General features: G+C 40.3%; 2 protein-coding genes and 1 long non-coding RNA gene across 15 annotated transcripts; 2 read left to right on the top strand and 1 right to left on the bottom strand.

Moving 5' to 3' along the window:
• The first annotated feature begins 4983 nt into the window (after window positions 1–4983).
• DCTD (dCMP deaminase) lies at window positions 4984–41018 on the top strand. Its single transcript, XM_061583881.1, has 7 exons — window positions 4984–5287; window positions 24336–24447; window positions 31969–32104; window positions 33554–33670; window positions 37537–37633; window positions 39761–39835; window positions 40062–41018. The coding sequence occupies exons 1-7, from the start codon at window positions 5247–5249 to the stop codon at window positions 40063–40065; spliced, it is 582 nt and encodes a 193-aa protein (XP_061439865.1). The 5' UTR covers window positions 4984–5246; the 3' UTR covers window positions 40066–41018.
• Window positions 41019–107102: 66084 nt separating this feature from the next.
• On the bottom strand, window positions 107103–818157 carry TENM3 (teneurin transmembrane protein 3). Of its 13 annotated transcripts, none has more exons than XM_061585249.1 (30): window positions 817948–818157; window positions 641096–641398; window positions 614031–614309; window positions 551795–551887; window positions 423178–423387; window positions 354116–354353; window positions 334531–334769; window positions 315698–315820; window positions 301634–301848; window positions 290951–291161; window positions 290400–290501; window positions 290031–290225; window positions 276409–276609; window positions 271511–271696; window positions 242441–242587; window positions 224621–224837; window positions 222995–223114; window positions 222388–222649; window positions 200098–200365; window positions 198900–199043; window positions 194701–194950; window positions 181923–182155; window positions 181121–181275; window positions 178364–179238; window positions 130132–130307; window positions 129140–129375; window positions 121848–122144; window positions 118349–119960; window positions 115093–115223; window positions 107103–111248 (listed from the first exon to the last, which is right to left on the bottom strand). In XM_061585249.1, the coding sequence occupies exons 2-30, from the start codon at window positions 641325–641327 to the stop codon at window positions 110493–110495; spliced, it is 8403 nt and encodes a 2800-aa protein (XP_061441233.1). In that variant the 5' UTR covers window positions 641328–641398; window positions 817948–818157; the 3' UTR covers window positions 107103–110492. The 13 variants fall into 13 exon arrangements, with proteins under 13 accessions (XP_061441233.1, XP_061441234.1, XP_061441232.1 ...); XM_061585250.1 differs by lacking the exon at window positions 817948–818157 and adding an exon at window positions 763726–763747; XM_061585248.1 differs by lacking the exon at window positions 817948–818157 and adding an exon at window positions 762699–762923.
• Window positions 818158–821628: 3471 nt separating this feature from the next.
• On the top strand, window positions 821629–835556 carry LOC133364230 (uncharacterized). The gene is made up of 4 exons (XR_009757882.1): window positions 821629–821739; window positions 830902–831100; window positions 831750–831821; window positions 834377–835556. It is a non-coding gene; the product is annotated as an uncharacterized LOC133364230 (long non-coding RNA).
• Window positions 835557–1153433: the final 317877 nt, after the last annotated feature.

Raw genomic sequence — 1153433 nt, forward strand, 5'->3', positions numbered from 1 at the left:
GTACTGTATAGCACTTTGTAGCTTTAACCCCGCCCGTTCAGGATTGTAGCCAATCAGTGAAGCCAGGGTTGTGTTTCAGTTTGATTGACCTGAGGCAGTGTCTAGAGAACCTCATTGCAATGCCAGAAAAATGGTGGTCCCCTCCCCCCATTTATCTGAAAGTCTCATAAATTGGGTAAGTATATACATTTCAGTTTTTTTCCCTCTTGTGTGCAGGAGTCAGATCCTGGGCAGTGTTTTGAAAACCTTCCCAATACTTGCTTTTGTAAAAGCAATGCTAATCCCATATGCCCAGAGTAAATCCCATTGAATTCAGTAGGACTTACTTTTGAGTAGACATGGTTATGAATGTGCTGAAAATCAATGGGACTTTGGAGTGAATGTAAAAAAGAATTGTGTTTGTGTTCTAACTCTTTCTGTCCCGCCCTCCAGTCCTATTTTAAAGCAAGTAGGCAGGGTTTACTTAGGTATTACAGTTTTTATTCTGTAGGAAACTAATACTGATTTTTAAAAAACTAATACTGATTTTTCTGCAATGACCAACTGGTTTGACAATAAACTATTATATGGGCTGTATGTATTTATACATCTGCAGTGTGTGTGCGTGCATGTATGGAGTGTTTCCAACAACCCTGTGAGGTAGGGTTGGAAACCAAGGCAGCTGACAACAAGAAATAAAGCCATTTAAAATCAAATAACCATAAAAACAAGTATAAACAGTTGCAAAACAGCGTAAAGTGGCATGATTCGGAATTTTGGGTTGTGTGAATGAAGTTGCTTATCACTTGAGGTTGCATTTCTGTCCCTGTTTGAGTAAGCCCCACTGAATACACTGGGACTTGCTTCTGAACAAATAAACCTAGGATTGCACTATAAATATCTTTACAGTTTGTATAAATAATAAATATATTTGATAGTCATGCTTATATAAATATTTCTTCATTTATCCTATTTTTGGTTTTTGGTTAGGAATCCTGACTGTTTGTGAGATGCTTAGTTTTCTTCCTTACTCGTAGGAATCTTGTTGTGGTTGGTATGGTATTGCATTTAAGAAATCAGTATAAGGTAGATTCCTTGGTTCCTAAAAGTGGGAAGAGACTCAAGGGCCACAGTGACTCCAACATTATTTATGTATTTTTATTTACAACATTTATATACCGCTTTATTGTAAAAAATCTCAAACTAGTTTACAGAAAGAATTAAAACAATAAAATTATTGGCAAAAGCATTAAGGACAGATACTTAAAAACATTCAAAATAATAAAACCAACAGTGAGTTAAAAACCGATTTAAAAACACAATACGGGCGGGCCCTGCTTATACGGCAGGTTCCGTTCCAGACCCCCGCTGTAAAGCGGAAATCACCGTAAAGTGGAACCCCATTGAGTATAATGGGACGCGTCACACGAAAATGCCGCAAAATGCCGCAAAAGCGGCTTTAAAATGGGGAATGAAAGCCGCCGCATTAGCGGAACGCCGGGAAGTGAAGCGCCAGTAAGCGGGGCCCTACTGTAGCTTCTACATGCCTGGAGAGGCTTGCCTCAAGAAAACTGATTTTAGCAGGTTCTGAAAAGAATCGTCTGCCTAATGTCACTAGGCGAGGAGTTCCAAAGCATAGGTGCTGCCACACAAAAGGACTGATTTCTTACAAGAGCAGAACAAGTACTATGTGGCACCCATAACATGGAAAGCACAGCTTGAACTTGCCCTGGTAGCAAATCAGCAACCAATGCAGATTTCAGAGCAGAGGTGCAATGTGCTGATAGGATCTCACTCATGTCAGCAATTGGGCTGCAGCATTCTGCATTAACTGCAGTCCCCAGGTCAGGTTGTGCTGCATGGGGATTTCTGTGACCTTGGCTGACTGGCTGCTAGGATTTTTTTAGTTTGGGTTTTTGGTTATGAATCCTGACTGGTTGTGAGATGCTGAGTTTTCTGCCTTACTCATAGGAATCTTCTTGTGGTTGGTATGGTATTACATTTAGGAAAGTATTACTGCCTTTTGTGTTGTTTTTTTCCTATTTGCATTTCACTTATCTTTAACCTCACTCCGTTACAGCCATAGAAGCAACAGCAGCATATGCAAGATAATTAACTCCCATTAGTGATAAGAGCAAGAATTTATAATTATTATTTTAATTAAAACAAGACGCTTATCAGTTATTTGAAGAGGACCAGATATTTATTTTCTTTCTGAGCCCAGGACTGGGTCTTTCATGATGCCTGGTGGGGGGGGGAGCAGGAGAGTAGTCGATAAGACAGACATCCTGGCATTGGTAATCTAATTAGCAAGGTATGTGTGGGGTTGTTGCACACTTCCAGGCCCAGTTTCATTTTGAGTATGGAGGTGGAACCTGTGTAGATGTGGTTGATCAAAGGGAGAAGAAATTTTGAGTTAAGCAAAGCTCTGCTTTTATAAAACCTAAGAAACATACAGATACTTTGAATGTCTGAGTGCCTGCACCAGTGGAATACTGGAGGAACTTGTAAAACTTGCTGCAACAGTATTTAGAACTGAGCATGTGGTGTGAAAGACTCCTTTTCCTAACATTTTGGCTTCTTGTTTTTCTCCACCCACCACATTTCTGAAATATATCGTATATGTAATGGTTAACTGTACTGCTGCCCTGACTTACTTCATGTTTGTTGCTATTTTGTGTTTTTATTATGTTTTTATATTGATTGTGTATTTTTATTGTTTTTATTATATATGTAAGCTGTGCTGAGCTCTGTTTTTAACAGCAGAAGGGCAGGATATAAATCCTCTTAATCAATCAATAAATATTCCATAGTGTTGGAAACTAGAGTCTTGGGATTTAAGGCTGAAAATGTTGCTTTTAAAAAAAGGATTTCTCACATCTTTCCCCAGTTTTTGGTGGTAATTCCTATGCACAAAAACAGAACAACTGGACAATCCAAATATTAATATGCAAATAATATGCACACTATGCAAATAATATGCAAATAATATGCACACTATGCAAATAATATGCACACTATGCAAATAATATGCACACTATGCAAATTAGCATGCCCGGATTTGTGGAACTGGAATATGGCAACCCTAGGCCAAGCTGACCCACATGATAACATGGCTCTTGTTGCCACTGCCTCCATCATCTGCCATTTGGGGCACTGGACTTTGGCCATGAGGTCCAGTCCTAGCTGCTCCACTGCATTTGGTTCTGAAATGCTTTTCTCTAGACTTTTCCTCCCCATGGGGGTCAGTCTGATCTCAGAGCCCCACTTAGAAAAAAACAACTGGGACAAAGCAGTTTCTTATAAGCACATAAGAAAAATGTTGTTGGATCAGGTCAGTGGTCCATCTAGTCCAGCATGCTGTTCTCACAATGGCCAATCAGATGTCAATTGAAAGCCCATAAAAATCACTTGAGTACAACAGCAGTCTCCTCCTCTGTGATTCCCAGTAACTGTCATTCAAAGGCATACTGCCTCCAACAATGGAAGCAGAGCATTGCAACTGTGGCTGGTAGCCACTGATATCCTTATCCTGCATGAATTTGTCCAATTCTCTTATAAGAACATACATTTCAGAGGGGAAAGTATGGTGGGGGAGAGGAGCTCTATTTATATTACACATTAAATGCAACCTCCCAGCTTCTGCTTTATATGAACCCAATAGGGACCTAAATCAGGGGTTCCCAAAGCTTCACTCAGGTGATCCGTGGTATCTGCATTAACTATTCAAATTGATTTTTAATTGTATTTTTATTACCTCTTTTATTTCTATATTACCTCTTTTATTTCTATATATTTCTATATTTTATTTATTTCTATATTGCATTTTATTGTATTACAACTTGAATTCTAAGGAATGAAATTTGTAGTACAAATATAAAATGCAATATAAGAAATAAAAGAAGCAATAAAAATACAATTAAAAATCATGCAGCATTTTGTCATTGTTTGTTGTTGTTATGTGCCTTCAAGTCAATTACGACTTACGGAGACCCTATGAGTCAGCGACCTCCAAGAGTATCTGTCATGAACCACCCTGTTCAGATCTTGTAAGTGCAGGTCTGTGGCTTCCTTAATGGAATCAATCCACCTCTTGTTTGGCCTTCCTCTTTTTCTACTCCCTTCTGTTTTTCCCAGCATTATTGTCTTTTCTAATGAATCACGTCTTCTCATTATGTGTCCAAAGTATGATAACCTCAGTTTCATCATTTTAGCTTCTAGTGATAGTTATGCAGCATTTAGTACAGTGCATTATGACTGCTACGTTAGGAAAATAATTTAATGGTCCACCAAGACCTTCAGGAATTTTCAGGTGGTTTGTGGAGGGAAAAAGTTTGGGAACCACTGACCTAAATCATACACACGTTTGCTACCATAAATTCTAGTCTGGCATTAAGTTATAATGTGTTGCCCTCTTGTAACGTTTCTGACGGCAAGAAGGAATTTTAAACAGAGGCAACCTCCTAGCACGCTTACATTAAAGGGCAGTCAACGATCGAATAATACAACGGGATGCAGTGTCCTTTTTATTAAAACATGTACAAGAGGCAAAAACACAGCAGTCAGAAAACAAATTGCTAAGCTGTGGTGCTTGTTATAACTCAATGGTGCTGTGCAAGAACAACATTCATTATGGGTCGACTATGATACATGGACAGAGCTTAGAAAAGTTACTTTTTTTGAACTACAACTCCCATCAGCCCAATCCAGTGGCCATGCTGGCTGGGGCTGATGGGAGTTGTAGTTTAAAAAAAGTAACTTTTCCAAGCTCTGCATGGGCATCCCTTAACTACGGCACGGCCAGCATTTGCTGGACAACACAGTGCGAACTCCACTCAAATGAAATCGGCCTCCAAAGGAAGTGCGTTCGCTTACTAGATTTAATTAAATTAAACGGAAGTTGTAGTTACTCTGTCACTGCAGATTACAATACTCCACATACTTCGAGTTTCATGTTCTACAACCTTCCTGGCGCGGCAGAGCAATGCACCCTGGGAAATGAAGTCGAGCAGTGGGCCTAACTTGGGGGGGGTAGTCTTCATCCGGTCTTTAAATTGTACAGTAATGCGCCTGGAAGGACTCTGGACAAAGTGTGAGAAACGGGCATGTTGCTGATAGGCGTGGTTTCAAGTTGGATTGCGGAGTCTCCGCCTTTTCCCGTCCCCTATTTGCCGCTTGGCGCCAAATTGCAAAGCGGATGTTCTAGTTGAGGAGCAGAAGCTTGGCGCCAGGACGTCCCCCCCCCCCGCGCCGCAGACTACAGAGAGATGAATAGTGCGGGTCAGTCGCAGACGAGCTGCTTCAATGGGTAGGCGCATGGGTTGCCGTGGGTTGGGGGTCCCTCTCACAACTTTCTTGGCTGTTTGGAAAAGTACTGTTTCTTCAGATTCCCCCTTTGCTGGGGCTATTTGCAAGCCTCCCACACGTAGTGAAAATCCGATGAAACTGAATTTGGGCACGCCGACGCTGAGTTGAAAATCCCCTTTATCTCTTAATTTATTCCCTTCTGTGGAATTGGAAACTATATTTTAGTTACCTCGTTGCTCGCTCCCTAAACTTGGTCCGAATCCTTTTTTTAACAAATTATAGTGATGCCCTGTACATGTCTACTGTACGCTATTTAGATGTCCTACTGAGTTCAATAGGATTTTCTCCCAAGTAAATGGATATAGGATTGCTGCTTTAGGCTGCAATCTAATACACGTCTACTCAGAAATAAGCTCCATTGTGTTCAGTGGGACTTATTCCCAGGTAAGTTAGTATTGGATTGCTGCGTTAGACGTTTATATCTGGGTCTCCTCATTCTCTGAATGGACAATACTGTTTTAATCGAACAGGCTACCTAAATAAGAAAAAAAAGTTTAATTGAAAGGGTTTTCTGTTTGAAGCTTGTTCCTTTTTAAACTAAAGTGCAATGTATTTCTCGAAGGCAGGTACAACTTCCTTTGGTATGCATTTCCTTCCCCTTGTGGTATCCTATCACACATAGTCAAGACTGCTTAACGCAATTGGTAATCTTTTAAGTTGGTTTTTCAACTAATTTGTATTTGCAGTCAGAGTAGTTAAGCAGGGGAGGTAAGAAGCAAAGACTGCTGCTAGTTAGTGATAAGGATTAAGAGGTGATAGCTATTGTAGATTGGTTAATATGGACTGAAAGGATTCTTTCCAGTGGATTCTGGTTTTGAAATCCTGTACCCATTCCCTTTTTCCACGCAGTTCGCTTAAGCTATGTTTCTGTCTAATATAGTCCGATTTAATTATACAGCCATGAGAGTGGCTGTACACTATAGCCAGCATGGATTTTTTGCATTCTGCAATGTTGAATTGAAAATACCCCCCATGTCATTCTGATTCTTCCTATAAGCTCATTTCAAAACAAAACCTTACACATGATTAATTCATTAATTAATTTAAGAAATTTAACATTAAAGTCAATGATAAGCCGGGGCAATACTTGGTAAGAACCAACTGTCAGTGTTCTAAAAGCCAGACTCACAGCTGTTTGGCTTGGCTAATCAGGGAGTCACACCCAGGCCAGACCTTGATTTCACTTTAGACAGTCATGGCCTCCCCCAAAAGATTCTGGGAAGTATAGTTTGTGAAGGGTATTGAGAGACTTCTTTTCTCCTGACAGAGCTCCAGTGGCCAGAGTGGTTTAACAGTCAGCTGCTGTCCGCCCACCCAATCTCCTCCTCCCCCTCCCTGTTTTCTCCCTCTGTCCCCTCCAGGTCAGTTTCACCTATCCTAAGTATGATTGCACAGGAGTAAATCCCATTGACCTCAAAAGCATGCAAATGATCAAACCTGCTCTCCCCTCCTCCCTCCTATCTCCTCCCTCTTGCCCCTCCCCCTTATTTTGCCCCATTCCCCTCTCGCATCCCCTTCCAACCCCCTACCCCCTCCACCATTATCAGTTTTACCTATTCTAACCATGATTGTAGGGGAGTAAATCCCATTGAACTCAATAAGCATGCAAATGATCTGACCTCCCCTCCTCCCTCCCATTACCTCCCTTTTGCCCCTGCTCTCCCCCTTGCTTTGCCCTTCCCACTCCCCTTCCAATCACTTCCCTCCTCCTCCTTTTGTTACACTCCTCTCCCCTCCTTCCCCCCCTCCCCCATGGTCAGTTTTATCTATCTTAACCATGTTTGCACGGGAGTAAATCTCATTGAACTCAGTAAGCATGCAAATGATCAGAACTGCTTTTACCCTCTCTCCCCTCTTCTGTCTTCCTCCCCCTGCTAAGCCCACTGCAGCCCTCCCTCCCCTCCATGGTCAGTTTTACATATGCTAAGCATGATTGCGTGGGAGTAAATCCCACTGAACTCAATAAGCATGCAAATGATCAAACCTGCCCTCCTCCTCCCCTCACTACGCCTCCCCTACCCGTGCCCTTCCTCTTCTTCCCCTCCCCAATCCATTCTCAGCAAACTTGCACAGGATCCCATTTCATACTCCCGGATTAAAAAGCAGAGAAATTCACTAATAGGCAAAAAACCTTGCGGTTTAAGAATGTACCTGTAGCCCACAGATATTTCTATCAAGCTTTAAATAGCAGGGAAATTGGGCAGCTATAGTGAATGCACCAGGGGAGCAGGAGACTTGCCCTCCTCTCTGAGATATTGTACTGCCCTACAAATTTGTCAAAACGCAAACACCATTTGGGTTGATCTTTCACAGTCCAATCCACTTCCTGTGTAGCTTGAAAGAATATGGTAACATGTGCCTCTGAGCATATGGTGAGTGGTGGCACCACCTACAATTAGCTCAAATAACAGAAAGAAGACATGTGCTGTGCTGAACTTGTTTTAACAGGGAGGAAGCAACATTATTAAGACAGTTGATATCGTTCAGATAGTCACTTTAAATATGTTTGATTTACCTTGCAATTTCAGTGAAGTTTCTTATAATAAATCATTTTCTTTTGCTTCTGTTTCTGTGACTATGTGAAGTACAGCAACACTTTGCAACACTAAAAAAACTCCAAAAAAATTGTGGAATAATGGCACTGACTATTCTGCAGAATTGTTTCCAGTGGACATGAGGAGTGTCTCCGTTTGCCCAAGATAAAACAGTGGGAGGTGAAATATATTCTAGCAAAATTCTAGTTGTGCTCTATGTTTTTAATTGGCTATGCCCGCCTTGCCTTAAACAGAGTGGAGTGGAGGCTGAAAACATGCATCTTGGACAGGCCAAGTTTGCTTTTCTAACAGCTAGAGTCATTGTTGAAGTAGCATCATACTGTAACCAATCTAATTTTACATCAAACTGCAGTTTCAGATTCAACTGTTAATGCACCCAAAGTAGAAATAGAACATAAACTCCAGTTTGAAACAGAAAAGGCTGTCTTCACCATCATATGACATTGACCAATAAGAAGGCTTTGAAATTAATAAAAATAAATTTGACACAGATGTCTAGGATGAATAATGAGAGAAATATAATTTTCTAGATTAGATTCTCTGTAGAAACAGTAGTAACAGAAGAAAGAAGCAACGCAAGAAGAACCCTAACAAACATACAAAAATGTAACTCTCCATCTCTGGAGATGGCAAGTGTTGCCACCACACCCCATATGCTCAGAGGCATATGTTACCAAATTCTTCCAAGCTACACAGGAAGTGGACTGTGAAAGACCAACCCAAATTGTGTTTGTGTTTTTACTAATTTGTAGTGCTGTACAATAGAGGAGGTCAGGTCTCCTGCTCCCCTGGGGCATTCACTATAGCTGCCCAATTTCCCTGCTTTTAAAAGTTGGATAGAAATACCTGTTGGCTATAGGTATGTTCTTAAACCACAAGGTTTGTTTGCCTGTTAGTGAATATATTGCTCTTACTCACAGTAAGCCCACGGTGAATGAATCCTCAGTGGATTATAATAGAGAGGCAATTCCATGCAGGGGGTAGTGGGAGATAAGAGATTGCTCTGTTTTCTCCGAAAAGCTTCCATTCTAATTGATCATCTCTTTGAGGAAGAGGCCCCAAAAGCTGAAAGTGGCCCGGAGTTCTCTGGACCTACAAGAGGGCCTGCCACGAGCAGCAATTAAAAAGTGATTGTGTGTTTTAGTTACTGTTTGTGATGCCCAAATAGCAATTATTTTTGGGAGAGATTAACAAAAGAATTAGTTACTATATGAAGGAAAGAGTTACAGGAAGTGTGCGTTCCAACTCTGGCTTTAACATCTTCTGCCTTTGAGTGCTTGTGCCAATATGGCTCAACTGTATTGATAAGCAAAGCATGGCTTCACCACTGTTCCCTTTGTTAATGATGGTTAGAAATGAGTGTTAGTCCTTTTGTAGCCAAATACCATTCATACACAAGAAGGAGGTATCGGTATGTTTGGAGGTTGTAGTAGTACAAAAACGGGGTGGGGTAGAGGAGGGAAATCTGAAAGGGGACATATTCCCTCTCAAACAGTTTTACTGCACATCCATGAAAAGCTGCTCCATGATCATGTCCCAGCATTCCAAACAAGACTTGCACAAGGAAGATGTTCTCCCAGCCTTCCAGCAATAATGCTCAAGGCATTAGGCAGGCAGGGATGGAGCTGAGCAAGGTAAGAGACGGACGAAAGAACCAATGAATGTATAGAAGGGAAAGAGAGTAAAAAGAAAAAACAGAGGGCAATGAAGAAAGAAGAGAGGAACAGAACTATAGGCTTGGCAGGGACTGAGTAATAAGGAGCCAGTTTCAGAGTTGGAAAGAAAGCTGTGTAAGAGAGAGGAAGGGAAAGCTCTTTATGTGGCGGTGAAGGAATACTTCCCTGTCCATCCATTGGTTATATTAAAGTTGGGAGGGGCGTAGTGGCCTTACGCCAAGCAGTGCAAAGGAAGAAATTTGTAAGGGCAGCATCACCACCCCAAAAACATTTTGTGAAAGGTCCCACTTAGATGTGGCTGCCTGTACAAGGAGGAATAAGAATGACTCTGTTCCCTGCTGCTAGCCATAGGAACAGGAGGAAGGAAGCAGAGAAGCTGGGAACACAGTGCATTATGTTGTTGTGTGTCCCTCTTGTTCACTCTGTTAGTGATCTGCGGGGGTGAGTTCCAATCCTTTTGTAGCCAAGCAGCACTGCCTACACACAAGAGGGAGGCATTAGCAAGCTCAGGGGAACACCAAGGTTTTAAGAAATACACAAAATATTGGGGGGCAGCTTCCCACAAAATCAGCCCATTGAGGACAGCATTCTCAGCGGGCTCAGAATGTTGAGTGTCTATTGCGGGGGAAACCAGATTCCCCAGGTGGTGATATAAAAAATGAAGTATCCTGGAGAGGACATGGCTGGGTGGCTGGAACAGGGAGCACTCCACACTGCAACTTTTTGTTATGAGCCCCGCTTGTCATGTATGTAATGTTATGCACCTAATTTTTTTAAAAAAATGTGCTTCTGAAGAGTACCCAACATTTGCATTCTGAATTCACAACAGATGATTGAAGCTTTGAACCATTCCAAGAGGGCAATAACAATGTGAAGTGATTCCAAAGATTTTGGAATTCATGTTTTTTTGGAGGAGGGGGGGAATGCTCTACTCCGCACAGGATGAAGCACATTTTCAAATACTGTAAGAGGTTGCTGCTTGATGGGGTGTGGCAAATACTTTCAATAGGCTTCATGGAGGTTAAAAAGGAAAAGAGATTGGGAATAGCAGTGTATAGAAGATCTGCAAAGGGTTAACTGCCCATTTGTGTGGAGATGTAGAACGTGTGAGGAGCATGAGCAAAGAGAACAAACAGTAAAAATATAATTGAGGCTTCTGGCTTGTGAAGGGTAACTCAGGAATGGAGAATGTGTAACACAGAGAAGAAATGCCTGGTCTCAGGAATAAGTAGAGGAGATCTGGTGTATAAATTAAGCCTACAAGGAATATTTCCAGTACTGTACTTCACAGTGAGGCTGCAAAATTAAGGGCACTGCTAATATCAAGCATTATCTTAAAATATATCATTTAGCTGTTCCCTAAAATAGGCTTTTAAAGCTACTTTGCTCTGGTGTTCTTTCAGACACAAGCATAAAAAATAGCAAAATAATTAAATGCACAGCACAGTGTTATGAATGCAATTCTCAGTGTATTACTGGGGGGAAATTATGCTCTGATGGTGTCAGGAGGGACTGATTATTGCCAAAAGCCTGGAAATTCATAAAACTAAACAATATTATCTTCTATAAAGGTTTTGATTACAGTCAATATTCTTAGCAGGGGGTAGCATGCAATTTTAAAAACATACAACTTTTTAGATAAAAAGGCCTTTCTGTGTAAGTATTACAATTTCATTTTGATTGTGAAATGAAAAGGAAGACACATCTAAAGTAAAGGAAGCAATTGATGCCCTTGAATAGTGAGTGAGGAAGGTTAATGTCCAGAGAAATCCAGCCAATGTGATATGTGGTCTTTGGTATGTGGAGTATTGCCAAAGCCTTAATATATCTGAATCCCTGCCCTGAATAATATGATAAAACACTGTTGAGAGACAGTTACTAATATTTAGCCTGTTTATGAGTAAAATGACCAAGTTCAGACAGAGTTTGTAATGCATTATGGACAGGTTACAGAATGAGTCACAGAATGCATACAAGTTTTACCAACAGGGTGGCACTTGTATGGAATAGCTTTTGTACAGAGTAAAACCAATATTTTATGTGGTTTACTTTTGTCATAGCTAAAGTAAAGTGGCTCTTAACAGTTTTGGAAGATATATTTTTCCTTGACCAAACTGAGTTGCCAGAGATTACATGTAGGATTGGATATAGATTAAAAACTCACTGGATTATAGTGCTTTGTCTAATAAAGAGTCATATTTATTTATTTATTTATTGTATTTATATAAGTTCTCTGGGCAGTTTACAGTACCTAAAAACACATATACAAACCTTGTCAAATAGATCATTCCATAATTTGGGGCCACCACTGAGAAGGCCCTCTCCCTTGTTGCCACCCTCCGAGCTTCCCTCGGAGTAGGCACCCAGAGGAGGGCCTTAGATGTTGAGCGTAGTGTACGGGTTGGTTCGTATCGGGAGAGGCATTCCATCAGGTATTGTGGTCCCAAGCCATGTAAGGCTTTATAGGTTAAAACCAGCACCTTGAATTGAGCTCGGAAACATACAGGCAGCCAATGCAAGCAGGTCAGAATTGGTTTTATATGTTCAGACCGTCTGGTCCCTGTTACCAATCTGGCTGCTTCATTTTGCACAAGCTGCAGTTTCCAAACCGTTTTCAAAGGCAGCCCCACGTAGAGTGCATTGCAGTAATCTAACTTGGAGGTTACCAGAGCATGGTAACCAGGTTATCTCTGTCCAGATAGGGGCGCAGCTGGGCCACCAATTGAAGTTGGTAGAAGGCATTCCGTGCCACCAAGGCTACCTGAGCCTCAAGTGGCAGAGATGGTTCTAGGAGAACACCCAAACTACGAACCTGCTCCTTCAGGGGGAGTGCAACCCCATCCAGGACAGGTTGGACATTCACCATCCAGTCAGAAGAACCACCCACTACCAGCATCTCAGTCTTGTCTGGATTGAGCCTCAGTTTATTAGCCCTCATCCAGTCCATTGTCTCAGCCAGACACTGGTTCAGCACATTGACTGCCTCACCTGAAGAAGATGAAAAGGAGAAGTAGAGCTGAGTGTCATCAGCGTACTGATGGCAACGCACTCCAAAGCTGCGGATGACCGCACCCAACGGTTTCATGTAGATGTTGAAGAGCATGGGGGACAGAACTGACCCCTGCGGAACCCCATACTGGAGAGTCCAGGGTGCCGAGCAGTGTTCCCCAAGCACCACCTTCTGGAGGCGACCTGCCAAGTAGGAGCGGAACCACTGCAATGCAGTACCTCCCACTCCCAACTCAGCCAGTCTCCCCACATACATTTTCTCTTATCCAAGATAGCCTACCATGCTATTTGTTCCCACTCAGATGAATTTAAATTAGCTGCAAAGATGCTAACTTGTTTTGCAGTGGATTGTTTGGGAAGCCACCGTACCTTGCCTGTTCAATTCCAGGTTACTGCTTTGGAGTCCTATCTCCCAGAACTCCCAGTTTTGATGTATAATAATGAGCAGATAGGTTGAGATATTTCTCTTTCGTCTTCAGTTACACAGTCCCAAATATTTTAGTTTTACTCTGTTTCAGATAGCACCCTCTGTGGCACAGCATCTAAATGCTAATTTTCAGTGAAAAATGTAAATTTTATCTGTTGATTTATTGCAATTTTCACACTTCCACTAAAAAGGTATAATGTTTTCAAAAATAAAAAAAAATTCAGTGTGGTTTAGGTTGCAATCCAATACACACCTACCTGGGAGTTAGTTGAAACTAATGAAGCTTACTTCTGAGTAGACATGTATTGGATTGCAGCCTTACACAATGCTCACTTTGGGAGGTATTACCAGGAAACGTAGTTTGCCAAAATTTTGGTGACCTTGGAGCCAATTGCAGGTTGGATCGGTCAGTGAAGTTGCTGAAAGTTACTTCTGGTGAAAAAAATAAGTCATCTGAATCCATCCATTATGTCTGACTTCTTTGAAAGAGTGCTATCTTTTATACCAAAACCTTATAGTACAGCAAGAGCCGAAATTGTTTCATTTCAAGTCTAAGCTCACCTGAGCCTTTAAACTGAACCTCTGTCATGATGTAATGAACAAATTGCCTTTATCTTGACTGGTGTCTTAGCTAAATCCAGTTTATACACCATACACTGCTTATATCTTAGGTTACACTCAAATAATGATTGTCCTTCAGGTGGGTTCCCCGGGAGTAAAAAAAGTGAAACAAAGGGCTTGTTCTTCATGTGTTCTCTTGTCTGTTTTCTCTAGAAGTCTCCATAGACATCCATGAGAAAATGACATGATGAAGAGTATTATTTCTGTAGATCCAGAAAAAAACATTTTGGGTGTATAGAGACATAGAATTTTAGCAGTGAGCTCCCCCTTGGAAGCTCTTGTCACTTTATGGTGCATACACAAGCACTGACTCACAAGGTAAATCAGTATGTTAGTAGGGAGTGGGGCTATGCCAGCTAGCCCTGTCATGATGTCACATGCTCTGATTAACCCTGTCCCCTGGCATCGGCATGAACATCTAAAGGGAGGGGGGCTTTGCACATGCAGCTCTGCATACAAAGGCTGACATGTAACCTAGTTGCATGCGAAGCCCCCCTTCTGCAGGAGTTGTACAAATGCTAGGGGGCGAGGCTAATAGGTGTGTGATGTCAGGTGCACAGTTAGTTTGGCCCTGCTCACGCATTGATTCAGTTTGAGTAGGTGTGTCTCAGTAGGCCTTCAGTCTTGTCCCCAGGATGGAGCTCAAAGGAAGTTTAGTGTTAAAGCGATATTCAGGAATTATAATAGCTAGCAATTCCCACCATCGTCAGTCCAAAAGGCTCTGGCGAGGGTGGGCCTTTGGAGCCATGCCGGGGAAGACCTGGCATGGCTTTAAACCCCATGTTGGCGCGGCGTGGCCACGTGCGCCTGTTGCGTAAGAGGCTGAGCAGGGTGGCTATTTAAGCCCTGCTCTGTCTCCCCTTGGCCTCTTTTTGGCCTCACGCGACATGCACCCACCCTCCCTTTAGGGCAGTACAAGTTTAACTTGCAGGCCCTGCAGGAGAAAGAAAGCATCGCCCCAAGGGAAGGAGAGGCTGCTGCTGTGCTGCTGCTGCTACTGCTACTGTGGGACCTCCACCACCCTTCCCTGAGGGACTTCTGCCTGGCAGGACCAGGCCCCAGGTACCCAGCCAGCCAGGACTGATTCTTACCACCTGTCCCTCTTTGGAGGGATACATAAGCCGGCTGGCTGAGGTGGCCTGGGAGACACAGGCCCTGCAGGAGAAAGAAAGCATCGCCCCAAGGGAAGGAGAGGCTGCTGCTGTGCTGCTGCTGCTACTGCTACTGCGGGACCTCCACCTCCACCACCCTTCCCTGAGGGACTTCTGCCTGGCAGGACCAGGCCCCAGGTACCCAGCCAGCCAGGACTGATTCTTACCACCTGTCCCTCTTTGGAGGGATACATAAGCCGGCTGGCTGAGGTGGCCTGGGAGACGCAGGCCCTGCAGGAGAAAGAAAGCATCACCCCAAGGGAAGGAGAGGCTGCTGCTGTGCTGCTGTGCTGCTGCTGCTGCTGCTACTGCTACTGCTACTGTGGGACCTCCACCTCCACCACCCTTCCCTGAGGGACTTCTGCCTGGCAGGACCAGGCCCCAGGTACCCAGCCAGCCAGGACTGATTCTTACCACCTGTCCCTCTTTGGAGGGATACATAAGCCGGCTGGCTGAGGTGGCCTGGGAGACGCAGGCCCTGCAGGAGAAAGAAAGCATTGCCCAAAGGGAAGGAGAGGCTGCTGCTGTGCTGCTGCTGCTACTGCTACTGCTACTGTGGGACCTCCACCTCCACCACCCTTCCCTGAGGGACTTCTGCCTGGCAGGACCAGGCCCCAGGTACCCAGCCAGCCAGGACTGATTCTTACCACCTGTCCCTCTTTGGAGGGATACATAAGCCGGCTGGCTGAGGTGGCCTGGGAGACGCAGGCCCTGCAGGAGAAAGAAAGCATCGCCCCAAGGGAAGGAGAGGCTGCTGCTGTGCTGCTGCTGCTACTGCTACTGCTACTGCTACTGCTACTGTGGGACCTCCACCTCCACCACCCTTCCCTGAGGGACTTCTGCCTGGCAGGACCAGGCCCCAGGTACCCAGCCAGCCAGGACTGATTCTTACCACCTGTCCCTCTTTGGAGGGATACATAAGCCGGCTGGCTGAGGTGGCCTGGGAGACGCAGGCCCTGCAGGAGAAAGAAAGCATCGTCCCAAGGGAAGGAGAGGCTGCTGCTGTGCTGCTGCTGCTACTGTGGGACCACCATCTCCACCACCCTTCCCTGAGGGACTTCTGCCTGGCAGGACCAGGCCCCAGGTACCCAGCCAGCCAGGACTGATTCTTACCACCTGTCCCTCTTTGGAGGGATACATAAGCCGGCTGGCTGAGGTGGCCTGGGAGACGCAGGCCCTGCAGGAGAAAGAAAGCATCGCCCCAAGGGAAGGAGAGGCTGCTGCTGTGCTGCTGCTGCTACTGCTACTGTGGGACCTCCACCTCCACCACCCTTCCCTGAGGGACTTCTGCCTGGCAGGACCAGGCCCCAGGTACCCAGCCAGCCAGGACTGATTCTTACCACCTGTCCCTCTTTGGAGGGATACATAAGCCGGCTGGCTGAGGTGGCCTGGGAGACGCAGGCCCTGCAGGAGAAAGAAAGCATTGCCCCAAGGGAAGGAGAGGCTGCTGCTGTGCTGCTGCTGCTACTGCTACTGTGGGACCTCCACCTCCACCACCCTTCCCTGAGGGACTTCTGCCTGGCAGGACTAGGCCCCAGGTACCCAGCCAGCCAGGACTGATTCTTACCACCTGTCCCTCTTTGGAGGGATACATAAGCCGGCTGGCTGAGGTGGCCTGGGAGACGCAGGCCCTGCAGGAGAAAGAAAGCATCGCCCCAAGGGAAGGAGAGGCTGCTGCTGTGCTGCTGCTGCTGCTGCTACTGTGGGACCTCCACCATCCTTCCCTGAGGGACTTCTGCCTGGCAGGACCAGGCCCCAGGTACCCAGCCAGCCAGGACTGATTCTTACCACCTGTCCCTCTTTGGAGGGATACATAAGCCGGCTGGCTGAGGTGGCCTGGGAGACGCAGGCCCTGCAGGAGAAAGAAAGCATCGCCCCAAGGGAAGGAGAGGCTGCTGCTGTGCTGCTGCTGTGCTGCTGCTGCTACTGTGGGACCACCATCTCCACCACCCTTCCCTGAGGGACTTCTGCCTGGCAGGACCAGGCCCCAGGTACCCAGCCAGCCAGGACTGATTCTTACCACCTGTCCCTCTTTGGAGGGATACATAAGCCGGCTGGCTGAGGTGGCCTGGGAGACGCAGGCCCTGCAGGAGAAAGAAAGCATCGCCCCAAGGGAAGGAGAGGCTGCTGCTGTGCTGCTGCTGCTACTGCTACTGTGGGACCTCCACCTCCACCACCCTTCCCTGAGGGACTTCTGCCTGGCAGGACCAGGCCCCAGGTACCCAGCCAGCCAGGACTGATTCTTACCACCTGTCCCTCTTTGGAGGGATACATAAGCCGGCTGGCTGAGGTGGCCTGGGAGACGCAGGCCCTGCAGGAGAAAAAAAGCATCACCCCAAGGGAAGGAGAGGCTGCTGCTGTGCTGCTGCTGCTACTGCTACTGTGGGACCTCCACCTCCACCACCCTTCCCTGAGGGACTTCTGCCTGGCAGGACCAGGCCCCAGGTACCCAGCCAGCCAGGACTGATTCTTACCACCTGTCCCTCTTTGGAGGGATACATAAGCCGGCTGGCTGAGGTGGCCTGGGAGACGCAGGCCCTGCAGGAGAAAGAAAGCATCGCCCCAAGGGAAGGAGAGGCTGCTGCTGTGCTGCTGCTGTGCTGCTGCTGCTACTGTGGGACCACCATCTCCACCACCCTTCCCTGAGGGACTTCTGCCTGGCAGGACCAGGCCCCAGGTACCCAGCCAGCCAGGACTGATTCTTACCACCTGTCCCTCTTTGGAGGGATACATAAGCCGGCTGGCTGAGGTGGCCTGGGAGACGCAGGCCCTGCAGGAGAAAGAAAGCATCGCCCCAAGGGAAGGAGAGGCTGCTGCTGTGCTGCTGCTGCTACTGCTACTGTGGGACCTCCACCTCCACCACCCTTCCCTGAGGGACTTCTGCCTGGCAGGACCAGGCCCCAGGTACCCAGCCAGCCAGAACTGATTCTTACCACCTGTCCCTCTTTGGAGGGATACATAAGCCGGCTGGCTGAGGTGGCCTGGGAGACGCAGGCCCTGCAGGAGAAAGAAAGCATCGCCCCAAGGGAAGGAGAGGCTGCTGCTGTGCTGCTGCTGCTACTGCTACTGCGGGACCTCCACCTCCACCACCCTTCCCTGAGGGACTTCTGCCTGGCAGGACCAGGCCCCAGGTACCCAGCCAGCCAGGACTGATTCTTACCACCTGTCCCTCTTTGGAGGGATACATAAGCCGGCTGGCTGAGGTGGCCTGGGAGACGCAGGCCCTGCAGGAGAAAGAAAGCATCGCCCCAAGGGAAGGAGAGGCTGCTGCTGTGCTGCTGCTGCTACTGCTACTGTGGGACCTCCACCTCCACCACCCTTCCCTGAGGGACTTCTGCCTGGCAGGACCAGGCCCCAGGTACCCAGCCAGCCAGGACTGATTCTTACCACCTGTCCCTCTTTGGAGGGATACATAAGCCGGCTGGCTGAGGTGGCCTGGGAGACGCAGGCCCTGCAGGAGAAAGAAAGCATCGCCCCAAGGGAAGGAGAGGCTGCTGCTGTGCTGCTCCTTTCTTTCTTTTTTTTATTTATATTTTTTTATTTTTTTTTATTTTTTATTTTTTTGATTTTTTTTATTATTTTTTTAAATTTTTTTATTTTATTTTTTTTACTTTTTTGTTGGTGTGTTGATGCAATTTGAGATGAATGGGTGCCTGATTATATGAATGTATGTCTGAGTGAGTGTGTATGTTTATATGCTGTATATATGGCTGTATATATAGCTGTTTTTATACGTTTAATTGTTGTATATTTTAGTTGTATTATGTGCTTCGGAGAGAGTTTTATCCATCAGGCGGGGAGACTTGAGGGGGCCCCAATTGCCGTAGTGACGGGCAAAGGAAGGTATGGCGCTGTGAGAAGGACGTGCCAGGTAAGGGGAACGCGGTCCAGACATGTTGTGGCTGTGCCTTGTTCCGGTCCTTCCCACACCCGCAAGGTCGTTGGTAGTCCTATCAGCCAACTCTCAGATCTCCAGTTGCTGTTATTAAATGCCAGATCGGTATATAATAAAACCTCCCTCGTCCACGATTTGATTGTGGATGAGGCAGCTGATCTGGCATGTATAACCGAGACCTGGGTGGGTGAGCAGGGAGGAGTTGGTCTCTCTCAGCTCTGCCCACCGGGGTACTTGGTTCAGCATCATGGTAGATCTGAGGGTCGGGGAGGTGGGGTTGCTGTCATCTATAAGAGTTCCATCTCACTCACCAAGCACCATGTTCATTCAGTTACTGGCCTGGAGTGTTTGCACCTTGTGTTGGGCCAGAGGGACAGGCTGGGAATCCTTTTGGTGTACCGCCCACCTTGCTGCCCAATGGCTTCCCTAACTGAGCTGGCGGAAGTGGTCTCGGATATATTGTTGAGGTCCCCCAGACTAATAGTACTGGGGGATTTCAACATTCATGCCGAGACCACTTTGTCTGGCGCGGCTCAGGACTTCATGGCTTCCATGACAGCCATGGGGCTGTCTCAATATGTTAGTGGTCCAACACATGTATCGGGGCACACTCTAGACCTTGTTTTTGCTACTGAGCATGGGGAAACTGATCTGGATGTGGGGAGTTTTACAACACTCCCTTTGTCATGGACAGACCACTGCTTGCTGAAGTTTAGACTTTCAGTAACCTCTTCCCTCTGCAAGGGTGGGGGACTTATTAAAATGGTCCGCCCCCGGAGACTAATGGATCCTGAAGGTTTTCAAAGGGCTCTGGGGGATTTTCCGGCTGATAGGACTGGCGCTCCTGCTGAAGCCCTGGTCGCTCTGTGGAATACGGAGATGACCCGGGCTGTAAACACGATCGCTCCTGCACGCCCTCTCCTGTGTAGAGCTCATACAGCTCCATGGTATACTCCGGAGCTGAGAGCGATGAAGCAAGATAGGAGGAGGCTTGAGCAGAAATGGAGACGAACTCCCGACGGATACAATTATGCGCTGGTTAGTGCTTCGACTAAGCTCTATGTAGGAGCAGTGAAGGCAGCTAAAAAACATCATTTTGCTGCCACTATTAAATCATCTCTTTGCCGCCCAGCGGAGCTCTTTCGAGTTGTCCGGGGGCTTCTCCATTCAAACCCTCTGGACACGGTGGAATCATCGGAGGCCCGCTGTAATCAGTTTGCCGATCACTTCCAGAATAAGATCTCATGTATCCGCCAGGACCTAGACTCTCAAGTTATAGCAGTAGATCCTAGTGAGATGTCCGGAGCACAGTCTTGTCCTGTTTTGTTGGATGAGCTTCAGTTGGTTCAACTCGAGGACGTGGACAAGGTGCTTGGACAGGTACGTGCAACCACTTCGGTACTGGATCCTTGCCCCTCCTGGCTGATAAAAACTAGTAGGAATGGAACAGGTAGCTGGGCCAAGGAAGTGATAAATGCCTCTTTACGAGAGGGAGTGGTCCCGGGCTGTCTGAAAGAGGCAGTGGTGAGACCACTCCTGAAAAAGCCTTCCTTGGACCCAGACAATTTTAACAGCTACAGGCCAGTGGCGAATGTTCCATTCCTGGGCAAGGTCTTGGAACGGGTGGTTGCTGGCCAGCTCCAGGCGCTATTGGATGAAACTGATTATCTAGATCCATTTCAATCGGGTTTTAGGCCCGGTTTTGGCACTGAGACAGCCTTGGTCGCCCTGTACGATGACCTATGTCGGGAAAAAGACAGAGGGAGTGTAACTCTGTTGATTCTCCTTGATCTCTCAGCGGCTTTTGATACCATCGACCATGGTATCCTTTTGGAGAGGCTCGCGGAGTTGGGAGTTGGAGGTACTGCTTGGCAGTGGTTCCGCTCCTACTTGGCGGGTCGTCTCCAGAAGGTAGTGCTTGGGGAACATTGCTCGACACCGCGGGCTCTCCAATATGGGGTCCCGCAGGGGTCAGTTTTGTCCCCCCTGCTTTTTAATATCTACATGAAGCCGTTGGGAGAGGTCATCAGGAGTTTTGGAGTGCGTTGTCATCAGTATGCTGATGACACGCAGCTCTACTTCTCCTTTTCATCTTTTTCAGGTGAGGCTGTCGATTTGCTGAACCGTTGCCTGGCCTCGACAATGGACTGGATGAGAGTTAACAAACTGAAGCTCAATCCAGACAAGACTGAGATGCTGTTGGTGGACGGGTTCTCTGATCGGATGGTGGATATATACCCTGTCCTGGACGGGGTTACACTCCCCCTAAAGGACCGGGTTCGTAGTCTGGGAGTCTTTTTAGACTCTTCCCTCTCACTTGAGGCTCAAGTAGCCTCGGTGGTTAGGAATGCGTTTTACCAACTTCGGTTGGTAGCCCAGCTACGTCCCTATTTGAGTAAAGAGGACCTTACATCAGTGGTACATGCTCTGGTAACCTCACGTTTGGATTACTGTAATGCGCTTTACGTAGGGCTACCTTTGAAGACAGTTCGGAAGCTACAACTAGTGCAAAATGCGGCGGCCAGATTGCTGACAAGGACCAAGCGGTCCGAGCATATAACACCTGTTCTGGCCAGCTTGCACTGGTTGCCAATATGTTTCCGGGCTAGATTCAAAGTGTTGGTATTAACCTATAAAGCCTTATACGGTGCGGGACCACGATACCTTGCGGAACGCCTCTTCCGATATGAACCGGCCCGTGCACTACGTTCTGCTACGAAGGCCCTCCTCCGGGTTCCAACTCACAGGGAGGCCCGGAGGGTGATGACAAGATCTAGGGCCTTCTCAGTGGTGGCCCCCCGAACTATGGAACAGTCTCCCTGAGGAAGTACGCCTGGCGCCGACTCTGCTCTCCTTCCGGCGCCAGGTCAAAACCTTCCTATTCTCTGAAGCATTTTAAGTTACACTGATTTAATTTTAAAAATGTTTATTGTGTTGGATTGTTGCTTGTATTTTAGTATTGTTTTGTTATTTATTGTATTTTTATGCTGTTTTATGTTCACCGCCCAGAGAGCTATTGCTAGTCGGGCGGTATATAAATTTAATAAATAAATAAATAAATAACTGGTCGCTTCGGGGCCGGGTAGGAATTTTTAGCTCGCCAGCCTTCGTTTGCTAGCAAGTCTTTTGCCTACCCTGTACTGTTCTCCTAATTTGGCTGATTTGCTTAATTTGATTTGGCTGATTTGTCACCTGCCCTGTTAGTTAAAGCTGTAAATAGGTTATTTGGTCACATTGAGTGGATTGTGGTCGAATTTAACAAGGTAGGGTTTGGTGACCACCCTTAGGCACCCTTCAAGGTGATTGGTGGATTCTGAGGTCTGCCTTCCAGGTTGTGCGGCCGGTTGGCAGGATAAGGCTCACCTTTGGGGCTAACCTATAACACCCACTCAGAGGTTCTGTGGCCCTGAGGGGGAGTGGATCAGGAAGGCCTCCCTAACCACCCTGTGGGGATGGGGCCCAGAAGAAGGGCGGTGCCCTCGCCCAATGGGGGTTAGATAAGCTCCATACTGGCTCTGCAGATCATTCTACCATGCAATCAAGCATGTAATTGGCTTTATTCAATAAACGTGGCCCTTGATTTACCCACACCTCATCTTGTCTTGCTTCTTCATTTCCTGGCTATGCGCTGCAAATAGAATTGTGAATTGGAAGCAGCACGCTAGCTTTTCATTTCTCTCCCCCCCATCTTTGTCATTGGAGCCTGCTTTTGCTTGTGTAGGCTCCCCACACAATGTAAAAGCCTGCTTTTCCTGGATTCTGCATAGTGTGGGAAGCCTCCATGAGTACAGGAGGCGTCCTACTGCAGACACTTGCTGTCCAACTCATGGAGGGCAATGGGTGGAGCTAATGCACTTGGCCCTGCTCTTCCCACTTTGGTAGTACAGTGCCTGTTTGCACTTAATTGACCCTCCACTGTGTCAGTCAACACCTCTTAATTATCAAAATAGTGTTTCAAGAATAAAGAACAGTGTGTACAAAAAAGGATTTAAAAACTTTTCAAAATTATAAAGCAAATATTAAGTATGCAGGGTGCTTGAAAACAAAGTAAAAACAAACAGCAGACAGCAGCAACTGAAGAAGAGATGAAGAGGAAATCAACATTCACTTCGGATATTGTGTTTGAGGACTAATAGCAAAGGAGAAGATCATTATATCTTTATGCATCCTTTTGTTGAGCTTTAAGCGCAACATGAAACTCAAACGTGAAACAGGTTATTGGAGCAAAAGAGCTGCTGCTCCAATATATCTGAACTCCAATATTATACAGACTATTAGTGGTTTCCTGGACTTGTACATTGTTATGTGGCTAACAATTACAAAACTTTTAATCTGCACTTTAAGCACAAAAAATGCTTCAAGGTTTGTTTTGAACATTAGAAGGAATAAAATAAAAGGATACAAGTGTATAGCATTACATGATCCTTGCAGGTGAACTTCTAAAGGAGTTATTTCAAACGGTCATTTTCTAGAATGCAGATGTGGGTTATCTCCTTCCAAAGAGAGGTAAATGAGATGTGTACTAGGAAATGCTGGCATGAGAGAGGTGTCTGGTATACATACAATGTACAAATTAGAGTTTTAGACCAATGGTCGAGTGACAAAAGGTCAGGCTGGCAGATGGAATATAGTTTTTTCAGAGAGTTGAAGGCAGGTTGAAAGAGGGAAGCTGCTTGTGGTGTGTGTTGGAGGCAGAATTGGGGTGAGTGTAAAGCAGTTGGACAACATAAATATGTGTGTACACGATGAGAAGGAAAACCTCTCACAAGTCTCAACCCACTTTTAACTGTCTTTGAATTTTTCCTCTCTATTCTACTTAAGTATCCAGAGAATGAGACTATAGTGCACATAAGCTGCACTCTTTCAGTCCAATATTTGTTTTGAGTAAGGAGTTTGTTTGAAATGCTTTTTGGGGGTTTGTTGTACTACCTGCCTATTAATGTTTCCTGATTGCAAAGTTTTAAAAAATGGGCCATTACCGACTGTTTGGAGACTCCTACAAAAAAATTCAAAGATGGAGCACTTAACTCCTGACATTAGAATGTATGTTGGCAATGCTCCTTATGGGCGATGTAACTGAAGACAATGACACCACAATAAATGTTCAGCAAAAGATGCCTCATATTCTGTTTTCAGCTTTTAGCTGTAACAAATGAAATTGCTCCATATGATTGCAATTAGAATAGTTGGTCTAAGTGGTATCTCCGCTCAGGCAACTTAATGTCAGTAATGCTGGAACAAAGAACGTAACCTTTTGCATGTTTTTCCAAAGAAGGTAACACTGAGGGATAGATAATAGTTGGCATTGCACTGCCTAAAGACTGCAAATTGCTGCTTTAAATGAGATGATTCAGTCTCCTTTTGGCCTTTTTGGTTTACAAAGAAGTGTTGCTCATAAGGCACTGGGCAGATATGGAACACTGATATTCTCCACTATTAAATTCTTGATTTGAAACTATAACCTTCCTGGTCAGATGCTGCTCTATTAGTAGTGCTAATTAAACCCTGGTGTCACTCTGGAATTTTACACCATAATAATTGACTTGTTTCCAGAGACTCAAACACTGGGGTCAAAGTACACCTAACAGATTATTTTCAAAAATAAAACAGTTCATGCAAATTGTAACCATTAGTGTCATTTTATTTTACTTGTAGGTATGGCTGTGAAACGCCCTGTAAAAAACGTGATGACTATTTGGAATGGCCTGAATATTTCATGGCTGTAGCTTTCTTGTCGGCACAGAGGAGCAAAGATCCAAATTCTCAGGTAAAAGTATGAGACCCAGGCAGGCTATGCTGCGTTGTCATAAAATCATATGGTAATAGGTTTCTCGCCATTCAAAGTAATCTAATTATAAGACTATAAAGTTACAACAAAAGAAACTTCTGTGAGGATTCAATCTGTATGGTGGTAACTTGAACTATTTTTTTTCCTTGGAAGCTTGTTCTTAACACTAGACACAGAAGCTGTGTTGTTTTGGTTCCGTACAAATTAAATTGCTTTCAGTTTAGAAATAATACATCTGATGAGAATAATTGTAGAAGAAGCTAGTATATTTGAGATTAGAGTTTGATCTAACTATAATATGGCATGTTGTCACAAAGCTTCTAAATACTTTTTGCATTTTTCTTGCATATCAAGAAATGGGGGGGAGGGTGATGTCACCCAACAAGGATGGTGCCTTAGGTCTGCTCTCCGCTACTCCTGGGACTAATTCTTAAGCTTTTAAACCACCCAAGCCTTCAACCGAATTTCACAAAGAGGTGTCTTGCCTTTCTGATGATTGAGAACATACAGTGTGCTAAAAATTTGGAACCTCAAGCAAACCCTCACCAAGATCTAGCAGGAGGCCTGAAACGCCAGAGAGGAAATTATATAAACGCTGCCGTGTCTCCAAAGGCCCCTAGGAGCGGTAAGGTAGACGTTGGTCTCATGTCTAATATTCTGGAAAAATTTAGAGAGGATATGTTTTCTGAATGGGAGAAAACTATATGTCCTCTACAACAAGAAAGAATTAACAACTCAAGTAAAAGAAACTGCACAAGTAACAGCAGAGCTGAAGGAGCAGGGAATGAAGCACAAGGCGGCCATTAAAGCCCTATCACTTGAGCACAATAATATAAAGAAGCAGATTGCTGACCTGGAGGATTGCTTCCGCCGCCAGAATTTGAGAGGGAGAGGGGCCATTGAACAAGCGGGAGAAACAAAAGAATCTACTTGGTAATGTGGCTGAATGATCAATTTCCTGAAGTGAAACTGACAGAAGAAGATATTGAAAGAGCTCACAGAGCTTTATACTCCAAGCCAAAAGGGGGGAACACCCTAGAGATATCCAAATAGGATTCAACAACTACGCCCTGAAGGAAACGATTTCTCAGACGATTACAGCCCTGGAATCTTTAGAATGGAAAGCCTCCCTGTCTCTGTCTTTCAAGATCTGAGCCAAGATACACTTCAAAGAAGGAGAGATTTCAAACCATACACAGATTTGTTCTGCAAAGCAGGTCTGCAGTACAAGTGGGGATTTCCCTTCAAACTACTTCTAAAAGCAGACGGGACCACGCACATTATCAGCTCACCCAAAGAAGCTAGTGACTCATGGGTCTAAAACCAAGCATCAGTGAAAATATGGAAGCCATTTCTGACAGCTCAAGCGAGGAAGAAGACAGCTTAAAATAGCGAGAAATGAGAAAAGGTGGCAAAAGTGGACGGCGCTTTAACTCAAAATCGTAACTTATTTAGCTAATGACTTTAAGTCTTTACACTCTGCTTAAAATGGTTCATAAAGAAAATCAGTACCTCCTAATTATAAAAACAATGTATAAATATAGCATCAGAGATAATACTTATTACACTAGGCTTGTTGGAAATGTACCCGCTTGGGTTGGTTATAAGGGGGGAATTAAAAATTATCACTTTCACAACTAATTTTTAAGATTAAACTGCACTGTCCCGGGGGGGGGAGAAGGGGGGCACTTAACTAGTTCACCTCCACAGTTTCATACTGAAGTGAAGGGATTTTGTCTCTTTAATTCTGGGCTCCTTTCTGAGGACTCCAGCGATATGAAACGGGAATTATGTTTTCATGTTTACGGGGGTGTTGGGGGGGTGGGAAAGGTTTGTTATGGGGGAAGGGTACTTATGTTTTTATTGAGAGAAAATTAAATATGAAAATGGTAGTGCTTAAAGGGAGTATACTTTCGCAGTCTTTCTTCTTAAATACTAGTGCATGATTTATCAATTATGTCCTGGAATGTTAATGGCCTGGGGACGGTGGTCAAAAGGAAAAGAGTTGCTAAGTTTCTATACAAGAACAATGCAGATATTATATGTCTCCAGGAGACTAATGGGAAAAAAAAGGTTCCAAAACTCCAGGACTTCCCCCTAGAGAAGGAACTTGGTTCTCTTCCCCAGGTTCCTCCAAAGCCAGAGGAGTGGCATTATGGTTAGCTAATAGGATTGGTTGTGTAGTAGACTTGCTCACAGACTCCCAAGGCTGATATGTGTTAGTCAAAGGTACAACTGATGGTGTAAAATATACACTGAGTTCTGTCTATGCCCCAAACACAGCACAGTTAACCTTGTCAGATTTCTTTGCCCAACTAGAACTATTCCAGGAAGGTAAACTAATATTAGGAGGAGACTTAAACCTAGCACTAGACCCACTCCTAGACAGGAAGTCTGAGTGTTCTAATACCACACACAAGACAGACTCAGGACTATCCGCCCCGTTGAACTCACACAAGCTGGTAGATTCTTGGATTTTTTTGCACCCCCTAGATAAGGATTTCAGCTTCTATTCATACTGCCATCGTGCATACACAAGGATAGATTGCAGCCTACTTACAGATGATCTCTCTGCCCTCAAATCAGCCACAATTAACTCAATAATTATTTCAGACCATGCCCCAGTCTCTATTAAACTAAGTTTTACCCCACAGCAACACAGACCTTATTCATGGCACTTGCTTCTAAACCTTCTTCAGAACGTTTTGGCTTCTGATAAAATTATTCAAGACATTAAACAATTTCTTCAAAATAACAACAATGAATCTCACAGCCCAACAGTTATTTGGGAAACACTTAAAGTGGTAGTTTGAGGCACAATGATAAGTGAGCAGAGCAAAATACGTAAAGAGAGAGAATTGGTAAGGTTCACATTACTTAGTCAAATAAAAGATTTGGAACACCATCATAAACTAACTGGAGACCCAACCACCTTTACTGAGTGGACCAGGAAAAGAATCAGAATTGAGATCCTTGGAGGTGGCTAAAATCTCAGCAGCATTGCAATTTGTGAATCAATCCTTTTATGAATTTGGGGACAAAAATTCAAAACTGTTGGCAAATAAACTGAGAAACAAACAAACCAGGAATAAAATAATAGCATTAAAATAATTGGACAACCATTTTTTTTTAACACAGAGGAAATTCTGGATAAATTTTGTAGCTACTATTCAACATTATATGAACCTGATAATCCAGAAACCCAGTCAATAAATGAGTGTCTTTTAAAGCATGGTACTCATCAATTGAGCCAGGAACTTGTAGAATACCTAGACAGGGAAATAACAGTTTTGGAAATCTCAAACGCTATTAACAAACTTAAACTAAATAAAACACCAGGTCTAGATGGTTATAGTGGTGCTTTCTATAAAAAAATACAAAGATTTATTAACCCCTCTCTTACAGAAACTCTTTACAGATATTCAAAGGGGTTGCCAAATCCTGAATTCTTGGAAAGCCACATGTATTATTGTTCTGCCCAAACCAGGCAAAGAGGAGGAATCAGTCGAGTCTTACAGACCGATATCTCTTATAAATATAGATGCTAAATTGTTCACTAATATTCTCTCAGATAGTTTAGCTAACTTAGCCCCAAATTATATTCACCCTGACCAAGCTGGATTCATTCACTTCCACTCATTAGCTGACCTGGTCTGCAGGATGCTGATCGCAATCTTCCACACTAACCTTAGGAAAAGTCAAATGGCCTTGGTGTGCAAGGCTTTCAACAAAGTGGAGTGGAACTTCTTATTTACTGTACTAGAACACATGAAGTTTGGTCCTATTTTCCTTCAGGTTTTGAGATCACTATATAAGGGCAGTTCTGCTTGCATCAGGGTAAATGGTAGGGACACCAAACACTTTTTCATAAACAAAGGTACAAAACAAGGTTGCCCGCTTTCACCTATTTTATTTTCCTTTGCACTTGAACCTCTTGCGAATGCAGTAAGACACAACCCTGTAATAAAAGGGGTTACAGTAAATGGTCAGACCCATTAGCTCAATCTTTTTGCCGACGACATAGCTCTGATGTTGTCTAACCCAGAGGAAGCAATTCTAGCATTAATGAAAGAAATCCAGACCTATGGGAAGTGGCAGGTCTTGAGATTAATTTTCAAAAATCAGAACTTTTAAGCTTTAATATGCCTCCAGAATTGACCCCAAAATTACAAGATATCTCCAAACTGAAGATATGCTCCAAGTCATTCAAATATCTTGGAGTGGTGATCCCCAAAAACCTATCCAAATTAATGCAATTATTTTACTCCCTTAATTAAGGAAATAATATGTATGCTAAAAGAATGGTCCCAATTCTCCTTATCATGGCTGGGCCGGATTGCGGCAATAAAAATGTCTGTTTTACCCAAATTTAACTTTTTATTTCAATCCATTCCAATACTGATTCCAAAAGACAAACTAACAATTTGGCAATAAATTATTAACAAATTTATTCACCAAGGTAAAAAAACCCAGATTAATCAAAGATACTCTTTATAGGTCCCCCAAGAAAGGTGGTCTGGGCATACCTAACCTGCAACTTAATCATGATGCATCTCACCTAAAAAGCACAATACCTCTACTGCAGGAATTTACAAACAAATCTTGGATTGGCATGAAAAGAGTGGGTACTTCTTTACAAGAATCCAGAGGTCTCCCATTTGTGATTCATATGAAGAAAAATTAGATGCCATAGCTAACCCATTTTTGAAAAATAATTTAACAATTTGGAAAACTGACACTCAAAGTTAACCCCCCCAATTTCGCCTTCAACCCCTATTCTCAATCATCCCATGTTTTATGAAAGGAATAAATTTCAGCAGTCCAAAGATTGGGAAAAGGCAGATCTTTACCGCATTAGAGACTTTTACGTAGGTAGCCATCCCAAAACGCCTGACCAACTAAACTTTCAGCTCAAGGAAATTAAAACATCCTGGTTTCAACATCACCAAATTCACCATTTCATCACAATGCCAATTATCATCCAGCAAGTGACAAGACCCCTAAACCCCTTTGAATCTTTCCTTGCTCAATCTTGGGGAAATGGCAAGTGGGCGTTATCAAAAATATATGGCATATTACTAGAGACAACAGTAGGTTCCTCTATAAACCATAAAGTCCCTTGGGACAAAGACCTTAGTCAAAACATCAGTGAAGCTGACTGGAAGGATATTTGGACTAGAGACCCTTTCAAATCTGTTTCTTCTAGAATCTGTGAAAATGCACTGAAGCTGATTTTCAGAACGTACCTCACTCCGCACAGCCTGTATAGAATCAATAACAAGCTCTCCCCCTTTTGTTGGAGAGAGTGCAGGGAGCGAGGTACATTTTATCATATGTGGTGGTCTTGTGTGCTGATTGTTCCCTTTTGGGAGGAAGTAGTTCGAATCCCCACACAGCCATGAAGCTCACTGGGTGACCTTGGGCAAGTCACTGCCTCTCAGCGTCATGAAAACCCTATTCATAGGGTCGCCATAAGTCAGAATCTACTTGAAGGCAGTACACAATACAATACATTTAATGAAATCAACAAGATTACCAATCAATTCCTTCATTTAGACCCATCTCTGGCTCTGTTACTTATCGCTGATGAAGCAAGAATTAAATCATACACAAAACCTTGACAAACTTTTTATAGCAGCACGACTGGTGATAGCTGCTTCCTGGAAAACACTTGACCCACATATGATTCATAAATGGTATCAGGAAATGTGGAAATTAGCACTTATGGAAAAACTAACACATAGTTCAAAAGCAATGAGACAAGGAATAGATGCAGGCAAGTTCTATGAACAATGGTATAGCTTTATTGTTTTTGTTAGTCAAAGTGATGGGGCTTGCAAGCCTCCAGCCTCGCATGGTCAGATTTGGCGGTCCACATTGGGATAATTATCTGGAAAACAATGCAGGACAATAACCATTTAATATGTGCTTATCTCCCTAGAGCATTATAGGTACAATAACTCCTATTGTCAACTGCACTATTTTCTCTCATTGTTGTATAAGTTATATTTGTTTTGTATTCTGTTCTACCCAAAACCAATAAAAACATATTTTTTTAAAAAAAAAATAGGGGCAGACCAGGTTAGCCCACAAAGCACTACAATAATAAGCAAATATGGGGTTAATTTGAAATGTTTGTACTTCCTATGTTTTTATACTGAGTTCTTATACTGGAAACTTTTTTCTTGTTCAGCATAGTGCAATTTGAATGAGGCAAGCACAATCTAGAGTGATGCCTTTGTCAATGCTGGAACATTTTCTGTGTTGTAGGTCAGATGAGGCTCCCTTGAGTTTGGCTCAGCATTCAGATGCTGCAAAACTAGTATAGGCAATATGTTTCTCAACTGCCTGCAGGCTTTAGAACTTGGAGTCTGAAGGCTATTGATAAATACCTTGTATCCACTACACAGACACGCATAATCACACATGCTCACACACTTTTAATACATCCATAACACATCCTGACCTGGGCCCTGGGGAGAGTGCCAGGGTCCACTTTGAGAGTACTGGTGTTCTGGAATAGGTCTGCAGGCCAGAGGTTCCCCATCCCTGCTTTAAATTGACATCAAACAGGCATTTTGATCTTACTTCTTGGCAGCTTGTTTTCAAGCACTTTTTCTTAAAAAAAAAATGCTTTGTGAAAGGTCACTTTTAATTGAGCAGGTGCTGTTTTTTAAAAAATGAACTAGAATCATACAGTTTGCTTGTTTATATTAATATTCAATTAAACATTTCCAAGGTGGTTTACAATAATCAATAAAAGAGTTGACAACAATAGAGCACAGTGCTAAAGCTATTCTAAGAACATTCACAGCAGAAATAAAAATATGTCAGATTTAAAATCTGGGAAAATAAAACAGTATTTGCTTGGCGTCAAAAAAAGTTTAAAGTAGAGACTAGAGAAGTCTCCTTTGGGGGACAGTTCCACAAGTGGGGGTGGTAAAACCAAGAAGGCCTTCTTCCCAGTCATCATGTGCCTCAGCTGAGCTGGGACATCTTAAAGACTACCTCACTAGAAAATCTTAGTGTAGAGACAGATGGATGTAAGAGAAGATATTCCCTCAGATACCCAGGTCCCAAGCAGTGCAGGGTTTTAAGCACTTTTAGTTGCATATCTGAAATGAACTGAAAGCAAGTGGAGCTCTTAAATATTACTGAGATGTGTGTGCCCAGTCCCAGTAAATAGCTAAGCAGTTGTGTTTTGAACGAACAGCAATTTCCAGTCATACTTGAAAGGCAGCTCCATTTACCAGATAGTTATGATCTGACGAAGTCTCTTGGATGGGTTGTAGCTGGGGCCTAATTCTTAGCTGGTGAAAGGCCCTCCATATGTCTAAGACCACTTGGGCCTCTAAGCAACCGAGCTGGATACCTCAGACTACTAACCTCTTTTCTTTATGGGGAACTACAGCCTTGCCTAGAACAGACCAGAGAAACTGACTACTGGGCCACAAAACAAGTTGAGTTTTAGCAGTAAGCAAAGTGTTCATTCCATTTTAGGTTGGTGCATGTATTGTGAATTCAGAAAACAAGATTGTTGGGATTGGATACAACGGCATGCCTAACGGATGCAGTGATGACTTGCTACCTTGGACAAGAATAGCAGATAGTAAACTTGACACAAAATATCCGTATGGTAAAGAATACGTTTATACTAGATCCCTTGTTGTTTATTAAACAATATGCTTTTGTTTGTAAAATATTTTCTCTTTCATATTAAAGAAAGATCTCTGGTCTTTTAAAAAATTAGACATCCAGATAATGTTTTGTAACATTTTACTTTATGCTTAACTTTAGAGCCATACTGTATTCAGCTCCAGGAACAGTGACCTTCCCCTTCATGCGTAATACACCATTCTACTTGGATTTCTTCCTGTATTTACTGGGCTGTCAGCTGCGTATATGTTTCATCCTTATCAGTCAGAGCAGATTGTTCAGCTGGATAGTTTCCTAGATCACCTTAAGATACTAAAATTGGCTACTCATGATAATATAGTGGCTTAGCAAAATAATTTGTGCACTTTGTGATCAATCACAAAGCTTGGTATATTCAAAAGTCGACCAACAGACCAATTAGAATCTACCAGCTTCTGATGTCTTATCTCCTGTGTGCAAAGACAGAAACCTCACTTGTGTAACTGTCTCCTGTTGGAAACCATGGCAGTCTAACTGTCACTCAAGTGACCTGTTGGCCTGCTGCTGATACACAGCATTGCCACAGTTTCCAGCAGGAGCTCAAGACAGATTACATAACTGTTAACCTTTACATTCTACTCAGTATGAAACCATTTAAACATTCTTACAGTTTTATCTGTAAAACAGCGTGATTTCTCCACAACCATAAAAAGTTTGTCTCCCTTCTTGTTACATTACTGTTCTTTCACAAGAGCCTATGGTGCTTTTGGGGACTTAGAAATAACGTGTTCATCTTGTGATTGTTCCAAGCTGACCTTTTAGCAATTAAAACTGCATGAGTAGGTGCTAGTGATGATAGTAACAGTATGACATGATTGTCTATTAACTGTATTCTTGCTGCTAGACACCTTTTCTCAAGCTTAGTTGCCAGTAATCTTATCTGGAGGCAAGAACTGGTTGGCTTTACTTCATAGTTCCCTTTGCTCTTAAGAACAGAAAGAGCACTTGCATAATCAAAAGAACATTTCTATCCATGCATGTAAACACACAAATGAGCTCCTTTCTATTGGCAATTAGGTGCTCTCTGGGAGCACTGGTGCTGTGAGATATTACCACACTTAGGGCGACTAAAGCTACTTGGCCTTCAGCCTATGGCTTTGTTTCGTCCTGTAGGTGTTCAAAAATGGCCATGTTAATATGCTTAATGATTTCATTACTCACCAAAAGCCTTGCCAGATTGCTTGACCTTCATTGATCTTGGTATTTCTGGATTATGTCCCCCTCCGCTTCCACGCACTAAATTTCTCTCTTGTGAGACAGATTGTGCTGGCTGTTTGCTTTTGGAAAGATGCAAGCATTTGCAGCGTAACACTTTGTTAAGTTTTAGATTGATGACTCACTTTAATGAATGCTCATATGAATATTTGTTGTTCTTTTTATCTTTAATCAGTGTGTCATGCTGAACTGAATGCCATAATGAACAAGAACTCTGCTGATGTTAAAGGCTGCAGCATGTATGTTGCCTTGTTTCCGTGTAATGAATGTGCAAAGCTCATCATCCAGGCAGGTAAAGAAAAGCACCAGCTTGATTTGTCAGTGTTTCTGCACTGCCTGTTCACAGATGTATTTGGCTTTTGAATTGCGGCTGTTTAGATCAAAATTAATTGCACTATCAACCTTTAAGACATTTCTTGTGTTTTCTATATTTGAGTCGTGCCAGGTTTTCCTCTACTAATTGCATTCTCTGTGATTCTTAGCTTTTTTAATTTAAGTTTGCAACTTCCTCAACCAAGAGCTGCCAAGGAACTGTGCAGGCATTGCATATAATTAATGTCAATTTGCAACGCTCTGACACATTGTGAACAGAACATGGGGTATGGGGGGAGGGGGAGAATAAACTATGTGACAAGATATGCTGGGAGTATGTATATGTAACATTTTAATTTGAACATTAGAAATGGTAGGTACTTGAAGATTTTTTCTCTGGTCATAAATGTCATAAGCTATGATCTCACTTACAATCATAGCTTTCATTACAGTAGTGATAAATCTTCACACTTGCGGCAGGTGTGCTGATCATTAGCCTTTTCTTCAGATTATTAGAATCTAGTAAAATGGTCATTATTATGACAAGATGCAGAGAGAAGGCTTGTATATTTCACAGACTCCTGCATTCTGGGGGGAAAGGAATGTGCACTCTACAGGTTCTCTGTCAATGAGAGTCAGGCCAACTGCTGTCAACCTTGCTTTCCCCTCACTGCAACATTGTCCCCAGCTGCAGCACTTTACTTTGGGAAAGCTCCATACCAGAGCAGTAGAGCACATGCTTTGCATGCAAAAGATCCCAGGTTTAATTTTCTGCATTTCCAGGTCTGAAATTCTGGAAAGCCCCTGCCAGTCAATACAGACAATACTGAGCTAAATGGATCTATGATCTGACTCAGTGTAAGGCAGTTTCCTATGTACTGTCACTACATGAATGAATGGCAACCTTTCACTTGGGATAAAATACTTGGAGGAAGATGCTGACCTGCTTTGCTTTACTATTCCTGCTAGTAATGAGTCCTGCAACAGGGAATAAGCCACTCCACCTGTCTACCCACCCTGTTCACAATTCTCCTGCCAGCCAGGAGGTTGTTTGTTGAGTCAGAGCTGACTCTGGAAGGGGAGGAGGAGAATGGAGACAGCGACAGCTAATTGAATGACATTCTTACCCACAGACCAAATGAGATGGCCACTGCAACATGTCAGGTTGACCCAGTAGGGTTGACTCTAAAGAGATGACATCAAGGGAGCCAGTCCTTCAAGGTCACCTTGAGGACAAAGGCACCACCCCTTTTAATTTTGTAATTTTGAATTTCATTATCTGGTAGGAGAAAATGAGTGATACATTATTGGGTGGAAACTGGAATTTTGCATGTGTTTGGGGTTTTTTTTTTTTTTTTTGCTGTCTGGGTTAATGCCACTCACACTTTAAGTGTGAGAGTGAACTAGTATAGAGTAGGACCCTACCTGGGTGGGAGCCAGGGAGGGAGTAGTAGTAGTTTGTTTGTTTGTTAAACTTGTATGCTGCCTTTCCTCCCAAACATGCTTGTGTGACACTGTATTGCCCTAGATCAGCCTTTCCCAACTAGTGGGCCACCAGATGTTGTTGGACCACAACTCCCATCAGCCTCAGCCAGCATTGCCAATGGTCAGGAAAGATGAGAATTGTGGTCCAACAACATCTGGAGGCCCACTAGATGGGAAAGGCTGCCCTAGATAGAAGTGAGTGATTGTACATTATACTTTTATGCTGCCTGGGACTTTTCTGGGGAAGAATTGGGCGTGCAACCTGTTTTATTTATTTTGTTTAAATGTTGATGTTGTTTTATGTGGAATTTTTATGGTATTTTTGGATCAGATTTTTATTTCTAATATTTTCTTTTTAACCTTAAAATATTTTGTGTTCCTGTGAATTATGCTGCTTTAACTATAGATCATTATTGTATTTGTATGTAATTCTTATTAGTATTGTTTCATATTTTGTAATTGTCTATTTGATTATTTAAGACCAGTTGTAAACTGCTTTAAGATTCTTTTGGGAATGTGAAGTGGTATAGAAAGGATTTAAATAAATAAATAGATGTAAAATAAGTATCAATATAATAAAATATGTAAGGTACATAAACATAAATAGGATTTAATATTACCTTTTTAGTACTCAAGGTTCATTTTGAAGCATTTTATGACAGATGCAGCCTTTGAAATTCCTTAACAGCATTGTAATTATTTCTTAGTATTTGTTCGAAATAATACTTCATTTAATGATGTGTGGTGTAGTGGTTAAGGTGTTGGACTCTGACCTGGGAGACCAGGGTTTGAATCCCCACATAGCCATGAAGCTCACTGGGTGGCCTGTGGCCAGTCACTGCCTCTCAGCCTTATGAAAACCCTATTCACAGGGTTGCCATAAGTCAGAATCGACTTGAAGGCAGTACATTTTTAAAAAAAATATTGCAGCATTTTACAAATCTTGTCCCATCTCAATTCTGCATAATAAACTCATTTGTCATTGTATATCTTTACTATTTCACTGCTGCTTATAAAATAAAGGGCAATAGTTGCTTAAACTGTTTCCTTTACAAACATTGCACAGGTTCATTGTTGATTATCAATGATGGATTTTTCTTTGACTGTTCTTTGTCTGTTCAGGATGTGTTCAGGTTGTAATATTGACATGTTGACAGAGCGGGAAAATGTGTAGGATTGAGCTTAGCACCCTCACAGTTAATGGTTGCAGTAAATAGGGTGCGAGGAGCTGTGGAAGCAGAAACAGAAATTGCAAGAGTTATGAGTGCTTTGAAATTGTCTAGGATCTGCTTTAAGTAATTACCTGGGACTTACCCTATTGCGTTTTTAAGGATGAATTCATGATACATATGAATTCCTCCGAGAAGAGATGTCTCCTGTCTTTCAGTGTAAAACATTGTGCACACTGATGGACACTAATAGCTTCACATTCTGCAAACAGAAATGCTAGCAAAGTAAAAGACAATTGGGTAGCAACAATTTCACTGTTGCAGTTCATTGCGTGGCAGTTCATCTACTCTAGTTTTCTATATACATCCCACAAATAACTCTACAGATCCACATACAAACAAAAAAAATATCATTTTTTTGGTATTGTTACCCCTTCAAGTGCTAGACCTGAAAATCCTGAGGCTGAATGCTTCCTCCCTCCACTTGAGGGTAAGAATAGAACTTTTGGCCTCATTACCGATCTCATCCCTCTCCAGATGAAGCTTCTTTTTATTATAGCAACATTATATGACATAATATTTATGCTCTGGATCTGTCATGCTGGTTCTAGTTTTTGCTGATGTTGGCTGACCTATTTTAGCTTGTTTGTAACATGCAGTATCAGCATGTCTTAATTCTTTAACTGGTAACAGAAGTGATTTGGTTTAAAGACAACTAGGTGTGTTATTTAGAGAGCACATTGAACAGGAAACAAATTATGTGTCTAACCTGTGGGAAAATTCCCAGGTCTCCAAACAATCTAGTGTGTGAACATAACTACTTTTGTGCAAATATTACCATGTGTCTTTCTAAAATCTGAGAGTATCTGCTCCCTATTTAGTCAAGCATATTGGCAGTTTCATACCAAAAGCAATTGAAGGGTTTGACCTTATAATTAAAATAGTGGCCATGCTTGATAGGGCTCTTGTTAATGCCCATGACCGACAGAACTCTGTGAGCAAGAGGCAGTCTTTTCCCTTTTCTCTTGGCAGCGGTGGGAAACCCTACTGCACATAAGGGGCTGCTTTATTAGGAGCATGGCCAATTTGCATAAATGTCTTCTGTTAAAAACATCTTTAAGTAGATGCTACTTTCTCTGAATGGACGTAAATATCTCTGCTTCTAAGTGTTGTTTCTGCTCACTTATTCTAGGTATAAAAGAAGTTATTTATACGTCTGACAAATATCATGATACTCTGGAGATGACAGCTGCACGGCGCCTGTTTGATTTAGCTGGAATTATATACAGGTGAGACGGTGCACAGGAGCTTGCCTCTTTTGTCCCTTCTTTCATATGCATCTGTGAGATTCTGGTGTGCAGCCATGGAGTCCCATGCCTAGTAAGAGATCTCTTACCAGTGATCTATTCAGTGATAGGCCTCCTTCATTTTGTATGCATCATTGTGTACGTAAGCAAAATGATTTCATTAAAACACTCAAAGGTTTGGGGCCAAATATAGGAAAATGGTTACCTGCAACAAACTTTTTCTGTAACCAGTTCTGCTAGCTACTATGCAATATGTCTGGATTTCTTGAAAAATCACGGTAGACAAGTTTGTTGACTTTCTATAGAGAAAAGCAGATCATAATTGCAACTGTTCATAACATAAATTCAGAGGCATTTGTATGGGGAAGATACTTTTGTGCAAAAATGTTTACCATCTTCTTACATTGTATAGTGTATCTGTAGTACAGCCAACATGAGATGGCTTCTGTTTGTACTCTGCAAAATAAGAACTTTTTGTTTACTGAAAAATATTGGCTGTACAACAGACATATTGCCCTACTGAATGAATTTAAAGAATATGGCAGTGGAGGTGTGACATGCTAGAGATAGTCTGTAGTTATTTCAAGTAAGCAGTTTTTACTAGTTAAAGCCTGATCTGAGGATTCCTTACTCAGAAATGAATCTCTTCCTTGTAAGAGCACAAAAGATTAGTCTTAGGTTGCAATCCTATACACACAGGTGAGTAAGTTTTGTTGGACTCATTGGGGTTTACTTTGAATAGACATGTATAGGATTGCATTGTGAATTGTTAGCCACAATTAAGTGATTGGCTTTAAACCACATAGAAGTAAACCCACCTGATGTATTGTGGGCACATACCTCTAGAGTAAATATTGAAAACCTGTTCCCCCCCCCCCAAATACATACCAAAACAATTCTACGATGGAAGAATTTTTGCCTGGGTATAACGAATTAGAGCTTTTCTTGGAATCCGTGGCCTGAAGATATGAGGGTAGATTTTAAAATGCACCAAGGGAGGTAAATGTGTTCAACAAATAGTTTGACACCTTTAACATGCTGCGGTGAAAGGCTAATTATTCAATCTTCAAAACTTGAAAATGTTTTATAGTAATGTAGAGCCTTCTTAAAGTTTCACATGTATAACAGTTCTGAAAGTGAAAATGATAGGCTGACTGCTAGCCCCTGGGCTAAAGTAGAAATCATGACCCAATAATGCAGCATTTGAAATTATGTTCTGAAGTTCTTCAGTGTATATATGTCTATCATGGGCATTTGATGAAGTGGAGACATAACACATTCTGTTACAAGTGAAATCTTTCCAGAACTTGCCCATGGTTAGAGTGCCTCCAGCATTTCCATGAGACAGTCTGGATAAAGTTTGTGCACAATCATCCTCCCAAACTTGTCCTTCACTCTGTTGGTTGTTTTTGCTTTCTCGTATTGATTTGTGAGGTTACGGCTATGCTTAATGAATCTCTAGAACTGAATTGTCAGGCTTAATGAGACACTAAATCCACATTATTTGCATAATCCTCTGTTTACTGGTAGATTGTAAAATACATACAGTCCCCAAATACCTTTCTCACTAATTGCTGCAGCAGATGCTCTAATGTAAAAGAATGAGCTTTGTTGGTGATACTCATTTTACAATTCTAAAGTTGTAACTTTAAAATTATTCCAGTTTCACTAGTTTATATTTTCTCTTCCTTGTATCATGCAGTATATTTTCCCTTTGCTCTGAGATTACTGAAGAAAACTTTGGAAGTTTTCAATGAAAAATTGGCATGAGAAAAAGATATCAAATGTTATAGAAAAACTGGTTATATGATGCCACCTCTTGCAGCTAGGTTGTTAGAAATCCTTTGACTTCTGGCTAATTTATGAACTCCAATAGCTGAAGAACATACAGACTAAGCAACCCCATGTGTCTTTTTGTCTTAGTCTTTCTTGTCCGGATTTCTCTCAGTATGGTGCACTATAATTGGCTCCTATAGAGATAAAACACAGAGTGAATCCAAGGATATTTTTTCCTTCTTAAAATTTAGTTGGGGCAAAGCAAACAAAATGTTTAACTATTTCGCTAGCTACTGTCCATCTCTCTCTCTCTCTCTCTCTTCGTTGTTTTAGGAAATTCAAACCAAAGTGCAGTAAGATCATCATTGATTTTGATTCAATTAACAGCAGATCAAGTCAAAAGCCTCTGTGAGTTACATCTAATTAAATCTCTAGAAGATTGTGATTATCCTTTTCTTAGAAGCTGCTAATGCCTTTCATCTTGAAGTTAGGCATAACTTTTTAATATCCCACTACAGTTTAAGTAGACATCTAAAGTATATGTCAGACCCAGAGAATGTTTCTTTTCGTTGCTGTATGTTTTAAGTTTTTACTTCCTGTAGTTTTCTAAATCTTCTCTAAATGGAACCTATAGGTGAGATCTGGACTTGTGTATGAACTATCGTATCCTGTACTTTTGTCTTCACTGTCCAAATGAAGAGAACCAAAGTTAGATCCAATAACCTGTGACTATTGGCGCTATCAGGAAAACTGGTGGACTGATTATATGATGACATATAAATGTAGGGGATGCATCTACTACTACTAGCAGGTATACATAAAGCTCAAACTAGTGAAAATGTTGCCTGTCAAGCAATATGGCTAGATATTTATATAACTGTCAAAATATTGAGTTGTGTGAAATCCATACTGGTACATTACACCTCAATATTTTACCAGATTTTCATCTCTTTAATTGCTTCTCCTGTTGCAGTGTAGCTTGTGAGCATGTGTTCAATTATATTTGAAGAATGTTTTGTATTGGATGTAGTTTTAGAGTAGCTTTAATTCCTTTTCCCCAAGATACCTTCCATTTAGCAGAGGATAAGTGAATAAATCATTAGGCGTTCACCTATGGGACCCTGTTTGGAACTGATTTTAATGTCTAAAAGGAAACTCATTTATTGGTTTAAATCTCTGCTAGACAATCCAGCACATTACAATTCTGGAACCAGCCTCTAAGGTAACTTAATCACTACTTTTCCTCTAAGGGAAATGAGGAGATTCAGTCCGTGCTAAGATTGTACATGCCAAATGTCATAATTACAGTTTTAGCTTGCTTTTAGTTGTTAAAAACTGGCTGTATGCCATTGGTTTCAGAAACACTTGCTAATGCTATCAGAAGCTTTCAGGATCTCCCCTTCAATCTGATTTTTTTAAAAATTAAATATGCCTAATTGTGTGTATTTAGAAAATGTTTCAGATCCCAAAACATGTTTTTTAAATATTGTGATGTTTTGCTGGGCTCTTATTTTATATGTTGAAACCATTGTCTATTATTAAGACATTATGAAATTTGGCTTGCTACCAGTATTATTAAAGTCTTATTAAAATCCTACTTTGTTGAAGTAGACTCATTATTATTATATTGCACTATGTGCTTGACTCTAGAGAGCTGCTGTTTCTGCAGTCATATGCAAAGCATATTTTGTATATTTGTGGTATTGTTACATAAAGTGTAATGATCAAAAATTACTTTGCTGCTGAAGAAGAGTCATGCTATAGTAGCAATTACATGTGAACGTTTAAAAGATGTTTTCTAATATTTAGCCACTTGAAAATACCCTCCAGCTTCCCCAGTTTACCATCTGAAATCTGACTTGATTATTTTTGGAAGTTTTATTTAATTTGTAGATTTGCATTCCTATTGCAGTGGATCAAGAAGGGCAAAATATACATTTTATTTTATATATTAATATATTTTTAATTTTATACACAAAGTGCGCCAGAAAAATTTTATATGTTTTACAGTGCGCTGCGAACCAAAAAAGTTTGAGAACCACTGAATTAAGGTTTACATAATAGTCTTTTTTAGCATCCTTATGGGTGGGGTAAAGGTACAATTTACAATTTCCTCTCTGTACCACTTTCCCATGTAATTCCCTTCTCCAGCCCCCCCGCCGCCCCCCCCCCATATGGCACACATTCGGGATAAATAGTTCTTGTAACAGACAGGAGCAGATAGGGAATCAAATAATATGGTGTGTTGTTATTGGTGCTTGAATTTTATGTGTGCATTCAGACCAACAAGGGCTAAATTGACTAAGAAATTCCAGGAAAAAGATCTTGGGGTCATAGTAGAAAAACTGCTGACCATATTTTTTATTTTATTTATTTAACAAAAATTATATACTGCTTGATTGTGAAAAAACCCTTATGGCAGTGAAAAAGACCTGTGGAACCTGTCCATAGTTCCTTTCATCATCTTGAAAGTAAGAATTGGATTGTTAATATGGTCTCACAGGGACTATTGTTTTAGTAGTGAAGACTCAAAAGCCACCAGTATCAAGGGGAACACACTTTCAGTTGAGGATAGAAAGGACTGGGGGCAGGGCAAAGCCCAACATTAGATAGGGACTTCCATTAGATCTTCCTCCAATTGTAATCCAAATTATAGCTTGAAGAAACAATGCAGATCTTCGGTGAGGTAAGCAACAGTAGGGGAATGATTTGGTACAGCATTCTATATGGTTGAGATGCCTCAGGGATAAGTAGAAAACCTCTTAATCTGTACTGGCAGAAAAAAAATCCTTATTCAACTCCAAAATGCAGCAGTCTGCACATGAGACTGCTCAAAGATGGGGGTATTCATTACTGTATATTAACAAATATTGTTAATATACTAACAAATATTAACAAATATTCTCTGCCTATGGACAGTATGAATTCGGAGAGGAAGTTTCAAGTCTTATTATTGAGCCAAGGGAGCATGTCAGGAAGGTTTGTGTTATGAAGGATGTGAGAAGTGATGTGGTGCTTTATATTGTATTTTCATTTTTGTATACAGTCTGAAATCTGTTAATACATGGATGGAGAACCTGATGCATTTTGATATTGTTTGACTACAATTCCCATGCTAGCTGGGTCTGATGCGAGTTGTAGTCCAATAACATCTAGAGGGCTGGGGTTCCCCATCCATTAGGATGAAGGGCAGTTTAGGAATGTTTAAAAATAAATAAATTGGAAGAATTTATAGTGTGTTTGAATCTAATAGAAATCCCCATTCAAAGCAAACATTTTATTTCAAACTCTACTAATAGGTATGAGGTTTTAGGAGCATGTTAGTGGATTGTTTCAGCCTTATTGAGAGTTAAACTGTCTGCCCAGTGCCTTTGACTGCTTTATTCAGTACTGGTAGAATCTTTAGCAAAGTATATGTTAATCAAAACATGCAGATATTAAATGTCTGATCACAACAGCCTTGTTCTTAATGCTGCAGATCTGGAAGATGAGTGGAATTGTGCTGCCCAGATATGCACAGAGACATCTCCCTGTTCTTGTTAATTGGGAAGTGCTTTAAACTGGTTGCCTTTAGAGGGAAATATTCTAGACAGGCAAGAGTCATTCTATAAGGAATTATTTGATAATTGAGGCATAATGATGCTAAATCTGAGAGGAGTGTTGCTGTCTGTCACGACCAATAAATAACACAAAGGACCCAAACTACTCAGTGGAATTTCTATGTTCAAATGAGAGACATACAGGAAAATAAGAGATTGATTTCTTTGTCACTCCTGGATGATTTTTAGGAACATAAGTGGGGAGATAGAAAAATAGAACCCTTACAGGCCTATAGGAGGTCATTCTCGGTCATTTGTTTATAAGTGATCAAAACTATCCAGAAAACACAGTCATAAGTAGGACCAATGTGCCTGAAGACAAGAATATGTAAAACAACAGAGCTGAATCCTTTGAATACTGTTGCTGTAATCTTCCAATTGCTGTTCTCTTTTTTTACTTAATGTGTATTCCATGTGCTCCTTGCATGGTTTAAAAAAAACCCCACACACCATAAGAAAGGAAATGTGGTATGGCTACCACACTTAATGCCTTCGAATTTTATTTTAGCTGGACACGCAACAGAGAAAGCTATGCTCTCCCTTTATGGATACAGGTTGGCTTTTACCTCTATGTACCTTGTTCTGGTTGGAATATTGTTGGATTAAAAAGTACCCATTACAATTTCTGTCTTTGTTAATAATAAAACGTTTAATAATGCATGCACATTGAAGAACATAATAATCCCTGAAGGCAGCGTTGCTATTGCTTCTACTGAATGAGTGATAGGAATGATTCATGTTGACCCTGCCATCCAAGGATCTTTTGGGTAATGGGATGGGGATTGCCTAGAGCACAAATTTTCAAATTTTTTGTCTAGAGGGACACTTTTAACATGGCTGTCGAACTCCTGGGTTTTTGTCATGGATCTGTTGTTCATTTTGAAGGATTTGGGGCATGTTCTAGAGTGTTCACGCAGGTTTATGGCCATATCAGTAGATTTTAAATATCAATGTGCAGCTGCAAAATTCAGCATAAAATCAGTAGTGATGGTCTAGATTCATTTCAGATAAGCTTTTCTACCTTTACTCATCTTTTCATTCAATCCCTGAATGAAGCTTAGGGTTCCTCAGAATACAGTTTGAACATTCCTGACTTGGATTATCCCTGTTGCAGAGAGCTTTGCACAGGTTCTCTCACATTTTATTAGCCAAGCATTCTCGGAGAATAAAAGAAACCCAGTAATGAAATGTTCACCTACATAAAATGTTTAATATGAGTTCCTTGGAAGAGCTATGAAATGTCCAGAGAGAGCTCTTCAGGAAAACCTCGGGCTTAACTGAGACATATTCCTTTTCAAATTAAGAGCAGTATATAAACCATTCCACTTTGAGATGATTATATTTATACTGGTTTTACTGGATTGGCCATTTGCCAATGCCAGAATGCAAGTATGGCAACGATAATTTTCTATTATAAATCCAATAACAGTTTATGGCTTTGTTCTTCTGGGGTCCTAATATCCTCTGATCTGGATATCTGGCTGATATCCTCATGTGAATTTTTCTTAAGCTTTAATTTTTGATAAGTTATAGAAATATGTCTCTACAAAAAATGAAAATTGGTGTGTGCTGAGTTTTTCCTTGTATTCGAGGAGGGCGGATAAGTCTCTCTCTGCCATAAAGAGGGTTCCTTTTATGCATGGGAGCTCTATGTTTTGTCCACAGAGTTCCTGCAGGTGCAAGTGTTTTACCTCAGTTGCAAAGGTGGTTCCATGTATGCATCCCTATTTCACATGCAGACCCTGTCCTTGTATGTCAAAAACCTACCATTCTCTATAGTCTTCTGTTTGGTGAGTGTCTGTTTTCTATATTCAGCAGAGTACAAATAATGGGCATGGGAAGCACCTTTGTAGCAATGCCAAATGCATTTTGTTTAGGATCCATCTTGTTTTTGAACCAGGACCTAGAAGAATTTATCCCTGAATATCTACAATAAAAAGGCCAAATAGACCGAAAGAAAACCAGTTAATATTGTTATGTATAAATTAACAATAACACATGCATTTGGCACTTCGCTGCTTGAACTATAAAGACACTACATGTCTTAACACTATATTGATGCACGTTATATAATATTTCATGGAGTTGGTGATTACCAAAACATGCGTATCATATCCCCACCCAATGCTCTGAGATCAATAACTAGGAAGACAGGGCTGCTGCTATAAAAAAAATTTTAGAACCCAGCATAAGGAGCCAGTGGTGGTCCTGCTAGTCTTTTCTATAAAATATATGTGTGACAAAGTTGCACCATGTATCAACTTAAATTTTATAAAGTAATAATTCAGTCACACCTCCAAATAACTTATTTTATCCTCTTAACTTAATTTTCCAAATGCTTGTGCTGTCATTGGTTATGTAATTTAAAAGGGGGAGGGGGTAGATGAAGAAAGGAATAAAGAGGGAGAGCAGGAAATCACTCAGAGTTGCAAAACTACTCCAAATCTCATGCATGTACCAGAACTGGGTTTCAGTGCTGGCCTAAGGGTTTCATCCTCTTGGGCTGACACTTAAGTTCATTGCATTGAATCTCATTCTTAAATCCACTGGCCAATCAAATATTTTTTGTTATTTAAGGCAAAATAATTTTGGAAATGCTATTTTCCTGTCTGACTTTAAAAGGAACAACAGGAATGTTTCTGCAACGCTTCTTGAGTTATTACTGTTTCCAGAGAAATAGGCTTTATCTAAGATTTATTCTTGTATACATGTTAGGCTGACACCTTTTTTCTTCATTTGGTTGTTGTTCCATCTAGGACTACAGGCATCTCAGCGGGGCATGTTGAGATGTGAGTAGTAAGCATTGCAAAAGCATGTCTACCTGTATGGGTTGTCTGTTTTCATTTGGAAAAAAAACTTGATAGCTGTAGTATGGGAGACAAGCTGTGAAGATGAAGCTTCGATGCCTTTATCTGAAAAAGTGGTGTTCAGTAAAGCAGGGCTGATCTTCCTCGTGTCTAGAAAGGGGACTTGGTCTAGAATAAGCACAGTTAACATGGGGAATAAAGTTTACATCTACTTCAAAGATAGTAAGGCCCCTGAAAAAAAGAGAGAATAGTGATGATCGCTATATTACTTTATAAAAAAATAATTATTAAGAAACTGGAAAATGAATCATATCAAAAACCCACTGACTTGATTAGGATTGTAGATTTTGTTAAGATAAATGCCATAGAAAACAGTATCTATCAAACAGAGTGGTGCAAACAATGGAACCAATTACCTAGGTAGGTGGTGGGATCTCCACTGAAGAGGCAGCTAGACAGCCATATTTTGGGTTTACTTGATGGCCTTGTAGGCCCCTTCCAATTCTACTATTCTATGATTCACAGAAATGCCGAAAGTGAAGGCATTGAATCTCAAAAGTGAGATTGATACCTACAGCGATTTTTTTTCTGGTAAGATTGCCTACTTTCAATTCACCCCAATAACACAGTGTAATCTGCAGCCTGCTGATTTATGCTTATCAAGTTGCTCTTAAGAGCATGAGAAGATCTGGCCAACTCTATCAATTATCAGCAACTTTATTTTCTGCAGGTGTAAATTCTGGTTCTATCACACAGTGATGTACAAGACCTATTGTGTCCATCCATAGCAATTTCATACCACCTATTTCATATGTAAAGAAAACTGCAATTGTAGATGTGATAAGGGCATATCTCAGTCCGTACCAGGTCTAAGATGGTTGGGAATTTCTTACTCCATATTTCTAACCAGAGCTTGGAAAAGTTACTTTTTTGAACTGCAACTCCCATCAGCCCTAGGCAACATGGCCACTGGATTAGGCTGATGGGAGCTGTAGTTCAAAAAAGTAACTTTTCCAAGCTCTGTTTCTAACTTATGTATTGCATAAATCACTTAAGAATGTGTGTTTATATTTCCTTCTGGCAAAGAGAGGTCTGCACTTTTGTTCAATCTCCCCACCTCTACTGAGACTTATGGGTTATAATTAAGTAGTTAAAAGCAAAGGCCACAATCCAGCACAGAGAGAAGTATGCTTAAACCCATTGAGTACCATGTCCATGTTGGATTGTGGCCATGATGGTTCACTCATATTGATTGAGTGGATTAACTCAGCAGCAAATTTAGGATTGCAACCAAAACGGAATATTTTCAAACAGCTGTTTAAATACTTAAATTAAGATTAATGGACTAGCATTAAAAAGCATCTGCATAATAGTTATAAAATAGCCTTTTCTTTATATTACAAAATACACATCTATTCTTGATAAATGAATGAAGTGAGGGGTGGGTGACTTTGCATAAGGAATATTTGCAAAGCAGCTAGAGACAGTTTAAAAATAAGAATATTTAAACAAATATAGTCTGAATGTAATGCAGAATCAATATAATATTCAAAGGGTAATAAATTAACACTGCATTTTAGACTCTGAAAGTACTAAAGATAGTAGATTTTTTGGGAAACTTCATTCAAAGGCTGTTCTTTACAAAGGTAATTGGAGGGAGGAGAAAAATGTAATATCTGAGATAATATCAATATGGCCAAGTGCAGGAGTCACTAATATGGCACCCACAGGCACATATGTGCCCACAGTGGCCCTTCCTGGTGCCCAAAAGGTGAATAAAATGAGGTTTCAAAGAAGCATTCTATTGTAGCTAATAGAATTGGTTGCAGTGTGTGTGTGGAGGCCACAACAGTTTCTCTGGTTTGCAAATCTGCTCATAGGTCCAGAAAGCTTGGTGATCCCTGGCCTAGTAGTTAGTGTAGTTGTTGTCTGAAGGAATGTGACAAATAGGTCTGGCCCTGTAAGCTGCTTGAATGAAAAACTGCCTGCCAGCTACATGGGAAAAGCAAAGGCCTAGTGCTTTTTTTGTGACTGTAGTCCCTGGTAGAGAATATTGACACATTTTATTTGCTGCCTGTGGCAGCCATTTTGTGCTGGCACCCATGACACTTTTAAGTACCAGCACCTCATTTTGTACCAAAAACAGCACTGCAAAAGGCCACTTCATCAGCAGACACAGAAGCTAAGATGTAAACAAGAAATAAGAATGTGGACAGCAGAGACTCTGTGGAGGTGTGGTAACAGGCACTTCATTTCCTCTGATACCTGCTCGAAGATAAATTCATTTAAGTATACAATTTCCAACAAATTTCTGACATGCCATGGTGACAACTTCTGTTTTCAGAAGGCGGAGGAAAGAATGACGGGATTAGCGGTCTTTGCCTTCATCCTAACCTATAGGGAAGAGTTTGTAGATGAGATTAAAGTAGCAAGAGCTTTGGGGCAAAGTGATCATGTAATGCTGGAAATCTGGATCTCACAGAAAGCTAAAGCTGAGCATAGTCAAATGTGTCCCTTAGATTTCAAGAAAAGATGATGTTAATAATAAGTTCAAATAAATTGTAAGTAGGAGTCCATGATTAGATACACTAATGGGTAAAGGAGCTCAAGACAGGTGGAAGCTTCTGAAGGAGGAATTACTAAAGGTACAGTCACAAACAATTCCAGTGAAAAATAAAAAAGAGTCCTCTAAAAATAAAAATGAATTTAGCTGCCCAAAAAGCTTAGTGATGAGCTGAAAATAAGAAATTGAAGAAAGGGCAGGTTATCAAGAATTCACTGAGGCTGGTGCAGGATGCTATGAGCAATAAAAAGGGCTTTTCTTTGTGTGTTTTAAATTTATAATTTTGATTTCTCACATTACACATAATACAAAAATTTACACTACAATAATCAGATAAAAACAGGTTTGGGGGATGCTACATCTTAATAATTCATCCAAGGAGTAGGTAATTATAATTACTGCATTTATGGTATATCAAGAAATCTGAGAAATTCACCTAAAATTCAACATCAGGAGTGCCAAATAAAGTCATGTTTCCTTTCTATTATATAAGTTAAAAAGGCCACCACACTTCAGAAAACTCCACTGGATCAGCTTCTCTCATCACTCACAAGTGGTGGGTTATCTTTTCAGAAATGGCTACAAAAAAAAAAGACTTTCTAAACCAATTATCCATTTGGTAAGTTGAATCCTCTTTCCAACCCTGAAATAGAGCTTGTCCAGGTGTGTTTAATACAAAAGGAAGAGGAAGGGAATGGTAGTGCCACTGCTCCTTAAATGTGTTGAAATGTTCATGCATGACAAAAGAGAAGATGGAATTCCTACTCTGTTCCTCTCTTCTTCCAGACTGGGAACACCAGTGTTTGCAAAAGTATAAAAAGGAGGAGGGACTGGGGGACACACACCCAAACAGCCCCAAGAGGACTGAGCCTGTTCACTGACCATGGAATGCTGACTGTTGCAGGGTGAAATGGAAAAAAAATCTGGTAGGATGGTGAATATAATGGATCATTGTGGAGGAGGAGAGCATGGCTGACTTTCTGGAATGGTGAACAGGAGCAGTACACGGTGCAAACTTTTGTTCAGGTCCCCACTTGTTGCAGCCCTGGTTCTTCTGGATGTACCGCCACATGTGCTAAAACCAGACATAAACTCTTTTTAATGTTACTTGTTTAAGCCATTGTTGTAGTGATGGTTAAAAAAAACATTAAATATCAGTAGTTGTTTGAATCCTCTACAGACCAAAATGTTCTGGACCGGATGAAAGACTCAATGCCAGCAGAGATGATGCAGGTGAACTCATTACCTATCAGCAAGAGGGAAGAAAACCTGCTGGTAACTGCAAAATATTTTAATGGATTAAAGAATTAGGCCTCTGTGCTGACACTATAGCAAATGAAGCCACTACCGGTGTTGGGGTGTTCTTTTCTTAGTTACTGAATTGCTACATACAAGCACAACACTTGCTTTCTGACCTTCTGCCTGCACATTTCAATGTTTAAAGAATCACTTCCTACTGAACAGTATTTCAGGTTAAAGCTGCTCAGACAAGACTTCGAAGATTTGTTTTCCCAGATGTGCTCCCTGTCCAGTTTTTCTGTCTCCTGCCCCCCCCTTTTCCTGTTGATTGCTAACAACTGTAGCACATAACAGAAGCATTCATTGTTACAGCTTTTGTTTTCAGGTAACAAATTCCTTATCTGTTGCTGCAATACCAAAGCTCTAGCTATCTAAATGCCCTTAGGGGACAACTGTGGAGCCAACAGTTTCAGTGTTCATTGCACTGAGGAGCACAATCAGACCACTGATATAGCCTGGTATCAATTTGGTATCTTATGCAGCAGTCTTTGGGGAACATGATATTATATCTACTGGCACTTAGATATTTGAAAATGTTAAACCTACCAGTGCAAAATGGAGGTTAGGAGCACACTACGAATTAAGCTAGCATGTAAGCTGTACTGAAATACATGGGTTATTCATAGATTTAAAAGCCACTCCAAGAGATTTGTCGTGTATTCTGTCATTTCTTTGTTTTTTTTAAAAAACTTCATATACTCAGTTCAATATTTTACACTTGTTTTCTATTTAAAAGACAAAGGGGTTCATGTAAAACTAAGGAATTTAATTCTTTTTTCTTTTTTCAAGTATGGCTTGCTGTTTTTTATCTGTCTTAAGCTTTTTTGAAAAAATACATGAAATCATTATGGACTACACACTACAGGGTTGTTCCTATGGAGATTCATAAATGAACAAAAACACATTTTGTTGTATCATAATAATTTACTTCCCAAATACTAAAATTTCAGAATTTTACTTTTATGTTGCTGCTAGTAATATTATCAGACTCAGTTCCCAAGTAAGGCAGAAAATATTGTTCCATCCTAAATATACCATGTGTGTGTGTGTATAGATGTGCGACAGTCCCAACTCAACTTCTTATATCCTAGAGAAGTACCTGAAAGACACTCTTCCTTCTCAGCCAGGCTTTCCCAACCGGTGTGCCTCCAGATGTTGTTGGACCACAACTCCCATCAGCCTCGGTTATTGGCAATGCTGGCTGAGGCTGATGGGAGTTGTGGTCCAACAACATCTGGAGGCACACTGGTTGGGAAAGATCTCAGCTATGTGCAAAGTCCAGTTTTGGTAGATCTGTTGAATTAGTATTAGACCAATGGGAGGTTTTGTTTATTGGGAAGAAAGGAGGGGTTAAGGGAATCCATGCTTAGTTTGTGTTCCAGAGTCTGGAACAATTTTAGTACAGGTTTTATACGCAGCTCAGGAGCTCCGCAGCCTTTCCCAACCTTTGTGTCTCCAGATGTTGTTGGACTACAACTCCCATCAGGCCCAACCAGCATAGCCAGTGATAAGGAATGATGGGGACTGTAGTCCATCTGGGGACCCAAAGGTTGGGAAAGGCTGCTCGTCCCAGAGGCTGCTGAAGAGATAGATTTATGTTGGCCTTTTCTCATGCTTAACATGTTTGTTCTAATTAAAGTGGTTTGGTCATCATTTGTTATGTAAAACATATTCAGTGTGCCTCTGCTATGTTGCATCTCTAGGTCCTAGGTCAACACTATATTGTGACATCACTTAGGGCTACATCAGCGAAGAGAGAGCTATGGACTGATAACCCTCAGTGAATTACTTTTTTTCTTCCTTCTTGAATTTGATGGTAGGAGTGGCATTTCATCACATACCAGCAATCTACACATTAATCATAGATACTGAGCTTGTCGTTTGCGAGAAGACAGAGTGGACCATAAACACATACCTTGCATGTCCTTCAATGTAAAATAAACAAGTCGGGAGCAATCTCTTACACCACCCAAGTGTATAGCATATAGAACTGTAGTCTGACTTCTGTCTAACCCTGCTTTGCCACACAATTCTGCTGGTTGTGTATGAACTGGCCCCAAATTAGTAGTTGAATGATGAAAGCATGAGTACACACATGGGAGCTTTTTCCCCCTAAAAAAACTTTTTTATTGAATAACAAACAAAGTCACAAACATTGTCACACGTACAATTAGAACCAAGATTATTATTTTGACCAGATTGCATAACATTTCATAATTTTACATATCTCAAAAATAAAGTTAACATGGAAGCTTATGAAGACCTAGAGAGATTCCAGATTAGCCAACCCTGCCATAAGCCATGCTTAGGTGGTAGATTAGGTGGTAGATTGTGTGGCTCTTCTACTGCCGGCAGGGTCACCCGCTACCTCCAATGCTAAAGAAAAGGAGGTGGTGGTAAGGTGGTCTGCCGACAACAGGCACTGCACTGTCTTGCACCAGACCTGATTCCAATAGCAATTAATGAAGGAGAATTTTTTCTCCATTGGGATCTTTTGCTGGGGGTCCTTAAATAAAATTGAAGACACAGGCATGAAGCAAAAAGGTAGGCCTTTATTCTTTACAAGCATATGCAGGGCCAGCCCCTCAGAAGCATCCAGGAGAGACTGCACTGAGGCACTGTGTGCAAGCTGTTTTATAGAGTACACGTATAACGTGACAATGATTTGACCAATCTTATGAGTCCTTGCCCACATAACATCATTCCAAACCAATCAGAAAGTATTAGCTAACTCCAGTAGTGATTCCAAGGTTCTGTCCGTATCATAAATGTTACCATTGTCCTACTGTCTCTTCAAGACTAATGAATTTTGGTTCTAGTTGGAACAGTTACTTATTGTGAATGTATTTTCAGGCATACTCAGTACATCTGTATGCCATTGTTTTCAGATGGGTCAGGCTGACTCAGGCACACTGGAGAAATTTGGACAAGTTCCCTTGAGTTAAGTTTGGGAACCTAACTCAGGGTGTTTGGGAATGTATGAGCACCCTCAGTTCTATTCCTTTGCCATAGGGGTTCTTATGTCCTTATATTTTCTCAGAAATCTCTTTCCCTTACTTATAAAATACATAGCTCATGAAGGAGGATTTTATTTAAAACCCCTGAGCTACATTGTGAAACCACACAAACTAAGGAAAAAAGCTGAATAACTGGTTAACTGGTATCTCCTAAAAATATATAGAGGCAGGTAGGCCACCCCAGATGTACCCTTTTCTTAATGAAAACACACTTATAAAGTTAAAAATTTAGTACACTGATTTGTTTTAAAATCATTACTATTTCTCTTTCATTAAAACATTTTGATTATTCTATAAAACTTTTCTCCTTTAGATGGCATTCAAGAATCAAACATTGGAAATCCCTACTCATTTCATCAATCACAGCTCAACTCGCTCCTGACGCTTCTTGATTCCAAACAATAAAGTTATTTCAGCCTTGTTAAGTATCAGCGATTTGGCAGGAAAACAGGAGACCACTGTGACCTGTTGCCATCGCAACAGGTTTTTGCTGTTAGCCTGAATAAAATGCTAAGATTCTGTTTTCTCTATAAGCATGAATCTCAGGGCCCCACTAGGCCTGCAATTCAATACTTAATTCTTTATAATTATAAAACATATACCCCTTTTTAATAGTTATGATCATACATGTATGGATATATAAAATTCCCCATTAACATTTGTGAAAGTGACAGGTGAAGTCTATAAGGAGGGCCAAGCATGAGTTCAGGCAAAGATGCAAAACCATAGAGCAGAAATCTGAAGTTAGCAGAGAGGTCAAGTAGTCCTGCTATCAGGTTTAGTGCTTCTGGCTCTGCTCCTCTGAAGAAACTACTGGTGCTTAAAAACTTTAAAAAACCCTGTCTTCAGGGGTTCTGCCAAGGGTGTGGAAGTGGAGTTCGCAGAGAAGAGCAAAGTGATCCACTCAGGTCATGGATGCGATGGCAAGAGTGGTTCCTGGAGTTCTTTTTGCATAGTGTTTCTGGCAGGGTGGAGTCTTCTTTAATCTGTTCTGAGGGTAACCTGACATCCAGCCCTCCTCCTCCTTACTGTTCTCAGATCCTTCATCTGATTGTAACAGTTCATCTCCTAATTCATAGCAAGCATTTGCCCTCATCATTGGGACTAGTTTCCATGTGAGAAGCAGCGCCTTATCGCAGAGGGAAAGTCGTTTGTCACATGGACAGGGCTAAGTGTAGATCAGCCTTCAGAACGTCTTCCCTGGCTCAAAGAACTCTGGAAAGTGTCGTTCCTGGAGGGCCTTCATTAAAGAGCACCATTAAATTCTTTTTAAACAATATGTTTTTAACCTTTTTAAAAAAAGATGTCTTGAAAACTTTTTTTAAAAACAGTTTTTAAAGATGTTTGTCTTAATGTATTTTAAAGTCTGTTTTTATGATGTTTTAAACTGTTTTTAGTGATTTTGTTTGCCACCCTTACATATTAGGCAGGCACCATCTCTGTTATCTTTTCGGCACCTATTAAAGACCTTTGTCTTTCAACAAGCCTTTTAAGTTGAGACCTTATCCCAGTTTCCTTCTGTGTTGGAATTGCTTATTAATATGCTTTAAAATCTTTTTTGTTTAAACAATATGTTTTTTAACCTTTTTAAAAAAAATGTCTTCAAATCTTTTAAAAAATGTTTTTAAAGTTGTTTTGTTTTAATGTATTTTAATGTCTGTTTTATGATGTTTTAAAGTGTTTTCAGTGCTTTTGTTTGCTTCCCTGGGCTCTTGCTGGGAGGAAGGGCAGAATACAAATCAAATAAATAAATAAAAATCAAATACTAAATAAATAAATAACAATCTCCAGGGTTCTGTAGAGGAAGCCATGATGTGTTCTTTGCTGGTCTGATTGAAATCCAGTTCTAGCCAATGGCAGCAGGCATTATTTGCTCAATTTGTATCAAATTACCTCATTAGACAATTGTAGCTAAAATAGGAAAACATGATAGAACTGTAGGATATTAGAAACGTGACTCAAGCTCAAGAATTCAATTTACCTGCTGAATTAGTAAGACAGTAGATGGCACTGAATCGTCTGATCATGATTTATAAGACATGAAAAAATGTGTCAGTAGTACATTTTGTAGGTTTTTATTTTTAAAGAATGTTTATGGAGGTACAACTGGGCAGATTGGATATACTTGCTTGCTGTTTAATCAAACAAGATTTTTATGTATTGCATTCCATGTTATGATTTCCAGAAGTGTTTTTACAAGTAGCTTGTTCTTGTGTCTGAAAAGGTTGACAAAGCAATGTTGATTACATATTATATACTGACAAATGGATAGTCATACTATACCTGCAACTTTTCTATCACTCATTTTATATTTTCAAAAAGGAGAATTGATTGCAGAAGATATACATGTTGGAGTTAGTGCTAGTTCTCAGCTTTTAGGATTATTCACTTGGCTGCTGTGCTAAATGCATTGCAAGTATAACATTATTTACTTTTTTATTTCTACTAGTTAATATCCTGCTGACTAATCTGGAGGGTTCTCACAGTGGCTTATAAATAGAATAAAAAATACAAATTAAACAAATTAAAACAGCAGTCATAAAACACTAAAGAAACAGAATATACATCAAACAGAAGTCAATAAAACCTGACAAACTCAGCAGCTAAAAAGCCCTCCTGAATAAAATAAATCCCCACCCTATCCATGCTATCATGATTATTTCATGCTTGAGCTCTGGACTCATGTTCATCTGCTTTTAAAAACATAGGCACCGTTCACACTCTTTAATATTGTACTGGGAATAATGTTAGTGCTTGCAATAAAATAAATAAATTGTATTGTAATTACTTTCATGACATGGTGCTGCAGAGTCATGGTGGGAAAATGCCGCATCATGATGTGCAGCTGCAAAGCATCACAGCTGGGGTTAAATCTTATCAGGGCTTGTTAGTGTTTTGTAAGCAATTAAAATAACAATGAGTAGTCTAAATAAATTGGTTGTCTCCAATGTACTGTTCACACTGTTTTAGAGGATTTTGCCGTTCATATTTGGCAATAGCCTTGGCATTATAGTTCATATCAGACAACTGCTGTACACCATTGGTTCTTGGAGATGGATGGTATTAGATAGGTATCAACAGAGTGGATAATGATGATGATGATGATACAAAGGCTTCTTTCACACATGGGGCTGATTGCGTTCGTTTAACGGATTAAAAAGATAGCACTTCTGTCCCAATTTCTAAAATCCTTTTCATGCTGCAGTACCTGTTGCGTTAAGGAACAGCACTTTTTTCAACTGATATACCGGCATTTCATTCAACTATCTTTCACACAGCTGCAATAAACAACATCTTGTTTTCATCCCTCACCCATTATACACATGTGCACTGTAGTTCCCCACTATGTAGGAGGTCTAAGATCTTATCCCGTCACCATGCAAGCCCTCTCCCTTTAGGATCTGACTGTTTAAATTGTTGCATTGACACAGGTGTGTGTGGGAAATCCTGCTGCTATCTGCACCCATGCCAGAATACTGGTACAACGTTCATCAGGCAAAACAAAAACAAAAACCCGTGCAACTAAAGGGTGGGAATGCACTGCATGCTGGGATGCCTGTCACATGAGTGGCTGGAGCTAGTGAAAAACGTTCTGGGTTCCCAACCTTGCTAATGGATTATTTCTGGTATCATTTGTCATGGAAATGTGTGCTAAACTTGCACTATATTCCACTAGAATTCCGGAGCTAGTTTGTGCGTCGTGTGAAAGGTCAAATGTAATTCGCCAATTACCAGGTAAGAAATAGAATAACGGAATAAAGTGCAGTGTGAAAGCACCCTTAGTGTGTGTATGTGTATAATGTGAACATGTTCACAGTGCATCACATAACTGATGTAATGCATTTAAAAATATTTTTATATATTTTGGAGGCAAAGATATTGTTGTATACATAATGAGCAGCTCTACGATCTGACTGAAGTTGTACTGTACAATGACTTTCTACCAGTGATAATATAGTTTGTGACAGCCTTCCTTAAATTAGTACCAGTCTGTAGTATTTCACAGTTCGGAATAGTTGCAGTTTTGCTCTGTTTTTCTAGCAGGATTCATGTACTTTTATTTATGACTTTTAACAACTGCATAACAGGAATAAACAAGTGAGATGTGCAATAAAATACTGCAGTTTATCCTCACTCCCTAACAGTAGAGACTGGGGAACCTAGATCTGGTGGGGCACCTATGAGATCATGCAGGTGGAGCGTATGAGGTTGCTCTTTGTGAGGTCCTATGCTCCCTTGCAAGAAAAACAGTGAACACTTAAGCAGTACAATTGTGCAAATAAATACATGGCACCAAAAAGTGTCTTACCTTGATACATTACACACCAAGATAAAATTATAGCAGTTACCTCAATGACTTACAATGAGCTTCATGGCTGAGTGGTGATTTAAACCCTTGATCTCTCAGGTCCTCGTCCAACATTAACCATTACTCCACATTAGCATGTGACATAGTTAGGATTATGCTAAATGGAATGCCATAAACTGGCAAGATTATCAAGGGTTGCAACAGGTTTAACCAGCTGGTTCAAAATGCAAACCTCAGTTCCTAACAGTGAAGGTTTAATCCTATGTACATTTATATTAATAGTGATAATGAACATTGTTATTGTTATGTGCACAGGCCCTGTGGCAGTGGTAGGCCCAGTTGGAGGGGAACTATTTCTGGGGTAGCCAGAGCACAGCATCCCCCTACTGCCATGCTGGATCAAGCCAATCTAATCCAGCATTTTGCTTCCCACAATGGAAACTAGGTGAAGCCCACCAGCAGGGTTAAATGTCAATAATGCTTTTCTGATGTTTGCCTCCTTCAGCATATTCAGAGGTGGACTGCCTCTAAAGTGGAGAAGGAAAGGTTTCTATCAATTTATTGCTGCATGGAAAGATGTGCTGCTGCTGCATAAATTCAGTAGCCACTATTTTCTCACCCACCGCAATAAAAACAAGGGTTTTACTCATCCAAGAAAACTGAGCCATCTCAGTCAGTTCTTCTCATGCACATAAAATAAAACCAATGGCTGCTGCCACACTCATTTTTTTAGCTCTACTGTTGAAAGTGAGAATTATGCAGGAAGCATAGTCAGAAAGAGGATACCCACAGGAAGAATGCATGGTTCTGATTGGCTGTTGGAAGGCGTTCAGAGGTCCACCTGGCTCTCTGTTTATCTTCTGGATCTTTTGATAGGGGAATGAGTCCATTAGCTACTAAGGATCTTGGGAGGGCACTGCCCCACTTTGCCCAACAAAGCAGCCTCCCCTGCTTTCTAACAGGATTGTACCCATGCCCTCTTCTGGATACTTTTAAGTTGTAAGCAGGGCCGGTTCATTTTGTGTCTCTCCGCACCCCCACCCCCAGTCTATTTTCTAACTGGCATTCAACATTCCATGGGTCCTAGATGCCAACTATGCATTCTTTGTCCTCTTTGGTTGCGCATTTGTATTTGTTTCCTCTCCCTTTGTTTTTTTAAAATGTTTTATACTTTGGCATCCCTAGGAATGCTGATGCCTCCCTCATAATTCTCAGTGGCCCTGTTTTAACACCAATCCTGTCAGAACTGAAGCACGTGAATTCAGTATTAGAGGGAACAATGATAATAGGTTTTTTAATCACTACATGTACAGTATTGGGAAGTGCCTCCCCTTAGGGTGGCCATGTGTGCTACTTTACAGAGGACAGTCTTCTAGTTGAAGGGTGTCTGATCTAAGTCCAGTATTAGATAGAGAACATAAGGGGGAGTGGGAGCCTTGGAGCAGCCCATCAACAATTAGCACCTGGTATACAGGTCACCTCATTACCATTTTCCCCACTGATGAGATTTATTTCTATTTAAATCATAGCAATTATTTCTAAATTTGCATTTATATATAAATCAGCTTATGCAAATGTTACACAAATTAGTGTAGCCTTTCATCCTCTGTTTTGGTGATGTAGAAGTGGGCAATCATGCGCAGTACAGGTAGTGGGGTATGGCTATCAGTCCAACCTTATTAGCAAGATTCCTCTGTGGACACGTGTTTCACATTCACACATTCTACAAGTCTTGTGAATTAGGATCTTTAGACATTGGCAATAGTGTGTCTTGGCAGATTTACCGAGTAACTTATACAGATCTTAAACATGGGAATACTTATTTATATACACACAGAATCTAGAACCAAAATATACACATTTAACACTTCAATGGGGAATAGCTTAGTAACAGTACATATCTATGGACATCAGTGGGGATGTGTCTTGGCAGATTTACCGAGTAACTTATACAGATCTTAAACATGGGAATACTTATTTATATACACACAGAATCTAGAACCAAAATATACACATTTAACACTTCAATGGGGAATAGCTTAGTAACAGTACATATCTATGGACATCAGTGGGGATTAGCTTTGTAACAATATGTGTGAGGGAATTAACCAAATAAACCTAAACATAATTAAGCTCACATACACTCACTCGCACGAAGGAGTAAGCACATAAGGCACAAGAGGAGAAGGGGGGAAGTTGAGTTCAGCACAACTAAGGAAAGTATACTAACTTGCTCTTTCTCTCTGGGCTCACTTTGCAGACTAGGCCTCAGTCATGTGCAGTTGGGCAGGGAGGACCAGAGCATGGCTTCTGAGACAGACACACACAAAGATTGGCAGAGGGAGCAGATGTGGAGGCTACAATTTGTAGGGAAAGGACCTCCAGAAGACAGGATAGAGAGTGAGATACACCTTTCCCAGCCCTGATGGACCATCTAGAAATCGATCTGGAGTGCATTGAGACTCCTGGGTCACCCAGGGAAACAGCAGATGCAGCAAGCAGGGGTCCTGAAATGGCTTCTTGGATCTCTGCTTTGGCTAGCAAGTTCCAGAGCAAAGCAGGAAAAGTAGTGGAGCCCTGAAAAAAGCTTTTGAAGCAGCTTCAGCAAGCAGGGACCTCTGTTTCAGCAGGCAGGGGTCCAGAGACTGTGAAGGAACAGCAGGAGAGAGTAAGATCTCTGGGTTCTGGCTAGCTAAGTGATTCAGCAGGCGATTTCAGGTACAGTTATATTCAGCAGGATGGGTGGCCAAGACCCAGAGACCAGAACAGCGATTCAGCAGGTGATTTCATAGTGGAACTGGACAACCAGAAAACCACCACCCCCAAACCGAAAATGGCTCTAAGAGTCTGGTTTTTATACCTTTCTGGACAAAAGCCTCAAAGGAAAATACATAATTGTTTGGATCAGGTAGGTGTCCTTCCTTAATTTCCATACTTACGAGTCATATGGTCAGGGTGATGGGCTTTTCTTTTGTGAAGACAAGTGGTGGCATTCACCTTTTAGCTAGCTTGATAAGTTCTGAACAATGGGATCCTCTTTTGAGGGCCAAATTTTTACAATGACTTTTGGGATTGCATTGATTGGATTGCCAGAGGTCATGTCCTGTGCATACAACTGGCATCATCCTCTCGGTTGAAATAACAGACTTAACTCTCTGCTGATTTTCCCATCAGGTCTCAAGCAGCATCTTTGCAAAATGAACCAAACTGAAGCCATTCTGAAAATCATATAGGCCATGTTGGGGTAGAGAGTATCTCAGATTTATAGGCTCAGAGCCAGCCTGCCAACAACCTCATTTCTTATTTTACATGTGACTGCCCTCTGCATAAGGAACATGTGAGAAAGATATTGTTATGCAGCTAGTAAAGCTGCTAGAACCGTATCCAGGAAAAGGTGTCTATGATGACCAGTCCTGTCTTAAGAACATTTGAGCTGGCCACCAGAGTAGTTTTCCCCCCACAAATTATTATGGAAACACAATGCTAACATGCAGGATTATACAGCCACAAGAGTGGCTGTATACTATAGCTAGCATGGATTATTCCCATTCCGCAATGTTAAATTGAAAATACCCCCATCCCATTCTGATGCTTCCCATAAGCTCATTTCAAAATAACACCTTACCAAACTTACAGTCCTGAACTCAGAAATGCTTGCTTAACAACCCTCTCAATTTTCATAGTGATACACAAAACAGTCAGAGAGAATCGAGAGTTCAAAGTCTAAAAAGAGGGGGGGAAACCCAGAGCCCTTTTGGACTTTTTTCTCTGAGTTCTCATAATCTGTTGAAATTCATTAAAAATCAGCCATGTTTACAGAGTACTTGTAATCCTAATACTGACCTTGCCCCATACTCTGACCTTCATCTTCTGCAGTTGAAAAGTTTAAAAAATGCCTGGCTGATTTTTAATTAATTTAAGAAATTTTGGCTTGAACCTAATGATAACGTGGGGCATGCTCAGTAAGAACCAACTGTCAGTGTTCTAAAAGCCAGACTCCCAGCTGCTTGGCTTGGCTAATCAGGGGACCACACCCACACCAGACTTTGATTTCACCTGAGACAGTAATGGCTTCCCTCAAAGAATCCTGGGAAGTGTAGTTTGTGAAGGGTGCTGAGAGGAGACTCCTATTCCACTGAGACAATGGTTTAATGCTCAGCCACTCTGATTGAAGGTCTGTGAGGGGAACAGGGTGTCTCCTAGCAACTCTCAGCACCCTTCACTAACTACACTTCCCAGGATTCTGTGAGAGAAGCCATGATTGTCCAAAGTGTAATAGAGGCCTGGTGTGGATGTGGCCAGGGACAACTTTGGTTTAAATTTGGGTGGGAGGCTACATGTGCCTTCTGTAGAATAAAAAGGTGGAGGAAACGCTGAAAAGTAGTGATACTGTTCATAATGTTTTCTTTTTGGAAAGGAAAGTGGCTTCCCTTCTGCCCAGTGCCCACCCACTCAATCTCTACCCTTCCCAGCCCCACTCCCAGGTCAGTGTTGGACTATGACCTTGAAGGCAGTCCATTTCCATTTTCAAACATGATTGCACAGAAATAAATCCCATTGAACTCAGAAAGTGCAAATGACCAAACCCACCCTCCCTATCCCCTCCCTCTTGCCCCTTCCCTCCCCTTCCAATCCCCTCCTTCCCTTACCCCTCCTCCCCCTCCCCTTCCTCCTCCCCATGGTCAGTTTTACCTATCTTAAGCATGATTGCACAGAAGTAAATACCATTGAACTCTATAAGGATGCAAATGATCAAACCTCCCCTCCCTTTGCCCCCCTCCAATATGCTCCTTTTTCTTCACCTCCCCCTCCTCCTCCCCATGGTCAGTTTTACCTTTCCTAATCATGATTACATAGGAGTAAATCTGACTGAACTCAATCATGCAAATGATCAGACCTGTCTTTTCCCTCCTTCCCCTTTCCTCTCCCTCCTCCCTTCCCCTCTACCTTCTTCCTCCTCCCCTGCCCACTTCAGCCCTCCCTCTCTCCCCCCCGGTCAGTTTTACCTATCCTAAGCATGATTGCAGGGGAGTAAATCCCACTGAACTCAATAAACATGCAAATGATCAAATCTGTCCTTCTCTCCTCCCCCTCCTGCCTGCTCCCATCCCAGTTCTCCCCTCTGCCTTTCCTCCCCTCCCTCCTCCTCCTCCTCCCCTCCCCATCCCCTGTGGTCAGTTTCACCTATCCTAAGCGTGATTGCAGGGGAGTAAATCCCACTGAAATCAATAAGCATGCAAATGATCAATCCATTCTCAGCTTGTGTAGCTTGGAAGAATTTGGTAACGTGCTTCTGAGCATATGGTGAGCAGTGGCTACACATGCAATAAGCCCAAATAATAGAAACAAGACATGCTGTACTGATCTTGTTTTAGTAGGGAGGAAGCAACATTATTAAGACAGTTGATATAGTTCAGATGGTCACTTTAAATATGTCTGATTTACTTTGCAATTTTAGTGAAGTTTCCTATAGGAATTCATTTTCTTTTGCTTTTATTTCTGTGAATATGTGAAGTACAGCAACACTTTGCAAAATTTACACTAAAAAAACTCCAAACATAATTGTGGAATAATGGCACTGACTTCTGCAGAATAGTCTCCAGTGGACCTCAGGAGTATCTCAATTTGCACAAGATAAAACAGTGGGAGGTGAAATACATTCCAGCAAAATTCTAGGTGTGCTCTATGTTTTTAATTGACCATGCCCACCTTGCCTTATATAAAGTGGTTTAAATATAGCAGGCTGAAAACATGCATCCTCTTTTTTCCAACAGCTAGAGTCATTGCTGACGTAGCAACATATTGTAATCAGTCTGATTTTACATCAAACTGCAGTTTCAGATTCAACTGTTAATGCACCCAAAATAGAAATAGAACATAACTTCCAATTTGAAACACAAAAGGCTGTCTTCACCATCATATGACACTGACCAATAAAAAGGCTTTGAAATTAATGAAAATAAATTTGACACAGTTTTCTATGATGAATAATGAAGGAAATAGAATTTTCTAGATTAGATTCTCTAAACTCATGTAGAAACATTAGCAACACAGGAAAGAAGCAAAGTAAGAAGAACACCAACAAACATACAAAAATATAATTCTCTATCTTTGGAGATGGCAGGTGTTGCCACCACTCACTATATGCTCAGAGGCACATGTTACCAATACACAGCAAGTGGATTGGACTGTGAAAGACCAACCCAAATTGTGTTTGCATTTTGATAACTTTGTGGGGCAGTCCAATATCTCAGAGAGGAGGTCAGGTCTCCTGCTCCCCTGGTTTATTCACTATAGCTGCGCAATTTCCCTGCTTTTTAAAGTTTGATAGAAATCTCTGTGGGCTATAGGTATGTTCTTAAACTGCAAGGTTTTTTGCCTATTAGTGAATTGCCTGAAGTAGAAGAGAGGATGAACTGTGTTGCCCTGTAAATATACTGTGTTAGACCTGGATTTTAGAGGGGGGGAGTTACTGGTGAAACTTCCATGCTAGAATTCATGGTGTTATGTCATTCCTAGCTCATACATTTACAAAGAGCTACCATATAAAGAAAATAGTGCAGTTCTAAAGAGCAAGCCCTTCCTCTTCTCAAGATTCTGGCTATTTTAGCCCAAGCTGAGAGATTTTCCCTCAGAGAGCAGAACATTGGCATGATTGGAGGACATTTTACTGCTTCAATTTTGGCCTAAGATTATTATAGCTGAAATCAATCCCCAAGTTGATTACTAAGAGAGGGTGTTAGTATTTGAATGTGCTTAATATGTGAATTGGAGTTATAAGAGCTAGAGCCCAGACGAGGGTGCGTTGTGTGATTTGGGTGAGAAACAACTGTGTTGTAATCTTTGTAAAGGTAAAGGTAAAGGTGTCCCCGCACTTGTAGTGCAAGTCGTTTCCGACTCTTAGGGTGACATCTTGCGACGTTTACTAGGCAGACCGTATATTAGGGGTGGGATTGCCAGTTCCTTCCCCGGCCTTTCTTTACCCTCCAGCATATGCCGGGTACTCATTTTACTGACCATGGATGGATGGAAGGCTGAGTGGACCTTGACCCCTTTTACTGGAGATTCGACTTCCTCCTTCCGTTGGAATCAAACTCCGGCCGTGAGCAGAGCTTCGCCTGCGTTACTGCTGCTTACCACTCTGCGCCACGGAGGATCTTTGTAAATGGATGCAATCGTAATTTTGAGAAATTGTATATGTATTATGAATCCATCTTGAAAACACTGGCTGTGCTAGCCAAAATGCAGATGATTCCTCTCGGAGAGCAGCCCACTAGACTGATCTTAGGGCTGTTTAATAAGCCCTACATTCTGCTGGAGCCAAACCAGAAGTTCACTTAAAACACAGAATGCAGCTATGTATCTTGGGCTGTATCCAGTGCCCCACATGCAATGGGACCTTTCCTCTCCTTTCCCCATAGAACCATGCTGTTCATTTTGAAATAGTCACTTATGTGACAAAAACAAGCAGGCACACACTTAATTATCTTCTTGCTGATTTGTATCAGCAGGTGGCTTAGGCACGCTGTGGAGTAGCAATTTTTATATTGCTCCTCAGCAAATAACTTGGCATTAAGAGTTTTATGCTGTACCAAGGAGTAACATTAGCATTAGCATTAATGAATGCTAATAGAGCACTTTGCCCTGAGAAAACTGCCTATTTGCATTCATGTAGCCAAGTACAAGGTCAATGCACATAAAGTCCACAAAAGAACACAAACTCTGGCAAAAGAAATGCAAGAAGACAATAAGGGATGCTAAAAAAGAATTTGAGGAGCACATTGCTAAGAACATAAAAACCAACAACAAAAAATTCTATAAATACATTCAAAGCAGGAGACCATCTAGGGAGACAATTGGACCCTTGGATGATAAGGGAGTCAAAGGTGTACTAAAGAACGATCAGGAGATTGCAGAGAAGCTAAATGAATTCTTTGCATCTGTCTTCACAGTGGAAGATATAGGGCAGATCCCTGAACCTGAACTAACATTTGCAGGAAGGGATTCTGAGGAACTGAGACAAATAGTGGTAACGAGAGAGGAAGTTCTAAGCTTAATGGACAATATAAAAACTGAGAAATCACCAGGCCCGGATGGCATCCACCCGAGAGTTTCTCAAAGAACTCAAAGGTGAAATTGCTGATCTGCTAACTAAAATATGTAATTTGTCCCTTGGGTCCTCCTCCGTGCCTGAGGACTGGAAAATGGCAAATGTAACGCCAATCTTCAAAAAGGGATCCAGAGGGGATCCTGGAAATTACAGGCCAGTTAGCTTAACTTCTGTCCCTGGAAAACTGGTAGAAAGTATTATTAAAGCTAGATTAACTAAGCACATAGAAGAACAAGCCTTGCTGAAGCACAGCCAGCATGGCTTCTGCAAGGCAAAGTTCTGTCTCAGTAACCTATTAGAATTCTTTGAGAGTGTCAACAAGCATATAGATAGAGGTGATCCAGTGGACATAGTGTACTTAAAGCTTTTGACAAGGTACCTCACCAAAGACTTCTGAGGAAGCTTAGCAGTCATGGAATAAGAGGAGAGGTCCTCTTGTGGATAAGGAATTGGTTAAGAAGCAGAAAGCAGAGAGTAGGAATAAACGGACAGTTCTCCCAATGGAGGGCGGTAGAAAGTGGAGTCCCTCAAGGATCGGTATTGGGACCTGTACTTTTCAACTTGTTCATTAATGACCTAGAATTAGGAGTGAACAGTGAAGTGGCCAAGTTTGCTGACGACACTAAATTGTTCAGGGTTGTTAAAACAAAAAGGGATTGCGAAGAGCTCCAAAAAGACCTCTCCAAACTGAGTGAATGGGCGGAAAAATGGCAAATGCAATTCAATATAAACAAGTGTAAAATTATGCATATTGGAGCAAAAAATCTTAATTTCACATATACGCTCATGGGGTCTGAACTGGCGGTGACCGACCAGGAGAGAGACCTCAGGGTTGTAGTGGACAGCACGATGAAAATGTCGACCCAGTGTGCGGCAGCTGTGAAAAAGGCAAATTCCATGCTAGGGATAATTAGGAAAGGTATTGAAAATAAAACAGCCAATATCATAATGCCGTTGTATAAATCTATGGTGCGGCCACATTTGGAATACTGTGTACAGTTCTGGTCGCCTCATCTCAAAAAGGATATTATAGAGTTGGAAAAGGTTCAGAAGAGGGCAACCAGAATGATCAAGGGGATGGAGCGACTCCCTTACGAGGAAAGGTTGCAGCATTTGGGGCTTTTTAGTTTAGAGAAAAGGCGGGTCAGAGGAGACATGATAGAAGTGTATAAAATTATGCATGGCATTAAGAAAGTGGATAGAGAAAAGTTCTTCTCCCTCTCTCATAATACTAGAACTCGTGGACATTCAAAGAAGCTGAATGTTGGAAGATTCAGGACAGACAAAAGGAAGTACTTCTTTACTCAGCGCATAGTTAAACTATGGAATTTGCTCCCACAAGATGCAGTAATGGCCACCAGCTTGGATGGCTTTAAAAGAAGATTAGACAAATTCATGGAGGACAGGGCTATCAATGGCTACTAGCCATGATGGCTGTGCTCTGCCACCCTAGTCAGAGGCAGCATGCTTCTGAAAACCAGTTGCTGGAAGCCTCAGGAGGGGAGAGTGTTCTTGCACTCGGGTCCTGCTTGCGGGCTTCCCCCAGGCACCTGGTTGGCCACTGTGAGAACAGGATGCTGGACTAGATGGGCCACTGGCCTGATCCAGCAGGCTCTTCTTATGTTCTTATGTTCTTAAGTCCAGGATTGTGACAGAAACTAGTAAATTAAAAGCTGAACCAGAAAAAGTTCTACACATGTCTTAAAGTGCACTGCAGAAGTATAGAATCAGAGAAAGCGAGAGAGTGAGAGCGAATAGCATCAGGCACTACGTGAGGTCACAATATATGTATCTTTACCTTCTTTTCTTTTAGGTCACAATCCTGCCATATTGTAACATTTTGAGGTGGATTTCCAAGTTCTCCAGATGGAATTGAAATATTAGCTGCCCACATTTACAAGTGTGAGAGACACCAGATCATATGCTCAGATCATTCAATTTCTCTTAAAGCAGAGAATACAGCCCTAGCTGCAATATCCATCAGGTGTATGCACTCACCTGTGATTAACCTTACTTGGCCATTAAATGTCACAATTCTTGAGTACACATGAAGCTGAAAGAATATACATTTGTCAGTAAAAAGGTGACTGAATGAAAGACGTGAAATGACATTTTTTGTGGTGGTGGGAGTTGTATCTTGGCTGTGAAGGAAAATTGCTTTTTCTGTAAATCTTAGGACTAACGGAATAAAACACACATTTCTTTCCAGTTGGGAAGTCATTCTCATCGACATAATGAAGGTATTGTAAAGCTGTGACTTTTTGCAAACTCTGAGAGAAAACCAATCTGCGATCTTGACAGATATGATCTTTTCCAGGATGCGCTATTCATTTACAGCAGCAGGAGACCTCAATTAATGTATGAGAGGGACAGCAGACGGTGAACTCTCTAACTCAGCCTAGGTGGCAATGTCCCTGTCTGAATTTATGTTCTGGTTATTTAAAAAAAGATTTATATTAAGCTTTTATTTCATTTCAAGAGTACATTAAAATTCTAATAGAAGCCATTTGTATGCATTTGTTGGCTTGCTATTTATTGGCCAGAAAAGAAAAAGAAAATGCTCCAAAAGTTTGCAAACAGTCGTTTTTAAGATGGGGACAAGTACAGAAGATCCAGGGGTATATATCTAGCAGGAAAATATCTGCTATGACCTGCTGAAATGGTCTTCAAGTTGTGAATAATAGGTTGGAAGTACAGTCCACAGAGTTGAGCAACAGTAACCATTTTAGGCAGCCACTGTCAGAGTGACCTCCATTCTGCAATCTAAAGCAGTGGTTCTTAACCTTTTTTTGGGATCATGGACCCGTCTGAGAATCTGATGAAAGCTGTGGACCTCCTCCCCAGAAAAATGCACTTAAACACACAATTTTGCATATGATTAATTTTATTGCATTGGAAATAGATTTATTTATTTTTTGCGCCTGGTTCACAGACTCCCTGAAGCCCATCAGGTTTAAGAATGCCTAAAGGCTCATTCACACATGGATGCTCAAATTGAGTGGAATTTCAGGCAATGACCTCCATGCATGACTCATCATCACCACACATTTATTTATTACATTTATGTCCTGCCTTTGTTTCATCCGGGCATTGCACTTGCTCAGTCCAGATCTGCATAGCTTCCATAAGGTTGCTGTATCATTTGTCATAGCTTCAGACCATACTCTGGACAGCATCACATGCACTGCATTCATATCACTGATGCCATACTTTTCAATGGGATCATCAACTGCTGAATAATAAAATAATGAGAAATTATGCACATGTTAGCCAGTCCTAAGTGCTACTAACCAAACATTCCTTGTGGCCAAGAGACGCAAGCTCTACCAACGTCCCAAGCAACGTCTCCAGCCGACACTGTTTTCCTCTGCAATAGCCACGCTGCAACAGGTACGACCACATTTTCTCTCCTTCCTTTATATCATTTGTCATTTCTTTAGCAAGTTTAGCTTGCACAATTTAGAGCATGATCCAACCTAACTTAGGTACCGAATGTCTCATTGAATTCCATTCAAGAGATTTCGGCTACTATATACTCTTTACTGAGGAGTGGTGGCAACACCTGCCATCTCCAAAGATAGAGAATTATATTTTTGTATGTTTGTTGATGTTCTTACTTTGTTTCTTTCCTGTGTTACTAAAGTTTATACAGATAATCTAATCTAGATAATTTTATTTCCCTCATTATTCATCCTAGAAATCTGTGTCAAATTTATCTTTATCAATTTCAAAGCCTTTTCAATGGTCAATGTCATATGATGGTAGACAGCCTTTTGTGTTTCAAATTGGAGGTTATGTTCTATTTCTGTTTTGGGTGCATTAACAGTTGAATCTGAAACTGCAGTTTGATGTAAAATCAGACTGATTACAATATGTTGCTACGTCAGCAATGACTCTAGGTGTTGGAAAAAAGAGGATACATGTTGTCAGCCTGCTATGTTTAAACCACTTCATTTAAGGCAAGGTAGGCATGGTCAATTAAAAACATAGAGCACGTAGAATATTGCTAGAATATATTTCACCTCCCACTGTTTTATCTTCTGAAAATTGAGACACTCCAGATGTCCACTAGAGACTATTCTGCAGAAGTCAGTGCCATTATTCTACAATTATGTTTGGAGTTTTTTTTAGTGTAAATTTTGCAAAGTGTTGCTGTACTTCACATATTCACAGAAATAGAAACAAAAGAAAATGATTTCCTATAGGAAACGTCACTAAAATTGCAAAGTAAATCAGACATATTTAAAGTGACCATCTGAACTATGTCAACTGTCTTAATAATGTTGCTCCCTCCCTGCTAAAACAAAATCAGCACAGCACGTCTTGTTTCTATTATTTGGGCTGATTGCAGGTGTTGCCACCACTCACCATATGCTCAGAGGCACATGTTACCAAATTCTTCCAAGCTACACAGCAAGTGGATTGGACTGTGAAAGACCAACCCAAATGGTGTTTGCATTTTGACAGATTTGTAGGGCAGTACAATATCTCAGAGAGGAGGGCAAGTCTCCTGCTCCCCTGGTGTATTCACTATAGCTGCGCAATTTCCCTGCTTTTAAAAGTTTGATAGAAATATCTGTGGGCTATAGGTACATTCTTAAACTGCAAGGTTTTTTGCCTATTAGTGAATTTCTTTGCTTTTTAATCCGGAAGGTAAGAAATGGGATCCTGTGCAAGTTTGCTGAGAATGGATTGATCAATTGCATGCTTATTGAGTTCAGTGGGATTAACTCCCCTGCAATTATGCTTAGGATAAGTGAAACTGACCGGGGGGAGGGAGGGAGGGCTGGAGTGGGCAGGGGAGGAGGAAGAAGGAAGAGGGGAGGGGAGGAGGAAGGGAGAGGGGAAGGAGGGGAAAGACAGGTATGATCATTTGCATGCTCATTGAGTTCAATGGGATCTACTCCTATGCAGTCATGGTTGGGATAGGTAAAACTGACCATGGGGGAGGAGGAGGGGGATGGAGCAGGTTGGTGGGGGGCAAAGGAAGTGGGAGGGGAGGGCAGGTTTGATTATTTGCATGCTTACAGAGTTCTATGGTATTTACTCTCATGCAATCATGCTTAAGATAGGTAAAACTGACCATGGGGGAAAGGAGAGGATTGGAAGGGGATGCGGCTGGAGGGGGGACAAAGGAAGAAGGAGGGAAGGGGCAAGAGGGAGGGGATAGGAGGGAGGAGAAGGGAGGGTGGGTTTGATCATTTGCATACTTTTTGAGTTCAATGAGATTTATTCTGTGCAATCATGTTTGAAAATGGAAATGGACTGCCTTCAAGTTGATCCTGACTTATGGCAACCCTATGAATATGGTTTTCATGGTAAGGGGTATTCAGAGGTGGTTTTACCACTGCCTTCCTCTGAGGCTGAGAGGCAGTGACTGGCCCAAGGTCACCTAGTAAGCTTCATGGCTTGTGTGGGGATTCGAACCCTGGTCTCCCAGGTCGTAGTCCAACACTGACCTGGGGGAGGGGCAGGAAGGGGAGGGGGAGGGGAGGAGATTGGGTGGATGAGCACTGGGCAGAGGGGAAGTCCCTTTCCTTTCCAAAAGGAAAACATTGTGAACAGCATCATTGCTTTTCAGGGTTTCCTCCACCTTTTTATTCTACAGCAGGCATATGTAGCCTTCCACCCAAATTTAAACCAAAGTTGTCCCTTGCCACATCCACACCAGGCCTTTATTTTACTTTAAATAGTCATGGCTTCTCCCAAAGAATCCTGGGAAGTGTAGTTAGTGAAAGGTGCTGAGAGTTGCTAGGAGATGCCCTGTTCCCTTCACAGACCTTCAATCAGAGTGGCTGACTGTTAAACTAGTCTGGCCACTGGAGGTCTGTCAGTGGAATAGCAGTCTCCTCTCAGCACCTTTCACAAACTACACTTCCGAGGATTCTTTGGGGGAAGCCATCACTGTCTCACGTAAAATCAAAGTCTAGTGTGAGTGTGGCCCCCTGCTTAGGCAAGCCCAGCATCTGTGAGTCTGGCTTTTAGAACACTGACAGTTGGTTCTTACTGAGTATGCCAGACACAATCATTGAGTTTCATGCTAAATTTCTTAAATTAATTAAAAATCAGCCAGGCATTTTTTAAACTTTTCAACTGCAGAAGATGAAGGTCAGAGTATGGGGCAAGGTCAGTAATAGGATTACAGGTACCCTGTGAACATGGCTGATTTTTAATGAATTTCAACAGATTATGAGAACTCTGAGAGAAAAAAGTCCCAAAGGGCTCTGGGGTTTTCTCTCTCTCTTTTTAGACTTTGAACTCTGTATTCTCTCTGACTGTTTTGTGTATCTCCATGAAAATTGAGAGGGTTATTAAGCAAGTGTTTCTGAGTTCAGGGCTATAAGATTCGTAAGGTTTTGTTTTGAAATGAGCTTATGGGAAGCATAAGAATGGCATGTGAGGGTATTTTCAATTTAACATTGCGGAATGTGAAAAATCCACGCTGGCTATAGTATACAGCTACTCTTGTGGCTGTATAATATATTGTTGTTTGTTTTCATTCTTATAACTGTATCATGGAAACAGTGCAGGAAGCTTAGATTGATATCAGCCCCTTCCCTAAGTGTATTTCCATGATGCATACAAGGTGAAAAAAGAGACATGAATATACCTTAATGAAACCTCCATGTACAGAGGCAGGATATCTGAATACAACGCTTGAGACAAACAACAGGGACACCATTGTCATTATGCCCTCTTTGGGAGCACCCAGTGTTTTCTGTGTGTGAGACTTTTCATGTGTTTTTTGGAACTTTGGTCTGGCTGCTGACTGCAAGCGACAGGGTTTCTAGTCTTTGTGCCTGTGAGACCTGCACTGTGCAGTCGTCATGATATTTCTCAACGTTTCTTTGTGAAAAAATTTCCTTGTCTGGCTAGCTCAGCATCTCTGATCCAGAAGAGATTTGACTAAGCTTGAAATGTAGATGTTAGTGTAATAATAACATTAACATCTACATTTCAAGCTTAGTCAAATCTCTTCTGGATCAGAGATGCTGAGCTAGTCAGACAAGGCAAATTTTTCACAAAGAAAGGTTGAGAAATGAGAGCCAGTGTGGTGTAGTGGTTAAGGTGTTGGACTACGACCTGGGAGACCCGGGTTCAAATCCCCACATAGCCATGAAGCTCACTGGGTGACCTTGGGCCAGTCACTGCCTCTCAGCCTCATGAAAACCCTGTTCATAGGGTCGCCATAAGTCGGAATCGACTTGAAGGCAGTACATTTACATTTAGTGTAACAATACAGGAGCAGAACATTTTGTGAATAGCTTGATCTAAGCGGTAACTGCGTCAGGAAAGGCACACCTGTAAATTCTGAACCCTTTGGTTAGTTCACTTTTGTATACAACTTTATCAGCATCCACAAATACAGACCTAGTGGTGTAGCCAATTGTTTTACTCAGAGCAGGCTCATTGAAATGGATGTCCATTCAGTTCAATGGGTCTAATTTATGTGACTAGCACTGGATGCAACCCTTTATTATTTGATGTTGTTGAGGGACAAAAATGTCAAGTGTGCAATTGGCCATGCTCAAAATGCAGAAGACTTGTCATTTGCTGTAAGCAGATAAGCCTAGGGCTTGATGCCCCAAGAGGAGGGGAAGTCAAATGTCTCACTGGTCATGCCTCATGGAGCTCTCTGTGACCCCACCGTGGTCTGTTTGTGTGTAGACATTGTTTATGACAGTGGATCCACAGTTGTTTCCTTCTCTGATGACAGAAGAATAGGATATAATTTACAACAGTAAGTCACTTCTTTTATGTATACGTGGACAAATACATTTTGATATCTGAAGTAGAAAACCTAAGTAGCATCTGCTATGATAGTAAAAATAGAATAATAATAAACTATATAATGCATGATTTGCTGCTATTAATGGCACCCCAAAATCAGTGTATTCTGTCTAATTGCTCAATTCATGGATGGAATCCCTTTTTGGCTTAAAATCCCAGACATGCCCTGCCCAGGAGTGGGAGGCTGATTGTACCTTTGGGGAAGGGCTTTGGCTGGGAATTTCTCCTGTCTGAAACCCAGTCAGTGTAGGCAATACTGAGCTAGATGGACCAGTGATCTAACTCAGGGACCAAGTCAGGCCATTGGTCTCTCTAGCTCAATATTATCTATACTGACTTGCAACAACTCTCCAGGGGTTCAGAGAGACCTTTTTCAGCCCTACCTGAGACATAGGAAGCTGTGTTCCAGGTAGGGCTGTGAAAGATCCCTCTCTGAAACCCTAGAGAGTTGCTGCCAGTCAGTATATACAATACTATGTTAGAGAGACTAGTGGTCTGATTCTCCGCTCGTCCAAACGACTGTTTAATCAGCGATATGATGGCTTTGTGTCTTCATTAATCTTCCATGGTCCATACGACGTCGCCCGTTTTTGCGGATGTTATAGCATTTAAATCCGCATCTGCAGTATCGCAAAAAATGCAATTTCCTTTTTTTAAACCGGGAATCACCCGCTTCAACATAGCGCTAGGATGCAATACCCCGGACTTTAGCGATGTAGGTGGTTCACGGGCGGTCCTTGGCCATTTCCCCACACCCTTTCCGTCATTCCTGCCCAATCACTTTTGCGCATGTGCGCGAATGTCCAGGGGAAGAAGCCCAGGAAAAGTGAACCAATCAGGAGCGGAGCTGGGAAAAAGCGAGAAGAAGTACGGGTCCTCCCCACTGCGTGTGCGGGCGCAAAAAAAGCATTGTTTTTATATCAGGAAAGAGCGAACAAACAGGCTAGTGGGGACTGTCAGATGACAAAGCGCATATGGAAAACATGGATTATCAAGGTCAGTTTGGACAAGCCCTCTGTATAAGGCATCTTTCTATGTTCCTATGAGTTGCAAAAAAAAATTGAATTACAAGAAACTCTGAGTTAAAATCATTCAGTAAATATCCTGAATGAGAAACTGGCATGTATTTCCTTCAGTTAGAGCTCCTTCAGGCATGTATTTTACTATAGCCACCTTTATTTGAAGCTCACACTCACACACAAAATGAACTGTTCAGAAAATGTCCTTATGTTTACACACAGTTATCCCTCCCTTTCATTCTGCTGGTCTTTAGGACTTTTCCTTGTCTTTAGGAATGACTTTTGACAAAGGGCCCAATAATATGAAGGTTTATTTTGTGTCTGTATTCTGAACACATTTTGATAATAAAGAGCCAGAAAACAGATATTTGGAGGGGAAGGAGGCAAAAAATGTGTGTATGTATTTCTTCAGATGGCTGCATCTCCACCAGCAACATGGAAAATAACCTCTCAGTTACTGTGGGAAACAGGAGATGGGGACTGGTTTATTCAGTGTTGAGATAGATATAAAGTATTTGATTTAAAGTCTTACTAATTATTATAGTTCTGCTATACAACTATTCCTTGTCAGTAATTTTCTTACACTTGAATACTCAGTCAATGACTCTTTTCATTTGCTTGTGAGGCATTAGTGAGTCTGGCTCCAACAATGCTCTACCTAATCTTATCTATCTATCTGGGATTTTTATGAAACCTGCACATAAAGCCATGGAAAGTGCTTAACTGTGACTCTTTGTAGATTAAAGCAATGTCCTTCGTCTTTCCTGTACTGATTTAAGTCAAGTGAATCGCCTTGCTGCAATTTGGAATGGACTTGTGTTAAATCCAGAAATAATCCTCATGTAGAGCATGCAAAATTGGACTTTGTGTACTTAGAGAAAGGACAGAAGACATGGGGGGGAATCTTTTGAGTTCAGATATTTTAACATCTCAAGAAATTACAGTATGTTTTGGAGCATTTGCTTTTTATTTGCAAAATTAGGAAACAGAGGGATTGTTTGCTTTTTTACTTTTAGATTATATGTGTCCCATTATGCAAGATGGGCTAGTTAACACTGCTCATCTGTAAGGAAGCTGTCCTTAAAAGACTTTTCAAATATAAGAGCTGGTGAAAAATGAGGAATCCTACATCAATAGGCAGAGCTTATACAAATGATCTGGGATCTGCTTCGGCTTACTATAGTGTTCCAGACACAACTGAAGAGGTTGAGCTTGTGCAATAAAGCTGTAAGTTGTTTTGTGGTCTCTGAATGTATTAAAGACCATTTTCTCTCCTGTACATCACAGTCTCTGTGTGTACAAAGGATAAATAGTGAGGAGCAGAGGTGTAGTGTTTTGGGGTTGCAGGGGGTCATAGACCCCTTACCTTTTTAAGAGCAGGGTCCAAGCCAGGTCCCTGTGTGTGAGCCAATCAGTATGAAAGGGGAGTGTATTAGCCTCTGAGAAGAGTCCTTGTCCATTTGTGCTGATTGGATCCAGTCAGAGTGAAATGAGGTGAGTCAACCACTGAGAAGATTCTTCTCAGTAGCTAACACACAGACTCCCATTTCATGCTGATTGGCTCCTAGGGATGTTTGTTATAGTGGAGTGTGGAGTTGGAGAGGACATGGAGAGCAAGGGAGATGGGGGGAAGTGGAAAAGGGTGTGGCTGTGAGGGGGCATGGTGTGACTATCATGAAGGGACCCTGCACTTCTGAATTTGCCACTACACTAATGGGCGAGGAAAGAGATCTACTCCAGATTTAAAAGTTCTTTCACAGGATACAGTGGGTTGTTGCCAAAGTGATATCCAGGACAGTGTTTTCTAGATTCACTGTGTACTGTAAAGCATTTATTTAGTGGCTGATGTTAAAGAGTGCATATTTCTATCTTTTACAAATGCTGTTACCTACCTTCAGGATGCAGTTTGTAAATCTAAGGCTGAAATCACACATGCATTTCCAAGTGTTTTAATTGTCTTTCCTCACTTCAGTTAATGCATATTATTATTGTTCAAGTCATGCTTCTTCCTCATTAAATGTCACAACCCCTCCAGACAGTGTAAGGAAAAGACATGGCCCTTCTTGCCTGCTCCAGATGTTGAATAATCCAGATTTTGATACAATTCAATCATGACGTGATGGACCTGCTTAGTGAGAGTCTGAGAACCGGGCCTCTTTCTGAATTATTTGTCCAGGTCACATCATTTCCCTCTCCTCTTTGGTTTCTAATGAAACCGAGAAAGGAAGGTGAAAAGGCTTCTCACTTGTACCTATGATTTCCCCACTCCGTTCCCCCTACACTCCCTCCCGAATTCTAATGAAACTTGGCATTTTGAAAGTTAGAGTAGTATTATGTGCCCTAGTGGTGAACCATATACATGCCCATTTGTAGAAGAGAAATGCTGGTGGTGAAACTGATGAAGTTCCAATCTTGCCAGTTTCACTAGAGAGAGGGCACAATGCAATTTATTTATTTTTACATGAATATCCTGCCATTTCATCAACAGGAACCACCAGTGTTGACCAGGCTTATCAACAAGCCATTATTTGTGGTCACCACCAATCCCCTCCCCCATGACATCTGGCATTGTGTGTGGAAGAGGTCAGAAAGACAAGAATCTCTCCTGCTGATTGGAATGGACTCTTGCTGGCAGTGGAAATTAGCCCTCCATGGTAGGGAGCTGTGTGATTCTGAATGTCTTGCTCCTCAGAGGGCTGGGGGAACTCACTCTAGTGAGTTGGTAAGCAGGTTTCTGAATGCCTGATCATGGAACTCAAGGCAGCATGCTATCTAAAGTCTCCAATCTAAGCAATGACCAGACCCAGACCTATTTAGTTTCAGCAAGATAGCTGCATCATGTACTCTCAGATCCTGCCCTGGGTCTAATGGCTGTATGTTATAGTCGTGGAAACAGATGATAAATCAGATAAACGAGTCGCACTTGCTAACAGTGAATGAAGACACTCTTTCATACAAGAAAGAGAGGTTAAAATGTGAAAAGGTTATTCCCAAGTGTTCACAATTCTATGGAAAAAATAATGGGTGGAGGACTAAAAATACACCTCAGATGAAATAAAATCTGTTCATAGTTGACACAGATGTTATCTCATCTGAGGTGTATTTTTAGTCTTCCACCCATTGGTATAGCACAGTGGGGAGGAGAACCTGGCTGGGAGTCCAGAGTCTGTGAGCTCAAATCCCCGCTCATGTCTCCTGGGTGTCAAGGGCCAGCTAAAGATCACCCCCACATTGAGTGGCTCAGAGGTTACGTGCCCTGCCACCTGTGCACCCATGGGCAAGCTGCGTAGTCCCAAGGAGACCAGTTGACCCCCAGCTGGCAGTTGCGGACAAGGAAGGGGCTAGCTTGTGCAGCTGTGGAAGCTGAGCAGGCCCTAGCCAGCTGGGGAGGACTAGCCTCAGAGGAAGGCAATGGTAAACCCCCTCTGAATACCACTTACCATGAAAACCCTATTCATAGGGTAGCCATAAATCGGGATCGACTGGAAGGCAGTCCATTTCCATTTTTCATAGTTGACACAAAAAACCAGGGATGCAGTTGTAAATCTACCTTCCTGCCTGGCACCAAGCAAATTAAAAATCTTGTATGACCACATTTATAGCTGCATTTCTGTCTTTCACACATGTACACAAACAGCTGGAGAGTCTTTTTAAGTGGTAGGTACTTAAAGTGGCATGTGTGAAATTTGTCTAAGGTGCTACTCTATACCATTAATATTAACTGGAGTTTTACTTTTGCATTTGATGAAATATGGATTATACTCTAGTCTGTTGTTGTTATGTGCCTCCAAGTCGACTACGACTTATGGCGACCCTATGAATCAGTGACCTCCAAGAGCATCTGTCATGAACCACCCTGTTCAGATCTTGTAAGTTCAGGTCTGTGGCTTCCTTTATGGAATCAATCCATCTCTTGTTTGGCCTTCCTCTTTTTCTACTCCCTTCTGTTTTCCCCCAGCATTATTGTCTTTTCTAGTGAATCATGTCTTCTCACGATGTGTCCAAAGTATGAACCTCAGTTTCATCATTTTAGCTTCTAGTGATAGTTTTGGTTTAATTTGTTCTAGCACCCAATTATTTGTCTTTTTTGCAGTCCATGGTATCCTCCAATACCACATTTCAAATGAGTTGATTTTTCTCTTATCAGCTTTTTTCACTGTCCAACTTTCACAGCCATACATAGAGATCGGAAATACCATAGTCTGAATGATCCTGACTTTAGTGTTCTGTGATACATCTTTACATTTGAGGACCTTTTCTAGTTCTCTCACAGATGCCCTCCCCAGTCCTAGCCTTCTTCTGATTTCTTGACTATTGTCTCCATTTTGGTTAATGACTGTGCCAAGGTATTGATAATCCTTGACAAGTTCAATAGTAACCCCCCCAAAGATCACTTTATAACGAGTAATAAATGAAATAAAATCAAAGTTTTTACATCATACATTTAAAGCACTCTTCTATCCCTTTAACAGTGATGGCTTCCCCCAAACAATGGGGAAAGTAGTTTGGTTGAGGGTGCTGAGAGTTGTTAGGAGACCCTTAACAAACTACAGTACCCAGAATTCTTTGGGGTAGGTGGTAAAAAAAGGCTTTATATTTATGGTATGGACTGCTGGTTCCTGGTTTTGTTCAGTGACAATCTCCCACACTTCTCGGTTGCGTTGTATATGTGTGTGTTCTGTTGAAATCTTCCCTTTTACCCCCACTCTTATTTTATGCAAATTGTTTTTCCACTAACATAGCCAATTGCATAACACATCTCTCTCTCTAATTGAAAGAACTGAAGAAGAAGCCATTCTGAGATATGAAAAACATGTTTTCTAAAAGCTTGATTGTTGGTTCTGCTTTAGAAATAGAGTGAATGAGTCAGGGTCACCTTTATGTTTTCACCATTGGATTTTACTCTGTGGAAGCATCTTTGCTAATGTGAATTATGCTTTCTGAGGGCCCTAGTTACTGGGAAGTGTTTCCCACAGAGTAGTGAGGATAATGCTCAGTGCTTTATTTTAATTATTAAAATGCAATACTGCAAAATAATCATTACTGTATTGCTTCAGAAACACTTACCAAAGATGTGGTCCTGGCAAAGTAAGTACCATTCACTCGCTTTAATGGACGGTTGCTGTAATGGGGGGGGGGAGGAAGAGACTGTAGTTCAGGCCAAGCTGAGCTTTCGGTGGGAGGGCATATTGATTTGACTATTGATTCTGCACAGAACATTTTTGCTTTCTATTTTTCAAAACAAAATCCCCACCTTCCTCTTGACAGATCAGATGTCACTTTATTTTTCTTTACTTGAAATAATACTGAATGCAGGTTGTTGACAGCTTTAAGTTTTTGCACAGTCAGCATGACAGGGAAGAATGCATAGACATGAGCAAAAGTCAAATGGTCTCCCAGGAGCTCCAACCCATTAAAGCAATTGCTGGGAGAGAAAATGAATGCTCAAAACGTCTGCAGTTTCCCTTAGCTTCAGTTTAGACACTGGCCTAAAAAGTTCATTTTGAACCCCTGTGCTGTATGAAGTATTCCTAACATTGCTGGGAACTAGATTTGAGGACACGACTGAGTGCTCTTGGAAGACGTTTCCTTATGCTCCAATCAGACCTAAATTCTGTGCTTAGATCTGTACAACTTGTGTCCCACCAAGCCTTGCATGGCAAGGAGGAGCCCAGTAAATCTTCTGTTTTTGTTGTCTGCCTGTGATTTTAAAGATGGTGGGATTGTCCTAATGTATGGATAGTAGGCTCCATTCAGTGAGGATAGTAGGCTCCATTCAGTGAGCGCAGGGTCTGAAGTTTATATTGACATGCATAATCATGAATTCTTCCATGACAACATCTGATTGGTCCCCCCCCGAATATGGAAAGGAGCACAATATAGCCATTGAGATGAGAACTAAATGGAAAACATACAGAGGGAGGAGTCAACCACTGTGTGCCCTCATAGAGGGAAAGGAAGGTGCACAGGGCAAAACACAGAAGACTATGCCCCAGGCCATTTCTACTGTGATATAGAATTTCTTGTAGATATGGGAAATGCCATGTTTTTTGAAAATTAGCTGAAGTATTAACCTAGAAATGCTATATAACAATGCAAATTGAAGGGCTCACTTGCAAAGTTGCAAATCATAATAAAATTTTCTTGTGTTAAGTATGGAACAGTGTTGTGGGTCACACCCAAGGCTTGACCAAGAGGGTCTATTGCTAAAGATTTTGTATGAAAATTTCTAATTTTAATCATGGCTTAAATTGTGGCTGTTCTGCCATAATCGATGTCCCTTTCTCTAATTAATTCCACTTGACATTATTTCTGCTGATAATTTTGCATACTCTTCGGATATGGGTCTACTCTGAGTAAGATTTCATTGGATACAAACTGTGGATAGGAATTCTGAGGAGAGATGTTGGGGCATGTGTAGAATAATAGATAGTAAACTGAAGAAATTGCATAAAATATCTTGTACTCAGTTATAATACTGTTGCGCGCCACCCCAGTTTCCAAACAGTGAGAGATCTCCAGGGATCCCTGCACTTACCCAGGGTTTGCTTTCCTTGGAAGAAGGTCAGTGGTCTGTGGTGTCTTTATGAAATATGGTTTATTTATTTACACACATTCCAATGTCAGCTTAAGATGGAGGTGTTCAAAGCATCAGCAGTCCAATATCTTGCTTTTCCATCAGGCTTACAGGAGGCACCCTAAAGCTATGGTGCAAGGAGCCAGCCTCTCTTTCTGTCTCCAGCTCCCAGCCTTTCCTCCGACTCAACTCAAAAGACAAGCCTCTCTTAGGCCGGGGGGGGGTCTCCTGAAGGGTTTCAATAACAGTGGAATTTCCCAGGCCCAGTTAATGTGCACTTGATAGTCCCATTATCTCACCTGGCCACTCTATTAGACTAACAGAAGAGACTCATCTGACAAGCAGAGTGGGTTTCTCAGCTCCAGGTGTAGGGTTCCAAATCAGAGGCTGGAAGGGGACTCTTAGAAATCATCCATCTCAACCCCAAACCCATAACAACACCATGCAAGTGGTTTGTGTGAATTGTATCTCTCTTTGAGCACTTTTTGATTTCTGTTGTGTAGAAACTAAATCATAAGCCATTGAGCTATTTTTATTACTGACCAATGTTATTTCTGGTTGTTTATTCCATCTACGTAGCAGAAAATTGATCTTTAACAATCTTCAAATGGTTAAATGAACATTTATTAATTTTTAAATGTATTCACTTTGATACAAGTGAATTGTGCAGTGTGCCAGCTTGACAACATAATGAACAGGTAAGAAACCTGTTTGTATTATATATTTAGAATATTGTCTCTGTTAGCAGACATCACTTGTGAATAATTCATCTCCAGTGATGAAACATATTTTGGAAGGTATTCCTGAGCAGCTACTTGTTAACTTAAAAATAATCAAAGCTGTTCTGTGGACTTTTCTGCTAAGTTGCCACCTTTCTAAATGGACAGAATATCCATCTCTTTAACAACTTCGTAATGGGTAGAAATCAACAGACTTTTCCCCCTTAATGGAGCTATATCAATGGGAAGAAGTTTGCCTGTTGATTCTCATCTGTCATACAGCTGTTATAGGCATGGAGAAGCCTATGTTTCTTTAAAAGAATGGTGCCAGTAGTTTTTGATTCATTGGACAAAGCATCACAGCTTCCCTCAAGGTTGTGGGGATACCCTGTTCTCTGAGCACTCAAAGCGCAATATTTTGTAAGTTGTTAATTGCATACTTTCATCCCATAGCTTGTCTGTTGCTACTGTAATTGTTGTGTGGGTAATCTTTGTGTCAGAATCAATGATGGTACCTTGCATGCCCGCTATTTTGTTATTTTAAAAAATATGTATTTGGAATGGACGATGTCCAACTTGTTATACACATAAGATCATTGAGTAAAAAAAATAGAGGGGAAGAGTCAGGTTTATGGCCCGTAGCAATATCTTATTACTGTATGTGCCTATTGTTTTATTACTTACAAAAAGCTTGAAAGGAGACATGGGCCTGGTGGGAAAAGGTGGAGAGATGGGGAATCAGCTGGTTGTCCCTTTCCACCAATAATTTTAGCTCTTTTCCCAATGTGAACACTGCTTTGAACTGAAAAGTTATGAACTATAATCCTATGCATGTTTACTTGGAAACAAGGCCCACTCTAGTCCATGGAGCATAGTGTACAATGGACTGTAGACTGCAGTTAGTGCCTCTGTTCTGATCCTGTTTGATATGGAAGTTGAATAACAAAATGTAATTAAACTAATCCACGTAAAAGAGTGGTGTCTCCTTAGATTTGAATAAACAAGTTGTTAAAAGGCAGCTTTAGCCTTAAGTGTTCCTACTTTTGCCTATAGACCACAAATGCTTTTCAGATATTCATCCATCCCTGCATCTATGTAGGACAGAAGTACTGTACAGAGTCAGCTTTTCCATGTCTCTGCCTCAGATGTTCATTTTGCATTGTTTTAAAATCTATCTTCAGTTATTTTTTCATTGTTGTAAAAATTATTTTTAGCTGCTTTTATTATATGTTTGCAAATTGCCTTGGCACACACATAGAAGGCAATGTACTTTTAGATGAAACAGATTAGATGATGTACTCTTAGATGAAACAGATCTTGACCCATTCCAATATGGGTTCTGGCCTGGTCATGGGACTAAATTGGCCTTGGTTGCCTAACAGATGACCTTTATCAGGAGGACAGAGGGAGTGCGACCCGGTTATTCTTACTTGATCTCTCAGCAGCTTTTGATACCGTTAACTATGATATCCTTCTGGGCTGACTTGCTGAGATGGGTACTGGAGGCACTGTTTTACAGTGGTTACAGTCCTACCTCCAGGGCTTTTTCAGAGAATAGCATTGGGAAATTGTCTTTCGATCCCCTGGCAGTTGTGCTGCGGGGTGTCCCCAATGCTGTTTAACTTCTACATGAAGCCCTTGGGAGAGGTTATCGGGAGATTTGGGGTGAGGTGTCAGCAGTACACTGACGACACCCAGCTCTGTTTCTCTGTAATATCTGAATTGGGACAGGCTGTGCAAGCCTTGGACCACTGCCTGGACTCTATGGTGGGCTGTATAAGGGCCAATAAACTGAGTATGAATCCCAGCAAGGTGGAGGCACTATCAGTTGGTGCTTCCTGAGTTCAGATAATTGGTCAATTGCTTGCTTTGGATGGGGTCGTACTCCCTCTGAAAGAGCAGGTTCATAGTCTGGGGGTGCTCCTGGATCATCTTTCTCATTAGAGGCCCAGGTAACCTCAGTGGCTAGAAGTGCCTTTTACAAGCTTTGGCTGGTAAGACAGCTGTAGCCTTTTCTGGACTGGGATGGCCTGACGACTGTTGTCCATGCACTGGTAACCTCCAGGCTGTAATGTGCTGTATGTGGGGCTGCCCTTGGGGATGATCTGGACTCTGCAGCTGGTGCAAAATGCAGCAGCATGACTAATCACTGGGGCAGGGTATCGCCAACATGTCACCCCACTGCTAAAAGAATTGCACTGGTTGCCCATTAGCTACTGGGCCAAGTTCAAGGTTCTAGTTTTGATGTACAAAGCCCTATGCAGCTTGGGACCAGGATATCTGAAAGATTGTCTTACTCCTTATATACCCAATGGATCACTGTGTTCCACAGGTGAGGACCTCCTGCATATACAGTCTTATCAGAAGGTCCATTCTGCACAACATAGGAAGTGGACCTTTAGTGTTGTGGCACCTACCCATTGGAATTCCCTTCCCATAAATATTAGACAGGCACCATTTCCGTTATCTTTTCAACCCTTACTGAAGTCCTTCCTCTTTCAACAAGCCTTTTAAGTAGAGACCTTATCCCAATCTGTGTCTGTGTTGGAATTGCTTTTTAAGATGTTTTTAAAGCTTTTCTTTTTTTAAAGACGGTTTTAAAGGTGTTTTGTTTTAATATAGTTGAATGTCTGTTTTTATTATGTTTTAGAGTGTTTTTGTTTGCCGCCCACAGCTCCTTCTGAGAGGAAGGGTGGGATATAAATTTAATTTTAAAATAATAATAAATGACTAAATAATTAAAAATAATATAAATAAGATTATGTTTGAGAGTTTATTTATACACAGTGAAACAGTGAGAAAGCAGCATAGCACTTCTTTTCTCCTGAAGGTATGAAGAGAAGCACATTGGTGAAAAGGGACCCAGCATCACGCTTTAGACGTACGCCCCTTCATGGAATGTGAAGTGCCAGGCAGAAGGAAAATAAATCCAAAAGAGAATGTATGAAACCACCCCAGAGAGAAGGAGAATATAATCCCCCCACCCCACCCGGGAAAGCAAAGCACAGCATAAAACATTCAAGGACTATTTGTGTTAAACTGTATTGATTGCTTTGCGAATAGAAATGCAGCTGACGCCAGCATCCTCCGCCTTGGATCATTCCTCCTTGGAGTGTTCCCATGACAGTCATGGTTTGTGTTTTTATTAGTTCGATTTACTCAATAAATAAATGGAAAAATAAAACAACATGATTATCAGGGAGTGAATAGCTACAACACTTGCAGACACAAGCAATAAGCAACCTTTAACTTAAGTGACCACTTAAATGTAACACTGATGATATTTCCAGGACAATTTTGCTTGACCTTTGCTTAGACCTTTCTCTGCTGTAAACATTGGGTCACAAACAATTGCTTATCTGTGTTTTACTGTGTATAAGCTGCCCTGGAATACTCTGCTCCTTACAGCTACACTTAGCAATATTTTCTTAACATGTATATACTGTAGTTAAACCTCTCTGTGACCTGCTGCTCTCTCACAGATGGTTAACTAAAAAATCTAGGTGTTTGTAATTTTCCACTTAATTTTAGTTTTGAAATGTGGCATATAACTGAGCACTCTTGGAACCCATGTTTGTGGTTAATTTGTTAGCTATGAAAGAGTGATCTGGAAATGGCATTAGAATATTTTTCTCTTTGCTCACAAACAGACAATAACTGTCTAAGGGTAATGGTACATAGTTCAGAACCAATCTTGTTTAGACATTCCTAGTAAAATTCACAAAGTGCAGCACCTTTTGCATGCAGGTCCATGTTCAGTCTCCGGCATCTGTAGGTAAGGCTGGGAGAAACCCAAACCTGCAGAGCCGCTGCTAGTCAGTGTAGACAATATGAACTAGATGGACCAATGGTCTGACGCGGTATAAGACAGCTTCCTATGTTCCTATGTGCCACCTGTGAGATGGGCATCACCATTCCTATTCATATCTTTGGATCATGCAGTTCTCAACTTCTACTGTGTGACTCTAAGATAAGGGCTGCTTTCACACGCTGATTGCGTTAGTTTCACAGATTAAAAAGGTAGCTCTTCTGTTCCAATTTCTAAAATCCCTTTCACACTGCAGTACCTGTTGCATTAAGGAACAACAGCTTTTTCAGCGGATATACCGGCATTTCATGCAACTGTCTTTTACACACAGCTTGTTTTCGTCCCTCACGCATGCACACTGTTCCTCACTGTGTAGGAGGTCTAAGATCTCATCCCGTCACCATGCAAGCCCTCTGCCTTTAGGATCTGACTTTTAAAATTGTTTTAGTTGTATCAAGACAGGTGTGTGTGTGGGAAATGCTGCTGCTATCCGTGCCGATGCCGGAATACCGGTACAACGTTCATCAGGCAAAAAAAATGCCTCGTGCGACTAAAGGTTTGGAACGGTCTATATGCTGGGATGCCTGTCACATGAGCAGCTGCAGCTAGTGAAAAACCCCTGCGATCTTCTGGGTTCCTAGCCTTGCTAATGGATTATTTGTGATATCATTTATCACGGAAATTAGCGCTAAACTTTCACTACATTCCACTACAATTCTTGAGCTAGCTTGTGAGTCATGTGAAAGATCAAATATAATGAGCAAATTACCAGGTAAGAAATCATCAGAATAACGGAATAAAGTGCAGTGTGAAAGCAGCCAGAATCAATGCAAAAGATGAAAAGCGGGGAAATGGAATGGAGGGGTACCCAATGGAGGGATCCAATGCATTTGGATATTATAATAACCATGGCAGTAAAAAAACAAACACAAGATAGATAAAATCTCTGTCCTCCTTTGCTATATATTCTTACTTCACATGTTGGGACCAGAGTCTCCACATGTACCTGCCCATACACTGAAGTCCCCTCCAGCCTGTGACTGTTTTTCAGGAGGAATGGTTTTGCATATCAGCAAATTTTGGTTTGCATAATTAAAGTAGATTAAACCACTCTGGCACTCTTGCTCAGCAAACCCTCTTTAAAAAAAAAAAAAGACTCCCAGACTTTTTAGGTAAGTGAAGTGATGGCAAAATGCACTAGAAAGTGTGGGATAATAATTGAATGACAGAAAGTGATATGTAACTGATACACAAACTAATCAGGATGAATGATCAAGAAAAAGCAGACATTGTACAACCTCTGTGCAAACTTTGAGCAACTAAATCTGAATGAATGTTCAATAATAATTTCTGCAGATAATGGTCATATTTTAATTTATAACATCTCATTTTGTAGGCATTTCACAGAACTATAAGTTTGATCCTTACAACTTTAACTCAAAAGTCAATAATGTTTATAGATATTTGCGTATTTATAATATCAACCCTATCTGCGTACTAGTTTGGGGTGTTACACAGGTAACAAAGACAGAACAAAAAAAATTCTTACTGGTATTTTTTGTGTGGGTGTGATTAAATTGCTTATTTAACACCTAATAGATAAGTATTTTAATAAGTAATAAGTTAATGTTGACAGTTATATGTAGTATAATTGCAGTGTTTGTCAGCTGTATAAAGTCATTCATTATTATTCATTGGAAGTGTTAGTTGTTAACGGTAATATAACTGTTCACACATTGCATATCCTAAGGGGCTTTAGTCAACATGGTCACCACCATCACCATCTTCACTATCAGAGTATGAGAGGTCCGGTCCAATCCGAGAATCATTATCACACAGGTCATAATTTCATCCACATTCACACATGTCTGTACATGGTAGGTTGTTGGCTAAGCATTTGCAGGGTGGACTGCATCTGTTTGTTACACATGAACGTCTGATCAATTGAATCTGGTGCACATGACATGTCACAGAGAATGGGAGACGTCTATCCATCCTCCATGCTGCATCCATGTTCAACAGGAGATGGAACTGTTGGGCGTGCTTGGTCATCTTGGTTCCAAATCATAGCTTGGTAGTTAACTCTCTTCATTGCAGGTATAAAATCACCTCATGTAGGTGGTAATTTTCCTAATTTGTCTGTTTCCTAGAAAACATGAACCAACTCAACTCCACAAGAATAGTTATCCTGGTTCTTGGCTGATACACCTGACAAATGAATGCTTCCAATTTATCAAATATTATGCCTGGAATTGTTTCTTGTGTTCCTAGTGAGTTTAAAGGAAGAAGGCTGTATTCAGTCGCTGTAATGAATGGTTTCCAGTATTAAATTTTACCTTTCCCTGGCAAAGTACCCATGCAATCATATCCGGCCAATGCATGAAATGCAGGCAATGCAAAAGCCTTCAAAGGGCCTAGTAATTGAAATATATTTGCAAGTGATATAACATTTTTTGAAAAAGGAACAAAGTAAGACTCAGGAGGAAGTCTTGGGTACCTTTGTACAGCAGGAACCAAAATATAAGTGTCCTGTGCAAATATATAAAGTTTTTAGCTCCTCTTTCCGTGGCATTGATGGCATGTAGAATTATCTTGGTATCTGCTTCTTCCTGGGTACTACTAAGAAACTCCAAAGAACAATGTAAGGCAGCCATGTCTGTACGCCATGCAACTACGAAGTCCTTTCTAGTCAATCTTGCATTCTGAAGAATCTTATGAGCTAGGTACGCAGTTATCTTTTGTGCTAATGTGCGAAAGTAGCTTCTTCATAGTAATATATCCTATGTTCATGCTGTCTGTGATTTTGTACTGGGTGGGCGATATCCCCTGGAGTCTCTTTTGTCACGTTAGACTCTTCCTTGAATTGTCTTTATATGAGGCAAACACCAGGTGTATTTCATCATGCTCCCAATACTTGCTCTGAATGTTTTTATGAAACACTAACCAGATCTTTACATGTTTGAATATATTTTGATTTCTCTGTAGCTTGTAGCTCGTAGCTCTGACCATCAATAATTGCGACAGAAAAGATGCTTTCAAATGTGATGCTATTTTAGGTGTTTTGCTGGTTGTGCTAGTATTTTGTGTTGGTGGTGGAAGGGACTTCAAAATTTCAATTAATTTGCGTTTTTCTTGACATGGATGCTTAGTCCCATTGGGATTAAACAGTGATTGTGATACAGCAGAGAATTCATAGTGTCCCAATGTCTCACATAAATCAACTTGGTGCTGTGATCGAGCTACAATCAGTAGTCAGGCAAATAGTGATCTGTCTGAATCTAACTTTTTAACAACACTGGCCACATTCATTTTTATTTACTTCTTGAAGTGCAATATGAGGCCTGCTTTTCTTCCAGGCACTGATACATAAGACTTTATGACAATACAGCTGCCCTCTGGTCCAAACGTTTGATCTCACTCTGCATAGTATCAAACTTTCTTCTGCCACCTATACACCTCTTGAAGAAGAATATCAATTCCTGTGGTATTGCCTGTCATACTTGGTCTTCAGATACAGAACCTGTAAATTTCCACTTCTCTGTCAGTATGGTTTTCCACAGTATTTTAGCAGCAATAGTATAGAACCTTTATATCTGAGTTTGACAGCTGCTTCTGCGTTTGAAAGTACTGCATCCTTAACTGATTTCAAATGAATATACTGTGATTAGTTTTTGGAGACAGGATTGCTGAATTCTTTGTCCATTTCAAAAAGTTTGTTTTCTATGAAATGGGAGGGTTTTTCTCGACATCATGTCTTTCTCTTTAATATATTTTGAGTAACACATTTCCCTGTAATGTCTCTCAGCTTCTTCCATGGAAATAAACTTACTTTCCAAAAGAGCCTCTACTAGACTGTCAATAAACTCTACCTGACTTTCACATTCTGCCAAATTAGGTGGTGTTTGATCAGGTTTTTGCATACTTCACAAGACATTGGTTACATTTCTTATGTAACATACTTGATGATAGGATATATCATATGCATGAACATCTTTTGGATCAATGCACCCACTCAACTTCAGTTTCCATTTGGCTATTCTTGCTTAACTGAACCACCTCATAGATCTTCTGACCTGTATCCATTGTGCAAACAATATGTAATGGAGATCTTCGAGCTTTTGGTTTATCCCCACAGAAGCAGACATTCTTTTGTACTTGTGCACCATTTGACCTCATGCAAGGAGCCTTGTTCCTGCTTACCGCTTTCACCAGCCGAACATTCTACCATTTTTTAATTATATGTAGCCTGTAATCTTGTATGTAGCCCTGTTAATTATATGTAAGCCTGTGTGTGTGCACTTCTTCTAATAGGACAGATGCCACTTTGCTTTGTATTGGCATACTGTAGTTCTTTTGGCATTGTATTGACATGATATTCTGCCAACAGTTTATGTTGATCTTCACATTTATGCCGAAGTTTTACAGCATCCAGTAATTTCTGTGTAGATCAGCCTTTCCCAACCAGTGTGCCTCCAGATGTTGTTGGACCACAACTCCCATCAGCCTCAGCCAGCATGGCTGAGGCTGATGGGAGTTGTGGTCCAACAACATCTGGAGGCACACCGGTTGGGAAAGGCTGGTGTAGATTGTGAGTTTTCAGACAAAAATTCCTTTTGTTCTTGACACAACAGTCACAACTCAAAGTCTATACCAGTCACTTCTTTGAGTTTGGATGAAGGCTGAGCAATCTGCATAACTCCATCCATAGTTCAATTATATTTATTTACCTGAAACATACACGGAATAAATTACAACACAATCAATATGACACTACAATATATACTTACAAACCAAGAATTGTGGATATAATAACAAAGGTACCGTGAAACTTATTGACTTTTGGGTTGCACTTATTATTATTTTGTAGTTATCTGAATTACCTTTAATCTGAGACCTTAAAAATTAAAATCCATCCACTAGTTATGAACATATTGATGATTTTGTGAACCATCTTGATGACATCATCAGTATTATATATCACATATAATTACACCATGGAAATTATCTGATTTATTTTTGAATTGAGACCTTATAAATTAAAATCTGTCCACTATTTACAGAGATATTCATGATTTTGTGGATTTTGATGGTGGCCATCTTGATGATGTCATTAAAAGTATACGCCACACACCATAGCGTTACACCATGGAAATTATGTCCCTATAGGTAGTTTCTGATCAAATAAAACCAACCACACATTCTTTTCACTAATTCTGCCATGGGGCATGATTGGTGTTGGACTATGACCTGGGGGACCAGGGTTTAAATCCCCACACAGCCATGAAGCTGACTGAGTGACCTTGGGTGAGTCACTGCCTCTCAGCCTCAAAGGAAGGCAATGGTAAACCCCCTCTGAATACTGCTTACCATGAAAACCCTATTCATAGGGTCGCCATAAGTCGGAGTCAACTTGAAGGCAGTACATTTACATTTTTTACACCTGTCCTGGACTAACAAGTTGTTTGGAGGCACACTGAGATCTTCAACAGAGATTTTTCTTCAGGAACCCCTGCTTTTCCACTTCTCCACTTTTCTGATGTGTGGTGCATGGATACTGTGGAAGGAGCCTTTGCACTAGTGACTCCTAACAGTGGAATACTCTTCCCGGGGAAGCTTGTCTGGTGCCTACTATTATGTCATTTCAGCTCCTGATGAAGACCTCCTTATTTTTACAGGCTTTTTGATCTGATTTATAACTTGATCGCTTTCATGCAGCTTTACAATTGTTTTATCTCTGCTGGCTGTTTTTATGACGCTCTTTAAATTTTGTTTTTAATGTATTTTGTTTCAAATAGTTTTTCATTGTAATTTTGATTCCTTATAAGCTTCGCTGGAAATTTGTTGAAGGGTGGGGTATATGTCCCAATAATAATTACTTACTTACTTACATAAATACATACATACATACAGCATCTCCACTAACTTGTAAGCCCCTCCCACTGCTCCCTTTAGTCCCAGATTGTCCTGTAACGAATCCCATCTATTAAGACTCTCTCCAATATCAGTGTCTAGTGCTTGGCTCACATCCAGCTGTTGGCTAATTGGCTTGCCCTCCTGCAAAGAAGGAATAAGCAAGCCCCTATTCTGAGACCGCAACTGGTTTTACTTTGGGGAGCAGCCAATAAAACTGATTGGCAAGGACCAGGAGTGGAGTGGTGCTACTGAGTTGCCTCTGACACTGGTCTCTACTACTAGTACCCATATCCAACTGCAGCTTGGATGGTGTACTGTTCTGGGAATTTGTGTGGGCAACCTAAGTTCATCAAATCTCTGAACTATACCATCTAAGGATGTGCCCCAAGAAACTGCTGGTATATTCTCCTTGTGATTCAATTTTGCATATCTATCGGTAGTGTTGGGGTTAAATTGAAATCCCCAGTGCTTGTAAAACTATAGTTCACTTGTCCTACCTAAACCAGCTTGGGCTTTTGGGAAATAGAACCAAAGTGGCCTTTATTTGACTTTTGATATAAACTGTCGGTTTATTTCCTGGTGACCTGACCCTTACCTACATTCCAGTGGCTAGCATAATAAAAGCCGGTTTAAGCTGGAAACTTCCCTACTATGCATTTCTTGTATCACATCTATGCTTATGACCTTACTTATTGTTGCAAATATACCTTGCATAGAAATGTCAAGAGCTGTTCCGCTGCCCCACAATCCTTGACTTGTAAAACCCTTTGATATGTAAGCAAAGTAATATCATGTCTGTCTCCAGTTTAGGGGGCGCCCGGTTGCAGCTGGGCCTCCCCTGAATAGTTGCCTTTGTCTGTTCTGCATAGTGCTTATCTCAAGGACATGCGAAGTATGCAGACACAGAGTCTGAGAGATAGTCTTAATGTTTCCACTTTTGTCCTTCCTCCTGTACCCCTTTACCTCCTTACATATGCCCCAAAGCTATAATGTTTAGCAATTGCTTCTTTTGTATTTTATGACGTGAGCCCGATATTGTAAACTTCGGGGTAAACCTATATAAACCCTTGGACACCAATAAACGAGGTTCCCATGCTGACCTGCTACGGCTTGTAAGTATTGGGTCCCCTTTGCAAAGGTTTTTGTCTCGTGTTACTTGATCTCTGATAGTGGGTTCATTTGCACTCAACTCCGCACTCTTCCCGGGTGTAATAAGCGAGTTGGGGTTGACAGGACGACTTGCGTGTTGGGTTTGGACCTAACAGTAGCCAGAGGAAGAAGCACTTGCTATGAGAACTCTTGATAAGTGTCTGCTGCTTCAGGGAAGCAGCTGGGTGGATGGACTGTGCACCCTACTGCAGATAAGACTCTGTGCTTCCATCACTAATTTGACAGAGCACCTTTTGGTGTAAACCTCCCTCAGGTTTAAAGCCCTTTTGTCTCAGTTTTAGACAGGGCCAAAGAGCCTACTAAAACTAAATAGAATACCTAATAGAAGGACAGAGCCAGGGTGATTAATTTGATTTACTGCACTTCTTTCAATTGCATTTTGTGTTTTAAATCTGAAGCTATTAAAAAAATCCCTTAAACTTTCATCATTCTGCCTATCAACTTGCTGGAAAAAGAAAAAGGAAAAGAAATCCTTCCTTTGAGTTTTCGGCATGCTCCTAATCAGAATGTGCCATGTAAGAAGCACCCAGTTGTGTTTGAGCAGCATGTTAAAGCTGAACTTTAATCAGTGGTTGATCCTGTTTTCCTCTTTGAAGATCAGCTTTTTCTCCCACTCTGGAGGAAGTCAACACAAATCAGAAACTTCACACATGATTCTACTGAGTGGCAGGAATCAAACAATGGTAGCTTTAAATAGAAGCTTTAGCAAAAAAAGGGAAATATTTGTGTTTCAGGTGCTCTTGTTTCTGGATGCAAAAGATTGTTTTTAAGTGTTGTAGAGTTGTAATAATAGATTCTCTTCTGGGGCCTAAAAAGGTCTGAGATTCAAGCAAGCCTCTGGGCATGTTTCCTATACCTTTAAGGAAGAAAAACTTTCCACATCTGCCTTTCCTGCTTCTGTTTGTGGATGCCTTTGCCTTATCACTTGCTCTTCTGTCATATGTCTGATGCTGCATGAAATCACCCTTAGATATATGTCACATGAGGGAAAAGATGGGAGGAGACAGAAGTGGACAATTTTGATCAAGACATCCTCACAGCAGGCTGAGAGGTAATCTGACTGGTTCCTCTCTGAACTTGAATTTTTAGGAACGGGAACCTGAAGATTGTTGTGAGGTGGTGATCCTAAGATTCATCTGCTTGTAAGTTTCCTGTGCCCTTCATTTTGCACTTTAGGAGCCCTGCTCTCTTTTGCATCTGGCGATCTCAAATATTATTTATTTCAGGAAAAGAGCAGGGGGCAAAGGGTTACATTTGCTTCCGGCATACCTCCTCCTTACAGCTTATATTAACTTAAAACTTAACTTAAAAACAAAAAATCACCACACAGGAAATCCCGAGTGTAGATCTCCCACATCTCATCCAGTTGTGTCCTAACACTCACAATCAAAGGTGGAAGATTCCCACTTTGTTTTAGTAGAAACAAAACAAAATTATCAAGAAGGATGTACAGGAGAGAGAGAGAGAGAGAGAGAGAGAGAGAGAGAGAGAGAGAGAAATCTAAAATAGCAGTTATTAGGCTCTAGCCTTTGCTAACAGAAGCATTTCAGTGGAAAGGCTGCCACTCTGTTGTTTACTCACGGTGCGTTGACTGCTCATTTTGGTGGTTTCAGTGTACAGTTATGATTGTGTGTTATGTCTAGGCTGTGCACTCCAGGCGTGTTTGTGAGCCTTAACTGCAGCCTGTCTGCAAGGAATTTCCTTCTGTTGCTCAGTGGCTGTCACTGCCTGAGTGTTTACTTTAACCTATTTTGCTTGGTTTTGATGGAGAAAGAGGACATTTTGGGCTACTTCCCTGTGAAAGCCAGATACCACAAGTAGCACAAGTTTTCCTTGTGGTAATTTCCACCCACCTCTTTCTGATTTGTCCCACATTTTTCTTTATTTTCTTAAGGATCTTTAACTCTACTTGAGACTTAGCTCACATGCTCCCTCAAGTTATCCATTTCTATTTTTAAAAGTTTTCAGACCTCTGCTAAAAAAATGAAGTCTGTGTGTTGACTGAAAGTTATGGAAACATGCTGTAGAAGGGAACAAGGAATTACAACAATCCATCTCGCCTCTAGCCCAACCTAGCCTGCCTTATCCATTGCTTTCTTTTTCATGTTAAGTGGCTAGTATAGGAAACCTTGTTGCAATTACTGATGCAGAGGCTTTTATATGAACAACATGATCTCTCATTCAGCTGTACTCCAGCAGAAAGATTTCACTCCCCAAACTACCTTGTTTTACTCCAGTAACTCAAAGGACTTGCTTGTTTAGGACTAAGTTGGGAGTTCTTTAGAAGGCCTTTCCCCTTCTGGATCATTGCTCCCAGAAATCAGAGAGTCAAAGCAGCAAGAAAGGGCTGACAGTTGTATCTAGAATAGTTCTGCAGTGGTTTTTTTGGGGGGGGGGCATTGGTAGGCTGGTTGGTCAGATGCTGCTATCAATTTGCTCACCAGGGCACATTTCATATTTGCCACAGGTGTGATTAGAAATTATTGTATCTCTGAGTGTTTCAGTTTACTACTTTAAGTCCTTGCAAAATCAGAATACTTGTTCCAATCCTAAAAAAGAATGCTTATTTTCTTTAGATAACTTTCTAGAGAGGCCTGATAAAATCAAAACTGTTACAGCATTACATGCTTCTCACTTCCTGAGTGGTGAGAAGTTTCAGAGAGGCAGCATTATGCAGCTGGGATTTCTTTTGGTGGAAAGAGCACTGGAGCTTCTGCTTTTGCTTTTGCTTTATTTACAAATATACAAGCAGAGCTTAAGGACAGGCAAGCAGCATTCACGCTCCAATAAGGGCAGAAGATCCACTATGCCACATCAAGTCCAGAGAGAGAGAGAGACTGAGCTCCTTCAGCCCTCTTTCCTTCTGTCTGTTTCAGATGTGCTTCAGACTACTGTTTCTTCCTACATACATGTGTCCTTTCCTTAGCTGGGCAAAGGAAGAACCATTTTCCTATGGCTAACTTATTTTAAATACTCAAAAGATATCCATAGACTATCAAGAGGGCCATCCCATACCCACTGCTGAACCATCAACCAACCAGTGTGGGCAATTAATAATTTGCCTAACAAAGGAAGGTCAGTCAGCCATAGCAAACAGTAGATCTCAGGTTGTGATAAATGTCCATGTTGTCAAGTTTTATTTATTGTTTTATTTATTTATATTCTTGTATTTATATCGCACTTGCTATGGAAACCAAGGCCATGTATATGTGGTTCCTAAGTTGCTCTCCATACAGACCCAGACCTGCTTGACTTCAGCAAGGTGGTTTCCTCGTGAGCCTTCAGACCATACTCTGGGACCAGGAAGTATATATTCTCAGGTCTGCCATCCTTATTGTAAGGTCTCACAAGCTTTTTCTTTTTTCTTTTGCACAAGGGGGTTGGTTTTTTGTTCTGCCTCTTAGTGGAAATGGATTAAATGTGACCCTGGTTTTTTTAACAGATATCGGATGGAGGTTTCTGCAAATTCTTTGTAAATGCAGTGAAAATAAGGTTGGAGGAATGTTGATTTAGGCTGCAATCTTATATCCATGGAACACTGTGGGACTTTGAAGTAATGCCTACTTAGTAATGTATATGATTGCATTATTAATGCTTAAAATTTGGTTTGATTTGTATCAGGTCAGTCTGTGACTATAGTAAATCTTTTATTTGGTTACTTGATGCAAATGTTACCTGACTAAATCAGCTATGTAAATCCAAATGAACATATTTATTTAATACATTTGCATCTCATCTTTATTTCATGTGGTTCCCACGCAATCTCCCATCCAAACACTGGCCAGACCTAGACCTGCTTAGCTTTAGCAAGGTGGTGGTCTCATATGAGTTCAGATTTTACCCCGGGCTTAGTAATTATCCAGACAGGCACAGTAAAGTCAAGTGGGACAACTTGAGCTTAATTATGTGGCACCAAGCAGGTTTACCTAAATGAGCAGCGTGCAGTAGCATGGGTAGAGTTTGAATGTTTAATAAAACAAATTAAGAAACCTCAGCAGCGGCTTATTCTTTGTAGTATTGGTTGTTTTGGTTTGGCTAGGCTAGCTAGCTAGCAGACTGAGGGTGCATCCGTCTTCATCTCTGTCTCTCTCTCTCTGTTGCTTAGCTTTTATATCAGGTAGTAGGTATTTTAACTCCATCCCTGTTGCTAATTATTGCTTCAGTAAACAACAGCTGTTCTGATGCAGCACAGCTTCTTTTTCTGCTTTTATAAAGATTTGACAGTGCTCAAACAGTATACAGGTATTGCTGAAAGGGGAAAATGTTATAATCATTTCACTCCCCTACTGCTAACAATTTTTATGGGCCTAGTTATGGCAGGCATATTAACTGCTAGTGAGCTGACATTAAGCAAATTAAGCAGCTTTAGTGCAGTGCATGTTTGGACACTTGGTTGGAGACAGTTTAACAGCCATCTTCTAGAAGGGTTGGTATGTTTAGACTTTAAATTGTTTCCCACATTATGTTGTGAAATGCTATAAAAAGACATAAATGTCCACAATACAATAGTGATAATATGCTGTTAGCTATATTCAAGACGCTAGAAGCCAAAGGCAAAGCCTGGTGTCTGGAGTAATGTCCTAGTTCCATGAGGTAGAAGACTAAAGCCCCGGCTGCACTATACATTTAAAGTAGTATCATACCACTTGAAACAGTCCTGGTTCTCCCCCAAATTATTCTGGGAACTGTTGTTTGTTAAGGTTGCTGAGAGGTGCTAGGAAGCCCCTCTTCCCCTCACAGAGCTACATTTGCCTGAGCGATTTAACAATTAATCCCTTTCTGCAGGGAACTCTGTAATTTGTAGCTCTATGAGAAGAAAAGGGGTCTCCCAACACCTCTCAGGACCCTTAAACTACAGTTCTCAGGATACTTTGGGGGAAGCCAGGACTGTGAAAGTGGCATGATACTGCTTTAAATGTATAGCACAGATGTAGGAAGGTGTGAGTTAAGTGCCTCTGCCTCCAGCTGTTTGGTGTTCAGTTGCCAGGGAACATACAAGTAGGCATAGATGTCAGATAATCTTCAAACCACCTCACTCTCTCTCCCCCCCCCCTGGGATAAATTCCCTTTGGGTCTGAATATTGAATGTGAACATTTGAGCTAAATTTTATTATTCTCCTTTCCAGCTTCCTATGGCTTCTTCACTTCCTGGTAGGGTGTGCTCTCAACAGCTAAACAAGAGCAGTGGCCTAGTTCTCAAAGGAATAAGAAGTGTTGGTGTTGGGGCCTGCCACACTCAACTGACCAGAAAACAATTCTTGGCAGCAAGCTCCATTTTGATCTGCCAGGGTGAGAGGAACTTTGTTTGACAAAGTTTCGGCTTGAGATAGAAAAACAATCTTAAGGGAGTGATGTTTTAGTTGCTGTTGTTGCAAGGCCCAGGGTATCAGTGAGCTGAAGTATGAAGCAGCAGTAATAGCCATTATATGTGAAACTCTGTGGGCAGGTCTAAGCTGTTAAAATGCAGGATAATTAGAATTCTTCAAACAATACCAAAAGAAATGCAGAATCTGCTTAAATGGCACCAGCCATCCTCTGACCCCATTCCCCCAACCACTTTTTGAGTCTTTTCCAAAACTTTTCTTCCACTAGGGGGTGCTAGTGTCACATTTGTTGTATAGCCAATGTGGAGGAACTGATGACTGATTAGCTTATTCACTAATAGGCAAAAACCTTGCGGTTTAAGAATGTACCTATAGCCCGATTTCTATCAAACTTTAAAAAGCAGGGAAATTGGGCAGCTATAGTGAATCCACCAGGGGAGCAGGAGACCTGACCTCATCTCTGAGAAATTGTACTGCCCTACAAATTTGTCAAAATGCAAACACCATTTGGGTTGGTCTTTCACAGTCCAATCCACTCCTGTGTAGCTTGGAAGAATTTGGTAACATGTGCCTTTGAGCATATGATGAGTGGTGGCAACACCTGCCATCTCCAAAGATGGAGAATTACATTTTTGTATGTTTGTTGGTGTTCTTCTTACTTTGTTTCTTTTCTGTGTTACTAATGTTTCTACAGAGAATCTAACCTAGAAAATTATATTTCTCTCATTATTCATAACAGAAATCTGTGTCAAATTTATTTTTATTAATTTCAAAGCCTTTTTATTGGTCAGTGTCATATGATGGTGAAGACAACCTTTTGTGTTTCAAATTGGAGGTTATGTTCTATTTCTATTTTGGGTGCATTAACAGTTGATTCTGAAACTGCAGTTTGATGTAAAATCAGACTGATTACAATGTGTTGCTACTTCAGCAATGACTCTAGCTGTTCGAAAAAACAAGATGCATGTTTGCAGCACTTCATTTATGGCAAGGTGGGCACGGTCAATTAAAAACATAGAGCACACCTAGAATTTTGCTAGAATATATTTCACCTCCCACTGCTTTATCTTGTGCAAACTGAGACAATACAGATGTCCACTGGAGACTATTCTGCAGAAGTCAGTGCCATTATTCCACAATTATGTTTGGAGTTTTTTTAGTGTAAATTTTGCAAAGTGTTGCTGTACACATATTCACAGAAATAAAAGCGAAAGAAAATGAATTCCTATAGGAAACTTCACTAAAATTGCAAAGTAAATCAGACATATTTAAAGTGAGTATCTGAACTATATCAACTGTCTTAATGTTGCTTCTTACCTGCTGAAACAAGATCAACAAGGTCTTGTTTCTGTTATTTGGACTGATTGTAGGTGTTGCCACCACTCACCATATGCTCAGAGGTACATTTCACCAAATTCTTCCAAGCTAAACAGGAAGTGGATTGGACTGTGAAAGACCAACCCAAATGGTATTTGCATTTTGCCAAATTTGTAGGGCAGTACAATATCTCAGAGAGGAGGTCAGGTCTCCTACTCCTCTGGTGCATTCACTATAGCTGCCCAATTTCCCTGTTTTTTAAAGTTTGATAGAAATATCTGTGGGCTATAGGTACATTCTTAAACCACAAGGTTTTTTTTGCCTATTATTGAATTTCTCTGCTTTTTAATCCGGGAGGTAAGAAATGGGATCCTGTGCAAGTTTGCTGATAATGGATTGATCATTTGCATAGTTACTGAGTTCAGTGGAATTTACTCCCCTGCAATCATGCTTAGGAGAAGTGAAACTGACTACAGGGGATGGGAAAGGGAGGAGGAGGGAGGGGAGGGGAGCAGGCAGGAGAGGGGAGCAGGCAGGAGAGGGAGGGGAGGAGGACAGGTTTGATCATTTGCATGTTTATTGAGTTCAGTGGAATGAACTCCCGTGCAATTATGCTTAGGATAGGTAAAACTGACCAGGGGGGAAGGATGGAGTGCTAGAGTGGGGAGGGGAGGAGGAAGAAGGAAGAGGATAGATGAGGAGGAAGGAAGAGGAGAGGGAAAAGGCAGGTCTGATCATTTTCATGTTTATTGAGTTCAATGGGATTCATTCCTATGCAATCATGCTTAGGATAGGTAAAACTGACCATGGGAGAGGAGGGGGGGAAGAGGAGAGGGAAGGAGAAAGGAAGGGGAGAGGGGAGCAGAAGGAGTGGAAGGGGGAAGGAGGGCATTGGAGGGGGAGGGGCAAAGGAAGGGGGAGGGCAGGGCAAGGCAGGTTTGATCATTTGCATGCTGATTGAATTCAATGGTATTTACTCCTGTGCAATCATGCTTAAGATAGGTAAAACTGACAATGGGGAGGAGGGGAGGGGGTGGGAGAGGCAAAGGAGGGGAGGGGGTGGGAGAGGCAAAGGAAGGGGGAGGGGAGGGGCAAGAGGGTGGGTTTGATAATTTGCATGCTTTTTGAGTTCAGTGGGATTTACTCCTGTGCCGTCATACTTAGGATAGGTGAAACTTACATGGGTTTGGGGAGGAGATTGGGTGGGTGGGCACTGGGCAGAGGGGAAGCCCCTTTCCTTTCCAAAAGGAAAACATTGTGAACAGTATCATTGCTTTTCAGCTTTCCCCCCACCTTTTTATTCTACAGTAGGCACATGTAGCCTCCCACCCAAATTTAAACCAAAGCTGTCCCTGGCCATATCCACACCAGAACTTTATTTCACTTTAGAAAGTCATGGCTTCCCCAGTCATGGATTCCCAGAATCCTGGGAAGTGTAGTTGGTGAAGGCTGTTGAGAGTTGCTAGGAGACACCCTGTTCCCCTCACAGAACTTTAATCAGAGCAGCTGACTGTTAAACCACTCAGGGCACTGGATCTCTGTCAGGGGAATAGGAGTCTCCTCTCAGCCCCCTTCACAAACTACACTTCCAGGATTCTTTGGGGAAGCCATGACTGTCTGAAGTAAAATTGAGGTCTAGTGTGGGTGTGGCCCCCTGATTAGTCAAACCAAGCAGCTGTGAGTCTGGCTTTTAGAACACTGACAGTTGGTTCTTACTGAGCATGCACAACACTATCATTGAGTTCCATGCTAAATTTCTTAAATTAATTAAAAATCAGCCAGGCATTTTTTTTAGCTTTTAAACTGCACAAGATGAAGGTCAGGGTATGGGGCAAAATCAGTAATAGGATTACAGATAGTCTGTGAACGTGGCTGATTTTTAATGAATTTCAACAGATTATGAGAACTGATAGAAAAGTACAAAAGGGCTCTGTGGTTTTTTCTCTCTCTTTTTAGACTTTGAACTCTTGATTCTCTCTGTTTTGTGTATCGCCATGAAAATTGAGAGGGTTGTTAAGCAAGCGTTTCTGAGTTCAGGACTATAAATTTTGTAAGGTTTTGTTTTGAAATGAACTTATGGCAAGCATCAGAATGTCATGGGGGTATTTATAATTTAACATTGTGGAATGCGAAAAATCCACACTGGCTACATTATACAGCCACTCTTGTTGCTGTATAATGAAGTTTTTTTATGGGTCTATGGCCCCTGTAAGAATTCAGCCTAGAACATATTAATTGTGTAGCAGTTTGCATAACCTGTAGGGGGCACATGTAGTTTAACTGATGTTTAAAGGACAGGCTCATTTCAAAGACCTATCTATTCCTCCTTATTCAGATTTATTCAGAATGTTTCAGATTGAAAATCCCAATCCTGTTTTCATGGGTGCCACATGTTTACTGTCTTTCATTATAGCAAGTTGGACTAGTTGCTCTTGTAGCAATGTGAGGTACAGGATGTTCCCCAGCCAGTATGAGATTTTTCTCATTCATGCTTGCAATCTGCAAGGGAGAGGTGGGAGAAATGCCAGTAAGAATTTGCATTTTCAGGAAGCTTTTTAAAGCTTCTGCTCCTGTAAGAGCTCTTCTTTTTGAGCTGGAATTTTGGTTTTCAAGGACCCTTTTAAAATCAACCTCTCTGAAGTCTGTAATCAAAATCCAGAGGAAATTGCTTTTTTATTATTTTTATAAAGCTCTCTACGTACAAAGTCGTTTGTAATGGACTTAGAAATTCTTATATTACTTCTGGGCCATAAACTGTGCTTAAATGACAGCAATGAAGAATGAATGGCTTTGGCTGAAGTGGCAGAACTGTTTTTGACTGCTAGCTTGTAATTTTAAGTTTCAGTGCAGCCAGAAAAGGTGCAGAATGCTTCTTCTGTATCTCTAAAAACAGATGCTGATTGGTACCCTAATAATAAACATACTGATTGGGAAGCAAGTTGACCTTACAGGAAGTTGCCTCCAATATAAAAGTGGTTAGGATTGCAGTCTATAACACCTGGAAATCGCTTTTGCGGGAGGTGATCATGGCATTGTTGTAGAGGTTTTGTGCTATACAGGATCTGTTCATACTCTAGTCTTTATAGAATCTGGACCAAACTATGTCATACTGGCAGATCTGTGTGCAGAAACAGCTTTTGCAACGGAGTCTCTAATTAGGAGACAATTGAAAGTGTAGCATGCAGGGGCAGGAGAAGGGAATGGAACCGTCTGCTCTGCCCATGCTTTCCCTCGTGAAGCTACTTTTTACCATTTATTTTTTCCTGTTTGTAACCCCCATCAGAAGGGAAATGGCTTTAAAATAGTTTCAGCTGGAAATGCAATGGTGGTAGTGATGGTGGGTGCTCATCTTCCAGCCACCCATTCTGTTTGTTAAAGCCCACTCCAATTGGGCTTTTAATAGGCAGCACCTGAGTTTGTCCTTGCCCATGTCGCAGGTCCTGACTGAGCATGAAAGATGTGGGAACAGAGTGGCAAGTCAGTAAATGAAGGGACTTTGTTTAGGGGGGGAAATGATGCAAGCTGGTAGACTGCCATGTAAAGGGCATTTCAAGAACTTCTGCTTCCACAGGGAGCCTACTTTAAGTTGTTCCTCTTGGTGGCTGTCTCTACACAAGTGAGCTGTTTGTATCAACTGGCTTCTTATGTGGGTTCTTTTCTGTGCTACCATCAGAGAACTTAGGAGGTACAGCACGGAGAGCATCCTGATTTTCCTGGCAAGAGTTACACATGAATGGCCAGAAGGGGCCAGTTAAAGGGGCCACCACAAGACAGCTATTTCATGTGCATACCATGAACTCATAATGTCCTGTGAAAATGATTTGAACTACCATACAGAATTTGTTCAAAATATTTTGGCTCTAAGACACAACAGACAGTTCTGTCTCTGCTATAGGATTCTCTGCAATGGCTTTAAAACGAGCAACCCTGGGATTGCTCCCATTTTCTATTAAACTTGATAGGTTTTAGAGAAATTCCTGTGAAAAACCTATTGCTTTCATTGCCTACTAAATTGTATGAGTACATTTTCAATGAGGGATGAAAACAAGATATTCCCAGGGGGTCTAGTGTGAGTTTTTTTTGTTCCTAAGTGTCTCAGATTAATTAGATGGTGTAATTTCATCCCCTGGAACATTCTGCCAGTGTTAGGTATACGAATTATTCAGTAATAGTGTTAAGGTAAAGGGTCCCAGTAATTGACTGTTTTGCTTCCTCTACATCTTCAATGTGTTAAGTTACAAGAGAACAACCATTTACCAATTAAGAGTGCTTCCAAACCATATTCTGTTATATTCAGGTGGGATTCAATCACACACACCAAATTCAGGTTGTATGATTAAAGTTGATTTGGGGCTCTTGCACAACAAAACCATTTCCCCTTCCAAAAATCAGACTTTTTGCAATAAGCAGAGTGATGGGGAAATGTACTGGGAGGTGTGAAATAACGCTTGATGCAATGTTGTATAACTTCTCCACAAACAAATCAGAATGGATGTTCAATAAACAGATCATCTGGAAGTGACCTGAGAGGCAGAGGCAACTAAACCAGCCTCTCCCTCTGTGGTACCTTCAGTCATAGGTTCAGTATGTTTTCCTCATCTTGCTCCCAAGTGGATTAAATTTGTTTTGTAGAATGCACTCTAAAGTGCACAATTATGTTGTTGAATCTATTTTTTTCTGTCAAGGATTTCAGGACTTCCTATTCCTCCATGACATAATTTTAAATCATTGCTTAATAAAAACATTTATTCAATTCCTGTAAATATGATTGGTGCCTAACTAACAGGAAGAGACCTCTGCTTGCAGAAACCCTGAACAAAGGGGTGGTGGTGGAGGAAAGTGGGCATGCCCAGGAAACACATTACATATTGACTAAATTTAGAAGTAAATCTTTCATTAGGCTAACCCTAGGGCTCAACATATGAAGAGTGTGTTTATCTTGCAATATTATGCCATTGCTCCAGTCCACTGATCCTTTGCAGATGTGAGGATTTAAATGTGCCTATGGTGTTCCCTCTCTCATTCCCTGCGGTGAGTGGAGCAGCCCCCTTCTGAATGTTAGAAGCCAAGCCCTGGGTGATGCTTGCTTGTTTAGTAGCAACACCTCTGTGTAATTTATGGCAATTATTCTACATTTTGTAATGTAACAATAATACTAATTTTTGTAAACTATATTCCCATATATATGCATAAAGCAAATACAACTGCATCTATAGTTATGCAAATTTCCAGCAGTTATTTTTCTTCTCCTCAATAGTTTAGGGCTTGGTGCCAAATCTTTCCATATGACCAATCTGCAAAAATAAAGACCGTTTTGAAAATCATAGGCTCCCCCTCCACTGTCAAGATTTAACTAGCCTTCCATTTTTGAGCCCTCTAGGAGTACAAAAGAAGCACATGTTTAAAAGTTTCCGTCTGTTGGCTAGACATTTACATTTAGAAGTGATGTTTATTTGGCAGGGTGCCAGCACCTTCCCACCTTGAGACAGGAGAGGTGATCAAATTTCAAGAACTTACAATGCCAAAATAACTTTACACTTTACGGACTGTTAAAACATTGGTGGTCCATGCAGCTCACTAATCATAGAGCCCATGCCATTGCTTCAGAGGCCTAAGATAGTTAATACTGGCAATTATCCTGATTCTGAACTCAAAGCAAAACTGGGGTGTCGTACTCTCAATCCTTTAGCTGAAGTAACTTGTCAAATAAAAGACCTGGTACAGATGGCTGAATTGAGCCTATTGTGCTATCTACAAGCAGTTGTAGGGCGAAACTACATATTATTAAACACATGCTTGCATGCAAGGGGCCATTTTCTTATTTAGCATGCAGTTGCTGTGGGTGTGGCTCTGGATAATAGTTGCAGTCAATTTATTTATATAACATAATTTCTACAAATACAATTGTGTTCAAAGGAAACACTTGTTCACAGGAAACAAGCAGTCTACAATAATAGCACATAACCATAATAGAACCACAGAACATTTTAAAAACCCCGATTCCCGGTATCATTTTCCTGCTGAAAATTACCCCCTTGAACTATTTGCCCCTGAAGGTGCTAACTGCTGCAATAGTACCTTTTGAGCTGCCATTTTAACTGGGGGAAGAGGGGGGTGGGAGGGTTAACCTCTTCCTTGCCCCTGTTGAGCTATAATCCTGATTTGGATTGGTTTTTCTGTGGCTGTTTTTATTTTTAGAAAAGGAATGGCCAGTTATACGCATACTTTTAAAAGTCTATGCTTAATACAATGTGTAGCCTGGCCCTTAGAGGAAATTTGTGCCTCCTACTTTTGTTACCCAATACAGGGGTGGGGAATCTGTGGCCCTCCAGCTGTTGTGGACTCCAGCATGGTCGGAAATGATGGGAGTTATAATCCAACTAGAGGGACACAGATTCCCTATCCCTGACCTAATGAGACCCTGATATGGGATGGGGGGTTGAATGGATGTAGGCTGCATTTGGCAGGTGCTTACTTCACCATGTGCTAAACTTGCAGCCAACCCACCTTTAAGACAACAGAGCTTTTCAGTGCTGTGGTAAATAAATCTGAATAAGGTGGGTTTGTGGTGTAGCATCTATAACTTCTTTTTCACATCTCTTGCTCAGTCTGGCTGTGAATCCATTCAGCACATGGTAATCTGATCATGTGAACTAGCCCCATCCCAAAAATAGTCCATTGCTGAGGTATGAGGCAGGCTAATCATAATTAAAGCTGTGCCGGAATTTAAACTTGTTGGGGCTATGATGTTTAATGTTTCCTTCAGAAAAATCAGTATAGTACATCTTCAGATACCAAACTCTGCTATTTGTGATTACCCTGTATTTGAGATCCATATGTAGCTGCTGTCCTGCTGGACCTGGGTCCCAGGCCAACCTAGTACTTGCTCTTATATCATTGCCAGGACCCTCACCCTGATCCTACAACACTTTTCCTAATCCAGTGGCTCAGGGAAAGAACTGTGAGTTGTGGAGGGAATAATTTTAAGAGCAGGAAGATTGCCTAGCTTGTTAAAATTATTACTATTTGTTCTCCTCATGCCAAAATATAGATTTTGTAAATCTTAGGTACCTAGTAAAGGTTATAAATGGTCATCACATATGATGCTATAGTGTTTTGGGTTTTTTGAAACTCTGCTATTATCTCATTTGAGAACATGTTTTAAGTTCTCAAAAACATACTTTTGAAAATATAATTTAGAAATACATTACTATTTTATTTTATGGCTATATTGAGAGCTGATGTACTATTGTCTGTCATGAATCCACAAGTTAGCCTTAGGCAAGCTGCTCTCTCTCACTCTCAGTCCCCATCTGCAATATAGCTATAATTATACAGATCTGCTTTGCAGAGTTGTTATAGATACGTTACAAAGTAATGTATGTGAAACACTTTGAACACTCTGAAGTGTTATGCATGTGTGAAAAATAATAAAACTACTACTACATTCATTCATTACTCTATAAGTATAGAGGATGCATAATTTTTTAATATATAATCTGGAGCTTCAGTTTTTCTCACCTTTGAAGTGTGAAAGTACTGTGACCAGCAAATAATATTTTAAAAATAGGTCACACTTAGCTACATAGAGTAACCTGATTTGTGCTGGATCGTCATGTTATAAAGTTGTCACTATAAAGCAAACGTGATGAAGTCTGCCTAGTCTACCAAACATAAAAAGATGCTGCTGTCAAATACTCTCTCTCTCTTTTTCTCACAGAGTGTTTTGAAGTCAGCACTTTTCAGGAGGATGGTGTGAATGTGGACTGAAAGATCTCTAGGCCTTGAATGACTTACCTGTGTCATATTGGTTATTTATAATCGGCTGCTTTAATTAAGTGCTGTAATTTTTAATATGAGACAATAGGCCTTCGTTTTTCTTTTTCTCTTAGCACTGTGATGCTTAACTATGTGAAGTGTAGTTAATGTTTCTGTAAAGTAGGCCACTAGAGAGATACCAAGGAGTAATTTGCCTTGCTGAGCTAGCAGTCTGGGCCACTGGGCAGAGGGGCAGGAAACAACTCCCAATTGTGTAGCAAACAAATCAATACTAGCAGTACTGGATCACTTTGCATCTACAAGTAGAAACAGAAAAGCAATAACACAGTTATAATGCCTGACACACACAGTTAAGAAAACAAACCTAAACGCAGACACATTGGCTTGGCTTTTATTGGAAAGCCTAGATGCAATCTATAGTCATCAAGTTGTGGAAAAATTCAGGACACATATAAAGTTAGGAAGGCAAATTAAAAGAACAATACAAATCAGACAAAATTTACATTTCAAAATAGCATGAAAGCATTTTGACTGGCTTTGCCTAAAATACTCTGAATCTCATTTTTTGTAGGTTAATTATTGTAATACATATTTTCATAGTTTTTTTAAAAAAGGTCTTTTGTTTACATATTCCCCACAGTTACTGTCTCATATAGGCGCATATCCATATCAGAAGGATTTTTTCTTTCTAGTATGAAAAAAGCTTATTATATATCTACTAAAAAGGCCACTAGTTGGCCTTCAACTAAGATGATCATCAAGAGATAGTTTGGGAGCTATCAAGGCCAAAACCAGGGAGAAAGAACAAGGGCACATGTAGTAGAAGCTTTAGTTCCATTCTGACATGTTATACACTGGATATTTTTGTAATATTTCAAGAGAATAATATTCCAGTACAATTCTAAGGTTGAGCCTAATTCCACAGATAGAGCTTACAACACTCTGATATAACGCTGTTGAAATCCTATCTAACAGAACTGAAGTCACCCTGCGTTTCCCACATTTAAAATACTGTAAGATGTGGAACAATGTCACTGAGCAGTGGGTTTCGTGAATCATGGTTTCTAAATTTGGGCTCCTTGAAGGTTGAAAAATAAAAACAAACTAACCATTAATTTTTACTTTAATAAAATAACAGCTTTTAGTCTAAATGTCAGCAGTACCATAGGTTCTACCCAAGTGGTACGTGGATAGCAACAGCACTGATACTGCAGTTTCTGTAACTCGCGTGACCTATTCACAGCCTGTTTGACAAGACTCCTACTGTGCAGTTGAGAGCACACATAATACTATAGAATCTCAGTGCAGAAAGCAGTTAGAAAACTATTTTTATTCCATCTGCATTATTCCCTTCATGTATTGAAGACACATTCACCAGCCATTTGTTACCATTCTGCATATTGAGTGCAGCACAATTAAACTCCCCCCTACACACCAGTAAACAATATTTTAATTTTTTGTGGCTCCAAATAGCACTCAGGAACAAGGAATTTGCTGAGAAATGCTGTAGAATGTACGAAGGAATATCCCTAAAATTATGCTTGTTTTTTTGCTTTTTCCCTCCCCACTTACAGGTGATGCAAACAACAACAATAACCCTCTGAATGCATTTTCAATCCTATGTGATTCAGTCCACTTGCAAATACTGAGCTTTTTGGAACTGTTGTATTTATAAAATTTGGTGAGGGGTGGCATATGGGCAGAGGCCAGAAACCAACAATCACTTTAATGCAGATTTTCTGACATGTAAGTCTTTAGCACACACTGCAGATATGGATGTTATTTTAAAAAAATGTTATCTTTGCAAATCTGAGGGATGGATTTTTAAAAAACAACCTGGAAACTGAGACTAGCAGAATTTTGGAAGAGTGACTGAAGTCTGTGCTACTGAAGCAGAATGAATATTGTGACATTATTATAATCTAGATCCCTCTGAAAGGCATAGTAAAATCTGCTGTCTCTTTGTGATTTGATTTTGTAATAAAGCAAAGAGGTGCTTGGTCTCAGGCCTGCCAGAAAGTTTTACCGTTTGGCATGGAAAATCTATCCCTCCCACCCTCAGTCTTAGATAAGTGACAGCAGACTGTGATTGTTTAGCGGTGAGAGATATTCACTTGGAACATGTTCATATCAGAAGCATTCCCTTTATTGTTTCTTCAGATGTTCTACAGCAGAGGCCCAGTATTTAAACCTGGTTCAAAAGGGCTGAGCTATGACCCAAGTTAAGCTCTGCTATTTGCACATCTCAAGTCCTAAAACATTAGAGTTGGACTGAGCTTATGAGCAAGTCTTGCTAAACTGTGCGGTAGACTTCTGTTGTGGATTAGGCACTAAGCTGAAACTCTCACCTTATTTTACAGCTCATATAGTGACTATTTTTGGCGGACAAGAGGATTAAAGGCTAGGGTATTTGTTTAACTCACTGTTCCATCTACATGTTACAAATTCTGCTTACTTCCAGTGAAAGGCTAAAAACATTTCTTTCAGAGAAGCCAAGGCAGAACCCTGCCCCTGAAATGATGTTGCTGTGGAGGTGAGAGCTGCTCCATAATGCCATTCATATACAACTTGCTAACCACCTGAGGCTGCTATCCTAAACCCCCTCACTAGAGAGTAAGCCCCACTGAACACAGTGAGACTAACCTCTCTGAGTATATATAATGTATAGGATTGTTCCTTTTATCACATTACACAGCTTTATATCCCACATTTTAAAAATACATAACAGCGCTGCAAAATGAATAAATACACCTTTAGAACTGGAAGAGGACAACACATGCCCAGCCTACAAAAGTCTTCTATCATAATCAATGTCTTATTGAGTTGCTCTCCCTCGTAGCAGCGAGTGATGAAGCCATGCTGGCTGAGGAGCCAAGCAAAGGTAGAGGAAGAGAAAGGAGTTGCTGCCCAATTACCTTGCAATTTGGGCCTGCACCAACCTTTCCCAGGAGCAATCAAAAGAGAAAAATGCACCATTTTTAAAGCTAATACAAAAATATTAACACTTCTGGCCATTAGCCATATACTGTTATATCTCTACAATATAACTCTTTATACTGTACAGCTATAACATAACAAAAGGTGCAATTCCTTTAAAAAAATCCACACACTGCACATTTTTATCATTTTATTTTAAGTATAAACCTTTTTTAAACACTTTACATAAATTAACTCCTCTGAGACTAATATTTGATGTACAGTAAATTGTAATTCATATAAAAATCCATAAACAACTTGTCTCACATAATTTACAAAAAAAATCAAGGTTTCCTTTGCTTCTCTTTGACAAGGAGTCTATTTGCCATCCCTCCCCCAATGCAAACCATGTTATCACTGTAAAATCCATTATTAAATTCCCATTGTAGCATAAATTGCTTGTGCCAGTGTCCTTTTAGAAGCAGCACAGTTTAAAGCCATTTGGGTGTCCATAAACAAGAGTTTTTTGCCCCACATTTTAAAATGAACAAATATATATACCACATCCTATGCAGAGAGTGGAAGAGAGCAAGAGAGAGGAGAGAGACTATTGTAAGCAAAGGTCAACGGTTTAGTAACATTTGGAAACACTGTTTGGATCTTTTTTTTTTTTTAATGAAAAGACAGTGCCTCAAAAGAATAGGCAGCTTGTTGCAAACCCTTTAGGTCTTTCTTTTAATACTTTCAGTCCAACTTGAGTGCAGCGATATGCATATGTAAACATATTCTTTAAAGCAGATCACCTTTAAGGTCATTCAGAAAAAAAACCCAGTTTTTCTTTTTAGCAATATCATTCTTCTGGAAGGCTCTCTCTTTGTTGTAGAGTCTATTGGGATTGTGCTACAGAAAAATCTGAGCAAAGGTGTACATTTAGACTCAAGTAGTAATGCAGCAAAACAATTTGGTCTCCTGTCAGAAGACACTGGTACAGGGTGAGTCTCTTTGGCAGCCCAGGCTCAACCAGTGTGTTACCTCTTTCCAATCTCACTTTGCCTAAGGAACTGTATATTGTTAGCGCTGTCTGCTAATTCCGGGTATTGCTCCACGGAGAGTACATAGTACCCATCATATCCTTGGACTTTTCCAGCACTCAATAGTTGCCTCTTTTCCCCTTCTGTCCATAACCTGGCACCTTCCTCTCCATCTCTCACTCTTTGTTGTTCTCTGGCCCAGGCATTGGAAAGAGCTCTTTGCCTAGCTTGCTCTAATATCCGTGCCTTTTCCTCATCAAGAGTCATGCCGTAGCGGACGTGAAGAGCCAGCGCACCATACTGCATTTCAACATCTGCAAACCTACGAGTCCTGCCATTCACTACAGTGGTGGACTGGGAAACGGTGACGTTGATACCATTTTCTAGGGCCTTCCGGCCGCTTGTCAGTCTCAACGTGCCAAGGTCACTCTCTGGTGAGGTGGTCTTGATGAAATAGTGTGTGTCCTTTCCTTCAATGGTGAAATGCAAATTTTCCAGGTAGTATGCATTGTTCAGAACAGCGGCCACTTTGATACAATCCTCGTTTGCAATATTAAGCACATTAGTCTGCACTTTGCCTTGATTGACAGCAAGCATAACCCCTTTCCCAATCAAAGATTTCACTGTTGCAAACCACAACCATGATTTCTCTCCGCCGGGTCTGCGCTTGCTGATCTGGACTTCTGCCATCTTTCCTAGGGACAGGAAAGCCTTTGCTTGCCTTGCCACTTGTTGTTGCACTCCAGAAATTGGCTGAAAAAAAGAACAGACAGAAGTTTTACAAACCATCTGTAGCCCCTAGATTCCAACAGTCCACATTTACTGGCATAGTGCCTGGACCTGACAATAGGACATGTCACAACCGACACTGCCAGAGAGTTAATTAAACCCACATACTGGATTCCATTGTTATAAGTGCTATTTTGTTTGATAATGTTCAATGTTTTTCTCATTTTTGGCTGTCTCTTTTAGAACCCTTCCCCCCACCCCAAAAAAGGCCTCTTATCCTGAATCACTCCAAAGAAATGAAAGGTTGTACATAGATGATTATTACGTTTAATATTTGGTGTTTGCACAGATATTTCATATGTTGATTAATACATCATGAAACCAGTTGTACAAAGCAGTAGCATAAACATTTTCCAGATGGGGAAATGGAGCCAGTGAGGCGAACTGGCTTGCTAAAGGCTACAGAGAGGAATTAATATTTGACAAGGGTTAAAACTAAGATACCTCATTTAGATCTAGCGAAGTTCACAGTGCAAATCTTACCCCAGGGACATAAAAAAACTGTTTGATAGGATTAAGACACCTGTCCTCAGTGTGTATATCTCTATATAATCCCTGTTGTGGAAATGAAGAAAGGCTTAAAATGATGGCCATGGGTTTGCTCGTATATTACATCACTTATGGAATAACTGCACTGAACCTGCTATGAAGTGTCAAGTAGAAAGAATTATTTTATCTTATTATCCAACATGAGAACACAAGTGAGAAAGTGATAAACTGATTACAGGATTGTTGTTGCTTAACGTGAAGACTTAATGCCTCTCCCATAATCGGTTGAAGTGGTAGTTTTTAAGTGGTGAACTGATCACTTAATAATATGCTTCCATTGTCATCCAATAACTAAGGTCCATTCTTAACTACAGATTTATGATAGCCATTTCACACAACCAAGCTTTCATTGAGTAGTTGATAATCACAATTATTTGTACAGTCTCACAAACTATTATTTGTTGCTTGTCCAAATGAAGTTTATCCTACAAAGAATGTCTGTCACTTCATCCCCCGATCAAAGATGTATTTAAGCAAGATAAAAGGTCACTGTAACCTCTTATCCCATATGCCATCTACAGAAGCCTCTGGCTGAGTGGCAAAAAAAAAAAAGATTTCTAAAGTTAGCCACAGATTTTTGGGAGGCTTTATCACTGGCCTGCACAAAATTACATCACTAATGTAGGAAGTCAGGCCCAAATAAAATGTGATGGCGAGACTATATCTTTGAACATGAATCTACCATAAATGAGAAGGGGGGGTGCAACCAAAATGGCCAAAGGGGCCAAAGTGGAGGGGGTGGGGAGCTAAAATTCCCCATACCTGTGGTTTGCCCCCAGTCCCCATGTAGGCCCTTGTCCAGTAGTTTTCTTTGACTCCAAACATTTGAGCCTAGCTGGAACAAAAGCACCAGGAAGGACAAACTGAGGGGGTAAGAGCAATGGGTGGAAAAGAGGGAAGGGTGCAGCAACCCATACCTGCATGTCCCTGGCCCTCCCCACTTTTACAGGGACTGGGACACTTCCAAACATGACTATTCTGCAGTTATGTGTAATCTAGTTCTGTGACTCAGGTGTGCTTTCACGTGATGTTTCTTCTGCCTGGAGATTACCTCTATGCAGAGAAAACCCTGTAATTGTTTAAGTGTACATTTTCTGCTGATTACAAGTTTTCTTGCTTTGCATATCTCTTCTTCATAGAGGGCATGATGCCTACATGAGTCTCCAAAATTCTATGGGCTCTATGTGCAGAGGTCCTGCCATGGCACAACGGCTCATGATGTGCTTTAACTTTTGGAGAAACCAAGGTTTGAATCTTTGAGGAACTATGAAAGGTACTAGTAATTTCGGCAAGTCACTTTGCTTAAGTCTAACCCTATTCCACAGGAATAACTATCTCCCTATGGTGCCAGATTTATGGGTGCTGGATGCAGCCCTTTTGGGGGGCCATATTCATTCACCTTGCTATTACACAATCGCTACACTTTAATTGGGGAGTAGAGAAATGAAGAGTGGAAACGACAGAACAAACTAAAATACTAGAATTCAGCAATGGCAATTCATTGTTTGTAGTCATGTTCAAAGGTATCATCTCAGTTAACTATTTATACTAATAGGGGGGGAGGGCTCAGGTGCATGGGGCCCTATTTCTGCACATACTGTGCATACCTATAAATCCGCCCTTCTTCCCGTATCAGTCTCTGTGCCATTTGCATGCTAAGTTGGTTCTGCTTTGTGTTCTGACTATGCAGGAAGTGAGAACTGCAGCTGCTAGAAGCTGGCCTTTAGAGTGGCTGCCTGAAGGCTGTGGAACAGTCTGTATCTTTCTAGTGGCTTTTTAAAAGGGCTGCAAGACGCACCACATTTGTAAGGTGTTTGGTTTGGCAACTAAGAAGTGAGGGAAAAATACATTCTCAAAGACACCTGAGTTTATTGAAGCCTAACTCATTTAGTAATAAGGACATTTTAATGCTTTCAAAAACTCAATGTCCTGACTGTTGGTCATAACTCAAGGATAAGGCTATGCCAGGGAACCTGTTTCAGCCCATTGGGTGCATTCCTTCATAGGCAACTGTCTGGAGGCCACATGAGTGAGGCAAGAAATGTGACTCTTTTCTTTGTACAGCACAATCCAGCCACTCAAGTCAGAGCTTTCTACACATTTCTCTCTCCATCCAGAAAAGCAAGGGGCATTATTGCAGTTCAAGGACACATTCCAGTCAGGCAAAAGAACTTGAGGAGAGTATGGAGCAGGGCCAGTGAGGGGCATGGCCTGGGGAGAGGCTGCATGATGGCATTTGGTCCCTGGGTGTGAGATTCCTTACCACTGGGCTATGCAGATGGGACAGGCAGAAGCCTATTGAGTGGAAAAAGGAAGGGAAACAGGAGGAGTCATAGCTCAGTGGTAGCACACATGCTTTGCATGCATAAGGTCCAAGGAGACATCCATGTCATCTCCAGGTAGGGTTGGGAGAGACCCCACCTGAAATCTAAAGAGCTACAGAGGTCCATTATAACAATTGTCTACAGACTAACAGCTGCTCAACGTTTCTCATTCCTTGCTGGTAACTGAAAACTTGATGGTGCATAACCTTTTGATCTTTCAAGAGTTAAGTATTATAACTGCTCTTTTCCTAAACAGCAGATAAGGCTTTTCTGTTTTACATTCCATTTATTTTTGTCCACCATTTAAACTAGCTACATATTTCTGAACTGTAGTGGATTTTTTTTAATCAAGAAATTTCATAAGCACCTACAGTTTTTTGGCTCTATGAAATGTAATGGGTTTTACCTGAGGTAATTTCACATTCAATATTTTATCTTCACATATAAAACATGGTTAATATTAAAGAGAAGTAAAATTCTACTGTTGCTTGGTATGCATAATTTATGTCACCTGTTCTTCTGTTTATTTCAGTCTATTTTTTATTACAGTTTTCACTTTATGCCTTGAGGCAGGGTGCTGGTATAAATCCAATCTCCATAGCTTCCTCTGGGAAAGTTACAGTTCTAAAAAAGGGCTTCAAAGTAGTATTATTTATTGATTAGTTCTCTCCTCCTTCCCATTTTAATCGGCATTGTGAAAAGCAAATTAGGATATGTTGTATTTCAGACCTAATCGTTAGCAAATGCACAAAATACAGTAGAATTAGCATCTAGTCGATGGATATCTTATGAAAAAAATAGAAAGATGATTCTTACTGTTTTAGTACATTTTTAATTTTTGAAAATGCCTTGTAAGTCTCTGAGGATTATAGTGCTCAAACAGCATGGTGTTCAGTTTTGTTACGGTTTAAGTTTCATTCTCTTTTTTTCCTTACCGGTATGTCATCCCACTGCTGACTCTTCACAAGTTCATAGGAGGGCTCTGTTAAATCAAATTTGGGCACAGGGAATCCTGGGATAGCATTGTGCAGGTGGAAACCAAATGTCACCAGCCAGCTGTTAACATCTACAAAGCAATTGTAAAAAGAGAGAAAGAGAAACGTCAGATTTACGGCCCTTGCTTATTAACTTAATATTACCGAAGTTTTATTAACCTCAATGAGGCTTGGTGCTGCTTTCAGCCATAATTAAATAAATCTTGGGAAGAAACTACAGCATGGTTGTATATTATCTCATTTAAAAATTCCTCTTTCTTCAATAATGGCAGTAGAGATGTAGAATCCATTCTTAGCCCATGAAGGTGATCTGCATCTCCCCTTTCAAATGGGAAGCTGCATGTTTAGCTCCTGCTGCATGCTCTCTACAACCAGCTCTTGGGGTTTTTTCATGGGTGGCATTGCTGGATTGGGACTGTGTGCACAGACTCAGAAGGCAACACTGTCAGCTTTTACAGATGGGGAGGTAATAGACAAAATCTCAACTGCCTTCATTGTTCATTCCTTTAGCAGGTGATCTGCATTGTCCAAGCTCACAGCCACAAATATTTGTCTAATGGTATGTACAGATTCTAGCTCACAAATGCATTCAGCCCCACTGCTGTGTGTGTGAAATCTGTAGATTAGGTTCTTTGCCTTTAGAGTTCACTGACTTTTACAGCATCTGCAGGTATTATTGTTAGATGACATGGTCCTTTAAGCAAGCTTCTGGCTTTAGATTCTACATCATTTAAGGGAACTTCTTTCCTCTCCTTAACTGGTGATCCTTATTTTCAGGAACAAGGCACCCTTTCCACAGAAAGCAATATAGCAAGGATGGTTCTCCAATCCAGAGCAGCGGTCCTCAATTCCCCCCCCCCACAGACCACTTAAAAATTGCTGGTGGTCTTAGCAGACCACTTAATGATTTTTCTGCCTGTTGTAGCAATTATAATGTGCTGTGCTAGATATTGTATAATTTTAATTGTATTTTACAGTATTGCTTCTTTTCATAGAATTCCTTAGAATTCAAATTGTAATACAATAAAATACAATCTAAGAAATAAAAGAATAAAAATACAATTAAAATCAATATAAATATTTAATGAAGACATGCCACAGACTACCTCAGTGAAGCTTGCATATAACCAGTCGTCCATGGTACTCAGTTTGGGAACCCGAGTCAGAGTAATCTGTACCAATATGCACACTTTGGAACATAGTATCTCTCAGTGATACATATACAAATGCCATTTAATTACAACCCCTTCTCTGTGAGAATTTTGTAAATATTCAAAAGTGACCAGAATCTCACACTATCTTTTAAACCTCTCACATTGTCCTTGATCGACATAAAATGGAGGAGTTACTATTCCACCTCCTCAGCTACCAAAGCACGAAAGATTCTGTTCCACAATCACTGGTTTGCTTCAGAACTATATCTGAATAGCAGCCATGCAAAACGGTGAAGGCATTCACATACCTGTCTGGTACCTATTGGAGCAAGATGCTACCAGGAACAAGATTTGATAAGGATTTTGACTACTAGAGATAAAACTCAGATTGTTTTAGAAGGCAGGGAGTACTATAATCAACATAGTCCTATAGATGCGCTTCTGTCATGCAGCACATAAAATCAAGAGTTAAAGGATCTGATTCTAGGGTAAGGGCCAAACTAGTACTAATGTGATATAATTGAAACCTGTTCATACTATTGCTGCAGAGGAATAATGAGGAGAGAGGCATGCTTCTACCCATTCTCCTTGGGCAGCATCTTATATAGGGTCACATAGATGTAGTACTAGGAAGGTAAATGATGTCAGCAATAGCTGAAGTAGATTTGCAACACTGTTTTTAGGGTACAGACAGCAGATGGCACTAATATTTCAGCTAAATGACCAGTGGACCTAAATCCTGTCAGGGAAGAGGGATTGGGGGGGGGCAAAGCACAAAAATCTTTATAGAAGCCACTTGGGTACACTAAGTAGTTTTATTTTTTGCATGTGAAAAGTGAAAGTTGAAGGCACTTAGGCATTAAAATACTCTGCGGCCAAAGCACAAGGCAACAGGTTTGGATTCTGTATTAATCCATTTGGTCTGAGGACTCTTAAGTTACCAGAAAAGATGACAGAACTGTGGGAATTTAGAATACCATTTTTATTTAATATATACAAATGAACGCATAACCCTAAACAGCAAGTGGAACTGATAGCACATTATTTTTCATACTGGTAGATGATGGCTTGGAAAGCTTTCCTTTACAAAGATAATAATCTGAGGTGTTATCATGCAAGTAACAATCCCTACCAAGCTCTCTAGATAAAGTTGCCATCTGGTATAATATCACCCATAATATTCAATATGTTACAAATTTATAAATGGTTGCTGTGGTAACCATCTAGTCAGATACAAAATTGTGTTTTCCTTTTAGTAATCCCTTTATTCTGAATCTCTTAAGAGTGTTACAATACTCTCCAAGGACAAAGGCCAAGACCCACTATGAAGATTTTTGATCCTTCTTAGCCTAATACCTATTAAGGATCCTAGGAGATAAAGTCCATCATTATTATGGAAGCAATGGCTCCAATAGATGTATACCACACAATGCATATTTTGGAATATATTTTGCACAGCCCTATTAGTTTCAGAATACAGCTGGTATAGCACAGTGGGGAGAACAGCCTGGCTGGGAGTCCAGAGTCTGTGAGTTCAAAACCCCGCTCACGTCTCCTGGGTGTCAAGGGCCAGCTAAAGTTCACCCCCACAGTGAGTGGCTCAGGGGTTATGTGCCTTGCCACCTGTGCAGCCGTGGGCAAGCTGCATAGTCCCAAGGAGCCCAGTTGCCCCCTAGCTAGCAGTTGCAGACAAGGAAGGGGCTGGCTTGTGCAGCTGTGGCAAGCTGAGCAGGCCCTAGCCAGCTGCAAAGACTAGCCTCAGAGGGAGGCAATGGCAAACCCCCTCTGAATACCGCTTACCATGAAATCCCTATTCATAGGGTCGCCATAAGTCTGGATCGACTTAAAGGCAGTCCATTTTTTAATTTGTTTCAGTCCTCACTTAGATAGAAAAAACCAGACTATGCATGGCAAAATTTATCCCTCATCATATTCAGCCCACATTGATGGCATTCCAAGGTGATGTGTACAATACAATTTGCTAAACAAGTGATTATGAGCAAATGCAAATGCTGGTTAATTGTAAAAATACCTTTATTTACCTGTGATATAATCTTTTACATCATGTATTCTGCTGGCTGGATTGTTATTTCGAAACATATATAGATTAAAAGGAGCTGGATCCTTCCCTATTTTTTTCCAAATTTCAATGTCAGGTGTAGTCCAACGGCCTGCCAATATGTCATAATCTCTTTGGCCAAAATGAATTAGTTTGGTCAGAGGGTCATAAAGGCCTCCATGGAATCCAATCACTAACTGGAAGTCAAGATTGGAGTCAAAATAGATCTCGCCATAAGCTGTATACTGGATCTGCTTAAGCATTAGACCATTGCTACTAAAAACAGCCAGTGGTGTGCCAGTGTTGTCTGAAGCGATATAGAACTCATCTCCACTACTGATCTCCATGGCGAATAGGTGTCCTTGCAAGTCATAGTAGAGAGAGGTGATTTCAGAACTTGAATGGTTGTATACATGAGTTATCCTTGTGGGATATGTAAGGTCTGCATAAAAAAACTGAAGGTGTTGACCCAGACTGGTTTTACTAGAAACTCGTCTTCCAAGTCCATCGTAACGGTATATCACTGTCCACCCACTGCCTTTGCTATATACTCTGGTCAGGAGCCCCTTTGAGCTGTATTCAAATATCTCTGTACCCCTCTGCCGCAGGAATCCATCTTCATCTAGCCGGTACTGAACATCACCTAGCCGAGTGATTCTGTCTCTCAAATCATACCGAAGTGGTGTTAAACGAGCACTATTACTTGGATTGAGCAAATGGAGATTGCCGTTCAAGTCATAGTTGTAGCGCCACATTATTTTCTCATTTAGGTAAACTGTTTGTAGCTGACCATCAACATCATATTCATAAGCATACTTGGTTGTGTTAGCAAATGGCCCTATTTTAATTTCTCTTTTAGTTACTCGCCCCATGTTATCATACTGAATCGTAATCCAGTACATAAGTGATCTGAATATCTCATACTGAATTTCTTTTATGCGGCCGTGGGCATCAAAGTGTTTTGTGTATGTCATTACAGCTGTTGAAATTATCTGGTTAATGTCATAATATATAACCCCAAATTTTCCAAACTGCTCAACTTTTCCAGAGATGTCATCAAACTGGTAAAGATCAATAGGCAATGGGGTTTCATTGATTACACCTTGCATGCTAGTCACTCTGAAGCTATTGTCATAGCTGTAGTCAAATCGGGCATTTACCATTCCATCTTCACTAAAGCGGAAAATCTGCCTGTCAATCAATGGGCCAATTTGCCTGTATCTAATGGTGCAGATAAACCCATCACTCTGGAGGTTTACTGTTTTCAGAACTCCCGCTGTCTCATCATAAGTAAAACTGACTCTTGTACTATCATACAGGATTTCAGAGAGCCTGGTCTGCCTTCTGTATTTGAAAAGGACTCTTCGACTTGTACCCAAGAAAGCAGTTTGTAACAACTGCCCTTCCTCATTGTAGTCCATTATGACAGAGGCATTGCTTTCAGGGGGATTGTAGATGTTCCGATAATAGCCAATGGAACGGATAGTTTGCATAGTATGGCGAGCAACACTAGGCATGGTTATTGCAGAAAGCCGGTCCAATAAATCATATTCAAAGATGTATTGCCGTTGACTATGCAGCAAGAGGACCATAGACTGAAAAGAAAAAAAGAAGTTTAATCCAGTGCCAAAACCTCTGTATGATAACATCATTCTGTTTTGAGTAAATCATCATCTTTTAAATTGAGTTATCCTTGACCTTACATATTGGTAATTATTCTCTGCCTAATTCATTTGGATACTTAATTGTAAGAGGTTCTGTAATTAGACTCCTAATGTGCTACTTGTTGTGACTGAGTCATTCTTTTATCAAGCAGTCACAGCCAAACAGCAGATTGTCAATGGATTTGGATAAGTCATGTTTAATGCTGGCAAAAGTGAAGCTGTCTTAAAGCCAATAACTCAGGAAAGGAGCAACATATGGAAGAGACAATTTTACTCCTGTAATTAGAGATAATTTAGTGAGGTTTACTAGCCTAAAGATCCCAGAACCTCCTCTTCCATATCTTGTGTCAGATGGGCAAAGCAATTGGTTTGTTATTTACATCAAACTTTGCAGAGTTAATCAGCCACCAAATGACTTCTTTTTGGAAAGCTGCAGCCTTCTGTATCAGGCTGAATGCACAAGGTGTTGCTAGTTTACATTATGCACACGAAGATGTATGAAACAGCCATCACAATTCACTGTCTTTTCTCATCTAAGGCAAAGCCTGCCCCTGCCCCCCAATAATGTAATGCTAAAAGATAATAACAGGCAACAAAATGTGACGTTACATCACTTGATGATTGATGCTATAGGACTGAACATACTAAACCCCTCAATTTTAAGTTGTAACATATTTAGAAACACTTATCTTATGCTCTGCTTAGTACTGTGCTATGCTAGCAAAGCATGGGATTGAGTTTCCAGTGCTGACATGAAGGAGTACCTCATCCCCTTCATTTGGCACATGAAATTGGATTCTGTGCCAGGCAGCAGACTGTTTTGGCACTGCCAGACTAATGCTAGAGGAAAGTCCTTAAACAGCACACACAGCCATAGTATATCTGTGTTAGGATTGAAAGAAAATGTGGCACAGCTTATTTTACCAGACAGGATGCACTGTACCTGCAGAAGTTACAGTGTGGATACAATCACGCTTGTCAGGGATGCTTGCAAAAGGTAAGGCCGGTAGCAACTGGAGATAGAGCCTTTTCTGCAATGCTGACCTGGCTTTGGAACTGTCTCTCCAGAGTTTTGCATGGCACAAAGTCTATTGTCCTTTTGAAAAGCTTTTCTATTCTCCACACCTTTTATATTTCCTTTTGCACTTTGGATTTTATCTGGTTAGGCTGCTGTTGTATCTTTTTCCCCTTATTATTGTGAACTTTAAATTGTATACGGTTCTAACCAACTGGTGTTCTTTCAGTGACAGAAGGCTCTTTTATTCAGCAGAACCTTCTGTCAGCAGAACAGGGATGAAGGTGATCTCCAGTGATTCCCCCCTACCCTGGAAGCCCCACGCGGCACCTGCCATGCTGTTCTTTCCGACCCTCCAGAGGAGATTTGGAAGGGGGTTGCAAGGGGGGTGGTAGCGGAATCATTGAAAACTCCAATTGCATACAACCCAGAGTTTTTACCTGCACTGGAAGATGCTCTATTGTTATTATTTAATTAAAAATGGGATAGGAAATATCCAAATAATAAAAGATAAAATTTGACATGATGCTGAGAAAACTAAGCATGATTAAACTCACTGAAGTCATTGGGATACAACCACTCAAAAGATCTTTAATTCCCATTTATTTCAATGCATCATTAACTTCCACTGATTGCACCTTTTGGCAGCAAACCAATAAATGTAAGATGTCTGTCTGTCTATCTGTCTATCCCCACACACATATTTTATTCAAGTATTTGTAGTTAGGCTTGTGAAATTTTTATGCAGCAATAATTCACTAATTTAACGGCAAGACATACATATTCCCATGAAAGTACTTTACCTTTTCAAGATATGTGTAACTCCACATTTTGCCATCAGCAAATAGTCTAGATACAATTCTTCCCTGCCCATCATAATCTACTTTTTCACTAGTGGTTCCTCTCTGGATACTGCCAATTTGACCTGTAGATGAATAAGTAACATTGACAGCCATAAGCTTGCTGCTTGGGAGCCAAAGAGTTGGATGTCCTGATGTGTCATAGGCAATCCTCAAGAGAAATTTACGGTGGTCATCGTAGATCTTCTCTGTCTTTGAGGTCCGATCAAAATCAACTGAAAGGAGGTTCCTACCATTAACCTTTTATGAAACAAACAAGATGAGAAAATGAATCATGTTGTTTCACCACAAGCTAATTTTTACTTCTTCACAGCATAAGCTATTTGAACACCATTGTTTAAAAAACATTTGCAATGACTGATTTCCTTTGTCAGTAAATTAATTTAGAAACTTCTTGGTATAAGTGCCAGACATTAGATTAACTGCCATTTAAAAAGGTTTCATTAAATAAAGATGTCTTTGCCATTTACTTAAACCTTTACAATTAATTCCCATGGAATTTAGTTAAATGTTAATATAATAAACAATACATACATTGATAACTTTTTTAATAATTAGATTTATGGAGGATATTAGGGGAGAGATAGCAGAATTACCAGTGTAGCATCAATACAACCCCCCAAACAAATAAAAGCCCAGCAAATATACTGAACTATAATAATTACATTTAAATGTAATTATCAGGGTCACACAATATTATTTTACATAGCAAAAAAGCTTATTTTATATTAAAGCATTTTTAGTGTTAAACTGATTACATAAATAATGATTTTATAAGTTGTGGGGTCCCTTACACAGGATGTACACACTACAAAACACACTGCTGCCCTCCAAATAAAAGGTCTGGTGGAATTATTTCTAGTGCCTATGGGCTGTCTGAGCAGTATTGCTTGCAGTCAGAAAGAGACTTTCATAATAATAATAATAATAATAATAATAATAATAATAATAATAATAATAATTTAATTTATAAGTCGCCTATCTGGCCGATGGCCACTCTAGGCGACATACAATTTAGTTGCAATAAATGCATCACAATAAAATACATATAAATACATATAACAGTAAAACTATGAATAAAGAATAATAACAGTTCAGAGTAATAGGCGATTAGTCCTAAAAAATTAACCCTCCCCGGAAGTCCCTGTCTGAAGAGCCAGGTCTTCAAGGCTGTGCGGAATACATTCAGGGAAGGGGCATGCCGAAGATCGAATGGGAGGGAGTTCCAGAGAGTGGGGGCCGCCACTGAAAATGCCCTCTCCCTAGTCCCCACCAACCTAGCTGTTTTAGTTGGTGGGACTGAGAGAAGGCCCTGTGTGGCTGATCTTGTCGGGCGGCATAATTGGTGGCACTGGAGGAGCTCCATCAGGTAAACTGGGCCGAAACCGTGTAGGGATTTAAAGGTTAATACCAACACCTTGAATTGAACCCGGAAAATAACTGGAAGCCAGTGTAGATCGAACAACACTGGGGTAATATGTTCCCGGCGGCGACAATTTGTGAGTAGTCGAGCCGCAGCATTTTGTATAAGTTGTAATTTCCGGACCGTTTTCAAGGGTAACCCCACGTAGAGCGCATTACAGTAGTCTAAACGAGAGGTGACCAGGGCATTTACTACCAGTGGGAGCTGATGAACAGGGAGGTAGGGTTGCAGCCTGCGAATGAGGTGTAATTGATACCAAGCTGCCCGGCTCAGTGCCAAAATCTGAGCCTCCATGGACAGCTTGGAATCAAGAACAACCCCAAGGCTGCGGACCTGGTCCTTTAGGGGCAATCTCACCCCATTGAACATCAGGTCAACGTCTCCCAACCTTCCCTTGTCTCCCACAAGCAGCACCTCAGTCTTATCAGGATTCAACTTCAACCTGTTCCTTCCCATCCATCCACTCACGGATTCCAGGCACTTGGACATGGTCTCCACAGCCAACTCTGGCGAAGATTTAAACGAGAGATAGAGCTGAGTGTCATCCGCATATTGGTGACACTGCAGCCCAAATCTCCTAATGATTGCCCCCAGCGGCTTCATGTAGATATTAAATAGCATGAGAGAGAGGATAGAGCCCTGTGGCACACCACAATCGAGAGGCCAAAGGTCTGAAACCTCCTCCCCCAATGCTACCTGTTGATGCCTATCGGAGAGAAAGGAGTGGAACCACCGTAATACAGTGCCTCCTATTCCCAATCCCTCCAGGCAATGTAGAAGGATACTGTGGTCAACAGTATCAAAAGCCGCTGAGAGATCGAGGAGGACAAGAAAGGTGAATTCTCCCCTATCTAATGCTCTCCTCATATCATCAACCAGAGCGACCAAGGCTGTTTCAGTTCCATGTCCAGTCCTGAAACCCAATTGGTATGGATCCAAATAATCCGTTTCATCCAAGTGTGTCGACAACTGATTAGCCACCACTCGCTCAATGACCTTGCCCAAGAATGGTAAATTCGAAATTGGGCGAAAGTTATTCAAAACCTGGGGATCCAAGGAGGACTTCTTTAAGATGGGCTTTACAATTGCCTCCTTGAGGGCTAATGGCATTACACCCTCCTTCAAGGATGCATTGACCACCGCCTTGATCCCCTCGCCCAGTTTCTCTTTGCAGCTCATGAGGAGCCACGATGGACAAGGGTCATTTAGACAGGTGGTAGGCTTCACAGTCGAGAGCACCTTGTCCACATCCTCAGAAGGGAGAGGCCGAAATCGATCCCACTTGACTGGCTTGCAACTGGCCAACTCTGGTTCATTCACTGCATCCACGGCGTACGGGATTGAGCTCTGTAAATGTTCGATTTTGTCAGCAAAGTGCTTAGCCAAAGTGTCACAGGAGGCCTTGGACTGTTCCATGGGTTCCTGCGCAACTGGACCGACCAGGCTTCGGACCACTTGGAACAACCTCCTGGGACAGCACTCTGCTGACGCAATAGAGGCAGCAAAGAACTTCTTCTTTTCTGCCTTTATTGCCACTTGGTAGGCAGTTACTGCTGCTCTAACCTGTGTCCGGACATCTTCGGAACGGGATTTCCGCCACCGGCGTTCTAGTCGTCTCACCACCTGTCTCAGATTTCGCAACCGTGGTGTGTACCATGGTGCTAACTGAGTTCTGTTCAGGGGGAGAGGACGTTTCGGTGCCACCCGGTCCAGAGCCCTGGTGATCCCTTCATTCCACTCCAACACCAGGGTATCGACCGAGCGGCCTTCAGCAGGTTCCAATTCCCCAAGCGCAGTCAGGAATCCTTCTGGATCCATCAGGCGTCTGGGGCGGACCATTCTAATAGGTCCTTTACCCCTGCGGAGGGTGTGAGGCATCGAGAAGTCTATGTTTACCAGATAGTGATCTGACCATGACACAGGGGTGGAAGAAACCACCCCCAACTTCAGAGCACTTCCCTCCCCTCTCAGGACAAACATAAGGTCAAGAGCATGACCGGCTACATGGGTGGGCCCAGTATTACTAAGGTGCAGTTCCCAGGAAGCCATGGTTTCCAGGAAATCCCGAGGGGCCCCAGTGAGAGTGGTCCCAGCATGCATGTTGAAGTCACCCAGCACCAGTAATTCTGGGGACAACGCCCGTACAGCCGAGACCACCTCTAGCACCTCGGCCAGGGAGTCTGCTGTGCAGCAGTGTGGGCGGTACACCAGCAGGATCCCCAAACTGCCCTTCGGGCCCAACCTCCAGTACATGCAATCAACAAACTTAGTCCTAAGTAGAGGAGGTCTGGCAAAAACTAAAGACTCCCGATAGATGACTGCCACACCCCCTCCCCGCCTTCCCACCCTCGGCTGCTGTGCATAACGGAAACCTGGTGGACACATGGCCTCAAGAATGGGAGCTGAGGCCTCATCCAACCAGGTCTCCGTAATACATGCCAGGTCTGCCTGTCCATCCAAGATTATATCATGGATGTGAGATGTTTTTTGTACTACAGACCTGGCATTACACAACAACAGTCGAAGGTCGGTAGGAATCCTGCATCCCCCAGTTATCATCTGGTTTTGGACAGACCTTATTCTTCTAGAAAACTGTACACATATTTGAACCTGCCTTTAGAACAAGGCTAGCTGGTGGCATGCAAGACTAATTTAGTCTTTCCTATATGCATATCAGCTTGTTCCCTTGACCTAAAATCTTAAGATCCAAAGAACTGGTCAGCTAGTTTGCATCCTCTATAGAGTTTTAGAGTTGTGTTTCATGAACCATAGCTCCCATCAGAAAACCTACAACTTGCTTATTAAAGATTAGTAAATGCTATTAAATCAATAGTGTTTACTTCAGAATAAATGTTTAGGATAAGGGAGCCGGGGAATTGGCAGTATTATTGCTCACTGTTACATCTTACAATGGTGGTAGACCATTGACCTGATCTCAAAATCTCTAAAATGCTTAAATTATGATCCCACACTTTAAATGCTTTACCTGTAAACAAACAATGATTAAAGTACCAATCATTTGTGCTACAAGACTACAAGATGTGGTAAATGCCATTAGCTTAGATGACTTTAATAGGAGATTAGATTGTGGGCATAACTGTACATGAAGTTAATGACATGTTTAACAATCATGTTGTGTGCTTAAAAACATTAAATATAAGGTGCAGGGGAGGATTATTAAAATTGCAGGATAATTAAAACTGTGGGGTGGTGACGTTGAATCCTTCCTTGCCCAGCTGCAATCTTTATGAAATTTGCTCCTTCAGCATGGCAATTACTTTTACTAATACTAATTGCTGGAGTATATCATAGAACAGATCACATTCGTATATTTGTATCTAGTCGTCAAACCACCTCAATATACCTCACCTGTATAAAAGTACTACAAGGTAACATCAATAAACATTAATTCAGACTGAAATAAAGCTATATATAACATAAACAAACAATATGCCGACTTTCCCGGGTAGATCATAGAATGCTCTTTTTAAAAAATTGCCCCTATTTTAATACATGTTAAAATAAAGTGAAATGAAGTGACATGCATTTATGTTAAACTATGTGAAACCTAAGCATAAAACAAAATTAAGATTCTGAATTTCCTTGAAGCATTCTCTCATATGTATTTCACGCCCTCATCAGCTACTGCAGATGGAAAATGTACTATCTTCACAGTTATTATTTATTCAATTTATATCCCAAAGGAGCCCAGAGTGGCAAGTTGTATATTTACCTTGTCCACTCAGTAGATAAATTAAAGACTCTTGGTCAAACCTCTCCACATCTCTCCCCCAAATTTGTCCCAGATCTTGTCCTCTCAACATATGTCTTAAAGGCCAATCTATAATAATATGTACAAGGCCTTCAACCTGGTTTAGACCACAAGAACGGGGTTCATTCAAAATATGGCATATGTCTGAATATTCCTCCTAATACAGCTGAGGGCACTTGATTTAATGAGAATTTTATGAAGGCTGTTCTATCTCTTGGTTTCTGCAAATCCTTAAAATAATAAGGTAGTACTAGAAGAATTGCCTTCACAAAGATTGTGGCTAGGAAGGGAAGGCTTACACTTCCCCTCCTTGTGCACTGCAATCTTGATAACAATCCCTCCAATACCTGGTATTTAATTAAAGTTTTTTAAAAATGTTGATCACATTGTCATCATCGCTTCCAATTAGGCCTAAAGTCATGGAGGAAAAAGCTATCGTGGGTTCACGATGGCTATATGCTACTGTTATATCCTTGCTTAGATATTGGTTTGAGCTTTGCTTGCCTTTCTTTCTACCATCCCCCAAATCCTGTGAAAATGGAGCAACATTTGGAAAACTGAGAAAGTTAGGATATATTTCTCTTTTGTGAAATGGCTTAGTGATGATTCTGTTTCAGCAATTTTGGGATTTATCAGAAGACTTTACTATATTTAAGCCAGGAGAATTACATTGTTGGATAGGAAGCCTTTGGCAGAAATAATCCATAAATAAAATATTATTTTATTTTTGAACTGATTATATTGAGCAAAACAAAATAATCAAAGAGCTCAAAGTTTTCTGGCTATTCAAGGTGCTTTTAAACAGGGAAGGTATTTTTTAACAAGGATAGTGGATTTCCACTCTTGTTTGTTGAGTGCCAGCAGGTAATTTCATTCCTGTATTTGACTCTTTTCATTCAAGCTTTCTTCCATAATCCTTTGGTCCAAGCGCTTCAAAGAGGTATAGAGAATAATGAAACAGAGCCCTGTGATTTGCCTTGTTTAGAGCAGCAGTCTGTTGTTGTACTTAAAATCATCCTGCTACCTTAAAAAGGGGGCTTTGCACATATGTGGGCGACCTAGAAATGTATGTTTCTGTAGACAATCATCATCTGATGAACTACTATAGGTTTATGCCCACCACTTCAGAAGTATGTGTTATAATAATAGTAAAGCATGTGCTACAAGGGTATTTTGTAAAGAAACCACTCATGCCCTTTCTATCCCTTTCTTCCAAAACTAGGCATTACAACACTCTATTTTTTAAAGAAAGGTAAGTCAGATGTTAAATAACCATCCAATACTGCAATATTGACACAATGAAACATATTAGTATGTGGACAAGAGGATACTTTAGTAATTAATCATCAACAAAGCTAACTGAAGATATCAGGAAAAGGAAATGGACGGCCTTCAAGTCGATTCCGACTTATGGCGACCCTATGAATAGGGTTTTCATGGTAAGCGGTATTCAGAGGTGGTTTACCATTGCCTTCCTCTGAGGCTGAGAGGCAGTGACTGGCCCAAGGTCACCCAGTGAGCTTCATGGCTGTGTGGGGATTTGAACCCTGGTCTCCCAGGTTGTAGTCTAACACCTTAACCACAACACCACACTGGCTCTCTAACTGAAGATATCAAGTCCCATTGAAATACATTTATCACCACAAACAATCAAAGGGTATTGTGGCACCTTAAAGATTAACAAATGTATTAGGACATAAGGTTTCATGGACTTTGACTTGAGTCCACAAAAAGTTATGCAATAGTAGTTTGTTAGTCTTTAAGATACCACAAGACTCTTATTGTTTTTGCTACAATAGACTAATACACCAACCTCTCTGGAAATTTATTAACAAATGTGAACATTTGACTGAGTATATCCCCCCTCAAAATATTTGCTCCTCTAAAATTCATCTCTAAATTATAACTACCAGGGGCCAGTCCTTTTATATGAATGGTTCTCAGAAAATTAGCCAAAAGGAAAAGATGCACATTTCAACTGCAAGCATGCAACAATAATCTCCGCAGGACCCATCTTAAATTTAAAAATGCATTACTCACTCTGAGCTTTCGGCCAAATACATTGACTTTGCCTTGGGCTTGTTCTTTTCGGAACCTCCATTCCACTAAATTCTGTCCATTTTCTCCAGGAAGAGTCATATTTCTTTTTGCTACAGTTGGATTGGCTGTGCCAGCTAAAACATGAGGTTCTGTCTGGTAGTGTGTATCCAGGCCACTGGCATAGATAATTCTGAGGGACCCATCATATCCAATCTGGTAGCTGTTTCTTAATTGATCTGAAGTGGAACAAAAGCATAGCATACTTTCGAAGCTATGACTTCTCATTTAAAGGGAGCCACAATGGAAATCAAGCCACTGTGTCTTTTTGATTTTTGCGTCCTATTAAAAATTAATTCGAATTCTTCAGTTTGTATATGGCTTCTCAACTTTACTATTTGACTGATGTATTTGCTTGATTTATATCACCATATATATATTTCAATAAGCACAGTTATGTCTCCTATACAGTTATGTTTTACCCATTCATTCCGGTAGAGGAGTTCCTGCATGCGCAGGAGCTTCATATTATTTATTCATTTTTTTAATTTAAAAGATTTTAAAGCAGCCTTAGAGGCAGTATCCTCATTGTTGTATACAAAAACAAAAGCACAATTCCATAATATAACGTCAAAGCATCCATTTCAACTACAGCCAATGAGCACTGACAACAGATAAACCAACATTTAAAAACAAAGTACAACCCAGGATAAAAATAGATAATTGAGTACTTTTAGTACTTCATTTACAGCTAGCTTCAGATACCAGTGACAATATTTGGGCTAGTTTTATAACTAAGCTAAATTACATATCTCGTATATAGCCAACCTGTCTTTCAAACTGTATGCTTAATAATGAGATGCAATATTTTCCCTTGCAGTTCTTCCATACTAATCCTTACAAAGCTGGTCAGCCATCATAAAATGATTGCAACTGACTTTGATTCATTCTCTTCCTTTTAGAAAATGTGTGTTTGTCAAATTCTGTTACTGTACCTTGTACCATTGTATAGAAAGAATCAATTGATGATAGATTTGAAGTAATGCTGACATCTTCCTCTCTGCTAGAAGATTCAATGTCTACTGTAATAGCCCTTTCCATTTCCCCGTGCAGGTTGGTGACCACTCCAGTTGGAAATGTGACATTGGTTAATCGCCCCTCACTGTCGTAGCTAAAACAGAAAAGAAGAAAATACGATAAGAAACAAGAACAAATTCTTGTTCTTCACAGTTTAAAACAAAGAGAAAATATCAGATGGTCATATTGTTAAGGAATCCTTGGTTTTGTGCCTGAGTTATGCACAACGAAGACTTCAAACAAGCTTTGAAGTTATTGAAAGCCTGTTTAACATACAGGAGCCTCAGTGGAAGAGAAAACAGATGGATCTCCAGTTCTGCATATTATTCTTTGAAGTGTGACCAAATCCTGCTGCACATCTAATTTGCTGTTTCAAAGGGAACATGTTTGGTGGGGATAAATTGCTTCACATTCTGAACTTGCTTCCCATAATCAGGCTAGATTTAGTTCACTCTTACGTGAATGTTATCTGAGGGGCTCTTGAGATTTTTTAGCATGGGCCTTATCTTCCTGTGAAGAGAGCAGACCTCCTCCACTTATGTTCCACACTGCATCGTATTCCCTGTATTAAAAGGATAAGCTGTATTGGGAAATACTGATTCTCTGCTGCTACCCTGACACACTGGGAGCAGAAAATCAAACGGAGCAAGGTAAAATAGTTAATACAAAGGGAACAGATGGTTCCTGCAACAGAATGTTGCAGCGTGGAATAATTCTGTTCACTATTACAGCCAGCCATGCCTGTCTCCCTGATATTCCCCCTCTCACTCTTGTTTCAGTCCCTGTTTGGGGGCTTCCATCCTTTAGTTCCATCCCCCACTATTTTTAAAACTTTCACAAACTCCCAAAGCTTTTTTATACCTCACTCTTGTACACATTGTGCTATTTTGGCTACATAAGCAAGAGAACTTGCAGCCAATATGAGGAATTCACTAATAGGCAAAAAATCCTTGTAGTTTAACAACATACCTATAGCCCACAGATATTTCTATCAAACTTTAAAAAGCAGGAAAATTGGGCAGCTATAGTGAATGCACCAGGAGAGCAGGAGATCTGATCTCCTCTCTGAGATATTGTACTATCTTGCAAATTTGTAAAAACGCAAACACAATTTGGGTTGGTCTTTCACAGTCCAATCCACTTCCTATGTAGCCTGGAAGAATTTGGTAACGTGCCTCTGAGCATACGGTGAGTGGCGACAACAACTTCCATCTCCAAAGATGGAGAATTTCATTTTGTATGTCTGTTGGGATTCCTCTTACTTTGCTTCTTTCCTGTGTTACTACTGTTTATACAGAGAATTTAACCTACAAAATTATATTTCTCTCATTATTCACACTAGAAATCTGTCTCAAATTTATTTTTATTAATTTCAAAGCCATTTTATTGGCCAATGTCATATGATGATGAAGGCAGCTTTTTGTGTTTCAAACTTGAGGTTATGTTCTGTTTCGGTTTTGGGTGCATTAACAATTGAACTGGAAACTGCAATCTGATGTAAAATCATATATATGTTGCTACTTAAGCAACAAATCTAGGTGTTGGAAAAAACAAACTTGGCCTGCACAAGATGCATATTTTCAGCCTGCTATGCTTGAACCACTCCACTTAAGGAAAGGTGGGTATGGTCAATTAAAAACATAGTGCACACCTAGAAATTTGCTAGAATATAATTCACCTCCCACTGTTTTATCTTGCGCAAACTAAGACACTCCTCATGTTCACTGGAGACTATTGTGCAGAATAGTCAGTGCCATTATCCCACAATTGTTTTTGGAGGTTTTTTTAGTGTAAATTTTGCAAAGTGTTGCTGTACTTCACATATTCACAGAAACAGAAGCAAAAGAAAATGATTTCCTATAGGAAACTTCACTACAATTGCAAAGTAAATGAAACATATTTAAAGTGACTATCTGAACTATATAAACTGTCTTAATATTGTTGCTTCCTCCCTGCTAAAACAAGATCAGCACAGCACATCTTGTTTCTGTTATTTGGGCTGATTGCAGGTGTTGCCACCACTCATCATATGCTCAGAGGCACGTGTTACCAAATTCTTCCAAGCTATATAGGAAGTGGATTGGATTGTGAAAGACCAAGCTGAATTGTGTTTGCATTTTTACAAATTTATAAGGCAGTCCAATATCTCGGAGAGGAGGTCAGGTCTCCTGCTATCCTGGTGCATTCGCTATAGCTGCCCAATTTCCCTGCTTTTAAAAGTTTGATAGAAATATATGGGCTATAGGTACGTTCTTAAACCACGAGGTTTTTTGCCTATTAGTGAATTTCTCTGCTTTTTAAACCGGGAGGTAAGAAATGGGATCCTGTGCAAGTTTGCTGAGAATGTATTGATAATTTGCATGCTTATTGAGTTCAGTGGGATTTACTCCCCTGAAGTCATACTTAGGATAGGTGAAACTGACAATCGGGGAGGAGGGGGAGAGTGAGTGAGTGAGGGCTGAAGTGGGCAGGGAAGGAGGAAGAAGGTAGAGGGGAGGGAGGAAGAAGGAGGAGGGAAGAGGAGAGGGGAAGGAGGGGAGGGGAAAGGCAAGTCTGATCATTTGCATGCTTATTGAGTTCAATGAGATTGACTACTATGCAATTGTACTTAGAATAGGTAAAACTGACCATGGAGGAGTAGGAGTGGGAGGGGACAGGAAAGGGAAGGAGGAAGGGAGGGGAAGGGGGGGAGGGAATTGGAAGGGGAGTGGGAGGAGTGGGAGGGGTGAATAAGGGAGGAAGGGATAAAAGGGAGGGAGGAGGAGGGGACGGCAGGTTTGATCACTTCCTGCTTTTTGAGTTCAGTGGGATTTACTCCTGTACAATCATGCTTAGGATAGGTGAAACTGACTAGAGCGAGGGGCAGGAAGGGGGGGAGGGGAGGAGATTGGGTGGGTGGGCACTGGACATAGGGAAAGCCCCTTTCTTTTCCAAAAGGAAAACACTTTGAACAGTATCATTGTTTTTTAGAGTTTCCCCCACCTTTTTATTCTACAGCAGGCACATGTAGTCTCCCACCGAAATTTAAACCAAAGCTGCCCCTGGCCACATTCACAACAGACCTTTATTTTACTTTAGACAGTCATGGCTTCTCCCAAAAAATCCTGGGAAGTGTAGTTAGTGAAGGGTGCTGAGAGTTGCTGCAAGGAGACACCCTATTCCCCTCACAGAGCTACAATCCCCAGAAGAGGGGCTAACTATTAAACCACTCTGACCACTGCAGCTCTGTCAGGGGAATAGGAGTCTCCTAACAACTCTCAACATCACAAACTACACTTTGGGGGAAGCCATGACTGTCTAAAGTGAAATGAATGTCTGGTGAGGGTGTGGCCCCCTGATTAGGCAAGCCCAGCAGCTGAGTCTGGCTTTTAGAACACTGCTGTTTCTTAATGAGGATGCCCGACACTATAACAGACTTCAATGTTAAATTTCTTAAATTAATTAAAAATCAGCAATGCATTTTTTAAACTTTTAAACTGCAGAAGATGAAGGTCAGAGTATGGGGCAAGGTCAGTAATAGGATTACAGGTACTCTGTGAACATGGCTGACTATTAATGAATTGCAACAAATTTTGAGACCACTGACAGAAAAAAGTCCAACAGGGGTCTGGATTTTTTTCTCTTGTGTTATACTTTGAACTCTCAATTCTCTCTGAGTGGTTTGTTTATCGCCACAAAAACTTAGAGGATTTTTAAGCAAGTGTTTCTGAGTTCAGAACTATACGTTTTGCAAGGTTTTGTTTTGAAATGAGCTTATGGGAAGCAGCAGAATGGCATAGGGGGGTATTGTCAATTTAACATTGCAGAATGTGAAAAATCCATGCTAGATCTAGTATACAGCCACTCTTGTGCATGCACACACCCACACCCACAGATATAATGCATTCCTTTCTGGAGCTCTCCAAGCAGTTTCCAAAATCTGGAGATTACAGACATCTGCTTTGTAAGAAATAGTTAAGGGAAAGAGAGCATTCTTGTATTTCTTGGTAAAAATTAGATGGCTTTTCTGTAGAACAGAAAATGGATAGGAGCAACCCACAGAAACTAGGCAAGATTTCAACACGTCTGAGTGAAAAATGATGATGTAGCTTCTTTGATACTGAAAATGTTGCATTTCAGAACAGACTCTGTTACAAAGTTGCTCTTATGGAAACTCTAACCATTTTTTTTCATAAGCCAAAGGCAGGGTGCTATGGGATAATTACTTTACTTCCAGGGATACATTTCACTGTTACAAGCATCAAATCTCAACTTGTCAAAGCCATTACTCCTGTTGCTGAGCTGAGCTGTATTCTGTTTTGGTCATCCATTTACTTTCTTGTGCCTTTTCACTGTGACCCAAAAATTACTCTTTTCCATGACAAACAGTTTTCACAAACACTACACAAAGGCTGTTCTAAAACCTTTACACAGCAGTTAATCACATGTTCTATTTCATAAGAGACTTTACCATTTCAATTGTAAATATTGTGTCCACAAGATTTAGAATATATTACAGTTGCACATTATTAAACTTGTAGTCATTTTTGTACAGTAGGGCCCCGCTTCTCAGTGCCCTGCTTTTCGGCGTTCTGCTAATACGGCGCCAGCGGGGTGATCAGCTGGAGGGGGCTGGAGCCCCTCTTCTGGCATGATCAGACTCCCCCGCTCAAGCTGATCACGCCGGAGGAGGGGAAGATCAGCTATAGCATGCTACAGCTGATCTCCTCCTCCTCGGGGGCAGTCAGACTCCCACACTCCAGCTGATCTTCTCCTCTTCTGGCGCGATCAGACTCCTGCTCAAGCTGATCGTGCCCGAGGAGGGGAAGATCTGATCTTCTCCTTCTCTGGTGTGATCAGCGGGTTAGGTTCCAGACCCCCACGCTACAGCTGATCCGCTTTTTGGCAGTTTTCGCTTTCCAGCAGGGGTCTGGAACTTAACCTGCCGTATGAGTGGGGCCCTACTGTACCTTTAATTCAGCTCTATTTTCTCAATGACACCTTTAGCCTACAGGTAGCAACTAATGACAGATAGGAAGTAGATTTCTTGTTCTCCTTAAAATCATTTCTGATTGCTACCTACAAGATTTTTTTATCTGCAAGGCAACCTCTCCATAGTAATGATGATCACCATCTCAGACATTTGTCCTTTTACTTCCTTAACTGCTGGAATTCTCTCTTTTTATGTCCATCCTCTTTACTTTTAATTGCATTCCCACCCAACTAGTTACTTTTCCTAGCCTATATCCCGTCTTTCACATTGTTCTGTTATAATTTTAAGAAAACCCTGAAACCACAGGAGAAATACATCTCATACTTAATCTGACAACCACAAAATATATCTGATTTTGTATCAAATGGTTTTATTCCCTGCCCTTCCTTATGTGGTTATGCCGGAAGAGAAACAGGTCTTCTGGCAAACAAAAGGCAGGCTTCTCTGTCAGGGCCGCAGCTTTGCATGCAAAAGGTCCCAGGTTCCATCCCTGGCATCTCCAGTAGGGCTTGGGAGGACTTATGTCTGAAACCCTGGAGAGCTGCTGCCACTCGTTGAGGATACTGGGCTAGATGGACCAATGGTCTGACTCAGTAGAAGGCAGCTTCCTATGTTCCAGTCAAAGCTACTAATAATTTGTGTGTCCCATGCACATTGCACTTCCTGGATGCAAACGCTGAACAGTTGCCACGTGCAAGAGGAGAGACCCCTGGATTTCCTGGCTTCAGCTGCCATGGGATGACTAAAGGGGAGTTAAGACCCAGTTTATGTAGTGCAGGCACAGTGAAGCTAAGCCTTCACAGAGGTCTACTGCAGCTATGGACAAACCAGGCCATTTAAAAATAAATTTTAACTGGGTGTCCACTGCCCACCCACAATGTGGCCTTGTTTCTGTTTCCCTACTAAAATTCTCATTAAGGGAAATATTTTTATCACACACAAGTATTTCTTCAAGCAAATCAAACTAAAAATGTGAATTAGCAGAGACAGAATGCAGGCCATATTCACATATACATTTACATATGGATAGTAAATTTATCTCACTTTTTGGTTGTGTTAATTAAGTTTGTCCAAAATGCTTGGGAGTTGTTTGAAAATACAATATTAGAAGCTCAATTTGAGCGTATACTGCAGATCAGGAAAGGTACCACCTGGGCCAAGAGGATGCCAGCGTGGTTAACGAGTCAAAGATGCTATTAGAGGCACTAAAGCTTCCTTCAAAAAATGGAAGGTTTGTCCAAATGAGGAAAATAAAAAGGAGCATAAACTTTCACCAAAAAAATGCAAGCAGACAATAAGTGATGCTAAAATTTTTGAGGAGTACATTGCTAAAAACACAAAGACCAAAAACAAAAAACTCTTTTAAAACATTAAAAGCAAGATACTATCTAGGGAGGCAGTTGGACTCCTGGATGACAAGGGAGTCAAAGGTGTGCTAAAGTAGGAACAGGAGATTACAGAGAAGCTAAATGAATTCTTTGTATCTGTCTTCACAGCAGAGGCTATAGGACAGATCCCTGTGCCTGAATTAACTTTTGCAGGAAGGGAGTCTGAGGAATTGAGGAAAACAGTGGTGATGAGAGATGATGTTCTAGGCTTAATGGACAAAACAAAAAATTGCCAGGTCCAGATGGCATCCACCCGAGAGTTCTTAAAGAAGTCAAATGTGAAATTGCTGACCTTCTAACAAAAATATGTAACTTGTCCCTCAAATCCGTTGCCATGTCTGAGGACTGGAAAGTGACCAATGTAACACCAATCTTTAAAAAGGGATCTAGGCAAAATCCCGAAATTACAGGCCGGTTAGCTGAACATCTGCCCCAGGAAAATTGTTAAATATAAAACAACAAGCTTATAGAAGAACAAGCCTTGCTGAAGCAGAACCAGCATGGCTTCTGCAAGGGTAGGTCCCATCTCACTAACCTATTAGAGTTTTTTGAGAGTGTCTGGTCTTTGACCGTAATAATACATTTACTACTACTTACTACTTTGAGAGTGTCAACAATCATAGAGTTAGCGGTGATCTTGTTGACACAGTATACTTGGCCTTTCAAAAAACTTTCAACAAGGTACCTCAATGGACTAAGAGGAGAGGTTCTCTTGTGGATCAGGAACTGGCTAGGAAACAGAAAGCAGAGAGTAGGGATAAATGGACAGGCCTCCCAATGGAGGGATGCAGAAAGTGGAGCCCTCCAAGGATTGGTATTGGGACCTGTGCTTGTTAACTTGTTCATGAATGATCTAGAGTTAGGGGTGAGCAGTGAGGTGGCCAAGTTTGCTGATGATACTAAGTTTTCCAGGGTTATTAAAACAAAAAGGGATTGCGAAGAGCTTCAAAACAACCTCTCCAAAATGGGCGGTAAAATGGCAAATGCAATTCAATGTGAACAAGTTTTGCATACTGGAGCAAAAAATCTTAGTTTCACATATATGCTCATGGGGTCTGAACTGGCGGTGACTGACCAGGAACAAGACCTTGGGGTTGTAGTGGATAGCTTGATGAAGGTGTCGACCCACTGTGTGGAAGTTGTGAAAAAGGCAAATCCCATGCGAAGGGTCATTAGGAAAGGTATTGAAAATAAAACTGGGAATATCATAATGCCATTATACATATCTGTAGTGCAACCGCACTTGAAGTACTGTGTTCAGTTCTGGTTGCTTCACCTCAAAAAGGATATTGTAGTGTAGGAAAAGGTTCAGAAAAGGGCAAACAAAATGATCAAGGGGATGGAGTGACGAGGAAAGTTTGCAGCATTTGGGACATTTTAGTTTAGAGAAAAGGTGAATGAGAGTGATATGATAGAAGTGTATGTATAAAATTATGCATGGCATGGAGAAAGCAGATAGAGAAAAGTGCTTCTCCCTCTCTCATAACACTAGAATTCATGGACATCCAATAAACTTGAATGCTGGAAGATTCAGGGCAGATAAATTGATGTAGCTCTTCACGCAGCATACAGTTAAGCTATGGAACTTGCTCCCAGAGGAGGCAGTGATGGATAAGGCTATCAATGGCTACTACCCATGATGGCTGTGCTCTGCCTCTGACAGAGGCAGTATGCTTCTGAATACCAGTTGCTGGAAACTGCAGGAAGGGAGAGTGCTTTTGTGCTGAGGCCTTGTTTGCAGGCTTCCCATACATATCAGGTTGGCTACTGTGAAAACAAGATGCTGGATTATATTGGGCCACTGGCCTGATCCAGCAGGCTCTTCTTATGTTTTTAGTAACCTTTTTATTAATTTACCATATTTACTGGCTGCCCTATAAAAAGTTCCCAGAATGTCAGTCAGTGTCTGAAACGATGAGTATCCTAAACAGGTATGTCCCACAACCACTGTGATTAATCAATGGCATGGATTATTTTAGTTTAGGAGTACTTTTTTCCAACTTTTATACATCTCATTGCTACATTCCTGGACTGGATTGACTGCAACTGGAAAGCTGTAACCCCAACAAAATAGTATTTTATATACCCTTTTATAGAAAATAAAATGTTTCCACTATGGAATGTTTGTAAAGTCAAAACACTATCATGTGTGAAGTATGACATGATGCCATGCTAACAGCTACTATAGCCTTATGGGCAAGACAATGAGCTAAGAAGTCCTAGATTCAAATCCCACCTCAGCAACAAACTCATAAGGTGGCCACTATTTTTTCAAACTGAGCACCTGCCACATCTGCACTATGGGGATAACAACACTGTCAAGGTTAGATGAACCTCAAAAGATGCTTTAAAAGCCTGTTTACTGAAGTATTCCAGAAAGTTTTTTGTGCCTGATTCATATTGAGAATAGTGCTGTAAGCCTTTATGAGAGGGCTATGGTCATTTCCTGTTCCCTGCATGAGAAATATTCTCCTTGAGAATACAAGGAACATCTCATGCAGGAGACGTGGAAGAAGCATGGCCTTGCACAAGACGGTAGATTATTTTACAAGAAACATGTCAGGAACAGTAAACTTCCCTCAGCGCTTAAACAAACAGTTTTCAAGGTCACGTTTTGAGGCTCACATCACTTTGGAAATAGACCCCTCTTCCTTTTTTCCAGTTAATATTTATTTATTGAAAAATATTTTATACGCCTTGCTTTTTAGAAAATCTCAAAGCAGTTCACAATCTAACATACATTAAAACCATTTTAATGCCACCATCAGAAATATCAGCACAGAGTTCCTGCTATAATAAGTGGGAAGACCTTTGAACACTTAAAATGCTCTAAATATGCCCTAAGTATTATCATTGAGCATTAAAATATGTGCATTTTGCTGCCATTTCATGCACTGGATAACTCAAGTACACAATGGGCAAGAGATCATGCTTTCTGTGCTATCTTTCCTTTCCTTTTCTTTATTGTTGTGCCTTTGGCAAGAAAATGGTAGACAAGAGACATTAAATTTTAATCACAGATACTGTGGTACTTGCAATGTAGATGGTATGACAATAGTTGGAGTCTAAAGAAGCTCAGCTGTACAGACACACATAGGTAAGTCTGTATAGTGTAGTAGTTAGGGTGTTGGACTAGGACTTGGGAGAGCAGGGTTCAAATCCCCACTCAGCCTTGAAGCTCACTGGGTAAGATTGGGCCAGTCACTGCCTCTCAACCTAATCCCCTTTGCAGGGTTGTTGTGGGGATTAAATTAGGAGGGGGAGAACCATGTATGCTACCTTGGAGAAAAAGGTGGGATATAAATGCAATATAAATGCATGTTTTAAAGTGTTTTAGTGCTTTGTTTGCCGCCCTGGACTCCTGCTGGGAGGAAGGGCGGGATACAAAATAAATAAATAAATAAATAAATAATAAAGAGATAAAATGAAAATATTTGCAGCTTCAGAATGTTCACTTCAGCAGCTTTCACTGTGAAAGAGGTCACAAATCTGTTATTTTTTTTGCTGACATAATTGCTAAGACAAAAACCCTCAAAGAAAGCTCAAGGCTGTGTACACAATTCTAATCACTTTCTCTCAGCCTGATCTATCTTAAAGGGTTGTTGCAAGAGTAAAAGAGGGAGAGTATGATGTGCACTACCTTGAGCTCCTGAATTACAATGACAGAAATGCAACGAAAAATGAAGATATTTAGGTTTGCATTTTATTTTATTCACGTGACCAACTTGAGGTATGGTTTCTCTCAAGATATGCGAGGGATTCAGCATTATTTGATTAGCACAAGTGTTATATCACTCTTGTCAAGCTAAGCTGAAGAGAGAGCTGCTGCAGCATTGGAAATCATAAAGGCAAAGAGATAGCAGCACAAGAGGTAGTGAGACCAAACATTATTTCACAGTGGGATTTTCAGGTTTGCTCTTAAGAATACAGCTGCCCAAACATAAGTAAGAAAGGTTGATTTTTCCTTGAATGATTTATGCAAGCCATACTAAAGTCTTCACTGGGATTATTTGTGTAATTAAAGCGGGGAAGACATGGGTCAAAAATAAGAAATGACAACAGAAGTTTTGTTCACTGTTTTTTCATTTTGCCATCAGAGGCATGCGAGGTTATTTACTAAAAGAGAATCTCATATAACAGCAGGAAAGTGCTGGAACTCTGGAAATAATTAGGTATATTAATGGCACCACAGCACTTCATGCACCTGATCTGGCAGCAAAGCAGTTAAACAGATGTTTTAACTTAGAATTTTAATTTTTAAAAGACTGGCATTGTACAACCCGATATTTGTAAATAGAAATGGAAAGTATGTTAATCTGCCAGGGTAAAGTGATAGCACTTCACAAAAATTTGCTGATCTAGTTAATGTTCATCATAGCTTTGTAGAACAGAGATTACCAAAACAGAAGACAAACATACACATATAATCACAGGACACAGAACTGTAGATTTGGCATAGAACTGCAGATGCGGAGAGAGGGGCACAACAAGAGCATGGGAAGGCTAGAACAGCTAGATATTTGTATGTTGAGTTTATGGGCAACAGAAACTCTAAAAGGGGACTATTGAAAGGAATGTAATAGAAGGAAGACACCAACGTAACCAAGCCCTTTCCTAAATTAGGTGGAAGGCTCTATGGTTTTCAAAAGGTCCTTTTCTAACTCCTCTTCTTATGCATAGACAAAAAAACTTGCCTTTCAAATGCCTATACCTACCTGCTGAGGCAGAGGCCCAATTTATACATATAGCAGAATCACGTGGCAACACTTTACTGGGGAGCACCACTTTAGGCTGCAAGGAGAAATCAAGGTAGTGGAGAACACAAATAATGAGAGTGCAGCTGTGTCCATGTCCTGCTTAAGGTTGCCAACCCTCCAGGTTTAGCCTCAAATGACCAGGAATTGAGTTCTATTTCCAGAATTGCCAACCCTCCTGGTCTGGCGTGGAGTCCAGGAAATGACCTTGATCTCCAAGAACCTCTTGAGGCCAATACTGGAGATGTGACAAGCCAGCATTATGGTCTCATACTGGCTTGTCAAGAGGCCTATGTAGAAAGATGGAGGCAATACAAATGGGGGGGGGATTAAAAGTCAGGGGAAAACCATGGAAACTAGTCCTAGGTAAATGTTGCAAAATGAAGTTAGGAGACAGACAGAGGTGCAGCGACAGCCAGGAGTGAAAGAGAGGAGGAGCTGGGTATTCAAGAACAGTTCTCTGTATCTCTCTGTAGCTCAGTATATTGTGGCTGCCTGCTGACTGAGCCAGAAGAAGGCCTCTCTGCACTATACTGGTCAATCATATGATTTTCCTTTCTTAAATTTGAACAAAAACATTCAAATCATGACATACAGTGGTGGTGATAGTGAAGGACCTTCAGACAGTGGCACAAGAAAAAAGATAAGGTGTTTGTGTGGTTTAGTGATGAATGGTGCAAAGAAAATGTATTCAAAAACTGACTTCACAAAGTCAACACGCTAACAGCAGAATGCATTCTATACTGTCAAGGTTTTTCATTTAAGTATGAGGGAAGAAAAGCTGTGAGAAGCCATGCTGAAAGCATAAAACACAAGGAATTAGAGAAGCAACTGAAAAGAATGCCACAAATCTCATCATTTTTTTTACAAAGGACACCATCCTCAGAAAATCAGGTGACAATAGCGGAAATATTTATTTATTTAAAATATTTCTATCCCGCCCTTCTACCCTGTAATAGGGCACTCAGGGCGGTTTACAAAAATAAAATCAAACACATACATAATAAAATTGTAAACAATAAAATCACAACATTAAAATACATAAAATACAATTAAAATACATAAAATACTATACACACACACACACACACACGGAGTGGTACTAAAGGGGACTGCAAGGGTAAAATTTAACACAGAAGGCATAAAATCAGTGTCAGGCTCTACCTTCAGTCCCTCCCAAAGGCTCTCCGGAACAAGATTGTTTTCAGAAGTCTCCAGAAAACCATCAGGGAGGGAGAAGAGCAGACTTCTTGGGGTAGGGTGTTCCAAAGCTTGGGGGCCACAGCTGAAAAAGCTCTCTCCCGCGTGCCTGTCAGGTAGGGAGGGCAGGTTTACCACAGTATTTCCCACCATTTTACACAACTAACTAGAAGAGTTCTAGAAGAACTAGAAATTGTGGGAAAATGGGGCTTAGGAAATAGAAATGAAGCATGAGAAAGACTTATCGAATTCTGTGAAGCCAATGATTTGTTTCTTTCAAACACATTTTTTGAGCAACCAAAAAGAAAACTGTACATGTGGACATCACCAAATGGTCAATATAGGAATCAAATTGATTATATAATTGGAAACAGAAGATGGAGAAGTTCCATACTTTCTGCAAAAACAAGACTAGGAGCAGACTGTGGTACAGATCATGAACTGGTAATATAAAAAAATCAGAGTAAAGATAAAGAAGAACAACAAAGCAATCATAATGCCAAAATACAATTTAAATAACATCCCAGAAGAATATAAAGATCAAATAAGGAACAGATTTGAGGCTTTAAACTTAGTTGATAGAGAACCAGAAGAACTATGGAGTGAAGTCAGAGACATTATCAAGGAAGAATACAAAAAGACAATACCTCTAGTTAAAAAGAGAGAAAGACCTCAATGGATGACTGAAGAAACTCTTAAAATGGTTAAAGAAAGAAGGAAAGCAAAAGCAAAAGGAGATGGAAACACGGTCACAACCCTAAATGCAATATTACAGCGCCTAGTATGTAGGGAGACAACTATTACAATACTTATTGTATAGAAATAGAAGAGGACAACAAAAAGGGAAGAACAAGAGCCCTATTCCAAAAGGTTAGAGAAATGAAAGGGAAATTTAAACCAAGAGTAGGGATGTTGATTAATCAACAGGGGAAGACACTGACTGACCAAGATGAAATAAAAGGAAGATGGAAGTAATACACTGCAGAATTCCATAAAAGAGATGCAAGGATGACAAATTCATTCATGGAGGAACCATATGATGAAGAACCAGAAATTTTAGAATGCGAGGTGAAAGCTGCTCTTAAAATACTTGCAAGAAACAAATCACCAGGAACAGATGGCATACCAATAGAGTTGCTACAAGCTACTGAGATTGAATCTGTCCAAATTTTGACAAAAAATTGTCAAGAAATATGGAAAACTAAACAATGGCCCACAGACTGGAAGCATGCAATATATATCCCAATTCCAAAGAAAAGGGATCCCAGGGAATGCAGTAATTATCAAACTATTACCATAATATCTCAGTAATGCTCGATTCTACAACAAAGGCTCTTACCATATATGGAGTGAGAAATGCCAGATGTCCAAGCTGGATTTAGAAAGGGAAGAGGTACCAGAGATCATATCGCAAACATACGTTGGATAATGGAAAGGACCAAGGAATTTCAGAAGAAAATCACCCTGTGCTTTATAGATCACAGCAAAGCCTTTGATTGGATAGATCATGAAAAACTATGGAATGCTTTAAAAGAAATGAGGATGCCACAGCATCTGATTGTCCGGATGTGCAATCTATACTCTGGACAAGAGGCTTCTCTAAGGACAGAATATGGAGAAACTGATTGGTTCCCAATTGGAAAGGGTGTGAGACAGGGGTGTATTTTATCACCCTATTTGTTTAAACTATACAGTAGGGCCCCGCTTCCTGGTGCTCCGCTTCCCATCGCTCCGCTAATGCTGTGGCTTTCCTTCCCTCTTTAAAAGCCGCTTTTGCCGCATTTTGCCGCATTTTCGCGCAACACGTCCCATTAAAGTCAATGGGGTCCGCCTTACGGCGATTTCCGCTTTATGGCAGGGGTCCGGAATGGAACCCGCCGTATAAGCGGGGCCCTACTGTACGCATAACATATCATACAGAAAGCGGGATTGGACCAAGATGAAGGAGGTCTGAAGATTGGAGGGAGAAATATCAATAATTTAAGATATGCAGACGACACCATACTACTAGCAGAAACTAGTAATGATTTGAAATGAATGCTGATGAAAGTTAGAGGAAAGCACAAGCAGGACTACAGCTGAACGTCAAGAAGACTTAAGTAATGACAACAGAAGATTTATGTAACTTTAAAGTTGACAATGAGTACATGAAAGTTGTCAAGGATTAGTAATACCTTGGTACACTCATTAACTAAAATGGAGACAATAGTCAAGAAATTAGAAGAAGGCTAGGACTGGGGAGGGCAGCTATGAGAGAACTAGAAAAGGTCTTCAAATGCAAAGATGTATCACTGAACACTAAAGTCAGGATCATTCAGACCATGTATTTCCGATCTCTATGTATGGATGTGAAAGTTGGACAGTGAAAAAAGGGGAAAAGAGAAAAATCAACTCATTTGAAATGTGGTGTTGGAGGAGAGCTTTGCAGATACTATGGACCATGAAAAAGAGAAATAATTGAGTGTTAAAACAAATTAAACCAGAACTATCATTAGAAGCTAAAATGATGAAACTGAGGTTAGCATACTTTGGACACATAATGAGAAGACATGATTTCCTACAAAAGACAATAATGCTGGGGAAAACAGCAGGGAGTAGAAAAAGAGGAAGGCCAAACAAGAGATGGATTGATTCCATAAAGGAAGCCACAGACCTGAACTTACAAGATCTGAACAAGGTGGTTTATAACACGCTATTGGGGGGCGCTGATTCATACGGTCGGCAGAAGTCGTAATCAACTTGAAGGCACATAACAACAAAGTTACACAAGGCAAGACTGTGCAAACAAAATGCTTCCAAGAATATTGCCTGATTATGAAATTGCTAAAAAAAAAAAAATCTTGTGAGTGGACAAAAGCAACCAGCATAGCAGAAAATAGTTTTTTTCCCCAGTTGGGTTTGACACCTCCAATAGGGGACACAGGAAATTGTATCGTATATGCTACTTTTCTGTGACAGCTAGGGATGTAAGCATGGCTTGCTTGATTTTTATGACAATGATGAGACAAGTGAGACAATTGCAACACGGATCTCCAATATTCTATAGAAGAATGGTCTCAGCATTAACAGTGTCTTCTTATGTGGCTGACAATGCCTCTGTAAATTTTGGAAAATACAACTCTGTGTATCAGAAATTAAAAGACTTTAATGATCACCTGATAGAAGTGGGATGGAAATGTCATATAATCCACAATTGCCTCAAACATGGGGTGAAGTCTTTGAGTTTTGATGTAGAATCACTTGTCCTCATGATATACAGTGAGTTTAGCTTATTGTCCAAGAAGGCAGAGTCTCTTTTGTCATTTTTTGAGTTTCTAGAAATGGAATGCAATGATGTGCTTCGGCATGTACCAACAAGGTGGCTGTCACTTCTACCTGCTATTGAACAAATACCACAGTGTTGGCCTGAATTGAGGGCATACATTTTTTCAGAGGCGAAAGAAGGGAGAAAGGAAGGGATATAAATCTAATAAATAAGAATGTGTGAAGGTTGTATGGGCAACGTTCAGTGAGGAAGAACACAAATCTCTCCCTTTTTGTTATGTTTATTGTTTGCACAATCTGATGGTAACCTTTCAAATGCTGTGAAGAAACTGGAATGTAATAATGTCAGCTCCACAGAACTCCATGATGTCATGGAAAGCCTCTGTTCAAAACTGAAGAAAAGAAGAGCAGACAAATTGTATGGAAGATCAGCCCAACTCATTTTGGACAATGTGTCTCCAGCTGACAACAGAAAATTCAGAGGTAGCCTATGAGACATTGACATGGTCACAGACCTGGAGAAATGGTATGATGTTGAAGCATCACTTAAGAAAAAAGTCAGTGCTCTCACTTCACAATGATGTGAAATGGGCAGATTTACAGACTCTTGCTACAGCACTCCACGTGGAAACTGACATTGACAAGCTGTATGATGACTACTGTGTTTTATAACAAATAAGAGATTGTCTCCAAGGAACACAACATAGATCAGAGATAGGTGGAGGTTTTAAGACAAATGCCTGAGGGTAGCGGCAGCCAAATGAAGAAATTTTTCAATTCCTGTGTCTAATGCCTGCTGTGAGAGAGTTTTCAGTTTAATGACACAACTGTAGACCAAGGACAGAAACAGGCTGAGTGATATTGTTGTGAAGGTGAAACTGAACATTAACATGACCTGTGCAGAGTTTCTAGACTTCTTAAAAAATAACCAGGATGTGCTAAAAACAGCAAGAGGCCAAATATAAATTTGAAAAGCAGAAAGCAGAGGACCAGGGCGTCTCCTAGCAACTCTCAGAACCCTTCACTAACTTCACTTCCCAGGATTCTTTGAGAGAAGCTATGGCTGTCCTAAGTGAAATAAAGGCCTGGTGTGGATGTGGCCAGGGACAGCACTGGTTTAAATTTGGGTGGGAGGCTACATGTGCCTGCTGTAGAATAAAAAGGTGGGGAAAACGCTGAAAAGCAGTGATACTGTTCACAATGTTTTCCTTTTTTAAAAAGCAATTTAAAAACACATGCTAAAATGCCTGGGAGAAAAGTCTGGCGTTGTGAGGACTTGCCAGGTAAGGGGAACACGGCCCAGGCAGTTAATGGCTGTGCCTTGTTCCGGTCCTCCCCACACCCGCAGGTTTGTTGGTTGTCCTATGAGCCAGCTCTCAGGCCTCCGGATGCTGCTCCTAAACGCCAGATAGGTGCATAATAAGATCTCCCTCATTCATGATTTAATCGTGGATGAGGCAGCCGGTCTGGCATGTATAACCAAGACCTGGGTGGGTGAGCAGGGAGGAGTCAGTCTCTCCCAGCTATGTCCACCAGGGTACCTGTTTCAGCATCAGGGTAGACCTGAGGGTCAGAGAGGGGGCGCTGCTGTGTTCTATAGGAGCTCCATCTCCCTCTGCAAGCACCCTGTCCATGTGACTACTGGTCTGGAGTGTTGGCACCTTGTGTTGGGTCAGCGGGACAGACTGGGGATTCTGTTGGTGTACCGCCCACCCTGCTGCCCAACAGACTCCCTAGCTGAGCTGATGGAGGTGGTCTCAGGTATACTGTTGAGATCCCCCAGACTGTTGGTTCTGGGGGATGTCAACATCCATGCCGAGGCCACCTTATCTGAAGATCAGTCTCAGGCCCTGAACCTGGCAACCCTAGTGGGGTAGGATGTCAACAAGGTCTACTCTGAGGACAACTTAGTTGGATATCACCCAAAGAGGATCAGGGTCAGCTGTCACCACCTGTACCTGGCCCACGGCCATACCACCCTGACCACCATGGGCGTGGAGGCATGCGGGCCCAGCCCTCGGGTGCTGACTTTCTGAGACACGGAGGAGGCCGAGCTGCTGGGCGCTGACACCCAGGGCTCTGAGTCTGAGTTTGAATTTACCGACTTCACCCTGCCCAGCTAGACTCGGATGCTGCCCGAAGCGGGGGGCGACATGGGCAGCGACAGCGGAGGAGGAGGAGGAAGTTCTGTGCAAGGCACCCCTGGAGTCCCCAGAGGGACAGTGGGGTTGCCTTCTGTTGCCTCGCCTGGGCAGCTGGACGCCCAAGAAAATCAGGACATTCCCCTCCCAACAACAAACATAAGAAACTATAGACCTAGTTGCAAATGCAGTTCAGCTGGCTTTGAGGAGACTGGAATTTAACACAGAAAATGCAGTTACTTGTACCACGGATAAAGCCACCATTAAGTTACTATGTGTATTGTTATTTAACTTTTGCTGATTGTATTTTGTATTTGGTATTGTTTTATTGATGCATTTTTATATTGTATTTTATATTTGTGATTTTTGTAAGCCGCCTTGAGGGCCTTTGGCCAAAAGGTGGGGTATAAATAAACTAATAATAATAATAATAATCTGGGGCGGCTCAGGATTTCATGGTCTCCATGACAACTATGGGACTGTGCCAATATGCCTTTAGCCCAACACATGTAGCAGGGCATACTCTAGACTTGGTTTTTGCAACTGGACATGGAGATGGTGATCTGAATGTGGGGGGCCTTACATCAGTCCCTCTGTCATGGACAGATCACTGCTTGCTGAAGTTTAGACTTACAGTGGCTTTTTCCCTCTCCAAGGGTGGGGGATCTATTAAGTTGGTCTGCCCTCAGAGACTAATGGATCAGGATGGTTTCCAAAGGGCTCTGGAGAGTTTTCCGGCTCATACGGCTGGCGCTCCTGTCGAAACACTGGTTGAACTGTGGAGTACAGAATATGACCCAGCCAGTTGACATGATAGCTCCTGAGCGCCCTCTCCTGTGTAGAGCTGGTATGTCTCCATGGTATATCCCAAAGCTGAGAGCGATGAAACATAGCAGATGACTTGAGTACCGATGGAGACAAAGATGCCATTACACACTGGTAAGTGCCTATGGTAAGCTGAATTTAGGGGCAGTGAGGGAAGCAAAAAAAATTTTTTTGCTGCCACTATCAAATCAGCCCGGTGGTGGTGGTGGTTATGTGCCTTCAAGTCAATTACGACTTATGGTGACCCTATAAATCAGTGACCTCCAAGAGCATCTGCCATGAACCACCCTGTTCAGATCTTGTAAGTTCAGGTCTGTGGCTCCCTTTATGGAATCAATCCGTCTCTTCTTTGGCCTTCTTCTTTTTCTACTCCCTTCTGTTTTCCCCCAGCATTATTGTCTTTTCTAGGAAATCATGTCTTCTCATGATGTGTCCAAAGAATGATAACCTCAGTTTCATCATTTTAGCTTCTAGTGACAGTTCGGGTTTAATTTGTTCTAACACCCAATTATTTGTCTTTTTTGCAGTCCATAGTATGCACAAAGCTCTCCTCCAACACCACATTTCAAATGAGTTGATTTTTCTCTTATCAGCTTTTTTCACTGTCCAACTTTCACATCCATACATAGACATCGGGAATACCATGGTCTGAATAATCCTGACTTAAGTGTTCAGTGATACATATTTGCATTTGAGAACCTTTTCTAGTTCCCTCACAGCTGCCCTCCTCAATCCTAGCCTTCTTCTGATTTCTTGACTATTGTCTCCATTTTGGTTAATGACTGTGCCAAGGTATTGATAATCCTTGACACGTTCAATGTCCTCATTGTCAACTTTAAAGTTGGAGAAATCTTCTGTTGTCATTACTTTAGTCTTTTTGACGTTCAGCTGTAGTCCTGCTTTTGTGCTTTCCTCTTGAACTTTCATCAGCATTCATTTTAAATCATTACTGGTTTCTGCTAGTAGTAAGGTATCGTCTGCATATCTTAAATTGATATTTCTCCCTCCAATTTTCAGACCTCCTTCATCTTGGTCCAATCCCGCTTTCCGTATATGTTCTGCGTACAGATTAAACAAATAGGGTGATAAAAACATCCCTGTCTCACACCCTTTTCTATTGGGAACCAATCGGTTTCTCCGTATTTTGTTCTTACAGTAGCCTCTTGTCCAGAGTATAGGTTGTGCATCAGGACAATCAGATGCTGTGGCACCCCCATTTCTTTGAAAGCATTCCATAGTTTTTCATGATCTACACAGTCAAAAGCTTTGCTGTAATCTATAAAGCACAGGGTGATTTCCTTCTGAAATTCCTTGGTCCATTCCATTATCCAACGTATGTTTGCGATACGATCTCTGGTACCTCTTCCCTTTCTAAATCCAGCTTGGACGTCTGGCATTTCTCGCTCCATATATGGTAAGAGCCTTTGTTGTAGAATCCTGAGCATTACTTTGCTTGCATGGGATATTAAGGCAATAGTTTGATAATTACTGCATTCCCTGGGATCCCCTTTCTTTGGAATTGGGATATACGTTGAACGCTTCCAGTCTGTGGACCATTGTTTAGTTTTCCATATTTCTTGACAAATGTTTGTCAAAATTTGGACAGATTCAATCTCAGTAGCTTGTAGCAACTCTATTGGTATGCCATCTGTTCCTGGTGATTTGTTTCTTGCAAGTATTTTAAGAGCAGCTTTTACCTCACATTCTAAAATTTCTGGTTCTTCATCACATGGTTCCTCTGTGAATGAATTGTCTGGGGGCTATTACATGGTGGCCCCAAGGACATGGTAGAACCATCTGAGGCCCGCTGTAATGAATTTGCCAGGCACTTCCAGGACAAAATGTTTAGCATCCACCAGGACTTAGACTGCAGTGTTATAGCAGGTGAATCAAGCGGTGTATCCAGAGCACAGCCTTGTCCTGATTTCTTGGTGAGTTTCAATTTTTACAGCTTGAGGACATTGACAAGGTGCTTGGAGAGGTTCGTGCAACCACTTCTGTGCTGGATTCTTGCCCTTCTTGGCTAATAAAAGCTAGCAGAGATGGAACAGCCGGCTGGGTCAGGGAAGTGATTAATGTCTCTCTGCGAGAGGGGGTTGTCCCTGGCTGCCTGAAAGAGGCGGTAGTGAGACCACTCCTGAAGAGACCTTCCCTGGACCCAGAAATTCTTAATAGCTATAGGCCGGTAGCAAATGTTCTATTCCTGGGCAAGGTCCTTGAACGAGTGGTGGCAGGCCAGTTCCAGACACTCTTGGTTGAGACCGATTATCTGGATCCATTTCAGGTCGCCCTGTATGATGACCTCTGTCGGGGGAGAGACAGGGGTAGTGTGACTCTGTTGATTCTCTTTGGTCTCTCAGTGGCTTTCAATACCATCGACCATGGTATCCTTCTGGGAAGACTGGCTGAGTTGGGAGTGGGAGGGACTGCATGGTGGTGGTTCCGCTCCTACTTCGCGGGTCAGCTCCAGAAGGTGGTGCTTGAGGAACATTGCTCGGCACCCTGGACTCTCCAGTATGGGGTTCCGCAGGGGTCAGTTCTGTCCCCCATGTTTTTCAACATCTACATGAAACTGTTGGGTGCGGTCATCCGGAGCGTTGGAGTGCATTGCCATCAGTATGCTGATGACACGCTCTACTCCTTTTCATCTTCTTCAGGTGAGGCTGTCAATGTGCTGAACCAGTGCTGGCTGTGACAATGGACTGGATGAGGGCTAATAAACTGAGGCTCAATCCAGACAAGACTGGATGCTGCTAGTGGGTGGTTCTTCTGACCGGATGGTGGATGTCCAACCTGTCCTGGAGGGGATTGCACTCCCCCTGAAGGAGCAGGTTTGTAGCTTGGGGGTTCTCCTAGAACCATCTCTGTCACTTGAGGCTCAGGTAGCCTCGGTGGCACGGAGTGCCTTCTACCAACTTTGGTTGGTGGCCCAGCTATGCCCCTATCTGGACAGGGATAACCTGACTTCAGTTGTCCATGCTCTGGTAACCTCCAAGTTAGATTACTGCAATGTGCTCTACGTGGCTCTGCCTTTGAAGACGGTTCGGAAACTGCAGGTTGTGAAAAATGCAGTGGCCAGATTGGTAATAGGGACCAGATAGTTCGAATATATAAAACCGATTCTGGTCCACTTGCATTGGCTGCCTGTATGTTTCCGAGCTTGATTCAAGGTGCTGGTTTTAACTTATAAAGCCTTATACGGCTTAGGACCACAATACCTGATGGAAAGCCTCTCCCGACATGAACCCACCCGTACACTACGCTCAACATCCAAGGCCCTCCTCTGGATGCCTCCTCTGAGGGAAGCTGGGAGGCTGGGAGAGGGCCTTCTCAGTGGTGGCCCCTAAATTATGGAATGATCTTCCTGACGAGGTGTGCTTGGCACCAACACTGTTATCTTTTCAGCCCCGGGTCAAGACTTTTTTCTTCTCTCAGGCATTTTAGCATGTGTTTTTAAATTGCTTTTTAAAAATATGTTTTTAAATTTGTATATTTGTTTTTAATTGTAAACTGCCCAGAGAGCTTTGGCTATGGGGCAGTATACAAATGCAATGAATGAATAAATAAATAAATAAATCTACAAACACTGATGAACAGAATTATGAAGTTAGATAGGATCCCAGAGACCTGGAGACAAGCTAGAATAGTTGTCATCCCCAAACCTCATAAAGATCTGTGTTTTCTGGGGTCCTATTGCCCAATAGCTTTCCTGAATCAAGATGCTAAGCTACTCAACTTTGATAATAGCTCAGAGACTGAAGGTCTTTATCTCTAGATACATTTGCACTGATCAGACAGGTTTTATCTCTAAGTGGCAACTTTCAGATGCTGTAAGACGGGTTCTCAATATTGTCCATCATAGTTCACGAACAGGTGCTCTTCTTGCATTACTTTCCCTAGATGTTTTCAAAGCCTTTGGGTGTCTTGAACGGCCTTTCCCACTCCACTTATTAAGTAAGTTAAATTTTGGTCCTTACTTCCTCAATGTCATTCATCCATTTTTTTCTGGTTCCCAAGCTACAATTCCTATTAATGGATTTGATTACCCTTTTATTAATTTAACAAGAGGCACCAAGCAGGGATGCCTTTTATCCCTTATAATATTTGTAATTGCATTAGAAGTACTGGCCAATAAGCTTAGAGCAGACCCTAATATAAAATGTTTGGTTATTAATGGCCAAGAACACCGTATCAACCTCTTCGCGGATGACATACTTCTATTTTTACAAGAACCTCAAGATGCACTCCCACGACTGCAAACCCATTTAGCTAATTTTAAGGAAGTGGCAGGGTTAGAAATCAACTACAGTAAGTCAGAACCTTTCCACATCAGTTTCTCCCTACACACACAGGCTCATTTGAGTGATATATTTGGTCTCCCATGGGTGTTTGGTGGCTTTAAATATCTAGGGGTTACTATTACCAAAGACTTAAAACAATTAAAATACCATAACTTCAATCTATTAATACAAGCTATTAAAACTGAGCTTTATTTTTGGAAAAACTTTTCCCTTGGCTTGGCAGAGTGGCTGCAGTGAAAATGGCCATTCTGCCCAAGTTTATCTTCCTCTTCCAAGCTCTCCCCATTTATCTCCCTGAGACACTCCTACAGAAATAGCAACAAATGCTTAACTCTTACTGTAATGGCGGTAAACGCTCACGCGTTTAAGTAAAGCAGTTCTTTATTGCTCAAGCAATAAGGGAGGTTTTGGCATGCAAAATCTGCAGCTATATTACGAAGCATCACAGATTAAACAACTAGCTCAACCAATTCATTTTGATCCAAGTACACCTTGGATTTCAGTGGAAATTACTTCGGAAGTGACATGCCCATCAGCATGATTACTCCCTTTGCTACCACTGTCTAAATGTGCTCTTTCCTCAATCACACACCCTTTCTTGAACACCAATCTGGAACTTGATGGGTCCGCAAACTAGCACCTTGGCCATCCCCTCTTCTTCCATTCCCAGATCACCACAAATTTTGCCACATTGACAAATATAGACAATTTGAAGGTTGGGAGGGGATTGCTGATGATGTGAGATCTGTTTGATCGAGGATGTCCTTTACTAATTTCTCAATTAGAAAAATGGCTGTATGGGATAAGGGTAAACTGGTATAGAATGTTACAAGTATTCTCTTTTATAAACACAATTTACAAAGCAGAAGATTCTCCATGTTCTTCAACATCCTATGAAGCCCTGTGTAAACAGGGAGCTTGTAGGCAATAAAGCACTATCTCTATAATTTATAGTCTCTTATTAGAGTTTAAATATGGAAAAGAAAATTCGGCACATACAGCCTGGTCTAAAGATTTGGGGAAGGAAATCATGGAAGAGGAATGAAATGATATATGGGTTGGCCCACACTCAAGAACCACTTCAGCTCTCACCAAAGGGAATGCTTTGAAAGTTATACATCAGTGGCCCCTCACTCCGGTCAAACTGACATATATCCTCCCTCTCCTGCCAGTGTTGTTAGGGATGCCCAATCCATGGCTCTTTCCTACCTTTATGGTGGGACTGTAATAAAGTGAGACAATTCTGGAGTGATGTTTTTCAAATTGCTAGTAAGGTTCTTAAAGCTACAATTATCCCGGATCCATTCTTGGTGCTTCTTTTCCTTAAAGGTGATTCCATTGTTCCTAAAACTCAAATGTCTCACCTATCCAGATTCCTACTTGCAGAGAGGCTTGAAATAGCCAAAAATTGGAAAGAAGCAGAACATTTATTTTTAAAAAATGGTTTACTTGACTTTGACAACTTGCCTTAGATGAAAAATTAACTCAAGAGTGAAAAAAAACTTGGGGGGAGACATCCTCCAATAAATTCACTCCAATATGGTATCCCTTTATATGTTATGCTATCAAAGATGGAGCAGAAGTGAGACCACCCTTGTCATTAACTTCCTTTAAGTGGGATAAATACCCAACTTTTTACTTTGTTTGTTTGTTTTAATTATTCAATTTATATCCCGCCCTTCCTTCCGCTTTTTAATTCTACTGTCTTGTGTTCTGGTATTCTTATTATTTTCTATATAAAGCTGCTGTTGCTGAATATACTCATTTTCTCTTTTATATAGAATAACATGTCTGTTGTACTTCGATTCTTGTTTTATTTGTTTGTTGTTACATTTACTGGAAATCTCAATAAAACATTATTCATTAAAAATTTACTTTCCAAAACCCAGATTACTAAGTTTGCTTTTCTCTAACCAAGCACTGTTGGAAGGCAGAGCTGGGGTCCCAATCCCGGGGAGCTGGATCCCGGAGAGTTGGGAGAAGAGTATTCGGATGGATGGCAGAGGGAAGGGGGAGGAACTTCCCCCCTTTGGAGCGAAGACGAAACAGAGGAACTGCCAGTGATAAGGTCGCTTAGCAATGGGGAGCCTGAGCCCTCCCTGGACATTCTCACGCCTCCCCCTCTTTCAGGCTCAGAGCAAGAGGGGGAAGAGGGAGGGCTGCTCACAGCCAAAAAGCGGGGAGGCAGTTTACCATCAGCCCCTCCCCTATCCCCCATCCTGGAATCGGAAACTTCAGAAGAGGAGGGGGTGATGCTTCCCCCCTCACCGCGCACACGCAGACAGCTGAAAAGACAGGAGAGAAGGGGGGGAAGGCGGGCAGTACCTGAGGGGCAGTTAAGGAGGAGCGAAAGATTGCGCGCCCGTTTGGCCCCTTCTTAAAGAACAGGCGGGAAGAAGTCCCTTGCTCTGTCAACTTTCTCCCAATGCCGCTGGACCTGTATCCCTGTATTGCTTCATGAGAAAATGCAGTCTTTGTTTGGACATTACCCTAATAAAACACGAATTAACTACAATCGTTGGTCTGGTTCCTGAGTCACATCCTGGGCCTGACAGCTTGACAGAGCCACCTAAATCACCCTCAACGCTCTCTTCACTTGACTGGGACAAGATGTCAAAGGGAGCAGCGGGGGGGACGAACCCCACTTCTGAGACGGAAGAAGTGGAACTCCTGAGGACTAAGGTAGCTGATTTGCAGATGGATGTTCAAGCCCTGCTAGCAGCAGTCAAGGCGCTGAAGACGGATAATCAAACCTTGAAGGCCACGATAGACCAGATGCGAACAGCCCCTCCAGCTGCCGTAGTAAAGGTTCCCATTGGATTGCCCCCAAAATATGCAGGACAAAGTGATCAGTTGGCAACCTTCGTGGCTCAATGTGAGTTATATCTGGATGTCAGGCACACGGAATTTCCAGATGATGGGGCTAAAGTAGCTTTCGTGATTAGCCTCCTGGAGGGAGAAGCTGCAAAATGGGTGACTCCGTATCTCGTGAGAAAGGATACTGTCTTAGGAAGGTACAGAGGATTTATACAGGAGATGACCGAGATGTTTCAAGACCCGCAAAGGGCTGAAACAGTAGTGCAGCAACTAGGCGCTCTGAAGCAAGCTAAAGGGACTGTTTCCGAGTACACTAACGCTTTTAAAATTCTGTCCCAGGAAACTGGTTACAATGACGCCGCCCTGATGTTTATGTACCGGAGTGGATTAAATGCTGAAATCCTGGATGAGTTGGCCAGGACCTCCCCTCCCCGCTGACCTACCAGGGCTCATCCGGCTATGCCTACAGATAGATCACCGGATGGAAGGAAGGCGCCTGGAAAGGAAGCAGGAGGTCCCGAGATACTCAGCCTTGGCATCCCGCAACAAGACCCTTCCCACTACAGGGATGGCAGGTAATGCAACTGAGGGACAGGGAGGGGCTAGGCCAAGACTGTCGGAAGAAGAAAAGGAAAGACAATGCCGGGAACGTTTATGCTTTTATTGTTCAAAGCCGGGCCATGTGGCCAGAGACTGTGGACTGAAAGGGGGGAAAGCCGAGCCGTCGGGAAACTAGAACACCCAGTCCACGTGCAGGCCGGTGGACTGGGGGCAGCGTTGTATAAAGGCCCCCCAACGATCCAACCTCCCTCAAAGGGGGTGTTGGTCTTGCCTATTCGGATTACAACTTCCAGAGGAGTGGTGTTTAATTCCACTGCCTTAATTGACAGTGGAGCCTCCACAAATTTTATTGATGCAAAGTTAGTCAAGCGTCATGGAATTTCCCGGTGGAAACTGGATGCTCCCCTAGCTGTGGAGACTATCGATGGGAGACCCCTGAAGTCAGGAGGGGTGACACAAGCCACGGAGGAAGTGAAACTTCAAATCCCTGGGCACGAAGAGTTCATTTCGCTATACGTGTCAGATCTCTCGAACTTTGAGGTGATTCTGGGAATGCCCTGGCTAGCAAAGCATGAACCCAAAATAAGTTGGAAGGAGGCGGTGGTGTGGTTCACCTCACAGTATTGCCAGGAGAACTGTCAACCTGAAGGAATCAAGAATAACCTTAGCGGGGGCAGTGCAAGAGATCGAGCAAGTGACCCTGCCGCCAAAGTATGAAGAATTCAAAGATGTGTTTGATGAAAAAGAGGCAGAGACTTTACCCCCCCACCGCCCTTACGACTGTGCGATTGATCTAGTGCCAGGAGCCAGCATCCTATCAGTGAGAATCTACTCTCTCACAGAGAATGAGAGGGAGGCTCTGAAGGAATTCCTGGATAAAAACCTGAGGCGAGGATTCATACGCCCCTCACAATCCCCTGCTGGAGCGCCACTATTGTTTGTGAAAAAGAAGGGGGGGGAACTCAGACCCTGTAACGACTATCGCACATTGAACCAGATCACCATCCCCAACAGCTACCCGCTGCCCCTGATCTCAGAGTTGCTGGACCGACTGCGCTCTGCAAAAATCTTCACGAAGTTGGATTTGAGAGGAGCGTACAATCTGATCAGAATGAAGGAGGGAGATGAATGGAAAACAGGATTCTTGACCGCTTACGGACAGTATGAATACCTGGTCATGCCGTTCGGGCTTTGTGAAAGTCCAGGAATTTTTCAAAAATTCATGAACGACGTGTTTAGAGACTTGTTGGACACGTATGTAATCTGTTACTTAGATGATATCCTGGTGTTCTCAAAGAACCAGGAAGACCACGACCAGCATGTGAAGACGGTGTTGAAGAGACTGAGAGAAAATCACCTGTATGCTAAATTAGAGAAATGTGGATTTGACCTCAAGTCTCTAGACTTCCTTGGATATCGAATCTCAGCGGAAGGCGTGGAGATGGACCCAGGGAAAGTAAGCTGCATATTGGACTGGGGCCAACCTGTCACCAAAAAGGATGTACAACGGTTTTTGGGGTTTGCCAATTATTACAGAAAGTTCATTCCAGGGTTTTCCAAATTAACAGCTCCTCTGACTGACTGTTTAAGGGGGAAGAAGAAGTTTCAATGGACAGAGAACGCCACCGAGGCCTTTGAGGAGCTGAAGAGAAGGTTTGCTACTGAGCCCATTCTGCGCTTTGCTGATCCGAACCGCCCTTTCGTAGTGGAAGCAGATGCTTCAGATTTTGCCATCAGGGGGGTCCTGCTACAATTAGACCAAGAAGGGAAGGAGCTGCACCCCTTTGCGTACTTCTCTCGGAAGTTAAAGCCTGCAGAGAAGAACTACACAGTTTGGGAGAAGGAGCTGCTGGCCATCAAGGACTCTTTTGAAAACTGGAGACAATACCTAGAGGGGACCTCTCATCGAATTGAAGTGCGCTCCGACCACAAGAATCTTGAAAGCCTCCAAACCGCCAGAAAGCTGAACCAGAGACAGATAAGATGGTCCCAGTTCTTCACTAGGTTTAACTTCCAGATTACTTACCATGCCCAAGCCAAAAACCAGAGAGCGGATGCCTTATCCAGACAGCCACAATACAAAGACAGTGAATCCGAGGACCAGCCTCAGTACGTAATCCCGCCAGAGAAATTAACGTTGGGAGTATGCCAGCCTTCATGGGAAGAGGAACTCAAAAAGGGACAACAAGAAGATGCAGACATGCTAAAATATCAGCAGGAGACGGGACAAGGTCAAGACTCAGAAGTAACCTTTCACTGGAGAAATGGACTGTTATGGTTCAAAACCGCCAGATATGTGCCAGAAGGGGAATTAAGGCTCAGAATCCTACGCCAGTGTCATGATTCCATCACAGCGGGACACTTTGGTACTTACAAGACCATTCAGAACGTGGCCAAGGACTTCTGGTGGCCTAAAATGCGTCGGGATATTGAGAGTTATGTAAAGTCCTGCTCTGTCTGTCTGCGGACAAAAACACAAACAGGGACACCAGCAGGACTGTTACAACCGTTGCCTGTCCCACACGAACCCTGGAAGGACCTCTCCATGGATTTTATAACTGATCTACCCAAGTCCCAAGGAATGACAGCCATCTTAGTAGTGGTGGATCTACTTACCAAAATGGCACACTTTCTTCCTTGTGCAGGGGCCTTAGAGGCTAAAGAAATGGCCAAGTTATTCATAAAAGAAGTCTACCGGCTGCATGGATTGCCAAACAGCGTAGTCTCAGACCGAGGAACTCAGTTCACAGCCAAATTTTGGAGAGCAATGTGGAAACAGTTGTAGACGGAATTAAAACTCTCCTCTGCCCATCACCCCCAGACAGATGGGCAGACGGAACGCTTGAACGCCGTTTTGGAAAGATATTTACGAAGTTATGTGTCCTATCAACAGACTGACTGGGTATCATATTTGCATTTTGCAGAGTTCGCCTACAACAATTCTCTGCACTCCAGCACTCAACAAACCCCGTTCTTCGCTAATTATGGATTCCATCCTAAAGTCTTTCCAAGCAGCTCAGAAGGAATGCTGGTACAGGCAGCTGAGAACTTCCTTAAGGAATTGCAAGCGGCGCAATAGACACTGAAACAGCAGTTAAACGAAGCCAAAACGGAGTACAAGCGAGTTGCTGACCTGCATAGGAAGGACGCCCCCCCCCTTCAACCGGGAGACCAGGTATGGCTGTCCACCCGCTTCCTCCAGATGCCGGGCAAATGTAGAAAATTACAAGACAAGAGGGTGGGTCCTTTCGAAATAGAAACTCAAATCAATCCCGTGGCGTACTGACTGAAGCTGCCTGACACGTTTAAAATACATCCTGTGTTCCATCGATCCCTCTTAACGAAAGCCGCCCCTCCCAGTGAGTTACGGCTGGAGGAACCTCCCGGGGCTCCACTCCTGGTAAATGAGCAGCTTGAGTTTGAAGTTGAGGAGATCTTAGATTCCAGGATCAGACGCCACAAGCTGCAGTACTTGATTCACTGGAAAGGCTATGGGGTGGCTGACAGATCATGGGAAGATGCAGCTGATGTGCATGCTCCAGAATTGGTAAAACTTTTCCATCAACGTTTTCCCCACCGTCCCAAGCCAGACAAGGGGAGGGGGGCACAGCCTGGGAGGGGGGATGGTGTCGGAAGGCAGAGCTGGGGTCCCAATCCCGGGGAGCTGGATCCCGGAGAGTTGGGAGAAGAGTATTCGGATGGATGGCAGAGGGAAGGGGGAGGAACTTCCCCCCTTTGGAGCGAAGACGAAACAGAGGAACTGCCAGTGATAAGGTCGCTTAGCAACGGGGAGCCTGAGCCCTCCCTGGACATCCTCACGCCTCCCCCTCTTTCAGGCTCAGAGCAAGAGGGGGAAGAGGGAGGGCTGCTCACAGCCAAAAAGCGGGGAGGCAGTTTACCATCAGCTCCTCCCCTATCCCCCATCCTGGAATCGGAAACTTCAGAAGAGGAGGGGGTGATGCTTCCCCCCTCACCGCGCACACGCAGACAGCTGAAAAGACAGGAGAGAAGGGGGGAAGGCGGGCAGTACCTGAGGGGCAGTTAAGGAGGAGCAAAAGATTGCGTGCCCGTTTGGCCCCTTCTTAAAGAACAGGCGGGAAAAAGTCCCTTGCTCTGTCAACTTTCTCCCAATGCCGCAGGACCTGTATCCCTGTATTGATTCATGAGAAAATGCAGTCTTTGTTTGGACATTACCCTAATAAAACACGAATTAACTACAATCGTTGGTCTGGTTCCTGAGTCACATCCTGGGCCTGACAAGCACTGACCGCCTGTATTGTGTCCACACATGTGTCAAAGTTGAAAATGAATTTTCACACACAGTGAGTCCTGGAGCATACAAAGTGTACATGTATTGAAAGGCTTCCTGGTACAGGTACAATGTTTCAGTTAGCTCGTGAACTGTGAGTTCAGTTCTCCTGAGGCAGCTGCTTCCCAGAACTAACTACCCTGGTCTTCTTTGTCATGCCAGGAAAACAATTAAGAGAAGTTTCACTTTAAAAATTAAATTAATACCTATAAACATAACTTTTCAAAAGGAAATACTTGACAGCATGTCACATAGGAACTTTACGTCTCTCTGAACTACAGGTGCTAGAATCAACTCTACAAGCACACAATCTCAGGATATATTTTTTCAACTTTTTTTTTTTTAACAAACTAGGGAATAAATGCCACCCAGTCACGCATACACACACACAGTATTCCAGCGCCCCATCACTTGGGCTAAGACAGTAAGGTCTCATTAGACTTCTTGGGCCTTGGAGAGGCCAGTTGGCTCACCTCTCTGCTTCTTCTCATGTCCTGCCCTGGACTAGCTGAGGCTGCACAGTCTAGGCCCAAAGGCCTAGGCACACCCACCAGATGTACTAATACCATGCACTACCTACAGAGGCTGCTAAGCACTACAGGGGAGGGGGAGATGCTCTGCAGTGCAGAACAATACTGTCCTTCTCACCTTGCCTTTCTCCAACTTCAAACCCTTAGGTTTGCCAATTGTCTTCCTCATCCATCAAGATTTGTGTAAAGATTTGCACCTTTAACTCTTACTATATTTGCTGTGTTCACATTCCCTTGGTAACTTTGCCCAGCCCTTCTCTTTGGATGCTTAAGCTGTATTTCTAAAAGTTCAACTGAAGTTTTAAGTTATTGCAATGGTAGAAATTTGGGGACTGAAGGAAAAGTTTGTTTGTGGGGGCAGAATTATCATTTGGGGGGCAATGCCATTGTTTTACCCCTGCCTAGGCATCTAGTTGGTCACTGGAAGAATATGATGCTGGATTAAATAGGCCTCTGGCTGGATCCAGCAACACTCTTGGAACCTTGGAAGACAGAAACAAAATTCAAAGTGATCTTGATAGGCTGGAGCATTGGGCTGAAAACAACAGAATGAAATTTAACAGGGAAAAGTGCAAGGTTCTACACCTAGGAAAAAGAGACAAAATGCACAAGATGGGGGATACTTGGCTCAGCAATGCTACATGCGAGAAGGATCTTGGGGATTGTTGTTGATCACAAGATGAACATGAGCCAACAGTGTGATGTGGCTGCAAAAAAGGTAAATGCTATATCAGGCTGCATTAACAGAAGTATAGTTTCCAAATCATGTGAAGTATTGGTTCCCCTCTATTCAGCACTGGTTAGGCCTCATCTTGAGTACTGCATCTAGTTCTGGACACCACACTTTAAGAAGGATGCAGACAACCTGGAGCAGGTTCAGAGGAGGGCAACAAGGATGATCATGGGACTGGAAACCAAGCCCTATGAGGAGAGACTGAAAGAACTGGGCATGTTTACCCTTGAGAAGACTGAGGGGAGATATGATAGCACACTTCAAGTACTTCAAAGGTTGCCACACAGAGGAGGGCCAGGATGTCTTGATCATCCGAGTTCAGGACATGGAATAATGGGCTCAAATTGAAGGAAGCCAGATTTCAACTGCACATCAGGAAAAAACTTCCTAACTTTTTGAGCAGTACGACAATGGAACCAATTACCTAGCGAGGTGGTGGGCCTTCCAACACTGGAGTCATTCAAGAAGCAGCTGGACAGCCAGCCAACAATGCCGGACGGACTTCCAAACTTTTGCTCTAACTGTTTAATGCGATACGTTTATCTTTTCTTCAAAGAGAAAACCGACTAACAGGCAAGCACCCTTCTTTCTATTATTTTTCTTACTTGGTTTAAATTGTTGCAGCAAAAGGAGATTTGTCAGATTGATCGGCTTTGAAGTACTCCTGGGTGAGCTATAACTCTTCTCTGTTATTCACGAAATTAACAGCTTATCTCTGTTTCTGTTGCAAAAAGCTGTCCTGGAAGTGCATTCTAAAGATATAAACAGAAGAGGGATTTCTATTCCGAGGAATGTTATATTGTCTGCGACTATTCTCTTTTTGGTCTATTTTATTTCGACGAATCTGCTTCTTCACGACGCCACTAACTGTTTTGATGCTGGGAACCAAATTTGTTTTGTATTCTTGAACATAGAGAGATAAGGCAGGCTGCTCTGTTTATACTGTGATGTCATCAAGCCTGGAATATTAACCCAATTGTTGCTGAAATAAGAAGTGGTTCTTCTTTACTTCTGTTTTGCTTTGTTTTCGTGGTTTTAAAAATGGCAATCAAGAAAGTGGCTGAGAATCTGGAAGTAATTATGTTTCAGAAAATAATGGATGAGATTGAGATAACGAAACAAACCCTGCGACAGGGCAGTAAGGAGCTGAAAATTGAACTGAGCAAAATGACGCAGGAGCTTAAAGAAATAGGGGATCCTGTGAGAGAGGAGAATGAGATCAGAGATGAGAAAAGAAAAAATAAAGGGAAGATACAAGCCCTGGAGATTGGAACAAATGTGGAATTGGAAAAAGATCTGGAGTTTATGGATATTAGAAATAAAATCTACTGTTTGGAATTTAACGTTATCTCTGAAGAAATTAATGAAGATATTAGAGATAAAGTTATCAATGGCTTGGATAATCTTCTGGACTGGAATGACGTGATGGAGTTTGATATAGTGAAAATCTATGGAATTAACTGCAGCCATGTGACAATGGAAAAACTCTCAAGAGATGAGCCAGTGCATTTTGTAAAAAAGAAGAACAGAGATATGACTTTACAACAGTACTTCAGCAACTTATTCAGAATGGATGGCAAGAAAATATTTGGGATAGAGGAAATTCCCATCAGACTCTTATTATATGACTATGGCTATGACAGCAAGATTATTATGGAATACTGATAATGGAAGATTGGACACTGAAATTACTGGACTTAACAGGACTATTGAAGATGGAAGATGAAATTAATAGGGATAATGGAATAATGGCTATTGAAATTATTGGACCTAACAGATTTTGATGAGATGGATTGATCGAAATGTTTATTTGGAGAAAAATTGATAGATATATTTCTTAAAGAATTGAAACCTCTCTTTGACTTTTTGTGGAAAGAATAAAGTAATGTTTATGAGATTTGATGATTAATTAAGATAACTACTGGAGGAAAGTGATTTTATAATATAATTTAAGAGACAGGATTGTTATATATTGTAGACCTATAACTGATTTGATCTGTGACAAATGGGAAGTCAATATTTTATTTTTTTGCTTAATCATTTTTGTTTTGTTTTGTTTTTTGTCTTTGAATGTTTTATGATTTTGTTTTGTATGTTTTATGAAAATTTGAATAAAAATTATTGTAAAAAAAAAAAAAGAAGCAGCTGGACAGCCACCTGTTGGGTATGCTTTAATTTGGATTGAGCAGGGGGCTGGACTTGATGGCTTATAGGCCCCTTCCAACTCTATGATTCTATGGTGCTTCTAATGTTGTGCCATATTATCTTATGTAGAGTTTATTTTAGTGCTGCCCATGAAAAAGCTCAATGCTGAAAGAAAAACAGCATGCCAAATAGAAAAGTTCTACGTCAAACTCCTCTCTATATGTGCTTTCTACATGGAAGGAGCCTTTTTTTTTTTGCTTTCAGCTGCACCTTTATCACTTGATTCTGTTGCATGTGTAAACTGGGCCAGGATCTCTGATTTTGACAAGTCAAAGCTAATCCTTTGTTAAAAAAAAAATCTGTGTCCCCATTTTCCCCTCCTTCCAGTCACTATGATCCTATACAGTCTCAAAGAAATTCAGTCATCAACTGAATTGGTGTCTCCCTTTTGTTGAATTAGTTTAGCTGCCTGAATATGTTTGTGTCAGTAGCAGATGATGGGGTGGGGTGAAAGCACTTTCCAGATCTCCCAGTAGGTGAGTCCCTGCTGCTTATTGGGGGGTTGAGGGATGAGGCAACAAGGAGGGTGGTGTAGTGCAAACCAGCAGGAACACTGGATTGGCCACCCCAGCAGTGGGTGACCTGTTGGGACATCAGGGAAGTGCCTCTGCCCCAACACACCCTCTACTACTGGTTTGTGTACTTTCTTGGACTCTTTGTGTGTAACTGTAAAAGTCTGTGGGATTGTTTTAATTTGCAGATGTTTTAAAGTTGAAGATGTATTTGTTGTTATGTATTTGACAGCTTGATTTGTGAACCACTCTAGGGTTTTTCATATTAGGAGTGGTATATAAATGAACAAAATAAAAATAGAGACGGGAAAGAAAATGCTTATTTGAAAGCTTATTTGCATAATCATTGATCTCAAGATGGCAACCTCTTCCCTCCTTTCAGTATTCAATGTGTTTATATGGGCAATACATAAAAACAATGTGTGCTACTCTTCCCTAAGAGTGAAAAGATGACACACTGAATCAGAGATACTACTTGACACATGTTAGCTTTCTGCACCTGCATACTAAAAATGTGCATTTGTAATCATGTGAAAATATAGCAGCAATGTTTAATTTGTTATTAAATAATTACGCTACAATGACCATCTTACTGGCAAATATTCTAATAGGAAGGTATTGGGAGGGGAAGTTGCCACCTCCTATCCAAGACAGAGTGCCTGGAAACAGAGCACCCGGAGAGTAGGTTTTCTGTGCCCTTCATCTACAGCAGTAATTTAACTTGCCCTCCACTTCCTTTGCCTGCAGGAACAAACAGGGCCAGTTTCGCCCCACAGCAAGTACACAAAGCAGACAGAAGTGATGGCTGCTGCCTCCTTACAGGATCAAGCAATGCTATTCCTGCAGTCATTGCCCCAGAAATATAAAAGCAAAACTATTGTCTTCCTGTCAGGAGCCAGCAACCTTATTTGTTGTCAAACCATTGAAGATTACCAATCAAATGCAAATCTCTCATAGCCTGTTTCTATGACTAATCAAAAATGCTAAGACCAAATACTGTCACACAAAGGGTCCTACTGCATTTTCTTCAACATTCCTGACCTGTGAGGTTCAAATGAAATGTTCAAAATGTGCCCCAGAAAGAAAGAAAAAACCCCACAATATTTCACACTGGAGGCAAAAGTGTATTTCAAAGTCCTGAAGCCTTTTCAGATGAATTCCCTCTGGCACATTCCTCTGATATATTGAAAGGGACGATTCTGTTGATCATACCCTTGGCAGCGTTACTACTCTGGCATTATGATCCCCTAGAGATTTCTGCATGCCAGAAAAATACCCAAATTCTCTGTAAGAGAAGCCTCCTGTAAAGAGGCTTTATAATTGTGCTTAGATCCTTTCAAGAGCAGCCAAGTGCTAAAAGTTTGTGGATGAAAGTTACAGTGATTTTAAAAAAACAACTATTAAGGTTTCAAGATGTCCCACAGTTCAAGGAAATGTATTGTATATCACAGTGGAACTCGACAGAGCAGTTATAAGTGTCAGTGTCTATTTTTCTAAACTTTTATCTGGAAGCTTAAGTAGTAATTGTGTGTTAGAACCGAAGAGTTCTGGTTGGCGATCAGTTATAACTTACAGGGAGTCATTTGGGGGAATCTCAACTGGCTGCCAAGAAATTTTAGATCAGGGAACAGAACACTACATACCCAGAGAATTAATACATTACAGGAGATCATCCAGAGAAGTGCTGTTAGTTGCCCCTGTGTTACAGAGGCCTGACTGGTCTCAACTAGAAGTCAGTCATTTAGGCTGCAATCATATACACACTTACCTTAGAGTAAGTCCTATTGAATTCAATGGGGCTTACTTCTGAGTAGGCATGTACAGGATGGCAATGTTAGAGTCGCTGGTCCCATGTTGTGGAACACTCTTTCAGAAGAGATTAGGCAAGTAGCCTCACTTTTGACTTTCAGGCATCTCTTGAAGATGTTTTTATGCCAACAGGCTAATCAAAAATAAACAGATGCAATCACCTTAATTATTATCTGTATTTTTATTTTTAAAATATTGTATTCTGCCCTGATATTTTATGAAATGGCGGAACAGAAATATTTTTATAAATAAATAAATGATTTTTTTGGGGGGGGGTATCTTCATTGGCTAATCCTACCTGTTCAGATATTACTTTTTTTGAGGGGGGAAGAAACCTGAGGTTAGAGTCTCAGTCACACAACTCTTCAAGCCCCTCACTGTGGAAAGTAATGTTGCTATAGTGCATTTTCTTATGGCAGCTTGCTGAGGCTGCAACTGCAACCACCATCTTTTCCAAGGATAGATCAAGGGGTTTCCCCTGTAAGATACCATATTCAGATAAGATACTGCATTCACATAAAGGTGTCCCAGCTTATCTGGCAAGCCGGCATCAGGGGTTAGCATCACTGGGCAGCTGCTGAGCCCCACATCGCTGCAGGGGACTCACTGCCACTCTGGAGACTCCTGCTTCTCAGCCTCCCTATTCCCTCTTAAACATAAGAACATAAGAAGAGCCTGCTGGATCAGGCCAGTGGCCCATCTAGTCCAGCATCCTGTTCTCACAGTGGCCAACCAGGTGCCTGGGGGAAGCCCGCAAGCAGGACCCGAGTGCAAGAACACTCTACTTCACTGCTCACTCCTAATTCTAGGTCAGTGTGCTTGCAAGCAGGGACTGTCTTGTTTTAGCTGATTGTACATAAGCTGCTTTGTGAATCTTATTGGCTGAAGACAGGAAAAAGGCTCCAAATAAATAAGTGGTTATGGGCTTTGTAAAAGCGTGGAGCAAGATGTAATTCTAAAATTATTTTTCTGCACTGGTTGTGGTGTTCTTGCCATAAAGCGTCATACTACCTTGCACCTGTTGTATAGCTTATATTCCTATGTAGAATTATGGCTAAACCGTCACAGATTTGATGCTATCTACTCTTCCAAACAGAAGTCTAAATACATGATGTTTTTCCTACACAAAGTTCATTTTTGTGTTAGAAAAAAAAGTTGCACAGGTGAGGTGTAATGCAAATGCTTATTTTGCCATAAGTCAGAAGCAGCAAGATGCATGGCATGCAGTAACCAAAGCTGAGCTTGTTGGCCTTTGCAGTCAGAGATAAAAAGCCTAGAGAATGTTTGGAACTGAAGAGAGGGATGGGGTAGGGTGGGGAAAGAACTACAGCACAGTGAGAGACTGAAAGGCTACGTAAAGATAGAGTAAACGGTACTGGTGAAAACAGAACTTGCAATTGGTTTATTGCATCTGACACAGCCCTATAGCCAGCCTTCATTGTTAGGTGGGGCAGCCACATTTCTAAGTGGGGCATTTATTTTTGGGGGGGGTGCATAGCACCAGCCAATCCCTCCTGACTGGTGAAGAGGATGTGTGGGCCAGGCATAGGGAAGGGAAAGGCAGAGACCTTCCCCATCACTCCTCATCCATGCAGAGAGTGTGTTAACTTACATAATAGGCTATGTAAAGGTCAAGTTAACAGAAAATTTAGTATGAACACCAGGAATTTAATGAACAGCATATGATGTTAAGGATACAGTGAATAACTGGATACCAAAAGATGTTAACTCCCCCTTGATGCTCCCTCTTTCTAGTCTTGTGCCTGACCTATAGATTTTCCTTCCTGTTGGATAATCAAGGGAAAACTTTTTAACTGTTTGCTATATAAAGGATTAACTAAGCAACTGGAAACTAATTGTAGAAAGCAACTGGAATTTTTTTACTGGTTGCTGGGTTGATTTTTCTGCCTAGAAATCCTGAAAAGGCTTCATGCTGAGTTGCACTTATTGGGGAAATCAGAAATTAGGCCCGAGTTAGGTGGCCATCCATCCAGCTAACTGTAGTGTGCACAGCACTGTTTCTATTCCTCTAAGGCTGTTTTCATCCTTTGCCATCAAGTATTCAAGAAAAACAAGAAATAATAGCCACTATGATTGTAACTATAGTGAGTGTTAAAAGAGTAAAGAGTAATTTAGGGTAGATATTTTTTCAGATCACTTGAAGTTTTTTCTTTATTTTACCCTTTTAGCAATAAGCACCCAATCCTGCTCTACTCATCATAATAAATTCAGAATAAACAAAGTCTTACTTTTTACTGCAACAAACAAACATGCTTCTTTATTACTGGCTGGGTAAAGAACACAACTGAGATGGAAACTTAAAAGGAAAGGGAAGTCCAAAGGATGGAGTCTAACTGTAGGCTAGCCCATAATACAAAATTCTAATATTTAACTCTTCAAGAGTCATGATACAGGTTTTTCCCTCCCAGGACCATTTATAGGGTGATTATGATGATGAAAAATCCACCTTCACTCAGAGAAAATATTGACTGAACAGACTTATTTTTTGGAGGGGGGTTGGACTTGATGGCCATATAGGCCCGTTCCAACTCTACTTTTCTGATTCTAGACGAGGCTTTTGTTGTGCACACCCTGCTTTATGCACTGAATTTCTCCTGTGCATGGAAAGATGGCCTCAGGTGGATAGCTAGCTCCACCTAGCAGTTGAAGGCAAAAAGAGCGCTGTTTGATTTTGCAGGGACTTCCTGCTCTCTGTAGCTCCTTGCCACAGTTCACTTTCTGCCTTCACCAAAGACGGTTGACTTCACTCTCTGCTGTCTTGGTTCAGGCCTTTACCTTTCTGTGTTAGTTTGTTCTGTTGTTGTGTTCTTCTTCTTGTGTCGGGTGGTGGGTTTTTCCCCTCCCCATTCCTGTGGGCATTTTAAAAAAAGAGGAGTGGGGGACCATGACGTTTCAGCCAAGCGGGAGGGAAATCAAGGCATTCATCATGCCATCAAGCGCCAGGTAGGGGCTTCCCCACTTCAAGTGCTGGAGGCTCCAGAACTCAAGGCATTGGCTTGCCCTCCCCCTTCAGCCAGCTGCTGCGGCCTCGGCAACAGCAAAATAATTCTAACCTCCCCACATCACCGGGACCGCAGCAAGCCCAGACCAACAGCAATCTGGCCACCTACCCCCACGTTGTTCCTCCTTGCCTCAGGCTGCTACAGGCCCAATGGAGCCGTTCATAGCTGTCAACTGCTACCTCACCGCTTGTGCCCACCCATCCACTGCCCATCCTCAGCTCAGGCCGTAGCAGGCCCAATGGAGCCTTTTGTGGCCGCCAACAACCAACTTGCTGATAGCGTCCTCTCCCACCGCACGCCATGAGTGCAGGTCGCGGCAGGCCTGACACAGTTGTCCATGGCCACCACCCGCCATTCGGCCTCCTGCCTACATAAAGACCCACAGCATCAGCTACAGGCTGCCATTTCAGTTACTGCCCCCATGGGGAAAGCAACCACAAAATCCGCAGTTTCCGCCAAGAAGGCCAAACCGCTCCTGCCCATCCCAGACCGCCAGACGTCAGAGACAGCTACAGAGTCAGCAGTAGCCTGCCCCTCCACCAGCAGGCAGGAGGTTACTGAGGCATGTTTTCAACCAGGCAGGGTGGCTCCAGAGGATTCATATTCAGAAGTGAATAGGCTGGAATGTGATGCATGGGAGGAGGATGGCAATAGATGTGGAGTGGCTGCGCAAGACACCCACAGCTCTGCTTGCTGATTGCAGAGACCAGGAACCTCTCTCTGAGGAGGAAGGGGAGCAACCTCCTGCATCTTTAAACTACATTTTCTCCACCACATCTTCTCCAGAGGCCTTCTCAGGATTTCAAGAGGCACCTGGACAGCACCCAGCAGGTGCTCCTTGCAGGAGCCTGAAACGGGTGGTGGTGGTGCTCAACCACCATGTGGCCATGCTCAGACACTGCAACTACAGTTTTCACCCTTGATGCTAAAACAATTGAAGGAACAACTGAAGGAATCCCTTCTAGTAGATTTGGCCAGAGACCTGCCTGCTCCGGCAGTCCCTGCACAACTTCCTGGAGAAGACAGGGGGGATGCTAGACCCTCCATCCAAAACCTGGGGAGAGCACAGTGGATACAGGTTTCCAACCTGCCGCATGTATCTGCAGTCTCAAGACCACCACCACCCAACCGCACATCACCGGATCCCCACGCAGCTGCTCAGGGCAGACATCATCACTATGTGGAAGACCAGAGAACAGACCCAGACAATGAGTTGATTGTTCTGGATGAAGAAGAGTGGAGTGGAGATTCGGAATCCGAAGAGTTCTCTTCCAACAGGATCTTCCAAGAAGCCCCCTTTCTTCCCCTCCCATGCAAGGCAATGGAAGCACTGAGTTTGAATTCCCCAGAAGACCCTCCAGCCCCCACTGCATCGAGGATTTCTGTCGTGAGTCCGGACCCAAAGTTCAGATCAAGGGTACTGAAACTCCTGTCCTTGCTACCAAAGGTAATTAAATCTGAATTCGATGTCCCATTGCAATTAAATAAGTCAGTTCTGGCAGCTAACAAATATTATATGCTGGAGCAACAACTTATGGATCAGCTGAAAATAGTTATTAAAAATAGTTGCAATCCTAACCAAGTAAAGTAAGCCCTACTGGCCATAGTAGAACTTACTTCTGAGTAAACATGCACAGGATTGTCTGCACGTGGCTGACAATTTCCTATGCTGGCTGTTATTTTTACATGACTATAAGCTGAAATAGAAAGTAGAAAGTATTATTAAAGCTAGATTAACTAAGCACATAGAAGAACAAGCCTTGCTGAAGCAGAGCCAGCATGGCTTCTGCAAGGGAAAGTCCTGTCTCAGTAACCTATTAAAATTCTTTGAGAGTGTCAACAAGCATATAGATAGAGGTGATCCAGTGGACATAGTGTACTTAGACTTTCAAAAAGCGTTTGACAAGGTACCTCACCAAAGGCTTCTGAGGAAGCTTAGCAGTCATGGAATAAGAGGAGAGGTCCTCTTGTGGATAAGAAATTGGTTAAGAAGCAGAAAGCAGAGAGTAGGAATAAACGGACAGTTCTCCCAATGGAGGGCTGTAGAAAGTGGAGTCCCTCAAGGATCGGTATTGGGACCTGTACTTTTCAACTTGTTCATTAATGACCTAGAATTAGGAGTGAGCAGTGAAGTGGCCAAGTTTGCTGACGACACTAAATTGTTCAGGGTTGTTAAAACAAAAAGGGATTGCGAAGAGCTCCAAAAAGACCTCTCCAAACTGAGTGAATGGGCGGGAAAATGGCAAATGCAATTCAATATAAACAAGTGTAAAATTATGCATATTGGAGCAAAAAATCTGAATTTCACATATACGCTCATGGGGTCTGAACTGGCGGTGACCGACCGGGAGAGAGACCTCGGGGTTGTAGTGGACAGCACGATGAAAATGTCGACCCAGTGTGCGGCAGCTGTGAAAAAGGCAAATTCCATGCTAGCGATAATTAGGAAAGGTATTGAAAATAAAACAGCCGATATCATAATGCCGTTGTATAAATCTATGGTGCGGCCACATTTGGAATACTGTGTACAGTTCTGGTCGCCTCATCTCAAAAAGGATATTATAGAGTTGGAAAAGGTTCAGAAGAGGGCAACCAGAATGATCAAGGGGATGGAGCGACTCCCTTACGAGGAAAGGTTGCAGCATTTGGGGCTTTTTAGTTTAGAGAAAAGGCGGGTCAGAGGAGACATGATAGAAGTGTATAAAATTATGCATGGCATTGAGAAAGTGGATAGAGAAAAGTTCTTCTCCCTCTCTCATAATACTAGAACTCGTGGACATTCAAAGAAGCTGAATGTTGGAAGATTCAGGACAGACAAAAGGAAGTACTTCTTTACTCAGCGCATAGTTAAACTATGGAATTTGCTCCCACAAGATGCAGTAATGGCCACCAGCTTGGACGGCTTTAAAAGAAGATTAGACAAATTCATGGAGGACAGGGCTATCAATGGATACTAGCCGTGATGGCTGTGCTGTGCAACCCTAGTCAGAGGCAGCATGCTTCTGAAAACCAGTTGCTGGAAGCCTCAGGAGGGGAGAGTGTTCTTGCACTCGGGTCCTGCTTGCGGGCTTCCCCCAGGCACCTGGTTGGCCACTGTGAGAACAGGATGCTGGACTAGATGGGCCACTGGCCTGATCCAGCAGGCTCTTCTTATGTTCTTATGTTCTTATGAAATGTTTACTAACTCATGGAAATGTTTTAGATGGCCCAATTATTTTTTTTTGTTGGGAGTCTTGTAAGAATCTTACAGTGGATTAAATGTTTACACCTAATTTTCAAGTAAAGTCAAATATTTAGTTTGCATTTTATTTTCACTTTGGGTTAGGGACAGGCATTTTGGCATAATTCTAATTCAGAGTGCTGGTTTTGACCTATAAAGCCTTATGCAGTTCAGGACTTCAAGGACCAGCTCTCCCTCCATGAACCAATCTGGACGCTGTGTTCATTATCTGAGGTCCTTCTTCCTGTGCCCTCTTTGAGGAAGGCGCAGAATGTGGCAACACAAAAACAGGCCATTTCAGTGATGGCTCACCTTTTTTTGGAAGGATCTTCCCCAGGAAAGCATGCCTGGTATCATCACTGTCTGTTTTTAGGCATGAGGCAAAAACATTCTCATTTACCCATGCTTATGGTTTTTAATTGGGAGGGTAGTTAGATATGCTAGTGGCCTTTGTTGTGCTCATCCTTTAGGTATGGTGGGAAAAATCATCCAGCAAGTGCAGCTTTAACTACACCAACAATGCCAAACTGTACATTTAATTTTTTTCTGAAAAAAGTGCTTGCTTTGATGCATTTTGCATGCTCTTTTAGCCCAATTCTGAATACTGTTGCTGGAGAGCAGGATTCTGTCAGCATTTTGTGCATTCCTTAGCACTCCCCCCCCCCCAAAGAAAATCAATTTTGCCTGAAAAGTTGAGCTAGTAGGGATCTAGCTGCACAGGACAAATCAAATCATAGGCTTCTTGCCAAAGCCCTTCCACAGGCATGGACTGCCCCCAACCTGCTATTCAGCTAGCATGGGATCACATAAGATTGCAAATGCCCAGCTGTCCTCTGGTGTTAATTTAATCAAAGCCTCACTGTATCGTCTATTAATTAGCTATGAGAAACCTGAGGTTTCAGGACCTTTACCTGAATAGCATTTTTAAAGAATAGATTCTTTTGGGAACACATCTGGAAATCACCCTTCTAGAACCACCTCTTTGTACAGTAAACTTTCCCATCTATATACAAGCTTTCCCCACAACAAACTCCTGTCCCCCAATTCCATCCTGAATTCTCCACAAGGCCCAGACTTACTTTTCCCTAAGCAGTCCCTCCTTTCCTTTTCCCAAGTTTGTAAGCCCCAGAGTGGCATTTGCCTTATATCCTTAGATCATCTCCTTCTCAGACAAGAAAGGATCAGTAGTAATTTTCTCTCTTCAGATCTACTACAAATTTCTTCTTTCCTTCTCCTGTCTCCTTCTAAGACACACTGTGCAACCGCACTAGAAATTCACCCTCTCTTTCTGGGAACACTTCAGTAGTTAACAATTTACTATTTGTTATATTTTCCCTATAAAATTTTCTGAAAACTTATTAATTAATTAATTGACTTATATCCCACCCTTCCTCCCAGTAGGAGACCAGGGCAGCAAACAAAAGCACTAAAAACATTTTAAAACATCATAAAAACAGACTTTAAAATATATTGAAACAAAACATCTTTAAAAACATTTAAGAAAAAAGCTTTAAAACATATTTAAAAAGGTTTAAAAACATATTTTTTTAAAAAAGGAAGGTTTAAAAATATATTAAAACTTCTGATCTTGTCTCCATCTTCCCCTCAAATTCCTTACATGGACACTCTGCTGCCTACAACAATCTGAATGCTACCCACACTTTCCTACTTTTGTTATTTTGGTTAAAGTGCTAGTTTTGGTTCAACTCTAGTGGACTGACAGGAATACAGCCAGGGTCATAGAGTGGAAACAATACTCCTAGCACATTTGAGCTACGTTTCCACCAATTATTTATGTTCCAGAAGGGCTTAATTCCTAAACATGGGGAAGTACTCTGCAGACATGTTGGGAAACATATGTCCTGTGCAAGTGTGGTAATACATTTATTGTGAAGAAAGGTTCATTTATTCACATACAGCTTGCTTCCAAGTCTTAGATTCAAGCCCTTAGGGCTATTTCACAGGTTATCTTCACAGCAGATATATATCTGTATAATCTGTGTACCCACACAGTTTCTCATAACAAGTGAGAGTCATACTTGTCATTTTAAGTCTGCATATATGAAGTTGCTTGGACCTTCAAGAACCCCCCATCTCCTCCTTACCCCAGCAGCCTCTTGCAACCCCCCACAAAAGCCTGAAGTGTCAGGGGGCTGTCCTGATCAATGTGGGATGGTGTGAGGAGAGCTGGTGGGGGGAAGACATAATCTCACTCCAAACTGGGCTTGCGGAAGTTCAAGGAAGGAATATTTCCTGTTCCCTCCTCCCTGCAATATTCAGGTGACTGAAAGGGGGAAGGGACAGGAAACCTTTCTTCCATGAATTTATCTTAGGTTTTGCTTCTATGTAACTTGCTTCTATGTAACTTGATGAGAAAAGCAACAATTTAAATATTCATATCATTTGCAAGCCAAAAGAACTGGAATACAAACAGTATCACAAGTAGCAGCTCTAAGATTATGAACTGGGACATTTCTTTAACTGTCTGCAGGGCAACAAAGTGTAGTCTTTGTGCCATCTACCCCAGCACAGCTTATAGTAGAAACTGTCTAGCATGAACAAGGTCTGGTTAACTAGGTATATCAGATGGATCAACTTGGTTATGAGCCTAGTCTAGGACATCAAACTGGGCCTTTCAAGAGGCTGCAGGATATCCTTCTCACACAAACGACGCGTTCTATATTTAACAAAGCTGGACAACTGAAATGGTTCTTCAGCCATGAAGTAATTATTCAGTTCATGAAGCACACTGCTGTAAATCCTCCCTAAGATACAAAAAAGGCACACATATAAACCACTTGATACTGAATAATTTTTTTTCAAAGGCCACACAGAAGCCATTAAAGTCCATCCAGAAATCCTCAACTATTTCCCTAGTCGGATTATAACAGCCACACAATAACTACAAGAAACATGGGGGAGAAATTACTGCTACAAATAAAACACTGGGATTTGTACCAGGCAAAATGAATGCCAGTGAGATGCCAGCTGTCCTCAGCAGACACATTGGTTCTGGAAATGTATTTCCCTTCTCTTTCATCCTCCACCTGGTCCAACTCACAAGCTGGAAGCCAGGATTACTGGGCACACAAAAACAATTAAACCTTATTTACTGAGAGATGGTACAGAAAGCACACCAGATTTAAATCATTTAAACTGAAAAACTTCAAGCTAACAAAAAAAAATCCTTAATTTTGAGTTATGTTTAACATTGATGGTCATTCTAATGATCTCATAACATTTATACTGCAGTCATTGAAAACTATATGTGCAGACTGGCCACATTTTGTCAATTAGTCTAGACAATGTTGACATCAATGAATATTTTGCAGGGAAGTCAGATTTGGTGAACTTCAAATCTCACATTTCTTATGGCTATGGTTTGTTTTCTAAAAACACAGTTAAAATTACAGCATCTCTGACAAAACGGATTAAATCTTTTATAACTTTAACTTATATCCAACGACTATATATTTATTCCCATTGGAGAAGGATTCCCACTTGCTATTAACTTGGGATTTTACTATTCAGCAACAGAGAGGACATTTGCAACTCTTGAAGAATAAGAAGTATTTTTATTGCCCCAGGCTGAATAATTTCTCATCATTATGCTGCTAGGTGCTTTTGGCAGGGCCTAAAAAAAAAAAGTTATGCAATGATGCACATCATGTAGCACAATATATCAGATGTGCACTAATGCATTGTGGCTATACTTACCATCATTTTATTTATTTATTTATTTATTTTATGGGCTCCTGCTCGGAGGAAGGACAGTATATAAACCAAATAATAACCAACCAACCAAACAAACAAATTTGATTTATATCCCACCCTTCCTCTCAGTAGGAGCCCAAGACAGCAACAAAAGCACTAAAAACACTTTAAAACATCATAAAAACAGACTTTAAAATATATTAAAACAAAACATCTTTAAAAACATTTTAAAATGCTTTAAAAACACCTTTTATTTAAAAAAAGAGAAAGGTTTAAAAACATATTAAAAACCATAATCCTCGTATTTGAAATCATTATAACAATGCCCTTTACATGCCAATGCTTGGTGCAACCTGGTACTGCCTTTCTTTGAGTTCAGTTCATTTTCACTCCAGGATGTAGTGTCTCATTAAGCAGCTTCTGCTGCTCTATTCCTGCACCTCTAATGAGGTGGAGAGTGGGCAGAAGAGGTCATATTGACTACTACCAAACAGTTCAGGGGTTGGGAAAGTTTTTGGATCCATCGGTAAACTAGAGAAACTGTTCTGGGAAACCCTCCCCTAGCCACACACATTGCAACCTACTCTACTGGCTGCAAGAATGCTTTTTTGTAGCCTAATTTCAGTGGAGAAGATTGTAAAGGTTGAGGAAAGGTTTTGAGAAGATGTGGTTCTGAACAGAGATTTCAAAGAGGAAAGAGAAAGAAGCGGGTTGAGAGAAGAAAGCTTTTCTAGGCATATGAAACAGCAGAAGAGAGTACAAATATTAGGGTAACAGCCAGTGTGGCGTAGTGGTTAGAGTGTTGGACTATGATCTGGGAGACCAGGGTTCGAATCCCCACACAGCCATGAGGTTCACTGGGTGACTTTGGGCCAGTCACTGCCTCTCAGCCTCAGAGGAAGGCAATGGTAAACCCCCTCTGAATATTGCTTACCATGAAAACCCTACTGAAACCAGGTAGACCAAACTAGTCTGTATTACCCTAGCCAGCTTTACAGAATTGCAGTGCGGTCATATGTTGTTTTGGACTCTTTTGTTTAAAAGCAAGATACACACATCTATAAAAAAGAGTAAGACCTGAAGAGAGTCAGTATCAGATGATGCACTCATGACTTTTCTTTAGAATCAAGGCAGGAATCATCCAAATAAAGAATTATTTTGAATCCCTAGTTACGCAGAGATAGACCTGCATCATTCCTCTATTCTAATAATAATCATTCTAGTAATGACCTATGAGCTCTCTTATCTCAAATATATCAACCTGAACTGGGGTGATTTATAAAAAGCAATGTTCCTTCATGTGAATACAATTTTATACTATTTTTAAAAGAAAAAAACAAGGTAAAATTGCATTAAATGTATCAAATAAATGTCCTTTAAATAATGGTGAAGTATCCAACTTTGGTTATTTGCTGATTACAGAGAATGCAACAATCTTTTTCTAATAACATAAATTTAGTTTTGTCCCCTCTTCTGATCATATATTGTTACTGCATTTAGAAAATATGCCATAAGAATCACAAAATGCTATGAAATCATATAAAATCTGTATTCCTGCCACTAAAGATTTAGTCAGCAAATTATTTCTTGATTTGAAAGTCCAAACACTGGAGACTATGAACCAAATTATGGATGATAATTTAATTAAATAATTAAATTTAAATTTGTATGAAAGCATCTATTAAATAAAACAAATCCAAATCACTGTTTTGAGACAGTGGTACAGAAACTACTGTGTTGTCTGCTATTTTGAGCACACATTTGCTGTCCTAATAATTATTCAATGAGGATGCGTTAACATATTTCAAAATCACAATGATAGTATCCAACTGTGCATACCCAGAAAAGAGCACATATTTTCCTGCTACTTACTCAAAAAAAGTTGTCCATCCAGTCTCATCACTTTTAGTTGCTAGGAGTCCACTGTTGCCATGATATGTAAATAAGACTAGCTCCTGCCCTTGGGCTGTCATACTTTTCAAACATCCATTGGTTCCTATAGTTAACCATATGACTTGGTTGTCAGGAGATACGACCCTCACTGGCATTCGATTGGGATCCCGTCTAATACGAAGGGTGTTTCCATTGCTGTCAGTTACTGCAGTGATATCATTGTCATTACTGTAGCTAAAATTGTACAGATAGTCTCCTGTGACTAGACTCATAGTATACTGATGTGTGCCATTGACATCAAAGATATAGAGTTCCTGATCAGTTGGAGAGGCAACTTCATAAAAATTCACTGAATTCAGCAGTGGTTTGTTCTTTGACACGGCTCGTATCCGAATATTTCCAAGATCTGCAATGTACAATGTTCCATCAGGTGATACAGCTAAGGAAGATGGGGCATTAAGTTTGGCATCTTTAGCATAACCATCACCATTTTGGTAGCAGTCGCAATTAACATCATTCTTGCAATCGCACTCAGAAGGTATTCCAGCAACTAATGAGATCTCTCCATCAGTTGTGACTTGTCTTATTCTGTTAATCTTTTTTTCATCAGTTTCTGTAATGTAAAGCACTCCATTATAAGATACAGCAATAGCCGTGGCTGATTCTAAAGTGGTCTGTACTGCATGTTTCCCTACTGTGTACTCCACTCCAGGAACTTGACAATGCATTGGCCTCCCAGCAGCAATACGGACTTGCCGATTTTCAGAAATCTGAAGAACGACATTGTTATCTAACACATATATGGAGTTATCCATTGGGTTGATTGCCAAATCCGTTGGCCACTCCAGACGCACCTTAAAAAAGAGAAAACATATAATTAGCCATTTATTAGCTTTAGCAAAGACAATTCTTTTACTGAATAAGAGCTCTAGATATTACTTTTGGAACAGTTCTCAATCTTTCTGAAGGTACTTGGCATAAAGTTTCAATTATTGTACCTAAAATGAATGGGGGGGGGATGGTAAAAAAATAAAAAGAGCTGGAGACACTGCAAGTTGATTTTAAGACATTATTTTGATTTATATTTCATTTAGACTAACAGCAGATTATTTATTTATTACATTTATATCCCACCTTTTCAGGAAAGCTCTGCGGGCTCTGGACCAGTCCTAGGTGGGATGGATAAAGGAAAATAAGCTGAGCTTGAATCCTGGCAGAATGGAGGCACTATGGGCTTATGGTTCCCATGTCTGAGAAAATTAAGGCCCAAAGGCCTAGGTGAATAAGAATGCTTTTGTCAGGTGCCTAAAAACATATGGCACCAGGTGTGCTTCTATACTATAGTGGGAGTCACCACTGAGAAGGCGTGCTCTTCTGACTTCACCCTCTGCACCTCCCTTATAGTGGCACACAGAGAAGGGCCTGATGAACACATGGTCCGAGTTGGTTCATGTGGGGAGAGGCTGTCCTTAAGGTATTGGGGTCCTGAGCTATGTAAGGATTTATAGATGAAAGCTAGCACTTTGAATTGAGCCCAGAAACTAACTGGCAGCCAATACAGTCATGCCAGAATTGGTGTTATGTGTTCAGGCCATCTTGCCCCAGTCAGCAACTAGGCTGCTTATTTCTGTACCAGCTGCAGTTTCTGAACCTTCTTCAAAGGCAGCCCCATGTGTAACACATTGCTGTGATCTAACCTAAAGGTTACCAAAGCATAGAAAACAGAAGTTAGGCTATCCCTGTCCAGAGAGGGGCATAGCTGGGCCATGACATGATGTTGATGGAAGGCACTTTGCACCACCAAAGCCATTTGAGGCTTAAGCCACAGTAATGGATCCAGAAGTACCCCCAAGCTATACATCTGCTCCTTCAGAGGGAGTACAACCCTATCCAGAACAGGTCATGCCCTAACCATTTGGTCTAGGGAACTACCCACTAGCAGCACCTCAGTCTTATCTGGATTAAGCTTCAGTTTACTGGCTTTCATCCAATCCATTACTGAGGCCAGACATCAGTCATCCATTTTCTAAGTTACAAATTCACTCAGAACTGAAGTTAGTCATGATTTAATTCCCATTAAAACTAAATGGAACAATATAGCACAATTAACTTAGGCTGCAATACTAAACACACTTATCTGGGAGCAAATCCCATTGAAGTAAATGAGCTTTTCTTCTGAGTAGGCAAGTATGCATTTATCATTGCTTTTAGTGAGTATGGGGACAATGCTAACCACGCTTACCTGGAAATAAGCCCAACTGAATTCAGTGTGTGATTTGTTAGTAGCTTAGGATTGTAGCCTTGATCATGACTAACGTTAATTGAATCAAGACTACTCCTTCCAGGGTGCTGTACTGGTTAGAGTGCTGGACTAGGACCTTGGAAGACCAGAGTTTGAATCCTCACTCAGCCATGAGGCTCACTGGGTGGCCTTGGGACAGTCACTGCCTCTCAACCTAACCTACCTCACAGGGTTGTTGTGGCGATTGAGGAAGGGGAGACCCATGTATGCTACTTTGAGCTCCTTGGAGATGGAGAAACAGAGCTGAGTGTCATCAGCACACTGATGACACCTTGCCCCCAAACTCCTGAAGATTGCTCCCATTTATTGAATAAATAAGTAATATGAACTATTTATAAAACATGGTAATAATAAATAAAGGTAGGATCTTTTTCCAATGTCCTACCAAGGACCAGGGTAAAACAGCTGATCCTAAAACAACATATTGAAAATACCTGGCTGATATGCATGCTGGTGTCACATGTTAAAGGTCGTGCTGAAGTCAGATCATTTGAGCCAAGCAATGTTGATATTATTCCATTCTGGTCCACTTTCCTGATCATGGTTCCATCAACAAAGTAGATTAATCCATTTTTGTCTACTGCCAGTCCTTCAGTAGAAAAAAGGAAAGAAAAAAGAGCTTGTTATTTATTTTTCATCAAAACAAACGCTTTTCCTGCTCTATCTTTTTTTTTTGGCTTCCCACAAAGCTCTCTTCTGAGAGTTTTAACAAAAATTACACGTTTTAAACATTACATGCAACCTTATAAAGCTTAACTGGCTAAATGTACCATAAAAATGTATGGTACTTCACCAGATGTATCTAGTACATTAGAACTGCATGTATAAAAGTAAAACACAAATGTACCATAGAGATGTATGGTACCTCACCGGATGTATCTAGTACATTAGAACAGTATGTATAAAAGTACAACACTCTGCTTCTTGGGTGCATGCCAAGAACTGTTCCTAGCAATTCATGTCAATTTTGGACCCTTTGTAATTTGATCAGTATAAAGCCTTTGTAGCATGTGGAAAAAAGTATATGTAGTGAATGATAATGAATGGTCAATGTTCAGAGGGTGAAAAAAAGAACTTTACTTTTACTGCAATTATACTTTTGGATGGTGTTGCCATTCACAGTCTGAAAATAAGCTTTTGGAAACTCAGGACTTAAAGAACTAGGCTGCATGAAATGCTGTTGTGTGTGCTGACTGAACTGTGTTTTGCTCTTCATAAATTGACAGTTTCCTCCACCTTTGGGACTCATGAGAGTTGCTTCTACAGCCTTGCCACCATCACCACATCTTGCTTCGTCAAATGGAAGGCACTGCTCTCCAGTTCCTGCTACCACATCAGCATTTTTTGTCAAGTCCTTGGCCCCAGTGAGTGACTTTGGACGGTAAATCCTTCGTGTGTTTGTGTCAGAAACATACAATTCTCCTGTGACTGGGTCAGTTGCAAGGTAGTATCTATGAGCTGGGTTACTGCTGCAAAAAGGGAAACAACATGTTTTAGCATAATAAGCAATATGCAATATGCACAAAGCACTGTTCATTTTACAAAACAAACTATAAATTGGAGAAGGATAGCAAAATAATAAAAGCAAGCAGCCCTGTACCATTCTAAAATTAGAGTGAAGATAGGCAGGCATTCTAAAGTGTGGTGAAAGTGATCTTAGCACACATTCTCAGTCTTGAAAACAAACGCCTTTGAATATGGCAAAGTGAAAATTTGTGGTTGTGTTTGAAATAAATGTTGAATGTAGTATTGGTTAATTAAAAGTTGGTTAGTGTATTGCTCTTTTGTGACTGAAAAATAGTCAAATAAATAAATCCTTTTACAATGGGGGAAAGTGTTGATGTGTTGATTCTTCCACTTTGTGACAGGGCAACAGAATAAACACCTTTTTGGTTCCTTCCAATTATATGATTCGATGAACTTCATTTTGAGTATTAGCTTCAAATCAGCAGCTTTGGATTTGATCGCCCTACAGACTATGTTTTTCAAATTGCTCCTGTGCCAGTAACTCTATTATTTCAAGTCATCTAAGTCACTTGAGTACATGATCCGTAATATTCATCAATTGAATTCATACTGATTAGAAGGCATTCCTCAAATTATCAGATATGATTTGACAGTCCTGTCAGATGACATATTTTAAAAGTGAATTCAGTTTCTTTTCTTAAATTATCATACCCTTTCACATAAAAACACTGAATATGCTGGCCCATCCTTCTAGGAAACAAAGCTACTTTTCAAAGAACATACAGCATGTGGGGCCATAAGCCTTATACAATTCAAGCATTTCTCTCCCATGAAATGAGTAGTCCTAGAGAATACATTTGTCGCTGAAAGATATGATCCAGAAGCTTAATTAGTCGCTTCTATGACAATAGATCTGAATTATGGTGGTTAGAACTGAAATGAATATATAGTTGGAAATGTTAGATGGCCTGCTAACACACAGAGCCCAAGTGCCAGGACAGTCAGTTCCATCTCTAATGTGTTTGCAATTGCACTGCTAAAATGTATCTACCAACCTTGGTGATATCTGAGCATCTGTTCACAAAATCTAGTGCCTTATATTTCATAAACATAACACAGCGCTAAGGTACTTCTGCTTGCAAAAGGCGACAGAGGCCAACATGAGCAAGTTGCAAACAAATTACAAGTAGAAGGAACACTTTTTAGTAGTGCCTGTCTTGTTAATATTTACAGTATTTATACATCACCCAATAAACAAAAAGATATATGGGTGGTTCACAGTAAAGTATACATGAATTATACAAATAAAACAACATAATATTTAAAACTGAATAAAACAGCAGCAGACTGAAAGGCCCAGGAAAATAAAAGAAGATCCTCATCTTGCACTGATAAAACTAGTGAGCCCCTCTAGGTAGGTTATTCCATTACTAGGAAGCCACCACTAAAAAGGCCCTTTAGTAGCCACCCATATAATCACATTTGGCAGAGGCACCTGGAGAAGGGCCTCTCTGTAGATGACCTTAGAGTCCAAGCAGGTGGTGGAGGTAATCTGGTCCCAAGCTGTTTAGGGCTTTAAAAGTTAATACCAGCACTCTGAAATATTTACTTATTTAACAGAATGTGTGTATCACTTAACCTTAAAACCCTGTCAGAATTGGGTCTGGAAACAGACAGGAAGCCAGTGCAAATGACAAAACACTGGTGTAATGTGGTTGTTTTGGCACGTTCCAGTTAACAAACTTGTTGCCCTGTTTTGGACCACCTGAAGTTTCTCTACTGTTTTGAAAGGCAGCCTCGCTTATAACACATTGCAGTAATACAAATGAAAGGTCACCAGAGCACTGAGAGTATTTCTGTCCATATGTCAACCTAAGTTGCAGGAAGCCAGATTTCGACTAAACATCAGGAAAAACTTCCTGTTAGAGCCATATGACAATGGAACCAATTGCCTAGAGAGGTAGTGGGCTCTCTGACACTGGAGGCATTCAAGAGGCAGCTGGACAGCCATGTGTCGGGAATGCTTTGATTTGGATTCCTGCATTGAGCAGGGGGTTGGACTTGATGGCCTTATAGGCCCCTTCCAACTATACTATTCTATGACTCTATGCTGATAAAAGCTTAGTGGAACCACTAAGGCCACTGGTGCCACTAAAGACAATGTTGGATACATACACATCCCCAAATTACAAACCTGATCATTTAGGGGGAGTGCAACCATCTCCAAAATAGGTTGATCACAACACAACTGGGCAGATTAATTACATGCTGTCTCAGTTTATTGGCCCTCACCCAGTCCATTACCACACCTAGACATGGTTCAGAACACCCACAGCTTAATCTGGATTTAATAGGAAGGAGAGATAGAGCTGAGTGTCTTCTATGTAATGTTGACACTTCCATCCATACCTCTGAATATTTTCACAGCAGTTTCATGTAGATCAGCCTTTCCCAACCAGTGTGCCTCCAGATGTTGTTGGACCACAACTCCCATCAGCCTCAGCCAGCATTGCCAATGGCCAGGAAAGATGGGAATTGTGGTCCAACAACATCTGGAGGCACACTGATTGGGAAAGGCTGATGTAGATGTTAAACTGTATGGAGGATAAAATGGATCCCCATGGATCCCCATAGCACAGCTGCCAAATTGCAGAACAATATTTTTCCAGTACTACTTTCTGGAATCAGCCATCTAAGTAAGAACAGAACCACTTTATTACAGTAGCTCCAAACTCCAGCCCAATCTATCCAGAAGGATTTAATGGCTGCTGGTATCAAAAGCTGCTGAGAAGTCCAAGAGGATGAACAGAGTCACACTTCCCTGTTCCTTGCTCAGCAAAGGGTGACCAAGGAAGTTCTCATTTCATAACCAAACCTGAAGCAAAACTGAAATGGATCTAGAAAATCAGTTTAATCAAAGAATATCTGGGTGTGGCCAGCTACCACCTGCTTAAGCTCCTTGCACTGGAAGGGGATGTTAGTAACTAGCTTACAGTTGTTGACATCTTCCAGTTCCAGGTTAGGTTTCTTCAGGTGCTGTGAAAATCCTGTGTCCTTTAAAAAAGCTGGTACCCCCCCCCCTTGGAGCAGCTGACATTGTCCTGGACACAATTGGACATGCCCTCTCTTTTAGATGTGATAAGCTCAGAGAGGCAAGGGGCAAACATACAGATGGTTGGCTGGACTTGGCCAAGTACTTTCTCTTCATCTTCAGGAACCAAAAATCATCCAGTGAAACTGGACCTGATGGTACTCTGAAACCTTCACTAATGGAATTGCATTAAATGCAAAATCAAAGGTGTTACAGATGTGAGCAACTTTACCTTCAAAACATCTCACAAGCTTGCCACAGCATGCTACTGAGGGTCCCACCATGTCTGTTTCTGGGTTAGACTGCCCCAACTGCATTATGAAAAGGTACAGCCCAGACCACTGAGGTGGTTTACCACCTCAGTGAGAACTAAACCTTGGTCAAGGAAAGATGTCAGCACTGAATGAGAGAGAGAGCAAGTAAAATAAAAGAGGCAAAACAAAGAATGGAATAGAAATTACCTTTAGGGAAGGTAAGAGTAAGAGAGAAGAGTAGAAAGTATACATAAAAAGGAACTATGCATTCATTACTTAGAGAAAGGAATGACTGAATGACTATTTTTGAAAAAGGGTTTCAAATCAAACTGTATGAAGCCAACCGCAGAAAGGCAGAAGATTGTAAAAAGCTGCAAAAGTCAGAAGCAGAGACATAAGACTACTAGGTGGCAAGAAACATCAGAAACACTTAAAGAAAATATAAGGTAGAGTGTGATAAAGTGGTGCTTAAAAACAGAAGTGATAAGAGTGAGCCATGGAAAGGATAAAATGATAGAAGGCAGCATCTGATAGTGTGAGACAAGGAAGTGGAGGTACAATGAAGAAAAAAGAAAAGTAAGAAAAAGAAAATTAAATTTAATTGATCTTCAAAATGGTAGAAAATATTCAACCTTTCTATTTTCTCTGAATTTAATTTCCAGTGTGAACGAAGTTCCATCTGCATGACCTACATGGTGAGGAAGACACCACATGCTTTGTCTTTCCTTGACTTACATTATAGAGGTACTTCTTTGAGTTATACAAGTTTAGCAATCCACAGGTATAATTGTTTCAGTCACAAAGTTACCAGCATACATTGCCTATATAATTTGAAATGCAAGCTCATTTTCTATAAGAAATATACTAGAATATACAGTCTATTATTTGTATTACTACAAATTATCAACATTAATAACATTTATCTCAACTTAAAAGAATTTGTTTTGTGTGTTCTAACACCTAAGAAATATTTTTGTTAATAGATCTCTATAAACACCTCAATGTGGACCTGACGTTTCTGCTCTAATAAGTGATGGTTATATGGCTTTACTTAAGAGTGCCTCCAGACTTGTCGCTATATTGTTGGAGGGATTCAAACACACATTGGAACTTTAGGTTTACGCAGTTAAAGTGAATTAAAGCACTCTGTTGCCCTTGTGCAGGGCTGGGGATCTTATGGCCATCCAGATGATGTTGGACTACAACTCTCATCATTCCTGAGCAATGGCCATACTAGTTGCGGCTTATGGGAGTTACAGCCCAGCTACATCTGGAGGGCACAAGTTCTACATCCCTGACCTCACGAAACAAATCCACTTATAAAAAATAAATAAATGTGTAGACTTTTTGTGGTTAGGGGAAATGCACTGAAAAAGACGGGATGAAAGATGATTAATGGGAAGATGTAAGAACCCCACAAGCAAATCAGGATGAATGTTCATTGTTGTAACATTGCCCTGTAAACAAATCAGAACAAATGCTTAATAAAGACTGGACTAAGCTTTGTGAAAGCAAGTCAAGATGAATGCTGCATAAACAGGTCTGGAGGAGCTCTTACTCTGTATCATTAGCATTATTAAATCAATGAAAATGTGTGCACAATTCTAGAGGCAGCTTCCTGACAAGTGCAACATGTCTAATGTAAATTTAGAGAAATGGTTACAGTACAATTTTGAAAATGAAACTAGTATGTCCCATACAAGACAGATGAATCTGTAAAAAGTAATCATCAGCATGCTCCATGAGAATCCACATCACTTAAAATAACCTCCGTTCAGGACACTTCAAAGTTTTGACACTATCTCTAAGCTCTAGTGATTGACAATAATAATCTTGGCTGGCTGTAACATGGCTGTTATTGACTAATGTGAAATATCCTCTGCTTTCCACTCAAACAAAATATTTGTTGTAATGTAGGTATTACAGGACATCCTTGGTGTAGTAAAAATCTTTCATAGACAGAAAAATATTCCATCTCTGCTACTGCTGTTGCCTCTGCAGTTCTTTATACATCTTTGCACTCCTCTGGGGAATCTCTACACTACCTTCAAAGAAGGTGAACTCAATATAAATACACAAATTGCCTTCCTCCCTCCAGAAATTTCCTTTATAGCAGAATCACACCAGTCTATCTAGGAAATATACCTCATAAAGCACTGAACATGTGACACCATTGGCTGTAGCCCTCCAAAGGTTAGACAGTTTCCCCACTAAATACAAGTGGATTTATCCAGAAGAGTGATTCAAAGAGTTAAGGAATGCACATTCATTTCTCTATTCCAGTCATAAATGAAAGGTCATTTTTGAGTATATGAGTGCTTTAGAACATAGTTAAATAATAGAAAAGGAGACTTAACAGACATTTTTAATTTCCCAATACACATAGCAACAGATAAAAACAGAACTCATGGAGGCAACCTAAGAAGGTACAGCAAATGTTCCACTTGGCATGGTATTTTTATAATTGTGAATTTAAAAAATATTATTTCTAAAGACTGTTAAAGCCTCAGAATGTTTCAGTGGGTAGAAGACACTGGAATAATAAAAAGCACACATAATGAACTATCAGAAGGATAGAATATGAGAATAGCTGACTGCTATGCTTATAATTTAAAATAAGTGTGAATATTCTATTTAGTCATGGAGAAAATGCTACTTGCCAATACTACACAAAGCAACATGTGTGAAACATTTATTCTTAAATATAAAAAAAACTTCCATAAGGAAGAAAGCCAACATGAGGCAGTGTAACCAGAAGCTGAGTGAATTTCAACAGAAACCAGACACAATAATAAAAAAAAATCTGGATCTCTGGGGACATGGGTAATGAAACAGAAGAGAGCAGGAGAAAGTCTGAAATTAAGATGAAGCATGCATAAGAATTAGGGTTTCCTAATGTCACCCTGCATTTGGCATGACACATTTGGCATGCAAATAATACATCTAGCAAAGAATTCCACACTGTTCCCTCCTCCCTTCATTCTAGCCAATGGCAACCACTGTGATCACGAAATAGCAAGCAAAGTGCTGTCCATGCTGTTTTCTCCCCTCTTGAAAGATGTGCCTAGCCATAATTCAGTGTGAATCATCTACAGTTTGGTCTTATGAACAGTCTGCGTCTGTATTGGAATTGCTTTTTAAAATGTTTTTAAAGCTTTTTAAAAGATGTTTTTAAAGATATATTGTTTTAATATGTTTTTAAAGTTGTTTTGTTTTGTTGTTGTTGTTGTTATGTGCCTTCAAGTCTACCACGACCTATGGCAACCCTATGAATCAGCGACCTCCAATAGCATCTGTCATGAACCACCCTGTTCAGATCTTGTAAGTTCAGGTCTGTGGCTTCCTTTATGGAATCAATCCATCTCTTGTTTGGCCTTCCTCTTTTTCTACTCCCTTCTGTTTTTCCCAGCATTACTGTCTTTTCTAGGGATTCATGTCTTCTCATTATGTGTCCAAAGTATGCTAACCTCAGTTTCATCATTTTAGCTTCTAGTGACGGTTCTGGTTTACTTTGTTCTAACACCCAATTATTTGTCTTTTTCGCAGTCCATGGTATGCGCAAAGCTCTCCTCCAACACCACATTTCAAAGGAGTTGATTCTTCTCTTATCCACTTTTTTCACCGTCCAACTTTCACATCCATACATAGAGATCGGGAATACCATGGTCTGAATGATCCTGACTTTAGCGTTCAGTGATACATCTTTGCATTTGAGGGCCTTTTCTAGTTCTCTCATAGCTGCCCTCTCCAGTCCTAGCCTTCTTCTGATTTCTTGACTATTGTCTCCATTTTGGTTAATGACTGTGCCAAGGTATTGATAATCCTTGGCAAGTTCAATGTCCTCATTGTCAACTGTAAAGTTACATAAATCTTCTGTTGTCACTATTTTAGTCTTTTTGACGTTCAGCTGTAGTCCTGCTTTTGTGCTTTCCTCTTTAACTTTCATCAGCATTCATTTCAAATTGTTACTGGTTTCTGCTAGTAGTATGGTATCATCTGCATATCTTAAATTATTGATATTTCTCCCTCCAATTTTCAGACCTCCTTCATCTTGGTCCAATCCCGCTTTCCGTATATGTTCTGCGTATAGATTAAACAAATAGGGTGATAAAAAACACCCGTCTCACACCCTTTCCAATTGCGAACTAATTGGTTTCTCCATATTCTGTCCATTCAGTAGCCTCCTGTCCAGAGTATAGGTTGCACATCAGGACAGTCAGATGCTGTGGCACCCCCATTTCTTTTAAAGCATCCCATAGTTTTTCATGGTTTAAATTTCCCTTTCATTTCTCTAATCTTTTGGAATAGGGCTCTTGTTCTTCCCTTTTTGTTGTCCTCTTCTATTTCTGTACAATAACTATTGTAATAGTTCTCTTTGACCCTATGTAGTCGCTGTATTGTTGCATTTAGGGTTCTGACTGTGTTTCTATCTCTTTTTCCTTTTGCTTTCCTTCTCTCTTTAACCATTTGAAGAGTTTCTTCAGTCATCCATTGAGGTCTTTCTCTCTTTTTAATTAGAGGTACTGTCTTTTTACATTCTTCCCTGATAATGTCTCTGACTTCACTCTATAGTTCTGGTTCTCTGTCAAGTAAATTTAAAGCCTCAAATCTGTTCCTTATTTGATCTTTATATTCTTCTGGGATGTTATTTAAATTGTATTTTGACATTATGATTGCTTTGTTGTTCTTTAACTTTACTCTGATTTTCGATACAACCAGTTCATGATCTGTACCGCAGTCTGCTCCTGGTCTTGTTTTCGCAGAAAGTATGAAACTTCTCCATCTTCTGCTACCAATTATATAATCAATTTGATTCCTATATTGACCATTTGGTGATGTCCACGTGTACAGTCATCTTTTCGGTTGCTCAAAAAATGCGTTTGAAAGAAACAAATTATTGCCTTCACAGAATTCAGTAAGTCTTTTTCCTGCTTCATTTCTGTCTCCTAAGCCCCATTTCCCCACAATTCCTAATTCTTCTCTGTTCCCTACTTTTGCATTCCAGTCCCCCATGATTATCAGAACATCTTGTTTGGGTGTGTTATCAATTTCTTCCTGTACTTCTGTGTAAAATCTTTCCAATTCCTCTTCTGCTGCATTTGCCGTTGGAGCAGACTTGGACGATGGTTACGTTAATAGGTTTCCTGTTTAATATCATTGGTATCACTCACTCAGACCTTGTGTTGTAGCTCCTAATTGCTTTTGCTACATCACTTCTCACTATTAAAGCAACCCCGTTTCTTCTTAATTTCTCATTTCCTGCATAAAATATTTTGTAGTTGCCTGATTGAAAATGTCCCATTCCCGTCCATTTTAATTCACTCACACCAAGTATTGTAATGTTGATATGTTCCATTTCTTGCTTGACAATCTCTAGCTGTCCCTGGTTCATGCTTCTCACATTCCATGTTCCTATTGTGTGCATCTTACAACTCCAGACTCTCCTTTCCCATCTGTGCGCATCAGCCTCTGGGCTTCCTTTCGGCTTTGACCCAGCTGCGTCATTAGTCACAGCGCTACTCGTACCTGTCCATTGTTCTTCCCCAGTAGCTTGGTGAGTGCCTTCTGACCTGGGGGTCTCATCTTCCAGCACTATTTTGTATTGCATTTTGGATACTTTGTTCATAGGGTTTTCATGGTAAGAGGTATTGAGAGGTGGTTTACCATTGCCTTCCTCTGAGTTTTGTTTTAATATATTTAAAAGTCTGTTTTCAAGATGTTTTAGAGTGTTTTTAGTATTTTGTTTGCTGCCCTGGGCTCCTTCTGGGAGCAAGGGTGGGATATAAATTAAATAAGTAAATAAATAAAAAGCCTTATACAGAGTTAGACCTTGGTTATTTATACAGCCACGAGAGTGGCTGTATACTATAGCCAGCGTGGATTTTTCACATTCCACAATGTTAAATTGTAAATACTCCCCATGCCATTCTGATGCTTCCCATAAGGTCATTTCAAAACAAAACCTTACAAAACTTATCCTGGGAAGCATAGTTTGTGAAGGGTGCTGAGAGGAGACTCCTATTCCACTGACAGAGCTCCAGTGGCCAGACTGGTTTAACAGCCAGCCACTCTGACTGAAGGTCTGTGAGGTGAACAGGGCATCTCCTAGCAACTCTCAGTACCCTTCACTAAATACACTTCCCAGAATTCTTTGAGAGAAGCCATGACTGTCCAAAGTGAAATAAAGGCCTGGTGTGGATGTGGCCAGGGACAGCTTTGGTTTAAATTTGGGTGGGAGGCTACATGTGCCTGCTGTAGAATAAAAAGGTGGGGGAAATCCTGAAAAAGAATGATACTGTTCACAATGTTTCCTTTTGGAAAGGAAAGGGTTTTCCCCTCTGCCCAGTGCCCACCCACCCAATCTCCTCCCCTCCCCTCCCCCTCACCCCCAGCTCAGTGTTGGACTATGACCCGGGAGACCAGGGTTCAAATCCCCACACAGCCATGAAGCTGACTGGGTGACCTTGGGCCATTCACTGCCTCTCAGCCTCAGAGGAAGGCAATGGTAAAACCGCCACTGAATACCATTTACCATGAAAACCCTATTCAAAGGGTAGCCACAAGTTCAGTCAACTTAAAGGCAGTCCATTTCCATTTTCAAACATGATTGCCACAGAAATAAATCCCATCGAACTCAAAAAGTATGTAAATGATCAAACTAGGGTTGCCAGGCCCAGCCTCGAAGAGGTCTTCTGTATCTTTAAAAGTTGTGCAGGAGGAAGGGAGAACTTCACCTTGTGGTTTTTCCCATTATAGTGTTGCAAGAAAATTTGTACTTGGCTGAATTTTCTCTTTTCTTAAAGATACAAAATTATTCTCAGGCCCTGAGCCTGGCAACCCTAGATCAAACCCACCCTCCCTTCTCCCTCCTATCCCCTCCCTCTTGCCCCTTCCCTCTCCTTTCCTTTGCCCCTCCCTCCCCATCTCCTTCCAATCCCATCTTTTCCTTCCCCTTCCCCCTCCCCAAGGTCAGTTTTACCTATCTTAAGCATGATTGCATGGAAGTAAATACCATTGACCTCTATAAGCGTGCAAATGATCAAATTTGCCCTCCCCTCCCCCTTCCTTTGCCCCCTCCAATACACTCCTTCCCCTTTCCCCTCCTCCTCCCCCATGGTCAGTTTTTCCTACCCTAACCATGACTGCATAGGAGTAAATCCCATTGAACTCAATAAACATGCAAATGATCAGACCTGCTTTTCCCCTCCTTCCCCTCTCCTCTCCCTCCTCCCCCTCTTCCTTCTTCCTCCTCCCCTGCTCACTCCAGCCCTCCCTCCCTCCCTCTCCCTTGATCAGTTTTACCTATCCTAAGCATGATTGCACAGGAGTAAATCGCAAACTCAAACATGCAAATGATCAAACCTGTCCTCCTCCCCTTCCCCTCCTGCCTGCTCCCATCCCAGTCCTCCCCTCTGCCTTTCCTCCCCTCCCTCTTCATCCCCTCCCCATCCCCTGTGGTCAGTTTCACCTATCCTAAGCATGATTGCAGGGTAGTAAATCCCACTGAACGCAATAAGCATGCAAATGATCAATCCATTCTCAGCTTGCACAGGATCCTATTTCTTACCTCCCGGATTAAAAAGCAGAGAAATTCACGAATAGGCAAAAAACCTTGCCATTTAAGAATGTACCTATAGCCCACAGATATTTCTATCACACTTTTAAAAGCAGGGAAATTGGGCAGCAGTGAATGCACCAGGGCAGCAGGAGACCTGAACTCCTTTCTGAGATATTGGACTGCCCTACAAATTTGTCAAAATGCAAACACCATTTCGGTTGGTCTTTCCCCATCCAATAGACTTCCTGTGTAGCTTGGAAGAATTGCTCCCTTGTTGCACTCACTACAGCTGCCCAATTTCCCTGCTTTTTAAAGTTTGATAGAAACATCTGTGGGCTACAGGTACATTCTTAAACAGCAAGGTTTTTTGCCTATGAGTGAATGTATTCTTTACACTGACTGGCAACATCTCTCTAAGATAGGAGTCTTTCCTAGCTCTACCAGGACATGCCAGGAATTGCTGTGCCACTGAGCTACAGCCATTCCTGTTCTCCACTAAGAAACGTAAGCATGTTCCACACATAACATGCACATTACTTGATTTCTGTTCCCTGATGACTGGCAGCTGACTGTATGAATGGACTCCATTTTCCATTTAAACACACAGCATTAAAGTTACGGAAAGGCAAAATGAAAGTTCTCTGTGTGGCATTCATGTTGTGGAAGGAGAGGACGATGATAAGGGGAGGGTGGAGGTGAATGAGTGAGACAGGGATAGTGAAGGACATCATGAAAGAAAAATAGGAGCAATGCCTTACAGATAGACTGGGAAGGGGAAACAAAAAGTGAAGGAGAGCAAGCAACATTTTACTTATTTAGTCATTTTAGACAGTTATACCCTATCCTTTCAATGACTTTCCTGGGGTCGCTTATGATAAAATACAACTATTTTAACTAAGACAGGGAAATAATTTGGCTTATATCGAATCATAGCAATTTTCCAAACACACACTTTCTTTCATCATAGAACCCAAGGCGGCATATATACGGTTCCCAGACAGTCTCCCATCCAGGCACCGACCAGACTCAGACCTTCTTAGCTTCAGCAAGGTGGTGGTCTTACATGCCTTCAGACCATAGCCTAGGACTATGACTTAAGGCAAAACTAGTTGTTTTTATAGAGAACTCCTTACTTATGATCATAACAGTTTTCACAGCATTTTTGAATGTATTTGTTCCTTCTTTTTTTAAAGGAAATAATACTTTGAACTAAAAAATTATGAACATGCTTAAAATGCTTACCTATGTCTAAAATCTTTATTTCTTGGTGGGAAGGCAAGAAAAGGAAGAGTAAAAAGAACAGTATTAGAAAAAAAAGTTAGAGGAAGCATTGTTAAAAGAGGAACAGTAAATAGGTAAAAGAGGAACAGTAAATAGGTAATGATGCTGATAAGACTGCTGATTGCAATTCTGTTCAATCATTTTTACCGTCTGAATAGCTGAGATATTTTGACAGCTATCTGCATGAGTAAATGGCTTGAGAAAATGACCTATATTTCTTCAACTTCATTTTAAAATATTATTTGTCAAGCATTTGCTTTTTTATTACATTGTTCACTTGTATAAGGAAACATGGTATCACAAAACGACTGATTCATCATATTATCCTCAAACCAAATGTTTTAAGACTAGGAAAAGATATACCTTAGTTCAAGAACACTTGTTACATTTCCAGATGGGAATATCCGTCGAACGTAGTTAAAATCCCCTACATACAGGCTTCCATCTATACCACAAGCTAAAGCAACTGGAGCCAAGAGCTTATTGCCATCCGCTTGACCATTGCAACTTGGGCAAGAAATGCTACGGCGTCGACCATTGCCCATTATACTACTGACAACCGGTGGCTGCTGAGAGATGAACTGATTTTCCCCATTGCCTTTGTAGAGGATTCCTGAAGAAAACACAAATATTTCCCATATCAATGGAATGTTTTTGCAGTTACAAGTTTTGAACAGAAAATTCTGAAAATATTGAGGCTATATTGCAAAAGTGTTCAAATCAAGAGTGCTCATGAGAAAACACTGATATTCAGGAGCAGCTTGTCCATAAGGATTGGAGGCTGCTGTCTAGAATTGGCAATTTAGAAGCCTATTGTGCATGTGGCAGTCCTATGTATGGCTGCCCTTTCATTTCCACACCATGAATGGAACTTCTTGTGAAAAGGTAGCAAAATATCAGAGCACCCAGAACTGGACAAAAAAGTTTATCAAATCTTTTTAATAGTAATTTTCTATGAAAAGTTAGCAAATGCTGTGTTGTTGGACAAGTAGAAGTTGGCATAATTGGAGTTTGGAATCTTAGTACTAGGTACAGTTAGCCTAATCCAACAGGGGGCAATGCATGTACAAATGAGTACTGTGCATGTGTTTCTTAAGTCTGTGCCTGTGCAACCCATGCTGGGTTGCTTTCAAAAACACCAATCTTCTATTTGTGAACTGAATACAGTTCTATGCTCCTTCTCTTTCCTCCCAAATAGACAACTTGTACTATTCAAGATCACTTGACTGTGTACTTGTAGCCCTGTCTCCCAGACTGAGGTTTTCAGCCCTGGGAAACACACACAGTACCAATTTTCATGCATATTTCCCCCAGTTAGATGAATGTTATTTGGAGTGATGCATTCCTGATCTTTCATCCTGTTCTACTAGAATAAATTGCAAACATACATGCTGTTATATGTCACATACCCACAACATTATACCAGTAAACTATTATTGTATATAAGCTTTCTGACAGCCTCAATTTCCCATTGCAAAATGGTCTTATTGAATGCACAATAATAAGTCAGCTTTGGTAGCAGAGCATGGCTCTATAATGTATCTGCAGTTCTGTACTCGTATGTCAAACATAACAAAAATGTTTTGGCAGGCACCTGCCCTTTAAACCAAATTCTGCTTTAAGGCATCAGCAATCATTGGGAAAAAACAAAGTATTTTTCCAGCATCGTTTTTATGGCCTTCACGGGAAATGTGGGGAAGCAATATATGTGCCTAATGTTAGGCTTTCACGGTGAAAACTATATTCTGTTAGGCATTACCACAATCCTCATTATTACCTAGATCGATTACTCAAGCAAGGTCACTGTGAGAACTGTCAGCTATTATAGTTACACTCATGCCACAGTAAATCTCAGTGTGGACTCTCTCCATGCAAACCACGTCACTTTGTATATAGTAATATTTGTTTTATTGATCAAGGGTACAACATTTCCAAGATAATGTTGCTGCTAATGATTATACTCTTGCCCCAAAATAACTGTTAAAATATATTTCAGAAGTTTTATGACAGCTTTCTCCACCATAAGGTTACTTTTAAGTTGAATTTCAACAGGTAAATATTTTCCAAAAGCATAACATGTTCTCAGGGCTGAGCCAATTACTTTTCTAATGCCATGCAATCTGATAAAGGTAACTACCAGAGGATATCTGCAATGTGAAATAAGGGGAAATGAAAATGGCTTATGAAATGAAAAAGGAAAGCCACATAAACAAGGCTGCATCATAACAGCACACAGAATACATTTTCCTAAGAAAACTTTTAACGAGAATGCACTAATGGAAACTGAAATCCCCTTCGTATGATTACATCAGTTATGACAATCAAGAAACCCTAATTTTGCTGAAATAGCTGAGTTCTATAATTTTCATCAGAGGTATCACACAAGTAAGCATTCAGCACTATGGCACCTGATTTATTCTGTCATTACTTTGAAAAATTGTCCCTTCACATCTCTGTTCTATTACTACAGGAGGGAAAGATGAACATTAGAATATTTATTGCAGTGATTCAAGGTGTCCGTATAAACACCTGTCACTGTCTTTGCTATTCTGTGAATAAATTTCCCTAGTTCATCCACCCTGTCATTACAAGTAGCAACTTCATTTATTCAATTAGACAGGCATCACTTTGAAAAGTCATTATTTGTCAGATAGTCTCCTGGGCATAAATTTAAACAAGCTGCTGACTCACCTTATGAACAGAAACTACTGAACAACAACAAAAAAAGGAAAAGGAACATACATATTCTTTATTCTTACCTGTTTGGTGCCAGTTCCATCGCAAGTTGAACTGGTAGTCAAAACACTACACCTTTCATTTATTAAACCTTATTTATTAAACTCGAATGTCATTCATTTCCTTTACTAAACATCTATGTGTCATTGCTGCCTGCAGTTATATAGCAGACACATTTCACTGCAAAACTGGCAGCATTCCAGCAACAAGAGAATTATTACCTCCATGTAACTTGCAATGTATTTTTGAATATGAAAGAAAATGTACATGCTATTGCGATTGTGGCTGGAGCCACGCGGCCATAGAAGTCCCAGTATATTTTAGCTTCTTTTAAACTGTTTGAATTAAGATGTCGCCCAGGGCTCCAAAAAAACCTATTTATTTGAAACAAATACGTTCTCTGATACATCAGATATATTTACTTGGATGCTAGACCAATAGATTTCAAAGGAACGTGTGCCTTGTAAGTGTACTTAGGATCACAGTTTAGCAAAATAAGGGGAAAAATCACTGGTGGTAGCAGGGGAGAAATAAGGTTGGAGAAAGCTAGTCAAGCAGGAAACACCAGGAAGGAAAAATGGGTTTTATCAGAAATTTAAAGAAAATAATTGCAGCAGGTGAGATGTTTCAAGGGAGAAAAATCCAGAGATAATGAGCAGCCAAATAAAATGTACCCAGATAAGGGCTGGAATTAAAAATTCTAGAATCAGAAAGAAGAAATGAAGAGAGCAAGGAGGTAAATAAGAAGAAAAGGGAGAAGACTGATGCATTGGAGTAAAAGAATTAAGACACGTAAATATGAGCAAAGGAAGGTTAAGTGAGGAAGAACCAATGCAACAAATGAAAAAGAGAAGGAAAATGTATGAGCTGGTTGGGACAGAACATCAGGTGTGGAGCACAGGGGCCCCACTTAATTAGATGCTTTTTAGCTTTGAATAGAAATGGTGTTGGGGATGAGCACGGTTGATGTCTATTTCCTGCATACCAGTGCCAACTGTGCCAATTCGGTTGTGGACTAAAAATCTTTTCCTACAAGAATGTATTTGTATGAAATATGTTCCTCCTGCAAATTTTGAATCTGCAATGAAATACTTAGGAAACACCCATTTGTTTCATTGGAATACAGGAGTAACAATGCTAGTGAGACAATACAGGAGTAATAATGCTTAGTGGTTAGAGCAGCCTTTCCCAACCAGTGTGCCTCCAGATGTTGTTGGACCACAACTCCCATCATCCTCAGCCATCATTTCCAATGGCTGAGGCTGATGAGAGTTGTGGTCCAACAACATCTGGAGGCACACCAGTTGGGAAAGGCTGGGTTAGAGTGTTGGACTATGATCTGGGAGACCAGGGTTCGAATCCCCACACAGCCATGAAACTCACTGGGTGACCTTGAGCCAGTCACTGCCTCTCAGCCTCAGAGGAAGACAATGGTAAAACCACCTCTGAATACCGTTTACCATGAAAACTCTATTCATAGGGTCACCATAAGTCGGAATCGACTTGAAGGCAGTCCATGTCATTTTTCAATGCTAGTTGTACTTGCCACTTTCTGTGGAAACATGTCTGCTGTGGGATAGGACTAGGCACAACAGAGTGTTTTTATGTAGTGTGAAGAGGAAAACATTTCATGATTTGGGCATGGGCTAAAGTTATGCTTATAAATTCAACATTAAATCAAATTAAATAATAATGATAGGATAGTGCTGAATGTGAACTACTCATAACTTTTGTACGACAGACTATGAATTAATAATATTGTTAATATGTGCTGAGAAAGAAGAGTATTAAGATAAAATAGTAATATTAACACTCATATAACTTACCATTTTGAACATCCAGGACATGATGCTTATCTAGTGTCCAGCCGCCCATGTTGGAGGCATCCAATTCATAGCCTTGTAAAATGGCTGTCCTTTTTTCCCAAAGTGTTAGATCCAAACAAGATTCATATTCATAACCGACAGATACTGGAATCAAAAATAAAATTATTTATTAAAATATTTTTAACCACCCTTCGTCTCAAGATACCTGATGCTTAGTGTGAAGGCCTGAAGAGGGATTCTAAGTACTTTGGATGAACAGGGTTCCCAACCGTGGGGGGTTTCTAAGAATGCTAACAGAATTCACTTAGAAACCCTCTTCAGACCTTCTTACTAAACATGCAAAAGGTTGGAAGAACAATCCATGTACTGGGGGCATGGTTTGTGTGCATACCCCTGCCCCCATTCAACGTTTGAGTCTCAGCATGTTCTAGTGAACACCTTTACAGGGCTGCATAAACAGCCTGTGTTTCTTGCTTTTAGAAAGATATCAGAGTAGTTTTGCCCGAGTCAGCTTTGGATACAAACTAGAAGGAACACATATCTGTAGGTTTCATCATTTTTTTTGCAGGATGGAGGTAGTGCACCTGTATGGCATGCACAGTGAGAGGTAGTTCAAGAGTCCCAAGTCCCAGAGGCACTGCATTTTGTTTAGCTCTAGCAGTTTTTCAGGGAACAAATATTAATCTGCAATTGGAGTTTCAGTCAATTAATTGTACTGACTGATTAAAGCTTGAAGCTCTACATACACTTGATATATTGATGTTACCTTGAAATAATGTAAAGCCCTGAGTTGGTGAAAAATATCAGATGTTTAACAGCAATTTAAGGCATTTAAAATCATTTTGTTTTTTGAAAGCATCACAGGCACAGTAAGACTTTTTCTGCAAAAATGATAGTGCAAGTATTTTACCCATGTTATTCTTCAAGTTCAGTTATTTCCAGATAGTAGTTTGGTCTGATATGAAATGTCATCTCTTTTTAATTTTTTTTAAATTACAAAATATTTCAGCTCTAAGATCAGACCCCAGGTCAAGTTTACAACAATAGATGTACTGTCTGCATTTAAAAGTTTACATTCATTCTACCCAACATACTACAATATTGAACTTCTCCAATATCTTAATTGTAAAACATTTTCTATGTTTTCAAGATAACAAAGAAACAACCTCACACACACAACAAAACAAATAAAACCTACCAACAGCTTCAGATAAACCATAGACCTTTTGATTATATGCATCAGTTTTATCCCATATGAATGTGTAAGCCAAATTTGGGGATGCAGGAAACCATTTTTGGAAAAGTCTTCCCACCACTGCCACCATGAGATGCACCTTCATTAAGTTAAACGGTATCACCGACTGCGTCATGGTGATCTTAAGAACAGATTTATACCCTGCTGCTCTGGAACTTAAATACGACAGTTTCAAATCAGTTCCTGGGATTGTGGTCTCTTCATGTAGGACCTTAAAAAAAAAAGAACAGAAAAATGACAAGTTAATCTGAACTAGCAAGAACTTTACTGCATGTGATTGATTAGCAACTATCAGAGCTACATTTTCTATAGGAATATTTAAGCAACAGTAATATGCTTAGATTTATTACCTAACTTTTTGAAGAATGAACTGACAGTATGAATATGTGCAAATGTTTTTGCATACATATTTCCTACAATAATTGCAACATTAATGGTCATACTACCAGAAAAATAACTGTCACATACAGTATACACACCTGTACAAAGTTCTGTAAAAGAGAATGGGCCAATTCAGATTTAACAATCCTAGCTTCCTAAAACATTGTTCAGAAAGCAAGGAATGAATGCAACCCCCTGCCTGCCTTTTAATGTGGCAGCTCCAAATTTCTTTACAGATTTGACCCTTCACTTCAGAAGGAGGTCAGAGAAATGAATACGAGTAAGAAGATTCTCTATCCTTTTTTGTCTACCCTGTGGGCTGCTATAAACTCACTTTGACAGCCAACTCAATTCCAGTGAATAACAATTGACAGAGAGAAAACACACACAATTTGGTTTATCTTCACAGGCTTGCCAGAAGCAAGTAGGCTAGATTAAATTTTTCTTACCCAGACTTTCTAAGCAGGTGAGAATTGCTTATCCTGTCACTTCAGCTGGACCTGGAAACACCCTCATTTAGCTAAGATTTCTATCTTAATTTCAAATCAGATAATTTTTTTGGAATGGTATGCTCCAAGCAACTGTGGTTGATGCTTAATGTATCATGCTTAATGACATCACAAAAGCCCGCCCCTTATGGCATCACTAGGGCCTATCTCTGAAATCTCAGGGTTTGGGACACTTCTGACCTAGCAACCCTATCTGGGACCCTCACCTGAAGTAGTGTTGCCCAGAAGTGGCTGGGAGGTTCTAGCAACTTCACTAAGGTTGCCTGCAGATTTTCCTAGTTTCATTTCCTCCATCATCCTTGATATTTAATAAAGTTGTGATCTTTAATCCAAATTGTGCCTTATATTTTCATTCCAGTATGGGGGCAAGTAGCCTTTAATAAATACAATTTGGTCTAAATTCAGTGGGGAAGCAAAAATTGTGGTTAAAACGGTTTGTAGACTACTTTTGGCACTGAAATGGCAGATGTGAATCACTTTTGCAAAGCTTATACAGACCAAAAGATGAGTGCCGTGGCATAACTAGAACAACCTGATATAAGGACACCAATGATTGGACAGAAAAATCACAGGGACTGTGGAATCTTAAACCCCCAGGCCCCACCTCAAGATATGGAGAACCAGTCTAGTTCTTCCAGTATGGGAAATATTAAATGCAGCTCACTCTCTCTTCTTTTATTTCTCTTCTCCTACTTTTTCTCTTTTTAAACATCTTTATTATTATTTAAAATAAGTAAGCAGTTCTTTCCAAAGATGCTTCCCATCATAAGTCAACGTTCTGAAGGGAAAAAAGCTTTAAAGTAACATCACAGAACATTAAAGTACCGAAAAATAATTATAAACATTTACATCAATGTTAGAGTTTTTCCACAAATCCGGATTCCAGAAAACAATCAGTGAATGCCACATGATGATAATTTGGTCTCCCATCTTTCTCACTAATTCAAAAAGTCTGATATTTGTACCATGTCTTCATAATCCTTAGCTTTGTAATTGCTATTTTTATCCTGTGCCAATTTTTTTGCAATTACAATTGTAGTAGCAGTCAGCAAGTCACAGATGAAGGAATAATGGCCTTTTGGAGTAATCTTATTTAATAATCCTAATGAGACAACTAAAGAATTAAGAAGTAATTCATAACATGACATTCAACTATTTTCCTGCAAATTTGGGGGCTAATATTCCTGCTTTTTAGGGCTTTATTCCACTACATGTAGATAACGCTAGTGAAAGTGTAATTATAGCTGTATCAAATATGTTTATTATATATTTTGTTTAATCTATGGGGAGTATGCATTAGCTAAATAATACCTGACAAGCTTTACATTATATTCATGCAAACTGGATACTCTGTTCATAGGGTTTTTGTAGTAAGAGGTATTCAGAGGTGGTTTACCATTGCCTTCCTCTGAGTACCTCGGCACAGTCATTAACCAAAATGGAGACAATAGTCAAGAAATCAGAAGAAGGCTAGGACTGGGGAGGGCATCTGTGAGAGAACTAGAAAAGGTCCTCAAATGCAAAGATGTATCACTGAACACCAAAGTCAGGATCATTCAGGCCATGGCATTCCCAATCTCAATGTATGGATGTGAAAGTTGGACAGTGAAAAAGGCAGATAAGAGAAAAATCAACTTATTTGAAATGTGGTGCTGGAGGAGAGCTTTGCGCATACCATGGACCGCAAAAAAGACAAATAATTGGGTGTTAGAACAAATTAAACCAGAACTGTCACTAGAAGCTAAAATGATGAAACTGAGGTTATCATAGTTTGGACACATAATGAGAAGACATGATTCACTAGAAAAGACAATAATGCTGGGAAAACAGCAGGGAGTAGAAAAAGAGGAAGGCCAAACAAGAGATGGATTGATTCCATAAAGGAAGCCACAGACCTGAACTTACAAGATCTGAACAGGGTGGTTCATGACAGATGCTCTTGGAGGTCGCTGATTCATAGGGTCACCAAAAGTCATAATCGACTTGAAGGCACATAACAACAATAACACGCAAAATGATTAATGTACCTTTAATGAAGTTTTTAAACCAAACAACTTTATAAATTTCCAAGCATACTTTACCACTGATGCTAATGTTACCATCAGTGTCAACAGAAAATATTATCAGATATTTGGGGCAATATTTTATAGCTCTCTCTCTCTCTCATATATATATATATCTACTATATTTATATAGTATGTATATCTATTATATTTATATAGTATGTATATACTTCCTGGGCGATTTCAATGCAAGAGTTGGGCGTGATTTTGCTTTATGGCCAGAAACCACTGGGAAAGAAGGAGTTGGCAATAGCAACCTGAATGGAATTCTACTTCTGACTAAATGTGCAGAGCATAATCTTCTTATTACAAACACACTCTTTCACCAGAAAGATAAATTTAAAATGTCATGGAAGCACCCTCGGTCGAAGCATTGGCATCTCCTGGATTATGTAATTGTCCGTGCCAGAGATTGTCGTGATGTACTCCTCACCAGGGCCATGACAAGTGCTGATGACTGCTGGACAGATCACCAATTAATTCGATCCACTATGGCCATTAATATTGTTCCTCAATGTAGGCTCCAAGGAAGAAAACCAAGGCATAAAATGAACATCCACGCCCTTCAAGATCCTATTAAGTGAGCTTGCTTTCAAACAACTCTCAAGAAACATCTACCTACAGAACTCCCTGAAAACATTGAGGAACACTGGATTAAACTGAAGACTTCCATTATTGCAGCATGTGAACAAACTGTTGGATACCAAACTAAGAAACATCAGGACTGGTTTGATGAGAATGATAGATTGAACATATCATTGACAAGAAATGGAAAGCCTTCCAGATATGGCAAAAAGACATTAACTGTGCTGCTAAGAAAAACATCTATGCCAGTGCAAAGGCTGAGGTCCAAAGAAGAACTAGAGAACTTAAGAACGCCTGGTGGATAAAGAAAGCTCAAGAAACCCAGCATTTTGCAGATGCTCATGATCCACGGGGCTTTTTTAATGCCACAAAGGCTATCTACGGACCAACAAATTATGGTACAAATCCCTTACGTTCAATAGATGGTACCAAACTTCTAAAGGACAAAGAGTCTATTGCACTGCGTTGGAAAGAGCATTACCATGACCTCCTTAATCGTAACTTTATTGTGGCTGATGAGGTCTTCTCGCAAATCCCACAACAACAAATTAGAGATGAGCTTGCAGTATCCCCTAATTTGGATGAAGTCAGTAAAGCCGTTAATCAAATGAAGAATAACACAGCTAGTGGACCTGATGGGATTCCTGCTGAAGTCTTTAAAGAAGGTGGGCCTGAACTTACACAACAACTTCATAAGCTCATTGAAAAAATCTGGATGAGGGAGGAGATCCTGGAAGACTTTAGGGATGCCATAATTATCACTCTTTTCAAGAAGGGTGATAGAACAGATTGTGGGAACTACCGCAGGTAAAATCCTTGCAAGGATCATCGCAAATAGCCTCCTACCTATCTCAGAAGACATCCTCTCTGAATCCCAAAATGGTTTCCGCCCTTCCAGGGGGATAGTGGACATGATCTTCACTGCACGACAGCTTCAAGAAAAATGCAGGGAGCAAAACCGACCTCTGTATATGGCATTTATTGATCTGACTAAGGCCTTTGATACTGTAAATCGAACTGCTCTCTGGACCATCCTTCTGCAAATTGGATGACCTGATAAATTTGTGAATATTTTGCGACTCCTCCATGACAACATGACAGCAACAATTTTGGATAACAATGGCTTTCAAAGTGATCCATTCAAAGTGGGATCAGGCATCAAACAGGGATGTGTCATTGCTCCAACCTTATTTGCTACTTTCATCGCCATGATTCTACACCTTGTTGAGGGGAAACTTCCCACTGGCATGGAAATCACATATCAAATAGATGGAAAGCTTTTTAATCTCAGTAGGCTGAAAGCAAAAAGTAAGGTAACTACAAACTCTGTCATAGAATTTCAATATGCCGATGATAATGTAGTCTCCGCACATTCAGAGGAAGATCTTCAAACTATCCTAAATGTCTTTGCAGAAGCATATGAAAAGCTGGGCCTCTCGCTTAACATCAAAAAACCCAAAGTGCTTCATCAGCAAGTGCGAACCAATCTCTCTGTAGCACCATCAATCCAGCTTAATGGTGTGACGCTGGAGAATGTCGATCACTTTTCTTATCTTGGCAGCCATCTCTCTGTAAAAACTGACATCGACGCTGAAATTCAGCATCGTCTGAGCTCTGCGAGTGCCACATTCTCCTGAATGAAGTGTAGAGTGTTTGAGGATCAGGATATTCACGGGGAGACCAAAATGCTTATTTACAAAGCCACTGTACTACCGACCTTACTGTACGCCTGTGAAACATGGACCATCTATAAACGCCACTCCCAACTTCTTGAAAGATTCCACCAATGCTGCCTCCAGAAAATTCTGCAAATTACTTGGGAAGATAGGCAGACTAATGGTAGATTATTGGAAGAAGCAAAGACCACCAGTGTTGAAACAATGATCCTCCAACATCAACTTCGCTGGACCAGCCATGTTGTTCGAATGCCTGATCACCGTCTTCCAAAGCAGCTCCTTTACTCCCAACTTAAGGATGGAAAATGGAATATCGGTGGACAGCAAAAGAGGTTTAAAGATATTCTCAAAGCTAATCTAAAAAAATGTAACATAAGCATCGAGAGCTGGGAAGCCTTGGCTCATGAGTGTCCCAATTGGAGGTCGGCCATTATCAAAGGTGCTATGGACTTTGAAGAAGCACGAGTACAGGGAGAAAGGGACAAACATGCTAAGCAGAAGGCACGTCAAGCAAATCCTCGTGACCATCTTCCATCTGGAACCTTAAGTCCTCACTGTGGGAGGCTGTGTGGATCCAGAATTGGCCTCCACAGTCACTTAATACATACATATATATATATATATTCCACAGTCACTTAATCCATCTATCTATCTATCTATCTATCTATCTATCTATCTATCTATCTATCTATCTATCTATCTATCTATCTATCTATCTATCTATCTATCTATCTACCTACCTATCTACCTATCTACCTATCTACCTATCTATCTATCTATCTAGATAGATAGATAGATAGATAGATAGATAGATAGATATAGATATACAGTTTTGAAAGCAACAAAGAGAACTTCACTCAAGCTTGCTCTGGATCCCTATAAGGTTTCCGTTAATCGCCTAAAAATATATGAACGTAATTGTGATTAACAAAACAGAGGTTTTTATTGTATTAACAAAACATTTCAGCTTCTGCCTTCATCAGCTGCCAACATACAAATGCTGTTACCAAGGTGGCAGTTATAGAGCTTTGAGGATGGAATGCTCAGAGGGGCTTCCTTTGCAGAAGCTAAGTAGTGGTGGTACTGTCCTCCAGGTTCAGGCCATGTGGTGCCAATGTGTCCAGAGAGTAAATCCAAAAGTTCTCCCTTTTATAGTCAATGCTGCTGGATTAGGTATTCCTTGACCATTTGTCTGTCAAGCTCAAGCTTCAATCCTGCCCCTTCTACTTCATTTCTCCCGGGAGGGTCACAGATCCTTTTTTGGGAGAAGACAGAGCCAAAGTAGGAATTGAGCACTTCAGCCTTTTCTTTGTCATCTGTTATCATTTTGCCATCCTCATTGAGTAGCTGTGCCACAATTTCTTTTCTCTGTCTTTTACTATGGATGTATCTGAAGAAAGCTTTTTTGTTGCTTTTAGCATCCCTCGCTAACCTCAGCTCATTCTCAGCTTTAGCCTTCCTGACACCATCCGTCCAATTCCATGATACCTGCCTGTACTCTTCCTTTGTGGCCTGGCCTTCTTTCCACTTCCTGTATGTGTCTTTTTTTGTTTTCAGGTCATCTCTAAGCTTTTTGTGAAGCCACATTGGCTTCTTCTGCTGTTCCCCCCTTTTTTCCTTGTTGGAATTGCTTGCCATTGCACTTTTAGAATTTCCTTTTTTAGAAACTCCCACCCATCTTGGACTCCTTTTCTCATTAGGGTGGCTTGCCATGGAACCATACTTACAATTGTTCTGAGTTTATTAAAATCAGCTTTCCTGAAGTCCAGGGGACGCGTATGGCTACTCTCAGCTTTTGCTTCTGTTAAAATCAAGAATTCAAGTATGTTGTGGTCACTTTCCCCCAGTTTCCATAACTGCCACTTCATCCACCAAATCATCTCTATTGGTTAGAATCAAGGATAGCTGATCCTCTGGTTGCTTCCTCCACTTTCTGTGGGAGAAAGTTATCTCCAACACAAGTCAGAAATTTCTTGGAGGGGCCATGTTTGGCAGAATTTGTCTTCCAACAGATATCGGGATAATTGAAGTCCCCCATTACTACTACATCATGACTCCTTGAAACATTGGCAATTTGCTTTTCAAAAGTTACATTCCCGTCTTCTCCTTGATTGGGTGGTCGGTAGTAGACTCCAAGCACCACATTCCTTTTATTATTTGCCCCATTAATTTTAATCCAGATACCCTCGGTGGAGCTACCAAGCTCATCTTCCTGTATTTCTGTGCAGGGATATATATTTTTAACATATAGTGCAACTCCACCTCCCTTTTTATTCTTTCTGTTCTTTTTGAACAAGTTATATCCTTCAATTGCTGTATTCCAGTCATGGGAGTCATCCCACCAAGTTTCAGTTATACCTATCAAGTTGTAACTGCCCTCCTGTATTAAGAGTTCAAGTTCGTCCTGCTTGTTTCCCATGCTCTGCGCATTAGTATACAGAAATCAAAGGCAACGTGATTTATGGCTTGGCTTCCTTACTACTTTTTTCTGAGGACTGTTACTGGGTCCTATTAGAACCGATCTCTCTGTGCCCATTACTGTGCACAAGCCTTCATCGGTAGTTACCACCAAGTTTACGTCTCCCCTTAGGATTCAGTTTAAAGCCCTCCTGATGAACCTCTGCATGCTGTGGCCAAACACATTCTTCCAAGTCCTTGTGAGATGCAACCCATCACTTGCCAGCAGTCCATCTTCCAGGAAGTATAGCCCGTGATCCCAGAATCCAAATCTCTCACATCGGCACCGCCTTCGTAGCCATTCATTCACACGGAATATTTTCCTTTCCCTTTGTACTCCTCTTCTAAGTACTGGAAGGATGGATAAAAAACTATCTGGGCCCCAAAGTCCTTGAGTTTCCTTCCCAGAGCTTCATAGTCTGATGTGATTTCTTCATAGCTCTGTTTGGCAGTATCATTTGTTCCCACATGGATGAGGAGAAAGGGATACCTGTCGGTGGGCTTGATGAGTGATCAAATAGTTCTATTTTTATCTTAATTTTAGGATATATATTTTAATAAAGCTAATTACTAAGACAATATAGCACCTTACTGATTCATTGAGTCTGTCAAGGAGAACATATTGTTGTCTACATAAACATGTATTTAAGTTCCTGTTGGTCAGCTTTTATTCCCTTACTGTTTGATCATTTTAATCACAATGGCCAGAAACTCCATGGTAATTGCAAATAATAAAACAGACAAAAGACATTCCTGATGGGCCCCTTTCTGCAAAGCATGGGCAACTTATCCAGTGAGGTTTATAATGGATAGCTTAGAAATATTTAATATAAATGTATCAAACCTTTGAGACAGAAATTGCCACTCAACCTTATTTAAAACTTTTTCAGCACTGACAACCATCTATGTGGCATTTTTCATTTATTGTACTGTGCTGATGGAAAGGTCGTTGATACAGCAGACACTCCAGTTAGTGGAACAGGGAGGTGATTTTTGCACTTCCCCCTCTTCCCAGTGCCACCCTCACGCACTGAGGCCAGCACAACTGCTTCAGTATCTCTACCCTTAGTGTATTACATCATTAGCATATAAGTTACTTTGATATAAATATTTTTTTAAAAGCAGGATCTTGCTTCTAAGATAAACAAGTAAGGGGACTTCATAATCGTACACTGGATTTTTTTCCTAATAGATAAGCAAAAAAGAATAATGTAACTATATATCTTGGAAATAGCAGGCCTTAGCGGCTGGATCAGATTTTCATTATCACAATTTAGTATTTGTTAAAATGCCTAAAATATATTCTATATATCGATAAAGAGTAAATACGTTCCTGCTGTCAGCCTTAGGACCTAATTAAAAACATAAGCTAGGCTGAATATCTCTCCCCTCCCCCCAATCTTGCAGGGCTATTCAAGCTCCACAAAATTCAAAAAACTGCTGAGGAGTGGGCATATTTCAATAATTTCAGGCTTACCTTAAATATGAGGTGACTGAGGTTTTTCCTTCCTTCCCAACTTTTTTTTTAAACAACAATAAAAATATTTGATGCCACTTGACTTCTCTGGCTGCATTCCTGAGACAGAACACCCCTGGGAATGACAGCATATCATTACAAAGTATTGGTCCCGGGAGCATTCTGTCCAAGGAATGTCCTGGAGTGGCCACCTCCTATTGTGTTATAAGTCACTTAGAGACCACTGGGTATGAGGCAACTAACAAATTAATTAATTAAATAATAAAGCAGGATATTTTTTTTTGAAATTTGCCGCTCCACTCCAATGGATAATCCAATGTTCAGGGGCATTATTACCCGAATTCCCTACAAAATTTACAAAAATCACTGGGTTGAATACTGTGGCCCAGCACCTATAAACTCCCTCACACAAATGGGAGTGAGATTTAGAGAGAGAGAACTTTGTCTTTGCTGGCTAAGTCTAACAAGAAAAACAAAAGAATTAGGCTAAAGAAAGTCTGTAAAATAGATAACCAGAAGATGAGAAAGTACTGAGCTACAAATAAAAAGCAGTCAATATAAGAGTGAGATGGGTTTTTTAAATAGGCAGCACTACAAATATCTAAGGCGAGAGCCATATAGAAGGTTTGTCTATCAGCAGCAAAGAGAATATGCATGGAGAAGCACAGCTGGAAAAATGGAATGCCACCTCACTTGTTTTATAGAGATGGGTGGCTCTTCTTTAGAATGTACATTCTAACCACAAGCATCTTTGATTTTGTTGCTTCTAATTACTATATTTTGTAATTTAGTTCTAATTACTAAAAATGATTTTGTTGTATAGCATTTCAAAATATTGCTTTCAGAATATTTACATTGGCAGTTTTCAAGGAAGTTGTTTAAAATAGAAATATTCTTCCCTTTCTCAAGCTAGATGGCTGCCTTAGGGAAAGCTTCCTCATGCATTCTGATCCATATACACTCCTTTCTCATATCAGAAACGCACAATTCAATCTTCTTTTTAGAGCCTTTCTTGCCTGAGAAGAGTGTGTCAGTGATAGTTAGACAAGATAGGCTTCTGTCTTCCATGGATGAAGACAGTCAATCATCTTTATTTCATTCAAGACTTCCAACTGCATTTTTTTTTAAAAAAAATCACACCACTAAAAACTAGAAACCAAAGTTTTAGCTGTAAAGCCACCAAACTTCTAAATTAAGATGGAAAGATTTCTAAAAAGACAACTATAAATCTTGTATCAGGGCAATATGATGCCTTTGAAACATATAAAGCTAAATTCTTAGGGGTGTCAGAGCATCCCTTAGAACTGGAAGGGAAACCTTGGTTAACCCCACATGTTGGCCACCAATTTAAAAAGCAGCTTCAAGACTGTTTTAACCGAAGCTTCTGGGTAGGAACCGTTCAGGAAAGATTGCACTACTCAGCATCATTCCAGTTTAGGAGGTGCACTGGACCAATTTGTGAGTTCAGTAAATAGGTCTGTTGATGCAGAACATAAATGTGAGGGAAGTTGGTTCAGCTTCATTCCCCAAAACTTTGTTCATTTGATGGAACAAAGACAGATTCCACTCATGCTAAAGTTTTCATCTACTCAGGAACACTCAAACACCTCAGGGAAATGTTAAGGGACTGATAGATACTATTTAATTTTATTCAGAATAGCAGTTTCTTACTACTGCTCCTTCTGATTATCAAAGATACCAGTTTGGCCAAAATGCCACCAGTGTGAACATAAATAAGCCGATTTGACACTGTAACTATGTTTACCAAGCAAGAGCCCCCCTTCTCCTAAACAGAACCTTGAAATTGTGGGTTGGGGTTTGGGAACTACAAATGGAAAGCAGCTATGTTCCTTCTTCCCTTTGAAATGCCTCTCTGGCTATTGTTGCAGAGCTATTGTTGCCATTAGGACCAAGCAGAGGCTACAGCTGCTATGGAAAGGGGTCCTGGGTCATGGATGCAAAAAATTTAAAGTAAATGACATCAGGTATGCTGAAAGCAGCCTCAACTGATACTGACATTTGCCCTATTCTTCTTATGTGCCTTGTAAGCACTTCTATGCTATGCATGTGAAGAAAACAAATCCATTCTAGCTCTCCTACTGAACCATCAATGACATCTTTAATTTCATTATTAAAGAGATAAAGTGGGCAGGCTTGTTGGCACATAGTATCTCAATAAACTCTTCTAGCAAATTAATTCACTGAAAGACTGAAGTCTACTTTTAGAATATATAGTAAACAAACTCCATGAGCTGAGGTGGTTATCTCAGAAACTAATGTTTCTTGACAACCCCCACCCCCACCCTGGGCTGCTCTGAAGCTGTGGTCTTTTGGGGAGCTGCATCCCTACGGCTACTCTTAAACACTATTTGTTTATGGCTAAACAGTTTAGAAGGACAGCCAAGAAGCATTTTGACTCTTCTGTTCCAGCACAAGCCAGATCAATTTTCAAAGAAAGCCAGCTTGTTTTCTTAAAACCGTCTTAGCCTGTTCAGCCATACAAACTAGAAAGGGTTCCTTGGTGTTGTCATGCCTTAAGGACTCATGTTATTCCATAGCACTAATAGTACTGAAACTGACTACAGTTGGATGATAGGTTGGAAGATGACACACTCCTAACAACAGAAAAACACCACTCAATTCTCATCTCCCCCTAAAACCTTCCAAGTATATCGCCACTTTTTCACCATCAAAATACACCTCGACATAGTATTAATCAGAAATTATTCCATCTAGCATTAAAGAGGCAATGCCACATCTCACTGTTTTCCGCATTATATCTTCCCAGTCTTACTTTACTCCCAGGCAAAAATTGTATGCTATAGTCAGCATGGGTTTTTCACATTCCACAATGTTACATTAAAAATACCCCCCATGCCATTCTGATGCTTCCCATAAGCTCATTTCAAAGCAAAAGCTTACAAAACTTATAGTCCTGAACTCAGAAACACTTGCTTAACAACCCTCTCAATTTTCATGGCGATACACAAAACAGTCGGAGAGAATTGAGACTTCAAACTGTAAAAAGAGAGAGAGAGAAACGAAAGCCCTTCTGGACTTTTTTCTGTCAAGAGTTCTCATAATTTGTTGAAATTCATTAAAAATCAGCCATGTTCACAGAGTACCTGTAATCCTACTACTGACCTTGCCCCATACTCTGACCTTCATCTTCTGCAGTTTGAAAGATAAAATAATGCCTGGCTGATTTTTAATTAATTTAAGAAATTTTGCATTGAACTGAATGATAGTGTCAGGCATGCTCAGTAAGAACCATCAGTGTTCTAAAAGCCAGACTCACAGCTGCTGGGCTTGCCTAATCAGAGGGCCATACCTATACCAGACCTTTATTCCACTCTGACTCTTGCTTTGCAGTCTTTCCTCAAACCTAATCTTTCCCACCATAAGACCCGTACGCTTTACCATCATGCCCGTTGGTTTGATAATGCCTGCGTGGAAGCGAAGAGAAATTTGAGAAGGATTTATCGCAATTACAGGACCAATAATCTTAACCAACTACCACCGGAATATTATTCCGCAAAATGCTCCTATAAACTTCTCCTAGCCTCCAAAAAATGACAGGCCATACAAGAAGGTTGGAAGGCGCTAATTGATGCATCTAAATTGAATGATTCCAAAATGTTCTGGGCTCTTGTCACTGATGCCCTATCGTCCGCAAACCCCATTGCCTGTAACATCCCCTCCCATGTTTGGGAACATCATTTCTTGGCCCTCTTTAAGGAATCTCCTTCTCTTCCTTCAGTTTGGCCAGATACAATCGATTTTGTGGATCTTCCAACATGGCCGCCGGTCTCTCAAAGCGAGATAATATCCCTCATCAAATGTTTGAAGGCCGGCAAAGCCCCCGGCCCTGACGCTATCCCCCCCGACTTGCTAAAATCCCATCAGCACTGGTGGGCCCCTCTATTAGCCAACCTTTTTACTATGATTGATAACTCTGGACGCATTCCTGCCTCTTGGCTTGACGCCATAGTGATCCCTATTTATAAAAAGGGGGCTCAAGATGATCCCCAAAATTTTAGACCTATTAGCTTGCTTTCTACTGTTGGGAAATTATACGCAGCTCATCTTAATGATAGATTATCCACTTGGATTGAGGAGGAAAATATTTTGGGTCCGGAGCAGGCAGGCTTTAGAAAATATAGATCCACACTTGACCATTGCTTCCTGCTAAACCATCTGGCGGAAAAATACTCTGGCTCTCTTGGAAACGGCCTACATGTGGCCTTTATCGATCTGAAATCTGCTTTCGATTCCATCCCCAGAGACGGACTCTGGACAAAGCTTTTTCACTCCAGCATTAACAAAAGGCTTCTTTTCCTCATCTATCAACTCTACCAACCCTCTACCTTTAGGGTCAGATGTGGCATAGACGGCTCTTTAAGCAACCCTATTTCTGTTGCCAGGGGAGTGAGACAAGGGTGCATATTAGCTCCCACCCTATTTAATCTTTATCTTAATGATCTGAGTCAAATCTGTCACTCCCGTTTTCCATCCTCCCAAAATAGCTGATCATGCCTGCCCTCTTTTGTTGTACGCTGATGATACAGTCTCTATCTAGAATAGGCCTGAAGAGATTATTCCGTGCATACATAGCCTGTTGTGCAGATAATATGCTATGCATTAATTTCACTAAGACCAAAATACTAGCCTTCTCTTCTCGCTCTCCCACGTCTGATTGGGTAATTAGTGGTCAGCGGATCTCCCAAGTTAAACAATATAAGTATTTGGGGATCATATTCCACTCTTCTCTATCATGGTCAATTCATATCCATACAGTTGTGGCTTCCGCTAAGTCCATGTCTAAGGCCCTCTTCCATTTTTTTTTTCCCCAAAGGCATTCCTGCTTCCACCAGAGTCTTTCTCGCCAAAATTGCTGCACAACTTCTCTATGGTGCCCCAATTTGGATAAAGGACTTTGGCCCCAAAATTGAAGCTGTTCTTTCCAGCTTTCTTCACTTAATTTTTGGAGTCCCCCGTTGTGTTACAAATGCAGTACTACGGCTGGAAGCCGGTCTCCCATCCTTAGACTGCCTTTCTTGGACTCGAACTCTGTTTTTGGCTCAAGGTGGCTCAAGCAACCCCCTCCTTTGGCTATCTTAATGCCATTCAGAAAGACTGCTTCGTCAGTTCATGGGCTAAAGCCATTCAGCATAAACTATCTTCTCTTGGTCTTTCTTCGGACTTCTTAGCCTTATTCGACTACTGTTCAGCCAAAAGGATCATTGTCAAGCACATAAAGGACATTGACCTCCAACGAGATGTAGCAAATGCCGCCAAAATATGTTCTCCACTTCACTTAGGCCTAAAGTTTCATTCCCCTTTCCCAGCCCATTATCTGGAGTTTTTAGATTTCCCATTCTATAGATTGGTTTTTACTAGGGCCAGATTTAATTGCCTAGCATCTGCCCTTCTTGACGGCCGTTATCATGGGGTACCCTACGATAACCGTTTCTGCCCTTGCCGTCAGAAGGACATTGAATCTCTGTCTCATGTTTTTTTTATATGCCCATTTTATTCCAATGAACATACCAGGTTCTTAAACCCTATGGTTGAGAAACTGCCGGGAAGTTCATCAGCTGAGAAGCTGAAACTTCTCCTTTCAGGCACAGACAAGCGTTTAACCATTGGGGTGGCCAAATTCCTTCACACAGCCCAATTTATACGTAAAAACCAAGCCCCATAAGTCTAGGTTGGCACCCCATTTTTATCTTTGTATTTTGACTGACATTGTTTATTTTAATTTTGTATTGTATACTGGGTCTGTGACTGTACAATAATAAATGAATGAATGGACCAGACCATTATTTCATTTGAGACAGTCATTGCTTTCCCCAAAGAATTTTGGGAAGTGCAGTTTGTGAAGGGTGCTGAGAGGAGAAGCCTATTCCCCTGACAGAGCTCCAATGGCCAGAGTGGTTTAACAGCTGCTCTGATTGAAGCTCTGTGAAGGGAACAGGGCATCTCCTAGCAACTCTCAGCAGCCTTCACTAACTACACTTCCCAGGATTCTTTGGGAGAAGCCATGACTGTCTAAAGTGAAAGAAAGATCTGGGGTGATTGTGGCCAGGGACAGCTTTGGTTTAAATTTGGGTGGGAGGCTACATGCTATAGAATACAAAGGTGTGGGAAATGCTGAAAAAGAACGATACTGTTCACAATAGGAAAGGAAAGGGGCTTCCCCTCTGCCCATTGCCCACCCATCCAATCTCTTCCCCTCCCCCTTCCTCCCCCTCCTCTCCAATTCCTGCCCTCCTCCTTCCCTCCCAGCCCCTCCCCCAGGTCAGTTTCACCTATCCTTAGCATCATTGCACAGTAGTAAATCCCACTGAACTCAAAATGCATGCAAACGATCAAACCTGCCCTCCGCTCCTCCTCCCTCTTGATTCAACCCTCCCTTCCCCTCCCTATCCCCTTCCAATCCCCTCCTCCTCTTCTTTCCCCTCCCTTCCCCCTTCCCCTCCCCCACGGTCAGTTTCACCTATCCTAAGCATGATTGCACAGGAGTAAATCTAATTGAATGCCATAAGTATGCAAATGATCAAACTTTCCCTCCCCTCCTCTTCCTTACCATCACCTCCCTTTTGCCCCTCCCCTCCCTCTTCCTTCACCCCTCCCCCTCCCCTTCCAATCACCTCATTCCCCCTCCCCCTTCTTCTGCTACCCTCTCCCCCTTCCTCCTTCCCTCTACCCTCCCCTCCTCCTCCCCATGGTCAGTTTTACCTATCCGAACTAGGATTGCACAGGAGTAAATCCCACTGAACTCAATAAATATGCAAATGATCAGACCTGCCTTTCCCCCCTTTACCCTTTCCTCTCCCTTCTTCCTACCCACCCCTCTTCCTTTTTTCTCCTCCCCTGCCCACTCTAGGCCTCCCTCCTCATGGTCAATTTTACCTATTCTAAGCATGATTGCATGGGAGTTCATCCCACTGAACTTAATAAACATTCAAATGATCAAACCTGCTCTCCCCCTCCTGCCTGCTCCCCTCCCCCTCCTCCCCTCCCCATCCCCTGTGGTCAGTTTCACCTATCCTAAACATGATTGCAGGCAAGTAAATCCCATTGAACTCAATAAGCATACAAATGAACAATCCATTCTCAGCAAACTTGCACAGGATCCCATTTCTTACCTCCCAGATTAAAAAGCAGGGAAATTCACTAATAGGCAAAAAAAACTTGTGGTTTAAGAACCTAGCTATAGCCCACAGATATTTCTATCAAACTCTTAAAAGCAGGGAAGTTGGGCAGCTATAGTGAATGCACCAGGGGAGCAGGAGACCTGACCTCCTCTCTGAGATATTGGACTGCCCTACAAATTGGTCAAAATGCAAACACCATTTGGGTTGGTCTTTCACAGTCCAATCCACTTGCTGTGTAGCTCGGAAGAATTTGGTAACATGCACCTCTGGGCATATGTTGAGTGGTGGCAATATCTGCATTCAGCCCAAATAACAGAAAGAAGACATGTGCTGTGGTGATCTTGTTTTAGCAGGGAGGAAGCAACAATATGAAAACAGTTGATATAGTTCACATAGTCACTTTAAATATGTTTGATTTACTTTGCACTTTTAGTGAAGTTTCCTTTAGTAAAACATTCTCTTTTGCTTCTCTTTCTGTGAATATGTGAAGTACAGCAACACTTTGCAACACTAAAAATAGCTCCAAAAACAATTGTAGAATAATGGCGCTTACTATTCTGCAGAAGAGTTTCCAATGGACATGAGGTGTCTCAGTTTGCACAAGATATAACAGTGGGAGGTGAAATATATTCTAGCAAAATTCTAGGTGTGCTCTATGTTTTTATCTGACCATGCCCACCTTTCCTTAAGTGAAGTAGTTTAAGCATAGCAGGCTGAAAACATGCATATTTGTTTTTTCCAACAGCTAGAGTCATTGCTTAATTGGCAACATATTGTAATCCGTCTGATTTTACATCAAACTGCAGTTTCAGATTCTACTGTTAATGTGCCCAAAATAGAAATAGAGCATAACATTCAGTTTGAAGCAGAAAAGCCTGTCTTCACCATCATATGACAGTGACCTATAGAAAGCATTGAAATTAATAGAAATAAATTTGACAGAGATTTCTATGATGAATAATGAGAGAAATATAATTTTCTAGGTTAGATTCTCTGTAGAAACAGTAGTAACAGAAAAGAAGCAAAGTAAGAAGAACACCAACAAACATACAAAAATATAATTCTCCATCTTTGGAGATGGCAGGTATTGCCACCAGTGGCGCAGAGTGGTAAGCGGCGGTAACGCAGCCGAAGATCTGCTCATGGCTGGAGTTCGATTCCAATAGAAGGAGGAAGTCGAATCTCCGGTAAAAGGGGTCGAGGTCCACTCAGACTTCCATCCATCCGTGGTCGGTAAAATGAGTACCCGGCATATGCTGGGGGGTAAAGAAAGGCAGGGGACAGAACTGGCAATCCCACCCCATATAAATGGTCTGCCTAGTAAACGTCACCAGACGTCACCCTAAGAGTCGGAAACGACTCACACTACAAGTGCGGGGACACCTTTACTTTTACCTTTTTACCATATGCTCAGAGGCACGTTACCAAATTCTTCCAAGCTACATAGGAAGTGGATTGGACTGTGAAAGACCAACCCGAATTGTGTTTGCATTCTGACAAATTTGTAGGGTAGTACAATATTTCAGAGATGAGGTCAGGACTCCTGTTCCCCTAGTGCATTCACTTCTTGTTGTTGTTGTTATGTGCCTCCAAGTCGACCATGACTTATGGTGACCCTATGAATCAGCGACCTCCAAGAGCATCTGTCATGAACCACCCTGTTCAGATCTTGTAAGTTCAGCTTTGTGGCTTCCTTTATGGAATCAATCCATCTCTTGTTTGGCCTTACTCTTTTTCTACTCCCTTCTGTTTTTCCCAGCATTACTGTCTTTTCGAATGAATCATGTCTTCTCATTATGTGTCCAAAGTATGATAACCTCAGTTTCTTCATTTTAGCTTCTAGTGACAGTTTTGGTTTGGTCTTTTTTGTAGTCCATGGTATCTGCAAAGCTCTCCTCCAACACCACATTTCAAATGAGTTTATTTTTCTCTTATCAGCTTTCTTCACTGTCCAACTTTCACATCCATACATAGAGATCAGAAATACATGGTCTGAATGATCCTGACTTTAGTGTTCAGTGATACATCTTTGCATTTGAGAACCTTTTCTAGTTCTCACAGCTGCCCTCCCCAGTCCTAGCCTTCTTCTGATTTCTTGACTATTGTCTCCATTTTGGTTAATGACTGTGTCGAGGTATTGATAATCCTTGACAAGTTCAATGTCCTCATTGTCAACTATAAAGCTACATAATCTTCTGTTGTCATTACTTTAGTCTTTTTGACGTTCGGCTGTAGTCCCGCTTTTGTGCTTTCCTCTTACTGGTTTCTGCTAGTAGTATGGTATCGTCTGCATATCTTAAATTATTGATATTTCTCCCTCCAATTTTCACACCTCCTTCATCTTGGTCCAATCCTGCTTTCCGTATGATATGTTCTGCATATAGATTAAATAAATAGTGTGATAAAATACACCCCAGTCTCACAGCCTTTCCATATTCTGTCCTTACAGTAGCCTTGTGTGCAGAGTATAGGTTGCGTATCAGGACAATCAGATGCTGTGGCACCCCCCATTTCTTTTAAAACATTCCATAGTTTTTCATGATCTACACAGTCAAAGGCTTTGCTGTAATCTATAAAGCACAGGGTGATTTTCTTCTGAAATTCCTTGGTCCGTTCCATTATCCAACGTATGTTTGTGATACGATCTCTGGTGCCTCTTCCCTTTCTAAATCCAGCTTGGACGTCTGGCATTTCTCGCTCCATATATGGTAAGAGCCTTTGTTGTAGAATCTTGAGCATTACTTTACTTGCATGGGATATTAAGGCAATAGTTCAATAATTACTGCATTCCCTCGGATTCCCTTTCTTTGGAATAGGGATGTATATGGAACGCTTCCAGTCTGTGGGCCATTGTTTAGTTTTCCATATTTCTTGACAAATGTTTGTCAAAATTTGGACAGATTCAGTCTCAGTAGCTTGTAGTAACTCTATTGGTATGCCATCTGTTCCTGGTGATTTGTTTCTTCTGAGTACTTTAAGAGCAGCTTTCACCTCACATTCTAAAATTTCTGGTTCTTCATCATACGGTTCTTCTGTGAATTCTGCCCAATTTCCCTGCTTTTTAAAGTTTGATAGAAATATCTGTTGGCTATAGGTAAGTTCTTAAACCGCAAGGTTTTTTTGCCTATTAGTGAATATGTACTGTGGATTCACAATGAAAGGCGTGAAGAAAGGAATCTGAGAAAGCTGAGGGCCAAACTAGACATGTCATTAAACATCTAATGTGCACTTTCTTAAATATGGAAAAGGCAGCTGTTTAGAGGAGTCTCACAATGAACAGGATGGCAGCAAGTGGGGATGGGGAATTTAACCCTTTTCTTCCCTGCTAAGGTCATGGGGAAAAACTCAATCCTCTGAAGCTACTTGCATTGGGAAGAAATCCCCTTTTAGCACTGACACTTTTTAATATATTACTATTAGCCTGATACAATGTAACAAAACACATTTACATTTTTATCTACAGTAAGCTGTCTTTCTTTTTTCTCTACCTCAAACCAGGATGTGCGCAAGCTATGTCCTGGTGTTTCACTTCTTCCTTTGTCTATCTGGCAGCAATAAACTACAAATTTTGGCTCAGTGTGATGTTCGAACCAGCATTCACGGTTATTTTCTCCCGAACAACCAAAATCGGAAAGCCAAGTACAAACCTCAGCTTCACACAGTGGTTTGTTTTCATAGTTGCCCTGCCCTGTGGAACTCCCTATGAGTAGATGTTCAGCAGGAACCCTCCATGCCTCCTTTTAGACATGGTGTAAAAGCGGTACTATTTAGACAGGCCTCCACAATATGAATGTCTTTCAAATCAGCCAGTATCTACTGATGTTTTATTGACGTTTTTAATTTGTGGGTATTTTTACTGATTTTATTTGTATGTTGTATACTGCTTTGATATATTTTATGAAAGTGCAGATTATTAATAGTTCAATAAATAAAATAAAGAAATATCCCTTTAGACATGTTTAACTTCTACCACTGAAGATAGGAATTATGTGTGTGCAAGGATTCTGGAGAAAACATCCTTACACTTGATGTTTTTTCTGCAACAAATGTAGCAGGTACATGTTATCAACAGCACTAGCATGCCTACATGTCATCAAAAACTATTCATATTAGTACAGTTTAAATAAAATCAAGGTGTGAACTTTTCCCCTAAAACAAACCTTTCTTTCAAAACACTTTACTGAGATCAATTTTAATTGTTTATAGACATGAGTTTAGACACTTCATCAGCTACTGCCCAAAATCAAAGCTATGTTATCACGGGTAGTATTTTGAAACTAACTTTTGATCTCATCTGCAGTAACCAAGGCAGAGACATAAAGGTGACAGATAAAACTGGCTCCTGCTTAATCATTCTGTGTTTTTCTTTAGACTTTCAGTCTACATCAATGACTAATTATGTTTCATCCCCTTCCACCTCATCATGCTAACGGAGTGAGGGCATTATCAGTCTAACATACAAGTTTTGTAGCAGAACGTTTTGAGTTGCTGAAGTAAGATGACATAACAGTCCTTAATTTCAAAATAAAAATAACTCTTGATTTTGCAACATGTTATAGGTCAGGTCATGTATTTCAATATGCTGACAAGAACCTTTCATTCCTAGATTCTTCTCACTGATTTCAAGTTCTCCTTGAGCACATATATCCTAAGCAATAACACATTTTCTTAAATTTAAAAATGCTTTTTTCAGCTGCTACATTTAGCTTCCACAGCAAATACTAGGTAATCATGACAGGACCATCATCACAAGGGACCAATTAACTATTGTGTGAAAAAGAGAAAGAGGGCGAAATTTTATTTATAAAATGAATAAATGCCTTTTACAATGTTTCCTACATAGTTAATTCCTTGATAATAGATATAATAAACTGGTATAATAAAAATAATAGACCATGTATTTTAAAATCCCCCAGAAAAAAACATGCATGCTTACTGACTGTAAAATTTAACTGGAGTTGAGTAAAAACATGCCCAGGCTTTTTTTTTTAAAAAAAAATAAAATCATATTCATAAACATTTCCATTAATGTGTACTTTCTTAAGAAAGGCAGTCATTATTTGCTTGTGCTTTATAGACCTGCATAATTCATACATGTGAGTTATGTATCGACATCTTAGCACCCAAGAAATTATTTTAATGGTGTGCTTTGCCATGGCACAAGGATATACGGGTGCCCATGACCAGCAGCAGATGTAGAGGTTGGAGTCAGAGTCAACAATATAGTCAGAGCTGGAGCTATAAAGAGCTTTGAAGGGAGCTGTTAATTCAGCAGAGGTCCAGACAGGACTGCAGGACTTATATAGTCACTGCCTCTACCTGGTCCTCTGCTGGGTCACTGCCGGCAGTTGGGTGATGGCTTGCAGCTGGGTTTTCTTCCTCCTCCCATGTACACCCATTTCAGTAGACCCCTGCTGATAGAGCTGTCTGGTTGGTGCTTCACTGCTCACTATGCCCAGAAGCCCAAGAAAGAACTCCTTCCTGCTGCCTGGTAAGTTGGGGGAGAGGGGAGGGGAGGGGGGAGGGGAGAGGGGGAGAAAGGGGGGAGAGGGGGAGAGGAGAGGGGGAGAGGGGGAGAGGAGAGGGGGAGAGGGGGAGAGGAGAGGGGGAGAGGGGGAGAGGAGAGGGGGAGAGGAGAGGGGGAGAGGGGGAGAGGAGAGGGGGAGGGGAGAGTGGGAGGGGGGAGGGGAGAGTGGGAGGGGAGAGTGGGAGGGGGGAGGGGAGAGTGGGAGGGGAGAGGGGGAGGGGAGAGGGGAAAAGCAGAGCCACCAGGCTGGCAGGGAAAGGTAGAAAACGGTGGCAGTGGTGGAGTGGACACTCCACCAAGGAAAGTGGTGGCCATGGAAGGCACCTTGCCCAGGGCTTCTGCAAACTTGGAAGGATCCTGATTCCTACAAAGTTCTGTGGACTTAAGATGCATTGTACCTGAGTCTCAGGAATAATAGGACTGTCCTCAGGGGAAATCCTGAACAAGGTAGATAAAGGTGATGAGACAATCACAGGATTTGGTCTCACAAATCCACTCAGATCACAGCTGGGAATGTCATTCTCCTCCTTCTTCATGACAAGGGTGTCCATGACATAGAAGACGTTCCATGGAATCCAGACTGTGTGGTATTGAGTAAGGAATGGTGATCGTTCGAACACTAACGTTAAAGATGCACCTCCATTGGCCACCAAGTCAAACCTAATGTAAATCAGATTATTGAATAAATCACTTTAAATGTATGTCCTGCCCACAGACATATATGCAATTTAGATTTAATTACTCTGATTTCTATAACATTCCATTACATGAAACGGAAGCAGTGCCAATCACCTTGTGAGAAAAAACCTAATTTATTTCTGACAAACTTAAGAAATATGTGAAGAACATTTGTTAAAAATATTTTAAAAATATTTAGCAAGAAGCAGTGGCCCTGACATTTTCTTTCCATGTACATATTATTAATTCACCAAAACAACTTGGTGCTGTGATAGACAAATTACATTCTGTATACTGTAATCTCAAAATACATAGCAGCAAACTTACATTCCATCTTGACGAGTGATTGTGTACCCATAATCTGGATAATGTAAAAAGGACACATTAACTCCAATGAGTGGCGTTCCATCTGCTGTTAATACTTGGCCCCTTATGACAGATGCAAGACTGTAGGGAAAGGTACACATCAGAGTTTTAGATGTTTTCTCAAATAAGCACTTCCACACCAATGTACAGAAGCATAAATTTCCGGTTAGTTCACCACATCACTTGCTGTTAAGCCACTGCCTCATTCAAAACTCCTATTGAGAAGTTTTAAGTGAACATCTAATTACGCATAGTGTGAATATGACATGACAAATACTTGTATCATAGAAATACAGTGACAACAGTTTGTTGTTAAATATACAACTCAGTGGCAAAACGAGGTTTGCCTCTGTGTAACATGTAAAATATTGTCTGCTTCTACAGTTAACTCCTAGGCATTTTTATTTAGAAACTAGTCCCACTGAATTAAATGTGGCTTACTCTCTAGTAATGGTGTTCAGAATTGCAGTCCTAGTGTTTTGAATTGTTGCATCTTGCTTGCTAACTCTGCAAAGTTGAGTATACTCACTTGCTGGTAGGTTCCACTGGGATCAAGATAACTTACTTCTATGCCAATGGCTGAAATCTGAGAAATGTAAGGAGCACCCTCAATATGAGTAGGATCTTTGTTTTGTTTTTTTCCAAACAGCAGCTTCCTGTGCTGCACTATAAGAAACTTTTTAAATTCCATGAATTTTAAAAGCAGTTTATGATATGCTACAGTAGGAGGATACTGCTGTTTGGATAGACCCCTACTATCATGAACAATCCCTTGATTACATAGAAAGGGGCTCTCTGGACCACAAATAAAGCATTTTGGATCAGTGTGCAAAATTAATAAATTAGCAGGGATGCTTTAAAATTATAAACTGAAGGCTTTCCTTCTAAACCTCCTATCTTTTGCACTTCCCTACAGAAAAGTGTTTTGCCAATTAATTTTTAGGCAATCTGTAAACCTGTGGGGGATGCGAAGTACAGAATTTAAAGAAGCAATAAGGAACATTTGTGTAACAACTTTTAATCAACCGCTGTGCTCAACTACATTAATGCAGCTAAATTACTGCAGACACAGGAGTTCTAAAGTAAATCATCTACTTTTACTCAGTAAGGAACAGGACACCTGCTTTCAGTTACTAGCCTATTTTCAGGTATATAACTGCTCTGCAAAGCACCAGGCAAACTGCTTCTGCAATCATACTGTCATGCAGTTAACAGTTTTATTACATTAATTCATAATTTATATTATTTACTGAGCTCAGTTTTAAAAGAGCATCATTGCCTTCCCTTCTGAGGTGTTTTCATCACTCCGATACACTTCCAACTGTGCTAACCCAAATCAGCTGGGTCAGTGAAGATTTATATAATCCTTAATGGAATACCGTGTTAGAACTTGTTAGACACCACATACAATAAAAAGCTATGTTAACACAATACTACTGTCTGTCTGAAGTTGTGTACAAAACCAGCCATGCGAGGAATAAATTAAAATCTTACATTTTGCTATTTTCCAACTATCCTTGAAACAAAGTCAAGCAGAAGGAATGACAAAAAGGCCATTTATGCTTCATATAACATTGATACAGTCACCTTTTATTGAAAGGGCTTTCTCCAGGAATGACATGGGTGCTGTCTGATCCTATAAGAAAACTGATCCGATCATAAAAAGATTTGGCTGCTTGCTGAGATGGTGATTGCTGGCTTTGGCTAATGATATCTTGTGGGTCAGGCAGCCCACGACAATAGGGTTGGTTTTGGCAGGAACTCTGTAAACAGCAGTCAGGATCCATGCAGTCAATTAATCCATCTACAGACAAAAAAGTCAGAAGAAAAGGAGCAATACTTCCTATTCATTTCTCCCTAATGAGCAATGAATGATAACGGTCAGCAGTTTTCACAGGATAAGTAATAACCCTAATATTAAAAGTTTAGATTTTTAAAAGTGCTTTTATTTCTAGTTCTTCTGAATAATAAAGGGCAGACAGGTACTAAGTAATAATTTGAAAGGAATGAAGAACAGGGTCCATATTAATATACCTACTAAACAAACGCTAAACAAACTAAATCACAGAAATAGCAGCGACACAAAAGAACTGAACAAAAATATATAAACAAAAGTGTATACAAAACCACATGTATTATAAAAATCTTGCAAAACATCACAATTGCATAATCACATCAGGGAAAGATTGAAAACCAGTTTACTTTCCAAGTGTACATGTCAACCATCACAACTGAGAATCTTTCCTTTCAGGAGCCTAAGGCTGGAAACTCATGGCTCTTGTTGTAGTAGTAGTAAGTCTATTCATCATAACTTCACTATTGTAGATGAGAAGAGCAACCACACTGAATTCTGCAGGTTTAGATATGTGAAATGTTCCCAACCATGTAAACAAGATGTAGTCTATAATTCAGAGGCAGCCTTGAGGATACCTATTTAGTATTCTATTTTAAGAACATATTATTGGAATATGCACTTCGCACAAGCAGTTCAGCATGGGAGGTACATATGTAAAGCCCCCTGAGTCTGTCTTTAAACATCAGGGCCAAAATGTTATGCATCTAATGGAGATTCTCTACAGTGATGCCAATAGCTCACAGGTGTTTTCCCCAACTGCAATTGCTCCAAGAGGAAACATCTGGTTCCTATGTGATGGGGAAGATATATACATCTATGAATATAGAAATCACTTGCTGTCTTTGTCAGTGCTCATACAAATTTAGAATTCTCAATGTTTATATAAAGGTATCTGAGAATAGTTGGAAGCTGCATGAGATGCCACTGTATTCAGACTAAGCAAGGTCTACTCAGTGTATGAATGGGATACTGCCTGGGAACCCAATGTATGTTGCCTTGCATGAAAGATAAGGTGGGCAATAAATGAAAGGTTCCATTTTCCCCCCTTCTGCAGTTCATTGTATCACATGGCAAGACAGCAAGAAACCAACAAACAAAATTTCCCAGAGAAAATGGAGTGGAAGGAAAAATGCAAAGTAACAGAGACCTTGCAGAAGACAGGGGCCAAAACAGGAAGACATGTCTGAGTGGCAAAAGCAGTATAAAAATGGTACAGAATTTTAGGGCTATATTTTAGGAGTAGAAAGATCCGCATTTACACATATTAAAACAAATTAGAAATAAAATTATATTATTTGTGCATTTCAGTACTTAAAGCAGCGATATATCCAACTTATTACGGTGTGAAGAACACTATTTCTTCATAAGTCTAATCAAAGAGTCACACAAGAGACATGACCCACTAAATTTCATAAGAGATACATGGCAATGAAGAGAAAGTTGTTTCTCTGGAGTCCAACTGACATATCTTGTAAAAATATACAGAAATACCACTGGCAAATTTAAGGAACATAGTTTTCTTATACTGATTTAGACCATTGGTTGATCTAGTTCAGAGGTAACCAATGTGGTGCCCTTCACATTTGTTGAACTACAACTCTCATCATGCCTTACCACTGGCCAAGCTGGCTGGGGTTGATGGGAAGTGCGGTCCAAAAACATTTGGAGGGCAATATATTTAATATATTGTCCCGACTACCACTTGTTCTCCAGTGTTTCAGATAGATGTTTTTCTCTGCACCACCTAGAAATGTCAGTGATCAAACCCGGGACCTTGTACATGCAATGCATGTGCTCTCTCCCTGAGCTATGGCCCTTTCTGCACATTTACATCCAGACAACAAATTTCTCACTTAAAAATAATGAATTTGTACATATTGATAATTAAAGCTTCTCACCTGCAAAGTTTTTCATAATTTCAAAATTGAAAATGTGAGAATAAATTGCAGTAAGAGTTATTTTTATTAAGAATTAATACAAAAACTAATGTACAGTTTCTTGAATACAACTTAAAGTTATTTAATTTATTAGTAATGCTATTGTTCTTTCCTTAGGGTGCAACGCTATGCCGGGCTGAGGGGAAACAGGATGTGGTGGATCTCTGGCCGAAATGCGTTGGGCTCTATTCCTCTTTTTAATAAATCCATTTGGAATCTTTCAACAAGCAATTCTTCACTGGCATCTTGGGGCCTTCCCCCACCCTTCCATTGTTTTGGATGCTATCCACTTTTGCTGCCTTTTGTCGTCTGCCTTGTGGTTTCCATGGCTTGGGAAAATACTTACAGTTACTCCAAAGAACACCTGGACCAACTGTTGTTACAACCATCTATTTTCGCAGAGTGTAATGAGGACCAAAACATAGATTGGGAAGATATCATTAAGCAGCACAAGAACATGATAAGAAGCGAACTACATGCTTCAACCTTGTTAGAGTATTGTTGCGTCCAACGCATACCGAGGGGTTTAAGGATCCTTAAAGCGCCTGGTATGTTTCAAGACGATGAGGAGTTTATAAACAAATGGTGTGCCATTCTTAATAAATGTTCTCAAGACCTTATGATCCTATTAGTGGACACCTCTTCTCGAATAAATTCTCAGCTAAAACTATCTCTTAATGAAACAATAGACAAATACAAGAAACAGAACATACCAGATATAGATCAAAAACTATCCTTGCTGGATACAGAATTAGAATGGCTGACAATTCAGCCAGATAAGCAACTAATAAGTCATATAAATAAATAAATTTAAAAAAAATTATGAGGAAGTAAAGACATTCAAATACAAGAAATTCATGAGAGATGACAATGATTACAAAATGATGTGGGTTCTCTGAATTTACTCCTAACCAGTATATCACTGAGATTGTTTGTTCTTTTAAATGAGATCAGAGTATACCCTTGGTTATATAAGGAACAAAAGAGGGTCACTTTCTCCACACATGAAACTTCAAAAGAATCTTACACAGATTGGAACGCTACCACCGCAGGCAGCAGTGATGCCGACAGCTCTAACTACAACATGCCTACTTTTTTGGAAGACAGAGGCAAATACAAAAGGACCACACCTCACGAGAACAATCAGAAACGTTTCAAGAACAACAAGCCCCCCCCCTTACCGTCTTCGGAAAAAAGTTAGTTATCAACCTTTCTAAGAGACATTTAAGTGCTTTAGAAACACATGTACTGGAAAAAGGACTTTCGTTTGTACCCACCCCTCAGCATGATCCCGTCCAAGTTAGATTAGATCTCTTCCACTTTTTCAGGAGGATTAAATTGTGGCACTACTTTAGAGGGACCATGTCTAAACCTGTGGAACTGCACAGCAAGTTTAAAACACAGTCGAGGTTCATGCCTCCAGCACCCATGGATCCCTCGATAATTACTTTTGAAAGACTTATTTCACAAGATCTAGAAAGAATGGAAACTTCACCACAAGACCCATGGCACAACTTGAGTAAGGAAGAACATTACGTTTTAAGAAAATTATCTGGTGATACCTCCATCATCATCAAACAAGCCGATAAAGAGGGTGCTATAGTCATTCAGAACACTCAGGATTATAAAGATGAAATTTCCTCACAACTGTTTGACACCACAGCATACCAAATATGTCCTAATGACCCCTTGGCTGGTATCGCACACGAAATCCTTATCACTCTTGAGGAAGGCTTTAATTTGGGTTATATAATTGTGGAGGAGCAAAAATTTTTGCGTAATCAAAATCCTAGGACACCAGTTTTTTACACCTTACCTAAGATCCATAAAGGCATTATACCTCCTCCAGGAAGACCCATAGTCTCGGGCTGCAATTCCATCCTAGAACCATTATCGCAGTTTGTGGACCATTATTTGAAGCCTTTCATACCATCTATTCCATCATACATACGAGACTTCACCGACTTCATTAATAAGACGCAGGCTATTCATATAGAGCCTCAGGATAGTTTGGTCACCATGGATGTGCGAGTCTTGTACACCAGTATACCACAAGAACAAGCCATAGACATCATTTGACACACACTGGACAGAAGGACATTTAGACAACCCCCAACCCATTTTCTCTGCTCTTTAGCAGAGATAGTGATGTGCAAGAACTACTTCAAATTTGGTCACTCTTTTTATTGGCAAATTAAAGGGGTACCCATGCGGTGCCCCATGGCCCCAGAAGTGGCCAATCTAGATATGGAACTCTTTGAGAAAGAGATCACTACCCCTTCCAGCCCTTTTTCTGAACAACTTATATGCTGGTTACGATACATAGATGATGTTTTCCTTATCTGGAGAGGTGGGGTTGATCGTCTACAAGAATTTTTTGTATGGGTCAATAGTAAGAACGGCCAAATCCAGTTTGATTCTCATTTCAGTCCAGTTGAAATCAACTTTTTAGATCTTAGAATTATTAAACACGGAGTCCATCTGTGTACATCATTATACAAAAAACCCACTGACAGGAATACTTATTTAAGATATGATAGTTCACATCCTAGGACATTAAGACAAAACCTACCCTACAGTCAGTTCCTTAGAGTGAAACAAAACTGCACTTCTAACAGGGACTTAGACATCAATCTTTGATCCTGAAGAAGAATCTATCAGAGAGGGGCTACCACAAAAGATAATAGAGGACAACTACAGGAAAGCCTTACACAAAAAACGTTCAGACCTTTAAAAACTTACATCGAAAACAGCTTCTGAACGATTGCAGTGCAACTTGACTTTTGACCACATCAGTAACAAGCTACAGAACAGCATCCGCAGACATTGGCACATTGTGCAACATATCCCCGGATGTCAGAAAAAACCTGTGATCTCATTTAAAAGAACAAACAATCTCAGTGATATACTGGTTAGGAGTAAATTCAGAGAACCCACATCATCCCAGGGTTGTAGTAGGCACAAATGCTCCCATGGGGCACCACCCCTGTGGCCATTGTGTCTACTGCAAGTACACACAGAAAAAGATAGGATTTACCAACCCTATTAATCAGAAACAATATACTCTGAAACACTTTCCCACATGTAATACATCCAGTGTCGTTTACATCATTCAATGCAGCTGTCCCAAAATGTATGTAGGCCAGACAAGCAGAGTCCTCAAAAAGCGTGTAGGTGAACATGTTAGCAACATAAGAAACAGCAGATCAGGATCTCCCCTGGTCGAGCATTTTGTCAGATGTGGACATTCTTTAACAGATTTCAATTTCTGGGTACTAGAAAAAGTAGGTGTGCAGGATACTCAGACTCTATTGAGAAGAGAACTGGCGTAGATCTTAGAACTTAAAACGCTTGTCCCCAATGGGTTAAATGAAGAGTTGGAGTTTCTTCCGCTTTTATGAATCTTACACTTTACTGACGATCCCTTAGACACAGCTGTGGTCGTTTCCTCTGTCCCAGAGCTAACAGGCAATTGAATGAGCCTATATAATTATACGCTTTCAGCTATAGCTACTATATGGTTAATCTTACACTGCATAGAATTGGCATAAAGACTATTTGTACTAATTGTATATTTTTCCTACAATACGATTCCAGAGACACACTTTATATTTGCTATGTATTATGTCTGTTTCCCCCCCAAATGCCATTTGGTATTATATTGTACTATATGAGTTGATGTGAATGAATCACTGAATGTATCTCTGCATGTTTTAATTTTTAGCCCCTGACGAAGGCCAATCCCTATGTGGCCGAAGCGCGTTGGGCTCTATTCCTCTTTTTAATAAATCCATTTGGAATCTTTCAACAAGCAATTCTTCTTCACTGGCATCTTGGGGCCTTTCCGCTCCTCCCTTCCATTGTTTTGGATGCCATCCACTTTTGCTGCCCTTTGGATCTTTGGCTGAGCAAGCTGTGTCCAGCTCAGCAGGGCCATGTCAGCATAAGTCACTCATCTCAGTTCAGCCAGCCCAACTTGGTTCAGCCGGGCCTTAGCTGGGACTGGCATAAGTTATGATGATGTAAGCCCCCCAAAAGGGGCATTCCAGGGATGTGGTGGGGAGGGACTGATGAGAAGGGGATTTATGCCATATCCTACTTCCATTCAGCTTGGTCATGTGACCTCCAGTCCTGGTGTAAATTAAGCCAGGAAAAAGCTCTGCTGGCTCAACCTATGTCCTCTCCTCTTAAGGGTTCCCGAACACAGTTAGGATCCACTGTATTTTAAGCCGTCTTAAAATAACCTATAGGATTGTGCCCTTAAATTATGCCAGCTTCCTCGATGTAGGATTGCTCCCTTAATAGTTTTTTTTGTTAAGCTGCCATGTGTTCTTGAAATAAAGTGAAATGGAAAGGTAGGGTATAAATATTTCTAATAAGTTTTAATCATTATTATTCTACTAATGATTCTATGCCAGTCAGCATGCATGTTGTTTTCTACAGCACCTGTGGCTTACCAGATCACTCTGGTTTGGGGATGGCTATTTCTACCTGAATGTCATGAAGTATACAATTCAATTATATAGCAGAACATTACAAGGTATATAATAAATAAGAAGACAGATGGGAATACAAAATAACCCCCTACATGCCAAAATACAACCAGCAGCAGATAAAATTCACATTCTACCTCAAAGTCTACATTCTGCAGCCAAAATTCCACTCTTAGTTCAATGCATACAAGTTCCAAAAACCACAAGGAACTTCAGATTTCTTGCAGATGTTGGCACACCAACAAAGTATCCACAAATTTTATGAATTGAGTACTGTTGCAATTTAAGGAGTTCAAAGTGTGCCAGATTTCAAATCACTGCAAAATTTCATTTCAATGCCAGCACAGATATAGCTAGCACACATATTGCTGATTTATAAATATTAAATAATTTCCAAGGGGGTTTTAAAGTAGCTTTTATGTGAGGTTATTTGGTTTTCTAGAAAGAGAAGCAGGTAACTCCAGCTTGGCTGCTTCCTGGAGCCTATTTAAAGCATTTGAGCTGCAAGTCAGCTTTAAATATTTAAGAACATTTATGAAGATGGATTCTTTTTCCTTTAGAACAAAGGCTACATTGCTACATGCAGAGGTAATTTCACCCGCTCTTTCAGATGAAAATAAATATATGGGAACACAATATCTGTTCAGCAAATTGAATCTTAATGCAAATCAGTTAATGATGAATACTAGCTGACATAAACACAGTGTGTACACATGTGGGCATTTTATACATTTGCACAGCATATTCAAATTAAATGAGTTAAAACCCATCAACTCTGGAATGCATAATTTGGGGAGCAATTAATCCTAAACTTTAAAAGACAACTGGTAATTAGCTGAACATTCAATACAAAGGAAATCTCAGCTACCTAATGTATTCTCAACTTGCATAAATATTACTAACTTAATCTTCAATACTTCTCTCACTCAAATCTGCATCCCACACAAAAAGAAATAATTTAAGTATTTTTTTAAAAAAATAAACACGCAAACAAGAGAAAGTTTTCTCTAAAATAGGATAAATAAATATTTGTGAGGGAGTATTCTGATCAATTCACAAAAAATATACTGAAGCAACATCTGAAGAAGCCATTTCCATTCAGTAACACCATTTACACATTATAATGATTAATATTTCAGAATGGAACTCTCAGACCAGCTGCTGGGAGCTGAAAGAAACATTTGCTGTTCTTTACTGATTGTCTGCCGCAAAGCCCTAAAGCTCTCTCTGATGTCATACTTTCAGCCACCTTCCTTGGCTCCCTTCATTCGTTCTTACCTGACCACTTATTTCTCAATCTCTAATTATCTTTTTTTGTTCTACATTTTTCTAACATCTCCCAAAACATGATAAAGAGCCTTCTTCTCACTGCACTAGAAAAATGAAACAAAATTTATTGGCCTGAAATCTGTAAAACATCTTTAATCTGTTTATGTGTCCTATGTTTCTCATGTATTTTGTGTCTGTCTTCTTGTCTAGGTAGCAGGTCCTTTGGGAGAAGTCCTATTTATCACTTCTGTCTATATATCATTTAGCACAATAACAACACTGCTTTGTTGGTTCTTAACCACCACTAAATTAAATGTCATCAAGGAAAACATGATTGATTAGCTTTAGAGGAAACTTTACATTCCAATTCCCCAAGGCCTGTTGGAGTTTAGATATATTGACTGGGAAGTGTGCACAATTCCCTCTTCATAAGCCTGGTAAATGAGCTCAATGGCTGGTTGTTATGCACATTAACCACTCAACTTACATTCGCCTCAATCTATACATATAGTAAAGCAGTTAATGAACATATAGTCTTAGCAGAGAAGAGGCATTTTGGCAAAGCCTCCAGAAGTGCTTCCAATCTGGACTTTATATACACTGTTATCTTTTCGGCGCCAGGTCAAGACTTTCCTCTTTCCCCAGGCATTTTAGCATGTATTTTAAATTGTTTTTATATTGTTTTAAATTTTAAAATTGTGTTTTAAATTGTTTTTAAAATATGTGTTTTAAATTGTATATTTGTTTTAATGTTTTTGATTGCTGTAAACCACCCAGAGAGCTTCGGCTATGGGGCGATATACAAGTGAAATAAATAAATAAATAAATAAATAAATACTTTTCTTGAATAGGCTATGCTAGTGTATTACCCCTATGTCATTAGATGTTCATGCAGCTTAACAAATGAAGTAATCCTGAAAGACGGAGAAAAAAGTTCTGAATGCTAAGCCACAACAAACATTCTAATTTGTTTAAATAAATATATAATCCACAATAATCTGTAGGTCCTGTATTAGCATGCAATCCATTTTGCATTTATGCTGGGCTGAGGGGAGTTGGATGTGGGGGATCTCCAGCTGAGCCAGCTGGGTCCTGGCTCAGCTGGGCTATGCTGCCATAAGTCCCTCAGCCCAGTTCAGCTGGGGCTCAGCTAGGCCAGCCCAGCTGAGTTGGGATCCAGACAGCTCAGCGGAGACTGGCAGAAGTGGCACCAGCATAAGCCCTGAAAAGGGGGCATGTTGGGGGCATTTCAGGGGAGGGGCCAAGGTGAGGGGAGTTAGGCCACATCCAATATGTGTTTGGAGCACTTCTGCAGGTCCCAATCCAGGCAAAAATTGCACCGGGGAAAAGGTTAGTCTAAGAAAATAATTGCAATAGAAGTCAATGGAGAGTACTTACTCCCTGGTAGGGTTATTTGGGAGAGCAGGCTTTTACTTTCTGGTCTCTGTGCACAGCTCCTGGCTGAGCTGGCTTTCAGCCGAACCAGAAGCTCCTGAATGACAACTGGATGCAGCAGAACTTTGTGCCGGCTTCCCCTGAGTTGGATTGCTCCGTTAGTCTGCTTTCTGGGTCTCTGACTAAACCATACAGGGATGGCATTCTCACTCTCATATACGCATATTTTACAGATAGGTAAGAACTGATAGATCTCATTTTTCATGGAGTTATAACAATAGTGATATAAAATGCAGTGGTATGCATGTTTCAAATCTACATGTACTTCATGGATTTTCCATAAATTTCATTGAATGCAACCACCATAATTAGTGCCCCAAACTACTTTCCAAACATAGGAAATTAAAAGTGCAATCTTATATGTATCTGCTCAGAAGTAAATCACACTGAATTCACATTAACAGGGCTCATTCCCAGGTAAATGGGTGTAGGATTACAGCCTAAAAGTAATTTGGGAATTGGTTTAAGGAACTGATAAAAAGGAAATGGAAGGGGTGAAAAACTAGTTGCATGTGTGCTGTTTTTCCCTTATGTGCACAACTGATTAAACCTTCCATGATGATTGACCCCATGCTGCTATTAAGTCTTTTTCCTTAGCTTAATAGCAGCATTTTTTTTGGGGGGGGAGAATTCCATCAGAATTGGAGGAGGGGGAGAGAAGGTTTAAAACTTTCACCTGCAGTCTGCCTTGCTCAGCTTACTAGGGAACAGGTGAGAATTGTGAAAAGAGGACTGGACTGCAAAAAAAACGTAATCTTTATCTGGACTCCACACCTTTCTTCCTGCTGTTCTGCTGATAAGTGGGAGGGTATGTTGTGGGCCACATAAGATTAGACAGTACGCCAGCAGGAGCCTGGGGGGCACAGATTGCACACTTTTGAATGAAAGATAGAAAAAGCAGGTATGTTTCTTGTAGATTATGCGTACTGAAGAATGTGCATATTGCCTAGAGAAAGTACAAAATGCAGTCAAGATAGGCTCATTCCCCAAGATCTGTTGAGAAATGTGCATATTGGCTACAGAACGTCCAAAATTCAACCAACATTTCCCAAGGCCTGTTAGGGTAGGATTATGCATAATGACTGAAGAATGACAAAAAAATGCAGTTGATATATGCACATTTCCCAAGGCCTGTTGGAGATTATGTATATTGATTAGGAAATGTGTATAATTCTGTCTTCATGGGAGGATTATGTGCACATTCTCCATGAGGCCTGGTGAATGTGCACATTTGCCCACTGTTAATGCACATTAACCTCTCAATTTACATTTCCCTTAATATATACATCTTAAGATGCAGGTATAATTGGCAAACTGTAAATGCAGTTTGAGAAATGATGCTTGCTCTTCTCAAAATATTTTGTAATTTTACACGTTAACATATTCACATATTTAGTATTGTCCCTTGCTAATTAAATTAAAAATCTCTCTATTCTTATTATTTTCAATCTAATTCTGTTAAAATAATAGTAATGGAGAAATGCCTTTCCAATCTGCTTTCAATCAATTTACATTAGTATCAAAACCAGGTATTTAGTATCTGCTATATTGATTGTTAAAAGCTATATATTGGCAATAGACTCTTTTGGGGGGTTTGCTTTGTTTGATTTTATGCATCTACATTGTCCTGCAGGCAATATTTAGCACCACTGCCAAAGAGGAATGTTCAAATTTAGTCATTCATTTTTGTTACTTTATAAATAGCAAATGTACATCTAGCATGTAGACTGCAGGTCATAAAACTGTTTGAGATTGACATCTTCTGAACTAATCAGCTGGAAATGCATTTTTACAAGCTTTTTCACTCACATCAATCAGGGAAAGAATCTCATTTTCACCAGTCAAAATACAGGGACACACTGTTTGTTATTTTTCTATGAAGTTTATCAGCTACTTGCCCAAGCGAGTGACGGATGGTTATGACTCTGGTTCCCTCTAACTTGCGAAAACATTTTTCACTCTCTCTCTGTATTTATACAGCTAGTGCTTTCTACCAAGTATTCTACTGTGCTATGTGTAAAATAACAAAGGTGAAATTCCTCCACAAAATCATCAGTATATTGTAGGTGGGACCAAAAATTGTACCTGTCTTAGTTCAACAACTACTATCTCCATTTGAATTAACAAAAAAAAGTAAGGAAAAAGGACAAAATGTTTAAGTCTACTAAATAATCATTATCAGTGCTATATGATAGTCTTGTATTTAGAATATCTTAATCCACAGCTTAAGTTTTAACAACCTGTGAACAAAAATCTCAACTGTGGGCTTTTATAAAAAATGTCAGTATGCCATATAAACATAATGTTGGTACCCTATAAACACATAGTTCATTCACCCCCTGAATATTGTGTGGACTTTTGATCTTCACATTTCAAACAGGGTATAACCAGAAACTGTTCAGAGAAAATGTACAAAATAATCAGGTGCTATAGGAAACCTTTCAAGTTCAGAAAGGATAATAAGATTAAACCTCTTCAGCTAAGGAAGGTAGTAACTAAAGAAGAACAACTGAAGCACATGTTGGATCTTGAGCGCATTTCAAAAATTAGTTTTTCAAAAAAGATTAGACATTGGCCCCATTCGGACAATCATATCTTGGCTAGACTTTTCTCCATGCACACAGCTCCTTTGCTCAAGCTCCAATTAAATCTGGAAGTCTTGAATTAACTAGGTAAAAGCCAGGATCTTAAAGAAACTTCAAACAATGGTATAAGAAGCTGGCTTGTTCTTAAGCTGGTAACTAGAGTTTCCCAGTTTCAACAAAAAAGTGAAACTATAGTTAATTAGAGACTTCCTGGTTTAATTGTGGCTTCATTTTTCTGATTTAAATCCCTCCCCGCCTCCGGCAACCTGCTGTTTGACCTGCAGAACAAATTATACAGTGCTTATGGATTTATTTTTAGCAGTCAAAGAATTGTGTTATTACCAATTTTATTGAAAATATAGAACCAAGCACACTTTTGTATTAGAGTAACTACATTTGCGGTGCAATTCTATTCATGATTACTTGGAAGAAAATTCCATTGTGTTCAATGGGACTCCCAGTTAAGTGTGCATAGGACTGCAGTTTTAGTTAAGAATACTCTGATCAATCAAAAAGGTGCTCCTAATTAATAAGAAATTCACCCACCCATCCCCAAAACAGCTGAAAACCTCAATTTTTGCAGTGAGAAATGGTCCTGTAAAAATGGCGGTGGTGGGGCTTTTGGCCAATCTTTAGTGCAGATCTAATTAGATTAGCCTCTGATAGATGCTATTCAGGTTGCACCAAGGGGTGCTGGGCCTGATAGATCTTTTTTGTATAAAATAATTAATAGATGCTTTAAAGCTAACCTAAATAAGACTGTACAAAGATTCTCAGAATTCATCTTAAAACTCTATCAATCTGAAGATGCTATACCTTTCATATGATGTCAGGTTTTCACTCCCCACCCCACAATTTTGCTTAATATCTAACCTAATGAAGAGTTCTGGTGAACTTAAAGTGTCACTATTTTATGAGAATGTTATACGTCTTAATAAAAGTATTGTCTTACTATGGATGTTGGATTTTCTCACTGCTCACAGGACCCCCAATGGAGGAAGTGAAAGGAGATGATTTTCATCAATTCCTAATTGCCCTTGCATAATCGTGAAAAGCTGCTCCAGAGGATTGGGGAAGTTTCAAGAACAACTTAGGAGGTGACACCAGGGGCTGCAAGAGGAATCGGCAAAAATTGTATTTCTTCCTCTCTCCAGTGGGAGCCTCTTCTTCATATATAAAAAGCTTAATCTCAAAAGCTGAATTTTCCTCTAGGTCCTTTCATTTGCATACAAAAGTAGCATCATGGGTCCAGTTTTAACATATTTTATAATAAATTCAGTTTTAATTTTAAACTAACCCTTAAAGAGAGAGAAAATATAACTGAGATGCTTAAAATTGCAATAAAAATATAGATGATGTAATGATTTAAAATTATTTTTGAAAATGTTTTTATCAGTCGTGAAAACATAACAAATAAACAAACATAAAGGCCTGAAAAACCCTGATCTCTTTAATATCATATATAGATAGTTATAGTCAGATCAGTTTCTATCTTCGTAAGTTACAAAATAACCAAAATCAAGATAGAAATTTGTATACAGTTAATTGTAACATAAACCTTGAACATTCAGCCGAGCCTTTCCTGTCCATTGCCTTCAAATATCTAAGATGCTCTCATGCAAAAGATGGAACAGACCTGTTCTCTGTTGCTGTAGAAGGCAGGAGGAGAATCCTGCAGAAACTGCAAGGAAGCAGATTTCACCTGAAGATTAGGAGAAACTTCTAAATGGTAAGAGCAACAGTGGAACAGACGTACTTGGGAGATGGTAGGCTCTCCTTCAGTTGAGTTATTTAAACAGAGGCTAGACAGCCATCTGTCAGAGACTCTGTAGTTGCATCTTGCATTGTAAATCTTGCATCGAGCAGTGGTTAGCCTACTGCAAGATCCCTTCCAACTCTGTGATTCCCTATCTTACTTTTATCATTACATTTAGGGAGACTATTAACATTAATCTTTTCTCTCTTTACACACTTACGGCTCTTAGAGGTTTCATCTGTTTCCTGTTTTCACTTGTATTTAGATTCTGACTGAAGCACAAGAAGCACTAGAGTCTAGTTACATTTCGCATTTCATAGTTTTCCATCTGTTTGCTGTTGAATGCGTGGCCAGTCCAGAGTTTTAATAACTCAAATAATTTCCATAATATATACAAAATTCCCCACAAAATAAGACTGCCTAACCACTACTCCAGATCCAAGGAGCACCACCCTTGCATTCCTGAGTTGTAAGCAGCTGCAGTATTTCTACTGATCTAATGAACCACTGTTAATTGTAAATGCACCTTGGCAAAATGTTAAAAATATGAGGCCATTGCATGCCAGTATAATGATTTAAGAAAGGGTTTTTTGCTAGTCTAACAAGGGAGTTCACTCATCTATAACGGATCAGGTTTGCAGGTTGGGAGTACTTGTGTCATTACATTTTGTCAGGCTGCAATTCACTTTATGTGGGGCTGCCTTTGAAAATGGTTCAGAAGTTTTAGTGTGGCAGCCCAACTGCTGACAGGTTCAAGGTGAACAGATCATATCACAGCAATTCTGTTATAACTACATTGGCTGTCTGTATGCTTCCAAGCCCAATTCAAAGTGCTGTTTTGACCTATGAGCCCCTTTATGGCTCAGGACCCCAGTATCTTCTGGAATGTCCTCTGTGAGAAGGACTACCAAGAGCACACACCCCCTGTGCTGATCTTAACACCCAAGAAAGGAAGGAGGTGGTATTTCAGATATTTGGAGCCTAAGTCATTGAGGGTTTTAAACAATAGAATGAGCACCTATTGGGCCTGGAAATGAACTGTCAACCAATGCAGCTGTTTTAAAATAGGAGATATATTAGTTCTAAATGGACTCCCAGTCAGTAAGCCGGTTGCTACATTTTGGACCAGTTGAAGTTTCAAGAGCAGATCCATGCAAAGCACCTTGCAGACACCAGAAGACACCAGAGCATGGAGTACACAGGCGAACTTATCTTTGTCCAAAAGTAGCTGACAAACCAGCTGTAGCTGGACATAGGCACACCTAGCTACTGAGACCACCTGAGCCTCCAATGACATTGTTGAACCCAGGAGTATCCCCAAGCTATGAACCTGCTCCTTCCAGGGAGGTGCAGCCAGGGCCAGTTCCAGGCATGACTGGGCCCTTGGGCACCAGCCTGCTCTGGGCCCACAGCACTATAGCCCAATACCCCCCTCCAACAGGTGGCGTGGGGCTAATAAGCCCACCCACATTCCTCACCTACCTTGTTTTGTGTGAATGATTTGTAGTGTGCATGCCTGCCATCACCCAGGATGGCGGCAGAGGCATCAGCTCCTTAGGGGAGCCCCTGATGCCATCTTGGATGATGCCAGGCATGCACGCACAGCGGAACAGCATTCACACTGATGGGAGAGGTAGGTGGAGTGTGCGGGAGGATTACTGAAGCCTGCACTGTCTGTATGGGGGGTGCCTGGGAGCTGCCTCTCCGCGATCTGTGGCAGGGTCTGGTTGCAGGACGCAATGCTGCCATGGATCACATAATAGGAGTACCACCCTCCCACCCTTCACCATCCTTCTGGGCTGTAGGAGCCCTTGGCCAGGACCCAACCTGGCCACCCTCTAGCGCCAGCCCTGAGTGCAGCCCATCCAGAACAGGCCATCTCTTTTCCACCTCCTGAACTTGAGAACCTGGAACACATAACACCTCTGAGTTTTCAGGATTCAGTTCAATTTTTTGGTCCACATCCAGCCCAACACTGCCTCCAAGCACTGGTCTAGTACCTCAGCTGCTTCTCTCCATTCAGATGGAATAGAGAGATAGAGCTGGGTGTAATCTGTGTACTGGTGACACTTCACTTCAAATGTCCTGATAACAGCTCCCAGTGGGTTCAGATAGATGTTAAACAGCATGGAGGGCAAGATGGAACCCTGTGGGGTACCACAGGAAATCCCACAACTACTTTTTGGAAATGACTCTGGAGATAGGAGCAGATCCACTGAAGTACAGTGTCCCCAACCCCCACCTCCTTGAGCCATTCCAGAAGAATACTGTGATCAATGGTATCAAAAGCCGCCAAGAAGTCAAGAAGAACAAACAGGGTCACACTACTCCTCTTTCTCTCCTGACAAATGTAATCAATCAGAGTGAACAAGGCAGTTTCAGTGTCATGACTAGGCCTAAGCCAGACTGAAATGGATCCAAATATTCAGTCTCCTTCAAGCATCTCTGAAGCTGAACCACCACCACCCTTTTGAGCACCTTGCCCCAAAAGGGGATATTTGCCACTAGGTGATAGTTTAACATTTCTGGGTCCAGGGAAGTCTTTTAGATATGCCCCCTAAAAGGGCAGCAAGGAGAAATTTAGGTGAGAAATTAGCAGAGCAAGAACAAAAAATGTTTTAGCAGGGTGCCAAGCAGGGCTACTCTTGAAAAAGCAAGATTGGCATCAACTGGATTTGAAGCGAAAAGCATAAACTAAAAGAGCATACACAGACTACATGTCAAGTCACAATTATGCAACACATTATGTGCTTGAAGATATTCTAAAAAACATTTATGCATTTTACAAACAGGAAACAATGAGGTCTGAAGGTCAAACCAGTGAGACCATGGCAGAAAACTCAAAACCATGCAAAGTAACTCAGTGAAATTAGCCATCGGCAGATGAGTCACTCAAAACACCTGCAGTGTTTTTCACTACAAGTTAAGTCACAATATGCATGATACCATGATTTGAACTGAGCATTTAGGAAGCATTTCCCATACATGCACAAACACCCTCATTTCCTGTGTCTGGTATGCACAAGTGTGTAATGCAAGCAAGCACAGTATCTCTCTCCCTCCCCCCCACACACCTGAATTAATGGAAACCCAGGTGGGAAGAAACACCAGATTTTGTTCCCTTGCCAGAAAGGAGAGGGTAGACCATTCAAATTGGCTGAGCTGGTGGTTTTCCAGTTGGCTGGCAGTCCTAGCCCCCTTCTCCAAGAAGCTCATTCATGCTTTGTTTTGCTTTAGGTTGCAACGACAAAAGCAATGGGGTATTCAAGGACTTGGTGGGTTGTGGAACACACGGCTGTTGGCTGCTTTCTGTATGGTGCAATCCATGAGCTAGATAATTTGTGCAAGCCTTGATTAGATAATTCTTAAGATGAGTAAGTGAGAAGATAAAAGAGAGAGTCAAAATGTAATGTGAGGAATTGCAAAACTGAAGGTACACAGAATATGAACTTTTTAGAACTGAAGCCAGGGATGGGGAAATGAAGAAGACACTGATGAAAAGCAGGGGAAGATATGGCAGTGCTGGCCTGGTAGTTAAAAATTCTTCTTGAAGACCTTCACAGAGAGAGCTATATGTAGAAGAACACAGGAATGAGTCAAAGCTGGAATCTGCTAAGGAAAAGCTGTTGTGCTAGCAACACACTCAGTGGCATGATACTGTTGCTGACAATGGATCTTTCAAAAGTGTGAAGTTTTTGCTAAATTGTTTCTCAACATATATTTCACAACTATTCTTTGTTGGTATGCAGCTTTATTATAAAGCTCACTGAATTACAGTATTATTTTTGCCCTTAGATAAAATAGTACCACTTGAAACCTAATGCTAACTAATGGATTTTGATGTACACATTTTTTCTGCTGTAACCATCTCTTAAGGATTTGATAGCATACTAAATGAAGGTAATAAATGTTGTAGCACATTCCTACATGTATCTCATCACAGGTAGTAAAAGCTCTGTATCATTCTCAAAGCAGTATTTTTTCACCTGATCGAGAAGCTGATAATTTTATAATATTTTTTTTTAGCAGTGCAGGAATTTCACTCCACATCTCCTACCTCCTTCATTATCCTTGCTATCAGTACATAAAGTTTCCATGGCGACATCACATCCTGCTCCCCTCCATCCTGGCTGACAAACACAATGCCAGCCATTTTGATCCAGAGTACATCTTCCATTGCTGTTACATAGGCCAGGGCATCCCTCTGTCAAAACAGACAAAAAATGACACTGAATGTGATTTAGCTATTACAATAATTTAAAATTTAATCAAAATACAAACAGGGGACACTTACTGGGAACAGGCCTTTAGAACAGCACAAATACTGTAATTGCACATGGAGAGTAACAGCAACATTACCTGGGATTCTAATTCTTAACAAAGTGGCATCTTTGATTAGTCTGACACTTGAGACACCACTTACCTGTGCAGGCAGGAAATATATCCAAGAAACCTCTAAATACCTGCAGGCCAGACAAAATTATGTTTTCATTTTCTTTATCAGAGTACCAGGCCACATGATCATAGTACACAACACAGCCTCTTGGCAAAACAATACGGCTTCTACATTTTTGGAGCAAATAGTTATTTGATGTATATGCATTGTTGGTTACTTGATGGTATGGATTTTGTTAAGCTCCTTATTTTAAATAAATTCTTTGAAATGTCAAAGTAGATGCACTTCTCTGCACTCAATAAAAGAGAACACTAATTTTATCTGGTCTCAGAGTTGCCGTGTGTTCATGTGAAATTACAGTGCATTAAATAATTGCACAAAGTATAGGTCAGTTTCAATGACTATACTTTATGCCAAAAATACATTCCTTTTCACAGAATAAGCAAAGCCCAGGAAATAGTGAAGCAGCTTAGCATCTATTCTAACAAACATTAGGATTCAGGCTGCATACGGATGGGACAGGACTGACAGGATTTCCAACTAAATGTAATAGCTGTGCGTATTTGATTACTTAGGATGGACAAAATGAAATACCATAAGGACCACAATAAAACATTGATAGACTGAACAAAAACACGGTAGTGACGTGCTTCAAGACAGATAGTGGAAAGTGATTTTTTTGTGACAACCTCCCTAAGGCTTTTGTGCTGTTACCTTTAAATCCTATCTTGTCTGCTTTTATGGCCAAGGAGGGAAAATTTGGGAAACAATTAAAATTATTTAATAAATCCAAAATCTTTTTTGTCATCTAACAGAACATCAAAAACAGTATCTGTCACTTCCTACTGATGAAAACCTGGCATGCAGCCAACATGACCTATATGAGGATGATGACAGTTTATATATATGTAGAATGCTAGTATTCCTTATCTATGACTGTGGTAATACATTCACATAAGCAAGAAGAGAAGCAGAACTATAATCAGTGGCTACAAATCAGATATTTTAGGACAAAGCAGTAATTTGTAACTCTATACATCATGAAATATAAGTTGGGCCACCACCTTGTAAAGCTGTATCTTTCAAGTGTCTTTGGGAGCTAGAATAGTGTCCCTGTTGATTCCCCTTGGAATAATCTGTTCTTTTTACTATGAATGTTTAAATAGTTATTCATGTACTCCTTTCTCCACTTACACAGCACAAATGAAACAATAATTCTAATGTCATGATTGCTTTTAGTAAAATTAGTACTTACAGATGGAAGGGAATAATAGTAGTGTCTCATGACAAGGTATGATCAAGCTATAGTTATGGATATCATATCATCATGCCAGGCTGAGATTAGATTTGGCTGCCCATTTTTCTTTAGGTACTATTTGCCATCTGCACATTTTAATTGTACATGCAGAAGGTAAATTTATCTTCTGAAATGTTTTTCTTCTACTTTGGTTACATAGGACACACAGTTTTATCTGTCCTATTGGCAAAGCATTGCGGACAACAATTGAATGTGATCAAGAGTGATTGTATGAAAGCCTGGATACTGCCATGAATATTGCCATACTCTAATGAAAAAGCACAAGGAATAGAAGAAAGGCAATCTGGAAAAAGGGGAGCACTGGTGATAATCAAACAAAAACATATTTCTTTGCCAAACTTCTATCATAACTGAAGATATGGAAACGTTTGCTGTTTAGTGGTATGTGTTTCACTGTTCAGCAAGTGGTTGGATGAATTCACTTTTTCACCCCAATTTAAAACTACTTTTACAGATTTTCTTTGAAAACTGAGATATAATCTTTCAATAAAAGCTCATTGAAGCCATTTTTTTACACATTTACTGAGCTTCCATAAATATAAAAAGCTTGTTGTCAGGTTCGGGCCAGGATCCAAAGTGTCACATGTGATGTTCTGCTTGCATATGGGAGCTTTTCAGCTTCCCCTCAAAGTCAGGGGAAGGACCCATTAAGGCACAAGAGGGTAGAAATATCAAGGCCCCTGTACTTGTCTTTGTGCACAGGTGTGTTTTCTGCCCATCCATGGCATTGCATGGATCCTGGCCATTGGCACTACCAGTTACTTTTACATACATATTTTAATCTCAATGTATCCTTAAAGCTATGACATTTTCTTATACTACGACAAACACTTCATTTTTTTATCATACATGATGACCGGGAGATTCCTTCAAGCAACAAAAGCTAGAAAGCTTTAAAAAACCACAAACAGCAAATGCACAGCTACCTTCAGTTTTTGATACTATCAAAACTAATCCATTTATACAGGGTATAGTGAAACTTACAGATTGCTTAGTAAAAATATTAACAAGTGACAAAAACATTAAAAGCTTTCATCTCTTAAATCCAAGGAACATGGAAAGTAATATGAATAAAATTTGTAATTCATGGAGTACATATAAGAATATGTTGCATTTGCCAAGTCTAGTGAAATGGCTGATATAATATACACAGAGATACATGGAAGCATGTAAAGGAAGAGCAAATATACAGTACCTTTAACTATCTTATCCAAATAGTGAGCTTGAGAATTAAAAAGAAAAACAGACAGACAGTTCAGAAGAGTAATGTAGGTCAGGAATTGTTCAGAATTTACACATAGAAAGAGCAATGATTTGTTGAAAAAAGATTGCACGTTCCGGAGAAGTTTGTTTTGCACCGTCTAAAAAAGTATACGATTATCTCTACAGCAAAATATATAGTTGTGATTGGTTCAAACACTCAGCATTTTAAAAATGCATCTTCAGATAAAAAAAAACATTTCAAGGTCTACAGATTCCTTTATAGCTTCCTTGTAGCTGTTTTCGTTATGCCTTTGTCTTTTAAATACAGCACCTAATCAAAGTCATAAAGAATTCTGATTTTCTGTTCATTTTAGAGCAGTTATGTAGCATGTGAGCTTTACCGTTTGGGTCAAACTGAAAGACCATATAATTGATTTCCTTGTCATGTTCAGTTCAGACATTCTAAAAAGGAAAAGTACTATATTTTAATTTTTGTCCTGGATTATCATTACTTCAGAAAGAAACAATACACTTCTGCTAACTTGTTTCACACTCGGATAATTATGCAAAACATAGATCAATACTATTATTCTTGAGAGCAGTGGTACCTCAGCAATGCAGAAGAAGGTAACAGATGGTTTCAGATTTGAAAGTGAAGCACTGTTACTGATGTATATAATATCACTTTTAACACATAAGAGAAAGTCAATATGTTTTTACCATGGCCAATTTTCAGACTGATTTTTTTAAAAAAAAAAAAACACAGTACAATGGTTAAATTATAACTGCCTATTATTTATAATTGCAACTTATTTACATATAGTACACACCATGGGCCTTATTTTCCAGCACCTTACTGTGGGTAAGTTCAATTTAGGTGTGACCATTTAATTATGCATTGTACTGTATTGTATTCTTTTAATATGATGTAAATCACCCGGAATCTTGATGAAGGGCAGTATAAAAATCATCAAATTAAATAAATAAATAAAATAATAGCCAACAGGTGGCCAGCTCCCAGTTTGCTGGGGCAACTGCCCAGCATGGTGTAATGTGTCAATTGATCACTTAGCACATTAAATTTAATCAGCACATGTGATTTTGCTGTATCAGTGAAGTTTAATCTGGTTTGCTTTTTTATAAGAGCCATTCTTCACATTATGCAGAATGAGATGGAAGACTAAATTTGTGTCATTCCAGTCTGTACTCCTTCAGACTGCCTATTTTTCAAAGCTCCCCCATATAAAAAAAATCCTTTCATATAGCAAAGTAGTTACATTGTGGAGAAGGCTACTGCTATCTGTAACCCTGGAGTCCTAACTTGATGAACAAATGGCAAACTTGAGAGAGATTAGGATGTAATATAGCAGTTCACTTTGCCTTTTCAGGTATGCTAAGCACAGGCCATTCAGATCTTTAAAAATCATAACTAGCAGTGTGAACTGAGCCCAGATGGCAAGAGGACAGATGCTACAGCACTGGTGAAATGTGTTTGGGGTGACTCACATCTTTCAGGTGGGCTGCAGCACTTTGCCCCAGCTACAGTTGTTAAAGTTCATCAAGGGCAGCCCCACAGAATGCATTATACAATCTTGTCTTTGGCTACAAAAGCATGAACCTTGAGGTTGGTCCAGAAGTTGCAGCTGGTGCAAAATGTGGTGGCGAGACTGCTCACTGGGACAGGGTATTGCCAACATGTCACCCCGCTGCTGAAAGAATTGCACTGGCTGCTCATGTGGTACCGGGCCAAGTTCTAGTTTTGGTGTACAAAGCCCTATACAGCTTGGGACCAGGATACCTGAAAGTCTGTCTTACCCCTTATATACCCAGTCAATCACTGCGCTCTGCAGGTGAGGGCCTCCTGCAGATACCATCTTATCAGGAGGTCCGTTCTGCACAACATAGGAAATGGACCTTTAGTATGGCGGCACCTAAGCTGTGGAATTCCCTCTCCCTAAATATTAGGCAGGCGTCATCTCTGTTATCTTTTCAGCGCCTTTTGAAGACCTTCCTCTTTCAACAAGACTTATAAATTGAGACCTATCCCAGTCTGCTTCTGTGTTAGAATTGCTTTTTAATATTTTTAAACCCTTTTTTAAAACAATATTTTTAAAAATATTTTTTAAAAGATGTCTGTAAAGCTTTTAAAAAAATGTTTTTAACGTTTTGTTTTAATGTATTTTAAGGTTGGTTTTTATGATGTTTTAAAGTGTTTTTAGTGTTTTTGTTTGCCGCCCTGGGCTCCTGCTGGGAGGAAGGGTGGGATATAAATCGAATAATAAATAAATAAAAATAAATAAAAAATCACTAAGTACAAATCTGAGACAAAAGCCTGCAGCCTAATAGATAAAGCATGCCTGGCCATCGCTTCAAATTGGACACATCAATAAATCCGTGAGTATCCCAAGACTACAAACCTGAGTAGAGATGAGGGAGTAATTTGATTTGGTTCGCATTTGAAGCTGAATTTATCAAATATGAAACACAGTCATCCTTCAAACTTTGCACTCATCTGAATTTTGCAATGAAATTCTCCAACCAAATATTGTTTACAAAAATGCATATATTGGGTCAAAATGTGCATAAAAATGAAAATAACATAAAAATGCACTATTGTAAAACTGCTTGCAAAAATGTGTCTGGTAGGAGAAATTTACACTAAAATGATAAAGACTTTTCATGAGGATTTTGTTAAAAAATCTCAAATTGCTGCAGAAATGTGGAGAAGTGAATTTCAGTTTGGAAAAATGAGGAAGCGAGAGAAACAAAATTGACAGATCTTTCCATTCCAGCTGAGAAACCAGGGGAAGATGAATCCTATAAGTGACAAGAGTCACAGTTCCCACTCCCCGTCCCCAAGTTGTAATCTCTGTTACTTCCAGATCTCTCCTGTACCCATTAGCTTTCTTGGACCAAAGCCCACTTCCTCAGATTGTCTTTGCATCTGACTGTGGTCCACAAAAGTTAATTATAAGTCTTTAAGGTGTCACAAGACACTATTATTTTTGCTGCAACTGATAAAAATGGCAACCCCTCTATCATTTCCAGTAGTTATACAGTATGTAGACTGCAAGACCTGAACCAGACAAAAAAGGGAAGATAAAATTGGGTGTTACTATACATACATACTGATGGCTCTATGTGTCCATACTGTTAGTGGATTAGTATCTGTACTGAACAGGAAGGTGAATAAAATGGACCCATACAGGACCCAGTATGGAACATTTACTAGTAAGGGCCTATACAGACAAGACACAGATAAATAAAGGTGATGTGATGGAAAGGAATAATTTGGTAAATGAATGAGATTTATAGAGAGGATAACTGTAAAAGGAAATCATACATTTAGAGAGGTGGACTTAAAGAAATAGGTGGGAAGGTGGAAGGGAGGGGGACTGCTATAAGGGTACTTCCAGAAGGGTGTTTATTATGGAATGGGTGCTCATGCACACTAATTTTTCACAGGATTCATACAATGCCATTGTCATAAATGTATTTTTCCTCACTGCATACATATTTACCTTTTTTGGGGGGGGAATCTAACAAATTAAAAGAACCTGCTGTCCAACAACCAGTTTGACACATCTGAAACATTACAAGCACCTTACGTACAGAGGTAGCTGAGTAAAAGGGATGTGTGAAACTGAAGAACAGGGTGGAATTTCATGGGAGGAAGATTGCAACATTTACAGACCTAACGGGTGAGAAGGATTCAGAGAGAAGTAACTAAACTGGGAGAAAAGATTAGGTTAGGGAAGGTGGGAGAAGAGGATGTATGAGGAAAGTTGTTAAAGTTGTGTTTGAAGACAATGGTTAAAAAGGGTTGGGATTGACTTGGAAGGAGCAAGATGGGGGTAAGGACAGGAAAGGGAGATGGCGTAGCGTTAGACGAATGTTAATCTGCCTACTGGATCCTTGCTCCTCATTTGTCATGTCTAGTTCTCACAGGGGCTCAACTATAATTAAAAACAAAAAAGAAAAGAAAATTACAATGGCCAAAGGAATTGCAAACCACATTCCAAAACTCACAATCATTAACACAGAACATATGTTATTGGGCAGCCATACAAATGTATTTATTTATTAAATAAATAAATAAAATGGTTCCATATCAAACTACATACACAAACAGTTGAAGGGCAAAATGAGACTCTGCATATAAATGGTTACACCAAACCTGAATGTCCTTTATTCCCCATAAGGAGGAACCTTGGAGGAGAGTGATGTGAAGCAGACAAGAGGGGTGTGTGTGTGCTTACACTTTTTTTGAGGTTAACACTTGCCTGGAATTCTGCTGGGGAAAAACAGCTCAAGGAAGTTTTATATGGGGCTGAGCAGTAGCAGCAGGCAGAAGAAGGATTAAGTATTGCCTGCCACATTTCTGCTTCCTGTCACTTCCTTCTGAACAAAATCCAATTTCACGATAAAAATTTAGGCTTCTCTGTTTGTTGTTTTGCTAGCGAAAACTCGCGTCTTCGAAAAATATCAGCATGCCTTTTTCATAACTCAAACCTGAGCCTCACAATTTGTGTATGCTCTTTTGGGTGTACATACTGGAAACAAGACAAATTTTGAACCATGTAATTTGTTGCCTTGGTACTAGTAAGAATTTTCACCAGGATAGTGAGAGGGCATGTTGGGAATTTATTAGAATTCATATATGATTACTGAAAAGATGTCTAATAATTTCTGTAGTCAACTAATGTAAGAAACACCAACAAACTGGAGAATGGAAACAAGTATAACAATGAAATGAACAATTATTTATCTTTGCTGTAATTTCTCCAGCAATAAACTGTTAAAGCTAGCAGGAAAATTCCCATTTGCTAGTATGCATTTTAAATAACAGGTCTCAATGCAGGCTTTCTAAAATTTAATGCTTTTCATTAGAGATGTAAGTAGGTATCCTCCTTGGATTATTCATATGCTAGCTCCTGTTGATATGACAGAATAGCTACAGCCTGCAAAAAAGTATATATTAAACCCATTTATTCCAATCATCTCCTGTTTAAATCAGCATGAACAGCATGCTCAGTGATTTGATGTTGCTTAATTGGTACTCACTACACTGTTTTATTACTGATTACCCTGTCATAAAGGATGATAGCAGTGACATAATTTTCAATGCAGTATAACAAATTCATATTCATATTAGTTTATTCATACCCTTTATGAGATATTTTCACTTACCCTGATTTTTCTTGTCTAGGGCTAGAATAAAAAAGAAATATACTGGCTATACTATTTTCTGCACAGCTTTTGAAGTTGACTGCAAGGTAAAATGTCATGGTAGGGTTAAAATATTAGACCAAGTATTTAAAATGCCTTCCTACCACTTAAAATGGAAATACAACTTCTAGGCAAAGCTGTAATACAAATTCCAATGACTAATTCCATGAAACACAAAGTTGGTGAACAAATATTGAGCCCAATGACTGATACACTGGGGAAATCTCACAATTTCCGTTGAATGGCTTTGGGATAGAAGTTGGAATTTTTGCCTCAATATTGTTGTATAGTTGGGATAATATTATTTTAATTTATATTCCACACTTCCTCCCAAAGAAGCCCAGAGTGGCAAATGTGCACTGAAGTTGCATATATGCACTAAAGGTAAAGGTGTCCCCGCACTTATAGTGCAAGTCGTTTCCGACTCTTAGGGTGACATCTTGCAACGTTTACTAGGCAGACCATATATATGGGGTGGGATTGCCAGTTCCGTCCCCGGCCTTTCTTTACCCCCCAGCATATGCCGGGTACTCATTTCACCGACCATGGATGGATGGAAGGCTGAGTGGACCTCAACCCCTTTTACCGGAGATTCGACTTCCTCTTTCCGTTGGAATCGAACTCCGGCCGTGAGCACAGCTTCGGCTGCATTACCGCCGCTTACCACTCAGGGTCGTATATGTATGCACTAAATATGTAAAAAGGTGGACACAGTAGTTTTAAAAAGCATGAAAATGAAATTAGGCTGCAATCCTGAGGGATAGGGGAAAAGTGTATCTGTCATATCCAAGGCCTTGCTAGTCTCTCGCTGGCAGGGCCGATGTGAGATCAGAGGAGCAGTCGTGTGTGTGTGTGGGGAGGTCTTTTCTTTTGGTAGTCGTTTCCTTCCCACTGCAAACAATGGGACGGAAATTCATGGACACAAATGAATTGGCTGTGTGCACTGACAGCTGAGAAGGCATAGGATTCTTTGGATCCAAGCCTTTTCCTGCTCCTCCCAAACATACCACCAAACCACTCTGACCTGCCCCATGTTTGGCCCCACCAATATCAGAGCCCCAACATTGCTAGGACTAGGATTACAGATGTTTCTGAGGAAGTGGGGAATGAGATGAGGCATCAGACCTCCAATGTATGAGTTCACTCCATGATGTTGGAGAGGGAGATCCGATGTATCCTGTGGCTCTTGGGATGCTGTCCCTGGGACCACAAGATTGCAATCTTGGTAGATTAAAAAATAGCAGGAACATGAATTAGTTTTATAGGCAGAGGTTAATGCTAATTAGGAAGTAAATGGTTGGGATGGTATAGTTACTGCTGTACATGGTGGCAATGCTGTTATTTTGTGATTGAAGGCAGATAGGCCAGTACAGCTGTTTAGGACTCAAGTGTTAGTTTTGTGATGAGGCATTCAATAGACCATTACGCAAAACTAATTACTACCTTTTCTTTAACCTTGTAGTATCCTTACAATAAATGCCATTTGGGACATTACCAGGAAGGATGGAGAGATGATAAAAGAGTCACTCTGCTAATTTCCTTATGTCATTTCTGACTAATCCCCAAAGGATATGTTGCTAAGAGTCGTGAAACCAACTACCATAAAGGAAGGAGAAAAAAGATGATAAGATAAGCTTTTCCCAGAAGAAACAACATAATATGGATGCATAAGGCCTGCGTAAATTAATGTGGACACCCAATGAATATGTTTTTCCAGTGCAATCTGGCTGAATGTTAAAATGTTCAGAAAACTAGCAAGCTGATGACTGCATACTGTAATATAACTGCACAGTCACTTTGTGAATCTGTAGCAGCACCTTGGCTTATTTATGCCATCTTTCATAACCTCCACACAGGCTTCAGTTGAAACAATTTGTCTCCATTAATTGTAATTACTGTCACATTGCTACAAATTCAGTCATTTCATATCTTCAGTTTCACATGCAATACCTAATACTTTTAGAATTGACAGACTGTGTTTCCCCCCCAAGTCTTCACTTTTATTATCAAAATACTGTCATTTTCTGAACTGTTCAAAGTTCTGTGCTGACAGAGGCTTTTATTCTTCCTACAGAGAATGCTTACTCTTCACTTTCTAATTCTGCAGCAGTAAGAATAATTCTGAATTTGAACCTACAATTGTAATAGATTGCACTTTTTCTTGCATAGCTTGTAGAGTGCCAGACCAGCTGTATTCTTTGAACACTTTGTCCTCTTGTATGTCTATCAATTTCCTGTGTAATAGCCTCTGCTAACTTCAATGTGTTCATAGTACGTCTGCAATTTTAAACTGTATAAACGTCCTTCATGCACCCTTTTTTCTTTACTACTTATGTAAAGTTCTGTATTTCCATTTATAACTGGTAAAAGCATTTCTGTTACTGCTGTAGCAATTCAAAGAGGATTAGAGTGTTCTTTGGATTACTTAACTGTTAATTATACAGTCACGAGAGTGGCTGTGTACTATAGCCAGCGTGGATTTTTCACATTCAGCAATGTTAAATTGAAAATATGCCCCCATGCCATTCTGATAACCATAAGCTCATTTCAAAACAAAACTTTACAAAACTTATAGTCCTGAACTCAGAAATGCTTGCTTAACAACACTCTCAATTTTCATGGAGATACACAAAACAGTCAGAAAGAATCGAGAGTTCACAGTGTAGAGAGAGAGAGAGAGAGAGAGAGAGAGAGAGAGAGAGAGAAACCCAGAGCCCTTTTGGACTTTTTTTCTCTCAGAGTTCTCATAATCTGTTGAAATTCATTAAAAATCAGCCATGTTCATAGAGTACCTGTAATCCTATTACTGACCTTGCCCCATACTCTGACCTTCATTGTCTGCAGTTTAAAAGTTAAAAAAATGCCTGGCTGATTTTTAATTAAAGAAATTTTGCATTGAACTGAATGACAGTGTTGGGCATGCTCAGTAAGAACCAACTGTCAGTGTTCTAAAAGCCTGACTCACATATGCTGGGATTGCCTAATCAGGGGGCCACACCCACACTAGACTTTGATTTCACTTGAGACCATCATGGCTTCCCCCAAATAATCCTGGGAAGCATAGTTTGTGAAGGGTGCTGAGAGGAGACTCCTATTCCACTGAGAGAGCTCCAGTGGCCAGACTGGTTTAACAGTCAGCCACTCTGACTGAAGGTCTGTGAAGGGAACAGAGCATCTCCTAGCAACTCTCGGGACCCTGCTGTGGATCTTGCCAGGGACAGCTTTGGTTTAAATTTGGGTGGAGGCTACATGTGCCTGCTATAGAATAAAAAGGTGGGGAAAACACTGAAAAGCAATGATACTGTTCACAATGTTTTCCTTTTGGAAAGGAAAGGGACTTCCCCTCTGCCCAGTGCCCACACACCAAATCTCCTCCCGTCCCCTTCTCCTCCCCTCCCTGCCTCTCCCCTGGGTCAGTGTTCGACTATGTCCTGGGAGACCAGGGTTTGAATCCCCACACAGCCATGAAGCTGACTGGGTGACCTTGGGCCAGTCACTGCCTCTCAGCCTCAGAGGAAGGCAATGGTAAAACCACCTCTGAATACCATTTACCATGAAAACCCTATTCATAGGGTCACCATACATTGGGATTGACTTGAAGGCAGTCCATTTTCATTTTCAAACATGACTGCACAGAAATAAATCCCATTGAACTCAAAAAGTATGCAAATGATCAAACCCATCCTCCTTCCTATCCCCTTTTGCCACTTCCCCTCCCCTTCCTTTGCCCCTCCCTCCCCATCGCCATCCCCTTCCAATCCCCTCCCTCCCCTTCCCCCTCCCCATTTTCAGTTTTACCTATCTTAAGCATGATTGCACAGGAGTAAATACCATTGAACTCTATAAGCATGCCAATGATTAAACCTGTCCTCCCCTTCCTTTCCCCCACTCCGCTCCTTCCCCTTCCTCCCCTCCTCCCCATGGGTAGTTTTACCTATTCTAACCATGATTTCACAGGAGTAAATCCCATTGAACTCAATAAGCATGCAAATGATCAGACCTGCTTTTCCTCTCCTCTACCTTCCTCCTCCCCTCCCCTCTTCCTTCTTCCTCTTTCCTCCTCCCCTGCCCACTCCAGCCCTCCCTCCCTCCCCTCCAGTCAGTTTTAGCTATACTAAACATGATTGCACGGGAGTAAATCCCACTGAACACAATAAATATGCAAATAATCAAACCTGTTCTTCTCCACTCCTCCTCCTGCCTGCTCCCATCCCCCTTCTCCCCTCTCCCCTTCCTCCCCTCCCACCTCACCCTCCTCTCCCCATCCCGTGGTCAGTTTCATCTATCCTAAGCATGACTGCAGGAGAGTAAATCTCACTGAACTCAATAAGCATGCAAATGCTCAATCCATTCTCAGCAAACTTGCACAGGATCCCATTTCATACCTCCCAGATTAAAAAGCAGAGTCATTCACTAATAGGCAAAAACCCTTGTGGTTTAAAAACGTCCCTATAGCCCACAGATATTTCTATCAATCTTTAAAAAGCAGGGAAACTGGGCAGCTATAGTGAATGCACCAGGGGAGCAGGAGCCCTGAATTCCTCTGAGATATTGTACTGCCCTCCAAATTGGTCAAAATGCAAACACCATTTGGGTTGGTCTTTCACAGTCCAATCCACTTGCTATGTAGCTTGAAAGAATTTGGTAACATGTGCCTCTGAGTATATGGTGAGTGGTGGCATCACCTGCAATCAACCCAAATAATAGATCTTGTTTTAGCAGGGAGGAAGCAACATTATTAAGACAGTTGATATAGTTCAGATGGTCACTTTAAATATGTCTGATTTACTTTGCAATTTTAGTGAAGTTTCCTTTAGAAAATCACTTTCTTTTCTTTCTATTTCTGTGAATATGTGAAGTACAGCAACACTTTGCAAAATGTACACTAAAAAAACTCCAAAAATAATTGTGCAATAATGGCACTGACTATTCTGCAGAATAGTCTCCAGTGGACATCAGGAGTGTCTCAGTTTGCACAAGATAGAACAGTGGGAGGTGAAATATATTCTAGCAAAATTCTAGGTGTGCTCTATGTTTTTAATTGACCATGTCCACCTTGCCTTAAATGAAGTGATTTAAACATAGCAGGCTGACAACATGCATCCTCTGTTTTTCAACAGCTAGAGTCATTGCTGGAGTAGCAACATATTGTAATCAGTCTGATTTTACATCAAACTGCAGTTTCAGATTCAACTGTTAATGCACCCAAAACAGAAATAGAACATAATCTCCAATCTGAAACACAAAAGGCTGTCTTCATCATCATATGACAATGACCAATAAAAAGGTTTTGAAATTAATATAAATAAATTTAACACAGATTTCTGGGATGAATAATGAGGGGGAAAATTATATGGTAAAAATGAGGTGTCAAACCATGACTTTGCTTGGAGTTCCGTTGAACAATAGATGCAGGACGAGGATATGTCTTTTTGATGTTCCATTGTACATAACAGAGATTGCACATGATTCTCTTGAAACTGAAGCATATTGGGTTTTCAGTGTTCCAAGATCCTAGAACTGGAGCATACCGTACTCAATCTGCCCGATTCACATCTCAGCCATGTATCCAAGCTTTTTCCTGTTTTCCCACATTTGTAGTGACGAAATATCTGGCCTGGCTTGAACACTGCTTTTCTGCTTCTCTATCACTGTCACCATTTGACTGTCCTTTCTTACTGTCAGAGATATTGCCTAAATTACTGAATTTAGTGTCTACATGTTTAGCTCCTGCTGATACCCAACTGCTTGATGTTTTGGACTGCAACTCCCATTGGCCCCATCCAGCCCTAATTAACTTGTTCTCACTTCCAGTTCCAGCAGTGGGATTCAGAAATAGCAGGGAATCGGGGTTGGCATTCCACAGCTTTAGTTATTCTATGCACTGAAATGTGAGGAGGAAGAGGAAAGAGGAAAGGTATCTTATTTGGATGATACCTTGTTTATTTTGTTGGAAAAACGGCTTTGAAGTCGCAAAAGTCATTCAAATTTCCTCTGATTATTCATACGCTCACCAGCCCTTCCTACTCTTACTCCTCCTTTTTCCTTCTTCCCAGCTGTCCTGCTCCATACCCCCATTTTTCTTTCTCACCCACCAGTCTCTCCTACCCCATATCTGTCCCTTTCCTCGCTCAACCTCCTGTCCCATGCTCCCATTTTTGTTTCTCTTCCCCTCACTCACAGCTCCTCCTGTTCCCTCCCTTTCCCCACACCCCTCCAAGCCCATACCCCTATTTTCTCTGTCTCACCAGCCCCTCATCCCTTCTGCCCCTACCCCTCAATTTTCCTTGATTCCAACCCCTCCTGTCCCATGCCATTTTTCTCTCTTCATACCTCATACACCAATTTTCTCTCTCCCTAAACCCTTCTACTACTCCCTAATCCTCCTGCCTCCTAGTTTTCCCCTCACACCTCTCTTTTGCTTCACCTCCATGCCCTTCCCCCATTCTCTCCCACTCCCTCTCACAGACTCCTCTAGGGCCCACTTCCCTGCATGTCCTTCCTTGGCAGGGACTGTTGCCACTGCTCTTTGCACACTTGCTGGGCTGGAGAGAGGAGTTGCTGGTGGGCAGCATTACTCTGAGGTGGGAAAGGGGGTGTGGGAAGGAGGAAGACTTTCACTTGCACACTTCAGGAGAAGAAAGAGGCACCACCACTTCTGGTATGGCTGCTGACTGTTGCGGCACATCCCAATTGAGTGAGTGATGCGAGGCTAAGGGAGTGATTACACAACGTTAGGCAGAAGCAGTAACAGTAGTGCCTCTTCCTTCTCCTGAGGTATGCAAGTGAAAGCCTTCATCCTTCCCACCCCTCCTTTCCCACCTTAGAGGCTTGCTGCCCACCAGCAACTCCTGCAGCCCAGCAAGCATGGCCAAGAGCAGTGGCAATTCCCCACCAGACACTTCTTCCACCACCAAAATGGTCATGCCAAACTAAAGGGAAGGGACCCCCCCAAGACCCATCTCCCAAAAAACAAACAGGACAATGCCCCCCTTCAATCTTGGACCAATACACCATTGCATGTAGGAGAAGGCCTCTTTAAAGAACCAACTTACAGCACCTTCATCTACAAAGATATATCTATCTATATATCAGGCAACAATAGGCTACCTTCAATGCCACTAGTTCAGTTGCATTAGGCCTTAGGCAGCACTAGCTCACAATCCTAAATTCTGACTATGCTTTCAGTATCATATACACTCTGGTTGATTGTATCATTTCAAATAGTCCTCCCTGAAGCTATAACCTTTAAAAAACCCTCTAACTACCTAGCTTGGCTGTCTTGCTCCACAGACCTGACAAGTGCAGCATCTATGTATACCCGGTAGCCCAGCAATTCAGTGTAACTAATTCTGAGTTTGCCTCCCAGTTGACAGAGGTACAAACAATAGGGTTCAAGGAATTCAGACTGGTATGCTGCTAAAATTGCTTTGTACCAAGCCCCACAAATTCAAATGTCAATTCATTCTAACCAGCTTAGCCTTCTTGCAGGAAACAGAGAACTCAGGGAAGTGCCAATTCGCAACTTTCATGTCTGCTTTAGTTGGTTTTCCTCATACACTGAGAAGTGTGGAACTAATTATATGCTTATTGGCCACTACATTTGAGACTAGTTTAAAATAGATATGCCTTCCAGCCCGCTAAATATTGCACCAATGCCTAACTCTTTTCTGAATGCTTAATGACAGAGACTCACATTCACATTGCTTAGATTTAACCATATAAATATGTATATAAATATTAATTTTGGACAGAATGATCATTGTTTCCATGCCATAACAATTAAATAGCTGTAATGCCTCTCATGAGTTAAGTGATTGAGCTGCGGGCAAGATCTGTAAACAGATGGTCTTACTCACCCATATTTAACGTTACAGAGTTCTTTTAAAAGGGGTGTTGACAAATCAGAATGCAGCAGAATTTTAATGCAAGTTTTCTAATCTGCAATGTAAATTACCCAACAATAATCTTGTGTATAGAAAGAAAAATTATGAAGCTTTTTAAATGGAGGCACTAATACAACACTTTAATATAGTAGACTCCTGCCAACATAATTATTTGCTAATTCCATTTGACTAAAAGCATTTAATGGGAAAGCAGCTGGTGGAGCATTCACTTTTATAGCATTCCTATTACTGTTATTTAATTTACCCAAGATATGTGTCAGTTAAATTGCAAAAACAATAGCCTATCACAAACAATCTTCCTTCCAACTGCACACAGTTGCTCAGTTGGGTGTAGATCAACGCAATTTACAAAGGCCTAAAGTTAAGCATACAACTTATGTATCTAGTTATATGCTGATTTCGCTGAGACTGTCAATTTTTCCTATAATTATTTTAGGAAGAGAACTTAATTTAGTTCGTTCTGAAATAGGCAAGAGTGGCCCATTAGTCACAGCGGAACCTTTGTCTCAGGCAGATTTGGAGGGTCAGTGGATCTGTGTGTCCCTCCAGACCCAGACACACACACACACCCATTGCCATTTCACCCACTGCTGTGGGCCATTTGTGCTGCCAGCTGCCCCCTTTCTGTTGTCCACTGTGGAGTGGCAAGCTGTAGCCAAGCACTCAGCAACATTTCTACAGGGTACTCTGTGTCACCCATGCCTTACTTTGAAGAAGAGTCCTTCAGAGTGAGGCACTGTGGACAAAGCACTCAACATAGAAAAACTATCGAAAATAAACATAACAAAAATCCCCACAGTAATAAAGCACCAACGAACAATATATCATGGTATATCCTATGATCATCATGACACCTGGGCACATTAGGGAAAAAATGCAGAAGACCCATTCACCAAAAATGAAACAAAGGGTATCATGTTGTTTCATATAGCACCTACTGTTCTATATGCATTTTTGCAAAATTACGACTTCCAGATTTCCAGAGACACAGCCTGTAAGTATTCTTTCAAATAATTATCATTATGTGATAAAGTTCCACCAAACAGCATGAAAAACATCAGATGGGGCAGTTTCATTCATAGCTCAGAGATTATGAGTAAACTTTCTAGACTAGTAATATTCCACACATTGTTTAGCCAGAAGTCTATGCTCATATTTTGTAGATCCTTCCACTTTTGTACAACTGACAGTCTTGCTGCAGTGAACAAGAATATTAAAAGGTCCTTGAATTTAATATCCTTATTAGTTTCTTCAAACAATGAAAGAAGCACAAATTGCAGGGTAAATTATGTAAGTTCTCTAAAAACGTCAGGAATTTCCTTAAAGTCTTTTGCCCAAAAATCCTGCTCCAAAGGGCATTCCCATCACAGGTGGAAGTAGGTATCACGACTTCTGCAGCCACACCAGCATTCTGGGGCTACGTTAGATGTTATATGAGGCAAACTGAACCAGGGTCTTATACCACCTGTGGCAAACCTTTAGAGTATGTTCCCTCATGTGAAGTGAGATTGATTTTACAGGTTTTGCTAGTTCAAATGTCTTTCCATGGTTGGGAAAGGCTGAACTAGAGGATCAGCTATCCTGGACGTGATTCTAACCAATAGAGATGATTTGGTGGATGAAGTGGCAGTTAAGGGAACTCTGGGGGAAAGTGACCACACCATACTTGAATTCTTGATTTTAACAGAAGCAAAAGCTGAGAGTAGTCATATGCGCACCCTAGACTTCAGGAAAGCTGATTTTAATAAACTCAGAACAATTGTAAGTACAGTTCCATGGCAAGTGACCCTAATGAGAAAAGGAGTCCAAGATGGGTGGGGGTTTCTAAAAAAGGAAATTCTAAAAGCGCAATGCCAAGCAATTCCAACAAGGAAAAAAGGGGGAAAACAGCAGAAGAAGCCAATGTGGTTTAACAAAAAGCTTAGAGCTGACCTGAAAACAAAAAAGGACACATACAGGAAGTGGAAAGGCCAGGCCACAAAGGAAGAGTACAGACAGGTATCACGGAATTGCAGGGATGGCATCAGGAAGGCTAAAGCTGAGAATGAGCTGAGGTTAGCAAGAGATGCTAAAAGCAACAAAAAAGCTTTCTTCAGGTACCTCCATAGTAAAAGACAGAGAAAAGAAATGGTGGCACAGCTACTCAATGAGGATGGCAAAATGATAACAATGACAAAGAAAAGGCAGTAGTGCTCAATTCTCACTTTGGCTCAGTCTTCTCCCCAAAAAGGGTCTATGACTCTTCCAGGAATCATGAAGTAGAAGGGGCAGGATTAGAGGTTGAGATTGATAGACATATGGTCAAGGAATACCTAATCACTTTGAACGAGTTCAAATCAATAGGGCCTGATAAACTGCATCCTAGAGTATTAAAGGAACTGGCTGAAGAACTCTCAGAATCTCTGTCTATTATCTTTGCGAAACCATAGAGGACTGGTGAAGTGCTGGATGACTGGAGGAGAGCTAATGTTGTCCCTATCTTCAAAAAGGGCAAAAAGGAGGAACCAGGGAACTACAGACCAGTCAGCCTAACATCAGTCCCTGGAAAAATTCTAGAGCAGATTATAAAGCAGTCAATCTGTAAGCACCTCGAAAACAATGCAGTGATTACTAGGAGCCAATATGGATTTATGAAGAACAAATCCTGCCAAACTAATCTTATCTCATTTTTTGATCGGGTAACCTCTCTTGTAGACTGTGGGAATGCTGTGGACATAATATATCCTGACTTCAGCAAAGTTTTTGACAAAGTGCCCCATGATATTCTGATTAGCAATCTAGCTAAATGTGAACTGGATGGAACAACTATCAGGTGGATCCACAGTTGGCTCCAGAATCATACTCCAAGAGTACTTATCAATGGTTCCTTCTCAAACTGGGCAGAAGTAATGAGTGGGGTAACACAGGGCTTGGTCCTGGGTCCAGTGCTCTTCAACATTTTTATTAATGACTTGGATGAGGAGGTACAGAGCATGCTTATCAAATTGGCAGATGATACAAAATTGGGGGGCACAGCTAATACTGTGGAAGACAGAAACAAAATTCAAAGGGACCTTGATAGGCTGGAGCATTGGTCTGAAAACAACAGAATGAAATTCAACAGGGATAAATGCAAAGTTCTACACTTAGGAAAAAGAAACCAAATGCACAGTAATAAGATGGATGATACTTGGCTCAGCAATATGACATAAGAGAAGGATCTTGGAATTGTCGTTGATCACAAGCTGCATATGAGCCAACAGTGTGATGTGGCTGCAAAAAAGGTAAATGCTATGTTAGGCTGCATTAACAGAAGTATAGTTTCCAAATCACGTGAAGTATTAGTTCCCCTCTATTCAGTACTGGTTAGGCCTCATCTTGAATACTGCATCCAGTTCTGGTCTCCGCACTTCAAGAAGGATGCAGACAAACTGGAACGGGTTCAGAGGAGGGCAACAAAGATGATCAGGGGAATGGAAACAAAGCCCTATGAAGAGAGACTGAAAGAACTGGGCATGTTTAGCCTGGAGAAGAGAAGACTGAGGGGAGATATGATAGCACTTCTTCAAGGTTGTCACACAGAGGAGGGCTGGGATCTCTTCTCAATTGTCCCAGACTGCAGGACACAGAATAATGGGCTCAAGTTGCAGGAAGCCAGATTTCGACTGAACATCAGGAAAAACTTCCTAACTGTCAGAGCCATATAACAATTGAACCAATTACCTAGAGACGTAATGGGCTCTCTGACACTGGAGGCATTCAAGAGGCAGCTGGACAGCCATCTGTTGGGAATGCGTTGATTTGGATTCCTGTATTGAGCAGGGGGTTGGACTTGATGACCTTGTAGGCCCCTTCCAACTCTACTATTCTATGATTCTAGGACAGGGAACAGTTGTCTTTGCCAGTTTTTTCCACATAGAGAGAGTACAGGATGGAAACAAATTGTGAATTCCTTTATGTTTAAAAGGCCTCAAAAGAGTATTGGCCCACCACCTCTTCCTCCAATGCCATCCATGGTTTCTTTACCTGCATACTGCAGACATAGCAGAGCTGAAAAGCATCACAGTAAAGAGCTATGTTAGATAGTCCCCATCCCCATCATTCCTTACCATTATTTGAGGATTGTTGAATGAAGGGTGATGGGGAGAATCTGAAACAAAGACAAAAACTGTGGAAACGTTTTTATTTGGATCACAGCGACTTTGCTTAGAACAGATAAATTATTTTCGACCAGCATTTCATACTGTGTCTAGCTTGTTTATGTAAGGGGTTATAATTGAGCCTATATAATTTGGATAATGTTCTGTGAATTTGGACTCCCACGTAACTAAATGCTTTATAACAAAGGGGAATGTTTGCTTTTTCGAAGATTTCCAATTGTTCTGATGGGGTAATATTAAAGCACATGAGTTTAGAGTTATCAACATTTATACGAAGGCCATCTGTAAGGATGGTATAGTCCACCCAGGGTTTCCCATCATCAAAATAATATGATCCTCATAAAGATTGATAAGGTGCTCTTTGTCCTCCTCCCAGTGTCCCCTTATATCTGGATTATTTCTTAAAGCTATGGCAAAACGCTCCAGGGAGAGGGCAAAGAGCAGTGGAGGTAGTGAGCAACATTGCTTAGTGCCCCTTTCTATCAAGGTGGGTATTGCGCTTCAGTCATATTTGTACAAACTACAATGAAAATTTTTATATAGAGTTTAGAAACCATGGCTATAAAGCTACCTCCTAGCCGGTATTGCTCCAAAACCTTTCCCAAGTACCTCGATTCAAGACATACAAATCCCCTATAGACATCTAAAGATAGCACTCTCAATGGGCATCCCTTATTTGTGTTGACATAGATTATATTAAGAAGATGCCTCATTAGATCAACTATCTAATCTGTTAGGGATAAACCCTGTTTAATCTGGGTTGATGATTATAGGAATTACAATATTCACCATGACATCAAGATAGATGTGAATACCTTCTTGTCTTGGTTTAATAAGGTGATGGGTCTATAAGACCCTACCTCTCTTTTTACCTGTCCTGGCTTCATTAACAATATAATATGAGAAGTATACCATGCTTCAGGAGTTGTACTTCCGTTCCATATATTATTGAAAAGGTGTACCAAATGCAGGGCTAGAGTCTCTGATTTTTTTATAAACAGAGCTGCTGAATCCATCCAGACCGGGGCCTTGTTGGATTGCAAATTTAACCTCTTCCATCAATATTGGTCTATTTAAATAATTTTGGTGTGCCTCTCAGATGGGCAGCAGATTTTTCTTTTGCAAGGTAATTTGAAAAGTTCTCTTCCATGGGGGTTAGAGACTGATATAACTTCATATAGTATTGTGCAAACAGGACATAAATTGCTTTTTGATCATAAGTAAGGGTCTCATCTATTTGCTTCATAGCGCTAATTTTAATTCTACTTTTTTTTAAGGGTGTTTGAAAGTAGCTTCATGTTTTTATTTCCTAGTTCATAGTATTTTTGTTTCACATATACAGTAGGGCCCTGCTTTATGGCGTTCCGCTTTAAGGCGTTCCACTGATGCAGCGGCTTTCATTTTCAATTTTAAAGGTATTTTTTGCTCTTTTGCGCCGTTTTCGTGCAACGCGGCCCATTATGGTGAATGGGGTTCTGCTTTACAGAGATTTCTGCTTTACAGCAGGGGTCTGGAACGGAACCCGCCGTATAAGCGGGGCCCACCTGTATAAGCGATTTTGCAATCCCATGCATGTTTAGGGCTTCCAATTCCTTCTATTTTGCAATTAATTTTGAAAAATCTTACTAGAGCCAGACTGTTTGTATTTTAATTCTATTTCCAATTTCCTTCATCAATTCCTTCTTAGTCCCTGCAATTTCATTCTTAAATTTGGCTGACTCTGTTAAATATATGCCTCTAACAGTGGCCTTCCTGGCATCCCATATCATATCTGTCCATAGGTGCATGGTGATGTTAATTTAAAATATTCCTGAATAGTTTTATATATAGCTTCTGCTGATGTTTGCCTAGAGAGCAATGAGGAGCCTAATCTCCACATCAGGCTAAATGCTGGGTTCTTTTGCACCTCCACTGAAACATGTACCATAGAGTGATCCTATAGTATTAAGGGATTACCTGCAGCAAATATCAGAGACAGCACCAGGGAGCCAGAGACCAGGACATAGCCCAATCTAGAACAAGTCTAGGTGAAAAACATATAAAATCTATGCCTCCCCCCGCCCCGGTGCAAGTGTCTCCAGGTGTCGACCAAGTTATATCTGTCCAGAAGAGGCATAATACTTATTCCCTGAATATCACTGCACCTGTAAGGCGCCAGATTGCTTGTCCAGTGTTTTTACAAATATATTAACTTGCAAAAGTAATCAGATCCCTGACCAATACTCTCATATTACTAAATTACAAATGGTACATTGTAATTTTGTTCTGTATGATGTTTTATATGTTACCAAATTCTTCCAAGCTACACAGGAAGTGCATTGGACTGTGAAAGACCAACGCAAATAGTGTTTGCATTTTGACCAATTTATAGGGCAGTCCAATATCTCAGAGAGGAGGTCAGGTCTCCTGCTCCCCTGGTGCATTCACTATAGCTGCCCAAGTTCCCTGCTTTTTAAAGTTTGATAGAAATATCTGTTGGCTATAGGTACGTTCTTAAACCACAAGTTTTTTTGCCTAATCGTGATTTTTATCTTGGGGGCCAGATCTTTCCACTATGTCAGTAGAAAAGTAATGAGATTGTCCTGTCCTACTTGGTCTTTCAGACTGTGGATGCAGATATTCCATGGTGCCTGTGGTTTTCATGATCATTCAGCTTTGCCATAAGTTCTTTTTTAGTTCTTGAACAGGAAAGTTTTTTGGCTGGAGTGTTGGGCCCCAAGTTCCAAGGCTTCTGAGGCTGTTTTTTCTATTTCTACGACTCTGGCCAATAAACAAGTACGTTTATTCTCTATTGTCTTGAAGCCCTCCTGCCACTTTTTAATGTGATCTACATGTAAGATAGCTATATGGGATGAAACAACCTTGATGGGATCCATTACTGTTATAGCTGAGTTGCCTTTCACATTATTTGGTGCTTTCGCCTTCATTTAAAGCCTTCCCCAAGTTCTGATCCATCACCTCTGACAGCAGTTTAAAATATCTAGTAAACTCGTAATCTCTCTGTGTTGGGGAGCACAGTACTCCTTCGACAACCAAGAGAAGGTATTTTTTGGGCTTGAAATAGCTGTGAGTGTGTGTGTGTGTGTGTGCTGGATGATGGGAAAGCATAGTTTCAAATTCACCCTCTTGCCTCATCAATCACATGCATGTGCCATGGAGTAGCCAGAATGACTGATAGTAACTGATATTGGAAGTTGTAGTTCCATCAACACCTGGAGAGCCATCCCTATTTTAGTGCCTGATACTCAATGTTACATGGTCAAGCATGGGCTGGTTTTGAAGTTATGCAGAGTTATTGTCTATCACAGCAATCCTAAGTGGGGTCAGTGAGGAACAGAGTGGCAGATCCACTGCAATATCCCAAGCCCTGCCAGGTCTCAAAGGTACTTTCTTCCTTTTTGCAACTCTGGCAAAGTTGAAGGGCCCAAAGCTGAGGGACCCAAAGATTGGGCCTATTGGGAGACCATCAGTGCCCTGCCCCATTTCAGACATTTCTGCTTGCTTCTGCCAGTACAAGAACTGTAGGTGGCAGTTTTCTGCTCACCGGGGCCTCTGCCAGCTATCAACATTGAGGGGATAAGGACGGCATCCTTTGTTTAGAATTGAAATACAGATGTATCTACTTTTCCATTTAGAAAAATAAAGTTAAGACTCCTCTAGCACTTACATGATTTTTAGATTGTGAGAGCACTTATTTTCTTTCGGAGCATTTTTTTTTGCTTTTAAAACCTTTTAAACAGAAATAATTCAAGGTTGAAAACGCAGTTGATAAGATATGGCTCAGGTCCATTCTTCTATTTTCCCATCATGGACTGAATTTTCTTTTTGCTAATGGTCCAGAACTTTTCTCCTGCCAAACCATTGGATTTCCAATGTACAAAGATATGCCTCTGAATACCTTTATGGTTTCAGATGGAGACTTGAAATGAACTTCAGATACTAAGTTCATGTTTTAACAATAGTTTCCAGATGTTAAGAGAGCTTTCGGGGGGGGGGATTCAAAAGGAGCATAACAGACATAGGAATAAAAAAGATTCTATTGTAGGCTATTTTAAATGCACTGGTGTACTCAACCTCTAAATGAGTCATGAACTTCAAAAGATATTGTGACAGACGCTGGGTGTTTGTATGGATATACAGTATAAACTGGTGGAATGAAGATGAATAATAAGGAATCAGTTGAAAGGTACCTTGAAGATCATCTAGTCCAACCCCTTCCTCAGTGCAAGATCTGTAATGGAAGGGGCAATCCCTGACATATAGCCATCCAACCTCTGCTTAAATGCTACCAGCAAATGAAAGCTCATCATCTCCCAAGTGATCTGTTCCATCGCTGAACAATTGTACTGTTAGGTAGTTTTTCCTAATGTTTGGCTGAAATTTTCTTTCCTCCAATTTCCACCCATTGTTTCTAGTTCTGCATTGTGGAGCAAGAGAGAACAAGTCTGCTCCACCTTCTGCAGGAGAGCCCCAAAGATATTTGGAAGTTAATAAGGAAGAGTGATGTGATGTCAGAATACTTAAAGAAAAGGTATACAATGCTAGAGTCCAAGTGCAAAAGGAATAAGGGCCTTGATTTGATATCACCACCATCAGCTCACTCATCATTTGTTGCCTTCTGAACCAATGCATGTAGCTGAACCTTGGACTTGAGAACATGGAGATATTCTGTTCACCTTTATCCAATATACAGTCACAAGGGTTTAGCCTTGCACACACAGCTATCCGTTTGGAGAAATATGAAAAACTTGCAATGCTCCTGGGTATGTAACTCTGAGCAATAGACAAGCTTGTTCTCAACTTTGGAGAGGGAGGAAGTCTAATGCAGGGAGTGTATGCTGATCACATTATTTATCATAAAACTCTGACAATATACAAGCCATCAATAAACATAGGTGGCTACACAGTGAAGCATCTCATGCAACTGAGGACTTCTTTTTTTTATGTTTCATTTCTTTCCCACCTAATTTTCAATTACCCTCTCCATTTGTATGCAGCATGGCTTATTAAGAAGCCTCCCAAAAATCCCATCTCTCCAGTTTAAGGAAAAGCAGTCCTTTGAGTTGTTCTCTACTAATAGTGCTTTAAACACCAAGCTGTTTATTGATCTACAATGATTTTCATGTATATACAGGCAATTCAAATGGAAATCTGGCCTAGGTGAAATCCTAATTCCTTTAAGCTACAGAAGATCAGCTTTTGTTTTTATTTTAGTTCTTTTTGTTGTTATGTGCCTTCCAGTCGATTATGACTTATGGCGACCCTATGAATCAGCGACCTCCAGCATCTGTCATGAACCATCCTGTTCAGATCTTGTAAGTTCAGGTCTGTGGCTTCCTTTATAGAATCAATCCACCTCTTGTTTGGCCTTCCTCTTTTTCTACTCCCTTCAGTTTTTCCCAGCATTATTGTCTTTTCCAATGAATCATGTCTTCTTATTATGTGTCCAAACAATGATAACCTCAGTTTCATCATTTTAGCTTCTAGTGATAGTTCTGATTTAATTTGTTCTAACACCCAATTATTTGTCTTTTTCACAGTCCATGGTATGAGCAAGGCTCTCCTCCAACACCACATTTCAAATGAGTTGATTTTTGTCTTATCCGCTTTTTTCACTGTCCAACTTTCACATCCATACATAGAGATTGGGAATACCATGGTCTGAATGATCCTGACTTTAGTGTTCAGTGATACATCTTTGCATTTGAGGACCTTTTCTAGTTCTCTCATAGCTATCCTCCCCAGTCCTAGCCTTCTGATTTCTTGACTATTGTCTCCATTTTGGTTAATGCAAGTTCTTTAATGATCACAAAGACATGCTTTGTTCAGAAAAAAATGTAGGCATGCTGGTCACTAAGGATGATATGAGGTTAGGAAGCCAGTCAGTGAAAAACTGAAAATGAAATACTAAAAGCTGGGGAAATAGTTGTTCAACAGTAAGGACAAGATTGAAACTTTTAGAATCTGGACAGAACATCAGTCTGGTGCCTTGTATCTTGTTTTATCAAGCATCATGACTGTGCAGCTTGTAGCTACTGCTGCCCAAATTCTTTTGGTGCATGTGTTGATGGATTGTGTTATTTCACTTACATACTGTAAAGCAGCAGTCCCTTCCCAGTCTGTTTTCTTTAGAACTGTATAAAATAATTATAAAGGTTCTCAGAAATATGGGCAATACTCTGCACCTCTTTGGGCAATTATTGCAGATTGCTCTTTCTATTCCTGGGTAGTAGTTGCAAACTTTCTTGGAATAAGGGCTGTGTCATACTGTTGTCATACTCTGAACAAGCTTTATTTTTCGCTCATGTTATTCTACCTGTACTGACAGAGGGTTGGATCCAAGAAACTCATTCTGACAGGGAAAAACTGTTTCCACTCGAACAAGGGAATCTTGAGGTCCAATTTGTTTGATTACATCCATTTTTTTACCATCACTACTTTCTATCAATTTATTTATTTACATAAAAAATATATTCCACCTTTGTAACACAAATATATTGAAGAAGGCAGCTCTCTTCCATGTTGTCAGCAATAAATACACACTAGCACTGATGCACTGCCCACATTAAATCAGTAAGTCTGGAATTCTATAAATCTAAAATTGAATCATTGGAATTTCAAAAGCTTACTTATAATACAATTTACCCATTCTAAGCATAGGTATTTTCACAGTTGCAGACTGCAGATTTTTTTTCATCCATTACGGTTGAAAGAGATGGTTGAGATTCATAATTATTAGGAACAATGGCTATGTAGAAGCAAAGGGAAAAAATGAGATTGGGACTGTTGCTGAATTAGGCAGTTCTCTGATGTCAGAAAACTTAGCAAACATTTTCCATCCAAAACAATGAATGTATTTTTGCAAAAGCAGCAAAGCAACACATACATGGGAAACACATAGGTTTGCAATCTAGTCCAACTACCTGTCTTCCCAATGCTGAAGGGAAAAACCCTGTTGTGTCTAATACTTTGGAAAAATTGCACGGGAACAGTTCATTCATATATAACTATAATCCTTGTAGGGCAGTGAGGCCAACAGGAGAGTGATCTGCTGAGTAATGACAACTTGACAAGCTAAAATGTATAGGAATAGACTTTGTCTTCCACATCCATTTTACCATAGACATTTTAAGGGAGAAGAAAAAACAGAGAGAAATGTGATGTATATCATGGTGAAAAATGGAAATGGACTGCCTTCAAGTCGATCTTGACTTATGGCGACCCTATGAATAGGGTTTTCATGGTAAGTGGTATTCGGAGGGGGTTTACCATTGCCTCCCTCTGAGGCTAGTCCTCCCCAGCTGGCTAGGGCCTGCTCAGCTTGCCACAGCTGCACAAGCCAGCCCCTTCCTTGTCCACAACTGCCAGCTGGGGGGCAACTGGGCTCCTTGGGACTATGCAGCTTGCCCACGGCTGCACAGGTGGCAGGGCACGTAACCCCTGAGCCACTCACTGTGGGGGTGATCTTTAGCTGGCCCTTGTCACCCAGGAAACACGGGTGGGGATTTGAACTCACAGACTCTGGACTCCCAGCCAGGCTCTCTTAATTTGTCCTCTCTATGATGGTTAATGATTTATCATGGATCTAATGTAGTCAGATATCAACGTTTATTTGGTCACAGACCAGTTGCTGGAAAGAAGCATAAACCCAATTCTAGGAAAGAAAATTACCTTTGATATCATGTCAATAAAGAAAAGCATCTTTCTTTTATATCCATATGATATGTAGGATATAAAGAAAAAATGAGCTTTATACTATAAGAACACAGAGCCTCTGCTCTTGCTTATAAAAAAACCCACACACCTATGAATGGAAGTGCTGAAAGTCAGCAAATTCCTCAATTTGTCAATACGGAAGTAGGAACTTTGTGGAAATGTTAAATAATTCATTGTGCCTGGTAACAAAGCACAACAAAAATTATTTCAGGGTGCTAGATTTCCTGGCAAAAGTTCCAGCTTTTATGTCCATGTACAATGTTCCTTAAGTTTCTTTTGTTAATAAAGGTAAAATGAGATGAACTATTACAAGCTAAAAATAGAAAAGCTGGAATAAATTAACTGATTTATCTACAGATTATGAAGAGTACAAAAATAGAATCCGCATCTTTGGAATCAGTGAAAGGATTGTTATAGGACTGCAGGGCTGGGATGGAGGCCATTTCAGCCTGTGATTTTGAATCTGTATAGATGGAGTTGTAGCAGAGAAACCTGCTCTACTAGTCAAACTAGTTCCTTTCATAAGTTAATAGTTCTAGCCAAGCGAGTTCTTTTATTAGCTTAGTGGGCCAATATGCATGAAAAAAAAAAGTGGTCCAGAGTAGTTGCAATGGGAACTCTTTGAGGAGAGAGGCCCTCCTTCTTTCTCATCTGGCTGAAGGCCCCCTCATCTTGGAGCCAGGAAGTTGCCTGTGTGAGTCAGTGTTGGTCTGAGATGAAGCTGGGAGCTGGAAAGACACAGAGAGGCTTGCATTGCTCTCTGTGCTGAACCCCAGCCTATGGCTTGGAGGACTTCCTAGAAGCCTAATGGGCAAGCACCCCCACCATCTTATGCTCGGGTTGTACATATGTGTAAAAAACCAGTCACTTTCATTCTAAGGAAACCGAACCCTGGGTACGCAAAGGAACACCTAGAAGTCTCATACTGCTTGGAGATTGGGGTGTGTACAATAGTATGTACAGAGAAAACTGAAATAAATTTAAAGAGAAATTCTTGTCCCTTCTATCTGGGGATAAGGTATCTATAAAGGATTGATGATGCATTATATAATAATTTCTTTCTTTAAAATATAATTTCCTTTACACAGGCTGACAAGTGAAAATATTTCATTTGAAGACACAAGCTTCAAAGTGCTAAATTTCTGATTCAGACAAAGCCAGTCGCTCTGGGTTTTTAAGTTAAGTATTGAAGAAGGATATCGAAGCACAGTTAGCCTACCAATTGTGCAGTGCTCGCCATTCCAGCCTTGGCTGCATTCACACTTCCCATCTTTACATGTTCCATGTTCAGCACATCGAGGGTGACATGCTCTTTGACTACAGGATGGGCCAGTCCAGCCTTCTTCACAACGACAAGTTCCACCCATGCAGATGCCATGTGTGCCACAGTCAACAGAACAGATTTCTACATTGGAAATAAACAGTAGGAGACAGCAGGTTGATGAGAGGAGGGATGGAGAAAGAACACAATAACTAACCTCCAGCTCCAACCCGATTATATAGAAAGGCAAACTCTTTGAAAATTAAATTTAAAAAGTTACTATAATAGTGTTTTCAGGAAGCTCTCACGAGGATGGGGAATCTATATCTTTGCTAAAGCTTTATTAGTTTCCCAAGAGATTTAGTGAAGTCTGTCTATCACAGCTTTTATTCAGTTGAGTATTTTAAAACTAGATTTTTCTGATCACATATTTCTTAAGACTAACCTATTATTATACACACTTCTAAATGAGGACTTGCAGAATATTTTCATTAAAAGTTGTGATCATGTGCACTCAAAACTAATGGAATTACTCTGCTACAGAAATACATGTTTTAATCTGCATAAAAATAAAGGCACTACAATATCATTTTAATGTTTCACTTTCCCCAGTACAAATCTGAAGCATTCCATTAAGGGAGTCAGAACAGTCATCCCTTTTGTCTATTTCAGCTCTATGATCTTCAGTACTTTTGTTTTTGAAAATGTCAGATCATTTTATGTAACCTTGAAATGAAGTCTTTCCACCCTTGGAACGCTCTTGATCATTGAAAGAAAGGGCAGTGAGGTAAAGCTCCTTCCTGTTCTGTCTGTCCTCTTATGGCAACTTAATATAACTACATTCTCAAGACCACAAGTGAGTAGGCCTCCTATAGTCACCTATGGAATGTCACATATCTGTTGTCAGACAGCACACTGACAAATCTTTTCCTTTTAGTGGTTTTAGCTATTGGTTTCCTGTCCTTAGGACTGTGTAACTAATACCATTGTTTTTACTTGGACACCAGGAACCACTGCTTATGAGTGGTAGAGAGAGAGAGAACTTGTGCAATGCATCAGGTAAAAATGTGCTTGCATGTATAAATTGCGGCTCTTCTCTTGAAAGCAGTCAGAAACTGGGGATTTCCTGAACAGTCTTTATATTCACACATGCCCATGCTCTTTATATCCAGCATGATTTTAAGTTGTTTTAAATTATTTTTAATGCTGTAGTTTAATATTGTTGTAACCCGCTCTGGGACCTTTGGGTGAAAGTAAGGTAATAAATGTTAATAATAATGATGATGGTGATATGGATGTATTTGTATTTGGGTGTCTGTACCTGAACCCCAAACAACTTGTGTTCTGAGTGGGCAGGACAGGAGGCTGTGTACTGGATGATGAGCCCCAGCCTTCCAGTGCACTCCCAGTGGGAGAAGTAAGGATTTCAGTGTATTTGATACCCACAATACTTAGAAGCAGGACAATTCAGTCCATTCTTGGTCCCTGCCAACCCACACAATAACTAACGTGGGATGAGGACAAGCAGTGTCACAAAGCTAGAAAAAACGTACTCCCACCCACTTGTGGAAGTTTGTAGCACTGACAGCAATGACCAACAGCTCTCATTTCCTTTTCTTATTTGAAATATGCTATTTGGCTGGCATGGCAATTACACTGACAGACAGGTCTATTTGCCTGACAATGATCAATGTGTTTAACAACAAGGGCCAATCAAACCGCATTGGGATTGCACCTTCTTGGGCTGTATATTCTGCAAAACTGGCTTTCTGTTTTGAGAGAGTTCTGGAAACATGAATCTGTCTTTTTTGGGGACAGTCTCCTGGTTAGATGTTATAACAGTCAAAAAATGCCTATGGGAAGATAATACATGGATAAGCCCTCCTCTCTCCTGCATGTATGAGAGAAGTGGATGTTATTTACCTGTTTACTCTTGAACTGGGCTGTGCTTTTAGCCCTGACTCTGATACTATATCTTTCTCCAACAATTGAGTGTAATGCACAATTGTCTGCAAATAAACCCTAGTGAATGAGTAGCTGCTTGTGTGTAGGGGTTCTGCACAATCTCGTTCAACATTAGAATTCTGGATTACAACTGAACACAACAACACACTGTTGAGATACTGACATGATGTGAAATATAACGGATGCTCCTCTCTCGCTTTTTGCAAGATTACAGCAGTGACAGCCATCTGGCTTACATTACAACAAGAATATTAATCATCTACAGCAGGGATGGGTAAGCTTTTTTTGTTGAGGGCTACATATTCTCAGGGACAATCTTTTGTGGACCACATGCTGGAGTAAAGCAGAATCGGAGACAAACATGGGTGAGACCAGCCCTTTTTCTCTCTCTCGCTTCCTCTCTCATTTTGCCTCTTTCTCTCTCTCTCTCTCTCTCTTTCTGCCACTGCCTTTCCTCCCATTAACTCCCTCCTTGCCATAATGGCTATGCTCTGCCTCCATGGTTCAACGCAGTATGTTTCTGAATACCAGTTGCTGTAAACCACACGAGGTCCTGCTTTCGGGCTTCCCATAGGCATCTGGCTCGCCACTGTGAGAACAGGCTGCTGAACTAAGACGGGCCACTGGCCTGATGCAGCAAGCTCTACTTATGTTCTTATGTTATCCTTGCCACCTGCATGACACTAGGCCAAGGGCCACATGAAATAAGGTGAAATGTGAGCCTTGGCTATAGGCTATCCACCTCTCATCTACAATATTCAGGTTATTAATAGACCTCCTATGAAAATACACTGCAATTGATAAAATAATAAAGTGTTTTCTAGGCTACATACTACACTTCATTCTCAAACAATGTAAGGTTTGAAATAATACTCCACTCTATCGTAGTTTGTATTTACTTTTACTTTTTTAGAGAATATAGTTTTCTGCGAAACTATTATGAGGAGGAAAATACAATGTAACATAGCTTAAGGTATATAGTTAGAACAAAGCAAGCATATACTGGCTCATACGCATATTGTATGTTCCAGTTTCCTAAAATATATATATATAAAAAGAAAAAGCAACCCTGAAAACAAAGTTCAGAAATTATTTGTGATAGATATTGAAAAGGGAGTGTAATAAAAAAGTTGAAAAGGATCCTTCCCCTGTGACTTCATTGTTTTCAAAGAGCTGTAGAACATTAAACATACTGTCAAGACGTGTGACACTTTTTATGTGCTAGAATGCATGTGAACCAACAGTTTCTCATATAATGTTTTTATATGTTTTGAACTAGATTATTTATTTATTTATTTATTAATTATGAGATCTTGGATGGATTAGCACCACAATTTTAGAATATCAACCCTGCTCTCGGAGAAAAAGGTTTATTTTGGATGCCTCACCTTTTGTCTTCAAACTAATCAATTTTTCATTAGAGTGGAGGTTTTTATCAGCTTTTAGCACACTTGCTTTAAGCAACATGTGTCAGTCTTTGTAATGAACTTATTAATTAGAGTTAATTTGACTGAAATGAAATTGGAGGGCTAATTAATGGACAAACTGCTGAAGACTGAGGAAAGCAAAATTGATTTTAAACCCCCAAACCTTCTGATGGAACAAAACAACTTATTATCTTCCATTTTAGGATCTTAACTTTAAAAAAAAAAAATCAGAAACATGCATATATTGATTATCTACAGGTTATCTGAACCATGACAATTTATGCTTACCTAGCAGGATAGCAACATTTAGAGAATAAGGAGCAAACTAATTTATTAATTTACAAGTTTAACCGGTTTTGACACATAGTTAGTCAAAACCACCTTAGCAGAAAATGACATTATTTATTTATGATTACATTTACATTGGATATAATGCACAGTATATGAATCAGAATCTGTAGAATCTATGTTTTCACTGAGGGACTGATCATTTAAGGTCATTTTTTAATTAATTAATAAATACATACATACTGAACCTGGCAAATTTCCTATATAATGCATGTGTTTGCTTCCATTAGCAACTGACAAATTACAACTGGGATCATTCCTTGGATGTAGAACTAAACAGCTTAAAACATTTTCAGTCACTTAATTTGCCAAGTAAACAACCATGCACGTAAGCCATGATTGCAGAAGATTTTGAGATTTTGATTTTTGGGGAAAGGAAATAAAGGAATGTTGTGGTGACTGGTGTTATCCTAGTTATTTTTATGCTGGGTATTGACAGCAGACTTGCTTGCCACTGTGATATTGCCTCTGACTTCTGCTACTCTCTGACAGTCATTCCACAACCACCCCAGGCTGCAAGACTTACCAAAGAACAGTGGACTTTAATAGCACTATTCTTTAGTGAGCTGGCAGTCACCATAGGACCCTATGAAGGGACATAAGCTTGCTCCAAACATGACGTCCATGTTTCAATAATATTAATAGCCAAGGGATTATGTTAATATTCTTACAATGTTGCAGACTGGAACCTCAGCACAAATAGATTGCAGTTGGTAAGCCAGAGGCAGACAAGAAAGATCGCATCACCATACTGTGAGTAATGAAAAGAGCAAGGCCTGGTTTGCATTGTGAATAAATAGCATTTTAATGATTTTGCACAGGTCCGTTCGACATAAAATCTTTGTCTATGTAGACTGCATGTACTTTTGTACATACAGTCAGACCTGAATGATATGAACTGGGCTCCCTCCCACCATGTGTTGGCGGCATTCTGCAATCTGTGGCAAACCTCCATATACACTATACTGACTATAGCAGAATTGCAATTTAAGTACAGTATTTCTATATTTTTTGTTTACATTGCTTGCAGCCTTTGGCTATACCAGGACTTACATTTAACATCTTTATAAAATATCATCCAATATTAAAGCAAAAAGATTTCTTTAAAATCCTTACCATTGGAGCAGTCAGGACCAGTCCAATTAGGGTCACAAGTGCATGTGCCACTTTCTTGAAGATATGTGCCATGGCCAGAGCACTGGTCTGGACACATAGTCTTTAGTATTTCACAGTTGTTACCACCCCATCCTGGATTACAGTGGCACTCTCCATGGATACACACACCATGATTTGAACAGGCTGGATCTAGACAATCAGCTGAAATAGGAAGATAGTTTTGCATCTATGTATTTTATCATTATTTCCCATGAATTAGGCTGTTCTGTAGTCATACTTATACATGAGTAAAGTAGCACAAGGATTCAGTGACCTGTATAATGCTCCTACTAGGCCCTGAGAAAGAAGAGATAAGTACAAAGCAAAAGCCCTCACATTCTAGCTACACCCCTTTAGCTTTCAAAAATGAAATAACATAACATACATGTTATAATCATCAGGAGGTATAGAAAAAGAGCTGGCTGTGAGTGTATCATGGATTGCAAAATAGACTTTTGGTCTTACCGTGAAAATAGTCTTCTCTGTGCATGTCAAAGATGATATCAGGTGGGTAGGTAGCTCCACCTAGCAGTTGAAGGCAGAAGAGCACTGTTGATTTTTGCAGGAACTTCCTGTTCTGTGTAGCTCCCAGCTGAGTTCTTGATGACAAGCTAACTAATGGTGAGAGCAGTGACAGGAAGCACGACATATAACAACAGCACTCATACACTCTCTGCAAGAGACCTACAAGGCACCCATGATTGCAGCCCAGTCCTCCTAGGAAGTGGCCCTGGTATCATCTTTGACATGCACAGAGAAGACCATTTTCACAATAAGACCAGAAGTCTCTTCTCCTGTGCATGGAAAGATGATATCAGGTGGGACATACCAAAGCTGACCTATGTAGGATGGGAATATTGTTGGGCTGAACTCATTAATAGTCGGAGAGGACATGCTGTAGCACTATCCTCCCAAAAGCTGCTTCTGAGGATGCATACGTGGTAATCTTGTAATGTCTAATAAATGTGTTGAGAGTGGCCCATGTGGCCACTCTACAGATCTCCATCAGTGAAGCATTTCGTGAGAATGCTGATGTTGTAGTGGAGTGAGCCACTATCCTGGCTGGTTGCACAAGCTGTAGCGAAGCATATGCCAAGGTAATACATGCTTTGATCCACCTAGCTAGGGCGGAGGTTGAAACTTTGTTACCCAGTGAAGCTGGATGAAATGAAACAAATTAACTATCTGTCTTGAGAAAAGGTTTAGTTTTGGAGATATATATATTTTAAGGCTCTACTCACTTCCAGTGATTGCCATACCTTTTTTGTGGGGTGCAGCGGCTTAGGGCAGAAGGAAGTGCTAACTCTTGTTGACAGTGAAAGGTAGATAGAACCTTAGGACGAAAGGGACAGTGCGAAGTACTACCCTATCATTATGAAAAACACATAAATTCTTATCTACAGATAGGGCATTCAAGTCGACACCAATATCGTTTCCCCTTGAAGGAAATGCTTCAGGAACAGATGAGAACCCAATGGTTTTTCAGGGAAGTTAGATAGGATTGATGACCAAGTCGAAGCCTGGCGTCTCAACGTGTTTGGTCTGAGTTCCACTGTTAAGCCCTCCTGTAGGAATGAAAGGATCTCTTTAATACCTGTTTTACTTGAATTTGTCTTGTTTCTGCGTCCAACACAAGAAGGCTTTCCATGTAGCCTCATATATTCAAATGATCGAAGGGTGTCTGGAGGCCATTATTGTCTCCACTACATGCACTGGAATGCCTCTCTTCAAGAGACGTTGCCATTCAATTTCCAAACACGAAGCACCAGCCAGCCAGGATCTGGATGGAGAAATCATCCCTGCGACAACAGATCGTCCCTGAGAGGAATTCACCATGGAGGATCGATCAATAGGTCTATGAGTTCTGGAAACCAAGGTCTCCTTGGCCACCAAGGAGCTACCAGCAGAATCGTTGCCCGTTCGGCTCAGATTTTCTGGATTACTTTGGGAAGGATCGGAAGAGGCAGAAAGGCATATAACTGACCTGGAGGCCATTGGGCCATGAGAGCATCAATTCCTTCTGCCTCCAGCATCGCGTACCTGGCAAAGAACCTCTTTACTTGGCTGTAAAGAACCTCTTTACTTGAGACTGGTGGTGAAAAGGTCTACTTTGATTCTGCTGAAGCGTGTCAGTATTGCCTGAAAGGCCAGAGGATGTAGCTTCCATTCCCCCTGATGTATTTTCTCCCGACTCAACCAGTCTGCTTGACTGTTGTCCTCCCCTCTGAGGTATTCCACCATGAATGAAGCTAGGGCTTCATTGCCAAATAACTTACCACCTGCGTAGTGTTCCAAAGCAAGGTTAGAGCAAGCTGTGGCATCTGCTTCCCAGTGACGCACCCATAGGGTTCTATGAGTGAAGACGCCCGCTGCTAATGTCCTTGGTGGAAATTGCATGGCATCCATGGATGCATCTGCCATGAAGGTCACTGCCCGAAAAAACCTTTAAGAAAGACTTGCATGTTCTGGCAGGGTCCTGTTGTGGGCCATCCAGAAGGTCTTCTAGCCATAAAAGAGAAGCTCTTACGAAGACAGAGGATGCTGATGCTGCTCTGATGGAAAGCGCACTAGCCTCATGTGCCCTTCTGAGGCCCTGGTCCAGTTTACATTCTGTTGCATCCTTGAGGTGAGCATCTGAGTCTTTAGGATTCAAGGATGGATTTAGAAGATTAATGATGGGCGAGTCTACTAGTGGGACTTTCAGCTGATCTATAACCTGTTGTTCCAGTGTATAGAATTTGTTACCGATTGTCACCGACTTCTTGAATTGTAATGTGACATCAAACTTGGATTTGATCACTTTAGGCAGTAATGAAGGGAGTTTGAGCACCCTGGATTTCGATTTTGGGTCTGGACACACTGTTGAGATCCTGGACGTTGAAGGAACTGGAAGGTTTTCAGGGGAGTGTAAGCTGAGGACCTCCACTGCGTTGCACAAGAAGGGGAGGGAATGGGACTCTTGGAAGATTCTGTTGGTTGAAATCTCTTCTGGTTCCGACTCCCCATTCCAGTCTTCTTCATCTAAGACAATCAGTTCATTGTCTGGGTCAACAGGTGTCTCCTCTGTAGGTTGAACGTGTATACCTTGGGTGGCAGTGTAAGGGTTAAGTGAATTATGTGATGGAGGAGGCTGTGGGTTTGATGATGGGATGGCTGAGGAAGACTCCTGTGCTCCATGAGTTCCAGATGTGTCCCTAGGGGATGCTGTATAGAGGATGCAGTGCCAGAGAGATCCCCGGCCAAATCCACTAAGAGGGAATCCCTGAGTTGATCTTTTAATTGTTGCAGCATATGAGCAGATAGATGTAGTTGAAGAGGCTGAGTATGTGCACAACAGGGATGATATGTCCCCCCTTGCAATCGGCTGAGATCCTTCCCCTTCTGTCACATGGATGGTTTGATAAGATGCCGACGTGTCTATAATTCCCATGAAATCCTCAGGTGAGGATCTGATAGAAAAAAATGAGTCCAAGCCAGGATGGGCTTGTATGCCTTCTTCCTCAGACAGCGACTCTTGATCCCTTTGAGTTCTGAAGGCAGTGCTGTGTGAGTTCCTCCCCTCATCTGCATTATGATCGTCAGACCCTGGCCTGGCCTGGCTGGTCTGTCTGCAAGTCGTGGGCGCTGCGCCATCTGAAGCCACCCTGCCCTCCACATTCATTGCCTCAGCCACCTCCAGCCTGCTGGAAGAGGGGCAGGCCATGGCTGTCTCCATCTGAACATTCAGCACAAATGAAGGCCCTAAGGCCTGTCTGGGTAACGGTGGTGCGCTGCTCCTGGTCTGGGCAGGAGCGGCTTGGGCCTCTTCTCAGGTCTTTCCAATTTGTGGGTTGTTTTCCCCATGGGGCAACTGTGCTGCGGGTCTTATGGGGCTGGAAGCATGAAGTGGCTATGTTCCCGCTGATATTTCTGGTGGGAGGGGGCCTGGTGCGTCTTGTTGCGGCCCTTAAGAGGGAGGCAGCGACGCTGGTGTAGGAGGAAGGAAAATGACTTCTCCTAGGGCTTGTGCTATGAGCTCTGCTGTTCCGAGGTGGGAAAGGAGTGTTGGTGCCTTAAAAACGCTGCTGCCTAAATTCCTGCCTCTGCGGGTAGTGAGTTCCAGGGGGGGAGCGTGTTCCGGGGGGGGGAGCGTAAGGCTGAGAGCAGTGGTAGCGACCCGGTCCAGGTGGAAGGGGGGTGTTAAGTCCTCCTGTAGGGTGCCCCTTACAAACTTCCCACCCCAGTGGGGTTCTGTTGGAGGAAAGGAGGGGAATTCCCTGGCTTGGCTTGCCTCGTGCTGCGGGAAAGGCTTCGAGGGAGGGGGGAGGAAAAGAAAAAACTCTCTTTTTTAACAAAGAGAGGAAAGGGAAGGTAGAAAGGAGGAAAACACAAAAATATATAAGATAAATATACGAGACAAATATACAGGCCTGAACACAGAGCAGAGAGATCGATCAATCGTTGTGTATGACGGCAGAAGAGAACTGAGCTGGGAGCTACACAGAACAGGAAGTTCCTGCAAAATCAATAGTGCTCTTCAGCCTTCAACCGCTAGGTGGAGCTACCTATCCACCTGATATCATCTTTCCATGCACAGGAGATTAGGATTTACTAACACAGAATGATTATTATTTTAGCTCTCATTTAAAAAAGCATACTTCAAATCAATAGAAAACAAAGCAGAATGCAACAAAACAGGTTTGGCTAATGGCTTAGGCTGCAATCCTACCTCACTTATCTGAGAGTAAAGTCAATTGAATGGAACTAACTTCTCAGTAAAAATGGTCAGGATTACAGCCTTAGAAAGTAGAATCCCCTTTCATGTCCAAATATAAGTGTCTACATATTGTCTGATACCTGTAAGCTCCATGCCTAACTAGCATCCTTCTCTGGTCTTTCTGACATCTCCTAGTAAAAATATTTAGAACAAAATATTAACTGGTTCTGCAACTTCTCCAGCTGTCCATGCCACAAATCTTACAAGCTGATTTTGCAAATTAGCTACATTTATATTGTTAAGTTGAGGAATGTACAAGAATATCAACATGTATGTATATCCCATCCTATCCAACCTCTAGGCTTTTGTTTTACTGTAATTAATATATAGCTAATTTCTCAAAAGCCACCTCAGTTCCTAGCTTAGTCAAGGATAACAACACCATGTCATCAGCATAGCACAGTGCTTATACTTTCTCAGACAGTATGGACACAGGAAAAAAATATTGTTATGTTACATAGCTCCAAATAATTAAAACAGAAACTGAATAAAAAGGAGCTGGCAACATTGTTTAACCCCTTCTCATCATTGGAATTATCTCAAGAGAAACGAATCATAGTTGCTATTCTAACTTTAGTATCAGTATAAAGTGTCAAACTGTCCTTGTCAAATGTGTTAAAGGCAGCACAGTATTGGGTTTTGTTAACCTTACATATATATTTTTAATCAGATTATTATGGACACAGCTATTATTGGTGCTTTTACCTTTCCTAAATTCAACCTGCTCTTCAGTGAAGGTGTTATGACAGCTCAGTCTGTTTGCTTGTTTAATAAAAATGGGGGTCAATTTTGGAGAAAATGTCTAGGAGCTACTTGGCAGGAATTTCTAGGATCAAGCAGGTTTCTTATTTTGTATATCAGAATGGCTATGCTAATCTCCCAAACTGAGAGTATTCATGGAAACAGATTTACTGAGATTGGGGGCCCCCAGTGAATGGAAACAAGAAAAATCTCTGGAGGCAACTTGTCTTTGCCTATTTTTTAAAGTTATTTTAAACAGAGTACTTTGATTAATTTCCATTAGCGCAGAAAAATTGACATTGGGGCATGGACCAGTCTTTGATAGTCTGGGAATTTAATTTGGAAGTGAAGGAACATAAGAAGAGCCTGCTGGATCAGGCCAGTGGCTCATCTAGTCCAGCATCCTGTTCTCACAGTGGCCAGCCAGATGCCTATATGGGAATCCTATGAGCAGGACCTGAGTGCAACAGCACTCTTTCCACTTGTGCTTCCAAGCAACTGACATGCAGAGGCATACTGCCTCTGACAGTAGAGGTAGAACATAAGACATCGTGTCCAATAGCCTTATCCTCCATGAACTGGTCAAATTCTATTCTCTATCCATGCATAATTTTATACAGTTCTATAAGTCTCCTCTGACTCAGCTATTTGATCAGTTTTAATACTGAAAATAGACTTTTCACTGTTTTGACATAGATAGGGACTGTGTGTGTATTATACACTTAATTGGGTGATACATTAGAAAAGACATTTGGTCTTACTGTGAAACGGTTTTCTCTGTGCATGTCAAAGATGACCTCAAGTGGGTACTAGCTCCACCTAGCAGTTGAAGGCAAAAAGAGTGCTGTTCAATTTTGTAGGGACTTCCTGCTCTCTGTGGCTCCTTATCACAATTCTTTATGACAAGCCCATTAGACGTACACAGACTGAACTTACAGAAAACACAACTGAAGAGAAATGAACAGCACTCACACACACTCTGCTAAAACAGGCTTACTGAAATGATTATGGCAGCCCAACCCTCATACAGAGTGGCCCTGAGGTCACCTTTGACGTGGACAGAGAAAATTGTTTCACGGTAAGACCAAATGTCTTTTCTCCTGTGCATGTAAGATCACCTCAGGTGGGACATACCAAAGCTGATCAATGTAGGGCAGGAAAATAGCTGGGCTGCAACAACCTTATTGGTCTGGGAGAACGTGTTGTAGCTCTCTCCTTCCAAAGGCCGCCTCAGTAGAGGCGTAACCATTTATTTTGTAATGTTTGATAAATGTGCTAGGATTAGCCCATGTAACTGCTCTGCATATCTCCAAGAGAGAAGCATTGCAGGAAAACACTGCGGATGTGGTTGTCACCTGGTGGAGTGAGCCACTATTTGGCTGGGTGAACCAGTCTCAGGAAAGCATGTGCTAGTGTAATGCATGCAGGGCTGGCTCCAGGAATGCCGGGGCCCCTGGGCATCAGCTTGCCCTGGCCCCCCGGTGTGTGTGTGTGCATGCATGTGCGTGTGCGCATGCACGGCCCCCCACACCCCACCTACCTGTCTGCTGTCTTTTGCCATTGCCCTTAACGAAGACAGCAGACAGGTAGGTGGGGTGTGTGGGGGGTCATGTATCATGGAAGGGGAGCGGAGGGGCAGCTGAGGGGCCCCCTGTAGCTCCAGGGGCCATCAGGCCAGTGCCTCACGTGGCCGCCCTTTAGAACTGGCCCTGAATGCATGCTTTAATCCACCTTGCTAGTGTTGACGTGGAAACTTTCTTTCCTAATGAAGCTGGGTGAAAGGACACAAATAGTTTGGTGGAAGGGTTTTGTTTTTGCAATGTATACTTTTAAGGTCTAGTGAGTGCCAAGCCTTTTCTGGGGTGGATTGGGTTGGGACAGAAGGAAGGGAGCATAAGATTTTGTTGGCAGTGGAAGGTAGACAACACTTTAGGATGGAAGGAAGGGATAGTGCAGAGAATAACCTTATCTTTATGAAACACACAGTAACGCTTGTCCACAGACAAGGCATTCAGCTCAGACACTCTCCGTGCTGAGGTAATGGCCATGAGGAATAACACCTTGAAGGACAGAAGGCGGAGAAAAACTTTACTGGGTGGTTTGAAGGGAGGTTTCTGGAGGGCATTCAGTACTTTGTGCAAGTCCCATGTCGGGTAGCAGTGTTCTGTAGGTGGCACCAATATTGTTGCTCCACGAAGGAAACACTTCAGGAATGGATGAGATCCCAGTGGCTTTTCTGGGGATCTAGACAGTATTGCTGATAGAGCCGAAGCTTGGTGTTTCAAGGTGTTGGGTCTGAGTCCCAATGCTAACCCTTCTTGTAAGAAGGAGAGAACCTCACTGATATTGGCTTTCCTAGGAGATATCTTATTTCTCTGGGCCCAAGCTGAGAATGCATTCCAAGTGCCCTTGTAGATTCGAATAGTGAATGGATGTCAAGAAGCCATCATTGTCTTCACGACCAATGATGGAAGGTCGTTTCTTAATAGGCATCACCTCTCAACTTCCAGACATGAAGCGCCAACCATCCTTGGTCTGGGTGGAGAAGCTGTCCTTGTGATAGCAGATCCTCCCTGGGGGGAATCTGCCAAGGAGGGGTGACCACCAGGGCGAGTAGTTCCAGGAACCAGGGTCTCCTTGGCCAATATGGAGAAACCAGTAGGACTGTAGCCTTCTTGGTCCGGATCTTTCAGAGTACCCTCGGAATAAGTGGAAGTGGAGGGAAGGCATACGACTGACCTGCAGGCCACTGGGATGTCAGGGCATCTATTCCTTCCACCTTTGGCATTGCATATCTGGCAAATAACCTTTTCACCTGACAGTTGAGGTGGGTGGCAAATAGATCCACTTTCCCTCTCCCGAAGTGGTCCACTATCTGCTGAAAAGCCATCGGGTGAAGTTTCCATTCCCCCTGATGGATTTGCTGCTGACTCAACCAGTCCGCTTGACTGTTGTCCTTCCCCCTGAGGTATTCCACCAGAATTGAGTCCAGATGGACTTCCACCATTGGAACAGTAGTGAGGCTTCCCTTTGGAGTTGAGCCGACCTCGTGCTCCCGACGATTCAAATGAACTTTGGCCATAACATTGTCGGTTCTGACAAGCATTACCCCCAACTGCCTTGGCATAGCAAAGTGTCTTAGTGCTAGGCAGATCACACACACTTCCAGCAGATTGACAGGAAGTAAGGACTCTTGTGCCAACCAAGGTCCTTGGATCATCTGGCCATCGCATATGGCTCCCCATCCTGTGAGGCTGGCGTCCGATGTGATGAGCGTTTGCAGAGGATCGCAAAATGGGATTCCCCTTTGCAGATTGGGCTCATGCATCCACCATAGTAGGGAGTGACACACCTTTGGTGACTGCAACAACCTTCGATGATGCCTGGCCGCTATGTCGCTTTGGAAGGGAAGTAGTGGCCACTGGAGGGGACACGAGTGGTGACGTGTCCAGGGAATGGTTAGAAATGTAGAGACCATCAGCCCTAGGACTGCTGCCAACTGCATGAGGTCCACTGATGGAGAGGTTAGACGATATGATGTTGCAGTACGTATCTTGATTATCCTGTACTGTGTCGGTCTTATAACTCCGTGTTCTGAGTCTATTGTTGCTCCCAGATGGGCACAAGTGGCTATTGGCATGATTAAGAACCTGTGGTCCATTAGACAGGCTAAGGTGATGTGCAGATCTTCACATGATTTGTGAATCAATGGGGACTGAATTAGGAAGTCATCCAGGTAGGGGAAAACATGAACTCCCTGTGTCCTGAGGTGTGCCACCAGGGTCACCACGACCTTTGTGAAAATCCTGGGGGTGGACAACAGACCAAAGGGCATGGTCCTGCAATGGAAGTGGTCTCCCCCTATCGCAAACCTGAGGTAGTGTTGGTAGGGTGGGAAAATAGGGATATGCAGGTACGCCTCCTTCAAGTCTATTAAGGTGAGGTAGTCTCCCTGTCTCAGGGCCTCCTTGACTGTCATCAAGGTGTCCATGCAAAACTTGTGGTATGTGACATACTTGTCCAAGTTCTTCAGGTCAAGTACTGCTCTGAACGAACCATCTTTTTCCCAACTGTAAAGAAGAGAGAGTAGTTTTCCAAAAAACTCTCTCCTGTGGGAAAAGGTTCTATTACTGCTATATGCAACAGGTGAGAGATTGCCTGTTGGATCCTCTCCCTTTTGTGTGGAGATGTCAAGATGGGAGGTGAGCAGGTGAACTCCAGATGTAGTCCATGCCAGAGAGTCTGCAGCACCCATTGGTCGGATGATATGTCCCTCCATCGATGGGCAAACCGCTGGAGGCAACCTCCCACTGGAGTGGTGCTGGTGTCAGAATTGGTGTTTGTTTCCACGTGATTGGGACCCGAATCTGGCCCTGTTGGAGAACTGCTGCTGACCCCTGGCCTGGCTCCGCCGCCTATTCCAGAATGGGCAGCTGGGCTGGCCTTCTTTTGCCCTTCCAGACAGTCTGAAGCCTCAACATGACTGTGACATCTGGTAAGCATGAAATGTTCTGTGAAAGGACCTTTTGTTATCTCTTTTCCTGGTTGAGAGCATAGATTTCTTCTTTTCTTTAGATTCCAAGACACCTGCAAAAGCGGCGTCCCCAAACAGCCTGCCTTCTACATAGGGTTCTAAGGCCAAATTAGAGTGAGCTGTGGGGTCAGCGTCCCAATGGCATAACCAGTGTCCTCCTAGTAAAGACGCCCACTGCCAGTGACCATGCTGAGAACTGCATGCCATCCATCGAAGCATCCACCATGAAGGTCACCGCCTGAGCGATTTTCAATAAGGACTTGCGGACTGCTGATGGCCATCCAGTAAGTCTTCCAACCAGAGAAGGGACGCTCCAGCAAATACAGAGGAGGCCGATGCTGCCCTAACAGATAACGCATTAGCCTCGTGGATTCTTCTGAGGCCCTGATCCATTTTGTTCTGTAGGATCCTTGAAGTGGGTATCTGAGTCCTTTGTGTTCAGGGATGGGTTTAACAAGTTTACTATGGGAGCATCTACCAACGGGAGTTTCAGCTGATCCATGAGCTGTTGCTCCAGCATGTAATATTTACTGACTATCGTAACCGACTTCTTAAACTGCAGATGGGCATCGAATTCAGATTTGATTACCTTGGAGAGCAAGGATGGGAGCTTCAGTATCCTTGATTTGGGCTTTGGTTCTGGACACACCGCACAAACCCTAGATGCAGCAGGGGCTGGAGGGTCTTCTGGGGAATTCAAACTTAGTGCTTTCATTGCCTTGCACAGGAGGGGCAGGAAGTGGGATTCTTGGAAGATCCTGTTAGAAGAGACCTCTTTGGATTCCGAATCCCTGCTCCACTCTTCCTCATTCAGAACAATCAACTCATTGTCTGGGTCTATACTCTGGTCTTCCGTGAAGCCTGGTGTCTGCTCTGAGTTGCTATGTGAGGGTCCAGTGACATGCGGTTGGTTGGCAGTGGTCTTGAGGCTGCTGATGCGTGTGGTGGGTCAGAAGCCTGAATGCACTGTGCCCTCCCCAGGTTCTGGGTTGAGGGCCTTGCAGCCCCACTGTTTTTCCCCAGAGGAAGCAAAGAGACTGCTGGGGCAGACAGGTCTCTAGCCAGATCTACTAGCAGGGATTCCCTCAGTTGTTCCTTTAATTATTGTACCATTGCGTCGAAAACTGCAGTTGTAGCTGCTCAGCGTGGCCACCTGGTGATTGAGCAACCACACGTGCTGACTCCTGCCAGGGTGGGTGTTCACTGGGGACCTCTTGGAATCATGAAAAGTCCTCAGGAGAGGATGTGGTAGAGAAAATGTAGTTTAAAGATCAATCAGGTTGCTCTCTTTCTTCTTCAGAGAGAGGTTCCTAATCCCTTTGCAATGTGCAACCGAGCTCTGTGAGTCTTGCACAGCCATGCTATATCTATTGCTTCTATCCTCTCCTGCATTACAATCCTCCTATTCGCTTGTAAATAAGCTTTCACTGAAGTCACCCTGCCCAACTGAATACCTGCCTCAGCAACCTCCTGCCTGCTGGGGGGGGGGGGGAGGCTACCGCTGACTCAGGAGCTGTTACTGGCATCTGGCGGTCTGGGACTGGTGGGAATGGCTTGGCCTTCTTGGTAGGCGCCACTGATTTTGTGGTTGCTTTCCTCATGGGGGCAATGTACAGTGCAGGGCTTACAGGGGCAGTAATAAAATGGAGGCCTGTAGCTGAAACTGCAGACCGGTATAAAAGCAGGAGACCAATTAGTAGGCTGCCTTGGGCCTGCTGCAGCCTGTTGATAGCACGTGAGCTGTTAGTGGCCGCAAAGGATGGGTGATGGGGGGGCAGAGGTGGCAAGGTAGTGGTTGGCAGCCAAAAATGGCTCTGTTGGGCCTGTAGTGGCCTTTGTTGGGCCTGTCGCGGCCTTTGCTGGGCCTGTTGTGGCCAGCTTGTAGGCCTACTGTAGCCTAGCTGACGATGGAAGATGGGGGTGGCAGCGGATACCTGCTGCGAACGGCTCTGTGGCCTGTAACAGTCTCTGTAGGGCCCACCACGGCCAGCTCAGCAGATGGATGGAAGGACGAGGATGTGTCAAAGAAGCAGTTGGTGGCCGCAAATGACTCCGCTGGGCCTCTAGCAGCCTGCTGGCGGCGGCAGCAGAGTGCTCCCCTGATTACTTTGCTGTATTGAGAGGAGGGGAGGGGGAAGAAGCCAATGCCTTGCATTGGAAGGTGATAAGCCTCATCCGTGCGCCTGATGGCATGGAGAAAGACTGGAGGGGACACCCTCCCTCACAGTCAAATGCTGCGGAGCCCTGTTCCTTTTAATATATATATATTTACACCCATGGGGCTAGGCAAGGGAAAGGTACATAACCAAACGCAAGAGGGATAGAGACTAAAATAACACAGACACACACACATAAATATACAGGCCTGAACCAAGAGCAGAGAGCACAGACAACCGTCTTTGGTGAAGGCAGAAAGAGAACTGTGATAAGGAGCCACAGAGAGCAGGAAGTTCCTGCAAAAATTGAACAGCGCTCTTTCTGCCTTAACCCGCTAGATGGAGATAGCTACCCACCTGAGGTCATCTTTACATGCACAGGAGAAACTTGGAAAACAGATTCTTTTTGAATTAATCTTCTGAGTTATACCAGAACACAGTTAAAATTTCAGGTAGATTTATTGTAATATTCATAACAAAGGGAATAGGTTTGAAACTGTCCAAAGGAAGCCCTACTGAAATGAATGCAAGTTGGGAGATATGTTGACCAAAGACCATACATATGAATAGGCTATCTTGGGAGAAGTTCCTGGTGGGCTCTGCTATTCCTGTGTTCTGACAGCTGTGTAGTACCCTCAGCCTGTTTAGGAAATAAATGAGTTGCACAGCCTCTATCTTTCTTAATTCACTTTAATGTGCTTTAGATGACGAGATTTAATTTAGCAATTTGACTCAATAAAATGTTACACTTGTAGGGTCAATGGTCTGAAAATTTAATTCCAGAGACTTAATTGTATTACTTTGTACGTGCAGATCAATAAAATCAATTTGATTGAGAATGGAAATGTGTGTTTTTTTCCTCTTAAAAAAATCAACACAAATGATTGCACTTTTGAGCACAGAGGAAAGACTATCATAATAATTTACCACTACAACACAAAAGTGATGCACCATTTTTCATTACAATGATCTTGGATTAGCATTTTCAGGAATATAGTTTATGGAGAAGATGGTCAACATATGCAATTTCTTTTATTAAATGAAAATACTGAGTCTGTTGTCAAACTATCTTTTTCTTTCCTATGTCATTGCAGCTCAGTGATGTAACAAATAAATCAAGCTCACAAGCTAAGAGATTAAAATGTATTTACACATTCAACAGTCAAAGAAACTAAAGTCTACAGTCCTAGAAAAAAAATCTAAATCCAATTTTAAATGTGCTTAAAAGATTCTGAATGTAAATGATAGGCATATAAAAGAGATGTTTCAATTAAATCCAAAATGGGTTAGCATCTGTATTTATTTCTTACTATATTTAGGGCCTAGAATATAATGGTGTGGCAAAGCACTTCTGAAGAATTACAGTCAAATCCTAAGTAAATGTTTATATATTTACCTTCCTCACAGTTTTCTCCTTTGTATCCAGAGTTGCAGGCACAGGAACCCATGATACAAATCCCACGACCTCCACACTGAGGGTCAATGCACTGGGTGGTAGGCACATCACACTCTGTACCTTTCCAGCCACTGTAGCACAGACAGCGTCCTTTGGAGTACTGCCCATTGCCACTGCACAATACTGGGCAGGCTGCTGTGAAATAAAACATGACAAGACTTAACGCAATTCTTTTCAATCAAGCTTTAGAAGCAAAGAAACATCTAGACAACAAGTTGTAGTTCAGTTTCTTTTTCTTGCTCCTCTAGTAACTACTTGTATTTCTGTTCCTTTTTTGTATTGACTTAAGAAAGAATTCAATTTATATACCTCTTGAACAATCAGGGCCCAGAAATCCAGCAAAACAATGGCATGATCCTGATACACACTCTCCGTTTCCATGGCAATTGCGGGGGCATTCCACCACAGACTCTAAAAAAAACCATAAGAAAAATTCTAAAACACTGCAATCACAGCAGTTAACAAAAACAGCCGAGAACTCTCATTTAAATCACTTGTAAATGGTAGCAAATTAAGACACTTTTACAAGTGTGCATGCTTAGTTTATTTACTGCCTTTGAGAAAGTAAACAGTGCTTAATTTATTTTAATTACTTGTAGAATGTTACTACAGAAACTTAGAACAAAAAGGCTACAGATTTTGATAAAATATTCTGTTTAATAGAATTAAATACAATGTCTTTATAGTTCCATAATAGAGTATGTTATACACATTTTAGTAAAATAAGTCATATTTTGATATAATTATGCACTATTAAAATAGATTTCCTGCAAAATACTCAGATTGTCCAAAGGAGGAAAAAGTATTAGAGAAATGTACAGATTGCAGCTGCAAATAAAGATTGTGAATATAATTCTTACCTATGACAAGTGTATTAAAAGACACCTGTTCTGTATTTTTCCCATCATTATAAAAAGCCAGATGCCAGATCCCAGCATCCAAATACTGGATGAAACCTGCTTCATGAAGACTGACAGACCTTGCCTGTCTACTTGCTCTCTCTGCCTCAAGAAGGTTGCGCTGTTCCCTTGCAATCAAACGGCTCCCATCCAAAAGTTCCACAAAGTCATACTGCCAGGGAAAATGGCACAAAAAAGTACATATTATCAATTTATGTAATGTTGCATTTATTATAGCGTTTGAAAAGTACCTAAATGAAAGCCTTATAGAAGTATCAACTTCTATAATACACTGCCTGCATGCCAAACACCCTGACCTGTATGCTACCAGGAGTATATTTTGTCTGAAACAGATGATTTTGTACACTTTGCTGAAGGAAAGTCAACACGGTTAACTTTTGGGCACAATTAGCAATGTAAAAATAGTCACTGTCCTAGAAGTAACAGAGTTATCACACAATGATGGTGCCAATAAACAACAGTTGGTCCTCCTACAACTCAATGACTCATTCTTATATTTATTTCTTAAGAACATAACAAAAAAATACAAATAGAGCCAGCAATAATAGAAAGCACTATATCTGCTTTAAGATATAGCAAAGCTGTCAGAAGCACTATGTTTCATTAATAGCAATAAATAAGTTATCAGAGGCTTAGACAGTACAGTACTAAACTTCCCAAAATTAGAGTTAATCTTTAGTTGCTTTATTCATCACTTACTATTTTATGCTCCAAATTAGAAAAACTAGGTGAAATTTTGATAAAGCGTAAAGGCTAATAGTGTGAACTGGGAAATCTCTCCTTAGCCTGAACCAAGCTACTATCACAGCCCCCTATCTGCAATCGGCATAATAATAATACTGATCTATGTTAAAGGGTTGTTGCATGGATTAATGAGCTAATGTACAATAAGCATTCTAAAAGCTCAAAAAGGAAGCATTAAGCAATAAATTAATAAAAAATGATAAGCAAAAACACTTAACATACATTTATTATTATATCCTCAGTAGCTCAAATTTCTACCAATGAAGGAATCTTGGCAAACACTGAGTAACTCACTGTTCTGCATTCATCCAATAAAATATATGTTGCCCAGTTCTGGCCACTCTGAAGTGGGTTTTGTCCATAATTTGATTTCTATCCCAAATGTTTATTTTGGATGTAACTACTACAGAAGCAGCTTGCCCAGTGGAGAAGAGCTGCAATGCAGCAGCATCACTGTCATTTGCCTGGAGGAGGAGAGGCATGCTGATGGCGAGTTGGAGGCTGTATGGGTGCACTGGCAAAGCCAATCTGGCACTCCCACTGGTGCGACTGCACAGACCTGACCTTAGTATCCCTTCCCGTGTTGGAAAGTGGCACCAATGAGACTGCTGGGAAGCTAGTGTTGCAGTTCTGCCTTGTCAGACGAGCTATTTCTAAACTACTTCTATAAAAAACCTGCACTCTTTCCTCACACTTTACCAGTTCTACTTAAATAATTGTATGAAACCACTGATTAATCCATTTATAAAGCCAATTTGAAATGTTTTGCATCTACTGACCTCTGATCTTCAGAATAAGCTTCTGAACAGAATTAAATAAAAAACCCTTTTAATTTAAATAATTGAATATTCTTATTTAGTCAGAAAAGATTTAATATTTCTAGAATATTCCTTTACAATATATGCATTCAGTCATCAGGATAGCCAACATAATGCCCTACAGATGTTCTCTGACTACAACTTTCAGCTTCCCTGAACCTTGGCCATGCTAGCTGAGGTTGATGGGAGTTGTAGTCCGACAACATCTGGAGGGGACCAAAGTGGCTACTGCTGTTCTAGCACATAATGTATTAGAAGCACCTACTGCACATTACTTTTCATTAGGGTTGTGCACTGGATTTGGCAGAGGTCCAAACCAAATTGGGCCTGTTCAGAGGCATTTGGGCCTTGGCTGAGTCGAGCTGAGATAACCCCAGATCTGTACAGGTCGGCTTGAGTGACCTAGAGTGATTTGGGGCTATCAGGAGGTGGGGTGTCAGGCAGAAAGGAGAGGCAGGCATGTGCATGAAGAAAGATAAACCAGGGAAAGGAGGCACCTGTCTGCAGAAGAAAGTAGGTGGCTTTCCTGCCTGACCTCTCCTTTCTGTCAGGTCTCCCCAAGCCCCGCACAGTATCCAAATTCCCTTTGCGAATGGCTTTCCTGCATGCAGGAAAACTACTCATAAAGGAACAGCACCCCACAGTATGAAATTATATTGCTTATCAGCCTGTAAGCAGGAGGATTCATCCTGGGCAGTGCTGGTCGTTGCTTGTACATGGGTGGCTTCCCATGTGGGTAGCTGCTCATCCATACTGCACAATTACATCTTGCATGGTGCTTGTTGCACCCACCTGCTATCAGTCATGGTGGGAAAAGATGGAAACGCTCTCTCCAAACCATATTTTTAATTTTTAAAATTAGTCCCATCCCCAAATAGCTTCAGGGATGGATTTGGGGCAGGACGGATGGTCCCCTCTTTGGGACAGGGCAGATTGGCTCTCCTTGGGGCTCACAGATTGGGGCCACGGGAGATATAGGGACAGCTGTGCATACTGGTAGGGTTACCAGGCCAGAAGCATCCCAAAACCTGAGATTTCAGGGGCAGGTCCAAGTGATGTCACAGGGGTGGGCCCTAGTAATGTCACAGGGGTGGGCCATAGTGATGTCATTAAGCATGACACATTAAGCCCACAGTTACTTGGAGCATACAATTCAAACAAAAGCATTTCTCTGATTAGAAATTAAGATTGAAATTTTGCTAAATGAGGGTATTCCCAGGTCCAGCTGAAGTGATGGGATCATTCCATCTCACCTGCTTAGGGAGCCTGGGTAGGGGACATTTAATCTAGCCTACTTATTTTATTTATTTATTTACTTGTTTCTGGCAAGAAGGGTTTAAGTGCCCTCAGGCCAGGCCAGTCACCAGAAGGTCATTGTAGGAAGAAAGGAGCCTAGTGTTGTGGAGATGTTAGATGGGAGCACTCAAGGGTAGAGATGGATGCCCTTCAAGGCTGCAATTCTAAACACACTTACTAAGGGACTAAGCCCCATAGAACTCAATAGGACTTACTTCTCAGTAGATATAATTTGGATTGTGCTGTTGGTCAGGCTTGACTAGGGATCCTCTGCAAAGATACAGATATCCAAGCAGGTTGGCAACCCCCTACCTTTAATGTTCACTATTGGGCAATAAACAAACTGTCATGCAACCAACAAGGTGCATCATCAATTGGTTTAAGGGGGTTGAGCTGAGCACATGGAACCACTGTTGTTGCTTCTATGGATGTAAGGGAGTGAGGTTAAAGATAAATGAAATGCAAATAGGAAATACAAAAGACAGTGATGATTTCCTAAATGCAATACCATACCAGCCACAACAAGATTCCTATGAGTAAGACAGAAAACTCCGCATACCTCAAACAGTCAGGATTCTTAACCAAAAACCAAAACTAAAAAAATCCTGGCAGCCAGTTAGCCAAGGTCACAGAAATCCTCATGCAGCACAACCTGACCCAGGGGCTGCAGTTAGTGCCAAATGCTGTGGCACGATTGCTGACATGAGTTAGACCCTATTAACACTCAATACCTCTGCTCTGAAAACTGCATTGGTTGCTGATTTGCTACCAGGCCAAGTTCAAGGTGTGCTTTCCATGTTACAGGTGCCACATAGTATTCTGCTCTTGTAAGAAATTAATCCTTTAGTGTGGCAGCACCTACACTTTGGAACTCCCTGCCTAACATTAGGCAGGTGGCACCTGCTATAAATATTTTTGTTTAGGCAAGCCTACCCAGGCATGTAGAAGCTATTATTTTTTTAATCTGTTTTCAACTCATCATTGGCTTTATTATTTTGAATGTTTTTAAATACCTGTCTTTCACTGTTTTTGCCAATAATTTCATTGTTTTAATTCCTTCTGTAAACCACTATGAGGGTTTTTTTTTACAATAAAGCGGCATATAAATGTTGTAAATAAAACACATAAATAAATTTTGGAGTCACTGTGGTCTTTGAGTCTCTTTCCACTTTTAGGAACAAAGGAATCTGCCTTATACCAACACAGGCCATTACCATCTAGCTCAGTACTGATGATATGGACTAGCATTGGCTCTCCAGGATTCCAGGCAATAGTCTTTTCAAGAAATTGAATTTTGGACCTTTGCATGCAAAGCATATGCCCTACCAACAGCCCTTCCCCTGTTTAAAAAAGTGTCTTTTAAAATGGATCTTTTCAATTCACTAATGAATGCACATCATACCTAGGGCAGATCCACACCATCCATTTAAAGCACATTCAACACACATTTGAAGCACATGAATCCCACCACAGAATCATGGGAACTGTAATTTGTTAAGGGTGGTGGAAACTATAACTGTGAGGGGGAAACATCACTTCCCAGGAATCTTTGGGGAAAGTCATGTGCTTTAAATGCGAGTTGGGTGTGCTTTAAATGTATTGTGTGGATCTACTTCATAAACTTGGCCTGCATGTAAACTGTTTTAATTAAATTTTTAAAATGGAAATGAGCTATAAAGTTGACTGGGGGACTATAGGCTACTCACCATCTCTCAGCCTAATCTGCCCCCAGAGTGAAAACAGCAGAGGGGAACCATGACCACCCCAAGGAAGTAGGGTACACTTAAAATATAGAGAAAATAATAATGTACAACCATAGTGTGAAATCAGATACATATTAAGACATGGTATAAAAAATATTTATACAAGTGTGACTGTCAAACATATTTATTATTTACACAACCTATAAAGATATTTAAAGTGCAATCCTATGCATGTTTACTCAGAAGTAAATCCCAATGTATTCAATGGGGCTTACTCAAACGGTTGAATGCACAGGACTACAACTTCAAGTGATAAGGAACTTGTATTGTGTGTTGCAATTTTTATCGTATTGTTCTATTTATTGTATTGAGTTTTGTTTGGTATGTTTTTGTACTGTTATCTTTATTCTGTATATGTTTTTGAGATTTTTTTTGGTAAGTCACTTTGAGTTTCATTTTGGGAAAAAAGAGACTAATAAATATCATAAATAAATAAATAAATAATAATAAACTTCACTCACCCAACCCAAAATTCAGAATAATGCCACTTTAAACTGTTTGCAACTGTTTCATACTTGTTTTATGGTTATTGGATTTTAAATGGAATTATTTCTTGTGAGCTGCTTTGGTTTCCAACCCTCACAAGGTTGTTGGAAAGATTCCATATATACACACCCTGGAGATGTAAAAATACATACAGCCTATATAATAGTTTATTGTCAAAACCAGTTGATCATTGGAGAACCAAAGTCAATATTAGTTTCCTACCAAATAAAAGCAGTGACACCCAGAAGCCCTGCCTAATTGCTTTATAAATAGGATTGGAGGGGGAGAGAAAGTTTTGCAACACAAACACAATCCTTCACTATGTTCACTCAAAAGTCCCATTAATTTACATCACGATCCTAACCATGTCTACTCAAAAGTAAGTTCTACTGAATTCAATGGGGTTTACTCCCATTATGTGGGATTAGCATTGCATCTTTACTCCCAAAAAAGCAAGTGTAGGATTAAAGTCACATTGGGAAGGTTTTCAATACTTGCCCTCTTCAACAGCCCAGGAAAATTTAAACTGGTCTGACACCTCATAATTAGAAAAACAAAACACACTGCAGTGAAATTAAGATTGCTTGCACACAAGAGCAATTTTTTTTTTTTGCTATTGATGAAAGCTATAAACTTACTGAGATTTTCAGACAAGCAGGAAAAAACAGTTTTGGGCCTTGCTATGAGTTCTAGCTATTGCCTGGAGGTCAACAAATCCCTTGTCAATCACAACCCTGATTTCACTTATTGGCTACAAACCTGAAAGTGCAGGGTTAGAGCAGCCAGCCTCAAGCTCATTTAACAGAAGCTGAGGGGGCAGCTGACGTTTTGGTGTATATCTCTTGAACCAGATCACCTAGAAACTTATTTTTTTTTAAAAAAAATGAAAGCTGAAAGTTCAGAGATTGAGGTGACTCACCTGGAGTCCCACAGAGGACCCCAAAACTCTGGAGTCTCTGGGCATAACCGGAGACCTGGTAACTCTAGTGCACAGCCGTACTTTTCATCCATTCCTTAGCAAATAAGTAATAGAAATTAACTTAGTCTGGACACATATGCAACTTCCCTAAAATTACCAGATGTTCTCACTTGTCACAATTACATTTTAAATATGTGACAAATCACAAACAGCTCATTTTCTTCCATACTAACAGTTGGCTCATAAATCCCTGTCCTGAATCCTGACTATTATTATAGTAATTATTATTTTAAGTAAGAGATGATCACCTGAATTCAGCATAAACAGTATATAGTTTTAGTTTATGACATTTTGGTTCACCTGATAATGGCAGTGCCTAATACGAATTTTAACCAAATGCACAAAGTCATCCTACACCACTTTTCACAGTTTTGTTTGAAAATACTACCCACACCAAAGAGTGAATAAGTATGCTGCTGTAATTCTAACATTATTAATTGTATACAGGTTGCCTATTAATAAAACAGCATGCCTTTTGTAGTGCATCATACAATGAACTCCCTTTGTACTGTACTATACATTCACATTTATCACAGGGTGGAATCTGTGTGGAACTATCTGAAGAAGACCTGAGTATAGTAAGACTACCATAATTATTCTTTTAAAACAACTTCAATAAGTATGCTTGCTGAAACATGTAGGATCAAACTCTATAACATGACAGATCCTTATAGCCAAGCTTTTCCACATGGAGATTACCAAGTGATGGAAAAGCAACTACTCTAGATTATTATTTTTTAAAACTTCTGTAGGCACCTAAAACATTTTTTCAAGATTTTCACCCCCTTGGATAAGCTCCTTATAGTTGTTGGATATGTATGTGTAGATTGCTCATACTTTGTTCATTTTTGGTTTAAGCTAACAAAGTCATTTGTCATTTCTTAAAATCTCTTTAAAGAAACTTATTGATTGGCTGGTTGCAATGAAACTGACATTTTAAGAAAGTGTCACAAAAGACTTGCAGACTACCATTGATTGTTTTTGAATGAACAGCCACTATCAATTACTTCTGGTTGATTTATCTATGATACCTGAGGTAACAGAGAGTTGTGTAACCCAAGCTATTTTGGGTAGCTATTTTGAGTACAACAGGCAGTCATTCTGCCACAACTGGGAATAAAGTTGTAAAACCAGGAAAATGCTGCAAAATATAATTTCTAGTGATATTATCTAAAAAGGTGCAGAAATTCCATGTAAGAATACAAATAAATTAATAAATTCTTCTTCTTCACAAGCAGATTCAGTAGCAAAATTTTTAAGACTTAAGTGATAATGGTGTAAGACATTGTACAAACTCCTTACTGACTTTTCTCACATACAGGATTTTCATATTTGAGCCCCTAGGGCCTCTGACATGGGTGTACACACATGTACTGGACCTTGAGCCAGACCCTTAGCTTTCGTTTTTTTAAAAAAGTAAGTCAACTGGAACAATTTCTAAACAAAGTTAGAAACACAGAGGCAATGCTAAGGCTTTGGCATTCAGCATTATTGCTAAGGGTGCTTAATCACTCTTGCTAAATGATAAGAGGAAGGAATGCTGAGCACACCCCAGGGATGCTCCCAGAGCAGCAGAAAAAACAGGAGAAGCTTGTTGTTGCTGCTGCTAGCCTGACGCTGGATAGAGGAGCATATTGGTGTATCTTTGTTTAGGCAATCTTCATGCCCAGAATATTTCAACAGTTTGCTGGCTTTGTTATATGTTACTCAGAAGAAACTCCCTTAAAATAAATGAGGTTACTGAGAAAAAGTGGTGATACTGTAGTGGCTCCTCCCCTGATTTTCCATGTCTCCCACATAGCCACTACTGGTCTGCTTGTCATCAGTGGGCTGTTATTTATTAATATACAGTAACCATAAAACAAAAATATAAAATACAAAATGAATCAGAAAATACAACAATAAAATAATCAACCACTTATAGCTGCAGAATTCCTAGAGACTGTACTTTTTGATTATCAAGACTGGCAAAAAAAAGTATGTATGTTGTGAAATGGCATTTATTTGTTGCTTGCTGTTGTATTGCATCTCGATTTTCCTCCAAGGAAAATGGCTCCTCCAATGGCTCTGTACATTGTCTTCTCCTTCCCCCTTTTATCTTCCTAACAGCCCTGTGTGGTAAATTAAGCTGAGAGTTTACAGTTCAGACACCAAGGTTGTGAAGCTGCACATACTCAAGAGTATTTTTGCTTGTAGCTATTTATCAGGGTTGGCAAAGTTTTTTTGTTTGTTTTGGTTTTGATATTTTGCTTTAAATATATGGGTGATGAAATATTGTAGTTAAAGCAACTAAAGTAGGGGGCTGCTTTTCTGGCTTGATCTATGAATGACATTATATATTTTATCTTGCTTTCCTACCCAGAAACTCAAGACTGTGTACATTATCTTCCGCTCCCCCTTTTACCTTTGCAACAGCCCTGTGAGGTAGGTTAGACTAAGTTAAATATATATACATAAGCAGCAGTTCCTGCCAATAGATTATGCAGGAAACCCAATCCACACACGATGTACCAGGTCCAGGAAACCCTATTGGTAATGGGGTATGTTTGGATAAAAAAAAGAAGCACCTAAAATGTTTCATTTTGGGCCATTTTTGTTGCAGTCTATAAAGCTTTGCTTCTGAGCCCAAGAGTCCTTACAGCTTGCTGAAAAATAACCATGATATGCCTTCACATTAAAAACAGCAACCTATTTTTTTAAAAAGATACATTTTAAAAGGTGTATGTGCTTTAATGCATAAATATATATTTACATTCACACATACACACTATTATTTACCAAAATAATTCTGTCCTATGTAATTACACCTTGTGCTCTGTGGAGAACTGTTCTGTGGTATTTTTTTACCGGATAATACTGCAAAAAGCATGGCCCAAGGTCAGGTGTGTTTGATTTTAACAAAAAATTTGATTAAAAGGACTTGTTGCTATTGTAGGCCTAGAAAAGCAACTGTATTTAGCCATGAAGGATGGAAATTATAAGTTCGCATTTCTCATCTGAAGAGAAAAATTGAGGTTTCCAAAAAGAGAAAAGGACTACTGACCTACGCACTGTCTTGGGTAGTTGGTACAAAAAATGAGATCACTGCTTATGAATATTGGAGAATTCAAAGTAGCTTTTCATTTGGTATAGCTGGTGCTGCATTTGCCACCCTGAGCTCCTACTGGGAGAAAGGGTGGGATATAAATCTAATAAATAAATAAATACTATATAGGGAATGTCTCTGTTCAAATTTAACATATATTTTTAAGGGCATAATTCTCACTGGGGTAGTAAACCTGTGTCTGGGTTGTGCAACGTCAGACTGCAGTGGAAGCTCACATGACTGAATGCGTCTTTAAAAAAATCCTTAGCCTTCCCCCTGACCTACTTGTTTCCTATTCCTATGAGGAAAGAACATGTAGTGCAGGAACATTCAGGCTACAAACCAAAACAGACTTAGGAGTCTCATTGAATACTTGAATATTCACTGAATGTTCATTGAGTATTTGCTTCCTGAGTAAATATGTATACAGTTGTATTGTCAGTCATGAGAGCTTCCACCTGCAGTCTGATGTTGTACAGTCCAGAAAAAGGTTTACCATCTCAGTGAGAATTAGTTCATAGATAGGCAATTATAGATCCATATTAAAATTCTGTATAAAGGCAGATTTAAGTTAGGCCACATTCACGCTACACTTTATTCCACTTTAAACAATCTTGCCTTCCCCCACAAAATCCTGAGAAGTGTAGTGTATGAAGGGTGCTGAGAGGCGAGGTATTAGAGTAAGGTATTGGGTGCCCACACTCCTTTTATCATGCCTATCTCCTTTGGTGTTCAGTGCTCCTGCTTTCTACCCTGTGTCCTAACATTTGTTTCTCTTTCTCCAAACGGCTTTCGCTTCACACACACTTAATATTTTCCTTCTCTCATGTGTGCTTCATTTGTCTTTTATATCCATCTCACTTCAAACCATATATATAGCTCTGTCTTCAAGCCACATATGAAGTAGTTCCCAGGGGGTAGTTTCATGATAAATAGCTGATGGCTCTTGCAGTCACTCAGTCAAGTGGTTTCCTCACTCTTAGTGACATATCCATAGTTGCTGAGATTGCAGGCAGGATACTTTTGTCAGGGAACCTGTCACATTTGGGTAAATCTGCTGATGGAAACCTTGCGTCAGCAATTCAATAATTAATTTATTAGCAAGGATATAATGGCACAAGTGATTTCCCCACATGTAGCACCAGCTATATTACAGTTTTCAAAATGTCAGTTAGTAGAGACAGGAAAACTAAACATTACACTGTCTTTACTGTACTTGTGATGCCCAAAAAAGTGATCAGCAAATACTTGCATATGTGGTTGAGATAAAATGTCCAAATTGCATTTTTAAAAGGCTATGTACTTATATAATAACTAATGTAATTGTTATCAGCTTGACACACAATACAGAACACAGACAGTGAAAAATATTCCAAAGGAATTCTTGAAATCCCGAGCAATAATGTATTTTCAAAGATGCAAAGTCTTGCTTTCATTGAAAACAGCTCTTACTTGAGTATGTGAAGGTGGTAAGCCTTTTCGGCCATATACTCCAATCAATGCATCTTTCTGAAGGGAGATATTGAACTTTAGAAACTGTGGCTGATCAATGAAGACTTGTGACCTCCAGAAAATCCCAGGAGGAATCTCTTGTGTTGCTCTTCGGCCTATATCAAGTTCTCCAGAATCTATAGTATTGTTTTCTTGTGCAAATCCTCCTAATTTTCCTGAGAGATTAAAAAAAAAAATAAGACATCAAATATTTGCTTTCAGCTATCCTTCAAATAAGCTGTCAAATATTTAGACTAGTTTCAATTGAAATATTACTTCAGAATCATGCAGAGTATGTTAATGATCCCAGGGAATTCACTAAAGAGGTAATAACATAAGGGCAGCTTACATGAATACATTCAAAGTCAAAATCCCATGACTTCCCCAAGGCATACTGTTAAGGCATGTGTTGTAGGACATACTTTCATTCTGATCACTCTTAACTTAATTATTTTACAAAGTACGTAACTTGTAAAGTAGGATTAACTCTGGTGCTTATCATTCTGCTAAACACAACAGTATACTTGCAATTGAAAATTAAGATGAAATGGAGTGTATAGCTTTTCAGATAATTTTTTTGTAAACAGGTAGCAAAACAATCTGAAGTATTGATAAGTATATTTTATGCTATATTAGATAGTACAACACTCATTTAGACAATAGCATTTTTCCAAATGTATTCATTTGTGCGAAAAAAATCAAACTATTTAAATTAGTCACATAATGTGCACACTGACACATGCAAAGACAGAAACACAGACTTCAAAATTTTGAAAAATGGGAAGTCCTATTTTTCATATATGTCAATGTATCTCTTGAAACATATTTTGATTGCTATGCCTCACACCCTTCAGTTCTAATCACAGGATATTACAATCTATAACCTAGTTAATTGGTTTATTTATTTATTTAATTTATATCTCGCCCTTCCTCCTAGAAGGAGCCCAAGGCAGCAAACAAAAACACTAAAACACTCAAAAATGTCTTAAAAGCAAAAGACCTTAAAACATATTAAAATAAAACATATTTAAAAACCTCTTTTTAAAAAGCTTTAAAAACGTAATTCCAACATAGCCACAAAAGGGGAGAAGGTCTCTACATAAAAGGCTTATTGAAAGAGGAACGTCTTCAGTATTGTTCTCTAGATATTGTATATTCAGTAAAAACACTTCATAAATACAGATTCTGTACAAAAAGATATAGCCCCTCATCTTTTAAACCCCTCTTTAAAATCTACTGCCATGCTATATATGAAAAGCTTTCTCCAGACTCTGTAGATGCACCTGTTCTTAGTTCTGTTATTAGTAGTATCTCTACTCCTCCCTCCTCCACCTTATTTAAATTGCTTAGAACAGTGCTGTTGATAAAGGTTGCAAGGTGTTTTCAGAAATGTAGCTTTGAATTTCCTGCAACTCTAAACTGGATAAAAAAGTTGCATTAGACAAAACCTACTTTTTATTTTCAATACTCCTTTTTTGTTTTCTTTGGTGCTTTAATAACATCTACAAGTGGTGACTTAAAAGTGAGTGTAGCACCACCTGTGAAAACTCTATTAATCAAGCAAACATATGTCTGAGGTAAAAGGGTATAATGAAAATAACTTTTAAAAGATGTAAAAGAAGGATATTTTCTGATATTATTGTATTAGAAGAAGATGTAAATATAGGACATGAGCAAAACAGAACAAAACATGCTAGCTACTGTTAATTTTTAATACTTCCCAAGTTTAGATTAGGCATTAGTCTCTAATGCCAATTACTGTAATTAAAATACCTGCAGGGAATAAAGTGCTTCAAAGCCAGAAGGGTATATGGTACCTGTTTTGCAACCCTATTAACTGATGGTTGGATCTGTCATATATATGGTAGTGGGGAAAAATGAATTGCAAACATCCACTTCATGCATCAGTGTAAAACCCATTAAATAAGTGTTGGGGGAGGATTGGTGGGTGAAGCACAGAGTTTCTAATAAAGTTATAGTCAGAATGGTGTGAAGGAAAGTACTGCATCACTGGAATTTGAGAGAGCAAGATTCTGGATTCATCTGAAGTGTTAATATGTTGGCTCTGAGGCTGAAAAAACATCAGGACAGAATGTACATTTGTCCAAGAACTTTCTTAGAAATCTGCACATTGAAGGGGCAAAATGTTTCTTCAATTCAATGTAGAAAAAAAAAGGAATAATCACTTTTGTAATTTTGACAGAGCAGCTTGAGGGGGACTTTCCTAAATGATACAGCTGAAAGGGACCTGAAGATCAACTAACCCAAACTGCTGTACTAAAGAATGTCCCTCCATGTGTTATTTAGACTGCACAATAATGTCTTGTAGGTTATTAACCAGATCATGGTATCCTATTAAAAAACAATCAAATGAAAAAACCTAAGTTTTTTACCTTCTCAAAGAGGTATAATGAACACATCAGCACAATGTATCTTTGCTGATACATTTACTTAGATAAAGAATGGTACCTGTCACATGTTAGGAATAGCACACATTTTCAAAGAGTTTTGAGCCATGTAAAGTGTTGTTGTCACCATCCAAACCTTTATTCTTAACAACAACAACAACAACACTATCTCACCCTGCATCCCAGAAGGAGCCCAGGGCAGCATTCTGTGCCTAGGCATTCTGGAAACTGGGGACACACAGAGGTCTGGTCCTATTATTAGGCAAATTGAAGCACTCCCTCAAGAGCAGATGGCTGCTCCACCATCTGTATCAAGGAGACCCCTGTCTGTTGGAGGACAGAGCTCTGTGCACCACATGGCCAGTCCTGGACCCCATAGCTAGCCTTCTGCTCTCAGGTGTGGTGGACACTATTCTGTTGCCAGTTTTGAAATAAGATTCAGCTGCCTGTCCAGTTGACATTGTGGATGGTGTGGGTGCCATCTTATCTTTTGACTCAATTAACAAAATGTCTTGGACTGGTCCTAGACACATGATAGTTCATCTAAAAGTATAAGGCGTGCTCTAATTTATTAAGGGAGTATTTTCAAATGGTTAACTTTATAGAACAGCTAAGATCCACACAGGTTTTCTTTTTAAAAAATAATAAATTATTTCTGTACAAACGTGTATCCCTACCTCTCCTCTTAAAAGGCTTAAAGGACTAGCAACAAAATCAAACCATATATAATAATTTAAAATATTTATTGATTAAAATATTATGTTTTTGTGTAGTATACACTGGCCCGACGGCCCCTGGAGCTACAGGGGGACCTCAGCCGCCCCTCCACTCCCCTTCCGTGATCCGCAACCCCCTCACATCCCCCACCTACCTGTCTGCTGTCTTTTACCATTGCCCTTAATGAAGATGGCGGCCGCGGTTTCCCTAAGGTACTGCCGCCCCTGCCGCCATCTTAGTTGATGGCAGATGCGCGCACGTAGCACGCACACGTGACATCAACAAAGATGGTGGCAAAGGCGTCATCCCCTTAGGGAAACTGCGCCCGCACACACATGCCGGGGCCCAGGGCAAGCTGATGCCCAAGGGCCCTGGCATTCCTGGAGCCGGCCCTGAGAATAGGACTCATATTTTCGGTTAATGTTGTCAAACCAAGTTAAAGAGGGGGCAGGAAGAAAAAAGAGAACATGTGATCTGACAATCCACATATTTTTATATACCTGCCCTGTTTCATGTAGAGGGGGCCAACTAGAATTTCATCAGGTACTTAAAGTGCATTGTCATAAAATGCAAAACAAAACACTGATGCTAGGTGTCCTGATCAGCAAATCTTTGTTCTCTAACCCCTGCGGAAAGTACAGTCAGTTAAACTAATCCAGATATCTATATTAACTATACTCCTTACTGAATGTTAAAAGCGAATTATTTAAATGGCTTTATTTTCAATTCTTCCTCAGCCCAAATCCCTATCTTTGAAAATGTCAGGGTTTCATAGTTTTATTAAGAAACATATATATTGCATACATGCATACATAAAGCTGCACTTAAATATTTACTATATTTAAATATTCACTGAACAAAATGAATATTTTTGTTATAGCTGTACGAAGTCAAAACATAGCTATGGCAATGTTTATATAGCAAATAGCTACGCTAAAGTTTAAACAAATAAATAAAAGTAGTTATTAAAATTTAATCTAGTAATACAGAATGAATATGGTATGATTTACCGAGACATTAAAAGATCAACAGTGCCTGCTCCAGAGAAAAGTTTAATATAATTTCAAGTGATCATGGGCACCTTTGAAAAGTACCAAGAGGATTGAATTTACAGACAATTAATAGCCCACCATCCAATTGCCTAACATAACCTTGGATTCATACCATCCATTGTGAGATATGTGAGATGATCCTTTCAAAAACAACTAATATTATTTCCTAACACTATGGGTTAGAGTAATTGTGACTCAAGTAGAATGGTTAAAAACAACTTTCGTTGCAAAGGTAATTATACAAAATCAATAAAGCATTTCATCAATAGACCATTTACTGTATATAAAATATTTTAAATAGTGTAGCACGATTTTTAATCTTAGTCTTTTGTTATTCTTTAAGTTCTAATGTTCCAGTGTATACAATTTCAACAACTGACTCATGATTACATCGAATTATTAAAAAACATATGAAAATCATGCTAATCAGCATTTTATTTTTAATACAGAAGTGTAGAAGAAAAAATCATAACAAGCCTGGTTTTTCTCAAGCAGTTTTTTAAAATTATGATTGATGTTTTACCTTAACCCACTGAATTTTACAGTGATATTTAATTGAAAACCTAATTTACTTTGCAAACTTTACTGAAATTTCTCAAACTCCTATGTAGGCAGGCAAGCTAAATGTAACATTGGCTAGCAGAGTTCAATCTGTAAGAGTAAGAGCTCAATTACACTGTACCTTGTTTAATAGATGGTATGTTCTTCACAGTGTAATTACTCGCATAGGGAAAGTCACAAAATAATTAGGGAGGAATGTTCAGACAATGTGTAATACGTTTACATGTAAGAATTTTTGACATGCAGCACTTATTAAGTAATTACTAGGATTGATTTCTACATCAGTACTAATCTTTATTTGGTAGCAACTTGAATGTCTGTTTGTAAACATATAGCACAAGTTGATTTATATTGTACTGTACTGGTTAGTGCAATAATCACTACAGACTGAACTAAGTCAGGACGGAATCAAATCAGAATGTAAATGTTTGAACTACTAATCACATGTATAAGACAATCACCTAAGCCATCATGAATAGACTTTTCCATAGAGCACACTTCCAAGACCAATAACACTTGCTTCTGAATAGACATGATTAGGATTGCTCTTTAAGATATATACAGATATGAAATTTTTACTCTGGTACTACTAAATGCCCTCATATAAAGTTTGTTGGTCATATCTGGCAGGTTCCCAGTGGCCTTCCTTACTGGGTGGGCCACAGAGTGGACTACTACGGGTGCTCGAGCTGGAGCAGAAAGAGAGCAGAGCATGAGGGGGAAGCTGCAGTATTCACTCTGGCTGGGAGGGATGATGCTCTGGCTGGCGTCACTGATGTTGGGTGACTGCTAAACTGCATGAATACTGTCTGTACTGGGGATCCTGGAGGAAGGATGGGCTCACAGTTCAATTTTGCTGCTGGCCTTGTTGCAGAACAATCAAACCCACCAATCAGTTATTGAGCCATGAGGGGAATGGGACAGAATAACCTGGGAGGGAGGGAAGAACAACATTCTAAGGGGGAAGAGACAAGAGGGGATTGTGGCATGAGCCTCTTCTGGCATGTCATCAATGGTACCAGAGGTGGGGATAGAACAATTCCCCCTCTGCCAATACTCTGTTGCTCAAACTTCCACACTCTGAATAGCAAAAATCCTAAAAAGTAAAATGATTACTATCTTTCTCTTCTGTTACAACATGTAGCAGTGTCCAATAACATGAAATGTTAGCTACGTAGTATCAGAAACTAGTTATCTGAATAGAAATTACTACAAATAGCCAGTTATAATGATCTAATCCTATATCTTTTCAATACATTAGCAGTTTTAGGAACGCCCATTCTCTTTGTCACATATTCACTGAAAATGTCAATAACGATAGTGAAAATTTTATATCACAGTTTGCACTGGTTAGTCATACGTGAAGAACGTGGCAGCCACAGCTGCTGATACAGTGTATATATTCATTAAATGCACAATAGATTTTTCCCTTGTTCTTTTCTTTAAGTAGGAATCCGCCCACATAAAGACAGAGATAATGGATACTAAAGTACAAGGCACAGATATGAGGCAAAAAGAAATGAGAAGTGGGGAAAAGGAGCGTTCCTCTTAGGCAAGATGTGTAAAAAAGGGCAGAAATGGGAAATTGAGTCATATCATTTCTATAATTTGGAACTGTGATGGACAGAAAAGTGAACAGAAAAGGTTTCTATCTTCCTCCACAGTGACACAGAGGTCACCTGTACACTGTGAATGGGAAAACAGATGTAAAGAAAATAGTGCAGTAAACACAGTATTCATCAACCATTTAAATCAGGTTTTCCATTTAAAAACTATTGATCTGTTTGCCAAAAGTGCACTGACTCTTAAGATTTAGAAAAACGTAAAGGGCAACATCAAGAAAAGTCATTAAAATATAATCTCTTTATGTGGTTTGTGTTTTAAAAGCTCCTACAACAAAATTAAAATAGCGCTTGACTTTATATATTGCCTGGCAAAGGCAGATGCAATATAGAATCCTAATACAACTTTTTAAACAGACAAACACACTGCACATGATCTGGTAGATTTCAATAGGAGGGAAACATACCACTTCAGTATAACACCATGCCTTAAGCACTTTCAAAAAAAGGCAAACAGGCCACAACAAGCACAAGCATCAATTTAGCCATTCTGGTTGCTTTTTGGTACAATACAAGATGTCCAAGTTCTACTTTCAGAGACTGGGTTTACTTCCAATAGAAGGAACAGGTAGTATTAGCCCTGAAAACATGCCACTTTAATCCATACTAGAGCTACTGTATATGCTGTAGTCCTCCATACACAATTTCTCTGTTATGGCTCTCCAGCAGTGAGACCCATATTGTGATTCTGTTGGTACAAAACCCTTCAATAACTATAAATTGACTACCACTAAAAATACAGATTTAGATGAAAATGAGAATCAAAACCATCTATTCCTGGCCCACTTTATATTATGCCCAAAATTCATAGAATGAATCGAATCTAATATCACAGATACAGCTTATCCATAAATCCTATTGGAGTTGCCTTCTGCGGGCCAAATCCCCTGCCCAGAGATTTCCAGGAAGTGCAACCATATTTTTTCACTGTAAAATGTTAATTCCACCTCAACTGACAAACATTAAAGCCCCATCCCAAACTGACTATTACATTTGTTTCATGAGTGTTGACCTGGGAGGCAATTTCTTGGAATGGGAAGACATCCCAGAGGAGCCAGCAGAAGCAGTAAGCTGCCTAGAGGAACAGCACAGCTGGAAGTAGCTACCAGACCATTTGCAGGCTAAGTGAAAAATGCCCCAGGAAGACTGTATGTGTTGGCCTGTCAAGTAATTTCCCTGCCATGGACAGCAACAGATCACTGCCAATGAGAGTGAGCCCTGTAGGGGTGAACCAAATGATTCCACTCCAATAGGGTTTTGGGTGTCACCACCTTGGGAGTCACACAAAGGCAAGGCTACTAATCCATTTATTTCCTCAGTGGGGAGCAATGATTTTTCATCCAGTTGATTACCTGGTTGGGATGTGTATATGCAGTTTAGTTGACTTGACTGCCTGAATGTTTACTTTAGGCATTTGGAGAGGATTGGGATATACCACCACCACATTCCGCTTTCCAACTATCTCCCTGCTTCACCTAGTGAAGGTGGTCTCAGAGCTGATCTTCCCCAAATTAATTATTGACTGATTAATTAATGATTTCATGCAAGCCCCCCTTATCTGGACCAGTCCAATATCTCATGGCCTCTATGGCACCCATGGCCTTATCCCAATTAGTATCTGGCCCTACACTCTTCACTAGGGATGGAATGATCTGTCAATTTCTATTCTCTTAGTTTCTTATTTTTCTAGTCTTAAATTTGGCTCTCCACATTTCTGCAACAATTTGCAATTTTTTTTAAAAAAAATCCTCATGAAAATTTTTAGTGCAAATTTCTCCATTTTCGTCAATATATTCATTTTGTGCACACTTCCCCCTCCATGGTTGGCAAACTGCATTGCAAAATTTGGATAAGGGCAAATGTCAAAGGATGGCTTTGTTTCAGTTCTCGTATTGTTTTGGAAAGTGTAAATTTGATAAATTCAGCTTTAATTGTGAACCGAATCAAATTTCTCATCCATCCCTACTCTTGAACCTGATATTTGCTGGCCAAAATGAAAGTGACTTATGAGTAAAGGAGTTTGAAATACAAAATGCTGATACAATATAGGTTTGATACAATTTAGGTTTGCAAGTAGTAATGATCTCTAGAACAGTGGGAGACCAATTAAAATAGTCCACCCTTGGAGACGACTGGATCCAGATGGATTTCTAAATGACTACTAGAGCTGGCAATCATGTTGAAGCCCTAGTTGATCTGTGTAGAATACAGGCTTCTTGGATATCTGAAAAGCTAAGAGCAATGAAACACTTGGATAGACAACCAAAGAGATAGTGGAAAACAACTTGGGCCAAATCTAATCAAACACAGGTTAGAGTCCCTGTTAAGACCTACTCTGTGGTAAAAAAGCCAACATTGTACTTTGCTGCCACTGTTGTGTCAGTGCAGTGTCATCCAGAGGAATTGTTCCATGTAGTAAAGGGGTTGTTACATTCTAGACTCCAGAGTAGTGAAGGAGATCCTTGGCTTACAAGGGCTTGCTGAGCTTGCAAAACATTTTGCTGTAAAGTCATGGGCATCTGCTTGCACCCAACTTGGTTCCATATTAAGAACAGATTCTGTAGTAAAGACCGAGACATCTGCTTGTCCAGATTTAATGGATGAGTCTTATCTTGTTCATCCTGTGGGCAAGTTATTTGGCGAGATGAGGCCTACCACCTGCTCACTGGATCCTTGTCCAGTCTGGTTAGTAAAAGCTGCCAGAAGGAGACTAGCTAATTCAGTGGTGGAAGATGTAAATGCTTCTTTGAGGGAGGACTGTGTCCTTATTTCCCTTACACAACAAGCATTTGTAAGACTATTGTTGAAGGAGACAAGAGTGGCTGTATACTATAGCCAGCGTGGATTTTTCACATTCAGCAATGTTAAACTGAAAATAACCCCCCATGCCATTCTGATGCTTCCTATAAGCTCATTTCAAAATAAAACCTTACAAAACTTATAGTCCTGAACTCAGAAACACTTGCTTAACAACCCTCTCAATTTTCATGGCGATACACAAAACAGTCAGAGAGAATCGAGAGTTCAAAGTCTAAAAACAGAGAAAAAAACCCCAGAGCCCTTTTGGACTTTTTTCTCTTGAGAGTTCTCATAATCTGTTGAAATTCATTCAAAATCAGCTATGTTCACAGAGTACCTGCAATCCTGATATTGACCTTGCCCCATACTCTGACCTCCATCTTCTTAAGTTTAAAAGTTTAAAAAATACCTGGCTGATTTTTAATTAATTTAATAAATTTTGGCTGGAACCCAATCATAATGTCGGGCATGCTTAGTAAGAACCAACTGTCAGTGTTCTAAATGCCAGACTCACAGCTGCTGGGCTCGCCTAATCAGGGAGCCAAACCCACAACAGACTTTGATTTCACTTGAGACAGTCATGGCTTCCCTCAGAGAATCCTGGGAAGTGTAGTTTGTAAAGGGTGCTGAGAGGAGACTCCTGTTCCACTGAGAGAGCTCCAGTAGCCAGACTGGTTTAACAGTCAGCCACTCTGATTGAAGGTCTTTGAGGGGAACAGGGCATCTCCTAGCAACTCTCAGCACCCTTTTCTAACTACACTTTCCAGGATTCTTTGAGAGAAGCCATGACTGTCCAAAGTGAAATAAAGGCCTGGTGTGGATGTGGCCAGGAACAGCTCTGGTTTAAATTTGGGTGGGAGGCTACATGTGCCTGCTGTAGAATAAAAAGATGAGGGAAATGCTGAAAGCAATGATACTGTTCACAGTGTTTTCCTTTTGGAAAGGAAAGGGGCTTCCCTTCTGCCCAGGGCCAACCCATCCAATCTCCTCCCCTCCCCCTACCCTCCCTGTCCCTCCCCTGGGTCAGTGTTAGACTATGACCTGGGAGACCAGGGTTCGAATCCCCACACAGCCATGAAGCTTACTGGGTGACCTTGGGCCGGTCATTGCCTCTCTGCCTCAGAGGAAGGCAGTAAAACCACCTCTGAATACCATTTACCATGAAAACTCTATTCAAAGGGTTGCTATACGTCCGGTCGACTTGAAGGCAGTCCGTTTCCATTTTCAAATATGATTGCACAGAAATAAATCCCACTGAACTCAAAAAGTATGCAAATGATCAAACCCACCCTCCCTTCTCCTCCCCCCTATCCCCTCCCTCTTGCACCTTCCCTCCCCCTTCCTTTGCCCCTCCCCATCCTCTTCCAAAACCCTCCTCCCCCTCCCCTTCCTCCTCCCCATGGTCAGTTTTACCTATCTTAAGCATGATTGCATGGAAGTAAATACCACTGAACTCTATAAGCATGCAAATGATCAAAGCTGCCCTCCCCTCCCCTCCCCTTTACTTTGCCCCCCAATCTACTCCTTCCCCTTCCTCCTCCCCCTCCTTCTCCCCCATGGTCAGTTTTTCCTATCCTAACCATGATTGCATAAGAGTAAATCCCATTGAACTCAATAAGCATGCAAATGATCAGACCTGCTTTTCCCCTCCTTCTCCTCTTCTCTCCTTTCCTCCTCTCCTCCCCTCTTCCTCCTCCCCTGCCCACTCCAGCCCTCCCTCCCTCCCCCCAGTCACTTTTACCAATCCTAAGCATGATTGCACGGGAGGAAATCACACTGAACTCAATAAACATGCAAATGATCAAAAATCTCCTTCTCCTCCCCTCCCCCTCCTGCCTGCTCCCATCCCAGTCTTCCCCTCTGCCTTTCCTCCCCTCCCTCCTCCCCTCCCCATCCCGTGGTCAGTTGCACCTATCCTAAGCATGATTGCAGGGGAGTAAATCCTACTGAACTCAATAAGAATGCAAATGATCAATCCATTCTCAGCAAACTTGCACAGGATCCCATTACTTACCTCTCAGATTTAAAAGCAGAGAAATTCACTAATAGGAAAAAAAACCCTTGCGGTTTAAGAATATACCTATAGCCCACAAATATTTCTATCAAACTTTAAGAAGCAGGGAAATTGGACAGCTATAGTAAATGCACCAGGGGAGAAGGAGACCTGACCACCTCTCTGAGATATTGGACTGCCCTACAAAGTTGTCAAAATGCAAACACCATTTGGGTTGGTCTTTCACAGTCCAATCCACTTGCTGTGTAGCTTGGAAGAATTTGGTAACATGTGCTTCTGAGCATATAGGGAGTGGTGGCAACACCTGCAATCAGCCCAAATAATAGAAAGAAGACATGTGCTGTGCTGATCTTGTTTTAGCAGGGAAGAAGCAACATTATTAAGACAGAGGATATAGTTCAGATGGTCACTTTAAATATATCTGATTTACTTTGCAATGTTACTGAATTTTCCTGTATTTTCCTATAGGAAATCTTTTTCTTTTGTTTCTATTTCTGTGAATATATGAAGTACAGCAACACTTTGCATAATTTACACTACAAAAACTTTTACATCAAACTGCAGTTTCAGATTCAACTGTTAATGCACCTAAAATAGAATTAGAACATAACCTCCAATTTGAAACAGAAAAGGCTGTCTTCATCATCATATGACATTGACGAATAAAAAGGCTTTGAAATGAATAAAAATAAATTTGAATAATGAATAATGAGGAAAATAAAATTTTCTAGTTTAGATTCTCTGTAGAAACAGTAACACAGGAAAGAAGCAAAGTAAGAAGAACACCAACAAACATACAAAAAATATAATTTTCCATCTTTGGAGATGGCAGGTGTTGTTACCACTCACCATATGCTCAGAGACACGTTACCAAATTCTTCCGAGCTACACAGGAAGTGGATTGGACTGCGAAAGACCAATCCAAATTGTGTTTGCATTTTGACAAATGTGTAGGGCAATCCAATATCTCAGAGAGGAGGTCAGGTCTCCTGCTCCTCTGGTGCATTCACTATAGCTGCCCAATTTCCCTGCTTTTTAAAGTTTGATAGAAATATCTGTGGGCTATAGGTACTTAAACCGCAAGGTTTTTTGCCTATTAGTGAATATACTAGTTTATGGTCCAACCTGGATAACTAGTCACCCAATCTTTCTTTTTTGAGCAAAGCCCTAGACTGGGTTGTGGCAACAAAACTCTGGTTTTCTTGGATGAAACTAATTATTTGGATAATTTCCAGTCTAGCTTCATGCTGGACAGGTTTTGGGACTGAAACAGCTTTGGTCATCTTGGTGGAAGATGTAAAGCAGGGACTGGACAAGGGGCATTCCTGTTTGTTCAGCTGGACTTCTTAGTGGCATGCACTGTCATTGACCATGGTATCCTTGGCTGGTATGGGACCTGGAGGAACCACATTGTAGTGGTTCCAGTTCTATCATGTTGAGTTTCCATAAGATGGTACTGCAGAATTATTGATTAGCACCTTGGTCATTAGTCAATGAGGTCCATCAGAGCTTTAGTTTATCCCTTTTGCCTTAAGATCTACATGAAGCCACTGGGGGAGGTCATCCAGGGTTTGGGGGTTGAGTCTTAGTGCTATGCTGGTGATATCCAGAGCTACCTCTCTTTTTCAACTGATGCTAATGAGGTTTTGGAAATCCTAAACAGTAATGGACTGGGTGTGGGCTAACAGGTGAGGCTCAGTCCTGTCAAGACTGAGGTTCTGTTGTCAGCAAATTGGAATTGGGAGTACAGGCTGTTCTGGATAGGACTGCATAGTCTCTGAAGGTTCAGGGGTACACCCCTGGAGTTGCTTCTGGATCCAGTATTGCTCCTGGATTCTCAGGTGGCAGCTGTGGCCAGGAGTGCCTTTGCCCAGTTTCAGCTGGCCCACCAGTTGTTCCCCTTCCTGGAAGAGAGAAAGAGAGATTGGGCCACAGTGACACATGCTTTAGTCACTTCCCATTTAGGTGACTGAATGTGCTGCATGTAGGTCTTCCCCTGAAAAATGTTCAGAAATTTCAGCTGGTACAAAATGCTGTGGCCAGATTGCTTTCCAGTGTGTGCTTAGCAGACCGTATCACACCAACCTTACCTCAGTTGCACTGGCTTCCAATTTGTTTATAGGCCCAATTCAAGTTGCTGGTTCTTGCCTATATTAACTCCAGATGGCTTGGGGCCAGGATATATGAAGGACCATTTCCTTTCTTATGGACCTGCCCATAGTTTACAATCATCTTCGGAGGCCCTGTTATATGTCTCACCACCAAAAGAAACTAGGTTAATGGCAAGTCATTTTGAGATTTTTTTTGTTAAGTTGTTTTGATACTTTTCATTGTACTGTTTTCTGATGGAGCTCAGAGCATTATCTCTGACATCCCTGTCGTGGGATCCAACAGGGTGCTAAATAAATGGCTTGTCAGGTGGAAAGGAGCTGCTACACTAGCATCCCAGCAGATGGATCTCCTGTTGCTTACCAGGAGAAAGAGGGGGAGGAGTTAGGTGTGTTGGAAATACATTGGCAGGGCCACCAGATCGGCTCTGCCCCACATAGAAAGCAGCTCCTGTTGTTAAGATGTTATTAATCATGCAGCATGAATGTAACCATTACTGATTCCACTTCAAATAAGCACTCATGCACCAAGAATCTGGCCTATCCATGGTTACCAAATTTTAACTTCTTCACAACTGTTAAAAGCACAGAAGCCCTGCATCACATGGAACTTGTTTTCTTTCTTTAAAATTTTGTCTTTGAAATTTCAATAGGTGTAAAAAAAATAATAGAAATTGTGAGATGTGAGACAACCTTAAGAACCTTGATATATTGAAAATATATCGAAGTTAGATGCTCTCTTACCATTTTCACCAGGAGGTAATGACACAGTGTGTGTTGGCACAGTATCAGAATCCACTTTTCCATTTTCAAATGTGTCATTTTCAGTCTGCTGTAACTGCCAGTTGAGGCCAAAGAGATGCATTGCTGATGATGGTAAAGAAAACATATAATTTAACAATTCATGCCAATACTTGGGCGAGAAAACAAACAAGCAAGCCACACTGAACAGTTAATGAAGTTTGCAGTTTACGGAGGACATTTGAGTTTTGCATTTTTAAATATAGTAACAGGAATTGTATGTTCACACAACCATTTAATTTTTTAAAAAAATATTTCTGGTTTAGGGTACATCATAACTATTCAAAGGTAATAGTTTTAGTCACTAAACAAGAATGCAGGCCATCTCCGTGTCACATTTATTTTATTTTATTTAAAATATTTCTATCCCGCCCTTCTACGCTATGATAGGGCACTCAGGGTAGCTTACAAAAATAAAATCAAACATGTACATAATAAAATTGTAAACAGTAAAATCCCAAAAACATTAAAATAAATTAAAATACATAAAATACAATTAAAATACATAAAACACACACACACAGAGAGAGAGAGAGAGAGAGAGAGAGAGAGAGAGAGAGAGAGAGAGAGGAATTGGTACTAAAGGGAATACAAAGGTAAAATTTAACGTAGAAGGCATAACATCAGTGTCAGGCTCTACCTTCAGTCTCTCCCAAAGGCTCTCCGGAACAAGATCGTTTTCAGAAGTCTCCGGAAAACCAACAGGGAGGGAGCAGAGCGAACTTCTTGGGGTAGAGTATTCCAAAGCTTGGGGGCCACAACTGAAAAAGCTCTCTCCTGTGTGCCTGTCAATCTAACATCTTTCACTCCAGGCACGCAGAGGAGACCAGAGGCAGATGATCTTAAATCCTGGGCAGGTACATATGGGCGTAAGCAGTCCCTCAGGTACATTGGTCCACATCTCTAATGCCCAGCCACTTCTTACTACAGCACAACTCCCATATCAATACAAAAAAACAGTCTGTAGTACTTCCCCTATTCATTCCCAGAGCAACTCACTTCATCTTGAAAGAAGGGGTTTTCTTAAGAAAATTCTTACAATGCATGATGATTCTGTAACGTGTTATATCTATTCTATCAGTCAACTGAATGAAACAAAGATGGCAAAGAGCAGAATGTAGCTGCTCTGTTGTTTCTCCTCAAGTATTCAAAAAGAACTGAATCTGATTAATCCCTGGTTTTGCAGATGATATTCCAAGAACTTAAGGGAAGTGATGCCCATTAAAGTCAATGATTAGAAAGGATAGCGATTCGGGGTACGGGTGACTTAAAACTATTTCTCAGGAGGCTCAATGCGTGGATTGTGCTTTACTTCCAGCAATCTACCATGGCATCAAGTGAGTGAGTGTTAGCACTCAACACAATATTTTTAGGTCACAAAATTTTTTGCTGTGGGTACCATAGCAGGCTCCTCCGTGGCAAGATCCTCCGTGGCGCAGAGTGGTAAGCAGTGGTAACGCAGCCGAAGCTCTGCTCACGGCCGGAGTTCGATTCCAACGGAAGGAGGAAGTCAAATCTCCGGTAAAAGGAGTCAAGGTCCACTCAGCCTTCCATCCATCTGTGGTTGGTAAAATGAGTACCCGGCATAAGCTGGGGGGTAAAGAAAGGCCGGGGGACGGAACTGACAATCCCACCCCATATATACGGTCTGCCTAGTAAACGTCGCAAGACATCACCCTAAGAGTCGGAAACGACTCACACTATAAGTGCGGGGACAACTTTACCTTTTTTACCATAGCAGGCTGCCATTAAAATCTGTACTGCAAAAGCTTTCAAGGTAAAGAGAGGATTGAGGTAGAGCAAAATGTCTCCACTCTCGTTTATCTGGAGTTACTCCTTATGTTGCTTCACTGAACTGATTCTGCTGCAGTGCTGCAAGGCAGGGAATGTCAGCCTATGTTAGCAGCTGCCAGGACTAGAACTGGGAAACTTCCTCCTATACTGAAGGGCTATAAAGGCATTGAGGTCAGGCTTGGATATTACCTGGGCAACACATAGTCTCTTCTGTCTCCAACTTCTGCCTCTGCCTTTTTGTTTCAGGCTATTGGTTCTTACTTTATGCCTGCTTACAGTTTAGTAGTGACAGACTTATTGATTTGGCAATGGAGATGGCTCCCTGTTTTGCCATGTTGCACTGTGGCAGTTTCAGCATAATAACACAAGGAGCACTGGCCCAATTGCCCCCCCTCCACTGAGTACTTTTGTGCTGTTTCAAGCAATCAATAGCATGTGCTTTCCGGGGTGCAAAAGTGTTTGTGAAACTTTGTCCTCCCTTTCATGTGCATCACCTAATTAAAATGATTAACCTAGTTGATAGTGTTGAGGATAAATATGTACAAAATATGTAGAACTCTTTATTGTCTCCCACTTTTCTGTTGCTATTGCAACCTTAGAGTGGAACATTTTCCCCAAGATACATACAAAGGTCTTTGTTTCATATCTTCATTTCTAATATCTATTTCATTTCGCACATCTTAATAAATCCTCCTTATTCCCAACACCACTCTTTCCTGTCCAAACCCCATCATTTCTGGAACACTGTCAGAATTATCTTGTATTTCGAATACACTTCAACTGAAATTCCTTTTATGACTTGCCTACTGCTTATGTTTTAGAGTTTCCTTAGTTTACTATGAGTATGCAAAATCCCCAAGGTCAATCTACTGTCAGTTACACTGTCTCACTATAATGACTTCAATACAAAAAACAAAATAAAAACAATAACAGAGATTGATTCCCACTTGGACCAGGTTCTAAATATTCATTACTCAAAATGTTTCAACTAGTCTGATTTACTACTTAGCAGTGTCTGTTACTGTGAATGTCAGAAATTTGAAGGTGTTGATATAGTTTTTAACTTTCTTCCAGTAGATGTTGACAACCAACAGCAAATATTAACCATCACCAGTGGAGAATTATCAGCATCTGCTGATGAAGTTTGACAATCTTTAGTGTTGATATTTACAGTAACATCTCCATTCTCTCCCACAGTCACAAGCTCCCAATGATATTTAAGAGTTTGTTCCTTTAATTTCCGAGAAAAATAACAATTAAAATTCCTTGTTTTATTCATAGTTTCTGACTGTGTAAAAAAGGAAGATTTTAAAAAATAGCAGTCTTCTTCTTCTGTGACTCAATGATAGTGTAATTATAAATCACATTCTTAGTTTGCTTCATCCATTTTATACACCTTACCTATGAAAGCTCATGCCATATTAAGTCACTTACCCTTGTTTTTCTTTTTGCTGTTAGTTAATATGATCACTCTTCTGGAATTTTAACATGTCATGGTAATGTGTGCATTCAACTATCAGGAAAAAAAGGCCACAGAAGCTGATAACTAACTGTTAGCTAGCAGGCCCCTAACAGCTTATGAACATCTTACTGTCACTGCTGCAGGGTGTAACACAGGCTTGGTATCGCTAATCTATTCTGCTGGGGACCACCTTTTATTCCTTTTCTGGTCTTAAGGCCCTTTGGGAGAGAGAAATTGGAGAGGAATTGGATCCTTGGCTTTAGAACAAGCTTTGGACCACTAAGCCTTTCCATTCTCCTTTAGCCAACATTTGTGAAAATTGATTGAAGACTGTTCACCTCTGGTATTATACTCTGGTCTTGCTCACCCAAATCCAAGGTGGGCAGAGTGCAATGAGAAGTGACTTACTGGCACCTCTGGTGGACCTTTCTTGGAGTGCGCCTCTTTTGGGAACAGGTGGTGAAAGAAATTGGGGCTATTATTGGGGAAAATGTGATACTGGGCCCCGAACTGTGTTTATTGTCAGTGTTTGAAGGGACTAATGTAATGTGTGGAAAGAACTAGTAATTGTGTGGAAAAGCTAGTAATTAATGGTTGCAGCCTGACTAGTCATTTCACACGGCTGGAAAAATTCCTCATGTGTTACTTCAGACAGATGGTATTCAAAGGCGTTGTTTATTAAGATTCTTAGCGGTCAGACGGACCCAGAGAATTGTGTTGTAATTGGGTGGAAGTTTATTTTACACATGAACAAACAACCATTTCAGACTTTCATTCCATCTAAGTAAGAGTTTATTTGGAGGAATTTGTAATGTTCTGTTTATTATACAGCCACAAGAGTGGCTGTATACTATAGCCAGCGTGGATTTTTCACATTCTGCAATGTTAAATGGAAAATATCCCCCCATGCCATTCTGAGGCTTCCCATAAGCTCATTTCAAAACAAAACCTTACAAAACTTATAGTCCTGAACTCAGAAACACTTGCTTAACAACCCTGTCAATTTTCATGGCGATACATAAAACAGTCAGAGAGAATCAAGAGTTCAAAGTCTAAAAAGAGAGGAAAAAACCCCTGAGCCCTTTTGGACTTTTTTCTCTGAGAGTTCTCATAATCTGTTGAAATTCATTAAAAATCAGCCATGTTCACAGAGTACCTGTAATCCTAATACTGACATTGCCCCATACTCTGACCTTCATATTCTGCAGTTTAAAAGTTAAAAAAAATGTCTGGCTGACTTTTAATTAATTTAAGAAATTTTGGCTTGAACCCAATGATAATGCGGGTCATGCACAGTAAGAACCAACTGTCAGTGTTCTAAAAGCCAGACTCCCAGCTGCTTGGCTTGGCTAATCAGGGGGCCACACCCACACCAGACTTTGATTTCACGTGAGACAGTTGTGGCTTCCCTCAAAGAATCCTGGGAAGTGTAGTTTGTAAAGGGTGCTGAGAAGAGACTCCTATTCCACTTTGATTGAAGGTCTGTGAGGGGAACAGGGTGTCTCCTAGCAACTCTCAGCACCGTTCACTAACTACACTTCCCAGGATTCTTTGAGAGAAGCCATAACTGTCCAAAGTGAAATAAAGGCCTGGTGTGGATGTGGCCAGGAACAGCTTTGGTTCAAATTTGGGTGGGAGGCTACATGTGCCTGCTGTAGAATAAAAAGGTGGGGGAAACGCTGAAAAACAATGATACTGTTCACAATGTTTTCCTTTTGGAAAGGGGCTTCCCTTCTGCCCAGGGCCAACCCACCCAATCCCCTCCCCTCCCCTGGGTCAGTGTTGGAGTATGACCTGGGAGACCAGGGTTCGAATCTCCACACAGCAGTGAAGCTCCCTGGGTGACCTTGGGCCAGTCACTGCTTCTCAGCCTCAGAGGAAGGCAATGGTAAAACCACCTCTGAATACTATTTACCATGAAAACCCTATTCATAGGGTCAACATAAGTCAGGATCGACTTGAAGGCAGTCCATTTCCATTTCCATACATGATTGTACAGAAATAAATCCCACTGAACTCAAAAAGTATGCAAACGATCAAACCCATCCTCCCTTCTCCTCCCTTCTATCCCCTCCCCCTTCCTTTGCCCCTCCCTCCCCCTCCCCCTCCCCTTCCAATATCCTCCTTCCTCCTCCCCTTCCTCCTCCCCCTCCCCTTCCTCCTCCCCATGTCAGTTTTACCTATCTTAAGCATGATTGCATGGAAGTAAATACCATAGAACTGTATAAGCATGCAAATGATCAGACCTGCTTTCCCCCCTCTCCTCTCCCTTTCCTTCCCCCCCTCCCCTCTTCCTTCTTCCTCCTCCCTTGCCCACTCCAGCCCTCCCCCCCAGTCAGTTTTACCTATCCTAAGCATGATTGCACAGGAGTAAATCGCATTGAATTCAATAAACATGTAAATGATCAAACCTGTCTTTCTCCTCCCCGTCCCCATCCATTCTGCTCCCATCCCAGTCCTCCCCTCTGCATTTCCCTCCCTCCTCCTCCTCCCCCCTCCCCATCCCCTGTGGCCAGTTTCCCCTATCCTAAGCATGATTGCAGTGGAGTAAATCCCACTGAACTCAATAAGCATGCAAATGATCAATGCATTCTCAGCAAACTTGCACAGGACCCCATTTCTTACCTCCTGGATTAAAAAGCAGGGAAATTCACTAATAGGCAAAAAACCTTGTGGTTTAAGAATGTAGCTATAGGCCACAGATATTTCTATCAAACTTTAAAAAGCAAGGAAATTGGACAGCTATAGTGAATGCACCAGGGGAGCAGGAGACCTGACCTCATCTCTGAGATATTTCTAAATGTATTGGAAGTATATGTAACAGCTATTGTTTGGTCATTTACTTGAATTTGTGTTTATTATTTGGTTGATGTATATAATATTGTTTAAAATAACTAATGTATTGTGCTTCAAATTTATTTTCTGCAAGCAAAAATGTACACATAAAATTTAGGTGCACAATAAATGCAGTTCATACTCCCATGAAAACTCGCCTAGCCTTTCTAATGCTGTGCCCATATCTCTTGTTATTTGATGGTTGAAAACAAAATATATTCCTGTGAGTGGATTAGATCAATCCAATTTGGAGTTTTATCAATGAAAGATCTGGTCTTGATTGTATAGTTACCATTTCTGTTTTCACACTACAACCTATAAAATATATATCACAAAGGAAATTGCTTGATAAGAATGTTGGAACAAGCTATGTCAAGATGACGTTATTGATGAATTTTGTAAATTTTGCCAACAATCCAGAAAAGGCTATAGAACATCTTATTTTATACTGCTCATCTCACAGATGTTCAGAAATAGTTAAGAGAGCAGTTTTTCTGCTTAGTTTTAGTTCACCAGACAGGTATACACAGCATTTATTGGTATAAAAATATATAGGCTACTTCCTATATTACACAGATAAACTTTATCAGTACCATTATTGAGGAACTAAACATCTAGTATGGATTGTAGGAGAGTGTATTTTGGGGAGAGGGGAGTCTCCTTTTCAATACTTTCTTTCTAAAATGCTATAGTTAGAATGGTCTTCCCTAGTGTTTTTTTTAAATACTTTCACCCTCCACAATGTTTAAACACATTCATCTAGCAGAACAGCCTCAATACTGTAGAAGGCTTGGTTTCTTATAGCGGAGGAAATATTTCCTTGTGTCAAATTAAGGATACCATTCAGACTGGACGTGAATTGCCCCGTTTACATTTTTTATTGCTTTTTAGTGCTAAAATTCTCCTAACCTTACGTTTGCACTCTTGCTCTTAACAGAATTTAAATATTTAATCAGCATATTTGGAAAGATGTGAAGACAATGACTGCTAAGTGTAATTTTGAAAAGCATAATTATATTTGCAAATAAAAATCTGTAAAAGTAATGTAGTTAAAACAGCTGCTTGTATCCATCAATCTCAAAACCATATGTACTCAAATATGGCTGCAGTTAAAGGTAAATTCTGCAATGACAGAATGAAACCGATACAGTAGGGTCCCGCTTTACAGCGCTTCGCTTTACAGCGCTTCACTAATGCAGCAGTCTCAATTAGACGCAATTAGACTAAAGCCTCATACATATGGCACTTGTTCCGCTTTTACAGCGGTTTTGGGGCGTTGTGTGCCATTCTATTCAATGAGCTGCTTTTCAGCGGTTTTCACTTTTCAGTGGGGGTCCAGAACGTAACCCACCGTATGAGTGGGGCCCTACTGTACAGAATAAATGTACTAATTTTACACTTCCTCCTTTCTCTCTTCCTATATATAATTTGTAAGCATCACACTTGCAAAGGGGGAACTTTATTGACCTGTGGGGGGGGGAGGGGGAGTTCTGACAACCCTCTGGGTAGAGGGGGGAGCTCTGGTGATCCACTGAGGAGAGGGGGAGCTCTGGTGACCTGCTGGGGACAGGGGGAGCTTTGATTACCTGCTGGGGGAAGGGGGAAACTCTGGCAACCAATGGAGGTGGGGGAGGTCTGGCAACCTGCAGGGGAGAGGGGAGCCCTGGTGAACCATGGGGGGAGGGTGATATCGGGCAACCCGTGGGGGAATGGGGAGAGCTTTGGTGATGGTAGGTGGTGTTGGCAAGTGAAGCCAGCAGCCCCTAGTCTTACATATAATAAAAACATAAAATGGCATCACTCAGCCCCCGTTGGAGGATTTGTAGTGCATCATCACAATCCTGCATTTGCTTGAAGCCAGAGCACAGCTGCCGTTGGAAGATTTGTACAGTAATACCTCAGTTAACCAAACAGATGTGTTCCTGGACATTATTTCTTTAACAGAAACTTTGGTGCGAGAGATAGGAATAACATGGAAATAATAGGGATAGGTTCCTACATCTGCTCATAGATGTTGGGGGCAGCTTCAACAGGGGCTTTAAAGGGTGCCTACCTGGCACCTACCCACTCTCCCTCCTTCTCCTCCTCATATTGGATCCTTCCCTCCCCAGCCCTGGGAGAAAGCAAGAGATCTCTTCTAAGGCAAAGCAAATACACAGGCTTGTCAGTTTCACCCTAGCAAAAGCAAAGGCACAGAATTATCAGTTTATTTATAGGGAAGCAAAGACACAGGCTGCTCAGTTTCACCTTAAAGCAAAGGCACAGGCTTGAAAGGCAAAGCAAAGCTGGTCAGTTTCATATTTTAAAAAAGCTTTTGTAAAAGGAGCTTCCTTCCTGGAGGATTTGTTAACTGAGGTATTACTATAGTGTCCCATCTCAATCCTGGAATTTGCACGAAGTCAGGATGGGGTAGGGGAGCAAAAGAGAAGGAGGGCTGCCCAACAGCAGTGGCTGTGGCATGGCAGCAAGAAATGAGGGACACTGACAGAGGAAAAGTGGTTTAAAGCAACAAGAGATTGAATAGACTGAATAGATTGACAAGCGAGGAACACTGAGGGTTTTAAAAACATTTTAACAAAACGAAATAGCAGAGATGGGTACAACACAAACACTAACATAACAAAGCGCTTCCCAACTCCCTCTCACTGTACTCAAATCCCTGCTCACTTTACTTAAAAGCCTGCCACTCTTTAAAACCGCATTTTTTCTGTGTGTCCCTCTATCCCTGCTTCACTCAAACCCCTGCCACTGTTTAAAACAGCCACTTTTCTCCTTTTAGTGTCCCTCCTTTCTCGCTGTACTCTTAACATTTCGCTCTTCATTCCTCAGTGGCCTCATATGAGATAAGGATGTGGAGCCCTCCAATATTCCATAGTATTTCACTTCTGGTACCATGTGTTGTCTTGAACATGATGTTTCAGATTCAATGTAGTAGTAAGTTAGAACAGATATTTTATTAACAAACAAACACCTATATATGTACAACATCCATCAACTGAACTTCAACTGAACAAGCTAAATGACAGGCTTGTCCTTAAGAGGCTATTCATCTGAAAGATACAGCAACACATACCATCCCTGGTGTGTGCATGTAAAGGGGGGTGCAAAATAAGAGAAAGGGGAGGAGGCATGGAAATGGGGGTGGTCTGTGTGCAAGGGAGAGTTGAGAAAAGGGAAGAGGAGGAAGAGAGGCCAAAGGGGGCACAAAAGGGGCTCTAAAACAGGATAGGGTGGTGGCTTCATAATTGGATGGGAGGTGAAAGGAGTGCTTAGCAGTTGCAATGTGTGAGAGGCAGAAGATGCACGAGTTGCACAAAAGGATCAAAAGGCATGGGCATGGGGACAAGGTGATAACAGGGCTGCAGAATAGAAATGGCTTTAGGAATGGGGTTGAGAAGGTGAAAAGATAACTTAGTAGTTGCATGAGGTAGGAGTGGTGGAGGGTTGGCGAGCAAATATACATACATACATATTATACACACACACACCAGCATGGTTCCCAAAGGGTAAATCCTGTCTAAGTAAACTTTTAGCATTCAAGGCCATCAATAAGCATATGGAGAGGGCATGATCACACCATATATTTAAAGCACATTATTCCTCCCAAAGAATCCTGAGAACTATAGTTTACCTCCCACAGAGCTATAATCTCCAGCACCTTTAATAAACTACAGTTTCCAGGATTATTTGGGGTAAACAACATGCTGTAAATGTATGCTGTGTATGCAGCCAAAAATTGAGAAAGCTTAGCAGTCATCGGATATAAGGACAAGTCCTCTTATGGAGGGATGTAAGAAGTGGGGTCCCCCAAGGATCAGTATAGGGACCAGTACTTTTTACCTTGTTCATATATGATTTGGAGTTAGGGGTCAGGGTAGTAAGACCAAAAAGGGATAGTGAAGTGCTCCAAAAGGATCTTTCCATACAAACTCAGTAATGTTTATATCAGTAACACATAGAACATCTTAGTTGAGAGCAGGAATGGAAAACCTGTGGCTCTCCATATGTTGTTGTACCACAACTGCTATGCTGATGGGAGTTGGAGTCCAACAACATTTGAATTGCAGAGTCCCCCCCAGCTGCTACTCCGCCATGCCCCTGGAACTCCCCATTTTTGGGCCTTTCGCCAGCTCTCCATCCGCCAGACTGGCTGTCCCTGGGTGGAAAGAAGGTAACAGGAAAAGGTGCTCAAAATGCAAAGTGCAGAAAGTAAAAAACAACACAGAAAGACAAAAGGCATGATCTAACAAAAAAATAACTATTACTAATATGACAAAATCTGAAATGAATGAATGAATTATGCTCCACAGGCTCTGCACTAATCTTGGCTCTCTAAGGAAACTTTCCACTGGGTGAAATATCTAGCTATTAATTCTTTTCTTTACTAGATGATCAGGCATAAAAGATGGGATTGTCATAGGATCTGTCAGGATTTTTTTGTGGCTTGCTCAAAACGCAATGTTGTTATCATGTCCAATTACACAATTGGGTTATCAAAAAGACAGTTTCAGTTTGCCTCACTGCACAAACCTAGAAAAAATGCAGCGATGTGATTTGTGAAACAACTTTGTAATATTTGAAAATGAGTCTCTTTCAAGATGGAGGTGGGTAATGCTTGCTGAATAATTATACTTTAAAACCCTTGATGTGGTGTGTTGTAGTGTTTAAAAGTATGAACTCTAGATATGAATATGAGCTCCCTTGTTCAAATCTAACCTGAGCTATAAACTCTCTGGGCTGCAGTTCCACACACTTACCTGGGAGTCAGTTCCATTGAACTCAAGGATAAGATTGTATGTGGCTTTAGCCCATCTACTGTATCCCAGAATCATTCTTATAAATAAATTCACAAAAACTGCTAGCCTGCAAAACAAATCTGATTAGCTTGATAAGAGGCTAGTAGCCTGTGTTTCATGTCTGTGTGGAAATGCAGGTTACTACCTCAACAGGGGTTAATAAAAACAAATGCCAAGCAGACTGGTGGAAGAGACAGAAAGCAGTCCATTTCTTTGCTGCTTGTGGCCTTTCCTTCTTCCACAGCTAGTATGGTAACCAAACAAAGGAGAGTTGCAAGATCTGTCTCTCCTTCATAAGCTTGCTCAGTCACCAGCATGAAATTCCTGGTCACCTTTGAATATCAGGGGAGCTGTTAAATACAGGGCTGTCCTGTTTGCCATGTGAGAATAATACTCACTTTCCTCACAAAGTGGTTGTAAGGACCAATATATTTGATGCATTTGAACATTCGAAAACCATAATATGATAAATATTATTACCACTACATCATGTCTATGCCACACTACATGGTATCACCATGCAAATATGTTAATGTGATTATATACCAAACCCAGGATCAGAAATGTATCATACTACAGTTATATAACATGTAAACATGCAGTTTTTAAAAAATAATAAGAACTGCATCACATCAGTTGAGAATTTCTTTGAAGATACATTAAAAAAAGACTTGTCTTTTTTGGTTTTGGACGTAAAACCTATTATACTGATCCTTGCCACACTTGCAGTTCATGTCAGTAAAGAAGTGTGGCAAGTACAGAGGACAGACTATACTGGGGTAGCCAACATATAGTCTAATAACATCTGGAGGGGGCTAACTCCCCTCAGCCCCAGCCAGCATGGCCAATGGTCATGCATGATGGGAGTTGTAGTCCAACAAGATCTGGAGGACACAACATTGGCCACTCTCACCCTGGAGTATACAAATAAGTCCAGACATACAGTGGCAGGATAAGAGCCAGACAATAGACAAATGGAAGGTATATAATATATATATAAATTATAGTTTATATAAATTATAGTTTATATAATTTATAGTATGAGATTAGGCAGTCATCATTTGTGAGGTAAAGTAGCATTTTTTGGTACCCCCGCAATTAGCATATCATGAGAACCTCTGTTTCTTCCCGACTTCATGTTATTACAGTTAGTAGGGAGATATGGTAATTTGGCTGGTTTGGTGCAACATTTAATTTGGTGCAGCTAGCAAGTGCAGTGAAGTCAGAGACTTAAATAGAAGCTGCTTTTGTGAGCACCTTGACATATCTTTATGGTGAACTGGGCTCTTACAACTGGCCAACAAGAGGTCATGGAAGGGGAACCTCCCTGTTTGTCTCCTCACATCTACAGTGTCCAGACATGATGGAATGCGGCAATCACTTAACAAGATATGTAATGAGCATAAATATGAACACTCTGTGCTTTTCCTTGCCCACTCACTTCAGTGAGCAGGTGAAGCCAAGCACAGAGCAATCATATTTATGCTCACTGCAGATCAACAGGGACCACAATACCTGTTGGAACGCCTCTCCCGATATGAACCTGCCCGGACACTGCGCTCTACATCGAAGGCCCTCCTCCGAGTCCCGACTCATAGAGAGGCTCGGAGGGTGGTGACAAGAACTAGGGCCTTCTCAGTGGTGGCCCCCGAACTCTGGAATAGTCTCCCCGTTGAGGTGCATATGGCGCCGACGCTGCTGTCTTTTCGGCGCCAGCTTAAGACCTGCCTCTTTTCTATGGCGTTTTAATTTAATTTTTTTAAAAAAAATTATGTAATCTGATTTCTGCACTTTATACATTTTTGTAATATCTATTATGCAATTTTATGAGATGTATTTTGTATTTTCTGTTGTACACCGCCCAGAGAGCTATGCTAGTGGGGCGGTATATAAATCTAATAAATAATAATAATAATAATCTCAGTAAATTAATAAAGCTGTTGCCCATTCCATGGCTTGCATGTTCATTCTTTTTTGGAGGGGCGGAGGAAAGGAACCTTTAAGTCAAAAACTTGAAAATAACACACTGGCAACTATCATAATAAGATGTGTCAATGATACATATATACATTGTATACGAAACAGAGGTTTTTATTTTACTAGCAAAATGTTTCAGCTTCTGCTTTCATCAGCAGGTTAACATACAAATGGTGTTACCAAGGTGGCAGTTATACAGCTTTGAGGATGGAACGCTCAGAGGGGCTTAATTTGCAGAAGCTAAGTGATGTTTGTACTGTCCTCCAGCTTAAGGCCATGTGGTGCAAAAGTTGACATTATAAATGACAAAATGCAGTTTACATTGCTATTGATATTTAAATATTTGTTTTACTACAGAAAAAGGCAGTTGGGCATACATTTTTCTTTTTACCCTTGGTAAAAAAATCGGGAATGTTTGAAGCAAGATGTTAATGAAATACAAATACACCTGGGCACATGACAGCTACTGAGAGGTTAGAACTGCAGAGAAATATGGCAAATAGGTCAAGTTCCACTTTAGCCAAAACACTTCTTCTGATAAATAAACCTACTTAACAGTCATAATAATGCCACTGTAAAACATTGTTTAACTCTTACTTTATAATTTTTATTATTATTATTTATTAAATTTATTATTTATTAAATTTATTAGTTGCCCATCTGGCTGGTTTACCAGCCACTCTGGGCGACGTACAACCTAAAAACATATAATTCACATTAAAACCTTAAAATTCCAACAATAAGACTAAAACCTAACCCACCCCAAACGCCTGCCTGAAGAGCCAGGTTTTCAAGGTCCTGCCAGTTTAGAGCCAGTTCTTTACACAGTACTTTTTCTGTTCATACAGGCAGCCTGAATTTCGCCTAAGTCTTCCCTTCCACTGAGAAATGCTTAACAGAAGAAACAGAAAGAAAAAGGACGAGGAACCAAACTCAGGGAGACACCAACAGCAATGGGAAAGGACAAAGAAAGAGAAAATTGACCAAAAAAGTAAAATATGATACACTGAGACAGGAATTAATAATAAAGAACAAACCTGCAAACTTAGGATTGTTTGCAGTGACAAGGCTGCCCTGCAGTTTGTGTCCATGAAAATACACTTTGCAAAACAAATAACTGAAATTCAGAATATGAATTCAGCAGCCAGCAATATACCCAAGGGTTGCATGAACTGGTCATTAGTCTCCAGTGATGATCTCGAGCGTTTGTGATCACTGTTTAATGTGGTACTGTGTAAATGCAGCACAGAATCTGGATATCTGTCAGCACTTCTTTGTCACACTGATTAGCTTTAATATTCCAAACTGACATTGCAAGAGCTGAGATTGGGAAATAAAGCTCTGGGTGCTAGCCACTATCTGTGGCCCATGGGTTAGCCATCCCTGCCCTCAAGCATATGTACCTTGATAAGGTACTAAAAATAGTAAGGTGACTCAAAATAAAGGTCCCCCACCACAATTTTTCTCAGTATGGAGTCTGGAATTTTTGTCGGTTGAAGTAGGAGACAACCTATTCAGATCACCATTACTGGACATGCTTGGAAAGTTGTAGAGATTTGGCTCCCCCCCACACACACACATTTTACAGGCAAACAAAAGAACCTAATAATTTTCCCTCCAATCCACTGCAATATCAATCTCTCGGCATAACAAATGAGGAAAGATGATTATGTCAAGAATGGGGAATGAAGGGCACTACTTAAACTGCAGGGCATGTGGAACAGTACTATTTAAGACTGAGGATTTCTTTTTAAAAACTGGTTTGCTGAAAATTAGTATTCAGTAGTATTTGTATGCTTAAAAGTATGTTATAGTGGCTTTCTTTAATTGCCTTTCACTTTTTCAAAGAAAAAAGTATTAGCATGTTCAACATTTTAAGATGGATATGTTTTATTTGTTCTTATATATAACTTACATGCTGCTGGTAACAGTTTAAACACCTTGTTCCTTTTTTTAATTTTGCTTTCTGCTTCTCTCCACATTCTGGGGATTAGATTTTTGCCTTCGCTCAAGCTACTTCTTGACTTCCTATGTCTTCTTTTACCTCCCTTTTTGTTGTTCTCCTGCCTCCTTGTTATGACCTCCCAGCCTTGTTGTGACCTCCTGACTCCCTTTGGTTTCCCTGCATCATTGCACCACCAAAGGTTTTGTTGTCATTGTGTTGGATGAATGACAAGACAGACCAGTCTCTCACTGCATATCCTTGTGCCAGCTAGCCAAAACAGCTGCACAGCTGAGATGTTGAAGAAATGAGGCTCCACTTTGGCAAACTATGTTTCCTGCTGCACTACTCTAGTACAGACAAAGCAGCCTTTTAAAATGCATTTCCTTCACTTGAACAGTTAAATAAATAGAGGCTTGGCATATCCATCCAGCTTCAAGTGCTTGCAGTGAGCTGGCTATATCTACGATAGAAGGGCTGATTGTATCAGTTCTACTACAATGCCCATTTGTGGATTTTATGGAGAAAGTGATTTGTATGTGTAAATCAGAATTTGTCCCATTTATGATTCCACAATATACAATTCTAATATATTTTCCAACTTTCCTTTATCAATCGATATCAGCACATTTTTTCAGTAGAGGTTGCAACTTCTCAGTTGTGGTAATGCTTTTGTGCAACATTAGAAGCCACCAACTGGCTCTTCAAAAGTGGCTTGCTATCTAAGTTATTATTTATTTATTGCACTTGTAAACCGCCCCATAGTCGAAGCTCTCTGGGCGGTTTACAAATATATAATTTAAAACACATATTTTAAAAACAATTTAAAACACAATTTTAAATTTAAAACAATATAAAAACAATTTAAAACATATGCTAAAATGCCTGGGAGAAGAGGAAAGTCTTGACCTGGCACCGAAAAGATAACAGTGTTGGCGCCAGGCGCACCTCATCAGGTGAATCATTCCATAATTTGAGGGCCACCACTGAGAAGGCCCTCTCCCTTGTTGCCACCCTCCGAGTTGTCTAAATGGAAACACCATTTGGGTTGGTCTTTCACATCTTTGGAGATGGCAGGTGTTGCCACCACTCACTATATGCTCAGAGACACGTTAACAAATTCTTCCAAGCTACACAGCAAGAGAATTGGACTGTGAAAGACCAATCCAAATTGTGTTTGCATTTTGACAAATGTGTAGGGCAGTACAATATCTCAGAGAGGAGGTCAGGTCTCCTGCTCCCCTGGTCCATTCACTATAGCTGCCCAATTTCCCTGCTTTTTAAAGTTTGATAGAAATATCTGTGGGCGATAGGTACGTTCTTAAACCACAAGTTTTTTTTGCCTATTAGTGAATCAGTAATATCACCAGTACATAAAGAGTTCCCTGTTGAATACATAGAGAAGGCAACCCCTGTGAATTATTTATTTCAGCAGGCAGATGAATTAGTTATTTGTGATGCAGTGCAGCATAGCTTTACCCATTCTCAACAAAATCAAATTATATTAAATGCAGAAAGGTTCTCAGTTTGTAGAATTTTTTTTAAAAAATCTCAACACATGAGTAGGGTATCCCAATGCACAAATAGGGTATCCCAATACCTGTTTCAACACAGAAATGTTCAGGATCATCTTTCCCCTGCCAGAAAGTATTGTAACTCATTATACTTGTCTTGTTCTTTATTTTGCATTGTATTTCGCATTGTATTTCTTGTTATCGCAAGTCCTCATTCTTTATCAGTTCTGCCTTACTAGACAACATCCACATTGGAAGGGTGGCTTTGCATGTGCCTTAGGAATATTGTCTCTCTCATGGCATCCCCCACCATATGGAAAGGTACCTAAGCATTTTTCATGACAATTTTGTTTTTTGTAGCACCATTCTTGCATGGCACACTACTTGAAAAGTAACAAAGCAAAACCTGCCACTGTTTTTACCACAGAGAGTAAATGCCACACAGAGTAAATACAATCAATAACCACATGCGAAGCTCCACTAGGTAAAACACTCTAGATTTTAACCTTGTCACTTCAGTTAAGAGTCACTATATCATCAGATAAGGAAAAGCAGTCATATTAGATGGCAGATAGTGGCCACACTTGAAGGGGCAGCATACTGTCATTTTAATATATTACAGATTTTAAACAAATCTTAAAAGCCCATCATTGCAGCACGGGCAATATTGCATGTTATTAACATATGTCCTAGAATGGTGACCACAGGCCAGTGCATTATTGGATGCATCATCACTCCCTTGCAGATAATTTTTAATGGTAGATTTAATGCACATAGCCTGAAGTATGTCACTTAAAAATTGCTTTAGAAAGCAGCAGCAATGCATACAGGTGGGCCAATGGCACTTACAAGATGGTATTATCCTACGAGGGCTCATCTAGCGTGCATATGGCACATCCAAAATGGCACTGTCCCCTCCTTCAAGCATTATCAGGATCAGTAAGAAAACCATAAATGCAGGGAGGTGTGTCTGCCCGCCAGAAGTCAGCACTATCTGCCTCAGAAATCAGGAAGTGGAAAAACAGGGTCAGTTCTGCAGCAACATTTATTATCGGCACTATAGTTGGCAACTGTTCCATCTTCCAGCCAGGTGAAAGAAAAACATTCATTCAGTTGACACACAACCTAAAATAAAGCCTCAGTAACATAAAATATATTTGATTCAAGACATTTTAACTAAACAGAGTCTAGGGTATAAAAGTGGCTTTTAACTGCATATTTATAATTTCATATACTTAATATTTTGACTCACAATCCAGTCTACACGATTAAAATCACCATAGGCTTGACATCAGTGATACTGAAATGTGCATAACTGTGCTCTGGAATGGAGTCTTAGCTGTTCTAAATGTTTCAGGACATGTTGTATATAAGTAATTACTTTGTCCTGACACTTGCAGGGTCAGGGGAAGAGGGATTAGGTTGGGCTATAAGTCTAAATAAAAACAACTGATTGATGTAACTGCACTACTTCTTGTAGGGGCTGAAGAGTACAAGCAACTTCCATACAATTATCATTGCAAATCATAATGCATTCACCAAAAAAGACAGAGAAAATCCAATGAGGACTCAAATAGCAATATATAGCAGAAACCGCCAACATAATTCCTATAAAACTCTCCTGGGCATCAGGAGACTTGTAATTTTGTCAAGGCAGACATATTCCACCGGCAGGGAAGGGGGAATTTCTTCTGTTACTCAGAATCATAATTTTTTGCATTATTCACAGGGGCTTCAGCGTCAACAGGGACCTACTTCAAAGGTGTATTCAGTGTAATGCTGTGGCAAGGACTGAAATTTAACAAGCGTATTTCAACACAGGCTATCAACATTTCAGGATCATAAAGGGTCTTAGCTTTTTATACGTATACACTTTTCATTGGGATCCAAGACATTTTTGGTGTGGCCACTGAAATTCAACTTGTGACTTCTGTAATTATAAATCTGTAACAATGACAATCTATAATTATACTGTACCCATTGGATCATGGGGTTTTGAAATTAAGTAGTTCTACAATATTATTAGAATAATTTGATTCTCTGTCACTCATTATGAACACATAAATAAAAGTAAAACCAATGTTTAAGCTTTTGCTCAGAAACAAAAAAAATATTTTGCATGACTTTGCCCACTCCTTTTTGTTTGCACTTTTTAATATAGAACTGATGGCTAAATTATAGTCTTATCCCTCCTAAAAAGGAGAGCTAGTGCGTTTTAAAATTATAGTTCAATTTTTTTAAATGGCTGTTTGCCATTTTTCAGCAAAATGCTTACAAAATACAGATATTTTTTATCCTATCTGAAGAACTTTTAATTAAATTGCTTTCATGACTCCTATAGTTTCCAGCACTTGCTGAGAACAAGACAGCTGTATATTATGCAGTCTGGCAGTGTCCATAAAGAACCAGCAAAACATAGATTTATGACGACAATAATCATATAAATACAAGCTTACCTATAAAGTAAGATAGTAGTATTGCCAGTAGCACAGAGACCCCTACAGCACAGAGTGCTGTACATTTCCAGCTACAGTACTTTGACGACTTTTTAAATTTAAAAGCACTTCTTGACAAGGTGTTTCTAGGTAGTGGCCGTGTAGGAGGGGAATAAACCGAGCCGGATGCCATTGTGTAACCCGGTGTCGCAGTACTGAACAGTGGTGTTGTCCCTGTTCCTGTTTTGAATAGGAAATGCCTGCAGAAAATAAAAAGTAAAAACAAATTAGTGTGTAGGATTGCTAATGGCATTTTTTTCTTATTCTGTATTTGTTAATGTTGGGGGGGGTAGTACCTTACAATTTATTCAGGTTTGAGAATTTTTAAATATGATGGCCCTGATGCATAGATTCTTACATGCTGCAGATGCCATCTACTAGATGGAAAGGGGTTACTTGGAATCAGCCCCCTATTCCTACATCAGGTGATTTGTTCTGTCAATGCACTCAGCATGTCTCATCTCTCTATGGTGCAGAATCTGCTAGTTGCTGGATGCAGATGGTCAATAAGCCTATGGAAATGTGTTTGTGTATGCAGATTGCTCTTCCTGGATTTGGGCATTGTGGTACCACAAACAGTCAACAACAGTGTTAAGCAAGCCTCTTGTTCAGAGTTGAGAAAAATAACAATAGTTTATTTCTGTTGGCAGCCAGAAGTTTAGAAGTTCAGAAATACAAAGTGTATATTAAAACTCGTGTTGAAAATCCTACCAAAACGTTATACCAAAGTATGAGGAAACAAAGTTGAGATTTGCTCCACATTGGAACAACCTCTGTTCCTACACAATTAGGAGGAAGTCGTCTCTAGAAAAGCTCTTTCTCAACTCATGATTCTTTGCTTATTCTCACATGTTTCTTAGGTAATAACTTAATTAGTTTCTTTGTTTTGATGAAGGAGACCAAGAAATGCCAAATTGGCCAATCTTATCCTAAACTTGTTTCTTAAGAGAAACAAATATAGCTTTATTTTGAACTTTCCTTCATAACGTAATTCTACTTGAGCTAAGAGGGAAAACGTTTTCAAATTATGTTTCTAGAAATGCATAAAGCACATTATGTAGATCTTTTTATCAAGGCAAACATGGCAGATTTCTTAGCATTTTTACAGCATTTATATAAAGGACAATGTGAAAGAAAATGAATATATTATAGACCTAGTCACATACTCTTGATATGAACAAGATATATCACAGTTAAACAGAGAATATATGGATTTGACTCAGTAACTCTTGGAATTTATTATAAATATTGTTAGCCAGGAAGATATTCATGGGACACGTCCTTTGAAAAATGAAAAGATAAAAGGACTTTTTCCTTGTATACAGTAAATTAATCTATAACTATACAGTATTTTGAAGAGCTTTTCTATTTAACACTACCACAAGCATTAGTAACTAAACAGAATTATGAGTTTCAAAGAGTTGGTCATTATTTTAGTTTTCAGTTACTTTCAGTTTTCAGTGTAGTCATCCAGGGTCTCAGGGGGTCTTAGACCCTTTACTTTTTTATGAGCCAAGTCCTAGCAGAGTCCCTATGTCTCCAGTATCGTACGAGTCAATCAGCATGAAAGGGAAGTGTGTTAGCCACTGCGAAGAGTCTTTTCACATGGTTCCTTGTATTTCCTGCTGATTTGAGCCAGTCAGAGTGAAAGGAGGTGATTCAGCCACTGAGAAGATTCAGCTAATGAAAACTCTCCCCTTTCATGCTTATTGGCTCCTAGGGATATCTGATGTTGTAGCAGAAGGCATTAACAAGGATTTCATTCTCAACCCAGCAGCAAAAATGGTGTGTGTGGCCATGAAGGGTTTTTTGAAGAGTTATTTTATCTCAAGATACCATATTTGATGAAATAAACAAAATCTAATGATTTATTTAGAAAAAGGAACAGAGTTCTATGGCACTTAAATAATAATGACTGTATTATGGTGCGAGCTTTTTAATATTAAAACTAATCAAGTTTGAAATATTTAAGGAATGGGAAAACAGAAAAGCTGGCTTATGGCTATGTTTGAATGCCATGCTAAACCACAGTTTAGTATAACATGAACAAGCAACAAGTAGGCCATCCCTTTCCACTTCTGGTGCAGCCAAGACGAGATCAAATGTTTTTGCAACTTAGTTTCAAGTTGTTTTATTTTAGCTTCTATTTTTGCAACTTGGTTTCGAGTTGGTTTATTTAAACAAACTGTAATCAACATTAACTACAATTTGTGTATTTGGACAAAATGACAAGCTGCAGTTAATGAAAAACAGACGGGTAACCTACCAAACTCCTCGTAGCCACATTGGAGGAGGAAAAGGGAGAGCACATGAGCCTGAGGCTTGCCTAAGCATGTGCACATCACACTATAGTACTACATCGGGGTGGGACAAATGCGGCCCTTCCAGACTCTCTACCTGCCCCTTAGGGTTCTCCCCAGGCCATACCCTCTTCTCAAGCCATACCCCCTCCCCACCCATGTTTTGCACCTTTTGAGAGTTTTTGCCTTGTTGGAATGGGTCATTGAATTCCAATCATGCCTTCTGCTTGCCTGGATGGAGAATAGAGACGGATGTGTAAGTTTGTGTAGAAACCAGACTACTGTATAAAGGTAACATTTACACTCATTGCTGTGCCCACTTTTGCCTCTGGACCCTCCCACCACTGGCATGTGGCCCCCAGAAGGGAATGCAGCCCTTGGGGTGAAAAGGGTTTCCCGCCCCTGGATTAGCATAAAGTCTGAACACAGTCAGACCTTTGGTTTATCTATCTGAGTGATGTCTACATTGAATGGCAATGACTTTCCAGAGGTTCAAACAGGAGCCTTTCCCAGCATTTTTAAGTTGTCACAGGACTTATTGCTGATTTTGCTACAACAGACTAACAGCTATACTTCTGGAATAATATATTTATATTTTTCTCAAAATAAGGTCCTGTTGTCTATACTTGCTAGTATATTGCTATATGTATTTACACACTAAAGTAGTTTAATTACAAGCATGACACTGTGTGGTTGCATCTTTGGAAACACAAAACTGAGGGAATTCACTACAAGCTCCTTAGTGGAGAACCAGAATGGAAAAACATGTTTTTGTTTTTTAAAAAATGAATGTGCAAGATGAGACAATACAGAAGTAGGGTAGTAAAATCAAATTAACTGGAAATAACATCTTCTGAAGAACCAGGAACAGCTTGTAAATCCAGCCAAAGGCAATATAGCTCAGACCACCAACTGGAAACTTTACAAAATAAATATCACCCACATTAAAGAGAGCCACTTATCCATCAGTGCAAGGATAAGTTAGAAACAGTTTCTTATATGATAGGTTTGTGCTAGAAGTAGCCAATAATAGAAATGTATTTTATGTATTCTGAAAAAGCCACTGAAATCCCTAGCCAGAAAATGTATTAAAAGAGTGATATCATAACACTATCTCATGTTGTACTTCAGTGTATTAATGGATCGTTTCCCTTTACACCTTCATATAGTTTTGTGAACAAAGATAGCTGGAAAAACTTTTAACCACTATTTATTTTCTTTAAAATGTGAGAAAGCCAGCTCCTAACAAAAAGGCTGCTGTGCGCATCTGTTGGTCCACTGGCAGAATCCAGCCAGTTAGCTGGGTCCATCTAGCTTGCAATCCCTATCCAGGCATTGCTAAAAGGAATGGTGCATCACAAACCTTTTACCTGGGGAACACAATCTCCAAGCAACTTGCTCAGAAAGTGTTATGACAATTGTGTCCTCTTTCTGAATGAAGATTGCCCCTTACAGCTCTAAAGGCTTCTGCAGAGTCTAGACTATTGAGCTATCTGAAAAATTTACCAGTTTGGTTAAAAAGATACCCTACAGCATGAGTAGCCAGCGGGGTGGGGCAGTGCCGCTGCTCTCCATGATGGGATGGAGTGGGGCATTGATGCAGTTGATGTGGGTGCACTGGTGGAACCAATACAGCACTACCACCAGTGCACCAACACTGCTCTGACCTCCCCCACCATCCCAGTAAGTGGTAGCAACACTGCTGCCAGGAGGCTGACTCTCTGGTGGTTTCCTGCCCCACAAGCTGCTCCTGCCTAGAGACCTTTTCCACTCTTGTTCCTAGATAGCAGGACCTTTTCTGGACAAGCTGCTGCTGAGGATGATGACAATGTCACCGCCTAGATTGCTATGGCCTGCAAGCAGCTAGGGTGGGCATTTTAGTATCTACATGAAGTAATATAATTACTTTCATCTCCCCACAAGTCTTCAAGTTTGTTGGACCAAAGCAGATGTTTCATCATCAAGCAGGTTACAGAGCAAACCAGGATTACAACTCTAAAAGAGAGAAGCAGGATCTTCTCAGAAGTCACTCTGAGGCTATAGAATGACCTACCAAATAAGGTATGTATTAGAAAAAGTATGTTTTGCAATGATTAGAAAAGAAATGCCTTACAATACTTCCTATAAACATTGGCATTAAGTAACACAGGAAGAATGGCAAGGGACATCTTTTTTGCCAAGGTTTTGGAATTTTAATTCTGGTTTTAAATTATTTATATCCGTTGCTGTAGACTAGATTTGCTGCTGTTTTGTATATTACCTGTATCAACATTTTCTGGATTTTGAACTTTAAAATTTAATTTATGTCTGTAACCTGCTTCAAATAATGGGAGATGAGCAGTAGAATTTTTTTTAAATCAAATAAATGATTACTTGTTTTTTTACTCTACAAGAAGTGTCTGGAGGTAATGGATGCTTGAGGAATTTGATTTCTGTGAATTCTGAGGTGAAGTAACCCGAGAAAATACATATTTAAATAAATTTGTGATAAAATATGTAATTAAATGCATATTTAAATATCAAAGTAAACACAATTTTTGTGTGGATTTTTTTAAATCACAAGTAACAGAAGAGGAAAGAGAACAAATCTATGAATGAAAACTTGCAAAGCTGACATTGACTAGAAACAGACTGATCCATCCTTCCCTACTAGAGACCTCAACTAGGGATTAGCGCTCCCATGCAAGAAGACACTACACCAAGAAAAAAAGGCAGCATGTGCTCGTAAATTTTATTTTATAGGAGAGTATTGGAGGTATATAGATGTTCATAAACAAGTAGAATAGGTGTAATCATAACACTCTTAAGAGAACCCTGCAAGTTCAACCCTCAAGAGGTCTCTTACTCTCTCATTTTTAAACCCTTTTGAGCTCACTGAACTGCCACATAAATGCTGTAACGAGAATCAAATGGACACTGCAAGCCGGTAATACTTGCAGCAGAAAAAAATCCCAGCAGTATGACCATAAGAACATAAGGGAGCTGGAAGACCCGGATTCAAATCCCTGCTCAGCCATGAAGCTCATTGAGTGACCTTTGGGCCAGTCACTGTCTCTCAGCCTTAACTGCTTCTCAGGGTCGTTGTGCGGATAAAAATGGGTTTGTTTATATGCCACCTTGATCTCCGTGGAGAAAAAGGTGGGATATAAATATAATTAATAAGTAAGTAAGTGAGTGCCTGCTGGTCTCATCTAGTTCAGCATCCTGTTCTCACAGTGATCAACCAGATGCCTGTGGGAAGCCTGCAATCAGGACCTGAGTTCAACAGCAGTCTCCCCTCCTGCAGTTTCTAGCAACTGGTATTCAGAGGCCTACTGCCTCCAACAGTGGAGGGAGAACATAGCCATCATAGTTAGCCATTGATAGCCTTATCCTTCATGAATTTGTCTAAACCTCTTTTAAAGCCACCCAACTTGGCAGTCATCACTACCTCTTGTGGGAGCAAATTCCATAGTTTAACTATGTGCTGTGTGAAGAACTTTCTTTTGTCTCTCCCGAATCTTCCAACATTCAGCTTCATTGGATGTCCATGACTTCTAGTGTTGTGAGAGAGGGAGAAAAACTTCTCTATCCACTTTCTCCACAACATTGATAATTTTATACACCTCTATCATGTCTCCTCTTACTCACCTTTTCTCTAAACTAAATAGTTCCTAACACTGTAACCTTTCTTCATAGGGGAATTGCTCCATCCCCTTGATCATTTTGGTTACTCTTTTCTGAACCTTTTCCAACTTTACAATCAGGGCCCCTGGAACTGTTTTTAAGGCTGGCAGGCAGATCATGTCATGATAACCTACTTGCAGGTATATGTTTACATCTGCTTTTTTAATGGGTTAAATAAATAATTAATCTGTCATATTCTAGCACTGTCACAATCATAAATACACTTGAATAAAAAAGAAAAAAACATAAGTAGTAATTGCTTAAAGTAAAAATTACAGAATGCTTATGGATAATGGAATACCCTTTGTAATTCCAGCTAACCTGTTTTTGTGACAGAGATTGAAAAGAAGAAAGCAAGGTCTTTTGCAGAAAGAAGCTTTCCATTTATTACTGGAAATTCATATAACATCTTTAAAATAAAGATATATAAAGATCATAAAATAAATTAATTAAAAATTAAAAATAAAGTACAATAAATTAAAATAAAGAAATAAAAAGATCTTAGAATAAATTTTAAATTAAAGGACAATAAAAGAAATAAAAAGATCTTAAAATATGTAATAAATAAAATAAAGATTTTAAAATAAAGAGTACAGTTGTGTTTCTTGTATTCTTTTATGTATAACTTGGATATCATAACAGGTATGTATTATATTTAATAACAACAAACCTTAACTATAGGTTCAGGAGGCGTAGCCATTTTAGTCTGAGATATGAAAACACAAACGAGGAGTCTGTGGCACCTTAACTAAATCTGTTAGTCTTTAAGGTGCCACAGACTCCTTGTTTGTGTTTTAATAAACCATAAACATTACTGTGGCACACTTAAGCCAAAGGAATTTGGCCAGTTTTTTGCTTGTGCACATGAAGGAGCAGATATGTAAGGCACTTCAGTGTCATGTGATTATGCAGATATGTCTTCACTCTCCTCAGAGCACTGAAAGAGTGTTCCACTGATGCTGATGATGCAGGTATGGTATATAAGAGCTGTACCAGCATGATGACCTAGTCTAAGAAAGTTCAGATTGCCTGAGGCTGTTGTCTCAATGACTGTGAGATGTCTTCAATAGTCTTTACTTCAGCAGTTGGAATGACTGATGGGAGGAGTAATAGCTGTGCCAAAAACCTGTTCAAATCAAAACTGTAGTTGTGAACACCAAGGGCCTCCCTGAGCTCTTCTGTGCTACTGAAATGCCTTCCACATGCAGCAGTTACTAAAGCATTTTCCAGTTTCACTAGTTGGTCCATTCCAGGCTGGCTGAACCGACATTTGATTTCAGATGTTATGTGACCAATTACATCAAAGAAATCCTTCTGGAGAGTTTTCTTTGCATCCACAACCACTGGTGGTGTTGGTGTCTTTGTATGCTAAAAAAGTGTTGGTAGTTTTCTACCTCTTGGAATTTGAGGAATCTTCAAGCCCGGTTTCTCAGCAGCAATTTTTGTGTCTTGCCAAATTGCTCAAATGCACTCTCTGATCTTAGGTTTGACAGGGTACAAATAAGCATTTCTGCTGCTTGCTTTGCCCCTGCTGCACTGTATTTGGTGCTCTGCAGGGTTCTTGCAAGCTCTTTGCATGGTCCAAACGCTGCTATGGATATATGCAGTAATGTAGTAGCAAATGTAGAAGTGCAGGGTCCCTTCATGATAGTCATGGCCATGCTCCCTCCTCTCCCGCTCCTATTTATGCTGCTGGGTTGAGAATCAGATCCTTGTTAATGCCTTTGCCCACCACAACAGACGTTCTTAGGAGCCAATGAGCATGAAAGGGAGTATGTTAGCTACTGATAAGAGTCTTCTCAGTGACTGACTTACCTCCTTTCATTCTGATTGGCTCCAATCAGCAGGAAATGACAAGGAAGTATGTTAGGAGACTCTTCTCAGTGGCTAACACTTTCCCCTTTCATACTGATTGGCTCACAGAATGCCGGAGACATTGGGACCCTGTCATATCTGCGAGCAGCCTCTTGCAGAGCCAACTCTAGTGAGTGGTTGCTGCAGTGTATGCAAATTGACTTGGGTTGAATGTTGATGATTTTTTTTGAACACCAGAGATACGCCCAGACATGTTAGCTGCACCATCAAAGGAGTGTCCACGCAAAGCATGGAAATCAAGTCCCAGGCAAATGATCATGTCTTTCACAGCAGTGAAGAGAGTACAAGCTGTAGAGTCAGAAGGGTTATAATCACCAAGGTATTCTTGTATGTTCAATGATTCACTCTCTACCCAACACAGACACAATGTAAACTGCTCATCTCCAGTCATATCTATTATCCCATCAGCAATTATTCCAAAGGAAGGCTTGATTTCACCTCTTTAATGATGTCATGTTGCAGTCTTTCAGCCATAATTTCAAGTAGCTCATTTTGGATATCACCACTCAGCCATTTGTCTCTTCGTGTCGGCCACCTTTTAAGGGCAGATACATGTTCTGAGCGTCCCTCCAAAAGGTCAATCACGTTACCATCTTCTTTGGCGCACCCCTGCAATGCTTGACTTGTGTGACAGAGGTAGCACACAGAACTAACTATGATGCGTAGTGTTTCTCGAGCCTCCTGCTGCTGCTTACTTGAAAGCTTTGTAAAAGGTGCAACAATATTGATACTTTTCTCTTTTGTTAGATGATATCCCATAGAATCAATGTGGTAAATGCTCTTTTCAACAGCATGTTTCCAATTTGAGAAACCTTTTAGAATAAAACTCACTTCTACATTTGAAGAATCCTTCTTCTTTATAAATGTTCTACTGCAATCATGGCAAAGAACCACATCATGATCCATATCATAATGAAGCCAGGTGAACTTCTCAAACCATTTCAGCTGACAAGACCTATTACCCTTACTTTATGGAAATTTATAGGATTTTGTTGGCACAAATCTGGTGGATGAATATGGCAGTTCATCTGTTTCCTGAGGATCATTTTCAAGGTGTTGATCGTCTTCATTCAGCTTACTGAATTGATATGTGTCTTTAGGCAATTCTTCGAGGCAGAATCTGTTTTCTTTGATGGCAGCAGCCACGCATCAAGCAATGGCCTTTTTTTGGAAATTGTCCTGCAAGTAATCAAAAGAAGCAACCATTGTGTGTGTGTGTGTGAATCTTTATTTTTTTTATAGAAACGCTGAACACACTGGGAGAGTTTCTCCCAAACAGAAACTCTGTGTTGGGAATTGTGGCTTAAACAGCTGCTTCCTATGTACATTTACCTTGGAGTAAATCTCATCACTCAATGGACTTCTGTGTAAACATGCATACAAATTGGGCTGCATAGCTTATTTTTGCATCCCTTATTTCATGCCACAACTATATTCTAAAACCTATTTTGATGCCAAACAGGATTTCTATTTTCTATGCAGGTCAGCTAAACTGTTTAGCAGTTCACACAATGTCTGAGTTGAGAATAAAAAAAAAATAACAATGAAACGTCTGTACCTTTGTCAACGTAACTGCAGTATAAACTACACTCTCTATCTGTGAAACTAATTGCATTAAGTTAGTGAATCTGCTTATGTTAAACTGTTTGAAAGTTTGAGAAACCTGTATATTTGATTCTTTATCACAATTTCAGCTGAGCATATGAGCCGCATTTAGCTCAAACTGGTATTTATAAAGCACTATACTCATTCAAGAATGATTCTGAATTCACTGTGTTGCAGGCCTTTGTTCTTAATCTTCAGTAGGGCTCCAACATACAGAATAAAATCGCTGCTGCAAAGCTCTCGTCCCTGAGTTCTCCCAGAACTAGGCCCTCTGTTAGCTCAATGAAAGTACTTTTAAAGAGAAAATCTCCATTTCTAAGGTGCGTCAGCCCCTTTTATGAACAAAATACACCCCAAATAACAGGACAGAATCTATGGGGAAGAAATGCAAATACCCCAGCACAGATCTCTAGGCAACTGAGGAAAGGAGTAATATTCTGAGTAGTTTGTGTGTTGCCATCTAGTGGCCAAAGGGCAGGTATATCACTATAGCAAAGGAAAACTGAGCATGCTCCAGTTTGCTGGCTGGAATTGTTCCTAAGATGGCTGTCAGGCAAAGGCCTTGATGAAAACAGAACAAAATAAACACAGTAATCTTTAGCATTCCCGATGTGGGCTCCATAGATTACAGAAGGGATGCTCATACTCTGGAGACCTCTTTGTAGTGGAAGTGCAGGAAAGTGCAGCCCACCCAAGCTTAGTCTTCAGGGGGGTCAAGTCCCCCTACCCCCCATTCTGGAGTCTATGTCTACAATATCTTTTTTGAGGTGTAACTGTACACAGTACTCTTAAGTATGGTTGCACCACAGATTTGTATAACGGCATTATGATATTGGCAGTTTTATTTTCAATTCCTTTCCTAATGAACCCTAGCATGGAATCTGCCTTTTTCACAGCTGCTGCAAGCTGGATCGACATCTTCATTGAGTTATCTGCTACAACCCCAAGGTCTTGTTCCTGGTCAGCCACCACCAGTTCAGACCCCATCATATTTTTGAAAGGAGAAAATCAGTGCTGACTGAGCATTTGTAATGAACAATTAAGAGGCAATGTCCACGGCTCATTTTGTGCTGATGTATCTAATGTTGCCTTCTACCATCATGTTGCAATCTCCATGTCACTGAAAAAAGATACCTACACATAATATCACCTCAAACTAATATCAGAAAATACACAACATTCCATTGTTTCTCAGTGTCATTGAGCATCATCAGGTGATGAAAGGCAGCATCTGAACAGAAATAGGGTACAGAAAAATTGCCACATCACAATCTCAGGATTTAAAAAGAATAATTAAAATCCCAGATGCAGCAGACAAGAAAAGCACCCCAGTCCTGCAGTCCATCCTGCCTATTATGAGACTCATCTAGAACACTGCATGTGGGGGAGGGCAGCAGTAAAAAGGTCTGGAAGAGGGCCAGGTGAGATAAACCATGGCTTCCTTCCTTCATGCTGAGTAATAGAATTCAAAGGAATAGATGGATTTCCAAGATACAACTTGGCAATCCTAGGTATTTCATTGATACATATAAATGTAAAGCTTTTTCAGGGATAGGGATTCTTTTGGATGTTCTTATTTTGCAACAATCTCTGTGATCTGGATTTCATTAGTAAAGGTACTGACTAGACATGAGTTCTATGTGTTGAAAGTTACAAAAATTGTCTTAGTAAGTACATAACGGCTCAAGAGATTCTCACTTTTGCTAGCTCTGCAAGCAAATATAAATAAATAAACAAATGTCAACCCAAGACTAAACTATTTTCCACCTTGCAAGAGTAACTAAGTAAAAGTGGAGACTTCAAGAACACATATGAGTAATCATTTGAAAAAACAAAAAATCAAAGAGGAAGAGTATCTTAGCTGCAGATTTACAGAGCAATCCAATTTGTCAGAGGCCAGCGGGAGCGAAGTCAGTGGAAAGGGCTGCCACATCCGGCTGCCACGTGAGGCCTCGTGGAGGGGAAGACGTTGGCTGTGTCAGCAGGGCACAGTGGGAAACAAAACACGTTTCATTCTCAACCTCTTTTCCCAGCATACTGGCTGCTGTGACGGTGGGCTGAGGAAGGGAGTCAAACGGGACCTGGATATCACGTAAATCCCCCTGGCCCCTCCTCCAACATGCCCCCTTTTGCAGGCTTTCCACTGACTCCCTTCACACTGGACTGGGCTTCTCTGGTGGACCTCCAGCTAAACTGGCTGGGTCCTGGCTCTGAGCCAGGATGAGGGGCTTATGCCGAGGACCCATCCAGATCAGGTAGGTCCCCCATATTCAACTCACGTGGCATAAATAGCAGTAGGATTGCACTCTTAGTCATGCCTCCCTACTCCCATTAACAGAGGAGGCTGCTGTCACTTGAGGGATGTAACTTTAAGATTCACTTTTTAAATGCATATTTCTTAGTTTCTGTATTACAGTGTTTGATTATTTTTGGTTTTGTTATATTCTGATTCTTTGGATTTACATATAAGATTTAATTTTATGTAATTTAACTTCTTGAATTACATCTTATTCCCTTCTCGACATCTGATATGTATATTCTCCATTTTTCTCTTGGATGCAACTTCAATACCATCTCCCAAAATCCAAAAGCAAAGGCTTACTTGTCCTCTCCGATGCCACTTGCTATTCCTGACCTTCTAAATAGAAAGGAGGAAAAGCACTGGCTTGCCTCGTCTCTGTAGCTAATAACACAACTCTAATAAAACTGTGAAGAGAGACCAAGTTAGGTTAAAAACAGGGTTGGTATGAAAAGTAGTAAGCTGACTTCATAACTTATATTGCATCCATAAACAGGTAGGATTGTTTTTATCAGTACACACTGATATTTCAGTTTGTTTATTTTTTACATGTAAGTACTATGCCCAGCTGATTTAGCCTAAGAACATCTGCCACTTTCATTGTGGGATTGCTTTCCTGTAATTATTTAACATTAATTTCAATTATATCTATTTTACAACAAGTGCAAAGAGCATATCAAAGCCCACAAAAAGCAACTCTTTAAAAAGTAAGCACTAAATTCATGATATACGAACAACAAGACCATAATAATTCTACCTGTAACACTGTTAATTAGCAAGGCTTATAAGCTACATCAGCCTTTCCCAACCAGTGTGCCTCCAGATGTTGTTGGACCACAACTCCCATCAGCCTCAGCCAGCATTGCCAATGGCTGAGGCTGATGGGAGTTGTGGTCCATCAACATCTGGAGGCACACCGGTTGGGAAAGGCTGAGCTACATCTTCAACCTGTATTCTAAAATCTATTATGTTTATGAATTGATAGGTTATTATCTTTTGAAAAGTTTCACACCAGGAGGCAATTCCTGCTAACATAATTTCAATAGCCAAAAGCTCATAAACAAGATAAATTTCATTGTTCTGTTACCTATATTAGTATCAACTAACAGTAATTTCATACAATGCAAGCTAGGTACCTGCAACTTGTCAAGGATTATCGATACCTTGGCACAGTCATTAACCAAAATGGAGACAATACTCAAGAAATTAGAAGAAGGTTAGGACTGGGGAGGACAGCTATGAGAGAACTACAAAGGTCTTCAAATGTAAAGATGTATCACCAAACACAAAAGACAGGATCATTTAGACCATGGTAGAAAAATCAACTCATTTGAAATGTGGTGTTGGAGGAGAGCTTTGCACATACAAAGGACTGCAAAAAAGACAAATAATTGAGTGTTAGAACACATTAAACCAGAACTATCATTAGAAGCTAAAATGATGAAACTGAGGTTATCATGCTTTGGACATATAATGAGAAGACATGATTCCCTAGAAAAGACATTAAGGCTGGGAAAAACAGAAGGGAGTAGAAAAAGAGGAAGACCAAACAAGAGATGGATTGATTCCATAAAGGAAGCCACAGACCTGAACTTACAAGATCTGAACACGATGGTTTATAACCGATGCTATTGGAGATCGCTGAAGGCACATAACAACCACCACCTGCAACTTGAGGTTCCCATAACAAATATATATAAAATAAAGGTACTAGTTTCTATTAAACAGAACTTATGAAGGTGTATCAGCATAGTGGGATATTTGGTATAGACTCTAGAGGGAACAAGAGAGTACATTAATTTGGGGGATAAATATGCTTACATGCTGGATTTGTTTTAAGACAGTGCAAACCTATGCATGTACACTAGACTTATTTCTAAATGACTGATATTTTATGAAGGGGGCAATGCCCATTTCACAGGGAAAAATATTATGACAGCCTGTGAGTCAGGTTTTTCTGAGCCTAATGCAACATAATCTTAGAGAAATGTTCCTGAACTGTGTGCATTAACCTCATCATTAACATAAAGGAATGGTGATGCTTACTGAATAGCAAATGAACTTAACTTTATATACAACATCTAGGAAAGAGGGACTTGACCAAACTGGGCCACAACTAGCTATGAGTTACTTCTGAGAAACTAATGGGAAAACAGAGCATATGAAATTATTGTGAATGTGACAGATCTGTGCCTTTTCTTTTCTGATGAAGCACATTAACCTATCAACTATTAAACGTTTATGCGCCCTTCTCCTTTCAATATATTGTACTCCTGCAGAGTGTAAGGTCTTCAGGTAACTGGATTCAATCCCTCCTATGAAAGATTAATACCTGTTTTCAGAGACTTAATCAGTATTAAAAGGCAGTTGGTCCACTGGAAATCACACCAATAAAAGCACCGAATTGTCTTCTAGAACAAATGCTTCATGAAGCTTCAATGGCTTCTAAACTTTTCACACACACCCAGTCAGCTTTGCTGATGATTTAGGAAATTGTATACAAAAGGCAAATGTTTTTGATCAAGTTTCACCTTCTTACATTAGTATAGTAATTAGATTATCCAACGTGCTGAAATATTGGCCTCCAATTAATTATTTCTTCAATACTTTTCTCTCTATGTAATGAAATCAAAGAGATAATTCAATACATTATGGGCCAGTTCACATGGCGATTTAATGTGAGATGGGTTCTACTTGCATTCCTGTTTAATTCACAGTGATCACATGATGCAGGAGGCAAAGGGAAGGCGTCCTGCTGCTTTTTGCTTTTAATCTGCAACAAATCAATCCAATTTTAATCCAAAAAGGGAAGGAAAAACCATCTGTGCTTCGTATCTCTAGGGGCTTACAGACTTAGCTCCGATGCTTTTGTGAGTCCACGTCCACTCCCTCCTCCTCCCTTTGTTGTATTTCTTCTGGCTCTCGTTCTGCAAGCCTGCTGTAAACAGTGTTTTGTTTTTTTCTTTCCCCCCTAACTTGTAAAAAAAAAGTATAACATTGTTCAAATAAATATTTTTATTTCTGCTGGATTCTGAAAATACAGATAATCAAACTTTAGGATTTTTTTTAAATGAAACTTACTCTGGAACAAACTGAGCATGCTCAGTTGCCAAGGTAACCAGAGGAAGTGATAGTTGGACCTTAAGAGGGCGCGGTCATTAGGAAGTTGCAAAATTTACCCTTTCCCTTCAGTATGAATGCAAAATAGTGATAGGAAGGTAGGAAGTGTGATCTTTAAACTCCCATCGTGATGGAAAATTCTTCGTCTTTAAAACGGAGTTCAGCTCCCGTGTAAATGAGCCCTATGTCTCTAAATATTTTAATTGAAGCAGAATTCTGAGGAAAAAACTACACAACATTAGTGAACTACTCTGTATCCTGTCTACCCCACTCCACAAAGTGTTGCCAAGCACTATAGTAAATTGTCTTGCACACTAACTATAATATGACCAATTGATAATATCCACCTAAGTGATTAAATTCACTTAATCACAAGCAAAAGTATTTCTGTTAGTTTAGACTTATATAGTACTAGGTATTATGCTGGGTTTATATAATACCTGATCTTGTCAGTGCTTTCAAGCATCTCTTCAGACTGGTGTGGGAAACAGGATCTGGCCAGTGGGCTGGATCCAAAACTTCTGCATGCCACCATGGGCAATTTTTACTGGTGGGCAGGGCGACTCACCTGTCAATCACCATTTCAGCATCCAAGGAAGAACTGGGAGTCCATTTAGAGTGTGGTCCCAATTCCTCTTTTCTTTATTTCAGGTGTGGCTCAAACAAACACAGAACCAGCAAGCACAGAACCAGACACTTGTGCCCCTTGCAAGAGTAGTACAGAGCTTCTCTGAGTAGATTAGCCAGTGGCATTAGAAAGGCATGGCAGACAGGTACAGTGCAGGCCCATTGGCCTGCAGCATGGGTTTCCCTAAAACATACCCAACTGTCCATCACTAGATGCTTTATGACATCAAGTGCAGGACAATATGGCATCAGGCATGGGCCAAATTGAACAGGCAGAGTCTAAGTCTCCCAATTCTTCCTTTCAACCTACTAGTGGAATTCAGCATTTTTTAATTTAATTGCTTTTTTCTGTCATAGTAGAAAAAGATACCAAATTCTATCAGCAGGTTGAAAGGAAGAATTGGAAGCACATTTAGAGTACATTCACAATTCTTTGTGTTCAATCTGGTCCTTTGGGCTTATCTGTCCCGTGCCTACATTATCTGAGGCCAGGTGGCATGATTTAGGGAAAACCATGCTGTGGGCCAAATAGGGAGCCTGGTGGACTTAATTAGGATGGCAAATTAGAGGTTCCCCACCGTTGCTTCAGATATCCTAAACCTAAGCTACACTTGCTGTGCTTGCATTTCCTTCTACATAAGAGGGCATAATGTTGTAACTGGTATCATGGTCCCTCTGCATTCTATTCATTTTTTTCTGATTTTGACTTACCATAAGCCGCTCTAATGAACACAGAAAGTCTTACAAGCTTTTAGTAATTATTGTTTAGGGTCAATGACAAAACCTTTAATTAATAATTCTGAGGCCTACAGGCATCATGTGATGACCAATAATTATCTTCAAACATCAGATAGTGCTTTCCTGTTGGTGTATCCACACAGTCTCAACCTTACAGGTGCCTGCTATAGTCTCATCTAGTAAGCTCTGCCCCATCACACCAGCCATTACTGTTTACTATTATGGGAATGATCCATAAAAAGCTTTGTATTCATGTATTCCCCTTCTCCCCTCTGGTGCAGCCCCAGGAGGAGGTTAGGAATTATCACTTCCATTTTTCATCAACTACAGTTGAGCATTAACATCCTGAACCCTAATCTATGGTTAATCGTAACTGTTTTTTTAATAAACAAGTTTAATAAACCATAGTTTGAAGTTATCTTGTTTCAAACATGATATAGTAATGATTAAGCACAGTTTGTTAGGCATAGATGAAACAACAAGTTATGGTTAATCAAAAATGGAAGCAAAAGCTTCTAATCTCCTCGTCACTGTGCTAGAGGAGCAGAAGGAAGATGGGGAGCACACATGTTTCAGACTTGCTGCAGCTCATTTCCAAACTAGCTCTTTATATCCTCATTATGACATATAATGACATATACTTGCTTAGGGCTTTACTCTGTCTCCTAATACAGTCTGAATTATGCAGGCTGAGCACACAAGAGATGGCCTTCTCACTAGTAGCACATGGGTTTTGAGAGCAGCTGCCTGCAGAGACACATCTAGCTCTTTCCCCAACTGTTTTTAGGCACCAGGTCAAGAAGCTGCTGTTTAATGAAGCTTTTAACCTTGCTAATGGCTAAACAGGCAGTTTTATTCTTCTTCTGCTGTTGTTTTATGTTAAATTAAAATAAAGAAGCTACAGAAACATTAACTAATGACGGATCAATGCTAAGAAATCATTCACTGCAGGGCAAATTTTTAATACATCTTTTATCAAGTAACTACAAATAAGCTACTCTCTTCACATCTATTACCAAAGCACTTAGTTAGCAAGGAAATACTGTCTGTGTAGGTCAGAACTTCTCAGAAAGGGTTCAAACAGATTAAAATGACTCCAGTTTTACCACCCTTGTCTTTCTATAGTCTGATTCACAGTGAGCTGAGTAGTAAATCTGTGTCTGGACTGTATCAGCTTCAGATTGCAGATGGGTGCTTATATGACCAAATGGTCCTCCATGCAAAAAACCCCAAACAAATAAATCTTTGTAAACACTAGATGTCAGGGAGACTGTTTTAGCTGCTTTAGTTGCTACTTTTGTATGTGTTCAGTCATATGAGCCTTTACCTACAATCTGAAGTGGTAGGTACAGCCCAAAGGTTTACCATTCCAGTGACAACTAGCCCTATGACATTCTTTGACAGGTCTATGGCTCCAGCAACTGATTAAAAAAAAATATTAAATTGATTTTATAATAATAACACAACAGAGATATCAGGTTATGTCCAAGAACATTATAACAATACAATATGCCAAGCCAGAATTCACAAAATGAACACTCATCTAGCTGAGGCTTTACAGTACAAAATAAAATAAGAGTTAGGGGAACATTTCAACTTAGATTACAATTTTTCTTCTAGTCTTCTTTGACAGATATGGATCTGAATGACTACAAAACAGCAAGTGTGAAGACCTGGTTATATCTCCTTTTACAGCTGATCTTACATAAGGAGAAAGGGAATGTTCATCTAGGTGAGGAGTAAGTACTGGCAATGGCAATTTTAAAAACCCAGAGGATTTTATAGGAAGTCAAGGAGGCTGAAAAAGGAGGGAGGAGAGGGATGATGATGAAAAAAGAGGGGGAACCGTTATCAGTATCACTCAATATGCCATTTAAAGGGAGTGCAAAGACTACTTCTTTAAGGAAAGTGACAGTTTCATTTCCCTGCTGAATTGAAAGGGGGGCAGCGGAGATTGAGAGGTTTAGTAAGGATGGGAATCCCTGCTGCAAGGTATTGACCCACCCCTTTACAGTTTGTCCTTTTAGTTGGTAACAACATAGCTTGATATGATAGGCATATTGACCAATAGTAGCTGCAGCAAGAATACTGTCAGTGTAAAAAAAGTGAGAATTAACTTTATGAAGCATCCATCTAGAAAGACAGGTCCAAAATAAACATGATACTTTATCCAGAATGAGCTCCACCATTCTATACACTCAAACTTTACCCTCAAAGACAAACACACAAACATGCCTAAGTAAAGCAGAGCTTGGAAAAGTTACTTTTTTGAACTACAACTCCCATCAGCCCCAGCCAGCATGGCCACTGGATTGGGCTGATGGGTGTTGTAGTTCAAAAAAGTAACTTTTCCAAGCTCTGAAGTATAGTGAGGGAGGCTTCCCAGGTCTTGCATCAGGAAACATTTCTCCATTTTTTCCTATCCAGTAGTGGAAATGACAGTAACTGCAATCACTTCCAGTGCTCCAAGCTGCACATGTTGCAGGCTGTACAAAGGAGGAGGTAGCTTTGCTTTGTTTTTAGACCTGCATCGGGAGACTGTTAAAGCGCCCACTTATATTACTGCTCATTTTACAAGAAGTTCTAGTTACCTGAAACCATGTGCAGGTAAACAGGCATCTTCAAGCAAACTCTTATTTCTCAATGCTTGGGGATCATGCAGACCAGACTTTATACAAGCATAACTTAAATGTTATGAAAACATTCCCAACAGGGGTCACAACACAGATGGCATTCCAGTAATGTTATAATTGTTGCTCATCTAAATGAGCTGAATAGACAGCCCTCACACTCTGGATCTGTTAATAGGTCTATGCCTACATACAGCCATTTGTAACTTTAACTGGCCATTATGGAAGAATGAAAGGTCACGTAAGTACAGGGACCATCTAAGTACAAAGCTAGGGTTAAGCTCAAGTTATCATCACATACAAAATAGTGAAGCTTTCTTGAGAAGTGCTTCTTTGGTAGCACTGTGATCGTGTGTCCATTAACTCATATTTACCTTACAAAGATGAGCAATTCTTCATGATAATACAGCAACATTAATAGTGAACATTAAGGAGAAAATGCTTGCCTCCATTTAGTAACATCTCTGAAGTACAGTATATTTGTACATGTACTAAGAGAGAACATGGTAAAGGAAAAATTAAGTTACAATGTGACATTTCGGATAAAGTGACAGTATCAATACTGGCTACAGTGTATCAAAATTCCACAGATTAAACCTCTTACTGACAGAATGGGGATATATCAATTTCAGGCTTCTTAAATATTTTGAGCATAACTTGAGTCTTACAAGATCCTAAAGGATTACCTGCTTTCCAGTGGCACATTACTGCCAAGGACCCAGCTGTCCTGCAGCTGGACCGACTCAGGTGTGGTTTGCAGCTCGGCGGGCAAAGCAGCCGGCGGGGCCGGACTCTGGTTCCTCCTATTTGTCAGTGAGTTTCTGTTAAGGGAGGTGATAGATGGGTGATGCTGTGCTGAATGCTGCTTGTGAGAAGGTGGCAAAGGTTGCAGGGTCGACTGGCCTTGGTTATTTGGAGGTTGCTCTGAGAAGAAAGAAAATTAAAGTTCGTTATACATCATCCTCACCTTTGCCAGATCTAAAGCAGAAACTGAAATGAAAGACCATAATCTAATATATTTACATATTATTTTATTGATTGGCTTCAACGACATTCTTTAAGCATCAATTTACCCTTGATAGGGTAAAATCTAATTAATATACAACAGATGGTACAACTGTTTTTCAGTTTTAACTTGTTTCAGGTTTTGTTTTTGTTTTTTAAAAACTGGTTTATAAACACTTACACAAAATAGCATCTCACAGATTCCCTAACATGCCTTTAGAATTCAGTTTTTTAAAATGAACCAACCCTGAAATTATATGGATGATTTCAATAGAACACAAAGGTTTTCAAAATGCTTATAATCCCTATAATTATTTAATGAAGTTTTTTTTAAAAAAAAGCTTTATTTAACTGCAATAAATTATTGCAAGCTAGTTGCTAAACAGCAGTAGACTATGCTAGTTTAGAGCATTTCAAATAGGGCAGATCTGCACTATGATCTGCTAATAGATGCTAAGTATTCTTTAGCAGAAGGTCACTCTGTGAAGCAGATGTTGCTTCATGGATATTTAACAGCCTGAATCACATCTGATTACAACGTCAGAAGACTCATATACTTAATCACCGTTACATCCATTAGAACACACAAAGAACAGATTTTCTAATTTTACACTATGTAGTATAACTATGTTTTAGCATAAGTCACAGGTGAACAGAGAATCTTGTCACCACAACAATAGTATAAATATGTCACAATTCCTAAAAAAAAGGATATCTATTATTTTTAAAAGCAACAGTACCAATGTATACATCACAGACCAAATGGTAGATATTACAGATCCAGTTTCCTAGTGCATGTTTCTGCTTTGTACACAAATACATGGCTTTAAGTCAATTTCCTCCTGTTGACTTCAGTGGTAGTAACTTGGCTTGTATCTAATTACTTCAGCTTACATATTGATTTGATTTATATCCTGCCCTTCCTCCCAGTAGGAGCCTTAATGGCATTGTGAATTGGGTTGATAGAGATGCATAGTTTTAGCAAAAGCATGTTTAAAAACTTACGCAATCCACAAAGTTTTCCCAAACTTTGGCAAAGAAAAACCTCAACAAAATAATATGTAGAAAATGTTATTATTCAGGTAGCATACAATTAATCAGCTTTGTCTTTACCAACACCAGTGGGTATCAGTGCATATTATTAGAATCACTATAGAAAGCTTTAAGGCACATTCACAGCCAGCTACAGGATAATTCAACATGCCAAAGTCCACAAAGCCCCCCCCCTACTTAAAACTTTATCTGATTTAGATTAGAAGTTAATTATCAGATGCTAGATAATTAACTTAGGTCATTATGTAAAATACATATGAAAATGATTACTTGTCTTTCTTAAGCCTCTTTCTTTACATAGGATACTAAATTTTTCCCTTGTTTGTAGAACAGAATTATTTTGTCCTAATTAAATGGAATTGAGTATATGGATGTTTATGCCATAATAAATTTGTTAGTCATTAAGGTGCAAGAGACTAACGTGGCTACCCCTCTGGAATTGTTTTTCTCGGCAATTCTCTACTAATATCTAATAAACATGTATAGGATTGCGCTGTAAATGTATTTCTGCGGAACTAAATTTACTAAGTCTTCACACTTACACACTTAATCTGTGTATTTAAATACAATGAAGCAATGAATTAAACTGATAACTATATCTCTTATTCTATTTCTCCACTAGGCCAATCAGTCCCCTCCCATACTATATACCTACTTGATCCATCCACAGCTCCTTCTTCTGTTTTGCTTTTCTTCAGATAAGGCCTACATCATCTAATAGGCTGAACCAGATGTTGAACAAAGATCACCATTAATACAAAAGTATGACAGCCCTGCAAAGGAGCTCAGTTCTATGAGCACAAGGGAAGTGTCTCAACTTTTAAGTATAAGCTTTTATTTCAATCTCATTATAGGCTCAGTTTAGGTTTTAATGCCACTTATAAGCTAAAGTGCAGATGTAGACTTTGCTTCAATTTAAAACTTCAGATTTTAGTTCAGCGCATGGATGCTTCCAGAAGTGAGTTTATTGTGCAACTTCCAGATAAGAGTTTATTGGCGGCAACAACACTGACAGCCACCAGCAGAGGCTGTCATATCTAAGCTAGGGTGACAGATTGTTTTATTGTATCCCCTGCCCTTGCTTCTGGAGTATCTGCCCTGCTGAGGACTAGTAGCACTTTAAGGGTAGTGGGAACTTTTCTGGCAGGTCAAGAGTGCAAGTGAAGGGAGATGACACTAAACTTTGATTTCCATACCAAGAACACCTTGCCAACTCTGGGCACTTCCTTGGGAGGGCCCTAGCTGGTGTTTGGGTCAGGGATAAAAGGAGGCGCCGCTATGAACACTTTCCTGGCAGCAGCAACATTGACAGCCACGAGCAGAGGCTTTGCATTTTTGTACTGGAATGTTTATTACATTTGCCATTAATAATTGATGTTTTAATTGATTGATAGTTTATTTTATGATGATTTTAAAACTGAGTTATTTGTTAGACTGTTATGTTTTGAAATTATTTGGTAGTTGTTTGTTATTGATGTAGTGATTTGTATTTTTGTTTTCTGTTGTGAGCCAGTTTGAGCATATTTGTATCTGGTCCTGAAGCGGAACTAGTGCAGAATGCAGCAGCCAGACTGCTTACAGGAGCAGATTACTGGCAAATGCTACCCCACTGCTGAAAGAACAGCGCTGGTTGGCAATTTGTTACCAGGCAGGTTCAAGGTACTTGTGTTACTTCACAAGGCCTTTAACGGCATGGGCCAAAACTGCCTGACTCCCTATGTTCTATCGCAGTCACTGATATCTTCTGATGGGGCAGAAGGTTCCCCACACCCTTGAGGTTTGGTTGGCCTCCACCAGGGACCAAGCCTTTAGTGTGGCAGGCCCTGCTCTGTGGAACTCTGAGGTTCAGCAGAAACCGCCCCACCTTTCTTTCAGTCTGTTTTAAAAACTGAATTTTTTATACAGGCCTTTGAACATTATTCCCCCTCCCCAACCAATACAATATTATTGATGCTTTTATTGTTGCTTAAAAAAATTATACCTTTGAATGTTGTAAGCCGCCTTGATGTACTCTATTAAAAGTGTAGCCAATAAAATAAATAAATAATAAAATGTAATAATAATATGTATATGAACATTTTATGCAGGGTCCACATAATGCTGTTATCATTGAAATGCCAGTCTGAAATTGTTTTCCATTTAATTTGGATTTATTCATACCATGGAAAATCCAATTTGTATAAAAAAGCTATTATAAGTTCACAGTCATCACTGGTTTGGAAGCTCATTAGTGAACATATTCTTTTCTTTTTTTGGTGGATATGTCATGTGTGTGGTGGTGTTTTGGTGGGTGTCTTCTATCACCACACCCTTACTTCTGTTTGCTCTTCTCCTGAGCGCAACCAAACCATTTTGTTTCTGGTGCTAGCACAAACGTGAACCGCACATCTAGACGCCAATTGCCACATTCTGAAGTCATGTTCAAATTTCAACAACCTGGTTAATAGAAGATATTCTCTCAAGATCATCACCCAGTAGATGTGGAGGATTACCTCAGCGACTGCAGTCACAGAACATGTATCATCCTATATTTTAAAATAATAAATACGAAAACCCTGTAAAAGACCACTTTATCGTAGTATCATTATTTTGTTGCCACAGCAGGTAGTATTTTTTTTGTAGTGGTGGGAAATTGCACAGTTGTGCTTTTAATGGTTATGAGGCTCTACAGGGTACTCCTTATTTTAATATTGCCAACCCACCTTTGCCAAATCTAAGAGCAGATAAATATAGTTAAATATCACTTGTAAGACCTCTGTATTAATTTTTTTTATGAAACAAAATGGAAATGGGTATTCTCCACCCTGCCCCAAGTGCAAGCCTCCATTCTGCCAATTGTGAAACATGGAAACTAAGGGCTGATAATATTTGTTTTTGCACATTTTGGTGGAATTTTATTTAATATATGCACACAGGTACAGAAATTCATGTCTGAGCACCCCAAGTTTAGAAAAGTATACATTGAAGCAGGTTTATAGTGAGTCAGATCCTTATTCCTAGAAGGGTTCCATTTGTCCACATCCTATCTTTAATCTCCATTCAGTGACTGCACTCATTGACCAGTTAAGCAGGGGAATGTGGTGATTTTCTACCCGTGTATATGTGTGGAGAGAGAGGAGCTAAAAAATTAACAGGAAGGAGGAGTATCATTCTGGTACCCAAGAACCTAGATAGGTTCTAGCCTCTCCTATTGCAACCCAGTTGAGATGCAATGCTAAACCACAATTTAGCACTAAGCCTGTTTGAGCTTGAGTGATATCCCCTTTCCTTCTTCATCAAGAGGAAGAGGACTGGAAAAGATTGGAAGTATCCGCTTCAGGGATTAAACTAGCTGTCCAACACATTGTGGTTAATTTAAACTATAGTTTACTGAAACAAGCTAAGCTCAAACTGTGGTTTCCAGTTCTGACATGTTTCAATAACATTGTTGTAAATTAGGTAAAATAGCCTGTTTAACAAAAGCCTTTAAGAACAGATTCTAGTTTAGTAAGAGTTTTTCCGCCGTTCCCAATGCTTGGGCTTTAAAGATAATTTTAACTTAATTTACTAGGGTCTGCATCTTTTAAGTGTTTTTCTTGTTTAGGCTACTCATCCAGCTGAGGGTGTGTGTGCTATTATTTCCTTAGAGAACAGAGATGATAACACTAGAAGACTGGCAACTTCAACATAAGCAGTTTTATGATTGAGTGTAAGGTGGCCAATTATGGTGCCTTTCATAACTATGTGGCAGACGAATATTCAAGAGGTACAGTTTCTCCTGTCATGCTGCTGCAATGATGGAAAAAGCCACACCTGTCATGCTTATCCATTCCATGGAGCTGTTAAAGGCACTGGAACACTGTTCAAAGTCAGGTGTTGGCAATCCTAATTGATACATATGAAGGAAGATTCTTTTCAGTTTTAGTGAAATGTCAGTCAGCTGTAAGTAATTCTGATGGGACTTCAGCCAAAAGCATCCCAGCTCCCTGGCTGACAGCTCCATTTTGATGCTAAGCCTGAGCGAAAAGAAAGAAGACATCCAGCTTGAAGACTATAAAGGCAATAGCTACAATAACTGTTTTGGAAGAAGGCACAGAGTTAAGGAAATGAAATAATGTAGAAGCATGCAACTACATTAATTTATTTAATACAGGGAAGGAGAGATTATTTAATGCAGTCAAATGATAAAATATAGCACATTGTCACATATTGCTCAGCTAGTTCTGATCAATCTCATTACACCATGGTTGAAGTATAAGCGAAAAAATGTGTGCTTTGCTCTGCAAATTGTCTTCATTAGATAAGCATACACACTGATGCATACTATGAAAATTGATGAGTTGAACTAAACTGATGGGGAATGGTAATCTAAATATATTTTTATTTGTTGTCAATACCCATTGAAATGGTTGTTTAGCCAAGAGAAAACTACTGACAGTATTTTTAACATGGGAGGTAAAATGACAGTCCTTAGTTTTTTTTTAGCTTTCCATCAAAACCTGTTTTTCAAAAACCTGTATGTACTTAATGTTATCATTTAATTGTTATAGAATTTACAGAGGATTCAGTATAAAGCAAACATATAATGTGAAAGACAAAGTGTGAGTGATAGGAAGACAGAAAAACTAAAATGGTTCAATATATAGCAGTAACAATAATTTTAATAATAATAAAAAGTAATAATAATTTTGACATTTGGTAGTTTGTGATCTTAATAAACAATGAAAAAAGTAGGACAAATGTATGTAAAAAGTAATTTGTCATACATCCTATACTGTAGTCTTTCCATAACAACTAGATTGCTATGTCTCGTTAGTCACTCATATAAAGAAATTACAGCGATTTTTCATTTGATAAGGATCATACATTGGTGAGAGAATTTAGTATTAGAGAAAACAGAGCTGTTTTAATGAATAAAATACAAAAATGTGTTGTCTATGTGAAATATCAGCATATCCAGGAGAATAATTAAAACAATTATGATTTCCCTATGATCAAGAATGCTCAGTCTAGAACATAGTAGTATTGTAGAATCACAAGATAAATTGTCTGCATGAATCCAATTTATTGATTTAACCTGAGGGCTCAAAGTGAGTGATAAGCCATCTAAAACCAACCATAGCATGTTGCAAGTTCTGTGACTTTAATCACTGTTCAGTTGCAGCGTATTGTGAACTTACAGAGTCTAGAAGGGTAGCCTTGTTAATGTGTACAAGGAAACCCACTGTTTAATGTTCAGACTTTCCCCCATATACTGGCCTGTCTTGGACCAAATATTACACTGTACTTTAGCATTATGCACACAAGCCTGTTCCCTTTTTCCTCTACAGTAGGAATGGAATCCATTGACCATTGCCAGTTGGAAAGCATTCTGTTGACCTAAGAGGCTGACACCGATCTGAGTTTGTTCTGTATCTGCTAGCCACTGGTTTTACTGAACCATTTTTTTTCCACTTGGGGAAAAAATATCTATATTAGTATCAGTATTTTTAAAAGAAATATCAGTATTTTGAAAGAAATAACATTTCATTAAAAATATCAATATATGAAGGAAATAATAATCATTTTGATAATCAATGTATTGCAGGCTTTTTTTTTTTTTTTTTAAAGACTATTTTCAAAAATAGTCACGGAAATTTGTTATGTTAAAATCCAATTCTCAGCTATTGAGAATAAGCGGTTTAATGGAAAATTCAGTACCAAATGCACATCTATTGTGACCATGTTTTGTACACAATGTGGACTAGTAAGTTTTTACTATGGTTTATCAAAGATTTTAAACCATGATTTGAAGCTTGCTTATTCAGACAAACTACATTTAAAAATAACTACTGTTTTTCCTGGTTCAGACTAAATGACAAAATGTGTTTAGCTGAAAATGGAAGCAGATGCTTTTGATCTCTTCTTAATGGCCGTGCTGGAAGGGGTAGTGCATAAACCTGAGACTCATTCACACAGCATTAAACTATGGTTTAGATTTACATCTATTACAGTCAGTATATATACAGCTTTAGTTACCATTGAGACAGATCCAGACATAATCCCCCAAAGCAGAGCTTCTGCTGCAGACTTAAGCTATAATATTTATCAGCAAAGCAAGTTCTTCCCCAGCTAGTTTGCTCATTGAGATTATACATAATGCTGACAATGTTGTTGTGGAAGAATTGCAGACACCTAGTTGACACTTAGTTGATACTGCCTGTGACATCACAGGTGGCAAAGAATACCATCCATCCCAGTGATATCATTAGTGACAAAACACAACCCATCCTATTAAGCAAATGTAAAACATTTTGGGTGCAATCCAGCCAAAATTGAGTATATTTAAGCACACTTACTTTAACTGGAAGAATTAAGCATATGCCTGCAAAATCAATGTGACTGAAGCCTTTGTTTTTAGGATCTTTAGCAATTCAACTCTCCTTTAATGTGCCATTAGAGGACGACCATTTTAATAAAAAATAGCATCACCAAAAAATCTATCCACTCACAGCAACGCCTCTTCCTTCTCTAACTGCAAGACCACTTCCTTCTTCTATTTAATTGTACCAGGAAATAGTGCTACCGGCTCTAGATCTGTGAAAATGTAGTAACAAAAGATTTAGTATTCTTTTAACATCTGGAAAGGCCCCTAGAAACTTACTATCATGTGAATTGGACTGAGATACACAAAATGGATTCAAAAGTCAGTGGGAAACCTATCCAACTCACAAGCTGAGAACTGATGGAGGAAAAACCAAATTAATAAAAGTGCTTTTTAAGGCCATGAAGGCAGTGACTATAATATATTTGAATGTAGCTCAGTGACTGCCACAATCAATCAATCTGCTCAGCTTATCATTCTACCAAGTGCCAGAATACATCTACATATATGAGGATAAAAACTACTGCTGCAGAAAATGGAAGAACACATCAAGAAGATATATTCATTTGCTACTGAATGCAGAATAACAAAAACACAGAGCACCTAAGGGCGCTATAGCTTTGCCGACCCAATGTGCTCCCTTTTGATCAAGACATTTCCACTGAGCTCACTTCTATAAGGTCAAGACTTTAGACCACATATCTGCAATATCATTAACATATACTAAACTTCTCTGCACTAGAGTTGCCAGGTTCTTGGCCTGAGACTGATCCTGTATCTTTAGGAGAAGAGAAAGTCAGCCAAGTGCAGGTGTTCTTGCAACGTTGTAATGGGAAAAATCACAAGGAGGAATTCTCCCTCCCCCCTCCACAACTTTTAAAGATACAGAAGACCTCTTGGTTGCCAGGCCCAGCCTCCAAGAGGTCTTCTGTATCTTTAAAAGTTGTGCAGGGGGAAGGGAGAATTCCACCTTGTGGTTTTTCCCATTACAGAGTTGCAAGAACACCTGCACTTGGCTGACTTTCTCTTCTCCTAAAGATACAGGATCAGTCTCAGGCCATGGACCTGGCAACCCTACTCTGCACCTTCCAACATTTGATGCAAGAAAACAGATGCACCTGAGTTGTACAATTATGCAGCAGGTCCCAGAGCTCAAAATGTCAGTACACAATAGAGATGCAACCAAAAGTTGGGACTGCCCAGGGTTTGGCACTTAATTTGGTGGTCTCCTCCACCCCAGTAAGTCAGAACCTGTGGTCAGAGTCTATTAAAATAGATATGGGTTAGGCCTGGGCCCTTTTCACAATCTGTAGGCACTGATGTGTGACTTCACTGACTTAATTGGTGTGTACTTTAAAGCAGGGCTACCATACCACCAAAAGATACAGGGGCAACATGAAGGGCCGACCATCACTATTCAGTCTACTCCCTAGTCTACTAGAGAGCTACTACCAGTCAATGTAAATGGTATTGAGCTAAATAGGACAATAGTCAGTTTGCTTGTCTCTTTTTAAATAAAATGTTTTCTTTGTATGACTTAAGAGCAAGAGTCTTCTTTCATTGTGGATATTGTGAATTTTATTTGGAAACTTACCCATAACTTTTAAATATTTTATACAAAAAAGTTAAGATTTTTCATTTTCAGAAAAATCCCTATTCTATGTGCAATAATATGCTACCTTTTGAATTCTCTGTACTCTCATCAGAATCTTGACCACTATCATTCAGAATTCTATATAAATCATATGCTTGCATATGTACACTGAAATATCTAGATAAAATAAGGAACACTACAATGGGTAGTATTCAATGCTAGCCTTACTCACAGTAGACCCACTGAAGTTAATAGAAATGGCTAACTTGGAGTCATTAATTTCAATGGATTTACTCAGAGTAGACTTTAGCTGAATACAACCTATTGTTTAGTGCTTTTTGTTTCACCCCAATTATGCTACAAGATTGAGATTCATTATTACTTACAAAATGAAATTGTAATTACTGCAACAGAAGATGCAAACTTGAAGTCAAACTAGACATGACATTAGACACATAATTTACAATTCTGTATTTGATTTGTTGTATACAGTCGGGCCCCACTCATATGGCGGGTTACGTTCCGGACACCCGCTGTAAAGCAAAAAATGCTGTAAAGCGGAAATCATTGAATAGAATGGCGCAAGATGCCTGAAAACCGCCGTAAAAGTGGAACAAGCACCGTATGAGTGGGGCTTTAGTCTAATTGTGTCTAACTGAGATGGCTGTATTAGTGAATCACTGTAAAGCAGGGCCCTACCGTATAATTAATAGCTGCTGTAGAGGGGCCCAATATTAATCAGAACCATGACAAGTAGGAAGAATGGGTTTAACCCTTTTTTCTCTCACCGCGATCCTGATTTTTTTTTTTTAAGAAACCCCACCACAGCTGCTATTAGCCCTGGGAGGAAGCCTTCATGGGAGCTAATGAGAGCTTCCTTCTTGAGGCTAACAGCAGCTGTAAATGTGTGTGTGTGCATGTGTGCGTGCATGCATACATGCTAGCATCAGGATGGTGGAGTTAACTATATTAAAAACTCAAAGACCTTTTCAGAATCAAATATAGCTTGGGAAGGACCATAACTCTTGCATGCAAAAGTTTCCAGGTTCAATGCCTGAGAAACTCCAGACTGGAGCTGGGAAAGATTCTTCTCTGAAACCCTGGGGAGGGGAACTGCTGTCTTTCATTGTGTATAAAACTGAGCTAGTTGGAACAGCGGTCTGCTCAGTATAATGCAATTTCCTGTGTTCCTCAATATAATTTTAATGTAGAATTGTTCATACCTAACACTAATTGTCCAGCCAAATTTTCTGTCCAAACAGTAACATAGTGAATTTTCCTAGTTTATATACAAGTTTATAGGAGAAGTGGGGATTGTAATATGTATCAGTAGTTAGAAGTGTGAAATGGTGACCATTATTTTTTCTACAATAAGAAATATAATTTGTAGAACAAGTTGTGATCTTGAGAATTGGGTTTACCCCTTCCCACTTTTATACATATATTTTCTTTCCCTGCGTTACACATAACACATGGATTTCCCTTTTTTCTTCCCTCTTCCCAACTTCTGCTATAGGTCATGACATGCAGAACTAATCTCATAGCATGATGTTACTTTACATGCTCCAATTTGTATTCAAGCAAACAATGCCTTAATTTAACTTTGTTAGCATAGTTTGTTTGACCTTGAAAAATTCCTCTTGAAAGGAGCTTTCATACCACAGAAATGAATGAAGTCTGAGATCCACCCGCCCCACAATAGGTAGAAGTGATATAATAAGGTTTTGAACAAATAATGATGGGACATTTGAAGCTCGTCCTTTTGTAAATTCTAAACTGCCTCTGTAGTAAAGTTTGATATTATAAGAGAACTGAGTTTTAAAAGTAGGAATGTTTATCTGAAAATCAGGGTGTCATGTTTTCTTCTCCACCTTGGACTACACTGGTAAATTCTATATCTGTGAATAATGTAAATACTTTCATCAATATGTACTGATAGGAGGTGAGGTCTGGGATATCATAATAAAGTATTCTTGTGTGTTGCTGAGGAATATTACCATTTTTATTATATGCTTTTCTTGGCTGTCATCTTTTCAGACCTTCCTGGGAGAGACGGTTGTTTGTTTAGGATACACTTTTCCCTTTCCACCCCATGACTCAGATGTTATTCTTCCTTAGCTTGCTTGTATCAACCAGACAAGTAAGCTGCATGTTTGATTTCCTCATATGTCCTAAACAACAGTTTGGCATTTTCTGGAAGTCAAGTTTTTTTTCTACTTCTTACTTGCTTGTACTCCTAATACAGCAGTGGGAAACAAGCCTCAGCAGGTGTCTTTTTATTTTGGTCCCACTATACTGGAAGGATGCTTTGTATGTGGATCTCAACATTGCACAGAGCAGCAAGCAAACATACAAAGAAAGATAACAAAACCAGATGGGTGAAATCTGCTCAACAATGAAGCTTCGGCACACACCCAGAGCAAGCTGCTGCAGGAGTGTTTCCATAGTAGCAAAACTGCAGATACTACTTCTCACTTGGCAAAAACTATAACAAGGTATTAACATGGAGTGCCCAGGTTGAAAGGAATATATATTTATCAATTATTCACACATCAATGGACAGTCAGAACTTTTCAAGCATTACAAAAATACATGTGAGTGAAATAATGTGGCCCATACTGTACAGGGAGAGAAGGCAACCCTTCTTACTGAGTATGGCAAAAGGAAGGAGGAAGATTTATTGCTTTAGGAATTGTTATCTCTTCTGCTGGCTGTTCTTCTGTAGGAGCTACACATATTCACTTAAAAAACATTTTCCATTAGTTGGAATCAATTCTTGCAGCACATAAGAGCATTTCCACATCCAGCCAAGCAACAGTTTCTTCAGCCTTTTGTATTACAAAGCACTTTTGCTGTTGGAGCAGGTGGCTAAATGTAACAGAACTATTTAAATTAAGATCTCTACACTGGACCACACAAACTCACACCATTTTCCTGAATGAAGGCATGAACCTCTAAAAATGCAAGGTAGATAGTGCCCTTCCTGTTCATGAAACTTAACATTTGGCTGAAAAATAAACATAAAACTTGCTGATTTGAGGTTAGTTTAGGACACTTAAGGCCAATTCACACTTTGTATTTTAAAGTGTATTCACATGTGTCAAAGTCCCAGGGTCCAATCCTCTAACCCCACGGCAACTGCCCCCAGCCAGGCACACCCAGTACCTCCCTTACCAGGGATGAGTTAGACCAAACACCAACCCTGTAAGGCAGGTAGACTGCCACCACCCCTTAACCTGGTCTTCCACTCTGAGTCAAGGGGAACTCTGAGTACCCATGGACTGGCAGAGATTCCCAAGAGCAAGAGCCAAACCTTACACTCACTGCTCTGGAGCCTCCGGTCAAACCCAATTCAGTAGTAAGAAGTTAGTGATCAAGGTACTGGTTTCAGAACCACAGCTCCCAAGTAATGCACACCAGTTAATATGAGGTAGTTTATTAATTAAAATATAAGTGCATATAAAAAGAGCAGCATACAACTCCATTAAGCCAAACACTCTTAAACAGAGTTAGATATAAACACACCTATACAGAAGTACAGTGAGAAAGTTCAACACAGACACGAAATAACAAAGCTTACCTAACCTAACTGCAAACAGGAAAGTATAAGAGCCAGTCCCCTTGGCTCCTTCTACCAATATACATCACACAGGTAAGTCAAGATTGAATGGGACATCTAGTTGAAGAATAGCCCCTCTTTTATGGGAATTTGCCCAGCAACAGCGAGAGGGCCAATTAGCCAATCATGACACCTCTTACTGATGGAATAGTCCAGAGGTTCACTGCAAGGTCAGCCCTACTAATTTACGGCTACCCGGGCCTCCTGACCTTGGTACCAGGCGGTACAGATAAGATACAGCTGCTTCCTGTTTAGACCAACAAGCTGCAGCTGTATGAGACACCTTAATTTTTCCCAGTTTAAAGCATCCCAGAAACCTATGCAAAATATTCCCCACAATCCCTCCAGGCTAAGCCAACCTGAGCTGTTCTTGACAACATGTATTATATGGATATGTAAAATTGTAGTTGATAAATGAAAGAAACCTTGAATTATAGATGCACTTGCCAAGCAGTTTGGATTGATTGGAACTCCCCAATGAGTTTACACTGTGGCAAACACATAATGCAAGCTATGTGCAAGATATGTGAAAAGTGCATCAGACTTGTGTAGTATGATTTGATGATGAGAAACAGAGTATACTGAAAACAATTACATTACAAGATATTGGGAACAGTCTTTCAAAAACCATGTATTAATACACTAAAGGAAAATAGGCAAATGACAATAGTAATTCTACAGCAAAAATGAATGGGAAAATAAATACATGATCAAGAAAATGGAAATGGACTGCCTTCAAGTCGATCCCAACTTATGGCTACCCTACAAATAGGGTTTCCATGTTAAGCGGTATTCAGAGGGGGTTTACCATTGCCTCCCTCTGAGGCTAGTCCTTCCCAGCTGGCTAGGGCCTGCTCAGCTTCCACAGCTGCACAAGCCAGCCCCTTCCTTGTCCACAACTGCCAGCTGGGGGGCAACTGGGCTCCTTGGGACTATGCAGCTTGCCCACAGGTGGCAGGGCACGTAACCCCTGAGCCACTCACTGTGGGGGTGATCTCTAGCTGGCCCTTGACACCCAGGAGACACGAGTGGGGATTTGAGCTCACAGACTCTGGACTCCCAGCCAGGCTCTCCTCCCCAATTTTCCAAACCAGCTGTTGAGGCATGATTAAGAACACTACCCTATGTTAGCTGGTTATACTCTTATTTTATTTCAGTTCAAAAGAGTCAACATGTTAGGTTATTGTGGCTCTTTTGCAAGTCATGACACCTGTAAGTCTTTATTCCTGCTGCCAAAATGAATGGGGTAATATAGCCATTGTCATAATAGCTGGCTTCTGAAATGATAAACAAGTCCAACCATATATTGGCAAATGTAACTATACATAGTACAAGCAAATGTCTTAGTGTTATGGCAAGTATTAAAACTGCTCTTGTAACCTTCATTGTCTTTCAATATATTTTCTTTTGTCTATTGGTTTTAGTGTTACCTATGCCATTTTTAAAATCGTGAGATGCCTAAAAGGCATCTGAGGCAAAGTTGGTAGAAGCTGGTTTATTCCCTAAAAATAAAACAAAAGCTGTTCACCAGTTGCTCTTTCTTGCCTGTGGCTTGAAGGAACTATTAATTCAGGTTGTCTTTTTAAAGGTATATGGTAGTTGCAAGAAACATCCCTTCTTCCAGCTGTCAGGTCAGGTATCATGGGACTCTCACCAGACTACTCACTCACTGTATCTGAAGAGTAACTGGCTAGAGGGTAGAGCAGCCTCCCTCCAAAAAACAATCAAACAAAGTAGAAGAGGACCCAGTGAATGGTCAGAAAACCCAGATGCTGTGTGCAGGACTGCTGAAGTATAGATGAGATTGGTAGTCTGGATAGAAGGCCACTGGAAGTTCCATGTAAGAACAGGCTATATTCATTATAAATATCTATATTTTAAAAAGAAGTTAGCAGAAATCTCTGGCAGGACCATCTTGAGCCACTGAATTCCTGCTATATAACCTAGGATCTGCTGTGCTGGGTTTGTTGCCTGCCTAGTCTTACTCAGTGGTGAAGCTAGGGATGGACCTCAGACTTAAAGTTCATGGGCCTCCCAAATGCCTACAGAGACGAGCAGAAGAAGAAGGGGCCTGCAGTAGATGCTCTGCACCAGCATCTTGGCCCACTGGAACTGACATTATTTATTGTGGAATACTTTCTTATTTTGAAAAAAATATTTTCTATTCAGGTAGGCAAGCATGTATATGGACGCACGCACGCACGCACGCATGGACTTTATTCCTGCAGTCATGATGGTGCTATGATTTAAGTGACTTTAAAATATGAAACTGCACGTGTGTATTTTTTTAAAATCATGGCTGGCATATAGAGCAAAAAACAAATGTATCAGGAATGTAGAAGTAGTTGTAAAGCATGGAATAGTGGGGTATGTGTGTGAGAAGTGATATGTTTATTCACAACTGAAGTAATACATGGCTATCCAAAGGTAAGGCATATTATTATTCCCCTTTCTCTCATCATATAGACTTCTACCTTAGTTTTTGGATTCATTTGCTGCAATAACTTTACAATAGCCTGCTCTTTCTGCCACAGCTGCTTAGCCCTTTTCTGTTGCTGGATCCTGGTGCTACAAATGCTTAGACACAAAAAGACTGACACCAGCTAGAAGTGTTCACATTTGCTGCATCCCTGTTAGTTCTTAATTTTTTAATGCAATTGGGGATGGCAATTGTGTTAGACACCAAAGGAAGATGAAAGTGTACTATCAACCATCACACAATAAACTGAGCAATTCCCCAGGGAATTTCTTCAACAATGCCAGGAGAACATGCAGGGAGACACACCATTCAGCAGAGGGAAGAGTCATAAAGCACAAGTAAAAAGTGTCATTCTACATACCTAGAAAATATACAAAATGTTGTACATAAACAGATACTTAAGAGCAAGTTCACTCTCAGTGACGCAACTGAATTCAGAGTTGGATTTTTAGCAGGGTAGCCTACTAACTAATTGTGGGGCAATAAGACTAGATCGCTAACATCAGTGAAAAAGAGATGGGGATATAGAAAGTAAATGCATTACACAGAACACAGAGGCATGAATTGGGTTTTATATAATTTCGAACTCACTCAGATGCAGGAATTCATGTTTTGCTGGCCAGAATCTGTGAGAAAGAAGTAGACACAATGGGATGAAAGAAGGCCCATTAAAACAGTATTAAGAGCTGCTGGAGTGGGAGAGAAAAACCATACTGGAATAACATAAAAATGAAATGGAATTGAAAATTAAATTGCTTGCATGTTTCTCAGTGAAACAAAACTTTCCAACTATCACAATACTACAAAATGTTACAAAAAAGAAGAAGCAAATAAGACAATTTTTTCTTACTCTATTGAATAAGTAGCATTGTGAAGGGGCCATCAATTCAAGAGTTCTGACGGGTTGGACACTGCCAGGTGCAGTAGACAGACAAAACGTTAATGGACTAATTTGGATGTGACAGTATTGTGTGGCTTGGGGGAGGACAGTTCTATGTTACCCATGCTTTTGTCTCATTCAAAAACAAGCCTGCACATTTCTTCCAAAGTGTACATGTACAGGCTATCTTTACAATGGCATATTGTACTTCTCAGTGCCTGGGAACATGTACATGAAAAGTCAGTGCTATCTTGAGATATATGAGGCACCTCCCTCTCCCCCTAACAAGGCTAGGCTTCATCTTATTTTAGATACCAGTCCACCAACTTTGTGTACATTTATAGTAGAAGCTGGTCTATTAGGACAGATTGGCCCACCTTAAACCCCCGAACCTATAGCCCAGTCACTTCTCTGTTCCTTACATTCATTCATTCATTCATTCATTCATTCATTCATTGTATTTGTATTTGTATTTGTATACCACCCCATAGCTGAAGCTCTCTGGGTGGTTTACAGTAACTAAAAACATTAAAAACAAATATACAAATTTAAAACACACCTTTTAAAAACAATTTAAAACACAATTTAAATTTTTTTAAACAATTTAAAAACACATGCTAAAATGCCTGGGAGAAGAGGAAAGTCTTGACCTGGCGCCGAAAAGATAACAGTGATGGCGGCAGGCGCACCTCATCAAATAGATCATTCCATAATTTGGGGGCCACCACTGAGAAGGCCCTTTCCCTTGTTGTCACCCTCTGAGCTACCCTCGGAGTAGGCACCTGGAGGAGGGCCTTAGATGTTGAGTGTAGTGTACGGGTGGGTTCGTATCAGGAGAGGCGTTCCATCAGGTATTGTGGATACCTGCACTGATATATTCAGTGCAGTATCTCACATTTACAGACACTGTGGGCTTGTTTCTGTCAATCATCTCTGGATAGCACAGCCAGTCACAATCCCTGCTATGGTGCCACCCCTGTCTCCAGGGGTGGTAATGGCAGGGCCCACCTCTGCACCTCCATTTTGATTTTATGTTCCTTGAAGCCAACTCTATAGCCAATCAGGAGTTCTCAGAAATGCATTGGAAGTTCCACAGCATTAGAGCAGAAGAGCCTTCCCAACCACTCAGAGGCATACATTTGCAATCTGTGCTGGCTCCTTTCTGAATTTGTGTTGCTATTCCATCCGTTCTGCAAACAGCAGGCTAAAGCAACAGGTAGTGCTATTCCTCTCTGCATCCAGCCTTTGAAAGTACCAGTAAAATTTCTGTGTGAGTTCAGTTCAGTATCTGAATGGGAAGCATGTATGTGTGTGTGAGTTGGGGAATGTATGTGGCTGGGGAAACAGGCTTTGCTGGGGAGTGAATGAAAAAAGTGCAGTGTGGCAATGGCCATATGTTGCCTGACTGGTCCTTTGCTGCTGGGGGGGGGGGGAGGAGAAAATAGCTGTGAAATGGGCGGCATCATCTAGGGGTATGGTGTGTTGGCCCTGATGCTGATTGTGTGGAGCGGTCCCGAAATGGATTGTTCTCTCTCTCTCTCTCTCTCTCTCTCTCTCTCTCTCTCTCTCTCTCTCTCTGTATGCGTGTGTGTGTGTGTGTGTGTGTATGCATGTGTGTGAGAGAGAGCGGATAATGTTTTGTATCTAATGTTATTCATGGCTGAGTGGGGATTTGAACCCTGGTGTTCCAGGTCCTAGTCCAAAACTCTTACATTCATACAAATACAAATGCTCATTTTAAACATTTTTAAATTTTAAAATATATTATAAAGTAGCTTAAATGTGTGTGTTTGTTTTGTTTTCATTCTTAAATTGAGTTCTTTGCATGTTTTAGGGTTGGCATTGGGATAGAAAGGCAATAATGTGCCTTTAACAGCTGGGGGGAAGGCAGAAATTATTATGCACTAAAAAGTGCATTTCAATGAACTTGAACTAAACTATTTTGTTCCTTTTTGAAAATAAACTTTCCAAGCACTGCCAATTACTGAAAATGGAAATGGAATGCCTTCAAGTCAATTCCGACTTATGGCGACCCTATGAACAGGGTTTTCATGGTAAGGGGTATTCAGCGGGGGTTTACCATTGCCTTCCTCTGAGTCTGAGAGGCAGTGACTGGCCCAAGGTCACCCAGTGAACTTCATGGCTGTGTGGGGATTTGAACCCTGGTCTCCCAGGTCGTAGTCCAACACCTTAACCACTACACCCAATTACTAACAGAATCCTATTCATTTTATGAAGAGTAAGTAAAACCCGAGTGTGTTCTGTGGGCTTATTCACAGGCCTGAGCCCCTTTTTAAAGGACTATAAGTTTTTGCTGCAATTTATTCATTTTGTGTTCTTTCTTAAAACAGGATTAAAAGCAATATTGAAGAGCCAAGATCTGTTCACCACTGAGGAGGTATGGCTGAATTATGTGCACACTCATGAGAGTGAGCAAATGGCTAAAGATGAAATGCTTAAGTGTTCACTTTTTTATTTTTGCAAGGGAGAAGGATAGGGAGAGAACCAGAACAAGTGGAGGCCACACAACTTTTCTCCTATCAGAGAAGCAGCTATGGTAGCAGCCGCAGGTATCTAAACCAAAGTAAGATAATTTTCCATTTATTTGTAAAACTGCAATGTTTAAGCATCCACAGAAACGTTGAAGGGAGAAGGATGGGGAGAAAACCAGACTTTGGCCATGCCCCCACCCCATAGCAGTCCCACCAGTTTTAGAGGGCACCAACTGCCACTGGACAATATTGTCATCTATTTGTTGAGGAAGCATGAAGTCTTGCCTTCTTTTGATTCTCCCTCTCCTGCAAACCCCGTATCTAATCTGTTGCCAAGCCTCACTGCAAACTCCTAGCCCTTCCCCTCCATCCTGGTCATGGTCTCCTGAGTATTTGTCTTCATTATTGCAACATTCTCTCAAGCCAGTTCATTCCTTTATTTATTTATTTATTATTTGATTTATATCCTGCTCTTCCTCCCAGCAGGCGGCATTTCCTTTATCAAACCTCTGCTTTCTCACAACCACCCAGAATTCTATTGCCAAGATCATTCAACCATCTCATCATTCAGATGTGACACTCTTTCTTAAATTGCTGCATTGGTTTCCCATACTTTCCACATCCAACACAAAGTCCTTATCCTTACAATTAAAACTCTCCATACCCCTACCCTCCCTCTGCCCTTGTATCCAGATATGTTTTCTGCCATTTTCATTTCTCTTAGCTCTACTCTGTTCAGTGTTATTGAGGTCTGTGATGTTCCTGTATTAATGTAAATATGGTAAGTGCTGTTTATATAGAAGACATATGGTAAGTGGAGTGAAAGAGGAGGGGGGAGTAGATGAGCAGTAGAATGCTGGATGATTGGCTGAGCGTTTGAATGGCTGGGAGTATAAATGGAAGAATGACAGTTGAATCTGGGAGGTGGGTGTTAGTTGGTGGATGTGAGAGGAAGACGGTGTTTGGTAGTGGATGTTAGGAGAGTGTGGAGAAAGAGGGAATTGGAGTTCTAGTTAATAATAAGACAAGTATCACAGGAATAGATGAAACCATATGCTTATGTACCATTATAAAAGTAATCTTGTTATTTCTGATATTTAATAAATACTATTTTGGTTTACCGAAGGCCTGATCCTTGGCTGGGGTTTTCACAGACCAGAAGGGAGGGCAAGGTAATTACCAAGGCTGAAGGGAAACAGTAACGAATGGTGGCAGCGGTGAAGAGAAGAATAATAACATTTCAAGTATCCAGAGCAACCCAGAGTTATATGTGTAATCTGTATAGATACCAAGGGGTTGGGAACAGCATACGCACGCAGTCACAAAAGTAACCAGATAGAGAGAGACTCAGGCAAAGTCTCTGGGAATATTGGTTACAGGACGTGACTAGTGGTGCTGCCTAGCAGGGGGATCTAGTGAGATCTGTGCTAGAGCAGAGAGAGAAACCATATAAAGGACAGTCCGGACTGGTGGAGTCCCTGGTGGTGCCTAGTGAAAGGCAGTAGCCACAAGCAGGTAGGAACCTGACAGGGAGAGCCAGGGAAGGGCGTCACAAGGTCCTTTTTTCCTTCGGGGAGGTGGGAAGGATGGGCAAGGAGCAGCAAAGATGGTGCACAAACCCTAATTTAAGTCAGTCCCTCCTCAAAGGTTGCTGCGATCTCATTGGGGCCATTTTATTCAAGCAGTGTAGGGGGTGAGGGCTTATACCACTTATCATCCAACCATCAGAGCAGGAATCTGCTTCTTGTGCATATTAATCTGTAAAACCCAATGTACGCTGAACAAGCAGACAAACAAATAATGGTACAATATAATCAACCTTAAGCACTTTTGTAACCCTTCCATTTCAATGGAAGAATTAGGCGCATGCTTACATTTCTCCCACTGAAATCAATGTGATTTGAAGTATTTAAATGGCTGAGATAATGCCCTAAATAAATACATAAACTGGGATAACGCCCTGAGCAAATGAACAAATGCCTAAACAACCAGGAATATTTTTTGAGACAGGAATGCTTTCAAAGTCAAAAGGAAATAATATCTGTTTTACTAAAGAATATTTTGCTATATCACAGTAGTTTAAAATGTTTTGCTGAGAACAGTGATAGAAAGAAAGCGTAAAGGCGAGTAGAGAGGAGTAGAAACTAAAGCCTCTAAAATAGCTCTTATGATGCTCTTACAAGCTCTTACAATACTCAGTAGTCCTTTTGTACATTAATGACTTTAATGAACAAAAAACCCGAGTTTAATTAAACATACAGGTGAATTCAGGCACTTTTTATTGCAGGAACAAACCAATGCTGGTCAGACACAATTTCCGTATTCTACTGCCCATCAGGTCTGTTCAGATATAAATTCTGGAACCAGTCTGCCTTCCAGTTTCACAAAAGATGTTCTGAGCTTCAGATTAATGTGCCTTCTAGTTTAACAGCATGATGCATTCAGTAATTTTCAAGTCAGACTAAACTTCAAAATGGCAAGGTAATTAAAACAAATTCCACCTTCCAGATTGAATCCAATTCAAGTAACTGAGCCCATTTTAAACAATGAAACGACCATCACCTCAGTATGCAATTGCAGTGTTTATTATCTGGGGACCATGAAAGAAGATTAAAGTAGTGGTTTGTATATTTGCATACAATTTTAACTTACAAGAAGAGACAAAGGACAATAGGTAAAGAAGGGTCTCAAAACTGGTTTGAGGGAAGAAAATCTTTTCTAATTTTTATCTTGTGGTTTTTACTATTATTTCCCCATATACGTACTCATATATATACATGAAGGTTTCTCGGTTTGTTTGTGTATAAATGCTTATTGTATTTTATGTATTTTAAATAATTGTATTTTAACTTACTTTTTTGTCTTGTATTTTTATTCTGTATAATTTTATTATGTATGTGTGTGATTTTATTGTAAGCCGCCCCGAGTGCCCCTTTGTGGGGTAGAAGGGCGGGATAGAAATATTTTAAATAAATAATAAACATTTCCCTGAAAAGACTGAAAAATAATGTATAGCCCCCCCGAAATCTATTTAGGCTGCAATCTTATACACACTTTGAGGCTTACTTCTGAGTAGACATGTATAGGATTACACTATTAATGTATTTGAAATTTTTCAAATATGCAGACGTTCTTGTTTCTTAAAGACAAAGAAGATTTATTTATTTATTTAAAATATTTCTATCCCACCCTTCTACCCTATAATAGGGCACTCAGGGCGGCTTACAAAAATAAAATCAAACACGTACATAATAACATTGTATACAATAAAATAATAAAACATTAAAATAAATTAAAATACATAAAATACATACACACACACATATATAGGGATTGGTACTAAAGGGACAACAAAGGTAAAATTTAATGTTTCAGTGCTTTATCCTTTGAGACACTAAGTCCCAGGAATCACTTCAGCTCAGATGTGGCCACTCACTGCTTTTCTGCACATCCCTTTTGCCTCCTGCTTAACATATTATTAGCATTATTAGTTACTTGTTTACTGTATGTTGAAGCTTATATTATTTTCTGAATCAAGTGGGTTGTGGTTTAATGTATCAAGTTTCAATTCAACGATGTGGGGATGATGTGTTAATGCCCATCATAATTTGTATTTTCATTAGTCAAAATTGGGCTATCTGCATGAGCTTCAAACTGATCTTAAAATCCACCTATTGGAGAGCCACCTTCAGACGATCTCTCTCCTGCAGGTGAATTTTAAGATCACCTTGAAGCTAAGCATGAACACTTGTGGCCCAGCCATTCAACACTAAACTTTTCCTTTTACTATGATGCCTTAGTCTTTGGGCAGAGACTGCCACAACAGGTAAGAGATGGAGAGAGCACAGCTCATGACTGCAGCCCAGCTCATGCCTACTCTCTTTAAGTATCAAACTGGATGGAACATTAATAAAAAATCAAAAGGCATGGAAGCTAGGATAACTCCCCCTCTCCCAAGTGTACAACTGTTAAACAGTACACTATTGAAGGAAATAGGCCTCATTTATATTGTTATTAGAATTAACAGGCACTAATGTTTGAATTCCATGAAATTTCCTCCTTACAATTACACAGCTGGAAAAAAATTCATGAAAGGAAGGTAAATTATCACATTTAATCTCCTTGTCTCAATGAACTCCAGCACAAAACTGAAGAATTTCAGATTGTCCTTATAATATCTGCATAGTTTACAACAGCGTTTTCATTTATTTTAAGCTGTACAAAAACTATGAGAAGCATTTATAATCCCACCATAATTCAATTGATAAAATGAAGTTCGTAATTTTATAGGTGGGAAAGGACAGAGCAATCACATAGAAGGGTGTCAAGCCAACATAGAGTCTCTGCACATTGACAAAATAGCAATAATTATAACACTGAGAAAGGCTACAAGTCTTTTCTTGAACAAATAAAAATAGAACAATGCAGGAAATCAGTTGTATTATACACTCCCATCTAATCCTATCACAATGATTCTCTGCTAAATACTATATAGTCCTTAGTTGCTATTCTAGAACAAACTTATTTGAGGGAAAAATTAATTCCCTTCTCTTTCACTAAATTCTAATGGTGAAGGAAGGCTGCTAATGGGACAAAGAGAAATGGTACAAGGGCGCTGGATTGGTCCATTTTGCCACCCAGAGCCCGTTTGCACTTAGCTGGTCCAAATTTCCAGCTTTAATGAAAACCAAAGGTATGCATCTAATGGGTAAATTATCTCATGTTACATTAGATGAAACAGCTCAAACAAATTGTAAGTTTTAATGGAACTTATAGGCATGAGAAACTGGCAGCACATTTGGAACTGATTTCAACTTGCTTATTTAATACATTTTCCATGAAATGTGCTGAAAGTAAGAATGCAAACACAGAGTCCAGGCTGAAACCCCTTTTCACCTGCAGCATTAAAAAAAATAGTTTACAATATGGTTGTCACAGAATAAGCAAACAGCTGATGGTAGAGAAATAGGGGTAACAGAATCCATTTGTATGTGGTCATCCAACGGGGAGGGGGTTAGATTACTTCTAAGTTCCTTGGGACAGAATGGTTGAAGGTCATCCAAGAGTTTAGAAGGTCATAGATATGATATCCTTGAACAGTATCACTAGTTTGTTCTTTAAATGCCTAGAAGCATTGAAAATTGACATCAGGGGCTACCTTTGGTGAAGAAATTCATCAAACCACCACTGTGATAAAAAAAAAATACATTTAATTTTCAGTCAGCCTTGCACAGCCCAATGAATATTTACATGTGTTTATTTCAGTTGGATGCCAGAAACCAATAACAAAATCCCGTTCCTTGCCCGGTAGTTGCCGGGCAAAGGGGCGAGTTTGCGGCCACAGCTGAAGCCCAGGCCGCCATTGTGTGTGTGTGTGTGTGTGTGTGTGTGCATGCGGCACACCATCGTGACATGCAGAAAGGAGGGGGGGCGGCTGAAGGCCATTTAAGACCACTCCGCCAGCCTCCCACCCTCCTTTGAATTGGCAGCGAGGCTTTTTGGCACGGCAAGGCCTGCAGTGCGGTGAGGCCTTGCAGCATCAGCAACAGCAGCAAGGCTCCCGGCTCGGCAGCCTTGCAGTGGCGAGGCTTTGGCCGAGAGAGGCCTTACAACGGTGGTGGCGAGGCCTTCTGACCACGGGAGGCCTTACGGCAGCAGCAGCAGCGAGGCCTTCTGAGGGCGTGTGTGGCACCTTCAGCACATGTGGAGCTTTCCCTGGCCTTTCCTTAGGCCAGGCCTTCACGTGCAGCAGCGGTGGCAGCAATCCCTTGTCTTCTCGGGAGAGGTGCAGTAGTGGCGGCGGCAGCGCAGCACGGCGGCAAGGCATGGCAGCGACCCTGGGAGTGGCGCAGCAGGCACTCAGGCCAGGACATTTAAATTTGTTTTTGTGAGCTCTTGCTGGGGGGGAGGCTAGCGCTAAGGGATGGTCAAGCTGGTCTCGGGCCCTCACTGCCGACTTTAGCAGAATAGTAGCACAGGTAAAGCTTGGGTGGTGGTAACATAAATAAAGCCTGGGCGGTAGCAGCGCAGGTAAAGCCTGGGCAGTAGGAGCGCAGGTATAGCCGAGTGGTGTGTGTGTGTTTGGTGCACTAAGTGGGGCAGCTACATGAGGGGGAATTTTATCCTACCTAAATGTCCCTTGTGTATGTCTGAAGGATGTACCTGTACAAGGATGTACCTTGTACCTGTTTGCAGATGCCTCAACAGTGGAACAGAGCCGATGCACTTCATGTGCTGTTATTGCTAGGATTATTTTACCATTTACAGGGATCTCAGACCCTGGAGATGTAGGATTGCAGCTCAGTAACAGATCACTTGCGTTGCAGGCAGAGGGTCCCCAGGTTCAGCCCTCAGCGCTTCCAGTTAGGGCCAGGAGATACTTGTATTGGGGGCCCCTTTCCCATTACAGAAAGTGAAATAGGAATAGACTCCTTTTCTTGATACTGAAGTGTATTTTTAGTTTAAACTAAATGTTACTTTTCATTTACCAATTACATAGAGAGGTAATGGGCTATCTGACACTGGGGGCATTCCAGAGGCAGCTGGACAGCCGCCTGTGGGGATGCTTTTATTAAGGGATGTACTGAGAAGGCCATTCCACTTCCACACTGTTTTTGCAAACCAGGAAAGTTCAGAGAGGGGGTTAGTCTATTAGGGAGAACTTGAGGAGATGAGAGGGGCAAAATTTGCCTGCACTCCCACACCCTCCTGCCGCCTGTGGCCGCCACTTGTTTTTGCAGAATACCCTAGAAAGATACTCTGTCATAACGTAGCAATATCCTGAGATATATTCTAAAGGATAATGGTGGCCTCTACGGCATGCACCATTAAATGGCAGCCGCAAGCGGCAGAAAGCTGTGGGGTATGTTTCATCCCGGAGCATTTGGGGAGAAACATATGGTAGCCATCAGTTGGGGGCTATTTGGATTGGAGCAATGCAATGTAATGTAATTACAAAGAGCAGAGGCTTTTTGAGGAGGGCAGGTGGCAGCCAGAGACAGAAAGGAGGCTGCAGGAGCCAGTAGGGATCCCAGTTAGTGCTGCAACCTCACCTCCAAAACTACCTCAACTCCAAAAATGCAAATGGAACTCATCCCCTCTTTTTCACTGTCAAGCTTCTCCTCCCCGAATACGTTCTTCAAAACCCAGGTAAAAATATACAAACCTTTCCATCAGTTAAGTCCCATAAACCTCAGTCCTAAGACCCATTTAATCTGTGATATTCTGAGTAAACATACATAGGATTATGCTGTATGTGTGCAATCACATGCACCCTTCCGTGGGAAGAAGTAACAATACACTCAGGGGGATTTTCTCATAAGTAAGTTTGCATAGAATTGGTCCAATTCATATTTCTCTGAGTAAATTATTTAAACATAATGGAATTCTTTTCAGTAATCATGTACAGGCTGCACATTTGCTTGCATCTTATTTATTTTATTTATTTATTTATTTCATTTTTAAACCGCCCATAGCGAGTGGCTCTCTGGGCGGTGTACAAAAGATTAAAATACAGAATATAACAATAAAATCAACCTACCAACAGTAAACATAAACAGCAAACAAAAAAGATTTAAAATTCTCTTCTCTTTAGCTAGTTTACAAACTGGTCTGTAGATAAAGTGGCCATCTATTTTACAGGCCACTAGTACTGTGCTTTTAAGAGTCATTTGATCTGCAGACATTAGAAGATGACATTGCTCAACTCCATGCCATCTAATAACTGCTGAATACGAACCTGCAATTAAAGGCACAACAAGCCAGAAGGATATGTGAGGCACTGTGGGGCCAGGGCCCCTCAAAGGAGTGGAAAGAAGCCCCCAGCAGAGGCTGCTCAAGAAAAGTGTCCCTTCCCAGCTAAGCTTGAGGTGCTATGGACCTTGCTTGCAGACTGCCCCGTTCTGGGGAGACTCATTTTATTATGTGTTTTTTTCTTTATTATGCGGTTTTTCCGGATCCTATACTGTGGCCCCCGGCTTGCCCTTATGGCCGGCAATCTTAAATCAGTCTTAGGTACAGAAGCGCTGGTCCAGAGGACAATTGATAAAAACATACAGTTGGGCAGGGTTATTGGCCCCTTCCCATCATCCCCTACCTCTGCTTTCACAATGCCCCCCCGTATAGTGCCCAAAGTGGCAGTGGGCGAAGTCTACCTGATTCACCATCCATCATACAAGTGGGGTCAGTCAGTGATGGCTTCATACCAGACAGACTATGCACAGTGCATTACACTTCATTCAATATAGTGCGCGCCTGTGGCAGAGGTGCCTTATGGGCAAGTGTGGCAGCTAATCTGCCTGCATTGCCAGCTGTTACACACGGTGGATTTTGAGCTGCTGAGTTTGGCCTTTTAGGTCAACTATGCAGCAGAGCATTACCTATGGGCTGCTGCATTCTTGCATGGAGCACTTCAGCCCCTTCTTGGAAGGGACAGTCAGGAGACGAGAGGGCTCAGAAGCAGTGGGGCACTACTTTCATGATTTATGGTTCACGGGTAGGGCAGACTTTGGGTGCATGTTAGCACCTGATGGCACAGTTTATAGCATAGCTATGAACTGGGGGGTTACTTTGGCAGCTGGGAAAATGGAGGATCCTGCCCCAGTGTTCACCTTCCAGGGTATTAAGATTGACTTTTGGACCCAGGGCTGCAGGCTGCCCGGGAAAAGCTTGAACTGTTGCAGATCAAGATCCTGGAGTTTTCAGGGGCTGGGAAAGTGTTTGCTTTCTGCCCTTCAGGTGTTGGGGGCCTTCTACGGTGGGGTTTATGGTGCCATCACAGGGATTTCACAGCCTTACCACAGGTTCAGGGTTTTGGCTGCCTTATGTGCCAACCTGCGGTGTGCCCCCCCCTGTCCTGCGGTGCGTCAATGGTGTTACAGTTAGAGGAAGGACCGACTCTGCTAGTCCCATACCACACACTGGGAGTTGGGGGAGGGGAGTCAGAGATGGCCATATGCCTATCTGTTGCCCCAGCATGCTCACCAGCTATCAGAGGGCAGGAGGGGATTCCTGGGAGTTAGGGGCCGGCAGGGGCTATGCAAAGTGTGGCCTATTCCTATGAATCACGTGCTGGAATTCATCATGGATGGTAGGAGTAAAGCTCATCTGTCAGTGTGTTGCAAGGTAGGCTGGCAGGGGGCCTTTGGGACGGCCTGGGATATGTCATGTGCTGGCTGGCTGGCCCATGCACACCCCCATACCCCTTATCTTCATTCTCCGTGTTCACCTGACCCGCCAGGGATTGTTGGTCAGGGAGGTGCCCTGTGACCATCATGCTTCAAAGCTCAGCAGTTGCATGCAGCGGCCCTCACACTTAATTTTGGAGCCTTCCGGATGGGGGGCGGAGGTGTTTGGGTCCAGGTCAGACTTCCCTACGAGCCATCCTGCGGTCTGAGGTTTGTTTCCAGGCAGACCAGGGGTGCAAGAGTCACACCATTATTTTATCCTGCCCCAGGACTGGACACTTCCCCATGAGGGCGTCATAGTGTTTTTGGGCCTGAAGCTACAGGCCTGGTTGCCTGATATTCAGGGGGAGGGATCTTCCCTCATAAAGTTTCATTCTAGTGTTGAAGTGCCTGGGAGCAGACCCATGGGGGTTTTGGGGACATGCTTCTCCGGAATTGGGGTTGCCTATCCGGCAGTGGAATTGCCTACCTGGGACGGTCTATTTGGTTTTTGTATATGCAGGTGCAGGCCATCGGAAGGTGGAAGTATGGGGCACATGGAATACATTCACCCCTGGGGCGAGTCTGAAGGTCCGGCACCCAACTGTTCATGATTGTTTCTGTTTTTTGGCAGGTTGCTGGATGGGGACGGAGCAGATGCGCAGCCTATTCTGCAGCCATGGCATGATCTTATAGGCTGGCCTTGGGGCCGCAAATGCACATTGGTTCACAGCTGGGCCTCTGATGGTGGGCCACGGTTTGGTGGCTAGGTTGACAGAGTATGCGCTGGGATGGTCTCGTACCCATGTTGTTCCAGCAGGGTTCAGGGTGGAAGGTTCCACAGGTGGTGGTCATTCCCCTGGGTGGGAATGACCTTGGTTACTGAAGGGCAAGACCCTCAGTGGCAGGCATGAGAGGACATGTAGTTGAGGCCACGATAGCCTCTGGTTGTCTGCTGTGGTCAGACAGGGAGGGCAAGGCCCTCAGTGGCAGGCATGTGAGGACATGCAGTTGAGGCCACGATAGCCTATGGTTGTCTGCTGTGGTCAGATATGGAGGGCAAGGCCCTCAGTGGCAGCCATGTGTGGACATGCAGTTTGTGAGGCAACGATGGCATCTTCCTGACGGACCTGCAGAGGAGTCTACACAAGATTCTTATCGGGTGTGGGGTAAAGGGAGACTAAGCAGAGGCTTATCCCCCTTTTGTGGCAAAGAAGTGTGGGAAAAGGTTAAAAGGGAAAGGGCAGCTAGGTGACACCTTTAGGCGGTCCGGAGGTCTGCAGCTCAGGGCTATACGGCCCGGGGGCAGAATACGGGCCACCTTTGGGGCCAACGTGCCTCATCCGCTCGGAGTTTCAGGGCTCCGGGGGGCGGTGATGCGGGTTGGACCCCCTACACATCTTCAGGTTCAAGGTTCTAGTTTTGGTGTACAAAGGCCTATGCAGGATTCCCCAAAGATCATCTTACTCCTTATATACCCAGGTGATTACTGCACTGTGCAGGTGAGGAACTCCTGCAGATAACACCTTATCAGGAGGTTTGTTCCACACAACATAGGAAATGGACCTTTAGTGTGGTGGCACCTAGCCTTTGGAATTCCTTCCCCTTAAATATTAGACAGGCACCATTTCTGGTATCTTTTTGGCACCTACTGAAAACCTGCCTCTTTCAACAAGCCTTTTAAGTATAGACCTTATCCCAGTCTGTGACTGTGCTGGAATTACTTTTTAAAATGTTTTTAAGTTGTTTTTTAAAGATATATTTAAAGATGTTTTGTTCTAATGTTTTTAAAGTTACTGTGTTTTAATATGTTTTTAAAGTATTTTGTTTTTAAGATGTTTAAAAGTGCTTTTAGTTTTTTGTTTGCAGCCCTGGACTCCTTCTGGGAGGAAGGGCAGGATATAAATAAAATAAATAAATAAAATAGAATAGAATAGTTGCTGTGCACTCAGTTTCTGAGTGATGTACAGAGTTCAAAGTATTAGCAATCTTCTTTTCACTTCAGACTCTTAATCAAATATACTATAAGTGAGTGTAAGCACATTTGGGGGCAATTCCTAACAATTGTGAAATGTGTCTGCATAATGACTGCCCCCAAGGAAAATCCAGTCATGCCATTCAGATTTTATATATCTTGCTTTTCTAACACAGTGCTTAAAAACTTTACCTTAAAAACACAGTCATTTAAAACAAACAAACTACTAATAAAATCTCATTATTATGGGGCATGACTGCAATCCTGTGCATAGTTACCTGGGAGTAAGCACCAAGGTTCAACTTGTAAAACACATTTGGCTAATATGTCATTTGCTGTTGTGGAATAGATGTCACAATATGCTTTGTCTGTTACCAAATCATAAGAGAGTCACTCATAGGTTCTTTTCCAAGTATTTTGATACTGTTACCTTGGCTTTCCCTTCACATTAGTAGTTCTTATCTTTGAAGACTCTGTCTTCAGGTCTCCACTGCAGGATGTTGCATGTACTTTCACCAGTGGAATCATCAACCTCAGAACAGGCTTTCCACTTTCTAATAACAAATCTATTCATGGAAAATTGGTGAGAATGGTGGAGTGAACACAATTCAAAAGAAAATATCAGATTTCTGCAGGAGGAGAATCACTGTTACAACCACTCCAGACCTCAGTATAGTTATTGATTTAAAAAACTGCCAGTTAAGGCTATCTCATGTTGGCTCAAGCTGACCACCTGAACAAACGCATGGTAGATGACAAAACCCCTCTCACATATGCACTCTTTTAAGCAGTGACTTCCAGGGGTTCCTGTGCTTAGCCAGGGATTGGTTTCCATGGAATGAAGATCAGCAGAGACTGTGGTGTCCTTATGATATATAGTTTATGTACACATATATACAACCTGAACTTAAGATGGAGTAGCTCACAGCATTAATACCCCAACAGATTTTGCTTTCCCATTACATTTCTAGAGGAGTCCCCAAAGCCATAGCTTGGGATTCAGCAGAGAGCAAGCCTCTTTCTGTCTTTCCAGATCCAAATCAGACTAACACTAACACAGAGAGACCACTTCCTGCCCAGCCAGGTGGGGATGGGAGGGCTACCCCCATTCCTATGGCAACACACTTTTCTTGGCCAAATCCTTACATATATTAATGGTGCACTTGATGGAGTTGGCTGGACCCATTAGCTTCTGAAAGAACTAGTTTCACTTGTTCAACAGGTTTCTCTGCTAACTCCTTCTATACAGATTCAAAATCAAAGGCTGGAAAGGGGATCCAGACCAACTCTGTAATCCTATAAAAATAGTCAACTTCCTGGCCATTCAGTTACAGATCTTAAAGTCATTAAGCTCAGGAACACAAGTGTTTAACTTCAAAACAATCTCAAGATGGCAAATGACTGCACTTAGATTAAAAAAGAGTAACAACAAAAATTGTTTATGATTGTTTCTTTGTTTATGGTAAAATCTGTTATTATTAAAAACTCAAGAAAAATAACACACACACGTGCCACAGAATGGCATAACAGAACTTCACATTCACCCCCACCCCAGCAATGGTGATCCTCCAACGCACGTAAATGTTTTCACTTGAAATCAAACTTGACACTTGAAATGCTGCTTTTACAATTCATTTCTGTTATATCTCATCTTTGCTCAAACAGTACGTCAGACAAGGAATGTCTTTTTACAGTCATTATGTTGCCACCGGTATTAAACAGGCGTTCTACTGCAGCACTTGAAGATATGACTGTGTTGTGCTGCAAAAAACACTGCAGCACCCATTTCAACTAAAACACATTTTTATTAACATGGCAATCTGCTATCATCAAAGAAAAATCCAAACTTTAGTACTTTACTAGTTGCCTTTGTAGTTTTTTTTGTCAACAGTATAACTTAAGAGGTAACTTAATCCTGGAAGTAAATCCCACTGAACTCATTGGGTAGACATATATGCATGATTGAATTGTCAGAGGTTTTTTTTTTTCCAATTAATTTTTATTCAGATTTTCAAAACCAAAACAATACAAAAAGAAAAAAAAACACAAATCAATAACTAATACAATAAAAAAAATAAAAATAAAAACAAAAACAAAAATATTGACTTCCGATTTGTCGTAGTTCAGCTATAAATCTATAATATATAACAAGCCTGTCTCTTAATAGATTATAAAATCACCTTCCTCCAGCGGTTATCTTAATTGGTTTCAAATCTCATTAACATCATATCATTTCATTCTTCCACAAAAAGTCAAAAAGAAGTTTCCAATCTTTGAGATATATGTCCATCAATTTTTTTTCTAAATAAACATGTCAATTAATCCAACTCATCAAGTCTACTAAGTCCAGTAATTTCAAATCGCTCTTCTTCCATTATCCATATTGGTTCCATCTTCCATCTTCCATCTTTACGCACCTAATAATCTTGCTGTCATAGTCATATAATAAAAGTCTGATAGGAATTTCCTTTATCACAGATATTTTCTTGCCATCAATTCCGAACGTATCACTGAAGTATTGTTGCAAAGCCGCATCTCTGTTCCTCTTTTTTACATGATACACTAGCACATCTCTTGAAGATTTTTCCATTGACACAAAACAGGGATTAATTCTGTTAGCTTTCTCCATTTCAAGTTCCATCAAATCCTTCCAGTCCAGGAATTTTTTTGAACCAATAATATCTTTATCTCCAATCTCCTCAATTCCTTCAGGGACAGCGCTGAGTTCCAAACCGTAATATTTTGTCTCCACGATCCATCACAATCAGGAAATCCAAATCTTTTTCCATGTCCATATTTAATCCAATCTCCATAGTTTGAACCTTGCCTTTAATTTCTCCTTCATCCTTTTTTGGTTTTCCAGCTCTATCTTTATTCTCCTTTCTCATAGAATCCTGAATTTCTTTCAGCTCCTGTCTCATTTCATCAAATTCAATTCTCCACACTTGTCTATTATTTCTCAATTCTTGTTTTATTGACTTAATCCCATTCATTATTTTCTGAAACATGTCTAAAGATAAAGTCCCTTCTTGTACATCCATGATCTTCTTAATTGTCATTCTTAAGGCCAAAGGAACTAACCTTCAATTTTCAATGTCCCAAGCAAAGAGCAGTTTATTTCTTTATCCAGTTATAAAGGAGTTAATCTTTCAAACCAACTGGCGTCACACTCTAGACAGCCCTTATCTCTTATATGCCCAGAAGTGCAAAAACAGCTTTAGTTCACAGCGTCCTAATGACTAGTAGCGAGAATGAGCAGATTCGTCAAAAAAAGAAAAAGAAAAGTAGATCAGAAAAAATAGTCCCAGACATATATTACACAAAAGTCTTATAAATCAAAAAGATTTTTCTTTTCTCTTCCAATCAGAAACCCCTCATCCGTTGTAATCTTTACAATGCCATTTTCCATGTCAGCTTTTTGCAATAGGAAAAAGATAGGCTGTTTTTATTTTCCTCCCCCTTAGTTCCGTGAGTAAAAAAGAAGGAAAGTTTTGGCTCACTCAGGTTTTCTTAATTGCTGATCCTTTGACAAATCCCTTTAGCTGTATAGATAAGAAAGTGATAAGCGTAGACAGGAGGATGCTTGCCTGTTAGTCCGTTTTTTTAAAAAAGGAAAAAAAAAGGGTCACTAATTCAGCTGAGCTGGCTATAAATCCTCGCTCTGTCCGAGCTGCTGGAAGACCTTCTTTCACAGACAATTCTGACGAATTCCAGTCTCCCACAACCACAACAAAGCTGTGTGGGAAATCTCACGTTTCTTCCTTGTCCGGAAGAAATTATCCCCAGTCAAAAAAGACCCTTCTGACTGGATTTAAGGCTGAAAAAGTTTCATCCAAGACGGGAGCCCGTCTCAGAGCTGCACAGGCGGAGGGATCCTCCTGGGAAGTCTCGAATTGTCAGAGGTTGATCTTAAGAGACATAACATAGGTAAACAGGAAATGTACATATCAAAAGTAACCCAACACAATAAACGTTACTCCTCCTGCAACTAAAAATATAGTCTTGCACTGCATATAGTTAAACTATGGAATTTGCTACCACAGGAAGCAGTGATGGCCACCAACTTGGATGGCTTTAAAACAGGATTAGACAAATTCATGGAGGATAAAGCTATACCATGATGGCTACGTTCTACTTCCACTGTCAGAGACAGTATGCTTCTGAATATCAGTTGCTGGGAATACAAGTGAGAAGCTGCTCATGCACTCAGGTCCTGTTTGTGGGCTTCCCTTTAGAGCATCTTGTTGGCCGCTGCGAGAACAGGATGCTGGACTAGATGGGCCACTGGATTCAGCAGGCTCTTCTTATGTTCTTGTATGTATTGTATTGCCACTAACAACAAGGGTTACTTGTGGGGGCCTTACCGACCAGGCATAGCCAACGTGGTGCTCTCCAGATGCTGTAGGACTACAATTTCCATCATCCCTGATAATTGGTAATGTTGTCTGAGATTGATGGGGGTTGTAGTCCAACAACATCTGAAGGCCACTATGTTGATGACCCAATTAGATTAACTCAACTCCCTTCCCACCTACCCACCTGTTCCAACATGTTCAGAAAAGTATGTCTCTTAATTTCTATGTCTGACAGCATGTTCCTTTCAGAAGTAAAAATTAATCTGCAATCCTATATTATTCACTAATAGGCAAAAAACCTTGCGGTTTAAGAACATACCTATAGCCCACAGATATTTCTACCAAACTTTAAAAAGCAGGGAAATTGGGCAGCTATAGTGAATGCACCAGGGGAGCAGGAGACCTGAACTCCTCTCTGAGATATTGTACTGACCTACAAAGTTGTCAAAATGCAAACACCATTTGGGTTGGTCTTTCACAGTCCAATCCACTTGCTGTGTAGCTCGGAAGAATTTGGTAACATGTGCCTCTGAGCATATGGTGAGTGGTGGCAACACCTGTAATCAGCCCAAATAATAGAAAGAAGATATGTCCTGTGCTGATGTTGTTTTAGCCGGGAGGAAGCAACATTATTAAGACAGTTGATATAGTTCAGATGGTCACTTTAAATATGTCTGATTTACTTTGCAATTTTAGTGAAGTTTTCTATAGGAAATAATTTTCTTTTGCTTTTGTTTCTATGAATATGTGAAGTACAGCAACACTTTGCAAGATTTATACTAAAAAAACTCCAAACACAATTGTGGAATAATGGCACTGACTTCTGCAAAATAGTCTCCAGTGGACCTCAGAAGTGTCTCAATTTGCACAAGATAAAACAGTGGGAGGTGAAATATATTCTAGCAAAATTCTAGGTGTGCTCTATGTTTTTAATTGATCGTGAACACCTTGCCTTAAATAAAGTGGTTTAAACATAGCAGGCTGAAAACATGCATCCTCTTTTTTCCAACAACTAGAGTCATTGCTAAAGTAGCAGCATATTGTAATCAGTCTGATTTTACATTAAACTGCAGTTTCAGATCCAACTGTTAATGTACCCAAAATAGAAATAGACCATAACCTCCAGTTTGAAACAAAAAAGGCTATCTTCACCATCATATGACATTGACCAATAAAAAGGCTTTGAAATTAATAAAAATAAATTTGACACAGATTTCTAGGATGAATAATGAGGGAAATAAAATTTTCTAGTTTAGATTCTCTGTAGAAACATTAGTAACACAGGAAAGAAGCAAAGTAAGAAGAACACCAACAAACATACAAAAATATAATTCTCCATCTTTGGAGATGGCAGGTGTTGCCACCACTCACCATATGCTCATTGGCACATGTTACCAAATTCTTCCAAGCTACACAGCAAGTGGATTGGACTGTGAAAGACCAACCCAAATGGTGTTTGCATTTTGACAACTTTGTAGGGCAGTACAATATCTCAGAGAGGAGTTCAGGTCTCCTGCTCCCCTGGTGCATTCACTATAGCTGCCCAATTTCCCTGCTTTTTAAAGTTTGGTAGAAATATCTGTGGGCTATAGGTACATTCTTAAACTGCAAGGTTTTTTGCCTGTTAGTGCATACTTATCCATTTAACTCAGTGAGGCTTAATTTCAAGTAGACATATATAGGACTGGACTCCACCAGAATACATTTCAGGGGCTATACTTCATTAATGCTGTACCAACTACAACTACCAACTGCTGCTTGTGTACATATATTATTTCAACCTAAACTACCTCACAGGGTTGTTGCAAAGATAAATGGGGAGAGGGAATGGCAATGGTCATGACATTCACAAATCAAAAGTAAATCTGGGGAGGGGACACACACAAGTAATAAGATGTCTGACAGACAGAATGTTAACAGGTGAAGCTTTCCCCATAATTGTATTTCCATAATAGAAAAGGCTCACTCCATTTAATTTCTACCTCCCCCACAGCTGTTAAATGCACAAGAGCCCTGATCTCTTGCAATGCCAATCCTAAACCATGCAAAGAACTCAAATAAAAAAAAAATAGCAACCACAGAATTTGGGCAATTTTTTTTTAAAAAAAGAACATCTGTAACTGTATGAAATACGACATTCTCAGGCAAAAAGTAGTGATAAGACACTAGACATAAAAACACACACAAAGCCTTGACAAACAGCAATGAAGATACTCTGAGCACGAGCATTTTCACATTTTAAAATTTTTACTCATGATGCTTTTGCTGATGCCAGGTGTCCTGATATTCTCACTTGTGTGACAGGGTATCAGCCCTGCAGTTTTGTGTCTTGGGAATGTAGTTGATGTAGAAATGAAATCTTGTGAAGAATTGTGCCCAGCACACTTGCTATTGGTTTAACTTTTGGGTCATTTGCAGGGTCTCAAGGTTCCGATGATCTGTGCAGACCTCCACTTCATGCTGGGCTCCCTCCAGTAGGTGTCGCTGGGTCTTGAATGCATCTCGGATGGCGAGCAGCTCCATCCCCTGCACAGTGTAGTCTTGCTCTGAGCTAGATAACTTTCAGAAGATGTAGGCAAAGGGAAGCAGTTCCCCCCCTTTTGGTGGGTTATAATAGGAGCGCTCCTATGGCTATGTCTGTGTTGCAGGATGGGTTCTGAGGAGAATAACACCTTCAGTTGCTCAAACATCTGTTGGGTTTCTTCAGTCCAGCAGAAGGGGCCAGTCCCTTTTAAACAGTCTGTTAGAGGGGCCGTCTTGTTGGAGAAGGCAGCGATAAAGCGTCTGAAGTAGTTGGCAAAACCCAGGAACTGTGGTAAGTCCTCCTTGGTCTTGGGGGGTGCCAGGAAAGCATGCTATGCATCTTTCCAGGGTCCATCTCCACCTGGGTGGGGGAAATATGGTATACCAGAAAATCCAGGGTGGTCAGGTCAAACCCGCACTTCTTCAGCTTGGCATACAGGTGATGTTCTCTCAATCTCTGCAACACCGCTCGCACATGAGCCTCATGCTGTGCAAGGGAGTCTGAGTAGATAAGGATGTCATCTAAGTAGACTATCAGGAAATGATCTAAGTAGTCCTGAAAGATCTTGTTCATAAAAGTTTGGAAGATAGCCGGAGCGTTCAATAGACCAAATGGCATGACCAGATACTTGAAGTGGCCATATCGGGTCTTAAAGGCAGTTTTCCACTCATCCTCTTCCCTGATACGGACCAGGTTGTAGGCCCCTCACAAATCCAACTTTGTGTAGATCTTGGCCGTCCATAGTTGTTCCAGCACCTCGTTGATGAGGGGCAGTGGGTACCTATCAGGGATGGTGTTCTTATTCAACTCATGGTAATCATGGCAGGGGTAGAGCTGCCTGCATTGTTTCTCGACAGATAGTAAAAGAGCCCCAGCAGGAGACTTTGATGGCCGAATGAACCCCGCTGCAGGTTGGCTTGCAAGAAGTCTCATAGTGCCACCAGCTTCGGCTCTAACAAGGAGTATATATGTCCGGAGGGGACTCGGGGCCCCAGGAGCAAATCTATGGCACAATCGTAAGGACTATGGAGGGGGGCAGTTGGTCCACCTTCTTCATGTCAAAGACATCTCAACAGTCCAGGTATTTGGCTGTCAGCGCTACCCCCTCAGACTGGGGCAGGGCAGCGGTGGCAGCCACCACTGTCACAGTGGCAGCCACCACAGTCGTGGGGGCCTCAGTAGGCTGGCAGTGTTGTTTGCATTAGTCCAACTGGAATGTCACAATGGCTTTGAAATGAGAAGCTCATGTTGTGTCAACCAAGTCATCCCAAGTACCACTGGGAAGCAGGGCAGGGTGGCAAGGTAAAAGGCCAGCTGCTCTACGTGCTGCAGTAGCATCACCCACAAGCACTCCATCGCCTGGGCAACCGCTCCTGACGTCAGGGGCTGCCTGTCTATGGTTTTCATGGAAATGGGAGCCTTAAGCTTGGTGACAGGTATCCTGTGGCGTTTAGCAAAGTCCAAGTCCATGAAATTACTGGAGGCCCCTGAATTGACCATGGCGTACATGTGGATCTTTTGGCCCGAGGGCAAACACAGGCAGATGGGGAGATGCAACATTAACTTGGGCGGAATAGGTCCGTCTTGAGGATGTCTCAGTCCAAGTCTTCCTCCCCCCCTCCTGTGTGTCAGTCCATCCCCAGCTAGCATGGCTCACGACACCCTCCCCCGCAAATTAGTACAGCTTCAAGGCTTCAACCAGTCCTAATCTGACCTAATTAGTGCAATCCTATACCTAATTTGATTTACCTGGGAGTAAGCTCCATTAAACATAAAAAGACTTACTTCTGAGTAGACATGTATATATCGTACTGTAAGTTAACTATACAATCATTTTGAACAAGTGCCTGGACAGGTGCCTGTTTGCAACTCTGCCTTTGCCACGGGGAGGATAATTTTTTTAATTTTCACAAAAGAACTTCCAGGGAATACCTTTCTCAGAAGGTGAAGATGCATCCTGGTTGTTAGGAAAAAAGGAAGGGCAGGAAAAAAAACTGGAAGCAGCAGCTCTTTAGGACTCTAGCTGCTTGCTGATGAAACTTCTGCCTACCTCTCGCTCACCCCAGATCTCTGGCTGTGAGGAGGCTTTTGGCTTTGCTCCTTGCTCTTTCAGCAGCCCTGCTACTTCTGGGTGGCTAGTGAGCAGCAGCAGGTGGTGGTCTCTCATCTTTCCACTGGTAAGAGAGGGGAGGAGGGGAGGGAAAGAGGCTACTGCTGAGCTTTGCGCACCAAACCATGTGCAACCCCCCCTCTATCTCAGCCAGCAAGCATAGTCTCTCTCACTCAAACACCTCTGGGACCCTGCCCTGCCCCAAAGCAAACATTTTCCCCTGGGGTGCCAAAAAGAAAAGATAAAACACTGTAAATGCAGCGAAGTAGCCAGGAAGGGCTACTCCCTCGCACCAAGTGCAAACACAGTATTCTCTCTCTCTCTCTCTCTCACAAACACACACACACACACTCACTCACGTCATATTTCACCTCCATAGTTCTTCATGTCTATTCTGCTGCTGCCTCCTTGCCCTCCAGCTCCTCCCTCCCTCCACTTCATTCTTCTACACCACTGTCCATTTTTTAAACGATTTTCCTCCACTCCACCCACATCTCACTCTCCACCTCCTCCCTAGTCCCCTCATAAACACCCACAGAGCATGAAGGAAGAGCGATGCTGTGCAGAAGCACATGATTTTCATCCACCAATCAGAGGAGCAGAATGCTTCCACGGCTCCCCCACAACTCCCCAAAGTAATGCTGGAAGCATTACAATTATGATTAGCAAGCTAGCTAAATGTGAGCTGGATGGAACGACGATCAGGTGGATCCACAGTTGGCTCCAGAATTGTACTCAAAGAGTGATTATCAATGGTTCCTTCTCAAACTGGGCGGAAGTAACGAGTGGGGTACCACAGGGCTCGGTCCTGGGTCCAGTGCTCTTCAACATTTTTATTAACGACTTGGATGAGGCACAGAGCATGCTTATCAAATCTGCAGATGATACAAAATTGGGGGACACAGCTAATACTGTGGAAGACAAAAACAAAATTAAAAGGGATCTTGATTGGCTGGAGCACTGGGCTGAAAACAACAGAATGAAATTCAACAGGGATAAATGCAAAGTTCTACATTTAGGAAAAAGAAACCAAATGCACAGTTATAAGATAGGGGATACTTGGCTTAGCAATACAACATGTGAGAAGGATCTTGGTATTGTCGTTCATCACAAGCTGAATATGAGCCAACAGTGTGATGTGGCTGCAAAAAAGGAAAATGCTATTTTAGGCTGCATTAACAGAAATATAGTTTCCCAATCACATGAAGTATTAGTTCCCCTCTATTCAGCACTGGTTAGGTCTCATCTTGAATACTGCGTCCAGTTCTGGTCTCCGCACTTCAAGAAGGATGCAGACAAACTGGAACAGGTTCAGAGGAGGGCAACAATCAGGGGACTGATCAGGGGACTGGAAACCAAGCCCTATGAGGAGAGACTGAAAGAACTGGGCATGTTTAGCCTGGAGAAGAGAAGACTGAGGGGAGATATGATAGCACTCTTCAAGTACTTGAAAGGTTGCCACACAGAGGAGGGCCAGGATCTCTTCTTGATCGTCCCAGAGTGCAGGACACGGAATAATGGGCTCAAGTTGCAGGAAGCCAGATTTCGACTGAACATCAGGAAAAACTTCCTAACTGTTAGAGCCATACGACAATGGAACCAATTACCTAGAGAGATAGTGGGCTCTCCGACACTAGAGGCATTCAAGAGGCAGCTGGACAGCCATCTGTCGGGAATGCGTTGATTTGGATTCCTGCATTCAGCAGTGGGTTGGACGATGGCCTTATAGGCCCCTTCCAACTCTACTATTATAATTACAGCTCAAAAGTAGTAAAATTACTCCTCATTTTATTACAATCAAAATGTAAAGAAATTACCCACTCATTCCTAAAAAAAAGTAATAACAAGTAATTGGTGTTTCCTAATGAATTACTTCCAGGCTCTGGCCAATGGTCTGATTTGGTGTAAGGCAGTTTCCTATGTTCCTAGTGAGACTGTTTATAACCCAGGTCTATGTACAAGTAGCGAGGCTTCTGAAGCTTCAGAATGGTCAAGATCCAAAGAAGTAGTTGCATAGCACAGGAACTTCTGGCTGTGCAATGAAACTTCCCCTCTCCTCTCCCCAGGCACTCCCAAAATCTGTGCTCGGTTTCCCCAAAACCCTGTGGAGAAGATTGGGGGAAGATGTGGGGGGCACACAGGGCGAGTAGAGGTAAGGTAAGTTCCATTGTACAAAAGAAAATCCTTCTAACAGAACTACTTTATTGAAATAACTTAATGTCAATGTGAAAAGATGCTGGCACTCCCTATTTAACTCAGCCGTTGAGCTGACACATAGCTGAAGAGTGGGAGCCAAAAGTCTTGTTAGATAATTAAAAGGCCAGTTTCTGGGAATATTCTGGCAGTCCAGGAGGGAGGAGTAGAAGGGGGGGGACTGGAACTACAGAGGAAATATATAGACAAAGAAACCAGGCTGTGTTAGAGGCCAAGAAGCGAGATCAAGAAGGAGGTGGAGAGGAAAGAGGTGAGATACGAAATAAATTTGGGCTGCCTCAGTACAGATAAAAAAGAGGGAAAAGAGGAAGAATGATAGAACTGAAGGGTCTAGGGTTGTCACCCCTAGTAGATGCCAGAAAGAAGGAAAGGGGTGAAAGAGAACAGCATACTAGAAGAGCCAGGAGAAGAACTGGATAAGGGAAGACATTAGAGAACCCAGTGTATATACAACAAACCAATAGAGGGGAGTCCTGTGATGAAAGGGGGGAAAGGAACAGCAGGACAGCTAAAACTGTAAAAAGCAGCAAATAAAAACAACCTACAAAATTCAATTGAATAGATAAAATCAATCTGCAGCCAGCTTTTATTAGATAATAAAAGTTTTCAGCTGGCATCAAAATGACATCAGACTTGACACCAGAGATGTCTCCTTAGCGAGTGCATTCTGCAGGTAGGGTATCACAGGCAGGAATGCCCTTTGTCCAGTCAGCATCCCCCAACTTCAGATGGCAAAGGGAGTCAGGGAAGGCCCTATAAAGTTGACAGAAGAGTTTAGGGAGGCTCATACGGTAGACAAGTTTTTCAGTAATGGTGAATTTACCCCCCACCCTCCAGTCAATTATGACTGGAGGGTGAATAAAAATCTGGACCTATCTTCTAATAAGCTCACAAACAGTCAACCCTCCTAGTTCAATGAACTGGGCATGAACACATTGTAAACTACAACTCTCATGCATTCCAGTGGTTCTGGACCTGCTTGAGCATGCACAGAAGTGCCCAAAATTTATGGACACCTTACCAGCCTTCACCTTTCACAAGAATGTTTGTATGGGAAAGGGGAGACCCAAGAAAGAGGACTGGGGAAGAGCTTCCCTAAATGTGCCAATATTTTGAGCTTTTGCAGATAACTTTGGACACACACAAAAAGGTTTTCCAAGAGTTGTCCAAGATAGTCCAGAACAACAAATTTATGGTGTGAGGTAGACTTAGCTTGCCTACCAAGTCATATGGGACTTACCACTTCAAAGAGGACCATTTCAGTTCACGGGAGCTATGGTTTTCAGTCAGCCTAGGCTAATCATGATTTCTACCTGCCATCTCATGCACTGAGCTGAGCTGTCTCAAAAGTACTTTAAAAAAAGCTATGGTTGCAAACATATGTCAAAAGCTGTTCTGAGCTCAACTCAGCACACCAGAGGGTCAAGTCATTAGAACATAAGATACCTGCTGGACCAAACTAAAAGCCAATCTAGTCCAGCATTCTGTTCTCACAGTGGCCAACCAGATGCCTATGGGAAACCCACAAGCAGGACATGAGCATTACTCTCTCCACCTGTGATTACCAACAACTGGTATTCAGAGGCATACTGCCTCCAACATTGAAGTGCATAGCCATCAATGGGTATTAGCCATGGATAGCCTTATCTATGAACTTGGCCAATACTCTTTTGAAAGACATCCAGGTTGGTGGCCATCACTACATAGTTGAGTAGAATTCCATAGTTTAACTATGTGGTAGATGAAGAATTCCATAGTTTAACTATGTGCTACATGAAGAAGAAAGAGCCATTGTGGTGTAGTGATTCAAGTGTTGGAATGGGACCTGGGAGGTCAGGATTCAAAGCCCTGCTCAGCCATGAAACTTACTGAGTGAGCTTGGGCAAATCACTGTCTTTCAGCCTGACCTACCTCACACAGCTGTAGTGGGGATAAAATCATGAGGGGGAGAACCATGATTGGATGCCACCTTGAGCTCCTTGGAGGAAAGGTGGAATATAATTGTAATAAGAAAGAAAGAAAAAATAAAGAACTTTCTTTTGTCAGTCCTGAATCTTCCAATATGCAACTCCACTGGATGGCTGGGGAAATGCCACCTGTTAGAGAGCTAAAACTCACTATTTCTTTTACACGGAGAACCTAATATTAATAAAGAAAACATGTCTATTTCAATTATGTAACAAAATGCAACAGCTATTCATTATGCAGGGTCTTTGTCAGGAAGTGGTATGGGATGGAAAGCTGGATTTTCCCAATTACACAGTTGTCCTAAGGCAGGCACATTTTGAGAAAATCACCTATTTATGAAAGGTTTGTATTCCACTGAGAGTTTTAACAAATGGGATTGAGGGGAAAGACGCACAAAGCATCAGCAAAGGGAAAAATAAATATGAAAAGGGATATAGGAGAAAATAAATTAGGGAGAGAAAACAGTTGTGCTAAAATATTTTGAATCTACAAAAATGTTCTTAGGAAATAATGACATATCTGTATGGTGTGAAAAGAAGCCACTGGTCAGAACAGATCCTTTTACAGTACAATCCTATATATATTCACTAATAGGCAAAAAACTTGCAGTTTAAGAACGTACCTATAACCCACAGATATTTCTATCAAACTTTAAAAAGCAGGGAAATTGGGCAGCTATAGTAAATGCACCAGGGGAGCAGGAGACCTGACCTCCTCTCTGAGATATTGGACTGCCCTACAAATTGGTCAAAATGCAAACACCATTTGGGTTGGTCTTTCACAGTCCAATCCACTTCCTGTGTAGCTTGGAAGAATTTGGTAACATGTGCCTGGAGCATTTGCTAACACCATCCTCTTGCCAGGCTCAGGGCTTGAGAATGATTCTGTATCTTTAAGAGAAGATAAAATTCAGCCAAGTACAGGTTTTCTTGCAACACTGTAATGGGAAAAACCACAAGGTGAAATTCTCCCTTTCCCCTGCACAACTTTTAAAGATACAGAAGACCTCTTCGAGGCTGGGCCTGGCAACCCTAGTTTGATTATTTGCATACTTTTTGAGTTCAATGGGATTTATTTCTGTGCAATCATGTATGGAAATGGAAATGGACTGCCTTCAAGTCAACCGAACTTATGGCAACCCTTTGAATAGGGTTTTCATGGTAAATGGTATTCAGAGGCTGAGAGGCAGTGACTGGCCCAAGGTCACCCAGTCAGCTTCATGGCTGTGTGGGGATTCGAACCCTGGTCTCCCAGGTCATAGTCCAACACTGACCCGGGGGAGGGGTGGGGAGGGTGAGGGTAGGAGATTGGGTGGGTGGGCACTGGGCAGAGGGGAAAACCCTTTCCTTTCCAAAAGGAAAACATTGTAAACAGTATCATTCTTTTTCAGCCTTTCCCCCACCTTTTTATTCTACAGCAGGCACATGTAGCCTCCCACCCAAATTTAAACCAAAGCTGTTCCTGGCCACATCCACACTAGGCCTTTATTTCAGTTTGGACAGTCATGGCTTCTCTCAAAGAATCCTGGGAAGTGTAGTCAGTGAAGGGTGCTGAGAGTTGCTACGAGACGCCGTTCCCCTCACAGACCTTCAATCAGAGTGGCTGACTGTTAAACCAGTCTAGCCACTGGAGCTCTGTCAGTGGAATAGGAGTCTCCTCTCAGCACCCTTCACAAACCACACTTCCCGGGATTCTCTGAGGGAAGCCATTACTGTCTCACGTGAAATCAAAGTCTGGTGTGGGTGTGGCCCCCTGATTAGCTAATCCAAGCAGCTGTGAGTCTGGCTTTTAGAACTCTGACAGTTGGTTCTTACTGAGCATGCCCCGCATTATCATAGGGTTCCAGCCAAAATTTATTAAATTAATTAAAAATCAGCCAGGCATTTTTTTAACTTTTAAACTACAGAAGATGAAGGTCAGAGTATGGGGCAAGGTCAGTATTAGGATTACAGGTACTCTGTGAACATGGCTGGTTTTTTAATGAATTTCAACAGATTATGAAAACTCTCAGAGAAAAAAGTCCAAAAGGGCTCTGGGTTTCCCCCCCTCTTTTTAGACTTTGAACTCTCAATTCTCTCTGACTGTTTTGTGTATCACCATGAAAATTGAGAGTGATGTTAAGCAAGTGTTTCTGAGTTCAGGACCATAAGTTTTGTAAGGTTTTGTTTTGAAATTACCTTATGGGAAGCATCAGAATGGCATGGGGGGTATTTTCAATTTAACATTGTGGAATGTGAAAAATCCACGCTGGCTATAGTATACAGCCACTCTTGTGGCTGTATAATTTACTCATAAGCAAGTCCCACTATGCCCAATGGACTTCTAGATCTGTGTACAAAACTCCACTCATAATCACTCAATCACCCTCTTCTGCTCTTTGGTTTTTGCTCTTTGACATCAAAAAGAGAATAGAAAAAAATTAGACAGAAAGTATACCTTGATACCTGTGAACATTATCGTTAATTGTTGTAAACAGCCCAGAGAGCTTTGGCTATGGGGCAGTTTACAGATGTAATAAATAATAATAATAAAAATAATTAAAAAATGGAAGAATTTTGTAACAAGCTACAGTGAGAAAATCCCTGTGACCTGCCTCTACTTGAGCTTGAAATGAGACCAACTGGAGTTTCTGGAGGGCAGGCCTGAGCTTTGACAACACTGAGAAGATGACCAGGTTAGGTCAGCATCAGGGAGAAAAATCTAATCTGTCAAACACTTCTGCAGTGCAGCCTCCATTTTGATGGCAATTTTCCTCTCTATGCTTTGGAAAGTGAGAGACATACGCGCAGAAACAAGAGGAAAAACTTCTCACTGCTGCACTCCATCTTTCTTCATGCTTGTAAGAAACTGTGGTCCCTGTCTCTTTAATTCCAATCTTCCCTGAAAGGAAAGCTAGACAGAAAGAGACTGTGATGTGTGAAAATAAAAGAGGGAATCGTTCCCAGACCCAATGAACCTACCTGTCCTGCTCACATTTTCTCAGCAGGAGGGAAAACAGAAAGACTGAACTATGCCTGGACTGAGGGTGTGAAGAAAATGTACATCAACATCAAAGGCCCTCCTCTGGGTGCCTACTCCGAGGGAAGCTCAGAGGATGGCAACAAGGGAGAGGGCCTTCTCAGTAGTGGCCCCCAAATTATGGAATGATCTCCAATACTGTTATCTTTTCGGCGCCAGGTCAAGACTTTCTTCTCCCAAGCATTTTAGCATGTGTTTTGAAATTGCTTTTTAAAATGTGTTTTAAATTTGTATATTTGTTTTAAATGTTTTTAATTGTTGTAAACCGCCCAGAGAGCTTTGGCTATGGGGCGGTATACAAATGCAATAAATAAATAAGTAAATAAATAAATAAATAAATGTTGCATGAAAATTATGACATTCGTAGTTTGGATCAGTATAACTACCTAGCTATATACTAGAGTATTGCCACACTCCCTTCACAGCAAGATATGTGGAGAGCCCATGTGTGTTGTGGTTAGAGTGTCGGACTGGGACTCTCTAATAATAAACAAAAATAAATAAATGTGGCTCAAGTAAAGACATGGCTTTAAAGAAGTGGGGCTATGCACACTCAGTTGTCAGTGGCTCCCAGTTCTGTGGAACAAGGTAAGTAAGCTGTTATCTGGGCAGAGCTTGGAAAAGTTACTTTTTTGAACTACAACTCCCATCAACCCCAGCCAGCGTGGCCACTGGATTGGGCTGATGGGAGTTGCAGTTCAAAAAAGTAACTTTTCCAAGCTCTGTATCTGGGGCACAGTTGAAAGGATGCAAAACCTGATCCTTTCTGTAAACTTCATGGGCACTCAACATCAGTATCTTGAAGTGCATCCCTTTATTTTCTCTACAGAAGACACAAACATCTTCTTTGAAAAAGTTGTTTTCTTCTGATGTGAGTCTCAAAGGTAGATTAATAGACCTTTTACCCTTAAGCACTGTTAAGTACCAGCCCATTACACGTACTCTTTTCTCAGGAAAAGAGAAAAGAAAAACTCTGCTGGAAGAACTGTGTATTAAGATTTGCACTTCTTTCATCTGTTGTCCTTACATATGAATAATTAATTGTGCTGCAATCCCATGAGGATCCTTTATATCATCTATCCATATATCAGCCTTTGAATTGTCAAAGAAACCACAAACCACAACAACCCAGGATGTGGAATCATTTCCACAAAGCTATGTGCTATGTTACTAGAAGAGGAGGCTGACCACTCATTCTAACCTCAACAAAGCTCATCTGAGAGCAGTTAGGGCAGGTTTTGTTTTTGAAACAAGCTTGAGGAGCTGCTTTGAACAACAGAGGAGTCCTAATTCCAACCTCCACCTCTGCATTTCACCCAATTAATAAATAGTGGAGAGTGTCGTTATGACTTTTGCATAACTTGTGAATGTCCTCGTTTATCACACAGGGTAAGAACTCTCTTAAACTTGATGCTGTTTCCTGCTCATCTTTCTTTGTGTACCATCTGAATAGTTGGCAGAATGTCATGTGTGCTGGAATCAGGCATGCTTGGACTAAGCAAAATGGAGAATACTTGCCTAACACAAAGGCTGATGAGCCAGCACAATGGGAGCTAGCCAATAGTGGTCTGGTTCCCATATTGCAGCGGTGCTATCTGTTAAAATTAACTGCCACTTCACCACATATTGTCATGTAAAGCTAGGACACAATTTTTAAGGTATCATTAAAATCAACTCTTCACAAGAGAAAAGTCAGAGTGGGCTTTTTGGAGAAGAAGGGTGGGATATCAATATAATAGAAAAGTAGAAAACCAACTTCAAAGGTTAAAATTAATTACGTTACAGATAAACATTATGAAAGGTTGGAAACTAGTCACTGTACCGTGCATCATTTTGTGAATTACCTATTGAGAATGATCACAATCTAAATATCACCAATAAGGTCCCTCTACAAAACTGCAGCACTGAAGACGAAGACTGGTAACAATGATCCATAGAAGCAATGAGGTTTTGAAGCTAATATTGTTTGTTTACAAGTTTACCCTGTCAATTACATAGGATCAGGGTAGGTTACAGCATCATTCTAGTGCTACTGAAATCCATCCTGGTGGAAACATTTCATTTAATGGGATTATAACAATAAACTTATTGCTGAATTTTGATATTTTGGGCAATATAATTATAAGCCTCTGAGTGGGCCCAGCAGTCAGTGGCAAAATATTAACTTCTTTCTGTTTTTGATAGAAACAGCATTTTACAAAGGACTACAAATGATTTACGGCAGAGTAGTCCCACTGAGAACATTATTATTTCAGTGCTCACAGTTTAGGGATTGCAGTCAATGTTAGTTTTGCAGCATTCTATATTTACAACCTGAGTGTTCTTCTCAATGGATACATAGCAGCTTTAAGAAACACCTTTTGGATTTGTAGTTTTTTATCACCTCCATCTAGAGCGCCTGCTGACAGATCAGCAGCATGATAGAAATGGGCGAAGAACATGAAGATATACAAGTGCGAATTTCATGAAGACTGTTGCTCCTACTATGCCATATATTTTTGGCCAGTAAGACAATATAAGTATTTGGTTTCAACACCCCATGTTGTGCATCTCATCCCAGTTGCAATTACAGCAAGAGTCCAGCTGTAAAAACCTGATGGAGATGCTGTGCAGATTCAAAGAATCAAAAGCACAATTCATTAGAAGTGCTTCACTTGGTTTCTGAAGAATTTTCGCTACAGGCACACACTGGCAGAGAGGTTCAAGGTCATTCTTATTCTTGCCTTTTTCCTACTCAGCAGAGGGCAAGCTACTGGAAAGCAACCCAGAAATGTAAGATTAGTAGATACTACTTACAATTGTTCCTGAAAATGGGGGGGGGGATGGGGGATGGACAAAGCATGGCACAAAAGTAAAAAGAGACCTTGAGCTCATTTTTGAATGAAGCACTCTGTAATACAAAATATAAAATAAAAATCCATTAATACCATTTACAGAAAACCATATCTGAAGCAACTGAAAGATTCAAACACCACTGCAGTCACACTTTCTTTGTTCAATAATAATCAAATTATGCTACTTTATATTCAGACATCATAACAATAATCCTCAATAGCACAAAAATCAAATGTGTCAACTAAACTCTTTAAAGAATTCAAGAAGCACATACACAAAATGAAATTTAAAGGCCTATTTCATTATAGGACTGCAATTCGTGCCCATGTAGCCATGTTATTGTTAATAATTAGCAGTATTTCTAGACATCTTTAATTATAGTAAAGCTGATTTCCTAGTAAGCCTTACTCTTTTTTTTATGCCAATCTTTACTTTGGCTTCTCACACCAATTTTATTCCTTTAAAATTCTGCCTTTCAGTTTGTGGGTCATGACTTAAACTTAGCTGGGTTTTACCAGCAGCAGCATGCCTGTCGGGTATGCTTTATCCTGGATTCCTGCATTGAGCAAGGGGCTCGATGGACTTATAGGCCCATTCCAACTCTACTATTCTATGATTCTACTATTCGGAAGGAAGGAGGGGAAAGGAAAATAAGGATAAGAAGAGACAAGATATTAATATATTAAGGATAAAAATAATATATTATATGAACATTAAACTTGGACCCCATGTAGCAGGTTGGAATGAACAACTTTTTAAAAAATATACGGAAGCTGCAGCAAGGCTTGTTTGACCCTTTGTTTCTCCCATTTTACAGGTAGAATTCATGTGTGCCCATTAAAACTAAACAGTTTTGTATCAAAATATAAAGCATTGTCCAACAAACAACTCATATATAAATGTGAGTTTTAGTATTTACTTCATTAGGAAGCTGAGTGCCTCTTGGGTACCAGATTAAAATATTTCCCACAAGAAATTAAAATAAATGTCAGTTTTGTGGATCTGTGTTATGACTATGATGTTGACATAAAAATCGTATTTAAATAATGGACACATCATTATCCTAATTGCACCTTGTATGGATAACTACTTTTCTATTTGTAATGTTAAGACAATGGGTGGCTTTATATGTTGAACAAAGTGTTTCTTTATATATACCACCAGAGGCTTAAAACTAAGATGGTGAGCATTATTCATAGCAGTACAGCTGTAAAAGTTAAGTATGGTTAAAGGAGGCAGGAAGAATTCATGTTTGAGAGGTGAAGGACTGGGGTAAAGAATGGGGTAGAGCTGGTACAGATTATATGGGGGAGGAAGGAAGATTTAAATAACATATGTACTAGATCTAACAAAATAATACCCACCTGTTGGCAAATTTTGCAAAACTTGGGCAGATCCAGTCAGTAGCAAGCATTTAGTCCTCCTGATTTCAGTAGGAGAGATAAGCATGTTCAATGTCTTATTGAAATCAGAGGGTCTTAAGAGTGCTTAAGTTGGACTGTCCCATTTGCTTCTAAGAACTGGTATTATTATTTGTCCGTCCTTCATCTAGAGGTCCTAGGGCGCGTTACAATAACCTTAAAATACAGTGTTAAAAACAATTAAAAACAACCATAATCACAAAATAAGATGGGTCCTAAAAATCAGCATTGCAGGTCAAAGGCCAGGGTAAATAGCGGCATCTGTTTTATGGCACTGCAGAACCAGATAAATCAATTTACCTCAAAATCAAAATTTACCCCAAAATCAAAAGTGCTCTCACAGGGAAGCTGCCACTTGATTCACTACAATAAATTATCACATCTTTCTTTTGGCTTAGAAAAGCTATTTCAAACTTATGAATTCCAGTTATCAAAATGATTCTGCCAATTAATGCTGTTTCATTCTGCTATGCATAGTCAACTATGTAATGCAATAAACTATGCCTGAATGGTCTGTTTACCCCACAGCAAGTTACAAGGCTCCCCTTAAAGGACTCTTCTCTTTGAAATGCACAAACTGGCAAGAAGCCAAGGGAAGCTGGTGCTTAAGAAACCAAGACTGAGCAGTGCCTGTGTGCATTTCAATGTCAGCCAACCGCAGTAAATGTTATTGGATTTTTTGTGCTGTAAAATTGCTGCTTTCATGCCCACTGCATCTGACAATAGGAATCCTTGATGTAGCATGAGGAAAAGAGTTTGATGTGCCTTCTAGTCAAAACTCTGCATTCCTTAAAAACCAGGGATACTACTTCAGTGTGCTCTTAATGGGTTAGTGACAGCAAGATTCATGTCAATGGTGCATCTGGCCAGAGAAAGATACTAAATGGAGAAGTCTTTTGTAAGAGAAGGGGAAGAGTAGAAAAATTATTATTTTAAAGCCTGAAGTTTTTATAGGAGGAGAGAAATATATACACAGGAAAAGGTTACTGAATGAATAGCTTAAATCTTTTGCAATAACTTGAAAGCTTCCATTTCAATTTGCGAACATTTTTGCTAGCCAAAGCAACTTCAGAACAAACATTTGATCGCCTTCTTAATATAGAAATTCCATAGGTTCAGCTTTTTAAAAAAGTTTAATTATGATATAAAACAGGGATGGGAAAATTGTGGCCCTCCAGATGTTGTTGAAGTCCCATCAGTTCCAGCTAGCATGGCCAGTGATCAGGGATGATAGGAGTTTTAGCCCAGCACCAAATGGAGGGCCACAGGTTATTCAATCTGATATACAACTTTAGCAAATTATTAAAAGTCATAGGAAAAATTATGAGATTTAAAAACTAGTTTCCTTTTGCTCTCTGTTATCTTAATTTTATTCCACCATTGTTAACATATTCAGCAGTATTTTAACATTATATTCTTCATCAGGAAGAGGTATAATCTTAAAATTTAAGAATCTTATTAAAAATGCACCATAGCCTGAAATGCTGCAGTGGTTCACTATATATGCATCCCCATGTTATTTGGCTCACTGTCCCATAATTACAATCATAGACAGAAAAAAATATTCAGTACTGAATGGATAGAACTGAAGTACAAGTAGCACTAGAAACTAGATGATAAACCTCTGAAAGTAAAATGTTTAGGAGCTTCACAGATAGGGTGGCCATATTCCAGTTCCACAAATCCGGGCATGCTAATTTGCATATTATGCAAATTATTTGCATATTAATATTTGGATTGTCCAGTTGTGTTGTTTTTGTGCATAGGAATTACCACCAAAAACTGGGGAAAGATGTGAGAAATCTTTTTTTTAAAAGCAACATTTTCAGCCTTAAATGCCTAGACTCTAGTTTCCAACACTATGGAATATTTATTGATTAAGAGGATTTATATCCTGCCTTTCTGCTGTTAAAAACAGAGCTCACCACAGCTTACAAATATAATAAAAACAATAAAAATACACAATCAATATAAAAACATAATAAAAAAACAAAATAGCAACAAACATAAAGTAAGTAAGGGCAGCAGTATGGTTAACCATTACATACTGTATACGATATATTTCAGAGATGTGGTGGGTGGAGAAAAACAAGAAGCCAAAATGTTAGGAAAAGGAGTCTTTCACACCACATGCTCAGTTCTAAATACTGTTGCAGCAAGTTTTACAAGTTCCTCCAGTATTCCACTGGTGCAGGCACTCAGACATTCAAAGTATCTGTATGTTTCTTAGGTTTTATAAAAGCAGAGCTTTGCTTAACTCAAAATTTCTTCTCCCTTTGATCAACCACATCTACACAGGTTCCACCTCCATACTCAAAATGAAACTGGGCCTGGAAGTGTGCAACAACCCCACACATACCTTGCTAATTAGATTACCAATGCCAGGATGTCTGTCTTATCGACTACTCTCCTGCTCCCCCCCCCACCGGGCATCATGAAAGACCCAGTCCTGGGCTCAGAAAGAAAATAAATATCTGGTCTTCTTCAAAGTACTCATAAGCCTCTTGTTTTAATTAAAATAATAATTATAAATTCTTGCTCTTATCACTAATGGGAGTTAATTATCTTGCATATGCTGCTGTTGCTTCTATGGCTGTAACGGAGTGAGGTTAAAGATAAGTGAAATGCAAATAGGAAAAAAACAACACAAAAGGCAGTGACACTTTCCTAAATGTAATACCATACCAACCACAAGAAGATTCCTATGAGTAAGGCAGAAAACTAAGCATCTCACAACCAGTCAAGATTCCTAACCAAAAACCAAAAATAGGATAAATGAAGAAATATTTATATAAGCATGACTATCAAATATATTTATTATTTACACAAACTGTAAAGATATTTATAGTGCAATCTTAGGTTTATTTATACAGAAGCAAGTCCCAGTGTATTCAGTGGGGCTTACTCAAACAGGGACAGAAATGCAACCTCAAGTGATAAGCAACTTCATTCACACAACCCAAAATTCCAAATCGTGCCACTTTACGCTGTTTTGCAACTGTTTATACTTGTTTTTATGGTTATTGGATTTTAAATGGCTTTATTTCTTGTTGTGAGCTGGCTTGGTTTCCAGCCCTACCTCATAGGGTTGTTGGAAAGACTCCATACACACACACACACACACACACTGCAGATGTATAAATACATACAGCCCATATAATAGTTTATATGGTTGGTCATTGCAGAATGTTGGTCATTGCAGAAAAATTGGTATTGGTTTTAAAAAAATCACTATTAGTTTCCTACAGAATAAAAACTGTAATACCTAAGTAAACCCTGCCTACTTGCTTTAAAATAGGACTGGAGGGCGGGACAGAAAGAGTTAGAACACAAACACAATTCTTTTTTACATTCACTCCAAAGTCCCATTGATTTTCAGCACATTCATAACCATGTCTACTCAAAAGTAAGTCCTATTGAATTCAATGGGATTTACTCTGGGCATATGGGATTAGCATTGCTTTTACAAAAGCAAGTATTGGGAAGGTTTTCAAAACACTGCCCAGGATCTGACTCCTGCACACAAGAGGAAAAAAACCTGAAATGTATATACTTACCCAATTTATGAGATTTTCAGATAAATGGGGGGGGGGAACCACCATTTTCTGGCATTGCAATGACATTTTCTAGACACTACCTCAGGTCAATCAAACTGAAACACAACCCTGGCTTTACTGATTGGCTGCAATCCTGAACGGGCAGGGTCAAAGCTACGAAGTGCTATACAGTACTGTTTAAAGAAAGATTTAACAGTCGGGGGCGGCTGACGTTTTTATGTATATCTCGAGAACCGGACCACCTAGAAACTTAATTTTTTAAAAAAACTAAAGCTGAGAATCCGGGCCACCTATGGGGTAAACGGGCACTGGGTGGCATACAAAGAATCTGGGTAAAACCCGGCTAACCAGGCAATATGGCAACCCTATTCACAGACCTCATCCAGTGGAAAGAAGAGGTCAGTAAAGGCTGATAAACTATACATTCTTGCCAACAGGCATTCATCTAATAAAACATTTCTATCCACTTTGTCCCCACCATGCGTTATTTAATAAACCACTCATATCCCCCCACCTCATCACCTTTTTCTAAACTAAGAAAATCCTAATGTCAAAGAATTTCCCCCTGGGGTCCCTTGCCCTCAACACTCCAAGAGGGGTTCTTTGCTTCTGAGAACAGTCCCAACTCCTTTGGGTCTCTGCTTCCCAGGCAACAACTCTCCCTCCTTCAGGAGTAATTACTCCATAGTTCTGCCACCACCTTTCTTCCTGGTTCCTTTTTCTGAGAGAAGGGATATCAGAGACCTTTGTGAATATTGAAGGGATTAACCATCACTAATAAATGGTATTCAGTAGCGTTCAGTAATCAAGGACTAGATTTAGAACCGCTAGTTCCAAGCCAATACACACCATTTATAAAAGGATAGTTTATTTAAAAGTAAACAGAATGGTATAATACAAAAGAGAGAGCAGCTGTTTGTTTCCTTAAACCTAATCACCCTCAGATGGGTTACACGAGGTACATTGGCATAACAAAGGTGAGAGGTTCAATACAGAGCATGCAAAACAACAAAGAACTTTTTAAGCTAAGATCCTATATTCACTGTAGAATAGATCCTATTCTCCCAGCAGAATAGCCTGGTTCCCAAACGGCTTTTCTTTGTCAAACTTCAGGCGAGTCGAGGTAGATGGAAATAGGGAACAAAGGCTGAAAGGACATCCTTCATTTTTATGGAGTTTATTGGTCAACAAGGAGGGGGGGAGGCAAACGCCATATTCCGCCCCTGCCGTGATCCACTCCTTTGAAGACTTTGAAGATAAGGGGGCTAGACAGCCTCACCCAGGAGTCCTGATCTACAACACCCCCTCTTCCTGACTTTTAATCTCAGGAAGCCGATAAGCGATAACAGCTAAGGTTCAGTTGCATCCTCTTGCAAGGTTGCAAATTGTCTGTCTGACACTCAGCCTCGGATCTCCCCCAGTAGGGAGTCCTAGGGAACCACAGGCTCCCAGAATTCTCTCTGGTTGACCCATTTCAGCTTGACCAAAGTTAGCAATTCTTGCCACTAACTGGCATACATTTCCTTGTAGCATCTAGATATGACAGTAGATCCATATGTTCTACAATCACACAGAAAGTAGGTGGTAAGGGATTCAATTTATGAAATAGAAAAGGAACAAGCGATGAGAGTTGCTCCCATATCATTCTTCCCTGTAGGCCTTTGTTCAAGCATTTGTCTCTCAGTCAGGCTCAATTTTACTGTAGGAGTTTTTGCTGGTTGGAACATGCTTCAGAAAAGGAAAACGTAAGAAAAACCTGCTAGATCAGGCCAGTGATCTATCTAGTCCAGCATCCTGTTCTCACAATGGCCAACCAGATGCCTTAGAGAAGCCAACAAGCAGGACCTGAGCACAACAGCACTCTCCTCACTCATGATTCCCAGAAACTGGTTTTCAGAGACTTGATAGTCTTATCCTCCCTGAATTTGTCTAATCCTCTTTTAAAGCCATTTCAACTGGTGGCCATCACTATTTCTTGTGAGAGTAAATTCCATAGTTTAACTATGCAGTGTGTGAAGAAGTACTTTCTTTTGTCTGAATCTTCCATCAATTCAGCTTCACTGGATGTCCCTGAGTTTTAGTATTATGAGGGACAAAAAAATCTCTCTATCCACCTTCTTCACACCATGCACAACTCTATAATCTCTATCATATCCCTTTTACTCAGATCGTTACACTAAAAAGCTCCAAATGTTGCAACCTTTCATCATAGCAGAGGTGTTTCGTTCCTGTGAAGACTGGACAAAAGCACACATTTGCACAGCAGAAACTTCATTGAATTCACTGCTACAAGATGTGGTGATGATTACTAGCTTAAATGAAAGCCTAGCAGCACCAGACAAGATGGTTGGCCCTCCTTGTATCCACCTACTATGCCATTGGCCCTCCTTGCCTCCACCTACAATGCCACTTCTAGTTCCTCTGGTGTCACCATATCCACTTATTTTCCTGGCTCTGTGTGGGAAGGTCCCATCTGCCCGCCTTTAGAGGACTTTTATTGGGCAGGAGGATTAGAGAGACAAGATATGGGTTATGTGCCACCCATTGCAATGGGGAGGTCTAGGAGCATGGTGGGAATGGGGAAATGCAGGCTGGAGCTGGCTATGCTTGGATGGCTTTTAAAAGGATAAGCCAAATTCACGGAGAAAATGTCTATTAATAGGTTCTAGACATGTTGGTTATATGTAACCTCAAGTTTAGGTCCAAAAGGTGGTATAAAAAAGTTTATATAAAGAAATGATCAGGAGACGTTATTTTTCCTGGTTTATTGATCAGAGTTAACAAACTTTAAGACAGAGTTTCCCAGTTCTGACATAACAGGAACTTGGGCCAAATATCATGCATGATGGGAGGGGAAAAGAGGAGAAGTGTTTGTCCCAATGCATGTTTCTGGTTTTATTAAGTAAGTTTATGAAGCCTGAAATGATTGTCCGAAGCAGACCAGTGTGGTGTGAGTGTTCTTTTAAAGCTGTGAAAGCCATAATCGGTAAAGGAATAATTGGACTTGGCTTCTGTCTCAGGTAACATATATTTTAAAAATACTTTTGTTTAAAAACTGGAAGTAAATATAACCTACAGCAAATTGTTATAATCAATTGCCCAACACTTTGTTTAATTTGACTTTGGTAGGGCAAGGCTGAGATGAGGGGGAACATTAATTTGCTCTTGGCAGAAGAACTGAATGCTTAATTAAACCAAACAACTGTACATTTTATTTTACATTAGAGGAGCAATGCTGACAGGTTTTTGGCAGAATGAGTAAAATAAAAAGAATATATGCTAGATTCATCAAATCAAAGATAAGAAAAAGATCAAAAATAATTTGGCTAGTACTCAGGAACATTTGCTGACTTTTAAAAGCCATGCCATTGTCCTCAAGCATGTTGAACAGAGAAATTAGTCGAACTGTACATAAAGGATATTGACCTCCTTCTTTATTGTCTGGTTTTGTATGTGGGAGATTAAATGCCTTTATAGCTAGCCACTGAGAAATGCTTTAAACATTCCAGTGCTAGTGTTGTGCATGAATCATAACAAATCAGTGGGTTTAGATGAATACAAAATGCATTTTTGCAAAATGTACATGAACAAGCTTATTTCATATTTACTGAGGGTTTGTTACATTGTTGCATTTAAATAAATATCTCTGTAGTATATAAACAGATTTACCAAGATGCTTGTTATTCCCATTCTAAATGTATTTACTTGTAAGTCCCATTGATCACACTGGAACTGTCATTAAAACATCTGTGCTTAGGACTGCAGTCTAAATATTATTTTGTCTAATCTAAGGCGTAAGTGGCTAGGAGGGAGAAAGAGATGGGAAAGGGCTTATGTAATAAAAATAATGTAAGAACATGAAAAGGTTTGCACAGAATGCCAGGGTTATGGGATAAATCTAAAACCTCATTAATTTTAATTCACAAAGCAGGTGACTTGTATCTTCAAAATTTCCATAATAGATTAACTTTTAACCTAAAGATCAGTTTCTATTAGATTTAGAGTATTATGTGTTTGCTCATGATATAATCAATTCACTGAAGAAAATAGCAAAATGCATGTTCTTATTTAACAAGATAGGAAGCTAACAGTGAAATCCTGTACATATCTACTCAGAAGACAGCCCCACTGAGTTCAGTGTGACATTTCCAGCTAAGCGTGTACAGGATTGCATTCTAAAAGAACATATGACAAGTCTCTTCATTCTGTAATTTGATCATCTTTACATCAGAACGTCTATGACAAATCATCCCTTGGTAGCTGGTATTTGATAGTATCACTTTGTGAGCGACAGAACCACCCAACTATCTCCATCCATAGGAGATGCTTGGGACCTGGGTATCTAGAGAGTTGTCTCCTCCTATACGAGCTCACTTATTCATCTAAATCTTGTTCAGAGACCCTTATCTAAGTGCCCGGCTGTTAGGTGGGTGGTGACTCAGGATAAGGCACTTCCAAAGTGGCATCCTGGTTCTGGAATACTCTAAGGTTGTTTGCCTAGTGTCTGCTATGAGAAGCTTCATGGCCCAAGTTACCTTGTTTACCCAGACAATCAAAATACAGTAACTTGTTGGATTACTGCTGTTATTTTTCAACCTTGCTGGCTTAATTGGCTTTACAGCTTCCAGTGCTGTTTTAGTTGATCTTTTATTGCTTGATTTTCATGTTATTTTAACTATAATCAATTTAATATTATTTTAAGTAGTCTTGAAAATCTTAACTGAAAAGCAGAGTATACATTTTGAGATTCAGACATTCCAAGGTTGGACATTTTTGAAGTGTGAGTCATATGTGCTCCCCTTGCCACTCTGCAATATATTAATATATTAAGGTCTGTTTTTATGATGTTTTGATGTGTTTTTAGTGTTTCTGTCTGCAGCCCTGGGCTCCTGCTGGGAGGAAGGGCGGGATATAAATCAAATAATAAATAAATAAATACTCCCTTGTAGTGCAATCCAATGCATGTCTACTCAGAAACAAAACCCAATGACTTCAATGAAACTAACTCCTAGGTAAATGTGTACAGAATTACAGTCTTAGTAGCAAAATTGTAGTACCTTACAAAACCACAGGTTTATAGTGACATGATCAGCCTACTTTCAGTGCATTTCAACTCATGTATAACATTTGCTCTGTCCAATATACAGATTTTGTAAAGTAGGTTCTTGCTTGCAAAAGGTCAGGGAATCCACTGGTTATGTACAGTGTAAGATTCAGTTCAGACCCCATTCAGCACTTTGGAAAATGGTCCACCTCAGTTTGAGGCACTTTGTAAGCTGCCCAATTGGACTTAGGGTCCATGTGAATCTGCTTCATCCCCCTCCCCCTCCTCATTTCCCACTACTGGGAAATCAAAGTGGCTATAACTCCCCCCCCTTTCAATAGAAATGAATAAAATTTGCAGGTATATTACCACCTCCAGAGCAGATAAAGTCTGCCAAATTACTGGCAAATAGGTCTAAAGGCTTTTGTACTGAAAACCTTTTAAAGTTTGATTTTTTTAAAAAAAAAGGAAGCATCTTTAAGGTTTTTAATTTTTTAAATAAATAAATATTTTTTTGACAGAATTAGATGAAATTTGCAGGAAAATTTCAGCAGGGTATCTGCGTTTGATTTCCTGTAAATCACTTAACCCCCTAGTCTAAAAACGGCTGAGAAAGGTGTCCCTGGGTAAGAAACCTGACATATTTCAGACAAATAAGCCCAGGGGCTTGTGTGTTGTGCACCTTTAAAGTTGACTGGGGTGGGAAGAACTAAAAGGGATTTGCGGTCTGGGTGAAATCATTCCTTCTGAGTACAAACTTGATCAGTCAGTTACAATGGAGTTCTGTGTCAACCTCTCCCCACTCTGATGTTGCTTTCCCTTCCTCTATCACCACACTCTGGCATAAATGGCAAGCATACAGATATTACTTCTGCTTTCAGCACACAGCATTTTCTTTTTATGTCTGGATTGCTGAGGCATCATAAAGTGCTTCAAAAGTCCAACTCTAACTCATGCCACCTTGTACAGATCTCACCTCACCTCTGACAATCCAAAAATTCCTCTGAGGCACTCTTATTCATGTTGGGTTCAGGTCTTGTCTGAATGCAATGTACATCAGTAGGATATAGTATATTTATGTGTTTTATAGATATAAATTATGAGAGTACATCATGCTGTATAAAATGATCTTATAAACTGCTGAGATTAGGCTGCAGTAGTTACTGACGATTGTCCAGTTACTTGCTATGATTCCAGGTTGCTGATGCCTGCTAGATTTGTACCTATTATTGGTGTTTACATATTAAGCATACTTATTTGCCTAACACAGTACCGTGTGTTATGGGATACCTGAATTACTCAGCTTTGCTGGTCTGCACCAAGTTTTGGAGATCAAAATATGTTGATGTTTCTGGAGTCAAATAGAGTGTCACAATAAGGACGCATCAACTGAAAGTGAAAATGTCATGCCAGGGTGGTAAGGAAAATACAAATGTAAAAGTAAACATTACAGTATCTTGGCAGAACACCACGTAGAAAAGGCTTACTACCATTTTATGAGTTGATTGTTCACTTAAATTATACAGTGTATACCTATTTACCTTTGCCAAATAATTGCAAATTTGTTGCTGTAATAATATATATGCCCCTATGGTAGACCAACCAACCCATCTTTTGAAACTATGAACTAATCAGTTTTTTTTCTTCTAGTTTTAAAAAAGTAGGCAGTGGCAACACTACCTTTTTCATGTCCCCTGGGAGACACACTTCTACTGTAATACAATCCACTGGCAGGAAGATTTTGTTACTAGTCAGTCTACATATTTTCTTCCTAAGTTTTATTGCTCACAAATAAATTATATGCAATGCTCAGGGATACTCCTTCCACTCTTGATGTGCTGTTTCTTCCTTGTCCATTTTTAGCCATGATATACAATACACATGCAGCCTCTCAAAGATCTCCACATCTATCAACCCCTTTACCTTCATGATTAGCTTTTATGTTTTATTGAATAAATGTACAATATTGTTCCATTCCAACTGAAGTCTAAAACATGGATTCGAATTCTGGGTAGAGTCAAATAAACAGTATAAGAAAAAACTATATACCATGTGTTTGGGTCTATTTGACAATCACCTTACATTGAAACCTTAATCCTATTATGGCATTTAGCCTGATCACACAAAGAATGTGGCAGAGCTGGGGCTGTACATGCCAACCCAATGCTTTCTGCATGCCAGGTGCACCCCTGTCCATCCTATGACTATCACACATTTAGTACCAAGATGTGAAAGGAGACTTCTGAGTGTGTTCATCTGAACATGCTTAGAAGCCGCCTCATGATAGCGAACCCTGATAACACAGTGAAACTCGCGGGGGGGGCATTCATCATTTTTCATTTGTGTTTTGGGATACTGAGGTAATTTTCTCATAATGCAGCACATGAGGTTACCTAGGACCCACTTCAAATTAGCTGCTTAAAAATTTGGAAATGCAGATGCTTAAACTATACATTGCCACACATCTATTTGAATGTATAGTGTCATGACATGATCAGAAGCTACAGACAACCATCTCCCCACATGGTTCCATGTGCCATGGAGTGAGCTTTTCAAGAGTTTCTGAGGGTAAAAAAAAGTGATAAGTGTGTCTAAGTATTTTTGTTCTCTCACTATCAATGAGAGGAAGCACTGAACAGGGTTGGGAGTGCAGCATGCCAGGATGAGGGTTGTTCTGAACCCTTGGTTCTGAAACCCACTTTGTCAGACAGTCAACTCAATCTCTCTCTCTTTTAATCAGAACTATTTTATTAAACCAGAAAACACAAAGGTATACAGAAACTTCAAAGAAAGTGTACAGTCTCTGGGGATGGTGAATTGAGGATGGTGATGATGATGAAGGTTGATAGCAGGTAATTATATTGTAGGATTGTTGAAGAGGTAAATTCAATGGAGGAGAGGTAACATCTGAGAGAGACAGCTTCTGGAAGAGCAATTCTGGCAGAGAAATAACTTCTGAGAAAGAGTGATGGGTAAAAAAGGAGTGTTGTCCTCTGGGGCTACTAGGCCTGCTGCTAGCTTCAATGATGACTGAAACAAACTGAGGCAGGCTTTGGAGGGAAAACTAACTAACCAATTAAAGAGAGGGGTGATGTCACTAAGGCTAAGGGAGTATAGAGACCGACCTCTAGAGTTTCATAACTCTAACCTAATAACTACCTTCTTTAGCACAACGGAAGGAGTCTCCCTGCAGAGGCAGCACAAGGGTTAACCATCTCTTCACATGCACAGCCTCACAAAAATAACATACCCTCCCTGAACCTGCTGTTAGCCCTGCCAATGGAAGCTTCCCTACTCAGCTACTAACAGCTTCAGGGGATAGAAGGATTCAGTACAGAATTGAATGCTTTTCCATCTTTGATTAGATACAAAAATCAGCAACTCAGCAAATGGCAAACAAGAAATTGTTCCAGCCCTATAAGAGATATAGATGAGGCTTTTCTGTTCAAATTGGCTAACGTTATATATGACCAAAAATATTAAATCCCTCTCTCTACACTGTGGTCCTGTTCACTCCCCACCCCCAGCAACTGCTATTTAAAAGAGCAAAAATCATGCATGTTAAATGTTTGCATTTATAGGAAAGTATTCAACTAACGCACTTATAGGAAAGTATTCAACTAACGCACCCTGTCAGCACAAGCATTTTCACTTGTGAAATTAGACTTTCCCTCCTCCCTTTCCTCTCCCCTGTGCGCCCTCCCCAAATCTGCTTGGGGGGAGGGTTAGAGTAACTCCTAGAACAGATTTAGGCATGCGGGGGGGGGGGTCTTGCAGGGCAGACAGAAATCCTTGCACCGATGGGACTGAGATTTAGAGTTACTTTGGATTCAACCCACAATATTGCATATAGTTTGGCCTTCAGCTGTCAGATTCCATCTGCAGGATGGAAAAAAAATAAGGCAATTCAGAATGTCAGTAACTAAATTATTCCTGTATTTTGCTGGATACAGGGAATGTTTATGTGTGTGACTGTGTGTGTACATGCGTGTGCACGTGTGTTTGTGTGTATGAGTATTTTGGGAATACTCATTATATGAAGGTCTTTGCAATTTAGTTGGATACATAAAAAATAAATCTGAATGCTGATGGTGTGTTCTTCAAATACAACCATTCACTCTACTGTTTATTTTTCCCTCATTCACAATTTAAAATTGCAACTGTTTTCTTTATTTTCTACCTTTTGGTCATAAGTCAAATTAGCCTCTTTGAACAGAACAAAAAACCCAATCTGTATTTTCCACTGGGCTGAAACAATTTCCCTACTGATTGGCAGTTGTTTTTTAATCAATGTCTGAAAATCATTCAGTATTATAGTACAACTTTAACTAGCAGATGAGTCATATATACTACTTTGAAAGCCTATTTCAAAATTGCAATACATCATATAGAGATTAGCTGAAACTCCTGTAAATGAATTAATTGCATTTATATTGTATGCATCGATCACAAGAGAGCTTACTTTGGGGTAAGTGTAGTTTTCCACAAAAAATCATCTTAAACTTGAGTATCTAAGACTATTTTAAAATATCTGAAGCACAACTAAAATGAAAAAGCAACACTAAATTGTCCAAATAGTACCAAGATGAAGAGGAAAGCTGTGGTTAAATGGCACACACAATATTAGTATGAACAATGTAACATTCTGGTAAGGTTTTTTTATTTGCAAGTGGCTGAAGAATATATGTTTAAGTTATGTTTCACAGTCAAAAGAGAAAAACATCTAACTGGACCAAGAAATGTATCTCTGTGAAGAATAATATCAGCTCATGTGTTTATCTTGCCATCAAAGTAATAGGAATCTCTCTATCATTAGATTAGTAAAATTTCTTAATCCTTATTACATTTTGTTTTGCATTATACATCAGAAAATAATAGGCTACATATGAAATGATATACTGTAGAGGTTGCCAACTGAGTGAGTGCCCATGGGTGCACATGCATCCACCAAGGCCTTCCCTTGCAACCCTGAGAGGACCCTCCTATCCTGCTCTTTCCCGCTGCTGCAATTAAGGTTTTAAAAAACCATCTATTGTAGCCAATTGATGTTTTCCCCCCCAAAGATAATTGCTGTGGGGGGCACTTATGGGGGTGCTCACAGCTGGGGAGAGAAAGATCAACTATTCCTTCATCACCTGTGACCTCTGCACAACAAACAGGCTTGAAAGAAGCCTTGCATTGGTGACAATATAAGGCTTTTTAAAAGGCTGATTGAAACAGGGAATGAAACAGGACAGGGGGAACAGCAGAGACACTCCTACCAAAAATGGCCTCATGCTATAATTAAGCTTGCATTGGCTCCAATACAAATATGCTAGACATTAGTGGATTCTCTTTTCTTCAAAAGTATATCTTTTTCAAATCTATTTGGGGAGGGATTATCTTATTGACTACAGCTGGAGTTAACCTTTCCCTCCCCAACCACACTCTTCAGGAAGATCCTGCCCTTCCCATTAACATATTTTTCAAGCCTAACTGCTGGGGGAGGGGCAGAGTGAATAAATATGTGTGAGGTTGCAATGCAGTTTGGAGAGGGGCTTTCTGTGTGACATGTATAGTTGCAGTGTGCAGTGGGTAGTGCCCATGACAGATTCTCATATTACCAAATGTGCCCATGGGATCCAGAAGATAGTGGCTAGGGTTGCTAGGTCTCCGGTTTTCACTCAAAGATTCCAGTTTGCTGGGGTACTCGCCAGGTGAGTCACCCCAATCTCTGGACTCTTAGCTTTTTTTAAAAAAAATATGTCCCTAGGTAGTCTGGTTCAAGAGATATACACCAGAACGTCAGCCAGCCACCCCTCCAACTTCTGTTAAATGAACTAATAGCCGACTGTTTAAATCCTTGCCCTTTCAGGTTTTTAGCCAATAAGTCAGGATTGTGATTGATGAGGGATTTGTTGACTTCCAGGCAATAGCTGGAACTCATTGAAAGTCTTGAAAATAGCTTCCTTGTCCTGCTTATCTTCATGTTACGAGTTGAATAAGTTTATAGCTTTCAACAGCAGCAACAGTGCCTTTTTCTTTGTGTGCATATACTGCACAATAATCAAGGAGATCTAGTCAGAAGATCACAGTAGGAACTTGGTATGCATGCACAGTAAACAATTTCAGTTATGATTACAATAAAAGTGTACATGCAGGGTTTTTTAATTCCTTGCAAAAATAGCATATTATACATTTTTTAAAAGTATACATGCATCTTAAGATGCTATTACAATGTGTTTTAGCTCTTTCAGCTAAGATTTGTATTTTAATTTCCAATCAGATAATTTTCTTTTGTTTGAATGGTATGCTCCAAGCAACTGTGGTTGATGCTTAATCAAGCTTAATGACATCACCAGGGCCTGCCCCATGGCATTCTAGGGCCTGCTTCCTTGACATCACTAGGACCCGCCCTTAAAATCTCAGGGTTTGGGATGCTTCTGACCTGGCAACCCTATTATTAGCCCCTTGATATATTGCTATCAAATAACTTTTATTCCTCCAAACAGCTTTAACAGAGGTAGGTTATGAATTGCAGCAAAACAAATTCTCACAAAATTCCTATTATTATTCTCTTAGAAGGATGCAGCTCTAGTTTTAAATCTCTAATTTTCTTTATTTAAAAAAATAAGCCATAAAACATGCAAATAACCCAAACATGAAACCATGCTAAGGATTCTCTTAACTGCACAGAGGGTGAACTAAAGCATCTAGTCTTCTGAAAATGGAGAACCCACAAACATGGGTCTCTCCAGTTCACTGATTACCTTCTACTTGCAGTGAGAGTTATGGTTGTTAGAAATTCTGGAAATTCCTCCAAGCCCTCTTTATAGAATGTGGGTACTGTAGCTTGCACAGAAAATCTGCCTTCCAAAACCCATCAATAAAACAGTGTCTAAAACATTCCTGAAAGCTGGGCTTGGTCTCTTAAACAGTGAAAAACTTTTGTGCTGTCTGTGTCATATATAACATTACATAGGGTGAACTGTTACTACACAAATTTGATGGAGTACATCAAACTGACTTTTCCCCCCAGATCCTAGTCTGTGTAATCTTTTGTTGTTATTAAAAAAAGAAAAGATAAAAAATCATAGGTTTGGCTGAAGATTACTTTATATTTGAATATTAACTCCCCCCACCAATGGGTAGTAATGTAGATTTCCAGATATGAAAAAGCTTGTGATTCTGACACTAATATAAAAAATACTCTACTCTCAAAAAATGCCAAAACTCGCACTTTGCAAAAATCAACTTGTGCAATGTACTCCTTAGAACAAATAAGACATAGGAATCATCATCTGTCTGCCAATCATAACCATGTTTCTCCCTCTTCTCTCTGCTCTATTTTTCCTCAACATAAATGTCCAAATGTTGGATGGTGCTAAACACTAGCACCAGCAAGAGGAGGAGAGTGAGTGGCTATGGTAAAGAAGATGATATATAGAGGGGAAGATGATGATTTTGGCAACAAGAATAGGGCGTCTGAAATGACTGGTAACATTAGCATAGGTGGTACAGGAATCTGTGAAATGATCCATTGTGTTCCTTCAATTTAGTCTGCCAGCAATTATAGCTACTAACCTTTGCTTGTCTTATAACATTAGCTGTATCTTATTGACCGGCTTGTCAGCATCTGTTCTGAGTAATGATGTCATACACCAGAGAGAAGGATGCTATGAACTTGGTGGGAGGCTTACGTTCTCTAACAAGGCAACAAGTAACCTGCTCAGACTTGCAGCATTATTTTCTTACAATTGTTATTTGCTTACTGAGAGTAGAAGACAAAAAAGTGGATTCACAAAAAATTATTTAATGCCAGAGAAGTGTTCTTTCTTTCAAGCTTTTTGAACGAAGTCTTCCTTGCAAAAGGGAGTTATTTGCCTCTAACTGATCAATTCAGGCAATGTTCTGCAGTCATTATACGTAGAAATCTTACAAAATACTTTAGAGCATGGGTTCTCAACAAGGGAGGAATTCCCTCCCGGGGGGGATTTTAGGGTTCCAGGGGGGGAATTGGGACCCCTATTCAGCAAAGTGTGATGTCCTGTAGATTATGTACAATCCGTAAAATTGTAGTTTGTTTTTAATTTAATCTGCGACACTCAATAAAGTTTATTGAATGTCACAGATTAAAATCAATTCTTGAACATGCAGCATTATTTTCATTTGCAAAATTAAATTATTATTTAAAGACCAGAAAGTGCTCCAAGAAATTCTGTTATAACATAAACTAAGAAATTTTTCTCTCACGAGAAACACCACAGTCACTCGCGAAACGTCAACACGCTATGAGAGACTATCTTGGGAAGGGGGGAATTATATTCTGAACAATGGTGAAAGGGGGGAATGGAGCAAAAAAGGTTGAGAACCACTGCTTTAGAGCCTCTGGGAAATAGACAAAATCTTGTTAATGTCTAGCATATCTGCTCACTTTTCTGCATTTTGCAATCCTTAATACTGATCAAAGCTTTCAGACACATCTTATACTTTTATATTACAATGGGGCATACTCTAAGTATGTTTAGGATTGTAGTCTTAGAGTGGCTTCAGTTGTGACAAGAACTGGGCCACAGCTCATTAAATGGGGTACAGCTTAGTAATAGAGCACATAAAATTCTGGGTTCAGTCCCAAATATCTTCAGCTAGGAGAGCCACTACCAGTCAGTCTAGATAATACTCAGCTGGAAGGACCATTTGTCTGACTCATTATATAAGGCAGCTTCCTATGATCCTGTGTTCCAGTGATGCATGGTGAACAGGAATCACAAGTGTTTGGGCTTACTAAATCTGTTTTTCTCTGTATTGTCTGAAGGTTTTTGCATCTACTGTGGGACAAAACATGCACAAACTATTATCACACTAGCAGCTTGCAGATCTCCTATTATTAAAATGTAAAAATTCTATTTTGAAGTAAATGGAAAGATGCAGAAACAGTCTTCTTTGTTCTGATGCCTTCAAAAATTAGTATTCTGCCTATTTTGTAAAAAGGTGCTACGACCACTATATTTTTATCCCAGAGGTAGAACTTATATATATGAAGGGATTCAAACCATTGCTTACAGAACACATTCTTTATTTTTTTCATTAGAACATTATTGTTCAATCCAACTTCCTTGACCAAAAGACAATTCTCCATATCCTGTGTTGAATTATTAACATCCTGGCAAACACTCTAAATTTCCTAAACTTATCAACAAGTCTACCTCACAACCTGGCAATAATTATATTATAAAACTCATAATTACTGACATCTAACTGCTGCCAAGCAAATAAATGCACAACACACTGGCAAAATGTGTGGCATATTTGCTCCTAGCAAGCAGGCTACATAAATCAATTTTCTGTTTGTGCAATGCTAAATGTAACTGATAAGGCACTCTTTTGTGACTGTGTACAAGGATGGCTCTACGATTAGGCAGAGTGTGGTAACTGCAACAGGTGGCGGTTCTTGGATGGGGGTGAGGTGGAAGCACTGGCAAGGTGTTGGGAGGGCAGAGCTGTGTATGCCCTGCACTCTCTAAGCTAGCCTGCTGCCTTCAAGTGTGGTGGATGATGCTTTTGTGGGGCAGCAACTGCCAGCCCAATGAAATGAAATTGTTCATGAAGTGGGAGAGAGGATGTCATCGTCTCCTTTGCCCCAGTCAGTAAAATGTCTTGGGCAAGTCCTGGCTGTGTAATTAGTTTCAAACATTACTGGTTAACTGTAAGCTTCGAAGCTTATCAAGTCTTTTTGACACAGGAGACTAAAATATCGTCTTATAGCAAAATTGAGCTAAATAGCATACCACTGGAAAAGAAAAATCAATTAAGCTAGGTGGATGTTGACTGCAAGTTATAATATTCTAAACAATGAAAAATCAGTGTATGTAATGAAAAGTCTACTACATCTTGATTAAATTAGGACTACTTTTTCATTATATGTAAGTAAGGAAGAAAGAAAGTAAATAAATAAATAAATAAAAAGTAATTTTGTATTCTTATTTTTGCTTGGCTTCAACAAAATAAACCCACTCATGCTTTCTCAAACAATTTGGATAATATTTCATTAGACTGCTTTACTACAGAATAAAAAAGGAAAAGTGCACTTAAACTATGGACAAGATGTCCTGATCTTACCATGACCTGAGGCAATAACTGAAACAGGACCGGTGTGTACTAGATAAGAGCTGGCAGTATAGTCCTCATCAGTGTCAGAGTCCTGATCTGGCTGGATAGCACTAGTACTTAGCAACCATCTCTGGTTGTCATGGAGATTAGGTGATGGAGGAGGGGAATGTAAATGTTCAATAACGGATTGACTAGATGAAGAGGATGGCATGGGAGGACCTAAGGAAAAATAAAAATATATGTTTTTTTAAAAAATGGGTTAGGATTGTGTGAGTGATATATCAGATGCTGTTTACATTCTTCAGATTATATCTATTTATAAAATACTTTAATAAATCATGGCCTAACAAAATGATACTGATAGCACATAATGAAAACTATTCATTTGAAATGCATGATGCCATTGTTAATATTCTATATATGGTGCTCATTTACCTGAATAACTCAGTATATAGCATAATTTAATTATCCAACTTTACTATTTGAATACTAATTTAAAGTTCTAAAACATCCATATCTGCAAACTTCGACTCAGTGGTTCTGGCTTCAGCAGCTAAATCTTTGCATAACACACTTGCTTCAGTCTATTCTCTCCTTATTGTGTCTGCAGAATAGACTAGAGCACTTAGGAATCAGTAATCATGCACAGGCCAAGAGATCAGTATGTTTTACAACTTTACCTACAGGAGGAAGAGACAACTCTGAATGGCAGAAATTTAATATGGATTTCACTTTAGAAATAGAATACTTTTTCTTTCAAATACAATATTTTAAATGACAGACAAAAATAAAAATACGTGTTCATTTGACACTGTTTATTTTGTTCAACTCCTTCTTGGACTCTACTGGACAGAGAATGCTATTTTTTTCTTTAGAGGCATGAAGAGACTGGCCTTAATTTAAGTAAAATCCCTAAAGATTTATTTTCACAAAATTCCATGTTGCTAACATGCACAGTTAATTTTGCGGATTTCATTGTGTTAGATAATGCTTCAATAACAATTCATGACTCTACACTAATCTTGATCAGACTATGAACTGATCCAGGTCCAAATCCCACCTTATATATGGACTCCAGGTTCACATTCAAACGTCATACTAAAGCATGGTTTAATGTGAAGTGAATGAAGTGCAGCAAACCTTGGGCTCACATGCTCCCCCCTCTCCTTCACCCTCTGTGGCTGTGGGCAGTTTGGAAGATTTCATGTATAGGTTGGCCATGTCATCTGAATCAGGAACTACGGTTAGCATTAACTATGACTAGTTCAAACTAGCTACGTAGATAAACCACGGTTTGAAGATGGTGTGTTTTAGACTAATTAGAGTAATGTCAGCCACAGTTTGTCAATCCAGATGTCATGACAAATCACAGCTAACCAAGCATAGAAGCAGAAGCTTTCAGGCTCCTCCTTGCGACTATGTGGATTGAAGAGATGCAGAGCACATGAATCCAAAGCTTCCAGCAGCTTGTCATATCACACGAAACAATGGTTTAGTGTGATGTCTGATTGGGCTCATTTGGAAATTCTGGATGAGTCATTCTTATCTTCAGTGTCCCATCTATAAAACAGAAACAATACTGATCTACATTGCACTGTTAGCTTTAGGGCTAGACTGGAGTACTTATAAGCAAACTATAAACTTGTATTTCAAAAAGGTCACAAAACATTTCCTGTTATATCTGTATTATATGTAGCTTAGAAAAAAACCACATAGGTAATATGTTATCCCATGAAATTGTGAGATTTCAAGCATTCTCCTCCCTTTATATAACACAATGACTATGTAATAAGTGACTTTTAATTATAAATCCATTTTATATTATAGACCCCCTGTATGCTATCCAACCTGTATAACTGGGCACTGGCATTTATCTCTCTGCTGGATACTAGAGCCTTCTGCAGTCAACCTGTGGTGACTGTTATCTCTTAATTAAAACCCTACATGCAAATAGCATTACTGAAAAGTGTTACAGAGGAGCACACACAAAGCACAATTATTTGTAACTACACAAGCCTTGTTATCTATGGTTTTAATACTGGACACCATAGTACTGTATTGAAATGTGCTTAACAAATCATTATTACTTAAAATAGCAATACATCTTTCCATAGTCTTTACACAGTAGTAAAAAAAAGTGACAATGCTCCTTCTTTAAAAGCAAATGTTATGCAATAGCTAAAAAAACTTTTTTTAAAAAAACCATAATGGACAATGACCTGTTTATCCTCACGCCAAGAAGTGTGCTTTTTAAGTTCCAGACATCTCTGCATTCTAATGAACTGTTACCTACATCTCAAGATACAAATCTGAAAAGAAGAAATGACATCTTCTCTTAACTGGCTTGTGTGCAAAGCTATCATTTATATAAAAAGTGGGGTGATTAGTTAGCTATGCATTTGAACTCACAGTGATAGTTATTTCTATAGACAGCATTGGCTGAAGTTCCTAAATCTATGGCCAAGAGCCAGAGGATATACTAACACTAATACTGCCACTTCTCTCCCCTTCAAAACACCCTCCATCCCAAGCCATATCTGTTAAGTTTCTCTATGCTCTATTACGCCCCTCACCTGGGCAATTTCTACACAAAGCCTCCGCTCCATCATCACAATCCTCCAGGGCAGTTCATTTACTCGTTCGCTTCCTTCTTGGCCTCAGTCTGCTATCACAATAGACACCTCCACACCACACCCACCTTAAATGTCATTTTTTATATTTTGCTGCTTATTCTTCCTTCTTTTAGGCTACTATAGCCAGCATGGATTTTTTGCATTATGCAATGTTAAATTGAAAATACCCCCATGCCATTCTGCTGCTTCTCATAAACTCATTTCAAAAGAAAATCTTATAAAACTTATAGTCCTGAACTCAGAAACGCTTGCGTAACAACCCTCTAAGTTTTCATGGTGATACACAAAACACTCAGAGAGAACAGAGAGTTTGAAGTATAAAACAAGAGAGAGAAAAATCCAGACCCTTATTGGACTTTTTTTTTGTCAGTGGTCTCATAATTTGTTGAAATTAATTAAAAATCAGCCACGTTCACACTGTACCTGCAATCCTATTACTGACCTTGCCCCATACTTTGACTTTCACCTTCTGCAGTTGAAAAGTTAAAAAATGCATAGCTGATTTTTAAGAAATTTAACACTGAAGTCTATTATAGTGTTGGGCTTATAATAGAGGCATGTTACCAAATTCTTCAAAGCTACACAGGAAGTGGATTGGGCTGTGAAAGACCAACCCAAATTGTGTTTGCATTTTTACAAACTTGGAGGGCAGTACAATATCTCAGAGAGGAGGTCAGGTCTTCTGCTTCCCTGGTGCATTCACTATAGCTGCCCAATTTTCCTGCTTTTTAAAGTTTGATAGAAATATCGGTGGGCTAAAGGTATGTTCTTAAATCACAAGAGTTTTGGGGTTTTTTTGCTTATTAGTGAATTGTATTACATGTCTAGCCTGCCTGATTCCTTTCTCCACCAGTCAGTGCTCTCCTTTAGATCTCTTAGGGACTCAGCAGCCAAATCTCCCCCTATGAAGACTAAGAGGAACAAGAGGTTTAAAGGTACAGGAAGGTATTATGGGCAGTTGTAATCTTTGGCCATGATGAATCAGTCGGTGGAAGATGAGCTGCTGGGGGAGAGAAGGAAAGGCTGAACGCCTGGTCAATGGATTTTAGTCTCTCAGGCTCTGGGTTTTGCTTCCTCCCTAAGAAGAGCTGAAAGTCAGATGAGCACAGGAAGTGTTAAGGAAGTGGGCTGCAGTGTTTAAGTGTTATTGGTGTCATTGCAAGTGAGGAGAATTGGGACAAAACCAGAATTAGTTGTCTTTGCCAACCACGGGCCACCTGCTCTCTGCCCTACACAAGCTGTCATTGTAGAGTATCCCAGTTAAGTTTGAGGAAAATCTATTTTTAGTGGCATGGAATTCATAGCTAAATTTGTCAATATAAGAGACAGCTCAAATTCATGAAATTAAAAGAAGTCTGTGTATACATTCACCATAAAGACAGATACTTTTCAAAATGTTGTGAATATTATGGCAACAGCTGCTACCTAGCTAGTACATTGTTAAAGGAGGTCAAGTTATGCAATTCCCAATTGTGTATGTTTTGCCTCCATCTCCAACAAGCAATTTTGCGTGTAAAGAGACTGATGGATCTGAGCTCTAACTAACATACATTCAGTTAGACTAATCCGACATACCATTCTCACTGGGTACTTTCTGAAAAGCTAGCAAGCGTAACACATTGCTCTGTGCCAAAGCTAAAGTCTGCACAGCTAGACAGAACTCAGCAGGAATCTCACGTTAAACATAAGGGAATGTTTCAGGGTTTGCAGATTTATAAAATATTGTTTTCTTGGTGCACAGGCCCGCGAAATCCACAGTCAAAAGTTCTTTTGTGAAGCTAAATTGCCTTTAAGCAATGAAGCAGTATAAAGGGACAGCTCTTGCATCTATAGAAAAGCTCCCAGTCCTGGAATCTAGGCAGGACCCCCTGGCTGTTTTCACTCTAAAAGGAGCCAACTCCTTTTAAAGCTTCCATGCCTAATTATGCACAGCTGCTCCTGATTAAAGCTGAACCAGGTAGATGGAGTTTTAGGAGATATTCTCTTCAAGGAAACTCACCATGTCCCTTTAAAATCTCCAAATATGATCATCTGATCTGCTGCTATTTCGATCATAGCTTTCCCATTTTTTAAAAAAAAAAAATACAGTAGGGCCCCACTCATACCGTAGGTTACGTTCCAGGCGCTTGCCGAAAAATGAAAACTGCCAGAAAGTGGGGCTCTACTGCATTCCAGCCGCCGCGCTCCAGTTGAGAGCGATCAACTGTAGCGCGCAAGCTCCCCGCGCTACAGCTGATCATGCACTACAGCTGATGAGCTGTAGCATGCGGAGCTCCAGCCGCCACACTCTAGCCAACAGTGATCAGCTGTAGCATGCAAGCTCCCCGTGCTACAGCTGATCGCCCTGCCGGCACGTCCGTATTAGTGGAATACCATAAAGCGGGGCTCCAAAAAGCGGGGCCCTACTGTACAGGTATTCCCCTTTGGAACAATGAAGCAAAAGTGACTCCTTCTGCAGAGGCTTCAGTCCTGCTACACTGACTTAAGGCCCACTGAAATAAGATTTTGGCTGTGTTTTTGTAGAATGATGAAGCATTTTTTTCACTATAAATATATCTTGTTAATCCTACTATTCCTAATAAAAATTTCCAGACTACAAAGTAGTGTTGCTGAAATTGTAGCTCTGTCATTACTTAGCTTTTAATAAGTGGTTTCTGTTGCCTAAAACTAGGCCTAATTCACAAGATTAGTCTTCCTTACTACAGTCCAAGGATTCCAAAGTCAGAGCTTCCATTTCTGTACCTTTTGGCATTAGATGGAGCACTCTCTACATTAAAGCTGATTGTCAGCTTTTCAATATTCCTGACGTGAGCGATACAAGATCAATACAAAAGTATTTCTTGTCTGTTGTTGGACTTATAACTCCATGGAAACAGCAGGCCGTATGTAAGAAGCTGGTACGACTTCGTAGCTCAGGACACTCGTGTAGGATGAGATTAATCTGGAATAAACAGTTTTGGGGAATGGTATTGCTAAAAAAACATCTAAGTACTCTGAATATCATTTGTGGAAGTACATTTGATGCAAAGGAAGAATCAGGAGGGCTTACCCATGGTTTGATGTTTCATACCATGGTTTGAACTTTCCTGTGGTTGTCATATAAGATGTCAGGCCTGGGAAAGGTGGGCATACTTCGTCTAAAACAGTCTGGCAGGCCAGCCACTAAGGCCTGGTAGGCTGGAGGTGTCCCACCACTTGTATGAACCCAGAACACCATGTGCATTCCTTGTACACTGAGCACATACTAGCACCATGAAAAAGGAAATGTGCCTATTCATCAACCCCAATGTGCACATCGCACTGTACAATATTTCCTGGTTATTCTGTCACTGTATTCACATTCTCTGATATACAAAATTCTACCATTATATGGTTATTCCTGCTGTTATTCAGACTATGCATACTGACTATGATATGTACACAATTCTGTAAGCACACTGCCTGATTTATCTTGGAGACTCTGGGTATCAATTGAAATTGTTGTATTTTAACAGTTTTTGTGAATATTAAGTGATATTTTATTTGTATACTGGAAACAGCACTCAGGTCACAGTATGACAGAAAGTGATCCACAAGAATGTGAGGGGACCCTTGTGGGGGCAGTCAGTCTCCACACAGCTTCTTGGCTGGTCTGACAAGCCGCAGAGATGTTAGGACAGACGTGGAGATGAATCTTGTCAGGAAGACACAGAGGGTGTCTTGCAGCAGCTTAAAAACCAGTGTGTGAGAAAGCCTGGCTCCGGTCCAGTGGGGAGGAGAAGGCAAAGGGGGACAAGAGAAACAGCGGAGCATACAGCAGACAAAAATGCCAGGAGGGCATGAAGAAGGAGGGAGAACACTAAAAAAAAAAACAGAAAACAGGAGAGAACAGTAGCAGGAGATTCCCGAGCATCAGCGATGGGGAAGGGGAGAACAGAATAAAGGAGGAACAGGAAAGAATGGTCTGGGGATGTTAACCTCAGTGGGAAGTCACGAAAGAGGCAAGGGGAGGAAAGTATGAGAGAAGAAAAACTCTATGTAGAAAACAGAGAGGAGGCCTATGATGACAGGGGGTACCCAAACTCTCTAAGTAAGGGTTCCACTAGCCTTTCCCAACCTTTGTTGCTGAACTACAACTCCCATCAGCCCCAGCAAGCATAGCCGAGGGTCAGGAATGATTGGAATTGTAGTCCAGCAACATCTGGGGACCCAAAGGTTGCGAAAGGCTGCAGAGGGATAAGAGACCACATGGGATTCTAAGGACTCCTGGGACCAGAGTCAAGGTGCAAGCTGACACATATATTTATATCCATATTGGGCAGTGCTAATCCACATACCATTCAACTTTGGGCAGTGCTAATCCACATACCATTCAACTACTAGTTGCAGATTTTAATAATTTTACTGATTATCTGATTGATTACTAACACTGGTGGCCATAAGTAATTGGATTGTTAGGAAATAAATAACTTTTCTTATAAATATCATCATCACCAGATAAGTAGCTAGGTGGTATAATTATTTGAACAAGCATACTTAAATTGGCTGAAACAAAGAATTAATTACTTTTGGCACAATCAGACTTAGCACAATATCTAATGGCATGCTACTGGCAATCTCACCAGTAACTTTCCCACAATATAATTCACATAGATCACGTATAACACACTTTGAGAATTAGAAAATTAACAGAAAAAATCTTAAATACTGCCCCTCATAATAGTACTTTCACAACTAAAATGACATTTACTGGACATTTGATGGTCTCATTATAGTGAGTCTGTAATTTATTTCTCTGCTGGAACAGAACTTATGAGCTATGGCAATGTGGAGAAAATGTTCCTGCCCGTGGAACAAATGGAACACCACAGGCAGGAAACTGGAAAGCTTAAATAAAATACTCTAATATGGCCACCAAAGTTAGGACACCACTGACTCGGCTAAGACAACGCAGCAGTGTAAAACTAGACTGGAGATTTCAGGGTCAGATATTCAGGAGATAACAGCTCAATTCAGGTACCATTATGAAAAGTGGTGTTAAAGAGCAGACACTGAATATTCTTCAGCTTGAAAGTATGGATACTAGTTTCCCCAGTGAATACCCAATACACACTTTCTGTTGCCAGAGGAAGCATGCTATATAATTGCATAATTTGTACAACTCAGCTTGTAATCTTATACAGACTTACCTGAGAGATTGATTTCAGAGTAGACAAGTACAGGATTGCTCTGTTAAAGTATGTTAAAGTATTAATTTGCTAAACATGAAAAATGGAAATGGACTGACTTCAAGTTGATTCTGACTTATGGCTACCCTATGAATAGGGTTTTCATGGTAAGTGGTATTCAGAGGGGGTTTACCATTGCCTCCCTCTGAGGCTAGTCCTCCCCAGCAGGCTAGGGCCTGCTCAGCTCGCCACAGCTGCACAAGCCAGCCCCTTCCTTGTCCGCAACTGCCAATGGGGGGCCACTGGGCTCCTTGGGACTATGCAGCTTGTCTATGGTTGCACAGGTGGCAGGGCACATAACCCTTGAACCACTCACTGTGGAGGTGATCTTTAGCTGGCCCTTGACACCCAGGAGACACCAGCGGGGATTTGAACTCACAGACTCTGAACTCCCATGAATTTGTACAGTTAGCTGGATTATGAAACTGGTTCAAAGGGGAAAGGGAAAAGAGAAGAAATGAATTTGTGGAACGAGCTAAACAGAATATCCCCAAAATAAGTTATATCTTATGTAAAGAAGAGCTGTAACTAAAGTTCTTTGAAACTAGTATTTCAAAAAATAGAATACCTAAAACAGAAGTCTTTAAAAATAATGCCAAATTGACCCATTTATATGATAAAAATAGACCACTTCAGTTATGCCTTATAACTCTGATCTAAATGAAAATGGAAAATATAGTCAAACATGTAGGCCACAACCAATTTTAGCCAACAAAGGGGGGGGGGAATCATTCCTAGGTCAGAGAAAATTATTGTTTACACAAGCCTAAAACTAGGGGTAACCATGGTTTTCAACAAAGCAGCTTCCAAATACTTCAGCGTATGTTCAAGAATGAAATAAATGCCAACTAGGACATCCAAATCTATCAACAGACAGAGGTTATCCATCTGTTTGAAGGAGCATGAAAGCACAAAACTCATCTGAATGCTGTGCAAATTCAGCAGCAACTGCTTTTAATCTAAATAGTTGATGCAGGCAACAGAAACCCTTTAAGCTTACAATATTCTGTAAAAAAAAAGTTGAAATGTTGTAGCTTAAGATGCAACTCATAAGGAAGGTTACACTGAGCAAGATGAACGAACCAAATGTACATATAAAGCAGCTAAAGAAAGACATCTGAAAACAATCTAATTTTAATAATGCCCCAAACGTGAGCAATCCCACCTCCCTGATCATCACTATGACACATTAGCGGCTCTCCAACATTTATCCTTGCCATTATATTTGCATCTTTCCACATATATAAAAACAACATAGATTGTTTCTGGCACTGGAGGGCCAACAAGCAGCAAGGAAAGTAGCTGTAGATACTAGGACAGTGGTTCCCAACCTTTATGAGTACAGGATCCCCTCTGTAAGCTCAAAAGATTTCGTGATCCCCACACACTCCAATTGTAATTTTGTTGTTGTTGTTATGTGCCTTCAAGTCGACTACAACTTATGGCAACCCAATGAATCAGTGATCTCCAATAGCATCTGTTGTGAACCACCCTGTTCAGATCTTGTAAGTTCAGGTCTGTGGCTTTCTTTATGGAATCAATCTGTTTGGCCTTCCTTTTTTCCTACTCCCTTCTGTTTTTCCCAGCATGATTGACTTTTCTACTGAATCATGTCTTCTCATTATGTGTCCAAAGTATGATAACCTCAGTTTCACCGTTTAGCTTCTAACTGTAGTTCTGGTTTAATTTGTTCTAACACCCAATTTGTCTTTTTCGCAGTCCATGGTATGCGCAGAGCTTTCCTCCAACACCACATTTCAAATGAGTTGATTTTTCTCTTATCCCCTTTTTTCACTGTCCAACTTTCACATCCATACATAGAGATCAGGAATACCATGGTCTCAATGATCCTGACTTTAGTGTTCATTGATACATCTTTGCATTTGAGCACCTATTCTAGTTCTCTCACAGCTGCCCTCCCCAGTCCTAGCCTTCTTCTGATTTCTTGACTATTGTCTCCATTTGGTTAATGACTGTGCCAAGGTATTGATAATCCTTGACAAGTTTAATGTCCTCACTGTCAACTTTAAAGTTGCATAAATCTTCTGTTGACATTACTTTAATCTTTTTGACATTCAACTGTAGTCCTGCTTTTGTGCTTTCCTCTTTAACTTTCAGAGCATTCATTTCAAATCATTACTGGTTTCTGCTAGTATTATTGTATCGTCTGCATATCTTAAATTTCGGCTTCTCCCTTCTGAGGAAGTGGACAAGGTGCTTTCATCTGTGAAGCCAACCACTTGTCTTACTGATCCTTGCCCTTTGTGGCTCCTTGTGAGCTGCAGAGAGAAATTGGGCAAGGGGATTAAAGCGGTGGTAAACACATCCTTGAAAGAGGGTGTGATGCCATCAGCCTTCAAGGAGGCAATTGTAAAGCCCATCTTAAAGAAGCCCTCCTTGGATCCCCAAGTGTTCGATAACTTCCGCCCAATTTCGAATCTACCATTTCTGGGCAAGGTCATTGAGCGAGTGGTAGCCAACCAGTTGTCAGCACACTTGGATGAAACGGATTATTTGGATCCATACCAATCGGGTTTCAGGACTGGTCACGGAACTGAAACAGCCTTGGTTGCTCTGGTTGATGATTTGAGCAGGGCATTAGATAGGGGAGAATCCACCTTTCTTGTCCTCCTCGATCTCTCAGCAGCTTTTGATACTGTCGACCACAGTATCCTTCCGCTTCACCTGGAGGGATTGGGAATTGGAGGCACTGTATTACAGTGGTTCCATTCCTTTCTCTCCGACAGGTACCAACAGGTAGCGTTGGGGGAGGAGGTATCAGACCCTTGGCCTCTCAATTGTGGTGTGCCACAGGGCTCTATCCTCTCTCCCATGCTATTTAACATCTATATGAAGCCGCTGGGAGCAATCATCAGGAGATTTGGGCTGCAGTGTCATCAATATGCGGATGACACTCAGCTCTATCTCTCGTTTAAATCTTCACCAGAGTTGGCTGTGGAGACCTTGTCCAACTGCCTGGAATCCGTGAGTGGATGGATGGGAAGGAACAAGCTGAAGTTGAACCCTGATAAAACCGAGGTACTACTTGTGGGGGACAAGAGAAGGTTGGGTGACATTGACCTGAAGTTCAATGGGGTGAGTTTACCCCTAAAGGACCAGGTCCGCAGCCTTGGGGTTGTGCTTGATTCCAGGCTGTCCATGGAGGCTCAGATTTCGGCAGTGAGCCGGGCAGCCTGGTACCAACTACACCTCATACGATGAAATTGATGACACATCAAAACAAGATGTGCTGATAATCATGGGAGACTGGAATGTAAAAGTAGTCGCCGCCGAGATCACATCACACCAGTGTTGTTTGACCTACACTGGCTTCCAGTTGTTTTCCGAGCCCAATTCAAGGTGTTGGTATTGACCTTTAAATCCCTATACGGTTTCGGCCCAGTTTATCTCACGGAGCGCCTTCAACGCCACCAATTATGCCGCCCGACAAGATCGGCCACACAGGGCCTTCTCTCAATCCCGCCAACAAAAACAGCCAGATTGGTGGGTACAAGAGAGAGGGCATTCTCAGTGGCGGCCCCCACTCTTTGGAACTCCCTCCCACAAGATCTCCGGCATGCCTCTTCCCTAAATGTATTTCGGAAAGCCTTAAAGACCTGGCTTTTTCAGCAGGCCTTCGGGGTATCCGGGGAGGGTTAATCGATATAATTGTAATGCCTCCTACCCAGTTTTAATATTGTTGTTGTAGATCTATTGTTTTTATTGTATTACTGTATTTTATTAATTGTATTTTAATAATTTTGTAAGTCGCCTGGAGTGGCCATTGGCCAGATAGGCGACGAAGAAATTAAATTTATTATTATTATTATTATTAAATTATTGATATTTCTCCCTCCAATTTTCACACCTCCTTCATCTGGGTCCAATCCCGCTTTCTGTATGATATGTTGTGCGTACAGATTTAAAAAATAGGGTGATAAAATACACCCCAGTCTCACACCCTTTCTGATTGGAAACCAATCATTTCCTCCATATTCTGTCCTTACAGTAGCCTCTTGTCCAGAGTATAGGTTGCGCATCAGGACAATCAGATGCTGTGGCACCCCCATTTCTTTGAAAGCATTCCATAGTTTTCATGATTTACACAGTCAAAGGCTTTGCTGTAATCTATAAAGCACAGGGTGATTTTCTTCTGAAATTCCTTGAAATTCCAACGTATGTTTGCGATACGATCTCTGGTGCCTCTTCCCTTTCTAAATCCAGCTTGGACGTCTGGCATTTCTCACTCCATATACGGTAAGAGCCTTTGTTGTACTTCTGCATAAAATCTCTCCAAGTCCTCTTCTTCTGCATTTGCTGTTGGAGCATAGACTTGGATGATGGTTATGTTAATAGGTTTCCCATTTAATCTCATTGATATCACTTGCTCAGACCTTGCGTTGTACCTCCTAATTGCTTTTGCTACATCACTTCTCACTATTAAAGCAACCCCATTTCTTCTTAATTTCTCATTTCCTGCATAAAATATTTTGTAGTTGCCTGATTGAAAATGTCCCATTCCCGTCCATTTTAATTTACTCACGCCAAGTATTGTAATGTTGATACGTTCCATTTCTTGCTTGACAATTTCTAACTTTCCTTGGTTCATGCTTCTCACATTTCATGTTCATGCATCTCGTGTTGCATGTTGGATACTCTGTTCATACGGTTTTCATGGTAAGCGATATTCAGAAGTGGTTTACCATTGCCTTCCTCTGAGTTTGGATGCATCTTAGTCTGATATCTCAGCTTTGACCATTCCGCATTGGATGCCCCTGCTAGGAGTCTAGCCTCTTGGACGGCATTGCTCTCAGCTTCTTCAACACTCTCAACCCCCCTGACCACGTTAAGGTGTGAGTCCTAGAGGGGGTTGTAATTTTAGTCTCTTTTAATGGAAGAAATGGTGTACGGCAAAATCACATCTCCAAACATCCCTTTCCATAAAAAGCTCCCTGCAGACAGGGAGGTGTTGCTTTCTTTTCTTAATGCGAAGGTCCAATCAAATTGGGAACCACTCCTCCCCCGACAGTCTGGAGATGAACAGTCCTGTCTCCCAATACCAGTGGGTTACAGTGTTGGACTAAGATCCAGGTTCAAATCTCCACCCAGTCATGAAACCCAGTGGGTGACGTTGGGTCAGCCTGACCTATCTCAGCCTGACCTATCTCACAGGGTTGGTGTAAGGATAAAATGGAGAGGGGGGGAACCATGTACACCACTGTGAGAAACTTGGAGGAAAGGTGGGATATAAATGCAATAATAAGTAAATAACTAAATATATTTCAGCAGCAATATGTGGACCCCAGCCTCAGCCAATCTGCTGACCTTTTTAAAAATCATCATCATCAAGAAGCAGCAATGTGGTAGTGGTGGGGATGCTAGAACTGATTTTTTTTAAGTAGTGGTAGGAAGAAGGCTTGCCTGCCAGCCAGATGTACTTTATCATAAAGGACCAGCAACGTGGGATAACAACCATATTCTGGGGAAAGCAAGTCAATTTTCAGTACTGGTCCATACTTCTCAAATGCTCACTTCTGGCTCCCAGACTTTGGAACTCAGTTGCCCTTAATCTGAAAGAGGTGGGACACCCAAACTGAGAATTATCTAATACTCCATCTGATGTTCTGTGACAAAACAAGCAATGAAGGGGCCTGCTTCGCGCAGCCAACTCTTACTCGGCCTGGGAGAGGCTTGTCAGCTGTGCCAGGGAGGCGCTGCTGGGTACACTTAAACAACTCCAGCCCCTGCCTCACTGCTCCCCATGGTCAAGGCCCAGGCCCCGAACCCGAGCTCCTGCAGCTGCCTGACATGAATCAGCAGCAGAATCCCAGGGAGCAGCAGCTGAGTGTGCCCGAGGATATGGAGATGGAAGAGTTAGGAAATATAGAATACGTCAGTGTCGGCAGCCTCCTGCTCCTCCTGAGGCCCGGCATTGGTGCTGCCTTTGACGCTGGCACGTCTTCAGGACCGTGACCTGGAGTTTGTGATGTAGCGGGCATCGGTGACAATGGGCTGTGGCTCCTCACAGGACTTGGTGGACTTCAACATGGGCCACTCCAGCTTCATCTCGCGCCGCACCCTGGAGCTCGCCTTCTGCGCCCTGAACTTCTACCTATGCTGCCTCAGTAAGAATGGCATCCTTGTTGACGTTGCATTCCAGAGCAGGGGCGGCCTGGGCCTCCAGCTGCCCCAGCATCCTTCTGTTTGTCATTTTTGGGATCCCTTGGGAACCTTGTGAGACTTTGGGGCAATTTGTGTGAGTTGGACCGTGGGTGAGAGCCAGGGTGTATGGGTGGAGTTCTGAGCGAGAGCCAGGAGGGTGAGAGATGTTGAATGGAGAAGTGCAAGGCAATTGTTTTAATATTTATTTCTTAATTTGTATTATGTATGCATTTGTATTGTGGCTTTATTGTATATTTTTATAATATCAACTGTTGTTTTATCTTTGGTACATCGCTTAGAGATTTTTATATATATCAAGCAGTATAGAAATAGCTTAAAGAAATAAAAATAATAGATTGTGAAGGACAAAAGGGTAGAGAGATTAAGGAGGGGGGTTAGTGCTTTTAGGCCTTGGGATGATCATTAGAACTGATAACTTGGTTAGTGTGCACTTGGGGAATGAGAGTAGAGCACAAGAGAAATCAGCACACACACACACACACACAAACACACCTGTCCTTCTAAAAGCATCTGACGGTGTGCATGCATTTGGGTACATGGGGGGGAACCATCAACTGCTGCAGCATCTTGGAAGGAGAGGTTGGGGGAGTGGAATGAAGGTGAAAGAAAGGGGGAACACTGGCACACACACTTAGCCTTGGGGGGCAAGCAAGTCCTGAGTTTCCTCACTGCTCCTTGGCTCCGCCTGAGCCAAAGGTGAGATCTGGGCGGTCTTGCAAAAAGAATAATGTTTAAAAGGAGGTAGCAGCAAAGCAGGAGTCAAGAAAGGAAGGCAAGCTGCCAGGAAGGAAGGGAGAAAGCAGCCTTTCCTTGCAGCCTTGCTTCTTTTTGCTTCACAAAAAGCCCTCTCCTCTCATTCTGAGTAAGGGCTTCAGCAGCAGCAGCAGTGCGAGGAGTCAGGAGTCGGGATAGTAATCCCCTCTTCTTCCTGGTAGCACCTCTCTCAGCCTCCTTTCGCATCTGCCAAGTGTGATATAAGCAGATGCCTGCCCTCGGCACACCTGAAAGATGCTCTGGCGCTTCAGCAAAGTCCTCTCCTCTTGTTTGGAGCAAGAGGGTAGGTGTCATCTGCAGTGGTAATGGGGAACAGACAGCATCCAGGAAGTGAAGATTTTTTAAAAAAAATTAATAAATAATTCATTTCTTTACTGTTCGTGGCCCCCTCTGGATTACTTTGCAGGCCCCAGTTTGGGAACCACTGTACTAGCGCAATGAGTACTGCCATTGTGGGTGATTACCTTTTAAATCAAGTGTCCTTTCCTTGAGATGCCTGAATATTACTGAGGTGTACCAGTCACAAAATGGCAGTGGAGGGGCAGAGCCAGACACAAAATTATGGCAGATGGCAGCAAAGTTTGGCATAATCAACTGCCAATTACTGGCATCATTTTCTACCAATATCTAGTCTACCTTTGGAAATTGCTAAATTATTTCCTACAGCATTTCATGTCACTTCATGATATTTGTTCTAGAAGTAATGTGATTCAACCCCCTCCTCTGAGTTTAGGCAGAATTTGTGATCCAGTGGCTCTAAGCAGGGAAGACATTTTCTTTTGTATTTTCCCTTCCTACCCCTACATGTTTCTTGAAGTATTATTACCCATCTCCTGTACATTCTTCTCCCTTTCTCTCCTCACACTCATGTTGTACCTTATTCCTCTTTCCCCAAACTACCAGTTTATTCCATTCCTCTTGCCTGGTTCTTTTACATTCACTTCTTCCTCCTATAACCTACACCAATTACAGAGGGTCAGAAATATGGACATAACAGAAACAGTCATGAGACACGGTCACATAAGAGCTTCTAGGTCAAAAGAACATATGAACATAAGAAGAGCCTGCTGGATCAGGCCAGTGGCCCATCTAGTCCAGCATCCTGTTCTCACAGTGGCCAACCAGGTGCCTGGGGGAAGCCCGCAAGCAGGACCCGAGTGCAAGAACACTCTCCCCTCCTGAGGCTTCCGGCAACTGGTTTTCAGAAGCATGCTGCCTCTGACTAGGGTGGCACAGCACAGCCATCACGGCTAGTATCCATTGATAGCCCTGTCCTCCATGAATCTGTCTAATCTTCTTTTAAAGCCATCCAAGCTGGTGGCCATTACTGCATCTTGTGTGAGCAAATTCCATAGTAACTATGCGCTGAGTAAAGAAGTACTTCCTTTTGTCTGTCCTGAATCTTCCAACATTCAGCTTCTTTGAATGTCCACGAGTTCTAGTATTATGAGAGAGGGAGAAAAGCTTTTCTCTATCCACTTTCTCAATGCCATGCATAATTTTATACACTTCTATCATGTCTCCTCTGACCCGCCTTTTCTCTAAACTAAAAAGCCCCCAATGCTGCAACCTTTCCTCGTAAGGGAGTCGCTCCATCCCCTTGATCATTCTGGTTGCCCTCTTCTGAACCTTTTCCAACTCTAGAATATCCTTTTTGAGATGAGGCGACCAGAACTGTACACACTATTCCAAATGCGGCCGCACCATAGATTTATACAACGGCATGATGATATCGGCTGTTTTATTTTCAATACCTTTCTTAATTATCCCTAGCATGGAAGTTGCCTTTTTCACAGCTGCCGCACACTGGGTCAACATTTTCATCATGCTGTCCACTACAACCCCGAGGTCTCTCTCCTGGTCCGTCACCGCCAGTTCAGACCCCATGAGCGTATATGTGAAATTAAGATTTTTTGCTCCAAGACACATAATTTTACATTTGTTTATATTGAATTGCATTTGCCATTTTTCCGCCCATTCACTCAGTTTGGAGAGGTCTTTTTGGAGCTCTTCGCAATCCTTTTTTTGTTTTAACAACCCTGAACAATTTAGTATCATCAGCAAACTTGGCCACTTCACTGCTCACTCCTAACTCTAGGTCATTAATTAACAAGTTGAAAAGTACAGGTCCCAATACCAATCCTTGAGGAACTCCACTTTCTACAGCCCTCTATTGGGAGAACTGTCCGTTTATTTCTACTCTCTGCTTTCTGCTTCTTAACCAATTCCTTATCCACAAGAGGACCTCTCCTCTTATTCCATGACTGCTAAGCTTTCTCAGAAATCTTTGGTGAGGTACCTTGTCAAACGCTTTTTGAAAGTCTAAGTACACTATGTCCACTGGATCACCTCTATCTATATGCTTGGTGACACTCTCAAAGAATTCTAATAGGTTACTGAGACAGGACTTTCCCTTGCAGAAGCCATGCTGGCTCTGCTTCAACAAGGCTTGTTCTTCTATGTGCTTAGTTAATCTAGCTTTAATAATACTTTCTACCAGTTTTCCAGGGACAGAAGTTAACTGGCCTGTAATTTCCGGGATCCCCCCGGATCCCTTTTTGAAGATTGGTGTTACATTTGCCACTTTCCAGTCCTCAGGCACGGAGGAGGACCTTAGGGACAAGTTACATATTTTAAGTTAGCAGATCAGCAATTCCACAATTTATTTGAGAACTCTCGGGTGGATGCCATCCGGGTCTGATGATTTGTCAGTTTTATATTGTCGATTAAGCTTAGAACTTCCTCTCTCATTACCACTATTTGTCTCAGTTCCTCAGAATCCCTTCCTGCAAATGTTAGTTCAGGTTCAGGGATCTGCCCTATATCTTCCATTGTGAAGACAGATGCAAAGAATTCATTTAGCTTCTCTGCAATCTCCTTATCGTTCTTTAGTACACCTTTGACTCCCTTATCATCCAAGGGTCCAATCGCCTCCCTAGATGGTCTCCTGCTTTGAATGCATTTATAGATTTTTTTTGTTGTTGGTTTTTATGTTCTTAGCAATGTGCTCCTCAAATTCTTTTTTAGCATCCCTTATTGTCTTCTTGCATTTCTTTTGCCAGAGTTTGTGTTCCTTTTTATTTTCCTAATTCGGACAAGACTTCCATTTTCTGAAGGAAGACTTTTTGCCTCTAAGAGCTTCCTTGACTTTGCTCGTTAACCATGCTGGCATGTTCTTGGCCCTGGCGGTACCTTTTCTGATCTGCGGTATGCACTCCAGTTGCACTTCTAATATGGTCAGGGGCCATATCCAATGCTGCTGTTCCACAAATGCAGACTTCTGCTTGCACAATGGAACTTTCCCCTCTTCTCTTCTTGCCTGCAGCCTATGTACTATCAAAATCTGCTCCAGAGGATTGAAGAGCCCTCTAGAGCAGGTTTTAAGGGTGTGCAAGGACAAGAGAGGAAGCTCCATGTCAGTGGAACACCACACGTGCAGCACTGGACACAACCCTTGGGGTACTTCTCGGGTCTAATAAAAAAAACCACATACCTTGCTACTACTTATAGCTAAAGACTAACTTGAATCTGGTCCTGTGCAGTCTACCTAGCCTTTCCCTATGCTCCATACAGTATCAGTGTTGCTCCTGAAGTAAAATGATGTCCACTGGCTTAACAGGGCCAGGGTGTGCTTCAATTGTCTATTGTTGACCTTTTTTTAAAACCTAGCTATAGTACCAGTCTTCATGGAAATAAATTTGGTTTGTCAGTTAAGCAGAATGTGAGAAAGTCTTTTCAGTTGTTTTAAATTTGTGACCCATCTACTGGACGGTGAGAGCAGTACCAACATCAGTGTAGCCTAGAATTGGTCAGGAGTTGCAGAAAACAAGCTTCCCCTTTTATTAATTGACAAGTGAGGCAAGTTGCCTAGCTATACCAAATTTGTCACAGAATGTGATAGTAGGCATTATAGCACATGATTCCAGTTAGGGCCAGCCCAAAACATTTGCTGCCTGAGGTGGTCATTAATGCAGTCCTCCCTGTGTTAACCTGACCAGCAGTTGAATCTAGCCTCAACACTGGTGATGGGATAGCATCCTCTACTACACATGAGGGTGGTAGGCTAACTTAACGGGTGTAGGACTGACTGCATAGTACACAAAGCTGTCTGCCAATACCTTGCTACTGTTCTGCACTTCCCAGCATCTGCCACCTGAGGCAGCTGCCTCCCTCTGACTAATGGTAAGGCCAAACTTTGGAAATCTGATCTCCCATTTCTATACAGATTTACTTGGTGCAACAATTTATCTCAGTGAAACTTTCAAGTAAGTGTACTTTGCCGTCACACTGCCCTATCCTATCCACTGGTGTATCTCCTTGATGCTGGTGGACATGAGCTGGCCTTACCACTGTCTAGTCTCACATATATTCCTACCAAAAATGCTTTGAACTGATACTAATTCAATCAGTCACATAAAACTGCATCCTGTTTTCCCCACCCCCAATTTATGGTACATAATGTCTGATATTAGAAAACATAATTCTGGATTTCATAGCTGAATGAACAGGATGTGTCCATTTTTCTGGTATATTCTAATCCTTATAGTAGTGTACAAGTCAAATAATAAATGCAACATACTTGATTCTAACATATTGCTATTTAGCTGAAAATGAATGCAGCTTACTTCAAATGTCTGTTTAATTTTACAATTAATGGAAATGCATTCAAGAAAAAATAATAATTTACTACTCAAATAAGAAAGTATAACTGTACAAGAAAGTAGAGTGTAAGATCAAATAGATAAAATGTCTAAATTATTAGGTTGTTACAATTCAAGCTTTCACTTGTGCTGTTTAGCAATAGTCACTTTCGAGTTCATTCTGCATGGTCAAAATCATAATGTACAGTAGGTAAATTCCTCTGTAATGCATGCTTCCCAATTTGTCCCACATAAGCAGGTTGTCTTTTTCAAGTGATTGCTTATAAAGGGCAAGAAGTCCTTGGGGGAAAAAAGTTTCAAACGTGGAATGATGTGATTTTAATGAAGCTACATTAGAAAAAACAAAGTAAATAGCAGATGATAGCTACATGGAAAATTAATATTTTTCCTTTGTGAACAAGCAGAAATCCATCAAATATCAATATTCAATGAAACCTTTTCTCCTTTCCCCCTAACAAAACATAGAATTGCTACAACCGCAACCATAGCAAATGTGCCACCACTAGATTAGGACACACACACAAAATAGTTAAGAAAATTCATTTCTGTCTGTACACATACACACACAAAAGCAAAAAATCCAAACTTTATTTTTACAAAGCGATGTTAAAATATAAGCAAAAAGGAGGGGAAACCAAAACAGAAAACTCCCCATCAAAGAAAACACAAAACCTTTTAATACTCGTCTTACTAATTCGTTACATGTATATAGTAACTTCTGTCAAGCTGTGGTGTTGTGGCAGTAATATTAAACTATTTCCAGCAGTTGGGAGGACATCACTAAACTAAGAACGGTGTGACCAGCCCCTTAAAAAGGGCCTGACATGCACAGATTAAAACTTTAATTTCATCATGCCGTTAGAAAATGCTGAATAAATGAACTTTTAGAAAAGGCCATTATAACTGGGTTACTCATTACAGATCTCATTACAAGCTATCTTTATAATGTACACCTGACAATATCATGTAAATGCTGAGCTTTAAAGGTCAACTTAACTAACAGAACAATTCTACTATTTATAGCAAAGGGTGAACTTTTCTTATTTGGATGCCTAAGCACCTAACCCTTGAGTTTAATGTAATTAGGGAAGGGATATTCAATTTACAGTATCCCCATGTAATGATAATTACATTGGTCCCAAAAAGCTGTGGGTAAGCATAAGAAACCTTTGTAATTACATCCTGTTTTCAAAATGACTTTAGTGCTGTGAACTTGAAGCATTTCAGCAAATGAAGGCCAATGCACATAAAATGAAAACTACAGAGGGTTTAACAGCTACACTGTTTAACATAATGAGCAGTACTACCAGAGGGAGATCACAAAATGCATTGTATAACTCACCCGGACAGCCCATGCCATCTCCTTTTCTCTCACAAACATCCATTAAAAAATACAAAGGATACCTTCCACCTCTCTTTTTCCAAATTCCTCATGAATACACTTCAGATTATTCACTCAAAAAAGATGCTCAGAAGAGTCAGCCCAAATAAACTCTGTGGATTATAGTAACATGAGCTGTCCAGAGGTTTGGCTTCTGATTTTATTTTGTTTAAGAATGGCAGAGAGCTATGAATATAAAACCATACTCTCCTATGTGCATGGCAGATTAGCTATGTCAGCATTTCAGAAGGACTAAGGTGGAAAATAAACAAATATCCATGCTCATAACATGCAGCGATCACTTTCTGGAAAATTATACAGGCATCATGAGAGACAATATTAAATACTGCCACTTGCAGCTTCATAGCTTTCTGAATACTCACATCAGAATGGAATGGGAACTCATGAACATTTACGTTTTTCTTTTAACAGGGGATTGCTGGAACCTTTTTGGTTGATAGGTGAAAGGTTTGTCGTAATTCATTAATAACATGGCTTTGCCCACGTTTCCTTCAGTGAAACTGTCAAATGGACTATAGAAAAAAAAGCTGAGTGCATAACAGCTTCTCTAGAAACTCTGCAATAAACTTTCTACGATTTGGCATTCTTTGACATGTGAGACCCAGTTGGGCAAGTGTGTATTGCAACACCTACCAGAGAACCTCTGGTATCCCTGTGAAGATGCCTACATTGATAAGCTTCTAATCAGCTGGACATGATCCATTGTTTGAAAGTAAAACTGAATATTGTGGAAGTGAATTTTACTATACTATTCTATTTATTTATCATACAGAAAGCGGGACTGGACCAAGATGAAGGAGGTGTGAAAATTGGAGGGAGAAATATCAATAATTTAAGATGTGCAGATGATGCCACACTACTAGCAGAAACCAGTAATGATTTGAAACAAACGCTGATGAAAGTTAAAGAGGAAAGCACAAAAGCAGGTCTACAGCTGAACGTCAAGAAGACTAAAGTAATGACAACAGAAGAGTTATGTAACTTTAAAGTTGACAACGAGGACATTGAACTTGTCAAGGATTATCAATAGCTTGGCACAGAACTATCACTAGAAGCTAAAATGATGAAACTGAGGTTATCATACTTTGGACATATCATGAGAAGACATGATTCACTAAAAAAGACAATAATGCTGGGAAAAATAGAAGAGAGTAGAAAAAGAGGAAGGCCAAACAAGAGATGGATTGATTCCATAAAGAAAGCCACAGACCTGAACTTACAAGTTCCGAACAGTTTATAACAGATGCTATTGGAGGTCGCTGATTCATAGAGTTGCCATAAGTCGAAATCTACTTGAAGGCACATAACAACAGCAATTTCTGTTTATTATTGCTGAGCTAAATTGCAAATGTTGATAAATCATGTATTTTCTGGAGAGGAGGTAGGGAGAGGGGTGCACAGGGAACAGCGATCTAAAAATTAATTCTTGGAATTTTATGCTTTTTTAAAGTTTCGCATAACCAGAATTTTGGATATTTATATTTTAAATTTAATTTATATGAATGAGAGGATTTATTTTATTATAAGGTATAAAATGAGGCAAATTTTAATTACCAGACTTTGATCAGATTGCTTATACAACACAGAATCAATTATTTGTCTGGATAATCCTACCATATTATTATTATATTTATTACATTTGTATACTACCCTATAGCTGAAGCTCTATGGGCGGTTTACAAAAATTAAAAACATTAAAAACAAATATACAAATATACAAATTTAAAAACACTTAAAAAAAACAATTTAAAAACACATGCTAAAACGCCTGGGAGAAGAGAAAAGTCTTGACCTGGCGCCGAACATATAACAGTGTTGGCACCAGGCACACCTCATCAAGCAGATCATTCCATAATTTGGGGGCCACCACTAAGAAAGCCCTCGGAGTAGGCACCCGGAGGAGACCCTTTGATGTTTAACGTAGTGTACCGGTGGGTTCGTACCATATATGATCTTCTAGATTAGTTTAGGCTCATTATTCCTGTTTCTAGTTTCCCATAATGTGCTATTGATAACAGTAATGATATTTCATATTCCATATTAAAAAGATAAATTATGTTGAGGGATAAGGGTGTCAAATATTGCTTAAATAATTCGCAATTCAGTTTTGCTGAATCACCATCTGTTGAAAGGTTTATTTAGCATCTGATAAAGTAATATCGCTATTGTCTGATCTCAAGAAACAACTTCACAACATTTTTCTAATCTATATCGTTACACAGATTAATGCATTCTAATGCATTCTTGCAAACAGAATGTTCTGACCAGAATCTATAATTTAATGACAATTAGAGAAAAATAAATTATTCTTGCACCTAATGGATTAATGCCACTTATGAGCAACATTGCATTATGTTGACACGACCCAGTCTGAATGGCATCATTTTTCATATGAATGTTTTAAACCTTATCAAATGAAAAGTGTGTTTCAATGTTTCAAAAGTAATTTTTAAAAGGATTTTTAAAATCCTGTTTCATAAAGTAGAATGCATGCTCTGAATTGTTACAACTAGCTTTTTTCATTTTTTTTTGTATAGTAAATGACTCTGAACATTTTTTACCAAAAAAGGAAATTCTCCTGGGGTGGGTGGGGGAACAACACTTTTTAATGTGTTCAACTCAGAACACATGCAATAATCTACATATCAGAAAACTCCAGACATATAATTGATTCACTGATTGATAAAGAATTAATGTTCTGCATTTCTAGATAAATTTTTGATATTTAGAAGAACTTTTTCTCTATATAGGGCTTTTCTGGAACTACATCATTTTTTTTTTTGCCATGTTGGATAGCAGATATAAACAGATACTTGTCTCCCAATGGATTTGCTTCTGTGATATGAGACAGGTAGAGAATGAAATACATTGTGTATTGAAACATCCTTTATACGATGGGCCAAGGGAAAAATTCTTGAGAAACTTCTTTTCCAGCTTAACAACTTATTCTGAGTAACATATTATCTGTTTTCTATTAGAAGATACGTACCCATTTATAACATATAGAACAACATTGCATACTTTAGCTGCAAGAAAACTTCAAACGGGAAGAACCAGGGTAGCATCGTAGGAGACATCTGGGAGTTTTAAGAGTTCCCTGGTTCAGTTAAATTGGCTTTTTGGTACGTGGTAACTGTTTTAGTATAATCATACTGTATTTTAACATGTATTGTATTAATTCACTATTTATGTATTGGAAGTCTTACATTCAAGCTTTATTTTTAAATTTGTCCAGGAAAATAAAGTTGTTGACAACCATTAGAAGTATTCAAGGAAGTTTTATAGCAGTTAAAATTTTAAATATCATTACAAATATGCTAACTAAAAGAAATTGCAACCAAATATTAAAAACAAAACATGCTAAAACAGACTAGGCTGCAGTCCTATGTAAACATACTGGGGAGTAAGCTTTACTGAATGAAGTGGGACTTCCTTCTGAGTGAACATGCTTAAGATTGTGTAGTAAGGCTACAATCCTAAACCCACATACTGGGAAGTAAGACCCTTAAAACACAGTGAGATTTTCTTTCAAGTAAACATGCATAGAATTGTGCTATACAAACACAGAATAAAACAACAGCAACAGCAACCTGTGTGTGTGTGTCAGCCAGATATATGAATAATATATATGGTATAACAGCACAATGACTGGCAAAAGGGGAAACAAATTAAAAAATGGTACAATCATAGGGTTGCCACATCTCTAGTTTTCTCCCACTCTGATTTTTTGGGGTCCTCTCCAGGTCTCTGGGTGAGTCACCCCAATCTCCAGACTCTTAACTTGCATTTTTAAAAATAAGTTTCTAGGTGATCTGGTTCAAGAGATATACACCAAAATGTCAGCCCCCCCCTGCAACTTCTATTAGTACCGGCTGCTCTAATCCCCACCCTTTTGGCTTTCAGCCAATAAAGTCAGGTTGTGATTGATAAGGGATTTGTTGACCTCCAGACAATTGCTAAAACCATTGCAAGTTCTGAAAACAGTTTCCTTTTCCTGATTGTCTGCACATCAGGAATTCAGTAAATTTATAGCTTTCAGCAACATCAAGAGTACTTTCTCTGTGCTACAGATCTGAATACGTAGGGACATGCTTCCAAGTAAACATGCACAGGATTGCACTACAACAGAAGATAACAGCAGGATTTTGGTAGGCATGCACAGTAAAGAATTTCAGTTATAATTGTAATAAAAGTGTACATGCTGTTTTTTTAATTACTGCAAAAATAACATATTATACATTTGATCTTTTAAATAATTTTTGAACAGAAATTTGAAAAAGTGTACATACTGCAGCATATGATGCCATTACAATGTGTTATACTTTTCTAATTATAAGGAGTCAAACAAGTTCAAATTTTGCTGGGCTGTTGAAGAGGGCAATTCTAATTCATAGCCTGTTTTGAAAACTTTGCCAATATGAAGCTTTAATCACATACTCACTTTTGTGGGAGTAAAGCTGCAATGCTCATGCCACATACCTGGGAGTAAACCCTATTGAATTCATTAGGACTTTGAGTAGATATGATAGGATTATGCTGTAAATCACTGGGACTTTTTAGTGAACACAGCCAATCCTTTTTTTCAATCAATTAGGCAGGGCTTACTTAGATGTCACTGTTTTTATCTGGTAGGAAACTAATACTGATTTTTTTAAAAAAAATGTTCTGCAATGACCAACTGGTTTTGACAATAAACTATTATATTTTTACAATAAACTATTATATGGGGTGTATGTATTTTTACATCAGTGTATATGGAATCTTTCCAACAACCCTATGAGGTACGGTTGGAAACCAAGGCAGCTCACAACAAGAAATAAATCAATTTAAAATCCAATTTTTAAAATCATCAGTGTCTTTTGTTTTTTCCCTGTTTGCATTTCATTTACCTCTGACCTCACTCCCTTACATCCATAGAAGCAACAACAGTGTTTCGATGTGCTAAACTCAACCCCCTTAAATCCACTGATGATGCACCTTGTTGTTTGCATGATGGTTTGTTTCTTGCCCAATAGTGGTAAAAGAGAATTCACATAAATCTGGGAAGTGTGGCTTCAATTGCTGTTGATCCCAAGCTACTGTTTGTGAGGGTAGACCAAACAATGTGTGTTTTCTCTCTGTCAATTATTACTCACTGGAATGGGTTGGCTGTCAAAGTGAGTTTATAGCAGCCCACATGGTAGGCAGGAAAGGGTAGAGAATCTTCTTAACTCTTACTAATTTCTCAAATCTCTCTCTGCAGTGAAGGATCAAGTGTGCAAAGACATTTGGAACAGTCACATTAAAAGGCAGGGGCAGGGCATTCCAGGCAGGGGGAGTTGCCAACCCTGCCTTGATATGGATATCTTTGCAGAAGATCCCTAGTTGAAGTCTTACCAACAGCATAATCCTAACCATATCTACTCAGCAGTAAGTCTTGCTGAGTTCTATGGGGTTTAGTCGCTTAGTAAGTGTATTTAGAATTGCAGCCTTCAGGGGTATCCATCTTTACTTCTGAGTGCTCCCATCTAGCATCTCCACAACACTACACTTAATGGCCTTCTGGCAACTGGCGTGGCCTGGCCTGAGAGCACTTAAATCCTTCTTGCCAGAAGCAAGTAGCCTAGAGTAAATGTTCCCTACCCAGGCTCCTTAAGCAGGTAAGAAGGAATGATACCGTCACTTCAGCTGGGCCTGGGAACACCCTCATTTAACTAAGATTTCTATCTTAATTTTCAATCAGAGAATTTATTTTGTTGGAGTGGTAAGTTTCAAGCAACTTTGATTGATGCTTAATGTATCATGCTTAATGACATCACTAGGACCCACCCCTGAAATCTCAGGTTTTAGGATGCTTCTGACCTGGCAACCCTATACAATTATCTATACACCTATAACAAACTGTTACTTCAACTGAATCTTTCTGATTCACTGTAAATATAGTATCAGTCCTGAAGAGTACAGGGTTGTGTTTTTTTTTAAATAATCTACAATGGGTCATGTAATTATTCGAGAGGAAAAATATTTTATTGCTATATTCCTTTAGAAAAACTGCTTGAATTAACTATCACACAGTGTCATGCTTACATGTAATGCATTATACTAAATGTGTCAAATCCTGTTACAGTATCCTTTTGTGATTTTTTTTATGGCATAAAGGATCTGTTAGGATACCAATTATTTCACACAGTACCTAGTACATTTCAGAACATAAAGCTAAACTACATTTAAGATATGGAGAAAACCTTAATATAAAAAATTACAACAACTTCTTTCTTAAAATTCATATTCTATATTTGATTTAATCAATAGTAATTTTACGGTAAGTAAAATAGCTGTGATTCTGCGTTAGGAAGGCTTAGAATTCTCACTGAAAAGGTTGAAAGAACTTTGCAGTTGGAACAAGGTTGCCAAAGTAAATATTTTTATGACTTAATTAATCATTTCAAAGGAAATAATTTTTCATACAGATGTAACATCAAAACTGGCTATAACTGTCCTGTTTTTTATTTTTTTAGGCAAGCCATCAATTACATTTTACGGTCTCCACTTAATTAACCACCACACCGAATATCTTATAGCAATCATGGACACAATTCAGAGAATCCCTTTAGGGCTAGTTCAGACATTTCCTGTTTATTTTCAAGCAGCATATTTTTGTGCTGTAATGGAGATAGTTTCTTAAGTTCCATTAATTTTTTCAACCATTTGTGCAGCACATGTGTATTCATGAAAGAAGGCACAGAAAATTGCTGCCCTGGGCTCCTACTGGGAGGAAGGGCGGGATAGCAATCAATCAATCAATCAATCAAACAATCAAACAAACAAACTGTGCATAAGACTGTCCATAACTACTTTAGTCAAGCATAGGGGATATCCGCTGGTTCAAATCACTGAATCACACAAACACAAACACAAATTACAGTTCAGTATGACATCCCTAACTTTCAGGTTTAAATTGCTATACTGCCAATATAACATGCAAACCGCCATCCTGGCAGGTAAAAGCATTCAAACTAATAACAAAACACTATACATAAGTGACAAATAATTGATATTTAAAGAAGTTCACAATTCATAGCTGGCTGCTAAATACTTGCTTATATGGAAAGCTATTTTGGAGCTTCTGGAACTACTCAGGCTTGGGATTTGTTGGAAAAAATACATTTTGGACTACAGGAATAAAGTATTGAAATATAAAAGAATAACAATGCAATGTTATGCATAATAATTTATTGATGTATTAATTTATTCTGATATTAACAATAATTTAACATTATATTACCCTTTCCTGCTATTTACAGATATCCATTGCCATGATCAAGAGGTAATTGTTATGCAAGGATATTTTCTTTCTAGGATTAAGTCATCTGGTCCCATAACAAGCTTAAAACAAGTCTTTAAAACTTTAAAAAGCCAAATGCTCAAGAACCTATTAAAAAGCTGAGAAAATAGAAAGTTATTTACCCAGTGCCGAGAAGAATAGTAAGTAGCTGCCAGGCAAGGAGTGCTATTGCAGATAAGGTCATCTCTTTCTCACCTTCACACACCAGATCTCACTTGGTGGGGGCACTTTGAGATAATCATCAAAAGCCTTTCTCTATGTGCAAGTAGGGACACATGGGAGATAGCAACCCTTCAGATACCTTGGCCCAGGGCTTCAAGACTTCAGGATGGGGCTGAGACAAAAAACTGCAAGCCGATGGATCTGACAAAGCACTGGTGTAATTAACTCAAAACACCCAGACCCCATTAACAAACTTGCAGTCCTATCTAATTTCAATTTCCTACAAAATCTAGGATATGTCCTTCTACATGTTAGGACAATGACATGTTGGGGCAGCCTTATGGTTGTCATAAAGTCCTGAACTACCCCAAATCTGGTAGTCATAGAATCATAGAACAGTAGAGTTGGAAGGGGCCTATAAGGCCATCAAGTCCATCCCCCTGCTCAATGCAGGAATCCAAATCAAAGCATTCCCAACAGATGGCTTGTCCAGCTGCCTCTTGAATGCCTCCAGTGTCGGAGAGCCCACTACCTCTCTAGGTAATTGGTTCCATTGTCACATGGCTCTAAAAGTTAGGAAGTTTTTCCTGATGTTCAGTCAAAATCTGGCTTCCTGCAACTGGAGCCCATTATTCCGTGTCCTGCACTCTGGGACGATCAAGAAGAGATCCTGGCCCTCCTCTATGTGACAACCTTTCATGTACTTGAAGAGTGCTATCATATCTCCCCTCAGTCTTCTCTTCTCCAGGCTAAACATGGTCTTAGCATGTATGTTGAGATCTCCCAAGGCAACCATCCTGGTGCTAAGAACAAACTAGGAGTTCTCAACAGCAAATCCAGGCCACCTTTATCAGCTCAGGTAGGAGGATTGATGGGCAATAGAATGGCCAGTATACCGGCAGAATCCCAACCCCAAATTTGTTCTGAGTACCAAACATGCTTTGAATGCCAATATAGCAAGGCATTCTGAGATCAACGGTACTTAATGGCATTACATCACTCACAAGACAAACTGAACAAACAAACAAAAATGTTGTAGGTTTTTAACTACATGTAGTTTTATTTATTTGTAAGCCGCCCTGAGTTCCAGTTTGGAAAAAGGGCGGGGTAAAAATAAAGTTTCATTCATTCATTCAAAAACCCATAGCTGATTGCAGAGTTTACATGAATTTTCCCTTAATCTGCCCCAAAACTGCAGGACGGATGAACCTGACTTTAATGAGTCAATCCATCCCTAATGTTTAATTGTTCTATCAATATTTAGGAAAGTTTAAGACAGCTCTCTACAGTAGTGGCAGGTGGAGCCTCATCTGCTCTACATAATGAACAGGATGTTACTTCAGCAGTGCAAAGCAGGCAATTTTCATCATCATAGTTGAAGCATAGGATTAGGACGCTTATATTAAGTAGACTATATATTTGCTGTTATTTTAAAAATTCAGATTGTGGTGCTTTAAAATAAATAGCTGCATGAGGCAACTGGGTCATTCTGGGGCCATTTTTGTGGGCTTGCTTATACTAGATACAAGAACAGCAGTGCTAAGAATGTTTTTAATCATAGGTTCCAGAGAAAAACTGGTAATTCTGCTTGTGTGTTGTGATTGCACATGCAAGTATACATGCAGCCCCCTCCCCAGTATAGTCAGACAAATGCTCAACACAGCTGGGTAAATGTACCAAAAAAGTAATGGTTTTGGTATTGAGATGACCCAGACTTTGGATTCCAAGGCATCTCAATTAAAAGAGTGCCTTCAATATTAGATAGTAACTTCATTTTAAAAAATGCTTTTCAACAGCAATTTTATTCATAAATTAGTTTATCATATTAATTATTTTGTGTCCTCTTACAGCTCAGGTGCAGGCACTTCATGCTGATGCTGCTACAAAGAAAATACTCCTTCAAGCCATAACCATCAAGCAGCCCACAGTCATGCTATAACTCTGTCAGACAATGCCTGCATTAGATAAAGCTAGTCGGTGGCTGTGCATTATCAGGAGATAATAACTGATTTTGACAGACTCTACTGAAAGCTTTAATACAAAATCACAGTGAGGCATTCTCAGATGGAAAAAAAGAACATTTAAGCAGAAAGTAACCCTTCCAAATAGTTCTAAGAAAATTCTCTTTACTGAATTATATTTGGATGGTTGCTTTCACACATGCATACTGATAAACGGAGGAAAAATGTTATGAAGGTTAGGTTGTAAAGTGAACATTTATAGTTCTCATGCCTATGAAATATTTAATATGTGCTGTCAAAAAATACAGCAAATCAATTTTCTTTTGGACCTTACTAATCAAGTTTAGCATGTCCTCTTTTATGGACTGCAATGTACACATTTAAGAAGCAAAGGTTTAAAACAGATCAAATTCCACTTCAGAATCTACATGCGATTTCTAGGAGAATGTAAACTTCTTATATTTCTATACTACAAAATAATATCTTGTTTTCTTAATCAGTGATTTTTGCATTATTTGTTATATGTTTTATGTTATGGCAAGCAAGACAAAGGTAAAAGAGCTATAGTAGTACCATATAAATAATAGTTTTTAACTACTCACTACTTGCTAACTTTGTTATTCCATGAAGGTTTGTAGTCTTCACTAGTAAAGCATACTATAATTTTTATTTGGGAAACTCAGTTTTCTTTTAGAAAGATTAGGAATGTTTTTACATTTTCTAAATAGTGGAGATGACTGCCACAAAATGAATACTTTTTCCCCATTTTCTAGTGGCTTACTCATGTTGTTCCAAAACATAGTTTGGTATTATATTGAGACCTAGCTACTGTGGAAAGCAAAATGCTGGACTAGATGAGCTCTGGTCTGGTCCAGCAGAGCTTTTTTTTTACATTCTTATATAACCATTTGCCACTGATGACAATAACTAAAGTAGTTTCTTCCCCACAAAATTGTTTTACCTATGCAGCTGGCACAGTGAACAAAATTTTAAGCTATTTCAGATTTGTTTAGTTGTCCATTGCAAACAGATCTGAAACATATTCAAATGATAGATAGCTTGCTCAAACATTTTGCTAAACAGTCCTAAGTGTGGAAGGCTGCACTATAAATGATTTGCCATCGTATTATCAAGCCTATCCCTATCAGCACAAGGGTAACCAAAGACAGCTTTTGTCTTTTTAAAAGTTCTGAGCTATAGTCTGGCTCTACATATGGGTGTTCATATTATGTAGGAATTACCCATTAAACCAAGGATAATAATGGCATGGTGAGGATTACTTCATATGATCTGAGCTTCCATATGCTATTGAGGTTACTGAGAAACCAAATCATGGTAACATATGAACTGAACTTCTAACAGCTTTCCTATAAGCCACAGGCAATTTGTAATGCAAGTGCTAAATCTCAGCAATAAGAGGTATAATTTTTTGCTTACTAAGCAGAAATATGAATGGTATTGTAGAAACCTTATAGCTATAGTTATCCAAAAGCAGAGATTATAAACATGATTTGATTTATTAAATTTCATTCAATGAGAGTAAACAGCATGCTTTTTTTTGTTCTACATGACATTGTTCTATAAGGAGATTTTAAATATCAGAAAAACATTTTCTTTATTTAGAACCAAAATATAACTTTACAATATTATTTTTAAAGACTTCTGCAAATATCACAGTACCAAAACTATCTGAATAGGTCTGCTATAGAATAATTAAATACAACTTTGTCTGGAGTATTGAGTAACAAAAAAAAGGGTATTTTCAAATTTACAGCCTAGGAATTGCAAAATAAATTAAAATCTGAAAATGCTGCTCTAATTAATGCCCGTTTATGCATGGAGGAGAATGGGATGAAAAGCTACCTCATCACCTATGCAGTGGATAGAAGAGATAACAATGGAAGCCAGTTGCATAATATGGTTGCCTTCAGACAGCATTCTCTGAACTTCAATATCCAAAATTATAACTCAGAATACTTCTGCTCCCTGAAGTCAGTATAGTGTAATTTTTCCAGTAATTACCTGCAAATACAAAATCTGGGATTTGAGTATCAGGTGTAATAATGCTTTTGCGGATGAGAATCATCACATCATAAATCTAACATATTGTTAGAAAAATCCCACAGTCTCTTTGAGATGTAAAATTACAGAGGCTAGGGAAATTTGACAAAACAATCACACTATTACCTAATTCCCAGAAAACATAAATTTTGAAGATGAAAAAAGGGCCAGAAGGAACTTATACAAACAAACAGCTGTAATTTCAGCTATTATATGAAGCCAATCTGGATTGTAGCGTTTTTGTTTTTTTGCTATTCTTTCCACAAAAGATAAAGGAAACTGCCTTGTACTAAGCCAGTCAATTGGTTTAGCTAACTGACTATTGTCTGAACTGGCTGTTAGTGGACAAGAGTTTCCCAGATCTAGCTGGAGATGCCAGAGATTGAACCAGAGACCTTTTGCGTGCAAAGCATGTGCTCTTCCACAGAGCTACGCCCCTTCCCCACCAGTTCTATACACCTCTCAGTAATTTTACAACTCTTTTTCATGAACTTTTTCTTTACACTCAAGCAGGAACCAAATTGTAAGTCTGAGCTTTGGGATACAACCTGCTGTGCTAATTAACAATGCCTGCAGCTTCCTACAACCTTTAGGCAGCATTTTCATGAATATATATCTTCTAAATATCTCCTCAGTGGTAGCAATGGTAAGAGTGGAGAAATTAGTTAGGTTTTAAGCATTTTGCTATGCCATGCTGAACAAAGTGGAACTTGGTTTCCCTCAAAGCAGCTGGCAAGAAATAATAGTAAGAACAGGTCATGTTAGTATATTTTAAGCTAAAAAGTGCACACACAGCTTTCACATAATCTCATCTTATACTTTTCAGTAGAGCAAGCATGCATGTTCAGTAGTGATGAGCCAACAGGGAATGCATTTTCATACATATGCCCTCTCTTTGCAAAAAAAGCTGTGAAATTGTTCCATTAGTGAGAAGGGAGATCACATCCTGATTGGTAAAGCAAATGGACAGATGCTCCCTCACCCCAGTCCAATCACAAAAAGCTGGCTAATTGGGGCAGAATGTAGTTTGAAGTTCATATCTTACTGAAAGGAATACAGTTAAAATGGACGACATCCTCATACCGATGCTCATCTCCATATGCATTTTCCAGCCCCACTTACTAAGTTGAAATTCTTGCCAACAAAAATGTCAGCAGATAGTGGAAACAGAGTGTATTGACCTAGTTTCTTGGGCACAGAGATGTGTTCCTACTTCCTCCTCCAGAGTGAGTCCAATCAGATAACTTATTTTGCCCACTCTAATACAGTAACATGAGAGCCAGTGTGGCGTAGCAGTTAGAGTGCTGGACTACAACCTGGGAGACCAGGGTTTGAATCCTCACACAGCCATGAAGCTCACTGGGTGACCTTGCACCAGTCACTGCCTCTCAGTCTCAGAGGAAGGCAATGGTAAACCACCTCTGAATACTGCTTACCATGAAAACCCTATTCATAGGGTTGCCATAAGTCAGAATTGACTTGAAGGCAGTCCATTTCCATTTCAACACAGTAACATTGCCAAATCTGATTTGATTATTAGTTATATCATGTCCTTGCATCATCATTGGATCATACAGTGAAGAAGCCCTTTCAAATACAGTACCTTGCAAAAGTAATCATACCCCTGACCAATGCTCTCATATTACTGAATTATAAATGGTACATTGTAATTTTGTTCTGAATGATATTTTATTTTGAAATACTGAAACTCAAAATCAATTATTGTAAGGTGACATTAGTTTTATGTTGGAAAATGTTTGTAAAAAACATAAAAACTGAAACTTGTTGCTTGCATAAGTATTCAACCCCCACACATTAATATTTGGTAGGGCCACCTTTCGCTGCAATAACAACTTTAAGTCTTTTGGGGTAGGTATGCACCAGCTTTGCACACAGTGTTGGAGGGATTTTGGCCCATTCTTCTTCGCAGATTCGCAGTTGTTCAGATTGGTTGGACGACATGTGTGGACCGCAATTTTCAAAGAGTGCCACAGATTCTCAATGGGATTGAGGTCAGGACTTTGACTGGGACGTTGTAGGATATTCACGTTTTTGTTCTTGAGCCACTCCAGTGTTGCTTTGACGTTGCACTTGGGATCACTGCTCTGCTGAAAAGTGAATTTCCTCCCAAGCTTCAGTTTTTTAGTGGACTGAAGCAGGTTCTCTTGCAGTATTACCCTGTATTTTGCTCCATCAATTCTTCCTTCGATTTTAACAAGATGCTCAGCCCCTGTTGATGAGAAACATCCTCACAGCATGATGCTACCACCACCATACTTCACTGTAGGGATGGTGTGTCTTGAGGCATGGGCAGTGTTAGGTTTGCGCCATACATAGTGCTTTGAGTTTTGACCAAAAGATTCTATCTTGGTCTCATCTGACCACATAACCTTTTCCCACATCACAGCTGGGGCACTCTTATGCTTTCTGACAAACTCCAGATGTGCTTTCAGATGGTACTTTTTGAGTAACGGCTTCTTTCTTGCCACCCTCCCATATAGGCCAGTGTTATGCAGAGCTCTTGGTATGGTTGACTGGTGAACCATTACTCCCAGCCACTGAACTCTGTAGTTTATTTATTATTTATTTATTTCGATTTCTATACCACCCACAGCCAAAAGGCTCTCAGGGCGGTGCACAACATAGAGTAAAATACAATAAAATTACAAAGGTCAGTAAAAAGCATACATATTAAACAGTAAAACAGCCTGGTATAGATTGAAAGCTAAAAAATAAATTAAGTTAAAATGCCTGGGAGAATAAAAAGGTTTTAACCTGGCGCCGAAAAGATAAAAGTGTAGGTGCCAGGCGTACCTCATCGGGGAGACTGTTCCATAATTCGGGGGCCACTACTGAAAAGGCCCTGGATCTTGTTACAACCCTCCGAGCCTCTCTGTGGGTCGGGACTCGGAGGAGGGCCTTTGATGTTGAACGTAGTGAGCGGGTAGGTTCATATCAGGAGAGGCGTTCCGCTAGTTCCTTCCAAGTGATTGTTGGCCTCTCTGTGGCTTCTCTCACAAGTCTCCTCCTTTTTGAGCGCTGAGTTTTGAGGGACGGCCTTTCCTTGGCAGTGCCCGAGTGGCATGATGCAGCCTCCACTTCCTGATGATTGATCCAACTGTGCTCACTGGGATATCCAAACACTTGGATATTATTTTGTACCCTTTTCCTAATATATGCATTTGTATTACATTATCCCTCACTTCTGTAGAATGCTCTTTGGTCTTCATTTTACTTCAGATCCACAGCCTGACCAATGATCCTTCAACAGTGGGGTTTTTATCCTGACAATGTGACAGCAACTTTAATGGTTCACAGGTGGAGGCCAATGGTAAGGGAGCTGTGTCCTTGGCAGGGCAATTTCTTTCATCTGTGTAAACTGGGAGCTTCCATAGCACAGGGGTTGAATACTTATGCAAGCAACATGCTTTTGTTTTTTATGTTTCTTACAAACATTTCCCAATATAAAACCAATGTCACCTTACAATAATTCAATAATTTATTTTGAGTTTCAGTGTTTCAAAATAAAATATCATACAGAACAAAATTACAATGTACCATTTGTAATTCAGTAATATGAAGGCATTGGTCAGGGGTCTGATTACTTACTCTCTTGAAACTTAAACCTTTCAATAATAATAAAAAGGCTAGTAGCTCCTGCCACATATTGGAGCCAAGGTCTCTGCTCCTGTTGCGTTAATTGATATAGGCTAAAGGTACTTAGCTTCCTGGACCTTTCCTCACATGAATTGCCTTCTAGAACTTTAATCATCCTAGCACAGGGATCCAATTCAGATCATTTAAACCCTCCACCTGTAAAACTAGAGGAAGTGGCAGTTTTAACAGTAGGACTTGCTGGCAGACCACTTTTGAGGGATGGGAATTGTGTCTGCTTCAATTCACTCCCCTGAAAAAAGAATTTCTGACCACAGGCCTACCCCAATTATTTTTGCATGTGTCAACATCCTTACAGCTTCCAGAACAGAGCTTTGTACTCAAAAGGTCCAAACAGTGATGAACAGAGCAGTATCAATTATTTCTCAAGTCTATTGTATGATGCTTGTGTTGATACATATTAGAACAGCATGAGCCAAATATCATGTTTGATCCTGTACCTTTTCAATTTAATGACTCCGACAGCCGCTTTATGGGCAATACAGTAGGGCCCCACTCATACGGTGGGTTACGTTCCAGACCCCTGCCAAAAAGTGAAACCCGAAAAGCAGAACTCCGTCAATAAAATGGTGCTCAACGCCATAAAACCGGAACAAGCTCCGTATGAGTGGGGCCTTACTCTAATGGAAAGCCGCTGTATTAGCGGAATGCCGAAAACCAGCCCGCCAAAAAGCGGGGCCCTACTGTACTCAAAACAGTATTTTATATTCAATCTAAGACCTGTGTGTTTTTTATTCCACAGCTTTATCAGTACAGTTCATTAAATTTAGATTTAGCATATCTTTTAACATGCTTTCAATCTTTTCACTTTTGTACAATCTGAAATATTATTGTACAAACTGAGGAAATATTATTGTACAATCAGAGGAAGTTGAGAGAAACCCAGCAGAACTGATACCTTGCTGCTGTGGCCTCCTGCAAAACTCCATCTGCAGGCTTCCTCAGGTGTCAACTGCTACTCCCTGCAAGGCCCTGGGTGCAAGCTGGAGCCAGTTGGGGCTAACGAGGGAGAGAACAACTGCCAGAGGGTGGGGAAGAGAGCTCCACTTCATAAGAGCCACCTCTATTCATTTGTTTTAACTTTTTTTTAAATTCAGTATCAGGCTCCTTTTAACATGTCCTCCTGGATCCTGCTCTACTGCTTGAATATAAGGTGACTGTGGTAGCCACGAATGCTTTTGGCCAGCTCAAACTGGTCTACCAGCTACATCTATTCCTGGAAGCAGTTGACTTGGCCTCAGTGACACATGCATTGGTGACATCAAGGCCTGATAACTGTAACACACTCTATGTAGGGCTGCCTTTGAAAATGGATCGGAAATTACAGTTGGTTCAAAGTGCAGCAGCCAGAATGTTAACTGGAGCATGGCACAGGGGGCATATCACCCCTGTGCTTTATCGACTCCACTGCACCCAATTTGTTTCCAGGCCCAATTCAAAGTGCTGGTTCTGACCTTTAAAGCCCTAAACAGCCTTGGACCAATGTACCTGAGGGACCGCCTACACCCATATGTACCTGCCCGGAATTTACGATCATTTGCCTCTAGTCTCCTGTGTGTGCCTGGAATGAAACAGACTGACAGGCACACAAGCGAGAGCCTTTTCAGCTGTGGCCCCCAAGCTTTGGAATACCCTACCCCAAGAAGCCCGCTGTGCTCCCTCTCTGATGGTTTTCCAGAGACTTCTGAAAACGATCTTGTTCCGGAGAGCCTTTGGGAGGGACTGAGGGTAGAGCCTGACACTGATTTTATGCCTTCTATTTTAATTTTTACCTCTGTAGTCCCTTCAGTACCACTCCCTATGTATATGTACCACTGTGTGTGTGTGTGTGTGTGTGTGTGTTGTAATTTATGTATTTTAATTTATTTTAATGTTTTTGTGATCTTTATTGTGTACAATTTTATTATGTACATGTTCAATTTTATTGTAAGCCGCCCTGAGTGCCCTATTATAGGGTAGAATGACGGGATAGAAATATTTAAAATAAATAAATAAATATGGCCCCAAACACAAGAAATATTTGGCAAATACACAAAACACATAAGAAATCCATTAACATATATATGAACTGTTCAAGTTTAATGACAAATTATATTTCAGCATTGCTATAAAAAAACCATATGCTCCCTCCACTCACAATATGCAATGATTACAGTCACTTCTGATTCTTGTTTACAGCAAACCATAGTTTGTTATTTTGTCTGCAGCTCAGTCCTAATTTAAAAATTAGTGACTAGGAGACAAAGAGGAAGAGGGTGAACCAAAGGCTCATTCTCATAAAGCCAAACCAGCCACAGTGCAACAGTGTACCGCTTTCAATTGTAGTCTGCAGAGAATTTCTGAGCTCTTTTGTCGAACCATGGCTACAAATTAAAAAAGAAAAGAAAGCTCTGGCCACAATTCTCCATCATGCTCAGAGGTAGATTTGGAGAAAGAAAAGGCATCACTGGGGGAGCCATCATCGCCCACTCTGTGACCATTCAGGTCAGAAGATGTGTTCTTATCTAACTTCCCTGGCTCAGAGGACAACTGTTTAATGCAGCTCTCACAGTGTCCATACCAAAGAGGTCAGTGATGACAATAGGGTAGTGTCCCTTTAAGTGAACAGACAGCTCCATAGAGGGGGTGGTGCTAAAATCTGGCTGGTTAGCCCACATAAGGCCGCCGCATGCTGCTAAGGCAGCCTTTCCCAACTAGTGGGCCACCAGATGTTGTTGGACCACAACTCTCATCAGCCTCAGCCAGCATTGCCAATGGTCAGGAAAGATGGGAATTGTGGTCCAACCACATCTGGTGGCCCACTAGTTGGGAAACGCTGTGCTAAGGCAACAGCTTTGCTGGAAAGAAGTCTAGCCAATGTTGGTCTTCGGGAGCTGTCTAAAGTACTAGATTTGATGCTACCACTAGAGTTGCCCTATCCCTGCTCATTGAGATGCCCCAGCTTCAACACAGCCTTCCCTGAAGCTCCAATCCAGGAAAAGGAAAACTCTTCATCATTACAGATACACAGAATTAAGATGAAGAATATGCAGTGTTAGATCCACATCATTGAGGTGTTTCTCAGAACCACCAAAAAACTGTAGCATCTTTACACATTGTCTCAGCGAAACAAATCATGTACAGTGTTACCAATGAGCCCATCCTCACTGCCCCTTTAATTATCACTCCAGCATCTTGTCTCTTAAAATTCCATTTTGTCTAGGAAGGTGGACTAGGTGGAGGATAAGTGAACCTTGACAATATCATCACTTAGCTTCATGAGTGACTCTTGCCAGTTATGTAGAGAGGTGCCAGAATTCTGGAAAATGCAGATGACTCCTTCCTTGTCTAGCCTCTAAACTCAATACATCATCCAAGGTGTGTCCACCAATTTTGTCATCTGGTAAACACATTACAGGTAACTCAGTCATCTATCAAGGTTTGGGATCTCTAAGCAAATTGTGCATCTCCCTTATGTGACAAAACCTGTAAGAGTATTCTTCTCTATGCCTCAGTATCCTGGTTTGCATGAACCTGTCCTGTATCAGCCTAGGTTCTTCAGCAACTAGTTGCTTCCACCTTCTTATCTTCTCCCAGTATTCCTTCACCATTATTTTTATACTCATTTCAGTTAGGACTCAGAGGGAACATACAGCTTCACAGTGCCTGTGTTCCCCTTCCAAACCTTCATCCAAAGAGGCTACTCAAGGGGCCTGAAAAGGGTTCCCCATGTACCCAGTTCCCCAAGACAGCTTAAACTATGTGCCCAGATGCCAAAAATAATCTCATGCTCCATAGCATCCCCAGAAGAAGCACAAGTCTTTCTATCCCTCTGCTTCACACAGAATATTTGTGCTATCATTTCCACTGTCCTACTCTGTTGTTGTTTCCTTCCCACCTCTCCGGGATCAAGCACACTGTTTCTAACCAAGAGTTGCCTCTACAGTAGGGCCCCGCTCATACAGCGGGTTACGTTCCGGAACCCCGCTGTAAAGCGAAAACTGCTGTAAAGCGGATCCCATTGACTTACATTGACCAAAATGGCGCCTGGCGGTAAAAAAACGCCGTAAAAGTGGAACAAGCACTGTAAAGCAGGGCCTTTCTACAATTCACAACCGCTGTATTAGCGGAACGCTGCAAAGCGAAGCGCTGTAAAGCGGGGCCCTACTGTACTCTGACTCCTCAAAACAGCTTAAAACCACTGTAACAGAAACAGAGTACTGCAAATAGAACAAATTATATGACATTACGAAAGTTTGTAGCAGTGAGTATTTGTCTAGGAAGATCATGAAATATTAAGAAAGCACAAGTATAACCACATAAAAATAGTAGTTGTGTAGTTTACAAAGTAGAAAGCAAACTGTTGTAATGATTTTATAGACTCAAATCAACAGAAACCAAGAAAATCTGTCAGCAAATGTGAAACAAACAGAAAGACTTCAACTGTAACACATGTTCAAGATGACAGCAAAAATAATATGTAACTAGGTATGTAATGCATTCTATGCTTTTCAAATCACTCATTATTCTCCACAACTTTCCCATTTCCCCTCTTTATTCTCATATGATTTTGTAACACTTTTCTTTTTCTTTCAGTATTGTTAAATACTTGTTTTGCCCGTTTACTCTGTGTATGTTAGTATATTGTAGTATCTATTTTTCTTAAAATGATTTGTAAACTTAAGACAGATTTTTGAAATTGCCTTTGAAATTGCCTTTATTGTTCGCTTGTGCAACATTCCAATAAAATAAAATTGAGGAAAAAATACAACACGTGTCTTTTTTTACAGGAATGGATGTCTCCATTCATGTATACATATGAGTATCATATATCACATTAATAGTTTTCTACAAAAACAGCCTATTTTTATACTGATCAATGTTGATAATATTAGCATTATTTAGAAAATAAATATATTTAATTCATAGCTTGCAGTTGCATTAAGAAGGTCAAGAATAACCTAATCTATCATATTTGAATTTGATAATAGTTAATGCATTCTTATTTTTGTTCTTCAGCAAATCCTTTTAAACATATACAACTCCAAGGTTTACATTTTCATTTGCCATATGGATGCCAGTTCTTTTCCTGAGTGTCTTATGGGATATGTCCGACCCAAAAGGTATTTCATTGTGCAGTGACCCAAATACTTTAAGGTCTTCCCAAACTGAATGCATACACTGTTGAGATAATAATCTGGGACATAATTCCAATGAACTTCATGAACACTGACGACATGCGAAAATTCAAGTATGTTAAAAAAAAAAGGAACAAGCCAGATATCACAGTTTTAAATAACGTTAGGTTCCTTATTGAGGAGCCCTAAAGTGAGAAATGTCTGTTAAAAGAAACATTCAACCAGCATTGTATGTGTGTGTCTGTGTGTGTGAGAGAGAGAACTAAGCAAACATTTTGCATCATATCTGAAAGACAGCATTTATTTATAAATGAGGAACTAAAGTAAAACTAATTACCAGAATAAAACATGTGAACTATTTGAATCTTACTGTCTATGTCTACAGTATGGAACACTGCTTACTAAGTATCATTGTTCAAATGTATCTCCTAAAATATTCACTGAGAGCTGTGGCAGCAGCAAACACACTATATTAGCAAATTGATAATGAGATATTTGGAATTTCACACAACTATAGAAACAAGTTCAAGGCTTTGCATGAGGATTTAAAACTGTTATAAGTGTGAAAGCCAAACTTCCTTAAACCCACTCTCAACATTCCATGTCAAGTAGCCTGGGAAGCAATGCTATGCATATTGCCTTTAAATGAACAAGAAAAAAAAAAGCAAGCCTGGATTTGACTCAGCATTATTTATAGCAATAACAGAAGTTGCACTACTACGAGGATTAAGTTCATTTGCTTTGTAACAAAACTGTATGTACCAAACTGGAAAAAAACCCTGCACCTTATCACCAAAAATGCAGAATGAACTAAAAATGGGGGGAGAGGCCCATTGTTGGCTCCACAGGCCAGATCCTTATCAGGATCTCCCTTATAGGTCACAGCTGACATTATGACATCACATAACTGGCAGGTAGGCAGGGCCTCCCACCTGTCAAAATGCCTTGTGCTTTCCTTGTAAGTCTCCAAGATGGAGATTTAAAGAGGGAGGGAGGAGATTTGCAAAAGCCTTTTCCAAGTCTCCCCATGCTTCCCTTTTAAGCGAGCAATCCAACTCATCCTTCCGCCAGGCTGGAGTGAGTTGGATGCTGTGGATCCCCGGCAGCAGCCCTCCACTGCAGCAGAGATGTGGCTCCACCAGAAGCCTCCTGGCATAGCTAGGGGTCCACTGGTGATAGCCACCCTGGGAGACACCAGCGGAAGGCAGGGAAGGAGCTATGGGGGGAACTTACATGAAATTTTTCACACGTTCACACCCATCCCCTGTCCTGATCCCCCCAAAGGCCAGTGGAGAAAAAAAAATTAAAATCCCATTCAGGACTACAGGGAGCGCTTATTCCCTGGAGGCCTATTGGCCAGAGCCAGTGATTTCTGGCTAGCTTGTGTGTACGACTCCCAATGGAGCCAGAGTTCAGAAGGGGTGGCGGCTCCTGAAGAGTAGGAGGATCCCGCGAAGGTTTCTACCAGCTCCTCCTCCTCTGGCTTCCCTTCCATCAACTGCCAGAGAGTTGGATTGGTCCAGAAGTCTCTGTGATCGGGTACTTAAAGGAGAAGCAAGCAAGAGCACAGGAGCTGTCATAAAGCCTTTGCTCTTTGGAGGAGCTTTCATGTGCAAGCTGCTTTAAAGGCACTTTTACCCAGTACTTTAATTTCCACTCAGCTGATGAGCTGGGATTTAATCCTGCTGAATTGGCTGCACAGTCTTGTTCCCTACTGGGAAAAGGATTGCACAGCAAATGCAATATTAAACATTGTCCTTACAAGCATTTGGCTTTTCTTGGAAGGGTTTGGGATTATTATTTATTATATTTATATCCCACCTTTTGTCCAATGAAGTCAAGGCACCGAACATGATACCCTCCTTTAATCCTCACAACTGATCTGTGATGTGGGTTAGGCTGAGGGATAGTAATTGGGCCAAGATCACCCAGTGAATTTCATGGCTGAGTGTGGACTTGAACTTGGGTCACCCTGTCCTAGTCTGACACTTCAACCACCACACCAGCTCTCACTTTAACTTCACATATACAATATAAATTCCAATTAGTACAGGAATATTTTGGGAAGCTTCTGTAATAACAAAGTAAACTCATATGCTGAACAGACACAAAAAAACTTGAAGGACGTATAAAGTTCAGTGCCACTAAACACACAGATTTGTTTCTCTGTGAAGATATAGAACCATAGAGTTGGAAAGGGCCTATTAGGAGATCAAGTCTAACCCCCCTGCTCAATGCAGGAATCCAAATTAAAGCATACATTAGTAGTAAACCGATTTACAACACTGTTTTACCTGAGAGCCTACAGAGCCAGAGTCACAATTTCCAGATTCAGACTATTAAAATTAAATCAGGACAAAAAAGCATTTGTATTTGTAGGTAGGCTTAAAAATTTGTAGACTACATGCATATTTTCACTTGTCATTATTTAGGGTCATCATATGGCCGTTTCTCTTTCAGTCCACTGAGATCCAGGTAGTGGGAAAGCACATATTGGATTGAACTAGGCAGTCTTTTGGTACTACAACAGTGGGGAAAGGAAGGGCTTTGATGCCAAGCCAAAATTTGAGGTTAATTTAGAAAACCCTTCTTTGGTAAAAACATCCTTAGGAAATGCAAAACAATGAGTACAATGAGACTTACTTCTAGGTATCTCAAAATCCTGGTTAGTATTAAATACAGTTAAGGCTAGGTAAATTTCTATAAGATTACCGCCTACGCGTTTGTAGGCCTCATGAATTTTTATACTATTTAAATGGCCACTTTGTGTTGCATTGTCTAAAAATAATGTATTTATCATAATGGTAGCTAAACATTGTGAGAATATCACCTTTTGTTTTGTCTTAATATTTTCAGTACTTAAGAAGTTTAATCACACTAACATTTTTTAATCCATACATTCACCTTTTATCACAAAAATGTTATCTCTTATTTCTAGTCCAATCCTGCAGTTACCAAAACCCATCTAGAACTGAAAAACAACAAAATTTATCAGAAGACTCACGAAGTAAACGCATTTCCTGCAGGCACAGGTTCCTATGTTTATTTGAAAAACTCTAAAAATAATACTTTTTCACATGCAAATGAGGGACATTAGCTCAATTTCAAAAGCTATGCTTCCCTCATTGCTTTTGTAAATGCTCAAATTCCAGCTTAATAAAGACAAATAGCGTTCTTCATTTCTTCAAAATTGCAGTTGATATCCAAATATTTTTTGCTTTTAACAACACTCAAATACTCTTACATGATAAATTCATTTATCTTATGAATTATATGTTGCCACATTATTTCCAGTGTTGTGGGTGAATATGATAAACACACTTATAACTCCAAAATTTAATGAACTTGATTGTGAAGTATAACCTCCCTCAAAGAATATCAAATTTTAAGGATAATTTAAAATATACATGTCTACTCTTAATTGATTTGAAACTGAGATCTGTCTGTGATCAGATATTTACCTGGATCTCTTAAGCTTTTAAAGAATATGTTTAATTCCAATGGAGGGAACCAACCCCATATACAATCACACATTGAATATATGCACAAATTAGCTTCTTCCTTAATGAATGAGAAAGACACTGGATCAAGGAAACTCCAACAGTTGTTTGGGTGTTTGGCTAAATATTATTTTCTCAGTAAGTGCACTCTAATTTAGATCATTCTTTTACTGCTTAATGGTACTGTTTTAATGATCACTGCTTTCATGCAATGCTATCTGCAGTTAAAAACAAGTGCAAGCTTACTGCAATTTATGGATAAAATAATGCAGTGTATTTGCATTGCTTCTGTACCTAAGCATATAAATAATGAATTCTGACAACTTCAGAAATCACAAAACCTAAATATGCTTATGGTTGCAGGATTAAGCACAAAATCCTCACCCACAAGCATTGTAATATAACCAGAAGTCTGAATTCATTGAAATATGGAAATGCCATCTTCAACATCTGTAGTTATGGCTTAGAGTCGCACATGTCTTAATCATGATTAATGCTAGCTGAGGTTTGTTGTTAAGCAGTATCTGAAACCATGGTTTGAAGCTGCCGGGTTTAAAAATCCTGGTTAGTGTTAAGTATAGTTAAGGCTAGTGTGAAAAGTGAAGGGGATTTTTTAAAATGTTTAAGTCAGAGAGGGGAGAGCTGGTGAAATGGAACATACAAACCCAAAGCATATGTCTGATTCCTTAATTGTGGCTGGATCACAATCACTGTGCCATAACACTAGGCCATGTTTAGTCTTACATGGATAAGACTGAATGAGCCCAAGTAAACAGACAGGCTCCTATGAAGGCCAGGATGAGGGCTTTGGCAGTTTAGTTTCACTTTTACATAACAGCTTAGCATTATGTTCTAACCAGGGATTTAAAGCAAATTCTAGTTGGTTTAAATAAGCCAGTTAAATAATTCTTGTTTTTTTGTGAAATTAACCAGGGTTTGTTTTAAATTATTTACTCAGGTTAATTGAAGCTCTTTCAGATAGAGCTAAACCATGATTTATGTGATCAATTATGTCTGCATTGGACTTTTGAGGCATGTGATTGAGGTGCAAGAGAGAGATTGGCTAGTGTGAAACTTTATAATGGGTACAAAACAGAAAGATTGTTTTCAGACCTATACAAAATAACTAATTCTTAAAATAACAAATGCAGAAACAGACCTTTCAAACAATTTGTGCATTTATTCTATTCATTATGTATTTTAACTTCTCTATGTAATTTAGATTTCCTCTCTCCAACTCATCCTGGAATAAAACTTTTAGCTGAAAAAAGCATGTTAAGTTCCACATTTTATAATAATGAAAACTAAATTCAGCTGGTAAGCAGACTCTTGGCTTATTTCATGTCAGAACATTTCAAACATTTTATCTCCTTACAAATGTATAAACTGCATCTAAATCAGCCATTATAGTACTCAGACTAAAGCCAAGTGATTTCACAATGCATGAAAAAGTAGATTTTTTAGCCTCAAATAAATCTTACACATCAAATTCACCAAATGCTTGTGCTATCCTGAATTTTTATTAGATCTCTATCCAGTAATTTTCAGAAGAGAAAGAGGAGCCTGCAAATGGACATAACATAAAATGCCTTAACTAACTATAAAATCAGCTCACATACCATACCGATAAGTCTACCAAAATCCCACAAATCTCAACAGGACACAGATTTATTTATTTTTAAGAATTTAAACTTCCTGCCATCCTACCAGAGTCCAGTTGTGTGTTGTAATAAAAATATAATAAAAGTAACACAACATACAACAATAAAACTGAGAGACAATAATCAGATGCTAATGGTTGCACAAAACAGTAGGATTTCCAAAAGAACAAAGGAAAAGAAGGGATAGCATTTATATCACAAGATCATTATTTAGGAGTATGCATGTACGCGTAATTCTGTTATCATATTTATAGAATCATAAGAGTAGAAAGGGAATGTGACAAAACTGCTGCAGTCCTGGGAAATCCACATCCAATTATACAAATGAACAGATAGGTAGGTTTATTCATTCTCCTTCCTTAACAAGGGTTTAATCCTCCCTTCTCCCAGAAGTTTGCTACTGATCCAGTACACACACCCTCTCACTGCTGTTTCTAAAAATAAATTGAAAGAGATGGGAGATCCAATCACAAATCTCCAGTATCTAGTACAGTTTGTTCCCAAGTCTTTACATTTCTGCAAAGGCACCCAAGGTGGTTTACAATTTTAAAATGCTAAAACAAAGAAATGATATAAAATGTCAAGTTAGTTGGGGGGCATGAGTGCAACTGGAACAGCCCTGATGTCTTCTCTTGCCTCCCTCACTTTCTTCTTCCTTCCCAGATGGCAGAAAGTTGGCTCTCTGGAGAGGGAGGGCCAGTTTGACTAGAGCATGCCCCTGTGTTTCGTTGCCTCCATTTCTCACTCTTTTTTTCCTTCTCACAGGACAGATGCTGTTCATTGGGGCGGGGCATTCTGACTGAAGTAGGCACTGATGTTGTCTTTGCCTGCCTCCCTTGCTCTTTTTCCTTCCCACAGGGCAGATGGAGTCAGCAAGATGTTTATGGTAGAATAGCTGCAATTTTGTCACTCACCTTTAAATGTGTTTTCCTCATTTTTTTATCACCCCTTTTAGAGTGCAGAAAATCTGACTTTAAAAAAATGACAGAACCATAGAGTGATCTCTACTGATATAGATAGCTTTACTTTTCCATCTCTTCTGGTTTTGATACATGCAATGATATATTGGTCAAGTGAGGCTATCACCACAGATAATCTGTGGCACAACTTGTATTTATTTACCCATTTTAGGAGATTTTAAAGCAAAATAAAACTCCACCTATTCTCAGATCAGTATCATTTTAGTTTATTCATGTTCTGTCAACTTTGTGCCATTCTTTTCACTAGAACAATTTTTCAGAATAATTTTACACAATAGCATTTAAATTATGATAGTAATTTAGTGCAAATGATTTTTTTTTTTAAAAAAGAATGGATTGGGAAAAAGCATCATGGCAGAGTGACTGGTGTGTGCGCGTGGCATGTCTGTACCATTTTGTAGTCCTGTCAATTTTCCTGCTCTTTTTGATATGGCACCCATTTTAGGATTGGTGCTCACAGCCCGTTCTCAAAATTCCAAATGTGCCCACTGATCCAAAAAAGGTTGAGGACCCCGGCATACATCATGTAAACACATTTAATGCTTCTATCATGTCTTCCTTAGACATGCTGCTATATAGTCGAGAGACTAGTTTCTTTTCCCTATTCTCATCAAAACCAATGAAAATGAGTCTTAATTATTACATCATCTGTTAAGCCCATAATATGAAGGTATAAGAAGAAGTGTTCTCGGGGATTATCCAATAACACTAGTGTCTTTTCCTTGGAGTTTGTGTAAGTTAAAAACTCATGCAGATTTGTTTCCTTATATATACTGGGGAACCCTCAGAACAGATTTAGGGAGCATATGGAGTTAGGAGCAGGGAGGAAGTTTCCATTGTGCAAGTGGAAACCCTTGCACTGATGAAAAAAGTTAGTTGGATACTGGACAGTGCTGGGATTGACAGAGCCCAGCAATCTGGTGGGGCTGAAAATTGCCCCCTTCTGGGTCATCAGATCAATCATTTGATGAGTGGAAAGAGGCTGATCATCCACTCTCCTCAGGTCATCTGCACTGATAATTGAAGAGGAGAAATGTCATGGATATTAGAGAAAATGGATTTATAGATGTTGTGAACCCTGAAGGCTCTGCTATCATGCCCAGTACATTATTCCACATTGTTTAAATGGCCTTTAAGTTCTTGCTGCCTAACCATCCTGTTTAGTACTCTTTCCTTCATGACTGAATTGTTGCCTATTCTCTTGTAGAAATATTAAGAGGGAAAAATGAGAACATGTGTTGAATCAATAATTTTATTTCTAACAAAGAGTTAACTTAAATAACTCCAAAGTGCTTATCAGAGACCTTTTCAAGTCAGTTATTACTAGCAAAGTTCATGAGTTTAATGATATAAATATCAGAGGCCAGTTCAATGGAAATTTCAGCAGGATTTTGACACTGTAGGGTCTGGCTTATTCTCCTTCTCCTTTGGAATAGGATGTCTTTCTGCCTCTGTGTGTGTCTGCATATATGGAAGCATGCGGGATCACATATCAGTAAAAGCTGCACATAAAAATTACAGCACTATGTATTTAGGAACATATATTCAACAGATAAATATTTTGATAAACCCAGCATATAAAATAAGATTATCCAAATAGCTAGAGTGTGAACATACACACAGCCCTGTAATTAAAATGGTCCATGGTAAATCAAAAGCAACAAAAAAGCAGACTGATTTTACATATACTCATTTCTCATATACAGCTTAAAGAGTGCCTGTCATGTTTGACAGGCCCAATATATGATCCGTCTTCTCCCACCCACCTTCACATACTTAAGAATGACATTTTCTATTTTATGTCTTCTTCCCTGACAAGGGGAAAAAGGGATTTGTATTCCTCCTCGTTCAATATACTAGAGCTGTTAAAAATCTTAAACTCCCATCTGCTTAGGGCGCAATAAATAAATAAATTACAGCCAGAAAGATGAACATATGATAGAGAAAGCTATGAAGATGAACACTCGCCCTTTACCGCTTGCCAAAATAATGAAAGAGAGATATGGACTTGTCAATTTTATTATTCTCTAAAGAGTTAGAAATAGGATTTTGACAGAGAAAGATAGTGAGAATGTTTAAGACAAATTAAATTACCCAAATTTGTAGTATCAACAATTCAGAGCTCATGTTTTAATTCATATGACACCCAACTTTATTTATGAGATTTTTAAAACACTTATTCTACTAAACAAATTTGAGGTGCTTAACTGAACATTACAGTCAGAAACAAAGGCAAAGGATCTTGCCCTCAAGTTCACTTCTTTCAAAGGTCAGCCTACATGCAGTGATACTAATGACAATAGCATTAAACAATCTTAATTTACTGAAAACACTTCATTATGACAGTATTCTTTGCCATGTACAATGAACAGATCAAAAAGGTTGTATCAGTGCAAAGCCAGTTTCCTGCAACATCTGAGGAATTAACTATAAATGCTGTATGGTTGCTTCCTTTACTCCAGAAAGCTGTCAAGGAGTAACTACTACCTGACATTTTGGTAGTGGTATGTGCAGCAAGGAGATAGAGCATGAATGGAGTCACACAGATACACGCTCTCCCCTCTGCGAGGAACTTGGCTTAATCTTGCTGTATCAGCTATAAGAGCTATTTTTACTATAACAGGGAGCCTATTAGGCACTGTTGGGACACTGCCTATGGGCAACTGTTGGAGAAGTATTTTTAAGAATACAATTTTTACAAAGCATTGAGCTGCAGGGGTTTAGGGGGCAGAAAGCTCTAAAGTACTGATTGCACAGCAGTGTTATCCTTCAGGCAGAGCTGTGTTAATATGCCAGAGCTGCAATAGCAACAAGCCACAGAGTAAGACACACAGATAAGTGGCCTCTTCCTCTTTTCAGATATATTTGGATTTAAAAGGCTATTGTATTCTTTTTTGTTCAGAGTGATTGTGCTTATCGAGCACTTCTGCACGAAGGGATAATGGATTTGATATAGAATTGGGCACACTAGCACTATACTAGTAGCTCAGAAGCAGAAAGGATTGGATACGAAGAGATGGAGGCAGAAAGAAAATAGCCAATACTGATGTTCTGCAAATAGCTGCGGAAGTGCAAGCAAAAGAGCTATAATAGGTAATTCTATAGCAGGGGGGAGCGGCAAGGAGGAGACTTGTGACCCACCAAATGTCGTTGGACTCCAACTCTCATCAGCCCCAACCAAAATGGTCAATGGTCAGGGATGCAGGTTCCCCATCCCTGTTCTACAGCAATTCCCATGTTTCTGCATAAACAGGGACTGTTTTGTCCAAGTGAAATAACAGAATTTCGTTTTGGTTTTCGATTGCAATCGTTATGTTCATGATTTATGTTCATGGCAATTCTATTTCGGATTTTTATCATGTTATATTTTTCATACTTGCTCATATTTTAATTGTGATTTTATTTGTTGTACACCGCCCTGAGAGCTTTCTGCTATAGGGCGGTCTAGAAATGTAATTCAATAAATAAAAATAAATAAATAAATTTAAAATGCTCTTCTACATTTATGGGCACCTTTGGATCCCACCCATAGAGAGCAAACAGCTCAGATTAATAAGGACCATGCAACCCAATTTTCTCTGTTTTTTTCTGCAATAATAATTACCCACTTAATAATGATGAAATTACTACATGTGAAAGATTCTTCCAAAACATATAGGTAAGAAATAGTTTAGAAGCTTTCAGCAATTGTAGTATGTGTATCATCCTCATTTTCTGTAACTCAGAACCCAACACTATCAAGAGCAGAGGAGGAATTTCCACAAAAATTACAGCAAAGTTAAAAAGCACTCTTCCATTAAGTATTCTGCCTTCAAACTAAGAATCTGATCTGTACAAGTCTGCCAGGTGTTACAGGTGAGAACAAATTGGACTACCTGAAGAATGGAGTGGCCCCTGGCTTTGTTTAGATTTTTTTTTTGGTAACACATATGTTTCCTACTGATGGAGAGATCTTTCCAGTAGGCAACATTCTCTTCTTCTAAAGAATCGGGGGGAAATGGTGAGGTTGAAAAACTTATACACTGGGGCACTTTGAATACAGAACAGTTTTTCTAGGGCACCTTGTTTTGATTGCAAACGGTGTCAGAACCTGCTCAGAACCTGGCTCAGAATCCAATAACCTTCCCAGAAGAAGAGGATGACCAGGAGACCAGTACCAGGAGATCAATGACCTCTTCCTGCTTGCCACCAAGGTGTATAATTGATCCAGAACTAGCCCTACCGTTAGTCAGACTGAGGTAGCCACCTCAGGTGGTGATGCTGGGTGTGTATGAAGGGCAACAGACATCCCAAACATTCATCCTGAGCTCCCAGATAATCCCCTCTATTGGACAACAGAATTGTGTATGCTACATGTTGTGCCCAGCGCCCCCTCACCAAGCGTCAGTCTTACTCTCAGGTATGGTGGAAGACACTGTTCTGGCACAAGTGTTGAAGTAAAATTTAAATGCCAGTCTGGTAGACTTCTGTACATGGAATTGAGGGGAGGGCATCATCTTGTTCTTTGCCTAAGGCAGCAAAATGTCTTGGGCCAGGCCTGTATTGGTAACAACTCCAATTGTTTGACTCAAAAGCTAGATGTCTCACATTAGACTGAGGTTTTCTAAGCTTGATTTTGCAGCTTACCTAGAACAGTATAAGCAATGGACCTGAGGTTCAGTTCAACTGAACTCAAGAATGAATAGACACATTTAAAATTGAGGAGTGGACCAGAACCTATACATTCAGCCTGAAAGCAATGCTCTCTTGCCGAAGTACTTGCTGTACTGCTGCAACCCATGTGCCCTCTTCAGCAGCTAGGCCAGAGGTGGGGAACCTCAGGCTCAGAGACCAAATGCAAATCCAGGTCTCCCTATCTGGCCCTCAGAGCACTCCACAGGCCATATACCCTCTCCCCAGGCCACACCCTTCACTGGCCCTGCTAGAATGTATCCTTGAGGATAGTGAGAGATGTGTAAGTGAGTGAACAAACTAGCCTATCTTGTTCCTGAATGCATTCTAGCCCAAAAAGTCTCTGTACATTCATTGCTTTATTGGGGTTCGGCTTTCTTGATCATAGATGGATTATACTAACTGAATCCTGACTAAAGTGACTCACCACTGGCTTTTCCACTTTGGCAGTACCCCTTGAATGGGTTGTAAGTTTATTGTCTGATGAGATGGCATAATTATGTTGTTTACAAGAAAGTCTTCAGATATTAAAGTTTTAGACTGGTCAGAGGGCTAAATGTTAGATCCCATTTCTTTCCAAAATTTTCTCATGTAATTTCTATTGCAAATGAAAGGAATATTTCATTTTACTCCAGATTATTTGGCACTCCTGCTTAAATATTGAAGAATAAAGGCTAATTACTGTAAGAAACTATATACCTGTGACATTGCAAGTACTGCTGCTCAGACACGCTTCAGTAAGCTACAATTATCTTTTGATGACTACATTTCATATGCTTTTTCATATCTCTATTACAGATATCGATTTTTCAGAGGAAGTAGCTTCATTATTAGAGCATGGCAGAATCATGCTGATTATGATGCTAATAAAGTGGTTCTCATAATTAACCACAAACCACATGGAATCTCTTTAAAGATGTTCACAGGTAATATGAAAGCTTTCACGTGGAAAAATATCATTAATTGGAAAAATTAATAGATTGTTACTTAAGAAAAGCAAACTTAATTTTACAACGTTATTAAATATTTTAGAGTATGTTATTTAATCATTTGTTAGTGGGGGGAAAATCACCTTCTTTCCTCGCCTGAAAGCAACTTTCACAATGACTGTGTAAATTCAAGAGTGGGAGCTTTGCTCTCATTCCTACATCAGCAGAGAGGCTTCTGTGAAGTCTTTATTCAAACTAGCTTGTGATCTTAATGCAACACTGTTTTGTTACCTGGGCAAAGGTTTCAACAGTGAGTAGTATTGGACGAGGTAGATTACAAGTCAACAGGGAGTAGAAAAAGCAGAACAGAGAGGATAAGACAACAAACCTCAAGTAAACATTTCATGTACTGTAGATGAAATATTTGGTAGTATATTTGAATTATCTGTGTCTAGCTTTTCTTCCCAAACTATCCTGGTACAATCAGCTAACATTGGGGGGGGGGGGAACAGAATTTAATTAAATTATATCGGCACCAGCTATGACTGACAAAACCCTAAGAAGGTTTTAGAAAATAAAAAGTATGTTGATAGGAATGATGTCAGTAGCCGGAAAACATGGAGGCAAAAGTGTGGTAATCAGAGGAGGAGGGGCCATACCTCACAAACCGAACACATGTTTGGCATGCCTAAGTTTTCAGGTTCAGTGACTGTTCTCTTAGGTACAGTGCTTGGGATAAAGACTTCTGACATGTTGGAGAGTTGATGTTATGTGGAGCAGTGAGTACTGTACTAGAAGGGCCAATTACCTGACTCTGTATAAGGTACCTTCACAAATTCATATGATATGGATGGGGCAAGGAAAGAGATCAGAACTGCACAACTCAAACTAGTGCATGGTGATGAGAGTAGAAAGAGGTAGTGCCATTTTAACAGTGCCATCAAAGAAAAAATGGCATCAGAAGGAAAATGTGCTGTTGAGAGAGGTTTCTCAAATAGAATACAAATAAAACCTTTATTAAAAAGTGTGTCATGTACACACAAATACACATAGTCATGACTATATACATGACTCATTGCTAAATTCAACATTTTATCCTTGATTTTAAATTTTAAGACATTTGTTCAGCCCTTTATAGTTGTTCACATATTTGAACAGAATAATTCAAAATAATCTAAAACCTCCCTTTGCATAAATGGCTTCATTAAAAAAAACCCTGTCTTATCTGTCTTTTTTCTTTTCTCCTTTTAATAAAGAGTGAGTCAATTTTGCCATTAAAGCAAAATCCCAACATTTATCAATCCATTATTTTGTTGTTTGTATTGTCTGTGTTCCAGTTACTGGCATATACATTTTCCTTAGGTTTATTCATTACTGAACCATCTATATAGTTTAGTAAGAAAAACACAGGATGTAATACAATATCATATCCTATCATTCTTATTATTTGTTGTTTATGTTTTTACTGACAATTGGCAGTCCCACTAACTCTTATTATTCTATATCTACTCATAAGTAAGGTCCACTGTCTTCAATGGGGCTCACTCTCAGATGTGTGGGAATAAGACTGCAGGCTTAGTTACTTTTGGGGAGAGATGTGTTACCTGACTCTCTGAATGTTGACTGAGTAATAAATTCTACTAAGTTTTGAGCAATGGACTGCACACTTATATTGTCCACTCTATTCTACTGCACGTTCAGCCCAATCCTATGTGTATTTAGTCAGCTGGCATGTTTTTCCTTCTTGCATGAACACAAGATTTAAATCAGATTGATGTAAATATATATTTTGTATCCTAACATTGTAAAAGGCAACCAGAGAAGTTCAAAAGTTTATATTGTCATGTTGGACAAGATTTGTATTTAGAGAGAAGAAACAGAACAGAAAGGCTGACGAGGGAGGGGTGTGGTTAGAAGAAGGTTGATGAGGAAGGGGTATGATTAGAGGAGAAAGGGGCAGTGTCAAATGGGTGGTGCCAATGCATGCCCACTGATACTCTATTACCCAGCAACCCATTAAAACCTAGAGCTGGCCCTGAAATTGTCTCTCTCTTCAAAAGAATGTTGGCACATCTACTGTAAGTCATGTAATTTACTTTGACCAAGAAAAGCAAGCAAGAGTGCTATATTAGACTATAAAGAACAGCTCAGTGTTGCCATACAATAATATAAAAAAACCCACAAGAGTATGCCTCCACCAACAACTGTAGTCTGTAAAAAAGAGGGTTGTTAAAGCTTAAGTTTCAATGATATGTAGAAGAATTATTTAAATTAAATGTTTTAATATTCAGTTCTGTTTACATAGTGAAATCTGCAATTATTTTAGTAGGGGCTTTTGTACAGATGGCATTATCGTACTAAAATAATGAATATACATAACAGTCAAAGGCAAAATGTAAACTAGATTGGAAAGATTTTGATTTTTAAAAAAACACTGGTTTCTTACTGCTCAAAAAAGTTATAGATTCTGTATGAAATGTGCTACAGACTTAACACAGATAAACGTCTGGAACCTGTGATATCCAGATCAGTCCATAAGAACCAGTCCCTTCTTAAGACGTACTACCTGAAGGGAAAACTGGGACTGGTTCCTGATCTCACCTGCTCCATCACTGGCATCTATTTTGCCTTGATTTTCTCCTTAATCTCCACTATAGCTTTCTATCTACATCAGACACATCCACATGGTTCAGTGGACACCAGAAAAGCACCCATGCTGAATTTGAGTGAATATTTGCAACTGCAAACAAGAATTTAAAGTTTTCAGGGGAATAAGAACCAGGTTGACTACAATATCACACGAGATATACTTACACATGTTAAGAGGATGAGTATTTTAATCAATATGATTTCTTAGAATTTTATTAGACAACAAATATTATTACTTTTATATTATTACATATATGAATTGTTATAAAAGTACAAAAGGTGACCATTTGCTTTTCTGTAAAATTATTTTCAAGGCTTTTCCCCAAATTAGTTTGTAATTTAGTAACACTTTGTAGATTTAGTAATACTATGACAATAACAGCATTAAGCTGAATGAAATATTTTAAAATAGCCTTTTATTTATTTAGACAATTCATATACTGCTAAGTACAATAGTTTCTAAGCAGTGTACAAGCGATGCAATAGAAAGGAGATAATACTTTTATGTAAACTGATGAAGAACTTAAAATACTCTTCCTGTCTCATTTTCTAACTATTTATTTCCCAAAGTCTTTGCTAAAGGAGTAGTACTTGATACAAACATATATAAATGCTAGCAATCATTTTCAAAAAAATAGAATAGACTTGGGGTTTTTTTGCAGTTTCTCCTGTTTTTTTCAAAAAGGTTTGACAGAATAAGTGGGAATGACTGTTCTTAAATACCACAATCATTGTTATATACAATTAGTTTCCTGCCACAGACTGTTAAAAAAAAAACTTCAGTATGTTTTAAGAATAAATCTATTGCTAAGGGCACTTGCAATGTATTAAGAGAAACATTAAATGCAAGTGTAGTTATATAATACAGCCCCACTTCAGTATTTCAGGAGACAGTAATTAAGTTTGTATCTGCCACCAACAGGCCCGGTGTTAGCACATGGCCAGGTAAGGCACTGGCCCAAGGGCCCAGGATCTCACACAGGGGCCCAGGAGGCCCTCCTGGAATAAGCGCAGGCCAGCAGCAGAGGAGGGAATCAGCGGGCGGCAGCACAGGCAGGCCCTGCCAGCTGTACAGCAACAGAGTCTGTCCTGCTCAGCTGCGCCACTACCAGGAAAGAGAAGCGCTAGGACGGTTGCTAAGGAGCTGCCCGGCCTGTCCTGAGTTTCAGGCATGGGAGGAGGAGCAGAACTTACTGGTCTGTAGCAGCAAAAGCTGAGGGGAGGAAAGTGCTGAAAAAGAGTCTAACTATGTCTATTCTAATTGGTCAGAAGTAAGCCCTGTTGAATTCAGAAGGATTTCCTCCCAGGTAAATGTAGTTAGAATTGCAGCCTAAGAGTGGGCTGTGGAGCTTAGAAGGAAGGTAAGAAGGCTTTCCTGGTTTTCTTAGGCTGCAATCCAATAATGTCTACTCAGAAGTAAGCTCCATTGAGTTCAATGGGACTTATTCCCATGTAAAAGCATTGGATTGCAGCCTTAATTACATAATAATTGCCTCCCCACCCCCTCATTCCCTTTGCCCCACTGATGAGAGTGAGAAAGAGATTCTCTCTCCTTTCACAGGCAAACTTCCACTGTTCAGGTCTGTCCTGGAGCTTTTGTATATGAATTCCCTTTCTCCCCCCCCCCAGTTGTAGCTGGGAAGCTCCTATTATTATTTTCACTGATATCTTGCTTTTTCTATAAGGAGATCAAAGATGGTTCTTCCCCGTCCTATTTTATCTTCTCAACACCCATGAGGTAGGTTAGACTGAGAGACAGTTATTAGTCCAAGGCCACCCAGCGAGCTTCATGGCTGAGCAGGAAATCGAAACCAGGTCTGGAAGGAGATCCTAGTTATTATGTGTCTCTTTAAATTGGAAATGAGGAGGATTCTGGCCGCCATTCCTTCTAGGCAGGGGAGTCACGTAAACAATAGTGAATAGAACTGCTGTAGCAGACTGAACATGTGCCAAGGATACTGCTATTGCAGGAATGCATAGGGGAGAGTGACTAGTATGGGGGTAGAGCATCACAGTAGCATAGAATAATTGGATGAGACCGTTGCTATGGCTATGACAAATGTAGGGGTATATATATGTCTGTACCCAACCACCATTTTTGAGTCGAGTTATGTACTTTGCTCCAGTAAAGCACTTCACTGAACAAACAACCTTAAAATAGGCTTTGGCTTCTTCATTGAGTCTCTCACAAAACAGAACCCATCATAAATTCCATGACAGAAACTTGTACATTTATGATGCTTGGTGGTACCAATCCCCTTGCTGGATCATCACCTTGTAGTGGTGAGTGGGCTTGTGTGTTCCAATGAACCCTATGAGTGATGCCGTCGGGAGTCATGTACTCCTAGCAGGGTCACCCATGACTATAAGGTCAAGGGAGAGGAGCCAGACAAAGAATGACCCAAGAATGTCCTCAACGGCAGAAAAGGCAGAGGATAACAATATGTATGTTACAACGGCTGTGAAGGCGGATGAAGGCTGCAGCAGATAAAAGACTTTGAATCGTTGTGGTATGTATGCCATTGGATCAAAACCTTGTTCTGTCAAGATTTTGTGTTTATCGTTGTGCGCCGATCTCCCCACATAAAACAAATTCACGCACAGGTGTCTTCCAACCAAGCCAAACCAAAAGTCCAATGGCGACTGACAAATGGCGAAGGGGCAGGACTGTGAAATCTGGAAGCCCCTAGTCATGGACCGGCACGTGGGCGGTGGATACGGACTCAGTTGTCCTGGCTCAAGGACCGAGGCACTTGCGTAGTTTGGCAGCTATATCCACGACTGAGCAGTCCTATTCAGGATCCACTCTGCTCACCCCGTATGGGGAGGGGGCTAGAAAAGGTGCCCTAAACATAGTCTGCCTCATCTTTCTCCTTGACTAGATTACCTCGCCCAGTGGGGTCACCACTTCGTGGTCGCAAAAGACAAATGAACTTTGGAACATGGAATATACAGACATTGCTGGACAATACAGATAGTGAACATCCTGAAAGCAGGACTGCCATCATCGCGAAGGAGTTGAGATGTTTTCATTTTGACATAGCAGCACTCCAAGAAACTCAAAGAGCAGGAGAAGGACAATTCAGTCAGGTTTCAGGCCTGGTTTTGGCATGGAAACAGCCTTGGTCGCCCTGTATGATGACCTTTGTTGGGAGAGAGACAGGGAGAGTGTGACTCTGTTGATTCTCCTTGATCTCTCAGCGGCTTTCGATACCGTCGACCATGGTATCCTTCTGGGGAGACTAGCTGAGTTGGGAGTGGGAGGGACTGCATGGCGGTGGTTCTGCTCCTACTTGGCAGGTCACCACCAGAAGGTGGTGCTTGGGGAACATTACTCGGCACCCTGGACTCTCCAGTATGGGGTTCCGCAGGGGTCAGTTCTTTCCCCCATGCTGTTCAACATCTACATGAAACCGTTGAGCGAGGTCATCCGGAGCGTTGGAGTGTGTTGCCATCAGTATACTGATGACACGCAGCTCTATTTCTCCTTTTCATCTTCAGGTGAGGCTGTCAATGTGCTGATCTGGTGCCTGGCTCCGACAATGGACTGGATGAGGGCTAATAAACTGAAGCTCAATCCAGACAAGACTGAGATGCTGTTAGTGAGTGGTTCTTCTGACCAGATGGTGGATGTCCAACCTGTTCTGGATGGGGTTGCACTCCCCCTGAAGGAGCATGTTCGTAGCTTGGGGGTTCTCCTAGAACCATCTCTGTCACTTGAGGCTCAGGTAGCCTCAGTGGCACGGAGTGCCTTCTACCAACTTCGGTTGGTGGCCCAACTACGTCCCTATCTGGACAGGGATAACCTGGCTTCAGTTGTCCATGCTCTGGTAACCTCCAAATTAGATTACTGCAATGCACTCTACGTGGGGCTGCCTTTGAAGACAGTTCGGAAACTGCAGCTTGTGCAAAATGCAGCAGCCAGATTGGTAACAGGGACCAGACGGTCTGAACATATAAAACCGATTCTAGCCCGCTTGCAGTGGCTGCCTATATGTTTCCGAGCTCAATTCAAGGTGCTGGTTTTAACCTATAAAGCCTTACATGGCTTGGGACCACAATACCTGATGGAATGCCTCTCCCGATACGAACCCACTCATACACTACATTCAAGATCAAAGGCCCTCCTCTGGGTGCCTATGCCAAGGGAAGCTAGGAGGGTGGCAACAAGGGAGAGGGTCTTCTCAGTGGTGGCCCCCAAATTATGGAATGACATTCCTGACAAGGTGCACCTGGCTCCAACAATGTTATCTTTTCGGCACCAGGTCAAGACTTTCCTCTTCTCCCAGGCATTTTAGCATGTATTTTTAAATTGTTTTTATATTGTTTTGAATTTTAAAACTGTTTTAAATTGTTTTTAAAATATGTTTTTAAATTGTGTATTTGTTTTAATGTTTTTGATTGCTGTAAACCACCCAGAGAGCTTCGGCTATGGGGCAGTATACAAGTGCAATAAATAAATAAATAAATAAATAAATTGATGGAAGAAAAAGGAGGTTATACTTTCTTCTGGAAAGCATGAACAAGAATGACAAATACATGGAGTAGGCTTTGCTATTAAAAATGATCTTGTGAAGCTCTTGTCAGAAGTTTCTATTGGCATTAATGAACAACTCTCAACTCTCTGGTTAAAACTTGCCAAAAACCAGCACGCAACTATTCTAAGTGCTTATGCACCAACATTAGATGCTGATGAAGACATCAAGGAAAATTTTTACAACCAGCTGGACACCATCTTATCAGAGATACCTAAGGAGAATAAAATTATCCTTTGGGGCGATTTCAATGCAAGAGTTGGGCGTGATTTCGATTTATGGCCAGAAACCATTGGGAAAGGAGTTGGCAATAGCAACTTGAATGGAATTCTACTTCTGACTAAATGTGCAGAGCATAATCTTGTTATTACAAACACACTCTTTCACCAGAAAAATAAATTTAAAACATCATGGAAGCACCCTTGGTCAAAACACTGGCATCTCCTGGATTACATCCATGCCAGAGATCATTGTGATGTACTCCTCACTAGGGCCATGTCGAGCGCTGATGACTGCTGGACAGATCACCGATTAATTCGATCCACTATGGCCATTAATATTGTTCCTCAACGTAGGCTCCAAGGAAGAAAACCAAGGCGTAAAATGAACATCCACGCCCTTCAAGATCCTATTAAGCGAGCCTGCTTTCAAACACCTTTCAAGAAACATCTACCAACGGAACTCCCTGAAAATGTTGAGGAACACTGGATTAAACTGAAGACATCCATTATTGCAGCATGTGAACAAACTATTGGATACCAAACAAAGAAACAGTGATGAGAATTATAGTGAGATTGAACATATCATCGACAAGAAGAGAAAGCCTTCCAGATATGGCAGAAAGACATTAACTGTGCTGCTAAGAAAGAAATCTATGCCAGTGCAAAGGCTGAGGTCCAAGAAAGAACTAGAGAACTTAAGAACGCCTGGTGGATAAAGAAAGCTCAAGAAATCCAGCACTTTGCAGACGCTCACGATGCATGGGGCTTTTTTAATGCCACAAAGGCCATCTATGGACCAACAAATTATGGTACAAATCCCTTACATTCAATGCACGTTAGCAAACTTCTTAAGGATAAAGAGTCTATTGCACTGCGCTGGAAAGAGCATTACCATGACCTCCTTAATTGTAACTCTATTGTGGCTGGTGAGGTCTTCTTGCAAATTCCACAACAACTAACTAGAGACGAGCTTGCAGTATCCCCTAATTTGGATGAAGTCAGTAAAGCCATCAATCAAATGAAGAACAACAAAGCTAGTGGACCTGATAGGATTCCTGCTGAAGTTTCTAAAGAAGGTGGGCCTGAACGTACACAACAACTTCATAAGCTCATCAAAAAAATCTGGATGAGGGAGGAGATGCCAGCACGGGGGGGGGGGTTGCCTGGGAGGGTGGCTCCCGCTCCTTGATCTTCACCAGCATCAGGTTGCAGGGCACATACTCCACACCCCAATGCTAGCATGGATCGTGGCGCAGAAGCAACACCTGCCCAACCACAGGGGCACTTGGCCAGTGTCTGACCGGGCCAGTTTGAGTTGGGGAAGGGAAGGAAGTTATGAGGATAATTACTTGATCATTGATGGGGCTTTTTTTAAAGCAAGTATGCATTCCAACAATGGCAATGAGTGCTAGTACTATATTTTAAAGTAACAAAATAAAATAAAATAGAAAGGACATGAAACAACAGGAAATTGCTGCAATTTAAGGCGGGGATGATAGAAGGTATATTTCCTGGCATTTGACAGATTTCTCCTCCCCCTCTGCCTCTGAATATGGCAAAGATGGTTAAAAATAAAATAATCATTTAAAAAGTGTAAGTAGTACAGGGAATGTTGGCATCACTCATAGGTATGCATGGCAAACTCATACAACCATGCACAAACTGAGTAAAAAAATGTATTTTCCTAGTACCAAATATTACTGTATGGATGCTGATAAAACACCATTTCCCCACCATATATTACTTCAAGGAAAACATTTGGCTCCCTCAAAACAACTACCAATGGCACATTTATCTTGTAGTACACTAAGACATCAATAAATCTGCAGATTTTAAATGCGTTCAATTATTTTTGCTGGCTAAAACAGTAAAAATATTTTTTGTACAAAGATCATAAATGTTGACCTTCTCTCACCCACAAAATTACTTAAGCCACTTACATACAACACAGTTCCTTTCAGTTCTCCTGTCATCCTCTGGGTATTTTGCTTGCCCCAATGATAAAGGCAAGGTGTGGGGAAATATAGTTTTAGGCGAAAAGCTGAGCCATATTTTTGGAGGCAATCATTTTTTGCATGAAAAATGGGTTTTCAAGGATATGAAAAGTTCACCAAATATCCCCTCCTTTACCACATCTCTTTGTTGGCCATCATGATAGCTGCTTCAGCACTACTTCTTTTTAAAAGGTTCTTCATCTTGCTGGTGATTTGATGGTAGACAATCAAGATACTTCCACGAAACTTACTGGTTCTGGGTCTGTAACTTATCCATTTAAAGGTAGATGCTATCCATACACATTGCATGGATGCTAATGGAATGCGTGGGATGCTCATGCTCACTAACATTCTGGGAATAAAAATCTTGATGTGCATCCCATTGAAAGCAATGCAGTGTAGATAGACAGTGATTGCACTCAGAGAACATTTTGATTAGCAGTTCACTATTATATTAAGAGATTTGTACATAGAACTCTACTACTACAATCTTATTTATTTGTTTGTTTGTTTATTTGATTTGTATCCTGCTCTTCCTCCCAGCAGGAGCCCAGGGTGGCAAACAAAAGCACTAAAATATCATAAAAACAGACTTTAAAATACATTAAAACAAAACATCTTTAAAAACATCTTTAAAAACATTTTAAAAAGCTTTGAAGATATCGTAATAAAGAAAAAAGTTAAAAACATATTGTTTTTTTAAAAGGTTTAAAAAACATATTAAAAAGCAATTCCAACACAGACACAGACTGGGATAAGGTCTCAACTTAAAAGGCTTGTCGAAAGAGGAAGGTCTCCTCTTGATCTCCTTAGTTGGGACTGGGTCACCTGCCAATACAGTGTGGCCTTGGAAATAGACCAAAGCATTTCCTCTTCCACCACAAACAAATTTGCAGAGCTCTAAATATCATGAAAGGGCAGGGAATGAAAATGCTCACAAAACATAGCCCCCACATTTCAGCTGAGCTCTACAAAAGATCCTGTTCAAGCTCCCCCACTGCTGCTATATTCTTCTCATGCCTGAAGCAGCTGTTCTGCTGACTAAAGCCAGTGAGAAATGGGGAACAGGAAGAGCAAATCCCTAAACCCTACTCGAATTCAATTGCTGTCCTATGCTGTAGAACAAATGGTATTTCTTACCTGAAGATTATTGCTGAACATAAAATAATTTGAACATTAATACAAAAAATACTTTTTTAGTTTCCATTTATCACATCCTGGACAATAAGCAACCCCATCCCCCAAATAATTTCTTGTAATGATTGCCTTCAGCATGGTGTGATATCCCATGGAATATCTTGCCCCATTTATTCCCCTACTTCCATGACTGATTGTCAGAAGCTTGATAGCTGAACTGGCTCAGTTTCTGGTTGGATGGTGTTTTGTGAAGCACTACACATACTGGAGATATCTGGAGTGGAAACTAAGACAAATATTAATCTTTGGAATTGAGAAGAAAGCCAGGAGCAGATATTTGAAAACAAGGATTAATGTAGGAATGTATGAATAAGGCTTACTGCCTCTCAACCTTTTATTTTAAACAAAAACAGTTAATTTACATTACACTGATCCTCTTAAATTTCAGCAGTGCCTCTCCTCCGTATCACTCTTATTATCACGAATACCTGTGGTCTCACTGTGTCAGATGAAAACTTGTCTCTCAACCCACAACTTTGCTGAGTTCATCTTAAATGTTTTGGTTGGCAATAAGGCTGGTCATGGAGGACTAGCTACTTAATAAGCTGAAATGAATTCTTGGGAGCAACTGTTTTCAAATCACTTCCAATAGAAACATAGACAGCAATGGAATTCCCTTAGGAATTAAAAAAAAGGAATTAAAAATGTCAACTATTAAAAACAGTCAACTATGTGCTCCTTTGGAAATTAAGAAAAGTACAAGTTCGTATGTCCATTTCACAGTAGAAGCTACAAATTGCTCTCAGTTCAATGCCAAATGGGTAGTGCAAATATAATGCTCAAGGCTGACATCATTGTACAGTTGCTTAGCAAATGGAATACACTGGCTCCAAGCCAAACAGCTGTTAGGCAGGTTTTTAGAAAGCTGGCGGTTGCTTCTTATTGTGCGTGTGGTGCATAGTCATAGATGCATATGTGGTTTTTTTTAACAATCAGACATGCTTTTTTTAACTTTTAAACTCTGGAAGATGACATTCATAGTATGGGACAAGGTCAGTGACAGGATTACAGGTACTCTAGGAACATATTTAATTTTTAATGAATTTCTGCAAGTTATGACAACATCTCAGACAAAGGTCCACCAGGCTTCTGGTTTTTTCTACTCCTCTTTTCACTTTTACTTGTGGATTCTCTGGGGGGCGGGGGTTGTATTGCCTTGAAAATTTACAGGGTTGTTAAGCAAACATTTCTTAGTCCAAACAGTATAAGGTGTATAATATTTTGTTTTCAAATGTGGCTATGGTAAGCAGCAGAATGGTGGCATATTCCACCATATTACAATTTAATATGATGGAATGTGAATAATCCATACTGGTTACAGTATCCAGACAAGACTGTGCTGTATAGTTTGAGTAGGCACATGCATGAACCAACAATGTTCAAACTCCACAGACATGTCAGCTCAGAGCTCTTTCTATGTGTGAATCATCACTCAGTTCCAAATATTATACCACCAGTATAATCAGATGTAGGGAAGATAGTGAGGGTGCTTCCAGGCTGTCACTATTTTGAGGTGGAATTCAATCACAAACCAGCAAATTCAGGTTGCACAATTAAAGCTGTTTTGGATCTCTTACTCAACAAACCCACTTCCCCAAAAGATTGGACTTCTTACAATGAGACAACAGCCTGGAACATGCAGTGGAAAGGGTGGAATTGCTTTGACACAATGCTGTCTAGCCTTCCCATAAACAAATCAAAGTGAATGTTCATTAAATAGCCAACAGTGTCTAATCTTACAGCTAACAAATCAGGATGAATGCCTAATAAGCAGGTCATCTGCATGTGCCCTGAGAATTGGTGAAGAGGAATGTGTTCTTTTGACTTGGAAGAGGATCCCAACATTTCACTTCTCCAAGGAACCAACAAAACAAAAAATTAACTGTTTTTATATTGCAGAGAAAAATAAGACGTACAAAAACCCTGAAATTTGGCATAAAGAAGTACAGTCATATCTCAAACTAGCTGGCATATGCATAAAAGGGGACTTAACAAGAAACCTTCAATTTGTTCATATTCTGTCATTCTACAAAAATGAAGTTCTTCCACTGTCCCTATCCTTCATCTCCATATCCTTTTTGTGGTTTCCTCAAAAGCAAAATACTCATTAGGTTACTTGTCTGACTCAAGCAGATCTTGAACCAATTTAGCAATCATGAGTTATAATTGACTTGGAAAGGAATTATTTGCATTTATGAGCCTCCTCAGATGTGTAGCCAAAGGGACCATTTACAAAAGTTTCAGCCAAGTCAGATATACAAATACAATATCTAGCACTCAGGGAAATTATAGCATGTAGATTTATGCCATTCCCCAAGAACCCTGTTTCCACAAACCAATGAATGGAGCAAAACCATTCCAAATATGCACACACATGCACCTATGAATATTTGAATTATTCTGCCTCTCAATGTCTAATAATAATTTTGATTTAACAACTGCTTGTTTCAATATGCCACATTAGAATATGCAGGGCTAATTTACAGAAAATTGGTCTAACAGAGGGTAGTGGGTTTTAATTCTGTTATTCATAATTTGGAAGCATGAACCAACAACAATTTTAACAATCAAAATGCATGCCTTCCAGTTCAGTCCTAAACACATTGTTTGCACTGTTTTCAATGGAATTCCTCTTAAATAAGCTGCTCACCCTGTCAGCTATATAACTTCTATAGTCCCAGTAAGTTTAATGCTTCCATGTAAAAGTGCACAGGATGACAAACATGTTTACTAAGAAGCAGCTCCCACTGATTTCAATGAGGTTTACTCTCAGGTAAGTGGCTACAGGATTACAGACTGAACAGTGAAACATACTTTCAAGTAAATATACATAGCATTGGACTGCATGTCATACATTATACTGTTCGCAGTCAGTAGTATAAGATTGTCATTGTTTAATCCTCAAGTACTCCTTACTGTTAGCATAATGATTGTACTACTAGATTGCATAAAATAACATTTCTCATTTCTACAAATCTGACAGTTCTACCCAGTAAAATCTTTCCCAGTGGGCTCCTACTGGGAGGAAGGGCAGGGTATCAATCTAATAATAAATAAATAAATAAAAGCCACACTGTAGAATGTAGTTTCATACTGATCATATCTGGAAGAAGCATGGTCCTAGAAATTCCACTCATAATCTAGGTCTATATACATACAGAAATAACAAGCAGTAAATGATGAATTCACATGTGGAGACTGATTTTAAAAGAAAAGTAGTTTCTTAGTTAAGGATTGTCATGCTGGGCAAAATCAACACTGCCATCTATATACACATGTTCCTGAAGTGTGCACCAATCAGCAAATGACATTCGGTGTTGTAAGATTCATTCATGGCCCACCCAAGCTGCTTCTGAAAATAATTGGTTGCTCAGAATCAGTTGCTTATTTAGGACAGTAAAAAATAGGAGATTCCTTTCTAGCTCCCTTAAAGGGATTACAGCACAATCCTAACCATGCCTACTCAGAAGTAAATCCTACTGGATTCAATGGGGGGTTACTCCCAGGTAAATGCTATAGGGATTTCAGCCTAAATTAACAACGTAATACCATTATTCTGATTCAATATACTAGAAGAAGTATTCTTGATGTACCTCTGTTGGCTATAGGCACTGGGGTCAATTCTCCCATATTCTCTGTGAACTTAAGTCCCACTATACACTATTGCTTAAGTGTATAGAATTCTAGCCAATTTAAACATACAGATACCAAAAGAACAACTTTGTAAAGAACCACAGGGTTATGTCGAATGGTGTCTCTCATGCTGACAGATGGTTGTTTGATCTAGGGGGCTCCTACTGGGAGGAAGGGTGGGATATAAATCTAATAAATAATAATAATAGTGGAGGCAGAATTGGGGGTTATTTTTATTGATTCCCCCTCCTGCTGCAGCTTCCTGCACACCCCAAAACCTACTCAAGCATTGGGATCCTTTGGAACAGTATATGGGCAAGGGGAAAGAGAGGAAATAAGCAATCATTGCCTCATTCTGAGGTTATAAGCCTCCTCTGGATCAAAGACCCATTCATCAGTGTGAGAGATATCCTTGGGTGCAGCCCACAGAATGCAACAATGATCATAATCAGATCTTTCCTTAGCCCAGACAAATGCATTAACCAGTACAATTTTCAATGCCTTTGGAAATAAATGTTTCCTTGGGAGACCCTTTCATTGCCAAATGACATTTTTACAACAGACATTTCTACTCCAGTTTCTTCACGATACTGTAGGTTGCACCACTAAAGTTACAAAACCAGTTCTCTTTAAAAGGAATTCATCCTTTAAGGACTTCCGGGAAGGGTGACTTAGCCTGTGCCTGCTTTTGAGACGGGCTCCTGCCTCAAAAGAAGCTTATTCAGATATATCAGTCAGTTTTTTCTTCTTTTTTGACTGATTAAACTTCTCCCGGGTAGGGAGAAACGAAGAGATTAACCTCAAAGCCTATTTTTGTTGGGACGACCAGATCTCATTAATTTATGGGACGAGGTCCAGCCGACGAAGGTGGGACGGATTTTCAACAGCAAGCTCTATCTGATAAAGCGAACGTACATCTTATCTTCTAAGAGAGAACGCACTAACAGGCAAGCACCCTTCTTTCTATATTTTTCTTTTACTTGACTTAAATTGTTGCTGTTTAAAAGAGATTTGCCAGATTGATCGGTTTTTGACATCTCACTGGGGAGCCATAACTTCTCTCTGCTACGCACTAATTAATAGCTTATCTCTGTTTTTGTTGCAAAAAGCTGTCCTGGATTTGCATTCTAAAGATATACACAGAAGAGGGATTTCTATTCCAGATTTTTATTTTGAAGAATATTATATTGTCTGAGACTACTCTCTTTTTGGTCTATTTTATTTTGACGAATCTGTTTCTTGACGACTGCCATTAATTGTTTCGATCCTGGGAACTGCATTTTGTTTACTTAACTATGGAGAGATAAGGCTGTCTGCTCTGTTTATACTGTGATGTCACCAAGTTTGGAGTATTAACCCAATTGTTGCTGAAATAAGAAGTGGTTTTCCTATATTTTTCTTTTAAAATGGCAATTAAGAAAGTGGCTGAGAATCTGGAAATAACTATGTTTCAGAAAATAATGGATGAGATTGAGATAACGAAACAAAACCTGCGACAGGGTTGTAAGGAGCTGAAAATTGAATTGAGTAAAATGACGCAGGAGATTAAAGATATAGGGGTCCCTGTGAGAGAGGTGACCCTGGAAGGGGTCCCTGTGAGAGAGGAGACCCCGGAGATTGGAACAAACGTGGAACAGGAAAAAGATTTGGAGTCTATGGACTTTAGAAATAAAATCTATTGTTTGGAGACACAGGAGATTAAAGATATAGGGGTCCTTGTGAGAGAGGAGACCCTGGAGACTGGAACAGGGGTCCCTGTGAGAGAGGAGACCCTGGAGACTGGAACAGGGGTCCCTGTGAGAGAGGAGACCCCGGAGATTGGAACAAACGTGGAACAGGAAAAAGATTTGGAGCCTATGGACTTTAGAAATAAAATCTATTGTTTGGAACTCAATGTTATCTCTGAAGAAATTAATGAAGATTCTAGAGATAAAGTTATCAATGGCATGGATAATCTTCTGGACTGGAATGATGTGATGGAGCCCAATATAGAGAAAATCTATGGAATTAACTGCAGCCATGTGACAATGGAAAAACTTTCAAGAGATGACCCAGTGTATTTTGAAAAAAAGAACAGAGATATGATTTTACAGCAGTATTTCAGCAACCTATTCAGAATGGATGGCAAGAAAATATTTGGGATAGAGGTAATTCCCATCAGACTCTTACTATATGACTATGGCTTTGACAGCAAGATTATTATGGAATACTGATAATGGAAGATTGGATACTGAAATTACTGGACTTAATAAGACTACTGAAGATGGAAGATGGAAAATGGAACTAATAGGGATAATAGAACAATGGCTACTGAAATTACTGAACCTAACAGATTCTGATGTGATGGATTAATTGAAATGTTTATTTTGACTATGGTTATGACAATAAGATTATCATAATTAGTAATGAGATGGATTAATCGATATGCTTATCTGGAAAAAAAAATTGATAGATATATTTCTTAAAGAATTGAAACCTCTCTTTGACTTTTTGTGGAAAGAATAAAGTAATGTTTATGAGATTTGATGATTAAGTAAGATAACTATTGGAGGAAAGTGATTTTATAATATGACTTAAGAGACAGGATTGTTATATATTATAGACTTATAACTGATCTGATCTTTGACAAATGGGAAGTCAATATTTTACTCTTTATTTTTTTATTTTTATTTTTATTTTTATTTTTTTTTTGTTTAACTATTTTTGATTTTGTTTTTTGTCTTTGAATGTTTTATGATTTCGTCTTGTATGTTTTATGAAAATTTGAATAAAAATTATTGAAAAAAATAAATAAATAAAAGGAATTCATCCTTTAATAATATGAGGAAGTGTTGTCCAATGCAGCCTGAAATGTTTTCTTCCAAGTAATTTCTCTAATTAATTTTGCCTTCCCTTTTATGCTTTTACTCATACAGACCTAGAGTATTTGCCAATAAGAACTGTTCCACCACCACCCACCTTCTGTTTTTGTACCCGAGGTATACAACTGTTGTTCACTCACAGTAGGTAATTCAGGCAACATTCTCTCAGTTAGGGATATTTGATGCATGGAAATGACATACTGTACACTGCCTTGAGCGCTATTGAAGAAAGGTGGAATATAAATGCAATACCTACATGTGTACACATCAAAATTATAATTGTTGGGATTCAAATAAATCCTAAAGCATTCCTTGCCAATGACAAAATTTGAATCCATATGGTAAAGGTAACTGCATAATTTGTAGTCTCATTTTGTAATTGACAAAAATGAGTTTATTCTAGTACACAAATACACTTTAAATGTTATGAGCATGCAAACAATTAACGCAAGTAATTGTAGATTGCTTTACTGAAGTCATAATGCCTTATAGTCTGTACAACTCCTTTAAAGGCCAAAGTTTTGTTTGTCTCACAGACAGCTTCTCCAACTGAGAAGGGTATGCCTAGAATTAATGCTCTGTATTCTGTCTGATCAAGTGATAATAAACAATGGTTTTCATCCTTAGGATGAGATCACCAGGATTCACCGTTCACCCGTTACTTTATGGGTTGAAATGACAATCTTTTCTGAGTCTCTGAAGCAAGCATGCCCCTTCATGACAGAAAGGAAATAATAAGTGAATGGAGTAGCACAACAATTATTTGAGAGTGATATTATTCTGAAGGCCTAACAAAACAAACCCATTCTTTACAAAAACAGACTGGGAGGTACTGCATTCAAATAAATGTTGCGTAGCCTATTCTCTGTTCATAAGGTTTTTGCGGTAAGAGATATTCAGAGGTGGTTTACCATTGCCTTCCTCTGAATTTGGATGCATCTTGGTCTGATGTCTCAGCTTTGACCATTCCGCCTTGGGTATCCTGGCTAGGAGTCTAGCCTCTTGGTCTCAGCTTCTTCAACACTCTCACCTAACACTAAAGTCAGGATCATTCAGGCCATGGCTTTCCCGATCTCTACGTATGGATGTGAAAGTTGGACAGTGAAAAAAGGGGACAAGAGAAAAATCAACTCATTTGAAATATAGTGTTGGAGGAGAGCTTTGCACATACAATGGACTGCGAAAAAGACAAATAATTGGGTGCTAGAACAAATTAAGCCAGAGCTATCACTAGAAGCTAAAATGATGAAACTGAGGTTGTCATACTTTGGACACATAATGAGAAGACATGATTTCCTAGAAAAGACAATAATGCTGGTAAAAACAGAAGGGAGTAGAAAAAGAGGAAGGCCAAACAAGAGATGGATTGATTCCATAAAGGAAGCCACAGATATTATAGAATTGGAAAAGGTTCAGAAGAGGGCAACCAGAATGATCAAGGGGATGGAGCGACTCCCTTACGAGGAAAGGTTGCAGCATTTGGGGCTTTTTAGTTTAGAGAAAAGGCGGGTCAGAGGAGACATGATAGAAGTGTATAAAATTATGCATGGCATTGAGAAAGTGGATAGAGAAAAGTTCTTCTCCCTCTCTCATAATACTAGAACTCGTGGACATTCAAAGAAGCTGAATGTTGGAAGATTCAGGACAGACAAAAGGAAGTACTTCTTTACTCAGCGCATAGTTAAACTATGGAATTTGCTCCCACAAGATGCAGTAATGGCCACCAGCTTGGATGGCTTTAAAAGAAGATTAGACAAATTCATGGAGGACAGAGCTATCAATGGCTACTAGCCATGATGGCTGTGTTGTGCCACCCTAGTCAGAGGCAGCATGCTTCTGAAAACCAGTTGCCGGAAGCCTCAGGAGGGGAGAGTGTTCTTGCACTCGGGTCCTGCTTGCGGGCTTCCCCCAGGCACCTGGTTGGCCACTGTGAGAACAGGATGCTGGACTAGATGGGCCACTGGCCTGATCCAGCAGGCTCTTCTTATGTTCTTATGACCTGAACTTACAAGATCTGAACAGGGTGGTTCATGACAGATGCTCTTGGAGGTCACTGATTCATAGGGTCTCCATAAGTCGTAATTGACTGGAAGGCACATAACAACAACAACAAGCCTATTCTCTCTTCAATTTCGCCTAGTAGTGAATGGAAGGGGCATCCATGAGCACAAGACACTCAGTTATTTCTCTGGGGAAACTAATGTGAACAGGGCCACAGAGTTGGTTAGCTCAAGCCATAAATGCTCCAAATCTGAGGTACCCCTACCAGAGTATATCCTGGTAGAAACCCTATTTGTTGTCATCAGCAAAACAGCACCTCAATTTTAAATTACATCCCTGTATAGATGGCTTTTCCAGAGACCTCTGTGAAATGTGTTCCAAAAGACTGAATGATTTACAAATACAATCGGCAGAAAGCAGGATCTCTGTGCTGTGCATAAGAGGTTAATGCCACTCCCTCCATGCCTGAGGGCCACCCCAGATGTGATGTTACTTGCATTCTGACAGGAGCTCAGGACTGTGGCAGAAAAAGCCACACTTCTCCTGACTCCCAGGATCCCAAGGCTACTCAGGATTCCCTATGTCTGTTGTTTACATAACAAAAAAATCATGTTAATAGCATTCACATAATTAACTCCACATCTAACTTCTAGTTTTGTCCCATCCTCCCCCCTGCTGAGTTCTACAAGAGCAACATCAAGATCAAGGAGGAGGAAAATGACAGGCAGTACAATTCCCTGGATAGGATGTGAGTAAGAAAGCAGGCAGGCTGGGGTTGGCTAAGGTTGGTGGGGCAGTGCCCCATTCACCCTAATGGGCCAGCCTCCACTGCCCTCTCTCTCTCTCTCTCTCTCTCTCTCTCACTAAGACATTAATAAGCAGTGAAGCAGTGAAGAAGATCCACATCATTATCACCTTCTAAAGCTCAGCAAGTGCGGCAAGGCCCTTCCCCGGAGGTTTTTGGCATGCACAGAGGACTCGGGGCATGGAGTCTCTCTCTGTCCTCACCATTTGTGCTGCAATTAAGTGCCTAAAGTATTAATAGTTCTCAAGCATGACCCCAATTCTTTATTGCATTTGGGAAAAGTCTCTATGTGCTGGGCAAAGAGCAGAAGTACATATAAATCAATTATAATACTCAAAGTAAACAGGGTTCCTTTTAATTTCATTGCTTTGAAATAACCATTCCCATTATCTATTCTCAAAAGCATAAAAGAAGCTAGACAAAAATGATGTTTGCATTTTTTTCCTAAGGTTCACATTTTCTGGCAGGGCTTCTGTGTTTTAAATGTCTCACGACAAGCAGAAGTTCAAGAGCTGAAGATGCAGTGATGAAAGAGGCTAAGCCTATTGAATTTTAACCTCTTATCTAGATATGAAAGACACAGGGATGTAACTTTCAGGCTCCCTTCTGCTGTTGTGCTTTGAAAGCATGTCCTCTATCAAAACAAACAAAGTTACATGTAAAGATTCTGTAAACCGCCCAGAGAGCTTCAGCTATGGGGCGCTATATAAATGTAATAAATGAATAAATAAATAAATAAATTTGACTAGCCACAAAATATTGGTCAATTGACCAGTCAAATATTGTGAAGTTTTTGAAAGAATTCTCAAGTATTTTTTAAAGCACGCCCTTTTTAGTATAAAGAAATGTTTTGTCTTTGACTGACATTCCATTATTTAATGTTTCACCCGCAGCTGTATTTATGTGTTTTACTTCAAGCATACCTTCTGACAGGTACTCCCCAACACCCCCAATATCTCAAAGGAACTTTACAGAGCACACAATCTGATCTTATGGAGGGGGAATTCCTTGGTTCCAGCAGCAAGATGGTGTCACAGGCAATCTGTGCTACTGCTGACTGTTTCTAAGCCTGCATTTATAGCTATGCTCTAAGTAATTCTGCTACATTGATAGATTTGCCCCTGTCTGCTACAGGGTTAGCGGCCTTCACTCCTGCCCTTGCCCTGCAAAGGCTTCTCCTGGGAATTCCCTAAGAACTGGGGGCCCTCAGGAAAGGCCTCAGATAAAGGGAGCTGCAGCAAGTGAGGGGAAATTGTAGCATGTCAAACTTTTTTAAATCTATCTTTGACGCACGTGAGAAAAGCCTTACCCTCTTCGCATAGTTCTCTACATATGCTGGAAGGCTTGGGGGGTGGAGTCACCGGCAAAGGTGGGCTACTATAATTATTTAAGATTCATTTCCTGAGCTGTAAAAAATTCAGGATGGATTTACAAGTACAAATGTATTTAAGTAAAATTTAATCAATAAAATGTAAAAAAATAAAATCCAGAGGTGGCTAATTTGCTCCCCACCAGCAAATATTTCTGTCCTTGCAAGACTATCAATTTCAGTGGCAGCAGCAATTTGACAGCCCAGTGCCCGGATGGGGATGTAAATTGTCCCCCTCCTTGGTCATCAGACTGATCATTTTATGAGTGGAGAGGGTGAGATATTCCCTCTCCTTAGCCGATCTGCACAGATCAGTCGTGGGACTGCGTGCTTCTGTGTGTGCACGCATGGGTGCGGGGTGGCATGCACATGTGTGAGTGTAGTGTTGTCAAAACCACTTTTGCCCACGTACACTGCTGGTATGCTGCCCTCACATGTCAAGGATAAATGTATTCTTCAGACAAAAAAAAGGGTTATCCACCCCCACTATTAATGCAGCATAAAAACAATTTCAGATATAGCATTAAAGGGCATAGGAAAACCAAGTATTTTGCCAGGCAAGCCCCCTAGCTTGGGTGCCATCACTGAAAACACTTTCTCTCATGTTGCCATGTACATCACCTGGAGAACAAATAATTGTTGGTACGAAGTTAGCTTCTGGATTCTTCTGGAACTTCTGGATATTTGTTGAACATGCATGTGATGTCATGTGTTTTTGAGGCTCACCTCTGTTTCAAACCCATTTGACTATGTGGCATGGTATTAGAAGAGTCTAAAGGACCACTAGGTTCCTGGAAGTACTTCCACAGTTCTTTGGATCCTGGATGTATTTTAAAATGTTGGCTGTGCCTTATTTCAATAATATCCAAAGTCTGAAGACATCAGCTTAAAAGTTCCATTAATTTCAGTGATTAATTTCAATGGGTGACAGTTAACAGGTGCTTTACATGAGGATTAATAGGATTTTAAATTAAATTTAAATACTCAAGATAAGCTACTTCTGAGTAAGTGTGTGGTACAGCAACCCTAGTCTTCAAATAACTTTTCAAATATCCAAAGTTCAGCAAGTTAAAATCTTCATGGGAATTCACTCAATCACTCAGCATCCTCTCAATGCATTTGCTTACTGAACTGACCTAAAGTGCATGAAGCCATTGTAACTACTTGCGAATTTTGGAAAAGGTCCAGTTAAGTATGTCTAGATTTCTGTCAAATCAGCAAAACTTAAATGTACATAACTAGAGGCACAGTTGCAACCTTTATTTTTTTAAAAAATTAATCTAATATCTAGAATGGCCTTAGTTTTATTTTGACTTGAATAACCTCCAAGTAAGCTGCTTCATAGTTGTTAACATAAAAGTTACATCACCAGCTAAAACTGAAGCTGGCAACTCTCTTCATAGTAGCTTTAAAACAATTTCTAGAGAAGTAGAATAACAGCTGGTTCCTTGCATAGAAAACAACCATTATCTTTAAAAGATCCTTAAGAGCAGATATAGGCTGGTCAGCTAGCCTGGTCACATTAATTTTTAATTAAAGGATATTTCCATATCTGTCAAAGGAAAGGGTAAACCTTTAAGTACTAAAATCTACCACCATCAGAAAAATGTCTACCTAAATGTTCAACTGTTGACTGATTTATAATCACAAAAATCAGATTTCAAAGCAAAAAGAAGATGCTGATAAAACTATGGGATGAATTGTCTGGCAGTGGTAAACCAGGCAGAGGATACCTGTCATAAAAAAAGCCAAATGGTATTTTCCACTGCTATCAAGGTCACTTTACTGATCATGTGCTCAATAATATAATGCATTTAACCACTTTCCTTGCATCTTACTTCGACCTTGTTTAACTACCCTGGCCTTTTGGCTATTTCCCTGAACAAAGATAATTAAGGAGATGTACTGCCCCCTACTATCACAGGAATTGAAAGACAAATAAACTTAAGAGCACAGTCAGGTGTCTTTTGCAGTCACGTACAACATTTAAGCAGAGGACAACATTAATGAAATAATGGTTAAATAATTATAAAGCGTTAACCATGTTAACTGTGTCACATAGAGCAATTTTGTTTTAGTTAAAAAGAAAGTGCATTAAAGTGTTCCAGGTTACATTTTACAGCTCCCTGGGTAGCACCCTCCTCCCAAAACACCTTAGACTGAAATGAAAAATGTTCTGCAAAGATTAACATAAACTCTGATTTTAAGATTGCTATAAATTTGGACATGGCTACTTTCCACAGTTTATTTTAAACCTGTGAAATTTGTAGGATAGCTACATTTATTTTTTATGTCCAAAACAAAACAAGACAAAAAAGATCCATTTGCAAAAGGTTTTATAATACTTGCTTCTCACATTATTAGTAAATCCTTTTCTTCCAAAAGTAGTCAACCAGAAATGATTACTCTTGATTTTTGCACTAATACATTCATAAAACAAAGATTTTAACACTCAAATATAAGTCAAATCTACAGCATTATTACTGGCTACAGTAGTGTGCAGACCCTCCTATAGGTTACCTGGAAGTTTTAACCATCACAATCCTTTTCTATAAGTTCAGATCTTGTGTACAAACGAACAATGTAGTAATAAAACACACTTAACTAAGAGATGTATAATTATTTTACTGCATGCTCTCTTTCCCCTATTTATTTGTAAATTTCCAGTCTGCCTTTTGTGCAGACAAGGCAGTATACAACATATAGAAGACAGACTAGTCAGGTTTTTAAAAAAATTATGGCCACAAACCAGAGAGCCGTGTAACTAACTTTATACAACTAGCAGGGATTGTGGTTTAATAAATTTCAATCAATTTTTAACTAGAATGTATTACAGAAAGGATGCCAACAAATCACACAGAAAAGAACACATGAACTACTCAGTAAAGATTACAAAAAAAATCAGTCCAATAATAAAAAAAAATAACATTAAAATGGTATAAAATTAGGGGTGAATTTTACAAATTAAAGGTCACTTGCTTTTTTCTCTTTTTGCACTAGCAGAGCAAATATGGTTACTGAATTAACATTTAAGTTTGTCAATAACTATGTGGGTTTCTTCTAACATCTAGCCAACCTACCTTCCTTTCACAAAATATTACCTCTTTGGGGAAGGGCTGTAGAGCATCTGCCTTCCATGCATTCAATCCTTGCATCAGTCCCAGGCATCTCCAGGAAGAGATGGGAGAGACTCCTGCCTGAAGTCCTGCAGAGCCACTGCCAGTCAGTGTAGACAGTATCAACCCCAATAGACCAATGGTCTGACTCAGGGTAAGACAGCCTCCTATGTTCCTCCTATCAGCCCAAAGAAAATGGTTTTTGAAGCTTGGGAAAAGTCTTAACAGCAGTGTGCATAATAGCACAGGGCCTGCTGCTCAACAGAAAAAAAAGTATTAAAACTGTGGTGAGTGGGCAAAACATTATAGATCTGTCCATAATTGTTTATACCTCTTTCCCAGGGGTTAAGGCTTCAAACCTATACCTGAAAATATGCCCCATTAAGCTTCCTTTTGTAAAGAAAAATATAGGATTGCACTGTAGCTGAAAATTATTTATAGTAATTCTATTACTCCTTACATTTAATATACTCTAAAATTGGTAGAAACATGTCATTTCTAATAAAACTTAGAAAGTGAAGCTGCTGAACAAAATTCATGTTTAACATATTACTATCTCCACAGTAACTTTTCTTAAATGAATATTATTCAGTCATCCAGCAATGTTGTCTCACTGAAATCACAAAATCAGTTACTATCAGCCTTACTCTAAATAAATTTACTTGGAAATAAATGCCATAAAATCAGTGATACTTCATCTGTGTTTAGGATGTGTAAAAATAATTTGACTTCTATGTGAACCTTCAGTAATTGAGTTGTACCTGAATACGTCTCTAGATACCAGGAAGAAAAAAAACCTCTGTAAAATTCTGATTCAAATCTAACACTCCACTTACTTTGCATGACTCTATGATAGTGTTCCACAGCTTTGTTTCTCCATCTAGCTGTTTTGGGGTATTATCTAGAAACCTGGGTATGGGCAGTTGTTGTCATAATGACGCCAGAAAATAAAAATCACAAAACAGTCCACCACCCTTTACTGGACATACTCTTGCTGGTGAGGACACATGCAAGCTTTCAAGTTACACAGGTCAAAATGCAGAGCAGCTTCTGCGAATCCTCTGAAAGGTACAGAGGGGTTAATACTGCCTATTGTGAACATATGCCTGTTCTGCAGTATTGCACTTACAACAGAATGCATTAGCAAAAGGGGTTGGAGGTAGACTTCTTTCAAATCATTTACAACTATCTTTACAACCTATTAAATCTCTGGCCATTTTAATGCATGGACCTTTCCCCAAAGGAAAAACAAAGATGTATTGTTAGTTCATGTATTTATATATTAATAATGAATATTTTAAAATGTTAATTAATTTTGCTTTAAATACTGTAAATATTTTAAATCTAACTATGAAATTAGTTCAACTCAATTCCCTATTTTCAGAAAAAGGAATTTTTAGGACCCAACCTACAAAGGGTTGGGAAACAAATGTGCTGACAAAATCATCATCATTTCACGGGCCTTTAAATGACAGCTGCACTGCAGATCATTTGTACCTATTTCTTTGTATAGAAATATTTATACGCAGTCCTTAATAAAAGCACAGTGGACTTGTAGTGCACTGGAAAAACAGGATGCAAATTTCCAGCCCCTCTCAGTGCTGATTTCCCTCCTGCTCCTGTTGCTCTCATTCGTTTCAATGGGGCTCAGCCAGGTTGCAGAAGAACTTTACAGTGGATTGTGCTCATTCATATAAAAACCATTCTACAGTGCAAGGGAAAACAAAGTTCCAAAGTTCCCATTAAGAGGAAATGAATGCAGGCTATGGTATCTTGTATATAACGCTTCAGCATTCATTTCTGGAAAGGTTGGTTAAATTTGCTAGTCACCATTGTTTAGTTCAAAGAATGGGCTGAAAGAAAAAGAAAAAGTTATAAACAAAAATTGAAGTTCTGTATTCTGATCCTCTAATTGCTGATCATAGCTAAAAAGGGGTATTTTCCCCACTAATTGTATAAGCTTTGTTAAATCTTTTGAAATGCACTTCAGCAAATGCAAAAAATACAGCTCTGAATAGGTTCTTTAATTTGGGTCATTTTACTTTACTTGCAGTATGGATGGGTGCTTAGCAACCCTTCTTTTGTAAATCTTCGAAAGAACTGAATACCTGGAATAAAGCATGTAATCTGTCATACAGCACTAATTATCGAGATCACTGTATTTAGACAGCTACTATCACTTCAAGAAAAATTCATTCCACCTTAAACTGAAATTACTTTTAAGTGTGTGTGTCCACAATTGAACTGAGGAAGAAAATAAACAAAAAACTTCAAGCATTATTAATCACAAACACCAACATAAGCAAAAGGTCTACACAAGCTTTTCCCCTCATGAATAATTAGAGAGATGTGAAGTACTAATTTTCCTCTAAGTATTTGAAAAAGAAAACTGTACTATGCAACAGTTAGCCTAATCATCCCTCTGAAACAGCCAAGTAAATAAAAACATATATGTATAATAGCTTTACCTAATATTACTATAAACATCAAACTGTATAAGGAAACTATTCATCTCGTGTTTTCCTTATGTTTTCATACCTTTTAATAGTTGTGCAAAGTTATTTCAATAATCTGAAAAAACTGAACAAGACAGGCCACCCAATGGTTTTTAGGAGCAATTACATTAGCATTCATACTAGAATGCAAATTTTCTGCCTAATCTTACTGGTAGTCTGTAAAAAGATCAAAAAGTAACATCGACTTATTCCATCAGGCAATCAGCACAAATCATATGCTATATATGTTGTACAAGACATACATGCAGAGCTGAATCTTCCAATCCTTGGCAACTTTTCTCACATAATTTTAGTCCATTTATTTTGCTGCTTAAACAGCCTACAAATATAAGACAGTCTCTACTCTTTCACTCCACCTTCCAAATTCCTGAACAGGTCAGTTGCAGATCAGTCTTTGCCTGAAGGTCCACAAAGTCTATTTCCCATCCAACTGTTTCTGAACTGACTAAAAGCATTCTTGAAGGATTTTTTTGAAGATTATGCCCAGAAAACAGAAAGAAAGTTAACAAAGTGCAGCTGTCCAACTCTGTTTGGTGAGGTAGACCAGTATCCTTTCAAAGTTTCTCAAGGTCCACTCCTCATCTCACACACACCCCAAATTTTGAAATCAGCTTGAAGTACCAAATGTATTAGGAAAAAATTGACAAAGTGAATTAACTGCCACTACTTTAAGCTTTCATAAAAGTATAATGTTAATATATTATTTTTATTTTTAAAGAAAAATGTATTAAAAATTCAGCATTTTCTCAAAACTGAAGCTAAACACAGTAATTGTCCAAAGTAAACAGAATTCTGTTAAACATTTTCCTTAAATTATTTTCAATAGTTCTTAACGACTACATTAAACCATAAGCAAATGGTGGTCTCTGGATGCTTCACTCAAACATTTAAAGTTGGAGAACAAAAGGTTTATTTTTGAAAACGAAAACCTCGGCTTGTACAACTCCAGACATGAATCTGCTTTCAATTACTGAAAGTATTTCCACTTCAGTGGAAAGGGATCAAATCTTCAACTACACCATCTTTAGGCAATGAATTTGATTATATTAAGCTCGAAGAACACAGAATGATTCTGTGACACAGTCATATATTCTGTGTATATCATGTATTAGTTATATGAAAGAAAATGAGTTAGAATTATAAATAAAAAGCTCTGGAATTTGCAACTGTTTACAGCAACTCTGATATGCCTTATTTTTTCCAGATACCATAATAAATGTCAAAGAATAATCCTGCATTTACAGGAAACATTTAAGAATTATTTCTAAATCAATCCAGTCTGCTTTCATGCTATTTTAAGCTACATTATATTTGCAGTTAAGTTAGTTCTGTCTTTATGGACTTTGTTTTAAAGAAACCATTCTGTTAACCAATGCCATACAAGCGGGTGATGCCATAATTAGAAATATTTTATACATTGCCCTTTAAGAATGCCACGGTAAATTTGCACTAACCAAGTCCAAAAGCCTGGAACAGCACTGTGTAAAATCTTAGTTACATCAAAAGGAAAGGGTGGCCAAACGCGATCCTCTTAAGCCTAGAAAGGAATTAATGTGAATTTCAAAAATAGTATCTAGGAACAAAATGCCATCCTCGCTCAAGAACGAATCGAATTTTAAAGTGTTGTAAAGACAATAGCCTCGTTTAGTAACAGAACAGCTACTCGCAACAGCAACTGACGTGTAGAGTGAGTGATCAGCAAAGTTAAGCCAGCGCCTTTGCTAGCTCTCTTTTCAGTCTTTTATGGGTTAAAAAGCCACCTCATTTCAAACGCGAATATTGCCTCCGCACCTTTTCAAAGAGAAAGACAGCCTCCTCCCATGCCAACACCGCACCGCAGCAAGCATACAGGAAAGCAGAAGAGGGAGAAAATCCGCTACGTTTGCCTACAGCCGTGCTCGAGGTTCTGCAAGAAAGATTTTAAGTGGCTCCACTCGAGGCGAGGAATCGCACTTTATCCTGCCTTAGCTGTAAGGTCAAAAGGGTCGCTTTTCGGTCACCCACCTTTCCGGGGCGATTCCGCCGTCTGGTTGTGACGAGTCGAGCGCAGCGCTTCCAAGTTGAATCAGGCTATAACGTATCATGTTACAGAGCCGGGCTTTCTCTTCAGACACAGAACAGCAAGCAGACATGATAGGCTGAGGCTCCTCTGTTTACACCCAGGCAGGCGAGGAGGGCGGGCTAGGCATTACTTAACCCTTGCTAGGCTCCGGCTTGCCCAGACCCTCCCCGCTTCCTCGGGCGATTCTTAAATCATTTCTGATGGCCGCAAATAAATGTCTCGCGCTCGGCCGCCGTTCCCTGCACGTATCGCGCCCGAGTGCATTTTTAAAAACGTGTACACGCACGCAGGCAGGCACTTACACCCTCACTCCAACCTAGGCGGCGAAGGTGAGGAGCTGCATCAAAGCAGCAGTTTCAAAAGGCACCACATTAAGCCTTAAAGATTTTGAAAGGAGTTATATATTATTTATGGCAGTTTAAAAAACAGCGCATAGAATCTAGCTAATGATGAGGCTTAAAAAATGATTTTAAAAAAAAGCCCCGAGTGTGCCTTACACATCTAGACGGAAAGATTTACTCCCGAGCGCTTCATTCCTGGACTGTCGGGAAAGAATCTTTAGCCTGACAAGACTGAAATTGTAGAAGCCAGTTATTGTCTCTACGTTGCGTGCCTTGCAGAACTCACTTCAATGGGGACTAGTACAGAACATGTCACGCAATTTTCATTTGTTAAAAAGATGCCTCTTGTGAGCAGCTTTCCAGTTGAGATGGAGACAGTCACAACGAAATGTGATTAATACAAATAAGTTGAGAGCATCTATGGTCCTGCAACATTTGTACACATCTGCCAGCGATTAGGTGCTCTCAGGTTTTGCATAGGTAAGGAACGGAATGAGTGAAAGGATGGGATCCACTTGCCATTTTGAGATGTGTACTCAGTTCTCATTAGCATTAAATGCGACACATTCATCCATGCTGAGAAGACAGATCTTTTGGGTTGGAATGCACCAGTTAAACACAGAGGACATGATCCAGAGACCACCTTCCACCTCATACTAGCTCATTTTTCTTGTGCAAGCATCAAGAAATTCAAGTTACCCCCAGATAATTTGTTCAACTTAAAGGGGGACTAGTATGTCTTCACATTCAGAACTTAACCTTTATCCCCTTCCACTTTTATTTTTAATATCTAGATCCCTGTACCTTAAATGCCAACCCAGCTTTGCTTACAAACGAAAGTACAATATCACAAAAGCCCACATCCAAAACATTAAGTTATAATAACACAGCGACTGAAAATTCCAGTAAAAATAGAAACTCACAGCAGATTAAAAGGGCTTTAAATTTTTCAAAACTTGCAGCTCTCTAGCCTACAGATATAGAACCCACAATTATATTACTTGCACAGCATTCTCAGATGCATTTTTTTTTAAAAAAAATCTGCCCTTGTTTTGTTTGAATTGGTATATCAAATGTACAGTTTGGGGACAGCTATTTCCTACACTACCTGAATGAAACTCAGCTTTATTAAAATTCATTAAAGGTTTGCCATTGCAGGAACATAGGAAACACAGGAACCTGACTTGTACCCTCCAATGTTTCAGAAAAGAGTCTTTTCCAGTCCTACACAGATATGCCAAGAATTGAACCTGGGACCTTCTCCATGCACAGCATGTGGTCTAACACAGCTCCAGCCCCTCCTCTTTACTGCACACCATGTGTATGCATTCATTCAATGCTGGTCCCACACAGGTCCCATCAGTTAGCAGAGGTTTTAGTGCAGCTAAATCCTGCTTGGAGCACAGAAAAATCTGAGGACCTGCCTTTTCCCAGGCTATTTCCTCCATGAAGGCTGCAAGCACCTGCCATCTGGACATGTCCTAATAACTGGATTAAAGGAGTGCAACACTCAGACAATTATAAACTTACAATATTTATCCTGACTTTTCTCTTGCTCATGCAACAATACAATCTCATCTCAGCTGCTATAACTTTCTGCATGTTGGCTTTGGTAGTTGTCAGTTCAGAATGTCTCCACTACATCTTGTTTTCCACCAGTTGCTATGATCATGCCACAGCATCATCTTCAAGGTCCACTTTCATACATTTAAAGCTGATCACTATTCTGCCAAGTGCATATTCTCTCTTTTTAAAAAGCTCCCCAAAAGCTGTCACCTCCTTTCATGATTTTCCACTGTTGTTGTTGAACCCACTGTACAGGTTCATTTTTAGCTCTGTATCCTGAGCAGAATCTATAGATGGTTACACACAAAAAATATTAAACAGTAGCACAATAATCCTGAAATAGTTCAAAATACAACCTCCCAATTTATATTGTGTATCAATATTTTAAAAAGCTGATAAGAGAAAAATCAACACATTTGAAATGTGGTGTTGGAGAAGAGCTTTGCGGATACCATGGACTGCAAAAAAGATAAATAATTGGATGTTAGAACAAATTAAACCAGAACTATCACTAGAAGCTAAAATGATGAAACTGAGGTTATCATACTTTGGACACATAATGAGAAGACATGATTCACTTAGAAAAGATAATAATGCTTGGAAAAACAGAAGGAAGTAGAAAAAGAGGAAGGCCAAACAAGAGATGGATTGATTCCATAAAGGAAGCCACAGACCTGAACTTACAAGACCTGAACAGGGTGGTTCATGACAGATGCTCTTGGAGGTCACTGATTCATAGGGTCGCCATAAGTCGTGATCGACTTGGAGACACATAACAACAACAACAATCAATATTCTATATGAAAGGTGTCAAACAAATAATAAAGTCTGGGCCCACTTTAAAGAGGTGATTCACTATTATTAAATGAATACATTTATTAAAACAAAAAAAAGCTAATTTGTATGTCACCTTTCTAAACAATATAGTCAGGGATATACTTATAAAACACTGATAATTTCCTGAGTGTGGAAATATTCAGATACGATTATTTTAATCTAAAGGCACCAAAAAACCTAGAAATCTAATTAACAATAATCATCACTAGTAATACAGTAATCACTATACCCATTATTGTTTCCAAATAATACAGGAGGGTTAAGGAATGTATTAGCGAATCAGAGCTATAAAATATACACAGGCAAAATTAAAATGAGCCGGTTATTTTAATTTGGCTATCAAGCACCAGGGCAACATCACTTCCTTTCAAAGAAAGCATGACATTTTAATTTCAGATAATGAGGATCAAAACAATTAGCAGGAGTAAGTATCTGAACTCACTATCATGCACATAAATGGTATTATCATTACTATTGTTGTTATTGTTATATATTATTACTATTATTATTTTACAGCTATTTGGTTGTAGAATAAATAGTAAAATAAATAGTAACAAGATCAAAATTCTAGAATGTAAAACTCTTGAAAGCATAGTTTCTTTTTAAGACTGCATCATGATTTTGATGAATAAATTCCATTTTTGTGAACACTCGAGTGGGAATAGTAAAGTGAAATTTCTTGTAATCCTCTGGGTTCTGGAGACAGCAAAAGCACTTCTGCTTGCTCGAAAGGTTAGGTGTACAGCAGACACATTTCTCCCTCTTCCCTGATTAGGGAGAAGGGAGGAAGAGGCTTGTTTTTAGCATGCTTTTTGTTGTTAAAATGTTTTGTTGATGTGTTTGCTGTCCTGGGCTCCTTCAGGAGGCAGGGTGTGGTATAAATTCAACAACAACAACAAAATATTAAATACTAAATTGTGGCACTAAGAAGGGGCAGTCTTCTTGGAAAGCAGATCCATGAAGGCTTGAACCTGAGATGTTCCTATGTAGAAATATTTAGGATTTTCTGCATGCATGGCTCCTAGTTTGTAGTCACAGAGAAACTGAAGCACAGATGCAGTCACAAGTCCAAATTACATATTATAATCAGTTTACGGAGTCCTATCAGGGTTGGACCAACATAATTTGGTTTCACATCATTAAATGTATTAATTTACATATCTGATTTGTGGTAAGTAACAAACCAAATAATTAGTTTAAAATAAAAATCCTACCCCTTTAGTGGCTTAACCCCAGTAATCAAAAGCCAGCCCCCTTCTCCAAAGGCACATTAACACCCCTGTCAAATTATGTTTACACTCATGATTTAGTAAATCCCCAGGGGAAGGGGATGTTAACATTATGACAAACTCAAAATGGTGTTCTTGGTTGATTAACCAGTGATATGCACTGAGTGTCATCTAGGGGTGTAGTCATGCAGGGTCTCAGAGGGTCTTAGACCACTTACTTTTTTGGGAGCAGGGTCCCAATGTTTCCAACATCCTATGAGCCAATCAGTATGAAAGGGGAGTGTGTTAGGCACTGAGAAGAGTCTTCTAATATGTGTCCTTGGCCTTTCCTGCTGATTGGAGCCACTCAGAGTAAAAGCTGGTGAGTCAGCCACCAAGAAGACTCTTTTCAGTAGGTAACTCTCCCCTCTTTCATGCTTATTGGCTCATAGGATGTTGGAAACATTGGGACCCTGCTCCCAAAAAAGTAAGTGGTCTAAGACCCTCTGAGACCCTGCATGACTACACCCCTAGATGACACTCTGTTGTTGTGAGGGAAGAAGACATTAACAAGGATCTGATTCTCAACTCAGCAGCAAAAAAGTGTGGTGTCATTTCTGTGACTATAATGAAGGGCCCTGCACTTCTGAATTTGCCACCACACTACTGGTGTCATCTCTTCTCTACCTGAAAAGCCCATATAGCCAAGGTCCAAATAATAGCACTAACAAAGCAGCTTCTTATCAATTTGTGCAGAAATTGACCAAGAAAAGTATTGTAACCAAAACTAATCATCAACTACGTAGCAAACTGGAAGACCTTGCATTAACCACAGTGTAGTTATCACAAGGCAAGGTAATTGGTAAAATTGAGAGCTAGTGCAAAAACACAACATTTACAAGATGTGTGTCTACATGTCTGTACAACCTCAGCACATATCTGAAATAAAACAACTGTATATACAGCACCAATGGACACAGCAAAAAAAATCCTTATTTGCTGCTGTAAGTTGCAGGTGGCAGACATTGTGATTCTCAGTGGAAGCCATAAAGTTTGTAATGTAGTAAGTGGATTGGCCCAACACAGTGGAGAGTCTCCAAGTCAGTGCCATACATTCATCCCTAAGACAGGTTCAATAGCAGAAACATGCCCTTCTAGTCCTGGAAAAGAAAGCATCTCTGACTCTCAAGTCTTCTGCTGTCATTACATACAGAATACCATCCTTCTTCTGTTGCACTACTAATTGTTCTAAAACATTATCAGTTTAGAATTCAGGACTCAGGAGGAACAGTCTAAGCAACTCATAACTATTCTTCCCAAAGCCGCCTCCATTTATCAATAACAAGACGTTGCTTCCAGGCTGCGGTGGCTCCAAGTGAAACAGTAGTGTTTGTAACCTGCTAGTAAGCAAATGGACCCAACACAATGGAGAATCTTCACACCAGTGCCACACAATCAGTCCCAAGACAGACTCAGTAGCAGATGTATTTAACATCCACTTTAACTCAGTTGTTGGGATCTTCCAATTAACCAGACATGCCCATGGTTTAGCTGCTGAAGGCATGTACAAAAAATTGTGAGACGTATTTCCCATTTCTGAGTTATTTGACATTATTTGGAAAAAGATACAAGAGCCTTAAACAGTTGTATCAATCTTTTCCTATTGCTACTGGGTCATGCCGAACACATTGTAGAATATTATCTGTTGCTTCTTTGCAATGGCATAACATTACTAGCTTATAATCATATTGTGATTAACCAAGACCCCAGGTCTCTTTTTTTCCTGTTGCTCCAAGCTTCCAGTTCCCAGCAGATAACAAAAATACTCATTATTAGCTCCCAAGGGCCCCCAAAGACTTTGTTTTAATATTCTTCTAATTCGTATTATTAAATCTCATTTCATTTCTATTACTTAGCCTGTAAGACTATCCAGTTTATCCCACAAACCTTCCCAATTATTATCTGTATTGATGTTTTCCCCCAAACGGGTGATCATGCTCTCAACCAGCAACTTCAACCAACATGCTCCTATTTCTATTTCTAATAGTAAGCTAATAAAAAAATATGAAATAAAACTAATGCTACTAGCAGTTTTTTGTGTGTTTGAACGTTTTGTTCCCACTTTTTGGGTAATTTTTTGTATCTCTTGCTGAAAGTGAAAAAAATGCTTTTGCAATTACATGAATGTCAAAGTGGTCAATCAGGGCAACTCCCTTCCTTGATCCAGTTGTGTGTAGCATTTGGATGCACATCCCACTGAATATAGCAGGAACATATAGCTACCTTCTATTGAGCCAGACTAAGTCCATCTAGGTCAGTACAGCATACTGACCAGCAGAAGCTTTCTAAAGTTTCAGACAGAAGTCTTTAACAGATCTACCTAGAGATCCCAAGAATTGAACGCAGGACCTTTCGCATGCAAAACATGTGATTTACCATTGAGCCATGGCCCTTCCTCTAAAACTAGGGTGGGGAAACCTTTTTCCCCCAGTGGGCCAGTTCTGTATTTGCCCTACCCCTTGTGGGGCAAATTTGACAGGTGGGCAAGTTTGTCTTGATGTCACAATATATGATGGATGGTGGGAGTGTGTCTTGCTGCTCCAGGAGCAGGAAATGGTTTTCATTGAAACTGCTGCTAAAACTGAATTTCCCCCTTCTATTTTAGCAGCAGTTTCAATGCTAAATGTTTCTTGATCCTGGAGCAAGGCTCCTAAAGTGGATGGGCAGTGGGAGTACCCCTTGCTCCAGCCAAGGAACAACCAGGAGCTTACTTTAAGCTCACAATTGTTCTGCGGAAGCCAAGTCTATATAACTGCCTGTATGGCTTCAGGTGTAGGGCAGGTTGGCATGGTTTCTCAGGAACAACCTTACGTGTCAAACTGGGACCCCTGCCAGGCCAGGTTTGGCCCACAGACTGGAGGTTCCTCACCCATACTCTAAAAGCTGGATTTTAGTGCTTGCTAAACAGAAATGAACACATGAGCCTGCCTTACATTGAGTTAGATCATTGGTCCATCTAGCCCAGTATTGTCTTCTATTATAGCAGCTCTCCAAAGTTTCTGACTGAAATCTTTCCCACTATATCTACTTGACCCTTTTACACTGGAATACGGATTGAGCATGGAACCTTCTACATACAAACCTTATGTTCTGCCAGAAAGATGTATAATGCAGATGGATGCTAACACCAATTTGCATATGCATACAAAGGCTTATATTGTTCATCTGCATGAAGTTCTTTTCAGTGGAATGAGCAATTCCAACAAGGAAAAAAGGGGGAAAACAGCAGAAGAAGCCAATGTGGCTTCACAAAAAGCTTAGAGAGGACCTGAAAACAAAAAAGGACACATACAGGAAATGGAAAGAAGGCCAGGCCACAAAGGAAGAGTACAGGCAGGTATCACGGAATTGCAGTGATGGTGTCAGGAAGGCTAAAGCTGAGAATGAGCTGAGGTTAGCGATGATAAAAGCAAAAAAAAAGCTTTCTTCAGGTATGTCCACAGTAAAAGACAGAGAAAAGAAATGGTGGCACAGCTACTCAATGAGGATGGCAAAATGATAACAGATGACAAAAAAAAGACAGAAGTCCTCAATTCCTACTTTGGCTCAGTCTTCTCCCAAAAAAGGATCTGTGACCCTCCCAGGAAACATGAAGTAGGATTGGAGTGCGAGATTGATAGACAAATGGTCAAAGAATACCTAATCACTTTGAAAGAGTTCAAATTGGCAGGGCCTGATAAACTGCATCCTAGAGTATTGAAGGAACTGGCCGAAGAACTCTTAGAACTGGTGTCTATTATCTTTGCAAAATCATGGAGGACTGGTGAAGTGCCGGATGACTGGAAGAGAGCTAATGCTGTCCCTATCTTCAAAAAGGACAAAAAGGAGGAACCGGGGAACTACAGACCAGTCAGCCTAACACCAATACCTGGAAAAACTCTGGAGCAGAATATAAAGCAGTCAATCTGTAAGCACCTTGAAAACAATGCAGTGATTACTAGGAGCCAACATGGATTTATGAAGAACAAATCCTGCCAAACTAATCTTATCTCATTTTTTGATCGGGTAACCTCCCTTGTAGACTGTGGGAATGCTGTGGACATAATATATCTTGACTTTAGCAAAGCTTTGGACAAAGTGCCCCATAATATTCTGATTAGCAAGCTAGCTAAATGTGGGCTGGATGGAACAAGTATCAAGTGGATCCACAGTTGGCTCCAGAATCGTACTCAAAGAGTGCTTATCAATGGTTCCTTCTCAAACTGGGTGGAAGTAACGAGTGGGGTACCACAGGGCTCGGTCTTGGGTCCAGTACTCTTCAACATTTTTATTAACGACTTGGATGAGGAGGTACAGAGCATGCTTATCAAATTGGCAGATGATACAAAATTGGGGGCCACAGCTAATATCATGGAAGACAGAAACAAAATTCAAAGGGACCTTGATAGGTTGGAACATTGGGCTGAAAACAACAGAATGAATTTCAAGAGGGATAAATGCAAAATTCTACACTTAGGAAAAAGAAACCAAATGCACAGTTATAAGATGGGGGATATTTGGCTCGGCAATACATGTGAGAAGGATCTTGGAATTGTCGTTGATCTCAAGCTGAATATGAGCCAACAGTGTGGCTGCAAAAAGGGCAAATGCTATATTAGGCTGCATTAACAGAAGTATAGTTTCCAAATCGCATGAAGTATTAGTTCCCCTCTATTCAGCACTGGTTAGGCCCCATCTTGAATACTGCATCCAGTTGTGGTCTCCACACTTCAAGAAGGATGCAGACAAACTGGAACAGGTTCAGAGGAGGGCAACAAGGATGATCAGGGGACTGGAAACCAAGCCCTATGAGGAGAGACTGAAAGAACTGGGCATGTTTAGCCTGGAGAAGACTGAGGGGAGATATGATAGCACTCTTCAAGTACATGAAAGGTTGCCACCCAGAGGAGGGCCAGGATCTCTTTTCAATCGTCCCAGAGTGCAGGACACGGAATAATGGGCTCAAATTGCAGGAAGCCATATTTCGACTGGACATCAGGAAAAACATCCTATGTTAGAGCCATACGACAATGGAACCAATTACCTAGAGAGGTAGTGGGCTCTCCAACACTGGAGGCATTCAAGAGGCAGCTGAACAGCCATCTGTTGGGAATGTTTGATTTGGATTGAGCAGGGGGGTGGACTTGATGGCCTTATAGGCCCCTTCCAACTCTGCTATTCTATGATTCTATGATTTGGATGATTATGCAAACAGGAATTTCCATGCCCTCCTTTTAGAGAAGTGTCATAACTCAGTGTCAGAGCATATGGTTCCCATGCAATGTGTTCCGTTGTAAGTAGGAATGCAAGTAGGGCTGGGAAATGCTCCTGCCTGAAACACTGGAGATCTGGTGCAAGACAGTGTAGTAGATAGTACTGAGCTAATGATCAAATGTCTGAGGCTTCCTGTGTCCCTAAAGTGATCACAAATTACTAGAGATGGATCAGGCGAAAGTTGTGCCACACAGCAGCAGTGAAACACCCGGGACAAGATGGCAAAATGGAGTGTCAGCCCAGTTTGCCTCAGCAATAAGGATGCACTTTCTATTTCTTACTTTCCTTTCAAACGGAGGGCAATGAATTGTCTTCATTAGGGCTCAGTAATATTGCTGGGTGGTCAAATTGGAGGTCTTATTACATCACTATGTTCACCATATGATCTCTGATAGGCTGGAAAAATGCAGTAAGGAATAAAGAAGATCTAATGAATGTTTCCAATGCAGCAGCATATCAGAATAAAAAAGCATCAAAACCCAGTAAAGGCCATTAAAGCAGGGTGTGTTTTTCATGAGTTTCTGCATTGCACAAAAGCCAATTTTCTTGCTTTGAAAATGTTCAAGTGTGGAAGTTTAGCACAGCATTAAATATGACTTTAGTTGGATTCTTTAGAAAGTCTCCTGTTGGTTTTTTTAAACCCTACATTAATGTTTGTCACTACACACCTTTCTCTTCTTTTCCTTATACTGTATTTTACCCAATCATCGAATCCAGACCATAAATCACATGGTCTTTGATGTATGTATACTAATGCCCAAAGTATGGGAAACAAATAGGATGAACTTGATACCCTCTGAATACAGGACAGTAAATACAACTTGATAGATATAACTGAAACTTGGTGGGATGACTTCTATGACTGGAATATGGCAACTGAAGGATATAACTTGTTCAAAAAAACCCAGAAGCAATAGAAAGGAAGGCACATATATGTTAAAAATATATATCCCTGCACAAAAATACAGGAGGACAAGCTTGGTAGCTCTACCAAAAGTATCTGGATTAAAATTAATGGCTTAAGTAATAAAAGGAACATGGTAGTCGAAGTCTACTACCAACCACCCAATCAAGGAAAAGACTATGATGAAACTTTTAAAAAGTAAATTGTCAATATTTCAAGAAGGCATGATGTAGTAGTAATGGGGGATTTCAATTACCCTGATATCTGTTAGGAAACAAATTCTGCCACACACGACTCCTCCAAAAAATTCCTGACTTCTGTTGCTGATAACTTTCTCCTACAGAAAGTGGAGGAAGGAACTAGAGGATTAGCTATCCGTGACTTGATTCTAACCAATAGTTAGTGGGTGAAGTGGCAGTTATAGGAACTATGGGGGAAAGTGACCATGTTTTAAGCTCTTGATTTTAAAGGAAGCAAAAGCTGAGAGTAGCCATACACGTATCGACTTCAGGAAATCTGATTTTAATTCACTAATAGGCAAAAAACCTTGCATTTTAAGTACCTATAGCCAACAGATATTTCTATCAAAATACAATTTGGGTTGATCTTTCACAGTCCAATCCACTTCCTGTGTAGTTTGGAAGAATTTGGTAACATCTCTACCAGGGACATGTACTGGAAGGTCATCCTAGGAAATCCATTTCCTGGTAGACTCTGGGTATGCTGTGGACATGATATATATTGACTTCGGCAAAGCTTCTGACGAAGTGCCTCATGGTATTCTGATTAGCTAGCTAAATGTGGACTGGATAGAATAACAGGTGGATCCACAGTTGGCTACAGAATCATACTCAAGGAGTGCTTATCAAAGTGAGGGGAGGAAACAAGTGGGGTACTGCAAGGCTCAGTCTTGAGCCCAGTGTTCTTCAACTTTTTATTAATGACTTGGATGAGGAGGTGCAGGGAATGCATATCAGATTTGCAGATGATATAATATTGGGAAGAATACCCTTGAGGACAGAAACAACTTTCAAAGTGATCTTGATAGGCTGGAGCACTGGGCTGAAAACAACAGAATTAAATTTAAAAGGGTAAGTGCAAAGTTCTACACCTAGGAAAAATAAACCAAATGAACAATTATAAGATGGGGGATACTTGGCTCATGCAAGAAGAATCTTAGAATTGTTGTTGATCACAAGCTGAATATGAGCCACAGTGCAATGCAGCTGCTGTAAAAGGCAAAAGCTATTTTAGATTGCATTAACAGAACTATAGTTCCCAAATCATGTGAAGTATTAGTTCTCCTCTAATCAGCACTGGCTTGGCCTCAACTTGAGTACTGTGTCCATACTTTAAGAAGGATGCAGACAAACTGGAAAAGGTTCAGAGAAGGGCAACGAAGATGATCAGGGGTCTGGAAACAAAGCACCATGAGAAGAGACTGAAAGAACTGGGCATGTTTGGCTTTGAGAAGAGAAGACTGAGGGGAGATATGACAGCACTCTTCAAGTACCTGAAAAGTTGTCCCACAGAGGAGGGTCAGGATCTCCTCTCAATCATGCCAGAGTGCAGGACATGGAATAACGGGCTCAAGGTACAGGAAGCCAGATTTTGTCTGAACATCAGGAAAGACAGCAGTATGACAATCGAACAATTACCTAGGGAGGTGGTGAGCTCTTCAACACTGGAGGCATTCAAGAGGTAGCTGGACAGCCACATGTCCAGTATGCTTTAACTTGGATTCCTGCATTGAGCAGGGGGCTGAACTCAATGGCCTTATAGGCCCCTTCCAAGTCTACTATTTTTTGATTCTATGATTGTCTGTTTTTAATCATTCATGTGTAAATGGTATATTACATTTTTGTACTGTTCAATTGCTATAGCAACACAGCCATACATCCCATTTCATCCCTAACATTTTGAGGAGTTTTGAATTTGAAGATATCTCTTTGCTTCTTAGGCCTTCCTTTTGACAATTCTCTGCCTCCACCATTTCAGCTTCCATCAGAATGACTCCTTCACTCATCCTTTCCTCTCCTCCAGTTTAGCATACTCCTCTGTCTCCTTATCTTTAACCATCCTCTCTCTCTGTTCTTTACCTTTTTTTTTACTGCTGAGGTCTTGTTCCAAATCGATTTCCTTGGATGGCCTTCCAGTACTAGTAAAAGACCAGTTGGATCCCATAAACTACACTCACTCTGTGGTTCTTTTGTCCTTGGCGATGATCCAGTGAACCCTTTATGTGCAGCTACAAGCTTAAATACAGGCAGCAGAGCAGTTGTCTGACTTTCCCTGAAAAGCAGCCTAAGTTCCCTGCTGAAGTTTGAAAATTTTGTGATATGGAGATCTGAAAGTGGAAAATGAATTTTCTTCTATGGAATAATTCACCAATGATTCACAGTGTTCCAGTGGCATGGAGCAGTTCCACTAAACCAAAAACTGAACATGTGGAGCTTAGCTGGAAATAGTTCGGGACTGATATTTCAGCTTGGCTTGTTCCTAAATAACTCAGCTTGGGCTGCAATCCAATACACACTTACCTGGGAGTAAGTCCCATTGAACCAATAGAGCTTACTTCTGAGTAGACATGTATTAGATTGCAGCCTTAGTCATTATCCAGTCTCAAACTGAAAGAAGAGATGAATCTCTGATTCAGTGCCCCTGGCTTCTCACAGACTCTAACCTATGGTCATTATTGAACCCTTTTCTTGGTGTTTGGAATGCCTGGCTTTTTAGTGTGAGTTTTCTTCCTGGACATCTCTGAAACATAATATTCAGGATATAGTTTAGCAATGCCAAAGCATGCCAAGGGTCAACTCTAAAATGAGGCCAGTATTCTGCTGAAACTAAGCAGGGTCAGGTCTAGTGCAGCCTTTCCCAACCAGTGTACCTCCAGATGTTGTTGGACCACAACTCCCATCTTCCTGACCGTTGGCAATGCTGGCTGAGGCTGATGGGAGTTGTGGTCCAACAACATCTGGAGGCACACTGGTTGGGAAAGGCTGGGTTAGTGCCTGGATGGGAGACCACCTGGAAACCATATCTAAGCCACCTTGTGTTTCTATCATGAAAAGAAAGGTGGGTATAAATGAAATAAATAATAAATAGGGATTCCCAAGCATAGATCTAAATGTGACTGAACTACTGGCAGTGACTTTCTTGGACTGGATAGTGCTTCTATCCAATGCTTAATTAGGCCAGCATCTCCTAAAAGAATGCTAAATGAAGCATGGGTAAGTTAACTGAATTAAAAAGGATCCAATAGCCTGTCTTGTGGTACATCCTCTTTCCAGGATGCACAAATTACGATTAACTGTGAAAGCAGAGGCAGCTTGTGTCTCCAAAGTACAAGGAGATGAGCAGGCCACAGTTCTGACCACCTTCCATCTCTGTATTAGAGATTTCAGTGAACTGAGGAGAAGTTTGCCTCTCAAAATATTTATGGTTTTTATATACTGTTTAATATTGAAGTCTCTTTGGGGCATATGTCAAAAATACAAAATGAATTAAAATTGATCATAAAAATAGTAAACTTTCTAAAATTCCTGCTGAAAAAGAAAGGTCATTGTGAGGCACCTGAAGTTCAGCAGGGAGAGGGACTGTCTAATCTCAGCTGGCAAGGAGTTCCACAGAATCTATTCAGCAGCACTGCTCCTAGATGGGAGTTTGGCTTACACCTTCAGTGCTAGTTGATCCAAAATATGATCCAGATATTTCAGCAAATTCAAATGCATAGACTGCAAATGCAAAATCCCTGCTGGAAGCACAGAGGCTGAATGGAACATTAAAGCCACTATTGCTTGAGCTAGCCAGGGAGGAAAATGGGCAGGCAGTAGTTCTACTGATTTTTGCTGTGCTGGCTGCAGGCTGGTACAGCAAAGTGGACTGGATCAGGCCCGTCACCAATATCTAGACTAATTTAGGATTCAGCAGAGCCTTGACTGCCTCAGCTTAGCTCCCCTCCCTGTTTCTAAAATGCCATGTTTCATGTACTGCCCGTGGGGACACTGCCAGCAGTAACTTCTGCCTGCCTGCAGTTTCAGCAGGGCCCTTCATGATGTCAATGGGGCACCTCCCCTGCCAGATCCCAACCACCTTCAGCACGGTGAACTTGGAGTACTCTTTCTGATCAAGAAACACATGAGCAACACTATTATCACCTCCTTCAAGCCACCCTCAAATCAGCAAAGATGGTGCCAGCTTCAAACATCTTTCCAGAGCAGGGCTGGCACCAGGCATAACTGGGTTCTTGGACACCAGCCTGCCATGGGGTCGTGGTGCTGTAGCCCAATCCCCTTATAGGTGGCATGGGGTAATATGCCTGCTGTGCATCCTACCTACCTCTCCTGTCCCTGTGAATGACATGTGTGCTGTGCGTGCATGCCTACCATCAACCAAGATGGCAGCAGGGGCATCAGCCCCTTAGAGAAGCCCCCACCGCCATCTTGGTTGATGGCAGGCATGCAGGTCGTTCACAGGGATGGGATTGGTAGGTAGGGCATGCAGGTGGGCTTATTGAAGCTCGCACTGACTGTATTGGGGGGGGTGCCTGGGATTAATCTTCTTAGACAAGAACTTAGTTTAGTTGACCAGAGTAATTTGCCTGACACTTATGTTAAGAAACCAGCTCAGCATTTCAACAAAATAAAGTACTATGAAATGATGAAAGAGAAGAATCAGGCTCTGATAGAAAGAGACCAGAGAAGATGCAGTTTGAATGGTACAGCAATGTTCCACTGAAGCTCTAATATTCTAATATTCCATAAACAGCATCTAAAAGTGTTGCTCTCTGAAAAATACAATTGTAATTAAAGAATCGCACATAAGTCAAGATGCTGTAAGGAAATAAGTGTCCAAAAAGAAAGCTTTTAGATAGCAGACTCTGCAAGATAGAAGATACAGAACATAAAAAACTGAAGTCAGAGAGAAAAGAGACTAGGATAATAATAAAAAAACAATGAAAACTGAGTGGAATTAATTATATTCAGCTCTCAATGCAGCAAGGAAGAAACTGCTCCACTGCAAAAGAAGTTAATGGTAAAGGGGAAGTTTTAGGAGCATGGAAGTTATAATCATGCAGAATAAAGGTAATGAAGAATATAGAATTGGACAATAGTGAACAAAATTGAGCAGTTATGGGAAATTTGCAGGCCTCTATGTGTACATTAGCCTGGATATCTGGTGTGTGAGAGTGAATATTTGTGTGTGACACTGGATGTACATGATAGAAAGAGAGAGAGCTATGTGCCTGCATGTTTGGTGCATGTGTATTTGTGCCAATGCGGCGGGGGGGTATACAGGTACATGCATTTTTTTCTTTTTGGGGATTTGTTTTTGTGTTGCCCAACTGTCCTGCCCAATTTTGCCCTTCTGCCCTCCCACTCTCCAGTGGAGACTGGTTGCCTGATGTCAGTGGGGCAGTGAATTTGCTCCGGGTTTTAGTCCTTGGAGAGTTCCTTGAAAGTTCAGACTAAAACCCAGAGCAGATTTACTGCCCCGCTGACATTGGAGATACCAGTCTCTGCTGCCACCCACCATTCTAATGTGCACAGACACATACACCACAGAAGGCTGGCCAAGTTTGAATCTGGCTCTCAACCTGGAATAGGTTCCCTATCCCTGCATTAGGATATCCAGATCCTAAAAAAGGCAGGTTTGTATCTTTAGTACTGTGTGAATAAGAGAATTCCATCAGATGCTGCTTTTCTTATCCATGAATGACATGGCCACATATGCCAAAATTAAGGTGGCCATGTGCAGTACTTTACAGAGGACAGTCTTCCATTAGAAGGGCTGTCAGAAGACACTCCTCTGTGTGAAGGTGTTATCTGTTTGAAGGACTGTCTAGTCCAAGTGCAGATTAAAAATACAGAACCCTAAAAACAGAAAGTAGAAGCTTTGTAGCTGCTTATCACAGTTTGAACCTGGACAAATGACTGAGCAGGTATACAGGTCATCTGGTCACCATCACTATAGTGAGATGTACTGGACTTCTGTTTAAATTATATTATTGCTGAATTTGCACCTATGCATACAAATGAGCAGACACATTTTTATGCCGATCTGGGTCCTCCTCTGTGGTGATGTATTTTCTCTTTTTTAATCATGCATAAGTGACCACCTAGCTAAAATGCCATCTCCTACCCAAAGAAGCATGAGTCCTGCTCAGATTTGCATAAGGTCACTGTAATATTCATAGACACATGACCACTCCCATAGAATTTTGTAATTTTATAATATGGAAATGACAAGGTGAGTAGTGTCTCAGATTTTAATAGCATTATTTATTTATTTTTATTTATTTATTCTTGGATTTATTAGTCGCCCATCTGGCAGGTTACCCAGCCACTCTGGGCGACGTACACAATCAATCCCTTCTCTAATAAAATATACTATGTATGGCAGAAAGACATTCACTCAGTTCCCAAAATTGAAACCTGAATAGTCATGTTTTTCATAGTCTGAAAATAGTTTTAATTAGTTAATTGCCTCTAGGCGTTGAGCACAAGTGAAGATATTATCAGTTAATCAGTGGGCTTCAGAGAAAAAGGGCACACAGGAATCAAATGTTTAATCAAAGAGACAGCTCTTGTACAGATGAAGCACACATACTTTTGTTATTATATTTGAACATGAAACAGCACTGCTGGTTAAGTACTTAAGAACAAATAATTTTCCTGAGTCTATGAGTTAAGGTCTTAGACCAACAAACACTTTTGATTAGAAAGATTAAAATTATGTAAAGCTGCCTTGCTTTTAGATGAGAACTGCGAATCTAAAATGTAAAGAAATAAATGTGATCTTTCCTTAATGTTTCACGATTAGCACAGTTATTTGCAACCAAAAATACATTTATTTCAATTAAAAAGAAAATTATGATATATTTAAAAAAATGTTTGCTTCACTTAAAAAACACCCACCCATCTTGTACTATATTGGTGGAAAGGGCCATTTTAAATCCTTTCCAGAAGAAGTAGTAGCACAGCTTTTCTGGATGCATAATTCTAGATCTTTACTTTCCAGGAAAGGGCACCTACAGCTGCAGTCTGAATTCTGAAAAAAAATATCAGAAATGGTTGAAATGTACATGATTTTCTGACTACATACAGAAGAGAAAATCTTACAGTTCTTCTATGTAGGGTCCCACCTTGCTGTCTCTTTCATAAAATTGCCATTTTGTTACATTCCTTTCTGCTGGCAGCTGCTACATATTGGCTTTTATCTGGCAGGGAACCAGTTGCCTACACAACTACAGTCGGTAGTGCTTACATATTGGAGACTGTCTTGTCCCTGTAATACAACTTAAGTTTTTGGCTCTTGTGCCTATAGCGCCAGTACCTTCTGTTTAAGAAGCATATTCTCTAATTAGAAATTAATGCTTATGTATCAGCAAGGGATTTATTTTAAAATGGGCAAAAAATAAAAGAGAAAGAAGATGCAGCCTAACGTGTCTGCACAAAACTGTAAGAAATCCCACCCACAGCAAGGTATTTGCAGACATCCTGAAGTAATAATACAGTATATGGTTTTGTATAGTGGTCTGGCACAGAGAATTGGCTCTCCTGAAGAAACAACATTATAGTTAACCAACAAGAATTGGTAAAGACCACCAACAGAGCAGCCCTACCAGTAAAAGTGTAGAAGTTCTTAGGGAAGGAGAAAATCCATTCTGTTCTCTCTAATGATGCTATATCTCAAGCATCTCCTGCCATTTGAAATGCTGTATTGGAATTTGGATGTTAAAAGTAGTTTTCAAAGCTGCTATACAAGAGTGTCTTGCAGATATGAGGGAAACACATACTTGTTTACCTATAATTCCCATGTAAAATCCTTGACATTTTCCCTCTATATGTTCTTCGCACCAACATTATAGAAGCTATCATTTGTGAGTTCAACAGTTGCTGTTCTTCACATCTACTTTTTGTCTGACTGGTACCAGGGGTGTAATTGTTTTGGGGGATCTTAGACCTCTTACTTTTTGGGAGCCAGGTCCCAAAAATCCCTTTCCTGCTGGAAGTCAATCAGAGGTAAAGGAGGTGAGTCAGCCACTGAGAAGGCTATTCTCTGTAGGTAACATGCTCTCCTTTCATGCTGATTGGCTCCTTGCAACTTCTGTTGTTGTGAGAGAAGGTGTGCAGGGGAAGAACTGAGGAGTGTGGAGACAATGATGGACAGCAAGCAAGAAGAAATGGAAAAGGAAGTGGGGAGAGGAGAACATGGGGCTGCAGGGGTCTCTCTCTCTGCTGTCCTCTAGTTAGCCAGAAGTAGAGGGGGAAAGAAAAATATATTCAAAGTGGAGGAGATAAAGTGTGTTTGTGAGAGAGATGGTGTTTCAGTTTTTAATTATATTGCATATATGTGTGTTGTGGTAAGGTGAAATAAATAAGCCTGTGAGTGTTTGCATGGGTATATGTCGTTCAGCCAACAACAGTGATTGGGATCATAAATTTCCATGCTTAAGTTTCCTCCTGAAACTCATAAGCTCTGCCCAAATGCAGTTACTCTGAGTCTGAATCTTAGTATGGCAGCCAAACGGGAAACTCAGCAATGTAAGTTCTTTACCTCACAGCATCTTAGTCTTTTTATTGTATAATCTTATAAGGTTGTATAATCTTAGAAGGAGGCATGGCTGTGAGAGTGCATGGTGTGACTATCATGATGAGTTCCTGCACTTCCAAATTTACCATTACATTACTGACTGGTACACAGATGATGTGTCCTGCCCAAAGTTGAAGAAGACACGGTTGAGGTTTCTTCTTTTACTGTAGTAGACAGCTTCCATTCTGTACGCTTCATGAATCTATCTACGCTTACTCAGAACTAGGCATCTCACTAGAGCTAGAAAACATGACTTTGCGACTCTAAGACGTTGACTCAGCCACCACTCCTTCCCCGAGTCACCTTAAGTAAGACTGGGTGGGCTTCCCACTTCTGTGTGCCAACTGTCAATGCTGAGAGTGCACGCATAGGTGAAGGCTCCACCTTAACTCGGTCTGTTGCAATTATTTGCCTTATTTGCCTTAATTGTCTCCTGATGCGAGGCGAAGGTGGAGCCTCGGCCAGCTTCTTGTCTTCCCACTCTGAGTGAGGGGGGCTGCTAATTGACAGCCTGGGTGTGGGGAGTGTGGGGGGCACCTGGCTGGGAAGCATCTGACAGGCCAGGTTGCTCTCCCACAGCAGAGTCTGGAGTGGTGGGGGCAGAGCTCTCAAGGACTGGAACTGGGGCACCTTCTAAGTCTGCTTCACCACTTTGCCCCTCCCCAGGCTGCTCCTCCCAGTCCAAGTCCTCCTCCTCTGCCTCGTTCTCGTCTGTCCACCACCTCTCAGCTGGGCTCTTACAAGATGATTGTAAAGTCTGAAGCTTCTTTGAACTATGCACACCTACTCTTTGCCCTACCTTTACAGAGCTTTGCTATTGTTTAATAACCTACCTACTTCACCTTTGCTGCACTAGCTCCTGATTTAGGAAGACAATTTGTTTTGACCAAAGACACATTTCTAGATTCATATTTCACACCATTCCGAAATGCTTTGATTCTTCTCCTCACTGAAATGCAACACCCCTCCCTATACAATACGATATACAATAGTCACTATCTGACCAATTTTCTCAACTCTTCTACCGGTCACACTGCAAAAGCCCCAATGCAATTTATTCACTTCCTACTCAGTTTCCTACACCCTTCATCATTCATCTCCTGATCCCCCTGATGAGTCACATTCCTTCCAGGCACTCCTCTGACCATAGTCCCTCTGTGCCTGCAAACTTACAAACATTTTGTTTGCTGCCTTCCACTCCTTGAGGCCCCCAAATTATTTGGAGCTCTACTTATGTCACATGACATCACATCTTAAAATCTTAAAATATTTGATGACCTTCAGTCTCATTTGAGGCTGCAATCCAATACACACTTACCCAGGAGTAAGTCCCATTGAACCAAACAGAGCTTACTCTTGAATATACATGTACTGGATTACAGACTCAGCTGCCATAGTCTACTCACCTTTCCCCTTCCTTCATTACAAAATGTACATGCCCTCCTATAAAATTCCAATTTTAATGTTGTTATGGGTTTGGGGGGTTGAGATAGCTGGTTTCTATAAGGCCCCTTCCAGCCTCTGATTTGGAACCCTGCACCTGGAGGTGAGAAACCTGCTTTGCTGGTCAGATGAGTCTCTTTTGTTAATCTAATAGAGTGGCCAGGTGGGCTAATGGGTCTGCCAAGTGCCCATTAATTGGTGAATGGGCCAGGGAGATCCTATTGTTATTCAAACTCGTCAGGAACCCCCCCCCTCTCTCTCACACACACACACACACACACGCTCCTGGGGCCTAAGAGAGGCTTGTGTTGTTAGAGGTGGGTGAGAGGAAAGGCTGGGAACTGGAGACACGTAGAGAGGCTGGTTCCCTGCAGCATGGCTTTAGGATGCCTCCTGTAAGCCTGATGGAAAAGCAAGATCTATTGGATGGCGAATGCTTTGAACGCCTTCATCTTAAACTCAGGTTGGAATGTGAGCTTAAGAAACCATATTTCCTAAAAGACACCACAGTCTCCTCTCACCTTCTTTCCAAGGAAACCAAACCCTGGGCAAACGCAGGGACCCTTGGAGATCTCTCACTGCTTGGAGATTGGGGTGGAACACAACAATATGGTAAAAAAGGATAAAAAGCTATCTAAATAAATACTCCTGGTTTGTATTTATAAAGAGAGAGATGGAGAGACAGAAATGTAACATGAATTGCTGTGAAACGTGTAATTTATTTCCACTGCTAGGGAAAGGAATTTTGTATCTCAAGAAAATGTATTCTATATTTCACAGCTACTACTTCTTGCACAACCAGAACCATCTACATTAAACTAACATTCAATGGGTATGTTTTCAACCTACTGATAAATGTGTTTTTAGGCAGACTGTTAGGCACAAGCCTGAGTGCTGTAATTTAACTTACTAGTGCATTTACAACACACCTTGAAGTGTTTTATTGCATATTAATGCATATAGAGACCTGCTCCTTCAGGCTAGATTTATACTATAACTTCAGGTAGGAGACTTTACTCATTGGCACTAGCAGCAAAGTCAACAAGTAGAAAGCAATGTCACAACGAAATCATCAGATTGGAACCACAACACATTTAAGGTTGCCTAGGATAATAGCCACTGATACCACATAGAATACACTGCTAGCCAAAGTGGAATTACTCCTATGAATTGCTCGCCCTACTTTTGCTTTAATGAAGAAAGTATACCATGAAAAAACAAGTTTGGGGGATTTGGTGAGATGGGTGCTGATAGGATGTTAAAATAATTCTGGTGCACTATGTGCTGGCCTCTCCAAAATGTATGTGCCTATTTCCCTACTTTGTGGGAATTGTCATGATAATAGTTCACACTGAGATCACATTGCACTTGCTACTATGAATCTTACTTTGGGAGCATACACAAAGTAGCAATTTCCTAATAGATCTTGACTAGAAGTCCTATGGCCAAAGCAATGGATGTAAAAGGGTAAGAGTCAACTAAAAAAATCTCCTCTCTCTCTAAATCTCACTAAAAGCATATATAGAAATGCAATATGCTGCTATAGAATATTTTTGTAAGGCATCACATGACAGCCTTTTAACTGCAGGGACATGGTGATGGTGGTGGCAATTTATTTATTTATTTTCATTTCTAGACCGCCCATAGCTAATAGCTCTCTGGGCGGTGTACAAAACGAGATTAAAATACAATATAGAATAAAATCAGTAACAAAGGAACACATTAAACTAAAAACATTAAACATAAAGCATTAAACATTAAAATGCCTGGGAGTATAGCCAGGTCTTAACCTGGCGCCTAAAAGAAAGAACCGTAGGCGCCAGGCGTATTTCCTCAGGTAAGCTGTTCCATAATTCGGGGGCCACCACAGAAAAGGCCCTAGATCTAGTAACAGTCCTCCGGGCATCCTGGTGAGTTGGTACCCGGAGGAGGGCCTTAGATACTGAACGAAGTGAACGGGTAGGTTCATAGCGGGAGAGGCGTTCCACAAGGTATTGCGGTCCCACACCGTGTAAGGCTTTATAGGTCAACACCAGCACCTTGAATCTAGCTCAGAAACAAATAGGTAGCCAGTGCAAGCGAGCCAGGACAGGTGTTATATGCGCAGACCGATTGGTCCTCGTCAACAGCCTGGCTGCCGCATTTTGCACTAGCTGAAGTTTCCGAACAGTCTTCAAGGGCAGCCCTACGTAGAGCGCGTTGCAGTAATCCAGTCTAGAAGTTACCAGAGCGTGAACAACCGAGGCGAGATCATCACTGTCCAGATATGGGCGTAGTTGGGCTACTAAGCGCAGGTGGTAAAATGCATTCCGTGCCACCGAGGCCACTTGAGCCTCGAGCGACAAGGAAGGGTCAAAAAGGACCCCCAAACTACGAACCTGTTCCTTCAAGGGGAGTGTAACCCCATCTAGAACAGGATAAGCATCCACCATCTGAGCAGGGAAAGAGCTCACCAACAGTGTCTCAGTCTTGTCTGGATTGAGTTTCAGTTTATTAGCTCTCATCCAGTCCATTATTGCGGTCAGGCAACGGTTCAGCACATCAACAGTCTCACCTGTGGAAGGTGAAAAGGAGAAGTAGAGCTGCGTGTCATCAGCATACTGATGGCAACGCACTCCAAAACTCCTGATGACCGCACCCAGAGGCTGCATGTAGATGTTGAAAAGCATGGGGGACAAAACCGACCCTTGAGGGACTCCACAATGGAGAGTCCAGGGTGTCGAGCAATGTTCCCCAAGCACTACCTTCTGGCGACGATCCGCTAAGTAGGAGCAGAGCCACTGCCAAGCAGTGCCCCCAACTCCCAACTCCGCGAGCCTCCCCAGAAGGATACCATGGTCGATGGTATCAAACGCCGCTGAGAGATCAAGGAGAATCAACAGAGTCACACTCCCCCTGTCCCTCTCCCGACAAAGGTCATCATACAGGGCGACCAAGGCTGTTTCAGAGCCAAAACCGGACCTAAAACCGGATTGAAACGGATCCAGATAATCAGTTTCATCCAAGAGCGCCTGGAGCTGGCCGGCAACCACCCGCTCCAGAACCTTGCCCAAAAAAGGGACATTCGCCATCGGTCTGTAGTTGTTCAAAACATCTGGGTCCAGAGAAGGTTTCTTTAAAAGAGGTCTTATTATTGCCTCCTTGAGACTACCAGGGACTACTCCCTCTCTCAAGGAGGCATTTATTACCTCCCTGGCCCAGCCGGCGGTTACAGCCCTGCTAGTCTTCACTAGCCAAGATGGGCAAGGGTCCAGAGCAGACGTGGTCGCCCGCACCATTCCAAGCGCCTTGTCCACTTCCTCGAGCTGCACCAACTGAAATTCATCCAATAATAAAGGACAAGACCGCGCTCTGGACACTTCAATGGATTCATCTGTCATAACATCAGAGTCTAAGTCCCGACGGATGCATGCAATCTTATCCTGGAAGTGCTCTGCAAGTTTGTTGCAGCGGGCTTCCGATGTTTCCTTAGTATCATGAGAGCAATGGATGACACCAGCAACTAAGCAAAGAGGGAAGGAGGGAGGAGAGGAGGTGAGACTGGGCGAAGAATAGGAGAGGAAACAGGCGGTGGGGAGGAAGAAGGAAGGAGTCCAAGTGGGCAGAGAGGAGAGATCAGGCAGGGAGTGGGAGATTGAGTGGTGTTTTGCTGCTGCCACCAAGGCCAGCAACCAAGTGAGGAGGGAAGGGATTGGGGAGGTGGGACGAGATGGAGAGAAGAACAAGTGGCAGGTAGTGGCCTGGGCAAGCCACCGAGTGAGAAGATGCCTTGGTGACATGGGAAGGGGGGAAAGCTGCCTTGGTGTTGGTGACCTGGGAGACGGGTTTGGCATGCAAAGTGTTCAGAGGCAGCACTCCTAGTAATGTAATATATGTTTATTGTTTTGTATCTTTCTCAATGTTTAGAACAGAAATTTGAACATGGTACTCTTAACAAAATAACGAATGTTTCTTATCCTTCTTTCTTAGTAGACATAAGAGATTGCTTTTCACACATGTGTATACACCATGCACCAGAAAAAAAGGAATTGTGTTGACTGAAGAGATACATTCCATTGCGTGATAGACTTTTATGCCACTGTGGTTCCAGCAAGCAAGCTTTTGCTGATTGAAAGTGTGGTGAAGGCAGCCCCTTCTGCATTGGGATCATTTTAGATAACCTAGTTTCACATGAGCCCAGCGCACTATAATGGTGAACACCACTATGCAATGGGGAACAAATAGCATTCCAAATACACCCTGAGTATTATGGGAGAGTATAAGTAGCATTTCTTTTGGAAATGCTCTGTAGCTGCCAACAGATGATCTACGGCAGCTATGATGTTTTGGAAACCTTTCAGATACATTTAGTGATGAATGTATAACTTCCTCTAATGGAAGCCTATTCTAATGTATCATAGAAAAACTTTGAATATTCAAAGCGATATTAGGGCCATTTTACTTTGCTTTCATTTTGAGGTGAAGCTTTAGCTATTAGATCCTCCCAAAACACATCAAGTATGCTGTTTAAAAAAAGAAAGAAAAAGGAACAACACTTGTTTTTTGGGGGGAGGTAAGTTAACAGTAAGATCCTCCATGGCGCAGAGTGGTAAGCAGCGGTAACGCACGCGAAGCTCTGCTCAGGGCCGGAGTTCGATTCCAACGAAAGGAGGAAGTCGAAACTCCGGTAAAAGGGGTCAAGGTCCACTCAGCCTTCCATCCATCCGTGGTAGGTAAAATGAGTACCCGGCATATGCTGGGGGGTAAAGAAAGGCTGGGGACGGAACTGGCAATCCCACCCCATATATATGGTCTGCCTAGTAAACGTTGCAAGACGTCACCCTAAGAGTCGGAAACGACTTGCACTACAAGTGCGGGGACACCTTTACCTTTAAGTTAACAGTAGAGTCAGTGTGGCGTAGTGGTTAAGGTGTTGGACTACGACCTGGGAGACCAGAGTTCAAATCCCCACACAACCATGAAGCTCACTGGGTGACTCTGGGCCAGTCACTGCCTCTCAGCCTCAGAGGAAGGCAATGGTAAACCCCCTCTGAATACTGCTTACCATGAAAACCCTATTCATAGGGTCGCCATAAGTTGAAATCGACTTGAAGGCAGTCCATTTCCATTTTTCAAGTTAACAGTGCAATGCTATCCCTGAGTTAATGAAGATATGATACAAACTAAGTTCCTTTTCAGTGGTATTGAGGATTTATGCCAATACAGCACCAGAATTATATTATGCCAGCACAACCATCATACCCGTATAACTATACCAGCATAAAGGCTAAAACAAGTGGCAGCCAGGGTGTGCCAGGTGATGAACTGAGCATGGTCAAAATCCTTTGTTCATTCCAAGGTCAGTCTCATCCCTGGTAATGACATAATGTTACAACAACAAAAAGATGGTTTAAGTGAATTAAAACACCTAAGTGAATAGAATGGTCCCCCACAGCCATGATGGAGGATAGGAGCCCATCACAGTATATCACTAGCTATATATAAAAAGGAAATATACGCAAGAGTGGCTAGTGCCCACTGGACCTGGTGGTGCTGCCAGGAAGTCATAGGGTCATGGCCACTGCGTTGTCATGGAGGTGTGGCCACATTATTCTGGTTTTGTCCTCCTCCTCCTCCCTTGAAACCGTATTATGGACACTTAAGCACTGCAGTCAGGGCCGGTTCTAAAGGGTGACCAGGTGGGGCACGGGCCCGAGGGCTGCTGGAGCTACGGGGGCCCCCTCAGCTGCCCCTCCACTCCCCTTCTGCGATCCGTGGCCCCCGCATGCCCCCCACCTACCTGTCCTGTCTTTTACCATTGCCCTTAACGAAGATGGCAGCCACGGTTTTCCCAAGGTACTGAAGCCCCTGCTGCCATCTCAGTTGATGGCAGAGATGCGTGCGCATAGCACGCACGCATGCCATCAACAAAGATGGCGGCGGAGGTGTCATCCCCTTAGGGAAACCGCGGCCACCATTTTCATTAAGGGCAATGGTAAAAGACAGGAGACAGGTAGGTGGGGGATGTGGGGGGGCACATGCGTGCATGTGTGCGTGCACACATGCCAGGGTCCAGGGCAAACTGATGCCCAAGGGCCCCAGCATGCGTGGAGCCGGCCCTGACTGCAGTTTTACAAACAGCAACTAACTAAACTTAAAACTGTCGTACTTTGGTTCAGAAAGGATTGTGTACCCCCACCTGTTCTGGTTCTCCCCCTATCCTCCTCCTCTGCAAAGTAACAGCAGACACGTTCACATTTCAGTTTTATCAATACAGCACCCTTGGTGCAAAAGGGGTCACTGCTGTCACAATTTGTAATGTGGGTTCCTGCCACAATAATCATACATTACCCAGAAGTAAGCCCCACTGAACTCCATGGGGATTGCTCCCTCATAAGTATGTACATGATTGCAGCCTGAATTGGTTAGTTTTAAAGGTGCCACACAGGACTGTTAAGAAGGTACCTCATAAATGTCCAGACACATGGGAAAATATTATTCCTCTCTCCCAGCTTATTAACTTTAGCATCTTTTTAAAGTGGAGGAATATTAAGTGGACTAGGACCTGGGGGACCAGGGTTAAAATAAGCCATGAAACTCACTGTGATTTTGTGCCAGTCACTATCTCTCAGCCAGAGCTTGGAAAAGTTACTTTTTTTAACTATAACTCCCATCAGCCCCAGCCAGCATGGCCACTGGATTGGGTTGATGGGAGTTGTAGTTCAAAAAAGTAACTTTTCCAAGCTCTGCTCTCAGCCTAACTTACCTCACAAGGTTACTGTGAGGATAACATAGGAAAAAAGAAACCACCATGAATACCACTCTGAGCTCCTTGGAGGAAAGGTGGAATCAATATAAATGTAATACTGATAAATAAGGAATAATCAAAATAAAAAAGTTCATCTCCAGCCTCCCTGCCCCTGATTTTCAATCGGGGAGAGTGGTCAGGTCATGAAAAAGGTCGTCCTAAAAATAATTTAAAAAAAGAATCTGGAACACAAACAGGATATTCAGGCCAAAACCATTGGACTTTACATGTAGATCCTTGGCAAATCCAGTGAGTGCCTGTTTGCTGGGACAAACTTGCCTGGGTGGAGTGTGCACACAGGGTGCAATCTATGCTTCTGTACTACATATAGGTTCTGCACACTGAGTTCACTTCTCACCCTCCACTGCACCATCCTACTTTTTGTAATAGCATTTTAGATATGCCACACTGTTTTATAGCCTTTCTATCCCCACAACAACCATAAGAAGTAGATCATAGTACAAAATTTTAGCAAAGCAACAGCAATAACAGTAATAGCACCTTTAAGACTAAGAATATGGCATGAGCTGTCTTGTGCTAGAGCCCACTTCACCAGATGCATCATTCTTGGTAATCCATGAAAAAGTATGCATATCTGGATAGAAAGAACGTATTACTAAGCCTAATCTTCTCAGAACACAGAAACAAGAAATTTCTGACTTGTGTTGGAGATAACTTTCTCCTACAGAAAGTGGAGGAAGCAATCAGAGGATCACCTATCCTGGCCTTGATTCTAACCAATAGAGATGATTTGGTGGATGAAGTGGCAGTTACAGGAACTCTGGGGGAAAGTGACCACACCATACTTGAATTCTTGATTTTAACAGAAGCAAAAGCTGCGAGTAGCCATACACGCACCATGGATGACTTCAGGAAAGCTGATTTTAATAAACTCAGAACAATTGTAAGTATGGTTCCATGGCAAGCAACCCTAATGAGAAAAGGAGTCCAAGATGGGTGAGAGTTCCTAAAAAAGGAAATTCTAAAGGCGCAATGCCAAGCAATTCCAACAAGGAAAAAAGGGGGAAAACAGCAGAAGAAGCCAATGTGGTTTAACAAAAAGCTTAGAGCTGACCTGAAAACAAAAAAGGACACATACAGGAAGTGGAAAGAAGGCCAGGCAACAAAGGAAGAGTACATGCAGGTATCATGGAATTGCAGGGATGGCATCAGAAAGGCTAAAGCTGAGAATGAGCTGAGGTTAGCAAGTGATGCTAAAAACAACAAAAAAGCTTTCTTCAGGTATGTCCATAGTAAAAGACAGAGAAAAGAAATGGTGGCACAGTTACTGAATGAGGATGGCAAAATTATAACAGATGACAAAGAAAAGGCAGAAGTACTCAATTCCTACTTTGGCTCAGTCTTCTCCCAAAAGAGCCATATGACAATGGAACCAATTACCTAGAGAGGTTGGGCTCTCCGACAATGGAGGCATTCAAGAGGCAGCTGGACAGCCATCTGTCGGGAATGCTTTGATTTGGATTCCTGCATTGAGCAGGGGGTTGGACTCGATGGCCTTATAGGCCCCTTCCAACTCTACTATTCTATGATTCTATGAACACTTGTAAGTACACCACCTCAGAATTCCAAACAGAAACACCCAACAGGAACCTCAACTCCATTATTACAACTGAGAACATAACACACAGGCAAGCAAGGAAGGGAGAACCCATGCTTTCAGGTATTACTTCTGTACATGCTTCCTATATTTCTCCCAGTACAATATCACTGTGAAATCCTTCTCTCTTAAGAGGTAGTAGCAGTATCTCTAGCACAAGGCACACTATTTTCCTGTGCATAAAAAGAGGTCCTCGTTGACCACAAACTTACAAATACAGATAAGCTCCCACCATGTACTGGTCAGGGCCGGTTCTAAAGGGCGGCCAGGTGGGGCACTGGTCCAAGGGCCCCGGAGCTACAGGAGCCCCTGAGGGGCTATCAGCTCCCCTTCCATGATCCGCGGTACCATCCACCTGCCCATCATTCTTTTGCCTCACCTACCTGTCTCCTGTCTCCTAAGGTACTGAAGCCGCGGTCGCCATCTTAGTTGATGGCAGAGATGCGCGTGCGTAGCATGCACACGTGCCATCAACAAAGATGGCAGTGGAGGCTTGATCCCCTTAGAGAAACCACAGCTGCCATCTTCATTAAGGGCAATGGTAAAAGACAGGAAACAGGTAGGCGTGGGCGTGCCACGCACAAGCCGCGTGCATTTGCGCTCACGTGCACATGACGGGGCCCAGGACAAGCTGATGCCCAAGAGCCCTGACATGCCTGGAGCCAGCCCTGGTACTGGTGACAAGGAGCATAACCACCTTTGTGGATGAATATAAGGCACTTCACTCCAACTATGGCTGTTGTAGACCATCCCTGCTTAGGCAGCTGTTGCATCTTGTGACCATTATTCATAATTGTCTTTGTCTCTCTTTGGGCTTTCCACAAGCATCCAGAGAGCCTTCAAACAGATGCAGAGCAAAGCATGTTCTCCATATCCAGGACCACAAGCACAACCACCACCACCAGCAACCAATGCAACTCCAATTGTTTATGTGCAGGTTGAATTTCTTAACAACTAGGTCTTCACTACCTTAGTTTCCTTTATTTTATCCAAAACTATTCCAGTATGGAAATTCAGTAGTGTGTTATGAAAGTTATTTTATAAACAGAGTGATAGAACTGTTTAAATGGCAAACGTGGAAATCAGTGGATTTATAAACGAGTGTTTTTCACAAATACAAATGAGGTCTAGAAGTGATTTAGTAATGCTTGGAACACTAACAAAAGAAAAACTGAGGCTCTAGCAAATAAAGAGAACATTAGACAACAATTTTGTCCATCGTAGGTTGACCCAAATTTATCTAACAAATTGAATTAACTTCAAGAGCAGACAGATTCTGTTGCTCTACAGCCAATTAAAATTAAAACTTATGTGGTTCCTGAAAGCCTTTCCATTATGAAGAAATTTAAATAGTGCATTTTTAATAGGAACCACTCTGAAGATACCTCATTTTCTTCAATTTTATATTGGCACATTATATAATGAAATTATATTTTCATTTGTCAATGGAAGATTTCAAAACAATTGCAGGTACAAGACTCTAACTGTAGAATTTAAAATGATACTGGAACAGAGGGTGGGCTGGGTGGGTGCAAAAGGCAGCTAAAGAAGCCCTAAAGGGCATGGTCAAGGCCTATAAAGCCTGCGGCCACATTCCCAGACACAGGTGCCAATGCACATGTGCACAACAGGCAGCCTTTTCTTGCTGCCTCCCAGGCCGCTCGCAACAAAGCTCCCAGATGTAGCATTGCACAGGTGGTGGGAGCAGACCTGTATGCAAGCAGCTCTAGATCTCTTTCTAATTATCCAGAACCTAGTTATAATACTTGAAAAAAAGTGTATCAGACCTTGCCATCCATTCCATTACAATGAAAATGCTGTTTTAAAGAGGATTATGATTTACTTTTACTCCCTATGAAGCAGAGCCTAAGATACTTTTGCTAGATGATCTTGAGATAACTTATACAAGCAAAGTTTCCAACAGCCTAACTGCAAAATTCTTTTATCTTTGATAGAGGGCAGAAACAGATATTTGTTGGCTGTATGTTTAGAATGCTAGCCTTGGCATTTCTTTTTATAGGGATTTTCTTCATTTCTATTTATTCTGTAGATCACCTTGAGGAGGTTCAGGTTTTCATTCCAACTCTAAGTATACATATTTCTAAATTTAGTTTTGTATTAGTAAAAACAAATTTGCAGTGCAATGTAAAGTGAACACATTTATTTCTCAACTCAGTTCTTATGCTACACAGCTGACATGTATATATAACTGGATGTGCAAGCCATCCACTCACATGAGCAATGGAACATTAGAGGTCACATAATGCTGAAGGAGGAAATTTGTACTGTGTTTTACATTTATTAACAAGAAAATCTCAAGATGATTTTTCTGATCACAGAGAAATCATGATATTGTACCAATTTCTTTCTCTATGTTATATAGCTCATGGAAGTAGATCACTTATGCAAACAGTTAAACAAGTAAGTGCGACAAACCACAAGCCCAACTTTGGATGACATGCTATGTAAAACCATGGTTTAGCTCACAGCAGCATGTCCAGAAAAGGAGAAAATCAGACACAATTTCCTCTCCAGTCGCCTTCATGCTTATACATTCATATTTACAAATGTCCACATACAGGATAATTAGCCAATTTTCCCATCTTCTTTTTTTAAGGGAAAGAACTGCACATATTATGCAAATGTGGCTGTGTATGTACCCCTTATATTACATGTGATCTTAAGTGCATAGTGGAGGGCAGTGTACACTCTCTACAATGTATAAACAAATCTTTAAATCTAATAATAAAGCATAGTACAGAAATTTCAATTTGATGAATGAAAATACTGTTTTATGGCTCTTTACATGGATGCTTTCATCTCACTACAGTCAGAGATGGATTGCATAGATCTGTTATATTCAGGCTACTTTTCATATTCAGGTTTTCAACCATTTTTGTTTTGTTTTGCTTAAAATATTGCATCTATTGTCTTTAAACAAAATAAACCACAAGAAAACATCTACACAACCAAATGAAGCATCCTGGAATTAATTTTCATAGCTTGTTTACCTACATATATATTTAAATTTTTCCTTTTTTTAGTGTTCACATAATTTTATAAATAGAAACAATTTTTATAATATATTTGTAGGCCATTGGTAATCCTGCTGTATTCTTCATTGGGGTAACAGAATATAGCTATACAATGGATATGTAGAATTAAAATTTGCTATTTAATGTATTCCAGTCCAATAAAATTTTGAACAAAGGCATTTTGTTGTCACCACAATAGTTCTTGAATTAAACAAAGTATTCAAATAAATCTACAATTTCTTCTTTATTGCCCATTAAACATCTACTAGATAAAATGCATTCACAGTCTGAAATTAAATAAAAGAATCTTTAAAGCATTTTCATTGTCTCTAAACAATGGATAGTTAAAACATTAAAATGAACAATAGTACACTGATCATCAGAATCTGAAACAAAAGTTTTTAAAATCTGCCTAGAAAGCATCTAATCGTATTTAAAATTTGAAAAGTGATTTACTAAATTAGAGGAAGGAAACAAAGGGCAATTCTATCATAGTGACCATGTTCAGATGCACAAACCTTTTCCCTGCACATGTATCTCTTCCCTCCTTCCTTTACCACAAGCTGTGAGTAAATGAAAAAATTTCCAATTAACCATAGTTTCCTGTTTCATCTAAAACAACATGTTCAGTATAATGTGTCAACAAAGTCTAAGATCATTTCCATACATATGGCTTAACATTATTGTTTGTTTTGGTTATTGTTGTTCCTTATATTGGTTTGCAATGCAAATGTCAAATAGGTCAGAAGAGTCGCTCAAATTACAAAAACCTGTCTTTCTCATTAAAGAACACACTATAATCTACATAGTTGAAGAGATGCTTGAAAGATATTTAAGCTTCATATATGAAAATACAAAGCTACATTGGTTTGGTATGAAACATTTGCCTAATTTTGGAATCTGTTTGTAGAACCATATTTTCCAAAGTGCAGTTACTTTGGCTACAATCCCACTAGAACTAATAGTACTGCATGACAAGAGACTATTTTAAAATTCACAATAAATCTAGAGGGGATTTTTAAATTAGTTTCTTGGGACGTGAACTCACTGACACCCTAATTTACATTGCACAATTTATAGTCTTGATCAGTGTGAATGACAAAAAAAAATTGATAATTAATTTTACTGGCAGCAGTGGTGACTTAGTTATGTGGTCAGATAATTTCAACAACTAAGGCATAATTTCAGGAACAAAGACAGAATTGTCATTAACAGTATTAGCAAAACAGAAATACTGTCCATCTAAATCGGCTGATGTGGGACAGGAGTCTATGGTTACGGTATACAGCAACACCAATTAATATTGGAAAATAAATCCCTGAGTTCTGCAAACCAAATTTATGTTGCCAGTTAAGAAGTTTAAGAAGTCTGGAACCTGCAGGGTAGCAATTTCAGAAATTCTTCCAGTCCCACATGCAAAGCCAGCTAGACAGATAGAAAATGTCAATCTCAATGCTTGAGATGGAGCTGCCATGAGGAAGGGCTGAGATTTTTCAGACACTGGAGATATACAAGTATGTAAAAAATAGATGCATTAGACAACATGAACCAGACATGTGGTGCTGTGGTGCTACACCTTCTAAATTGATTTTTTAAATTAGAAGCATCTGGTTCTAAATTTTATATCCCTTCAAATTGAGGACAGTTGATAATGAGCATGCAGAGCTAATCAACTATTCAAAGGTATCAGAACAAAAATCACTCACATAACAGACATATGAAAGACAAAATATATTGGTGTTTGGATGCTATCCCAAAGCGAAGATGTTAGAGTGCTTGATTTGAAATATGACAGAGAAGAGATTTGCTTTGCTCCTCCTCCAGTCCTGCTTCTTGGTTACAACTTGTGATTTGTCTAGAAAAACACGAGCCCAGGTTTGAAAAGCAGTTATGATCTCCTTGCTGTGTGAATTGTTTCTGCTTGATAGAAGTATACGTGAAAGTAATTATTTACAGAAAGTTATTCATTCAATTAACTTAGCAGAGATACCATTTAATCAGATCAGCCTTTCCAAACCTTTGGGTCCCCAGATGTTGCTGGACTTCAGTTCCCATCCTTCCTGACCATTGGCCATGCTGGCTGGGGCTGATGGGAATTGTAGGTGAGCAACATCCGGGGACCCAAAGGTTGGGAAAGGCTGGCTCAGATGATGCTCTGCTAGATCTTAAGATTAGTCTTATAAGAGAACCACAGAACAAATATTGGAGGCAGATGAGAAACTTCTGCATTGCTCATTTTCTATTAAAAATCTAGTGTCTTCTATGCATAGGACAAAGCTATTGATTCGAATCCACTGTTTACTTTTTTTAAAAAACTTGGGATAGATGGGGGCAGGCAGGAAAAAGTTTTCCAAGATATACATTTGATAGCCTCTTCCTTTCGGTTTATGTTTTGAAGGTTTTCAAATTTGTAAACATCCTAGGGGAGGGTCACTCAGTCCCATTATTAAGCTACAACAAAAAAAATTAAGAATTTTTTGATATCAGTTTCTGCAATCAGTAAAGTACAAGCTTTATATCGGATAAAGTAATGAAAAAACAAATCAACAGAAATATAACAGGATTTGAATAGATTATTCATTGTAGCTATTTCTCAACAACAGACTAAATGTCACAGATTTACCAAATTACTGAGGAACAGTAATTTGCAGACATTATCAAGACATAAGTAAATAAATAAATAAATAAATACACAATTGGAATAAGTGCTCTTATACACTTCACCAAGCTCTTCAGATCAGGTACTGTTTCCCCCCTGACCTCTTAGTATGACCTCCCCCCACGTTAGTATGACTGTACAAAGATACTCTGTTTTGATTATATGCAAATAGTTGTCTCTTCAAGTGGGCCGCCTTCATTTATATTTTTTTCCTGTCTCAAAATTTTAAAAAATTTCAGTATGAGGTGTAACCTTTATGGATTTATTTCTCTCCAGTTGGCTCTTCAAGAGTTGACAGATTAAGGAGCTAGACAGATATAAGATAGGACTTTGAAAAGCCAAGAGGAGAACACTACAGGCTTATGGAGATGAAAACAGTCCATCATAATGAGTGCTTCTTTAGAGGCCTGATTCTAATTATCAGCAGAACATTAAAAAAAAAGCAAAGAAAACTAGTAGCCTGAGCACTCCAGTATGCCTTACTTATGTGCTCTCTAGACATTGCTCCTAGAAACATCCTAGTTCCTGATGCACAATTTAATATACATTCACTAATAGGCAAAAAACCTTGTGGTTTAAGAACATACCTATAGCCCACAGATATTTCTATCAAACTTTAAAAAGCAGGGAAATTGGGCAGCTATAGTGAATGCACCACGGAAGCAGAAGACCTGACCTCCTCTCTGAGATATTGGACTGCCCTACAAATTTGTCAAAATGCAAACACCATTTGGGTTGGTCTTTCACAGTTCAATCCACTTGCTGTGTAACTTGGAAGAATTTGGTAATATGTGCCTCTGAGCATATGGGGAGTGATGGCAACACCTGCCATCTCCAAATATGGAGAATTATATTTTTCTATGTTTGTTGGTGTTCTTCTTACTTTGCTTCTTTCCTGTGTTACTAATGTTTCTACAGAGAATCTAATCTAGAAAAAAAATATTTCTCTCATTTTCCATCCTAGAAATCTGTGTCAAATTTATTTTTATTAATTTCAAAGCCTTGTTATTGGTCAATGTCATATGATAGTGGAGAAAGCCTTTTGTGTTTCAAATCATGTTCTATTTCTATTTTGGGTGCATTAACAGTTGAATCTGAAACTGCAGTTTGATATAAAATCAGACATTACAATACGTTGCTACTTCAGTAATGACTCTAGCTGTTGTTATGTTTAAACCATTTCATTTAAGGCAAGGTGGGCATGGTCAATTAAAAACATAGAGCACACCTACAATTTTTCTAGAATATATTTCACCTCCCACCGTTTTATCTTGTGCAAATTGAGACACTCCTGAGGTCCACTGGAGACTATTCTGCAGAATAGTCAGCGCTATTATTCCACATTTAGTTTTGGAGCTTCTTTAGCGTAAATTTTGCAAAGTGTTGCTGTACACATATTCACAGAAATAGAAACAAAATCATTTCCTATAGTAAACTTCACTAAAATTGCAAAGTAAATCAGACATATCTAAAGTGACCATCTGAACTATATAAACTGTCTTAATAACGTTGCTTCCTGCTTGCTAAAACAAGATCAGCACAGCACATGTCTTCTTTCTATTATTTGGGCTGACTGAAGGTGTTGCCACCTCTCCCCATATGCTCAGAGGCACATGTTACCAAATTCTTCCAAGCTACACAGCAAGTGGATTGGACTGTGAAAGACCAACCCAAATGGTGTTTGCATTTTGACAAATTTGTAGGGCAGTCCAATATCTCAGAGAGGAGGTCAGATCTCCTGCTCCCCTGGTGCATTCACTATAGCTGCCCAATTTCCCTGCTTCTTAACGTTTGATAGAAATATCTATGGGCTATAGGTACATTCTTAAACAGCAAGGGTTTTTGCCTATTAGTGAATTTCTCTGCTTTTTAAACCAGGAGGTAAGAAATGGGATCCTGTGCAAGTTTCTTGAGAATGGATTGATCATTTGCATGCTTATTGATTTCAGTGGGATTTACTCCCCTGCAATCATGCTTAGGATAGGTGAAACTGACCGGGGGGGAGGGAGGACTGGAGTGGGCAGGGGAGGAGGAAGAAGGTAGGGGAGGTGGAAGGGGAAGGAGAGGGGAAGGCAGCTTTGATCATTTTCATGCTTATTGAGTTCAACGGGATTTACTCCTATGCAATCATGGTTAGGATAGGTAAAACTGACCATGGGGGAGGGGAAGGGGAAGAAGTGGATTGGAGGGAGCAAAGGAATGGGGAGGGCAGGGCAGGTTTTATCGTTGGCATACTTATAGAGTTCAATGGTATTTACTCCTGTGCAATCATGCTTAAGATAGGTAAAACTGACCATGGAGAGGAGGAAGGGGAGGGGGGTAGGGGGAGGGAGGAGAAGAGGAAGGAGGAGATTGGAAGGGGATAGGGATGGGTAGGGAGGGGCAAAGGAAGGGGGAGGGAAGGGGCAAGAGGGAGGGGATAGGAGAAAGGAGAAGGGAGGGTGGGTTTGATCATTTGCATACTTTCTGAGTTCAATGAGATTTATGTTTAAAAATGAAAATGGACTGCCTTCAAGTCTATCCTGACTTATGGCGACCCCATGAATAGGGTTTTCATGGTAAACAGTATTCAGAAGTGGTTTTACCATTGCCTTCCTCTGAGGCTGAGATACAGTGACTGGCCAAAGGCCACCCAGTCAACTCCATGGCTGTGTGGGGATTCGAACCCTGGTCTCCCAGGTCATAGTCCAACACTGACCCGGGGAAGGGGCAGGGAGGATAGGAGGAGGGGGAGGGGAGGATATTGGGTGGGTAGGCACTGGGCAGAGGGGAAGCCCCTTACCTTTCCAAAAGGAAAACATTGTGAACAGTATCACTGTTTTTCCCCCTTTCCCCCACCTTTTTATTCTACAGCAGGCACATGTAGCCTCCCACCCAAATTTAAACCAAAGCTGTCCCTGGCCCCATCCACACCAGGCCTTTATTTCACTTTGGACAATCATGGCTTCTCTCAAAGAATCCTGGGTAGTTAGTGAAGGGTGCTGAGAGTTGCTAGGAGACGCCCTGTTCCCCTCACAGACCTTCAGTCAGAGTGGCTGACTGCTAAACCACTCTGGCCACTGAAGCTCTGTCAGTGGAACAGGAATCTCCTCTCAGCCCCCTTCACAAACTTCACTTCCCAGGATTCTTTTGGGGAAGCCATGACTGTCTCAAGTGAAATAAAAGTCTGTTGTGGGTGTGGCCCCCTAATTAGCCAAGCCAAGCAGCTGTGAGTCTGGCTTTTAGAACACTGACAGTTGGTTCTTACTGAGCATGCCCAACACTATCATTGGGTTCAAGCAAAAATTTCTTAAATTAATTAAAAATCAGCCAGGCATTGTTTTAACTTTTAAACTGCAGAAGATGAAGGTCAGAGCATGGGGCAAGGTCAGTAATAGGATTACAGGTACTCTGTGAACATGGCTGATTTTTAATGAATTTCAACAGATTATGAGAACTCTGACAGAAAGAAGTCCAAAAGGGCTCTCGGGTTTCCCCCCTCTCTTTTTAGACATTGAACTCCCTATTCTCTCTGACTGTTTTGTGTATCACCATGAACATTTACACGGTTGTTAAGCAAGCGTTTCTGAGTTCAGGACTATAAGTTTTGTAAGGTTTTGTTTTGAAATGAGCTTATGGGAAGCATCAGAATGGCATGGCGGTATTTTCAATTTAACATTGCGGAATGCAAAAAATCCACGCTGGCTATAGTATACAGCCACTATTGTGGCTATATAATTTATACAACTGTATGGGTGCACTCAGGAAAACCAACTTTTGCAAGAAACCACCCATTTCTGCAATATTTCCAAATCTATACCTGAGAAGTCCTCTTATTCAACGGAACATATTTTGTGTTATATTCCATATATTAGCATAGAAGCATAAACTTTCAGTTAGCTAAATGTATCTTATTTCATTTATGGTTATTATTCATCAAAATATATTACTAATAGAAATAATGTTAAATATGAGAACTGACATGCATACCTACATTTGATTAAACATTAAATACACTTGTTGAAGGATTTGGACTTTGTTTCTATTAAATAGTAGTAGTCTTGGGGTTATATAAAAAAAGGTGTGACACCTACTAAGGAGCTATTTGGCTACTGTTGTGACGGGAATAGCACCACTTCCTTCTTGTCTTGTCCTGGCCAGTTATCTGTCAAAGGGGTTGTTTGGAGGCTGTTTCTGGTTGCATTTGTGCTGCCATAGTTCAAATCCCAACCTAGAGCCCTTGAACTTGAGGCTGCTGGCAACAGTGGTTGCCATACTAATTGTTAGGCCACATGTTGATTGGTGTCAAACATTCATGGGTACTGTGGGGGATGTTACCAGTGCTCAGTGCCAATGGAGTTGCCTGGGACAGTACAGAAATTGTTGGTTTTGCTATATATTACTAATATCAGTGATTGGTTTTATATGTTGTTTCTACTGCTAATTGTTTTGCTCTCTACTTTGCTGCTGGGATTGCATAGGATTGTGACTACGTTATGCCAGTAGAACATAACAGAACCACAGGATTGATTATGACACATGACAACCTCTATCCTAAGAGATGAATCAAGTTCCACTGCAGTATAAATTCTTACCACAGTATATGTACACAATTTCGCACAGTCTGTGAAATAAGCGTTTTGCAAGAGAAAGGGGTTGGAAATACACAGATAGGGAAGAATGCATAGTGAAATGGTTGCAATATTATCATCTAGCTCAGCCTTTTCCAACCGGTGTGCCTCCAGATGTTGTTGGACCACAATTCCCATCTTTCCTGACCATTGGCAATGCTGGCTGAGGCTGATGGGAGTTGTGGTCCAACAACATCTGGAGGCACACTGGTTGGGAAAGGCTGAGCCAGATGATAGCTCAGTGTGAAAAAGCAATGCAGTTGGGACCAGGAGACATGGTTCCAGGAAGATATAAAAGTGGCCTCACAAAACCTGCTGGCAAGATGTAGAAATGGACAGGACTGAAGTAGGCCCTCAGCAGTGGCACTACTACCACAGCTGCTGGAGGCTTAAATAAACCATGAATAATCCTGCTGGTGGTGTCCCCTGAAGGAACTAAAGTGCCAGCCCACATTTCCCCCCAAGAACCTAGTATAAGCAGTGGGAATGGCAAATATCTCATTCACTGTCAGGGGGCAGACATGTAGCACCAAAAGAAAAGGCATACCACATAGTAAGCAAATACCTTTTCCCAGGGTGGTGAGGGTGGAGGTGCATTGTTCTGTTCCTATTGGTCTTAAGGGGGGGAAAGGTTGCATCCCCACTGCATTGAATATATATATATCTAGTCTGTCTCTGTATATATATGTGGGTGGGTGTGCATGTAAGTGTGTGAGTGTATGACCCACACACTCATCCATCCATTCCTGGGGAGTAAATGGAGTATGATGATCTTTGGTGGGGAGATGCATGTCAGTCATTTTGAAGAAGGAAATGTATTAAAATAATACTTTTTAGCCTTTTCTGAATTGCTGAAGAGGCTCTGCCGGGCAACAGGGTGAGCGAAGTTGCATTCCAACAAAACTTTATATGGGAGCAATCACCATTTAATGGGGGAGTGGGCAGGGATGACAATGTGAATACCGCACTCTTTTCTAGAGCGAGGTTTGCATTTCTATCTTGCATTTGTTCAGAGGAAGGAGCATTTGGTGGATTCAAATCTCTTTATTCCATCCTCCATGATGGCAGGCCAACCCTCACATTGCATTCACCACATTCCCTGAAACACAGAGGCAATTCAGATGAAGGCTGCTTCTCCTTGATGACTAAATCAGAGAGTGAGCTAGAGTTTCTGAAGAAGGGGCAGAGCTGCACGTGTTGATCAAATAAGTTTTCTAAACTGCCAAGATTCTGCATATGCCCTCCTTTTAAAATTTACTTATAACAGATCTTTTTTTAATCTTTGCAATCTTCTGAACTATTTCTTATGTGTCCTAATTATAATTCTTTTTGTCATTGTCTACATTTGCACTGAATTCTGAACCTTTCAACATAAATTGCTGGCATGTTATATGCCAGCATGCTAACCCAAAATATTCAAATACTCAGCAAATTTATTTGCTTTCATGAAATAATGGACTTTTACTCTTTTTTAATTTATGAAACCTAACACTTTTTAATTCAAAAGTAAAAAGGTGAGCCAAACACTACAAACTACCAAATGACCACAGAGGTTTTCAAGCTTGATGGCAGATTTGATTGCTGGATTGTTTTATCACTCTGACACTATTGACTCTGAAGCCAATAAAAAAATAGGATTTCAAACATTGACAGTAAGTTAGAGATGTTTGGAAATATCTGTACCAAATCATTCTTAGTAGGTTTGTATCTTTTAATTCTGATTTAAAGATATACATAGCAGTCCAAAGCCCTCTGCATGCTCTGCTGTCCAGAGTGTCTGTATGAGCTGACATATCAGTAGAGGAGGATAGCTCTGTGTGCATCTATTTTCTCTCCTGAAGGGTAGACCTTGGAGGCAGGGACCTTTATTACATATCTCAGTGCCTGTGTGCTTGAAGGTGATCAACTGATTGAGGCTAGTAGTTCCAATAAAGTGTTAATCAAAAACAACAAAGCATGTGCAAGTGCACAGAATCATGGTTCGCAGACCACAGTATGTCCTGCTCTAATTGCCAGTAACTCATGTCACAATAAATACATTAGTCTTTAAAGATGCCACAGGATTCAGTTGTTTATGTCAAAAATATAATTGTTATAATGATAAGACAGAATAATGTAAGATAAAGTATCAGAAACATATGTTACTGTGGCCCCCAAGCTTTGGAATACCCAACCCCAAGAAGTCCACTCTGCTCCCTCCCTGTTGGTTTTCCGGAGACTTCTGAAAACGAACTTGTTCCGGAGAGCCTTTGGGAAGGACTGAAGGTAGAGCCTGACACTGATTTTATGCCTTCTGTGTTAAATTTTACCTTTGTAGTCCCTTTAGTACCACTCCCTATATATGTGTGTGTGTGTGTATGTGTATATATATACATGTATGTATATATATATTGTATTTTAATTGTATTTTATGTATTTTAATGTTTTTGTGATTTTACTTTTTACAATTTTATTATGTACATGTCTGATTTTATTTTTGTAAGCCACCCTGAGTGCCCTATTATAGGGTAGAAGGGTGGGATAGAAATATTTAAAAATAAAAATAAAATAAATATTGTGCTGCAACTGATTTATATAAACATAGTAATTGGTATAATAAAAATGAATAAACTATTTTTATTGTCTGAATTCTTTTAGAATATCAGTCAACAGGATGAAAACATATAACGACACTGATAAGTAATATATTAATATTTATTATATTATATTGGCAATGGCTATTCAAAAAGTTAATCAACCATTCAAGCTTACCATATAATTTATTATTATTAATCTCAAAAGATGCTTCTGTTAAATGTTCTATGGAATGATTGCCCTTCATGTCAGTTTGTCCATTAGTCAGTTCATCCAGTAGATAAACTTCTTCCAAAAATTCAACTAGTGTGAAACAACAGAACCCAAAATGTAAATGTCTGCAGTGTTTATATTGTAGCAGGCATTGTAAAAGGAGGTGCTTTATTCTCATTGGTTCATTGGTAAATTTTTCCATAATGCCTGCTTTATTTTCAACAGCTGCTTATATGTTCAGTTTAAAGCATGGTTAAGATTAGTCATATAAAGCCTTTTGAGACAGCAGGGAACGTGATATTTCTGACCAGCTGCAAAAATTGTAACCTCATAGAGGAAAAATGAAAAGAATAAAAGAAAAAAGGCTGTTACTGTTTTGGTCTTTTTTCCTTTTAAATTCCTATAAACTGATAATAGAACTCTACTGTTCACTCTGTTGAACAATTCTTCATGATCCAGCTATTTTAGGGTTCTTTTTGGTTCACTTGAAGGTTTTGAGAAGTTGTAATACTGGAAGAAAACTAAGAAAATGAACATGTAATAATTCTTTCAAAACCACATGAATACTGCGGAAAGGGAAGATTTGTTATCAATTAAGCCTCCAGGGGTAGTTAACCTTTGGCTCTCCAGTTGTTGCTGAACTCCTATGAGCCCCAGCCAGCATGGCCAATGGGCAGGAATAATGGGAGCTCTAGTCCACCATGTGGAAGGCCACAGGTTGCCCAGCCCTGCACTGTGTAAATATTAATTGTAAGGGTTTTTAAAGTTATAGTAGGGCTAAAATAAACTGATTATGTGCAAACATGTAAAAGGTTTGTAGTTCTGGAGTGTGACCAGAGCTTGGAAAAGTTACTTTTTTGAACTACAACTCCCATTAGGAAGGCTAATGCTGAGAATGAGCTGAAGTTAGCGAGGGATGCTAAAAGCAACAAAAAAGCTTTCTTCAGGTACTTCCATAGTAAAAGACAGAGAAAAGAAATGGTGGCACAGCTACTCAATGAGGATGGCAAAATGATAACAGATGACAAAGAAAAGGCAGAAGTGCTCAATTCCTACTTTGGCTCAGTCTTCTCCCAAAAAAGGATCTGTGACCCTCCCGGGAGAAATGAAGTAGAAGGGGCAGGATTGAAGCTTGAGCTTGACAGACAAATGGTCAAGGAATACCTAATCACTTTGAACGAGTTCAAATCAGCAGGGCCCGTTAAACTGCATCCTAAAGTATTGAAGGAACTGGCTGAAGAACTCTTAGAACCTCTGTCTATTATCTTTGTGAAATCATGGAGGAATGGTGAAGTGCCGGATGACTGGAGGAGAGCTAATGTTGTCCCTATCTTCAAAAAAGGCAAAAAGGAGGAACCGGGGAACTACAGACCAGTCGGCCTAACATCAATCCCCGGAACAGATTATGAAGCAGTCAATCTGTAAGCACATTGAAAACAATGCAGTGATTACTAGGAGCCAACATGGATTTATGAAGAACAAATCGTGCCAAACTAATTTTATCTCATTTTGTGACTGGGTAACCTCCCTTGTAGACTGTGGGAATGCTGTGGACATAATATACCTCGACTTCAGCAAAGCTTTTGACAAAGTGCCCCTTGATATTCTGATTAGCAAGCTAGCTAAATGTGGGCTGGATGGAACAACTATCAGGTGGATCCACACTTGGCTCCAGAATCGTACTCAAAGAGTGCTTATCAATGGTTCCTTCTCAAACTGGGAGGAAGTAATGAGTGGGGTACCACAGGGCTCGATCCTGGGCCCAGTGCTCTTCAACATTTTTATTAATGACTTGGATGAGGAGGTACAGAGCATGTTTATCAGATTTGCAGATGATACAAAATTGGGGAGCATAGCTAATACCGTGAAAGACAGAAACAAAATTCAAAGGGACCTTGATAAGCTGGAGCATTGTGCTGAAAACAACAGAATGAAATTCAACAAGGATAAATGCAAAGTTCTACACTTAGGAAAAAGAAACCAAATGCACAGTTATATGATGGGGGATACTTGGCTCAGCAGTATGACATGTGAGAAGGATCTTGGAATTGTGGTTGATCACAAGCTGAATATGAGCCAACACTGTGATGTGGCTGCAAAAAAGGCAAATGATATATTAGGCTGCATTAACAAAAGTATAGTTTCCAAATCACGTGAAGTATTAGTTCCCCTCTATTCAGCACTGGTTAGGCCTCATCTTGAATACTGAGTCCAGTTCTGGCCTCCACACTTCAAGAAGGATGCAGAAAATTGGAACAGGTTCAGAGGAGGGTAACAAGGATGATCAGGGGACTGGAAACCAAGCCCTATGAGGAGAGACTGAAAGAATTGGGCATGTTTAGCCTGGAGAAGACTGAGGGGAGATATGATAGCACTCTTCAAGTACATGAAAGGTTGTCACATTGAGGAGGTCCGGGATCTCTTCTTGAATGTCCCAGAGTGCAGGACACAAAAAAATGGGCTCAAGGTACAGGAAGCCAGATTTCGACTGAACATCAGGAAAAACTTCCTAACTGTTAGAGCCATACAGCAATGGAATCAATTACCTAGAGAGGTAGTGGTCTCTCTGACACTGAAGGCATTCAAGAGGCAGCTGGACAGCCATCTGTCGGGAATGCGTTGATTTGGATTCCTGCATTGAGCAGGGAGTTGGACTTGATGGCCTTATAGGCCCCTTCCTACTCTACTATTCTATGATTCTATGATCAGCCTAATCCAGTGGTCATGCTGGCTGGGGCTGAAGGGAGTTGTAGTACAAAAAAGTAACTTTTCCAAGCTCTGAGTGTGACACATTAAAAGCTTTGAAACTGCTATTATTTTATTCAGCTTTGAAACAGTTATAGCATAGGGATCTCCTCCCACATCCAAACCCAGTTCTAAGCAGGATTCCCCCCCCCATCGGCTGATGTGCAGGGAGGGTGATCCTGTTTGGTCTGGGTGTGCAAGCAAGCAGGTTTTCCCCCTTGATTTTAGCAGAGCCTTGCTGCTTGCTACACGCTTTGAAGGATAAAACACCCTGACATCATCTGTGATGCCAGGTGTTTGACAGGCAGGAAGACCCACTCACCTGTCAAATTTGGCCTTCAAGGATCTGGCCTGTGGAGCTAGGAAGGTTCCTCCCCCCTGCTTTAAACTGTTTGAAAATCTTTTATCATATCCATTCTTAATTGTCTTTGGACTAGTCTAAACAGACCCAGTTCTTTCACATTTTGAGACTTCTACTATGAGACTTTTCTTAATATATAATATTTTTCTAACCGTCACGCTACCCGTGAACACCTCTGTGCAGGCATGCATCTGCACAGAAGAGTTCACAAGTAGCATGATACTGCTAGGTGAGATGGGGTGGCAATGGTGGGGTGCGAGGGACCCAGTTGCCATGGTGGTGGCAGCAGCAGCAGTGGCAAGTGAGAGGGGCTGCGGAGGAGGCTGTAGACATGTACGAGGTGCCTGGTTGCTGGGGTGGCAACAGTACATGAGCAAGATCGGTACAGAAGGCAGCTGCAGAGGCACCCAGTTGAGGTGACAAGAGCAGCAGCACATGAGGTGCTCATTGGCAGTGGTAGCAGCACACGAGCAAGAAAGGTGGAGGCTGCTGAGGGGCACGAGGTGCCCAGTGGTGGTGGGTGTGCTGGCTGGCCCTGGCCCACAGTTGGTCAATGGATGGGTAGGGGAGGGAGAACTGTGGGAGGAGGGGGCTGGTGAACCATGGGAAGAGGGAGGGGGGAGCGCTGGTGACTTATGGGGAAAAAGAGGGGGAGAGCTGGTGACCCATGGGGGGAAGGGAGGTGGCAGTGCTGGTGACCCGTGTGCAGGGGGAGAGAGGGGGAACAATGTTGACATGTTGCAGGAGGATGAAGGGGGAGTGCTGGCGACCTGTGGGGAGAAAAAGGAGGAAGGGAGGAGTGCTGGTGTCAGTAGGCAGTGTTGGCAAGCAAAATGAGCATGGGTGGAGCCCCTAGTATCATGTATATTTGTTTGAACTCTATCTGTCTGTCTGTCTGTCTATCTACCTGCACATATATATAATGTGATAGTGCAGTTGAAAACTAATTTAGCATTAAATTCATCAATATTGTTTCCCTGATGCACTGACTTCCTACAGAACTCCACAACCATCCCTTTCCTTTAGCAATATCTTATCTATTTATTTCAATAGATGATAGATCCAAGTGATCATTAATTTGTTCATTTAAATGAGGAAAACGGACTGAAGAAGAATAGCTGAGGATATTTGGAACAAAACCTGTAAGTCCTCTCCTTCAGATGGTATGTTTTTTTTTGCATTGAATACCCAGTGATTTATGAAGAGGACATGTCTGATTAATGTTTTACAGCCATTAGTCACACAAAAGAATAATACAAACAGTTGATACATTTTATTGTATCAACTGTGGTTTAAAAGTTTCATAAGATCAGATGGGCAAAATCTTAGAAAAGACCAGCCCTTCTGCAAATATTGCATCAAACTGCAGAGTGGCTGTTCCCAACCTGGTGCCTTCTAGATGCACCATCCTTGACCACTAACTATGTTGGCTGGGGCTGCTGGGAGTTGTAGTCCATCTCTAAGGCAGGCCACATTGTAGCACATCTGGAGGGCACTGGGTTAGGAAAGTGCTAACATAGAGTAACGTAATGAGCTGTGTGTCTTCTCCCTCTCCTGAGGAATGCATAATTACAGATTTTTTTTCAAATAACAAATTCTAAAAGTGTTGTATGACCTAGATATCAAAATCAAATTGCCAACTTCTGTTGACTCAATGATGCTAGAATTCAAGAATGTTGACTAGGAGATCAAAGTATAGCTTTTGATTACCTGGTATTACATCTGGCATTGTGCCATACAACAAAACTTTTATAATTTCTTGGCACTTGTTCCTTCACAAGATGAATGCAAGCAGTATATCTCTATTGTATAAGTGATATTTAATTGTATGTTTGTCTGCAGAAACCCATTTTTTCCATAAAAATGAGTTTACTGAATTGTGGTCAACCTGTGAAGAAGCATTTCATTGTCATTTATTTGTATTTACTATGTCATTATCTTTACTTTTATTTACTTGTATTTTGGTAGCATTCAGAATCTCCATTCAGGATCAGATCCTCATCATGATATTCAGTGTTCCAACATAGGGTGGGCTGAGCAGTAGTCCCTGCAGAGAAAATCATAACATCAAAGTTGCATTTAGAGGGGCTGAACCTTCTAGGAAACTGAAGGCATTTTAAAAGTAGCAAATAGTGCCCAGTTCTGCATGGAATCCTGGCAAAGTAGATAAAATTGTAGCTATTATCCCACATCAATTTATTCCATTATATTTACACACCCACACAGACATAGTGTTGCAAAATTTAGGACAACACATTGAATTTGATTCAAAAAGAATAAAAACAGCAGTATGTTACTATGTTTTATACATAGCATATTGTTTGTGCCCTTAGTATTAACAAATAAAAAGTTTGCTACAATGCAATATGCCTCAGGTGAACTATACGTTACAGCAATAAGAGATACACTAATAGATGTACAATATTTTATTTATTGCAAATACGTTTTAGGCAATGAAGACCATAACTATATTTCAGGCAACATAAGGTAGAGAGTGGAACTCTGATGATCAGCTGACGCATATGAAACATTGCCCTCTGTAGGGCTCTGCTTTTTGGCGTTCCGCTAATACAGCAGTTTTCAATTAGAGTAAGGCCCCACTCATACGGTGCTTGTTCCGCTTTTACCGCGTTTTTCGGGCGCTGGCCACAGGGCGCCATTTTACTGACACAGTTCTGCTTTTTAGCGGGTTTTGCTTTTAGGTGGGGGTCTGGAACGTAACCCACTGTATGAGTGGGGCCCTACTGTACTGGGAACTAGTCCTTAGTCTTCTTCAGCCTCTTTATGCTTCTCTTCTCTACCCAGGTCAGCATTCGCCACTATTCCTCCAGCTTCCACTTATCAGCCTCCCTAAGCCTGCCCTTGCTCTACTTTCTTGTTACACTCACCTAAGTTGGATCCCTCATGAAAGATTCCCAGTAGCTTTGAAGACCCTCCCTTCAGGAAAGGCTTTTCTTGGAAGCTAGCTAGGAACTGACACTCTTTAGTCAGCATTGTAATTTAATCCCACCATCTCATTTTGGAATGCCCATGTAGCATCAAAAATCATGCTCAGAATGCACAAGCTCATTTCAATAAATTGAAGTTGGAGTTGGAGCTATAGGTACTTGATCTTACGGAGAAGAGGCCTTCCATGAATGGTGGGGTCAAGTTTTGACCCAACAGTTCCTTGGGGTCAAGTTTTAGCTCAACAACCTGAGTGTGCAGTTATTCTTAAATTGATGTGAATTGAAACTAACTTGCTAACTTTGGAGCCTTACTTGCAGGCAAAGTTGTACCTCCACTTTAATCAATGTATGACAGGGGCATGAAGTTCACCCATGGCACTGTCTGACCCTCTGCTTTAATGCTGAAAGACAGGAGTACACATTGCCTAGGCAACCAGACAATTCTCCTTATCTTCCAGCAAAATAGCAGTGATAATTCTGGCTGCAACAGGGACAGCATAAACAAATTTGGAGGTAGATTGAATAGTTTTTGCCAAGGGGATTTAATATACCAGAAAGACCCAATTTCACTCCCAAATTGTCTATTGACTGATATTTTGGCTCAGTCCTAGTTTTAAGAACTGACTGATATCTGATCTGACTGACCTGGGAAGTGTGATAATGTCACATCCATACATAGAATCACCGAATAGTAGATTGGAAGGGGCCTATAAGGTCACTGAGTCCAACTCCGTTTCAGTTGTTTTGGCCCTCCCCAGACCTTTTAGCTGAATTCAGTGCAGCAGCCAAGCCAAGGTTTGGTTTAGGATGTAATCCAAATCTGGGATTATGGTTTAACTTCTCTCCCCCTTAACCACAATCTGTAACCAAGGGTTGTTCTTGTGATTAAGGAGGAAAAAGCCAAACCATGATACCGGGTTTGGACAACATGTTAAGCTAAACCCTGACATGACTGTTTTAAATTGTTTTTAATAATGTATTTTAAATTGTTGTGACCTGCCCTGGGACCTACTGGTGAAAGGCTGGAAATAATGACAACAACAACAATGATAATAATAGGAAGGAGCAAAGCAGCTGCAATCTTTAGCCAAGGTTTGTTCTTGGCTACAGATTTTGGTTATGGAGAAAAGAGCTGAACAATAATACAATTTCTGGACAACATGCCAGGCCAAACCTTGGCTTAACTGTTGCGCTGTACTGAGCTAAAGGGATTTGGAAGGAGCAAAGAGGATGTGAGCATCTCTCTGGGAACCAGCACATTTGTGTGGTCCAGGTAAATCACAGTTTGGCTTTCCATGGCATATGAACCAGTTCTCTGCCTACTAGAATCATAGAATAACAGAATAGTAGAGTTGTAAGGGGCCTATAAGGCCTTTGATGCCAACCACCTGCTCAATGCAAGAATCCAAATTAAAGCACAACCAACAGGTGGCTGTCCAGCTGCCTCTTGAATGCCTCCAGTGTTGGAGAGCCTACCACATCCCTAGGTAATTGCTTCAATTTTCTTACCACTCTAAAAGTTAGGACGTTTTTCCTAATGTTCAGTCGAAATCTGGCTTCCTGTAATTTGAGCCCCTTATTTCATGCTCTGCACTCTGGGATGATCAAGAAGACATCCTGGTGCTCCTCTGTATGACAATGTTTCAAGTACTTGTAGAGTGCTATCATATCTCCCCTCAGTCTTCTCCTCTCAAGGCTAAACATGCCCAGTTATTTCAGTCTCTCTTCATAGGGCTTTGTTTCCAGTTCCCTGATCATCCTTGTTGTCCTCCTCTGAACCTGTTCCAGTTTGTCTGCATCCTTCTTAAAGTATGGTGTCCAAAGCTGGACACAGTATTCAAGATGAGGCCTAACCAGTGTTGAATAGAGGGGAACTAGTACTTCATAGGATTTGCAAACCATACTTCTGTAAATGCAGCCTAAAATAGCATTTGCCTTTTTTACCACCACATTGCATTGTAGGCTAATATTCAGCTTGTTATCAACAAAAATTCCACAATCCTTCTCCCATGTAGTATTACTGAGTCAAATAGCCCCCATCTTGTACTTCTTTATTTGGTTTATTTTTCCTAGGTGCAGAACTTTGCACTTATCCCTGTTAAATTTCATTCTGTTTTCAGCACAATGCTCCAGCCAATCGAGATAACTTTGAATGTTGTTTCTGTCCTCCAGGTTATTACCTATCCCTCCCAATTCTGTATCATCTGCAAATTTGATAAGCATTCCCTGCATCTCTTCATCCAAGTGGTTAATAAAAATGTGGAAGAACACTGGGCCCAAGACCAAGCCCTACAGTACCCCGTCTGTTACCTCCCCCACTTTGAGAAGGAGCTATTGACAAACACTCTGAGTACAATTCTGTAGCCAACTGTGGATTCACCTGATAGTTGTTGTATCTAACCCATATTTAGCTGGTTTGCTAATCAGAATATAATGGGGCACTATGTCAAAAGCTTTGCTGAAGTTGAGATATATTATGTCCACAGCATTCCCACCATCTACCAGGGAGTGTCAGGATGCAGGATTGGGACCCTAGCACTTCAGAGGATGAGCAAGAGATCACTTTCTCAGAGCTGGGTGAAGAGGGGGAGGGAGAACTCTCAGAGATACTGTTGCCCAGCGACCACAGAGGCCTTGAAACTCCAGCAGACAAAGTTACAGACACTACTCAGGAATTTCCCACGCTTACCCCCCTCACTGAGCCAGAGCCGTTAGACCAAGAAGGAGGGGGGATTCCACTCCCTCCTCAGCCAGGGAAAAGTCAGCCTGATGGGCATGACGCTTACCCCCCCCTTTCTCCAATCCCAGAAACAGAATCTTCAGAAGAGGAGGGGGAGGCAGAACTTCCACCCTCACCATGAACCCAGAGAAGGGAAAAACAAGTCAGGGGGAGAGAGAGAAGGGGCAGGGAAGAAATTGTCCTAAGGTGGAGTGAGAGAATTTGCGCCAGAAAGCCCCCTTAAAAAGGATAAGGGGGCGGGAATTCCTTGTTCTGTCAACTCTCTTGCATGTTGCAGGACACGTGTATTGTGTTGCTTCATGAGGAGATGTAGTATCTGTCTGGATATTACATTAATAAAAACTGAATTGCTTTCATCGACTGGTGTGATTCCTGAGTCCAGCCCTGGACACGACAGATTGACAGAACCACCAACTTCACCCTCAACGCTCCCACCGCTTGAACACGACATGATGGAGAAGGGAGCAGGGGGAACAAATCCCACTTCTGAGACGGAAGAAGTGAGACGGCTGAGGACCAATGTGGCGGATTTACAGGCAGATGTTCAAACCTTGTTAGCGGCTGTCAGGACTTTGAAGACTGACAATCAGGCCCTGAGAACCACAGTAGATCAGATGCGAGCAGCCCCTCCGGCAGCTGTGGTGAAGATCCCTATAGGATTACCACCTAAATATGCGGGACAGAGTGAGCAGCTCTCTACCTTCGTGGCTCAGTGTGAATTGTATTTGGACATCAGAAACGCAGAGTTTCTCAGTGATGTTGCCAAGGTGGCGTTCGTCATTAGTCTCTTGGAAGGAGAAGCTGCCAAGTGGGTAACTCCGTACCTGGTCAGAAAGGATGGCCTTCTGAGAAGGTATAGAGACTTTATGCGAGCCATGACTGAGATGTTCCAGGAACCTCAAAGGGCGGCGATGGTGGCCAGGCAGTTGGGGGCCTTGAAGCAAGGGAAAGGAACGGTGTCAGAGTACACCAACGCTTTTAAAATTTTGTCCCAGGAAACTGGTTATAATGATGCAGCCTTGATGTTCATGTATAGGAGTGGACTGAGCTCTGAAGTCCTGGATGAATTGGCTAGAGCCTCCCCCCCAAATAATTTGCCTGGACTGATTCGGCTATGCCTACAGATTGACCATCGGTTGGAAGGAAGGCACCTGGAAAAGAAACAGGAGGTCTAGAGATATTTGGTTTCAGCATCTCGCAGTAAGACCCTTCCGACCCCAGGAACATCAGGTAATGTGACTGAGGGACAGGGAGGGGCCAGGCCGAAGCTGTCGGAAGAAGAAAGGGAGAGGCGTCGTAAAGAACGTTCATGCTTTTATTGTTCAAAACTGGGCCATGTGGCTAGAGATTGTGTACTAAAAGGGGGGAAAACAGAGCCGGTGGGAAACTAGAGAACCCAGTCCATGTGCAGGCCTGTGGACTGGGGGCTACATTGGACAAAGGGCCTCAGGTGGCAACACCTCCTTCAAGAGGAGTCTTGGTACTGCCAATTCGGATTACAACTTCCAAAGGAGTGATGTTTAACTCCACCGCATTAATTGATAGTGGAGCAACCACAAATTTCATTGATGCAGAGCTAGCAAAGCGTTATGGAATTTCCCAATGGAAACTGGACACCCCCTTGCCGGTGGAGACCATAGATGGGAGGCCCCTGAAAGGAGGGGGGTAACGAGAGCAACAGAGAAATTGAAACTGCAAATCCCGGGGCACGAAGAGTTCATTTCGTTGTATGTAACAGACCTTTCGACCTTTGATGTAATCCTCAGAATGCCCTGGTTAGTCAAGCACAACCCACAGATAAAGTGGAAGGACGCTGTGGTGTGGTTCACTTCTCAGTATTGCCAGGAAAACTGTCAGGCAGAAGAAAAACCCGACACGTTGGCTGGAGCAGTGCAGGAGATCAAGCAGGTAACCCTCCCCTTGAAGTATGGAGAATTTAGAGATGTATTCGATGAAAAAGAGGCAGAGACGTTACCTCCACACCGCCCTTATGACTGTGCGATTGATTTAGTGCCAGGAGCCAGCATTCCATCAGGAAGAGTTTATTCTCTCACAGAGAAAGAGAGAGAGGCCCTGAAGGAATTCCTGAAAAAAAACCTGAAGCGAGGATTCATACGTCCCTCACAGTCCCCCGCTGGAGTGCCCCTGTTGTTCGTGAAGAAGAAGGGGGGAAGCTCAGGCCTTGCAATGATTACCGTGCATTGAATCAAATCACCATCCCTAAAAGCTATCTGCTGCCCCTGATCTCAGAGCTGCTAGACCGACTGCGCTCTGCAAAAATCTTCACGAAACTGGACTTACGAAGGGCATACAATCTGATCAGAATGAGGGAGGGCGATGAATGGAAAACAGGGTTTTTGACATCTTATGGTCAGTTTGAATATCTGGTGATGCCATTCGGGCTTTGTGGAAGCCCAGGCGTGTTTCAAAAGTTCATGAATGACGTGTTTAGAGACCTTTTGGACACGTACGTAATCTGTTACTTAGATGATATCCTGGTGTTCTCAAAGAACCAAGAAGACCATGATCAGCATGTGAAAACTGTGTTGAGAAGACTGAGAGAGAATCATCTGTATGCTAAGCTAGAGAAATGTGGATTTGACCTCAAGTCTTTGGACTTCCTTGGGTATCGCATCTCAGCTGAAGGAGTGGAAATGGATCCAGAAAAAGTGAGTTGTATACTGGATTGGGGACAACCAGCCACTAAAAAGGATTTACAACGTTTTTTGGGATTTGCCAACTACTACAGAAAGTTTATTCCAGGTTTCTCCAAGTTAACATCCCCTCTCACTGACTGCTTAAGGGGGAAGACAAAATTTCAATGGACAGAGGACACTGCAAGAGCCTTTGAGGAGTTGAAGGTAAAGTTTTCCTCTGAGCCCATCTTGCGCTTCGCTGACCCTACCCGCTCTTTCGTTGTGGAAGCAGATGGTTCAGACTTTGCCATCGGGGGGTCCTCTTACAGGGGAATGGGGAAAGAACGGAGCTACACCCTTGCGCGTACTTCTCCAGAAAACTGAAGGATGCTGAGAGGAACTATACAGTGTGGGAAAAAGAGTTACTAGCGATTAAGGATTCTTTTCAAAATTGGAGGCAATACTTAGAGGGAGCTCAACATCAGATAGAAGTACATTCAGATCACAAGAACCTGGAGAGTCTACAGACGGCCCGGAAGTTGAACCAGAGGCAGATACGTTGGTCGCAGTTTTTTACCAGGTTTAACTTCAAGATTACTTACCATGCCCATGAAAAAAATCAGAGAGCAGATGCCCTGTCCAGACAGCCACAATACAAAGGAGGTGAGATTGGCAACCAACCCCAGTACGTGGTTCCGCCAGAGAAACTGGTGTTGGGATCATGTCAACCTTCTTGGGAAGAGGAGCTCAGAAAGGCACAAAAGGAGGATCCATGCACGCAACAGTACATTCAGGAGATGGAACAGAGCCAGGGACCAGAAGTAAACTTCCATTGGAAAGATGGGCTGCTGTGGCGTAACACTGCCAGATATGTGCCAAAGGGTGAGCTAAGACTCCTGCGTCAATGTCATGACTCCGTCACAGCGGGACACTTTGGCATCTTTAAGACCATACAGAATGTAGCCAAGGACTTTTGGTGGCCTCAAACGCGCAGAGACATTGAGAACTATGTAAAATCCTGTGCTGTCTGTATGCGAGCAAAAACAGAGACGGGAAGGTCTACCAGATTGTTGGAGCCCCTCCCTACTCTAGAAAGATTTATCCATGGATTTTATAACTGATTTGCTGAGGTCCCAAGGAAAGACGGCCATCCTAGTCATAGTGGATTCCCTCACAAAAATGGTGCATTTCCTCCCTTGCCCAGGGGCCTTAGAAGCTAAAGAAACAGCCAAGTTGTTCATAAAGGAAATTTACCGTTTACATGGGCTGCCAAACAGTTTAGTCTCAGATCGAGGAACCCAGTTCACAGCTAAATTTTGGAGAGCAGTTTGGAAGCAGTTGCAGACGGAGTTAAAACTTTCTTCTGCTCATCATCCTCAGACGGACAGGTAGACGGAAAGGCTGAACGCGGTCTTGGAAAGGTATTTACGTTGTTATGTTTCGTATCAACAAAATGACTGGGTTTCCTATTTGCATTTTGCAGAGTTTGCCTATAATAACTCCTTGCATACTAGCACTGGACAGACACCCTTCTTTGCTAATTATGGGTTCCATCCCAAGGCATTCCCTAGTAGTGCATCAAATGTGCTGGTGCCTGCAGCAGGAGAATTTCTGCAGGAATTACAGGCCGTGCAGCAGGTGCTTAAACAGCAATTAAACGAGGCCAAACTAGAGTACAAAAGAATTGCTGACCAACATCGAAGAGAGGGGGCCTCCCTCCAGCCAGGAGATCAGGTGTGGTTGTCACCCGCTTCCTTCAGATGCCAGGCAAGTGTAGGAAGCTGCAAGACAGGAAACTGGGGCCTTTCGAAGTGGAGGCACAAATCAATCCCGTGGCCTATAGACTGAAATTGCCTGCTACCTTCAAAATCCATCCCGTGTTTCATCGCTCTTTGTTAACGAAAGCAGCCCCTCCCAGCGAGTTACGGCCAGTGGAAGTTCCGGGAGCACCCATTCTAGTAGGGGGACAGCCGGAGTTCAAAGTGGAACAGATTCTGGATTCCAGAAGGAGGCATAATCAATTACAGTACTTAATTCACTGGAAGGGTTATGGGCCAGCTGACAGATCTTGGGAAAATGAAAGGGATGTGCATGCCCCAGATTTAGTGGAAGAATTCCATAAACAGTTTCTCCATCGTCTGAAACCAACAGGTGGGGGGGCACATCATGAGAGAGGGGATGGTGTCAGGATGCAGGATTGGGACCCTAGCACTTCAGAGGATGAGCAGGAGATCACTTTCTCAGAGCTGGGTGAAGAGGGGGAGGGAGAACTCTCAGAGATACTGTTGCCCAGCGACCGCAGAGGCCTTGAAACTCCAGCAGACAAAGTTACAGACACTACTCAGGAATTTCCCACGCTTACCCCCCTCACTGAGCCAGAGCCGTTAGACCAAGAAGGATGGGGGATTCCACTCCCTCCTCAGCCAGAGAAAAGTCAGCCTGATGGGCATGACGGTCACCCCCCCTTTCTCCAATCCCAGAAACAGAATCTTCAGAAGAGGAGGGGGAGGCAGAACTTCCACCCTCACCACGAACCCGGAGAAGGGAAAAACGAGTCAGGGGGAGAGAGAGAAGGGGAGGGGAAGAAATTGTCCTAAGGTGAAGTGAAAAGGATAAGGGGGGCGGGAATTCCTTGTTCTGTCAACTCTCTTGCATGTTGCAGGACACGTGTATTGTGTTGCTTCATGAGGAGACGTAGTCTCTGTCTGGATATTACATTAATAAAAACTGAATTGCTTTCATCGACTGGTGTGATTCCTGAGTCCAGCCCTGGACACGACAGGGAGATTGCCTGATCAAAAACCTGTAAAGTTCATAATTAGGTTGAGGTCATTTACAATCCCTGTTGTAATTGATCAGTTTAGCAGGCAAGAGTGTATCAGTGAAGATATGTCCAAGTGGTATAGGTTTGGAGACATGGTCAGTATTAAGAAATATCACAGCACTTCCAGATTTGTACCAGGAGCACTCAGCAAGATCATGAATGTTTCCATGCATCTTGAGGTTGTTGGATCATTGATTCAGCATGCCCAACACTCACAACCTCACCCCCTCCCATCTCTAAATGCCTTGAGAATTAATAATTTTTCTCAATTCAGAAAACCTCTTGTCCAGTGATTTCCTATCTGGGAAACAAAGGCTGGTGTTGGTGATTGTGTTGTACACATGAAATACCATTTAACACAGTAGAGAGATGGAGCTTAATTTCTACAATATAAATATTGAGAAACTGAACCAAAGACATGCGGCAAGAGCCAGATTATAGGAAAAATATGTTTCTAAAACAAACACCACCAGTAATCTCTAGCCTAGAAAAGCTTTAACCCAGAGACCAACATCTGGGAAGTGTCTCCGGAGAAGCAAGACAGAGGTTAAATATAGATCTCATAGTTCATGGCTTCATTATGACTCTAAAGTAAAACATAACCTGTGTGCCTAAATCAGTACAATAGAAATGACTGAATGGTCTCAGATAGACAACACCTTACCAAATGTTCAGCTGATCCAAACACCAGTTTCCCTTAGTTTATCCCCCCTCCAGATGTTCATATTTAGTATTCTGCTCTTGATAGCCATGCTTTATTTTTACAGCTGTACAATACTTATATTTTGATATTATTCTAGTGCTCCCTTTTTTGATTGTGCAGTGGTTATGGTGTTGGACTATGACCTGGGAGACCAGGGTTCAAATCCCCACAAAGCCATGAAGCTCACTGGGTGACCTTGGGCCAGTCACTGCCTCTCAGCCTCAGAGGGAGGCAATGGTAAAACTACCTCTGAATACCACTTACCATGAAAACCCTATTCATAGGGTCATCATATGTTGGAATCGACTTGAAGGCATGTATACTGGAGGAATAATCTTCTAAACTAAGGATATGCATAGTGCACTTTTACTCCATAATGCACTGGCAGTTTCAATGTATTGCTATTATTACACACAGAGGGTTGTATCCACCTAAGTTTTACTCAGAATAGACCTATTGATATTAATGGACATAAGTTAGTCCATTAATTTCAATGGGTTTATTCTAAATATTTTTATTCTAAAAATTCTAAACACTGGATACAACCCACAATAATGACATACTTTTCACCTTATTGCCTTAAGCGTTTGGTATTTTCAGCTTCAGCTACTAGGGCTAAGGCAGGCAGGCTGGAGGCCCTTACTGTTTCAAGCCTTGTAATACCATGGTGTGCAAATTTGTGCTAAAATGCTTTTATTACTAGGAAGATTAAACATGAACCTCTGCACAAAACTAGGTAACAATTGAGCAAAGGTTACATGTGTGTTGGGGAAAGAGAATGATATGGTTTGCTAATGAGTATAGACCTGAGCTTTCTTTTTATGATATCAAACATAACCTGATTTTTTATCAGAAAAAGGGTTTGTAGGTGGCATAGTTCCTTTGGTAGATTTCCACTCAATTAGTTCATATAGTTATCACCTTATTGTAACCATGCCAGGATTTTTTGTATTAGGGATTTGCCTACTTATTGATTTAATAAAGCTGCAGGGAATGCTTAACCAAATGAGATCTGTGTTAAATCTTTATATACTGACCTCATAGTGGCAAAGTAAACTCTGAAGCACTAGACAGCTTACACAAACTCAGACAGGAAGCAGCACTATAAATCAGACTCATATGAGGGGTGGGAGGGAAAGAAGTCACAAAAAAGGCATGCAGTCAGTTACTTGGCTTTTTGTTTGTTTGTTTTAACTTGGAGGCCTTCTGTGCCAATAAAAAACCTTATAGTGCTGGAAAACAAGTCTCTCTGATGTTCGATGTATCAATGTTTAATTATGCTGAACAGTCAGCTTTTTATGTATGTATGTATGTATTTTTAGTATTTTTATTACTTGTCTCCTAGGATAACTTTAACCAAAATGAAGACAATAGTCAAGAAATCAGAAGAAGGCTAGGACTGGGGAGGACAGCTGTGAGAGAACTAGAAAAGGTCCTCAAATGCAAAGATGTATCACTGAACACCAAAGTCAGGATCATTCAGACCATGCTATTCCCAATCTCTATGTATGGATGTGAAAGTTGGACAGTGAAAAAAGGGAATAAGAGAAAACTCATTTGAAATGTGGTGTTGGAGGAGAGCTTTGAGCATACCATGGACTGCGAGAAAGATAAATAATTGGGTGTTAGAACAAATTAAACAAATAGAACTGTCACTAGAAGCTAGAATGATGAAACTGAGGCTATCATACTTTGGACACATAATGAGAAGACATGATTCACTAGAAAAGACAATAATGCTGGGAAAAACAGAAGGGAGTAGAAAAAGAGGAAGGCCAAACAAGAGATGGATTGATTCCATAAAGGAAGCCACAGACCTAAACTTACAAGATCTGAACAGGGTGGTTCATGACAGATGCTCTTGGAGGTCACTGATTCATAGGGTCGCTATAAGTCGTAATCGACTTGAAGGCCCATAACAACAACAACGATAACTTTTTAGTGGACAGAGAATTCAAAATATATAATAAAACAACCACAAATAGGAAGTAATAGGGTTGAAGCTTGAAAAGGAGATAATAAGGTGGCTAAATGGCTGAGTAGTAGGTACTACAATAAGCATCAAGATCTACAGCAGTTGGTAAAACAGATGTCACAGGAGCAAGTGTCTGCTGAAGGAAGAAAAAGGAGCTAGAGACTGAAGCCAAAGGCTACTATGACCTGGGAGCTACGGAGTGGTAATGGGCGTACATGCAGGACAAAGGTTGAGAGTTAAAATGTCATTCTAAATAGTTTGGAGGATACACATATTGATCTATAATCTCAGGTATTACTATTTTTATCACTCTTTTTCCTTTTCACCTTTTCTTAGCAAAAGCTCTGAATGCTAAGAGGAAGGGAATTAGCAATGATAGGCACAGCTGCCCTGAAACTGAGGTGTGTGTCTGTCCATCTATTTAATGTGGTGTGTCAAAGACAAAGAGACACCCAGACATTTATTTGTATACAAAAGAAACCTTGAATGTTACTCAATGTCTTGACAGTTTGCTGCTGCAGCAGCAACAAACTTGCTGCAAACTACCAGGGATTTAATAAGAAAGAATCTGCCTCCACTCACTGTCCATTATTATTGTGGGACTTATCCCTTTTCTATTACACACTGGGAACATATTATTTAAGGTATTGATAAGAGGGCCCTAGATTTCCAGTTTACTATGCTGTTAAACTCCATATAAAGAGAAGTATCAGCTCTGCAACAGATACCTCTGTGGACTAAAAGAGGAAGAACACAACTCCTGGTTGTGCATTTGGTTGGCCATCCATCCTATATATTTTTTTAGGGCATAGCGGGCACTTCTACACAGCAGTTCATTGTAGACTCAGTGCTGCTGATGCATGCAGATTTTCAGCACTGTCCACGTAAAGCTGTCCTCATTGAAATGCTGTCCCACGTTATTTTCCCATTTACATTGGATTTACCACTTCCACAGAACATCAGTTGTTTAAAAAAGCCCCATGGAAATGGTAAATTCAGATGGGGGGAATGGAATGGCATTTTGCTGAGGTTCTCATGTGAAGACTATAAAAAACTTGTATACAGGAATAGTAGTAAGTCCACAATAAACTGCCATGTGCAAACACCCAGTGTATAAGCCAGTGAAAGTGCTTTGAACTCATTCATATGATCAAATTTCTCATGGATCTTCTTCCTTGCAGTGGAAAAAGCAGTCAAATCAATCAACATATAATCTTCTTTCAGAATCACATTTTCCTTTACTATCTTCACCAAAACATGCAGAATATTAAAATCAGTATTGTTTCAAAGTAGGTTTTTGAATACTTCCAGAAAATGGGGAAGTTTTCTTTCAGTGGGAAAAAAATAAAAAGTTAAAGCACTTACAAATTGCCTTTCCATTCATAAAAGGTAGGGTCTCAAAGAAGCCCTGGAATAACTGTGAATATAAATTCATCTGTAATCCATCAAGAGCAAAACAATTCAAAGCTGATAGAGTAAAGAGATAATCTATTCAAAGTCAAGTGGAACAGAAGCTAGAAAGTTCTAGCTGTACTATTTTCCTCCATTACAACAGCATGCTGCCGTCATGGGTCAGCTACACTGTATACAATCATGTGAGTGTTGCTTTGCATTTATATTTATCAGAAGTCAAATCTCAGGCTTTCAATGATTTGTTTTTCAACAACAATAGAACACTTTGCAAGGGATATCAACTTGGCACGCAAATTATGCATTCAATGCTCCATATAAACATTTCAACAATAATTCTACACAAGAGCCTGATTTTGCCAAGTGTTGAACATTTATCTGTCTTACAGAATATTTGGAAAATGCAGCCTATTCACCAATGTGCAAGAGAATATACAGCAACTGACGATATACAACAATTGACAAAATTAGTCCAAATGAAATATATAAATGTTCTGAGCTAGAAGAAAAAAACATGTAATCTTAAAGGGAAAAAAAACCTGATCAAACCTATCACAATTAAACAAAATTTTAGTCTTTCAGTACGAACTTTGTTGTTGTCATTATGTGCCTTCAAGTCGATTATGACTTATGGAGACCCTATGAATCAGCGACCTCCAAGAGCATCTGTCATGAACCACCCTGTTCAGATCTTGTAAGTTCAGGTCTGTGGCTTCCTTTATAGAATCAATCCATCTCTTGTTTGGCCTTCCTCTTTTTCTACTCCCATCTGTTTTCCCCCAGCATTGTTGTCTTTTCTAGTGAATCATGTCTTCTCATTATGTGTCCAAAGTATGATAACCTCAGTTTCATCATTTTAGCTTCTAGTGACAGTTCTAGTTTAATTTGCTCTAACACCCAATTATTTGTCTTTTCCGCAGTCTATGGTATGCGCAAAGCTCTCCTCCAACTCCACATTTCAAATGAGTTGATTTTTCTCTTATCTGCTTTTTTCACTGTCCAACTTTCACATCCATACATAGAGACCGGGAATACCATGGTCTGAATGATCCTGACTTTAGTGTTCAGTGATACATCTTTGCATTTGAGGACCTTTTCTACTTCTCTCATAGTTGCCCTCCCCAGTCCTAGCCTTCCTCTGATTTCTTGACTATTGTCTCCATTTTGGTTAATGACTGTGCGAAGGTATTGATAATCTTTGACAAGTTCAATGTCCTCATTGTCAACTGTAAAGTTACATAAATCTTCTGTAGCCATTACTTTAGTCTTTTTGACTTTCACCTGTAGTCCTGCTTTTGTGCTTTCCTTTTTAACTTTCATCAGCATTTGTTTCAAATCATTACAGTTTTCTGCTAGTAGTATGGTATTGTCTCCATATCTTAAATTATTGATATTTCTCCCTCCAATTTTCACATCTCCTTCATCTGGGTCCAATCCTGCTTTCCATATGATACGTTCTGCATATAGATTAAATAAATAGGGTGATCAAATACACCCATCTCACACCATTTTCTATGGGGAACCGATTGGTCATTACAGTAGCCTCTTGTCCAGAATATAGGTTGTGCATCAGGACAATCAGATGCTGTGGCACCCCCATTTCTTTTAAAGCATTCCATAGTTTTTCATGATCTCCACAGTCAAAGGCTTTGCTGTAGTCTATAAAGCACAAGGTGATTTTCTTCTGAAAATCCTTGGTTCCTTACATTATCCAACATATGTTTGCGATATGATCTCTGGTGCCTCTTCCCTTTCTAAATCTAGCTTGGATGTCTGGCATTTCTCGTTCCATATATGGTAAGAGCCTTTGTTGTAGAATCTTGAGCATTACATTACTTGCATGGGATATTAAGGCAATAGTTTGATAATTACTGCATTCCCTGGAATCCCCTTTCTTTGGAATTGGGATATATATTGAATGCTTAAAGTCTGTGGGCCATGGTTTAGTTTTCCATATTTCTTGACAAATGTTTGTCAAAATTTGTACAGATTCATTCTGAGTAGCTTTTAACAACTCTACTGGTATGCCATCTGTTCCTGGTGATTTGTTTTTTCCAAGTATTTTAAGAGCAGCTTTCACCTCACATTCTAAAGTTTCTGGTTCTTCATCATATGGTTCCTCTGTGAATGAATCTGTCATCCTGGCAACTCTTTTATGGAGTTCTTCAGTGTATTGCTTCCATCTTCCTTTTATTTCATCTCAGTCAGTCAGTGTGTTCCCGTTGATTATTCAACATCCATACTCTTGGTTTAAATTTCCCTTTCATTTCTCTAATCTTTTGGAATAGGGCTCTTGTTCTTCCCTTTTTGTTGTCCTCTTCTATTTCTATAGAATAACTATTGTAATCGTTCTCTTAGTCCCTACGTACTAGTCGCTGTATTGTTGCATTTAGGGTTCTGACTGTGTTTCTATCTCCTTTTGCTTTTGCTTTCCTTCTCTCTTTAACCAATTTAAGAGCTTCTTCAGTCATCCATTGTTTTTCTCTCTTTTTAACTAGAGGTATTGTCTTTTTGCATTCTTCCCTGATAATCTCTCTGACTTCAATCCATAGTTCTTCTGGTTCTCTGTCAAGTAAGTTTAAAGCCTCAAACCTGTTCCTTATTTGATCTTTATATTTTCTGTTATTTAAATTGTATTTTGGCATTATGATTGCTTTGTTCTTCTTCTTTAGCTTTACTCTGATTTTCGATATTGCCAGTTCATGATCTGTACCGCAGTCTGCTCCTGGTCTTCTTTTTGCAGAAAGTATGGGACTTCTCCACCTTCTGCTACCAATTATATAAACAATTTGATTCCTATATTGACCATTTGATGATAGGGTTTTCGTGGTAAGAGGTATTCAGAGGTGGTTTACCATTGCCTTCCTCTGAGATCCTACAGAGAAATGCTGTTAATCATCCTTTGTTTACAGAGGCCTGACTGGGTTCTACTAGAAGTTGAGCATTCAGTGTCACTGCTCCCATGTTGTAGAGATTTGGCAGGCATCTTTGCTTTTGACTTTCAGGTATCTCTTGAAGACCTTTTTATGCTGACAGGCCTTTGCAGATGTTTAAACTGATTAACCAGTCACTTTAATTATTATTTGCATTGTTATTAATGGTATTTATGTTTTATAGCTATATACCACCCTAATATTTTATGACATGGCAGTACAGAAATATATATAATCAATCAATCAATCAATCAATCGAAGACACATTTCTTAAGAGAAAGGTCTGAAAATGAACTGTTATAAAAGCTACTACTACATAATAGTAGTAATTTATACAGTGCTTTGAAATATTGAATGAGCTTCATACACATTATCATGTAATTCTTATAACGACACTATAAAGTAGGCCAGAATTATTATACTCATACTGCAGGGGTGGGGGTGAGACTGTGGACAGTATTTAATTAATTTGTCCTGCCAGCAGAAGAATTTCCACTTATTTATTTATTTATTTATTATTTGATTTATATCCCGGCCTTCCTCCCATCAGGAGCCCTTTTAAAATACATTAAAACAAAACAACTCTAAACACATTTTTTAAAAAAGCTTATGCAACATGATTACTCCCTCCTGACCTCGCACATGCCCCATGCCCTCCCAAATCTGCTCTGGAGGATATGGAGAACCCTTAGAACAGATTTAGGGGGTGTGCTGGAGGGAGAGCAGGAAAAGGTGGAAATCCTTGCACTGACAGGACTCTTAATACCACATTGGATATAAGCCTGAAAGACTAACTGCTTGCCACCTCATGTTATCAGCCAGAGGAGACATTTGAACTGGAGACTTCCTGATTTTTAGATCAGCCTTGTAATCACTATGCTACACTACAACAGCTCTCACCACTCCGGTCATGTAGTCAATAGTCCAGCCAGTAAAAAATTAAGATATAGTATTTAAGTCTTAATAGAGGTCAGCTCTTTGGCATAGACCAAGACAAGTCATGTGGGCTGGAATATGTTGGAATGTGAGAGTTACATTGCTCTTCCACACATTTCCATTGGCTTTATACACTGAGAAGTCGGTAGGATTTTTGTAACGATGAGGCAGAATGCAAACTGTGTGTGTCTGTGTGCTTGTTTTTAAGATGCTTATATGTATAAAAATTGTAGGACAGAGGAAAGAAAACATATTATTTTGGTTATAGCTGCATATGTGATCTGCCTTCCATAAAACAGATGGCCAACTATGCTTTCATTAAATGAGGACAAGATGACAAATATAAAAGTTGGTAGCATGCACTGCAGACAAACATTAAACATTATAGAAGGTTTCTACTGCACAAAAATGGATTTGAGCACTAGGGAATAAAATATATTGAAAGCACTTTCTAATGAGTTTCATTCATTTCTCCTGCCCGCGCAGTGAGACTTATAATGGCAGTACAGCTAATATCTGATTGTGAATCTGAGGAAGCACATATTTCACATACGTATTAACTTGAAAGTATCAGTGAAAAACAGACAAAGAGCCATGGCTGACTGAGCTTTGAATTTGCAATGGTAACTAGCACATTGGGTAACCAATAACACAGCTCAATGTCCCTTTAATGTAATTCATTTAAAAAATCACCTATATAAACTGCATGGGTCCTTATTAAATCCAAAAATAAGTAATCAATGTGACTGCAAAAGGAAGCTTGAAACACTTAATACAAAATGCTGGTGACAGCCACCCAGTAGAAAGCTAAACATAAGTATGACTATTCTACTTAAAATGGACAACATCCCCAACAAAATCTTAAAACAAAACAAGGATGTCCCCTAAATGACATTAAACAGCTGCATAAATTAGATTATTGTTATCCAAATTGTTATAGTAATGTAACAAGGATGTGCAGAAAGCCGAAGCATTATTCTGCTGACTCCATGTGAAAAATATTTTCTGCATTCAACCTAGTCACCTATAAACAGCCTCGGTTGTGCAGGAAATCAAATTAGGATTATTATTCAATGAGATGAAGCTAAGAACTATATAATTCCATAACTATGTTATAAAAGACACTATTAAACGTTATTCAATATACTCTATTACATAAAACTATTCCGCAGCAAGATGCAATTCAGGTTCAAGAAGTCATTCCACAGAACAACTATTGGCAGATGGCTGTCCAGATGTCTTTGCTTCCATCTTTGCCTATGTAGAACAACTTTGCAAAATTTACCCAGAATCATGAAATGTTCTTCATAGGCCACACAAATTGATCAATTTTTGATGGTGCATTTTAGAAAAGGTTCCACTCACAATCCCATTTCTTTAAAGCTCAGTGCATCCATTCATTTTAGAAGTGTCATCTCAGGGATAAATCAATGTGTTAAGAATTGCCTGGTAATATTGTTGTGGGATTAATCTTACAAAACAGATCATCAGCACGATTACCTTTGGCATTCACTGTGCGCAGAGTTCCATTCTAAGCATGAAAAGCCTTCTAATGCCAACATAGGAGAGCTATATATTGAATGATTTGCCACCATTCAATATTTAATCCTGCAACTGAAACCACTAAAGGGATACAACAAAGTAACAAGATGAATGAATTGTGACCTCCAACTTGCAAAATGACATCCTGAACAATTTATCTTTTGGGCATGTAGTGCATCCCATGGCTAATATTTCTATGACTTCTCTTGAGTTTAGGATTTGTAGATTTGATCAAGCTACATTATCAAAGTACCTGAGGTGACAGACTGGGAATCCATTGCTTATGCTTGAACAATATGCTAGGTCAATTTGGAATATCTGGGGTCTAAAACAAAGGGCTATTAATGAAAAATCTATTTTATTTCAAAAACTGCATTCCTAAGCATCTCTTGCAAGGTGACTAGAAATAAAGTGTTTGTGAATTGTGAAAAACAATAAGGACTTGAACTAGGAAGTGGGTTATTTTAAGTTTAGTAAGCATTATACTTTTAATACTCTGTTACTTGTCTCTGTATGGAAAAACAATTAGCCTATATTTACTACACCTGTACTAAGATTACAATAAATCCCAAAGAGTGAGAATTCTCAGGGAGGAATCTAATTGGCATCCTTGAACCTATTCCAGTGGATCTTGCACGCAGACTCCAATGGACCAGATTTTCAGTGCTGCTGGGCACTGCAGGGAAGAGGAAAAACTGGAAAAAAATCACTTTGCCTTTTCTTCCATTAGCAGAGGCATCTACTGGATCAAGAGCCCTTCTATGAACACAAGGGCACAATTGGTTTCCACTCTTAGCTATTTTCAGAGTAGAGGCCGAAGTATAGGATGGCAAGCCAACAACTGTGAAGGAAAAAATGGTAGGGCAATGCTGCATGAAGAGGGGGGAAATAGATGGGAAATAAAAAGTTTAATTAAATTTCAAGTTTGAACTGAATACCTGTGATCTGAGATAGTTCAGCACTCTCACCTTTATACTGATTAAACTATCCAAAAAAGTATGTCACCTTGCTCCCCTTCACCATCTATGGCCACAATGGGTCATAGTTTTAATTTGCAAGTGTTACTAGCACAGTTCAGAACACACCATTGTCTTAAACCAACTGGAACTAATCCAAATAAATATAATGCTACTTTGATCCTGTGATCAAGCAAGCATTACCCAGTGCATATGAGCACACTTGTCTACCTCATCATGACAGCAAAAAGAAAACACTCGCCCATACAGTATACACATATTTCTTACACAGAGATCATCTCTGTGCATGAAAACAATAATATATTAAGAAACTCTCAAGTTCAATACTTTTTGTATTTAGGTAGAGATATCCATTTACAAAATACATGTCAAACCTCTTTTGTTGCTTTCCCTGTGTTTTATTTCTTTATTTACAGACAAGCAGAACAGGACTCATGCTGATGGCTTTCTTCTAGACTAGCCAAACACTGACAGTTACCGCTTGAGATAGGGTCCTGATCATTACAAGATAGCTTGTAATCAAAGGTAAGTGAGACTTTACCTTCTACAGTATTTTAAACTTTCCAGATGTTTCAGCCTTGTGAAGGTACAATAGCCGTTAAGTGTGGCTGCACAGAGAACATAAGAACAAATTATATAACAGTTCCTCCACACCGAATTAGAGACATTTTCATAACTAAGTACAATTCCTTGTACACAGTGTCTATATTGTATTGTGCTTTTTATAGTGAAGCCTTGCAATGAACAAGCATGCACATGTATTAGAGAGGGACAGGAAAGGGCATGCAAGCTGGGAGAGCCCTACAGTCCTTTATCTGGAGAGGAGGAGGAGGAAGAGAGAAATCTTTGTTAAGTACCATTTTTAAACATTCCTGCCTTAATGGTGCTTTTTGTATGCCTAAACTGTGAACAGATATGTTTATTTTTATTTCCTAACGTGGAATAAAGAGTTGTCATCATTGGCTTCTGTGTTTCTCCTGAGAGAGAACAGAAGAGGGAACAAATGTTTTTATTATGCCAGGATGCCCATCCTCAGAAATGTGTATTTTTACGTTGAGAAGAAAAAAAGCAGCTGCTGCTAGAAAGAAACAACGGTGGGAAAACTGGAGTGGAAAGAAATGAGGGACTATGAGTTCTGGATCAATCAGCCCTGGTAATGCAAACTGATTTTGGGACTGAGCACTGGTACAAACATATCCATAGAATCATAGAATAGTAGAGTTGGAAGGTGCCTATAAGGCCATCAAGTCCAACCCCCTGCGCAATGCAGGAATCTAAATCAAGGCATTCCCAACAGATGGCTGTCCAGCTGCCTCTTGAATGCCTCCAGTGTCAGAGAGACCACTACCTCTCTAGGTAATTGGTTCCATTGCTGTATGGCTTTAACAGTTAGGAAGTTTTTCCTGATGTTGTCGGAATCTGGCTTCCTGCAACTTGAGCCCATTATTCCATGTCTTGCACTCTGGGATGACTGAGAAGAGATCCTGGCCCTCCTCTGTGTGACAACCTTTCAAGTACTTGAAGAGTGCTATCGTATCTCCCCTCAGTCTTCTCTTCTCCAGGTTAAACATGTCCAGCTCTTTCAGTCTCTCCTCATAGGGCTTTGTTCCCAGTCCCCTGATCATCCTTGTTGCCCACCTCTGAACCTGTTCCAGTTTGTCTGCATCCTTCTTGAAGTGTGGAGATCAGAACTGGATGCAGTATTCAAGATGAGGCCTAATCAGTGCTGAATAGAGGGGAACTAATACTTCATCTGATTTGGAAACTATACTTTTGTTAATGCAGCCTAATATAGCATTTGCCTTTTTTGCAGCCACATCACAGTGTTGGCTCATATTCAGCTTGTGATCAACCACAATTCCAAGATCCTTCTCACATGTCATACTGCTGAGCCAAGTATCCCCCATCTTATAACTGTGCATTTGGTTTCTTTTTCCTAAGTGTAGAACTTTACATTTATCCTTGTTGAATTTCATTCTGTTGTTTTTAGCCCAATGCTCCAGCCTATCAAGGTCCCTTTGAATTTTGTTTCTGTCTTCCATGGTATTAGCTGTGTCCCCCAATTTTGTATCATCTGCCAATTTGATAAGCATGCTCTGTACATATCATCCAAGTCGTTAATAAAAATATTGAAGAGCACTGGGACCAGGACCGTGCCCTGTGGTACCCCACTCGTTACTTCCTCCCAGTTTGAGGAAGAAACGTTGATAATCACTCTTTGAGAACGATTCTGGAGCCAAGTGTGGATCCACCTGATAGTTGTTCCATCCAGCCCACATTTAGCTAGCTTGCTAATCAGAATATCAAGGGGCACTTTGTCAAAAGCTTTGCTGAAGTTGAGGTATATTATGTCCACAGCATTCACACACAGTCTACAAGGGAGGTTACCCGATCAAAAAAACGAGATAAGATTAGTTTGGCAGGATTTGTTCTTCATAAATCCATGTTGGCTCCTAATAATCACTGCATTGTTTTCAAGCTGTTTACAGATTGACTGCTTTATATTCTGCTCCAGAGTTTTTCCAGGGATTGATGTTAGGCCGACTGGTCTGTAGTTCTCCAGTTCCTCCCTTTGCCCTTTTTGAAGACAGGGACATTAGCTCTCCTCCAGACAGCAGAACTGAGAGTTCTTCAGCCAGTTCCTTCAATAATCTAGGATGCAGTTTATTGGGCCCTGCCAATTTGAACTTGTTCAAAGTGATTAGGTATTCCTTGACAGTTTGTCTATCAATCTCAAGCTCTAATTCTGCTCCTTCTACTTCATGTTTCCCGGCAGGGTCATAGACCTTTTATGGGAGAAGACCGATCCATTGTAGGAATTGAGCATTTCTGTCTTTTCTTTGTCATCTGTTATCATTTTGCCATCCTCATTAAGTAGCTGTGCCACCATTTATTTTCTCTGTCTTTTAGTATGGACGTACCTGAAGACAGCATTTTTGTTGCTTTTAGCATCCCTCGCTAACCTCAGCTCATTCTCAGCTTTAGCCTTCCTGACACCATCCCTGCAATTCTGTGATACCTGCCTATACTCTTCCTTTGGATAGCAATAACATATGGAGACAATGCCTTGCTGGAAGAGGGTCTCTCTCTCTCTCTCTCTCTCTCTCTCTCTGTGTGTGTGTGTGTGTGTGTGTGTGTGCGTGCGTGTGACAGAGAGAGGGGGGGAGAACAAGACTTTTGAGGAGAAGCACTGTATTCTTCAATTGAAGATTGTTCTTGCAAAGGAGGATAGTGCAGTACACAAATCCTCAAAAAGGAGATGCTAAAGCTCAGGTCTCTGTGGAAGTCATGCCATATGGTCTTTAAGCCTGGATTCTTAATATTATCTCTCTGTGTAGAGATGGGGGAGAGGGTAACTGGAACTAATGTTCTCTATATATACTCAAAGACACTCAGCTGTTCCATGGCTCAGCTGTGGTGTTGAAAACAGGTTCCAAGGACTACTCTTGGTGAGTCCTGGCACAAATGAAGCTCAGGACAGGGCACAATTTTCTTTCTAGTTTAACCTGGGCTTGCTATTTATTTATTTACTTCCTTATTTCCTTACTTACACATAGCATATTTGTATGCATGTGAATGCCTTATTTGCAGAGAAGCATGAGGTTTGAAATGGAGTGAAATGGGTGTGCAAGAAGCGGTTTGGAAACCAGGGATCAAGAGCCTGAGCGCAGTAAAATATAATGATTGAAACTTTTTAGCTACAGCCCACTACTTCATGGACTAGTGGACTTCTATTACAGCAGCGTGATTAATGTTTCATATTCCAATGTTCCGAGAAACATGATCAAAGGCAAAGATGACAAAGATGACAAACTTCCTGTTAAATTGACCTACTGAATAAATTATCGGAAGATGCAGCTTTTCTTTTCCTTCAAGAAGTGTCAAATTTTAAACTGTGGGCAAATTCTGCTCCTTGACAAAATGTGATTTTCCGTGTCAATTTCTTGTCGTCAAACTTCTTATGACAGCATCAAAAGATTGTACTACAGAAAGATCTAACTGTACACCAGCAAGGAGTAAATAAAAAGACCTTAGTTTGGCTTCTCTAAGAACATCCCTAGGAAGTTGATGGTAAGAGAAGGGAGAGGTAAAATGATTCATAGGTGCCCTTTGACTGGCAGAGAGGAGCACTGCTGGGCAGGTGCTACATCTTGGAATGCAGCAGTGGATCTGGCACTTCAGCTCCAAATTAGGATTGCTCTGTTACTTCTATAAATATTAAATGCTGAAGAATAAAAATATACAGTGCTGCTATCACATACAATAACAGAATATACTGTGAGTTGAAACTTGCAGATATGAATTGGGGGAAACTGAGATTCTGTAAATGTAAAAAGTAACATATTAATGCACAAAACAGCTACAAACCTATTCAACTTTTTATCTGGAAAAAAACTGTTTCCCAAATGTAATGCATTAGTCAAAGAGCATTTGGAAAAGAAAGGAAAATAAAATAGAAAGAGACATCTGCAGTATATATATTTTAAAACTTCAATCAAAACCAATGAAGTGAAAATGAGTTGCAATATAATTTCAGAGAAAATTCCAAATTTAAAAATCAGGATTTAAAAATAGAAACACAAACATGCACAAACTTTTAAAAACCATCCTCTGCACCCATTTTCGTCCTCTCTTATACATCACACACTTGCATAATTTTTCAAAAATTAGAGCAGTGGCTAGCCAGACTGTGTTGCCATGTACCAAACAACATAAAGGAGGCTGAATAAAGGAGGCTTTCAGTTGAAGAATTCTGGGAGAGCTGAGGAAGCCTCTTCATGAGTCAGAACCATGTCAACCACTGCAAGCTCAGCCTTCATATCACAGTGTATGCACGGTTGAACTGTTGCATTTTAAAAAGACATTTCAAATGTATTACTGTATTTTCTTGCAGAATTATATGTGGCACACTTTCCTTTGACAATCTTCCCCAAACTAGTGCCTCTACATCACTACTGCAAGAGACCCCAAGTTTAATATTATATATTTCCTTCTATGTGTGATTGACTGACAAACTATCATCTAAGAGACTGTTTAAAAAATAAATAGTATAATTACTGTTTGGGGGATACTAACGATTCATCATTTGCTTTCCCTCCCCCCCAGAGGTCCAAGAATTATCACCAAAAGATTTTTCTATGCAGATTTTTGCCAACTCCTAATGAAGCTCACATTACATTCATGCATACAAGGCTCAAATGAATAAACTAAGCTGAATAATTCTTTATATGGCCTCTTATTGTACATTCTGTTACTTAATGCCAAATCATATGTGAAGAGAGCAGCAAGGAAGATGCTCCTACATGATTGGCTCTTATGCTGTTCTGCTAGCATCTATACAGAGGGGCTCATACAAATCTGGTGAACTCCATAGTTCATTCCATATACCAACGTTGTTCTCTATACATAGGAAGCTGCCTTATACTGAGTGAGACCTGTTGGTATCTAGCTCAGTATTGTCTACACTGACTGGCAGTGGCTCTCCAGTGTTTCAGGCACTGTTCTCTCCCAGCCTTAGCTGGAGATGTAAGGGATTGAATCTGGGACCCCCTGCACACAAGGCAGATGCTCCACCACTGAGCCATGGCCCCTCCCTATTCTACTATTCATTGGCATGAAAAGGAAGCATATTTCACCTGACTCATGCAGTTCCTCTTTACAGATACTACCACAGCTTGGGTTTTTTTTGGGGGGGAGTAGAATGTAGCCACATAAAAGCAAGCTCTCATAACTATTCAATAGCGTGTGAAGTGGGCCCTTACAGTGTCTTTTGCCTAGCAATTTTATATTTATTTATTATTGAAATGTATATATTACCTCTTCTTCAGCCAAAGTTCTCAAAGTGGCTTACAAACTAAGGAACCATACACAATAAAACAAATCATCACAGCAGAGTACAATTCTAGTATAACACAAGACAGAAAACAAAACAAGATTGTAATACAATTTTAGGCATGTTTACTCAAAGTCATATTGAGCTCAATAGTAATTAATTAGTATCTGTAATTAATACTGTGGTCCAAACGGTCTGGACAAATACAAAGGCTTTCACCTTACAATGAAAAGGAAACAAGTACAGCACCAAAGGTGAGCCATTCCAGAGGTGGGTTGCTACAACCAAAATGGCAGGTCCTTCAGGTTCTCTGGTACTAAGCCATTTGAGGGCTTTATAGGTCAAAACCAGAGCTCTGAATTGTGTTTGGAAATTGACCAGAAGTCAGTGTTGCTACTTGAGAACTCGTAAAAGAGGTTCCATAGGTCCGGTACCAGTCTGTAAACATGCCACTGTTTTTTTGCTGTGGTTTCCAAACAGTCCTCAAAGGCAATTCAACTAAAACTGCATTGCAGTGGGCGGCCCCCACTCTCTGGAACTCCCTCCCGTATGACCTTCGACATGCCCCTTCCCTGAATGTATTCCGCCAAGCTTTGAAGACCTGGCTCTTCAGACAGGCCTTTGGGACTTACGGGGAGGGTTAAATTTTTACGACGAATAGCCTACTACTCTGTACTGGAACTGTTTTATTGTTTTATTGTTATATTGTATTTTATGATGTATTTTATTATGATGTAATGTATTGTTGTTAAATTGTACATCGCCTAGAGTGGCCATTGGCCAGATAGGCGACCCACAAATTAAATTATTATTATTATTATTATTATTGCAAATGTCTAATATGCACTTATTGGACTTTCTTTTTATCTATACTTTAGACATATTTATTTCTGAGAAAGGGAACAAGGGATAATTAATGGGCTCACACATACACACTCATTTGCAGAAATCTGTACATTTCATCAATGGAACAAAAAACAAAAAAAGACAGTAAACTGAGAATGTGTATACTGAATCAACCAATGACCACATGCTTTTTATGTTATGTTAGTAACTTTTGAAATGATCTAAGCCAGCTGAGAACAAGAGTAAAAGAAAGAACCTGAAAGTATTATTATTGTATGAAAAATTATCCAGCGAATTAAATATTGAGTCCCACATTTATCTTTAAGGATAAACTGATTACAGGAACATTATGTTCACCTTAACTGGCAAGGGCACAAACCCATTCTACTACTGGTGGCATTTTCTCTTCCATGAAAAATGGCTTAGAAAAAACACTGCATTCTGCTCTTAGGTTTCTATTGTATTCCTTTGTCTCTAGAGCTCACTCTAATCCGCACTTGCACAATTCTAATATTAACTATCATGGAAATGTAATTTTGTGCTGAAAATGTAGCATTTAACATTATTGATTTGGGATCTCTGTTGTGCTTGTGCAGCAGCCACTTTTCAATATGATCTCAACCAATAGGATTCATATTGAGTTTTATTGTACGATTCCCTGCATAGTAAAGTACTCTGCTTTCTGCAGCAAGTTAAAGTGGGTTGGAACCTTGTAAACATTCAGCAAAATCTCGGTTTTTTAAAAAGTCTCACATCTTCCTTATCTAAGGGACAATGTCAGGCTTTGAATGGGTACTCTGAAGATACTAGTCAACACGCAGGGACAACAGGTATGGGTAAATGGTCTGGACTAGTGGAAAATGAGCACAGTGAGATATATCCACTCAGCCTTGTGTGGGAACGGAATAACTGAGCAGAAACCAAACACAGCAAGCTTTCTACCGAGCAAGTTCCAGTAACCAATACCTATGTGAACAACAGTCTTTAAAAGAAAAACAAAAAGCAATACCAAGCACTAAAGGGGATGGCAAGAATCCATCTGCATTCAAAGTTGTATTTAAAAAAAACCTGATTGCAGAACAAAAAGAAAGAACAATGAACAACCAGGAACATAAACCAAAGGCAGTCATAAGAATAAAATAAATAGTTCAGTTCAAATTAGGATAATATTTAAGAGATGTATCCAACTGTGACCATGTGCAAAAGAAACGGACCAGTGGGATGTAAAAGTGCAGTGAATGGGGCTGAATGCAAAAACAGTGAACGAAAGGACTATGTGTAGCATGCAGAGTTGCTCTACAAGACTTACTGTTCATGTGAAAAGCAAAGCGAACATTATCAAGGGTCAAAGCAGAGAAAGTGGAACATGAGGAAGGCAAAATAAAAAAGTGAATGCAGTCCATAACTTCACTAAAGAAATAAAAATTAAACAAAGAAGATATTGTTTATAAAATAAAAAGAAATAATAATATCTGGAAATCTATGCAAAATGAAGGTCAGAGACTAGAATATATACAAACCACACACACACACATACACATGACACATGTATACAAACAGACACACTGCTACACTAAATCTTACATGTCTCTGTTGCTACATGAATACTTTAGGAACCTGTTTCTTATGCACTTACTCTGCCAAGAATACATGGGTGTTCATCACTGATAAATACAGGAGGCACATACAATATAACCAATCTAATATTTGGGTCTTAAGATGTGTAAGTAGGTAATATCAGAACCATATTATACATGCTCAGAATCTCATAACAATTCCTGTTGTTCTGTATTACACTAGTCTTCTCTTTGAGAGCAAATATAATTTTGCTTTGAGAAATTACAGTTTCAATATTAGCTTTTCAATTGTATTTGCAGAAAAGCAGCCTTGATGTGTAGTTGCTGGGGAAGCCTCTTTTTGTGGACACATTAGAGCAGAAAGCAATTACTTACGTAGCAATTAGGCCAATCTGTATGTAATATAAATTAGAATGAAACTGAAAGCAACAATTTGGCTATTTAAACTAGGATCTTGCCTACTGATGTTTGGCTTTGCCATTACCAGGAATCCCTTGTGCCATGTCCACTCTCCCATTTTGATGTACCTGTTCTAGACCTAGTTCTTCTTTTCTTTACCCAGTTGGGGGCCAAAGAGTCATGTCATTTACCCAGAATATGGAAGGAGCTACTTTGTATCAGATCTGACAGGCAGAGGTTTCTCTAAATTCTTGGGAAGGGCCATTTGCTATCCTTGCTACTTGAGATTCTTTAAATCAGGAATGGGGAACAGGATACAGCTGGATCCCAAGTCCCCCCCCCGGGGGTCATTTGGAGGACACCAGCTTTGGTTTGAATCCAGAATCTTTTTGTAGAGCCCACTTCAGATCTGGATTTAGGATTTATCTGAAGTGAAAGCATAGCTGTAGTAAAAAGCTCAATAGATGAAGAAAAAATGTATTTCCAGCAAGTTTTATTATGCTGCTTTCATACTTTATGGACATGGACAGCTGAGAACACAAAAGTTAAGCAACCTTTTTTTGCACAGTGTGGGCAATTTCCTCCAACTGATATTACCTTTCAAAAGTCCTTGGTGACAAAAAAAGGTATATCTCCTTGAAGGATATACCTCTATTAATTTTTATGTATTACAGTGTTCAATTAACTCAATCATACAAGTGAAGCCCAAAGAAAATGCAGTTGCTAATAAGTTATGCAGCTATTGTCCTTTGAAACATCAGTAAAATGGGCAGAACAAAGGCTTGGCATGTCCTCTCAAATGCAGAAGAAGCCATCCATATTAGCAAAAGTACAAGTTAATCAGAACTTTAGGAAACTGGCTTTGTAATCCCAAGGATCATTTGGAACCATATGCTGTTAATTTAATGCTAGTATAGACAATGACAATGAAAAACACAGCAAGTAAAAAACACCCACAGAGGATTGCCTACAATGTGAATAATATAGTCATATCTCAGCCTCGAAATGTGTGATTATACCTTGTGAATCTGCAAAAATCTTTTAATGTAGGTGTGTGACTACTAGTTTGTAATATGGCATGTGATGAAATAAAATCTCTTTTAGCAAATTCCCTGGTAAAATGTTTAGATTTCAGATTTTAAGTCTGAAGCAACTGACATCCACCATATAGAAATAATTTCAAAGTTATTACAGTTGGCACTCATACAATAGGAATCACAAGTTTGAAAACTGCTGTTGTTTTCTTTTGAAATCAGATTTCCACTGGTTGGAAGCAGCTCCCTAATCCTCTTCGTCTCACACATTAAAATTTTGAAACTGTGTCATTCTACTAAGCTAACGCCAAGAAAAGATCTGGCTTTTATAAGTACTCTCTTTAAACACAAGTTTTTAGAAACTCTTTATTCACAGGGCAGGTGGAAAGGGCAGCTGGCTGGATGGATCAGGTTTGTGGAAATACAAAACCAGTACTTTCATCTGCCTTCTCCTCTTCAAAGCTGTCCTGTACCTCATGCCTCTATTTTTAGCATCAATAGTTAACATTAATTCTGTAAACCAGATAACAATATCTACTAAATAAAAGGCTTCATATGTTATATTCATGTGTATATGCACATGTGTATGTGTGTGACACACAGGAATCTCCATTTATGGCTAATTCCTGGGATCCTACAAATAATTGTGGTACAAGTCTCATTGGAACCATGTAAATCATGGTTTCACTGTGCCACTATTTCACAAAAGATTATATTATGCTAGTATCGCAGAGATGTTTCTCTGGCATGGCAAACAGGTATACTAGAACAAATGATAGAATCATGAGCTCATCCAACACAACAATAATATCTGATCTACATTTTGCTGATCTTTAACCAGTGTACTGGGGACAGCATTAGTCACGGCAGCATAGATAGTGCTGGCCTTTATACTAGCAGCAACAATGCTCTCCCATTCAACACTATTGCTAATATTTCAGACCCATGTGCAATACTCTTTCCCTCAGTTTAAGTATTTAATTAGACATTTATATATATTTATTTATTAAATTTATATACCGCCCCATAGCCGAAGCTCTCTGGGCGGTTTACAACAGACAAAACCAGTAACATACAATTAAAAACCACATATCATCAATTAAAAAGTTAATTATACAAAAGTTAAGACATAATTAAACACATATTAAATGTATATTAAATACTAAAATGCAAAAATGCTAGAATGCTAAAATACTAAAAATGCTAAAAAGCTAAAATGCTAAAATGCCTGGGAGAAGAGGAAGGTTTTTACCTGGCGCTGAAAAGATAATAATGTTGGCACCAGGCGTATCTCATCAGGAAGATTATTCCATAATTCGGGGGCCACCACTGAGAAGGCCCTTTTTCTTGTCGTCATCTTCCGGGCTTCTCTCTGAGTAGGCACCTGGAGGAGGGCCTTCGATGTTGAGCACAGTGTACGAGTAGGTTCATATCGGGAGAGGCGTTCCATCAGGTATTGTGGTCCCATGCCGTACAAGGCTTTATAGGTTAAAACCAGCACCTTGAATCGAGCCCGGAAACATATAGGCAACCAGTGCAAGCGGGCCAGAATCAGTGTTATATGTTCGGACCGTCTGGTCCCAGTAATCAGTCTGGCCCCTCATTTTGCACAAGCTGCAGTTTCTGAGCCGTTTTCAAGGGCAGCCCCATGTAGAGTGCATTGCAGTAATCTAATTTAGAGGTTACTAGAGCATGGACAACTGAAGCAAGGTTCTCCCTGTCCAGATAGTGGCGTAGCTGGGCCACCAGCCGAAGTTGGTAAAAAGCACTCCGTGCCACCGAGACTACCTGAGCCTCCAATGACAGGGATGGTTCTAAAAGAACTCCCAGACTACGAACCTGCTCCTTCAGGGGGAATGCAACCCCATCCAGGACAGGTGAAACATCCACCATCTGGTCAGGGGAACCACCTACTAACAGCATCTCAGTCTTGTCTGGATTGAGCTTCAATTTGTTCGCTCTCATCCAGTCCATTATCGCCGCCAGGCATCAGTTCAGCACCTTGACAGCCTCACCTGATGAAGATGAAAAGGAGAAGTAGAGCTGCGTGTCATCAGCATACTGATGACAACGCACTCCAAAACTCCTAATGACGGCACTCAGCGGCTTCATGTAGATGTTAAAGAGCATGTGGGACAGAACTGACCCCTGCGGAACTCCATATTGGAGAACCCAGGGTGCCGAGCAATGCTCCCCAAGCGCCACCTTCTGGAGATGACCCACCAAGTAGGAGCAGAACCACTGCCAAGCAGTACCTCCAACTCCCAAGTCCGCAAGTCTTCCCAGAAGAATACCATGGTCGATGGTATCAAAAGCCGCTGAGAGATCAAGGAGAATCAACAGAGTTACACTCCCCCGTCTTTCTCCCAACAAAGGTCATCATACAGGGTGACCAAGGCCGTCTCCGTGCCAAATCCGGGCCTGAAACCCGAATGAAATGGATCCAGATAATCGGTCTCATCCAAGAGTGTCTGGAGCTGGTCCACAACCACTCTTTCTAGGACCTTGCCCAGGAATGGGACATTTGCTACCGGCCTATAATTATTAAGATTTTCTGGGTCCAGGGAGGATTTTTTCAAAAGTGGTCTCACTACTGCCGCCTTAAGGCAGGGAGGGATCTCTCCCTCACGCAGTGAGGCATTAATCACTTCCCTGGCCCAGCCAGCTGTTCCATCTCTGCTAGCTTTTATTAGCCAAGAAGGGCAAGGGTCCAGCACGGAAGTGGTTGCACGCACCTGTCCAATCACCTTGTCAACGTCCTCAAGCTGCACCAGTTGAAACTCATCCAAAAAGTCATGACCAGGCTGTGCTCCAGATACCTCATTTGATTCAACTGCTATAACACTGGAGTCCAAGTCCTGACATTTATACCTGTTTTTCTTTATAAAACAAGTTAATGCAGCTTACAAAAAGTTCATAAAAATGCACAGTAACCATTGTCTATATTACCAAAATGAAGAACAGATTTTTTTAGCCAGGTGAATGTTGAGTAACTCAAGCATTATATATATATATATATATATATATATATATATGCTTTTAATTTCTGCTGATTGGCTGTTTTCTTATTGTGTTTAATATACTGACATTATGTTTTACTGTTTTTACTTATCTGTAAGCTACTCTAGTAGTTCTTTGAGCTGAAGCAGTGAGCTATAAATGCTTACAACAAAAAATCATGGACTTCTATCCAACTCAGTTAAGATTGTAATGTCCATGAATCTGGGTGTGTCTACTCTGAGTATGACTAACATTGCATACAACCCTTGGTAGCTTCACATGATGAAGCAGAAATAGTGATATGTGTAGACACATTCAAGTGAAACAATGATGGTGCTTACATGGATTTTTGAGTTGGTACTCGCCTCACATGAAGACCATACCAATCAGTTCACATGAAGAGAATTTTGTGTGAAAAAAGCCTCTTGTATGAAAATTAAAATTTTCAGTATCATAGGACCAGAAATTGTTTGGTGTGTTTTGTTTTACTTCTGGCTAAAAAACTTCACATTACAGATCAAAATCGTATGCAAATAAGACTTTACAAATTCCTTGGGAGATACCCCAGTTCTCCTTGAGTTTAATAAGACTTACAAATAGGTATATGATTGCATAAATATATGATAATCCATGTAGTCCAGCCATGTCTAATATGACTGAAAGAAGCCATCCAAGGCCCAGACATGCTAACAGCTATCAATTTATCTGGATATGCCAGGGAGCAAGCCTGAGATTTTCAACATACAAAACATGTGCTCTGCCTCTAAGCTACAACTCATCCTACTTATCAATGGATTTTTGAGAAATGTAAGTGACTTTTGTATTTAAATTTTCAGTAAAAGGCATTGTTCAATTGAGATTTAAGATCTGTATGCTTCATTTCAAACTGTTTCTGAAACATGTCAACAAAAGTTATGTGTGATGAAAATAATTAAAACACCATGAAGTAGGGGCACACATTTTTAAACATAATCACTTTTTAGAGAGTTCTTGCACAAATGGATGACATTTATGTGGCAATATTGAATAACTGCTGACAATTAGCTAGAAGACAGAGCAGAGTTCTTGTAAGAAGACTATTCCCTCATGACAAAAGATTGAAAATTCAATTATATTGTTTATTACATGGCTACTTCAGTAACCATATTCATAACCAGGTCCTTGATAATATACAAATTAATGGGAGCACAGGGGGATGCCTTAGTAACTTTTTCCTCATGATGGTCTTCTTCAATATTAAAATGTTAAATATGTCTTAGCTTTGTCTAAACTGTTCCACGTGATATTCTTGGCAGAAATTGCCTTTATATATTGCCTTTAAAACAGTACCCTTTAAAAATTTACTAATGTAATATGTGAGGTACAACCATTCTAACTGCAGAGAATGTAACATACAGTGAATGTATGAAGGTATTTTACACCAAGTACCACATGTCTGACCAACAGCAGTTCTCCAGGATCAAACTAGACACAATGGCAGTAGTCATGTTTGCATATTCATATGCCTGCACTAATTCAAATATAAAGAGGTTGTGTGGTTCCACTTTTACCATAAAAGAAGAAGTGCAGGAAATGGGAGTTGAGCTTCTCTCATCTTAACACACCATGCTCCATCATGTCCTATCTCAACACACATCCCATGATGGAGCCAGGGCTGCCGGGTTGTGAGAAAAGTATGTTGTGCATAGGGCTATAAGGAAGGGGAAAGGAAAGGTTCAGCTCACCTCATCTGTATGCATCCTCGGAAATGTCAACTGGTCCAAAATGCAACAGACAGATTACTGGTTGGGGTTCATTTTAGATCTCATATAACCCCTGTTTTAAAACAGCTGCATCAGTTGCCAGCTCATTTCTGGGATCAATTTAAGGTGCTCATGCCAGTGTTTGAAGCCCTAAACAACTTAGGTCCCATGAAAGACTACCTCCTTGCCTACAAACCCTCTTGTTGTTGAGATCACCAGAGGGTATTTCTGTTACCCTTGGAAGCTCAGATAGTGGTGGTAGAGGAGAGGGCATTCTCTGTAGTGGCCCCTAAGTTATGGAACTCCCTCCCCACCGAGGTGTGTCTGGCAACTTCGCTGTACAGTTTTAGATGAATGCTGAAGACACACCTCTTTACCCTGGCCTTTGACACATAAGACATGTATTTTTAGGATCCACCCTACTGTGGGATTTTAGGTTGTTCTTAAATGGTTTTAATGTAACAACAACAACAACAATCTACTAGGATGCACACCTTAATGTGGTGAGGGGGGTTGAGAGTGTCAAAGAAGCTGAGAGCAATGCCGTCAGGAGTCTAGACCAAGAAGCTAGACTCCTAGCAGGGTCACCCAAGGTGGAATGGTCAAAGCTGAGACACCAAACTAAGATGCATCCAGACTCAGAAGAAGGCAATGGTAAACCACCTCTGAATACCTCTTACCATGAAAACCCTATGAATAGACTATCCAAAACGCAATATGAGATAGTGCTGGAAGATGAGACCTTCAGGTCAGATGACACTCAGCAAGCTACTGAAGAAGAACAACAGACAAGTAATGACATCACTGGTCAAATCTGAATGGAAGCCCAGAGGCTGATGTGCACAGATGCAAAAGGAGAGTCCGGAGTTGTATGATGTACACAATAGAAACATGGAATGTGAGAAGCATGAACCAGGGAAAGTTAGAAATTGTAAAGCAAGAAATGGAACGTATCAACATTACAATACTTGGCATGAGTGAATAAAAACGGACACGAATGGGACATTTTCAATCAGACAACTACAAAATATTTTATGCAAGAAATGAGAAATTACTTGCTGTAAACCGCCCAGAGAGCTTTGGCTATGGGGCGGTATATAAATGTAATAAATAAATAAATTAAAAAAGAAGAAACAGGGTTGCTTTAACAGTGAGAAGTGATGTAGCAAAAGCAACTAGGAGCTATAACACAAGGCCTGAGCAAGTGTTATCAATGCAATTTAATGGGAAACCTATTAACATCATCCAAGTCTATGCTCCAATGGCACCACAGAAGAAGAGGAATTGGTGAGATTGTATGCAGAAGTACAGGAAGAGATTGATCACACACCAAAACAAGAAGTTCTGATAATATTCGGTTCAGCATCTGGGTAGATCCGAGAGTCGGGGAGGGGGAATCGCTGTGGTCTATAGAAGTTCCATCTCTCTTGTTAGGCACCCCATCCAAGTGGCTAATGGCCTGGAGTGTCTGCACATTACGTTGGGCCAGCGAGGCAGACTGGGAATACTGTTGGTGTACCATCCACCCTGCTGCCCAACAGCTTCCCTAACTGAGCTGACAGAGGTGGTCTCGGACTTGGTGTTGCGATCTCCCAAACTTTTGGTATTGGGGGATCTCAACATCCATGCCGAGACCGCCTTGTCTGGAACAGCTCAGGACTTCATGACCTCCATGACAGCCATGGGGCTGTTTCAATTTGTTACTGGCCCAACGCATGTGTCAGGACATACTCTAGACTTAATTTTTGCCACTGGAATGGGGGAAGGTGATCTGGGAGTGAGGAATCTTACATCTATTCCTTTGTCATGGACAGATCATCGCCTCTTGAGATTTAGACTCACATCGTCTTCTCCCCTCTGCAAGGGTGGAGGACCAATTAAGATGGTCCGTCCCCGGAGACTAATGAATCCTGAAGGATTTCAGAGGGCTCTGGGGGATTTTCCGGCTGATAAAACTGACGATCCTGTCGAAACCCTGGTCACTCTGTGGAATACGGAAATGACCCGGGCAGTTGACACAATCGCCCCGGCGCACCCTCTCCATTGCAGAGCTCAACTGGCTCCTTGGTTTACCGAGGAGCTAAGAGTGATGAAGCAAGAAAGGAGACGGCTGGAGGGTAAATGGAGACGAACTCCCGACGGCTGTAATTATACACTTGTGAAGGCCTCCACAAAACGCTATGTGAAGGCGGTGAGGATGGCGAAGAAGCAATACTTCGCTACCTCCATTCAGTCATCTTGTAACCGCCCAGCGGAACTTTATAAGGTTGTCCAGAGACTTTTACACTCTGGTTCTCCGGATGCAATATTACCATCAATGGCCCGCTGTAATGAGTTTGCGAGGCATTTTCAAGACAAGATCATAAACATCCGTCGGGACCTTGACTCCAATATTGTAACAGTTGAATCTAATGAGGTGTCCAGAACACAGTCTTGTCCTGTTTTATTGGATGAGTTTCAGTTGGTACAGCTCGAGGATGTGGACAAGGTGCTTGGACAGATACGGGTGACCACTTCCGCTCTGGACCCTTGCCCCTCGTGGCTAATAAAAGCTAGCAGAAATGGAATGGCCGGCTGGGCCAAGGAGGTGATTAATGCCTCGTTACGAGAGGGAGTGGTCCCACCTTGCCTGAAACAGGCGACAGTGAGACCGCTCCTAAAAAAGCCCTCCTTGGACCCTGATAACTTTAACAACTATAGGCCGGTAGCAAATGTTCCATTTCTGGGCAAGGTTCTAGAGCGCGTGGTTGCTCGCCAACTCCAGGCTCTCTTGGATGAAACTGATTATCTGGATCCATTTCAATCCGGCTTTCGGCCGGGGTTTGGTACAGAAACAGCCTTGGTCGCCCTGTATGAAAGGAGAAAGACAGAGGGAGTGTAACTCTGTTGGTTCTCCTTGATCTCTCGGCGGCTTTTGATACCATCGACCATGGTATCCTTCTGGGGCGACTCGCGGATTTAGGAGTTGGAGGCACTGCTTGGCGGTGGCTGTGCTCCTATCTTGGGAATCGTCTCCAGAAGGTGATGCTTGGGGAACATTACTCGAGTCCCTGGGTGCTCCAGTATGGGGTCCCGCAGGGCTCAGTTCTGTCCCCCATGCTTTTTAATATCTATATGAAGCCGCTGGGTGAGATCATCAGGAATTATGGAGTGCGTTTCCAGCAATATGCTGATGATACGCAGCTCTATTTCTCCTTTTCATCTTATTCAGGTGAGGCTGTTGCTGTACTGAACCGCTGCCTGGCCGCGATAATGGACTGGATGAGAGCGAACAAACTAAAACTCAATCCTGACAAGACTGAGATGCTGTTAGTTGGAGGGCCCTCTGCTCAGATGGTTGATGTCAGACCTGCCCTAGATGGGGTTACACTCCCCCTAAAGGAACAGGTCCGTAGTTTGGGGATCTTATTAGATCCGCTTCTGTCACTTGAGGCTCAGGTAGCCTCGGTGGCACGAAATGCGTTTTACCAGCTTCGGCTGGTAGCCCAACTACGACCCTATCTGGACAGGGAGAACCTAGCCTCAGTTATTCATGCTCTGGTAACCTCTAGATTGGATTACTGTAATGCTCTCTACGTAGGGTTACCTTTGAAAACGATTCGGAAACTTCAGCTAGTGCAGAATGCTGCGGCCAGAGTTCTTACTGGGACGAAGAAATTCGACCACATAACACCTATTCTGGCCCAACTGCACTGGCTTCCAATATGTTTCCGGGCCAGATTCAAAGTGTTGGTCCTTACCTATAAAGCCCTTAACGGCACTCGACCGCAATATCTGATGGAACGCCTCTCTCGCTATGTTCCTACCCATTCACTCCGCTTGACGTCTAAGGCCCTTCTCCGGGTCCCAACCCATACAGAGGCCCGGAGAACAGTAACAAGATCTAGGGCCTTTTCGGTGGTGGCCCCCGAATTATGGAATGCCCTCCCAGATGAGATACGCCTGGCGCCTTCCCTGTCATCTTTCCAGCGCCAGGTAAAAACCCACCTCTTCACCCAGGCATTTCAATGTATTTTATGCTTTTATTCTTACTTATTTTATTTCTAGTTTTCTTTTACTTTGTTTATATAATGTTTTATATTGTTTGCGCAATACACACTTGCTGTATTTTAAATATTGTGGTTTTATCATGTTGTACACCGCCCTGGGAGCTGCTAGCTATAGGGCGGTTTAGAAATGCAACTAAATAAAATAAATAAATAAATAAATAAAATAATTATTGGGGACTGGAATGCAAAAGTAGAGAACAGAGAAGAACTAGAAATTGTGGGGAAATGGGGCTTAGGATATAGAAATGAAGCAGAGAAACACTTTCTGAATTCTGTGAAGCCAATAGTTTGTTTCTTGCAAACACATTTTTTGAGCAACCAAAAAGTCGACTGTACATGTGGACATCACCAAACAGTCAGTATAGGAATCAATATATTGATTATATAATTTGAAGCAGAAAATGGAGAACTTCCATACTTTTTGCAAAAACAAGACCAGGAACAGACTGCGGTACAGATTATGAACTGGTAATATCAAAAATCAGAGTAAAGCTAAAGAAGAACAAAGAATTCATAATGCCAAAATACAATTTAAATAACATCCCAGAAGAATATAAAGATCAAATAAGGCACAGATTTGAGGCTTTCAACTCAGTTGACAGATAACCAGAAGAACTATGGAGTGAAGTCAGAGACATTATCAGGGAAGAATGCAAAAAGACAATAACTCTAATTAAAAAAAGAGAAAGACCTCAATGGATGACTGAATAAACTCTTAAAATGGTGAAAGAGAGAAGGAAAGCAAAAGCAGAAGGAAACAGAAACGCAGTCAGAACCCTAAATGCAATAATACAGTGACTAGTACATAGGACAAGGAGAACTACTACAATAATTATTGTACAGAAATAGAAGAGGATAATAAAAAAAGGTAGAACAAGAGCCCTATTCCAAAAGACTAGAGAAATGAAAGGGAAATTTAAACCAAGACCAAGATTTTAAAAAAAGGGAAGATGGAAGCAATACACTGAAGAACTCTATAAAAGAGATGCCAGGATGACAGATTCATTCATGGAGGAACCATATGATGAATAACCAAAAATTTTAGAATGTTAGGTGAAAGCTGCTCTTAAAATACTTGGAAGAAATAAATCACCAGGAACAGATGGCATACCAATAGAGTTGCTACAAGGTACTGAGACTGAATCTGCCCACATTTTGACAAAAAATTGTCAAGAAATATGGAAAACTAAACAAAGTGTTCAATATACATCCCAATTCCAAAGAAAGGGGATCCCAAGGAATGCAGTAATTATCGAACTATTGCCTTAATATCCCATGCAAGTAAAATAATGGTCAAGATTCTACAACAAAGGCTCTTACCACATATGGAGCGAGAAATGCCAGATGTCCAAGCTGGATTTAGAAAAGGAAGAGGCACCAGATCATATCGCAAGCATACGTTGGATAATGGAATGGACCAAGGAATTTCAGAGGAAAACCACCCTGTGCTTTATAGATTACAGCAAAGCCTTTGATAGTGTAGATCATGAAAAACTATGGAATGCTCTAAAAGAAATGGGGGTGCCACAGCATCTGATTGTCCTGACCTATACTCTGGACAAGAGGCTGCTGTCAGGACAGAATATGGAGAAACTGATTGGTTCCCAGTCGGAAAAGGTGTGAGACAGGGGTGCATTTTATCACCCTATTTGTTTAATCTATATGCAGAACATATCATATGGAAAGCGGGATTGGACCACGATGAAGGAGGTGGAAATATCAAGGAAGAAATATCAATAATCCATGATATGCAGACAATATCATACTACTAGCAGAAATTGGTAATGATTTGAAATGAATGCTGATAAAAAGGGGATAAGAGAAAAATCAACTCATTTGAAATGTGGTGTTGGAAGACAGCTTTGCAGATACCATGGAGTGCGAAAAAGATACATAATTGGGTGTTAGAACAAATTAAACCAGAACTATCACTAGAAGCTAAAATGATGAAACTGAGGTTATCATACATTGGACACATCATAAGAAGACATGATTCGCTAGAAAAGACAATAATTCTGGCAAAATCAGAAGAGAATAGAAAAAGAGGAAGAGATGGATGGATTCCATAAAGGAAGCCACAGACCTGAACTTACAAGATCTGAACAGGGTGGTTTATAACAGAGAGTATTGGAGGTTGCTGATTCATAGGGTCTCCATAAGTTGAAATTGAATTGAAGGAACATAACAACAACAATATGAAAAGTAGAATTGTACCCTGTTTAAAACTCATAAATTGGGCATACATGATTATAAACAATATGGCTGTTGTCATTACATAATATTACATTTGATCATTTATTATTTATCCCTTCCTGCTTGAAGGAGCCCTGGTCCTGAAATGTAACTGGCAAATCTTTCAAAACTAGTATTTTTAAGTGACATAGCAAATATATTTTAAATGAAATTAATTACAATTAGGATTCATAAAGATACAGTTAGGATTCATGAAGAAATTGTACCAACTAGCCTTTGCAGCATAAATTTACTTAAAGAGAAATCTCTGTACCCTTCTGGATATTATAAAACTAATTCCAAATATGCAACTTTGTAATTATTTTCTTATCTATTCAGATATGTTCTTTTGCACACCTGGTTAAAGACATTGTGCTTCCTTGTAGCTTGTTAAGAACATTGCAGCACACCTGTTTACTGATTTGGGCATCTATGAATACATTATACCAACCATACATTTTTTATGAGGGGAGGGGGGAAGTAGCATTTTTGTAAGAACAGTAGTTATGCTGTAATGTCTGTCTCCCACATTTTTGTGGTGTAGCACTGGAAAAGTGTAAAAATTAAAAAAAACATTAGGAATGTTTCATGCAAATCTAAGTTTCTCAGTATTCAAATACATCTTGTCACTAGAAAAATCCGCTGCCTTTTGCAATGGTGCATGTATTCTGGCACCTACTGGTTGCTATCTATGTGTCTCTTATTTATATGCAAGCTTGTCCATTTTGAGAACATGTTTAAAGGATTTTTAAAAGTTAATGTATTTTCCTATCTCTTTTTAAGGACTAAGCACACATACCTTGCCCCTCCAGAAATGTATTAACTTAGCCTAATAATTATAATTATACACTGACAAACACCACCAGCAAGGGCTACTCCTCACTCCCACCCTTAGCAATTCTCTGCTTCTCTGCAGCAAATACCTAGTTGCATGAAAGACAAAACCATCATCTGTATTCTTTATATTCTCTTATTTTCCCCTCTAAAAATAGCTTTTTTTAAAAAATGGTGTTATGTTGATATTGAAACTCTGGTTTCATACAAACCACTCTGACTATCATTTGGGTATGGTATGCTACAGAAATTTAAAACTTTTATTATTAGTGCTCAATTTACATAAAATACATAAATAATTTTAAATTTTAAAAGAAAAAACAATTACGTAATAGTCGGTACCATTACCAGGTCACCCAAATTACCTAAAATAATGTATGACTACGAACTTTAAAAAGTTGAAGATTCATACAAAATCCATAAAGCTGCTTCTCCAGAAGTTAGATAGCATGGCTTTCCAAAAGAAGTAAAAGGAATGACTTGTCATAATAGAGCATCTTTTCTGGGCAATTTCAGCCACATCTCCAAAGCACATGAGACCTGAGTTGCTGGTGGAACTCAACCAAGATGTGGCTATGCTTTTAACTGTTGGAAGGGTGAAGGGTGATAAAGAAGACCTTGAACCACCTCGTAACGTAATTTGCAAGTACTACTTCTATCTCTCCAAATGTCTGGAGAATTCCCCCCCCCCAAAAAAAGAATTCCAACTTTCTAGCTCAAAGGTCTGACAAAGGTTTGTGAGAGTGAGAAAGTGTGTGTGTGTGAGTTAAGGAAAAATTGCCAGCCTCACCTCAAGTTCATATTTCTAACCTGCCATCCAGTTCAGCACTATTCTTTGCCATTATTTAAGTAAATTTGCATCAAGAAGATGTGCAAACCTAACATGGATGGGGGGTCTCACAATTGAAATTAAGACACAACTAGCCTCTGTACGAACAGACTGAAGCAATATCTTTAAAGGAAAGAAATTCAGGGATTTTTTAAATGTTCTTTTTTATTACATTCAGATATCTCCCACAAGGGGATGAAACAATTCAATTATAAAAAGTTCATCACAGAAAAAGCCACTCTTCACAAAGGAAACCCTATTAGCTATTTCATAAAATCAATACATCTGATACAGTATAGAACAAAGACCTTTGAAAATAACAAATGAGATGAAATGTATTTATTTATCAAACAGTATTAATTAAAAACATCTGAAATCCATACACATGCTGTCAGCAGATTATCATTTTCAAGTAACCAGCCTATGTTTGCTTTAACTAACCATATGAGAGACTGTCTCATTGGTACCATCATTCTGGAATCTGTGCCTTCAGAAGAACTAGGGGTGAGTCCAAGGCTGCTGTCTCCTCCATAAGATTAGATTAGACTGTAATTCTTCCCATGAAACAAACTGTGTTAAAGAAGGCTCACAATATATAAGGACTTGTGCTGGCCACATGCATTGCCAAATATATCGGAAGAAACCTAATTATCTACGAGACACATTACTTATCAGCAGGCATGATGAACTTGAACAGGCATGGGTAAATAGTTTCTGTATAAGGAAAAGTATACCTATGTGGTGATATCCTGGCCTGGAAGATGGGGCCACAGGCAGATGATATTAGGCATTCCATGTTCAGCAGAGGAGGCCACTGGTGCTGACAGATAGGACATTTCTCTATTGAGAACTCTGTGACCACTTGTATCATATAGCACTTCTATATGGCATATGGTTTGTTTTCCCATGCAACAAATTCCATTTGGCCAGATTGATTGTGGAAGACCTGTTGGGAGGCTGGCTAGGCAAGGAAGACACAGCTTTTGACCTGTACCACATTTGTCAGGGCGCTAGGACCATTATGTCTCATGTCCTCCTGCCCCTCAGCAACTATGCTCGGCATGTGTTTTACAGAAACTGAGATACATCTCTACGGTTTTTACCAGGCCCCCAGTAAAGTTCTTTTTAGTTGGCAGTTTTTTTCACTGATTGCTGGAATCCTAATATATTACTAGTCATAAAATGGTTGGGATCATGACCCCCTAAATCAGAACAATTTCCACTTATGCTTTTGCATATTTAGGCTGGGGGATGGTGGCTTCTTCCATCAATACAGAATTCAAGAAGAATTAACAAGCTTGCTGCTGGGGATCTAGGAGCATGAGTAATTGATACTAACAGTGGATCATGAAAGTGAGCACATACTGTTTACACCTACCCCAACCTAGTGTCCTTCAAATTTGTTGAACTACAGTTCCCATCAGCACAGCCAATAGTCAATGATGATGACAGTTGTAGTCCAAAACATCTGTAGGGCACCAGATTGGGGAAGGATGACAGTGCCCCAAAGCAGGACATCTAAGAGTGGGAGATTCCCAGAGCTTGGAAAAGTTACTTTTTTGAACTACAACTCCCATCAGCCCCAGCCAGCATGGCCACTGGATTGGGCTGATGGGAGTTGTAGTTCAAAAAAGTAACTTTTCCAAGCTCTGGAGATTCCAAAGAGCATGCACAGTTCCTCACAATGCACAATATCAGTATTACCATATGAAACAGGCCAACTTTTTAATTTATCAGATGTCTGTAATGCACTTAATGTCAAGAAGATCAACTTTTCATGATGTATTCCACGATACATCCCATTGGTAACAATGTGTTTTATAGCAAAACAACTTAGGTGTGAACAGCTGCAGCACTAGGGGACTGAAGAAGACCTGCCCTGGGAGTATCTGAGCATCTGGGTGCTTGCTGCTCACCCCTTTGGGTTGCTGTCCCTTGAGACAGCTGAAGTCCCTTGTAAGTGCTGCAAGGACTAGGAACCCCTGCCTGACCCTGGCTCCAGAGAGAGGCTGCAGTCAATCTTGCAGCCTCTTGCATCAGCTGCTGGCTGGGGCAGGAGGCATAAAAGCCCAGCTGCCCTTGGGTGGAGGGTCTGCCACCAGCAGGGTCGCCACTGAAGGGGCAACACCAAAGGGGATTGCCCCCTGGGGAGTCTTGAGGGCGAGGGAGCTACCCCCTTCTATTACCTTTTCTTTTTTTTTCTTCTTTTTAATTTGTTTTCTGTTAAACTAATCTAGAGGAGATTGGTGGTGGGGAGGGTGTGTGGTGCATGTGTAGCTCCTACACAGGGTGAGAGTCTATGCAATGAACTGAATGATAGGAGAAAGTCGCCAGATGCCTTCAGAGTGAGAGTCTGTAACTGGCAGAAGGCTGGCCCTCCCTAGGTGTGAGACAGGAGGGAGAATAGATGGGCCCTGTGTGAAAAAGTTTGCATGGGTATGACTGTTCCCAATTCTTGCAGAGGCCTACTGGAATAATTGGTTCAGGCAGGTTTTGTTGGTGGGCCTGTGTTGGGTCCATATTAGATGTTTAGGAGGAGACTCAGTACAGAGGAACATGGGTGATGCCACCCAATTTCAGTGATCACGGGTAGAGGGAAATATAGTCATGGGGATGTGGTGAATTACCATAGAAGACGAGGGCAAGGCTTTCTACAGATGGAGGAAGGGGTGGTCTGGAGATGTGGGGGGTGGATGTCACCCCACTGTCATGGTCAGATCACTTCCTGGTGAAATTTAGACTTATGGCTCCAATGCTTCCCTGCAGGGGCAGTGAACAGATTAAGATGATTCGCCCCCGGGGCCTAATGGAATCCACAGTTGAAGCCCTTGTCATGCTGTGGAACAGTGAGATGTGTCAGGCTCTCGACATGGTTGCCCCTGAGGGCCCTCTCCAACATTGTGGAGCCCGGCTTTCACCTTGGTACACCAGTGAGCTCAGAGCAATGAAACAGGCTGGACGACAGCTAGAGCGCAAGTAGCGAAAGACGTGCTGCGAGGCTGATCGGGCATGAGTAAAACATCAAAACCGTGCCTACTGTGTGGTGGTGAGGGCGGCAAATAATGCCCACTTCTCTTCCTCCATCGCATCCTCAAGTAGCCGTCTAGTGGAGCTTTTCCATATTGTCAGGGGTCTGTTGACATCAACTTGCTGAGGGAGTTTGAGCGAGTGGATCCAGAGTGTGGGCAATGCATCATCAGTGTGTGGTCAATGCATCATTGCAGGTGGGAGTGGTCCCAGCCACCTTGAAAGAGGCGGTGATCCGGCCACTGCTGAAAAAGCTCACCCTGGACCCATTGGTTTGTGACAACTACCGACCGGATGCAAATACCCCCTTATTAGGGAAGGTGATTGAGAGGGTTGTGGCGCAGCAGTTACAAGTATACTTGGATGAAACAGGTTATCTTGACACATCCCAATCTGGGTTCAGGCCTGGTTATGGGACAGAATCAGCCTTGGTTGCCCAGATGGAAGACTTTTATCAGGAGAAGGACAGAGGGAGTGCGACCCTATTATTTTTACTTGATCTCTCGTGGTTTTGGATACCATTGAACATGGTATCCTTCCGGGCTGACTTGGTGAGATGGGTATTGGAGGCACTGTTTTACAGTGGTTCCAATCCTATCTCCAGGGTCACTCTCAGAGAATAGCATTGGGTGACTGTCTTTCGGCCCCCTGGCAGTTGTGCTGTGGGGTGCTGCAGGGTATCAACTTGTCCCCCATGCTGTTTAACATCTATATGAAGCCTTTGGGAGCAGTCATCAGGAGATTTGGGGTGAGGTGTCAGCAGTATGCCGACGATACCCAGCTCTATTTCTCTGTAACATCTGAATTGGGAGAGGCCGTACAAGCCCTGGACCGCTGCCTGGACTCGGTGGTGGGCTGGATGAGGGCCAATAAACTGAGTCTGAATCCTAGCAAGACGGAGGCACTGTGGGTTGGTGGTTCCCGAGTTCAGATAATTGGTTAGTTGCCTGCTTTGTATGGGGTCATACTCCCTCTGAAAGAGCAGGTCCATAGTCTGGGGATGCTCCTGGATCCATCTTTGTCGCTAGAGGCCCAGGCAACCTTTGTGGCTAGGAGTGCCTTTTACTGGCTGCGGCTGGTAAGACAGCTGTGGCTGTTTCTGGACCAGGATAGCCTGACCACTGTTGTCCACACACTGGTAACCTCCAGGCTGGATTATTGTAAATCGCTCTATGTGGGGCTGCCCTTGGGGTTGGTCCAGAAGCTGCAGCTGGTGCAAAATGCAGTGGCAAAACTGCTCACTGAGACAGGGTATCACCAACATGTCACCCCGCTGCTGAAAGAGTTGCACTGACTGCCCATTTGCTACCGGGCCAAGTTCAAGGTTCTAGTTTTGGTGTACAAAGCCCTATACAGATTGGGACCAGGATACCTGAAAGACCGTCTTATCCCTTATATACTCAGTCAATCACTGCACTCTGCAGGTGAGGACCTCCTGCAGATACCATCTTATCAGGCGGTCCATTCTGGACAACATAGGAAACAGATTTTTAGTGTGGCGGCACCTACCCTGTGGAATTCCCTCCCCTTAAATATTAGGCAGGTGCCATCTCTGTTATCTTTTCTGCGCCTTTTGAAGACTTTCCTCTTTTAGCAAGCCTTTTAACTTGAGACCTATCCCAGTCTGCATCTGTGTTGGAATTATTTTTAATATTTTTCATTATTATTTTAAGCAATATGTTTTTAACACCATTTAAAAGCTTTTTTAAAGCTTTTTTAAATGTTTTTAAAGTTGTTTTGTTTTAATGTATTTTAAGGTCTGATTTTATGATGATTTGATGTGTTTTAGTGCTTCTGTTTGTCGCCCTGGGCTCCTGCTGGGAGGAAGAACGGGATATAAATCAAATAATAAAATAAATAAATGTTTCATATAAAGCGGGCTGACCTACTGTAAATATGTTCTTATGTTGTGAATAATTTTTATTAAATGCAAAGCATTTGATGTAGATTTTGATCAAAAAGCCACACCTTCTCCATTAGTGACAAGCAAAGATGGAGCCAGAGCCTCTGTGTGCATACTGCCATTTTTTAATGTGAAATCTATTTTGAATCAAGCGGTTTCCAGAGAAGCTCTGGCTTTAATGTTTCTGGCAATTCTTCATTGACCCAGATGGGCATAGGAAACTGAGTTTCTTTATATCACAATCACACAACTAGAGTATTGTTCCTGTGTGTATTTTTTCATAGGAACACAATATTTTATTACCCAGCTACATCTATTTATTATTGTAACTGGGTTTTGTGTGTGTTTTAATATTTGTTTTATGATTTTTAGTGCTCTGAGACTCTCTGCTGGAGACAACACAAATTCAACAACTATAAAAAATGTTCCCCTACCTATCTATGAAATCATTGTTTGATAAAGGTGGGAAACTTCTCATTGACATATTTTTGTTTAAGCAGGCATTAGTGATGAGAGAAAGCCGCCCATTCAGCCAAAGGAAGGAGAGTATAGGAAGTAGTTACTCAAAAAAGCCATTAAGGTGAAAGTTTGTGTTTTAGTAAAAGGGGTGTCTTCCTTTGTAGCTTGCCCTTCTACCTCAAAATATGGAGGAAGACACAACATGAACATTTCAAAATGCTCCACTCCTCGATACCATTGCTACTGGCACCTGAAGAACCACAATTAGAGAGAACCTATGAAGAAGCATTGCAGTATTGCAGCGCTACATGGTTTTATTCTCTGCCAGTCAAATCATCAGCAATGATAGGATTTACCATGTTAATGTATAGCATGTGTTCAGCTAGCCTCTTTTTAAAGACCTATAGTAGAGATAATTTTGCAAATCATGTTTTGTCCATTTAACCTATGGGACAAACTATGGAATTCCATGCATGTTTAGTCAGAAGCAATTCTCCCCGAGTTCAATTAAGAGTATTTACCAATGAGTATGAACAATGTTACAGCATAGATTGCATTACACATTTACGTGGCAGTAAACTCCGCTGAACCAAGTTGGAGTTACTTCTAAGTAAACATATATAGGATTGGGTTATAAGGATTGATGCTTTTTCAGGGCAAGGGATATTTCACCTTCAAATAAGCACAGAACTTTTTCCTAGTTGATTCAATCCTTCACCCTGTGGTAAGCTGGGGACAGCCAGCAGGGGGCTGTGTAAACTTGTAGTGGGGTCCTTCTTTTCTCATGTGTAATTCTGGGGGAGGGGGAAAATACTGGTTCAACAGCCTTATTGACAAGACAAAGCATAGCTGTAATGTCTAACTATGCATCAAATATTCTACCAGTATGTCCCTTTATACCTGCTGGGCTCCACAAAAAAGAATGATTATTACTGCTAAAATCTTCAAACTATATTATCCAGGGTTATGTGACTGAATAAAAAGTTGGTTCATAATAAATGGCAGAAGACATCCTTATGGTTACATGATACACAAAATGAAGAACAAAATGAGTTAACTTTCCATCTTTACATTTATATTGATACATAAGTAGCTATTTATGAAAAAATATTATGGTAAGCAGGTCAATATAATTTTGTTAGGAAATGAAAACATTTTTCTAGAAAACACCTTATGAGATACAACCCAGATACTTTACTAGTTATCAGATGACTACTAACTGAAGTTTAACACTCCTGGCAGATTTTGCTTCCTTTCTGTCCCAGTGATAATTACATCAATAAACTTGAGTCAGCAGATTTGTTGCTCTCCGATTCATTAATTAAAACAATTTTACTGCTACCACTGTGATTTTTCAAGGACATCAAAAACACATTCAAAATCAAAACAGCATGCATCATCAATTCTGATATGCACATAACATGCTTTGTTTCATTGCATTCTAAAAAAATTACAATAATATTTATAATTTACAAAGAAATAAGTTATATTTCTTTATTCAAGGGCACAAGAAAAATACATTTCAGCTGGTGAAACTGAGTAGCTATATACTTGTAGCATACTCAAAAACAGAAGAAAAAAAGGAAAAATCGGCAAAACGTTTTCTAGAAACATTGACTGCTTTTAAAATGAATCTAAATGTAAATGCTCATATTAAAGTAACTTTCAAAGCAATAGTCCCATACCCTCTATTTTCCTCAATGTATAAGGTGCAATGCTTTTTCCAGTTAAAGCATTTTAAATAATTCTTTATAAGCATCATCTTGCATAAAAAGTTATACATGTATTTCAATCTTACATTATTTTTGCTGTTAAAAGTGTTATTAGCAATTCAATTAGTGTCTTTGCTGTTTTCTGCAATGCAGCAGTTTGATTTTGAATCAGTAAATGCCCGAAGATTACCTTTGCCATTTTGTCATCTTGCAGCACAATGTACAAAGCCTAAATATAAAATCGTATCCACACATATGCATTCCAGAAATAACACCAACATTACAAAATGCCTCATAAATAAGTAACAGAGTCAATTCTGAGAGACTTTGTTACACAGAGAATTTGAATTAATGTACAAAAACTGCATAGGAAGCAGGTAATGCTGGTACAGTGATGATGTACACAATTCAACCCTCCAAAACAACCAAGAAATAAAGACACCATGAAATCCCTTTACACCACATTTTCACTAAGCTGTATTAACTTAAGTCCAGTTCAGGCACTACCCAGGTGGCCGTAGTCTTCACACAGAGGATGGACAGATGCTTACCCATCTCTTCAGGTGACATGTGATATCAGCACTCTAATTGGACACTGTATTACATACAGATGCCAAATTCATATAACACAGTAAGGGGATGGAGAGGAATTGCGCTTTTACCACTCCATGTGGAGTGTTCATGTCACACATCATGTTATGGATGTGGTCAAGAGAGGAGCATGTACCTTTTCCTCCTTCACATACAGACCATCACCGCCCAAATAAGTATCTGAACCAGGCCCACAATATTTGTGCACATTCCGCAATAGCTGCTATTATGTGTTGTGTTTAAAAGTCCCTGTCAATTCTGTACCAAGCCCATGAATTTTGATTCTCAAAAACATAAATTAGAGACAGAACTCACAGGGTTATCAATAAATACAATATGACAGTTATACAGGGCTCCATGCATTGCAAATACAGTATTACAATTATTATTATTATTTATTTATACCCCGTCTTATGGCCCAAAGGCCCTCAAGACGGCTTACAGAAAAACACAAATACAGGAATACATCCATAAAACAATACAATTTACAAAATTAAATAACAAATAACATTATTAAAAAACAGCTATTACAAAACTTCCAATGAAAATACAGTGTGGTGCAGGCACCTGGAGCAGCAGAAACATCTCAGATTACCCCCAACAAAGCTGTGCGTTGGTTCTCTCTCTTTCCTTCTATACTTGCAAGTCCGACACCTTCAATTGAACTTCTAATCAGCTTCTCTGTTGGCAAAATACGAGTAAGCTTTCCCCAGCACCAGCCGGTCCTGCCCTATATGTGGTTCCCCATCCTGCCGCCATAGTTGTAAATGATGGACGGTAGCGACCCCCCACTTGGTGGCCACATTGATCTTCTTGGAGAATGTGCAGCCACCGCCCTGCTGGATGAGGGCGAGCCACGGCGTACCTGCGACAGTGGCGGCGACCAGGATGCTGAAGTTGGTGAGGGGGTTGCAGGAGTTGATGGCGTCAAGCCCCTCCAGCAGCACCAGCACACCAGCCTCCCGCTGCAAGGGCGAGTTCTGCCCATAGACACCATTCTTGCCGGCACTCCAGCCGCTCTAGTTGCTGCCGGGCATCCTGTTCCAACTGAAGACAGTGGCAGCTCCATGGTCTTTTCGGCGGTGCCAGCTCCTGCAGCTTGAGTCCCGGCACCTGCCAACAGAGTGTCAAGGGAGCTGGCGAGGATGAAGCTGTGGCTGGGGGAGGATGTGGGGCTACTGCTTCTATTCGCTCACACCATTTAATTGCTTCATGACAATATATTCATAAGAGTTGTCAAGAAATGGCTGGCTGCTCCATACAATGAGAGAGTTTCCTTCTGGTTAGTCCAGTATGCACACAATGCTAAACCAAAATTGATTGATTGATTGATTGATATCCCACCCTTCCTCCCAGTAGGAGCTCTGGGCAGCAAATAAAAGCAATAAAAACACTTTAAAACATCATAAAAAACAGACTTTAAAATATATTAAAACAAAGCATCTTTAAAAACTTTTTTTTAAAAAAAGGTTAAAAAACATTTTTTTAAAAAGGTTTAAAAACATATTAAACAGCAATTCCAAAACAGATGCAGACTGGGATAAGGTCTCAACTTAAAAGACTTGTTGAAAGAGAAAGGTCTTAATCTGTCCACCATCCCTGCAGGGGAGGATCAGAGCTGTAAGGTCTCAACTTCACCAGGAGGTGGTCTGACAATGACAATAGGGTGACATCCACCCACCCAACTCCAGACCACCCCTTCTTCTATCTGGAGCAAAAAACAAGTCGAGGGTGTACCCTGCCCTATGCGTCAGGCTGGTGACAACTTGAGACAGCCCCATGGTTGACACGGAGGCCAAGAAGTCCCGTGCTGGAACACTCAGCTTGGACATTGAAATCACCCAGGACTATCGTTCTGGGCTCCTCCAATACCACAGCAAAGGCAGCCTCTGCCAGCTTGGTCAGAGAAGCTGCTGGGCAGCAAGGTGGACAGTACACCAGCAGCAACCCTAGTTTACTGTCTCCTTGGCCCAACAACAGGCGCAGGCCCTCACAGCCAGCTCCAAGACAGAGTGGTGTCCTGGTGACAGATGGACATTCTGTAGACCACAGCAACCCGTCTACCCTGTCCCTGCAGCTCCTGCTGGTGTTGTACTGAATATCCAGAAGGGCAAAGCTGGGTCAGATCAATTCCTCCCAGCTCACTCATCCAGGTCTCGGTAATGCATAGCAAATCAGCACCCTCGTCCATGATCAAATCATGGATGAGTGTGGTTTTATCGTGTACTGATCTGGCATTAAACAACAGCACATATAGGCCAGTGGGCACAGCAGATGAGCAACTAGGAACCCATCCATGGGAGGAGTGGGAGTGAGGGACAAGGCAAAGATAGCCTTGCCCTCATCTTCTATGGTAGCTCACCACCTCCCCCATGGCATCTACCCATGATCACTGAAATTGGGGTGGCATCACCCATGCCTCTTACTAAGACTCCTCCTAACCACCTGATATGGGCACAACAAGAGCTCACCAACAAAACCTACCTGAACCAGTTATCCCAGGAGACCACTGTGAGAATTGGGAACAGTCAGACCCACTCAATATCTTTCTCACAGGGCACATCAAATGATGGCTTAGTATGAATGGGGTCTCACCAAGAACAGGTCGTGCAAACTGTAAGATATCTCAGTCACTTTGTTCCTCCCAAGTCATTTTGCTGCTTCGCTAAGCTAAGCCATGGATTGACTTTAGCATGTGGTCTGAACCCAGGTTCATGGTTTAGTTCTCTTCAGACAAACCACAACCAATAGTCATGGTTATATGGAAGCGGCCACAATGTCCTCTCCAGGAGCACATTTGCTTGTTTGTGCTAAGCCATGGTTTTGTTTAGCATTTCATATGAACAAAGGCATTTTCTCTTTCCCCTGCTCCCCAATTTCTTTGTCTATTATACATGCTGCTCAAGGCTTCATCCCAAATCTGTTCCAAATAATCAGCATACACTTGTAGGTTTTCTTATTCATTCCAGGATCACATAGTTCACTAACTATTTTTTGTCAGTCCTTTCTTTGCTCCTATATGCTTCTGGAAAAGCCTAATGAAACTACAGGATCATTTCAACATAATTCTTGGAGCAAATCTATGCTTTCTGTGTGATATACACTAACTGTGGGTGTCAGGAAAGGAACAGCACAACAAATAAAGATGTAAATAATCTTCTAATCAACTCAATTTTTTCTGCAAGCTACTAACCTTTAAACACAGAAACTAATATATTTCTCAGGGGCTATTCTCAATCTAGGGTAAGATATATTTACAAGTTACACATGGAACTATAATAAAAATCCTGCTTTTTAAAGAAAAATAACCTAACTTTGTAAGGCACTATTGATACAGCAATAACTTAAGATAGTGAAGTGAATATTCCCTAACTGCTTAGAGAAGCGCTTAAATGAAAGTTTTTACAAGCAGAACGTTGTTGAGAATACAATATGTTATTAGTAAGTGTAAAAGTCCATCAATTTAGTACCACTGCTTTGTGAATAAAGCCTTAAACGCTCCCAAAATGATGCAAGAATTATTTTGGCATTACTGTAGTCTTAGCAAAAGGTACACTGCTAAGCCCAAATTATAAAAATCATGTGTTCAAATAATTACTTGTTCTGTTGTATAAACTGTTCCACTATGTTTACATTATATTTTTGAGTATTATAACACTATCTTTGATGAACTACTTTTGTACTATCTTTAGCTGAAAATTGAGAAAAACACACTGGAGGAACTGCAAGTGGAGCCAAATTATTAACAATTGTGCAATACTGTACAAACGAGTAAAACACTGATTTTAAAATTCAGTAAAAAATTGGAGGGAGAAATATCAATAATTTAAGATATGCAGATGATACCATACTACTAGCAGAAACCAGTAATGATCTGAAACGAATGCTGATGAAAGTTAAAGAGGAAAGCACAAAAGCAGGACTACAACTGAATGTCAAGAAGACTAGAAGTAATGGCAACAGAAGATTTATGTAACTTCAAAATTGATAATGGGGACACTGAACTTGTCAAGGAATACCTCAGCATAGTCATTAACCAAAATGGAGGCAATAGTCAAGAAATCAGAAGAAGGCTAGGACTGGGGAGGGCAGCTATGAGAGAAGTAGAAAAGGTCCTCAAATGCAAAGATGTATCACTGAACATTAAAGTCGGGATCATTCAGACCATGGTATTCCCGATCTCTATGTATGGATGTGAAAGTTGGACAATGAAAAAAGAGGATAAGAGAAAAATCCACTCATGTGAAATGTGGTGTTGGAGGAGAGCTTTGCGCACACCACGGACCGCGAAAAAGACAAATAATTGGGTGTTAGAACAAATTAAACCAGAACTATCACTAGAAGCTAAAATGATGAAACTGAGGTTAGCATACTTTGGACACATCATGAGAAGACATGATTCACTAGAAAAGACAATAATGCTGGGGAAAACAGCAGGGAGTAGAAAAAGAGGAAGACCAAACAAGAGATGGATTGATTCCATAAAGGAAGCCACAGACCTGAACTTACAAGATCTGAACAGGGTTGTTCATGACAGATGCTCTTGGAGGTCACTGATTCGTAGGGTTGCCATAAGTCATAATCAACTTGAAGGTACATAACAACAACAACAAATCAAACATTAGTTCTTAGTGATCTTCACTAAGGAAAACCTTATCTTCTTTCTTAAAAGTGAAAGCGTCAAGTTTTCACAATATATCTACGGTGCAACACATAACACTGAATTTGCACTTGCTATCCATTGCAACAGCAGAATTGACATCACATAAATATGACTATGGATACAAATACTCTCCATGCCAAATTATTTCTGCGTTTTATGCAGCTGATTTGTTCATATAGAGACTATGTTCCAAAGTATGTGAAGATGACTCTTTAAGACAGACACCTGGCTACATGTCAGATAAAATCTTTTCTACTTAGTCACAAGCCTTTTAACACCACTTGAAAATAATGAAAAAAATGCAAGTTGCTTACTTATAAATAAAATTACTTCATCAGAGAGCAACCTAGGCACACTAATCTGTGTTCATCCTAACATAGGCACTGGAATAGCAGTGCACTTGAAGGAGGAAACCATAATTTGCATCAGGAAAGATCATAACATCTTTGCTATCTTTTTGGTGCCTTTTGAAGACTTTCCTCTTTCAACAAGCCTTTTAAGTTAAGACCTATCCCGGTCTGCGTCTATGTTAGAATTGCTTGTTTATGTTTTTTTAATAATGTTTTTAACCCTTTTTTAAAATATGTTTTTAAAGCTTTTTTTAAAAATTTTTTTACATTGTTTTGTTTTAATGAATTTTAAGGTCTGTTCTTATGATGTTTTAAAGTGTTTTTAGCACGTCTGTTTGCTGCCCTGGGCTCCTGCTGGAACAGTGGGATATAAAATAAATAAATAAATAAAATCTGTATGAGTGGGGCAGATCCCTGTGGCAAATTTTCTTAAGAAGTATATTGACTGCAATAGGCAAATGACTAGGAAAGGATTCTGTTAATAGAAAGCTCGGAGGATGGCAACGAGGGAGAGGGCCTTCTCAGTGATGGCCCCCAAATTATGGAATGGTCTTTCTGCCGAGGTGCGCCTGGTGCCAACACTTTTATCTTTTCAGCACCAGGTCAAGACTTTCATCTTTTCCCAGGCATTTTAGCATGTGTTTTTATATTGCTTTTTAAAAATGTGTTTTTAAATTTGTATATTTGTTTTTAATGATTTTAATTGTTGTAAACCACCCAGAGAGCTTCAGCTATGAGGCGGTATACAAATGCAATAAACAAACAAACAAGCAAACAAACAAATCACTCTTCTGTGTCATAAAGTGAATAAATAGGTCAAGTTGTTCAAGACTAATAGGATATGATGAAACACTACTGCAGAAAGCAATGCTGTTTATAGATGCATGAGAAAGGTATTCGTATACAGTTTTGTCTGGGTCAAACTGGTAACCCATGTAAAACGAAGGCTCAAACTTTGGCTTAAAGTCTTTGTCCTGTTCGCCTGTTCTGCACTATGTCAATGATCTTCAGTGAACCATATGGAAATGCCATGCTCATTCATTCCTCTCTTCTCCTCCCCTGTGGCTGGTAGGAGCACTTCTGCCAAGTTTAGATCACCTTTAAAGAAATGTGGCTTAACATTAGATATGAACCAGGGATCCCGATTTAAAACAGCCTATGATCAGTTTCATTATGAAGCTGGCGTACTGAATTATCCAGAATTTGTTTTAAACCATTGAGGCTTGTTAACACAGTACTAAACCATGGTTTAGCATTATGAGTGATCTGGACCACTAGAGGAAAAATAGCAAAAGGAACCACTTTCCCTCTGTTAAAAAAAAAGTTGCAGGTTTCTCTGTATCTGAAGAAGGCTACCAGAAGAAAAACCTTGAGAGAAGCTCAGATGCAAATTGCACTGGCTTCCCCTCTTGGAAAGTTTCAGTCTCTAATTGCCAAGTATGTTAGACAGCTGCAGCCTTGGAATATAGGGCAAAGAATAAACTCTTCAGTTGGCAATGTGTTTACTGGGACCAGTCAGAATGTCACAAAAATGTGGTAAGCTTTCAAGTTCTCCAGAACTTTTCATCACACTAGATGTTACACAAATCAGGGGGTAAGGGGGAACAAGGAAAAATAAAAAACCAAGTAGTACAAAAATTAGTCTGAAGTTGTAGTCATGAGGTCCACTTGTAGACTCATTTTCAAGATGGAAATTGAAAGCTGAAGAAATCCTTCCAAGGTGCTACAGATAGGTGAGACACTTAGGATTCTTGGATAAAGAAGCAATGAACACTCCCAATTTTTGAGAAAAATGCAAAGTCATCTTCAGGTGGATTGGTTGGTCCCAATAAAGATATTGCTCAACTGTGGATACTGGAGTTTTTTTCTTATGGATCAACATGGCTACCTTTGCTTTTTATGTGCCTTGAGAGATAAGAATGAGATCTTCATGTTACTATCTCCTTGTTTGATATTCCCTGCCTCCAGCCTCTTCTGTATTCCTTTGTTTTCTAGAGGTGGGTCAGGGAAGTTAGCATCTTGGCCAGGGACAGGGGGAGGATGGGAGTGGGACTGCTATCCCTGTGATAGTAGGTAGGAGGAGATATGGTGGTAGGCCACCATATGGAGGAGCAGGGCTAGTTACATCAAAGGTCTTGCTCCTTCTACTTCACCTGTATTTCAGAATTTGGGGATGCCAGTCAGCCAACCCCCTGGCCTTGTGGTGTTCTTGTTAAATGCCAGGTCTGCCCAAAATAAAACATATACCATCCACAATTTGATTGTGGATGAGGGAGGAGATTTGGCATGTATAACTGCGTCCGCCTGGGTACTTAGTGAAGCACCATTCCAGTTCAGAGGGACAGGGAGGGGGGAGTTGCAATCATCCATAAAAATTTCATCGTTCATACCAGGAGACCAATCCTCACTATGTCTGGGTTTGAGGGATTGTTTGTGGTGCTGGGCCAGAAAGACAGAATGGGTATGCTGTTAGTGTACTGCCCACCCTGCTGTGCTACAACCTCCCTAACTGAGGTGGGGGAGGTAATCTCAGATGTAGTGTTGGAAGATCCTTTCACGGTGGTGTGGACGGCTTCAGTATCCACACTGAGGCTGCCTCCAATGGCCCAGCTTGGGACTTCATGACCTCCACGACCACTATGGGACTGTCTCAATACATAAATGGCCTAATGTGGATGGGCATACCCTTGACCTAGTCTTTGCCACAGAGTGGATTTGTAATACTACTTTGATTGGGGGACTCACTGTGAGTTGTTCATTGTCATGGACAGACTATTCTCTGGTAATATTTGGGTTGAATGTAGCAACTCCATTCTGCAAGGGGGGCATTAAGGTGGTCTGCCCTCTGAGACTTATGGAATCTGATGGATTCCTGAATGCTCTAGGGGATTTTCTGGTTGACATGGCTGGTGCTCCTGTCGAGGCTCTCGTCTTACTGTGAAATGGTGAGATGCATCGAGCCATTGACATGATTGCTCCTGAGTGCCCTCACTGTCACTGTGGAGCACATAGCTCACCTTGGTACTCTAGTACCTGCATTTGATGAAAACAGCAGGGGAGAATGAGGTGTTGATTGTAAGCAGCAGGGGGGAAGACAGTGACTTGATTATCTGCCTTAATTTGCTCTGCAGTGCACTTGAAAATGAATATAAACAGGCAATTATTACAGTGTTCAGAATAAAGATTAATACCAGTGGAGACTTGTGAATAAATAGCAATTATAATATTGATAATTCTCTGCAAAGCAAAAAAAAAATAGAGGAAATTTAAAAAATGAAGAAAGAAAGAGGAATCAGATCGTTAACCATGACCAAGGAGCCACACTTAAAAATGAAATGTAAAAAAGGAGAGGATACCATCCCTACTCTGGACCCAGAAGTGTTAAATAACTATGGTCAAGTGGCAAATATCCCCTTCCTGGGCTCGAGAAGGTGGTGGCAGTCCAGCTTTGAGCACGCTTAGAGGAAACTGACTACTTGAATCGATTCCAGGCTGGCTTCAAGCCTAGCCATGGGAATGAACTGCCTTGGTTGCCCTGCTTGATGATATCTGTCAGGAGAAAGATAGGGGGAATGCAACCCTGCTTCTTCTCATTCATCTCTCAGTAGCTTTCAATACTGTTGACCATGGTATCCTTCTGGAGCATCTCAGGGAGATGAGGGTTGGGGGCTTCAATCTCCTCATACCTCAAGGGCTGCTTCTGAAAAGTAGTGATGGGAAGTAACTGTTCAGCAGCATGGGTGCTGTCCTGTGATGTTCTGCAGGGTTCCATTTTGTTCCCCATACTATTTAACATCTATATGAAGCGAGTAGGAGCTGTCATCAGGAGATATGGAATGAGGTGTCATTAATATCTCTGTTCCATCTGAATCAAGACAAGCAGTTGAGGTGCTGGACTGGCACTTGGAGGCAGTGATGGGATGGATGTGAGCCAATAAATTGAGGCTGAAACCTGAAAAGATAGAGGTGTTATGTGTTCAGAGTTCTTATGTCCAGGAGGTGGAGAGATGGCCTGTTCTGGATGGGGTTGCATTCCCCTGGAAGGAGCAGGTTCGCTGCTTGGGAATATTCCTCGATCCATCATTGTCACTGGAGGCTCAGGTGATCTCAGGGGGTAGGAGTGCCTTTTTCCAGCCCTGGCTGGTTTGCCAGCTTCAGCCCCTTTTGGACAAAGTTGACTTGGCCACAGTACTCCATGTTCCGGTAACTTCCAGATTGGAATATTTCAATGTGCTCTATGAGGGGTTGCTCTTGAAGATGACTCAGAAACTTCAACTGGTCCAAAATGCAGCAGCCAGATTACTGGCTGGGGTTCCCTTTAGAACTCATACAACCCCTGTTCTAAAACAGCTGCATTGGTTACTAGTTCCGTTTCCAGACCTAATTCAAGGTACTTGCACTAGTGTTTAAAGCCCTAATCGACTTAAGTCCCCAAAATCTAAAAAGACTGCCTCCTTCACTACAGACCCTCTCAGGTATTGGGATGGGGTTTTTTTCCGGTAATTCTGTCACCCTCAGAAGTTCAGAGGTGTGTAGCCTAGGAGAGGGCATTCTCTGTGGTGGCCCCTATATTGTGGAACTCCTTCCCTACGGAGGTACAATTGGCATGAATGCTGAAGATGCACCTCTTTACCCTGGACTTTGATACCTGAGACATGTATTTTTAGGACCCACCCTATTTTGGGATTTTAGGTTGTTTTTAAATTGTTTTTAATGTCATATTTAAAAAAAAAATTAACCTGTTCTGGGATCTTTGGATGAAAGAAGAGTAAAAAATGATGATGATGATGATAATTGAATGCAACTAATATACATCCTTTTGTAATGTAAATAGCAGTCAGGGAAGAACTTGGGCAGCATAATAACTGCAAGTTGGGGTAAGAGACTTTAACCCTCCCACTGAGTTTCTCTCCTCCCAGCTGCTATTTCCATTAGGAAGAAAGGTTGGGAAAGGTTGGATTTTTTTGTTATTTATTTTTTACAAGATTGCCAGGGAAAGAGTTAAAATCTTTTACCCCACACCCTGTAGTCCTGATGTTCAGGCTCCTCCCAGGCTACTGTGTGCATAACAAAAACATAATAATTAAAGTTCAACTAGAATATAACTATTCCTTCTGAGATATAATTATAGCATTATAGGTGCCAACAGTTCCTGCTTAATGTTTAGAAAAAGAAAGATTTGTCACTAGAAAATATAAATCTCTGCTCTCCCCACAATCTAGCATATTTTCTGGTTTGGGATGGTGTATAAAACATGATAAAATGACATAAGCACCAAAATGACTTTCCCTCCCCATATTTTGTAAGCCTGAAACTCCTTTCCTCTCCCCTTACCTACCTCACCCCTCATATAACAAGGTTGATCTTTCCCATCTTTTAGACATATCACATTACTACTTGCTGGATAAGGATTAGTCCTTGCTTGGCACTAAAATATATATTCACTTCCAGTATTGCAATAAAACCATATTTTCCAATTAGGAAACCTATATCAGGGAAAGACATACAGATTTCCTGAAACAACTGAGTAGCAACTAAATCAGGGATAGCTTTCATTTGGAAATACCCTTAATGAGGGATAGTGCTCCTGCAGAGTATATGTTTTTGTTTTCTAGCTCACTTGTCAAAATAATTCTGTAATGTTTGCTATGTGTAAAATCCTATTCAGGTGACTAACACTGAAAGTTACAAAGTGTGTAATGACTTTGCGGCTACATATAATGCACATATTTGTTGTGCATAATCTTACTACATACAATCTCTCCAAATGCGGCAGATGTTTTTACATACTGTACGTAGAACTTTAAATGTAAAACAAATTAAACAGCCCTCTTTTTGTAGGTTCAGAAAGCACAATAATTGAAAAATACATAAAGTTAGCTTCCTTTGACTTGGCCCTTTATTCCTTACCCTAAGAGCTGGATCCTATGCTTTATTTCAAGGGGGCAGTGGGGCAAATAACTGCATTCAGAACTGTCAAGATCTGAAAAAAGGAGTCCTCATCTCCTTGTCCTGACACTGGTACCTGTCTCCATTCTCTACACAAAATTAGAAGCAGCAATAAACGTTGTTACTTAGTCTCTGCCATTGTTGTTTCACAAAGGATGTTACAGTAGTTGTTCAGTGAAATCCTCTACGTGTGTCACCACAATAACATTCCAGAATATGAGTGAGCTGCAAATCTCTTTTGAATAGTCTTATATCCTCAATTTTTCCTCCAAGCTTATCTTAGCCTCTTTCAGCAGTGATATTCTTGAGCAGTGATATTCTTAGGTGGGTTGGGGTTAGAGATTCTAATTTTTATTATTGGCCCTGATCCTTTGTCTTTAATAAGCAGGCTGGAAAGAGAAATGTACCAAGTTACGCTTTCCTACTACTTAATCTCCTGGTTAGGAAAAGGTGCAGTTACTTCATTTCTGCATGTCATGCTACTGTTAAAGAACTCAGGAGCATGTTCAATTTAAAAGTTGGCAATCTATGCTAATTCTATCAGAAGTGAGCACACTTTTCATGATGGGGATAAACATGATTTTTTATGTACACTGCTTAGAAATGCAAATGATTAACAGGTAGATCTGAGTCTTACACTTCTATTTGTGACAGTATTCTATAGAAATAAAATAGTTTTGTTTCTAATGACACAGACATTTAAATTAAAGCTTGTTTTTCCCCAATAACAAAAGCCTGAAAGTTGCAAAATGAGAGCTCAAGTTCTCTTGCACAAGCACTATCAACACATAGAATTTTAAAACTGCCTTATACTGCCAAAACCATTGGTCCATCTAACCCAGTATTCTCTTTATAGAACCTTCTTAATGCAAAGCATGTTATCTACCACTAAACAGTAGACTTTCTTGACTGAAACAAAATTATGCACAACGAAGGCTGCATGTGGCCCATGGGTAGTAGACTATTCAATTCAGAATTAACCGGGGGTGGGGAGAGACTCATATAGAAAGACTATTGCCAATTTCATAAAAGAGTTTTGTTTATAAGTTTGTGGGTTTTTAACTGCACACTAGTCAAAGTATAAAGAACATTCTATTGTATTACAGTTTCAATTGCTCTCATCAAGTATCAACTTTAAAGCATGATCAAGTTTGTTCTTTAATATTTGAGCCCTCTTCATGAACTATCCTGTATAATTCATTCTAAGATTCAGAGGCTTATTTTAGATGTCTTAGAGAAATTGACAAAGAACGTAAGTTAGCTTTGGGAATAAAACATCTTATTTGCTCTTCAATGAAGGAAAACAGCTAATATGGCCCAATATAAGTAATATATAGCTAATTATTTCCTATGTAATGTTTCCAACCGGTTGATAAAATATTGTACAGATTAATTTAAGTGATCAAGGCAGGATACTGGCTTTTCCTAGAAAGTTGTCACTGAAGTTGTTCATAAAATATGCTCATATTTAACAAATAAGTGTTGTATAAATACAAATCATGAAGTAGTTTTTCATATTCCACACAGAAAGACTTACCATTCTCACTGTCGGACTTGTTGTCATGCTCAGTATCAGTTAAAGTGAGGGCTGAGTTCGAACGGCTTGAGAGACAGGAACTGCGGCCTGATTTCACCCCCCTGCCCCACAGTCTCATGGCATGCTCTGGAGACATCACTCCTTCATTTTCAGTATCAGCATCTGACCCTGCACTGATAGAGTAACCTCTGTGAGGTAGCCCCATTTCAGCACAAAATGCCAGTCCTCTTCGAGTTGCTGGTTCACATACTCCTAACTGCCTTAGGGTAAAATTCTGTCCTGATTAGGAAAGAAAAAGACAACAAAACATGAGAATCTTCTTAAAAAAAAATAAAACACAAAATTCTTAAAATAAACACACACTAATCAAACAGGTTTTCCCAGGTATATTCCAAAGGTCTTTTGTTAAATGCTACATGAGCTATGGTCAAGTAAATCCTTTTATCTCTAGCAATCTGCAGTGACCTCTTTCATTCTATGGCCTTAGCCATTCTTTGTGAACTATTTAAGCACATCAGGAGTTGTCTAAGGTAGAAAAGAAATATAGGATGACCTGTAAATGAAGAAGAGCTAGTTCAGCATATGGGATTAGCTCTGACAGTCCTTTTTGTCTTATGAAAGTTCAAAAGCAATAACAAGTATGTGTAAGGATTATCTCTTTCTGTCCTAGATAAAGTCCTAAGCAACTGTGCTATTCAGATGTCACTTATCATTATAAGAAAAGTATGTTTCCCTTAAGAATAAAACATTAATTAAATTAGAATAAGGGTTCAGTTAGTTGATCCTGCTTTAGCTGAAGGCCTAAAAGCAATTAAGTGCATTACTTTTCCTGAAAAAGTTTGTGTAAGATTCCAGCAACTGATGATTTCAACTAATGATTTCAGAGAGTGTGGGGGATCAGTGTGTTCTGATTTGGAAGAGCTGAAGAGACATACAAAATTGAAAATTAATGGTTATATGAATAAATCAGGTGTAATAAACCTGAGACATTTAAGAGTATTTAAATTAGAGCACGTCATGCTATTGTTTTATTAATTATTGTTTTATTAAATACTATGCTATAAGCTTAACTTTATTTCCTCAAATGCGTTTGTCATATATAGAGCGCTGGCATGGTCTTTTCAGTTATTTCAATGAAGTTCTTTATTATGAATCCTAGAACCAACATCACACTTCTGGAATTACAGGTAACTGGAATTACACTGTGTTACTCATGGCAGCTGATAAAATTTTGACTTGGTAGGGCTGCAATTTTTAAACATGCTGTTTTCATCACAGTAGGACTTCTACAGGACTTATTTAGGAAAGTGTGCTATTACATATGCATAGAATTCCACTGTCTCCTCTCTACAAACATATCAATTCTCTGCATATCCATGAACAATGGAAGAGCTTCCATGTAAAAGGGCCAAGAAGGATTTTCAGGCAAGATTGACTCTAAACCTCTTATTCATGTATTGATTCTATTGTATTACAGTTTCAATTGCTCTCATCAAGTATCAACCCATTCATTGCCAAAAAACAAAACACACACACACACACACACACTTAACTTGCTTCCAGTTATATGCAGTTTTACACCCCCAAAAAATCAATTTAACTTTTCATTAAACAGAACACTTTTTTCTCTAAATTAAAATAACAAAGTATTCCAACCAACCGACAAAAAAATTGTTTCATCTGAGCCAGGGCACATCAGAGCAAAGCAGAACATATTTGCAATGCATGGCTCAGTCCTAAAAATGTGAAGTAATAATGTCTGCTCATATGTAGAGTACATCACACCAGACAAATCATAATCAGCCTCTGCTATGTCTTATATTACAGAAAATACCTTCCAGGTTTAAGGAAGGATATAGAGTCATATCCAGACAGGCAAAAAGTCCCAACTTTTCATTTTAGAAATTGACAAAACTCACAAAAAAATCCATCTAGAAAGAATAGCAGCACGCATTTTCCTCTGCATTCAAGGTATTTTGAATTTAAGCTAAAGGAGGGGCTTGTTGGAAACAGATACACACACCTTTTCTAGAAATACTCTAGAAAATACTCTGTAATTGCAAGTGGCTCAGATCAACCTGTCCTGCTTTACCTAGCTTCTAATGAGTGAATGAAGGGAAATTGTCAACACAGAGTTTGTTATAAAACATACACAAGCCTCCCTCTATTTCTCATTCCAATTCACAAAACTAAATGAAAAATGATTAATTTAAAAATTACACTTATTATAGAAAGAGACTCGCTGTTTGCTTGCTTGCTCTCTTGAGCAAGGACTCTCACACAAACTAACAACAACAAAAAAGCTCAGTGTCATGGCCCTGTCCGAGGACTCCTCAGATGAGGACGACTCGGGAGTAACAGCAGCAGACCCAGGAGCAGCAGACCCAGAAGGAGACACGGAGGAGCCTCCTGAGAATCCAGCTCCTTCTCCCCCTCAGCTGCAGAGCACCCCAGATACAGCGGAGGCCCTGCAGCCAGACGCAGCCAGTGAACAGGATACTCCCCCCTCACCTGCAGAACGTAGACAGCAGAAGGTCAGGCAGAAGAGAGGCAGGCCTGTCCCCTTAAGGCCCAAATGCTGAGGGCTCACACCTGCTGTCAAACCTGCTCTTTATAAGGCACACTTTGGCCTCAGCTTGTTGCTGACTGCAACGTCAGGCATGGCTTCGTGTATTCCTTGTTTCCTTGCAACGTCTCTTGGACTGACCCCTTGGCACTTGATCCCAGACCTCTACTGACCTTGCTTCTGGACTTCGGACTTGGCAAGTAAGCTTCGAACAGGCCTGGCCCTTATCAGGTTCCCTCCTCATAGACCTGGCAGATTTACAACCAGACTGCCGGCTAAGGACTTTCCTTCCATGCCAACGACCCAGGAATTTCCAGCCCCCACCGGCACTGCTGACTCAGTGCAGAGCTGACACTCAGTACAGTAGGAAATACTCCTCTCTTGCTTCTCTAGCTAACTATGAAGAAATTTGGCCTTCAAGGAAACACCTTTGAGCATGCTCAGACCCAGGCTACGGCTACCACATAGGGCTGTTCTTGAAGCAGCCTGATTCGGACCTCAACTTTCTTAAATCTGCTATACTAGCTGTGCTGGATAAGTCTCATAACATCAGATGGAGTAGGAGCTTTCCCACAGCTATAGTTTTGGATTAGGATTGGCTACAGAACAGGAGATTGACAGAAATGCCTTCATGAGCCTCTGTAAATTCAAGACGTTATAAAATGTGTGTGGAACACTAAAGCATGTGTCACTTCGAGATTTTTGGAGGATTTTTTTTTAAAAAAACTGCTTGACATTCTCAATGGGAGGACTGTGCCCCAGTAGGCCTAGTGGATCAGCCTTCTCTGACTATAGCTCCTACAGAATACGACAAGAGGTACCTGAGACAGACCCCCTTTAGTGATGGTACTGAGATTGTGAGATACCCTTTCCATAGAGATCTGTCAGGCCTATTTTCTTATTTTTCATGTTTCTGGTGAAGACCTTTTAGTCTAATATGGTTTTAAGGTTTGATCTTAGCATGACAATTTGTTGTTTGTACTTTTAACTTGTTTTATTGTTTATTGTTTATTTGGAAGCTGGTGTTTGTGTTGTAGCAGAAAAATGGAGCATAAATTCAACAACTTTTTCAAAAACTATTTTCTGACTAGCATTCCAGTGCTTTTCCTAAATAAGTTTTGTAAATATTAAATGTGAATGTAAATCTAAATAAAGTACAGGAAAACATTTTAATAAAGCAATGGGACTCTGAAGAGCTACATGCAACTGAAGAATGAATGGTTCATGAAATGCAAAAGGAGTTAATGCCCCAGACCTTGACAGCTTTCAAGCATGCCAGTTAATCACTTTATTGCTGTGGTCATATCAGTTGTTGCAATCAGTTTTAGCCCATTCAGAATTGTAAATGGATTCTGACTACGACACTCATAAATAATGGAAAACAGTTGCTGCAATTAGCTACAAATCAAATAGTACTTATCATTGAGATGTGAATAAATAACAGAACAAAAATGCATTGAGGGAGGAAAGGCAACTGTCACAGCAGTAAAAAGCCATGCTGGTGAGTAAATTGTGTGAAGGCTATTAAGAAGGATGAATCGGTAAACAATCAACTGTTTAAATAAGGATCACACTATGTAGCCTATCAAAGTTTGGGTAAAGGTTGGAATTCTCTACAGTCACTGAAACACGCACATCATTTGTGCAATTTAGCCATTGTGTAATATTCCTAAGCTTAGAACCGATAAGACCTATAATAATGTTTGGTTGTGAACATTTCTAACAGAGTTAAGAGAAAAAAAGTTTCCAGGAATATTGCATAGCCTAAATTTGGTATCACAACTTATATTCAGAACAGAGAAATTATTATTTATGTTAGGAGGTAAATCCTGTGGTCTACTCTTGTTGGAATATAGAACACAATGCCAAAGAATGGTTCGTACAAATATTTGATGCTTAGTCTGTGGCAGGACTTTGAGAGAAGTGAATAAGTGGAGAAGTGTAAAACTTTAACAAAAATGAAGAAGGCAACTACATGAATTCCCATACTCATGACAAATTCCCAAAGAATACCTAGGAACTATTCATAAGGCCAAAATGTGACCCAGGGAAGCCATGAACAAGCATCACATTTGAAGTGAATGCATGTTACACACTATGTGTGTGCTGAAACTGTCAAATATTGCTCTGTCGCTTTCCCAGATCATCATTCAATGCATGAAGTGAGTGGATGCTGAACAGACCATTTGCAAGTATGAGAAACGGCTTAAAGAACCAGTTCCCTATGCACTCAATTGTAAAAACAAAACATAACAAAACTCATAAATAATATTTGTTTTAAACTGATTTTAATATTATAATTTTAAATTGTCATAACTTGCCCTGAAACCTTATGGTGAAGGGTAGGTAAGAGCCGGAGAGGACCTACAGAGAACCTTGCCATGTTCCCACCCGAGAAGACCCATCTACCTAAAAAATACAAGGACATTTTTGATTAAAAGGAAGCTGACCAGCTGCCCCCCCAATCATTCTTATGACTGCACTATAGACTTGATCCCAGGGGCTAGCATCTCCTCAGGGTGCATTTATTTCTTGTCAGAGCATGAGCATGGCGGCACTGAGGGAGTTCTGTTGGAACAGGCAAGCTTGCATGCTGCCCCCTTTGATAGGGAGATGTTCCCTGTAACCAGTATTGGAGATATCTCTATATATTTGTTTACCATGATGTAACTTCCTTAAAGGGTAGGGTTATTTACCTTCTTCTTCCGCCTCTTTTGTCTGGGGATCTTGATCTTTTTGCATATTCTCCATTAACCTCTAGCAGAGGGAGCAGGCAGATGCTTCTTCCAGGAGCATCCTCACCAATGGACTAAGACTACCAATTATTTCTGTCTAAGACAGAGCCTGTGTTTTCTTAAACATATGAAGGTTGTGAGTAAATATTCTTTTTAACTAAGAATATTGTCTCTGTTTAGTTATTTGATTAACTGCTAGTATGTCTGAGAGAAGTTATGGGACTGGTTACTCTCAAAATCTGCTGTTGCATTTATACTTTGCTAAGAAATAGGACTACATATTGTTCCTATTTCATTTAAAAACCAAACAAGTTCCTGGACACCAACTTGCAGAGTGACCATCCAAGTCACCCACCAGGGCCCCACTACTGTTTGTCAAGAAAAAAAGTGGGGAGTTGCACCCTTGTTATGACTACAGGGAGCTTAACAAGATCACCATCCTCAACAGTTATCCCTTGCCTCTCATTACTGAGATGCTGGAGCATCTGTGTACAGCCAAGATCTATACCAAGTTAGACCTACGCGGAGCTTACAACCTTGTCAGAATCAAGGAGGGAGATGAGTGGAAAATTGCTTTCAAGACCTGGTATGGCCATTTTGAGTACCTGGTCATGCCATTTGGACTATCGAACACCCCAGTTGTCTTCCAAAATTTCATGAATGACATCATCCAGGACTACCTAGACCACTTTATGATAGTTTATTTGGATGACATCCTTATATACTCTGATTCTGCAGAGCAGCATGCTTGGCATGTGCAGGCGGTGCTTCAGAGACTGAGAGAGCATCACCTGTACACCAAGCTGGAGAAGTGTGGTTTCGACTTGACTACCCTGTACTTTCTGGGTTACTGTATCACCCCCACAAGAGTCGAAATGGATCTGGGGAAGGTGCACAGCGTGCTCTCCTGGCACACACACTCAAACCCAAGAAAGACCTGCAGCAGTTTCTGGGGTTCGGCAACTATTATCAATGTTGAATTGCGGCCTTCTCTAACTTGACAGCCCCACTCACTGACTGCCTACAGGGGCCAGGCCCCTTCCAATGGACCAAAGTGGTTCAACAAGCATTCGAGGATTTAAAGCTGCTGTTCTCCTCAGAGCCAATACTCCAGCATGCAGACCCCCAAAGCCCTTTTGTGGTGGAGACGGACGCGCTGGATGTAGCCATCGGAGCAGTGTTATTACAACCAGATCAAAAGGGGGAGCATTATGAACCTGCGCTTACTTCTCTTGAAAGCTGACTAGTGTGGAAAAAAACTACACGGTCTGGGAGAAAGAGTTACTTGCCATCCGTGATCTGTTCGAGACCTGGTGGCACCTCCTGATGGCTTACTCTGCAAGCCAGAGTATAAAGAAAACCAACCTCCATCCTCACTATGTTTCATTATACCACTGGAGAAAATGGTGGTGGCTACCTGTCCTGATCCATGGTTCGAGGAATTACATTGTGCTCAAGAGCAAGACCTTTTTGCTCAGGAGAGGGTGCAAGAACTGGAGCAGCCCTCCCAAGACAGCATGCTAGGCTTCTCTCGGGGGGGGGGACGTTCACTATGAAGTCCTTTATGTGCCTCCAGGAAAGGTTCGAGCCAAGGTCCTCTGTCAATGCCACAACTCCCCAACCACAGAGCATTTTGGCGTGTTTAAAACTTTACAGGTGGTAACACAGGACTTCTGGTGGCCTGTTGGAAGTGGGGCAAGAGCAACTCCTGTTTGGGTTCTTTTCTTTGCATTCCAAAGGGAAGATAGAGTTAGGGTCCTCCAGCTGGCTAGGCTTGCCTAGCTTTATCTGTGCTGTTTTCTACCTAACTTCCTTCCATTGTAAACTGATATGCTCAGGGAAGCTTATCTGCCTCTCCTTCCTTTCTTCTTCTTCGACTTTCCGAGGAGAAAGGAGACATCTTAGTCTTTGCTCTCTCTCTCCTGATGCATGAGGGCAATACCCACGTCTGGGCATTGCACCTCCAGCTTATTTAGTTAGAACTAGGTATGCCTTTCCTATCTACTATGTATTTCTATAAATAAAGTAGCTTTTCTTATTTTACTAAGTCTTAAGTCTCAGTGATCTAAATGCAGGGTAAAAGCCTGGTACTTAGGTAAATACACACACTAGCACACACGCAGCTCAGACCGCTGATGATCTCTGCATATACAAATTTCCATAACAAAGGGTTATGGCCTCCCAGTAAGCTAAGTTGAATTGCAAGTTGTGCCTGAAAGCTAAAAAGGCTAAGTACTGTGTGTGATTTATAAAGAGATCAAAAAGGAGACTAGGTTAGAGAAAGAAAAGCAGAACAAAAGGTAAGAAACCATGGCTGAAGAATCAACACTTAAGACAAGCATCCCAAGGCTCAAGAAGGACAATTATGTGATTTGGAGTCTTCCAACGACTGCACTTCTGGAAGGAGAGAATCTGTATGGAGTCCTACCTAATCCTGAACCCTCGGCAGTGGATGGAGAAGCCACTGCATCCTGGAAGCATGCCAAAGTGAAGTCTCTTCTTATTTCTGCTTTATCAGATGAGGCACTAAATGTTTGCATGAGATGTAGGAATGTGAAGGAAACATGGGAGAAGTTGGAAAATGTATATCACAGAAAATCTAAAAATTATGTGATGTTTCTCTATAAGTCGTTGTTCAGGCTGAAAGAATCTGATAGAGACGATCTAAAAATATACATCTGAACAGATTTACAAGTCTGCTCCGAGAATTAGAAAGACGTTGAAAATTGTTAGATGAAGATTTACAAAAAGTAATACTCTTGGCCTCTCTAAATGAACATCATTGAGTGATTGCTTGCATACTAGAACAGACAGATCAGAAACTGGATCAGATTCTATAAAGAAAGACAGGAACAAGCTCTGTCTGAAAAAGCAAAATCTTACTGTGGGTAGAAACAGCAACCAAAGGCAGGATAGAGGGATAAGTCATGCAGCCTTGATGCCACAGCTGGGTACCGAAAAACACAGGAAGAGTTGCTTCAAATGCAAATCTCCCAATCACCTTCAAATAGATTGCTATAGAAGGGAGACAGGAGAAAGAATTGATTTTAAACAAAGGAAAGCTGAAAGAAAAACACGTGGCCAGACTAAAGTGAAGCATTGCAGTTACCATGTATCTGATGGAAAGAATTATGATTATAAAACCAGATTTTTAATCGACAGTGGTTGTACTTCACATTTAATAAATGATAAAAATTTGTTTAAGAATTTTAGACATCATATACAGAATGTAATGACCACCTCAGGAGATACGTTCTGTTCTCAAGAAATAGGCACCGTGGAGCTACGCTGCAAAATGCCAGAGAGCGCCAGAGAGCTTGAACTGAAAAATTGCCAATTTCTTCCCACTTTTAAAGATAATTTAATAGGTGCCATAAAATAATGGAGTTTGGAGGTGAACTTTTTCTAAGTGCCAAAGTTTGCTAAGTTTTAGACCAAGGAGAAGTATGTTCTACTGCAAAATTGAAAAATGGACTTTTGTATTTGGAATATTTTGAAACTATGCATGCAAACACAGCTGAAGAAATCTGTGATTCTGGATATTTACATGTTTGACATAAAAGAATGGGACATGCCAGCTTAGCCAGAATCAGTGCTTTAGAGAAGAAAAATTTGGCTAGAGGCATTAAAATTGGACAATGTAAATTCACAGAAAAATGTGAGTGTTATATAAAGACAAAAAGTGTGAAACCAACATTTCCTAAGAAAAGTGAAAGGAAAACTACAAAACCTGTAGAATTAATTCACACTGACCTTTGTGGACCCATGCGAATACCATCACAGGGTGGAAATTTATACATTCTGACTTTCATAGATGATTACTCAAGTATACTAAAATGTACCTATTGAGAGAGAAAAGTCAACTACTTCAAAAATTGAAGGATTATGTCAGAATTGTGTCCAACAAATTTGGCAGAAAGCCACAGATTATAAGATCTGACAATGGAGAATTTGTGTCCAAGGCTATGCAAGAATTTCTATGTGAGGAAGGCATAGAGCACCACACTACAGTTGTCTATATTCCACAACAAAATGGGGTCGCAGAACGTATAAACTGGACTCTTGGACAGATGATTTGTTCCTTGTTGGAAGATGCACAGTTACCACAGAAGTACTGGGGGGGCAGCGGTTACTGCCACCTATCTGCAGAACCGACTTCCGGCATCTGCAACCAACAAAACACCTTTTGAGCTATGGCATGATTGGACACTAAGCATGTCTCACCTTCGTGTATTTCCTTGCAAGGCCTTTGTGCACATTCCAAAATAAAAGAGGTCAAAATTTGACAACCCTGCCAAGGAAGTAATATTCATTGGATATTCTTCAACGCAGAAATGATACCTAGTCATAGATCCCAAAACTGGCAAAGTTGGAGTATACAGAGCTGCCCACTTAGATGAAGGAAAGTGCGCACACCAACCAGAAGGGGTGTCACACTAAACAGATGACAGCAAAATGGAAGAAACGGAGCTATTCGTCTACAACAGAAGGAATAATAATAATCCACCTGCAGAATAAGACGAGGAGTCTAAGCCAGAAGAGAGTTCAGTGCCAGAAGGGGTAGACAAAGCACCAGCACACAGACACTCTGAACCAACAAAGATGTACCACCAGAAAGACTTGCTTACCTTGTGAGAGATGAACTTCCAGAGCCAGAGACCTGGAAAGAGATTGAAGCTGAGGGGTGGACACAGGCAGCCAAGGAAGAGCTGGGAACTTTACACAAGAATAAAACTTGGACACTGACCAATCTTCCTCAAGGAAGGAAAGCTGTAGACTGCAAGAGAATATTCAAGAAAAAGCCAGATGCTGAAGGAAAAGTTGAGAGATACAAGACAAGCCATCGGGAAACTTCTATTTATTAGCACTGTTACCAGGCCAGATGTGGTGGCAGCACTGGGATACCTGTGCAGAAAAACCAGCTTGCCAACGAAAAAGGACTGGGAAGCAATCAAGAGAGTGGCGTGATATCTGAAGGGCACTGCAACCATGAAACTGAAGTTAGTGGCTACCCGAGACCCCAAACTAGTGGGATATGCAGATGATGATTGGGCTAAAGACACTACAGATCGAAAATCCACCAGTGGAAACATCTACTATGGAGATTCAGTGATCAGCTGAGCAAGTAAGAAACAAGAGACTGTAGTACTCTCTTCCACAGAAGCAGAGTATGTGTCAGCTTCTGAAGCAAGCAGACGACATGGCTGCTTGAACTGCTCAAAGATTTAGGTATCTCTATACTTGGGCCTATTGTGATGCATGACAACCAAGGATGCATCAGATTCATGGAATCAGAAGAGTTCACAATCCAAGCACACAGACATGAAGCACTATTTCATTAGAGATACCTACTGGAGAGGACTACTCAAGATGGAGTATTGTCCAACAGAAGACATGACTGCAGACGCTCTGACGAAGGTGTTGGGCAAAGTCAGATACTGCAAGCTGCGAGACAAGATGAACCTAGTGCGCTGAACTAAACACTCATTGAGAAGGGGTGTTGGAAGTGGGGCAAGAGCAACTCCTGTTTGGGTTCTTTTCTTTGCATTCCAAAGGAAAGATGGAGTTAGGGTCCTCCAGCTGACTAGGCTTGCCTACCTTTACCTGTGTTGTTCTCTACCTAACACCTCCAACTTAGTTAGAACCAGGTATGCTTTTCTGTAAATAAAGTAGCTTTTCTTATTTTACTAAGTCTTAAGTCTCAGTGATCTAAATGCAGGGTAAAAGCCTGCTATTTAGGTAAATACACACACTGGCACACACGCATCTTAGACCGCTGACAATCTCTGAATAACATGGCCAAGGGTCAAGCATGATATGGAAAGATATGTACAGTCCTGTCCCACTTGCATGAGAGTTAACCATGCCCCAGGGAGGCTAGCTGGATTGCTGGAGCTGCTCCCCATTCCTGAAGGACTGTGGCAAATGGTGACTCTGGACTTCATCACAGACCTGCCCGCTTCTCAGGGGAAAATGTCCGTTTTGGTCATCGTGGATGCCTTTAGTAAAATGGCTCATTTCATTCCCTGCGCCGGACTGCCAACCATGAGGGAGATGGCCAAGTTGTTTGTTCAACAAGTTTTCCAGCTGCACGGACTCCCCACCAGCTTGGTCTCGGATCGGGGGACCCATTTCACGATGCTGTTCTGGCGTGCCCTGTGACAGCTGTTACAGAGCGAGATAAGGATATCATCCACGCACCACCCCAGACTGATGGGCAAATAGAGAAAGTGAATGCAGCCCTGGAGCAGTATCTCCACTGTTATGTGAACTACCAGCAAGACAACTGGGTGTCCTTGCGGCCCCTAGCTGAATTCGCTTACAAAAATTCGGTACATGCATCCACTTGGCAGACACCATTCTTTGCCAGTGTTGGCTACCACCCGCACACCTTCTCCCCCCCCCAGTTCTAATCTGTCCATTTCAGCAGCAGTGGAGTTTGTGCAGGCGTTGCAAGCCATGCAGTAGCTGCTACAAAAACAATTAGCCACAGCTAAAGCCAACTACAAAAGAGTAGCAGATCAGCATCACAAGCTGGGCCCTAAAATACAAGCAGGCAAGTGTGGCTCTCCACTCGCTACTTGCCAACATGGGTTCCCTGCTACAAGTTAGAGGCACAGAGGCTAAGACCCTTGGAAGTAGAAGCATGAATCAACCCGGTTGCTTTCCGCTTACGCTTACCCACCTAGTATTTCACCAATCCCTGCTCACCCCAGAGAAGCCACCAGACCCTCATGGAGCACCCAAAGCTCTGCCCCCACCAGTCATGGTCGATGGTCAAGAGGAGTATGAAGTGGAGCAGATCCTTGACTCCTGCTGGCGTCAAGGAAAGCTGCAGTACCTGATTCATTGGAGGGGGTTCAGTCCTGAGGAAAAATCCTGGGAAGCGACGACAAACGTCCACACACTGGTTTTGGTGAGAGAGTTTTGGTGAGAGAGCCTTTCTTTCCATGAGAGATCCAAGCTACTTAAGGGGACTCAGGGAGGAAACCCAGTTGCTGAGTCAGTGTTGCGAGATTTATCATTGGGTTTAACGTGCAAGGCACAAAAAAGCAAGTTTATCAAAGAAGTCAAAGGAAAGAAAAAAAACAATGGTTGAGACTATTTTATTATCCAGCTTTGGAACAATGTTCATGAGACACCTTTGTTAAGGTTAACAACAGGAATAGAATAATAGCAAGTAGCAAGGATAGGTATGGATATTATGGACTGAGGAAGTGAAGGCACAAAGGGATAAGAATGGATGAAAGACAAGATGGTTAAGGGAGTGTAGAAAACAAATAATTTATAATGTATAGATGTCAGGTCCACATACAGGATGAATTTGAATGTGCAAGACATGTATATGGAGTACAAAGGCTAGGATAGCTATAGCGCAGGGATTCCCAACTTTTGGGCCCGAGGGCACATTTCGAAATCTAAGAAACTGTTATGAGGACTACAAAATACCCATTTCACAGAAGAAAAACCAACAATGCTCAAAACCTCCCTCCAGAAAAAAAACAGGTAAAACATCCATGTACCCTAAAACAAATACAACACAAACAAAAAATACACACACACCCCAACCAATACCACCCAAAAGCCAAAAAACTCTTCATTTAAAAAAAAAAATTAGGAGGAGCAGGAAGCTTTGGCAGGTGTAAGGGACGGGTATCTGAGGGCTCTGTGATACCTATATGTGCCTCATTGGGGACTTGAGCTATAGAGAAACCTGCTAAAAGGCCATAATCAAAGAACCAATCAAAATCTAGATTTGGGACTGGTTACATTTTATTAAGAGCAGTCTTGGATGGCTTTATTTTTCGCACCATTTTGAGACTTTGCATCTTCCCTTGCTTCTCTTGGATTTTGATGCTGGCCCCTTTTCCATTTGCAAAAGAAAACAACCATCCACGCCAAACTAATAAATTTATCTAGAGAACCATGTATGTTGTGTCAAGTATGAAGTCATGATGTTAGCCCTACTCTATCCTTCCAGAGATGTGAGAGTGCATTGTCCTTATTTTTTATCTCTACAAGGATGTATTGAAGCGACTATCCAAGTGGTTTTTCATCACTGAAGGGAGTGATGGCTAGATGTGGACCTTAAATTCAATTTCAGGTGATGTCTCATGAATAGCTCTGGAAAGGAACTACAGGAAAACTGGGGTGACTTTAAGTAGCAATTTACAGAGGACATCTAAGGGTCTTGTTACACAGAGAAGATCTGCTGTCTCTTTTGCTCATAAGCGGGCTGAGATGGCTAAAGAAGAGGCCTCAAGGCTAGGCCTAATATCCTTTTTATTCTGCTAACTCTTTGGTATCTCTGGGTTCAGGGGGAACAGCCATAGCTTAGTGGTAGATCATCTCTTTTGCCTGCAGAAGGTCCCTGATATAGTCCCTGGCATGTCCAAGCAAGGCTGGAATGTCCCCATTCCCATATGAAACCCTGGACAACCCTAGAGGTCAGTCAATGTAGTCAGTACTGAGGTAGATGGACTAATGGTCTGACTCAATATACGACAGCTTCCTATGTTCATCTCTCATTGGGGTGGCTCCATTCCTTTTTTCATCATGGTCAAAAGGGACTACCAAGCCAGTCTCTTCTGCCAGAGGAGTTTTTAGGATTTTGTTTTGTTTTGTTTTCTGACTAAATTAAAGAATACTCTGATTAAGATTTTGGGGAAAATATATAAATTTAAATAGGCATCCTTGCCTACACTCAATACAATAACCTCTTTCCCTGACGCTTGGCCTCTCTCTATTTCATATGTTTCTGAATCAAATATATTCACTAATAGGCAAAACACCTTGTGGTTTAAGAATGTACCTATAGCCAACAAATATTTCTATCAAATAAAAGCAGGGAAATTGGGCAGCTATAGTGAATGCACCAGGGGAGCAGGAGACCTGACCTCCTCTCTGAGATATTGGGCTGCCCTACAAATTGGTCAAAATGCAAACACAATTTGGGTTGGTCTTTCACAGTCCAATCCACTTCCTCTGTAGCAGTGGGATTTACTCCCATGCAATCAAGGCTAGGATAGGTAAAACTGACCATGGGGGGGGAGGAGGAGGAGGGTGGAAGGGAGGGCAGGGGCCAGAGGAGAGAGAATTGGAAGGGGATGGGGGAAGGGAGTGGTGATGGAAGTGGGACGGAAGGGGCAGGAGGGAGAGGACAGGAGGCAGGAGGAGGGGAGGGCAGGTTTGATCATTTGTATGCTTTTTCAGTTCAGTGGGATTTACTCCTGTCAAACATGCTTAGGATAGGTGAAACTGACCTGGGGGATGGGCAGGAGGGGAGCAGGAGGGCAGGGATTGGAGGGGGGCAGGGGAGGAGATTGGGTAGGTGGGCACTGGGCAGGAGGGGAAGCCCCTTTCCTTTTCAAAGGAAAGCATTGTGAACAGTATCATTCTTTTTCAAGGTTTCGCCCACCTTTTTATTCTATAGCAGGCACATGTAGACTCCCACCCAAATTTGAACCAAAGCTGTCCCTGGCCACATCCATACAATCCCCCTGATTAGTAAAGCCAAACAGCTGTGAGTCTGGCTTTTAGAATACTGACAGTTGGTTCTTACTGAGCATGCCCGGCCTTATCATTCAGTTCAAGCCAAAATTTCTTAAATTAATTAAAAATCAGCCAGGCATTTTTTTAACTTTTAAACTGCAGAAGATGAAGATCAGAGTATGGGGCAAGGTCAGTAATAGGATTACAGGTACTCTGTGAACATGGCTTATTTTTAATTAATTTCAACAGACTATGAGAACTCTGACAGAAAAATCTTTCAGGAGCCTGGTTTTCTCTCTCTCTTTTTACACTTTGAACTCTCGATTCTCTCTGACTGTTTTGTGCATTGCCATGAAAATTTAGAGGGTTGTTAAGCAAGCATTTCTGAGTTCAGGACTATAACTTTTGTAAGGTTTTTCTTTGAAATGAGCTTATGGGAAGCATCAGAATGGCATGGGGGTATTTTCAATTTAACATTGTGGAATGCAAAAAATCCATGCTGACTATAGTATACAGCCACTCTTGTGGCTGTATAATAATGGGCCATTTTCTCTGCTTTCTTGAATTAATGTTACTATGTGAAGCTTGGTGTTGACACTCTGCTCAGGTTGGTCACTTACCCCAGAACACGTTGTGGGACTAGAGTCTGGAAGTGTTTCTCAGATGTAATGTGAGACTGTGAGTGAGATGGTAGCATTCATAAGTGGGTCCACTTCACTTTTCCTAAGATGACAGTCTGATGTAGTGGAATCCTTCACTATATATCTCTGTACCTCTCTGTTTGCCCATCTCATTATGTTGGGGGTAGAGATGGTGAGAAATTGTTTATAGGTGCTGTTAAGGCTGTAAATAAAAGTCTAGAGTCCCTCAAACTCCAATGACCTGTTAAGGGAAACTGATTGCTCCTCCACTTTATATTATTGTCATAGGAGTACAAAAAACTGTTTTTCCCTCCACCCACGCAGAGAAAGTTCTGCACTAAGTGAGGTATGGGGAATCTCTGGCCATCAGGATGTTGCTGAACTATAACTCCCATCAGTCAGCCCCAGCAAACATGACCAATATTTAAGTATAATATGAGTTGTAGTTCAGCAACATCTGAAGGGCCTAAGGTTCACCACATTTGCCCTAGATGAGCATGGATTCATCTATTTTTTCAAATACATCCTAAGCAAAAGTCATCTCACATCATTAAAAAATCATAAGACTCTACCCTTAGTTTTTGACACTATCACACTTTCTAAAAAAGAAATCAAGTAAGAAAAATGTGACATGATGGCAGGCAGATCAATGTTAATGATTACAGTAATGTTCTTTTGATCTTACATGATTACTATGAAAGTAATATACAAAATTTCCAAAATCTAAATATGCTGATGAAAAAGAGTGAGATTAAAAATAGGAAAGATAAAGCAAGACTGCTGGTGCCAGTCCACAATTGCCTTTCGATGTAATCACGTTGATAACACTGCTTAGCACTTACAAAGATAACACCATCAACCCAATAAGCTCACAGCACTTTACAGTACAAACATTAGCTGATTAAGACTCTTGGGTATCTTCACATTACAGGAAAAGCTCCCATTTTAGAAATAAAGTAAATTAGTTAGAGAAGTCTGTCAGTTGCTGAACAAGGTGTCAGCTGCAAAATAGTAACTAACATTGCATGCTTAAATCCACAGCTTTTAAAAAAAACTTTATCTAATTGAAAGTGAAGATCTCTGATTGGGGTATGTTTGTGCACATGCGTGGGAGGGCGCATTGTCCATTGGGATCCTCTGTTTAGTGTGCACTGGGCTCCTCTGATCTTATATATGTGGATTACTCAAAAACTAAAATATTGTTCTTCCTGTTAGCCATCCACCACAGCAATTATGCAATAAATTCCCTTCAAGAACCCACTCTTTCTATAAGGATTCCTTGTATATTCTATGGTCATGATCCCTTCTTCCTTACATTATAAATGAATTGGGTAAAGGTTGGATTTTTCCACATAATCATTCTAAATCTAATAGGATAATCCCCCCCAAGGTATTTCATTCTATAAGTGTGGTAGCTCAGACACTCCAATATCTTATGTTAAAAATTGACATAGTGCTCTTGCTCTTCCCTATCCATGCCAAATTCTAAAGCTCCTGAGCCTTGCATTCGAGTCCTTTCCCACTCATCCCACTTCAATGGACAGCTTGTCAAAGAGACCTTCACACATACCAAAGGAGCATGTATAGTGCTATAAATGACCATAACGTGCACAGCAGAGATTGTTTATGTTATACCAGTTACCATACCTGGTTGATAGCCAGGAAAAAGCAACAGCCCAACCCATGCGCCACAGGTACAGGCATGTAGTTCCTACCCAAAGACCTTTTCTCCTGCACACTTGCATAATTTAATTAATGTATCCACTACAGAATATTCTGCTAGAAGTCTCTGCTCAAGTGCTTCATGTCTTCACCTGTGCTGTGAAGAGTGGCCCTTGCCGCACACCCTTGATGGCTAATATGGGCATGGCCCCACCTAAATTTGGAGCTCTCCTCTATCTTCCTAGCCGTGACAATATCAGAGAAAGTACTGCAACACACAGTACCATGGGATAGTGCACATGTACAGGGGTTTTGCCTTGTCATCTCCTCTCTGCTTTGTCATCCCATTTTCATGGACAACCAAGGTTCCATGGCTTCATCCACTGTGATTCCTTCTCTGTTGCTTGGCTCATCCTTGCATCTACAGCATAAGCTTCCTTCTACAGAAGCATATACACCAAAGTGATGGAAGCCCTCTCACATCTTCTGCTTTAGCAAAAATACTGCCTTCATTCTTACGTAACTAAAATTGTCATGGGATAAAGCCTGAGGAAGAAAGACATATGGATATGAAAAATACAATTGGTAGAAATTCCCTCAGAAATACCTGAAACTCCTACTTATTTGCCTACCTCACAGGAGTGTACTGAGGATCAATTACTTTATGCTTGAAAAACTCTTTGAATATGAAACACCATTGAAATAATTTCTTTCTATATACAAAAAAAGTAAAAAGCAGTCACACTGCAGTTCGCTTGGCCGACTACACTGTGATGAGATGTGGTCGTGCAGGGCAGATGAGGAGTGAGCAAGGCCAGAATGCAGCAATTCAGTGAGGGAGACGGGCAAGTGACTGACTGACCAATTAGTGTGAGTGGCTGTGAGGCAGCTTAGTGTCAGGTGAATGAGGTGGTGGCAGCCATGCAGCACACCTAGCAGCACTGGAGGCTTTGGCAAGGGGAGTGAAGGTACCTGGGGTTGCCATTGCTGGGGTTAGGTAGTGGGGTTAGTGTGCAAAGCAGGCGGGGCAGCAGCCCTTAGTTTAGCACATTTTGTTCCATTTTGGAAATTCTTTAGAGCAAGAATAAGAAATTAGTTGACTTAGAACAGCAGAACAAAGTACTCCTACTTGGTTCCATTCCAGTCTAACTTCAGGCCTGGCCATGGCACTGTAGCTGCCTTGGTCAAACTGCTTGATGACATCTGTTGATAGAGAGAGAAGGGGGATGCAACCTGTTTGTTCTCCTTGATTTCTCAGTGGCTGTTGATATTGTGGTCAAAACTGTTGACCACAGTATTGTTCTGAATCATCTCAGGGAGATGGGGGTGGGGGTGCTGTGCTTCAGTGGTTCAATCATACCTCCAGAGCCACTTCCAAAAAAGTAGTTATGACAGGCTATTGTTTGGCACTATGGGAACTGTGTTGTGGTGTTCTGCAGGATTCCATCTTGTTCCCCATGCTATTTAACATCTATATAAAGCCACGGGGAGCTATCATCAGAAGATCATATGCAGATGACACTCATCTCTACCTCTCTATTCCATCTGAATCAAGAGCGGCAGTTCAGGTGTTGAACTAGTGCTTGGATATGGTGATGGGCTGGATGTGGAACAATAAACTGAGGCTGAATCCTGGAAAGAGAGAAGTGTTATATGTCCAGAGTTCTCATATCCAGGAGGTGGGAAGGCGACCTGTTCTAGATGGGGTTGCACTCCCCTGGAAGGAACAGGTTCATATCTTGGGGGTACTCCTGGATCCAACATTTTCACTGGAGGCTCAGGTGGTCTCAATAGCTGGGAGTGCCTTTTTCCAGCTCTGGCTGGTTCGGCAACTTCAGCCCGTTGCTCTGGTAACTTCCAGATGGGATTATTGCAATGCACTCTATCTGGGGCTGTCCTTGAAGATGACTCAGAAACTTCAACTGGTCCAAAATGCAGCAGCCAGATTACTGGCTGGGGTTCCTTTTAGATCTCATATAACTCCTGTTTTAAAACAGCTGCATTGGTTGCTAGTTCATTTCCAGGAGTAATTCAAGGTGCTCACTCTAGTATTTAAAGACCTAAACAACTAAAAGACCATCTCCTTCCTAACAGACCCTTTCAGGTGTTGAGATCAGCAAAGGGGGGCCTTTTGGTAGTTTTGCCACTCTGGGCAGCTCAGGGGGTGGCACAGGGCAGGACATTACCTGTGGTGGCCCCTATGTTGTAAAACGCCCTCCCCACTGAGGTATGTCTAGCAATTTCTCTGTATAGTTTTAAGTTAATGTGAAGACTCACCTTTTTATTCTGGCCTTTGACACCTGAGATGTATGTTTTTAGGACTCACAGTTTGTTTTGTGACATGATTTTAGGTTGTTTTAAACTGTTTTTAATGATGTATTTTAAAAGTATCGTGACTCACCCTGGGACCTTTGGGTGAAGGGTGGGCAATTAATTCATCGTTGCTGTCGTCATCGTCATCACCTCCTTTAGAGCACGTTATCTACAAAATGCAGCTTCTGGAACAGTCTTAAAAGAGCTTTGAGGTTAAGAAAAGCATTCATAAAAGTAACTAGGTCTTAAATAGCTTTCTCACCAGATAGAGGTTGTGAATGCTTTCCTACCACCACTGCAACCTGGCTTACGAATATTATGACTAGGGGAGCTGGATTTAATGTGATGGGTATCCTCAAAGCCCCAGGTTATAATGCCTGCCAAAGGTGATTATTTTAGACCTGTCAGGATACCTTTTGGTTTTTTCATGTCCATTCCCTACTGCAGTTAGATACTATGTAAGCACAGAGACTGCATAATGGACACTGCCGTCTTTGATTCTGTTTATTGAAAGATTCCCTACTACCCCTTGCATTTTTAACATTAACTTATATAAAGAGGTCTAAAGCAGGTTAATTTGATTTGAATTAAAACTGCAGGAAAAATGCAAACATGACTTAGATAAGTTAGTGCTTTCTTTTAAACTAAAAATCATGAGAGAATTCTCGCAAATAAAATAACTTAAAAAAAATTAACTGATTATCACCTTTCAGCCTGAACAATCTAAGTTTTGCACTGTTTTCCAAGGAAAAATTAAGGTGATCCATGGCACATAAACCTCAGAATATTCTTATGACTCAGAGCACCCTTATGACTACCTGGTATTACAGTCACTAAAATTAACTACAGCTGCTTTCTTGCAAGTATAATTAATAGATAGAAATTGTTGGTGACTGTCCCACAGCTATGGAGGGTCCTCAGGAGAGTTGCCCATCAAAACATTTGAGCATCTTCACAAAGTAAGGCCCTTTTGTTTTGGCTGGCATTTTGTGGTTATGAGGCCTTTATCCCAAAAAAAGGTTTCAAGATCTCTTGAAATCAAAAGGGCTTGCTTTCAAGTAAAGTGGTTGAGATTGGGTTGTAAGTCTTTAGTTAGGCAATTTAAAAGAAGGTGAGGCAGGTCTAGATTTTCTGTGCAGGAATGATAAGACAGATTTGTTTAAGTGGTGTGTTTAAATACAGGCATTTAAAGTTTAAAAGAAAGAAAATCATGGCTATTTATTCTGCAGCTGACATTTATAGCAGCTGAATAAGATTAATTATTTTGCTCTCCAAATAATTCATATTGAGTAGCTAATATTTATAAAAGTAATAAACTTTGGATTCACAATAAACACTGAAGTTCTGATTAATGTTTTAGTTTTTTGCAATTCCTATAAAAGGACAGTCTTACAATCCAGTTTTTTTTAATATTCTTTAAAATAGGGTAAGTTAAATATGGCACTTTAGATGACAAAGGAATTGTTTTCAAATAAATCTGTTACTATTAGGTTTGCTGTTAGCCATCCTGTAGTTACAGTAAACTTAGTGTAAATTCTATGAAAAATTCAAATTTTGGAATTATACTTTGCATAATTTATCCTAGATATCAGAGTAATTGTATTTACACACTTTGATAATAAAATGTAATTGCATTTTTTTTTATTATCATAAACACATCTACCTTTAATACTCTGTGTAAAAAAAACTAGTGTACGCTACAAAAGTTCTAAAATCTGGAACCAGCAAGCTTCAGGTAATGATTTCACAGTGCTAAGTTTCCATTCACAATCAGATCACAAAATTCAAACATATGCTAATTACAGTTGTCTGTTGAGCTTTTATTTGACCTGGTGATAAAATATTGTGGTATCTTGGATACTAACCAGGTTTTTTAAAATTCATATCACATTGTGTGATATAGAGAAATATTTAATTAGAACATAAAAAGAATCATGTTGGATCAGACCAAAGGCCCGTTTAGTCCAGCACACTGTTCCTCCAGTGGCCAACCACATTTTATTTGTTTTTTACAATATGCCAAATGTAATCTATTTTTTCTGAACAGGATCCAATGCAAAGAGATTAATATTTAAATGCTAGAATGATTTATTTTTATTAAAATGTGTGTCTTAGCCTTGTACAAAATAAATACCAGACAATGAGAAGCCATGAGTCATTATCCAAGAATGTGTATCAAACCAAGGATAATCTGAACTTTATCAAAAGCTCTAGGTAGTAATCACAGCTGCTAAAACAGTAAGTATTAGAAGACGCCAATAGGCCACACCAAACGCTTTTAAAAGATCAACCAGTAAGGATAGGGGAGAATATCTGCTAAATTGGACCTGGCACCTGATTCCAGCTGAATTTGATAGTTCACGATCCTTTCAGACAGGCACCTATTTCTTGCTGTGGGCCACAGCTGTTATTGGCACGGATTTTGCAGTCATGGCTGCAAATCAGGAAGAATTTATTCTTTCAACCCCCCCCCCCCCATATTACGTTGAGTTATGTTGAGTTATGTTGAGTTACGTTGAGTTAAACCATGTGGAGCACTGTGATAATTCAAGTAAGCTACCTAAAAATTACGCAATGTTTTTCCCGCCGCCAAAAAAAAAGTGGAACATTGTGATCATTCATGTAAGCTACCTAAAAATTACGCATTGTTTTTCCTGCCACCAAAAAAAATATGTAAATGTACTGTCTTCAAGTCGATTCCGACCTATGGCGACCCTATGAATAGGGTTTTCATGAGGCTGAGAGGCAGTGACTTGCCCAAGGTCACCCAGTGCACTTCATGGATACATGGGCATTCAAACCCTGGTCTCCCAGGTCGTAGTCCAACACCTTAACTGCTACGCCACACTGGCTCTCTACCACCAAAAAAACACATCAAATACTGTCATCATTTACATAAGTATCTATGTTGATAACTATGAAATTTTGGTCACTGAAAAAAATAATAAACCGCGGATTGAATCACCCAAAAACGCACACAGCAGATCAAACTGGCAAGTGTAAGAGCAATCAGGAACAAAAAAAGGGTGGATTGGGATCAAACGATGGACTATTGGAATGCAAGCGGATTGGAACCATGCAGCAAACCCCATCCCTACCAACCAGTAAACCAGATAGACCCATATGTCACTATAGAAAACATTCCAGGAACTGCCATTTCAGTCCTTCAGTTGCCAAAATCCCATGCATACTGGCTGACAAGTAACTAAAGAAATTATACACTTTTGTGAAGAGCACAATACAGTGAGAAGAAAAAAGAAGTACATTCTATCATATTGCACTAAAAACTCCATTAGTTCTTTAAGCACAAATTATAGTCCTACACTCCAAATGCACACACAGGTATGATTTTAAAAAGTGCAGGAGATCTTTCTCTAAACAGAAACAACCCACACTGCACAGAATGTTCCTTTTTAAGTTTCCTCTGATTTAGATGCTGAAGAGACTGGATGGTGCTAACAAACAGAAGCTCAGTCTAGATAACACAAATTTGTAGTTAGTTGGTAGGAAGTTCATCTTAATAGAACAGTGGTTTTTAAACAGTTCTAGATGTGGTTGCACACATCCTAAAAAATGAGGCTCACAGTCTTGGGATACTGAGACATCCAATGTTGTATGCAGTGTTTTTCACTAGCTATACAAAGCCTGGTGTGCTGGACAGAGATAGTCTGGGCTGTTGTCTATGCCCTTATTAGACTGGACCACTGTAGCGTGTTATACTAGAATTTGTTTGAAGATCTGTTGGTACAAAATGCAGCTGCTAGGTTACTGTCACCAACTATGGAAAACATCTATCACCAGTTCTTACAGGGCAATGCTGATTTCCAGTAACAATACAAAGTGCAGTACTGTACAGATGATTACCTATGAAGCTGTAAATGGCTTAGGACCAAGCCAGAATGCCGGAGAGGCTAGTATTATTGCCACTTCCTTGCATTTCCCTTTGGTGCTACCGCTGCCTCCTTGGATGACATGTGGAAACTAGCTGTCAAACATCTGGCCTAATGAGAGGATCTACACTTAGGTAACTAATTTATTTAAATCTGACAACACTAGCACTTCAGAGTGCAGCAAAAATAGCACTAGCAACTAAATATACCAAGGGTTAGCTTATTAAAAAACTTTTACTTTTGATTTTCATATTAGAGTTGCTATGTAGTATAAATGTGATTGCCCCGTTTCCTTGTAATATTAGTTTATGATACAAGTTTATTTAATTGTTTACTTTGTTCCATTTTGATTTGTTTGATATGTTTTGTAATTAATTATTTTTCATATATTATTCTCAGCCATGGTGCCTCTAATTTAGAATGCCCTCCTCCAAAAAGCTTGCCTGGAGCCCATTCTGATGTCAGCAAACACTTTTTTATTTCTCCAGGCATTCTAGCATATTGAATAGCTAGTTTTACCTGTTGTTGAATGGTGCAGTGGTGTGTTGAATTGTTCTAGTGCCATTTCTATGTTTTGTATTATTTTACTGCTTCTGTAATTGTATTGTTTTGTTCTTTTAACTGTACGCCACCTTGAGAACTTGCACTGAATAACAGCTCATTAATTTTCCTTAAAAATAAACATACAGTAACTATTTTTAGATTAAAATCAATCGATAATTCAATAAAATGATTCAAGGTAGTCTAATATTTATCTTATTTGAAGAGAAAAGCTTAACTATACAATTTTAATTCTCTTGTAATGAGAACTAGTTGCAACTCCATTGTCAAAAGAATTTCTGGCATTCTAGTCTGTTATAGTTGCCTCTGACTGACCAGAAATAATGTAGATTAACTGGAGACCATTCAAGGAAATGGTGGCAATTTACTAGAACTTGCCATGCTTATATGCTTCCTTAAATGTAATATATGCTTCCTAAATATTACAAATAGATCCAGGCCACAATGAAAGCATCTGAAAGTACCCTGAGGTAATTCAACTTCAATCCTAATTACAGTCTAAAATCTTTTATCTACAGGACAGTAATATCCTGAAGAATGTCAATTTCAGGGTTTACATATGTTCCTCTCAAAGTCTCTAACACCCCCCTCCCCGTAGTCTAGTTAGGCATTGTTTCATAGTATTCCAACCCTTATGTCAGCAAATTAGTGTCTGTATGGCAATTCTGAAGAAGAGAGGATGTGCTTCCAAAGCAGTCAGTTGTTACCAAGGCTGCTGTGGTACACACGGTCAGCAAATCAATGTCATTTATGTCATGTTTGTGCAGACCCATATACAGAATTACAGCATGAGGCTGCATCCCACACTGGTCACACATCTCTCTCTCGCCTTCTCTATTGCAAGCAACTGTGCCTATGAAATGTTTCCCCTTGGGAGGAATTCAAAGGGCCCTTCTCTTGAGGCAAACTCGCCCAATCTGCACCTCCTGGATTAGTATCACACAGGTTTGTCCTCAGAATCCACATGCCGCAACAAATTTCTACAAGGTGGTCCGAGCAGACTGCCTTTTTCATTTATTTCTTGTTTAAAGCTGATAATCACCACTTGGAGTTGCTATAACTTTAGAACAAGAAATAAATTAAAAGGGCAGTCCACTTGACCATCTTGTAAACATTTAAGCAAGAGGGGGAAAAGAGAAAAAAATGGAGGCTTGTGCAGATTTTTTAAAAACACATAACCACACATTTATGCAGAAATGAGATGGAACAGACTCAGAAAGAGACAGATCAGAAAGTGAAATGGAACTAGACTGGTCTATCTTCCCTAGAGACCATGCACTCTGTACGGCAATCATGACCCAAACTTGGAGAGGGGAAAAACTATTGCTTTTTCAAGAAACACACTCTTCATTCCACTTTCCTTGATCCTTGCCCCAGGTCTAGCAGACTGAGCACAGAAAGGGTTTCAGTTATTTTTTTCCACTGGCTAAAAACCATTTCAATCAGTCTTGAGTGAATAAATGCTCAATACCAGAGAAAGGGCATTCAAACAAATCTCTTAGCAGATTTTAGGTAAGTTGTTGGTTCTTCAAGAGAGCAATCAACTCTTTCCTAACATGGGAATGTGATAGGGGTTCTCAGAGCCAAGGTAACTCCATTTTGGAAATGGCTTCTATAATGGATTTTTGGAAATTCTATGTGTTTGGGACCATGCCCAGGCAAACCCTCAAGTCACAGTGAAAAAATGTTTCCTCTGTTTTTTTAGTTTTTGCTTTTGCCGTATTTATTAAAAACCATGTATATATTGTTTTTCAGCCCTTAAAGGGATCTTCAAAGCAGCTAACAAAAATTAAAATACATTAAATACATTTTTAATCTTTCTTTAACTTTTAATGTGATGTAAATTCAGATTTCGTTTATAATTAGTACAATTTTACTTTTTAATTGCATACTGTATCTTGGGGTGTTCAAACTTCCCCATCTTGTTTCTGGATCCATGGGATTCAGTATCATAAACAGAAGATCTCTGGAGACCTGATGAACATCTAAAGCGGTGGCAGTCTACCAAAGATTTCTGTAAGTTTTTATCCTGGGAGAGTGAGGGGAAGGAGTCAGAAAAACAGGCTAGGATCAGGCAGCAGCTTAGAAAAGTAAGTCTGTTTGATCCTCATATTTTATATAGGACAAACTATCAAATTTATAAGGGATTTTATGCTTTATAATGACAGAAGGCTAAACGTATAGATGTCCCTGTGACTATGTAACACAGAAAGCAATCATGTGGTGTAGAGATTGAACAAGCAGACATTCAGGTAAATGATGGTCAAGTAAGACACCTTTTTGAATGATTCCACAAAAGCGATTAGGCAATTTAAAAAAGTTACTAGCCAGTCTGCCCCTAGTACATTGGTGGACCGAAGGAGGACAATGACCAACTATCTTCCAGGTTAATGATTTGCCTTTAATTTCTACCACACTTGTCCCAAGTGTTAAGAAATTACAAAGCTTACTTGCTTGGTCATGAAAATATGTTCATATTCCTTACACATCGGTTGCTCTTTATAAGCCTAAGGCACTTGGAGCTGAAATGAGCTTGAGTCTAACAACAGAGTTGCCTATCCCTGGTTTTGACTGAGGACAGAACCTGAGCCAAAGTCTTTGAGGTTCATGTTTAAGTAAGTCTCCTGAGAAAAGAAGTTCCGTAACAGAAACAGTTACATAGAGCTCGTCTGCACAGCCTGCCTACGTTCCTGTAAGGGCACTACTTTCACAAGTGGAAGTGATGAAATGCCTTGGAAACCACAAGAATTTTGTTTCCTTGCATCAGCTCCTCAACAGCATAGGAAGCCAAAATAGTGCTGCAGTTGTCTTACCAGCTGTGTGGGCTGGCAAGGGACTAGGGGTGAAGCCTGTGTTGCATGCAGCTTTCAGGGACTAGATGCATTGCATGAGTATACCTGATCCACAAAATAAGCATTGTGTAAATATTCCTACAAATGCCTTTGTTGTATTGATCTGGCACATAGACACAAAAGAGGATGCCCTCAGCAAACCTTAGAGATCGAATTAGGTTATTTAAAAAAGCAACAAGAATGATCATGTTTAGAATTACCTCCCACTTGTTAAAGCCAATGTGGTAGTAGTATAATAGAAATTTCAACCATTCCTAAATCATATATAAGGCAGGCATAGACTTATAAGTGTATAAGTGCTATATACAAGTATACAAATATTTATGTTAATTGCAGAACAGTATTATGCCTACCTTGTCTGCTGTACTCATCTGACTCCCTGTGGACCAAATCTTTTGCCCGGTTTCCATATAGCAATCTGGAAGAATCATGATCAAAAGCTTTTAAGGTTTCACTTGAGCTGTAGGACTTCTGTGTAGGCACTCTGCACTCATCATTTTCTGTTGAAGAATTTGTATAACGCCGTTCTTTGTCTCTTCTGCCCTTTGTCAGGGAGCAATAAGGTCTGCGTTCTTTCACATCCATGCTTCATTCCTTCCGTATGCACATCAGGCCAGATTATTTGAAATTCTGATCTACATTCAATTTAAGTCCACCTGTAAAACCATTAAATAAATTATATATAACTTATTTATATATTTGTATAATACCATATATGCATTGTCAGTTGTGCAATTAATAGGAGTGATAGTCCCACACAAACAACACAAAGCTGACTTTTAGCTACAATTTAACTGTATTTGAGAGAGACAAAGAGAAGGTAATTATGACTGATAGATTAATATGACTGATATAATAGTTGAGATATTTCCACAAACAAAGAGAACTGCACCATGGAAAGCTGCAATCCTAACCTAGGGAATAATCCCTGGTGAATATAGGAGGATTTGCTTCTGAATAAACATGCATGGGATTGTAATACCTGGATACAATATACCAGGAATTGTTGGTATGCTCTCTTAATTTCAGCAAGCACATACATGAAGGAAACTTCACAGCATCAGTTGTTGGTGTACATCACCTTCACCACAGTGGTAGCTGGTGGCCCCATGTCAGTGGGGCAAGATTTTGGACAGTTCATTGAAAGTTCGGACTAAAATCCATAGTGGATTTCACTGCCCCACTGACATGGAGCCACCAGCCACCACTGCTTCAGCATATAAAAATTCCACTCAGGAGTCTTGCTCAAAACCCATGAAACTGTGGACATGCTGCTTTTCCTGCTCTGTAAAAAAGCTACCAACATTTTCCCCCACATTTAGATCAGTCGCTTCACTAACACTGAAACTTAAATTGGATTGATTTCATACCAGTTGAAACTCATCCTATGGGTTTTATGTAGGAGTTATTTCATTCACTTCAGTATTGGGGAAAGATGATTCCGTGTGCATCATCCTTGACACAGAGCAAACTGCCCTGACTTTAAACATAATGAAGTGCTCCATATAAGCATCAGAACTTACTGAAGTTTTAGGACTGGAGCAACCATATCTGAATTAGGATTGTAGAAAAACAAAGGATTCTATTCAACTAAGTCCTACTCAGAGTAGATCCATTGAAATTAATGGATCTAAATTATTTATTTATTAGATTTATATCCCGCCCTTCCTCCCAGCAGGAGCCCAGGGTGGCAAACAAAAGCACTAAAAACAATCTAAAATATCATAAAAAGACTTTAAAATATATTAAAACAAAACATCCTTAAAAACATATTAAAATGAAAGATTTCTTAAAAAGCTTTTAAAACAAGCTTTAAAAACACATCAAAAAGAATGTCCAACACAGAGAAGACTGGGATAAGGTCTCTACTTAAAAGGCTTGTTGAAAGAGGAAGGCGCCAAAAAAACTATTAACTATTATTATTATTATTATTATTATTATTATTATTATTTATTAGATTTATATCAGGCCCTTTCTCCCAGTAGGAGCCCATGATGCCAAACAAAAGCACTAAAACGTTTTACCACTTTTAAGACTTTAAAATATATTAAAACAAAACAACCATTAAAACATATTAAAACAAAACAACCATTAAAAACATTTTTTTAAAAGCTTTAAAAACATATTTTTTTAAAAAAAAAGGTTTCAAAACACCTTAAAAAGTAATTCCAACACAGATGCAGGCTGGTATAAGGTCTCTACTTAAAAGGCTTGTTGCAAGAGGAAGATTTTCAGTAGGTGCCAAAAAGATAACAAATGGTGCCTGTCTAATATTCAAGGGGAGAGAATTCAAAAGGGTAGGTGCTGCTGCACTAAAAGTCCACTTCCTATGTTGTGCGGAACGGACCTCCTGATAAGATGGTATCTGCAGGAACAACCTCAAGGGCAGCCCCACACACAGCACATTACAGTAATCCAACCTGGAGGTTACCAGTGCATGGACAACAGTGGTCAGGTTATCCTGGTCCAGAAACTGCCACACCTGTCTTACCAGCCGAAGCTGGTAAAAGGCACTCCTAGCCACTGAGGTCACCTGGGCTTCTAGCGACAAAGATGGATCCAGGAACACCTCCAGACTACAGACCTGCCCTCTCAGAGGGAGTATGACCCCATACAAAGCAGGCAAGTGACCAATTATCTGAACTTGGGAACCACCAACCCATAGCATCTTCGTCTTGCTAGGATTCAGACTCAGTTTATTGGTCCTCATCCAGCCCACCACCCAGTCAAGGTAGGGCTTGCACAACCTCTCCCAATTCAGATGTTAGAGAAACAGAGCTGGGTATCATCAGCGTACTGCTGACACCTCACCCCAAATCTCCTGATGACCACTCCCAAGAGCTTCATATAGATGTTAAACAGCATGGGAAACAATATGGTACCCTATGGCACCCCATAGCACAACTGCCAGGGGGCCAAAAGGCACCAAATGCTATTCATTGAAAACGACCCTGGAGATAGGATTGGAACCACTGTAAAATAGTGCCTCCGGTACCCATCTCACCAAGTCGGCCCAGAAGGATACCATGGTTAATGGTAGCAAAAGCTGCTGAGGGATCAAGCAAGAATAACAGGGTCACACTCCCCCAGTCCTTCTCTAGATAGAAGTCATCCATCAGGGCAACAAAGGCCAATTCAGTTCCATAACCAGGCCTGAACCCAGACTGGGGTGGGTCATGGGTCAGTTAATGGGACATGTCCATTAACGTCAATACATCTACTCTGAGCAGGGCTAGCATTGAATACCACCCAAAAGTGCAAGTTGGTATCCTGGTTCTGTTCTTCTCTGACTCTATCACAATAACATCATGGTCCGTGCAGATGCGAGTGATTTTTATCTATAAAGTGCTTAGCAAATTAATTACGGCAATTCCTCAAGGGTTCCACATGCTGTCGTTTCACGTCCAGATTCAACAGGCCCCTTACTATTCCAAACAGAGTTGCCAGATAGCACATCCCAGATGCAATGGTGGCAGAGAAATAAGCTTTTTCACCACCATGGCTACAGAACAAGATCTAAAATGACTTAACTGTGTTTGGATTTGTCCTGAGATTTTCACCATTTTTGCTGTAGACATTGGCAAAGTTACTTTATTACTTTCAGCTCCTCTAAATAATAGATAAGTTGGCTCTGCAATTTTGCAGAAGGCATTTGTGGTCAATTGTGTCGGTAGCTTGATTATTCCCTCATTCCAAGCGGAGACCAGGTTTTCAACAGGTCTACAACTACTGGCTAAGTCTGCAGGAAACTCCTCCCCCGGGCTTCATATATCCATCCAGGTTCACCTGTACCCTGGGGCAGACCACAGTAACAAGTCTACCACACCTTCAGATGTCCTGCTTTATGTGTTGGGCCTGTTATTATTTCAGACAGGCCCATGGTTGACATCATGGCCATGAAGTCCTGAGCCACTCCAGACAAAGTTGATATAGATCAGGGATAATCAACCTTTTTAAGCCCATGGGCACATCTGGATTTTTTGAGCAAGTGCTGAGGGCACTCTGTTCACTTCCTCCTCCCTCTCCTGGATCAGCCTCCCCCCACCCATGCAACAAGAGAAAAATAGAGAACAGACTCACTCCTGGTATCAGGGTACACACACACACACACACACACACACTGCAACGAGACAAAGTGAATAAGTGTGCACACTTATACTTCACTTTTTCAAGGGATCTGGGTAAAAGTTAGATTCAGTAGAATTAATCTGAGCCCTGAAAAGCACACTCTTCCAACTTTCCTCCTTCAGCTCTGTGTACTTTTCAAGGGAGAAAAGATAAGCACCCTTACCACTTCATAACTGGGGGAGGGGGGCAGTGAGTGGAGGGAGAAGCTTAGAGGTTTTGTGGGTACCATTGGAAGATCTCAAGAACCATTGCACCCATACGCACTATGCTGGTGACCCTGACATAGACAGACACATATGTGAATATAACAGAGAAAACAATCATGTAAATTTTCACAGTGGGTAGAAAACAATCTTTTATGACACAATAATTATTTATTGTGCATTTTAAATTTAAAATGGTTTCTATATAAAAGACTTTGTCACTATTTTGTCTTGATAAACAAACTCCAGTTTCTGAGAACTTAAATACTTGATGGTGACTCATGAACATAATATCTATTTCCTCTGTGCTCCTTTCAGTATAAGGTATTTGAAACATGCCACTTAATTATCATACAAAGCTTGAGCAACGGAATCTGCCAGTTCCTTTACAAAATAATATTATACTGGAGTACAGAATTCATCACTATGCAGTATCAAGCTGTGCTTCTTTCCTGTCCAACAAAAGGAAACTAAAATTCTTGTATATCTGTTCACTTATTGCCTATAGCGCATTTTGTTTCAAATAAATTAATCAATCATCTCCTTTAAACCTGTTTGCAGCACTGTTTAATTTAAAATCATATTGTAATTTAGAATTCTAAAAGGGTTATTCTAGAGGGCTGAAATGCTTCTGTTCCTATATGAATCTCTGGCTTTGTATCTGAAATACATATGTTGAATACAGAAATAATCTAAGATTTTTTTCCCGTTATACAAAAGGCAATTTCAGCTCTACTAGGAAGGAGCACTTAATGTCAGCAGGTTAATGTCAGAAGGTGTTGACCTCTTGCTCAAATATCAATTCCAAGATACCAGAGCTTGGAAGATTACTTTTTAAAAGTAATAAATTACAGTTACAGTTACATGGCCAAAAAAGTAGTAATTACCATTACAATTACAATTGCTCTGAAAGTAACTGATTACTTTACTTTTTCTCAAAAGTAATCACTACAGTTACATTTCGGTTACTTTAAAAAAAACCCTACATGGTGCTGGCCTTGGCTGCCGCACATCTAAGTAGCCTAAAACAACATAAACATACACATACAGAGGTAGTAGAAAAAATCTTTTTATCCATGATAGCAATGATGGTCTCTCCGCTGGTAAGGGAGGTGGGGAGGGAGGCAGAGGCCATTACGCAGATCTTTGCACATCAAACCAAGTGCAACCCCCCCAAGCCAGCCAGCAGGCATAATCTCTCTCATTTAACCACCTCCTGGACCCTGCCCTGCCACCAACTAAGGGACACTCACCCAAACAAACATTTTCCGGAGATGCAAAAAAATTAAAATACTGCAAATGCAGCACAGTAGCCAGAGAGGGTGGTGGAGGCCACTTTGTGTGCCAAGTGCAAACACACACATGTTGTCATCTTTCATCTCCACAGTTCTTTATCTACATTCTGCTGCTGCCCTTTATCCTCCTCCTTTATCCATGTTCTTGCCCTCCGGCTCCTTTTTCCCTCCACTCCATTTTTTTAAACAACTGTTTTCTCCACTCCACCCTGTCTCACTCTCCACCTCCTCCCTTGTCACCTCCTACCCACCCACAGACCATGATTATAATGAAAGTTAGAGGAAAGCACAAAAGCAGGACTACAGCTGAATGTCAAGAAGACTAAAATAATGACAACAGAAGATTTATGTAACTTTAAAGTTGACAATGAGGACATTGAACTTGTCAAGGATTATCAATACCTCAGCACAGTCATTAACCAAAATGGAGACAATAGTCAAGAAATCAAAAGAAGGCTAGGAGTGGGGAGGGTAGCTATGAGAGAACTAGAAAAGGTCCTCAAATGCAAAGATGTATCACTGAACACTAAAGTCAGGATCATTCAGACCATGGTATTCCCGATCTCTATGTATGGATGTGAAAGCTGGACAGTGAAAAAAGTGGATAAGAGAAAAATAAACTCATTTGAAATGTGGTGTTGGAGGAGAGCTTTGCACATACCATGGACTACAAAAAAGACAAATAATTGGGTGTTAAAACAAATTAAACCAGAACTATCATTAGAAGCTAAAATGATGAAACTGAGGTTAGCATACTTTGGACACATCATGAGAAGACATGATTCTCTAGAAAAGACAATGATGCTGGGGAAAAACAGAAGGGAGTAGAAAAAGAGGAAGACCAAACAAGAGATGGATTGATTCCATAAAGGAAGACACAGACCTGAACGTACGAGATCTGAACAGGGTGGTTTATAACATATGCTATTGGATGTCGCTGATACATAGGGTTGCCATGCGTCGAAATTGACTTGAAGGCACATAACAACAACAATAAATGGCATGGTCACTGCACATCTTGGAGACCATTGCCTCTTTTATGTCCCACTCTAAAATAAATGAAGTATAATTTACAAAGCCTTTTAAGGGTGAAATGACATTGTGTCCAGAACCAGAAATAAAGAGGTGAGTCTCAGGTAAATGGGTTTAATTAGGACCACATTTATTTCCAAGCACATCGGCAGAGGAAACATAGGGGAAGGGTTGTGACTCGGCTGCTTTGCATACTGAAGGTCCCAGGTTCAATCCCTGGCATCTCCAGTCAAGGCTAGTGCTGCATACACACCATACATTTAAAACATCTTATTTCCCCCAAAGAATCCTGGGAACTGTAGTTTACCCCTCCCAGAGCTACAATTGCCAGCATCCTTAACAAATTATATTTCCCAGGATTCTTTAAGGGAAGTAACGTGCTTTAAATTAATTGTGTGTATGCAGCTTAGGGAGGATTGCTGCCTGAAACCCTGGAGAGTCACTGCCAGTCAGTGTCAAAAATATTGGGCTAGATGGTCCAATAGTATAAAGCAGCTTTCTATGATCCTGTGTAACATTACCATATGGGAAGCTAGCTCTTTCTTCTGCAGGCATTACCTACAGATTATCTGGATGAGTCTGCCTTTGCCCAGGGACGGGGCATCCGTTCCCATTACCCATTTCCCCAAGACATACCCTTTCTGGTAAGTAAGTTAAAGTTAAAAGGGCCAATTCATATGTTCTTGTCTGTGGTCACAAGGTCCTCAGTGACTCTACTGCCTCAGTTCCATATAAAGTAGTGTTACAACTTATTACAATCAGATAAATAGTATAAATTCAACTTTTTTAAATAGCATAATAGACAATTAGGCAAGAGAAAATCAACTCACTTCCTAACCACCATACCTCAATCAATCAAACCATTAAACAAACCAATACAATTAAATTCCCAGCCCCCTATATAACAACTTCATCTAACTAGAGCTGGACATACTTATAATTCTGTTCACTCAAAGATACCCTTACATGATCAACATGCTCACATCCATCAGACACAATCAATTAAATTTTTACAAGTGTAAAACTAATTATAAAAAATATATCCACAAATAATTAAAATACACTATGTCATCAAAACATTAAAAACAGTGATTATTAAAATGTACAATGAAACAAAGGTCTGGCATGATCCAGCCTCTCTTATATGGTAGGTTATCCCATAGGGCTCCATGGAGCCCTTTTTCTTTCTGTCCTTCTGTCCTGAAGTTAATGCTATGCTCCAAAGAGCTGATGGGAAATTACCATTATGCTATGTTATTATTACTGGAATGAATTCATATGGGAATCAGCCAGAACTCCGTTAGGGGTTCCAGATGCTCACTGAGGGGAAACAGTTTTTTTTTAAAGTTTCTTAAACAGTTTCTTAGAAATAATGAAGTATTTATTCAGAATTTGTTCACTGGCATTTTATAGTAGGTGGCAAGATTTTCTTCTTTCTCACATCCCTCAAACACCACTGCCAATCTGTTTTCACAAAACTCAAATCTCTGCATTAAAACAAGCCCAACCTGTTCCATTTGCAGATGGGCTAAGCAGGACCTAGGTTATATGATGAAGCTCCCTGCAATTGAGATCCATACTCTGCTGATGGGTGCCACCTTTTAGGGAGTAGCAGGGGAGGCAACGGGACAAGTGGGGGGGCAGTGGGACAAGCGGAGGAGACAACGGTAGCAGAGGAGGCAACAAGAGTAGTGGGGGAGGCAACGGGACAAGTGGAGGTGCAGTGGGATGAGTGGAGGAGACAATGGGAGTAGCGGAGAAGGCAATGGGAGTAGCGGGAGAGGCAACAGGATGAGTGGGGGTGCAGTGGGAGTAGCGGGGGAGGCAACGGGAGTAGCAGAGGAGGCAACGGGAGTAGCAGAGGAGGCAACGGGAGTAGCAGAGGAGGCAACGGGAGTAGCAGAGGAGGCAACGGGATGAGTGGGGGTGCAGTGGGACAAGTGGAGGAGAGAACGGGAGTAGCAGAGGAGGCAACGGAAGTAGCAGAGGAGGCAACGGAAGTAGCAGAGGAGGCAACGGAAGTAGCAGAGGAGGCAACGGGAGTAGCAGAGGAGGCAACGGGAGTAGCAGAGGAGGCAACGGGAGTAGCGGGGAGGCAACGGGAGTAGAGGGGAGGCAACGGGATGAGCAGGGGAGGCAAAGGGAGTAGTGGGGGAGGCAACAAGATGAGTGGGGCAGTGGGACGAGCGGAGGAGGCAGTGGGACGAGTGAAGGAGACAACAGGACCAGCGGAGGAGGCAACAGGATGAGTGGAGGGGGCAGCAGGATGAGCGGGCTGGAAAGGGTAACACACACACATTGTCATTCACCTGCATTCTGCTTCTGCTGCCTTCTACTCCTTTATCCTTGCTCTCTGGCGTGGTCCGGCTCTCTACTTCCTTCCTCATGCTTCCTAACACAGAGCACGAGGGAAGGAAGAGCGACATTGCCCAGAAGCCCAGTTTGAGGCACATGTGTTTCATCTACCAATCAGAGGAGCAGAAGACTTTCCCTGCTCCCCCCAGTAGTGTCCAATCGTAACGTCGGAAATGTTACTGTTGCTGCTAAAAGGTAGGGAAATTACTAGTCGTTCTATTACTAGAAAAATGTAATGAAGTTACCCATTCGTTACTTTAAAAAGTAATGAATTACAAGTAACTCGTTATTTCTAACGAGTTACTTCCAAGCTCTGCAATATACTCCTTTAATACAGCTTGCATAATATATCTCAGAATTCAAACTGTGCAAAACTCCATTTTTAACTTTCTACTTTGGCACATAGTTGTTCCCAGGTTCAATTTTAATTTAATTTAATTTAAAACATAACATTTTCTACTAGTAATCAGTTACATTAACCATTTACACAGCTCTACATACACAAGCTTCTGAGTGGATTGCTGGAAGACTGATGTGATCAAGCCTACTTAAAACACATTTAACCTTCTTAAAATATATTTGCAATTATTTATTCATTGATTGATTGATTGATTGATTGATTGCACTTGTATACCACCCATAGCCGAAGCTCTCTGGGCAGTTTACAGCAATCAAAAACATTAAAACGAATATATAATTTAAAACACATATTTTAAAAACAATTTAAAACACAATTTTAAAATTTAAAACAATATAAACACAATTTAAAACACATGCTAAAATGCCTGAGAGAAGAGGAAAGTCTTGACCTGGCGCCAAAAAGATAACAGTGTTGGCGCCAGGCGCACCTCGTCACATAAATCATTCTATAATTTAGGGGCCACCACTGAGAAAGCCCTCTCCCTTGTTGCCACCCTCCGAGCTTCCCTTGGAGTAGGCACCCGGAGGAGGGCCTTTGATCTTGAATGTAGTGTACGGGTGGGTTCGTATCGGGAGAGGCGTTCCATCAGGTATTGTGGTCCTAAGCCATGTAAGACTTTATAGGTCAAAACCAGCACCTTGAATTATTTTAGAAATAAAATTTATTATTATTATTATTATCAACACTAACAATACCAAAATCATATTAATCACGAAGGATAGAAACTTTTGTTTTAATCTTCAAGGTTGTGCCAACTGTCTTGCAAACAGTCCTTTGTACAATCTTTTTGAGGGTTTTTTTTTTAGGAGGGGGGACTTGAGGGGGCCCCAATTACCGTAGTGACGGGCAGAGAGAGGTATGGCGTTGTGAGAGGGATGGGCCAGGTTAGGGGAACGTGGCCTAGACATGTAGTGGCTGAGCCGTGTTCTGGTCCCTCTCACACCCGCAGGGTTGTTGGTTGTCCTCTCAGCCAACTCTCAGATCTCCAGTTGCTGCTTTTAAATGCCAGATCGGTATATAATAAAACCGCCCTCGTCAACCATTTGATTGTGGATGAGGCAGCCGATCTGGCATGCATAACTGAGACCTGGGTGGGTGAGCAGGGAGGAGTTAGTCTCTCCCAGATCTGCCCACCGGGGTAATTGGTTCAGCACCATGGTAGATCTGAGGGTCGGGGAGGTGGGGTTGCTGTGGTCTATAAGAGTTCCGTCTCACTCACCAAGCACCATGTCCATACAGTCACTGGCCTGGAGTGCTTGCACCTTGTGTTGGGCCAGAGGGACAGGCTGGGACTCCTTTTGGTGTACCGCCCACCTTGCTGCCCAATGGCTTCCCTAACTGAGCTGACGGAAGTGGTCTCGGAGGTATTGCTGAGATCCCCCAGACTATTAGTACTGGGGGATGTCAACATCCATGCCGAGGCGACTTTGTCTGGGGCAGCTCAGGACTTCATGGCATCCATGACAACCATGGGGCTGTCTCAATATGTTAGTGGTCCAACACATGTGTCGGGGCATACTCTAGACCTTATTTTTGCGACTGGACATGGGGATAGTGATCTGGATGTGGGGAGTTTTACATCTCTCCATTTGTCATGGACAGATCACTGCTTGCTGAAGTTTAGACTTTCAGTAGCCTCGTCCCTCTGCAAGGGTGGGGGACCTATTAAATTGGTCTGCCCCCAGAGACTAATGAATCCTGAAGGTTTTCAAAGGGCTCTGGGGGTTTTTCCGGCTGACAGGACTGGCGCTCCTGTTGAAGCTCTGGTTGATCTGTGGAATGCGGAGATGACCCGGGCTGTTGACATGATCGCTCCTATGCGCCCTCTCCTGTGCAGAGCTCATACAGCTCCTTGGTACACTCCAGAGCTGAGAGCGATGAAGCAAGATAGGAGGCGGCTTCAGTGGAAATGGAGGCGAACTCCTGACAGATGCAATTATGCGCTGGTTAGTGCTTCTACCAAGCTATATGTAAGAGCGGTGAGGGCGGCTAAAAAACAACATTTTGCTGCCACCATCAATTCATCTCTCTGCCGCCCAGCAGAGCTTTCAGAGTTGTCCGCGGGCTACTTCAGTTACACCCGCAGGACACGGTAGAACCATCGGTGGCTCGCTGTAGTGAGTTTGCTGAGCACTTCCAGCATAAGATCTCATGCATCCGCCGGGACTTAGACTCTCAATTTATAGCAGCTGATCCGAGCAAGGTGTCCGGAGCACAGTCTTGTCATGTTTTATTGGATGAGTTTCAGTTGGTTCAGTTCGAGGACGTGGACAAGGTGCTTGGACTGGTGCGTGCAACCACTTTGATACTTGATCTGTGCCCCTCTTGGCTAATAAAAACTAGCAGGGAAGTAACAATTGGCTGGGCCAAGGAAGTGATAAATGCCTCTTTACGAGAGGGAGTGGTCCCTGACTGTCTGAAAGAGGGGGTGGTGAGACCACTCAAGAAAAAACATTCCTTGGACTCAGAAAGTTTCAACAGCTACAGACCAGTAGCAAATGTTCCGTTCCTGGGCAAGATCTTGGAACATGTGGTTGCTGGCCAGCTCCAGGCGCTATTGGATGAAACCGATTATCTAGATCCATTTCAATTGGGTTTTAGACCTGGTTTTGGCACTGAGACGGCCTTGGTCGCCCTGTATGATGACCTATGTTGGGAGAGCGACAGAGGGAGTGTAACTCTGTTGATTCTCCTTGATCTCTCATCGGCTTTTGATACCATCGACCATGGTATCCTTCTGGGAAGGCTCGCGGAGTTGGGAGTTGGAGGTACTGCTTGGCTGTGGTTCCGCTCCTACTTGGCGGGTCGTCTCCAGAAGGTAGTGCTTGGGGAACATTGCTCGACTCCGTGGGCTCTCAAATGTGGGGTTCCGCAGGGGTCGGTTCTGTCTTCCATTCTTTTTAACATCTACACGAAGCCGTTGGGTGCGGTCATCAGGAGTTTTGGAGTGCGATGTCATCAGTACGCTGATGACACGCAGCTCTACTTCTCCTTTTCATCCTCCTCAGGTAAGGCTGTTGATGTGGTGAACCACTGCCTGGCCGCGACAATGGACTGGATGAGAGCTAACAAACTGAGGCTCAATCCTGACAAGACTGAGATGCAGCTGGTGGACGGTTTCTCTGATCGGATGGTGGATACATACCCTATCCTGGATGGGGTTACACTCCCCCTAAAGGACCGGGTTCGGAGCTTGAGAGTCGTTCTAGACTCTTCCCTTTCACTTGAGGCTCAAGTAGCCTCGGTGGCACGGAATGCGTTCTACCAACTTTGGTTGGTAGCCCAGCTACATCCCTATCTGAGTAAGGAGGACCTTACATCGGTGGTACATGCTCTGGTAACCTCGCGTTTGGACTACTGCAATGCGCTCTACGTTGGGCTGCCTTTGAAGACAGTTCGGAAGCTGCAGCTAGTACAAAATGCGGCTGCCAGATTGTTGACAAGGACCAAGCGGTCCAATCACATAACACCTGTTCTGGCACGCTTGCACTGGCTGCCAACATGCTTCCGGGCCAGATTCAAAGTGTTGGTATTAACCTATAAAGCCTTATACGGCATGGGACCACAATATCTGTTGGAACGCCTCTCCCGATATGAACCCGCCCGCTCACTGCGTTCTGCTTCGAAGGCCCTCCTCCGGGTTCCGACTCATAGAGAGGCCCAGAGGGTGGTGACAAGATCTAGGGCCTTCTCAGTGGTTGCCCCCGAACTGTGGAACAGTCTCCCCGAGGAGGTACGCTTGGCGCCAACACTGCTATTCTTTCAGCGCCAAGTTAAAACCTTCCTCTTTCCCAATGCATTTTAACTTAAGCTATTGATTTTTCATTTGTTGTAATTGATTTTAGACTGCTTTATTGTTATATGTTTTTATTGTATTATATTGTGTATCTTAGTATTTTTGTATTGTGTATCTTAGTATTTTTGTTGTTCACCGCCCAGAGAGCTTTTGCTAGTCGGGCAGTATAAAAGTTTAATAAATAAATAAATAAATAAAATATATAGTTGAACATCCTCAACAATTTAATCTATGCTATAGAGTTCTCAGCTACTGATCTTCTTACAGAAGTCAATGAATTCAATGTACTTCAAAAGATGGGATTGTCCATTGCCTAGCCAGGCTAAGAACGAGAAGGTTAGAAATTACAAGCTGTTTAACAGCACTGTTACTGAAATATTTTCACAATTATTATATAGTCAAAAGATGGGAGATGCAGTAGATGCTATGCACAAAATTTGCATAACACATGTGGAACTTCATGTGGATAATGCTAATTTCTTGAAAGCCTTAATGTACATCTTTAGTAACATTTTCAAAAATGATGTGTTTCTGATACTAAGCACCTTACAGGAAACGTGCTTTTGCAGAATTATACCCTTTCATTGGTAATGTTTGTGCTGCAGAATAAACTACTGTATTTACATTGTACATCTGGGATGAAGAATCTCAAACTCAAGACTTTTCTCCCAGGCATTTTAGCATGTGTTTTTAAATTGTTTTTTTTTAAAAAAAAAATTGTACATTTGTTTTTGTTGTTTTTGATTGCTGTGAACCGCCCAGAGAGCTTCGGCTATGGGGCGCTATATAAATGTAATAAAATAAATAAATAAATAAATAAAATTAAACCCTGAACCCCTTTCTAATTAAACCTTGTACCAAAATCCATCACTCCTGGGGCAAAAATGGTAGCCAAAAGAGGAATCTTCTTCGTTGGCTCCTATCAGTCAAGACACATTGAAAGGTCTTGGATAAAAGGGATTTGCTTCATACACAAGCAAACCCAGAAGATGGCAGTAAAATGGCAAAGCCCAAATTACAAAGCCCTGAGAAATGTTTCCTCAGGCAACTCATGTCAAGGAACAATGTGCCAAGGCTGAGTGCAGAAGTGTAGAGGAGGTTTCCCATACTGCTCTTGCTCCCCTGAGATTTCAAAAAGGAGGCATTCCCTTCATATTCATTGCCTGTTGGAGAAACCTATCACTGATGGGTGACAGAGAATGTGTATAGCTACATGTATGCATGTGACAAAGTGTGCGTGAGAGAGACATGGGGGGGAGAGGTAAGTGTTAAAAACTCTGAGCATTGGCATTTAGTGACAATTTTTCATATTTCGGGACATAGGCAGCTATGGGTAAATCAATACTACAAGTGCCATTTAAAATTATTAAAGTGAACCCTATCAACCTTTATTATTTTATTTACCATGATAAATCACACATTAGCATTTGAACAAAACAAATATTTTATGACACAAACATTCCTGACATTTACTGAGAAACTACAAAAAAACCCTTATGAATCTTCAACATTTGACACCATTTCATCTTTTCCACCATTTACTTGTAAGTGTCTGCATTAAAACAAATGCAGGACACTGTGGAAAACTGTTTTCATACTTTTTGGACATATATTACTTATTAAATTTATATCCCACCCTTTCTCCCAAAGAACTCCAAGGGGGAAACAGAAAACAATACTATAAAAGTAAAATAAAAACATATTTATTATTATTATTGATTTACTTATGAAATTTATATTGTGCCCTTCCTCCCAGAAGGAGCCCAGGACAGCATACAAAAACACTAAAAGCACTCTAAAACATCTTTTAAAAAGTATTTAAAATATCTTAAACAAAACATCTTTAAAAACATCTTAAAACAAAACATCTTAAAACAAAACATCTTAAAAAAAAACTTTTAAAACATCTTAAAGCAATTCCAGCACAGATGCAAATTGGGATAAGGCATCTACTTAAAAGGCTTGTTGAAAGAGGGAGGTCTTAAGTAGGCGCCGAAAAGATGGCGTCTGTCTAAGTGGAGGGAATTCCAAAGTCTCGGTGCCACAATCCTAAGTGTCCGCTTACTATGTTGTGTGGATAAGATGGTATCTGCAGGAGGCCCTCACCTGCAGAGTGTAGTGATCAACTGGGTATATAAGGAGTAAGACAATCTTTCAGATATCCTGATTCCAAGTTGTACAGGGTTTTGTACACCAAAACCAGCACCTTGAACTTAGCCCGATAGCTAATAGGTAGCCAATGCAATTCTTTCAGCAGCAGGGTGACATGTTGGTTATACCCTGCCCCAGTGAGCAGTCTTGCAGCCACATTTTGCACCAGCTGCAGCTTCCGGACCAACCTCAAGGGCAGCCCAACATAGAGCTCATTGCAGTAATCCAGCCTGGAGGTTACCAGTGCATGGACAACAATGGTCAGGCTATCCCAGTCCAGAAATGGCTGCAGCGGTCTTGCCAGCTGAAGCTGGTAAAAGGCACGCCTAGCAACAGAGGACACTTGGGCCTCCAGCAACAAAGATGGATCCAGGAGCACCACCAGACTATGAACCTGCTCTTTCAGAGGGAGTACAACCCCATCCAAAGCAGGCAATTCACCAATTATCCGAACTCAGGAACCACCAACCCACACAGCCTCCATCTTGCTAGGATTCAAACTCAGTTTATTGGTCCTCATCCAGCATACCATTGAGTTCAGTGCGGGCCCAATGTACCCCAATAGCTTTTGTTAGCTGCGTTCTGGAATATGATATCTGTATGTATGTTAAGCTGGAGTCATTTTGAAATCAATCCTATCTTTATTTCCAAGGTTTAAAGTGACTTGTTGGACCCCAACAGCAAACTAATGATGTAAATTAAAAAAATTAAAGGGTTAAGGTCCTGAACTGCACCACTACCAGATGAAAAGCCAGCTAAAGCAACTGTATTTCTGTTAACATCTACATAGTTTCAATATTTTCCCCATCAATGCCTATAATTTGTCCTGTGGTTTAGTTATTGAAAGCGGTGATCCTTCTTTGAGCATCAAGGTTTTTATATTCCTGCTCCTAGCTTTCATTATTTCAGCATACATTTCAACTAGCTCAGTCTCCAATAAGTTTCTCTCCTCATCAAAGCTCACTGTTGTTCGTAAATTAATCATACTCTGCTCCTTTCCTTTGCCATCCACTTTTCCAATGCCACCCATGTTGTGATCTTACAGTAGGAAACTGAAAATATGCATCCAGGCTGCAGTGAAATACTGTTCAGGGGAGAATAAAGGATTTTGCGAGGGAGATAAGAGGAAGCCACAATCAATAGAATCCTTTCAAACCATTACAGGTATTTAACCTTTTCAGATATTTTCTTTTCTGCTACCAAACAGAAGGCCACCAAGAGTAGGGCGGGTGGCATTTCCTTCTTAATAGGAAAGGGGATGCCTGGAGCATATGACTTAACTTAGTAGCTCATGATTGCTCCTAGCATTCATTAATATGCCTCACAAAAACCTAGATGAATTTTTTTTTCATTTGCACATGTGTAACAGACAGAAGCAATACTGTAGTGGCAATTTCAGAAGTGCAGGGTCCCTTCAGGATAGTCAGAGCCATGCCACTCCCTCCTTTTTTGCTGCTGGTATTTTATTTATTTATTATATATCCCGCCCTTCCTCCCAGTAGGAGCCCAGGATGGCAAGATGAGAATGAGATTCTTGTTAATGCCTTCTCCCACAACAACAACAGACATCCCTAGGAGCCAATGTATGCAATGGGAGAGTGTTAGCTACTGAAAAGAGTCTTCCCGGTGGCTGACTCATCTCCTTTCACTCTGATTGGCTCCAATCAGCAGGAAAGGACAAGGAAGCATGTTAGAAGCCTCTTCACAGTGGCTAATACACTAACCTTTCATGCTGATTGACCCGCAGGATGCTGGAGACATAGGGATCCTGCTGGGACCCTCCTCCCAAAAAATGAAAGGGGTCTAAGACACCCCACACCCTGAACAACTACACCCTTGGACAGAAGAACAAAAACTATGCAAATTAGATATACTTGTGTGTACATCAAGAATTCACAGATTTACCTAGTAGCAAATTTGCCACTTGAAGGGAAACCAACTGAGTGCTTTTCCATATGGAATTCCGCTCCTCTCTGCCCAGCACCAAAAAAGGGCCCGGGCGGGAGCGCTTTTGCACAAGGGGCAGGAAGAAGGGCATGAAGCCACTTCCGGCCTCTTTAGCGCCAAGAGCGCTAGTGCGGGGGAGCAGCAGGGGAGGCTATTTAAGGCCATGCCCCTGTTGACCTCCCCCTCTTTCTCTACAGGGATCGTGACCTCGTGCAGCTGAGCTACAGGGATTGCAACCACGACTCGCCTCGTGCAGCCGAACCATGCATTCCGCTGCAGGCAGCTGCACAGCTGGCCACCCCCACACAGCTACCACTGCTAGAGCCCAAGACCAGGGAGTAAGCCCTCTCCACTGACTTCTATTGCAATTATTTTGTTAGACTGATGTTTTTCCCAGTGTAACTTTTGCCTGGATTGGGACCTGCAGGAGCACTCCAAACACAAATTGGATGTGACCTAAGTCTCCTCACCTTGGCCCCTCCCACAACTCACCCCTTTTTCAGGCCTCACGCCATCTTATGCCAGCTCTACTTGTACCAGTCTCAGCTGAGCCTCAGCTGTGCCAGACTGAGGGACTTACGCCAGTATATTCCAGCTGAGCCAGGACCCAGATGGCTCAGCTGCAGATCTGCCACATCCAACTCCTCTCAGCCTGGCGTAACCGCAAATTGGATTGTGCCCTTAGAGACTGTCAATCAGCAAAGGAGGTCAAGAAAAATAAAATGTGCTTCTGGTGTTTTAGGGATGAGGTTCTTGAAACAGTTGGCTTTACTTACTTTCACTACCACAATGCTATCTCATTATTGCATGACATTTTCACCTTGTCATAGTATGAACTTCTTCAAAATGAAGGCCTTTTTTCTCTGATCAAGATATCAAACTAGTTTCTCATCAGAGCAAACCAATGACAAACAACATGCACCTTTTAGAATGGAGGTTATAACTTTCTTAATCTCTGATCATTTTTCATGGTAAAATTACCTGAAAGAGTTACCAGAAAGGTAATTTTAAGTGCCAACAAATTTGCCACCTTAAAAGCATACATGAGTCTTTGGTCAAATTTCAGTATGTTTTTGTTTCTTGTCTCTGCCATGAGAACAACTTTCCAAAGGGAGTTACTCAAATGTCTGGCTATCTTTCCTTTTTCTGCTTTTAAGATACTGGTATGAAATGATGTGAAATAGAAAAAGTTATTGAAATTGAATAATTAGTGATTTTGATAAATCAAATAAATTTTTAACCTAGTGGAATTAAAAATACTTTATTACATATTACACACATTTATCTTTGCCTATTACTTTCTGATGTAAAACAATGTAGAGATTAGTAAACAGGTTCTTCACAAGTAATGAAATTACAGAACACATATTGTTTCATGTGGTTATTTTTATTGTTGTTTTAATTGTTATATTAGGATGATGTTTCTTTTTATCTTGTAAGCTACCTAGAAATTGTATTGATGGGTAGCCATATAAATTTAATAAATAACACCCCTTAAAATGGCATTAAAATACCAAAAAGAGTGATGCTCTTTGAAATATTTACTTCATAATATCTATGAAAGTTAAATGTTTCATGTGCAGACCAAACACTTCTAGCTTTCATGGTATGTTAAAATTAAATACAATGGTCCTGAGAGGACAATTTCACAGACATAAATGTGTCAGAAGAAGTTTCTTTAGCATTCCTTTTAATTCTTTTTTTTAAATCCACCCCCCCCAGTTATCTCACCTGTATGAGTTACCACATCTAGTTGTAGACTCTTGTGCCCTAGTCTAGCTAGTAAATTACAGATAGTTGTGGAACTGCATATGCAGTCAGGTGTTGTATATGCAATTCTCCCCACACAGCAAAGATACGAGACTGTACATGTGGAGCTGTAGCAGAGATCAAATGTCAGATGCCCTGGGAAATATCAGAAGGTTAGAATTAGAATGGTTTTAAACTTATTGAAGTTTGGTCTACTCGTGCTTCTTACCATCAGGGTATAGTTATAGCTATGTCCAATTGCCAGCTATAGTCTGGGTTCTCTATTATCTTGTTTTTCAAATACCCACATTTTACAATCTCTCTGGGGGATCTCAACAAGTCAATGGTGATTTTGTTATGATTAATACAATTTGCTAATTCTATGGTAAATGTTAACAAACAGTCTTGTGTAGTTTACTTTTAAAATACTTTTTTTCATTCTGGCTATTGTCAAATGACGAAAAATGATTGCTTCTTATATTGAAATTAAGTTTACAATGCTAAATGAAGATAGTACTGGACGAATATCTGAAAAAAGTTTTTTAAAAAATAGATAATAAAGGATTATGTTTCCTTATATTTTTATGCCCCACCTTTCTTCCATCATGGTACCCAAGGCTGAGGACATGTGGTTCCCAGCTGGTCTCCCATCCACACACTGACCAGATCTGGTCCTGTTCAGGAGCAAGAATGTGTAAACATACAGGAATGTGTAAATAGCAACCTATTGGCCTTTTTTGCACCCAAAACTTTGAAGGATGCTTAAAATTTTCATTCTACTAAATTGAAACTAATTACTCTCTCCCTAACCCTAAGCACAACTTGGACTCAAGCATTAAAAGGCAGGGTAACTCCAATAACTTTACTGAAACTTAATGCATAAGTACAGTTTCAGATATCTTGACAAACCTCAGCCTATTTTTTTCTACAACTGTATTTACTGGTATAGACTATGCCCAATATTAAAGAATATATGAAGTAAGAGAGGAGATGAAAATAATGGATTTAATTGTTTGGTTGTTAAAGGGGAAAATAGCAATACTGTACTACAGTAGGGCCCCGCTTCTCGGCACCTCGCTTTTCAGTGTTCCGCTAATACGGCACCAGCAGGGCGATCAGCTGGAGGGGGGGCTGGAGCTCCCCGCACTACAGCTGATCTTGCCGGAGGAGGGGAAGATCAGCTGTAGAGCACTCCAGCTGATCTTCTCCTCGGGGTGATAAGACTCCCACACTCCAGCTGATCTTGCCAGAGGAAGGGAAGATCAGCTGTAGTGCACTACAGCTGATCTCCTCCTCTGGTGCGATCAGCAGGTTAGGTTCCAGACCCCCATGGTACAGCTGATCCACTTTTTGGCGGTTTTTGCTTTTCGGCGGGGGTCTGGAACCTAACCTGCCATATGAGTAGGGCCCTACTGTATATTGGTTCCACAGGGCTGCAAACATATATTGCAGCATATATCTGAATTGTTATATACATTAGGCTTTAGGGTCATGTTATAGAGTGTTAACTGAAATAGCCAACTAAGTCTTTAGCATACCTGCAGGCCTTTTAAACCGCTATGGAAAATTACTGCATTCACTTCAGAACAGTAGTTCCACTCCCAAAATTCCCTTAAGGATTATTATGGTTCGGCAACATGATGCCAGTTGCAGCTAATGCATATAATGCCCTCATCATCCCTCACATGCTTTATGTATTCTCCATAGGTTGTGTAGTTTTAAAAGATTAAAGCATTTGGTTTAGCACAGTTAACTTTAGAAGGCAAAAACTAACAATACCTTAACAAACCTGCTGCCTTAAAAAAAAATCACACACACAGAGAAACTAAAATCTACAATAAATCACCATTACATATTCAAAAATGATGTTAATAACCATGCATCATATGGATAAAATCCACAGTGGTTACAGCAATAGTTCACAGACTAGAGTAGGTTTCACAAAGGAAACTTGGAAGGGAGTGGATAACTGGCAGGGGGGAATCTAACATCTTTTGCGATGAGCAACCAACAATTTGCCAACCCTTTTAGTGTGTGATGTAGCTGAAATGTAGGAGTACCAAAGAAGCACCTCTTCCCAAGCACTGTAATATAGGAAGCTATCTGTCTCATATGTTGTGTTCACTACCAGTGGCTGAGATACAGTCGGTACCTTTCTATTCTTCCAAAAACATCTTGTTTCTGGGACTTTTCACTCTGTGCTGGGTTTATAAAAGCCTTTATTCCTTGGATGTTTCCCCTCCCGTCATTATTTCAGTTTCTCTGATGACAAGGATTAATGCTACCAGAGATAAACCATCCGTTTTCCTTTTATATTTTGATAGAGAAAACAAAGAGGAAGAATAAGGGACAGAAGAGTCACAAATTTTGTTTTTACGGTTGTAACTATGAAAGTGTCACATTATTAGTGTTTAAACTTCAGATATAATTTAGTCATTTTTTAAAAGGAAAGAAAGATACTAAAATTAAAATAAATACATAGAAAACAACATACTGGCTGGACTGAGTAATCATTTAAAAAAAAATTTTTTTAAGATAAAACCACTTTTTCCTAAACAGAAATAGAGGACACCTGATGTTAACACTAGAGGTTCCTTTTAATTAAATTTCCTATTAAAAAGTGAAGAAATGCTATGGTATTATATTTTTAATAGAAACAAATAAATTATGGATTACATTACAGGACAAACTGCCTACTGCAGACTGTCTATTCATGGGAATTTTTCTGATATTGCAGGAATCTGTCCTAAATACACTTGCCAATTTCATAGCTCGGACTGTGGTTACTTGCATAATAATATATTCAATTACTGATAAGTTCCGACACCATTTCAAATTTGAAAATAATTTCAATAATTGTTTAAATAACTGAAATATGAATATTGACAACTTCAAAATGTACATGAGCAAATAAAGGTCAAAATTATCTTGCAACATCTTGAAGAACTGGATTTTGTAATGTATGTTTATACTAGGGTTGCCTGGTCAGAAGTATCCCAAACCCTGAAATTTAAGGTGTGGGTGCTAGTGATGTCACGGGGTGGGCTTCTGTGATGTCAATCATTGGAACTGTAATTTGTTAAGGGTGGTGGAACCTCAAAAAATAGTTAAACAAAAAGAAAAAAAAGAAAAGAAAAAAAAAACAAAAAAAACAAAAAAAATAAAAAAAAATAAAGAGTAAAATATTGACTTCCCATTTGTCAAAGATCAAATCAGTTATAAGTCTATAATATATAGCAATCCTGTCTCTTAAGTCATATTATAAAATCACTTTCCTCCAGTAGTTATCTTACTTAATCATCAAATCTCATAAACATTACTTTATTCTTTCCACAAAAAGTCAAAGAGAGGTTTCAATTCTTTAAGAAATATATCTATCAATTTTTTTTTCCAGATAAGCATATCGATTAATCCATCTCATTACTAATTATGATAATCTTATTGTCATAACCATAGTCAAAATAAACATTTCAATTAATCCATCACATCAGAATCTGTTAGGTTCAGTAATTTCAGTAGCCATTGTTCTATTATCTCTATTAGTTCCATTTTCCATCTTCCATCTTCAGTAGTCTTGTTAAGTCCAGTAATTTCAATATCCAATCTTCCATTATCAGTATTCCATAATAATCTTGCTGTCAAAGCCATAGTCATATAGTAAGAGTCTGATGGGAATTACCTCTATCCCAAATATTTTCTTGCCATCCATTCTGAATAGGTTGCTGAAATACTGCTGTAAAATCATGTCTCTGTTCTTTTTTTCAAAATACACTGGGTCATCTCTTAAAAGTTTTTCCATTGTCACATGGCTGCAGTTAATTCCATAGATTTTCTCTATATTGGGCTCCATCACATCATTCCAGTCCAGAAGATAATCCATGCCATTGATAACTTTATCTCTAGAATCTTCATTAATTTCTTCAGAGATAACATTGAGTTCCAAACAATAGATTTTATTTCTAAAGTCCATAGACTCCAAATCTTGTTCCTGTTCCACGTTTGTTCCAATCTCCGGGATCTCCTCTCTCACAGGGACCCCTATTCCAGTCTCCAGGGTCTCCTCTCTCACAGGGACCCCTGTTCCAATCTCCGGGGTCTCCTCTCTCACAGGGACCCCTTCCAGGGTCACCTCTCTCACAGGGACCCTTATATCTTTAATCTCCTGCTTCATTTTACTCAATTCAATTTTCGTTATCTCAATCTCATCCATTATTTTCTGAAACATAGTTATTTCCAGATTCTCAGCCACTTTCTTAATTGCCATTTTAAAAGAAAAATATAGGAAAACCACTTCTTATTTCAGCAACAATTGGGTTAATACTCCAAACTTGGTGACATCACAGTATAAACAGAGCAGACAGCCTTATCTCTCCAATAGTTAAGTAAACAAAATGCAGTTCCCAGGATCGAAACAATTAATGGCAATCGTCAAGAAACAGATTCGTCAAAATAAAATAGACCAAAAAGAGAGTAGTCTCAAAACAGTATAATATTTTTCAAAATAAAAATCTGGAATAGAAATCCCTCTTCTGTGTGTATCTTTAGAATGCAAATCCAGGACAGCTTTTTGCAACAAAAACAGAGATAAGCTATTAATTAGTGCGTAGCAGAGAGAAGTTACGGCTCCCCAGTGAGATGTCAAAAACCGATCAATCTGGCAAATCTCTTTTAAACAGCAACAATTTAAGTCAAGTAAAAGAAAAATATAGAAAGAAGGGTGCTTGCCTGTTAGTGCGTTCTCTCTTAGAAGATAAGATGAACGTTCGCTTTAACAGATAGAGCTTGCTGTTGAAAATCCGTCCCACCTTCGTCGGCTGGACCTCGTCCCATAAATTAATGAGATCTGGTCGTCCCAACAAAAATAGGCTTTGAGGTTAATCTCTTCGTTTCTCCCTACCCGGGAGAAGTTTAATCAGTCAAAAAAAAAAAGAAAAAACTGACTGATATATCTGAATAAGCTTCTTTTGAGGCAGGAGCCCGTCTCAAAAGCAGGCACAGGCTAAGTCACCCTTCCCGGAAGTCTATTTTTGATTTTGTTTTTTTTTGTCTTTGAATGTTTTATGATTTTGTCTTGTATGTTTTATGAAAATCTGAATAAAAATTATTGAAAAAAAAAAAAAAGGGTGGTGGAACCTATAACTGTGAGGAGGAAACTACACGTCCCAGGATTCTTTGGGGGAAGTCATACACTTTAAATGAGGGTTGGATGTGCTTTAAATGTATTATGTAGATCTGCATTACTTCATAAGCTTTGCCTGAATATAAATCATTTTAATTTATTTTTAAAATTGAAATCAGCTACAAAGTTTACTGGGTGACCATTAGCTACTCACCATCTCTTAGCCTAATCTGCCCCTCAGAGTGAAAACAACAGAGGAGGACCATGACCACCCCAAGGAAGAAGGGCACACTTAAAATGTAGGGGAAAGAATAATGTACAGCCATAGTGTGAAATCTGATACTTATTGGCACATAGTGTGAATAAATATTGTTATGAGCATGGGGGTTGGGGTGGATGATTCCTGTGGGTCCCCTTTCCAGCCTCTGATTTGGAATCCTGTGCCTTGGAATGAGGAACTCTCTGCTGGTCAAATGAGTCTTTTGTTAACCAAATAGAGTGGCCAGATAAGATAATGGGTCTATCAGATGCCCAGCAACTGCTGAATGGGCCAGGAAGGTCCTTTTGTCATTGAAACTCTTCAAGAGAGCCTTCCCCCCCCTTCTGGAGCCCAGCAGAGGCTTGTAGTTTGAGTGTGTCTTAAGAATGCTTGGAGACCGGAGGCAGGAGAGAGAGACTGGCTCTCTGCACCATGGCATTTGGGGTGCCTCCTGTAATACAGATGGAAAAGCTGGATATTGGACTGCTGATGCCTTGAACCCCCTCCATCTTAAGCTCAGGCTGGAATGTGTGTAAATAAACAAACCATAGTTCATAAAGACACTGCAGTCTCCGCTGACCTTCTTCCCAAAGGAAACCAAACCCTGGAGGAGCGCAGGGACCCCCTGAAATCTCACCGCTCGGAGATTGGGGAGGCTTGCATCAATATTTATATAAGCATGACTGTCAAAGATGTTTATTATTTACACAACCTGTAAAGATATTTATAGTGCCATCTTATGCATGTTTATTGCCAAAACCAGTTGGTAATTCCCGAACATTTTTTAAAAAATAAAATCAGTATTAGTTTCCTGCAAAATAAAAGCAGTGACACCTAAGGAACCCCTGTCTAATTGTTTTTAAAAAATAGGATTGGAGAGGGAAAGAAAGATTTACAACACAAACACAATTCTTGGCTATGTTCACTCAAAAGTCCCATCAATTTACAGCACAGTCCTAACCATGTCTACTCAAAAGTAAGTCCTATTGAATTCAATGGGGTTTAATCTTGGTTTGTGGGATTAGCATTGCAGTTTTGCTCCCAGAAAAGTGAGTAAAGGATTAAAGCTTCATATTGGGAAGGTTTTCAAAACAGGCTATAACAAATGAACTGCCCTCTTGAACAGCTCAGAAAAATTTAAACTTGTTTTCTCCACATAATTAGAAAATCATAACACATTATAATGGCATTTAGATCTCCTACACACCGGCAGAATTTTGCTACTGCTGAAAGTTATAAACTTATAAGATTTTCAGACAAGCAGGAAAAAACAACAGTTTACTGGCCTTGCAGTAGGCTCTAGGTATCCCTTGTCAGTCACAACTCTGACTTCACTAATTGGCTACAAACCTGAAAGTGCAGGGTTAGAGCACCCAGCTACAAGGTCATTTAACAGAATTTACAGGGATCGGCTGACATTTTGGTGTTTATCTCTTGAACCAGACACCTAGAAACTTTTTTTTTTTAAAATGAAAGCGGAGAGTCTGGAGATTGAGGTGACTTACCCAGAGATCCAGCGTGGACCCCACAAATCCAGAGTCTCCGGGTGAAAACCGGAGACCTGTCAACCCTAGTTTATACTGCTCTGCAATCAGAGTATAATTCTTACTATATTATTTATTTATTAAATTTATATCCCACCCTTCCTTCCAGAAGGAGCCCAGGGCAGCAAACAAAAACACTAAAAGCACTCTAAAACATATTAAAACAAAACGTCTTAAAAACATGTTTAAAAAACAACTTTAAAAACATCTTAAAAAGCAATTCCAGCACAAGACGCAAACTTGAATAAGTTCTCTACTTAAAAGGCTTGTTGAAAGAGGAAGGCCTTCAGTAGGTGCCAAAGAGATAACACAGATGATCCCTGCTTAATATTTAAGGGAAGGTAATTCCAAAGGGTAGGTTCCACAACTCTAAAGGTCTTCCTGTGTTGTGCAGAATGGACCTCCTGATAAGAAGGTATCTGTAGGAGGTCCTCACCTGCAGACCTCAGTGATCAACTGAGTCTATAAGGGGTAAAATGATATTTCAGGTATGCTGGTCCCAAGCTGCGTAGGACTCTGTACACCAAAACCAAAACTTTGAACTTGGCCCTGTTGTACCCAGTGCAATTTTTTCAGCAGCAGTATAACATGTTGGTGATACCTTGCCCCAGTGAGCAGTTGCACCGCCACATTTTGCACCAGCTGCAGCTTCCATACCAATCTCAAGGGCAGCCCCAAATAGAGCGCTTTGCAGAAATCCAGCCTGGAGGTTACCAGTGCATGAACAACAGTGGCTAGGCTATCCTGGACAAGTAAGAACAAAAGTTTCGCACTCCCCCTGTCCTCCTGATAAAGGTCATCCATCAAGGTGATCAGCTCCATAACCAGGCCTGAATCCAGACTGGAATGGGTCAAGATAATGTGTTTCATCCAAGAGTACTTGCAGTTGCTGAGCCACAATCCTCAGAATCACTTTCCCTGAAATATCTAAGAAGAGATCCATAAACAGAACTGCAGCGCCAGGGACTGGAGAAGACCTGCCTAGGAGTACCTGAGCATCTGGGTGCTTGCTTGCTCGCTCCTCTGAGTTGCTGTCTCTTGAGACAGCTGAGGTCCCAGGTAAGTGCTGCAATGATTCAGGCCCCCTGCTTGACCCTGACTCCAGGGAGAGGTTGCAGTCAATCTTACAGCCTCTTGCATCAGCTTCTGGCTGGGTCAGGGGGCATAAAAGCCTGGCTTCTCTTGTGAAACATCTGTTGTAACTTCTTGGGATGGGTTTCATTTGATGCAGCCTGATGATGTGGACAAGGTGCTTGCGACAATGCAACCAGCAACATGTCCTCTTGACCCATGTCCTTCTTGGCTTATTAAAGATTGCCAAGGAGGTATGACCAAGTGGACCCAGGATGCGGTCAACACATCGTTGCGGGAGTGGTTCCAGCTGCACTGAAAGAGGTTGTGATCTGACTCCTCCTGAAAAAAGCCCACCCTGAACCCATTGGTTTGTGACAACCACTGCCTGGTCGCAATATCTCCTTTTTAGGGAAGGTGACTGAGAGGGTTGTGTTGCAGCAATTGCAAGTATTCTCGGATGAAACAGATTATCTTGACCCATTACAGTCTGGGTTCCGGCCTGGTTATGGGAATGAATCAGCAGTGGTCGCCTTGATGGATGACCTTTATTGGGAGAAGGGGGAGTGCAACCCATTCTTACTTGATCTCTCGGTGGCATTGACCATGGTATCAGTAAGATGGGTGCTGAAGGCATTGTTTTACAGTGGTTCCAATCCTATCTCCAGGGTCACTCTCAGAGAATAGCATTGGGTGAATGTGTTTTGATCCCCTGGCAGTTGTGCTGTGTGGTGCCGCAGGATACTATATTGTCCCCATGCTGTTTAACATCTATATGAAGCCTTTGGGAGCAGTCAACAAGATATTTGGGGTGAGATGTCAGCAGTACATTGACGATACCCAGCTCTATTTCTCTGTAACATCTGGATCGGGAAAGGCTGTACAAGCCCTGGACTGCTGCCTGGACTCAGTAGTGGGCTGGATGAGGGCCAATAAACTGAGTCTGAATCCTAACAAGTTGGAGGCACTGTGAGTAGGTGGTTTTCGAGTTCGGATAATTGGTGAATTGCCTGCTTTGGATGGGGTAATACTCCCTCTGAAAGAGCAGGTCCGTAGCCTGGGGGTGCTCCTGGATCCATCTTTGTTGCTAGAGGCCCAGGCGACCTCTGTGGCTAGGCGTGCCTTTTACCAGCTTTGGCTGGTAAGACAGCTGCAGCCAGTTTTGGACTGGGATAGCCTGACCATTGTTGTCCATGCACTGGTAACCTCCAGGCTGGATTATTGCAATGCGCTCTATGTGGGCTGCCCTTGAGGTTGGTTCTCAAGCTGCAGCTGGTGCAAAATGTGGCTGCAAGACTGCTCACTGGGGCAGGGTATAACCAACATGTCACCCTTCTGCTGAAAGAATTGCACTGGCTACCTATTAGCTGTCAGGCTATGTTCAAGGTGCTGGTTTTTGGTGTACAAAGTCCTATACAGCTTGGGACTAGGATACCTGAAAGACTGCCTTACTCCTTATGTACCCAGTTGCTCACTATGCTCTGCAGGTGAGGGCCTCCAGCAGATACCATCTTATAAGGAGTTCTGTTCCGCACAACAGAGGAAGTGGATCTTTAGTGTAGTGGCACCTACCTTTTGGAATTCTCTCTGTTATCTTTTCGGCACCTACTCTTTCAACATGCCTTTTAATATGCACCTTATCCCAGTCTGCATTTATACTGAAATTGCTTTTTAATATGTTTTTAAAGCTTTTTTAAAAAAGTTTTTAAAGATGTTTTGTTTTAGTATGTTTTTCAGGATGTAATATACTTTAAAGACTGTTTTTATGAAGTTTTAGAGTGGTTTTAGTGCTTTTGTTTGCCGCCCTGGGCTCCTATTGGAAGGAAGGGCAGGATATAAATATAACAAATAAATAAATAAAACTTCATTAAGGTGGTTAAATAAGTAATCAGAAGTCAAAATAGTCTTAGGAGCAGAAGCATACAAGGCAGTGCACTGTCCATTTTGAAAGGAAAGCATAATATTGAGTACTATTAGTCTTTTAAGGTTATTCCCTTGAGAAGTTATTAAACCTTAAGTAATACCTTCCTAGACTATTTTTAAAAGAGAAATAACATTCTTCCAACAACAGAAACTATTTTCTCATGGAAGAAAGGGAAAACCAAATAAACAAAATAAACAGTACAGCTACTCTAACATGAAAAAACCTAAACAGAATTTGGAGAATTACAGGGGGAAATTAAGAACTAGCCAGTCGTCCCCCCCAAAAAAGATGACACAATTCACATAACTAATCATCCATAAAACCTACTACAAACACACACCAGAAAAATTCAAAACACATAGAAGAGTGATGGAATTTCCACTTCAGTGACTGATAAAGTGAGATATGTCAGAAACCAACTGAGCTGGAAAAATGACGCTCTGAAGAAGTGCTTAAGATGATCTGTAGCTATGGTCTACCATTAGTCAAACTGATGACTCTTAATACATGGATATTTTGGGTCATCATATCTAGAATCTTAAATATCAGAAACCTGTCTTCATGTACAAAAAGACGAAGTACGATTCTGAAGTTGGCATTTTTAATAAAGAACCCCTGTCATGAGCCCAAACCCCAAACTCCAAAGCCATCAGTTACCCCTATATTTTAACATTAATCAAACACATAATAGGACATGATCTGTTTTCGTCCCGTAAGTTTCATATTAACGGCATGTATCTTCTCTTATTTTCCAATGCTACAAAATGCTTAGGTGGCTAGAGCATAAAGCTGCTCACTCCAAGGGCTTGATCTTTCATAAGAACTAAATTTGACTGCTTGTAGAAAGCTCACAGGCACTCAGAATGGGAGTACCTTCTTTTCCTACTCTACACACTTACCCTTTTGGGCTAGGGAAACAAAGGAAAGTGACAGAGGGCACTTCAGCGGAACTAGTGGAGTTTGTTTTCCCACCAAAGATGAGCCTGGAACTACCAGTTCCATAATATCCAGGGAGAAACTGATGTATTTACACAACTTCCTCCTTGATGGAAATTATACAAATGGCATCAGATTTCTATCCTGGGTGGAAAAACTACAGCTTCTCTTTTTTCCCTGGTCTAAGTTACGTAAATGAGCCTTTGGCTGGGGAGAGGCATAAGCACTTGCAGGGCCCTTCCCTTACTTGCTCTGAACAAAATCCTGTTTGGCTCAAATGTGTTTAAGAGAATTCAAGCAGGGACACTATCTTCTGCAAGTGCCCATTTTCATTTTTTGATTTTTCAAAAATTATTAAGATTAAAAAAAAGCTACAAACAAAACATCTATCAGTCCTGGTGTGTACAAAGCATATTTGCTGATATTATACAAGAGTGTTCAAATCAAAGTTTCTGATTGCCGCCCTGGGCTCCTACTGGGAGGAAGGGTGGGATATACATTCAATAAATAAATAAATAATAATAAAGTTCAACCTTCAAGTTCCTTCCACATACCCCCACCATAAAAGAGCATGATTAATGGAGGACAAGAGTTGGATCCCTGCCTGTTTATCTAACTGGAGAAAAATGTACCATCAAATTTGTCATGTTTGGTGACCCCTTTGACCACTGTGATGCTACATTAAATGTTCAGAAAGCGCTACATCCATCTATCCCTTAGTGGTGGGGGCAAGCCCTTGAGCCCTTCCAGTGGCTCAATATTTCAATGTGTGTTGCTGCCAGGAGCTAACAAACTAAACCAGCCTTTCCCAACTAGTGGGCCAGCAGATGTTATTGGACCACAATTCCCATCTTTCCTGACCATTGGCAATGCTGGCTGAGGCTGATGGGAGTTGTGGTCCAACATCATCTGGTGGCCCACTAGTTGGGAAAGGCTGAACTAAACCTTTATGAGCTATTGTGTGATTCCCATCTCTATTGATAGGAGCACTAAAACTGGGTTGGGGAGCAACTTTTGGCAAGTAATAACAACTAAAAATGTAAATGTTTTCTGCCAAAAGTGGTGCAATGTACTCCTACATATAGTATAGTGTCCCTTTAAGGCCTTATCCTCACCAACATAAAGAGGAGAAGTAGCCTCCAGTATCCTGGTAGAAATGGTTTTCATAGGAGCCTTTGTCCAAACCCCATCCCACTTAGCACCATCCAGTTTAATATCTAAATCCCCTTTCCACATTGCTCACAATCCGACTGATGTGCCCATGTCTTCCTTGAAGAGCGCCTTGTGTAAATCGCAAGTGACCGCCTTCAACGGTAAATCATTGCAGACACACAAATGCTCAAACATACTAAATGAGCAAAGACCTTCCCCTTCCTTATTAGCATATTAGCAAACATCATAATTTGAGACAGATAAAACCAATTGCATTTCAAACCATATAACTTGTTATAACTGTATTAACTGCTCCTGTACTGGGCTGCTTCTGGTAATTAGATCCCTGACACTTGGCATTCCTCTCTCCTTCCACCCCTGAAATTGCTTGTATTCACCTCAGTGACAAAACTCCAGAAGGTCTAGTATCGGTATTATTGGAGACCTTGAGGAACTAACATATTATTAGACCTACATTTCCAGATCATTAATGTCGCTTGAAGAAGGGGTTCCAGAGAGAGTGGAGTTTTGCCCAGGAAAGGGATAGCTTGAATCCTAGGGACCATATTATTCAATTCCAGTTGCATCCAGGGGATGTGAACAGAGCCTCTGATTATCCTGATCAGTTTTTTTCAGTTGAAAAGCTTGGTACTACAGCTTTAGAGTTGGCATTTCTAGACCTCCCTTTTCATGCAAACACTACAATACATGGTTCCCCAATCTGCGACGTTTCTCTTTTGTTGTGAAGCTATTAAGGAAGCACTGCCAATGCCTTAACCATGAGTCTGGTATTGGGACAGGGAGGGTCTGGGGAAAAAAAGAAATTTGTGGAGAACAAACATTTTGATGGCCGTAATATGGCACCATCACGACATTTAAGTGCTGCCAAGCAGTGAGTTCCTGCCATACTATCTTGAATAATGGTTCAAAATTCTTTTTCCAAAGCTAGTTTAAGTCTTTCAGGATGATTACACCAAGATACCTGAACCCCCTGAACTGTCCTTGAATCATCTGTCTCTCATGAATGCACTGGATTGAGGGTTCTTGTACATCTACACAGGCAACCTTTATGACAAACGTGATCACCTGAGCTTCCATGGTTTTTGCCACCAGTTAGGTCTGTCCGGGCAAACAAACAGCCAGAGGTCCCACTAAAGAACATTCTAAGGTTTAGGGATATCTCCAGAAAAATGTAAGTTCAACAATGGAAATTCTTATAAGATTCTATTTATTGTTAACATGGAAGATTTGTTGGAAGATTCAGGACAGACAAAAGGAAGTACTTCTTTACTCAGCGCATAGTTAAACTATGGAATTTGCTCCCACAAGACGCAGTAATGGCCACAAGCTTGGATGGCTTTAAAAGAAGATTAGACAAATTCATGGAGGACAGGGCTATCAATGGCTACTAGCCATGATGCCACCCTAGTCAGAGGCAGCATGCTTCTGAAAACCAGTTGCCGGTAGCCTCAGGAGGGGAGAGTGTTCTTGCACTCGGGTCCTGCTTGCGGGCTTCCCCCAGGCACCTGGTTGGCCACTGTGATAACAGGATACTAGACTAGATGGGCCACTGGCCTGATCCAGCAGGCTCTTCTTATGTTCTTATGTTCTTAACATATCTACATATAATGCTACAAGTGTCTAGTGCCAGAAATCAGAACATTAGATCATACACTTCACATACAGGGGATGTATACCAACAATACATATTATACATCATATTATTTCACATTACACAATCAGTATGGAGTTCTCTCACCCTTAATGTGCATGGACCTTCAGCACTCAGAGTAGATGTAGTAGATGTCATCTGTGCGTTTTTTCTGAACAGGTCTAAAGCACTGGTCCTGATCGCTTGGGCTATGTGCTTTATATAGCTCTTATACCATATGTTTTCATTTAAATATTGCTTCCAAACACAGCTTCTATTTATGCATTTCCAACCTATCTACTGCCTCAATCTATCTGCTAACTGACATCTCAGATGTTAACTCTGTATTGCAAACTCATGGGCAGCTGCAGTCATAAAAAAACCCCCAATGTTGTCTTATCTCTTGGTTATACTTCCCTGGGAAACACTGGCTAACTGCCCAGAAATGGAGGAATTAAGGTGGCTGGACAGCAAAATTTAATTTTAAAGCATAAAACTCAGCTTGGGTTTTAACTATACCCCTACACCACATATTTTTAACATAATGAATATATTACTGAATATAAAGGGCTTGAGATTGACAACAGACAGAAAAATAGAGATGCAGCCCATAATACCCCCATAACATGGAAGGAACCCAGATTCTTCACAAAGCTTAGTTCTGCACACAACATATTCAGCAGCATTATGACTGCCTTATTGCAGTTAACCGATAGTCCTGTCACTGTGTGAAACTGCTGTAATTCTGCCTTCAAAGAATGCTTTATTTGGATCGCTAAGCATTATTAGCATGTCATCTGCAAACAAGTTTATCTTATGATTCTATTCCCTTGTCCATCACCCTTTAATTGCTTGATTGGGTCAGATTCGTTTGGCTAACACTTCAATTGCAATTGCATATAAGACAGGAGACAACGGGCACCCTTGTTTTGTGCCTCCATTAAAGCAAAAACTAGGAGAGTCTAGCCCATTCATGTCAATTACCACTTTCAAGGTAGAATACAATTGATCAATTAGATGTAGGAACATATGTCCGAATCCCATGGCCCTAAGCAGTGTCTTTAAGAAAAGGCCATTCAATATGATTGAATGCTTTGAAGGCATCCAGCGAAAGTGAAGTGGCTTTGGCTCCTCTACCGTTGGTTTCATGTACAATGTTCAATACCCTTCAGATGGAATCAGATATGTTTCTCCGGGGAATAAATTCTGTCTGATCAGGAGATATATAGTTGCCAATAAAAATGTTCAACTTGCGCACCATTACTGTTGAGAGGATTTTACTGTCTACATTAAATAAGGCTATAGGATGATCTGAATCAACCCTCATTGGGTCTCCCAGCTGTAAGGAGAACCACCATCTGAGAGTGCTTCCAGGTGTCAGGAATACCATCTCCCTCTAATATGCCATTAAAAAGATTTGTCAGCTACAGTGTCAGTTCAGCTCTAAAAGCCTTGTAAAAACCTCCAGTGAAACTATCAGGCCCCAGAGAATGACTTACTGTTTTTAACCCTTTATTAATGCCAAATACCTCTTTTTATGTAATAGGGCTGTCTAATAGTTTCTTGTAGTCTTGAGACAGAGTAATCAAATTAGCACTTTGCAAATATGATGCAACATCAGAAGGGAAAGGATAATCTGAGGAATAAAAGAAGGTAAAGAACTTTGCAAATTCCTCCCCTATGGATTTGGCATCATACCTCAAAGCACCCACCTTATCTCTAAAAGCAAAAATAACTTTGGGATGGCAAATTATTTTTCAACGTGTGCACCAGTAGGCAGGAAGATTTGTCACCAAACCCATAGTGTTTATTACACAAATGAGCCATAGCCTTGTGAATTTTATCAGTTTCCAACATTTACAATGCAGTTCTTCTAGCTTTTAGTGCTTGGCATGTCTTTGCAGCTCCAATTTGTTTAAAGAGTCTACCTAGCTTTTCAATCTCCACCAATAGTATCTGTGCATCCTATTCTCTCTGTTTTTTCAACCTGCTTGCCTCACTGATGCAGTGGCCCTGGTCTCTGCTTTAATAGTGTCCCAGAGCATATGAAGCCCCATTCCTAGGGAGTCATTGTTCTTGAAATATAATTCCAGGGTCTTTTTAAATGTTCCCTTTGGCCACCACATCAGAGAAAAGACCAGTGTTGAATATCCATTTGTATGAAGGAGATGGGGCATATTCCAAACATAAGTCCGCAGAGATTGGAGCATGATCCAAGGCAACAAGAACCCCTATCTCAGCCCCCATCACCATGTGCAAAGTCTCTTTTGCAAGGAAGATATAACTGATTCTGAAATGGAATGGAATCTTAGAGAATAATAAGTAAAATCCTTTTGCCATGGGTGCCTTATTCTCCAGGTGTCCACCAAGCCACATGGTGCCATGGGCTCCTTCTAGGAGCAGGGTGGGATATAAGGTCAACATACATACAAACAAACAAACATTCATCCAAGAGCTCACAAAGTCTGTGATTTTGCAAAGTGATCCCTTGCTTTGTCCCACTTCTATCCAGTGTATCATCCAGACAGGCACTGATGTCTTTGCCCAGTACTCTGCACCCTGTCTTTTGCAGAAAGTCATACTGGACACTGTTTGGAGCATAAATGGATCATATAGTCAAAAGCAGACTGCCAAAAGAGCGCTTTTCAAGAAGGTGCCACACAGATCTTGCACGTGTCCTTAATCATCAAGGGAGACTTTTTCACAGCCAACATAACAACCCTCTGAGACTTCAAAAAGCCTGGAGCATAATACTGTTCCCTCAGCCACAATCTCTTCAATAATCAGAATTTAGGACTTTTCTGTCAATGTTTTTAGTAAAGAAGGATGACATCTAGGCACTGTTGCTTCAGCAAGGTCTTGATGTGTGCCCACGTGACTGCATTGCCCAGACCCTTGGTATTCAGAGAAACTATGCAAAGTCAGAGAGTGATTTAGGCATAGCAGTACTTGCAGAAGAATTGTGCACACCTCCATATCAAGTCTCTAAATTGCGCGAAAGGACTGAAGCAGTGTTCAGAATTGTACATCCACCAGGTAAGTGCAATAGAGAACCATTAACAATGAAACAATAAAACTTAAGAGTCACTGAAATGAAGGGAACTACCTGCAAGCAATACTGGAAAAAGCAAGTTGGGGTGCTTGCCCTTTACACCTGAGAGAAAATGAGGGTCAGTGAGGGGCAAATTAATACTCCAGGCCCTCTCCTGCTACAGGGCATATTGCTTTGTGATCAAGCTGCAATATCAGTATCAGGTAGTGACTCAGCACAAATATAATAGCATCAACATCATGGTCACTGATGTGTATGATTTTGATGTCTTTTGCTGTTTGCAACTCTTCTTCACACTCTAGTGTGAGTCAGTCCTGCTCCCGAATCTTCTCCTGCCACCTTCTCTGGTATAGGAATCTGTAATTCCTTCAAACAAAAGTTCTGTCTGACATTCATCCCCTGCAGTAAGGACTTTCCCTTTGCTTTGGACAATGGCTTTTAACAGGAAGCCCCATCTATATTGGATTCCTGCTTCTTTTAGAACAGCAGTGTATGACTTAAAGGCCATGCACTGCTGTAGTGTTTCAGAGCATGTGTCTGGGAAGATTCCAATGGAAATTTCTCCATATTTGAGTTCCTGAAGGTTGTGTACAGCCCTGTATATCACCTCGTTCATGCAGTAGTGCTCAAAACATATAATTAAATATCTAGGCAGGTCATCAGTGTGGGATCTGGGTCTTGACACCCAATGCACTTTTCAATGTCTTCTAGAGCAAGGATAGTCCCCAAGCTCAAGCTGTTAAAACTGTTTGGGAGGGGGGTCTGCCCCCTGCTCCTTTTTAGGGCCACTCTCAAACAAAAAATTCCCAGCACTCCCAATCAGAGTATTCCTCTTTGGTTCAAGGTCCTCTGTTGCCATCTTTAAGGCCTCGAGCTCTGTCTGGTTATGAAGGCCCAGCTTCATTGAATTGGAAAGGGTTGAACTGGGATTTAGGAATCCCAATATATGTATGAAGATTTGGAACACATTGCAGTATTCATAGTCCCGTAAACTGCTGTTGGAAAAGGGGCCTATTCAGTCTAAACCCCCTTTATCCACTATTTACCCAGAAGGAAGCCACTAAATTTAGAGCAAACCACCCTTGTGGAACTCAAGCAGGATACTAGAACTATTCACCAGCAGGCCCTCAGTAGGTCAAGGAAGAATTCTTTTCTTGATACAATCCCAATTCGAAACCCTCGCACATTTGTTACAAGACCTATTACTTCCCTGCAGGGACAAAAGAATCTCAAAAGTAAGCTGTTCCTCTTTGTGTTTTACCACTACCCCACGCCGTGTCAGTTTCAACATCATCTCTAGACAGCTCACAATCACTCTAATCAATTATTCCTTCACCACTTAGCTTAGCGGTCTTCGTGTTACTTCCACAGATGCCTTGCTGCATATCCTATCTGCTGATATATTTAGGGTTGCCTCTGCTCTGGATTTTCACTTGAATTCTCTCATCAACTCTACTAGACAATGTTAGATTTAGACCAGGGTGACCTGTGTTTAAATCCATGGTCAGCCACAAAATTTACTGAATGTCCTTGGGTCAGACACTTTCCTTCAGCCTGGTCTAATTTAAAAGGGTTTTCGGAGAATAGGGGCACAATCATATTCTCCACCATGAACACGCTTGCAAGTAGAACAAATGGTGAAGAAGAGCAAATTGTAATAAATAAATACAATATATTTAAATATTTATGTAACTTGTCATAATTAAATTGTGTATTGTAATTAATTTCTAATAAGTATAATAAACCTATTTAGTATTAGGTTCCAGGCACACCTAAGGCTGCAATTATACAAATACTTACTTGAGAGTGAGTCCTATTGCTTTTGAGTAGACATGTATAGGACTACACTCTTGGAACCAAATCATATATTTAAAATATAATGTCGTATAACCCTAATTGAACTATGGTGCTTTTTGTTCCATTCATGATTGAATGTTGGTCCACATAAAAAAAAAATGCCCTGATTATATAAAAAGGGTAGCATGTGAGGCAGGTTTCTAACTTAGCTTTATAATTGATATGCAAATTTTCTATGTGGAAGATGTTTTTTATTTACCTGGAAAAACATTTAAATTTAATTTTCTACCTGTAGTCTCAAGTTGTAAAAACCAGAGTGGTTGATGGGACTGAATAGATGGTGCTGGTAAAGTTTAGGACTGATACTGTTATAGATGAGAACAGTCTTTCCCAACCTTGGGTCCCCAGATGTTGTTGGACTACAACTCCCATCAGCATGGGCAATGACCAGGAATGATGGGAATTGTAGTCCAGTAACAGCCTTGGGGACCCAAGGTTGGGCAAGGCTGGATTAGAAGGCTGGTACTGTAAATTTGTGTTAGCTTCTTCTATGGTGGCAACAAAAAAGCTTTCTTCAGGTATATCCATAGTAAAAGACAGAGAAAATAAATGGTGGTACAGCTACTCAATAAGGATGGTGAAATAACAGAAGACAAAGAAAAGGCATAAGTACTCAATTCCTACTGTGACTCAGTCTTCCTCCAAAAGAGGGCATATGACCCTCCTGGCAAACAAAGTTGAAGGGGCAGAATTGTACCTTGAGATTGATAGACAAATGGTCAAGGAATACCTAATCATTTTGAACAAGTTGAAATCTGTAGGGCCTGATGAACTGCATCCTAGAGTAATGAAGGATTCTTGGAACCACTGTCTATTATCTTTGTGAAACCATGAAGGATGAGTGAAGTGCCTGATGTCTGGAGGAGGGCAAATGTTTTCCCTACAAAAAGGGTAAAAAGAAGGAACCTAGGAACTTCAGACCAGTCTACCTGACATCAATCCCTGGGAAAATTCTGGAGCAGATTATAAAGTGGTCAGTCTGTAAGCACCTTGAAAACAATGCAGTGTTTACTAGAAGCCAACATGGGTTTATCAAGAACAAATCCTGCCAGATTAATCTCTCATTTTTTGATCAGGTAACCTCCCTGGTAGACTGTGGGAATGCTGTGCACATAATATAGTTTGACTTCAGCAAAGCTTTTGACAAAGTACCTTATGATATTCCTATCAGCAAGCTAGCTAAATGTGGGCTGGATGGAACAATCGTCAGGTGGATCCAGAGCTGGCTACAGAATCATACTGAAAAAAAGTGCTTATCAATGGCTGCTTCTCAAACTGGGGGAGGTAATGAGTGGACTACCGCAGGGCTGGTCTTGTGCCCAGTGCTCTTCAACATTTTTATAAATGACTTGGATGAGGAGGTGCAGGGAATGCTTATCAAATTTGCAGATGATATAAAACTGGGAGGGATAGCTAATATCCTTGGACAGAAACAAAATTCCAAGTGATCTTGTTAGGCTGGAACATTGGGATGAAAACAACAGAATGAAACAGAGGTAAGTGCAAAGTTCTACACCTAGGAAAAATAAACCAAATGAACAGTTACAAGAAGGGGGATACTTGGTTCAGCAACACTGAATGTGAGAAGGATGTTGGAATTGTTGATCGCAAGCTGAATATGAACCAACAATGTGATGTGGCTGCAAAAAAGACAAATACTATTTTGGGCTATAATAACAGAAGTAAAGTTTCCAAATCGCATGAAATACTAGTTCCCTTCTATTTGGCACTGGTTATGCCTCATCTTGAGTACTGTGCCCAGTTTTTGACACCATATTTTAAGAAGGATGCAGACAAACTGGAAGAGGTTCAGAGGAGGGCAAAGAGGATGATCAGGGAATTGGAAACAAAGCCCTATGAAGAGAGACGGGAAGAACTGGGCATGTTTAGCCTTGAGAAGAGAAGACTGGGGGGAGATATGATAGCACACTTCAAGTACTTGAAAGGTTGTCAGAAAGAGGAGTGCCAGGATCTCTTCTCAGTCATCCCAGAGTGCAGGGCATGGAATACGGGGCTCAAATTACAGGAAGCCAGATTTCGACTGAACATCAGGAAAAAATTCCTGTTAGAGTGGTATGAAAATGGAACCAATTACCTAGGGAGGTGGTAGGCTCTCCAATGCTCGAGGCATTCAAGAGGCAGCTGGACAGCTGCCTGTTGGGTGTGCTTTAATTTGGATTCCTGCATTGAGCAGGGGGCTGGAGTTGAAGACCTTATAGGCCCCTTTCCAACTCTACTATTCTATTCAATGATTCTAGTAGGCAGAGGACTGGTTCATATGCCATGGAAAGCCAAACTATGATTTACCTGGACCATACAAATGAGCTGGTTCCCAGAGAGATGCTCTCATCCTTTTGCTCCTTCTCAATCCCTTTAGCAGTGCAGCACAGCAGTTAAGCAAAGGTTTGGCCTGGCATGTTGTCCGAAAACTGTATCATTCTTCAGCTCTTTTCTCCTTAACCACAATCTGTAGCCAAGAACAAACCTTGGCTACAGATTGCAACTGCTTTGATCTGCCCTATTATTGTTGTTGTTACTCCTGCTGCTATTATTATTATTAAATTTCCATCCCTTCACCAGTAGGTCTCAGGGCGTGTCACAACAATACAAAATATTATTATTAAAGACAGTTTAAAACAAATTTTAGCTCAGTGCAGTGTGGCAGCAATGTCAGGGTTTAGCTTAACATGTTGTCCAAACCCGGTATCATGGTTAGGCTTTTTCCTCCTTAACCACAAGAACAACCCTTGGCTATGGATTGTGGTTAAGGAGGAGAAAGTTAAACCACAATCCCAGATTTGGATGACATCCTAAGCCAAACTTTGGCTTGGCTGCTTTACTGAACTCAGCTAAAAGGACTGGGGAGGACCTAAACAACTGAAATATCTTCTTCAGGAGTCAGTGTGTTTGCATTAAGCCATGGTTTCACTGTAATCAGGTGGTTGTGGAGAACATTTTTTGTACCTACTAATACAGAAACAAAGATATTGTTTCAATAAGAATTTCTGGTAGTGCAAAAGAAAAGATTGCATGCAAATTTATTTCAAAACATACATCATCATAGAAAATTGAGTAAATATAAATTAATCCAGCAAATACATAAGCCTTAGTACTATCTGTTCAGTTCAGTATCTACATTCAGATGCATTTACTTTCAAATAAATCTGTATCTCTTCAAAGTGAGTTCACTTAAAAAGGGTACTTCAGAAAATTTTTAAGCTATTGAAAAAACTTCAGCATGCACGTCAGTAACCTTAACGAACAACTACGCAAAACCACAAGAATGGATTGTAAGCATCATTTTCATTTCACAAACTTTTTTGCACCTCTTGTATTTGCAGCATTATAATTTTGAGAATTAGTCTTTAAAATACTTTTGTCAGAAACCAATTGTCAAATAATCTGTCAAATAATTTGCTTGGAAACACCATTAGCCTAGCAAATAACAGAACAGACAGGAATCTCTGTAGTTGGTGGATTGAGAAGAGCAACATGCAGAAAGACATTAAGAACTGATCATTTGATTTGACATTGTGGGATTATTTGATAATAGTTTGGTGCAGATTGGAAGGGATTTAGTCAAGAGGATTTGATTGCTAGGCTATTGTGGTGTATTTCTGTGGAGAGTGAAAATGAAATCTAACTTCGATTTTAACAAGAGAGATTTGTATGACAGAAACTTTTTGCTTAAAGAAGAGGAAGAATTGACAGTGAAGGCAGGACTGCTTGAAAAGCAGCACTGAAATGATTCATTTGATTGAAAGAGGTTTTTTTTTTATGAGGGTGGAAAGGAATATGTGGGAAGAAATGCAGGTAGGAATGGTGGAGACGGAGAAAGATGTTGGAATGCTATAGCCAAACAAAGGAAATGAAACAATACCAAAGAAAGGGAACAATTACTGTTCACTGACAAAAATAAGAATGGAGGAAAGTGAACAAAAAAACAGAAAAATTACAACCACACTAGCAAATATAACAATGAAATAAAACATGAAGCCAAAGTAGAGAAAAAGACATGTCTATATTTTGGGTCACAAAAGCGCTTATTCCTTGGCAGATTTATTTATACAGTTGCTTAAGTTTGAAAACTTACATCCCACCTACTTTCTGAGGCACTCAAGGTAGCTAACAAGACACAATAAAAATATTTGAAAAATAGAAGAGTCTGCAAATAAAATTCCATCTTAAAATAACAACATTAAAAACACAGTAATAAATCCAACACAGCCAAGCTCTAGGCAAAATAACAATAATCAGCCAAAGGCTTTTTTAAATAGCCATGCCGTTACCATATAATAGCAGGGCCTGATGCTCCTTACTTGGCAAGGAATTCTACAGGATAGATGCCACCACAGAGAATGCCCTAGCCTTGGCTGCCATCAGCCGTTCCTTGCAAGGCTAAGGGATCAGGAGCAGGGCTTTCAGATGATGATCAAAGTATGCACTGGAGGAATGTGCAGAAGGAGGTGGACCTTAAAGGACACAGGCCCCCAAATGCTTAGGGCTTTGAAGGTTAGCACTAGCACGTTGGAATGAGCCTGAAAACAGCCTGGCAGTCAGTTCTGGTTGTGTAAAATCGGTGTGATAAAATCAAAGCACCTGGCCCAAGTCAACAGTCTGTCTGAGGGATTGTGTACTATTTGCACAATCTGATCTTTCGAGCAGAGTGCAACCCCTTCCAAGACTGCCCCACCCAGTCCTTTACATCTACCAAAGAACTGTTTAACCTTTCAACTGCCTCACTAAAATCAGGTGAGAATGAGAGACAACGTTGGATGTCATCAGAATACTGATGACTCCTGAAACCATCTGGACGGCTTTCATATGAATGCACAAGATTGAGGGGTCCTACGTTCTCCCCATTGCCCGTTGACTATTCAATGTCTTATTTGTCAGATGCTTACACAGTCACCAACAGCAGACATCTGAACAGGCAGCAGGGCCAGCACCAGACACGATTGGGCACTTGGGCACCAACCTGCCCTAGATCCATGATGCCGAAGCCCCAACACCCCCCCAATAGACAGCATAGGCTTCAATAAGCCCGCACGCAAGCCCCACCTACCTGTCGTGTTGTGTGAATGATGTGCGTGCATGAAGAGTAGGCCTGCCATCACTCAAGATGGCAGCAGGGGCATCAGCTCCTTAGAAAAGTCCTCACCGCCATCACTACATGGTATTCACACTGTCGGGAGAAGTAGGTGTGGTGTGTGTGTGAGATTATTGAAGCCCATGCTGTCTGTATTGCAGGAGTGCCTGGGAGTTTCTTTTCATGATCCACAGCAGGGTCAGGTTGCATGACCAGATGCTACCATGGATTGTGAGCACCACCCTCCAGCCTAAGGAGGGGCCCAACCTGGCCACCCTCTAGCACCGGCCCTGACAGGCAAGCTAAGGTTGAAGCTCCATCCCAAGACTTCTTGGAGCTTGGGAGACATCCGGAAAATAGTGGGAGTTCAGCGGATTGTCGTCATAATTCTTAAAATATTTATTCTTTAAATATTTATTTCTTATTTAGATAAATTAAACATATATCTGGCCTCAGCCAATAGATCAGAATCATATTATTCTGGATGGTTATAGCGCAGGATTAAATATCAGGCTTATACATCAGTATACACTGCAGTACACTGTTAACATATCTTGAAGTATAATGCTGTATTAGTTCAAACTTATACATTATAAAAGTTACATTGCAATATGTATGAAGTTATATTGCAAGTAATCAACATCAAACAAGTTACATTTTCTGGTTAGTATATTTCTGTTTCTTATCCATAACAAAATGGAACCATCTCACCCTTGTGGGAGGCAGACCCCTAGCTATTGGTAGTAGCAAGCATAGCAGCAGTGTGTCTTCCATCAAGTCTCAAGAGAGACTGGCTCCTGGATGGGTAAACTCCTCTTCTTATACAGGAGTTTATAAATGCTATGACCTTGCTGCTCAGCTGTATGTTCTGGCTGCATTACTTACATTCCATCACTTAAGCTCTATCAATGATGGAAGATACTGATAAGCTAGTCACCTCCCAATTGGTTGCTGAAATAGTAATAGGCAGGTGTTCCATCCGGAGGTTTCCATATAAGGGAATGTAGCTAACAGAAAGCAGAAAATGAGGGTGGGGGGGAAAGCTCTTTTAAAACAGAGGCTTGGACATACAATATTCTATACCTATGGATTACTACATACATTTTCAGAACTCTTAGGGGTAAAGCAACATTAATACATTAAACATATAAATATATGGGGACAGCCCATAACACTCCTCAACCCCAATCACGGGATGACTTTACCCACCATAGATGTGGAAAATCAGGATACACTTGTGGGATTTCCTCAAGGAATCCTACAGGCCACTGAACAAGGGGAAGAGCAACAGTGCCCCAGCACCACCTTCTGGGTTCTTTTGAAGATGTCCACTTAGAAAAATGCTTACAGACCACATCTTGCCTCTCCCCTCCATAATTTGCAATTCCTTGTCCTGTATGGAAGCATATTCTAATAACTTAGATATACTGAGAAAATAAATTTATAATATTGCTAAATAAAAAATACAAAATAAATATTATTGTGAATCATCTGGAATAGTTTGTAATCTACTGCCATTTTGGCTGCTGTTTTACACTGTCAGGATGGAGAAAGGTTTCTCAACCCTCCATTTTCCTCATAATGCTAGTGAGGGGCAAGGGGTGCTGTCAGGGGAAAATATGTGAGTAGGAGAGGAGGCATTTTTGCACATATTTTTTGGTACAATAAAAGAAGAACCTGACCCCAAGATGCCCTGAGAGCAAGCTGCCTAATCACCTTCCATGACAGAGCAAGAGCATCCAGGGACTCAGTCTCCCATTCTCTATCCCTTTATTCCACCACACAGCCTACCAAACAACAGCATGATTAAGTGCCAGATGAAATGGAAATTGTTAGGAAAAATCCAAATCCTAGTAGATGTGATTTTCTTTACTGCCCTAAGAGCCTTTACTTAATCAATATCCATACCTTGTAGGTCCAGTTTCAAAGCTAACTTCCACATTGGTTAGATCTAAATTTACAAATGACACCAGCCTATAACCTTTAAGGAAAAAAAATCTTCAAAAAGCCACCCTTTGAAAAAGAGATTTGTTCCACAATATATCAGACATCACCCATTCTGGAGAGAAAGCTGTCAATTTGATTATGTGAATATGCTTTCTTTGACACAGCAACTGAGCCAAAAGGGTCAGTTCAGCAAATTACAACTAATGCCAGAGCAGCTGAATTAGCTTCTAATTTATTATCTATATTGTCTGTTCTGTTGTTGCCTTTATCACCTTGGCATGGTTCAGATTGTCACCTTGACTAGGATGATCAGAACAAGCCACTGCAAGCATCAGGCTCACATACTTCCCCTCTCTGTTCTTAGCACCTACCTTCTCATACAAGAAGAGAACAGCTAAAGCAGTTTTGTGTTATGTACAAAACCCAGAGACATGTGGCTTATTCCAGCTTTAAACAGTTAACAACTAGAATATCAAACAACCACTTAATCCTCATTGGTTAGAGTTAGAATAAATCACTGTTCCCCAAATTCATATCTCAATGAAGTTTTCTCAAAAGTGAAGATTGTACACTCCCTCTCTCCTCTTCTCCTTTGTGCGGGAGAAGGTTTGTTGACACATTTTCACTTTTGGGTAAGCCACAATTACATACATATCTGGGCCTCTCTGTTTCCTAACACACACACTTCTTGGTTTTCTGCTCGAAACTGGTGTAATACTGCTGCTCTTAACATGAGGTTATAAGCAACGTTATTTCAAAAGGCAGTGGAACTTAAATACTTGCCCTTATTGTGAGTCCTCCTAAGCCAAGTGTAGAAATGCTGTTCAGCTGGTTCCAGTTCGTCCCCACCTCTCTTCTGAAAATGGCACATGACGCTAGTCAAACTCTGCCCCTTTTTACTGTAAGACTTGGTGGGAGCAGCTTGGGTGCATTTTAAAAAAAGAATCACTTCAAAGGGATTTCACAGCTGATGGGCAGATCAACCAGATTGTCCGCGGGCTATTACATGCTGGCCCCAAGGACATGGTAGAACCATCTGAGGCCCACTGTAATGAATTTGCTAGGCACTTCCACGATAAAATATTTAGCATCCTCCAGGACTTAGAGTCCAGTATTATAGCAGGTGAATCAAGTGGGGTATCCAGAGCACAGCCTTGTCCCTATTTCTTGGATGAGTTTCAGTTGGTACAGCTTGAGGACGTTGACAAGGTGCTTGGACAGATTTGTGCAACCACTTCAGTGCTGGATCCTTGTCCTTCTTGGCTAATAAAAGCTAGCAGGGATGGAACAGCCAGCTGGGCCAGGGAAATGATTAATGCGTCTTTGTGAGAGGGGGTGGTCCCTGGCTGCCTGAAAGAGGGGGTGGTCCCTGGCTGTCTGAACGAGGCGGTAGTGAGACCACTCCTGAAGAGACCCTCCCTGGGCCCAGAAAATCTTAATAACTATAGGTCAGTGTAAAATGGTTTCATTCCTGGGCAAGGTCCTTGAACGAGTGGTGGCAGGCCAGCTCCAGACACTCTCGGATGAGACCACTTATCTGGATCCATTTCAGTCGGGTTTCAGGCCTGGTTTTGGCACGGAAACAGCCTAGGTCACCCTGTATGATGACCTCTGTAGGGAGAGAGACAGGGGGAGTGTGACTCTGTTAATTCTTCTTGATTTCTCAGCGGCTTTCGATACCATCGACCATGGTATCCTTCTGGGAAGACTGGCTGAGTTGGGAGTGGGAGGGACTGCATGGCGGTGGTTCCGCTCCTACTTGGCGAGTTGGCTCCAGAAGGTGGTGCTTGGGGAACATTGCTCAGCACCCTGGACTCTCCAGTATGGGGTTCCACAGGGGTCAGTTCTGTCCCCCATGCTCTTCAACATCTACATGAAACCATTGGGTGCGGTCATCCGGAGCTTTGGAGTGTGTTGCCATCAGTATGCTGATGACATGCAGCTCTATTTCTCCTTTTCATCTTCTTCAGGTGAGGTTGTCAATTTATTTATTTATTTTATTTATTATTTCAATTTATATACCGCCCTTAGCAGAATAGCTCTCAGGGCGGTGAACAAACAAGATAAAATACAATATATCATAATAAAAATCATAAAAACATATACAAACAAACAACAAAAAAACACTACAAAAACACAATACGACAAAAATTAAAAAATACGGATTAAAAGATTAAAATGGTTAAGAAAATTTAAAATGCCTGGGAGCATAAAAAGGTCTTTACCTGGCGCTGAAAAGATAGAAGTGTAGGCGCCAGGCGTACCTCTTCGGGGAGGCTGTTCCACAACTCAGGGGCCACCACAGAAAAGGCCCTAGATCTAGTAACCACCCTCCGGGCTTCCCGATGGGTTGGTACCCGGAGGAGGGCCTTAGATTCTGAACGAAGTGAACTGGTAGGTTCGTATCGAGAGAGGCGTTCCACAAGGTATTGAGGTCCCACGCCGTGTAAGGCTTTATAGGTAAGAACCAGCACCTTGAATCTCGCCCAGAAGCAAATAGGAAGCCAGTGCAGACGCGCCAAGACAGGTGTTATATGCGAAGACCGACTGGTCCTCGTCAGTAGTCTGGCAGCTGCGTTCTGCACCAGCTGAAGCTTCCGAATTGTCTTCAAGGGCAGCCCTACGTAGAGCGCATTACAGTAATCCAATCTTGAAGTTACCAGAGCGTGAACAACGGAGGCGAGGTCGTCCCTGTCCAGATAGGGGCATAGTTGGGCTACCAGGTTCAATGTGCTGAACCGGTGTCTGGCTGCAACAATGGACTGGATGAGGGCTAATAAACTGAGGCTCAATCCAGACAAGACTGAGATGCTGTTAGTGGGTGGTTCTTCTGACCGGATGGTGGATGTCCAACCTGTCCTGGATGGGGTTACACTCTCCATGAAGGAGCAGGTTCATAGCTTGGGGGTTCTCCTAGAACCATCTCTGTCACTTGAGGCTCAGGTAGCCACGGTGGCAAGGAGTGCCTTCTACCAACTTTGGTTGGTGGCCCAGCTACACCCGTATCTGGACAGGGATAACTTCGCTTCAGTTGTCCGTGCTCTGGTAACCTCTAAGGTAGATTACTGCAATGCACTCTACGTGGGGCTGCCTTTGAAGAGTTTGGAAACTGCAGGTTGTGTAAAATGCAGCAACCAGATTGGTAACAGGGACCAGACGGTTCAAACATATAAAACTGATTCTGGCCCACTTGCATTGGCTGCCTGTATGTTTCCGAGCTCAATTCAAGGTGCTGGTTTTAACCTATAAAGCCTTACACAGCTTAGGACCACAATACCTGATGGAACGCCTCTCCCGACATGAACCCACCAGTACACTACGCTCAACATCTAAGGCCCTCCTCCGGGTGCCTCCTCCGAGGGAAGCTGGGAGTCTGGCAACAGAGAAGAGGGCCTTCTCAGGGGTGGCCCCCAAATTATGGAATGATCTTCCTGACGAGGTGCACCTGGTGCCAACACTATTATCTTTTTGGTGCCAGGTCAAGACTTTCCTCTTCTCCCAGGCATTTTAGCATGTGTTTTTAATTTTTTTTTTAAACTTTTTTGTGTTTTAAAATTTGTGTATTTGTTTTTATTGTTTTTAATTGCTGTAAACCGCCCAGAGAGCTTCAGCTATGGGACGGTATATACATGTAATAAATAAATAAATAAATAACCCAGGTGTGGCTAATGGAAACTCTTTGCTCTGGTGACTAGTGAGTTCACAGCCATAGTCTGTAATAGACAGGGAGATCTTAAACAATATACAGACAGGTTGTGGCTGCTACGTAGCTCTTGGGGAAACTATAGTGGACAGTCCTTAGTCAGAATGAACAATATATGCACAACAACGGTATCAAAGGCTACAAGCCACAATGTTCTGCCTGTACTGTCAGGGGCTATATGCTTCTGAATACCAGTTGCTGGAAACTGCGGGGGGGGAATGCTTTTGTGCGCAGGTCCTCCTTGTGGGCTTTCCATGGGCATCTGGCCAGCCATTGTAATAACACGGTGCTACACTAGATGGGCCACTGGCCTGATCCAGCAGACTCTTCTTATGTTCTTATCCTAGGTTAAAAGGCTGGCCAAACTCCTTCAGGTGAACAGTTCATGACAGGGGGTGCTTAATCCTTTTCCTGCACAGTGATTTTCCCTTGCAAATGCCAACCCCCCCCGATTGTTTCATTATCCTCCCCCAGCTCCCAAATCAGAATATCTCCTTGAACTGACCACAAATATTTGTCATTAAAATTAATAGAAATTACTCAACAATATATTTAGGTTCCAGAACAAAAATTGGAGCCTTTCAGCTTCTTATCAGAATAAGAAATCACATAATGCAATCTTCAAAAACCAATGGAATATCCTGAATGAAATAAATATAACACTGCAAACAAAAATATTTATATTTTGTAAATAATATTTGCAAAACAACAAGTGTCACCTTAAAGCCAAGATCAGGTATGGGTACAAAAAAATGTGACACAGTTGTCCCACAAACACTATTGGTAACGCAGTTCTATTTTGGAGCATAGAAAGTGCAGAATGTTGCCTCCAGAAGGCTGACGTCCACAAAAGAAATCCTCTGTGACAAAAAAACATACAAACAAAAAACCCCAAACTGAAATGATTATATAGTTGTTGTGAGCTTTGGATCCAGTCCTTAAAAATGTTTCTCTGCTATTTGGAGTTTCTCTCTTGCATGCTCATTTATTTATTCTGCTCTTTTGTTTAACTGGAGATTAGTAGGAAGTGACACCAAGAATTCCCTCCTGCTGCTTTTTTCTTTCCCTCATAATCCCTCCCTGCAGGTGCATTACTTTCCTGCAGCAGACGTGGCTTGCTCTCCGCCCAGATAGAATTTTTGCCTCAAGAAATGACAGCTGAGTTCTACCAGTCAATGGATGAATATGGTCTACTGAGAAGGACTTGGGGTTCTCTCTCTCTCTCTCTCTCTCTCTCTCTCTCTCTCTCTCTCTCTCTCACACACACACACACACACACACACACACACACACACACACACACACACACACACACACACACACACACACACACACACACACACACACACACACACACACAAAGTTTAAGACAATGGCTTGAAAATAAATAGTATTTGGATATTTAAAATGACTATATGCATTTCCATTTTATTATTGTTGTGTACACACTATAGATACGTGTGTATATCCTTCAAACTGATGTTTGCATGTATCTTACAATGTGAGGCTTAAGATGACACATGGACAAAAATAACAATGGAGGCCAGTGATGTGAGACTCGGTTCTTTCATACAATCTAAGCTCAGCTCCCACTACAATATAAACTGCTAGCAGAGCTATACTTTCCAAATAAATTCGCATTGAATACTTTCAAAGCAGTTTGGATATTGCATATTTTTGGTGGAGGTGTGAAGTAACTTAATGCAGTTTTAAACAATCTTCATTTCATTGTAGTATTATTTGTAATTACGTTTGCATATTTTTGTATCCCACCATTAAATCTGTAAACTCTGAAAATGTTATCTTTGAGACAAATTATTTGTACTCTCACTGTATAGAAGTGTCTTGATAAAATGAATGGAAGGTGGTCTCAAAAGATATGCAAAATTATTTTTAACTGAACAATTAAATAATTCTGTTTTTCAGTATATCATTTTAAAAGCATCCACCGGCATCCTTTACTTTCTGTAATTCCAAAATTAAAGTATTAATATAAATTATATGGTACCATCACAGATATGATTTGACTTGCTCTAGTAAATCTGAATTGGATATGTTTGTGGGGGGAAAGTGAGCATAAAGCACCAGGAAATTCAAGTACTCCAATTATATAAAGTACAGTAACTATACAAGCAGAACAATTCATTTCACAATGACAATTATCAAATATGCTTAAGCAGTGGTGTAAAGTGACCAGATCAAGGATGAACATAACAGTTACATCTCTAAATACGAATTCAAATATTCCTCTTGAAAATATATAAGGCTTCACACTTCCTTTGAAATATATTCTAAAGAAATCAATATCAAAATATGAAGATGTTTTATATTTTCCAGTCAAAACATTCATTTATTTTTCAGTACAATATAATGGTTTGCATGGGACCACGCAGATGTGCTGGCTCCTAGAGAGGAGCTCACACCCATTTGCTCCCCCCCACAGTTCTTTGTGCTCAGAACAGCAGCTAAGACATTTGTCATCCTAACCTAGTATCATGGTTAAATTCTCTCCTCCATAGCCATGATATGTAACCAAGAACAAACCTTATAAAAGGTTTTTTTAACAAACATTCCTGGGTTACCTTCAATTGGTACTGACAGTTAAAAAATAGACAAACTATATATATCAATATATTTTTATACTGTTCAGTAAAAAATCCCCAGGATAGTTTACAACAATTAAAATACACATAAAAAGATTCAAATATTCATGAAACCACAAGAACTAAAATATAGAAAGATTTTAAAGGTCAGCAGGACTGAAGATATGTCCAGAAAGTCTAGAAAAAGAGTTTTGCCTGGTACCAGAAGGAAACAAAGCAGGTGCTAGATGCACCTCTCTGGGAACAGCATTCTATAATTGGATGCTACCACTGAGAAAACCCTCTCTCCGGTAGTCATCCACCTTGCCTCACACAGCGGGGACACCCTCAGAAGGCCCTCTTCTTAAGATCTTAATGTAAGAATATTCACACACTTTAAAGTCTATTTTGAATGTTGCAGTTATACTTCCATTACATCTGCAGCAATCTAGCCCTCAAACGCAGGCACAGCAAATGTTATGTACTGGCCTCATAAGAAGGTGTCCATGTTTTCTATTAGGACTGGAAGCAAAGTTGCTGTGTCTTCACAGATGGAAGATGATCTCATAGAAATATGTCCTGCATAAACACAAGTAAAATGAATGAGCTTTACACAAGAGCATGAAAATGCATAAAGCTGATGATTGAAAATTCTACTTGATTTTTATCTTAATGGAGGGATGGGTGGGGGGGACACTAATCATCAGTGGAATATCTACTGCAGCTATGAGTCTCTCAAAAAAATGAAGCAGAAGCCATTGGTGTAATTTAACTTTTAAATTAAATAAGCAAAACCATGAAATAAAAAAGGTATTGACAGCAAATACAGTAATACAGCAGTACTGATCTCTGGTTAGGGAAAATTCCCATTCCTACATTTGATTGTTTTCTGTATAAGGCTTCATCCCAGTTAAACCACCTAATTTAACAAATAAAGCAAATAAAACAAATAATTACAAATCCACAAACTCTGTAAAACGGGTGGGGAGTCAGACTGGAAAATATGCTTGGCTGTAATATATGATTGCTTATGTTGCAGTATTCTAAGAAATGTATTACTGAAAAAGAAACTTTTAATTTATTTTTTAAAAAGAATCTTATAGGGCACTACATAATGATATCAAAGATTGTTTGCTGTATTTGTCGTATAATACCCTTGAAAAATTACCTGCGGAGACAACAAAGCCTTCAAAAAGACCTCTTTTGTTCCATTATTGAGTTTCTGAAAATCAGTGCTAAATCTCAATTTGAACCTCTGTGACCCAGATTCCTATACAGGAAACAAGAGTGGAAATAATCCTACATATGAAACCTTTTTGAGGGGAGTGGAAGGAAACTAAATTCTTAGAGACAGTTTTGTGAAGGAAAACCTTTGAAGTGTTCCAGGTCAGACATTTTGACAACAAAAAAATCCGACTCTACGCTCCGTTGTTGCCACCAGTGCTAACAATTATAAGCTTTCAGTGTTGTGAATAATTCAGAATCTCATCTGTTCCATTCAATGTAAAGGCAATGTTAAGAGAACAAGGTCAGTCTCTTACACCTTCCCAGTCACTGACTTTTCCACCCTGACACCAGTCTGATTGCATGATTCCCCTAGTGTTTGACATGCATTCCCTGACAGGTTCTTAAGAGCCGTTAGTCTATTTAGCTTAACGTATGGAAAATAAGGGCACCATAAGATGACAGATTTCAGCGGTTAGAAATACAGTATCAGCATTCAGGTTTCCAAAGTTATTTCAAATAATTAAAACATAACAGGGCCATATTTCACTGGGGGAGAAAACTGACAGATTTCAGTCTCCACATTGCATCAGTAGAACACTGTCTGGCTTCATAGAAACAGCATAACTTAGGTATGGTATATTAAAATAAACCTTAACACTACAATCACCTGGTGCCAGAAACTAAACTTGGTAACAAAAGTGCTTTTGAGATTGTTTACAAAAAGGCTACAAACTCCTGTCATTCAGCCTTTAATTCTGTGATGGAAAGAATATGGAATAATGAGCAATATTCACATCACATTCTGCTCACTCAATAATAGAGGTTACTTGTCCTTACTGAAAAATTGTATATATAAAACAAGTCAATAAATACAATAAGTATTATCTTGGATTTTTTTTTTAGCTATACTTGTCTTGATATTGCCTGATGTGTCTACCTTGTTTCAGCATGGTACAATTTAACTGGCTATACGGTATCATTTTTCTAAAACAGTGAGCATTAATAACTTATTAGCACATATTTACCAGTGATCTGGAAATAACAGCATAAGCTTTAAAAACCAATGCAAAAGAAAAAGATTGCCCATGTAATCAGTTCCTGCAAATGTTTGTGAACAGCCCCAGTAGTGCCAACATATGTGAGAAACATCTTTCTAAAAATTGTGTTTTTAACAGCTTTTCTAAAAAACTTGGCACACATTCTTCCCTTAGGATCTTCTCCAAGAGCTGGTACTGTGGAAAAGGCCCTATCACTGGAACCCACCTATCAAATCTCATATGACAGATGGAATAGCAGTGGACCGATAATACTCTATCAAACAAATTTACTTAATATCTGTTTAATGAATGAGAGTGACCAACTATGGGAGAGCATTCATTAAATGGGCATGCTTGCAAGCGGAACATTGAGGTTTCAAGATCAACTTTCCGGGGGGGGGGGAAAGGATTTTCCAACCCACTACTTACACCACTGATTATGATGCTGAACAATGTGAAATTCCACACTTCACTACTGCCTTACTGAGGCACTGCTATTTCCATCCCATGCTACCACATCTCACTTTCCAGCCTTGACAGCATCCCCACTCTGAGCAACATGAATCCTACATACAGCACTCTGTATGGAAAGCCTACACCATATATTATTTGTTCAAGCTAATAGCATTGTCAATGGTAACTCTGAGGAGTTTTGCCTTGAGAAAAATTTAGCGGCAGAAGGAATCTGTCCCTTCTTCCTTCTTGTCAATACAGCCTTGTTGAGCTCAACAAAGGCAATATTTGTTCCCGTATCCAAAATGAAATAGTTTGGTTTATTCTTCCTCAATTAAAATGCTTTAAGTCTCATTCAACTTCTTTACAAAATGCAGTGATTAGATTGTCAAGCACACATTTGAATTGTTCTGAAAAATGCAGTTCTTCACTATTCATTGTCATGTGCCCTGTCTCCCAGGAAGAATGGGATTTTACAAAGAATGCATTGATTCCAGGATAAAAACAGGTGGAAACCATGTGATCTTGGCAGGTTTTTTTTTTCTGAATAAAGATACAGTGATAAAGTAATATTGTGATAATTCAGCCACTGTGATGCAGCCCAAATCAATCTATGTTTTAGCTGTTATTCCGATGTTGTCAATCCTACCTAAAAATTCCCGGTGTTTAAATGTTTACTTCTTATTTAAAGTGCAACACACAAAAGTATGTTTGCGACATGTGAAGGTTTCCATGAACTAACTCCAGCTTTAAAATTAGCACATCTCTGAGTAAAATAAGGTCAAGAACTCCTGAAGGTAGATCTATATTTTCGATAAACATAGAACTGCTGCTAAAAACAGCAGCTCTTGATTGATTGATTGATTGCATTTGTATACTGCCCCATAGTCGAAGCTCTCTGGATGGTTTATAACAATTGAAAACATTAAAAACAAATATACAAATTTAAAAACATATTTTTAAAAAGCAATTTAAAAACACATGCTAAAATGCCTGGGAGAAGAGGAAAGTCTTGACCTGGCACCGAAAAGATAACAGTGTTGGTGCCAGGTGCACCTCGTCAAGGTGATCATTCCATAATTTGGGGGCCACCACTGAGAAGGCCCTCTCCCTTGTTGCCAGACTCCAAGATCTCCTTGGAGGAAGCACCCGGAGGCCTTGGATGTTGAGTGTAGCGTACAGGTGGGTTCGTGTCGGGAGAGGCGTTCCATCAGGTACTGTGGTCCCAAGCCGTATAAGGTTTTATAGGTTAAAACCAGTAGCTTGAATAGAACTCGGAAACATACAGGCAGCCAATGCAAGTGGGCCAGAATCAGTTTTATATGTTTGAACCGTCTGGTCCCTGTTACCAATCTGGCTGCTGCATTTTGCACAAGCTGCAGCTTCCGAACCGTCTTCAAAGGCAGCCCCACATAGAGCACATTGCAGTAATCTAACTTGGAGGTTATCAGAGCATTGCCAACTGAAGCCAGGTAATCCCTGTCCAGATAGGGGCATAGCTGGGCCACCAAGTGAAGTTGGTAGAAGGCACTCCATGCCACCAAAGCTACCTGAGCCTCAAGTGACAGAGATGGTTTTAGGAGAACCCCCAAGCTATGAACATGCTCCTTCAGGGGGAGTGTAACCCCATCCAGGACAGGTTGGACATCCACCATCTGTCAGAAGAACCACCCACTAACAGCATCTCAGTCTTGTCTGGATTGAGCCTCAGTTCATTAGCCCTCATCCAGTCCATTGTCGCAGCCAGACACTGGTTCAGCACATTGACAGCCTCACCTGAAGAAGATGAAAAGGAGAAATAGAGCTGCGTGTCATCAGCATACTGATGGCAACACACTCCAAAGCTCCAGATGACCGCACCCAATGGTTTCATGTAGATGTTGAACAACATGGGGGACAGAACTGACCCCTGTGGAACCCCATACTGGAGAGCCCAGGGTGCTGAGCAATGTTCCCCAAGCACCACCTTCTGGAGCCAACCCGCCAAGTAGCAGCAGAACCACCGCCATGCAGTCCCTCCCACTCCCAACTCAGCCAGTCTTCCCAGAAGGATACCATGGTCGATGGTCTTGAAAGCCACTGAGAGATCAAGGAGAATCAACAGAGTCACACTTGCCCTGTCGTTCTCCTGACAAAGGTACAGGGTGACCAAGGCTGTTTCCATGCCAAAACCAGGCCTGAAACCCGACTGAAATAGATCCAGATAAGTGGTCTCATCCAAGAGTGTCTGGAGCTGGCCTGCCACCACTTGTTTAAGGACCTTGTTTAAGGATGGTTTGCTTCGAAGGAGGACGACGAAAAAGAACCTCCGATGCTGCCCTAGTTGAGTTTTTCCTTCGATTCCTACAGAAAACCAAATCCGAGAACTGTGTGGCATTCCGTTTCTTGCAGCAGGGGACAGTAACGAGAAGAAATTTCGAACACGAACGCCACCATTTTTACTGAGGGCAACAGATATTCTGTGCCTCTTTAGAACCATGCCAGAGAGCGGGATTTGTTTCTCAAGTATGCCACCTAACTTCTTCACTTCTGGGTCTGGGGAGATCCTTGGGATGAACCGCTGCCTACTTCAAGGCAGTTGAAGACCACCTGCCCTGCCTCTTCTGTGACTTTAGAAGCCCACACCTGTGTTGAAGGGAAGGAGTCCACACCTCTGCTTACAAAGAGACTGTGCTGATACAAAACAAGCCTCCCCTCTGAATAATGAAGTTTTGTAGGAGATACAGTAAATGGTTTTCTTTAGGGGTTTGGGGTGTTAGTGGTTACTTTTTTGTTTTTAAATATTGTTTTATTATGTTCATAATGTTGAAAAGTTGTTTTTGGTTATTATATTTGTTATGTCACTGTTTTATTATTTTTTGTTATTAGGAAATTGTTTTTGCAATTGTTTTTGACATGTATTTTTGTTCACCTTGTTGTAAGCCGCCTTGAGCACAATTTTATGTGGAAAGGCGGCATACAAATAAAATGATGATGATGATGACCTTGCCCAGGAATGCTACCGGCCTATAGTTATTAAGATTTTCTGGGTCCAGGGAGGGTCTCTTCAGGAGTGGTCTCACTACCGCCTCTTTCAGGCAACCAGGGACCACCCCCTCTCGCAGAGAGGTATTAATCACTTCCCTGGCCCAGCCGGCTATTCCATCCCTGCTAGCTTTTATTAGCCAAGAAGGGCAAGGATCCAGCACAGAAGTGGTTGCACAAACCTGTCCAAGCACCTTGTCAATGTCCTCAAGCTATACCAACTGAAACTCATCCAAGAAATCGGGACAAGGCTTAGTTTGTTGAATTCCCCTGAGTAACAGAGGGACACTTAGCCAGCATACTGATCTCATCATGTTGTGCTTTTCCTGCTTTTTCCTGTTACTCTTTGTGATCAAAGAAACCCACCACGCTAAATGCTATGAACGGCACCGAGCTCCACATTTTAATGTCTAATTCCACTCCAATAGATACTTCAAGTGAACAGTTTAGCATAACATTGTTCAACCCAGTTAACACTATTTTTTTAAAAAAAGTCAGAAGTGTTTGCGCATGTGCAGATGGCATCACTTCTCTCTTCTCCTAGAGTGAGTGGTAGCAACAAACTACAATCCTTAGCTTAGCTTTATGTCCAACCTGGAAATTGTGGTTTGTTTCATTTTTTAAAAATCACTATGTTAAGCCAAGGTTTACTGTTGGCTTACCAACTGTGGTTTGTTTGGAACAAAACAAATCATGATCCAGGGATTGTTGCTTGTTGCAAGACTCCAGGGGAGGAGTTAAGTCAATGCCACCTACATGTTCGTGACAAATCTTTTGCTATGGTTTAGTGTGACATCTGAACGGAACAATCATAAAACAGGGCAAAGAGAAACTTCAAATGAAAATGAAAAATCAACCATACACAGACTAATGCATATATTCAGAAAAGACTGGTTTTCTTAACAGTACTAATAGTTGTCATGATCCTCTTCTTCAAGGTTTCGCCTTCTTCAAATAATGAGGTTGAGGACTCTGAATCAGAAGGATAACTGAATACAAGGCCAGCCCCAGAATCACTTCTGCAAGATGAGCCCATGATGCCAGTGCCTCTCCAGTCAGAGGATGATTACAAGATTCCATCGCAGAACTCCAGCAAAGACGCCTCAGGACAACCAAAGTCTCCCCTTCCTACTCAGAATAAAAAATGCTGGAGTCATTTATGCTTAGTCAGAATAAAAGAATGCTTTAACTGAAGAGGGACCTTTCAGCGGAGGCATAACTTGCAAATAGGACTGAACTGCTACTCCTATGTAGGACTCAGTCTAGGGTTGACTGTTGAAACATTAGAGCTCTCCTCTCCTCTAGCATTCAGCTTGAACCTCCAAAAGGCAGTTTTGCCATGCTTCTGCAGAGGCCATCACTCTAATCAGAACATTAGTATTTATGGATTTAAACTTGGACTACTGTAAAATGACTCAAAACTAATCTTAGTATTAATTCTCTCTCTCTCTCTCTCTCTCTCTCTCTCTCCCCAGATAAATGTTGCTTCTTAATCCTGTTGAAACATGTTAAGCTCATACCACTGGTTTCTCCAGGATTTAAGTACAACTATCATTTTGTGGACTAGTCAAAATATGAATCGTAACACTGCAATAGGAGACAGCATGACAGCAAAGAAAGCCCAAGAACTGAGAGGCTGCAAAGTTAAATTCTGATCGAGAAAGTTATTTTTAGAGAATGGTCTTCATATTAGGGAAACAAACAAAAAAAGCAAATTTTGCTCATTGTGATAAACTATACTAATTTTTCAAACAAAATTCACTGACTGTATAAGTATCTAATTAAGATAAGATACTTGATTTTTTTTTAAAAAAAAACTCATCTCTAACAGTGACAATTGAGTTAAATAAATATTCCTATAGTGTGACCACTTCTAAGCATTTAATAATTAAAATAACATAGGTCTTCCAGTTCAAAGGTCTTCTAATATGGCTATTGAGAACATACATATTTTCTGTATTGCTATATCTCTTCACTATATAGGACTTAAAATGCAAGAAACATATATAGCATATAAGTTTTGTTTAATTCAGTAAACAGTGATATAGAAATTTTCATATTTGCTTAGCAAGCCTAACAGAATAAATAGGTAGATATCCCCAAATATGTGCATCTTTATAAAAATGAGAAAACTTCTTAACCTCTATTTTAGTAGTTATAGAGAAAAATCTACTATAGTTACAGTGAGTGAAGTCTATTAAACTGTAATGATACAGCTGATGTAACAAACTGAAGTAAAAAGAAAATTAATTTTGCATGCTATTTAGATAATTACAGCTTCTTTTCCCTAATAAATTATACATTGGCTACATTCCCCTTCCTTTACTGTAGACTAGAGAGCCAGTGTGGCGTAGTGGTTAGAGTGCTGGACTACAACCTGGGAGATCAGGGTTTGAATCCCTACATAGCCATGCAGCTCACTGGGTGACCATGGGCCAGTCACTGCCTCTCATCCTCAGAAGAAGGCAATGGTAAACCACCTCTGAATACCACTTACCATGAAAACCCTATTCATAGGGTCACCATAAGTCGGAATTGACTTGAAGGCAGTCCATTTCCATTTTACTGTAGACTAAAGTTTTACAAAAACCAATTTATTAAAGAACTTTAATTATTTTTGTTGCAACAAACAGAGAGAACAGTATAAAGTGGCTCAAACAAAAGCAAATTTACCTTTAGTGGGGATAATATGCAACTCGGTGAAATTTTAAAGACTTGATGAAATGCCTAAGCATGCAAGAATTTCAATACTTTTGCACCCAACTGGCCTAGACATCCTTTGAAGAGACATGGGAGAAATTTGGTACAATCAGATAAGGGCATTTTCATGAAAACAAAGCTCAATAAATTAAGATATTTTATCATATTAATATCTAATTCATTTTAAATGTGTTTTGGAGCAATTTATAAATATTATAAGAACAAAGGAAAAAAGCACATAATGACAACCCTCTGTCATTTTTTTAAAAATCATGGATGTGCAGATATCTGTTGTCATCCAAATAATGTTAAGCGCTGCACAAGGCTCATACATGGAAACCCCAGTGATGAAAAATTTCCAGAAATTTTGAAACCATGGGAGGAAAAAAATATTTTTTTCCAGAAAAAATAGAAATATCCAGTACTTATTTTAGCACTCTTTACAGATTGAAAGCCATTTTGTTACTTTAGAAACATAAAATGTATTATGTATTATTGGGTTTGCCCATAAAATTATCATGTCAGATATATTAAAAGTACAGTTTATTCAGACAAATAAGTTGAAATTATTTTTTGTATTTTTTCTTACAAATTGAGCTACAAGCTGCTGAACCATAAGGAACCTAAAATCTCTTTGGTTTTGCCAGCGTATGATAAGCAGGCTAAAACGATAAAAACAGATGAAGCCATCAACATTATATTTTTATGTTTTAAAGCATTTTTAGTGTTTTTGTTTGCTACCTTGGGCTCCTACTGGGATAAAGGGTGGGATATAAATAAAAAATAAATAAAATAATTAAAATATTTACTTATTTATTAAATTTATATCACACCCTTCCTTCTAAAGGAGCCCAAGGTGGCAAACATACAAGCAATAAAAAAACCTGAAAAACATATTTTAAAAGGTAAAACAAATAAAATTATTATTATGCATAAAACTAATACAATAATTCTATAGAAAAAAAATGATTGCTGAAGTAGTGATGAGAAATAGCAAATTCTTTTTGAGTGGGGTTATTATTATTATTTTTAATATATTTTTTATTTGGGAATATACATAGAAAAAGTATATTTTAAATATTGACGTAGTTCATAGACCATATATACCAAGACTAATAATTTACATATGTGTTTGTTTTCAGTCTATCGCTATCCACTTACAATACAAATACAATACATATTACTTAACATTGGTTATTTGATGATAATTAATTAATTAATTAACAAGTTGACAAATCTCGAATCAGGGTATTATTTTTTCTCAAAAAAACAAACAAAAAAACTATTGTAGCCATAAGCTATTAAAGGCAGTTGGAACCTGTATTGGTGCTGTTGTTTTGTTTATATGTGTAATAAAACTCGACCATTCTGTAGCAAAACTATCTTTTTTCTTTTGTCCTCTTACTACTCTCAGACGTTGAGTGAGTTTCTCTGTAAGCGCTATTTCCGATACTATACTATATATTTCCTAATGTTTAATCCTTTTGCCTCCTTCCAGCATTTAGCTATCAGCATATGTGCTGCTATTAGGAGATACTCAGCTTGCTTTTTGTGGGGTTATTTTAACATAATCATTCAATGAAGATTTAATCTTCCTGAAAGATAAAAAAAATCCCATATCTCTGTGGTTTAGCATGATCTAGTCCAGTAGTATGATGGCAAGAATGTGGATCTAATTTTGTAGTGTGCGGCTTATATGAATTGCTAAGTAAAGATCTTGTCAGGTTTGGTGGGCAGGTGGAGGGACAAGTAAGTGACCTTTCCTGAATATCACTACCTTCTTCACTCCTCAGCCTACTATTCATCACTCAGGGTACTGGCACGGTATTGGCAGAGCAAATTTGGTCATGCTCAGCTTTTCCTTAACTGAACACACTCTTCAGACCCAGACTGATTTCCCCAAATGACAAATCAGAATATGTACAGCAGATATTGTCAATGTGGTACCCTCCATACATTGTGGACCACTACTCCAATCATCCCTGACTATTGGCCATGCTGGTTGGGGATTCTGGGAACTATAATCCAAAGTACCATGTTGGCTATCCCTGCTATACAGGACAGGGGACAGAGATAATCCTCAAAGGAGCACACTGAATTGACATGGCAAGTCCTGAAATTTTGGAAGCAGAATGTGATCTTTCAGCAAGGGAAGCTAAGAAAGCAGTCTCTGCTTTTAACGTGAGGAACACAGATTAATAAATGAGTTCATATTCAAATGCCATGGAGTGTTTTGTCTAATTTTTTGAGACGAATCTTTGGAAGAGTAGGAACAGCATTTCTCTGCTCAGACACCATTCTCCTGGCATGGGGGAAGCAAGGACAAGTACCAGCTGCAACAAATTACAAAAAGTGTCAGCGATGTGTGTTCCCAGAAGAGAATCTACATTACCTGCCCATTTGAGCTCAAACATTGTGGAGCTTGGAAATGTACTAAGGACTCCTGAGCCCAATTTGGCAGGAACGTAGATTCCACAAGCAGCATAACACTAAAAGGTTTTGTAGATCAAGCTGTCAAGATTAACATAATTTTTTTTAAATTTAAGGACACAACATTTCAGTCATTTAAAAAATACATAAACAAAATTGCAAACAAATAATCTTCAAAGTAACAAACCCTAGTCTTAGCAACAAATTATTTCCATAGTTAATTTTGTGGCTTATTAAGAATACTTATTAAGAATACTGAAGGTATTCAGTTATTTCTGGATAAATTACAAGTCTGCACTTACTTCTAAAATGTTAACACAGTTTACAGTCACTCAAATACTTAGAAACACATTTTTTAAAGCAATAAACTGGAAGTTTCAATTTTAGAGAGCCCAAAATGACTTTCTCTCAAACACTTTTTTGGGGCCATTTCTCCTTCTCCATTCAAATATGTTGCATACATTTTATAACTGACTAGAATCTGAAAGCAAGTTAAAAGTTATGAGACTTCCATGTTTGTTATTGATATATTCAATAAAACTGTCAAAATATTTTTTCTAGCTGGAGGTTAATTTGCTACTTGCAGAAAAAATAATGAACATTTACAAATTTTGTTTAATTAGGAAACCATTTTTCATCTAAGAAATGACCACAGTTATTCTGGATATCCTCCTTACACAGGTGTAGAACAAAATTTCAGTTTCCACAGTGACTTTATAGATAGTGAAATGTATTTATGCAATTCAATTGGCTAGGTACAAAATCTATCCCCCCCATTTAAAATCCAAAAGTACTTCAAGACCATGACTCCACTTCTACATTTGTGAAAATGTTTCTATTAAGTGAAAATATGAAAACTTATATTTTTATCTTGCTTTTCACACAATTATTGTTTCCTAAAGTGGCTTGTAATCACGGCTTGGAACCACAATACCTGATGGAACGCCTCTCCTGACACGAACCCACCCGTACACTAAGCTCAAATCAAATCAAATTTTATTATGTGGTCATTGACCCGATATACAATTGATTATTCAAAAATAAAGTTAAGATAACTAAGACAAGACAATACGGGATCAGCAATTATAAAACATTGTCCTAATATAGTTGGTCTAAGATAAAATTACCTTTTTACATAAACTCTGGGCTACAATTAAAAACTGAGCAACTGATTCAGTGATATGTTTATCAACATCAAAGGCCCTCCTCCAGGTGCCTACTCTGAGGGAAGCTTGGAGGCTGGCAACAAGGGAGAGGGCTTTCTCAGTGGTGGCCCCCAAATTATGGAATGATCTCCCTGACGAGGTGCACCTGGCGCCAACATTGTTATCTTTTCAGCACCAGGTCAAGACTTCCCTCTTCTCCCAGGCATTTTAGAATGTGTTTTTAAATTTGTATATTTGTTTTTAATGTTTTTAATTGTTGTAAACTGCCCAGAGAGCTATGGGGCAGTATACAAATGTAATTAATAATAATAATAATAATAATAATAATAATTTGGAATGAGACAAAGACAAGAGAAATTGACAAAAAAGACCATGCCAGCCTATCAAGCTTAGAAACGAAAAGAACCAGACACACAGGGGAAGGGGAGTAGACTGAAAATACAGAACAATTCTTCAGTGTCAGAAAGAAGCGCTGTGCTATAATTTATTTATTTATTTATTAAATTTATATACCGCCCGACTAGCAATAGCTCTCTGGGCGGTGAACATAAAATAGCATAAAAATACAATGAATAACAAAATAATACTAAAATACAATCATCAATCCAATACAATAAACATTTTAAAAAGTAAATCGGTGTAACTTAAAATGCTATAAGCATTTATATTGTTTGTGTTAGGCTAATCTTCCCTTTCTGGTGTTCCTGCCTAAACAGCAGTCAGTGGCTCTTGTTCCTATGGCTGCTGGGCTTAAGAGTGTAATTTTCTCTTGCTTCTGCTGTTCCAGAGCAACAAGCAGTTGGAGCAGAGTGTTTTCTGGCAAGGAGGAAGAAAGCTCTATGGAGCTGCTCTTTCACTGGCCAGTGGATGGGGGCAGGTTGGTCCCTCCCTTGCTGTGACGTTCTCCTTGCAAGGCAGGGGGTGCTGCCTTCCCGTGGTCTTTGGTCCCCTGACTGAGGGCAGAGCATGCTGCTCTTCAGGACTGGAAATTATTTGAGTGCTCCATGGTTGTATGACTGATAGAAAACAGATTCATCTCATTTCAAATAGACAGCACACTTCTAGGTTAGCCAGTGGAAACAGGACATTTTGATTCAGGTGCTGCTAACTCCAAAGCCCCATAAATCTCAAAACGCCTGATCCTTGAGCCCCTCAACTGCATCAGCCTAGAACTTGTACAACAAAAAATAAAAAATAGAAAGAGAGAGCAATAAAGAAAACAGAAAAGGCAATCACCCCTCACTTTCTGCTCTGGCCATTGTAAGCTGTGCACCACTGTTTCCAGCCAGGATTTGGCTTGGTCTCTTACTATGTTTTGCTGATTTGTTTTGAAATTAATTATAAATGAATTGTTAGAAATTAGATCTTCTATTTTGCTCCATACTATTGACTTCTTGTTCTTTAGTTTGTGTTGATATATTATTGAACTGTTTAGTGGATTATTTAGTGTCAATGTAATGTTGAATTTATTAATGAGAGATATTTTCATGGGCCTACTGAAATGTTTAATCTATTTTTTATATTATGCTGAACAGTTCTGAAATGAATTGATAATGAATCGTCTTGAAATGTTGGTACCATATTTTATTATCTTATTATTGTGATGTTATTTTGAGCTGCTTTGGGCATGGTATAGGCAGAAAAAAAAGAAATTGAGAAGAAGTGGAAGGGTAGGAAAGAAGATGGTTGGAAAGTCAGTCTGATTTTATAGGGAGACCTACACGATTTGTGACCCACCAAACTGATGAGCACTAGCCATATATTACAGATTTGTGATTTTTAACAATCCCCCGTTTTTGTATTCTCAATCAAGGGAGTAAAACAGATAAGGTCCCACTGCGACTCCATACATGGCTGATGTGTTGTAATCAGCATAGTTGGGTGGCTGAGTAACATCAGCCAACAGAGAAGTCGGGATCTTGTAGGTAGGACTCACTAAGAGACAGAAGGCAAGTTAGTAACTCTGTCAAGAAATCAGATAACTAGAACAGATTGTGGGAATAAAAATGAATTATCCCAACAATAAATTGGACAAAACAAAGGAATGTGTATAACACACACACATATGCACACACACAGTATAGAGCCAGACATTGTAATGATTTCTGTAGGAAATGTGCACACAAATATCAGTAGCAGCATATGCAGTGGCAGAAAATGTTAAAGGCTCTTCCATGTGATGCTCAGGACAACAGAAAAGTCCTTAATTGATAATAAAGTTTTATCCCAAAGGAGAAAAAAATGGAAACTGTGCATATTATATTTTGTTCACAGCCCTCTAACAACAGATACTACCAGGCACCCAAAACACAGTTCTTGAAATGTACTAAGCATAAATGTTAATGTTATGAAACAAGCAGATGGTCTGTTTAACCAGGCACATTATTGTCTGACATTTCTTATCAATTGTACTGATTCAATTCTAACAAGAGTAAATGGAGACAGATTTGAAGGAGTCTGTTTCTCAGGAAGCAGTATGTGTCTATACTTAAAACATTCCAGAAATGTTAAAGCTAGTAAAGCAAGAAATACAACACTGTGCTTTTTTAGCAGCATGCATTTAACCTCAAATAATACAAAACTCAGCTATTAGCATGCCGTACTAGTTTATTTTGCATCAGCCAGTGTGGTGTAGTGGTTAAGGTAAGGTGTTGGACTACGACCTGAGAGACCAGGGTTTGAATCCCCACATAGCCATGAAGCTCACTGGGTGACCTTGGGCCAGTCACTGCCTCTCAGCCTCACGAAAACCCTATTCATAGGGTCGCCATAAGTCGGAATCAACTTGAAGGCAGTACATTTACATTTACATCTAAATCAAACAACTCTCTATAAAGCAGAAATAAATTCTTCCCATTTCACATGCTAAATATGCCCTGAATGAAGTAAAAACTAGAGAAGCTTGCTTCACTGATGGGTTACAGCTAGGGATGGAAAGATCTGTCAATGTCGCTTCTCTCAGTTTCTCACTTTTCTAATGTTAAATTCAGTACTCTAAATTTCTGCAGCAACCTGCAATTTTTTTAAAAAAAATCCTCATGAAAATGCTCCACCATTTTAGGGCGAATTTCTCCAGATAAACACATTTTTGTAGGCAGTTTTGACAAACGTACACATTTTTGCAAATAATTTCTCATCATATCATGCCTTTTTGCATGTTATTTGCAATCATATATTCATTTTTATGCACATTTTCCCTGTATTCATTTTTGTAAATATTGTTCAGTTCATGAACTGTACCCCAAAATTCTAATAAATGCAAATTTCGAAAGACGGCTGTGTTTCAGTTCTCATATTGTTTCAGAAAGTGCAAATTCGATAAATTCTGCTTGAAATGCAAACTGAATCCAAATTGTCACCCATCCCTAGTTACAGCTAATACTATATTAGAATTACTCCAGACACTACTAATTTTCACTTTTCCAATGGGAGGAATCTTGATATCTGGTAGCAAATTTGAATCATCCCAAAGTGAGTGTGGATGGTTATGGGATTCAGACTATCATGTTATTTTATAGATATATAGATTACAGTGTTAGAAATGCAACATCTTACATACTTTGTTACAGCCACAATATTTTGCTTAATACAAAATGTACGCAATGGGCAAATTGACCCAAAACAAAAGTAGCTCACACTGGGACATGTAAGGCACTGCGAAAGTGAAGGAATTAATGCTGAAATTAACATAGCATTAAAAGCAAGAGAAAAGGAATATATGCAAAAGACTCATAATTTTCACGTGGAATACAAATCATGTTATCACTACAATTTAGAAGTAAATAAAAATAAAATAACTATAAATAGTCTAGGTCTATTCAGAAACCTGAAAAAGTTTGAAAACTAGCAGCAAACTACCCTCCAGTCTCCACCTCAGCTGACCTGTCTGTGCACGAACTGCTGCAAAGGAATGCTTTTGCTTGGGCTTTTCCCGGAGTAAAATACTTCAGCTTGCTATTCTGTTTCCAGATGTATCACTTGCAATCCCAATTACAGATACGAGTTAAGCTTCAACACTACTGTGAAGTGTGCCCAGACAGACTTAATGTTATATGAAGAAGTCATACAGTATTCAAACTCTGTATGTTTTTAATCAAAGCCCCAAATTATATTGTTTACAATAACCATTATTAGTGATAATTTACAGAAAAGCAATGTAGACTGAATAGCTATGATTGAAAATATATTATTTAAAAATATTAAGCCTCCACCTGCTCAACAAAAAGCCTACAGAACCTGAATTAAAAAGACAGTATTTTATATCTATGCCAAGGATTCAGTAAAGTCTGTATGTGAAGTCCAACAGTGTCCTTCACCAGCGGAATGAGTATCAATGACAGTACACCTTATCCCCACACACCTCCTCACACATCCACAAAATCTGCTCCAGAGCAGATGGAGGAAGCCTCCAGAACAGATTGGGGAAGCGGTGTAAGTCTACTCACCTATTTACAAAAAAAAACAAAAAAAACCCCAGGGCTGATCCAGCCAAAGTTCAGTACGTTTAAATTCCATTGACCTCAGTGGTGTTAAAAATACTAAACTTTGGTGGATCATGCCCATTAGCTGCATAAATTGTTTTTAAAAATTTGGAAAATGATTTCTTCTCATAGACTGTTACGTTAGCACACTGTACAACATGGAGACTACTGTAGTTAAATTTGATATAAAATGCCTTTAGTAGCATAAAGTCAAGAAAATTTAAACTAAAGTCAGCAGTATCCAGGATAACATATTTCTCTGAAGTCTCTATGTAGGAATACAAAACACAAATTAACTGTCATGTTTAAGCAATTATCCCTCATCAAAACGATCAAAAACCTAATTTACACAAGAGATATAGTGGATGCATTTTCAATTCTCCCTCAAGCCTCTCCAAGACAGCGTAACTGATCTAAACTAATCCAGTTGCTCATTTTATACAGGTGGAAAGAAGACATGTTAAAGGAGCAAAAAAGAAGATTCAAGTATATGAAAGTGAAATGATTTGGGCTTCAAAAACTAGAATTTTTGTTGAAATATCTATTACTGCATTTTTCTACCTTTGAAATAGCCTTCCAGCTCAACAGTCCACTTTTAATTTTAGAATTTCATTTCTCACTCAGAATACTGATAATTTAAATGAAATAAACTGAAATGAAAAAGTGGTCTGATTTTGCAAAAAGAAATCTGAGAAAGTGAAACTGAGTAAGAACTATCTCAATTCTTAAGTAAAGATGAAATGTAGAAATATGAAAAAGTTGCTTAAACTGTGATGAAAAAGTATCCTGTATACAAAATAAAGATAAAACAAATTAAAGAAACTTTTGTAAGGCAACTACTTTATTCATAAATGAATGGATAGGCAAACTTTTCAGTTGCAATGAATCCTTCAGCACACACAAAAAAAGGCATGAGCTTTAATTTTAAAATAACAAAAACAAATCAACAATGTATTTCCCAAATACTGACTAACATATAGACTTGCACATCACTCGCCACAAGATGAATATGCAAGCTGCCTCATATCAAAATATGGAAATTCTGGCCATTGTGTTTGTACTGTTGTACATGTTTTAGATACGGAAGTCTTATTTTCATATTGCACTCACTGGTGATGGCCAGTCATGTGTGAACTCACCCTAAGCAAATAACTTTAAGTTACTAAAGTAAGAGGTCCCTTAACACCACTGAACACATTTGCTTGCACAGGCATTGAAGAGTATGCTAATTGTTCATTAACATGCTAATACTGCCTAGCTTATTTCCCTGGTCCAAGTCCAACATTCTATCCATTATACCACACTGACTCTCACATTTCTAACAACCTGATCCAAAGTCTTCCTGTGACAGTTAGTGAATATTTAGCTCAGAAGATGTCTGTTGCTGCACTGGTGTTACTACGTCATCTGATATTGCACAGATGTTGCAGATTGCACATTTTCCAGGCAGCTATAGAATCTCAAGTGTTCAGGATCAGGGTGAAAACCTATATGAACTACTACAAGACAGTAGCATTAGCTCTTCCTATACTGAGGCAAGTTACTAACTCACCTCTCTTTCTGCCTAAAGCACTCTGTACAAAATGTGAAACCTATATATATTATCATTCCTGTGTAATAAAGTATTACATTACTTCTTTTGTGCATTACATTTTCCAAGACTACATGGTACACCAACACATACTTTTTCTCACATCATTATCCTCAACAACTTAATATAGACCTAATTTTACATTCTCTGTATAAGCTGAGAATGCAGGATCAAGTTTTGTTTTACAAACAAGGGCACATTTAATTAGTCTATGCAGCTGTGGAATATGTGTGTAAATTTCAGAAACTAAGCTTCAGAGATATCCTTATACATACTTTGGAAGCTAACTCCCTGGGACACTACATTAAAGAATTTTTGAGATAAAAATACCACTGAAAATATTAATCCGCTGTTAAAAACTATACTTTCTTTTCAAAGGTTTTATTTCCCCAGATACAGTAAGTAATAACCTGATTATTATGGGTTAGATTCTGAGTATATGTAGTTAAGTTTATTTATTTATTACATTTCTACCCCACCTTTCTTTTCATGATTGAAATCCAAGGCGGCTTACATATGGTTCCCAGGCAGTCTCCCATCCAGGCACTGACCAGACCTGACCCTTCCTAGCTTCAGCAGAGAGCTGGCCTTATGTGCCTTCAGACCACATCCAAGTTCATATCAATTTTTTGGAAACAACATTTACAAAGGGCATCCCTGTGTAACTTCCAATGGCATGGATCCTAAAAGTGCAACTGTTAATGTCACCAAAAATCCAGCTAACAATAGAATGATTTGGAAGTATGCATGTAGAAATTTATAGGTCTAATACAAACATTAAATCCAGTGCATTCATGTCAAGAGGCCTGGAGCCATGACAGGAGACTCTGTGGAACAGGTAAATGGGATCATACCCCTCCCCTTCCATGCATAGTTTCTATAAACTTGGATCCTCATCTGAGTAGACTTCCCCAGGATTCAGTAGTAAAAAGAAAAAAGATGCATTACAATCGGCACAAAATAAGGTTAAACCTGTATAAGGAATTCAGCACCAGGGGCTTCTCCTGTGGTCTCCAGCTTGGCTTCTAATTAGTCCTTTCTTCAAAGAATACAAAGAGGTTCTTTAACCCCTTACCTCCAGGATGAACAGCCACAGAAGCTCTGACCAAGTTCAACCATTATGATGTGCCTCAGCTGCTTACACCTGAGCATGAGTGAAATTCAGATGAATAAAAGTGAATAGCTCGTTTTCATAAGGGGATGCCTCTGCCAAAGCTTCTGCCGTATTGACAGGAGATAATTCTGTGAAGACAGTTTTGCCTCTGTCTTTGTTAGCATGAGAATAAGTCAGTGAGCCAAGCCAATGTTGCTGGCCATTGAACCACTGCTGGATTCTAAGTATGGTCACTGTTAAAATATGTCACCGAGGGAATAAAGATTTTATTGCTTCAACGGCTTGGCTAAAAAAAAAAGACTATGATTTGTTAATATGCACAATCTTCTCTTTTTTACAAGAAAATCAGACTACTAAAGTGGCTACTATAATATTGCTGATTCAGCAAGATTCACCCTAATTCTTGCTGTATGAGAAAGCAGCAATTGTGTGTTATGTGCTTGCCTTCTAAGCTGAAAGGCCTCCTCCTTGAAGGTTCTTATACTGTAAAACTGTACATTTGCTTAAGTTCTGTGTATGCTGTTAAGCAGAGGAAGGACATAATCATATTGATCAAACAATACTAATATTATGCATACCACCATTGTGCCACTGTCTCTTCTTTAATTTTTCCTAGTGGTTTGTTTTCTCGATTGAGAATTCGTATGAAAGAACATTTCCAACGGGTTTCTGAAGACACTTTATAGTATAACAATCTGCAGGTTAATTTATACCATTCATTTTTGAAATTTGATCAGTATTCATGTCATCTCACATAATAATTAATTTGACAAATATGCAGAAGCGGAATCCCTGGAGCAGTTCTGAGAAACATCTTACATTTTGGTGGTTTATATGTATAATCTGCATGGAATCACTGACGGGGGTTAATGGAAGCTTTTCGCTATTACAAAGACTTCTAAGTGACTCAAGTGAGGGAGTTAACTGTGATAAGAATCAAAATGATCAAATTAAAAATGAACCAATGAAAGAAATAATTTATATAGAAAACAGTAAAGTCCTTTTTAACCCACAAGGGAAAGATCAAAAAACTGTAAAGGAGCCATAAAATGTAGGATATTAAAGAGCAGCGGCCTTGGTTGTAAGTTGTTTTACAAAGCCAGAATTATATTACTGTGAAATAGTATTAACACTATACTACATGTGCAGATATTACTGTCCCTTTCTCTTAGAAGAGTCATCTAATTCAATGTGCAAAACACTCTGGAAGGCAGCATTGGCAAACTCTAGGTATACAAATCATCTGGGTGGATGCCAAATAATAAATCAAAAAGGCCAGACCAAGATAATATTTTCAGCAATTCACTCTTTGTCCCTACATATATTTTTAATCTAACTACCAAATATATTATTCTTTTTCTTGACAATCCAGACACTGCTTTGGGTTAGACAGCAAGTGCCATTGCACATGTCAATTACTATACGACATTTTCCAAGCTAGTAAACTGATAAAATATGTTTTTTTTAATGAATTGCAAGGATCACTGTGCAAATAGGCCTTAATCTATTGGAACTGTATTTCTCTGAACCTGGTCAAATTAGGGATGAGGTTTGCTGCCTAGTTCTAATATATCTGTATTCCAATAGTCAGTTGTTTGATCCCAATTCACCCTTTTTTTGTTCCCACTTGCTTTGGCACTTGCTGATTCGATCCGCTGTTGTTGTTTTTGGTGATTCAATCCACGGAGGGGGGGGTGCCCAAAAAAATTCGTAATTTAACATAAATGCTTATGTAAATGATCATGGTGTTGCATTTTTTCCCCTATTTACATATCAATGAGGCAGATAATCGGCCTTGAGTCTGCCTCTTGCCTCAGGCTAACTGATGTGCTGCTTAATGATTCCCCTCCCTTTCTATTCGCTATTCTTGAATTAGTTTGTCAGCAGCACTGCAGCAGCATCACCACCACCACTAGTGCCACCTTGTATTTCTATTCTCACACACGCACAATTTAGCAAAGACACACAGAGAGAAAGACAGCCCCTGATGAGCTGAGGACAGCAGTAATGAAACGAGGGCAGGTGTGGGTTGGGTCATGTGGGTCAGTCTCTCTCATCATAATAATGTTTGCCGCACAAGAGGATGGACATTCAGAATGCTCTGAGCAGGATGATTTGACAATTAACATTGATGACATATAGAGATGGGGGAGAATTCTACGCAAATCGGACTTGGGACAGGATTTTTTTCAAAATCCACTTTCTTTCCTCCTTTCCAAACCAATCCTGAATGCTTTGGCGTTTCTGCTGCTTCCCCACCCCCAAAACAAAACAAAACACAACACTGTTGAATATAATTGTATTCCCTATTTAAAGTTTTAAACCTACAGTGAAGCCTCTCTATTATGAACCCTCTAAATGCTGCACTTTCTAATTCCTCTCGCCACCTCCTCTTCCTCCTGAACAAGAGTTAGTTTCATGTTATCAAAGCCCCCACTGCCACCCTTCCGTGATTTGGGAGAAAGCAAGATATCACAGAATGTCTTTGCAATGTCAAAACACATTCTAACAAATTCTTGATGAGCCCTACAGCCCCATATAACTCACACACACACTGCTTCTATATTCTGCTATTCTTTCTGAACTCCTACTGGAAGGAAAGGAAGGGATATAAATCTAATTAATAAAATAATAAATAATAATAATAACTGCTGAAGGAGCTCAGCTGTCTCCTCACAGGTTCCAGCAGTGACACAGGGGCACACTCTACAGGTTGCTGTAGCTACAAAGTGTGTCTCAGATTATTTAGGCAGCTGCAGTATCTCTGATAGGCTTCAACGCCCAAAGAGATGTGCAATAATGGAGATCTATACAATACATACTTCAGGTTCCTATTACACCCCCTTCATATATCTGATAAGAAAATAATGATGGTTTTGTGAACTCATTGCTGCTCTAGTTTCTCTCTTTTTATTCCAAGGAATGCTATCCAATTGGTAGAATTTAAAGCAACCCTTCAGCTGGTCAGTTTCATGTTAGCAAAGCAACTGCAGGCTCTCACTTTTCTTATTTCCCCTTCCTTCCCCCTTCCTTAATGTGGGCACATCTAGGCTTTCCTGTTAATTTGTTATGTTATCCCCTTCAGTGCTCTTCCACCTTGTGTTCCTACCTACACCCTTAAATCAAACTAGAAAAAAGCATGTTAGTGAAAATAAACAAAGATGGGATGGAACTAAATTGCAGTTTGATGGAATGTGAATGGATTGGGACCAGCAAGTGGACCGCAACCCTATGTATGACATATACAGCTTAGGGGAGGGCAGGCAGCCAATATTTTTCATATTATATGGCAATAACAATGCAATTTGTCTGGTAATATATAACAGACAAATGCTGATCATTATCACACCTACACTGTTATGAATGCAGCAACGTTAAGGAAATTACAAAGATAATTACATAAAATAGGAGGAAATTTGGGGGGGGAGAATCTGTGCCAATTGCAGCTGTGGTCTACCACAAGAAATCAGTGCCAGTCTGAAAAGATAGTGGACTGTTGAATTCAGTTGAAATCCAGTAGTAAGTCCAATGTAACGAATATTCTCCCGATCCCTAGGTCAAACAGTAATTTCTGAACACAATATGCTGGCAGAATAGATCTCTGGTTCAAGGATATCTTAGCCCCACCTTCTCAGTTTTCTATCCTGCTCTACCTGGATGGGCAAAAAATAATCTCTTTGCTCTGGAAGCATTATTGGATTTATCTATCCCTGTAACTTTCTGAAACAAGGGGTATGCTGCAACCAGAAGATTCACCTTGTATCTGTAGCATTTAAAAGCATCGAGATTTGTTTTGGATCCTCTATGTCATTTTCATTTGATCCATTATTTGGGTCCAAATAATTAGCGTAGCAGCAAATTCAGAAGTACAGGGTCCCTTCATGATAGTCACAGCATGCCCCCTCATAGTCACCTTGCCTTTCAACTTTCCCTCATTTCCCATGCTCTTCCTGTTGTCTTCCAAGCCCACACTCTACTACAACAGATCCCCCTAGGAGTCAAGCAGCATGAAAGGGGAAGCTGTGGTAGCTACTGAGAAGAGTCTTCTCAGTGGCTGACTAGCTCCTTTCACTCTGATTGGCTCCAAATCAGCACGAAAGGACAATGGCTGGCATGCTCCCTTTCATGCTGATTGACTCATTCATAGGGACCTGGATGGGACCCTGCTCCCAAAAAGGTAATGGGTCTATGACCCCCCCCATGACCCTAGATGACTACACCCCTTGTTGAAATTGTGGACTAGAGACATGAGGAAGATATCCCTGTGTAAGAAACTTGCCAAAGTTCACAAACATGGGTTATCTTGCTAGGTAATTTTACCTTTCCTAAAAAAAGCAGAAAAAGTCATTTTTTCTTGTCCCCACAAATTATCCTCCATGAAGAAGAAAAAAAGGAGACAGAGATACAAATTTTAATTGTTTGAGAAAAGAAAGATTAGGAAAGAAGCAGACCATCCCAGCCAAATCTTGGAGAATGATAAGCCACATGGACAACTCTATTTACTTCAACATCCCTCCCTCAAAGCACTGTAATTGGCCTCAGAAAATAATTCATTGTGATTAAATCACTCAGACAAAGTCACTCAAATCCGTGCTGAAGTTGATACCACAATAGGTTCAGGCTTGTTGTAGCCTTGGTCCCCCGATTGCAGACCTTTATAGGGAGAGAGACTGGGGGAGTGCAACTCTGTTGGTTCCCCTTGACCTATCAATGGCTTTTGATACCATTAACCATGGTGTCCTTTTGAAGCAGCTGAATGGGGTGGGAGCTGGAGGTACTGTATTACAGTGGTTCCACTTCTACTTGCAGGTTCACTACCAGAAAATAGTTTTAGGATATTGTTGCTTGGCTCCATGTTCTTCCCTAGAAGCAACCATCCCCAGTAGCAACCATCTTGGACACTACAATTGGCAAATGAAGCCTTGATGATGGCGCCACCACTGGTTGCTGCCCAGTTAGCATTAACCTGTGACAGGGCTTTCTTGGTGGCAGTTCCCCATTTCTGAAGTGTGTCTGTTCCCTGATGAAGTGTGTCTGTCTTCCTCATTATTGACTTACAGGAGGAATTTTGTAACATTCCTGTTTACCCAGGCATTTGATGGCTGAAAGATACTGTTCTTGGCAAGCCTAACATCATTGGCTGAGAGAATGAGGTTGTTTTAAACTGTTTTTAGAATGTTTTAAATTATATTACTGATGTTTGCTGCCCTGGGTTCCTTTGGAAGGAATAGCAGGAAATAAATTGAGTAAATAAATAAAATAAATAATTAAAAAAGGTAGACTGCTCTACCACCTCTCCCCTCTCAATCTCTGGGCATTTCCACAGTCAGCATGGTTTAGTTTCTGGGGAGGGAGAGGGAGGAATATAGCCATGCATTTTTCAGAGAGCGGAAGCCATAGTGCAACTTGGAAGCTTATGTACTTTTCTGATTTGCCTCGACAATTTGGTAATAGTGCAAACCGAACCAGAAATATAGGAACTTTCTCTGAATCAATTTCTTCTCATTATTTGGAGTACACACAGAGCTGATGCACACCCCTACCGAAACCACACATTAGCATGCTGTTTCACTGCTTGGGGGCAAAAAGCACTATATAATAAACCAGAACATCATTCTCTTTCTAGGCTGAATGAAACAGAAAAAGACAACAGGGCCTTAAGTACATGTAGTCTCTCTACTACATGATCAGGAGAGAGGGTGAAGCCCTGGTTTTGGGGAACCTGAAAATACATTTTCTTCTTTGCACTATCCACAGTAGACAGAAGGAAGCCCATGACCAAAGAGGAGTCAAACACACTGATGGCATACAGTGTAATAAAATTATGTCAACTAATTATACGTATTCCTCAATGTGTCTTTGGCACTAACTAAAACCAGGAATATACTGTAAATTACCCATGAAAGTCTGTGGTATTCACTTACAGTAGAGTTGTTTCGTAGACTGTTCTGGACTTAGTAATATTTTGTTTGTCTGTTGAAAATTAAATTAAAATTTAGAATTTGCCAACTTTCTAGTATTGTGAAGCTGTGGTATATTATGTCTAAGAGCTTTTGAATCTAGCTATTGCTATTATATACTAAGGGTGAATAAAATTTGTAAAAAGAAATTTGTGACAAACATAGCCTAAGATACCGTGATTACTAGAAAAGTCTGAATGCAAGAAGACTGAATATGAGTGTCATGGCTTTGAAATGAGAGAAAAATGAAATGTACTCCCAAATAGTTAAGATATTTCCACACCAGCACAAAAGTTGGAAAATAGTACATATAGTCCAAAAAGCTCTTGTTATTTAAGAAGCTTAAAATCTGACATTAATATTTTCCCCTTAAAATGAAGGACATTAAATGTATCTCAAAAAATACTAACACACATATATGAATGTGAATTGCAACACTCACACAAAAATTCTCTCGAAAGAAAGATGCGAAGGGGGAAATTACTGTTTTCTCTAAAAGCCCGAAATAAATATAGTCAATATGTTGACTCATAGTGTAAATGGCCTGTCCACTACTAGCCATCAAATAAAGAGGAAAAATGTTTTTTCAATCACTGTTATCCATCATCGTGATAAAAAGTGTATATTCTGCAATCTGTTAGCTATTTTGTAATCATAAAATGCCATGTAATGTAATCATAAAAATACTATTATTACTTACTTTTTCAATTTATAAACAAATATGTCTACCTGTCAGATGATTTCATGCTACCATGGGGCTTGAACCTCTGATGCTTCTTACTATTAATCTAGCCATCAATCTATGATGAGACTGTCTCCAATTCAGTCCTCCTGAATTTGAGAAATGCTCAGTATGGCAGTACTCTGTTTGATCTCTGAAGAGATTGCATGAAGAAAGGGGTCAGTAAGTCATCCAGCTGTCAGGACCCCGAGCAGTTCAACCGTCAAGATATGTGAGACTGACTGCTTTTGTTCATCACACAGACTTCTTATACGCAACCAAGTTTCAACACAACTATAAACCCCAAAAGAAATGTTCTATGTCCTCTGTTGCATCTTATTCATTCATTCAAGTAAATCTTGCACTGGAATATGAGCTACTATAACATTAATGTTAAGTTTTAAAGGAAATATATCCAAAGCAGTTTAGATAAAGCATTGTATCAATTACAGTTCTGCACTTCAAAAAACCTCAGAGCAGACAGAGATGGTTAGAAATATAAAGTGTGAGATTCACTAAATTACTGACAACTGCATTTGCAAAATATCATTGCCTAAGTCTGCTGGAATAATTATTCTAAAAATTAGTTACAGTTATTAAGTTTTTTATCATTTACTTGCAACCAATTATACTATTATAATTGAGGCTGTGTTAAAGGCTCAATGCTTGATCAGTAAATATGGGACATGAGGCCAAGTACTTTCTATATTATGTATCTGAAACACAAATGGATTTTTGCAGTCAAACTTCCAATTAACTGGAGTGTATGCAGTTCTACATGTCTTGCAATAAGCATAAGAAATTCAAAACACACAGCCAAAAGACTCAATAAAACCCAAACCAAAAAGGCTAATGATCAGGGTCCATGGACACAAGAGTTACAATAAATAAATTTCATGCAATTGCATGAGATTTGGCCTTTGAGATTGCATAAAATGGGTACAAAATCATTGATGTATTAGTAGGGCCCAGATAAAATGCCACCCTGTTTTCACAGCTCTGACTGTGGGCTACAAGAGAGGAAGCCCATTTGGCACTGTTCAGGGGGGGGAGAGGTCTGTGAACAGAAGTGTTCACCTTACTGTACAAGTGTATGCATGTGCATACAAACACACACACACACAAAATTGCCAAGACAACAATGTATGCTTCCAGTATTCCAACACCAGGATAGCAAGTAATGAAGCTGCCACACCACAAAGTGAGAAAGCATAGAATGTTGTCTGGGTGCCTTAACAATGCGAGGACACATTCTATTCTCCCCCACCTCAGTAAGGACAGTATTACAGTAAGGCCCCACTTTTTGGCGTTCTGTTAATTCGGCGCTTTTCAATTACAGTAGGGCCCCACTCATATGGCACTTGTTCCACTTTTTTGGCATCTTTTGGCATGACGCACTCCAAGAAGGACGCCGGGCACCATTTTATTGTCGGTGTTCCACTTTTCAGCACTTTTCGTTTTTTGGCAGGGGTCTGGAACCTAACCCGCCATATGAGTGGGGCCCTACTGTATTTCATTTTCCCTTAGTAACAATGCTATACAGTCAAATTTGACTGGTAATGTAGCAGCACATCATATTCTTACTCACTACAAAATCTTTTGATTAGTTAGAAACCATAATCATGTAGTGAAATGGCGTTAGAAGAACAACAGAGAGATACCATACACAATGAGTTGGAGCAGCCATAAAAATGGGACAGAGTTAAGTTTGAGTCCAAAGGAGAGATTCTGTGCACTCTCCAAATTGCTTTGTTTTATTTCCAAACTTTTCATGGATGAGAATTCAGCCTTACCTACTTATTACTTATTACTTACCTACCTTATTGACAAAGAGGGAAATGAGAACAGGTGGAGCCCTTGTAGTATATCCCCTTTGAGACTAAAAATAGAAATGGACTGCCTTCGATTCCAACTTATGGCAACCCTATGAACAGGGTTTTCATGGTAAACGGTATTAAGAGGTGGTACCATTGCCTTCCTCTGTGACTGAGAGGCAGTGACTGGCCCAAGGTCTCCCAGTGAGCTTCATGGCTGTGTGGGGATTTGAAACCTGGTTTCCCAACACTCTAACCACATCACACTAGAAACCATAATATATGTCCAAATATTAATATAAACTGTATCTTGTTATTAAAATAAGCATTTTTCAACTCTTCAACTACATATAGTACCAGTGTTAGAGTAGGAAAAAACTATACAATATTTCATCTAGAACCTTCCCAAAACTGGTCTCATTTCATATCCAAAAGAAAACCATATTACATAAGTTTAATGGCAAGTATGCATAATCAAAAGGAAAACACTAAACCAGAATATTGGTCTATCTAATCCTGTACTTGGCAAATGTAGCAAAATTTACTCCTAAATTCACCTTTGCCGCTGATAGCATCTGGAGTTGGTGATAGGATCAGGGACAAAGGAATACACGGCCTATGTTGATATTTATGATCTTTTGTGCCCGGATGGCTCTGAGTGAGGGATCACTGGGACCAGTCAATTGCAGGATGGTCATATACTTCAAGAAAGTGAGCCTAACACCTTAGCGAAGTTGGGAGATGGGCTGAACTGTCAAAGATGTACAACGTTTCTGCTCAACAGCAATCTTTCCTCAGTCTATGTATTGGAGGGGAGATATGACCTCTCTGCTGGGACATGACGGAGGACTAGGATATCTTAAAGGGCAGGGCAGCCTTTCTTGACAAGCAGGACATCCAAGCTAATATTCTTATTTAGTATACCATTTTACAGTGCCAAAAGCAGTTATAGCAGCAGAAAGCTGTTGCCATTTTAAGATATTCCAACGTTTAGTTCTACTTCCAAGTCATATATGGCCCAGTATATATTTTACAGAAGAAAGTTATGAATCCCATATACTCCCTCTCATATTGCTGGTCATATTTGTCCTGTAAGAAGAGGTCAGCATCTCATGTTTGGTGGCATTTGCTATGGAGCAGGTAACTGAACTAATTTCTCACCCTGTCCTTCACTAAGCATCATAAGAACACCATTTAGAACACTGCTGAACCAGTGACAGCTGTAGTTACTTGCACTTCATTTTCACTATACCAGACCATTTTGTCAAAAAGATACTGATGGGTGCTATTCCTCAGCATAGTTCCATTCCTAAAATCATAACAAGTAACAGCACCTTCTGGACACCTTCTTTACCTTCAGCAGCTATTTCATTTTTAGCTTGAGGCTTACATATTAGAAAAATAATGCATTTATTTTTGTAACATTAAGGCACATGTCTGCTGTCTTCTTTTGGACCTTCCTTGGGCACTGTATATTCTAAGGAATACTGCTGAACTCCACATATGAAACTTGCCTCAGCACCTTCAACTCAAACAAATTGTTGAGATGTGAAAATAATGCAGTACCACACAGAGATAGATGCAAAGAAAGATAAATGCATGCACATTGGAATTATAACATTCATTTTTTTGTGCAGCAGCAGAAATCTCTGAGGCAAGGAAAAAGCAAAAATCAATATATGAGAAGACTTCACAGTATGAGAGACTGAAATATTCCAAAGTTTTTTTTCCAAAGCCATAATCACTGCAGAGATCCATAGAACATCAAAACTTAACAACAAGTAAAAGGCAAGTGCTGATTTAAAACCAAAGAATGTCAGTGGTTTGAAACTCACAAGATAAAAATATTTGACATTTCTGGACACAGATGAAAACTTAAAACTTTTACTTTTATCTTCTATTGCACTCTACCTCACCATATTAACTAGAATGAAGCAGCAGGTTTACAAAACTGGATTTAAACAGCTTGCAACTTCATTAATAGGAACGGAGGAATATCACTCACAGCTACAACATAATCTTAATAGCCGGTTCAGTGGGTAACATTGCCAGCATTGCTTGATAGCCTTATATCCAACCTGTTAATCCATGTGGTTCTTTAAACAAAACGTTTTAGATAACCAGTTAAGCTAAATGTAGAGGAAATAATAATGTACAACCATAGTGTGAAATCACATTCATATAGAAACATAGTATGGAGAAATATTTATATAAGCATGAACGTCAAAGATGCTTATTATCTACACAACCTGTAAATATATTTGTAGTGTAATCCTATGCATGTTTACTCAGAAGCAAGTCCCAATGTATTCAGTAGCGCTTACTCAAATAGGGAAGCATGCACAGGACTGCAACCTCAAATGATAAGGAACTTCACTCACCCAGCCCAAAATTCAAAATCATGCCACTTTTAAGCTGTTTTGCAACTGTTTCATACTTATTTATGTGTATTGGATTTTAAATGGATTTCTTTCTTGTTGTGAGCTGCCTTGGTTTCCAACCCTACCTCACAGGGTTGTTGGAAAAATTCCATATACACACACACTGGAGATGTAAAAATACATATACCCCATACAATAGTTTATTGTCAAAACCAGTTGGTCATTGCAGAACTTTTAAAAAAAATCACTATTAGTTTGTTACCAAATAAAAGTGACATCTAAGTAAGCCCTGCCTAATTGCTTAGGAAAAAATAGGATTGGAGGGAGAAAGATTTACAACACAATCCTTTGATATGTTCGCTTTAAAGTCCCATTGATATATAGCACAATCCTAACCATGTCTACTTAAAAGTAAGTCCTACTGAATTCAATGGGGTTTACTCCCAGGTATGTATGATTAGCATTGCAGCTTTAATCCCAGAAAGGTGAGTACAGGATTAAAGGTTCATATTGCAAAGGTTTTCAATTAGACAAACAACCTGCCCTGTTCAACAGCCCAGGAAAATTTAAACTTGTTTGACTCCTTATAATTAGAAAAGAATAATGCATTGAAATGCTATCATAAGCTGCAGCATGCACACTTTTCCAAATTTCTGTTCAAAAATTATTTTAAAGATAAAATGTATGTTTTTTGCAAGTAATATTAAAAAACCCTGCATGTACACTTTTATTATAATCATAACAAACTGTTTACTTTGCAATGCCTACCAAGATCTGGCTGTGATCTTCAGTTCTAGATTTCTTGCTATATTATTGTAGACAGAAATGCAATCTTGCTGTTGCTGAAAGTTATACAATCATTCAACTTTTGATGTGCAGACAAGCAGGAAAACGAAGCTTCTTTTCAGGATTTGCAATGGGTTCTAGCTACTGTCTGGAGGTCAGCAACTGTCTCATGAATCACAACCCTGACTTCACTTCTTGGCTAAAAAACTGAAAGGGCAGGATTAGAGCAGCCAACTTCTAACAGAAGTTGTTGGGGGTGGCTGACATTTTGGTGTATATCTCTTGAACCAGACCACCTAGAAACTTAATTTTGAAAAAAAGGAGAGAAAAAAAGAAAGCTAAGAGTCCAGAGATTGGGGTGACTCACCTGGAGACCTGGAGAGGGCCCCCAAAAACTGGAGTCTCCAGGTAAAACCCAGAGATCTGGCAACCTTACAGCGTCTCTTTCTTGCTAGGATTCACACTCAGTTTATTGGCCCTCATCCAGCCCACCACTGCATCCAGGCACCAGTCTAGGGCTTGCATGGCCTCTCCCGATGCAGATGTTACAGAGAAATAGAGCTGGGTATCGTCAGCTTATTGCTGACATGTCACCCCAAATTTTCTGGTGATTGTTCCCAAGAGCTTCATATAGATGTTACACAGCATGGGGAACAAGATGGTACCCTGCAGCACCCCACAGCACAACTGCCAGGGAGCTGAAATTCAATTACCCAATGCTATTCTCTGAAACAATCCTGGAGATAGGATTAGAACCACTGAAAAAAGTGTCTCCAAAACCCATCTCACCAAGTCAGCCCAGAAGGATACCATAGTCAATGGCATCAAAAGCTGCCAAGAGATCAAGTAAGAATAACAGGGTCGCACTCCCCCTTGCCTTGTCCCAATAAAGGTCATCCATCAAGGCGACCAAGGCCGATTCAGTCCAATAACCAGGCCTGAACCCAAACTGGAATGGTTCAAGATAATCAGATTCATTCAAGAGTACTTGAAATTGTTGTGCCACAAACCTCTCAATCACCTTCCCTAAGAAGGGGGTATTTGTGACTGGGCAGTAGTTGTTGCAAACAAATGGGTCCAGGGTGGGCTTTTTCAGGAATGATCGAATCTCCACCTCTTTCACGGCGGCTCAAACCTGTCCATCCCACAACGATGTGTTGACCATACCCTGCATCCACTTGGCCAACCCCCCTCGGCAAGCCAAGAAAGGCAAGGGTCGAGAAGACATGTTACCACACCATTGCAAGCACCTTGTCTATGTCATCAGGGTGCATCAACTGAAACCGTTCCAAAGAAGTTGCAGCAGATGTTGCACTGGACACCTCACTACCTCACAGTAGATGTGGATGAGGCATCAAGATTGCTACGAAAGTGAGCAACTTTACTCTCAAAGTGCCTTGCAAACAATTCACAGTGGGCCTCCGAAGGGTCTAAAACTCTGTTTCCTGGAGCTGATGTCAACAGAAAAGCACTGGACAGCTACTTGAGGATGCTATGGTGGCACAGAAGTGTGTTTTCTTCGCTGCCCTCATCATCGCACAGTAGGCATGGCTAGGATGTTTTCTTGTGTCCAATCAGCCTCACAGCATGTCTTTCACCAGTTATGCTCTAGCCGTTGTCCAGCCTGTTCCACTGTGCTTAGCTCACTGGTGTACCAAGGTGCAAACTGGGTTCCACAATGCTGGAGAGGGTGCTCGGGGGCAACCATGCCAAGACCCCGATGCGCCTCACTGTCCACAGCATGACAAGGGTTTCAACAAGGTCACCTGCTCTATCTATTGGGAACTCCCCCAGGGCATTCAGGAATCCTGTAGATTCCATTAGTCTCTGGGGGCGGACCATCTGAATCTGACCATCACTCCTGCAAGGGAAGATTGGAGCCAGAATTCTAAACTTCACCAGGAAGTGCTCTGACCATGACAATGGGGTGACATCCACTCTCCCATCTTCAGATCACCTCTTCCTCTATCTGGAGCAAAAAAGAGTTGAGGGCGTGCCCTGCCCTATGTGTTGGGTCTGTAAAAAGTTGAGACAGCCCCATGGTTGTCATGTAGGCCATGAAGTCCCGAGCCAGAGCATTAGAGGCACCCTCTGCATAGACATTGACATCACCCAGGAATATCATTTTGGGCTCCTCCAATACCACAGCAGAGACGGCCTCCGCCAGCTTGGTCAGAGAAGCTGCTGGGAAGCAGGGGGGACGGCACACCAGCAGCAGCCCCAGTTTACTGTCTCCTTGGCCTGACACCAGCCAGTTCGAAGACAGAGTGGTTTCCTGGTGACAGAGATGGAAGTTCTGCAGACCACAGCAACTCCTCCCTCCCCAATCCATGCAGCCTGTGCTGGTGTTGCACCGAGTATCCAGGTGGACAAAGCTGAGTTAGATCAACTTGTGGAAGCAAACAGAATGGCAGTGGCCAATCCATGACTTCCTTATGGTGGGGCATTTTGTGCAAAACAAGAGGATACAAAATTCAAATAATATTGTATTGTTAATACCACTTCCTTATGAGTAGCACATTGAACCCACAGAATCTTAATTAGAAGGGTGAGCAGCATTTGACAGCACCCAATCATCCAGAATTATTTACAGTGCACTTGACACATTTTCAACCAATGACATCACACTTGTCTCTGTTCTCCCAGAGACATTTTAGAGGCAATGAAAATATAGAAATACAGTTGGTAATGAGCTTTTTATTACTTTTTCTTGTCCTGTAATTTCCCATTTTTTCAGAATATCCTATATCAGATAAAAGTGTGTCTTCCACATATTTGGGAGATGTACTGCATCTTTTAGTAGTCCCTCAAAGCTGACGAAACAAAGGCATGTTTTAACTTTACCTTTTAAAAAGGTTTTAAAATGCTAACAGGTTGTTACAGCATAGTTTGTAATCTTTAGCAATCTTTCCCATCTGTACCTGTAGTTTTGCTTTATATTTATTTAAATTGGTTTGCCTTTCCTTTTCATTAGCGCTACCCCACTTTGTAATGCAACCTGTATCTCTGCAGTTAGTGACTGAAAACTGACACCAGGATCGACTTCCCAGGAGGATCGCTTCACCTGTGACTGCCTCTGAGACGAGCTCTCGTCTCAGAGGAAGCTTTTTCAGTTTTAAAACCAGTCAGAAGAGTTTTTTGACTGGTAAAAACTTTCTCCCAGGTAAGGGAGAAACGAAGAGATCATCCACAAAAGCTTCGTTGTGATTGTTGGGGACTGGAATTCATTAGGATCACCTATGAACGAAGGTGCAGCCAGCAGCACCAGACGGAGCCAAGGAATTCAAGCAAGCTCAAACTGACTAAGCGAGACTTTTTTTTTCTTCAAAGAAAAACGGGTTTTAACAGGCAAGCATTCTTCTGTCTATTCTTATCAATTGGACTAAGTTGTTACAGCAAAAGAGATCTGTTAAAGAATCAGCAATAAAGAATCCCTGGGTGAGTTATACTTTTCTCTTTTATATGTGGAATTAAGGAGGAAGAAAATTGAAATAGCCTATCTTTGGCTTTATAGCAAAAAGCTGACCTGGAATTGAGCATTATAAAGATACAAACGGATGAGGGGCATCTAATCTGAAGAGGAAAATTTGATTTATATGAATATTTGAGAATTATATGTCTGGGACTATTTTTTCCGGTCTATTTTTTTTTGTGACGAATCTGCTTGTTCTCTATGCCACTAATTATTTTGATGCTGTGAACTAAATTTGTTTTGCATTCTTGGACACATAAGAGATAAGGCAGTTTGTGCTGTCTAAGATGATGATGTCAACAGGTTTGGAATATTAACTCCTTTATTGCTGGAAAAAGAAGCAAATTATTCTTTGCTTGGGAATTGTGGCTATATTGGAAATTTGAAGGGTTTTTTCTTCGGCTTTAAGAATGACAATCAAAGAAGTGGAAGAGACCCTGGAAGGGGTTTCTCCTCTGGATATGTTTCAGAAGATAATGGATGAGATTAAGATAACGAAACAAGAACTGAGACAGGGTAGACAAGAGATAGCAACTGAATTCGGCAAAGTGGAACAGGAGCTGAAAGAAATAAAGGATTATATGAGAAAAGAAGCAGATGAGACCAAATATATAATTGGACAAGCAATAGAAGATGAAAAAGAAATTAAAGGGAAGGAGCAAATTCTGGAGATTGGAACAGATATATCAAATGTGGAATTGGAAAAAGATTTGGACTTTATGGCCGTGATGGATATTAGAGACAAAGATTACTGTTTGGAATTTAGTGCTGTTCCTGAAGGAACTGGTGAAGATATCAGAGATAAAGTTATTACTGTCTTGATAAAATTTCTGGACTGGAATCATTTGATGGAACTTGAAACAGAGAACATTTACAGAATTAATTTTAGATATGTGACAATGGAAAAATTCTCAAGAGATATGCTGGTGCATTTCGTAAAGAAGAGGAACAGAGACATGACCTTACAACAACATTTCAGTAATACATTCAGAATTGATTGCAAGGAAATATTTGTGATGAAGGAAATTCCCATCAGACTCTTACTATATGATTATGACAGCAAGATTAACATGTGTGCAAGGATGGCAGATGGATGATGGAATTAATACTGATAATAGAAGAATGGCTATTAAAATTACTGGACTTAGCTGACTTGGTAGGGATGGATCAATTGACATGTATATTTGGAGAAAAACTGATGGATATATTTCACAAGGAGCGGAACCTCTCTTTGACTTTTTGCGGATAGAACAAAATGATATGATGTTAATGAGATTTGATGATTAATTAAGATAACTACTGGAGGAAAGTGATTTTGTAATATATTAAGGGACAGGTTTGTTATATACTATATACTTATAGCTGATCTGCGACAAATCGGAAGTCAATATTTTTTATTATATTAGTTATTAATTTGTTTTCCTTTTGTTTTGTTTTGTTCTTTGAAACTTTGAATAAAAATTAATTAAAAAAAAAACTGACACCAGGATCAAAGCTCCTTGCAAGGATCATTCTAACAACTTTTCTGTGTTAGGATTCCCATTATATTTTGCAAATAGCAAAATGTTTATTTAACAAATTGCATGTTCCAAAAAAATAAGCAGAAACAGTTCATTCACAGATAAGGACAGTGCCATCTTCCAGGGAGCCAATAACAATAGGTTTTAAATAATAGCTGAAAAGTGAAATACAAAGTTGTTTTGCGTTAATGTATTTTAATGTCTGTTTTTATGATGTTTAAAGTGTTTTTAGTCCTTTTGTTTGCCGCATTGGGCTCCTGCTGGGAGGAAGGGAGGGATATAAATCTAATAAATAAATAAATAAATAAATAAATAAATAAAACATTTCACTTCTTCACACAAGTCTGTTGTTACATCAGCATGGTACTCTTCAGTGAATGACTTGCACGTTTCTTCAATCTGGTTTTCAGTCATCTTGGTATATTTCCACATAAACTAAATTTCTCATATAAAAGCTTACTAACTGTTGCTTCATCCAGGATTTCATTATGGAATGTGCAAATTACTTCTGGTGCATACAGGCAAATTATTTATTGAAATTTTTATTTGGCCCTTCCTCCCAAAGTAGTAGCAGGACAGCAATCAAAAACACTAAAAATTAATTCACAGTATTCAATAATAAGATGAGACCAATCTATCCTTACCCTGAGTAGTGCTAGTGCATCTGTACTACTTCAACAGAATCTTCATTAGCTTTTTCTTCTTCTAATAAAGCTTGATCATCAAACAACTGGGTTTCTCTATCTCCCACATGATGATTTTGAAACAAAGTCCAGGCTGAAAAAAATTGCATGACTTTTTTTTTTTTGCTTTTATATATTTTTCTCGCTTTTTTTCTTTTCCGTGTTCCAGGCTTGTATTTGTGCTCCATAATGTTAATTAAACCATAAAACAATGCCAAAAGATATGTATACTTGTTCCAATGTGTTCTAGTCACAAACCAAAGAAGACTTGACATGCACTCCCATCTATTAACTTTCTCTTTATTTTATTTATTTATTTATTATTAAATTTATATCCCGCCCTTCCTCCTAGTAGGAGGCCAGGGTGGCAAACAAAAGCACTAAAAACTCTATCTGACATTGTGGTGTTTTGTTCCTTTAAGAGAAATGCTTGTTGAACTGGGGCCTGCTACTGGTCTCAACTTGCGACTCTCAAGGTATATATTGCACTTTGCCATGTCTGGATCATATTAATAAATATTGGTGCTCATTGGGTATGCTATGATTTAGCAACAGACTTTATATGCACCCTGGTCTGATGAGATACCAACATTTATTTTGTAATGTTTTGTTTTTTTCACAGTCCAGGCCTTCAGAGGTCTGGGCCCTGGAGATTTTGCCCACTGCCCCCCTCTCCTCAGCCCTGATGCTCCACCTTTCCTTTATTGCCCCTTCCCAAATGAACAAAGAGAAAAAGGAGGGGAGAGAAGCTGGGAAGAATCAGTTACAGTGCTCTTGGTTTTAAAAACACCCTAGGTTGGTTGCCAGGCCCAGCCCGCAAGAGGTCTTCTGTATCTTTAAAAGTTGTGCAGGGGGAAAGGAGAATTCCACCTTGTGGTTTTTCCCATTACAGTGTTGCAAAAACACCTGCACTTGGCTGACTTTCTCTTCTAAAGAGACAGGATCAGTCTCAGGCCCTGAACCTGGCAACCCTAGATGCAAATTTAGTTCTCTGAGCAAATTAAGATAGTATGGGTAGGGGTCTCAGGCGTATTCTACTATGCAATGCCCTGTAAGCAAAGTTACTATTTTTAAAAAAGTGGGGAAGGCAGAAGACCTGGTGCCCAGTGCAAAAGTCCCAAGGCTTGGGCCTCTGGGCCACGCCTAACAGCACTCCTGGCAGGAAGAAGCAATATTCTATTCTGTATCTGGCCACTCTTAACAGGCTTCCATGGTCAATGTTTAGTACAATACAATAGATATGTATTTTGGCAAATTCTGCAATGTCTTAAAGTCTTCATAACTGTCAGATAGCATTTCCCTATACTTTGTAATAGTCAGGTACGACAAATCGTATTTTCGTTCACTGCAGATGTAGCTGCACTGAAAATGAGGAAACCTGTTAAAAGCTATTTGTTAGAATCTGTTAGAATTAAGAAAAATCCACTCTTAGGCAGAGCTTGGAAAAGTTACATTTTTTGAACTACAACTCGCATCAGCCCAATCCAGTGGCCATGCTGGCTGGGGCTGATGGGAGTTGTAGTTCAAAAAAAGTAACTTTTCCAAGCTCTGCTCTTAAGTAAATAAGTTAAAGTGCCAGCATTTTACACATGCATTTTTAATAGTAGACATTCAAATATACCGCATTGAAGAATAACAAATGCTAAACTATCCCTTGGAGATAATCATTTTCATTGTTGCCAGGTCAGTGATTCAGATTTCACAAGGCAATCCCTGACTAAGGAAGCCTTTTTTAGGTCATGAGGTCCTGCAAAGGGTTCTTCAGAAGCCAAGCATAAAAGTCTTGAAATAAGCAAACACACAGGTTTCGTAATTTACCCGGTTGGATTCCTGTAATAAGTGCTTAACAATGGCAGCCCCAAAGCAACTCTGCAGTCATCAGCACAACTATTTACCACATGATTTGGCAAACAGATTTCCAAGGATTTTACTTACATACATAGATAAGAATCAACATAAGGAAGAAACAGAAATACAAGCATCTGCCTTCACAGCTACTTTAGCAGCACAGCTAGAACAGGAACAAAAAACCAGACAATTTCCCCAAAATGCTTCTTGTGTTGGAAATCCTGCACACAGAGGATCCTAATTTTTTAATATATATATATATCTTATTTTCCTGTTACCATTCAGTACAGAGGAAAAGGACCAGTCAATGTCATGCCAAGCAATGGAGAATAGTAAAGTGATACCTGAATGTACCCCCAGTGCTTCATCACATGAATAATCTTTGTTTGTATTGCTCATATTTTTTTTCCAAGTGCACAATTTAGGCACCAATATAAAGTGGTGTATGTCTATATAGACTTCCAAATAAAATCTACACTGCAGAAGTTTATGGCACCCAACTATATAACGTTCCACATTCATGTCTGTTCGGACATAGTTTTGCCTACACTCTGGAAATGCTCACCAGCATAGGTACCATAAGAACGCTGGAAGAGATAGAAAGACAACAGGCCAAACCTGGTTCCCTTAAGACACACCACCTTGGAGATTATTTCCCCAAATGTCTCCATAAGGCTTTTTCCTCTCTCTTTTTTACTTTGAACTGCCCAGTTTGAAGGTAAAGTAAAACACTCACTCACTCAAACCATAAGCAATGTGGAAAGAACTATTTTTAATTGAAACCACCACATCTTTTATTATATAAGGAAGAAAAGCAACCCTAGATGCAAGTTTTTTAAACAGGCCATCTGAAAGCCTGAAAAAAATAAGCACCGGGGGCTTATTTGGACATAAGGCCTTTTAAAAGAAAGGATGCAACCAAGCAACTAAGGCAGTCACTTACATAAAACGTAGATAAGAATCTTGATACCCGTGTGTGTGTGTGTGTGTGTGTGTGTGTGTGTGTGTGTGTGTGTGTGTGTAAAAAACAAGATTAAACAACAGAAATTTGTTAGGTTTTTTTATATTGTTGAGATTTTAATGTTTTAATGTATTTGTGTTTATTCTGTACATCACCCAGAGTGGCTGGACAACTAGCCAGAAGGGCGACTAATAAATCTAATAAATAAATAAATAAATGTAACATACAGGGATATCCCATCAGACTAACTGCTTGCCTGTCTCTCTTTTCATCCAAGGATATAACTTTTCCAAAATGGCGTTTTGCTCTTTTAAAATGAAAACAATTCATGGCATGCTAGCCGTACACCTTAAGAATCATGGCCAATGTAAACCAGATTTATCACACAAGCCTTCCTCTCATACTAGGAAATACAGCAGTCTAAGCCACCATGAAAAGTTAGAGAGACTTTTCAGTCCTTTGCATCAAATAACTTGGAAGTAGTCTCTTTCACTTTGTACTGCATAAGAGAAACAGACCACAGCATTCTCCCAAATTCTTTAACATTTGCAGAGAACTCCTCACTCCATTAAGTGAAACATTAAAAGACGGGAACTCAGCAGAGCATGTGCAGTGTGTTTATCTATTTTCCAGATGACACAATGATTTGGGTAAAACAGTGGAATGGGGAGCAAGGAGAAAGCAAAGGTTCTGCACTTGGCTGAGGTAGTAGTGAAGGACCTAGTAGCAATCGGAAGGGACAGGATATCAGAAGCACAGACTCATGCATTATTTCTATTCATGGGCTTGAGAGAAGAAAGGAATAGCTACAAAACTGGAGTGGGTAGGCCAGATCCATTTCCAGCACTGGAGGGATTGAATATCATTCAGGTCACTTAACCAGTTTTTGTCTCTTGTTCCATCATTCAAATACCTATTTGACAGCTATGTAAGCATGCTTTGCTAAAATGGAACCTCCATGTTTAGAAGCATCTTTATAGTCCTTTCAGCTCCAGGTAAAGACCTTTTTGTTCACCCAGACATTTAAAACAAAACAAAAATGAGTAGCTTGGGTCTCTCAATTTTTAAATCTGTGTTTTAACTTCAGGAATGCAATAAGTTTTGTTTTTGTTCCTGTGTTGCTTTTTATTTTTTACGGTTTTAAGTATTTTTTAAAAAGTGTTATTTAATTTTCAGAAATAACAAAACACCAAAAAGACAAGAAGAATCTAATTTACAATGACGAAAACAAGAGAAGTGGTATACCATTATATTGATTATACATAGATCTCAGTCTAAGGAGAAAACTGCAATAATCAACAAAATAATCTTTTTTACGTTATCCACAGATTTCGACACACCTTGGGAACACACCTAACATTTTCAGAATCGTTTGCATTAGAAATAAAACTCCACTAATCAGCAGAAAATGTGACTTGTTTTTCTTTCCTTAGCCATCCTCAATGTTTTTGTGAATTTTTCAGTTAAGGCAAGTTGTCAAAGCTTGATGTACCTTTAAGTCTTATTTTGTATTTGGTTTTATAATTATTTATTGTAAGCTACTCTGAGAACTTTATTATGGGGTGGCATGCAAATGCTGTAAATAAACAAAACATTTTGGTTTTATATGAGAAACAAATGCACTTACAAATGCCTAGAGATCAGAAAGTAATGTATTATTGTTTGAGGACTCTGTCCAAACTAGCATATGAAACCAGGGTTCCAGTGCCATGTTCCAGTTGGAAGAAAGCTCATACCACAATTTCCAAGTTTAGGAAGTGGATTAATAAACCAATATATCTTTGCCAAAGCCAGGCATGGAAAGGGAGATGGGGCTAGGAGGTCCATTGAATATAGCTTATCAAGCTGAGTTAGTTACATTAGAACTGGGCCAGTATCTCTTCATTAATCTCAGTCCATAAACAGAAGTGCCCATGGACTGGCATCTTTTCTGAGACAATTTAGTATGGTCTTCAGACTTTACAGATTATTAGAAAGTTCTTGTTAATCTCATTTTAGTTTGTAGTAAAGTGTGCATGCTGTGAAATAAATCATATACAGAAATAATGAGAAAAAAGAAAGAACAGTTGAGCTGAAAGCCTTGTGAAATAAACCAATTATCAACAATTCTAGTTATCATTCTGTATAATAGCTATTGTATTGTTATTTTTATGTAATGTTTTAATAATAAAAACAGAAAAATATAGATGTCTGCTGGCATACAGCAGTCCATCAGGTAATAATTGCTCCAAGTTGGAAAAAGTTCAGCCCAATTGCTGCTGAATTATAAATCCCCTCCAGGAGCAGCAGGGCTGAACAGATCAGTGGAGCCACCATCACTTCTGAAGCCAAGGTCAGATTAAGTGGTTAGGCGCCCTGGTGCAATTCCCAAAATAGGGTTCTCATTCTCCAAAAAAGAAATACATGAAATAAATTGCCCCAAAATATGTATTTATTTTATTTAATTTATATCCCACCCTTCCTCCCAAAAGGAGCCCTGGGTGGCAAGTCTTGTGATATCTTAAATACTTACAAATTTATTATGGTATAAACATTTGGGGATGACAAAAAAAAATACTGAGTGTGAAATTTCACAATTCTCGGCAAAACACAAACAAAAAACATTTTGTTAACCTAAATAAAGAAAAAGAAAATACTCTGAGCATGTGCAGTTTCACATTTTAAAATCTCTTAACTCATGTTTCTTTTTGCTCACATCTTGCCTTTGGGACAGTCACCAACTCTCAGCCTACCCTACTTAGCATGGCTGCTGTGAAGATATAGAAGGAAGTTTAAAATGGGGTTTAGTGCTTGTATCATGAGCATCAAATTTTGGTTCCTGTAACAAAAGTAATGAATCTTTGTTCTACAAAGGGCCATGTTTTTCTGTCCCCATCCTGCTTCAACCAATCTTAATCTCACCTGATTATTGCCTGTTTTAGATGCACAAATCCCGTGTGTTCAACTGGGCTTACTTCCAGGTTAGTGTGCATAGGACTGTGATTCCTAGGAGTTATTTTAGGCTTTTAGCCACTGGGGATTGGGAACTGTGGAAAGCAGACTGATCTGCTTTCATTTTTAAAATGATTTATTTATTTACTTTTTATTATTTTGCATTTACATGTAAAATAGGAAGTAAAGACATACAGTTAGAATTTTTCCAAAGTACTCAGTAAAAACATTTACTCTCATTTTCCAATGTTCCAATTTTCCAACAAAATCACTGAGATAATTAACATAATTTTACAAGGTTATATAATTGTATACCTCTCTTTCATAAAGAAACTTTAAACATAATGGACTTTTTGTATTTTAAGTTCTGCCCCTTATTCACAAGAAAACCAATGCTACAATCCTGTACCCACATACCTGGGAGAAAGCCCCATTAAATGCAAAAAGACTTCTGAGTATATATTTATTTATTTAATTTATTTATTCATTGTATTTATATACCACCCCATAGCCGAAGCTCTCTGGGCGGTTTACAGTAACTAAAAACATTAAAACAAATATACAAATTTAAAACACATCTTTTAAAAACAATTTAAAACACAATTTAAAAATTTTAAACAATTTAAAAACACATGCTAAAATGCCTGGGAGAAGAGGAAAGTCTTGACCTGGTGCCGAAAAGATAACAGTGTTGGCGCCAGGTGCACCTCGTCAAGACCATCACTCCATAATTTGGGGACCACCACTGAGAAGGCCCTCTCCCTTGTTGCCAGACTCCCAGCTTCCCTCGGAGGAGGCACCCGGAGGAGGGCCTTGGATGTTGAGTGTAGTGTATGAGTGGGTTCGTTTCGGGAGAGGCGTTCCGTCAGGTATTGTGGTCCCAAGCCATGTAAGGCTTTATAGGTTAAAAGCAGCATCTTGAATTGAGCTCGGAAACATACAGGCAGCCAATGCAAGTGGGCCAGAATCAGTTTTATATGTTTGAACCGTCTGGTCCCTGTTACCAATCTGGCCGCTGCATTTTGCACAAGCTGCAGCTTCCGAACCGTCTTCAAAGGCAGCCCCACGTAGAGTGCATTGCAGTAATCTAACTTGGAGGTTACCAGAGCATGGACAACTGAAGCCAAGTTATCCCTATCCAGATAGGGGCACAGCTGGGCCACCAACCGAAGTTGGTAGAAGGCACTCCGTGCCACCGAGGCTACCTGAGCCTCAAGTGACAGAGATGGTTCTAGGAGAACCCCCAAGCTACAAACCTGCTCTTTCAGGGGGAGTGCAACGCCATCCAGGACAGGGTGGACATCCACCATCCGTCAGAAGAACCACCCACTAGCAGAATCTCAGTCTTGTCTGGATTGAGCCTCAGTTTATTAGCCCTCATCCAGTCCATTGTCGCAGCCATGCAGTCCCTCCCACTCGCAACTCAGCCAGTCTTCCCAGAAGGATACCATAGTCGATGGTATCAAAAGCCACTGGGAGATGATAATAATAATAATAAATCTTTATTTTTACCTCGCCCTTTTTCCAAAACTGGAACTCAGGGCAGCTTACAAATAAAAACTACGCATAGGTAAAAAAACATACAAAAATATACAATTAAAATAGAATTAAACTATTCGTGACATTAAAACCATGAAACATACACTTAAGATACTAAGACAATTTAAAACATTAAGAATAGGACCATAGAACAATACAACAATAGATCAAGGAGAATCAACAGAGTCACACTCCCCCTGTCTCTCTCCTGACAAAGGTCATCATACAGGGCGACCAAGGCTGTTTCCGTGCCAAAACCAGGCCTGAAACCCGACTGAAATGGATCCAGATAATTGGTCTCATTCAAGAGTGTCCAGAGCTGGAGCGCAACCACTCGTTCAAGGACCTTGCCCAGGAATGGAACATTTGCTACCGGCCTATATTTATTAAGATTTTCTGGGTCCAGGGAGGGTCTCTTCAGGAGTGGTCTCACTACCGCCTCTTTCAGGCAGCCAGGAACCACCCCCTCTCGCAGAGAAGCATTAATCACTTTCCTGGCCCTGGCCCTGGCCAGAGCTGCAATTTCTCAATGCCTCTCCTTAACTGGGAGCATGGGTGAAAAGCTAGGCATAGTGAGTAATATTAGATCCTATTGCTAGGCAAAAATAATCAACTACAGAGAGTACATTAAAATAACAATTTATTTAAATCAGTTTAAAAGAATGGAAGAAATTTGAGGCTGTGTTATCCGATTGAAATAAAAAACACACGAACAACTAACAGAGCTATAACCTTACCCCATATATTTAGTTTCAGAGCCAATTTTTTCCTTCAAATTGCATGTTCTGTATCTTTGGTTGCCTCTTGCAATTTTTGATTTCCCTCTGAGATGAAGCAAAGGCTGAAACCATCAATATTTGTGTAGCAGTGTAAGAGGACTAGCAGATCTATGTTGTCCTCAATAACAGTATCACATTTTAGCACAATCTTCTGCTGTTGTGACAGTTAGAAAGTCTGCATCACCCTTTGCAAGCACAGTCTGACAACCAACATCCATAAATGTTGTACTTAGCATATTTATGAACCATTGTATGTTTGTCTTATTAGGAAGGAAATGCTTTTTTGTTTGAACAACCATGTCTCTTGTGAAGTTTACTTGCACACCAATAACATCTTGTAACATAGATTGTACTATCCTTTGTTGATGGACCATATTCATACCCACCATCTACACACTAAGACATGGGGTGGGTCAGGGTATCCCCCTCTCAAGAGAGGAATTTTTTATTTGAACTGTACCGTTGCTTTTCCACTCTGTGTTGTTGATCTGTGTTTTATTGTAATATGATCTGTTTTTTAAATATCTTCTTTTTATATCTGTTTAACTGTATATTTTTTTTATATCTGTTTAATTGTGGTAGCCTATGGCTCTGAACAATAAAGACTTCATTCATTCATTCATTCATTCATATCCACCAAATAAAATTGATGTAGTTCTGTAAACCGTAATTGACATACATATCCCAGATTGAAATAAATGTAGCCTCTCTGCATCAAGGGAACTTTTGGAGAAGTGAATGATAATCTCCTGCTGGGAGGAAAGGCAGGATATAAATCAAGTAATTAATTAATTAATACCTAACTTTGTAATCCCATGGGCACATTTTGAAAATTTGAGAGAATGCTGTGGGCACCACCCAATTTGGTGGCTTCTTCCCCTCCCCCATGTCACACTCTCTACATACAAAGGCCTGATTTGTGCATAATACTAAGCCATGGTTTATTTAACAAATCATGAGCTAACCATGAGTTATCCCACAGACAACCAGACCATGACTTGTTTCATGAAAGCTTCGTTTGTTTTCCAGATGCTTTTGCCTCATGCCTTTGTGACCTAATGAGCACCTCTGATGGGGTGACCAAACAAATCATAGTTAAGGAAGGATGCTAGTTCCATACATACTGTTAAGTCATAGTTCAAACAAAACAAGGTTCATAAGCCAACAACAAACCATGAGATCTTGGTTTGTTAGCAGTTGTTTGTTAAGCTACTGGACAGGATTCAGGTTATTAAACAAACAATGGTTTAAATAAACTATAGTTTGAATCAGGGCCAGTGCCAAGCATGACTGGGCCCTTGGGCATCCCAGGCACGCGCCTCCTGCCTGTTCCACCTACCTGTTTCCTGTCTTCTGCTGCTGCACACGCTGCACGTGCAGGGCTGCTATCAACCAAGATGGTGGCAGAGGCTTCTCTAAGGGGCTGATGCCCCTGCCACCACCTTGGCTGATGGAACACATACACAGTATGCTATGTGCATGCACATGCCTGCCATCAACCAAGATGGCAGTAGGGGCATAAGCCCCTTGAAAAAGCCTCCACTGCCATCTTAGCTGATGGGAGCTCTGCACGCACACAGCAAGTGCAGCAGCAGCAGATTGAAGACAGGTAGGTAGAGCGAGCAAGCGAACAGGCGGGTGATCTGAAAGCTCCCTCCCTGCCGCAGACTGCAGAAGGGGAGTGCTATTCTCCCACCCTAACAAGGGGCCCTTCAGGGGCCTCTCTGGTCCGCAGAGGCCTTTGGCCAGGGCCCGACCTGGCTGCCCTTTGATGCTGGCCCTGGTTTGAATAAACCATGGCTTTGTATTATGTGCATATCAGGCCAGAAAGAAAGTGCTTGTGTGTGCACATACATATGCATACAGACTTGGCCTTTCCATGGGGTTTGGATAGAAGTTAGATCCGGTAGAATTAAAGTGAATCCTCTTAAATTTGCACAATTTTACTAAGGTTACCCCCCCCACACACACACACACACCAAACATAATCAAGTACTGTAGACTGCACAGTAAAAAAACCCTGATCAAGTACTTGCCAGCAGGGGGGTAGTCATCCAGGACTAGGGGGTCTTAGACCCCTTAGTTTTTGGCAGCAGGGTCCCTATGTCTCCAGCATTCTACAAGCCAATCATCATGAAAAGAAGTGTGTTAGCCACTGAGAAGAGTCTAACATGCTTCCGTGTCCTTTTCTTATGATGGGAGCCAGTCAGAGTAAAAGGAGGTAAGTTCGGTACCGAGAAGAGTCTTTTCAGTAGCTATCACTCTCCCTTTTCATGCTTATTGGTTCCTAGGGATGTCTGTTGTTGTGGGAAAAGGCTTTAACAAAGATATCATTCTCAAAACAAAAAAAGGGGGGAGGGGGCATGGCTCTGACTATCCTGAAGGGACCCTTCTGAATTTGCCACCACACTAATGCTTGCCAGCAGCACAAAAACATGGACCCAAGGCTGGATCCTCATGGATCTTCATTATTTTTACATAAAGTGACAACAAAACCATCGAAAAAAATTACAGAGCACATCCGCAAACACAGAGGTGACCTATGTTCTGAGGGGATTGTAAAAATTGTGAGAATCCATAAGCATTTGTGTATTGGATCCATGTTAGTACACCATGGCACTACTGGAAAGCACTGGATCTGTGATTTTTACTTTTCAGTCTATGGAGACAAGTGGGATCTATGATTTGGTGGTGATGGGGAGGGCTGCAAAAATCCAATTTCAAGAGGATCTGTATTACTGAATCTGGTGTATGAGTGTATGCGTGAAAATGTGTACCTTTCTCTCTCTCTCTCTCTCTGGCACTCCACTCTCTTTCACTCACTCGCTCTTACACACAAACATACACAGGCACTCCGTTCTCTCTCTGTCTCTGGCACTTTCTACATATTCCCCCCCCATCCCCTTTTCCTCCTTCCACTTCAGTCACTCCCCTTTCTGTTCAACTGCTCAAATGCCAATCTGGGCTCTGAAACTCACATAGAGCAGAAAGAAGTGGGAATGCTGTTCAAGAAGTAATGATCGGTTCTGACACAATCCATATTTGAGAACTTGTGAGATCTTCATTTATGCTTCTTTGCTGCTAAAACCAGAAAATGGAAAAGTAACTGTGGATCTACATCTATGGGCTTATATTTTACTTTCACAGCATTATCTGTGGTGTTACAACTTTCTTTGCTCACTTATGTGTGCATTATGAAAAACTTCTTCCTGACATTGACTTCAAAATATTCTCCCCAATAGCCTTGGCAATATCACCATTAACATCTTGACCTGATGACACTTCATTTGCTATGTGTCATTGAGATGGATCATTGCTGAGTGGGTTTCTATACTGGAGATAATCAGAGATAATCATTCTGGTGTGTCTATCATGTTTTTCCTGCCTGGAGTATGTGCTGTCATTCTGCTGTTCACTTGTTTGGTATTGTAGTTCTGGGAACTCCTGAAGAACACTGCTCATTTCTGCAAAGGCTGAAGGTGGCAGGAACCATGCAAACCCTGCCTTTGGCCATATGTGAGACATTCAGAACTCTTCAACATTGGTCCTACAGCTGCCAAGGACCTCAGAACTAAACCATAGTTTGGCTTAGCATTATATTTGAACCCAGTCTCATGGTTTGTCTCCCTCAGTTTGTCTGGAGTGAGACAAACCACAAGCCCAGGTTCAGATATAATGCTAAGCCAAGAGGAATGAAGCAGCCATGATATTTACTGTGAAATATTCATGCTTAGCCATGGCTTGGGCTTTGTAGTACATGTGAACCAGGCCATAAACTGATTTTGCATATAGGGTATGACCAGTTACTGCAAAGTACAGGAGCATGTCTAGAATGGGTTGCAAAGATGCAATTTCCTGTTAATTCACCCATGTCCATTTTTGTAAAATGGCAACCATTGTTCCATAGATAAACTATGAAAATGAGTCATAGACTTATTTGCAACATCTATTATTCACCGAAATCTGAATAGTGAATCTATAGAGGACAGCTCCTCCATGCTTATTTCACCTGCCATTACCTTTCAGAGCTTGGAAAAGTTACTTTTTTGAACTACAACTCCCATCAGCCCAATCCAGTGGCCATGCTGGCTGGGGCTGACGGGAGGTGTAGTTTAAAAAAGTAACTTTTCCAAGCTCTGTTTATATAATAAAGCAAAGTCATCATCTTTAATCCTTGAGGTTCATTCTTCACTTAAACCACCATTTGCTCATTCATGACTGGCACTGATACATTCACAGGTATTACAGCTACAAACCCTTAAGGTCTCTCTTGATATTGTTGTTTCTGTAATTCTATAATTTAATCCAGCATCTATGATGAAGTGACCTCTTACAGCTATGACGTTGCTACTTAACATATGTTGCAAACCATAAACCAGCTCAATGACTTCCAATAGTCCTAATCCAGACATGAAATGCCCAGTTCACTCAAGAAACCTCTTCTCTGTATGAAGGGCATCAGATCATGCAGATCTTAGAGAACATCATAGCCACAAGATTTTCCACAGCTAACCAAGTTTCCAAACAGGGTTATGGCATATTATGTGGAAATTGTGTTGCTGGTAGGGCATGACATTTACTCCAAAGAAAGTGTGACTTATGGCTCTCAGCTTCTGAGCGAGAGTACATAGAGGTGATGAATTGTACATATGCTCTGGTTGTGGGAAATGGTTCTTACATCACTTCAGTCTTCTAAGACATGACAGCACTCACATGGAATGGGCATCATATGAATCCTCAGCCTGCAGCAGAAGATTAAGTTACGATACTGAACACAAGGCAACCCCAAGGGGAGAGAAACCAAGCAAGTTCTCTGAGGTATAGGGATGTTTTTGGTGCTAACTAAGAACATAAGAACATAAGAAGAGCCTGCTGGATCAGGCCAGTGGCCCATCTAGTCCAGCATCCTGTTCTCACAGTGGCCAACCAGGTGCCTGGGGGAAGCCCGCAAGCAGGACCCGAGTGCAAGAACTTGGAACTTCTGACACAAAAGAGAGTCCATTCAAAAGAGAAACTACACAAGTGGTTTCCAAACTACTCTGTTCTTCAGAGACATGAGAAGACCCACATGGGGGAGAGACCTCACAAAGGTGTGGCAAAATCTTCAATCAGAAAGGAACCCTTATTACACATCAAAGAATCGATATGGGAGAAAAAGCCATATTAAAATTCAAGAGTATAGTACTGGCTCTCCCTATAACACAAGAGGGTGCACACTGACAATTGCACATTCAGTGGGCCATTCCCCATCACTACTGGCAAGTCAGAAAAACGTGTGCAACTTTTCTATAATATGTGCATACATACATGAACAATATAAATGTGTGTATTGAAAAGTTCATTTTCCTGTTTTAATTCAGCCTTTGCTGTAATTCTTTAAAGCACATTCCATTTAGGGCATCTTCTGTCTTTTCAGAAAAATATTAGAAGTGGTTGATCTGGTGCCTTCTGTGCATTCTGGACAACAATTCCCATCACCTCCAGTCAGCATACCAAGTGGTTGGGGATAATGGTAGTTGATGTGTGACAGCATCTGGAGGATATCAGGCTGCCTGTGCTATTTTAGATGTATAAAATTGAGCACATACCAGGCTAGATTGGGTATATGTAGGTAGCCAAAATTGTGGTATGTCCTGCTATTTGAAGTATTTATAAACAAAATATTTGTATAGGCGATGCTTACTTGGAAAATACTTTTGTTGATTTGTGTGTAACTTTTTTTCAGCTTTATGGACAAAATACACCTTTGGAATGAATATCTTCCTTGGCATGGGAAGCAGGGAGATATATGAACCATTCTTATTTTTTTTTTTTTAGGAGATCATTAAAAATTCTTACTTTGGCTTTCAATTGGATAATTTAATAGAGCTTTCCTTTAGTAAATATTTTGTCTCCTGTTATTTTAATGTTTACATTTTTAGTGTTAAAATGTTTGTGCAATTTTATTATTTTAAGCTGCCATGCGAGGGTAGATCTATAAAAATAATAAATGCATAGGAATAGAACCAACTGTAATCACATTTTGCAGTGTTACATACACCCATGGCACAGATTCACGATGCATGATTGCTGGTGTAATTCAGCAAGCAATCACTCACAGAAGGAAAGCAATGGATGCATTTTATTGATGCACATGATAATTTTGTATGTATTTACCAAGGTTTAGTGCTAGATCTCATTGAGTGACAGCCATCTTTGAGATCACCAATTTAAGAAATGTTTACCTAATTTTATTTTCTAGATTTTAAATTTGTTTTTGAATACATTGTTTGTATGAGTTAAATAATAAGAGTTTAGTGTCCTTTACAATTAGTTTGACATCAAACTATATTATGACTGGACACAGTAGGTGGGCTTATATGGAATCTGAGGACAAGATGCTACCATTAGCTTAGGCTTTGGAAGCATTTTAAGTATATTAGAGCAAGGATGGGAAATCTTTTTGAAGGTGAAGCCATATTAACGTGGTGGAAAGGGGGTACATACCAGTAGTGAATGCAGCCAGACCCACACACACACACACACACACACACAGAGAGAGAGAGAGACAGAAACAGAGGCATACATTTAATTCTGAATAACTCAAGATTCACCTTCCATTTCCATCATAGAATTTTGTTCATTGTAAAAAAGAAAGCTCTCCAGTAGTGTTTATCTGTGCAAAAAGCAAAAAGGAGCCAATTATCCCAGCAACAGAATGCAAATAAGATAAAAAAGCAGCTGTACTGCAAAGCCTTACCTTACAGCTATTTAAAGCTTCAGACTTCAAAATGCAATTGCATCCTGAAAATTGCATACATGCAATTGCAAAATGCACTGATTTCTTTTTGCATATTTAAAAGGAACATAACTTTTCTGCAATATTTCCTCTCTGCTTTGGCCTTCTTCCAGCAGCTCTAGCAGCAGCAGGAGGTGCAATTGCACAGTTTGGACAACATCAAAGCCCTTTTCCTTCCTCACTAAATAACTGATGGTAGGAGGCAACTCAAAGGTTTAGGATGAAATCTGGCTGCAGGTCAGGGGTTCACAATGCCTGCATTAGAGCAAGGGAATAATAATTTCAAGATCACTCTGCCCTGAAGTTCACTTGACCCTTTATGATATGGGATTATATTACCGCATTTGGTACAACCCAACTCTATCCTGAACATAAGAACATAAGAAGAGCCTGCTGGATCAGGCCAGTGGCCCATCTAGTCCAGCATCCTGTTCTCACAGTGGCCAACCAGGTGCCTGGGAAATCCTGCTGGAAATCCATGGTTTAAAGAGGAAAACAAATTTTCTTGAGAGGAATCTGTGGAGTATGAAAATAGATGTATTTACACCTTGTACATTACTTTTATATGGCATGGTGAAACTCAGTTCAGTAGTCCTCGTCTTCCTTCTGACTCCATGGATAAGTGGAAATAAAGGTATTCTGTTTAGCCAAATGCTCAGAGAACTTGTTCCATAATTTATTTCCACATAAAACTACATTTTATTTCCAGTCTCATAACCATGATGGGACTTCAAAGAGTATTTAATCTATGTGGATTTATGTGTGCAAAGGGGAGGTTTAATTACCTACCTTTGGGAGTTTTTCTTTTAGTTTCATATAGTCAAAATTTCATGTTGTAGTCTAAAAAATTTACTGACACATTTATCACCCCAAAATGACACTTTGCCATTTTGAAAGGTCAAGGAATACTGCAGCTTATATTTATAAATATGTAGATACACACAGAAATTAGTTTACTGATCATCATAATGGCATAAGTGTATTTCTGGTATCTGAAACGTACTATGCTATATCATTCTGTTTTATTCATCATCCTATTTATCTTCCAATCAGAGAGATCGCTTAAAAAGTCTCCACAGAAACAAGGACAAAAACAACTAGGATCAAGGATACTGTTTGAGTCATCTAATAAGTACCATAAATTATTTACTGAACTTCAAAGCCTTAAATTCAAGGAAGAACAGACAGCAAAAGTAGGATTTGTTTGTTTATTATCAATTATTTATATGGTATGTTTTACAGTGCAAGATATGCAGAAAAGGCATAATCCTGAAGAACCGTGTACAATAAAAATGTTATATTAAGTTAATTCCATTAAACCTATTCTACCAATACATCTATAGAGAGATTACAAATGGAAACTTTTTCAGTAGAACTTCTTTATTAAGATGGAGGGACATCTTAATAAAGGAAGAGATATTTCACTAATGCTCGCAAGCACTGTGTGAAGCAATTAATTTAAATATGTAAAATAGATTTCAAAGACATGGCAAAATCAGCTTTGAATCAAAGTTAACTGCAACATAGAAGCCAACTAAACTGATAAAACATTTAGAGCCCAGGGTAACATACTAGCTGAATTAAGTTCACACCAGAAATTCTCTGTGTGTCTGTGTTGTCTTTTTTACACAAAGGATTAAAGGTCAGTCAAAAAATTAACATGTCAGTCTTTTAAATAAAACAGCATTTCAAACAGGTCTAAAAAAGCCTAGACGAAAACTTTCCCGTGATTACAAAATAACCCTGGGATTGTTGGAACATATGCTAGAAACCTATTGTTTCTCATGCGCCTCAGGTCAAATGTGCTAAACTTCACACTTTTAACTGGTGCCATTTGTAACAGATTGGATGAAACAGGTCTACAAAAGAATCAATAAATGTAAAGACAGGAAAGAATTAGAGCAGCTTGCAGACTTGTACCTATTGTCTGGGGGAACTGGATGTCAGTTTGAGTATTATAACACTGTCAAACGTTTTCCAGCTTTAATTTACTTCAACACATAATGGGTGATGTTGAGGTTGAGAAACACTAGTCAATCTGAATACATTATTTAACAAACTGTTTAATCAAAGCTACACACATTGTTACTGCCCCAACATATTCTATGCCTGCCCATTCAGAATATAGTTTATCAGTGCAGTACCATTCTGTATGATGTGTCAAAAGCAGTATGCATAAACTCTTCTGCAATATCTTACATTCCAGAAATATGAAACAAATTTATTTATTACATCTCTGTTGGACAATCTGTAAGGACAGCAAATGATGAAAACTAATCTGATTATTACTGAATTGCTACTGTTAGATCACATGACACTAATATTATTTGGGCACATTCACAAGATACAATTTTGATATTCTGTGCCCTACAAACTTATCTTAAGAAGGCAAGTGTATTCAGTTAGCCAAAGACAACGTAATAGTACATTAATGAATAAACATAGGCCATTATAGGGTCTGAAATCTAGAAAGCTTTTTTTTAAAAAAATACCTCTTGGAGCTGACTGTTCCAACAAATAACACTGAAACACTGTTATTTGGGAGCAAAATGTTTTTTTCCCTTAATGTGTCACATTTTTCCCATTGTCCCTTCATACAAAACCTCATGTATCTTATAAATGTAGAGATTTGTATTTTACAAATAGGGAAAAGATAACTCACATATGACAATTCATCTGTAATCTAATATAGTTTTTTTTTTTTAAATCACAGATTATGTCTCAGACTTTACTAAACTGCAAAGAGATTCTATTTTCCCAGAATGGAAAAAATCAGAACATTCTCAAATATAATATAAATCAAAATACTACTGTTGTAATGCATTATATACTTTACCTATTTTGTAAAGATAAATCTTAAACATATGGTTACTGTTTCAAAAGATAAAATGAAATCCTTAAAATAGAGTGAGGTTCTTAGCTCCATATTCCACTGGGTAAAATTGGGATACGGGAGGTAGAATACTCCTATCCCAGGTTTCTCTTCAAACCACAAGCTGTTCATGTGCAGCTGATAGTACAGTATCTCTGCAAGTCCCTTTATATCCAAGTGCATACACTGAAACAACCGTTGGAGTATTTGGGCTTTCCCCTGTGAAATAAGAAAGGAACCCTAGCTGTGTTCACAGGAAATATAGTCTATAAAAAGATTCTGAATCAAAATATATTGTGTTACCTAGTAATGGTGACGAAATCTTGTATGATATTCATGGGTTATATAGTGAGAAGACAAATGTGACTGTAAAAGTAGCATAATATATATAGATTAATTACTACTTTTATTGGAATTTAATGGGATTAGAGGCAGTATCCCTCTGAATGCCAGTTGCTGGGTATCAATGGTGGGAAAGTCCTATTGCCCTCATGCCCTACTTGTGTTATTTCAACAGGCATTTGGCTGACCACTATGGGAAACAGGATAGTGGACTAGAGAGAAAAGCAGGGCTCTGATGTTGTTATGAGCAAGGGGGGTATATGCATATTCACACACACAAACTTTCCCATGAATAAAGTGGCTCATATTTAAAACCTTGATCCAGTGAAATTTCCCTCACTGCAAAAACGATATTGTAGAATTGGAAAAGGTTCTGAAAAGGGCATCCAGAATGATCAAAGCATTATGAGGAAAGGTTTCAGGATTTGGTGCTTTTTAGTTTAGAGAAAAGACGAGTCAGAAGTGACATTGTCCCTCTCTCATAACACTAGAACCCATGGACATGCAAGGAAGCTGAATGTTGGAAGATTCAAGACAGACAAAAAAAATACTTCTTCACATAGCGCATGGTTAAACTATGGAATTTGCTCTCACAAGAGGCAGTGATGGCCACCAGCTTGGATGGCTTTAAAAGAAGATTATACAAATTCATGGAGAAAAAGGCTACCAATGGCTACTAGCCATGATGGCTGTGCTCTGCCACCACAGTCAGAGTCAGTATTCTTCTGAAAACCAGCTACCAGAAGCCGCAGGAGGGAAGAGTGGTCTTGCACTCAGGTCCTGTTAGTGGGCTTCCCGTGGGCATCTGGTTGGCCACTGTGAAAACAGGATGCGGGACTAGATGGGCCACTGGCCTGATGCAGCAGGGTCTTCTTCTGTTCTCATGTTCTTAATTCAGTACCATTCAGCTGCACAACTAAGGGTACATACCTGGAAGCCTGCTTCTGAACATTTAATGCTCTTAACAGGATTGGGCTATTAACATTGACCTTTTCAGCAATAATTATATATGTAATGTATTGTTCAGCTAAGTTCTTGCTGTGCATTTTTTCCAGAATCAAATAAAATATATACATTTGATATCCTAATTTGCTTCAGTATAGGCTCAGCATCTGCTCATTGAGACTTTTAATGTTATGGCCTTTCATAGAGGTTCTTTATAAACAGCTCTCATTAAATGCCAAGTATCTCTTGATAAAAAAAAATACCAAGAGAGAGTATAAAAGGTACTTAAACAAAAATGGTACATAGGATTTCCTAAGCTGACAAAACATGCTGCTGCTGAAGTATGTGCAATCCATTAATGATTGGTACTTGCTTAACCTCCACGCTACTACTGCATAACCTTCATTCAGGCCCCATTGAAATAAAAGAAAATTGCTCACCAACACTGCTTGGGTAAATTCCAACATATGTTTTATTTCATATTTTGGGGGGGGAAAACTAATAATAATAAACTAGGTTAGTATATTCACTAATAGGCAAAAAAAAAAACCCTTGCGGTTTAAGAACATACCTACAGCCAACAAATATTTCAATCAAACTTTAAAAAGCAGGAAAATTGTGCAGCTATAATGAATGCACCAGGGGAGCAGGAGACCTGACCTCCTCTCTGAGATATTGAAACTGCCCTACAAATTTATCAAAATGAAGAACACAAATTGGGTTGGTCTGTCACAGTCTAATCCCTGTGTAGCTTGGAAGAATTTGGTAACATGTGCCTCTGGATGTGGACAAGGGCAGCTTTGGCTTAAATTTGGGTGGGAGGCTACATATGCCTGCTCTAAAATAAAAAGGTGGGGGAAGCCCTGAAAAATAATACTGTTCACAATGTTTTCCTTTGGAAAGGAAAGTGGCTTCCCCTCTGCCCAGTCTGCGCCCCCCTCCTGCCCTCCCCCTCCCCAGGTCAGTTTCAACTATCCTAAGCATAATTGTACAGGAGTAAATCCCAATGAACTCAAAAAGCATGCAAATTATCAAACCTGCCCTCCCCTCCTCCTACCTTCCCTTCCCCTCCCCCCCTCCCCCATGGTCAATTTTACCTATGCTAGGACTATGTTCTAGTTATTGTACAGAAATAGAAGAGGACAACAAAAAGGGAAGAACAAGAGCCCTATTCAAAAAGATCAGAGAAACGAAAGGGAAATTTAAACCAGGAGTATGGATGTTGAATAATCAACAGGGGAACACACTGACTGACCGAGATTAAATAAAAGGAAGATGGAAGCAATACACTGAAGAACTCTATAAAACAGAGTTGCCTTAATATCCCATGCAAGTAAAGTAATGATCAAGATTCTACAACAAAGGCTCTTACCATATATGGAGCAAGAAATGCCAGACGTCCAAGCTGGATTTAGAAAGGGAAGAGGCACCAGAAATCATATCACAAACATACAGTGGATAATGGAAAGAACCAAGGAATTTCAGAAGAAAATCACCCTGTGCTTTATAGATTACAACAAAGCTTTTGCCCGTGTAGATCATGAAAAACTATAGAATACTTTAAAAGAAATGGGGGTGCCACAGCATCTGATTGTCCTGATGCGCAACCAATACTCTGGACAGGAGACTACTGTAAGGACAGAATATGGAGAAACCGATTAGTTCGCAATTGGAAAGGGTGTGAGACAGGAGTATTTTATCACTTTTTTTATTTAATCTGTACGCAGAACATATCATACAGAAAGCGGGATTGGACCAAGATGAAGGAGGTGTGAAAATTGAAGGGAGAAATATCAATAATTTAAAATATGCAGACGATACCATACTACTAGCAGAAACCAGTAACGATTTGAAACGAATGCTGATGAAAATTAAAGAGGAAAGCACAAAAGCAGGACTACAGCTGAACATCAAAAATACTAAAGTAATGACAACAGAATATTTATGTAACTTTAAAGTTGACAACCAGCCAGTGTGGCGTAGCAGTTAAGGTGTTGGACTACGATCCAGGAGACTAGGGTTCAAATCCCCACATAGCCATGAAGCTCACTGTGTGACCTTGGGCCAGTCACTGCCTCTCAGCCTCATGAAAACCCTATTCATAGGGTCGCCATAAGTCGGAATCGACTTGAAGACAGTACATTTACATTGAGAACATTGACTTGTCAAGGATTATCAATACCTTGGCACAGTCATTAACCAAAATGGAGACAATAGTCAAGAAATCAGAAGAAGGCTAGGACTGGGGAGGGCAGCTATGAGAGAACTAGAAAAGGTCTTCAAATGCAAAGATGTATCACTGAACACTAAAGTCAGGATCATTCAGACCATGGTATTCCTGATCTCTATGAATGGATGTGAAAGTTGGACAGTGGAAAAAGCAGATAAGAGAAAAATCAACTCATTTGAAATGTGGTGTTGGAGGAGAGCTTTGCGCATACCATAGACTGCGAAAAAGACCAATAATTGGGTGTTAGAACAAATTAAATCAGAACTATCACTAGAAGCTAGAATGATGAAACTGAGGTTAGCATACTTTCGACACATCATGAGAAGACATGATTCACTAGAAAAGACAATAATGCTGGGAAAAACAGAAGGGAGTAGAAAAAGAGGAAGGCCAAACAAGAGATGGATTGATTCCATAAAGGAAGCCACAGACCTGAACTTACAAGATCTGAACAGGGTGGTTCATGACAGATGCTATTGGAGGTCGCTGATTCATAGGGTCGCCATAAGTCATAGTCGACTTGAAGGGACATAAGAACAACAAGGACTACGTTCAAATCCCCACACAGCCATGAAGCTCACTGGCTGACTTTGAGCCAGTCACTGCCTCTCAGCCTCAAAGGAAGGCAATGCAAACCACCTCTGAATACCACTTACCATGAAAACCCTATTCATAGGGTCGCCATAAGTTGGAACCAACTTGAAGGTAGTCCATTTCATTTTCAAGCATGACTGCATGGGAGTAAATCCAATTGACCTCAATAAGCATGCAAATGATCAAGCCTGCCCTTCCCTCCTCATCCCTCCTATCACCTCCCTTTTACCCCTTCCCTCCCCCTTCCTTCACCTCTCCCCTCCAATCCCCTCCTTCCCGCACCCCTTTCTATCTCCTCCTTCCCCCTCCTCCTCCTTCTGCTCCCCTCTCCCCCCTTCTTCCTTCCCTCTACTCTCCCCTTCCCCTTCTCCTCCTCCATGGTCAGTTTTACCTATTCTAGCCATGATTGCACAGGAGTAAATCCCTCTGAACTCAATAAGCATGCAAATGATCAGACCTGCCTTTCCTCTCCTTCTCCACTCCTCCCTTCTTCCTCTCCTCCCACCTTCCTTCTTCCTCCTGCCCTGCCCACTCCAGGCTTCCCTCCCCATGGTCAGGTTTACCTATCCTAAGCATGATTGCACGGAAGTAAATCCCACTGAACCCAAGCATGCAAATGATCAAACCTGCCCTCCTCCTCTCCCTCCTGCCTGCTCCCATCCTCCTCCTCCCCTCCCCATTCCCTGCGGTCAGTTGCACCTATCCTAAGCATGATTGTAGGGGAGTAAATCCCACTGAACTCAATGAGGATGCAAATGATCAATCCATTCTCAGCAAACTTGCACAGGATACCATTTCTTACCTTTCGGATTAAAAAGCAGAGAAATTCACTAATAGGGAAAAAAACCTTGCGGTTTAAGAATGTACCTATAGCCAACAGATATTTCTTTCCAACTTTAAAAAGCAGGGAAATTGGGCAGCTATAGTGAATGCACCAAGAGAGCAGGAGACCTGACCTTCTCTCTGAGATATTGTACCGCCCTACAAATTTGTCAAAATGCAAACATAATTTGGGTTGGTCTTTCACAGTCCAATCTACTTCCTGTGTAGCTTGGAAGAATTTGAAAACATGTGCCTCTCAACATATGGTGAGTGGTGGCAACACCTGCAATCAGCCCAAATAACAGAAACAAGACATGTGATATGCTAATTTTGTTTTAGTTGGGAGGAAGCAACATTATTAAGACAGTTGATATAGTTCAGATGGTCACTTTAAATATGTCTGATTTAGTTTGCAATTTTAGGGAAGTGTCCTATATTAATTAGGAGGGCTGGAGTGGGCAAGGGAGGAAGAAGAAGGAAGAGGGGAGGGGAAGGAGAAGAGGGGAAGGGAAAGGCAGGTTTGATCATTTTCATGCTTCTTGAGTTCAATGGGATTACTTCCATGTAAACATGCTTAGGATAGGTAAAACTGGTCATGGTGCAGGAAGGGGAGGGGCGGACGGATGAAGGAAGGGGGAGGGGATAGGAGAGAGTAGGAGAGGAGGGCAGGTTTGATCATTTGCATGCTTTTTGAGTTCAATGGGATTTACACCTATACAATCATGCTTAGGATAGGTGAAGCTTACCTGGGGGAGGGAAGGGGATGAAGGGTAGAGGTAGGGAGGAAGATGGAGGGGAGAGGGAGGAAAGAGGGAGGAGAGAGGGAGGAGAGGAAATTGGGTAGGTGGGTGGGCACTGGGCAGGGGGAAACCTGCTTTCCTTTCCAAAAGGAAAACATTGTGAACAGTATCATTGCTTTTCAGCCTTTCCCCCACCTTTTTATTCTACAGCAGGCACATGTAGCTTCCCACCCAAATTTAAACTAAAGCTGTCACTGGCCGCATCCATACCAGACATTTATTCCACTTTAAACAGTCATGGCTTCCCCCAAAGAATCCTAGGAAGTGCAGTTTGTGAAGGGTGCTGAGAGTTGCTAAGAGAGGCCCTATTCCCCTCACAGATCTACAATCCCCAGAAGAGAGGCTGACTGTTAAACCACTCTGGCCACTGGAGCTTGGTAAGGGGAATAGTAGTCTCCTAACAACTTTCAGCACCCTTCACAAACTACACTTCTCAGGATTCTTTGGGGGAAGCCATGACTAAATGCTAATGTGAAATAAAGGTCTGGTGTGGGTGTGGCCCCCTGATTAGCAAGAGTCAAACAGTTGTGAGTCTGGCTTTTAGAACACGGACAGTTGGTTCTTACTGAGCATGCCCGTACTTATCACTGACTCTAATGTTAAGTTTCTTAAATTAATTAAAATTTACCCATGCATTTTTTTTAACTTTTAAAATGCAGACGATGAAGGACAGAGTATGGGGCAAGGTCAGTAATAAGATTACAGGTACTTTGAATATGGCTGATTTTTAATTAATTTCAACAAATTATGATACTACTGACAGAAAAAAGTCCAACAAGGGTCTGTATTTGTTTCCCTCTTGTTTATACTTTGAACTGTCAATTTTTGTGTATCACCATGAAAATGTAGAGAATTGTTAAGCATGTGTTTCTAAGTTCAGGACTATACGTTTTGTAAGGTTTTATTTTGAAATTAGTTTATGGGTAGCAGCAGAATGGCATGGGAGGTATTTTCAATTTAACATTGCAGAATGCAAAAAATCCATGCTGGCTATAGTATACAGCCACTCTTGTGGATGTATAATTAGTAGGTTAACTAACTAAGTATCATCTTTTCCAGAAACAGGAGATATGAAACTATGTTTTGCAGGCCTTTGGCAGTGATCCAGTGGTTAATATGAACAAAGAAGATTTTTCTTTCCCTTCAATGAGTAACATAACCCTCATAGAAACATACATGTGTAGCATCTCTCTTCACAGAAGAGAATGGAAAGCCTGAGTTTATGATGCTTATGGATCTATTGACGTAGTTTGCTGTCAGTAATTTGTCAGTTATTTTTTATTATGGTTTCTAGCTAACCCTTTAAGGGCCCTATTTGACAATGGAAAGGCAGAATATAAATATTTTCTGAAATAAAAAAATACAAAATAAGCAGGGCTTTATCACAACAACTCAGTTATTACCAGGATGAGTAAAAATTAATGACTTAAAATAAAAAAATCTGTTTAACATTTTTTAAATCAAATTATTATTTTTAAAAAATTCTAAACAGCAAGTTTTTATTACGAATAACTATTTATTTATTTATTGCATTTATATACCGCCTCATAGCCGAAGCTCTGTGGGCAGTTAACAATTAAAAACATTAAAAACAAGTATACAAATTTAAACCATACCAAATTAAAACCCATAAAAACCGATAGGTAAGGTAAAACACATGCTATTCAAATGCTGTTAAAAAATGCCTGAGAGAAAAGTCTTGACCTGGTGCTGAAAAGATAACGGTGATGGCGCCAGGCACACCTCGTCAAGAAAATCATTCCACAATTAGGTTAATTGAATAATCTAAACATAAGCATGTTAGCCCCACAGTTAGTGTCTAAATGGAATCAAAGCCATAAAAGAGTTTCCTTTAACTCACTGTGTGCAAAGGAAAACCAGTTATATCATTTCTCAAATATGAATATTTACACTCTACCTACCAAACATAGGTAGCAGTAAAAAAATAAACTACTGCCCAGTAACTATCAGGCATGGACAATTTGCTATGTTATTTTTCTGAGGGTGGAGGTGGGCCAAGACAGAGAAAAGCAAAAAGGACAACACTGGAAAGGAGAAAACACAACATTGTCCAGTGCGCCGGTCATGGCTACTGGTCATAAGAAACACTCTATATAGGAATATTTTAAAGACATCCTATACAGGTAAAAAAGGAAAGCATGAAAAATGTACACAGTGCAACAAACAAATACACAGCCTGGTTAGAAGAATGAAACAACAGTGTACAATACATAATACTTATTAAGTTGTAAGTTAACATATTTTAGTGGTCAGATTTGCATTTTTGTTTAGGAAACAAATGCCAAAGTATCAATGGGAAACTTTATTTCAATCTATCCTCCCTAGTTATTCTTATACGGCCCAATGCTGGTTATTATTTAAATCAACACTATTAATTAATATTCAAATTTTAAGAAGATTTATGTTTCAGAATTTCAGTTATAACCAAACTTCTATGGTTATGTAGGCTTTGGGCATCAGTCAAATATTATAGTTTGGCCATAACCAAATATTGTCAGAAGCTTATCACAGATCATCAATGAGAATATCAGTAATGGTGGACAAGAAGACAGACACCTTCCTCTTTCAACAAGTCTTTTGAGTAGAGACCTTTTGCTAGTATGCATCCATGTTGGAGTTGTTTTTAATATGATTTAAAATATTTTTTTTTAAAAAAAGTTTTGTTTTTAATGTGTTTTTAGTGTTTTATCGCTTGTTTACTGCCCTGGGCTCCTTCTGGAAGTAAGGGTGGGATATAAATTTAATAATAAATGAATAACTTTCCCTGCAACTTTGATCCATTTACTCAGCTTACTCTAGGACACACTGCCAGTTCACAAAGTGATTATTTCTATTATTTTCTTAATAACCAGTTGACAGAATCCCTGGCCAAGGATCTTTCATGAGTAAAAAGGGAGCCGTATAGAAACATATGGCACCTGCCCATGCAGTATTAGAAGTACACACATTGCACATTCACCAATTGCATGATCCTTCCTCCCCTTTTTGTCAGAGAAGGATCACACAAAGAAAGCACATCTGTGTGAAGGGCAAACCAGTTCATTCATGACTCCCTCATTGGGTAGTGAGCATTTAAAGCAGTCCTAGCTGACTCAGGACCTGTAATGGAATTCATAGGATCGTTAATCTATTAATAGATAAAACCCATAGATAAAAATGTTCTTGTCTGAACATAACAGAAATAATGTAGCACAGAAACTACTCAATTAGTAATTTGATCGAGGCAGCAGAACTGCCAAATGTTAAGGGAAGTTACAGATATTACAAAAGCACGAAATAAATGCTTAATGTTTATATTTATATGTGAGCAACTGTTCTATAAAGGGCAGTGCAGGACAAAAAAAGATGCTGTAAATAGGCACATACATCTTCCTCATACAATTTAAAATGTTAAAAAAGTGTCTTTGATCCACAAACCAAAGAAGCCAGAATATACATTTAAACTAATTTACTCCAATTGAAATGCAATGTTTACTTCCAAGCACTTGGACTTGGATTTCTGCATTGGATTGTGTTTGACTGTTCTTGAGCTAAAAATCAGCTAAATGATCTGTGTTCTTAGAAAACAGAATCTAATACTAGAAGTATCTCCTTCCTACAAATTCTTTAGATAAAGATTGTTGCTAGCATACCACATACTGTCAAAGTCTTAAAAATACTGTTTAATTTTCTTTAACCCATTTCGTTTTATGGAAGTAAAATGCCCATCAGACAATAATAGAGCAGCTTCCATAAGGAATAAACTATTACTGCTTGACAAAACCTCTTTTTAATACTAGAATAGGGAAATATAAAAATGGCTTTTTATATAATCATATTAACAAACGTGCTGGTAAGTTCTCATTTTACAGCTGTTAAATGCAACTGAGTTTTTGTTTCCTTACTGCTTTTCTTGTAATTAATTTTTGTTGAGCCAAAATATTTTCTTCCTTTCCGATCATTTCAAAATGTCACTTTACCATCACATCAGATCTTCTATATAAAATAGCCGTAAATCAAAAGTATCTCTCTCTACATCTAAGCTCATTGAAAAGCTTAGTATCTTGATAAAATATTTCTTTATGGTGTCTGATCACAGGAAGCTAACAAGGATCTTTTCATGGACCACATTAAAGATTGAAATTAGCAGCTCATATTGGCTGTGTTCAGATGCAATGGGCTCACAAGCTTTGGGCTCATCACCCCCTCCCATGGGAACTGTAGTTTGTTAAGGATGCTAAGAATGTGTAGCTCTGTGAGGAGGAAACCACTGCTCCCAGGATTCTTTGAAGGAAGTCATGTGTTTTAAATGTGTGCTGGGTGTGCTTTAAATGTATTATGTGGATCTGCCCAGAAGAATATGCTTCTAATCTCCTCCTCATAGCAATGCAGCAAGACAGATTAGAGTGGAGCACAGTTTAGCGCAGAGGTGGGAAATTGAATCCAGCCTGTGGAGTAGATTCTGACCTCCCCAACCTCAACTGGCCACTTTGACAGGTCACCTGGCATCACCAAGACATCACGTAAAGCATTTTCCTTTGACTGAGCTATTTGAAATCAAACCATGCATGTAAAGGCTCAGGGGTTTGTAGCTGACAATCAGGTGACTGTCAGCACCTAAAAACTCTGCTTTCAGCAGGGAGCCATGTCTTTAACTGTCTTCTCCTAACACTCTATATGACATCAGGGCAAATGTGCATGGCTTGGGTGAAACATTGTCACGGGCAAAATTAAGACCTCTGCTGGGCCTAATTAGGCCTGTTGGCCAGAGGTTCCTTACTGCTTACATAGAGTCACATTTGGCTTGCTCTTCAGTCCTGCCTCCTAGTTTATCCTGATTTCCTGACTTGTTCTCCATATGATGAAGAACCAGAAATTTTAGAATGTGAGGTGAAAGCTGCTCTTAAAATTCTTGGAAGAAACAAATCACCAGGAATAGACGGCATACCAATAGAGTTGCTACAAGCTACTGAGACTGAATCTGTCCAAATTTTGACAAAAAAGTGTCAAGAAATATGGAAAACTAAACAATGGTCCACAGACTGGAAGTGTTCAATATATATCCCACTTCCAAAGAAAGGGGATCCCAGAGAATGCAGTAATTACTGAACTATTGCCTTAATATCCCATGCAAGTAAAGTAATGCTCAAGATTCTACAACAAAGGCTCTTACCATATATGGAGCCAGAAATGCCAGACATTCAAGCTGGATTTAGAAAGGGAAGAGGCACCAGAGATCATATCGCAAACACACGTTGGATAATGGAACAAACCAAGGAATTTCAGAAGAAAATCACCCTGTGCTTTATAGACTACAGCAAAGCCTTTGACTGTGTAGATCATGAAAAACTATGGAATGCTTTAAAAGAAATGGGGGTGCCACAGCATCTGATTGTCCTGATGCGCAACCTATACTCTGCACAAGAGGCTACTGTAAGGACAGAATATGGAGAAACCGATTGGTTTCCCATCAGAAAGGGTGTGAGACAGGGGTGTATTTTATCACCCTATTTGTTTAATCTGTACGCAGAACATATCACACGGAAAGTAGGATTGGACCAAGATGAAGGAGGTGTGAAAATTGGAGGGAGAAACATCAATAATTTAAGATATGCAGATATGTATCACTGAACACCAAAGTCAGGATCATTCAGACCATGGTATTCCCGATCTCTATGTATGGATGTGAAAGCTGGACAGTGAAAAAGGCGGATAAGAGAAAAATCAACTCATTTGAAATGTGGTGCTGGAAGAGAGCTTTGCGCATACCATGGACTGCGAAAAAGACCAATAATTGGGTGTTAGAACAAATTAAACCCAAACTGTCATTAGAAGCCAAAATGAAACTGAGGTTATCATAGTTTGGACACATCATGAGAAGACAAGAGTCACTAGAAAAGACAATGATGCTGGGAAAAAGAGAAGGGAGTAGAAAAAGAGGAAGGCCAAACAAGAGATGGATTGATTCCATAAAGGAAGCCACAGACCTGAACTTACAAGATCTGAACAGGGTGGTTCATGACAGATGCTCTTGGAGGTCACTGATTAATAGGGTCGCCATAAGTCGTAATCGACTTGAAGGCACATAACAACAACAACAATCTCCAGTCTTAACTTGCCCCTTAGCTCTGATATCCTGGCACAACTCCTGGCTCATCTTGGACCTCTGCCTACAGCTCAGTCCCAGAGCAACAGAGGACGGGATCATCAACTCGCCCACCTATTACTGACAGCCACCCATTATCTCCAAAGCTGGGAGCATTCAAGAGCTGAGCCTCCAATGAAAGCTTCCCAACTCCCCATGGCCACACTGCAGGAGGATGAGAGAATGCATAAGCCTACTCACTCTACTGTGTGATGCTACTCACACAGCATGGTTTAGTGCTACATGTGAAAGGAAAATATATGTCTTCTGGAAAATCAAAAAGTCCAAGGTAAAATATTTTTAAAATGTTGCATACATATAGAAATAAGAATGCTCATAAACGTAATATGGTTGTGTTTATAAGTTGGTGACACAAAGAGATAAAAAGTTTTTGTAACTGTTACATTGTATACAACCTATAAAGTTAAACTGTCAGTTGCTACAGTTACAAAGAAGCTGTTATATAGACATTGGTGGGTCACAGACCTCTTGGGGTTTGCTTTTTTAAAAAAACAAAAAAAGAGCCCCCACCTGCACCATACATTTAAAGCACTATTATACCACTTTAAACAGTCATTGTCTCCCAAAGAATCCTTGGAACTGTAGTTAAGGGTACTAAGAGTTAGGTCACTAATCTCCTTGCAGAGCTACAATTCCTAGAGTTCCCTGGGAAGATGAGTTGATTGTTAAATGAACTGAAGCAAGCATGTCAAGAAGCTGACAGCCGATTCTGAGTGACAGCAGAGACTCTGTTCAGCCTTGTATACTTCCAGTAAGTCTTGGATCAGAAGAGTAAGACTTGTCCTCTTCGTTTCTGAGAGAACTAACTGGGGTGTAGTTAGGAAAAGGGATTTTGGCATCTGGATTTTTAAATAGGGAACCAAACTTAGAAAACAATATTACAGTTTTAATGTAAGCAACTACTGAAGCACATTGACAGCATCTAGTCATATATAAATTGAATGAATGAATGAAGGCTTTATTGTTCAAAGCCATAGGCTACCACAATTAAACAGATACAGTCATATATAAATTAATATACATATGATGATGGAAATAAGATTTCAATAAAATTGCAAACATATTTGTTTTAGCTTTTTAAAAAATCTTCCACAAGGTCAAAACCAGCACTTTTGTGTCCCACAACAAAATGGTAGCCAGCAGAGCTCTTGCAGTACTTGCAGTTCATTCCTATTTTCACAATTCAACAATCTAGCAGCTGTATCCTGGTCCAGCTGAAGTTTCTGAAGCCCTCATAGAGCGCCCCCATGCATAGTGTGTATTGCATTAATCTAACCTGGCATTAATACTGCATCACAAAATACTGTCATTTGGTGATGGAGAGTAACAGCAATTCAATATTGCACACACATGTGTGGGAAAAGGAAACTGCCAGCATTTAATTTCCATTATTATGATTCTACTATTTACTCTGAATAAAATATCATGTGATTGATGGGTGGGATGTCCCACCCACCTGTCAAAGTTGGCCTGCAGGCTGGGGCCAGCTTTCATCTAGCCAAAAAAGTTCCCTAGCCTGTAATTTCTTGGATCTCCCCTAGATCCTTTTTTAAACATTGCTTTTACATTGTCCCATTCTTAGGTGTAGAGGCTGATCTTTTAACAAACATTTATATCTTGCCTACAAGAGGAGCAATTTCACATTTGTGTTCTTTAAGAACTCTTGGGTGGATACCATCAGAACACAGCAATGTTATAATTTTCATCCCCTCACCACTATCTACTTCAGTTCTTCAGACTTCCTGCATGAAAATATCAGTTTAGGCACAGCTATCTTTGTCCTACATTTTCTGCAGTGAAGATAGACAGAAAATTCAGCTTATCTGAAACCTCCTTTAGCACACCTTCAAACCATGATATAAAAAGAAATTGTTATAACCCATCCTGAGAACTTGGATTATATGGTGGCATATAAATAGTTTAAACAAATATTTCCATTTTCTTTATTAATGCTCCTCATTTCAGTAAGGAAACAAAAGTATCTCAATCAAGAAATGTATCCATTAAACATCAACAAAGAATGATACTCTAATTTATGTATAAAATAGAAAACATTCACAATTTCTGAAAACTGTGTGGAATCCAAGAGATGCCCTAGTGTTACATAAGGGCTTTTGATCCAGTGGATTCCTCTACTAATGGAATAGGAAGGGAGGAGACTTTGACAATTTCCCTCTACCCACTTGCACCTCTCAAGTCTTCCAAAAATTGGCTCCAGAGAATTATGATGGCCTTTCAAACAGGGCAGAAGGTAGCTTCAGGAAGAAGAAGAGACTGGTAAAAAGTACCTCCTCTCCTCTTCCATTAGTGGAGGCATCACCTGGATTAACACCCCTTCCATGAGTGCAAGGGCACCAATTGACTTCCATCCACTCTGTTGAAAGTGCAGTTTTAACATGCTGTATAATGTGGTGCCTTCCAGATGTGAACAAGTTGGCTCCTTTATCAGTATTTTAGCACAGAATTAGGCACTGCATCTAGATTAGCTTGACTAACATCACATAATAAACATTAGTCTTTACTATGGAATTCAATATTCAAGACTTTCTATATTTGAGACACTTATGCATATTATAAAGATCTGGAATTCTGATATTAAAATTACACTCACATGAACTCAGGGCAGCTTCCAAAGCATTGCTTTGTTTTCGTTCCATGCTTTTATGCCACAGATATGGGCAATTATGTTTACAGTATGGATTCAGAGATGCCTTCACAGTTTGTCAACTCAAGTTGGAGAAGGACAATTTTAAAATTTAATTCAGTGAAGAAACAAGACCATGCACACTGTCCAGCTAATTTGACTAGCTTAATTTGACTGTACATTCCATGAAAAGGTATTATGTAAATGGGCAGACTTAAATAAAAAGCAGCTCTCATGTATTAATTCAAGGCCTGGAGTGCATTTTGAGTAGGCTGGAGACAATCCCAAACACCTGGCTTTTGAAAGACCACCAAGGGAATACGTAAAAGGTCTGTAAGAGCAGATTGAAATTAACCATAAACTAAATTCAAGGCTTTATTTTAAACTGTGTTCTCAGCAGCTTTGAAGAAGTTTGTTTCAATTATCAAAATGATATGATAAAACAAATTACTTCACTCAAATACACAATACTATGACTATAATACCCTTAGGATAAAATATATTAAAAAGCCTGTATGAAAATATATTATTTAACCACAAGTGTCAAGTGTTCATCTCATTCAATGGCATTCCATGTATTCTTTATCCATTGCCTCTTGAATTTAACACTCACTAAATAAAAAAAAAAAAGCATGACTGGCCTTAAAAGTTTGAGATATAATTGCCATGCTGTGTGAAGTTGTACAAATGCCATTTGAAGATTATGATCATTAGATCAAATAATTAATCATTATGCAAATCATTAATTAATCATAATGCAAATCATTAACAGCTCACAGAGTTCCATATGAATGGCACTGGGCACCTTAACTGCTCCATGCATATTAATAATAAGTTGGTATATGTACTATTCCGATTGATTTTGCCACCAACAAAGAAAAAGGTTTAAAAGAAGATGGCATAAATAAAAGCAAATATAACTGTATAAACAAGGAATGGCACAAATTTTCCTGCTTTGCTTTCCCTAATTTCTTTATAATCTCTCGCAGCCATTTGTTCTATTAACATTTTTATCATCTGTACACAAACTGCTCTGTTTCTTCCAACATTTTCCATTTGTTTTATCTTTTAAATTCTGTTTTCTATTCTATCTTTTATTATTTTGCTTTTACACTGTTACTCATACTTTGGTTTAATTTCAGTAAGGGATGAATACTCAAAGGTCTGCAATTAAGACCTTTTTCTATTATGGCTGTAATCTAAAGAAGTTCACATATATTAGTTCTGCCATGCAGAGCATTGTTTATTTTTGCTTCCAGCAGCACTCCCATGGAATCTCTTCTGGAAGTTTTCTAGCTTAGTGGTGTGTGAGAGCTGCCATAAGTAAGAGAAAGACATTTAGAACCTGTGTATGTAATAATTCTTTTTAATTTTTTAAAAATAATTTCAGGTCTTCCTATGATATAGGAGTACAGATGCCTAACTTTCTGAAAATGTCTCCTGCTTCTATGTTATTCCCCACAGCCATCTTCTCGCTGACCTACCCCAGCAAGCAAATATATTTTGTTGCTTATCACCACTTCTGAATCATACTTTCTGAATAAATATTCCTTGCCTAGACATGGCAATTCAACCACCTAAACATATGTTCTTCACAGTCTCTGTCTGTTTTTTTAGACTGTAAAAGTGCACTATCCCAAGAGATGTTTCACAGTGAGTATGTCTCCCATTACACATTTATTAAGCAGAGAGCTCATACTGAATGTTACATCTTCAAAGCACTTGACTACATAATCCTCACAGATCTGTTGTCCTAGGGTAATATCCTGCTTAGAAGATCCATCATTTAGCCGCCAATTTGTCCAACTACCTAGGATAAAATATGCTTCCTGCTGACAAAACCCAAGCTATTAATAAACTTTTATAAAGTGTATTACATCTGAAGTATGAAGCTTCTGCTTTCAGAACAGAGCTCACATAAATGATGCTTATTTTAAATGCATTCTCTCATTTTCCATATGCTTCTGTAGCTATACTGCCCAGAATATTAAAACACAATTGTAGAAACTGGCTCACTTATTTCTTCAAGATTATAGCAACTTATTGCCCTGCGAATAAGGATATAGATAAGTAACAAACTCCACACACAAGAACCACAACATAAACACACCAAACTCAAAATATCAACCCTCTAGAATAGACAATATCATATGAAAAACCATTTTTAAGGATGATCCCATACCTGCTTAATTCTGGTGGCTAAAGCAAGCCCAAGCCAAAAGTTTTTGGTTACGGAAAGTTAGAGTCTTCTTTGAGAAGGAATTACATGAGATGTGGGACAGCCACAGAACATACTACACAGCTTGTCTTTGCTGTTCAGACTTGTGTGTGGATGAATTCTGTTGGGAAGTAAGAAAGCTAGCAAAGAGCTATAAGCACTGGTATAACTAACCCTAACAGGAAACAGGTGGTGCAAAGCATATGAACAATGAAGCCTGTGCCTGCAATTTCAGGCACAGAGTGTGGAGCCGAACCATCTTCCACAACTGCAAATCTTAATGGACAAGGGCAGTTGAGCATCCCTCACATTTGCTACTCTGTCACGTAACAAAAGCCACCAGGGGTCTCGCTTTCTTTCAGCTATACTTAGCTAGGCAGGAATATGGAATGCAATGGTCCCCCCAGCCCAAATGAGTGCGGTAAGCAAATGGGTAAAAGCATCTGGTCTGTTTCTTTAACCATATTTTGAAATCTTCTAACTCTTAAAATGACATCCTGTACTTTAAAACTATTCTGAATAGGAGCTTAAAGGTTCCAGTATTCAAAAAATGACAATCACTAAACCAGACTATTTTATACTGACTTTCTGCAGAAGCTCAAGTATGTGTCCTACTTTACAGAGGACAGTTCTCTGTTTAAAGGGTCCAACTGTTTTAAAGATGTGGAGCCAGAAGAAGGGAGGTCAGGGGCCTTAAAGCTGCCCATCAATAGTATATGGAATGTGACTGAGCAGTCACATTGGTCACCTGCTCAGTCTTCTCCATTATGGCAAGATGTATTATATTTCTATTTAAATTATAGTAATTATTTCTAAATTTCCATATATACATATAAATTAGCATATGCAAATCTGTGTCTTGGTGATGCATTTCTGACAATGCAAAAGTGACCACTCTGGTAACTTTTAAAAAAAATCAAATTGCTCAGGCATCAACGGGGCCATACTTTCCCTTTTATATTATTTACAGCATAACCTTACACATATTTACCAGAAATAGATTCAACATAAAGTTCATTGGGGCTTACTCCAGGTAAGTATAGAAAAGATTGCAAGCTTAGTCAGAAATATGCACAGGCTTGCCTAAATACTGATATTTTCCATTTCATTAGCTACCAATGTTATGCTATTGCAGGCTGACAAAACCCAGGTGTCTATAATTATTTCATTAGACCGCTCATCAGTCTGTGAGCATGTTGTAGCATATAATGCAACTAAAACAGCTGCATAAATGGCCACCCCCTTTGAAAACTGCGTAAATTTAATCTAGAATAAATTTTCATATTAAAAATGTACTCTCCTCTTATTATTCAGAATGTAACACAAGATGTTCTCAGTATGATAATTCCATCAATAATTTGCTGATTGCGTCTTGCAATCAGAAACAATGGTTCTCAGAAACAATGGTTCTGAGAGAAATGTGAACATCTGATGTCAACTTAAATGATTTAATAGGGTGTGGCTTTTTTTACAGAAATATTGTGGCATTGCTGTTAAAATGTAGTAGAGGAAGGTTCACCCATGTGTGCATCATGCTTTGCTTGAGAAAATACCAAAATGTGCAATATTTTACAGGTTTAAGATTTTATTTTTTAAAAAATATATATTTATTCTCCCCTTCATTATATCAATTTCTGAGCAGGGAACAGAATAAAAATAATTTAAAGTAACAATTTCATTAATAACAAACAGAGCAAATAAAAACAATTTACATCAACAGTTTAAAAACCTGCCGAGTGGATACTTTATTACTAAGTAGAATAATTAAGGTTGAAAGGTGGGATATAAATTTCTTAAATAAAAAGATTTAGTCCCATTCATATATACCTGCATGGCAACTACCTCCCTGGAGCAAAATTCCATACTCTGTATTCATATAAATACCAGAACTACGTAAGGTTATGAGTATAGATCCTTCTACCCAATGGGTTGCTGGATAGACCCTTGCAACTGGCTCTGTTGTGGATTCATATCACAACAGTGTATGATCACATGGTGAGGAAGCAGTTTTAGTGTCGGCAGTAATATGGATGGATGAGATGTTTGCCCATTTATAAACATACGTAAGGAAATTCAGTATCTGAAGTTTCAAATCTTGCAAAAGGGAAAAAAACACCACCCAAAACACTCCACAAAACTCTTGTGTCTTGGGGGCATCTATTTGCAAGTTTCATAGAAATACTTGTGTGAACTTCATTTAAGGCCTGTTTTATAATCTTAAAAGCTGCATGAACTATTCAGTCAAGAAATTATTTTTTAAAATGCCAAAGTGTGTGTGACAGTGTTCTGGGTTTGTTTTTTGGATACCCCTTTTGCCTCCTGTAGTAGGTACATTAGGAAAGACACATTCAACCCTTTCTTCTAAAAAAGAAAATGAAAAAAGAAATTTGAGCATTGTCTGATTAATTCTTTTCTAATTAAGGAAAATATGTCCACTACAAAATCTCTCTCTCAGTATAAATGTTGTTTCTGCCACTTAAAAATTACAGGGTCTGTAATATCATGGAATCATAGAATAGTAGAGTTGCAAGGGGCCTATAAGACCATCAAGTCCAACCCCCTCCTCAATGCAGGAATCCAAATCAAAGCATTCAGAACAGATGGCTGTCCAGCTGCCTCTTCAACGCCTCCAGTGTTGGAGAGCCCACTACCTCCCTAGGTAATGAGTTCCATTGTTGTATGGCTCTAACAGTTAGGAAGTTTTTCCTGATGTTCAGTCAAAATCTGGCTTGCTGCAACTTGAGCTCATGATTCTCTGTCCTGCACTCTGGGACGATCAAGAAGAGATCCCGGCCCTCCTCTAAGTGACAACCTTTCAAGTACTTGAACAGTGCTATGACATCTCCCCTCAGTCTTCTCTTCTCCAGGCTAAACATGCCCAGTTCTTTCAGTCTCTCCTCATAGGGCTTGGTTTCCAGTCCCCTGATCATCCTTGTCCCCTGATCATCCCAGTTTGTCGGCATCCTTCTTGAAGTGCGGAGACTAGAACTGGACACAGTACTCAAGATGAGGCCTAACCAGTGCTGAATAGAGGGGAACCAATACTTCATGCAATTTGGAAACTATACTTCTGTTAATGCACCTAATATAGCATTTGCCTTTTTTGCAGCCACATTGCACTGTTGGCTCATATTCAGCTTGTGATCAACGGCAGTTCCAAGATCCTTCTCACATGTCATACTGCTGAGCCAAGTATCCCCCATCTTATAACTGTGCATTTGGTTTCTTTTTCCTAGGTGTAGAACTTCACATTTATCCCTGATGAATTTCTTTCTGTTGTTTTCAGCCCAATGCTCCAGCCTATCAAGGTCCCTTTGAATTTTGTTTCTGTCTTCCACGGTATTAGCTGTGCCCCCCAATTTTGTACCATCTGCAAATTTGATAAGCATGCTCTCCATTTCCTCATCCAAGTCGTTAATAAAAAACATGAAGAGCGCTGGGCCCAAGACCAAGCCCTATGGTACCCCACTCGTTACTTCCGCCCAGTTTGAGAAGGAACCATTGATAAGCACTCTTTGAGTACGATTCTGGAGCTAAGTGTGGATCCACCTGATAGTTGTTCCATCCAGCCCACATTTAGCTAGCTTGCTAATCAGAATAGGGGCACTTTGTCAAAAGTTTTGCTGAAGTCGAGGTATATTATGTCCACAGCATTCCCACAGTCTATGAGGGAGGTTACCCGATCAAAAAATGAGATGAGATTAGTTTGGCAGGATTTGTTCTTCATACATCCATGTTGGGTCATAGTAATCAATGCATTGTTTTCAAGGTGCTTACAGACTGACTGCTTTATAACCTGCTCCAGAGTTTTTCCAGGGATTGATGTTAAGCTGACTGGTCTGTAGATTCCCAGTTCCTCCTTTTTGCCCTTTTTGAAGACAGGGACAACATTAGCTCTCCTCCAGTCATCTTTCACCAGTCCTCCATGATTTTGCAAAGATAATAGACAGAGGTTCTGAGAGTTCTTCAGCCAGTTCCTTCAATACTCTAGGATGCAGTTTATTGGGCCCTGCTGATTTGAACTCATTCGAAGTGATTAGGTATTCTTTGACCATTTGTCTATCAATCTGAAGCTCCAATCCTGCCCCTTCTACTTCATGTTTCCCAGGAGGGTCATAGACCCTTTTTTGGGAGAAGACTGAGCCAAAGTAGGAATTGAGCACTTTTCTTGTCATCTGTTGTCATTTTGCCATCCTCATTGAGCAGCTGTGTCACCATTTCTATTCTCTGTCTGAAGAAAGCTTTTTTGTTGCTTTTAGCATCTCTTGCTAACCTCAGCTCATTCTCAGCGTTAGCCTTCCTGACACCATCCCTGCAATTCCATGTTACCTGCCTGTACTCTTCCTTTGTATCCTGGCCTTCTTTCCACTTCCTGTATGTGTCCTTTTTTGTTTTCAAGTCAGCTCTAAGCTTTTTGTGAAGCCACATTGGCTTCTTCTGTTGTCTCCCCCCTTTTTTCCTTGTTGGAATTGCCTGCCATTGCACTTTTAGAATTTCCTTTTTTAGAAACTCCCACCCATCTTGGACTCCTTTTCTCATTAGGGTGGCTTGCCATGGAACCGTACTTATAATTGTTCTGAGTTTATTAAAATCAGCTTTCCTGAAGTCCAGGGTGCGCATATGGCTACTCTCAGCTTTTGCTTCTGTTAAAATCAAGAATTCAAGTATGGTGTGGTCACTTTCCCCCAGAGTTCCTATAACTGCCATTTCATCCACCAAATCATCTCTATTGGTTAGAATCAAGTCCAGGATAGCTGATCCTCGGGTTGCTTCCTCCACTTTCTGTAGGAGAAAGTTATTTCCAACACAAGTCAGACATTTCTTGGAGGGGCCGTATTTGGCAGAATTTGTCTCCCAACAGATATTGGGATAATTGAAGCCCCACTTACTACTACATCATGACTCCTTGAAACATTGGCAATTTGCTTTTCAAAAGTTACATTCTCGTCTTCTCCTTGATTGGGTGGTCGGTAGTGGACTCCAAGCACCACATTCCTTTTACTCCTTGCCCCATTAATTTTAATCCAGATACTCTTGGTGGAGCTACCAAGCTCATCTTCCTGTATTTCTGTGCAGGGATATATATTTTTAACATATAGTGTGACTCCACCTCCCTTTTTATTCCTTCTGTTCTTTTTGAACAAGTTATATCCTTCAGTTACTGTATTCCAATCATGGGAGTCATCCCACCAAGTTGCAGTTATACCTATCAAGTCATAATTACCCTCCTGTATTAAGAGTTCAAGTTTGTCCTGCTTGTTTCTCATGCTCTGCGCATTAGTATACAGACATTTAAGACCATGTGATTTGTGGCTTGGCTCCTTACTACATTTTTATGAGGACTGTTACTGGTCCCTATTACAGCCGATCTCTCTGCTCCATTCCTGTGCACAAGCCTTCATCAGTCGTTACCACCAAGTTTACGTCTCCCTCCCCCTTAGGATTTAGTTTAAAGCCCTCCTGATGAACTTCTCCATGCTGTGGCCAAACACATTCTTCCCAGTCTGTGTGAGATGCAACCCATCACTTGCCAGCAGTCCATTTTCCAGGAAGCATAGCCCGTGGTCCCAGAATCCAAATCTCTCATGTCATCTCTCACATATGGTTGACTAATAAGATTTTATTACAGCCACTGATGATATAAATCTAACAGAGGCGTTTTTTAAAAAACTTGGAATAAGATCAAAATGCTTGCAGATCTCAGATTGCTATTAGACATAATAATTATGCACAAAACTAATTACAACTGAAGCAAAACCTGACTTACAACTAATTAATTTTTATTGCATCAACATTAAACATGGTCTTTTCATTTAACACAGGGCACAACTATAAATATTTAAGAACCTATTCATCTGTGTATTTATTTCAAACAAGCTGTCTAGGTCAGATTCATAAAGCTAGGACTTGGCAAGATTTGTGCATCACTTAGTTTTACAAAGCTACTGAAATGCACACTGGTAAGAACTAAACCAATGGATTTCACAGCTTGTCCTTGTGTGATTCACAATCAGCTGGTCCAAAACCCATTACTTCCCTTCTAGTAAATTTATCCACATATAAAAATATCTTCATACTATTCAATAGAGCAGAAGTTCCCAAACTGTGGTCCATAAGCTTCATTCAGGGGGTCCACATTAAATATTTGTGTTCATTTTAATTGCATTTTATTGCTTCTTTTGTTTCTTATATTGCAGTTTACTGTATTACAATCTGAATGTTATGTAATGTAAATTATAATGCAATAAAATACAATATAAGAAACAAAAGCAGCAATTAAACAAAACAGGAAAAATCATACAGCACCAAGCACAGCACATTACAAATGCTACAACAGACAGAAAGATCATTAAGCGATCTGCCAAGACCACCAGCAGTTTTCAAGTGGCCTGGTTGGGTGTGTGTGTTGGGGATCACTGCAATAGAGAATCTGGTTTTCTTTCCTAGAAGGAAAAAAATGGCCTTCTACCTTATTTTTGTAATTCCAAATGGCCTCTGTATATCTTTGAAGTAACTAATAGTAATCATATTCTTATTGAGCTTATACTTTCATCAACTGACTTTAAACTGTTGTGCATATAAACCTCTCAGAACATAGAAACGTATCTTATTACTATAGAAGCTATTGTAGAATTTATGCCTCTTCTGGAGGATGAAATCATGCTGGGAAGTGTGCCTCGGATGCATCTTAGAAAAACAGCAGTGAGACAAGAGTTTCGCTAAGTGTTTATGAAATTAATATGAAAATGCCAGCGGCATTTAAAGTTCTACCCAATTCTTAGCCTCACTACAGTGGAAAAATGTTCCAGTCAGAGATGTGAAATTTTCTGGAAGGTATGCCCAAAGAATCAGAAGTTTTGTTGATATGTGGTGGTCATGTTCAGTTCAACATTTTTACTTCAGGGTTTGACGCTATAAATACTATTGCAGCATAATCAGTCTGTGGGGACCCTGCTGTAGTAATATTGGGATTTTCCCAGAGGAGTAAGCAACTATATTATAGAACAATATTTTCTGTTATCTTTTTACTGCCTGGCTAGAAAAAGCCAAAGGTCAAATCATCTCTATCAATATATCTTGGTTCATGCACACCATTTAGTAGTACAGGTGGCAAAGAAGACGTGCTTTCCTGCCTGCATTGTATCCACAAGCTGCTGGCTGGAGGAAAATATTTGGGTAATCCAGAGGCTGCTGACTTCTACTGGGGGGCGGGGAAGACCTCTGGAGCCCTCAGGAACCCGCTGAGAGCAACTAGCTGTGAATTTTAAGGATAAAGTTGCTTGATTTTGTGAAGATTTTGACTCAACAGTTATTGCAGTTCCAACTGAAGTGTCCAATGCCACAACTGTGATCACTTTTAGTTTATGCAGGCCTGATGATGTGGAAAAGGCTAACTACCAACCAGTTGCAAATAACCCTTTTTTAGGGAGGATGGTGGACAGGGTTGTGGCGAGGCAACTGTAGCCACTGGTGGAAGATATGGACTATCTAGATCCATTCCAATCTGGGTTCAGGGCTGGCCATGAGACCAAATCAGTCTTTGCCACCCTGATGGATACTTTTTATTGAGAATGGGATGGAGTGTTCCTTCTCTATCTTGGTGGCTTTTGATACTATTGGCCATGGTACTTTCCTGAACCGACTCTGTGAGATGAGTTATTGGGGGCATTGCATTACAGTTGTTAAGAGTCCTACTTACAGTGCCAAGTCCATTGAGAAACAATGGAATAATGCTTTTCACTCCCCTGCAATTATGCTATGGAGTGCTGCAGGATACTATTTTATCCCCAATGATATTTAATATCTTTATGAAGCCACTAGGTGTGGTCATTAGGAGATTTAGGGCAAAGTGCCATAAACATGCTGATGACACTCAGCTCTTTTTCTCCGTAACATGTGAATCAGGAGAGGCCATATAGATCCTGGACCAGTGTTTGGATGCAGTGGTGTGCTAAATGAGTAGTGGGCTAAATGAGGGAAAATAGACTGAGCTGGAATGACGGCAATTCCTGTGTTCATGGAATCCTGTGTCCAATAAGTTGGCCATTTGCCTGCCATGAACAGGGATGCTCCATCTCTGAAGGAACAGGTGGTCCTGGATCCAACTTTGTCAGTGCAGGTCCTAGTGCCCTCAATGGCTAGGAACACAATTTTCTAGTTTTGTCTGGTATGATATTTGCATCCATTCCTGAACCTGTAAAGCTTAAGCACAGTAGTCCAGGTGTTGTAATGCACTTTATATGGGGCTTCCCTAGAGATGTGAAGGCCCAGGAAAAAAAAACTGGAAACTTTCAGGGAGGGAACAGTTTCTCCTGCCTCAATTTTTTTGGAAATAACAAAACAAAACAAAGCTTTTTGGGGGGGGGATTTAAAAATCATTTTTTTTATTCTGGGCCTTCAAATCTCTAGGCTTCCCTTGTGGTTGGTCCAGAAACTGTAGTCATTAAAGAATTCTGACAGGAATGAGATTCTACCAGCGTATTACATCTCTACTCAAAGATTGCACTGGCTACCAATTTGTTACTGGCCAAATTCCAGGTTTTACTAGTAGTATAAAAAGCTCTTAACAGCTTAGGACTAGCTTACTTGACAGATCACCTTGCTCCATATGTGCCTACACAACCACTTCCATCTGTGAAACACTTTTACAGGTATCATACAATGCTTGTTCCACATCTGTTAAGTGTCAATATTTCAAAATTTCAGTGTAGCAATACCTATGCTTTGGAACTCCTTGCATATTCACATTAGGCAAGTACCCTCAGTAAACTGGTTCTGACACCTGCTTAAAAAAATCAGCAAGTCTATCCAGATATATATGGATTATTTATGTATACATTTTTAATATTTGCTGATTTGATCTGTGTATTATTGATAATTGTTTTATGTACACTGCTAAGAGAATTGTTTGTTTCTGATTAAGCTATTTAGATTTTTTTTCTAAATAACTAAATCTTCACTGACTGTTATCTACTTTGGAGATATGGGGATAGATCATGTCCAATTGCAACCCCAACTAACAAAGATTAAATAATTTTGGCATATATGTTTTTCGTGTTACTTTTTATTGCATTGTGACTCTTGAATTGTCACTCTAAGTTTATTTCGTAGGTCTGATTTCTGTTTTTCATCATTATTGATCCAATTTCTTCTTCCATTGTTTGCATTTTTGACAAATATTACTTGAAGAAAACAAGTAAATTTCAAGTTTAAGAAATATCCATTGCTGTTCTCCTATGCAAAGTATGAACAAAAGTTTGTTTACACATTATAAAAATGAATCTTTATTTTTGAAGCTAAAATGTTGGATGTCATTATGCATGAAATCTTTACTGGGATGGCCCAAAATGCAAATGTTATCTGGTTCCTTAGTAGGGAGTTAAGTGCTGTTTCAAAAGGTTATTTTAAATCAATAGGAAATAAAGGCTCCTCACAGGGGTATAAGAATGATGTCAGGACCAATTTAAATCTGTTTATTCAAAAATTCACCACTAATTTCTTTAATTTACAAGTGATTTTTCTTAATACTGATTTAGACAGCTTTTGTCCACAAATTTACTCAGTTGGGCGGATGGAAACCAAGGCGGTGGGGGTGATGGCAACACCACTTAATATTTGTATAGTGCTTCCAAATGTTCAAACCAGTTCACATTATTAGCTAGGTGCAGTCCTTACAGTAATCATGTAATATTATCATCTCCCATATTTGAGAGAGGGGTGTTTGTATGTGCATGCATGCTGAGAGTGCCTTGCCTGACTCCACTTCCGTATTTGTAGCTCAGTTTCTCAGCAACTATGCTACCCCCATTCTTGAATAGTGTTTAAGCTTTTATGTAACATAAACAGGCAAATTTATTACAAGTATTATCATCGTACCTTCTATTAAACGAAATGTTCAACATGGCTTACAATCTAAACATCTTAAAATAATAATAATACACAGAATGATTAACCCAATTCAAAGTGCTGGCTTTAGCATAGGATAGCAGAGTAACAGCAAGCAGTTCAACCAAAAATGTTATGGGTCCCCAAGAGCACCAAAACACCAGGGGGGGGCAGGGGAGGAGCAGTTTGGTGTTTGATCTACCACTCAAAGGGATCAGGTTGTCTTTAATTTGGCTGGCCAGGAGCAAAAGCTCTTTGGCCAGAAAAACAAGCGGATATTGACGTAGTACTAGCCCTGACAGGGTCTTTGTGCTGTCCCCAGACCTCTGAGGATGGGGAAGGAGGGACAAGCTCACCTCTGCATGTTATCTGTGAGAGATGGCCTTAAGACCACACCCTTTGAACTTGCACCCTACAAACCTTCAAAGGAACTAATTCCTCCATTAATTCCTGTGGAGGCAGGCAAAAGAAACTCCATATTCATAGTAGCCAATGAGCCAGGAAAGGGCTTATTTCATTGGCCAGCATAGCTTACAAGGGATCTGTATGTGAACAGAATTCTGCTTCCTCCCGCAGTGCTGTGTCTGGAAGCATTATGGCAAGAGAGGCAAGATGAGGACCACCTGGAATCCACACGTATACCAGTGCCTGCATCTTGGAGTATGTGGCCATGGGCTCTGTAAGCCTTGGCCACACTCCTGTTGGCCTCTTTGGCCTGCCTTTTAGCTTTGAGGCTATGCCCTGTCATGCCCCTTGGACTGAGAAAGATTCAGCTCACCCAAGGTTGAAGTTAAGGTTAGCATCCTGCACTTCACTCCTTTGCAGTCATAATTCTTAAAAATGTGGCCCTAGTTCAGCCCATCATTTGTCTACTACCTCTTTATACCTGGGATCAGTTGCAATTAGGGGGACAGCTCTTTTTCCCCTCCAATTCTGCTCGCAGAATCAAGCAGGAATGTTCATTTTTATGTGAAGTCCTAATTGGTTTCTTGTAACATCATCAGTTTCAGCCTTTAAGGGAGCAGTCCTATGCTGCCTGAGAGGGCAGCTGAAAGCCTATTGGCTTATCTCTGCGGACCTCTGGGCTGAAAGAGAGAGAGGTCTATAGGCAGAGGTTTCCCCAGTGCAGTGGAAGAAAGTTCTGCAGCTCTGCCAGCAGTTCTCTACGCAAGTTAAAGCATTATAAAAGGCTTTTCTGCAGGAAAGACAAGGAACAACAGTATCCAAACCTTCCTCATTCGCTCACCCCACCCCCAAAAAGACCTGGAACTTGTGTAGTTAATTCCTTCCCGTTGGGGGGGGGGATAATGGAAAAGAAAAATGTGCAGTCACCAACCAACAAATATTAATGTAAAAATGTAAAATGAGAAACAAAACTCAAAACTTAGAATTGCTTCAATGAGCTAGTAAGACAAGAACAAACTTTAATTGCAACATGTACAATGAATGTAATCCTAAATAGTTTCAGATATCATCCTAAATAGACTTACTGAAGAGTTTGTCTTATTGAACGTGGTGGGACTTACTTCTGACAAACCATGTGGAGGATTGTGCTGTAAGTGAACTTAAACATTTTGAAATGAATGTGAGTAAAACTCTACGTTGGACTGCTGTCTTAATGTCTACATAAGCAACTAGACTGATATCTTGGATATAGTGAGGATTTGGAGTGAGATGTCATCTATATACTGATGACACCCAGTTCTATTTCTTGTTGTAATTTGAGTCAGGAGAAATTGTACAGGTGTTGAACCCAGAGCTTGGAAGATTACTTTTAAAAAGTAATAAATTACAGTTACAATTACATGGCCCAAAAAGTAGTAATTACAGTTACAATTACAATTGCTCTGAAAGTAACTGATTACTTGGTTTTTTCTCAAAAGTAATCACTACAATTACTTTTCAGTTTTTTTTTTAACAAAAACACCTATAAGGTGCTGGCCTTGGCTGCTGCACATCTAATAAAGCCTAAAACAACATTAAAAATAAATACACACATACACAGGTAGTAGAATAATTAATATTATCCACAAGATAGCAATGGTGGTCTCTCTGCTGGTAAGGGAAGTGGGGAGGGAGGCAGAGGCCACTACTCAGATCTTTGCGCGTCAAACCAAGTGCAACCCCTCCCCCAGCCAGCAAGCATAATCTCTCTCACTTACCCACCTCCCAGACCCTGCCCTGCCACCAACTAAGGGACACTCACCCAAGCAAACATTTTCCCTTGAGATGCAAAAAATTTAAAATACTGCAAATGCAGCACAGTAGCCAGAGAGGATGGTGGAGGCCACTTTGTGTGCCAAGCGCAAACACAGTATTCACACACACACACACACACACACACACACACACACGTCATATTTCACCTCCACAGTTCTTTATCTTCATTCTGCTGCTGTTGCCTCCTTCTCCTCCTTTATCCATGTTAGAATCATAGGATCATAGAACAGTAGAGTTGGAAGGGGCCTACAAGGCCATCGAGTCCAACCCCCTACTCAATGCAGGAATCCAAATCAAAGCATTCCTGACAGATGGCTGTCCAGCTGCCTCTTGAATGCCTCCAATTACTCTCTAGGTAATTGGTTCCATTGTCGTATGGCTCTAACAGTTAGGAAGATTTTCCTGATGTCCAGTTGAAATCTGGCTTCCTGCAACTTGAGCCCATTATTCCGTGTCCTGCACTCTGGAACAATCGAGAAGAGATCCCGGCCCTCCTCTAAGTGACAACCTTTCATGTACTTGAAGAGTACTATCATATCTCCCCTCAGTATTCTCTTCTCCAGGCTAAACATGCCCAGTTCTTTCAGTCTCTCTTCATAGGGCTTTGTTTCCAGTCCCCTGATCATCTTTGTTGCCCTCCTCTGAACCTGTTCGTTTGTCTGCATCCTTCTTGAAGTGCAGAGACCAGAACTGGATGCAGTACTCAAGATGAGGCCTAACCCGTGCTGAATAGAGCAGGGCTGTGGAGTCAGAGTCAGAGAGTCGGAAGCAATTTTGGGTGGAGTCGAAGTCGGTAGAAATGTACCGACTCCGACTTCAAAATAAATTTTGATTGACAAATTTTTTAAAATATAAATTCAAAATGTAAAAGAAGCTTCCCATGCAGTCAGCTGTAGTCGAGCATTTCACCATAACTCAAGATGGAAAACATTTTGTGTGTCAGTGTATGACACAGGACCCAGATGAAGACAAATGATGTGATGCCAAGATCAGAGCATATTCAGGCAGCAATAAAAATGCTCTATGAGAGCTTCCAATTTAAAAAGACATTTACAGCCCTTTCCATGGCTGTGGAGTTGGAAGCAATTTTGGGTGGAGTCGGAGTCAGACAGTAGAAAAATAGGGGAGTCGGAGTCGGTTTGGCGTACCGACTCCACAGCCCTGGAATAGAGGGGAACCAATACTTCATGCAATTTGGAAACTATACTTTTGTTAATGCAGCCTAATATAGCATTTGCCTTTTTTGCAGCCACATCACACGGTTGGCTCATATTCAGCTTGTGATCATCCACAATTCCAAGATCCTTCTCACATGTCATATTGCTGAACCAAGTATCCCCCATCTTATAACTGTGCATTTGGTTTCTTTTTCCTAAGTGTAGAACTTTGCATTTATCCCTGTTGAATTTCATTCTTTTGTTTTCAAGGTGCCTTTGAATATTGTTTCTGTCTTCCATGGTATTAGCTATGCCCCCCAATTTTGCATCATCTGCAAATTTGATAAGCATGCTTTGTACTTCCTCATCCAAGTCGTTAATAAAAATGTTAAAGAGCACTGGGCCCAGGACCGAGCCCTATGGTACCCCACTCATTACTTCTGCCCAGTTTGAGAAGGAACCATTGATAAGCACTCTTTGAGTACGATTCTGGAGCCAACTGTGGATCCATCTAATAGTTGTTCCATCCAGCCCACATTTAGCTAGCTTGCTAATCAGAATATCATGGGGCACTTTGTCAAAAGCTTTGCTGAAGTCGAGATATATTATGTCCACAGCATTCGCACAGTCTACAAGGGAGGTTACCCGATCAAAAAATGAGATGAGATTAGTTTGGCAGGATTTGTTCTTCATACATCCATGTTGGCTCCTAGTAATCACTGCATTGTTTTCAAGGTGCTTACAGATTGACTGCTTCATAATCTGCTCCAGGGATTGATGTTAGGCTGACTGGTCTGTAATTCCCCGGTTCCTCCTTCTTGCCCTTTTTGAAGATAGGGACAACATTAGCTCTCCTCCAGTCATCCAGCACTTCACCAGTCCTCCATGATTTCGCAAAGATGTTCTTGCCCTCTGACTCCTTTTTCCCTCCACTCCATTCTTCACCACCACCATCCATTTTTTAAATAATTATTTTCTCCCCTCCACCCCGTCTCACTCTCCACCTCCTCCCTCATCGTCTCCTACCCACCCACAGAGCATGAGGGAAGAGTGATGCTGCACAGAAGGCCAGTATGAGGCACATGATTTTCATCTGCATCGGAGGAGCAGAAGACTTCCCATGCTTCCCCGCCCTAAATAATGCCCCAAAGTAATGCTGGAAACATTACAGTTACTCCTCAAAAGTAATAAAATTATTCCTAGTTCTATTACAATCAAAATGTAAAGGAATTACCCACTTGTTCCTCAAAAAAGTAATGAATTACAAGTAATTCATTACTTATAACTAAATACTTCCAAGCTCTGGCTGAACCTGTGCTAAGAATTGGCAGTAAGCTAGATGAGGGCTAATAAAATGAATCTTGACAAGACAAGCAGTACGGCTGCTTGGTAAAAGGCATGCAGCCTGTTCTAAACTAAGTTGCACTTTCTTGGAAAGGGTAAGGGGATACTCCTGGATCCAACATAGTCGCTTGAGGCCCAGATAAACTTTTCCAAATTTTTGCCAGCTCTGACTATTCCTGAACAAGGATAATAATCTTCCCACAGTGGTTGACACTCTGATTACAATAATCCAGGTGGGGTATTATGTATACAATTCCCTTCAAGATGACTCTGAAGTTTCAATTCATGCAGAATGTGGCTGCCATAGGTTTGACTAGTACAGCCAGTAGGAATCATACTGATCCTTAAACAATTGCACAGGCTGTATATTCGCTTCCAAGCCCAATTGAAGGTACTGGGGTTTACCTTTAAAGCCCTACATGGGTTAGGACCTGTATACCTGAAGGGATACCCCTCCCTATATCTGCCTGCCTGTGTTGTAAATTCAGTAGAAGGGGCTCTTCTTCACATTTCCATCTTAAGGAAGGCTCATTCAGTGGTGATGTTAGACAAAGCCTTCTCTGTGACAGCATTCTGTGAAAGGCCCTCCCCTTACTGGAATGTTAGGCATTGACATTCTTATTTTGGTGCCAGGTGAGTACAAACCTGCTTAATCAGATTTTTTAGATTTTGAATGAGTGATTGTTTCAGTTTCGTACTCTTTTTAGCTCTTTTTAGCATCTTTGCTGGTGTTTTTGTTAGGATTTTTTTTATTTTATGCTGTACCTCACTCTGGTGTCAATACCAATAAGGGGCAGTCTATAATACTTTCTAATAATAAATGAAATAGAAGGGTATAACCCAAATGGTCACCTTGTGTTCAGGGCTTTTGATGCAGCAGATACCTCTGGCTTATAGAAGGCAATTATTCGCAATCCCCCCAGTCCCCAGTAGCACCCCAAAATCAGCTACAGAGTAGGGTTGGCAGGTCAGAAGCATCTCAAACCCTGAGATTTCAGGGGCACGCTCTAGTGATATCATAATGGGGTGGGCCCCAGTGATGTCATTAAGTATGATACATTAAGCATCAACCACAGTTGCTTGGAGCATACCACTCAAACAAACAAAAAATCTGATTAGAAATTAAGATAGAAATCTTAGCTTAATGAGGGTGTTTCCAGGTCCAGCTGAAGTGATGGGATCATTCCTTCTCACCTGCTTCTCACCCAGGGTCTCTCCTGGGTAAGGAATATTTAATCTAGCCTACTTGCTTCTGGCAAGGAGGGTTTAAGTGCCCTCAGGCCAGGCCAGTCACCAGAAGGCCACTGCAGGAAGAAAGCCTAGTGTTGTGGAGATGTTAAATGGGAGCACTCAGGAGTAAAGATGGATGCCCCTGAAGGCTGCAATTCTAAACACACTTACCAAGCCCCATAGAACTCAACAGGAGTTACTTCTCAGTAGATATTGTTAGGATTGAGCTGTTGGTAAGGCTTGACTAGGGATCCTCTGCAACAATATCCATATCGAAACTGGGTTGGCAACCTCCTGCCTGTAATGCCTGCCTGCCTTTTAACGTAGCTGCTCCAAACTTCTTTACAGACTTGACCCTTCACTGCAGAGAGAGGTTGAGAAAAGAGTAAGAGTTAAGAAGATTCTCTACTCTTTCCTGCCTACTCTGTGGGCTGTTATAAACTCACTTTGACAGCCAACCCAATTCCAGTGTTTAATAACTGACAGACAGAAAACGCACATGAAACATACACTACCTTCACAGACGGTAGCTTAGGAATAGCAGCAATTGAAGCCACACTTCCCAGTATGTGAATTCTCTTTTACCACTATTGGGCAAGAAAGAAAACATGCAAACAAGGTGAATCATCAGTGGGTTTAAGGGGATTGAGCTGACCACATGGAACCACAGTTGTTGCTTCTTGAATGTAAGGGAGTAAGGCCAGAGGTAAATGACATGCAAATAGAAAAAGACAGTGATGATTTCCTAAATGCAATACCATACCACCACAACAAGATTCCTATGAGTAAGGCAGGAAGCCAGTCAGGATTTCTAACCAAAACCAAAAAAATCCTGGCAGCCAGTCAGCCAAGGTCACAGAAATCCCCATGCAGCACAACCTGACCCAGGGGCTACAGTTAGTGCAGAATACTGCAGCACAATTGCTGACATGAGTGAGACCCTATCAGCACATAATACGTCCGCTCTAGAATCCGTACTGGTTGCTGATTTGCTACCAGGCCAAGTTCAAGGTGTGCTTTCCATATTATGGGTTTAACATAGTACTTGTTCTGCTCTTGTAAGAAATTGATCCTTTAGCATGGCAGTACCTACACTTTGGAACTCCCTACCTATTTACAGTACAGCCCCGCTCATATGGCGGGTTCCGTTCCGGACCCCTTGCCGTAAAGCGGAAATTGCCGTAAAGCGAAACAGACACTAAAATATATTAAAACAAAACACCTTTAAAAACATTTTTTTAAAAGCTTTGAAGACTTTTCTTTTTAAAAGGTTAAAAACATTGTTTTTTTAAAAAGGTTTAAAAGCATATTAAAAAGCAATTTTATTTCACAATTAAGGGACAAGTTTTGTTCATTCCTGCTGTTAAAAAAGTTGTGCATAAAACTGAATCACAACAAGGATTAAAGAAGTATTTTTAACAAAACAGTTGATGTCCCAAGGGTTTCTGAATTATAATCTTCCAGATAAAGCTACAATGAACTTGCAATTGTACATTTTAATGAACTTAACAAAATTTTAAAACCACAAGGGGTTTATTTCCTTAACTTTAATTTTCTAAAAAATGTTTACTTTCTTCCAGATGGTAAGATTAAATTACATAAACACTGTCAGCAAGTTGAATCCTCAGATGTATTCATTTTCACCACGGAAGCTTCAAAACCTGTCTATAATTTTGTTACTGATGTTTGGAAACAGCTGTAGCTGACATGGGTACATGTTGTATATGTCAGCGTTAAAGGATTAAATATTCTTAGTCCCCAATGGACAAGGTCTGTGCTGTTAAGCAAGAACTAGTCCAGAAATGCTGGAAGTTGTTCCTACAGCAGAGATGTCTCATTAGATTACTGATAAACAGAAAGGTCAAAGATACAGCATTTAGCTTTCTCTCTAGACGAGGAGGAATTGTTTTTTGTTTAAGAAATACACAGATTTTTTAATAACATAAAAACCTGCTTATCATACAAGGAAGAAGGAAAGCTGTTTTGAAATTTTAGAAGGTGACATGAAGTGGCTCTAGAAAATATGCTCATTTAGTGTGGAGCAATAATACCATTAAGTTGTAATGTGTAATCTCAGTCAGTCAAAGCCTTATCTATTACACATTTGTATGACTGTACCGATAACAGCAAAAATGTAAAACACTGCAGTTTCCATGAACTCTAATGCAAAAGTTAGACTCTAGAATACAGTGCAAGATCAGAGGAGTTTTTTAAAACAGCACTTTATTTTCAGGATACTATTATTATGTTTGAACATATTTGATGATACACATAGGAACACTGGATTTAGGGCAGTGTATTTCACTGGATACCTTCTTTAAATCCTCTTCACACATATAAACAATCACAGAGCTGGCAAGATAATTGTAAACTCTCTTTACTCATGCACACCATTATCTACCCTTATTTCTCTTCTAAATTAATTCTTTAAAAACACAGAAAACAAAGAAACAAACATATTTAGAAATGGACACTGGACATTTTAGGCTTCGTTGAGGGTTTTGCAGTATTAACTTTATAAGCCACCTTTTTCCCTGTGACTATTTTCATATTGCGAGATCAGATAAAGGAGAGCTGTATTCCTACCGTAACATTAATAGTTGCACAATATCTTCAGCTTTTCTAAGTGCTGCATGAAAAAGGCACCTATGAAAATGTGCGTTTACATCAGCCTGGTAGCTGGGGTAAAATAGGGATACTGCCTACCCCCAGAGCTGTGCTCCCCCCCAGTTTTTGGGAAGGAAATTGTATTTTTTAATTTATGACATGAAAGGCAATTACAACCTTCACTGAAAGAATGGCAGCTTGTTTTAAGAACAGGAGCAATTTAAAAATAAGACCCTCTGAAAAAATCAGTGAATACGGCACGGCAAGTACTCAAGAAAATCCTCATCTGGAAGAGCCCCAAAAAATCTGCTCACTCAAGACTTTCTCTGACTGACAGTGGATTTTTCATGATCACGATAACCATATTACTTAATGTGTCTCAATTACTTAAGTGATAGTTAAAAACAAGTCTGTGTAGTACCACGGCCCTTGAAGAGTTAAATATTAGAACTCAGTATATTGGGCTACAATTAAGGACTCCACCCCTTGGACTTCTCTTTCCTCAATTTTCATTTTCAGTTGCATTCTCTACCCAGCCAGCAATAAAGAAGCATGTATATTTGCGCACAATAAGTAGTAAGAGTTTGTTCATTCTGCAGTTATTATTATGAATAGCGCAGGATTGAATGCTTATGACTAAAGGGTGAAATAAAGAGATAACTTAAATGATTTGAAAAAATATCTACCCTACATTACCCTTTACTCTTTTAAAGCACTCACTATTCTCACATAGTGCTCATTTTTCTTCTTTTTCTTGAATACTTATTTATTTATTATTTGATTTATATCCTGCCCTTCCTCCCAGCAAAAGCTCAGGGTGACAAACAAAAGCACCAAAAACACTTTAAAACTTCATAAAAACAAACTTTAAAATACATTAAAACAAACATTTAAAAATATATTTTTTAAAAAAGCTTTCAAGACATCTTTAAAAAAAGGTTAAAAACATTGCTTTTTTTAAAAAAAGCTTTCAAGACATCTTTTTTAAAAAAGGTTAAAAACATGTTGTTTTTTAAGGTTTAAAAACATATTAAAAACAATTCCAACACAGACGCAGACTGGGATAAGGTCTCAACTTAAAAGGCTTGTTGAAAGAGGAAGGTCTTCAATAGGCACCGAAAAGATAAGACATGGTGTCTGTCTAACATTTAAGGGGAGGGAATTTCAAAGGTAGGTGCCACCACATTAAAGGTCCATTTCCTATGTTGTACAGAATGGACCTCCTGATAAGATGGTATCTGCAGGAGGCCCTCACCTGCAGAGAGCAGTGATCGACTGGGTATATAAGGGATAAGACGCTATTTCAGGTATCCTGGTGACAAGCTGTATAGGGCTTTGTACACCAAGACTAGAACCTTGAACTTGGCCTGGTAGCAAATAGGCAGCCAGTGCAATTATTTCAGCAGAGGGGTGACATGTTGGCGATACCCTGCCCCAGTGAGCAGTATTGCCACCACATTTTGCACCAGCTGCAGCTTCTGGACCAACCTCAAGGGCAGCCCAACATAGAGCTCATTGCAGTAATTCAGCCTGGAGGTTACCAGTGCGTGGACAACAGTGGTCAGGCTATCCCAGTCCAGAAACGGTCACAGCTATCTTACCAGCCTAAGCTGGTAAAAGCAACTCCTAGCCACTGATGTCACCTGGGCCTCTAGCAACAAAGATGGATCCAGGAGCACCCCCAGACTATGGACCTGCTCTTTCAGAGGGACTATGACCCCATCCAAAGAAGGCAACTGACCAATTATCTGAACTCGGGAACCATCAACCCACAGTGCCTCCAACTTGCTAGGGTTGAGACTCAGTTTATTGGGCCTCATCCAGCCCACCTCTGAGTCCAGGCAGCGGTCCAGGGCTTGTACGGCCTCTTCCAATTCATATGTTACAGAGAAATACAGCTAGGTATTGTCAGCGTACTGCTGACACCTTGCCCCAAATCTCCTGATGACTGCTCCCAGGGCTTCATATAGATGTTAAACTGCATGGGGAACAACATGGTACCCTGCAGCACCCCACAGCACAACTGCCAGGAGGCCGAAAGATAATCACCCAATGCTATTCTCTGAAAATCACCTTGGAGATAGGATTGGAACCACTGTAAAACAGTGCCTCCGATACCCATCTCACCAAGTTGGCCCAGAAAGATCAGTGGTATCAAAGCCACTGAGAGATCAAGTAAGGGTAACAGGGTCACACTCCCTCTGTTCTTCTCTCGATAAAGGTCATCCATCAGGGTGACCAACGCCAATTCAGTCGCATAACCAGACTAGAATGGGTCAAGATAATCTGTTTCATCCAAGAGTACTTGCAATTGTTGCGCCACAACCTTCTCAATCACCTTCCCTAAGAAGGGGTTATTTGCGACCGGCCAGTAATTGTCACAGACCAATGGGTCCAGGGTGGGCTTTATCAGGAGTGGTCGAATCACCGCCTCTTTCAGGGAAGCTGGAACCACTCCCTCACACAATGATGCATTGACTAAACCCTGGAGCCACTCAGTCAAACCCCCTTGGCAAGCTTTAATAAGCCAAGAAGGGCAAGGGTCAAGAGGACATGTTGCTGGCTGCATCATTGCAAGCACCTTGTCTACATCATCATGCCACATCAACTAAAACCATTCCCAAGAAGTTGCAGCAGACATTGCACTGGACACCTCATTGGGGACTACAGTAGATGTGGATGGGGCATCAAGACTGCTATGGAAGTGAGCAACTTTACCCTCAAAGAGCTTTGCAAACAGTTCACAGTGGGCCTCCAAAGGGTGTATCAATACTTGATAACAATCAAGTATCAATCAATCAAGTTATCAATACTTGATAACAAAGGATGAAAATAGCCCTAGAGAAATAGAAATATTGCTGTGTGCACTATAGTGATCTGTCTAGCTGGCTGGCTAGCCACCTAGGCTGTAGCTCAGTCCTAATTGCTGATTTTCCCAATATGTGCAGCTCAGCATGAGGCCTTTTCATGGTTTCTGGATAGAAAAATCAATCCAGAAACCAGGAAAAAAAAACAATTCCTTTCCGCAATTAGTTTCCAATGGCTTAGTTAGTACTTTAAATAGCAGCCAGTTAAGTTCTCCCTTGATTGTCCAACAGGGAGGATATTCTAAAGACTAGAACAAGACTAGAAGGAGGGATTCTCAAGGATGATTTAACAAACACACCCCAATTTATTTTCTCTCTGCCCTTCCCTAAATTTGTAGTATGGACAATGCAGCATTAAAATCAAGCTCAGGAGCTCACAGTCATAACCAAAGTAATTTAGTTCATGAAGTATCAGAACACAGGGACAGACCACAAGTGAAAGTGTACTGTAACTATAGGCAAAGTCAAGCTTTTAAGACTGGTTTTCCTGGGAATCTCTTTAAAAATGCTGAGACAAACTGTCTGGATGGAGGAGCAGTGAAGGGGAAAGTCACTGCCTTTCCCTTCCCCTGGCCCTCACATCCTCTCCACCAGAGAGGGAGGGGAGACTGGCTAGTGCTATACACCTCCCTTCTCAAAAAAAGGTCCACCTAGAAATGTAGCTGCCCCACCTAATAGGGAAGGCTGGCTACAGGGCTATTTTATATGCACCATTAAAGGTATGAGGCCTACTGTCCTTTGCATCTGGTCACCCTATTTTCCCAGTTTTAGTCATTTTCCCAATTTTAGTCATGGCTATCAAACGGAATATGCAACAATTACAGCTCTCTTGATTTCCAAGTTACTAGTGAGAAGTTGATTATAGCCTCGTATTTAACCACTCACCTGGCCACCATTGGCAACTTGAAATTCCATGCAGGCAGGTCTCTGGAATCCTCACAATGGTGAATGATGGGGTTGTTTCACCAGCCCAGTTGGGTTCCATGGTAGACTCAAAGAAGCTGACTGAGCTGGCAAAATATGACAGAGCATCCTGCTTCACCAGCCTGATATCTTTAGTTACTGTAAACCACCCATAGAGCTTCGGCTATGGGGCGGTATATAAATAAAATAAATTAAAAAAAATATCTCATAGGGCTGGCGAAGCTGAGCGCTCTTTTCCTGATTAGCCAGGTCAGCTGGCTCCGACACAAGTGCTACCCAAGGGCCACATAGGGCCCAGAGGCAAATTAAGATGGCAGGTGTGGATGGACAAGCCTGGACGTCCAAGCCCTTTCCTGCAGAAAAATAATTAAACAAAGGAGCCCTTTCCAACCAGCTAGTAAGGAGGAGAAGATTAATGGAGTGACCAGGTGAGCAAGAAAAAGGGGTGTGTGAGAAACATTGAGGCAGCTGTGCTGTTGCTAGTCTGCAATTTTTTAAAACTTAAAAAAAGTACCCAGAATCTTAGTCATAAGAGGGGTTCCTCTTACGAATAAATGACAGATAAGTTAAAAATAAAAATGGCAGGCTAGTAACTTTATAGGGACTTATGAAATTTAAGAAGTTTTACTCTTTTCATTTTTCAATACTTTCAGTATATCATTAACATTTATGTAATACAAGAACTTATACAGGTGCAATTTTAAATCAACGAGAAGATTAGAGTAATTGATACGTAATGCTTAAGTTAGTACCTTTTCAGTTGGACTTAAGCAGTCTTTGCATTCGACCCAAACACCCCTACCCCTAACATGAACAGTGTTCAGTTCTCTCATCTTTTTTCCTAATTCACAGATCTTGTAAGTAGGCTGCCCTTTGGAATATTACTGTGTGCTGTCACAAAAACATGAACCCAAGCAAACGAATTCCAATGTTTTATTCTTTTAGAGATCCACCATTCATCTCTCAACATTAACATTCATTTAAACTAAAAAAATATTTAATTCTGTTGTATAGCTATGGAAAATGTATTAATAGCAACACTGAAAGTTTAAGTATTTTAAGCAGATGATCTGTGTAAAGTTAAGACTCCTAAAATATACATTTTTATAAATCATTTTTGCAATAAATTGTTTGTTTACATCTACAATATGTGTTGCTTATAGTTATTTTCCATTTTCAATTAAGATGGTTTCCTTTTCATATACTGATTTTAAATGGCATTTTTTTTTCTAAAATAAATGCATCAATTACCAGATTGAAGATGGAAATGAGAACTTTGTATCAAGTGTATAGCTCACTATATCATCCAGATGTATAAAGAAAACAGCAAGCAAGATGACCTCCATTCCAGTGTGAGGGCAGCTATGCAACTCACACTGTGACATCGCTGCTTGGCTTGGGTCATTTTTTGTGTCATCTTACTTGCAACATACTCATTAGTCTGACATGAACTTTGCAATCTACCTTATAAAAACTGTGTACTACACAATTCTATCACAGTGCCCCAATAGCTTACAGAATATTGTTCCCGCATTTGGAAGGGGTGCGTTTGCCTCCACCACCCCCTTCACACATAAGAAGACATTGCAGGAGAAAAACTCCTGAGGAGGCAGTGAAGGCAGGGCCATGGGGTGAGGCAATATGGCCAATCAGGAAGGGGGCAGAGTGTGGCTTCACGGTTTGGCCTCATGGCCTTGACTTCCCTCCTTTTTTATTCTTCCTCCTCCCTGTTCCCCCCCCATCCCCATAGGTGTGGGTGGTTACCGAAGTGGGAAACAGTTACAGCAGTTCAGTCTAGTTGGTTGTGTTTATTAGATACAGTATTTGATGATGATTCACTAATAGACAAAAAACCCTGGTGTTTAAGAACGTACCTATAGCCCACAGCTATTCTATCAAACTTTAAAAAGCAGGGAAATTGGGCTGCTATAGTGAATGCACCAGGGGAGCAGGAGACCTGAACTCCTCTCTGAGATATTGGACTGCCCTACAAATTGGTCAAAATGCAAACACAATTTGGGTTGGTCTTTCACAGTCCAATCCACTTCCTGTGTAGCTTGGAAGAATTTGGTAACATGTGCCTCTGAGCATGTGCCTCTGTGGGCTATAGGTACGTTCTTAAACGGCAAGGTTTTTTGCCTATTAGTGAATTTCTCTGCTTTTTAATCCAGGAGGTAAGAAATGGGATCCTGTGCAAGTTTGCAGAGAATGGATGGATCATTTGCATGCTTATTGAGTTCAATGGGATTTACTCCCTGCAATCATGCTTAGGATAGGTGAAACTGACCACAAAGGATGGGGAGGGGAGGAGGAGGGGGAGGGAGGGGAGGAAATGCAGAGGGGAGGATTGGGAGGGGAGCAGGCAGAATGGGGAAGGGAGCAGCCAGGATGGGGAGGGGAGGACAGGTTTGATCATTTGCATGTTTATTAAATTCAGTGCGATTTACTCCTGTGCAATCATGCTTAGGATAGGTAAAACTGAACTAGGGGGAGGGAGGGAGGGCTGGAGTGGGCAGGGGAGGAGGAAAGGAGAGGAGAGAAGAAAAGCAGGTCTGATCATTTGCATGCTTATTTTCAATGGGATTTACTCCTATACAATCTTGGTTAGGATAGGAAAAACTGACCATGGGGGAGGAGGAGGGGGAGGAGGAAGGAGCATATTGGAGGGGGACAAAGGAAGGGGGAGGAGAGGGCAGGTTTGATCATTTGCATGCTTATAGAGTTCAATGGTATTTACCTCCGTGCAATCATGTTTAAGATAGGTAAAACTGACCATGGGGAGGAGGAAGGGGAGGGGGAGCGGAGGAGGGGAAAGGAGAAAGGGGATTGGAAGAGGATGGAGAGAGAGGGGCAAAGGAAGGGGGAGGGAAGGGACAAGAGGAGGAGATAGGAGGGAGGAGAAGGGAGAGTGGGTTTGATCATTTGCATATTTTTTTAGTTCAATGGGATTTATTTCTATGCAGTCATTTTTGAAAATGGAAATGGACTGCCTTCAAGTCAATCCCCACCTATGGCGACCCTTTGAATAGGGTTTTCATGGTAAATGATATTCAGAGGTGATTTCATCATTGCCTTCCTCTGAGGCTGAGACGCAGTGACTGGCCCAAGGTCACCCAGTGAGCTTCATGTCTGTGTGGGGATTCGAACCCTGGTCTCCCAGGTCGTAGTCCAACACTGACCCAGGGAAGGGGCAGGGAGTGGGAGGGGAGTTGATTGGGTGGGTGGGCACTGGACAGAAGGGAAACCCGTTTCCTTTCCAAAAGGAAAACATTGTAAACAGAATCATTCTTTTTCAGGCTTTCCCCCACCTTTTTATTCTACAGCAGACACATGTAGCCTCCTACCAAATTTAAACCAAAGCTTTCCCTGGCCACATCCACACCAGGCCTTTATTTCACTTTGGACAGTCATGGCTTCTCTCAAAGAATCCTGGGAACTGTAGTTAGTGAAGGGTGCTGAGAGTTGCTAGGAGACGCCCTGTTCCCCTCACAGACCTTCAATCAGAGTGGCTGACTGTTAAACCATTCTCTCAGGGGAATAGGAGTCTCTTAGCACCCTTCACAAACTACACTTCCCAGGATTCTCTGAGGGAAGCCATGACTGTCTCACATGAAATCAAAGTCTGGTGTGGGCGTGGCTCCCTAATTAGCTAAGCCAAGCAGCTATGAGGCTTTTAGAACTCTGACAGTTGGTTTTTACTGAGCATGCTCCGCGTTATCATTGGGTTCCAGCCAAAATTTATTGAATTAATTAAAAATCAGCCAGGCATTTTTTTCAACTTTTCAACTGCAGAAGATGAAGGTCAGAGTATGGGACAAGGTCAGTATTAGGATTACAGGTACTCTGTGAATATGGCTGATTTTTCAATTCAATTCAAACCTTTATTGCAGGGCCATAGGCCAACACAGGTATACAATATTCAATATAAATATATAAAAAAAGAAAGAAAAGAAACATATAAAATCTACAGGAATAACTTTTAAAATTGTTCTATAACAACAGACATGTATATTAGAAAAAATCACTTTACCATAAGATCATGAAATAGTTTACTCAATTTTATTTAGAACATGATTCTGAGATAAATTTAGTTCTCAATTTCTGGGCTGCTAGAGCAAACGCAGCTACCTTAAAAGTTACTTGGGAATTTTGATCTGACATTAGGAAAATTACTTTATCAGCATCGGTTAACATCCCATCTACATCAAGCCACTTCTGCAGAAGGTGTAACCTAAGACTTTGATAGATAGGGCAATATAGCAGAACATGCGGAAGATCTTCCTCTACGTTAAAATTACAAACACATTTTCGCTGAGTCTTGGGGACATTAGTCATTCTGCCCAATCTATCAGCATTAGGGATCGTAAAAAAGCGAATCGCAGTAAAAGCATGTCTTAAGTTAATATGCAATGACTGTAGAAGATAATGGGCACAAGTAGAGTCGGTTTTAAATCTCCAAAACCATGGGGCTACACGGGTGTTAAGTAAGGTAAGTCGATCTAAGTATTTACAGTGATTGAAAATTACTTCTCTAAGCATTTTGTTTGTCCCCATATTATAAAATTGCTGAGTAGTGAGATGGTAACGGTGTAGTAGTTCATCTATTCTACTAACCCAAATTTTATTTGAGAAGGGGTGGCCTAAACAGGAGTTTAGTAGTTCCTTGCCTTGTGTAGGTGTAAAATTCTTCACAAATCTCAAAAGGGCTAGATGAATATGAGCACATAGTGGAGTGGCTCCAGTCTCCGCCCGAAGCATGGCTGCAGGAGTCCCAGGGGGAAGAAATAACAAGCGCCTGAGGAAGTTTGTCTGGATGGTCTCTAAAGCTAAGATTGTTGTAGCTTCCCACCCCCAGATCGGTGCCGCATATAAAACCTGCGAGATTACTTTCGCCTCAAAGATTTTTAGGGCTGGTAAGATCAGATTGCCCCCCTCATTGCAATAAAATTTTAGAATAGCCCCCGCCGTTTTAGTCGCTGATTGTTTTATAGATTGGGTGTGACATTTCCAAGAAAGGGTGTCCGAAAGGGTCACCCCCAAATATTTAAATAATCTACACTGTTCCAATTGATGATTATCCACCGACCATCGATGATATACAGGTCTTTTACCAAAGACCATTATTTTTGTTTTCCTATAGTTTATATTCAATCTATCTGCATTGCAGAGTACCTGCAGTCTTTTTAACATATTTCTCAGGCCAATAGGGGCCAGGGATAGTAAAACCATATCATCTGCATAAAATAAAGTAGACACTTTCCTTTGTCCAATTGATGGAGGGAAATATATATATATTTTTTTATATATAGTTTTTATTCAAATTTTTCCAAAAAACAAACAAAACAAAGTAAGAAAAAACATAACAATACTACAACAAAAAATAAAAATAAAATGGTTGACTTCCGATTTGTCACAGATCAGCTATAAGTATATAATATACATCAAACCTGTCCCTTAATATGTACATACAGAATCCCTTTTCTCCATAAGCTGTCTTAATTAATCATCAAATCCCAGTATCATCATTTTATTTTGATCTTTCGACAAAAAGTCTAAGAGAGGCTTCCAATCCTTAAGGAATGTATCTGTCGATTTTTCTCTAAGTAAACACGTCAATTTATCCATTTCTACTAAGTCCATTAATTTCAGTAGCCATTCTTCCATTGTTGGTATTGATTCCATTTTCCACTTTTGTGCATATAATAATCTTGCTGCCGTAATCATATATAATAATATTCTTCCATATTTCTTTTCTATTTGTTTATCCATAAAACCCAGTAAAAAAAATTCTGGTTTTGACTGAATATTTATCTTTAAAATTTTTTGCATCTTCCTACCTATCTGTGCCCAGAATAATTTCGCCTTTTTACATGACCACCACATATGATAAAAAGATCCTTCTTGTTGTTTACATTTCCAACAAACATTAGAGACATTACTATACATTTTTGACAGCTTTTCTGGAGTCATGTACCAGCGGTACATCATTTTATAAAAATTTTCTTTAAGATTATAACATAATGTAAATTTCAAGCCTTTTTTCCACATATTTTCCCATTGATCCATTTGTATGTTATGACCAAAATTTTTTGCCCACTTTACCATGCACTCTTTTACTTGTTCTTCCTCCATATCCATTTTCAATAAAAGTTTATACATTTTTGCAATTATGTTTTCATCATTTGTATACAAACCTATTTCAAAATCAGATTTACTTATTTCAAACCCATACATTTTCTTGTCCATTTTATATCTTTCTAACAATTGTAAATAGGCAAACCAATGAAAACTATATCCTTCCTTTATCAATTGTTCTCTCTCTTTCATTGTGTATTCTCCATGTACATTTTCTAATAGTTCTTGATAAGTTAACCATTTCTCTTTTCCAGACATTTCTCTTCTATAAAACGCTTCTTGACTTGAGACACATAATGGTATTTTCGAATAAAACCTTGGTTTGTATCTATTCCATATTTTCAACAGAGAACGTCTTATAAAATGATTGTTAAAGTCTACGTTTACTTTTACTTTGTCATACCATAGATATCCATGCCATCCCCACTTCAGATTGTGGCCCGATGGAGGGAAATATTGATGGTCGGATAGTTCTAAAATTATGTTATTTACAAAGAGATTAAATAAAAGGGGAGCTAGCGGGCATCCCTGCTTAACCCCCCTCTCTACCGCTATCGGGGGCGTCATGGTACCCTGTAGATTTACCTTAACCTGAGCAATGTTATCTGTGTAGAGAGCCTTTATAAGGAATAGTAGTCGTCGGTCAATTCCCAGATTATATAATTTGGACCATAGAATGTTTCGGTCCACTGAATCAAAAGCTGCGGCCAAATCGACAAACGCTGCGTAAAGATGTCTTACAGGTCCTGTTATATTCATTTTAGCCAAAAAATATAACGTTAAGCAGTGATCTGTCAAAGATTACCCTTTTCTAAACCCTATCTGTTCAGGGGAAATCAACTGATTTGCCTCCACCCATTGTTCTAGCTTTTGACAAAGAAATTTACTATATAACTTGGCTACTACATCAATTAAACTAATGGGACGATAGCTTGTCGGGTCAGCGGAATCATTTTTCTTATATATTGGAACTATAATGGTACATCTCCAACCATCTGGGATGACACCAGTAACATTGATTCTAGAAAATAAATGTGCCAATAAAGGAGCCCACCAATCTGGACATAATTTAAATATTTCGGGGGGCAAAAAATCTTCGCCTGGGGCTTTCCCATTTTTCAAAGCCTGAATTAACGATTTTATATCTTCAGTGGAAACCGGGGGCCACTGCTGCAAATTTTCAATCTCCATTTCCAGAGTGTTAGTCTGGAAAGGTGGTAAAAGAGAATAGAGATTGTGAAAGTGATTGTACCAAGTCAGGCTCGGGATTTGTTGTACTTTTTTTTGGGTGGAGAAACCCATCCCCTGTTTAACTAAATCCCAAAATGAGCGCTCATCATTCGCATGGACCACTTTGGCTAGCTTCTGCCAGCGATATACAACAGAGTCCAGTTTCTTTTGGCGCAAAAGTTTTTTATATGCAGCCTTCATTGATTTAAATAAACTAGTATATTTTTCACCTTTATCATATCTGAGAGTTGACCTTAATTGTGATCTGAGATTTCTTTTTGCTGTTCTACATTCACTGTCGAACCATGAGGGAGGGCCATATCTCCTATTTGTTACCGCTGCCTTCTGTGTCAATAGAGGTTTGAGCAATAGAACAATATTTTGAAAGGCCATAATCGGTTCCAAGGTACCTTCTAGTATTCGCTGCCGAATAGATTCAAGAAAATTGATCCTTGAAGTAGCTACTATCTGTTCCCCCTTTCTTTCAGACCAGTGAACTCTTTTCAGAGTTCTAGCATGCGTCTGTTGTGGATTTGAGTATATTTTGGGCAAAGGGGGCATAAAACTTAATTGCAGTGGGAAATGATCACTCTCTGATCTGCATGTTACTTTAAATTCAATTATGGTCAAAAATAAAGATCTAGAAACAATTATATAATCAATTACACTTGCCCCAAAAGAGGACCAATAAGTGAAGGAACCAGCCAAAGCGTCAACTGTTGATCCATTTAAAATTTCTAGAGAGTGCGATGCCACTAATTCACGAAGTAGAAGACCCTGTTTGTTTGTATTGGGATCTTTTAAGTTCCTATTATCACATTCATATTGATAAGAAGGAGCCCAATTAGTAGAATTTATGTTTTGTAGCCAAGGATTCCCAATCCTGGCATTGAAATCGCTGCATACGAACAACTTATCATTTGGGAATTGCTTCTCAAAATAGGTAAGCAGCTCATCCAACACTTCCCATATTTTTTTAACGTCCGGATCTGATGTTTGAAAGGGGGGAATGTAAATATTTATACAAATTAAGGCCTGGACATCTATGCCATTTATCCTGAGTGCCAAGATTGATTGGGGAAGAGGAGTTGGTAAGTTATTAACCACTAGTGAACAGTTATTTGAGATCAGAGTTAAAAGGCCCCCTTTAGGGCGACCTCTGCCTACTGGTTTTATTGCTGGGCTTGAAAAGGAGCGGTAACCAGTTAGATTCACTTTCTTTGTAGAGGTAATCCACGTTTCTTGTAAATAAATAATATGAAATTTACTTAGAAATATTAAAAAATCGGGATCCTCACATTTACTAGTCCAACCATTGATATTCCATGACAGCACGGATGTCTGTCAAGTAAATGTGATCTCGTCAAGTGAGGCTATGTTTGCTATACAACCATTAAAAGATGGATTGTTTCGTTTTGGTTGCCTGGGGGCATTCTCATGATTAATCAATTGATCGGCTGTAGCTTCATTCAACTGTTTGACTTGGAGAGTTTTTAATTCCTTATATCCTGGGCTGTTAAATGTCGTCCCTAATTCCTCTTTCTCCAATTTGCGAATTCGTTCCCAGCACCCTGGTGTATCGATTTTTCCATATTTAGCTAATTCATAGCACGGGGAATTTCCCCATTGATTATATTCTTCTAATAGGAGATATGGAGTTTCAACCTTGCCTTTCTCCAAACTCATCTGATTGTAATTAATCTGAACATCTATCTCTTTGTGTGAGCCGTTTTGCATTCCCCTCAAGCCAGATATCCCTCTAGAATTTATAGGGTTCAGCCTCTGTGGGAGTGGATCTAAAAGTAATACAGGATTTGCCCCTTCTAGTTGATTGGAATCTAAATTTCGCTCCCGTATTGTATGCAAATGATTTTTTAGACTATCCAATCTTTGTAGTATCTCATTCTGGGCAATTTCTGATAGTGTTCCAAAAGTATCTAATAATGCCATTTCTTCAGGAGTAAAGATGATATTATTATCCTTGGACAATTGAGGTGGAACAGAAATTTGTGTGTGGTCCGTCGGTTCTATATCAATGACTATGAGGGGTTGACTAGGCAGCGACTCCCTCAGAGATCATTTTAACATTTCGGGGTTGGGAGTTTTTGTTATTAATGGCATCGGTAGCGCTTTGTTAACAAAATGTCTGTTTACATAAATATTTAGATTAGAGAGAGCAGATCTAGCTGAAAGCAATTTTTGGACAGCCGAGAAAGAAGAAAAGTAGACTATTGCCCGGGCATTACAACCATTAAAATACAGGTATTGTACTTGGACAACATCAGTTAAAGACAGCATTACCGTCGGGTTTAAAAGATTACAGAGGTGTAAGATACGGTCATATTGGCTTAAAAGACCCAGCGGTTTTGGGTAATTTTCTAGTACTAGGTGTAGAGGTTCCAAAACTATAGACCAATTACTATTATTAGAAGGTGGTTGCACAGGTTGTTTCTTCAAGATTTCTGACCATGGATCTTGAAGATTATCCAAGGCTTCTTGAGCACCATTCTGAAAGGTCAGGGATATATCAAAAGAATCCTTATGCGGAGAGTTCAACAAACTCGCTGTTGTATCTGGAATCCCGGGGTTTTTTTTAAATGTCATCTCAATTGTATGTTGATTTCCCTCTTTTTCCCGAGGAGATTTTCTTACCCTTTTTTGTAATCCAGAGTTCTTATTAGCCGATGGACCTTGATCTAGCAGATTGAATAATTTCTTAAAGTTCATTTTTTCTCTTTGGCGATTTTTGCAGTTTTTCATATTACTAGATTTTTTTTTTGATTGGTTTTTTATCAGCCGCGTTCCTTTTTGTTGTCTTTTTTACCATGGTAGATTTCTTTATTAAGGGATTGGTCTTCATTGGGTTGGTTTCCTTTAGAGTTATGTCTGAGTGACGTAATATAGGCGCAGAAGAGGAGTTTTGGTTGGTTGGAAAAAACTGTCCTTTAATATCCAATATACTTAGAACCGATGTTAATAGATGATTGGTTTCAATTAATGACGATTTCATAGAGTCCAAATCAAAGGCTAGCATAAAAAGCCAACCAGTAATTATTGGACTTATTACATCTGTTTTCCAGTCTGTTTCCGTTTGGGTATAAATATGGTGGACTTCTAGTTGCAAATTGTTTTTAAGTGCATCATTACTGATCATCCCTAGGTGAATAGAGGACTCCTTGAACAGGATTGCAGGCTCAGGCTGCTGTTCTAGTATCAGACCGTCTGTGGTTGAGCCATTTTCCTTTTGTTCTCGAGAGATATTTATACAATTTAAAGAGCCAGTTACATTGAGTGTAGAAGGTAAAGTCTTCACAAGATGTTCAGGCCCATATTCAGCAAGATTGGTGATTATATTTGCTGTCCCTAAAGATGTATTCTCACAGTGTGAAACCGAATTTGTCATCTCAGGTTCAGGTTCGTTTTGATAAGGCAACCGCTCACTGGCAATACCATTCGCTGTTGTTAACTCTGCTGCTAAATTAGGAGTTGTATCAGAAGTAGATTTATAAGAAACATTGACTGGTATGTATTTAACTGACCAGTCGTGGCTGGTATAAGTCTTTTTAGGAATTTCCTTTGGTATATTTTCATTACCGGAGGAAACACAAAACTGGGTAATATGAGTTTGTCTCTTTAATTCCAAAGGAAGAGAATCTGCTTGTTGGAGTGCTGTTGGCAAAATCCCTTGAGATAAGTTCTTGATATTTACTTTCTTTTCCTTCTGTTTTTTCTTCGGTAGCTGAGGTGAATCACCCAAGGCTTTCCTTAGACTGCTCGTTAGTACCATGTTGTCATTAGTATTTAGCTTTGTTAGATGGTTATTACGCCCAAAAAATATAATATATCTTGTAATGAAATTCGCCTTTTAAAATATCGTTGTTTTAAATAAGCTAATGAAGCTACTACTGGCTGCTGATATCCTTGAAAGATATCTTGGTGAAGTCCCTTGTATATTAGTTAAAAAAAAGAGATTTAAAAGTGAAATAGAATATAATTATAAGCAGGCAAGTAGCCGGAGAGTCTTACCCAGACGCCATCTTCCTATCACTGATTTTTAATGAATTTCAACAGATTATGAGAACTCTCAGAAAAAAGTCCAAAAGGGCTCTGAGGTTTTTTTCTCTCTTTTTACACTTTGAACTGTCTATTCTCTGTGACTGTTTTGTGTATCGCCATGAAAATTGAGAGTGCTGTTAAGCAAGCGTTTCTGAGTTCAGGACTATATGTTTTGTAAGGTTTTGTTTTGAAATGAGCTTATGGGAGGCCTCAGAATGGCATGGGGGGTATTTTCAATTTAACATTGCGGAATGTGAAAAATCCCAGCTGGCTACAGTATACAGCCACTCTCGTGGCTGTATAATAATGATAGTCTTGTTGCTTACTTACTTTACTAGCTAGGTCCACGATGGCTCCAAGAAAAGTGAAGCAGAAAAGGGGGGTGAAAATTATCAAGCAGGCAAACAAGCGTCCACCTGCCCACCCACTTTCCTCTGAGGACGAGGATGGTTTGGGTCTTATGCGCGTGCTCATGGCTAGGATCGAAACATTAGAGAAGGAGTGCAAGATGCCTACTTTCTCTGAGGCAGGTCCTACTGCCCAAGAACCTATTAAAAAGTCTGTTAGGTTAGCATCTAAGTCTAATACTCTTCATTCTTTGGTTGCCAGAGTAGCTGCTTTAGAGAAGGGGGCAGTTACCAAGCCACAGGTGCCTTCAGAGGTTATGGCACGAGCTGAGCAGGTGAGTCTGGCAACCTTACCAGTTTCTTCTGTGACCGTTCAAGAGGGACAAGTTCTTCCAGTGGCTCAGATGAGTACTTCAGTTTTGCCTGCCACCTTGCCTGCACCCCTTGCTTCGGTGACACCTTTTGTATCTGCGGTGGTGGTTTCTCCAATTTCATTCCCAGGTGAGACGCACTCTTCACATGTCATGCAACCAGCTTCAGTCCAACAGGAGTCATCCCAGCAGCAGATGGTGTATGGGGGGGGGCTTTAGTTCCCTATCACCGTCAACTCCCCTGGCCGTCTGTAGCAGTGGCTCCTTGGCAGCCAGGTCCTGCTTCAGCTCTTTAGCTTCCTTTTCCTTGCCATTGCCGCCTGGAGCTTATCCCCAGGCTGATACATCTCTTCCCTTGGGAGACCATCTGTTGCATGCCACCAGGGAAAAGATCTGGAGGGATGAATATATAGATTTATTCACTCTCCTGTTCTGGGAGTCTGAGGTAAAACCAAATGCAGGGGAGGAAGCAAAAGACAAGAAGGCAGCCAAAAAGAAAAAGATAGACCACATTTGGCCTAATTGGCTTAATGCTTATATCATCTACATGGGGATCATAACAGAAGCTTATCCAACCTGTGCTCTCATGATAAAGTATCAGGAAATTATCCACAGCGCTTTTTGTGATTTTTCGGGTACAGCATGGTTAAGATACGATGAAAATTTTAGGCAGAGGGCGGTTCTCAACCCAAGATTGCATTGGGCTGTTGAGCACCCAGGGTTGTGGCTTCCATCTATGGCCCCCGCCAGGCCTGCGGGTTTTGCATCCAAGGTGGTATTACCAGACAAGGAGTTTTTAAAACTCCTTTGTGATGCAATGAAGGGGTGCATTGTCATCTCCATCGCATCTGGGTTTCTGCTGGTATGCGTGCAGACTTGCAGATATGGCTTAAGTTGCTCGAGGAATTCAGTGGTCTTTCGTTTTGGAGAGATGAATTGCTCTTGGAGGCTGAGCTTCAGATGATGTTGGCCACAGAGGGTGGGCTGGGGTTTGGCATTGTATTTGCCACCAGTGGTGTGCTGAGAGGTGGCCTGCTGTTTGGAGGGAGTTGGGGCTCACTGCCGACCTGACATTCCTTGAGTTTTTCCCAATTGTTGTTGCAGTGCACATTTGGCCTTATGCTTTCTGTAATCGCACTGTGTGGTTCTGGTGTGACAACTTGGCAACTGTCTGCATTGTGAATTTACAGATTTCGCAGTCAGCTTGTGTAATGTGTCTGGTCCGGGCATTTGTTTTGCAGTGCCTGCATATTAATATCTTGTTTTTTGTGCAGCATGTTCCAGGTTTGCAGAACTGCATTGTTGATGCCCTGTTTCGATTCCAGATGGAGCGTTTCAGGGAGTTGGCCCCGGGTGCAGCACCCGATCTGGTCTCGATGCCATCCAATTTGTGAAACTCTAGGACTTGGAGGCAGGAGCAGCCATCATTTCTGCTTTTGCTCCCAATACTGTGAGGGCCTATCACTGCTGCTCTTCCCATTTTCAGTACTTCCAGATGGCACATGGCTTGCCTCAGGAATGGCCCACCTCAATGGGTCACCTCATGCAGTTTATGTTATCCCTGCAGGCCAAAGGCAGGGCAGTTAAGTACCATCAGTGGCCACCTTTCTCCATTAGCTTTTCTATCCAAGGCCAGTGGCCTCTCTGAACATACTTCTGACTTTAGGATATGGAAGATGTTAGAGGGTTGGACACATTCCTGTCCTGCTATTCCTGATAAGCAGAAGCCTTTCATCCCTGATATTCTCCTTCAGATTGTATATGAGTTTCACAGGTTGTGTTCATCTGGTTATGAGGATACTGTATTTGTGGCCGTGGCCTTAACTGCCTTCTATGGCACTTTTCACCTGAATGAATTCTTGGCTGGCTCTAGGCTTGACACTTCGGGCAGGGCCTTGTGTGCTGGAGATTGCCATGATCCAATTGATGTTGCAGAGGTCAAAAACTGACCAGAGGGGCAAGGAGAGGTCAGTTGTCCTGGGCCATTGCCCATTGTCTACTTTATGCCCAGTTACAGCCCTAAGACCTTTTTTTTCTGTCAGGCCAGTGGGTCAAGGTTGTTTGTTCATCCACCTCGACAGCTCCACCCTAACACAGTTTCAGTTGTGGTCCGTTGTTCGGAGAGCCTTCTTGGCTTGTGGGCAAGACCCTGGAGCGTCTGTATTGCATTCCTTTTGGATTGGGGCAGCCACTGCCACAGCCCTAGTGGACCTTCTCCCAGAAGACATTCAAGCCATGGGCAGATGGTGATTTGCTGCATTTGAGGCTTATGTACAGCTGTGATGGGTTAAATTGTTCTGTTTTCTTGTTTTCTATTGTGGTAGGTTTGAGGGGACTATCAGACCTGGCCCATATAGTTCTATGTGGCCACTCTATCCTCTTCTGGGCTCATAGGAGGACTAGTTCTTCAATGGGGGGGGAATACAGTTGCACCTTTCAGCTTGGGCTATGGTGCGGTGGGTGGCTAAACAGGGAATGTTATGGGAAAATTTATTCTGACATATGTCTGTTGGCCCAGTACCTCATGTTTTAGTGGTACATTTGGGGGAGAATAACTTTGTGCAGTGTTTGGGTATCGACCTGCTGCACAGGGTTACTCATGATTTTCCATGGATTAAGAGTAGTTTCCAGGGCCTGTTCATTGTATGGTCAGAGATGCTCAAGTGTAGGGTTTGGTGTACATCCTAGTAGGATTCACAGGGCTGGGCATTGGGTGAATAGGATAGTCCGAAAAATGGTTTTGGCTATGGGGTGGGCCTTCATACCTCATGGTCGGATACATTATGATTCTCTCCATTTGTTTAGGGACGATGGGGTTCACCTTTCCATGCAGGGCTGTGATTTCTTCTTGGAGGACCTGCAGTTGGGTCTGTCCGACCTGTTTATGTTGGGTGATAGATGATCAAGCTGCAGCTGATCACCTCTTCTGGCATGGAGTTCGGGCAGGTGCAGAAGAAGGGGGGTAAACAGGTAGAGGTATTATTAGGCAAAGGGCACCTTTTAAGGAACTGCCAGTGCTTTATGCATGGGGGACTTGGGGGGACCTGGTGACCTGACTTGTGCATCAGGGTGAACACTAGGATGGCAGGGCCATGATGAGGAGGTAGGGTGCACACCCAAGGCTCAGCCAGCAAGGAGGGGTGGATTGACTTCGCATCCTTGGCTGGGGGGCCATAGCCAATGGCTGCTGACATGCCCATGAGACTAGAGGAATTATGCACTACCAGATAAAGTTTAGTCCTCACCTGCCAGAGCGGTTTGAATTGGCTTAGATTTGGTTTAATTTGATCAATTCGAATGCAGTTCCTCCAAAAGAGTTTGTTATAACTGAATAAATATAACGTTACACCAATAATATGTCTCTGAGTCTTCTTTGCAGGTGTGGTGGCAATATTGTTCCTGGATTTGGCAGGGGTGCACTTGACTCCACCATCACCCTTCACTCATCAGCAGACGTTGCCAGAGAAACTCTCCTGAGAAGGGTTGGCAGGGCCATGGGGTGAGGTGGTATGGCCAATCAGGAAGGGAGCTGAGCATGGCTTATAAGCTAGCACCGCCCCTAAATTGGCCTCTTCACCTTTCACTGCACCCACCCTCCCTCCCTGCTGTATAGGCTTTGCCCGTCACCATATTGGGGCTGAATAGGATTTTTTTTGGTGGGATTCCAATTTCAGCTCCCTCGCGTTTTGCCTACTTCGTAAGATTCATTGGGCTTTCAGAGCAGCGAGGTCAGCATGCCTTACTGGCGTGGAGTTTGGGCAGGTGAGGAAGAAGTGGGGTAAACAGGTTTATTGAGGTATTATTGGGCAAAGGACACCTTTTAGGGAACCACCAGTGATTTATGCATGCGGGGGGGGGGACCTGGGGAATGCCCTGGTGACCTGACTTGTGCATCAAGGTGAACACCAGGATGGCAGGGCCATGATGCAGAGGTGGGGTGAACAACCAAGGCTCAACCAGCAAGGAGGGGCACATTTGCTTACCCATCCTTGGCTGGGGAGCCACAGTTGATGGCTGCTGACATGCATATGGAACTGGAGAGATTATGCCCTACCAGATAGTTTAGTCCTCACCTGCCTGAACGATTTGAATTTGATTTAATTTGGTTAATTCAGTCAATTCTACTGCAGTTCCTCCAAAAGGGTTTGCTATATTTTAATAAATATAACATTACACCAATAATATGTCTGAGTGTTCTTTGCAGGTGTGGTAGCAAAACAGCATAGTATCTTTTTATATTCCAGAATGATGCTCCCAAATGCACACATCTTTATTATACATTTTAGGATATGGAGCATTCACAGTTAAACTTTCAAAGCCCTTACATTAACATTTTGGTTTCCGACTTATAAATATTATTTCTCAGTAATATCACTAAGACTGGCCCAAACTGCTACAACCCATCTCTTTTCTAACAGTGGTCATCCAATATTGTTCACTGGATATTGTTCATGAGCAAAAGAGCATCTTAATGCAATATCTAAGCATAAACATTGAAACAAGGGCTCATCTAGAAGCTCATCCCTGGAATTTACACAGTCTCATCCATGGTATTTATCAACAGACCAGGATAATAATTCATAAATACTGCCCAACATTTGTAAGATGCTCATTCAAAGTATATTATAGCAAAAATAAAATCTATCCAACACAAATTAACAGCATAATAAAAGACCAGCAGCTAGATCTCTCTCTCATCCTGTAGCAGTTTCAGGGCAAGTAGTTAAAGATTATGATGTAACAATCGACACAGATTTTTGTAGGAAACAAGTAGGGCAGAGCTCTCTACCCAATGTGACTTTGAAAAGGAAGATGAAATCCCTTGCTGTGCCTGGTTAGGAGCCATGAGCACTTGCAGGATTTAGCAAAAGGTGCAAAATATTCACCACAACTATGTCAGCACCCAACATCAAAGAAAAGCCCTTCGCACAAGGTTCCTAGGTACAGCCAAGGGTGTATGCAGTTTGTAGCAGCTGAAGATTATTAAGAATGATTAGACCATAAAGACACACTATAAAATAAACAAAAAAAAGTAGTACTCAAAAGGCCACGATCTGAGCAGCATATGCTTCTTAGAGAGAAGCTCCCCCTCCCCTGCAAACCATGTTACATGGCAAGTCTCTTTCAAACCTGAATGAGATGTTTAAAGTGATATGGCTTACATTTTTTAAAGTTGAAAATTCTACTGGTCATGGCTCAGCAGGGTTGATAAAAATCAATTGTTTTTTAAATGAAAAAATCTATTTAAAAAATTAAATTGGATTTTTTTATTTAAATCAGATTTTTTTATTTAAATCAGATTTTTAAATTTTAAATCAGACTTCAAAAATTAACAATTCGTAAAAAAAGGAGCCTATGTCAAACATATCATCATGCATACGAATTACACCACTTTCAATAATATTCTACAAATATGTTAACAGCATATGAGATGAGAGATAACCTGATCGGTCCTATTCTGTACGTAGTGTACATAAAGTATACCCTCTTTCTCTCTGTCTCAGCCTAGCCTCTCTCTAAGTGCAAAGAAAGAAAAGATCAATGAACAGAGAATTTGGGGAGATGGAGTAAATCTGAACAAGGAGATGACCACTGAAGTGGTAATCCAACTCTTAACACCAATAGCCTCTTCTGAAGGTGGAGAGAGAGAATTTTTTCTTCCTTTGGACTAATTCATTCTAAATTGAGATATAAGCTGGGAACTGAAAAAGCAAGAAAGCTTGTATTGCTATTCCAGACAATGAACAAGGAAGACAAAGGTGAAGAAGACGACTGAGTTAACTGTGCCACCCAATATTTTAAGTTTCTCTTGTTGATTCAGTTGAAATTGTCTTAAAAAGTTTTGAAAGAACATTACCTTTATCTAAAAACTGAAATAATTAACCATTAAAAAATCCATGTGTATGTTAATGTTGTTATTTTGAAGAAGAAAACTAACCAGAATAAACAATATTATTAGTACAATTTAAAAGCCTGTTGGTGGTGATGATTCTCGGACATCATGACAAAAATATCATGATTAATTGAACAGTTGGAGCAGGTTCATCTCCTGAATGATTTCACAAATTCATTCTGGTTTTGTACTAAAATGACCAAATTGTCATCCAATTCAGAATAACAAACCTACATCTTTGAATAAGTTAAGGTCATACTAAACAATAATACTTCCATGAAAAAATGATGATTGCATAGATTCTTCCTCACTAGTGATTTAAATCATTAAAATTGAGTACTTCAGAGAAATAATTTAAATCAAATCATTCCTGTGGCCAAATCCTTTGAGGCACCTAAATTAGCTCTTTGGATCCTAGACAAATAAAATACTGATACTGTGTCAGTGGCTTTTAAGGCGCTTTCTAGTGACATCATCCAGTTGCACAAAACTATGCACAGACATTCCAAAACATGCCTGGTCAAAAGTGATTGGACCTTTTACAAGCAACATAAACGGTGCATAAACTGTGACTTCACACAATGCTAAAAAACTGTGAAGTCTAAGGATATACATTTAACACCACTGATTCTGCTTGCAGTAAAAGAGAAGAATCAGGGATAACATGAAGCATTTTTTAAATGTTTGACATCATCCAATAGCTTTCCGAGAAGACTAATATTAAGATTTCCAGACTGTGTAACACAAAGGACCAGGACTGATAAACGGAAGCTTAATCCAGACTGTGTTGGTACATAGTGTATTATAACTAAGTTGAGATGATTACTTAATATGATATATCAATACTGCATTGTAAATATATGGATACAAGTAATAAGCAAAAGAAACACCTCCATATGTGATGCTCATACATGAACACAAACAGCCCCTCCCCCCAAAAAAGTTGTATGATATCATGGTAGGAGGGACATATGATGAACTGATGATAGTCAGTTTGCTGATAAATAATGAGCTGCTGCAGGAGGAACAGGACTCTTCATCCCTCTTCTGGCAGCCTTCAGCATGCTATTTCTTTATTGCTTATAGGCTAGTAACTTTTGCGGTCTTATTTACAATACTATATTAAGGATCAGGTTTGTGCCTTAAAGGTGGTCTTAGATCTAGCCTCATAGAGGCTCACATGGCTTGATGCACCTTTCACTAGCTATGGATGATGTACTAGCTGTGACCACTCTTACACAGAGAAGGCCTGGCTATGGTTGTCCGTTCTCTGGTAACATCCACCTAGGTTAAAGTAATGCACTGCATGTGAAGCTGTCTCTGAAGTACCACTTGGATACTATAGTTGGTACAACATTACATCGAGCAGAATTCTGAATTCTGGCACTGATCAAAAGGAATATATTTCATCCATTCTGAAACAATTGCTAATCTTGTTCTTAGCACAATTCAAAGTACTGGTATTTTGTTGTTGTTTTAACCTTTGAAACCTTAACTAACTTGTGACCAGAGATACCAGGGCTCCTGTTGGGAGAAAGGGTGGGATATAATAATAATAATAATAATAATAATAAACTCTTGCATGATCCTGTCCAAATACTAAGATACAGCCTCTGAGGACTTTTCTAAGCTCTGTCACCTTTGGCGTTCTCACAGATGGTGACCAGGAATAGGATCCTTTCTGTTGTGGCACCCTCCCACCAGGGAACACTGTTATGGAACACTCCCCCTAGGGAGGCTCATCTGGTGCCATACTATGTTCTTTTGGTACCAAATTAAAACATATTTTAATTTGCATAGACCTCTAAGTAATCAGATTTAAGTTTCAATTATTTTTATTGTGTTTGGTGAGCTGCTGGTTTTTAATAATTCTAATTAATTTGTTGTTATCACTAGTGTTCATTATGTAAGCTGCTTTCAAAGATTTTAAAACTATAAGGCAAGAAATGAAATGTTTGTAGTAAATAATAACAAAAACAAAACATACAAAGCTGATGTGTCTATAACTATTATTTTTATGTCCATTAAAAATACATTATTACTTTTCTAATATTATCTTGTCACGTAAGCAATGGCTACCATTATTATACATTTTATGTAATTACAAATGTTCTCCGAAAGCAATGTGCGATACACTCTTCAATTTATGTAAATATGTAAACATTTCCATATACTAAACAATAATAGTCCATTGAAAGGAACTTTGATGGGTCAGAAAAGTGCTAACTTGTTTCAGGCATAAAAGAGTGTAAAAGCAGTTTCTAGTAAATATTAGTGATTTGCCAAGGTTTAAAAGAAAGAAAAAACGAAATCAGAGAACCACTTTTTGTAATATGGCCACCACACAGATCAGCCTCTATAGTGTGGTGGCTTTATTAGGAGAAATAGCTCTTTCTTTCTATCTACAGTCCCCATAATGTCACAAATGACTAACAGGAATGTTTGTTAGGAGCATGGGCACAAACCATGTTCAAAAGGCCATATCACAATGCAAGTAAACATGCAGAAATAGTATACAGCATCCAATGTGTGCAACATAGAGGCTATATCAAGGAATATCCACGTGGTGGCCATGTGATGAGAAGCCCGGAGGTAGATTTTAAATCAGGAGGTGCACAAATGAGAAGTTAACTGAAGGTAATGGCAACCACCATCTTTGTCAAGCTATTACTGATTTTATAATTCCTAAAGTTGCCTCGAGTCATAGACCAATCCTAATTTATTTACTAACTATAAAATGACAGACGTTTCCACTGTCACACAGTAATTACAAATAATGCTTGTGCTTGTTTTTCCCCCCCAGAAAAAATGTAAATATACTGCCTTCAAGTCGATTCCAACTTATGGTGACCCTATGAATAGGGTTTTCATGAGGCTGAGAGGCAGTGACTGGCCCAAGGTCACCCAGTGAGCTTCATGGCTAAGTGGGGATTCAGACCCTGGTCTCCCAGATCATAGTCCACCTTAACCACTACAGAAGACACACCCAAATAAGTTGAATCTCTGCTAAGATGGTACAAAGATAATCTGCTAAACTATTTTCATTAAAATATTTCATTATTACATTCATATCCCATCTTTTCTCCCAGGAGCTCAAGGTAACAAGTATGGCTCTGCTCCCCCCCTCTCCGCATTTTATCCTCTGTGAGATAAGTTAGACTAAGACATGGTGACTGGCCCAAAGTCAACCAGTAAGCTTCGTAACTGAGAGTGAGGATTTGAACCCTGGTCCTTCAGAGGAATAGGTAACAGGGAAACCAAAGTGAAGTGTTTCTGCAATTTCATTTCATCCTTAGCTGAATTCCCTTTTCATACCTTCTTGTGACATATTAGCTGAGCATTCCCGTTCAGTATTCTACCAAAATGCAGCAAGAGTATTGAGGTAGTTACAATAATCTATTCACTTTAATTCCCTGTTCTGATACATCCATCTACTTAGGAAATCTTTTCTTTAAGCAACTGCATATTTGCAAATATTTCTCATGTTAAGAATATTAGTACAAATGTCATTTCCACATCTTAAAATTTAAATGTAAAATAGTATATGTCCATTTATGAGAAAGACATTGATTGTGTTCCTACAACCCAAAGTCCTTATGTTATAAGGAGTTTCCAAGTCAATGTTGGCATGTTTTTGAACCCACAGTCCAATAATATAAATAACAAGTATATCCTGCTAACCATGCAATCCTGTACATGTTTATTCAGAAATGAATCATAGATTTCAGTAGAGCTTATGCAACGTAAATTACACTTATATAATAAAAACTTTTTCACACATTGTTCATAAATAATTGCCTGTTTATTGATGAGTGGGCTCTAATTCATGAAAGCCTGTACTATAAAAATGTCTTATATTGACCCATTATGTGCTCTGTACATCAAGCATAACTAAATATGAATGGGCTCAAATTATGCTTACTACAGAGGCATGCTACAAAAGACATTTTGCGATTCTAAAATACTTACTAAAAGGTAAGTCGCATTTCAACATTTCAGCAAACATGCACAAGATTGCACTGTGGCATTTTTCTAACATCACAGAACAAGGCAGAATATATATGCCTTCATCAAAGGATCACAGTTTATCCTGAAGATCTCCCACCCCTATGGAGTATCCTCTAAAAGCAATAGTATTGATGCTTCTATTTTTTGCTTGCATGAACAAACACTCAGCTCATGAGAAATCCTATTCAGTGAATCCAGTCTAGAAAGCAATTAAATTACAAATATAAAAACCACTATAAATCAGCTATATCAGTCATTGTTGCCTAGCTCTAACAGTTTACAAATAACTACAGGGTACAACAAGACCACATTTACCTTTCGCTCAAATCAGAATACATTTCAATGTACAAAATCACCATACTGCAAAGGTTGAATATTTTAATATAAGACAAGATTGCCTTATAATCACCATGTTAGCTGCTCATGTTTCCTTTATATTAAAATAAGAATAAACCACACAAGTGGTCATACATGTGACATCCTGTAGAACCTTTGTTGTCCTCTAAACCTTTTAGGATATGCTATATACATTATCTAAACGTTTTTAGCTACAACCAAAACTTTCAAAGTGAGACATTACTTTTCTAAAAAGCAATACACAGAGGGGTGGACCAAAGTGCCTTTAAAACAAATGCAATTTAAGTATTGCTTATATTTTCCATGGTTAAATTATCTAATAAACTATAGTGCATACTATCCTAACATGTACTAAATTATCAAAACAATTACGAAATAACTGACATATTATTAGACTATTTAAATATCCTCAATTTGGTGCAATATTATAAATGAATAAAGGCATCTTTATCCTCTAACTGATGGCATTTTATAAACAACTTCCATTATTTCCCAAAAACCTTTGTACAACATTTTTTTAAAGAAATTGCTGAAAAGCAGATAATCATTTTGCACAAACACATGGAGGATATTTACGTTGTGCAGCTCTTGTAAAGAAATGTTTTCAGCCTCTGTAACTAATGTTAAATTTAAAAGATACAGAATTTAATATATGGTTGAAATTTGTTTGAAATTTACTACAGTTCAATCCTAGACATATTTATTTGACATATCCCACTTAATAGTATTTAGTCTTAGGCAATTGGGCACAGGACTGTCGTTTTAGTAGAGAAATTAGGCTACCTCGAGGTTGTATGTTGTAGTTTTATTTTAAGAAAAAAGTATTGTAAAGGTTTAAATGACTGTTTTACATGCATATGTTGCATGGTAATGCTCTTATTTTTATCACTGTATAGCTAATATTCTTCTGGCGATATCTGGAAAATACATGGCAGACAAAGGCAAACTTTTACTAAATGTTAATTTTCATTATACTCCTTTTCACTGGGGGAAAACGTACACATGAAAAGTTATCTGAATTACATGCTACACACGTTCTGTTAAATACCTTTTATTTATCTTGGAAACCTATACATGTCTAGTCAGAACCAAATCACACTGAGTTCAATGAGAATTATTCCCAGGTGTATGTATAGGATTGCAGCCATAAAGACATTTTTTCTATCAGAACATTTCTAGATAGAAGCACTTTTGATTTGCTCTACCAATTGTTGATTTTGTAAGCTAGACATTTAACAAAATGTTGTAATTCATAAAAGCAGCTCACATTCATTATCTATACTGGTAAGAGTGCTAAACACTACTGACAAGTTTAAAAGGGTTAAATGCTATAAGAGACATGGTTAAACAGAGTTTTTAAAAAACAAAAACAAAACAAGGGCCCATCATATGAAGGAATGAATGCCTCCACCTAAAGGTGAACATTTGATGTCCTTTGCTGCCCTTAACCAACAAAATCATAATATACTAAACACTCAGGGAACATTCAACTTCTAAATAATAACAGAAAATCATGCCATTCTTGAAACTACTAATACTATTGCATCTTCTCATTAACTGTGTATGAGAAAATCCAATTATGTCATGTGGATTATACAACTATAGTTGCTTTAGGAGAATTCAAATTTACAAAATATTGTAAAAGCACATATCTGACCCCTGTGATCTTGCTCCCATTATCTGATCAATACATGTTAAATCAAGCTCATTATAAACTGGAGAAAGATTGCATTGCTAAAGGCTCCCACTGCCCCCAAATCTTGATTTGCTAACCAGCTGTGGAAGAAACAAAATTTAAAAAGCCTCACCTGAAGTCTTAACAGTCAGTTTTGTCAAATTTCAGCACTGCTTTTTAATGTCCCGTAATATGAAGTACTCAACCTGGGTGTGCAATCATTTATGACACTCCCACTTTTCTAAACTCGTGGAATTACTCACTTGCCTTATGAACCAGGGAACAGTAGCAGGTTACGTGCAATCTGGTTGGCTAGTCATTGAACAATAGAGCTTCAAAACTGTTCCTCCTCCATCTCCCCACCCCAAATTAGAACATTACATTCACTCATTTTCAGTTGCTGTTCTACACTATTCTAACCATTTTTCCAGCTAAGTTTCAGACACCAGTAAACCCGAAGAACTAATACAGAGCTCTAAGCGGAGACAGCAACTGTGTTCACAACATTGGTGTAAATTAAGTACAAGATTTTATCATACATTTGATGTTAAAAAAGGAATTCATTTTCAAATTTAACTGCAAGAATTAAACTTTATTTTAAAATAAACTCCCAGTATAAAACAAAATGGACAATCAACTTAAGCAAATATATATTATGAAATTAGGAAGCGTACTAGTGCAAAATTATTATTGTCTATGTAGTTTAGAAAAGAGAAAGGACTTTATTAATGCATTATAGTGAATTAGAATAATTGCTTAAGACTGAGTCAGATTTAAACTGCAATGGCACTGACCATCTCAAAGTAAATACAATACACCATATCTACTGTTATGTCAAATTACTCCTGAAGTTAACAGTAACCTCTTAGCCTCAATAATTACTGAAAACAAGAAAATGGCTTTTAATTTGTTAGAAAGAAACAGGAATGTGTAGCGCTGAATTTTGCCTACAGAGGTGTTAAAATTATTGTTAATCTGAAACTACTTGCCAAACTAATGCCATTTCCTTCAGCAGTCAGAATGTATCCCTAAATTTTTATAACTGAATAAGAATAGGCATTAACTACCTATTAACTACCTAAGAGAAGGAGCATGCCAGTAATTTTCCAAAATGTCAGATGGTTGAAGTTATTTTAATTGCATTGACCAATTTTTTAACTCTGAAGTGTATTACTAGCAACTATTGTGTGAGTGAAAAATTAGTGTACCTCTTCCTAAAAACTTAAATAGAACCCCTATTTTCACCCCGAAATGTTTGCTCACTGCACAGTTACTGAAATGTGGGTTCTGCTGCTAGCATTTTTCCTTATCCCCATACATTATTACTGGCTATAAATTCAGAATGGAAATCCAATAGGATAGCTCTGATTTTAATGATATTTTAAAGAAGCAAGAATTAGTTCTTAACCAAAAGAATGTCTTAGTCTGTGTAAACAGCAATTATTTCTTAATATCACTTTGGTTTCAAAAATGCACATCAAAATATTTATATAATACTGGGTAGAATCTGTTTGGTGCCCTTGTACTCATGGAAGTGCTTTTAATCTAGGAGAGGCATCCAGTAACTGAAGAGGATAAGGCTGATTTTTGCCATTACCTCTTCCCCCTGCAGTCTTCCACACCAACCCACCTTGTTCAGGAGGATTCCTCAACTCTCTGGAGCTGATTCTTGGGAGAAGGGGTAAGAGGCAAAAATGATAGCTCACTATTCCTTGAACAGATGCTCTGCTGGATCAAAAGCCCTTTTTGTGAGTGAAAGTGCACTAATTGACCTAATATTCTAAGTGCTCAAAACACTTCACATACAGTATCTCAGTAATCAGGACTTGTACAAAATATTTTGGAACCCAAATTAGAAAATAGTACTCCACACCCTGAAATAACAAATGACTGATAATTTTCAGGATATGCACTAAAGGCACACGGAACCACAACCTTACTAAAGCCAAGAAGGTCTGAGTCTGCTCAACGCCTGGATGAGTGACCACCTAGGAACCACACAAATTCCACCTTGACTTCCATGTCGGAAGAAAGGCACGATACAAATGTAAATAAAATAAAAAATGTCACTCATTGTTGATGCCCAAATTCTGATATAGCTGTCCTGTGATCGTAGGCTCAGTCCTGCCAGCAATCTTTACAATAGCCCTGTTCAAATGACAGGATTATTATCTCCATATTACAGAACAAGCACTGAGGCCAAGAGAGAGGGGATTGGCTAATATCACTCAGTGCAGGTATGGCTAAACTGAAATGAGCACTTCTTGGCTCACAGCTTACTCTATTAACCAGTATGTTACACTAGTCTTTTGTTCTGTGGTCCACATTAACTACTATCAGATGTACAAAATTTCGTAAGACAAATCTTCAGGAATTTCTTTTGCATCAGTTATGATGAATAATGCACTTTTATTTCTCTGTACACCACTATTTTTGCAAGGAATCTGAGAAAAACATGTTTGAAATAAGACAATGTTTCTTTTAAAAGACTAGTTCCAATTTTAAAACTCAGACTGCCTGAATAAACAATGCAACCATTTGTTGCAACCCAACTGTAACTTACATCCCCCATCCAGTACACATATGGCTGCAATCCCACACCCAGTTAAGCATACTAGAGTCCCATTAAAAATCAATGGGACTTAAAACACTTTATTGCAGCCATTACATGAGAGTCCTATCAATTCTGATGAACTTTCTTGCAAGATTCCAAGATTTACTCAGAAGTAAAACCCATCAATTCTGATGTGCTTATTTTCAGGAAAAGTAAGATTTCAGCCTGGAAACTGTTATTCTATGTCTCACCTAATAGTCACAGATAAAGATATCCATTTCTAAATACATGAATATTTTATATATGGCCAAATCATCAGTTTACTGAAAGCTGTTTCTTCATTTAGGCTGCAATCCTATAGTTACCTGGGAGTAAATCCCATTTAATTCAATAGGACTTACTTCTGAATAGACATGTGCAGGATTGCATTGTTAATGTTACATTAAATGCTTTTTTCTCTAATGAAACAGTGCTGCAACTTAATCTGAATATTGAGATACTGTACAATAAGCCTATTCTCTTCTTTATAGACTACATTGGACATTAATATTTTTAAATGGATTTGTAGACAAAGAATGAATAAACACTCTAATGTTGTGGATGTTTTGTAAAGCTTTTATTCCCACATGAAATTTAAAGTTCAGTCTTCCAAATACTGTGGTAGCAGTAACCCACTTCTTTCAATGGGGAATTACACCAGCACAATGGCTGTGTAGGCATGTATTCTCAATTTGTGTTAACACAATTTATGCTAATATTTTCCATAAAATTATATAACCCCACAAACTTGGAGAGGTTATATATAAAAAAATCAGAACAATGCGTGTTTCCATCCTTCAGATAAGTGTCCCTGTGATCAAATGTAAAGGTGGGAAAGAAACATGAAATAAGATGGTGTAATGTAGTTTCTGAATTGTGTAGACAGATATTACAAGGGCAATGAAATATTCTTGTGCTTTACAATATAACACTTTGATAGAAAGTCTGTCAAGGCTGATGTGTTACCATGCAACTATCACAGAGAAGACTCTTTCATTGAGTTTTTTCCTCAAAGACAGACACTTTATTCATAATGTTTTCTTTGCCACACATGAAACCCAGTTTAACGTAATGCATTACTATAATTTAAAAAAAATCTTTTTTATACATTGGATGAAACAGGAAACTCAGAGGTAACTTGCATCTATGTGATCCTTCATATATCATCAGTGAGGCTAGATAAGGTCAAGTAAGCATTATACTTAACCAAGCTTTCCCAAAAATCTGCATTTTAATGAGAGTTATTTACTTCTCAACTCTGAAATTATCTTTCATTTCATAAACAGATAGCATAAGCACTGATTATCAGTATTACACTAATGAAACCCACAATATTCAAAGGTCATCATCCTGTCTTGTTTTCCTGTGTTTATGTTATCATATACATCTAATATGTTTTCCTTATCTCTGGCCATAGCTTGGCACTAACAGAGTAAGTAAGAGAGTTTTTCTTCTTTGCTTTGACATTTCCTACCTGAATCAATTTAAGATAATCTTTTTATTTCACTGTCACATAAGGTTTTCTACTAACTTTAATGTTTTGCATATAGAAAATACATATACTAATATTGAGGGTCCCTCTGCAAACTAAACTATTTCCATGCACATTCCAAGAATTTGTAAGAGAATAAAGTGCAGATACCTATAATATACAATATAAACACAATATGGAAATAAAAAGCAATGCCACAGATTTATGAAAAGCATGTCTGTTCCATAGAAATGTTGACTATTACAAGTTGCTTAGGGGTCATTTTACAATTGGGGTATTTTTGTGGTCTTGTGAATTTTTCCCGTTATTCAAAAGAAACTCTCTGAAAATGGCGTTCTTCAAACTATAAATCACACACCAACATATTTAATATAAAATATTAGTGTCACATAAACTAGGTCTCATATGACTGAAATGACCCAAGCTGAAATGTTTAAAGTGTCCTGTTTGTTTTATTTGGAATTGTATCCTACTTCTCTGCTTTATTTTTAAGTGCTTATGGATTTCAGTCTTTCCTGCCAGAGAATAGTTTTAGTGAACTGTATATGTGTATCAACACCATGGTAATATGTGAATATTTACTTTTTTATCTGAAACAAAATGCTGACAGAGCTAAGACAGGAATACAGAGGAGAAATATGTAAATTTCACAGCAGGAATCAGAGAATCCACTATATGTAGCTGTTTTTAAAAGCAGTAGAAAAAGGTAGGTAACTTCTTCCCTGTGTATTACTTTCATTGCCAACATAATTTTTATTAGGAAATTATGTGAAGTCAAAATAGTTATCAACTGACATGACATTCAGCTGACTTCAACTGGTACTAGTTTTTTTATGTCATACTTCAGAATATTTTTGAAAATGCAAGCTTAGTGAGAGAAAATAGCCTAATCATAAGTTGTTTCTTTATACCTATTATGCTTTGTTTAGGTGAAATGTAGAAATCTATCTTTAAATTGTAGATTAAGCACATGCATTATTTTTTTCAAAAAGAAACTTGTTTTGTTTTCTGTTTTTCTATCAAGCTTCATCTTGGCCACAAGAAGGTCAAAGTTGCATGATCCAGCACTCTAAAAATCTTAGAATCCCTAACACTTGTTTTTAAACAAATGACTTCTCAAGATGGTGCAGTCTTGTTATCAATCACCAACAAGTTAATTCTACATAATAAGGCAGGTTTGGATGCAGACTGATATATTATGAAATGCTGTATCCAAAATTGATTAGAACAGCATTCAAAATGAACACAGAGCTCCAAACCACTACTTCTACTCAGCAACATTAATCTCAGTTATAAGAAAACCTTTATGATAATGCCTACTATGAAGAAAACATAAAATAAATCAGGATTTATACAGCAAAATCAAGAGATTAGTTTCAGAACCAAAAAAATTGAGAGCATGTTTCTATAGTAATATGCTCTAAAACATTTGTAACTTTCAAAACCCGGCTTCTTAAAAACTAATAATTGACAATATCAAGATTATACTTAATAGGCAATTACCTTAAGGTTGGCAAAAATAGAATATTCAAATGTTAACACCATAGTTCAATATAAAAAGAAAGTCTTCTCAAACTTGCCACTCTCAAGCAGAAGAAAAGAATGGGGAAAATAACTGAAACATCTTACTTCAAAGACAACCTTGGAAAAAAAGTCTTTTTCAGTATATCCAACACACATTACACAGTGGAGTTCTCTTTAAACAAACAGATTCACTGCAATCAACTAACAGAAGCTTTCTGTTCTGTACACCAAATGTTAAGAGCCTTAATATAGCCATGCCTGTTAACACAACAAACTTCATAAACAGGTTAGAGGAAAAACAAAAAAGGCTTTAACAAAGATGAAAGCTATTCATTTACTGTGCAAATTACAGTCATGTCTATGCACACAGTTGCTCTTCTACTACCTTTATAAACTTTCATAGATGTATATAAAAATTCTCAAAATTAAAATATGTATGAGATCTCCTTTGTTGCAAAGATCTTGTAATTTTTCTGCCACTATCTGAAAATTGTCTGTTCTTCCCTAAATTTGTTGAGGTCAATGGGACTACTTGATGGTAAGTTATTTAAAGACAGCATATTTACTCCCCCCCCAAGTATACCTCACTTTATAGGTTATAGATGATTTCAGACTAGGTATACTTGACATAAGCTTAGAACAATTTTTCTTTTGTTTTGTTTTTCAATACACCATCATATATAAGGCCTGATTCTTCAGGAACTGTGGACTTGCACTGTAAGTGAAACTTAATCCAAAGATCAATGAAGCCAACAGAAATGGTACATTCTGGGATCTTGGATTAGGCTTTATGGAGGACAAAAGCTTAAGCTTTTAAAAAACATTAATTTTCCACATACATTCTTCACCATGTATTAAGAAAAAGAGTAACATTCTATATCCCCCCACAGCAGGGAGGAGGTGCTAAATATAGTGGTAGTTAAGGTTTTTTCATCAGTTTTAGTTAATTGTGTTTTTTTTTAAATCACGATTGGATACTTGATGTATTATTTTCTTCGCCTCTGAACCACAAGTAGCTGTCTTTTATATAAAAGAGTTTTATTAATATTAACTTCCTACTGGATCATGGGCATGATTGCAGTCTCTTCCCTAACCAATTATCATCTTTTTTCAGGACATTCACTTTCTTCTACCTAACATGGTAAACCACTTATTCCTGAGTAGCACCATTTGAACAAGAATTGTCTCTTTTTGAATAAATGGCTTGAGAATAGAGCTATGTTTTTTCTTCACATGCAGCAAAACACATCACATGCCCACAGAAATTATACATAGCACACGTAAGAAGCGTTCAATTTTCTATGTACCACACAGAAGCATAAGAACTTCAGTTTAACCCAGTGACATGTTGTAGATTCCAATGGGACAACAATGGCTTAAAACTAGTCACTTCAGTTTATTGGAGCAAAGGATTTGGAAACCAAACAGTGTAAGTAGTCTTTGACAATAGATAAAGAAGAATAACACAACTGAATTCTTAAGATTATCTAGGTACTGATGTAGGCTGTGCAAATACGGTCAGGAGTTCTTACAGTGTCTTAGAGCTCTTGCCGTGATATGCTCACCATAAGCATTCATACACACTATTTAGGGGAAATTTAAAATTATCTTTAAACATCTTTAACATGGGTATATGCATACCTAGATACACTACATTATAGCTATCAATACATGCTAGGGTCCATGCCCAGAATACGAGCATTTTTAATAGGAGGGCAAACATTCCTTTGCACACTTGCTCACATTTAAGTCCTATTTAATCAGTGAGATTGAGCTCCATGTTAAGTGTGCATCAGATTGCAGTCTTAAATATGGAGATAATATGCAAAAAACTAGATATGCCAAAGACATCATGAAATGTTTTAAGGCACTCCTTTAAAACTACAAAACACAGTATGATCACAGCATTGGGATTGTGCATACAGCAACATAACAGGAACATATTGTTAAAGTAATATATTATTCTGTTTGATTTTCTATTTAAGTTATGATGAGATTATAAAACTTTAGACAACAGATAATGAACACGAGAAAAAAATTACATGCCCTTCACCTTCTATAAGCAATTTGTGGTTTTGTTCAGACTAAACATATACTGCGACCTAATCTTCTAGGTCGTGCCTGCTTCTCTTATGTGTTTGTTGTTCGGCAGTTTAAGGATAAAACAAAATACAGTTCTTCTGTTACTGCATAGTAACAGAAAAACTAGGTAAAGTCTGAACCTCTAACTTCCAGAGTGAACAGACCACTCAGTAGATTCTGCTACCCTCTACAAAGGTTTGACAAACACATTGTCATAAGGTAGGAAGTACACTGCTATGAAGAGACAATCTTATCAATACAGATCACAGCACAGATAACACAAACCATACAGAAGTCTGCCACAAGTTAAGCCAAGACCAGCTTTTAGACTCCTTTAGTTTCCATTACACAGTTACAAATAAACGTCTGGACTAATGAAGTAAGGGGGAGGGGGGAGTAGGGAGGAAGAGAGCAATGAAATTACTATAGCAGCAGTAGTTTTGTCCTAAATCTACACCATAGCGTCCAATAGCTCTAGAAGGCAACACTTTTGCTAGCTTAGGAGGAAAAAGTTTCGAATATGTAATACGTATGTACACCTTGCGTGACTGGGGAAGGTCGATAAATCAGCAAAGTGCAACCTGCTGAATCGTAAGAAGTAAAATCCTGTTTGTCCTTAGAAATTAAAGGAAGCTGGAACAGCAACGACACCACGTATGTCAACAGACGAGTCGCCTCGTCACGGTCAATAGCTCTGCCTTGTATGACATGAAAAGTTGGTAGATGAAGTTGAAGCAACGACCTCCTGACACACCAGACACACACGGCTGCCCTTTCTTCGGTGTCTCTTGCGTTTTCACAGTCTCAGAGACGCAACGGAACGGGGCACCGCTTCCACAGGGCAGTTAAGACACAGGCTTGGCACCAAGAGAGAGTCTCCCTGAATTCTCTCTTTGCTCTTCTCCCCCACCCTCAACTGCGCCCGCGCGCAGTCCCTGCTTCTCCCCCCCCCCCGACAGGGAGCCAAGCCCCAGCAGTAGGTGCCGGCAAAGGGAGAGAAAGAACAAAAGCCCAAACCAAGAGGGGGGAAAGTTTCTAGGCGACTCAAAAGAGAGAGAGAATCTTTCCGAATAAGCGGGAGTTCAACGTAGAGCGGGGAAAACAAGAGAAGGACTCCGCTACACCGCGCGCGCACACACAAAACACCGGTTCCTCTGCACGCTCACGTTGGAAGCGGGCACTAGGACAGCAAAGAGCGCGAAACGCAGCCACTTACCCAGGGCGCCTTAGCTTGGACTTTCTCGTCCGCCCTCGCTCCTCAGTTAGCCCAACAGCGCCGGGAAGAGCAGCAGCGCCGCACACCATACGCTTTGCCAAAAAGGCAGGAGGTGAAAGACGGAAAATCGCGGGGAGGGGGTGAAGGATGAGGGAAATGGGGAAAGGCGAACAAAAAAAGAAAACTGTTACAAGTTCCTTTCCTTGTCCTGCCAGGGGCCGATATTTGGGGGGGGGAGGTAAGAGAGAGGCAAGCCCCGAGGAGTTCACTTTGCTTAGCTCCCTGAGCTACTCCTGTTCCTCCTAGCAAGAATCGCGCGCGGGGAGTTTATTATTATTTTTCCCGCCGTCTCTCAAGAGATGGGAGGAAGAGAGAGGACGACCCCCCAAAATAAAGTGTCACAGAAGCGGGGGGGGGAGGAGCGGCAACAGCAGCAGCAGCAGCTGGGAGGATCTAACTGTAAAAGGAGGGGGAACCCCAAAGGGTGGCTCGGCGGCGGTAGCTGCCGCTTCATCTCCTACCTCCCATGCGAGAAAGGGGGAGAGACGCACACGCCAGAGAGAGGCGCCTACCACAAAGCGAGGGGAGACCCAGCCCCCCGACCCGGTCACTGGGGAAGTGGCTTGGCCATTTATAATCCCCGGTTCCTTTGCTCCAGCATTTGACAAGCTCGCAGCCGTTCTCTTCGCCTGAGTTTTTTTCACCGAGGCGCCCCTTTTGCTTCTTTCTGCTGTCAGATGGACTGAACCACCTTCGTCTCGCCCCCTTTTCTCTTCCCCACTGCCTCTGTTGGTTAATGTAAAGAGCTGAGGCTCCCATGCTGTGTCCAATCAGTGCATCTACTACTAGTGCCATGATTTAGGGGTCATCCGTGAACAACACTTCACGCTGATGAATGGCTCTTTGCAGCTTTCTGCCCTGATGAGAGTGTCTGCGTGCCGCTGATTGCAAACACTAATGAACTTACAGAGCCTCATTATACATGCGCCCAGATCCGCCGATGAGCAAGGCGGAGAGGGATTCGGGTGCGCCGCTTGCGATGGGACAGGATTTATTTATTTAACTTTATTTGTATGGCCCTAGCGGGAGCGAGAATAAATGCGTTAAGTGTTTGCACTTGACTCTGTGCTCTTTAGAGCGATGGAAAGGGCGCTGCTATTCTTCGGTGGTGGTTTTCTTCTAGTTTTGTTTTAATTTCTCTCCTCTTGGCTGTTGTTTCATAGGCTGGGCATGTTAGGTCAGCTGAGTCATAAGAGCGAGGGTAGCTGAGCAAATGACTGCCTGAGAGATTGATGATAGAGCATAGCAGAGGGCTGTAATTAAGGCTGCATTCCTAGGCGTACTCCGGAGTGAGTCCTAATGAACTCTGTTGGGACTTAATACTTCATGTAAAGGCGTAGGACCAGCTTGCACGGCTCCGCAAACCTGGAAGTTGGCCCCTATTTTATTTTCTGTTAATGAGCTGTGCTTTTTCGTCCGACTCTCCCTCTGAAATTTACGCTCAGAAACACGCTTTCGGCTGGGAAGAATCCTCCTCAGTAGTGGGCAAAAGTCTCTCTCACGCACAAAAGCCTTCCTTTATTACACGGCCTTTGCTGGGCAATACGTGACCCAACAAACTACCGACTCCTAAACTTAAGTTTACATGGAAGAATGCCTGACTGAGCTGAAGGAGACTCCCGTCCAAGGGAGCGGTGCAGCTGACTAGGTTGTAAAACAACTTTCAAACGCTCCCATAACAAGTGGGCAAGTAAATTATTTCATCTTTCCCCGAAAAAAAGAACACAACATCTTTCTCTCTTCTCCCCAGCCTTTCTAAAATGGACCTATAGTGGCTATACTTTTTTCTACGCTTTGGTGGGGGTTTTTGTGTGTGTGTGTGGGGGGGGGGGATAATTTCTCTCTTTGCGACTGAAACACTAATCTGACTCACTTGGGAGCAGGGGTTTATTTCTCAAGGAATATGTCTAGGGTTACTGTCACATCATTTTAATGCCTTTACAGGAGGAAGTTTTGTGCCTGACGTTTCGGCGTGTCCCTGCTCCCTCCCCTTCCCTAATTTCAAAAACTTGTAATGGGTGGAACTGTACTGCACTCATTGGAGAGAATGTACAAACAGGGACAGTATTGTCATGCATTTATTAGAACCATGTAAAAATCACAAAACAGCTAGCTAACTTTCGACCTCCACAGAACTCTTCCTCAGATTTAATGTTAAAAACAAAAAGAGAGAAGGAGGGAGGGACGGGTGGGTGGAAAGCAGGGTGGTGTGAAAGAAAAGATGCTGGCAGTGTAGGCATGACAGAAGGCCAGTCTGCAATAGGCTACAGTTTTAAGTGTCAGAAGGGAGCTCTTTGTGAACAAATACGTTGGCTTGTGCCCACAAAAAGTATCCCCTCCCCCCTTTTTGGAGGGCTGCTGTGCTGTGACCCGTGCTTGCGACGGCAAACTGACTTTCCCTTCTAATCATTCACTCACTAGTTAATGAAAAAAGAGGACACCGCTCTGACCACGTAAAATCTTCTTTCCTGAATGAATCTTTTCGGAGAGTGGGAGAGATTCTAGCGTTTCAAACTTGCAACACACACACACTTCAGTAGCTAAACGTATTAAGGGGGAAACAGGGTACAGCAGGGTATATAACTCGCCTGATACGAGGAAACGGCCCAACTCCTTAATCACTTATGGAGTCCAGGAAAGTGGCAGGATTGCCATCTCGTTCCTTTGAAAATGGCGTGCAAATAATGATTGAAGAGGTGTGTGGCGATGGGTGAGGGTGGAATGGGGGCTCGGGATGCATCTTTCGACGGCAGGTCTCACAAAGGTAATGGAAAGGAGGAGATAAGAAAATGACAATATGCAGCCCAGGTAAAGAAACTTCGGAAGTTCTTCACAGAATGCTTTCCAGCTCTCCTCCTCCAACGCTGGTAAAACCAAAGCATCTGCCCAGCATCCTCCTCTGCCTCTGTGCTGTACCCTAAAAGCAGTAGGAGCCCTAATAAGAAAAGTAATCGAAACTCGGGGCAAGTGTTCAAGGATCTACATTATTTACCCGGGCTATCAAAGCATATTCTTGGGCTGCGCGTGAACGTGAGAAGACTGTGTTCAAGCTGCTTGAGTAAACAGGAATGTAGAGTTTAGGAGATTTTAATGAGGGGGGTTAAATTTCTAGAAACAGAAGTGTAGGTGTAACTCACACGTACATACCGGGCTAGATTCTCTTCTCGGTAAGTGAAAAAAGAAGTCAAGGATTATAATTGCAATGGGAAAGGTACCGCAAGGATCCAAGGGAAGCAGAGATTTTCCATCACTTAGGCAGATCTGCCCTTTTTATTCTCTTTTCTCCTCTGTGTATTAAGAGGTTTCGGTTATTTTATAGTATAGTCTGTGGCGATATCATGAAAGCCATTCCCCCTTGTTCAGAATCCACAGGATAAATACTTTGCAAAGAAAATACTCATTAAACAGAGCAGAACAGCCCAGTCTTAACGTCTTCCTTAAAGCAAAGGGTCTTACTTTCAAGAAATGCGTTTTAGGATCGTAGGGTAAGTTTAATACTACAGGATGAAGCTTACTAGAGTTTAATTACGCGTTAGCCTTTAAGCTAATTTGAAGTGCGTTAAATCACGTTTTCTTTCAAATCTGATCTGGCTGATACCCTAACATCTTTCTAAAGTCTCTGACTGATCGCGACTGAACTAAATACTGAACTGAACGCAAACGGCAGGATTGAACCCCACGCAAGACTCTCTGGCTCCTGCCTGCTGGAAGCTACTAATAAAAAATAAGGAGGTAAGGGAAAAAATCAAGGAATTGGCATGTGATCTCCAGACTTGTAAAGTTACTCTAATGTGTCCCCCTCCTTTTTTTTTTGAAGTGCACGTTAATCTACTATGTAGAGGAAGAAAAGAGGGTTGCTGCTCTTCTCTCCTTTTTAAATGTACTCAAGTGCATGCAAGAAAAAGCTTGTCAAATGGCATTGAAATACAACTCATATCTGAGGAAATTGTTACTAACCACTAATTTTGCTTTGGGGATATGTGTCAAGATGTGGTTGAGGACAGTTAGATAAGAGATTGCCTGGGTGGGAGCTAAAGAGCAAATTCTGTGCATTACTGTAGATAAGGAAAAGCATAATATTAAAAAAGAAAAAGAGGGGGGGGCTTCTTTCAGTTGATCCATCAATCTTATTGGCTGACCATAATGTGACAGTTATAATTCCCATTCGTTCTTCATACAATTAGCTTCATGATTTTTATCCCTGAACTGGATCAGGCTAAACAGTCATTTAGGACTTTCATTGGAAAATACAGCAGTTAGGTCATTTTTCTGCCTCCCCTTTAGCCTCTGACTTTGGGTGCATATTTGCCATTTGTGTCTAAGAGCATTCCAGCAGATCAGTGTGGTATCAGCTTTCTTAAAGTCTAACCAAAGATAACCCCCTTCACGAATTGTACTTTACTGTTGCTATTTTCTTGTATTTGAGAGGTAGAATTGGTATCCATTTATGCTTAATGGAGGATTCCTAACAAAAAAAAATTCAATCTGCCTGAAGATCTTGTAATTAATTACCTGATGTTGACTCTAAATTTTCATCAACTGACTAAAACATCATAGGAAACTTAATGGAAAAGAAATGTTTACAACTTAAGACCCAGTTGATCACCCAACATCTAACAAAGCAGACTGATCCACAACATCATCAAAACAAAGTACTAGGATGTAAGCCCATTAAAAAGATAAACAGGTTTAAATCCAAATACTTCACCAGTGGTGTATTCTGCAGTGACCTGATTGTAACATACTAATAAATTAGTAAATGGGACTTTTGTTGTTGAAGTCAAATAGAACAGAACTATACCTGCAGGTTTCAATGTACAGGAACATCCAGTTTACTGGATTATGAGCAAAATATTATTATTTTTTGCTCATAATTAAACATTACTAAACTGCAACGGGTATTTTGAGAAATTTAGGTTGCTTGGCAGTTAAATGGTGGTAAAATAGTAAAACAAATATTCTGCTCAGATTACTGACAAAGCCATAACATTAAATGGCTGACTGCAGGGAGAAATATGTCTTAATTCCCTTAATTAGGGCAAACTAGGGTCTTACATACAACCATTCTGGAGCCACAAAATGTACTGATTATCATACAAATCAACCTTTAAATGCGGGTCATGCATTTCTGCTACATTAGTTTGTGTTCTACTGCATAAACCAATGCTCTAGATGAGGTTGACCTCTGGTGAAAGCATGGTACTTTAGTTTCACCCAAGCATTGACCCTCTTTACTATGGACTCATAAAAGAACCAACCTGACGTTGTCATATAGCCTGGGGGAGGGGAGTCCCCATATAGCCTGGGGGAGGGGAGAATCCAAGTGATCCTCCTGCTCCCATACATCACCATCACTGTACTATTGCTACTGAAAAAGCTTTCTAGGTTTTATAAACAACCACAGGAATTTCTTAAGTATGTTGCATCCATATTTCTTAGTTATTACAATTTCATATTAGATCATTACATATTTCTTTTTCTAAAAGGTTCATAAGTTGATTTACAAAAGTTAGAAATAAAGATATAATATATATCAAAATCAAGCAATATAAAATGATAATTCAGAAGTACCCACCAAAAAAAGTACAGTAAAGCATCTCCAACTACTTCACAAACACTCGGTAGATTAAACAGGTTTTAACCTGCCATCAAAAAGAGACCAAGGAAAAACACATTGAAACTTCCATAGCTCTTAAGTCACCATAGAAAAGTATTTGCTCCTATGAGGGCAACCTTATCTTCCTAGAAACATCATCTGTAGAAGGGTCTCATTGGCCATTCTTAAAGCCCTAGGGAGTTTAAGACACTTTGTACCTGAGGCCTATAAGGATGTAAAGGTCAAAACCAGTACTTTAAAACGATGTCTAAAAACAACGGTTAACTAATACTGATGCAGAGATCTCATAACAGGGTACTCATCAATCCACACGCATCAGTAAGCTGACAGGGATATTCAGCATCAGTCTCCAAACTATTTTCAAGGGCATCTTGAGGTATATCACACATTATCATAGTCTACAATGAACACAGATGTGAGGAACCATGCTCATGTCCATCCCATGTAACACAATTGCTCATTTGTCTATTTATTGTATATGCTTTTACTGGGAAACCATGATTGGCAGCAGGTTCCCAACATAGATACCTACAGTAAAACAGACATGTGCAATACTCTCATATGAAATGGTATAGTTCCCCCCACCTTTCACTTGATTCTGTGAAGAATCCCTGGTAGAGGTTCCCCAATGGCCACTTACACAGTCTTGTTAAATTTAATCAATGGGATGACATTAGCTTTCTCAAGATCTACTATAAAATATTGTGTAGTAAGATAATTGCCTTTAACATCCATGTTGATAGACAGAGTAGATAAATTTAGTGAACACTATTATCCAGCTACTGTGGCAAGAGAACAAAACCGCACACGGTTGTTGTAAGAGGCAACACAACAAACTTAAATATTTTCCAAATTAAAAGTACTACACTAATTATGGTTGTTAATATATGGGCCATTTATTAGTATCTAGTTGGCTCAATATACAGCTAATTAATACAGATATTTATAATATCTTCATTTTTACTATTCAGAGTAAAAATAAAACTATTTCAACTAGGATACCTGTACAGACTATCCTTAAAGTTCTATTTCTTCTTTGACCACAGCATGTTTGAAATAAATTCTAATAGTTATCACCATCAACCATTAACTTCAGTCACAGCTCTATGGCTCAGGGACTACCAGTGCAATCCAACTCAGGGGTAGCCGGTGGAGGGGGGCAGGCAGAGGAGAAGCCAGTGGAAAGCTCCGCAGCATCCACTTGCCACTCGGGAGCTGCCAGTGCGGCTGAACACAGTTTCTGTTGGGGGCTGCATGTAGGAGCCAGAAGGGAAGAGCTGGTTGCTGCAAGCAGGCCTACTAGAGAGTCAGTGCTCCCCGTAGACCACCATTAGAATAATATTACTGCGCTGGCCTTTTTGCCGGTGGAGCTTTGGGCCAGTTTGGAACACACATGAGTGCTCTGAGGGGACTTGGATGCTGCGCTAGTACCCCCAGAGGCTCCTCCGCCACCACACCCCCAGAACATCTCATTTTCAGGACTACTGCCAGCTTCCACTAGCTCTCTGTCCACCACACTATTTTCTCCCAGCGGATCCCTGGTGGCATCGGCAGACTCCTGGTGCTGCAGCAACTCAGCTGGGATGGGTGGCTTCTGCTGGGGGAGTCTGGTGACACCGGGAGCCCACCAGCTTAGCCAGGAGTCCGTTAAATCCAACTCTCCCCAGCCCAGCATAAACTCATGTTGAATTGCTCCTTACATAATGCAAAACAGTTCCAATTGTTGAATCCAGCAACACACCAGTCCAACTGAAAGCTGTGAGTGGAAAAGTTGAAAATAAATCTATTTATTTATTTTTTGTTGTTTGGAATAAAACTGACCTTATAGCAGTTGGCTAAGTGAAATGTTAATACGGTATTGTTTTCAAATGGTGATGATGATGATGATGGTATGACCTAGCCTTGCTGCTTTCATGTCTGTGTCTATACTCTGTCAGTCTAGTGGGAACACATTCTGTTCCTGTCTGTTAGGAGAACTGTTTCTAATTGATCTGGCATGGAATTTAGTTGAAGATGTGTATGTTGCAACCCAAGCACCATCCCTGTGTGTTTTGTAAAGCGATCACCATATGGGTCTTATTTGAAATATTTGAGGTTTCCATCTATTAACCTTGGTTAGACTGACCTGTAAATTAATCTCAAATTTATATTTCCTGAGTGTTGAATATTTTATGCATGTGTGTGTTGGGTATGTATGCACATTTTTTTAAATGAAGAAATATTCCTTACATGTTTTGAACAAAGGAGGTGAGAACCAGAAATATTTTTACTTATTTATACAGTTAAAACACTCTGTTATTATCACAGGTTTTTTTTTAATAAAGGAAGCTAAGCTAAATGGAATGCACTGTATTTGAAGCTGCTAGCTCTCGACAGTAATTCATTCAGTGCTACTTATTTTGGGTGAGGAGCAATTATGAATTCTAAAATTATACAGATTGGCTCCTATTTTAAAATTTAAAAGGTATAGCAATTCTTTGTAATAGTTAATAGTACTAAGTTATAAATGCTGATGGCCTTCTACTACAGCCTTAAACTGTCTTTAAAAAGATACAGTTTCTTTAATTAAAAAAGCTGCACTGGACTAATCCCTCTAGCTGAAAAAAGAAAAGTTTTAAGCAATTTCTTTCTGCTTTGGGAGAGAAAAGCAGACAATACCATAACAGATCAGAAACATAAGCTATAGTGTGTAGCCAGGAACACAGCAGGGAACTGAATACTGCTCCGACTGTGTCATTTTTTAATCCCCCATCCCGGTTTTCCCCGTCTGACCCCATGCTGAGATGAAGTTATCACAGAAGACAGCTTTACTCTTACCAATGAATCCAACCCTGGATCTGTATTATCCTTAGCAGATCAAAATACCGCTTTCATCAAAGCATTATCTGCATAAAAAGCATGCAATTGCCTGATAATTTTACCCAAACTATGCTATTCATTTAAAGGACAAGAAGAAAAATGTAATTCATTCCTTTTATTTTTCCTGAAAAAAAGCCAACTTATACTTCACTCATGGGAACTTTCCTTTTTTAACACAAGATCTCAAAAAGGGGGCCAATAAATTTTTCCCCATTTGCAATTAATTATTGGAGAGCATCTATGCAGCTTGAGTGACAAAAGTATAAGGCATGCAGAAAGCAGGCAGTAAAAACCTGCAAGGCAGGCTTAGCCGTCATACTATTTTCTTCAGCTATGCTTTTTCAGTAGCCTAAAAAATAATAAAATGATACTGAATGCTTTTATTTTTTCTATAACTAAAATTCTAGATTGCTATAATTTTTGTATCATGTGGAATAGACTTTTCACAAGATTTTAAGGTATAGATTTTAGATTATACAGCCACAAGAGTGGCTGTATACTATAGTCAGCATGGATTTTTCGCATTCCACAATGTTGATTGAAAATACTCCCCATGCCATTCCTTACAAAACTTATAGCCCTGAACTCAGAAATGCTTGCTTAACAACCCTCTCAGTTTTCATGGTGATACACAAAACAGTCAAAGAGAATCGAGAATTCAAAGTGTAAAAAGAGAGAGAGAGAAAAAACAGACTCCTTTTGGACTTTTTTCTGTCAGAGTTCTCCTAATTTGTTGAAATTAATTAAAAATCAGCCATGTTCACAGAGTACCTGTAATCCTATTACTGACCTTGCACCATACTCTGACCTTCATCTTCTGCAGTTCAAAAGGTAAAAAAATGCCTGGCTGATTTTTAATTAATTTAAGAAAGTTAGCATGTAACTCAATGATAAGGTCAGGCATCATGAGTAAGAACCAATTGTCAGTGTTCTAAAAGCCAGACTCACAGCTGCTGGGCTTGCCTAATCAGGGGGCCACACCCATACCAGATCTTTATTTCACTTTAGACAGTTATGGCTTCCCCCAAAGAATCCTGGAAAGTGTAGTTTGTGAAGGGTGACAGAACTCCAGTGGCCAGAGTGGTTTAACAATCAGCCACTCTGATTGAAGGTCTGTGAGGGGAGCAGGGCATCTCCTAGGAACTCTCAGCACCCTTCACTAACTACACTTCCCGGGATTCTTTGGGAGAAGTCATGACTGTCTAAAGTGAAATAAAGGTCTGATGTGGATGTGGACAAGGGCAGCTTTGGTTTACATTTGGGTGGGAGGCTACATGTGCCTGCTGTAGAATAAAAAGGTGGGGGAAGCCCTGAAAAATAATGATACAGTTCACAATGTTTTCCTTTTGGAAAGGAAAGGGGCTTCCCCTCTTTCCAGTCTCCTTCCCTCCCACTTCCTGGCTTCTGCCTCACCTGCCCCTCCCCCAGGTCAGTTTCACCTATCCTAAGCATGATTGTACAGGAGTAAATCCCAGTGAACTCAAAAAGCATGCAAATGATCAAACCTGCCCTCCCCTCCTCCTATCCCCTTCCTCTTGCCCCTTCCCTCCCTTTCCTTCACCCCTCCCTTCTCTTCTCTTCCCCTCCCCATCTCCTTCCAATCCCCTCCTTCCCTCTCTTGCTCCTTCCTCTCCCCTCCCCTCCCCTCCCCCTCCCCATTGGTGTTTGCATTTTGACAAATTTGTAGGGCAGTACAATATCTCAGAGAGGAGTTCAGGTCTCCTGTTCCCCTGGTGCATTCACTATAGCTGCGCAATTTCACTGCTTTTAAAAATTTGATAGAAATATCTGTTGGCTATAGGGACGTTCTTAAACCGCAAGGTTTTTTGCCTATTAGTGAATATATGAAATTAATTTCTGTAGGATCTTGGATCTGTAAGATCTTAGAACTTCCTAAAAACGTTAGTGTAACAGATAAGGCTACATATTGAGACAAAAGAAGTGTGATACAAAAAAAAACCCCTCTTGTGTGTTTCAGGTTTCATTATAAATAGAAATGCTGTGATGGAAGTGAAGTTGAAATACTAAGTAAGGCTTACTAGGAAGCAAGTTCTGTTGAACACAATAGCTGGAATCCAAAGAACTACTTTAGACATCCCCAATATCTAGTAGAGGTTTGGCTTTCTAGTAGAGGTTTGGCTTTCTCGTGCACTTTGAGTGACAGATATATCACAAAGTACTCTTGAAACTCCCCTTCAGTTCAAAAGAGGCTCTTAAAATGGTATAAGGAGCTGCTATTTAAGAAAAACATGTCTAAAGTTCAATTTGGCATGTGATGCTAGTTGCATGGCTCTTTTGATCCAGGCCAAGAAGGCTTTCTTGTGACAAAATATGTTTTGGATCAGATTATGAATCAACTTGAATAAATGTTGCATAATTTTAGGCAGCAATTCTAAGCATTTTTTAAAAGTAAGGATATTATCACACTCTTGTATGGTATTTGCTTCGACACTCTCAGCTAAATGCAAATGTTAGCAGGAAGGGTGGCACAATACACAAAATGCACAAGCTTTTAGTACATTTCTGTGAATGTTCACAAAAAATCTTGCAGTGGTTTGTAAAAAGGAAAAAAATCAAGAGTTCTGCACATAGCATCAGATTTGACACAATCACCTCTGCAAGCAGCATCATTGGTGGGAAATCAGCATGCATAGCAGCTACCATGCCAGAGGGAATCAAGAGAAAAGTTCTTTATTTAGAGTTGAGTTGAATCCAGTCCATACTAGGCAGCAATCCTCACTCCTGTCTCGGGAGCAGCAAGGCTGAACTGAGCAATAGAGCCAGGATCATATCTGATCACTCATGCTGGCCAAAGCAGGAAGTGGTATAGTGTTCTCCTCACCCTTTTAATTTATTTTTATTATTTATTATTTGATTTATATCCCGCCCTTCCTCCTAGCAGGAGCCCAACTTTTTGGTGCATCAACTTCAGGGAAACACAAATCAGGACCATCACTGATAGTTGGACTGGTTAGGATCCAGCAGATCCTTGGTCAGTCTAGCTCTGCCCCCTCTTTGTCCCAGAAACAACCCATTTTGAAGGTTTACACTGGCTACTGCCAGTGGGAATATGGTCTTCAGTAGCTTCCCCCTATGCTTTCAGCAGTGTAACAGGGACCTCCATGACAGTAGAAGGATACCTCTACTGTCCAGTAGAAGGATATCCAAGGGGTGGTGTTGTACTTTCTGCCTGTCATACTTATTCATATTGAAATCAATGTGAAAAGTTAACAACTTATTTCAATGGGACCTAAGTGGGACCTAAGTGCAATAAACTTGGTCTTGCTCAAACATGCTGAAGTCTAGTTAGTGTAATACAAATTAAGTTCACAGATCAAACTGAGTACACATAGACCACCTGTATATTCTTGCTATGACTCCTGTTATATTTTGTAGAATGGGATATGTAACTTCAAAATGTTGCATGGAAAATCTGTGTTTTAAAGTTACTGGAACAGAAAATAACTTACAGAAACCTCTAAATCATGTTTTTTTAAAAAGTTTTACTATATCACAAATTATTATTTGTCATATTTGTGGTGTCTTGGTCAATACTAAAATGTAATATATATGATATTTAAGGGTTCTTGTGATATTATGGAGTTAGAAAGAAAGCCCTACGCTGCATTAGAAATATATGGACCGTCCTACTTTCAAGGATGCAAAGTTCATGTTAGCTCATGAGATAATGTACCTTAATGCTCCTCCAGGACTAAAAGTCCAACTTGGGTCAAATGAATTATTTAGCAGTTTTTCATAAGGCACAGGAAGCACAAAGGGCTTGCTAGGTGGGACACAAAATAACCTTTATTTGTTCTCTAGAATCTATTCTTCCATTTCTTCTCACCTTCAAAATGTTGCACATTCATAATCTCTACCCAATTCTTGCTACTGATTTTCTTCAATAGGTTTTCCATAGAAATCAGTGCCCAAATACTATAGGTTGTTCGGCAGGAGGAAAGCATGGAGGATCTGCAGTCTACTTTCTCAATAGCAGCTCCAAAGACAGTCTATTCAAATTTTTAGCAGTGGGTTCTGGAGTCTTTAGGACTGCTATGGAACTGCAGCCTAAGAACTCCACTATGACCCATAAAGTGTGAAACTTAAAGTGAGTGCCTACTTACATGCAACTTTTTCCACTTAGAGAGTTCCATTCCCAGGATTGTCATTGGAATTAACAAAGCGACTCACAACTTAAAAGGGGAAAAGGGATAATCTTTTGGGTTTCTTGTGAATGGAATACTGTTGGTGCTTTCTTTCTAGAAAAATGCTTTTCCCTACTCACATCTGTTTGGAAGCAAGATCCTCTTCTCCCTAATGCCCAGTTAGTAGGAACTTTCTCTAGTTCCTTAAGGAAAGAAATGAACTTGACCTGTTTAAGTATGCTTTAATCTATTCTTATCTCTTAAATTTCTGAGCTGACTCCTGACACTGAAAACAGACAAGACTGAGTTTCTGGTGAGACCTGGCATAAATTAAATCCAGGCAAAGTAAAGCCGGAGGGTGCTACTCAGCCAGTTCAACAAGTGGATGGACATAGAGATACTCCTATCACCCCATTTGATGCATCAACATGCTACTACTACATGACTCAGTTAAAGATACAGTCAAATTGGGGTAAGAGGAGCTCCTTATAATTGCCAGCCTCGTATACTTTGAGAATTATGGGCCAATAGCAATATATACATAGGTTTATTAGGATATGTGATTTGTTTCATTATTCTGGAGATGGGCTCAGTTTTCAAACAACTGAGAAGTAATGCTCTAGGGGATGTAGACAAAAAGGACTTTTTCCACATATGAAGTTTAAGACAAGAAATATTCTCAGATAAAGTTTTAATACATTTTAAATGGAAGTTCTTTGATGTTGCTTGGAGGTTTGCAACTCCAGTTGGAGTTCTCCAGTAGACTGAATTAGTGGGCATAGCACAGGTGAGATACTCAAAGGTGCACTATAAATGTATCTGTTTAAACCAAAATGCATTTTCATTTCTCTAAATTACTTTAAAATGTAATGTCTGTTTGTCTGTCAACATACAGAGGCACACACATATTTCAAAGGAGTTTCATTTCTGGTTTTAAAAAATGGAACACCTTTCCACACACCTAATTGTATGACAAGAAAATTCATGTGAATGCAGTCAGCAGAACTTGGACGTGAGTCTCTAAATATAATTCTTCATTCAAATAGTAGACTGTGAGATTATAATGGGTTTCATTCTAATGGAAGACAGCTCCTTAGTGAATGACATCATTTGTTTTGCAGGAGATATACTGATAGACTGGGGCAATCAGACCAACTTCTTTTTGTCAACATAATGGCATTACTAATTCCCTGGTGGGTAGCCTATTATGTTCACAATATACTGATATGTGGTACTCATAATATTGTTAAAGATTTAGGATCTTGTACATATTTCTGTGTTTAAAGAGGAGAACAGACTTAGCTAACGAGAAGGCCATAGAAGATGGGGGATGGCAGGTATATTATCCTAATACTCCAATAAGTTTTGGTTTTTCAACTAATACTCATAAACTGCCCAACCAGACTCCCCAACTATACTGCTGGAATTCTTTAAAAGCAGAGCTCCAGAGAGTGAGAAGGAATGGATGTCAGATTCTTGGCAGCTAAACAACATATTGTTCCCATAAGAGTGGGGAAAATTTCTTAAGAGACACAATGTAAATATACATGTTGAACTGATGTGGTAACTTACTATTTGGTAATAAAGGCACTGATAGATATTGAATTCACATGGAAATATAGAACCACAATGGTCTGGTTTGCATGACTGGTAAGTCAAACTGTGCCTTACTGGGACAAACATGGAAGTTCCAAGACAGGAGCTTACAGCTGCTTCTACCCCTCCCCGATCTTTTTACTCCTGTACTGTGTTGAGCTTAGGCAAGGTTTGGCAAGGTTAGTGTGTAATCTGAAGCCAAGCTCATGGTTAAGATCTCTCTTCACTAACCACAACCTGTAGCCAGAGTTTGTTTGTGAGGGAAGAACTTAACCATGAGCCTGGGTTTGGATGACACACTAAGCCAAGTCTTGGTTTAGCAGAGCACGGCATGGGAATAAAAGACCAGGGAGGAGCAAAGTCATTGCATGTTCCTCTCCGGGGGCCTGCACTTTCACACATAAGGCATAATTTGGCTTACTGTGTTGGACGAACCAAGCCACAAGCAAATTTGTGACAGCTGATTCAAACAACCTGATATCACATAATAGTCACAGTTATGTCATGATAATGGCTGATTTATCAGACCTGATGATCCTTCTATTGTTAGCAGCTAAAGATATACCCTTGTTTTATATTTAAATCACGGTGGGAGGAAATTACTGAAAGCCAGACAAATATTAACTCATTCTTACAAATAGTGTTGGCATCCAGTGGTAAAAACAAAGGCTAGCTCTTCCAAGGCCTTGAGCTCCAAGGAACAGATTCTGCCCCACTGGTGAAAGAAAGGATAGACGGAACTGATCAGTATTTTATTTTGTTCCCTAGGTAATGAACCTTTACATTTTATTAACCTATACTAGAGAAAATGCATTATCTCTGAAATCTGGACTCCAAAGTGTCCACTAGACACAAGAAATTGTTTGGATTTTCCCATTAATGTGTTTGGGTTGGACACTACTGTGTGGATTTCAGCCTGACAAGTCTGTTTACTGTTCCATCAGAAGTGCTCAACCGATGTTCTCTTTTTCTCTCTCTACTCCTGTCTCTATGTGGAAACATTACAAAATTGAGATTCTATGCCATTATCACCTTTGCTAAGATTTATAATTAATACTCAAAACCATTAGGCAAAAGCAAAGTACTCTTTGTTCAATGCAGACACATGCAAAAAAAACAGTACATGTACCTAAAAGACTAAAAAAAAAAGTAGTAGAACAACTGAAGAAGCTCAATATGAAGTTTCAGGACTGTAGTCTAACCGGTATTTGTTATGCCCTGCTCCTGACAGTGCCAGAGAATGGTGAAGTATTCCCATAACAAAAACAATTTCCCAGCTACTGCTCATTTTGTGCAAGCAAATGTACATCAGTCTGCAAATAAAAACTGTACATGCCTAAAACTGAACCTGGCATTAGGAATATTGATGGACAGGAATATTAAGTAGGTCAAAATGGTGATTCTTGGCAGAACTGAATTTACAGCCATATGCAAATGCAACAGGATATTGAGAAACATTGCAGGCTATGAACAAGACTAAAGCAGTACTGAGCTAATGCTTACATCTCCACAAGCTCAGCTAAATACTTGTTTTGAGATAACACTTAAGTTCAAATGGGCTGCTTAAATGCCTGGAGAATGAAACCTAATAGAATGGAGTAGTCCCTGCAGAAAACATAAGCAAATTAGAAAGAAGTAGAAGCAGCAGTGATCCCAATAAGGATGTGCCAGTGTCTGTGATAGAACACAAATACTTGCCGTACTGTTAGAGTAGGTGAGCATCAGGCAAATTATTTCTAGTTACTGTATATCAGTTCATATCATTAGTTCATTTCCCCAATAATAGATAGTAATGTATTTTCAGTTCTGTAAATATGATTTTTAAAACTGCACGATCTTCTACCTTATTTGTGCACTGTATCGGAGAACAAATTATGCAACTGAGTGAGACATAAAAAGTACAAATGATTTAAAAGACCCCATCTATATATCAATATGGAACACTAAACATATTCAGATAATAACAGCAAGAAAGCTGCTAAAAGAAATACCTAGTGTCCCATAAACTATTATTTAAACAATTTTCACTACTAATATAATATTGAGAATGGAAAGCTGCCAAAACTTGGCAATCAGGAATCTCTCTGGTATAATAAAACCATGCCCTAAAACCGTAGCAGCCGAAATAAACACAGTCGTTTTGTCTCCACAGTACACTTACCATTTGCACTGGGAAAGTATCGACACAAGGATTTCAGAAAGACTTACACCAGCTAACGCAAATAAAGTTGTTTCCTGTTACCAGCAAGCCTTGCAAAACTGTGCTGAATCCCTTTTTAATCCCTGAAAGTCCAATCAGAAGGTTAGAGACTAGCAGAATCATTACAGAAGGTACATAACTTCAATGTTTCTTCCTTGCAACATCTCTGATGTAGTACTACAATGAATTTGCACTCAGAACAGGTCCATCATCAGGATTAAGCAGCTGTGTTGTTGGGTTTTTTTAGTTCTTAGTAATTGAGACAGCAATGAGATGCCCCTTGGTTCATCTCTCTCTTTTACCATTTTGTCTGCAATATACATAGTTGCAGAACAAGTTCACTCTTCAAAGGTAGATTTCAGTGTGAAAGTTAGAATATCAGGAAGCTTGTTTCTATCCATTTAGACTTTAATCAAGTTGATGGTTTCCTGTCCCATCACAAAAGATTATATTCTCATCAATTACTGCTGTTGTGAACAGTCACTGTGCTTATCTTAAGCTCTACATAAATTGTACTTTTTGGAATTCATTGCCAAATGATCTCATTGTTTGCCGTTGTTGTTTTTCTCTTTACCCATGTATTATATGCCTGCCAACTGAAGATCTCTCATCTATTAATGTTTATGCCATAATACACCTGTTAATCTTTAAAGTGCCACAGGACTTTGCAATTTTTATTTGAAAGCCTTACTGAAAAATCAAGAAACAACCAGAATTTAATTGCTCATACAAGTTACTTTTTTATTAATAATACAAAGTAAAGGATACAAAAAAGAACACAAATATAAAGGGCAGATTGCAAAGCAATTAAGCAAACAAACACCAAGGATAAGGAAAATAAGCATGATTGCTAGGATGTAAATAATTAAATATAAAAGCTATCAAAGACAAATCTGTAATTAAGGGGGGAAAACCCTTAGGAGAGTTAGTAGTCATAAGCCCAGAATCATCTAAACTTGAGGAAGATCATACTAATATCTTTATCTTCTTTGTCCAAAATTTCTTGAACAGTGCCCATTTCTGTTCAAATCGGTTTCTGTTTTCCCTCCCTTGTTGTACCCATAAAATCCAAGTGATTTTGCTTAAGGTTGCAGATTCTCATAGATTGATGTACCATTCTTTTCAACAAGTGAGTTCCTCTCCTCCCACCCTAACATTTTGCATAAACTATCCTTTCTGCTAATAAAACAGATTAACAGTTTCTCTCTGTTTATCTTTCAGATAAGTTAGGAAACATATTTTGGGGTCAAACCGAACTGGCTGTTTCAAAATGTTCCTTATATCAGATACAATTTCCTGCCAGTGCTTTTTTGCTTCAAAGTAAATCCACCAACAATTATCCTATAAGTTACTTCTAGTGCGCTGCACATGGGAATCAATGTTAGAAAAGAAAAGACTGGCGTAATTCTGAAACACAAAAAGGATTTTGGCGGCAGATAATATTAAAAGTTGGCTTTTGTTACTGTCCAAATGTGTGTGTGTATGTACCTGTCCTCCTGTTCTAGCCATTCCATTCTGTTACCCATTTCCATCCAGCTATCTAGTCCCCTCTCTCAACCTCTCAACATTCCATGTGTTTTGGGGCTATCCCCCTTTAGGTTTTTTCCTCCAGATTTGTTGTACTTTTGTATGTACCTTGAGGTTACTCTAAGTCTGCCAGTAACTCTCTTGTGTATGAATGATGTAGTTTCAGCTACATAAACATGAGCCCAGAAAATCTCTAAATTGTTTTAGCGTGTGTGTGTGTGAGTGTGTGAGTGTGTGAGTGAGAGAGAGAGAGAGAGAGAGAGAGATCTTTCAAATCCAATGCTAAATGGCCTTCAGACAGGGGTGAACCCAAAGGCTGATTTATCCACCTCTCTATCATGCCCATTTGGTGAGTTTTTGTACAGGCTGGGCAACATGTGTACTTGTCATTTCATTTTTCTCTTACTTCCTAAACTCACTGGGCAACAATTGGTAAAGCAGTAAAGCAAGTTTGCTGGTTATTAAAAACTTGTCTCATAGGATGTGACATATGAGCTGTATAAGTGATGTAACAGATACCAAACTCTGACAGCTTGAGTCAAACCTACAACAGGCTGCATGTAAATGCTTGTCGGGTGACTTGACCAACATAATTCTTTATATAACAGTCCAAAGTACTTCATGGAATTCTGTATAATAAAAAAGTCTATTATATCTTAGGAAAGAGAATGGAAATAATTTGGTGTGATTTCAACATGCAGTAAAGAACTTGCCTAATCTATTCAGAGGGGAAAATCCCTCAATGATACTCTCTATACCCTTTTAAATTTACCTTTATAATGATGATGATGATATTATTATTCCCTTTCCCAGATTTTTGAACCAAAGCAACTGCTATGACAGTATTAAACTGTTAAGTCATGTCACAACTGTAAGGGTAAATTAGAATTACAATTTTATCATGTTATTCTAGTGTTGACATGAACTTGGACATCTTGGAGGTATGCGTTACAGCAACCCAGGTAGATAAATAATTACCAAAGGCCATTAATCAAGTTAATACCCATAACTGTAAGCAGGTTTTACCCTATTTGCATGAATAATACTTCTCACTCAAAATCTTACATATAACATTTTAAGGTGGTTGGTGGGTAAAAGAAGCATAGCAGAAACAGTGGCAATGACGGTGGTCACTTAGGTGAAGATGACGTGAATGTTTAAATATTACTTTTAATAAAGTAAAGTTTTCCCAAATGATTATACATAACAATTACAATTCAGATTAAAGAACATAAGTGGAGTTCAGGGATTTTCTTTTCTTAAAAATCTAATCTTATCCAAAAGACCAGGGCTTCATAGTATGTAATTTGTCCCAAATGTTTTATTGAATTAAAAGCAGCTGCTTGACATCTTTTTTTCCCCCTCCACAGCAATACATGAACAGGACAGCCTCATCGACAGAAAGTCAGCATTCCAGCTAGACATTACACAGGGTGGAATACAGCTTCTGCTGTCACCTGCTTCTCACTCAGACACCATTATACAAACAGCACAAGGAAAGCAGAACATTCTATTTTTTTTAAAGTTTCCTGTTGTATGAATGAGACTGCAGGAGCAGTATATGTGTTCAAGATGGGAATTTACAAGGTGCAGTTGCAGCTATTCCTATTATCAAGGAGATACCTTCTGGAACTTCCCTGATCATGAAAGGTAGAGGAGTTATTATACAGCCCAACAGTGGCTATATACTATAGCCAGCATGGATTTTTCACATTCCACAATGCTAAATTGAAAATACCCCCCCATGCCATTCTGATGCTTCCCATAAGCACATTTCAACACAAAACATTACAAAACTTACAGTCCTGAACTCAGAAACACCTGCTTAACAACCGTCTAAATTTTCATGGCAATATACAAAACAGTCAGAGAGAAAAAAGAGTTCAAAGTGTAAAAAGAGAGAAAAACCAGACCCCTTTTGGACTTTTTTTCTGTCAGAGTTCTCCTAACTTGTTGAAATGAATTAAACTTCAGCCATGTTCACAGAGTACCTGTAGTCCTAAATGAGCTTGCCCCATACTCTGACCTTCATCTTCTGCAGTTTAAAAGTTTAAAAAATGCCTAGCTGATTTTTAATTAATTGAAGAAATTCAACATTAAACTAAATGATAAGGCCAGGCATGCTCAGTAAGAATCAACTGTCAGTGTTCTAAAAAGCCAGACTCACAGCTGCTTGGCTTGGCTAAACTGTTACTGGCCACATCCACACCAGATCTTTATTCCACTTTGGACAGTCATGGCTTCCCCCAAAGAATCCTGGGAAGTGTAGTTTGTGAAGGGTGCTGAAAGGAGACTCATATTCCCCTGACGGGGCTCCAGTGGCCAGAGTGGTTTAACAGTCAGCCACTCTGAAGCTCTGTGAGGGGAACAGGGTTTCTACTAGCAACTCTCAGCACCCTTCACTAACTACACTTTGGGTGGGAGGCTACATGTGCCTGCTGAAGAATTAAAAGGTGGGGGAAATGCTGAGAAACAATTATACTGTTCACAATGTTTTCCTTCTGGAAAGGAAAGGGGCTTCCCTTCTGCCCAGCCTCAACCTACCCAATTTCCTCCCCTTTCCCTGTCCTCCCCTTCCTCCCTCCCCTTTCAGCCCTCCTCCTCCTCTCCCTGCCCCTCAACCCAGATCAGTTTTACCTATCCTAGGCATGATTGCACAGGAGTAAATCCCACTGAACTCAAAAAACATGCAAATGATCAAATCTGCCCTCCGCTGCTCCTCCCTCCTATCACCTTCCAATTCCCTCCTTCTCCCTGCTCCTCCCCCATGGTCAGTTTTACCTATCTTAAGCATGATTGCATGGGAACAAATCCCACTGAACTCAATATGCATGAAATGATCAAACCTGCCCTCCGCACCTCATCCCATCACCTCCCTTTTGCCTCTTCCCTCCCCCTTCCTTTGCCCCTCCTTCCCCTCCCATCTCTACCCCATGGTCAGTTTTACCTATATTAAGCATGATTGCATGGGAGTAAATCCCTTTGAACTCTATAAGCATGCAAATGATCAGACCATTCCCCACCTTCCCCTCTCCTCTCCCTTCTTCCTCCTCTCCCCTCTTCCTTCTTCCCCTTCCTTTGCCCCTCCTTCCCATCCCCTGTGGTCAGTTGCACCTATCCTACGCATGATTGCAGGGGAGTAAATCCCACTGAACTCAGTAAGTATGCAAATGATCAATCAATTCTCAGGAAACTTGCACAGGATACCATTTCATACCTCCCAGATTAAAAAGCAGAGAAATTCACTAGTAGGCAAAAAACCTTGTGGTTTAAGAACATACATATAGCCAACAGATATTTCTATCAAACTTTAAAAAGCAAGGAAATTGGGCACCTATAGTGAATGCACCAGGGGAGTAGGAGATCTGACCTCCTCTCTGAGATATTGTATTGCCTTACAAATTTGTCAAAATGCAAACACAATTTGGGTTGGTCTTTCACGGTCCAATCCACTTGCTGTGTAGCTTGGAAGAATGTGGTAACATGTGCCTCTGAGCATATGGGGAGTGGTAGCAACATCTGCAGTCAGCCCAAATAATAGAAAGAAGACATGTGCTGGGCTGATCTTGTTTTAGCAGGGAGGAAGCAAGAATATTAAAACAGTTGATATAATTCAAATAGTCACTTTAAATATGTTTGATTTATTTTGTGATTTCCTATAATAAATCATTCTCTTTTGCTTCTGTTTCTGTGAATATATGAAGAACAGCAACACTTTGCAACACTAAAAAAAGCTCCAAAAACAATTGTGGAATAATGGCCCTAACTATTCTGAAGAATAGAGATAAAACAGTGGAAGGTGAAATATATTCTTGCAAAATTCTAGGTGTGCTTTGTTTTTAATTGACCGTGTCCACCTTTCCTTAAGTGAAGTAGTATAAGCATAGCAGGCTGAACACATGCACCTTGGGCAGGCCAAGTTTGATTTTTCCAACAGCTAGAGTCATTGCTTAAGTAGCAACATATTGTAATCACTCTGATTTTACATCAAACTGCAGTTTCAGATTCAACTGTTAATGTGTCCAAAATAGAAACAGAGCATAACCTGCAGTTTGAAACACAAAAGGCTGTCTTAACCATCATATGACATTGACCAATAAAAAGGCTTTGAAAATAATAAAAATAAATTTGACACAGATTTCTAGGATGAATAATGAGAGAAATATAATTTTCTAGGTTAGATTCTCTGCAGAAGCAATAGTAACACAGGAAAGAAGCAAAGTAAGAAGAGCATCAACAGACATACAAAAATGTAATTCTCCATCTTTGGAGATGGCAGGTGTTGCCACCACTTACCATGTGCTCAGAGGCACGTTACCAAATTCTTCCAAGCTACACAGGAAGTGGATTGGACTGTGAAAGACCAGCCCAAACAGTGTTTGCATTTTTACAAAAGTGTAGGGCAGTCCAATATCTCAGAGAGGAGGTCAGGTGTCCTGCTCCCCTGGTGCATTTACCATAGCTGCCCAATTCCCCTGCTTTTTTAAGTTTGACAGAAATATCTGTTGGCTGTAGGTATATTCTTAAACCACAAGGTTTTTTTCCCCCTATTAGCAAAAATATATTAATCATATGAAAAAACTGGCTAACTGGCTCCATCTCTGTCTTCCCAACATAAAACTTCCAAATATGCCAGCTTGGACTTTTATGGACCATTAGATAGTGTTGAAAATAGAGGCAGCATGGTGTAGTGGTTTGAGTGTTGGACTGGGAGTCTAGGGTTCAAATCCTCACTAGCTATGAAACTCACTGGGTGAGCTTGAACCACTCACTGTCTCTACGTCTAACCATCCTCACACAGATGCTGTGAGCATAAAATGGAAAAGGAGAGAACCATGTATACCACCTTAAGCTTAATAGAGGAAAGGTGGGATATAAATGTAGTAATAGTAATAATAATAAAATATAAATAGGGAAAAGGTAAAGCAGTTGGAAGGGAAGACAAAATGGCCTACTAGTTCCAGATGCACCTTTTGGTCTAAGTATTGGAAACCAGAGATACAGAATGTCCTCACAGTACTATGGCCATCCTCCAACTGTTTTTATTTATTGTACATCTTTAAAAGAATTTGCCATGCTTTTGTACCCCTATATGTAATGTTCTGGTAGGTATATCAGAAGAGACTTCTACTATGTGTTTTATTGGACATCCTATTAAAATATTTCAAACAATTACAGAGAAGCATGTGGAACTGAGGTAAGGAATAGCCATTTCTATAGTCTTCCAGTTTAAATGGGAATGGGGTGAAGCAAGGGAACTTACGCATTTTGTCTGAATCAATGTGCATGTTAAAATGTCATCAGCAGTAGGTTAACAAGGGTATTACAAAAAAAAAGTGGTATCTGACTCCTGCACTGGTGTGGCTTCTGTGCTACATCCATTACACCTTTCTACAGGCAATTCAGTGCAGGATTATAATATGAGACAGATAAAAAGAGAGCTCAGTATCCCTTGGTTAAGAGATAAGCTCTTAGTGAAACAAATCAAATAAATATGAAAGAAAGTTCTGAATTTCTGTTATTTGATTGCGTTGAATAGCCAGTGGCATGAGGCAACAGGATATTTTAACTTCTTCCTGTAATAGCCCAAGTTGAACCATCCTTTGCAGCTACCTGCTGCTTATCTAATGTTCAAGACTGAGGTTGTGAGATGTGCCTCACTGTAGAAAGGAAAATTCTCACCCTTTAGCACAAGCCTAATGAATAATCTCCAAATACCATAGGTAATGTGGACGTGGCTGTGGCATAGTTCATTCTGGACACACTGAGAAAGGAAGCTGTGACTGAATATCTGAATGTATGCTTAAGGCCTCTTTCTCTTGCCACCACAATGTGAACTGCACATATCATCATGGAGAAGGTGGCTTAGATGGAGAGCTATGGGGTCAAAAGGAGAGGAGACAATATTCTTTCCATATTTCCAATTTGCAGACATTCATTGAAGTATCCATCTCCCCTGGGATGCACAGGGTACGTGACCAGAAGAAAATGTGGGACAAAGCCTTTCAGCCTCTGCCCCTCACTGAGAATAAAGGTGGGTTGGTGACAAGACCAGTCTGCCTTCAGAATAGACTGGGAATTATACAGCCACGAAAGAGTCCTCCTTCCTCCTATCCCCTCCCTCTTGCCCCTTCCCTCTCCCTTCCTTCACCCCTCTCAGTCCCCTCCTTCCCCCTCCTCCTCCTCCTTCCCCTCCCCTGTGCCCTCCCCCTCCCCCATAGTCAGTTTTATCTATTCTAGGACTATGACCTGGGAGACCAGGGTTCAAATCTCCACACAGCCATGAAGCTCACTGGGTGACCTTGGTTAGTCACTGCCTCTTAGCCTCAGAGGGAGGCAATGGTAAATCCCCTCTGAATGCCGCTTACCATGAAAACCATATTCATAGGGTCGCCATAAGTTGGAATCAAATTGAAGGCAGTCCATTTCATTTTCAAGCATGATTGCATGGGAGTAAATCCCATTGAACTCAATAAGTAGGCAAGTGATCAAACCTGCCCTCCGCTCCTTCTCCCCCCTCCCATCACCTCTCTTTTGCCCTTCCCCTTCCTTCACTGCTCCCCTCCTATTCCAATCCCCTCCTTCCCCCTCCCCCTCCTTCTGCTCCCTTCTTCCTTCCCTCTACTCTCCCCTCCTCCTCCTCCCCCATGGTCAGTTTTACCTATCCTAGCCATGACTGCTGTCCTGCCCAGAGCCTGACACAGGAGATGGAGGCGAGATTAGCAATAATTCTTGCTTTATTAGACTCACGGTTACATCAAAAGCAGTGCATTTCATAGACCTAACTAGGCTGGCTGATGCTAACTATGCTAACTAAGCATTCTCTGCAGCGTGTGGAGCACCTCAACCAGGGGAGTGCTGCCTTAAGTAGGGAAGATCTTTGCTCATAATCTCTGACTCCTGTGTGGTTCCACCCTCTGACTGTCCCGCTTCTCATGTCGTCTCATGCTGGGCAAGGGGGAGCGAGTCTCTGCCTGCTCATCGGACAGTACAGGCTTGCTAGGTGCCAGCTCAACTTCAGGAGCTGGGGAGCAAGTTGGCGGGGAAACGTTTGAAGGTCCAGACGGGGAGTCCTGGGGGGTTGGAGTTGGAGCATATGCGAGATTGCTCCCCAACAGCTCTGGCAGAGCACTTGCAGGTGGCAAGGCACCGTCAGGTGGAGCAGGGTTTAGATCACCCAGGGGATTGTCCAGGGAGACTGGAGAGTTGCTAAGGCTTCCCCCTCCCTCAAAGCTCACAAACGTCTCATCCTCCTCTGCCCGCTATCCCTGATGCACTTGGGGTAGCTGGGGCTCAACATCTGCACAGGAGTAAATCCCATTGAACGCTGTAAGCATGCAAATGATCAGACCTGCCTTTTTTCCCCTTCTTCCTCTCCTCCCATCTTCCTTCTTCTTCCTCCCCTGCCCACTCCAGGCTTCCCTCCCCATGGTCAGTTTTACCTATCTTAAGCATGATTGCATGGGTGTAAATCCCACTGAACTCAATAAACATGCAAATAATCAAACCTACCCTCCTCCTCCCCATCCTGCCTGCTCCCATCCCAGTCCTCCCCTCTGCCTTTCCTCCCCTCCCTCCTCCTCCCTTCCCCATCCCCTGTGGTCAGTTTTACCTATCCTAAGCATGATTGCAGGGGAGTAAATCCCACTGAATTCAGTAAGCATGCAAATGATCAATCCATTCTAAGGAAACTTGCACAGGATCCCATTTCTTATCTCCCGGACTAAAAAGGAGAGAAATTCACTAATAGGCAAAAACCCTTGCAGTTTAAGAATGTACCTATAGCCAACAGATATTTCTATTGAACTTTAAAAAGCAGGGAAATCAAGCACCTATAGTGAATGCACCAGGGGACCTGACCTCCTCTCTGAGATATTGTACTGCCCTACAAAGTTGTCAACATGCAAATGCAATTTGGGTTGGTCTTTCACAGTCCAATCCACTTCCTGTGTAGCTTGGAAGAATGTGGTAACATGTGTATCTGAGCATATGGAGAGTGGTGGCAACACCTGCAGTCAGCCCAAATAACAGAAACAAGACATGTGCCGTGCGGATCTTGTTTTAGCAGAGAGGAAGAAACAATATGAAAAGAGTTGATATAGTTCAGATAGTCACTTTAAATATGTTTGATTTACTTTGACATTTTAGTGATATCATAAATCATTTTCTTTTGCTTCTGTTTCTGTGAATATGTGAACTGCAGCAACAGTTTGCAACACTAAAAAAAAAAAGCTCCAAAAACAATTGTGGAATAATGGTACTGACTGTTCTGCAGAATAGTTCCCAATGAACATGAGGAGTGTCTCAGTTTGCACAAGATAAAACAGTGGGAGGTGAAATATATTCTAGCAAAATTCTAGGTGTGCTCTATGTTATTAATTGACCATGCCCACCTTTCCTTAAGTGGAGTAGTTTAAGCATAGCAGGCTGAAAACATGCATCAAACTGCAGCTTCAGTTTCAACTGTTAATGTCATTCTAGCTTGCCCCAGGCCTGCAATGAAGATGGCTGCAGAGCAGGGAATTGTGGGGTTTTTCCTTTTGATATTCTTTTGATAGCCTGGGACCCTGAAAGTTAACAACTGGTTTGGCTCACAAGCATGAGTTGGCAGTTTTACTGCCTCACCTGAAGATGATTACAAGGCCCAGCTAACATCTTGTTATCAGCAGAGGGCCTGGTTCCGTTAAGGTCATAAACCTTGGGAAGTTTTAGGGAGGATGTGCTGTATGACCGGTGAGTGATAAGTTTTTTTACCTCATCATGAAGCCCTTGATTGGTTAATTGCCTCCAGCTGTTGCTAAGGCTTTTGCCATAAGTATGTGCAAGAAAATCTAAGTTTTGTTCCTCTTTTGGGTTCCATCATGCCTACCTGATGTGACTCGATTAGGATCCATCTTACCATCAGCTATCCTGATCCATATCTCTCTGAGGGGAGAAGGCTAACCATCTACAAGTCTCTTAGTTCTGTAAGTATAGAACAGGCTAGTTAGACTTTGTCATTTTGTCTTTTGTGACTAAACTTTCTGATGTATTCTGATGCCCCTTGCCTTTTTGGGTGTGGTCTTTAAGGAATTATAGTGCTGCTAAAACTTGTGCACCTCTTTTACCACTTTTATCTTTTAGTACTTTTACTCTTCTATTTTTTATTCTTTAATAAACTTAATTCTATTACCAGTGTGTTCTATTTCCACGAGGAGGCCAGTCCTAAATTCAGTCCTTGCCATCGACCACAACTACCGTGTAAAATTGGAGTGTTTTGCCTGAGGCTTTTAGGAGCAATGAGTGTATCTTGGCTCTTGCCCTGTAAAAGCCCTGGTGGGTGACTGGGCTCTGGGTTCCCCTTCGGCTCAGAGTGGCTAACCAGCAAGAAGGGTGGTGGCAGTTGACTACCTTGCAAGGTTGTTGTGAGTGTGCACAGCCTTGGCAAAGAAGGATATTTGTCAGGATCAATTGCCCTGGGGTGGGGATTGACTCCTGGGACAGTGGAGTATGGTGGGAGTACCCCCGGCCATCCATTACAGTTAATGCGCCCAAAATAGAAATAGAACATAACATCCAGTTTGAAACACAAAAGGCTATCTTCACCATCATATGACATCAACCAATAAAAAGGCTAAAAATAAATTTGACACAGATTTCTAGGATAAATAATGAGAGAAATATAATTTTCTAGGTTAGATTCTCTGTAGAAGCAATAGTAACACAGGAAAGAAGCAAAGTAAGAAGAACATCAACAGACATACAAAAATGTAATTCTCCATCTTTGGAGATGGCAGGTGTTGCCACCACTCGCCATATGCTCAGAGGCACATGTTACCACATTCTTCCATGCTACACAGGAAGTGGATTGGACTGTGAAAGACCAACCCAAACAGTGTTTGCATATGGACAAATTTGTAGGGCAGTACAATATCTCAGAGAGGAGGTCAGGTCTCCTGCTCCCCTGGTGCATTCACTATAGCTGCCCAATTTCCCTGCTTTTTAAAGTTTAATAGAAATATCTGTTGGCTATAGGTACACTCTTAAACCACAAGGTTTTTTGCCTATTAGTGAATATTATAACTGTTTTGCCATTTGTTCCCAACTCTAGGAGCGAGGGAATGGGACAGAGCAGAATGCAGGTGGAACCTTCTTTATCCCTATTTAACGGATAGCACTTTTGCTAGTTTATTATTATTCAGAACTCTATTGAAATTGTGGATGGATTGTTAAAATAATCACTGAGAAATAATCTGCTGCATATACCAGCATATTCCTCTTATGCATTTTCCATCAATTTTAAAGTTTGTTTTTTTTAAAAAAATCATGATAATCACCACCACATTCAGTCAATTAACTATCAAGGCAAATATATCTGATGTATAAACTATTACTAAATAAATATGAATACTTGAATTGTTAATCCATGTTGCCAGTTTATCAAACAGTAGCAAGGTCTCCCAGTACATGATGCCCACACTGATGTTTCCACAGAGAAGACCTACTGACGTATGCCGTCATTTTAGTTATACTGTTGTGTCCAGGCAGTCACACTCATTGTCACAGATTGTCTTGGATTTTTCCTCCCCAAGGAAGCTACTCCTACGAAGTGTGAAGCCTTTACCTGGCAATCTATATGAAGACTCAACATTTATTTCTACCACCAGAAAAAACAAAATTGAAGAACAGTGTAATCCAACTTTTATTTAACCCTGTAGTAGGCAATATTACAGCAAAAGTCCTCTTTAACAAAACTTAAACGTTTGTGTACCTTGTAATGTGTCAAAGTATTCAGCTAAACTTTTCTGTTGGAGTTTGAGCAAAAACAACCCCTGCATTTATTTGTGATCTGTGGGGTTTTGCTGAAATTTCTCTCATGTTTCAGGTTGTGTGTATCTTAACACAATAGTTAGGAAGTGGCAAAGAGTTGCTGTTTTTCTTTTACTAGTAAAAAGCTTGTCAGTGCTGTAAGTGGTGGCAGACCTGCACTTAATGACAGCAGTCATATGATGTTCCTTAATGAGAATAGCCCAGTGGCAATGAAACAAAGCTGTGTCACTCTCACAGGATGGCAAGGCATTTTTTTTTTAAAAAGTCTTTTAAAAAAGTAAAAGACTGCATCCCCCTGCCACCTAATATGTATCATGTTAACTCCCCACCCCCAGTAAAACCTAAAAACTTTCTCCAAATTCCCGTCAAAAGTATCTGAAAATCTCACATTTTGTGGCAGACTAATGGCTCTGCAAAGGCTGGGGAGCATTTTTGGCCTACCACTATGTTTAATAAAATATAGATGCACTGATGAAACTACCTTCTGAAGATGCCCAGCCCCACAGACAGAGCCGGCTTCAGGCAGGCCGGGGCCCTTGGGCATCAGCTTGCCCTGGGCCCCGGTATGTGTGCGTGTGTGCATGCGCACGCACATGGGGGCCCCCCACGCTCCCCCACCTACCTGTCTCCTGCCTTTTAGCATTACCCTTAATGAAGATGGCGGCCACGGTTTCCCTAAGGGGATGAAGCCTCCACTGCCATCTTTCTTGATTGCACGCATGCGTGCTACGCATGTGCATCTCTGCCATCAACTAAGATGGCAGCAGGGGTTCAGTACCTTAGGGAAACGATGGCCACCATATTCATTAGGGGCAATGCTAAAAGGCAGGAGACAGGTAGGTGGGCCAAGGGAATGGCGGGCAGGCAGAAGCTCCTGCCCTGCGATCTGCGGCTAGTGCTGCGGATTGCTGAAGGGGAGTGGAGGGGCTGCTGAGGGGCCTCCTGTAGCTCCAGGGGACCTCGGGCCAGTGCCCCACCTGGCCGCCCTTTACAACTGGCCCTGCCCACAGATAATGAATGATACAAGCCAAGACAACGTAATCATGAATGTGGTCAAGTCACACAAATGCCCACTAGATCACTCACTCAGAGGTGATCCATCCAATGACCTGCGTCTCTCTCTTTTTGTACGAATGGAAACATGAGAAAGGATTCTTTGAAGTTTACTTCTTATTCATTGTGTTCAAGCAATTTGAAGGCCATTCTTCTTTAGGAACTCACTTAGATGCCCCTGAAATTAAGAGGGTAATACAGGCCTAAAAAAGAAAAGGTTATTCCCAAAATCTAAGGCTGGATAATGAAGTTGAGATATAGAATTCAAAGTGTTATATTCTCTTCAAATACCAACTGTGAATATTACATAGAAAACTCAAAGGTTGAGAATGGGAGACCAAAACCTAGAAGAGAGCCGTGGTTAGCCTATGCAACTAGCAATACCAGTCACATGAGTCAGAGGCTTTATCGGTAGGATCAGAGTGTCCTCCCATTACCTGAATACAATGGAAATTGATCAAAGTGAAAAGTAAATACCAGTTTCTCAATTCTAGGATATGCAGGATAGGGGTATAGTTGATAAAAAGCAGTGGCATTCCTGGGATGGAGACTCCCCCCTCCGCCCCAGTTCATGGTACTAACATTAGAAAACACAAGGCAGGCTATTACACTCTACACCAACCTCATTAGATGAATTTATTTTAAATGGCTACATGGAGAAGTAGTTGGGGAGTAAGAGAGCTGCTCTCAAGATCTCTCTCCACCCAACCAGCTAGACATGAATAGTATTTGTTTATTTATTTAAAATATTTCTGTCCCGCCCTTCTACCCTGAAATAGGGCACTCAGGGCAGCTTACAAAAATAAAATCAAACATGTACATAATGAAATTGTAAACAATAAAATCACAAAACATGAATATAAATTAAAATACATAAAATACATTTAAAATACAATTAAAATACTACACACACACACACACACGGAGTGGTGGTACTAAAGGGGACTACAAGGGGAAAATTTAACGTAGAAGGCATAAAATAATAAAATCAGTGTCAGGCTCTACCTTCAGTCCCTCCCAAAGGCTCTCCAGAACAAGATCGTTTTCAGAAGTCTCCGGAAAACCATCAGGGACGGAGCAGAGCGGACTTCTTGGGGTAGGGTGTTCTAAAGCTTGGGGCCACAGCTGAAAAAGCTCTCTCCTGCGTGCCTGTCAGTCTAACGTCTTTCACTCCAGGCACACACGGGAGACCAGAGACAGATGATCTTAAACCCCGGGCAGGTACATATGGGCATATGGGCAGGTACATATGGGCAGGTACATATGGGTACATTGGTCCAAGGCCATTTAGGGCTTTAAAGGTCAGAACCAGCACTTTGAATTGGGCCCAGAAGCAAAGTGGGAGCCAGTGGAGTTGATAAAGCACAGGGGTGATATGCTCCCTGCGCTGTGCTCCAGTTAACATTCTGGCTGCTGCATTTTGAACCAACTGTAATTTCTGAACCGTTTTCAAAGGCAGCCCCACATAGTGTGTTACAATTGCTTTTTAGTATGGGTTGAGCAGTAGTCTCCCAGCATCACTTTCTGGGTCCTGTCCATCAGGTAGGACCAGAGCCACTGTAAAACAGTGCCTCCCAATCCCATCCCAACTAGACGGCCCAGAAGGATACCATGGTCGATCGTATTGAAGGCCGCCAAGAGGTCCAGCAGCACCAACAGGGATGCACTCCCCCTGTCTGATGCACGGTGTAGTATGGAAAATATTTGGTTCAACATAGTGAAGGGTCCTGCTATCAATGCTCCTCTTGCACCAATGGGAGTTTTCCTCCCAGGCCAAATAGTAGCTGTGTGAGGATTTTTCTCAAAACCATGGAGCAGCAGGGCAAGGTTAAACCCCCTCCCTGTGCAATACAATCCTGATTTTGATAAGGTCTCCTAGCAGCTGCTATGTGTAGTTTGGCTCTACTTGCAGAGCTGGATACAGAGCCAACTAGAAAATCTTCTAGATCAGGGTGAGGAACCTATGGCCCTCCAGATGTTGTTGATCTATAGCTCCCATCACCCCCAGCCAGCCTGGCCAATCATCATGTTGGGAGTTATAGTCCAGTAACTTCTGGATAACTACATGTTTCCCACTCTTGTTTAAAGAGATCCTGCAGCCCTTCCAGTTTGATAATATATTATATATATATTAAATATTACAATATATTATTATATTATAATATTAAATATTAGACTAATATTAAATATTGGACAGGTGCCTTCCCTCATTATAATATTAAATATTAGACTAATATTAAATATAAATATTAAATATTAGACAGGCACCATCTCTGTTATCTTTCAGGCGCCTATTGAAGACCTTCCTATTTCAATAAGTCTTTTAAACATTTTTTAAAAAAATAATGTTTTTAACTTTTTTTACTTTTTCTTTTTTAAGAAGTCTTCAAAGATTTTAAAAAAATGTTTTTAAAGATGTTTTGTTGTAATGCATTTTAAAGTCTCTTTTTATGATTTTTTAAAGTGTTTTTAGTGCTTTTGTTTGCCGCCCTGGGCTCCTGCTGGGAGGAAAGGTGGGATATAAAACAAACAATAATAAATAAATAAATAAATAAATAAATAAATAAATAAATAAATAAAAATAAATAATGGCCAACGATTTGGTGAAGGGGAGAATTGCTTCCTGAATATAGCCAGGGCATGTAGATTGGTTTGAAACTAGGAGGGAACAGGAATACATGTAAACCATCTAGATAAAGTTAACATTTCTTGGGTGGAAATGTCAGTCTTCATTTTATACATACAACTTGTGACCCCACAGCTCACCAGTCACATATGGTGGCCCACTAGGGGTTTAATAAACCCTTTTATGTTGAATCTGTGACTTCAAAAGCCAAAGGAGTTAGCAAGCACCTAGCAGGTATCACAATACATGGCTGAGAACTGGCTCTACCATAAAGTAGATTTAGATGGTGTCTTGCCAAAGGCAAGGGGTTCGTGGGATATAGAGGCAAAAAACACACAAGTAGGGAAGGTTCAAAATATTTATTTCAGAGCTGGCAAGGAAACAAAAAGGATACAAGAAGCCATCAGCTACTGAGAAAAGATGATCTTATGTTCTCCTTTCAGTTGTTGGGAACACCAAATAGACAACAATGGAGAGATCCCAGGTGATGGCCAACAGCTACACAGCACCACCACGGTCAAGGTTTGTGTCAAAGCTCACCTGAGCAAAAATCCTGGGAACTTATTTAGCTAAAAGCTCCAAAGGCTGCCTGCTAATTCTCAACAACAACTTCATTGATCACACCTGTTGTGATGATCATGTCCTTGGTCTTATCATTGTTTATTAAGCATCCTTTTTAAAGTTTATACCAACTTAGTTGTTGCAACTGGTGTGAAGGTCATGTTCCCACACTTATTAATGTTTATAAATATTTTTGCAGATGAGCCAGGAACATCAACTATCCACCCTAAATAGATAAGGACCACAACCAAAGGTTGTACCATCCTGACCAGATGGCTACTTTTAAGAAAAAAGCAAATTAAACCAAAAAGCCTGCAATCTCTTAAAGGGCCTGGCCTGCTAGACTCTCAGTGTCAGAGGGTCAGACATGAAGGAACAATTGTCACAGGTCATTCTACCTCCTCGATACAATGGGTCTTCCAGTAATTTCCCCATACAGATGGCTATCTTAGGTGGCAGGAGTCGTTTTCAAGTCTATAATGATTTTATTCTCCATATTTAATTTTTGAAAGTATCACATCCAGACCTTGAATCATAGGTCTCATCAGAGCAGGAGCAGGATCCCTCTCCTAGCAGATCTTCACAATGAGTGACCCTGAGGATCTCGATATCCCTGCCCTCGGACTTTAGATCTCTACATCAGGTGCCTGGGGTCCTGGCTGATTCTCAGACCCTTCTTAAACTCCTCCAGGGTCACAGGAGCAGAGGACACAGCAAGCCAGGCAGGAGCTCCAGGGCCACCACCAAAATGTCCACCTAGCTGCAAGTAAGACTACATGGGAGGTGTCTGGAAGCACCTGCCCTGACCAAGGCTGGCTGAGAGCCAGGAAGGAGTGGCATCTCCAGCTTCTATACAAGTTCCTGGTCTGAGCTACTTCATTGCTGAAGCAAACACTCTTCCAAGTTTTAGCATTCCTGACCTAGGGAAATGGATACCACCCTGAGTGTGTGTAAATAAATTTATGTGGAATATCTTGTCTAGTGCTACCTTGAACTCCTAAAATCTTTTATGAATAATCTGAATTCTAATCCTACATATTGCTTTACTGTCAAGTTCATGGAGACACACAGAACTCAACCTACTTCTGCTCATAAAAGACAAAGAGGAAAGTAATTCACTTCAAAGAATAGGTGATATGTTCGTTATGCTTATATATCACATCATAATAGGAATTATCCACACTCTGTCATAATTTAATTTAGGATCTGCACCGAATAAAAAACAACAGGGGCATAAAATATTTGGAATATATTATTCAGAGGCAAATTTTCATCAGTTGACAAGAAATTCCTGCTATTTAATATGACATATGAAATACAGTACTTTAGTGTGGTCTTTTTGTTATGTTTTATTTAAAATGTTAATGGAGCTTTTCTACAATTCAGATAATTTATTTTTGAATCACTTTTCCTTGGAATGATTCATCATGTGTACATACAGTAATATATGGTCAAGTCCCCTTAAAGAACATGCATCAATCCAGTTCCCTTTTGAAGCCTACAGTAAATGCCCTCTAACAGAGCACAGTATCATTACATAAATCATCTTATATGAAAAATTAACATGACATCAAATATTTATAAATATTAATGTGTATGTTAATATAACCAAAGCTGTAACAAACAATCATAACCTTGCCAAGTTTCCTAGGACAGGCGCCGTTGATAATGATATCCATTATCTCTGGAGGACTGTACAATTATGGAATAATATGTGGGATGCTGTATTTCTTATCTGCTCTTAAATTCCACAACTAAACACTCCATGTTTTATATTAACCCTTTATCCATTCATTGTTGTAATTATTCTTCTAAGGAAACAATTTGCTCTTTATGAGATATAATTACAATTCTGAATAGCTTTAGGTATAGGAATAGAGAATAAAATCCTATTCTTATTCCTATAACATTCTTTTCTAAGTTATCAGATGTTCAAAGAACTTGCACTTCTGTAGCCATCTACAAATTTTTAGAAGAAATGTTAAATGTAATTGCAGTGTTTTGTTTTTAAAATAAGGCATATGGTTTGTGCTGAACTGTACCAATATTAGAACCTGTGGAGTGGAATCATATGCATGTTTACTCAGAAATAAATCTCACTGAATTTGATGGGACTTACTCCCAGATAATGTGTATAATACTGTAGCCTGAGTCTCTTTTAAAAAATAATAATATTTTATGCCACATGCAGTTTCATTGTTCAAAATGTGATTGTCTATAATTGATCTAACACCATGTATGTTCACGTTACTTACATCACTGGGGTAGTAGGTAACAGGGATAGCAGAAGGTTTCCTAGAACAGTTTGAAGCCTGTAATCCTTGCCCCCTCTATCCTCCTACTCCCTAGTAAAAGAGGGGGTATTGGTGGCATGTTTCCTTCTAGCATCCATAAGGTGGTCCTTCCTCCCCACTGCACACCACACACAGATTCATACTTGGTTAAATAAATCGATGTCTGGTTTCAGACCATAATTTCCTCCCACCTTTTTCTCCCGATACTGCTTATCATAACTCTTTCCCATGGACACTTCTACCGCTGCTGATGCTGCTGTTGGCAACTCTGAGTCAGGAGCTGTATCGACTACCGCTTCCATTCTCCAGTTCTCACTGAAATAAACTGGGGGCCGTTCCACACTTACCTTTTATAGTGGTACAGTTGGTATTTCCCCCCTCCCCGCAAAAAAATTGGCATGATTTGAAACAACATGGTCATTATTCAGTTGCTATTCAGGAATAATGTATTCATAGTACCACAAAAAAAATCTGATATTTATGAAAGATCTGGAATGGATCCTCAATATATTCATTTGTGTGGAATGTATTTAAGCAACATCCTGCTTTCTATGTGGAGGGGTTTGGGTTGTATTGCTCTACAGTTTTTAATCATGTTTTCTGTCAGGCTCATCACTAGACTGAGAAACTGCTAGTTGTGCATAGAGATACTGATACTGTATTAACATGTTGCCTATGGCAGCAATCATTAGTTGCAGATAAAATTTAATCATGGCAACCAGGTTCACCTTAGCTCAGGGAGACACACATACCTCCTTCGTTCTATTCTCCTAATCTCCCACAGGATTAGAATTCTGGAATACCAGGTATTAATATATAAACAAAAACAAAACAACATCAACAGGGAAGGGCTGTCAGTACCCTGCTCCCATGCTCATAACTCTGACATATACTGGTTAGCGGAACACAAAAATGGGATGGTATGTAAAGGTAGTTTTTCAAACTGGACACAACCAGTCATTGGTGCAGACAAGGGATGTGCTAGAATTCTGCCCAATTCAGATTCGGTTATAAATTTTCCTTTAATTTGCTTATCCACTATCATTGCGGATTGGATTTTTATGTAGTGATTTTCCATGACTATTTTTGGAGATGGATTTTAAATCCTAAAATATTGATATTAATATCAATACTTTTATCAACATTTTCTTCAATTTATCAAATTTCCTTTCAAAATATTCATATTTCTTTTCAAAATATGCATATTAATATCAATATCTTTTTCAAGTGAAGAAAAAGGATTGATAAAAGCAGCAGCGTGCGGACAAAGAACAAATTTAAGTTGATACCAGCCTGTTAGGTTGATGGAATGCTTTTGCACTGATATCAGCCAACAGATCCCATCCCTAGTACAGACTGGAAAAACCGCAGCCACTCTCCCATGTACATGTACAGCTACAATTGACAGTAAGCTCCAAATTTACTTTAAAAATGGGGTCAAATGGCAACTATATCACTGTGGGACTTCTGCCTGGCAGGACCAGGCCCCAGGTACCCAGCCAGCTAGGACTGATTCTCACCACCTGTCCCTCTTTGGAGGGATACATAAGCCGGCTGGCTGAGGTGGCCTGGGAGACCCAGAGCCTGCAGGAGGAAGAGACCATCGCCTAAGGGAAGGAGAGGCGGCGGCGGCGGCGGCGGCGGCGGCGGCGGCGGCGGCGGCGGCGGCGGCGGCGGCGGCGGCGGCGGCGGCGGCGGCGGCGGCGGCGGCGGCGGCGGCGGCGGCGGCGGCGGCGGCGGCGGCGGCGGCGGCGGCGGCGGCGGCGGCGGCGGCGGCTGCTGCTGCTGCTTTCTTTTTTATTATTATTATTTGTATTTGTGTGGTTGTGTTAGTCGTGTGTGAGTGTGTGTTTATATTGATTTAGTTTAATTTAATTTAATTTAATCAATTTACAGTTGTTATAGGGTATGGAGGCGGGTCTCCGGACCAATATTGTTTTAGGGTGGGTGGCCTGTTGACTGGCAGATAGGGATAGAGGCATGTGCAAGCCAGGGAGGGAGGTGAGGGGCCAAGTTATAGAAAGATTGGGCGGCAGGCGCTGGAAAGGTGCTGCTGGCAGACCACGCCAGAATAGGGGAACAGGGGATAGATGCATTATACCCATCCCCTGTTCCGGGTCGGCCCAGAACCAGACGAAAACTGGGGGACGCAAGGTTCCTACTGACCTTCGACTGTTGTTATGTAATGCCAGGTCTGTGGCACAAAAAACTTCGCTCATCCATGATATGATCTTGGATGAGCGGGCAGACCTGGCATGTATTACGGAGACTTGGTTGGACGAGGCCTCTGCTCCCATTCTTGAGGCCATGTGTCCACCAGGTTTCCGTTACGCACAGCAGCCAAGGGTGGGAAGGCGGGGAGGGTGTGTGGCAGTCATCTATCGAGAGTCTTTGGTTTTTGCCAGACCTCCTCTCCATAGGACTCAATTTGTTGATTGTATGTACTGGAGATTGGGCCCGAAGGGCAGTTTGGGGATCCTGCTAGTGTACCGCCCACCCCGCTGCACAGCAGACTCCCTGGCCGAGGTGCTGGAGGTGGTCTTGGCTGTACGGGCGTTGTCCCCAGAATTGCTAGTGCTGGGTGACTTCAACGTGCATGCTGAGACCACTCTCACTGGAGCCCCTCGGGATTTCCTGGAAACCATGGCTTCCTGGGAACTGCACCTTAGTAATATTGGGCCCACCCATGTAGCCGGTCATGCTCTCGTCCTTGTGTTTGTCCTGGGAGAGGAGAGAAGTGCTCTGAAGTTGGGAGTGGTTTATTCCACCCCTGTGTCATGGTCAGATCACTACCTGGTAAACATAGACTTCTCAATGCCACGCCCCCTTGGCAGGGGCGAAGGACCTATTAGAATGGTCTGCCCCAGGCGCCTGATGGATCCAGATGGATTCCTGACTGCGCTAGGGGAATTGGAACCTGCTGAAGGTCGCCCGGTCAAAACCCTGGTGAGGGAGTGGAATGATGGGATCACCAGGGCATTAGACCGGGTGGCTCCGAAACGTCCTCTCCCCCTGGAATAGAACTCAGTTAGCACCGTGATATACACTACAGTTGAGTACTCTGAGACAGTAGGTGAGACGACTAGAACGCCGGTGGCAGAAATCCTGCTCCGAAGATGTCCGGACACAGGTTAGAGCAGCAGTAGCTGCCTACCAAGTGGCAATAAAGGCAGGAAAGAAGGCTTTCTTTGCTGCCTCTATTGCGTCTGCGGAGTGCTGTCCCAGGAGGCTGTTCCAGGTGGTCCGAAGCCTGGTCGGTCCAGTTGCCCAGGAACCCTTGGAACAGTCAAGGGCCTCCTGTGACCTATTGGCAAAGCACTTCGCCGATAAAATTGAACACTTACGGAGCTCGATCCCGTGCGCCATGGATACAGTAAGTGAACCAGAGTTGGCCAGTTGCATGCCGGTAAGTTGGGATCGGTTTCAGCTTCTCCCTTCTGAGGATGTGGACAAGGTGCTTTCGACTGTGAAGCCTACCACTTGCCTAACTGATCCTTGCCCATCGTGGCTCCTTATGAGCTGCAGAGAGAAATTGGGCAAGGGGATTAAAGCGGTGGTAAACGCATCCTTGAAAGAGGGTGTGATGCCATCAGCCTTCAAGGAGGCAATTGTAAAGCCCATCTTGAAGAAGCCCTCCTTGGATCCCCAAGTTTTCAATAACTTTCGCCCAATTTCGAACCTACCATTCTTGGGCAAGGTCATTGAGCGAGTGGTGGCCAACCAGTTGTCGACACACTTGGATGAAATGGATTACTTGGTTCCATACCAATCGGGTTTCAGGACTGGTCACGGAACTGAAACAGCCTTGGTCGCTCTGGTAGATGATATAAGGAGGGCATTAGATAGGGGAGAATTCACCTTTCTTGTCCTCCTCGATCTCTCAGCAGCTTTTGATACTGTCGACCACAGTATCCTTTTACATCGCCTGGAGGGATTGGGAATTGGAGGCACTGTATTACAGTGGTTCCGTTCCTTTCTCTCCGATAGGTAACAACAGGTAGCATTGGGGGAGGAGGTTTCAGACCCTTGGCCTCTCAATTGTGGTGTGCCACAGGGCTCTATCCTCTCTCCCATGCTATTTAACATTTATATGAAGCTGCTGGAGACAATCATTAGGAGGTTTGGGCTGCAGTGTCACCAATATGCGGATGACACTCAGCTCTATCTCTCGTTTAAATCTTCACCAGAGTTGGCTGTGGAGACCTTGTCCAAGTGCCTGGAATCCGTGAGTGGATGGATGGGAAGGAACAAGCTGAAGTTGAACCCCAATAAGACCGAGGTGCTACTCGTGGGGGACAAGAGAAGGTTGGGAGATGTTGACCTGAAGTTCAGTGGGGTGAGTCTACCCCTGAAGGACCAGGTCCGCAGCCTTGGGGTTGTGCTTGATTCCAGGCTGTCCATGGAGGCTCAGATTTCGGCAGTGAGCCGGGCAGCCTGGTATCAACTACACCTCATACGAAGGCTGCAACCCTACCTTACTGTTCATCAGCTCCCACTGGTAGTACACGCCCTGGTCACCTCTCGATTGGATTACTGTAATGCGCTCTACGTGGGGTTACCCTTGAAAACGGTCCAGAAACTACAACTTATACAAAACGCGTGACTTACGAATAGTCGCCGCCGGGATCACATCACACCAGTGTTGTTCAATCTACACTGGCTTCCAGTTGTCTTTCGGGCCCAATTCAAGGTGTTGGTATTAACCTTTAAATCCCTATACGGTCTCGGCCCAGTTTATCTAAAGGAGTGCCTTCAATGCCACCAATTATGCCGCCCGACAAGATCAGCCACACAGGGCCTTCTCTCAATTCCGCCGACAAAAACAGCTAGATTGGCGGGAACTAGAGAGAGGGCATTCTCAGTGGCGGCCCCCACCCTCTGGAACTCCCTCCCACAAGATCTACGGCACGCCTCTTCCCTAAATGTATTTCTTAAAGCCTTAAAGACCTGGCTCTTTCAACAGGCCTTTGGGATTTCCGGGGAGGGTTAACTTCTATGACTGAAATGCCTCTTACCCTGCACTAGTATTGTTGTTGCTGCTGTATTGTTTATATATTGTATTAATGTATTTTATCGCATTGTGTTTTAACTGTTTGCATGTACGTCGCCTAGAGTGGCCATCGGCCAGATAGGCGACACATAAATTACATTTTATTATTTATTATTATTATTATTATTATAAATGGTAAGTGTGGATGGAAGGATTTCTGGCTTGCATCTTCTGGCTGCTTGAGCAACAATGTTTTCCAGGGAACATCTGCTAAGGGGACCTCGTTGCCATGCACCCTGATAGACCAGTGGTGGCTGGTGTCCATTGGGTCTGGCAAGGCAGAAGGTAGGGAGCCAGAGGGAATGACAGGTAGAACCAACTAATTCTAGTTTTGTTCCCATCTTCCTCCCTGTGGAGTTCTACAAGGGCAACACTGAGACTAAGGAGAAGGATGCTGACAGCCAGCCCAGGAACATCCCTTGGGCTGAGTGTAAGTAAGAAGGTAGGCAGGTAGGGGCTGGCTGAAGGCAGACTGATACTTGTGATGTGGTAACTGAGAGGGAGGGGGTGAAGTGGCAGAGAGGTCAGTGTGATGCAGTGCATCTGCAGTGTCAGGAGTGTTGGATTGGCTCAGTCACTGCTGCTGCTCCAATCTCACCTCCAATTTACCCTCCTCTTCTCCCTTTTGGTTACCTTTCTGTTGGGAAGCCAGGTAAACACTACCCAACTTGGCTCCACCAGCCACCACTGTTGCTCAGGCTGCATAAACATATTATAGAAGCCTTACTCTGCTCAAGATTGTAGCTAAGAGCTTTGGATGGCATACTTACAATTATATAGATGCAATACTGATATGGTTGGCATTATAACATAGAGGCAGATACATCAATGTAAATGTTTACAAATTAGGTGCAAATGGTTTATGTTGCAGAATTCAGTTCAAACACTATATATCTGTATCTATATTTATATCACTAGAGTGGTCTGACAGAAGAACATTATGAAACAATAATAGAGATCGTGCTCACCCCAAATTTTTCTCCTATTTCTCCCCAAACTGATATCTAGTTTTGCTGTATTTAACAATGTAGGGCAATCAATAGCTGAAGCACAAATGTGAAAGGGGGGGACTGTTATGTCACAGAATTCCTATAACTGGAAGGAACATATCTGCATCTCCCCATGAATATAGCACCTAGTAGAGCAGCTGCTGTGAGAGAGCAAAGACGGTACTTGGTAGCTAGTGTGCATAGGTTATTGTTCAAACTTCATTTCCAATACACAATGCAATGGTTTTTCATTCATCTTCAGTTTTTGTTCATTTTATAATTTATCAAGAGTTATCTGGGTTAGCTTTCATCTAGGAATATAAACAACAGGCTATATTTTCCATATTATACATATAGTCTTTCTTTTTACTCTTCTGCTTGCTTTTATAAACAGCTGTATGCTTGTGGTCAGTGCAACTATTTGGTAAATATACTTAAATAATATGTAATGCTTTCAGTTGAACAAGGAAGTCACATCTTCCAATATTCATTATATAATTTTGTTAAATAATGTAATCTATGACTATAAGCAACAGGCACATTTTATTGAATGAAAGTGTGTGTGCGTGCGTGTGTGTGTGTGTGTGTGAAGAAAACAAAATCATGTTTGTTTTAATCCAGCATTTAAAGTGACTTTTATAGTAAAAGAATGTAGCATGGATGGAGATACTTTCTGTAGAAGAAGCTACAACACTTTAGGTTGTTTGTGTGTATGTATAAACTGTTATTTGCACTGCAGATGAGAAAACCATTCTGTGAAGTTTCTCCAAATTAAGGGAGACAATCCAGCCAAAGTCAAACACTTTGAAGTTCCTGATTACCAATGTGAGAAATGTAAGCCTTCCAACTGATAGTTATTCACAGTTTAATTTTGGCTGGATCTTGCCCAGTACTGTTTTTCATAGCCTTTACAAATCTTTGGAAAGAAGTACAGTATATTCATTAGAGTTTAAAATGTCCAGGTATGGTACTACTTGAAAAATGTCATCTAATTGCACAGAAAAAGAACCCATGATACTTCTATATCAGAAACAATTACATTCAGAAACAAACATGAAGAAGAAAAAGCCAACAGTAGTTAGCTAACCTAGAATATTTAATCTGATTTTCCTGATAATTTACCTGAACTACTATTCATCTCAGAATAAAAAGGAGAAACATCCACAGTATATATCGTAGCTTGTCTTTAAAACGTTTAATGTTAAATTTGAAAGTTGCATGAACTAAGTATATAACTGGGGTGTGTATGTTGAGCATGAGAAAAAATGCAGAGCATTTTACTTAAATTAGTGAAAGCACAACTTGGAGTGATTAGTGAGGAATTGGGTATAGAAATGATTAAAGATCCTTGAAGTCATGCATGTTTATCAGGATGATAGTTTTTGTGGACAGCTTCGAGGCATCCCATTAAGAATTCCAAGTAATTTTCTGGGCACTAAGTAAGGAGCCATTTCCTCCATAGAAGAAGGCTATGGCTATATGTCAAGATTTACTCTAAGAAATCAAAACCAAAACATTCAGAGAAATGAAGGCAAAAAGAGAAAGGCAGAGAGAAAACCTGTTATAAATTGCAATAAATATTCTGGATTAATAGAAACCACTCTGCTATCAAAGCAGCTACTCTATTCTATTTCTGGTAGTTTATACAAATTATTAGCTAGTCAATAATCATTATATGCTCACATAACTATCGTCCTAATTGCACTATAATGCCTAATGAGACCTTAACAGCAAGGAACAAGCTTCAAGAGAGTGAGTTTTCCCAAAGTTATATGAAGGGGCCTTTCTCCCTTGGTGTTACTGACAGAAGACAGAAGGGACTGCTGCAGGCACAGTGACCACCAGTCACTTTCTCAAAGGCAAAGGCTTTCTTCAAGAGGAGATAGGAGGTTCTGCATAAACAGTGGGAGATCTCTGTTCAAAGTAAGAGTCAAGAGCTCTGTTATCATTGATTAACATATATAATAACAATTCTCTGTTCTTTCATTTATAATTTCATTTTTTAATTTTTTAACTGGGGATTCTTATTGGCGGAAGTGCTGTGTTAGGCAAAAAGACGAAGCATCAAGTGGCGGGGATTATCTGCAAGTGATACTCCTGTGCAGGATGAGGGCAAAACTGATTATGACTTCACTGTTGCCCCTTTCTTTGCCATAGATAAACCACATAGGCTGAGTTCATACAGAAAGGCTTCCATTAATTCTCTCTTTAGGGTACATAAATGTTTTGAGTTCACAGGGTGCTTTGTGCAGTGATTCTATTCAGGATATAGGGGACAGCTCTTTATGCACATATGCCAGATATATTAATAAAGGAACATAAATAAGGTATTGCTTGGATGTGATTAAACAGTTTGGTGGCTGGATTACATGCTGAACATGATTAAGATGGGCACACTGCCAAGCATAGAAAAGAAAGATGTTAAGCAGCTTACAGTGCAAGCCTAAAGATGTCTACTCAGAAGTAAAAAACATTGAGTTAATAGACTTTCTCCCAACTGAATGTGCATAGGATTGCAGCTGATTATGTTCTACAATATTCAATGATGTGTACATGATATGATGTTGGAATTGTATATATTCTCAAAATCCTGATAATTCAAACAACATTTTACACTATGACCAATATTTTTGGAATTGTAAATACTGCTATTTTGTTGCTAATATAGCAAGTAAGTGAGGATTGGTGGCTTTTTAAAAATGATTTAACGAATTCACAGAGGGTTGCTTTTACACACAGCATGATCCTATGCATGCTTACTCAGAAATAAATCCCACTGCGTCTAATGTAATCTCCTACAACAGGGGCTGAGTATCACCATTATGCCTTAATTGGAGGTGTGCCAAGGACATTTGTCTGGAACTGACTGTAGGCAGAATAATTGACTAGATTGGCTTGGTCCAGCAGACAATCTTTACAATCCAATGGCTGCAAAGGTACCTATAAAATAAATATTTTCTAGAGTGTGCCTATTTACTCTGGTTCTGATTTTTTTGTACCCAGAGATTGGATTAAGTATTATATATGGTCTAACTCCTGGTCAAAACAAAATTATTGCACACTGTGTCTCAAATAAAATACTAATTGAATTGTTACTGGGGTGATGGTAGTGTAACAGCTTCTTTTGTTGTTACTGTATTACAAGTATAGGTAACAGATAATTAGAGGTTATAGAAATGGAGTATGTTCCAACTAAATTTAAACACTTTTGATTTCAATTGGAGAAAATGAAGCATATCTTAACTCTGCCACTAAAATAAATGAGACTGTAAAAAGCTTAATTTTAGCAGTTAGCACCAGTAAGGTGTGGAAGTCCTGTTTGGAAACAAAAGGCTATATTGATTAGTCTAATCAGCCTTAATTTGGGACAACTATTGATAAATTTAAGTCCTAACTCAACATTATATGCAGATGTTTGTAAAACTTTCTGTTGTTTTTTAACCTTGTGACGCTACTCTTTTTAAGATTGGGAAAGAGGTGCATTCCTTCCCAGTTGGCCTTTTTCTGTGTGCTAAACATTGCTTTTCAGAACCTTGTGGGAGGAAGTGCAGTTCAAGTAAGGGCATATTCAATGAACAACAGCCAACAGGGAAATGATTAAGCACCCCATGTCTTCTGCTTTCCTCTGCTCAAAATCTCAGCCTCCTGAAACTGTTGTTGCTACTTGTAGCATCTAGTTTGCCACTCAGCAAATAACTTTCTGCCATCCAACCACTCTTAACTTTTCTTTGACTAGGAAAAAAAATGCAAAATGCAGTATTTCAGAATTTATACCTACAAAGCTATGCATGTAATTCTATGCAACTCATATTGTCATATTCAGGGATACTCTTGTTTCCAAAATATTTTATCAAAAACCATCTGGCGTGCCCTAGGTGACACTCAGAGGTGGTACATAGGCCAGTGGCCAGAGACCCTTGCGTATGGAGAAATTTGTTGCAGCCAAAAACAGAGAACTCCCTTTCCTGAATCTGATCACCTTTTGAAAAAAACAGCATCAAAATATAATACTAAATACCGATTTGAAGATAGGTATCTTTAGAAGCACACAAAACACATATGCAACTATCCTGCATATGTATACAATACACATAAATGGGTGTGGGTGGGGGAAGCAACTATTATTCTGGAGACAACACTTTGGTTTTATCCAGTTAGCAATGGCCTCTCCTTGAAGTGGCTTTGTTCATACATTGAACTTTACAACATTATGAGCCTTTATATTCCAGATAAAGCAATGAGATAATCTGGAGGAGTGCTGTTTGTTGTCCCTTGTGTTATAGAAGCCCGACTGGCCTCAACTGGCATTTAGAGTCAACTGTCCTATGCTGTGGAATACTCTTCCAGCAGAGATTTGGCCAGCATCCTTGCTTTTGACTTTCAGGCATCACTTTAAGTCTTTTTTTTATGTTGACAGGCCTATGCAGTGGTCTAATTTTTTATTGAGTAGACAGTCATTTTAATGATTGTTATGTATTGCTTTTAAATGTTATTTATAAATAAATAAATAATTTTCCACCCTACCCTCCAGATGCATTGTGCTTTCCTCCCAATAGCAACTGCAAGTTGCAATATAGGCACCTATGTTTGTATGATTTTCTAAGTCTATAAAACTTGCAGGTTGTTACCCTTTAGCTTGGTTGAAACACGATTATCATCCCTGAAAATGTTGAAAAAAGCAATATTGGCAGCTATTTCCATTTTGTGATCAGACACTTTCAGTTTTTACATTTCCCTCTAATAGTGTTATTGTGTGTGTGTTTCAAAATACTCAAATAGAAACATGGACTTAGTTTTGTACCTATCAAATATAAAAATAATCTAGTCACAGTAGACGTATATGGCATCAAGAGTTTAAAATGTTTAATCTCAAGGCATGTTTTATGAGTCCAGTGGTACAACCCTGATCATGAGATTAATAATTCTGCAGAAAAAATAATTCTACTGGGATTATTTTGTCCCTTAATAATTAAAAATATTTTTTCTAGTGATTGTCCAGGAACTGGTTGAGTCCTGAGTCAATATTGCTTTTATAAATTACACAGCATATTAGAAGTACTAATTTTTAAGACAAAGCAATAAACTGGATCATTTCCCTAATGACTCTGCCAAACAATTTCATCTAGATTTACACTTGGGAGCTCCTCAATGAGTACTATTAGTAGTAATCATATTCACAAAAAAAGCTTGACACAGCTGTACCATTTCTGATCCATTTATAATACTCTTTCCATTGAAAGCAGAACAATTTTAATCACAAACATTCCATATGAGAAAAATAAAAATTCTCGGTGGTTACATTTAAGATAACATCAGCATGCAGGTCAACTTCAAACATCATAGTGGTCACATGAAGGCGTAAGTGTAGCAAAGGCCAAGTTAATCGGTTTCAGAATGGAGAGCTATTTTGTTCTTTTTTTATTTATTAATGTGCATTCATCTTTGCTAATGGATTTAATATAAGGGAGGTGCAGGGAAGGAACAAGAGTCACTAAATCTCAGACTTCCATTTTTTTCATTAATATTAATATGGTCTTCAGCCATAGCATATTGGTACTACACAAGCTAAGAAGTTATTATGGGACAAAGTGCTTGTGTTCTGTCGGCATGTGGGTTTGTTTAAAAGGTCAAACATATTAATGCAGAGAAACTTTGCTTCAACACTCCTAGACTATAGGAAGCTATGAAGATGCATGCCCAAGCAAGCAGTATGCATGTTAGGAATAAATGTATTTTACCAATAATGGGATGTGCAAAACCCATTCACTGATTCTTCTACTGGCTGTACTAGCACTATCCTCAATGTGAGCATAGCATTGCATACAAGGAAGAATCAGCAGAAACATCTGATTTACAAAAATAGGGGATACTCTTGTGTCACTGGGGATTTTTACATAAACAGAAATATAGCTGGACTGGCCTTCTTGCAGAGTGTTCAGTGGCACGGGTCCCTAAAAGAATATTACGCTTTTTTTAAAAAAAGAATCTCTCTCTCTCTCTCTCTCTCGCATACCAAATAGTATTCATACTTTAATCTATTTTAGACTGCAATCCTATGCATACTTAACTTGAAGGTAAATCCCACAGAACTCAATGACACTTATTTCCAATAAAGCATGCATAGGACAAGGCTAAGCACAAAAGTATTTTTGCGTATGACCGTGTGTATCCACTAAAATGCATGTACAGCATATAGCAAAACCTATATAGTACGTGGGAAGAACAAAATATGAAATAACATGTGCAGCATTAAAAATGGCAAAAGTGAAAGCTTCTCTTCAATTCTCACAAGTACCGAGTGGGCAATCATTTAAAAGAAATGTCATCTGGTTCAAAACCACTCCAGATTGCTCTAAACATGTATCCATTTTGAACTTGTCTCCAACCGTTACAGTTTCTTATTATATATTAATTAATTGTAATAAATAAATGACAATTGATGAATACAGAGGGGATGTGGCATATTAGCAACAACCTAGAGGCACAGGTACTGTGGCTATGAATGTAATTTTTTTCAAACACTGCCTCTCTAAGAAAAGAAAAATAGTCAGATGGGAAGAGAGTATCTACAAATGCAGTAAAGAATTGTGTCAAATATGCTGGGCTCTTGCATATCAGTCATGCCTATATTATGCTTCCACCTCTTCCTGGAGGATACTAAAGGGATCTATTCTTTTATATTATTACAATACCATTATTCTATCCTGGTAAGAATGAGGACTCATCTAGATTTCCTAAGGTTAAATGTCTTTTTTTTCTCTATTAACCAATCCCATGTCTTTATTTTGCTCTTCACCTGTTCATGTCCTTTTGTTCTATTATTATAAAAGAGAACTTACCTATTTTATTTACTTTAAATATGTTGTAACCTGATAGTTGGAATGTTTTAATTGTCAAAACTCTAACAGGTGACAGAAATGTAGGTGAATGGGGAAGCATCAGGTATCTTTAAATTGGTTTTGCAAAGTAAGTTAAGTATATAAAAAGAGAAATGGTTTTTAATACCACAAAAATGCTGCAATAAATATGTGGAAAAAGATGTTTCATATCAATTAGCATGTACATGCGTTGTAAGCTAAAATAAAATATGTTTTTCATTATTTTACTAAAATTAAAGAATGGGTATTCAGTAATATCTTTAAAATTTCATATAGCTCAGGCTAGTTTAGGCATGCCTTATCATTTTAGCATAATGAATTTCTTTGAATGCATCATAAGGATACTTACCGTCATAGCAATATTTTTCTTTTAAATGTGAATCTAAGGGAAATATTAATAGACTGTCTCATTTTTATGTAAGCCGTTATTACAATTTACTAAGGAGAAATCTGACATGTTTTTCTATTGCTTTAATATAAGCTACATATCACAACATATCTGTGTTGCAATATCTTTGTTACAATTACTTTATCTATGATGCCATAAACAGTATGTATATTAATGTGACAAAAGCCCAGAGACTTTTAGGATGTATGTTCATGGCATGAGAGACAAGGAAGTTACAGCAGATAATTTGACCTCTATTGGACCTGCTGTAAGAGACCATTTTACAGGCAGAGACCCATGTGAGTTCACACTTGGGGGAATAAAATCAAAATAACATTCTTCAAAATATTTTCAGCAGTCCAAATCTTTCAGCCAGACAATTTCATGCTGTCTTAAGATCTGGACCACCACTTTATATCTTCTTGTGTTTTTTTGTCTCTGTGTAACATAATTCATTTTAAAAGAATTACAGAAGTTAAAATGTGAATAGTTCTGAGGTGTATCAAGCCTTGAGACTGGACAGTATGTACTCCTCTTAATCAAACAACTGCCTTATATAGCAAAGCTGAAAAAGACAATTGCTGGTTGTGTATGTATAAGAGTACCACAAAGCATTGCACAACCCATAAAAATGTACATTTCGATCCTCCTCTATCTCTGTCTCTCATCCGAATTAATTTTAATCACTTTTATTCACATTTTTCAAAACCTTAGAAATCAATGTTCTCTCAGATAATTAAAATTATGTTATATATTGCATTGGTGATTTCTAAGTTGCTCTAGGTTTTGACATCCTATTAAGGCTTTCTCTGGAAACTATTTTCTGTTTCCAGAGCCATTTATCTTCCACTCAGTTTTGATTGAAGAATTTATGGAATTTTATCTGCCTTCAGAGGAAGGATGCGTAAGTGTCTCATGATTTTATATGAAAGCCTTCCCAAATTAATAAATAAATCTATTCATATATTTCACATGTTTCCATGACACTGTTTCCAAAGCATGTTATTTGTATTTTTCTGCATTTTCAGAATGCACCAAAAATGTAGAAATGAAAAAATGTTCTTTGCTAAAAAGTAAGCTTTAAACATTTCACAAAAGTCTATAAACATTATGTGATGCAACAGATCTAACTGTAACATTATGCAATCCATAGACTTTTTCAACAAGCCTTTTAAGTTGAGAGCTATCCCAGTCTGTGTCTGTGTCAGAATTGCTTAGTATGTTTTTAATAATGTTTTTAACCTTTTAAAAAGTTTTTAAAATGTTTTTAACGCTGTTTTGTCTTAATGTATTTTAGGATTTGTTTTTATGATGTTTTAAAGTGTTTTTAGTGCCTTGTTTGCCGCCCTGGGCTCCTGCTGGGAGGAAGGGCGGGATACAAATTAAATAAATATATTTGTTTAGACCACTTACTCATTCACACTTCACTTCAAGCCCCATCAAGATTATTCTTTAAATGTGCATATCAAAATAAAAATCTAAACCATGCCATTTTCTGCAATCTGGTTCTTTAGAAGTGTCAACATTATCTGAATATGATTCAAATGACTGCCAGTATTCTATCTATCCATCTACCTACCTATAAATCTACCTACCTATCCATCTACCTATAAATAATTTAACATCCAATAGCACAACATACAGAAGAGATAGAACACTGAGGGCTATAATCCAATACCTGCTTATTTGAACTAAACATGCAGAAGATTGGGCTGCAAGACTGACTATTACAGACAGGGCTGGTGCCAGAGGGTGGCCAGGTGGGGCCCTGGCCGAGGGCCCCCTTAGTGTGGGTAGTATTGCTCCCTTCTGTGATCCGTGACAGCGTCAGCCCCCGACCCTGCCGCAGATCACAGACAGGGAGCTCCCAGGCAACCTCCCTACTATTGTGCAGGCCCCAATGCCTGCCTGCATGCCCCACCTACCTCTTCCTTGAAGTAAATGCTGGGTGCGCTGCAGGTACAAGCCTGCCATCAACCAAGATAGCAGCCGAGGTTTCCCTAATGGGCTGATGCCTCTTCTGCCATCTTGGTTGATGGCAGGTATGTGCACGCGTAGCACACATACCTGCCATCAACCAAGATGATGCGCAGCACAGACAGCATTCACTTCAAGGGAAAGGTAGGTAGGTGTGGCGTGCATGTGGGTTTCAGGGCCTGGGGCAGGCTGGCCCTGATTACAGAATTTACACACTACACATTTGATCAAAGCCAAATGGAAGCTGCTGGATAGAAGGCTTTGTGGCAATTATAATTTAAAGACAATTGCTAGTCTTCTAGTCGCAACAATGACCAATCAAATAATACCCTTCTTTTTTGGTACAGTCAGGCACTCAAAGTTACTGTGAAATCAGACCGGACAGAACATTCCATCTTGTATGAGAATTAATTCTCTATCGGCAGCTGGAAAAAAGGTTTTTACTTTTTTTGCAACAAGATGCTAGAAACAAGTCTGTGGGAGACCATAATTCTTTATTAAAAACATATTTTTCTTAATGAGGGTTAGTCTTAAGAACACATTCTTAAGATAAAGCCTCGTGTGGAATACATTGTTTTCAGTATCAAAGAAAAGAAGTGGCAAAGCTATTTTATTAGAAATTTATATCCCACCTTACTTTTTAGAGATGAATAAGGTCATTCTCTGCTGGTCTCTAAAATAACTTAATTCAAACTTTAAAATGTTAGATGAAAGGAGATGACATTGCTTTTCTGCTTATTCAGATTTTTCTCAGGAAGTAAAACATATATAACTTCACCCTTTGACCAAGTAGGATTTTAGCTGTTCTGCTTGGAATCAACTTGTTAGAAAACTGTTTTGCTTGGGACCATATAAAAGCAAATTGTCATATGCTTTTCTGTACTATAACATGACTTCCAGAATAAGATACAAGAATCTTTGGTACAATATATAACTTTTTCCCCAACATTATGAAGGTAAAGAATTTGAAATGAAAACCCAACATTTAGCTTATATCGTATGAAACTTGTAAATTACTCTAAAGCAATAGCTTTATTAATGATTTTTTTGTGGGGGGATAACAGAAAGGTCATTCCAGTGATACAACACAGAAGTGCGGATTCTTATAAACACAAATGGCATCTTTAGATTACAGACACAAGAAATTATACTTGGTTTAATTATACTGGGAATTATACTGGGTTCAAATTAATAGTATATTGTCTATGATTTTAAAATAATGTTAACATTGGCTACCGAGGCTGTTTGTTTCTTTACTACTGTTTGTCTTTCCATAATCCTTAGGATTATCCTATTGAAATGTTAAGTGCTCAAATTACAGCAAAGATTGTTGAAAGTGGCCAAATCAATGTTAAATATGTTCTTACTGTTACTGTATCAATATAATGTGTTGCATATGAGACCTTACCCCAATGATAGTACTTTGCAAGGGCAGACCCTTTTGCTGTGGCAGCAAATGTCTTCCTCTTTGTTAGATTAGTATCCTACCCTTCCTTCAGTGATTACAGAAGGCTTCAGGGGGGCTTCAAGCCAGATACTGGCCAGTCACAGATTTTGACACAATCCAGGAATCCACATTGTTTTTGAACCGGCAATGATTAAAAACAACAACCATACACTCCAAATTTTACATTATTGTCCTCAAAATCAGCTTCCTCTATGATGCATTCTTAACTTAGTTAAACAAGTGCCTACAGCACAACCATTTTCATTAGCATTTTCATTAGCAATTAGATTATTTTTTCACTGGGAAAAAAACAAATTGGCAATTGCGCAAACTATTGGGACAAAAAAATGGTGGATCGGTACTGAAAGCCAGACTGTTGGAATTCAAATGGATAGGAACCTCTGAATCTAGCAGTGATCTGGACATGGAGTCAGAGACTGCAGAGGTACCAGACAGGGTGCTGGGTCAAATTCAGGACTCAGATCTGTCTACCCTCTCTAATTTTAATCAAAGTTGTTAGTTTTACCATATATGTCATATCACAGGCTTTGGTTAATCAAATATTTAAAGAACCTATCATGCATCTACCAGGAAACTATCATACAAATGTGCTATTATAAGAGATGTGAACCCAGCAGTTTCAGATAACTTAATTAAATGGTCAGTCTTCTAATATAATTCAGTAAGAATGTGAACTTTTAACTTGTGTTAACTCAATTTCCTTATGCTTTCATTTACCATTTGTTGGGGACATTATAGTGATTAGCCAAAGCCTTTCCAACTCTTAATGTTCGCAATAAATTCTGACTGAAATTGACTGTCATATTAAAGTAGGTATCTGACCTCTCAAAAAGAACCGCTATAGCCTATTACATACTTTTGAAGCAAATTCTTCCATCATATAGCATCAACACAAAACTAGTTCTTAATAAAGGCTGCAATGAGAAGGCATAATAAGTGCACAAAGTCACACTTCTGCTTTTTTTGAAAATTGCAGTGATAAGATGTTGCCTATAGCATCACAATGACACTACATTCACATTTAATTGTTATACCACTGATGTTACTACCAGTGTCTGAACACTGTGGCTGAAAACAAGTTGTTCAGCTTGTCAGCATGGAAAACCTACTGTGAAGAGCTACAAAAGCAACAGCTGTGTTATATTCCAGTTGAGTTCAAAGGCAACAGTGACTCAAGTGGTTTGGCTGCAAATCTAATTCCGACACTTCTCAGTTCAGATAACATAAATGGTAAATCGCACAATCTGAAGCTGAAAACCCTGGAGGCCCATGTTTATTTTGTTATAAAGCTTCTCTAAATTATGTTAATTTTTATCTAATACAAGGGGAATACTTGTTTTTGTGGATTAATGTTATTCTGTAGTCATCCAGATTAATTTAACCCAGAGGTCACCAACACAGCACTCAAGTTGCACATGCCTTGACAGAAGCCTTCCCCGTCAAGCACAGGTCCCCTCACTGCTGAAATTAGATTAGAAATAAGTATTCAGTTATAGCCAATACAATACGTATAGCGTGTGGTGCCCACAACCCTTTCTTCAGTTTGTAAATTTGCCCAAAGGCCGCAAAGGTTTGTAACCTCTGATTTCACTGATCAACAATAAATTTTAAGATGGGGGGAAATTATCTCCCCAAACTCTACCACAAGCTGAGCATAGTTTACTGTAATGTCATTATACAGCCACAAGAATGGCTGTATACTATAGCCAGTGGGGATTTTTCACATTCAGCAATGTTAAACTGAAAATACCCCCATGCCATTCTGATGCGTCCCATAAACTCATTTCAAAACAAAACCTTACAAAACTTATAGTGCTGAACTCAGAAACGCTTGCTTAACAACACTCTCAATTTTCATGGTGATACACAAAACAGTCAGAGAGCATAGGCGGTTCAAAGTGTAAAAAGAGAGAAAACAACCCCAGAGCCCTTTTGGACTTTTTTCTCTGAGAGTTGTCATAATCTGTTGAACTTCATTAAACATCAGCCATGTTCACAGAGTGCCTGTAATCCTAATACTGACCTTCCCTCATACTCTGACCTTCATCTTCTGCAGTTTAAAGGTTTAAAAAATGCCTGGCTGATTTTTTTATTAATTTAATAAATTTTGGCTGGAACCCTATCATAACATCCGCCATGCTCAGTAAGAACCAACTGTCAGAGTTCTAAAAGCCAGACTCACAGCTGCTGGGCTTGGCTAATCAGGGGGCCACACCCACACCAGACTTTGATTTCACTTGAGACAGTCATGGCTTCCCTCAGAGAATCCTGGGAAGTGTAGTTTGTGAAGGGTGTTCATGTTCCACTGAGAGAGCTTCAGTGGCCAGACTGGTCTAACAGTCAGCCACTCTGATTGAAGGTCTGTGAGGGGAACAGGGCGTCTCCTAGCAACTCTCAGAACCCATCACTAACTACACTTCCCAGGATTCTTTGAGAAAAGCCATGACAGTCCAAAGTGAAATAAAGGCCTGGTGTGGATGTGGCCAGGGACAGCTTTGGTTTAAATTTGCGTGGGAGGCTACATGTGCCTGCTGTAGAATAAAAAGGTGGGGGAAAGGCTGAAAAGCAATGATAGCATTCACAATGTTTTCCTTTTGGAAAGGAAAGGGGCTTCCCCTCTGCCCAGTGCCCACCCACCCAATCTCCTACCCTCCCTGCTCCTCCCCCAGGTCAGTGTTGGACTACGACCTGGGAGACCAGGATTTGAATCCCCACACAGCCATGAAGCACACTGGGTGACCTTGGGCCAGTCACTGCCTCTCAGCCTCAGAGGGAGGCAATTGTAAAACTACCTCTGAATACCGTTTACTATGAAAACCCTATTCATAGGGTCAACATAAGTCAGGATTGACTTGAAGGCAATCCATTTCCATTTTCAAACATGATTGCACAGAAATAAATCCCATTGAACTCAAAAAGAATGCAAATGATCCCTTCTCTTTCCTCCTATCCCCCCTCTTGCCCCTTCCCTCCCCTTCCTTTGCCCCTCTTTCCCCATCCCCATCCCCTTCCAATCCCCTCCTTCCCCTTCCCCCTCCTCCTGTTCCCCTTCCTCATCCCCATGGTCAGTTTTACCTATCTTAAGCATGATTGCCATTAAATTCTATAAGCATGCAAATGATCAAACCTGCCCTCCCCTTCCCCTTCCTTTGCCCACCTCCAATATGCTCCTTCCTCTTCCCCCTCCCCCTCCTCCCCCATGGTCAGTTCTTCCTATCCAAACCAGGATTGCATAGGAGTAAATCCCATTGAACTCAATAAGGATGCAAATGATCAGACCAGTTTTTCCCTCCTTCCCCTCTCCTCTTCCTTCTTTCTCCTCCCCTGCCCACTCCAGTCCTCCCCCCTCCCCCCCATGGTCACTTTTACCTATCCTAAGCATGATTGCACAGGAGTAAATCGCACTGAATTCAATAAACATGCAAATGATCAAACCTGTCCTTCTCCTCCCCTCCCCATCCAGCCTGCTCCCATCCCAGTCCTCCCCTCTGCATTTCCTCCCCTCCCTCCTCCTCTCCCCATCCCCTGTGGTAAGTTTCATCTATCCTAAGCATGATTGCAGGGGAGTAAATCCCACTGAACTGAATAAGCATGCAAATGATCCATCCACTCTCAGCAAACTTGCACAGGATCCCATTTCTTACCTCCCTGTCCAGTTCAGAGCAAGAACCACCAGTCGGAGACGAGGGTGCAATCAATTCTTGTTTTACGGTCCTCCTCCGTGCCTGAGGACTGGAAAGTGGCAAATGTAACGCCAATATTCAAAAAGGGATCCAGAGGGGATCCTGGAAATTACAGGCCAGTTAGCTTAACTTCTGTCCCTGGAAAACTGGTAGAAAGTATTATTAAAGCTAGATTAACTAAGCACATAGAAGAACAAGCCATGCTGGAGCAGAGCCAGCATGGCTTCTGCAAGGGAAAGTCCTGTCTCAGTAACCTATTAGAATTCTTTGAGAGTGTCAACAAGCATATAGATAGAGGTGATCCAGTGGACATAGTGTACTTAGACTTTCAAAAAGCGTTTGACAAGGTACCTCACCAAAGACTTCTGAGGAAGCTTAGCAGTCATGGAATAAGAGGAGAGGTCCTCTTGTGGATAAGGAATTGGTTAAGAAGCAGAAAGCAGAGAGTAGGAATAAACGGACAGTTCTCCCAATGGAGGGCGGTAGAAAGTGGAGTCCCTCAAGGATCGGTATTGGGACCTGTACTTTTCAACTTGTTCATGAATGACCTAGAATTAGGAGTGAGCAGTGAAGTGGCCAAGTTTGCTGATGACACTAAATTGTTCAGGGTTGTTAAAACAAAAAGGGATTGTGAAGAGCTCCAAAAAGATCTCTCCAAACTGAGTGAATGGGCGGAAAAATGGCAAATGCAATTCAATATAAACAAGTGTAAAATTATGCATATTGGAGCAAAAAACTTAATTTCACATGTACGCTCATGGGGTCTGAACTGGCGGTGACCGACCAGGAGAGAGACCTCGGGGTTGTAGTGGACAGCACGATGAAAATGTCGACCCAGTGTGCGGCAGCTGTGAAAAAGGCAAATTCCATGCTAGCGATAATTGGGAAAGGTATTGAAAATAAAACAGCCGATATCATAATGCCGTTGTATAAATCTATGGTGCGGCCGCATTTGGAATACTGTGTACAGTTCTGGTCACCTCATCTCAAAAAGGATATTATAGAGTTGGAGAAGGTTCAGAAGAGGGCAACCAGAATGATCAAGGGGATGGAGCGACTCCCTTACGAGGAAAGGTTGCAGCATTTGGGGCTTTTTAGTTTAGAGAAAAGCCAGGTCAGAGGAGACATGATAGAAGTGTATAAAATTATGCATGGCATTGAGAAAGTGGATAGAGAAAAGTTCTTCTCCCTCTCTCATAATATTAGAACTCGTGGACATTCAAAGAAGCTGAATGTTGGAAGATTCAGGACAGACAAAAGGAAGTACTTCTTTACTTAGCGCATAGTTAAACTATGGAATTTGCTCCCACAAGATGCAGTAATGGCTACCAGCTTGGACGGCTTTAAAAGAAGATTAGACAAATTCATGGAGGACAGGGCTATCAATGGCTACTAGCCGTGATGGCTGTGCTGTGCAACCCTAGTCAGAGGCAGCATGCTTCTGAAAACCAGTTGCCGGAAGCCTCAGGAGGGGAGAGTGTTCTTGCACTCGGGTCCTGCTTGCGGGCTTCCCCCAGGCACCTGGTTGGCCACTGTGAGAACAGGATGCTGGACTAGATGGGCCACTGGCCTGATCCAGCAGGCTCTTCTTATGTTCTTATGTTCTTATTAAGGTAATGGATACATCAAATGCTGTGCGCCAACCCCTATGCTAACTCACTACAATCCCTAACTGCACTCTAGACATGCTCTGCAACTTGTGAGGAAAGTTGACTCAGCGCCCACTTCCGGGCACGGTAGCCTCATATAGGAGAGGTCTTGGGGCGTAACCTCTCACTCCGTCGCACACACGTCTCCTTCTGCCCTGTCCGCTTCTCTCGACGTTGTGAGCACGGTGATGGAGGGGCGAGCCTCCGAGGGCTCATCGGAAAGCACAGGTTCCTGATTGGCAGGCGGGAGAGCGGAGGGCGGGAAAGCGTCTGGCGTTTCTAAGATACTGCTTGGTGAAGGAGGAGTGTCTGCTCTCTCAGGAGCATCCTCCAACAGTCCTGTGGGAGTGCTGGGGGGCTAAGAGCTGTCCCATTGAGGGGCAGGACCAGCCATGGGAACTGGCGGGGCGGGCGACTCGCTCTCTTCCCCAAGGTTGGGGTTAGACAACAACAGCTGGATTGTCTATGCTCCCTAAAGGCTGAGGCTTCTGAAACTCATGCCTTCCCCCTCCTTCCTCGGGAAGGAGGCTGGGTCCGTCACCCCTGGGCTCAACACTCCCGGATTAAAAAGCAGGGAAATTCACTAATAGGCAAAAAATTGTGTTTGCATTTTGACAAATTTGTAGGGCAGTCCAATATCTCAGAGAGGTCAGGTCTCCTGCTACCCTGGTGCATTCACTATAGCTGCACAATTTCTCTGCTTTTTAAAGTTTAATAGAAATACCTCTTGGCTATAGGTATGTTCTTAAACCGCAAGGTTTTTTGCCTATTAGTAAATTATTATGAGTGTTGCAAAAATGCTCAGAATATTTCCATAACAAAAAACATATATCTGAAACTGGTACCTCAGAAACTGCTACCTGAGGCAGGACACTTCATGTCCCCTAGAGGTAGGGAGTCCTGGTCTCCACAAAGGAAACGTACTCTACAAAGAATGCACATTTACTTAAAGCATTTTTCACATGATAACAGTTTATAGAACAATAAAAAGACACCTTAGGAGGGCAAATTCATATAACGAGGTCATTCACAAAATGATAAGACTCATGTGTGATGTTTTGGCTCTAACAGCTATTACCTGTAAATGGTGAAAATATCAAGAGAGGGAGAACTACTCCATTTTGGGGGGATATTCAATTTCAATGTGTAGTTGAAAACAGCACAAAATAAAGATGTAACAGTGCAATCCAAACCCAAGATCTGCCAGGATGAGACAGTTTGGATTTGGAGGCCCTTGGGCTTTCCTGGCTGAGCCTACACCAGTGTAAATCCCTTACCCTGGCTGAGCTGGAGATAAACTGGCATAACTCCCTTACCCTAGATCAGACAACAGAATTTAAAATGGCATAACTTATACTGGTGTAAATTCCAAAAAAGGGATGTTCTGGGGACGCACTAGAGATAGGATGGGGCAAGAAAAGACTTATATTCCAAATGCTATTCAGTTTGGTCATGTGACCTAGGGACCAATCCTTAAAACTTGGTCCCACACTCACCTACCAGCTCAGCTGGCAGGAGCCCCTCCTATAAATTCTTGAATGGAGTTTGGAATAGGGGTAACTTATACCAGCATATGTTATGCTGTCCCAAGATACATTGGCTGCCTGTAATTTGGGAAGTATCATCTTAATAGCAATGTGATGACATAGTTTCATTCTGGTGTCTATATCTTGTATCATCTACAGCATCTGTTTGGCTCTTTTCCCTCCACGTAACTTTCAGTCTACTTTATTATTACCTTCTTAACTAATAATAATCTACATAATTGTCTCTCCTTTCTTATGTTAACCATTCTAATGAATCTATGAGGTACAGTCTTCATATTATCCCCCTTTTACTATGTGAAAAAAGCCAAATTCTTTCCGATTGTATTTAGGATGTCCATTGCTTAGTAGTTGCTTTCTGTACAAAATATTCAACGTGAAGACTCTCCAATGGAACACGGTTATTATATGCTTCCCTATTCACAGTAGTGCAGCTAGGGCTTGACCTCTTGGCCAAAGTCTGGGAAGCACAGGTGAGGCAGAGGGCAGCAAATGATGTGTGCAGCAGCAAAGAGGCCTGGCATCTGCACCGTGGCCAGCATGGGCATGCACTGCAGCTGATCCTAGTCACAGAAGCATTGTTTCTTCTTATTTTTAAATACATGCTATAGTCAAGGAGTAGTCACTTGGAAATATAGGTTACAGATGTTCATTTTATTATTTTTACTTTAAAATTATATTACTACAAAATTTTGTATATTACCACAAAATAGTGCTTATTCCCAAGTGAATATGTTTTACCATCAGGACAGCAGAAGCAAACCCCATTTTATTTAACTGAGCTGAAAATGAGAAACTGTACATGATCAGAGTATGGAGAGACATGTTGTGTGCTTCAAAGCTATACATACATTCACTAATAGGCAAAACCCCTTGCAGTTTAAGAATATACCTATAGCCAACAGACATTTCTATCAAACTTTAAAAAGCAGGGAAATTAGAAAGCTATAGTGAGTGCAGCAGGGGAGCAAGTGACCTGACCTCCACTCTGAGACAGTGTATTGCCCTACAAATTTGTAAAAATGCAAACACAATTTGGGTTGGTCTTTCACAGTCCAATCCACTTCCTGTGTAGCTTGGAAGAATTTGGTAACATGTGCAGGGGCAGGGATGGGAGAGGAGGGCAGGAAGGGGAGGGAGGGGGGAGGGGAGGAGATTGGATGGATGGACACTGGGCAGAGGGGAAGCCCCTTTCCTTTCCAAAAGGAAAGCATTGTGAACAGTATTCCTTTTCAGAGTTTTCCCCACCTTTTTTGTTCTACAACAGGCACATGTAGCCTCCCATCCAAATTTAAACCAAAGCTGTCCTTGGCCACATCCACAACAGACCTTTATTTCACTTTAGACAGTCATGACTTCTCCCCAAGAATTCTGGGAAATGTAGTTAGTGAAAGGTGCTGAGAGTTGCTAGGAGATGCCCTGTTCCCCTCACAGGGCTTCAAACAGAGATTGTTAAACCACTCTGGCCACTGGAGCTCTGTCAGGGGAATAATAGTCTCCCCTCAGTACCCTTCACAAACTACACTTCCCAGGATTATTTGAGGGAAGCTATGACTGTCTAAAGTGAAATCAAGGTCTGGTGTGGGTGTGGCCCCCTGATTAGGCAAGCCCAGCAGCAAGTCTGGATTTTAGAACACTGGCAGTTGGTTCTTACTGAGCATACCTGGCCTTATCGAGTTCAATGCTAAATTTCTTACATTAATTAAAAATCAGCTGGTCATTTTTTAAACGTTTAAACTACAGAAGATGAAAGTCAGAGTATGGGGCAAGGTCAGTAACAGGATTACAGGTACTCTGTGAACATGGCTGATTTTTAATTAATTTCAACAAATTAGGAGAACTCTGTCAGAAACAGTCCAAATGGGGTCCGTTTCTCTCTCTCTCTTTTTACACTTTGAACTCTCAATTCTCTCTCACTGTTTTGTGTATCACCATGAAAATTTAGAGGGTTGTTAAGCAAGTGTTTCTGAGTTCAATCTAACAATGCGGAATGTGAAAAATCCATACTGACTATAGTATACAGCCACTCTTGTGACTGCATAATATGGCCATCTGAAGCCTCACATTTCCATAAGACCACTAAGTCTAGGATCTAAAATTACCTAGCTGTGATATAATCTTAATTATTAATCAAACTCACCTTAGTAAAAATCTATTTAATTTAGTTTAATTAAATTTATATTACCCCAGTTCATGAAGCCATACAGTTAACCATCCTGATCCCTTATGTTGTAACAATAAACACACTTTCTGTTTTAACTTTTAAATACCTGCTGAAAACTTTTCTGTTCCATCATGCAACTAAGAAGATCTTTTTTTAAGGGTGACCTCTGTTTTTTTTTTTTTTTACTGTATTTTAATGGTTTTTACTGTATGGTGTTTTTTTAAAAAAACTTGTAAACCAGTTTGATGTTTTAGATGAAACAGTGGTATAAAAATATATTTATAAATAAATAAAATAAATTTATTTATTTTATTTATATGCCACCTTTTTGCCAAAGTAGTTTACATATGTATCCCAAGTTTGTGTTATCAGTGGACTCCAAAGTTAGAGTCCTCTTTCTGTCTTCCTAACAGAACCATCAGACATAGATAGGATTGAGCCACTGAGTGATCCCAAGGATCTTTACTGATGATTTCTATGTAGTCTAAAAAAACAATCCTTTGTTATTTTCCAACAACATATTTATAAAGTCAAATGCATTTCCTATCTCCATATATCTTCTTGAGAAAGACTGACCCAGCAGTGAACCTGTTACCTTACATTCTGTAATTTTCTTGCTATTTTCTTCCATACATTTATTCAATATTTGATCTAGTTCTCCATATACTGCTGCTATAAAATTAACAGTTCTGAAACAGCTAACATATACTCCACAAGAATACTTGAGTTTAAGATGCTTGCTCTCAGAATAATTAAACCAAAATTAACAGCTCTGTGTTTATCTCATTAAACTTGCAACTCAAACATACAATACCAAGTTAATTTATTGATAGGCTTTGGTGTTAGAATACTACCATTTAATTGTATCTTTCATTCCATTTCAATAATACACTGGAAACATTTCCTTACCTTTGCATATGTAAATGTACAAAGTGGAGTACTCACAAGAATGAAGACAACAGACAAAAAGAGGATTGAATCTATGCACATCAATGTATATACACTGATAGTTCCTAAAGAAGGATTGGAGTTCATGTAAGTTGGTTATCCAGCCAAGATTCTATCTCTGCACTGAGTCCCCATTTTGAGAAGCTGATGGATCTTTTCTGGCTCAGAGCACAAATAAAGAGATAAAAGTAAAGTCTTATAGTAGAGGATGGTTGGACAAAATTGGACAATGTTCCTGAGCGTCATCCCTTTCCATGCACCTTGGACTTTAATGCCAAAAGTGGACTTTGTTGAACTTTAGATGCCAAAAGTGATTTTTAATTTTTTAGACATTCCTATAGGACACCTTCAGAGAATGATGTGATGCCAGTTAAGGTCACAGTCCTCTAACCACTTACCTTAGAATAAGCCCCATTGAACTCATTGGGACTTACTTCTGAGTAAACATGTATAGGATTCCACAGTAAATAAACCAAAAAACCCTTCAAAACCCCTAATTTGAAGAGAGATGTTGAATTGTTTTTTCCAGACTACACATTTGGCTATTGGAAAAGTTATCCATCTGAGATTTCTCTTCAGTGGCAACATTCATATTAAAGAGAGAGAGAGACTAAGAATGGAATTGAAACAGAAGCCTTCAGTTTTGCTGGCTCTTGCATTTAAGTTCTTTACATTTTCCCACGCAGAGTTATTTATAACTCTAATATATAGCAAATGATTGCCTCAATATGGTTTCTAATTCTTAAATTTTCCTTGAAATAAATTCAATTCTTCTAAAAATCCAAATTGGGTATGCCCAAATGTGTTGCCCAAGGCAGTGCTCACAACTGGGTGGGAAGGCTGCTGAAATTAAGCACAAGTGCAGCTGGAAAACAAATGGGGGAATGGAGGGGAGTGGAAGGGGAAGTAGCTACAACTCCCATCAGCCCCAGCCAGCATGGCCACTGGATTGGGCTGATGGGAGTTGTAGTTCAAAAAAGTAACTTTTCCAAGCTCTGGCTAAAACAGAGGACTGATCTACACATGGGGGGGGAAACCTGCTACAAACAGGGGTGTAGTCATCCAGGGTCTCAGGGAGTCTTAGACCCTTTACTTTATTGGGAGCAGGGTCCCAGCAGGTCTCTATGTCTTCAGCATCGGAGCCAATCAGCATGAAAGGGGAGTGTGTTAGCCACTGAGTCTTCTGACATGCTTCCTTGTCCTTTCCTCCTGATTGGAGCCAATCAGAGTGAAAGGAGTTGAGTCAGCCATTGTGAAGACTCTTCTCAGCCACTAACACTCTCCCCTTTCATGCTTATTGGTGCCTAGGGATATCTGTTGTTGTGAGAGAAGGCATAAACAAGATTCTCATTCTCAACCCAGGAGCAAAAGAAGCGTGGGCATGGCTGTGACTAACATGAAGGAACCCTGCACTTCTGAATTTGCCACTATACTACTGGATAGAAAGCATCCACTGCCCATAGTTCAGCAGTTTGGGGTCGGTTTTTTAATGCTTATCGCTTTATTCCTGGTTTGGGAAAATCCAAATTGTGCGAGATCACAGTTCTTTGCAGTGGATGTCATGTGGATGACACTAACAGTGCAATCCAACACATGTCTACTCAGAAGTAAGCTCCACTGGATTCAATGGAACTTACTCCCAGGTAAATATGTTTTGGATTGCAGTCTAAGTTAATGAGAACACAAGCAACTTCTAATTTACATTATACTGCATTGCGCACAAGCCCTTCGTCTCAGGGTATGGTTTGGTCTGCCTCCAATAACTATGCAGTTTATTTACTTTTTTAAAATCCATATGTTTTAATATTTTATTCAAAGATTTTGGATGGTGGATCTGCTAGTGTTTCTTTTAAAAGCAGATGTTGTTACTGTGCCCAGACTGAGGTGGAAATGGTCATATGCATGTTTGTTGTAGTCTTTATCAGCGGGTCACAAATTGTATAATCTATTCTCTTATGAGATTGTTTCCTGGTCAGTCTTTAACAATCCTCTTGAGCATTTTCCTTGATGTAATGAACATAGTTATTACTGAGCAGCTGGTTAATTTTTAAAATGTTGTTATATGTCTCACAGTTCTTATGGTAGTCAGTTCTTAGCTTGTCTTCTCCCCCACTCTACCCCTTTTAATTGGTTTTATGGGGGGGGTGATTCTGTTTTTGGGGTTGGGTGACTGTAATAAGCATGCTATCTAAACCAACAACTTGAACTGGGCCCAGAAGCACACTTCCAGCCAGTGCAGCTAATGAAGCAAGGGCTCTACATACTCCTACCTCCTGGAAGTACCAAGAAAACAACTGCAGCATTTTTGCACCAGCTATGGCTTCATCAATGGTAGCCCCATATAAGGCACATTACAACATTCAGTCCTGGAAGTTACAAAAAGATGGATCATAACTGCTAAGATTTTAGTTTTAACAGTTTATGTGAGGTGTCTTTATTCACAGGATATTTTCTGTGGCAATCATTTTGTTATAAAAGCATTTAATGTGCAACAGGTTAAAACTTCTCTTGGACAAAAACCGGATATGCTTAATAGGCATCATTTCTGCAAATGTGTGAAAACACATTTTTGCTAATATCTAAGACATTATACATAAAGAGATAGGAAACGGGGGCACATCTTACAGTACTAATACTGAAAATGGCTCAGTTGGGACAGGTTTTATAACTATACAGATGCAGATTGATTTATAATTCATACCCAGCTAGGTCTTACCACCACAAGAAGCATCATTTCTTGAAGTGAATGAGGAAGCTTCTTCTCATGTGAGCAACAGAGTGCATTAAAGGGTCTGACCTCTGTCTTACAGCAGGGATTTACAATATCTGCTACAAATCAGCAGGATTTTACAAACCAGCTATAAGAAATAGTTCTGACCTATCTTAATTGGACAATAGGATATGCCTGAATGGAACAGCAAATGTAGTCTAATGCTGATATATGCAAAAATCAGATGTTGGATTTTTTTCTTAGGGAAAGCTCATTACCCATGCTACATTTCAAGTAAAAAAGGAACTGTGAGTACTCAACAAAGCTCAGAGTGAAGTATAACAACTCAGCTTTACATTTTTAAAAGTTTTAAAAAGTTTTATAAAGAAGTGGAAACATCCTTATTCTGTATGTAGTAAGAAGGATCTCTGGTTAAAATAATTTTGCTTAACTAACTATCCAGTGTGGAATTATGTAACATGCATCTAGCGAGACTATTATGAATACCTAGTTGGGTTCAAGAAAATCACTCTGAAGGAGTAGTGCTTATGAGTTTCATCCTTGCCACCTCATTCTCACTGTTGGACACTGGGGACAATGCATCATCATATCTTGGCTTAAGATACCATATCATGATGTATCTCTTCTCACTTCTTTGCAATTATCTTCAGTTAACCAGTTTCATGTTGGAACTAGGAAACTATGGTAACTGTGGAATAAGATGAGTTTAAACAAACTTCAAACAGAATCTGAATGTTAACCATCATTTTCCAGTTTAGATATAACTGACGACTTCTAAGGTTCATTGTGATGCAACAAGTAGGGAGTGGGGAATGAGTGACATGAGGATAGAGTGGGCATCAGGGACACTGTCAGGGAATTGCCAGCAGGGAGAAGTCCTGGGGCTTTTGTGGACCTTGCGTTTTGTCCCTTTACCTCCCTGCTTTTAACTTGGGTGGTTAGGTGGTTTCATAACCCATGATGCAGTGACCTTGCAGTGTGCAATGGAGGACTATGATAAGAATGTGGTTCAGGGGCTACTTCCTTGGGGAGAGAAGCACCAGTGTCTTATTCAGGGTACTCCCAATAGTCACCATACTCCTCTGTTTCCCTAGCTTTGCAGAAGCAAAATACTACAAAGTATGGTGGGGAACCTTTAACTAGCTATTCAGCTCCACCAGGAAAGCACAGCCTACCACGCTACTGTTCTGGTCAGCCTACATAATGCTTCAATGGGCTCTAGCTCCCTGAAGAGACAACAGCTCCTGTAATAGCTGCCTTAGCAGAGTCCCTTGGAGCTGCCCCAGGTCCTCTGTGTTCTCTCCTTGGCTTAGACCCTTGGCTGACTACTACCTGCTTCCCCTGTGAGTCTCAAACTCCCACAGAATAGAAAAGGCACACTGCAAAGTGCAGACCTCAGCCACCCACCATCTTAATTTGCCACGTGGCATCTAGACATGTCAATTGTCATAAGCAACTTTTATGTGAATTTGTGCACCTTAAAAACTTAGCGACTTCCACAGTGTGCACATAATCGCCTCAATTTATTAGGCCAAGATATAACTGGCCCATTGGGTCTTCCTTCAAGTTTCCATTATTATGATTACCCACCTTTCAGCAACAGATCCCAGAGCAGGTTACAGTTCAAACTTCAGTGTTAAAAATAGTTAAAACAAATTACAGTCACAAGAATAGGATGAGTCCTGAAAACACATATCTCAGGTGTCAAAAGCCAGAGTAAAGAGGTGTGTCTTCAGCATACAACAGAAACTGTATAGTGAAGGTGCCAGATGCATCTCTGTGGAGAGTTTGACAGCTTGGGGACTGCCACACTCCTGGACTTCTGAGAGAGACAGAACTATCAACAGGGCCTCTTTAGCTGAAGGAAGTAATCTTTCAAATATTTGGGGCCTAAGTCATTTAGGGCTTTCAATATTAGCATGGACACTTTGAACTGAGTGTGGAAATGAACTGGCAACCAATCCAGCTATTTTAAAACGGGGTTATATGACTTCTAAAGGCAACCCCAGCCAATAATCTGGCTGCTACAGTTTGGACCACTTGAAGTTTCTGAGTAGTCTTCAAGGGCAGCCCCATGTATAGCAAATTGCAATAATCCAATCTGGAAGTTACTAGAACATGGAGTACTCTGTCCAGAAGGGGCTGTACTGGTGAACCAGTCAGAGCTGGAAAGTGGGCAGTCCTAGCCCCCAAGGTCACCTGAGCCTCCACTGACAATATTGGATCTAGGAGTACCCCCAAGCTACAAACCTGCTCCTTCTAGGGGAGTGTAACCTCATACAGAATAGGCCTTCTTCCCACAGCTTGGACTGGAGAAGTTTGGACACATAATATCTCTGTCTTTTCAGGGTTCAGTTTCAATTTATCATGCTGACATGATCCTATTATGGAGCACTAGTCCTTTTTTTGTGACAGTACTCAACGATAAGAATTACTGGGGGGGGGTTCTGCCTCCCATGATAGCCATTTTGTGCTGGCTGGCACCCATGCTACTTTTATTATGATACGAGTACCAGCACCTCATTTTTTAACTACAAAAATCACTGCAGACCACTGAGGAACAGTAACTTGATTTAGTGTCTTTTTGTGAAGAGTTTAGGGGTGGGAATGGGTCAGGCAATCTCCCCTGGCCCACATTTCCACAAGTCCTACAGCCAAAGACTTCTGAGGGCTGCATAGTGGGGATCAATCTCATTCCTCCTCCTTGTTCTTAACCAAGAGGACCACCAGATTAAACGTAGAGGTGTTTTTTATTTATATTTTCAAAATTCTGTATATTGTCTTGTGTCTTATATACAGATAAAAAGAAAGTATCCATAGCCCTTTGTTTCATAATGAAAATCCCAATTAAAATGTATATTGTTTTTGAAGTATAATGAAAGTTATTTCATTTTCATAGCAAATGTTAGGTGGTCTTCATCCACAAACTTGCATCTAAACTTTGCCAAGAATGAAAAACTTTGCAAAAACACTTGAGTTCAAATTGGATGGATCTTCTTGATAGAATTCATCTCAAAATCTCCTGGAGCCCAAACTGTATATGCAAAATCATTAATCTCAAAATGTGTCTAAACACCATCCTGGAGACAGGCTGCAATTTACAGTTCTCTGTCACAGAGAAATAACTATTGGAACAATGTCATTTAACCCCAGTGATTTCTTTGGCAGTCATTGAAGAAAGTTTTTTGTACCGCCATGTCACAGAAGAGCTATCGAATCTGTCAACACTGTATAACTTTACATACAGAAGTAATACTATGCACAGGTATTTCAGTCATCATGAAAGATATCAACCAGAAGGGATTTTGTTCAATGCACTGACACACATTTAGTACTGGGAAATATAGAGATGCAAAGTATATGGAATATTTCAAGTGTATGCCAGGATTTTGTTCTCTGTACTTTAAATGGAATGGGGAAAGCTACTGCTCTAGAAGTGCAGATTGGAGTTTTACTCTCTCAAGGTATCTGAAATACCTGTCTCATAGCAGCACTACACACCAGAATAATCACTGTGTATTTATCAAATGCACACATATCTTGCCAAAACTATTAAGTGACTTGAATGGGCAGGATTCATTCTATTTTAGAGGAGATATTTTCACCTGGAATGTTCCTTCTGGTATTATAAAGCTCCGATCCTTTTCTCTTCACCATAGCATGTATAAACCCTGTTGTGCCAATCTGAGCATCACTGATTCCAGAAGTATTCTTAAAGCTCTAAGGTGTTGTTTCTGAGCTATCCCGTAATTTATTTGTGGGTAAGCATTTGTCACTTAATATAATAAATAAGCTCTATATCCCTAATTAGTTAGGATACAGATTACCAATTTGTCTCACACCTTCAGAAAAAGTAAGAGTAAAGCCCAATTATATAGAAATGGAAAATCCATATTCCCTGTTGCATCAGGCCAAGTGAGCTACCTGCATTTAATGAACCACAAACCTTGGAATCCAGGTATGGAAATGTCACCTGTCCATTCCCAGTCTACCATGTATCTTCAAACACCTCAGTATATAATTTCCTTTTCCTCACTAGTTCAGGGCCAAATCAATCTTTCCAAATGGTAAAAAAAATAAAAAAAAATCTGTATTGCACTGCTTAATACATTTTTTTCTTTTTCTAACACTACTAACCAAACTCCTAGTTCCCCATCCCTAGCATTTCACAGTTTTTCAAACCATATTAATAGTATGAATAGGGAAATTCTGCACCCATCTCCACTTTCTGGCTGTTAACAACCTAATTAGTAAGAAAGGAAAGCAGATCACTAGGGCAGGGTCTCTGGCCTTGATGAAATGTTACTCCTCATTTTAATTTTAATATTGATTTTAATATGATTTAAAAGTAATTCTATGTTGCATAATTATTCTGTACACTGTCATAACTGTCCTGAAAGGTGGCTTCCACATATTGTGATAAATGTTTTAAAAAGAAAGAGTTTAAACAAGGAAGCATGCTTCTGTGGGTTTTGGCAATATTTTCTTCTCTGCAAATATAATTCCATGTATGGTAGACTACTGTATGATAGTGAAGCTATAGTCATGGTTAGTGTGCTAATTCTTAGGAGGCAGTGCTCATATTTGGATGTGTTGTTTTCTTATTTCTTGAAATGCATTTATATGCTGTCTTTTTTGGAAAGTGGAAAGCCCAAATTAGCTGAGCACTAAACTAGATGGGACATGAAATCCATGTTTGCATTTAACTTGCAGATATTTAAAAATTCAAATAGCATCAGAGTGTGTTTGTGTGTGTGTGTGAATTATTAGAATCACAGAAGGGATACAGAGAGAATGTAACCCTTTTAACCACTGTGAGGTTCTGAAGATACTTTTGCACTGGGAGGAGATCCCCTTTTGACATTTTTAATGTCATGTGTAGTTTGGCCCTGAGACATAAGGTTCCTCTGAATTATCAACAACATATTTAATGTGGGGCCTCCAGCATGGTCTACTGTCCTTTGTTAGAGCTTTTAAAGATAAATACATTGGACTGTATCCAATCCTGTTCTTTTGTTTGTGGGGAATTCACTGATCCAGCCCAGCAAGGATTTCTGTGAACAGAAAGCAGAGAAAGGCAATTCCCCTTTCCTTCCATATCCCTTTGGAAGACCCTGTGGAACAGAATGAAAAGTAACATAGGGGGGCTGCAGGGGAAAAAAAGGGAATTTTCAGAAATAGCCTCCTTCCCCTTCCATTCACAAAAACTTCTACTGGCTTTTGAGTTTTCCATGAATAGGAGGATACAATCCATGACATCTGCAGGAATACAAGAATTTGTAAAATGCCATTTTCTTTGAATCCACATAATGAATCATTAGTGAAATTAACCTCTAGTCAGCGTTCCATTTTCTTTAAAAATGCATAGTGTGTGTATATATATACATTTTTAAAATTATGTTTGAGGTTGTACAACTTGAGATTTCTCATCCTATTAACACTGTTTATTAATGCAGCACTTTAATATCCTGGAAGTGTTTAAAATCAACACTTGTAGACTTCTCAAAGATCTCTGAGCAGTATGTCTTCTCATCCCATTTCACATATCTGTTTATGTAATACAATGTTTCTAGACTGTAATTGACACCAGTAAAGGAAATTCACACAAAGATATTATGTCACAGCAAGCTCTGAACTGTCAAATCAGAGAAAACACACACACACAGACAAAACCTCTTCAGAGAGCATTGCAATGATTTATAAATGAAGCTGAGAGCAAAGGTGTGATATATGAGATATATAAGCAATTAAATGTGGGATATTGCTTGGTGTTGACAACAGGCCGTGTATAGTACATACAATTCAACACCTGCATGTTCCCATGAGGTGTCAAGATTCTCATTCATTATTCTATGCCTTTAACAGGAATTGCATGGCACAGGCATGGATCCCCATGTGTGGTTCTGCCATGTTTGAAATAAAGCAACAGAGGAATTAGAACATGAATAAAACAGGTAATCTTTGGTCAGCTTAGCTAGAAATCTATGTGAAAACTATAAGCAATATTCAGCAATGTATAAATATTAACAATTTCAAAAATATGTAGGTTATACTACAGCAACATGGCCAAACATAATTTTCAGAAGAAAAATAAAGTTCAGTAACTTTTATGTTTTTTACTTGCTCCCCAACAATTAAGGCCATGGGTACTTTACAAAAATGCTATCTCTTTGGTTTTGTTGAGCACCAGATCAGTTTGTCCACTGGGGCAATTAACTAGGTCTCACATGAACTATGTAACCTAACAAACATTGTACTTTAATTTGTCTACATGCCTGTGGCTCTGGGGGCAAGAGGTAAGTAAAAAATATTCCAGTTCTTCAGTATTCTGATGAAAACCTCCATCCAGTCTCTCACAGCCACAGTCTTTTCCACCACTCTAGATACTTCTTTCATTTCTAATACCTAATATACTGAACAGCAGGGAACTGCAGACTGGTATAATGGCCCATGATTTAGTGAGATACAGTGGCATGTTTTAATATATTCCAGACTAAATACCTGTGGGCAAACAGCATTAAGAAGTGGTATCTGCACTACTGATTATTCAATGAAAATGTATCTTAGTTCATAAGCTAATCAGATTCCTAATGATTATTAGCCCCCCTACCCAGGGAGAAGATTAAGATGAAAGTAGTTTTTAAAATTACCGTTTAGACCATATTCTATTTTATTTTGAATAAGTCTATTTTATTTTGTAAAACACATAATAAGGTGCTCAACAGCTTCAGCTGAAAGATCTGCAAAGTAATAACAGAGTAGCTAACTCAAAGCCCAACAGGCTACCACTATGCCATTATGGTTAATTGTACCAAATCCCCTTAATATAATATCTGTAACATAAGGCACTGCTTTATACTGAGTCAGACCATTGGCCATCTCATATTGTTAATGCTGACTAGACTGTTGGGATTTGGACAGAGCTCTCCACAGTTGTGTTAACTGAAAATATCTAGGGTTGAACCCTGGGACCTCAAAATATGAACTGTACCAATGGAGTGTTGGAGGGATATGCTTCCTTCCCAGCTAAGGCAATCTCACCCAGGCTTATATACAGGAACAACCCTGGGTTGCCATATGTTTCCCCTCACAACTACAACCCACCATAAGTGAAATTCTGGAATGTTCTGCCAGCCCGAGACACAATAGTAATAGATGCCTGGAGGCGATACTGCCCCAAGGATTCCGTCAGTCTCTAACAGCTGCCTTAGCACTAGGGAACTGCATGGAGACAATGCCGTCACATCCATTAGAAATATATTTGGGGGCTTGCTAAGTCCTATACTATTACTTATTCTGACACATACTACTTAAGTTACAAGAGGAGCTAGCCTCTTATAGTTTTTGCAGTCTTTAGATAGGGGTAGTTAACCAGTGCGTAGAGGTGGTGATGGGCTGGATGCAGACCACTAAACTGAAGCTGAAACCTGAAAAGACTCATGTGTTATGTGTTCAGAGTTCTCATGTCCGGGAGGTGAGGAGACGGCCTGTTCTGGATGGGGTTGCTCTCCCCTGGAAGGAGTAGGTTCATAGCTTGATGGCAATTTTGGATCCTTGAGATCCAGGTGGTATCGATGGCTATGAGTGCCTTTTTCCAGCTCTGGCTGGTTTGCCAACTTGGCCTCTTTTGGACAAAGATGACTTGGCCACAGTAGTCTATGCCCCGGTAACTTCCAGGTTGGATTATTGCAATGAGCTCTACATGGGGCTGCCCTTGAAGACAGCTCAAAAACATCAACTGATCCCAGATGTAGCAGCCAGATTACTAGCTGAGGTTCCCTTTAGAATGTGTATAACCCCGTTTTAAAACAGCTGCAGTGGTTGCCATTCTGTTTCTGGGCCAAATTCAAGAGCTCATGTTAGTGTCAACATTCATGTTGAGGCTGCCTTAAATGGGGCAGCTCAGGATTTCATAGTCTCCATGATGAACATGGGACAGTCCTAACATGCCACTGGCCCAACTCATGTAGCGGGGCATACTCTAGACTTGGTTTTTGTAACTGGACATGGGGATGGTGATCTGAAAGTGGGGGGCCTTACATCAGTCCCTCTGTCATGGACAAATCACTGATTGCTGAAGTTTAAACTTACAGCAGCCTTTCCCCTCTGCAAGGGTGGAGAACCTATTAAGATGGTCCGCCCCCAGAGACTAATGGATCCGGATGGTTTCCAAAGGGCTCTGGGGAGTTTTCCAGCTGACAGGGCTGGAGCTCCTGTTGAAACCCTTGTCGATCTGTGGAATACAGAAATGACCCAGGCAGTTGACATGATTGCTCCTGAGTGCCTTCTCCTGTGTAGAGCTCATACGGCCCCATGGTATACCCCACAGCTCAGAGCGATGAAACAATATAGCAGATGGCTTAAGTGTAGATGGAGATGAACTCCTGGTGGATGCAATCAAACACTGGTAAGTGCCTATGGTAAGCTGTATTCAGGGGCAATGAAGGCAGCAAAAAAAACCCCAATATTTTGCTGCCAGTATTAAACCATCAATTTGCCGCCCAGTGGAGCTTTTCAGAGTTGTCCAGGGGCTATTACATGCTGGCCCCAAGGACGTGATAGAACCCTCTGAGGCCCGCTGTAATGAATTTGCTAGGCACTTCCAGGATAAAATCTTTAGCATCCGCCAGGACTTAGACTCCAGTGTTACAGCAGGTGAATCAAGTGAGGTATCCAGAGCACAGTCTTGTCCTGATTTCATGGATGAGTTTCAGTTGGTACAGCTTGAGGATGTTGACAAGGTGCTTGGACAGGTTCGTGCAACCACTTCTGTACTGGATCCTTGCCCTTCTTGGCTAATAAAAGCTAGCAGGGATGGAACAGCCGGCTGGGCCAGGGAAGTGATTAATGCCTCTTTGTGGGAGGGAGTGGTCCCGGGCCCCCTTAAAGAGGCGGTAGTGAGACCACTCCCAAAGAAATCTTCCCTGGATCCAGAAAATCTTAATAACTATAGGCCAGTGGCAAATATTCCATTCCTGGGCAAGGTCCTGGTACGAGTGGTTGCAGGACAGCTCCAGACACTCTTGGATGTGACCGATTATCTGGATCCATTTCAGTCAGGTGTCAGGCCTGGTTTTGAGATGGAAACAGCTTTGGTCACCCTGTATGATGAACTTTGTCAGGAGAAGGACAGGGGGTGTGTGACTGCTGATTCTCCTTGATCTCTCAGCGGATTTCGATACCATCGACCATGGTATCCTTCTGGGACGACTGACTGAGTTGGGAGTGGGAGGTACTGCATGGCAGTGGTTCTGCTCCTACTTGGCAGGTCAATTCCAGAAGGTTGTGCCTGGGGAGCACTGCTCGGCCCCGTGGATTCTCCAGTATGGAGTTCCACAGGGGTCAGTTCTGTCTCCCACGCTGTTCAACATCTACATGAAACTGTTGGGTGTGGTCATCCGGCGCTTTGGAGTGCATTGACATCAGTACACTGATGACACGCAGCTCTACTTCCCCTTTTCATCTTCTTCAGGAGAGACTGTCAGTGTGCTGAACCGGTGCCTGGCTGTGACAATGGACTGGATGAGGGCTACTACACTGTGGCTCAATCCGGACAATACCAATGCTTTTAGTGAGTGGTTCTTCTGACTGGAAGGTGGATGTCCAACCTGTTCTGGATGGGGTTGCACTCCCCCTGAAGGAGCAGGTTCGTAGTTTGGGGGTTCTCCTAGAACAGCCTTTCCCAACCAGTGTGCCTCCAGATGTTGTTGGACCACAACTCCCATCGTTCCTGACCATTGGCAATGCTGGCTGAGGCTGATGGGAGTTGTGGTCCAACAACATCTAGAGGCACAATGGTTGGGAAAGGCTGTCCTAGAATCATCTCTGTCACTTGAGGCTCAGGTAACCTCAGTGGCACAGAGTGCCTTCTACCAACTTTGGTTGGTGGCCCAGCTACGCCCCTATCTGGACAGGGATAGTCTGGCTTCAGTTGTCCACGCTCTGGTAACCTCCAAATTAGATTACTGCAATACGCTCTACATGGGGCTGCCTTTGAAGACAGTTCAGAAACTGCAGCTTGTGCAAAATGCAGTGGCCAGATTGGTAACAGGGACCAGATGGTTCGAACATTTAAAAGTGATTCTGGCCCGCTTGCATTGGCTGCCTGTATGTTTCCAAGTTCAATTCAAGGTGCTGGTTTTAACCTATAAAGCCTTATATGGCTTGGGACCACAATACCTGATGGAACGCCTCTCCCGATACGAACCCACCCATATACTACACTCAACATCAGACGCCCTTCTCCAGGTACCTCCTCTGAGGGAAGCTGGGGTCTGGCAACAAAGGGGAGGACCTTTTCAATGATGGTCCCCAAATTATGGAAAGATCTCCCCGATGAAGTTTGCCTGGTGCCAACATTGTTATCTTTTCAGTGCCAGATCACTTTCCTTTTCTCCCAGGCATTCTAACAGCATGTGCTGAGCTCTGATGCCAGGTCTTTTACCTGGTTTATCTGTGCTTCATGGTTTTAAACTTTGTATGATTTTAAAAATTGTATATTTGTTTTTAATGTTCAATGTTTTTAATTTTGGAAACCGCCCAGAGAGCATTGCCTATGGGGCAGTATATAAATGTAACAAATAAATAAATAAATAAATAAAATTTCCTGTGCCTCCTCTTCCAAGTCAATAATAAACATGTTGAAGAGCACTGAGTCCTGTGGTACCCCCTTGTTACCTGTTTCCACTTTGAGAAGGAACAATTGATAAGCACTCTTTTGAGTACAATTCTGTAGCCAATTGTGGATCCATCTGATAGTTGTTCCATGCAGCCCTCATTTAGCTAGACTGCTAATCAGAATATTATGAGGCACTTTGTCAAACGCTTTGCTGAAGTCAAGATATATTATGTCCACAACATTCTTACAGTCTACTAGGGATGTTACCCAATCAAAAATGACATGAGATTAGTCTGGCAGGATTTGTTCTTGATAAATCCATGTTGGCTTCTAGTAATCACTGTAGTGTTTTCATGGAGCTTATAGATTGAACACTTTATAATCTGTTCCATAATTTTTCCAGGAATTGATGTCAAACTGACCAGTCTGTGGTTCCCAGGTTCCTCCCTTTTGCCTTTTTTGAAAATAAGGACATTATCCTCCTCTAGTCATCTGGCACTTCACCCATCCTTCACAATTTCACAAAGATAATAGAAAGTGGTTCCGAGAGTGCTTCAGCCAGTTCCTTCATTACTCTAGGATGCAGTTCATCAGGCACTGGAGATTTGAACGTGTTCAAAGTAATTAGGTATTCCTTGACCATTTGTATGTCACTCTCAAGCGGCAATTCTGCCTTTCAACTTGTATTTTATGTTTGCCAGGAGGGTCATAGACCCTAATTTGGGAGAAGATTGAACCAAAGTAGGAATTGAGCACTTCAGCCTTTTCTTTGTCATCTGTTATCATTTTGCCATCCTCATTGAGTAGCTGTGCCACCATTCCTTTTCTCTGTCTTTTACTATGGACATACCTGAAGAAAGCTTTTTTGTTGCTTACAGCATCTCTCGCTAACCTCAGCTCAATCTCAGCTTTAGCCTACCTGATGCCATGTCTGAAATTCTGTGCTATCTGTTTGCATTTTTCCTTTGTACTCTCCACTTCTACCCCACTCAAACTCAAGACTTCCTTAGCTTGGTTTCACTTTTTCTGAAAAAATGCAGTGGTAACTTTTTTGGGCACCTGAGTCTGCAGGGCAACTCAGAACTTTAGTGAGTCTGATCCAATTCAAGATACTTTGTTAATAGTGCAATCTGACTTGGGCATGTGAAAATATCACCCTATTTGCCTTATAGTTTGGGAGGTAAACACAGCTGATAACCAAGGGTGTGCAACTATTCACTTATGTTATATATTTCTATTAAATTTGCAAAAGAAATTGCAACATAAACAATGCTGAATTGTAAGTGTACTGTAATTCCTCACACAATACCACATTAACTATTGTCCTTACAACAGAGAAAGTGAGTTGCAGAACTTGATGCTTAACCAAGTGAGGGCTAATGTCCTTGACTAGAGTTTATAATATATTTTGAATGCATAGCATGAGAAAGACCTCTGGTGTAACTTAAATTAGAGTGTGGTATTATGACTGGCAACACCCTACTCTATTCAATCTTCTCCATTCTGCTGACCCTGACCCTTGATAATCTGCACTGAGTATGTGTATAAATATCTCTCTATCAATGAGTCCTCATCTTCTTTTAAAAAAAACATTTGATAGAAAAGAAAGTTCAAAAAAAGTCAACCAAACCCTGAATAAGATATTTTGTGTCTGGCATAGCACTAGATTATTTATTGTGTTACTTGACACAGGTTTTGCCTTTTTGTGTGTATGAGATTTCCTACCTTAACCTGAAATTATTCTTTCCCTCTGGTGTTCATTGATAGTTTTTGAAGCTCAGGCTTTATTCTCCCTTCAAGGTTTATTCTTCCTCTAAATACTCATCACCCAATGCAAGCTATAAAGAGAGTTCTCAGTAGTAGTTTTTTTTAAAAAAATAAAAAGATAAAATACTCAGCATCTGAACACGGAAGGCTCTAGTGACAGTACCTGGAATGCCTCCTGTTGACAATGATGGTTATCACTGGGGGCAACTCAAATCTGCTCATTCTGAACTGTCTTCAGAAATCACCCTTATCTGATTGTTCTTTCAGATCAAAAGAAACAGAAAGACAAAGTAAGCCGTGCATATTCTTTCCCTCTGCACTTTGTTGTTAAAAGGGGGAGGAATCCCACTAGGAACACTAAAACACTTTTAGATATTACTAATCTTTTTCTATGGATTTCTGTTTTTTCCCCTTCGTTTGCTGCCAACTAACTGATTACATTTTGATATTTTAATGGCATAGAGAAGCACTGTCAGGAATTACCTGTGCAAAACACACAGCAAAATCTAGATAGACAAAAGGAATCCATCTTGCTCTACATGTAATTCACAGCGTTTACACCCGAGATTAGACACTTTTTCCTTGTGTACTATGGCAATTTTGTAGGTCTCTAAAAATCGCCTTCTGAACTCCTGAATGTGGGCTTGTTTGTCCTTTATTTTAGGCATTTCTGAATTGTGTTTACATATTTGCTTACATCAAGTTCAGTTTTAATTATGTAACTGCACTGCCATGTTTAGGACAGATGAAATGAAATACCAGAATATGCCTATTTTACCAAGAGAGCCAACATTACTAACTGGCAGATAATCTTGCTAAGACAGAAGGAGCTGCCTGCCAGTTTAAAAGCAAAGAAAATAATTCAGTACTTGGCATCCCCCTTAAAATGTGTTTCTTATTGGACACGGGAACTCACTTTACATTAAACCGGGATGTAACATAATGTACCGTGTCAAATGCTTAGTTAAAAAACAAATTGGAAAAGAGTTGCATACAGTACATCTGAAGTCTTGCGATCCATTTCATACATTAAGACACTCACACATGCAGAGTTTAGGACAGCCTTTTCCAACTAGTGGGCCACCAGATGTTGTTGGACCACAACTCCCATCAGCCTCAGCCAACATTGCCAATGGTCAGGAAAGATGGGAATTGTGGTCCAACAACATCTGGTGGCCCACTAGTTGGGAAAGGCTGGTTTAGGAATTCAAGTGGTGAGACAGTTTTCCCAATACCCGGTGGGATCTCGACGCGACCTCTGCAAATATAAAAGCAACCTAAGCCTGTGAAAATCATCTGAACAAATTAAAGAACTTCTTCCAGTAAAGGTCTCCAAGCCTGTGATATGGCAATTGCTAGAAAAAAGTATTTCAGTATGCTTTCATTAACCCAATTTTCATTGTATGATCTTTTATTTTAACATTAATTGAATTGGGAAATTCATTTTCCAGCTACAAATGTGCATCCTGAACATATTGTCGCCCTGGGCTCCTGCTGGGAGGAAGGGCGGGATATAAATCAAATTCTTATATATATATAATTTTGTTCCAGAAGAAGGTGGTACTTTTTTGTTGTTGTTATACCACTGTACCTTAATGAAGTCTAGCTGTAAGTGATTCTGCTATTTTCTGTCCTTCAGTGACACATCCAAATGCTCCTTCTCATTTTACAGTTTCCATTAAGAAGCAATAAGACCAACAAGTGACCAACTTGCCTGACAGCTTCCAACTTTCTGCTCATTATGGTCAAGGATTTTTGCAGTCTAGCAGTAACACTTGTAATATCAATGGCTTGCCTTGTACACTGACAACTAATATGCTGAGGCACTCCACTTGCACTTCTGGTTCAGTTTTTGATATTGGATTAAGGAACATGGATGACAACTGTCTATAATACTAGGCTGCCATCAACTGCAAAGTAGGGAATGACTGAAAATACCTCCCGCTGTCCTCCTTCATTAAATGGGAACTGGCCTGTTCCAAATCACACTAGTGTAAGTCCTGGGGTCAAAGTCTGATGTAGAAGGGGAAGGATTGTCTCAGCCTCTCTTTTTCAAGCACTCCGCCCTTTCCTACAAAAAGAACTACTACACTAAGTACAAACTTACCACAATCTGAAACCTGGAACAAAACAACTTTTATCACTGTACATGAAACATACAGGCACTAGAAGTTGTTTCTGCAGTTCCAGAATGTTCAACAAATGGCTCATTCTGTTGTTGCAATATCGATATTCACCCAGTAACTTCACAACAGGTACCGATTCTTTTGGTTTCTAGATTGCCTGACTTATTTCCCTAAGGTCAGAGGACTATATGAAAATACACAAAAATCACAACATGAAATGGTTCACAGATTGTTCTTCAAAGAGCACATATTAGAGGAGGTAACAGTGCAGATTAAGACCCAGCATTTCTTCTCTTCAGAACTATCAGAACTATTCCAGGTTTGGGCAGATGGTATTTGGTAAGATGGTAAGAACGTTTTTGAGAGTCAGTGTGGTATAGTGGTTAGAGTGTTAGACTAGGACCTGGGAGATCAGGGTTCAAAGTTCATTGGGTGACTTTGGGCCAGTCACAGTCTCTCAGCCTAATCCATCTCACAGGGTTGTTGTGAGGATAAAATGGAGAGGGAAGAAAACCATGTACACTACCTTAAGCTCCTTGGAGGAAAGGTGGGATAGAAATGTAATAATATTAATAAAAGTATCATTTTAAAATCATCATCAAAAATATTGTCTGGATACTTCTTAAAAGGAATATTGTTACAATATTGAAACAATGAAGATGGAACTAGAGAAAAATATTTACAAAGGTCAAGAACTATTTTTATATGTATTTTTGTTAATTGGATCTATACTGTTTTAGAAGCAACATTTTTTGTTTTTTGAAAACATTTCCCCATTTATGCACATCCACTGGTATACTTTAACAATCAAAGTCAGTTTTCATTATAAAATATAGATAAATCTTCTGATTTTTAGAACAAAGATTGGGTTTTGCTGATGTTTTTGGTAGTTGTGGACTGTAATACATTAAAATGAATTTTATTTCTTTATTAGAAAAGGGTCTTCAGGGACTTCCAGGAAGGATGACTTCGCCTGTGCCTGCTTTTTGAGATGAGCTCTCGTCTCAGAAGAAGCTTTTTCAGTTCTAAAATCAGTCAGAACGTTCTTTTTGACTGGTAAAGATTTTCTCCCGGGCAGGGAGAAACGTAAAGATTAACCACAAAGCCTGTTTTTGTTGGGAGGACTGGATTTCATAATTAATTTATGAGAGAAGGTTCAGCCAGCAATGCCGGACGGACATTCCAACAAGCTCTAACTGATTTAGCGACACGTTTATCTTTTCTACAAAGAAAAACGGACTTTAACAGGCAAGCATCCTTCTTTCTATTTTTTCTTCACTTGGTTTAAATTGTTACAGCAAAAAGAGATTTGTCAATGAATCAGCTATAAAGAATTTCTGGTGAGTTATAACTCTTCTATTTACGAAATTAAGGAGGAAAGAAATTGAAAAAGCTTATCTGTGTTTTTATTGCAAAAAGCTGGCCTGGAAGTGCATTCTAAAGATACTAATGGAAGAGGGATTTCTATTTTGAGGAGGGAAAAAAAACAAATAAATTTGATTTATGAACTTTGGAGTATTATATGTCTGGGACTATTTTCTTTTTGGTCTATTTCATTTTGACGAATCTGCTTGTTCATGACACCACTAACTGTTTTGATGCTGGGAACTAAACTTGTTTTGTATTCCTGAACATACAAGAGATAAGGCAGGCTGTACAGTTTACACTCCGATGTAAGCCTGGAATATTAACCCAATTGTGGCTGAAATAATTTTTGTTTTCGTGGTTTAAAGAATGGCAACCAGGAAAGTGACTGAGACCATGGAAGAAATTATGTTTCAGAAAATAATGGATGAGATTGTGATAACGAAACAAACCCTGAGACAGGGTAGACAGGAGATGAAAATTGAACTTAGCAAAATGACGCAGGAGCTTAAAGAAATAGGGGATTCTGTGAGAGAGGAGATTGTTGAGATTAGAGATGAGAAAAGAAAAATTAAAGGGAAGATACAAGCCTTGGAGATTGGAACAAATGTGGAACTGGAAAAAGATCTGGAGTTTACGGATATTAGAAATAAAGTTTACTGTTTGGAACTCAACGCTGTCTCTGAAGAAATTAATGAAGATATTAGTGATAAAGATATCAATGTCTTGGATAACTTTCTGGACTGGAATGATGTGATGGAGCTTGACATAGAAAAAATCTATGGAATTAACTACAGATATGTGACAATGGAAAAATTCTCAAGAGATGAGCCAGTGCATTTTGTAAAAAAGAAGAACAGAGATATGACTTTACAACAATATTTCAGCAACATATTCAGAATTGATGGCAAGGAAATATTTCTGATAAAGGAAATCCCCATCAGACTCTTATTATATGACTATGGCTATGATAGCAAGATTATCATGGGATACTGATAATGGAAGAATGGCTACTGAAACTACTGGACTTAACAGGATTATTGAAGATGGAAGATGGAATTAATATTGATAATGGAAGAATGGCTATTGAAATTATTGGACCTAACAGATTTGAATGAGATGGATTAATCGACATGTTTATTTGGAGAAAAATTGAAAGATATATCTCTCAAGGAATTGAAACCTCTCTTTGACTTTTTGTGGAAAGAATAAAGTAATGTTTATGAGATTTGATGATTAATTAAGATAACTACTGGAGGAAAGTGATTTTATAATATAATTTAAGAGACAGGATTGTTATATATTGTAGACCTATAACTGATCTGCGACAAATCGGAAGTCAACAATTTATTTTATTGTTTAATTATTTTTGTTTTGTTTTGTTTTTTGTCTTTGAAAAATTTGAATAAAAATTAATGATAAAAAAAAGAAAAGGGTCTTCAGAAATCATCACATGAAGTTATGTGTTTGATGTGCTCCCAATGAAAATTGCCCATCTTCTAGGGTGAAAAGTGGCTTTGGTAAGGAGACCATAGTGGGGGAAGAAAGGATTAAAGCTCCTCCCTCGACTGATATGATTTCCCCTAACTGCTTTTTGAAAATTAGAAATGTAAAACACAACCATTCATTTCATGTATCATCTAATTTGGCCCTTATCTATTTATCCCAAATTGCAAATGGTTAGGACCCATTCCAGCTGTAGACTTATTGTCCTCATACACAGTCAGGATTGATTTTGATAGAGTCCCTAATACAGCTTCAAATTCTATTGTACACAAAAAAATGTCCCTGTTTCACTGAGCCATTACTCAAGGCACTTCTGATACAACTTGACATCTTTTATAGCCACTTTTTCTTCGCCATCCTGCACCTTTCACAGAAGACAAAACAGACAAAGCTTTCCATTGCATCTCCATGCTGGGAAAGCTTTTCTCAATGAATTTCTATCCTGCAATTGTAAAAGGCAAGCCTTTTCCCTCTATAGAAGATGGAGAACTTCCATACTTTCTGTGAAAACAAGACCAGGAGCAGACTGTGGTACAGATAATAAACTGGTCATATAAAAAATCAGAGTAAAGCTAAAGAAAGAACAAAGCAATCATAATGCCAAAATACAATTTAAATAACATCCCAGAAGAATATAAAGATCAAATAAGGAACAGATTTGAGGCTTTAAACTTAGTTGACAGAGAACCAGAAGAACTATGAAGTCAGAGACATTATCAGGGAAAAATGCAAAAAGACAATACCTCTAGTTAAAAAGAGAGAAAGACCTCAATGGATGACTGAAGAAACTCTTAAAATGGTTAAAGAGAGAAGGAAAGCAAAAGCAAAAGGAGATAGAAAAACAGTTAGAACCCTTAATGCAACAATACAGCAATTAGTACATAGGGACAAAGAGAACTATTACAATAGTTACTGTATAGAAATAGAAGAGGAGAACAGAAAGGGTAGAAGAGCACTATTCCAAAAGACTAGAGAAATTTAAGGGAAATTAAAACCAAAGGTAGGGATGTTGAATAATCAATAGGGGGACACAGTGACTGATTGAGATGAAATAAAAGAAAGATGGAAGCAATACACTGAAGAACTCTATAAAAGAGATGCAAGGATGATAGATTCATTCACAGAGGAACCGTATGAAGAACCAGAAATTTTAGAATGTGAGGTGAAAATACTTAGAAGAAACAAATCACCAGGAACAGATGGCATACCAATAGAGTTGTTATAAGTTACTGAGACTAAATCTGTCCACATTTTGACAAAAAATTGTCAAGAAATACGGAAAACTAAACAATGGCCCACAGACTAGGAGCGTTCCATATACATCCCAATTCCAAAGAAGGGGGATCCCAGGGAATGCAGTAATTATCCAACTATTGCCTTAATATCCCATGCAAGTAAAATAATGCTCAAGATTCTACAACCAAGGCTCTTATCATATATGGAGTGAGAAATGCCAGACGTCCAAACTAGATTTAGAAAGGGAAGAAGCACCAGATCATGTCACAAACATATGTTGGATAATGGAACGGACCAATGAATTCCAGAAGGAAATCACCCTGTGCTTTATAGATTACAGCAAAGCCTTTCATTGTGTAGATCATGAAAAATTATGGACTGTTTTCAAAGACATGGGGGTGCCACAGCATATGATTGTCCTGATACACAACCTATACACTTGACAAGAGGCTACTGTAAGCACAGAATACGGAGAAATGATTGGTTCCCAGTTGGAAAGGGTGTGAGACAGGTGTGTATTTTTTCACCCTACTTGTTTATACACATGATTTATGATACGGAAAGTGGGATTGGACCAAGTTGAAGGAAGTGTGAAAACTGGAGGGAGAAATATTTATTTATTTATTACATTTATATACCGCCCCATTTATATATTACATCTATATACTGCCCCATAGCCAAAGCTCTCTGGGCGGTTTACAGCAATTAAAAACAATAAAAACAAATATACAAATTTAAAAACAAAAAACAATTTAAAAACAAAATTTAAAAAATTAAAAACAATTTAAAAACACAGGCTAAAATGCCTGGGAGAAGAGGAAAATCTTGACCTGGCGCCGAAAAGATAAGAGTGTTGGCGCTAGGCACACCTTAAATATCAATAATTTAAGATATGCAGACAATACCATACTCTTAGCAGAAACCAGTAATGAGTTGAAACAAATGCTGGTGAAAGTTAAAGAGGAAAGCACAAGAGCAGAACTACAGCTGAATGTCAAGAAAACTAAAGTAATGACAACAGAAGATTTATGTAACTTTAAAGCTGACAACGAGGACATTGAACTTGTCAAAGATTATCAATACCTCGGCCAAAATGGAAACAATAGTCAAGAAATCAGAAGAAGGCTAGGGCTGGGGAGGGCAGCCGTGAGAGAACTAGAAAAGGTCCTCAAATGCAAAGATGTATAACTGAACACTAAAGTTAAGATCATTCAGATCGTGGTATTCCCGATCTCTATGTATGGATGTGAAAGTTGGACAGTGAAAAAAGGGGATAAGAGAAAAGTCAATTCATTTGAAATGTGGTGTTGGAGGAGAGCTTTGTGCATACCATGGACTGTGAAAAAGACAAATAATTGGGTGTTAGAACAAATTAAAGCAGAACGATCACTAGAAGCTAAAATGATGAAACTGAGGTTATACTTTGGACACATAATGAGAAGACCTAATTCACTAGAGAAGACAATAATGCTGGGGAAAAACATAAGGGAGTAGAAAAAGAGGAAGGCCAAACAAGAGATGGATTGATTCCATAAAGGAAGCCACAGACCTGAACTTACAAGATCTGAATACGGTGGTTCATGACAGATGCTCTTGGAGGTCACTGATTCATAGGTCGTAATCGACTTGAAGGCACATAACAATTACTCCCTATTCCAAGTGTATTTCTTTTTTATAGACTAGGAAGGTGTCCCATTATTGTTATCTATTAAAAAAAAAAGCAAGCAGCAGGACAAGGAAATTGAAGGAATTCAGTGAGACTGCCTCATGCAACTCTGAATCCAAGACACTGAAATATTATGACTTATTTCTGAGTAAATATAAGTAAAAGAAGATTTTTTCTGTAACTGGCGGTGTATAGACAAATAGGCCAGGGTTTTCTAAAGCAGTTTTTCCAACTGCACAATTTCCCCACTGGAAACCCTACAGTAAAAATAAAAAAGGAAAACAAACACAATGCATGAACACAAAACACACTTTAGTTCTTGCTTACGCCCTATATCAGTGGCACTTTCTTCATAGAAGTCATTAGTTCTTATGTACTATAGAGCAACAATTCATTTAACAATCTGCCTTAGTTCACTAACAGGACCACCCAATGGCTCTTTCACTTATGTAAATCCCAACTCAGTGACACTTACACCAGTGCAAGGGCCACTGGATCATCCTGAAAGTTAACTATTCCTGCTGCCTCATCAAACTTGTGTTGCCAAAATTGGTACCTCTTAAATACTGGACTTCTGTTTTCACCAAGATTGCCTGATAAGCACAATTCGGCTAGTGGCTTAAAACTAATTCATTTTACACTGTAGCCAATAGGGCCTGTAGTACATATCTTGAGAACTGACTGCTGTTAATTCACAAAACAGGACAACTCCCGATACCATAAGTTATTGTTGTTTCAGTATTTGTGCATTGAGGGGTGAGGGGCATATATACGGTTAACACACACACATACACACACACGAGAAAGCAGGATAACCACTATCTCTTCCCTCTATTTTTGACTAAAAACATCCCTGCACAAGCCAGACCTTGGCTTGCACTTATTCTAGCCAGCATGAAATTTGAAAAACTGTCTCCAGCAGCTACAGTTAGAGTTCTCCTATGCCTTTGAAGGTCTTCTTGCTTAGCCCTTCAGCAGAACTTAGTCTTGGTTCTGCAAAGTTCTTACAGCAATGATTCACTGTTAGTTCTCTGAGCTTAGAAAAATTTCACAGGGCAGGCCCCCATTTTTTCTTCAGAATCTGCATGTTTCTCATTCTTCCTTCTCAGACCCTTCTCTCAGTTTACCCAGCTGCAGCAGCACAAGTTCAGAGACACTCCCTGACTGACAGCTACTAAGCCCAACTAGGGTTGCCAGGTCAGAAGCAGCTCAAATCCTGAGATTTCAGGGGCGGGTCCTAATGATGTCATGGGAGTGTGCCCTAGTGATGTGATTAAGCATGATATGTTAAGCGTCAACCACTGTTGCTTGGTGCATACCACTCAAACAAAAAAAAATCTGATTGGAAATTAAGATAGAAATCTTAGCTAAATGAGGGTGTTTCTAGGTCCAGCTGAAGTGATGAGATCATTTATTTATTTATTTATTAAACTTGTATACCGCCCTTACTTCCTTACTTCCTTACTTCCTTCCTTACTTACTTGCTCCATGCAAGTAGGGTTTAATTAACCTCAGGCCGGTCACCAGACAGCAGTTCTAGGAAGAAAGCCTAGTCTTGTGGAGATGTTAGATGGGAGCACTCAGGAGTAAAGATGGATGCCCCTGAAGGCTGCAATTCTAAACATACTTACTAAAGGACTAAGCCCCATAGAATTCAACAGGACTTACTTCTGAGTAGATATTGGTAGGATTGTGCTGTTGGTCAGACTTGACTAGGGATCCTCTGCAACGATATCCATATCAAGGCAGGGTTGGCACCCGCCTGCCTGAATGCCCTGCCTGCCTTTTAACATGGCTGCTCGAAACTTCTTTATAGACTTGACCCTTCACTGTATTCTCTACACTTTCCTGCCTACTCTGTGGGCTGCTATAAACTCATTTTGACAGCCAACCCAATTCCAGTGAGTAATAATTGACAGAGAAAACACACATGGTTTGGTCCATCTCCACAGGCAGTAGATTGGGAACAACAGCAATAGAAACCACTCTTCCCAGTATGTGAATTCTCTTTTACCACTACTGGGCAAGAACCAAACCATCATGCAAATAATAAGATCCATCAACAGTGGGTTAAGGGGATTGAGCTGACCACATGGAACCACTGTTGTTGCAACAAACAACAAAGTGGTATATAAATGTTATACGTAAAATACATAAATAGATTTTAGAGTCGCTGTGGCCCTTGGATCTCTTTCCTCTTTTAGGAACAAAGGAATGTGCCTTATACTGCATCAGACCATTTGATACCATCTAGCTAAGTACTGATGACATGGACTAGCATCGGTTCTCTAGGATTCTAGGCAATAGTCTCTTCTAGAGATTGAATTTTGGACCTTTGCGTGCAAACATGTTCCATACCACATTTACCCTGTTTAAAAAAGTATCTTTTAAAATTGTTCTTTTTAATTCACTAATGAATGCACAACATACCTAAGGCAGATCCACAACATGCATTGAAAGCACATTCAACAAGCATTTGAAGCACATGAATCCCACCACAGAATCATAGGAACTGTATTTTAAAGGTGTTGAGAACTAAACTGTGAGGGGGAAACTACACTTTCCAGGATTCTTTGGGGGAAGCCATGCACTGTAAATGTGAGTTGGATGTGCTTTAAATGTATTATGTGGATCTGTATTACTTCATGAACTTTGCCTGCATATAAATCATTTTAATTAATTTTTAAAATGGAAATCGGCTACAAAGTTTACTGGGCGACCATGGATACTCACCATCTCTGAGCCTAATTTGCCCCTCATGCCAGAAAGAACATAGGGGAACCATGACCACTCCAAGCAAGAGGGCACACTTAAAATGTAGAGGAAATAATAACAATAGTGTGAAATCAGATACATATCAAGACACAGTATGAAGAAATATTTATATCAGCATGAATGTCAAAGATGTTTATTATTTACACAACCTGTAAAGATATTTGTAGTGCAATCCTACTCATGTTTACTCAGAAGCAGGTCCCAATGTATTCAATGGGGCTTACTCAAACAGGGAAGTGTGCACAGGACTGCAACCTCAAGTGATAAGGAACATCACTCACCCAACCCAAAATTCAGAACCATGCCACTTTAAGCTGTTTTGCAACTGTTTCATGCTTGTTTTATGGTTACTGGATTTTAAATGGATTTATTTCTTGTTGCGAGTTGCCTTGGTTTCCAACCCAACTTCACAGGGTTGTTGGAAAGCTTCCATATATACACGCACAGACTGGAGATGTAAAATACATACACCCCATTTAAAATTGTATTGTCTAAACGAGTTGGTAATTGCAGACTTTTGTTTTTAAAAAATCAATATTCATTTCCTACCAAATAAAAGCAGTGGCATCAATGTAAGCCCTGCCTAATTGCTTCAAAAATAGGATTGGAGGTGGAGAGAAAGAGTTACAACACAATCTTTTGCTATGTTCACTCAAAAGTGCTAGTGATTTAAAGCACAATCCTAACACAGTCCTACTGAATTCACTGGGTTTGTTCCCAGGTATGTGGGGTAAGCATTGCAGCTTTACTCCCAGAAAAGTGAGTATAGGATTAAAGCTTCATATTGAGAAGGTTTTCAAAACAGGCTATGAATTACACAAATAAACTGCCCTCTTCAACAGCCCATCAAAATTTGAACTTGTTTGACTCCTTATAATTAGAAAAGTATAACACATTATAACGTCATGATAAGCTGCAGCATGTACAGATTTTCAAATTTCTGTTGAAAAATTATTTTAAAGATAAAATGTATAATATGCAATTTTTTGCAAGTAATTAAAATCCTGCATGTATACTTTTATTATAAACATAACTTAAATTGTTTATTGTGTATGCCTAACAAGATCCTGCTGTGATCTTCAGTTCTAGATTTCCTGCTAAATTATTGTAGAAAGGCAGTCGTGCTGCTGAAAGTTATACGCTTACTCAACTTTTGATGTGCAGACAAGCAGGCTGATGTGCTGAAAGAAATCCTGTTTTCAGGATTTGCAATGGGTTCTAGCTATTGCCAGAAGGTCAGCAAATCTCTTATCAATCACATCCCTGACTTCACTTATTGGCTAAAAAACTGAAAGAGTGGGAAGTAAAGCAGCCAACTTCTAATGGAAGTTGCAGGAGGGCAGGTGACATTTTGGTGTATATCTCTTGAACCAGACCACCTAAGAACTTAATTTTTTTTAAAAATGAAAGCTAAGAGTCCAGAGATTGGGGTGACTCACCTGGAGATGCAGAGAGGACCCCCAAAAACTGGAGTCTTTGGAGTCTTTGGATGAAAACCAGAGACATATCAATCCTACCACATATGCATGTGTATGTGCGCGCGCGCGCACGCACGCATGCATGCACACACACAGACACACACAGCAAGCTTAACTAGAAATCTGGAATGGGAAGAATATGTGATGACAGGCTATATAACATGAGGGACAACTCATTTTTAAAAATGGTATCTTAATTGCCTGATTTAGATATTCAGTTCCCCACTTGCTAACAGAGTTGAGCAACTGTGATCAAATGATGAGACCGTGTTCTACTTTCTCACTTGCCCACACACTTCTTCCTTTTTTTGGAGCTTCCATTGTGGTTTCATTAAACCAATTAATTGTTATGCCTGAAACAGAAAACTGTGGTTTATTATCAGTTTACTAACCGGGACCCTTATAACCTAGTTTGCATGTGGTTTAAGATTCTGGTTTCCCATTTGAGACATAATAACAAATTGTGGATTAATTAAACAAAAACGTAACCGCTGGGAAAGGGAAGAGAGGAGGAGAGGGAATGGGAGAGAAGGAGTGAGGGAAGAGAGAATGCACAGTCTTGTTGCATGTTCGTGGCTGCTAAACTGCAGCTTAACAAGCCAAGAACTAAGCATCCAAATCACACCATGGAGAAACCTTGTAAAGAAATTTTATTTTTCTTAGAATATGGAAAAAAAATCTCTTTCTGTGATTGTTGAAAATAACAGTCAAGAAAGTTACGTCTTCAGAAATGTAAATTTATGCACTTCCAAGAAAACATAGAACAGTTGGAATATCTTTAACTCTTCCATAGGGAAGAAGTGATCTTGCTTAGCTAGGGTCCTGCTACCAACATTGTATCTTGTTTCCACTGACAAACATTTGCATGGAAACAAACACCTCAGTTTTGTGATTATAGGTGATGCTTAAACCATGATTTTCAACTTTTGTCATAAGAAATCCACAGTAACATTTGACCATTTATGGGTGGATGAGTTACCAACCCAAACTGATTTTGCAGTTGCTTGGAAGCCATCCTTGGAAGCAGAAATTATGGCTGAATTGTTCTTGCCAAGGGTGCACACTTAAGCATCCACCTGTTGTTTGCCAACCCTGAGAAGCCTAGGATTATAGATAAAAACCTTTTACTCATATAGGAAACATTCTGCAGATTGGAAGTCAGATATTTTTTTTTGCCAAATGCATTAATAACCATTGATGCCCTGTTCTACTTTACGATGCTAAGAATATATTCAGTGCAGCAACTATGGTCTTGCCACACTAACAATAGCTGACACTGTAAGGGGGACCTGTGAAAGGGGTGCATACATAGGCAAGCATACAGCACATACTAACAAGGAAAAAAAATACTATGCCTTTATCCTTCACAGAAGGTAACTTTCTTCTCCATTTTATGAAAATAAACGATTGTATTGGTTTTGTTAGGAAGCAGCATATCGAAGTAACCTCCTCTCTTTCCCCAAAGATAGACAGTTATGAATAGTTACCTTTCAACATGCCTCTCATAGGAGCACTAGGACAATCAAGTCTGTACATTAGCTATTAAACTCTAAATGCTAACCCTGAAAAATATCACTGTAAGAGAAGAGCAATTTTCAAATAACTGACAAGAGACAAGTTTGAACAGAGGATACTTAAAGGCTGACATGCTTTATTATAGTGGTATTCAAGCAGATTGCTGTTTTTCTGAAGAAACAAATAGAGACCAGACCAAATGTTAGGAAACTAAAAAAATATTATCAACAATATTCTTCAGTAGAAAAGAGTACTGCTTTTGTATCTCATACAGACTTATAATTTTATGGCAGAAAGCTCACACAAGTGATTATGTTCCTATCATAGGTGCTTGAAATTAGCCATGATAGCATCTATTAGCAAAAATAGGAGCTATTCACCTTATCCTTTTGCACAGTGCAGACAATCTATGCTAAGGAAAATAATAGATCATGTATATTTCTCATGATTTACAGGTTCACAGCACATGTAAAATATGTAAGGGAAAGGGGATAGTGTATTAATTAATTTACAGTACTTTTTCAGGTATAATTATGAGATCATGAATCTTATAGTTTGGTACTAGAATAAACTTGCACAAAAGTTTCCAAGTACGATTAAAGACTAAATTTATCACAATAAAACACTTCATTTTCAAACTGGTTTAAGTGTTGCTGCATACTTAATACAGAACAATATCAATGACTGACATTGCAAACAAGATGTTCCAAAACCCCTTCCATTCCTTTCATAACCACAACATGATTTTGATTAATTACTCACATTTTTCCCCTTGAAGGACTATGTTATCACTTTTCTCATAGATCCTAATGGTAAAAAAATTAAAACTGGAGACTGACAGAATTACTAACAAAACTCTCAGAGATTAATGCAGGTGAATGAAACATTTTACTCTTCTATGACGAGCAGAACAATCCGAGTCAGGGGAAGCTGGTAAGTTGTGCTGGAGCACGAGAAGCCGGAGTAAAGTTCTGCTGCACCCATTTGTTATTCAGGAGCCTCTGGGCTGGCTGAACATTGGCTCAGCTGGGAGCTGTGCACAGGGACCAGAAAGCAAAACCCTGCTCTCCCAAATACCCTACCAGGGAGTAAGCCCTCTCCACTGACTTCTATTGCAATTATTTTCTTAGACTGACCTTTTTCCAGGCTAACATTTGCCTGCATTGGGACTTGCAGGAGCACTTCAAACACAAGTTGGATGTGGCCCAAGACCCCTCACCTCAGCCCCACCCCCAACAGACCCCTTTTTATATTTATTTATTTTATTTATTAATTAAACTTATATACCGCCCGACTAGCAATAGCTCTCTGGGCGGTGAACATCAAAAAATACAATAAAATTACACAATCTCATAAAACAGAATATATAAAAAACTGTACAAACTGAAATCAGATTACAACAACTGAAAATTAAATTAACTTAAATTAAAATGCCTCGGAGAAGAGGAAGGTTTTAACTTGGCGCCGAAAACATGATAGTGTCGGCGCCAAGCGCACCTCCTCGGGGAGACTATTCCATAGTTCAGGGGCCACCACTGAGAAGGCCCTAGATCTTGTCACCACCCTCCGGGCCTCCCTATGGGTTGGGACCCAGAGGAGGACCTTCGTAGTAGACCGTAGTGAACGGGCGGGTTCATATCGGGAGAGGCATTCCAACAGATATTGTGGTCCCGCGCCGTATAAGGCTTTATAGGTTAATACCAACACTTTGAATTTTGCCCGGAAGCATATGGGAAGCCAGTGCAAGCGAGCCAGAACAGGTGTTATATGCTCAGACCGCTTGGTTCTTGTTAGCAGTCTGGCCGCCGCATTTTGCACTAGTTGTAGCTTCCGAACCGTCTTCAAAGGTAGCCCTATGTAAAGCGCATTGCAGTAGTCCAGACGCGAGGTTACCAGAGCATGTACCACTGATGTGAGGTCTTCCTTACTCAGATAGGGATGTAGTTGGGCTACCAACCGAAGTTGGTAGAACGCATTCCGGGCCACCGAGGCTACATGAGCCTTGAGTGAGAAGAGTCTAAAACGACTCCCAGACTACGAACCTGCTCCTTTAGGGGGAGTGTAACCCCATCCAGGACAGGGTATATATCCACCATCTGATCAGACAAACCATCCACCAACAGCATCTCAGTCTTATCAGGATTGAGTCTCAGTTTGTTAGTTCTCATCCAGTCCATTGTCGCGGCCAGGCAACGGTTCAGCACATCTACCGCCTCACCTGAAGAAGATGAAAAGGAGAAGTAGAGCTGCGTGTCATCAGCGTACTGATGACAACGCACTCCAAAACTCCTGATGACCACACCCAGCGGCTTCATATAGATGTTAAAAAGCATGGGAGACAAAACAACCCTGCGGGACCCCACATTGGAGAACCTACGGTGTCGAGCAATGTTCCCCAAGCACTATCTTCTGGAGACGACCCGCTAAGTAGGAGCGGAACCACTGCCAAGCAGTGCCTCCGACTCCCAACTCCACAAGCCTCTCCAGAAGGATACCATGGTCGATGGTATCAAAAGCCGCTGAGAGATCAAGGAGAATCAGCAGTGTTACACTCCCTCTGTCCCTCTCCCGACATAGGTCATCAAACAGGGCGACCAAGGCCGTCTCAGTGCCAAAACCAGGCCTGAACCCCGATTGAAATGGATCTAGATAATCAGTTTCATCCAATAGCGCCTGGAGCTGGTCAGCAACCACTCGTTCCAAGATCTTGCCCAGGAATGGAACATTCGCCACTGGTCTGTATCTGCTGAAATCCTCTGGGTCCAAGAAAGGTTTTTTCAGGAGTGGTCTCACCGCCGCCTCTTTCAGACAGCCAGGGACCACTCCCTCTCGTAAAGAGGCATTAATCACTTCCTTGGCCCAGCCAACTGTTCCATCCCTGCTAGCTTTTATTAGCCAAGAGGGGCAAGGATCCAGTACCGAAGTAGTTGCACGAACCTATCCAAGCACCTTGTCCACATCCTCGAACTGAACCAACTGAAACTTATCCAACAAAACATGATGAGACTGTGCTCCGGACACCTCATTTGGATTAACTGCTATTAAGTGGGAGTCTAGGTCCCGGCGAATGCAGAAGATCTTATGCTGGAAGTACTCAGCAAACTCATTACAGCGGGCCACCGATGTATCTACCATGTCCTGTAGGCCTGGATGGAGTAGGCCTCGAACCACTCTAAAAAGCTCCACTGGGCGGGAGAGAGATGACTGAATAGTGGCAGCGAAATGTTGTTTTTCAGCCCTTACTCTGGCTTACACCAGCTCCACTTGTGCCTATCTTGGCTGAGCTGGCGAGTTGGATAGTGCCCTTAGTGACCTGAACTCTGGTGTGCTTACATGTTTTGAGAATTAGGTTAAAATAGAAAGCTGGTTTTTACTGCTCAGTTTATTATTGCAAATGCAGGTGAACATAGACCATTTTTGTTACGATATAAACATATATGCATGCTACTTCCTTTTTTAACATTTTAACACTCCTGCCACATAAGATCTGAATAATTATAGGGTGGTTGACTGAAAGATCCTCTTACCCCTTATATACCCAGTTGATCACTTTGCTCTGCAGGTGAGGGCCTCCTGCAGATACTATTTTATCAGGAAGTCCATTCCGCACAACGTAGGAAGTGGACCTTTAGTGTTGTGACACCTACCCTTAAATATTAGACAGGCATCATCTCTGTTATCTTTTTGGCGCCTACTGAACACTTTCCTCTTTCAATAAGCCTTTTAAAAGTAGAGACCTTATCCCAGCCTGCATCTGTGTTGGAATTGCTTTTAAAGATGTTTTTAAAGCTTTTTTAAAAATATGTTTTAAAAGATGTTTTATTTTAATATATTTTAAAGCCTGTTACGTTTTAGAGTGTATTTAGTGTTTTGTTTGCTGGGCTCCTTCTGGGAGGAAGAGTGGGATATAAATTAAATAAATAAAAATAGACATCCCCTCCCTTGGCTTCTTTATTGGGTGATTGCTACCAGCTCCAGGCACTCTTGGATGAAACTGGCTTTCTTGACCCATTTCAACCAGGATTTAGGCTCAGGTTTGGCACTGAGCTGCCTTAGTCATCCTGTATGATAATCTATGCTAAGAGAGAGACAGGGGTGTGTAACCCTGTTGATCTCCTTGATCTCTCAGCTTTCAATACCATGGTATCCTTCTGAAGGAGCTATCTGAGTTGGGAATGAGTGGTACTGCTTTTCAGTTATTTTGCTCCTACCTGCATGGCCAACTCCAGAAGCTGGTCCCTGGAAGGTATGGCTCAGCCTATGAAGCCTACCATATGAACTGTACACAGACTTCATTTTTATCTCCCATGCTGCTTAACATCCACATGAAATTTCAGAGTAGGTAGAGCCATCTGGAGTTTGCAGTGTATTGTCATCAATATGCAGATGACACTCAACCCTATTTCTCTTTTTCATCTCAGTCAGGTGAGTCGATGGATGTGCTGAGCTGGTGTCTGACTCCAGTAATGGACTGGATAAGGGCCAATAAACTGAAAATCAATCCAGACAAGACAGAGACACAATTAGTAGGTCATTCCTCAGTCCAGACATGTGGAGTTTAACCAGTTCTGGGTTGTATCACACTCCCCTTAATAAGGATCAGGTTCATAGTCTGGGAATGCTTCTGGATCCATTACTATCACTGGAGGTACAAGCGGCCTCCTTGGCATGGAGTGCCTTCTACCAGCTTTGGCTGGTGACCCAGTTATGCCCTTACATCCAGATGCAGACAATCTGGTTTCAGTGGTTTTATGCCAAGTAACCTCATGGTTAGATTATACTGAAAGGGGGCTGCCTTTGAAGATGGTCTGGCAAGCTAGGCTCTGGCATTAACTGTAGTGAGGCAACCACTTCAGACTGTACATACTTGGGGGGGCAGCAGAGGCAACAGCTGAGTGTTGAATGATAGAGCTGAATGTGCCCCATGACCTGGATTGTACCACCTAAACTAGCCTGCTTCCCACAGGTGTGGTGGATAATGCTGTCCCATTGCTAGTGTTAAAATAAATTTAGAGGATAGCTACAAGGAAGAGGGACTTTTCGGTGGTGGCTATGGAATGATACTATTCTATGGAATGTTCTTCCCACTCTTCTGGTGCCAACATTATTTTGGCACAATGCAAAATATTCCAGGAATTTGAGTGTTGGTGGTTATTGTTGGGGACAATTTTATTTTAAAGGTTTTTAGGGGTATGTGATCATTTCAGGTTTGTTGGGAGGAGAGGGGACTGGTAACTTGACTATATAATGACATTGATTGATCACTGGACTTGATCGTTTTTATTCTGTTTTAATCTCTGTTTCATCTCTAATTTTAATCTCTGTTTTTTTCTATGTGATTTTATGTTTAGTGTATATTATCTTAGCATTGCACATCACTTTGACATGATCTGTATAAGGTGATTAAATTTTAAATGATCATAATAATGTAAAATAATTTTAAATTTTAAATTATCATAATAAAAAGATGTAAGATCAGACTGGCAGTATTTATTCTTGACAAATCCATGCTAGCCGTGCTGGGCTCCTACCCAGAGAAAGGGCAGGATATAAATTTAATAAATAAATAAATAAATAAAATAATCACTGCATTGTTATCAAGATTATTACAAATTGACTGTTTTATATTCTATTATCTTCCCAACTATCAAAGTCAGACTGAATGGATTCCCCCTTATTTTATTTTATTCATTTAAATATTTGTAGACCACACTTTCATATACAATATCTCAAGGCAGTAATATTCTTGCATATTGGGACATTTGCCTATCTATAGTCTTATGGCACCTCACTCATTTACTAAGATTTTTCAAACATGATGGCTAGAGGTTCTAGGAATACATCAGCAAATTCCTTTAGAACCCTAGAATGTAATTCTTCCAGTGTTACAGAACTCATTTGAGGAAGCAAAGTATTTCTCGGCCAATTCTTTATCAATATTGAACTGCAATCCTGACCCTTCACCAGTCATGCTACTTATGAGGCTGCACATAATTTTCCTTCTGGGAGAAGACAGAGGCAAAAATAGGAATTGAACAGTTCATCCTTCTCTCACTCATGAATGTTTCAATATGCTTACTGAACAGTGGGTCTACCATTTTCTTCCTCTTCTTTTGAACATACTGGACAAAGCCTCTTTTGTTCCTCTTTGTATTCCTCACCAGCTTTCATTTTCCTGACACAACAGAGGTGGGGAACCTGTGGTTCTCCCGATGATGCTAGACAACAACTGCCATCATCCCTTACTATTGGTCAAACTGGCTGGGCTCATGGGAGTTGGAGCCCAAGAACTTCTGAGAAGCCACAGGTTCCTTACTCCTGCCCTACAAGTCTGGGATACTTACCTGTATTCATCCTTGGTGACCTGTCATTCTTTCCATTTCTTATACATGTCTGTTTCTATTTTTAGCTCCTTGCTAAGTTTTTTTTTGTGCAGACTTGACTTTTTAAAACAAAACTTACACTTTTATTTCACATTGACTTTAGCAACTTTTTCAGGAACTCCTACTCACACTTCCCTGTTAGTATATCTGACCATGGAATCCTACCTGGTATTTCTCTGAACTTATTAAAACCAGTGTTTTGAAATCCAAGAAACACATTTGACTATGCTCATGTTTAACTTTCCATAAGATCATGAATCCCATGATCACTTTCCTCCAAAGTTTCTGCTACTTTAACTTCATTGATCATTTTTTCTCTGTTGGTTAGGATGAAGTCAAGGACAGCCAATCCCCTTATACCTTCCTCCACCTTCTGAAAGTAGAAGTTGTTAGTAAGGCATGTCAGAGATTCATTTGAGAGCCAATGCTTAATAGAATTTGTCTCCTAGCAGATATCAGGGTACCTGAAGTCCTCCATTACTACTAATTCTTGCTTCCCTGAAACACTGATTTGTTTCTGAATGTATCATCCACATTCTCTCCTTGATTTGATCTGAGTAAATTTCAACCATAATGTTGTTTTTATTTCTTTCTCTGTTTTTAATCAGATGTTCACGACAAGGCTATCATGTCAACTCTCTTGAATTTCTATGCAGGTGCGCACATTTTTTACATATAGTCTACTGTTTTATCTAAATGAAGCACAGACAACAGTTTGTCAGTTTGGATGTATAGTGTGCCACTATCATAAAGGGAAGGAGGAAAGAGAGGGAATTGGGAGTGTGAGCATAGGGTTTGTTCATATAACATCAGACCATAGTTTAGTATTACATCTTAACAAACCATGAATGTTTTTCTTCCCCAGTCCACATATCTCTGCATACCACTGTACAGAAATTAACAAGCAGAACATGCAACACCTATGTGTACCCAGTTTATTTAAACTTTTCCCAGTACAATTCATTTTGGAGTCATGGAGGTATAGCCAACAGAGCTTGGAAAAGTTACTTTTTTAAACTACAACTCCCATCACCCCAGCCAGCATGGCTACTGGCTGGGGCTGATGGGAGTTGTAGTTCAAAAAAGTAACTTTTCCAAGCTCTGCATTTAACCATGTACAAGTGCAATTCCCTGTGGTTGCTACATAAAAGTTGTTCAGAAGAATCAAGACTTGCTGAGCATCAGATTGCTACAAAATAAAATACTTCTAAGCAGTACACATACTCATAATTCAGTGGCTTTTTTATTTTAGGATTGGTTATATTGAGAAAGTTGCAGGGTTTTAATATGCATAATATACATTAAAATTTTGCAATCCTGCAAGGTCCAATACAGCAAGAATACAGTACTGATTTTAACAAAGTCATGATCGGATCATGATGTTTAGTGCATCAACATGGTCCCTTCACATATTTTGGCTCCTTCACTGTCTATATTGGGTTGTAGAAACAAGAAGTAAAGAAAAAGCTACATGCCAACTAGAGAAAGGAAAGAGAGAAACTGCGGGCAAATGGGAGAAACAGTAATAGTTTGGCTTCAACAACAGAAAAATGGTAAATGTCTCCAATTCAAGATTTAGCTCTAGACAGACTTTATAGGGTTGGAAGGAACCCAAAGAATAATCTAATCTAACCTTGAGGGTGGAAAAATAGTTTACATTCCTAGCAACCAATATGATTTTTTAGGTACTAGAATCAGGGCAAAACTGGAAGAGACAAATGGAGATACGCAAGCAGATCTCCTGTGGTTTTAAAAATATATAAATGCAGCTACTTTGAGCCCTGATTCAGATCAAAATCTCTCCCTGTGCCAGTTTCCTAATCCAAATCACCATGCTGGAGTTATTTCCCTCTTGGGCCAAAACATATAGGTACATTTTCCTCTATGGAATAAACACCAGCTCTGTTTTAGAGCTGGAGGGATTCAGTTTGGGGAAATGGTATGCAGAAAGGATTAAACTCCCTCCCCTGTTCTGAACTGGGAGAATCAGGAGCTTATTTAGCCTTTTAAAAAATGTAGGAGATCCAGTAATGGATCTCCTGCCATCATGTCTAGTTTGACCCTGAACATTTCTAGGCAGCATTATTAACTTTTTCCAGCTTTGTCCAATTTTCTACCTTAAAGCACATTGAAAGAAGTTCATCTAGCCTTTCTTTATCAGGGGCCAAATGCACCATGGCAGTATTGAATAAAATTCATAAATCTTTTGTGTCAGTCTTCCACGACTCCATGTTTCAAGTAATCATCAGCAATAACTAGGTATAGAATCATAGAATAGTAGAGTTGGAAGGGGTCTATAAGGCCATCAAGTCCAACCTCCTGCTCAATGCAGGAATCCAAATCAAAGCATTCCCGACAGATGAATGTCCAGCTGCCTCTTGAATGTTTCCATTGTCGGAGAGCTGACTACCTCTCTAGGTAATTGGTTCCATTGTGATATGGCTCTAACAGGAAGTTTTTTTTGATGTCCAGTTGAAATCTGGTTTCCTGCAACTTCAGCCCATTATTCCATGTCCTGCACTCCGGGATGATTGAGATCCCGGCCCTCCTCTAGGTGGCAACCTTTCATGTACTTGAAGAGTGCTATCATATCTCCCCTCAGTCTTCTCTTCTCCAGGCTAAACATGCCCAGTTCTTTCAGTCTCTCCTCATAGGGCTTGGTTTCCAGTCCCCTGATCATCCTTGTTGCCCTCCTCTGAACCTGTTCCAGTTTGTCGGCATCCTTCTTGAAGTGCGGAGACGAGAACTGGATACAGTATTGAAGATGAGGCCTAACCAGTGCTGAATAGAGGGGAACTAATACTTCACAAGATTTGGAAACTATACTTTTGTTAATGCAGCCTAATATAGCATTTGCCTTTTTTGCAGCCACATCACACTGTTGGCTCATATTTAGCTTGTAATCAATGACAATTCCAAGATCCTTCTCACATGTGGTTTCTTTTTCCTAAGTGTAGAACTTTGCATTTATCCCTGTTGAATTTCATTCTGTTGTTTTCAGCCCAATGCTCCAGCCTATCAAGGGTCCTTTGAATGTTGTTTCTGTCTTCCATGGTATTAGCTATGCCCCCCAATTTTGTATCATCTGCCAATTTGATAAGCATGCTCTGTACCTCCTCATCCAAGTCGTTAATAAAAATGTTGAAGAGCACTGGGCCCAGGACCAAGCCCTGTGGTACCCCACTTGTTACTTCTGCCCAGTTTGAGAAGGAACCATTGATAAGCACTCTTTGAGTACGATTCTGGAGCCAAGTGTGGATCCACTTGATAGTTCCATTGTTCCATCCAGCCCACATTTAGCTAGCTTGCTAATCAGAATATTATGGGGCACTTTGTCAAAAGCTTTGCCGAAGTCGAGATATATTATGTCCACAGCATTCCCACAGTCTACAAGGGAGGTTACCCGGTCAAAAAATGAGATAAGATTAGTTTGGCAGGATTTGTTCTTCATAAATCCATGTTGGCTCCTAGTAATCACTGCATTGTTTTCAAGGTGCTTACAGATTGACTGCTTTATAATCTGCTCCAGAGTTTTTCCAGGGATTGATGTTAGGCTAACTAGTCTGTAGTTCCCTGGTTCCTCCTTTTTGCCCTTTTTGAAGATAAGGATGACATTAGCTCTCCTCCAGTCATCCGGCACTTCACCAGTCCTCCATGATTTCACAAAGATAATAGACAGCAGTTCTGAGAGTTCTTCAGCCTGTTCCTTCAATACTCTGGGATACAGTTTATTGGGGCCTGCAGATTTGAACTTGTTCAAAGTTATTAGGTATTCCTTGACCGTTTGTCTGTCAAGCTCAAGCTCCAGTCCTGCCCCTTCTACTTCGTGTTTCCCAGGAGGGTCATAGACCTTTTTTTGGGAGAAGACTGAGGCAAAGTAGGAATTGAGCACTTCTGCCTTTTCTTTGTCATCTGTTATCATTTTGCCATCCTCACTGAGTAGCTGTGCCACCATTTCTTTTCCCTGTCTTTTACTATGGATGTATCTGTAGAAAGCTTTTTTTTTTGCTTTTAGCATCCCTCGCTAACCTCAGGTCATTCTCAGCTTTAGCCTTCCTGACACCATCCCTGCAATTCCGTGATACCTGCCTGTACTTTTCCTTTGTGGCCTGGCCTTACTTCCTGTCCTACTTCAGTGTAAACTTGAGTGTCCCACTGCTATGTGGTGCACTGTACAAGGAGAATTAGTAATTTTTCTTGTTCCTTTGTTGTTGTTCTTTTGTTTTTTTAGGGACCTCCCCCTTGACCTCCCCTGTCGAGCTCCTTTGTCAAACTCCTGTTTGCTCTCCCTGTTCGCTCACTCTCTGAAAGCTGGCTTGCTTATATGTCCTCACCTGTAGACCAACTGAGACAGCTCCCTCTGCTCTGCTCTGCTCTGCTCTATTAGGAGTCAGGAAACAGAATGAAAGTCCCAGCACACGCAGCTGCTGCTTGTTGCCCTCAGCAGTTATCAGGCCACACCCTTAAGACAATAGCTATCAGGCCACACCCCTTCCAATCAAGTTGCTATGGAGCCCTTCAGAGCACATGGCTTCAGCGCCCTCTTGGCCTTTTCCTTTCCTCGCTACAGCTCCTTTGTCAAACTCCTGTTTGCTCTCCCTGTTCGCTCGCTCCGTTAGTTTACTCTCTGAATGCTGGCTTGCTTATATCTCCTCACCTGTAGACCAACTGAGACAGCTCCCTCTGCTCTGCTCTGCTCTGTTAGGAGTCAGGAAACAGAATCTAGATAAAACAGGTCTAGATTGCCATGTGGTTTTAAGGCCCACCTCCTCAATTTACTGAAAAATAAATTCTACCCTTTTCAAAAGGACTGAAAAATGCACATAAAGTGCTAGGGGTTAGAGACTGTGCATACATTTAAAGCACATCAAAAGCATGTTTTTTGTCCTCAAAGAGTCCTGGGAACTGTAGTTAATGATAGTTGGAATTGTAGCTCTGTGTTCCCAGGATTCTTGGGACAGGGGAATGCTTACAATGTGCTTTAAATGTATTGTGTGTATGCAGCCAAAGTGACCTACAAAAATACTGATTAAAATTATTAATTACTCATTATGTCTCCAGGTCTTAGTCAGAACCTGTTCTGGTGATTTTATGTGAGAAAGAAGCACAGAGGCTTAAAAACCCCAGAATTTTCATAATGATTACAGACGTCACTCACTTCCCTTAACATCACAACAAAACCCATTATAAACCTGAATGATTTCAGCATTTCCCCCTAGTTAGAACCTTCCTTGTGAACATGTGACCCAGCAAAACTGTTTTTGTTATAGCTATCATTTTGCAAAAGTTTACTAATCTGGTTTTGGGCTCACTGAGTCCCCAGCTGATCTGCAAATGTTTGCAAGCAACCTGCACCCCCACTTCAATAGGTGGCCAGACTTAATGACAACTCTCAGTCAAGAATCTTTAGATTACCCCTTTTCCTTGTTATTGGAAAGATACTTGCAAAAGTTATTGTTGAGATTTTCCTTCAGCACTTCCTGAGCACAGTGTCACTGGCCTCCTTCAAAATAATCAATGAAGTTCTAAGATCTAGTGATCACCTTCAACATGAACTACCAATATGAGAGACTTGCCCCTGTGTGTGACCTTTTGGTTATGCTTGCCAAAAGCTAACAGTGTTTTTGTATCATTTGAGAATGTTACAGTTGATGAACAGTTAGTGCCATTCAATTGAAGATGTCCAATCAGGTAGTACATGCCATTCAAACTAAAAAAGTATGGCATAAAATTCTGGCCAGACAGAGGGCGAGAAACACATGGATGAAATATAACTGATAACTTCATTATTACTGGCCAAGGAATTAGCTACAATAAACCTGTCTCTGGTTGGCACATAGGTAACAAACCAACCAACCAGAAATTCAACCAGAATTTCTTAACCATAAAATAAAAAAATATATAAACAGCAGCACACTGCTGATACACATGCATTTTCAAAGAAAGGAAGGCAGCAATTCTTCTTTCAATACATAATGATATAGCAATCTCAAACTACACTTTCAACCCTGACATCGTTCTTGATAATAATTAAAAAAAAAACCCAAGGTCGTACGGATGCATGTGATAAGTTGGTATCCACCTGCATTTCCAAATTTATGATCAAACAGTGGTCAATGGTGGTCCCCCCCCCCAAAAAATGGTAGTCATTGTCTGCTTAAATGCCTATACTGTTTGGAAACTGAATAGCCCATGATGGTGTGAACATTCCAAAAGATGTCTCTCTTCCTAGTAAATATAGGGCTAAAGTTGATCAAATTCTGGGTCTGGGTTGGGTCTAGACACATAGACAGCTTGCCTGGGATAGGAAGAGAGAGAGAAAGACTCAGAAATGAGAGGGCTTGTCACTGTTGACACTAAGAAAAAGGGCAGATATCATCTATGTGTTTAATGCAGTATCAGAAAATCATTGCAACATTGTGTGTTCTGGAAGCATTTTCTGCCCTAAAGTCCATCCAGTTAAGAAATGTGGCAATTCTGCACAGCTGTTCAAGTAGCATGTGCTATAGTTGCAAGGTCTACAAGGTTTGTTGTTGTTCCCAGTAATTAACAAGTCATGATTTTTCCACTGTTATACTTGTGCAATCAGTGCTTTTATGTGATGGATTCGCAGTATGGAGCAACATCACCTCTTTTTTTGCTGCCTGTTTCAGTCATTTTATGCTAGCATCCATGGCACGTTTATCAAGATATGAGTACCCACACCTCATTTTTTACAAAAAAGGTACTGTTTATAATCTATGTATATTAAATGGCACAATATATTTCTATATTAAAAATTCAATTAGTCTGTTAAACTGTACATACTGTGTAGGTTTTTGTACTTTGTCTTGTGGGGTATTGTTGACCCAAATGACTGTAATTATAAAGTTTTACTAGAGAAAAGAAAGTCTCATGAATGCATAGCTTACTTGAAAATGGTGTCACACTTCATAATAATTCCTAGCTGATATCTGTACAGCTTTCTTGAGGTACATTTGACCCCAGTACCAGATTGCCATAGTCATTTTGCTGCTGAAGGAGGGTTAAAGGACTTTGAGGAGATCCCACAAATGATTGTTAGTTATTATTAACATTAAAATCACATTTCTAGACTGGCAAAGGATGGAACACAAGCATTTGTAAACAAAGTGAAAATGGTGTCCTGAAGTTTTATAGTACTGCAATTTGACCACAGTTACTAAAAATGATCAGCCTTGTAACAATATAAAATCATGGAAAGTTTTGTCTTACCTTTTATTCTTTCACATACTTTCTGTTTTCTGCTTATGACAAAAGGTACTTTAGTGTGGCACAGATTATATGAAATTCTGTAAAACACATATTATAAAACTGTAAGTTATCAAGGAATTTTGAAAACTTTTTTCACAAGTATTTTGACACGTATTACAGCTAATAATATCCCGAACGTTGTTCGGTTGCAATAATATCCTGCAAGTTCTTCTTAGGCACAGTTCTGTGTGTGAAAATATCTTTTGGGGGAAAAATACACTTGCCATTGGCAGCATTAGATATCTTTGACCACATCTTTGAGCACAACCCCCTCCCCCATGCTGATTGCTTTTGGAGAGCTTAGGATGGCATGTAAGTTTCTCTCTGCAGGCAGATGTGAATTTATCACTGGTGGTTCTTCTATTGGTGGTAGCCAACAGAAACCCCACCAAACAGTGTGTTTGGGGGAAAGGCACCGGCAGCTTTTGATTATCCTGGAGCTGGCACAGTGAAAAGAACAAGAACAAAATCCCACACACACCTTTTGTCCTGACTAGTGCAAGGTGCCAGTGTTTTTCAATGCAGCTGTTCTGCTTCTCTATGCTATCTTGGGCCCTTATTAGGATTGCTCTGCCAGTTTATTTTTCAGGAATTATCCAATTTAATGGGTGAACAATATACATTAAATGAATGCAACCTTTTGTTATCACTTTCAGCACCATGGAAGGAACTTCCCCAGAATGTGAATAACCTACAAACACATTTATTGTCCTTATTTTCTATATTGATCCTATTAAGATAATATTTTTGCAAGCAAGGATTTAGATAAAGTAGAGTGGGTAGTTATTAAATATTGTATCTTTATCTCTGCAGGTGTGATTTCTGTCTGACAAAGTTGTGTCCTGTTTAAACCCAAATTTAGTCTAAATATCTTCTGTCCACTTCTAGGGTCAATTAAAATAAATAAATAAATCACCCCACTTTTTCTACTAATTTACTCCTCCAAAATCCATGTTGCATTAATGTAAACATTCACTTTCTCAAAAAGCAATTTCTTCGGGATTTTCTAACTACATGGGCAGAGCAATCCAAACTTGTTGGATGATGGCAGGAGCAAAGGCGTCAGAGGCAGAGCTGATAGAAGGGGATGCCATGTCCAGCTGCCACTCGGAGGCATTGTGGAGGGGAAGACACTGGCTATGCTGGCAGGGCAGGGCAGAAGGAAACAAAATACTTCTGCAATGATTTTCCCAGCATACCAGCTGCCACAAGGACGGGGCATGGAAGGGAGTCAAAGAGGACCCCCTCAGCCCCTCCTCCAACACACCCCGAGAATGCCCCTTTTGCAGGCCTTCTGCCAGCTTCCCTTACCCTGGGCTGGGCTTTTCCAGTGGACCTCCAGTTGAGCCAGATGATGAGGGACTTATGATGGCATAGCTGAGCTCAGCCAAAGGCCCACCACCTCCAACTCCCCTCAGCCCACCGTAAATGCAAGTTGGATTGCACCCTTATTGTATTATTTGTGAGACATTATTGAAATATAAAATTAAGAAGAAATGTAACTGTAGTTTTTTTAAGGTTACTCTGTGTAAGTGTTGCATTCCTGACTTGTGTTGGAGATAACTTTCTCCTACAGAAAGTGAAGGAAGGAACTAGTATCAGCTATCCTTGACTTGATTTTAATGAATAGAGATGACTTAGTGGATGAAGTCGCAGGTATGGGAACTCTGGGGGAAAGTGACCATGTTATGCTTGAGTTCTTGATTTTAAAGGAAGCAAAAGCTGAGCGTACCCAGATGCGTATCTTGGACTTCAGGAAAGCCTGAATTCATTTCCTGCAATTTGTAATTCATAGTTGTTTGGTTTATGTCTGTGTGTGGGAGGAATCACATGGACATACTATATGATTTTTTAATTATACAAATTGCCATGTTAATTTGTGTGACAGGTTCATAGCTCAGTAGTAATACTCAGTGGTAGTTTCTAAGTTCTTCCTTCTTGCCCTTTCTGAAGATAGGGACATTATCCCTCCTCCAGTCATCCAGCACTTCACCCATCCTCTGCAATTTTGGAAAGATAGTAAACAGTGTTTCAGAGAGGTCTTACTATATATTTATTATTTATTATTTAATTTGTATCCCGCCCTTCCTCCCAGCAGGAGCCCAGGGCGGCAAACAAAACACTAAAAACACTTTAAAACATCATAAAAACAGATCCCAAAATACATTAAAACAAAACAGCGTTAAAAACATTTTTTTAAAAAACTTTTTAAAAGGGTTAAAAATATTATTAAAAACATATTAAGCAATTCTGACACAGACGCAGACTGGGATAGGTCTCAACCTAAAAGGCTTCTTCAGCCAGTTCCTTCAACATTCTAGGATGCAGTTCATAAGGCCAAGCAGATTTGAACTCTAAAGGCAATTGTGCCTTTAGAATTTCCTTTTTTAGAAACTCCCACCCATCTTGGACTTTTTTTCTCCTTAGAGTCACTTGCCATGGGATCTTACTTATCATTGTTGTGAGTTTACTAAAATTGGCTTTTCTGAAGGCCAGGGTACATGTCTACCCTGACTGGGAACAGCTTTCTATGGTTTCAGACAGAGGATGCCTTGTACTACCACTGAGCTATGAACCTGTCCCACAAATTAACGTGACAATTTGTGTAATTAAAAAAACATATAGTATGTCCATATGGTTCCTCCCACACACAGTGATAAACCGACAGGAATATGAATATTTGGGCATCTGATCATTAAAGTCTTCCCACACAGTCCCCCAGCCCTTGAATCTATTGTTATATGCTATCACAAACATGCCAATCAAATTATATTAATAATGTAGTCTCTTGACAATACTGGATTTAAAGCATGAGTGTATTGATTCCCAGTGTGCCAAGCCTTTAAAAATCAACACTGCAACTGCATCCTTTGATAGTCTTCTTGCAATTAAATTATCTGTAATACATTGTTAAGAAATATACAGCACATTATATGTACCACATAAAATGGCTTTATAGTAAAATTACTTCAGGGATTTGCATATAAAAATCAAAATCAGAAAAATATTTGGAAGAAAGTATGATTAAAATTTATCTCCAGAATATTGTCATGACATTTGAAAACATGCAGTCACATCAGCAATGATATAATTATATAGATCCAGGTGAGAGGATATGCCTCCACATAACTGTCTCCTCATCCCAATTTGGTAGCTGTAGCTAAATACCCTTTGAGTACACAGCCAGCCCTGGTAGTTCTTTCCCACTATCCCTTTTCATCTCCGCTAAGCTATTTTAAAAAATATTCCAATGGATTTTGTCCATTTCTTCCCATGCTTATCTAACCGCCTTTTAGGATATGAGTATGATCCATAATATGTGACCCCTCAGGCATTTAAAACCAAGTCTCTGGAAGGCCACAGAGCATACCATTGCTAACAAAGTTTACTCTGCATGGTAAACTCTTTAATCAGGGATTACTCTATATTCATCATTCATCCTGATTTGCATGTGCAAAGAATCACAATGGTTAGATTATATCCAGTCTTTACTGAACTTTCATTCTGATTTGTTTATGGGGTGGTTATATGACAATGAACATCCATTCTCATTTGCTTGTGTGATGTTAATCAGTCACTCATACCGCACTTTTCAAACTGCAAAAAGTCTTTTTTTAAAAAAAAACATGGATTTGTGCTGCAGAGCATCTTAATCCACTTTAACGTCCAAAATTCTAAAGTTCCACTATGCCCTTGAATCACTCTGTCAAAATAGTGACACTTTGGTATTTCATCCATCCAGGTGTATTCCATCTATCCAGTGCTGAAAGATGGCTCAATAAAAGAGAGGTATTGGGGCTGAACAGATTAACACACAGAAAATGAGAAGCAATACAAGTGGCAATGCTCATTAAAAATCTTTCTAAATCGAAATACAGCTTGTTTGTAGCAACTTAACTTTCCAAAATATCTATTGTATTTGTTGAAGCATTTATTTGTTGTTGTTGTTATGTGTTTTCAAGTCGATCATGACTTACGGTGACCCTATGAATCAGCGACCTCCAATAACTGTCCTGCCCAGAGTCCGAGATGAGATGGAGATGAGACAGGGATTAATTCTTGTTTTATTAGAGTAACAGTTACGTCGAAAGCAGTGTGCTTCATAGACCTCTCTATGCTGACTCACTACTGACCCTAACTAGACTACCTAAGCATGCTCTGCAGCATGTGGAGTAAGTTGACCCAGCACCTCAATCGGGGGTGCCACCTTAAATAGGAAAGGTCTTCGCCTGTAATCTCTGACTCCTTCAAAGTTCCACCTTCTGACCGTCCCACTTCTCATGATGTCTCGTGCGGGGCAAGCCTCCGCCTGCTCATCTGACAGTGCAAGCTCACTAGGTACCAGCTTGGTTTCAGGGGGCTGGGAACCTGCTGGTGGGGAAGCATTTGAAGTGCCAGGGGCGTATGGAGTTGGCGCACACGCGAGGTTGTCCCCCAACAGCTTCGTTGGGGCGCTTGTAGATGGAGCAAGCTCTGTGTTGACGGGAGGACTGTCTGTGGGAATTGGCAAGCTGTCAAATTCACCCCCTCCCTCAATGCCCTCAAGAACCTCATCCACCTCAGGCTCCTCTCCCTGATCTATCTGGGGAAGCTGTGGCTCGACCAACTCCTCTCCCTGTTCCTCCTGGTGGAGGTCAACAGTAACATCTGTCATGAACCACCCTGTTCAGATCTTGTAAATTCAGATCTGGGGCTTTATTTATTTATTTATTTACAATACTCTGTACCCCATCTTTCAGGCCAATTGCACCCCTATGGTAGCTTATAGAAATTAAGAAAATGAACCAAAATTGCAATAAAATATACAAAACCAAAAAACATCATTAGAAAAACCCACATTAAAATATATCTAGATATGTGTTAAAAAATAAAGACATTACATCTAATAGCAGCACAATATTAAGCTTGCCCCCAAGCCCTTCACAATCATCCTTTTATTCACTGCCCTGAAAGGCAAACATACATTGAGACAAGAGGACCTCCCAGGGAGAGCATTTCATAACTGCGGGCTTCTGATTGAAAAGGTTGCCCTTGCAGCTGCCTGCCTTCTAGGGTATTCAGAGCTTTTGGATTGACTTTTTGATGTGTGAGAGAAAGAAAGGGGGACCAAAACACCTGAGAAAATTTGAAAGGGAGCTATTTGTGTGTGTACCTCACAATTTAACTGGTCTTTTTTTTTCTTTTTGCATGACTGATGGCTGCAATTTTTTCTCCCCAAAACCAGTAAGAGTGGTATTATGCCATTATGTGGCATTACTACAGTCTTTGGGACAAAAAAAATGGTCTGGAGGAACTACAGAGGCAGACAGTGAGTTTTGTGCCCCTTAATCAGTTACAATGTCTTCCCCATTTTTCTACCTATGAACTAGGCAGCAAAAAGAGGCCATTTCTGCTCATCCCTAACTTAAATACAATTACAGTCAGAAATAAATAGAATCTTATCTTAGAATATTAATTAAGGCTATGATCCTGGATATAAATGCTACTGAAGTCAATGTAACCTTTTTCTGAACAACTATATTTAGGATTGGAATATTACTGTGAAAAACCGAGGATTTTTTTTGTTTTAAGAAGGTTTATTATATAAAACAGAGTTTGCATTGTCACAATCTATTTTCCTCTCCCTTGCAATATTTTCTCATGCTACCACTGGTTTTGTGCCTGATTTTTTAAAAAAATGTTAATTGATTAAATGCTTCCTATGTCATTTATAGCGGATAAGAGAAAAATAAACTCATTTGAAATGTGGTGTTGGAGGAGAGCTTTGTGCATACCATGGACTGAGAAAAAGACAAATAATTGGGTGTTAGAACAAATAAAACCAGAACTGTCACTAGAAGCTAAAATGACGAAACTGAGGTTATCATACTTTGGACACACCATGAGAAGACATGATTCACTAGAAAAGACAATAATGCTGGGAAAAACAGAAGGGAGTAGAAAAAGAGGAAGGCCAAACAAGAGATGAATTGATTCCATAAAGGAAGCCACAGACCTGAACTTACAAGATCTGAACAGGGTTCATGACAGATGCTATTGGAGGTCACTGATTCACAGGGTCGCTATAAGTCATAATTGACTTGAAAGCACATAACAACAAAGATGTGATGAAATCTGCTTTTTCTATTGAGTTGATGGGAGTTACAGTCCAACAACTTCTGGGGACCCAAGCCTGAAGAACAGTGACTGAGAAGAAAGTCATGCATAGGATTGCACTATAAACATGCTTGCATTTGAGGAATCACTGCTGTTTCACTCTGTCTTTCTTTTTTACATTTGTCTTCCAACACATCCAGCTTCTTCTAATGCCAGTCACATTTTCTCCTTCCTTTTAAGAACGTATAAAACATAAGAACATAAGAAGAGTCCAGATGGATCAGGCCAAAGGCCTATCTATCACCGCCCTGGGAGCTTATTGCTATAGGGCGGTCTAAAAATGTAATAAAATAAATAAATAAATAAATAAAATAGTCCAGCATCCTGTTCCCACAGTGGTCAACCGAATGCCTATGGAACCTGGTTTAAAACTTAAAACATAAAGTTGTTTTAAAATGAGGGAGGTAGAGGGAGGACAGTCAAGGAAAAGGGGAAAACATTTTAAAAATATATGTAACAAACAGAATACTCTGGCCTAGAAAAAGATTGGGAGTATCAGAAATAGGGTTACCAGGTCTCCATTTTTCAGCCGGAGTCTCCAGTTTTTTGGGGCCCCCTTCGGTTCTCCGGCTAGCACTCCTTAGCTCCGGACTCTCAGCTTCAATTTAAAAAAAAAGTTTCTAGGTGGTCTGGTTCCTGAGATATACACCAAAATGTCAGCTGCCCTCCCGCGCAACTGTTAAATCTATTTTACAGATCTTTATAACAGCTCCTAGCTCTAACTACAACTCCCATCAGCCCAATCCAGTGGCCATGCTGGCTGGGGCTGATGGGAATTGTAGTTTAAAAAAGTAACTTTTCCAAGCTCTGGCTCTAACCCTGCCCTTTCAGGATTGTAGCCAATAAGTGAAGCCAGGGTTGTGACTTATTGATCCAGGCATGCCTAGGCTTAATTTCAACGTCAGAAAATGGTGGCTTTTGCAGTTTGCATAAGTAATATGGCTTAAAGTGTTTTTTCTCTTGTGTGCAAGAGTCAGACCCTGGGCTATGCAATATGAAAGTATTTAATCCAATACTTGCTTTCCATGTACCTGGAGTAAACCCCATTGAACTCCATTAGGACTTACTTTTGAGTAGACATGGTTAGGATTGTGCTGTAAATTAATGGGACTTTTGAGTAAACATAGCACAGACTTGTGTTTGAGTTGTAAATCTTTCTCTCCCCTCCAATCCTATTTCTAAAGCAATTAGGCAGGGTTTACCTAGGTATCACAGTTCTCATTATGCAGGAAACTAGTACTGATTTTTTTTTTTAACAAAATGTTCCTCAATGACCAACTGGCTTGACAATAAACTATTATATAGGGTGTATTTTTACACCTGCAAGTGTGTGTGTGTGTGTGTGTGTGTGTGTGTGTGTGTGTATGGAGCCTTTCCAACAACTCTGTGAGGTAGGGTTGGTGATTGGAAACCAAGGCAGCTCACAATAAGAAATAAATCCCTTCAAAAACCAATAACCATATTGTTTATTTATTTATTATTTGATTTATATCATGCCCTTCTTCCCAGTAGGATCCCAGGGCGGCAAACAAAAGCAATAAAAACACTTTAAAATATATTAAAACAAAACATCTTTAAAAACATTTTTAAAAGCTTTAAAAACATTTTTTTTTAAAGAAAAGGTTTAAAAACATATTAAAAAGCAATTCCAACACAGACACAGACTGGGATAAGGTCTCAAAAGGCTTGTTAAAAGAACAAGTTCCTTATCGCGTGAGGGTACAGTTTTCCCTGGTTGAGTAAGCCCCATTGAACACATTGGGACTTTCTTCTGAGTAAACAAACATAGGATTGCACTATAAATATCTTTACAGGTTGTGTAAATAATAAACATATTTGATAGTCATGCTTATATAAATATTTTGTCATACTGTGTCCCAATAAGTATCCGATTTCACACTATGGTTGTACAATACTTCCTCTACATTTTAAGTATGCCTTGGAGTGGTCATGGTTCTCCATTGTTTCATCCTGAGGGGCAGATAGGCTGAGAGATGGTGAGTAGCCCATGGTCACCCACTACAGTTTATAGCTCATTTCCATTTTGAAAAATTAATTAAAACAATTTACATGCAGGCAAAATTTATTAAGTGGATTCATACAATATGTTTAAAGCACATCCAACTTGCATTTAAAGCGCACAACTTCCCCTAAAGAATCCTGGAAGTGTCGTTTCCCCCTCACAGTTATAGTTCTCACCACTCTTAACAAACTATAGTTCCCATGATTCTGTGGTGGGATTCATGTGCTTCAAATGGATGTTGAATGTTCTTTAAATGAATGGTGTGGATCTGCCCTAGGTATGATGTTCATTCAAGAGTGAATTGAAAAGAACCATTTTAAAAGATATTTCTTACTCTTATTCATTTCTCAGACCTCTTTCTGAAGTGAAGGGTCAAATCTGTAAAGATGGTTGGAGCAGCCATGTTAAAAGATAAGGGCAGGGCATTCCAGGCAGGGGGTTGCCAACCCTGCTTGGAGATGGATGTCTTTGCAGAGGATCCCTAGTCAAGGTTTACCAACAGCACAATCCAAACTATATCTACTCAGAAGTCAGTCCTGTTGAGTTCCATGGGGCTTAATCCCTTAGTAAGTGTGTTTAGAATTGTAGCCTTCAGGAGCATCCATCTTTACTCCTAAGTGCTCCCATCTAACATCTCCACAACACTAGGCTCCTTTGTCCCTACAGTAGCCTTCTGGTGACTGGCCTGTCCTGAAGGCACTTAAACCCTTCTTGCCGTAGGCTAGATTAAATGTTCCCTACCCAGGCTCCATCTTTTAGCTAAGATTTCTATTTTAATTTCCAATTAGTTATTTTTTTAATTGTATGCTCCAAGCAACTGTGATTGATGCTTAATGTATCATGCTTAATGACATCACTTGGACCCGCCCTGTGACATCACTAGGGCCCGCCCCGTGACATCACTAGGGCCCACCCCTCAAATCTCAGGTTTTGGGATGCTTCTGACCTGGTAACCCTAATCAGAAATGTTTGCTGATAAATTCATTATCACCCCCCCAAAGTTCATAATTATTTCTTTTCGCCTATTGAGATTATTGTCAAAGGCCATCCTACATGTCCCAGTATCCTCAGAATTGCACTTAGCAGAGAGAGTGCCTTTTCAGTTAGTATTCCCAGACTCTGGAACTCTGTCCTAAGAGAGGCCTGCTCTCCAATGCCGTTTTGTAGGATGATCAAAAACTTTTTTTTTAGGTTTTAGAATTTTTTTGCTTCCATTTTTGAAGTGGTTTAATTGCTATGGTTAAATTATTTTTGATAGTTTTATTTTTTTCTTCTGCTATTTTATTGTTTTATGACTGCTTTGCCTCAATTTATTGTTATCAATCTGTTTTTAAAATTGTTAATTACTGTTTTAACTTATGTTGTCAGCTGCTTTGTGTTCCTTTAGGAAAGGTGGATTGTAAGGTTTTTTAAATAAAACTTTGAAAAGACTGTACCTGAAAGGCTTTTAGCTTTGTGAAGTAGAAAAAAAATCTATGCAGATGAAGTCATAGTTAAATTTAATGTAAAACCCTTTGAAAGTTTGAAAGTCCACTGCACTACCAAACATATGGTTCACATGGTTTAATTGTAATTAGTGAATTGCATCTCTCTATCATCACAGCTAGTTATTTCAAGTGATTACTCCTAAATGGAAGTTCAGCATTAAATAACCTACAACATGAAAGTGCAACAGATTTCCTGGTGAAAATTATAGTTCTCTCATATTTTGAGGAGAACAGTGATAAAATGGAACCCAATTATATGGAACTGAATTTTATTTTTATAAATTGCCAGTAGTAAACCTTCAGCAAAACCTAAGTGCAAACTGAGCATAATTTATTTTGCAGACACTCAGTTTTAATTATGTTACTAGATCTTTTTCACCTCAATGATAATATGATAAAAAAGATTATTTGGTTTTAGATATTTTACTTCTCTGTTGCCACAGAGAGAATGCCAGAAGAATGAGAGAAGGGAAAGGAGGAGAAAAGTATTGAAAGGTTTCAATGGTTTGCTCTTCAATATCCATGACTGGATTAGCTGAAAAAAACCAAACACATTGTTTAAAAGTTTATACTGATCAGGAAATATAGCTCAAGACATTTTTTTTTTAAAAAAAACCTCTTTACTATTACTTAGGGACACTGAGGAAATCTAATTTTTATCTCCTGCTTATTGTGAAAGGTGTTTAGGGCAACGAAAGAGAAGTATCCCTCTAATAAATCCAGTAAGTGTTTTGTTGAACATTAGTGTCCTAGACAAGTATGATGACTGATAGAATATAATTGCTGTTGTCAACCTCAAACCTAAAATGAACTAAAAACTAAATAAATAAAATAAATATTTTACCAACTCTATGCATAGCTACTATGTTTCTGTGTTTACACTGAGAAAACAAAAATCAACATACTGTGTGAAAACCTGCTTTCAGTATTTTACATCTACCAATGTATTAATGCTATTGATTACAATGAGCTAAGCTTACATAAGATCAGGCAGGGCATGCCACTGATAAAGTGATGTTTCATAGTTTTCAAAAAGTTCACTTTACTCTAAAGCATATACATTTCCTTAGAGAGAAGCACAGAGTTCCTTGTTTTCTAAATGGAAGTTCAGCGTCAAGATCTATAAGAGTAATATCGCAAGGCCTGATTCACACAAACTGACAGTAATATGGTGGGAGGAAATCTAATCTTTATGCCGATGCTTTTCTAGCTGTTTGTTGGCAGTGTCTTACTTTGTGTGTTCAGCCATTTTCATCACACCATTTCCAGCAATCAAATTGTAGTGATGTGGCAAAAGTGTGGATTTTTAAATTATTTCAATAAAAACTGTTTTGTCTTGCATCCCCCCCTCTCTTTTGGTGAAGTTAACAATCTGCCTCCAGGGAATTTGTATTTAAAGTGGCCATACCAGTGCTGTTTGTTTGTTTAATGACATCTAGGTCTTCAGAAAAACCTTGCATCCTCACCTGCTTATATTTGTACTTAAAAGATTTATACATACAGCCCTCTCTAAGATCTTTGACAAGGTGGGCATGAAATATAATTGCAATTAGAGATGTGCTGAGATACCAGAAAAAATATATCCCTATACTAAGTCATGAGGCCTACCTGCTGATTCCCAGGTAGCACAGGTACTTAATTTACCTCCATGCTGAGCATCTAGTTGCTGTTTGCATTTCACAGGAGAGATCCATTACCCATATCAATAGCAGCCATCCAATTATAAACAGAGCAACTCACTTTAGCTATCATAATATATTAGACTGCAAGGAGGCAAATCATGAAGATGATACATCATAATTACAACAGACTGATAACAGGTTATATGCATGTGAGAGCTATCAGAAGAGCAACACATTACATCCAAAACCAACAACAGCTATTAGAGGAGGCAGATTGGCCTTTTCCCCTGCCCCTTGTGAATTGCAGTGACAAAAAAACCCAAGCAAACACCTCACTGCAAGTCAAACTACTAATGTTTCTGCTTTCAAAACCTGATTTTTACTGGCAGGAAATTTATCCCTATAATGGCAAGTATCTGTTTTTCTTCTTACCCTAGAGAACGTCATGTTGTTATGAGGAGGAAAAGTTAATCAAAGGAAAGAACAAAAATGTGGGATTGGTCTCTATGGAAAATGTGTATCTATTTTGAAAAAGTTTGCTCCTGCAGAAAATCTAATTTGTGTGTGTGGGGTGTGGGGGTGTGGGGTGTGGGGGTAGGGGTTATTGGTGCAAAAGTTGTTGTTTAGAGTTAGACATTCATTTATTTCCTGTAAAAGTGGGAAAACACTGATTAACTTTTTTCTCCCAATATAGCCTCAACTGTAGAGGCAAGATTCAACTAGTTCTGGTGAAATGTGGAGCATGCTGATGAAGTTTCAAAGGTTTTGTTATCTGCACATTGTAGAAACTGAAACGTAATTCAGCTGCCTGTGTGTTTTGTTAACCAAATACAGGCAGGCAACTGGTCAAAATGATTCCCTCATACAATAGATGCTCCACTTCCGTTGTGCTATAGTACCTCCAGCAATAATAATGTGGTAATACAGTAGGGACCTGCTTTTTGGCACCCCACTTTTTGGCATTCCGTTAATACGGCACCAGTGGGGTGATCAGCTGGAGGGGGGGCTGGAGCTCCCCACACTCCAACTGATTGCACCCAAGGAGGGGAAGATCAGCTGTAGCATGCTACAGCTGATCTTATCCTCCTTGGGGGCAGACAGACTCGTGCACTCCAGCTGATTGCGCCTGGTGAGGGAAAGATCAGCTGCAGCTTGCTACAGCCGATCTTCTCCTCTTCTGGTGTGATCAGACTCCCGCTGGAGCTGATCGCGCCCGAGGAAGGGAAGATCTGATCTTCTCCTCCTCTGGTGCAATCAGCAGGTTAGGTTCCAGACCCCCGCACTACAGCTGATCCGCTTTTCGGCGGTTTTCACTTTCCGACGGGGGTCTGGAACCTAACCTGCCATATGAGTGGGGCCCTACTGGATTGGGGAAGTATTGCAGAACAACTAACAGAGCAGAATAAATCCACCACTGACACACTATCATTGTGTGAAGAACATGTTACATAATACACCTACAATAAAACACCAGTCTGAAGGGTCCCTACGTTTGTGGGCTTCAGTATATAATAGACACAGTTTAATAAAAATTTCAAGAACCACTTTTCATAATATATACATTAATCATAATGACAATTACCTTTTTTTAAATAATTTTTATTCAAATTTTTCAAAAGACAAACAAAACAGAGTCAAACAACAAAAACATAACAAGACATCAAAAAAAATAGTTGACTTCCGATTTGTCGCAGATCAGCTATAAGTATATAATATATATCAAACCTGTCCCTTAATATATACATACAGGATCACTTTTCTCCATAGGCTATCTTAGTTAATCGTCAAATCCCAATATCATCATTTTATTTTGATCTTTCAACAAAAAGTCTAAGAGAGGCTTCCATTCCTTGAGAAATGTGTCTGTCAATTTTTCTCTAAGTAAGCATGTCAATTTATCCATCTCTACTAAGTCCATTAATTTCAATAGCCATTCTTCCGTTGTTGGTGTTGATTCCATTTTCCACTTTTGTGCATATAATAATCTTGCTGCCGTAATCATATATAATATTATTCTTCCATATTTCTTTTCTATTTGTTTATCCATAAAACCCAATAAAAAAAATTCTGGTTTTGACTGAATATTTATCTTTAGAATTTTTTGCATCATCCTACCTATCTGTGCCCAAAATGATTTTGCCTTTTTACACAACCACCACATATGATACCATGATCCTTTAAAAAAAAATATATATAAGAATTATTATACTAATAACTTTGAAATCTTTCTGTTGCTTCATAGAAATGTCTGATAAATCATGATTTGTTGTGCCCATCAAGTATATCCGGACTCTGAATAGAGGAAGTGGCATACTGTGCTGGTATTCTATTGGAATCTTCTGATTTTGCTATGTGTTCAAAAAAGTGAAACCAAATGTAAATTTGTATTTTTTTAATTTGTCCCCTAAATAAAGGTAAAGGTAAAGGTGTCCCCGCGCTTATAGTGAGAGTCATTTCCAACTCCTAGGGTGACGTCTTGCGACATTTACTGGCAGACTGTATATATGGGGTGGGATTGCCAGTTCCTTCCCCGGCCTTTCTTTACCCCCCAGCATATGCCGGGTACTCATTTTACCGACCATGTTTGGATGGAAAGCTGAGTGGACCTCGACCCCTTTTACCGGAGATTTGACTTCCTCCTTCCGTTGGAATCAAACTCCGGCCGTGAGCAGAGCTTCGGCTGCATTACCACCGCTTATCACTCTGCGCTACGGAGCACATTAATGGTCAACCTATCTGAGACTGCCAAAAGCTATACCCTTTCATACCATGCCTCCATAGAGAGGCCCTCCAAAAATGACCATTGCCTAGAGATTAATAGCCTTGTAGCCATGAAAAAACACCCATCTAAACTTTTACATTTCCCATCTTTGTGCTGGTTGTACCAGATACTTCTCAGTGCTAATGAAGGCTTTGGTAACAAGTCATGTGCTGTCATTTTATTAATTTAACTGAAAACAGGTTCCCAAAAGGAAGAAAACTTGGGAATTCCCACCAAAGATAGAAATACATTAAGAATTTGTATCTTTTTGAACTCAGGGGGTTGGGAGTTGTTATTGTGTGCTCGTCTATGGCCTTTCTATGCAATCCATCCTCCCATGAAGTCAAAAACTGAACTACTTGTACTAGAGTGCGATTGCACCTGCTATACTTTACCATAGTAATTGTTATATCTGCCTTTTTAGATCCCAGCAAGCCCACATCTAAGTAAAACTACATTTTATTTTCTGCATCGCAGAGTAAAACTTGACAATATGAAACAGAATAAAGCTTTCAGGTCTTCCGTCCTCCATTTTTGTGTGGGAATGTCAATCTGGACAGTAACAAAAAAAATCCACATGAGGGAGATAGTTCAGTTGGGTCAGGGACACCCATACATGTGTTAGCACTGATGCTGAAACAAACATTTTAGGTCATGGAAATTCTCTGTTTGTAGGGGCAAAGTGAGTGGCAGGCAAAGGAAGACAGGAGCTAGGAAAAAATATGTGGGATCAAGGCAGTTAGGACTGGAGTCAGGAAACCTTTAGTTACCTTGCAATAGTAGAAAGTCCAGATAGATGGCTCCTGCAAATGTTACTTTTTCAAATATTATACAGCCACAAGAGTGGCTGTATACTATAGTCAGCATGGATTTTTCACATTACTCAATGTTAAATTGAAAATATCCCCCCATGCCATTCTGATGCTTCCCATAAGCTCATTTCAAAACAAAACCTTACAAAACATATAGTCCTGAACTCAGAACTGCTTGCTTAACAATCCTCTAAATTTTCCATAATAATTTTTTTTATTATTCAAATTTTATAAAACAAATACAAATACAACAAAAACAATACAACAGAAAAAAAAGAAAAAGAAAAAGAAAAACTTGACTTCCGATTTGTTACAGATCAGCTATAAGTATATAATATATATCAAACCTGTCTCCTAAAACATACGAAATTCACTTTTTTCCAAAGTCTATCTTAATTAATCGTCAAATCCCATTATCATCATTTCATTTTTTTCTTTCAACAAAAAGTCCAAAAGAGGCTTCCATTCCTTAAGAAATGTATCTGTCATTTTTTCTCTAATAAGACATGTCAGTTTGTCCATCTCAACTAAGTCCATTAATTTCAATAGACATTCTTCCATTGTTGGTATCGAATCCATTTTCCACTTTTGTGCATATAATAATCTTGCTGCCGTGATCATATATATTATTCTTCCATATTTCTTTTCCTTTTGTTTATCCATAAAACCCAACAAAAAAAATTCTGGTTTTGACTGAATATTTATCTTTAAGATTTTTTGCATCATCCTACCTATCTGTGCCCAAAATAATTTTGCCTGTTTACACAACCACCACATACGATAAAAAGATCCTTCTTGTTGTTTACATTTCCAACATACATTAGAAACATTACTATACATTTTTGACAACTTTTCTGGAGTCATATACCAACGATACATCATTTTATAAAAATTTTCTTTAAGATTATAGCATAATGTAAATTTCAAACCTTTTTTCCACATATTTTCCCATTGATCCATTTGTATATTATAACCAATTTTTTTTGCCCACTTAACCATACATTCTTTTACTTGTTCTTCTTCCATGTCCATTTTCAATAAAAATTTATACATTTTTGCAATTATACATTCATCATTTGTACACAAACCTATTTCAAAATCAGATTTATTTATTTCAAACCCATACATTTTCCTGTCCATTTTGAATCTTTCTAACAATTGTAAATAGGCAAACCATTGTGAACTATATCCTTCCTTTATTAGTTATTCTCTCTCTTTCATTATATATTCACCATGCACATTTTCTAATAGTTCTTGGTAAGTTAACCATTTCTCTTTTCCAGCCATTTCTCTTCTATAAAATGCTTCTTGACTTGAAACACATAGTGGTATTTTCAAAAAAAACCTTGTTTTATATTTATTCCATATATTCAACAAAGGACGTCTTATAAAATGATTATTAAAATCCACATTAACTTTTATTTTATCATACCATAGATATCCATGCCATCCCCACTTCAGGTTGTGACCCTCCAAATCCAATAATCTTTTATTCCTCAATAGAATCCATTCCTTTATCCAGACTAAGCAACAAGCAGCAAAATAAAGTCTCAAATTTGGTAATCCCAGCCCTCCTCTTTCTTTGGCGTCTTGTAATAATTTGAATTTAACTCTTGGTTTTTTCCCCTGCCAAACAAATTTAGAAATATCTTTTTGCCATTGTTTGAAAGGTAGATCAGAGGATATGACAGGTATTGTTTGAAATAGAAACATCATTCTCGGCAATACATTCATTTTTATTACAGATATTCTACCCATTAATGACAACTGTAATTTATCCCATTTTAACAAATCTTTCTTAATCTCTGTCCATAGTTTTTCATAGTTATTATGAAACAACTTTGAATTTTTATTTGTCATAATGATACCTAAATATTTCACCTTTTCTTCTATTTTAAAATCTATCTTCTCCATTAACTCTTTTTGATCTCTTAAAGATAAATTTTTCACCAACATCTTCGTTTTTTGATTATTAATCTTAAATCCTGCTAATGGTCCAAATTCTTCTAGTTTATCCATCAATACTTTGATTCCTTCCAAGGGATTTTCTAATACAATTATCAAGTCATCAGCAAATGCTCTCAATTTATATTCCTCTTTTTTTATCTTTATTCCCGAAATCCTTTTGTCTTGCCTTATGTCTCTAAGCAGCACTTCTAAAACCAGAATAAAAAGAAGGGGGGACAATGGACATCCCTGTCCTGTACCCTTTTGTATTTCACATGGGTCCGTTAAATCCCCATTGACAATTATCTGTGCCTTCTGTGATGTATAAATCGATCTGATCCATTTTATAAAATTATCTCCAAAATCCATTTGCTCTAGAACTTTAAACATAAATTTCCAATTCAAATTATCAAATGCTTTCTCAGCATCCAAGAAAATCAAAGCAGCTTGTATGTCATTTCGTTGTTCTAGATATTCCAACACATTCAAAACATTCCTGACGTTATCACGTAATTGTCTTTTAGGTAAAAACCCCGCTTGATCTTCCTGAATAAATTGTTGCAATATTATTTTCATTCTTTCAGCCAAAATCATTGTAAAAATTTTATAGTCATTATTCAATAAAGATATTGGCCGATAATTTTTTGTTTTGGTTAAATCCTGCTCCTCTTTAGGTATTAATATTATATTGGCATTTTTCCAACTATCCGGTATCTTTCCCTCTTGTAAAATAGAATTCATTGTATACTGTAAAGGTAGTAAAAGTTCCTCCTCCAAGCATTTGTAATACATTGCTGATAGTCCATCCGGTCCTGGCGCCTTTTCTAATTTAATTTTACTTATAGCCTCAGATATTTCTCTTGACGTAATAGGACCATTAATAGCTTGTCTCTGAAGATCTGTAATTTTAGGCAAATTCTGTTTGGATATATACTCTTCTATTTTTTCTGAGGGAATTTCCTGACACTTGTACAAAGTTGAATAATATTGATGGAAAACCCTTTGGATTTTTAAATTGTCTGTCAACATCTCATCTCCTTCTTGTATCTTTAAAATAAGATTTTTTTGTCGTTCTTTTCTTAATTTATATGCTAGCAATTTCCCCGGTTTATTTGCAAATTCAAAAGTCCTTTGTTTAGCAAAATTTAATTTCCTTTCAATTTCTCTAACTGTCAACATTGACACTTGTTTCTGTAACATTTTAATTTGATTTACAGTAGAAGCTTTAGTTGGATTCTTTTTCAATTCTTCCTCTTTTTGTTTTATTTCTTCCAAGATTAATTGCATTTTCTGTTGTTTCTTCTTTTTTAGTTCAGAATTTAATAAAATATCCCCTCATAAATGCTTTACTTGTATCCCAAACAATATTTTCATCTGTTCCTTTATGTAAATTGTGTTCAAAAAACTCTTTTAATTTCTTCTTACATTCCTGCACTATTTTATCATTCTGTAATAAAGATTCATTTAGTCTCCATCTAAATCCAAGATTTTTTTTTTAAAAGTCAATATCACTGGATTATGATCCGAAAATGTTTTTGGTAACACATCCATCTTGGAAATATCTTTCACTAAATTTTTAGACATCCAAATCATATCAATCCTCGAAAATGTTTTATGTCTTTCTGAAAAGTAAGTAAATTCCTTTGCATTGTCATTTATATATCTCCAAGCATCCACCAATTCTAAATTTTCCATCAATTCAAAACAGATCTTCGGCAATTTGCCCTGTGTCTCTTTAATATTTTTCTCAGAAAGTCTATCCATTTTTGGTGAGATTACCCCATTCCAATCACCCATGACACACCAATGATCATATGCAAACTCTGATAATTTTTCCATAAGTCCAGTATAAAACCTTGTTTTATCTTCATAAGGAGCATAAATGCCCACTATCAAAATTTTTGTACCCTGAATGGTGATTTCAACTCCCACAAATCTGCCACTATCATCCAATAATATCAATTTAGGAGACAATTGTGAATTAATATAAAGAACCACACCATTTGTTTTTGAATCCTGCCGAAACAATCCTCTAAATTTTCATAGTGATACACAAAACAGTCAGAGAGAATTGAGAGTTCAAAATGTAAAAAGAGAAAAAACCCAGGCCCCTTTTGGACTTTTTTCTGTTAGAGTTCTCACAATCTGTTGAAATTCATCAAAAATCAGCCATGTTCACAGAGTACCTGGAATCCTATTACTGACCTAGCCTCATACTCTGATCTTCACCTTCTGTAGTTTAAAAATTAAAAAAGTCAATGACAAGGTCGGGCATGCTCAGTAAGTACCGTCAGTGTTCTCAAAGCAAGACTCACAGCTGCTGAGCTTGGCTAATCAGGGGGCCACACCCACACCAGACAGCTTTGGTTTAAATTTGGGTGGGAGGCTACATGTGCCTGCTGCAGAATAAAAAGGTGGGGGGAACCCTGAAAAAGAATAATGCTATTCACACTGTTTTCCTTCTGGAAAGGAAAGGGACTTCCCATCTGCCCAGTGCCCACCCATCCAATCTTCTCCCCACACCTCTCCTCCCTCTTCCTCCCTCCCAGTCCCATTCCTACCCTCTTCCTGCCCTCACTGCCCCTCCCCCAGGTCAGTTTCACCTATCCTAAGCACAATTGCACAAAAGCATGCAAATGGTCAGACCTGCCCTCCCCTTCACCCTCCCCGCCCCCCCTTCCCCATGGTCAGTTTCACCTATCCTCAGCATGATTGGATGGTGGTAAATCCCACTGAACTCATTAAGCATGCAAATGATCAAACCTGCCCTCTCCTCCTCCTCCCTCCCATCACCTTCATTTTGCCCCTTCCCACCCCTTTCCTTCACCTCTTTCCCCTCCCCTTTCAACACCTCCTTCCCCCTCCCCCTCTTTCTGCTCCTCTCCCCTCCTTTCCCTTCCCTCTACTCTCCCCTTCCCCTCCCCCATGGTCAGTATTTCCTGTCCTAGCCATGATTGCATGGGAGTAAATCCCACTGAACTCAGCATGCAAATGATCAGACCTGCATTGTTCCTCCTTCCCCCTCCTCTTCCTCCCTCCTCCCTCCCCTCCCCTCTTTCTTTTTCCTCCTCCCCTGCCCACTGCAAGGGTTTTTTTTGCCTATTAGTGAATAAAGATTAAAGTCTAGATTGGAAAATGCTTACATCCAGTCAGATGGTGTGTGCCTGCTCAATTTTAGGCATATGCATACACCTGAAGGTTTTTTTGAATGCTACCATTCTTTTTTATTTCAAATAAAAGGTTTTATTTAAGAAAGTAATTTAAATTCAGCAACCTATTAATTTGTGTTATTTCTGAGTGGAAAAAGACACATTCATTGTCTAAAAACAAAATTTGCATTCTCTCCTCTGTTGATTTACTTTTAGTATAGCATTTGTTTGTTTTTCAAACAAATAAACAAGCATACAAAAAATCTTTCTTGGCTTTGGCTGTGGCAAAATTATGGATGTTGTCCTTTCTCCAAGGGGTTTAAGATGGCAGTCATACCCGGATTTCTCTTCCACAGTCCTTACAGCAACAATCCTGGAAGGAAGATAAGGCTAAGCCAAGATTACCCAGTGAGTTAGTCTAACTCTAATTATTACTCTGACCTTGGCTGAGACCTTCAGGAAGTGGTTTACAGTATGTAAAAACAATGAAAATGTATTAAAATCAGCAAAAATACCATAAAAATATAATAAACACATAACCAAGCTAAGTGCAGCAAAAAGAGTCCAGAGATCCACATAACAATTTAAAACAGCAACAAAACCAAAAGCTGCTGGGGAAAAAAAAGACTTCAGCTTCAATTGAACATAAGTAAAGAGGGAGGCACACTGGTTGGGAAAGGCTAATCTAAGGTTTGGGGGCTGTAAGCACCATCACAGAAAACACCCTCTTGTGTGTTACCACAAATCATAACTCAGAAAGCTGTATCAGTTGTTCTTAATGGATAGACAAGTCCATATGGGAGGAGACAGTTCCTCAAGACTTTGGCTCTAAAATGTAAAGAGGTTTAAAGTTAATAACCAGCACTGTGGAAACTGCCCAATCTTCCCACATTTTGGATAGTTAAAGTGAACAAAATTTGCATTATACAAGCAAATAAAACAATAATGGGGGGGGGGGAAGTACGTAAAAAAAATCAAAATCTCCTCCAAACATTGTGACCATGTTGTTATTTTTATTTCTAATTAGAATACTTTAAAATATATTTGGAATACATTAAAATAGTGGTGGTAGTGGGGAGGATGGAAATATTCTGTAGAATTATACTGTGACATTATTTTATTACAATGTGAAGAATCTACAAGCATGAGTTTAAATCCCAATTCAGTAAAGTGTCAGTCAAAGCAAATCTGAAGTTAGCATGGCTGCTTTTAAAATTCCAAGTATTTCAAAACAGAGCTATTATGCAAAAGCAGAAGGCCATGGATTGTCTACAGACTTGCCTGCAGTGGAATTTCACTAACTGGAAGAGGAAGGAGAGCTTTTTGTTTGTTTTGTTTTTTAGCCATTTCCACACAACACACACACATTGCCCTATGCCTGTTCTGAAGTGTTGGGGGACCCTTTGGAATAGTATCAAAGGTGATGCTGGGGGGATGCAGGGATAGGGAAAACTGATGAAAATTGGCTCCCTCCATTCTCCAGTGAAAGCGTTTGCTGGATTGGATTCACTTTTGTATACAGAAAGAATGTTCACTAATGGGCAAAAAACCTTGCGGTTTAAGAACGTACCTATAGCCCACAGCTATTTCTATCAAACTTTAAAAAGATGGAAATTGGACAGCTATAGTGAATGCACCAGGGGAGCAGGAGACCTGAACTCCTCTCTGAGATATTGGACTGCCCTATAAATCTGTCAAAATGCAAACACAATTTGGGTTGGTCTTTCACAGTCCAATCCACTTCCTGTGTAGCTTGGAGGAATTTGGTAACATGTGCCTCTGAGCAATAACCACAGCGCAGAGCTTTCCAAATACCAGGAAAGGCTTTCCAGGGGAGATAGTATGTTACAGTGTGAGCAGCAGGCTGGAAAGCCCAATTGATAAATAATTTCCCCCACATTTATACTTTGAGAGTAGTTTTGTGTATTAAAACACATGATGTCCTCAAGAATCAGATGTACTATGTTGGAAGAATCATTTCAGTTCATACTCTTTTAAGCAGCTTGTTTTTGTTGCAGCCCCCTTCTCAAAATATTTTCATATATAAATATTCAGTATATTTAGGTCTGCACTTTCACAGATTTATCTATGAGTAAGTCCTGTTGATATCTATAGGACTGTATAAACATGTATATGATTGTTCCATGAAAGCCTACATCAAAAACCATACATACTCTAATAAAAGGCAATGAAAAATGCAATATTTTAATAGCTATAATTATGATAGTTACAGGCTGGTATTTTCTTTTAAATAGTTGGTGTTTTGATTTTAAAAACGTAAGAATCTGCAGGAAAAATGAAAAGAGTAAAACTACATTCCCATTTCTGCCAAAACTCTTTCTATTGAATGTACCCCTTGACAGGAAACAGTTTCAGGAAGTATAGCAGACCCAGCATGCCTTGCCTTGTTGCCAGTAAAAGGGAATTGCTTCAATGGCACATGTAATAAGTGTCATTGAAGCCATTTTCTTTCCCTGGCAGCAAATGCATATATAACGGAGACTGTACACTTGTTGAATGTTACATGTAAATAACTGTACGAGTGTACAGCCCAACTACTTGTGTACCCGGGTACATGGACTGTACACTCATTGACTAATGTGTGAACAGGGCCATAATAAGTGGTATTCAGAGGTGGTTTACCATTGCCTTCCTCTGAGGCTGACTGACCCAAGGTCACCCAGTGAGCTTCATGGCTGTGTGGGGATTCGAACCCTGGTCTCCCAGGTCGCAGTCCGACACAGACCTGGGGGAAGGGCAGGGAGAGTAGGAGGAGGGGAGGGGGAGGAGATTGGGTGGGTTGGCACTGGGCAGAGGGGAAGCCCCTTTCCTTTTCAAAAGGAAAACATTGTGAACAGTATCATTGCTTTTCAGGGTTTCCCCCACCTTTTCATTCTACAGCAGGCACATGTAGCCTCCCATCCACATTTAAACCAAAGCTGTCCCTGGCCACATCCACACCAGACCTTTATTTCACTTTGAACAGTCGTGGCTTCTCTCAAAGAATCCTGGGAAATGTAGTTAGTGAAGGGTGCTGAGAGTTGCTAGGAGACGCCCTGTTCCTCCCACAGACCTTCAGTCAGAGCAGCTGACCATTAAACCACTCTGGTCACTGGAGCTCTCTAAGGGGAATAGGAGTCTCCTCTCAGCACCCTTCGCAAGTTACACTCCCATGATTCTCTGAGGGAAGCTATGACTGTCTCACGTAAAATCAAAGTCTGGTGTGGGTGTGGCCCGATTAGCCAAGCCAAGCAGCTGTGAGTCTGGCTTTTAGAACTCTGACAGAACTCTGGCTTATCATAGGGTGCCAGCCAAAATTTCTTAAATTAATTAAAAATCAGCCAGGCATTTTTTCAACTTTTAAACTGCAGAAGATGAAAGTCAGAGTATGGGGCAAGGTCAGTAATAGAATTACAGGTACTCTGTGAACATGGCTGATTTTTAATTAATTTCAACAGACTATGAGAACTCTGACAGAAAAATCTTTCAGGAGCCTGGTTTTTTCTCTCTCTTTTTACACTTTGAACTCTCAATTCTCTCTGACTGTTTTGTGTAACACCATGAAAATTTACAGGGTTGTTAAGGAAGCGATTCTGAGTTCAGGACTGTAAGCTTTGTAAGGTTTTGTTTTTAAATGAGCTTATGGGAAGCATCAGAATGGCATGGGGGGTATTTTCAATTTAACATTGCGGAATGTGAATCCCAGATACAGCAGAGGCCCTGCAGCCAGACACAGCCAGTGCACAGGATACTCCCCCCTCACCTGCAGAACGTAGACAGCAGAAGGTCAGGCAGAAGAGGGGCAGGCCTGTCTCCTTAAGGCCCAAACGCTGAGGGCTCACACCTGCTGTCAACCCTGCTCTTTATAAGGCACACCTTGGCTGCAGCTTGTTGCTGACTGCAACGTCAGGCGTGGCTTGTGTGTTCCTAGTTTCCTGGCACCCTCTTTCAGACTGACCCCTTGGCACTTGATCCCGGACCTCTACTGACCTCGCTTCTGGACTCCTGACTCGGCAAGTACGCTTCGGACAAGCCTGGCCCTTATCAGATTCCCTCCTCCTAAGACCTGGCAGATTTATGGCCAGACTGCCGGCTAAGGACTTTGCTTCCCTGCCAACCACCCAGGAATTTCCAGCCCCCACCGGCACTGCTGACGCAGTGTAGAGCTGACAGTGTACACAGTTTTATACTAGTTGTGCTGCACATGAGAATCTGCAGATTAGGAGCTCTATTTAACATTTGACTGCATTCACAATGGAGAATTACCTTAAATGAACACTTGGTTAGCCCTTGGTGCCTTTCTTTGCTAAAAACTTTGGTCAGTTACTCAACTGATTTCAAACGAATTATGACATTGTAAGTAAATAGAGAAAAACATACAAAATTCTGAACCATAAAACAATATTATGAACAGATCAAACAGAACAATCCTAAATATTTAAAATGGACTATAAGAAGTACTGTATAAGTTCAATATTACCTTGACATGAAAGGGATGTTCTACCAGCATCTTAGTGTAAAGCACTGGTATGAATGACTGGGTTTAGGCTACCAATTCTTTATTTATAATTCTTGATGGACAACCGCCCCCAATTTATAAATCTAAAAATATTATAACAAGGATTTCTTTACTGGATTGGTTGTCTTGTGTTTAAAATTATGGATATGTACCATAGTGTTTAGAAAAGCTGAGGTATTAACCAGGAAGCTTACAGTATTTATTTATTTATTTATATTTGTTAGACGCCCATTTGGCAGAGGTTAATCTGCCACGCTGGGCGAGTTACAACCAAACACAAGTACATTCCATATAGACATAATCAAAATCCTAAAAATTAGAAATTAAAAATTAAAAGCTTAAACATTTAAACCCCCCAAGATCTGCAATCTGCCAGCCTAAATTGAATTTAAACCCCCCAAGAACTGCAATCTGCCAGTCTAATCCCCTTCCCACGCCTGGGTAAAGAGCCAGGTCTTCAAGGTCCGCCGAAAGCATAAAAGGGAGGGGGCCTGACTGAGGTCAGTTGGCAACAAATTCCAAAGTGTAGGAGCCACAATAGAAAAGGCTCTAGACCTTGTCCTGACCAACCTTGCCTCTTTTACTGCAGGTATAAGAAGTGAGCCATTCAAGGACGATCTTGTAAGCTGGCGCCCCTGGTACGAGTGAAGGCGACTCTTTAAATAGAGTGGGCTGGCCTCATGAAGAGCCTTATAAGTTAAAGCCAGGATCTTAAATTTGGCCCGTGCAACCACAGGTAGCCAGTGCAATTCCTTAAGGACTGGGGTCACGGCGGCGACTGCCCTTAATCAGGCGAGCCGCCACATTCTGCACTAGCTACAGCTTATGAACAGTAGTCCAGGGAAGACCAACATATGAGGCATTACAATAATCCAGCCAGGATAAGACCAGAGCATGTACTACTTTGGGAAGCAAGTGGCTCAGGAGGTAAGGATGTATCGTTCGGACGAGATGTAGTTGATAAAGCACCGCCTGACTGACGACCGCTACCTGCGCCTCCATAGATAGCTGGGAGTCAAGAATGACCCCCAAACTCCGGACTTGATTTCTTAGGGGCAATAGTACCCCGTTGAGCATCAAATCAGTAATCCCCAATTTATCACCCACCAACAGAACCTCAGTTTTATCAGGATTCAGTCTGAGCTTACTCCTGCTCATCCAATCCCTCACCGATTCCAGACACTTAGACAGCATTTCTATCGCCGCTGGTAGGGAAGATTTAAATGAGACAAAGATCTGGGTATCGTCTGTGTATTGGTGGAATTGCAGCCCACATCTCCTAATGACATCTCCCAGGGGCTACAGACTCATTAGGTGACCTTAGACACTTCGCTGTATGCAACATGACAGGTAATAATAGTGATTTACCTAACAGGAGGGGTGGGGAACCTGTGGCCCTCTAGAGATATTGTTCGACTCCAAGAACCTTCGGCCCCAGCCAGCAATATTTGGAGGACCTATTTGGAGCACAGCAAATTTCTCATGCCTGCCTTACTGGGTTGTTTCAAGGATTACAACAGGATAATCCATGTGAATTGCTTTCAACATTTCGAATCACTCTGCAATGTTCAGTGTTATTAAATATAATCTGAATGATGAAAAATTTCAAAACTTGCTTACTGCAGCACAGTAAACAAGTAGAATTTATAGCTGACAGTAAGAAATTATAACATATGTTTCTAAATGTTCATGTATGTATATGTAAATCATTCTCACAGGAACCAGTTCATTAATTTATCTAATTTATCACAATCAGACAAAACTCCTTTCAACAGCAGAATCACCAATGTCATTATTTCATATTTAACTACTAATTAATTAAAGTTTTCCAGTAGTTTCAATGTAATAATATTATCTAGTAAGTTGGTGTTTTGAATGGAGGTGCATGTGAAAATGAATCAGTCCACCTTCAGGACTTAAGGGGAGGTTTGTGTATTGACCTTATAATAAAGTTTAACATCTGTACCTCCAAAAGGTAGCATCAACATGCCTATTAACACAATAAGAAAAAACTAATTAAAGCAAATTAGCTTAATGTGCACATGCAGGATAAAACAGATTACTTCTTAAAATCCAGAAAGATAATAGCACCCATATGGGATATGTTTTTGGCATTTTTCATATAAATTGGACAGTTTTAGAGGATAAATACGGTACAAAAGTCCTTACAGGCAATTATGTCTTACCAATGCTGGTGGCTGACATCATAAAAGTATAATTTTAATTGCTATTAATTGCATGGGTAAGTCTACTCTTATTGAATACTTAATGCCATCTCTGACAGTAGTACTAATTTATATACTTTAATGAAGCTTTCAGACCAGAAATTTGGAATTAAATGAACACTTACACAATATTTAAAGCATCACATTTTACTAGTTAGAAAGCTTGGGTTACAAAGGCATCATGCTCTATAAATGTTCATCTTCCTTGTCATAATAAGAGATTAACATGAGTGTTTCTGTAAGATATACGTTTTGTAATGCAATTTATGTCTCAAAACCTGTTTTACTTTCTAGGCATTATAGCATCGGCTTCTGAGATGCTGCAGGTAATAAGGCAAACATAGTTACACTAATTTAGGGTATAGTTAAAATAAAAATCTAATTATAACTTTACATACAATTATAAGCTATGGTCAAATTCAGCTCTTGACATTAAAGAGCACTTGCTATTGAAATTTTATGCTACATGTTTGTCTAGCACAAAACATTATCAGTTAATGTAAATGGCAACCGAATAAAGTAATTTTTTAGCATAAGGAACAGAAATCACATTCAAAGATTTGTTCTCTTCTGTGCTTACTTTCAACATTATTTTTCCAGTATTGCTAGTTACTCTAGGTTTGTCCTGCTACTGAGACTTGCATTATTAAAATGTGAGAAATTAATTCATCTCAATCGGGGGTAGTTTCAATATTTGTGAATTAGTTTGCTACCTCATTACACTAATGGAAAAATACATCCATTATTACCTTCTAATTTGTTTTCAAGTTATTTTTTCTAAAGCTACACAGTGTCTTTAAAGTGGTCAGGGCACTATGAATGAAATAAATTATTGAATGTGGGTTGGGGAATTGACTTTAAAGAACTCCCAGACCTTTTGTAAGTTTGAGGCAGATGCAAAAAGTTAATGAACAAGTTTTTTTTAAAAAAAGGATAGATAGATAGATAGATAGATAGATAGATAGATAGATAGATAGATAGATAGATAGATAGATAGATAGATAGATAGATAGATAGATAGATAGATAGATAGATAGATAGATAGAAAAACAAAATGGTAGAAGAAAACTATGTTATCCATTTTTCTTGTGAGCTACAAAGCTCTTTAGAATTAAGGTGATGCCCTTTATGGATCCTAGTGATGTGTGTTACTAATTTTTTACTGTTCTATTTTTCAGTCAAAACAAACAAAAGCAGAAATACTGCCATCATTTTTACAGTAATGATTAGATGACTCTAATTACATATGCAACAAAAGTACAAAGGACTCAGTTTCAGACAGTGCACCAAATCATGATTAAAGAAGCTTAACTATTTTATTTATGATTTAGTGTGATTCATGAATTGAAAGCCATAGTTTGCAATCAGACCAGAAGCCAGAAATCATAGTTTGACATGATTTTGCAAACCATGGTTTGGGGTGATGGCTGAATTAACAACACATAATTAGGGCCATTGATTTAACTTTCGAAGCTGCTTCAGCGAGGTACTGAAATGCAGAGCTGACTGGAAATGTAAGCAGATAAACAAGTCTGAGCCATGGTTTGCCTGAAAGTTGGAAGTCAAACCATTGTTTGAGTTCTAAAGTATGGTTAGCACAAAGCATGGTTTGATTATGAAGCCTGAATTGACCCATTGTAGGTAGCATCTGAACTGAGCCATTGTAGGAGGCTGTGGTCCTATTTAAGGCACACCCTACCTCTTGAGTTATTTGCCCCATTCCACTCCTTTGTATATTTACAAAAACATGCTCTGCCCTAATATCACTATAAAAGTCCTCTTTGTGAGTAAAGAAGTGGCAGACACATCCCTAGGTTGGTATGGAGATATAGGAGCATTTGCAGTCACTGTTTTCCTGTGAAGGGGTATTTGCTTGCACATTACATAAATATGAAGCATGAGAACATTATCACCATTGTTCTTCCAGACACAATGAAGATGGAGAGTGGGCTGTGCATCAGCCAGCAGTGTACCGCATTTCTGAGCTACAAAAATACAATTCAAGAAAGTAAGGCCACAGACTGAGCTTGTAGTGGCTTTTGCAGCAAAAAGAGTAAGAGCAGATATGCATTGGGGCCATTAATGACTAATCATTCTGAAGGGAGAAAAAGGGAGTTGGAGTTGACTTTACAACTGTAGGAAGAAGTAAACAGGGGCATCACAGGCCTGAGTGGGGAACCTTGTTGTTGGACTCCAGCTCCCATCAGCCTCAGCCAGTATGGCCAATGGTCAGCAATTATGGGAGTTGTAGTCGATAGGTTCTGCGTCAGTCTTGTACTGTAATAGAACTGACAAGGAGAAAAGATCTTGGGGTTAGAACCATTTATGGAAATGAGAAGGGATGTTGAAGCCCATAATTATTAGAGCTGATAATGTAAATAATCTTAAGAAAAGTAACTCTAAAAGCTAGAATTTGTAATAATCTGTTTAAGACAGGCCAAAGACCAGTATGTCTCAGTGTATTTATTGGGAAATTGCATAATTCAACTGCAGTTTACTTTATATGAAAACAACTTCAGATTGATGCCAATCAGTGTGCTCACACACCTTTTTCTTAAGGGCCTCTGTTCAATATGCAGAACACTGGGAATAGGTTGGTGATGTGTCCTACTTTACAGAAGGCAAAACTTTGTAGTTTTATTTTATTTGTTTGATGGTGTATTTTAGTCTTAATTGCTGTTTATTTTTTTATTTGGTTGGTTGTGTTCTGTACTTGGTCCTAAAATCTGGACCAATGAATGACACGTTCTAAATATTTTAATAAATAACAAAAATGGGTATCAGAGAGCAAACCTCTGTTTGAAGACCTGTTAGTCCAAGTCTAGTTTAAAGATAAAGACCCATAAGAAAGGACATTAGGAACCTTGAAGTTGCCCATCACCTGTTAGCATCTGGACAAGAGTGAGCAGACACACAGGCCACCTTGTCACAGTCTTCCCCACCCTGCTGAGATGTCTTGTATTTTTATTTAAATAATAGTAATTGTTTTTAAATGTGCATTTCTATATATATACATCCATGTGCCATTTTTATATAAATCTTTGTCCTCATTTGTCTACTTCTTTGGTGATCCATTTCCCTTCCTTTGAGAATGCTTAAGTGACCATCCTAACTGGGCATAATATATAAAGAGAACTAGTATACTTTGACCCTGTGAGCTAGCCCATGTTACACTGACCCTTGCAGGATGTTTATTTGTTTAGTGACTCGCCTCTAAACAGGGGCATCACTAGCCGGGTGCAGGGAGTGCAGACCGCACCAGGGTGACACCATGAGAGGGGGGTGTCACCCAGAGCCACCCCGCCCCTAGGCACCAGGAAGCGGGGCAGATGGATGGCAGAGAGCTGTCCTGTTTGTGCGGCACGCGCAGAGCGTGCTAACACGTGGGAGAAGCGCTGAGGCACATGAGGGAGGCGTGAGGGAAGGGCGCCAGGCTGGATCTCCCAAGCGACGGGGCCTCCTTGACTCCAGCGGCATTGCAGCCTGTTACCAGGCAGGCTAGGCTAGAGCCGCTCCCGCTCCTTCTCTTGTTGTTGCTCCTGCTGCCTGCTCAGTTGTCACCACTGTCGCAGAGCCCTAAAGCCTTGACCGGGCAAGAGACAGCAGCGCTTGTTTACCTCCAGCTCCAGCCTCTGCCAGCCCCTCCCGGTCTTCCCTTGGAGAGGCGACAAGATCTGCTCTTGCGCAACAGGCGGAGGGAGGCCCCAGAGCAAGCAGGCGGGCAGGCAGCGCTGTGATTCTGGTGAGCAGGGCTGGGTGGCTAGTCGCTTTTGGGCTGGTGAGTGTCCTTCCCTAAGGATATGTGCGAAGTCGCCTCCTTTGCCTTCTCTCTTTCCCAGTATCTTTCATTCTGGGTTCCTTTCCTGCGCTTTTTAATCAGATGCGCCTGCGCAAGGTGGGAGCTCAACAGGTGAAGCTTTGCCCATCCCTGGCTCGTTCTGGCTGCAAAACTCCTCATCCTTTCTATTAGACACCCATAAAAAAGAGTTTGGGCGTTTGAGCGGGTAAAGGGAAATGTGGAGCAGGGTGTGGGATTTCAGAGTTGAGCCACTGTTCAGGGCGTGTTTTCTCTTGTAACAGAGATGGGGACCCTATGGTAACACAGATTTTGTTGGACTCCAATATCCATCAGGCCCAGCCACCATGGGGAAAGGTCAGAGATGGTGGGAACTGAAGACCAGCACTAACAGGTTCCCCACCACACACACTTAGAGAGATCATGCAGAAGTCATGAAGATTTTTGGGTGAGTGGGTGGCTTTTTTCTTTTTTCTTTTCGCACTATACTTTTAATATTTATATATCAGGCAGCAGTTCAAGAAGTGCAGCTTCCCCCAGGATAGAGATGGTGTGATGAGGAAGACTTGTGTTGCCTGGATTGCTGCCTTTAATACACTTTTAAAATAGCCCAGTGTTCCTTTTGAAAGGCAGCAAGAACCCTAGAAGTTTGAAGTCTGCAGGCAGGCATGCCATAGAATCCTGACAGCTGTAGTTTGTTAAGGGTCCTGGGAACTGAAGCTCTGTATGGGCAAACTACAGTTCCCAGGATTCTTTGGGGGAAGTGTTACGTGTTGAGTGTGCTTTCAATGTATGGTGTGTTTGCAGATCATATCACCTGTTTTGTTGTTGTTATGTGCCTTCAAGTCAATTATGACTTATGATGACCCTATGAAGCAGTGACCTCCAACAGCATCTGTTATGAACCACCCTTTTCAGATCTTGTAAGTCATATTATTCTTGAAGCTTAGTGACAGAGCACATGCTTTGCATTCAGAGGGCCCCAGGTTCAATCCCTGGCATCTCCAGTTAAAAATATAAAGTAGGAGGTGATAGGAAAGACCCTGGAGAGCTGCTGCCATTCAGAGTAGACAATACCAGCCTAGATGAACCCTGATGTAGGGCAGCTTCCTGTGCAATTAAGTGTGCATAGGACTGCAACCTAATTGTTACTTGGAATGCTAGGGTGTGGCCAGGAAGTAAAAACCCTTCAGATCATTGGTATTGGATCCTTAAAGATAAGGTTACATTGACCTTCTCTTCTGCTCTTCCATCTGGTTGTGCAAGAGGTGATAGGTAGCCTCTAGGACAGGGATTGGGAACCTCAGGCCCAGGGACAGAATATGCCCTTGGGACTCTCCCCAGGCCAGGCCCCCTTTCAGCCCCTGCACTGTAACCTCCTCGAGTGCTTTTGGCTGGCTGTTTTGTGTCCTTGAACTTGTGATAATGCCTCTTGCTTCCCTGGATGGGGGAAGGAGAGATTCCTTGTCTGGGTGTTGCCGAGGACGTTTGCCTGTGGCACCACCCACCCACAGCAGCCCCTGGAAGATTGCCCAGGAGGGAGTGTAATTCCCCATCTCTGATCTGGGACTTTTCAATCCCAAGGACTGGAGCCTTGGCAACATCAGGAAACTTCTGATTGTACATTGTTGTATCCTAACCCTTTTTAAAAAAATCCTTTTTGCCATGTATCACCTTTATCCCTTTTTAACCATGCACTTCCATGTCCATAATCCTGTAAGGGAAGTTTATGAGAAGGGTTTAGGAAAAGGCACAGGGAAGAATAGAAGGCAGAGTCAGAGAGGGAAAGGAGTCTTAGGAAAAGTAACTTGCCAGAGAAGAGAGGTGCACATCGCCAAGAAACAAGGAAGACTGAACTGCACACCTGACATATCACATACTGACCAGATGTCCAAAGTGATCAGATATGTAAAAATCAACAATAGGAAAGTTGAAGTAAAAGAAGTATTTCTAGGATTTTTCCCTTTAAAGGGGAAAAAAGCTGCTGACCTCAATTCTGACATTCTAAAAAATCTGGAAAGTGATGGACTGGACATAATGATGTGCGACGCTCAAGGTTACGATAATGCTGCCACTATGGCTGGAATCCATGGAGGTGTACAAGCCATTCTTAAGGGAAAGAACAAGAAAGCTATTTTTAATGGATGTGTGGACCATTCTCTTAACTTGTGCGGTCAGCACTCTTTTGCTGAAAATGCATCGTATGTGACTTTTTTTGGAACTCTTGAGACAATGTTTTCTTTCTTTGCTGCTTCCACCCAATGATGGGATGTGTTAATTGACCATACTGGAGTGTCAGTGAAAAGGCTATCGACAACACGCTGGAATGCTCATCATGCTGCAGTTAAGCCAGTTAAAGAAAAGTTCGATAAGTTTGTGGCGGCGATTGAAGCTCTTTGTGATCCACATGAAAATTTGGACACAAGAGGTGCAGCACAAGGTCTTTTGCCTGTTGTCTGTGATTTCACTTTTCTGTGCTACCTGTACTTCTGGTGTGATGTACTTCAGGAAGTCAATCTTACACAGCAGTACCTGCAGACTAAGGGCTTAACTCTCAACAAGGTGGTGACAAAGCTAGAGGCGCTAAGACTTTTTCTGCCCGAGGAGCACAGTCACCTAGTGGAGCATGCAACTGAGCAGGCACTTTTAAAATCAGACGAATATGGAATTGCAGTAGAGAGAAGAGCCAGGTTCAAGAAGAGGATGGCAGGGGAGCAAGCAAGCGATGCTGGACTCACTCTGCAAGAAGAAAATAAGAGGGTGATGCTTGAGTGCATTGATCGCTTTCATTCTGAACTCCAGATCAGATCAAGAGCCATCAAGGAAGTAGCAGCCATGTTTGAGGCTGTTCAAGTGAAGAGTCTCATATCTGCCACTGAAGAAGAGTTAAAGGTGTCCATTCCAAAATTGACCACTTTCTATGATGAGGTATCTGAGAGTGAGCTTTTAATAGAAATACCAAGGCTGAGAAGGCACCTGAAAGCAGCAGAGATTGATCTGTAAGAAGCCAAAGATTGGGCAATATTAGACATTTTGACATTCATAGCTGAATGGGACTTCATAGAATCTCTCCCAACCCTTTCACTAAGCCTAAAATTATTTCTGACGATTTGTGTGTCTGTGGTTTCATGTGAGAGGAGCTTTTCAAAGCTGAAACTTATAACGAACTATTTGCGATCTACCATGGGACAGTCAAGGCTTTCCGATCTTGCTATATTATCAATTGAAAGTGAGTTGGCGAAAGGCACTGATTTTGATGAAGTGATTCACAAGTTTGCAGCTTTGAAGGCCAGGAAAGGAAAGTTCTGATTTAGTCGAAATGTTCACTAAGTGCTGAAATGCTTGTGTATTTGTTCCTGTTTATTTTTTTGGTATTATTTCATTTATGAGTATATTTCCATATGCATTTGTCTACAACTTCTACATTATTTGGGCCGTAATTGATTATGCAAACCTAATCCATTCATGTATCTCATGTAACAGTAAAGTTTAATGTTAAAATGAACATAATTTTGATGTAGTTCTTAAACGTTTTTACTTCGAATTCTATTGTTTTCTTACCGAATTTTCACTTTAACCACATGAAACTATGTATAAATGTAAATACATTTAGGCTGTGCATATGATATTGTAATTTAAAGGTGTAATTTTAATTTTGCTAGTTGTTTATGTCACTATTGCCATTACATTCAGTGATATACGGGAATTACGATTTACGAGTAACATTAGTACAAAAAACATTACTAAGGATTCTGTATGGTCTGGTATGGGAGGAGATCCATGGGGGTGACACCATGAGTTACCACACCGGGTGACACCAACCCTAGTGACGGCACTGCCTCTAAAATCTTTGGTGCTTGTTATGTGAAGAGTTCTCACAGCAGCACTGGATGTCTTATTGGAATATCCCTATCCATGTGGTAGGAAGGAATCATATGATAATCAGCATTGGCTCTTACAGCATAGAGTGGAATTAGTAATAATGACCAAGTGACCAGGGTGTGGCTAATGTAGCACAGACGAGGCTGGATTAAGGTGTGTTGGGAGCTCTGGTGCAGTTCCCAAAATAAGGCCCTCTTCCCCCCAAAAAAGGAATGCATAAAATAAGGTATCAGAAAATACATCTTGAGATATCTTAATAAAAACAAATGTATTATTACACAAGCTTTCATGGAGTATGAAAAATACTCTGAGCATGTGCAGTTTCACAACTCTTAACAAAAAACATTTTTGCAACCTTAAAAAACTAAACAAAAAGAAAATACTTAAAGTGTATACAGTTTCATATTTTAAACTCACTTCTCAACTTGGTTCAGTTATGAATTTGTAAGGAGTACCTTATCTAAGATGAAACTGCCAGAGGATAGATGCCACTTAGGAAGAAAGGAAGAGCAACAGGGGATCCATTACAGGTGTGGGGAACCTTTGGTTCTCTACATGTTGCTTAACTACAATTCCCATCAGCCGCAACAAGCATGGCCAATGGCCAGGGATGATTGAAGTTGTACTTTAGCAACATCTGCGGGGGCCAAAGGCTCCCCAAACCTAATTTAGAAAGTCTTCAGAACTACAGCACTAGAAAATCACCATGGACTAGAAAATATACATTCCTACATCTATAAAAAATAAATCTGTTAGAATGCACATTTAATTTTAAACTCCCTTCTGCTTTATGTTTACCATTAACAACATTCAGAAGTACTCACAAATAATGTGAGCTGCCCAAAGGTACTTTTAGAATCATGCATGAAAAAAATTAAAGGAACCTAATATGCTAGTTTTCAGTCTCCTCTAGACTTTTATTGGTATAAAAAGGGCTTGGGGAGATGGAGCTTTGAGTACAAAAATAAACTCTAAATTGATAATGTCCCATAAATATCAGTAGACTACACATTTCTTAACTGGATTTAAAATCTGGTTTGTATGTCTTACGTACAAATACTGGTTTGTATGTTCTTCTGACTTTTATCTTTATTTCAGTTATATCTCATTCTCTTTATAATTGTCCCATATTCTTGATAATATTTCCAGAACAGTTTAGCTATTTCAACAGAAATTCTTGTCTTCCAGTACGTACATGACCTAAGTAATGTGCATTTGTGTCTAGATTAGATGCTAGTAAAAAATTGGTTTAAAAGTGTTCTTACATGCATCACTGTTGTGTTGATCAAAGTTACAGGTATAAAGAGAATTTATTTTGGATTACTCAGATAAAAATACTTCACTGGATACAGTCATTCAAGTGAAAATAAATTCAGTTCATTTTTATCATCTGTACATTTAGACCAAGATTACCATTAATCCTTCAACACCTGAAAATGAATGGTGTACTAAGAATAAATGAATCTTTAAAGCTTCTGTGAAAAAATAATTATGAACAACCAAAACTGAATATGAAACATGCCAATCTAAGTTTAAACATCATTAAAACATTTGTTTAGTGACAAGTGGCCCAGTTTTGATAAAGCACAATCCTATGACTTACTCAAAAACTCTCAAATATTAAAAATATTATAAAGTTTGATAATGCCTCCTCTTTTCCTCTCTTCTCATAGTGACAATGTAGTGGTATTCACATTAATTGCAGTTATCAATGTATTGATAACAGTTTTACAGAAAAACCAGCAAACCAAACCTTCCAGTATCAACAGCTTTTCTTAAAATGTGTTCCTTCATTGAGATTAGAGATGAAAAAGAATTTAGTGTGGATTGCATTTTTAAGCAAACTAATCAAATTCACACCTCTTGGACAAATAGACTGATCAAAACATAATTATCCAGATTCCACACTTTCTAAATTTTGTAGTTCTTGGCTCAAAAAATGTACCAAAATCTGTAAAAAATTCATATTTTGTGATAAACTATTTTTAATAATGCTTGCACTGAAATACACTACATCAGCCTTTCCCAACCAGCGTGCCTCCAGATGTTGTTGGACCACAACTCCCATCAGCCTCAGCCAGCATTGCCAATGGCTGAGGCTGATGGGAGTTGTGGTCCAACAACATCTGGAGGCACACTGGTTGGGAAAGGCTGCACTACATATTTAAATATGAATTTTCACATTGCTTTTTTAAAATAAAAAAACTTGCAGGTTAATGATAAAACAGAATGGAACACATTTGTGAATGTATTAAAAATGGACATGAACCAGAAACAGGTTGACCAATCTAACTGAAACTCAGCTCTTAGACCTATTATAGACATAAAATTAACAAAGTTTAAGATGTCATTAGACTGTGTATTTCTAATCTGCCCTCTTTTATAAGAAATCCCAATTCCAAATTCTTGAGTTTAGCATTATGTACTACTATCATCAACCTATATTAAAATGAATTCGTGAACACTCTAAATTCACTTTGAGAATTCCTATTTAATTTCATAGTTGGTTTCTGATCTCTTAATCCCAATTTATTTCTCCATCTGTACAGAGTTGTCAAGATTTGCCCTCAACAACTCATTGTTGACAATATAATCCATTCTTTGATGAGTCAACAGAGGTCCTAAACCACAATTTGCAAAATCACTGACTTGCAAAATGTTTTAAATGTTGCAATAAAAATATAACTCTGCATATGTTAGCCCACTTTAATGCAAGAGTAGCAGCAGGAACAAAAGCTAGCTCATATCATTTTCTTTGCATTTAGAAAAGAAAAGGAGGAAGGACTTAGAATGGGGTAGAAGAAATAAGCTCCATCCACCCTAAATACCTCTAAGGCAGGAGTACCCAACATGGTACCACCAGATGTTGTTGGACTGCAACTCCCATCATCCTTTACCATGCTGGCTGGAGCTGATGGGAGTTGTAGTCTAACAACATCTGAAAGGCATCCCTGCCCTACCTATCTTAGGGTTGTATTCAACTAAATCCTACTCAAAGAAGACCAATTGACATTAACAAACCTAAATTACTTATGTCCTTGAACTTCAGTGGATCTACTCTGAGTAAGACTAGCACTGAATACTATCCTTAGAGTCTAAGGATTTTTTTTGGGGGGGGGTATTTCTATTGTTGACTTCAACTGGCTGCAGCATGGTCCAAACAGTTTCTCCAAATTTTCCTCTGATTTACCAAGACTAGCCTCGGTTGGTAGGAATTAATAGACTGATGAACGGTGGGGAAACTATGTAAAACCCGTTTCCCCTTTATATTAGGGGAAACAGCCACCCTTTCCCCTCCTTCCATCACCTCTCTGGACAAATACATACCCAGTCATGCCCAAGTATCTGTAGGCACAAAAATCTACATTATTCCATATCTGAGAGCCTGGGTAATCACTTTGCTAGCCAGGTTAGCCAGACTGAGATTGCTGCAGGGGCATATGAACATCAGACCCAAACACCCAGGACTAATGTATATTAGTGTTAATTGTATGAAACCACTGTGGTATATGTGAAAAATTCAACTCCTTTATTTCTTAACCATACAAATCACTGAAAGTAAATTCTTTAAAATAAAGACTAACACCAACATCCAGGCACAGATGAAAATGTATTCTCACTTTACTAGTAATTACTTCACTAATAATGCTTCTAACTGTACTAATGCTATTTTTATTAATAGCATATGTAAATCTTCCTCATGGTTTTTTGGCCAGAATTCTCATGCAAATGAATGAAACTTTCTCATACACACACACACACACTAAAATCCATATATTTACTTGGGCTCAGCATGTTTGTGTTGCCTATCAGTTATATTTTACATGAAAGGAAAAGAAAGTGGAAGAAGTTAAGCTTGAAGCAGAATGGTCCCCAGGGGATCTGACAGAAAGTGAATAGCACAGGGGAACTGATGGAGGATCACAACAGAGAGCTGAAAAGTAGGAAAGGATTAAAGTGACACCAAGAAGCTTTGTAAGGATCAGAGTGAAATGGGGTGTGGGTATGGAAGAAAAAGCATGAATTTGGTATGAAACCCCCCCCACCTCCCAACCCCTCCCCATTATATTCTTTGGGGAAATGCCTAAAGCTATAAAACCATTTAAAAATGAAAGGGAATCTAGGTCAGAAAATGCTGAAGTTTTCTCTGCAACTTCTAACTGGAAGCAAATGCTGAGCTTTGTAAGACATAGTCCTATACCCAAAAGGCCTCTTATCAGTGGGTGATCTCTATCTTTAACATACCTCATTGAATTTTTGACTGCTCTGAAATATAGCATGAATATCTAGAATTTATAGAAAAGTTCATTATATGGAGTAATTCGCCCTGGCTGTGTTCCATAGTACATTTATCTATTTTTCAAGCAGGCAGAAAGGAGCCAAGAGCAGTTTACAAGGGAAATTGTTTCATCCCAATAGATGCAGATCAGTAGGCAGAGGACAGAGACACTGAAGATAACTGATACACTGGATTTTTTAAAAGACTTAAAAAAACTAATTAAAGCATAATCTTATCCCATTAGATGGATGCATCTGTGATTCCCCAAAATTTGGGTTTCTAAAAATCTTTAACACATTGTGCCAAAACAAATCTATCACACTTCCCTGTGGCATCACCTACTCATTCAAAACTTCTCCTGTCTTCGTAGTGACTATAGTGGCTAAATAGAAACTTACTTATTTCACATATACGCTCATGGGGTCTGAACTGGCAGTGACCGACCAGGAGAGAGACCTCGGGGTTGTAGTGGACAGCACGATGAAAATGTCGACCCAGTGTGCGGCAGCTGTGAAAAAGGCAAATTCCATGCTAGGGATAATTAGGAAAGGTATTGAAAATAAGACAGCCGATATCATAATGCCGTTGTATAAATCTATGGTGTGGCCGCATTTGGAATACTGTGTACAGTTCTGGTCGCCTCATCTCAAAAAGGATATTATAGAGTTGGAAAAGGTTCAGATGAGAGCAACCAGAATGATCAAGGGGATGGAGAGACTCCCTTACAAGGAAAGGTTGCAGCATTTGGGACTTTTTAGTTTAGAGAAAAGGCGGGTCAGAGGAGACATGATAGAAGTGTATAAAATTATGCATGGCATTGAGAAAGTGGATAGAGAAAAGTTCTTCTCCCTCTCTCATAATACTAGAACTCATGGACATTCAAAGAAGCTGAATGTTGGAAGATTCAGGACAGACAAAAGGAAGTACTTCTTTACTCAGCGCATAGTTAAACTATGGAATTTGCTCCCACAAGATGCAGTAATGGCCACCAGCTTGGATGGCTTTAAAAGAAGATTAGACCAATTCATGGAGGACAGGGCTATCAATGGCTACTAGCCATGATGGCTGTGCTCTGCCCCCCTAGTCAGAGGCAGCATGCTTCTGAAAACCAGTTGGCGGAAGCCTCAGGAGGGGAGAGTGTTCTTGCACTCGGGTCCTGCTTGCGGGCTTCCCCCAGGCACCTGGTTGGCCACTGTGATAACTGGATGCTGGACTAGATGTGCCACTGGCCTGATCCAGCACTCTCTTCTTATGTTCTTATGTTCTTACCTTCAGAGGGTATAGATTAACCAGACACTGGAGATAAATCACACTGGAATGCTGCTGACCTCATGCCATGCTTGGAAGCTTCTTAGAGGCATATGACTGGTCACTGCTTGAAACAGAATGTTGGACTTGGGGGAGACAAGTGATTTGCCCAAGGCCACAAACTGAAAACAACACAGAGGTGAAAGCTGAGCCAGGTACACCTAACCACTCCTTCATCTCAACATTTGCAGCTGCAACAAAAACAACTGAGTTCACAAAAGGTTCTATGATGAGGCTGAGAAACAAATAACTTGTCCAAGGCCACACACCAAGTACAAGGCAGAGGTACTCTGGTAAATATGTACAAAACTAGGGTTGCCAGGTTCCAATTTTTGGGGGTTCTCCTTGATCTCCGGGTGAGTCACCCAGTCTCTGGATTCTTAGCTTTCATTTTTTTTAAAGTAAGTTCCTAGGTGCTCTGGTTCAAGACATATACAACAAAATGTCAGCTGCCCCCTCCCAGCTTCGGTTAATTGAGCTAGTAGCCAGCTTCTTTGGTCCCCACGCTTTCAGGTTTTTAGCCAATAATTTAAGTCATTTTTTGACCTCCAAGCAATAGCTAGGACCCACTGCAAGTCCTGAAAATAGCTGCCTTTTCCTGCTTGTCTGTGCATCATTAGGTGAATAAGTTTATAGATTTCAGCAGCAGCAAGAGTGCCTTTTTCTCTGTAATCTAGCAGTAGATCTAGAACAGAAGATCACAACAGGATCTTACTAGGCATGCACAGTAAATAATTTCAGTTATGATTATAATAAAAGTGTACATTCTGAGGTTTTTAATTACTTGCAAAAACAACATATTACATATTTTATATTTTAAATATCTTTTGAACAGCAATAAAACAGTGTACATGCAGTTTATGATGCCATTACACTGTGTTATGCTTTTCTAATTATAAGGAGTGAAACAAGTTTAAATTTCCTAGGTTGTTGAACAGGGCTGATTTGTCTAATTCTTAGCCTGTTTTGAAAACCTTCCCAATATGAAGCTTTAATTCTATACTCACTTTTTCTGGGAGTAAAGCTGCAATGTTAATCCCACATACCTGGGAGTAAACCCCATTGAATTCAATAGGACTTACTTTTGAGTAGACATGGTTAGGAATGTGCTGTAAATCAATGGGACTTTTGAGTGAACATAGCAAAGGTTTGTGTTGTAAAGTTTATCTCCCTCTCCAATCCCTTTTTTTTTTGAAGCAATTAGGCTTAGGTGTCACTGTTTTTATTTAGTCATAAAAGCATAAAGGCAAAAACAAATACTGATTTTTTTTAAAAAAAGTTCTGCAATAACCAACCAGTTTTGACAATAAACTATTATATGGGGTGTATGTATTTTTACATCTCCAATGTGTTTGTATATGGAGTCTTTCCAACAACACTGTGAGGAAGAATTGCCAACTGGAAACCAAGAAAGCTCACATCAAGAAATAAATTCATTTAAAATCCAATAACCATAAAAACAACTATAAAACAGTTGCAAAACACCTTAAAGTGGCACGATTCTGAATTTTGGGCAGGGTGAGCGAAGTTGTAAAAAACCTCAAAGCAGTTTACAGAAGGAATAAAAACAAAAAAAATGGCAAAAACAATTAAAAACAGGTATTTAAGAACATTAAAAACAATAAAACCAACAATGAGTTAAAAACAGTTTAAAAACATAATAGTTTCTACATAACTGGGTACACTTGCCTAATCAAAAATGTTTTTAGCAGGCGCTGAAAGAATACAATGAAGGCGCCTGCCTAATGTCAATAGGCAGGGAGTTCCAAACCAGAGGTGGTGCCACACTAAAGGATCAATTTCTTACAAGAGCAAAACAAGTACTATTTGAAACCCATAACATGGAAAGCACATCTTGAACATGGTCTGGTACCAAATCATCAACCAGTGCAGATTTCAGGGCAGAGGGTTTATGTGCTGACAGGGTCTCACTCATGTCAGCAATTGTGCCATAGCAGCGCCCAGGTCAGGTTGTGCTGCATGGGGCTTTCTGTGACCTTGGCTGACTGGATGCCAGGATTTTTTTGGTTTTTGGTTAGAAAGGCTGATTAGTTGCAGGATGCTGAGTTTTCTGCCTTACTCATTGGAATCTTTTTGTGGTTGGTATGGTATTGCTTTTAGAAATCATCACTGTATTTTCTTTTTCTATTCGTATTTCATTTATCTCTGACCTCAATTCCTTACATCCATAGAAACAACAACAGTGATTTCATGTACTCAGCTCAACCCCTTAAACCCATTGATGATACACCTTGTTGGCTGCATGACAGTTTGTTTCTTCCCCAATAGTGGTAAAAGAGAATTCACATACTGGAAAGTGTGGCTGCAATTGCTGTTGTTCCCATGCTACTGCCTGTGAAGGTAGATCAACCCATGTGTGTTTTCTCTCTGTCAATTATTACACTGGAATTGGGTTGGCTGTCAATGTGAGTTTATAGCCACCCACAGGTAGGTAGGAAAGGGTAGAACATCTTACTCTTACTAATTTCTCAGCAGTGAAGAGTCAAATCTGTAAAGACATTTGGAGCAGCCATGTTAAAAGGCAGGGGCAAGACATTCCAGGCAGGTTGCCAACCCTGCTTTGATATGTATATCTTTTCAGAGTAGCCTTAGTCAAGCCCTACGCAGTACAATCCTAACCATATCTACTCAGAAGTAAGTCCTGTTGAGTTCTATGGGGCTTAGTCCCTTGGTAAATGTTTAGAATTGCAGCCTTCAGGGGTATCCATCTTTACTCCTGAGTGCTCCCATCTAATATCTTGACAACCCTTGGCTCCCTTCTTCCTACAATGGCCTTCTGGTGACTGGACTGGCCCACAGGCACTTAAACTCTTTTTGCCAGAAATAAGTGGGCTAGATTAAATGTTTCATCCCAGATGAGAAGGAATGATCCTGTTACTTCAGCTGGACCTGGAAACGCACTCTTTTAGCTGAGATTAATCAGATAATTTTTTGGTTGGAATGGTATGTTCCAAGCAACTGTGGTTGATACTTAATGTATCATGCTTGATGACATTGCCAGAGACCACTCCCCTGATATCGCCAGGGGCTGCCCCCAAGATCTTAGGGTTTGAGATGCTTCTGACCTGGCAACCTTATACATAAACCATAGCAGAGCACGGCTATTGTTGTTTCTATAATGTTTTTAGTGCTTTGTACAATTCATCTCACACTTAACATGAAACTACCTTGTGAGAAAGGTTAGGCTAAAAGAACAGGTTTTATGACCTTCATGCCTTCATCACTGTCAAATGGTGGCATGACTTTTAGGAGGAGATATTAAACAGATTAAAAGGTGAAAGGTGGGGCTGAAAAATTAGATCAGGAAATTATCAGCATAAGTGTGATTCTATCTTTTTTATCCAGAGAGGTCAATTAATGTCAGATGCTGGAAGAGCTGTAAAAGTTTCCTCTGTGGAGTGGCATTCAGTGGAAAGAGCTATACAAGTGTAGAATAGTATTAATTTAATTTAGTATTTTGTTTTTAAAATGCATGTTTTGCTTTTTATAAAAGAAAACACCTGTTACTATTAACTAACAGTGCAATCCAGTACTTAGAAAGTCTCACTGAATTCAGTGGGACTTACTCCCAGGTAAATTGGTATAAGATTGCAGCCTCAATAAATACAATTAGCAAGCTATAGACCACCTTGTCTTACAGAGGAATCCAACTCAGGGGAAAATGGTGGAAGGGGTGCTGGCACAAGAGGAGCTGGCAGGAAGGTCCACAGCATCCAACTGCCATTCAGGAGATTCCGGGCCAGCTGAATGCCAGCTCAGCCAGGAGCTATGCACAAGGACCAGAAAATAACAGCTGGCTCTCATGAATACCTCTACCAAGGAGTAAGCTTTCTCCATTGACTTCCATTGGATTTATTTTCTTAGACCAACCTTTTTCCTGGCTTAATTTAACATTTATTTATTTATTTATTTATTTATTGAATTTATTAGTTGCCCATCTGGCTGGTTGTCCAGCCACTCTGGGCGACGTACAAGATAAAAAAAACAATACATTAAAACGTTAAAATTTAAAACCATAACAGTAGAAACCTAACCCACCCCAAAAGCCTGCCTGAAGAGCTGGATGAGTTGGATGTGGCCTAAGCCCCTCCCTTGGCATCTCCTCCAAGATGCCCCCAGAACACCCCCTTTGCTGGCCTTTCACTGGCTTCCACTGGCTCCCATTGCACTGGGCTAGACTTCCCCGGCGGATCCCTGGCTGAGTCCTGGCTCTGCTGCAGTTGAGCCGGGATGAGGAGCTTCTGCCAACATAGCCCGGTGCAGCCCAGCTGAGCCGGGACCCAACTGGCTCAGTCAGGGGTCTGCCATATCCAACTCCCTCAGCCCAGCATAAATAGTTGGATTGCGCCCTTAGCCTCACAAATTATAAATGAAACCACTAATTTATACAACATTTTACAGAAAAGAACTGTTGTGCACCACCCCAATTTCTGAGCTGTGAGATATCTCCAGGGGTCCCTGACCTTGCCCAGGGTTTGGTTTCCTTGGAAAAAGGGTCAGCGGATATAGGGGTGTCTTTATGAAATATGGTTTATTTATTTGCACACATTCCAACCAGACCTTAAGATGGAAGGGTTCAAAGCATCAGCAGTCCAATAGATCTCTCTTTTTCATCAGGCTTATTGGAGGCATCCTAAAACCATGGTGCAGGGAGCCAGCCTCTCTGCCTGTCTCCCACCCCCAGTTTTTCCTCAGACTCAACTAAAAACACAAGCCTCTCTTAAGCCCTAGGAGGGGAAGGGTTCTCCTGAAGAGTTTCAATAACAATGGGATCTCCCTGGTCCAGTTAATGGGCATTTGATAGACCCATTAGCTCACCTGGCCACTCTGTTAGACTAACAAAAGAGACTCATCTGACCAGTGAAGCAGGTTTCTCTGCTGCAGAGCCCATCTCCAGATGCAGGGTTCCAAATGAGAGGCTGGAAGGGGACTCATAGAAATCATCTATCTCAACTCCCAAACCTATAACAGTATTGTCATCTGGGACAACTTCCATTAGCAACATGTCTTAGCCGTTGTTTTTTTGCTTTGAGAGTGTTAGAGTAGGTGAACTTTTTGCATGTTTACAATATTTATTTCCTTCTCTCAGTTTTGTCATAACTTTCTCTGTTACATGCTATATATTAACTGGCCATAATATACTGTATTTGTCCACTTTCAAGCCTCATTTATTGAGCACATGCATTTTAGAGACATCCCTAATGGTTTATAAATGCAATAACTGTGTCTTCTGATTTTCAGCCAAGGGCAATTAAGAAAATCAAGTTGACTTGCTGCTGCCCGTAGCTGAAGGGTGCTTGCTATGAAGTTGCTGCATGTTAACAAGCATTTTTTTAAAAAAAGCCCACTCTGTAACAGCATTTAGTCAGGTTTTAATTGACTAGTATGGATTTTTTTGTTAAGACTTCTCACTGAAGTTGAGAGCACAGCATTGTGGCAGACAAGAGTCAACTCAGGCAGTAGTGAAATGGCAATATAAGAATTATTGCTTCATTCTACAAGTACCTGCATTCAATTAAGCAAAACATTCAGATCAAATCCAGAGCAATTAATGTCATAGCATGCAACTAAGGAAATATTGAGGGAGTCCTGGAATTTCCTCCTTTCTTCATACTGTATAGATTATTCTGTTCACATGTGTTCACTCTGGAAGATTATGTTCATTGCTGATTAATGTCAGATTAGTCTCATTTTATTGGATTGTCCATCAGTCCTTTGACTAGCCTGTCTCTAATAAGCTCTTCAATTTTACTATAGTTGTGGTCTTGAATTACTCAGAAGCATCTTATATAGTGGCTCAGTGACTCAGGCTGCTATCAGTTTTTGAAAACTTATTTATATGTCATTGTGCACCACCCCAATCTCCAAGTGGTGTGAGACTTCCAGGTGTTCCTGTGCTTACCCAGGGTTTTGTTTCCTTGGAATGAAGGTCAGTGGAGACTATGGTGTCTTTATAATATGTAGTTTATTTACACACATTCACAGCCTGAGCATATTTATTTATTTATTGCATTTGTATACTGCCCCATAGCCAAAGCTCTCTGGGCAGTTTACAACAATTAAAAACATTAAAAACAAATATATAAATTTAAAAACACATTTTTTTTTAAAAAAAAGCAATTTAAAAACACATGCTAAAATGCCTGGGAGAAGAGGAAAGTCTTGACCTGGTGCCGAAAAGATAACAGTGTCAAGAAGATCATTCCATAATTTGGAGGCCACCACTGAGAAGGCCCTCTTCCTTGTTGCCAGACTCCCAGCTTCCCTCGGAGGAGGCACCCGGAGGAGGGCCTTGGATGTTGAGCGTAGTGTACCAGTGGGTTCATGTCGGGAGAGGCGTTCCATCAGGTATTGTGGTCCTAAGCCATGTAAGGCTTTATAGGATAAAACCAGCACCTTGAATCGAGCTCGGAAACATACAGGCAGCCAATGCAAGCAGGCCAGAATCGGTTTTATACCAGGAACCATCTGGTCCCTGTTACCAATCTGGTAAGATGGAGGGGTTCACAGCATTATCAGTCCATCAGATCTTGCTCCCCATTGCCTATAGCTTTGGGAATCCAGAGAGCAAGCAAGCCTCTTCATCTGTGTTTCTAGTTCCCAGCTTCTCCAGACTGGACTAAAAGCACAAGCCTCTCCATGGCTCCAGGATGGGGGGAGGAGGGCCCCTCTCCTGTAAGAATTCCAGCAGCTCCCTTTGGATATGCAGATTGATTATCCAATAAGTCCACTATCTCACAGGCTAGCCTAACAAAGGAAACTAGCCTGACCAGTAGAGCAGGTTTCTTGCCTGCATATCCCAACCTCAGATACAAGATTACAGGCTTGAAGGGGACATAAAGAAATCATCTCAACTCTCAATCCCATAACACTATGTATATGAAAATATTATTTATAGATATTACAGATAATCATGTTAACATAATTACAAAAATGAAATTCTCTCTAATTTGACATGACAATCATGCAATTTCCAATCAACAAATAAGTACATCCATTTATTTGCAATATAAACAAGTAGTAGTTGTTAAGAACCATACATAAGAACATAAGGAGAGCCTGCTAGAACAGGCCAATGGTCCATCTAGTTCAGCATGCTGTTCTTACAGTGGCCAACCAGATGCCTGTTTGGGAGCGAATTCCATAGCTTAACTGTGCAATGACTACTGATTGTAGCTCAGTGGTAGAAGACCTGTCTTGCATGCAGAAGGTTTGAGGTACAATCCCTGGCATCTCCAGGTGGAGCTGGGAAAGACTTCTGACAGAAACCCTGAAGAGACACTGACAGTCAATACAGGCAATATTGAGCTAGATCGATTCCTGTGACCCCATCTTCTTGTTATACATTATTTCTGTTAATTTGTGCATCTCTGTTAGGTCCAAATGTTTCAAGCAACCATTTCCAAGTTGTCATTGTCTCTTGTGAAGGTGGAATTTTCCCCATAGAACAGTTGACATTACAGTATGTATCCTTCCTCCCTCATTGTTTTATCTATTTTGCTTTTAGTTTTCTGGACAAAATACGCATTTACTGTTATTGTGGTAGAGTTGATAGTGTGTTGGAAGGTCAGAGTTTAAAACCTCACTCATGTCCTTGGGCCAGCTACTAGCATTCCATCTAACCTAGTTTCCAGGGTAGATGAGTTGATAAAATGGGATTATTTCCATGGATGCCAGTTTTGGGATTAAGAATGTGATAGATAAACACATCAATAAATAGTACTATATCAAATTTCCCTTGTACATTATAACAGTGATATATTTCCATTTTGATCCATATTAGACGTGTGATGTGGATGTGAAAGTTGGACAGCGAAAAAAGTGGATAAGAGAAAAATAAACTCATTTGAAATGTGGTGTTGGAGGAGAGCTTTGTGCATACCATGGATTGCAAAAAAGGCAAATAATTGAGTGTCAGAACAAATTAAAATAGAACTGTCACTAGAAGCTAAAATGATGAAACTGAAGTTATCATACTTTGGAGACATAATGAAAAGACATGATTCACTAGAAAAGACAATAAAGCTGGGGAAAACAGAAGGGAGTAGAAAAAGAGGAAGGCCAAACAAGAGATGGATTGATTCCATAAAGGAAGCCACAGACCTGAACTTACAAGATCTGAACAGGGTTCATGACAGATGCTATTGGAGGTCGCTGATTCACAGGGTCGCCATAAGTCATAATTGACTTGAAAGCACATAACAACAAAGACATGTGATGAAATCTGCTTTTTCTATTGTGGCCATTTTCTATTTGCCAGGCATAAAATTCTGATGGAGTTTTATTCAGAAACTAATTTAGATACAACTACTTTAGCCGCTCTGCCAAACTAAATTCAGTTAACACAAATTCCGATGTAGCCATATATAATCTATCTGTGGGTTTATTTTTGTTTGTGAGGTAATCTGGGTGACTAATGCATCCATTAAGCATGCCAATTTTGCACCTACATCAGTAAATGAAATGATTAATCTATAATCCCCTTCCTCATAAAGTGGTAGTGTAATGCTGTGAGGGAGGCACTTGCTGTGAGGGAGGCACCAACGTTCTCTCTGTGTGTTAACGTCCCTTTCAGAAAGGCTTGAGACCCAGGTACCTGAAGGAAAGTCTTCTCATAAGAACATATGAGCTCTGGTGAATCATACCAAAAGCTTGTCTTCTCCAGCTTCCCATAACCCAGAGTGTCACCCAGATGCCTACAGGAAACCCAATATTAGGACATGAGCGCAATAGTTCCATTCAACTGTCATTCCCCAACAACTGGTATTCTGAGACATGCTGCTTCTGATCTGGAGGTAAAATCTAGTTATTATGGCTAGCAACCATTAATATTCTTAGCTTCCATGAATTTGTCAAATCCCCTTTTAAACTTATCTAAATTGATAGGTTCCATCTTGTGGAAAAGGTTCACACAGAACACAGTATGTTAAAATTATATGTTACATTAAGATCATATTCAGAAGCCCTCCTTCTGATGCCTCCACTGCATTGGCAGGAGTGCCAGATTGGCTCTGCCACTGCATTTGAACTGCACCAACCTCCCACCACCTCTCCCTCCTGGTAAGCTACAGTGATCCACCTGCCAGGAACCTAACATAGTGGCTTCGACCCACCCAGTGAGCTACTTCTGAGTGGGTGGTTACTAGGGAGAAGATCTTTTTGACTGTGGCTTTGAAAGAGCTTCTCCAGCCTAGTGCCATGTTGCATGTCTTTTCCGTGCCATGCTAAGAATTTATTTCTCCAGGCCTTTTTAAACCTTGTTTTAACATAGTATTCTGCTGCTGCTATTTTATCTCTCTGCTGTTCTGCTGCTTTATTGTTGATATCAGTTTACTAGATTTTAATTGTTTTTATACTCTTTTGCCAGCCTTAGGAGAAGTAGTGGTGCGATGAAATGGAGGGTAGATGTCTTTTGCAAATAAACAAATGCATAGATGCAGAAGGAGGAAAATATACTGAGGAGAAGAAGGAGAAGGAGACCATAGGGAGGATGGGTTCCTTGGTCAGTGCCAGATAACAAGTAACACCAGAGCAAATGCTTCCACATGGATTTTTATTTTATATTAGCTATGCTGATTCAGTATGCCTGATCCCAGCAAACCAGTTAGGACTATTCCGATGTACAGATCTCTGCCAGCACAAAGGTCAGCAAACAGGCCTCCCAGGATCAGAACAACAACTGTCCAAATGGGTTACTAGAGTACAACATTTCTACAGTTGTTGGTACCTGTTCCTTGAGATTTCCCCCACTCCTTACTTTTGGTATAGTGGTGCAGAGGGGAAAGCTGCTCTTTAGACACAGCCTTAGTGATAAGTCAGGCTGTTAACAGCAATGTGGAAAACCGAGAAGGTACTGATTAATATTGTTGAAACAATTTTCTTTCCTAATTCACAGAGGCATATATTAAGTAAAATGTGAAACAAACATTGTTGATCAAAGATCCGACATTGTGGCCCCATGATTAGAATTCAATTCATCTGGAATGATGAGAGAAAATAATGAAGGAACTTGCTAATTACTTTGCTAATTTAAATAACCTGCTTTAAATGCTTTTTTAAAAAGTTAAAATAGGCTGATTAATGCTTTGTCTCAGAATTCTCAGGCTCAACAAAGTCTAAAGGAATTGCAAGTAAAACCATTTTTTTTCTGTTTCAGCTTCATCTGGCTTCACCAGACTTTAAAAGGAGCTGTCAAAAAGAGCTGCTTATACAACAAATTAAAATTCCATAGAGCAAAACTTACAATGATATGTTCCAGACAATATCCTCATGTCCACAAGTTGTTTTAAAAGCTGAATAAAATCACTTGTCATCAATTCTACCTTTTACTGCTTTAAAAGGATGAGCTATGCTACCTGTGGTCACTTAGAAGAATGAAACATGCTATGTTGCCTGTAAGGAATTTGAAAAATAGCTATTGAGCATTCTCATCTGCCACAGAGTACCAGCATAACACAGTCATAAACAATATACAGGTAAGAGCTGAAACGGCCTGCTATATGTTTATTCTTCAGAACATCAATTCTGTTATCTCACTAAGAGACTGGATCAAATTATGTGTCAAATCTTTAACCTACCAAAGTTAATTTTATCCACTTGCAACCGTAGGACTTTCCAGTTGAAATATATATCTAGAACACATGATCTGGATAAACGAAAGAAAAAACGTCTAGAAATAGACTTAAAACTTTAGCTTGCTATGGCTTAACCTTAAAGACAATATATCTGTTCAACATCAAGTAGTGTTCAGAACTCTCCTTGAGGATTTTTTCTTTTTTTTGTGATTCAGCTACATCCTTTATCTGTTCACACTATGTACCTTTTAATGTTAACACTGTAAAGTCACTTTCTAATATAGCAAAAGGCACATTCACTAATAACTGACATAAAAATAAAGTCATTTAAAAGAATACATTTCTGTCTTCAGACTGTGCATTTGTAGTACATTGAATAAGACAAATCTGCCAACCATGCCCCCTACATAAGTAAGAATGGAGCATAAAATAGTCAAAAGTCATTATAAGAATATTTTAAAGGCACCAGCAAAAGTAATTCTTATCCATTAATATCACCTGAAAATGATTTGTTTATAGATGGAAAAAGTGTCCCTTAATTATTTCTTGTCAACACTACCATTCTATTCAGATAGACTTCCACTTGGGCAACAGAACTCCCCCCTTCTTATCTCCCCTGCAGCCCCTCTGCACACCCTCAAAAACTAATTCAGAAGGTTGGGAGACCCTCCAGATCATATTTAGAGGAAGTGGGGGAGAGGAGAAGAAGGAGACATCCCAAAACTAGACATTATCCTAAATGTATGGTGCTGTGGAAAACAGCAATCTTCTGATACTACCCTTTCTGAAATCTCCTGTAGTGTCTTCTTATCATAAGAAGGGTTGCTAGGTCTCCAGTTTTCACCTGGAGACTCTGAATTTTTGGGGTCCTATCTGGGTCTTTGGGTGAGTCACCCCAATCTCTGGTCTCTCAGTTTTCATTTTTTCAAAATTAGGTTTCTAGGTAGTCTGGTTCAAGAGTAGGGTTACCAACCATACTCTTTTAAGAGTACATGTACTCTTTTTGAGATGGTGCAACAGCATACTCTTACTTTTCACTGATCAAAGCCAAATGTACTCTTTTTGAAATGACAAAATGATGGTAACCCTATTCAAGAGATATACACCAAAATGTCACCACCACCCCCGGCAATTTCTGTTAAAAGATCTTGTAGCTGGCTGCTCTAACCCTGCCCTTTCAGGGTTGTAGCCAATAATAAGTCAGGGTTGTGACTGACGAGGGATTTGTTGATCTCCAAGTAATAGCTAGAACCCATTGCAATCCCAGAAAACTGTTTCTTTTCCTGCTTGTCTGAAAATATCATAAATTGAGTAAGCTTATAGCTTTCAGCAGTAGCAAAAGCTCCTTTCTCTGTGTGTGCAGGTCAGGAGATATAGAACAAAATATCAGAGCAGGATCTTGGTAGGCAATTGTTTACTGTAAACTATTTCAGTTATGATTATAATAAAAGTGTACGTGCATGGTTTTTTTAATTACTTGCAAAATACGTATTACACATTTTATATTTCAAATAATTTTTGAACAGAAATGTAAAAGCGTACATGTAGATTATGATATCATTGCAACATGTTATGCTTTTCCAATTACGAGCAGCCAAACAAGTTTACATTTTCCTGGGCTGTTGAAGAGGGCGGTTTGTTTGTCTAATTCATAGCCTGTTTTGAAATCCTTCCCAATATGAAGCTTTAATCCTATATTTGCTTTTCTGGGAGTAAAACTGCAATACTAATCCCACATATCGGGAACAAAACCACAAGCAGTAGCAAAAGTTCTTTTCTCTGTGTGTGCAAGTCAGCAGATGTAGAACAAAATACCAGAATAGGCTGTTAGTAGGCAATTTTTTACTGTAAATAATTTCAGTAATGAATATAATAAAAGTGTACATGCAGGGTTTTAAAAATTATGTGTTATGCTGTTGAAAAAGGCAGGACATAGCAAAGGATTGTGTTTGTGCTCCCCTTCCAATCCTATTTTTGAAGCAATTAGGCAAGGCTTACTTAGGAGTCACTGCTTTTATTATGTCGGAAACTAATACTGATTTTATATATTTTTTAAAAAATGTTCCACAATGACCAACTGGTTTTGTCAATAAACTTTTACATGGGATATATGTATGACCTCCATATGTAGCTCCTAATTGATCTTGCTACATCACTTCTCACTATTAAAGCAACCCCATTTCTTCTTAATTTCTCATTTCCTGCATAAAATATTTTGTAGTTGCCTGATTGAAAATGGCCCATTCCCGTCCATTTTAGTTCACTCACACCAAGTATTGTAATGTTGATGCGTTCAATTTCTTGCTTGACAATTTCTAACTTTCCCTGGTTCATGCTTCTCACATTCCATGTTCCTATTGTGTGCGTCGTACAACTCCGGACTCTCCTTTCACATCTGTGTGCATCAGCCTCTGGGCTTCCTTTCAGCTTTGACCCAGCTGCGTCATTAGTCACAGCGCTACTCGTACTTGTCCTTTGTTCTTCCCCAGTAGCTTGGTGAGTGCCTTCTGACCTGGGGGTCTCATCTTCCAGCACTATCTTGTGTTGCATTTTGGATACTCTGTTCATAGGGTTTTCGTGGTAAGAGGTATTCAGAGGTGGTTTACCATTGCCTTCCTCTGAGTGTGGATGCATCTTAGTCTGGTGTTTCAGTTTTGACCATTCTGCCTTGGGTGCCCCTGCTAGGAGTCTAGCCTCTTGGTCTAGACTCCTGACGGCATTTCTCTCAGCTTCTTCAACACACCCAAACCCCCTCACCATGTTAAAGTGTGCATCCGAAGAGGAGGCACCATCTTTTAGCAAAGATTTTTATTTTAATTTCCAATCAGAAAAATATTTTTGTTTGAATGGTATGTTCCAAGCAACTGTGATTGATGTTCAATGTATCATGCTTCATGACAGCACTAGGTTCCACCTTGTGACATCACTAGGTCCAATGCCTGAAATCTCAGGGTTTGGTATGCTTCTGATCTGACAACCCTAAACAGTTTACATTTCCCTGTTCCACCCCCACCAGAAGTCAAAGATGAAGAAACAGAGGGTGTGTGGATACAAAACATTTAAAGGGAGTTGTCAAAGAGAGTAAAGTTCTAATCTACTAATGTTATAGTGGGGAAATGAATTCTTTCTCTGTGTGTATATGTGTGTATATGTGTGTGTGTGTCTAGTGAACCAGTCACTTGCAAGGTGTACCATTAGCTAAGATCACTGTTCAGTCTGCAATGAATTCATCCTACTCCTATCAAATATTGAACATAACCTGGTATATAATAATCTTCTCCATTGTGAGGTTTGGATAGTGTCCTAGTTTTGTGGTATGTTTCAGGAACTAAATGGGGAACAATTGTAAGAAATTTGCTGATAAATAGGAGATGTAGAGTAGAGGAATGTGCCACAAATCCCAATAAGGACAGAACAACAATAGAAGAAACAGACCAGAGGCCTTTTGAGAACATAATGAAGACATTCAAAATGAGGCATAAAGCACCTTTCACTCGGTTAGTCTGGTTTGTCAGCTGCAGTCTACCCTGCACAGGAATAGCCTAGTCACTGTTATCCTGAGAAACATCCTGTTTCAATTACTGCAGTTCATTGTGGGGTTGCCTCTGAAGACTGTCTGGCAACTGCAATTAGGTCAAACACAGCAGCTGTACTATTAGTGGAGCATTACAAACAGAACATATCCTATCAATCCTGAAACAGCTATACTGGCTTCCAATATATTTCCATGCAGAATTCAAAGTACTGGTTTAAACCTATAAAACTGTAAGGATTGCCTTCTCCCACATGAACCTGTCCAGGCATTATGATTTACCTTGGAGGCCATTCTCCACACATTACCCTGCCATCTTAAGTGAGGTGACTAAAGCTGGTCCTGTAACCAGCCTTCATTTTTAGGTGAAGCAGCCATATTTCTACGTAGGACATGGGGGAGGAGGCACATAGTGCCAGCTAATTCCCCCCCTCACTGGTGGAGAGTATGTGAGGGCCAGGCCAGAGGAAAGGGAAGTCAGTGGCCTTCCCCTCACTCCTCCTCCATGCAGAGTGTGTGTTAACTTACATAATGGGTTATGCAGTAGTGTAGTGGCAAATTCAGAAGGGCAGGGTCCATTCATGTTAATCAAACCCATGCCCCTCCCCATTTTCTTGTTTTTTGTTTTGCTGTGGGGTTGAGAATGAGATCCTTCATAATGCCTAGGAACCAGTAACCATGAAATAGGAGAGTGTTAGCTATTGAGAAAAGTCTTCTCAATGTTTGACTCACCTCCTTTCACTCTGATTGGCTCCAATCTGCAGGAAAGGACCAGGAAGCATGCTAGAAGACTCTTCTCAGTGGCTAACACACTCCCTTTTCATGCTGATTGGCTTGTAGGATGCTGGAGATATAGGGACCCTGCTGGCACCCAGCTCCCAAAAAACGTAAGGTTCTAAGACCCCCTGAGACCCTGCATGACTATACCTCTGGGGCTATATAAATATCAAGTTAACAGGAAATTTAGTATGAACACATGGAATTAAATGACTGGCATATTTTTTTGTTTCATAAGTAAGGATGTCAAGGCTACAGTGAACAAAGAGATACCAAAAGGCATAAACCTTTCCTTGAGGGTCCCTCCTTCTAGTCTTTCCTAGGTTCCTGACCTTTAGACTTTCCTTCCTGCTTGCCAATCAAGAGTTTTTTTAAAAAAAATATGGTTGCTATATAAAAGACTAAGTGATTGCAAACTAGTTGTGGAAAGCAATTGGGTTTTTTTTACTGGTTGCTATGTTGATTTTTCTGTCCATAAACCCTGAAAAGGCCTCATGCTGAGCTGGACACATTGAGAAAAACAGAAAATTAGGCCTGAGTAACAGCCTAGGCAGACAGCTAGTGTATGTTCACAGCAGTTATTTCTATTCCTCTAGGGTTGCTTTCATCCTTTGCCATCAAGTACTCAAGAAAAAGAAGGGGGGAAAGCCACTATAATTGTGAGTATAATGAATGTTTTAAAAGAAAAAAGGGAATGTAGGGTAGGGTTTTCCCCCACATTTATTTCACCCTTTAGTAGTAAGTTCCCAGTCTTGTTCTACGCATAACTGCAGAATAAACAAACTATTACTTCTTACTGCAGGCGAACAAACATGCTTCTTTATTACTGGATGGGTACAGAATACAACTGAAAGTGAAAGTGAAAAGCAGAGCAAATGGAAGTTCAAGGGGTGGAGTCTAATTCTAGCCCATAATGCAATGTTCTCATATTTAATCCTTCAATGGTCATACTACTATATAGTCTGGGTTTTTTTGGATCACTTCAGTTATTATAAGGTGATTATGATCATGAAAAAATCCAGCATCAGTCAGGGAAAGTGTTGAGTGAGCAGATTTTTGGGGCCTCTTCCAGATGAGCTTTTGTTGTGCACTTACCCTGCCTTATTCACTGGATTTTTCAGAGGGCCCTATTTTTAAACTGCTCTTGTTCGTAAAAACAAGCTGTCATTCTTTAAATGGATGCTGTCATTGTCTGCCATATCACAAATTAAAAAGACAATTTTCCAAAATAATTGGGGAGGAACATAGCTTGGGGAGGCGGTGCACCCATTTGCCCCCCGGCTACAGGGCTGACAGGAGCTAGGGCCTTTTTACTTATGGCACCTGCAATTTGGGATTGACACCAAGTTTGTTTTCTTTTTTTGTCACCAGGGGAAAGCCTTTTTATTTGTCCAGGCCTTTTAGAACTTGATTTAATTCTGCTTTATCAGTGCAATTAGCTGCTGCTTTTAATGTTTTTATTAGTTTTATCTAAGCTGCTCTGAGACAATTGTCAGCTGAAGAGTAAGATAAAGATAACTAAAATTATATATATTAGCACTGAATATTAGTAGATGTAACACTTTGAATTTCTTGTCCCTTATTTAGGTTAACAACCAATCATTTCTACCACAGAAAATTGATGTAGACTTACTCTAAGTACACCTTGATTTGCTAGCATTTTAATATTTGCCTGAGTTTGATTTTACTTGAATACTTTAATTTTCATGGTTTTATCACAATTGTTTTCCTATATCTATGCTTCTTTCCTCACCTGTGTCTATTTCATGTTTTTTAGCTGAGACTCAGTCATATGTTGACAATAGTCAATAGTGCATGAAGTATTCAAGCAACTTCATACAGATAAGATGCAATCACATCTGTATTCAGAATTTGTCATCAGTACACCAATCTTTGGCAGACATAGTAGAAAGAAACACTATGATATTGTGCTTTGCAGACACATTAGTGACATGAAAGACACAATAAGCAATTTCCTCAAGTTGAATGGATCTCAAATAGATGTCCTAGACAGATTCATCAGACTCAGACAAGCAAACAATGCAAACGTAGCTGCTATGGAGTGTCCTAAAACTCACAGCTGTAAATGGAACAGCATGAAACAGGACATTGCCAAACTGGTAGACAGTCAAAAATAATATTTTCACACAAAACTGTTAGAAAATTGGCCTTGGGTATAGAATTTTTATTTAAAAGTATTCAAATATAAGTTTTCCCATGGATTCATTATGTAACTATAGACAGGTCTCTGTGTCTTAGCTTCAATTTCCAAACTACATGGAACTAATATTGATATACCTGTCCAGAGTTGGGCAGGCAGGCTGTGAGGCGGTACCAGCCTGGGTGGGTGGGAGGCCAATGGTGGTGGCGCAACAGCCAAAGTGAGTGGATTGGGTGGTGATGGCACAGGGTGGTGGTTCATGAGTGCCTGTGTGTTTGTGTGGGTTTAGGAGCACCTGGGGGATGTTTGGGGATGCCTGGGCTGTATGTCTCCCTCTGTGTATGTTTGTATGTGTGTGTGAGAGAGGGACAGAGATGCACTGTGTGTCCGTTTGGGGATGCCTGGAGTGTGTATATGCTAGTATTGGGGTGCCTGGTGTGTGTGTGTGTTTGCAGGTAGGGAGTTCACAAAGCAAGCAGGGGTACTCTGTCCCCCTAGTATTTAAAATGTTTATTTAAAACAGGAAGCAAGTTAACATAATTTATTCCCCACACATAGGCTATGCATATTTTACACAATTAAAAGAAAGAAGATTCACAAGAAAATGCAGTAAATGTGATCGTATGGTTACAATAGTTCTATACAGCTGTTTCAAATATGACAGCATTTAAAAAAAAATAAGTAAAGCATTTTTTCTTTTTTAAAAATTAGCCAGCAACTTGTGTATGCATAAACATGTGAATGATTGCATGTGTGCACAGTTTGATGAATGCACATGTGTAGTTTATAGTGATATACATGCTTGCATTATTATTATTATTATTATTATTATTATTATTATTATTATTATTATTATTATTATTATTATTATTATTATTATTGTCTTTATTTATACCCCGCCATTTTCCCAAAACTGGAACTCATGGCGGCTTCCAGATAAAAAATACATATAATTAAAAACATACAAAGTCTACATTAAAATAAGATTAAACTATTTCCAATATTAAAACCATACACACATATAGCTAAAAGAGTTCAAACTAGTTTAAAAATAATATAATAGACATTAGCAATGCAGCACCCTTCACGCCCTATCCTTAGCCTTCAATTCCAAAGGCTTGTTGGAATAAGAAGGTCTTTGCTTGTCGGCGGAAGAACTGCAAGGAGGGGGTCATTCTTACCTCCCTAGGAAGGGAATTCCAAAGCCTAGGGGCAGCCACCGAGAAGGCCCTCTCATGCGTCCCCACTAGTTGTATTTGAGAAGATGTGGGTATTGAGAGAAGGGCCTCTCCTGAGGATCTCAGGGCCCGGGCAGGCTCATACAGGGAGATACGGTCTGATAAATGATTACATAATGACCTACTTGCAAACAGAAGCTTGGTCTGCCCTGGTATCGCTCAGTGCTGAAGGACTCTGAAGCAGTTGAGGTAGATTCTGATTCCTGCTCCCCACTGTCTCCATGGGCTTCCCAGATACAGCTTGGTACTCCTGGTACCACCAGCGATCTGGTCTACTTCAAAGAGGCATTGGGCAGATTTTATATATTTATTTGTTCTACTAGCAAGTATAGAATGTTGGAGACTCTCATTCTCTTTTCCAGGGGGCTAAGGCTAGGTAGAAGGATGGGAGACCATATTCCTATCTTCTCTTTCCTCTGTCCCCCTCCCTTCCACACGTTTATCCATTTTTTTGGATCAGGCCTGGCGAGAGTGACCAGGTTGGGCACTGGGCAAGGGCCCCTGTGGCTGACAGGTGTCTCTGCTGTTGAGGCTGGGCAGGTGTAGCCCCCACTCCATGATCCATGCTAGCACCAATGCTGGTGTGGAGGGCAGAGCAGGAGACACCCTTCCAAGCAATATCCCTCCTGCCACCAGTGTGGGCTGGCAATGTTACTTCTCACATAGCTGCATCAGTGTGCTGTGCACACATGCTTGCCGTCAACCAAGATGGCAGTGGGGCATCAACATGTGTTAATGTACCTGGGCCTATTTAAGCCCCTGATGGTGGCGGCACTGCCACTGCATCACCAATGCCACCCACTACAGACTTATCTCCAAGGGCCCGCTGCAGTCTGATGCCAGCTCTGTTCTGGATGTAATAAAACATTTTTTTATCCCCTCCCTCTAAAAAATAAGGATTTCCACATAGCACGATCAGCTAAAACCAAGCAAACAACTGTGTTTGAAAAACAAAATATTCCTAATCAGAACCTCATAGAATATGGACCTCATTGTGGAAAAAATATGTTGATTTGAAAAAGAACACAGTGGGACTTACTTCTGCATATACATGCATAGGATTGGATTCTCCATTATTTTTAGAAGACCAGATGAATGTAGATAATTACTTGCATACTTTGCTAATTTGGACATCACTTAGAATGGACTTACTCAGTGAAATTCCACTATTTTGTCATTGATCACACTTGTTACAATCACATCACTAGAAAGGAATTGCCTTAATGAAATGCTTGAAAAATTCTAAACAAAGTTCTGGGATCAGAAAGTGTTTTCCATCATAAAGAGACAGGACAAACTGAAAGGAAAACATCTGATAAATAATATTCCTAAAATTAAAATGTCTCCACAGATGTTTAAAACTATCAATAAAATTGCGGTGTTAAAGTAACTAATTATAATAAGATAATGCTTAAAATTGTAGATCTGCATCTTTTAGTAAAGTTATGGGGGGAGGGGGGAATCACTCCAAACATGCTTCTGTGCAAGTCAAAATGAAGGGGAGGTATATGAAAGAATGACTCCCTTAGAAAATATAAATACAGACACTATGGAAAGAATTGCTATTGCTTTATTAAATATCAACTTCCTTTGTTTAAAAACACTATGATTTCTCTAGGCAAATGCAGTTTCTATGCTTAGTTGACTCTGAGCGTTTCCTGACCAGAGGCTGCCAACTGTATCAACATGTGCATTGTTTTTGTAATATATTAAATGTTCCAAAGGAATGAGTTGAGATCAACAAATTTAATACTTTTTGTGAACTGTCATATGGAGAATGTGCCTCTGGAAGTGATGGGCAGTTATAAAATATGCAGAATTATTGTACTTTGGGGAAAGTCTTTCTTCTTCCTCAGCCTAGTAGTCATATGTTTTTAAAATCTCTCTGAGTAATTTTGAAAATGTGTTATATTGTCAGATGAATTATTAAATTAGAAAAAGGCACATAGTTTATTCGAAAGTGGTGGTGCCACTTTAAGCAATTTGTAATACTTGTCATTTTTACAAAGAACAGCAATCCTCAAAATGCTAATGCTAACTATATTAGAAGAGTGCAAATAAAATACTGGAAGATGTACAAATTACAGTTTCATTTCTGTTCCTTTCTTAAAATGGATGTCAAGAATGAATCGAATTGAGTGGTAAATGCACACTTTGTTGACAATGTTTAGGAAATCATGAGTAATGCTAAAAATGAATGTACACATCTTGCCCTTGAACTTTATTTGCCTCACTAGTTTTTGACATTTAAAATACGCATTTTTGTTTTATTCAGGGGTGGTGGGAGGAAAGTAGCTAAAAGCTCAATATTTTTTATTTTGCTCACTGAGCACATTCAACCAACATCCCAATCCCAGCCACTTCCCCCACAAAAAAATTATACTAATTGAAATATTCACTATGACTGAATTGGGCATCCACAGATGTCATCCGCACCAAATTTCTGAATGTTGTTTATAATGCACAGGAGCAAATGTAGGACAGTGGCTCTGGATAACATACGAGGAAAGGAATTTCTGTGTTCATAATACAATAATGGAACTGCACTATGAAGAACTAACGGGAATGAATTAGCACAATCTAACCAAATATACCCCCACCAATACTCACTTTACATTTTTATAGGTAAGTAGCCTTAATGATAAACAGCTAGTCCATGCATGTAGTACATGCTGTTCTTTTGGCCCATAGACCGTTGAATTGATTGCAGACTTGTACTTGCCGAGGAGCTTTTCTGTGGTCACAAATCTCATTCTGTATGAGCCAGTTCAATATGTAAAGGGGTAACTGTAAGGCAGAGGTTGGGAACCTATGCGCCGCCATATGTTGCTGGACTACAACTCCTACATCTTTTACCATTGGCCATGTTGGCAGTGGCTGATGGCAGTTAGAAGCCACATCTGCAGGACCACAGGCTCCCAATCCCTGCTATAAAGCATTTCATTATTCAAAACACAACATCAGAATGTGAAAATATAGTCTAAGTTGGGTGTAGTGTAAACAAAAATTTTTCTCCTAAAGGAAGGGTCATGGCTCAGTGCTAGAGTACATGCTTTGAACGCAGAAGGTCTTAGGTTCAATCCATGGCATCTCCAGATAGGGCTGGGAAAGACTCCCATCTGAAACCCTAGAGAGACCATTCTATGCAGTGCAGACAATGCTGAAGCAGATGTACCAGTGGTCTGAAGGCAGGTTCCAAGAAACTGGTCAGAAAACCATTTAACCTTTCTACACTGGCTTCCAATTCATTTTCAAGTACAATTCAAAGCACAGGTGTTAATCTTTAAAGCAAGGATGGACTATCTTTTTTAGCCCAAGGGCCACATGCTGTGGTGAGTGGTGCTTGGAGACCACATACCAGTGGGTGTGGCTGGAACCAGCAGCATACATGGCCATTCATGCACACATTTATGCTCATGTGCACACACACACACCACTCCATGGGCACCCAGATGAAATTTAAAAGCACAATTTTTCCTTTCTTTTGCTTCCCCCTTTCCCCTCCTACTTCTTAAAAAGGACTATTTTTTCCTTTACTACTTCAGATGAAATTGAAGAGCACATTTTCCTTCCTTTTTCTTTTGTGACCCAAGAGGAAATTAAAAGGTACATTTTCTCTTCCCTTTCATCTCCTTCCTTGTCTTCCTCATAGTTCTTTCGTAGACACTTTAGAAAAAGTTCTGTCAGAAACCCTCCTCCTCCTCTTCAGCCAATTTACGTATTGCTCAACTTTGAACTAAATCAGTAAATAACTGTTCTGCAGTACAACTGGTCTTTTTTTCAGAAGCACAGCTGCTGTCTGACTATAGAGTGTGCCAGATACAGTGCCAGGTAGATATATTGTACCAGGCACATTCTGTAGGTAATGACATTGGGTTGCTGCTTTGCTGGCAGTAGAATGGAAGTGCTGCAGGAGGGAGGAGTGGCAGCCAGATGGTGGCAGCAGCAGTGATAGCCAGGCAGCTGGCCAGGCAGTTGTGGTAGTAACCAGCCCTGTGGACAGTACATGGGGTGCCCGATCCACTATCTAGTAGGAGTCTCTGTCATCTCTTCCAGCCACCCAATCTTCCATATAGACCCCTATTCCAGGGCAAAAGAGGGCAGGCTTAGGGATGGAGTGGCACCATGGACATGTGTTCAGAGCAGGCAGCTGCACACCTTATTCTATACAAAAGGACAGAACTATAGATTCTATGACTGGGCATATTGATGGCCCACTCTCTTCTCAGTCTTCTAAGAAATGGACAGATGCCTTCCTCTAAGTTTTGCTTGTGTGGGAGAGAAGCCCAGTGCCAGAGAAGCCTAATGAGGAAGATATTTGCCAGGACCAGACTGGGGAAGGGAAAGGGTAAACTTGACCAGAGCCCAGGGGAATCAAGGAGTCAGGAACTGGGCTGTTGTAACCACATAACCATGTAAGCCTAGTTTTACAATTGTCCAAAGTGGGAAGCAGCCATAAATAGTATGTAATTCATAGAATAATAAAGTAAAGGATTGTATTGTATATGGGTATTCAAAGATCATGTATTGTAATTTTGCTTCTCTTTCATATATATGAAAATGTGAGGCTAGAACTATCAGACTGTAATTCAAACAGGAATGTGTGCTCAGGTTGAAAAATAAGTGTTGGCATGGTTTCATTTTCCATTCCCCCCCACAGTGCTGAACTCCATGCCCCTTATCAGTGAGGAATGTAACCTCTCTGCTAGCATTATGTAAGTCTGGAACAATGGAATGAACTTGATTTAACTAGAGCTTATGTTTTCCTTGGAAGCAAGTTGATTTTTATTTCCTTTTAAAGGTGGGAATAATATGAAAGGTGGAGAGAAAGGCCCAGGTAATAATTAGATAAGATAGTGATGTCCTGTAAAAGATACAGAACGTCAACACAATTTTTCCTTAAGTTAGAATATTTCACCATAATGATTAATATACTGAGTCACTACTCTGCCTTTGTCTAGCATAGTTGATCAAATGCCACATTTTAAAAATAATATTGCCCTATGGGATCTAAATCCAATTCACTCCCCAAGACCAATTTTTACAGTCAGATGATAATAAGCCATTGTCAAGACAGTCATATGGTTTAGATGTGATTGTACTATTAGGACATTAGGATGCTGTTCACTTTTGCAAGTTACCGTTGTTCACAGCAATGCTAAACATTGCTTGTCTGCTGATCTACAGGGATATTTAAATTATGTGGCAATATCACTTGGCTAGCCTTTAACCAAGATAGAAATTAAGGTTTGATTTTATGTAAACACTGTGACAATACTTTATATATATATATATATATATATGAATGAGCCCTCTGTGAGATTCTCTTTCTTTTATTTTCTCCTTCCAGTAAATTAACTGCAAATCCCAGGGATTTAACCTCGATTAATCCTGTATTTTGTGACCTATCCTCATGCTAAAACAGCTATTAAGAAAAGACTAGCAGTGGGCAGAGATAACCATCGGTCATTAACTTGTGCATGTGATGTTGGCTGCTGTCCACAGAGACTGGATTCAAAACCCATTATGCACAGTTATGTCCAGGGTTCAGTGCAATATGGCAACCAGACAAAATAAACTCTAGACGCATCATCTTTACATATGGGCTTACAATGTTCTGTCTGCATTTTGGCATCCATTTCTGAATGTCTCTGTTTACATAAGGTTTAGGTGGATTTGGTAGTGTAAACAGAAGAAGAAAGGATGGCTTCTTTGAACACTACAATTTAAAATATAAATAATTTAGAAGACTATTTTTCATTTGCTCTTTAAAAGGAGCTGACAATGATTTATTTAAGGTATGGTACTATGACTAAATGCAAACATTACATTCATTTATATAGTTTAGTCTTAGACTGATAAAACAAAGAGTATTTTTCAGCCAAAGCAACCTTAACATAATACTCAGATCTGTAGCATTTCACAAAGCATAAAGCTGTCTATTTCCAGCCCACCAAGATTATTTGAATATATCAGATTATCATTGCACCCACTGCAAATGTGGGCATTTGGTTCTACATTTTATGAAGAATATTATCATCAATGTTTTCAGAGAATCAGAAGGCATACAACAAATACTTCATACAACTTTCAGCAATGATGGAACTAGTTGCTGACAGATCCCAGATCAAAGATTCTTATGTTTTGAAGAAAGTTTCATTAAATTCAATGGAACATTCCCAGGTAAGAGTGTATAGGATTGCAGCCAGACTGAGCAGTCCCATGGCCAGGAATCCTCTGGCCCTGAGATCCACTTCACCTACCAGTGGTAGCTCTGGTGGCTACATTCAAACCATCCCCAGTTCAGGACAGGAGGTATAAAACACAGAAAAAGTGTTGTAGATGCTGCTGCTATTGCTGATTTCATTGGGAGCATGACAAGGTCTGATCTTGTCTACAGCATCTTATATGTGAAAGTCCATTATCCCTTTTTGTCATCCAGCTACCCCCATGCTCGACTCTTCTGCAGGCTCCTCCCCCACTAACTTTTTTTTACTAATTTGGTGGTGGCAGGCAAATGGAAGAATCTCCTTCTCCCCCCACCCCACGGATAGTTGGCATGCTGCTATGACTGCATGCCAGGCACACAAGGAGAGTGAAGAATTTTCATGAATGAGTAATGTTGGAAAAATTACAGTTCCCAGTGTTCCTTGTGTCTGGCCTATAGCTATGAAGTGCCAAAAAGGAGAGGGTTCCACAAAACAAATGCAAAAAAGGAGTCACTACCCAATATGATGGAAAGCAAAAAAAAGGCGAACAGGCACTGTGTCATAACACTGTGATGCAATATAAGCAAGTGTACAAATAGCCAAAATACAATGGAAATAACAGCAAACAATAAGTCATATTACAAATATCACAGACAATATTAAGTGTAACACTAATTCCAATAATGCAATGCAAATATAATAAATGCAGTACAATATACAACAACCAGTACAATATGTCACAGTAGCCAAAAGCAGTGAAATAGGACACAATGATGGCATTACAATGACCACAAGTAATAAGGAAAGAAGCTACAACGACAGTTACTCGGGATTGTAAAAACTGTTTCAATGCTTCTTCAAATACCCCTACTTCTAAAATCACAGGTTCTTGAATCAGCAGCTGGCCTTGATTCTCCCCCAAGAATAATCAGTATGCTGGGAATATCTTGCAATTTTTCAGTGAAGCATACTGATTATTCTTGGGGGAGAATCCAGATTAACTGTCATTGTATTCCTGCTTGTGGTCATTGTAATGCCATCATTGTGTCTCATTTCTCTGCTTTTGGCTATTGTGCCATACTGTACTGGTTGTTGTGTGTTGTACTGCATTTAGGCCATTTATAATATATATATGCATTCTGTTAGTGGGATTACAGTGTTACAATTGATTGTCTTTGGTATCTGTAACATTATTTACAGTTTGGGGTGATTTCCATTGTATTTTGGCAATTTGTACACTTGTTTATATTGCATTACAGCGGTATGCCCCAGTGCCTGTTTCCCCATTTTTATGATTTCCATCATACTGGTCAGTGACTCCTTTTTGCATTGCCCTATAGCTATAGCAGTGTGCCAGGCATCTGAAAGAGAAGGCGGTATATGTGTGTGTGTCCCTCTGTTCTCTTGCCTATGCTGGAGCAGGAAGAAAAGGCAGCGGTAGGAGAGGGCTTGGAGGCAGAGGTGTGTGTGGATGGGAAGAAGGAAAGTAGGGCATTAATTTCTCTCCAGCTTGGATTAAAAACTGAGGTGGAAAAGAACATTCAGAGATGATCATACTACTTGTCTCAGAGTGAGAGGAACATCATAAGGCTGCCAGATTCAATTTCAGAAGTATGCTCAGATAATTTTAAAAAGCATTGCTAGAAGGAACTATGTTGTGAACAGTGAAATACTATGAATGTTTATTCAGAAGTAAATTCCACTCTATTCCATGAAGCTTGGTTCTATTAAGTGTGTATAGGATTGCTGCCTAGAATTCTTTCCCTGATGTACTATTTTTATATAACTGGAGAAGCATCATAAATGCAACTCCCAGTAGCTGTTTGTAGTAGTACAACCCAAGACCTCTGCCATCATATTCTACCACCTCATTTTGCCTAATATGAAGAAAGGCGCATAGAAAAATAGTATTTTCTAATTGTTTCCTGTCAGGTCATTTGAACTTGGATCTTCTTGATTATTAAGCTTTATCCATATAAATTCTCAGTTCTGTTATTCCCTCCTTTTAAATAACCTTCATGGTACCCTATGCTTATTGCTTCAGTTGACTAAGAAGAATGTGCTACCATCTGAGGTTAGGATGGAAAGAAGAAGAGAAAGGGAAGGTTGGTGCCAATACACAGAATCTTTTCTTGCTTTGATGTTCCATTACATCTGCCCTCACTTTCAGATGAATATTTCAGCTAGCATAATAGCAAATATAATGCACTTTTGAGACATAAATATATTAATTGCTCAGAGGCCAGTAACAGAATGGACCAGCCTTCCACAACCTGATACCCTCCAGATGTTGTGGACAACAACTCCTATCATCTCCCATCATCTCCAACCCTAACTATTGCCCATGCTGGCTGGAACTGATAGGAACTGTAGTCCAAAATATCTGAAGATCACCAGGATGGGAGACTGGAATTGACTATCAAACAATCAAATTAATAGTATCATGATAATTTGTTGGCTTCTTTATCCTAGTCCATTGCAATAAAATAATAGTATAATTATGTTAGCAAAGATTATGCAAAATTGGCTATTCTGAAATTTTGAACTTTATGATTAAGCAGTCTCAGGAGAAAGATTATGAGAATGGTAGCACAAAGCAAATGTTAAAGCATCAAGACATGATCTAGCCCAGCCTTTTCCAACCAGTGTGCCTCCAGATGTTGTTGGACCACAACTCCCATCTTCCTGACCATTGACAATGCTGGATGAGGCTGATGGGAGTTGTGGTCCAACAACATCTGGAGGCACACTGGTTGGGAAAGGCTTATCTAGCCAGTTAAGCACATTTAAGTCCCATTTATTTCAGTGAGAAAGTTAAGTATGCACAGTTGTCTGTCCACAGAAATCAGTGGGACTTATGATGCAATTCTATGCATATCTACTCAGAAGTAAGTCTTTATTGAGTTCATTGGGGCAGATTGAGTTCATTGAGAATTACAGATAAGAGCTTACAGGAAGGCAGCCTTATATGTGCTTATATTTGGCTGGATCATGTCCCAAGTAAATTCTGTCCATTTATGATTAAAAATAGCAGCGAAACTTTGGAAATCTTACCTAGAGAAGACTAGTAAGTATTGTAGAGTGAAGTACAGAAAGAATGAATATTAGATACATGTTTCACCCACCGATCTTATATTTTTAAAATTGCACTATTCCCTTTTTCATTGTTATTAACCCCATATTATTAATGACATCTGTATACATATTTTTATCTAACAATGCAATCCTCAAAGCACCAGTTTATCCCAGTGGAGTGCTCTGGGAACTAATCTCTCTCTCTCTCTCTCTCTCTCTCTCTCTCTCTCTCTCTCTCTCTCTCTCTGTGTGTGTGTGTGTGTGTGTATAGAGAAAGAGACTGTATAAAATGTTGATAAATTTTATATTTTAAGCACTTTTCACACCTTTGACAGAAAATTTCACTTTAGACAGGATCTGACTCTTTTCCGCTAAGACGAATTAGGTTACGTTTTTTAGCAAGAGAAGAGATTAAAGACTAGTGTAATATACTCAACAGAAATTTGAAAAGATGTTAAAAATTGGGGCTGGAAAGAATTGTAAATTATTAGAGTGTGTCTAGTGTGAGAAGATATATTTGAATATGCTTCTTTTCTCTGATCAAAAAGCTCTTTTGCAAAAGCTAAGAAAGACTGCCTCATTTATATCTAGAATTCCAGTAACATAACCACAGCAGAATAATTTTACAGCTCAGATTTCGGTGTAAAGTACATTTTAATTTCGACTTGCAGAGGCACGCATATGTGTAAGTCTTAATAAGTTATAATAATATTTTTGTGTAAGAACTTTAACAAGGATCCAATACTATAGATATGTCTAATGTTCTTCTACCCTTCTTTGAACAGTAATCCCCATGCTAAATCACAGACTGTTTTTTAAAAATTGCTTTTATTTTAAAAATGTTTTGCCATGTAGTATGGAGGTTCCTATTCGAGAAACTCAAAGACCCCCTGGACAAATTTGCCCATGCATTTGTAGGAACTTGGCTTCTATCTTCAAAGTTCTAGTGTATAAACTAGACCATGTCAACAAGAGTATCACACAAGAAGTACCACTGTTTTGGGACAGGAACAAAGTTGCAGGGCATACAAACTCTTCCATAACATTTAAAGAGCTGCTCAAATTGTCTTTCATTGTAACAATTTCCAGAGGGGTAGCCATGTTGTTATGTTGTGGCAAAAAAAACCAAAGAGTTCTGTGGCACCTGATGAAGTGTACATTATAGTATGACAGAAGTACATTGCCATAAAAATGGCACAAATCAATGGTGTTAGGCAATATCCCCTGGCAAGCTCCTTGCAAAAGTAGAATTATCTTAACAGGTTGATTAGAAATGAACATGGGAAGCTGCCTTATACTGAGTGAGATGTTTGGTCCATCTAGCTCAGTATTATCTACACTGACTGGCAGCAGCTGTTCAGGATTTAAACCAGGGAATTTTTCCCAGCCCCATCTGCAGATGTCAGGGATCAAACTTCCTGCAAGTAAAGTAAATGTTCTATTACTGAACTATGCCCTTCCCCATTGCCAAACAAAAACTAGTAAGGTAAGTGCTGAAAAATCATCTCTTCACAATCACTCCTTCACAGATGAAATGTCACCATTTGATAGGGTGAACCAGATGGCTTTTGGTGACCAGTTTCGTACTGCCATGAAAAAGTAGTAAATTGTTAGCTATTTTCTTTATTATATTTTTACAGCCATGGGATACACAGTAGGGATAGAAAGATCTGTCAATTTCAGTTCTCTCAGTTTTTCACTTTTCTAATGTTAAATTCAGCCCTCTCCATTACTGCAGCAATCTGCGATTTAAAAAAAAATCCTCATGAAAATTCTCCACCATTTTAGTGTGAATTTCTCCAAATAAACACATTTCTTTAGGCAGTTTTGACAAAAGTACACATCTCTGCAAGCCATTTCTCATCATATCATGCCATTTTGCATGTTAATTCATATATTCATTTTTATGCACACTTTCCTCTATTACATGCATTTTTGTAAATATTGTTTAGTTGGCAAACTACATCCCAAAATTCTAATAAATACGAACTTTGAAGGATTGCTGTGTTTTGGTTTCCATATTGTTTGGAAAGTGTGAATTTGATAAATTCTGCTTGAAATGCAAACTGAATAGAAATTCTCACCCATCTCTAATGTACAGTTTGGATTTTCTGCCTCAGCACCAAACTGCCATGCCCTATTTCTGCTTCCAGGATTGTAAAAGTTCAAAGGTCTTTTCACTGCGAGGCTTCAAGTGAGGCTGAGATTGCAATGTGACAGTAAAAGTACTATAAATACTGCAAAGAGACCCATCCTTTCACAGCAGTGATAAGGGTACCTATATTACAGCAAAATAATGAGCAATTTCTGAAAAAGGACACGTTACTACTGTACCTTAGACCCTGACAATAGCCAATACTTGAAATTATGGATTGTAAGTGAAACTTGCTCAGTTGCCAACAATCTCAAACTGCATTAAGCATCTTTGTTTGCCCTTTATTTTCAGAAGTATTATACATGACTGCAGCTTTGAGGTTGTATGGCGCAGTCCCATGTAGATTCATTCAAAAGTATGTTAGTTCAATGGGAATTATTTTTACTCAAGTGTGCATAGGTCACCACCTTAAGTTAATGGTCTAGGATAATTATTAATTTGATTTTGAAGAAAAATGATTAAATTACAGTGTAGCTTTATACATGTTTATTTCCCTGGTGCATAGGATTGCAGCCTAAACTATCTCCCCTACCCCCAATTTTGTTAAGTTATGTAGAAGAAAATATTTTTTTTCTGTTCCTTTCTGCCAGGACCAATGACAGGTTAAATGGGTGGGCTTAACCTGAGCCTAAGAAAAACATTATGAAAGTTATTAACTTTTCTTGATCCAGCGTCAGTTTTCACCCAATATAATCTACACCAGTCTTCATCAATCTATTGCCCTCCAGCTGTTAGGCATGTGGGAATATAGGAAGCTGCCTCATTCTACATCAGACCATTGGTCCATCTAGCCCTGTACTATATTGACAGACAGCAGTTCCCCAGGGTTTCAGACTGGTAACTCTCTCAGCTCTACCTGAAAGTGTTGGAGATTGAACTTGGAACCTTCTGCATGCAAAGCACATGTTCTACTACTAAGCTACAGCTGTGCAGGCTGGGGCTGATGCAAGTTGTAGTCCAAAACATTTGGAGGCCATCAGGCTGGCGAAGGCTATTCTACCCAGTTCCTCCACATACAATAAACAGGAATATAGTATTAGAATTGCTCTGTTTAGGACTGTAGCTCCTACCACATAACTTTCCTACATTAAAGAAAATATTCAAAATATTACTCCTTTATTGAAAATAAGTACACAAGCATTTACATTCTGTATAAGAAAGCCATGAAAGTGGCTTCCTTACTTTAAGATGGCTTTGATTCTATCTCTTTGTCTTTTTAATTGGAAAAATGAAGAAGACATACTTTTTCCCCCAGTGTTGGTCCCTCTTTTATTTACTGAGTATAATAGTAGCCAAATCATAATTTATTTTCTCATTCAATTGCCATCTATAACAATAATTTAAAACCAGCTAATAAACATTAGGGTTTGTTAGAACTGCTACCGATTAAATCTTAAGTGTCTAAAATGTACACATATAAAGAGAATGTAATTAGAGCTATTTAAAGAAACCATTTTTAACTTAGATTAACCATACTTTCCATTTGCTTCGGATAAACACTCATAAATGAAAACCATTGCTAAGCAAGAAGCAATTACTTCAGTTTAAAATATTAATACATGCTTCCTTTTAAAAAGCCTTGGAAAATCACTTATGTACTGTACAATGCAATTTCAATGCATATTGAAGAAGAAAAGCATTCTGAGACCTAAGCAGCTTCAGTCATCTTTGAGGTTAAGTTTGTTCTTAGTCATTTAGAAGCCAATTAAACTCATTTCTCTGATTATCAGAGCTCTCAAAATAATCTTTACAAAATAAAACAAAATTGGGCAATATTAACAAAAAGAAAAGAGCACTTAATGAAACAGTTCATGAAACTGTGACTCTTCACAATGTTGATTCTTAGCAATAATTGAGACAGGCTAAAAATGAAAACTAATAGCTGACATATGACAAGCTAAAGGTAGAAGGGAAATGGCTACAGACTTCTAGCCTGCCCCTAATCACATGGTACTAAAGTACTGCCTAAAGAAATCCTGCACTTCTGATTTTATTTTTCCTGCTGTCTGCTAGATAGCCATACTCACTTACATGCTACTCCTATGGTGAATGGAAGAGGAAGAAACCCCTTCTGTGTTGTTGGAATTATGTCATCTTGGAGAAACACTCAAAGAGTTGGAATTTTGGCCCATAGTCGCATGGAGAAGTCATTCTTAGGGAGAAATCTATGGCAGGGGATGACCCCACAATCTCCAAAAGAGCAAGTTAACTGTGTAGGGACATTGAACCAAGATTCCTGAAGATTTCAGTGAGACATGTTGCTCTTTATTGAAAAATCAGTGAACTAGGGCAGGGAAGAGAGGAAAACTCTATTTGCAGAGATCTAGCAACTTGAGGTTTCAATCCATTTTGAATTTCCCTCATCAGATGAACCCATTTTATCACAGGCAGAATCATTGCTTTTTGAAGAGGACTCTATGTGTATAGTCTTGCCTGTGTGCATACATAGTTAGTTTGGGGACAACAATGATAGTACACCAGAGCAGATTGTCATAAGATAAATCTGCACAGCTGAGGTTGTGGGGTTGTTGGGGTTTTTTTGGCATTACATGTTATTTTATTTTATTTATACTCTACTCTTCTTCCAAGAAACTCAGCTTACACATGGTTCCCAGGTGGTCTCTGATCCAGGAAGCTTACAGGTCAAAACATGATTAACTTAAGTGGCATCATATGCTCTCTCACACACTATTCTCCAGGCACCAGCTGTTCTTATATTTTAGGAGCAGCTGATGCTGACTGTAATTCACTATGGTGAAGGATCTGTTATTGAGCTGAATTTGGGGTGCAAATCTGTGTGCATGGTGAAGATGATCACCCCAGAAGTTGTGGAACAGAATGGAAAAAACTTTGGCCAATAGACTCTGGCTCATGATGGAAATAGGCCCTAATGCCTCTCTTGAGGGCAGAAATGTTTTTTTCTGTTTGTAGTGTGTGAGAACCAGAAAGCTTAATCCCTTGACCAGCTATTTATCTATACAGAACAGTACTGTTATTTGTGGTTATAATGTTTATATTGTATATTGGGTTCTGCTGGTCTTTGACCGTAATAAAGCAAATCAATCAATCAATCAATATCTATACAGAACCAATTTTAGTTGTGAGCAAGGGGGAATTAAAAAGGAACCATTCAGAAATCAGGAAAAGATTGTTGGGATGTTGGGGAACAGAGAAAAATGGCATTTTCTTCTCTGGACTCCATTTTAGCTTCATCTCTTTTGTATACAAACAGCTTTTTCTAATGTCTTTTTGTGCTGTAACATATCTCTTCTGTGGAACACACACATAGAAGAAAACTTTGTTTTAGATTCCATTCTTACTGCTTGTAATGATTTTGACCTAGATTAATATTCTCCTTGGATTTTTTCTGGATCCTGTATACTGGATACCAGATTATTCTACGTACACATCATACATTTAAACCACATGATGTCCCCCCAAGAATCCTGGGAACTGTCGCTTTATAAAGGGTGCTGGGAATTGTAGCTCTGTGGTGGGTAAACTACAGTTCCCAGGATTCTTTGGGGAAAGCCATGTATTTTAAATGTATGTTGTATACGTAGCCAAAGACTACAGCAGCCTGATTCCTGAAATTTCTGGATTGGTAGCTATGTTCAAAACCATGTACTTAGGACAGCTGGAATAATGTAGTAAACTTTAATTAGAGGGCTGGTGGAGGAGGGCAAATATAGGATCCAGCCACAGTTAGCTAGTAGTTAATTTTAATCTTGCACATTGTTCTTCTGAACAGAGTTTAAATGTCAAGCTCAGGTTTATATTTTATTTTGTTTTCCATGGAATAATTATTTCCTCTTCTCCCAGGCATTTTAGCATGTGTTTTTAATTTGTTTTTAATTTTTTTAAATTGTGTTTTTTAATTGTTTTTGTGTTTTAAAATTTGTATATTTGTTTTTATTGTTTTAATTGCTGTAAACCGCCCAGAGAGCTTTGGCTATGGGGCGGTATATAAATGTAATAAATAAATAAATAATTTGCATATTGTATTCCTTATTTTCCCTTTTCCAAGATTCATCCATCCATAATCTGCTGTTGATTTTAATTTGATATTATTATGCTCATATAGTCCAAAACTGAAGCGCATTCACTGGTCTGTTCATGTCTTTAAAATAAATCTTTTCTAAAAGCTTTTAGCCTTTCAAGTTCTGTTTGGTCATCACCCTCTCACCCACTGGGGCAATTTAAGGATGCAGCTTAAATAATGTGAGTACCATCATGCTGAACAGTCATCTGGGAAGGAGATGTTGAAGGATCAGGACTGTTGTCCCCTCCCGTCCCCCTTCGGTTCCAATCATCAACAGCTTTGAGTAACTTGGAAAGCAGAAGAGCCTCATCTAGCAACTACTCAGAGGAATGTACTGCAGCCTGTTTATGTGAAGCTGCAGCCTGGTTGCAAAATATCAAATAGATCAAAGCCAGTGATCTATCTGTAAACAGTTCAGTGTGATAATTACTTGTAAATGATCTTTTTTGCTGTTTTTGCGAGAGTTTTCACACATTAAACAAACAAACACAGAAATTTACCATGACAAGAAAAGACAAACTCAAGATAGCTTGCTTTTCCTTTGCCCTTAAAGGAACTGAGCTAAATTTTGGATATGGTTTTCTATGATAAAATACATATGTTGGAACCTAGCAATTTAGGTTGCTATTCAATTATTCCGTTTAGGAAAATTACCAGAGGAAGTAGTTTTCATTTAATATCACCAAAGCTCCAGAAAAGATCATGAAACAATGCCATCACAAAAACTGATCAATCTCACACAAATGGCTCCTGAAGTTTTGCAGATGGGGTAGCAAAGGAAACAGCACCTACGAGTATCATATGTTCCATCTTGGTTACATCACATGATTGCAGCTACTGCTAGTGAAAGCTCCATATCAGCCAGAATTGATAAATCAAGGTTAAATAATTCTTCTTCTTTTATGCTTTTAGAACCGAAGAGGTTAATCTTTTCTGGCTTGAGGGCTACTCTCTGGAGAGGATTTGATATATACAAATACGACGAGGAGAGGACATGATTGCATCTTCCATGTTCATCAAGTGATCAGGAAAGTGGAGATTTGTATCCCTATCATGGCACTGAGCTAGGTAGAGAAGTTCCAAACTCTCCATCTACTCCAGTGCTGTCCTTACTTGTGTCTACTTAAAAATATATATTTTTTATGTATTACCACCAAAGTTGGCACAAACTTGGAAGGACAAAAAAAATTGCTTAGGAGGTTGGATTAGGCCTCCAAAATTAACTATTTTAGAAGAATACGCTATTTGAAATGAGACTACAGGTTCTTTCTCAAAATACTTGCAAAATTTAGCTGGATGATAAATTAAAACCATTACAAGTATACCAATAATGTTTTTTAACTGAGTAGCTATGAATGACAACATATGTACTGCATTCATAATAATGTAAGGTAATTTGTTAGCTTATGTTTAAAATTTGCCACGTTATCTTCTATAGAAAGAAATAATAAATAAAAAAAAATAATAATAAATTTAATTTTTGTGTCGCCTATCTGGCCGAAGCCACTCTAGGCGACGTACACATTAAAATTCAACAGTACAATATAAATACATAATAAAAATATAATCATTACCTTTAGTCTTTAGAGAAATTTTTAAATGACATCCAAAATTGCCAGCTGTGCAATATATAACAAGGCCCTTCATTAATTTCATAGGATAGAGCAGCCTTTCCCAACCAGTGTGCCTCCAGATGTTGTTGGACCACAATTCCCATCTTTCCTGACCATTGGCAATGCTGGCTGAGGCTGATGGGAGTTGTGGTCCAACAACATCTGGAGGCACACTGGTTGGGAAAGGCTGGGATAGAGTACATGACAAACAAATATGAGAGCACACAAATCTTGAGTATTGTTCACAGAATATTAGTAAGAGGGTACTAAAAAAGTAACAGGTAATTAAAACACAGTAAACAAGAAAAAATATTTCAAAAACAGTCATAAAAATCCCTTGAGTAGATTCACAACGGTTTGAAACATGAGTCAGAGTTTGTGAGCACAATATATGATACTTATGAATGTGTAGTCTTCAGCAAGCTTGCAAGTCTCTTTATCTAGACCTGAAGTTGCAACTGAATTATTTAACAGATTAAAATCACAAATAAATAACATTCATTGATTGTACTGAATTTAACTTGCATCAACATTGCATCAAGTGGGGAACAAATCAGGGTGTCCAAGGCTATGAGTGCTATAGCCAGGCCTAAATCCAGACTGAAATGGGTCTAGATAATCAGCTTCATTCACAGGGCCGGCGCCAGACGTGCTGGGGCCCATGGGCACAAGCCTGCCTCAGGCCCCAGCGCTCCCCTCCCGCAATTTGCAGAAGGATCGCTGCCACGGATTGCACGGCAAGAGCTTTGGAGTTCTGCCATTCCTTTGCTTAACCTACCTTGTTCTGCGGTTAAGCATGCAGCGGTGCCCTTAACAAAGATGGCTACTGAGGTTTCCCTAAGGAGCTGAAGCCTCTGCCACTATCTTGGTTCATGGCAGTGATGCGCATGCACAGCACGCATATGTGCCATCAGCAAAGATGGTGGCAGAGGCATCAGCTCCTTAAGGAAACCTCAGCCGCCATCTTTGTTAAGGGCACTGCAGCGTGCGCAACTGCAGAACAAGGTGGGTTGAGTAAGGGAATGGCAGACCCTTGAAGCCCTCGCCATGCTACCTGCGGCAGTGATCCTGCTGCGAATCGCGGAAGCGGAGCAGAGGGGCCCCTCAGGGGCCTCTCTAGCCCCAGGGACCCTCGGGCCAGTGTCCCACCTGGCCACCCTTTGGAACCGGCCCTGTTCATCCAGACCCTCCTGGAGTTTACCAGCCATAGTCTTGCACAAGACAAACAGAAATTTGTCTTACCATGAATTTCTGTTTCCTGAAGATGATGGATGACATTCCTGACAGGGATGACACCTCCTACTGGAAGGAACAGGCAGGGTCCACTAAAGCTTTTTGCCTCCTCTCCAGGGGGAGGAGTCATCCCTCTCACCAGACCGAACTTGCCTGCAGTTGGTAATGGGTCCTCTTGTTCTGTCTTGAGTATTTGCCTTTTCTTTATCTTGTGCCCCTTTTTTGCTGTGCTTCTCTGTTCCCTGTTGGTTTCTCTTTTTCTGTTTCATACCGTTTCTCAAAAGTTAGTTTTCAATGATCAACAGAGTTAAAGTTGGAATCAGATAACCAAGCAGTCTTTATAAGTGTAAGACATAGTCAATGGTTTGGCCTCACCCCCAGTGGCTCAAAGGAAGACTTGGGGGGGGAGAGAATAATATGGGGCACTATCGTCCCCCATTCCAGTACCTTTCAGGCCAGAGATGTGGTTTCACCAGACTCAGATGATACCCCTCTAATGCAGAAGTGGTTTGCTGGGTGTCATGTAGCCACTATGCTAGCTTCCTAGGGGCAAAGTGGTAGGGAAGTTGGCATAGTGCCAATGCACTACTGGAGCCAATTTGGCACTCCTACAGATGCATTGCCACTGCAGCGATGTCCCAGTAAGCAACAGTGATCCATCGGGCAAGCCCCTTCTTCTCTAAAGCAGTTCTCACTGTCTCCATGCTGTAGGAGGCACCAGCGGCAGAATCAAACAATGGTGTTTGAAGAAACAGACAGGTTTTTGGAAGGGGTGGGGTTAACAGCAGAACCAGACTAGCCAGCCTTTGGAGTACCTCATCATGTTGCTAAGACAACAGTTCTACTTCTGTGCGCTCCAGCCAATACCTGACATAGTCCAGGGTTCTGTGAGACTGTACTTTGCCTTTTTGTGATGCCACATTACCATTAGATTTGGTGTGCCTTATTGGATGGGACTCTGCTCTTCTAGATGTAACCTTGCCACTCTTATAAATGTCACTGCTTCAACCCAGCCTCCCCTTGAGCCAAGCTGGGACAGATCAGGTTTATCCTGTAAGAGCATAAGAACTGCTTGATCAGGCCAGCGGCCCATCTAGTCCAGCATCTGTCATGGCCCCTTCAGAGGACTCAGAGGAAGAGTTGGCAGACCCAGGAGAAGGAACTAGTGGAACCCCTGAGGACACAACTCTGGCTCTTCCCCAGCTGGAGAATGCCCAGGACCTGGCTGAAGCCCCTCAATTGGATTCTGGTATGAACAGGAGGCTCCCCTCCCCCTTGCAGAAAGGAGACGCCAGCGAGTAGCACAGCAACAAAGGAAGAGGTCGGGTCGTTTAAGAACAAGCAGCTCTGAGCAGCTGGGAGACTAATCACAGGCACCTGGCTTAGGGAGTCTGTTATAAAAGGCAGTTCATGGCTGCAGCAGACTGCTGACTATGACGTCGGTTGTGACCCCTCACATGTAATGCCATTGCTAGCCTCTAGACCTTCGGACTGGACCCCTGGCTTTCTGAACTCTGCTTCCCTACCTGGACAATGCTCTTGGACACTGCTACTGGTTAGTTTGTCAAGCCTTTCTTCTGCCAACCGGCCTCCGTTATCTGCCTGGCCTTGACTGATTTATTGCCCAGCTCACTGCCGGCTGCTTCGTTACTGCCCAGACCCCAGCCCTGAAGCTGACAGCATCCTGTTCTCACAGTGGTCATCCAGATACCCATGGGAAGCCCACAAGCAGGATCCAAGCCCAAGAGTACTCTCCCTGTCTGCAGTTTTAAGCAGGTGGTATTCAGAAGCATATTGCCTTCGACTTTGGAGACAGAGCATAGCCATCGTGGCTAGTAGCCTTTGATACCATTATAATCCATGAATTTGTCTAGTCCTCTTTTAAAGCTATCTAAGTTGATGGCCAACACTGCCTCCTCTGGGAGTGAGTTTCATAGCTTAACTATATGCTGTGTGAAGAAGCGTTTTCTGTTATCTGTCCTGAATGTTCAAACATATGAGAGAGGAAGAAAAACTTCTCTCTACCTACTCTCTCTATGCCATGCATAATTTTAAAAAAAGTATATTATACCACCTCTTACTCAACATTTCTCTAAACTAAAAAGCCTCAAATGCTGAAACCTTTCCGCATAAGAGAGTCACTTCACCCCTTGATCATCTTTGTTGCCCTTTATTATAATAGATTTAAATGAGACAGAAACAGTTAAGTAGTTCTATCTCTTAGCATACGTGGCAAAGTGGAATGAGAATTAACCAGCCCACCTTTCCCTCATACAGACTAGCTGAATAAAAGGAAAACAGTCTTGTTTGGTAAAATGTATTAAAAATGTTTACTCACAACCTTTTATACAGTATGTTCAGAAAACATACACTTTAGCTTGGTGAGAAAGATAGAAGTAGGTAGTAGATTTTAGTCCATCATTGGGATGTTCTGGCAGAGAAGCCTCTGGAGACTTTTCTCTCCTGTGGCTTAATGGGGAATATGCATAAAAGAGAATAACTCTTAATAAAGAGGAAGTGGAGAAGGGGGAAATTACACCTGGTCAACAGGAAATTACACCACAGCAAACAAGCTTAGAGGTGTTTCCAGATCTGGCTAGAGGGGACATTTCCCTACTAAATCATGCAAGCTTGCTTATTCCAATATTTTGAACCTTTTCTAGCTCTCCAGTATCCTTTTTGAGGTGAGGTGACCAGAACTGTACACAGTGTTCCAAATGTAGCTACACCATAAATTTGTATAACAGCATTATGATATCAGCAGTTTTATTTTCAATACCTTTCCTAAAGATCCTTAGCATGGAATTTGTCTGTTTCGTAGCTGCCACACACTGGGTCAGCATCTTAACTGAGCTATCCACTATGGTCCCAAGGTCTCATGTTGGAACGTGGGGCAAGAGCAACTCCAATTTGGGTTCTTTTGTTTGTATTCCAGAAGGAAGATAATGTTAGGCTAAGCTTGCCTACCTTTACCTGTGCTGTTCTCTACCTAACTTCCTTCCGTTGTAAACAGATATGCTCAGGGAAGCTTATCTGCCCCTCCTTCCTTTGTCTTCTTCTTCGACTGTCACAGGAGAGAGGGGAGATCTTTGCCTTTGTTCTCTCTCCTGAACAATGAAGGCACAATGAGGGCAATACCCAAGTCTGGGCATTGCGCCTCCAGCTTAGTTAGAGATAGGTATGCCTTTCCTATCTACTATGTATTTCTATAAATAAAGTAGTTTTTCTTATTTTACTAAGTTTTAAGTCTCAGTGATCTAAATGCATAGTAAAAGCCTGCTACTTCCGTAAATACACGCGCTGGCACACACACAGCTCAGACCACTGATCTCTGCATATATATACCTATTGCCATAACATCTCATTCCTGGTCAGTCACTGCCAGTTCAGACCCCTATGTGAAATTAAGATTTTTTTGCCCTGACATGTGTCACTTTACACTTGCTCACATTAAATTGCATTTATCATTTTCCTGCCCATTCACTCAGTTTTGAAAGGTCCTTTTGGAGCTCTTCACAATATTTTTTTTGTTTTAACAACCCTGAAAAATTTAGTAACATCAGCAAACTTGGCCACCTCACTACTCACCCCCAACTCTAGATCATTTATGAACCATTTACAAAACACAGGTTCCAACACCAATCCTTGAGAGACTTACTTTCTACATCCCCCTATTGGGAGAACTATCCATTTATTCCTACTGTCTGCTTTCTGTTTCCTAGCCAGTTCCTGATCCACAAGAGGACCTCTGCTCTTAGTCCATGACTGCTATGCTTTCTCTAGAGTCTTTGGTGAGGTACCTTGTTGAAAGCTTTTTGAAAGTCCAAGTATACTATTTCCACCGGATCATATGCTAAAGCACAAACTTTTGCCACTTTAAAAGTTATTTCATTTCTCAAATCTGAATGAAGGAAGGAGGTATAAAATGTGTCAGATCTACCTGGTAAGTTTATTTAGAATTGAAGCAATATAAAAGGAGGGAATGTTCTTATAATATGAACTGTATAACAGGACATGGGTGATTGATTCAACCTTGCACAATTGGCATGGGCAGATGCGTTGGGAATAAGGAATGAACAAATATCTCCCCTTCAACAAGGCTGATGGTAACGAGTTGAAACAAGCCAGTGTAAAGGCTCTACAATACTTAGGGATCTCCAGACCATAAATATAGGGTTCAGGGGCAAGATTCTTATTGTAATTCACCAGAAACAAGTAACGTAAGGCCCGAGCTCTGTCTTCTTGTAAGGCAACATCCCTAATCCGGTTCATAATAATTTCTTTGGCCTTTATAGGTCCCAGTTGAACCAGAGCTGAGGGAGAAAGCCTATAAAGATGTAATTTTTCCTCAACCATACTTGCCCAACCAGAGGTCAGGTTGTCTGTTAAAATCAGAGGGGCTAATCCTTGAGGTCTGAAATTTAGCTTGAGCCAGAAGCTTAATGTGTTTAGCCATGCTTGTGCATCAAGAGAAACCAACACAGATTCCAATCTGAGTAGATTGTTGGAAATGCCACGTGGGGCACTAAACTGGATGCATATCTGAGAATTATAGAGTAGTTGGGCCAACACCTTGCCCTGGAAAACTTTGATGACAGAGGAGATATGAGAACCCCCTTTCAAAAAGAAAAATCTAAGAATAGTAAAGAGAGTTCTTTGGGCATTCTGAGAAAGGTGTGCAAGTTGGGCTCTCCACAGGCCAGTTGTTTGAAAAACTACACCCAAGTATTTATATACCTTGACCTGTTTGATATCGTGCCCACTGACCCTCCATCTGGGCTTAGTATATCTTTTGGAAAAGACCAAGATTTTGGTCTTTTGGTAGTTTATTGTAAGCTCCTCTACACAATATACTGTAAAGGCACAAAGAGCTCTCCTGAGTCCTACTTCTGAGTAAGATAACATAACAGTATCATCCGCATACAATAAGACAGGAATGGGTGGGTTCACTAATTTGGGCATGTGAAAGTCTGGGGTTGTTAAAGTTGGGACTAGTGAATTGATGTAAAAATTAAATAATAGGGATTCCAGAATACAGCCCTTTCTCACTCTGTTTAGTGGGATCAAGGGGGACAGATGACCCTGCTCGTTGCAACTTACTCTAAAAGAATTATTGTTACGCAAGGTGCGAATTAATATTAATAGTTTGTGATCAAGAGAGGGGGCCTCCAGTTTTGCCCACAGTTTTGTCCTGTTCCGGGTGATACTATCAAATGCAGATTTAAAGTTGTTGAAAGGCGAAAAAAGACCTCCATTGGGCCTAGAGCTATATTTCCTAGGCAGATGATGTAAGATCAGGCATTGATCAGTGGTGGAGCGACTGGACCTAACACTGGCTTGCTCCTCAACTAATATATTCAACAGATCTAGCCAGTCCCAAAGTTTTCACAACAGATGTCTGGCATAGAGCTTACTTACAGTACTAAGCAGACTAATTGGGCGGTAATTGGAGGGCTCATCCTTTTATTTATAGGGATGATAATGGCCAGGACCCAGTCTGTCTGTATTTGTGCTGAATGATCTATAAATGTAAAAAGTGAGGCCAGGACTGGGACCCATGTCTATATTGTTTTTATTAGTTCTGATGGAATACAATAAATCCCAGGAGCCTTCCCAGGTTTGAGTAGAGCAACTAATTTTTTTTATTTCTGATATCGAGACTGGCTGCCATGAAGGAGTGTCTGCTAAATTAATAATTGAGGTTACTGCAGAGTCTAGCCCTGCTGAGTAGAGTGCACTAAAATAGGTTTCCCATGTCTTGGCAGACACCAAACAGTCATCCTAGGAGGTTCTAACTGAAGACCACTCCCTACATTATGCCAAAAGAGAGAAGAACCATTGCTTCTAGCTGCCTGGATCAACTGTGTCCAGGCTTTGCTTAATGCCTCCCTCCTTTTCTTTTTGATTAGCTCCTTGTACCATTTTTTTTGAAGGTGTAATGCTGGGGGAATTGAGGTAGCTTTATTGAATCCGTGTTGTTGATAATGAGCTACCAGCTGTTTCTTTGCTGCCACACATACTGAGTCAAACCAGGGCTTCGAATTGTGTTTTATAAAGTGGGAACTAATGGGACAAGAGGTTCTTGTAAGGACCTGTTGCAGCTCAAGGGCTAAATTTTGATACACACAAATAGCTATTTCAGGTGAGTTTGTTGTAATAATCTCACAGCAGAATTCAAAGGCCCTATCACATCTAAGAAATTTAGTACTTATCTCATCTAGCTTGTTAGACCATCTGACTCTTTTATGGTCATCAGCAGATGTAAAATTTATGCCAAACTTATATGTTAGATGAGTAGTCATGGTTCTAATTTTAAATTTCAGAAAGATAGGTAAGTGATCACTATTCTGGCGTGGCTCAACTTTAAGAAGGATCAAGCTGTCCAGCAAATTAATGAGGTCAGAACATAACTGATTGTGCTGGCACCACGTTCTGACCAATAAGTAAATTCTCCAGGGGAATCACCATAAGATGCTCCATTGAGAATAAATAAATCAAGCTTGGATGCAAGTTGGGCCAGGTGGAACCCCCTCCAATTTAATTTGGTATCTTCAGAGTCAGGGGAAAGATAAAAGTCCTATCTCATGTACAAGGCATTAAAATGAGAATACAAGACATCATCAGAAGGACCTATTCTAGCACTGAAATCACCTGCCACAATTGCTAGAGCATTAGGAAACACAAGGGAAAGGTTAAATAAATATTCTTCAAAGGTAGACCAGTTTTCGCTTCTCCTGGATTGAGCTCCCTGGAGGGAAGATAGACGTTAATGATCAAAAGACTACAATGACTGAAATTTACAATACCAGCCAAGGCCGATGGATCACATGGGTCTAATTTAGTTACTGTAGCCTGAAGCTTTGTAGAGACCAGAAGTGCCAGGCCTCCTTTAGCTCTTCCCCGCCTTTCCCCTACTGTGGCCTGGAGATTGATTGTAACAAACCCATTCATCTCCAGCGCCCAGGTCTCTTGGAGCAAAATTATATCAAATTTGTCTATGTATTCTTTAAACAGAGTATCTGACTTCTTAGAGGCCCAGCCAGCAACATTTCATGAAAGGAACTTAATAGCACTATGATGTAATAACTGCCAATATGGGTAGGTCTTAAATACTAATTTATGTAAATGATCATGTATTAATTATTTGATTTAATTAATTCTACAAATTCCTATGCATGTTACCATACAATATTCAAAGAACAACATTTTTAAAAATGTGTGTCCTAAAATATTTGTTCAAGTCCAGTGGGAGAATGTATGTACAAACCATCAAGTCTGCATGTGTGGAACCTCTCTAACACATTGCAATGCCCTGAGCACATACAGTATGTTAGTGGGCCCTTGGGGCAGAGTAAGGCAGCAGCAGCAGTGACAGGAAATGGTGCTTTGTGAGTGTCCTCCAAGCTTTTTGCAGATGTTGATATCAAATGTTTGCCAAAAGCCCAAGCCTTTTGAGTGTTCCACTTGAATGCTTGCAAAGGTTCAGCAGGATGCTCATGCATCTCTACTGGAGACTTAGGGGGTCTTTATAATATTTGCTTCATTCACAAATATACAAGCAGGCATAGGAGATGGCAAAAACACATTTCTGCAAGGTAGCATATTTGCTTCCCTATATCAGATTGCTAGAGAGAGGTCTTACACCTCTAAGATTCCAGCCTTCAATTTAACACCCAACACTCCCTCTATGTCTCTGTTTCTGTCTGTTCCAGACTTCAACAATGGTTGTTTCTTCACAAACAAACCTTACATCAGACCTTCCTCTTAGCTGGGAAGAGGGTCATCTTATCTAAGCTCTGACACTTCTTTTACCCAGACACATAGAAAGATTGCAAGCTTATCTCCCAACCATTAGCTCCCATTAAGGCAACATCAACTAACCACCCTGGGCTATTAACAAGAAATCTTCCTAACTGAGGAAGACCATACAAGTAGCAACATAATATGTTTGGTGTGGCAGGCTTCTGAGACTGCAGTAGCAATCATGGTTCTGTGGACTGGACCAGAGCTCATTTTATGAATTTAATACATCTGCACTATATATCTAGATTTTTTTATATATCTAAAGAATATAAACTGAACCGAAGAGTCCAGTCCCAGACTGCCAGCTATTCCACAATTATGAGGATTTCACAGCCTCAGAACAGGTCTTATCTGTCATCATTTCATTCAATAGGCAATATCCTCCCCTCACTTCCACCCCACAAAAGCTGGCAAATGCCCCAAGAGAAAAACTCAGTTACAATGACAAAGGTCAGTCGGTGAAAATAGAAAAACCACAGTGGGTGTTTATTTGTGTTTCCTTCTGTATAGGAATCAGAATTGTCAGCCTCCCTATTAATATATTTTCTGACACAAGATTCAATCCTTGCTGACACTGGCTTTTGTTTCCTGACATTGTGTGTAAGACTGTTGAGAGAGGAGAAAGCTACCTGAAAAAAGCTAGTTTTGTAAATATATTTATTAGGTAACACAGTTTTAGGGTAGCTGACCTGAAGATTCTTTTAGGAACTGCTGGAGAGCCATCTTGTTCATCTGTTATAGAAATGAGGGCCACAGTGATCAGCTACAAGGGCAAAACAACATTTTGCTTCATTGAACAAAGATCTTTACACTCAACGATCTTCTGCTAGTTGAGTAGTATTGTCAGTAACTTAAAAGGAAAACACTTCTGTCAATCATTTTGTCAGATAATGAAGATGACAGATAGATATTTTAAATGGGACAGAAATCAGATTAAAAATATCAATACGTATAGGCCAGGATCAAAATCTTTGCATGGGGATATTGGGGGCCCTCTGGAGCATCACCAATGAGGTGCAGGGTGCTGCTGCTGCTGGAAGTAAAAAGCAACTGTCCACTGTGTGTGTATGGGCCTCTGCATCCCAACCATAAAGTCTACAAGCATACATATGCTGAGATATTGGCTTAAAAATGTACTGAAGAAATCTATAGTCTTAATATGGATTAAACAATATAGGAGAAGAGCAGACAATAAACTGTTTCTGATTTGTTAATGTAGACATGTGTAATAGACACTCTGTACATTTTATTTTTAGTATAGAGAAATAAAACTTTTCCACTGATAGCTGCAGATATTCATTCCCTACATTCAAAATGTGAGTATTCTGTAAATATTATGTTAAGTAGGATATAGCACTGGATGTGCTAACATTAGCCACAAATGCAACAAAATTATTGAGTTTGGGAATAAGGCATCACAGTAAAACAAGGGGAAAGTTGAACTTGGGTTAATTAGTAAGCTTCTACCCTGTAAACATAAACCTGGAAATTCTCTTTAAAAGCCTCATGTGTATTGAGGCTAACATCTTTAATTCTGAATAACCAAAACTGTCAGTTTTATTATTCTGTGTATTAGACATCTCTTAAAATTAAAAACATCCATCAGAAAACTGCTGTCTTTGCCAAAGAAAATATTACCCTATCTTAAATTTAAATATTAAATTATTTAATTTGCAATCTGTGTCATGCACAATATCTGCATGTAGCACACACTGTCTCTATATCACAGCATAAGTATATATGCATCACAATCCTCAGATAGTTAACTATAGAAGAACGTATTAACATTCTAGGAAAGTAGCACAAAATCTGTTTAAATAAATAGATCTCATAGAAATGTCCAAGGCCTGCAGTAAAATATATTGATATACAACTACTTTATCAAACTCATAGGAAAGATTATTGTGTCTTTTTTGGTGGACAAAAGGTATGGAGTGATATGACAGGTATAGACAAAGTAGGGGAGATAATTCAGTGGCCACTTACACTGGCTTCACTGATAATAAGGAGACTCCAAGACTGTAAGCTGTCATCATGTAATAGTGCCCTTTAGGAATCTCATCATATTCTTGCATTGTTTTAGGTACATTTGATCCCAGGATTTAAGTTACAAAGTGTTTGCTGGTGGGAGTTGTTAACAGAGGAGAAGGAGGTCTCTTTCCAAATACTGATTATTTATTTTATAAATATACCACCATCTCATAAAATATCAGGACAGACATTAAAAACAGTACCAAATAATAATTAAAATGCCTGGCTGATCAAGAAGATTTTAAAAAGCCGTAAAGAGACCATGTATTTAACTGTAACAAAAGCACAGAGTGCAATATTTATTTATAAAAGCTAGTTTTTGACATTCTGTCCCATTCTCTTCCAACATCCAATCACAGTCTATCATCATGACCAAGAAAGAGAATCCAGTGGTGGAACATGCTTCATTCTAGTGAAGTGTAGTGGCTAAGAGCCTGAGCTACGAATCAGGAAGCCCCCAGTTGAAATCTTGACTCCGCTATAAAGTCACCAGGTGTCTTTCTGCAAGTAATTCTCTCTCATCCTTGGTCCCCCTGTTCCCCCTTCAGCTATACAGGGGATAGTACTGGCTTATCGTATCTTGTTTATTTAGGACATTTATATATCCCTTGGGAATCCCTTTGCATTTCTAAGCAGTGTACATATAAATGAGCCATACATAAAACAAAAACATCATCATAAAACCAAACACTATCTTAAAATGCCTGCTGGAACAAAAAAGGCTTAATCGTGTGTCTGAAGTTGAGTAAGGAGGGTGCCTGTCTAATCTCCGTTGGGAGGGAGTTCCACAGGCTTGGGCCCACAACACTGAATGGATGGATTCTGGTCATTACAAGGCATGCAGCCTTAAAGGCTTGCTGTGTGGATTATAACTAGATAATGCATGTGATGTTCTTTGGATACTTGAATGTGCTATTCAGATGTTTGATATTACCACCACCACCACCACTACGGGTACTCTGTTCCATATAAGCGAACCATTGTCATTAAATCCTTTAGGGAAAAGTGAAGTACTGCAGTTGGGGACAATGTTGTTGTTGTAGTAGGTAACCTACCTTACCTACTACCACTGACATTGGATTTGGCCTAGCTGTCAGGGACGAGGACATCATGAAGGGGAGTAATGTGTCTGTGTGCTCACTGAAATAGATTGTACCTGCATGGATAACTGAAATATACAACTGCTCCCTACATATTCACACACTATAACTACAGACAGTTCTCACCATTCCATTTATGTCATGGTAAGCATGAACAAGAAATAGAATGCTGGGAACTTGCTGAGATTGGGGAAGATCAGTATTTTGAAGATGCACTGGCTTTCCCCACCACATCTCAAACACAAGAAGAAGGGGCTGCATTGTATTTCCAACCCCATGCAAGGTCAGAAGCATACCAAACCCTGAGATTTCAGGGGCGGGCCCAAGTGATGTCATGGGGTGGACCCAAGTGATGTCATTAAGCATGATACATTCAGCATCAACCATAGTTGCTTGATGCATACAATTCAAACAAAAAACATTTCTCTGATTGGAAATTAAAATAGAAATCTTAGCTAAAAGATGGAGCCTGGGTAGGGAGCATTTAATCTAGCCAACTTGCTTCTGGCAAGAAGGGTTTAAGTGTCCTCAGGCCAGGCCAGTCACCAGATGGCCACTGTAGGAAGAAAGGAGCCTAGTGTTGTGCAGATGTTAGATGGGAGCACTCAGGAGTAAATATGGATGCCCCCGAAGGCTGAAATTCTAAACACACTTACTAAGGGACTAAGCCCAGTAGAACTCAATAGGGCTTACTTTTCAGTTGATATGGTTTGGATTGTGATGTTTGTAAGCTTGACTAGGGATACTCTGCAAAGATATCCATATCCAAGCAGGGTTGGCAACCCCTTGTCTGGAATGCCCTGAGCCTACCTTTTAACATGGCTGCTCCAAATTTTTTACAGATTTGACCCTTCACTTCAGAAAGAGGTCTGAGAAATGAGTAAGAGTAAGGAGATTCTCGACTCTTTTCTGTTTCCCCTGTGGGCTGCTATAAACTCACTGACAGCCAACCCAATTCCAGTAAATAATGATTGAGAGAGAAAATACACATGGTTTGATCTACCTCATAGGCAGCAGCTTGGGAACATCAACAATTGCAGCCATGTTGCTCAGTATGCCAATCCTCTTTTACCACTATAGGGCAAGAAACAAACTGTAATGCGACCAACAAGGTGCATCATCAGTGAGTTTAAAAGGACTGAGTGGAGCACATGGAACCACTGTTGTTGCTTCTATGGATGAAAGGAAGTGAGGTTAAAGGTAAATTAAATGCAAAGAGAAAAAGAAAAGACAGTAATGATTTCCTAAATGTAATACCATACCAACCACAAGGAGAGTATTATGAGTAAGGCAGAAAACTCAGTATCCCACAACCAGTTAGGATTCCTAACCAAAAACCAAAACTAAAAAAATTCTGACAGCCAGTCAGCCAAGGTCACAGAAAACCCCATGCAGCACAACCTCACCCGGGGGCTGCAGTTAGTGCAGAATGCTGTGGCATGATTGCTGACATGAGGGAGACCCTATCACCACATAATACCTCTGCTCTGAAATCTGCACTGGTTGCTGATTTGCTACCAGGCCACTTTCAAGGTGTGCTTTCCATGTTATAGGTGCCACATAGTACTTGTTCTGCTCTTTAAAGAAATCAGTCCTTCAGTGTGGCAGCACCTATGCTTTGGAACTCCCTGCTTATTGACATTAGAGCAGATCCACACAATTCATTTAAAGTACATTCAACACACATTTAAAGCACATGAATCCCACCACAGAATCATGGGAAATGTCATTTGTTAAGGATGGTGGGAACTATAACTGTGAGGGGGAAACTACACTTCCCAGGATTCTTAAGGGGAAGTCATGTGCTTTAAATGCGAGTTGGATGAGTTTTTAAAATGTATTGTGTGGATCTACTTAATAAACTTGCATGTAAATAATTTTAATTAAGTTTTTAAAATGGAAATCATCTACAATTTACTGGGTGACCATGGGCTACTCACCATCTGTCAGCCTAATCCGCCCATCAGAGTGAAAACAACAACAGAGGGGACCATGGCCACCCCGAGGAAGAAGGGCACACTTGAAATGTAGAGGAAATAATGTACAGCCATAGTCTGTACATGTGGTCTCCTTCTCTTCTCCCTTCGCATCAATAAGTATTGGGTGAGGGGAGGGGGAAAGGCAATTTGTGGGAGGGTAGCGGATGGGGGGCATTCCTTTCATTATAGTGGGTAAGGTTATACTTTTAATTATCTTTCTCTATGAGCATTTGTGGCATTCTGCCCCCCCTCAGTTCTCAGTTTTGCTGTTTACTGTATTTCTTGATGAAATTGTAGTTCTACATTGGTGAGTATTCTGATTGCTATTGTTATTTTCCTGGCTTTCATCACTAATTCCCTCATCATAATTGCATTCATAATTGCAGTACTTGCTTGGATTTTTTGTTGTCTCATTGTCTACTTCTTGTCTTTTCAACAATTTCCTTTCAATTGCACCAGGGTGTGATTGCTATAATGCCTCCAAGAAAGCATAAACAGAAGTGGGGGGTCCCTATTGTGAAACAGGCTGAGAAGCGCCCTACATCTCAGCTGCTGTCATCAGACGAGGACAACGACATGGGAGTAATTTGCACATTGGTGGCTAGGACTGTAGCTCTGGAGAAAGAGCACAGGAAACCAGCTGATCTGGAAACAGGCCCCAGTGCTAAACCACAGGGTAAGAAATCTGCCCGCTTGGCTTCTAAGGTCTCTAAGGCTCATCTTTCTGATTTAGTTGCCAGGATTGATGCACTTGAAAAGGGTTCGGCCAGCAAAGATCCCGTTATTCCAGAGGAGCAGGCTCTGCCTGCTGAGGTGCCCCCAGCTGAATTATCAACCCCCACGATGACCATTCCAGTTGGTGCAATTTCCACGGTGGTCCTGTCCATGCAGGCTGTGCTGCCAGTGCCTGGAGTCCAGCTCATTTCTCCTGATGCTGCCAGTGGAGTGGCTCTGGCGGTAGTTGCTCCTCCAGCTGCATTTACAAGTGAGCCTCTCTCCTCGCAACATCCTCCTTTGATGTCTGTTCAGGCACCCATGGGGCTTCCACAGCAGATGGTTTACATGGGTGGGGTTCTAGTACCTCAACAGCCACACCTTCTGTGGCTGATGGTGGCTGTGGCCCCTTGGCAGCCAAGTTTGGGTTCTTCAGGTCAGGCCCCCACTCTTTTGCCTCTGCCATCTGGAGTTTACCCTCAAGGTGACACTTCTTTACCCTTGGATGACCACCTTTTACCGAGCACTAGGGAGAAAATTTGGAGAGGAGAGTATATAGATATATTTACACTCCTTTTTCGGGAATCAGAGGTTAAACCAAAGGAAGGAGAGGAGGCTAAGGACGAGGTGGTTAAAAAGAAGAAAGTTGATTGCATACGGCCCAATTAGCTCGATGTGTATACTGTCTACATGGGGGTGATGATGCAGGCTTACCCATCATGTGCCCTGTCCATGATAAAATATCAGGACATTATTCATAGGGCATTCAGAGATTTTTTTGGTACAGCCTGGTTGAGGTATGATGAAAATTTTAGAAAGTGTGTGGCTCTTGATCCGACACCGTGCTGGGATGTGGAATACCCGGGGTTTTGGCTGCGTTCCATTACACCTGCTAGGCCAGCTTTAGGCGACAGAGCAAATAGCAGACATCACATAGTGCTCGCTCAGACCTCGGCCTCTGGATCTGGCCAGGGGTCCCAGTGGGTTCAATCCCAGCAGGTCTGTTGGAGCTTTAACAGCTTGGGGCAGTGCTTGAGGCGCCCTTGCAGATTCAAGCATGCATGTGGCATTTGTGGGGGTAACCACCCAAGTTCCTCCTGCACCAGTCCAGGCAGGGGCCAGGTGATCAACAGCAGTCCAAACGAGGGACTGGCAGTGGTGGAGGTGCACCGCAAAGCCAGTAGCCCTGTTAAGTTGGCCCCTAGCCAGGAAGTTGAAGCAGTACCCTGATAGTCAGGTGGCTGCCTACCTATTGCATGGATTTATTGCAGGTTTTCAGATCCCATATGTGGGTCCTAGGATTCCCACTACTTCATCCAATCAGGCTTCCATCAGGGTCTGGCTACGGTTGTATTGCCCAAGCTCAACAAAGAAATAGCAGCTGATTGGATTTCGGGTCCCTTCTCCCCACCTTTTCCAAACTTGAGGATTTTTCCCTCTGGAAATTGTTCCCAAAAAACAGCTGGTGGAATACCACCTTATTCAGAACCTGTCCTTTCCAAAAGGGGGCTCTGTCAATGACGGCATTCCCCAGGAGAGTGCACTGGTTAGGTACACCTCATTTCATGAGGGAGTTAAGGTAGTCCAGAGGGGGGGACAAGGGTGTATTATTGGCAAAATAACATTAAGTCTGCATTTTGCTTGCTCCCAGTACATCCCCAGGATGTTGATCTGTTGGGTTTTAGGTTTCAGGGCCAATACTACGTGGATAGCACAATGCCAATGGACTGCTCCATATCTTGTGCAGCCTTTGAAGCATTTAGTTTTTTCCTGGAATGGGCACTGAGGGTACAAACTGGATCTTTCCTCATGGTCCATTACTTGGATGATTTTTTGTTTGTAGGGCCAGCAGGCATGTCACAGTGCATTCAGCTGGTTGAGGCCTTCACAACCCTGACAACTGAATTGGGTGTTCCCTTGGCCCCCCAAGAAATCTGAGGGCCCCTCCTCTATTTTTTGGGGATCCAGTTGGACACAGTGGAGTAGTGCTCCCGGTTGCCAATTATTTATTTATTTATTATTATTTATTGAATTTATTAGTCGCACATCTGACTGGCTGTCCAGCCACTCTGGGCAACGTACAACATAGGCATACAATACATAGGCATTAAAAATCTAAAAACAATGAAGATAAAATCTAATCCACCCTAAAAGCCTGCCTGAAGAGCCAGGTCTTCAAGGCCCGGCAGAAGGGGCATGGTGGAGATCATTTGGGAGGGAGTTCCACAGGGGGGGACACATTTGAAAAAGCCCTCTCTCTAGTCCTCACCAGTTTGGCTGTTTTGACTGATGGGATGGAGAGAAGGTCTTTTGAGGCTCATCTTGTTGGGCGGCATAGCTGATGATACTGGAGGCGCTCCTTTAGATAGACTGGGCCGAAACTGTGTAGGATTTAAAGGTCAAAACCAACACCTTGAATTGGGCCCGGTAAGCAACTGGTAACCAGTGCAACTCTTTTAGCACTGGAGTGATATGATCTCACCGGTGGCTGCCTTTAATCAGGCATGCCACTGCGTTCTGTACCAGTTGCAGCTTCCAGACCATTTTCAAGGGTAGCCCCACGTAGAGTGCATTACAGTAGTCTAAGCGAGAGGAGACCAGGGCATGTATCACCGATGGGAGCAGATTATTGGGAAGGTAGGGGCATAGCCTCCATATCAGATGGAGTTGATACAGTGCTGCCCAGCTCACAGCCGAAACCTGAGCTTCCATGGACAGTTGGGAGTGAAGAATGACCCCAAGGCTACAGACCTGGTCTTTCAGGGGCAATTGTACCCCATTGGATGAGTTTCAGTCTGTACAGCTTGAGGATGTTGACAAGATCCTTGGACTGGTGCAGGCGACCACATCTGTGCTGGACCCTTGCCCCTCTTGGCTGGTGAAAGCTGGCAGGACCGGAACCGCTGGCTGGGCCAAGGAGATAATAAAGCCTCTCTGAGAGAGGGAGTGGTCCCTAACTGCCTAAAAGAGGCGGTTGTGAGACCGCTCCTGAAGAAACCCTCTTTGGACCCAGATAACCTGAACAACTATAGACCTGTGGCGAATGTTCCGTTCCTGGGCAAGGTGCTAGAACGGGTGGTTGCCGGCCAGATCCAGGGGCTCTTGGATGACACTGATTATCTTGATCCATTTCAATCCGGTTTCAGGCCCGGTTTTGGCAACGAAACAGCCTTGGTCGCCCTGTATGATGACCTTTGTCGGGAGAGGGACAGGGGGAGTGTGACTCTGTTGGTTCTCCTTGATCTCTCAGCTGCTTTTGATACCATCGACCATGGTATCCTTCTGGGAAGACTCACGGAGTTGGGAGTTGGGGGTACTGCTTGGCAGTGGCTCCGCTCCTACTTGGTGGGTCGCCACCAGAAGGTAGTGCTTGGGGAACATTGCTCGATGCCCTGGACTCTCCATTGTGGAGTCCCGCAGGGATCAGTACTGTCCCCCATGATTTTCAACATCTACATGAAGCCGCTGGGTGTGGTCATCAGGAGTTTTGGAATGCGTTGCCATCAGTACACTGATGACACGCAGCTCTATTTCTCCTTTTCATCCTCTTCAGGTGAGGCTGTTAACGTGCTAAACCGCTGCCTGGCCGCGATAATGGACTGGATGGGAGCTAACAGACTGAAGCTCAATCCAGACAAGACCGAGACGCTGTTGGTGAGTGGCTTCTCTGCCCAGATGGAGGATGTTCATCCTGTTCTTGATGGGGTTACACTCCCCTTGAAGGAACAGGTGCGTAGCTTGGGGGTTATTTTTGATCCTTCCTTGTCACTTGAGGCCCAGGTGGCCTCGGTGGCACGGAATGCTTTCTACCATCTTCGCCTGGTAGCCCAGCTACGTCCCTATCTGGACAGTGACGACCTCGCCTCAGTTGTTCATGCTCTGGTAACTTCTAGACTGGACTACTGCAATGCGCTCTACGTTGGGCTGCCCTTGAAGACTGTTCGGAAACTACAATTAGTCCAGAATGCAGCGGCCAGATTGCTGACGCGGACCAGAAGGTCCACTCATATAACACCTGTTCTGGCCCGTCTGCACTGGCTTCCTGTTTGTTTCCAGGCTAGATTCAAAGTGCTGGTTTTGACCTATAAAGCCCTACACGGCATGGGACCGCAATACCTGGTGGACTGCCTCTCCCAATATGAACCTACCTGGACACTGCGCTCAACATCTAAGGCCCTCCTCCGAGTACCATCCCATCGAGAAGCTCGGAGGGTGGTGACTAGAACCAGGGCCTTTTCCGTGGTGGCCCCCGAACTGTGGAACAGCCTCCCCGATGAGGTGCACCTGGCACCGACGCTACTATCTTTTCGGCACCAGGTGAAAACCTTTTTATACTCCCAGGCATTTTAAAGTGTGTTTTAATAGCATTTTCATCATTATTTGTATTTTGGATGTTGTTTGGTTCTTTTATTGTTTGTTTTGTTTTCTTGATTTATTGTATTTATTGTATTTATACATTGCTTGTTTTTTATCTTTTTGTACACCGCCCAGAGAGCCGTCAGGCTTAGGGCGGTATATAAATTAAATAAAATAAATAAATAAAATAAATAAATTGAGCATCAGGTCTAAATCCCCTAACCTTCCCTTGTTTCCCACGAACAGTACCTCAGTTTTGTCGGGGTTCAGCTTCAGCTTGTTCCTTCCCATCCAGCCACTCATCAATTCCAGGCACTTGGATAGGGTTTCTACAGCCAACCTCGGTGAAGATTTAAATGAGAGACAGAGCTGCGTGTCATCTGCATATTGGTGACACTGCTGCCCATATCTCCTGTTGATAGTCCCCAGCGGCTTTATATAGATGTTAAAGCATCGGGGAGGATGGAGCCCTGTGGCACCCCACAAGTGAGAGGCCAAGGGTCCGAAACCTCATCCCCCAATGCTACTCTTTGGTGCCTATCAGAGAGGAAGGAATGGAACCACTGCAATACAGTACCCCCTATGCCTAACCCCTCCAGGTGATCCAGAAGGATACCGTGGTCAACAGTATCAAAAGCTGCTGAGAGGTCCAGGAGGACGAGGAAGGTGCATTCACCCCTCTCCAATGCTCTCCTCATATCATCCACCAAGGCGACCAAGGCTGTTTCAGTCCCATATCCAGGCCTGAAGCCCGACTGAAATGGATTCAGATAATCCGCTTCCTCCAATTGCGCTTGCAACTGCTTTGCCACCACCCGCTCAACTGCCTTGCCCAAGAATGGTAAATTTGAGATTGGGCGAAAGTTGTTCAAATCTTGGTTGATAAGCTGACAGCACTGAGGGAGAGGCTTCGGGAAGCAGTGACTCTTAAGAAGCTCACTCTGCTCCAACTACAGGAGTTAGCTGGTCACATAGTTTTTGCCTCAAAGGTGGTCTCTCCCGACAGAGCATTCCTTCAGCGCCTTTGTGACGCCATGAAAGCGGTGCGTTCGCGATTTCATTTCATTAGAGTCACAGTCAGGATGAGGGAGGATTTACTCATGTGGCCTACCTTTTTAGAGGACTTCAACGGGCTTTCCTTTTGGAGAGAGGACCTGCTCCTGGAGGTGGAGCTGCAAGTACATTCTGATGCAGCTGGTGGCTTGGGTTTTGGTGTCATCTTTAGAAACCAGTGGTGCTCTGAACAATGGCCAGCTGCTTGGTGGTCAAAGGGCTTCACCTCAGACCTTATCTTCCTGGACCTTTTTCCAATTGTAGTTGCAGTCCATATCTGGCCTTCTGCCTTTCAGAACCATACTGTGCATTTTTGGTGTGACAACCTTGCCACGGTCTATGTTGTAAATTCCCAGACCTCCAAATCTACTTGAGTGATTTGCCTTGTGCGAGCATTTGCGTTTTAATATTCTGTTTGTTGCCCAGCATGTTCCAGGTTTCCAGAACAACGTTGCTGATGCCCTCTCTTGATTACAGATGGAGTGATTCTGGGAGTTAGTGCCTGGAGCTGCATCTGGCCCGGTCCCAATGCCGTCCTTCATGTGGAGCCTTGGGAGTTAGAAGCGGGAGTTGCCATCGCTTCCACCCTGGCCCCTAGTACTCAGAGAGCCTACCAGCATTGTATTGAGAAATTTCAGGTGTTGCAAATCTCACATGCCTTGCCTCTGGTGTGGCCGATACCAGTGTGCCAACTCTTGCAGTTCATGATCTTCTTAAGAGGATAGGGTATTGCTGTAAGCACTATCTCAGGTAATCTTTCTGCCCTGGCTTTCATCTCCAAAGCCAAGGGCATTCAGCAACACACCATGGATTTCAGAGTCAGGAAGGTGTTAGAGGCCTGGTCGTGTTTCAGCCTTGGGGTACCTGACAGGTGGAAGCCGTTTACACCTGATGTACTCCTGCAGATCCTGCCCGTGTTTAGCAGCTTGTGTTCCTCTTCTTATGAGGCAAAGTTATTTGTGGCAGTGGCCTTAACAGCCTTTTATGGGGCTTTCTACCTCAGTGAAGTTTTAGCCCGCTAGGCGGCAGACACGTCATATAGAGCCCTGTCTTTAGGTGATAGTGTATTGGATGACAATTCTGTGAGGCTCTCATTGCTCATGTCCAAGACTGACCAGAGGGGCAGAGGTCGAGCAGTGAATTTGAGTGGCTGTCCATTACCCGCCTTGTGTCCAGTTTCTGCTTTAAGAAATTTTCTTTCAGTCAGGCTAGCAGGCCAGGGTTACTTATTCATACATCTCAATGGGTCCGCCCTGACTCAATTCCAATTTTGGTCCATTGTTCGGAGGGCCTTGCTGGCCTGTGGGCAAGATTCAGGAGTGTATGGGTTACATTCCTTTCGGATTGGGACAGCTATTGTCGCTGCCCTCGTGGGCACGCATCCAGAAAGCATTCAGGCCATTGGCAGATAGTGGTCTGCTGCTTTCAAAGCTTATGTTAGGTTTTAAATTTTGTTTGACTGTTTTTCTTGTTCCTTGCAGGTTTACGGAGTCTTCCGGATCCAGCATGGATCATTCTGTGTGGGCATTCTATCCTGTACTGGGCCCACAGGAGGGCTTCTTCTTCTACTGTGGGGACGCAGTTGCAGTTCTCTGCCCGTGCAACAGTGCATTGGGAGGCCAAGCATGGTATGTTGTGGGGAGAATTATTACCAATGGTCTGTAAAATTACGTCTTCAGGCTGCATGCCCTATGTGCTCGTTATCCATTTGGGTGTGAATGATTTTGTGCAGTGGCCAGGTTTGGATTTGCTACACAGGGTGACCCACTATTTCTGTTGGATCAGGTGTTCCTATCCTGATTTATTTACCGTATGGTCAGATATGCTGGAGCGCAGGGTCTGGAGGGGTGCTGTTCACCCCAACAGGATTGACAGGTCCCGGCATTGGGTTAATAAAAAGGTTAGATGGCTGGTTTTGTCCATGGGATGGGTATTTATTCCCCATGAAATGAAATGGACTGAAAGGGCGGGGTTAGAGCGGCCAGCTATGAGCTCATTTTACAGAACTTGCAGGGGGGCAGCTGACGTTTTGGTGTATATCTCTTGAACCAAACCACCTAGAAACTGAATTAAAAAAAATGAAAACTGAGAGTCCGGAGATTAAGGTGACTCACCCTGAGAGGACCCCAAAAATCTGGAGTCTCCGGGCAAAAGCCAGAGACCTGGCAGCCCTACCCCACGCTTCCAACCACAATTCAGGAGATGGCTTGGGCAGAGAGGAATGAAGGGATCTGATTTTCACTCTCCCCAAGATAGCTTCTTCACATATCTAAACTATAATTGGCAGGAGGCGAGAGGACATAATGTTCAAAAAACCTCTCTCACTCATGATCCTATGGCACCACACCATTTTCCATACTGCCACTCTGCCCTTTCCCTTAGGCTCCATATCCCAGGGTTTATATCAACAGTTTCTTTCAGAGACAGAGAAAACACATATTATACAAAGAGGAGGAGGTCAAGGAATGATGCAAAAGGAATGAGGAATACCAGTGAATGGGTGGTGGTGGTGGTGGTGGAGGAAGAGACGAAGATAGAAAAAGAGACCGAGTAAAGAAATGTGTATACAGGGGTGAAGAATGGGTGGGCAAAGGAGTAGCTGTGAGGCACATGAGGAGCAATCAGGAATGAAGCCAACAATTCACCCCCAAACAACTACCTCACCCAGGATATTTCAAAGAGCTTTCTATAGCTCTTCAGGAGAAGCCAATTGACCAAAGATTATTTCTCTGTTTCACAGACTTCCATTTGGGAATACGTGTGGCATGCATTTTACATGCATGCAGCATTTGCTGGATTGTATAAAAAGTCAAAACATAAGCTTGCTACCAGAGTGCCATATGCTAAATAAGAGCAAGAGTTAAAGTTCTTTTATTATTATTTTTAGAACTGTGAGGAATCATAGATATATACATCTATGCTTGGTTATGTATTTGTGTTCAAGACACTTGCTAACTCGTATATAATTCTTATTTTTTTAAAAAAAACAAAGAATAATGATTGTAGAATAATAAACATTGTAATAAGGGCACAAGAAGACTTGAACTGTTGTGCATGGATGAAATGACTTTAATTCCAGACATTTAAAGGAGTCAACCTTATCTTTAGCTATTCAAGCTAAAATTAAATTCCTTAACAAATCTGTACATTGTATTTAGTTTGCTGAAATGGTTCAAATTACACAGGTGTGTGCTCATGTGTAGAACTACTAATTTTTTAGCTATGTATAGATAATTAAACTCATTCTGGGGACACTCCCTCTCTTTTATTTCTGGCAATACAGAACGTTGTCACCTATTGAGTAGAGAAATGTGGGAAAGAAAAACCCCTTTCTGTCTAAAGTAAATGAAGGAGAAAAATGATCTGAAAAGCAAGGTTTTTATACAGAATGATGCCAAGGATGAAAAATAAATTCTATATGGTAGAATGGGTAAAGCAGTGGAAATTGTGCAATAATGCCTAGTTTCCTTTTTCCTCTATTCAGTCTGCAGTGGCAATAAGATCCTGGTTGTTATGTAGGCAGACAGAGGCTTGAAAGACTAGAATATATGGAAGGATCTAACACTAGATGAAATATCTAAATGTACTCATATATGATCAAGATTAAAAGTTGATTTAAGAGAAAAATAGCATATAAACAAAAAAAGTTGATTTAAGAGAACAATAGGATGTAAACAACAAAAGTATCTCACAAGTACTGAATAACATCCAAACTGATCTTGCCCTTGTTCCCTTCTTTTAGTGTCCACCCATGCATCACTAAATACTTTCCTATGTAGGCTGCTAACAGATTTTGGGTGGGAGGATGGGTTAGGATGCATTTATTATAGGGCAAACACATTTTCCTTCCCATGCTATTGCTTCTCTGCAATTTTTATAGAAAATCACTTTTGTATTACAAACCTCACACTGCATTCTTCAGTTTGGCTTCTCAAGGGCTCAGAACATTTGCCTGATTCCCTGTTTTAGTATTCTGCAATTAATAAGCCACTGTACAAGATTACATCATGTTTGCATTCCACCTTGCTTTTGATGCAAGTCAAGAGAAACAAATAATTTATTTTACTACCATTTTTTTTTTGCAGATTTCACTATTTTGTGTTTAAAATATTTTTGGAATACTTTGAAGTCTGGCTGCATGCCCAGATAGAACTATCAATGTACCCTACTGTTAAACGCAAAGTTATGCTTATCATCCATTCCTAAGAAACAGAAGTAGAGGTGGAAAGGGCAGAAGCCAGTGTTTTCCATTTCAGTATGTGGCCTAATGTGGTATATCTCACGACAGAACTCTTGAACACTTCATTTGAATTCAACCTTCAAGCAGCCTCACTTTTTGATAATAGCTGTGAAGGACAGACTCATTGCCATGCTTTGTCTAGTTGTTAACACATTTAATACAAAATGTATAGATTTACTAAGATACATCTAGACATTGACATAGCTGGTCATATACAACCTTGGTATAGAGACTATGCACATTTTCCGTAATTCAATGGGAAATATATGACAAAAAGATCTCTGTCTTTCTTATAATAAAATAAGAAGGCCAAAGTGCTATTGTTTACACCAGTTTTCAAGAATACTACACTGTTGTTTATTTTTATGGGAGATCCATCTCCTCCTATGTTCCATACAGAAGTGGCAGGGGAAAGAGGCTTAGATCCCAGCAGGATCAGAGCTAATCCCTTCTTCTGCCCCTTCTCCTCCACGGCTACTATAAGCATGAACGCAGTGTTTGCAGCTGCTTCTTTAGATTCAGTAATTTATTTATTTTTAGGGGAAGGTGAAGTGGATTTTTGTCTAAAACTGTATTCGACCATAGCTATATATGTATAAACTGTCTACTTTATGTAGACACTCTATTTTTTCTTCTGTGACCACGGTTAAGCATCTTAAAGTAGCATCCAATTGCTGCAGCTGATCCAACTTCTACTGGTCTCTATCCTCATGCCTCAACTTCTCCTTTGCACTTTGCTTTGCCTAAGCCAAAGGGCAAGGATGGGAAACCTGTGGCACTCCAGATATTGTTGAACTACAACTCCCATAATCCCTGAACAATAGCCGTGCTGATTGGGACTAAGAGTAGTTGGTTCCACAACATCTGGAAAACTACAGCTTCCTCAACCCTGCCACAGGCCTGGCAATGGTCTCAATGATTGCCTCCTGCATGTTCCTCCATTTTTAAGCCAGTTTCTGGCATGCAGGGTTGGGATGCAGTGTTTTTGATACTCTGAGTTCCAACCAAAAACACTTGGTGTGAATGTGGGAACAAAGCAATGAGTCCCTCACCTTCTTGAATTCATTTCTCTCATTCAATCCTCTTTCAGACCTACCTCCTGGGGAAAATGCTTTCCTCTCCCACTCTTACAGTTATGTCACAGTAAGTGTCAGATAGTATGCAGGCCTGGCAGCAGGGCAGCTGCTGTGGACACAGCGTCCCAGCGGGGATTACTAGACCAGAACCTGCTTCAGGCCCTCCCCATTGCACAGCTGCGACTGTGACCTCCATTTTAATTTCCCATACTTCGCAGAGTCACACTGTGTCAGGCACTCTGGGGCACTGCTCCAATCCAGCCTTGGATTACTGTTATTACCACCACTGCCAGGTATCTTTGGTACAATTTCATCCTATTCTCCTAAATTGTGGCTTCTCTTCCTTTGTCTCTTTGAAGCTCGGGTGTGACACTGATGGCCAAATATGTGCATACTTGTAACATGTTTTGTTTTTACTTTAAAAGACACTAATGTGTGTGTGCATGCGTGTGTGTCCCATCAGGATTAAGACCACACAGGAAGGCCTTTAAAACTCCCTTGAACCATGGTCCCAGTGAAAAATTGTCCCAGTGACAATGAACAAAAATGGCTGTTTCCTTTCTAGGAGAAGTAGCGGCTGGGGGGGGGGAATCAATGGAAACGTGCACAGGATAAAAAGGTTTGATTCTTCCCAGTCCCCATCTTGGTCACTTTCTCCTGTGGCTGTTATTTTTCATGTAAAAACAGGACACAGTTTAATGTATAATTTGTATAATAATGTATAATGCATTTAATGAATAATTTGTTTAGACTCTATGAAATAGAATGAGGACAGTAGGCATAAAAGAAGAAAAGTGGGATTAAGGAAGTATAGCCAAGAAAGGAAGGAGGTTCTTTCTTCATCCTTTTGCATTCTTTATTGCTTCACCAAGTCCATTCTTCTTCTGGCTTTATGGGCATGGTGGGCAAAGCAATTCAGGGTACAACTGGAAGAGGTAGCTGCTGCAGGACTCTTTAGCCCTGGAGCACACTGAGCCAATGTGACTTTTTAACAGCGGAAGCCTCACCTTCTTTTGTTTGAATGCTCTATGGAGTCAGCAGGCAGATGAACCCTTCAAACAAGGCAAATTGGGGAGGAAGAAGAAGAGGACAAATGGAAGATAGGTACTGCCCAGCTGAACACCCCACTTTGCCTATTCTATAGTGCTGTCCATAAACTAGGGTTCATTTTTATTTATGTTTTTAAATTTAATTTCAAGGATTTTATTCACTTTGTTGATAGTGATGCCTGGTAATAGAAAATTAATGCAAATGAATGGAAGACATCTTCTTGTTCCTTTTCCTCTGATTTAGTGTCTCTGCATGTGAAGAGGGAAAAAATGAATTGACCAAACCAGATTACTGATAAAGGCTACCATTTATGAAACATAAAATCTGGTGCCACAGCTCTGGATTAAAGATGCTGACCCTAAAAATATCTACTTCCAAACAGTTTTCTTCTTTGTAAATCTAATATATTGCTGGCTATTTTGCTCCCACTCCCTGACAGGAATAAGAAAATGTCACTTTTCAAATAAATTCTTACTTATTTGTAACATCTTTTGATGGTTTATCTAATGCCAACCAATAATGGATAACTTTCCAGGTGAAGTCAGTCATGTCAGACCTTTAAATAAGAACATCATTGCAGAGAGTCTGCTACACAGGCAGGAACCTGGAGCCTTGAAAGAGAGCTCTTTTAATTTTTAAAAATTGTGTCTCCTATCCACAGCTGGAATGGAAAAGATCCACTTTTCATTATCTGTTGATTTTAAGAAGTATAGTTTATCTGTGTAGAAGGTTATTCCTGTAATATGCAGGTGTTCTCAAAATGGTTGAAACCCAGGCATTGATCATAGAGAGTTTCAATATATTAAAACAAATGCACCAATTTTATGTACACAATACAATATAGCAGGTTTTTAACCACTTGTACACTAGGGTGAAACCAATGCCATAAATACATCCTCCTGTTGAACACAATACTTGGTCTATACTTATTTAACATAAACATGGGTACAAAGAAGCAATATATCATTTTGTGAATGTTTGCAACTTTAAACCTGCAATCCAATATCTGCTTACTTTGGGACTTACTTTTGAGTAGGTATGTATAGGATTGCACTTTCTAATCACACAGAACTGCCAAGCAAAATATCTAATCCTCAGTTACTGAGAAATATTAGGAAATATTAACAAGCATCAGTCTTGGGCATTATACAGCCACAAGAGTGGCTGTATACTATAGTCAGCATGGCTTTTTTGCATTCTGCAAGGTTAAATTGAAAATAACCCCATGCCATTCTGATGCTTCCCATAAGCATATTTCAAAACAAAACCTTACAAAACGTATAATCCTGAACTCAGAAATACTTGCTTAACAACCCTCTAAATTGTCATGGCGATACACAACTCAGTCAGAGAGAATCAAGAGTTCAAAGTGTAAAAAGAGAGGGAAACACATCAGACCCCTTTTGTACATTTTGCTGTCAGAGTTCTCATAATTTGTTGAAATTAATTATAAACCAGCCATGTTCACAGAATACCTATAATCCTATTACTGACCTTGCCCCATACTCTGACCTTCATCTTTTGCAGTTTAAAAGTTAAAATAATGCCTGGCTGATTTTTAATTAATTTAAGAAATTTAGCATTGAACTTAATGATAAGGCCGGGCATGCTCAGTAAGAACCAACTGTCAGTATTCTAAAAGCCACACTCACAGCTACTTGACTTGGCTAATCAGGGGGCCACAACCACACCAGACCTTTATTTCACTTTAGAGTCATGGATTCCCTCAAATCATCCTGGGAAGTGTAGTTTGTGAAGGGTGACAGAACTCCAGTGGCCAGAGTGGTTTAACAGTCAGCTGCTCTGATTGAAGCTCTGTGAGGGGAACAGGGCATCTCCTAGCAACTCTCAGTACCCTTCACTAACTACACTTCCCAGGATTCTTTGGGAGAAGTCATGACTGTCTAAAGTGGAATAAAGGTCTGGTGTGGATGTGGCCAGTGACAGCTTTGGTTTACATTTGGGTGGGAGGCTACACGTGTCTGCTGTAAAATAAAAAGTTGGGGGAAACACTGAAAAACAATGATACTGTTCACAATGTTTTCCTTTTGGAAAGGAAAGGGGCTTCCCCTCTGCCCAATACCCACCCATCCAACCTCTTCCCTTCCCCCTTCCTTCCTCCCTGTCCCCTCCCTGCCTCTCCCCCAGGTCAGTTTCACCTATCCTAAGCATGATTGCACGGGAGTAAATCTCACTGAACTCAATAAACATGCAAATGATCAAACCAGCCCTCCTCCTCCCCCTCCTGCCTGCCCCCTCCCCCCTCCCCTCCTCATGCCCTGTGGTCAGTTTCACCTATCCTAAGCATGATTGCAGAGGAGTAAATCCCACTAAACTTAATGAGCATGCAAATGATCAATCCATTCTCAGCAAACTTGCAGAGGATCCCATTTCTTACCTCCCAGACAAAAGAGCAGAGAAATTCTCAAATATGCAAAAAAAACCTTGCAGTTTAATAACATACCTATAGCCAACAGATATTTCTATCCAATGTTAAAAAGCAGGGAAATTGGGCAGCTATTGTGAATGCACCAGGGGAGCAGGAGACCTGACCTCCTCTCTGAGATATTGTACTGCCCTACAAATTTGTCAAAATGCCAACACAATTTGGGTTTTTTATTTATTTATTTATTTTATTTAATTTATATACCGCCTTAAGCCCAAGGGCTCTCTGGGCGGTGTACGTAAAATAAAGCAATCAGGAATATATAAATACAATAATACAATAAAATCAAGCCAACAAAGGTAAACAAAAATAATCAAACTGGAGCAAAATACAACAATACATATAATAAAACGCATTAAAATGCCTGGGAATATAAAAAGGTTTTCACCTGGCGCCGAAAAGATAGCAGCGGAGAGACCATTCCATAGTTCGGGAGCCACAACCGTAAAGGCCCTATTTCTAGTCACCACCCTCCGAGCTTCTCGATGGGATGGTACTCGGAGGAGGGCCTTAGATGTTGAGCGCAGTGTACGGGTAGTTTCATATTGGGAGAGGCGCTCCACCAGGTATTGCGGTCCCATGCCGTGTAAGGCTTTATAGGTCAAAACCAGCACTTTGAATTTAGCCCGGAAACAAATAGGAAGCCAGTGCAGACGAGCCAGAACGGGTGTAATATGAGCGGACCTTCTTGTCCGCGTCAACAATCTGGCCACTGCATTCTGGACTAACTGTAGTTTCCGAACTGTCTTCAAGGGCAGCCCAACGTAGAGCGCATTGCAGTAGTCCAATCTAGAAGTTACCAGAGCATGAACGACTGAGGCGAGGTCGTCACTGTCCAGATAGGGACGTAGCTGGGCTACCAATCGGAGATGGTAGAAAGCATTCCTTGCCCTTTCACAGTCCAATCCACTTCCTGTGTAGCTTGGAAGAAATTGGTAACATGAGGAAGAAGGCAAAAATCCCATTTACATTAATATTTTGCAACACTTTGGAGGTCTGTATTACTTTAGAATTAACTTTGGACATGAAGATGCTGATCTTACTATAAAAAGTTAAGAGAGGGAGCATGAGACTGGCAAAGCAACCTGCAGAGGGAACAAAGTGTGACAGGAGCAGAAGGAAAGTCAAGATGAAAGGGGCGTTATTAAAATGACAATTAGTTCTGGTTCAGAGCTAGACATGGTGGAAAATACACTGGAATTTTGATAGAATCGTAAGGAAGCTAAACCAGTCTGAATAAGAAACTTGCTTTCCAACCTTATTGCCAGCTTGATTTTAGATGCACTATTGTAAATATTTCATCTAATTTTGTCCATAGCATCATCATTCATGTACTTTAATATATTTATATATGGAACTTGATAATATTTTAATCTTATTGATTCACCATGAAGAGGCTATCAAAAAATTGATTTATGGCATGTGGCCCTAGTGGAAACAAAGATGTTGAACAACAGTCATAGCTGTTGTCACATTGGGATGGGGGATGATGTATTGGTTTGGTTTCACTGACATAGGCTTTATTTTAGGCTTTTAAATCTTTGACTTTTTTATGGTGTTTTATTATGTGCCACTTGATTCTTTTATGAGTTATTATCTTACTGGACAGCACAAGACAACAGACATTTTTTGCAGGGCATGTGTAGAAGGGCGAATTGTAGCTGAAGCTTTCTGGCAGACTCACCCCATATTAGCTAGACAACATAATCACTGACACCACCACCCTTTTTGGATAAATCATCTACAGTAAAAAACAATAACTTGTATATTTATTATATGTATTTTAGATGTTAGGATCTAATCTTGTAAATAAATTATCAGAATGCATTGAGATCACACAGTTATAAGGATGTATACATCTGTTTAAGTGGTGTACCATTAATGCAGGGATGCAGAACCTGTGGCGCTCCAGATGTTGTTGGAATCCAGCTCTCTGCAGTCCCAGCCATCATGGTCAGAGATAATAGGAACTGTAATCCAGAAACATATGGAGGGCTACAAGTAGGGGTGTAGCAACAGGGGAGGGCAAATAAGGACATTGCCTCCCAAATGGTACTTCTGCCCCCCAAATGAAATTTACCTTCAGTCCCCAAATTTCTAGCATTGCAGTAATATAAAACTTCAGTTGAACTTTTAGAAATATAGGTTAGGCATCCAAAGAGAGGGGCAGGGCAAAGTTACCAAGGGAATGCAAACACAGTGTTGTATTCTGTTAATAAGTTTGAGATTAAGAACTTTGTCTTGAGCAGGACCCAATAGTTGAGGGGAGGAGCTGGGAGGAGACGAAAAGGGGGCAGGAGGTATTAGGCCAAGAATATGACTGGATGTGATCAATACAGCTCTCCTCAAGAATCCACAGTAACTTTATCTCGTGGATAAAAGGGGGTTGATACCAAACACAGCAAATATAAAAGGTGAAAGTGTGAATGAACTGAACACAAATCTTGATGGATGGGGAAAGGAGTTGGCAAGCCTAAGGGTTTGCAATTGGAGGAAGGCAAAGTGGGAAAGGCAGTATTGTTATGTATTGCAGAGCATCTCCCCCATTGTTGCCAATTTAATGATTTTCCCACTAAAATCTAGTGTTTTTAGGCACATGTCTGGTGGCGAATTTTTCTGTCTGGTGACTGTAGGAAATCTAGTTGATGTCAAACATTTAATGGTCAGAATCTGGTGATTTTTATAAATACTTCAATTTCATCCCCCCCCATTTTGTATTTCTTGAAATTGTCTAGCCATAATCTATCCCCCCCTTTTAAACTACTTTTGTATATTTTCTTCTATTTTTCTTTGTTTGCATTTCTGTTCCTATGTACAGTCTCTAAAGTGCTATGTCACTAGTGTTTCATTTCTGCTGTAAGCCATGGCTAGTTGGCTACCCCTTTGACTAAAATGATACCAGGGTAATTTACCCAACACATCACAATGAACACTGACAGAAAGAATGATTTTTAAGTCAAGTATCCAGATCATCTGGTGTGCTTGTTTTTTAAATATATAAAGACGAGGAGGTTATTCCCAATTGGCTGACTGAGAAGGAAAATGTGAGGGCAATATTCTACCCAATCAAAGTGTGATGCAGCCTAAACACCACCAAAGGAAACATGTTAATTAGGAAATACAGTATAGCCTCAGAAATAAGAGTGCACTTGCCTCACCAATGAGGAATCCCTGTTTGTATTTAATTAATTAATTAATTAATTTAATTCAATTTTTATACCGCCCATAGCAAAGCTCTCTGGGTGGCGTACATCAAGTAGACACTTTACATTCAATTTAAAACCACCTGGTCATCAAATCAACAATTTAAACATACAACGAAAACTAAGATTAACATAATTAAACCCATTAAATACAAGTCAAAAAGTAATTAGAAAAAGATGAACATATAACTATCTTTACAACATTAAATACAAAATACTAAAATATTAAAATACTAAAAATACTAAAACGCCTGGGTAAAGAGGAAGGTTTTCACCTGGCGCCGAAAATATAGTAATGTAGGCGCCAGGCGTACCTCATCAGGAAGGGTGTTGCATAGTTCGGGGGTCACTACTGAGAAGGCCCTCTTTCTTGTAGTCGCCTTCCGGGCGTCTTTCTGAGTAGGCACCCGGAGGAGGGCCTTCGATGTTGAGCGCAGTGTACGGGTAGGTTCATATCGGGAGAGACGTTCCATCAGGTATTGCGGGCCCGTGCCATGTAAGGCTTTATAGGTTAAAACCAGCACCTTGAATCGAGCCCGGAAACATATAGGCAGCCAGTGCAAGCGGGCCAGAATCGGTGTCACATGTTCCGACCGCTTGGTCCCAGTTATTAATCTGGCCACTGCATTCTGCACAAGCTGCAGTTTCCGAACCGTCTTCAAGGGCAGCCCCACGTATAGTGCATTGCAGTAGTCCAATTTCGAGGTTACCAAAGTATGAACAACTGAAGCAAGATGTTCCCTGTCCAGATACGGGCGTAGCTGGGCTACCAGCCTAAGTTGGTAAAAAGCACTCCGTGCCACCGAGGCCACCTGCGCCTCAAGTGACAAGGACGGGTCCAAAAGGACTCCCAAGCTGTGCACCTGCTCCTTCAGGGGGAGTGTAACCTCATCCAGAACAGGTCGAACATCCATTTGGTCAGGGGATCCATTTACTAACAGCATCTCAGTCTTGTCTGGATTGAGCTTCAATTTGTTCGCTCTCATCCAGTCCATTATCGCGGCCAAGCACCGGTTTAGGACCTTGACAGCCTCACCTGAAGAAGATGAGAAGGAGAAGTAGAGCTGCGTATCATCAGCATACTGATGAGAACGCACTCCAAAACTCTTGATGACAGCACCCAGCGGCTTCATATAGATGTTAAAGAGCATGGGGGACAGAACTGATCCCTGCGGAACTCCATATTGGAGCGCCCAGGGTATCGAGTAGCGCTCCCCAAGCACTACTTTCTGGAGACGACCTGCCAGATAGGAGCGGAACCACTGCCAAGCAGTACCTCCAACTCCCAAATCCGCAAGCCTCCCCAGAAGGATGCCATGGTCGATGGTATCAAAAGCCGCTGAGAGATCAAGGAGAATCAACAGGGTTACACTCCCCCTGTCTTTCTCCCGACAAAGGTCATCATACAGGGTGACCAAGGCCGTCTCCGTGCCAAAACCGGGCCTGAAACCTGATTGAAATGGATCCAGATAATCGGTCTCATCCAAGAGTGCCTTTAATAAGGTGATTCCACAACGTGTATCCTTTGTATAAACTGTACATCTTACATTCATCACAGGAAGAGCCTGCTGGATCAGGCAAAGCCCATCTAGTCCATCATCCTGTTCTCAGAGTAGCCAACCAGCCAGCCAGCCCGCCAGCCCCCCCACTTTTTAAACCTAAAATAACCAGGAGTGTAAAACCTCTACACTTCTCACAGATCTAAAAGAGCTCCCCCCTCCACAACTTCTGTTAAATGAGCTCATAGCTGGCCGCTCTAACAGCACCCTATCAGGTTTGTAGCCAATAAGTAAAGTCAGGGTTGTGTTTGACAATGGGTTTGTTAACCTCCAGGCAATAGCTAGAACCCCCTGCAAAGCCAGAAAACTGTTGTCTTTTCCTGGTTTATACCTTTCTCTTTCTGTGCAAGTCAGGAAATGTAGAACAAAAAAATCACAGCAGGATCTTGGTAGGCAATTGTTTACGGCAAACAATTTCAGTTATAATAAAAGTGTACATGCAGGGCTTTTTAAATTACTTGGAAAAATAGCACATTATAAGTTTTATCTTTCAAATAATTTTGAACAGAAATGTAAAAGAAGTGTACATGCAACTTGTTTAAATTTTCCTGGGCTGTTGAAGAGGGCAATTTATTTGTCTAATTCATAGCTTGTTTTGAAAACCTTCCCAATATAAAGCTTTAATCGTATACTCACTTTTCTGGGAGTAAAGCTGCAATGCTAATTCAACGTACCGGGAGTAAACAACATTGAATTCAGGCAGGCCTATGGGATCTCTGGGGTGGGTTGCTTTTAATACCGGTATATTAATTATTGTTTTGGTTTTCATTGGTTTTCATTGTATTTTATCATGTAAATGTACGTCGCCTAGAGTGGCCGTTAATTAGGCCAGATAGGCGACTCATAAATAAAATTTTATTATTATTATAATAGGACTTACTTTTGAGTAGATATGGTTAGGATTGTGCTGTAAATCAATGGGACTTTTGAGTGCACATAGCAAGGGATTGTGTTTGTGTTGTAAATCTTTCTCTCCCCCTCCTATCCTATTTTAGAAAGCAATTAGGCAGGGCTTACCTAGAGGTCACTGCTTTTATTTTGTAGGAAACTAATACTGATTTTTTTTAAAAAAAGTTCAGCAATGACCACCTGGTTTTGACAATAAACTATCATATGGGATGTATGTATTTTTACGTCTCCAATGTGTGTATATACAGAATCTTTTCAACAACCGTGTGAGGTAGGGTGGGAAACCAAGGCAGCTTACAACAAGAACTAAATCCATTTAAAATCCAATAACCATACAAGAAGAATGAAACAGTTGCAAGACAGCTTAAAGTGGCATGATTTTGAATTTTGGGTTGGGTGAGTGAAATTCCTTGTCACTTGAGGTTGCAGTCCTGTGCATGCTTCTGTTTGAGTAAGCCCCATTGAATACATTGGGACTTGCTTATGAGTAAACATGCATAAGATTGCACTATAAATATATTAAAAAGTTGTGTAAATAATAAATAGCTTCGAAAGTCACCCTTATATAAATATTTCCTGATAAGTATCTGATTTCACACTATGGTTGCACATTATTATTTCCTCTACATTTCAAGTGTGCCCTTCTTCCTCGGGGTGGTCATGGTCCCCTCTTTGTTGTTTTCACTCTGGGGGCAGATTAGGCTGACAGATGGTGAGCAGCCCATGGTCACCCAGTAAACTTTGTAGATGATTTCCATTTTAAAAATTTAATTAAAATTATTTACATGCAAGTTTATTAAATAGATCCACACAATACATTTAAAACTCATCCAACTCGCATTTAAAGTGCATGACTTCCCCCAAAGAATCCTGGGAAGTGTAGTTTCACCCTCACAGTTATAGTTCCCACCACCCTTAACAAATGACAGTACCCATGATTCTGTGGTGGGATTCATGTGCTTCAAATGTGTGTTGAATGCACTTTAAATGAATGGTGTGGATGTGCCCTAACTGTGCTGTGCATTCATTAGTGAATGGAATGGAAAACAACAATGTTAAAGGATACTTTTTTAAATGGGAAGGGCTGTAGCTCAGTAGTAGGACATATGCTTTGCATGCAAATATTTAAAATCCAATCTCTGGAAAAGACTATTGCTTGGAATCTTGGAGAGCCAATGCTAGTCCATGTCACCAGCACTGAGCTAGATGATACCAAATGGCCTGTATTGGTATAAAGCAGATTCCTTTAAAAGAGGAAAGAGACCCAAGGGGCACAGTGACTCCGAGATTTATTAATGTATTTAAAACATTTATATAAAGCTTCATTGTAAAAAACCTCAAAGCAGTTTACAGAAGGAATTAAAACAATGAAATTATTTGCAAAAACAGTTAACGACAGGTATTTTAAAAACATTCAAAATAATAAAACCAACAATGAGTTAAAACATAAAAAACATAATAGCTTCTACATGTCTGGGTAGGCTTGTCTAAACAAAAATGTTCTTAGAAGGTGCCAAAATGAGTACAATGAAGGGGTCTGCCTATTGTCAATAGGCAGGGGAGCTCCAAACCACAGGTGCTGCCACATTAAAGGACTGATTTCTTACAAGAGCAGAACAAGTACTATGTGGCACCTGTAACATGGAAATCACATCTTGAAGTTGGCCTGGTAGCAAATCAGCAACCAGTGCAGATTTCAGAGCAGAGGTATTATGTGGTGATAGGGTCTCACTCATGTCAGCAATCGTGCCACAGCATTCTGCACTAACTGCAGCCCCCAGGTCAGGTTGTGCTGCATGGGGATTTCTGTGACCTTGGCTGACTGGCTGCCAGGATTTTTTTAGGATTTTAGTTTTGGTTAGGAACCCTGACTGATTGTGGGATGCTGAGTTTTCTTCATTACTCATAGGAATCTTGTTGTGTTATGACAATTGTTGTGACAAATCATCACTTGTTTTTCTTTTTCTATTTGCATTTCATTTACCTCTGACCTCACTCACTCACATCCATAGAAGCAACAACAGTGGTTCCATCAACCCTCTTAAACCCACTGATGATGCACCTTGTTGGTTGCATGATGTTCTGTTTCTTGCCCAATAGTGGTAAAAGAGGATTTACATACTGGGAAGTGTGGCTTCAATTGTTGTTGTTCCCAAGCTACTGCCCATGAAGGTAGACCAAACAGTGTGTGTTTTCTCTCTTTCAGTTATTACTTACTGGAATTGGGTTGGCTGTCAAAGTGAGTTTATAGCATCCTGCTGGTAGGCAGAAAAGTGTAGAGAATCTTCTTAACTGTAACTCATTTCTTGAACCTCTCTCTGAGGTTGCAGGGTCAAGTTTGTAAGGAAGTTTGGAGCAGCCAAGTCAAATGGCAGGCAGGAGATTCAAGTGTGCTTAGAACTGCAGCCTTCAGGGGCATCCATCTGTAATCCTGAGTGCTCCCATCTAACATCTCTACAACACTAGGCTCCCTTCTTCCTACAATGGCCTTCTGGTGAATGGACTGGCCTGAGGGCACTTAAACCCTTCTTGCCAGAAGCCAGTAGGCTAAATTAAATGTTCCCTGCCTAGGGTCCCTAAGCAGGTGTGAAGGAATGATCCTGTCACTTCAGCTGGACCTGGAAACACCCTCATTTAGCTTAATTTCCAATCAGAATTTTTTGTTTGTTTGAGTGGTATACTCCAAGCAACTGTGGTTGATGCTTAATGTATCATGCTTAATGACTTCACTCGGGCCCACCCCGTGATATCACTGCCCCCTATGATATCACTAGGGGCCACCCTGAAATCTCAGGGGTTGGCCTGCTTCTGACCTGGCAAACCTATTGCTAGTACTTTTTGATTCCATTATCCACCTTGTGAAGTAATTCCTCATAACACTGTTTCACAATAACACAAAAATGTTATCAAACACGGTGTCTGGTGGTAAAGCTCAGATTTTGGTGGATTTGGGGCATGGGACTGGTGGGGGGAAAATTGTTGTTGGCAACATTGATATCCCCCACCCCTGTAGTGCTCAGGCAGCCTCTGTATGTGGTGGGTGCTATTAGTGTATCTGGTGGGTGTGTCTATGTTTTGGGGCCTAGACAGTGCAGCAGCCTAGCCTAGTTCAGGACAGGACCTAAGAAAAGGACAGAGGTGTGAGCTGGCTCTCCAAGGCCCAGGAAGCCTAAAGAGATCTTACTAACTTAGCCCAGGCAATGGGGAGCTGGAATATTGTGTGTGGTGCATGTCTGGAGGCCAAGTCTTCCCTAGTTTGTTAAAAAAGTTGAAAATTATATCCTTTCAATCCAGTCCCATTTCAGAATGGTTTTGAAGAGTATAATGTGGCTAGAACCTTAGTTGCAACAGTTTTAGACCTCCATCCAACTGTGCAAATCATTATAAATAATTCACATTATTTAACTTTTCTCATGCGAAGTTATGTACTACCAAAATAGGGTATGTGACATTTGCTGGTAGAGACATCAGAAACAGTATTAGCTGGCTGCCCCAGGGCCTTTCTGTAGTATGGGGACTGTGTGCTTGTATAGTTAATTCTAGCATCTGTAGTTTGGAGAGATGTATACTTCCTATGTGACATTCTGTCAAGCATTTCCTTATGAAAAGTGATGTTTATAGTTTTTTTTTTAAGGGATTTTTTTCTTAATTGTTTTCCTGGGATGGCATAGGAGACTAGGATACTTAGTTCCAGGAAGTAGCTGCCTCAGGAGAACTGAACTCACGGTTCACGAGCTTACTCAAACATTGTACCTGTACAAGGAAGCCTTTCCACACATGTACACTTTGTATGCTGCAGGATTCACCTTTGGTGCATCTACAGCTGTGTGTGAAAATTCATTCTCAACTTGACACATGCGCTGACACCATACAGGTGTTCAATGCTTCATCAGAGAAAAGCAACTTAGCAATCTTGACTTTGGAAGATAACATATTTGAAGGAATTTCAAGTGAACAGTTCCTCTGCAAGTGTGCAGAGAAATCACGGTGCATTAGACTTTATTAGCAGTTCAGATCATTATGGAAGGATGACTTGCATGATATACATTTACTTCCTAGTCACTGTTATTTAGTTTACACAACTATTTTGCATGTAGAAAATATTGCATTTAAATTTAGTTGCTTTTTTGTAAACTTCACAAATCATAGTTCCTAATTAAAATGCATAAATTTTGGGGGGGTCATTACCTATGAGAACTTCCCCCCCCGGAAACCTCTTTTATAATGGCCAATGCCCCACCTGTTCTCCCCCCACCCCCGATTTTTGTCTCTGCCCAACCCCAATGAGAATTGTCTCACTACACTCCTGGCTACAAGTAGGGATGGGAAAAATCTGTCAGTTGTGGTTTTTCTCAGTTCCTTATGTTTCCAATTTAACATTAAATTCTCCACATTTCCACGTCAGGCTGTGATTTCTTTATTTTTTTAAGTAAGGTCCTCGTGAAAATTCATCAGCATTTTAGTGTGAATTTCTCCTAATAGAAACATTTTTATATGCATTTCCCCCTAATACAATGCATTTTTGTATATTATTTTCATACATGCATTTTATGCACACTTGTATATGCATTTTTGTAAATGTTACTTGGCTAGAGAATTGCACTGAAAAATTCAAAGAAGTGCAATTTTCGAAGGATGGCTGTGTTTCAGTTTGTGCATTATTCAGAATGCGTGGATTTTGTAGGTTGCCTTTAAATGTCCACTGAATTAAATTTCTCCCCCATCCCTAGCCACAGGTTCCCCATGCCTCCACTAATGGATCTGTACTCATATTTTTTTGGAAAACCACACAAACATCCAAACTCATGTTAATTATTCAAAATGAATAGAAGCACATTTTGTACATGGCATTTTGTATTCATGTTCGATACCCAAGTAAAAAGTATATGTCTAGTACAGTAGTGGTTGGTGGGGCAGTGAAAGGTGGGGCAGCACTGCATACCTGGCTTCCAGACACTGCAGATTGCTCCCAGTTACTGAGAGGGAGAGTGGCAAGGCACAGGGAGCTCAGCTTGCTGCAGACTGTTAGATTGCTCCTGCACCCACACTGTGCCTTGCTCCACACACCTTGACCCTTGCCCTCTTGGTAAGCGGCAGATCCTTGGAGTCCACAAGCTAGGTGCACAGTTCTGCCCTGCCTTCACTGCTCCCTTGATCACTGTGTTTGTTACAAGAGAACATGCTTGTGTAACTTGTGTTTGTTTGTTTGCTTCAAAATAATCGTTAGACAATGGCCTAATGTTTTCCTTTCAAATTATGCATACATTGGTCTAATCCTTCCCCAGTAGCTTTGAGTATTTTGAAGAATGTAGCTATGAATTATACAGGTGTGTATCCATGACTGATGCCTTATGTCTGCTATTTTCATTCAGTATAAAAACCAGAGTAAATTTGGCCCTGCAGTTGTCTGTTGTCATAAGGGTGGAGGATAATTAAATCATTGTTCTATTCAGATTTGGAAAAATGCCTGTAAAAGAATGACTATATCAGAAGCATGAAACAATTAAGAGAGAAATTCAGCAGCTAAAATCATATTAAATGAGAGAAAAGATTAAATAATGACAGTAATAAGTAATATTGAGTTAAACTGTCTCTCAGGCTGTTTCAAATTGGCAGTCCAAGGCAGGAAAGTGTTAACTGCCTCTACTTGTAACTGTTATGTCTGTGGTCGTGTATGAGATGATATTTAATTTATTTATTTCTATTTTGCTTTTTTATAATTCAAAAAGGCTAACACAAAACCCATAAAGCAGCAACCAATAAAATACATAAAACATCAGCATCAGCATTCTAAAACCTAGCATGCACCAGGGAAATTCACAAACTTAGCTTATTATCTCTCGGTGAACGCCTGTCTAAGAAGAAATTTTTTTACCATCTTCAAAAGACTTGTAGGAGGAGGCCTTGAAGGCAAGCTTGAAGGTAGGAATGGTTCCATAGGTAATTCAGGGAATATGTTCCATTCCACCAATAAAAGACATTACAGGAATAATGACATGTATATTTGTGAGAAAAGTTAACATGGACAGGAGGACTAACTGGGTTGCTGACGGAAAATTTGCTGCCTCTGGCCCTTATACTAAGGGATGAGGTCATTTAAAAAAATCTTTTAGTCCAATTAGAACAAGAGGTTGAAAGTTACTTCTATAACATCCTTCTATGTAAATTATGTATATTTTTGTTATATTTGTGTGGCTATCTCTTCAGGTGTAAAATGCATTATGAGAGGATAGAAGATGGTCCCAATCCCATATATCAGGGGAGGGCCACATGTGACCGGGGGCCTAATTTCATGCATGGGAGGGAGAGAAGGATGGGAGAAGGATAGAAATAGGGAAGCGAAGCTATCAAGTTATCAATTCAGATTCTGGCACCAGTGATCCCTAGCACCCCAAGCAGCCTACTGGGCAGGGAGGGAAAAAACACGAGAGAAGGGGATGTCAGAAAAACAGAGAGAAAGGGGGTGGGATAGAAAAAGGGGGGATGGCATTGTCCACTCTTGCCTCTGGTCCCACTCTCTCCAGCCCCCTGCCCAGCAGCAGCCCGTGACAGATTACTCCTGAAGGAATATGTCTTTCAAAAGAAGAAAAGTTCTCTACTCCGGCAATATATAAATGCAGCTGTAGAGGTACCATATGCAAAGGATCAACTGAAAGTCCACTTTACAACCATAAGCCACCTCAGACTAAGTCACAACACTGATATATATAGCCCCGTGTCTACTTTGCTTGGCAAAAATCCTCCAAGCTATTAAGCAGAGGCCTTTCTTCCCAGCCATGCTAACTGAGGTTCTTTTAACTGGAAATAGTGGGCACTGTACTTTGTCTTGGCATTCACATCGCCACTTAGCTAATATTAAAAGGGCTGAGACTACCTGCTTGCTCTGGAAGGCAGTGCCCACTCTACTAACCAGATTGGCTAATTTCCATCTGCTAGATGATAAAAGCTGTGAAGGTTGAGTGCACATGCAGTTTACCAGAGTTCATCAAGTACCCTGATTATGCCCTATAGTGACAAGAGAAACTCATCCAAACAATAATGAGTAGTGGAACCCAATAACTTTTTTAGTACAGAGTCTGGTATCAATGTGGCATCTAAGATGGAGTATATGCAAGCTTTTTACCTGCCTATCAAACAACACACAACAGGCCAGAAATATTTCCCTTGGGGCAGGGCATGATGTAACCCCCCCAATAATTTAAAAGAGCTCTGCTGTATGATACCATGCAGTAGTGGAGGAAGGAAAATTTATTTGTTGGCATCATTACCACAGAACAGCCTTCCAAATGTTTCTATGCTGTGTTTGATCACATTTGTTTTTTTCTGCTACTTATGCCTAAGCACTTAACAGTTGCACTTGCAACTGTTAGAACATAAGAGAGATCTTGGCTCCTGCCTGAGGGAGAGGCTGCTTAGAAGCGGTAGTGACCAGCAGGGCAGAGTAGGGTAGAATTACTCAACATGGAGGTCACTTTGGGCCAGTAACTGAGAGGGGGAATGGTGAGGTGGTGAGAAGGTCAGCATGATAGCATCAGGTTGGCTCGGCTGCTGTGCCTGCACAATGCCAGTCTCCCTGCTGCCTTGTCCCTCCCTCTCTCCATCACTGACAACAACCTTTGTGTTTGATAAGACAGGTGAGCAATGCTGCCCCACTCTACTCTGCTGGCTACTACTATCTAATAGAATGATGTTAGCAAACCTAGTCATCTCTCAGAGGCTGACTAGATTTCAACAGATAATCTAGCCACATTGGGCAGAAACTTCCTTAGGACAGACTGGAAGCTAATTGAATCCATTGGTCCTGTGGTCAAATCTAATATAATCTAATCCAGGGATGGTGCACCTGTGGCCCTCCAACTATTGCTGGATTAAAACTTCCAATAATCCTAGCCAGTACAGCCAATGGTCAGGGATGAGGGGAATTGTAATCAAACATCTGGAGGTTCCTCACCCCTGGTAAAATATAATTCTGTGTCAATATAACCCAGTGCCTGCAGGAGGAAGGGGACCACCACCGCCCAGGAAAGAAGGAGAGCCGTTTGCTGCCTGCCTGCCTGCCTGCCTGCCTGCCTGCCTGCCTGCCTGCCTGCCTGCCTGCCTGCCTGCCTGCCTGCCTGCTTGCCGCTGCTTGCCGCTGCTTGCCGCTGCTTGCCGCTGCTTGCCGCTGCTTGGCTACCACCACCACCCTCTCCCTGTTGGACTTCTGCTTTGCAGGGGTCACACCTTGCAGGACCAGGCCCCCAGGTACTCAGCCAGCTGTTCCTGATATCGTCCACCTGTCCCTTCCCTGGAGGGGATACATAAGCCGGCTGGCTGAGATGGATCCTGCTTTGCAGATTGCCTGGCTTTTTGTGGGTCTTGACTCATGTGCCTGGGAGAGAAGACTCAGAGCCAAGTGGGGAGACTTGAGGTGGACTTGCCAGGTAAGGGGAATGCGGCCCAGGCAGTTAATGACTCTGCCTTGTTCCGGTCCTTCCCACACCCGCAGGTTTGTTGGTTGCCCTATCAGCCAGCTCTCAGACCTCCGGATGCTGCTCCTAAACACCAGATCAGTGCACAATAAGATATCCCTCATTCACAATTTAATTGTGGATGAGGCAGCCAATCTGGCATGTATAACCAAGACCTGGGTGGGTGAGCAGGGAGGAGTCAGTCTCTCCCAGCTATGCCCGCCAGGGTACTTGGTTCAGCATCAGGGTAGACCTGAGGGTTGGGGAGGGGGTTGCTGTGGTCTATAGGAGCTCCATCTCCCTCTGCAAGCACCCTGTCCATGTGACTACTGGTCTAGAGTGTTTGCACCTTGTGTTGGGTCAGTGGGACAGACTGGGGATCCTGTTGGTATACTGCCCACCCCGATGCCCAAGAGACTCCTTAGCTGAGCTGACGGAGGTGGTCTCGGGTGTACTGTTGAGATCCCCCAGACTGTTGGTTCTGAGGGATGTCAACATCCATGCTGAGGCCACCTTATCCGGGGTGGCTCAGGATTTCATGGTCTCCATGACAACCATGGGAGTGTCCCAATATGCCATTGGCCCAACACATGTAACAGGGCATACTCTAGACTTGGTTTTTGCAACTGGACATGGAGATGGTGATCTGAATGTGGGGGGCCTTACATAAGTCCCTCTGTCATGGACAGATCACTGCTTGCTGAAGTTTAGACTTACAGTGGCTTTTCTCCTCTGCAAGGGTGGAGGACCTATTAAGTTGGTCCGCCCCCAGAGACTAATGGATCCGGATGGTTTCCAAAGGGCTCTAGGGAGTTTTCTGGCTGATAGGGCTGGTGCTCCTGTCGAAACCCTGGTTGAACTGTGGAATACAGAAATGAGAGTGATGAAACAATATCGGAGACGGCTTGAGTGCAGATGGAGACGAACTCCTGGTGGATGCAATTACACACTGGTAAGTGCCTCTGGTAAGCTGTATTTAGGGGCAATGGTTCGAACAAATAAAACCAATTCTGGCCCGCTTGCATTGGCTTCCTGCATGCTTCTGAGCTTGATTCAAAGTGCTGGTTTTAACCTATGAAGCCTTACACGGCTTGGGACCACAATACCTGATGAAACGCCTCCCCGACATGAACCCACCCATACACTACACTCAACATCAAAGGCCCTCCTCCGGGTGCCTCCTCCAAGGGAAGCTTGTTGGATGGCAACAAGGGAGAGGGCTTTCTCAGTGGTGGCCCCCAAATTATGGAGTGATGTTGTTGACGAGGTGCGCCTGGAGCCAACACTGTTATCATTTTGGTGCCTGGTCAAGACTCTCCTCTTCTCCCAGGCATTTTAGCATGTGTTTTTAAATTGTTTTTTTAAAAAGTGTTTTTAAATTTGTATATTTGTTTTTAATTGTTGTAAACTGCCCAGAGAGCTTCGACTATGGGGCGGTATACAAATGTAATTAATAATAATAATAACAACAACAACAACAATGATAATAACAGTAATAATAATAATAACAATAGGACTGCAATCCTATATCCATTTAGTAAGCCCCCCTGTACTCAGTCTGCTGCGTAGACATGTATAGGAGTCTCTGAATACCTAATTTTGCAAATGATAATTGACTTTACCAAACTTTCAAGATTTGCAATACAACCACTAATAACAAGGAGGTCAAAGAATAATAGCAAATGTTTGTTAGTAACCAGAAGTAATGGTTCATAGAATTTTTCCTATAATAACTCTTACCATGGATATTTTTGCAATGTTCTTGCACTGGAAATCTAATTTTTAGTTTACCAAACACATTCTTTAAATGGCTTTACTGCACTGCATTTGCTAAACTGCCTCTTGGCAGTGCTGTATACCCTTAACATAGAAATGTATCGTTTTACATGTGGTCACAACCCAAAGTGTATTGCAAAGTAATGAGGAAAGAGGAGAGAAAAGCTATAGACTAAATATATGCTGCCTCAAAGGCAAGCTTAATGCAGCAGTCTAATAGAGAATGAACAGCATAGCATTTGAAGTATGCTGACTAGCCAAAGTACTTTTTGGATATTACTTCTCCACATTTCTAGTTACCAAATCTCATTCATGCTTGCTCAGGAGAACATTCTTTCCATCATAGGAAAGGACATCCAGCATAAGTCAGCCCCCAAGAGGAATGTCAACATAATACTAAAAACAAAGCAAAACTAGGGAATAAAAACAGAATCCAATAAAAATTGTAGATGAAATGAAATATGGCAACCTATGTCTGAGTGACACATGGTTTATGAGGAAAGTAAAAATCTTACTATAAACGTACAGTTAATAAAAACCAGAAGTGATAATGTAGAATTTATGGCAACAGATTTTTGTTTTAGAAGGCTGCATTTGAATTTTCACTTTAGAGGTCTGGAAACTGTGGCATAGATACTAGTAATAAATTGAGACATGGGATACTCCTCTCTAAATTGATTTCATACATAAACATGGATATAGTGTTTGATGATGTTTTCTTTGTTGAAAATAATAACAGATGTGAAAATACAGAGCTGAATAAAATAAAAATAATGGGGGCATTTTGGGTTATTTACTAATTCATTGCTACATATTGTTGACTTACGTTTTAAAATTAAAAGCAGTAGATTCATCTTTTCATTCATCTGAGAACCACATCACTTTCACATCTACTTGGCAATGCAAGCCTAAAGCAATATCTGTGGGAAGAAAATGCTGCAGGGATATCCTATAGTACACTGCTCTGTACATTGCAGCATTTACATTAGAAAGGTATCCGTAGATGAAAATGCGTACAACAGACCTTAACTCTAAATTTTGGAACAATAAAAAATTGATGAATTTTCCAGTGTTTTACAGGTATTGCTTTATTTGCATTGTAAACGGATCAGAAACAAGCCCAGAGTGCTGTTTGTACTAGGCACTATATGAATTCATAATAGGTGTGACCTCTTCCTAAAATAGCCACTAACATGCAACAATCCTAAAGTATCTTATTAAGTTGCAAAACTATCTGCCTTTGATTATCACTACTGAAAGCAAACCTAAATTAAAGTATTTGAAAATAACGGTTTATTTTATTGATACTTTGAATTAAGCTGATTAATATTGAATATAAAAATAATCTGGAACACAGAAAAATATTTTTAAAAGACAGATATTTCTATGATGAAAATTAAGAGGGCATATATTAACTCCACTGGTGGCCAAGATACAGAAGGATAACAATGGATTGATTTATTTCTCATTTTCAGCCATATCTTTAAAATCTATGGTGGATGCAAGATGATATTCTTTGTTTTAATAATACCAAAATCTTCAAAATGACACTGAATTTCTTACAGAAAAGCAGTAAGTTCCCTACAATATAGGCATCCTCCTTAGTGCATTCATGGAGCTCCCCTGTTTACTGCAATTTGGGGGGTTAGCCTAAGAGACGGTGAATAGCCCATGGTCACCCAGTAAATTTTGTAGCTGATTTCCATTTAAAAAAATTAATTAAAATGATTTATATGCATGTAAAGTTTATGAAGTAGATCCACACAATACATTTAAAGCACATCCAACTCGCATTTAAGGAGCAAGACTTCCCCAAAAGAATCCTGGGAAGTGTACCCTTAACAAACTACAGTCCCATGATTCTGTGGTGGGATTCATGTGCTTCAAATGTGTGTTGAATGTGCTTAAATGCATGGTGTGGATCTGCCCTAAGTATGCTGAGCATTCATTAGTGAATTGGAAATAACAATTTTAAAAGATACCTTTTTAAATGGGAAGGGCTGTAGCTCAGTGGGTAGGACATATGCTTTGCATGCAAATATCCAAAATCTAATATCTGAAAAGGGCTATTGCTTGGAAACCTGGAGACCCAATACTAGTCCATGTCACCAGTACTGAGCTAGATGGTACCAAATGGCCTGTATCGGTATAAAGCAGACCTCACTCCCTTATATCCATAGAAGCAACAACAGCAGTTCCATGAGCTCAGTTCAACTCCCTTAACCCCACTGATGATGTACCTTGTTGGTTACATGATGTTTTGCTTCTTGTCCAATAATGGTAAAAGAAAATTTACATACTGGGAAGTGTGGCTTCAATTGTTGTTGTTCCCAAGCTACTGCCCATGAAGGTAGACCAAACAGTGTGTTTTCTCTCTTTCACTTATTACTCACTGGAATTGGGCTGGCTATCAAAGTGAGTTTATAGCAGCCCACAGGGTAAGCAGAAAAGGGTAGAGAATCTTCTTAACTGTAACTCATTTCTTGAACCTCTCTCAGCAGTGACGGGTCAGGTTTGTAAGGAAGTTTGGAGCAGCCAAATCAAAAGGCAGGCAGGACATTCCAGGCAGGGGGTTGCCATCCCTGCTTTGATATGGATGTTTTTGCAGAGGATCCCTAATCAAACCTTACCAACAGCACAATGCTAAGGATAACGACTGAGAAGTAAGCCTTGTTGAATTCTATGGGGCTTAGTCCCTTAATAAGTGTGCTTAGAATTGTAGCCTCCAGGGGCATCCATCTTTACTCCCAAGTGCTCCCATCTAACATCTCCATGTCACTAGGCTCCCTTCTTCCTACAAGTGGTGACTGGCTTGGCCTGAGGGCACTTAAGCCCTTCTTGCCAGAAGCCAGTAGGCTAGATTAAGTGTTCCCTACCCAGGGTCCCTAAGCAGGTGTGAAGGAATAATCGTGTTACTTCAGCTGGACCTGGAAATATCCTCATTTAGCTAAGATTAATATCCAATCAGATTTTTTTTTGTTTGAGTGGTATGCTATAAGCAACTGTGGTTGATGCTTAATGGAATCACTTGGGCACACCCCATGACATCACTAGGACCTGTCCCGTGACCTCACTTGGGACCATCCTGTGATATCATTAGGTCCCACCCTTGTGTCATTACTAGGGTCCGCCCCTGAAATCTGAGATCTGGGATGCTTTGGACATGGCAAACTTAGTTCAGAGTTCAGAACCTGTCCAGTGATGTGCGGAGCCAGTGCAGCACTGATTACTAGAGGAATTTTAAAAGGTCTTTAAGCATGTAAGTGGGGTTGATAGCTGCATGTGTCTTCCTAGACCACACAACTTCAGTAAAGCATCTTATATTTGTTTCAGATTATTATTAAAAATAATCCTCCCCAGTACTTTTTCTGCATTTGGGGAACTTAGATGAATTCTATGTTTCAATCGTAATGGCAGACTTCAACCCTAAGATTGCAGAAGATAGCTGTAGCCATCAAAAGCAGGCCACAATTATTAAGTTATTATTATTTAACTATTCCTGTTCATGGATTTTGTTATACTCTTATTTTAAAAAGCACAATTTCTGTACCTGTATAATTTGTTTTCTCTCTGCTATGGCTGTCTTGATAACCCCTATACTATATTTGATAGGCCAAATAAACTGAAAATAAAAAAAGAATAGAATCTGCATTTTTACTGCCTTTGATGCTCTTTATACATCATGGGTGATATCCAGCCTTGAGCTAGCAGAGTTCTACTCATGCAGCAGGGCATTCCTTTCCTCTCTGCCCCCCTACATCTTTCCCAAAACTACTCCTGAGAGTTTCCTAATCATCTGCAGTACATTTTGGGAGCATGTGGTGGCTGTAGGGGAGAGGAGAGGTTGGAGAAATCCCACTGGATAAGCAGAAGTCCATTTTACTGGCAGCCAGCCAGAGTTGGATATCACCCTGCAGGGGAGAGGGACATACAGGCCACTTTGATAACTGTCCTTTCATGATGATGTTAGCTAACTCAACTTCAAAAGGAAGTATCAGGAGTGCAGTCTAAGTGCACTTCTGTTATTTCCTTTCTTCTTTTGCAGCCACATAGTGTGTGCTGCGTCCTTTGCATTAAAAAGTTGACACAGAAAAGGGTGCCAAATTCAAAAAGTGTGAACTTTTTGATGCAAGGGAAGAATTGGGAGCATATTTCTTCCTTTCAGCCATGGCTTGAAGTTTCCAGAAGGTTGAAGCGAGGAAAAACAAGTGTGATTTGCCCAAAATGGCCTGGTGAGCCAACCTCTGATGCATGGTCAGGTCCACAGGCCGAAGCTTCCCCACCACTGCCTAATGGGATGAGGCCATAGCCTTCATGGAACTTTTATATGACTGTCGACTCTTTTTATCATGGGAATGGAAATGAAAGAAAATATTGCTACTACTAGTTACTGACAGTTATTTTATATTTTCTTATAAATAGGATACATAAATTGAGAAATGGACTGCCTTCAAGTTGGTCCCCACTTATGGTGACCCTATGAATATGGTTTTCATGGTAAGCGGTATTCAGAGGTGGTTTACCATTGCTTTCCTCTGAGGCTGAGAGGCAGTGACTCGCCCAAGGTCACCCATAAATTAAATTGCTCATCAAATGTGAGCAAATATATAGTTCAATTACTGTTTTCTAAATATATTAATTTCCAAAGTATAATACTGAGTAATGATAAGAAAGAACATTACTTTATCCTATTCAAAACACTTGACACTAAAGAGTACACTAATACTGCAATGCACTCTACGTGGGGCTGCCTTTGAAGAAGGTTCAGAAACTGCAGCTTGTGCAAAATGCAGCAGCCAGATTGGTAGCAGGGACCAGACGGTCCGAACATATAAAACCGATTCTGGCCCACTTGCACTGGCTGCCTTTATGTTTCCGAGCTCGATTCAAGGTGCTGGTATTGACCTATAAAGCCTTACATGGCTTGGGACCACAATACCTGATGGAACGCCTCTCCCGATATGAACCCACCCGTACACTACGTTCAAGATCAAAGGCCCTCCTCCGGGTGCTTACTCTGAGGGAAGCTCGGAGAATGGCAACAAGGGAGAGGGCCTTCTCAGTGGTGGCCCCCAAATTATGGAATGATCTTTGTGAAGAGGTGCGCCTGGCGCCAACACTGTTATCTTTTCGGCGCCAGGTCAAGACTTTCCTCTTCTCCCAGGCATTTTAGCATGTGTTCTATATTGTTTCAAATTTTTAAATTATGTTTTAAATTGTTTTTTAAAAGATATATTTTAAATTGTATTTGGTTTTAGTTATTGTAAACCGCCCAGAGAGCTTTGGCTATGGGGCGGTATACAAGTTTAATAAATGAAATGAAATAAATGAAAATTTAAGGAAAAATGAAAAACAAAATAAAATCAAATATTCTTTACTATTACTTATTTTAACAAAGAATATCAATTTCACTCACTTGGAGTAACCATAAAGAGTGCAGTAGCTTAAACTAAGGAAATCCAACAATTGAATCTATGAATAACTGAACACCACTAATTTTCATTTGTGCTTGATTACATAAACATGCTGTCAGATGTCAGGACTACGTGTACAAGACACCTCCATAAATTTTCTACTTTATAAAGATTATATGTAAAGTAAATGAAAGCACAAATATCAAAGGGGATAAAGTTATATGATTTAAGTTACTCAGTTGACATATTTGATTTGGTATTTGTCTTAGAAAACATATGTACACAGAAGTAGGAACAAAACATCAGATTTAGAGAGAACAAGATGCAGATTAAGTATGCCATTTTGGAGTCATAGCTGGACAAACTACAACCTCAAGGGATGAATCTCAATTTTCTGAGTGGATCCATTAGACATCAGACTGCAAGAATAGCCCTAGTGATTCTATTCAAGATGGAAAAGCTGGTATAATATGCATAGCCTTAGGAAACTAAAATACTAAAAGGCTATATGTAAGCCATGGGGATAATTATTGAAGGAGGAGGCAGATGGGAGGAAAGAAGAATTCTTACTAACTTTCAGAAGAGAAAAGGTGGATGGATTATCAGTGAAACTGTATCTTGGATCTTGGGGAGAGGCATTATAGATATTACTAATTTCCAACATTCCTCCAAGGTGTTGTAAATGCACACAGAATGGACACAGCATGGTACCAGCAAGAGATTGCTGTGTCTTGGTTAACAAGGACAGTTTCATGGGGTAAAGTAAATAAGATGTATGGTTTTAGAAGAGAAATAGCCAAACTTATGATCAAAGCTCAAACTGAAGTCCAATATGTTTCCTTTTATTTTAGAAATTTTCAATTCACTTTGCAAGATAAATCTTATAAATTCACTAGATTGAATGCAACAGTGCTCCACTGTATTATTTTTACTGATTTAATGGAATCCCTAAAGAAAAAACAATACAACACAAAATGCAGCTCTTTGCAGTATTACACCACAGTACTCCTAATCACATACTATCAAATTAGAAGGCACATACTTCCATTATACCTCATCAATCGGTAGCCAGGTGACAGTAAAAACCATATTCCCAAGAACCATACATACTTATTTGGGTAGAGCATCCTGGAGAGTGTAAGACAATTCCATAATAATAATGCAGCATCTTTGTTCTTCCATCCAATGAGGGAGAACCCAGTGAGTCCAGAGAAGTTAAAATGCACAGAAAATCAACTGCAACCAAAGCCATTTGTAAGCTGGAATTGGGACTTGGCAATGCTCCATCTGATTTGTATAATTCTATAAAATAGTTCCACACCACAGTAAACATATCTTTCTTACTTTGGCCTCTCAGAAGCCTGAGTTTAATTTTTCTAAAAATGCCATCTCCCAAATCACCTGATAACAGTGCTCCAAATGAACCCCACCTAAGTCTTTCCAAAACCACACAATGGTAAGCTTATTTTTCAGGTTGGGATCACCATCTAAAAATAAATGTAATAATCCAAGTTGAGGTGATAAGGGAATAGGTTGCTTTGTTATTGCACCCATTTCTTTAAAAACCAGACACCAGAAAGGCTGCAGTTTGGGGCAAGCCCACCACATTTGGTAATAAGTTTTTACCATTTGATACCCTCTCCAACATAACGGAGACATCCCCAAACCAATATAGGACAATTGTCTTGGTGTTAGATACCATTTGTGAAAAAACTTCAAAGAAAGTTTCCTACATTTGGCCGAGATGTATTTATATGGCAGTTTGTTCCATAATGCATTCAAAACCTCTCTTTCTACCTGCATGCCTAGTTCATGTTCCATAAAAGCATCAAACCTTTGGAGGTGACATTTTCTGCTTCCAGTATAATTTTATACATAGCAAAGGGCATCCCTTTTGAAGTTTCTGAGCTTAGTAACACCAATTGTTCAAACACAGATAACATGTGAGTTAAGTTTTCTTTAGAAACTGAGTTATTCAGAAATTTGTGAGCTGACCCCAAAGCAGCCAAGGAGGGCAGACTCCACCCTGGTCTATGCATTAGTTGATTCCTATCTATAGGCCTACTGTTCACATAGAAATCACATAAATGCAAGAGTCCTTTGGCATGCCACCGTCTGACGTCATAAGAATTATATTTACTATAAAACCAAGGATGGAACTCCAAGGGAATCAAAGGTGACAGAGCTGGGGTCAAAATAGCTGCTCTCTAAGGTCAAACTTTAAGCATAGGTTTTGTGAATCTATTTTCCAGCGCCCCAAAAGTTCAAAACTTGTTTTTAAGAAAGGGATGCACACTGAGGGGAATATCATTCAATGCAGTATTTTCCAGTTGGGTCCACTTATCCTGATCTTCCATCAAAAATGGAACAATGATTAGCCTCATAGTAAAGTTCAATACTTGGCAACCCCCACCCTCCCTCTTTTGCAGACAAAAACAACATTTTTTTGTGTATACGGAGTCTCCCTTAGCAAAAAATAAAAGAATTTACTTGGTTTTGCCAATTGCAAAGTTGCGCAGAAGAGATCCATATTTGGAGGGTTTGAAATAAAACCATTAATTTAGGCAAAACAATCATTTTAATTGCAACCAGTCTGTCCATAATTGAAAAATGTAACTTCTTCCACCTAGTTACATCCTTCTTTATAATTCTCCATAGGGGGGCATAATTGTCTATGGACAATCTGTTCGGGTTTCTGTTACATATATTCCCAAATACCTCAACCTCTTATGACAGAGTGGAATATTAGGAGTTTAGCAAATTACTTTTGAATGCTAGGAGAAATATAGCACATTGCTTCTGATTATTGAAAGTTTAGTTGCAAACTGGCTACTTTGGCAAACATACCCAGTTCTTTCTGTAGGATTATTGCAGTGTCTTAGGTGTTAGAGGAGGTGATCATAATATTGTCTGCATACATTCTCAAAATGTACAAGTTACTTCCAATTTTCACTCCTTAATATCTGATATGTGCCAGACACATATTGCCAGGAGTTCTAATGTTAAGATGAACAGAAAAGGAGAAAGGGGACAGCCCTGTTTTGTCCCTTACCGACTATATATTTGTCATTGAGTCAAGATTACTAACTCTAACCTTTGCTTTAGAAGCCAAATATTCAAAGATTTAGGACCAACCCATTTTAGAAAGAACTATGAGTAAATACCACCATTCTAGGCAATCAAAAGCCTGAAAGATGTCCAATGCCATTATTGCCAAGGGGGAACCTGTCTTTTTACAAAATTCAATTATATTTAACAATTTTCTGATTAGATCTGCTATATTATATGAGAAATAAACACAGACCGATCTGGACTGATCAGCTTTCCAAAACATCTTTTTAACCTATTCATTGTGATTGAATCGTAGATTTTGTAATCCTGATTTGTTAAGGAGATAGGGCAGAATGAGTCCACTCTGGCGTAATCGTGACAATTTTCAAATCCAACCATGTTCAAGGAATTTCTGCACCATCTAAAATATCATTAAACAGTTGCACAGTGTGGGTCAGTAATAGCTCCTAATAATGTTTATAAAACACAGAAATAAAACTGTCCAGACTGATAGCTTTACCCACCTTCAAACATTTAACTGCTGAATCTATTGCTTCCAACAGAATGGGACTGTCCAACAAGATCTTGTCTACTTCTGAGATGGCTGAGAGTCGCACAGAATCCAAATGCTTATTTAGATTTTCACCCCATGGAGACAACAGGTTATGTAAGGGGTCAAAAACTTAGTAACCTCCTGGAAGATATCTATTGAAGAATGAGAACAGCAGCCATCATGTTTCATAATACCTTTCACCTGTGCTTTCTCTCTGTTCTTCCTGCACTTATTTGCAAGGAGTTTTGACCCTTTCCTTCCATATTCATAGAACCACTGCTTTAAATAAAGATTAGCCATTGTTTGATTAGATTCTAATAAGTCCACCTCCCTCTTCTTGATTTCTATCTACCTATATATTCTATGTAAACCTGTATGTTCATATATTTGTAAGGAATATCCTGATCCAATTTAGCTACCTCCTCCTCAGTCTGTTTCTTTAAGATTCCTTTTTCCTTCATGCACATTCCTTGAATTACAGGTTTCATTGCCTCTCATAATATGTTATGTTTTGTTACAGTGCTTCATTGTAGAAAGTACTTTAATATTCTTGACCGTTAGAAATGACAGCATAAAACATAGGTCTCCTGACTCTCTCTTTTGAACTCCACTAGTTGTTGTGAAACTACATGAACTATTAACCAAGCTGCTTTGTAGGTGAACGTAACTTCAATATTAACTATTTAATATATTTCTAACTGAAATTGGATTTGGTTGCTGTGCACAAGCAACCAGGCTACCTAACCACACAGTCTTTTGTATGTTCTGTATTTGGGGCAATTCTCTCTATTGTTTTTTGCAAACATTATTGTTTCAGATCTGTTTGTTTGGGGAGGGAGGGTGGTTGAATTTCCAAGGATCTTCTCCATGGTTGATACTGGAAACTACAGTTTCCAAGGGACCATATTATAAGATGTATAACTCAGGTTAATTTATTTTAATGAGTCTAATCTGAGTATGACTTAATTGGAAAGTACCCTATTTACTGAAAATGGCCAAGGTGCACAAATATAAATCACATAGGGTTGTATCTAAAGGTTCCTGTGATGGGAGGAGTTTCCATCAGCAGAAGGAATCCTTCCATCACAGGAAGGGAGTTGTTATCGGCAAGACTACCCCCTTGCCAGTATATGCATAGAGTTGAGGGTTCTTGCTTTCTCTCTACTCCTGTATCTACTAGCGATGCCAGGTCTCCGGCAAATGGCCGGAGACTCCGGCCCTACCCTTGCTTTTCTCACCTCCGGCCAGAATTGCTCCCATGTTGTTTAATCTCCGGTTTTCGGCTGGAGTCTCCGGTTTTTTGGGGGGGCCTTCAGCTCTCCGGCTAGCACCCCTTAATCTCCAGACTCTCACCTTCAATTTAAAAAAAAATAAGTTTCTAGATGGTCTGGTTCCCAAGATATACACCAAAACGTCAAACCCCCCCACGCGACTGTTTTTTACAGACCTTTAGAACAATTCCTTGCTCTGGCTGCAACTCCCATCAGCCCAATCCAGTGGCCATGCTGGCTGGGGCTGATGGGAGTTGTAGTTTAAAAAAGTAACTTTTCAAAGCTCTGGCTGTAACCCCGCCTTTTCAGGATTGTAGCCAATGAAGCCGGGTTGTGACTTGTTGATCCAGGCATGCCTAGGCTTAATTTCAACATCAGAAAATGGTGGCTTTAAGATTTTTGCAGTCTCCGTAATATGGCTTAATGGTTTTTTTCCTCTTCTGTCCAAGAGTCAGACCCTGGGCTATGAAATATGAAAGTATTTAATCTAATATCTGCTTTTCTGGGAGTAAAGCAATTCTAATAATCCCATGTACCTGGAGTAAACCCCATTGAACTCCATTAGGACTTACTTTTGAGTAGACATGGTTAGGATTGTGCTGTAAATTAATGGGACTTATGAATAAACACCGCACAGACTTGTGTTTGTGTTGTAAATCTTTCTCTCCCCCTTCAACCCTATTTTTAAAGAAATTAGGCAGGGTTTATCACAGTTTTTATTATGTAGGAAACTAATACTGATTTTTTAAAAAATTGAATGAAGTTTATTTATTTTTATTTATTATTTGATTTATATCCCGCCCTTCCTCCCAGTAGGAGCCCAGGGCGGCAACCAAAAGCAATAAAAACACTTTAAATATCATAAAAACAGACTTTAAAATATATTAAAACAAAACATCTTTAAAAACATTTTTAAAAGCTTTAAAAACATTTTTTTTTAAAGAAAAGGTTTAAAAACATATTAAAAAGCAATTCCAACACAGACGCAGACTGGGATAAGGTCTCAACTTAAAAGACTTGTTAAAAGAACAAGTTCCTTATCACTTCAGGGTACAGTTTTCCCTGGTTGAGTAAGCCCCATTGAATACATTGGGACTTGCTTCTGAGTAAACAAACATAGGATTGCACTATAAATATCTTTACAGGTTGTATAAATAATAAACGTATTTGATAGTCATACTTATATAAATATTTTCATAGAATCATAGAATAGTAGAGTTGGAAGGGGCCTATAAGGCCATCAAGTCCAACCCCCTGCTCAATGCAGGAATCCAAATCAAAGCATTCACAACAGATGGCTGTCCAGCTGCCTCTTGAATGCCTCCAGTGTTGCAGAGCCCACTACCTCTCTAGTAATTGGTTCCATTGTCGTATGGCTCTAACAGTTAGGAAGGTTTTCCTGATGTCCAGTTGAAATCTGGCTTCTTGCAACTTGAGCCCATTATTCTCTGTCCTGCACTCTGGGACAATCGAGAAGAGATCCCGGCCCTCCTCTGTGTGGCAACCTCTCAAGTACTTGAAGAGTCCTATCATATCTCCCCTCAGTCTTCTCTTCTCCAGGCTAAACATGCCCAGTTCTTTTAGTATCTCCTCATAGGGCTTTGTTTCCAGTCGCCTGATCATCCTTGTTGCCCTCCTCTGAACCTGTTCCAGTTTGTCTGCATCCTTCTTGAAGTGCGGAGACCAGAACTGGATGCAGTATTGAAGATGAGGCCTAACCAGTGCTGAATAGAGGGGAACTAATACTTCACGTGATTTGGAAACTATACTTCTGTTAATGCAGCCTGATATAGCATGTGCCTTTTTTGCAGCCACATCACACTGTTGGCTCATATTCAGCTTGTGATCAACGACAATTCCAAGATCCTTCTCACATGTCGTACTGCTGAGCCAAGTATCCCCCATCTTATAACTGTGCATTTGGTTTCTTTTTCCTAAGTGTAGAACTTTGCATTGATCCCTGTTGAATTTCATTCTGTTGTTTTCAGCCCAATGCTCCAGCCTATCAAGGTCCCTTTGAATTTTCTTTCTGTCTTCCACGGTGTTAGCTATGCCCCCCAATTTTGTATCATCTGCAAATTTGATAAGCATGCTCTGTACCTCCTCATCCAAGTCGTTAATAAAAATGTTGAAGAGCACTGGGCCCAGGACCAAGCCCTGTGGTATCCCACTCGTTACTTCTGTCCAGTTTTGTCATGCTGCGTCCCTATAAGTATCCAATTGCATACTATGGTTGTACAATACTTCCTTTACATTTTAAGTATGCCTTGGGGTAGTCATGGTTCTCCATTGTTTTCATCCTGAGGGGCAGATAGGCTGAGAGATAGTGAGTAGCCCATGGTCACCCACTACAGTTTATAGCTCATTTCCATTTTAAAAATTAATTAAAACAATTTGCATGCAGGCAAAATTTATTAAGTGGATTCACACAATACGTGTAAAGCATATCCAACTCGCATTTAAAGCACATGACTTCCCCTAAAGAATTCTGGGAAGTGTCGTTTCCCCCTCACAGTTATAGTTCTCATTACTCTTAATAAACTGTAGTTCCCATGATTCTGTGGTGGGATTCATGTGCTTCAAATGGGTGTTGAATGTGCTTTAAATGAATGGTGTGGATCTGCCCTAGGTATGATGTTCATTCAAGAGTGAATTGAAAAGAACAATTTTAAAAGATACTTCTTACTCTTACTCATTTCTCAGACCTCTTTCTGAAGGGTCAAATCTGTAAAAACGTTTGGAGCAGCCACATTAAAAGATAAGGGCAGGTTATTCCAGGCAGGGGGTTGCCAACCCTGCTTGGATATGGATGTCTTTGCAGAAGAAACCTAGTCAAGGTTTACCAACAGCACAATCCAAACTATATCTACTTAGAAGTCAGTCCTGTTGAGTTCTATGGGGTTTAATCCCTTAGTAAGTGTGTTTAGAATTGCAGCCTTCAGGAGCATCCATCTTTACTCCTAAGTGCTCCCATCTAACATCTCCACAACACTAGGCTCCTTTATCCCTGCAGTGGCCTTCTGGTGACTGCCCTGGCCTGAAGGCACTTAACCCTTCTTGCTGAAAGCAAGTAGGCAAGATTAAATGTTCCCTACCCAGGCTCCATCTTTTAGCTAAGATTTCTATCTTAATTTCCAATCATATATTTTTTTAATTGTATGCTCCAAGCAACTGTGATTGATGCTTAATGTATCATGCTTAATGACATCACTTGGGCCCGCCCCTCAAATCTCAGGTTTTGGGATGCTTCTGACCTGGCAACCCTAATCTACACAGAGTCCTTGTATGTTGAACATTAGGTCACCTTAGCTCACATGTTATCAACAGCAGTCATCTAATGTAGGTGGAGAATAGAAGAGACCCACTCAAGAATTCTTGAGACTTAGGAGGTAACAGAAATTTCCTATTTGGGAGTCCAGACAGCAGAACAGTCTTTATAATATATGCTATCTATTCATGTTTTGCACACTACAACTAATGCAATGCATTCTATGTGGCCTTAGCCATCATTACAGAAACAGAAAACAGGAAAACAGAAACATACATAGCTGAACAAAAGAAATTGCTGGATATCCATTTAATATCAAAGTATAAAACTCTGAAGACACATCTTAATTAAAACAAGTAACAATAGTTGAAGGACTGACTTAACCGCTAAGTGATATCACAGAGCCAAAGGACAAAGGAATACATGTCATGATACATAACCCATCAGATGTTATGGATAGAATAGGTGGATGGTACTCCTGCTTTCTTTGACCCCTCCCCTCTAGCAGAACTGAGGGCCCCTGAGTGCTATGAAACCTGGCTTTTTATACATTCTCTTTTCTGTGGGAAGGCATGTTCCCTTGATCTTTTCTCATGAATTCATTTCCATAGATTTGTCATAAACATTCTCATGGGACAGTCTTACAAACACCTTTCCGTTCTCACAGATTTCTGTTTTATAAACATAGATGTTCTCAGAGATTCATATCAGTTCATAGGTGAATTGGCCAGGTTACTGCCAACCATTCAGAAAATCCTACTAAGATATTTCCTGTTTTCTTCATTATTTACGTTCTAATGCAGATTTGTTTATTTTGAATCTACTATCTTGGCTATATAACCAGACTTCCTGTAGGGGGGAAATGGGTACAGAAACGCTTGTCTTTTAAAAATGCTTTTTCTCCTACTCTAACTGGGGGGGGGATTTCAAACTACTCCTGCTTTACAGTTTGGTTCCTGTACCTATAGCAAACTTTATACACTAGTTCAATAAGTCTTAAGCATTTTCTAAGCAAATCTAAGTATGTGTCAATAATTTTAGCATATTATATGCAGGTTTTAAGCTATTATCTGGATATTCCCATTACAGAACCTTTGGCTACAACCTCTAGAAAATGATAGGCCAGTGGAAGCAATAATCTTTTTTTCTAACAATGCCCCTGGAAATGATGCTAACACAGTGACATAGAAACCTATTCTCATCTGTAATAAGTCCCTTGAATAAAAAAAAATAAGAATTCATCCAACAAACACAGAGTCACTAAAAATGCTCCCCCTTTTGTAGGAGCCAAATGGCCCCATTAAAGTAGTGGGGGTGATATCTGATCTAACATAGTATTTTCTCTCCAGTAAAGAATTAGGAAAAATCAAAGAATATGGTTCAGAAGTTTTGGGACTGAAAGTACAAAGACACCCTAATATGTAATAGTGTTTGACTGTAGCTTGAAATTGTAACACTGGCCTTCCAGGCTGGACCATGTGGTGCAAGTTTGTTCCCTTTAAATCAGTTTCAGCTTTGTTGATCTACACAGAACATGGAGCATTCTCACTCTGTCTATTACTTCTCAGTTCCCACATAGGTTTCCATTTCCAATGGGCTTTCAGTTACTGCTGTTCACTTCTACCTCTGCCATATCTTGACACCCTCTTCCCTGTTCACTAACAGCAGCCTATTCCGACTGTTTGCCTCTCTAGCTCTCACGCCTTTCTGGTGATGGAGCTTCTTTTTTAAAACAAATCTTCCCATAGTAAGATGCCTGTGAGCTGTTACTTAAAACAGGAATCAGCACCTGCACTGTTTAGCTAATAGACATTAATGAAATTTGGCGACAGTGTTAGACAAAGTACAAGACTCAAAAAGATCCTGAAGAAACAATGCCAATTAATAACCATAAACAATAGCTAATTTGTTCATTTATCTACAACAATTCCTGAGCTATTGGCCTTCCCCATTGGGAGAATGACTCCTTGAATAAATGCTATAAAAGAGTAAGACCAATTCATAATATGATAGTTTTATTGTTATTGTTATTACTAGAATTTATTACCTGCCCTTCACCCAAAGTTCCCAGGGCAGGTTACAACAATTTTAACAAACATAATTAAAAACAGTTAAAAGCAACCTAAACATCTGGTGGGCCTCCAAGCAGCAGAGCAACTTCTCATTCAGTGCATTACGGGAGAGACTCTGGTGGGAAAACATGCAAGGCGTTGAACACACGGGTGTCCCTCTTCACACGTTATTCCCAACACGGATGTTAACCGCGCAAGTCAGCAGCAAGCCGATGCAATGGCATGTCTGAACAACCATGTTGCAAGGATTTAAAAAAAAAACTGTGGGTCCATCTACTGAGAAACGGGAAAAGGCACGTTATCGGGGTTTGCAGCGATAGTCAATAACTTGAATCTTTTATTTTTATAAGACTTCCATCACGTCATGTTTTTGGCTGTATTTTGGGAATCATATAAAACCTGCATCTTACACAAAACACAAACTAATTATTGGGGGACTGAATAGAGTTTTCTGCTCTAATTATACCATACTGTTGTCAAACCATTGTTGTGAAGAAGAAATGTGATTGTCTGGTATGAAATTGTTATGGAAAAGTACATTCAAATTTTTTTTAAAAAATTCTGCAATGAGGTGAGGTCTGTCTGCAGATCTTCAGGTTGTCATCAAATGCCCTTTCTGAGCAGCTGACGCTTAAGGAAAAAAAAGCACCATTTTCCTCTTGGCTTTCCCATTCTTTGCTCTTATGTTTGATTCTACTGCTTATGCAAAGTTTATCTTTACTTAATTAAAAGATAGGCATTGGGGTGTCTTCTTTAAAAGTATTTCTGTTTTTTCACAAATGCTTCTTGACTATTTTACTTTCTAGAATTCTTTTACATGGTAAGCATTGTCAGAGCTTGGAAGTAATTAGTTGCAAGTAACAAGTTGTAATTCTTTACTTTTTTGAAGAACGAGTGGGTAATTCCTTTACATTTTGACTGTAATAGAACTAGGAGTAATTTTATTACTTTTGTGGAGTAATTGTAATGTTTCCAGCATTACTTTTGGGCATTACTTGGGGGGGAGCAGGGGAAGTCTTCTGCTCCTCTGATTTGTGGATGAAAATCATGTGCCTCAAACTTCTGTGCAGCATCACTCTACCCTCATGCTCTGTGGGTGGCTAGGAGGCGACAAGAGAGGAGGTGGAAAGTGAGACGGGGTGGAGTGGAGAAAACAATTGTTTAAAAAAATGGATGGTGGTGGTGAAGAATGAAGGGGGGGGAATAGCCGGAGGGCAAGAAGATGAATAAAGAAGGAGGCAGCAGCAGAATGGAGATAAAGAACTGTGGAGGTGAAAGATGACAACGTGCGTGTATATATACTGTGTTTGCGCTTGGCACACAAAGTGGCCTCCACCATCCTCTCTGGCTACTGTGCTGCATTTGCAGTATTTTTACTTTTTTGCATCTCAAGGGAAAATGTTTGCTTGGGTGAGTGTCCCTTAGTTGGTGGCAGGGCAGGGTCTGGGAGGTGGCTAAGTGAGAGAGATTACACTTGCTGGCTGGGGGGGGGTTGCACTTGGTTTGACGTGCAAAGATCTGAGTAGTGGCCTCTGCCTCCCTCCCCACTTCCCTTACCTGGGGAGAGACCAACATTGCTATCTTGTGGATAATATTAATTATTCTACTACCTGTGTATGTGTGTGTTCATTTTTAATGTTGTTTTAGGCTTTATTAGATGTGCAGCAGCCAAGGCCAGCACCTTATAGGTGTTTTTGTTAAAAATAGTAACTGAAAAGTAATTGTAGCGATTACTTTTGAGAAAAAACTAAGTAATCAGTTACTTTCAGAACAATTGTAATTGTAACTGTAATTACTACTTTATGGGGCCATGTAATTGTAACTGTAATTTATTACTTTTTAAAAGTAATCTTCAAAGCTCTGATCACTGTAAGGATTCTGTTTTATATTGTTTCATTTTATATTTAACCTTGTACAGTAAGTTTAAACCATGCACTTTCCCCTGTATTTTGTTTCATTGAGTGGAATCCAATTGGTGGCCTTGCACTCAAAGAAGAGCTTTTGATGCAGTGGATACCCCTGCTACTGAAAGAAGATGGGAGGTAATATTTGCAGCCCCCCTCCCCTTGTAGCTCCAGCAACCCTCCCAGATTGGCTCTGCAACTTAAAACAACCTGTTTTTATGCATGGATTCTCATTGTCTTCTCCCTTTCTACAATTTTAAAACCTAAAACCTATTCTACAATTTTAAAAACTCAAATTCTTGTCTGTTTACTCACTTAGTTTTTACTTGTTTCGTTTTAAACTATTTTTGCATAGAGCATTCATCACTATCATTTTGCCCCAATCAAACCTTTTAATTTAGTTGGATTCTTCATGTTTGTAACATTTTTAGTTTCATAAATTTGTTTATGATAGTTACCATAATACTTACCAAAACACATACTGGTATATTTGGCAACTAATTATGGGCAACTGGAACAAAATGGAAATACAAGTCACACCCACACCTTATATTTAAAGCCCATTTACTGTACACTTAAAACTACATGGATTTCCTCAAAGAATGCTGGGAACTATAGTGTGGTGACATCCAGGGTGGAGTGGACTGGGCCATCTGTCTAGGCCAACTGGCATTGGGGATTAGGCCCGAGTATGCAAGCTATCAGCTTGCATTGGGGCAGGACCTATTTTCCCACCGTTTTTCTTTGGATTCTTTCACTGACATTGGGGGCAGTGACTATTTCCTCCCCTTTTTTCTTTGAGTCTTTTAGATAAGTTACAGGCCTGGTTTTAGAGGCAGACCTTGTAGGGTGGGCCTAAAGGCAAGGGTAAGGCCGTTACACAGCCTTCCAAATGCCTTCTGATTCTCATTCATGGATGACGACAGTTCTGATATGGCAATGATATTGGATTGACTTGAGTCCCTTGAACAGCAGAAAAAACAGAGGGAAGTGGTGCCTAAGAAAAGAGCAAAGGGAGTTATAAGGAAAGGTGAACATAAGGGATCACATGCTAATGCTCTGCATGATATTCTGGATCACCTTGGAGCTCTCTAGGGATCTTCTACTTCTGCGGTGGTGGGTGCACCTGTTGTGGACATGAAGGAGCCTTTGCCTGTGCCTGAAAGTTTGCCGGACTGGGGTTCTGGTGAGTATGCACACCCAGCACATAATTTGGGCAGGGTGGCCTGCCACTGCATGGGATGTGCCTTGGGGTTTAGGGCAGGGCTGGCCATATGTGTCACCATTTTGTACATTTCTAGGTGCTTATTGGGTGGATCATGGGACCCTACTCAACAACCCATCAGTGAGGCCTGTAGGCAGGTTTGGCAGCCTGCCACACAGGCTAGTGCTATTAGCATGTGTCAGATCCCCTGGCTTCAGTGAAGGAGGGGGCTATGCCTTTTGGCGAGACAACTTCTCCTCTGAGTATGCACCTGCTCCATAGTACCAAGGACTGCATCTGGAAAGGGGAATATGTTGACATCTTTTCCTTTTTGTACCAGGAGCCAGAGCGGAAGGAAAGTGCTAAGGCAGAGGACAATGATAATGGTAAGATAAGAAAAAGGTGGAAAGAACCTGGGCCAACTGGCTGGCAGATTTTCTAATCTTTGTAGGGGTGGTCCTGCAAAAGGAACCACTGAGGTCTAGCGCTCTTGTCAAGTATCTTGACATGTATTTAGGGTGTACACTGAATGCACAGGCCCTGCCTTGCTTGGATATGATGAATCCTTTTGTATGCAGGTGGTGGTGGACCCAGGATTGAAATGGGACAGGAAGAAGCCTGAGCTCTAGTTGCAGTTCATGACTGCAGCTCGACCTACTCAAAGGAATATGGCTGATAGAAGGCACTTGGTTTTAAAGCCCTCAGCTGGTGTACCTTCCCACTGGATCACAGGGCAGGGGGTTCAACCCCGCCTGCTCTGTTGAGAATTCAGTGCCAAAGGTTTCTGTGGGAGAAACCGTTGTAAGTTTTGCCACGAGTGCTCCATTTGTGGATGGCCGCATTCCTTTTTGGGTTGTTCACGGGTTTGGGGCTTCCAAACCCCACAGTGGGGTAAAAAGCTGGTGCTGGTGCCCAGGGATTGTATAAAGGGGCCCAGCCTAATTAAACTGCTGGATCTTGGCCAGTTGCTGGACTTTTACCATAATCGTAGGATGCTATTTATATTAACAAGGGTTTTACTTGTGGTTTTAGAATTTCTGTTATCGGAAACTGTTCTTTTTTCTATCAGAATTTGAAGTTGGTATTGGGCTTGGAGGAAATGGTGCAAGTGAAGATAGATAAGGAAGTCAGGGAGGGAAGGGTTCTAGGTCCTTTCCTCTCCTCACCCATGCCCACTCTGAGGATTTCCCCTTTGGGGATAGTCCATAAGAAGGTGGCAGGGCAGCACTGCCTCATTCACCATCTGTCCTATCCTAAAGGGCAGTCAGTCAATGATGCTATTCCGTACCACCTTTGTTTGGTAGACTACACTTCCTTTGACAGCACCATGGTTCGACATTGTGGACGTGGCGCTCTCATGGGGAAGTGCAACATTAAGTCAGCTTCCCACCTCCTCCCAGTTCACCCTTCAGATTTTGATTTGTTCGGGTTTCTGTTTTCAGGGTAGGTATATGTTGACCATGCCTTAACAATGAGTTGTTCTGTTTCTTGCACTGCATTTGTGTGCTTTAGCACATTTTATAGTGGGCGTTTTGGTGGTGGTCTGGGTCCTCCTCAGTGGTCCATTATTTGGATGATTTTTTGTTTGCTGGTTTGGGAAATGCAGGTTAATGCTAGGAGCTTATGCTGGAGTTAACCCAATTAGCTAACCACCTGGAGAAAAGACTGAAGAGCCTTCCTCTATTTTAACATTCCTTGGCATTGAGCTTGATTCCAAGGCTCAGTTGTGCAGGTTGCTGGTAGAGAAAGTCACTGTGCTTAGAACTAGGATTGAGGGGCTCTTGGGGCTTACTGAAGGAAATTTTAGAGCACCTGAACTTTGCCTGTAGGGTCGTCAGACCTGGGAGAGCATTTTTGTGCAGAATCTGTGACCTTACTAAGGGCCTTTGCCTTCCACATCATAGGGTAAAGGTCACCAGGGAGATGTGGGAGGACCTTTTGGTTCGGTTGGAATTCCTTGCACAGTTTAACAGTGTCTCATTTTGGAGGAGTGACTTCCTCCTGGATGCTGAGCTTCAGGTTAGCTCTAATGCCTCTAGGACTGTTGGTTTTGGAGTTATTTTTAGGGATAGATGGTGTGCTGCCACTTGGCCTGCATCATGGGTGGAGGACATGATGTCCAGGGATCTAACCTTCCTGGAGTTCTTCCCAACAGTGGTGGCTGTTCACCTTTGGGTGAATTTTTTTGCCACCGCCGTGGTTCATTTTTGGTGTGACAACCAAGCCATAGTGTGGATTACCAACTCTTTCACCTCTAAGAATCCTCAGGTCATGGTTTTGGTGTGCATGTTTGTCACTTACTGCCTCCGGTTTAATTTTCTTTTCCTTGCCCACCATGTCCCTGGGTTGAATAATGGCATTGCTGATGCTCTTTTATGTCAGCAGATGGAGCATTTTGGGGAGTTGGTCCCTTTGGCCAGGACTCACCTGGAGCCGATGCTGGTGGCACTTTGGGAGCTTTGAGAGGCACTTTGAGAGGCAGAGAAGGCCATTATGCAGTCCCTCACCCTCATCACCAGGTCCTGCTATATGAAAGCAGGCCCCCTATTTATTTAATTTGTATACCGCTTCATACTTGGAAAAAAGCCTCTAAGTGGTTTACAGTGTTGAAAAAAAAATCAAACCAAATTACACATTTAAAACAATATAAAATGTTTAAAAGAAACCATCTTAACATCTTAACAATAGACATAAGAACCAAATTACACATTTAAGACAATACAAAACATTTTTTAAAAAGTTAAACATTAATATAACCTAAAATGACTAACATAATAAATCATAAACTAGTAACAGATTAAAACACAAATATACCAGGGAGACAAAACATCCCCACCAACCAAACACACATGTGTATACAGGTAGCAGCAGCAGCACTCCTACTTTTCCTGCTACCACCCCACTGACACTCTCACCAAACGGTGGGGCAACATTACACATTCCCCACCCCTGGAGCTCCCTCCTCTAACTAGGGAGCACCCACAATCATTCCACCCCCCACAAAACCTATAACAGGAGGTAGCACCATCCTTGAGGATAATGCACAAAGTGATGTGCAATAGCACAAGTTGAATGTCCATGGACAGGGATTTGAAGATACATCATGTTGTAACCATTCAGCGACTATACTTTTCTTCCCTACCAGTAAACTGACACACTCCATTAATGCCTTATACACCAGAATCTTGTGCTTTGGCTGCTCGCCCATGGCTGAGAGCCGCAGGATGAGAGTCCTTTTGCTCTCATTCATCATCCTGTGCCAAGGGCTCACGCTTTGGCAGGCACAGCTTTAAATAGGTACAGTACCTGGAGAGAGGGAAAAAAACACAGCCTTCAGTCAGGGTCCCAGCTGCACCTCCTTTCACTAACACACACACCACCAGCCCCACCCTATAGGCAACCAGTGTGACTTGCACTGTGCATAGGGAGGAAGGGCGGGCGGGGCAGGTGCCAAGGGATGAAAGAGGCTGGAAAGGGGGTGGAGTGGGCTTAAAAGGACTGCAACCCACAGACTACAAAGAGAATATTCAGATACCTTCATTTTAATTTTGTTTTAAGGTGTTTAATTAGCTGTGAAATTTTAGTTTGCTAATTTTCACTGCACAGTTCTATGGACAAACTCAGTTCAGCATTTATGCCAAGTCCGTGTTGATGCAGGAAATCCATTTCTACAGTATTCCTGATAGGTGGCCATCCAGCCGCTGTTTAAAAACTTTTAATGAAGGAAAGTCCATCACCTTCCAGTCTGTTTATTTTACATATTTTTCACTAACAACAGTAAAAGCAGTCCAGAAATTATTATATTTGAGGATGTAATGGATCTGAATGATAGATCAAAGAGTTGTTTAATAGTTAGAATCTATGGCACAAGTTCTCCATTAATATGTGTTATGGGTTTGCCTGGTCAGGCGAACATAAAAGTTTATGGTAGGTCACATTGTTTCTGGGTCCCTGAAGATCGATGTGGGGATTTTTAAAGAGGTTCACCCCCAACCTAACTTCAGTGAAGGTGGGTGGTTCTATAATAAACAAAAGGGTTGTTGTTGTTGCTGCTGCTGCTGTTATTATTATTATTATTTGATTTATAACCCACCCTTCCTCCCAGCAGGAGCCCAGGGCGGCAAATAGAAATGCTAAAAACACTATAAAACATCATAAAAAGACCTTAAAATACATTAAAACAAAACAATGTTAAAAAGATTTTTAAAAAGCTTTAAACAAATAAAGAAGGGTTAAAAACATATTATTAAAGAAAACATATTAAAAGCAATTCTAACACAGATGCAGACTGGGATAGGTCTCAACTTAAAAGGCTTGTTGAAAGAGGAAAGTCTTCAAAAGGCGCCAAAAAGATAGCAGAGATGGCGCCTGCCTAATATTTAAGGGGAGGAAATTCCACAAGGTAGGTGCTGCCACACTAAAGGTCCGTTTCCTATATTGTGCAGAACGAACCTCCTGATATGATGGTATCTGCAGGAGGCCCTCACCTGCAGAGCGCAGTGATCGACTGGCTATATAAGGGATAAGATGGTCTTTCAGGTATCCTGGTCCCGAGCTGTATAGGGCTTTGTACACCAAAACTAGAACCTTGAACTTGGCCCGGTAGCAAATAGGCAGACAGTGCAATTCTTTCAGCAGCGGGGTGACATGTTGACAATACCCTGCCCCAGTAAGCAGTCTCGCTGCTGCATTTTGCTCCAGCTGCAGCTTCCAGACCAACCTCAAGGGCAGCCCCACATACAGCACATTACAATAATCCAGCCTGGAGCTTACCAGTGCATGGACAACAGTGGTCAGGCTATCCCGGTCCAGAAAAGGCCACAGCTGTCTTATCAGCCGAAGCTGGTAAAAGGCACTCCTAGCCACTGAGGTCACTTGGGCCTCTAGCAACAAAGATGGATCCAGGAGCACCCCCAGACTACGGACCTGCTCTTTCAGAGGGAGTACAACCCCATCCAAAGCAGGCAACTGACCAATTATTCGAACTTGGGAACCACCAACCCACAGTGCCTCCATCTTGCTAGGATTCAGACTCAGTTTATTAAGGGTTGTGTCTCTGCTGTCCCTATACATGAGGGCAGCCTCTGCATTTTTAACATTTCTCTGGCAATGGTACATATAGCCCAGACTGCTATTGTCTTCATAACAAAACAGGTCAGAAGATCCTTCTTCATTGTGGTTTCATGACTGGCTTAGTGAGGTTTACTTATTCTCACATTATTAAATAATACGGGTTGAAAAAGCAGGTATAAAAGTGCTTGGGACTGGATAAACCCTGACTGCATTCAAGTCATTGGTCTTAAAGGACTTCTGGATTCTAGTCAAACACAAACCATCACTGTGTGACTACATGTCTAGACACTGGCCTTTAGAAGTTCTAGAAACAGTTCAAATGAGTAAGGTAGACTTCACACTTCTTAGCTCTTTTAAAGTCATATCTGGTCCTGAGCAGGAAACATTTATACATAAAATCATAACATTAAATTTTTAATTTGTTTAAAATTGTGTTTTTAAATTGTTTTTTGTGTTTTAAAATTTGTATATTTGTTTTTAATGTTTGTAATTGCTGTAAACCGCCCAGAGATCTTCGGCCATGGGGCGGTATATAAATGTAGTAGTAGTAGTAGTAGTAATAATAATAATAATAATAATAATGGGGTTTTTTTACTGAGGCTTACATACTGTTAACAGCTATCTTTCATATGTGCTATTCAAAGAAAGTTAGTAACACATAAGAGCCATTGAAATCACTGGGGCTTCAGTAAGGCCTCAATCCATTTATTGGATTTAGGCATGCCTAGTCTTTTTCTAGATCATGTTTGTGTATCTCTTCACATATATTAAAAGATATAAAGATCAAGCATATGTATGTAAGATTAAACCGAGCTGTTTAGCTTCAAGTGTGGGAGTCACTCAGCAATTTGTATGAGATTTTCAGATGTAACTGTCAATTCTTACATTTGTCTGTGATATGTTTTACAACTGTTAAAATATTTTCATAGGTATATGTTGAAAGATTATTTTGGAACTGAGAGGTATGATGTTCCTTGAAGACAGACATCATGAAATACGTTTCATTCTACAAAGAATTAATACGACTACACAATTTACTGATCAATCCAATATATAGATAAATATACAGAAAATATGGATATTTCCAAGTGAGCTTAAACAAGATATTTTGTTAAAGTAGAAGTATCCTTTATTCCTGTATACTCATATGGGGATTTTCCCACATGAAAATGTATAATTAGCAAGTCAGGAACTTCACCTCCATAAGCCTGATGGTAAGTGATGGTGCCTACTCTCCTATGACAATATAATACAATTTGGTGCTCTAAAGCACATAATCTCAATGTCCACTTACAGCATGTCAGAAATTTAATATTATCACACTTTTCTTCATAATATTTTCCATAGAAGTATCTGTTTCCCATTATCAAAGTATAAAATAATTTACTAGTCTGGTAATGCTAACTGGAGTGGAGTGAAAATAATGTATTCTAAAGAATGAGCTTATCTTTTACATTCCCAAATGGCAACTCTTCCATGACACTCTCTTGTGGGAGAACCTGATCAGGAGCAGGAGGAAAGAAAGAAAAATATGTGCAAAATAAATTAAGGACTGACACCATGCCAAAAATCAATCGCAGACAGCAGTGTACTAACAATGAACTGAAGCTAGCTAGCTGTGGTCTTACAATCACATGGATTCTTATTACACAAAGGCACTTTGGCTAATGAACATGCATCCAATTCTTGCCATTTTGAGAGGTTCACATCAGTAATTAGCCAAAGCTGGATTCAGTTGCATCAGCAGAGTAGATTGTATCACTTTCATTCATAGAATAGAAGGTTGCATTCAAGAGAAAACAACATCTCCAACCCAATTAAGGCTGCAGTCCGATACACACTTACCTAGGAGTAAGTTCCACAGAACTCAGTAGGGCTTGCTTCTCAGAAGATATGCATAGAATTGCACTGTAAATCAAACTTCTTGGATTTAAGCTACTTAAATGAGACAAACAATGCAATCCTCAATTTATTTAACTGGAAATAAATCAGTTGATTTCAAAAACACTTGCTATCCTATGCACACTTACATGTAAGTAAAATGCAACCAAACTAATAGGAATGATTTCCTAATTCTTGCATTCATTGAGAATAAAATAATAAAGACCTGACTCACAGATTCATATATCAAAATATGTTTGTTACAAAATCCTTCCCTGTAGGAGAGCCCAGAATAGAGCGTACTTTAGCCTACAATTACTTGACAATTCTGTAATATGTTACCCAAATAAAGATTTTCAGTGAAACAGAAACATAAAACATCTCAGCAATTTGTTTGATTTACTGATGCAAGATTTTTTTTAGGGCCATAGTTATGTAAAACCTATGGATAAAAGAAGATAGACTGATATGTTCAACACAAAGAATGATGTTGTGGATTGAAATGACTAAGTCTATTCACTTTGAGAAGACATAATTTAAACTTTTAAACCTTCACTTCATGTTATGTGCGTACACAGTCATATTAGAAAATAAAAGCAAATTCTTCGCATACATGATATTTAAAACATATATAAAAAGGAAACCTGGTTTGTGTGAATGAAATCATACAACATTTACAGAACAATCAAGTAGGCGTTTACATAAAAGAAAGTCCAACATTATTTTAAAAGAATTTGCTTTCAAATATCTTTCATAAAATCACAGCATGCTACTGTTGAGGCAGAGTAGAATTTTGAGAAACTAGTGCAATGAGAAAAAATGGAGCATATCAGAGAATTGTCCTGTTGAGGAATTTCCAAGTAAAAATTATGAATGATTGTGTTTCTATAGCAGAAATAGCAAATTTTCTACATCTAATCTATGCAAGTCAATCACCTTCCAACCACAGAAGTTGCACTTTACCCTCTTAGTAGGTCCAGATCTGCACCACTGCTATTTAACAATATCAATTAGAGTAGGAATTGTCAATATGGAAATAAATAGATGAAAGAAATTTGAAATCGATATGATTACCTGTATGGGTTTTTTTAAAAATTAGGCACACATATATATACCATAATTTGGAGGTTCAAATGAATAAAAAAGAGCACATAGTCTGAGAAAGTAGGGTCCATTAATGTCTTCTGAATTCCCACTGGTTACATCTGGTGAATGTATCATTCAGTTGGCCAGTAGATGACCAAGCTCTTGTTTATCAGTTTCTTTATAATGTTTTGAATGAGGTTGTGACAGCCCTTCCCTGGCTCTTCCTGTCAGGTTCCTACCTGCTCGTGGTTACTGCCTGTCTCTAGGCACCACCAGGGACTCCACCAGTCCGGACCGCTCTCTCTTATGGTTTCTCTCCCCGCTCTAGCACAGATCTCAACAGATCCCCCTGCTAGGCAACCACCAGTAACGTCCCAATACTAGTATTCCTAGAGACTCTGAATACTGGTATTGTTATTCTCTTCACCGCTGCCACCATTTGTTACAGTTCCCCTTCAGCCTTGGTCATTACCTTACCCTCCCTTCTGGTCTGTGAAACCCCAGCCAAGGATCAGGCCTTTGGTAAACCAAATTAAGTATTTATTACAGATAACAAAGCTAACAAGATTAAAAAGATTTCTTCTTAAGGCACATAAGCATATGGTTTTACTCAATACTAATCCGAACTCCACCTCCCTCCTTCTTCACGCTCTCCTGGCAAACAACTCTCTCAAATTCACACCACATCCACCTATCAACATCCACCTCTTTCTCTTCTCCCCCCCAGATTCCACTCTCACTCTTCCTTTTATACATTCAGCCATTTTAAACACTCAGCCAATCATCTCGCATTCTACTCCCCCTCTTTCACTCCACTTACCATGTATCTTCTAAAACAACAACACTTACCATATATACATTAATATAGGAACATCACAGAGGTCACCTATATACCTTAATTAATGCTGCTTAAATTGGCATTATTATACATTGGAAAATTGAGCCTCTTCTTCAGAACTCTAATTGAAATGCTTTCTTCCACTTTTATTTTAATACTAGGGGCTCCACCCCTGCATGCTTCATGTGCCAATCCCATCCCCAGATCATCAAGGCACCCCCAGGGAAGCTGCACAGGAAGACTGCCTAATCCTCTTGCCTCCCCCTCCCCCAGGTTGCCAAGGCACCTCTCTGCCCCAGGCAAGCTGCACAGGAAGATTGCCCAGGCCTGTTGCTCCATGACTTGCCCAGACTGCCACCCACCATTAATTCTCCTGCTCTCTATCCAGCGGGGCACCGAGAAGCAGGGCCCTACTGTATAAATTTAATACATTTCAGCAGACCTATTTGAACATTCATTTTCCTTGCATGCAAACAAACATGCAAGGAGAAACAGGGCATGCTGTCAAGCCCTGTCTTCTCCAGGACATCACCTGCAGAGCTTGGAAGTAACTCGTTACAAATAACGAGTTACTTGTAATTTATTAATTTTTTGAGTAACGAGTGGATAACTTTGTTACATTTTGCTTGTAACAGAATGAGTGGTAATTTCATTACTTTTCAGCAGCAACTGTAACATTTCTGGCATTTGGACGTTACTTGGAGGGGGAGCAGGGAAAGTCTTCTGCTGCTGTGATTAGTGGATGAAAGACATGTGCCTCATACTGGGCTTCTGTGCAGCATCGCTCTACCCTTGTGCTCTGTGTTAGGGGGCCACAAGGGAGGAGGAGGAGAGAGAGAAAATATTGCTTCAAGAATGGACGGTGGTGGAGAAGAAAGGAGTGGAGGGAGAAAGCCAGAGGGAAAGGATGAAGGAGGAGGAAGCAGCAGCAGAATGGAGGTGAAGAGCTCTCTCTCTCTCTCTGTGTGTTAAGGTTACCAGACTTTTCTGGCTTTCAGGGGTGATCTCTGGACTCACTCTGGATGTCACCCGCCCTCCCCTACCACCTGCCTGCTAGCACACTGGCCCAACCAACCCCACCCCCACTCGCTCACTCCCTCACTCGTCCTAATGCCCCCACCCCCTGCTCTCACCCCCGCTTTCTCACCCCCCTGCTTACTCACTCCATCACTCGTTCTAATTCCCCCACCCCTGCTCTCTTGCTCCCACTCGCTCACCCTCCACTCACTCCCTCCCTCCCTCATCCTAATGCCCCCACCCCACTCGCTTGCCCCCTGCTCATTCCCTCTCTCCCTCATCCTAATGCCCCACCCCACTTGCTCACCCCCACTTGCAAACTCCCTCACTCATCCTACCACCCACCCTTCGCTCCCTTGCCTCCGCTCACTCGCCCTCTGCTCGCTCCTTCCCTCACTCATCCTTCTGCCCCCACTCCCCGCTCTCTTGCCCCTGCTCGCTCATCCTCTCTCACTCACTCCCTCATGCTTCCTAACACCCCTCCCCCTACTCTCTTGCCCCTGCTCACACACTCCCTCACTCGTCCTACCGTCCCTGCCCCCACTCTCTTGCCCCCCTTGCTCAGCCACCCCCACTCCCTCACTAGTCCTATCACCCCACCTCCTGCCCTCTCACTCCCATCTGCCCCCCTCGCTCCCTCCCTCCTTCGCTCTACTGCCCCCCACTCCCCCGCTCACTCACTTTATGTATTTTTTTAAAAAATGTGGTCTTTAGTTGTGACTATTAGTTTAGGTGGCTGACCCAGTAGGGCAAATCTTATTTTTGTTTGTATAATTTGAAGTTGAAGTTTGTTTATAAAACTGATATGGTTATATAGAATGATCCCACACCAAATCATTTCTTGAAGAAATGACTACCATTTCACAACACACACACATCTTAGAGCAAATTGTCCCTGATAGAATAAACATTCTGCTAAAGATTGGAGTGGGAAGGGAGAGTTTAATTTCCAATGCCATGAAGAGGGGAAGACTATTCAAAAACTGTCTTTAAATCACACTTTTGAAGTGGTTTGCTAATAGGATTGGGCAGGAAATAAGCCTGATTAGCATTTTGCAAGTAATTGTGAGTACAAAGATATATTAACAATAAAAGTCGAGATTTATTGTCTACAATGGAAGTTGACATTTGTGTAGGGGGGGAGGTAAATTGAATCCATTAAAATGACATTAAATAAATTAGGATATTTGTTTGCTTGTACATTGCTTATCACTTTTGTTTTTAGGAAATATGGGTGAAGCACTCAAGAACATAATTGGTGTGGAGGGATAACAATGATTTTGATGGCCTATGACATGTTTATGTATGTTATTCTCTTGCTGTTCTTAATTCACATCACAACAGTCTCCAGCGCACTTTACTTCAATACAGCAATATTTGTAATTTTAAAAAAGAGGAACACATTAGGTTTATCTCAGACAATTTATATTGATATCCTAAGCAGCTTTTGTGTGCAAGATTTAGTTGTATTCTTTTGTAGTATATATTGAAGGGTAGTGCTTTTGTTTCTTTGCTCTCTGGAAAAATGGAAAATGCAATTTGCTGGGCTATGAAGCTACTTTCCAAGACACACACACGCACACGAGATCAGAGTAGTGTGTTTGGTCTGCTGCTACTTTCATATTGGTCAAGACAAGAACGGAACACATTTTGTTTGTCTTAAAATAACTGTTTTAGCAACTGGTCTGTTTCTGGGCACAATTCAAAGCACTGGCCTTAAACTTTGAATCCTACAACAACTTGGGAGCAGCAAACCTGAATGACTTTCCCTACATGAAAGTAATCAGATATGAAGATCTTTGTCTAACTGAGGGCCTTCTTGAGCTCCTCCCATCTTTAAACAGGACCAGGGTGGACAAGAGCCTTTCCTGTGTTACCTTGTTATTCTACTATCTTCTCTCTCTCTGTGTTTATTTTTAATGTTGTTTTAGGCTACTTAGATGTGCAGCAGCCAAGGCCAGCACCTTGTAGGCTTTTTTTAAGTAACTGAAATGTAACTGTGGGGATTACTTTTGAGAAAAAGTAAAGTAATCAGTTACGTTCAGAGCAATTGTAATTGTAACGTAATTAATATTTTGGGGGGCCATGTAACTGTAACTGTAATTTATTACTTTTTAAAAGTAATCTTCCAAGCTCTGATCAGTTTAGAGCCCTCCAAGAGTTTGTAGGTGAAGGTCTGAATCAGGGGGCCTCCTTTACTTGTAGAGGCTTTTTGTGCAGGATTATAAATCATGCAGGGAGCCTCAGATCTTCACCCTCAAATGTGTGAAAGGCTCTAACCTGTATACAGATGATGTGTCAGGGGAGAGGGCTTAGCAGTGCACCTCTGTTTCTCCTTGGCTTACATGCAAGGAGTTTAAACACCCACATTGGGACCATGAATCTAGCATAATTGTAAAAACATATTGAATTAAAAACACATGAAGAGTTATATTTTTTCCTGACAAAATTCTCAGAATGCAGGTAAACCCTATGTCAAAGCAAAGCTATGGACATCTCTAGCTTACTATATGCTCAGATTTTCATATTACTGTCATTTGGCTCGCCTTTCCATTTTCTTACAGATATGGGGCAAATGACACCACGCCACTACAACTTCCTAGTTATTGAGAGCATATGGAAAATTTCTACAAACATCAAAATTAATTACCTAACACTATGGGCAGAGAAATTCAAAAGAGGAGAAGCCAGCAGGGGGGATGTCAGCAGAGGTGGAACCAGCGGGAAGCTCCATGGCATCCACTTGCCACTCGGGAGCTGCCAACCTGGCTGAATACAGGCTTCATCAGGAACTGTGTGTGTGAGCTGGGAGGGAAGAACTGACTTACACAAATAGCCGTACCGAGGATTAAGTACTTCCTTAGACAACCATTGCAATTATTTTCCTTTGCTAACCCCTTTTCTGGCAGAATTTTCCTGTAGACTGGGGCCCACAGGAGCATTTCAAGGGGGACTTGGTGTTGGGCTGTGACCCATAGGCATTACTGTCTCTAGTTGTTTTCCATAAAGCCTGCAACTTTGGAGAAGTAACTGTTATCTCCTGGCCTGAGAGTGAGCAGACATCCAAGGCCAGCGGTTGTCATGGTAACGTGAGATAGCAACTGGGAAAGTTCTAACAGAGTCTGTAAGTTGTGTCTTCTGCATATTGCCTCTGAACTGAGAGGTTGTCTTCTGTGTTTACCAGAAAGGGGGGGTGACTGAAGAAACTCTACATGTATTTACTCTTAAGCCTGTTGGCCATAATGTCTTGTAATAAAGACTCTTAACCTGATCTAATGCATCTGAGAAGTTTCTTGCTCAACTTAACTCCAAAGTAACGTATGCTGTGTCACGCAAGAACCGCCACCATCAACAGGGTTATGGGCCCAGATCCACAGCGCATTACACAAGAGTAAGTTGCTGGTCTGAACGGCAGACAGAGTTCCAGAGGGCAGCTTGATTGATTGTACCAGACAGAGGTGAGCAACATGGCTGTAAACCTGTCTGGGGGAGGCTTGCCAATGGAAAGATTGACGGAAAAGAATTATGCCAGCTGGAAGCCGAGGATGCGGGCTTTGCTGATAACAGAGGATTTATGGGACATTATAGATGGACCCCCTCCGGCGGTACTGACCGCGGCCTGGACGCGTAGAGATCAGAAGGCGCAAGCTTTTATACTTCTGGCTCTATCAGACTCTCAACTGTTACACGTGAGAGATGTTACAAATGCCAAACAGATGTGGGACGTGTTGGAGGCCCTACATGTGCAACAGACTGCGGGATCTAAGCTGTGTTTGGCAAGGAAGCTTTACCAGATGCGCTTCACGGGTGAGTGCGAAATGAGTGAGCATCGCATGGAATTCAGGCGCCTATTTGCTGAGTTGCAGGATCGAGGCATGGAACACTCTGACCTTCAGAAGACCTATTTGATCCTGGCTTCACTCGATGGGACTTGGAATAATATGGTCATGGCTTTCGAAGCCATGCCTGACGGAGGTCTGAACGTTGCATTTATTGAGGAAAAACTGTCCCAGGAATGGCAGCGGAGACAAGAGGCGAAAAGTGCTGAGGAAAAGCAAAGAGCCAAGCTGAAAGAAGAAAGCAGCTGCAGACAGGAAAACAAGCTGGAGCAGCAGCGGCTGAAATCATGTTATGCCTGTGGGGCTCGTGGGCATCTTCAAAGAGACTGTGCAGTCAAGCGAAACTCCAGGGAAGGAGGCTGGAAACAGGGAAGTGTGAACTTTGTTTGTAAACAGAAGTCTCAAGATTTAGGACCTGTTAACTGGATTCTTGACAGCGGGGCAAGCCATATATTAATCAAAGACAGGAGTTTGTTTTACATGTCTACAGATGTGCAGGACTTTGTTTTACTTGCGGATGGATCGCAGAAGAGGGTGGAGCCCCGAGGACTGGTGAGATTCGATAAACTTGGAATACTGTCAGATTGTTTATTTGTACCAGAACTGTCTCATAATATTTTGTCAGTCAGAAAACTGGTGAGTTGTGATTTTTCAGTATTGTTTCACAAAGACAAATGTTTTGTAATGAGGGGGGATGAAGTGTGCATGCAGGGAAGCCTTAATGATTCACAGTTTGTAATAAAGAGCAGTCAAGCAGGGTGTGCTGTGTTAAACGCCGAGGTACACACACATCAAGGCTGCGTCCATGAATGGCATCAAAGGCTGGGGCATGCAAACTTTGACACGATAAAGAAAACCCCAGTGCATAGTGAAAACATGCGTTTGAGAAATTGTGGACAGTTAATGTTGGATTGTGATGCATGTCATAAAGCGAAAATGACAATTGCACCAATTAACCGGGAGGCTGAGAGAACCACAACAGCTCCCTACCAGCTAGTTCATGTTGATTTATCAGGGCCAATATATGCTTCACGCGGAGGTGCACGATTCTTTATGGTATTGGTAGATGATTTTTCAAGATTTTGTCATGTTTTTCTGTTAAAGCATAAAAGTGAAGCAGAGCAGAAGCTGAAACTGTTCATTAAGAGAATCGAAACTCAACATGGCATCACTGTGAAAGCGATACACTCAGACCAGGGAGGGGAATTCACGAGTAAAGCATTGAGTGACTTCCTTGAGAATAAGGGAATAAACCAGAATTTCACTGCTCCTTTTAGCCCGTTTTCCAACGGAACTGCTGAGAGAAAAAATAGGGTGCTTCAGGAAGCAATGAGAGCCATGCTGATGGATTGCAGTTTAGGGAATTCTTTCTGGGCAGAGGCAATTTTGTATGCGAATTATATTCACAACAGGGTGTTTCATAGTGCTCTTGGAATGTCTCCTTATGAGAAAATCACTAGTAGAAAGCCTAAAATACAACACATTCAAAAATTCGGGGCACGTTGCTGGGTCCACATTTCACAGGGAAAAAGAAGAGGCAAGCTGGCGCCCAGAGCACAGCAAGGTTTTGTTTTGGGATTTCAGAATGCATATTTCAGAGTATGGTGTCCAGAAACACAGCAATTAATCCTGACCAGAAGCATTAAAGTTGCAGAGAAGCCTTGGGATCAAAGGCAAACAGTCATTCTCACAGGGTCAAGTGATACACAAGCACAAACACAAGCACCGATATTGACATTTAAGCCAGATCTTGACATAAAAGTGGAAGACACACAAATTCCTCTCAGGGATGCTTTAAATGAGCTCATTTGTGGGAAACGAAGATCGAAGAAATGCAAGGCTGAGGAAATGGAGGATCCTGGGCACACTGTGCCAAGCACAAGCACAGATGGGGGGGCAGAGAGAGCAGAAGCCCTAGTGCCTTTAAGACGTTCTACAAGATCAAACATAGGGAAACCGCCTGAAAGATTTACTGTGGGGGTAATTACCAGCCCAGGTATGCATAAACAAATTGAACTGGATCCTGAGACACTGCATTTGACTTGTGTTCAGCCGAAATTTGATTGAATAAAGTTCTAGCTAAATGTACAGAGATGTTCTGAAATGTACTGCAATGTACTGAGATGTAATATGGATCTGTATGATGCAATGTATTGAAATGTATTACCTTTGTATTGTAGAAATTTATTGCTGAAATGGAAAAGTTATAGATGCAATGGAAAGTATTGCAGTCTTAATGGAAAGGGGGGTATGTTGGGCTGTGACCCATAGGCATTACTGTCTCTAGTTGTTTTCCATAAAGCCTGCAACTTTGGAGAAGTAACTGTTATCTCCTGGCCTGAGAGTGAGCAGACATCCAAGGCCAGCGGTTGTCATGGTAACGTGAGATAGCAACTGGGAAAGTTCTAACAGAGTCTGTAAGTTGTGTCTTCTGCATATTGCCTCTGAACTGAGAGGTTGTCTTCTGTGTTTACCAGAAAGGGGGGGGTGACTGAAGAAACTCTACATGTATTTACTCTTAAGCCTGTTGGCCATAATGTCTTGTAATAAAGACTCTTAACCTGATCTAATGCATCTGAGAAGTTTCTTGCTCAACTTAACTCCAAAGTAACGTATGCTGTGTCACGCAAGAACCACCACCATCAACACTTGGATGCCCTGTAAGTCCCCCCAAAGCTCCTCCCTCACCATGCCCCTGGAACACCCCATTTGGGGGGCTACTGCCAGCTTCTGCCAGCTCTCTGTCCTCCAGGCTGGCTGTCCCCAGTGGACCCCCGGCTGAGCTGGCAGGCTCCTGGCGCTGCCATGGCTCAGCCAGGATGGGGGGTTCTGCTGGCAGAGTTTGGTGAAGTCCGGTGGTGCTGGGAGCCTGCTAGCTCAGCCAGAGGTCCACCACATCTGACTCCCCCCACCATGGCGCAAAACCAAGTGGGATTGTGCTCTTAGTCTGCAATGTAGAATTATTTGAGATTAAAGATACTTGAGGATATCAATCTTTACAACTTCCCACGTGAAATAACCTGATTAACGTTACTCAGACTAATGTGCAGAGCAGAATTTAGCTATCTAGTGGATTTCTCACTACGCTGAACATTGCAATGCATTTCCAGCAATTTAGACATATGAAAACATATTTTGAAAGAAATTACACATTTACGTATTAAGAATACATATTTAACTATGTATTTTGAGATGATAAAAATAGGAGATGAATGCAGGAATGGTATTATCGGTAAAAACATGAAAAAGTGATGACTGGAAAATACAGGTTTGTTCATCTGTACTTAAGGTATTCAATTGTTCAAAATGGTAATGAAAACGAACCATGACTATCTTTCCACTGTTCCTAATAATACTGTAAACAAATGCATGCTTCACTAACATTCCATCTACATAGCATTACTTGTAGGTGTTATTAATAAAACAGCCATGCTATTTTGAAGAATTTAACTCCCAAATCCATTTTCATTGTTACCATTAACTTTCCCAACACCTGACACGTAATGGACTGTAGTAGTGAAGTTCCCAATAGACAAAACTCTTAGGAACATAGAAAGCTGCCTTCTATTGTGTCAGATTCATTGGTCCATCTAGCTCAGTATTGGATACACTGACTGGCAGTGACCTTCCTCTTTCAACAATCTTTTTAAGTTGAGACCTTATCCCAGTCTGTGTCTGTGTTGGAATTGCTTTTTAATATGTTTTTAAAACTTTTTTTTTTAAAAAAAACCCAGTGTTTTTAACCTTTTTAAAAAAAAGTCTTGAAAGCTTTTAAAAAAATGTTTTTAAAGATGTTTTATTTTAATGTATTTTAAAGTCTGTTTCTATGATGTTTAAAGTGCTTTTAGTGCTTTGGTTTGCCACCCTGGGCTCCTGCTGGGAGGAAGGGCGGGATATAAATCAAATAATAAATAAATAAATAAAAATTATTACCAAAGGGACATCTTAGGATCCAATATTGTGTGAATATACAAACATAGCTTTTCCAGCTTCAAAACAACGAACCCCCCAATTCAAAAAGCAATTCAAAGCACATTTTCATTGGGATCACAGCGGAGACAGAAAGGGTTAAACTCTCCTACCTTGTTTTTTAAATTCCTCAGTTTTTAAAAATAGTCACTAAAATACAATGCCATATTTGACATAGGTCTGGCCCTTAGATCCTCATATCCTAACAAGACACAGGCAACAAGGCAGTCTCTTCATTGTATAGGACTATACTTACAAATTTACAAAGAGAAATTAATCCAGATATTATCATGTACGTTCCCCTACATTAGATGCAATTACAACCTAATGATGAAAGCCTGTAAGCTCCACTAAAATGAATTAATGGATTCTGCTGTAGCCTAAGGTCTGGTTTTTCAGAGCACTTTCCCCACAACAAATACGCTTAAATGACCTGAGTAGGTTTCCCCAAGATACATATCCAAATTGTTAGAAAGCAAACTTTTCTGAATATTATAGAAAATATGGGTAAAGTAATATAGCCCATGTATCATGCCTATGGATAATTTCTTTGATCACAAATATATCTGAGCATAAGATTGGCAACATCTGTAGAGCTGTAATAAATATATTATTTTCAGCAACATATCCAGATTTTGCTAGACTGTTTAGCCTATTTTGCTAGACCTATTTTAGCCTATTTAGGAGCATCCTGAAGTTTTGATCTTACTTGGAATTTTGGTTACCAAGGTTTAAGGTCCATAGTGGAACCTGTAACAAAATGTTGCAGTATGGAGTACACGTGCTCCGTGTTTCAGTCAGCCATGGGTTCCTCCAGGGCATTCTATTCCATTTCTCCTCCAGTCTAGTTTTCCGTCCTCATCCCCAACAGTCAGTTAGCATTCCATGAACATTTAGCATGCTCAGAGTCCTCACTGGGATGTGTTAGGGTCCCCTCCCCTTTAGGGTTCTTTCATAAATATTTTTGTTACCTTTTGCAAACTTTGGGGTTTTCCGAGTCTGCTGGTATCTCCCTTTTGTGTGTGGATGTGCCTTTGGGGCTACACAAGTACCAACCTTCCATTTGAACATCAGAAATAGAGGGAACGTGAGGGGTCCAAGAAAGGGGGAAGCCTTGAAAGTTCTCCGTTTTGAGGCAGAAGGCTGGTAAGAGAATGAGTGAACAGGCAGGTGGTGAGAGAATGAGTGGATGAGCAAGTGCTGGCTGGCGACAGAGGGGGTGGGTACCTTTATACCTATGTCTCTCACTTGGTCTTTTCCAGACACTCCATTCCATACTTCCTCCCTTTTGGTGTTTTTTTTTTTCATAAGAAGAGCCCAGCTGGATCAGACCAATGTCTATGGAAGTTCACAAGCAGGACATGAGCACAACACATTACCCCTTGTGCACCCCAGGAACTGGTATTCAGTGGCATACCACCTTTGATTGTGGTAACCATTGATACCCTTATCCTCCATAAAACTTGTCTAATCGCCTTTTAAAGCCACCCAACAAATCAGCAACCCTCTCAACAAGTCAGCATTCCATGGACACTCAGCACACTGTGTCCTCATTTGGGATTCCCTCCTGCCTTTGGGATTTTTCCTGAAGATTTTGTTTCACTTCTGCAAATGTTGAGCTACCCAGACACCTCCATCTTGTGCATGTGGCTGTTCCCATTTTGGCTACATAAGCACTGGAACTCAAACAACTGAATCAGAGTGATAATACAGGATGATTCCAGTCACAAAGGAATTGGTACCTTGTTTTAGCATCTGCAAAACCTGTGCAGCATCATGAATGATTGTAAATCAATGGGCAATGCATACTGTAGGCCAGTTTTTAATAAGACTGCAAGCCTGATTTTGAACAAAAACAGAATATATTTAAAATTTGATTAACATTTCCACATTTTGAGGAAGAAGGATGGACTACAATTTAAGATGATCAAAGAGGCTATACTTATTTACTGATAACATGGCACTAACTGAGATTGGTAAAGCATATCTCCAAAGATAAGCAAAAGGTTCGGTAGAAGAAAAAATAATTCTGTAACTGACATATAAGCTGTAGTTTATTGGACAATAAGGTTTTTCTTAAGTACCACTTAGCTGAATGAAATTCAAAGGACCTAAAAGATCCCAAACTGAACAAGCACATAGTTTGCATTTGCAATGCATAGACTGCTTACTGATTGAACTGTGATATAAAGAGCTTTTCATTGTATATCTGAAAATTTATTGATGCAAATATGAACAGAAGCAAATTTATGTTATTTTACGCAGTAGCTTAGACTCAACAGGTTAGGCTTTCTTAATTACTAAAAGAAAAGAAACAAAATATTAAGTCAAGAGCCCAAGACAAAAATGTTCAAATTCTGCTACCCATTACATCCATTTGGAATTAATGGTACTTAAATTAGTCATAATTTAAGTCTCACTGATTTCAATGACTCTACTCTAAGCATAACTTTATTTATTTATTTATTTATTTATTTATATATATATATACTGCCCTCAACAGGGCAGTATACAACTTAAAATCATTTAAGAGCAATACATCCATGTGTTCAATACATTTATGTGGTAGCTCTATCCATGTGTTCAAAAAGACCTGGGAAACCAGGGTTCAAATCCCCACTCAGCCATGAAAATCACTGGATGACCTTGGGCCAGTCACTGCCTCTCAGCCTAACCTACCTCACAGGGTTGTTGTGAGGATTAAATGAGGAGGGGGAGAACCATGTATGCCATCTTGAGCTCTTTGGGAAAAGGTGGGATATAAATGCAACAGACAACTACAACTACTACAGCTACAACAAATGAGAGCTTAAACTGGGAACGGGAACTGGCACACATGCACCTGTCCTGCCCCAATGTCCTTGCACACCCTGGGTATGCCTTTTCTCTTCTTGGCCTTCCTGCACTGAGCAGGAAGGTCTGAAGGAGGCTTATAAGCGTGCTCAGTTAAACTGCTCACAAGCCTATTCATGAAAGGAAAACCAGATAATGCAAGGTTTCCAACTATGGGGAGGCTTGCAAGTGCATTCAGCAGAACACTCTTTTAAGCCTTCTTCAGACCTTCTAACTCAATGTGGAGAAGTTGGAAGTAGAGTGGGTGCAACCAGTACACAGGCACCAGGCTTAAGTTTGGATCCAATCCATTATATTTGATATTTTAAGTGTAATAGGTTTAGACATTATGATTCACTGCCAATTTTTTTAAAAAATGGTTTTGTTGTGTATCTTACAGTTTGGCACAATGACTGGTTCACAAATTACAGTGCTTTGCCAATACCAAAGAATCGGTGATGTTCCAGTGTTCTAAGTAATTTGGATTGCTTGAGGCCATGAGCGCATTGAGTGGTCCTATTCATGAACACTGAATGATGCATGACAAAGCTTCTCTTCCTGTAGGATAAAGTGATCTCTGAAGAGCTGTGCTACACTAGGGGCAATTTCAATAAACATTTCCATCTAGGCAATGGATTGCGTAGACATTGATTTGAAATAAATTGTGACTGATGATCACTGGATGACGATTTCCATAATCATCATGCCATCAGTAATTTTTCAGAGTAATGATATTTGTGTCCCTGTTGTAACATTTGTTGTGTATTGAAGATTCAAAGCACATACTGAGATTTCTAAAACCTCTTATCCTTTAATATGTCTAACAAGTAATCAGTGAATATCAGTGAATTAAAGTGAATATTGTCTTGTAAGGACAGTAATAAAATAGTTTTGAAAAAAATATTTTAGGGTAACCACCTTGTGCTTTCAGCATATTAACACAATGTACTTTATCAAGATTGCTCAACATTGTTCAATGTTGTACTTTAGAATGAAATACTGCAACATGCTGGGCAAACCAATCTTTAAAACAACAGGCTCTTAACCCTACAAAACTTTTAAACAATCTTCTACATGGCAAGACACTGTTTATTGCACAATATGAAACAGTTGCTTCAGAAAAGGACCGCCAATGGTCTATTGTGGGTTTTGAAAGCATTTAAATTACTAGAAAATCTAGTTTTTATTAACACTACCCTGGAGTACTTCTACCTCTGAAATTATATGACTTCTGTAGAAATCTGTGCTTTCTTAACTGTCATTCATACTGATCTGCCATGCTGAAATATCCAATACATAAGAAAAATCTATTTATTTTTGCCACCCTGTTGGTAAGGTTAATAGTGGGTAACATTTTTAAGCAAAAAAGGTATTAAAAATCCATAAAAGTGGACAAACTGATTAAAAACACAAGTACTAAGTCCCTTCTCTACTGTATTGGCTTAGTTCTAGAAACCAAAGCCAACTCTGAAAGCAAAGTCTTACATAGCAAAGCCTTGGCTTTAGTACATAACTGTGGGAGCCACTGAAAACATCTCTCAGTGTATCCTTACTGTCCAAGCTTTGATTATTCACTAGTATATTTTTGATGGATGAAAGAGATTATGAGCCTGGTATTGGGTTCAGTGTGATTTCTGCACCATAAGGAGTTGCTACATCATGTTTAGCCTTATGACAAGAAGCACATAATAAGTTTACTGACTCCCAATGTTAGCAGTTACATTTCAAAATAACATGCAGTTATTTGTGTCACAGCATTGGTGATTGCAGGCTATCACTTGATAATTCAAGTTCACATTCTTAATGGGGTAAAACTGCCCCTGAAGGACCAGGTCCACAGCCTCGGGGTGATCGTTGATTCCGGGCTGACCATGGAGGCTCAGGTTTCATCAGTATGCCAGGCAGCTTGGGGTCAATTGCGTCTCATCCGAAGGCTGCAACCCTACCTTCCTGTCCACCAGCTCCCACTCGTAGTACATGCTCTGGTCACCTCTCGTTTAGACTACTGCAATGCGTTCCACGTGGGGTTACCCTTGAAAACAGTCCAGAAATTACAACTGGTACAAAACACGGCGGCTCGTTTACTTACGAATAGCTGCCGTTATGATCATATTACCCCAGTGTCATACAACCTTCACTGGCTTCCAGTTATTTTCCAGGCTCAATTCAAGGTGTTGGTATTAACCTCTAAATCCCTATACGGTTTCGGCCCAGTATACCTGAAGGAGTGCCTCCAACGTCATAAAGTGTGCCACCCTACAAGATCTGCCACTCAGGGCCTTCTCTTGGTTCCACCGACTAAAGTGGCTAGGTTGGTGAGGACTCGAGGGAGGGCTTTTTCTGTGGCAGCCCCCACGATTTGGAACTCCCTCCCAATGGATCTTCGCCATGCCCCTTCCCTAGATATATTTTGCCGGGGCCTGAAAACTTGGCTTTTCCATCAGGCCTTTACGATCCTTGAGACTTCCAAGATAAACTAGTCCAAGGTGAACAATCTACTAAATACTGTAATTTTTACATTGTACTGTACTGGCTATATTGTTTACTGTTTATTGTATTTTATCATGTTTTATTGTACGCCGCCTAGAGTGGCAATTGGCTAGATAGGCGGCCTATAAATTAAAGTTTATTATTATTATTATTAAGTGATAAATGTTCTCATGAAAAATGTAATATCTGTTTTTTTTATTAAGGACAAGGACAAGAGGTCTACTTCATATAAGCCCAGTTTGCACATGCCTAGTGGGGCATGACTTGGTTTTCTTTGAATAACCCTTCCCCCAAAGTTATATGCAAATGCTTTTAAAACTCTCCTAAGTCGTTAATGGTAATTATAATGCGTGTTGAATAACTGCTAGTTGAGCTAGAGCACATGTGGGCAATATGTGGATTGTGGGCCTCCAGATTCCCTGCTGCTGCTGATTTTACTGCCACACCAGATTCTGCCATCTCCGCCTGCTGATAAATTTTGTCTGCAATTGTTGCTGTTCCACTGCCTCTGTCCTTCCCACTATAGTCCTGCTGCTATGCTTGTTGTTTGGCATTTTCAGAGCAACTTGTAGCAGTTACTCTACCAGTCACACTCAGAGGGATGGCCACAGATTGTGTCTGGTAGGGTAACTCCTTACTCTACCATGACTGTTGCTCTGGTTTTCTCCCAGTTACTTCTGAGTAGACTAGTTTAGCCAGTAAACTAAACATACTTGCCTGAGAGATGGAAAGGAAGGAAGGAAAAGTGGATCTCAGCCAACTTCCACTGGGCTTGGCCCCCTACCCACTCCTTTGCAGGGTTGGTTCTCTGGCCTGAACAGATGTAGGCTGGTCCTAGGTACAGTCAGGGCTTGTTCACACAGAGGTTTAGTGTGAATCAGGAGCTATTTGCAGCCCCATTTAATTCCCAAGGTTTACATGATGTATCTGTGGATGCGAAGGCATGCCACTGCTTTTCCCTTTAAATCCATATCAAATCAATCCAATTCTAATCCGAAAAGAGAAGGAAAAACTAACTGTGCTTCATATCTCTAGGGCTTGTAGACGCTTAGCTCCGATGCTTTTGTGAGTCCCCCACCCACTCCCTCCTCCTTCCTTTGTTATGTCATTTCCTGCTGGCTCCCGTTCTGCAAGCCTGCTGCAAACAGTGCTTCCTCCCCCTTTCTCCCCTAACTTGTGCAAAAAACCATAACACTGTTCAAAAAATATTTGTATTTCTGCTGGATTCTGAAAATGCAGATACTCACACTTGAGGATTTTTTCTTTTTTTAAACAAAACTTACTCTGGAACAAACTGAGCATGCTTGGTTGCCCAGATGGTAGTTTGACCTTAAGAGGGTGTGGTCATTAGGAAGCTGCGTGATTGACCCTTTGCCTTCAGTATGAACAGAAAACAGCATATTGGAAGGTAGGAGTGTGAACCTTTAAACTCTATCGCGATGGGAAAAGCTTCATCTTTAAAACAGAGTTCAGCCCCCATGTGAATGAGCCCTCAAAGACATACCAAGGAGGGAGGGTGGGAAGGAAGAAAGGAGGTTTTCTACTCCACTCTTGAAAGTAGGCCTCACTGACTTTCACTGAGTCTGACATTCCTGTCCATCATTCCTTCTTAGGCAACCCTTGACAAAGTGAAAGAGCAAGATATGCTCAGCACTCAATGGTGAGGCAAAGAAATAAAAATGGGGTGCCTGCATTGTGGCAGACCTCACATAGAAGCTGCTGCTTTAAGGTCTCTTTGGCACAGAAAACAAGCTGAAAGGCCAGGGAAACGGGTTTTCATTGAACCTGATTGAAAGGAAGTGAAGAGGGACAGGTGCGTGCAACCACTTCTACACTAGATCCTTGCCCCTCCTGGCTAATAAAAACTAGCAGGGATGGAACAGCTGGCTGGGCCAGGGAAGTGATAAGAACATAAGAACATAAGAAGAGCCTGCTGGATCAGGCCAGTGGCCCATCTAGTCCAGCATCCTGTTCTCACAGTGGCCAACCAGGTGCCTGGGGGAAGCCTCGTAAACGCCTCTTTACGAGAGGGAGTGGTCCCTAGCTGTCTGAAAGAGGCAGTAGTGAGACCACTTCTGAAAAAACCTTCCTTGGACCCAGAAGACCTTAATAGCTACAGACCAGTAGCGAATGTTCCATTCCTGGGCAAGATCTTGGAACGAGTGGTTGGTGCCCGGCGGCAGGCGCTATTGGATGAAACCGATTATCTAGATCCGTTTCAATCGGGTTTTAGGCCCGGTTTTAGCACCGAGACAGCCTTGGTCGCCCTGTACGATGACTTATGTCGGGAGAGGGACGGAGGGAGGATAACTCTGTTGATTCTCCTTGATCTCTCAGCGGCTTTTGATACCATCGACCATGGCATCCTTCTGGAGAGGTTCGTGGAGTTGGGAGTTGGAGGCACTGCTTGGCAGTGGTTCCGCTCCTACCTGGCGGGTCGTCTCCAGAAGGTAGTGCTTGGGGAACATTGCTCGACACCGTGGGCTCTCCAACGTGGAGTCCCGCAGGGGTCAGTTCTGTCCCCCATGCTTTTTAACATCTACATGAAGCCGCTGAGTGCAGTCATCAGGAGTTTTGGACTGCGCTGCCACCAGTACGCTGATGACACGCAGCTCTATTTCTCCTTTTCATCTTCTTCAGGTGAGGCTGTCAATGTGCTGAACTGTTGCCTGGCTGCAATAATGGACTGGATGAGAGCTAATAAACTGAGGCTAAATCCAGACAAGACTGAGATGCTGTTGGTGGGTGATTTCTCTGATCAAATGGTGGATATATGCCCTGTTCTGGATGGGGTTACACTCCCCCTGAAGGACCAGGTTCGTAGTCTGGGAGTACTCTTAGATCCTTCCCTGTCACTCGAGGCTCAAGTAGCCTCGGTGGCATGGAATGCGTTCTACCAACTTCGGTTGGTAGCCCAGCTACGTCCCTATCTGGACAGGGAGGACCTCACCTCAGTTGTCCATGCTCTGGTAACCTCTCGATTGGATTACTGCAATGCGCTCTACGTAGGGCTGCCTTTGAAGACGGTTCGGAAACTACAGCTTGTGCAAAACGCGGCGGCCAGGCTGATAATGAGGACCAGGCGGTCCGAACATATAACACCTGTTCTTGCCCGCTTGCACTGGCTACCTAAATGTTTCAGGGCCAGATTCAAAGTGTTGGTTTTAACCTATAAAGCCTTATATGGCGTGGGACCACAATACCTCCTGGAACGCCTCTCCCGAACCTGCCCGTACACTACATTCAACATCGAAGGCCCTCCTCCGAGTTCTGACTCATAGAGAGGCTCGGAGGATGGTTACAAGAACCAGGGCCTTCTCAGTGGTGGCCCCCGAATTGTGGAATAGTCCTCCCGTTGAGGTGTGCTTGGCACCGACATTGCTATCTTTTCGGTGCCAAGTTAAAACCTTTCTCTTTGCTCAGGCATTTTAGTTTAATATGTTCAAATTGGTTTTAGATTTGTGGATTTTTATATATATGTTTTTGTACCGATTTATGTGATTTTATTGTATATACTTTCTGTTGTACACCGCCCAGAGAGCTATGCTAGTGGGGCGGTATAAAAATTTAACAAATAAATAAATAAATAAAAGGAATGCACTGAAAAAAATATGCAGTTCTGATGTAAAAAATATTTGGGATCCATTGTCCAGATCAGAGGAAGCAATTGACTTCCAGTCCATTTATCTCAAGAAACCATCCTGCTCCTCCCTCTGAAATAAAGTGAATTCTTTGATTTAGGAGGCATCAACAGCTCTGCAGAGGAATACATTGTGTGCGCGCGCACGTGTGTGTGTGTGTGTGTGTGTGTGAGTGAGAGAGAGAGAGAGAGAGAGAGAGAGAGAGAGAGAGAGAGAGAGAGAGAGAGAGAGAGAGAATGATTGGATAGTGGATGGATGAATGAATAGATGGGTAGAGGAGGGGGAAGAGAGCTTTCTGAATAGATGTGTACAATAGAGAAAGAAAATGAATAGTTAATGGATGAACAAAAGTAAGAGAGTGATTGCATTTGTGTGAAAGAAAGTGTGTACAAGGGAGAGATTAAATAATAGATTAATAGAGCAAAGAGCAGAGAGAGAAGTGGAATTTCTGTCCACTTCTGGCTTTGGCCCCACTCATGCTTGCCTTTTGTTGAGTCCACCACTAAAGGTTTGTGGGCCTTGACCCAAAAAGATTGCCCACCCCTTGGACTAAATAAATGGAAGTTCAACACTGCATTAGGTATGTGGAACTAACTGTGCCATGCTCTGGATTCTAATGTGGGTTTAATGCTGCAGTTATAGATAACTTTTCAAAACAGCAAACTATATGTCTACTATAATTATCATAAGAGATGTGTCTTACTATCTGTCTTTGTCTTTCCTATCTGCAGATAACTGCTCACTGGACATAAGTCAAAACACTTCTTTTTCCTTTCTAAGGGGGTCAACAATACGCTTCCATAGTTACATACAGAGCTGTATGCAAATTATTTATTTATTTGTATATTGTACATATACAAATAAAAGCTCCTAAAGCGGCAAACAGCATATTCAAACAAAAAAACATACTGTGTAATGCAATAAAATGTCATAAATCAATCAGCAGGCAAAACAACATTAGGACAGCAAAATCAGAACACGGGAGAGCCAAAAGAAAGCCCCTTAATATTCTCCACTGTATTTGTGGGCACAGAAATTAAGGGGGTAGGGAAATTCCACTGAATTTCTCTAGTGCAAAGAGAAATGCTCCAACTGTTTCTCATGGGCGCGGTTTTCTTTTTCCTAAGTTTTTTTCCCTTTTTGCTATTGCTGCAAATGCTGACAGCCTTTTTGGCCATCATTTTGCCTTCCCCACAATGCCCCAGGTCCAGCATAGTTCTGGCTATGCAGTTTTGGGTGGCTGCAGTGTGGTCTTCTTTTTCTAGAGGCAATGAGCATAGCAAAATGTTTTGTGAGAAATTTTGGCTTAGCTCAGTTATAAAGAGACACCTTAACAGCTACCTACTATTTTTTAAATAATTTTGTCAGGCATCATTCTAGTTCTCACTTCAAAGAATATGAGTTTTTCCAGTAGATGGAGCAGCCTTTTAGCCTGCAAAACCTAATTTCCAATTACAAAACAGAATAGTAAAACAATCAGCAATTAGTAAACTATGAACAAATTAAAATATGAGAAAGCCCTTGACAGTTGGCAAAGGGACATTTAAGGAAAGTTTTTGGAAATCATGGCTGGCACAAGGGTTTGCCTTTAAGAACTTCATGTGCAGGCATCAGAACATTTGGTAAATATTTGGCCATCCTCCAAACGTTGGTTCATGAGTATATGCCCATGAGTTGGACCTACTGTACGTAAACTTTAAAAATCAGGAGATTGCTAACTATTGTTTGTTATTTATACAAATAAATAAAAATGCTTAAAATAATATTCAGAATGTAAAAAGAGAACTATAACATACACATTGATCTTGAAGAAGATGAATACAGAGTTAAAACTTGTTCTGCAAATCTGGAAGCTTTTCTATATAAAATAAATGTTAGTTATTCTAGTCCTAATGTCATAATTTCACGAATCCTTATGACACAATTGTGACTCCCAAGAATGCTCCTGTGCTTTCAAAAGAAACAATGCATACAATTGGAATGAGCAGGTTAACGAGGTACTATGTTTCATTAGTTATTTATGTTCCTCGTCTCTTATGATGATGGTCAGTTTCAGGATTAAAGCTGAAGATAATCAAGCTACACTGCCAGACATTCAAAACTCAATGATACAGCAAGTTAGTAACTACTAATGTAAACAGACTTAAATTTTGATTAAAATAAAATAAACTTTTTTCTTCAGAATAAAGAAAGCTGTCAAAAATCCTGTGATCTATACTGGAAAGAAACACCTGTGATAAATGGGTCATGGAATTCTCTACCTCCACACACACATGCTAATGCAATCAAGAGAATACCCTGCCACTCCTTAATTAAGCATCTACCACCACCACCCTTTTCAGAAAGTAGTGCTGGCATCTCCACCTATTTGTTCCTCCAGGAAAGTAGAACCTTTTAAGTAGGCACACCTTCCTTGGTTTTATGAAAAGTATAATTGCATTTGGACTCCTGGACCAAGTGGTGGGGGGAGGGGTTGGAGCATAGCCTTGCTGGCATCCATGCTACCCAAGTCTCTCTCCTTCCACCTTTGTAGCCCAATCCCCCATGCTCCTGCCTAACAGATGCCTTACTGTGGTTTGGGAACATCTGACATTTGTTTTAGATTTAACCTGTGGCTGATTATTCCCATTTCTCTGTTCATCTCAATAGTGTAAGAATGGGTAAAACGCTCTGTCTCCCCTGCCCCCATCTCTCTCACTACTTCTGCTTATTCTTTGTCCTTAGGTTCATTGTTCTCCTCCTTCTTTGCCTTTTCTTTCTCTACATCTTGACAAAGCCCTGAAGCCACCTTTGGTTCACTGCTGGTCTCCTGTGCTTCCCTTCTGGTACAGCCTTCAGAAACCCATACTTTGTAACTAGATCAGGTGATTTTGTCTCTTACAGGGATGCTCTGCTATCTGAACCAAAGCTTGTAAGTGATGCACATTGTGCCTCTGTTAATTTGGCAATTGTGCTAACTCAGCTCTACTGGAATAAGAGCAGTCTTTCCTCCAGAGGAATAGAGAGCCGGGGCTGTAGAGGGAAGAGGTTCCCCTAGCAACAGTCTAAATTCCCCAATCACCTGTTGTTTCTAAAGAGCTTGCGCCCCAAAGCAAGTGTGTTAACAGTGTAGAGATTTTGGTAAGCAGCCCACTGGTCACAGCCACTTGGGATTTGTTGTTGTTAGAATTAGAATTTATTTATTTGTTATGTAATGGTAGCAAACTCCACTGGCTGTTGTGGGAAAAATGGCAATAAAGAGTATGCCATGTTTTCTTATAACTAGTAGGAGTTTTAGATTCTACATTAAGGACTATCGCGTTTGAAAGTGGTACAAATAGTTTGCAAAATTATTAGAATGGCTGTTTTGACTGATTTTAGCCTCCTTCTGATAAAGAAACATTTAAAACAGCCCAAATTGTTGAATGAGACTTGCTGCAAAACTAAATTACATCAGCTCTATTAGGAATGAGAATGCCACTGTGATTTTTAAGCGGGACTTCTTTCCTTCTTGACTATTTGATTTTTTTAAAAAAAATACTGGTATGTGAGAAACTAGGTAGACCCTATGTTTCATCTATAAAGAGATCTTATACTGCTTCACACAACAGTCTCAAAGCAGTGCACAAAATTAAAAATATAATACATCAATTAAAACATACAATATAAAATAAACATAGCTGAAAAAAGGTAGGAATAAAAAAATCACATAGCAGAAGTAAGCATATATCTCTGTCTATATCTATATATAATGCAAACAAAGAAAAAAGATATAAAGACAAAGTACATACAAATACCAAACCCAGCTACCTATATCACATAATCTTACCTCTTCAGTGTGTTTGTGTTTCTTGTTGCTTTAAAATAGATTAATGTCACACTACCAATTATTTTCCTCTGTACGTCAGCTGATTCTAATGCCTTTTTTGAAAAAATATCAATGATCATTCAGAAAAATGCCATTCTGTAACTGCATAACATCACACAAGGAGTGAGGCCTTGTGAAACTGAATATACATCAGTTTGAAGGATGACACCATATTCCATTAGCTTGCCTTTGGGTTGACTTTTTAAGTGGCTTTTAAAAACATTTTTGAATTTTTAAACACATTAAAGAAACACCATAATGCTTTCCAGAGTGCAAGCATGTAAAGTACATTTTTCTGCAACATAATTGAAATCTAATTAATCTTTCCCCTTGGAGACCTTTTAGAGTCAAGTGTGGTGACTATAAAAGAAGGAGGAATCCGTTACAAGAGGTATTGCCCTTTACAAATATTTCATTCAAAGCCTCAATGGAATGTTGGAAATACATTTCTGTGATTTAACTACTGTATGTACCAAGTCATTTGGCCCTGCTGTATCTCATGTTCACTACCTCTAAACAAGAGAAAGGATTGTTTACTTACCTAATTCACATGCTATGTGAATGTTATGGGAACCATTAACCATTTTCAAGTTTAGCCCTCACAAAAATAAAATGACTCATGGCTCTAACTCATTGTATGGCTTTATAGTATGAAACTGTCAGGCAACTATGTATGCCTGTCATAACTCAGCAGTGACTTTTACATTAACTTGAAAGACACAATGTTTTGATATGACCAAATATGGTTTACAGGGACACCAAAGGCCAAAACTCAACTCTGGGCTGTTACAAAAGGCCAACATAGGGCTAGCCCTGCCATACATTAAGGTGAAGTGGTCTCCTCTAGGTAACACTGGGGGAGAGGTGATAAGTAAGGCAGGAATTGGTATGCCAATGGTGAACAACACTGTTTAAAGAGCTGGCCATACTGCAGGGCATTTGGACTCTGCTTTCGGTAGCAACATGTCTTGCGCCAGCACTGGTTTAATTTAAGTTCCCAGAATAACTTACAAAAACCAGCAGTAAGACAATCCTTGTCTTCAAAGCTACAATGTGAAAGACATGACACCCAAGGAATAAGAAGTTGGGTCAGAGGAGGAAAAAAAAAAAAGATCAGGCATTGATTTTTAAAGTTACAGTTCTTATAATGAATAGCTGGGATGTAAGCAGTTCAGGTAGCTGGTGGAATGGCTTTTGCTAGGTGATAGTTGAGGAGAGCCAAAGGCAGCTGGTCTCTCTGCAGAGGCAATGGAACAGCTGCTCGCTGCTCTTTCTCTGCTCAGGAGCCTGGTGGAAAAGCTGCCACTAGATGAGAACTGCCTTAGGGGTTTTTAAGGCAGTATAAAATATAAGAAGTGAGTAGGTAGATAGGTAAATAAATAAATAAATAAATAAATAGTATGAGTACAAAATACCAAGTACTTGACACTGCACATACAATGCAGTAAAATCATAATTAAAACATCTTCAGATTCAGCTCCCTTTACTGGCTGTCTAGATGATATTATTTTTAGTTGTAATAATATGAATATATAATCTTTCAGGGGTGTATTGATCCCGATACACATACTAGATCACATGACTAACAAATGAAACATGGTATAAAATATGCAAAATAATAGTACATTATCCTAAATAACACTAATAAATTGCAAAGCTTAGCATGAAATTGAAAATCACTAATGGAACACTGTGCAGTTCGTTGAAGCAATGAGCAGTCAAAGAATCATACATAATGTAGAAGTACAACTGCTAACAGCAGGTTTATGAAAGACAATTTAAACATACTTTTTATGGACAGAGGAAATTGATCTTTGAAGCCGTTCCTGAAGAGATTCCACTTATCCCGAACAGCATCTTGGGAGAAGGTTCTGGTTTACCCCATGTATCAAATGCATATTTATAAAATACTCAGTAAGGACTTATTTAAATTACACATATGGCTTCAGTGTACAAGATTCAAGCAAGAAGAAGTGAAATATGTATGCCATAGCCATACTGAAAATTGGTTTTATATTAAATAGGTTTTTCATGTTCCTACCACATGGTTGTATGTATCTTTCTTTCACTAACTGTGTGTTGTGCATGGTTATGTGAGAAGACCCATGATCACTTGCTTGTGAGTAGGTGCGTCACATACTTAGGACACCTGCATAATCAGGTGCTCTGATCATGCAGAGCCCCTACAACATGTGGTTAGTGAAAGATAAAGGCACAGTGTTCTGCTGGGGTCGCAGATTAACAATGACTGAGTTGGAGATGTGTCCACCCCTGCATCATATTGTGCCTCACATTTCTTCCATCTGTAGGATTTTGCTCAGTTAAGAGTTCCAAAAATGCACTCCAGATCTCTTGGAAGTTTGATTTTTTGTGTAGTTTCTAGAGCAAAATTTCCTCAAGGGCTGCTAGTTGCAGAAGGTCTTGTATGCAGTTTTCTGGACTAAAAGCACAGCTATCCTACTTAGAAAAGGTGTAACACATGAATAGGGCTAGAGTCTTGCTTAGGGTTGCCATATTCCAGTTCCACAAATCTGGGCAGGTTAATTTGCATATTATGTAAATTATTTGCATATTATGCAAATTATTTGCATATTATTTGCATATTATGCATATTATTTGCATATTAAAATTTGGATTGTCCAGTTGTTTTGTTTTTGTGCCTAGGAATTACCACCAAAAACTGGGGAAAGATGTGAGAAGTCTTTTTTTTAAAAGCAACATTTTCAGCCTTAAATGCCTAGACTCGTTTCCAACACTAGGGAGTATTTATTGATTGATTAAGAGAATTTATATCCTGCCCTTTTGCTGTTAAAAACAGAGCTCAGCACAGCTTACAAATATAATAAAAACAATAAAAATACACAATCAATATAAAAACATAATAAAAACACAAAATAGCAACAAACAAAGTAAGTCAGGGCAGCAGTACAGTTAACCATATACGATATATTTCAAAGATGTGGTGGGTGGAGAAAAACAAGAAGCCAAAATGTTAGGAAAAGGAGTCTTTCACACCACATGCTCAGTTCTAAATACTGTTGCAGCAAGTTTTACAAGTTCCTCCAGTATTCCACTGGTGCAGGCACTCAGACATTCAAAGTATTTGTATGTTTCTTAGGTTTTATAAAAGCAGAGCTTTGCTTAACTCAAAATTTCTTCTCCCTTTGATCAACCACATCTACACAGGTTCCACCTCCATACTCAAAATGAAACTGGGCAACAACTCCACACATACCTTGCTAATTAGATTACCAATGCCAGGATGTCTGTTTTATGGACTACTCTCCTGCTCCCCCCCCCCCGGGCATCATGAAAGACCCAGTCCTGGGCTCAGAAACAAAATAAATATCTGGTCCTCTTCAAAGTATTGATAAGCCTCTTGTTTTAATTGAAATAATAATTATAAATTCTTGTTCTTATCACTAATGGGAGTTAATTATCTTGCATATGCTGCTGTTGCTTTTATAGCTGTAACGGAGTGAGGTTAAAAATAAGTGAAATGCAAACAGGAAAAAAACAACACAGAATGCAGTAACACTTTCCTAAATGTAATACCATACCAACCACAACAAGATTTCTATGAGTAAGGCAAAAAACTAAGCATCTCACAACCAGTCAGGATTCCTAACCAAAAACCAAAAATATGATAAATGAAGAAATATTTATATAAGCATGACTATCAAATATATTTATTATTTACACTGTAAAGATATTTATAGTGCAATCCTAGGTTTATTTATTCAGAAGCAAGTCCCAGCATATTCAGTGGGGCTTACTCAAACAGGGACAGAAATGCAACCTCAAGTGATAAGCAACTTCATTCACACAACCCAAAATTCTGAATCATGCCACTTTACACTGTTTTGCAACTGTTTATACTTGTTTTTATGGTTATTGGATTTTAAATGGCTTTATTTCTTGTTGTGAGCTGGCTTGGTTTCCAACCCTACCTCACAGGGGTGTTGGAAAGACTCCATACACTCACACACACACACTGCAGATGTATAAATACATACAGCCCATATAATAGTTTATTGTCAAACCAGTTGGTCATTGCAGAAAAATCAGTATTAGTTTTAAAAAAATCAGTATTACTTTCCTACAGAATAAAAACTGTAATACCTAAGTAAGCCCTGCCTACTTGCTTTAAAATAGGACTGGAGAAGGGGGCAGAAAGAGTTAGAACACAAACACAATTCTTTTTTACATTCACTCCAAAGTCCCATTGATTTTGAGCACATTCATAACCATGTCTACTCAAAAGTAAGTCCTATTGAATTCAATGGGATTTACTCTGGGCATATGGGATTAGCATGCTTTTACCCCCACAAAAGCAAGTATTGGGAAGGTTTTCAAAACACTGCCCAGGATCTGACTCCTGCACACAAGGGGAAAAGAAACTAAAATGTATGTACTTACTCAATTTATGAGATTTCAGATAAACAGGGGGGGAACCACCATTTTGTTTTCTAGACACTGCCTCAGGTGAATGAAACTGAAACACAATCCCTGATTGGCTACAATGCTGAACAGGCGGGGTTAAAGCTACGAAGTGCTATAGTACTACAGTTTAAAGAAAGATTTAACAGTCGGGGCGGCTGACGTTTTTATATATATCTCGAGAACCGGACCACCTAGGAACTTAAGTTTTTTTAAAAATTAAAGCTGAGAATCCGGGCCACCTAAGGGGCTAGCCGGGCGCCGGGTGGCATGCATAGAATCCGGGTAAAACCTGGCTAACCGGGCAATATGGCAACCCTAGTCTTGCTTGACAATGCATATTATGCAAACAATGCCTTTGTGTATGTCAAATCCATAAAAGCTGTTACTATGTCTCATAGTGCCCTACATTAAGCAGTAGGGATGTTGCAAAAACGAAGGTCTTCTTAACAGAAATAATGGTTCTTGGAAGCTTGACTTCTTTAACTCTGATTATATTTATTAATTGACACACTTGACTTACAACAAAACTAAACTCTGCTTCTACAAACTGTGAGGAAAAGGAAGGGAAAATAATAGAGAAAAAAGGCGGGAAAACTAGTTGCTTTCACTTCTCGTAATATTCAATAGAGGTTACATAAAAAGATATCCCTTTAGGCCTCTCTGTGTGTTACACCCAAACTATTCCCCTTAAAGAGACAACAAACAATTTCAACAAGGGATGCAATGCAGCCACAGTTAAGCACAGTTAAGTCCAATTTTTTTTCATTTCACAAAGCACAACCTGATCTCACCAAGATCAATAGGATTTAAACATATTTAACACTGGCTTCTTTAAAGGCTGTTCAGGAAGGGCTGTGAAATTCAGCAGCTTGGAACCCAGGGAGGCTGCATGGTTAGCTTGGGACACAAGGAGCCAAGGAAATATAAGACGGGGAAGTCTCACACAGATTTCAATTGGTGGTGATGGATGCAGAGAGATCAAGAGTACAGAAAGACAAAGATTGCATATATTGATACAAAACCATCATACAAATCTCCATCTGGAGAGAAATCTGACAGAGCTGTCCATTCTCAACATTCTGTTTTCACTCTTGTGGAGCTACTGGCAGTGGTATTAGCAACAGCCAAAATTGTAGGGAAGGCTTCTACTAATCTATTAATCTTCTAGTTGGTGAAGGGAATATAGGATTTATCCAAACAGGGATTTACCATGTGTGTGCATCTTCTGCTGTCCCCTTTTAATTTGCATCGTTTCCGTGACGTTACCACAAACAGAAGCTAACATTGTTTTCCCCTGTAAATTCAGAGTAACACTATCTGCCATGTTCCCACCATGGGAAAACACCCCCTCTCTGATAAGAAAGTGAATAAAAAGCCAAGTCACATTAGGCTCAGTGCCCACCTCCATCTAGAGGTGTGGTCAAAGAACTGCAGGAATGATGTACGTTATCCATGTCATCTGATGGGTGAAATGTATTGTGACGTGCATTTCCATGTACTGTGTAACTTTGGCTCTGTAACAAGACTTTGAGTTCTACCTCAGTCCTTTCATCTATTATAACCTAATTAAGTAAGTTTGAATCTTCAAGGTCTTATACTTTGATGAGTATATACAACAACCTCTTTCTTGCTGATTTGTATTCTTATTTTCTGTTTCAGCTATGATGGCTAAGTCCACTTAGAATGCATTTTAATAGTTGTAGTGTGCAAGATATGAATAAATAACAATATTCTATCTGAAGTCTACCTTCCAATTAGAAAATTTCTGATACCTCCCAAGAATCCTTGGGTGGGGTCTCTATCTATTAATCCACCTACTCTTGACAACGACTTTAGGAAACCTGTGAGGTTAGGTGAACTTACATTCTACATATAAGGCCTCTGAGTAGATACGGTACAGATCATGAACTGGTCGTATCGAAAATCAGAGTAAAGCTAAAGTAAAGCTAAAGCTGAAGAACAACAACAAAGCAATCATTATGCCAAATACAATTTAAATAACATCCCAGAAGAATATAAAGATCAAATAAGGAACAAATTTGAGGCTTTAAACTTAGCTGACAGAGAGCCAGAAGAACTATGGAGTGAAGTCAGAGACATTATCAGGGAAGAATGCAAAAAGACAATACCTCCAGTTAAAAAGAGAGAAAGACCTCAATGGATGACTGAAGAAACTCTTAAAATGGTTAAAGAGAGAAGGAAAGCAAAAGCAAAAGGAGATAGAAACACGGTCAGAACACTAAATGCAACAATACAGTGACTAGTATGTAGGGACAAAGAGAACTATTATATTGTATAGAAATAGAAGAGGACAACAAAAAGGGTAGAACCAGAGCCCTATTCCAACAGATTAGAGAAATGAAATCAAGAGTAGGGATGTTGAATAATCAATAGGGGAACACACTGACTGATCAAGATGAAATAAAAGGAAGATGGAAGCAATACACTGAAGAACGCTATAAAAGAGATGCCAGGATGACAGATTCATTCACGGAGGAACCATATGATGAAGAACCAGAAATTTTAGAATGTGAGGTAAAAGCTGCTCTTAAAATACTTGGAAGAAACAAATCACCTGGAACAGGTGGCATACCAATAGAGTTGCTACAAGCTACTGAGACCGAATCTGTCCAAATTTTGACAAAAATTTTCAAGAAATATGGAAAGCTAAACAATGGCCCACAGACTGGAAGCGTTCAATATATATCCCAATTCCAAAGAAAGGGGATCCCAGGGAATGCAGTAATTATCGAACTATTGCCTTAATATCCCATGCAAGTAAAGTAATGCTCAAGATTCTACAACAAAGGCTCTTACCATATATGGAGCAAGGAATGCCAGACGTCCAAGCTGGATTTAGAAGGGAAGAGGCACCAGAGATCATATCGCAAACATACATTGGATAATGGAACAGACCAAGGAATTTCAGAAGAAAATCACCCTGTGCTTTATAGATTACAGCAAAGCCTTTGACTGTGTAGATCATGAAAAACTATGGAATGCTTTAAAAGAAATGGGGGTGCCACAGCATCTGACTGTCCTGATGTGCAACCTATACTTTGGACAAGAGGCCAAAGGAAAGGAATATGGAGAAACCGATTGGTTCCCAATAGAAAAGGGTGTGAGACAGCGGTGTATTTTATCACCCAATTCTTTTAATCTATACGCAGAACATATCATACAGAAAGAGGGATTGGACCAAGACGGAGGTGTGAAAATTGGAGGGAGAAATATCAATAATTTAAAATATGCATACGATACCATACTACTAGCAGAAACCAGTAATGATTTGAAATGAATGCTGATGAATGTTAGAGGAAAGCTCAAAAGCAGGACTACAGCTGAACGTCAAAAAGACTAAAGTAATGACAATAGAAGATTTATGTAACTTTACAGTTGACAATGAGGACATTGAACTTGTCAAGGATTATCAATACCTTGGCACAGTCATTAACCAAAATGGAGACAATAGTCAAGAAATCAGAAGAAGGCTAGGACTGGGGAGGGCAAGTATGAGAGAACTAGAAAAGGTCCTCAAATGCAAAGATGTATCACTGAACACCAAAGTCAGGATTATTCAGACCATGGTATTCCTGATCTCTATGTATGGATGTGAAAGTTGGACAGTGAAAAAAGCAGACAAGAAAAATCAACTAATTTGAAATGTGGTGTTGGAGGAGAGTTTGCGCATACCATGGACTGTGAAAAAGAGAAATAATTAAACCAGAACTGTCACTAGAAGCTAAAATGATGAAACTGAAGTTATCATTGTTTGGACACATGAGAAGACATGATTCACTAGAAAAGACAATAATGCTGGAAAAACAGAAGGGAATAAAAAAAGAGGAAGGCCAAACAAGAGATGGATTGATTCCATAAAGGAAGCCACAGACCTGAACTTACAAGATCTGAACAGGGTGGTTCATGACAGATGCTCTTGGTGGTCACTGAGTCATAGAGTTGCCATAAGTCATAATCGACTTGAAGGCACATAACAACGAGTAGATACAGGTAAAGGGAGAAAGCAAGAACCCTTGACACTGTGGATTCACAGGAAAAAGGGCAAGCTTTGATGGTATCAAAATGCTCTCAGGTGGATAAGCCTATTAAACTAACTTGTTTGCAGATAATGTGGCTTTGTTTGTTCCCAATCTTTCAGAGGCTTACCAGACACTCACAGATGAGCCTCTCAGTTTGGTGCAATGTCAAGTTTTCAGGTAAGCAGAGGAAACTAGAGATTCTTGGCAATAATATTACTGCAAAAGAACAAAATGTAACACATTTGTTTGGGATATATATTGAATTCTTTTGCCTGATTATAATAAACAATTGTGCTTTACTATTGCAAAAAGACTTGTTGCATTTGAAAATCAGACTGTCATAGTTGTAGCTGCATTGCTGTCACAAAAATGATACTTCTGCCTAAGTTTAACAATTTTTTTTAAAAAATGATTAATATACTGGCTCCACATACAGCCTTTGCATGAGAGAAGCTATTTTGTGGGTTCTTCCGTTCCTACTATTTCTTCCATTTACAGTTCCCCTGCTGTCATATCCCATGCTGTTCTAAAGATTCTCATAACATTAGGGGTACTATTGGGTAAACTTCCATGGAATAGCAAACCAAGTTATTTCCCCCAAAAGTACAAAAACAGCTTATTTTCCCCACCCCCACCCCAGTTCTGAAGTTAATAACATCATTGGAGGTATGATAGGTTATGAACACTGCTTCCAAGCACTGGCAAGCATCTGAACCCTGCCTCGCTTCATCTTCTCTTACCTGGCAACAAGATATTATTGTTGTTGCTAAAAAAGCAATGGTGAAGTAATTGGGCAAATCTACAGGCTCTCGCTCTGCATTTAGGCCAGTACAAACTGGACTTCATTAACTTTAATGAGTTTTATTAGATGCAGGATTGCAGATTTTGGCTATACACATTTAAATAGTGCCTTGGCAGTAAAGCATTCATAGTGATTTGTGTACTTAAACCTGTTTGTCCCTGAACTTACTTTATTTATTTATTTATTGCTTAGGATTGGCCATCAAGCAGAATATTTCACACAAACAGTCCTGCTCCCCTCCCCCACATTACAACTAACCTATGGATAGAAGTAATAGAATAATGTACTCACAGTTATGAGACTGCTTGAAATGCACACAACTGTCAGCTGTAAATGGAAAATTAACTTGTAGGGCTATGCTACTGCTATCAATGAGTGTTATCAAATTTTCATGAGAAAAGCCCATGAACAGTGGTTAAAATGATTATTTTTACTATCCACTCATCTCTACTTAATATGAGCTAACACTGTATTTTCTCATAAAGCTTTTGATTTATCAACATATAGTAGCTAGGAATCTGCTTTTGGGAATCCAAAATTGGCAAAAATGTGATTACATAAAAAGAAAGCATGCAATAATTTAAATGTAGAGCTCAGTTTGTTTAGTAGGGTTAGAAATCCGAAGGCCATTTGGATGTAAAGGGATTCCCCCTTTCCCTCTGTGTTTGGTTCAGTAAGACTGCAATGATGAAAAGAATTGTTAACATAATAGCTTCTCATTTCTGTGATTCCTCAAAAAATATAATAATAAAAAAACCTTCAGTAACAGGATAATATAAGCCGAACAGACATAGCAATACAATTTGCAGCTCTATAAAGAAAAGATAAAATAGGAAGCACATATCTGAAAATAGTTTTGGTTAAGACCGCCATATTAAAAAGATGGAGTGGGTGGCTTGGGCGGGGCGACAGGGGGGTAAAAAAAGGATAGGGTGGCCTTAGTTCGAGCTAGACTATTTTTATATAACACATTAATCAACTGTTCTAGAATGCAGTTAGGGAACAAATGATGGTATAGTGGTGTCTATGTGTTTTGTAAATTTTAAGAAGTTCAGTGAGAAGAGATGGCAAAAATGTCAATGGAGATCCTGCAGAACATAGTAGCCAGTGTTAGAATAGATGCACAAGTGATCAGATTGAGTACAAGGCAATTCTTTTTGTCTATATTAGGCTTTCCTACAATATTAGACTATTCTGTACATTCTTGCAGATATTCTGCATTCTGGACTCCTTCTGGGAGGAAGGGTGGGATATAAATTTAATAAATAAACAAATAAATAAATATTCAGTGCCTTTGTTATCATCATATGCGCTAACAGAGTGATGTAGTGGTTTGGGTGTTGGATTATGGCCTGGGAAGCTATGGTTCATATCCCTACTCAGCCATGAAGCTCATTGAGTAACCTTCAGCCAGCCACAGTCTCTCAACCTAACCTACCTCACAAGGTGAGGATAAAATTGGGAGGTGGAGAACCATGTACACCACCTAGAGCTCCTTGGAGGAAAGGGGGATATAAATGAAATAAATAAATAATAAATAAAATAAGAAATAATAGCAAACTGAATGTTCCAAGTGTGGATTAATATATAATCTAAACAGCATCATCCACACAACAGGGAGGTGTCAGCAGGCTTTAGGAGAACCCTATGTTTTAAGTGCAGAAAAACTTTAGGAAAAAACCTAAGAGGCAGAAACTCAAAACATCTTAATGAAGACTGAGCTTGGTCAGTGGCTGAATGTTGGATGGGGGAAAATGAAAGTGTGGGGAAGGGAAACGGAATGGAGTATCCTGAAAGAGTTCATGGCTGGCTGCTGGAACACTGAGCAGATTCCACATGGCAACATTTTGCAGGTTTCACTTGTTCCCTCTAATTGTGAACTCAGATGACAGAGTGCCTATCAGTTTGAAAGCAAAATGGACCCCCCCAAAAACCAAACTAGTTTCTACATACTTCTTAGTGTGCAGAAGTGTGCAAATTAAAATAATTTTTTTACCCTTACACCCAATTGCCTGATAAGAACCTGAAAGCTTATGGAAAGCTGATGATAATTCAGCTGTTGGGGAGAGAAAAGAAATCAGAAGGCAGACTATGTGTGTCTATCAAGTCAGCAGTTGAGACATGGAATATCAGAATTCCAGACGACAACAACCCCATGTTCCAAAAAGAATATAGAGGACGATTACAGGAATTAGTGAAGTATATTATTTGATTACTTTATTTCCCCATTTTTTTAAAAACAAAATCTAATATAAAAAGGAAACATACAAGATAAAACAAACTATTTAAAACAAACTCATGTCATATTGTCCCCAAGCATTTATATTTTACATTTGGGCTCCTACTGGGAAGAAGGGCAAGATATAAATTTAATAAATAAATAAATAATTTATTTATATGAAAGCCAGTTTCAAGGCTTTGTTACACTTACAAAAGGAATCCCAATGAAGAGGTGGATCTGCAGATAGGGGCTATCTTAGTTTTCAGAGAGTCCTATGGGCCAGTTTATGAAAATGTTGGCACTTCAATTTCAATAATGTGTTCTGCTCTAAAAGTCAATGAATAGCTCTATTTTATTTTATTTCAGTCTGTCCTACCATAAGCCTAAAACATATGTGAACCCAACCAAACTTAGCATGCCTCAAACATTTTTCACCTTTGAAATGTGACTATCAGCCCAGTGTTTTGTAATCCTTATGCAGACTGCTGTAATGTTATGTTGCTACATATCCTAATGGAAATTAGTATGGAAAGGAGTATATTTATAGTCAAATGTTTTCTATTACTTTAATAATATTGTACTATGGTATAAGCTAGGTGGTGATGGTAGCGAAACCCCTTAATTTTGGATTGTTTCAGCAACAATCATTGCTCCATTGGCATACTGTTTCAATGTTTTCAAATGCCAGTTGAAGAAAATTATTCTAGTATACATTATTTAAATAGAATATACCAGACTTCCTTTTTAAAGGCTTTACAAGCTGACACTTTGCCAATTGCCCAGAAAAGATAACATGAGAGATCGATTATTTTCCCTAATTAAATAAACTGGAGTTGGATTATTAATTCCATAATTTGTCAGATGGTTTCAGAAATGCACGTTACCCATCCAAAAGGAACATCTTTAAACTCACAACGAGCAACCTGGAACTGATTGCTTAGGTCACTTGTAGTACATGATTTTGCCCATCACTTACAGTAGTTCTCCAATGGTGCACTGGAGCAACATTATTTATGTAATTATTGTAATTATTATGACATTAATGACTCTGTCAAAGTCTAAATGTGTGAAATTAAGTTGCTAACAAGTGTAAATAACTGAAGCAATAAAGTCAATGAAAGGTCACCTTACTCTGTTTGTCAAATGGGAATACATGCTTAGTATTGTATACATATAGTATAATACAGTTTTTTCTTTCAAATCCTCAAAAATGCCTGATCATTTTATGTCTGAATATTTTTGTCTCCAAATAAGAGGAGTTTAGATTGTAGTATATCATTTTTATTTATAAAGCACATATACTTTTGAGATTTTACTGTAGCCATTGGAGTTCTGAGACAAGCTTCATGGTTCCATTTTGTTCCGCCAAGATAACAGAATGGATTGTAGAAATTGGACTATTGTTGCTACATCATAAGCCTCCAAGGTGGGGGCCCAACACAATTCCAGGGTATGCTAGGACATCCTTGCAAACTCCAAGACTTCCATGGTGGGGCAGTGACATGGAAGGGAAATGAAGTGTAAGGAGGTAAAAATGTTAGCAAACTGCTTCGTGAAGGAGCCTTTTTCAGATTCCACCTGGTGAGAAAATAAGCACAGGAAAAATCTGAAAGGGATTTGAGTTTTACTACCTTGGAAACATAAAGGAAGAAGCCCAAAGGAATGAGGATGAAACTGTTTGCAGATACCAAGTTGTAAGTATAGAACTATGGCTGCAGTGTTCATTCTGCTTACCTTTTTGTAGTCCCATTGACTTCAGTGAGCTACTCTAGGGTAAGTGATCTGAGGACTGGAGCTTTTATGAATGTCACAGTGAAGGAAAAGGATTGGTCAGAGTGGTGTGGAATGAGAATAGGGCTTTAAAGTCAAGGATAAGAAGATTATGATTTGATTCAGAAAAAAGATAAGCTGCTAAAGCAATTTGACCAGAAAACTAAGAGGGCAAGAGTGGGGGTATAAGACCTGGGTCTGTAAGGACTGAATTTGAGAGAAATTAGATTATCTAATTATCTACACACTACTGAATTATACCACTAGACACTTAGGGTCTGGTTGCCCAATGTTCTGTTCCTTATATGGAACACTTCACCTGGGAAAGGTGAATGATAAGAGGTTGTTTGTTATAAACTCACCAAATTCTTCCTTGATACTGTTCATTATATAAAGTGCAGGGTATAAAACTAGACATTATAATTGTAACTTGCCTATGAGATTTCTTCCTCCATCAGCTCTTCTGAGTCAATCCCTTGATTTGGAAAATCCTTGTTTTTGGCTTAGAAAGACATCTTTGAGCACTAAGAGATGGCTTCCTTTTTGACAAAACATCCCAGAAATATCTATCTAATAATTTTCTAAAAGATTATACCAACAAGAAACCAGAAAATGCTTGCTAAAAATTAACAATATAACATTTTCTCCTGCATGCATATTATGATATGAAAAAATGTAACTGAGCATTACTTAAATATAAAGACACTTATTTATTTAATATGGATACAACCCTAATATTCCCAGAGCTGCTGCTTCTTTGGGAAATTGATTTGCAACACAGAACATGAAGATATTGCATCAGTAGTAGAAAATAATGGATTTTTGTGGCATCTCTGTTGAAAAGCTTCCGTGAGATGGGGACATCCATAAACAATTCTGGACAGTTTGCAGTTCTGTAGAGTAGATTATAAAGCAGTTTTACAGCACAGTCCTAACCATGTCTATCCAGAAGTCTATTGAGCTCATTTGGGTGTAATCCTAAATAAGTAGGTTTAGGATTAAGTCTGTGATCTGATCAACACATTAGTTATAGAGAGGCACAAAAACTGAATTCCTCAAGTGTCCCTATTTGCATTACAGACAGTAGCTGGATGTCTGAATACATGAACTGACAGCCAGTAGGTGCTTCTGTTTTGAGATTAATAAAAAATTACGAGAAACAGGTTATGTGAATAAAGGAGCCTTTACATGTTAAACTTAATGTACACAGAGTGGGGAGTAGGTTTGTACCTGGTTGTACTGCTGCCTCTCCCATCTCCTACATACATTTGGCATAATTTCTGAAGGAGCCTAACAAGCAGATCACATGTAACGCTAAGCCAAACCATGATTTAGTGTGAATGAGCAAACTTGTGGGCTCCCAGAGAGGAGATCATAGCTACGTTGCTCCTCCTTTGGTCCTGCTGCTGGCTTGCTGATGGGAACTAAACATAAGCCATATTCCAACCCAGGCTTGCTGTTTATCTTCCCCACCCAATGATATGTGGTAAGCCATAGAACAAACCTTAGCTGCAGCTTTTGTTTTACAGTATATATAATACAAAATACAATATATAAAATACAGAATAATTCATTAAAATAAGTAGAATAAAATAGATCCACTACTTTATAAACCATTGATTGACTATATATAAAAGATTATTGTAGCTTAGCTGATTTAAACATAGTTTCTACAGAAACATCAGGAAAATGCAAACTGGAATAAGTGGGCTTTAAAAGCCCATTAAAAACTCACTGAAAAGATCCTCTCCCATGTCTGCCAACTGAATTGCATGGCAGGCATGCAAGGAGGGCCTCTGAAGCAATATATAGGCAAGTTCATATGGGTGAAAGAAGTTCTAAATGGTAGTCTATGAGGAATCCACACGAGGAGTGATCCCAGTCCACTTGCTACATCAGATATGGGGAACTTGTTTCCCCCCAAATATTGTGGGACTCCATCAACCCTGACCATTGGCCATGCTGGCTATGGTGTTATGTTATGCATATGATCTTATTTATTTATTTGTTACATTTATACCCCACCTTTCTTTCACCATGGAACCCAAGGCAGCATGCATGTGGTTCCCAGGCGGTCTCCCATCCAGGCACTGACCAGACCCAGACCTGCTTAGCTTCAGCAAGGTGGTGGCTTCATGTGCCTTCAGATCATAGCCTAGGATCTTCCCAACACTGATTGTTCAGTCATATTTTTACTGCTTGCTGCTCTGTCTCGATTTCCATGTTATTTATTAATGAGCTCTTATTAGCAAAGTTTCTTTGGTCTGACTATTATCAGAGAGAATGTAACCAATTTCTATACAAGAACAGGTAGGACATTCAACAGTGCTGAAATGGACAGTATACGTTAACAGATCTGTAGAAATGTTAAATTGCTTTACTAGACGGATGAGAGTAATGAGGTCAATTACAGGTCAATGCCTTTACAAATTAGAAGGACTCAAGAGAAGAGAAATAATTACAGGTCCAGTGGGACAGAATACAAGTGCAAATAACTAAAGCTTTATTAAATGAGGTGAACAGTGTGGTAGCTCAATGAATTTATAGTCGCATACTACAGTAATATACTTTGCCATATCATTATGCACACCTGTATCAGGGCTTTCTGCTTTGTTGATTAGTGGGTTCACTGTAGAGATGCAATGTGCTCATCATGGGAGTGAAGTGAAGAAACTTTTACCAGCCCCTTGTGACTGACTGAGTTCCATTAACTAAGTCTACAACCTGAAAAAGAGAAAGACTGCAACCAACTCCTCCAGTAACTATAGAATAGGGGTGGGGAACCTCAACCCAGGGACAAATGTGGCCCTTCAGGCCTGTTAATCTGGCCCTTGGAACTCTCTCCAGGCCACACCCCCTCTTTGCTCTTCCTTCACATCACAACTATTTTTGCCTGGTTGGAATGCACCTTGAACTCTGGTAATCAGGGCTGTGGAGTCAGTACGCCAGACCTTCGACTCTGACTTCGACTCTGCTATTTTTCTACTGTCCGACTCCGACTCCTTCATAAATGGCAAATGTATATTAACTAGTAATAACAAATTTACTGTAGTAAAATGGTAGCACAAGGCATTTCATCACCACCACGTGAATCCAGAGCTTGGAAAAGTTACTTTTTTAAACTACAACTCCCATCAGCCTCAGGGATTGGGCTTGTGGGAGTTGTAGTTCAAAAAAGTAACTTTTCCAAGCTCTGGATTCATGTGGTGGTGATGAAATGCCTTGTGCAACCATATTACTACAGTAAATTTGTTATTACTAGTTAATATACATTTGCCATTTATGAAGGAGTTGGAGTCGGAATCGGAGTCGGTACATTTCTACCGACTCCTACTCCAACTCCGACTCCACCCAAAATTGCTCCCAACTCTGACTCCGACTCCAAGACTCCACAGCCCTGCTGGTAATGCCTCGTTTGGATGGAAAATAGAGAGGGGTGTGTGACTGTGTGTAGAAACTAGCCTATTGTACAAAGGTAAAATGTACATTTGTTGTTCCGCCCAATTTTTGCTTTTGGCTCCACCCCCCACTGGCATGTGGCCTTCAAAAGGATGCCGAAAAGTGGATCTGTCCCTTGGACTGGAAAAATTTCTCCATCCGTTACAGAAGGTACTTTTTGTCCAGGTACATGGGGTTGAAAGTAAGACTGAGTCAACCCCCCCCGCCCCAGTTTCTGAAAAAATTCTCCCTGTGCAATTTTCTGCTGCTTTCTTGAGATGGAGGAGAAAAATGTTTCCAAACTTTTTGAGAGGGGTTGCCTCTTACAGTACTAGGTCTTATGTTCAGCCTGCAGGAAGCTGTGACGAAGACTTCACACTGCTTCCTGCCAGCCTTTGGAATGATGTGATGTGATATGGTATAGTGCTGGTACCAAAACATGCCTTAAAATGCAGCCAGTGGGAAGCTGCAGACAAAGCTTGGTGCAGTGGTGAAACCAACACAGATCCTTTTGTTGTTAAAGTTTAAAAAGCAAGAAAAAATGGAAAACCCCTGACTACCTTTTTACATATGGTACGTGACAACCTCTTCTTGAACATTTCAGAGACATTTATTCCTTTCTCTCCCATGATTTTTGGGAGGATTTTATTTGCCCTGCATTCAACAAAGGCATGACTGAAAAAGAACAATGCAATTTTTTTCAGCACAAGTCTACTTAAGAGATAATGGTTAAGATGATGACATGTAGTCCTATGTTGTATATGATCCTCTTTTATTACAGTGGGTCACACATAAGTTATTATATATATACAATAAATATAACACTTCATGAAAGATAGGGGTATCACTGGCCATAATATCTAGGGTTGGAACATCCATGTTTAGAAACGTTTGATTACCAGATGCTAGGAGAAAACAACAGGAAATAGCAATATCCATCATACCCTGCTTATGAGCTTCTAAGGGTGCTTGATTCGATGGACCTTTGCTGGATTCCAGCAAGGTACGTTTTATTACTTGAAATGTTTTAGTGACAATATTCTAATGCAGTGGTAGCCAACATGATTCCCTCTAGATGTTGTGGACTACAATTTCTATCATTCCTGACGATTGGCCATGGAGGTGATGGAAGCTGTAGTTCAAAATATCTGGAAGGCACCATGTCAACTATCCCTAATCTAATAGATGTGAAATTCATGGAGAAACAATGAAACAAGTTATATTTGATTAGGAGGTAGAGTTATAAATAGTCTTAAGGTTAGAACTTCATATATTGTACTACTATGGTAGTTAGAGATGTTGGGTAACAGCTGACAAAACTGACCTGAAGTACAAAGCAATTAGTGAAAAGATGCAACAGTCTGGATCAGAAAATAGGGAGCAAATTACTGAGAGCCAGTCATATTGGAGTACTGCAGAACACCAGTACGAGATTAATGGCATCCAAAGGTTAGTAGAGTCCTTACGTTGCTAAGCAAGGCCTGATGGTGGCCAGAGCCCTGTCCTTCTCTGAGGGCTACAAGGGTTTTAAAAGAGAAGTACTCTGGTTTTGAGCCTTGCAGTCTGGTTCTGTTTAATAGCTTTGGATAACATCTTCTGCTATCCAGTGGGAGCATTTAGAAGACTAAACAGTGTTGGGTGCTTGGATTGATTCAGATTTCATACCCAAAAGATCTGTGCTGCCACTCCCAGGATCTGGTAATTGTCCCCCTCTTTCCATGAGATCTGTGGGAAAATTCCTTTCAGGCTCTGGTGGATTCAGGGGACTGTGAAATTCCTTAGGCAGACTATCCTGGTTGGGAACCATCATCAGTCAGGTTACTACAAGAAGAGCTGAGTCACACCACTTCCCATAACCTCCATTAATGCATTCCATGTGGTACATGGTGTGTGTCCATGTGTGTGGCAAATGTGTGTGACATATGGTGTTTGTATATATGTGTGCAAACGCACACACACATGAGAATATATGTGTGATAGCAAGCATGTATATTTGCATGTGGCTGTGGAAATTACTATGTACATGTGTATGGAAGAATACATATACAGTACAGATATACAGATATGTGTGCATGCAGTGTGCATATGCGAGAATGCTTCCAATAATAGTTCTGTGTTCTGACACACTTCTATATGGAAGCTCAAAAAATACTACAAACAACAGTAAGTACATCTTCTCTGATAAAGTAAAATCATATATCAAAGGCACTCAAAGTGGTGTAAATAAAACAACAAAACCAAACAAAATACCATCTATTCTGACTTCACTCATTGCTAAAAGCACTGATAGGCAAGAGCATCCAGGCTGGATCATTTCACAGAAATTGCTGAGAAGGGTACCTACACATTTTGCTTTCTTTCTAGAAGGGCTAGGTACTTTTGAAAAAATGAAAGCTCTTAGTCTGGAGTTCTTGCTTGTGGGCACTGATGAAATCCCACAGGTGCTATGTAGCAACCCCCCCCCCCGGGTTGAGCATGTGTTTTTAAATTGCTTTTTAAAAATGTGTTTTTAAATTTGTATATTTGTTTTTAATTGTTGTAAATAGCCCAGGGAGCTTCGGCTATGGGCGGTATACAAATGCAATCAAGCAATCAATCAATTGAGAACCATGAATATACAAGCCATGTTCCAATATCCTAAATGCTATATCTACCAATCAGATGGGCAACTTGGGCAACATTTTCCAGCCAACTCCTAACTTAAAAGTCTTTTTCTTCCTTTCACAGCATTCAAGCTGCCAACAATTTTTTCAGCTTGCCTTCACCAAGACAGATGGGATGTGTCACAAATACCACTGGTTTGACCAGCCGCTGGACTTCAAAAGCCATGAACCAAAACCATTCTGTCTTTCATCAAGTGCTAGCCTATACAAAAACCTAGAAAAGAAGTGTCTTTTAAAACAGGGGTGGGGAACCCATAGCACTCCAGATATTGTTGAACTCCAGCTCTCATAAGTCCCAGCCAGCAGGACCAATAGTCAGGGATTTCTTTAAAAAAGTTTTAGATGATTTCTTGCATGTTTTCAGATGGTTTCTTAAATATTTTAATTTTTTCAGACTGCTTTAATTATTTTAAATATGTTTTATTTTATTTTAAATTGTATTTGTTTTAACATTTTGATGTTTGCTGCCCTCGGTTTCTTTGAGAGGAAGGGTGAGATACAAATTTAATAAATAAAAAAGTAAAGTAAATAAAGGGAACTGTAGTCCAAAAAACTTTGGAGGGCCAGAGGCTCTCTGTCCCTGTTGTTTATTTAGAAAACAGTCATAAGATTATATATATTGTTATTATTTATTATTATTGTTATATTTTTTAGTATTTTTTTCCAAACTGAAAACTCAAAGCAACTTGCAACATATATCAGATTAGATCAGATTATTTAAGGTGTCAATTTGCAGTTTACAACCACATGCATTTTAACCTGCTGTGTGTTGTTTTGCTGCCTTGCTGCTATAAATTATCAACTTTGTGAGTATCATCTGAGGAGAGTGTAAGTTGGGAATTTTATCTTAATTGCACTCTGTTTTGGACGTAATTGTGAGAACGCTATCGAGTGGCCTTGAAGATCATATTGCAGCCGGGGATTTGAGTTTCAACTTGCTCGCAAATCAAAGCAGCTTAGAGCCGTGTTTGCAACTGAAAAGCAATTGCAGCTGAACGCAATTCAAAAGGAGCATTATATGGAGTATCTCAAGCGATGGGATAAGACTATTAGTCATAGCGACAACTACAGTCATAGCATTTGAGAAATAAGACAATATAAGTTTGTTATCCACCTTTTGACTGTTGGACTATTCCTGTCCTGTGAAGTAAACATTGCCGGTGAATATCTGTGAGAAAATATCTGTGAGAAACTTTTCTGTAAGCCTATATTTTATCATCTATGACTCAGCAACTTTGAGTGGAAGAGGAAGCCAACTTAATATCACCCAACAAGAGAACCGACACAGGACAGCTGCGTTGCTTTACTCCAGCCATTGCTTGGCTGGATTATATCAATGAGATTCTGTGGAAAACCTGCTCTTCTTCTGCTTCAGCTGATACTGGCTAACCATTACAGATTCAGGCCTCAAGAGATATCGCTGCTGGAGACTCCGTTGCTGTGGTCCATGCTGCTGCCATTGCTGCTGCCTGCCCGCTTACGCGTGGGGCGTTGTCATCTTCGCCGAGGTGCCGCGTTGCTGCCGGTGGACCTCGCTGTTGCGGACTGTGTTGCTGCCATCGCCGCCGCTGGTTGCGGGCGTCTTCATCATCGCTGAGGGCCGTGCCGTTGCCCAGGACACTATCACTGCGGCGTATATCTTTGCCACCTCGCCGCTTTCTTGCTCGCGTGTGGCGCTTCTGTTGCTGCTTGGGGCTGTGTTGCTGTCCTGGTGTCCTTGCTGCGGCTTGCCTTTGGATGGGACTTGAGACTGCCATCGCTGCTTGACGAGGATTAACTCATTTTAACGTTTGTTTGGGTGTGTGTGGGGGCTAATGTGGGGTGAATGATTGGTATGTTTGCTTGTTTGTGTGGTTTTGTGTATTTTTAACATGTGCCTGGGAGATAAGATTCCATCCTTCGTGGGGGGGCTCTCGGGGCCCCCGATTAACGTAGTGACGGGTAATGGGAGGTATGGCGTTAGGAGGAGAACAGGCCAGGTAAGGGGAACTCGTCCCAGACAAATTGTGTCTGTGCCTTGTTCCGGTTCTCCTCATATCCACAGGATTGCTGGTTGTCCTATCAGCCAGCTCTCGGATCTCCAAGTGCTGCTTTTGAATGCCAGGTCGGTACATAATAAAACCTCACTTGTCCATGATTTAATTCTGGAGGAGGGTGCCGACCTGGCATGTATAACCGAGACCTGGGTGGCTGATCAGGGAGGAGTTGCTCTTTCCCAGCTTTGCCCACCCGGGTATTTGGTTCAGCATTGTGGTAGATCTGAGGGCCGGGGAGGGGGGGTCGCTGTGGTCTATAGGAGTTCTTTTCCTCTCACCAAGCACCCTGTCCAGACGGCGGCTGGTTTGGAATGTCTCCACCTTGTGTTGGGCCAGGGAGACAGACTAGGAATACTGTTGGTGTACCGTCCACCTTGCTGCCCAACAGCTTCCTTAGCTGAGCTGACAGAGATAGTCTCGGAGGTCCTTTTGAGGTCCCCTAGACTTTTGGTACTGGGGGATTTCAACGTCCATGCCGAGGCTGTCTTATCTGGCGCAGCTCAGGACTTCATTGCCTCCATGACAACAATGGGGCTGTCTCAATTTTCTACTGGCCCAACGCATGTGTCGGGACATACTCTCGATTTGATCTTCGCCACTGGACATGGAGATGGTGATCTGATGGTGGGGTGTTTTTCATCTACCCCATTGTCATGGACAGATCACCGCTTGCTGAGATTTAGACTTACAGCAGCTCTTTTCCCTCTGCAAAGGTGGAGGATCTATTAAGTTGATCCGCTCCCGGAGCCGGATGGATCCTGTAGGTTTTCAGAGGGCTCTGGGAGATTTTCCGGCTGATAGGACTGGTGCTCCTGTCGAGGCCCTGGTCGCACTGTGGAATACAGAAATGACCCGGGCTATTGACACGATCGCTCCCGCGCGTCCCCTTCGCTGTAGAGCTCATACAGCTCCGTGGTATACCCCGGAGCTGAGAGCAATGAAACATGAGAGGAGGAGGCTGGAGTGCAGATGGAGGAAAACTCCCAGTGGATACAATCATGCCTTGGTAAGTGCCACCAATAAGTTGTATACAAAAGCGGTAAGGACAGCAAAGAAGCTCTATTTTGCTGCCTCTATTAGATCATCTTTAAGCCGCCCAGCGGAGCTTTTTACAGTCGTGCGAGGGCTCTTACACTCTGGCCCCCACGATACTATGGAAACATCTGAGACCCGCTGTAATGAAATTGCTGGACACTTTCAAGATAAGATTGCATGTATCCGCAGGGACCTTGACTCTGATGTTGTGACAGATGAATCCATTGAAGTGTCCGGAGCACGGCCTTGTCTTTCTTTATTGGATGAGTTTCAGTCGGTGCAGCTCGAGGAAGTGGACAAGGTGCTTGGAATGGTTCGGGCGACCACGTCTGTTCTGGATCCTTGCCCATCTTGGCTAGTGAAAGCTGGCAGGGCTGGAACCACCGGTTGGGCCAAGGAGGTGGTTAATGCCTCCTTGAGGGAGGGAGTGGTCCCTGGTAGCCTCAAGGAGGCAGTAGTGAGACCTCTTTTAAAGAAACCCTCCTTGGACCCAGATAATTTAAACAACTATAGACCGGTGGCAAATGTCCCTTTTCTGGGCAAGGTTTTGGAGCGGGTGGTTGCCAGCCAACTCCAGGCGCTCTTGGATGAAACCGATTATCTAGATCCGTTTCAATCCGGTTTCAGGCCTGGTTTTGGCACCGAAACAGCCTTGGTCGCCCTGTATGATGACCTGTGTCGGGAGAGGGACAGGGGGAGTGTGACTCTGTTGATTCTCCTTGATCTCTCAGCGGCGTTTGATACCATCGACCATGGTATCCTTCTGAGGAGACTCGCGGAGTTGGGTGTCAGGGGCACTGCTTGGCAGTGGTTCTGCTCCTACTTCGCGGATCGTCACCAGAAGGTAGTGCTTGGGGAACATCACTCGACACCATGGACTCTCCATTGCGGAGTCCCTCAGGTGTCGGTTTTGTCCCCCATGCTTTTCAACATCTACATGCAGCCGCTGGGTGCAGTCATCAGGAGTTTTGGAGTGCGTTGCCATCAGTATGCTGATGACACGCAGCTCTATTTCTCCTTTTCATCTTCTTCAGGTGAGTCTGTTGATGTGCTGAACCGTTGCCTGACCGCGATAATGGACTGGATGAGAGCTAATAAACTGAGACTCAATCCAGACAAGACCAAGACATTGTTGGTGAATGCCTTCCCTGCTCAGATGGTGGATGTTAACCCTGTTCTGGATGGGGTTACACTCCCCCTGAAGGAACAGGTACGTAGTTTGGGGGTTCTTCTCAACTCTTCCCTGTCTCTCGAGGCCCAAGTGGCCTCGGTGGCACGGAATGCATTTTACCATCTTTGTCTGGTAGCCCAACCACGCCCCTATCTGGACAGGGACAACCTCGCCTCCGTTGTTCACGCTCTGGTAACTTCAAGATTGGATTACTGTAATGCGCTCTACGTAGGGCTGCCCCTGAAGACAATTCGGAAGCTTCAGCTGGTGCAGAACGCAGCTGCCAGACTACTGACGAGGACCAGTCAGTCTTCGCATATAACACCTGCCTTGGCGCGTCTGCACTGGCTTCCTATTTGCTTCCGGGCGAGATTCAAGGTGCTGGTTCTTGCCTATAAAGCCTTACATGGCATGGGACCTCAATACCTTGTGGAACACCTCTCTCGATACGAACCTACCCGTTCACTTTGTTCAGAATCTAAGGCCCTCCTCCGGGTACCAACCCATCGGGAAGCCCGGAGGGTGGTTACTAGATCTAGGGCCTTTTCTGTGGTGGCCTCTGAGTTGTGGAACAGCCTCCCCGAAGAGGTACGCCTGGCGCCTACACTTTTATCTTTTCGGCGCCAGGTAAAGACCTTTTTATGCTCCCAGGCATTTTAATTTTCTTAACCATTTTAATCTTTTAATCCGTATTTTTAATTTTTGTCATATTGTGTTTTTGTAGTGTTTTTTTGTTGTTTGTTTGTATATGTTTTTATGATTTTTATTATGATATATTGTATTTTATCTTGTTTGTTCACCGCCCTGAGAGCTATTCTGCTAAGGGCGGTATATAAATTGAAATAATAAATAAATATAAATAAATAAATAAACCTCTATTGTACTACTTATGTCTTTTGTTTGCTATTCTTTATAAATCTACAATGTTTCTATTTTTATACGCTTGAAAAATTTTATGTGCTAATGACTTAGATAAAACTCAACCACAACAGCTTGTTCACCTGCAGCATTTGGTAGAAAGTACAAATTGTCACCCTAAACAACCATCCTAGTTTTAGGTCTCATGCTTCTAAAAGCAAAAGTCTAAGAGAATTTCATTACCATTCATATAAAAGTCTTGAAATATCTGTGTCTATTTAAAATGCAGCCATCTACAAAACAAATGTTTCTTACCCTGGACACAAAAAGCCATTACTTCAAAAGCCTTTGATTAATCTGAGCACAATCAAGGGCAAGTGAGAGAGCTGCCATTTATTTTAGCCAAAGCAATCCATGCCAACTGCAATAAACCCATCAAACTGTCATAGAGTCAAGCTGTGAGAAAAAGAGTATGGTGATTACATGCAATAGTTTCCTTCAGTGGTTTAATAATTTCAATTTTTGTAACTTTTCAAGAATTCTAATACCTATAGTAGGAATGTATTAGTGTAGAATATTTTCCCTAGGCATTACTATCAACAACTTAGTGTATTGGTTTTTTTCTCCCATCACTGAATCAAGGTGAAAAGCTCATCAAGCAAGAAATGTGATTACATTCATATATAAATTATTTAAAGGGCTTCGGCCTATCAAAATACAAATATCTATTTTCTGAATATTATGCACATAAGTCCCAATAAATGGATAGGAGCATGGCTGACAGACCTGAAACTGAACCTTCTACTATCCGGACAAATAAGAATTTTTATAATATATATGTTATATTTGTTTGGAAACAGGTTCAACTTCAAGTTGGTCAACTATGAGTCTGTCCATTTAATGGGAGTTATGTGCACAAATCACAGAAATAGATACTTAAATCTGTGTGTCAGCTAGTGTTTAGCAAGAACACAGACATGGATAATTTTTCAAGCATGCAGAAATTTCAAATCTCTGAGTAAAGAGGATTCTTAAAACGGAGCAATAAAATTAAAAAAGCAGAAAATTTCAGAAAAAAAGTCTATTTAACTCTCTGACTGATCACAATCCACAAACACACTCTTGCTACTTAAGCAAGGTGTCCAGTGGTTCTAGGACTCCAGCTGCTCTCAGACTTGTTTTCGCAATAGGGTGAATATGCCCTAATATGATCTTTATTGATAGTGGGACAAGGGGAGTACAACTTTGGCCCTTCTCAACTGTTCTGTGGGTTTTGATACCATTGACCATGAAATTCTCCTGGATTGGCTGCGTGGGGTGGGTATTGGGGGCAGTTTTACAGTGGCTCTAGTCTTATCTATGTGGCTGAGTCCAGAGAAAAGTAAGAACATAAGAACATAAGAAGAGCCTGCTGGATCAGGCCAGTGGCCCATCTAGTCCAGCATCCTGTTCTCACAGTGGCCAACCAGGTGCCTGGGGGAAGCCCGCAAGCAGGACCCGAGTGCAAGAACACTCTCCCCTCCTGAGGCTTCCGGCAACTGGTTTTCAGAAGCATGCTGCCTCTGACTAGGGTGGCACAGCACAGCCATCATGGCTAGTAGCCATTGATAGCCCTGTGTTGGGCTAGTGTTGGGAGAGTTGGAAGAGTGCTTCTCAGGCCCCTGGCAGTTATGCTATGGAGTGCTGAAAAGCACTATTAACATCTACATAAAGTTGCTGGGAGTGGTCATTAGGGGATTTAGGGCCAGGTGCCATCAACATGTTGATGACATTCAGCTCTATTTCTCCATAACATCTGAATCAGAAGAGGCCGTGCAGGCTATCAACTAGTGGCAAGATGCAGTGGTGGGCTGGATGAGGAAAAATACACCAAGCTTGAATCTTGGCAAGATGGAGGCACTGTGGGTGACTCATAATTGTGTCCATGAAATTACCTGCCCTGGATGGGATTGCACTTTCTCTGAAGGCGCAGGTCCACAGCCTTGCAGTGCTTCTGGATCCAGCTTTGTAACTGGAGGCCCAAGTGGCCTTGGTAGCTAACAATGCCTTTCACAGGCTTCAGCCAGTAAGACAATGGTAACCACTCCTGGACTAGCACAGCTTGACCTTAATGGTTTAGGCATTGATAACTGCAATGCACTCTATGTGGGGCTTCCCTTGTGCTTTGCGTTGAAGCTGCAGATTGTGCACAATTGTGTATAACCTTCCTCTTTCAACAAGGCTTTGAGACCTTATCCCAGTCAGCGTCTGTGTTAGAATTGCTTTTTAAGATGTTTTTAAAGCTTTTTTAAAATATATTTTTAAGATGTTTTGTTTGAATATGTTTTTAAAGATGTTTTGTTTGAATATATTTTAAATTCTGTTTTTAAGATGTTTTAGAGTGTTTTTAAATGTTTTGTTTGCTACCCTGGGTGGGATATAAATTTCATTATTATTATTATTATTATTAGTAGTAGTAGTAGTAGTAGTAGTAGTAGTAGTAGTAGTAGTAATAACAACAACAACAACAACAACAACAATAATAATAGCTGACAGGAGTGACAGTCTGTCAGGATATTACACCTGTACTGAAAGATATGCATTGGCTTCCAGTTTGCTACTTTTGGTATATGAAACCCTTACTGGGTTAGACCAGATTACTTAAGGGATCATCTTACCCATGTGCCCATTGATCTGTGGAACTTGCACTTGCAGGAGTCATTCATTTAGTGTGGCAGCACCTATGGTTTAGAACACCTTGCCTATGGACATTAGGTAGGTGCCTTCACTATACTGCTGTAGATGCCTGCTGAAAACTTTTCTGTTTTAATGAGCCTATCCAGATACATGATTTGGTTACAGCTGTCTTCAAATGTGTTTAAAGTTTTATTATTTTTATTTATTTATTTAATGGATTTATATTCCGCTCTAGTTCAAAAAATTTAGAATTCAGAGCGGAGAACAGTAAGGCATAGTCCAATACAAAATACTAAATAACGCAATTAAAAAATATAAAAGTATATCTACTAAAACAATTTTCTACAACATTTTCAAGTTTTACTGTGTTTACTGTTTTTAGATGCTTTTGATTAATCAATCAATTTATTATATTCAATAGACCAAAATACGTTTTAATTGCTTTTAATTTTTTTAAATTTATTTTTATTGTATTGTATCACTGATGTGTTTGCCACCCTGGGCTTCTTTGGGAGGAAGGGTTGGATATAAACTTAATAGAATACAATGAATGCAATAAAATGAATAATACGAATAATGATGCAATCATAGCAGCATTCATAGTATGGCCACAGGAAGTAGAGCGGAACACAGGGAGGTAGCCTTAAACTGTCTGCGTGGTAGCTTCTCCAAGTGTACCAATTTTTGTGTGACATGTACTGATTGTGTGAAGTTACTTCCTTATTTATATGAGCACTAAGCAGAGGATGAAAATAAGCAGTAACTTAACAGATGAGAAAGATGAAGGAAGCTCCTTTTCGAAACTTCATAAAACAAAACGTGCCAGAACTGTGTCTTCAGGATTCTTCAGAACTGAATCAGTTCAGAACTGAACACACAGTTTTCAGTGTAAGGTAGAAATGCAAGTGGAGTAGATTTCACTGCGTACTTGAAGGCACCATACAGAAGGTAGCCTTATTCTGCACATACAGTCAAATGTATACAATTAATTATTTTATTTCTGACATAATACCTGCAATGTGGTATAAAGCAGAAAACATTACTACTGCCAACAGCAGAGAAAGAGGCCAAACCCAGTCTCCATTTGCCATCAGTGCTCTTGCCATCAGTTAACATTAACTATAAGTAACATAATAATTTCCTTGACATGGTCGTTGTGTTTGAGATACTTTTGTACTGATTTATTATAATTGTTAGATCCATTGGGATTTTGTTAGCTGTCATGGAAAAGCAAATGGAAAGACAGGATATAAGCCCATCCTAAAATAAAAATAAGGGGCAGGGTATTACAAATAACAATGCTCAGGAAGCAAGACCCTGTTTGTAACCCTGGGTCAACCCAGAGCCCAGATTTACCCAGAAACAAACTGAGCCCTGGAAAAAAAAATCAGAAAGAACTGGGATCATTTGCCAAGCCAATCTGGAGCTGGGGGGGGGGCTGCCTGTTAGGCCATCCTATCTCAAAACTCTCTCTGTCAGCCCATCACTTCCATAAACACCTCATACCCTTCATTTTGTCTACCTGCCAAACAGTAGCAGTGCATGAGGAGAAGGGAGGAGAAAGGTCTGCTCTCCATCCTCCCCCAGGAAGCTGGAGGAAAGGGCACACAACCAGACAGCAGCATCACATTCTGAGCCTGAATCATACCAAGCTCAAAACCAGTACCCTCCCTGGCCAGCTAAACAAGAAGCCTGCTTGTCATTAGAGGGGAAATTATGAGCCCCCAAATCCTCAAACCTGGCTTGGAAGAACTTTGTCAGCCTCTCTAGAAACAACATGGCACATATAGACAGTCTGTAAGCAGCAGATAAAGTCACTGTCTTATTGCTCAGACAAAGAAATGCTCCATGACCTGCTTTCAAGATAATTTGAATGGAGGCCCATTATGACAAAAGCCTCTGTGAATAGATTTTACTTTGTACTAGTGAAAGACATGGGTAGACACACTGCCTTGAGTATAGTACTGAACTGATATCTGTACATCTGGACCCATTTCAATCTGGCTTCACACCAAATTGAAACAGCCTTTTGTTGTCCTGATTGATGATCTTCATCAGGAGATAGATTGGAGAAGTGTGATCCTATTGATTCTTTTTGATATTATGGTAGTTTTTGATACCAGAGACAATGCAATCCACCTGGAATGGATCTGGGAGAATGAGTCATAGTTATATGGTGGTTCCCTCCTACCTGCAAGGCCATTTCCAAACAGCAGAATAGGACTTCAGCTCAGCCCTTTGGCAGTCCTGCAAATTTCCCTCTTGCTCCCATGCTTTTTAACACTTATATGAACTCCCTCGGAGACTTCACATAAGGGTTAAGTTCAAGGTTCTGGTTTTAGTGTACAAAGCCCTATACAGCTGGGAACCAGGATAAAAGGGCTCTAAAATGTGTAGGGAGCCTCCGTGTGTTGAAGCAGGCTCCCTGCTTCAGACAGTTGCTTTCCCCATGGAGATGTCACAAATGCTTCTACTGCAGAATCCATTGCAGAATCCTCTGTCACGTTCATACTTCAAAAGAGTGTTCCTGTCATTCATTTCTATGCCCAGAACTATCTGCAGTATTATACTGGTTAATGTTCAGTGACACCATACTTACTGGCCACATAAATAAATAATCTCCAAAGTGCCTGTGTCCTCCTCTTTGAATCAAATGTATCAGACCATATATGGGCTGTTCCAACAAGAATTAAGATTCTGGCATTTCTTTCCTGTCTCCTTTCTTATTTCTGATTCTGATTAGGCCCTTGCTGCTATTTCAGCCTTTTCTTTTTAAATCTAGACTGGGTGATTCCACTAGGACCCATAAAATATGAGTGAAGCCTGTATCTCAACTATCTGACATTTCAAAGTGGACCCATGAGTGAATTCTTCTTATGTAGACTGAAGGCTGTTAGAAAAGCTCATTTAAAATATTCTACAGATTGACCTCTTAGTCTTTGCCAGGTTCCTACTTTGTACTTGAAATATATTAGGTGATTGCTTTCTCTCCCTCAATTTTGCTCTGGTGTTACGTAACTTTCCCTGTTTTCTCCCTTTGCTACTTTCTGAGTATAATTTCCAGAGGAACGTTTCTATAGCAGCATCTTACTTTTTTGTTCTGAGCAATGTAACAGTTCCCAATACTAAAAGGAAAACACAGCCATAGAGCATTTTTATTACCCCGATTTTAATAAAAATCCCAGGTAGATCGGATTTATTTTACTTAGAGTATTTGTTGTCTGACCGGAACCCCCAGGTCACAATAAAAGTAGCCAGCCTTTTTGCAGCAACTATTGATTGTCAAAAAGTAAACAATTCTTTTAATTTTAATATTTTAATTTTATTGTTTTAATATGCAGTAAGAGGGTATCTCACAAGAGTGATTATGTTTAATGCTTCTTTTAAGTATTGTTGTGCATTTGTGTATTGTATATGTTCAGTTTGGTCCATGACTGGAAATAAAAATCAATCAATCAATCAATCACAGCCATAGTTCATTCACTCCTAGTTTTGTTTAGCTCTTCCAACATTGTTTTAGCTGCAGTTTCCCTTCATTACATTTCAAAATTAACGTTCTTATGCACTTTGCATCCTTATGGCCGTGGACCAAATTGTAAATCTGGGTAGGTGTACTCAGTACCCTAAACTGGTAATTACACAAGAATAACATTATAAAAGATTGTCAAAATTACATATTGCAAAGTTAAATATGACATTTATTACCCAAACGAATCATACTTCTCTTTCAGTTTGTACTTGGTTTTAAAGCTTCAGTTAAGTTTATCATACCTGATATTGATTTTAAAAAGGAAAATGTATTTACAATAGAGAATCACAAAATCTCAGAATGGTCTTGGCCTATTACTTTCCCCTGCTCATCTGTTTTTTCCACAATGATACCCATGTTACCTTAGCTCTTCATGATGGGTATCAAGTCACATCTTTTCATTTTTTTCTAAAAAAACCCACTGACATCATTAGCACTTTGATCTCCTGTCTGACTGTGATTTCCCATCACTATGTAATAGAAGAATTATAGATGGTTATTCATAGTTTATTGTTATATTTATAGTTTTGATTTGTATGACTAAGGGTGTTGAATGTCATTTTTGCTACTGGGAAGGAAATTCACTGACAATTGACCCTTATAATTAGATGAAGTAGAATAACTTTCTACTGGGCTTGAACTGAAGACTCCCTATGCCATTCTGCTGCTTCCCATAAGCTCATTTCAAAACAAAAACGTACAGTCCTGAACTCAGAAACACTTGCTTAATAACCCTCTAGGTTTTCATGGTAATACACAAAACACTCAGAGTGAATCGAAAGTGTGAAAAAAGAGAAAAATATTCCAGATCCCTGTTGGACTTTTTTCATCAGTAGTCTCATAATTTGTTGAAATTAATTAAAAATCAGCCATGTTCACAGAATGCATGTAATCCTATTACTGACCTTGCCTCATACTCTGACTTTCATCTTCTGCAGTCTAAAAGTTAAAAAAAAGTTTAAAAAGTTAAAAAGTTAAAAGTTAAAAAAAATGCATGAACGAGTTTTAATTAATTTAAGAAATTTAACATTGGTGTCTATGATAGTGCAGGCATTCTCAGTAAGAACCAACTGTCACTGTTCTAAAAGCCAGAATAACAGCTGTTTGGTTTGGCTTGGCTAATGAGGGGGCCATACCCACACCACACATTTATTACACTTCAAGCAGTCACAGCTTTGCCCAAAGAGCCCTGGAAAGTGTAAAAAAAAGAGGCAGACTCCTCCACAGAATCGTTGTGGGTGGTGATACCATGCCCCAGGAGGGACTTAATACTGGGAACGGTCTATCGTCCCCCTGATCAAAATGCTCAGGGAGACCTTGAGATGAGATATGAAATTGAGGAAGCATCCAAACTAGGAAATGTGGTAGTAATGGGTGACTTCAACTACCCGGACAGAGACTGGCCGCATATGTGTTCCAGTCATGACAAAGAAGCAAAGTTTCTAGATATTCTAAATGACTATTCCCTAGACCAGTTGGTCATGGAACCGACCAGAGGGACGGCAACCCTGGACTTAATCCTCAGTAGGGACCGGGACCTGGTGCGAGATGTAAGTGTTGTTGAACCGATTGGGAGCAGTGACCACAGTGCTATTAAATTAAACATACATGTAACTGGCCAATTGCCAAGAAAATCCAACACGGTCACATTTGACTTCAAAAGAGGAAACTTCACAAAAAGGAGGGGATTGGTAAAAAGAAAGCTGAAAAACAAAGTCCAGAGGGTCACATCACTTGAAAATGCTTGGAAGTTGTTTAAAAACACTATATTAGAAGCTCAACTGGAGTGCATACCGCAGATCAGAAAAGGTACCGCCAGGGCCAAGAAGATGCCAGCATGGTTAACGAGCAAAGTGAAGGAAGCTCTTAGAGGCAAAAAGTCTTCCTTCAGAAAATGGAAGTCTTGTCCGAATGAAGAAAATAAAAAAAGAACACAAACTCTGGCAAAAGAAATGCAAGAAAACAATAAGGGATGCTAAAAAAGAATTTGAGGAGCACATTGCTAAGAACATAAAAACCAACAACAAAAAATTCTATAAATACATTCAAAGCAGGAGACCATCTAGGGAGGCGATTGGACCCTTGGATGATAAGGGAGTCAAAGGTGTACTAAAGAACGATAAGGAGATTGCAGAGAAGCTAAATGAATTCTTTACATCTGTCTTCACAGTGGAAGATATAGGGCAGATCCCTGAACCTGAACTAACATATGCAGGAAGGGATTCTGAGGAACTGAGACAAATAGTGGTAACGAGAGAGGAAGTTCTAGGCTTAATGGACAATATAAAAACTGACAAATCACCGGGCCCAGATGGCATCCACCCAAGAGTTCTCAAAGAACTCAAATGTGAAATTGCTGATCTGCTAACTAAAATATGTAACTTGTCCCTCGGGTTCTCCTCTGTGCCTGAGGACTGGAAAGTGGCAAATGTAACGCCAATCTTCAAAAAGGGATCCAGAGGGGATCCTGCAAATTACAGGCCAGTTAGCTTAACTTCTGTCCCTGGAAAACTGGTAGAAAGTATTATTAAAGCTAGATTAACTAAGCACATAGAAGAACAAGCCTTGCTGAAGCAGAGCCAGCATGGCTTCTGCAAGGGAAAGTCCTGTCTCAGTAACCTATTAGAATTCTTTGAGAGTGTCAACAAGCATATAGATAGAGGTGATCCAGTGGACATAGTGTACTTAGACTTTCAAAAAGCGTTTGACAAGGTACCTCACCAAAGACTTCTGAGGAAGTTTAGCAGTCATGGAATAAGAGGAGAGGTCCTCTTGTGGATAAGGAATTGGTTAAGAAGCAGAAAGCACAGAGTAGGAATAAACGGACAGTTCTCCCAATGGAGGGCTGTAGAAAGTGGAGTCCCTCAAGGATCGGTATTGGGACCTGTACTTTTCAACTTGTTCATTAATGACCTAGAATTAGGAGTGATCAGTGAAGTGGCCAAGTTTGCTGACGATACTAAATTGTTCAGGGTTGTTAAAACAAAAAGGGATTGTGAAGAGCTCCAAAAAGATCTCTCCAAACTGAGTGAATGGGCGGAAAAATGGCAAATGCAATTCAATATAAACAAGTGTAAAATTATGCATATTGGAGCAAAAAACTTAATTTCACATATACGCTCATGGGGTCTGAACTGGCGGTGACCGACCAGGAGAGAGACCTCGGGGTTGTAGTGGACAGCACGATGAAAATGTAGACCCAGTGTGTGGCAGCTGTGAAAAAGGCAAATTCCATGTTAGCGATAATTAGGAAAGGTATTGAAAATAAAACAGCCGATATCATAATGCCGTTGTATGCGGTGCGGCCGCATTTGGAATACTGTGTACAGTTCTGGTCGCCTCATCTCAAAAAGGATATTATAGAGTTGGAAAAGGTTCAGAAGAGGGCAACCAGAATGATCAAGGGGATGGAGCGACTCCCTTACGAGGAAAGGTTGCAGCATTTGGGGCTTTTTAGTTTAGAGAAAAGGCGGGTCAGAGGAGACATGATAGAAGTGTATAAAATTATGCATGGCATTGAGAAAGTGGATAGAGAAAAGTTCTTCTCCCTCTCTCATAATACTAGAACTCGTGGACATTCAAAGAAGCTGAATGTTGGAAGATTCAGGACAGACAAAAGGAAGTACTTCTTTACTCAGCGCATAGTTAAACTATGGAATTTGCTCCCACAAGATGCAGTAATGGCCACCAGCTTGGACGGCTTTAAAAGAAGATTAGACAAATTCATGGAGGACAGGGCTATCAATGGCTACTAGCCATGATGGCTGTGCTGTGCCACCCTAGTCAGAGGCAGCATGCTTCTGAAAACCAGTTGCCGGAAGCCTCAGGAGGGGAGAGTGTTCTTGCACTCGGGTCCTGCTTGCGGGCTTCCCCCAGGCACCTGGTTGGCCACTGTGAGAACAGGATGCTGGACTAGATGGGCCACTGGCCTGATCCAGCAGGCTCTTCTTATGTTCTTATGTTTTTAGTTTGTGAAGGGTGCTGCGAATTGTTAGGTGACTCCTATTCCCCTGACAGAGCTCCAGTGGCCAGAGTGGTTTAACAGTCAGCCCTCTTCTGGTGACTGTTGCTCTGCATGGGGAATAGGGTGTCTCCAAACAACTCTCAGCACCCTTCACAAACTACACTTCCCAGGATTCTTTGGGGGAAGCCATGACTGTTTAAAGTGGAATAAAGTTTGGTGTGGATGTGGCCAGGAACAGCTTTAGTTTAAATTTGTGGGGGGGGGAGACTACAAGTGTCTGCTGTAGAATAAAAAGGTGGAGGGGCAACCTCCAAAATAATGTTAACAATGTTTTCCTTTGGAAAGGGAAGGGGCATTCACTCTGCCCAGTGTCCACCCACCCAATCTCCCCCCCTTCCCAATTTCTTCCAAGCTACACAGGAAGTGAATTGGACTGTGAAAGACCAACCCAAATGGTGTTTGCATTTTTATAAATTTGTAGGGCAGTACAATATCTCAGAGAGGAGGAAAGGTCTCCTGCTCCCCTGGTGCATTCACTATAGCTGCCCAATTTCCCTGCTTTTTAAAGTTTGATAAAAAATATCTGTTAACTATAGGTACGTTCTTAAACCACAAGGGTTTTTTGCCTATTAGTGAATATTACATAGAAGTGACACCTGCAATAAAATGTTGCACAATTGCCCCTCCTCAAGTTTCCCATTTCTCCCCCTACTATTAGTATTCCATGGCCACTGAGCATGTTTAGTCTTCACTGGGCTGTTTTCGCAGTGTCCCCCACATAGAATTTTTTCCCCCTGAAGTTTTTTTTTTCTAGTTCTGCAAACTTTGGGGCTTCTCCACAGCTGCTGACATGTCCCTCTTGTGTGTGGATGTTGCTGTTTTGGCTACAGAAAGACAGGCACTCAGAGAATTGAGATCACTATTAGTATATGCAATTCATTATTACTTCCAAAGAGAGAAAAGTTCAGTCTCTTGCTTTATTACAAGCAAGCTTCCTCTCTGTCATGCTCTCAGTTTCCTCTGAGATTTTTAGAAACTTTTATTTGTTCTTCTCTGCACATTCTATACTGGTCAGCATCAGAGGCTGGAACTGTGCCTGCTGAAGAATGATTGTTTGTCAAAAGTGTAGGAGTGGATAGATAGCCATATGGATTTCCTCTGCATTTTGCTTAAAGTAGTAATTTAAACCTCTGCAGGCCTGTTCAGTCAGAACTGGAACATTATATATGTACAGGTGTAAATTATTGCATAAATGAACAAACAGCAGAGATCCAATCCCATTAGGAATAATAAACTGATTGCATAAAATTTAAAATGCAGTGGGAAGACAAATATTTTTTTTGCAACTTAGCAATACAGTTTTTAATTGTTATTTCTCTGCATCTTGTTTCAACTTTAAAATAAACAACAAAATAAATGTTGATCATTGGAATCTTAGCTTTATTTCACTTTGTGGAATAACATTGTTTGCTAGTGTGACTATGAATAATGATTTTAGTTGCCTTGGTTGAAAAAATGAACATAAGTCTTAGAAAAATGAATTCAAAGGTTGCTGTCTATGGATGCAAAAGGTTAATGCATTTAGTAATTGCTACTTGTATATTGCAGAAAATTTGTGAGCCAAAAATAAAAATGTTACTGGACCTACTGCTACTTACAGTTGAGATACTGCTCTTTGAGTTTCTTGGTCTGTGGTAGAGTTTTCCACTTGCTAACACACATCTTTTAACACCAAGCACACAAAAAGATGTGGGAGGAAAATGATTTCTTGTATCAGTCTTTCACTTAGAATCAGTAGCATAGTGGCAAATTCAGAAGTGCAGGGTCCCTTCATGATAGTCACAGCCACCCCCCCTTTTTTGCTGTGGGTTTGAGAATGAGATCCTTGTTAATGCCTTCTCCCACAACAGACATCTCTAGTAGCCAATAAGCATGAAAGGGGAGAGTGTTAGCTACTGAAAAGAGTCTTCTCTGTTCCAATCAGGAGGAAAGGACAAGTAAGCATGTTAGAAGAATTTTCTCAGTGGCTAACACACTCAGTGGCTAACACTGCTCCCCCAAAAAGTAAAGGGTCAAAGATCCCCCAAGTCCCTGGACCACTACATCTCTGCTTAGAATATCTTATTAATTGGTATTAATTATCTCAGGACATTTTATCAATTGGTAATTCCAAGGACTACTTCAGAGCAGAGTGGGTTGACTTAATATTGTGCCCTTCCTTTTTGCTAAAACCACCTGGTCTAGTAATGTGTTTTAAATTTGGAAAGCAAGAATGCATGCTTAGGATCTCTTAACATTTAAGGCAGTATCTGCATCTTCTTGCTCAAAAATATAAAAAGTGACTTGGCTAGATCACGTCAAGGTCCACCTGGCCCACTATTCTTTGCCAGTAATCTGCAGTGTCATGTGGTCCATCAGAAATTATGCAGAGATCCATTGGTGGATGAAAGTCTGCTGTAAGTTCACTCATGCTTAGAGTACTGAACAGTGGTGTACCAAGGGCAAAGCGATGAGGTGGTCCACCCCAGGTGCAAGTAATAAGGGGGTGCATTGTCTGAGATTCCCTCTGCCGAAGTGCTGAGAGCCAGAGGGTTGGACGCAGAGCTTGGAAAAGTTACTTTTTTGAACTACAGCTCCCACAAGCCCAATCCAGTGGCCATGCTGGCTGGGGCTGATGGGAGTTGTAGTTTAAAAAAGTAACTTTTCCAAGCTTTGGTTGGACGCACGTGCTTGGCTCCTCCCTTACCCGCTTGCTGAGTGGCAAAGTAACTACTGGAGCACGACCAGCTGCCGTCACCAAATGCAGGAGCGCCTGGCTCAGGATTTTCCCAGGAGGTGCATGCAAGCATGAGTGGGGAGGGTACCCCAGCGTAGCCACCGCAGAGGAGAAAAGATGACTGTTGCTGCTTTTAAAATAACAACAACCAAACTCTAGTCCCTTTCATACCTGCAACAGGAGAATCCGGACTGACCAGGAAGACGAACTTTCCTCGCCGCTTTAGGAGAGAGCGCCTGAGCTGAGTCAGACTCCTCGCAAAAGTTCTCCAAACTCAGCATGGCCCTGGCGGTTGGAGCCATTGGTTTGCTGGTGGCGCTTTCTTTCTTTGGCTGTCCTACTTGGAGTAGCCCGTGGGCAGTTCTCAGCAGATAAGCGGCTGCTTCCCGGGAAGGGGTCCCATTTCTACCAGGGAAGAGGGCCACCCCTCTTGACTCTTCTTCTGCTCAGGCGTGTGTTTACCTTTTTTTGACTCGCATTGGGGCTTGGAGAGCTCCTAGTGGGGGAGGGTAGGGGAAAGATGGAGACCATCCCCATGTGTCACGGCCAGCGGAGAGGATGCCACACCTGGATGGGGGGGGCTGGGGAGCAGGACTCCTCCTGGGCTCTTAGGAATGGGTAGCCTGTGTGTGTGTGTTGGGCTTGAACTTCCTGGGGAGGGATCTGGGGTGTCTTCTCTGCCTCCTGTTGGGGGGGGAGGGAGCATGAGGCCATCTGTCAGCCGCTGCCTGGAGAGGCCTCAGTGGAGGTGGCAGCAGCAGCAGCAGCGTGTTTGGGGGGGATGGGGCTGCCAGCAGCTGTGGAAGAAGCCCGGGGAGCGGCAGGGAGAACATCCACGGGGGGGGGGCGTATAGAGGACGGTGTGTTAAGAAATTATCCACTCCGGGTGTCAAATACGCTAGGTACGCCACTGGTACTGAACGACTGTATTGAAGCATAAAGGAAGGGCAGTAAAATGAGCATAGGGAAAATTTCCTGAATTTCCACAGAATTGCATAGACAACCATGTTTGACTTCCATTGCAGTCCCATGCACTGTTGGTTGCACTGTATTCCAGTAAACCCAATAATTTCATTCACTAAGGCTGAAGCCTAGGTCAAGTGGATTCAGGCTGTAACCTCAAATTTAAGGGATGGCATTGAGCCATAAAGCATTAGTGCAATGCTTTTCTGAAGAGTAGATTAGTTTTGAAATTTTTAGTGCATATACATTTTCGTGAGTCCACAGGGTAAGAGCAGGTTTTGTTTTGTAAAATCAACATTATCAGCTCTCACTCCACTGCAGACAGGTGTTTTTCTGCCATCATTTGGCTGGCAACACAAAAACTCACACAGATTCACACTATCTCAGCAAAAGTGTGCATGTCAACATTCCCTTTGCAACTTAGTACAGTACGAGTCCCTTCAACTTCTGTTTTTGTTAGTGTCTGCTAAGAAACTCATCACTGGAGCCACTCATGTGATAAACTAGCAGTTGAAATACTTAAATGTCAAGTTGTTTTCATCAGTCACATCGACAGCAGGTCTTAGATGGATTTTTTTTCTGGGTACGTGTGTGTCAAGCCTTTTCCTGGGTGCTGCAGGAATTGTCTTGTATGCTAATATGAATCCATTTGCTTCTTAATTCAGCAGTTTCATCAGAATTGCCCTTTACCCATTTTGCATATGGCATATTTGCAATTTGGTCCCTTGTCCCTATCATAAAGGAAAACAAAATGCATGCACTTGGGTCCATGCAAAGTGAGACTGATAGAGATCACCATTAATAACCACAAAGGGATAATTACTTTAAGCAAGGCATAAAATGATACAGACTGTATCTGAATGTCTCTAGCATACATGAACATTTTGGTCCATTTTGGTTTACACCCTAGTCTTGAAACTTTTTACCTAGAAACAAATCCTATTAATTTCAGTGGCACTACCTTTCTGTAAGTATAGTCAGCTTTGCAGCCAAAAATTCACAATACGCTTTTGCTGGTACTTATGAAATTGGTTATCTAATGGAATCATTCCACTCACAACTCTATTTGTCCTCATTGGGGTGTTCTGGATTTTTTGCCACCTTAGGTCCTTTTATATATATATATATATATTGTACTCAAGGGTTTTGCAAAACTGACCATACTAGTTCCACCTCATTTGTCAGTGCCACCATTTTGGCTGTAACCCTCTTTGCACACACCCCTGAGTTTGCTATAAGAGGAAGTGATGTAAATGTTTTCTTTATTCTGCAGCTTAAATTATGTAGCTTATTTTAGTGCTGAATTATTTTTCTAATTACCAATGCTTCAACATGAGTGACCGATTTACAGTATGCTATAAATACAGCTGTGGCCAATTGTTAAGTGGTGTTTATAAAATTACATGCTGTACAGTGTAAAAAACAAGAACAACAAAGTCCAGAATGTAAACATAAAGCATAATGTTAGCCTTTTTGGCAGTGAGCTCATGTGTATATTCCAGTTCTTAGATTATCTATAAATGATGAACTAAAAATGACTGCTTTATATGTTACTCCATGAAAGACTGTGAATGGAGAGATATGGCATATTGATTTTGTTATGGACCGCCAGTAAAATATAAGTGGTATTACACAGCTTACACTTTCAATGTCATGCTGCAGCTTAGAAATAAAAATTGTTATCTGGAAACTTCTGAAGCCAACAGAATAGTAATCAATTTTTTATCAGTGGTTAGACAGTGGAAGTCAGTGGCGAATTTTCTGTCCTCATTCTGCAGCTTTCTTGTTAAAATATTTAGGTGGTTCCCCTGGGGAATACTATACTATACCTAGGTTGAACCTATTTACATTAAGAAGAGGAAGTCTGCTCTTTGTATCCTGTTAGCCACAAACATATCCTAGTCTTACAGTGTCACTTTCCCCAGGAGGGTTATTGGATGTCATTCTGCTGCAGTTCTTGAACAAAGAATACACAGTTCTTTTGAATGGCTACAAGGACAACTTGTTTCATCCCTTTTCATCCTTGATTAAAGTTAGAATGCAGCAAACATTCTACATGGTGTTGTCTCTGTTCTTGAGGTGAATTATATCCTCAACAGGGTATTAAGTTTGGCAGGAAAATGGAAACAATGTTAAAGAAAGGTCTCATAGCAGTTTGTTGGGATGAAGAACATGTTGTCAAAATGATTTTCCTTCTCTTCCCCCCCCCTACTCAAGGTTGCTTCTCATAGTTTCTTCTGTAGTTGGGCTCTGATATCCAGGTGCAAAATACATGTGAGTAACTTATGAACGGTGCATGTATGATTTTCCCTTTAGATCGACATGCATTGGTAAAGCTATGCATGTCTGGGTCTGATCGGAGACTGGATGTGATACCATCTGGAAAGCCTATGTAGGCCACCTACGTTTCAATCATGGAAGAATGTGGGATAGAAATGTAATAAAATAAACCAAATAAATTGACACATGGTAAATGGGAAAGGATCAGGCCCCACCTTTGAGTATTTGGAGATTCAATTTATATAGAAATTATACAGTTAGGCTGGATTCGTAAAAACACTTACTAGGAAATAAGTCCCATTGAACATAGTGGGATGGATTTCTTAGAATGCATGCAAAGAATGGCACAAATATGTTATTATACAAAATAACCTGATGGTCCAGGCTTTACAGATAGGGATTGTAAATTAACCAATCCAATAAACTAAAGGAAACATTTGTATGCATATATTATACATGCAAATATTTCTTTTACTGACAGTGAATTATAGGACACCTGAACAGGCCATCCTTAGCTGGATTTTAGCTTTCCAGCAAATCTACAAACATTCTACCAAGACATTATTTACAGATAAATTGATGGAAAATGACAACCAACAATGCTTTCAAAACGAAACTTATGCAGAATCCTTCTTCATATAGAATCCTTCATGCAGAATGCTTCTTCAGGCTTACAAGGGTTTGTAATGTGAAGATTCAGATGAAATATCTATTGAGATTAATTTGACCCAGAAATTCAGTGCACAGAAACAGCTCAAAATTTTGATGGCATTTTCATTTGATTCACTGATAGAGAGGTATGCAGATGTATTTCTGTAGTTTTAATAATAATTTAAAGCTAACTGGCAAATAAAGGAACATGCTCTGCTAATTGGAGTATGAGTGAGCCAAAGTCTGAACTTTGCAGAGGGACAGGCAGACAAAATTGGCAAAACCTAATAATGTGGTGGTGGGACTACCTTCAAGTTGATTCCGACATGGCAACCCTATGAATAGGGTTTTCATGGTAAGCGGTATTCAGAGGGGTTTTACTATTGCCTTCCTCTGAGGCTGAGAGGCAGTGACTGGCTCAATGTCACCCAGTGAGCTTCATGGTGTGGGGATTCAAACCCTGGTCTCCCAGGTCGTAGTCCAGCACCTTAACCACTATACCACACTGGCTCTCTAATAATAATAATAATGGTTGTTGTTGTTATTCCCCCTCTAGGATGTGCACCTTAATGTGATGAGGGGGTTTGAGTGTCGAAGAAGCTGAGAGTAATGCCGTCAGGAGTCTAGACCAAGAGGCTAGACTCCTAGCAGAGGCACCCAAGGTGGAATGGTCAAAGCTGAGACACCAGACTCAGAGGAAGGCAATGGTAAATGACCTCTGAATACCTCTTACCATGAAAACCCTATGAATAGACTATCCAAAATGCAACATGAGACAGTGTTGGAAGATGAGACCCCCAGATCAGACGGCACTCATGAGCTACTGGGTAAGAACAGTGGACAAGTACAAGTAGCGCTGTGTCTAATGACACAGCTGTGTCAAAGCCAAAAAGAAGCCCAGAGGCTGATGCGCAGAGATGTGAAAGGAGAGTCCAGAGGTGTATGACGTACACAATAGGAACATGAAATGTGAGAAGCATGAACCAGGGAAAGTTAGAAATTGTCAAGCAAGAAATGGAACATATCAACATTATAATACTTGGAGTGAGTGAATTAAAATGGATGGGAATGGGCCATTTTCAATCAAGCAACTACAAAATATTTTATGCAGGAAATGAGAAATTAAGAATGGGGTTGTTTTAATCATGAAAAGTGATGAGGCAAAAGCAATTAGGAGCCATAATGCAAGATCTGATCAAGTGATATCAATGAGATTTAATGGGAAACCTATTAATATAACCACCATCCAAGTTTATGCTCCAATGGCAAATGCAGAAGAAGAGGAATTGGAAAGATTTTATGCAGAAATACAGGAAGAAATTGATCACACACCAAAACAAGATGTTTTGATAATCACGAGGGACTGGAATGCAAAAGTAAGGAAAAGAGAAGAAGTAGAATTTGTGGGGAAATGGGCCTTAGGAGATAGAAATGAAGCAGGAGAAAGACATATTGAATTCTGTGAAGCCAGTAAGTTCAGGTCTGTGGCTTCCTTTATGGAATCAATCCATCTCTTGTTTGGCCTTCCTCTTTTTCTATTCCCTTCTGTTTTTCCAGCATTATTGTCTTTTCTAGTGAATCATGTCTTCTCATTATGTGTCCAAAGTAGCTTCTAATGATAGTTATTTTTATTATTATTATTTATTATTTGTTGAATTTCTATACCGCCCGACTAGCATAGTTCTGGTTTAATTTGTTCTAAAATCTAATTATTTGTCTTCTTCGTGGTCCATGGTACCTGCAAATCTCTCCTCCAACACCACACTTCAAATGAGTTAATTTTTGTCTTATCTGCTTTTTTCACTGTCCAACTTTCGCATCCGTACATAGAGATCAGGAATACCATGGTCTGGATGATCCTGGCTTCATTGCTAATTATATCAGGGACAAGTACACTACTAGCTTAATACAGAAAACGAGTGAACATCTACATCATCTATACTGCGTTCAGTGTGCAATTTACAGGAATATGTGGCATGTGGTTCAATTAATACTCTTTGAAGAGAGCCAAATTTCCCGATTGCATGTTCAGTGATAAAGAAATGAGGACAGAAATCCTGACCTCCAGCATCTTGTTGTCCAAGAACTAAGTTAGTGTGTGATTTTGTTTTCTCTCACTTTTGACAATCCCTACAGTACAAAATGTAGTGCTTGAAGTGATATTATTTTTCACAAAGCTTGTTGAATTTATTTTTGTTCCTCATCTGAGGATGCATATATTCAGTTTAAAGTTGTCACAACTGTGCTGTTGCAGAATGGCAAGAATGTGCAACTGGGCATTTCTCCTAAGGGAATAAGAAAAAAATGACAGTCTGATAAAATCAGTTCAAAGTCTGTGCACACTCCCCCAAGGTCAGCTTCCTGAGATATATAGACACTATGGGGAAAAAAAAGTTGATTTGTTCAGGAACAGCAATGACTATGGGACAAAATGAAAATAAGCTGTAAGCAACAAAAGCCACAACTACACAGAACCTGCAGTTTCAACTAGGGATGACAGAGAAGTATCCTTGGTTCACATTTTAATGTGAGCCTACCAAATCCACACTTCTCAAACTAATATGTGACCTGAAAGGCCGCTATCCTCTGAAAATTTTGCATTGCTCCAAATTTTGCTATGCAAATTTCCAACTAAAACATTTGTACAAAAATGCATATATTAGGGGAAAGTGCACACTGAAACGAGTACATTCATGGCAATAACAAATAAAAATGTATTATATTAGGGGAAAGTGCTTGACAAATGCATATAGTGTGTACAAAAATGTACATATCAGGAGAAATGTACACAAAAATGCATATATTTTATTTTTAATTTTTATTGAGTTTTAAACAACAATGAATAACAAATAATCCATTTTGCCCCTCCCCCACCAGGATGGACATAAAAACAAGCACCATTAAATAATACCACTGACCCAAGGCTATTCATGGGTCAGAGGTGGAGTTTAGTTCTGTCTGTTCTCGGATGTAAAAGTTATAAATGTGCACCATGTTTCTAAGAAATTATCTTTTCTTCTGTGGTCATTCAGAGCCATGACACATAGACTTTTTTGTGAGGATTTTTATTTTTAAAAAAATCACAGACTGGTGCGTAAATGGGGTGAACTGAACATCAGACTGGAAAAATAAGGAATAGAGAGAAACTAAAATTGTCAAATTTATCCATCCCTTATTTACACATACCCTTTGTGTCAGCTGTGTCATAAGAGAGGATTTCCCCCCCCCCATGTAAGAATTATTGGATGGAAGTGAGGTGGAACCTAACTGCATATTTCCATGCTGAGAACAGTCAGAACCTGCTAGCAATTTTATAGCTAAAAAAGTGGTGTGTTGTGTTAAGAACATTTTATCAATATTTCCTTTCATTTATTGATATTTCCTTAAAATTATCAATATTTCCTTTAAAAATATTAATTTTAACATCAATATTTTTGCGAGGGGAAAAATGGATAGGTAAAAGTAGTGAATGATGAACTCAAAGAATTCAGAGAATGAACTCAAATCAATGCCAGCCTGTTAAGTCAATGGAATGCTTTTGAACCGGCACCAGCCCAAAAATCCCATTCCTAGCTGTAGTTTGTTCAGATGTTTTTCATCACTCTCTCTCACTTGGAAAGAAAGCTATGAACAATAAATGTAAATAAATTTATTTTGGTCAAGGACCAGCCAGTACAGATAGACGACGTAATCATAAAATACATTCTTATAAAAACCTTTAAAATCTTGAGGCCCACTTTTTCCTGCGTGCAATGGCAGCTACACAGAACTTGGCCACCATATTAGTAACCCGTGGATCCCGATCGTCCACGAGTTGGTAAACGACAATTGTCTCTCGGCCTCTGCACATGTTATACATAGGAGGATAAATGAAGGTGTCACAGAGGTCTTGATAAAGGGGGCAGTACAAGATAACATGGTCTACTGATTCGACTGCTCCAGAGCCACAGGGGCAGAGCCGTAAGTCATAAGGAACTCTCTTGAATCTACCATTTAAGAGCACTGAGGGAAGTACATTAAATCTTGCAAGTGTGAACGCCCTTCTGTACTTAGGAATACTAAGGTTGGACAGATAGGCCGCAGGCGTGGGGAAGGCGCCATAGAGCCGTAAATTTGGAAAGGCTGCTACTAAACTCAGGTTGTTTTGCATCTCGGTATCTCTTATTCATTGAGTAATGGCATCTTTAGCCTTCGAAAAACCAAGGCCTAATAGTGCTTTTATCGAGAAACCGAGGGAAAGGAAATTTGTTATTCACAGAATGTTTCCATTGGGATTGAAAACTATCTCCCAGCGTCAGGGGGGCTAAACCTTGAGGGGCAAAAATCATCTTAAACCAGAAGTTAAACCTAAGGATCCAGGCCCGCAACTCCAATTAAAGAGCAACAACCTCCAGTCGTAGGGCTACATTAGGGACACAGCCTGGTACACCAAGTATACTTCTTAAAAATTTAGTTTGGGCACATTCCATACGGGCATAGTTACCCTGAGCACAAAGTTGCGAGCCGTATAGCAACTGAGGGATGACCTTGGCGTTAAAACTTGCATCACCGAAGGGATATACTGCCCCCCTCTTGAAAAACAACAACAACAAGTAATGTACTTAGACTTCTCTGAGCATTTTCAACTGCGTTGGTGATATGCATTTTCCAAGTACCAGAAGAGAGGAATGTTATACCCAGATACCTATAAAATGGAACATGGTCAAGTGGATGGTTATTTAATTTCCAACAGTGTTTTGTCCTTTTACGGGAGAAAACCAGAATCTTAGACTTATCATAGTTAACATCTAGCTTTTCTAGCGTGCAAAAAGAAGATAGCGCTCTCAGAAGGTGGCGCAACCCCACCTTAGTGAAAGATAAAAGGGCCACATCATCTGCATAAAGCAGGGCAGCGAGAGATCTATCTGCCAACTTGGGGGGATGAGAATTCACCATCGTCAGATATTTGGGTAAGGAATTAATATAAAAATTAAAAAGGGATGGAGCCAAAATACAGCCCTGCTTGACTCCATTGTGAGTTGGAATTGGGGCGGATAAGTGACCATCACAGTTGCATCTCACCCTCAGGTATGTTTTATAAGCTGCTGATTACGAATAAAAGCTGCCTGTCAATATTGGATTCTTCGATTTTTTTCCAAAGTCTCTCCCTAGGGATCGAATCAAATGCAGACTTAAAATCTATAAAGGCCACATAGAGAGCACCACCAGGGGATAACATATACTATTCCACCAGATGGAGGAGTACGAGACCCTGGTCGATAGTGGAACGACCGGCTCTAAAACCGGCTTGTTCTTCTGGTAGAATTTTTTCGTCCTCTAGCCATTCAGAGAACTTCATAAGACGATGGCTAGCATAAAGCTTGCTGATGATGCTCAGCAAGCTAATAGGACGGTAAATTGCAGGATCTGCTCTTTTCCCCTTTTTATAAATGGGGATTATAATCGCTAACCTCCAATCTTCAGGGATATGTGCTGTTTGATCTATACTTGTAAATAAAGCTGCCAGGATCGGGGCCCACCAGTCTATATTGTCCTTGAGGAGTTCCCATGGTATATTATCACATCCGGGTGCTTTGCCCAGTTTAAGTTTATGAAGCAGTGTTACAATTTCAGAAATAGAACCTGGAGGCCATTTAGGGAGGGTGTCAAGGTTAGTATCTTCCCTGCTTGTACTCAAACTGCTGTGGCTCTTGACAAAAATGGTCCTAAAATATGATTCCCAGACATTGGCGGGAATATAGAAATCCTTATTAATAAGAGGAGGTTGCCCAATCTTGGAGACGAGTCTCCAAAAAATAGCAGAATTCTTTAATCTGGATGCCTTTATTACGTTTTGCCACAGCTCTCTCTGGGCTAGATTCTTTTTTGTCTTAATTAAGGTTTTATAATGTTTCTTAAGATCGTAGTACTCAGGAGGCAGTGAGGGTAGGTCAAGGGATCTATATGACTTATATAGTTCAGTGAGAGAGTTCTTAAGAATGATACATTCCGAATCAAACCATGATTTGGACTCAGGGTGGAGAACTAGAGGCTTTATCGAGTCCTTAAAAGACAGATGGTTATAAAAAGAGTGGGACAACTCCTGATAAAGTTCTACGACTGTTTCAGGGGCTTCAGCTGTAATTATAGCCTCTCACAGGCATTGGGGTTCCTCTGAGTAGAGGAGGATTGTCATATCTTTGGCCAGTTTGGGCGTCCATTCAATGTGCAAGGCCCTGTGTTCTGCTGACTGGTTGAGCATTGGTACACTAGCCAGCTGGAGTGACTCATGTCCAAGATTTAGGAGCAAAGATAAAGGTAAGCCCTATACGGCTCAGGTCCAGGCTATTTGACAAATCGTATCTCCCTACATGAACCTGTCCAGGATTTGAGATCTTCAGGTGAGGCCCTTCTTGTGTTCCCCACACCTTCACAAGCACATATGACGCAGACACGAGATAGGGCCTTTTCGGTGGCTGCCCCTAGGCTGTGGAACTCCCTTCCGAGTGAGGTACGATCAGCTCCCTCCTGCCGTCTTTCAGGCGACAAGTAAAGACTGTTTTATTTCAACAGGCATTTGGGATAGAGAACGACCAGGATTAACGACAAGGTTTGGTGACTACATTATATGATTTTATTATTTTAAATTGTTAGCTGTTTTTAACCTATTTTTTATGGTTTTAATTTTTCTCATAGTTTAATTCTTTTTTAATAGTATACTTTGTATGTTTTAATTGGTGTTGTTTTTACTTGTAAGCCGCTCTGAGTCCTATTGGAAAAAGGGCGGGGTAGAAATAAAGTTTATTATTATTATTATTATTATATTAAGTGGTCACTGTCATCACGTACACCTACACAACAACTTAACACAAAATTCAACAGATTATAAGAAACAATAAAATAGTTGATGGTAGAGGCCCCCAAATTCGTTACAAAAGTGTATTCACCACTTCTATCACCTCGTACACTCCCATTCAATATCACCAGATCAAGGGAATTTATCATCCGTGATAGGCACAAACCTGCCAGGTTACATTTTTGATCTTTGGCATGTCTAACAGGGAGAGGATGGGCTGTCTCCGGTTTAGGGGGGACGAGATGGAAGTGGGAATACAGCGCTTTATCATTGGGGCCAATTCGGGCATTAAAATCCCTGGCCACTATGACGTGGGCGAGAGGAAAATCCCTCATCAGCCTACTAATGTACTCCTCCAACTTCCCCCAAAGGGTCTTGAGTTCCCGTTTCTCAAGTCTAGGGGGAAATTAGACATTAATCAGCAATAGGTGGAATGCAGAGGATTTAAGTAACAGGGCGAACGTGATGTTATCCAATTCCCCAATTTTCCTAGTGTGTAATCCCAATTTAGTCGAAACTAATATTGCTAGCCCACCTTTAGGGCGTCCCCCCCCTAACACTGGGAGTTGCATCGAGGGAATATGCGGCGAAGCCGCTCACGGCTGGTTCTTCACTCAGCCAAGTCTCCTGTATAAAAATGATATCGTAACCATTGATGTATGTGAGAAAGGCTGGCTCAAAACACTTGTTAGCCCAGCCCGCAACGTTCCAAGATAACATCAATACTTGAGGATGCTGAGTAGGCTTCTGTCAAAAAGGAGAAAAGGCAGACTTTCGTGCCTTGCCATGTTCAGGGTTAGCCATCTCAACAGGGTCCGGAGTGGGATCTTGGGAGGCCATCCCATGTTGCTTATGCTGGAATACACATGATGGATTATTGATGTCCATAGGTTTCTCACACTCTTCGATGTCATCTCCTAGTAGCTCAATCTCCTCCAGGCCTGGACTCCATCTAATGACATTTAAGCAACACAGTGCCAGGATCTTACTTATAGCTTCATTCCGGATAGTTATTGATTCAGGTGAACTGAGTTCATTTGCCTCCAATCTTCTCATCTCAGTCCAGGGGGGTGTTGGTTTGGTCATTGTTGGATTTCTATAGGTAAAAACACACGTCATGGGAGCCAATCTCTCGCTATAGGCCTATAGGATCTCTGGGGTGGACTAACTTTCATGCTGCTATTAACTGGATGGGTGGTTTTTAGCTTAATTTGTTATTATGGTATTTTGATATTGTATTTTACTGTGTACTGTATGTCGCCTAGAGTGGCCATTAACTCGGCCAGATAGGCGACTTATAAATAAAATTTATTTTTATTATTATTATTTATTGGCCACATGGTTAATGTCTGCCATAACCTGGAAGCATTTAGGTCCAGGCACCTTTTCTTGAAATAACTTCCAAGCAGTCAGGCTCACCTCCTTTTCAGCAACAACATTAAGATCTTCATCTTCTCCAGGCACCGCACTTAAGATCTCACTTTTATTTTGATTGAGAGTTTTCAAGTGGGTTTTCAAGACCTCCAACCTCGTTAATATCTCCTTTTGTGCAGCGCTCCAAATGAATCCAGCAACCTGCTTTCTTCAGTATCTACTGGAATTGCCCCATTGCTGGAAGGGTGTCTTTTGATTTCCTCCATGCACTCATGAATCTTCATGTGGGAGTTTTGCTTCCACTCATTATGTGGAGGGGGAGTACCGGATTCCCATTGGTTCGTAAGCCTCTGCATTTTCTCCGGCACATATCTGCCTGCCCCAATTCAAGGAGCGGTAAACAGCTCTATAGAGGGAGCGGCATTCTGTGGTGGCCCCCGAACTGTGGAACAGCTTACCAGAGGAGATACGCCTGGCGCCTATGGTTCTTTCTTTTAGGCGTCAGGTTAAGACCTGGTTATACTCCCAGGCATTTTAATGTTCAATGTTTTTATGTTTAATGTTTTAGTTTAATTTTGTTGCTTTTTATTACTGATTTTATTCTAATATTGTATTTTAATCTTGTTTTGTACACCGCCCAGAGAGCTATTAGCTATGGGCGGTTTAGAAATGAAATAAATAATAAAATAATAATAAAAATAATTCTCAAAAACTCTTGTAACAAATATGCCGTGCCTGCAAAGGGTCTCACGCCATGCCAGAAGGGCATTAGCCAGACCCCAGTCCCTAAAAGTGATCAAGGCCCTAGCCTTAGAGCCGTTGAAGTAAAGATACTCTACCTTGGCTATATCACATATGGAAAGGCTTCCAATATGCTTCCGGGCCAGATTCAAAGTGTTGGTACTTACCTATAAAGCCTTATACGGCACGGGACCACGATATCTGTCGGAACGCCTCTGCCGATATGAACCGGCCCGTACACTACGGTCTACTACGAAGGCCCTCCTCTGGGTTCCGACTCATAGGGAAGCCCGGAGAGTGGTGACAAGATCTAGGGCCTTCTCAGTGGTGGCCCCCGAACTATGGAATGGTCTCCCCGAGGAAGTGCGCCTGGCGCCGACACTATCATCTTTTCGGCGCCAGGTTAAAACCTTTCTCTTCTCTGAGGCATTTTAATTCCTGTTAATTGTAAATTATTATATTTTGATTTTAGACTGTACAGTTTTGTGTACAGTTTTGTGTTATTTTTATTGTATTTTTAATGTTCACCGCCCAGAGAGCTGTTGCTAGTCGGGCGGTATATAAGCTTAATTAAATAAATAAATAAAATAAAAGCATGCCCGGTAAAACTTGCTTCAAGATATTAAGGAGGTGAAGCTTCCGCTCTGATTGGGTCAGCCAGCCCCTTGGTTTTGAGTAGCTATACCACATCAATTTCTTGTGATTCAAGATTAAATTCCAGTTATCCACCCTAGAGTTCTTCATCCTGCAAATCTCGATTTCGGGGGGGGTGTTTTGGCAAGACTTGGACGTTCGAGGCCAGGCCAGCTGCTACACTTAGGGGGGTCAATTGTGGGTGGAGCCCAGGGTCATTTTTCAACTGTAAGGGGGGCTTGTATGAACAATAAAGGAAAAGAGTCACTAATGCTCTACAAACACTACTGTTAACTGATGTACCCTATCAATTGTGTGTTTGATTTGTTTAAACTGTATGTTAAAAATAATTTACATTTTTTTAAAAGCACTATATTACAGATCAGCAAGGAGACAGTTAGAGGACTATTTTGTAGTGGCTCTTGTGTAGAGACTTATTGTCTAGATAACTTAAATCTGTAGACATCTTAGAATCTGTGAAACACACAAACCTATTCAGAAGACCAGTAAAAAAGTTGGCATCGCCGTTTTCTTTTGTAATGGAGTGCCACCTTTAAATATTAGCCAAACAGAAGGGATGCAATTGGAGCTTATATCCTTCACTCTGGTTTTTACAGCAAAAATGGTTATACCAAAATACAAACAAAAATCTCATAATGAAAAACACCAGTCAATTGTGTGTATTAGCGCATCAGCACAGTCCATTCTGGATCATAGAATCATAGAATAGTAGAGTTGGAAGGAGCCTATTAGGCCATCGAGTCTAATTCCCTGCTCAATGCAGGAATCCAAGTTGAAGCATACCCGACAGATCAACCAACTGCAAGTCCACACAATTATTTGGTTGAGACATCTATAAATTCAAGGGAAATATGTAATCTATTGAGTGGAATTGGAGCTGGGAGGTAGGAATTGGGATATGATCATGTAAGAGACAAGGAGGAATATTCCTGCTAAAAGAATGTTTAATGTCATTGCCCTGATCTATAGATCATCAGGTACAACAATGGCATGCCCTCACTTAGTATAAGGATTCCTGCCGGATGGTGGTGTCCATGTGGGAAAGACAGAGTAATTTTAGAAGGTGCTTTAGCTGCTTATGTGCCAAGTTAGGAGGAAATGCTTGATTTCAACAAATGCCAGGGCTTGAGCATATCTGAAAGCCACGAACCTCTGCCCTTGAATTCTTGTTCTTTGAGGATAAGCATAAGCAGTGGAGGAAAAAGTACTCTGACGTGTTTCCAGGATTACTCTTTATTACTACTTTACATGCACTTTCCTAAGCTGTGGCATTGAACACTGATTTGAAGGCATAGCCATAGTGAGCGTAGGCATTTGGAATCATAGCCTTGACTAAGACCTGTATTCTCAAGAACCATTCCATTCTCCACGCACTGGTCCAATGGCCAAAAGTTCATTTTGCCGTGTAATAAAGTCTGTGCTTCCTATAACGAAGGGATTCAGACTTAAGAAATATATGGGATGGTGCTGCATATAAAACCCAAAGGAAGATGTAACATTTTAAAAAATGGAATCTTACTCATACAAAGAGAACATTTGAAAACTTTTTTCCCTTTCAAACAAATCTGTGGGCAAACTTTTTAAAAAGCACATTTTGATCAACATTTAGGAGGGCCTCCAGAAGCTAGAAAAAATGGCTTAAGGGATAAAAGTGTTTTGATGGTTCAATACATATTTCTAAAATTCTTGCTCATTGATAGAACCATGGTGTATAAACCATTTTAATATGAATCATAATAAATCTTACACACTGTGAGTTTTGCAGTGACAATACAAAATACTAGTATCATGTGAACAATCAATCTTCTGGGCAGAAAACAAGTGCACAAAGAAATAATAATATGAAATAGTATCAGTGGTAAAGCTACTTAGCTCTTTATCTGGGACAATTTGAGAATGAGTTTTTAACTATCAAGCTTCAGGGAATCTCAAAAAAGAATAATTATTTATACGTGATCTGTCTCTTGAATTTAACTATCGATATGGTTAAAATACACAAAGCTATGTACAGTTCTCTGAAGACAAATATGTTTTCATCGTCTGTTTGGCATCTAGTGAGCTGCTGTTTTACATCATAGGAGGCTACATAATTCCCTTAGCAATGGCAAGAAATGGCAGACATTTTAGACAAGTGGAATAGCTTCAGCAGCAACTTAGTTCCCACCTCATAGGAATACAATGGCTATAATAGTACCCATCACTGAAGTTATTCTCCTCAATTGTACACGCACAGCAAAACCATGAGGCTGAAACTGGACCCTGAAGTGGCTTTAAAATTGCAATCAATGAGAACTGTTGGTGTCATAATTTAACAACCGAGCAAGGATCGGCCATCCTGGTGTCAAGACAGCATGTATGCACTATCAAAACTTAAGCTTCTCACCTGGAAAACTGAGCAGCTTTCATTGTTAAGACAACAGGCTGCATTGATAACTATGGATACTTTTATACCATCTGGGAATGTAACAACTGAAGTAGAAGATAAAACTTCCAAGATTTTAATCAAGGTCAAAACACTCAACACAGAAACATGTAACCTACAAAATGCAGGATTATTCCAGAGTTTTCTGATGATATGGCCATGTCTAATTGAAAAGCAAATGTTTTATCCAGCACAGACTGTCTACTCCACATTATGGAAAGATGCAGTTATTAACAGCATGCCTCAAGGAAACAATATTCCTGGTGAAACACAGAAAGTTGCCTTATAGAGTCAAATCATTGGTCCATTTAGCCCAGTATTTACTATGAGTGGCAGCAGCTATTCCACCATCGTTTAGGTGGTATACTTGTTTGTGTCTAATTTGATTGCTTGTGGCCACAGATTCATTACAGCCCCTGTAAAAGTGAAGATGATGACAGCAGGCTTCTTAGACCAGTTCTCCATGATTTGTGGGAAATTTCCCAGAGCATCCAAGTTTTTGGGGGAGTAGGTGGTGGGGGAGGGTTTTGGATGCCACCACCCCTGCCTTGTACTCAGTTTATGCTGTTCTGGGACAGTCACTTGTTTCTCAACCTCATATGTTTTATTAAATGAATGTTGTATTGCATAGCAAATATGCTTCATGGTCAGACACCATCTCTAACGTGCACTCAGTTTGTGGCTTTGGGCAAGTCATTTGTCTCATCTGGCCCAGCATTCTGTTTTCAGCAGTGGACAGTCAAATTTCTCTGGGGAGCATGAAAACAGCCCTCACATCTTCTTTCTCTCTAGCACCTAGTAATCAGAAATAAAGTGCCTTCCACTGTGGAGGGTCTATTTAACTGTCAGAGCTGACAGGTAGTCGGGGCAGCTTTTGCTTGGTGGGACCAAGGGTTAAGGCAGCCTTGGTGAGGAGGTAAGACTTGTAGCACTCCCTATTTTTTTTTTGAGAAGCCAGTCACCACTGACAGGGAAGCAAGTGTCCTTGTAGAAATCCTCTACTCATCACACATACTTCTGAGAAAGCAGGGAAGTGAGAAATGATTCTGTATGGAAAGCATAAATGCTGTCAAACTCTTTAGTTAGTTAATTTAATAATATATGGAGAAGAATATGCAAGCTTGAATAAGAGACTATAGAATCTTGAACAGAAAGGAACCAACTATTGAATATGGATTTTTTTCTGTTATCTGCACAATCGCCTTTCCTACATATAAACAGACAAGGGTGAAGACCTTAATAGCTAATACTGTGGACCATATCTTACAAAGGTTAACTTTAAAGAGGAGGAGGAATTCCAATTGTTGTATCGCTCTTTAGGAGTATATATTGAACTGTTAAAAATTGCACTGTATTTGTTTTATGTATTCTTGCGGGTTTTTTTGCAGCCCTTATGATTTTCTGTGGGCTCCTGCAATTAGAATTCCTCCTCATTAAAGTTAAACGTTAATGACCTCATGTGCTTCAGTTCCACTGTTTTCTGGTAAAGCTAACTTTTTTCTAGATTCTTTAGTCTCCTGGACAGCTGTACAGGATTATTGGATGCTTGCACAGCTTAGCTAATACAATTGCACAAACATTATCTAGCAGGTTATATGGAACTTTATAAAACTAATTGTCAAATAATGATCATGCTTTGATTAAATAAATATGCCGCTGCAACACTAGATTGCACATAAATTAAGTATGGCATGAATAATTTGTTAGAATCTCTGCCATTCAGATTTAGGGCTTATCCACATGGGAGCATAACTTTGTGCTAAAGATGCTGTTTTTACCTCCGTTTTCTTTTTGCACCGTCTACAGTAAGGGATCAATGCCAGCTGCAAACACAGTGTTTTCTAGTCATGCTTGAGGGGAAGCATCAATCACGCAGTTTCCTAAAGACCACGCCCTCTAATTTAACATTTCCACTCCCTCTCATTATCTGGCAACTGAGCATGCTCAGTTTGTTCTACCAGTATGTTTCATTTAAAAAAACAACAACCCAGAAGTGTGATTATTTGTATTTTCACTGGTACAATACAGATGAAATACAAATCTTTGATTGAGCAGTGTTATGCTTTTGTTCACAAGTATGGGGGAAAATAAAATAAAAGCACCATTTGCAGCAACATAAAAGAAGCTTACAAAACAGGAGAGAGAAGCTGAAGTTTCTCTTCATCCCACAGGAAATGAAATGAAAGAGGGGAGGAGGAGGGAGTGGGTGTGGAGAGGGGAACGATGGATACACCCACCTAAAAGCATCGGAGCACAGTGTCTGCAAGCCCTAGAGATACAGAGCGGAGACATTTTTTCCTTACCTTTTCGGATTATCAGAGGATTGGGTTAGTAAAGATTTACAGGGGGGAAACTGTGATAGCTTCTGTTTGTCAATAATGTCATGTGAACCATGTTAATTAAAAGGGGATACAAGTAGCACCACACACAAATCGCCGTGTGGATAAGCCCTTAAACTGTGAATACATTTGTTGAAAAAGTTATTCTACTTTGCACATTTGACTGTTAGTTGTTTCCTGAATGAATCTGACATTATTCCCTTCATTGTTTTATGCCAATCACACTTACTGCAAAGCACTTATTACTTTATTGCTGAACATGGCAACATGTATTTATTTAGCTTTTTATTTTAGAATCAGCAGGCTAGCACTCACTTTATTAATCAAATCCAACCTTGAGGATTATAACAATTCCTTTCCAGTTTATATCTAATTGCAGCTGTTTTTGAACGGAGCTGTTCAAAACAAATAAATAATTAAAAAACAGTAATGCACTTACACCAGCACCTATGAGTCATTTTGGTCTTTCTCCATTTAGCATTGGCAAGATAGAATCGCTGTGACCTTTTCTTTCCTTTTTTAAAATACCCTTCATTCAAGTCAGCACTTAACAAAAAATGTTAATGCTTCTTTACAAGTTAACATAACCTTAAGGTTAATACAAAAATCAGGAAATGATAAAGCTAACAGAGAGACTTCCTAAATCACCTGACACAATGGACATGGCACTGGAATCATCTACTTTTCCTCTCACTGCAGACCATCAATCACTTATATGTACAAAGAAGTTTGGTCCATTGTTGGGAGAGTGAAGCCTTCAGAAAGGCAGCTTTTCTTTTTTAACCATTTGTAGTGTGCCTGCTCTGTCTTCTAGACATGAAGAAGACTGGTAAGTTACAGTTTGTTACAACTTTGGAGGGAAGAATATACAAGAGAAATAATATACTGAAAGGCTGTGATGTTTCCTGTGATACAGTGTTAATGTTGGACTTTTCAAATGTTATAATTTCTATATGAAACTATATTGGTTAAACACCCCAAGAAGGTGAAATTACCTCACAGTTTGGATGTAGTTTTGTCCTCCTGTGAGTGAGATGATGGACCACTTTAAAAAGTCAAACAAGGTGGTTCCTCAGATATAAAACATGATAAAAGGATAAATAAAGAAAACATCTAGATCCTAAAACTACAAGGGCAACTATGAATTTTGAGAAAAAATATATTTAGAAATGAGTGTTTTGAGAGAAAATGTGTTAAAAATTCATATTTAAATGTGACTATTCATGTGGATTAAACAGAATTCACAGATTAACGTGGAAATGGAACAGAATGGATTTACAAAGAGACATGGACCAGAAATAGACTGATTCATCCATTCCTAGAGGAAAGGCAATGTGCTCCAATTTCCCTTGCAGTCTTTTTCACTGCTTCCCATGTTATCCTTTAACCCTCTGAAGATTTCTAGAGAGGGCACAAGCAAAGCAAAAATAAATGATTATGACAAAGTAGGAATTGGTAGGTCAGTCTATCTCTGGTGAATTTCACATGTGTTTATTCATAAATTCATTTTGTTCTGTTTCAATATTAACATTAGAAAAAACTATAAAATCATATTTAAATAATACTTAAGTGTATATTTTATCACAAAATATGTATATGAATAATATTTTTATCTCAGTGTATACAGTTCTAAGACAGCCAGTGTGGTGTAGTGGTTAAGGTGCTAGACTACACCCTCGGAGACCAGGGTTTGAATCCCCACACAGCCATGAAGCTCACTGGGTGACCTTGGACCAGTCACTGCCTCTCAGCCTGAGAGGAAGGCAATGGTAAACCCCCTCTGAATACTGCTTACCATGAAAACCCTATTCATAGGGTTGCCATAAGTCGAAATTGACTTGAAGGCAGTCCATTTCCATACATTTCTAGAGCATTTAATCCTAAAATACACATTTTAATTGGTTTTTTTTTTAGATGAGAACTATATTGCAAAATCCGGAAGAAGTGCAAAATCTGAAAGATAATTATGTTCCAATCTATGTATTACTCTGAAGAGAGAGTGCAAATAAGGTCAGATCACTTAAACATGAAAAAAAAAATTCTCCATCAGTCTGTAGTAGCCAACAGATACAGCTGAGGGAAAACAGCAGGGTGATGGACAGACAGTAGAATTGAGCATGACCCAACATGCAGATATATCATGAATCATCCATTAAACTGGAGCATTGTTTGCATTTTGTCTTCATTTTCTGCAAGGAATGCCTTTGTATATGATATGCACTCCCTAGTTGTTCAAAGAAATGTGCTTTGATGACAGTGATGCATATTGTTCCATTACAGGAATATAGATAGCAAAGGCCCTGTAAATGTGGGAGTAAGTTGTCAGAGGCAAGATTCATTTTCTGTAGAAGTTAGGCACCTAATAATCTGAACCCTGTGGTTCATTCAGCTGCAGAATAGAAGCAGTGGTCTGTACCACTGAGGCTGAAGCACATCCTATTTCAGGCAAGTATATGAGCTACTATCAGCTATGGTTAGTATACAGGGGCATCTGCCTACAAGATTTCTGTGGCTCCAAAAGTTGCACAGGGTGGCACAAACATGTGGAAGGACAACTTTCCCCTTTATCATCTTCAGCAGAAACATGTACAGTTTGCCTTTTTTGCCAAATAGTTGTCCCTTGTGCTGTTAAAATATGGACCTCATACTTCTTTACTGGTATTTAACATTAGAATATAACATCAACCCAAGCTTGCAAGAATCTAGACCAAGAAATACTTAAAACAATAGGAATAAATGTGGCCAAATGTATAACACATTATAGGTTGGATTGGACAATGCTATTTCCCCAATCCAGAACAAGCAATTGTGCACAATTGGTCCCAGCACACTACCCACTGTCTCTATACAAAAGGAGGGAATTTCTAAAAGCCGCCTGGTAGCAACTAACATGTTTAGGCTAAAAAGCTCATAAACTATTTTCTTTATAAATTCAGGACTCAATGGTGTGATTTTAACCTATGTGCACAGGATGCCTTTATGTGTTCCAATCCCATATAGATAAATGGGTGAGAAGAGACAGAGTTAACTTGCTTTACTCCTTATGATGGATCAGATCAGAGAAGAGGGAGATAAAAAACAACACAGGCATTAGTATCAATAATTTCAAAAGTATTCTAGTTGCTCCAATGCTTTAAAAATCTATATTTATATGAAAACATTTGGAATGATATATCCCTGCCCGGGGGGCTTAGAATCTACAATTCAATATAAATGAGGCAAGAGGAGGAGGACAGGGAAGTGAAGTCAGGCAAGACAGGAAAGAAATATGTGGTTCTTTCTGCTCCATGGACTTACGCATACAACACAATCCTAAATTTACTCAGAATTGTATTCAGTTTGGATTTACTCCTAAATAAGTGTGCAAGCATTGCAGCCTTAGGGTGCAATTCAACCTCTATTTACACTGGGATGAGGGGAGATGGATGTGGCAGACCTCAGTCCCTCATCCCGGCTCAGCCAGAGGCCTTCCGGAAGAGCCCAGCCTGGCCTAAGGGGAGTTGGTGGAAATTAGCAGAAGGCTTGCAAAAGGGGCATTCCAGGGACATGTCAGAGGAAGGGGTGAGGGGGTCCTGTTCAACTCCCTCTCGTGTCCCTCTATCCCAGCAGCCAGTACACCGGGAAAAGGGGTGGCAGAAGGAAACATGTGTTTTGTTTCTTTCTGCTGCACCTTGCCGGTGCAGCCAGCGTCCTCCCCTCCAAGAGGCCTCCAAGTAGCAGATGGATGGATGTGGTGGCCCCTTTGCCAGCTCCAGCTCCACCGGCTTCGCTCCCACTGGCCTCCTGCAAGTTGGATTGCCCTGCCCGTTACAGCAGGGCATGTGTGCTAGTTGTCCCTTCTCACACCTTAAGTTGGATCCAACTGCAAGAACAAAGATTTGCTTTGGCAGACTTGGTCCATATGTCTGAAGATGGAAGATGTCACACATGCATTTCCTTTGTAGCACTTAACAAACCTAATATTGGGGTACGACAAGATTTTCCATGACAACCAAACATATTTGTGCTTGTAAAATATAAACTGCATTTTCCAACCATTACATAATTAATTTCAGTATCAGTAAATACAGATTTGCACAGAGACTACATACCTTCCTGTTTCTTACTGACTGCAATGTACATAACTTGTTTTTGCCACATTCTACTACTACTAGGTAATTCGCCTTCACCACTGATATTGTTTGACAGCTGTCACACAGATAATAAGACAGAGGGAGACAAATAAGAGAACACTGAAGTAATGAACATGCAAAGCTGCTTTCAGGCCTTTATGATAAGATGCTTTATACTCTTTGGCTGCAAACTATATGTTACGCTAAATGCATATTGTGTAGCTATGCCTCCTTTTTTTAAAACTAATTACAAATGTGGAGAAGAGGTTGTTACTGGGATTGCAGAGTTTGAGGAAGGAAGACTCAACTTTCCCCTCCCCTGCTGAAATTGGAATGAAAACTGCTCCCTTTCATTTCTAACAGCTATGGGCATTAGAAAAAAGTTCCCACTGGCATCAATGGGAACCTTTTTCTAATGCTCATAGTCTCAAGGGTGGATTTTTGCTCTGATCGTGGTTGGGGAGGGAAGAGATAAGCCTACTTTCCCTGTGCACTGCATTCCCTGTACATGAATTTAATTAAAGAAAAAATGGAGATGTAGCTATATGCTACACATTCAGCTTAATATGTAGTGTTGCACTCAGTGATGACTATGTCCCATCAACAGTTATGGTGATTCTAACACAGCATCTAACTGTGCACTAAAGTAATGATGAACATTTCCTGGGTTCTTATGAGTGCTCCTGTGAGGTAATCAAAAGGCAGTTTTCAGAATCATGTTAGCAATTTACAACAATAAAGATTGGATTTGTTGACTACTTTGAGACACACTAAGAGTAAGGGCTAATTCTCATGACAGCATGTGGCAGCTGTGGTTTTCAGTCAGTCTATACTGACTTGCAGCCAAGCTGCCATGTACTGAGCCAGTCATGCGCATTCTGATACCATGCAGTAAACTCAGGACAGATTGCTTTTTGGCACACAGATATAACTGCCAGCATCCTATATTAATTCAGCACATGGTGTTGGCATGTACACAACCAGTTCAGCCTGTGGCAACACAGCTTGAAGTTATCACAGGGTGACTGAAAATTGTGGTTGCCACAGGGTTGTAATGGCCATATGAGTGGGCTTTAAGTATAAACATAATGATATGCTGTGACCTTCATTGGCTGCTATCCAAAGGGGCTTACATGAAACTGTGCAGAGGATCATAGCCATTCATTCTATGTATAGTTCTGCAATATAACATTATGCTATCTTTAGAGAAAATAGTATGTATTGCAATCACATCACATGTGTCAAATAGCTATTAGTAACAGCAGCTTCTGGAAAAAACAGTATTCATGCATGTTAAAAATAAATTACAAGTGCATCTTTATTCATGTTAAAAATAAATTACAAGATTACAAGTGCATCTTTATTCAGAATTAAGTCCCACTGTATGTCCTACTAAGCATATATAGGATTGTAGCCAAAATTCATTTTCTAATCAAACTACCTTTTAGCCTAATTAGTTTACAAAAGAGAGAAAGAGAGAGAAGAAATGTCAAGTATTAAAAAGTTGAAAACTCTTGAACAAACAAAAGGCAAACATCTCTGGAACTGGCTGTACGTAAAGTAGTAAGCATTGGGCTTG

Source organism: Rhineura floridana, chromosome 9 (assembly GCF_030035675.1).
Source record: "Rhineura floridana isolate rRhiFlo1 chromosome 9, rRhiFlo1.hap2, whole genome shotgun sequence".
Lineage (NCBI taxonomy): Eukaryota > Metazoa > Chordata > Lepidosauria > Squamata > Rhineuridae > Rhineura > Rhineura floridana.

Coding starts and splice junctions, on each gene's coding strand:
- DCTD (XM_061583881.1), top strand. CDS start 5,247: ATGAATAGTGCGGGTCAGTCGCAGACGAGCTGCTTCAATGG. Junction 5,288..24,335: donor CAGACGAGCTGCTTCAATGG/GTAGGCGCATGG, acceptor TTTTACTTGTAG/GTATGGCTGTGAAACGCCCT. Junction 24,448..31,968: donor GCAAAGATCCAAATTCTCAG/GTAAAAGTATGA, acceptor ATTCCATTTTAG/GTTGGTGCATGTATTGTGAA.
- TENM3 (XM_061585249.1), bottom strand. CDS start 641,327: ATGGATGTGAAAGAACGCAGACCTTATTGCTCCCTGACAAAGGGCAGA. Junction 423,388..551,794: donor TGAATGCTACCAAAATACAA/GTAAATAAAAGT, acceptor ATTTTTCCTTAG/GTCCTCCCATGCCATCCTCT. Junction 181,276..181,922: donor AACTCTCATGAGTCCCAAAG/GTGGAGGAAACT, acceptor TTTCTACTGAAG/GACTGGCAGTAGACAAAAAT.